The 1,120,031-nt window shown below is 44.5% G+C and overlaps 19 protein-coding genes and 1 pseudogene across 27 annotated transcripts; 11 read left to right on the forward strand and 9 right to left on the reverse strand.

Annotated features, from left to right (window-relative positions):
- The first annotated feature begins 205,829 nt into the window (after positions 1-205,829).
- Positions 205,830-220,404, forward strand: LOC134393906 (microtubule-associated proteins 1A/1B light chain 3C-like). The gene is made up of 4 exons (XM_063118936.1): positions 205,830-205,881; positions 208,085-208,140; positions 209,786-209,892; positions 220,221-220,404. The coding sequence occupies exons 1-4, from the start codon at positions 205,830-205,832 to the stop codon at positions 220,402-220,404; spliced, it is 399 nt and encodes a 132-aa protein (XP_062975006.1).
- Positions 206,928-680,941, reverse strand: CHCHD5 (coiled-coil-helix-coiled-coil-helix domain containing 5). 3 transcript variants are annotated; one of them, XM_063119292.1, is made up of 4 exons: positions 680,800-680,941; positions 679,372-679,512; positions 677,170-677,321; positions 206,928-206,940 (listed from the first exon to the last, which is right to left on the reverse strand). In XM_063119292.1, exons 1-3 carry the CDS (start codon positions 680,889-680,891, stop codon positions 677,171-677,173), a joined length of 384 nt encoding a protein of 127 aa, XP_062975362.1. In that variant the 5' UTR covers positions 680,892-680,941; the 3' UTR covers positions 206,928-206,940; position 677,170. The 3 variants fall into 3 exon arrangements, with proteins under 3 accessions (XP_062975362.1, XP_062975363.1, XP_062975361.1); XM_063119293.1 differs by lacking the exon at positions 206,928-206,940 and adding an exon at positions 674,535-674,876; XM_063119291.1 differs by lacking the exon at positions 206,928-206,940 and adding an exon at positions 674,535-674,881.
- PIN1 (peptidylprolyl cis/trans isomerase, NIMA-interacting 1) lies at positions 341,948-398,181 on the reverse strand. The gene is made up of 4 exons (XM_063119287.1): positions 398,118-398,181; positions 377,982-378,182; positions 359,047-359,157; positions 341,948-343,438 (listed from the first exon to the last, which is right to left on the reverse strand). The coding sequence occupies exons 1-4, from the start codon at positions 398,173-398,175 to the stop codon at positions 343,329-343,331; spliced, it is 480 nt and encodes a 159-aa protein (XP_062975357.1). The 5' UTR covers positions 398,176-398,181; the 3' UTR covers positions 341,948-343,328.
- On the reverse strand, positions 403,429-411,082 carry UBL5 (ubiquitin like 5). 2 transcript variants are annotated; one of them, XM_063119268.1, is made up of 5 exons: positions 410,971-411,082; positions 407,712-407,849; positions 405,682-405,765; positions 404,743-404,780; positions 403,429-403,681 (listed from the first exon to the last, which is right to left on the reverse strand). In XM_063119268.1, the coding sequence occupies exons 2-5, from the start codon at positions 407,765-407,767 to the stop codon at positions 403,638-403,640; spliced, it is 222 nt and encodes a 73-aa protein (XP_062975338.1). In that variant the 5' UTR covers positions 407,768-407,849; positions 410,971-411,082; the 3' UTR covers positions 403,429-403,637. The 2 variants fall into 2 exon arrangements, with proteins under 2 accessions (XP_062975338.1, XP_062975337.1); XM_063119267.1 differs by having other exon boundaries at positions 407,712-407,790; positions 410,971-411,057.
- On the forward strand, positions 411,152-419,968 carry FBXL12 (F-box and leucine rich repeat protein 12). Of its 2 annotated transcripts, none has more exons than XM_063119265.1 (3): positions 411,152-411,276; positions 414,000-414,072; positions 417,888-419,968. In XM_063119265.1, exons 1-3 carry the CDS (start codon positions 411,185-411,187, stop codon positions 418,689-418,691), a joined length of 969 nt encoding a protein of 322 aa, XP_062975335.1. In that variant the 5' UTR covers positions 411,152-411,184; the 3' UTR covers positions 418,692-419,968. The 2 variants fall into 2 exon arrangements, with proteins under 2 accessions (XP_062975335.1, XP_062975336.1); XM_063119266.1 differs by having other exon boundaries at positions 411,213-411,276; positions 413,529-414,072.
- Positions 423,597-438,750, forward strand: LOC134396538 (hepatic lectin-like). 2 transcript variants are annotated; one of them, XM_063123054.1, is made up of 6 exons: positions 423,597-423,790; positions 425,819-425,917; positions 427,459-427,530; positions 427,630-427,781; positions 435,197-435,309; positions 438,032-438,750. In XM_063123054.1, exons 1-6 carry the CDS (start codon positions 423,754-423,756, stop codon positions 438,192-438,194), a joined length of 636 nt encoding a protein of 211 aa, XP_062979124.1. In that variant the 5' UTR covers positions 423,597-423,753; the 3' UTR covers positions 438,195-438,750. The 2 variants fall into 2 exon arrangements, with proteins under 2 accessions (XP_062979124.1, XP_062979123.1); XM_063123053.1 differs by having other exon boundaries at positions 423,599-423,790; positions 427,456-427,530.
- Positions 441,733-468,813, forward strand: LOC134394110 (hepatic lectin-like). Its single transcript, XM_063119286.1, has 6 exons — positions 441,733-441,858; positions 449,860-449,958; positions 452,580-452,654; positions 463,369-463,520; positions 465,805-465,917; positions 468,231-468,813. Exons 1-6 carry the CDS (start codon positions 441,816-441,818, stop codon positions 468,391-468,393), a joined length of 645 nt encoding a protein of 214 aa, XP_062975356.1. The 5' UTR covers positions 441,733-441,815; the 3' UTR covers positions 468,394-468,813.
- LOC134393907 (histone-lysine N-methyltransferase EZH2-like) lies at positions 475,590-481,864 on the forward strand (annotated as a pseudogene).
- LOC134393908 (hepatic lectin-like) lies at positions 482,231-500,265 on the forward strand. The gene is made up of 6 exons (XM_063118937.1): positions 482,231-482,426; positions 493,744-493,851; positions 495,658-495,717; positions 497,833-497,984; positions 499,379-499,491; positions 500,085-500,265. Exons 1-6 carry the CDS (start codon positions 482,231-482,233, stop codon positions 500,218-500,220), a joined length of 765 nt encoding a protein of 254 aa, XP_062975007.1. The 3' UTR covers positions 500,221-500,265.
- Positions 516,603-528,262, forward strand: LOC134393909 (hepatic lectin-like). Its single transcript, XM_063118938.1, has 6 exons — positions 516,603-516,687; positions 520,869-520,976; positions 522,954-523,013; positions 524,319-524,470; positions 526,204-526,316; positions 528,097-528,262. Exons 1-6 carry the CDS (start codon positions 516,603-516,605, stop codon positions 528,230-528,232), a joined length of 654 nt encoding a protein of 217 aa, XP_062975008.1. The 3' UTR covers positions 528,233-528,262.
- On the forward strand, positions 557,948-667,509 carry LOC134394106 (LIM homeobox transcription factor 1-alpha-like). Its single transcript, XM_063119281.1, has 8 exons — positions 557,948-558,005; positions 580,647-580,833; positions 654,657-654,889; positions 655,658-655,815; positions 657,628-657,705; positions 659,875-660,031; positions 661,262-661,420; positions 667,355-667,509. Exons 1-8 carry the CDS (start codon positions 557,948-557,950, stop codon positions 667,507-667,509), a joined length of 1,185 nt encoding a protein of 394 aa, XP_062975351.1.
- A 219-nt stretch (positions 680,942-681,160) lies between the features above and the next one.
- ATP13A1 (ATPase 13A1) lies at positions 681,161-732,146 on the forward strand. 2 transcript variants are annotated; one of them, XM_063119275.1, is made up of 26 exons: positions 681,161-681,504; positions 689,341-689,430; positions 690,443-690,633; positions 691,474-691,546; positions 697,821-697,976; positions 699,279-699,348; positions 701,005-701,111; positions 703,768-703,897; positions 704,853-704,908; positions 705,555-705,681; positions 706,970-707,107; positions 708,545-708,665; positions 710,527-710,684; positions 711,244-711,419; positions 713,150-713,260; positions 716,184-716,309; positions 717,466-717,574; positions 718,697-718,896; positions 721,838-721,934; positions 722,783-722,967; positions 723,386-723,500; positions 724,050-724,246; positions 724,926-725,068; positions 725,305-725,416; positions 726,206-726,349; positions 731,728-732,146. In XM_063119275.1, the coding sequence occupies exons 1-26, from the start codon at positions 681,187-681,189 to the stop codon at positions 731,836-731,838; spliced, it is 3,561 nt and encodes a 1,186-aa protein (XP_062975345.1). In that variant the 5' UTR covers positions 681,161-681,186; the 3' UTR covers positions 731,839-732,146. The 2 variants fall into 2 exon arrangements, 1 of the variants encoding a protein (XP_062975345.1); XR_010025164.1 differs by lacking the exons at positions 724,050-724,246; positions 724,926-725,068; positions 731,728-732,146 and having other exon boundaries at positions 726,206-726,293.
- Positions 731,899-743,280, reverse strand: MVB12A (multivesicular body subunit 12A). Of its 2 annotated transcripts, none has more exons than XM_063119284.1 (9): positions 743,079-743,280; positions 739,988-740,086; positions 739,514-739,610; positions 737,189-737,315; positions 736,972-737,088; positions 734,806-734,915; positions 734,394-734,458; positions 732,952-733,008; positions 731,899-732,718 (listed from the first exon to the last, which is right to left on the reverse strand). In XM_063119284.1, exons 1-9 carry the CDS (start codon positions 743,142-743,144, stop codon positions 732,656-732,658), a joined length of 801 nt encoding a protein of 266 aa, XP_062975354.1. In that variant the 5' UTR covers positions 743,145-743,280; the 3' UTR covers positions 731,899-732,655. The 2 variants fall into 2 exon arrangements, with proteins under 2 accessions (XP_062975354.1, XP_062975355.1); XM_063119285.1 differs by lacking the exon at positions 743,079-743,280 and adding an exon at positions 742,433-742,511.
- A 1,656-nt stretch (positions 743,281-744,936) lies between these two features.
- On the reverse strand, positions 744,937-763,067 carry DSN1 (DSN1 component of MIS12 kinetochore complex). The gene is made up of 13 exons (XM_063123055.1): positions 763,016-763,067; positions 762,845-762,893; positions 760,997-761,033; positions 756,332-756,389; positions 754,571-754,924; positions 753,605-753,678; positions 752,228-752,300; positions 750,892-750,979; positions 750,374-750,433; positions 749,057-749,128; positions 748,413-748,560; positions 746,738-746,825; positions 744,937-745,878 (listed from the first exon to the last, which is right to left on the reverse strand). The coding sequence occupies exons 2-13, from the start codon at positions 762,871-762,873 to the stop codon at positions 745,781-745,783; spliced, it is 1,179 nt and encodes a 392-aa protein (XP_062979125.1). The 5' UTR covers positions 762,874-762,893; positions 763,016-763,067; the 3' UTR covers positions 744,937-745,780.
- Positions 763,068-766,556: 3,489 nt separating this feature from the next.
- PBX4 (PBX homeobox 4) lies at positions 766,557-806,586 on the reverse strand. Of its 2 annotated transcripts, XM_063119269.1 has the most exons (9): positions 806,382-806,586; positions 789,282-789,355; positions 777,787-778,028; positions 776,727-776,917; positions 775,498-775,633; positions 773,156-773,312; positions 769,975-770,081; positions 768,786-768,872; positions 766,557-767,382 (listed from the first exon to the last, which is right to left on the reverse strand). In XM_063119269.1, exons 1-9 carry the CDS (start codon positions 806,573-806,575, stop codon positions 767,290-767,292), a joined length of 1,281 nt encoding a protein of 426 aa, XP_062975339.1. In that variant the 5' UTR covers positions 806,576-806,586; the 3' UTR covers positions 766,557-767,289. The 2 variants fall into 2 exon arrangements, with proteins under 2 accessions (XP_062975339.1, XP_062975340.1); XM_063119270.1 differs by lacking the exon at positions 769,975-770,081 and having other exon boundaries at positions 767,291-767,382.
- A 44,270-nt stretch (positions 806,587-850,856) lies between these two features.
- LPAR2 (lysophosphatidic acid receptor 2) lies at positions 850,857-902,351 on the reverse strand. Its single transcript, XM_063123056.1, has 3 exons — positions 902,049-902,351; positions 874,390-875,141; positions 850,857-852,010 (listed from the first exon to the last, which is right to left on the reverse strand). The coding sequence occupies exons 2-3, from the start codon at positions 875,120-875,122 to the stop codon at positions 851,709-851,711; spliced, it is 1,035 nt and encodes a 344-aa protein (XP_062979126.1). The 5' UTR covers positions 875,123-875,141; positions 902,049-902,351; the 3' UTR covers positions 850,857-851,708.
- Positions 902,352-935,120: 32,769 nt separating this feature from the next.
- GMIP (GEM interacting protein) lies at positions 935,121-1,000,690 on the reverse strand. Its single transcript, XM_063119298.1, has 20 exons — positions 1,000,552-1,000,690; positions 981,632-981,725; positions 979,615-979,690; positions 976,512-976,575; positions 975,449-975,574; positions 974,943-975,007; positions 971,220-971,330; positions 970,836-970,916; positions 967,003-967,179; positions 965,532-965,669; positions 963,511-963,701; positions 958,798-958,922; positions 956,780-956,866; positions 954,166-954,323; positions 951,425-951,613; positions 950,316-950,453; positions 947,906-948,102; positions 944,417-944,693; positions 942,549-942,699; positions 935,121-936,463 (listed from the first exon to the last, which is right to left on the reverse strand). The coding sequence occupies exons 1-20, from the start codon at positions 1,000,571-1,000,573 to the stop codon at positions 936,072-936,074; spliced, it is 2,859 nt and encodes a 952-aa protein (XP_062975368.1). The 5' UTR covers positions 1,000,574-1,000,690; the 3' UTR covers positions 935,121-936,071.
- Positions 1,000,691-1,021,932: 21,242 nt separating this feature from the next.
- Positions 1,021,933-1,024,368, reverse strand: NXNL1 (nucleoredoxin like 1). Its single transcript, XM_063123057.1, has 2 exons — positions 1,024,041-1,024,368; positions 1,021,933-1,022,284 (listed from the first exon to the last, which is right to left on the reverse strand). The coding sequence occupies exons 1-2, from the start codon at positions 1,024,364-1,024,366 to the stop codon at positions 1,021,990-1,021,992; spliced, it is 621 nt and encodes a 206-aa protein (XP_062979127.1). The 5' UTR covers positions 1,024,367-1,024,368; the 3' UTR covers positions 1,021,933-1,021,989.
- Positions 1,024,369-1,038,209: 13,841 nt separating this feature from the next.
- On the forward strand, positions 1,038,210-1,078,287 carry SLC27A1 (solute carrier family 27 member 1). Its single transcript, XM_063119302.1, has 13 exons — positions 1,038,210-1,038,287; positions 1,055,152-1,055,319; positions 1,059,750-1,060,144; positions 1,061,299-1,061,460; positions 1,062,248-1,062,317; positions 1,063,281-1,063,372; positions 1,063,514-1,063,623; positions 1,065,212-1,065,421; positions 1,066,610-1,066,736; positions 1,068,702-1,068,839; positions 1,069,975-1,070,139; positions 1,073,328-1,073,474; positions 1,077,582-1,078,287. The coding sequence occupies exons 2-13, from the start codon at positions 1,055,153-1,055,155 to the stop codon at positions 1,077,737-1,077,739; spliced, it is 1,941 nt and encodes a 646-aa protein (XP_062975372.1). The 5' UTR covers positions 1,038,210-1,038,287; position 1,055,152; the 3' UTR covers positions 1,077,740-1,078,287.
- A 16,412-nt stretch (positions 1,078,288-1,094,699) lies between these two features.
- Positions 1,094,700-1,102,745, forward strand: PGLS (6-phosphogluconolactonase). The gene is made up of 5 exons (XM_063119299.1): positions 1,094,700-1,095,141; positions 1,096,799-1,096,906; positions 1,098,867-1,098,968; positions 1,100,603-1,100,743; positions 1,102,225-1,102,745. Exons 1-5 carry the CDS (start codon positions 1,094,842-1,094,844, stop codon positions 1,102,360-1,102,362), a joined length of 789 nt encoding a protein of 262 aa, XP_062975369.1. The 5' UTR covers positions 1,094,700-1,094,841; the 3' UTR covers positions 1,102,363-1,102,745.
- The last annotated feature ends 17,286 nt before the right edge of the window (positions 1,102,746-1,120,031 follow it).

Genomic DNA, 1,120,031 nt, shown 5'->3' on the forward strand with positions numbered 1-1,120,031 from the left:
CCCATGGTAAACCTTAAACTTTGTTTTTTGTTTTTTGTTTTATTTGGTTTTATTTAGTTTTAGCAATATACATGAAATATAATAAAAATGACCAACAAATCTGTCATATAGAGGGGGGAAACCCTAATAAACAGGGAAAGATAAAAGAAGAAAAGAGGGGAAAGGGTGGGGGAAGGAAAAATCCACAGTAATTCAAACAACATATGGAGATTTAGTACAGAACATAATAATTAAAGATGAATAACACTTAGAGGGGATATTACAGGTGCAAATTTATTTATTTGTTTATTTATTGCATTTCTATACTGCCCAATAGCCGGAGCTCTCTGGGCGATTCATAAACATAAATATAAACATAGACAATGTATTTAAAGGAGGTTTATACCTAAGTAATCCAAATATTACTGAAGGCCTTTGGAACTAAATACTATTACTAACTTTATTCTACATATGAGATAAAACTTCATTGTTTAAAATTCTGTGCCTTCTTTTTCCTTAGTACCCACCCTATGTTAGGGTGACCATATAGAAAGCAGGACAGGGCTCCTATATCTCTGGCAGTTGTATAGAAAAGGGAATTACAGTGGGTATCATTTGTCTGCATGCAGTACCTGGTGAAATCCCCACTTCATCACAACAGTTAAAGCTGCAGAAGCCCTGTCCTCTTTTGTATCTGGCCACTGTAGCTATACTAGAGTGACCAGATACAAAAGATGGCAGGGCTTCTGCAGCTTTAACTGTTGTAATGAAGAGGGAATTTCACCAGGTGCTGCATGCAAAAGAATGACACCTGCTGGAATTCCCTTTTCTATAAAACTGTTAAAGGTACAGGAGCGCTGTCCTCTTCCATATGGTCATCCTACCTTATGTCTAATATTCAAACGCACATAACCTAATCTTTGGGAATGTACAGATTTTGTTAAATCCTTTTCACCTGTGTGTCATAGATTGTCAGGCATAGAATCATAGAATCAAAGAATAGTACAATTGGAAGGGCCCTTTAAGGCTATTGAGCCCCTGCTCAATGCAGGAATCCACCTTAAAGCATGCCTCAAAGATGGCTGTCCAGCTGCCTCTTGAATGCCTCTAGTGTGGGAGAGCCCATGGCCTCCCTAGGTAATTGGTTCCATTGTCATACTGCTCTAACAGTCAAGAAGTTTTTTTCCTGGTGTCCAGCTGGCATCTTTCATTCCATTGTCCATTCATTGATGGAAATGGATTTTTGTCCAGAATTTGCAAATGAGCAAATGTGCATTCATCCTATTGTGCATTAGTGCAAGTGCACAAATCCCCCACATAAGTAAACGAAAAACAAAAAGACTGGTCAGTAAGTCCACTGAATCCATGTGACTTGGAAAAAGCTGCTCCACTCTCAAATCCACAAGGAGGGAAGAGCAAAAAAAAGTGGGACACGCTATTTTGCCTTCCACTCACGGAACAGGGTATTTCTAGTCCATGATAACTTCCCATCCCAAATAACCTTCAAAACCTCCCTTCCTCTTTCCCAGGCTCAAGGTGGTTAATGACCATCATCAGTATCATTTATGTAGCACTTATAATTTCTGAAGCATTCCATGCACATGATCTTATTAATTTTACAACAACCTTGTAAGGCAGGCCAAAGTCTTCCCATATTGCTGAGAGGTTTAGAGACAACTGATTTGCCTAAGGCCAATTGGCAAGTTCATGGCTCACTTGTGAATTGAATTTCCCAGATCGTCACTTACTCTTTGTGCCAGTGTGCAACACTGACTCTGTTAAGACAGCTGAACCTGTGTTATTTAGGGATGCCTAAAGAAAACAAATGACAGTAGACCCAGCGTGACCCAAATCAATGTGTACTCTTTTAATTACCCTTTATATTGATGCAAAAGATTTAAGCATGTGTTTAATAAATCTCCTGTTGAAATCCATGACCCTTAAAAAGTACTTTATTTGGGGGTCGATAGCACCCATAGAAGTTAAACAACCCCACACTTGCTTAAAAGGAAGATGGATAAATAATCTACTTCAAAGGGGGTTCAAACAAGAAACAGTCTAAATCTTTTGTAGTGTAAGGTTAGGTGTGCCTAAGCCCATTAAAAATCAAGCATCTTATAGTGCTTCCAGGAAGAATAGAAGTTTTCCGCCCACTCCCTGGCCTTTTTGAATCATTTAATTTAGACATTATTGTTACATGCTCACCATTTTCTTGACCAGCGAGAAGAACTAGAAGCACCATTACTCAGATTTCATTTCCTTTGAGGGCAGCGGAGAGCTCTGGAGACATGGGATTGGATCCACATTTAATCATACTTAAGAGTAGAATGGGACATGAATTTAATCATGACTAACTTAAGTCTCATTGGCCCCTTTCAGAAGACATCTTAAACCACAGCTTTAACCATGGTGGTTAAGCCAGAAAGCCAGGCTGTGTTCAAAAGATACCCACTGCTTTAACCATGGTGACTAAGCCTTATTCACCATGGTTAAAGCCATGGTTTAAGGTGTCTTCTGAATGGGGCCACCAATTTCAATGGGTCTAATCCAGATTCAATCCATAGCATCTTTATAATATTTGTTTTATTTATACCAAGGGTGGGGAACCTCTTTCAGCTGAGGGCCAAATTCCATTTCAGCTGTTGGGGGTGGAGCCAAAGAGAAAGGGAGACGCCCCCCAAATCTAAATAAATAAATAATGCCAGCATATTGTAGCTTAAAGCTATTACTGCCAGTAGCTAAGCCTTACGAGAGGCATTTCAACCCTTTTAGGATGGGTGAAAACCTACACAAAGGTTGGGAAACTAGCCAACAATTGGTGATCAGAGGGAAAGGGGGTGCTGTGCCAGTGGAAGGGGATGTGGCTATCTGGAGAACCACAGAGGGCCAGATTTAGCCTCTAGGCCTAAGGTTCCCCAGCCCTGGTTTAGGCCAGGGGCATTGAGCCTCTTTCATCTCTTTTACACAAATGAGGACAATCAGTCTATGGACAGAAGTACATTTCCCATCTCAGATCAAGCTAAACCCACAACGATGGGGACCAAGGGTTAGAGGAGAAGTTCATGGATTTATTTGAGATGAAGCCAGGCCTCCCAAACCTGCTTCCAGTGTTGGCTCCAGGTTTTGGGGAACCTTCAGGCAAGATTACCTCAGCTAGGGTGGCCATGTGTCCTACTTTACAGAGCACAACCCCCTGTTTGGAGGCATCCTCTATTTGGAGAACTGCGTCCAGTCCAGATCCAGTTTGAAGGAACAGAACCATCAGAAGGGAGACCAGGGAAGGGCCTTGAAATTGCCCATCTACATGTCAGCTCCTGGACAGCAGGCTGAGCATCCACACAGGTCTCTTGGACACCATCTTCACCACTGTGGGCAAAGCTGTATGCCATTTCTGTTTAAGTTACAGCAATTCTTCCTAAATGTGCATCGAAATAGCATTTCCAAATGTTATGCAAATCTGTGTCTTCTTTTGGCCTCTTCTTTTATTTTATTATTATTTGGGGGGGGCAGGTGCTGCAATTCCTCATTTGGGGTGATGTGTTCATGGCTACCCTAATATTAGTGGCACCCAACTTTGAAAAAGAGTTTATTCTAGCCACAGACGCTTCGGAAGTCGGAGTAGGAGCGGTACTGTTGCAGACCTTAGACAGTGTGAACCATCCCGTGGCCTATTTCAGCCGGAAGTTAACAGAGAGAGAAAGAAACTATTCTACGGTCCAAAAAGAGTGTTTAGCCATTGTTTGGGCTATGGACAAAGTCAAGCCATACGTGTGGGGACAGCGGTTTGTTCTGCAAACAGATCATCGAGCGCTGTTGTGGCTTTTGTAGCGGTGGTCGTGGCGGATCCAAGATTTCAACGCGGAGATCCAGCATGTGGCAGGTCGGGAGAACATCATCGCGGATGGACTGTCTCGCCAGGAATCGTCCAGTTCACCAGTAAAGTGAGACTTTGTTGTGGACATTGTGATGCTCCTAGACTTTAAAATTGGAGCCAAAAGGTGGACTAATAAAAATGTGGTTCTTTTAACGTTTGATTTTCCAAAAGGTTTGTATGTACATATATTGTTAGTGCTATTAATTATTATGTATAAATGTTTAACCATTTTATTTCCCCAAACCCTATGTACAGGTCCAGGTATTAAACCAGCCCCATACTCGGGTTTTTTAAAAAAGGGGGGGAATATGTGGCGTTACACCCCACAAGTCAATTCCAAATGTATGTCTTCAGTTTGTAAGTCTGTGGTTTGTAGAATGTTGGCCTGACTGGGCGGAGTTAGAATGTCTTGGGAGGGGGGAGGAGTGATATATATAAGGGAATGACAGAGGGGATTGAGAAAGCTTTTCAGGGGGACTTGTTAGGTACTCTTAGAGTCTGTAGTGCTCTCTGTGTATATGGTACTTAAGTTCTGGGAAATTTGAGAGTCAGTGTAGTGAGTGGTGTCTTTAGAGTGTGGTGTGCACATAGTGGAAGTATATTAATCAATACTGATAATAAAGAAAGTTCAAGAGTGATTGCGTGAGAAAAAGGAAAGCGTGAATGTGAATGAGTGACCGGATTGTATGAAAGGTTTCAAAAAGGTTTTTAAATGTTGTTATTTGAAACAAAGCTTATGAACTTTTAAAAATAAATTTTGATTGTTTTGTTTTTAAACTACCACAAAAATCCCACGTGTCTGTTTGGCATTTATCATCTTAAGTTTACACATATAACACCCACTCTGACAATCATTCACCTAAGCAGATATAACTCGCAGCGCATTATTATATATATTAAAATCCATTCTCCATTTTAAACCCCTTTCTCCACATAGTTTGGAGGAAGGGGGGGTTTATCCCTTGCCTCAGGCGTACCAAGTGGTGGTGCTTGGCTTGAGCAGGGAGTAGCCTCGGCCGGGTCTGGTGTTCAGAGCCTGTGTCGTGGCAGTGATGTGTTCATGGCTACCCTAACTTTAAACCCCCCCCATCATCACTTACTTACTCTTTCTCAGTCTCTGGGCCAAATTCTCATTCTGCCTAGGCAGAAAAGCCACGTAAGGCTGCAGATGCTCTCTGCCCTTCCTCCTGTTGCTTAGTTGTGCTCTCCCTCTAGGTCAGAGAGGAAGCAGCAGCAAATGATCCAACAGCAGCTGGGCCAGTGAGTCTGGGTGGGGGGGCGAGGCTTGATGAGGTCTGGGACCTGACAGGTGCCCAACAATGCCAGCCCCTGGTATTGGCCCTGCCTAGTGTCAAAGCTCAGCTCTGGAACGCATCCAGTTATAATGCAGTTGGAAGTGCCCTCTGAGCATATGCTGAATGCTCTCCTCTGTTGCTACAGTACACGTGCAGCTAGCTTGGCACTCATCTAAGACTGCGTCAGTGGGGAGAGCAGGGCTTTTGGGTCAGGAGGGACGGTTTCCAGGCTGGCTTGAAACAAGTAACCTGTCTTCTTTCGAATCCAATCCCTGCTGGACAATCAGCCGTGTACTTTGAAAAGCCTGGGTTTAGACAGAAGGACCTCCAGGTCAGGGACTCCGCCATACAGACCTTGGTCCCTTATGTCCCCATCAGCCACTCTCCATCCACTGGCTGATTCCTTGAGCTTTTATTACCCAGCCTCCGTGATTACAGTCCTTGAGATAGCAATTTGTGCTCTGTGGTGCACAACAGAGTGTCCTCCTCCCCATCCTTAGCCAGACCTTGCCACCAGTAGAATTATAGCCTGGGAATCTTGGATCAATTGGGCCTGATTAAGCTTAGTGACCCTGAGCGGCTCCCTCCCCCTCCCCCCTTCTGGCCAGGACCTTTAACGCTTAACTTCCTCTGAATGACAGCTCTTTCCTAGGCAAGGGAGTCCCTTGGTGTCAACACGGCAGCGTCCGACATCGAATGGCCCGCCCACTGTGCGGTCTGCCATTTGCAGCCGTTTCCAAATAGATGCCTTCCATGATTCAGACTGGCTTGGAGCTTCAGCTTGATCACCCTAGTTTAGCTGGGGAGCATGATGTTCACTGGATCAAGAAAGGCACATGCGAAGAAGTGTTGCAGATGCTGCCCCTCTCCAGTGATGGCTGTCAGGGCAAAACATCACATTAGGTAAAATCCAATGTAAGTCCTACTTACAGTAGACCTATCGAAATGATATAAGGTAAATCCCATTCATTTGAATGGGTCTCTGAATTCTCTGTGTAGCATTTTGAGGGGGCCAGAAGGGCTGCCATGGGAAGGAGGGGACAAGGGATCCACTTCTACCACAGTAGCTGATCCAGAGTGAATCTGGACCCAACCCATCATCAGTAGTGTCAATCAGCTGTTTAGGACCCACACATGCCCAACACAAAGAGACTGCTTCCTTTCCCTCTCGAACAGCTGATTGGTCTAACTGCTAATTGTTTGAACAGCATTTGGATCAGGACCTTTGACTTGGAATTCTCTGCCTGTTGGTATCAGACGTATAAAGATGCACTGTGGATACCCTCTGGTGCCAGCAGTGCAATTTGCCTGGGTTTAGAAGTTCTCTTCTTTCATTTGCTTATGTGCTCTTGTGCTTCCCACTTCTCCAAAAAGTGAGACATTCCGGGGACAGCCTTTTGCAAGGTTGGCTTCTTTGGAGAAGAGAGTTCTGGGGATTTATGATTACTCCCCCGCCCCCCCGTAAATAGGGCCTAACTAAAACAGGAGGCAAGGGGTGTTTTGGGGTAGGAGAATCACACCCACCCATAAAATGTTCAATAGTCATTTTGGTGATTGAGTTGGAAGGGGGAGGATATAGGACAAGAACGCTTGCCCATTCAGAGGGAAGGCAGGAAACATTGCCCTCGCTCTGATTTGGCTTTGTGACACAGCTTCATTGACAAACCTGATTGGCTTTTTCTGGCATTGTGATGCTATCCTACTGGCTACATGATCCCTGATTTGCTGGAACAGGAGGCCAGCACAAAGAACCCTATTTGCATCATCATCATCATCTTCATAATGAAACCGCAGCTGAAAAGAATAAAAAAACCAGAACTACCTCTCTCTCACACACACACACGCATGAACACACACACAAAGGTACATTTTTGAAGGACTTTCTGAAAATGTTTCCAGCTCAGCAAGAACCTTTTTATCCCACCGCAAAATGTCTGCTCACTATAAATCAGCAAAACCCAGCAAGAGCTGGTTTATTTACAAAAGTAGATGCTGAGCAGATGGGAAACTCCTATGGGGACATGCAAAATGCTGGATAATGCAGTGTCAAGCCTCAGTGACGTCATTCTAATCCCACCTCACATCTTTCTCCTTTCCACAACAGCTTTTTGTCTGTTGGAAGTGAAGAGAGGCTCTCGCTTAGCGGTAGAGCATATGCTCTGCCTCTCATGAAGTCCCAGCTTGTTGTTCCATAGTATCTCTGGTTAGAAGAGCTTATGCAACATCAGCCCTAGTAGAGAGATCCCGGGCACATGGATAGGCCACTGTTCTGACTAGGGCTGGATCTACAGTAGTGCTTTTTATCAGTACTGGAAGTGCACTGATAACTGTTGGGGCACATTATGCATTCATATATACAGCTTTTCTAGTGTTATTTTCTGCTTTTTATTCCGTATTATCCGAAATATTGCAACAGCTGTCATTGTGTGTGCTACAAGGCAAAAATGTGCAAGAGGGATCTATTTATTTATTTATTTATTGAATGATGTTCAAAACCCATAACATTTGAGGCTGCAGGAGACGTGTTTGTGTGTTGTGTCTCTAAATGGACAGCCATGAGTGTGTGTGTAAAATCTTCCTGCACATAGAAAGAATAAGCTCAAGTTATTTCCTTAGTTTCCTGCAGAGAAGGATTTCTCTCTACCACCACCACCACCACCACGAAGAAGACTGGAAAATGTGGTCATCCCACTTCCACTACCCCCCGCCCCCCAGCAATACCACAGCCTGAAATGTTTCAGCCCAGAAAGTGCTTTACCGCTGGATTTGACCAACAGCACAAACCTATACATGTGTACTCAGAAGTCAGCCCCATTGAGTTCAATGGATTGTACTCCCAGGTAAGTGGTTACAGGATTGCCGGCCCAGTGTATAAAATGGTTCTAAACTAATAGCACTTCCTTCTGAGGAAAGATGCTTAGGATTATGCTGTAACATTCTGCACTAGGGTAATTCACTTGTTGCACCATTAAAACTTGGATTCTGTGACATATATATATGTGCAAATGTATAGATACCACAGAATTTTGTGTCTACCTCTTCTAGTCCTGGTGAGGGGCAAAGAGCGATGCAGAGCACTGAAGCCCCTGCCTCTAAATCCCAGCAACTTTGAAGCTTGTTTGCACAGTCATGAGGACTGTGTTCAGAGGAGGGCAACCAGGATGATCAGGGGTCTGGAAACAAAGCCCTATGAAGAGAGACTGAAACAACTAGGCATGTTCAGCCTGGAGAAGATTGAGGGGAGACATGATAGCACTCTTCAAATACTTAAAAGGTTGTCACACTGAGGAGGGCCAGGATCTCTTTTCGATCCTCCCAGAGTGCAGGACACGGAACAATGGGCTCAAGTTAAAGGAAGCCAGATTCCGGCTGGACATCAGGAAAAACTTCCTGACTGTTAGAGCAGTACGACAATGAAACCAGTTACCTAGGGAGGTTGTGGGCCCTCCCACACTAGAGGCATTCAAGAGGCAGCTAGACAACCATCTGTCAGGGATGCTTTAGGATGGATTTCTTCATTGAGCAGGGGGTTGGACTCGATGGCCTTGTAGGCCCCTTCCAACTCTGCTATTCTATGATTCTATGACTAGCCACTTGCCTTTTATTTACAAGAAAGTGTCAAATTCTGCACTTCCATCGTATCATGGAATATAACCACCCCCTGGAATATATCTTTCTCCCTACAGCTTTCTTCATACCTCCAGCTTTCTAAATATGTCACTTTTCTTTTATTCCCTCCAAAGTTCTCTGTATCCACTTTTTAAAAAGTCCGGAGGCCTGACAGATGCCAGATAGAATGAAATGTTTACTGCCCTGTGTGAGGACCACATGATATCTCTTTTATTTCCCAAAATAGAATATTTTAAATCTTTTTTCTTTTTTAATTCCGGGTATCCCATTATTGCTTCATGTTTCCCTCCAGTCCTCTCTTTACTGTCTCCGAATTTCCCGTGTTGCTTGCCGGAACACCCCCTGTAAAAAGCCCACGAGTGAGGTAATTGCATTCTCCATTGTCTGTACTTGCACCAGGCGTACAAGTTCAATTACCGCTCCATTTAGAAAATGTCTTATTCCTTCATAGGTATGAATGGCGGTGATGGGACAAGGCTCCACTTCTTTAATACCTTATTCCAGGATGTATTACGCGGGTGATGCTTTTGCCAGCTGATGCCCTGACAAGGAAGGGGAGGGGGACATATTGCAAGATGTAACTTTTGCTTATGAGCATGTTTAATGCATGGAGATCCATAGCTGGGGATATATTAAAGGAGGTGGGGGGGAGTGCTGGATAATTTAATAAGCTAAAGGGAAACAGGGGGAGAGATGGATATATAACACAGCTCCTTAATGAAATATGTCTGTGTTCTCGGAGACGTTGTCCTGTCAAAAAATCACCCTGCAGGTAAACTACTGCCCCCTTCTCCTCTTCTTCCTGTCCCCAACATCACCACCAGTAATAAATCAAGAAAAATAACAGAGAGGAAATTGATGTCCTTGTTCAAAAGTAAAATCAACAAGGCATGACGGACAAGGCTGCAATTTGCAGAAGGGTGAGCCAGTAACGGATCCTCACCAGTGTGTTCTTTTGATCTGGCCTGAACTAGTGGGAATTCCCAGGCTGGAGATATCTATGCCCAGACCTTATTATTATTATTATTATTATTATTATTATTATTATTATTTATTACATTTATATACCGCCCCATAGCCGAAGCTCTATTTGAAACATTGATAGCCTGTCTTTCCTCCAAGGAAACCAAGGCGGCATACATGATCCTCCTCCTCCTCTCTATTTGATCCTCACAAAGACCCTATGAGATAGATTAGCTGCAGAGTCAGTGGCCATAGCTAGACCTAAGGTTTATCCCTGGATCATCCAGGGGTCAAACCTGTTCATCTAGGTGACACACAGGGGATCCAGTGCTCAGGCAGGGGTGAATCCTGGATGATCCCAGGATAAATCTTAGGTCAGTGACTGGCACAAAGTCACACTACGCTGTCTCTCACTGACTTCATGGCAGACTCCCAAGGATGGGATCTAGGGGAATAATTTTGGTTCTAGGTGCAGGGCCTCCTTTCACTTCATTTATTATATTTCTATACCACCCCACAGCAAAAGCTCTCTCAGTGGTTCACAAAAATTAAAAACAACAACACTAAAACACATTGTACAAAGTACAAAAAGAAAGGCATTCACATAAACCATAAACAGATAATACACATAATAAAATAAATTTGTTAAACTATCAGCCAAAAATAAACTAGGGATTAAATAAAATTCATTATATACTGCCAAATGCCTGAGAGAAGAGGGCAGTTTTTAACCTGGTGCCAAATGGGCCTCATTGGAGAAATCATTCCATAATTGGGGAGCCACCACTGAGAAGGCCCTGTTTCTTGTTGCCACCCTCTGAGGCTCCCTCAGAGGAAGCACCCAGAGGAGAACCTTGGACACTGAACATAGTGTATGGGTTGGTTCATACTCAGAGAGGCAATGCATGCATCATGTACTGTGGTTCTGAGCAGTGTAAGGAATTATAGGACAAAACCAGCACCTTGAATCAGGCTTGGAAACATACAGGCAGACAGTACAAGTGGGTCAGAATTGGTGTGATGTTTGTGCCTTCTATCTTTCTTTCTTTCTTTCTTTTTATTTTATTTAAAACATTTCTTGGCTTCAACACTGTACCCAATGATGAGATGGATCGCTCTAAGGCTAAGTCTGGTCGACCCCAAACCTCAACTTTTCTCATGGACCTTCTTCAGGAACAGGGCTTGTGTGATATTTGGAGAGTTCTACACCCGCAGGATAGAGACTTTTCCTGTTTTAATGCAAGACATCGCTCCTACTCCCGTATAGATCTCCTCCTCTTATCTGAGCCCTTAAAGGACAAAGTGACTACAGCTGACATAGGCAACATCACAATGTCAGATCATGCCCCAATTTGGATTGACTTGACACTTTCAGAAGATCGCACCAACTCTTATTTCTGGCGCTTGGACCCTCATCTTTTAACTAAACAATCAGTTTGAGAACAACTGCAAAAAGATCTCTCTGAATACTTTCAATTCAATGACCTGCCAGAAATCTCAACTGATATCTTATGGGATTCTATGAAAGCGGTTCTTCGAGGATTGTGCATCAAAGAGGCTTCACAGATAAAGAAGAAGAGAGAGGCAGCACGCACCAGGCTACTGTACGACATTTCTCATCTCGAAGCGCTTCATAAACGCACCGGCAGTCAAAGGACATACAGACAACTAATGGGCAAACGTGGTGAACTTATTGCTTTAGACACACGTACTGTACATAGATCCTTGGCATTTCTTAATCGTTATTAGGGGTGTGATCCGCTCCGATTAGGAGCGTAGAAGCAGTAGCGGATTGGCCTGCTCCGCCTTACCCAGAGGCGGAGTAGGAGCGGACCGCGGACCCCCTAGAAGCAAGGCGAAGAGAAGCGGCCATTTTTCGGAGCTCCTAGTTCAGGCGGAGCGCTCCGGTCGCCATCTTGAAAACATTTTGCCATAGGATTGCACTGCGGCAAATAATCACGCATAACTAGGTTGTTTTTGAAGATATCGTTCTAGAAATTCTTGTGCTCAGAGAGTCGTGGATGGGGGTCATTTTGAGACCACTCTCACCTCTCTGCGTTGTCTGGGTCGCGTGCTATATTTTTGTGAAAATCGGGTCAACCGCGCGGCTCAAACGGCGTTTTCGGCTTTTCGCCCATAGGATTGCATTGAGGGAAAGAATCGGGGATAACTGGGGGGGTTTTAAGCTATCATTCTGAAAATTCTTGTGCACAGAGAGTCGTGGATGGGGGTCATTTTGAGACTACTCTCAACTTTCTGCATAGTACGGGTCGCGCGCTAGAAGTTTTTAAAAAATCGGCGGGAAAAATACCTTTTTCAAAGGGCTGAGGGGCAGAGTCAGCTCCCGGTCATGATGATCCCAAAGTTGGAGGAGGGCATAGGCAAAACGGGTAACTTGGGATTCTGGGAAACTTCTCTTTCTTCATCTGAATGGGCTTTTCCCCGTGTTTTTTAACACAGTAGCCCCACCAAATGCACAAACACAACCTGAAATCATATACTAAGCCAAGAATAAGAGATAGAAACACAGCACTGCTCCCCACCCTAACCTTGGTGAACAACTGAATAGATGTGGTGCAAGGGGATGAGCTCCCCTAGGGCATCTCATCGTGGACGTGCCCCCACTCTCTCCTGCACTGGAAGGCCATTAGAGCCTTCCAAAGAGAGTAAAACGGTGGAGCAATGCCTATCATGAGTTGAAGTGAATGGTCACTTTTCAGTGGTGGAGCAATGCCTGTTATGAGTTGAAGTGAGCGTTTTACTTCTTCTCAGAGCTGTTGGTGGCTGTCTTGAACTGGCAGCTACTTCCCCCTCCCCCGGGCATGTCCCCCTATTGCTGGTAAAAGACAGATATAGCCTTTTTAAAAAAATTCTTCTTGCTGTTTATTGAGCAACACTGCTGCTTTTAATTCCACCCCTCCTTTGTTTATTGATTGATTTATTCCATTTTATATGCATTACTGGCTTATCCTTGGCTCACTTCCTTATGCCCCCAGAAATGCCAGCTGCATGCCTGCCTGCCTTCCCTCCCTCCTCCCCTGCCCACCTCGCAGGGATGTTGTGTGTGGGGTGCCCGATTTTCAAAAATTTGCCAAAAATCAGGGGATGATGGGATTGCTTTGAAACTTGGCGTGCGTGTGTATATCCCCATGAGGTGTCATGGTGCCAAACATGAGGTTTCTAACTTGAACAGAAAAAAAGTTGTATAATTTTTTAGCTTTCAATGCAAGCCTATGGGGGGGGAAACGGAGCTCCGGATCCGGAAACGGAGCTCCGGATCCGGATCCGGAGCTCCGGGCGGAGCGGAGCGGAAGTGGGCGGAGCGGGGGCGGGGCGGAGCGGCCCAATCCGGAAAATGGCAGATCTGCAAGTGAAGCGGAGCGGGGGGTCCGTGCACACCCCTAATCGTTATTATCACGAATTTGGCAACAAAAGCTCTAGGCTTTTAGCCAAAGCCTTACGCAGAAAAATGGCTAAATCTCGGGTCTCACATATCAAATCACCTCAGGGGGACCTTCTTTATAAGAATGAGGAAATTTGTAAGGCATTTGAAAATTTCTACCAAAAATTATATACTACAGACAGCCCTGATGTGACCAAGATAGACGCATTCTTAGACAGGCTGATTATCCCTAAATTAAAAGTAGAACATAGAACTCTTCTTAATAGTCCCATAAGAGCTGAGGAGATAGAAGAGACCATAAAACGTTTAAAAAATGGGAAATCACCAGGCATAGATGGTCTTGGGGGGGAATTTTATAAAGCTTTTAAAGTCACCCTTACTCCCTATTTAGTGAGATTATTTAATTTTATTTTAGAAGGTGGGGAGATTCCAGAATCCTGGAAACGCACGCGCATTCCTAAACCAGGACGAGATCCCCACCTAGTGAACTCTTATCGCCCAATAGCACTTCTTAATCAGGATGCTAAACTCTTCACATCCTTGCTTGCTCATCGTCTGAACCAGTTTATAACAGAATATGTAGATGAAGATCAAACAGGTTTTATGCCAGGTCGACACTTAGCAGATTCAGTGCGCAGGATACTTAACTTAATTCACCACAGCGAAAGCCAAAACTCTCCTTTGGCACTGTTTTCTCTTGATGTTTTCAAGGCATTTGACCGCTTGGAATGGCCTTTTATTTTCCGCTTATTTCATAAAATGGCATTTGGTAATCAATTTCTTAAGGTATTGAAGCAATTGTACTCTGATGCTAAGGCAACAGTATGTGTTAACTCTTGGGAATCAAAAAGGTTTCAAATAACTAGAGGCACACGTCAGGGCTGCCCACTCTCCCCACTTATCTTTGCCATTGCAATAGAAGCCCTAGCAATTCGGGCAGACCCAGCTATATCGGGGACTAGAATAAATGGGAGACATCATTGCATCAAGCTTTTTGCTGATGATATATTGCTTATGTTAACAGAACCTAAGGTTGCTCTTCCTGCTCTTCACACACATATGGATAAGGAAGTTGCTGGTCTGGAGGTCAATTATGACAAATCTGATTTGCTCTGTGTTAATATCCCTTTGGCTGAACAGAAAAATATTCAACGAATTTTTAAAGTCACTTTAAGATTTGGCAGTTTAAAATACTTAGGCATTCAGATCACTAAGGAAATCAAACAACTGCGTATACGCAATTTTGATCCTTTATGGAATGCGCTAAGAAAAGATATGACACTGTGGAAGAAACTTAAATTATCTTGGCTAGGGAGGAATGCAGCCCTGAAAATGACTTTGTTGCCTAAACTGCTAAACTGTCTTTTTTATTTCATACCCTGCCAGTAGAGATTCCTGGAAATGAGTTCAAACGTTGGCAACAAGCTCTATCCACATTCAGTGGAGGGGGCAAACGCATCCGGGTCAATCAGGCGACACTATTCCGACCAACTAAACTAGGGGGGTTTGGTGTCCCAAATCTTAGGCTGTACCATGATGCTTTTCAATTGAGGCAACTACTCAAAATAATTAGAAATGAGACAGCAATCCTGTGGGTGTCAATTGAAAGCGCCCCCTGCATCCCTACGATCAGGGCGATCCCATTCCTTCCAACACTGAAAAAACATATTCAAATAATTAATAACCTGTTTTTGAAAGCAAATTTAAAAGGTATGGGCAAAGTGAGCAAAATGGTTTGCACCATCCCCTTCCCCCCTAACCCCGATTTTAGACCACCCCCGATTCAGAGATCAATTTAAGTATAGACAATTTGCAGGTTGGGAAGAAAAAGGTTTTTTCCATATTCGTGATCTCTTTATACAAGGAAAAATCATATCAATGCAACAATTAGAGGCAAAACTGAGCCCACTCCCTTGTACCTGGCTCCAAAAAATGCAAATAGTCTCTTTTGCAAATGCTCTATATCAATTCCATAACATTCCACGCTCGCTTATTATATTTGAGAAAGCTTGCCTGACTTATTCTAGAAAGGTTAAAGGGGGAGCTTCTGATATATATCACATGATGTTGGATTGTCAATTTCCAGACAAGGGAGGGTTAAAAATTATTTGGGAACATGATCTGTGCACCAGTTTCACTGGTGGTGAATGGAAAAGATTGTGGCAATCAGCACCCTATAAAACAATATCAGCAAAAGTTAAAGAGCTCACTCTGAAAATCACTCACAGGTGGTATATCACCCCTGTTAGACTGCACCATATTAGTGGTAATATATCTCCGCTCTGTTGGCGTGGTTGCTCAGTTCCTGGCACTTATATTCATCTTTGGTGGGAATGTCAACACGTCAAAACTTTTTGGTCAAGGGTTTTCCAAACCATTACAAACATTATTCATGCGGAAGTAGAAACTGACCCAGCACTGGCTCTACTTTCTATTTTTAGGAATGCCAATAGAAACATTATTCCCAAAGCCTTGGTCACCCATTTGCTGGTTGCAGCCAGGTGGGAAATTGCCCAATTCTGGAAAAGCGACAGAGCTTTTGACCATCAACGCTGGTTTGATAAGATTTGGAAACTAGCTTTAAATGATAAATTGACACAACATAGCAGGTTAGCAAAAGGGGAAACAACATCAGACACATTTTTGGGAAACTGGTTGGACTTTTTCACATTTATTAATGTGAATCCTAGCGAACCTAGACCCCCAATGACTCAGGAATCCTTTTGGTCAGAGGTTCTAACCTAACCTGCATCTTTTTCTGTACTAAGTGCTTATTGAAGGAATGAACACCCATGCTTTTTTATAGTGGTGCAGTGGGAACATTTACATTGTTGTTGAGTGTTTTCTTTTACTCTCTGTGTGTTTATTGTATTTGTCCTTACTTGAAAATCAATAAAAATAGTATTAAAAAAAAAAACATTTCTTGGCTGCCTTTCAGAGCAGAAGCCCTCACAATGTGGCTCACAACAACAAAACACATAAAATGTTAAAATATTAAACGCAATGAAAACAAACACAATAAAATAGCAACTAAATACAAGAAAACCCAACAAGGAAAAAAAATCAACAAGAACAGCAATGGCAGCAACAACATTACTCATATTATGAGATGACGATGGAAAAATAGTTTTCAAGGCCACCTTAAAACCATCAAGTTCTGAATCTGCTCCTTCAAGGGGAGTGTGACCCCATCCAGAGCAGGTTAAGCACCCTCCATCAGGCCAGGGAACCACCCACTAACAGCATCACAGTCTTGTCTGGATTGAGTTTCAATTTATTAGCCCTCATCCAGTCCATTGTTGCAGCCAGGCGCTGATTTAGCAGATCCGTAGTCTCATTCATGAAGATGAAAAGGAGAAAGAGAGCTGGGATGACCACACCAAACAGTTTCAAATACATGTTCAATAGCATGGGGGACAAAGCTGACCCTTGCAGAACCCCATAATTTTGTAAACTGCCCATAACGCTTCATCTATAGGGTGTTGCAGAAATACAAATGTAAATAATAATAATAATAATAATAATAATAATAATAATAATAATAATAATAATAATAATAGAGAATCCACAGGGCTAAGCAATGTTCCCCAAGCATCCCCTTCTTGCACTGACCATCCAAGTTGGAGTGAAACCACTGCTATGCAATGCCTCCCACTCCCAAGTCAGACAGTCGTCCCAAAGTGGAAAAGCAATCCCGTGTCATGACAATCATTTGGATGTATCTCTTACATAGGGAGACCCTATGAAAAGGAGGACAGGGCTCCTGTATCTTTAACAGTTGCATTGAAAAGAGAATTTTAGCAGGTGTCATTTGTATATATGGAGAACCTGGTGAAATTTCCTCTTCATCACAACAGTTAAACCTGTAGGTGCCCTGCCCTCTTTTAAATCTGGTGGGAATCTACACTGGTGTTATTCTAACGTTTTGAATGGGTTACTGTGACGCACAGTGTCACGTGACCCTGGGTCTCCAACGTTGTAAATGAGTCGTACTTACAGGTTCTATTTCTTAGTTCCAGCGTGTTTACAGATTCATGTGCCTCGTTCTACCAGTAATTTTCCTCTCGCAACCCAGAGCTGCTGGGTTTGCTCCGCCCACTTCCTGTTCTTCTTCCTTCGCCCGTTTGCTATCTTATCTGCTACAGCAGATAAATCACACCAGTGTTATACTGTGCAATCACTGACAATTGCATGCAAAGGACTCAGAAGTTTTCCACCTTAGAATCTGCTATTATTGTGAAGTACTCCCATGCATCCTGCCTTAAAATTTGAATCAAATTGGGTCATCGGTTGGTTTTTTATTTTTTAACATTTCCCCCCTCTTTGCAAAGGAGCTGAGGAGCGCTCAAAGGATCGCTGTAGCTCCGTGCAGGAAAATTAACAAGGGTCTCTTGGTCCCAGTCCAAAACTCATGACCAGCGGGGCTTAAATGTGGCTGCTGCTAAAACTTTTCAATTTGGTCTCCCATCTAAACCCTGACCAGACCCAACCCTGCTTAGCTTTAGCAAAATGGTTGGCTTCCATGCACTCAAGCTATTCCCTAGGACCTGCATTAAGATATTTTGGGAGGAGGTTTGTGCGTGTGCTTATGACTATTGCCCTGCACTGCTGGCTAGGAATGAGGCAGGCAGTGGGCGGAGCAAACCCAGCAACTCTACTATGCTCAGAGGGAGGGAGAACAACGAAAGGATTTAACAATGTGCCCTGCAGTAACGTTACAGCTAAACGTAAGTAACGCTAGTGTGCCCTGTGATACAGAGAACCGATACAGAGAACCATGTTAGAAAGGGACACTAGCAATGTTATAAGACTAGTGTAGATCCGGCCCTGGTCACTCTAGGATAGCTCCTGCAGCTTTAACTGTTAAAGATACAGGAGCCCTGCCCCCCCCCCTTTTCATATGGTTACCCTATCTTACAACCACCAATCTCATATGGACACATATTTAGATATCTGGAATGTTTTTATTAACCTACATTTTTGAAATATAAGTGTTAAATCCTTCCCCCTTCTTTTCTTTTCTTTTTATTTAAGAGTGATGCAAATGATTATTGTATATGAATATGTTATTCCTTTCCCCCTTCCTCTTTGTGCCTCCCCCCACTTTATTGTTTGTTTATTATTGTTATGTTTGCAGATAATAATATGACACTCAAGAACATAAGGCTCCATCTCATCCAGCATTCTGTTCACACTAGGAGGTAAGCCCTTCAGACGGATTTATTACTCTACATAGGATTGCAGCCTCAGGATTTATTCAGATTTGCCCCTGGTGCTTGACCCAGGCCCTTCTCCATCACAATAGTTTATCAACATCTCCAAAGAAGTGTTCTTGGGCCAAGCTTTTCTGCACTATGTTTTAATAGCACTGGAAGCAATGTCGCACATCAGCATCCATTCCACGCATCTTCATTTGAGATCAGCTGCTGGCAGTGGTATAAATTGTGTGGGTCAGGCCAATTGCTCTCAACCTTTGCTCTATAAACTCTGTACCTCCTTTAGCTGGGGAAAGGCCATGGTTGAGTGGTAGAGCACCTGCTCTGCATTAAAACTGTGTGCAAAGGGCTTCTTGGGCCATAGCTAGATGGGGCGAAATCCCCGGGTGATCCCCGAGATTGTCCCTGTGCACATGATGCACAGGAGATCCCGGGAGCAGGGGGGGATGATCCCTCCCTTGCCCTGGGATCTCACCCACCCCTTCAAGCCCGCTTTTTCCGTGGAGTCTTGGGATGATCCTGGGACAGCAAGACGTGTATGTGGGTGTCCCGGTTTGTCCCGGTTTCTTGCGGTTACTCGTGAGGAGCCAGGACCCATCGAGGGTGGGGTGGGTAGGGTGACCATATGAAAAGGAGGACAGGGCTCCTGTATCTTTAACAGTTGTATTGCAAAGGGAATTTCAGCAGGTGTCATTTGTATTTATGGGGAACCTGATTAAATTTCCTCTCCATCACAACAGTTAAAGTTGCAGGTACCCTGCCCTCTTATAAATCTAGTCACTCTAGTATAGTTCCTGCACTTTAACTGTTGTGATGAAGAGGGAATTTTGTGATGAAGAGGATTTTGATGTCATCCATTTATTATTATTATTATTATATTTATTATATTTATTATTATTATTATTATTATTATTATTATTATTATTATTATTATTATTTTATTATTATTATTCATTTATATCCTGCCTTTTTTTCCTCCGAGGAATCAAAGGCGGCGTACATAATCCTCCTCCTCTACATTTTATTCTTACAACAACAACCCTGTGAGGTAGGTTGGGCTGAGAGTCAGTGACTGGCCCAAAGTCATCCAGTGAGTTTGCACAGCTAAGTGGGGACTAGAACTCTGATCTCCTGACTCCCAGTCCAACATTCTAGCCTCTACACCACATTGACTCTCAATTTTTGGCTACTTCCTAAGTAAAATATGCACAAGAAACCCAAACCCAACCCATGAGCATTTCTCCAAAATGTTCTTCACCCTATGTATACTAGACAACCACAACAGTACCTAAAGTACTTGAGACCCAGGCCTCATCTACACCAAGCAGGATATTGCACTATGAAAGTGGTATGAAAGCAGTATATAAAAGGCAGGAGCCACACCAAGCAGGAGATAGTGGTATGAAAGTGGTATATGTTATGTGTCAATGGGCCCCAACAGTTGTCAGTGCACCCTTCTTATAAAGCAGTAATGTGGCTCCTGCCTTTTACATACAGCTTTCATACCACTTTCATAGTGCAGTATCCTGCTTGGTGTAGATGAGGCCCCAGATAGTTTTAAGCCTGGTTTGGTGGAGGCAGCCAGAGAAAGCTAGGTCTAGCTATTGCCTTAGCTAGACATAAGGTTTATCCCGGGATCATTCTGGGGTCATCCTTGTTCATGTAAATGACACACAGGATATCCCGGGAGCAGGCAGGGATGACCCCGGGACGACCCCAGGATAAACCTTAGATCTAGCTAAGTCCTATTTTGCCTGTTTTCTTTTCCACTCATGGAATGGAGTGTTGCCGGTCTGTTACAGGCCCATTCACACATGGATTTGATGTTATATGCATCAAAGGATGAGCATGCTTGTGTAATCCAGCCCTACGTGTAGCTAAGGGTCAAACATTATGCACGATCAAAGGTCCCCTCTCTCATTCATGGCTTCTGCCCATCTTGTGACACCTAGTTCTCCAAAACAGGACCTATGCCGCCATTTAACAAGGAAATTTGGTCAGTTCTCATAATCAGGTCCACCATGTACTATATGTGTCAGTTTATCCATACAAGCAATTTCCAGAACCGTCATCAACCATTCTCCTACCACATGGATTATACATTTCTTCCAATGCAGGGCTATTGCTTTTTTTGTTTGTTTATTTGTGTTTTTTGTTTGTTTTTTGCAGCAAATAATAAATTCATGATTAACATCTTAATGGATATTGATATTTTGAAGATATAGTTCATTAATAAAGACAATGCATCATACTGTAAAGGAGACACTTCTGTACAGAAAGGGGAGGCTAAAATGTAATGCAGAAGGAAGCCATTTTCAAATGTGTACAGTACTTTGGGGAGGGAGGTGGGAAAGAGCTAAAAATGTTCTTCAAATAGAATGGACCTAATTGCAGGTAGCACTGAACATGCAGAGAAGTCATAATGCAAATGTAAATCCATTGCCCTGCATGATCACTGACTAAAGTTTTTATTTGTTTGTTTTGTAAGTGATATTTCAGCTGTGTTTCTGCCATTCACACATGCACTCCAGTCTCTCTCTCTCTCTCTCTCTCTCTCTCTCTCTCTCTCTCTCTCTCTCTCTCTCACACACACACACACACACACACACACACACACACACACATGGGAACACACAGTCATGTGACTCTGGTCTTGAAGTGTAAGTGATGCAATCTACAAACTGACTTTTTGGCCTAATTCACCTTGGGAAACTAGCCATGGTGGCTTATTGCCTCTGCAGTGTAAGCCGGTCATGTGCTGGAGGAATTAGCATAATTACCCTCAGCAGTGCAGCTTGTTGTGTTATCTGAACCCATCCGAGAACCTTATAATGACCTATGGGTTCTGGGTAGCTTGTTAATCATAACAACGTAGGGCGACCATATGAAAAGGAGGATAGGGCTCCAGTATCTTTAACAGTTGCATAGAAAAGGGAAATTCAGCAGGTCTCTTTGTTATGCATGAAGCACCTGGTGAAATTCCCTCTCCAGCACAACAGTTCAAGCTGCAGGAGCCCTGCCCTCTTTTGTATCTGGTCACCCTAGAATACCTCTTGCAGCTTTAACTGTTGTGATGAAGAGGGGATTTCACCAGGTGCTGCATGCAGACAAATGGCATCTGCTGAAATTCCCCTTTCTAGATGACTGTTAAAGATATGGGAGCCCTGTCCTCCTTTCCATACAGTCCCCCGAACCACCAAGCCACCCTGGCCGGTTTTACATGACACAATAATCCATGCTGCTGAGGTTAATCATGCTATTTCTCTCCCCCAGCCCCAGCATGCGCAGGGTGGTTAAGGAGCCAGCATGGATTATTAAGCACCCTGCAGTTGTATGAATCAGGTCGCTATCTATCTCATCTGCTCAGCTAGGCCTTGATGAGCCCATTGGCTGCAAAGCAACACGGAGTGGTACTTGGCTGAGCAGTGGTGTCACATAGTGAGCAGGGGATGCCAAAATGGGCAGCCAAGAGCCCCCTTCCAGCTGCAGCAGCCTCACGTATTCCCACCCTTGCTGCCCCGCCAGACTATTCCCTCGGCCTCTCTGTCCCTGGCTCTCTCTAGTCTCTCTCCATCTCCGATGCATCTTTATCATTCAGTCTCTTCCCCTGGCCGGGCTTCAGTTCAATGATTTGATTGTTCTCCATTAGGGAGCAGTTTGTGCCATATTGATTTTTATGGCTGTTTTCGAAGCTAAGAATAGAATGGCACTCTGGGATTTGCAGTGTCGGGCTCGATTTGGAGGAGGCCGCTCTACGGATGCTAAGGAGGAAAGCAGCCGCTGCGTCTTGAATGCCTACCTCCCAGTTTCAGGCTTCCTTCCCTTCCTTTGGAAACTGGGGGGAATAAGGACAGGAGGGGTGAGCAGGGCGGTCTGTATATGGTGCGCCTCATTGCCTGCCTTCCCCAACCAGGTGCCCTCCTGATATGTTGGCCTACAACTCCCATCATCCACAGCCAGCCACATCATCCACAGCACAGATCTGGAAGACAAGTGTGAATCACAATTTTAACACTGAGCAGCGCATCCCTGCCTGCTGACTAACTAGCACACTTCTACCTCAGCCCTGTGAAATTAGGGACAAACTGGTATGTGTGTGTGTGTGTGTGTGTGTGTGTGTGTGTGTGTGTGTGTGTGTCAGGGGCTTGCTACTTCTGTGCAGGCTTTTTAACCCCAGTGGCTCTAATATTGGAAATCAAACACTGCAGTCCCTCTGCTCCTACTAGGTTCAGGAGTTTGGCACATAGCAGGATCAGAGATGCTACTGCATTAAGTCTGAAGGGAAGCAGGCTTCATGGACCACAGAGCACACTGTGTCTGGCTAATAACTGTTTTGTGTGTGTGTCCCCCGACACCCCCACAACCCTGCTCTGATGGCAGGAGCTTTTGCAAGCCCTCTCCATTTCCAAGGACCAAACCTCTGGATGATTGAAGATCAAAGCCGCTAACAGAAGCCACTGTTCTGATACAAGAGAAACTTGATTGCATCACCAATATTCCCCAGGCGCCAAGCTTTTACCGTAATAGATTAATCTGATCAACAGCCTATAGAAGGATTGGGTGATGGGGACACCTCACACTAAGCCACCATGAGAATAAGACACAGAGGGTAGGTGATGTGTCTGTTACTCCTGACAGATGATGAGAAGGGGTGAGGAAGAATGGTGGCAGCACACGCAAGATTGTGAGGAGTGGCAGGAGATTTTGCCACTCTTGCCAGGCGGCACTCCAGCCATTCCAGGCAACACATGGTAATATTTCCCTGCTGGGCTTGGAAGTCACAACAAGCCACTCTGACAACCCTACTACAAGCAATGGGTTCTCAGAGTGGCTTATTTGTAAAACAAAACCAAACAAAACCAACAACCAATGATAGAAAAGCTGTGCTGGATTGAGATGTTATGCTAAGCCACCCTTCACCCACCCACAATACCAACCCAACTTGGCTTAGCATGATATGAGAATCAACCAGGTCATTTTCTTCTTGACTTAAAAAAATAAATCTATCAAGGAGGCACCCATTTCCCCCTGAGATATTTTAAAGGTCTCCCATACAGAGGTGGACTAGGGAGGTTTCCAAACTAAGGCCCTTCAGTACTTCTGAGGCCTTGCTTCTTTGCCATCACATGGAAGGAGAATTAAAGTGCTTCCATATGGCACATTACAGCACTCTATTATACACCACTGCCCTTTCCTAGAGCAAAGATCATTCTGCAGTGTTTGCTCACAATTAAGGCCCAAGAAGCAAAGCTCCTTGCAACATTAATTAGAGCTTCTGTCTGGAATCTTTTGCCCCTTTTATCATTTCCTGTTCAGTGTGGCTGGGGATTAATTATGAATTGCCCCTTAATGAGTCTTCTTCTTCTCCTTCTCCTTCTCCTTCTCCTTCTCCTTCTCCTTCTCCTTCTCCTCCTCCTCTCTTGCCCTTTCTATGCCATACAGCTGTAGAAGGAGGGGGGAGGATCTCACAATATTCTGATCACAAGATCATCCCCTTAGTCCAAATGTGTGTGTGACATCCCAGGAGGAAGGATGGATGTTGTGCCCGCCATATTTTTTTAAAACAGAAGATGAGCACATGTGTGCTCCAACTAAAGGTAAAATGTTAAAAAGCAAACCCGCTCCCCCCTCCACCCCCGAGGGACACAGAGTGCCTGAAGAGCTCCATGCCCAGTTCCCAGTTCCTGCCTCCTCGTGTTTACTCATGAGGAAGCGGGACTAAGCTGGAACAGATGTGCACACACCTCCTGCGGTCTCGGGACAATCCTGAGACTGCAGGAAGAATCAGGTTTTCCCAGGGATTATTTATCCCTGAGAAAACCCCTGCTCACCCCCATGAGTCCCTGTGCAACATTTGGACACACAGGGACTTGGCCATGACCAGCCCAGATTTTCAGGCTGGTGTAGAAATGGCCTTTGTGTATAGGTGTTCATCCCTGTTTTCATGTCATTATTTTCTATCTTTTATTTCTTTTATCCTGAAGGATAAATATATTGTGACTATAAATGAAAAATAGGAAACCAGAAATTTACCCATCCATCCACATCCCTTATAAATCTGACAAATTTAGGGACAATTCATCACTAATCTACATGCCATGCTGAACAGGAAGCAATAACAGAAGCTGTGAGAAGGAAGTATTTAATAAGCGTTTGTTGAACCGTGGGTCGTGTCTGAACGCAACATGTTTTCTGCAGGGTGGGTTATCATGATGTCTGAACTCAGCCAGGGTGGCTTCTGAATGATGTAGTGTAGCTTGCTAACCACCTTGAACAACCCATCAACAAACCGTGGGCTCTCGGCGTGGCTTGTTCAAGAAAATAAGCCACATTGCATGGTTAACAGGCCACGTTAGCTGCATTCAGACAAACTTCAATAAACAACTCACAGTTCAAAACTGTTGTGTGGACAGCCAACAACGCTGGGCTAGATGAAGCAAGCATCTGACACTGTTCAAGGCAGCTTCCTATGCTGCTAATATGGGAGCACAACACAGAAAACACTGGACTTCAACCATGTGGCAATGAAGTTGTCTAAATTTCCCATGAAAAGGGAGTGAATAAAAGAGGCCTGAAAAGACTGGGAATCCCCCAGCACAATTGCTTTCAAAACTACATAATGGTTTTTAAGTGGAGATGTGATACCCACCCCCACCCACCCTGCTTATTGCTTGGCAGCTACATTTCTTGTATATCAGTGGGCTGGGGGATTTGCTGCAGTATGATGTGACAAGCAGACCTATGAGAAACTGCAAGGACAGCTGTGGGTGGATGGCCTGTTGTGTGATCACAGGTTTCTGAATCAGGGCCAAAGGCTGGTACAGCTTTGCTCACCTGCATGGCCACTGCATGCTGCTAAGGTAGGGGTGCGGAACTCCTTTCAGCCCGAGCGCTAAATTCCATTTTGGAGAAGCTCTCGGGGGCTGCATTCCAGTGGTGGGTGGGTCTTAATGCAAAGGGGGAGGGGGCAAAGGCAAAAGGGGTGGGGTAAAAATACCAGCATACTGTAGTTTACTGTCAGTAATTAAACCTTAAGAAGCCATCAAAGCATCAGTGGCTGGGGAGGGGGGAGAGGGGGAGGCCAGAGGAAGAGGGTGTGATGATCTAAGGAAGCCTGGAGGCCCAGGTTACAACCGTAGGAGGGGCAGATTTGGACCATGGACCGGAAGTTCCCCACCCCTGCCTTAAGGGATCATTTGAGATATATTTCCTCTAGAGATGATGGGTGAATCCATTTGGGGGTGAAGCTCACCTCCACCCTCCCAGACTCTGGTCCAACATCTGACAGTTGGCCCACCTCGGCCCACACCAAGTCAGGCCAGCTGGTGGATTTTCTGCCTTTGCATAATTACCAAATGGTTACCCCCCATCCACCCCTGCACAAAAGAAAATGCCTCAAAGGAAAGGGGGGGAATTAAAACAACAACAACAACAACTCAAACTCCAGAATAGGAGAGCAAAGGAAGACAAATAGCTCTCTGCTCCTTGCTCTCTCCTGCACTGCTGGTACAAGCATGACAGGGCTTTGGGTAAGCCAATTCCTCCACCTTTGGATCCCCCTGTGCCCTACCGGTATGATTGCTGTGCCCACCACCGAAAATTTTCTGAGCACTGTAGAGATATTAAAAGATAAAATAGTTCTGGCTCCCAGGCTCACAATCTAATAGACATGTCATAATAGGAAAAAGTAGTGGGGAAGGATGAGGAAAGAAAACATGGGGTCAGGTCAATCTTCCCTTGCCATGATGTTCTTCCTGGGAGGAAGGGGGTTCTACTTCTTCCTGGGAGGAAGGGAAATCCTACTACTGAAGTCCATGTATATGTGGCAACCCTGAAATTGAAGATTTAACTCACTATTTACTTGAATGTTGTTTATATTCAAAATGTAGAGAACATTATCTATCTATGTTTTTAATACGCATGAGAGACTGGTCAGCCAAGGATAAATTGGCCTTTCTCCTACGCGGTTCTAACTATTTTGTGACCCAGAGGGTTGCTCTCTTCGCTCTTAAAGCAGCCAGTATAAGGAAAAAAGAATTAGAAAAAATGGATTAATTAATAAGTTTTTATCAAATGTTGCAATATATGTGGGGTTTTATTAACTGTTAGTCATATATAATGTATTAATTATGAACTGTATATTGTTTTAGAATTTTAAATCATAAATTTTAAGTATTTGTTTGTTTTTAATAATATGTGATTTTTTGAAATGGTCAGTAGACTTATTCAATAAAGGTATTCATTCATTCATACTACTGAAGTCCGCAAAGGTGACCCTGATTTTCAGAGAGGGCCCCAAGTCAGGTCTGGCTGCAGCAAACTGGAAATCTCAACTCAAAGTATCTATAAGGAAATTTTACAGTAAGAAATCACCCAGGGTCAGATTGTTTTATTATTATTTTCTATGTATGTATGTATGTATGTATTTATTACACTTATATACTGCTCCCATAGCCAGGGCTCTCTGGGCGGTTTACAGAAATTCTAAAATTGAGATAAAAACAACTATACAAAATTTAAAACTCTAAAACACAGAACATACACACATAAATCATTAAAAACCAATTAAAAACTAAACATGTGGGTGATTAAGATGTGCCGCCATATGCCTGGGCAAAGAGGAAAGTCTTAACCTGGCGCTGGAAAGATAGCAGCGTTGGTGCCAGGCGAGCCTCATCAGGGAGATCATTCCACAGTCTGGGGGCCACCACCGAGAAGGCCCTATCCCTTGTTGCCACACTCCGAGCCTCCGAGCGTTCCGTCAGGTATTGTGGTCCCAAGCCGTGTAAGGCTTTATAGGTCAAAACCAGCACCTTGAATTGGGCTCGGAAACATACAGGCAGCCAGTGCAAGCGGACCAGAGCAAGTGTTATATGGTGGAACCTTCTGGTTCCCGAAATCAATCTGGCCGCTGCATTTTGCACGAGCTGCAGCTTCCGAACCATCTTCAAAGGCAGCCCTACGTAAAGTGCATTGCAGTAACCTACTTGGAGGTTACCAGAGCATGGACAACTGAAGCCAGTTTATTCCTGTCTTTGCAGTTATCCATTACAAATGTTAGCAAGAAAGCGAATCTAATGATTTCCACCGCACGCCGCTATCCTCTGAACAATAGAAAGAGTGTTCACAAACATCATTAGAGAAACCATCTATGAAGCATCAGCAAACATTACCCAACTTTCGCAAACAACAGTATACTTATTAGAATCAGCATTCTTATTAGACAAACAGCCAAATTTCCACCCTGAAAAACGTCTATTGGCCTACATTCAGACATCATTAAATATGGCAAAATGATGCCAGTGCTTAGATCCATATCCCAATAATGTGGATCATCAGGAGATGGCTATATGCTACCATCTGATGGCTATATGCTATCTCTACTATCAGAGGCAATAGGCCTATGTATACCAGTTGCTGGGGAAGTTGAGGACAGTGCTGTTGCACTCATGCCCTGCTTGTGAGCTTCCTGTGGGCAGCTGGTTGGTCACTGGGTGAACAGAATACTGGACTAGACAAACCATTAGTCTGATCCAGCGTGGCTCAACTTATGTTCTTATGATCTTATGAGATCCCTAGAATATCAACAGAGCAGCCCGATGTCTGGCTTGGGTGAGTTCAAAAGCCTTGAAACAGCAAATCCTGTCCCAGAAACTAGGGCCATCTGGACATCTGTAGAGGCAAAGGGGCTCTGCCCCAAGGAATATACATTTTTAATCTGGGCAGTGAGTTAGATTGCAAAGGGGAGGGGGAAGGAAGAGGCAAGGGATTCCTGCTAGCAAATGCTGTTATATATACTTAAGTAACAACTCAGCTAAAGCTTTTTAATTATTGGCTGGGAACGTTCCTTTAATCTATGTTACACAACTGCTCACATCTCATGCATTGCTTGCTTTGAATGGAAACACACACACCATCCAAGTAGTGGAGACTCACTGCTGCCGCAGGGCCCCAGAGGCCAGAAAATGGAGCTCCCCCACTTTCCCCACATCTGCTGTGGATTTGGTGGGTTTGTGCTGTGGGTTTGGAGGAGAAGTGTTTGGAGGTTGACTGGCAGGTGCGTGATAGTATAGGGACAGGAGTTGAATTTTCTCTCCTGCTCTGATTTTAATCCAAGTTGGAGAAGAACATGGGGTGCTCACCCTTATATAGAATGTGAGCGTAACAAGCTGCCAGTGGAGGCTGGTGCCTCCTATGCCAGTGGGGTGGTGAATCCGCTCTGGGTGTCAGTCAGAATGAGCCAGAACTCTAAAGGGGCTATCCAAGGTTCTGAACCCCCAAATGGGTTCGGAACCTTGGATATCTCTTTTAGACTTCTGACTGACACTGTGAACTGCCCAGAGAGCTTCAGCTATTGGGCGGTATATAAATGTAATAAATAAATAAATAAATAAATAAATAAATAAATAAATAAATAAATAAAAGCCAACAACCTCTGCTATGAGCTGCCAAGGTTTGTAACCTGAGTGTGGAAATTATGAACTTTGGCTGCATCTCACCAGGAGACACACCCTTTGTCCACCTTGACATCTGGTTGCCCAAATCAGGGCTTGCTATATTCCAGCGCATTCAGAGCTGACATTCTAGGTTTTGACACCATCTTTTAGCCCTGTTCTCCAATAGAGATCCTGTTCCTTTAACAGCTACATTGCAAGCAAATATTCAACAAAGGTGGCTTTCCCAAGATGGCATTGGCCCTGCTGGGTAAAGCTGCACCAGCTGTGATGAGAACAAAGGGGGGTGAGGTGACAACTCTGCATATTGGACACGCTAAATTTGAAATGTCTTGATAATAGCCTCCTATTTTTGACAGCCAAAACCCCAGCTCTTTTCCCCTTCTCTCCTTCATGTTTTCTCTCTTCACTTCCTCCTCCCTTCCTTTTTTATATTATTTTATTTTTTGCCAGGCCTAAGGGACAAGGGGGGAAATTGCCACATTCGGATTATGAAGTATTAAGTGGAAATGACTTGGATGCATCATCATGTGCCATTTAGATTCCCCACTCTTGAGAAGCCAGTGGGGGAACAAGGGGATAATCCCTCCTAATCCCATTATCTTCTTATGAGCATGAGGAGAGAAGCTGAGATGGTGCAAGAGCCTTTGGTACTACTCTTGGCTCTGTGTTTATTTAAAGGTACCTTCCATCCTGGTCTGCTGGAAGCCTTCTGCTTGTCTGATGCTTGAATTTGCTGAGGATTTCTTTCTCCCCCCCTCCCTCTCTCTCCCCCCTCTCTCTCATATATGCAATTTTGCAATCTCAGCTCCCACAACACCCAGGCAATAAGCATTTTTCTAGTGCCAGCTTCAGGGAAAGTGTGAGCAATACAGAAGGCTTTGGGGTGCAGGATATACTCATGTTTGGGGCTTACCACCTCAATATTCCACACTTGGAATAAATTATGTCAGTGAAACATCAGTACATACATTGGCATAATTCCGCCTGCCCCAATCTGGTGCCCTCCAGAGGTATTGGATTACAATGCCTATCACCCACAGCCAGCATGGCTATGGATGATGGGAGATGTAGTCCAAAACTTCTGGAGGGCATATCTTGCTCTAGTTGGATATTTTGCACGGCCAGACATTGACTATTTTTCGCAAAGATTGTAGAGGTTAAAAGAACTGGGAACTTGAGATCAAATGGAGCCAGAGTTCAAGTCCAGAACCTGCTTTCAGCGCTACTGGTCACCTGAGAGTCATCTGGCCATGAAGCCTCACCAGTAACAGCACATGTGTCAGGGAAAATGGGAGAGATGGGTGAGCGAAACAGCCAAGCACCAATTTTTCTCCCCAGTGGTTGCTCTCGGGGTCATTTGAGCTTTTTTATTGTGATTTGGCTATATGTTGGATATACCTGGGAGGCTATCATAAATTAATACAAGGTTGTTTCATTTCTCTACATGTTTCGCCTGGCTCATTTCCTCTTTCTGTCGTGGAGGGAGGTGCCACCTGCCTGCTCCTGCACAAGAGCCCTGAGGTATAATCCGGGGGATCAGATTGGTGAGAAGGTAAAAAAGGAGGAGAGACAGCAATGCACCAGTAGTGATGAAGGGAAAGATTCTATGGTAGTTCACTGATGGGAAATGGCTGTTGTTTGTATTGGAATTTGCCAGCCGGAATGTTGGCTTCAAGCCTTTCTTGTTTTCTGTGGAATTAATAATATGAGTGCCTTGAGCATATACAGAGTACTGTTTCCTTTCTACTGGGACAATCACAACCAGCCCTCACAGTGAGCCAGTTCACACGATTGCCAGCAACCGCCTTGGCCCATAGCCACCCTGGCCAGGTTCACATGTCAGAATAAGCCATGGTGACTGCTAGCCACAGTTGGTGTCTTCACAATGGTGTCTGGCATGGTGTCTCCAATGATGGGAGCCACCGATCATGAAAACTGGGTCAATGTCTGGGATTATGAACTGGGTTGCCAGATCACAACCAAACCCAGAGGTCCCCTGTAAAGGTCCTAAAATGCCTTAGTTCAAGAGCAAGTTACAGAAAGCCAGATTCTGGGTGGACATCAGGAAAAACTTCCTTGCTGTTAGAGCAGTACAACAATGGAACCAGTTACTTAGTGAGGTTTTAGGCTCTCCCACACTAGAGGCATTCAAGAGGCAGCTGGACAACCAAGTATGCTTTAAGGGGGATTCCTGCACTATAGGCCCCTTCCAACTCTACTATTCTATGATTCTATGATTCATTCATAGACAGGAATACCTGGGGTGGAGGTGAGCAGTTGGGAAAGTATAAATGGAAATATTTCAAGAAGAAGAATTAGCTTGTGATTTCCCTCTCCCGACATTCCAAATCCGCTTTACTTCAAGATAGAACAGCCTGTTAGACTTTCTGGCTGGCATAAGGGGAAGGAAATAAGGAGTTGTTGGCAAAGGCCGGTGATCTAGACATCTCAGGCTGGCTGCCAACGGCCCTTCACCCAGCTGTGTTTCCAAGTTCTGGCCCAGATCCCAAATTGCAAGACATGGCTGTTCTCTGGCTGTCATTTCACCGGAGAAGATTCCAACCCTGGCAGAAGAGAATCTAATGCTGTGTCCCTGGACTACTGTGTATTCTTGCGACTGAACTGATTCAGGGCTTGATTCAGTTTAAGACACCTTCATGCATTCCTATGATTGTGTAAGACTGGGGCAGGCAATCTGGGGCCCTCCAGATGGACTACAATATCCAAACCAGAGACAATTCAGATTGCCGCATGGAGACAAACTGTCCAGCAGAGACCAGCAATTTAGACTGTGAGGAAATGGATATGGATTAAGCCAATAACGGCGGGAGTTTGGGGGGATGGGTGGGTGGGGCTTGCAAAGGGAGAGAAAACAATAATTCTATACTAGATTCCTTGCAGTGAGGGAAGGAGAGAGAGAGCGCTTATGAACTTCTCAATCTAAACTTCTGACATTCCCAAAGTTCTCCCCTCTCCGACACCCAAGCCAGAGTTCCTGCCTCCTGTTTATTACATATATATTTTAAATAGGTTTCCCTTCCATTATTCCTTTACTTCCTGTCTCTTTACTCCACCTCCCCACCACCACCACCACACTCTGAATTTATAACCTAGTCCCATTCAAAATCAGGTGATCCATTTTTATATTATTTTCAAAAAGATGGGGGGGGGAGAGTACGGTTGGCATTAGCAGAAGCTGGACTTGATGGGAACACAAACTGTAAACAAAGCCCATAAGCCCTAGCCAGCACGGCCACTGATCAGGGATTGTGGGAATTATAGTCCAAGAATGTTTAGAGGGCACCAGATTGCCTCCATTAGCTGTAAAGGATTGTAACCTTTAAGCATCTTCTCTTGGTCCCCTGGTTCTATGGCCCATGTCCTGCTCTCGTTCAGGGATGTACAGATTTTGTTAAATACATTTTGTCTGTGTTTCATGGATTGTCAGACAGCTTTTGTTCCATCATCCATTCATTGATGGAATTGGGTTTTTTTTCTCAAATTCCCAAAGTTACATTTACATTAGAAAGTGTGCACTTCTGCATTTACAAAAAATATGCACCCCTGAAAATGAAGGGGGAAAGAACATGCACATTTTCATGCTTTTAGCCTATGTGGGGGGAATGTGCATTTTTGGTTGGTCTTATTTTATTTTTCATGTTTTTTTTTATAACTGCATTTGAGCACAGTTCTGGAAAGTGAAAATAATGGTCTGGAGGTCTGCATAATATGCATGACTGGGAAGAACCAGTCCAATGCGTAACCGGTAGGGTTGGATTCATAGAAATCCAATCTCAATTTCATCTGTTACAGGTTTTTCCAACATCCCTCTTCCCATTGCTTCAATGAACAGGGAAGGGGAGGGCCCATGGATCAATGGTGGGGCACGTGCTCTGCCTGGAGGAAGTCCAAGCTTCAGTCCTAGCATCTCCAGCCTAGGTGAAAACATGTTATGGGAGTTGTAGTCCAGGACATCTGGAGGGCGTGGCCCTCCAGATGCCCTGGATTACAACTCATGAGAACATAAGAAGAGCCCTGCTGGATCAGACCAAGGGTCCATCTGGTCCAGGACTCCGTTCACACAGTGGCCGACCAGCCATTAGCCAGGGATGAACAAGCAGGACATGGTGCAACAGCACCCTCCCACCCATGCACCCCAGCAACTGTTCCCCAGCAACTCCCATAGCTTCTGACCATTAGCCATGCTGACAGGGGCTTATGAGCGTTGTCGTTCAAAACATGTGGAGGGCATGAGGTTGTCTACCCCTGCCCTGGAAAACTGTTTCCATTGCAGGCCTACTGCCATGTCAGAGAGTTTTGTTTATTTAATGTTAGCCTGGTTCCCTCCCTGATTCTTTTATCAGAACTGCAACATACAGAGGGTTCCTTCACCTGGGTTGTGTTGTGTTTGGGGTTTGTTTGTTTTTGGTATGATGGTCAATGTTGCAACCTCTTTCCACTCAATCCCATTTCCCAGTGTGTATCCAAATGTGAAAAGTGTTATTGCTTGCTTTTACAAGGATGATACTGACCTGTGCATGGGGTGGGGGTCGGGAGCAGACGTCTGAAGTTGCAAACGTCCTGTGGATTGTATATAGATTTTACCGAGTAAAGATCGGAGGCCGCAGACGTGAAAAGGTATGCAGTAAAAGGGAAAAAAGGCTGTGTAAAGAAACACAAGGAATCCCGAAGCTGAAGGCCCCATAGGTAGGGGGATAAAAAACCTGGTGTGGTGAAGCCCAGGGAAAGGAAGTTTAACCATTCCCTCTCCAGGCAAAATCTCAATGAAAGATTGCATGCTGCAATTAGCTATAGGAAAAAAGTTCCCATGGGTACCAATGGGAATTTTATTTTTATAGCTAACTGCAACACAAGAGGGGGAATTTTTCACAAAGATCACAGCTGTGGTGGGGAAGGGTCAAACCTCTCCTTCCTTGTGTGTAGTAGCCTGATAAAAATTGGGGTGAGGCATGCTTACTATTACATATATTAAAAAAACAACAACACTGTGATTGACAGTGATGCATTTAGTGATGTCTAGCTTGGCCCTCAAAGTAGACAACAGTGGGCTAGAGGAATGAGCAGTCTAGCCTAATAGAAGGCAGATTATGAATAGTAGCTGATCTTTCAAGGGCAGCATCAGATTCTCCCAGTTCCCATGCTGTATTGCCAGGCCTTGATGTTTATTTTCTGACACAAAAGTGCTTTGCCTGTAGGTGAACCTTTCCCCCTGCCATTGCCAGGGCAGGGGAGAAAGCTTCACCTACTTAGTTTGTGCCAGTTTTACAGCTGTTAAGGCGAAAGAGCCCTGCCAGAAGAATGGAGGAGGAGGAAGACAAAGAGGAAGAGGAAGAGGAAGGAGGAGAAGAAGAAGAAGAAGAAGAAGAAGAAGAAGAAGAAGAAGAAGAAGAAGAAGAAGAAGAAGAAGAAGAAGAAGCAGTAGCAGCTTCTTTAACGGTCTAGATTCTTCCCTGAATGACTCCCATAGATTGGAGTTTGTGTAGTCATTGCTTTCACAGCAGGCAGAGTCTCTAACAAATTTCTCACTTCACAGCTCTAGTGATTTCTTGTCCTCCGTGATGGTAGGGATGTAATTAAGCTCAAGCAGGGAACGTAATTAGCCTCCACTGGGGGAAAGTGTGTGCAACAGGCAGTAACAACACCGATACTTGCTTGTGTGACACACAAACAGATCTTCCCTGATCTGCAAATGGCCAGCCAGCCTACCCAAGAGATCAAGTCCAATCCCATCAGCAAGTCCTGTTGTTTGGATTCACTCTTTTGGGGTGGGGGTGTCTTTGTTGTCTGTCTTGTGAGGGCAGGGAAGTTGTCGCATCTGTTGACTTGTACCTGATTCACAAATTTTACGTTTATATCCTTTCAGAATGGATAAAGCTGCAGTGCATTATACAAGCCTCACTCAATCGGCTCTGTTAGCCTACAACTCCCATCATTCTAAGCAATGACCATACTGGATGAGGATGATGGGAATTGAAGTCCAACACAACTGGAAGGTGCTGTGTTTTGCTGGCTTGCTGGTCAGCCATTTGCCTACGCTAAAGGTAGAGGGGACACCCAGAGCATGCATCAGGAGTAGGAAGACTTAAGGTTTGTGAGATCTGTTTTGTGTGTTTGTTCCTAAAATCCTTCTTGCAGAGCCAGCTGCAAGAAGATAGAATTGCAGAACAAGGGTTCCTCTGAGCACATGTTTAGCCCAGGAATTTAATTTCAGTACCAGAACTGGAGCTAACCCCAAATTTTTTCACACGCAAATCGACTCCTGTTTCCCCATAAACTTTCTTGCTTAATTTATGTGTGTGTGTGTGTGTGTTGTTGTTGTTGTTGTTGTTGTTGTTGTTGTTGTCAACTATTTTTGAAGCATTGGGAATTGGAAACTCTTGCTGATCTATTGCAAATCACCCCGAGATCTACCAGCATATTGCGACCTACCTTCTGCCTACCACCCCTGCCATAACCTCCCTAAAGGGTGTATGCCACCACTACCCCAATTATCTTAACACCCATCCACCACAAAATGAAATTGTCAGATACAGAGTTATCATTTTCTAGTTAGGAAAGTAAACACAAATATTTCAACCCAATCTTGGTGCTAGGTTTCCTGAAATAAAAAATAGGGGATTCCTCTCTGGCTACTTCAAACACAACAGCTACTAGGCCTGATCTCTCTGGCAGCCAGTGTAAGAAGAAACACAGAAGCCCTCCCAAACATATATAGGATCTTGCTGAGAATGTGCCCCTTAATTTGCTAGTTCCTTCTATGCGTAAAGGGCCATACCCCAGGGTTACAAGGGCACTGCATTCAAGCATATTTTTAATATAGTAGAGCAAAATTATAAGCCAAAACAAGAAGGATATAAACGTATCAAAGTTTAATTAAAACCTAATTTAAAATCTAATGAAATGCAGCTGTATCCAGTGGTGTCATTACACTTGAACAAAACCCCACACTGCTAGCAGAAACGGGGTCCTCACCCTCGTGTTACTAGCAAATTCAGTGGTTGTTTTCCACTTGTACAAGATGTTGCACACAGTTACACAGAACATTCATCAGTATTTGTGGGGGTGCAGGAGAGCAGAGAACAAAACTTTTCAATGCCCTGAGCTCAGTTAGCAGAAGGTTTCCCTACATATTGTCATAACTGTGACTCAAAATATCACCCTGATGAAGAGTTCTGTGTAACTCAAAGGCATGTATCACAAATATTTAACATGGGGGGGGGAGGTAGTAGTAAAGCTGGATTCAGGCTTTAACTAACAAAATTCATCCATCTCAAGATTGAGGAAGCCTATTCCTAACCTGTGTTCTCCTTGCCAGGTGTTTGTATCTGACAAAGTATGTATTATGCAGGTATGTACTTAAAGCACTTCTGTTTTGTTTTATCCCATGCTTCATATGAATAGGGCTTCCAGAGAGGTTTATGTCAGATCAATAACAGCAAGACAATACCTGCCCAAGGCTCAGAATCTGAAAAAATAAGTTAACAAAAAAGCCACAACCACTATGGTTGAAGGTGTCTTCTGAACCAAAACACATGGGGTGCAAACACACTCAACCACATAGACAACACAGAAGGTATAATGCATAAACAAATAGTTCCTAATAATTAGAAATATTGTTCTATTTCATCAAGAGTTCACACGCATTCCATAAGATTCCTTATTTTGTACAATAGAATGAATTACAATATATAGTGCACGAAGTGAACAAAAGCACAATGTATAATTGCATCTACGCTTAACCAAAGAACTGGGAAAATATAACCACATTGGCTTTTCAAAATGATAAAGCAGCAATGCAATTTACAATGCAGTCTGGAGGCTTAGCAGCATTTAAGCACTACGAGATGTATAAACATTCTTCAGCGTGTAAATCATGAACAAATTAGAGAACTTAAAGCTGTACAAAAATCCTTCGGCAAAAGGTGTCTTCTGAACAGGGCCAGAGAAAAAGGAGAAGGAGGACAGGTAAACAAGCCAGCTCAGATATCAATTCTTGAAATTACATAGTATTTCCTATCATGACTAGCCAGAATGGGAACCAAATGGAGTTGGACTCTCAGCAGAGCCAACGGAGTGTCCCTTCTTCCCATCTCTTCCTCTTCTACAGCAGACATGCACACTAAAAGATTCAGATATTCAGCAAGCATGGTCGCCTAATGGTAGCCATATCATCGAGTTCCGGAGCAGAGGAATGGAAGAGAAGCAGGGCTATTTTATCACCCCAACTGACAGGCCATCTGCTTTTGGCCTTGTCTGACTGTCACCATGCAGCATTCATTCCATCAGGCTTCTAGAATTTCGTCCATCCCAGCTTGACATTATAAGAAGAATGGTGAGTTTAAGAAGTCCTCACTTCCCATCCCTTCTTTCTTGAGTGTCATGCCCTTTCAGATTGTAAGCCTGAAGGCAGCTCCCATCATAATACTTGACCTTTGTGAACCACCCTGGAGCTTTTGGGATGAAAGAGCAGTGTAAAAATGCTTTAAATAAATAATCTATAGCAATAAAAGAAGAGGATGTGAGTCTGTCTTTCAGTGCCATAGTGCAACTTAGACACCTGAAACTTGGAATGCATAGTAAGGAATGCTAAAGGTGTGTGCCTCAGGGTTATTTGGTTTTTAAAAGAAAACAGCTTTAATTTAAATGTGTCCATGTGGTTGAAACCTGCACTTCCATCTTCAGTCACTAGGTGGCAGACTTCTCTAACCAGAACGTGCAGTTCATATAGTTTGAAGCCAGGGGGAGTAGGCTGAGGGGCAGTTATATGGCTTCCCCCTTCCCCTGCTGTGGAACCCTCCCACTAAGGGGAATGGAGTGGACAGACCCCTCCCTTAGGGGGGCTATGGGGGTGACCCATGGCAAGGGCTATGCCTAGGGGTGCCAACAGGCTTGGCTTCACTCAAATGGGGCAGGCACAATGTGTCCAATTGCTGTGTAAGTTCGCTTGAAGGCTTCTCTGTATCTAACTAAGGATTATCTCAACCCATGTGAAACCAAGTCCTTCCACTATTAACACATAAGTGAAAGGAAGGGTCAGATGGTTTGGGGCTTTTTAGTTTAGAAAAAGTAAAGTTGACTAATGCACTGGTAGGGGCATAACAAGGCATATAAAATTGTGAATGGTTTGGAGAGTGCTAGAACTCAGGGCTCATCCACTGAAATGGATCAGGAGAAGGTTCAGAACTGATTCATCATTAATGCCTAGAATTTGTTTCTCAATAAGAGGCCATCATGGCCACAAATGCGGATGACATTTCAGAATGTTAGAGGCAAATTCTTGGAGGAGACATCTGTCAAGGGCCATTCATTATGATTGCTGGATGGAATCTCCATGTCCAGAGGCACTATATATACATCTAAAAACCAGTTGGGAACAAAGGACATGCAAAGGCCTGCTCTTCATTGTAAGCCTCTCTCAGGCAACTGTGAGAAAGCAAGTGCTACATGGTCTACATGTACCTTTGGCTTGATCTGGCAAGAGAATTGTATTCTTGGTGCCAGATCTGCCTACAGTATACTCCCTCTACGTTCACACACATATACACTCATATCCCATCACCACCACCACCACCACAGTGTTCTCAAAGCTGCAGCCTGGAATGTTTTAATCATCTTTCTTTTCTTTCTTTTTTTACACCGACAGCCCTCCCCCCCCACACACACACATACACTTCCCCACCAGCATTATCTCCTGGTGTTAAAACAGAATGACTCTTCATTTTCCATTCCTTATTAATTTTCCAGACCTGTGCATGGGTGACAGAAATTGATTGCATGGGGGTGGGGAGGTATCTTTTATGAAGCTGGTGGAGCATAGGAAAATAAAAAAGCCACCCACAAGACCAGAGATAGGGGAGGGAGCAAAGCCCAAACCAAAGAAAAATCCACAATTGAAGTCAAAAGGTGAGATTATTTTTCTCCCTTTATTTTTTGTTTTACTTTCACTCCCCTTCCCCAGTTAAGACAATACAGATAACAAGAAAAGAAAGAGAAGAAAGTAACAGATTAGCAGGCATCAGAAACAAGTACAGCATAAATAATAACAACTCCTATGGGAAATCTTGGAGTGCAATCCTATGGTCACTAGGAGAGCCATAGAATACTGTGCCCCCACCCTCCATGGAGGGAGATGGAGATCCATCCACACAGAGAGAGGTCCACCATGATGGTCTTCTGCTGACTAGTGGCAGAAAGTGCTGCTGCCATGACTGCCCCACTACAACTGTGCTTCAACTGTGATGAGGACAAAAGAGGGGGTCTTCCAGGTGTAGGTCATGGGTGGATTGGGGAAGGATTTATATCTACTGGATACAAATCCCTCTCATTCCCCAGACATGCCCCCATCATGTTGGGGGTCTAAACCAGCCATGGGTTCCCAAAACCAGGTATAGGCACTCAAACCCAAGAGACTGCTGGATGGGGAGATAGACTTCTTATAGATCAGGGGTGCCAACCTCAGGCCCAGGGGGGGGGCAAATTTGGCCCTTTTGGGGTCCCAATCCGGCTCTCCAGGATGTCCCAGATGACAATGCCCCCTGCTCCTTTCCCCCCCAATCACCTATTCTTTGCTAGAGCCCCAGTTTTTGCATGTTTTTCCCCTATTCTAAAAGGTTGATGAAATGCCTCTCATAAGGCTTCAGTACTGGCAGTAAGAGCTTAAAGATTCAAAATGCTGGCATTTCTGGCCACAACCCTTTTACCTTTGGCATTGCCTCCTTTTCCTTTGGCCCTGCCCACCTAGAATACAACCCCTGAGCTTCTCCAAAATTGTCAGCAGCCCTAGGACTGAAAGATGTTTCCCAGCCCTGCTATAGTCCAAGGCTGCACCTCTCCCCATCCCCAAGCCATTCTGTGAACCTGATGGATGCATCTTCCGACCAGGGCCAGATCAACACCAAGCAGGATATAACACTTCGAAAGTGTTTTGAAAACATTATATGGGATGTGTCATGGGTGCTAACTATTGTCAATACTGTTATAAACTGTTATAAAGCAGTAGTGGAGATCCTGCCTAAGTCTCTGAGATAAAAGCTAGGTCACTATGCATTTCCAGGATGAAGTCAGAGATGTTATATGCCAGCATTCCCCAACATGGCACACTCTAGGTGTGTTGGACTACAGATCCCATCATCCCAATCCAACATCACTAATGGGGGTTGTAGTCCAACATATCCAGTTGCTGCCAACACGGAAAGCTGGCCTATGGCTTCCCATTTACAGCTCTCTCAGGCCCATGGGGACTTCAACCAAGCCACTGGAGTTGTTCACTACATTGTAGATAAAGTGAGTGCTTGCAAGAGGTTTAATGTTTATATAGCAAAGAGCAAAGTGCTTTATAGAAAAGATGGGCAACTTGTGGTCCTCTGAAATGTTCTTGTCTGATAATTCCCATCTTCCCTAGAAAGCTAAGCCAACGGTGAGGGCGGATGGGAGTGGTAGCTAAAATAGTTTGAGGGCCAGGATCAGAGGCAGCTATTGGGGATCCAGCTGTTGGGGGGGTCATGGGGAGGAGGGTGCTGTTAAACCCGTGTCCTGCTTGTGGGTTTCACATGGGCAGTTGGTTGGCCACCGTGTGAACAGAATGCTGAACTAGATGGACCTTGGTCTGATCTAGCAGGGCTCTTCTTATGTTTGTGTGACCCAGGCCTTCATTAATCATTTTTCACTTAATGAGCCTTTGTGAGACCCACCTCCCATAAGTGCCAGGAAGGGAGTTTTAATTGAGCAGAAGCATGGATCGTAAATCTTGGTTCATTTACTATTGAAATGCATGGAGCTGTTGCTGAACCATATCGATATGGTGTCAATAGGAGGTATATTATATTAATGGTGGACCTGATGGCCCAATCACACAACTGAAGGAGGGGTAAGGGAAGGATAGAGACAGGACTCTGATATATTTCCAAACATTATGTGACTTCACCCTGGAAAATATAGAGGAATCATTCTAACCCGCCACCCCAGTACCACCAAATGTTAATTCTTCAACATCCGGAGTTAGGCTTGTGAGTGGGACCACAGTTAAGAAGGAGCCTGAAGGATTAGTGGGAAGTCAGGCTGAGATTTACAGGCATTCTGTGCATTTAACAATGGCATGACAAGTCCAAATTCAACAGGTGATGCCCAAACCACCATAGAATTGCACTGATACAGTCATCATCAGCTGAATTTCTAGCTATCACCCAGCTCTGAAAGGTATAGGAGCCCTACCACTGTTTTTTTAAAAGATGTAAACACCAGGTGTACCGGGATACTGTTCTCATCATTCTCATGATGGGGATGGTAGGAGTTGTAGTCCAACTTCTTTGGATTGTGAGATGTAGATGAGGATTAGAATACAACTTCCATCATCTCCACATTTCGAGAGTACCAGTTTGGGGAAAGGTGCCCCAGAAAAAAGATTGAAGGGTTTCATGGGAGTGTGGGTGTGGGCGTGGGGTTGTGGGGATGTACCAACCATTCCCCCACTCTGTCCTTTGACTTTAACAGCAGCTGGATGTACAGACATCATGCAGGTTATCTTTCTTTCCCCCTATGCCCAGAAAGCTTCATCGGCTGATTCTTATATGCCACTCTTCCAGACCACTTGTTTTTATTGGTTGGCAATGCTCATGGTAGCTTTGGTGAAGAGATGGATGGATGCGCAACTGGTATGTGTTTCCTCCCATCAGCAAGGGGTGAAAATTGCTCTTTCATAGTCATCTCTCAGTTTTCCTCCCCCGCAGGTGGCCTCCCCATGGAGGGAGTTTAATTTTCTGGCAGGGATGCTGCGTGGGCTGGAGCAAGCGGGGGAGGGAGAACATCACCGGGTTGCTCATTTGAGGAGGGAGATTCTTCCTTCGCCCACGCCACAGTGGCTCTGTCTGTCGCTCGATTTGTTTGCTCTGGCGCTTCCTACGCAGGCTGCTGTCCAGGGAACCCGTGATGGCTTTGCTGCTCCCACCCTCTCTTTTCCCTGACTTCATTGCATTTAGCAAATGAATGAGTGCTTCCCCGACAGTATCTTCCCTTCTCCATTTGAAAGTTGTGTGATGGCAAGGGCAAACAATGCCTGCATAAAGGCCATTCTCATTTCCCTCCCCCCTCTTTCTGTTTCAATCCGGACAGGGCTTTAAATTGGGTTTTCAAACGATAACTCCTTATAATGACATATCCATATTGCCACTCATGAGAGAGACCCAAAGCATTTCAGTACCTCGGATAGAGCTCTGCGCTCTGCGTTTCAGCACCTTGGACTGAGCCTTGCGCTCTGCATTTCAGTGCCTCGGATAGAGCTCTGTGCTCTGCGTTTCAGCACCTTGGATTGAGCCTTGCGCTCTGCATTTCAGTACCTCGGATAGAGCTCTGTGCTCTGCGTTTCAGCACCTTGGATTGAGCCTTGCGCTCTGCATTTCAGTACCTCGGATAGAGCTCTGTGCTCTGCGTTTCAGCACCTTGGATTGAGCCTTGTGCTCTGCATTTCAGTACCTCGGATAGAGCTCTGTGCTCTGCGTTTCAGCACCTTGGATTGAGCCTTGCGCTCTGCATTTCAGTACCTCGGATAGAGCTCTGTGCTCTGCTTTTCAGCACCTTGGATTGAGCCTTGTGCTCTGCATTTCAGTACCTCGGATAGAGCTCTGTGCTCTGCTTTTCAGCACCTTGGATTGAGCCTTGTGCTCTGCATTTCAGTACCTCGGATAGAGCTCTGTGCTCTGCTTTTCAGCACCTTGGATTGAGCCTTGTACTCTGTATTTCAATACCTTGGACAGAATTCTGTGCTATTCCTAAATGCCTCCTGTTTCAGCGATCACTGTTTATTTTGCACAGGGGTGTAGAACATATGGACACCCCCAACCTTGTTAGACTGCAACTCCCTAGCCAGCATAGCCAATGGTGAGGGGTGATGGGAGTTGCAGTCCATCAGCATCTGGAAGGTTATAGGTTCCCCAACACAAGTTAGCTTAACATTCAGTGAGGGAAGCATTTTGCCCCTATTGCTCCTCTGCAGAATCTCATCAGTGATTGACTCTATTCAACATGCTGCAAAAAAAAAAGAAAAAAGAAAAAAAAGATGTCAGCTAGGCTCCTCCAGTTAACATTGTGATTTGCATCTAAATATATCGGAAATAAAGGTTAGCTGTATCAAATGGAACTTCCGTGTAAAGAAGTGGTAGACCAGTTTGCATACAGGTGCTGGGTACAAGTAGCAAAGAATAGTTCATGACAGGGTTATGGGGCATTCATTTGGCCTCTGCTGGAAACAGAATGCTAGGATAGATGGAACTTCAGGTCTGATCTAGCAAGTCACTTCTTATGTTCTTAGATTTCAGAGGTGGTTGTCTTAAAATATCACCCTTTATCTCCTAAAACAAGGAACTTCAGGGTATTGCAGCCACACTTGCTGACTATTTTAGATAAACTATGGAAATGGAAATTCCACCCACCGGAGATAACAACTATTCTATTGTATCCACAGAAGTAAATCAAGTCTAGGTGACTATATATGTGGCCTTTCCCAATCTGATGCGCTCCACATGTTTTAGACTACATCTACCAGCATTCCTGACCATTGGCCATGATGTGTGGGGCTGATGAGGGTTGAAGTCCACAACATCTAGAGGGCATCCAGTTGAGGAAAGATGATATATGGCATACACCTCCAGGCATCCTTTATGACCTCCCACAAAACAAAACAAAATATCCCCCCATCTGATGCAATTAGGCTTTTGTCAAGCCTAATTGCTGTGCAAAGATGGACGTGTGTATGTGTGTGTGTGTGTGTGTAAATAGAACATTCTATGGTGGGGGATATGAACATGTATAAAAGAGGCGAGTGTGTGGATGGATATGTGTGAAAGGGCTGTATAACTGGCTTTAGTGCCACCCACTTTTAACTTTGGATCCACCTGCTGTTGAAATGTAGCCCTCAGAAGATTATGCACAAGGGAATGTGGTCCTTGGCATGCAATGGAGAAGAAGCTCCTATATCTTTTAACAGTGGTGCAGCAGAGGGAATCTAGAGTAAATGCTACTTGTCAGCCCCGGAAGGGGAAAGTTCCACTTGCTGAAATTCCCTCTTCATTGCAACCTTTAAAGTCACAGAAGCCCTTTTGTCCTTTATATCTGATCAGTGCTGGCTGAGTTGCTTTAGGTGGGTCAGTGTAGCAGGGGCCACTCTTAAATCTGCAGAGGGTGATGATCTCACACACAACATCCTAATCATACATGGTCTGAGAGTCACACCATTTTATCCTCATTGTCTCAATGGTTACATAGGCCTTAGCTAGACCAGGCTTTATCATGGGGCGAACCCCAGGATCATCCCTGTGTATCCATATGATGCACAGGGGATCCTGGGATCAGGGAGGGATCATCCTCCCCTTGTCCCAGGATAGAGCTCTCCCCTTTGGGCCTGGTTTTTCTGCAGTCTTGGGCTGAGCCCGAGACCGCGGAAAGTGTGGCCTATTTCCGTGGTTTACTTGTGCGGAGCCAGGAGCACTGTGACCATCAGGGTTAGGGTGGGGGAGCGGAGAAACTAAATTAAAATTTTAAAAACCCTTACCTTCAGCGCACGAGCATTCGTGCACTCCGTCCTCTTTAAAAATAAAAAATGGCAGGTGCGATGCCTCTCTTCCTGAGGTTGTCACGCCTCACATGTAAATGGAGGAGGGATCTCACATTAATCCCAATGCAAGATCTTCCCTCCTCCATCCCAGAACAAAAGGTAGGTCTAGCTAAGGCCTAAGATGTGACACAAGCTGATTGGTGTGGCAAAATGCACAGAACCACCCCTGCATCTGAGCTCCTAAGGGCTCCTGCCTTGCCAAGGGTGCAGAATTGGGGGGGGGTATTGTTGGATTGCAAACCCCATATTCCCTGACCATTGGACATGCTGCCTGGTGCTGATGAGATTTGGAGTCCAAGAACATCTGGAAGGACACAGATCCTCCTTCCCTGCTGTAGATTATTGTTGCACCTTCCCTCAATCCCACAGAATTTACAAATCACAAACACTATTGAATCATAAGTCACAATTCAAGTATTCTGTTCCAGGATAATTAATTGCATAAACAGGCCCACAGGAAGGCAGTTTTATCTTTTTCAAACCAGGACAATTCAAACTGTGGGTGTGCTGACCTTTAAACTTTACATAGACTGGATTCAGAATGTCTGAAAGAGTGCTTTCTTCCATAGCTTTCCACCACTGTGGGTTAAGATTATTTTATTGTATTTTCATTGCATTGCATTGCATTGTATTCTTTTAAATATTTGTACTGTATTGTGTATTTTTAGCTTCTATATGACCTATTAGTCTCAGGGGGTTGAACTTGATGGCCTTGTAGGCCCCTTCCAACTCTACTATTCTATGATTCTATGAATTGTTTGTAATATTCCTAGCGAACACTGGACAGATTGAAAATATAATAAATTAATTAAAATAAGATCAGGTGATGAGGTCTTTCTATGGCAGTTACTAGGGGTGTGCAAGTGGATCTTCTCTGCCTCAAAATTCAAGCTGGATCTCCATAGAGGTGCTACTCTACATCAGTTTCCAGAGAAGGTCCCTCTCTCTGCCTCATTGAATTACCCATTCAGGAACCGTTCCATTTTCAGGTCACAAGTATATTCTTGTCAATGGGAATTAACGGAAATGCTCACAGCTCCCTTAGTTTTAAAGATTAACACATGAAAATTGGTACGGTGACAGCTTTTAATGACAGCTTTAGGCATGCCAATTTTAGAGCAGATCCCTTTATGCAGTGATTTATAGGGATTTTTTAAAATCTGAACTTAAATGTCCTCTCTCAGGCACCTCTCATGAGGGAGAGGGAAAGAAAGCAGCCACAATGGCAGCACACAGCTTGCCCAACCTCAGAGAGGACAGGAGGCTTGCAGGACAATGAGGAGGAGGAGGAGACACGACTCCCTCAGTGTCGGTGAGGCACACTGGAGCTAGTCAAGTCAAGGCAACAACAGCAGCTTACCTGTTGGCTAGGCTATGCACCGAAGCCCAGCAGCACTTTCAAATTGTGGCTGACTTATAAGCCTGAGCAGAAATGTGCAACCAATGAGCCGTGCTGCTGCTGCAGCAGCAATTTTTCCCATGCCTCATGATGGACAAAACAGTCGAATAATTTCAGAGATGTTAGAAGCTCCAATTGGGCATGTCTCCATTCTGAAATTATTTGATGGGTTTAGAAGCAGCCAATCTCTGCTCTGGAGGATCGCATGCACTGCAGATGTTCACGGGTTCCAGATAATTCCAGGGCAGACAGCACTTCCCTAGCAGTTACCACCTTCTGAGGGATGATTGACTGCCATTAGAAATAGGCTTGAAGCCAGCACACTCACACCCCATGTCTTAGCAATACTTTGCAAAGGAGGTACATCAGATCCACTCCACTGGTCCTTTTCAGAGTGCTGTGAAATTGCTTTTATTGTGCCAGACCAGATTGCTTGATCTGGAGGCCTTTTGGAGCTGGAGTCCAAAATGATTTGCTTTTAGATATTACCTCTGGTGATGGTTATGATGATGTTCATTGATTTTAGTGCAATGAAATCTGTGTTATCACCCAATAACATTTTGACAATAGCCACTGTTACGGAGATTATCACTGTCAGTAGTTTCTGTATTTCAATTCCCTCTGACCTCACTGTTTAAAATCACCAAGCACCACCCTCCAAACATGTGTATCTGCTAATATCTGCTAACTTTAGGTTGCCGCTTCATGTATCTGATGAAGTGGACAATGTCCACAAAAGCTTGTGCTATAGTAAAAGTATTCACCTTGAAAGTTCCACAGGACTCTTTAGTGATTTTAATTCTGATCTTTTAAAATGTTGCATGTACGATTTTTATTAGGGGTGTGCACGGACCCCCCACTCCGCTTCACTTTAAGATCCGCCATTTTTGGATCGGCCCGCTCCGCCCCGCCCCCACTCCGCCTGTGCTCACTCCGCTCCGCTCGGAGCTCCGGATCCGGATCGGAGCTCCGGTCCCCCCCCCATAGGGGAGGTTACCGGGCCCTGCCGCCATCGCCGCCCATGCGGCAACGGCGGCAGAGCCCGGTAAGGAGGAGGGGAGCCTAACATAGAGTTTGCCTTCTTTAGGGCTGCCACACACTGGGTTGACATTTTCATCAATAAAAATTAGGGATGTGCTCCGCTTCTAATCGGACCGGAGAAGCAGGAGCGGAGCGGGGGGCTTCGCCTGCCCTTAAGGCGGAGGCGAAGAGGATTGGGGGGCCGGCGGAGCGTGGCGAAGAGGATCGAGGTGAAGGCGGATCCTTCGCCTCGATCCGGAGCTCTGCCGGAAAGGTAAGTGGGGTTTACCGGGCCCTGCAGCTGTCGCCGTCGCCGTCGCCCATGCGGCGACGGCAGCAGGGCCCGGTAACGCCCCCCGCCCTCCTCTCCCTTACCTGCCTCCGTCTGCGGTCCGTCAGCGTCTCCAATTGAGCCTGTGGTTCCAGCAGGAAGTCTGGGCCGCACTTGCGGCCCAGACTTCCTGCTGGAACCACGGGCTCAATTGGAGACGCTGACGGACCGCAGACGGAGGCAGGTAAGGGAGAGGAGGGCGGGGGGGGTTACCGGGCCCTGCCGCCATCGCCGCCCATGCGGCGACGGCGGCAGAGCCCGGTAAGGGACCAAGGGGGAGGGGGGCCTTACCTGCCTCCGTCCGCGGTCCGTCACCGTCTTCAATTGAGCCCGTGGTTCCACCAGGAAGTCTGGGCCGCAAGTGCGGCCCAGACTTCCTGCTGGAACCACAGGCTCAATTGGAGACGCTGACGGACCGCAGACGGAGGCAGGTAAGGGAGAGGAGGGCGGGGGGCGTTACCGGGCCCTGCTGCCGTCGCCGCATGGGCGACGGCGACGGCGACAGCTGCAGGGCCCGGTAAACCCCACTTACCTTTCCGGCAGAGCTCCGGATCGAGGCGAAGGATCCGCCTTCACCTCGATCCTCTTCGCCACGCTCCGCCGGCCCCCCAATCCTCTTCGCCTCCGCCTTAAGGGCAGGCGAAGCCCCCCGCTCCGCTCCTGCTTCTCCGGTCCGATTAGAAGCGGAGCACATCCCTAATTTTTATTGATGAAAATGTCAACCCAGTGTGTGGCAGCCCTAAAGAAGGCAAACTCTATGTTAGGCATTATAAGAAAAAGAATTGAGAATAAAACTGCCAGTATCATACTATCTTTATACAAATCCATGGTGCAACCACACTTAGAATACTGTGTACAGTTCTGGTCACCACACCTAAAAAAAGTTATTATAGAGCTGGGAAAAGAGCAGAAAAGCGCAACTAAAATGATTAAGGGGGTTGAGCATCTTCCCTGTGAGGGAAGGCTACAGTAGCTGGGATTGTTTAGCTTGGAAAAAAGGAGGCTAAGCTGTACAAAATTATGCATGGTATGGAGAATGTAGAGAGACATTTTTCTCCCTCTCTCAAAATACTAGAACCCGGGGTCATCCCATGAAGCTGATTGGTGGCAGATTCAGGACAAATAAAAGAAAGTACTTCTTCACACAGCACATACTTAAATTATGGAATTCACTACCACAAGATGTAGTGATGGCCACCAATCTGGATGGCTTTAAAAGGGGGTTGGATAAATTCCTGGAGGCAAAGGCTATCAATGGCTATTAGCCCTGATGGTTGTGTGCTATCTCCAGTATTCAAGGCAGTAAGCCTGTGTGCACCAGTTGCTGGGGAACATAGGTTGGAGGGTGCTCTTGCACCATGTCCTGCTTTGTTGGTACCTGGTTGACAGCTGGTTGGCCACTGTGTGAACAGAGTGCTGGACTAGATGGACCCTCGGTCTGATCCAGCATGGTACTTCTTTTATTTATTTATTTATTTATTTATTTATTTATTTATTACATAAATAGGTTAAGGCATAAGGCATAAAAATCCTTAAATAAATAAAAAAATAAAAAAAAAATTACATTTATATACAGCCCCATAGCCGAAGCTCTCTGGACAGTTTACAAAGTTAAAAACAGTAAACGTTAAAATGTTGTTATTATTCCTGTTGTTCTAAGCTGCCTAAAGGGCCTTATCAAAAATGGGGATTTTATCCAAACACAGTTTAGATCCAGACTTAGTTATGCTTAGAATAGACCCACTGAAATCAATGGGACAAGTAAATCATGACTAACATATGCCTTATTGATTTCAGTTAGTCTGCTCTAAGCATGACTAAGTTTAGATCTAACTCAATATGTTCTCTATCAAAAGCCAGTTCCAAAAGTACCATCACACAGACTGAGGCATGAAGAGGGCCATGAAGATGAAAGCACATAGGACCAGGCTTGGTTCCCAACAGTGGTTCCCAGTTTAGTCTTCCCAAAGGCATCTTCGAGTACCTCCATTTACTTTCTTCTAAACAGATGAATTCTTGTTATTCAGCCCAATGGAGAAAAGCAATGCACATACTGTGTAACCATTTGGGTCTTGTTTTGTACACAGCACTGGGAATCTATTTGACGAAGGGTAGCTTTCAAATGTTTTGACAAAAATAAAGCAGACAAGTGTAGACGACACCCTTGAAATGGGATAATCTAGATCAGGGTGGGTTGAATGTTGATCTGGATCGACTGGTAAATCTTTACCTGATTTGCAGTATTATTTCTTTCATTTCATTTCATATTTCATTGCAGTTCAATCGGCAAGGATTCTGACTCAAACTAGAGTTGCAACAAAATAAGTGGCCTGCCTTAAATTTCTGTGGTACAATGGAGAAAGCTTGGGGTAACCAGGAGTGGGTGTTTGTGATCCCTCATGCCTGAAGTCTGCCCATCCCTGAGATCCCACTGACAGGTACCCTGTGGGAGAAACACAGTGGCCTGGTTCAGACAACATACTAAACCATGCTGCTTAACCACAAGTTAAGGGAATTCATTAACCTTAATGCATTCCATTAACCATTTTGTGGTTAAGCAGCATGGTGTAGCGTGTTGTCTGAACCAGGCCTATGTCTTTGGTCATGGAGACACATTGCATGCCCTGTGGTTCTTGCAATATACAAGGCTTCTCTTTGCACATGATGGGTATTAGGGTTGTAAGAAGCTGCCTTATACCATCAGGCTACTAGTCTATATAGCCCAGTATTGTCTGCATTTATTGGAACTGACTCTCCAGGGTTCATTCCCATACCTGCCTTGAATAGGGATGCGTAAGTAATTCCTTTTCATTTGTTTTTGACCAGAATTCACACAGCTCCCACTTAACCAAACACAATCTGTGTGGCTGAAATCCATACACTTCTAAGCTTACAAAGTGATTTGTGTAACCCCAGAATAAGTTTGGAAAATGTATACATTTGGACAATGCACATTAAAAAATGCGTACTTCTGAAAAATGTGCACAAATGTGCTTTAATCAATGGGGAAAAGTGGGTGCATTTTTTAAAAAAAAGGTGTGTGAATGATGCATACATAAGAGGAAAATACACACAAAAATAGATACATATTTTCACGCAAATGAAAAAAGATGTTTGTAATTTGATACAGGCACAAGTTGGAATGAAAGTAAACGTGGCATTCGGAGGATCTCAATGAGCTCAGCTTTTGCTGATTTGCACAGACCCTAACCTGGAGATGCCAGGAATTAATCTCAGGACATTTGCATGCAGCTACAGACAGACAGATAATACACAATGCCACAACACTATACCATAACTACACCATTTCGTAAATGTCTGCAATGCAGGCATTTAGAGATTCCTCAAACTTGCCCCCAAATTTTGGCCTATTATTCTGGCTGACCAATACTATATTGCTCAATTTCAGCATACCTGGCAGAAATCGGAAATGATCAATAACACAACATGAGACTTTTCAACGTTTTCATTCATTTGAATGGGTAGGTGATGGAGGTGGGCAAATGTCTGGATTTCATGCTCTCATAATCTCATATTTTAACCTATATCAATTTTTGCTGTGTGGTTTTTATCCTGGTCGTGCTTTTTATATTGTATTTTGTATTTGTGTTTTTAAATTGTTGGTTGTTTTATTATGCTCTTCATGGTTTTGATTTTTGTGAACCGCCCAGAGAGCTTCGACTATTGGGCGGTATAGAAATGAAATGAAATGAAATAAATAAATAAATAACGAATAATAAACTTTTAATAAATAACAAACTTTAATAAATAATAAACTTAATAATAAACTTTTCCTTTCACCCAGCGGAATGTTGACAAAGGCAGTTGCTGATCTCTTGTTTTCCTGGGTCTATTCCCCCACTCCCTCGCAAAGCACTGACTTTTGCCATTCACCAAAGTGAATTCCACACACACACACACACACACACTTCTGACTCCTCCCCCCAGCTTTTCTTCACAACCTTAATTGGCTGCTTGCTTGTTTTCCTTCGGATGGCTTGAAAGACAGCCCCTCTGTTTTTCAGCCAAGATGTCCATTTGGGATCCGTTTCCTGGGAGCTTGCAGATGGATCAATTTTTTTTAGAGGTGAGAGCCATTCCAAAGCTGGGCAGAAATTGGCCCATCCATAGCAACCCCTTTAACTGATACCAGCTCTTCTTCTCCCAGGTTTAGGCTCGGCTCTTCCTAAAGAGGTAAATGAAATATTAAAAAATAAGAAAAGTCAAAAAGAAAGGGGGGAAGCAGTGCCTGTTCCCAGGGAAACCAGATGCCTCCAGATACTTGTTTAGCAATTAGGGCTCGACTCAAGCTCCCAGCTCAGTAAGTGTGGCGTCAAAGGCAGTTGTGTGGAGATGAATATTAAGCTGGTCCCAGTGGCTGCCGCTTCTCTCCTTCAATAAACAGCGTTGTTTGATCCATTTGAGGTGTTTGTGCATGACGGAGGGCGGGAGGGGAGGATGGCATTTGCGTCACGGCAGCACAATGGATTGCAGATGGAAGGAGGACAATGAGGTCAGGTGGCTGCCATTGCTCATGCCTCCGAAGGCAGGGAAAGAGGGCAGGTGGGTCAAGGAGATGTTCATAGGTATTTCTGTACCTCTCTTCAACCTGGGAACATGCATGGCTTATACTCTTAAGGAAGTCCTTCTGCACACAAGGCATAATTCAGTTGTGGAATTTGCTGCCACGAAAAGGGGTAATGGCCACCAGCTTAGAAGGAATCAAGAAAAGGCAATATAATAAGTACGTAAGGGATGGGTCATCAATATATGTTGGGCATGATAACACAATGGAGCCTGATGTACAGAGGTGGTATGCCTCCAAGGATGAGCGGCTGGAAACAAACAAGAGAAGGCCCATAGGAGCCAATAAGCTCCTCAGTGGTCAGCTAAAAATGACAATAGATCCATCTGATGATGAGTTATTTGCTTGAAATACATTGGGGGTTATAGTGGTGGTATTAATAAAGTAATCTCCGGCACCTTTTGGACATCTGTCTGTCTAGACTGTGATTTACTTAAATATCCATAACTGTAGATAGCAGTTTGATTTTTGGACTAGGATTGGGGAGATGCAGGTTCAGAATCCCAACCCTGCAACGGAGCTCTTCGAAACTCTTTGAGTGACCTTGAGCCAGTCACCAACTCTCAGCCAATGTGACATCATGGGGTTGTTGTGAGGATAAAGGAGGGGCGCAGTCCATGTATGCCAGGAGTAAAGAACCTTAGGCCCAAGAAGGAAGGAAGGAAGGAAGGAAGGAAGGAAGGAAGGAAGGAAGGAGAGGGGGAAAGAAGGAAGGAAGGAACAAAGAAAGAATAAAAGGAAGGAAGGTAGAAAGAGAGGGGAAGAAGGAAGGAAGGAAAAGATACAAAGGAAGAATGGAAGGAAGAAACAAAGGAAGGAAGGAAGGAAGGAAGGAAGGAAGGAAGGAAGGAAGGAGGAAGGAAGGAAAATATACTAAGAAAGAATGGAAGGAAGGAACAAAGAAAGAATAGAAAGAAGGAAGGAAGAAAAAGATGCAAGGAAGGAAGGAAGAGAGATCAAGGGGGAAAGAAGGATATATATTTTTATGGGGAGGTGGAGATGCAGTTCAAAGATGAAGGGTCAGAGATAAGTATTTAAGGGTTAAAGGGGGAACTGACATAGTGGAGCCAATCCTGTTTAAATCACAAATACAGTTGCGAGCGGAGAAGGAAGTCCCAGAAATAAACACACAGACACCAGAGTTTGGGATTAAATAGGGCCTCTTTATTTACACATGGAGATTCTCCCCTCCATGGATCTGTGCATGAACGTGCAGGAATCAAGCTTATTTCTCTTCAGGCGACTAGCCTGTCCCCAGGGCGAGCCACTCAGCTGAAACAGGGGGGCGGGTAAGCTGGCCCCCTTTCCAACCACATTTGTGTGTTTGGAGAGACCGACCCACATCATCTCCACTCAGGCTGCACAGCCGAGTAGATGAGACAAGGAGGTCCCCAAAGACAAACCATATCCTGGCACGAAGGCTTCAAAGCCCCGAGGAGCAGGACCTCTGGATCACCATAAAGGTGCCAGAGTGCTCTACTCTGGCACCATCCCTATCCTGACTTTCCAAAATTCCCACACAACCCTGCCATTTATAATTAACCAATTTATCCTCCACTTCTAACAATTGGATCCAGTATGGAGTAAGCGAAAACCTGCACATTACTGAATGACAGGAGAAATTCCTACTCAGCCTCACTTGCAAAGAGGACGACTGGTTTTTCCCATACTGGTTTGTAGGGAGGAAGGATGGGGCCGAAATTGAAAGAGGCTGATAGCCTCGTGGAGGTGAGCCTTTATACACTTGGCTCTTCCCCCACCTCATGAGGCTGTTCACATGCAGAGCATGCACTGTGTCCTCCTCTATTTCTGGCTCACCCCACCCCACCCGCAAAAAACGTCCTCTGCCCAAGCCATACCGGCTGGGTGGTGATCGGGCTTATGTAATTATTCAATAAGCATCCAGCTCATACAGGTAGGTTGATACAGGTAGACTCATGGAATTACCCTCTGTCCTAGGAGCCCAAAAGATGGATGACTTGTTGGTCTATCTGGAACCATTTTAACTTATACCTGTATAATTCAGTACCATTGAGAACAACCAGCAGGTTGAAATGCATCCAGCAAATGTCTATTGAATTATTTTTGCACAAGTGTACTGGTGGTACTTTGTAAACTCAATTTTGATCCAGTGGGAGTTATGTACGGGCAATTTCATCCATATCAAGTTGCAGTTGACAGGCACATACTTTATCATTCTTGAGCAAGCAGATTTGTGCTTTGTAAATCTACACCTGACTTTGTGGTAGTCATGCAGCAATAATTTGCAACACTTCTGTGTTTAGGAGAAGAGTTTGAAAAGATATTTTATGGATGTTTTTTAGCAGTGGGATGTTGAATACATTGATTTCGTGAGACTTTGTTCCTTCACTTCAGGAGTACAGTGCAGCTTACTGGCAAGAACCTACTAAGGAAGGAGTTGCAGCTCAATGGCAGAGCACATGTTTTGCATGTAGGAGGTCCCAGGTTCCATGCCTAGTTTCTCCAGGTAGGGTTGGAAAACTCTGGAGCATAGACAATACTGGGCTAGAAGGACCAACATGCTATGTGGGCAAGGGGAGATACCAGCACATCACACCCTATGTCACAGGTCACAATTAGCCAATGTGCGAAATTGTAGCTATGTACAGGGAACCAGCTGACTCTGTATTATTTGTATGGCTGGCTATGCATCATGTTGCCAGTTGTAGAACTTGGCTCCCAGTGTATTATCCAATGTATATGCTAGCTTCTAGATATTATAATGTTCTAACCTTCCTTCCAAACACCATCTTTAAGAACAGTAGTTTTCAATCTTTTCAGATCCAGGGTCCGCTTATATCTCCAACATCCAATGTGGGAACCACTTTTAATTTTATATATATATACCTGATCTATCTATCTACTGTATCTATCTATGAATTTCTCCTTCTCTCATGCTCTTTTCTACTCCATTGTTTTCTTCATCACATAATCATAAACAACAGCAAAGTAGTGCTAATGCAGCCCATTTTAGATCAGGGTGTGAATTATTTATTTATTTATTTATTTATTTATTTGCAATATTTATATACTGCTCCCCATTAAAATGTTGGAGCTGTGTACAAGGTAAAATAAAAAAAGAATACAACACTTTAAAATAGATTTTAAAAGAAGCAAAATGTACAGTGAACCCTGGTTCATGACTTCCCACTTGAAAACTAATGTTCTACAGCCCCATCAATACATGGAGATACAGGGAATCAGCGGGGTAGTGGTAAATTTTTGAAGTGCTCCTTATGACATCCCTATAGCCATGCCCCACAAGGAGAGTGCAAAAATTCAGGAAGCCATGTTGATCTATATCAACAAATCAGTTCTAGCAGTTTCCCTCCCCATCAGGAGCAGGACTTTGGTAAAGGGAATGGGTCTTAATTGCGTATTCAACACATAGCCAAAATGCTTTGCATTACAACAGGGATAGTTCACAGCAATGTAGTGATGTAAAGGTTGCAACTAAGTTCAGAGGGAACAGGGAATTCTGACGTGGGCAGGGGTGGGGACAATAGGTGAGGTCCTCGGCCCTGCTAATCAAGAAGTGCCTGTGTTGCATCCCTGTGAGCCCTGGCCGCTTTACACCACTGGAGAGAATATACCAAATTCAGATGGCCAGATGCTGGGGGGAAGGGAATCATAGAATAGCAGAGTTGGAAGGGGCCTACAAGGCCATCGAGTCCAACCCCCTGCTCAATGCAGGAATCCATCCTAAAGCATCCCTGACAGATGGTTGTCCAGCTGCCTCTTGAAGGCCTCGAGTGTGGGACAGCCCACAACCTCCCTAGGTAACTGGTTCCATTGTCATACTGCTCTAACAGTCAGGAAGTTTTTCCTGATGTTCAGCTGGAATCTGGCTTCCTTTAACTTGAGCCCATTATTCCGTGTCCTGCACGCTGAGAGGATCGAGAAGAGATTCTGGCCCTCCTCTGTGTGACAAGCTTTTAAGTATTTGAAGAGTGCTATCATGTCTCCCCTCCATCTTCTCTTCTCCAGGCTAAACATGCCCAGTTCTTTCAGTCTCTCTTCATAGGGCTTTGTTTCCAGACCCCTGAGCTGACTTCTACATCATACGATCCTTATGATCTTCCATGTCACATGTCTGGTTGCTGTTGGGGACTGCATGCTAAACCCAACGGACCTAGTCAGATTCAAACAGGCAATTACTATACATTTAATGGAGTTGCCATCACCATGTTGGACTACTACAACTGCCATTATCCCTGACCATTGACCATGGCATCTGAGCTTTGAAAGGTTGACTATAGGCTTTAAAAGATTGAAGTGCAGGCACTGCATGCCGAAGGCAAAGGTTCAGAAAGTGCATGATCAGCCTGGGCTGTTGTCAGCACGTTCCCCTCCTCCTAACTTTAGTTCTCACCACCAGCAGCCATTCCTGCAGGCTGCACAGAGGGAGATGAGAGAGGGAAGCGGGCGCATTCTGCCAGACCAGCTGAAAGATGACTTCATTTTTTCCCCCTTCCCTCCCCACCCCGGTTTTTTTGGAGTGTCATATCTTGTTCGATTGTAAGCCTGTGAGCAGGGTCTATCTTGTTTTATTGGTTGCACATAAGCCACACCAGCATCCTTTATGGCTGAGGAGCAGGATAAAAAAAAAAGGGCTGTGCTCCGCTTTGCTTCGGAGCGTAGAAGCAATAGTGAGGCGGCCTGATTCGGCTCTGACAAAGGTGGAGACGAAGCGGGTTGGGGGGGCTGCAGATCGAGGTGAAGAGGACCGAGACCAAGCAGACCTTCACCTCGATCTGGAACTCCAAAAAAAAAGGTAAGTGGGGGCTTACCTGGTGCTGCCGCAGTCTGTGTGGTGACAGCAGCAGAGCCAGGTAAGGAGGCAGAGGGGAGGGGGGCTTTCCTGCCTCTGTCGCGATCCGCCGGTGGCTTCAACTGAGCCTGAGGCTCAGACTGGAAGACCAGGCTGCAACCGCGGCCTACCCTTCCACTTTGAGCCTCGGCCTCAGGTGAAGCTGCGGCCGGAAAGCGAGGGACCCAGATAAGGGAGGAGGAAGCGGGAGGGGGGCCTTACCTGGCACCGCCGCCACCACCGCAGTCTGTGTGGCAACAGTGGTAGAGCCAGGAAAGGGGGCAGGGGGAAGGGTCCATCACATTCCGGCAGCGGCTTCAACTGAGCCCGAGGACTCAAACCAGAAGACCAGGCCACAGCTGCTGGTGGAAGTTTCTACTCCAGCCTTCTCCAACCTGGTGCCCTCCAGGTTTATTGGATGGAGCGGGAGAGAAACCCTGCACTGAAAGCCCAGCCAGACAAAAAGGAGGAATAGTTTAACTGAAATAAATACCCTGCCTGACTCAGGTGTAGAAGCTTTCTCACTCACAATGCCAGCCAGACCAGCACCAATGTCACACTGTGGAAATATGGATGATTGACTTCTATGAGTCCGAGCAGAAATGTGCTCCCTCTCCCCCACCCCCATGGCCAGAAACAGCAGCCAGTTAGTGTTTCCCACTCCCCCAAACCCTACGATTGGAGGAGAATTCAGTCACGGACTGCGCTGTGGCAATTCCTAATTGGTTAGCCATAGATGTCAATATCAAAGCTACCCCTCACCCACTCAGCATCTTTTAAATAGGGAGATATTCAATTGAGACACACATACTTCCAAACACAGCATTGACGCCTGAAAAACAGTTAGATAATTACAGAGACTTTAGAAGCTCCAACTGGACATGTCTCTGCTCTGATATTAATCGATGGGTTTGGGAACAGCCAATCTCTGCTCTGGAAGATTGTATGCTCCGTGGATGTTTGCGACTAGATCATTCCGGGGCAGGATGCACAAATGACAACTGCTGAAATTCCGTTTTGATGCAACTGTTAAAAGTACAGTCCTCCTTTCCATATGGTCACCCTAGCCCCTCTTGCCTCTGAATTGGCATCTGGGAGATAGATAATGCCCCAACAGGGAGGCCCGGGGCAACTGCTTGTGGCTGATCCCTCCTGCAGAAGCTTCCCAGAATTTGCTTTGGAGCTTTTGATGTCTTGCATCTCTCCTTTTTATAGCTTAACCACTGGTGGTAAATGTCACACAGTGCATAATATGTGCAAAAACTCTTTCTCTCTCTTCCTCATTTCCCCTCCTTCCATCCCTCCCTCCCAGCCTTTCTTTCTCTCTTCTTCCCACACTTACTTGTTGGCAAATATTGGCTTGAAAGTTTTGGATCCCTAATGAGATCAGCGAGACAACTTTCTGTAAGGAGGTATTGTAGTGATGTTGCTATGGAAACCACGAAGGGAGAAAGATAAATCAGGGACATTTTAACAGGTAGTGTGATTCAGCAGAGCCCTGCTCTAAGGCATGACATGCAGACATCTCTTTGCTACCACTGGTCAGTACTTCCAAGAAGCAGAAAAGGACGTCTTTTCCTCCGTGCTAATCAAAGGGTAAGGTTTTTTTAAATTGTTTGGTAGAATAGCAAGGATAGGACATCACCTTAACACACACGTACATTTCAGTGCACTATGTGCTGGGCAGTTTCCCCCAAAATTGAATTCTGCACCAACAAAAATGAAATTCTGCAACCTGTGCTAATTATGCACATCACCATAATGCCTCTTGCTTTGCATAAATTGTTTGGAATTTTGCGATTTTGAATAAGCCACTCTGATTTTCTAGTTACAGTGATGCAGGTTACTGGCACTCTGCTTCCAATCAACAGAGATCTATCTTAGCCAAGACTTTGGCTTCTGAAATTTCAGCAGGCAACATTTCTACACCATTCAAATGACACCCCCAATCTGGTGATCTCCAGATGATTTTGGACTACATCTCCCACCATGCCTGATAATTAACTATGCTGGCATAGAACTCCAAAACATCTGCAGGGCACCCAGGTGGGGAAGACATTGCTAAAAATGTGCTCTTTTGTGAGGGGGGGAGGAAAGAAAACAGAAATATTTTTACAATGAAAGTCATACTTGTTAGACTCGATTCTCATCAGCTTCAGCCAGCATGGCCAATGGTCAGGGATGATGGGATATGTAGGCCAACAATAGTTGGAGGGCCATCATTTCTCCACTCATTAGCAGTGGGGTAACAGTAAATGTTGAAGTATGCAGGCTCTCATCATGATTGTCCCTGTAGCCTTGTCTCCAAGGAACATGCAAAAACACATTTCAAAAAATTGTGTAATGTGTTTTAATGTTTAATGTTGTAAACCACCCAGAGAGCTTTGTCTATGGGGCAGTATAGAAATATCTGATATAAGAATATGGTAATGTAAGACTTATTACTTGAGATCTGCCAGACCAGTTTTGTTTATTTTTGTTTTAAACAGAAGATTGAGCAGTGTAGACATGCACATTTATTTATTTTTTGAAAGTTTGACAAAGTTCAAAACTTGAGCTTTAATAGCAGTTAATTAAAGGCAGTGCAGTCCCTTTGCCAGTGGGGTGATGGATATCCCCGCTTGGCCAATCAGTGTGGTGCAAAGGTGGGTCCTGGGTGCACTCACGCTTTTAGGCTGTCACCGCCAGTGGGGAAGGGGACAGAGGCAGCCAATCAGGGCGTGCAAGGGAGGGGTCAGGACCATGCCACATGCAAATTTCAGATTGGGGATTCACTATGCATGAGACATATTTGCATTATTCATAAGCCCCGCTGTGGTGTGTGTCTGTGGGAGAAATCAGGGAAGGAGCAGCATGGCTAGCACCTATGGCGATATGGGCTTTACACTAGTAATAAATGAAATGGCATGTTGCCATTTGGGCTTAAAGGTGGGTCCTGGGTCTGAAAAGATTGAAGGCTGCCTGCCAAACTGGGCAGAAAGTGATGACTGCTTTGAGGCCAGCTTGGAGGATGCTACTGCGCTCCTATTGAAGTGTGCGTCAGCTGCTCGCCCGCTCCCATGAGCAGAGCCAGAAGGATTCTGTTGCACACTCCAGACATTCTCTGTGGCTTGTCAGGGTTGGGATCAGCTGCCATCTGTGCCATCAGCATCTTGGCGAGAGTTCAAGACATTTCTTTTAATTGCACATGAGTCGCCGAGCTGCTCTATCCCCATCAGAAATCAAACCATTCCGGGCTGTTGATGTTGTTGTTGTTTCAGATGGAATATCTGGAGTGTGCAAGGAACGCCGCTGATGGAAGGAGACGGGCCAGGAGGAGAACCAAAGCAGCTGCCATCTGCCCACAATTCCTCTCTGGATGCACTTGGGCCGTTTATTGAGATGTTGCAGGGGCTGCGCAGAAGTGAATGTCATTGTCATCGTTACTGAAGCATCTCAAAGTTCACTGGCAATGCTGTCCCATACAGGTCTGCTCAGAGGGAAGCCCCATTGAGTTCAATGGAGCATACTTCCAGATGAGTGGTTTACAGCCTGAGTGTATAAAAAGTCTCTAATCTAAATCCCAGTCACTTCTGAGCAAGCGTGCTTCAGATCATGCAGTAACATGCTGCACTAAGGTAGTCTGCATTTTGCACCCTGGAAAGCTGAATTCTTTCTGTCGCCTGTATATAAATTATACAAGTCAATGTATACAGAGTGCTGTGTGTATGCTACTGATAATCAGGGTAAGGGGCAAAGAACAATGAATGGCATTGAAACCTGAGGCCCTTTATCATACATACAGAACCTTTGCCTTGTGGGTCTAATCCAGCCCATAGATTTTCCCAATCCAGCCCATAGAGCCTCCTTGGATTCCTCCAAGGGAAGGGGCTTGAGCCCTAAGCCCCACATCCTGGAGGAATCCCCAATGTTATCTCCAATCTCAGGTTTGGTGATAACAGCAGGAGTGTGGTGGCAGGGGACTTGGCCACCCCTGGATGAAGCTCCTCCTCCCAACACTGACAGAGCCCACTTATATGGGGATGACAGGTACTACACAAAGCCATGGACTCATCCACACTGTGCCTTCCCCCCAGTGGAGGCTGATGGCTCTGATTTTAATGGAGCTGTCCAAGGTGCTGAACCCATCTTGGGGATAGGGTACAGCACCTTGAATTGTTCCTTTAGAGTTCTGGTGGTTTCTTACTGAAACCTGGAGTGGATTCACAGCCCCACTGAAACTGGAGCCACCAGCCTGAGTGTTCCAGTGACAGACTTTGTATTTCTGGGCGCAAAGATTACTGCAGACGCTGACTGCAGCCAGGAAATCAGAAGACGTTTACTTCTTGGGAGGAGAGCAATGACAAATCTTGATAAAATAGTTAAGAGCAGAGACACCACACTGACAACAAAGGTCCGCAGAGTTAAAGCAATGGTATTCCCCGTAGTAACCTATGGCTGCGAGAGCTGGACCATAAGGAAAGCTGAGCAAAGGAAGATAGATGCTTTTGAACTGTGGTGTTGGAGGAAAACGCTGAGAGTGCCTTGGACTGCAAGAAGATCAAACCAGTCCATACTCCAGGAAATAAAGCCAGACTGCTCACTTGAGGGAATGGTATGAAAGGCAAAACTGAAGTACTTTGGCCACATAATGAGAAGACAGGAGACCCTGGAGAAGAGGCTGATGCTAGGGAAAGTGGAAGGCAAAAGGAAGAGGGGCCGACCAAGGGCAAGATGGATGGATGATATCCTGCAGGTGACAGACTTGACCTTGGGGGAGCTAGGGGTGGCAACGGCCGACAGAAAGCTCTGGCGTGGGCTGGTCCATGAAGTCACGAAGAGTCGGGAGTGACTGAACGAATAAACAACAAAAGAAGCCTGAGTGGTGACTGGAGCACTAGGGTCAGGGACCCCACTTTGTGTTCCACCACTAGAACCCTGACTGAGGCAGCTTCTGGACTGCTCCTCCGGCCACTCTCAGTTGGGATGGCTTTGCTGCCGCCATTCTCCAGCTGGGGAAAGCCTGTGTGCAGCAAATCCAGTCCCCCACCAATGTGAGGGACATGGCATTGCCCCATGATGTCATCCACCCTGCAAAGGGCTGGTGGTGTCATCCAGCCCCCACTTCAGAACTATTTCCCATCCCTGCCCTAAATAATGGAAATCCCATTTAGCCTTCTACAACCATAGGGATTATGGTCAGTGATTTCCTAGACACTTTCCAGCCTTTCTTCACAGACAAGAGGACCAGCAACTTACAGGGTCTTTGCAGTAGTACTTGTCAATATCCTAGTATTAGTAGTAATAGCACTCAGTCATATACCTGAGGTCTGAACTAGTACATCCCAGGAACAGTTACACACAGAGAGAGGGGGGGAGAGGGGGGAGGGAGGGAGGGAGGGGGAGAGAGAGAGAGAGAGAGAGAAAGACAGAGATTTTAGAAAGAAGCTCATTTTGCACAAAATGGATCCTCACAACTGTGGCATAAACACAGCAAGCATTTGGATTCAATTTCCGGATGCTTTAGGGTGGATTCCTGCATTGAGCAGGGGGTTGGACTCGATGGCCTTGTAGGCCCCTTCCAACTCTGCTATTCTATGACCTCTATGATCCCCCCACAGACACTCTTTTTTTCAGTGATGAAGAGCATGCCTGTCAGCCTAGATGATCTCAGGTGTTCCTTCTGACCTAGAATCTGGGAGCAGCACTTAGGTGAAGTGCTCCCACTCCTTAATGGCATTGCACTGCGGCATTGCTCTGTTGAATTGCTCAGAATGGCTAATCCAACCAAATGCTTAGCCAAGCCGGCCCAAGGTAATGCCCGCTGCAGCCCATGATGCCGACAGTCCGTGTGTCAAAAAGCTTTCTGTGACAAGGGTCAGCGGGCGTTTAAAATTTGATGCTGGGAGCGCAGTGTGTTCAAAGTGCCTGCCCCCCCCCTCTCTCTCATGTTGCAAGCCATCACATTGAGATTGGCCAAAAATCAGGCCTTTTCTTTTCTTTTCTCTTTCTTTCTTCCTTTCTTTCTTTTTTCTTTTTGCACAAAGCCATTTGCAACAAATTCAGGCTAGGTTACTGGAGGACTCTCAGTAAATGCACAGGACATAAGACTGGTAGGATGGTCTCATTGTCGCCCCACATTGCCAGTCTCTTGTGGGGTGCAGTATACCTATGTACACCAGTTGTTGGGGAACATGGGCAGGAAGGTACTGTTATTATTATTATTATTATTATTATTATTATTATTATTATTATTTATTTATTTATTTATTTATATAGCACCATCAATGTACATGGTGCTGTACTCCTGTCCTGTTTGTGGGCTTCCTGTGAGCAGCTGGGATGTTGTTTCCTAAGCCAAATTGACATGTTGGTAGGTGGGATTTTAGGGCACCACAGGTTAACCCTTTCCAACTAGGATCCTCCAGGAAATCATCCTATACTTGCCAATTAAGCTCAAGAAGAATACTCCAGAAACTCTTTGGGGGGGGCACTTTTCCCCCCACAGGTTCTGAAATTTCTGAGCCATTTGCACAAATTTGACTATAATGTGCACAAATTGCTCAGAAATTAGAGCAAATGACTCAGAAATTTGCATTAATTGCAGAACCTGGGGGGGTGGGGAATGCACAAAACGCCCAGAAAATCCTCAAACTGGCCTGAATCGGTGTAGATGAGTTGGGTTCTGCAGCAGGAACTATACCGAAGTCATGGGGGTAGGTGGGTGTGAACTGTTGTGGTTAGGTTTTTAACCACAGAAGGAAAAGGACTCTAAAGAGTTAAAAAGATGTCCTTGGCCAGATTGTCTCTGCCAGGAGAAGTCCAGTATGAAGCAGATTCTTCCCTGGCCTACGTGCGGTACGAGATGTACAAGATGAAGAGACTATTGGTTAATTGGGCCAAGGAGAAAAGTGTATTTAAGAAGTCCATGTTGTATGGCTTCTTACTGCTGGTTCTTACTGCTGGTTCTTACTGCTGGTTCTTACTGCTGGTTCTTACTGCTGGAACTTACTGCTGATGTTATACTGCTACGTTGTTGCTGTACTGTGAAAGGACTGTATATATGACCATTTATTCTGTAAGTAATTTATTTAGTGTCAGTAAAGCTTCTTACTGACCAAAGACCGTGAGTGCTTCTTTTTGTTCCTAAATTCAAGCTGAAACCATTTCCAGACTCTACGCTGCTGCTATTTTCGCACTCTGCTATATTTTGGGTAAGCAATTACCCCGATAGGTTATGGGCCCAGAGAAAGTCTGGAAGGCATAATTTTTGGTTGCTGGAAAGCTTGAGAGCAAAGGAACGCTGGAGGGAAAGACGGAGTCGAGCTCAGGCAGTTCATCGAGCTCAGACGGGTCTGTATCCAGTGTGAGTCGCGCTCCAGCCCAGCCGGTGAGGATGGCCCAGGTTCAGATGGCATCCAGTATTCCGGTGGAACGGCTGAATGAGAGAAATTACTTAACGTGGTCATTCAAGATGGAAATGTTTTTGAAGCGGGACAGATGTTGGAACGTCGTGAGTGTCCCGAGGCCGGTTGGTCAGACTGCTCAAGAAGCACAAGTGTGGGAAGAGCAGAATGAAAGGGCCAAAGCAAACATTGTCTTGAGTATGGAGGACTCGCAAATTGTCCATATCAACAGAGATGAGACGGCAAGAGACAGCTGGAATGCGCTGAGACAGATTTATGTGCGTGCGTCGGCAAGCACACGGCTGAGCCTCACCAGAGAGCTGTATCGGTTAAAGTTGGAGGAGGCTGGAAGTTTGGCAAATCATCTCCAACAGGTGAGATCTCTATTTGTCCAGTTGCAGGAGGTCGGAATCGTTTTTACGGAAGAGCATAAGTGCTACCTGATTTTGGGGTCGTTGCCTCAAAGCTGGGACATTCTGACAACCAGTCTGGAAAGTATGAAGACTGATGAACTCACTCTTCATTATTTGACGGGTCGTTTGCTCCAAGAAGAGAAACGGCGTTTTTCCAGGAAGGAGGAAAACTGCCAGGAAAGGGTTAAGCAGTCAGCCCTTGGCAGCAGAGAAAGAATGCAGAGAGATAAGTGTTTCCAAGACAACAGTGTGGAGAGAACCGCAGTTGCAGTAAGAAAGTGTTATTTTTGCAAACAGCCGGGTCATATCAAACGCTTCTGTAAAAAGAGGAAGAAGGGAGTTACACAGGCTGGAGAGGAGAAGGAATGCTCGAATGCATTTGTTTCAGCCACAGTGAGGTGTAACGAGGCCCAAGAGGTTTGGCTGATTGATTCTGCGTCGTCCAGAACAATTTCTAATAATCCAGAGGCATTTCGGAAGTTGGAACCAAGCAAGGTGAAGTCAATCACGCTTGCAGATGGACGAACGTCGAGGGTGGAAGGAATTGGCTGTTGCTACGTTCCATGTCTGCAAAAGGAGTGTGAACAGGTTCTGTATGTTCCAGATTTAGATTTTTGTCTCCTTTCTGTTAGTGCTCTAACGTCTGAAGGATATGTTGTTACGTTTCAGAAGGATGAGTGCCAAGTGATTAAGGATGGACAAAATGTGGCACTGGGACATGTTAAAAATGGACTGTTTTACATGGGTGCAGGTAAAGAAAGGGTGGCACAAACTGGTAACGTGCCAGACCATAAAAATTGTGTTCATGAGTTGCACAGGCGTTTAGGTCATGCAAGTTTTAAAGTGTTAAGTCACATGCCTCAAGTGTGTACAGGGTTAAGCTTGCGAAACTGTAAAAATTTCTTGGATTGTTCAATCTGTCATCAGACCAAATCCCGGGTGCAGAACATCTGCAGGAAAAGTGACAGGGTGTCACAAAAGCCTTTTGAACTGGTGTTTATTGACTTGGTAGGGCCATTCACGCCTACACAAGGGGGATCCAATTACGTGCTTGTAATTCTGGATGATTACACACGCTTTAGTTGGTGTTATTTACTGAAGCGAAAATCAGAAGCTTTTGAAACTTTTAGGGATTGGAAAACTTGGGCGGAAAAGTTCTTTAACAAGCCCATTATTTCTGTGCAGTCGGACCGTGGGGGTGAGTTTGTTTCTGGAAGGTTCTGTGAGTGGTTTAGGAAAACAGGAATCACACACAGGTTAATAGATCCCCAAACTCCTTTTCAAAATGGGTCAATTGAGAGAAGAATTGGAGTACTTCAAATGAAGAAAGATTCTCTCATGGCTGATGCAAACGCTGAGCAAGATTTGTGGGGAGAAGCATTTTTAACCGCAAACTATCTGTGTAATAGAACCTGGAGCAGGGTCACAGGCAGTTCGCCTTACTGTTTACTTTTTGGTTCAAAGCCAGATTTGTCTCACTTGAGAACATGGGGGTCTTGGGCATACGTGCATATCCCAAAGTCCAAAAGGTCTAAAGGTGAAACCAAGTCTGTGAAATTACGTTTTGTGGGTTATTCTGGCATGCAATCCAAATCTTGGCGTTTTTCCCTAAGTCATGGGAAGGTGGTTGTTTCTAGGTCTGCTACTTTTCAGGAGGCAGGTTGGGACAGGATTCAAGGTTCCCAAGTTCTGTTAGAAACCGTGAACAACCAGGAGAAAACAGTAACTCAGGGGTTAACTTCTCAGAGCCCTCACATCTCTGAGAAGAGTGTTTCCACTCCCAAAAGTGGAAGGGAGGAAGGAAATGAAAGGGAGGAAGAAATTTCCAGTGTACCTCGTCGTTCACAAAGAAAAAACAAAGGAATTCCACCTTTAAAGTATTCAGATGAATTCAGTGTGTGTTGTGTGAAGTCTGAACCTGAGAGTTACAGTTGTGTGTTGAAATTGTCTGAACAAGAGCAAGAAAAGTGTTTTCAGGCAGCGAAAACTGAAAGGGGGTGTTTTCAAACACACGTGTCTGTATGCAAAGGGGCAAGCAAAAGAGTACATGATTGTGGAGCTAGTGGTTCGTCTACTGGTGGCAGGGAGTTCCCAAGACCACATTCAAGAAAACTCAGCCCAAAGCTGCAGGAAGGGTTGAAACTGAAGTCTCTGGGGAAAGTTAGGTGTTACCTTGGTGTAGAGGTAGAAAAGTTTCCAAAGGAAATTACCTAAAAAGCCAGAAGCAGAAAGTTTTAAAATTGCTGAAAGTTTGCAAGTTGGAAGATTGCAAAGTAATTCAACGCCCCAAAGCACAAAGTTTTTCAACAGTGCTTGGAAGAAGAAGAAAAGAAAAGCTTACATATAAATAAGTCTCTGGGAAATGTAACACACAGAGAAATGTACACAATGTTGGGATTGTTGTAAATATGTAAAGTTGATTTCTTACAGGTGAAATGTAATGAAATGTAAATTGTATTTTTTCTGTAGTTAAAAATGAAAGGGTGTTGTGGTTAGGTTTTTAACCACAGAAGGAAAAGGACTCTAAAGAGTTAAAAAGATGTCCTTGGCCAGATTGTCTCTGCCAGGAGAAGTCCAGTATGAAGCAGATTCTTCCCTGGCCTACGTGCGGTACGAGATGTACAAGATGAAGAGACTATTGGTTAATTGGGCCAAGGAGAAAAGTGTATTTAAGAAGTCCATGTTGTATGGCTTCTTACTGCTGGTTCTTACTGCTGGTTCTTACTGCTGGTTCTTACTGCTGGAACTTACTGCTGATGTTATACTGCTACGTTGTTGCTGTACTGTGAAAGGACTGTATATATGACCATTTATTCTGTAAGTAATTTATTTAGTGTCAGTAAAGCTTCTTACTGACCAAAGACCGTGAGTGCTTCTTTTTGTTCCTAAATTCAAGCTGAAACCATTTCCAGACTCTACGCTGCTGCTATTTTCGCACTCTGCTATATTTTGGGTAAGCAATTACCCCGATATATAGCACCATCAATGTACATGGTGCTGTACTCCTGTCCTGTTTGTGGGCTTCCTGTGAGCAGCTGGGATGTTGTTTCCTAAGCCAAATTGACATGTTGGTAGGTGGGATTTTAGGGCACCACAGGTTAACCCTTTCCAACTAGGATCCTCCAGGAAATCATCCTATACTTGCCAATTAAGCTCAAGAAGAATACTCCAGAAACTCTTTGGGGGGGGCACTTTTCCCCCCACAGGTTCTGAAATTTCTGAGCCATTTGCACAAATTTGACTATAATGTGCACAAATTGCTCAGAAATTAGAGCAAATGACTCAGAAATTTGCATTAATTGCAGAACCTGGGGGGGTGGGGAATGCACAAAACGCCCAGAAAATCCTCAAACTGGCCTGAATCGGTGTAGATGAGTTGGGTTCTGCAGCAGGAACTATACCGAAGTCATGGGGGTAGGTGGGTGTGAACATAGGAAAATTCATTGAATTCCACCCCCTAAATGGGTTTATGCAACTAAGGCCACATGGGCCCAAGCACAGCAATCCCCTGCTCACCCATCTCCCAAAGGTTCCAACTAGTGCAATGTGGTGAGACGATCTACCCTAGTGAAAGAATATTGAGGTCACAAATAACCCTTCACTTCTGCTGGTATTGCAAAGGAATTTATCTCCAATAAATCAAATTTGATTCAATTCTTAGTACAAAGAATCCAATATCATTTACATAAGTGGCATAATATGCATAATGTATTCCTATTCTGCCTGTGAATTTTCAGAAGCCAGCTTGATGAATCTGGGGTTTTTCTTAAGCTGCAGTAAAGCTGCGTAGTCAAGGATAAATACAACACAGCTATTTCCCCTTCACACCAAACATAACATTCATGTAAATTCAGGACATAATTAGAAATCTGTCTGATATGCACACTTCAACCACAGTTTCACATGCCTTCTCTTTCTCTTCCCACTGTGCACTGTATGCCAGGGATGGGGAAACTCTGACCCATGGAAGTTCCCCATATCACCCACAGAACCTTTGGTTCCTTCTGCAGGACCCACCCACTCTGCTTCCCAGGCCCCACCCCCTCTCCTGGAGGCTACCAAGGGCTTGGGGAAGGGGCAGGAAGAGGAATTCCCTTGTTATCTCCAACCTGTGATCAGAGATAACAAGGGAATTCCCCCCTGACCACTCCCCCTCCCAATAGGGGAGGCCTAGAAGCAGTGGACTTGAAAGGAGGAGCAGAGTGCACTTGGCTGGTACTTGCAGAAGCTCCTACATATACCAGCCAAGTACACAGCTGGCCTCACTCCTGCTTCTGGTTCCCCATGTGGGCACCAGATGCAAGAGTGAAGTGCACTTGGCTGAAGTGCTGACAAAGAGCTCCAAAATCAGTGCTTTGTCCAGGGGCCCAATGCTGTATGGGGCCAGGGCCCTACCCTTGACATCGTCAGTGAGGCACCCTGACATCATCCAGCCCATAGGTGGGAGCAGGAGGCAATCCAGCCCCCAGAGCCAATAAGGTTCTCCACCCCTGCTGTATACATTTTTTCTGCCCTTCACTGACTTTAGATCTAGCATGTGTTGGTAAACTGAACATTATCACTCCTGGGTTGTTTGTTTTTAATTACACAGGGGAGCCAATGGTTTCTAAAGAAGGTGATTTTGTTCAAATGCATTCAGAATGGATTCAAGCACGTTCAAAGACATTTACTATCTTGCAAGGGGTGCAAAATGATGGTTGCTTGATCACCCATTATTAATTGATGGACTGGGGGGTGGGGAGAGGACATAATATTATCCTGTCTTTTTCCCAATGTAGAGTGTAGGAGCAGCATCACAATTCAAATGGCTGAGCTGCAGAGGTAAAGTGTGCCTGTAGGTGGCACTGCGTGCATGCAAGGCATGCAAGGCACCTCCCTCAGTGTCTGCAGAGAGGGGAGGAGCCAGCAAAATTATTGGTTAAGTTTTTCTTGCAATCATGACTAAGGGAAGCCCAACAGATTGGGCTGCAGCAACAGCAGTGGCCCACTCCTTATCGTTTTTCACATCCTGTCCCTTATAATCCCTTTAAAGGGTTCCCAGGAGTGATCTTTCTTCTCCCCATACCACACCACTTCCTTCAAGGATTGCAATGGGGATTTCAATTTGCAATTCTTCCTGCAGGCATTGCATGGGATCCACCTTCCCACTGCAAGATGAGCAGCACTGCAGTTAGATATGGGTTCTGACCTTTAGGTGAGCATGTACTGCTAAGTGCTGTAAAGGAGAGAGTAAGGCATGAGGGTGAAGTGAAGCATTTAAAAACAGGAAGGGGGGAAGAGAGAGAGAGAGAGAGAGAGAGAGAGAGAGAGAGAGAGAGAGAGAGAGAGAGGAAAAGAAATCAAGCAAGCTTGAGGAAGAAAGGAAAGTAGAAAGATGATGAAGAGAGCAAAGAAAGGGAAAAGAAACCAAGATCATGCAAGAGTGGAGACAGGAAGGTAGACGGATGAAGAGGACAAGGAAAGAGGGGGAAGAAAAGGGGGGACAAAAGAAGTCAAGAAAAAGAAAGCCAGATCATGTGGGAGGGGAGGGAGCTGTGGCAAGCATGGCTGTGTTTGGATATTAAAGAAGGCTGGTGTGTAACAGCTACTACTATTTTTAATTTTCAAGTTGTTTTTTTATCTATGAGGTTGTTTGGTAAAGAAGAACAGGTCCTCCGGAAGAAGAATCAGCATGACTTCTGCAAAGGGATGTCCTTCTTCATCAAGCTTTTGGTATTCTTTGAGAGTGGCAACAACAAGTAGACATTATATAACAGCTGTTTACAAAAGGCCCTTATCAATGTAGTCTGGAATATTTAGCAGTCATGGGATAAGAGGGGAAGTCCTTTTGAGGAAGAGTAGCTTGTTAAACAACAGGAAGCAATGTCCTCTCCCTGTCCACAACAGGCTGGCTATTTGTAAATTGTCAAAATTGTCACACCTGTATGTGTGAATTTTGCATGTGTAGATTTATGCATATATATGCAAATTTAGAAGTCATCATTACAATTTAAATAGAAATATAGGGGCCGGTGTAAAAGCCGGAACAGAACGGAACAGGCCGGAATGGCCCCATTATATTAAAAAACCATACCAAAAATAGTGGCATGTGTTAGCAACACTTGGGAACAATATTTTAGGACTAAAACCATGCCAATATTATATCACTATTAACCCCAGAACTCCCAAAACAACATCCGGAACAGAATGGGATGGCCGGAACGGCCACTACTGAACGAGGGATATCAACCAAACTCACCAGTCATGCATAACTCCATGGCAGGGATGCAATAAGCCACAAAACATGCAAAGAAACTGCGTTCCGATAACCGTTCCGCGCACAGCACATATTGCGCAAAACGGGCAGGGACAGCAGCTTCCAAGTGAAGTATGTTAATCAAACTCACCAGACACACATTACTAGGTGAGCCTGATGTAATAAGCTCCAAAAATTGCCCAGAAACTGTAAAGGAGCACGCACCAGCAAAAGCCGGCCCTTGGACTGGATTTAGCACAGATCCCCAGAACAAATGCTCACAGCTCACAATTTGGAGGTTTAAGACCATTTATTTCAGGAAATGGGTAGGTTACATGGGATTAGCAACTAAAACTATTAAAACATGCATATATATAAGAACCCAGAAAAAGCAAGCCAGAAAACTAAAACTACAGTTTATACATCACCCAGCCATGGAGTCAGCTAGCCGCGCTGAACTCCGCCCACAAGTATTTTTATAGTCTCTTTTCCTCCAACTCCTTCCCCCCTCCCCTTGGCTTCTCATATGTAGATCTTTCACACCTCCGCCTGAGATGTTAATGTCTCTCAAGGCCGGGCGGACATGCCTCAGGCGGTTCCTGGCATCACCATTCTCCCCCATGCAGCTGGACCGCTTATCTCCTTTTTCCTATGAACCATAACAATAAAATTAACACGTTAAAAGACAGGCCAGCCCCAGTTCCATTCACCCATCCCTTACAGAAAGAAACCATGTTCAGAGACCCGTTCTGGGCAAAAACGTGTATTGCGCAAAACGGGCCGTAACGGCAGCTTCCCAATGAGGTAAGTGAACCAAACTCACCAGATGCACATGACAAGGTGGGACAAATATAGAAAGCTCCAAAAGTTGCCCCAAAAACATGTTCAGATACCTGTTCCGGGCAAAAATGCGTATTGGCAAAATGGGCCGTAAGGGCAACTTCCCAATGAGGAAAGTGAACCAAACTCATCAGACGCACATAACTAGGTGGGGCAAATATAGAAAGCTCCAAAAGTAGCCCCGAAACCACGTTCAGGTACCCGTTCCGGGCAAAAACACGTATTGCGCAAAAGGGCCGTAACAGCAACTTCCCAATGAGGTGAGTCAACCAAACTCACCAGACGCACATGACTAGGTGGGACAAATATAGAAAGCTCCAAAAGTTGCCCCCAAACCACGTTCAGATACCCGTTCCGGGCAAAAACGTGTATTGTGCGAAACGGGCCGTAACGGCAACTTCCCAATGAGATAAGTGAACCAAACTCACCAGACGCACATGACTAGGTGGGACACATATAAAAAGCTCCAAAAGTTGCCCCAAAACCACGTTCAGATACCCGTTCCGGGCAAAAACACGTATTGTGCAAAACAGGCCGTAACGGCAGCTTCCCTATGACATAAGTGAATCAAACTCACCAGACGCACATGACAAGGTGGGACAAATAGAGAAAGCTGCAAAAGTTGCCCCGAAACCACGTTCAGATACCCGTTCCGGGCAATAACGTGTATTGGCAAAACAGGCCGTAACGGCAGCTTCCCAATGAGGAAAGTCAACCAAACTCACCGGATGCACATGACAACGTGGGACAAATATAGAAAGCTCCAAAAGTTGCCCCGAAAACACGTTCAGATACCCGTTCCGGGCAAAAATGCGTATTGGCAAAATGGGCTGTAAGGGCAACTTCCCAATGAGGAAAGTGAACCAAACTCACCAGATGCACATGACAAGGTGGGAGAAATATAGAAAGCTCCAAAAGTTGACCCCAAACCACGTTCCGGTACCCGTTCCGGGCAAAAACGTGTATTGCGCAATACAGGCCGTAACGGCAACTTCCCAATGAGGTGAGTTGCCCCGAAACCACGTTCAGATACCCATTCCGGGCAAAAACAAGTATTGCTCAAAACGGGCTGTAACGGCATCTTCACAATGAGGTAAGTCAACCAAACTTTTTGTATGTCTCTTTGCACATGTGCTATGCAGTGGCTCACCTGTCCCTTTCCCAGCAGACATGGTGCCTGTATGGCAGTGGATTGCAAATGAACTTCTCAAGCACAAATCATTTCTTCCACAGCCAAGTTTAATGCAGAGACAGCAGCAGAGACTAAAGAAGCAAATAAATCAGAGAGAAATTAAACAATTCAATAGTCCTGTTTCTAGAACATCACCAAAAGGAGCATTCTCTACAATCCAGTTCTTGTCTTCAGCAATACAACAGTATTGCACTTCATCTTGGTCTTTGTGCTTAATGGGTGATCAGTCCAAGAAACCCAAGGAGGACACCATGGTTCTGTGCGAGGAAGCATGTCAGGACTGGCCCATAGGATTGCATTGAGGAAAAGAATTGGGGATAACTGGGTTGTTTTTTAAGCTATCATTCTGAAAATTCTTGTGCACAGAGAGTCGTGGATGGGGGTCATTTTGAGACTACTCTCACCTCTCTGCGTGGTGCGGGTCGTGCGCTAGAATTTTTTAAAAAGCAGGGTAAAGGCGGGAAAAGATTACCTTTTCGATTGCTGAGGGGCAGAGTCAGCTCACGGTCATGATGATCCCAAAGTTGGAGGAGGGGATAAGCAAAACGGGTAACTTGGGATTCTGGGAAACTTCTCTTTCTTAATCTGAACGGACTTTTCCCAGTGTTTTTTAACACAGTAGCCCCACCAAATGCACAAACACAACCTGAAATCATATACTAAGCCAATAATAAGAGATAGAAACACAGCCCTGCTACCCACCCTAACTTTGGGGAACAACTGAAAAGATGTGGTGCAAGGGGATGAGCTCCCCTAGGGCATCTCATTGTGGACGTGCCCCCACTCTCTCCTGTACTGGAAGACCATCAGAGCCTTCCAAAGAGAGTAACCCGGTGGAGTAATGCCTATCATGAGTTGAAGTGAGCTTTTACTTCTTAGTGGTGGAGCAATGTCTTTCATGAGTTGAACTGACAGTGTTGCTTCTTAAAAGACTGGTCACTAGGACCAGTCAAATTGGCAGCTGCTTCCCCCTCCCCCGGGCACGTCCCCCTATTACTGGTAAAAGACAGATATAGCCTTTTTAAAAAAGTTCTTCTTGTTGTTTATTCAGCAACACTGCTGCTTTTAATTCCACCCCTCCTTTGTTTATTGATTGATTTATTCCATTTTATATGCATTACTGGCTTATCCTTGGCTCACTTCCTTATGCCCCCAGAAATGCCAGCTGCATGCCTGCCTGCCTTCCCTCCCTCCTCCCCTGCCCACCTCGCAGGGATGTTGTGTGTGTGTGGCTTTGACTCAGGGGAGAAGTCCTTCCTGCGCTCACTTGGAGTTTTGGAAGTTCCAAATTTTGCAGGTTTAAGCCCCGCCAAAAAACAGGGGATGATGGGACTGCCTTGAGTCTCGGCGTGCGTATGTATCCCTGGATAAGCTTTCATGGTGGTGAGTTTGAGGTGTTTTTTTAACGTGCAAAATTGACGGAGCTATGGAAAGGGGTGTTGGATTTTCATAAATTCCCCAAAAATCAGGGGATGATGGGACTGCTTTGAGTGTGGGCGTCCATGTGTACACATGGATAAGCTGTCATGGTGCCGAGTTTGAGGTTTCTAACATGCAAATTGACGGAGCTATCCGAAGGGGTGTGAATGGGGTGCCCGATTTTCAAAAATTCCCCAAAAATCAGGGGATGATGGGATTGCCTTGAAACTTGGTGTCCATGTGGACACATGGATAAGCTATCATGGTGCCGAGTTTGAGGTTTCTAACGTGCAAATTGACGGAGCTATCGAAAGGGGTGTGACTTAGGGTTATGGGTGGTGCGTTAGAGGTTAGAGCCGCGCCAAAAATCAGGGGATGATGGGATTGCCTTGAGTCTGGGCATCCATGTGGACACATGGATAAGCTTTCATGGTGCCGAGTTTGAGGTTTCTAACATGCAAATTGACGGAGCTATCCCAAGGGGTGTGAATGGGGTGCCCGATTTTCAAAAATTCCCCAAAAATCAGGGGATGATGGGATTGCCTTGAAACTTGGCATGCGTGTGTATACGTCCATGAGGTGTCATGGTGCCAAAAGTGAGGTTTCTAACTTGAACAGAAAAAAAGTTGTATAATTTTTTAGCTTTCAATGCAAGCCTATGGGAAAAAAACAGAGCTCGATCCGGATCCAGAGCTCCAAGCGGAGTGGAGCGGAAGTGGGCAGAGCGGGGGCAGGGCGAAGCGGCCCGCTCCAAAAATCATGGATCTGCAAGTGAAGCGGAGCGGGGGTTCCGTGCACACCCCTAAATTCTAGGGTGGAGTGTACTGTTGATAGGCAGCTTCAAGGAGCAGCTGTTGCTTCTGATGGCCCTTGGAAGGACTGAACAGCAATTCAAATAGAAGGCTGCCCTCTGTAAAAGAGGACATATGGCCACCCTAATCCACAAGACCTCCCTGATACATGGACTATTCCTGGACAGAAGGACTATTCCTGGAGGCTGCTTTGCCCTTTGGTTTCTTCAAATCGTTTGATTCAGTAGATCTTGTCCCTTCCCTTTGTTGCAAGGAAGAAACCTGTCCAGAGAAGCACAGTAGGGCCCTAAGCGGAACAGATTTAAAATGCCAATTAAAGCATCCTGCCAATTTTGCTACACAGGAACCTTGCCCTTGTAAAGGGGAGGGGGAGAGAGAGAGACTGCAGACCAATTTCCATGAGAGATTTTACTACCTGGATCAATGGTGCTATATTTCAGCCAAAATCAATCTAGGAATTTGGAAAGATAGTGAAATTAGAACATTACCCATCCAACCCCTATGCACGCACACACACACATATCTCATTTCTCCCAAAAGGAAACTAAATTACAGCTCTCTCATGGAGGGTGCTGGGGAAAACATCCATGTTGTAGCTTTTCTATGCAGAGGCGGCGTGTGGTGACAAGAGCTGTCATCTGATTTAAATAATTTCTAGTGGATTCATCATCTGCCTTTTCACAAATTAATGGGCTAATCAATTACACTGAAATGTACCATACCCCAAGCCCTCAAAGTAGCCACATTTTTGAGGATGTGTGAGAACTTGCAATTTAATACAGTGGCAGAAGCAGCCTACGCATATTTACTCAGAAGTAACTCCCATTTAATTCAATGCCTTACTTACTGGTAAGTCAGCACAGGACTGAATCCAAAATCTTTTAAAGAGTCTGGAAAATCAATGAGTACCACTTTAATTATCTGTCCCACCGATCAGAATGTGCCTTCTTTTTCAAATATGCCCTGACAAATTCGTCAGGGGTGCAGAATCTCTTTTAACCTGGGGGCTGAATTTCACTTTGGAGAACCTTTCAGGGACTTCAATCTAGTGGTGGGTGGGGCTGAAAGCAAAAGAAGCAGGATCAAAAACACCCGCATCTTTTAGCTTGGAGCTTATTGCCAATGCCTCCAAGGAGAATTTCACCAAAAATGATCGGTGGTTTTGGAAAAGAGAGCATGTATACATGGAGACCCCAGTTTCACCCTGGAGATTGGGACCCCCAGTGAGCTGCATTTTGCCCCTGAGCCTGATGTTCTACACCCCTGAACTAAAGTATTAGTTGATTAATCTAGCAGTCAAACCAAAATCAGTAAAAGTTTGCCACTCTTCTAAATTTATGTATTCATCATCATCATCATCATCATCATCATCATCTATTTACCACCCCATAGCTGAAGGTCTGGGTGGTTTACAAAGATTAGAAGAAGCAGCCCTCAGAGGCCAGAAGCTCCAGCTTGCCCTAACATAAAATGAAGGTATCTTCAAGGGTCTCATGTCACAGTGTTTAGCTGGAGTGGGATGGGTGTGAGCATTCGCTAATTTTTACCACTTCCCCTTTACCCCTGCCCTCCTAGAAAAAGGACAGGTTTGAAATCCGGCAGGCCTTGATATTCACTATTTGTTTGTTTGTTTATATAGGAAAGCATTCAAAAATGATAGTCCCTCTTACCTGAAATGGTACAGTCCACTTCAGCACTCAACTACACGTCCAGCCCCTCTATCTCCTGCAAGTGTCAAACATGATGCGCGCACACACACACGTACACATCTGGAATTCTGAGACAAGATCTCCAGTCCAGAAGATATGATTTCCTAACAGGAATGAGTCCAAGAACCCATGTTTTAGAAATGTACCCTCTGGGGGACCAGTGGGGTGGGATGGGGAAGAGAAGACAGGCTGCTAGCCAAATCATCTTGCATGCAGTTTTATGCTGATTTCATGAGGGTGCCTTGAACAAGGAACCCTGTTTATGAAAGCTGAGGTGATACAGACCTAAGAGAAGACTGTTCCAACTCAGACCTTACGTTGTATCATTGGCACTCTCAGTGGCATCCTATGTACATCTAGTCAGAAGTAAGTCCCATTGAGTTCAGTGGGGCGTACTCCAGGGTCAGTATGTATACAACTACAGCCTTTGTCTCCAAGGACCAATTTACAATTCTTGTCCATCACACTGTGCTGGCTCCAGGATTTGTACAATACCCTCAGTGGAGTCTCCCTTCCTCATCACTGTAACCACTACTTAATCAATGGTCTCTCCCTCTGGGCCCAGCAAGTACCACTGCCCAGAAAAAGAGGGCAAGGTGAGTCGGGGCTTACAGGCAGAGCCATCAAAGAGGAAAAGAAGCTTGTCCAATAAGCTGGCAGTCAGCTCCAAGCAAACGCCCAATGATGCTGACGTAGTGTCACTTGAATGTTCAGCACTTGCTGACTCACAGCTAAATATGTGAGGCTTCACTGAAAAGCCTTGAGCTTGACATGATCATGATGTGAAACTATGATGGCCCATTCACACAAGCAATAAGCCACTGGATGAAGATACAGTCACCAAACTTTGAACAAATGCATGTGTGAAGTAGTCTTACTGTCTTTTCCTGACCAATGCAACTGCTGTTTTTCCAGGATCTGAATGGAAACTCTTTCTATCCTGCTCCATGTTCTTCAATTAAAAGAACAACTCATCTAGGGTGGCCAGGTGTTCTACTTTACAGAGGACAGTCCTTCATTTCAAGGGCTGCCAAAGGACCATGGTGAGATTTCCTGTGTTTTAGTTTAAATTATACTTATTTCCAAATTGGCACCTAGGCATATATGATTTGCATATGTAAATGTTATGCAAACTGGTGTCCTCTTTTTGGGTGATGCAATTCCACTTCTTTTTTTGCCAATGCATAAGTGGTTACCCTACTCACACCTCATGCCTTCTTCCTCAAACCTCAGAACTCCTATCTTATTTCTCTTTCCACAGCTGGACAGAGAAGGGCTCTGCCCAGGGTCTAAGTAGGCAGCTGCCACTCCTTCCCTACTGCATTTGTTCCTTTTCTTGCTGATCAATACAACCATAATTGAAATTCTCCCTAATCAAAACTCCGTCTTCCGTTATCGGTGGGGTGCATGTCCTTTCTCCCCTCTGCCACCTTCCTCTAGCTGCTCAGAAGCTCAGGACTCAGCCCTTGTATTTTAAAACCAAGACAAAAAACCTCTGCCTTTTCCTCTCTGACACTGGAGGGAACAGGCAGCTGTGTAGCAAAATGGAAGGAAGGAAAGTATTTTGAGAAACAAGATTGCCAGTTGAGTGCCTGGCTATTAGTGCTGTGCATGGACACCCTGATTCACTTTGGATCCCGATTCAGACTTTCTGAATTGGGCCCGATTCACTTCGAGTCGATTCAGACCTCTCCCGATTTGCTTTGGATCCGAATCCAAAGCATGATTTGGAGGTCTGAATCATGATTTGGATGACTCGTTTTCTCCATAGCCTTGCACTGGGAGAAATAAACGCCTATAACTTTTTTTATTTTTCAAGTTAGAAACATGAAACTTGGGTACCTTACAGATGGCTTGGAGGTACACATGTGGCAAATTTCATACACATCTGTGTAGTGGTTTTCTTGCAAGGTTGTTGTGTTTGTTTTTGGTTTTTGGTTTTTTTAGAAAAAATGTGATTTGTGATGGCACTGCACTAGCAGAAGCCATAATTAGGGTTTTGGGGGGAAATGGTGATTTGCCACTGAATTTCAGCAGTAAATGAGTTAATGTCATGCAAGGGTCAGTTTATGCCAGCACAATGTCAACAGCACTAGCAGGAATTCACCACTGGATTTTTCCCATTGTGCATGAGCAGGGGAAGATATTATCAGGCAAGGCCCTATAAAGATTGCATTCACCATGCTCACATTTTTCATTGGTGTTTCACCTGACTTGCAATGCATCTAGATATTCATCCCATCCATCTGTTCTTGTGCATATACATGCCACTTAAAGCACAAGCTTATGCATGTTCACTCAGAAGCAAGTCCCATGGTATTCAATGGGGCTCACTGTCCTGCACTGACTGTAGCATTCTTAGTTATACAGGTGATGTTCCAGCAGACAAGCTTTTACTTCAGGCAAATACAGAAGTAGTCCAGATAACAAGCACAGGGTCATGGCACAGGCAATCAGTCCAATATGTAGAGTCAGGGAAAGCAGGAATGGTCAAACAGGCAAAAGGTCAAACACAGTGAGGCAGTCCAATACATACATAATCTAGTAGCAGAGTCAAGCAGAGGTCCAACGTCATAGCACAGAAGTTCAGGAACAAGCCAGGATCCAGCAAGAAAAGCTGGTGAAATGCTGTTTCCAACAGCCAGCCAGCTCTCACTGCAAGCTGTTATTCACAAAGACTACTGAGGCCCACCTAGGCTCAGCTACTGACCATCAGAACTCTCTCGCCAGACCCCTACTCAGGAGGAGTTGCTTTCTCCCAAGGAGACCATTTTTGCAACCAAGCACTCCTTCTAACAGGACACCTACTCGTTTGAGGCAATGACACTCCTGAGGGTTGGGGGGATTGCTCAGCCTCTGCTCCAGAGTCAGAGTCCCCTCTCCCTGTCAGGGAAGGACCTGGATCCATGTCCCCTGAAAGCCGAGCCTCCACCTGGTCTGGTGCCAGTACTTAATGTGTCTCCCTGGTTTCTGGGGGCTCTGCTTCCTCCTCAGGTTAGTGTGTGCAGGGTTAGGGCCTTCACAGCACAATCCAATGCAAGTCTACTAAGAACTGAAGGCTGAACCACACATTACCTTTAATATGTACCATGCAGCTGCATCAGTTAACATGAGGCACTTGATCCAGATCAAGACTCTAGGGGGATTTAAGCCCCTGATCCTGACTGGGCAAACTGGTTTGCATAAAAGGAAAAGGGCCAGTTTGTAGGTGGACATTGGAGTTGACCTCCCCACTGCCAGTTTTTACTTCTTTCCCTTTGCATACTTAGGATATCTGTGGAATAGTTGCTTTATTAACAAGTAAACAAAGAGGCCGGTGCATTCCTAAAAGCAGATAGCACAACTGCTAATCCTGCATTAAATTCTCAGAGAAAGAGCTCTTGTGACTCATTTTTAACTATATTTGGCTAAATTCTCACCTTTCTCTCTTCTCCAGATTCTAGATGAAAACTGCTTTCTCCCCGCCCCGCCCCCGCCCCCACTTCACTCCCACACCAGTCTCCAGCCCAATACATGCAAATGCATTGCCCATAATGGAAAGCATCCACAGAAATGAAGAACAATTCATGTTCTTTTTTCCAGCCCCTTGACCACCGGGTTTGCAGTGATCAGGCCAGGGGAAAACCCAGAAGAGTAGCAGCACCAACTCTTTCAATGAATTCGCTGCATTAGTATCCATGAGCAGCCCAAAGGCTTGTCATGTGGGTTGCTCATGTCATGCTTCGCATCAATAAGCAGACTTTTGTTTTCTGCCCTCCCATGAGGTTTTTACCCTTTTGCACCCAACTCTCACTGGGAAAACTGTCATAACGCAGAACCATAATCACAACATCATAACCATAATCTTGTAACACTGCCAGAATGGTGTGGGAAGCATCCATGGAGAAATGTCAGCTAGCTGCACTGCTACAGTGACATATAAAACAAGCTTTTCTTTGCATCCAAATGAAAAATCAAATGGAACAATTCGGAATAAACATGTTTAGGATCAGGCTGTAGGACTAACAATTTCCCCTGTGGCTCAAGCTCCCTCCCTCTGTGGGCAGAAACTTGGTAAGGACATCACAGGAGCTTACCAGAAATGTAAAACAGCAATAGATATGATTCCACTGTGCTGAACAACTGTTGCCTTCAATTGAACAGCTGGAAAGACACAGGTTCTATTTTGAATATTCATTAGAAAGCATTCAGATTTGATTGGCACAGATTGAGCACCTGGATTTTCCACCCATCCCCTTTCAGGCTCATAATTCCAAACATGTTTTGTTTTTGTTTTTTGGAGGTAGCAGAGGAAGGTCACTGTCTCATTCCACAATTTTCTTCATGAGCTATTAGAACAGGCGCTAGGCAACCTGGTGCTTTCCAGATGTTGTGGGCAGCAACTCTTATCATCCCAGACATTAGCTATGTTGGTTGGGGCTTGTGTAGGGTGACCATACAGGGCTTCTGTATCTTTAACAGTTGTATTGAAAAGGGAATTGCATCAGGTGTCATTTGTAGGCATGCAGCACTTTGTGAAATTCCCTCTTCATCACCACAGTTAAAGCTGCAGGAGCCCTGCCCTCTTTTGTATCTGCTCATGCTAGTCAGGGCTCCTGCAGCTTTAACTGTGGTGATGAAGAGGGAATTTTACAAAGTGCTGCATGCCTACAAATGACACCTGATGAAATTCCCTTTTCAATACAACTGTTAAAGATACAGGAGACTTGTCCTCCTTTTCATATGGTCACCCTAAGCATAGCTTTCATAGAATTATAGAATAGCAGAGTTGGAAGGGGCCTACAAGGCCATCGAGTCCAACCCCCTGCTCAATGCAGGAATCCACCCTAAAGCATCCCTGACAGATGGCTGTCCAGCTGCCTCTTGAATGCCTCTAGTGTGGGAGAGCCCACAACCTCCCTAGGTAGCTGAATAGCTTTAAAGTGGTTCTGGTCCTTTCTGGAGGAGTAGACTCAGAAGGTGGTGTTGGGGGACTTCTATTCTACCCCATGGCCATTAGCCTGTGGGGTGCCGCAAAGTTCTATCTTGTACCCAATGCTTTTTAACATCTACATGAAACCACTGGGGGAAGTCATGAGGAGGTTTGGGCTGAAGTGTCATCAGTATGTGGATGATACTCAGCTCTACCCTCGTTTCCAGCTGCACACCCCAGGGAGGCTGTGGCGGTCTTGAACCAGTGACTGGTGGCTGTTTTGGGATGGATGAGGGTGAAGAAGCTGAAACTTAATCCAGACAAGACAGAGGTACTGTGGGTGGGGAACCAACTACTATGGATGGAGGTTTACAACTGGTCTTAGATGGGGGTTGCACTCCCCCTAAGATAGGGTGACCATATGAAAAGGAGGAAAGGGCTCCAGTATCTTTAACAGTTGTATAGACAAGGGAATTTCAGCAGGTGTCACTTGTATACATGGAGAACCTGGTGAAATTCCCTCTTCCTCACCACAGTTAAAGCTGCAGGAGCTATACTATAGTGACCAGATTTAAAAGAGGGCAGGGCACCTGCAGCTTTAACTGTGGTGAGGAAGAGGCAATTTCACCAGGTTCCCCATATATACAAATGGCACCTGCTGAAATTTCTTTTTCAATACAACTGTTAAAGATACAGGAGCCCTGTCCTCCTTTTCATATGGTCAGCCCAGCCATGCTGCTCAAACCCAATCCAAATAAACGATCCAGAAGCATACCATGTTGATGGTATCGAAAGCCACTGAGAGGTCCATGAGAACCAACAAGTTTTCACTCCCCCCATCTATTCCCTGGCATAAGTCATCAACCAGGGCGACCAAGGCTGTTTCCATCCCATAACCAGGCCTGAAACCTGATTGGAATGGATTTAGGGAATCAGCTTTATTAAAAACAACTTGGAGTTGTGAGGCCACCACACATTCTTCCACATTCCATGTATAACCACATTCCATGTGGTAACATTTGATCAAGCAAAACATGGGATGTGGCACTTTTGTGCTCAGCATTTCCACAGCCCCTCAAGTGAATTGGATCAGGGACGAAAGTGTTATATTTCCTCTCCAAGCCTGCTCGGATCATATGAGTTATCAGTCCTCCCACACATACTCACAACTGATCCAATTTGCATTTTAAAAACAAACAGCTAGATGCAGTGATGTATCTGGAGTTTGGCCCTAACTCTCCTATTGAAGAGCTGGTCCAAGTTACATGGGACCTGCCATCAGGGCTGGCCTGAGACTTTTGCTGCCTGAGGCAAAGGACAAGATGGAGCCCCCCACTCCCCCATTCCATGTAGACAACCTGTCTGGATAAGCAGATGAATCTGCCTGCACCACTAATGGTGAGGCAATGCTCTCCACTGAACCTGAAAGCAGCAGGCTAACTTAAAGGGCATAGAGTAGTAGACTGAAAGGCACACAGGTATCTCCTTGAACACCTTGCTGCTCTCAGCATCTCTGCCCAGAGGCAACTAGGGTGACCACAAGGAAAGGAGGACAGGTCTCCTGTATCTAAGGCAGGGCTCCTGCAGATGTAACTGTAGTGATGAAGAGGGAATTTCACCACATGCTGCATGCCTACAAATGACACCTGCTGAAATTCCCTTTTCAAGTCAACCATTAAAGATACAGGACCCCTCTCCTCCTTTCCAAATGGTCACCCTAGACTCAATTGCCTCATCCTGTCTACTGGTAGTGCCAGCCCTGCCTGCTATTGCTGAAATTGAAGTATTTCTGAATCTTTTCTGTAGTCCCCCCCATCTCTGTTTGTGGTGCTATTTTTTGGGGGGGGGGTCATTTCGAGGGCTGAATTCTTCAAGGGTCACAGTCCTTTAAGGGCAATCTGTCAGGGGCCACATGCCAGCAGTGGCCGCAGTCAGAATCCGCAGTGGGCAGAGTGAGCCAAAGTGGGTGGGGTTTAGGCTGAAATCTGCTGTGTTCTGCATGCTTCCTTTGAGCTGCGGTTCCCACCCCCTCTGTTCTAGGGTGTGTGAGGATTTGAGTCCACAGCTGCACCTGAACCAGGGACAGTAAGGTAGGGTGACCATATGAAAAGGAGGACGACTCCTGTATCTTTAACCGTTGCACTGAAAAGGAAATTTCAGCAGGTGTCATTTGTATATATGGGGAACCTGGTGAAATTTCCTCTTCATCACAATAGTTAAAGCTGCAAGTGCTCTGCCCTCTTTTAAATTGGGTCACTCTAGTATAGCTCCTGCACCTTTAACTGTTGTGATGAAAGGGAATTTCACCAGATTCTCCATATATACAAATGACATCAGCTGAAATTTCCTTTTCTATGCAACTGTTAAAGATGTCAGCTTCTCTTCATTTCTAAGTCTCCCAGTCTTACGTTCAGTTTGTCCAAAGCTTTGAGATGTTCACATGAACATTCATATGCATTTTTGTGTGCATAGCCCCTAATGTGTGCACTTTTGTACACATTTACCCTCCCATGCACATTTTTGCAAGCATTTTTCCAGATATATGTTGCATTCCTGAATATGCATTCTTTCGCTAATGTGCACATTTTTGTGTGCACTTTCCCCCAAATATAAACTCGTTTCTACATGTTATTTGATTGGAGATCTCAGAAAAGTATGCGTGTAGAAGGATAACTGAGTTTTGGCTCACATAATGGCTTTAAAATGAGACATTAAGTAAGTTCATCTTAAAAAACAAACTGAATGAATTTCTCCCCCATCCCTCCTCTCTATAAGGTTAAAGCATGGCCAAAGCCCCCATCTGTCCAATGGCTGGGACAATCCTATGTGTCATTCCCAACTCACATGCAGTGGAGATGAATCGGTCCCCTTCACGGTCTCATTAGGAACCCACACTTATCTCCGCTGCCTCGGGAGCTGCTTTGGCATATATGTCCAGGCCTGATAGATCGGGAAGTCCTGCACTATTCCAGCTTGACACAGACTCTTAATCTTCTCCTTGTCTAATTTTTTGTTGGTGGTGCTGGTAATGAAAGTCCTAATGACTCTGGCAAGATTTGCTGCTTCCCATCACCGTCACTCACAACGTCGGGTGTCTGATTAAAATCCCTCGGAGGTGTCCTGTCCACCCTAGGTGATTTATATGTAAATGAAGCCACTCTTTAGAAAGTGTTGCAAAGAGGAGGGCATTGTGCAGTAGGCCAGCCTTCCCCAACCTGGTGCCCTCCAGATTTACTGGACTACTGCAACTCCCATCATCCTCAGTCAACAATACCAGTGGCCCCTGCTTGCTGGGATGATGGTGGTTGTGGTACAGAAAATCTGGAGGGCACCAGATTGAGGGAGGCTAGTGTAGACTTAGGGAGGAAACATGCCACAGACAGTAGGGTCCCCTACATTTTTGAGTCACCGGGCACATTTTCAATTTTGAGAGAAATGGCTCACAAAATGGCTGCCATGGGTAGACTTGCCCATTCATAAAATGGTGGGAGGGGCTTGCCCATTCATGACATGGATGCCATGGGGAAGCTTGCCCATTAATAAAATGGGTGTCATGGGGGGGGGGTGTTGCCTATTCATGAATTGGGTGTCACGGAGGAGGCTTGTCCATTCATAAAATGAGTGCCATGGGAACATGGCTGGTCACAAAACACTCATTTCCCAGAAGGGAAACTGATGAGACCTAAAACAGAAGTAACTCACCTAAGTACAAAGCAGAGGCAGGGGTCTGAGCTCTAAAACATAAAAACGCTCTCTTGAACCCAAATAAAGGTGGTGCTGGAGGGCAGCATTTCTCTTTGCACACCCTGCCTCCCAATTAAAAAGTAATGAAAAATTAAGAACGAAAATAAAAATCAGGAGAGGCAGAAGGCCAGGTGGGCAGCAAGAGAAGTGATGTGGGCACATCAGTGCCCATGGGCACCATGTTGGAGAATGCAGGTTTATAATTTAGGTCTGCAGGGAGTATCATAGATGAGGCTTAGCAAAACACATCTAGGACAAAAGTTTGCCCAGATTTAAAAAATCTTTCAAAGAAGTGTATGTGTTTGTTTCTAGGGTCCTGTGCGCTCTGCTGCAAAGGATTCCGTGCCTACACTCCCCCTTTCATTGCCCACTGTCAGTGCTGGCACCAGGTTTGGGAGCAAGATGCCTTCATTGCCTTTCCACCTCCACTGTCACCAGCTACTGCTTCTCCTTCTCCTCTTTCTCTTCAATCCTATCGTTGGCTTGCTTGGCACTTGGGGAGCCAGGGAGAAAACAGGCAGCAGTATCTCCTGCTCCTCCTTCTCATCGCCACCATTGTCTGGGCCGGAGCCAGATGCAGTGAACAAGCAGGCTGTAATGGTGAAAAGGAGGAACAGCTCCATGGGGCTTTTGTCAGTGGGCCCTAGCTGGAGCGCGAGCAATCGGCAGATGCCCGACCATGCCTACCCTTGACGCCAGCCTGGACAATTATAAAGAGCAGCTGGATCTGAGCTCTATGACAAAAGCCTGCATTTTTTTCCCCAGTCAAGGAACTTCCATTCGTATTGCCTGCATGCAAACCCACATAGATACACAGCTCAGCCCCGTTTCATCAATAGACTGAGATTACGCCTTAAGTGGCGCTCAGCTCAATTCTCTGGCCTGTCCCAGCTCCATTGTTCCCAGGGCTTAGGGCCTCTATTTTCTGCTCTTGGCATCCTTTTCTTATTCATCAACTCGCCGCACCCATTCCTATAGTCTCCAGCGCAATGTTAAAAGTCAGCCTGGCATCGCAGTTTCAGAATGCACCAGCAATCAGCCCCCTGGTGTAATGCCGTGGGCTGTGTGAGCAGATCAAATGATTGCAACAGCCTTTCATGAGACCTTTAAAACGTTCAAGTGGTGAAATAGTTATTCCACAGCCAGCTTCGTTCTAAAGCCAGGCTTCTCAAGCAGCCAGACAAGCTTCTCGGAGGTGTGCGCAAAGGCTACAAGGTAACTTCCAGTTCTCGAACGATCTAACAGCCCCACTCCGCCCAAAGGTTGCCCCAGTGTAACAGCTACCCACGATCCCGATAAGAACAATTTGAGAGTAGCTTGGCTGCCTACACAACAGTAAAAAATAAATACATTAAAATTAAAGGGCAGAGTTTTGCATATTTTTTTGCCTATGCGAATTTATAGATGCAGAGTTAGAAATCATTACTATAATTTAAAAAGAAATGCAATGCATCTCTTCGTAGTGGGGAAGGCTGTGACCCAGGAATCTTTGTGTGGACTAAGTCTGGTGTCCAGGGATTAACTGCTGATGGGCAACTTCAAGGCCCCTTTCTGCTCTCCCTTCTGATGCTTCTTTATCATTGAGCCAGACTTTGAACCAGCTCCTGGGATAGAGCAAGTGTGAGCAGTTTCCAGGCTTGCAAGATCTCCTCCTCCTCCTCCTCCTCCTCCTCCTCCTTGCTAGAACACCAATATCCACCAACTGGACAGGGGCATAGTAGACTTCTCAATTTCCCAGGCCATTGGGTGGGGTGGGAACGGGACATGGGCAAAACCTAGGAAAGGATCCTAGAGTGTTTAAAGTCACATATTAAAATAACCAATACTCAACAAAAAATACATTTTAATTATATGTGCACATTAGCGAAAGAATGCATATTCAGGAATGCAACATATATCTGGAAAAATGCTTGCAAAAATGTGCATGGGAGGGTAAATGTGTACAAAAGTGCACACGTTAGGGGCTATGCACACAAAAATGCATATGAATGTTCATGTGAACATTCAATAATTTTTTTAAAAAGTCTCAAAGCTTTGGACAAACTGAACGTAAGACTGGGAGACTTAGAAATGAAGAGAAGCTGACATCTTTAACAGTTGCATAGAAAAGGAAATTTCAGCTGATGTCATTTGTATATATGGAGAATCTGGTGAAATTCCCTTTCATCACAACAGTTAAAGGTGCAGGAGCTATACTAGAGTGACTCAATTTAAAAGAGGGCAGAGCACTTGCAGCTTTAACTATTGTGATGAAGAGGAAATTTCACCAGGTTCCCCATATATACAAATGACACCTGCTGAAATTTCCTTTTCAGTGCAATAGTTAAAGATACAGGAGTCGTCCTCCTTTTCATATGGTCACCCTACCTTACTGTCCCTGGTTCAGGTGCAGCTGTGGACTCAAATCCTCACACACCCTAGAACAGAGGGGGTGGGAACCGCAGCTCAAAGGAAGCATGCAGAACACAGCAGATTTCAGCCTAAACCCCACCCACTTTGGCTCACTCTGCCCCCTGCGGATTCCGACTACCCCACCATTCATAGTCCCATAAAATATACCACGCAGGTTGAAGCCCAAGATTTTTTTTAAAAAAAACCAACACTTTTTATGAATTAAAACAGATTTATTATAGCTAACCAGAGGGAGCACTCAAGGGCAGATAACTAAACAAAGCACCAAGGAGAAGAAATACGCCCCCTCTGGGAAATCCTGGAGGGGACTTGAGCCCCGCTTTCCCTCCCCACCCCCATATTTTATGGCCCTGCAACTGGAGTGTGGTGCAAAAGGCACACGACTTGTATTAAAGAATTCTGAGCCCAGGAATTTGTTCTGAGTATCAGAAATGAATGGAGCTCATGGTCCTTCCACACAAGAATCCACTCCTGGATTATCCCTAGCTTTTGCCATTTCAAATGTATAATTCGGGAAGGGAGAGACATTGTTTTGTTGCTGCTACTGTTAAACATTTGGGAGTCAGAAATCCTTGCCAGTCTCCTGCAAATCAATGACAGACCTGCCAGTATATCCAGATCTACCTTCTGCCCACGGCTAAAATAGAAGACACCTACCATTACAGAAGTGTGGGATATGTGGCCACCCTAGCTGAGTGTGTGGGCCTGAGGAAGAGCAGGGTTGTTGGATCCTTCTTCAGGGAATATGCATTAAACAGGCTCCTCCCATTCCAGAGAATGACTGTAGTTTACTAAACACCCTGGAAAATTATGCTACCCAGCTAAGGGATGATGTAGGGTGGGGAGGGACAGCTCTTCAATGTCACACCCTTAATGGGAGCTCCAGTTTTGGAGGAGAGCTGATTCCATTCTGGTTAGAACTAGCCAGAGCTCTAAGGGGGCTATCCAAGTACTGGATCCTTTTGGAGGGTATGATTCAGCACCTTGGATAGTGCCTTTAAGGCTCTGGCTGGTTCTAACTAAAAAACCCTCCGAAACTGGCGTCCATTGCTTGCATCGTGGGAGGGCTTGGGTTGTGCCATAAATAAAAATCCCAAGGGTCTGTATTATTATAACGTGTTAAATGATTTTATGGTGGCAGGTAGTAGGTTGCAATGAAGCTCCTCACACCCATTGGCTGGCCAGTGCTGATGTCACAATGAGGCTAAGAAGCAGAGAGGCCACTGCCTGAGCAACAATGACATCACAAATGGACCAAGCAGCAGCAGCAGCAGCTCAGTAGGGACCAAGGAGACCAGAGTTGGGTGGATGAGGGAAGAGGTGAATAGGCAGCGGCCAGAGGGCTGAGACAGGAACCAGAGGAAATGGTAGGCAGAAGGGAAGGATGCTGGATGCTTCAAGTAGGAAGAAAGGGAGGAAGAATGGGCAGGGGGAGGGAGGCTAAGAAAGAAAGGAGGTAGCAGGGAAAACATTGGGCTGTAGGAAGGGTGTCAGAGTTCTTCGCAGGAACAAGAAGAGCAGGTGAGACTGAAGGAAGACTCTGGGGATACTGAATATGAGTGGCTGTGATTACAGCCTGAGGTTGCAGTCCATGACACTTGGAACTAAGCAAAGTTAGGGAGACATCTGAGTAAACATGCATAGCACAAGTGCAGAACCTCAGGCTGGGGGCAGGGGTTTAAATCCAGCCCTCTTGGGGTCACAACCCAGCCCTCTGGGGCTCCACAGATGGCCATTCCCCCTTCCACTGGTCCAATCACTATCCCCCAACCACTCAGCATGTGGTGGTTTCCCAGGTTTTAAATGCTCCCCCCATTCTAAAAGGTTGAAATGTGTCTGCTATATTACTGGCAGTAAGAGCTTTAAGCTACCAGATGCTGGCACTTTTTGGTATTTTGGCCCCACCCACCACTGGATTGCAGCCCCTGAAAACTTCTTTGAAGTGGAATTCTGCCCTGGGGCTCAAAGAGGAACAGCAGCCCTGACGCTCACAATCAAGGTCTTGGGTCTCTGGCCTATACTGTGTTTCTCCACTCCTCTACCATTGTAGGGTGGGGAAACTGCAGCCCTTCAAAGGTTTACCAGACTACAACTCCCATCATCACTCACCATTGCCTGGGGATGATGAGAATGGGAGTCCAATGATATCTAAAGGGCCACAGCTTCCTCACCGCTGAGATATACAAGGGTTGCTTTCTGGCATTCGCTGCCTTGAAAATTCATCAACAGGCAATAATAGTTTGCAAACAGAGAATCAGGAAGATGCTCTCTAACCTCCCAATCTAACCCATTTTAGGATTTCTGTGTGTCACATTCTGCGTAGGAACATTCCATGCATGGGTTAAGCTTCATTTCCCCGGCTATTCTGCAGGGGAAAGTAGGGGAACTTCATAGCCTCTCAATGACTCCTCCAACCCTACACTCCTGTTATGCAGGCTTCTCTTGACCCCTGTGTCTCCTGGTAATCATGATAAATACCTTCGCTATCTTCTCTTCATGTTATTTGCTTCCCTTGCCTGTAGCTGATCCTGAGCAAGGACGGATTAATCCAACAATTGTCACGAAATGCCATCTCTTATCTTCAGTGGCTTCCAGATTCAGAGATTCGATAATGAAGATTGATCAAGCAAAGATAAAAATGTATGCTTTGACTTTGAGGCAGGGGCTGCAGGGGAAGGAAAGGGATAAGAAGATGGACATTGAATTTGAGATGTTGATTAAATATGTAGGTTTCTGAGCAGGCAAGAAGCAGGTTTGACTGGGCAGGCAAGAAGCCTGGGAGGAGGCAATTACCAAGAGGACAAAGAGGACATCCAGAGGAGAAGAGAGACCATTCAGGGGACTCAATGAGGAGCAATCAGATCCTCTTTTTCTTTTCTTTTCTTTTCTTTTATTTTTTTGCTCAGTTATAGCATAGATCAGGGGTGGTAAAACACGTAGACTTCCAGATGTTGTTGATCAGTGATGATGGCAGTTGTAGTCCAACAACATCTGGAGGTGAACAGCTTCCCTGCCACCCATAGCATAGTTGATTATTCTGTTTCAGAAGTTTATTTCAACTAGCCCTTAAGAATCTGGGCCCAGGGGTACCTGAAAGACCACTTTCTCCTATACAGAATTGCCCATTCACTGGAGGTCCTGCTTTGGATGCCCCCAACTTTAGAAGTTAAATAGATGGCAACTGGGGTGACAAGGCCTTCTCTGTAATGGCACCACATCTTTGGAACACTCTGCCCAGAGATATTTGCTTGCAGTCTATGTTGCAGTCATTAGGCATGAAGTTAAAGCTGTTTCATTTTCTTGTGCTCTTGCTTATTGTCTTTCTCTTGCTGATGCTTCTTGTTGTTGTTAAGTTGCTTTAAAAAAAAGCTTGCTTGATCCTGTGTTTATGATCTATGTGTTCTAACAATCTCAGTATTGTGAGCCTTTTGGGGACATTATTATAGAACAGTGGGATATGTGATAAGACAATGTTCACATAAGCAATAGAACTCAAAGCTAGAGGGCGATCAATGGGCATGGCTAGACGAAGGGGGTGGAGGGGTATGAGCTCACAATTTCATGATTGCAAGATCATCCCCCTCGTCTACACATACGCACAACATCCTGGGAGGAAGAGGACATCATGCTCACCATTTTTTAAAATCAGAAAAGAGCACAGGAGTACTCCTGTGCAAAACGTAAGGTTTTTTTTAAAAAAAACAAAAACCTTCCCGCTCCCCTCCACCCCACCCCTGATGGTCACAGAGCTCCTGAGGAGATCTGTGCCCAGCACCCAGTTCCTCGCAGTTACTTGTGAGGAGTCAGGACGAAAACGGGACAGCGGGCCACATATTCTGCAGTGTCAGGATCATCCTGAGACCATGGGAAAATCGGAATTGATGGGTAGGCCGATATCCCAGGCCAAGGGAGGGATCTTGCCTCTCTGCTCCTGGGATGTCCTGTTCAGCATGTGGATGCACAGGGACGATCCCGGGACAATCACTAGGATATCGCCCTGTCTAGACATGTCCTAATTCTTTGCTGCCTTTCCTCTTCTCCCCTTGAGTAGACTGCTCTTCATCCCTATTTCTGCCTCTCAGGGATGGCTGAAGGTTTTTTCCTGCATGAGGCAAAGGACAAGATGGCACATACACGTACAGGTTCCAACATTCCATCTACAGAAGCTGACTGGGAATTTGGTCCTTTTTAACCTCAGAACCTTCACCAAATAGGTCCAGAACACCCCGGTGTGTAACCAGTGCTCATCCAAACAGACCAACATTTAATCCCAACTGACAAGCATCACCACAGACCAGACTGTAAATAAGAATCTATTTATTGTATAAAATTGCAAAATTAAACAAGTAGCATGGTGGTTATGTTTACAATATCACTCTCTGTGGTTAAAGAGAGAGAGAGAGAGAGAATGAATTTTACAGATGAATTTTACTTCAACCCTGAATTTGGAACTCCAACACTACGGGCCTCACACCTGAGGCCACATAAGGGGCACAGAGCAGGAAGTGGCAGAAAGATGTTGGAGGAGGGCAGAGGTGTTGCAGGGCTCACACCGCTGCTCTGCCTTCTCACAATTTGCTGCCCCTTCCAGCCCCACTTGAGGTGGCAGCCCAGGGATAGGGCTGCTTTTGCTCCCACTTTCCCTCTTAGCCCCTCTTGCCATGAGGGCAGGCTGTGCACAAACAACAGGGCTACGTGTGGGCCTTAATCATAGAATCATAGAATAGCAGAGTTGGAAGAGGCCTACAAGGCCATCGAGTCCAACCCCCTGCTCAATGCAGGAATCCACCCTAAAGCATCCCTGACAGATGGTTGTCCAGCTGCCTCTTGAATGCCTCTAGTGTGGGAGAGCCCACAACCTCCCTAGGTAACTGATTCCACTGATTTAACATGACCAAAGGACAGTCTGGATTGTTCCTGAGTGTCTCTGTATATAATAGGGGGGGATATTCTGAAACGTTCATCTGACATTACTTCATAAGACTCAGTTCTATTATTTCCTCGTCTGTTAATAGCGTGGGTGGTGAGCCTCTTAGTCCCCTTTTGTTGAGGGCTGCATTCACTCAGGGCAATGTGTGTACGAAGCTGGCTGTGGAAAAGAAGCAGAGCCAAACTCAAGTGGGCATTGACCCCTGCCAAGGACAGTTCACTCTTGAGAGGGGTCTGAACCGCTTGTTTGCAGAGGGCTTTCTGAATTAGGCCAAGCAATGTGTGCAATTATTAAGCACAGGGCTTCAGTTTGCCTTCAGGTTGCTTTCCTGTTTCTGCCTGCCCAGGGGCTTAAAGGCAGCCAGCTTTGTGGCTTGGTTAGAACGGCCTACCCTGTCCTGATGCCCTCCACATTTTTTGGACATCAGCTCCCATCAGTCCCAGCCAGCAAAGCAAATAGTCCGGAATGCTGGGAGTTGTTGTCCAAAACACCTGAAGGACACCAGGTTGGGTAAGGCTAGGATAGGATGTCAGTCGTGGACTGGGGAGACCCAGGTTCAGATTTTCAATCATAGGGACGCAAAGTTCGAAGGGAGCTCAAAGGTCATCTAGTTCAACCCTCTGCCAATGCAGAAAATCTGCTGCTACAGCATCCCTGGTTGGTGACCATCCAGCCTCTCCTTTTTTTAAAAAAAAAAACTCTAATGAAAAGAGTCCAGCACTTTTCAAGGCAATCTGTTCCACTGGCAAACAGCTCATGTCATCAGGAAGTTCTTCCTAATGATTCATCAACATGGCCTTGGAGGAAATGTGGGATATAAATGCAATAAAGAAATGTACACAATCATATGAGGTTTCCCACATTTGGGACCATAAAAATAAAATTAAAACATTTGTTTAAAAGATATCAAAAGAGCTAACAAAACAAGGCAGCATCAAATTAACGTTTCTCAGTAACTAACCATCATTACTGACAAATGACCATAGGGACAAAGATGTTTTCAACAATCAAAGCAAGCTGTATCAGGAATGGAGCAGGCAGCAGCTAGGGGCCTAGGATTCCCTTAGAATGGGAGTTCCAAAAGTAGGGGCCACAACTGGAAAGGCCTTCCTTCAGTGGAGGCTGGTGAATCCATTCTGAGTTTCAGTCAGAGTTATCCAAAGAGCTCAAACCTATCCCTAAAATAAGTTGAGTACCTTGGACAGCTCCTTTAGAGTTCTGGCTGGTTCCGACTGAAACACAGAATGGATTCACAGCCCCACCAAAATCAGAGCCACCAGCCTCCACTGCCTTACTCTACAGCATCACAGTCCTTATCACAGTGAAAGAAGAAATGCAGAGTAAGGCTTTCCTACCAGAGCTCAATGTATTTATTGCATCGACATCTATGCAGACAGATGTTTCTTTGAACTTGCCAATGCAGCTGCTTGCACAGCCAAAAGGGAAACCTGTGCTTCTACTTTTTAATTACATTCTTAAAATATAAAAAGAAAAAGTGGCTTGCCTCTTTGGCATGTGGTGGAATCTTTATAGAAACATTTGGCTCTTCTGCATTTTCTGAAACAGTATTTTCCCCTGCTTTGGTGAGAGATCATAGCGTTGGTAGAGCACATGTTTTGCATGCATATGGTCTCAGGATGAATTCATATAATCTCCAGTTAAATGGATCTGGTAGCAAGTGATTTGAAAGATCTGTCTTTAGCTCAAACTCTGGAGAGCCACTGCCAGTCGGACTAGTCAGTACTGGACAAGAAAACTGTCCTCCAATAAGGCAGCTTTCTATTCACTTCCCCCACTTTTGATCCCAATCCTAGGGCCACTAGTGGTCCCAAGATCCAGTGCTTTATAGGTTGGGTGCACATTAAAAGCAGCACCAACATATTATAAAATGTGATGAACAACTCTAGCTAAGATTTCACAGGCCCAAAAGTGTTTCACACGTTTATGAGATGATGATGATAATTATGTCTTTTTAGTTAGGGATATTGGAGAAATCTCCAACAGATTCAAATGGGATCGGATTTGAACTTGACTCATGGATTCCATAGTGGAATTTTCCAAGCTATGCAGACATGCAGAGAGGTTTTTACTTTCTGGAATTGTATGCAAATTCAGCTGTACAAAAACACACAAGTTGCTAGAAAATACACTAATACATACATCTTTTTAAAAATAAAATACACATATTGTTTTATGCATCTCTGATCTCCCTTCAGCCTCTCTTCAGCTTCTTCTGTGTAGCAATCTTTTTTGTGTGCACTCTGCTCACGGAGTATATGCTGCACTAAGAAAAATACATTAAATGTAACATCCCAGGAAAAGTTCTGTAAATTGTGTTAGACTTTTTTGCATAGTTTTTCGAAGGAACAAAAGACAATCTGTGAAACACAGATGGAACCACATGTAACAAAAGTTTATGTATTTCCCTATTTTTAGTAAATTTGTATCCCACATTTCTGCCATCATGAAACTCAAGATGGTACACACAGTCTCCCATCCAAGTACTGGCTAGACCTAAATGTCGTGTTTCTTGGGGAAACTCCTGCTTTCAATGGAGGCAAATGATTAAGGCTTGCTAACTAAGGGCGTTGCTAGACCTAACGGGTGTTCCGACGTTGAGGAGCGGTGAAAGCGGATTTTCCCGTTCAGCCGTGACGCCTCATGATCCACACCTGCCTTCGATTTGTGGCGGAAGTTTGCGCCGGTTGTGCTGCTGCCGCCGCGAGCACGGTTGCGCAGCCACACTGGCCTGATTTCCGCGGCTTTTTTTTCGCTCGCCGCACGGTTTGCGCAAGTCCGAAAGACCGCAAACTTGCGCAGCCGTCAGCGATGCCGCCGCGGTAGTGGCGGCAGCGGCGGCAGCAGCGGCACCGGCAGTGCCAGTGCCAGCTGAAGTGGGGAGGGGACAGAGGGGAGCCAGTTGCCATTGGTGGATGGCTCACAGGGGGCGCGGCCAGCGAGCGCTGGTGCTGAGGGTCAACATTGATGCGGTCACTTCCTGATGGGGGTCGTGGCGGGTGTCATATGACCCGAGGTCAGTCGTCTGCATGGGCACTCTGTGCCTACATCTCCCATCATGCCTCTGAAGTGTCGGCGGCGATGACCGCCTCTGTGCCCTCTCCCCCATCCCACGGAGCCAACCCACATCTGGCCGTAGGCATGGCAGCAGCCCAGAAACAGCTGTGCCCTCTTCCAGCCGCATACCCACACCAACAGGCACACAGCCCTTCATGCCTGGACCGTCCCCCCCAGTCCCCGCTAGCCTTTACATCTTCGACGCACCGTACAGCGCCACCATTATGCGGCCGCGGTGGCTGCCCACCGCGAGGAGTCACCCTCCCATGACTGTGGGATGCCTGCCTTTCCGAAAAGTGACCCACGCAAAGGTTGAAATAGGAAAAGCAGGCGCACATCCCCCACCCATCCCCCCCACACCCCCAGCAGCACACCAGCCACTTTTGCAGTCCTCCGTTCCTGCGCAAACTGTCACTGGGGGAATAAAAAAAAAAGGCGCTCTGCTGCGCTGCCCCAGCTGGCGGGCTGGGCACAAATGGCGGACGCGGCTTGACCGAAGCCGCTGGCCACTCCCCTTAGCACGCCTTTTCCTGCCCAGTGCGGACCGCAGTGACTTCACATCCTCCCACACGTACTCCGAATTACCGCGGCCCGGCAGGAAAAGGCGCACTAGAACTCACTTTTTTAAAGTCGGGATAAAGAGGCTTCACTGCAGGATAACGACAGATCCTCGTGAACGTCATCTGGAAGCCTCGACGCGACTGCGGAAGGTAACGCGCGCTACAGCCTCGTCTAGTAACGCCCTAAGTAATCCACAAAGCTTTTATTAAGCAATAAACATGTCTTCCCACCTGAAGAGAGTCTAACCTCTTGGAAACTTCCCTCTAGGCAAAACTATGCAAACTAAGAAAGACAATTGTCCTATGGAGGAGAACAGGAAGTCTTTCCCCAAAGCCCTAGGGTCAGTTAGCCTGTCAGTGGCCTCTCTTTCAGAGGAATGTTGGCTTCCCACTGCCTCTGTATGATTTGCCCTTGATGAGATAAGCTCTGGAGAGAGATCAGGACCAGCTGGAGGAGAAAGCGTGAGAGCTTTCTCCCCCACTGGTACAGGCTGGCCTGTGTCTGGGGCCAACTCCTCTACCTCAGAGTCTGATTCTGATTGATAACCTGAAAGGCCTTCTTCCAAAATGGTGGGGCTAGACATGACACTAAACCTATTTGACTCCAGCAAGGTGCCTGCATCACGTGCCCTCAACCATGCTCTGGTTGGGCAGTTTTCTAACGTTTCAGTTTCCCAGTGATGTGGGCATGCCTTCAGCAGGCAGCTAAAAGAACATGCTGCTAGATTGCTAGCAATTTTGGGACGTTGATTGAATCTCTATTCTATCAGTGTACTCTCCCTCGTCTCCCTCTCTCATTAGCTCCTGACTCTCAGCTGCTATAAATAGCTTTTAATTGCTGACTTTGGTGCCCTCTCATTCCCCGTCTCACGCCTGCCTCTTCCGCATTTCAGGGACTCAGTCAGCAGGAAGGGATTTGAGTTGGAATTGCTCAAGGACTTGAGAGTATGGCACAGGGAACAGAGAGGCATACTATGAAGGAAGGGTGGGCAGTTTGGACTGTCCATGGGGGGGGGGTCTTGGCTTGAAATCAAGTTCTTTGTTAGGACTGAAATTTCCGGGGGGGGGGGAGAGAATTGGAAGGAGGATGCTTCCACAGATGCCTTCCAATATGCACAGCAGTAGAGCAGGCCGGTAACCCAAAGCGGTGAGGGCGTTCAGCCTGAGACCCTGCACCATCAGAGCAGGCTGATGTGGGTGCAGAGCAGAGATCTGCAATCCAGAGGGAGCACTTGGTGCTACAGGTGTGTGGATAGTGTCATTATATATTTTAATAATTAGATGGCAGTAGATGGTATCTTGCTGTTCTCTTCTTGTTAAGAAGAGACAATAAAGCTCTTCTCTAGCTTCCTGGGTGGTGGGTACTCTCTATGCCTTCCATGGGATGTCTGTAGATGAGTTCACACATGACAAAGGGTTCCATTCAGCATATTCTAATCATTGCAGCCTACTGCAAGTGTACTGCAGTGCCCACCAATACAACTATGGTTCCCGGCGGCAGCAACCATGATTATAGCTACATATATTCTTTTTCCATCCATCCCTGATCATGGGGATCCACCAGGAGCAGGACTTGTGTAAAGCTTAATTGCCCATTCAGGACCTCTTTGCATTACAACAGGAACAGCTCACAACAATAGATTTTGCCAGTGAAAAATCCATTTTACTTCCAGTTACTGTGAAGATTGCAGCTAAGCTCTAAAGGAACAAGGAATTCTGAGGGGATGGGGAGGGGGCAGATTTATTTATTTACTACATTTTTATACTGCCAAATAGCCAAAGCTGTTGATGATGTCAGCATCCCTGCTCATCAAACAGTGCCAGTGCTGCACCACTCTGAACCCTGCTTCCACTATTGGTGTTGTGATGAACCTGATCTTGTTGTGACTCTTGTTGACACTCTTAAAAGAACAAAATTCCATTTAGAGGGACAAGAAAGCTTGCAAAGTCACGCACTCTCAGTTGATGTATGTATCTGTAACAGCCACTGTTTCATTCCCTCTGTCTGATCTAGCTTACCTTCCCTGCACCACTAATGTTTTTTTCCTGGACAAAGCCAGTGAATGTATTCCAGGGCTTGTCAATGTAGGACTTTGCAAGACTACCAAATTCTTCACACAAATGTCACACACACCCCTGCCACACACAGACACACACACACCTGCTTCACCCACTCACCACCATGGATGTACTGTTAGATCAATGTTCTTTTCACCCAAGGACAAAATCCAAACAGCCCTTAAGCACGACTCCACCATTCCAGCGACAGAGGGTTCAAAAGCGCTTTATTGATTAGTAATCAAGGCCTGGTCTCTTCAAAGGGAGCAATCAGACAAAAGACATAGGGAATACAGTACAGTATTTGAGCTTGCAAGGGGCAGGGCCCTGTTGCAGCATTAACCAATCAGAACATAACACTGAGGCATAGCTAATTATGCTAAACAGTCCTGTAAACAATACCTTTGGCCTGACAGTAAGTTATAGAAGTTAACTTCAACACAGCAGCACTTGGAGACAGCTGGAGCCAGGATTCTTGTTTATATTAGATAAGAAAGAGACATGAAGACACCCTTGAAGACGCCCTGGTATGTGACATTTCGCCTGGTGTGCAATGGATACTATACAGTTTCCTGTTAAAAATGGAGGTGGTTATGCTAACAGTACCTTCCCCAGGCCTTGCACACTGCCTATCTCACCTATGGCAGTGTGCAAGGGCAGCTATGAAGCCCTACCCAGGAAACAGGAAGTTGACAAGGTCTCCTGGTTGTTCTGAATGACAACCTACTCTGGGTGAAAGACAGAGGGAGTTCTACCCTGCTGATCTTCCTGGATCTCTTGGCAGCTTTGGATACCATTGATCATGGTATTTTACTGGACCGGCTCTGTGGGATGGGAGTAGGAGACACTGTGCTACAGTGGTTCTGCTCCTACTTGCAGGGCCAATTCCGTAGAGTGGTATTAAGCTGTGGGGTGCCACAGGGTTCTATTCTATCCCCCATGCTGTTCAACATCTACATGAAGCCACTGGGTGAGGTCATTAGGGGATTTGGGGTTGGGTATCATCAGTATGCTGATGATACTTAGCTCTACTTCTCCTTGTCGTTGGAGTCAGCTGGGGCAGTGAAGGTGCTGGACCAGTGCCTGGAGGCTGTAATGGGCTGGAAGAGGGCCAATAAACTGAAGCTGAATCCTGATCAGATGGAAGCTCTGTGGATTGGTGGTTCCCGAGTCTGGGAATTGGGTAAGCAACCTGTTCTGAATGGGGTTGCACTCCATCTGAAGGAGCAGGTGCGTAGCTTGGGGGTACTCCTAGAGCCATCCTAGTCACTGGAGGCCCAGCTCGGAGTACTTGGGGGCATCTTCAGCTGATCTGCCAACTATCACCTTTCCTGGACATGGATAACCTAGCCACAGTAGCGCATGCACTGGTAACTCCCCAATTAGGCTACTGCAATGCACTCTACGTGGGGCTGCCATTGAAGAAAACTCAGAAGTGCCAGCTAGTGCAAAATGCAGCAGCTAGACTGCTGACTGGTACATCGCACAAAGACCATATAATACCTCTCTGGCTGCCTATATGCTTCCGGTTGGAATTCAAGGTGTTGGCAATGACATTTAAAGCCCTAAATGGCTTGGGACCTCAATACTTGAGGGAGTGCCTCTCCTTATATATGCCTGCCTGAGACTTCAGATCTGTTGGAGGAGCCCTCCTCCACATCCCACTGACACGCAATGTATGCTATGGTGGGACATGGGAGAGGGATTTCTCTGTTGCGGCACCCCGGCTGTGGAATGCCCACCCCTTGGATGCCCAACTGCCATCGGCACTGGCTTCATTCTACCGCCAAGTAAAGACATAGCTTTTTTTACAAAAGCTTGGATGGCTAAATTCACCAAGCTTGCACATTATTTTAACTGTTTTAATTGGGTTTTTTTTTACCGCTTTTAAATTCTACACTGGTTTTAGCTTGATTAATGGTTTAATGTGTTTTTAGCTGTGCATATTTATTGTTTTATATTGTTGTACAATTTTATCTGTACGTGATATAGGGTGGGATAATTTTGTATAATTTTATCTGTAGTGATATAGGGTTGGATACAATAATAATAATAATAATAATAATAATAATAATAATAATAATAATCTGATTTCCTGTTTCCTGGTTAGGGCTTCATGGCTGCTGAGGTGATTACAGCAGAGGTTGGGCGTTGAGAAAGGTACATGGAGCGATAATGGCAAGAACAATGGAACAGAGGCTCAAGAAAAATGGGAATCCTGGAAGGGGTTCAAGAAAAGGGGGCCAAACTAAGTCTGAGTTGGCAAAAATGGGCATGAGACAAGTGTGACCAACCATGGGTCCAAAAAGGTTGCCTACCCCTGGTATATTATTTATTTATTTATTTTATTGTTGCATTTATATCCCGCCTTCTTTCCTGCAAGGAACCCAAGGCGATGTACATTATCCTCCTCCTCCCCACTTTATCCTCACAACAACAACCCTGTGAGGTGGGTTGGGCTGAGAGTCTGTGACTGGCCCAAAGGCATTGAGTGGGTTTCCATGGCTGAGTGTGGACTAGAACGCAGCTCTCCCAACTCCCAATCCGACATTCTAGCCATTACACCACACTGGCCACACAACACCACACTATTATTATTTATTATTATTTATTTATATAGCACCATCAATGTACATGGTGCTGTACAGAGTAAAACAGTAAATAGCAAGACCCTGCCGCATAGGCTTACATTCTAATAAATATTCACTATATTCTCTCTGCCATTCTCTTCAATGAGATTCTAAAGATGTTGATAGCTTTGGTTACCTCTGAATACCACTTAATGGCAGACACAAGTGGGAGAGTGCAGTTTTAGCCCCACAAGGAGCTGTTTGGTAACTGTATAAACAGAATACTGGAGCAGATGGACTCTTGGTCTGATCCAGAATGGCTCTTCATATGTTATTACCTGGGGTGGGGGCAGTGGTTACCTAGCTCCAACACCTGATTTCATGTGTGATTCACAAGAGTCCAATCACCCTGGGACATTGGAGGCATAACATGGGTTACTTTGAGTAGTATCCTTGAGAAGCATCAAGTTTTTAAAAGAGGGTGGTTGTGGGTGGGGGAAAGAGTAGTTCTGGGGCTGACTTGGCCTGATGCCTGTTTAGGAGACAGATGATTGTCCTTAAACCTGCACAGCCAAGGTACTATATTGGACTCTTTGAGATTCTGGGAAAGTGTGGAACGTGTATCAAAAAACAAGTATGCTGCCTTCATCTTTGACATTACAGGCCAAAGAAAGTATAGGATAGATTTACAGTATAATATTCTTTTTCTTTTATTTCTTATAACCGGGTATCATATCTGGCTCTCATGTCTTAATAAATCTTATGCAATTAATTGTAACCCGAGCTGCCTCTGAATTTGAACGACTCACGCCTGCTCATGGCATGCCAGTTCACTCTGGTCTTTTTAAGCTATTGGGTTAAAGTGCTATTTTCCAGGAAAAACCACTAGAGGGTAAATAGAACCAGACCCCAATTGCCTGGAAGGCAGAACAATTTGATGATTGGAGGAGCAAGGGGCAGCTTTTTAAAGAGGCTATTATATCTAGGGCTAAACCAAATGCACATCCATTTTTATTTTCAGGTGAACTCCCACCCACCCGAGTCTTTGAGAGGAAGGGTATTTTCATTTCCCTGAACCTTTAATTATGAAGGATTTTCAGCTCTCCACCACCACTCAAACAACTTAAGTCAACGATTTCTCCTATCTGCTGCTGCTTTGGCCCCATCCCTCCCCCACCCCCTTTAGTTAGGGCATCTTCTTTGAGTGGTCCCTGTTCATCAGGGATCACATGCTGTTGCATCCCAAAATGTTACACAGGCAATTATATTTGTCTGCACATTGATATCACTGAAGGACGATGAACCTCGTTTAGAATGAAGGCCATGCTTCCTGGACTGGGTACACAGTGATGTCATGCAAAGGAAATCTTCCAAATGTAAAGTCTTGTGTGAAATGGCTCTTGTTCATGAAACCTTATGCCACCATAAATCTGATAGCCTTTAAGATGCCATAAAGCTCTTTGTTGTTTTCACTGCAACTCAGCTACTCTTGAATCTATCCTATATAGGAGTCTCTAAGCTTCATTCTCTGGCTGGATCCACACGGGATTTATTCCAATGCTACTGCACCTGACACAGAATGATGGCACATGAAGTTCCCCCTTCTCTGCAGCAACCATGCATTTTCATGCCATAAAACCTGCATTTTTACAAAGTCGTTTTGTGATGGATTTTCCCATCACAGCAGTCTTAGTGTGGTTTGGGAGTCGGTGTGACCTCAACATGCTATACTGGCTTCAGCAGTTGTGGCTGGGGGCAACAGAGCTATGAGAAGGAAGGGAAAGTTGCATCAACAAAGGGTAGACCCAAGGAGAGAGTTGGCTTCACCCTCATAGAATCATAGAATAGCAGAGTTGGAAGGGGCCTACAAGGCCATTGAGTCCAGCCCTCTGCTCAATGCAGGAATCCACCCTAAAGCATCCCTGTCAGATGGTTGTGCAGCTGCCTCTTGAATGCCTTCAGTGTGGGAGAGCCCACCACCTCCCTAGGTAACTGGTTCCATTGTCATACTGCTCTAACAGTCAGGACGTTTTTCCTGATGTCCAGCCGGAATCTGGCTTTCTGTAACTTGAGCCCCTTATTCCGTGTCCTGCACTCTGGGAGGATCGAGAAGAGATCCTGACCCTTCTCTGTGCAACAGCCTTTCAAGTATTTGAAGAGTGCTATCATGTCTCCCCTCAATCTTCTCTTCTCCAGGCTAAACATGCCCAGTTTTTCAGTCTCTACTCATAGGGCTTTGTTTCCAGACCCCTTATCATCCTCATTGCCTTCCTCTGAACATGCTCCAAATATATATATATATATATATATATATATATATATATATATATATATATATATATAAGCATCAGGAAAGATGTATTCCTTTGCCTTTTAAAACATGTGAGTGAAGATCCTTCTCATTTGTAGTATAGATGAGCCAAGTATCCCCCATCTTGTAACTGCATTTGGTTTCTATTTCCTAGATGTAGAACTTGGCATTTATCCCTATTAAATTTCGTTCTGTTGTTTTCAGCCCAGCACTCCAACCTATCAAGATCACTTTGATTGTGTTTTGTTGTTCCCAAACCAAGCTTACTCCCAAAAAAATCAGCAAGTTGGTTTTGGGATTTTTTTAAAATAATAATAATCCAGTTCCACACAGGTACACATATTCCCATAAGGTTATTGACCTCAAGGACAACTAGCTGAAAAAAGCTCGGATGAACATGTCTACACAGAAATAAATCACATTGTCTTCAATTGCATTTACTCAGCATGGGAGGGGAGAGAGGTGTGGGGAATTGGGGACTGCTTTGCATTTATTTTCAATCTCTCCTTATCTGTGGCAGCAGATCTGTGCATAAGTTTAACTACTTGCTGATGTCACAAAATTCCACCTATATATACCTGAATTAACGCAGTTTCTCATGCAATCTGCCCCATGAAAGTGGTCATCCCCCCTCCCCATGTATAAGATGCTTTAATTGGCTGCATGTGGAAGGCAAAAGGAAGAGGGGCCGACCAAGGACAAGATGGATGGATGATATTCTGGAGGTGACAGACTTGACCTTGGGGGAGCTGGGGGTGGCGACAGCCGACAGAAAGCTCTGGCGTGGGCTGGTCCATGAAGTCACGAAGAGTCGGAAACGACTGAACGAATAAACAACAACAACCATGGGAAGAGCAATCTCGAATGTATAAAAACAGGGATTTAAACTGAATCACATTGGAAAGTGTCTCCGTGTAAGTCCCCCTCTCTCTCTCTCTCTCACACACACACACACAGAGAGAGAGAGAGAGCAGAAAGTGAAATCATACATACATCACCCCCTAATTCTCCTACCCCTTGCTTCATTAGGAGTTTGAAGCAGTGACCACCCCTTATTTATATTAATCTTAGCATTTTCTTTTTTTGTCCTAAAATCTCTTTAAAATGTCCCACCTTCCTTCACTAGCCAATCCTTCTCACAAATCCATTTGTTCCTAGGACAGGGGACACAGGTCACAGTTGGGTGATGAGACTAAATTGGACAGAAAATCATTCTTCGGTGAGAGTGTCGCTAAACTGTCAAGACTACCGGTCCCACACTGATAGATTTTGCGTCTCTCCTTGTGTCACAACCACAATCAGGCCTGCGCTAATTGCTTGCTTTTGCCTGCAAAGCCTTACCAGGACTGTAAGATAAAGTGGAAGTAACTCACAATAATCACAGCTGGACTTTGTATCATGTTGGACTTGTCTTTATTATCATGCAAAAAGTTATTGGAATGCAGACCTTCTCTAACTGCAGCTCTGCCAGGAGAGGCTGCTGCATCAGAATGAGACACACAAATCTAAACCAAACTCGCTTTCCCTGCTCAGTGCAAGGCTAACACCCTCTGGGATTTTGTGTGCTGAGTTAGCCAGCCTAGAGGGTTGGGATTTTGATTGACATCAGCCACCTTCCTTGCCAAGGCCTTATCTGTACTTTAGTCTGAGGTGAGAATGAAGTGGTTCAGGCTAGAGGTGGTAGAATGGACTATATTACTTCAGACTGGGGGGTGGGGGTGTCCACATTTTTAGTTCTTCTACCTTTAAAAAAATCTACCTCCTTCCCTGCCAGTAGAAGTATCACTGTAGGAAGAGTGGTGACCTGTGAGCTGGCATGGGAAACAGTAGACATTGAATATGTAGTTTAGTCACTAGGTGGCAATAGACTTAGCAGTATCTAGGAGTCTGGAGTTTCCTGTCTGTGTTCTCTGCCTGTTGGGGAGAACCCATAAAGTTCTTGTTTAGCTTCCTTATTGGTGTCTCCTCTTATCCTGTTCTGTGAAGGTGCAGGACTCAAAAGGAGCAGGGCCAGACTTACTTCAGGGAAACCTCTTGGTGAGCAAGGTCCCATCAGGCAAGTATCAAAGTCTCATCTGATAGAGTTATGGGGGCAACTGGTAAGATCACAATAAGCAGAGTCACATTGGATGATGTCATATCTGGCAAAACCACAGTAAGTTGAGACATATCAGGTAATGGTCAGGTTCAGAGAATTGTAAACACAGCATTCAGGCTTTGGCAAACTGAGTCAATACCTTGGACAGCTCCTAGTCAGTTTGGACTGCCTGGAGCTTTCCCATCATTGCACATAATAGGGAAATGTTGCCTCAGCATAGCATTGAAGCCTTATAAAGGCAGGCATGATTTGTTCTTCATTAGGCCCCACCCCCCCTTGAAGGAACTGGCTGTGCTCTTTAAAAGCCCTGGACTTCTTTTATACCCTTTAACTTCTGCAAAGTTGAAGAGATGGAAGTGTTGCTGGACTTGTCCTCTGACTACAAGAATGGCGGTACATCCACAAACCCCAGCTGGGAGGGCACAGAAGAATGTACCAACAGTTCTTCCCCAGGGTAAGCAGCCTGAACCTCATATTCAACTGAGTCTTCCACAGAGCCAAGTGAGACCCGAGGCTCTGAGACCATGTAATGTCTAAGTCTTCCATGACATGTGGTAGAAGTAGAGGTAAAAGGGGACAGTCAGAACTTTCCAACCAACAATGCAGAGCACAGATGACATCACTAACCAACCCTGGCTTCTACCAGCCAGTCAGCAATTGCCTCCAGCTTCTGCTAAGTCATATCTACCAGTAAGGGCATCCTTTCTCCCCAGTGGGTGCAACTACATGCACCTTCCACAGAAGAAGTAATCTAGGCTAGAAACACACACATACGGGAGCACTCTTGTTTTTGTTTTTGTTTGTTTGTTTTTCTCACCATTGATAAGCATTCAAGGAAAGTGTCCAGGCATCAAAGGTAGGCATGATCAGGAACCTGCTGAGGGCCAGCACCAAAGCAGGGGCCCACTGACAGAAGCCCCCTGGACTTGCACCTCCTCTTCATCATTGCAACCTGCATGTTCACCTGCTTCTCACACTGACACAGACAACCCTAGTGGTGAGAAGGAAAAGCAATGATAGCAAAGAGGATGAAGAGCAATAGGAACTGGTGGCGATGGGAGGGAGAAGGTAGACTCACTGAGAGAGATGACCCATAGAAAGTATCTTGCCCATGGGTCCACAAATACCAGGAACCAGCACTATTAGCTTTCCCTCCCTGAAATAATATGGTTTCGTTCTACCACACCTAGATTGTACCTTCTCCTTCCTCTCATTAGAGCTGCAGGGCAGTGAACAATTCCCCTAACAGCCAGCAGGTTGGCCGACCTGAGTGGCTGCATCGACCTGCCAGCTTTTTACTTCCTCCGACTTCCCAAAGGAATCTGCTCAACTGAGCAAGGAAGCGGCATGGAAGGCATGAGCATGAACTGCACTGCTAAAGGGCCCATTCTAGAAATACAGTGCCCCAGGAGATGTCTTGCGCAGGAAGTGGTCTTGAAAAACAGCAAGAACACATGTACACAGGGGATATCACTGAGCAGCTGTCTGCAATAGTGGTGAGAAAGCGACTCTGTCCCCTGGAGGGTATGTGAATGTCATGAGGATGTATGTAGGACATCTCCATCTCGCCGGAGGGCACAGAAGCACAGAATGTAGCGATCGGTCAGAAAGACTTCATGTCTGCTCCATGGCACAACAGTCATGCCTGCCAGCCCTAGCCAGTATGATACCTTGACTGAGGCTCAGTTCATCTTAATCGCTTTAAATATTCATAAAGTGCTTTTTAAATTAAGGCCTGGTGGTTCACACTGTTGTTCATTCATTTATATGCCACCTGTCCAATCCTCCAGGGAGCTATTCAGAGCAGTGATGTACATGGGTTTTTCTCCACCACCACCCTTTTTTTTAAAAAAAAAAAAATCCCTACAACAATCCTGGGTGGTAGGTTAGGCTGAGTGAATACAGCTTCATGGCTGGTTGGAGATTCAAACCCATGTCTCCCAAGGCCTAATCCGATGCCTAAGCCACAGTGGCAGAATCTCAGGGCCAGTGTTTGCTCACACAACACACGTTCCAGAGATTTTCCAGCAAATGGTGTTGGCAATATGCTAGAGATTGCTTATACTAGTGCAACATAATTAAAGCTAGTGGTAGTGTTGAATAAGATACTGCCAATATTCAGACCTCAAAAATCTATCGAGAGAGAGAGAGAGAGTCCTTGCTAGATTTTCTACTACAACTCGAGAGATGGGATGGGAGGGCAACACTGAGTCTACCTCAGATAGGTGTGGGACATGCAGGCATTCACATGTGAGTGGAGCTTGGGGTGAGTTATAAAATCCTTCAGCTAGTACATTGGATAGGGGACAGAGGCTGAGAGTTCTTTTTTCAGTTTTTCTTCCTTCCTTTTTTCCAAAATCAATTTTCTGTACTGCCTCACCATAACCTCAAGGCAACTTGCAGCATTAAAACCACACATCCATAAAACCATAAAAACAATAAAATCTGTATCATTATCTCAAAACAGAACACCAGAGTGTATACGATAATAAAAAAAAACCCATCAGTGTTACCTTAGGTAACCCCAGGTGCTTTCCTGAAATGGTGAGTCTTGCCATCTTCTGGAAGCTGAAAAAAATGAAGTCCAATGCTGTACCTCCTCCAGGAAGTGATGCCGTAGTTTTGGAGGCAATCTCAGAAAAGGCCCCGCCATGTTCTGGCCTTGCATCCCCCAGCCTCAAAAAGGAACTAATCTAAATTTTAGTACTGGCCGTGTAATGTTTGAGCAAGATATGGCTGGCACTAGGTTTGGGAAGAAAAACCAGTTGACACACTGCTCGGAGTCCATGTCCTAACTGTTCTAACCAGCAGTTACAAGTCTACAGATATATCAAAGAGCCTACCAGAGGAAATGTGGGCAAAGCCAAAACTAGCCCCTCTTATATAAGAGGAGCCCAGCTGGATGAGGCCCAAGGTCCATTGAGTCCAGCAGCCTGTTTCCATCCGTGGCCAGCCAGCTACTCTCAACAAACCTACAAGAAGTGGACTATGAAGACTAATGCTCCCCCTGTTGCTTGACCCAACACCACCAACATTCGGAGGCATGCTGCCTCTCATCATGGAGGCTTCATCATAGCTTGTATACTTGACCATTGTCTCATTTCATGGCAGTGAAATCCACATTAGCTTGTGTGAAGAAGTACCATGAAGGGAGTGGTTGTCATCAAAGGTCAAGGACGCCTGCTGCCTCTCTAAAGCCCTGTCTTTCTAATTCTCAAAATGAGCCAGAGGGTGACTAAGTGTAGGGAGGAAAATAGATGCTTCCTCTTGGACTCCTGGAAAAGGAGCCTCACAGAAGCATCCCTATCAGGCGTGAGCAACCCACAGCCTGTGGTGCACATGCAGCACTTAGACACCCTCTGTGTGGCCCCTGGGAGTCCATGGGAGCCCAACCCACTTTACCACAAAGCCCGGGATATCAACTGGGGTTGCAGCCAGATTTTTGCTGGCTCAACTGCACTGAGGGAAGTTAACTTTTCCACCCCCTCTTTCCTACAGCAGCCTTTCAACCCTCTAAAACTGCTACACAGAGTCAGGAGACCCTGCTGAATGGGGTGAGCTGTGGTTGGTGTGGGGGAATGGGTATCTCCAAAAAATGGGGAGGTGGACCATCTCCAACCAGAGTCATTCATTTTAAGGAAGATTCCTTCCTCTTGCAGAAGGCTGTTCCTGGATCCAACCCACTGTGTCTTCCTCCAGGAATTCCACATGTTTGATTACCCTATGGATTCTAGATCCCTGCATATAACAGTGACAAACAAGGTGCTGGATGCTATTGCTCCAGTGTAGGATGGCTTAAAACCAATTGCTATCACTGTGTCTGAAATTAAGGGAGAGGGGGGGGGGAGAGATACTGACAGATACAACTGTATTCTGGCAATCCTTGCAGTGTCTTCGTCTGCTGTCTGGCTTCATGCCCCGCTGAGCCACAATTCCGTTCATATCACCTTATGAGCCACAGTAAATTACCCAAATGCATCAGTGGTCATCATCAGCTTTGCAGTGGCTCTGCTGGAGGACTCAGGGCAGAATGCCAGTCCCAAAGGGAAAGTGCTTCAGTACTTGGGAAGACGGAGGGAGAAGTGACCGATGGTTGTGCAGAGGAAATCGCAGTGCTTCATTTTCAAAAGGAACTAAATGGCTCTCCAAATGTCATTTCCAATATCTGAATTGAAATTTCTTCCCCTAGTAGCCAAGAGGTGAGGTGATCAAAGAGGGTTGGCGGGCAGCTGACTTTCACGCGTTGGCTTGAAATAAGCAGCCATTACTTTGGCTAGGTTTTCAGTTTTTTGTAGCACAATCCAAATTCCCGTATGAAACTGCCCAGGTTTTACAATCCTCAAAAGAGACTCTTCTGCCTGCCCCACTAATATTGCGTAGCCGTGTGTCCTCTTTTATAGAAGACATTCCCCTATCTGAAGGGTCATTGGAGGAACGTCCTCTGTTTTGAAGATGCCCTGTATTTAAAGGGCTGAGTCCAGTCCAAGTCCAGGATAAAGTAAAAAGGGTTGTCAGAAGGAAGAGCTGGGCCTTGAACCTGGATAGCAGCATGAGCAAGACACATAGCTCTCCTCGTCACAGTCTTCCACACTATGGTGATATGCATTGTACTCCTATTTAAATTATAGTAATTATTTCTAAATGTGCATCTATAGATAAAATTAGCATAGGAATTTTTTTAAGCAAATCAGGACCTTCGTTTGTCCTCCTTTTTGGTGATGCATCTCTCTCTCTCTCTTTTCTTTTCTTTTTTACAATTCACCCTAGATGGTCCAGGAAAAACAACAACACAGGAATCCTTCATGCACACCCAAGCATTTAAAAACAACAACACGTCTTCGGTGCAAAGAAACAGGAAGACCACAAACTCCTGCAACTTCTAATATATGCAGAATGCGGCAATGTCCAATGAGGCACAAAGATTCTTCTGTCATTTGGACCATATTTTGGGGGGGGGGGAGCCTTCATCTTCTGCATCAGATAGGCCTCTGTTTCCATGGTGATTGATGCTGTTGCTCAGCCTCTACCAGGAAGATTTTTGCCCCCCCAAAAAAAAACCCCACCCTTGTTTTCATATTTCCCCAACTTTCTCCCTCTCCCCCCCCCCCATTAGCTTCTCTTTTTCTCTCCCCTGCCCTCTTTCTGGGGCACTGAGTGAATTGCCAATTCTCCTCCTGTTATCTCGAATTCTTTGCAAGCATTCTTTCTAATGAGCCAGAAACAAGCGCCGTTATGCCAAGTGAGCAGTCTGAAGAGCAGGCAAGGCGCGGCGAGCATCCTCCAGCTGACTTCTTACACATGTGCAATCGCTGGGCCACCATGTTCTTCCTTTTGTCTGGAAAGCTTAACGTAATAAGTATTAGGGGGAAGGAGAGGAGAGAAGGAAGGTCTCTAGCCCAGCATACTGGAAATCCGTGGGGAAATAGGCCCTGTGCACAGCACCAGGTGCCGCCATTCACACCACTTTGAATTGACCGCATGGGCCGTTCCTGTTTATGGTCAGCCTATGGGAGAGCTCTCTATAACAGAGCGGCCAACGCCTGGCTGCATGTGGGGACAGCATCCACTCCTGCTGCACTGCTGCCTCTGCCAACCGCCAACACACATTCAGTGGTGCAGAGGCAGCAAAACAATGTGTGGTTTGCCACTGAATTTCAGTGGCAAATGGCTACAGAGCCTTTCCGTGGACACATTTATCTTGTTTTCCGGCTAAGTTTGACCTTTTTAAGATTCCGTAGTGGTTTGCAGTTGAATTCTAGTAGCAATCTGCCAGGAGTGGGTGTGTGTGTTTTGGCCTCTGCAGCACCCACATTTGGTGGCATGGCTGCGGGAGTGCAGCCCATTGGACTGGGGACTGGGGAGGGTGGAAAGAGCCCTTTGCAAAGTCGCCCACCCCTGCTCTGTGACAATGCTCTTCTTTTTAGCCAATCATGATGTGATCACCATGTCAGTTGGAGAGAGTTGACATTTCACACTGGTGTTGCAAGCATCTTCTTAGGATACAAATGTCCTTCTGTCAAGGTTTGTGTATAGTTTGCTAGCTAGAGTTGTCTGCTTTTGATGGTGCGCTTTAAGAGAAATGCTTGCAGTTAGACTTTATATCCCATAATGAAGAACAATACAATATCCAGAGTGGTAATCATGTTAGTCTGTTGCAGCCCAAATGAAAAAGAATCTTGTGCTGCCTTAAAGACTAGAGAGCTTTTCCAAGCCTAATTCCCTACAGATATTTTAGGCTATAGCTGCAATCAGCCCCAACTAGCATAGGCAATGATCAGGGATCATGGGAGTGGTTATTCAAAAGCTCTGAAGGGCACCAGGATGGGTAGGGTGACCATATGAAAAGGAGGACAGGGCTCCTGTATATTTAACAGTTGTACTGAAAAGGAAATTTCAGCAGGTGTCATTTGTATATATGGGGAACCTGGTGAAATTCCCTCTTCATCACAACAGTTAAAGCTGCAGGTGCCCTGCCCTCTTTTAAATCTGGTCACTCTAGTATAGCTCCTGCAGCTTTAACTGTTGTGATGAAGAGGGAATTTCACCAGGTTCCCCATATATACAAATGACACCTGCTGAAATTCCCTTTTCTATGCAACTGTTAGAGATACAGGAGCCCTGTCTTCCTTTTCATATGGTCACCCTAAGGTTGGAGCATAAGCTTTTGTGGGCTAGAGTCCACCTCATCAGATGCATGGAGAGGGAGGGAAGCTGAGAGGAAAATGAAATGCAGAAAGTAGAGACAGTGACAATTATATTATTAACAGTGGCCATTCACAAAGCAGCATTGGGTAACCTAAGGTAAATGTAGATATATTTAAAAATATATAATATTTGGTATATAAATCTATTAAATAAATAAATAACCTGTGTACTATGATTTTTTTTTATTATTTAGAAACTTTATCCTGATTAAAGCCACAGAAGACAAAACTGAAACTATTGATGAATTGCAATTTAGCAGTCTATCATTCTAATTTCTCCCTTCTTGGGCACACACACCACCATTAGTTCCACAAAAACACTGATGGTAGTGAGCAACAAATGCTGATATACATATACAGTCAAGTCTTGCATAATATTCTCTTTAAAAAGTAAGGAAATCAGATTAAAAAATAATAATCGGAGTTTATATCTGTGGCGTTACCCCTGATTGAGTATCTTGTATACATCTAGATTAGTATTTTTGGTGAGTATGGAATGTTAGAACTGAGTGGGAGTGGTTTGTGATGTAATAGGTAGGGTGGGGGGAAGGAGTATATAAAGAGTGACTGTGGGGTGGTTGTTGTGCTTAGGGGGTTGGGTTGGGAGTAGAGATTGGAATTGTTAGTGGAGTGAGAGGAGATTAATTGCTAGGGATTTAGGATTGGTGTGGAGAGAGAGAGAGAGAGAGAGAGAGAGAGAGGTGGTTGGTGTGTGTGTGTGTTTGGATTAGGCAGGATTGGAAGCATTATATTTTCATTTGAAGCTTTTAACATGACAATCATAAACGTACTAGCAGAAAGCCCATTATACTACAGGTGTATTTATTTTGTTAGGACTTCTTTGAATACAATATTTTTGGTACACACTTTTCTAAGATTTTGAACCAACTTCCCTTGTTCTTTCCCATCAATAATTTTTAACTTTATGTCCTCAGACCGTCGGACTCTGGACATTACCACAATCTTAAAGTAAAAGCCTTGCTAATTTTTTTATAACTGGTGAGGAGGTTAGCCTTCTATCAAATTTACCCTCATGAGACAAATTACTTACTGAGAGTGTGTTTTGGCCCATCTGCTAGGCCGGAAGCTCCTGGCAGTTATTTTTCTATGGAACTTGGAACTTCCATAGAAGGCCGCAGTTCCGAGAAGCGTCGCTAGATGGTGGCAGAGGGCGAAAACTATTTCTTGGAACTTGGAACTTCCATAGAAGGCCACAGTTCTGAGGAATATCCCTAGATGGCGCCAGAGGGCAAAAACTATAACTAGTTTGGAGGAGCAGTCTGGGCTTTTATATAGATAGATTATTATTTTGTTAGCTACCAATTACCATGTGTCAGCTTGGCATTATTTAGCTGCCTCACAGTTATCCAATGCCCACACCAGAAAATACCCACAGTACATTTAAAAACAGATCCTGTATTTAACCTGTTTCCCTCATAGCTAGGGGAAAGGTTTTATTTAAGCCTCCCTCAGGTTTTCAAGTAGTGATGCTTGGCCTGAGACGGGTTTAAGCGGCGGGCCTAGTATAAGGCGTAACATTGCAATATCCAATGATGTCATTCTGTTTATCACTTGTGGAATCACTGCTTTCATCCCTGCACAAATCTAAGGCATTCTGCAAATTGTTCCACAACGTGTTGGACAAGGCATTCCACAACATGTTCCACAAGTCATTATGCAAGTTATTGCACAACTCATTATGACTTCTTTAGGCTAAGTGCCACTTGCACCAGTTGTGCTAGATCTGCTAGTGGTTGTTCAGCCCCTACTGGAACAATTCTAGCTCACATAATTTCTCTGTAAGTGTAACATTGGATATAGCCCAATGTTTCCAGTCCTCAAGCGTGATTATTTGGGAGTCTTTGTATAATTTAAAATGTATGTGGGGGAGATTTCCCTTAGAGAAAGCATTTTCAGCGCGTACAGAAACTAAAACGGGGTAGCTAGAAGGTAGATCTCTAGATGTTTAGGACTTTGACTCTCAGAAACCCCTGCCAACATGGCCAGTGGTCAGGAATGCTGGGAACTGAAGTCCGAAACATATGGAGATCCATTTCTGCCCACCCCTACTCTTAAGTATGCATTGTGTATGCTGTGAACACGTGGTTCTGGTTCTCAATTCACCTGTGATCAATAAACCACTGCATCGCTGAGAGTGTCTAGAGCACATCCCACATCTCCCCTGGGAAGAAACACAAATCCTGTTTATGGTGAAGACTTATTAGGCTGTTCGCAGCCAACCACAGTTCCTTACATGGCCCACCAGGGAACTTAGCCTTCCAAGGAAGCGGAGCCTCTGAAGTAATTGGGGGATTATTTATGGCAGGCAAGTGGTTAAAAAGCATCGCGGAATGGTTGGCTTTTAAAATAGGCCCAAATGAAGAAAAACACCTGTGTGGAATCCATCATTCTGGCTTGCTATGGCAAGACTTGGCTGGGACATGCACCTCCTCCCTTTGTTTCCCAGCATTGTTCAATGAACTTCTTTCCCTTCATCACTCAGAATCACGATGCCTCTGTTGCATTTCCTTAGAAGACACAAATCCCATCAACACTGGTAAGAACATAAGAGAAGGGACTGTAAGTCAGTGATGGAGTGCATGCTTTGCATTCAGAAGGCCCCAGGGTTATTCCCCCGCCTAGCTGAGGCCCCAGATCTAGGGAAGATCTTTATCTAAGACCTTGGAGAGAAGAAGATCTATACTGTATTTCGTAATTGTGTTTTAAACTGTTGGGTGTTTTACTGTGGTTTAAATTTTTGTGAACCGCCCAGAGAGCTTCGGCTATTGGGCGGTATAAAAATGTAATAAATAAATAAATAAATAAAATAAATAAATAAATAAGAGAGAAAGAAAATAGGCACCCTTGTGTAGGATGCCCACAGACACCTGCCTTAGACCTCCTTTATAGTAGTGCTATGCCAAAAATTTTGGTTATTCTAACATCTTGTGGGGGGGGGGGAATGAAAACTAGGGGAAGAGGCTGGGAGAGGTGAGAATTTCAGAAAATTTTCTGCTTGGGGAGGGGACAAGGTTTCTACATACCTTTTCAAGTGTAGGAAATTTTGAGAAGTCTTCTTTCTATTTTTATTTATTTTATTTATTAAAAGTACACCCCCGGCACTTACAGGAGCCCAGGAGTTATTCCTGAATGCCTATCAAAGAGGGTGAGGTCACATGGTCTCCAATAGGCATTCATGAAGAACTGCTGGCCTCCTCCAAGTGCCAGGGAGAGAAAAAGTTCCTGAAAATAGGGGCAGGATTCAGCACAGCACTATAGAACAAAATCCAGCCTGCTGCTTCAAGCAGTGATGTGCAGCTGGGACTAGCCCTTGTTGAACTTATGACACTATAGTGACACTATAGCTGGGAAATCATGGGAAGTTAAAATGGGGGTAGACCCAGCTATCCTGTGCTTCTGAAAGCACTGCTGTGGGCCTCACTGCCCACCCACCCACCAGATAAGCCTGCCGGGGGGCGGGAGCTGATGGAGAAGGGACTCCAGCAGAGGATGCTTTGCCTGGCAGCCCCTCGAGCCATTAACACTTAGAGTAGATATTACCAAGCTAGCAGGGCCAATGGTGAGGCTCACTATAAGGCAGCTTTGCATATTCATATAAGAAACTGCCCAACTAGCTCTGACCCAGAGCCATCAACCCATCCCCAACACTGGCCAGGCAGAAGCCTCTGTGAAGCTCACATGCAAGGCATGAAGGCAATCATCACGTCCTTTCCTTTGCCCCTGTCATCTGGGTCTCAGGGATATACTGCCACTGAACCAGTGGAGGCTGGTGGCTCCAATTTCGGTGGAGCGGTGAATCCATTCTGGGTTTCAGTCAGAACCAGCCAGATCTCTCAAGGATCTATCCAAGGTGCTGAGCCTTATCCCCAAAATAGTTGGCTGGTGATGGTCCAGTTCTCTCAACAAGTTTAAGGAGACAGGTGGATGTGGCCAGGTGAGCTCTTGCTCTTTGGGAACTTTTTGTGCCATTTATCTCTCTCAGGGAGGAGGATGGACCGGGGAAGGCCATTATGTATCTTAATTCAGTGAGATTGACAGCTTCACCAAGCTTGCTCTTTTTTCTTCATTTTCTGCCCAATTAAGCCTAAGCGCTGCAGATATTATAGCCCTGCGTCCTTGCTTAATGGAGGGAACCCCTGTCCCAGTGGGCCACTGCAGCTTGTGATCCTGGCCCAGTGCCAGATGCAATTAAGAGCCAGTTTTCCTTTCATACAAAGGAAAAGAAGGAGCATGGGGGTAGCGAGGCCTAGTGCTTAGAAGCAGGGGTGAGCAACCGGGTGCCTGCCGGATGGTTTGGACTACGAGTTTCATCATCCTTGGTTATGGGGGCCACCAGTTTGGATGGCTTTAAAAGGGGCTTGAGCAAATTCCTGGAGAAGGCTATCCATGGCTACTAGTCCTTATGGCTATGTGCCACCTCCAGTATCAAAGGCAATATGCCTATGTACACATGAGCAAGAGGGTGCTATTGGGCCCATGTCCTACTTGTGGGTTTCCTATTGGGGTATCTGGCTGGCCACTGTAGGAATAGGATTCTATGAAATGGACCCTTGGTCTGATCCAGCAGGGCTCTTCTTATGTTCTGACTGGAGTTTATTTATTTATTTATTTATTTATTTAAGGATTTTTATGCTGCCATTCAGCCAAAAAAGGCTCTCACGGCGGCTTACAAAAGTATTTCTTGACAGTCCCTGCCCACAGGCTTACAATCTAAAAGACATGACACAAAAGGAAAGGGGATTGGGAGGGAGGAGGAGGAGGGGGAAAAGGAAAGCAAACTCAGGCACTACAATCTTAGTTGGAAAGTTCAGCAGTTACAGTTGACAGCAGGAGGGAGGGGGCTCTCAGCTGGAGCTGGACCCAGGCACGGTGGAGAGGTGCCTGGCTGCTGCTTCCTCCCTCACTGGTGGTCTCTGCAGAGACAGTTGGTAGCAGGAGGGAGGGGGCTCTCAGCTGGAGCTGGACCCAGGCACGGTGGAGAGGTGCCTGGCTGCTGCTTCCTCCCTCACTGGTGGCTTCTGCAGTGACAGTTGGTAGCAGGAGGGAGGGGGCTCTCAGCTGGAGCTGGACCCAGGCACGGTGGAGAGTTGCCTGGCTGCTGCTTCCTCCCTCACTGGTGGCTTCTGCAGAGACAGATGGTAGCAGGAGGGAGGGGGCTCTCAGCTGGAGCTGGACCTAGGCACGGTGGAGAGGTGCCTGGCTGCTGCTTCCTCCCTCACTGGTGGCCTCTGCAGAGACAGTTGACAGCAGGAGGGAGGGGGCTCTCAGCTGGAGCTGGACCCAGGCACGGGGGAGAGGTGCCTGGCTGCTGCTTCCTCCCTCACTGGTGGTCTCTGCAGAGTTGTAGTCCAAAACATCTGGAGGATGCCAAGTTGCCTAGCCATGGCTTAGATCCTATTTGCCCAAGTATCAGAAGTTCAAATGAGGTAGAACAAACTTAGAAGCTCCCATCCTAGCCTTCAGGGTGCTTGCCCTATTAAAGGCTACTGTGGGTGAAAATAAGAGAACCGTGCCTATTTTCATGGCACCATCCAAGGAAACAGTGCCGGCTCCAGGGTGCTGAAGCCCTTGGGGCAAGACACCCTCCCTGGGCCCCTCGCTCAGCGAGTAAACGTCACCCCCATTGCCACGAGTTGCTTGCTCCTTCAACTCTTTCCCATCATTGCTGCCACTTGCTGGCTTGCCAGGCAGAGAGCCAGTGGGCAAGGAGGCTGTGGCATCTGCTGCTCCTCCTTCTCGCTGCCATTGTTATCTGGGCCAGGGGCAAGAGGCAAGCCAGCAAGCCAGTTGCAATGCAGAAGAGATGGAGCAACTCCAAGGGCAGGTGCCCGACCATGCCCACCTTTGACCCTATGTTTGCCAGCAAGGGAAAACAATCAGGCTGCTTTAATAATGGGGCCAGGTATAATTCCTTTTTGGCCCGTGTATTGCAACATGTGCTTACTGGCCATAATTCCTCTGTTTGCTGGAGGCTTCAGCTCTTGCTTTCCCTCACCTTCAGATTGAAATGCATTCCATTTATAACTTGTCCCGTCCCCCCAAACAATCTCCGATGCCTGACAGCTCACGACAGGGATTGAATGCTGAGCAGCCAGGGTCCCCGAACTCCTCACAAAACAATCAAGGCAGAGAGGGGTGGGCTGAGGGCTGGGAAGACAAGCAACAAAAGCCTAGGAATAAAGCGGCTGCAATTTCATTTTCTTTAGCTGTCCGCCGCTGTCATGGCCCGGCAGTGGTTTAGGGATGGATGGAATGTAGGTGCAGGCATAAGAGCTACATTTGCGGTAGAAAACACAGCAGTCAAACCTGCCCCAAATCACGCAGACCCTGAACGTCATCAGACAAGTATTTTAGCGCACACTCATTACTGGCCGCTCATGGTTTTTCGTGGATACTTTTGATGACGCCGTCTGCCTCTCACATGTCTCCCGCTCCTTCTGCTCATTTTTCCAGCACAAAAAAAGACCCAGGAAATCTGTCTTTTTTTGGCTGCAGCAAAAGGTGCCACCATTTTCTGCTGTGTGCAGGAAAAGCGGCGGGATAAAAACGGCCACTGAATGGGCCCAAGTGGTCATTGCTGCTTCCCCTTTCTTTCCCTTGTGAAGAAAGAGGAAGCTGCTCATCCCTGTAGTGGGACAGAAAAATGGGGGTAGGAAATGCAATTTCCCACTCTCACCCCCATCTGATGATGCTCCCTGACTGCTCAAGCCAATGTGGGAGAAGAACTCCTAAAGATGGACTTGCTGATCACAGTGGATCAGCCGGTCGTTCGAAATCCATTGATCTAAAAGACCCAATGGCTGAACCATACTGAGTGTATTAGGCCGCACATTTTAATATTCCAATGGTAGTTGTTTATGTGTAAGTGTATAGACTCCCCACTGTGGGAAGGGATGTCAGACAAATCCACAATAGAATCATTTGAGTTTGGATTTCTATGAATCTGATCTGCAGATTCTGTAGTGAACCAGCTTTTCCCGAGTCACATGGATTCCGCGGACTTGCAGACTATTTTTTTGCTTTTGTTTTGTTTTTGTTTTACTTTCCAGAACTTTAGGCAAATTTCATTATATATTTTTAAAAAAAACATTTAAAAACAATAACCAAAAATGCTCATTTCTCCCCATAAGCTAAAGCATGAAAATGCACATGATTTGCACATTTTGGGGGTGGGAGGGTTTACGCATTCTTGCAAGTGTGAACGCCTTAAGCCAGCTGGGTAAGAAGGCCCTGCTACCTGTTGAGTCAGCAGCAGAGCAGCAGGCAGGGAAGGAAAAGAGCAGGGACGTTACAGAATTTCATTTTAGTGCACATCTCATTCAAACTTGCCCTGCTCACAATGCCCAAAAAGAGGCTATTTCTCAACAAACTTCCGATCACGTTCAAAAAAAGCCATATTTTGAAAAATGTGCACTCTGAAACATGCATTAAAAACAACAACACATGTTCACATTTTAGTGAATGGGGGAAAGGTGTGTGCTTTTGAAAAATGAACATGGAAATGTGCACTTTCCCTGGTTCAGACGAAAGGAAAACTAGGGAGCCGCCCAGCTTCTTTCCTCCTCCGTCTTTTCTACTTTTGGTCCAGGTGCCAGAATGTTGTGTGTACAGAAATCGTACCTGGCTCCCCCCTCCCTCCCCAAATGTTGTAAGTAAAGCCAAGATTTTTAAAATAATAATTTTAAAAAATGTTCTGCAGCAGATTTTTTCACACTGTGCACATACTCAATCCAGGTAGCCAGCTGAGGCTGATGGCTCTGATTTTGGTGGGGCTATAATTTCATTCTGTGTTTTAGTCAGGACCAGCCAGAAGTCTAGAATGGGCTATCCAAGTTACTGAACCATATTTCCAAAATGGGTTCAGCACACTGGATAGGTCCTTTAGAGTTCTGGCCAGTTTTGACTGAAACCCAGAATATCACAACCCCACCAAAATCGGAGCTACCAGCCTCCACTGTGTGTAGCCAGCATAAGCACACTCAAGTGTCAGGTCGTTGATGTCACCTGCATATGAGCATCAAGAGCTGCCTTAAACCAAGTGAGATCATTGGCCTGTCTAATCAACAACATCCTTACCCAACTGGGCACCTTCTAGATGTGCTGGAATGCAGCTCCCATCAGCCCCTGCTAGACTTGGCCATGATAGGAGTTGTAGTCCTACACATCTGGAGGAGCCCAGTTAGGGTATGGCTGGCCTACAGTGACTGGTTCAGTGGTTCAGATGGGAGTCTTTGCCAATCCTGTCTAGAAATGCCAGGGCTTGACCCCGGGACCTTCTGCATGTAAACCATGTGTACTGCCACTCAGCTACAGCAACCCCTTATCAGAGAGATCAGCCCCACTGCTCTGTTTTATGACTGCTGGTGCATTTGTGTAGTTCTTTCATAGCTTCCTTCCTACTCAAGAGAGAGAGAGAGAGAGAGAGAGAGAGAGACTGACTCTGTTGGGTCAAGGGAGGCAGGCGTGTGTTGAAAACAACATATTCACATGGGGACAGAACCGGTGGACATTGCCCTTGCACTTGCTTCCCTGTGTAGCCCTGCTCCCTGGACTCTTCCAGGCTCTTGTTCTATTCAGCAACCAGGATTTTTGAAACCAGAAGTCAACAATCCTACACTCCTCCCTGTTCCTTGTACAGAAGCAGAACTTGTTTCTCCCTTCCTTCTGGGAGTGATGGACCACGTGTGCTTGCAGCAATGAAAGATCGGGCCGAGACCAACCCTAAGAGAATGGAACGGTGGATCCTGTTAGATTATCAGCAGGAAAGGTGTTTAAACGTCAGCCCTGTTCCTTACTGTGGGGGGATGGGAACAAGGGATGATGCCAAAGTCCAGTGTACAAACGCAGTCATTCATTCCAATAGGCAGGATGAAGTAGAAGCATACGTTGTTGTATGTGGTGCAGTAGCTCTAGCTGGGGCCTGTCGTACTTAAGAATGCAGATGAGATGGGATAGATCTAGCATACTGGTGTCCCAGAGGAAAACAGAAGGCTCCCCTGGACCTACCCTTAATAGTTTGTAATGACAACTCACATCCAGACCAGTTGGGCCCTTAGAGTTCATACATAAAGCCAGAAAACATGGGAGGCTCCAACACATCTTGTGACTGCATCTTGTCGATATAATTTGTTCAACGTTTGCAGCACAGTAATACGTACAGGGCTGTGGTTTAAAAACATTGCTTGAGTCTTCCAGTTGTTTTGCAATGCTTCTCTGCTGTAGCTACTGCTAGACGTGTTCCCATTGCTTTAGGATTCTGCACTTGATCAGAACCAATCTGGAACTCATTCAGGCATGCCAATAGCCCACTCGCCTAAACTCGTGTGGGAGGAATCATTTCTACACAGAGAAACATCACAAAAGCTGTCTCTGTGTGTCTGTGCATGTTTTTCTTTTCAGCCACAGATGGGTAAAACAGGTATGGGTGGGTTGGCAGACTGGTAAAAATATTGTGGGCTAGTAACTTGAGCTGATATTAATAAATATGGCTGGTAAGGGGATGCCAGGGGTAAAATACAACATTAACTCAGAGTAGATCCATTGAAATCAGTCCTCTAAGTAGGAGTTAATGCTGGATTTTACCCTAGGAGTTGCAGTCCAACATGCGGTGGGTTGAAGAAGGGTATGCTAGTGTTTAATCAACTATTCTGAAAGAGATGGGATTATCCAGAAGCCAGGCAAAGAAAGAGGTGGTGATTTCGCACAGAACAGGAGTAACAACAAAGGTCATCAGCTATTGAAATTGACATTTCTAATCCAGGTGCCATGCTTGTGATCCAGAGGGCTGCCAGGCAGATTAGCCCAAGTGGCCCTCGATTGATTCGGGTCAGGCAAATGCTCCGTACGGGCAGCAGATGAGCAGTGATGTGTTTTATTTAAAACATTGCAAAAGATGAAGCAGCAAGAGAGACGCCAGGGACGGATGAAATGGGGTTGTTGTTGTTTTGCACATTTCTCTGGCTCACCTTGGAATCCTTTGCAAGGTTTCAGTAATCCCAAAAACTAGATGCAAGCTAGCATTTTGCAGATTTGATTCTGGGGCTGTGGAGCAATGTGTGCCAGCCTCACTTTCCAAGGGATTTGTATTCCAAACCTGCAACTTGAGCTTCTATATTAGTCTTCCCCAACCTGGTGCCCTCCAATAAGGACTGTCTTTGCTATTAGAGGTGGGGGTTACAAATGCATAGGGCAGGGCAGCCCCCCTCCAACCTGGTGCCCTCCAGTTATTTTGGACTGGATTCCTGACCACTAGGCATGCTGGCTGGGGCTGATGGAAGTTGAAGTCCAGTAATAAGACATCTAAAGGCAAACCTGAAGGATCCAAAATATGGAGATCTTCTACAGAGGTGTGGCACGCACATGGCACTTAACTCTGACAAAATGTGGAAATTAGCTTGAGAACACAGACGATTAAAACATAGATATGTTATTTTAAAGGAAGAAGTTATTGTTTACAGCACCAACCCAGAAATTTCCCCCATTTTGCTGGAGTAGTGCATGATCTACCTTTTTCCCCCTTTCTTTTTTTAGTCTTTCAGGTTTGTTTTCAAAGTCTTATTCTTGTGTTTTTAGTTCTTCATCCTGTTACTGGTTTTATTCCATTTAAAACTTTTCAAGTTTTTATATTATGTTGTATTTTAGAGTTTAATTTTTATGAACCTCCCAGAAACCTTTGGCTAGTGTATGGTATAGAAATGTGATAACTGTATTAATAAAGGTTTCCAGGTTTATCAGGTACACACATACACATGCAAATTTAAATAAATGTGTGAATGGGGACTGTGATAAACTTTCTTAATGGTAAGATCCATCAGAGACAGTTTATCAGTCTGATGCCTGCAAAGGGAATTTCTAAGCTTTAACTTGAGGAAGTGTCCCCTTCCCCCTTCCTCTGCCTGCCACATGCCAAATGCAAATTCCTCAATGGAGTGAGGGCTACGTGCCAAATGCAAATTCCCCAATAGAGAAAGAGTAAAAGTTCAAAGCCCACACGTGTAAACCATGACCAATGAAATGTATACTCCCTACCTCACTAGCGACACTGACCAATAGAATGCTGACCCATTGATAGAAGCTAATGAAACTGATCAATGAAATACTAACCCACTTTTTGAAACCAAAGACTATATATGTGTGTGTGAAACATATTGAAAGGGGTGCTTGATTTGCAGTTTGTTGCCTGGCACCCCTTTGCTGCAGCTCAGGAAATAAAGATTAAGTTGCATTCTCCATCCTCATGTGCTTAATTGGGTAAAAGCGTGCCGTGCCTGGGCCCTCCAGTCCTCTTGGGGGACAACAACCCAACCTTTGGAAGGCTCTTCCACATGGGTCTGAGAGGGGGAAGCTGTGGTGAATTTTAGATGCCTCATTTAGATGTACCTGTTGATTCAAGCTTTCCCAGTGTGTAATTGCACTACTTTCTTTTACTGTATCCATAAAGTTGTTTAAGGGATTTATCATTTTATATTGTTTTTACAGAGGCTTTTATATTGTGTTTTATGACTTTCTTACGTAAACCACATAGAGATCTGATGACACCAAGTGGGATATAAGTATTAAATAAATAAATACTCTCTGCAATCCTTGGAAGAGCAAAATATCTCTCAGTCTCTACCTTGCCCTGGGGAGGGCTAAACTCATCAAAGAGGTCAAAGGTTTCTACTCTACCTCGTCCCCAGCTCAAGAAAGCTATCTCCTATCACAGTAACCTCCATCAACCTCTAGGAAACAAACGGTAGTATCCAGTGTTAGCCCTACTTAGAGTAAAGCCATTAATTCATTTCAATGAGTCTACTCTAAGTAGGGCTAACATTGGATACTACCCAAAGCTTGCCTTGGGAGTCATCAGCTTCCACCACTTGGACGTCTAGCTCTTGCTCCTCCCAACCCTCTGCTGTCTATCTCTCCCATACCTCTTGGACTCACTGGTTGTCCCTGGTGTCCCCTCCCCACTACCATTTCCAGAACACTGTAATCATCTTCATGTGGAGCAAGCCCAGTCAGGTCTCCACCCCTGCAAAAAGACATTGAGTTTCACCAATGTTTACAAAGCAAGTACTTAAATATGAGGCTGGGTCAGTTTACTCAATGTCCTGCTTCAGAAGCAAACGCAAGACAGATCATTGTATACAGGGTAAATTTAGACAGTGCAGAGCAAGTGATGAGCAATGGGTGATAGATGATCCTTGTGGGGGGGCAAGTTGCACATTAACAAGAGCATCCCCCTTTCCATTGGTCCATGTCATCATGACGATAGCTCTGTGCAAATAAAGTGCTTGGGTCAAACCAGCAAGAACGAATGTAATGGAAGACCATAGAAAAACTATATAGTTAGGGCAGACAGGTGCACTAAAGGTAAAACCTATTAGCTTAACATTGGTGAGTAGTATAAATGTGGTTTGGGCATATGATTATGCTGACCTTTCTTAAAACCAGTTCAGCTGTGCATATTCTTTTGTTCTGGGAGCACAGAATTTGGGCAGAAATCCCATGTGCATTTTCAAATGCTTCAGATGTGCATTTCCAAATGCTTTAATGATCAGCTGGGAATCTTCCCCTGCTGCTGTTAATGTGCATTACCTCCATCCCCCACTTTTAAAAAATATTAATTTGACTGTAGTTATATGCTGCCCTATTTTTTAAAAAAAGCCACCATATCCTCTCCATCGAGAGTTGGGGGAGACACTCTCCTAGCTGCCTACCCTAAATTAGGGTGACCACATGAAAAGGCTGACAGGGCTTCTGTGTCTTTAACAGTTGCATAGAAAAGGGAATTTCAGCAGGTGTCATTTGTATATATGGAGAACCTGGTGAAATTCCCTCTTCATCTCAACAGTTACAGCTGCAGGAGCTATACTAGAGTGACCAGATTTAAAAGAGGGCAGGGCACCTGCAGCTTTAACTGTTGTGATGAAGAGGGAATTTCACCAGGTTCTACTTATATACAAATGACACCTGCTGAAATTCTATTTTCAATACAACTATTAAAGATACAGGAGCCCTGTCCTCTTTTTCATATGGTCACCCTATCCTGAATGCTGGCCCATATTGCATTGCTGCAACTAGACCCTTATGCAAGCTAGTCTACTGCATCACCATTTCTTCCACCATCACTCAACCAAATTGACCAGTCTGTTCTTCAGTGAAACTGAGAAGGTCAAGGGAAAAGCACTGTCAGTTTCACTTGAATGTGGAGAAGGCGGTCCAGTCAGTGAAGGAAATCAGCTTCCAGTGAAATTGTCAAGGCTTTCGCACAACCTTATCCATTTAAACAAGTGAGCAGAAATCTCACTTCCGAACAGGAAGGAGATGTCAAAATATGGGGAAAGCCGTTTCCAAACAATAACAACTCTATAGGGGAAATGGTGGGTTCATTCACAGGTTGCTCAACAAAAAAACACATGAAGGTTGAAAAATGTGATAGTACATCCACCTTCCTACAGGGCCAGCAATCATATTTTTTTTAAAGAAATGAAAAACTGATGCAAGAACATTTCTAGCTGCAATTCTGTCTTTCACACATACAATCCAAGAACAGCAGAGCAGCTCTAAAGCGATTCAGGTGAAATCTGTTGATATTTTGTGTAAGATTCAGTATTGCTTCTAAGAACGATTTCTCAGAATGCTAATGTAATGTCATGGAAACAATATTGAACTTTGACAGGAGAGACCTGGGTTCAAATCTACTAAGCTGCCCGGGCACACTTAAGCTAGTCATTGTTTCTCAAATTAACCTCCTTCACATGGGTAGTGTGAGGATATAATTTTAAAATGTTTGAGTACCTTGGAGAAAAGGAAACATACCTATGTGATAATTAAATAAAGATACAAGTATCAAGCTCAATCTTTCCCTCCCTGGTGGCCTCCACGGGTCTGTCTATACATGGGGAAAGCCCAACATTTACTGTGGATCTGTGCTGCATCGGTTAGACCCTGCAAGTGCAGGTTCTCAGCCACTGTGAGGCTTCCCCACAATGCTGTGGTTTGAAAAAATCAGGGATTTACACCAACTTTTTCAAATGGAGTGATGTCAATACAGCATTTCTGTCATCTGACATCACTCCAGGCCAATCTTGGCCAACCAGTGTCTGGTGGAAGGCGACCAGCGATTGGTTGCCTTCTACCAGGGAGAGGGCAGGGGAAGCTCTCCAGAACCCCCATGCTCCCTCCTCCTCGGCATTGGGTTTACCAATAATTCTCCATCATGCATCGTATTCAGAAAACTACCCAATTTATATAACTTATTAGTTAAAGCAGCACTTAAACACAATATTTGCAACCTAGGATCACACTAATATAAATCAGACCCTTGCATTACCTGCAGTTACCTTCCACATTTTATGAGCACTGTTACTAAGAAAAACTTACTATATTAGACCACCAGTAACATGCACTTCCACTAATGTGATTAATATAACTGAATGTCAAAAAAAGAAAAGAATGACACATGCAATGTGTAGGGAAAATTACAACAGACCTAAGAAAAATGATTGCATAAGCACAAATCTGCAATTCTTACTAAAAGAAACAAACAAAACCAGAGCAACATATTTTAACTCACTTGCACATAGTCCTGCAGACTTACGATTGCTTCCACTGAAGAAACCTAGAGGCAGTATCCAACTGTGTCATTCCATTAGTGCAAATGATGTGGCATTAACAGAAACCAGGTTCCAAATTATGTGCAAGAAGAGAATCTAACTAAAGTTAAATTTGTACAAGCGCAAGTGGCTTTGCATTTGCTTGCGCAAGCCATTGTGCAATCACTTGCATTTAGCTCTTTTGCAACCTGGTTGCGCAACTGCCTGCACAACTGGTTGCGCAAGCATAACGGAGCTGTGCTTGTGCACTCTAAAGATTCGGTAGAGTTCTGCTAGCAAGATTTGAGTTTGCAGAATGACACCTACCCTAAATTAGGGTGACCACATGAAAAGGTTGACAGGGCTTCTGTATCTTCAACACTTGCAGAGAAAAGGGAATTTCAGCAGGTGTCATTTGTATATATGGAAAACCTGGTGAAATTCCCTCTTCATCACAGCAGTTAAAGCTGCAGGAGCTATACTAGAGTGACCAGATTTATAAGAGGGCAGGGCACCTGCAGCTTTAACTGTTGTGATAAAGAGGGAATTTCACCAGGTTCTCCATATATACAAATGACACCTGCTGAAATTCCCTTTTCAATAAAACTATTAAAGATACAGGAGCCCTGTCCTCCTTTTCATATGCTCACCCTAGATAAAGTAGCAACTAGAGCTACAATCCTATACTCCCTTACTTAGTAATAAGTAACACTGAACTCAGTGGAGCTCACCTCTGAGTAGAGATGCACTGTAGGCTGCAGTCCTATGCAGAATTCAGGACTTACATCTGAGTAGACCCATCTGGGATTGCACTGCAAAACAATAGACACTAACTCAAATTCAAAACTGAAGACCAGGGACATGGGCCCCATCTACACAGAGACACTTTTCAACTTGATTAAATTTAAAACTGCATTTTCATTAGGGATGTGCTCCGCTCCGATTAGGAGCGTAGAAGCAGTAGCGGATTGGCCTGCTCCGCCTTACCCAGAGGCGGAGTAGGAGCGGACCGCGGACCCCCTAGAAGCAAGGCGAAGAGAAGCGACCATTTTTCGGAGCTCCGAGTTCAGTCGGAGCGCTCCGGTCGCCATCTTGAAAACATTTCGCCATAGGATTGCATTGCGGCAAATAATCGCGCATAACTACGTTGTTTTTGAAGCTATCGTTCTGGAAATTCTTGTGCACAGAGAGTCGTGGATGGGGGTCATTTTGAGACCACTCTCACCTCTCTGCGTGCTGTGGTTCACGTGCAATATTTTTTTAAAAATCGGGTCAACCGCGCGGCTCAAACTGCGTTTCGGCTTTTCGCCCATAGGATTGCATTGAGGGAAAGAATCGGGGATAACTGGGGGGGGGTTTAAGCTATCGTTCTGAAAATTCTTGTGCACAGAGAGTCGTGGATGGGGGTCATTTTGAGACCACTCTCAACTTTCTGCGTGCTGTGGTTCACGTGCAATATTTTTTTAAAAATCGGGTCAACCGCGGGGCTCAAACTGCGTTTCGGCTTTTCGCCCATAGGATTGCATTGAGGGAAAGAATCGGGGATAACTGGGGGGGGGTTTAAGCTATCGTTCTGAAAATTCTTGTGCACAGAGAGTCGTGGATGGGGGTCATTTTGAGACCACTCTCAACTTTCTGCGTGCTGTGGTTCACGTGCAATATTTTTTTAAAAATCGGGGTTTGGGTTTTTTTTATTTATTTATTTATTTTTTTGGAAGCGATGACAGGCACATTCAACTCCCAATCCTGATGAGAATTGATCTCCTCAGAAAGCATCCTCCTCCAATCCCAGCGTTGGAGGGGGGACTAAGGCAGACCCACCCTGAGAACTTTCTGTTTTGTGTCTCTTTGTGGGTTGGCGTTCGTGGAGGGAACACTTAGTTAGTTAGTGTTCCTGCTTTGGACTTTGGAGATAGATTAGGATAGGTTTAGTTTGGCGCGTGTGTGTGTTTGTTTGCTTCTTTCTGACTTGTAGCTTAGTTTGCCCTGTGTTTTCCCCTTACTTTGATTTAATATAAACTTTATTTTTGAATTTTGGAGTGTGTGGTTGGGTTGGTTGCCCCCCCCTTCCCTGTATTAAAGCCTGACTGTTCTGCTTTTGTGAAAGCTTTCTTTTGAAAGCATACACACACTTTTTGTCCCATTTCCCTACATTTATATTCTTAAACATATTTTATTATATTCTTTCACATAGTCCATTAGTATATATTCTCATACATATTATATTAGTATTCATATTTTGTTCTTCTTATAGTAGTGGTTGGTTCTTTTTCCCCCTCCCCTCTCTTAAATCCTGATTGTGTTTCCTTCTATCTTCTATATACCAAATATACCAAAAAAATTGGATTCTCTTTTTCTTCTCTGTGTAACTTCGACGGAGTGGGCTGCTTTTGTCAAGTTCAACAGGCAGCCACAGATTGAGCATTTTGGGGAAAGCATACGCACACCATTTCCCTATTCTTAAACATATTATTATTATATTCTTTGACATAGTCTTAGTAGTCTATTAGTATACATTCTCATACATATTAGTAGTAGTATTCATATTTTGTTCTTCTTATAGTAGTGGTTGTCCCATTTCTTGTCCCATTTCCCTACATTTATTAGTAATATTCTAAAACATATTATTATATTCTTGTAGATATTCTTAGTAGTATATATATATATATATATATATATATATATATATTATATTCTCATACATATTAGTAGTAGTATATTTTATTGTTCTTGTCCCATTTCCCTACATTTAAACATATTATATTCTTCTTATACATATTCTTAGTAGTACCTTATACATAGTATTAGTAGTATTAATATTTTGTTAGTCATCATGAAAAGAGGAAGCAGGCGTGCTGAAAGCAGCAAGGCTCAGTCTGCCAGCAGTAAGCAGGCTTCCTCTCCTCCTGTGAAACTCAAACGGGCAACTCCTTGGCTGACTGCTCCAAAACAGAAGCAGGACAAGCAGCAGGCAGAGCCACTCTCTTCTGCAACTTGTGCCCGGCGTTCTCTTTTTGAGGGTGGGAATGGGAAAAGTGCCCGTTTGCAAGAGGCACGTGGCAGCAGTGCCATTAGAGGAGGAGGAGTATCCCCAACTCCTTCATTCTCCTTTCAGCCCACGAGCCCGCTGATGGACCTAGACGAGGTCCTCAGCACAGTGGAGGGGGGGGAGGAGGAGGAGGCGGTGGGCCTCCAGGATGTGGGGGCTGAGGAGGAGCAGCAGCAGGCCGAGGCTCTCTCCCCAGTCTCATCCCACACCCCTGTTTCTGTGGCAACACCAGAGAGCTCAGGCGGGCAATTGGTGGTGTCACCACGGAAACGAAAGACAAGCATCGTGTGGGACCACTTTGAGTTGGGAGCGGATCCCCGCTTTGCTGTCTGTCGCCACTGCAAACTCAGCCTAAGCAGGGGTTCATCGACAGGGCATTATGGAACCAGCAGCATGAAGATGCATCTTCATAGGCAGCACCAGGCGATCTTGCTGGGGAAAGAGGCGGGCAAGGCGACTGGTTCCAGGGGAAAGCCGAAGGCTGCTGCTGGCACTGCCACTCTAAGCTCTCCATCTCCCATCCCCACAAGGGTTAGGCAGGCAACCCTGCAGGACATGGGGTGGGGGAAGTATTGACCCACAAGATGGCGTTTTCCAATGCCCACCCAGGGTGCTACTGTGTTGGGGCATCTGCCGGGACTGACTCCTCCCCAATACTAGATCTATGACATGTCACTCTGCCTGCCCCTCTGCTAGCCTGTCCTCCTCGGTGACCGACTCGCTGGGATGGTTTGCGTTTGCAATGCGTGACTAACTGCAATGCTGGCTTAGAAACCAGCCATCACTTCCTTGTGCCCCCAGAAATGCCCGCAGCCTGCCTGCCTGCCTGCCCGCCTCCCCCGGGGTGCTGCTGTGGTGGGGCATCTGCCAGGACTGACTCCTCGCCTACTCTGCCTGCCTCTCTGCCCGCCTGGTGCCTGGTTTGCTCCCAATCGTCCTCCTCTGTGCCCCTCAAGGCGTAACTGCTGGCTTAGAAAGAAAGAACCAGCCATCTTTGCCTCACTTTGCGCCCACTTATGGGTTGGTTTGCTATGCGTTAGTGCTCAAGCCATCCTTGCGGCACTACAATGCATGCTGCCTGCCTGCTTTCCCTCCCTTCTCCCCTTCCCGCCTTGCAGCGATGGTGTATGTGTCTTGCTTTGACTAAGGGGAGAAGTCCTTCCTGCGCTCACTTAGACTTTATCAAATTCAATAATCCCTTTTTCAAATGTGCCAGAAGATTTAGGGTTATCTCGTGGCATGTTGGGATTGCCTTGGAACTGGCCCCATTGAGCTGTCTGCAATTGCAACTTTAAATCCCTGACATACTGGAGTGTTCAAATTTCAAAAGTTCCCCTAACATCAGGGGATGATGGGATTGCCTTGAAACTTGGTGTCCATGGGGACACATGGGTAAGCTGTCATGGGACCAAAGGATAGGTTTCTAACGTGCAAATTGACGTAGTTGTAGAATGGGACTTGATTTGGGGTGAGTTAAAAAGTTTAAGCCGCGCCAAAAATCAGGGGATGATGGGATTTGCTTGCAACTTGGCGTGCATGTGGACACATGGATAAGCTCTCATGGTGCCGAGTTTGAGGTTTCTAACATGCAAATTGACGGAGCTATCCCAAGGGGTGTGAATGGGGTGCCCGATTTTCATAAATTCCCCAAAAATCAGGGGATGATGGGATTGCCTTGAAACTTGGCGTGCATGTGGACACGTGGATAAGCTATCATGGTGCTGAGTTTGAGGTTTCTAACGTGCAAATTGACGTAGTTGTAGAATGGGACAATTTGGGGTGAGTTAAGCCATGCCAAAAATCAGGGGATGATGGGATTTGCTTGCAACTTGGCGTGCATGTGGACACATGGATAAGCTCTCATGGTGCCGAGTTTGAGGTTTCTAACATGCAAATTGACGGAGCTATCCCAAGGGGTGTGAATGGGGTGCCCGATTTTCATAAATTCCCCAAAAATCAGGGGATGATGGGATTGCCTTGAAACTTGGCGTGCATGTGGACACGTGGATAAGCTATCATGGTGCTGAGTTTGAGGTTTCTAACGTGCAAATTGACGGAGCTATCTAAAGGGGTGTGAATTAGGGTTATGGGAGGTGCGTTAGAGGGTAGAGCCGCGCCAAAAATCAGGGGATGATGGGATTTGCTTGCAACTTTGCGTGCATGTGGACACATGGATAAGCTGCCCTGGTGCCGAGTTTGAGGTTTCTAACATGCAAATTGACGGAGCTATCCCAAGGGGTGTGAATGGGGTGCCCGATTTTCAAAAATTCGCCAAAAATCAGGGGATGATGGGATTGCCTTGAAACTTGGCGTGTGTGTGTATACGCCCATGAGGTGTCATGGTGCCAAACGTGAGGTTTCTAACTTCAACGGAAAAAAAGTTGTTTACTTTTTTAGCTTTCAATGCAAGCCTATGGGGGGGCAAAAACGGAGCTCCGGATCCGGATCCGGAGCTCCGAGCGGAGCGGAGCGGAAGTGGGCGGAGCGGGGGCGGGGCGGAGCGACCCGCTCCAAAAAATGGCGGATCTGCAAGTGAAGCGGAGCGGGGGGTCCGTGCACACCCCTAATTTTCATCCATTCAGATTTCCTTCTCCCATGGCACAGGCAGTAAATTAAAAAGGCTTATATGTGGGGGGGGGGGGGGAACTGCTTTCACATGGCAGAATGCATGAGAAACTGCATTAGTTTGGGAGTATACAGGTAGAGTCTCATAGTATTAACAAGTCCTTAAAGTTATGTGCAAGCCCACTGCAGTGGATAAGGAGAGATCGAAAACAGAAGGAATCAACATACTACCTTCTTTGACGTCATTAAATTTATGCACAGGTCTGCTGCAGCGGATAACGGGAGATTGAAAACAAAAAGCAAAGCAATCCCAAATGCTCCATTTCTCTCTTCCCTCTTGAGTTGAGTAAGTCCAACTGTAGACATGTTTTAATTCTGAGTAGATATGTTTGTCCAGGCTGTTTTCAGCTAGTGTTCCTTGAGGTCATTAGTTGTATGTAGGGTGACCATATGAAAAGGAGGGCAGAATTCCTGTATCTTTAACAGTTGCATAGAAAAGGGAATTTCAGCAGGTGTCATTTGTATATATGGAGAACCTGGTGAAATTTCCTCTTCATCACACCAGTTAAAGCTGCAGGTGCCCTGCCCTCTTTTAAATCTGGTCACTCTAGTATAGCTCCTGCAGCTTTAACTGTTGTGATGAAGAGGGAATTTCACCAGGTTCTCCATATATACAAATGACACCTGCTGAAATTCCCTTTTCAATACAACTCTTAAAGATACAGGAGCCCTGTCCTCCTTTTCATATGGTCACCCTATTAAAATGCCCACTTTTGGGAGCACATCAGATTAAATTTCAGTGTTTTTTAAAAAACAAGACACCCACACTCTCATTTTTGGAGACAATGAGATTTGTGTCTTTGGACCATCTAATCGTTTATCGTTATATAACATTTTTCACAGTATGTAGAGCCAGTCTGTTGGCTTGAAAGATGCCCATGCCCTCCCTAAATGGTGCCCCTGAGTTAAGGATGTCCCCAGCAGTGTTCCAACAGTTAACCGTGTAAGGAAGGGGTAAAATCATACTAGGAATGGCTGTTTTAATATGTTAAAATGTTTTATTGTTATGGTTTTAGGAGCGGAACAGATAAGCGCCAGCTGCATGGGGGCGTTCTGGTACATCCTGGAACCGCTTGGGGCAAGGCTGACTGGCCTTGAGCAAAAATTAACATCTCAGGGGAAGGTGTGAAAGATCTTCGAAAGGGAGGGGGAAGGAGCAGAAAAAGTATCTATAAAGAGTATGCTTTTGAAAAGGGCTTTTGTCCTGAGCTGGGTGACCTCTTGGCTGGGTGAAGTAGGGTTTGCAACTTAGTTTATTAGTTTGCTTAGTTTGGGTTCTTATTTGTATCTGCATGTTTTATCAGTTTGAATGCTAATCCTGTATTTCCTACCCTTATCCTGAATAAAATTGGGCTTAACCCTCCAAACTGGGAGCTGTGTGCGTTTGTTCTGGGGATCTGTGCAAAATCCAGTGGAAAAGCCAGCTTTGCTGGGGCGTGCTTCCTTTACAAACCGCACCACTAAAATCCCTCCCATTCATGTGCTTCAAAAGTGTGTCCATCATGGATGTGTGTTATTTGGAATGCCATCTACAGGAAGAGGAGGGACATAGGCGATCCCTCAGCTCATTTATTCATTTATTTAAAATATTTCCATCCTGCTTTTTCCCCAAAGGTTTGTGAACTCATGACATAATATAATGACATAATATTGTGAACTCATGACATAATATAATGCCAACTGACAAGCAGCCAATCAAGTCAGTAAAAAGTGTGGAGCAAAAAAGAGCCAACAGTAACATCAGCATTTTAAACCCAAATTCATTGAAGCCAAACAACCTCTGAAATAAAAGTATTTGCATAGTGTACAAAACCTAAAACCTAATCCAGAAGGAACATCCCTAGGGAGGGAGTTCCACAACATCAGTGCCACCACTGAGAAGGCCCTGCCTTGTATCCCTATATTCCAGACATCTAATGGAGGGTGGAAATAGAACAGGGCCTCCACTGATTATCTTAAATGTACAGCTACATTTGTGTATGGTGGGGAAAGAGGTTGATCCAAGCCCCAGACTATTTAGATCTTGGAACTTGCAGACCAAAACATCAGGAGCAGCACAGGTTGTTCACCCCTTGTTTAGATCTGTGAACACCATAGACTTGGAGACCCATTATGAGCACAGTTGTAGCACAGGAAGAGATTCTCATTTCAAGTAAGGTTTCTTCCCCCCCTTCACACACACACACACACACACACACACACACGCACACACACACACACACACACCTCCATCCTTCCCAGTAACAACACAGAAGGCTTCTTTGAAACTAGGAGTAGATTGGAAGTGACAATCCGCTCGATGCCCAGACGGAGGCAGCTCATGATCAAAGGGCTTTGATTAGCATAGATCAGTGGCAGCAACACAGGGAGGAGAAAATGGGAATAGGAGAGAAGAAAAGAGAAATGGGGTGGTGTGTGTAAAGGAGGGGGAGAAAATAATGTCTTAGCTCACAGCATCTCCATCTGTCCGTAGCTCCCACTTGTAATTTCCTCCCTCTGTCTTTCCCCGCAGAGGTCTCTGGGGGAAACTGAACTGAAGGTTAAAGCCTAGCTCGAATTGGTTGCTATTGAAGAGCAACATGCCTTAGATCATAACAAATTCTAACCATATCTATGTCACGTCTCAATTCAGTTCAGTACCAGGGGGGAAATTACTGCAACTTAAGGCCCCTGTATCCCCAGATTGCAAAAGTGGAATAGATGAGAAACAAGGGTTTTGCAAGCTTTGAATACTCAATTTCTGCCTCATATACTTACCTGGCAGGGCTGGCCCTCCCATGAAGCAGGGTGAGGTGCCTGCATGAGGCAGAAGAGCAGGAGGACCGGTTAATTGCACCGTTTCCCCCAGCCTACTCACCCCTCAGGAGAGTTCTACCACTGTGGCATTTCCTGCAGCAAGAGATCTGCCAGCAGGGCTCTCCAGAGCATCCGCCCAGCCACTGTTGGCCTCATTGTGGGGACAGCTGCATGGCTGCTTCCAGCCACATGGCTCTATGCATGATGAGGCAAAGAGAGGGCAGGCAGCAGCAAAGGTAAGGGGATGCAATGCAGCAGGAAGAGGCAGCCCTTCAAAAAGAGGACCTTCCTCTGTGAAAGAGGCACATGGCCATCCTAGGATAAAAATTCATTACCATTTTTTAAAAAGTGAATCTCATTTCCCCCCCCCCCACAATAACAGTTAACAGATTTGCAATTATCATTAAATACCTACTGATTATTAAAGTACACATTGCTGTTCTAACAAAGTTAATGATTTACACACACTTGGGGCATGTCTATACTAGGGAGGGGAGGGAGGAGGATCTCACGATATGCTGATTGCAAGATCCTCCCCTTTGTCCACACGCAGCGTGCAACATCCAGGGAGGAAGGAGGACGTCGCTCCTGCCATTTATATTTTATTTTTTACTGAAGAGGAGTGCACGAGTGCTACAACGGAAAGGTCAGGTTTTTTTTAAAAAAAAAACTGCTCCCACTCCCCACACCCCACCCTCGATGGGCACAGAGCGCCTGAAGAGCTCTGTGCCTGGTTCCGGCTCCTCACGTTTACTCACGAGGAGCTGGGACGAAGCCGGGATGGCCACTCACACCTCTTGCAGTCTTGGAACAATCCCAAGACTGTGGGGGAAAATCAGGCTAAAAGCCATGCCAGTTATCCTGAGGAAATGGGGGTATCTCCCCTCCAAGCCCCCGGGATCCCCTGTGCATCATGTGGACCCACAGCCCAGAGAGCTTCGGCTGTGGGGGCGGTATATAAATGTAATAAATAAATAAGATCCTAGGATAATCCTCGGGTGATCCCCGGGATAAGGCATGGTGTAGACATGCCCTTGATCATTATTTATTATTATTATTATTATTATTATTATTATTATTATTTTATTTATATAGCACCATCAATGTACATGGTGCTGTACAGAGTAAAACAGTAAATAGCAAGACTCTGCCGCATAGGCTTACATTCTAATAAAATCATAATAAAACAATAAGGAGGGGAAGAGAATGCAAACAGGCACAGGGTAGGGTAAACAGGCTGCCAGACCAATACCTGCCTGTTCTATTGACCAAATCTTTTGGGGTCCATTCAAATGCCCAACCCTACCTCTGTAGTTAACAGCACTTGAAGGGGAGGGAGGATTTCAGTAAGGGTAATACCTTGAGAAAGACAGCCAACCCTCCCTCCATCCATACACATACAACATGGTAAACCTGATCGAATCTTGCATCCCCAGCTACTTTTTAGGGAAAGAAGATGAGAATTCCAATCATGGATAAGAAGTACATGCTCTCAGAGGAAAGGGGTGTGTGTGTGTGTGTGTTTATCTCTGTTCTTAAACAGAATAATAATAATAATAATAATAATAATAATAATAATAATAATTCTTACCCGCCTCTCCATTTGGATCGAGACGGGGAACAACAAGTATAAAATACATAAAACTGAATTAAAAGCGTAGTATACAGGAGATTACCTACCCCATACCAATTCTGATTAGAAGATACAAAGGCAAATCAGGGGATCATTCAGAGACCCCGTGAGCAGCATCCTATGGGCCCAGAAGAACATTTATTGTTTCTCTATGGCAACCGAGCAGTTCTCCTCCAACACAGTAGTGGGGCCCAGCTACACAGCTCAGAAATTACTGCTCTGCTGTCGACTTCACCCAAGGAGAAGAGGAGGTGGATTCAGTGGACGTGGGGGAATCCCGGAAGTAGCGAAAAAAACCTTTAGGGGGAAATGACCCCAGGGGGTAAGTTCAAAGGGTGGCCATGTGTCCTCTTTTATAGAATGCAGTCCTCTTTTTGAAGGTGTTCTCTTTTTAAAAAGGCTGTCCAAGTCTGGGTAAAAGATAAAGAACCATAAGACGTGTTGCCCATCAACAGTTAGCACCTGGGCAGTCCATAGCAGGCAGGTACATGACACCTGTTCACACCCTTCCACACTATGGTGAGAAGTTCTGTATTTCTATTAAAATTATATTTCTAAATTTTATATCTATATGCAAACTTTACACAAACCACTGTCCTCTTTGGTCCTCTTTCTTGATGATGCATTTCCTTTTTGGGGGGTGATTCATAAGGGTTCAAAACCACAAACACACAAAAGCCCAAGGAGGACTGAGAATACTCAGTAGTCATGGAACTCTGACTAACTGTTGGGGATCCAGAAGGAACCCCAAACTGTCTTGCATAAAATAAGGAAATACATGTATAATAGGACGTTTTCTACACCCTCCCACACCACAGAGCTAGCGTGGTGTAGTGGCTAAAGTGTTGGACTGGGAGTCGGGAGATCCGGGTTCTAGTCCCCACTCAGCGATGGAAACCCCCTGGGTGACTCTAGGCCAATCACAGACTCTCTCAGCCCAACCTAAATCACAGGTTTGTTGTTGTGAGGATGAAATGGAGAGGAGAAGGATTACATATGCCACCTTGGGTTCCTTGGAGGAAAAAAGGCGGGATATAAATGCAATAATAAATAAATAAATAAATAGTATTGCTCTAGGTAGCATAGCCTTCCCCACTCCTACATACACACACACAATCTCTGGTTAACTTTAAATATTTGAGGCTCTTTCCCATGACTTTACCTTCCATCTGACTCGTTTGATACTTGGCATTTGATTGATGTCTTGCCTAGCTGTGTTTTCCTCACTCTCTTCCCCCCAAAACTGTAGTTGTTGTTGTTGTTTTTACCATCAAAGGTTAGAGAAAGAGGTTCCACAGTGTGTGTGTGTGTGTGTGTGTGTGTGTGTGTGTGTGTGTGTGTGTGTAGAGAGAGAGGGGGGGAGGGGGAGAGAGAGAGAGAGAGACTCCCTGCACATAGAAATCTAGATCTCAGGGAGAATGGTCCTAACCTTCTCTTTGATCTGCTAAGTTTCGTTGTGCCATGTGAATTTGTTTTTTGAGGGTAGCATTCTATCATGTGATCACCCAACCTACAGCCTGAAATAATACCAATGTGCCTGAAGCAGTAAAATATTCGTGAAATTCATTTTGTTAGGTTTGGGGGAGTTTGGGAGAAGCATTCATTAGATTTCAGAGTGCTGTTGCTTTAGAACTAGCTCTGCCTGGCTGTGCGTCCCCTCAATAGCTTGCTCAACTTGTACCCTTGTAAGTAAATAGATGACTACAGAGGCACTATAAATCTCCAATGATTTTTCCTCCAAAGAAAATTTACCCTATAAAGGCTACTGCTTACGGAAGGGGATCACAAAAGCACTATATATTTTTTCCCCATGCATAACAAGAAGTATTGCAATGTTTCTGGGAATTTTCTCTTCTTCTTTTTTAAAAACTCAAGTGGTATAAGCTTAATCAGAATGAAGAACCCACAAGGAAATTTCTGGAAAAATGCTTCCATTGCTGCAAACAGAGGTACAGAACAGCCTTTGCACACAGGATGTGTCGGACCACAACTCCCATCACCCCCAGCCAGTGTGCTGTCTGGGTTATGAGAGTTGTAGTCCCACCTGGAAGGTGCAGGGCTGGGGAACACTGGTGTGGATTTAGCAGTAACCCATCTGAAGAGGCTTAAAATCTCCAGATGGAAACCGGAGGAGTCTCTTGGAGACTCCAGGGGGGGAAATCTTCATTTCTTTTGAGAATCAATAAAGCTGGGGTAAGTAAAATAAAGGGGAAAGAATAAAAGGAAAGGAAAGGAAAGGAAAGGAAAATAAAATAAAATAAAAGCAGGAGTGGAAGCGGGGGAGGATGGAAACGGTCTGGCAGCTAGGATTTACAGCCTCCGCCTCCATCAAGCCAGGCCAGCAACTCATCTGTATGCAGCGCCAATTTCCCCCTCTGGGCCGTCACCAAGCAAATTTCAGCTGAAACTCATAAATAAGCCCTCTCCCTGCACCGGTTAAACTTTTATTCATTGCTCATTTTGTGATATGCTGGAATTAAAAAAAAAAGTCCCTCCAGATTTATCTTTTATCTGAAATGTTAAAGATTAGAGCTTCAAATCACCGGCCCACCCCAAGAATAAATAAAATTGGGGGCTTAATCTCAGACAGAACTTCCTGGGGATCAGCAGCTGGGGAACTGGATATTGGAGAGTTGGTTGTTAATGAATTTATATTATTGGTATTCACTGGTAGAGAAGGACTATATTTCCCTAGTCTCTCTCCTTTTTCCTGTATCACAGTTCGCCACTTGAGTGCTGGGAGGTTCTGGAGGGACAGCCTCTTATTGCATTGGCTTCCTCATGAGGAGAATGTTGGAGACCTGGCGTGTTTTGTTTTTGTACTATATGTTTATTTGCAAAAGTACAAGTGCTGGAGGGCAGCACGGGCAAGTTCTTTGAAAGCAATGCCAGTTCACCCAAAAGCAAACCACATGCCCTCAGAGCTTTCTTCCCCCTGCCCAGCTGCAAAACATCAAATGGTCTTCTTTGCTGGCCATGTTCCAAATTACCCAATTGTTTCTTTCATCCCTGACCCAAGGGCATGGGGTGTCCGTAGCTGGTTCCCCTGCTCACATGATCTTCTAGCAGTTTAGCATTGAAAAGAAGCACATGGAAGAAGCAACCACGCCGCTTAGGTAATGCAAGGAACAATTCACTACTCCCAGTTATTATCTTCTAGCTCAAATGTTTATCTTGGTTCAGAATCCTCTGTCATTTTTGGTTGCTGCACATTTAAATAGTATCTTATCCCACCCCACCCCAGTGGCAATAGGACCAACCTTCTTGTGATTCCCAAGCCATCCTAAACTGGCTTTGTATCACATAGGTCATAACTAAGCCAAGCAGGATATTACACTATGAAAGTGGTATGAAAGTGGTATATGGCGGTAGGACCTATACTACTGCTTTACAGTGTTATTGAAATGCACTTGCAACTGTTGGGGCCCATGACACATGCCATAGTACTGCTTTCATAGTGTTATAGTCTGTTTGGTGTAGATGTGTCATGGGCCCCAACAGTTGTCAGTGCACTTCAGTACCACTATAAAGCAGTAGTGTAGATCCTACCATAGTAGTGGTAGATTTGCACCTGGGGAGGACAAGGCTTTCAAATCTCATCTAAGTGCTGTGCCATCATTTAACCTTGCCTCGGGGATCGACTGCATTATTTAGCATAATGAGCTGTACCTCGGTGGTAGGGCAAAGGCTTTGCATGCAAAAGTTCCCAGGTTGATTCAAACCATGGCATGTCCAGGTAGGGCTGTCAAAGATAATATTCTGAAACCCTGGAGAGACACTGCAGCCATGGCTAGAAGGGGCGATATCCTGGGATTGCCCAGGGATCGTCCCTGTGCATTCACATGATGCACAGGGGATCCTGGGAGCAGGGAGGGATGATCCCTCCCTTGCCCCGGGATATCACCATACCCTTTCCCCCTGCTTTTTCCTGTGGTCTCGGGATGATTCCAAGACCGCAGGACATGTGGCCAGGTGTCACAGTTTGTCCCGGCTCCTCACAAGTAACTGTGAGGAGCCCAGAACTGGGCATGGTGCGCAGTGCTCCTCAGGAGCTCCATACCCATCAGGGGTGGGTGGGGGGGAATGGGTTTTTTTTTTTTAAAAAAAGACCTACCTTTTGCACAGGAGCTCTCGGGTGCTCTTCTCCAATGGGGAAAAAAATGGTGGGCACGACGTCCTCTTCCTCCCTGGACATCGCGCGCCACGTGTAGACTGAGTGGGACGATCTCACGATCATCATATCGTAAGATCATCCCACTCCACCACCACCCTCATCTAGCCATGGCCTGCCACACGCTGTAGACCAGGGGTGCAGAACCATGAACCCAGGTAAACATGGGGATTGGAGCTCATGTGCCTAGTTTCTGAAAGCAGAAATGCAGCACAGGGGCCCTGACATTTGCTGTGTGGTAGGAAAAGAACATGCAGGGATCATGGCTCACACTAAGGGTATTCACACCTTACACTGAACATACGTTCATATTCTAGGTGTGCTCATTCAGATGGATGTGAGAATGTAGTCCTATCCAGTTGTTCTGCTCATATATAAGCTCTACATGGAAGGAGGGGGAGAGGGAATGAATCCACTCACTCCTCTACCCCCTCTCACTGTTCATGTTGTCCCATACATGTAGCAGGCAACCATTTGCAATTCTGTGGAAACTCATCCTGAATATATATTTTTTTTAATTTTAGAAGCCTGATGCTTTACATACGTAAGTCAAGAATGCCCAGTAAATTTCTCCTTCCAGCATTCTATTGAGGAGGGGAAGCAGGAAACTGTAAGAGGGAAGAAAAATAATAGTTACTGGGCTCCTGTGCAGGTTTACTCAGATGTAACTCTTTCTTTAAAATACAGGGACATATCCATTCATTTGTACACAGCTACCCAGTTAATGAGTTCTTTGTTTTTGTTTCTTAGTTTTTGTTTTCAGAACATCGTAATAATTTCCATTTAAAAAAACATGAAAACACAATGATTAAAAAGAAACACCTGCCAGTTTAAGACTAGAGTTAAGGCTAACTCATGTTGACTCAAGCTTCACAAATCCAGGAAATTGGAAGATTAGGGCTGATGCCTAAATATATGCCCTGTAATCAGTAAAGATGTTGTTCAAGTTCTAGTTACTGGCAGTCTGGTTACAGGCAGTAAGAGTTTTAATGTGCTAGTATTGTGCCCCAGTGCCTTTGCCTTTAGCCCTGCATGGGAATGCCCTTGAGAGCTTCTTTGAAACTGAATCCAGCTGAAAGAGGTTCTCCTCTCCTGCTCTTGCAATTCAATAAGACTTAGGTATGTTATAGGGCAATACAAGACCATGATAACATGGGGAATCTTTGCTGGTCCCAGGCACTCTATCCTTCCCATCTGGATTTGGGCCCAAAATGACCAAGGAAAAGACTTGTGACATTGTACAACATCATGACTGATCAGTCTTAGTTTCCAGTTTCCTGGCTTTGTGCAGCTTGTGTCAGCATAAGATAGCCTTAACTCTATTTTTAATCATTGAATATATATTTTTGAACATATTTTCTCACAATATATGCCTTTCTAGACATCCCTTCCCACTCAAAGTATGGATTTCTGAATGCATTCTACCCTAAAATACACATTTTTATATATATTCTGATACATTCTGGGTGGCCGACAACTGCATCATAAAATTCAGAGAAGTGTGAAATCTGAAATGTAACTGCTTTCCTATCTGCACATTAGTCTAGGAAGTGTGGATCAGGTCTCTAAATATATCCGTTGCTGGGGAACATGGGTGGGAGGTTGCTGTTGCCCCATGTCCTGTTTGTGGGTTCCTAATCAATCATTGGTTGGCCACTGTGTGAACAGAGTGCTGGACTAGATGCACTCTTGGTTGGATCCAGCAAGACTCTTCTTATGTTTTTAACTCTATCATTCTATTCAATGGTGTTTGTTACCAGTTGAGTCCTTGTAACGTGGAATGCTACCTTTAGTTGTGAGATAGCTTTAGTTGCATAGACCCCATGAGTGTATTCTAGTGCTATACCAAAAAACCTCCCACATCTTTTGATCTTTCTCATTCAATTAGATAGAAAAGATGTTGCTTTTGAAAAGAAATTCAGTGGTGAAGAACATTTCGGAAAAATCCTCAAGGGCTGGGGTTGGGTTACTTGTGTTTACCTTACTTAGGAGGTAGCCAAGTACTGTGCTCAGATGTCCTGTTTTCATTGTACCATCATCTCTCTATACCTTCCTTGGCTTCCTACACATTTAAGAGTAAAAAATTCCTACTTGGCCCCCCTAAGGGCAACCAGCGAACCCACACTGTTTATAGGGAGGGAGGGGGGGAGCAGCAAAGCCGAAAGCAGTGCAGGGGAGGGGAGCCAAGTCCTAAATAGGAATTCGCACCCCGCCCAACATTTGCCTCCTGCACAATTGCCTTTCCACGCCCAGGCAAGTCAGGCATGGCAGTGAAGACCCATCTCCCTGACGAGGCCTCCAAGGCACCAACATTGTCATCTTTTCAGTGCCAGGTCAAGACTTTTCTCTTCTCCCAGGCATTTAGCAATATGTAATGAGCCTGAGTCTGTTTTCTGGCTCAACATTTGTAAAGTTGTTATAATGTATGTGCATTTTGCATGTTTTTGTGGTTTTTAGTATTTGTATATTGTTTTAAGTGTTTTTCTCTTATGGGAACTGCTCAGAGAGCTTTGGCAATGAGGCGGTATACAAATGCAAATAAATAAAATAACTTGGACACTGTTGGCACTTGCAGTGGCAGCAGGAAGAAAATCCTTTCAAAAAGCAAAGATACTGTGCTACAACTTTGCCAGTTACCCAGCCTGTAAGAAACTGCTGGAGAATTTTTCCTCCCCTGGATAGGGTGACCATATGAAAGGGAGGACAGGGCTCCTGTATATTTAACCGTTGCATAGAAAAGAGAATTTCAGCAGGTATCATGTGTATGCATGCATCCCCTCTTCATTACAACAGTGAAAGCTGCAGGAGCCCTGCCCTCTTGACCAGATACAAAAGAAGGTAGGGCTCCTGCAGCTTTAATTGTTTTGATGAAGAGGGAATTTCACCAGGCGTTGCATGCATACAAATGACACCTGCTGAAAATCCCTTTTCTATACCACTGTTAAAGATACCAGAGCCCTGTCGTCCTTTTCATACGGTCATCCCATCGTTGGAGAAATTTGATGAGATTTCTCTGCCCACAAATAGGGGGCTGTTTGTACACATTTTTAATCTATTCCAATAACCAGATAAATATGGAATTTGGGTTCACCACTCTGCCACTGAAACCCATCCAGCTTCAAGGTAGTGGTGAAGCTGGAATTAGCTACCGTGTATGGCTATATAACCGAAATAGCAATTTCCCAGCATTTTAGATCTTGAGTGAACATGGACAACCCTTAACTTGAAACTGAAAATGTGTTGTTGTTGTTGTTGTTGTTGTTGTTAATTGAATTTGTCTATATTTTGTCAAGGCTATGCATAAAACTCTCTGATCAAGCAAAATTGAAACTTAAAATGAGAAACTCCATGGAAATAGAAAGGAAGGAATATCATGAAAGAAATCAGAACCAACAGCCATTGCTTTCATTTTTTACTCTAGAGTAGGCACTTCCTCCCACTATGGCAACAATCTGGATTGGGACCAGCAATTTCTATGGCACAATCATGATCCATTTACTTTATGACCTTTTCGTGACCTGACACAACAAATGGTTTCTCAAAGGACACTGTATAAATTGAGAAATCAGATAATAAATTTAACCCCAGCAAGTTACATGGGAGAAAAACTGAGAATATCTGTCAAACTGCTGGAGACACTCATCAAACATTAAACTCCTATAAATAAGAAATGTCTTACCCACCTACCACAAAATCAGCATGGTCTATCAAACCAACTTGAGAAAGAAGAAAGTAGGGAGGGGATTCTCTTCCGAGCAGCAAGTCTGAAGGGATGTTCTCAAAATCCAGGCATCTGGGGTGTTTCTTTTATCCCTCCTCTCAAGATTAATAAATAAAACAAAAAACAAAACAAGTTCATACTTTGTGAATGTTCACCAGATGTTGGAAACCGCCCAGATGTTGTGAACCGCCCAGAGAGCTTTGGCTATTGGGCAGTATAAAAATGTAATAAATAAATAAATAAAGTGGATTTTCAGGTATCAGACTTAGACATAGGCCCAATTCGCACATAATGAGAAGCCACCATGGGTGAGTTTCCCCGTAGGGTTTGTCATTGTGGTGGTGATAGAGCCAGGAAGAGATTTCATCTTGCCTAAGAATGTAATGTGCCAAGGGTTAAAGATGGCTTCTCTGCCAAAGGGTGGCTATAGGTGGCTACATGCCAGATTTGCATTCCTGAATGGTGGACATCATGTGCTGGCAGACAAAGGGAAAAACTTTCAACCAATGGAGCATTGAATGTAATCTATGACTCATTGAGAATGTGCACCTTAACTTGAAAATTGAATGTAACTTAACTTGCTAATCCAGAACTGACCAATAGAAGGGTTAGGAAGAGAGTAACACCCTCTTGTAGTCAGGGCCCACATATACTGTGACATTCCTCTGTTCTTGGTGCCTCCATCTTGTAGAACAGGAGAGCACCCCCATACTGCAGTATCGGAAGTAAATGGATTAAGAGCATTCTCCAGTCTCATGTGTTTGATTGGCTACTAACGCACCGGGGTAGTGAGCCTTTAACCCCTGGTTGCGGGGCAACAGTGGCCGCCACCATTTTGAATATTTGGGCTGTGTTGGGGGCACACCAGAGCTTCACGTTGTGTGTGAAGTCAGTGAGGGTGGATTGTTGGGATGGTTGACAAACCACCCACAACCCTAAAACAGCCAGTGGGTTATTGGTGACATGTAAACCACTATACTGCTATACCACTCTGAGTCTTAATATATGCATTCAGCCATATCTTTGTGATAGTTTAACCATTTTATGTCCAACCACCTCTTTTAATTCCACCAAATCCCTCCATCTAAAGTGTAGGAGGCTGCCTTCTTGGCATTTTCTAATTCCCACTCAGACCATATATACACCAGAAATTTATAGCAGTTTTATAACATTTTATAACGTCGTAACTACCATGGCTTTCACAGAAGAATCCTGGGAACTGCAGTTTAGTGAAGTGCTGAGAATTCTCTATTAGAGCTGAGGTGGGCAGAAGCTTAATGGCGATGTACAGCTAGATAGTATGGCTGTGGTCACCAGCCTGTTGCAAAAATTGCTCGTTCCCTGGTGTACCAAGTCCAATTCAGCACACAAGGACGAGAGGAGATGACGTATGGGTCAAACAATGTTTATTCTGCAGAATAAAGAGACACAAGAGCTAATTGCTCCCAAAGCATGTGCCTACCTTGCAAGAGAGGTAGCTAGGTTTTATACACCATCTTCTCTGGTGTCATATACGTAGGCACCATCTAACAGGAAATTTCTAGCTGAAAAGAGAATACATGGTCATGGCATGTTCTTTTAGCAAGCATCAACACAAAGAGATAGGTACTCACTGTTCCTTAAGAGAACATTCACTTGATTTTGCTTATCTGAAGAATGGCTTCTCATAGACATTTTGCAACATTTTGTTAGCAGCTACCGTAGCAACTCTGGTTCAGAGCTGAGCACTTTTCCAACAAGCCAATGTGACATCTATTATTAAACTTCTCCTTCGTTGCCACCACCCTATTCTTTACCTTCTAAAAGAATGGGGGAATAATAAACCTTTGTGTGTGAGGGTGTGTGTGTATTGTCCACCTGAAGTAACACTTATGACTGAGCAGATGTGGTTGTTAAACAAAATAAGAATAAAGATTATTCATATAGAAAAAGATGTTAAATGACACTTTAAGATTATTCTACTTTATCCACATACATCTACCTCCCTCAACCTCCCAGGGAATTCTAACCACCTCCAAATCCCATAACCTCACTTTTCTAATACTTGAAACAAGCCTACACTCACTAATTCCCTAACCTTGACTCCTTTTACTCTTCTAACTGTTTAAAAACTCCTTAACTGTCTCTCACTCCCTGCTCTCTCTCTCTCCATTCAAATCAACCAACCAATCAGATGACACCGTTCACACTATTCACCATAACTCCCCTTCCCACATACTTACCATTTCCTGAAAATAAAAGAATTGGCCACAGCAAATCCAAACCTGAACCAAACACTTAAATATACACATATAAGCAATAACATAAATGATCATTTTGTCACAGTGGCCACTTCTGAATTGCCCCCCCCCCAAAAAAAAAACAATGGACATACTTCACCAGTGTAGAGGTCACCAATCTGATGTATGCTAATTTATGAATACAGATGCAAATTTAGAAATCTTGTTGTAATTAAAATAGATATACAGTACACTCAGTGCGGAAGATTGTGACCAGGGAACCCGTGTGCCGTGCTCAGCCTGCTGTCCAGGTGCTGTTGATGGGCAACTTCAAGGCCCAACACTTCCTTCTCACGGTGGTTTCTCTTTAAACAGGACTTGGACAGGGCCGCCTTTCAAATAAGTAGAGGACACTTTTGAAACAGCCCTTTGGTAAGCCTTCAAATAGAGGACTGTCCTCTGTAAAAGAGTACACCTGGCCACTTCTGAGTGACCTGCAGTAGATCAGCAAGGATTTACAACTCCCAATTGTTTAACAATAGCAATAACGGAAAGCTGTTTTTCCCTCCTAAATTAGACTGCTGAAATCAAGAAAGCTTGGCAGAAAACAGGAGTAGATTTGCGTATGAAAGGGTATATGTGAGAGCTCCAGTTCTGCTATTGGACGCAAATTTCTGGGCTGAGCATGTGCACCTCAGAGACACCTTATTCTGCAATTCTGTGGCTGGGTTCACATGTCACACTAACCCATGGTGGGTAGCAAGCTATGCTGAAAAGGTGGTTATGCAAACAGCCAACTGTGATCCCATCAGATGATCAGACAAACAAGCTACACACAGCAATTTATTTCACATTCCTTGCCTCCCGCCTAGTTGGGCAGGTATCCCAGCTTTCTTTGTCATGGAAATAGAGATTGCTTGAGAGAAGTAGAGTGATGACAGTGTTTTTGGCTGCTCCTGCCAAGCAGCTCCCTAACCCACGCTGGCACAACAGACAACATGCTAACACACCATAGGTAAAATGGATATTTCCCCCCTCCTCGTGAAGAAGGAGCTGTGAGTGCTATATAATAGAGAAGCCAGCATAAGTTGCTAAGGAAGAGAGTTGGACTCTAAGATTTATGCCCTACCCAGAAGGGACCCATGCCCAACGTTAAAAAAAAAAAGATCAAAAGTTGGGAAAAGCTTAATATACAAAAAAAGAAACCTTCAAATCATAATTTGGCTTACCTCTCCTTCCTGGAAAGTACAGCCCCTGGAGTTGAACAGGAAGAGGAAGATATAGACCCAGTCTCTTTGGATACAATACCAAATAAAGAAAAAAACATGGCTGAAGGGGGAAAAGAAAGTGGTAGTAACCCTCCCTCTTTAATGGAAATCAAGGCTATTATAGCAGAAAATAACATTATTATTTTTTAAAAAATGGATCAGCATATGAGTGAATTCAGAAAACAAATGCGTACTATTGCGGATAAAGCGATGGAAAATTCGGATAAGATCAAAGAGATAGAGGCTAAAGCGGATCTGGACCAGAAGAAACAAGAGGCTTTCGAAAAATCAATTAATATACAATTTAAAGAATGGGAATTGCGTTTGATTGCCTTGGAAGATCAATCTCGTAGATCTTCGCTTCGAATAAAGCAGCTGAAGGAGACGCAAGGAGAAGATCTTAGAGAAATTATCGTGAACTGGTTCAAGGAGCTGATGCCTGACATACCAATAGATGGATCGGATCTGGACCGAGTCCACCGTGTGGGGGGGCAAAACTACAAAGGGACTAGAGACATATTGGTGAAATTTGGTAACTATTACAAAAAAGAGCAAATTATGAAAGAATTGAGATCTAAGGTTCAGATACAGTGTAAAGGCAGACCAGTGCAAATTTACAATGATCTTTCTCAATGCACATTAAATTGGAGACGTAGTCTTAAACCAATAACGGAAACATTAATGAAGAATAAAATTCCTTATGCATGGGGTTACCCGGTTTTTTTAAGATTTACATATGGGAGGAGGGAACACAGAGTAACCTCATTGGATCAAGGTAAAGATTTGCTGAAGAGGCTGGGTCTGGATGGGGAAGCAGATGGGGCTGGAGTGGGTGGGGGAGGGAATGAGGCTGGGACATCTGGAGAGTAAGAGAATTGTTAATTATGTTTGGAGATAATTGCAAATAAAAATGTTAATATAGAAACCTGCCGGCCGGGCACAGCACTGCCTCCCCCCTCCCCCTTTAAAGTAGATGGCTGGAGTACTAGACTCACGGGGATATGGGGGGGGATTAGAGTGGGGGGGTGGGGAGGGGGGGAAGGTAAGGGAGGAGGGATTGGGGTAGGAGGGTGGGGGTTTTATGTATGGAGTTTGTGTTTTTATGTAAGCAAGTTTGAATTGCTGAGCACAAGGGATCGGAAGAGATTTCAAAAGGGTGATTATGGATAAAAAGATAAAGGTATCAACACTCAATGTTAAAGGTTTAGGGGCAGTCGTGAAAAGGAAGAGAATAGAACAAATGCTTAATAAAGAGGGATCAGATATTATAATGATCCAAGAGACACACCAAGGCTCCGAGAATTCGAATATGATAAAATTAAAGTGGTTAGCCTATTATGAAAAGTCATTAGGGACATCAAAAAAAAATGGAGTGGCCACTTTGATTTCAAAAAAAAGTGGGTTTACATTAGAAGAGGTAAAAAAGGATGATAAGGGTAGATATCTTATGTTAAAAGGTAAAATTGAGGGAAAGGTCTATACTTTGATTAATGTTTATGCCCCAAATGAGAGGCATAGAGAGTTTTTTATAAAGTTGTTTAAAGAAATAGAAGAATTTAAGGAGGGGTATGCTATATTAGCTGGGGATTTTAATATGGTTATGGATAATAAAAGGGACAGGTCAAATCCCACTAATGCTGAAAAGAGGAACAATATGACTATATTGAATAAGTTAGTAAAAGAAAATGATTATTTAGATTCGTGGCGCTTACTTAATGGGAATAGGCCTGGATTTTCATACTTTTCCCCAGTTCATCATACATACTCCAGGATAGATCATATATTTGTTTCAAAAGACTTTGCAACGAGGATTTGTAAAATGGAAATGGGGGTAATAAAAGTAACTGATCATGCCTTGTTAAGTTTAGAATTTACAGTTAAGAAAGATTATAAAGAGGCATATAGATGGAAGTTGAACACAAAGATATTGAAATACAATAAAATAGTAGATAAAATTCGGAAGGAACTGTCGGAGTCATGGGAAATTAATGAAAAAGGAGGAACAGCTGGGTCAGTCATTTGGGACACCATGAAGGCTGTAGCAAGAGGAATCTGTATTAGAGAAACATGTAGTTTAAAAAGACAACAACGTGCAGAACAGGAAAAGTTAGAGATAGAAATTAAAAACTTGGAGGAAAGATATTGGCGAAGTAAAGATAAATATCAATTAGTGGAAATACAAGCTAAGAAGAAACAATTAGAAAACTTAAATATAGAAGAGATTCAAAAGAATTTAATGTATATGAAAAGGGAATATTTTGAAAACAGTGATAAGAACTCGAGGTTGCTTGCCAAGCTCACACAAAAAGAAAAAGGGAGGAATGGGATAGAAACGTTGAAAGATAGCCGAGGGAATTATTGTCATGCAATGAAAGCTAAAATAAAAATTTTTCAGGAATTTTATCAGGAATTGTACAAGGGTAAAGAAATTCAACAAGAAAAGGTGGAGGAGTATATTGGAAGGTTTATAAAGAAGGAAATAAAATCAGAATATAAGGAGTTAATGGAGTCAGTAATAACTCAAAGAGAAGTTGAAGAGGTTATTGATAAGTTAAAAGTGGGTAAATCACCAGGAGCAGATGGTTTGGGTCCAGAATATTATAAGGTCTTCAAAGATTGTTTAGTTCCAAAATTAATGGAACTTTATAATAGGATATTATCAGGAGAGAAGATACCTGAATCATGGGAACATTCAGTGATAATTCTGATCCCAAAACCAGATAAAGATTTGACTAATCCCGATTCTTATAGACCTATTTCTTTAATAAATCAGGATGCTAAAATTTTTACATCTATTATGGCCAAACGACTAAATAAATTTTTGGCAGAATATATAGGAGCAGATCAATGTGGGTTTGTGGTAGGAAGACATATGCATAATTTAGTGGGTAGAGTTTTAAATGTAATAAATGTAATAAAAAAAGCAAATATTAAGGCAGGTATTATGGCATTAGATATTTTTAAAGCTTTTGATTGTGTGAGCTGGCAGGCACTAAAGAGTATTATAGATAAATTGGGATTTGGAAATAAATTTAAAAATGTAATAGAACAGCTATATTCCCAAAATACGGCGGTAGTGGTGGTAAATGACGGACTTACTGAAAAGATACGACTAGCCAGAGGAACAAGACAAGGATGTCCGCTCTCGCCGGTCCTTTTTGTAATGGTTATGGAAGTTTTGGCGAAGGCACTAAGGGAGGATAAAGAATTAGAAGGAATTGGAGAGGTAAGGGAAATAAAGCTAAACATGTTTGCGGATGATACTTTATTGACCATTAAGAATCCATTAAGAAAATTAGAAAGAATTAAATATCAGTTGAGGGAATTTGAGGAAATTACAGGGTTAAAAATAAATTGGTCTAAATCAGAGATGATGTTGTTTAACTATACTAAGAAGGAAGAAAAGGATTGGGAATTTAAGGGAATGGAATTGAAAGTTAAGAACGAGATTAAATATTTGGGAATTAAAATTACAAAAAATCTAGAGAATTTAGAAAGGGAAAATTTAACGAGGTTAAAGAAGGAGGTACTAGAGAAATTGGAGAAATATAAAAGATTAAATTTATCTTGGTTTGGGAGAATAGCTTTGATAAAAATGAAGATATTAGCTAAAATTAATTTTGTATTTAGGATGCTACCTATAAAAATATCAGAAACCGAGATAAAAAGTTGGCAAAATATTATTAATAAATATTGTAATGGAGAAAAGAGAGCAAGAGTGAATAAAAATAATTGGTACCTAAGCCAAAAAAAGGGGGGAATGGGTCTCCCAAACATAAAATTATACTACGTAGCAAATAGATTAAGACATGTTGTAGAAGCAATTATGGGAGTAGGAGATTTATATTGGATGGAAGAAAAAATCATAAGTAAGGTAGAGATGAATCTGGAGAATGTTTTTTTTAAAGATGGAGGAAGAAAGTGGGTTGGAAGTATAGATAATCCACTCCTGAGGACTCAATGGGAAATTTGGAGTAAATTTAAAGGGAAGCTGCTTCCGAGCAACTCTACCTTAGCACCGATAATAATGTTAAAGAATTTCCCAGAGGATCTAAAGGGCAGATTATGTAAAATATTAAAAGAGAAAAATAAAATAAAATTAAAGGATTGGGTAAGAGATATTAAAACAAGAGAGGATATGGAAAATTTGTTAAAGGAGAAGAAGCTATCTTGGTTAGAATATGGTCAGTTAGAACAATGGAATAAAAAGTGGATTAAAGATAATAGAATGTGCAGAAAGATGACGAGGTTTGAAGAATTAGTAGTAAGTAAGGAGAAAGGAAAAGGAGGTAGTATAGTTTCAAAAGGATTAATGAGTGAAATATATAAAATATTGTTAGAGAAGGAGTTTAGAGAGAATACAGAGAAAATGATTTGGGAATCAGATTTGAAGATACAAATAGGGCGACAGAGCTGGGAGGGACTATGGAAACAAAGAGTGTTGAGAAGTTTATCAGTAAGAATAAAGGAGAATTATTTTAAAATTTTATGGAGGTGGTACCTAACCCCGGTTAGATTGAATAAGATAAGTGATCAACATTCAGCAAATTGTTGGAGAGGATGTGGGGAAAAAGGAACGTATTTACATATGTGGTGGCAATGCAAATATGTACAAAGATTATGGAAGATGGTGTTCTCAGAAATTGAAGAAATAGTGGGAATGAAAATAGAACAAACACCAAAAATAGCATTGCTGTCACTATTTGAAGATATAAAGTGTGGAAAAGGAACTATAGAGCTGATATCGAGTTTGTTGGTTGCAGCACGATTGATGATAGCTAGGAACTGGAAGATCCAAGGGGAATATTCTATTGAGGAATGGTATAAAGTAGTATGGGACATAGCCATTAATGATAAACTGACATGCAATATTAAGTGGAGAAAAGGCGTAACTAAAATAAATGAGTTCGAAGGAATCTGGAAACAGTTCCTAGTGTTCGTGTTTACTAAGGGAAGTGGGAAACCACCAGCAGAAGAAATGATTAGATTTTGGACTCAAGAATGATCCCGAGGTGGGGGGTGCACTCTTATGTTAAGAATGAAGATGTTGTAGTGTGATAAGGCATATGTAATAGTTTTTGATATTTGTACTCAACAATTATTCAATATGTATGCAGCAGATATTTGATGTATTTTTTTTTCTTATTGTGTTTGTTTCAGTTATATTTTGGGAATGTTTATCTATGTTTATATAGTGTTGAAAATGAATAAAAATTATTATAAAAAAAAAAAAAAGAGACACCTTATTCTGCAATTCTGTGGCTGGGTTCACATGTCACACTAACCCATGGTGGGTAGCAAGCTATGCTGGGTAGGTGGTTATGCAAACAGCCAACTGTGATCCCATCAGATGATCAGACAAACAAGCTACACACAGCAATTTATTTCACATTCCTTGCCTCCCGCCTAGTTGGGCAGGTATCCCAGCTTTCTTTGTCATGGAAATAGAGATTGCTTGAGAGAAGTAGAGTGATGACAGTGTTTTTGGCTGCTCCTGCCAAGCAGCTCCCTAACCCACGCTGGCACAACAGACAACATGCTAACACACCATAGGTAAAATAACCCTTACTACAGACTGTGAAGTCTCAGAGTGGGTTGTTTGGGGGAAGCACACCACCATGGGGGAGGAGGAGAACATTCCACAGACATGCTATCCCATCATGGGTTGTTCCAGAAAATAAACCAACATGGGTTAGCGTGTTGTGTGAACCTAGTCATTGTCTGCCTTACCAAAGATGCATTTTGCACCTGATTCCAGGTGGTGGACCCTCAGGGTTGTAGTAAACAAGAAAAAGAAACATAGTACAGATCTAAACTCTGTGCACTTCAAGATCTTAGAGATCCCCAGTTTGCATCACAATAAAACCACAATTCCCAGGATTCCCTGGGGAAAGAGAACAACTATTCAACCAGTTAAAATATGTAGTGTGTCACTGTGTGGCATCTCTAAACCTATTTTACCCTTCATGTCAGCTGCTAATTGCTCTTTCTTCCCTGCTGAATATTATATCTCTGCTGTCTGCTTTCAGCGACTGAAAACGTGGAGATTGTATGTAATTCGGCAAAGGCTGAGTCCTACACAGGCATGGGGTTTAATATGTCACACAATTAAGAGTTTTCTTTGATGCTGTCTTTCCCTGACCCCCCTCCCCTCTGTTCAGAGAGATCCATTTTCCCTTCATCTTTAATTAATCCTACTAATGAAATAGTTGGCACATTTCTATGCAGACCTGAGAATCCTACGTTAGGCCCAGTTATCATGGCAATATTTGGAAATTAAACCAATAAATAATAGATGCATGTTCCTAATGAACTAATTTAAAATGGAGAAAGAGACTGGAAATTGAAAAAAAGGAAAGGGAAAAGTTTTGTCGCTCTTCAAGAAAGCAATTAGTGCCTGCTCCGATCAAGAATTAAGGTGGCAAATGCAGAATCAATTTGTTTTATTAGCAAACTTGAGAGGGACACTTAATATTTATTGGTTTATTGTTCAGAGATCAGAATTCCCCTTCTCCGACCACCCCCACACATGCACTTCTGGGATCATCCCCTATGAAACCAACTCCATTTCAAGAACAAAATTTATTAAGGGCATAAATTTGTAATGGGCCAAGTCGCTACACAGATGGAATATATATTGCTAATGTAATTTTCCAAACCAGTGATGAGCACGTCTCCTGGAGATTTTTATGGCTAAGTAATACAGTCTAATATATCGCTGAACAGCAAAATATATTAAATATGTATATGAAACACATCAGGGAAAAAAAAGGGTGACAGATTGTCCTTTTGCTGTGTTATATATGGTGGCACAGGGGCAGGAAGGGAGTTGTTCAATCCGTCAAAGAGAAAGTTGCTTAGTTCAGATGTCTGGATGCAGAACGATCATCTCTGTCACCGATATACATTGGCAGACTCTCCTGCATTTCATCCTGGTTCATACCTCGAGACTTCAGAGACAGTTTTCCTTTCGAAGCAAGTTCTTTAACCACACTCATTCCCAGTGCTGCCACATGTGGGAGAACTTCTCATACACTAGCTGTACCCGGCATAACATACGCCATTGTAGCATATCAGCTGGGCGACAGAGGACAGCCCGAGCGAGGGGGCGACACAGGTGGGAGAGGGTGACTCACCCCACCCACCCAGGCGCGTGCTCGGTCACTCGGTCGCTGAGGCAAAGGCTGGAGAGCTGCTCCCGGCTCAAGTGCGAAGAGGGCGGGAAAATATGCTTCCCGCCCAACCTAAGTTTGAGCGGGAAAGCAACGGTTGTGGGTTGGGAGTGGCTGGGAAGGCGTGAGGGCTCACGTGGCTCAGTGTGTGAGCCTCGTGAGCCAAGGGCGGGGCCGCGGCTATAAAAGCCGCACCGCCCAAGGCTCGGCCTCTTTCGGTTTTCGGCTGCCTATCGGGCAGCTCGGACGAGGAGGCGCTCTCTGCAGCGGCGGCGGAATCAGCGGCAATTGTGGCCAGGAGGCTTGGTTGCAGCAGCGAGGCTCTCTTTTTGTGCAGCGTGGCGGCTCATGCGGGCGGCGGCGGCGGCTTGTCTTTAAAATTAAAAGCAGTTTGGAGCAAAGGGGGGAGGTTTGAAGGGAGCGGGGGAGTCTAGGCAGCCTTCGGGCGGGCTCTTCACCTGGCCCTTACCTCTATAAGATCGGGGCTCTTGGGGACCAGCTGTTTTGGGGCTAATTCTCCCAGGGATTCGGTTGGGCGGCCTGGGCCACCTATACCACCAACAGTTGTCCGTCCTCTGGGGAACTTTCCCTCCTGCTTGTCTCTCGTATTTGACCCCAGCCCTGTTATTTCGCCATCAACCCACACCCAATTGTTCCTGCTTCTCTTCATTAATTTTACAGAGCATGCAGTGCCCTGCTCTTGGCCTTTAGCATTGCGTTTGGACCCCTAATTCATTTAGCTCGTTGGCCCTGCAGCAGTGGGCATTGGGCTTAAATGTTGTGAGCCATCCAGTTTGCTGAAGCTAAGAAGAGCTGGGTTTATTTTCGTTTGTTTTGGAATAATTTGAAGTTTAGTTTCACTTTTGGTTCTGCATTCTTTGCTTAGGCAATTTTGCCAGCGTTTTTTCCGCTGGAATTCCTTTATGTTTAGTGGTTAGACTAATAATTTTGTTTTACTTTTACTGCCTTGAATTATTTTTGGTGCAGCTATGTAATCTTTTAATTGCACTTCCCAGTGGGCATTTAAAGTCTGTTTTTATTTTATCCAGTTTGATTATTTTGGTTTTGGATTAGCAGTTTGAATTTGGATTTCTGAATTAATTAAATTTATTGGTTTAAATTAATTGAATTGAAATCAATTAATTAATTTAAATTAATTTGGTTTAATTATATTAAATTAATTAATTTTTTTTTAATCTCTGCCTCTTGTATCCAGTTATCATGCCTCCCAAGAAAGGTCACGGGGGGAGCAAGGGTAAGGGCAAAGCACCCAGTTTGCCTGCAAAGCACCCTATCCTAACACCATTGTCTTCTTCATCTGACCATGAAGAATCTCCTATGTCCTTGGTTTTACAACGCATTGCTGCTTTAGAGAAAGACAATGCGGCCCTTAAACAACAACTGAAAGCCAGGGATTCAAGGTCCAAGGGTAATAAGCAAATGAGTAATAGAACTAGTGATTTATCTGTAGTTACCTTTTCAGAACAACCTGCAGTGGTGCAAGCAACGAACGTCACACGAGACGAGTCAACTTCAGCCCAAGCTTCTGAGGCTTCCCAGGTTACAGTACCTTCTGCTGTGGCCATGTCCACCCCAGCTTCATCTGCAAGTTCATCACGTAGTGAGTATCAGTGCACCACAGCAGGTCATACTTCTTCACCATTTGCACATTGGGGAATGCCTCCGTGGGCCTTGAGCCCATTCTGGCCTTTTTCAAGACCTATCGAGCTAGGGAATACACAGGAAGAGGAAACCCCTATGCAGACAACCCCTGAAGCATGTGTGCCAGTTTGGCAACCCACACCCAATTCTACGGGGCTGGCAGTAGCTGAGACACAGACTTCAGCAACACCCATTATAGAACGCAGTGCTCCTGTGTTAACTAAAGTTTCGCAAACCACACAAACTGAGTCTGAAACTATTAAGGAGGAGGAGCCAAAGTGTGATCCTTATTCCTCTGCTAAAGGGTGTAACATACCTTATGGGGCGATTTCTACGCCTGTCGGGTATCATTTATTACCTGCCACCAAAGAGAAGATTTGGAAGGGTGAGTTTGTCGATCTGTTCTCCCTCTTATTTAGAGAGGAGGAGAAGGATGACAAGGATAACAATAAAGAAAGAGATCAAGAACGCATTAAGAAGAAGAAGGTTGAGAGGACCTGGGCCAACTGGTTGGCCGGGTATATAATATTCATGGGAGTGGCTTTACTGAAGCACCCCGAAAAGGCAACAGTCTTAATTAAGTATCTGGATATAATTTTCAGATGCTATACAGAATATGTAGGCCCAGCATGGCTTGGTTATGATCGGGCCTTCAGATTGAAGGCCCAGTTTAATCCAGAAGTTAAATGGGACGTGAAAGAACCAGAGTTATGGCTGCAATTCATGACGCCAGCCAAACCAGTTTCCGGTGATACAGCGGATAGCGGACACATTTTATCGCGCCTGGCTGGACCTTCTCAATACAAAGGGCCTGCCGGGCAATCGGTTCAACCCCGATTATTTTGTTGGGAGTTCAGCTCCAAGGTCACTTGTGCGCAAACACAGTGCAAATTTAAACACGAATGCTCCATTTGTGGTGGGGCTCACCCATACTCTGGATGTCCCAAAATCAAAGGCTCCAAAGTGGAAGAGAATTCCGCCTTGGAGGTAAGCCCAATGTACCCAGCCCTGTTACAAAAGGGCCCCAGCCCAATTAAGATCCAGGAATTATCTTTAGCGTTGCATGATTATCTGCGTCAAGATGACGCATTATTTCTTTTTCATGGGTTTATGTTTGGTTTTATGATTCCTTTTCAGGGTCCTCGGGTCCCTGTTTTTTCCAAAAATCAGGCTTCCATTGCGGCAATGGAGGGTCTGGTTTGGGAAAAAATTCAAAAGGAAGTGAACGCTGGTAGGGTTCTAGGCCCGTTTGCCCAACCTCCTCTGCCTCGTTTGAGGGTTTCTCCCCTTGGCATTGTGCCCAAGAAATCCCCGGGAGAATATCGATTAATCCACAATTTGTCCTTTCCCCCGGGGGGCTCAGTTAATGATTTTATTCCAGCCCAATTATGCACAGTTAACTATACCTCCTTCGACACTGCCGTCCGCATGGTACGACAGTGTGGAATAGGGGCATTAATGGGGAAGTGCGATATTAAATCTGCCTTCCGCCTGTTACCAGTGCATCCAGAAGACTTTGAATTACTCGGGTTTTCGTTCCAGGGGCATTTTTTCGTGGACAGGGCTTTGCCAATGGGATGCTCTGTGTCTTGTTCAGTTTTTGAGAGATTCAGCATATTCCTCGAATGGCATTGGCAATGTAGAACCTGTTCTCAGAACTCTGTCCATTACCTGGACGATTTTCTTTTCGCTGGGGCAGCTTCCTCGCCCCAATGCGCTCAATACATGCTGGAGTTCCAGGAAATGGCCTCCAGCCTGGGGGTCCCTTTGGCTCAGGAGAAGACGGAAGGGCCTTCCTCTTCTTTGACTTTCCTAGGCATCCAGCTGGAATCCTGCAAGCAATCTTGTAGTCTCCCCAGGGATAAGTTAGAATACCTAAAAAACCTCATAGGAACCATATCCTTGGCTAGAAAAATCACGCTGAGGCAGCTTCAGGAGCTGGTAGGTCACCTGAATTTTGCCTGCAGAGTGATAGCACTTGGTAGGGCATTTTCCAGACATTTATGCGATGCGATGAAAGGGATCAAGCGACCCCTTCATCGCATCCGAGTTTCGGCAGAAATGAGAGCTGACCTAGAGGTGTGGGAGTCCTTCTTGAACCAGTTCAATGGCATTTCCTTCTGGAGGGCCGATTTGCTGCTAGAAGCGCAATTACAGGTGCACTCAGATGCATCTGGGTCATACGGCTTCGGGGTGATCCTAAAGGATCGCTGGTGCGCTCAGCAATGGCCAATGGGTTGGAGGAAGGAAGGCATCTGCCGTGACTTGACCTTTTAGGATTTTTTTCCTATCGTGGTTGCAGTCTGGCTGTGGGCCGACCTTCTTTCCAATTCATCCATACACTTTTGGTGTGATAACCAAGCCACGGTGCAGGTTGTCAACTCCTTATCTTCCAAAAACAAGCATGTAATGAGGCTAGTTAGAGCTTTGACACTTCGTTGCCTTCAGTACAATATCATATTTTATGCAAGGCATGTTCCCGGCCTGGATAATGGAATTGCTGACACTTTGTCACGCAACCAGATTCCCAGGTTCCGGGAGTTGGCCCCAGCAGCACGGCAGTTTCAGGATCCCATGCCCAGACACTTGTGGGATCTTGGAGGGACCACGCATTGGAAGCCATGAAGAGGTCCGTGGCCCCAAGTACCAGAGCGCTATATGAGCGTGCAGGTAGGGAATTCCACGCATTTCGGACCTCCTCAGATTTAGCTGATATATGGCCCATTCCGATTGATCACCTAATGCAGTTCTGTGTGGCTCTGCATAATAAAGGCATCGCCACCAGAACCTTGAAGGGAAAACTAGCAGGATTGTCATTTGAGGCCAAGATTATGTGGTTCGAGGATACAACCTCGGACCCTAGAATCAAGCGTATGCTGGAAGGCTGGGCTAGAATCGCACTAGTCCTTTCCGACAAACGCAAACCAATTTCCCCAGAAATACTGATGGGACTGCGTCAACAATGGGCAGCAATGTGTTCATCTACTTTTGAACAGGATTTATTTCATGCCAGTGCCTTGATAATGTTTTTCGGTGCGTTCCAGGTTAGCGAGGTACTAGCATCCTCTAAAAAGGATGTGTCTTACAAAGCTTTTCAAAGTAGGGACATATCAATCATTGGGGACAAGATTAGGATTGCCCTCCGGCAATCAAAGACGGATCAAAAAGCAAGAGGCACTAGTATAATATTAGCGTCGGCCAGATGTCCCGAAATTTGCCCTGTGGCAGCAATGAGTGCCTTCTTGTTTTCTAGAAGTCTTGGGCAGGGCTACCTATTTCGACATGTAGACAAGTCCCCATTGACCAAGTTCTAGTTTTGGTCTGTAGCCAAGAAGGCGCTACAGGCAATGGGACTGGATAATTGCCAATTCGGAACACACTCTTTCAGAATTGGAGCGGCTTCTATGGCAGCAGTGGCCGGTATGCCTGAAGCAAAGATTTGGGCCATCAGTAGATGGCGTTCCAGAGCGTTCAAAACGTATGTGTGTTATTAATTGGATGTTGAATTAATGGTTTTTCATTTACACTAGAGATGGAGTCAAGACTGGAACCTCCCCTGATTCTCATATGTGGACACAGTATGGTGTTCTGGGCCAGTCGTAGAGCATCTTGGACCAACATTGGGTCATAGCTGAGACTTGGACTGGAGGCCGTCGTTCACTGGGTTGGACGGCGAGGTTTGAGATGGGGAGGTCTCTTTCACACTCTTTCACAGTTTGAGGTTAAGTTTGGTCCTCCGCAGGTGTTGGTTATTCACCTGGGAGGCAATGATCTAGGCCTTCTAAAAGGAAAGGCCTTAATTATACAGGCTAAGGAGGATTTCGATTATATTTGGAGGCGATGGCCACTGACGTGGATCGTCTGGTCTTGCATGTTGCCTCGGCGCCTTTGGCGCGAGGGACATAATATCAAAGGTTTAAATAGGGCGGTTCACAAAGTGAACAGAGAAATTAGGGCGTTTTTGTGGGGAAAGCGGGGATAGCCTGGAGAGTGGCTCGCCCTTTGGCAGGCAGTAGGCCTGAGTAGATATGAGATTCCCGCACTGTCGCACTCAGATCCGGGGAGGGAAGGATTAGCATAATTATTCAATAAAGAGGCCCTAGTTATACCCAATGCTCTTGTGTCTGTGTCTTCTTTCTTGCATCCTCCCTTACCCACAAATATGCTTCCCGCCCAACCTAAGTTTGAGCGGGAAAGCAATGGTTGTGGGTTGGGAGGGGCTGGGAAGGAGTGAGGGCTCACGTGGCTCACTGTGTGAGCCTCGTGAGCCAAGGGCGGGGCCGCGGCTATAAAAGCCACACCGCCCGAAGCTCAGCCTCTTTTGGTTTTCGGCTCCCACCCTCCCGCCCATTCCTAGTTTGGGATTAGCCAGCCGCTCCTTTTGGAAGGAGGGCTAAGTAGGAATTTTCCCACAATGTGGTTTTCGCCTACTTCATACTAGGAGCGTTAGGGCGATCTGGGTTATAAATGGGTTAATTTGTGAGCAGGAAGGTGCGGGAATCTAAACCTAAGACAGGGACGGTGAGCCCACTGGCACCCTTGGCGGTGAGCTGCATAGCCAGAGGACCTGCTCCTCGAGGTTGTGCTGCTCACGAGTCAGGCTATGGTGTGCAGTTGGAGACCATGCTTACTGCATCTACCCACTGTCCCTTATGGCAGTGGGCGGGGGGTGCAGTGGGATGGTCTCCCCACACTCTCAGAGTGTCATACAGGCTGGGAGCCGATGAATTGGCTTCTAGCCTGGAGAGTGGCTCGCCCTTTGGCAGGCAGTAGGCCTGAGTAGATATGAGATTCCCGCACTGTCGCACTCAGATCCGGGGAGGGAAGGATTAGCATAATTATTCAATAAAGAGGCCCTAGTTATACCCAATGCTCTTGTGTCCATGTCTTCTTTCTTGCGTCCTCCCTTACCCACAAAGAACATGAGGGCACGCGATTCAGTGAGGTGGTACAGGGTGGTTTGTTTGTTTGTTTTGCCTGCTGAAGCTCGGTTGCTGATTGGCCCATGGGTCTTAGAGTCCCAACTGTCATCCCTCCCTCCCCCCACCTGCATTTACTGAGCTGTAACAGTGGAGGGCGGAGCCATAGTTGCTTAGCAATGCTGGAACCTTCATAGAAACATACCTACATACCCAAATGATTTATATATAGAGACTCTTCACAGAAACATACCTATGTATGTGAGAATTGGAGACCTCCATAGGAGTACCATTAAGTACTCACTGACCTGGTTCGCACGATCATCACAGCCCACCGTGGATTATTCAAGCCCTGGCCACGGCTTGTCATGTCATCCAAACCTGGGCAGCAGTGGTTGTTTGAGGGTTAAAATAAACCTCAGATAATGCAAGGTCTGTTGTGGGGTTATTTCAGAGTTGTTTAATCTTCAGACAAACTTTATTGTCCAGGTTCAGATGACACAACAAACCATAGCCAGGGGTTGAATATTCAAAATGCCCCCCTGCATGTGCCATAACACAGCATGGCTTAAAGAAGCCAAGGTAGGTGATAGTGATTATGTGAGCTGGAGGAACCCATCCTTGCCAAAGACTGGCTGTGTCGGTACAGCAAGACAGAAAGTGAATGCTTGGTGGCTTGGGCTATCCATGGTGCTGAACCTACATTGGGGGATGGAAATAGCTCCTTTAGAGTTCTGGCTGGTTCTGACTAAAACCCAGAATGGATTCACAGCCCCACCAAAATCGGAGCCACTAGTCTCCACTGCTTCTGGCTTACTTTTCAGTCCTGAGCCCTGGCTTATTCCCTGACTCCTGGTTCCCAACTCTGAAATGAACCAGGAAACTGCTGCCCACAACACAGTCCTGACAACAATGGAGGGAAGTTAAACCCCCTCCCCCCGGTGCCATTTTCCCACTGGGAATCACCTTCCTAAGGTGCAGTTTGCCCCCAAAGCCACTGCTTGCTACTATTTGCACCTTCAGGGAGGCAATTTTCAGCAGGAAAACTGCCTGGGAGGGAGGATTAAACCCCTCTCCTCCTTCACCAGTGAAAGTCTCACATAGCCCCTGGAACTTTGATTTGCTGCTAAGAGTAGATTTGGGGGCATATAGCAGCTTTGGGAACATGGCTTTCAATAAGAATGCAGCACAAGGGGAAAGGGGAAAGACACTCCCTCCCTCCCCCCACCACCACCCTTCATGCAGAGTCTCAGGCCGTTTCTACACCGGCTCAAACATCCAGGTTGGCCACGGCCAAGTCCCTGTGTGTCCAAATGATGCACAGGGACTCCCGGAGGCAAGCGGGGATGAACACGGGTTTTCCCAGGGATAAATAATCTCAGGGAAAACCCAATTCTTCCTGAAGTCTCAGGATCATCCCTAGACCACAGGAGGTGTGTGGGTGCCAGTCCTGGCTTCATCCCACTTCCTCATGAGTAAACGTGAGGAGGTGGGAAACAGGCACTGGGCACAGAGTTCTTCAGGTGCTCCATGCCCGTTGGGGGTTGGGGGGGCAGCGGGATTGGGTGTTTTTTTTAAAAGAAAAGCTTACCTGTAGTTGGAGCACACCTGCACTCATCTTCAGTTAAAACAAAAAACAAAAATGGTGGGCACAACATCCCTCCTTCCTTCTTGGATGTCACGTGTGCATTTGGACTAAGGGAGGATCTCATGATCAGAATATCACAAGTTCCTCCCCCCTCTCTCCCTCTACACCCGTATGGTGTAGAAAGGGCCTCAATCTAGATTCACTCACAGACAGTGGTGTAGCAGAGCCAAGGTTCATAGAGGCGAAGCCCCATGGCATTATTATTATTATTATTATTATTATTATTATTATTATTTATTGCATTTTTATACCGCCCAATAGCTGAAGCTATTAGCTATTAGCAGGGACATAATCTGCCACCCACCCACCCATCAGATGTTCCTGTTCCCTTTGAGCTTAGCTGCAGTCCTCAAAGTAGCTGGTAGGGAACGTATTTTTCCCAACAACAAAATATTATCCCCTGTTATCATGTGAAGTATTTTGTGGTGGCCTGGTCTTGAATAGGCAATTAGGACCCATTAGCTTTACAAAAGGTCTGCTCCTGGTGGAAATGAGAATTGCTAGAACTGGTTTGTTGATCCGCCTGAACTTTTGGACTCTTCTTAGGGGCATGGCTATGGGGAATGTCCTGATGAGCCACGGAGACTGTCACATCAAAATCTACCACTGCTCACACACTCAGCTGTTGTTACTTCTTTTTTTAAACAGGAGAATCTCAATTGTGAGATTCAAAGACATGTTTGGTGTCAAGTGTAGCTTGACCTTTCAAAGTGTAACTGTCTGACACAGAGCCAGAAACATGCTTATCCAAGGAAAAGGCACATTTCTCTAATGGAGCAGTATAATACTCCTGTCAGAGATACACACCCACCACAGTTCAACTTGACCTGCCTGATGACAAATAACAACCAGTGTGCTAGATGCTCATTCTAATTAGGGTTGTCATATCCTCAAAGTGCAATTCCTATGTACAACAGAAAGCTAATTAGGGTGGCCATTTATGAATCATCAGAAAGGAGGACATGCATCACCAAAAAAAAAGGCCAAGAGAGCACACTGATTAGCATAAAATTTACATATGCTAATTTATATGTATAGATACACATTGAGAAATAGTTATTGAGCATCATCAGATGAGTGTTTTAACACACACTCATTACTGGACACTCATGGTGTTTAGCAGGTCCTTTTGACGATGACGTCCACCTCCCACGAGTCTTCTGCTTCTTCTGGTCTTTTTTCCATCATAAAATAAGACAAGGGAAATCCAATTCTGGGGGCTACAATGAAACTTGAAGCCATTTCCTGCTGTGTGCAGGAGAAGCAAGATGATAAAATGCCCACTGAATGGGTCACACTGTCATTGCTTGCTTCCTTTTTCTTCCCCATGTGAAGAAAAAGGCCTTCCCCACAGTGGAGGGCTTTCTCCGCTGTGGCACCCCAGTTGTGGAACGAGCTCCCCAGAGAGGTCCGCCTGGCGCCTACACTGTACTGCTTTCGTCGCCAGCTGAAGACCTTTTTATTCACTCAGTATTTTAACACTTAATTTTAACTTAAATGTAAATTTTACTGTTTTAATCTTATAATCAACTTTACTGTGTGGTTTTGGATGTTTTTTATGGTTTTAATTTTTGTGAGCCGCCCAGAGAGCTTCGGCTATTGGGCGGTATAAAAATGTAATAAATAAATAAATAAATAAATAAATAAATAAAGCTGTTCGTTGCTATTGTGGGATAGAAGCAGGAGGCAGAACAACAGTATGAAAACATGATTCCCCCCCTTGCCGTCTGATGATACTAATTGTCACTGAAATAGAACTATGGCATACCTCACCCTAGTGGGGAAGACTGTCACCAGGTGACCTGTGTGCCTTGCTCAATACTATGCAGGGGTATTGCTAGTCTTGGGTCCAAGGGGTTTTGGCCCCAAATCAATTTGCCAAGGAAACAGATCTCTTCCCTAGAACCTTGAGTGTCCATTGGTGTCAATGGAAGGTGTGTGTGTTTGTTTCTCTTCAGCTTAATTGTGATGCATGGAGCAATTTTCAAAGTGGATTGCAGCCTGCCCTTCCCCACACATCCCCAAATTGCACACATACACGGGGCGGGGGGGGGAGTAATAGAGCTCAGAGGGATAAACCTTGTCATTGGTGCCAATGGAAGCTTCTCCCCACCCCCGTTGCCATTGCTTCAACTTACCTGTAAAGCGTGTCCTCCTCCCAGAGAGTGGAGCCATGATTTAAAGTTAAGGTCAGAGTGGCTCTCTGTTTTTTCTTTATCTATGGCCGCAAAGTACGGTGTCCATAAAGTGATCTTAACTTTAAATCGCAGTTCATCTGTCTGGGAGAAGAATGCAAATTACAGGTAAGTCCTAGCGGCAGTGGCTCTGGGTTGCAGGGAGGAGGAATGGGAAATGAGGGGCTGTGAGTGGGGAATGGAGAGTCGGGAGTCCCATGGACCCCCGGCCAGCCTTGCAGCTGGCACCCAAGAACCTGCAAGGTTGAGTTGCTTCAGGGGGGCAATCTCACTTTGGCTTCTGCTGAGGTGAGACATTCCCCCCTCCAAATCACCCCAAGTTGAATTAGAGTTGTTCAGATCCCCCGAAATGGTCTCCAAGGCGAGTTGGGGCGCTGTGCACAGCCCTACTTACCAGCCACTCTTTTTCATGTACTTTTTAAAACGTGGTCACAACTATTAAAAATTACTTATGATTGAAGAGAAACCACTGATTCAGGTTGATCTGGAGGTGGGCTGCAAATTAATTAAAGATATATTTTATTGGTCTGAGTTGGATGGGAAATTAATTGGCTGGCTTTGCCTTCTGTGAAATTTGAATAAATCCTAGCAAATCTTTCTAAATGTGCATATATAGATATAAATGAGAAGATGTACATTTTTATGCATGTTAGTGTCCTATGGGCCTGGGGCCTGAATATTGCAAGTGCCTAACATTGCTCTTGGTTCCATGATTTGGGAGTGAGGAGGCCTCCCAAGTATTAAATCAGCCATTTGAAGCAGTACATTGATAAATAATAATAATAATAATAATAATAATAATAATAATAATAATAATAATAATAATAATTTCTTACCCGCCTCTCCCTTTGGATCGAGGCGGGGAACAACATTAGAACAGGAATCAATACATCTTAAAAATTCATGATTTAACATTGATCTGGATAGGCCTGCCGGAAAAGGCTAGTCTTTAAAGCTGCCTTAAAATCACACAGAGAGTTAATTTTACGAATCTCCTCTGGCAGGCCATTCCACAATCTGGGGGCGACAGAAGAAAAGGTCCTCTGGGAAACTGATGTCAGCCTAGTTTTAGCTGACTGAAGTAAGTTCACCCCAGAGGACCTGAGTGTGCGGGGCGGACTATATGGGAGAAGGCGATCCCGCAGGTAACCTGGACCCAAACCATTTAGGGCTTTAAAGGTAATGACCAACACTTTGTACTTTGCCCCGGAACTAATTGGCAGCCAGTGGAGTGATTTTAATGTTGGGGTAATATGCTCACTCCTAGATGTACCGGTGACCAACCTGGCTGCCATATTTTGAACTAGTTGAAGTTTCCGAACTAGGTACAATGGTAGCCCTATGTAGAGTGCATTGCAGAAGTCAAGCCTTGAGGTTACCAGTGCATGCACTCCTGTCTTTAGGTCTTCTGACTCTAAGAAGGGGCGCAGCTGGCGTATCAGCCGAAGCTGATAGTAGGCACTCCTGGCCGTCGCATCCATCTGAGCTGTCATTTGGAGTGACGGATCCAGGAGCACCCCCAAACTGCGTCAGAGCCCTCGACAGCAAGCACCTCTGTTTCGTCTGGATTCAGCTTCAGTTTGTTTTCCTCATCCAGCCCATTACCGCCTCTAAGCATTCATTCAGAGGAGACACACTATCCTTAGCTGATGCTGTTATCGAAGGCATAGAGAAATATATTTGGGTGTCATCAGCATACTGTTAGCACCCCGCCCCATGCCTCCGGATGATCTCTCACAGCGGTTTCATGTAGATGTTAAACAGCATTGGGGATAGGATGGCACCTTGTGGTACACCATACAATAGCTCCTTTTTTGAGGAGCAACTATCCCCAAACATCACCATTTGGAATCTACCTGAAAGGTAGGACCAGAACCACTGGAGCACAGTGCCCCCGATTCCCAAACCCCTCAGGCGTTCCAGAAGGATACCATGGTCGATGGTATCGAAAGCCTCTGAAAGGTCCAAAAGTACCAGCAGGGACACACTCCCCCTGTCAATGCTCATGCGGAGATCATCCACTAAGGCGACCATAGCTGTCTCAACTCCGTATCCTGCCCTAAAGCCAGTTTGAAATGGGTCTAGAAAATCTGTATCATCCAAGACTGCTTGGAGTTGGAAGGCAACTGCCTTCTCAATCACCTTGCCCCAAAATGGAAAATTTGATACTGGTCTATAATTATTAAGGTCCAGGGGATCCAGGGAGGGCTTTTTTAGAAGCGGCCGTACCACTGCTTCTTTTAAACATGGTGGAAAACTCCCCTCCCTGAGAGATGCATTAACGATATGTTGTAGTTGTAGTCTAACTGCATCTCCTCCCTGGGCGACCAGCCAAGAAGGACAGGGATCGAGAGGACAAGTTGTCTTCCTTAATAGTCCAAGCAGCTTGTCCACATCATCAGTACTCACCAACTGAAACTGATCCAGCATAATCCTACTCACGGAGTTGCTGGACACTTCAGCTTCAGCTTCTGTTATAATGACGGCATCTAAATTGGCTCTTATCCGAGAGATTTTATCTGTGAAATGATCATTAAATGCATCACAGCGAACTACCGAAGGCTCTAAAACTGGGTTCAGGGGAGGAGGTGCCTGAGTTAGACCCCTCACCACTCTGCTGGACATGAATTCGCAGACGCAATGCGGTCAGAGAAGAAAGCTTTCTTCGCTGCACGTATTGCCACCCACCCCATAGGAACGAAGATGTTCTCTATGATGTGCCTTGTCGGATATGAGACGAGTTTTCCTCCATCGGCGCTCCAGTCGTCGACCTTCCCGCTTCAACTTCCTGAGATCTTCTGTGTACCAAGGTGCCCGATTGGAAGCAGGTCAGAGAGGACGTTTGGGGGCAATCGTGTCAATAGCCCTAGTTAGGTCTTGATTCCATCTATTGACCAGGGCTTCAACAGGATCGTCGACAATACCAGACAGAGCACCCTCTAAGGCTTTCTGGAATCCAAGAGGATCCATCAGTCTTCGAGGGCGGACCATTTTAATAGGTCCGCCACCCCTGCAGGGACGGATGGTAGCCATGATATTAACCCTGACCAGAAAATGGTCTGTCCATGACAACGCAGAGGTATTTATCACCTCCGCCCACAGATCTGTCTGTTCCAAACTGAAAACAGAATCAAAGGTGCGACCTGCTGAATGTGTGGGTCCAGAGACCAATTGGGATAGGCCCATGTTTGTCATGGAAGCCATGAACTCCCGAGCTGCACCTGGCAAACCAGTCCCGAAAGGGATATTGAAGTTGCCCAGGACCAAAAGCCTGGGCGACTCCAACACCAACTCCGACAACAGTTCCGTGAGCTCGGCCAGGGAGTCTGATAGGCAGCGGGGTGGCCGGTACACTAACAGAATCCCCAGTATATCCCTGGTCTTTAGACTCAGGTACACACACCCGATGTGATTCAATTCCCGGACAGGAAGTCTGGTCAGGTTGAGATTTTCCTTATAGACCACAGCTACTCCGCCCCCCCCTGCCCACTTTTCCTCACCTGCTCGATAACACAGTACCCAGCTGGGAGGGCCTGGGCCCATGTTGGGCCACTGCCATCTCCCAGCCAGGTCTCTGTGAAACATGCCAGGTTGGCCTCCTCATCTGTGAGGAGATCATAAATTATATTTGTTTTGTTTTTAACTGACCTGGCATTGCAAAGGAGCAAGGAGAGGGTCCGTGGGTGGCTTGGTTCGTTCTCCAAGTTCCCCAGGGTGGCAGGGTGACTGGAAGGAAAGATGGGTATTAAATATCTATCTCTCCTTCCCCTGTAATGGCACTTCGCCCTGCCATCACCATATCTCCCTCTGCCCTGCACAACTTCAATTGTCACCTCCTTTCCATTATACATTATACATCTACAATAATTTCACAATAGCAAATTAACAACAATACACAATTAACAGGGGAAAATAACAGTTAATTAGCTCAATTTGATGGATGGGGGGAATGAAATGGCTTCTGCCAGGTGACAGTTGCTGGAAGAGAGCAGGAGGGGTGGCTGAGCAGGTGTCTTCTCAGCAGAGCTCCCCTTCTCTGTGTCTCCTGCAGCCTGGTGGAATGGCTGCTGCCAGGTGACAGTTGCTGGAAGGGAGCAGGAGGGGTGGCTGAGCAGGTGTCTTCTCAGCAGTGCTCCCCTTCTCTGTCTCCTGCAGCCTGGTGGAATGGCTGCTGCTAGGTGACAGTTGCTGGAAGAGAGCAGGAGGGGTGGCTGAGCAGGTGTCTTCTCAGCAAAACTCCCCTTCTCTGTCTCTTGCAGCCTGATAGAATGGCTGCTGCCAGGTGACAGTTGCTGGAAGGGAGCAGGAGGGGTGGCTGAGCAGGTGTCTTCTCAGCAGAGCTCCTCTTCTCTGTCTCCTGCAGCCTGATGGAATGGCTGCTGCCAGGTGACAGTTGCTGGAAGGGAGCAGGAGGGATGGCTGAGCAGGTGTCTTCTCAGCAGAACTCCCCTTCTCTGTCTCCTGCAGCCTGGTGGAATGGCTGCTGCTAGGTGACAGTTGCTGGAAGGGAGCAGGAGGGGTGGCTGAGCAGGTGTCTCCTCAGCAGAGCTCCCCTTCTCTGTCTCCTGCAGCCTGATGGAATGGCTGCTGCCAGGTGACAGTTGCTGGAAGGGAGCAGGAGGGGTGGCTGAGCAGGTGTCTTCTCAGCAGAGCTCCCCTTCTCTGTCTCCTGCAGCCTGATGGAATGGCTGCTGCCAGGTGACAGTTGCTGGAAGGGAGCAGGAGGGGTGGCTGAGCAGGTGTCTTCTCAGCAGAGCTCCCCTTCTCTGTCTCCTGCAGCCTGATGGAATGGCTGCTGCCAGGTGACAGTTGCTGGAAGGGAGCAGGAGGGGTGGCTGAGCAGGTGTCTTCTCAGCAGAGCTCCCCTTCTCTGCCTCCTGCAGCCTGGTGGAATGGCTGCTGCCAGGTGACAGTTGCTGGAAGGGAGCAGGAGGGGTGGCTGAGCAGGTGTCTTCTCAGCAGAGCTCCCCTTCTCTGCCTCCTGCAGCCTGGTGGAATGGCTGCTGCCAGGTGACAGTTGCTGGAAGGGAGCAGGAGGGGTGGCTGAGCAGGTGTCTTCTCAGCAGAGCTCCCCTTCTCTGCCTCCTGCAGCCTGGTGGAATGGCTGCTGCCAGGTGACAGTTGCTGGAAGGGAGCAGGAGGGGTGGCTGAGCAGGTGTCTTCTCAGCAGAGCTCCTCTTCTCTGTCTCCTGCAGCCTGATGGAATGGCTGCTGCCAGGTGACAGTTGCTGGAAGGGAGCAGGAGGGATGGCTGAGCAGGTGTCTTCTCAGCAGAACTCCCCTTCTCTGTCTCCTGCAGCCTGGTGGAATGGCTGCTGCTAGGTGACAGTTGCTGGAAGGGAGCAGGAGGGGTGGCTGAGCAGGTGTCTCCTCAGCAGAGCTCCCCTTCTCTGTCTCCTGCAGCCTGATGGAATGGCTGCTGCCAGGTGACAGTTGCTGGAAGGGAGCAGGAGGGGTGGCTGAGCAGGTGTCTTCTCAGCAGAGCTCCCCTTCTCTGCCTCCTGCAGCCTGGTGGAATGGCTGCTGCCAGGTGACAGTTGCTGGAAGGGAGCAGGAGGGGTGGCTGAGCAGGTGTCTTCTCAGCAGAGCTCCCCTTCTCTGTCTCCTGCAGCCTGGTGGAATGGCTGCTGCCAGGTGACAGTTGCTGGAAGGGAGCAGGAAGGGTGGCTGAGCAGGTGTCTTCTCAGCAGAGCTCCCCTTCTCTGTGTCTCCTGCAGCCTGGTGGAATGGCTGCTGCCAGGTGACAGTTGCTGGAAGGGAGCAGGAGGGGTGGCTGAGCAGGTGTCTTCTCAGCAGAGCTCCCCTTCTCTGTCTCCTGCAGCCTGATGGAATGGCTGCTGCCAGGTGACAGTTGCTGGAAGGGAGCAGGAGGGGTGGCTGAGCAGGTGTCTTCTCTGCAGAGCTCCCCTTCTCTGCCTCCTGCAGCCTGGTGGAATGGCTGCTGCCAGGTGACAGTTGCTGGAAGGGAGCAGGAGGGGTGGCTGAGCAGGTGTCTTCTCTGCAGAGCTCCCCTTCTCTGCCTCCTGCAGCCTGGTGGAATGGCTGCTGCCAGGTGACAGTTGCTGGAAGGGAGCAGGAGGGGTGGCTGAGCAGGTGTCTTCTCAGCAGTGCTCCCCTTCACTGTCTTCCTGCAGCCGGTTGGAATGGCTGCTGCCAGGTGACAGTTGCTGGAAGGGAGCAGGAGGGGTGGCTGAGCAGGTGTCTTCTCAGCAGAGCTCCCCTTCTCTGTCTTCCTGCAGCCGGATGGAATGGCTGCTGCCAGGTGACAGTTGCTGGAAGGGAGCAGGAGGGATTTCCCTTTCCGGGGAAAGGGTTAAGAAGCCCCTCTCCTCTCATACTGGCTTTTTGCTACAAATTGAAGATTTAGCAATTGACCTTTTCTTTTTCTAGTCCAAAAAAAGTACAACAGAATGACATGGAACATGTAGTTCTGCCCTACGGTGATATTTTTAGTCACGCCTTCTTGTCTAAAAATACCTTTGCTCCTATAAATTCTGGATGCTGAGACAGCAAACGAAAGAAAGCTTAATTCACCCTGCTGGCTACTGTGACAGTTGCTACTGAATTCTCCTTTCTGACTTAACAGGTGTCAATTAAAGTCATACATCATTAACAGGAGAGTTCCAGAAGATACATATAATGTCAGTTTAAAAAAATCACTACATGCTCTCTTTTCTTACTTGAAATCTGTGAAGAGCATTTTTCAACACAATGTTTGCGGATTTTTCTTTTTCATCATATCCCCATTATATGCAATCGTTTTAGCCCTAACTGGGACATATATTTAGGGTTGCCAGCTTTTGAGATCAGTCATTCTGATATATGGGCCTACTTCCTGTGACCGGCCAGAAGAGAATTGGAAGGTGTGCAGGAAGCTGTAAGGGGAGAGAAGAGGACACAGACGTCCTGTTCTGCCAGCGGTTTCCGTTCCACAGAGGCCAGGAAGCTGGATCCAACCCTAAATTTCTTCTAGCGATAATTCTGAGTTGCCAACTGGCGTCATTTTGTGTCTTTAGCCTGACATGCAGAAATCAGCAGTGAAACGTTTCATGGTGTTCACATCAAACCGATTGTCTGGAAACCTCTGTACCACAAGCTCTCCTTAAAGGCAAAGCCACTGTGGCCACTTAAGGATGGCAGTGTGGTGTAGTGGTTAGAGTGTTGGACTGAGAGTTGGGAGATTTGGGTTCTAATCCCCACTCGGCCATGGAAGCTTGCTGGATGACTTTGAGCCAGTCACAGACGCTCAGCCCAACCTACCTCACAGGGTTGTAGTTGTGAGGATAAAATGGAGAGGACGAAGGTTATGTATACCACCTTGGAAAAAAGGCAGGATACAGTGCAATAAATAAATAAATAAATAAATAAATATCATGTTGTGACTTAAGACCTCTTGGTGGGCCGTAATGACAGGCATTCAGAGGAGAGAAGATGTCTTAGACTGAGATATTATAACTTGGGAGGAAGTGCAGTAGTGTAGTGGAGGTGAGCACAGGAACTTTTTTTTTGAGCAGTGACATCACATGCAGAGAGCCAGGCTAATTGACGGATCCTGCTTACTCTAGCAAGTGAATGTGGTGATGATGAGAATTTCAAATTTTACTACTATTGAAGACAGATTAGCATAGATGTCACAGAGGCTGGATATGGGGGGGGGTTCCTCCCCTTTTGTGGGGTGCGGTTCCTACTTCAAACTAGCAGTTTAAATGGTAACAGTACTTTGCAAGATTACTTGCATTTCACATTAAAAGGTTAAAGGCTGCAAGCTGGCTGAGGATCTTTTATTAAACCTCAGTGGGTGGGTTCCCACAATTACCTAGGGAAAATAAGCCATGGCGGCTTATTTTCCCTCCCTGCACATAATGGTTGTGAGCTGCCTAATTAGCATAGTAAACCTCACCGGGCACAGGCTGTTGTGATGGCTGAACTCAGCAAGTGTGGCTGGCTGGAGTGATTTACAAACCCTGCCCTGAAACCATGGATTATTCAAGGGTTTCTGTATGCTTTGTAAATTACCCCAGCCACCCACTCTCACTGGGTTCACATGTCACAACCCACACCTGGTGAGGGTAATTCTGCTAATTAGGTGACTTGGTTGCTGTTCCATGTTGATAAAGAAATTCTTTCAGAAGCATTGGTCTTTGCTCAAGGCTTTAATCAGATACTGACCATCTCCAGCAAACTGGTTCAGGCCACTCTGTCTGTACGGAAGCTCACTGCTTCCCACATTTCCATGTCCTACCACTTTGCACAAAACTGGGGGTAAGCTATTTACAGAAATCCCCACTTTGTACAAAATGGTGGCCGTAAATAGCACCATTTGCCCACAATTGCAGGCATAAATGTAGGCTGACCATATGAAAAGTAGGACAGGGCTCCTGTATCTTTAACACTTTATTGTAAAGGGAATTTCAGCAGGTGTCATTTGTATATATGGAGAACCTGGGGGAAATTCCCCTTCATCACAACAGTTAAAGCTGCAGGAGCCCTGCCCTCTTTTAAATCTGGTCATTCTAGTATAGCTCCTGCAGCTTTAACTGTTGTGATGAAGATGGAATTTCATCAGGATCCCCATATATACAAATGACACCTGCTGAAATTCCCTTTTCTATGCAACTGTTAAAGATACAGGAGCCCGGTCCTCCTTTTCATATGGTCACCCTAATAAATGGTCTAAGTCACCCATGTGTGTGTGTGGTTAACTCCCTTCTTCCATATATACATAAGAATTTGCTACCTATTTGTCCTATGAAGAATTCTATATAACTCAAACACATGTTATGCTCCCACACCAGCAGAACCTGGCCAAATAGCCATTTTAATTTAGCATTTTTCCTTCATAGGTGGGAAGTTCTGGACATAAAGAGATAAAATCAATAATTGAGATTCACAGCTAAATGTACTTTGCTTGCAGAGGTTGGGGTAAATTAGTTATGAGAGCGATTATTACCCCTTGAGCCAATGCCCAAGGAGATTGTAGATTCTCCATCACTAACAGCTTCCCAAACAGGGGCACATGGCATTCCTATTGAGATCTCTCAGCCAGATACATTTTAATAGGCTTGATCTACTAGTAGCTAGAAGGAATTCCTTGCCCTCTACTTTCCAAGGGGTCAGAGAGAGTAAATTATATTGGGAGTGAGTCAAAGTCTATGTATTCTGGGGTAGCTTAGATGCAGAAGACAAAAAAAAAAAGAGGCAGCCAAGTACTCTCAGCATGGATGGGCAAAATAAAATGCTACAGGACAATGGTCTCCTGAATTGCCACCCCCCCATCAACATGGTGCCCTCCTGCTGAGAATGATGGGCATTGCAGTCCAACACCACCTGGAGGGCACCAGGTTGGGAAAAGTTGTTGTCTAGGTGCTTTTGTCAACATGACCCAGTTTTGTTCAGCTGGTTACTCAGTGCAGCACCAGCCCGGGCTGGAGGGCCAGAGTGGGGGAGTCACCGTGATCCATAAAAGTTCAATCTCACTCACTAGGAAACCCCTCCACCCCGGATTAGGTTGTGCAGGGCTGTACCTTGGGTTGGCCAAGAGACAGAATGGGAATACCATTGCTGTACCACCTACCCTGCTACCCAATGGATTCCCTGACCAAACTGAATGGGATGGTCTCAGATGTGATGTTGGAAATCCCTAGGATTCTGGTGCTGGGAGATTTCCACATTAATGCTGAGGCCGTCTTAACAGGACCAGCTCATGATATCATGTCCTCCATGACAACCATAGGGCTGTCTCAGTTTGTCACTGGTCCAACACACAGGACAGGGCATGCCCTTGATTTGATCTTCGTCTCTGGGCATGACAGGGGCATGGATGTCAGTGGCTGTGTGTGAATTACCCCATTGTAATGGCCAGATCACTTCCTGGTGAAATTTGTTCTCATAGTACAAGTTCCTCCCTGCAGGGGTGGGGGCATTAAGATGGTTTTCTGGATTATGGAATTCAAGCAATTCCTGAATGCTTTGCAGGATTTTTCAGAAGCCAAAGCCAGCAATTTTGTCAAGGCCCTTGTTGCACTATGGAATGGCGAAGGGCGAACAGCCATTGAGACAATAGCTCCTGAGCGCCCTCTTTGACATTGTGGAGCCTGAAAGATTCCCAGGTTTACTGGAGAGCTCCAGACAATGAAACAGGTCAGATGTCAGCTGGAGCATATGTGGTGTAAGATTCATCGTCAACATGGTCAAACCTGCCTAAGAGTGCATAATTGTGCCTATTGCATGGTAGTAAAAGCAGGAAGGAAGGCTTACTTTGCCACCTCCATCTCATCCTCAAGCCATCCAGCTTAACTTTTCTGAGTTGCTTACATCAAACCCAGTGAATCCAATACTCGGAGGCTGACTTTGATGAGTTTGCAAAACACTTTGAGGATAAAATTGTTCGGCTTCATGCTGATTTAAACACCACTATTGATGCAGTATCTGTAGAGGTAGGTGTCCAGTGCATTGTATTATCCTGTTTTGTGGGATCAATTTAGGTTTTTGGAGCCTGAGGATGTGGACAAGATGCTTCTATCTCTTTGACCCACTACATGCTCTCTCAACCACTGCTCATTATGGCTTATTCAAGTTAGCTGGATGGATCAGGGGAGTGGTGAACAACCACTTCTGAAAGACAGCAGTGGTACAGCCACTCCTGAAAAAAAACCTCCCTTGATCCAGAGATTTATGCTATCATCCAGTCACAAATATCTCATTCCTGAGAAAGGTGCTCAAGAGAGTAGTGGCATTTTAGCTGCAGGTGCTCTTGAATGAAACTGATTATCTGGATCCATTCCAGCCTGGGTCCAGGCCTGATTTTGGGACAGAAACAACTTTAGTTGACCTGAAGGATCACTTTCTTCAGGAGAGTGACAGGGTGTGTGTAACCCTGTTACATCTTATTGATCTCTCATCAACTTTTGATACCATTGACCACACAGTATCCTCTTGGACTGCCTCTGTGAATTTGGTCTTGGAGGCACTGTTCTGCAAGGGTCAGTTCATAGTTGCGAAGCCATTTGGTGACTGTGCCTCAGCCCCATGGCAGTTGAACTGTGGGATGCCACAGGGCACTATCCTGTCCCCAAAGTTATTTAGTATCTATATGAAGCCATTAGGAGCCATCATCAGGAGATTTGGGGCAAGGTGTCACCAGTATTCTGATGACACCCAGCTCTATTTCTTTGTGACATCTGGATCAGGAGAGGCCATGCACATCCTGAACCAGTGCCTGGATGAAGTTATGGCTTGGATGAGGGCCAATAAACTGAAGCTGAATCCCATTAAGACAGAGGCCTTATGGGTTGGCAGTTCCCAGGTTTGGGTATTTACCTGTTCTGGATGGGATTGCACTCCCTTTGAAGGAGCAGTTCCATAGTTTGGGAGAGAACCTAGATCCCTCTTTGTCACTTGAGGACCAAGTGGCTTCAGTGGCCCAGAGCACCCATTACTAACTTCAGTTGGTACACCAACTACACCCATTCATAGATAGGGATAGCCTAACCACAATGATCCATGCACTACTGGTAATCTCACGATTAGACTACTCCAATGCGCTCTATGTGGGATTGCCCTTGTGCATGGTTCAGAAGCTGCAGCTGGTGCAGAACGTAGTAGCTAGGGTGCTCACTGGGACACCTAGTTCTGCTCACATAACATATGTGTTAAAAGAACTGCACTGGTTGCCTATTAGCTACTGAGCCACATAAAAATCTATGTTATTGTCATATAAACCCTTAAACAAGTTGGGACCAGGATATTTAGCAAACCACCTTCTCTTATACATACCCAAGCTTTTAAGATCACAAAGGAGGCCTTGCTGGCCACTCCAAAATGAAAGGAATGTCACCATGAAGTACCCAGATGGCAGGCCTTCTCTGTAGTGGTACCCGCCATCCGGAAAAACCTGTCCCCATGTAGTTTGGGAGGCAGAAAATGTGACCTCTTTTAAATGCCTCCTGAAAATGGGCTGTAAGTAAATTATGATGCTCAATTTTACTGCCCCTTGATTTTTTTGATTTTTTTTAACTGTAATTGAAAGCAGTTTTAATGCTGTGTTTTAATTTTGCATTTTTGACATTGTAGTTTCATCTTGTAAAATGCTGAGAGATATTATTATATTCAGCAGTATAGAAATGCCACAAAATATATTATCTCTTTACTGTATTGGCCTTCACCACATTTTACAGAAAGGGAGCTGAGGCAGAAAAGCACTGACGGGTCCAATGTTTTCCTCTTTGTGTACATGGCTGAGCTAGAATGTTTGTGTCCACATCTCCTCAAGAGGTTTAAAATCTGAGGAGTGCTGTGCACTGCCCAAAACACTGGTTCTCTTGGCAACCCCTGCCACTGTGTCACCCCATGGAAATGTACCATTTCGATAAGCAGTTTGTTTAAATGATGCCAGTTCAGGTCTCTGGGGACTCCTGGGTTATCCCAGCCAGCAATCCATCTAGTTTGGGCCTGCTTAGAGAAGCTAGGTGGGAAAACCTTTAGAGTGAAGAGGGGGGGGATTTCATTCACCTAATGGGCCCTAATTTGTTTTCCAAAGGCCACTTGTCTCGTGAACTGGCTGCGTGTAAATTACACCCACAGCATCTGAATGAGGAGGCTTCTGGGGAGGTTTATAGAGCCTGCTTTGATGCCGGCTCCTCATTAAATCACAAGGCCGAAAGGAGCAGAATTAAAATGTCAAGATAACACTAGTTTACAGTTAGCCTCAGAGAAAGACACTGGCTAAGGTTGCCACCTTTGGAATCAGGTTTTCCCTAGCCTTTAAAATAGGGGGCAGCCTGCCAGATGAAACCAGTAACTTGGTACTGAAGGCAGGAGGGAATTTAGACCAACCTTAGTACTAGAACTTCGGCTGATCCCTCCCCTTTCCCCATACACTGTGATTGCTGGATGTAATCCTGGTGCTCGGTGCTGTAGCAGTCAGTTTTAAAGTTCAGGCACTCATCATGACAGTCCATGCTCCAAGGAGAGTCCAAAACAGCTGTCTTGATCCATATCAACAAACCTGTCCCAGCTGTTTTCATCTCCACCAGGAACAGGTCTTTTGTAAAGCTAATGGGTTTGCATTACAACCGGGATGCCTCACAATATATTGTTGCTGCTGGGAACATATTGTTGCCCCAAGCCAACTACTGTGAGGATTACAAGGAAGCCTGAAGTGGGTGATAGATGGCATTACCATATCTGCTCATCAAAAAGTTCTGGTGCTTCAACCCTGTGAGCCCTGGTTCCACTACAACACTGCTGGTGTGACCTTAGGGATGGGTGAGAATTTCATTTGGTTGGTTTTTATAAGAAATTATTATTATTATTATTATTATTATTATTATTATTATTATTATCCTAGAACCATCTCTGTCACTTGAGGCTCAGGTGGCCTCGGTGGCACGGAGTGCTTTCTACCAACTCCGGTTGGTGGCCCAGCTATGCCCCTATCTGGACAGAGATAACCTAGCTTCAGTTGTCCATACTCTGGTAACCTCCAAATTAGATTATTGCAATGCCCTCTACATGGGGCAGCCTTTGAAGTTGGTCCGGAAGCTGCAGCTTGTGCAAAATGCGGCGGCCAGACTGATAGCTGGAACAGGGAGATTTGAGCATATAACACCAATTCTGGCCCACTTGCATTGGCTGCATATACATTTCCGAGCCCAATTCAAGGTGCTGGATTTAACCTATAAAGCCCTACATGGCTTGGGACCGCAATACCTGATGGAATGCCTCTCCCGACATGAACCTACCCATACACTGCGCTCAACATCTAAGGTCCTCCTCTGAGTGCCTACTCCGAGGGAAGCTCAGATGATGGCAACAAGGGAGAGGGCCTTCTCGGTGGTGGCCCCCCAACTGTGGAATGATCTCCCCGATGAGGCTCACCTGGCACCAACATTGTTATCTTTTCAGCACCAGGTCAAGACTTTTTTCTTCTCCCAGGTGTTTTAGCAGCATTTAACAACGTTAAGTTTGTTTTTAATGGACCCCAGAATTGTTGTTTTTAAATGGATACTGTTGTTTTTATACTGTTGATTTTATGTTTTTGATGGTTTTTAAATTTTGTATACTTTTTAATGTTTACCATTTTTAACTGTTGTAAACCACCCAGAGAGCTTTGGCTGTGGGGCGGTATATAAATATAATAAATAAATAAATTATTATTATTACATTTATATCCCACCTTTTTTCCTCCAAGGAATCCAAGGCGGCATAAATAATCCTCCTCCCCTCCATGTTATCCTCACAACAACAACCCTGTGAGGTAGGGCTGAGAGTATGTTAGGGTGACCGTATGAAAAAGGAGGACAGGGCTCCTGTATCTTTAACAGTTGAATTGAAAAGGGAATTTCAGCAGGTGTCATTTGTATATACGGAGAACCTGGTGAAATTCCCTCTTCATCACAACAGTTAAAGCTGCAGGTGCCCTGCCCTCTTTTAAATCTGATCACTCTAGTATAGCTCCTGCAGCTTTAACTGTTGGGATGAAGAGGGGATTTCACCAGGTTCTCCATATATACAGCACCATGTACATTGATGGTGCTATATAAATAAATAAATAATAATAATAATAATAATAATAATAATAATAATAATAATAATAATACCTGCTGAAATTCCCTGTTCTATGCAACTGTTAAAGATACAGGAGCCCTGTCCTCCTTTTCATATGGTCACCCTGGGGTATGTGACTGGCCCAAAAGTCACCCAGTGGGTTTCCATGGCCGAGTGGGGACTAGAACGTACTGAATGTGATGGAGAGAACTTGATAAAAAAAGACTAAAAAAAAAAAAACCAGAACTAAGAGAAAGCCAAATGAAGAAAAAGTTGCTTTGGATACTGAACCCATATTTTGAGTACCCATTCTATCAGAGCTGGAGGGAGGGAGGAAAGACAGACACACCAGCTTTAACTGGTAAGTTTTTAAACTAGTGGGCCGTTAAGAAACAATGGCTTGCATCCAATGTTAGTCCTACTGAAAGTAGAGCCAATGAAATTGCTAGGACAAGTTTGATTAACATTGGATGCAGCCCAATGGATGCAATCCTCAACACACTTAACTGAGAAGACACACACAGGATTTAATGTTAAGGCTACATTTGAAACCATGCTTTCAAGGGAGGGAGGAAGTCCCAATTGAACTCATGTACTGCTATCCCAGGATCAAGATCAGGAAAAAAATAAGGGCAGCCCAAATGCAAGGCAATGAGCAGGCAATGGTGAAAAGCACAGCTTTATCAAACAAGAGGCAGCAATCAAAAAGAGAGGTCTGAGGAGCAGCCAAGGTCAAAACACAGATAAACAGCCAGATACCATAAACACTCCTGTGACGGCAAGACAATAAGGAGAGTCAAGCAGGAGTCCAAGGTCAGAAACACAGAGGCTGAATTCGAACAACACGCTAATCAATGGTTGATTTCCATTTTGCTCCTATTATCTCTCCCCTCTCGCCCGGTTGATTAGTGTGTCATCCGAACTCAGCCCAAGATTCAATCTCAAGGCAAGGTCAGTAAGGCATGATATTAGGCAGTAGGAGTTGGAAAAAACATGGACACTAAGGCCTGCTGACCCCCAACCCAGGACTCAGCTGCAGTACATTAGAGCTCTCTGATCAGAACCCTACTCACAAGGAGCCACTTTCTCCCAAGGAGTGTTTTGGAAGCATGCACTCCTTTTCATGGGGGCCCTACTGGCCTGTTGCTTGAGGTGGTGGCACTCATTAGGATCAGGGGTTTGCTCAGCCTCTGCCTCAGAGGCAGAGTTCCTTCCCTCCCCCTGACAGGGATGGACCTGCAGCCATCTCCCTTGAAAGCCCAGGCTCTTCCTGGTCTGGTGGCAGTGATTGATCTGGGGTGCCTTCTGGGAGCTCCAGCTCTGCCTTTGAGGAGGATTCTTCCAGTGGGGGCATGACAAATCAGTACGATGTACTTCTCAGGAAACATGCTTGAAGACTGGCCTGTGAAAAAATGGACTGGCTGATCAACAGTTAGTCCTGACAGAAAGAAGCCCCATCAGCAAATTTCTCAAACAGAGAACCCAAGTCAAAGTCAGTGATTCCTTAAGATCCCATTCACATTCACACACACACACACACACACACACACACACACACACACACCTGCCTGGAGTGATCTAACCCAGACTTCCCCAACCTGGTACCCTCCAATTGTATTAGACTTCAACTCCCATCAGCCCCAGCCAGCATGACCAAAAGCCATTTGGTCTGGGGATGATGGGAGTTGCATTCCAATAAATCTGGATGACACCAGTTGGAGGAAGGCTGATCTAATCCCTGCCTAACTGGTAGCTGCACACAATTCTGGCCTTTATCATGGTGCTGTAGGAGCAGTAGAAAGCAAGGCAGGAACAGCTCCTTCTTTCAGTAAAAAAAAAATCACAGTAGCACAGCAAGTAAGCATAGGTGGAGGGCCCATAGCTCAGTGGTTGTGCACATGCTTGGCATGCTAATGGGCTAGGAATCACCAAAAGAGGAAATGCATCACCAAAAAAGGATATTTACATTCAATTTGCATGCACTTTGCATTAGATTTGAGTACAATTTCCATTAAATTTGCCATTAAAGTTGTACATGCTAATTTATATGGGTAGATGCAAATTTAGGAATAATTATTATAATTGAAATAGAAATATAGGACATCTCACCTATGTGTCTGCCTATTTCAGCTTGCCGTCCAGGTACTAACTGTGGATGGACAACACTTCTGACAGTTCTTGACCTTTAAACTGGAATTCAGCAAGATAGTCCTTTGAATAGAGGTCCCCTTCAAAGAGAGGATGGTCCTCTCACAGCCCTTCAAATAGAGGACTGTAAAAGAAGACCCATGGCTACCATAAGATGGGACCAGGTTCAGTCCGAGTTCAATCTCCAGTTGAAGGACCAGGTAGCAGGTAATGTGAAAGGCTTCTCTCAGCTTGCAACTATCCAATATCATCTGTATGCCGATGATACACAATTATATCTTTCATCTCCGGATCTTTCTCCTGATGTTCACGATCGTATCTCGGCATGTCTTTCAGATATCTCAGCTTGGCTGTTTCTTCGTCGTTTGAAACTTAATATGGCAAAGACTGAATTGCTTGTTTTTCCTCCTAAACCTTCTCCTCATCTCTCATTCTCTCTTACTGTCAATGATGTTACGCTTACTCCAGTCAAGGAAGCTCGTAGTCTTGGCTCGTAGTCCTAGTCTGTGATTCCTCGCTCTCCTTTATTCCTCATATTGAGGCAGTAGCTAAATCCTGTCATTTTTTCCTGTATAATATTGCCAGGATTCGATCATTTTTGTCTGTCTCTTCCGCCAAGACTCTTGTTCATGCATTGGTTATTTCTCGGTTGGACTACTGCAACCTTCTTCTCACTGGCCTTCCTTCTTCTCACATCAGTCCGTTGGTTTCTGTTCACCACTCTGCTGCTAAGATCATCTTCTTGGCTCGCCGCTCTGGCCATGTTACTCCACTTCTGAAATCTCTTCATTGGCTTCCAATTCACTTCAGAATCCAATATAAACTTCTCCTGTTGACCTACAAAGCTTTTCACTGTCTAGCTCCTTCCTATCTCTCCTCTCTCATCTCACACTATTGCCCCGCTCATACTCTTCGCTCCTCTGATGCCATGTTTCTCGCCTGCCCAAGGGTCTCTACTTCCCTTGCTCGGCTTCGTCCATTTTCTTCTGCTGCCCCTTATGCCTGGAACGCTCTTCCAGAACATTTGAGAACTACAAGTTCAACCGCAGCTTTTAAAGCTCAGCTAAAAACTTTTCTTTTTCCTAAAGCTTTTAAAACTTGATTTTGTTCTGACTTTATACTGTTAGTTTTACCCTACCCAGTGCCTGTTTACCCTACCCTGTGCCTGTTTGCATTCTCTTCCCCTCCTTATTGTTTTATTATGGTTTTATTAGAATGTAAGCCTATGCAGCAGGGTCTTGCTATTTACTATTTTACTCTGTACAGCACCATGTACATTGAGTGCTGGGCTGAAAACAACAGAATGAAATTTAATAGGGATAAATGCCAAGTTCTACATTTAGGGAATAGAAACCAAATGCACAGTTACAAGATGGGGGACACTTGGCTCAGCAATACTACAAATGAGAAAGATCTTGGAATTGTTGTAGATCGCAAGCTGAATATGAGCCAACAGTGCGATATGGCTGCAAGAAAGGCAAATGCTATTTTGGGCTGCATTAATAGAAGTATAGCTTCTAAATCACGTGAGGTACTGGTTCCTCTCTATTCGGCCCTGGTTAGGCCTCATCTAGAGTATTGTGTCCAGTTCTGGGCTCCACAATTCAAGAAGGACGCAGACAAGCTAGAGCGTGTTCAGAAGAGGGCAACCAGGATGATCAGAGGTCTAGAAACAAAGCCCTATGAAGAGAGACTGAAAGAACTGGGCATGTTTAGCCTGGAGAAGAGAAGATTGAGGGGAGACATGATAGCACTCTTCAAATACTTAAAAGGTTGTCACACAGAGGAGGGTCAGGATCTCTCCCAGAGTGCAGGACACGGAATAACGGGCTCAAGTTAAAGGAAGCCAGATTCCGGCTGGACATCAGGAAAACTTCCTAACTGTTAGAGCAGTGCGACGGTGGAATCAGTTACCTAGGGAGGTTGTGGGCTCTCCCACACTAGAGGCCTTCAAGAGGCAGCTGGACAACCATCTGTCAGGAATGCTTTAGGGTGGATTCCTGCATTGAGCAGGGGGTTTATTTATTTATTTATTTATTTAAGTATTTTTATGCTGCCATTCAGTCAAAAAAGGCTCTCACGGCGGCTTACAAAAGTATTTCTTGACAGTCCCTGCCCACAGGCTTACTATCTAAAAGACATGACACAAAAGGAAAGGGGATTGGGAGGAAGGAGGAGGAGGGGGGAAAGGAAAGCAAACTCAGGCACTACAATCTTAGTTGGAAAGTTCAGCAGTTACAGTTGGTAGCAGGAGGGAGGGGGCTCTGAGCTGGAGCTGGACCCAGGCACGGTGGAGAGGTGCCTGGCTGCTGCTTCCTCCCTCACTGGTGGCCTCTGCAGTTACAGTTGGTAGCAGGAGGGAGGGGGTTCTCAGCTGGAGCTGGACCCAGGCCCGGTGGAGAGGTGCCTGGCTGCTGCTTCCTCCCTCACTGGTGGCCTCTGCAGAGACAGTTGGTAGCAGGAGGGAGGGGGCTCTCAGCTGGAGCTGGACCCAGGCCTGGTGGAGAGGTGCCTGGCTGCTGCTTCCTCCCTCACTGATGGCCACTCCAGAGACAGTTGGTAGCAGGAGGGAGGGGGCTCTCAGCTGGAGCTGGACCCAGGCCTGGTGGAGAGGTGCCTGGCTGCTGCTTCCTCCCTCACTGATGGCCACTCCAGAGCAGATGGAGAGAGGGAGGAAATTAGGAGCTGCAGTAAAAGTGCTATAAAAGTGCTATAAAAGTGAGCCCCGGCGCACCTACCCGGCCTCTTTTGATCTTCTTGCTCCCACCATCCCACCCTTCTCTAGTATGGGATTAGCTAGCCACCTCCTTTGGAGGAGGGGCTGAGTAGGAATTTTACCTGCCACATATTAGGTGCAGTGTACAGGTTTTACACCTGCTCCATACCAGAATTTGTAGATAAGGGGGGCTAAATAAGTTCATTTGTTGGCAGGCTTGTGCGGGAATCTGGAGATATCAGTTGAGGTTGGGGAGCACTTGTCGGGCACCTTATGTAGATTGGGGTTGAACTCGATGGCCTTGTAGGCCCCTTCCAACTCTGCTATTCTATGATTCTATGATTCTATGATGGTGCTATATAAATAAATAAATAAATAAATAAATAAATAAATAAATAATAACAACAACAACAACAACAACAACTATGGAGAGCTACTGACAGTCAGTATACAGATGTCTCTGGTCTTGATGGACAAATAGAATAAGGCCTATCCCTACCTGGTTCTGGCTCCTGGAATCCCTAGTTCAAGAAATCAGGTACCTTATACCTAGGCCCTTTCTACACCAAAGGCTTATCCCAGGAAAATGGAGGGATCATTCCTGCCTGCTCCCAGGATCCCCTGTGTGTCACTTGGGGCGTGTCTACTCCAGGGGGTGAAGGGGGAGGATCTTGCGATATGGTGATCGCAAGATCCTCCCCCTCAGTCTACATGTGGCGCACAACGTCCCAGGAGGATGGAGGACATCGTGGCCACCACTTTGTTTTTGTTTGTTTTTAATTCAAGACAAGCGCAGGAGCGCTCCTTCGAAAAGATATTTTTAAAAAATACAACCTTGCACTCCCCCTCCCACCCCCCCGATGGGCATGGAACTCCTGAAGAGCTCCGTGCCCAATGCCCACTTCCCGGCTCCTCGCGTTTACTCGCAAGGAGCCAGGAACAAAGCGGGACGGCTGCCCACATGTCCCACAGTCTCGGGACGATCCCGAGACCACAGGAAAAGCCAGGATAATTGCCATCCTGGCTATCCCGGAGCAAGGGAGGGATCATACCTCCCTGCCCCCAGGATCCCTGTGTGTCATGTGGACACACAGGGATGATCCCAGGGTGATCCTTGAGATATCGCCAGGTTTAGCCATGGCCTTGGATGCACAGGGATGATCCCGGGACAATCCTGGAGGAAAAGGCAGGTGTAGAAACGGCCTTAGCCCCATTCCCAGAACTACAGTTCCCAAAGGGAGAGAAGATGAGTATTGAGTCAGTTTACAGCAGTATACATGCACACAAAGTCTCTCAGGAAGGCCAGATTGAAGGTATTTTCTAAACAAAGCATTTATCATGTGTTCATCATTCCCTACTCAAAGTTGTTTATGAGTTCTTTAGATGACATCACAATCCTCCGTTTTCATTTCTATTTCTAATCAGCACTTTTGTCGAGTTTTTTGTGTTTTTTAGAGCATTGGAAATGTGATATTTAATTGTTAAAGTGAAAGAAAGCTGGGTATCCTCATGTGTATTTGCACCTAGAGGTTATGTTGCAGAAAAGCAGAAAAGGAAATGTTCCTCGCACAGTGCTCAGATCTCAATTCTGCAACAAAATTGAAAGTAAACATGGAAGATTAACAGTGTCATGTAGAGAAGCTCCAAATTTCCCTGCAATTGGGGAGGGGGTGAGCGAGGAAAGGCGTATTCTGAGTGAATTTCCCCCTGCACCGAGGGAAGCGTCCCTGCCTGGCATCACATTGACACAGTGCTATCCACCAAAGACATTTCAGTTAATTCAATTCATCACGGTGGCGGATACATAATCAGTGATTCATCATTCATGTGATATTTATGTGCTACCCATGGGGATTTCATTTCTTATGAGAAAAAAATATGGATGCGTTTCTAAACGATGAGCAGTCCGGAACATGGAGCAACTTGAAGCAGCCTGATGGTGAAAAGGGAATGTGCCCAGTCTTGTTCCCAGGAGCTCGATCCTGTACATGCTTACTCAAATGTCAATTCCACCAATTTCTGTGGAATTTATTGGCAAGTAAGTGTGCATTATAGCATGTAAGGATCTCAGCCAGAGTGTCTTAAAAATCCCTTTGTGATACAGAACAAAGGTGGTTGTCCCCCTCTTACATGGTGGCGGAGAATGTCTGTACTGAAGATTTCAATACTACCCATTCCTCAGAATGAGGTGATTGGAAAGATATATGCTGGACTGTACCACTTTGGACCTCAGGTAGAGGAGATATCATTTTTTTAATGTTCCCCAAATATTCCCCAAAGCAGGCTACAATTTTCTCCCTGGCATGTGAGTTTATTATAGACATTTAATAACGTTAAGTTTGTTTTAATGGACCCCAGAATTGTTGTTTTAAATTAATACTGTTGTTGTTTTTATACTGTTTTTATGTTTTTTAAATTTTTTGTATACTTTTAATGTCTACTATTTTTAATTGTTGTAAATTAAAAGAGCTTCGGCTGGGGGGCAGTATATAAATGTAATAAAATAAATAAATAAATAAATTTGACATAGGGGATCATTCAAATATGTGGGTTTCTTATACCTGCACTGTGAATTGGTAGAGTCCATTCAGAAGTCTACCACATCCTTCCTACCTCATTCAGCTGCAAGGGAAGACCACCAAGCCTGACTTCAGGTGTGTGTGGGGGGGTGGATAGTAGGCATGTGCTCCGCTCCTATTAGAAGCGCAGAAGCAGGAGCGAATTGGCCTGCTCCGCCTTGCCCAGAGGCGGAGTAGAAGCGGACCGTGGACCCCTAGAAGCAAGGCGAAGAGAAGCGACCATTTTTGGAGCGCTTCTCTTTCCGCGGAGCGCTCCGATCGCCATCTTGAAACATTTCGCCCATAGATAACTGGGTTGTTTTTGAAGCTATCATTCTGAAAATTCTTGTGCTTAAACAGTCGTGGATGGGGGTCATTTTGAGACTACTCTCCCCTCTCTGCATCGTGCGGGTCGCGTGCTATATATTTTTAAAAAATCAGGTCAACAAACAGGGACAGCGCGGGTCAAACGGCGGTTTTCGCCCATAGGATTGCATTGCAGAAAAGAATCGGGGATAACTGGGTTGATTTTTAAGCTATCGTTCTGAAAATTCTTGTGCTTAGACAGTCGTGGATGGGGTCATTTTGAGACTACTCTCAACTTTCTGTGTCCTTTGGTTCGTGTGCTATGTTTTTTTAAAAAATCGGGTACATTTACAATACAAACGGTAGGGTAAACCCGGCTGTGGCGCGGCGGGGTTTATTTGAAGCGATGACAGGCACATTCAACTCCCAATCCTGATGAGAATTGATCACCTCATGAAGCATCCTCCAATCCCAGCATTGGAGGGGGGGACTAAGGCAGAGGCACCCTGAGAGCTTTCAGCTTTCAGCGTCTTTGTGGGTTGTCGTTCGTGGGGAGAGGAGTTAGTTATAGGTGCTGCTGCTGTGTTTGGACTTTGGAGATCGATTAGTATTTAGCTTGGCGTGCGTGTGTGTGTTTGTTTGCTTCTTTCTGACTTTTAGCTTAGTTTGCTCTGTGTTTTTCCCTTACTTTGATTTAATATAAACTTTATTTTTAAACTTTGGAGTGTGTGTTTGGTTGGTTGGTTGGTTGTCCCCCCCCCTCCCCTCTCTTAAAGCCTGACTGTGTTTCATCTTCCTTCCTTCTATATACCAAAAAATACAAAAAAAAAATACCAAAATAAATATATTCTCTATTTCTTCTCTCTGTTACTTGGACTTTGTGTGTGACTGTGTGATTGTGTGAGCATGCTGTGTGTGCAGTGCACTGTTTGTGAAGTGCAACAGCCACTGATTGAGCATTTCAAATCCTGTTTGGGCAAAGCATACACACACTTCTTGTCCCATTTCCCTACATACAGTAGGATTAGACACATGGATTAGCTTTCATGTTGCCAAGTTTGAGGTTTCTAACATGCAAAATGACAGAGCTATAGAAAGGGGTGTGAATGGGGTGCCCGATTTTCATAAATTCCCCCAAAATCAGGGGATGATGGAATTACCTTGAAACTTGGCATCCATGTGGACACGTGGATAAGCTATCATGGTGCCGAGTTTGAGGTTTCTAACATGCAAATTGACGTAGTTGTAGAATGGGACAATTTGGGGTGAGTTAAGCTACACCAAAAATCAGGGGATGATGGGATTGCCTTGAGTCTGGGCATCCATGTGGACACATGGATAAGCTATCATGGTGCCAAGTTTGAGGTTTCTAACGTGCAAATTGACGGAGCTATCCCAAGGGGTCTGAATGGGGTGCCCAATTTTCAAAAATTCCCCAAAAATCAGGGGATGATGGGATTCCCTTGAAACTTGGCGTGCATGTGTATACCCCCATGAGGTGTCATGGTGCCAAACATGAGGTTTCTAACTTTCACAGAAAAAAGTTGTTTATTTTTTTAGCTTTCAATGCAACCCTACGGGGGAGGAAAAACGGAGCTCCGATCCGGATCCGGAGCGGAGCAGAGTGGACATGGGCGGAGTGGGGGCAGGGCGAAACGGCCCGATCCAAAAATCGCGCATCTGGAAGTGAAGCGGAGCGGGGGGTCCGTGCACACCCCTAGTGGATAGCTCCCCAGCAAGATTGCAACCTATAAGGGAAAAGAGGGTCCAGGTGGTACCATTAAAAGGCTCTGATTGCTGGCAGATGAGGACTGAGGGGTTCACTTAGTGGTGGGGTGCCCAAACATACAGTTTAGCACAGAGCAGGGATAGGAAACGTGGCCTTCCAGATGCCAGTGATTTGCTGTCCAACAACATCTGGCATTCCCCATCTCTGACCTAGAGGATCCAGGTCCTCTGATATGGACCTGGTCTCCTGGAATGGCCTGGTAAGGGAATGCTGGGGCCCTGTTGCCATAGGAGATCAGACCATTCCCAGCCAAGGGAGGCACACTGGCCACTCAGTGTATGGGGGGGGGGGTTGTGAATGTAAGAAGCCTCCCTCCATTTCCCTCTATGGCAGCCTGACCAAACCTTTTACCCTCCCAATGTGTTGGACTACAATTCCCATCTTCCCAACCATAATTTTGGGAGTTGTAGCCTAGTGGAAAAAAGGGACATCATCTCAGGATGTTGAATACATATGTAGCATTATTCCCTGAAGCTGTGAGTGTGTGCGTGTATATATAGTTTCCTGAGACTTTGTCTTTTCATTCCACTGGGTTATTTGGGATGTTCTCTTATCTGACCCTGAGATTTGTAGTCCAACATATCTGGAGGGCTGTTATGTTGTGGTTAGGTTTTTACCCACAGAAGGAAAAGGACTCTAAAGAGTTAAAAAGATGTCCTTGGCCAGATTGTCTCTGCCAGGAGAAGTCCAGTATGAAGCAGATTCTTCCCTGGCCTACGTGCGGTACGAGATGTACAAGATGAAGAGACTATTGGTTAATTGGGCCAAGGAGAAAAGTGTATTTAAGAAGTCCATGTTGTATGGCTTCTTACTGCTGGAACTTACTGCTGGAACTTACTGCTGGAACTTACTGCTGGAACTTACTGCTGACATTATCAGACTGCTGATAATACCACAACATATTTGTAGTCCAACATATCGGGGTAATTGCTTACCCAAAAATATAGCAGAGTGCGAAATAGCAGCAGCGTAGAGTCTGGAAATGGTTTCAGCTTGAATTTAGGAACAAAAAGAAGCACTCACGGTCTTTGGTCAGTAAGAAGCTTTACTGACACTAAATAAATTACTTACAGAATAAATGGTCATATATACAGTCCTTTCACCAACAGTACAGCAACAACGTAGCAGTATAACATCAGCAGTCTGATAATGTCAGCAGTAAGTTCCAGCAGTAAGTTCCAGCAGTAAGTTGCCATACAACATGGACTTCTTAAATACACTTTTCTCCTTGGCCCAATTAACCAATAGTCTCTTCATCTTGTACATCTCGTACCGCACGTAGGCCAGGGAAGAATCTGCTTCATACTGGACTTCTCCTGGCAGAGACAATCTGGCCAAGGACATCTTTTTAACTCTTTAGAGTCCTTTTCCTTCTGTGGTTAAAAACCTAACCACAACACCCTTTCATTTTTAACTACAGAAAAAATACAATTTACATTTCATTACATTTCACCTGTAAGAAATCAACTTTACATGTTTACAACAATCCCAACATTGTGTACATTTCTCTGTGTGTTACATTTCCCAGAGACTTATTTATATGTAAGCTTTTCTTTTCTTCTTCTTCCAAGCACTGTTGAAAAACTTTGTGCTTTGGGGCGTTGAACTACTTTGCAATCTTCCAACTTGCAAACTTTCAGCAATTTTAAAACTTTCTGCTTCTGGCTTTTTTAGGTAATTTCCTTTGGAAACTTTTCTACCTCTACACCAAGGTAACACCTAACTTTCCCCAGAGACTTCAGTTTCAACCCTTCCTGCAGCTTTGGGCTGAGTTTTCTTGAATGTGGTCTTGGGAACTCCCTGCCACCAGTAGACGAACCACTAGCTCCACAATCATGTACTCTTTTGCTTGCCCCTTTGCATACAGACACGTGTGTTTGAAAACACCCCCTTTCAGTTTTCGCTGCCTGAAAACACTTTTCTTGCTCTTGTTCAGACAATTTCAACACATCACTGTAACTCTCAGGTTCAGACTTCACATAACATACACTGAATTCATCTGAATACTTTAAAGGTGGAATTCCTTTGTTTTTTCTTTGTGAACGACGAGGTACACTGGAAATTTCTTCCTCCCTTTCATTTCCCTCCTCCCTTCTACTTTTGGGAGTGGAAACACTCTTCTCAGAGATGTGAGGGCTCTGAGAAGTTAACCCCTGAGTTACTGTTTTTTCCTGGTTGTTCACAGTTTCTAACAGAACTTGGGAACCTTGTATCCTGTCCCAACCTGCCTCCTGAAAAGTAGCAGACCTAGAAACAACCACCTTCCCATGACTTAGGGAAAAACGCCAAGATTTGGATTGCATGCCAGAATAACCCACAAAACGTAATTTCACAGACTTGGTTTCACCTTTAGATCTTTTGGACTTTGGGATATGCACGTATGCCCAAGACCCCCATGTTCTCAAGTGAGACAAATCTGGCTTTGAACCAAAAAGTAAACAGTAAGGCGAACTGCCTGTAACCCTGCTCCAGGTTCTATTACACAGATAGTTTGCGGTTAAAAATGCTTCTCCCCACAAATCTTGCTCAGCGTTTGCATCAGCCATGAGAGAATCTTTCTTCATTTGAAGTACTCCAATTCTTCTCTCAATTGACCCATTTTGAAAAGGAGTTTGGGGATCTATTAACCTGTGTGTGATTCCTGTTTTCCTAAACCACTCACAGAACCTTCCAGAAACAAACTCACCCCCACGGTCCGACTGCACAGAAATAATGGGCTTGTTAAAGAACTTTTCCGCCCAAGTTTTCCAATCCCTAAAAGTTTCAAAAGCTTCTGATTTTCGCTTCAGTAAATAACACCAACTAAAGCGTGTGTAATCATCCAGAATTACAAGCACGTAACTGGATCCCCCTTGTGTAGGCGTGAATGGCCCTACCAAGTCAATAAACACCAGTTCAAAAGGCTTTTGTGACACCCTGTCACTTTTCCTGCAGATGTTCTGCACCCGGGATTTGGTCTGATGACAGATTGAACAATCCAAGAAATTTTTACAGTTTCGCAAGCTTAACCCTGTACACACTTGAGGCATGTGACTTAACACTTTAAAACTTGCATGACCTAAACGCCTGTGCAACTCATGAACACAATTTTTATGGTCTGGCACATTACCAGTTTGTGCCACCCTTTCTTTACCTGCACCCATGTAAAACAGTCCATTTTTAACATGTCCCAGTGCCACATTTTGTCCATCCTTAATCACTTGGCACTCATCCTTCTGAAACGTAACAACATATCCTTCAGACGTTAGAGCACTAACAGAAAGGAGACAAAAATCTAAATCTGGAACATACAGAACCTGTTCACACTCCTTTTGCAGACATGGAACGTAGCAACAGCCAATTCCTTCCACCCTCGACGTTCGTCCATCTGCAAGCGTGATTGACTTCACCTTGCTTGGTTCCAACTTCCGAAACGCCTCTGGATTATTAGAAATTGTTCTGGACGACGCAGAATCAATCAGCCAAACCTCTTGGGCCTCGTTACACCTCACTGTGGCTGAAACAAATGCATTCGAGCATTCCTTCTTCTCTCCAGCCTGTGTAACTCCCTTCTTCCTTTTTTTACAGAAGCGTTTGATATGACCCGGCTGTTTGCAAAAATAACACTTTCTTACTGCAACTGCGGCTCTCTCCACACTGTTGTCTTGGAAACACTTATCTTTCTGCATTCTTTCTCTGCTGCCAAGGGCTGACTGCTTAACCCTTTCCTGGCAGTTTTCCTCCTTCCTGGAAAGACGCCGTTTCTCTTCTTGGAGCAAACGACCCGTCAAATAATGAAGAGTGAGTTCATCAGTCTTCATACTTTCCAGACTGGTTGTCAGAATGTCCCAGCTTTGAGGCAACGACCCCAAAATCAGGTAGCACTTATGCTCTTCCGTAAAAACGATTCCGACCTCCTGCAACTGGACAAATAGAGATCTCACCTGTTGGAGATGATTTGTCAAACTTCCAGCCTCCTCCAACTTTAACCGATACAGCTCTCTGGTGAGGCTCAGCCGTGTGCTTGCCGACGCACGCACATAAATCTGTCTCAGCGCATTCCAGCTGTCTCTTGCCGTCTCATCTCTGGTGATATGGACAATTTGCGAGTCCTCCATACTCAAGACAATGTTTGCTTTGGCCCTTTCATTCTGCTCTTCCCACACTTGTGCTTCTTGAGCAGTCTGACCAACCGGCCTCGGGACACTCACGACGTTCCAACATCTGTCCCGCTTCAAAAACATTTCCATCTTGAATGACCACGTTAAGTAATTTCTCTCATTCAGCCGTTCCACCGGAATACTGGATGCCATCTGAACCTGGGCCATCCTCACCGGCTGGGCTGGAGCGCGACTCACACTGGATACAGACCCGTCTGAGCTCGATGAACTGCCTGAGCTCGACTCCGTCTTTCCCTCCAGCGTTCCTTTGCTCTCAAGCTTTCCAGCAACCAAAAATTATGCCTTCCGGACTTTCTCTGGGCGCATAACCTATCGGGGTAATTGCTTACCCAAAAATATAGCAGAGTGCGAAATAGCAGCAGCGTAGAGTCTGGAAATGGTTTCAGCTTGAATTTAGGAACAAAAAGAAGCACTCACGGTCTTTGGTCAGTAAGAAGCTTTACTGACACTAAATAAATTACTTACAGAATAAATGGTCATATATACAGTCCTTTCACCAACAGTACAGCAACAACGTAGCAGTATAACATCAGCAGTCTGATAATGTCAGCAGTAAGTTCCAGCAGTAAGTTCCAGCAGTAAGTTGCCATACAACATGGACTTCTTAAATACACTTTTCTCCTTGGCCCAATTAACCAATAGTCTCTTCATCTTGTACATCTCGTACCGCACGTAGGCCAGGGAAGAATCTGCTTCATACTGGACTTCTCCTGGCAGAGACAATCTGGCCAAGGACATCTTTTTAACTCTTTAGAGTCCTTTTCCTTCTGTGGTTAAAAACCTAACCACAACAGTTTGGAGAAGGTGGTTGTATAGGTAACCCTCCTGCCCACTGACTCTGACGAGACAGGTGTCATGGTGTCAGGGATAGAGTCTTGGATGTGGAGTTGGACCAAGGAGATTGGGATTCTGGCCTGCACTAATCTGTGAATCTTATTAGGTGGCCATGGGCTAATTACTATACTTTAACTGTCCCCTCACAGTGTGAAAATGGTTTCCAACTGGCAAGCAAAATATGGCCTGGTTTGTTTGTTTTTGGTCTTGTTGCTTTCAGCCCATCGTCAGGAAAGGAAGGGGCAAGACATTTCCGTAGCTTTTAGCTGTACACTTTAGATGACTAGGCGTCCACGCACACACCAGTCCAAGAAAAACTGTTGTGGTCTGTCTTGGCCAGTTTCCAGATCTCATGGTTTAACCTGAAATGTCAAGATGTTTCGAGTGATCATATGAAAAGGAGAACAGGGCTCCTGTATCTTTAACAGTTGTACTGAAAAGGGAATTTCAGCAGGTGATATTTGCATTTTCCAATCTCATCTCTACATTACTTGTGGTTTTATCCTCCATCCAATCTAAATCTCCTACTCCTATAATTGCTTCTACAATATATCTTAACCTGTTTGCTACATAATATAGTTTTATATTTGGGAGACCCATTCCTCCCTTTTTTTGGCTTAAATACCATTTATTCTTATTTACCCTCGCTTTCTTATCTCCATTACAATATTTGTTTATAATATTTTGCCAACTTTTTATCTCTAATTCTGAAATTTTTATTGGTAACATCCTAAACACAAAATTAATCTTTGCTAAAATCTTCATTTTTATTAAAGCTATTCTTCCAAACCAGGATAAATTTAATCTTTTATATTTTTCCAATTTTGCTAAAACCTCTTTTTTTAACCTATTTAAATTCTCCTTTTCTAAATTATCTAATTTTTTTGTAAGTTTGATTCCCAAATATCTAATCTGTTCCTTAGCTCTCATTTCTATTCCCTTTCGTTCCCATTCCTTTTCTTCCTTTTTAGTATAATTAAACAAAATCATCTCTGATTTGGACGAATTTATTCTTAATCCAGTAGCTTCTTCAAATTCTCTCAATTGTTGTTTAATTCTATCTATTTTTCTTATTGGATTCTTAATAGGGGTGTGCACAGACCCCCCGCTCCGCTTCACTTGCAGATCCGCCATTTTCCGGATCGGGCCGCTCCACCCCGCCCCCGCTCCGCCCACTTCCGCTCCGCTCTGCCCGGAGCTCCGGATCCGGATCCGGAGCTCCGTTCCCCCCCCCATAGGCTTGCATTGAAAGCTAAAAAATTATACAACTTTTTTTCTGTTCAAGTTAGAAACCTCATGTTTGGCACCATGACACCTCATGGGGATATACACACGCATGCCAAGTTTCAAAGCAATCCCATCATCCCCTGATTTTTGGCGAATTTTTGAAAATCGGGCACCCCACGCACACCATCCCTGCGAGGTGGGCAGGGGAGGAGGGAGGGAAGGCAGGCAGGCATGCAGCTGGCATTTCTGGGGGCATAAGGAAGTGAGCCAAGGATAAGCCAGTAATGCATATAAAATGGAATAAATCAATCAATAAACAAAGGAGGGGTGGAATTAAAAACAGCAGTGTTGCTCAATAAACAACAAGAAGAACTTTTTTTAAAAGGCTATATCTGTCTTTTACCAGCAATAGGGGGACGTGCCCGGGGGAGGGGGAAGTAGCTGCCAGTTCAAGACACTGACAGCCACAGCTCTGAGAAGAAGTAAAACGCTCACTTCGACTCAGAACAGGCATTGCTCCACCACTGAAAAGTGACCATTCACTTCAACTCATGATAGGCATTGCTCCACCGTTTTACTCTCTTTGGAAGGCTCTAATGGCCTTCCAGTGCAGGAGAGAGTGGGGGCACGTCCACGATGAGATGCCCTAGGGGAGCTCATCCCCTTGCACCACATCGATTCAGTTGTTCCCCAAGGTTAGGGTGGGGAGCAGTGCTGTGTTTCTATCTCTTATTCTTGGCTTAGTATATGATTTCAGGTTGTGTTTGTGCATTTGGTGGAGCTACTGTGTTAAAAAACACGGGGAAAAGCCCGTTCAGATGAAGAAAGAGAAGTTTCCCAGAATCCCAAGTTACCTGTTTTGCCTATGCCCTCCTCCAACTTTGGGATCATCATGACCGGGAGCTGACTCTGCCCCTCAGCCCTTTGAAAAAGGTATTTTTCCCGCCGATTTTTTAAAAACGTCTAGCCCGCGACCCGTACGATGCAGAAAGTTGAGAGTAGTCTCAAAATGACCCCCATCCACGACTCTCTGTGCACAAGAATTTTCAGAACGATAGCTTAACCCCCCCCCAGTTATCCCCGATTCTTTCCCTCAATGCAATCCTATGGGCGAAAAGCCGAAAACGCAGTTTGAGCCGCGCGGTTGACCCGATTTTCACAAAAATATAGCCCGCGACCCGTACGATGCAGAAAGTTGAGAGTGGTCTCAAAATGACCCCCATCCACGACTCTCTGTGCACAAGAATTTCCAGAACGATAGCTTAAAACCCCCCCCCAGTTATCCCCGATTCTTTCCCTCAATGCAATCCTATGGGCGAAAAGCCGAAAACGCAGTTTGAGCCGCGCGGTTGACCCGATTTTCAAAAAAATATAGCCCGCGACCCAGACAACGCAGAGAGGTGAGAGTGGTCTCAAAATGACCCCCATCCACGACTCTCTGTGCACAAGAATTTCCAGAACGATAGCTTCAAAAACAACGTAGTTATGCGCGATTATTTGCCGCAATGCAATCCTATGGCGAAATGTTTTCAAGATGGTGACCGGAGCGCTCCGCCTGAACTCGGAGCTCCGAAAAATGGGCGCTTCTCTTCGCCTTGCTTCTAGGGGGTCCGCGGTCCGCTCCTACTCCGCCTCTGGGTAAGGCGGAGCAGGCCAATCCGCTACTGCTTCTACGCTCCTAATCGGAGCGGAGCACATCCCTAATTCTTAATAGTTAATAGGGTATCATCCGCAAACATATTCAATTTGATTTTTTTACATCACCAATTCCTTCTCTCTCTCCATCATCTCTTATTGCGTTCGCCAATACTTCCATAACCATTACAAACAGGACTGGTGAGAGCGGACATCCTTGTCTTGTACCTCTGGCTAGTCGTATCTTATCGGTGAGTCCATCGTTTACCACCACTACAGCTGTATTTTGGGAATATAACTGTTCTATTATGGTTTTAAATTTATTTCCAAATCCCATTTTATCTAGAATGATCTTTAGTGCCTGCCAGCTCACACAATCAAAAGCCTTAAAGATATCCAATGCCAAAATTCCTGCCTTGACCTTAGATTTTTTTTATCACATGTATTGCATTTAAAACTCTTCCCACTAAAGTATGCATCTGCCTTCCCGCCACAAATCCACATTGGTCTTCTCCTATATATTCAGATATAAATTTATTTAACCATTTCGCCAGAATAGATGAAAGAATTTTAGCATCTTGATTTATTAATGAAATAGGTCTATATGAGTCAGGGATAGTCAAATCTTTATCTGGTTTTGGAATTAATATTATCAATGAATGTTCCCATGATTCTGGTATCTTCTCTCCTTGTAATATAGCGTTATAAAGTTTCAATAATTTCAGAACTAAAAACCCTTTGAAGACCTTATAATATTCTGATCCTAAGCCATCTTCTCCCGGTGATTTACCCACTTTCAAATTATCGATTACATCTTCAACTTCTCTTTTGAGTTATTACCTTCTCCATTAGCTCTTTATGTTCTATTTTTATTCCTTTCTTTATATACCTTTCTATATAATCTTCCAACTTCTTTTTTTGGATATCTTTTCCCTTATATAATTCCAGATAAAATTTCTGAAATTTTTTTATTTTGTCCTTCATTGTATGACAATAATTCCCTTGATTATCCTTCAATGCTCCTATCCCATTTCTCGCTTTTTCCTTTTGTGTGAGTCTGGCAAGCAATCTAGAATTTTTATTACTATTTTTGAAATACTCCCTTTTCATATAAATTATGTTTTTCTGAACCTGTTCTATATTTAAATTCTCTAACTCTTTTTTCTTAGCTTGTATTTCTATTAATTTATATTTATTTTTACCCTGCCAATATTCTTCCTCCAAACTCCTAATCTCTATCTCTAACTTCTCCTGCTCTGCATATTGTTGTCTTCTTAAGTTACACATTTCTCTAATACAAATTCCTCTTACTACAGCCTTCATGGTGTCCCAAACCACTGACCCTGCTGTTCCTCCCTTTTCATTAATTTCCCAAGACTCTGACAATTCCCTCTGAATTTTTTCTACCACTTTATTATATTTCAATATTTTTGTGTTCATTTTCCACCTATACGCTTCTTTGTAATTCTTAACTGTAAATTCTAAACTTAACAATGCGTGATCTGTTACCTTTATTACCCCCATTTCCATTTTACAAACCTTAGTTGCAAACTTTGAGACAAATATATGATCTATCCTGGAGTATGTATGATGAACTGGGGAGTAATATGAAAACCCAGGCTTAGCCCCATTAAGTAAACGCCAACAGTCCACATAGTCATTTTCTTTTACTAGTTTATTCATTATAGTGATATTATTTCTCTTTTCAACATTAGTGGGGTTTGACCTTTCCCATCTATTATCCATAACCATATTAAAGTCCCCAGCTAAGATAACATACCCCTCCTTGAATTCTTCTATTTCTTTAAATAATTTTATAAAAAACTCTCTATGTCTCTCATTTGGGGCGTAAACATTAACTAATGTATATACTTTACCTTCAATTTGACTAATATAAATCCACTTTTTAAAAAAATCAAAGTAGCCACTCCATTTTTTTTGAAGTCCCCAATGATTTTTTATAATAAACTGACCACTTTATTTTTATCTGATTTACATTATCAAACCCCTGGGGTGTTTCTTGCAACATAATTATGTCAGATCCTTCTTTATTTAGCATTTGTTCTATTCTCCTTTTCATGACTGCCCCCAAACCTTTAACATTGAGTGTTGATACTGACGTGGTAAGTATAGTAATGCACTTTTTAAAGCTAGTGCAGAATGCAACTCACACAAGCAGAGTTTTTCAGGAAGTCCAGTGTCAAAACAAAGAAGCTGATCTCAAGATGAAAGACCACACAGACAAAGATCAGTGGTGCTCAACTAAGTCCTTTACTGTGCAGTATCATTACAGCATGGCAGTGCAGCAGTAGATATTTACATCAATATACACAATGACTTTTCACTCTAAACCTAACCCTTCTTCTCCACACTATCCATAGTCCATATTCTTCTTTATAGTCCTTTGAGCCAATCAGTTAGTGGCATTCTTACCATGTGGTATTATTACATCAGCTTTACCACACTCTTTGTGAGTCAGCAAACCATTCCAGCTGCTCTTAATTAGTCACCTGACTGTAGGTGCAATAATCACTTTGGCCATGAAAATACCACCAGCTAATCTGGATTTCTCCTTATGTGTCATAATGGCAGAAAAACCTCTAGTCACTTTTTGGCTCACTCACCCAGAAACCTGACAGATACTTTTATTCTCTTATCCATAATCACCCTTTTGATGTCTCTTCCAATCCCTTGTGCTCTGTAACTCAAATTCACATACATAAAAACACAAACACCATAAAAAAAACCTCAAATCCCTTACTCCAACCCACTCCATCCCCCCTTCCCCCCCACCCCATATCCCCATAAGTCTATCACTCCGGCCATCTACTTAGAGGGGACGGGGGGGGAGGCAGTGCTTCGCCTGGCCGGCAAGTTCTCTATACTTTAACAATTCCATCTACAATTATCTCATAATGCAATTATCAGTTCTATTATATCCCAGATGCCCCAGCCTCACTTCCCCCCCCCCCCGCCTGTTTCAGTCAAGGTTGCATCATCATACAGCCCCAAGCTCTTCAGCAGCTCCTTACCCTGATCCAAAGAGGTTACTCTGTGCTCCCCCCCACCATATGTAAATCTTAAAAATACAGGGTAGCCCCACGCATATTTTATTGCTTTTTTCACTAGTATTTCCGTTATCTGCTTGACACTGCGTCTCCAATTAAGTGTGTGCTGAGAAAGATCATTGTAAATTTGCACTGGTTTATCCTTATATTGTAGCAGGGCCATGGATCTCAATTTCTTCATAACTTGCTCTTTCTTGTAATAGTTGGCAAATTTCACCAAAATGTCTCTAGTGGCTCCTTTATAATTTTGCCCCCCCCACTCTATGGATTCTGTCCAAATCACAGTCCTTTATTTCCAAATCAGGCATCATATCTTTGAACCATTGCAGGATTATATCCCTCAAGTTTTCTCCTGGTACTTGAATAAGATGTTTAATACGAATCGATGAACGACGGTTCTGGTCTTCTAATTGGATCAGACTTAATTCATGGTCCTGGAATTGCACATTAGAATTTTTTTCAAAAAGGTCCTGTCTTTTCTCCATCAAATTTGCTCCTTCCTCCAGTTTTTTTATACTTTTAACATTCTGGGCAATCTTATCAGCCAGCACTGCCATTCGCTTATCTGATCTATCTGCCTGTTGATCCATTTTTTTGAAGATACTTTCATTATTTTCTATTATAAAGCTTTTGATTTCAGCCATAGTGGCTGGTTCCTTGCCAACTGGTGCCTTGCCACCTTCCGCCATTTTAAGGTCTGCCGCTGCTGTCTCTGTCTCTCCCTGCACTTCTTCCAAAGCCAAGTTCTCCAGGCGTGGGAGGTTATGATTACTGGGTTTTTTCCTTGACCAAAAAACTTTTGCAAATTCGGTTTTAATTTTTTTCTTTATATTCGACATAGGGCATAAATCTCTTTCTTAATGTCCTGGCTCTCCTCCTTGCCCGGGCTATTTTTATCTCTCTGTAGTCAACACAGTCTGTCAATCCTGCCCAGGGTGCTTTATCTCTTTGTGATTCCGGTGGTTAACAGCTCTTTCATTTCCAGTAAGGAGTGAGATTGACCATAGATCAAGTCAGCATTCGCTGTGAAATCTCATTACAATAACAAGCAGCTTACACAGTCCCAGAACACAAACACAAACGCTGCCCCACCAACCAAGACCGCATCAATTTTCTCACTCCTTATCTCATTTCAACTTTCACAAACATCAACAACAGCAACAGTTAGTATTCATAGTCCTTTTCCAACATATTCATTTGAGATTTATGCCCTTTTAAAAGAGATAATTGACTTTTCCGGCATAGCCGGTTAAAACTTCATGAAACTCTTACCAGTTCCATGGCTGCCAGGCTCCGCCCCCAGCAGGTGATATTTGTACACATGCAGCACCTAGTGAAATTGCCTTTTCATCACAACAATTAAAGCTGCAAGAGCCCTGCCCTCTTGACAAGATACAAAAGAGGGCAGGGCTCCTGCAGCTTTAACTGTTGTGATGAAGAGGGAAATTCACCAGTTGCTGCATGCATACAAAGGACACCAACTGAAATTCCATTTTCTATACAACTGCCAAAGGTACAGAAGCCATGTCCTCCTTTCCATATGGTCACCCTATGAACCATGACAGTCTAGACACAGACATCTATTTAATAAATACATAGATTGGGGTGAGCATCAAGTGGCCCACAGATTGCAACACACACACACACACACACACACACACCTCTGGCCTTTTTTGCTGACCCCCAACATCCACTGAAATTTGATGCAGTGGCAGCAGTGGGGGGGGAAAGTGGAGCATGTGCTTTGTTTTCAAGGAAAAAATGTGGGGTGTTGTTGCTTGCACCACCAAATTTCAGGGGCAAAATTGGTGGCATAATGAGGGGGCAGGCAGCCCCCGGTGGCATCAGGAGGGCAGTATAACTCTCTGCCCCAGAAACTGCCCACTCCTGACATAGATAAATGTTGCTACCCATGCCATGAATTAATAGTTATAATTGATGAGTTTTTTTTAAAAAAAACCACCTCTTTAAAAAAGAGCAACCTCTCAGAATTGTGGCCTCCCCTCCGATGGCTGCTCCCAAATCATGGAGTAGCAAGAGAAATATTCTCTTTGGGAACAAGCTGTTGCATGGGAGAACAGGAAAAGCTCCTGCACCCCACTCCACTTCCAAGCGCAGAATCTTTTTTCCCCAATCTAGCATGTGTGTGTGATCAAAACTGTTAATGAGCTTGTGCTGTTGCTGTGGCAACTTCAGTCACTCTCTGTCTCTCACCTCGTCCTTCCACCTGCCACCCAATTTTCTTTGCATTGATTTGGGGACATATGAAACCCTGTAAAGTATCGAATCCGCATCCACATCTGGGGACCCGCTCTCATTTCTGCAGCAATATTTCCCCGCCTTTGTCTCTGTCACTTAATAACTCTCTGAAATTCTCAAAGGATTCCCCAGAATTAATAGTGAGCTCAGAACAATAGATGCCTTGCTGAACAGTATGTTTGGCAATACTTCGGTTGCAAGGGAGGGCTCTGGGGGACCCATCATGGGCTGCAGGATGGGCGCCAAGGGTAGGAACCATGGGGCACCTGCCAAGGGACCATACCCCTGCAGGGGCCAGCCCTCCAATAAGAACCCCCTGGAGTTTCTCCTCTTTCATCATGGCAACCTTCTTGTCCATCTGCCTCTCAGTCTGCCAAGGGGATGGTGGTGTTGAAATGGAGAAGCAGTAAATGCCACTATTTGTTCCCTGAATGTCAAGCAAGCAAGTGGTAGCAAATAGTAGATGAAAAGCAATAGCAATTGATGATGGCAATGAGTAAATGGACTCATTGAGGAAGGGGGGCCCTTGGAGGGTCACTTTCCCAAAAGCCCTCAAAACCTAGAGCCAGCACTGATGGCCTCCTTACCTGCTCTTTGACAAAGCATTTTTGTTAAAAGTGTTGGGGGGGGGATCGTGAGCAGGGAAGTACGACCACACGAGCAGCCCAAAGTGAAATACAAGGGACCTATGGCCAGTGCAGTATATCTGTTCTCCAGGGGAAGCCTAGCAGAGGGATACAGGCAACTTGAGGCCCTCTGCTTCTGATGCAGCCCACCTGTCCAGGAAGAGATGCTCTCCATTGGGTCAATGGGTTGGATGTTGGTAGTTGCTCCTGTTTCACCAGTGCTAAGATACAGGATTCCACCCAACCCAGTGCTGGTTTTCCTACTACCTGCCCACATCTCCCCCCAGATGTTTTGGCCTACAACTTCCAGCATTTTAATTTTATATGTCTGCAACTATCTTCTTCTCATGGGTCCTAGGGACACTGACACCATCACATCAGCTGATAGAACCCAATTTCAATGCTTGCAAATCCTCCTCCTTCTCCGTATCATCTTAAGACATGACTATGCACACATCCTGACTACAACAGACACCCAGCCTCCCCCCTCCCACCCCATCAACCTGCTTTTTATACCATCTTGCCCAATGAAGAGATCTGGAAAGCCTGCATATTTTTGGTGACCACAAAACATCTCCCTTAAAGCTACAGTCCTTGACAAATTGACTAAGAGGTAAGCTCCATTGAGTACAACTGCATTTCCTTCTAAGTAAGCATGTGTATGAAAGGGCTGTATGGATCTTTAAGCAAATGTGTGTAGCCTACACCTCTGGATATTATTTCCTGAGAAATTCCATTGGACACTGAATCCATTGGACACCTGACATGAACCTACCCGTATACTGCGCTCGACATCTAAGGTCCTCCTCCGAGTGCCTACTCCGAGGGAAGCTCGGAGGATGGCAACAAGGGAGAGGGCCTTTTCAGTGGTTGCCCCCCAACTGTGGAATGATCTCCCTGATGAGGCTCGCCTGGCGCCAATGTTGTTATCTTTTCGGCGCCAGGTCAAGACTTTTCTCTTCTCCCAGGCATTTTAACAGCATTTAACAACCTAAAGTTTGTTTTTAATGGACCCCAGAATTGTTGTTTTTAAATGGATACTGTTGTTTTTATACTGTTTTTATGGTTTTTTTAAAAAAAAAATTGTATACTTTTAATGTTTACTATTTTTAATGTTGTAAACCACCCAGAGAGCTTCGGCTGTGGGGTGGTATATAAATGTAATAAATAAATAAATAAAATAAATAAATAAATCTGATTGGGCTTGATTCTCATGTAACTGTGCAAAGGAGCACACTCAAATCCTCTGCATGTTTACTCAGAAGTGTGTCTCACTTGATTCAGTGGAACATACTTCTGTAAAACCACAGTCGGAAGCACTAAACCCACACATGTAAATGTGTTTGTATATATTGCAGAACAGTTGCAAGCCACAATCCAAACACAGCAGTCAGCATCAGCCATGTACTCTCTGGGAAGATGGGTTGGAAAGCGGTGAGTATTTAGGCTTTGGGTGTACTAACTATCTGCATTGCACTAGATTCAAGATTCAACCCCTTTCTTCCCATCCACCTATATTTCACTTCTGAAGACCTGACGAAAAGTAAAGAGCTGAAAGTTAAGAACATCAGAACAGCCTTGTTGAGTCAGAACAAAGGCCTATTGAGGACATTGAGCAGGGGGTTGGACTCGATGGCCTTGTAGGCCCCTTCCAACTCTGCTATTCTATGATTCTATCAAGTCGAGCATTCAGTTCACGGAGCAGCAAACCAGATGCCTGTGTTCAAATTTTTATTATTATTATTATTATTATTATTATTATTATTATTATTATTATTATTATTGGAACTCCTGACCACCCTCTTAAGGCAGGTTTTCCCCCATATGGTGTCTGCCAGGGCTTTGGGACTTCAACTCCCATCTTGGCAAACAGGGAGGAATGCTAGGAGCTATAGTCCAAACCCCCTTGAAGGCTTCAGGTTGGGGAAGGCTGTCCCAAGGCAAAATATAAGTGGTGTTTTACAAGAAAGAGGTACCAGAAAACAGGGGCTGTTGCCTGAAGAAAGAGACAGCTGGTACGCAATGTGGCACATACAGGAAAAGTTCACCCAGAGATGCTTTGTGCTACTGCAGGGACTCACCTGGTTCCCACGACAGTACTTCGCTATCTTCAGTTCCACAAGCAGGTGAGAGTCATTCTGGAAGGCTCCACCCATGGACCTGACCAGGTGAGCTGCTCAGCCTTATATCAAACAGGAGCAGGGGAGTGGGGGAGTTATGGTATTTCTTGTCAACCTGTGCTCAGAGGGAGGAAGGGAATTGGGAAGCCTGGCTTTTCAGCCCTTTCCAAGATGCAGAGAAGTGAGAGTGACAGTCGCCCTTTCAAGCAGAGGAAAAGTTTAGGTAAATGAACTAGGGAACTGGGCTAGATGATGTGGGGAAGAGTGGCAGTGTAATTCTGGATCATATATTGGAGTGCCTAACTTTCTACTTGCATCATTCTGGCTCTCTCTGTCTAAGCTAGATCTTCCTCCAACTCCTACTTATTGCCTTTTTAGCCTTCCATTCTTCCACTGTTGTTGACTTCTTTTTCTCCTTTCAGTTCTCCTCCCCACTCTTCCAAAGTGCCCTGCTTTTCAATTGCTTCCCATACTTTCTCTCCGGCTTCTCTTGCCTTCCTAGAGCTGCTACCTTTCTACTGGGCAGGATCTACACTACTGCTTATAACGGTTTATAAGGGTTATGGCAACTGTTCAGGCCCAGGACACATTACATATACCATTTTCATAACGTTTTAAAAGTGTTATATCCTGCTTGGTGTAGATTGGCCCCAGATGGGCCTCCTGAGCTCCAGTGTGATACTTCTAATCTGTCTTAACTTCAAGGAGCTCCGGGTGGCATTCCTGGTACTTTTATCTCCACCACCTGCTTTTTATCCTCACATCAACCCTGTGAGGTGGGTTGGATTGAAAGGCAGTGATTGTCCCTGGGTCACCCACTGAGCTTTGTGGCAAGCTGGGGGTTTGAATGTGTGTTTCTCCATTCCTAGTCCAGAACTCTAATGGCTACACCACACTGGCTCTCATATCATCAGCATGGTATATAAAAATAATGGGGGTGATCATATGAAGGGTGATCATATGAAAAGGAGGACAGGGCTCCTGTGTCTTTAACAGTTGCATAGAAGAGGGAATTTTAGCAGGTATTATTCGTATGCATGCAGCAACTGGTGAAATTCCCTCTTCAACAAAACAGTTAAAGGTACAGGAGCCTTGCCCTCTTTTGTATCTGGTCACTCTACAAAAGAGGGCAGGGCTCCTGCAGCTTTAACTGTTGTGATGAAGAGGGAATTTCACCAGGTGCTGCATGCATACAAATGATACCTGCTGAAATTCCATCTTCTAAACAACTGTTAAAGATACAGGAGCCCTGTCCTCCTTTTCATATGGTCACCCTACTGAACTTTCTAGTTCTATACTGGAAGGGCTACTCCAGTTGAATTTTTGCCTATTAAGCTGATAAAGGCACAGGAATCTTGCTAGGGAAATTGTGGCATTCCCAGCTCCTTCTGACTTGTAAGGGCCTGCCTGCTCCCTTTCTGCTATGACCTTTTATTTAACAAGCTGGTCATAGTCTCATCCCCTATGTACCTGCTTGGAGCCTTAAGTCATCTTCAGAGGTGCTTCTCCAGGTGCCTGCACTGAAGGAAGCTCTACAGATGGCTACAAGAGAGAGGGTCTTCTCAGTGGTGGCACCCCACTTATGTAATAGACTCCCCAAAAACTTTCATCAGGTGCCTACGTTGCTAGAGACACCCTGCTTCCTCAGCTGCTTTGCTCTCCCAGTGGACAATCTCTCCCTGTGAAATGGATCCATCCCTTCTGTTGATGTTACCACCCAGGCAACAGGACTGTCAATGTTCCGGAAGCCAAAGATCTCAACAGAATTCCTTTATTCATGGCAGAGACAGGGGAGTAGCAGGTGACCATGAGGATCAAACACTTCAATTCTCTCCATGTGTGAACCCTGCCTCCCAAACCTCCATGCAGAGGGCTTCCTTCCTCCAAAGGAAGCTAGGAGGGTGGCTACAAGAGAGAGGGTCTTCTCAGTGATGGCACTGCACTTGTGGAATAAGCTCCCCAAAGAGGTTCACCTGGCACCTGCATAAGTCTTTTCGGTTCCAGACAAAGTCCTTTCATAGAATCATAGAATAGCAGAGTTGGAAGGGGCCTACAAGGCCATCGAGTCCAACCCCCTGCTCAATGCAGGAATCCACCCTGAAGCATCCCTGACAGATGGTTGTCTTGGTTGTCGCATCCCTCTGTCTTGGTTACATGGTAAAATCTGCTGATTCTGAGGGTCCCTTGGGAAGAGGTGATTTCTGGGAGATCCGTCAGTTGCAGGTAACTATTTAAGAGGCAGTCCTATGCATGTTCAGACAGAAAAAGTCATACAGTTTGTAGCATGCCCCAGCCAGCCATGCAAAGCATATTCTGGTAAATTCCATATTGGGAGAAAAGTGGGGTTTGACAGTGATGGTCTCTTGTGGGTTGAAACGTCCTCAGTTCTTTCTGACTTCCGATGTCTGTCTTTTCCTTATTTCTAGAAACTCGGATGCATGAAGCAACTGAAATTCGGGAAAAGTTTCCAAACAAGATTCCGGTAAAACACCCTTTATTTCCTGGTAGAAAGACTGAGGCTCAGTTCAGACAACACGTTAGTCAATGCAGTGTGAAAACTCCACTCAATGGTTGAGTTTTTAGGGGGCACTCCCCACACAACATGTTGTAACTCCACCGCTGTGTGACTGTGGGCTGTCATAGAGTTGAGTAGAAGTCAATGTGGCATTTCCTCCCCTGGCCCTCCCAATGGTATCCCATCAATACAAATAACAATTTTAAAAAATCAACACGTAAATAATGCATAAGTAGAGGTCCAGACTATTCCCCAAAGGCCTGCCAGAACAACAAAGTTTTTTTTTTCCTGCCTGCGGAAGCATAGAAGGGAGAGAGCCAGTCTAGCTTCCCTGGGAAAGGAGTTCCAGACTCTGGAGCAGCCACTCAGAAGGCCCTCTCCTGCATTCCCCACCCCTGTCCTGGGCAGTGATCATCCCCAGCCCCGCTTCTTGACTTGTATACACTTGGTCCTGGGTTCAAAATATATGCACTTCTACCCCTACTAAGGGGAAGTGGCATTTTTGGACCTGCATGTTCTTCCCTGTTCACATGAAGCGGCTGAACCCAAGCTTTGTTAAATTCTCAAGACCCATACTTATTGAGCCATCCCTAACCCTTATACAAATCACTCTGGGAGTAACAAGCTTGAGAGTCCAAGCTTGAGACTCCCATGGTTCTTGCATGTATCCACTCAGTGAATGGCCACTCTATTATCTGTTCATTTTGTTTATTTATTTATTTCATTTACATCCCATCTTTTCCTCAAAAAAGCCCAAGGCAGCATACATGATCTTCCTCTACTATCAGATAGGTTAGACTGAGAGTCTGTGACTGGCCCGAAATCACCCAATGAGCTTTATGGCTGAGTAACCCGAATCCCCCCCGAGTCCCTGTCCAACACTCTAACCACTCTACTACACCATACTGTTCCCCTGAAAAACCTGGAGCACTGTCTGTCTGGTTCTCAGACAAGTTCCCATTCTTTCTGGCAGGTTACAGGGACAGGTCTCCTTATCTAGTAGCTCAGCCTTCCTCCAAACAGGTTTCTTGCAGACGTTTTGGGCCACAACTCAAAATAAATAAATAAATAAATAAATGAACTCCCATTACCCTTGATCATTGGCCATACTGACTGGGGCTGATAGGAGTTGTAGGCCAAAACATCTGGAGGGACCTAGATTGACGAAACTGTTTTATTGGAATAAGCCAGGATCAGAAACCATAGCTTGTGTTAATAAACCACAGTTTGTCCTTGTTGGGTGTAATAACAAACCATGGTTAATATGAACTTCAAAGATGATGCTTCTGATCTCCTCCTTTGAAGCACATCACAGGAGAGGAGAGGAAGTAAGTTCTGACAGGGTCATCCTCATAGCACTAAACTGTGATTTAGCATTGCTTCTGAAGTGGGCCACTTTATTCTGTGTTTGTGTACAATGGCAATTTGCTAAGGCACAATAAAGAACTTCTGTTGTTGACTTGAAGTGGGCCACAGTTAGGCCTTCACCAACCAAATCATGGTGGAATAGTGTACAAGACTGGTTGCAGAGCTAAAACATCTGGAGGGCCCAGGTTGTAGTGGGACTTCCATTCCATGCCTTCCAACTGTTCTATGCTTCCTCACTTTCAAGGTGGTGGTGGAGCGTTACTGGAAGGAGAAGGCTCTCCCCCAGTTGGACCGGATCAAGTTCTTGGTTTCGCAGGATCTATCCATGTCTCAATTTATCTTCACTCTGAGGTAGGGATGGGGGAAAGGCTTGCTTTGCATTTTAATGCAAACATAATTTCACACTTTCGTACCAATACTCTGTTATGCTTTGAAATATGCATTTCTCTGAATTTTGCACTGGAAGTCTCCACTCGAAAAAGTGCACATAAAAATGGGCACATAAGGGAGAAGTGCACACATGGCTGCATATATTAGCAAAACAAATGTCCAAAAATACATTTGTATTAGGAGAAATGCTAGGAAAAGAATGTATAGATTAGGCAAAATTGTGTGCAGAATGCATGTATTGGAAGAAATGCACACAAAAATGTGTCCATTGGGGTTCCCATGGTTTTGCGTGCATCCATTCATTGAGCTTATGCCTGAACGATTGGGCTGCTTATTCATTACCGTGCTTTTGGCTTTGTTTAAACAGTTTACACTTTTTAACTGATTAGGGTTTTTTGTATTTATTGTGATGTCTTTTAATCTCTGTTTCTGCAAACCTCTTAGAGATACCTTTTGATATGGTAAGTAGTATTTAAATTGATTAGATAAACAATAAGAAATACATAAATTAAATAAATAAAATTATATATACCACCTTTTCCCCCTCTTGCAAGGAACCAAAAGTGGCTTATGCAGTCATCCTTCTTTCCATTTTATCCTCACAATAACCCTGTGAGGTAGGTTAGGCTGAGAGTCCATGGCTGTCCCAATGTCACACAGTGAGAAGTTGTGGCTGGACCAAAGACACCCAGTGAGCTTCATGGCTGAGTGAAGACTAGAACCCAGATCTCCCAAGTCCAGTCCAACAATCTAATCACCACATGACACTGACTCTCAATGAAGTTTCATGCCAACTTTTTTTTTAAAAAAATAATAATCTCAAAGTTCAGTAGTAACTGAACATGAGAAAATTAGAGAAACCTAAAGTGACAGATTCATACATCCCTGCTTTGAGATAGGAAGAATTTTTCATGTGATGCAGGAATTGGGATGGAGTGGTGTGGGGGAGAGAGTGTTGTTTTTGGCTCTGATACACTGATATTATGGAAATTTTCTTTAACTTCAGCTGGCAATAGACAAAAGCCTACTGTGCCCGTGTATTTTGCCTATACGTGGTCAGAGGATGGGATCTGTGGAATCCTGTTCCTGTGAAAAGAGGGTTGACTTGACCAATAGCTTCAAGGTTGGGTGGCCTTAGCATAGACCAAGATTGACTTTGAGTAAAGTGCCATATAGCTCTTCTCCCTAAACAGATAATTAGCTTCAGCAAAAACTGTTCATGTGCTCTGCAACATTCCCCTATTCATGATGGTTAGAAACCTACAGCCTTTTAAAGGTCCTGATGTTGCCATTCAGGGGGGAAAAGAAGTCTGATTTAGAGACAGCATTATGTGATTTTAGAAACCAGATACCTTTAGTCAAAATTCAGGATATTAAATATGAAATCCAGTAACTTTTGTCCATTTCTCTCTCTCCCTCTTTCTCCCTTTTCCCTGACCCCTATTACCAAATAGAGGTAATTTCATGATGTGTGACAGTAACAGAGAACTAGTTCAGATGTTCATGTATATCGTTTGATGATTTGCAGAAGATTGTGTGGCCTTGAGGCTGCATTAAAGGGTATTACATTTGAGGGGAAGCAAAATCTGTCCATGGGGCCTTGCAACAGCCTGCTCACATATGCAAGTTGCCACTTGATGCAACCAATTTCAAACCTCCTGCATTTGAAACAAGGCTAGTATATGGTGCAGCACAACGTAGATGCTGTGTTGTAAACATCAATATCAGTGGAGACTGGTGGTTCCAATATCAGTGCAGCTGTGAATAGGCTTTGGGTTTCAGTCAGAACTGTAAAGGAACTACCCAAACTCCTGAACATAATCCCCAAAATGGGTCCAGCACCTTTGATAGCTCCTTTAGAGTTGACTCTGACCCAGAGTGGATTCAAAGCCCCACCGACATCAGAATCACGTCTCCTCTGGTCAATATACTTAGCCTTAGGGCTGTGCACGGACCCCTCGCTCTGCTCTGGATCCCAATCCAGACCTTCTGGATTGGGTCCACTCCACTTCACATCGATCTGGCTCTGCTCCGCTCTGCTATGGATCTGGAGCTCCGCTTTCCCCACATAGACTTCCATTGCAAATGTAAAACGCCTATAACTTTTTTAGTTTTCAAGTTAGAAACATGAAAATGGGCACCATGGTAGCTTCTAAAAAAGATCCTTAGTCATATCCACTTTGAAGGAAATGGGATCATCCCCTGATTTGGGGGGAATTTTTAAAAGATTTCCCTCCATTTACAGAAATGCAGTTACCTCCGTAGTTTTTCAAGATCCCCACATGTAACTGGGCACCATGATAGCTTTCACATAGGGCCTTAGCAATGGCCACTTTGAAGGAAATCAGATCATGCCCTGATTTGGGGGGAATTTTTAAAGTTAAACCTAAATCAGAATCTTTCTCTCAGGTTAACCACTTCAAAAATGAACACAGGGAACTTCAAGATAGAAATATTAAACAGGGTGAGCATACAGCATGTGAGAAACAACTCAGACCTTGCGTTGCTACGCTTGTGTCTCAATACTTTCTAAAAACATAATCTTTTTCATGCCTTCCACTCATTTCAAAGTGCTATAACATGTTTGTTTTTCAAGATGCACAAACATCAAACAGAGATGCCGTTGAATAGACTATCCTTTCAGGGTCCGTCGGAGTTCACACACTCCAGGGTATGCCTAGCCAATAATTGTAATAATAACAATACTAATAATGAGGATGATGAGACTACATTGTGGCAGAGGATTCATTGATCATGGAAGCAGCACATACAAAATGCAGCTGCCTTTTCATGACGAGGAAGGACTAATGCCCTGAGTCAAAGCAAGACACGTACAAACCAGCCCTCTGAAGCAGGCACAGGAGGAGAGGCAGCAGGCGGTTATGCCCCTGAAGCACTGGGAGCAAGCATACAAGAGGCTTATGGGGTTGACCCACCTAGCCCATCTACATCTCCCTGGCACCAGGAGGGCAGAGAGGCAGGAAGCGAGGAGCTACACGATGTACGAGTAAGCCATAGATCTCTGGGGAAGTAAGTCCCAGCAGATCCCACTACCCCACAATGACGGCACCCAGGCAGAGGCAGGTAAAGAGGTGGAGGAGGCCGGCAGGTAGATGCTACACAATGCACAAGTAAGCAATACATCCATGGGTAAATCCCACCAGATGTGGCTAACCCACAATGCAGGAACCCAGGGAGGCGGGTAGCTGGGCAGAAAGCAGACAGCTCTGCGGACACAAGTAAGTGAGCCAAGGATTGTTTCCAGGCAATTCAAAGCCAGAAACACAAAACAACCCTGTGAGGCGGGAACAGCACAGAGAGATGCCTTTTGCATCCCATAAATAATAGGAGGCTAGCTGGACAACAGTAAAGCTTTGTGTTCCTTGCTTCAGATTGACTACACTGTAAACACAGCCATTATTAAATAATAAGAATAATAATCACAACAAGAAGTAGAATTAGAATGAAAAGCCTGCCTGACTTCATTTCCAGTATTGGAAAGTGGACGTGCCCGGTGCCCACTGCCCACTGCCCTTGAGGACACGTCAAAACCCTCAAAAGGGGAAACAGTGGACTGTGCCACTGTAGTCTACCTCCCAGTCCTTTGGGTGCTCCTGTCTAGGTTCCTGGCTTTGAGAAGCCACCTGATGCATCAACTCATGCAACTCATTGACTGCACTTTTACTGTCAGCCTGTCCTGTTGTCCCGCCTCACCAGGAGGTAGACTACAGTGGCACAGTCCACTGTTTCCCCTTTTGAGGGTTCTGATGTGTCCTCAAGGGCACTGGGCATGTCCACTTTCCAACAATGGACATGCTGTACAGGACATCATCCACTTTGCCACCACTGCTATCCAGTTTTCCACCAAGGCTATTGTGGTTACCTTGCAGTGCTGTGTTACCTATCTTTTATCAATTATGAGGCTTTTTCTCAGTCTCTAGCCTCCTCTCTTCCTTCTGTCTTTTCAGCTGTCTCCTTGGACTCAGCTGTCTCCTTCTTTAATTCCTCCTTATCTTCAACTCTTGATAATCTTGCTCCATCTACAACTCGGATAGTTCGCCCTTCTCAACCCCAACCGTGGCTCACCTCTTTCCTCCGCTACCTTCGCTCTTGTTCCCGGGCAGCTGAACGCCTTTGGCGTAGGACCAGGGACTGGGCGGACTTTATCCATTACAAATTTGTACTCTCCTCTTTCTCTTCTGCCATTTCATTGGCCAAACAGCAGTATTACTCAACGTTGATCCAGTCAAATGCTAGGCATCCTCAGCGGCTCTTTGCGTCCTTCAATTCTCTTCTGAAGCCTAATTCACCATCTCTCCCCACCTCTCTGTCTGCCAATAACTTTGCCTCTTTTTTCAATGCTAAAATCCAAACTATTCGCTCTGATCTGGACAGCTCTGCTCCTCTTCCAGTTCCTTTTCCTCATCTGTCAGTTCCTCCTGCAAATTTCTCTGCATTTCCTTCAGTCTCAGCTGATGAACTGTCTACAATACTGCGCTCTTCGAAGCCCTCCACTTGTTCTCGTGATCCGATTCCTTCTTGCGTCTTTATTAATCTTATCCCTGCTATCCTCCCTTCCTTGCTTCATATTATTAATTTTTCTCTGTCCTCTGGTTCATTTCCTTCTGCTTTTAAACATGCTACAGTCTCTCCTATTCTCAAGAAACCTACTCTTGATAGGCTATCTCTGTCTAACTACCGACCTGTCTCTTTGTTGCCGTTTGTTTCAAAGATCCTGGAGCGTGTGGTCTACTCTCATTGTCTTGATTTTCTTTCTAGTAACTCTGCTCTGGATCCTTTTCAATCTGGATTCCGTCCTTTGCATTCCACTGAGACAGCCCTTACTAAGATTACCAACGATCTTCTTACTGCCAAGTCTAAAGGCCATTATTCCGTTCTTATTCTCCTTGATCTAACTGCAGCCTTTGACACGGTTGATCATGATCGTCTTTTAGATTCCCTTCATGACCTTGGATTTTGTGGCTCTGTCTATAACTGGTTTGCCTCCTATCTAGCGGGTCGCTCTTTTAGCGTGTTGGCTAATGGCAGCTCGTCTTCTTCCCCTTTCAGTAGGGGTTCCCCAAGGCTCGGTGCTTTGTCCGTTGTTGTTTTCTTTATACATGTTGCCCATGGCCTCCAATATCATCTGTATGCCGATGATACACAATTATATCTTTCATCTCCGGATCTTTCTCCTGATGTTCACGATCGTATCTCGGCATGTCTTTCAGATATCTCAGCTTGGTTGCTTCATCGTCGTTTGAAACTTAATATGGCAAAGACTGAATTGCTTGTTTTTCCTCCTAAACCTTCTCCTCATTTCTCTTTCTCTCTTACTGTCAATGATGTTACACTTACTCCAGTCAAGGAAGCTCGTAGTCTTGGCTTTATATTTGATTCCTCGCTCTCCTTTATTCCTCATATTGAGGCAGTAGCTAAATCCTGTCATTTTTTCCTGTATAATATTGCCAGGATTCGACCATTTTTGTCTGTCTCTTCTGCCAAGACTCTTGTTCATGCATTGGTTATTTCTCGGTTGGACTACTGCAACCTTCTTCTCACTGGCCTTCCTTCTTCTCACATCAGTCCGTTGGTTTCTGTTCACCACTCTGCTGCTAAGATCATCTTCTTGGCTCGCCGCTCTGACCATGTAACTCCACTGCTGAAATCTCTTCATTGGCTTCCAATTCACTTCAGAATCCAATATAAACTTCTCCTGTTGACCTACAAAGCTTTTCACTGTCTAGCTCCTTCCTATCTCTCCTCTCTCAACTCACACTATTGCCCAGCTCATGCTCTTCGCTCCTCTGATGCTATGTTTCTCGCCTGCCCAAGGGTCTCTACTTCCCTTGCTCGGCTTCGTCCATTTTCTTCTGCTGCCCCTTATGCCTGGAACACTCTTCCAGAACATTTGAGAACTACAAGTTCAACCGCAGCTTTTAAAGCTCAGCTAAAAACTTTTCTTTTTCCTAAAGCTTTTAAATCTTGATTTTGTTCTGACTTTATACTGTTAGTTTTACCCTACCCAGTGCCTGTTTACCCTACCCTGTGCCTGTTTGGTGCATTCTCTTCCCCTCCTTATTGTTTTATTATGATTTTATTAGAATGTAAGCCTATGCGGCAGGGTCTTGCTATTTACTGTTTTACTCTGTACAGCACCATGTACACTGATGGTGCTATATAAATAAATAAATAAATAATAATAATAATAATAATAATAATAATAATAAAAGATTGGTTAGTGGGTTACATTACTGGAGCAATGCAAGGTTGTGTGAGTTTGCTCGGGCTAGTGTTTTGCCAATCCACTCCTCACTGACCAAAGTCCTACCCAAAGACAAAGAAAGAAAAGTGTCTCTGTATGCCTCTGGCTTAGTCCTCCCCCCATCCAACATTGGGATTGGAGGATGATTTACATGGGGTGATCACTCAGCACGATTGGGAGATGAAGCTGTCTATCAATGCCAAAAAAAAGCTTATTTCCCCCTCCTGCTTTTACCCATTAAATAAAAATTCATTGTAACCCAACTGCTGAACAGATATTTCTTAAAATCTACACAAATGACCCCCAATGAGCAATCTCTAAGCTCAGTAATTTTCAGGGCTCTATCTTTAAAAATAAAGAAGTTATAGGCATTTTTTCGCCCAATATAATAAAATACAAAAAAAAAAACATTCAAAATGGCGGCCAGAGCTCCAGATCGAGGCGAAGCAATCCAAAGTGAAGTGAACCACTTTGCTTCGACCTGGAGCTCCCTAGACCCAATCTGGATCCAAATTTAGTGGACCCGGATTGGGTCGTTCTGCTCCAGATTCGGAGATCTGAAACGGAGCGGAGCACAGCCCTACTCAGCCTACCAGTACATGATCTAATCCTTACATTTTAGCAAGCCCCTTGTGGCCACAGTCTAGTATGGGGGTGAGTAGACTTCAGTCTTGTTAGATCTACTTTTCCACTAGAACCCCAAGATCCACCAGCCAAAGCCAGATGCAAAAGACATATACTTTGGTTAAAGGAGCAGGGTGCCTTGGAACACACCCTGAGCCTAGGAGTTTGTTTTCTGTATCAGAAGAGGGTTCAGCCCTTTCAAAATCAAATCCCACTCCAAAACGTAGTGTTGTAGTTGGCAAGACTTGACTGATATTGACATTTATGGCACAACAGATGCTGATCTACCAATTTGGATAGCATTAAAAGGGAACTGGACAAATTCATGGAGGATAAGGCTATCAATGGCCCTGTTCAGATGACATGGGAAGCCTTGGTTAAGCCACTAACCCTTTTGCAGCAAATGGTTAGTAAGCATGTTTAAACCATGGTTATATAAACTATGGTTATATCCACAAAAAGCTTAGAGATGACCTGAAAACAAAAAGGGATACATATAGGAAGTGGAAGAAAGGCCAGGCTACAAAAGAAGAGTACAGACAGGTGGCGCAGAAGTGCCGAAATGGCGTCAGGAAGGCTAAAGCTGTGAATGAGCTGAGATTAGCGAGGGATGCTAAAAGCAATAAAAAGGCTTTCTTCAGATATGTGAGTAGTAAAAGACAGAGGAAAGAAATGGTGGTTCAACTGCTTAATGAGGATGGCAAATTCATAACAGATGACAAAGAAAAGGCTGAAGTGCTCAATTCCTACTTTGCCTCAGTCTTCTCCCAAAAGCAGGTCTATGACCCCCCTAGAAAAAGTGAAGCAGAAGTTGAGGGGGCAGGATTACAGTTTGAGATTGATAAACAAATGGTCAAAGAACACCAAATTTCCTTGAATGAGTTCAAATCTCCAGGGCCCGATAAACTGCATCCTAGAGTAATGAAGGAGCTAGCGGAAGAACTCTCAGAACCTTGTCTATTATCTTTGCAAAATCATGGAAGACGGGTGAGGTGACAGATGACTGGAGGAGGGCTAACATTGTCCCTATCTTCAAAAAGGGCAAAAAGGAGGAACCTGGGAACTACAGACCAGTCAGTCTGACATCCATCCCTGGGAAAATTCTGGAGCAGATTATAAAGAAGTCAATCTGCAAACACCTTGAAATCAATGCAGTGATCACTAGAAGCCAACATGGATTTGTCAAGAACAAGTCCTGTCAGACAAATTTGATCTCATTTTTTGATAAGGTAACCTCCCTTGTGGACTGTGGGAATGCTGTGGACGTCATATATCTTGACTTCAGCAAAGCTTTTGACAAAGTACTACATGACATTCTGATTAACAAACTAGCTAAAAGTGGGCTAGATGGAACAACTATTAGGTGGATTCACAGTTGGCTACAGAATCGGATTCAAAGAGTACTTATCAATGGAACCTTCTCAAACTGGGGGGAGGCAACGAGTGGGGTACGCAGGGCTCAGTCCTGGGCCCAGTGCTCTTCAACATTTTTATTAATGATTTGGACGAGGAGGTACAGTGAACGCTTATCAAATTTGCAGATGACACAAAATTGGGTGGGATAGCTAATACCCTGGAAGACAGAAACAAACTTCAAAGTGATCTTGATAGGCTGGAGTGCTGGGCTGAAAACAACAGGATGAAATTTAATAGGGATAAATGCCAAGTTCTACATTTAGGAAATAGAAACCAAATGCACAGTTACAAGATGGGGGGATACTTGGCTCAGCAATACTACAAACGAGAAGGATCTTGGAATTGTTGTAGATCACAAGCTGAATATGAGCCAACAGTGCGATATGGCTGCAAGAAAGGCAAATGCTATTTTGGGCTGCATTAATAGAAGTATAGCTTCCAAATCACGTGAGGTACTGGTTTCTCTCTATTCGGCCCTGGTTAGGCCTCATCTAGAGTATTGTGTCCAGTTCTGGGCTCCACAATTCAAGAAGGACGCAGACAAGCTGGAGCGTGTTCAGAGGAGGGCAACCAGGATGATCAAAGGTCTAGAAACAAAGCCCTATGAAGAGAGACTGAAAGAACTGGGCATGTTTAGCCTGGAGAAGAGAAGATTGAGGGGAGACGTGATAGCACTCTTCAAATACTTAAAAGGTTGTCACACAGAGGAGGGCCAGGATCTCTTCTCGATCCTCCCAGAGCGCAGGACACGGAATAATGGGCTCAAGTTAAAGGAAACCAGATTCCAGCTGGACATCAGGAAAAACTTCCTGACTGTTAGAGCAGTGCGACAATGGAATCAGTTTCCTAGGGAGGTTGTGGGCTCTCCCGCACTAGAGGCATTCAAGAGATAGCTGGACAAGCATCTGTCAGGGATGCTTTAGGGTGGATTCCTGCATTGAGCAGGGGGTTGGACTCGATGGCCTTGTAGGCCCCTTCCAACTCTGCTATTCTATGATTCTATGTTAGGAATGGATCACACAACATGCTAAGCCATGGTTCACATGACCTGCTAAGCCATGATGTTTAGTTCAAAATGCTTAACCACCATGGCTTAGCATGTCAACTGAACAGGGTCAAAGGCTACTAGTCCTGATGGCTATATGCTACCTCCAGTATCAGAGGAGGTATGACGAATGTTGGTAGGAAAGTGCTGTTGCACCTATGTCCTGCTTGTGGGTTCCTGGTCAACAGCTGGTTGCCCACTGTGTGAACAGAATGCTGGACTAGATGGACTGTTGGTCTGATCCAGCAGGGCTCTACTTAAGTTCTTAACTTTTGCCTGCCCTGGTGTAATTAGATGCAACCAACCCACTTCTCTCCAATTGATCTGGAGAGAAGTTATAGAAGTATAGCTTCCAAATCACAAGAGGCACTGGTTCCCCTGTCTTCAGCCCTGGCTAGGCCTCATCTTGAGTATTGCATCCAGTTCTGGGCACCACACTTCAAGAAAGTTGTGGACAAGCTGGAGGTGGTTCAGAGGAGGGCAACGAGGATGAGCAGGGGTCTTGAAACAAAGCCCTATGAAGAGAGACTGAAAGAACTGGGCATGTTTAGCCTGGAGAAGACTGAGGGGAGACATGATAGCACTCCTCAAATACTTGAAAGGTTGTCACACAGAGGAGGGCCAGGATGTCTTCTCGATCATCCCAGAGTGCAGGACACAGAATAATGGGCTCAAGTTACAGGAAGCCAGATTCCATCTGGACATCAGAAAAAACTTCCTGACTGCAAGAGCAGTATGACAACGATACAATGACCTAGGGAGATCATGGGCTCTCCCACACTTAGAGTCTTTCAAGATGCAGCTGGACAATCATCTGTCAGGGATGCTTTGAGGTAGATTCCTGCATTCAGCAGGGTTTAGACTCTATGGCCTTATAGGCCCCTTCGTGCTCTACTATTCTATGATCTCATCTTAACGCTTCTTTTTTCTCTTCTCCAGATCCCGTCTATCCCTCAATGCCACCCAAGCTTTCTACCTGTTGGTGAACAACAAGAGCATGCCCTGCCTGAGCTTGACTATTTTGGAGATCTACCATGACAACAAGGATGAAGATGGCTTCCTATATATGACCTATGCTTCTCAAGAGATGTTCGGCAAGGGTGATGGTTTCAAAGGCCAATGAAGCTGAACTGGAGAAGGTCTGAACAGTCCTGCAATCCACCATCCTTGTGAGGCATAGTTATCCTCCCACCAAGGACTTTTTTTTAAAAAAAAAATGCTTTTGTGCGAGAGTGGCATGGGCGAGTATCTTTCACAGTAGGCCAGGCTCTGCTTCTACAGCTTTACACCTAAGGCAAGTTAACTACCTTGCATTTATATCTGTCTGAAAAGACTCCAGGATGATGTGGTGTTTCAGAGGTCATGGGTTTCCTTACCAACTCCACAGGGTCATTACTTTAATCCACTGCCAGCTTATTCATTTTAACTATTGTTCCTGTGTGTTTTTTATATACAAAGAGCCTCACTTCATGATTTTCACAAAGAGCCTTGTCTGGATTTTTTTTAAAAGAAAATAAAAAATTAACAAAGCCGATTGGCCTAATGGGGTTTTGGAGAGTTCCACTAGTGGAAATTCTAACTGCACGGCTGTTTGGTTACTGCAACTCTGTTGTTACTTCTTTTTTAAAGACTTTTCCCTTGAGATTACAATAAAGAAATAAATGGGCACAATTGCACTCATCTGATCTGAGTAAGCCTCTCTGATTATTATTTTTCCTTCCCCCAGGTGGAATGAGTGATAATAAAGAGACTGAGCCATTCAGTCTATTACCTTTTCAAAGGGCAGAGTGAAGATGGCCCGATCTCCATCATAAGGAAATACAAAGGCCCTTGAGACTTTGCTGGAGTCTGAAGTGGCATTAGATAAGAGGGATTAGAATAAATCCTTCCAAGAGCAAACACACACACACACACACACACGCACACACATACATACCTTGGTATAGAATAGAGAGGGCTATTGTGGGTGCTACATGTGGCTATGTCCCATAATCATAAGGCAGTGCAACATATTACACCAGTAAACATGTGTTCTCCAACCCATAACAAGGGATGTACAGGTTGCTTCACAGATTGTCCTGCATCATTTGTTCCTTCATCCACACATCAATGTCTGAATCGGATTTTTCTTTTTTTAACCAGAATTTTGTATTTGTGTTGACTCGTTTTAGTACTAATGCAAACATGTGCAAATGTAAATTTGTGTAAATCCCCCACCAAAAAAAGTTTTTAAACACCTGGTCTGCATGTCCATGAGACTAAGAAAGGGCTGGTCCCCTGTGGTATCTGCAGGTTGGATTTAAAGAAATTGAAACTCATTTGAATCGGTTAGGGAATTCTGTGGGGCCAGGACACACTCCACAACTGTTGGGCCCAGGACACACTCCACATACCATTTTCAAACTGCTTTCAAAGTATTATATCCTGTTTGGTGTAGATCTGGTCTCTGACATCCCTACCTAAAAATGCTAAGATTGTGGGGCAAGGGAGCATTTGCTGTGACAGTTCTTGCATGCACGAGTGTTTAAGCTCATCTTCCATGACCTGGTGTCCCTCAGATGTGTCTGACTACAACTTCTATCATCTCCAACCCAACATGACCACCAATGGTCATGTTGGCTGGGATGATGAGAGACTGGAAGGCACTGTGTCAAGGAAGGGTAGATTAAACCATTCCCTTGGTCAACCATTTTCGACTTGCTTCTGGTTTTGGAGCCCTGCTAAGCACTCTTTATTGCCCTGGAAAGGGGTTGGCATTTGCAGTAGAGAATTGGTAGGTGGGAGGGACCCAAGAGCATCCACCCCTATATTAGCCACTTGGTTGGCAACCTTCTTCCTTTAAAAGTACAAGTTCCCACTCCTGATTTCTATCCCATTTTTTTGGTGGGGGGAGCATTCCCCCATTGAGACCTGTTCTAACTGGGATTCTTAAAGCACTTCCCTTTGCTGGTTAAACACTCATGCCCTGTAGGGCCATGCAGTCACTAATTTAATACATTGGTATCCTACTCTTCCTTGGTGGCATTCACAGTGGTGTCCATACATGTATGCCACACTTCCTGATATCCTCACAGTACAATCTTATGAGGTAGTACCTGGCATAGGATCAGCCAACTGGAACTATGGCTGAGAGAGGCTTTGAGCACAAGGCTCCTTGGCTTAAGGCAGGGCGGAGACTCCTGTTGCCTTCCGGAAGTCATTGGATTCAAGTTCCCTCCAGCCCCATCCAAAATGATCAGGGGTGATGGGAGTTGTAGTCTAACAACATTTTGGAGGGCTGCAGGTTTTCCTTCCCTGCCCTAACCCAAACTCTTATCAATAATGCTACACTCAATTAACAAATGCCATATCAAAGTAAGTTGTGGGGGTTCCATGGGAGAAATGCAGGCCTTGTTATCTTGCTGCCCCATCTGTGCTAATGTTGCTTTGTAAAGCCTGGCTTTCTGGATCAGAGGAGGTCCTGTCTAATGGAGTGTTTGGTTTCTGACAGCCAGAGGCTCAGCAAACTTGCTCACTGGGCATGTTGTTCCAATGGTAGTCTGCTATTGCTCGTCTCCAGCATCTGCTGCTCAAGAAAAATACTGTCTCTGACCATGGTAAGGTTCTATGAAGTAGTTGTTGGCCGTAAGAGCTGCTGTGATGTGGTCCCTCCTTCTTTGTTTTCAGGCCATCTAAGCTCAGTCCAGTCACCGTGCCTTGTGGTGCTGCTGAATTCCACAAAGTGTTATATGTGATGCTTTATTTTCTGGCCTTTCTCCATTTCTTTACGTCAACTTTAGGAGATGATCTTAAGCTCTACTACTAAGAGAAGACTGAGAATTCTATCCATTGTGGGCTTCCGTTGCGATGGCAGAGCCTCTAGCTGAAATTGCTCATTGCCGGCCACTTTGGTCCCTCAGGAGTTTTCTCCCACCCACACATATCCTTCAGTGAATGTGTTTTACTACCATTCACAAATTATGATAGTCTCACTTCAAATGTCATCGTGTCCTCTCCAATTACTGAGGGAGAAGACGCCCACACATGCTGGATACTGATCTTCTAATGCCTATGGACTAGACTGAATGTGATGTGGTGGTGACAATCTAGTCCATAGGCATTAGAATAAGGTGCTTAGCCCTTATTCTTTCCCCCCCTTCCTTATTTTGCATTACCTGCCCAATTATATCACTACCACTTTTCACACCCACACACCTACCCGCTCAAATCTCCAGTGAAACTTACGAGCTTGGGTGAGATGTCTTGTCAGTTTCATGGATGCTTGGCTAGGTCTGTTGTTATTAGGGCACCAGTCCTGATCCACATCATGCCCTTTTGAAATGGGAGAGAACATAGGAAGCCAAGTCAGATCCATCAGTCCATCTAGCTCAGTATTGTCTGTGCTGACTGGCATCAGCAATAGGGTTGTTGGCCCCTTTGATGAGCTTTCTTTACCATCCCTGTGGATCTCACCACTGGGTATTATTTTGAAAATAGCATTGGCTGAGTTTAGGCTCATTCATAATCTGTCCTACCCAAAGGTTCAGCGGTCAATGATGATATTCCATACAAACTCAACTCTGTACAATACACATCATTGGAGGCTGTTGCAATGGTGATGTCCTGCAGTTCAGCCACGTTGATGGGGAAATGTGATATAAACTCTGCCTTCCAGTTGCTTCCCTAGCTAGCATAGCCAATGGTGGGAACTGTAGCACTGATTCATCAGGGCTCTTATGTTCTTATTGCCTGGACCAGGCGAAGTCTCTGGCCCCCAGGCTTCTCACTATCCAGTCTGAGATGCTAGAATAGAGAGTGTGGAGGAGCATATGTCACCTGAACAAAATGGACACCACTACATGACAGATGAACACCAACATCAAGAATTGCCTTGGGCCAGTGGGAGGAGCACACCAAGAAATCAGCCATAATATCCTCTGTCAATGGGATGCATTCATCTACCCTGAGCTGCAGTTTGCTTTTGAAAAATCTGCAGTGAGGCCTGTGCAAAGTAGTTATTTATTTATTATTTATTTAAAACATTTGCATCCTGCCCTATATCACTAGGATCTCAGGGTGGCATATAGATAAACTCATACAAAATAAAACAATAAATCTATACAGCTAAAAACAAATTAAAACCAGTATATAATTTAAAAGCAATAAAAGCAATTAAAACCGTTAAAACAATGTACAAACTTGGTGAATTTAATCATTAAAGGCTTTGTTAAAAAGCCATGTTTTCACTTGGCACGGGAATAAAATTAGTGTTGGTGCTGGTCGGGCCTCCAAGGGAAGGGCATTCCACAGTCGGGGTGCCACAACAGAGAAAGCCCTCTTCCATGTCCCACCATAGCATATGTGTTGCGCTGGTGGGATGCGGAGAAGGGCTCCTCCAACAGATCTGAAGTCTCAGGCAGGCATATTTAAGGAGAGGCACTCCCTCAAGTATTGAGGTTCCAGGCCATTTAGGGCTTTAAACGTCATTACCAACACATTGAATTCTGAATGGAAGCATATAGACAACCAGTGCAATTCTTTGTAAGATGTACCTGCCAGCAGTCAACCTGCTGCATTTTGCACTAGCTGCAACTTCCGAGTCATCTTCAAGGGCAGCCCCATGTAGAGTGCATTGCAGTAGTCTAATCAGAAGTCACCAGTGCACATGCACTACTGTGGCTAGGTTGTCCCTGTCCAGGAAAGGCCATAGCTGGCAGATCAGCCGATGCTGGCCCCAAGTACTCTGCGCCATGGAGTCCACCTGGGCCTCCAGTGACAATGATGTCATCAGCAGGCACCTTGAAGATCAGCCAAACTTGAGCTGGCTTTCTCCTGGGGCAGGTAGTGTGTGCACCTGAGTAGATGCGATTGGATACCCTGGTGAGCAACCTGAAGGGTGAAGTGATGCTTGCCCTACTTCTATCTCTCATCACTGGCCATCTCAAGGGGATGGGGGTAGGGAGCACCCCTTGGACCACTCCCTGCCCCCAATCAAAAGCTGCCCAGACCATATGAGGCTGGAGTGCTTAGAGACCTCCTCAGTTAACCATTTAGGGAGCAACAGTTGATCCAGCACCTTGAGTCAGGATGATTTTCCCATTGGAAATCTTTGAGAGGCTGTGTCTTCCTCCCTCCCAATCTCCTTTCCTGTTGTGACATGTTTCTTCAGATTGTAAACCTGTGAACAGGGACTGTCTTAAGAATTATTTTTTGTAAGCTGCTTTGAGATCCCTTTTTTAGCTAAAGGGCAGGATGAAAGTGCTATAATAAATATATAAATAAATAAATATTATCTTTTCTATTTGCCCCCACTTAGTCTTAAGCAGTATGTTCACTGGAGATCCTATTTGTTTAGTTAACGACGCTGTGACTCGCAAGCTTACCCTCCCCCAAATCATGGAAATTTGCTATCACAAGATGCAGCAATGGCAACCAACTTGGATGGCCTTAAAACGGGGATGAGACAAATTCGTGGAGGAGAAGGCAATCAAAGGCTTCTGGCCACGAATGACTGAATTACTTGCAGTATCAGACCTTTCAATAACCATTGCTGGGGTGAAGTTGTTATTGGACTCAGATGCTGTTTGTGGGCTTCCCACAGGCATGCTTGGCTACTGTGGCAACAGAATGCTGAATCCAATCGGACTCTGATGTGATCCAACACGGCCCATCTTGTTCCAAGCAATGCCTCATGTCTTCATTCGGAGGGGGGTGCAATTCTTAACCTATTCTGCAACTAAACCTGTCCTCTCTGCCCAAATGCAGGCCATTGCTTTAGGTGATGTTCATAATGGGTTTTCAATTATTAACAGCCCTGCAAGCTGTTGGTAGCTACGCTGTTGCACAATCCAATAAATCAAAATTCATTAATCCTATGAGATCCAGTCAATTAAGTGTAATTAATTAATTAATATTGCATCTGTACATATTTGCATATGAATAAGCAATTGTTCCAGGAGGGAAGAGGGAGGCATACTTTGCTTTTTAGATGAGGAACATCTGTTTTGCATCACACACCATGTTAGAAGAGATGCCATTCCTTTCTGTGTGGGAGTGAAAGGGGGAGGAGCTCTCCTAAGATGGTATCTACCATCATTGCTTGTTTCTTGATTGCTTGATTAATTAATCAATACATTAAAATAATATGAAAAAATGTTGTTTTAATCCATTTCGTCAGTTACAGGAACCATTTAAACTAGGGAAAAGCATTGGCTGGGGAGAAAATCCCAAAGCAAAAGCAGAATTAGAATAATAGAATAGTAGAGTTGGAAGGATCCCATAAGGCCATCAAGTCCAACCCCCTGCTCAGTGCAGGAATCCACCCTAAAGCATCCCTGACAGATGGTTGTCCAGCTGTCTCTTGAATGCCTCTAGAGTGGGAGAGCCCACAACCTCCCTAGGTAACTGGTTCCATTGTCATACTGCTCTAACAGTCAGGAATCTTTTCCTGATGTCCAGCCTGAATCTGGCTTCCTGCAACCTGAGCCCATTATTCCGTGTCCTGCACGCTAGAATGATTGAGAAGATCATCCCAGAGTGGACCACTTCAGTTTAGTTCTGTTGCTTCCTGAGGCAAGGCGGGCTTCCCTCCAAAGAACAAAACACAACCTGATGAAGAGCAAGGCTTTATTAACAAATCATGTTTCAGAGGTGCAGGAGATGCAGAGACCTTGGCTGGGTTTGGACAATCACAGTGGGGGAAGAAGTAATTGTGGCTTCTCCCCCTGCCTCCCCCCACCCCCCGCATGCCATGTGCAAGACCACCATTTGCATTATTTCGTGCTCTATAGTGCAGGTTGGTGTCTTGTCCAAACCCGGCACATGGTGGGGTGGAGTGGGTACCCATCCTTCAACCCACAACATGCAATAGCAGTTGTAGAGTGGGTACAAAGCCCCCCTGACATGACACAATATGCACTGGGTTTGGATAACATGCCCACCTGTGCTACAGCATGAGGAATAATGCAAATGATAGTTGTGCATGCAGCATGCATGGGATGGGGCAAGAAGCCACATTGGCTTCTCCCCCCCCCCCGCCCCCCCGTACATCCAAACTCACCCTTTGTCTCCTGCAAAGAGCAACTTTTGGTTTTGGTTTTTTAAATGCTGCTATTATAAGCAAGGGAAAGGGGAGTGCGGTTAAATGCCCAACAGGTCCACCTTCTAATCCAAGGGCACATTTTAACATTTTCTCCAATCATTGTGCTTTGCAGAGGGCAAGGATGAGACCATGAGATGACCATTCTTCCAATCCCACCAAGCTTCATTCTTAAAACTCCCTGTCTCCTGCACCTATCCTTTTGAAACTTTCCAGGTATCCTACCTCAATCTGAATCACCAAATCAGGCTCACAATTAAGCACCTGAGGGTTGGTGTACACCTCTGTTTTAAACCCACCATGAGGTATTTAATTGACTTGCCCAAGCGATCAATTGACTAAACATTGCAGCCCTAGACTATGGCTTTGCAAAGGTTGGAGTGACGTGGTATCACTGAGTAGCGCTCCCAAGGGTCTCAGAAAACAGAATTTTTTCAGCCAATATAGTTCCCAGTTTATCCTCACAGCCATCAGTTGTCCTACGCCCAGACTTGCACTTGGAGACTTGTCCCAGCTCACATTCTCTTGTATTCCAGAAATAACAGTTCTGCTTCAGTTGATAAGAACACTTCTAGCATAAAAGAAAGGTGAGACATATATGATTTTTCCTTTAAGAGGGAGAGAGAGAGAGAGAGTGGTGAGAGAAGGAGGTGTCAAAGAGAGAGGGAGAGAGAGAAAGAGGTTTGTCAGAAAGAGAGGGAGGGAAGGGATGAAGTGCGTAAGAATCAGAGACAGAAAATGGGGTGTCAGAAAGGGAGAGGGGGGACTGGTCCTGCCATCACTAGCTTCAGCCCCTGCTGGCCTGGCCCCCAACAGATTACCCCAAAGAAATGCAGACCTGGATTCAATTCCTTCTTTAAGCACACAAACAACTTGAAAACTGATATTAAACGTACTTTTGCCATGGACCATGGGTCATGTAAGCAAGCTTCTGGAGAGCTTTCTTCCATTTTTGTATTTCCTTAGCATTGAAAGTCTGTTCTTGAAGCTGGGAAGTCATTCCTTGTTGGATTTCAGGGATACCTAGGGTGTCTCTCTATATGAGCAATTTATTGCATGCTCATGATTGGTCACTCACAGAAGTTTGTGGGTCCTTTACATGACATTGTCAACCTCCCCGTCGGCTCCTGCATGTTTTCCCCTTTATCCCGTTTTCAAAAAGATTGGAGTTAATGCTGCCATATCAGCGGTGTGTAATGCCAATGTAGCGCTATGAACTTGCTGAAGAAAGACTTTCCTCAATTCAAACCATGTGCCTGCCATGTAAATGCTTGAGCACATTTCTCAATTGCAGGCCGTTCAGAGGGAGGGTAAAATGCCTCCCTGTAACAAAGGGAGACAGATCTGTTCCCCCAGCCCACCAAGCTCAGAATCAACGGTTCTCTGTTGATTCAGAGCACCCTGTTCAGTTCAATGGGGCTTGCTTCCAAGTAAATGTCCTGAGGGTGGCAGACTCAAAGCACAATCTTGCATCTACTCAGAAGTAAGTTGTACCTTTCCTGGGGGCTGCAAGGAAACAATACAGCACAAGTTAAGGCATGAAAACAAGGCTCCCCCCCCCACCCTGCTCCTTTGCAGTCATGCCAGAGAGGGAGGGAGGTGCTCCCTCAATTCAGACACCTGGCTGCCATGTAAAGAAACCCCTCATAATCCCACAAAGAAACTAAAAGCAGAAAGCCCTGGTAGGAACTCTAATGAGTAACTACTTTTAAACACACACACATACACACAGGGTCACCATATGGAAAGGAGGATAGGACTCCTGTATTTTTAACAGCGTATAGGAAAGGGAATTTCAGCAGGTGTCATTTGTGTGCCTGTGGCACCTGGTGAAATCTCCTCTTCATCACAACAGTTAAAAGCTGCCCTCTTTTGTATCTGGTCACTCTAGGCAAATGACACCTGCTGAAATTCCCTTTTCAACACAACTTTTAAAGACACAGGAGCCCTGTCCTCTTTTTCATATGGTCACCCTACACACACACACATTAAAAAATAAGGCCGCTATCATAGATGAATATTTAAAGGGATTCACCGAGGATAGGTCTCTCCATGGCTATTAGGATGTAGATAAAGACAACCTCCCTGCTTGGAGGCAGTGTATCACTGGGTACCAGTTTCTGGGCAACAACAGCAGAAGAGGTCCTTTGTGTTCTACTTGTGAGCTTCCCAGAGGCATGTGATGGGCCACTGTGGAAAGCTGAAGTCCTCTTACTCGGGAGTAAAACCCACTGAACACAATGGAACCTACTACAGAATTTATAGGACTGCACTGTAAATGGGCTTTGGACTGATCTTACGTTCTCTCCTCACCCAGCCACCGCCCCCCCCCCACTTTTTTAAAGAGAGGATAGATCTCAAGACAGCATAGGAACCTTAACAAAGCATGAACCTGAAAGCCTAACTCATAGAATCACCGAATAGTAGAGTTAGAAGGGGCCTATAAGGCCATCGAGTCCAACCCCCTGCTCAATGCCGAGCTAGAGGTTCCTACTTTGTTTTCTCTGTACTTGTCCAGAGAAATTCGCTCTTTCATATGTGCCAGGTCTGGACTTAAGAACAGGCTATGAGGCTGATCCCTGCATCAAACTAAGGTCTAGTGCGAACGCCCGAGGTTTGCAGTCATCATGCAGCACGCAGACAATTTCCCCAGGCTGACAGTGATGTGGCAGAACACCTCCTCAATGTTTAAGGCTTCCATTGCACTCAAGTGCCACAATGTGCTGAGTGGGGGGGTAAATATTTCATGTACAGGAGTGCTGAAAACATTCATAAACATGACTCTAAACTTAGCCTGGAGTGTGAAAACAGCTACAGAAGGAGAGGAGGCGGTTGCTGCTAGCATGCCTGGCTGAGAGACAAATTGCAGAGAGTGCTACCACTTGTGAGAGAACCGAATGAATGCCTGGCTGGATATGGCCAACAGTCTGTCCATTCCAGCATCCATAAGCCAACATAGGGTGTCCTCTTTTGCAGAGGACAGTCCTCTATTTGAAGGGCTGCCAGAAGAACTATTCTCTATGTGGAAAGTGCCTTCTGTTTGAAGGGCTGCCTGGTCCAAGTCCAGTTTAAAAATAAAGAACCATCAGAAAGAACTGGGCTTTGAAGTTGCCCATCCACTCCACCTGGACAGCAGGCTGAGGAAGGCACATAGGTCAACTGGTCACAGTCTTCCCTTCTGTGGTGAGATGTCTTGTCTTCCTATTTAAATTATAATTATTTCTAACTTTGCATTGATGCATATAAATTTGGGTGACCGTATGGAAAAGAGGACAGGGCTCCAGTTGTGATGAAGAGGGAATTTCAGCAGGTGTCATTTGTATGTATGCAGCACCTGGTGAAATTCCCTCTTCATTGCCACAGTTAAAGCTGCAGGAGCCTTGCCCTCTGTTGTATCTGGTCACACTACAAAAGATGGCAGGGCCCCTGCAGCTTTAAATGTTGTGATGAAGAGGGAATTTCATCATGTGCTGCAGGCATACAAATGACATCTGTTGCAATTCCCTTTCCCTTACAACTGTTAAAGATACAGGAGCCCTGTCCTCCTCTTCATATGGTCACACTATATAAATTAGCACAATCAAATCTTTTACAGGAGCCCTGTCCTCCTTTTTGGTGAAACACAACACTTGTGACCATGCTAATCCAACTAAGATACTTCTGGAACAGTGTCCTCTGACTGGTGACTTACAGATGTTTTGAACAACCAGAGACTTCTGGGAAGCCCACAAGCAGGACAGGAGTGCAGCAGCGCCATCCCGTCTCATATTTCCCAGCAACTGCTTTGAGAGGCATACTGCAGGGCAAGGATCTCCAACCTTTTTGGACCTATGGGTACATTTGGGAATTTGAGAAACGTCTGTGGGTACCACCACAAAATGGCTCCCTGGTGGATGTGGCTAGTCACATAATGGATGTGATATAGATAAAAACAACCTGGCCAGTCAATAGAGGGGAGGGAAAGGGCCTGGCCAGTCAAGAGAGGGGAGAGAAAGAGAGAGGCTAAAGGCTACGTGGGAAGGGGGGAGAAACAATGAGATAAAGAGGTCAGGGGGAATAGTGAGAGCCTAGTGGCCAGGAGTGAAGAGAAATGGCAAGACAAAGGGGGTGAGTGGAAGAGAAAGAGCAAGGCTAGGGACAGGGAAGGGAGAGGAATGGAAAGAGGCTAGTGGGGAGATAGCAAGGCCAGAGTTAGAGGGAGAGCAAAGGGGAAAGGTCTGTGTGGATGGAAGAAGACAGGGCAGGGCCAGGAAGCAATTCTTTCCTTCTCTTCCAGCCCAATGGCAGGTTCAGAAACAGGAGGGAAAACCTCACATTGTTTAGTTAAACATACTTTTTTGAAGGGGGCAAGGAGTGGAGAGCTTTGCGGGCGCTGTTGGAGGTTCCTGCGGGCACCATGGGAATATATAGCCATCATGACTAGTGGCAACTGATACCTAGAGGCAATGTTGGGAGTGGGGAAGGGGAGGGTTGCCTAAGCTATTAGATCTTTAATGACCACTGATCTATGACTCCCTTTTTGTGGTCCATGTCTTCTTCCCTTATCACACACTTTGGGTTATGTAGTAGGGTGTCCCACCTGTCATATAGGTTGGTCTGGGGTGGGTGCATTGGGAAAGGCTGATCTGCTGTGGCACCCAGCTGTGGAATGAGCTCCCTAGAGAGGTTCGCCTGGCACCTTCATTGTACTCTTTCTGGCACCAGGTGAAGTCCTTTTTAATTTTACCAGTATTTTAGCAATTTTCTATCCTAGCCTTTTAATTCTGCTTTTTTTAAAAAATCTGCATTTTTAATCTATATTTTAAAACTCTGCATTGCTGCTTGGTTTTATTCTGGTTATGTTTTTGTATTGTGGTTTTAAGCTTTCATATTACATATGATGCTGTACTTATAGTTTTAATTTTTGTGAACCTAGAGAACTCCAGCTATTGGGCAGTATAGAAATGAAATGAATTGAAATGAATGAATGAATGAATGAATGAATGAATATATAGAGGGGTGGCCTGAAGTTGAACTCAATGGGCTATGAAACATAAAGCATTATCAAGCCAGGGAGGAACATCACTCATGTGCTTTGCGCCCTGAAGGTCAAGGATCCAGCCCTTCCCCACTCTGGTGCCATCTAGAGTTTTGAACTATAACTCCCAGCATTCCTGGCTACTGGCCACACTGACTGGGGCTAAGGTCTGGAAGGCACCAGGTTGGGGAAGGTGGGCGTACTAAGTGATGCAAAGAGCCACTGCCCAGCAAGAGTAGACAATACCATGTCAGATGGGCAAATAATCAGTCCTGGTACAAGGGAGCTTCCTATGAGTCTTTTCAGCCACCAGGCCAATCATCTTCTGGTGCAGGGATGGGCAATTTGTGGCCCTATAGATGTTGTGGGACTGCAACTCCCATCATACCCCACCATTGGCTATGCTGGCTGGGGCTGATGGCAGTCCACCAACATCTGGAAGTCCATATGTTCCCCCAACCTTGTTCTAATGAATCAGAAATGCTGGAGTTGCATGAAAGCCATGGGGCCCCACACTGGTATCCATGACCCACAACAAGAGATACCTTTAAAATGGCAAGTTATTTATATAAATCGTGTTTTCGAGAACCTCACTTGCTCTGTTGTAGCTTCCCTGCAGCAGCTGGGAGTTGTGGGCCACGGAGCAGAACACAGCCCACCAGTCATTTTGGAGGACCACCAGGGACTCGATCAACCTGGGACTGCAAAAACAAGGGAGAGCATCTGCCAACCAATGGCCGGTTTGGGACACATTGAGTCTGATGCATCCGAAGTTGTGCAGGCCTTGAAAAATGCCTTCAAACTCCAAGCGAGTGGAAAGCAAGTCAGACTGAGCACTGCCAATTCTCCATGCGACGCACGTGCCTGGCTGGTAGACCGTGGGCGGATTGTGTTGAATTATAGATCTTGTTGGATTTACATCTTTAATTTCTCAGGGGTCAACTCATGGCCCACCCAGCAACCTCAGGAGTTGCCCTCTTTTGGGGTGTAGTATATTGCCAATGCATCTATTTCCCCACTGCACTCCCCCCTCCACATCCACACACACACACACACACACACACACACAAACACACAAATCACATTGGCTCGGCTCAGCTGCACAACGGCTTTGCCATCTATCATTCTGTCGGCGGTGTTTACCTCGGCAATTGCTGCCTTCTTTCCCAGGCAGATGTTGGGAAGTTTCCCATGCGGGCATCTGCTCGGTCGGGTTTTTGATAAACATATATTTAACCTGTCAGCCCACAGCTCATCCATTTCTATTTGTCGATTATTTTTTTCTTTTAAGTTGCAATGTGTCAGCCTTTGGAAAGCTAGCTGTGCCACAGTATCCGTAGGCTGGGAAGAAGATCCGGGGGCAGTAGTAAGAGCTAGGGATGTGTGGATTTTGTTAACTCTAATCCATCAGTGACTCATGGATTTTTAGGCATCTTTTGTCCCATTGTCCACTCATTGATGGTTTCTTTTACTAGGATTTTGTTCACATTAGCAGTAATTTGCATTAATGCAGCAAATCCCCCAACCCAACCAAGAAAAGTGAAAAATTAGTTCATGAGTCTGCGGAATTCACGTGACTCAGAAAAACCCATTCTGCTGCAGAATTCACACATCTGATTCACAGAAATCCCTACTCATTTGAATATGGCTATGAGCCTCTCTACTTTTTTTTTAATCTCATTTTTTTTATCAGGGCTTTCTGCTTCCACTTTCTTTCTGGGATTGCAATTGGCTCAGCTAATTGGGACACATGTGGTTTAGATTGAATACCTCCCCTCTCTGCATGCTTCATTCACTTCCATTGAGACAGCACCATATAATAATAATAATAATAATAATAATAATAATAATAATAATAATATTTATTTGTTACCCGCCTCTCCCTCTGGATCAAGGTAGGGTACAACACCAAGTAAAAACACCATAAAATACATACAACCAATCCAAACGTCTAGTGGCCAAATTATTGTGCAATGCCAGAGTTACACACTGGAGAGCCCACTTTTTCCCCAGATATTACCACATTATCTGTGGTTCTTTTAATAGTGGGATTTCCAGGGGATAGCACGGGAGATGTCCTGGTCACTGAGAAAATCATGTAATGGACCCACAAACATCTGTGACTGCCCAATCACGACCATGCAATAAACCATTTGTTTAGAGGAGCCCTATATCCATGGTTAGCACATATGGCAGCATATCCAAGTGCTTCCTTGCTCTTCTAAAGCAGTACTTCCCAAACCGGGGGTCCCCAGCTGTCATACTACATTTCCCATCATCCTCAGTTAGGATGGCCAGTGGTGAAGATGATGGAAGCTGTAGCACAACAGCTGTAGACCCAGGGTTGTGAACCACTGCTCTAGAACAATGGAGTATGCAATTGGGAACCAACGAGTAGGTTCCAAGGTTGCAAACTACTGCTTTAGAGCAGTGGAGTACATTCCTTAAGCCATCCTGGGAAGAGAGGTGAGGGATGAAAGATGGGCCAACAGAATCAGTTGACCTGGAGGCTTCAAGGAAGCATAATAATAGCCTGTGAAGCTCAGTGAAGATTTGGATCCTATGATCGATAGCTAAATGTCTGTTAGTGTTAGGGGTGCTTAAGTCAGGGAAAGACCAGCAAAAACATGGGCAGTGGGGTTAAATGTCCTCTCGAGAAGCCACCCTGCCTTACAATTCTGTTGTTCAAAAAACTGCAGCAAGAGGTGGTTGCGGGGGTGGGGAAGAAGAAAGCTTCAAGATTGCAATCAATCAATCCCATCCCTTCTCCCAAAGCCATAAAGTTTAAGAGCGTGAGGATAAATGGAACTGGCATTTGCAAAAGCACATCCTTCATAAGCCATTGATAGAGCGGGCAGAATGTGTTTACCATAAGGAATCTATATGTAAAGTGCGGTGTTGAAGGAGAGAAAGGCGGGCTTCTTTTTCTTTTCTTTTTTACTGCTGTGGGGGGAGCATTACATTTGGCTCCCATTCTTCTTCCAATGTGGTCTGCAATTGACCCCTGAAACACAGAAAAGGGATGGAAGAAGGAGGAAAGGCGCTTGGGGAAACAAGCAGGCATTTCATGGTTCTGCAAAAGCATTGGGTGGATAGAGAAGGTGGTATTTGAGTCTGATTGCAGAATTGTGAGAATTTCTGCTTTTATTTATTTTTTTCAAAGCAAATTCCTAGCCCTTAAGGCAGCCTTTCCAACCTGTTGCCTTCCAGATATTTTGGACTACAGTGCCTGCTCTTGGCCAATTGTAGCCCAAAACATCTGGAGGGCACCAGGTTGGGGAAAACTGCCTCAAGGCTAAAAGGAGAAGCTTCAAAGGGGAACTGAGTGTGGAGGGCTTATCTCCCTTTCTGCTTCAATCACTTCCTAGTGACGTTTATCATGGCAGCAACTGTTCCCATAGAGCTAATGGACCCATTAAAATGATCCACCCACAGAAGCTGATGGATTCAGCTGGATTCCTAAGACTGTCCTATATGGGATCCAGAGATGACTTTGGCTATTCCCGTGATCTCCATAGAACCCAGTTGGCTTGTTGGTTTCCCAGGGAGTGGGGGAGGATGAAACAGATAGGACAACCACTGGCAGTGGAAGCTGGTGCATCTGATGTCAGTGGGACTGTGAAGCTGCTGTGGGTTTCAGTCAGAACTCTAAAGGAGCTATCCAGGGTGCTGGATCCAAACCCCAATGAGGTTCAGCATCTTGGATAGCTCCTTTGGGGTTCTGTCTGAAACCCAGACTAAATTCACCGCCCCATTGACATCGGAGCCACCAGCCTCCACTGACCACTGTTACGCAGGTGGTGGAAAACCCAGCGTGCCCATGACCAAGTGCAAGTTGGAGTGCCCATTTCAAGGCCTATGCTGAGGTAGGGATGGGAGAATCAGCAAGGAGGAAGTGCATCAAGGTTCTCCAAATCCCACCTTGAAGTTCAGTCTGCCTCATTACTGTTTCTGATTATGATCTGTTGTTGATGATGATGATGATTTGAATGGGGGAAGTTTGCACCACTTTGAAAGCATGTGCCCACACGTGCACTTGCCCCTATAGACTGAAGTGTAAAATGTTTTTGTTTTGTTTTGTTTTGAAGTAGTGTGCATCCTTTGAATGCAAATGTGTGTCTGGGAACATGTGACTTTCCCCAAACAAATATGCTCGCAATTGTGTTCAGAGGTCCAAACAGGGCAAATCTGTGTAAAAAATGAAGCTAAATGAAATTTGCTTACATCCCTATTCTGTGGCTGTGATGGCAGCAAAGAAGAAATACTTCCTCATCCCCCTTGTGCCTGCAAAATGCCGGATCCATCACAGCTTCTTGGAGCAGGTCAAGGCCTTCTTCAATTTGGCCTTTTAAAGTAGTTTTCAGGAATGTTCAAAGGTTCAGTCACTTGTCAGCTAAGTACTTTAAAGATGAAATTACTCATATCTCCTTCAGCCTTGATGCCACCTTGCTGTACATTTTGTGAATATCTCCAGAACACCATCACCTAGTTCAATTTTGTCAGATGAGTTTCAGTTATTGAAATCTAAAGCTATGGCCAAGGTGATTAGATGTGTATGTTGTACAACTTGCTTGCTTTCCCCATGCCCATCCACATTCATAAGTTCTAGCATCAGAGGGATTGACTAATTGGGTACTAGAAGTAATTAATATGAGGGAGGGATTTATAGGGGTCAGTATATGAGGTTCCAGAGCCCAGGTTTGGCATAAGCAGAATGAATTATGCAAAACAATCAAACATCCTGTTCCATAAACATAGTTCATATGGGCTTACTATTTAAGCATCTTAGCACATTACAAAAAGGTGGCACTAATAGACAAAATTGCAACATCAACAGAGATCAGTGGAACATCCCATCTGAGAATGAAGATGCATCTTCATGATAATTTACTCTGAAGGCAGTGATATAGGGTTTGTGCTGATGTATGCCCGAGAATTTCTTTTTTCATTTGGTGAAGTCAGCACAATTTGAGGATGTGTGCCCCCAAAGACTTTTAAACATCCATCAAGGGTCTCCAGCTTTTGGATAACGCTATTTGTTCATCTCCAGGGCTGGGGGTCAACATATTCTGGGACACCTGGAACAAACTATTGCACCATGCAAAGTGAAGAGATATCCTTCCAGGCTAGTTTTCCCCAATGGGGCTGACCTGCCATGCGCGGCTAGGGATTACGTGAGTTTTATTCCTATACATCTGGACAGCACCAGGTTGGAGAAGGCTCTTTTGCATTTTTGTATGAGCATTGATAGCCAGGAAGGAGCTATCCAGGGTCCTGAAGACACCCGTCTGAAGCAAATCTATTCAGCAGCCACAATAGTTCTGGCTTCTGAGATTTCTGCTGGTGTTCCCTTCACTCTTTCAAGCATAACTTGGCAACTATAAAGGCTAGAAGCTTGTTCTTTCAGGGGAAAATAAAAGAGAGCTCAATACCAAATTCTGGCATGGCTGTGGAATCACAATCTATATGCAGCCCTGAGTGATACTTTGTTGAAAAAATACTTACTGTTCCTTGAGATGTCCTTGTTTTGATTTTTATGTTTAGTGTTACCAGTTGCCTTGAGGATTCAGCAATAAGGCAGGATATAAATTTAGGTATAAATAAACTGCATGTATAAAAGTCCAAACATGATCAGTGTGGGGGAAGGGGGACATGAACCGCTATACCTGTTAACAGATTATCTGATGAGGAGGACAGTTAACAGAGCTAACTATATGGTCAGCTGCTGTATAGACATTGCCAGTCTGTATCTCCATCCCCTGCACATTTACAAAGTGTTGTATAGCTTTAAAAAAAAAAAAACACACGACAACATCACATTGACAGTTTCTTTCTCCCCTTGCAAGAGGCAGTCAAACAACTAGGATGGCTTGGGAGAGAGTAGGAATGTGGAAAGCTGTGTTACATAACACATGGGCAATTTATTTTAAAAGATCTTACCAGAGATATGTAAGTTGACAACAACCATGTGTCTTCCACAACATCTAATGTTTATTAATATATAAATGTAGATGTCTTTTTGACATAGATGTACTATATAAAGCAATTTATATAGTACATGTATGCATACATACATATACCACTTGGGAATTGAGCTATGGGGTGCCACAGGGCACCATCTGGTCCCCAATGTTATTTAACATCTATATGAAGCCATTGGGAGTGGTCATTAGGGGATTTGCAGCTAAATGCCATCAACATGCTGATGACATGCAGCTCTATCTCCCTGTGACAACTGAATCAGGGGAGGCTGTGCAGGTCCTGGACCAGTGCCTAGATGCAGTAATGGGCTGGATGAGGGCCAATAAACTGAAACTGAATCCTGGCAAGATGGAAGCCCAGTGGGTGGGCCATTCCCAAGACTGGGAGATGGGCTCATTGCCTGTTCTGGATGGGGTTGTACTCCCTCTGAAAGATCAGGTTTGTAGTTTGGGGGGATACTCTTAGATCTATGTCTGTCGCTGGAGGCTCAAGTGGGCATGGCAGCCTCAGAGAGCTTTTTACCAGCTTTGGCTGGTTTGCCAACTACGGCCTCTCCTGGACAGGTATAGCTTGGGCATGGTGGTACAGGCATTGGTAACCTCAAGATTGGATTACTGTAATGCGCTCTATGTGGGGCTGCCCTTGAAGCTGCTCCGGAAGCTGGAGCTAGTGCAGAATGCTGCAGCTCGGCTGTTGTCTGGAGCTGCCCCTTTCCAGCATGTAACTCCTCTGCTGAGGGAACTGCACTGGCTGCCTATTCGCTACCGGGCCAGGTTTAAGGTTCTTGTACTTGTGTACAAAGCCCTAAACAACTTGGGACCAGGATACCGGAGAGAGCGCCTTCTCCCCTACCAACCTGCCTGGTCACTGAGGTCATCCATGGGCCTGCTCCTGGTGGTTCCACATAGACCCATCCTCCGACTGAAGTCCACCAGGAGAAGAGTCTTCAGCGTGGTGGCACCCCTCCTGTGGAATTCCCTGCCTCTGGAGGTCAGGCAGGCGCCAACCTTGTACTCCTTTCAGCACTTCCTGAAAATGTCATAATTCCAGGAAGCCTTTCCTTAATGACCAGCCACAGTTCACTGTATATTTTGCTTCTTTTAAAAATCTATTTTGAAGTGTTTTATTCTTTTATTATTATTATTTTATCTTGTACACTGCTCCAAAATTTTGAATAGGGGGTGGTATATAAATATTGTAAATAATAAATAAATATCCATGTGTGTGTATATACATGGCAAGTCTATCATAGGCTTGGGGCTTGCTGATTCAAAACCAAGCTGCTGTTCTTCCTCCTAAATGGAGTCATGGGGGAGGGGGAGGGAGACAAAATAAGAAAGAGCAGGAGATGCTGGCCCGATCTGTTTCCTCTCCTACTTCCATAGATCCACTTGAAGGGAAGGGGTGGGTGCAGGTCCAGCACCGATGGTAGGCATGGTCAGGCAACTGCCAATGTTCCACACCACAGGAGGGACCCACTGGGAAGAGCCTCCTGGAGTGGATCCCTCTTCTTCGCTATCACAACCTTCTTGTTCACGTGCCTCTCATTCTGGCCCAGACAATGATGGTGGTGAGGAGGAGAAGCAGCAAATGCCACTATCTGCATGCTCCCTGGTTCTCTGCCTGTCAAGCAAGCAAGGGGTAGCAAATTAAGAAAGAGAAGGAAGAGCAGTCGTTGATAATGCTGATGCAAAGGCAGACTCATCGAAGGAGGGGGCCCATTGAAAGTGTATTGCCCAAGGGCCCTCCAAAACCTGGAGCCAGCTCTGCCTGGAGGAGCCAGTTGTGTGCAGCTGCAAGTTGGATCCCTTCGCCTCCAACGCACAAATAACTCACCAGTCATCCCCATACTTCTCTCTGCAAATAGGAGCTGTCCATGCACGAAGTATAGGTGGGGTGATCTTAAGAAAGTTCATCCCTCCTTCTACTAGACATTGGCTGGTGCACGTAGGGCTTTCTGACAACCCTAGCTTGTACAGTGCTTCATACCAACGTCTGGCCATTTGGAAAGGACCTGCAAGTAATAGATGCACTCACAATGTGCAGAATGTTCTAGATCTAACCATTCAATGTATCATTTTGTAGATCTAACACTAAGATATGGTATTTGCTGCTCTATATGTGTAAGTGAGCCTGGACATATATCTAGGGATACTGGACATTCTCTGGTTCATGTCAGAAACAGTACTTTTGGAGGGGCAGAAATATTTTCCACAAATCCCTTTAGTTATAATATTTGTTTCACCTTTTTCAGATTTCCAACTTTTGTATCTTCTCCCTGCTTCTGGTTCAGTGCCAATTCTTTCCTTCTAATTACGGTTCTTCTTCTACCTGGTTTAGTCACATGAATGCTTGTAGCCAATCAGGGATCAGATACACTTTGTCCCTCAATTCAGAGTGGGTGCAATGATTCCTGAATCATTGAAGACTTTAGAATCAATCACACACACACCCAAATCACCAAACCTCCATTCATGGCTGCCAAAAACAATAATGAAAATTAGCATGTAGTTTCAGTTCAGCCCAGTGCTTCGAGACCGATTCTTCAAACCCCTCACAATGGGAGGGGGGATTAAAGTGAATTATTTCAGAGGCCTGAATTGCTATGCCCAACCAATTTCTGAATGTGGTGTTAGTGTTTGAACATCTTCTCTTCAGCCATGATTATGGTGGAGGAAATTCACAGCGGAGAATTGGGGATTATTATTTTTTGTTCATTTTTTCCCCTTTTTTATTCTTTCCTTTGCATGCTTTCCCCCCTTTTGTCCTTTTTTTGTTTTTTTGTCATCACATTTGTTGGTCTTTTGATCTGTAGTTTTTTTTTCCCCATTCAGATCATGTTTATGTGGTGGTGGTTGCTTTTTGCTTTTATTTCAGTGGTATTAGCTAGACTTTTGATGTCAGCTTCCTTTATTTTGTTTTCTCACTTTGTTTTGCCTTGTTTCGCTGGATCCTCTCTCTCTCTCTCTCTCTTTAATCTTCTAATATCTTTTATCTTTTGCTCAAATTTGAAAGCTTAAACCTTAGATAGAAAGTGAGTTTTTTCCACTGGACTTGCAATTCAAATGCAGACTTTAAGGGGATGTCTGGTCCAGAATGGGAGAGCATTAATAGCCTGTGTTGCTCCTAGACATGGGGGCCCAATAGCTGAGATTTAGGAGGAAGGAATCAAGATAAAATAGTAAGAATTTATTATGGGAGGGTTTGGTTTTGTCTTGTTTTTACTGCAGTGAAGTGGGGGAGAACAGTGACAACTAGATGAGTTCTCTGGGGTCCTGACCATAAAATTATGCACAGCTGCACAAAGAATCAGGAATGTAACGTTGCAGTGTGCCCTCACTTCCAAGCAGGAGTGGTCCTATTCAGGTTTCCAGCCAGCCATGCCCTCCTGTAGGATACTCCATTTCATCACCCCACCCCTACTGCCCTGGTTTCCCACTTGTCTTTTCCAACTTTTCAACATTCCATTACTCCAGAGCCCTCATTGGGCTATTTTGGGGGAGTGCCCCTTACTTCTCTACATTTCAGGGATTCCCCAAACATGGCAATACCTCCCTCTTGTTTCCTAGTGGCCTCACTTTGGCTCCAGTCCTGTTGGCACTCACCACCTGAGTTCACTATTAGAAGGAGTAAAAGAATAACCAAGGATCCATCAGAACAAGGTTCCATCTTGGCTAGCATCCTCTCTCCAGGAGTGGCCTGATGCCTCTAGTCAATCACAAGCATTACAGGAAGGCAATGGCTTTCCCTGGTTGTTTACCCCCAGCATAGGGTGGCCAGATGTCCTCTATTTGAAGGGTTGTCAGAGGGCAGTCCTCTATTTGAAGGCATTCTCTACTTGAAGAGGTATCTAATCTATGTCTGGCTTAAAGATAAAGGAGGGAGAACGGGGAGGGGCCTTGAAATTGCCCATCACCACTTAGCACCTGGACAGCAGACAGAGCAGGCAAATAAATCACCAGGGCCAGATCTACACCTTGAGCTCCATCAGATGAGCATTTATTGTACACTCATTACTGGGCACTCATGGGTTTTCATGGGTCCCTCTCATGATGTTGTCTGTATACTTCCGTGCACCTCCCACCTTTGCACCACAAAAAACACCCCCGTAAGTCTGATTTATTTTAAAGATGGAAGTTGCTGCTATCTCCTGCTGTGTGCAGGAGAAGCAGTGAGATCAAAACGGCAAACTGAATGGACCATGTGCACGTTGTTTACTTCGTCTTTCAAAAGAGGAAGTAATGAAGGACAAACATTGAGGGCAGACAAGCAACAGTAAGCAAATGTGATTTTCCTCATCTGATGGAGCTTCCCGTGTCAAATTATTATGAATGTGGAATAAAAAGCAGGAAATAACACTATGAAAGTGATATATGGAATGTGGATTGTGCCTCAACGGTAATCAGCACACTTCAAGATGGCTAAATCTAGTCCTGGTCACAATCTTCCCCACTATGATGAGTTCAATTATATTTCTATTTACATTATTTTTATTAGTTTTAAATTTACACCTATAGCTAAAAATTAGTATATGCAAATGTGATGCAAATCTGAATCTTCTTCTGTACTCTTTCCTACTGATACTTTTCCTCTTTTTTTGGCAATATGAAAGTGCTCACCCTAAGCAACCAGTATACTGCTTTTGTAGGTTCTCTTTAGCGATCATTGTTAATACCTATCTCCCATAGATTCATCTTATCCCCCTCTAAAGTCTTCTAAGACTGTATCATCAACACATCTTGGTAGCAAGTTCCCCAACATAATTACGCATTCTGTGAAGAAACCCTTCCTTTCCTTTATCCTGAATTTAGAGCAGATCAATTTCATTGGATGACCCCAAGTTCTAGTATTATGAAAGAGGGAGGGAAATTTCATTCCCAAGTGTAACTACAGTGGCATTCATGATAAAAATAAGTGTCAGTTGCAATACCATTATATAGGTTATTGTGACTTTTATTAAAATTTACCAGTAGAGGCCTACAGCCAAAAATGTTACAGAGATATAGATGTTACTTTCAGTATGTGAAATACTGTCCCCCAGTCAATTTGGCTCTTAGGAGGTAGTATTGCCAGCAAACCCGAAAATAAATGTTATTGTGGTTTTGCTAGCTTGATATACAGAAATCAACAAATTAAACACTTCACAGCATGGAGATAAACATTTTTTTTGCTTCTTTTTAAATTTTGTTTTAACTGTTTTATTCTGTTTTTATTTTCATTTTACCTTGTACACCGCTCCGAAATTTTTTCAATGAGGAGCAGTATATAAATATTCTAAATAAATAAATTAGCACCAGTTGCACATAAAGCAGCTGTTAAAGGCACAACTACAGTGACCAATTAAAAAGTTAGCAACCCAACTAGGAAGGGCACAAATGCCCCTGAGAAGGTAGAAATCCCACTGGGAATTTGCCCTTACTGCTCCCTCACACTTCTTTCCACCAATAACAAATAGGCACTTCTGTCTCTAGTTTCTTTATTCTGAAAGGTTATATTTAGGAACATATGAAGTTGTCTTATTCTGATTCAGACCATTGGTCCATGTAGACCAGTATTGTTGACACTGACTGGCAGCAATGTCTCCAGGGTTTTCTTGCCCTATCTGGAGACATTGGAGACTGAACCTGGGATCTTCTGCATTTAAACCATGTGCTCTAGCACTGAGCCACAGCCTAATACATATTTAACTCGTATCAAGGATAAAAAAAATCCACTTCGGTTTGTAACACAACTCTTGTTTTATTGAGTTTAATGCAGCTGCATGGAGATGGTCCTACAGACAAAGAACTTCTCTCCTGGCAGTGTGTAAAGCATGTATATTTATACAAAATAGCATCTTAACTGATTAGTAGTTGGCAAATAGCATCTTAACCAATTAGCAGCTGGTGAAATTCTGAAGCAAAACAAAGACAGATCAAAGAAAACTTCTTCATTTTACTTTATCAACAGATGGCCCATAACTCTTCTAGCAATGTCAGATTGATCTGGATGGTCAGTCTTCCTTATCAAGCTAGCTTATTTGTAGGGCTGTGCACGGACCCCTGGATCTGCTCCAGATCCCGATCCACTCCTTTCGGATCGGGTCCGCTCTGCTCTGTGTCACATTGCAAATGTAATACACCTATAACTTTTAAAGTTTTCAAGTTAGAAACATGAAAATTGGCAACATGATAGCTTCTAAATAGATCCTTAGTCACGGCCACTTTGAAGGAAATCAGGTCATGCCCTGATTTTGGGGGAATATTTAAAAGATTCTCCCCCATTTCCAGAAATCCAGTTATCTCTGTTATTTTGTAAGATACACACATGTAACTGGGCACCATGATAGCTTCCACATAGGACCTTAGGCATGGCCACTTTGAAGGAAATCAGATCATGCCTTGATTTGGGGGGATTTTTATTTATGGGGAAAATGGGAAAAGTGTGGTGTGATGCTTTGCCCTTACTTTTTGTATGCTTCTGCACTGTAAGCAAAGCAAACACAGTCACAAACACGCACACAGAGAGAGGGGGGGTGGGATAGATGTATTTTTTGTAATTTTTTTGTTTTTGTTTTTTTATAAAGAAGGAAAATAAGAAGCCGCTCAAAGAACACAGGGTTTAACTAAGGAAAAGACAAGGAGGAATGGGGAAAACACCCCAAAGGGAAAGCATAAGTTTATATAAATCAAAGAACGGCAAAAGAGAGCACAGGAAAGCTAAGGAAAAAGTAAGAAACAAACACAGAGAGAGAGAGAGAAATCCTAAATCTCCAACTAACTCCTCCAAAGACAGCTCAAGAAAAACCCACTCCTCAATGACCGAAGTCCCACCCCACAAAGACAAAGAAAAGTTTCTCTGTATGCCTTTGGCTTAGTCCCCTCCCCCCGTCCAACATTGGGATTGGAGGATACTTCATGGGGTGATCACTTATCAGCAAGATTGGGAGATGAAGCTGTCTATCAACACTGAAAAAGGCTTATTTCCCCCTCCAGCTTACCCATTTAAAAAAATTCATTGCAACCGAACTGCTGAACTTTTTTCTGAAAATCTACACAAATGACCCCCAATCATCAATCTCCAAGCATAGTAATTTTCAGGGATCTAGCTTTAAAAACAAAGAAGTTATGGGCATTTTTTCACCCAATACAATCCCATATAAAAAAATTAGGGGTGTGCACAGACCCCCCGCTCCGCTTCACTTGCAGATCCGCCATTTTCCGGATCGGGCCGCTCCGCCCCGCCCCCACTCCGCCCACTTCCGCTCCGCTCCGCCCGGAGCTCCGGATCCGGATCCGGAGCTCCGTTTTCCCCCCCCCATAGGCTTGCATTGAAAGCTAAAAAATTATACAACTTTTTTTCTGTTCAAGTTAGAAACCTCATGTTTGGCACCATGACACCTCATGGGGATATACACACGCACGCCAAGTTTCAAAGCAATCCCATCATCCCCTGATTTTTGGCGAATTTTTGAAAATCGGGCACCCCACACACAACATCCCTGCGAGGTGGGCAGGGGAGGAGGGAGGGAAGGCAGGCAGGCATGCAGCTGGCATTTCTGGGGGCATAAGGAAGTGAGCCAAGGATAAGCCAGTAATGCATATAAAATGGAATAAATCAATCAATAAACAAAGGAGGGGTGGAATTAAAAGCAGCAGTGTTGCTCAATAAACAACAAGAAGAACTTTTTTTAAAAGGCTATATCTGTCTTTTACCAGGAATAGGGGGACGTGCCCGGGGGAGGGGGAAGTAGCTGCCAGTTCAAGACACTGACAGCCACAGCTCCGAGAAGAAGTAAAACGCTCACTTCGACTCAGAACAGGCATTGCTCCACCACTGAAAAGTGACCATTCACTTCAACTCATGAGAGGCATTGCTCCACCGTTTTACTCTCTTTGGAAGGCTCTATGGCCTTCCAGTGCAGGAGAGAGTGGGGGCACGTCCACGATGAGATGCCCTAGGGGAGCTCATCCCCTTGCACCACATCGATTCAGTTGTTCACCAAGGTTAGGGTGGGGAGCAGTGCTGTGTTTCTATCTCTTATTCTTGGCTTAGTATATGATTTCAGGTTGTGTTTGTGCATTTGGTGGGGCTACTGTGTTAAAAAACACGGGGAAAAGCCCGTTCAGATGAAGAAAGAGAAGTTTCCCAGAATCCCAAGTTACCTGTTTTGCCTATGCCCTCCTCCAACTTTGGGATCATCATGACCGGGAGCTGACTCTGCCCCTCAGCCCTTTGAAAAAGGTATTTTTCCCGCCGATTTTTTAAAAACTTCTAGCCCGCGACCCGTACGATGCAGAAAGTTGAGAGTGGTCTCAAAATGACCCCCATCCACGACTCTCTGTGCACAAGAATTTTCAGAACGATAGCTTAAACCCCCCCCCCAGTTATCCCCGATTCTTTCCCTCAATGCAATCCTATGGGCGAAAAGCCGAAAACGCAGTTTGAGCCGCGCGGTTGACCCGATTTTCACAAAAACATTGCACGTGAACCACAGCACGCAGAAAGTTGAGAGTAGTCTCAAAATGACCCCCATCCACGACTCTCTGTGCACAAGAATTTTCAGAATGATAGCTTAAACCCCCCCCCCCAGTTATCCCCGATTCTTTCCCTCAATGCAATCCTATGGGCGAAAAGCCGAAACGCAGTTTGAGCCGCGCGGTTGACCCGATTTTCAAAAAAATATAGCACGTGACACGGACAACGCAGAGAGGTGAGAGTGGTCTCAAAATGACCCCCATCCACGACTCTCTGAGCACAAGAATTTCCAGAGCGATAGCTTCAAAAACAACATAGTTATGCGCGATTATTTGCCGCAATGCAATCCTATGGCGAAATGTTTTCAAGATGGCGACCGGAGCGCTCCGCCTGAACTCGGAGCTCCGAAAAATGGTCGCTTCTCTTCGCCTTGCTTCTAGGGGGTCCACGGTCCGCTCCTACTCCGCCTCTGGGTAAGGCGGAGCAGGCCAATCCGCTACTGCTTCTACGCTCCTAATCGGAGCGGAGCACATCCCTACAAAAAATTGCCCAAAATGGCGATCAGAGCTCCGGATCGAGGCAAAGCGCTCCGCAATTGAGCGAACCACTTCACCTTGATCCGCTGCCCCCCTGACCCAATTTGGATCCACCTTTGGCGGAGGCTGATCGGGTCACTCTGCTCTGGATTCGCTGATTCGGAGCAGAGCACAGCCCTACATATTTGTCTCATACTATATCAAAAGGTCTTAGGAATTCCAGTGAAGCATTGCCTTCCAATTAAGCAGTTTCAGCATTACAGCACATTCAGGCACTTACATCATTCCAATCCAATCATGCAGTTCACTTTCAAGAATCAAACTACATACAGAGGCCTGCATATACAGAACAAATATATCAAGGCTTGTGGCCTTATTTTCTCACTAGCTAGAATATTTATGAACATTCTGTGGCATCACAGCAGCTCAAAAAAGAGTTTTGGAGAGCCAGAGCTCTCAGCTTTATCCTCCATATTTCTTGACTGCGTAGTAGCTCAGCCAATGCCAAAGAGTGCAAAAGAAAAGAAAAGATCAAATTGACATTGTCAAATCTACATTGAGGGTGCAATCCTATGCGGATCAAAACAGCTGCTTGCATTTTTGGATGCTCCTTCAAGATCAGCTATGGGGATTCTCATGCACTTCAAAATTTATTGCTAACACTTCTGTCCTCTACATCCAAGAACCCATCAGCTAGACTCTTTGGAAGGGTTTGGGACAGATATATTAGTTAGTAAAATCTTCCTGAAAATAGTCTTGAAGTAAATTAAGTTGAAAGAAATATTTTGGGAATAAATAGAATACAAAGTGGTTAATTATAAAACTGGCCCTTGGAACCCTGAGGATCAAAAGTGAGGAAAACTAAATCATGATCCAAGAGCTTTGGGTTGACATCTATTGTTCTAAAATGCTGAGAAAGAGAAAGGAAGTCAATATTTTTCCTAGGTTTATAACCTGTGACTTAAATCTTCTATTGTTGGAAATGGCTGTTCAAAGATCTCTTTCAAGTTAGTGATTCTTGCTGACATGAGAATTTAGGGTATACTGTTGAGTCTCCACACCCCTAGAAGATTGCAAAGCTATAAGTTCTGCTCCTCAATCCTGACTTTTTCAATGGGCCAGTCTAAAAACCTGCTGTGGTAAGATTTTGGTTAAGAGCCCCTTTGCCAATAAAATAGACTGACTCAAGAGGTGATGGACTCCCCTTTGCTAAAGTTATTTAAACAGAGGCCAGATGGCCATTTTTCAGGATCCTGCATTATCTATTTATTTAAAGCATTTCTTAGCATTGAGTAAGCGGGGTTGAACTAGATGATCTATGGGATCCTTTCAACTGATTTTATGATTCTACCATTGGAGGCTGGTGGCTACAATGTCAGAGCCACCAGCCTTCTCTGCATTCTCTGAGCCTGAGCTAACTTTGGTTGCTGTATCTTTAACAGTTGTATAGAAAGGGGAATTTCAGTTGGTGCTATTGTTATGCATGCAGCACCTGGTGAAATTCCCTCTTCATCACAGCAGTTAAAGCTGAAAGAGCCCTGCCTGGAGTGACCAGCTACAATAGTGGGCAGGTTCCTTTTGTATCCAGTCAAGAGGGCGGGGCTCCTGTAGCTTTGACTGTTCTGATGAACAGGGGATTTTACCAAGTGCTGCATGCAATAGAAATTCCCTTTTCAATACAACTGTTAAAGATACAGGAGCCCTGTCCTCCTTTCTCTGTGGTCACCCTACACTGGAGAGTCTTTTCAACCCATGTCGCAAGGATGTTTCGGAATGGGAGGGAAGTAGGTTGGAAGAGGCTCAGGATAAATTGTATCCTGGCCTCTCCAATCTCTTCCCCTCCCGCCCGCCCGCCCACTGGAATGCCCCTTTCTGATGTCAGAATGGCAGCCGGCTTGGTTCTCTCCATGCTGGCTTTGAGAGGTCATGGGGAGATGTCTGACTCCCACTTCTGAGGCTGGAGCATTGACTCCGACCTTGAAGGGGGTAATCTGAGCCCTCCTACAGTCCCTGGGACTTTCGCCAATGACCCACAGGATTGCTCTCTTCGATATAAAACCTTCCCAAATGCCATGTATGAAGCAGCTCTAAGACTTGGGCTCGATTTTGACCCTCGCTGACCTGAGTCAGATGTATGCACATCCCCAGAGGAAGCTCAGAATTGATCTTGCCAGCTGCCTGTGGAATGGTGGGTGAACAGGGTTGCCTCCCACCTGTTGGTTTCTTTTCTGAATTGCCTTCGCAGGCATTTCTTCGCATGTGCTCATTAGAGGGTAAATGGCCATCCATGGGGGCCCTTATCAGACAAAAGCACTGACATATCTTTGTTTTGCAAATTGTTCTTTCATCTCCCAAAGAGGCTGATGGCGTTTGAACCTCTTGCTCAACACACTGGATCCTGATTATCTTCATTGCCTTTTGTCTAGGCCCTGAATGGCTGCGTCCCACACTGCCTTCAGTAATGAATCCACCCAGATTGAGGCAACAATAATGCTCCTGCTTAATCCTTCCCATTCTTCTCCCCTCCCCTTCCTTTCTCTACCCCCCCCCCAACTCCCTTTTCTGTCCCAGATTGCTGCTTGTCAGAAGAACTGTCCGGTTTTTATTCTCCTTCTGCCACCATCTGGAAACTTCATCTTCAAGGCTTGTTAAGTGACGTGATTAAGAAGGTAGCTAAACGGTTTCAATAGCCTGTTTCACAGGAGCCTCATGAAAAGGCACTCAAACTGCCAATTTCCCCTTAATTCATTCCCTGCCAAGCGTTATATTTGGCTGCACCTTCCTCTGATAATCGCCGCTTCCATGGTTCATGGGAGCATCTAGGATGCAAGGAATTGAGATGTTCCATGCCTCTGATTCTAGGTTTTGGGGGAAAAAACCTCCCTTTCCTGGGAGCAGATGAAAAGCAGCCATTTCCCATTTGCATGTGCTGATTTTAACATTATCCCATCTATAATCGCCTCATTGACTGGTGCTAAGGGGTTAGTTTATGCAAAGAAAGCAAAAAAAAAGGAAAAGGGGGAAAAACCCACTACAAGAAACACCTGGACGAGTGGCTATGAGAGGGGCCATAACTCAAAACGCTAGCGCACATGTTTTGCATGTAGAAGAAAGCCTCTTGTGGAGTTGAGGAACATCTCAAGGATTCTCTAAGAGAAGGCAAAAAACAAGCAAATGTTATTGTAAGCGCAGGGAGGGTGGTGTCCCCCAAACCCCCCGCCCCTAAGCAGTTTCATGTGCACCTTGCACATGTTGTGAATCTGCAGCATGTACTCTGTCGTTTCCGTGCTTATTCCTAGCACTTATCCTAGAGTGTAGGAGGACATGTGGGGAATGTGTTTCCCTCCCATCGCTTTGCCTCCTGCTTCTGTCCCACAATAGAGATGAGCAGTGTCCTCTTCCTTTGCATGCTGAGGAAAGAAGAAGTAAACAAAGACCACGTGGCCCATTCAGTGGGAATTTTTATCACACTGCTTTTCCAGGGAATGGCAGCACTCTGCTATTTTTCCTTCACTCTGGATTTCTCCTTCACTCTGGAGGAAAAATCATACTTTCCAGGGTCCTCTTCTTTAAATAAGAAAATGACCCAAAGACGCACAGAAGGAGTCATGAAAAGGACCCATGAAAATCCATGAGCGCCCAGTAACAAGCATTCTATAAAATGTTCATTTGATGATCCTCATGGTGTAAATCTGGCTATATATTCCACATACCGCTTTGTAGCACTATTTCCCACTTTTTATTCCACATTAACAAAAATGTCGCAACAAATTTCATTGTATGTCCTACAAGGTATAAATGCGCAAGAAGGATATAGCATCACTATGATGGGATCGTAATGGTTTGACACAAGGTGTAGATTTGGCCCAAGTCTAAAATTAGGCAGCTGCACCACGGCACCCGCATGTTGAAATCATGATGTGTGCAAGGTTCTGTTGGTTCATTTTCCCTTCCTCTGCTGGCAGTGGAAAGCTGAATACTCCTACTCCCACTCATAGAATCATAGAATAGCAGAGTTGGAAGGGGCCTACAAGGCCATCGAGTCCAACCCCCTGCTCAATGCAGGAATCCACCCTAAAGCATCCCTGACAGATGCTTGTCCAGCTGCCTCTTGAATGCCTCTAGTGTGGGAGAGCCCACAACCTCCCTAGGTAACTGATTCCACCGTCGCACTGCTCTAACAGTCAGGAAGTTTTTCCTAATGTCCAGCTGGAATCTGGCTTCCTTTAACTTGAGCCCGTTATTCCGTGTCCTGCACTCTGGGAGGATCGAGAAGAGATCCTGGCCCTCCTCTGTGTGACAACCTTTTAAGTATTTGAAGAGTGCTCTCATGTCTCCTCTCAATCTTCTCTTCTCCAGGCTAAACATGCCCAGTTCTTTCAGTCTCTCTTCATAGGGCTTTGTTTCTAGACCCCTGATCATCCTGGTTGCCCTCTTCTGAACACGCTCCAGCTTGTCTGCATCCTTCTTGAATTGTGGAGCCCAGAACTGGACACAATACTCTAGATGAGGCCTAACCAGGGCCGAATAGAGAGGAACCAGTACCTCACGTGATTTGGAAGCTATACTTCTATTAATGCAGCCCAAAATAGCATTTGCCTTTCTTGCAGCCATATCACACTGTTGGCTCATATTCAGCTTGCGATCTACAACAATTCCAAGTGTCCCCCATCTTGTAACTGTGCATTTGGTTTCTATTCCCTAAATGTAGAACTTGGCATTTATCCCTATTAAATTTCATTCTGTTGTTTTCAGCCCAGCACTCTAGCCTATCAAGATCACTTTGAAGTTTGTTTCTGTCTTCCAGGGTATTAGCTATCCCACCCAATTTTGTGTCATCTGCAAATTTGATCAGCGTTCCCTGCACCTCCTCGTCCAAATCATTAATAAAAATGTTGAAGAGCACTGGGCCCAGGACTGAGCCCTGCGGCACCCCACTCATTGCCTCTCCCCAGTTTGAGAAGGTTCCATTGATAAGTACTCTTTGAGTCCGATTCTGTAGCCAACTGTGAATCCACCTAATAGTTGTTCCATCTAGCCCACTTTTAGCTAGTTTGTTAATCAGAATGTCATGTGGTACTTTGTCAAAAGCTTTGCTGAAGTCAAGATATATGACATCCACAGCATTCCCACAGTCCACAAGGGAAGTTATCCTATCAAAAAATGAGATCAAATTAGTCTGACAGGATTTGTTCCTGACAAATCCATGTTGGCTTCTAGTAATCACTGCATTGATTTCAAGGTGTTTACAGATTGACTTCTTTATAATCTGCTCCAGAATTTTCCCAGGGATGGATGTCAGACTGACTGGTTCCTCCTTTTTGCCCTTTTTGCACTCCTTTGACTTTTACTATGTATTAAACGTGGCACTTCTGGCTTTAATCAGTTTAATTGGTAGATTAGTGAACTAAGCTTTCGTTGAGTGATTAGTGGGGTTGCAATTTCAATCAGCAAGGGCAAGTTTTGTTTTATGCACTTTTGAAGCTACTTTGGTTCTGGTGTGTTTAATAGCAGGGAAAGGGAAGGAAAACATTCAAGATGACCTTTCCGTCTCACAATGAGTGGCACTTTTTGGTCTACGAAATTGTATGTTCTCTCAGTCTTCAAGGTAGACAGCTTATGTTGAATTTTTTTCACAGTGTGCAAATGTATTTATATTGGATCGATGAATTAACCAAGTGTTGTTGTTGTTTAAATGCAAATGGTTAATCTACTCAAAGTCCTTGAATTGGTTGACAATGCTAATTAAAGGCTGTCTGGGTCAACGTTGCTCACAAACCCTATTAAGATGTTGGATCTTATCTGTACCACTTGCTATGCCCCATGCAGTTACTTTGCAGCCTGCTACTCTACAATGATATCAGGGTTCTGTCATGCAGGGGTGGGCAGACAGTAGATTTGGATCCAAATCTACTGATAGATCTCTAGGTGACCTGCAGTATGTCAGCAAGATTTATGACTCTCAGTTGTTTCACAGTAGCAACAACAATATGGCCTTTTCCTTTTAAACCGGGTCACTGAAATTAAGAAAGCTTGAGATAAATGGAATTGGACTTGCTTACATGCAACAAACAGGCATGGGTCACTGCAGGATTCCACTAGCAATGTTCAGATGTTCATAAAGCAATAAAGAGGCAGGACAATGTGGGACATTTTTTCTGGTCCCAGGAACTCCATCCTCCCCATCTGGACTTGGGCCTGAAGGATCCAGGAAAAGTGTGGGTGCACGGAAGCTAAGTTCTAAGCAAGCACAATTTGTGACATTGCACAACATCATAATTAATCTTGGGGCATGTCAGTTAAGGCCTGAGCCTTAGCTTCCCATGGCTTTGTGTCACTTGAGCCAACAATCTTAACTCTGGTCTTAAGCCAGCAGGTTTTCTGATGGTTGAATATGTGTGTGCAGAAGGAATGCTGTTTTGGATAACCTCCCCATGATGGAAGTGGGCCTTCATGCAAGGTGCTTGTTCTTCCATTCAAACCACAAGGGCATCCTTCCCGCAATTTGGCACCCTCCAGATGTGTTGGACCACAGCTCCATAATTCCCAGCCAGAATGGCCATTGGGAGTTACAGCCCAACACATCTAGGGGGCATTAGGCAGGGGAAGCCTGCACTACGGTAGCAACTTCCCATTATTTCACTTGTCTAGCCTGTAGTACTGTGTTCTGTCATGTAGCCAGTATCAAGTTCTAACTCTGAACTCCAGACTCTGCCGTAGGAGTCATCCATTTCTGCCAGGTTCCAGTCATAAGACATTACATCCCCCAACCCTGGCCCCTCCAGATGTGCTGGACTACAATTCCCATCATCCCCAGCCAGCACAACCAATTATTGTGCTGGCTAGGGAAGGGGAGTGATTTGAGTTGTAGTCCAACCCATCAGTAGCCCCCCCCCCCATGTTGGGATAGGCTGCACTAGGTTATCTCCACCCCTGATCCACCAAGTACTGCTCTGGCTTAACCAGCCCCTGCTCCACCTTGGGTTGGGTCAATGTTTTCTAAATCAAAAGTGGGGTATCCGATCTGCTAGCATTCATCGCCACAACCTTGATGCCACTCTCTCCAAAAGCCTCCACACTCACTGGACTGGCCAATGGATGCAGGAGCAAAATACCAGATAGCGGCTTCCACAGTGTCCCCATAAGAGCTAGTGCTTGGGACAAATATCCCATCTGCCCAATGAACAAGCTGGCCTTATCATATTGCATAAAGTGTCATCAGCCTCTTTTTTCTCCTTTTCCAAAATGTGTAAATCACCCTCAGTGCCGACACTTTCTATCCCTCCTCCCTCACTCAGGATTCCTGCTCGGTGCTGGTCGAATGAGTAATAAACAGCTTTGGAATGAGTCACCTTCCTCCCCACTCCCACCAGGCAATTAAACTCCAGATCTGCAGATAACGAGCTGTACGGGGCTGTCATTGCCCAAGTACAAAAGGATCTGATATGTTTGCTTCAGATAACCCCCCCCCCCACCTTAAGCCTCTGTGTCAGTATTAAAAAATCCCAGATTTTGAATTAGGCAGGCAAGTGACGGACAGATGCAGAAAAGGCAGAACAGTGAGTGCACAAGTGCTCGTGCATTTTTCAGAGAAAGGCATCTTGTTTTCCCTTCCTGGAATTCCTTATCCTAGCTCCTCTCCTCATCTCACCCTTCGTGGCTTCCTAAGAGGCCCCTCACTCTCTTTTATTGTACCAGGAGCATCTGTACCCTTGCAGTTCTGATAAAGCAGGGATGTGGAACCTCTGGCCCATTGGTCTAATCCAGTCTACGGGGATTCTGCATGTGGCCTGCAGGACCTCCTTGGCTTCCTCTAGGGGGTCCTTGGCTTTCTCCAGGTCCCCTGCATCCTGAGAGGAGCATGGAATTCTGTGCCTCTCCCTGCTTGGAGAAAGGTGAAAGAGGCGGGGCTTGGCAATTTTTAATTTTGGTGAACCGCCCAGAGAGCTTTGGCTATTGGGCGGTATAAAAATGTAATAAATAAATAAATAAATAAATAAATAAATAAATAATAAAATGACATCAGTAGCCCTGCCCACTATCACTGACATCACCCAGCCCACAGAGGGCCAGGGGTGCTGAATTCAGCCCCTGCCCCATCCAAAAACAGTTCTGCACCACTGCAATAAAGAGAGAACACTAATCAAAGATGTGGCTGGCTGGTTCAAATAAGTGATGCACCGTAACTTATAATAAATTGACTTACAAGTTGAATCTAGTAGGTTTGTAATTCTTAAATGTATATCCTATGCATTGTTTAGACAGAGTCCTACAACCTCCAGTATTCTGGGAGTTGGGGGGGGGGTTCTGTCTAAACATGCATAGGACTGTCCCCTTTTTTATTTATTCTATTTATTTATAATATTTATATACCACTCCACACCTAAGCAGATTCTGGAGCAGTGAATAATAACAAAAGAAAAAAAGAAAAAACACCATATTAAAAACTTTAAAAAAAAAAACAGAATACTAATAAAACCCTTGGCTGGCCAATCAAGGAAGACTTTCAGCAGGTGCCAGAAACACCTGCTTGACCTCCATAGGCAGGGGGTTCCACATAAAGTGAGCCACCACAGTTAAGGCTCTGCTCCAGGTGGACTCCAGCTGGGACATAGCTCCTTGCGGAAACACCAGAGCATCCTATCTCCTGACCTCAGTGACTGGGCAGGTTGATAAGGGAGGAGGCACTCTCTGACTTTGCTCCAAGTGAGGTTGATTACGTATTAATATTCTGCATGACTAAGCATCCAGACTCCATCACCTTTGCACATGCTCAGATATTGATTGCTGCAAACAAAGCACATGTGATAGCAGCCTGTCAGAGGAGGATGCATCGTGACACATTGCAAGGTGGAAAAGAATACTGTGCTGCACATGGCACATTCTCACTATGTGTGTCAGTAATGCGCATGCACAAAATTTCAAAGATAAGATCATTTGAAAAGTCAGAATAGCAGAGAACTCCCAACTGAATTTATCACATTGGATTCCTGCATCGCCGAGCAATTTATGAGTTCTGGGCTGCGGGGAGGGGGGGGTGTCTGCCTATCTCTAGTTCAAAGACCAAACCCGCACAGTTCCCTTGCCTCCCTTCTGCCTTCTTGCCCAGTCACACAGTTCCTCCCTAAGCCTAGTCCAGGGGTAGAGAACATCTGGTTCTCCAGATGTTGTTAGATTCCAGTTCCCATCAGCTCCAGCCAGCAAGACCAATGGTCAGAAATAATAGGAGGGCTGCAGGTACTCCACCCCAGCCCTCGGCCACATCCAGTTTTTTACCAGCTCTTCTTTCTCCTTGATTCCTGCTTCCTTCAGCTTTCTGTCTCTTCTGATCCACTTTGCTGTCACAAGTTATTCTTCCAAGTTTTTCCCCAGCCATGTTCTGGAGAGGGGGCACTTTATTTCCCTGACTCTGATCGCTGTGTTTCTGGCATTTTAACAGCTTAGCTCCAGTTGAGAGAGGTAGGTCATTCTGACTTCTTTACTTCTGGACTTAACAGGTGTTTTGTTGTTGTTGTTGTCTGTTTGTTTTTAAAAGAAGAACATTGCTGCTTTCTTCCCTAATAGAAAATTGTACTTTGTCGACGTTCTTTCTATTAGTGGCAATTACTCTCACAGCTGTAAGAAAGAATGGTTGTGAACATTCCATGACATCACAGCAGTCCAGCCAATGACTGTGCGGAGGGAGGAGACACTTGCAAGCAAGACATTAGAGTGTGTGTGTGTGTGTGTGTGTGTGTAGAGGGTATAAACTGACATATGTATATACACACACACACACACACACACACACACCCTCAGTGCACAGGGATGGGGAGGTTTAAGCCTCCCCTCCCTACTGAGATCCTATCGTGCTTGCCCCATACACTTACACTGTCAAGTTGATTGATGCTGAGAAGGAACGGCTGAGACAGTTTAAGTGGGAAGAGTGGCAAACAAGGAGGACCCTTCTCCATGCAACATCCTCTCCATCACAATTGTGCTCCCCCAGCTCACCAAACCACTGCTTGGGGAAGAGTATGATTTACATGTCCAGGAAAGATCATTCACATGTGCCTCTTCCTCATTCAAATCCCATTCCCTCTACCTACTGAATCACTGGACACAGGGCTGGTGCCAGACTATTTTGTGCCCTAGGCAAGGTGAGCTACTTTCACCCACACACACACACAAAATGCCAACTGTGATTTTTAAGAACAGATGTTTCCTGGAAAAAATAAGAAGCACAAAACTTGAAACTGCTAAATTTATTTTAAAGTGCAAGAAATACGTCATGCCAATTATAGCAAACAAATTGGAAAGGAATGTCTATGGGTCTAAAATGCATTATTTAACAGGAATATCGCCTCCAAATCATCCCCCCCCAACTCACACGTGTGTGCACGCACACACTCAGCATCACTCACTCCAAACAAACACACGCATGAACACATGCACTCACTCAAAGACCCCATGTACCCCATTCACCCATACATTCTCTCTCTCTGACTCTCTCTTCCAGGAGCATTCCGGAAGTCCGAACGTGGAGCTGCCCAGCCCCACCCCAGCATCCCTGGCTCCGCTTTGGCTGGGCGGGCGCAGAGCGCCATCTCGCCCGCCCAGGCCCAGCTGAATCCTCTGACCGGCCCAGCTCATAGCCAATGCACATGAGTGCTGCGCTGTGCCCAGCGCCCCTCTTAGCTTGGCACCCTAGGCGGCCGCCAGAGTGGCCTCTATGGTAGCACCAGCCCTGACTGGACAGAAGGCTTCCAAGGAGCAGGGAATTGCAGGGCTACGGCACCCATGACGGACCACACTCAAGGCTGCCGAAGGTCACATGCCGCCTAAATGAAATGCAATCTGAGAAAACTCAGCCCCGGATTCTCTTGTCTCTTCCCTTCCTCAGTCCTTCCCCTTCCTCGTCTGCTAGAGGGCAAGGCTGGACAACTGCTTGCAGTGCTGGTTCCAGGTTTTGGGGAGCTCTTGGGAATGATGGCCTCAGTGGGCCTCCTTCCTTTCTCCTCACCATTGCCCACTCATCTTGCCCTGGGGGTGAATCCCCACTACCACTAAGAGAGAAACGGCATACAAACCTGCCGGCAGGGGTGGTGGACTGTGGTTCCTTCTCACTTCGATCACTCACCCACTTGCTCATGGTCTCCATATGGACCAGAGGGAGAGTGGGTGACAATGGCAAAAGGTGCAGGAGCTGCCGAGGCTCAGCAGTGGGCCCTCTCCTGAGGCACAAGTCTTGGCAAGTGCCCAACCATGCCAATCCCTGATGCCAGCCCTGCCTGCTGGCACAGCTGGTGCAGAAGGTGACCCACAGACATTAGGAGGTGATCCATCTTATCTCTCTGCCATGAAAAACTTCACCCGCAGCCTCCAGCAGAGGATCAAGCCAGGCTGATTTTTTGGCCAATCAGTTGGCAGTCCTTGCAAGCACCCATGCATAGGCACTATGAAAACATGTTCACACACCCACACACTCACACTCTGTGGTGCACTTTTGCACTCAATCAGGTTCTCTCACCCTCGTGCCCAGAGCAGTCATTTTTTACCACCTGTTTCTATCCAAGTCAGAAAATCACAGTCCTTTGCCTGCCCACTTTTCCCCACTCATCGTTCCACTTTGGGCAAAGAGAATGCTATCCTGCTGTCCGTAAAAATAAAATGTCATGAAATGAGATTCACTGGTGCCATTACTAAAATTGCTATATCTTCCAGGGGTTCCCCTGCTGAGTAAATTAGTTGCCTCCTAATTAACTGGAAATTATATTGGTCATTAATGTATCACTATATTTGCACTCACTGTACTCCTGGCTCCAGACTTCAATAAGCAAACCAGCGGTGTCAGGGATCGGGATGGCTGGGCACTTGCCTAGGTCCATGACCTAGAAGGGGGTCCACCACTAAGAGCCCCCGCCTTTGCTGCTGCTCCTCCAGAGGGGGTAAGCACTGATAGCCCAAGGTTCAGCAACAGCAGTTTTCACCTGCTTACTCACCAGCTCATTCCCCTCCCCCCCGGCAAGCAAGCAGCCAGAAGCAATGGCAGTGTGGAGGACATATTATTCTTTAATGAAAGTATTTTTATCCCACTCCTCAACCAAAAATGGCACCTGATATGGCTTACATGCAATCAGTAAAACAAGACAGCCTCTGCCTACAGATTTATAATCTAAAAAGACACGACACACAAGGAAAAGGGGGTGGGGACGGAAGAGGGGGGGAAACAAAGTCTTTCAGGAGGGCTGGTGGAATGGCCCTGCTTCCCATGAGAAGAGCCTTCCTGGATCAGAACCGAGGACTATCTAGTCCAGCATTCTGTTCACACAGTGGCCTACTAGATAGCCCAATGGGAAGCCCACAAGCAGAACATGAGTGCAACAGCACCCTCCTTCCCCAGCAACTAGTGCACATAGGTATGATGCCTCTGATATTGGAAATAGCATAGAGCCATCAGGACTAGTAGCCATTGATAGCCTTCTCCTCCAGTAATTTGTCTAACTTGTCTAACAGGCCTGCTCCTGTTGGACTCTCTCTCTCTCTCTCTCTCTCTCTCTCCTCCCCCCCTCCTGAACTCCTGTTCCTTGTGTGTCATGTCTTTATTAGACTGTAAGCCTGAGGGCAGGGACTGTCTTTTTTTCCTAAGTGTAAGCCGCTCTGAGAGCCTTTTTTGGCTGAGGAGTGGGGTATAAATATGATAAATAAATAAATAAATAAATAATCCCTTTTTAAAGCCATCCAAAGTGGTGGCCATCACTATGCCTTGTGAAAATAACATCTTCCCCCTCTAATCCCCTCAGTAGACCCTGCTGGAGTGGCAGGACAACAGGCTCTCAAAACTTGGAACCAACACTGCTCAACTGGTATAGCTAAATCAGGTTTGGGCTGGATCAGAATCAGAAGAAGATGAGAAACAGGGCAAACAGGACTTGGGAGAAGGATTTCAAGTGCATAACAGCATCCAAGGTGGGCTTATTACTTATTTTGCTTATTTTTGTTTTAAACTGAAGCTTGAGCAGCATAGAAGTGCAAAAAATTTGGAAATTCAAAAAAATGCAAAGCCCGAGCCTTAATAGCAATTAATTTCCTCCTCGTCAAACAGGCAGGGTAGCCCCTCTACTAGCAGGATGACAGACAGCCCTGCTCAGCCAATCAGTGTGTCTGATTTCTGCATTGAGCAGGGGGTTGGACTCGATGGCCTCATAGGCCCCTTCCAACTCTACTGTTCTATGATTCTGTGATATAACATTTATTTCTACATTTGCTCCTCTATATGTAAAATACCATATGTAAATTTTAAGCAAATATCCATCCTCTTTCATCCCGTTTGGGTGATGCATTTCCTCTTTCTTAGTGACACATTAGTGGTAGGGTGACAATATGGATCTTTAAAAGTTGCGTAGAAAAGGGAATTTCAGCAGGTATCATTGTACACTTGCAGACCTGGTGAAATTCCCTCTTCATCACAACAGTTAAAGCTGCAGGAGCTATACTAGGGTGACCAGATTCAAAAGCGGGCAGGGCTCCTGCAGCTTTAACTGTTGTGATGAAGAGAGAATTTCACCAGGTTCTCCATATATATAAATGACACCTTTTCTATTCAACTGTTAAGGTACAGGAGCCCTGTGATCCTTTCCATAAGGTCCATATCTTTCCATATCTTCCCCACTAGGGTGAGATGTTCTATATTCCTATATAGTATACTATATATTATTTCTGAATTTGTATCTATACAGATAAATTAGCTTATGCACATTTTAAGAAAATTGATTCCTTCTTTTGTCCTCTTTCTTTCTTTTTTGGTGATACATATCCTCTTTTTTTGGTGATTCTTATGTGGCCCTACATCAGGGTAGGGCTGAATAGTTACAGCCACCAGGTGAAAAGGTGCCTGAGCACAGTCCAGTTTCCTATGAATGGAAAGACTGGGTTATTAACTTTGAGAAGGTGGTAGTTGTCAAGCTGTCTAAGAAAAACCAAAGAAAATCAGAGCCAAATTAGACAGGGCAGGTAACAGCTTCAGGAAAAGGAACAGATGTGTCTAATAGTCCCCGGACTTGGAAAGGAGCCCTCGGAGGCTGCCATCCAGAAGCGGAAGAGCAGCAGGAAGGTGGGGTTAAAACCAATCCTCCATCTGCAATGAATTGGCCAATTGATTCAATCAATTGAAGAAGGCCGGCTTGGGCCATTCACATGTATTCCCCCGCCCATGCAAATTTGGCTGTGTGCTGATGGTACCTGGCAGCAGCAGCTGTTACTTCTCAATTTCCACCTAAATTTAATGCTGTGGATTTTTGCTTTCTTTCTTACTTTTCAAATAGCAGCTCATAATTAATAGAGGCCTTCTAGGAATCCAGACACATCTTTGAACATTTCATTAATATTTAATAGCCTGGCTTTGGAAGCAAAAGGCTCTTTGGTTGACACCAGGAGAGAGAGAGAGAGAGAGAGAGATGTAACTTAGCCCTTCATTGTTAGCAGTATGTCTCCTGTTTTTCCGTCTCTCCCCTCACTTTCACATTGAGGGATGACATGGATGGAAGACAGGGAAAGAAATGAGAAGGGGAAAGGTCACAAAGGCACAGGGGAGAAAAGGACTTAGGGGGAGCAAAAAGCCAGGAAGCCCATTTTTAAAGTTATTTTCTTCTACCACTGGCAATCATGGGACAAGATGGGAGTCCCTTAGCCCTTAGATTTTAAAATTGTTATTATTTGGGGGGCCTTGAAAAACAGTAAGCTAGGAATAACTTGTTAATACATGCATAGGCCAGATGTCCTGAAGAGCTCAGAGCTTAACTCTGAAGATTAGGAACTGGAGGCCTCTTAGAATCATAGAATAGTAGAGTTGCAGGGGCCTAAAAGGCCGAGTCCTTTTAAGTATTTGAAGGGTGCTATCATGTCTCCCCTCAATCTTCTCTTCTCCAGGCTAAACATGCCCAGTTCTTTCAGTCTCTCTTCATAGGGCTTTGTTTCCTGCCCCGTGATCATCCTGGTTGTGAGATGCCAGTTAGACCACTCATTGAGTGAACTGGCTAGAGACTCATTCTTGTGCCGCTAGAATGTTGGAAGCTGTAGGACATTTTTCCACCTAAACATGCATAAGATTCACCCTTAACCTTTTACATTTTTCTAATAAGTGTATCTTTCTCATAGAGAAATAAATGATATATTAAAATGCATATTAACATATGAAGTTGAAGAATTTTTATTCTAATAAACATATTTGTGCTGACATGCTGTGGCATTGGCTGAACCTTTTGCTGACCTAGGAGCCTGCTAGGGGAAGATGAAATTTCCCAGCTGAACTCAGGAAAGGAGAAAAATGTGATCCAGATAAGAAACTTGAGGGGAAGAAGAAAAGCTGCAGGTCTATTGTTTATGTTGAGGTTATGATGCAAATGACATAAAATGTTGTAAAAAGTAGACAAAACCTGTGAAGAGAAGCAACTGTTATTCTGTTTTGAAAGAAACTGAGGCTCAAAATTGCTGAAAAGATATGAAACAAATATATTACTTCTCAAAGCATAGCTGAGAACTGTGGAAAAGAATAACCAATTGTTAGAGAAATTCCTGTTTCATGGGAAACATAGAACAGCTGTTAAAAAAATCATTTAAATATGAGAGAAAATACAAGAACAGGAGGACTCTCCACCTCTCTTCACAGAATCAAACATTGATTCTCACAGGTTGCAAGATTTACCCTCAAAAGGAGAATGGTACCAGTCCTCATTAACTTCTCAGTTCCATTTTGCTTCCAGTTCAGAAATGCTCTGGGGGTGATATGCTCCTAAGTGATCCTTAGAAAGCTTAAATTGTGTTTTATTTGCAACTACTATGTATTCTTCTATGTTCAATGCTCTTATATCATATAATCATAGAATAGTAGAGCTGGAAGGGACCTATAAGGCCATCGAGTCCAACCTCCTGCTCAGTGCAGGAATCCACCTTAAAGCATCCCTGACAGATGGCTGTCCAGCTGTCTCTTGAATGCCTCTAGTGTGGGAGAGTCCACGACCTCCCTAGGTAACTGGTTCCATTGTCATACTGCTCTAACAGTCAAAAAGTTTTTCCTGATGTCCAGCCGGAATCTGGCTTCCTGTAATTGAGCCCATTATTCCGTGTCTTGCACTCTGGGATGATTGAGAAGACATCCTGGCCCTCCTCTGTGTGACAATCTTTCAAGTATTTGAAGTATTCAAGTATCATGATATGTAGAATTTGTGGGTTCATTACATGGTATCGTAAACTTCCAGGATGTCTCCCATGCTATCCCTCAGTAATCTCACTTCTTTAAAAATGTTGATAATGCAGTATTTAAAGTTATTGTTCAGAACTGATGGCTTCTAATCCAAATCCATGGGATCGCCCCAGTGTGTAAAGTCAACTTTGTGCTATAATTAAACCAACAGATGGCACTGTTTCATTAAACACAATGGAACTTTGGTGAGAAGGGATGTTTTCAATTCAAAATCACACGGTCACAGTAAAGCTGTGGGATTTTCCCTATGCATAAAGAAAATTAGAATCCTTTGTTTCTTTGGGGGGGGGAACCAAAAACCTGTTTATCAGGAATATTGGAAACATACTATTGATAGGTGAAGCCTTTGTACCTGGAATATGCATAGGATGGTTACCTACTGATCAATGATCACTAAATACCCAAATCCTATAGCATGATATCTTCAGACACAAGGGTATGGAAGACTGATTGTGGAGGTAGGACAGATATTCCAGAAAAAAGTGGGAAAGCTTTTTTTTTGGGGGGGGGGGACCACTTTGGTGATTTGGCTATGGCTTGTGGGGAAAGTTGCCAAATCCAGATGCTGAGCATTTGAAATCCATGTAGAAGTGAGAATTCCAGAGAGTGCAGCCTTTCCGAACACAGAGAAGGAAGGTCAGAGTGGAATTTTCTCCTCTTAATTCCTCCAGCCCAATCATATGCAAGTGAGTGCAGAATTGCAGCCTTAAAGGTACAGTACCCTCACTGGGATTTGGACAAGGCCATATTAATAACTTCAGCTATTGGGCAGTATCGAAATGCAATAAATAAATGAATAAATAACTATTACCTACTACTAACTTAAAGAATGGTATTGTGAATTATGAAGTCAGCACATGAAGAAGGACAATTTACCACTCCCTTTAGGACCTAAAGTTTAGGGAATTTAACACATCAAATCTTGGTTTGGGGTAAGAATCTAAATCCAGAACATTTACCGTATTTCTTCAATTGTAAGACACCATTGATTGTAAGACACACACTAATTTAGGTACCACCAACAGAAAAAAAAAACCTAAGACACACCCATAATTCTAAGATGCATCCCATTTTTAGAGATGTTTATAGGGGGGGGAAGTGTGTCTTAGAATTGAAGAATACGGTAGTTTATTGGCTGGGTAGTTGGTTGTTTGATTCTTAGGGCATTGCTAGACCTACCGGGTGTTCCGTCGTTGAGGAGCGGTGAAAGCGGATTTTCCCGTTCAGCCGTGACGCCTCATGATCCACACCTTCGTTAGATTTGTGGCGGAAGTTTGCGCCGGTTGTGCTGCTGCTGCCTCAAGCACGGTTGCGCAGCCACACCGGCCTGATTTCTGTGGGGGGGTTGCACAAGTCTGAAAGACCGCAAACAGCATAGATCGCTTGCGCAGCCGTCAGCGCTGCCGCCGCTGCTGCATCACCGGCGGCAGCGGCGCTGGCAGTGCCAGCTGAAGTGCTGCTGCTGCTGCTGCTGCATACCAGCCCCCTCAGGCTGGGCGGAGGGGATCCAGTTGGCATTGGTGGATGGCTCACAGGGGGCATGGCCAGCTTGTTGCCCTCTGCCAGCCGCGTACCCACACCAACAGGCAGCGTACAGCACCGCCATTATTCGGCCGCTGTGGCTGCCCACCGCGAGGAGTCACCAACTTCCCATTACTGTTGGATGCCGGCCTTTCCGAAAAGTGACCCACGCAGAGGTTGCAATAGAAAAAACAGGCGCACATCCCCCACCCATCCCCCACACACCCCCAGCAGCTCACCAGCCACTTTTCCGTTCCTCCGTTCCTGCGCAAACTGTCACTGTGGGAATAAAAAAAAAAGCCGCTCAGCTCCGCTGCCCCAGCTGCGGACTGGGCACAAATGGCGGAGGTGGCTTGACCGAAGCCGCTGTCCACTCCCCTTAGCACGCCTTTTCCTGCCCAGTGCAGACCGCAGTGACCTCACATCCTCCCACACCTAACTCCGAATTAGCGCAGGCCGGCAGGAAAAGCCGTGCTTAAACTCACTTTTAAAACGACGGGATAAAGAGGCTTCACCACAGGATAACGACGGATCCTGGTGAACGTCATCTGGAAGCCTCGACACGACTGCGGAAGGTAACGCGCGCTACAGCCTCGTCTAGTAACCAGCTGCTCCTGGTGGTTCCACCTAGATCCATCCTCCGATTGGAATCCACCAGGGGAAAAGCCTTCAGCGTGGTGGCCTTCCTCCTGTGGAACTCCCTGCCCCTGGAGGTCAGACAGGCTCCAACCTTGTACTCCTTTTGGCGCCTCCTGAAAACATCTTTATTCCAAGAAGCCTTTCTTTAACATGCAGCCTTGGATTTCTGTGCTGTTGTTGTTTTGCTTCTTTTTAAATTTTGTTTTAACTGTTTTATTCTGTTTTTATTTTCATTTTACCTTGTACATCGCTCCGAAATTTTTTCAATGAGGAGCGGTATATAAATATTCTAAATAAATAAATAAATAAATAGTAACGCCCTTAATCTAGATTTTTCATCCATTACTACACATGGCATCCTCCTGAATTTGGCACCAATTCATTTGAGGTGTAATGGCTAGGTTGAGACAAAGGCCAGATCTACACCAAGCAGCATATGACTCTTTGAAAATGTTTTGAAAACTGTATATGGAGTTTGTCCTGAGCGCCAACAGTTGTCACTACTGTTATAAACCATTTTAAAGCAGTAATGTAGATCCTGCCAAAGTCAAGATCTAGGAGGTTGCTACTTTAAAACTTGCCTCTGCTATGAGCTCACTAAGGCAGGATTTAAGCAAATCAGAATACCATGTAAATACCATTGAATTCAATGGACCTTACTCCCAGGTATGTGTTATAGGATTCCAGCCTTACACTTCCTATCTCTTAACCTCAGGCTCTGCAAAAGAGACAGAATATGTCCAACCTATCTTACAAGGATGTTGGAAGGATTACAGAATAAAACATGCAAAATAATTTACCTGTGTTAAAACACAGTTTAAATGTGAGGCACGGTATCATCATTAGCTGCATCATCACCACTGTGACTTAGGCCTCAACTAGATGAGGGGGTGGAGGGCAAGGATCTCAAGATTTTATGATTGTGAGATCATTGCCCTGGTTTACATGTGGTGCGCGACACAACGCCCACCATTTTGTCTTTCATTTTTAAAGGGGATGGAGCGTTTGAGAGCTTGTGCGGAAAAGGTGAGCTTTTTTAAAAAAAAAACAACTTTCCCTGCAATCCCCACCCCACCCCTTGATGGGAACAGAGCTCCTGGCTCTTCACGCTTACTCGTGAGGAGCCGGGACAAACCATGATGGAGGGCCACACTTTCCATGGTCCGATTGCAGAAAAAATGTGACTAAAGGGTAGGATGATATCTTGGGAAAATGGGAGGATCATCCCTCCCTGATCCTGGGATCCCCAGTGCATCATGTGGATGCACAGAGACGATCCCAGGATGATCCCTGCGATATCACCTGGTCAAGCTATGGTATGGTGACCATAGGAAAAGGAGGACAGGGCTCCTGTATCTTTAACAATTGCATAGAAAAGGGAATTTCAGCAGGTGTTATTTGTATATATGGAGAACCTGGTGAAATTCCGTCTTCATCACAACAGTTAAAGCTGCAGGAGCTATACTGCAGCTATACTGTGACCAGATTGAAAAGAGGGCAGGGAACCTGCAGCTTTAACTGTTTGATGAAGAGAGAATTTCACCAGGTTCTCCATACATACAAATGACACCTGCTGAAATTCCCTTTTCAATACAACTGTTAAAGATACAGGAGCCCTGTCCTCCTTTTCATATGGTCACCCTAAGCTATGGCCTCAGTGGTAGAATACAGAGTTAGCACCATCCTGATGTTGTTGATCAAAATTTGCCAAGAAGATCAACAACACCAGTGTGAAAGATAGGAAGGAACAACCATTGCTCAGAATCAGATAAACTTGCTCCATTCTGGAATAAGGCAGTGGAAAAAGACGAAGAAGGCTAATTCACCCTAAGAAGCACAATTACAGCTCCATCTGACCTCTTGCTTCAACATTCTGCTACTTTTTTGTGGACTTCCCTGAAGCAGTGCAGCTGGCTTTGAATCGGAAGTCTCTAACAATTCATAGCTTTTTCATATCCTCAAAACGATGAGTTATTTTGTGCAAATTAAGCTCTCCCTAGAGAATACCTAGCTCTTTTTGCCAGTGTTTGCAGTAGGTGAAGAAGGATTTTAAAATGCTTCTTTTATCCCAGCTGCTCCCACTAATGGAAACTCATTTCATTTGCTAACTGTCAGGGACCTTCTCTGTAGCATTTTGCATAACAAACAAAGAATGAAAAATCAAGGCAAGGAAATGTCTTTACATTTGATGGCTCTCTTTGGGCACAAATCCATCAGGAAATTCTTCTGCACAGTAATGGAGGTGCACAAGAGCCCTACTATTTTTCAACAAGGCTTGTGCAGGACAAAAACACACAAATTGTGCCCTTGAGTCAAATCTGTCTTCTGCTCCACCACCCTTACTGATGGCCCAAATCTGCCTACTGAGGGTAATGCTTCACCTTTCTGCATAGTAAAGCCAAATCTGGTTAAGAAGCAGTCATGGTGGCTAGGAACAAAAGGATCATGATGGTAGTATGCTAGCTACCTGCCGTTACTATAATTAAAATTCATTGCCTGTGTGTCCTCTACCCTAATTGAATTACTAGGAGTTTCCCTCATGTGAGAAAACAATGGGAATGCCAGATAAATACAAATGCCTTCCAGATCCCCACCACAGCCAAGCAACTCACAAGGTAACCTCATTGACTAATTTCAAATGTCGGTGAGAAATGCATTCCAATTCCAAAGCATCATCACCTCAAGATGGATCTACAGGTTAAGGTACCAATACCTAGGAACCCCCTTGCAGCCATTTTTGGTTGGAGAACTTCCAACAGTTTGTCTCACAGAAGTCTGGCCTTTATTGTACTTAATGAACTGGCCCAAACTCAGTCAAGAAGCCCAGAACCTAAGGTATGTCTCTATTTGTTCCCCAATACCAATCCATTGAACCCTTTGTTTAGCCCCATCCTGAGTACACCCAAAGCTGTTGCCTCTTTGTGCTCTTCAACTGAACTCTGTAACTGCCCTGGAGTCCAAACTTCTTTTGAGGAAAACTGAAGAGAACTTCCACAGAATCCAATGCACTCAGATGTTCTGTTGTATCTAGGATTCGCCTAAGGTTTGCCTAGCAAACCGCCTTTTCCCCTGTGATCTACCCCTGACACCATTCTCTCTCTCTCTCTCTTTCGTGCAGGACTAGAGCTTTCCTCTCTTTGCTTGCACTACCTTGCTGCCTTGGATACCCAGACAGGCAGCAGTCATTTCAGTGGCACTGCCCAATGCCTCCTGTCTCCCCAGGAAAACACTGCACTAGTTGTGGCACCCGACTGTGGAATGCCCTCCCCTTGGAAGCCCGATTGGCCCCAACATTGATTTCATTTTGACGCCAAGTAAAAACATGGCTTTTTAACAAACACTTTGATGGTGAAGCTCACTGGCACGTTGTTTTAACTGTTTTATTGCTTTTAAATTATATATTGTTTTAACTGTGCATATTTATTGTTTTATACTGTATGTTTTTATCTGTACACCGCTCTGAGATCTTAATGATATAGGGTGGGATATAAATGTTTTAAATAATAATAATATATGATTGCACTATTGGGGCCTCAGATATTGGCTGGGTTCGGACAATATGATAAGCAATGGGGGGGGAGTAAAGAATCAATTGTCCATTGTGTTGCTTATCATGTCATGAGGGGGGACACAATGGGTATACAACTATTTTTCCATTTAACCCACAGAGCAAAACAATGGGCTGCTCCGTTTCTTATCTGGAGACCCATTGATTAAAAAGTTGTGTGGTGGGGCTCGATTGCGTGTACCGTGCATTATTTCCATTGGCCATAGAGTTCTCCAGCAGGAGAAGCCCAGAACCTAAGGTATGTGTCCAGGGCCGAAAGCACCCTAGACACTCCTGTACAGCTGGCAGAACTTTTAATGCATGATGGGATAGGGCCGGGAGGACTGAGGGAGGAGCACCAGCTGCCCACAAGAATGATGGGACTTTCAGCCACGTGACAGGGAGCGGGACAACATGTCATATGGGCAGTACTAGCAACATAACACATGATGACTTGCCTATTTCCCCCTCCTCCATTGCCCAAAGTGTCATCCGAACTCAGACTGTGTGTGTGTGTCAGTGTCAGTCACTTAGGCCCAAGGGAGCCTGGGCCTCACAGAAGAAAGGAAGCAGTCCCACTTTTAAGGTGCTGTCCTTATGCTCAGTGGTTTGCTCTTCTGGTAGCGGAGCAAAGTGTGTTGCACTAGGTTTTTGCAGGATCTTGAGCAAGATGCATCCAACAGGTAGCTAGCTCCCCTCCCCCTGCCTCCTCCACTCAGACCTTTTACTTCTCTCCATGTTTTCTATTTTCCTCAGAGTAATCAGGGTCCAAGGAGAGGCGCTGCTTTACTGTCCTTCGTTCCAGATTCTGTTTTTGTAACTGCACTCTGCACTATCTGTGACTCAGGAGTGCCTAATAATGGCTCAGCCTGTTGTCAGTCCCCCTTCATCACCTATATCAGCTTTGGCCTGCAAAGCAAGACCACTGTGGTCCTCTAGACCCTGAGTAGGCAGACTTCTTTCTTGCAGGATCTACAGTGTTTTTTTACTAGAACCCTGAGATCCATCAACCAGAGCCTGGTGCAAAAGGGTTAATTTTGTTAGTGCTATTATTTTGTTAGTGCTATTATTAAACCACTGGGACTCAGAAATTCTTGCCGATCTCCTGCAAATCACTTGGAGGCCTACCAGTAGATCTAGAACTACCTTCTGCCCACCCCTGCTCTAGAGAGAGGTGATTACCCAACTGTATATATGCTATCCGGAAGCCTCGAGTGTCCTGTCTTGGGGTTGGACCCCAGGGGAAATAGCCAGTCAATCAGGCATCCAAAAAAGCTTTAGTAGCAAGAAGATACGATTGGTAAAGCAAAAGCCTCCTTTTATCAGTAGAATAAACACACAAACAAACAAATTCTTAGCCTGGTAGAGAGGACCACTCCAAAGCACCTTGGACAGCACTCCGCTAGGCTTGGACAGCTCCTCATAAAAGGAGCTATTGTTCCATCAAGGGGCTAATACCAACTGAGGGTTTTAATAGGCTGGTCAGCTCAGGTCTCTCAGAACCTCCACCTCCTGTTGGGTGCAATTTAAAAGGGCCCCTGCTCATTGCCATGGCCTTAAGTTCCTACATGGTTGAGGGAAGCAGTGGCTTTTGGAGGTTGCAGCTTGGAGGTTGCGGCTGGTGGGAGTCCTTGAGCCCAGGAGATGTGTCAGGGGTTCCTGAGGGTCCCTGCTAGAGTGGGCTGACCAGTGTCTTACTGGGCTCAGAGTCCTCTTTGGGATTTTACTGATTCTTTGACTCTGAGAAGACAGAATAACCCCTGCTCACTGTGGGTTTCCAAGTGACTGTGACCAATGAAGAAGTGTAGGCCTCTCTATTCTCCTGCCTCTAAAACAGGTAAATATCCTCCCTGATTGTATCTTTAGTTCTCTTGATATTGCTCTAAACCTATGCATTCTACTCCTTGTGGGGCCCACCCTGCCCCACTGAAACTGAATGTACCCCAAGTGCTACCTCACTGTGTCCCTAAAACCTTCCCTGTTCCTTACCTGGGGAACCAGAACTCCCCACCTCCATCTTGTCTTACTCAATCACTATTTTAAGGATCACCTGCTACCCAGTATCCATGGGTGGTGACATACTAGTCTATTTTTTCTTTCTTTCTAGGAACATCTGTGGTACAACAAAACCTGAATATTTCAAACTTAACCTTAGTCTAAATTCTTGAGCTGATTTTCCACACCTGTCTACACAGAGTGCATAATCTGCTGTGTGGGAGCCGTACCTTTGCAAAAGTTCCCAATATTCCCATCTCTATCAAGTACACATGTATAGATTTTATTTCTTATTACATTCATATCTCACCTTTTTTTCCCCCTTGCAAAGAACCCAAGGTAACTTACATGGTCCTCCCCTTCTTCACATTATCCTCACAATCCTGTGAGGTAACTTAGACTGAAAGTCAGTAGCCCTGTACAGAAGACACCTTAAACCATGGCTTTAAACATGGTGGTTAAGCCAGAAAGCCAGGCTGTGTTCAGAAGACACCTTAAACCACGGCTTTAACCATCTATATATACCGTATAAAAGCCCAGACTGCTCCTCCAAGCCAATTATAGTTTTTGCCCTCTGGCGCCATCTCGGGATGTTCCTCAGAACTGCGGCCTTCTATGGAAGTTCCAAGTTCCAAGAAAGATAACTTCCAGGAGCTTCCAGCCTAGTAGAGGGGCCGAAACCCACTGACCTCCTCACCAGACTGCTCCTCTACACCTGTCGTATGACAGGCTTTTTTGCTAGTGGTGAATAAAGTAAAAGGCCTTATTCACTGTGATTAAAGCCATGGTTTAAGGTGTCTTCTGAACACGGCCTGGCTTTCTGGTTTAACCACCATGGTTAAAGCCATGATTTAAGGTGTCTTCTGAACGGGGCCATAGACTGGCCCAAAGTCATCTAGTGAGGTTTATGGCCAGGTGGGGACTAGAACCTGGATCTCCTGAGTCCCAATCCATCAACCTGGCATTCACATGTACATGTAAATGAGGCCTCATAGCAACTCAATCCTAATTCAACAGTCTAAGCTAAGAATAGGCAACCTGGTGCCCTCTGCAGGTTAGATCCAGATTTAAGGTGGATCTACTGTGCTGGTGAAAGTGGCTGTGTACATCCCCATACTTCTCATGACATCCCCCTAAAATTCCTACACAGTCAGGAGACCCTGCTGAATGGGATGACCTGTACAGTGTACCATAGGAGACCGGTGATCTCCCAAAAGTGGATGGTGTGACTTTTCATAAGAATAGCCCTTCCTCTTGAGGAAGGCAGATTCTGCATCTAATTCCAGATTTTCTGGACTACAAGTCCCAGAATCCCTGACCATTGGACATGAATATAATAGCATAAGAAGAGCCCTGCTGGGTCAGACCAAGGGTACATCTAGTCCAGCATTCTGTTTGCACGGTGGCCAACCAGCTGTTGACCATGAATGCACAAGCAGGACATTGTGGCTGGGGCTAATGGGAGTTGTAGTCCAAAACATCTAAAGGGCACCAGCCAGCCTTCCTCTGGTTTTACCATGCTGGCTCTCACAAACTGCATTTTATGGCATCACTTGACATACCCCTTCTCTCTTGAAAACAATCATCAGGCCAAGCAGATGAATGGAGCAGCTTGCCTCCATTGAACTCACACAACCTCGTGGCTGAGAAATCAAGATCACGATGTGTGTGGCCCTGAACTGAGCCCAACACCATCCTTCTCCAGCAGCAGCCAGCAGGAAGTCAACCCAACAAGGTCAAGGAGACAGAAACACCTCCCTCAGTCCCCAGATCCGTCCTTTGCTGATAGCAAAACCATTAGGCTTCTTTCCCTACTGATGAACAGGCTGCCATGATAAATAATCCTTTGATTAATGATGGTTGCAGTACCCGATGGGCTCTAAATGGTACTGTTTGCCCACACCAGTCCAGAGACAGCTCCCTGTTTGTCTTTGAGGTCTAATCAGCCAGAAAGGAGTCTCTGACTGCACAGCAAAGGGAAGCCAGGTACCTGCTTCTGAGTTCCTTCCTCATTGCCAGCTCACAGTTTACAGCAAAGGACACCAGCTCTCCCTCCGCAGGAGCTAATTGCATGCTATTTTCTTCTGACTGGTGGTTCCGGATCATTTGTCCTCGCCAATTAGGGAGGAAATGGAGAGACGCTGTTGGATAGGAAAGCAGAGGCAACAATTGTCCTTCAGGGAAGCTGAAGTGTTGGACGGTAAGGTTTCACAAGGTGGCAGAAGTAAGCCCAACTGCTTGGTGGTGGGGAAATGCAGGGGATGCAATGTAGGAAATCACAGGTTTAGTGGCTGATGGGTCAAGATTGTGTTGAATTTCCTCTTTTACACATGCAGGGGTTCTCAATGGATATCCCACGCTTATGGAACTCATCCTGGGGAATCCACCAAAGCACGGGCTCGATCAGCACTTGTAAGTCCATTTCACATCACCACTGGAAGTTGCAGTGAACCTAGTAGAGTCTTTGGGTTTTATGTTACCTTTTTATCCTTCTGTTGGATTTGATGGAATCTGCATAATTGTCAGAGGGAATATGGCATGATAGAATGTCTGAGTGAGTAGCAGGGACACTTGGAATATAGGATTTGATCAGAACTTCTCATTTATTTATTTATTTATTTATTTATTTATTTATTTATTTATTTTTAAGAAGGTTCTAGTCCTCATGGCCTACAGGATGTTCCTGGTTCAAATCTCTCTGATGACAGAAATTCAGTGGCCTTAGGCAAACCACTATTCTTTCTGCTTCAGCTTCATCTGCCGAATTGGGATAATAATATTGGTCCACCTTACACGGCTGTTGTAAGGATTACTAAAATGCAAGCAAGGCACTTTGAACATCTTAAACGTGTGCTTATTATTGCTATTGAGTTGGCGACCTGCTTGTAAAGATGTGAGTAGTAGTTTGAATATAGCTCAACTAAAGATTGGCTTAAAAACTCTATTTCCTTCTCCTTTTTATCACAGAAAGCTCTGGAACTTATTTATTTATTTATTTATTTATTTATTTATTTATAATATTTATATACCGCTCCCCATTGAAAAAATTCAGAGCGGTGTACAAGATAAAATGAAAATAAATATGAGTCAGCCTCCCTTGACCCAGATCCCTCCAGATGATTTGGACTACATCTCCTGTCATTCCTTCTTGTTGGGGCTGATGGGAATTGTAGTCCAAAATATCAGAAACGCACCAGGTTGGGGAAAGTTGAATAATATGTGTCCTGCCAAAGAAAGTACCAGCAACAAGTAGCCACACTGGTCAAAGTTCTGCCTAAGGTTCCACCTACAGTTCTGTAAGTATACTTTCTTTTTGTTCCTGGCTAATGCTGCTTCCATTTTCCCACCCTCCATCTCTTGCTAAAAATCTACCCTTGAGTGAAACTGATTTTAAAGCAGAGGGAGATTCTTCTTTTCAAAATTGTTTTTGACAAGTTCCATCTTATTGCACATCAGTGTTTCATAACGTGTGGGTCTGCTCAGAAGCTGGGATTTCTGGTGCTTGAATGAAAATCATTATTGTTCATGCAGGCATTATTTCTTTGCATATGCCCTTTTGATCAAGTTTACCAGAATTTCTTTGCATATGCACTTCTAATCAAGTTTGCCAAAATGCAGATAGGAGAATGCATAATGCTTCTTCATGTAAAGCATCAAAACACTGAAAAACTTCTGGTTTCTTCATGGATGAACATGTAGAAGATTCCAGACTTCCTGCAGATAAAACAAGGTTGTGATTTACTCCTGGTTTTAGGGTGGGGGATGAGTCTTCCCCATCTCACAGAAAACTTTTCCCTGGGCATTAGACACATTCATGGAGGGTAGATCTATCAACAGCTATTAGCCATGATAACAAAATGGCCCTTTCTCAAATAGAGGCAGTTATCATTCAGTATATATCCAATGTCCAGGTGCTGAGTGTCATTGCTTATGAAGCCAAAATGGCACCACCCAAACAGGACAATGACTAAATGGGGTGAGGATTGAAAACTGCATTGGAATGGGAATGTTGTATCCTCAACAGCATTACTCCCTACTACTGCCTGTCTCACTTGTGCCTCCTAATAACAGTTGTACAACAGGACCGTCATCCTCAGTTCGTGATCTTGCAGAGCAGAGATCATTGAATCATAGAATTGTAGTGTTGAAGGAGCCTATAAGGCCATCAAGTCCAAACCCCTGCTCAAAGCCCTCCAGATGTTGTTGGACTCCAGCTCCCAACAGCCTCAGCCAGCATGTCCAGGAATTATGGAATCTGTAGTCCAGGAACATCCCAAGGGCCGCAGGTTCCCCCGGTAATGTCGCAGAGAGACATGTGGCCAGGTACTTTTGGAAAATAAAGGACCTTGCTCAGATCTAGCAAGTCAATGGTAGATTCTTATCTCACATTATGGTTTCACCACTTATTAATGTGAAGGGAATATATGAGAGGGTTCGTGGGTGTGTGAATCAATGTGAGGAGTTTAGGAGAAGTGGTATGCAGGGGCCTACATGGAAAAGGGCAGCCCTATCTTTGCTACATACTCTCTCCACCCCATCCATCATCCCCAACCCAAGCCTCTGTTATGCATCTGCTACTGGACCCTTGTCATAGTGATTGTAGGTTTCCCACGTTCATGCCATCTGCTCCTCCTTTCATCAGCCAAGTTAGCACCAACATCACCTGCTGGGTTTGTTCTTTTTTAAAAGAAAAAAGAAAAAAAGAATTCATTCTTCTTACCTGCATTCTGCTGGGGTTGCATTTACTGTATTAATGACTATAACAGGGAAAAGGTTGCTCGGAAGAAAAGAAACGGTTATGTGCATTATGTACCAGCTACGATGAAAAGCTTTGAGAAGAAGCCATTCCCCTCAAAAAGACTGATGAGATTCAGTCTGATACATTTTCAACCCATTTTTTTTGAGGGAAGGAGCCAACTTCAAGCCTTTTGACATCTGGTTATTGGAAGAATGGTTTAAACAGTAGGTAAATGTCTGTAGGACAACATGTAGAAGTTCGTAGAGCCAGTGTGGTGTAGTGGCTAAAGTGTGGACTGGGAGTCGGGAGATCCAGGTTCTAGTCCCCACTCGGCCATGGAAACCCACTGGGTGACTTTGGGCCAGTCAGAGACTCTCAGCCCAACCTACCTCACAGGGTTGTTGTTGTGAGGATAAAAATGGAGAGGAGGAGGGTTATATTTCCTCCAAGGAACCTTGGGTTCCTTGGAGGAAAAAAGGCGAGATATAAATGCAATAATAAAATAAATAGGCATTTTACTCCGCTGCAGATATTGTAAATACAGTGACAGATCATGGCCAAAATGGGTTGCCATGAAGAGAATTTAGATTCCCTTAATATGTATAGAACTATACTTCATCATAGGGGCTTGCCACACCAAGAAGCATCAATATTTCCCTGAAAGGGTGACAGGCAAATAAGAAATCAGCAGGACCATTTTCTTTCTTGAGACACCTGGTTCCTATTTGGGATGTGCAAACCTGACCATTTCAGTTTCTATCACTTTCAACTTATTTTTTTCATTCTTAGGGTTCATTGCACCGCATCCCGTTTCTTGTGATATTTTTAAAGGCCTGCGCAAAACTTTGTACACAGTTGTACATGATTTTGCATAACATGTGCATTTTTACCCTAATAGAATGCATTTTTGTATGTTATTTTCACCAACCGCTCTCCAGTGTTAGAAATGCCCAAACACCAAACAAGTTGATTCTACACACCTGTGAGAATGACAGATAAAGACAACCAGGCATCTTGTTAGTGATGGTCAGTTGGTTGTTGGATGGTGCAGGTAAAAACTTTTTGATGGTTCAGCATTTCTTATCATAGAATGTTATTCTTCTCATTTGAATGTGTAGATGTGACTGTATTGATTTGTTGTTTGTTTATTTATTTTATTTGTACTAGGGATGTGCTCCGCTTCTAATCGGACCAGAGAAGCAGTAGCGGAGCGGGGGGCTTCGCCTGCCCTTAAGGCGGAGGCGAAGAGGATTGGGGGGCCGGCGGAGCGTGGCGAAGAGGATCAAGGTGAAGGCGGATCCTTCGCCTCGATCCGGAGCTCCGCCGGAAAGGTAAGTGGGATTTACCGGGCCCTGCCGCTGTCGCTGTCGCCCATGCGGCGACGGCAGCAGGGCCCGGTAACCCCCCCGCCCTCCTCTCCCTTACCTGCCTCCGTCCGCGGTCCGTCAACGTCTCCAATTGAGCCCGTGGTTCCAGCAGGAAGTCTGGGCCGCACTTGCTGCCCAGACTTCCTGGTGGAACCACGGGCTCAATTGAAGACGGTGACGGACCGCGGACGGAGGCAGGTAAGGCCCCCCTCCCCCTTGGTCCCTTACCGGGCTCTGCCGCCGTCACCGCATGGGCGGCGATGGCGGCAGGGCCCGGTAACCCCCCCTATAGGGGGGGACCAGAGCTCCGATCCGGATCCGGAGCTCCGAGCGGAGCGGAGTGGGCACAGGCGGAGTGGGGGCGGGGCGGAGCGGGCCAATCCGAAAATGGCGGATCTTAAAGTGAAGCGGAGTGGGGGGTCCGTGCACACCCCTAATTTGTACTCCCACCTTTCTACCAAAAAATGGCATTGATTATTGTGTTAAATGTAATTAAGGAATGAGAGAAGATATACCTTAACCTTAAACGTTGTATTTCTGTGTGTATTTTATGTTTGTATTTCTGTCTGTATTTTATGTAATGATTTTGTGGTATGTATGCCTATGATGTTTGAAACAATAAAATCATTAAATCCAAAAAATGACTTTCAAGGCAGCTATTTTATCTATGGTGTTGTGCTACATGCTGTTCGGCTTTCATGCAAGAGTGCTTCTTAAATCTCTAGATGGTTATGTTGCAGGCAGCCCTGCAAGAAGAAGACTTGCTATCTGAAACATGGGGTGAGCGTACAATGAATAGGCACTTTTGTGATTGTCACTTGTTTTTCTTTTCTAGAGGTAGAGCAGACAGTAGCACAGTAAGTAAGGGTTCACATTTCTGAATGCTCCCTTAAGCAAACAAATTCGTAGCTTCTAGCAGGTTAGAACTTTTTTGATATGCTAGGGGTCTTTTTCTTTGCAAAGCCTTTTTTATGGGGGAGCATTCAAAACTGGCTCCCACATTCAGCCTGAAAAGCTACCAGCTACTCTTTTGGGATTCTATCACTTTATTCTGCTGCATTTATAGACTAAAGATGAGGGGCACACTCTCAATGCATTGCATAATAATAATATTAATAATAATAATAATAATAATAATATAATATTTCTTACCCACCTCTCCGATTGGATCAAGGTGGGGAACAACAGCAAGGATAAAATACATAAAATACTAATACAATCACACACACAGAAAGAGGATCAGTTCAGACAACACATTAGTCAACTCAGTGTGAAAACTCCACTTAGCGGTTGAGTTTCTAGAAGGTACTGCCCACAAAACATGTTCTAAGTCCACTGTTGTGTGACTGTGGGCTGCCGTGGAGTTGAGTAAAATCCATCGTGATGTTTGATTGATAGCTCCTCCACCCTTTCTCCTCCCCTGGTCCTCCTAATGGTATCCCATCAGCCATTGCTAGGAAAAAAAACAATCCCAGCAGCTCTCCTAGAGCGGCACTCCCTCCTTTCGCCACTCTTGCCAGGGAGCTCTGTACACAGTGAGAAAAGTCAATGCAACAGAAACTCCATGGAGCCCACCACGCAACCCAATATTTGTGCAGGAACTCTCCTCTGCACAGCATGGATGTTCTGTGTGGAGTGTTTTCACAAAACAACTCCACCATTGCATGGAGTTTTCCCACCAGACAACGCATTTCTCAACGGTGGTGTAAAAACTCCATCATGGAGTTCTAAAACCACCATTGAGAAACGTGTTGTCTGAAGTGAGCCACTATATCATCAGTGGGGAATCTTAGGCCCATGGCCCAAATCTGGCCTGCCTAGGGTCCCAATCTGGCCCTCCAGGGTTCCCCTTCCACTGGCCCCAACCCTTTTCCCCAGGAAACGATTTTCTGACTTTCATGAAGCTTTTTCCCCCTTCTAAAAGTTTGAAAGGTCCCTCCCAAGGCTTAGTTGTTGGCAGTAGGAGCCTTAAGTTAAAATATGCCAGAATTTTTGGTGGGTTTGGCCCCACCCACTTTTGCCTTTAGCCATACTCACCAGTGCAATGCAGACCCCAAGAGTTCCTCTGAAATTGAATTCAGTCACTAGATTGAAAGAGATTCAACAACCCTATCATACACATACATACATACATACATACATACATACATACACTGGGTTGGATCTAGAATTTTCATTCCACCAACAGCAATGTCCCCAAGTGGAATTCTGCTCAAAACACTCCTGCTGGCCTAAGGACAGAAGTGATCTGCTGATTTCCCCCCTCTTTCTGCAGCTCCCAGTACTGCCCCCTGTTCTAGAGAGTCCCCTAACCTCCTGGGAATGGGCAAATGTTGTTGCCCCTTCCCCTGTTCAGCCAATGGAAAAGCTCCACTGAACCAAAATCCTCCAACTGATGGAAGGAGCCCTTCCATCTGCAAGAGGCTTCTAAAACATTGATTTATTTGCTTAGTGCAGGGGTAGGCAACTTGTGGCCCTCCAGTCATCTCTAGCCAGCATAACTAATAGTGAGAATCCTGGGAGTCGTAGGCCAAACATCTGGAGTGCCAAAAGTTGCTCACCCCTGATAATGACATTTCTATACCATCCAAGTTCTCTTTTGTATGATCCAGCCCAAAAGATAAAGCTGGACATCAAAGTTCCAAAAATGTCTCCCGAAATTTACTGAATTCTTCCACAATTATTATTATTATTATTCAAGACTGCTATCAAGCTGTTCTTCACAGGCCCTGGCCCCTACCCCCCACAAAAAAAGTTGTGTCAGGCTTCTCTTTTGATTCACTAATTGGGGTACCCTATTCTTTAACCCTCTGATATTCTGTTCTTTTGCATTCTCAATCAGCCAATTTGATCCTGATAAGACTGCATAATTGTTGCATGTTTTATTATGGAGCCAGCGGAAGAGCCAAACACCTCAGGTACGGCAATCACGTTTATTGCCCAAGAAGCAAGTGCCCTTATGCAGCACTTGAGAGCAAAGGCCTAGCTTTCTGTTTCTTTTCTGCTTTTTGTTCCAAGGTAGCCTTCTAGGAGGACACAGGGGAGTATGGATTAATGGTAGCCTGGCATGAATTTTGCTTGAATGCCTCCCTTCCAGAGACTTAAAGATGGACATTTTAATTGGTGGTTTTAGCAACCTGAACAGTGTTCAAATTTAATTGCTTGCTCTACTACTCGGGGGTCACTTAGTCCAGGCAGTCATGATGAAATGTAAGTTGAGACCATAATTTGATCCGGTTTCTTTTTACGTGGCACTCGGCACTGCAAGATATTTTCGCTGACTTTGATTCAGTTGGCACCAAAAACTAAACGCTGAAACTGAAAGCTAAAATTGCCTATTTCAAGACGGCAGGGAATAATGTCATGGTTGTAACTGCATTTTTATGCAAATGAGGGCATGCCACCATTCCTAGGCTGGAACCAGCTTCATTCAAAACGCTACGCCCATAAAGCAGGGGTGTTGAGCCCCTTTCAGCCCTAGGGATGAATTCCATTTTAGAGAAGCTCTCGAGAGATACATTCCAGTGGTGGGTGGCGCCAAGGGCAAAAGGGGCGGAATCAAAATACCAACATCTTTTAGCTTAAAGCTCTTACTGCCAGGGACTACGCCATTTCCACCTTTGAGAATGGGAGAAAAACTGGGAGAGCACCAAACAACTGGTGGTCCAGGAAAGAGCATGAGGTCTTCTGGGATGTCATGCCTCTCGCTGTCCCATGCCCTGAAGCCTTTGGGGGAGGTTCGGATTCAAATTTGGAGGAGGCTGATTCATAGCAGCTTAAGCTTTGGGATGTAATGAGGGTCACAGCCTGGCTTTGACTGCTTTCCTAGATGGGAGTAGGCCACAGGAATCTCCTATTCCCTGCTAGCTGCAAGATTCCACCTTGGACAGTGTGCCTTTATTGTATGGGTCTGGGAGCCTCTGTGGGAAACAACCAGGTCGGAGCAGCAACCAAGGATGGAAGGGTTTCAACCCTGTCTCCTAAAGAGATTGGAAGAGAAACACCCACCTAGGCATAGTTTACAAAGTTTGCCTGCAGGGATAGGTGGACTTGTGTAGAACTCTAAGCACCCCACCACTGTTTAAAAGCAGTTGCAGAGGCCAGGGAGCTTTGTGGATACAATGTCTTTAATACCAGAAACGCCTCTTGTTTGGACTATACCTGAACCTTGAACTTTTGGCTTTCCTTCACTCCCATGTTTGTGGCATCTTGTCCTAGAAATTATTCATGAACTCTGCAAAGTCTAGAAACCTGTGCCTTTGAGACTACATCACCAATCTTCAGAATCCCGCTCCAAGCTTCTGTTTAAGTCATGTCTTGAAACCCAACACTGGATTTACAACCCTGTCGGTGCGCCTAATTGAATTAACTGATTTATTGGGACTGTAACCTCTACGAAGTTTCCACGCCACAAACTCTGAAGGATTGCTTGCGTTTCCAACTCACAACAATAAAGTGAATTTGTTGTTTACTTTAATGCTGTGCGAAGTTGTTGGGGTTAGAAGAGAACCAGGCCCGACAGAGGGCCAGAATGGGACACAGGGGTCTGTATTTGGACCCTGGGCTTGGAGTTCTGTACCACTGCCACAAAGGGCATCATGTGACCAGCTGACGTGCTTTCTTTCTTTCCTACTAACTCAAGCTACCCTTCAACTGCCCACTTCAGGAGCCCTGCCCTCTTTTGTATCTGGTCAAGAGGGCAGGGCTCCTGCAGCTTGAACTGTTGCGGTGATGGGGGGATTTCACCAGGTGCTGCACGCTTACAAATGGCACCTGCTGAAATTCCCTTTTCCAATGCAACTGTTAAAGTAGGGTGACCATATGAAAAGGAGGACAGGGCTCCTGTATCTTTAACAGTTGCATAGAAAAGGGAATTTCAGCAGGTGTCATTTGTATATATGGAGAACCTGGTGAAATTTCCTCTTCATCACAACAGTTAAAGCTGCAGGAGCTATACTGCAGCTATACTGTGACCAGATTTAAAAGAGGGCAGAGCACCTGCAACTTTAACTGTTGTGATGAAGAGGGAATTTCACCAGGTTCTCCATATATACAAATGACAACTGCTGAAATCTCCTTTTCTATGCAACTGTTAAAGATACAGGAGCCCAGTCCTCCTTTTCATATGGTCACCCTAGTTAGATACAGGAGCCCAGTCCTCCTTTCCATATGGCCACACCTTGTGAAGCTGCCACCTAAAGCAGTCTGTGACAGTGGACACACACAATTCGTTTGTTTGCTTGCTTATTTAAGGTGCATAATTTAATTATTTACCTATGTAAAATATTTATAATGTCCAGAAAAACAATGCATTTTTAATTTACAAGAGACGCAAACGAAAACAAAACACACGCATATATATGAAAGATGTTGACAACAGAGATGCATTATTCTAATATGCTCTAGGCTGTAGTAATGGCAGGGGGGAATCACAGACTTGATTTGATTGCATAGATAATTTTCCACATTCACCCTGCACCATCCAAGAAATCCATTTTCATGCTATATTTCTAACAATCCCATCCAGCATGTTTTTTTTTCTATTCCTATCTAAGTCATCATGTCGGTAAGTAAACACATTCCAAGCCGTCCCTGCTGATAATATTTCTGCGATCTCTAAGAACACATATTTATTTGTAGCCAATCAGGAGGGGCAGGGGGCCCCTTTGCAGATAAGCTGCCGTCATATCTAATGCTGAATTGTTTGTCTGAACGCAGCAGGTTTAATGGGCCAATTGAAAACTTATAAGAAGAGGCGCTAATTGGCTTAAGTGGAAAGCCAAACCAGCCTGAGTTTCAGTCCTGGGCTCCATCATTCTTATCAATTTGCTGGAGCTGGCAGCAAAGGATGATTTGAAGCACGGATGGCTATTAATCATTGCGCTTGCTGCTTTCACAAACACCAGAAGTACCTGCTGGAAGCCGAGAAACATTATGACTTATTTATCTGTAAATGAAGGACACATACAACTTTCCCAAGCCAGGCACGGGGGTTCAGGGGGCTGGGGTGGGGGTTGTGTTTGTTTTTCTATCACGTGAATATTCTGCTATGATTGCTGTGTGGATAGAAACATGCAAGAAAGGAGAAAGGAGCAGAAGTGGAACAAGTCCCCAAATGGAGCTGGCCATTTAGGGCATCTTCACAGGAGCGAAATAAGGCATGCTTGTGACTGCCCACTCACGGAAGTTTGTGGGTCCTTTTGACAATGTCGGGAACCTCCTGCACTTGTCCTGCACCTTCTTTGGGTAATTGTTTTCTTAAAAAATCCTGTGATATCCCGATTCTGCAGAAATATCCTAGGATTTCCTACTATATACAAGGGAAGTTGCACTACAAAACATCCACTAGATGTTCCATTCAATACTATGAGAATGGAGAGGAGGGGAAGTTTTCAATTACAAACCATGTGGTTGCTCATCTCTGCCCATGTAATGCAGCCCTGTTACGACTGCACAAGAGAAGCAGGAAGCAATGCCCCAGTAAGGGAACATGATTTCTCCTTAATCTAAAGATGTCCTTAGATATTCATCATTGGTGCCCAGGCCAGCATCTTATCCCATTACCTCTCCTTCTGTTATCTTTAGTTCAGATACTCACAACCCCTTTAGTTCAGGCTTAAACAAATATTTTCCAACATATGCTTTTGCCCTCTTCTGCATTATATAAAGAGCAATGCATGGAATTGTTGGATTAAGTCTTCTACACTAGCCATAACATGAATAAACCAGGACAAATTAAGATATTGCTTAAACAATGGCATGGTTTATTTAAGAAAATGCAGCCAGACTTCAGCAATATATAAAAAAAGGAAACAGCACATAGCTGAGGTAGTGGAAGCACTAAATCAACATCTTGTGGTTATGGACTGGATGGCCACTTGGTGGTATAGACTGGATGAGAGCCAATAAACTGAGGCTCAAACCAGCTAAGACAGAGGTACAGTATGGGCAATTCAACCGCACTGGTGAGTGATGCTCAACCTGTTCTAGAGAGGGTTTATGATAGATTTGTCTGACTAGGGATAGTATGATATGGGATTTTTGTATTTAGCATGAACATGGATTGGCAGATAACATACCGCATTTTCTGGCGTATAAGACGACTTTTTAACCCAGGAAAATCTTCTCAAAAGTCGGGGGTCGTCTTATACGCCGGGTGTCGTCTTATAGGGCGGGTGCTGTAACTTCCGCTCGCCTTCAACCGAAGCCACGAGCTCCTGAGGTGTGTGTGTGTGTGTGTGTGTGTGTGTGAGAGAGAGAGAGAGAGAGAGAGAGAGAGAGAGAGAGAGAGAGAGAGAGAGAGAGAAAGCGAGCGAGCGAGCAGGAGGGAGGGAAGGAAGGAGGAGAGCGAGGGGGGGAGGAGAGCGACCGAGCGAGGGAGAGAGGAGAAGCGGCTCAGTGAGCAACTCCTGACGGAGTCTAGCCCGGCAGCGCGCCACAGACGCAGACTCATAAACCGGGAGAGAATGAGAGTGCGAAAGCAGCACCAGCCTTCCTCAGCTCAGGCAGCCGCTTCTCGCCAGCTGCAGGCGCACAACTAGAGCAGGGAGAGGAGAGGAGAGGCGGGGAGGGGATCCTCCTATCATCATCAGTTCCAGTTTGGTTGACAGCTTAGAAAACAAACAGCATGGCAGCTCCCGTGGGTTTATTGTCTTATCCTTCCTTTCAGCTTTAGAGTGAATTAGGAAAAGTTTAATCCACTTGCACTATTTTATGTTTACATGTTTGATGACAAACAGCCTTATGTTTATAAGTGACAGTTTTCCTGCTAAGTTCCTGCATGTCATAAGCATTTGAATTAAAATTACCATATTGAAATCAAATCTGATGTTTTTTTAATTTTTATTTGGTGTGCATTGGAAGAGGGGTAGTCTTATACGGCGAGTATATCCCAAACTCTATATTTTAACTGGAAAAGTTGGGGGTCGTCTTATACGCCCAGTCGTCTTATACGCCGGAAAATACGGTATCTCATGCCATATTCCAGGAACAAAGTGTTGCCAAGGAACTGTAAGTTTACATACATAATTTTTAGAGAGAGAACTCAGAGGTCAGACATGTCTTTTTATCTTTTACTTTAAAATCTCAAGCAGTTTCTACATGATTCATTTTCAATATAAGGCCGTTGAACAAATACAGAAATTACATCATTGTTACAATCAAAACACATTTTAAAACATTTTATTATTATTATTATTATTATTATTTATTTATTTATTTATTTATATAGCACCATCAATGTACATGGTGCTGTACAGAGTAAAACAGTAAATAGCAAGGCCCTGCCGCATAGGCTTACAATCTAAAAGGAGGAACCAGGGAACTATAAACTAGTTAGTCTGAAATCAGCCTTTGGGAATTTTTTGGTGCAGATTATAATAACCTTGAAAACAATGCAGTGATTACTAGAAGCCAGCATGGATTAAGTTTAGTTCTAGGATATTCCCATTAAAGTAGTAAAAAATTCTTAGCTATTATTGAACTTGTAGCAAAATGGAGTAGAGACGTCAATGGGGACCGGTGCCATTGTTCACCTGAGGACAGATGTTGCATCTTGTGAGAATTGAAGTTTGGTTTTGTGAAGACAGGTGGAATGTCCTGAAGTTCCTGTGCTTTGTCACCATATACAGTCGTGTGAAAAAGAAAGTACACCCTCTTGGAATTGTATGATTTTACATATCAGGACATAATAACAATCATCTGTTCCTTAGCAGGTCTAAAAATTAGGTAAATACAACCTCAGATGAACAACAACACATGACGTATTACAGCGTGTCATGATTTATTCAACAGAAATAAAGCCAAAATGGAGAAGTCATGTGTGAAAAAGTAAGTATACCTTATGATTCAATAGCTCATAGAACCAACTTTAGCAGCAATAACTTGAAGTAATCATTTTCTGTATGACTTTATCAGTCTCTCACATCGTCGTGGAGGAATTTTGGCCCACTCTTCTTTACAACGTTGCTTCAGTTCATTGAGGTTTGAGGGCATTTGTTTATGCACAGCTCTCTTAAGGTCCCGCCACAGCATTTCTATCGGGTTGAGGTCTGGACTTTGACTGGGCCACTGCAACACCTTGATTCTTTCTTTTTCAGCCATTCTGTTGTAGATTTGCTGGTGTGCTTGGGATCCTGTTGCATGACCCAATTTTGGCCAAGCTTTAGCTGTCGAACAGATGGCCTCACATTTAACTCTAGAATACTTTGGTATACAGAGAAGTTCATGGTCGACTCAATGACTACAAGGTTCCCAGGTCCTATGGCTGCAAAACAAGCCCAAATCATCATCCCTCCACCACCATGCTTGACAGTTGGTATGAGGTGTTTGTGCTGATATGCTGTGTTTGGTTTTCGCCAAATGTGGCACTGTGCATTATGGCCAAGCTTCTCCACTTTGGTCTCGTCTGTCCAAAGGACATCATTCCAGAAGTCTTGTGGTTTCTTCAGATGCAGCTTTGCAAACCTAAGCCGTGCTGCCACGTTCTTTTTAGAGAGAAGAGGCTTTCTCCTGGCAACCCTTCCAAACAAACCATACTTGTTCAGTCTTTTTCTAATTGTACTGTCATGAACTTTAACATTTAACATGCTCACTGAGGCCTGTAGAGTCTGAGATGTAACTCTTGGTTTTTTTGCAATTTCTCTGAGCATTTTACGGTCTGACCTTGAGGTGATTTTGCTGGGATGTCCTCTCCTGGGAAGATTGGCAACAGTCTTGAATGTTTTCCACTTTTGAATCATCTTTCTCACTGTAGAATGATGGGCTTTAAATTGTTTGGAAATAGCCTTATAACCCTTCCCAGATTGATGGGCAGCAGCAATTGCTTCTCTAAGATCATTGCTGATGTCTTTCCTCCTTTGCATTGTGTTAACACACACCTGAATGCTCCAGACCAGCAAACTGAAAAAACTTTGACTTTTATAGAGGTGGTCATACTTGCTGATCAATTAATCACGGGCATTTGATTAGCAGCACCTGTCTGCTACTTAGCATCTTAATTCCTATGGAAGCAGTAAGGGTGTACTTCCTTTTTCACACATGGCTTCTCCATTTTGGCTTTATTTCTGTTAAATAAATCATGACACAGTGTAATATGTCATGTGTTGTTGTTCATCTGAGGTTGTATTTACCTAATTTTTAGACCTGCTAAGGAACAGATGATTGTTATTATGTCCTGATATGTAAAATCATACAATTCCAAGAGGGTGTACTTTCTTTTTCACATGACTGTATTTATATGGTTCCTTATTAGCGCTGCTTATGTGATACTTCTCCAAATGGAAATTTCTCTAATAATTAATTGTGTTTTTTTCCAAAGTCCCCAGATATGACTTGGGAGTAATATCTTTACTTCATATCTTGTCAGCTTTTCTAAGCACATTTCCTTATGTTCCTCAGAAAGGAGACCACCCAGCTCTCTTTCATAGGTCCCATTTATTTATTTTTACAGTTTTTAATGTTCACTTATTTGTGTCATAACCTGAACAAGTACAATTGTCTAGTAAGCAGTTATCCTTTTCCCCGACTTTCTTATCTGAAGCACATTTTGCTTTTTCCTCAGTTTAGCTGGGAAAATTTCACCATTCCCATAGCAGGTTCCTAGGTCAGTAAAAGGTTTAGTTAAAAGTCACAGCATGTCAGCATAAATGCTTCTGTTAGAATGCCTTTGTTAGAATCAAACTGATTCATACCTAATACGAGAATCCTATATCAGAATCCGGTAGTGTAAGGATTACTACACAAGACCAATTTTTACTAGACAAATGTTGCTTGTTTCTGATTTAATCTGGAGCTTGAGGAGTGTGGACATGCAGGAAATTTTTAAAGTCAGAAAATGTTCAAAGCTCGGGTTTTAATAGTAATTAATTTCCTCCAGGCCAAACAGGCAGCGCAGACCCCCCATCAGTGGAATGATGGATAGTCCTGCTCAGCCAATCTGTGTGGTACGAAGGTGGGCCCAGTGTAAGGGGATGGATGTGGCCAAGAGAGCATGTGAGGGGAATGAGGGGCAAAATAACAGGAAAGAAGCAAGACTACTAGTTGCCATGGGGACATGCACTTTACACTAATATATCTTAACATTCCATTTGCTTCTCTATAAAATTGTAACTTAGGAAAGTTTAGCAATTTATGAGACAAATGTGGAAGACCATTATCTTTATTTTAGATAAATATTTCCAAGGTAGCCTAGGGTGACCAGTTAAAGCTGCAAGAGCCCTGCCCTCTTGACCAGATACAAAAGAAAGCAGGGGTCCTGCAGCTTTAACTGTTGTGTTGCAGAGGGCATTTCACCACGTACTGTATGCATACAAATGACACCTACTGAAATTTCCTTTTCTATACAAATGTTAGAGATACATGAGACCTGTCCTCCTTTTCATATGGTCAACCTAAGGTAGCCTATTATGCAGGTTGGTGCAGGAGTTTTGCAAGATGCAAGGCTTTATGGGGCAAAAAATTGTCACAGCTCACATTCCCCATTAAGGGATCAGGTTCATAGTTACAGAATGTTCATTGATCCATTGTTGTAACTAGAGTGGCTTCAGTGACACAGAACACCTCTTAGTAGCTTAGGCTGCTATGAAAGCTTACCTACCTGGACAGAGAAAGCCTTCCTTCAGTGATCCATACCCCAGTAATTTCCCATTTAAATTACTGCAATGACCTTTCCAGGGAGAATAACACTCATCTTGGTAGTGCTCCTTAATCCCACACTGGTAACAATGGTTGCAAACTTCTCCTCCCATTGATATCTAGAACACTGTTGCTATTCTCACAACTCTTTTGGGATTGAGTTGGCTTAGGCCTTAGCTAGACCTAAGGTTTATCCTGGGATCATCCCGGCCTGCTCCCAGGATATCCTGTGTGTCATTTACATGACTCTGGGACAATCCTGGGCAAGGTGCTTGAGCGGGTGGTTGCAGGACAACTCCAGGCACTCTTGAATGAAACGGATTATCTAGATCCATTTCAATCGGGCTTCAGGCCTGGTTTTGGAACGGAAACTGCCTTGGTCGCCCTGTGGGATGACCTCTGTCGGGAGAGAGACAGGGGGAGTGCGACCCTGTTGGTTCTCCTGGACCTCTCAGCGGCCTTCGATACCATCGACCATGGTATCCTTCTGGATAGGTTGTCTGAGCTGGGAGTTGGAGGTACTGCGTTGCAGTGGTTCCGCTCCTACTTGGATGGCCGATTCCAGAAGGTGGTGCTGGGGGATTATTGCTCTGTGCCGTGGCACCTAAGCCATGGGGTTCCACAGGGCTCTATCTTATCCCCTATGCTGTTTAACATATACATGAAGCCGCTGGGGGAGGTTATCCGGAGATGTGGACTGAGGTGTCATCAATATGCGGATGATACCCAGCTCTACCTTTCCTTTTCATCAAACCCAGGTGAGGCAGTGGCTGTTCTGAACCAGTGTCTGGGCACGGTAATGGACTGGATGAGGGCTAATAAACTGAGACTCAATCCAGACAAGACGGAGGTACTGTTAGCGGGTGGTTCTTCTGTCCGGCGAGGTGATGTTTGCCCTGTCCTGGACGGGGTTGCACTCCCCCTAAAGGATCGGGTCCGTAGTTTGGGGGTGCTCTTGGATCCAGAACTGTCACTTGAGGCACAGGTGAACTCAGTGGCAAAGAGCACCTTTTATCAGCTCAGGCTGATATACCAGCTGCGCCCTGATCTGGACAGAGATAGCTTAGCTACAGTTATCCATGCTCTGATAACCTCTCGTTTGGATTACTGCAATGCGTTATACGTGGGGCTGCCTTTGAAAACGGTCCGGAAACTTCAACTGGTGCAAAACAGGGCAGCAAGGTTATTAACAGGGACTGGCCGGCGAGATCACATTACGCCAGTCCTTTTACAACTTCACTGGCTGCCAGTCCAGGTCCGGGCCCAATTCAAAGTGCTGGTATTAACATTTAAAGCCCTAAACGGTTTGGGGCCAGGTTATCTGAAGGAACGCCTCCTCCCATATGTACCTACCCGGACCTTAAGATCATCTACAGGGGGCCTTCTCCATGAGCCCCTGCCAAAGGAAGTGAGGCAGGTGGCTACTAGGAGGAGGGCTTTCTCCGCTGTGGCACCCCGGTTGTGGAACGAGCTCCCCAGAGAGGTCCGCTTGGCGCCTACACTGTACTGCTTTCGTCGCCAGCTGAAGACCTTTTTATTCACTCAGTATTTTAACACTTAATTTTAACTTAAATTTAAATTTTACTGTTTTAACTCTGTATTTTAATCCTATATCAACTTTGCTGTGTGGTTTTATCCTGGTTGCGCTTTTTATACTGTATTTCGTAATTGTGTTTTAAACTGTTGGGTGTTTTACTGTGGTTTTAATTTTTGTGAACCGCCCAGAGAGCTTCGGCTATTGGGCGGTATAAAAATGTAATAAATAAATAAATAAATAAATAAATAAATAAATAAATAAATCCCAGGATAAACCTTAGGTCTAGCTAAGGCCCCAGTTTCCATGCTTTAAAATCCATTCCTTTAAGGGTTTTTCCCTCAACTCTTCACTTCCACAAGACTCAACTTATTTTCTTCAGTCTGTTCCATTAAGCTGGACCAATGGATGGGTTTTTTTAGGGTGACCATATGAAAAGGAGGACAGGGCTCCTGTATCTTTAACAGTTGTACTAAAAAGGAAATTTCAGCAGGTGTCATTTGTATATATGAAGAACCTGGTGAAATTTCCTCTTCATCACAACAGTTAAAGCTGCAGGTGCCCTGCCCTCTTTCAAATCTGGTCACTCTAGTATAGCTCCTGAACTTTAACTGTTGTGTTGAAGAGGAAATTTCACCAGGTTCCCCATATATACAAATTACACTTGCTGAAATTCCCTTTTCTATGCAACTGTTAAAGATACAGGAGCCCTGTCCTCCTTTTCATATGGACACCCTAGTTTTTTTCTAAGTAGCACTTATCAATTCAGGGGTGGCCAGTTCAGTATCAGCACACACTTGTGGCAGAACATTCAGCCCATCAACATTCCCTTGCACTCTCATGGTCACTTTCCATCCGTTTCTCTGTTTCTGAGCTGATAACAATACTGAGCCTTTCCACCAGAGTTTTGTCTGTGAGTAAACCATCCTGCAAGTAAGGCTGCATCAACATGCAAACAAGATTTGCAGCCCTGTGGAAAATTAATTTTAAAAATGTGCACTGTACCAAACAGAGATCATGTTTTTAAAATGGAGCCTTCCTCCTGCAAAGCAAAAAAGTCCATGGCCTGGAACAAAGAAATCCTGAGAGCGTGTGTTTTTTTTTTTACTCCCTGAGAGAAGCATTAGACAAGTTGACACACAACTCTGGGGCACTCTCCTTTTGATAATAGTATGCTCTTTGTATCCTCCTTCATTTAGGCAGGATCATTTTGCAATTTCCTTCCATGTAGCTTCTCAAACTAGTTTGAGGAGCAATTGATTTAACTGCTGCTTCCGTTACTTCCATCTCTCAATAACCCCATCAAAGTTTCCCGACACTATCCAACACTCCTTTCTCAGCTAATGTATTGTATAGTTGACTCATTAACCCTTTTGTCCCTATATTTTGTCCCTTGTCCATCTCTATTTTTTCGATTAATTCCTCAAATTTCGTGCTCAAGTTAAAGGAAGCCAGATTCCGGCTGGACATCAGGAAAAACTTCCTGACTGTTAGAGCAGTGCGACAGTGGAATCAGCTACCTAGGGAGGTTGTGGGCTCTCCCACACTAGAGGCATTCAAGAGGCAGCTGGACAACCATCTGTCAGGGATGCTTTAGGGTGGATTCCTGCATTGAGCAGTGGGTTGGACTCGATGGCCTTGTAGGCCCCTTCCAACTCTGCTATTCTATGATTCTATGATTCTATGAAAGTCCTGCTTTGATCCAATTCACAAGGCAAATAACAACAACAAAAAAAGCAGTCCTTCCTTTTTATACAGGTCCCCAAGTTGTCCAGCCACCTTAAATTCTCTCCTAAAAAGACACTGAAAGGAAAGGTTTGCAGAGCTGTAGCTGTTGTTGCCAAATCATCACATGGAATGAATAACTGTGCAGGGGGGCGGAGCCAGCGTGCCAATGGAGCAGTAGGAGGAATTCTTCCTGCCGGCAATAAACCCCTACGGAGCTCACTGACGGTCTGAGTTAAAAGCGAAACTAACTAACACCAGCCGTAGTTGTGAGACTATATGCCACCCAAGAAACAGCCTTCGGTGAAACATCCTAAGCTGGTTTAAAGAATTAGTCCCAACCCTGCAACTAAGTTGGGAGAGTGTGGAGAGAGGACGAAATTTGAGGAATTAATCGAAAAAATAGAGATGGACAAGGGACAAAATATAGGGACAAAAGGGTTAATGAGTCAACTATACAATACATTAGCTGAGAAAGGAGTGTTGGATAGTGTCGGGAAAGTGGTTTGGGAGACCAATTTGAAGATACAAATAGATACAAATAGGACAGCAGAGATGGGAAGGACTATGGAGACAGAGAGTGTTGAGAAATATGTCAGTAAGAATAAAGGAGAATTACTATAAACTTGTATGGAGGTGGTACTTAACTCCGGTCAGATTAAATAAGATTAATAAGCAGCTTTCAGCAGATTGTTGGAGGGGTTGTGGTGAAAAAGGAACGTATTTACATATGTGGTGGGATTGTAAACATGTGCAAAAGTTGTGGAAGATGGTGTTCTTTGAGATTGAGCAGATTGTGGGATTTAAAGTAGAGGTTACACCAAGGATTGCATTACTCTCACTGCAAGAAGAACTTAAATGTAATAAAGAAGCGAAAGAACTGATAACTAACCTGCTGACGGCTGCGAGGTTGATTGTAGCTAGGAACTGGAAGATTCTAAGAGACTATTGTATTGAAGAATGGTATAAAGAAATGTGGGACATTGCTATAAATGATAAATTGACATGTAATATTAAAATGAAAAGAGGCATAGTAAAAACGAACGATTTTGAGGGTATATGGAAAAAGATCCTAGAGTTTGTGTTCTTTAAAGGAAGTGGGAAACCACCAACAGATGAAACTATGAGTTTTTGGAAACAGGAATGAGATCCCGTGGTGGGGGGAGCACTGTTATGTTTAGTATAAATATGTTTAATAGGTTAAATTTGAATATACGATATTAAGGCAATTTTATGTTTATGTATTAAGTGATTTTATTTGTTGTTTTTGTTTGTTGTATATTGTTTAATAATAAAAATTTAATTAAAAAAATAATAAAAAAATGAATAACTGTGCAGCTCTATTTCTTAGACTGCATTACAAAGAAAGTGCCTGATCTCAGAAAATAACATTTTTGTTGTCAAGTTACTGAGCAATGTGTCTCGGCAATGTCAGTCGACTTTCCCCTGCCACCTGGCTTGCACCTGCTCCAGAAATTCCCAAGTACCCACACAGACTCAGAAGAGCCACACTTTAGAGGTGACACAGCTGGTCCTCTATTTTCATACAGAGATCTTATCAGTAGCCATTTTCCTCTCCCTGGTTCTAGCCTAAAGAATTCAAGCACAATTGGCATCTATAGTTGTTCTTTAACACATTCCATCATGGCAAACCTTGTGATGATCACCAGCCCAGATGTGGGTGGAGCCAAAGCAAAAAAGTAGGTGGGATCATCCCCACTCTCTCTTTCATACATCCCTGCACACCCAAACCTATTCATATGCATCCACATCGATGACATACACACACACACACATTCTCACACATAACATACAAGCACACATTACAAACATACCAAATAAGTTGGCCCAAAATCTACATACAAAGACAACTGTTAATTTGCACATCTCAAAAGCAAAGTTTTCGTAAATATACTTTTGCTGTAGGGAAGTGCCTACCTAAGTTTGCCAAAAATGCCTGGACAATCCCACCATTCAAAGAAGGAGGGGGAACCACCCAAAAAGCAAATCATACCAAAATACAACTTCTTGTCAATTGTTACATGAGCACCTTGCCAGCTCGCGCAATCGCACATCACAATGTGCCAGAGATGAATCAGCAGCGGTAAGAGAAAGAAAAATGTCAGAGAAGTTGTCAAGAGGGCCACAGAGGAAGCTCAAACAGATCTGAAGTGGAAATGCTGTTCACGCAGTGAAAAAAGAAACACTGGTAGTCCTTGCTTGAGAAAATAAAACTTAAATCAACAAAACCCACCTGTAGTGTTTGCACAATTCATTTTGTTTCTAAATACATTTGTTCGGCATTCATTACCCCTGTCTCTCCTTCAAATTCTATTACTAAAGGATGTTTTCATCAGTTTGTGTGTGCAAATCGACACTTACTGATCAAAAATCTAATTATCAGACATGACAGCTTAGCTTTATACCAGGGAAGGCGCTGAATTAATTGTGTGAAGTATTGCTCCTCTGTGAGGATATTGAAGTTGCAAATAAGGGTTCAGGGACCAGTGCCTTCTGGGAGTTCTAGAAGTAATCCACTAGAAAGGTCAAATCTAAAAGTGAACGAAGGACTCATAGAAGCATTGCATAGTAAAGATAATCTTACAAAACAGCATCCCCATACCTGTTGCCTGCCAGATGTTTTGGACTTCATCACATCAGCCCCAGTCAGCATGGCCAGTGGTCAAGAATGTTGGGAGTTGTAGTCCAAAACATCTTGAGGGATGATCTAAAACAAAGCCATACACTGACCCATGTCAAAACCAACATGTCTGTCCAAGCAGTTGAATATGGGATGCAGTGAAGCAGCATGAAGAAAGCCATGCAGGCCCAGCAAGGAGGAAGAGAGGTAAACAGGAGAGCAGAGGCAGCCAGGCAAGAAAGGCTAGGACTTGCCTAGGCAAAGACCCAAGCCTAATGTGAAATTATTCATTGTATATGAGCACAGGAAATTAGAACTGAGACACAGGTATTGTATTAAACAAGAACCACAGCTTAATTACTAGAGGCCCTGCAACAGGTGGCATCTTGATTCTAATTATTTAGATATCTCCCCTCCCCAGTCTGGGTATGTATCCCCTCTTGGGATGAATGATCAGAGCTGAGCTAGAGGTAGGGAGCCATCAAATGGGAACCAGAAACCAAGGGACAGAGCCAGGAGATTGTGCCAGGAGTCAGAACCAAGTCTTCAAGGAAGAAGTCAATGCTGAGAGGTCAGAATGAGAGAACAAGCTAGAACCAGGAAAGACTGTAAGTGCCCAGGCAAAGTCTCTGCCTGAACAGGAAACCTGTTGATTTCTTACTGTTAGTAAGTCTGGTTGAGCAGAATCACTCCAGTGTCTTAGATGGTTTTTCTGAACCCCGAAGAGGGACAATAATCTTGTCTCCTGCAGTGCTGCAGCCTTACCTGAGGTAATTCAGCTCTGGATGTGTATGCTTTAACTCCAATTGACTCTGACTCTAGAGGGAGTTATGTAGCCCTTTGCAGTTGCTGGGGAACTGGAAGAGGCAGTGTGATGGAGAGTTGCTAGGCAACCACAATGGACTACCTTTCTCCCATTAAAATGGCCAGGACTCATTGAAATGTGGTCAAAACCCCAGTAAAGTATAGTCCAGTACATCTATAAATGGGAAGAACGCATGGTCCTCGTTCTCTGAGGGGCAAGGTTCCACATGTTAAATTATTCACACTTTTTAATAAGCAAATTTAAACTACGCACATGCTTTTCACACAAAATGGCAGGAGTCCAGTCTGGGCTGTCTCCAGTTAACTGGGTCTCATATAGTAAGACTAAGGAAGACCCAATCAGGATCTACACTACTGCTTTAAAATGGTTTATAACTGTAGTGACAACTGTTGGGGCCCAGGACACACTCCATATACAGTTTTCAAACCATTTTCAAAGGGCCATATCCTGCTTGGTGTAGATCTGGCCCCCATCTGCCTTAGATCCCAAACAACCATCACTAGTCAAGTTGGACAATAGTCTCTGACCTCTATCGATCTATCAGTGGAGGCTGATGGCTCTAATTTTGGTGGGCCTTCAATTCCATTCTGGGTTTCAATCAGAACAAGCCAGAACTCTAGGGAGCTATCTATGGGGCCAAACCCATTTTGGGGGTAGGATTCAGCACTTTGGATAGCTCCCTTAGAGTTCTCACTTGTTCTGACTGAAACCCAGGGCAGATTCGCCACCCCCTTGAGTTCGGAGCCACCAGACTCCACTGATCTATACAGAGAAAGTGAGAAGGTACCTGATCTGTATATCTATTCATAGCATGGTGTTTTATCTCACTACAAATTGTCATGTATTATATAAAGAGTAGGGGTGTGCACAGACCCCCTGCTCCGCTTCACTTGCAGATCCGCCATTTTCCGGATCGGGCCGCTCCGTCCCGCCCCCGCTCTGCCCACTTCCGCTCCGCTCCGCCCGGAGCTCCGGATCCGGATCCGGAGCTCCGTTTTCCCCCCCCCCCCCCATAGGCTTGCATTGAAAGCTAAAAAATTATACAACTTTTTTTCTGTTCAAGTTAGAAACCTCATGTTTGGCACCATGACACCTCATGGGGATATACACACGCATGCCAAGTTTCAAAGCAATCCCATCATCCCCTGATTTTTGGCGAATTTTTGAAAATCGGGCACCCCACACACAACATCCCTGCGAGGTGGGCAGGGGAGGAGGGAGGGAAGGCAGGCAGGCATGCAGCTGGCATTTCTGGGGGCATAAGGAAGTGAGCCAAGGATAAGCCAGTAATGCATATAAAATGGAATAAATCAATCAATAAACAAAGGAGGGGTGGAATTAAAAGCAGCAGTGTTGCTCAATAAACAACAAGAAGAACTTTTTTTAAAAGGCTATATCTGTCTTTTACCAGCAATAGGGGGACGTGCCCGGGGGAGGGGGAAGTAGCTGCCAGTTCAAGACACTGACAGCCACAGCTCTGAGAAGAAGTAAAACGCTCACTTCGACTCAGAACAGGCATTGCTCCACCACTGAAAAGTGACCATTCACTTCAACTCATGATAGGCATTGCTCCACCGTTTTACTCTCTTTGGAAGGCTCTAATGGCCTTCCAGTGCAGGAGAGAGTGGGGGCACGTCCACGATGAGATGCCCTAGGGGAGCTCATCCCCTTGCACCACATCGATTCAGTTGTTCCCCAAGGTTAGGGTGGGGAGCAGTGCTGTGTTTCTATCTCTTATTCTTGGCTTAGTATATGATTTCAGGTTGTGTTTGTGCATTTGGTGGGGCTACTGTGTTAAAAAACACGGGGAAAAGCCCGTTCAGATGAAGAAAGAGAAGTTTCCCAGAATCCCAAGTTACCTGTTTTGCCTATGCCCTCCTCCAACTTTGGGATCATCATGACCGGGAGCTGACTCTGCCCCTCAGCCCTTTGAAAAAGGTATTTTTCCCGCCGATTTTTTAAAAACGTCTAGCCCGCGACCCGTACGATGCAGAAAGTTGAGAGTGGTCTCAAAATGACCCCCATCCACGACTCTCTGTGCACAAGAATTTTCAGAACGATAGCTTAACCCCCCCCCCAGTTATCCCCGATTCTTTCCCTCAATGCAATCCTATGGGCGAAAAGCCGAAAACGCAGTTTGAGCCGCGCGGTTGACCCGATTTTCACAAAAATATAGCCCGCGACCCATACGATGCAGAAAGTTGAGAGTGGTCTCAAAATGACCCCCATCCACGACTCTCTGTGCACAAGAATTTCCAGAACGATAGCTTAAACCCCCCCCCCCCCGTTATCCCCGATTCTTTCCCTCAATGCAATCCTATGGGCGAAAAGCCGAAAACGCAGTTTGAGCCGCGCGGTTGACCCGATTTTCACAAAAATATAGCCCGCGACCCAGACAACGCAGAAAGTTGAGAGTGGTCTCAAAATGACCCCCATCCACGACTCTCTGTGCACAAGAATTTCCAGAACGATAGCTTCAAAAACAACGTAGTTATGCGCGATTATTTGCCGCAATGCAATCCTATGGCGAAATGTTTTCAAGATGGCGACCGGAGCGCTCCGCCTGAACTCGGAGCTCCGAAAAATGGGCGCTTCTCTTCGCCTTGCTTATAGGGGGTCCGCGGTCCGCTCCTACTCCGCCTCTGGGTAAGGCGGAGCAGGCCAATCCGCTACTGCTTCTACGCTCCTAATCGGAGCGGAGCACATCCCTAATAAAGAGCCTCTCAAATGCACCCCTTTTAAAAGCCCACTGCCTGTTCATTGTTTTAACAAGCCTATGACTGACAGTCACTTCTTCCCCCTTGGACCCTGCATGTAAAGAAATGGCAGAAAAACAACAGAAAGATATGAAAAGAGATTCCCATCTGCTGATGCTGCTCTTTCTCATTCCAGTTCTCAGCTGTCCATCACACTACAGTTCTTTCCCAGCACCTAAGACCTCTCCGAGAAATGCTGAATTAAATCCCAAAGCATTTTAGGCAACATTATTTATTTATATCATTTCTACCTCACCTATTCTCTAAGGATCTCATAGTAGTGTACATAGTTCTCTTTCTCCTACCCCCAACCCCACTCACTGTATCCACCCAACAACCCTGTGAGGTAGGTTAGGCCCAAGGCCATACAGTTAGTTTCACAGCTGAGCAAAGGATGGGACGTTTCATGAGCCTTTCCCATTCCAAAGGCCATAGATTGATGGATGCATCCAGCTAGAATCAAGCATATATCACCCTTCTCTATTATAAAGGAACTGGCAGGTATTGGTCACTAAAAGCTGACCTAGACAAGACGTCATTGCGTCATTGTGTATGTGCCCCCACAAGAGAGAGAATCATTGTTGGATTGTATTTTCATTTGTTGCTCTTCTCCTTGTATCTTGATCCATGTCCTAACTTCTTCCCTGTTTTGTTTTGCCCTTTGACTGAACAACTATGTGTTTTCAGCTCTTGGCTCCATTAGGGTGATAATATGAAAAGGAGGACAGGGCTCCTGTATCTTTAACAGTTGCATAGAAAAGGGAATTTCAGCAGGTGTCATTTGTATATATGGAGAACCTGATGAAATTCATTCTTCATTACAACAGAAAGCTGCAGGAGCTATACTAGAGTGACCGGATTTAAAAGGGCACCTGCAGCTTTAACTTGTGTGATGAAGAGGAAATCTCACCAGGTTCCCCATATATACAAATGACACCTGCTGAAATTCCCTTTTCAATACAACTGTTAAAGATACAGGAGCAATGTCTTCTTTTTCATATGGTCACCCTAAGGCTCTATCATTACCATCTAGGTTAAAAAGGACAGCATGTCTCTCATTTTCTCTCGCTCCGGTGGCTGGGTTGGAGGTACTGTGCAACTCATGTAGTAGGCCCAGGATTGTATCTAGGGCTGTGCTTCACCTCGGTCCCGAAGCCCAAATTCAAGTTGAAGAAGGCTGACGCAGCCCGCTTCAGCCCAAATCTAGTTCAGCTCACTTCGGGCTGATTGGGCCCAGCTGCTGCCTGCCGCTCACTCACCCCACCCATAGGACTTACCTGAGGTTTCCATGCACACTGGTGAGCCACCCAGCCTCCTCTCTGGCCTGTCATAGTTTACAATGCTTAATCTACGGCAGTCTAGAGAGGAGGCCAGGCCAGGCAGTTCATCAGTGCACACAGAGTCCTCAAGGAAGTCCCACAGGTCAGCAGATAAGCAGGGGGTGCAGCAGCTGGGAGTGAGCAGAGGAGCAGCAGCTGGGAGTGGGGGACTCCAATGGAACTGAAGCCAAAGCATGGTGGCCCAGGACCGATTCGAATCGAGGCTGATTGGGAAGCCCCTAATTGGCCTCCAAGTTGAATTGGGCATCTTGTGCACAGCAGCCCTTTTTGTATCCAATGTTAATCTAACTTTAGTTCCAGTCATTTCAATGGGTCTACTCTAAATAGGACTAACATTGGATATAACCCCCCAGCTGTACATTGACTAGAATAAGGTGGGGAGTACAGAAAACCTTTGAAACTCGTCTAACACTTCCCAAACTCAGACATGAGCTTTGTGGCACTTAAAAACCTGAACGCACTTGCACACTAGTAATTCAGCAGTGCAGCTGCCACTAAAGGCTGTTTCATGTGCAGGGTTCATGTTTGGCTGTCACCTCCCTTGCCACCTTTTAAAACAGAAACAGGAGATGATGCTTAGGTTCATTCTGGAGGATTTAGAAACCCAGTTACTAATAGAGATGTCAGAGAAATCCACAATGGTTTCAAATGTGTTCAGATTTCTATGAATCTGACCTGTGGATTCTTCAGAGGACTGGCTTTTTTCTGAATCACGTGGATTCCACAGACTTGTGGACCATTTTTTTTTTTAACTTTGAGGGGGTTTTGCACAAATGCTAATCCACATTAGTGCAATTTGTACAAATTTTGTTCCAGTTGCGCAAGTGTGCGTTAGTGCTAATGTGTACTTGAAATAACGTGCACTTGCGCTATTCCAAATTAGCGCAATTGCACATTATCACAAGTGTGCATTAGCACTCATGCACACTTGCGCAAGTGGACTAAAATTCTCCCACATGCCTAAATCAAATCTAATTCTGCCAATGAGTGGACAACAGAATGAAAGATACAAAAGATACAAAATCCATACATCCCTGCCTACTCACTGACCGAATGGGAACAGTCATAGGAACAGGGGAGCTGTATTTTCTCACTGGGATCCCACCCTGGCAGGAAAAAAGAGAGAAGTATATAAATAAAATGAATGGTCTGCTCCCTCCCAGCACAGAAGGCAAGAGGGTCCCACAGACACAGCATATTAGCAGCCTGCCTATTCCCACCACTGATGCTGCCTCTGCAATGATCAACAGAGCCGTACATCTGTGTAGGCTGGAAATACAGCATGGGTCAGCAGTGCAGGCCAGCGGAGGGAGGGCGTGGATGAGAAAGTGACCTTGAATTAGTGCGCTGCTATCCTGCCACTGCAGTATGCTCATGGTTCATGCTAGCCTAATTCCATTTGTTACTGGCTATTGGGCGGTATAGAAATACAGTAAATAAATAAATAACTGATAAAACTTTCAAGGCAGAAGCCAGTTTTTGATGCCACTGTAAGCTTCTCTCCCTCTCTGCTTCCCCCCACCCCATTCAATGGCCTGGTTCAGACAACACGCTAAACCATGCTGCTAAACCACAAAATGGTTAAGGGAATTCTCGTAACCATTTTGTGGTCAAGCAGCATGGTTTAGCGCAGAGCTTTCCAAACTGTGTGTCGCGACACGTTAGGGTGTCAGCTGCAGTGTGTAGGTGCGTCACGTGAACGTAACGAGAAACCTCTGAGTCTATGTGAAATAAGCAATACCAACTTGCATGCATTTTTACGCAGCAAAGGTGCCGATTAGTATGGTGCACTAGTATATTCCCCTTCCGTCGTATCGGTGTATGCACGCCACGGTCGAGGGATCATACAGGTGCTGCGCATGCGGAGTATGCATAATTGGGTCAAAACAGCTGATTCCGCATCACTTCCGGTGATGCGGCTGCACCTGGAGTGACGCATTCGAGAAATTCCATGGGTCCAGTTTTTTGGTAGAACACCGTCTCAACCGCCACTCGATCGCAGCTAGAGAAAATTGGTTCAATGTGAAAAGTCTTGGAAATGTATGTTATTATCTTGCAAATCATATATTTTTAAAAATATAAATGAAAGGTTTTCATGAGATACGTTGTGTCCCCATACATTTTGTTATTACAATTTATGTATGTGTCCGTATCTCTTATAAGGGGTTAGTTTAACCTCCGGTTTGCTAATAAAACTGAATTGCTGTGTCGCGAAATGATACATGTCTAAAAAATGTGTCACCAACATGAAAAGGTTAGAAAGCTCTGGTTTAGCATGTTGTCTGAGCCAGGCCACTGAATGTCTTTATTCAGGCACGTCTTTATTTCCGTAAAAACAGGAAATCTACCTCCTATCCTAATCAGAAAGAAGCACCAGTGATTTCAGTGCAACATAACCTGTGGCAGGCATAGTGCAGCCAGTGCTCACAGGGACCTAGCGCTTGTACATTTTGATTAGCAGGGACGATGACATCATATGCCACCCCCCAAAGACTCCCCCCTTCCTTCTGGTCCTAGCTACAATCCTCACAGTGGCTGGGAGGGGACAAGAGTGGAGAGAATTTTCCCAGCAACAATAGATTGACCCCTGTTGTAATGCAAAGTATTCTGAAGCAACTTGGCCTTGAATGGGCAATTAAGACCCATTAGCTTGGCAAAAGACCTGCTCCAGGTGGAGATGAAAACTGCTAGGACTGGTTTGTTGATAGGGATCAACACAGCTGCCCACATTTTTGAGCTCCCCTTGGGGGCGTGGCTGCACTTCAAAATTCACACCACTGAAACACCTCAAGGCAAGTGTGGTTAGAACTGCACGCATAATTGTGGTCCTTCTATCTCAGGCATTCCCAAACTGTGTGCACCTTCAGGAGACTGCTAATGCACTGATGTTAAATAATCAAAGGCTGCTGTGAGCCCAAAGTGGTTAGAAGGGGTTGTTTGAAGTGCCACTGTATTGTTCCCTGCTGTGGCCTTACCTAGGGTGACCATATGAAAAGGAGGACAGGGCTCCTGTATCTTTAACAGTTGCATAGAAAAGGAAATTTCAGCAGATGTCATTTGTAAGCATGTCGCACCTGGTAAAATTTCCTCTTCATCACAACAGTTAAAGCTGCAGGAGCTATACTGCAGCTATACTGTGACCAGATTTAAAAGAGGGCAGGGCACCTGCAGCTTTAACTGTTGTGATGAAGAGGAAATTTCGCCAGGCTCTCCACATATACAAATGACAACTGCTAAAATTCCCTTTTCAATACAACTGTTAAAGATACAGGAGCCCTGTCCTCCTTTTCATATGGTCACCCTAAAGCCTTACCTCCCTCGAACCAGCCTCAACAGGTACAAGGGGAATCTAGAGAGTGAGAAAAGAGAAAATATCACATTTTTCCTTTCCTTCTTCTTGAAATATCCCTGTATAGAGCAAGGAGGGACTTTTTAAACTTCAAGCCATGCATTCCTCCACCCCATGCTGATACTTACTATAAGCTGTTGGGAGTCTGAGCAGCCCAATATTTGAGCTGTAGGTGAAATTCAGTTAAAGCTGCAGGAGCGATATTAGAGTGACCAGACACAAAAGAGGGCAGGACTCCTGCAACTTTAACTGTTGTGATGAAGAGGGAATTCCACCAGGTGCTGCATGCATACAAATAACAAATGCTGAAATTTCCTGTTCTGTACAACTGTTAAGATACAGGAGCCCTGTCCTCTTTTCCATATGGCCACTCTCTGAAGGCATAGCTTATTGTTACATGCAAATTCAGTGAGGGTTGGTTTTTGCAGTGGGTAACAAGCCACTTGCAACCCAAAAACAGCCAATGGGTTCTGGGTGGGTTGTCAACCACTGCAACAACCCACCCTCACTGGGTTCACATGTAATGACAAGCTACATTGCACCCCCATCACAGCTTGAATATTCAAAATGCCAGCCGCCACCACCACAAGAAGCCCTGTGGGGAAATTCACTCACTACTACTGAATCTACACTACTACTTAAAATGGTTTATAACAGTAGTGACAAGTGTTGCAGCCCAGGACACATTCCATATACAATTTCAAGCCATTTTCCAAGTGTCATTTTCCAAGTGTCATATCCTACTTGGTGTAGATCTGGCCAGTGTCATTCTGATTATGTTTGAAACAGATATCTGCCTCACAGATCCACTGTCAGGAGTTGTCACTATAGGGCAGGGGTGATCTCAGAAGGTACCTTGGGATCTGTTGGTAGATCTCTGCATGATCGACAATAGATTGGTGAGGGTTTCTGACTCCCAAGCCAGATCTACACCTTGTGTCAAATCATTATGAACATGGAAGAAAAAGCAGGATAAAACACTATGAAAGGGGTATATGGCATGAGGATTGTGCCCCAACAGTTATCGGTGCACTTCAATACCACTATAAAGCAATAGTGTAGATGTAGCCCCAGTTTATCCACAGCAACAACAAAAGGTGATAGTTTTTGCACCAAAATAAGGCTGTTACAATGAAGAAAGTTAGTACCTAGAGTAGACTTTTGTGCAAAGGTCTGTGAGCTCAGCTCAGTTCTGATAGGAACAACCCACCACCAGACCCTGCATTGTTACTGTGTGAGCCAGTCTTTTGAACATGCCTCTTCGCTGGGAGGCCAGCCCCGAACATTGACTCATGCAGCGACAGAAGAGCCAAGCCTTTTCTGAGGGTGGATAATTCTGCTGCCTCAAGTTCTTGTTCCTTATCTTTTCTTCCCAGCCCCATGTCTTCCCTCTTCTCCCATAATCCCATATCTGTGGATGGAAACAGTGGTGAGCACCACTCCCAATCAGAAAGATCGAAAAAGTCTAAGCTGGCACAGAGAAAAGAAAACAGCAGAGTAGATACACAATAATTAGCAACCAAGTTCATTACAGATGAGCCTAGTGCTCTGTAGTCCAGCTGGCTGATCTAGGTACAGTCCTTAATGAACCACACAGGGAGAAGCCAGCTCTCACTAAATTAGACCCAGCTGATGATCCAATTAAGACTATGTTTGCAGAGTCACTGGAACCCCCTAACGGTCCCCACTTGGGAAGAACTCCAAGCCGCATTAAAAATGGGCTTCCCTGTGCTACAGAATTCTTCTTATATTGGGCAAGAGAAGGAGGCAGGCTCCCTTGTCTGGTTATGGTGTTCAGTGTATGAATTATGTGCTTCCCAAATACTGGATGTGTGCACTAATGAGCATCCAACTTATGAGATTTGCAATTTTCCAAATGTTGTTCCCTTCACTCATCCGCAATGCAATCAGCATCCTATTTTCATGAGCGTTGTCAGCAAGGAGTTGCTGTGTGCTACATCATCCCCAGTTCAACAGAAATCATTGGTGCAGTACTATTGGAAGGAAGCAGGCGTGTAACAAAACCAACCATATAGACCAAAGACTGCTAAATTGTGATCTGGGAACCAATGATGATCCACTGATGGTGGCAAAAATACTCAAGAAAATTGCTGTAGGGTTTCTCCATAGCAGGCGATGCTGAATGGTAAATTAAAGCTCAGTTCCTCCCAAGCACCACAGAACATGGGCAAAATGCAAAGGTGAGGAGTGTGTGGCCCTCCAGATATGGTTGGACATTAACTCCCATCCCATCAGCCCTCGCCATTGGCTATGCTGAGTAGAGCTGATGGAAGTTGCAGTCTGGAGGGCAGATGTTCTACACCCCTGTGCAAACCCAATGTTTCACCTGTCCTTTCACCACACATGTATTGGGCAGCTGCATCAGGTTGTAGAAGGGAGAGAGTTTTAATCCAGAAGTCATTCGAGCAGCCTCCCATATGTTGGGATGGGGGTTAGCAGGAGAAAAATGGTAGCCTGAAGAAAATCAAACCAGGGTAGTGGTCTACAATAGGGATGTGCTCCGCTTCTAATCAGACCGGAGAAGCAGGAGCGGAGCGGGGGGCTTCGCCTGCCCTTAAGGCGGAGGCGAAGAGGATTGGGGGACCGGCGAAGCGTGGCGAAGAGGATCGAGGTGAAGGCGGATCCTTCGCCTCGATCCGGAGCTCCGCAGGAAAGGTAAGTGGGGTTTACCGGGCCCTGCCGCTGTCGCTGTCACCCATGCGGCGACGGCGGCAGGGCCCGGTAACCCCCCTCCCCGCCCTCCTCTCCCTTACCTGCCTCCGTCCGCAGTTCATCGGCGTCTTCAATTGAGCCTTGCGGCCCAGACTTCCTGGTGGAACCGCGGGCTCAATTGAAGACGGCGACGGACCAAGGACGGAGGCAGGTAAGGTCCCCCTCTCCCTTGGTCCTTTACCGGGCTCTGCCGCTGGGACTGCCTTGAGTCTTGGCGTGCATATGTATCGCTGGACAAGCTATCAAGGTGGCGAGTTTGAGGTTTCTAAAGTGCAAATTGACGGAGCTATGGAAAGGGGTGTGAATGGGGTGCCCGGTTTTCATAAATTCCCCCAAAATCAGGGGATGATGGGACTGCCTTGAGTCTTGGTGTGCGTGTGCACCCCTGGATAAGCTTTCATGGTGGCGAGTTTGAGATTTTTAACATGCAAATTGACGGAGCTATGGAAAGGGGTGTGAATGGGGTGCCAGATTTTCATAAATTCCCCAAAAATCAGGGGATGATGGGACTGCCTTGAGTCTTGGCGTGCGTATGTATCCCTGGACAAGCTATCATGGTGGCAAGTTTGAGGTTTCTAAAGTGCAAATTGACGGAGCTATGGAAAGGGGTGTGAATGGGGTGCCCGATTTTCATAAATTCCCCAAAAATCAGGGGATGATGGGACTGCCTTGAGTCTTGGCATGCATGTGCACCCCTGGATAAGCTTTCATGGTGGTGAGTTTGAGATTTTTAACATGCAAATTGATGGAGCTATGGAAAGGGGTGTGAATGGGGTGCCCGGTTTTCATAAATTCCCCAAAAATCACGGGATGATTGGACTGCCTTGAGTCTCAGCGTGCTTATGTATCCCTGGACAAGCTATCATGGTGGTGAGTTTGAGATTTTTAACATGCAAATTGACAGAGCTATGGAAAGGAGTGTGAATGGGGTGCCAGATTTTCATAAATTCCCCCAAAATCAGGGGATGATGGGATTGCCTTGAGTCTTGGTGTGCTTGTGTATACCTCCATGAGGTGTCATGGTGCCAAACTTGAGGTTTCTAACTTTAACATAAAAAAAGTTGTATACCTTTTTAGCTTAATGCAAGCCTATTGGGGGGAAACGGAGCTCCGATCCGGATCCGGAGCTCCGAGCGGAGCGGAGTGGACATAGGCGGAGCAGGGGTGGGGCGGAGCGGCCGGATCCGCAAATCGCGGATCTGGAAGTGAAGCGGAGCGGGTGGTCCGTGCACACCCCTAGTCTACAATATGATAGGGATATTGGAGAACTCAGCAACAAATGAGTTTCTATTAATGTGACCTACAGATTCTACAACTTTTTCTGAGTTTCATGGATTCTGCAGGCTTGCAGACTGTTTTTGTTTACTTTTGGGGGGAGTTGTGTAAATTCCCACTTGTCCTAATAATACACATTAGCACAAATGGTGCAAAATTCTTGTACATCATTTTTAAAAAATCCTATCTCATCAATGAGTGAACAATCTGCGAAACACAGATGGAACAAAATCCAAACATCTCTACAATACAAGAACACTATTGAAGAGTCACACATGTAGGGAACAAACAGACTATTTACTAAATGCCCAGTTGCTGATAGGAACAATTTTGCAGGCCACTGCCCACCTAGAAAGCTGATTCTTCTTGGTCCTTCAAAGAACAAAACATTGCCTTATAATTTCTTTATTCATTTCAGCATTTATACCATCTGTCACCAATGAGCTCATCAGAGTTCAACCACCTCTCAATATTATTTATTTATTTATTTAGCAACATTTGACAGTGCTTTACAATGAAAACACAACAGGTACCTTCCAACGGGGATTGGAATCTAGAAACTGACACAAGAGAGACAATAGCACTGCCTTGAAGGAGATCTACCCTGAAAGGTGGCCTCAAAATAATTTTAAATAAATAAAATTAATCTAAAAATAACAGGGGAAGAAGCAGGAAATGGAGACGGGTAAAACGGGAGAAGAACACGTGATTTTGGCAGTTACAAAGGCATTATGGTCTTTGACCAGCCAGATTGCAAGTACAGAAGGGATATCTTATATTAATTACTAGCAGATATCCACAGTAGGGGTGTGCACAGACCCCCCACTCCGCTTCACTTTAAGATCCGCCATTTTCGGATCGGCCCGCTCCGCCCCGCCCCCACTCCGCCTGTGCCCACTCCGCTCCGCTCGGAGCTCCGGATCCGGATCGGAGCTCCGGTCCCCCCCCATAGGGGGGGGTTACCGGGCCCTGCCGCCATCGCCGCCCATGCGGCAACGGCGGCAGAGCCCAGTAAGGGACCAAGGGGGAGGGGGCCTTACCTGCCTCCGTCCGCGGTCCGTCGCTGTCTTCAATTGAGCCCGCGGTTCCACCAGGAAGTCTGGGCCGCAAGTGCGGCCCAGACTTCCTGCTGGAACCACGGGCTCAATTGGAGACGCTGATGGACCGCGGACGGAGGCAGGTAAGGGAGAGGAGGGCGGGAGGCGTTACCAGGCCCTGCTGCCGTCGCCGCATGGGCGACAGCAACAGCAGCAGGGCCCGGTAAACCCCACTTACCTTTCCGGCGGAGCTCCGGATCGAGGCGAAGGATCCGCCTTCACCTCGATCCTCTTCGCCACGCTCCGCCGGCCCCCCAATCTTCTTCGCCTCCGCCTTAAGGGCAGGCGAGGCCCCCCGCTCCGCTACTGCTTCTCCGGTCCGATTAGAAGCGGAGCACATCCCTAATCCACAGCATTGGTCAGGTCCCTGAATAACGTTAATTTGCTTTCCTCCGCTCATTGTTGATGCTGCTTCTTGTTGCACTCTGAAGAAGGAGCATCGCCAAGGAGTGGAAGGAAGCAGCTCCCAGTGGGCGTGGGCAGCTCTGGGCAAGGCATGCTGGGATGTGTAACTGTTTCAGAGATCTCAGGTGATTGCCCACCTGGCTGTGTGTGATCCCCTGAGATCCCTGAAACACCTATACCTCCCAGCATGCTTTTGGTGGTCCTCTGAGAAGCACTTCCTCGATGCTGGGAGTTGTAGGTGTTAGTGTAGGTTTTGTTTTAAATTGTTTAAAAATAGCTAAACTACAAAAATTCAGGTTTTTGGAATTTTTTGGTACATTGTACAGGAAGTCCTATCAGCATCCCAAATTTGTAGCTCATCTAGAAGTGGGCAAACATTTCCAGACATACAAACCCACACACATACATTCAGTTTTATACAGATAGATTAAGATGTGTATATATACTGAAATTATATTATAAAGGAGGGCTGGATTGCCATCATGCCTGCCTTCACTGATCTCAAAGGCAGCATGTCCCTGCTCAGCGAAGGATGTTCTGTTCTTGGAGCAAAGCAAACTCTTTAATTGCCTGTCACAGCATCTGGCTGTAGCATCACTTGCAGAAGCATGGATGCTCTGAGAGGCCATGAGAAAACGTCTGCAGCAGTGAGGCTGTGATGTCAGATTTCACCTCCACCCTTTCTTTCTTTCTTTCCTTCCCTCCCTCCATTTCCTCTTTGTAGTCTCCAAAATCTGTGAGCATGGGGAAATGATGGCCAAAGGAGGGCAGCAAAAGTGAGACAGGGTTGTGTGATTGATATATATATATATATATATATATATATATATATGTTTGCACAGATGGTCACTGAGGTGACTCAACCTGATGTTTATGCCCCCGGGAGCCCTGTTTGCTTGCTGTAGCAATATTCCACCTGCTGCTGCGATGACTCAAGCCCTGGGACCTCCCCGTGGAGTCGAGGATGCAGACTTCCTCCGCAGTAGGAAGGAAACAACGTGGCTGGAAGAGGCTTTATTTTATCACTGTGGTCTGCAATTACTTCCTGAAATCATAGCACTGCTTGGTGGGTGATAGGTTCCCTGCCTGCACAAATGCAGCCCTCCACAGATCCAGAAAGCACAGCCTCCTGCAGCAAAGGAGGCAAGCAGCAGGTTACAGCCATAATAAGGAAGAGCTAAGGAGATGTGGTGCCATCACTCATAGGTCAGGCTAATGGGCTGTCCAAACTGCTACCCTGCCCAACTGGGCCTGAGGTCCACAGGCAATGTTTTCATTAAAGATGGGGAAGACAAAGCTGCACACCTGAACTCACTACTGAACACATCTTTTCCAACACTATTGCGCAGAAGGGAAGAGGGGCCCCAGACATTTTGCTGCCTGAGGCAAAAGACAAGATGGTGCCCCCTCCCTGTCACATGTACAGAAGCCAACCGGACTGGTAGCTAAATCCAGCGAAGGCTGGTTGCTCCAATTTCAGTGGGGCTGTGAATCCATTTTGAGTTTCAATCAGAAACTGTCCAAGGTGCTGAACCCATTTCAGGGGTTATTTGGTGGATGGGTTCAGCAACGTGGATAGCTCCTTTAGAGTTCTGGCTGGTTCTGACTGAAATCGGAGCCACCAGTGAAATCGGAGAAACCAGCCACCACTGCTGAAATCTTACTTCAGCACTGGCAAAGGGGACAGCCGCTTCCACTGCACCTGAGGGCAGGAGGCAAGCTTAGGGAGGGGCAGTGCAGGCTGCATGGCACACACAGCACCATCCCCCAAACGCCACATCACTGATGCTCCACACCCCTCAACATCTGCTGCCTGAGGTGGCTGCTACAGTCTGCCAAATGGTAGGGCTGGCCACGAGGGACATTTGCATAGGCATTTCAACAAGGTATAGAGAGACTCTTTCAGCCCAAGCTCTGAATTTAATTTGGGGGAAGCTCTTGGAAGAACACATTCCAATGGTGGGCAAGGCTGAAGGCTAAAGGGACCGAAAATACAAAAATTGCCAGCATCTTATAGCTTATAGCTCTTAAGCCTTAGGCAAGGCAGTTCAATGTTTTAGATGAGAAGGTAGGAATGCACTAAAGCTGGCAAAATACCGATGATTGGCGGTTGGGGGAAAGGAAGTGGGGCTTTGGGAAGTGGGGGCATGGCCCTCTGGGAAACCCCAACGGGCTGAATTTGGCCCCCAGGTCAAGGCTTCCCCACCCCTGTGTTGCACCAGACCCCCACACCCAAGAATCACTATGGGAGCATCCCCCATTGCTGTATATTGCTGAAGGCTCTTCACACCCTCCCTCCCCTTGTAGAATGATGTGTTCATTTAACATGGAAATAGCCTGTCCTGCACTGGCTTCTGAAGCCGGTGTGTTCAACGAAGCCGGAAAATGTCTTGAGCAATTTCTTGTTCCTCTGTCTCTTTGTTTTACATTTATATTCAGCTTTTCAACCCTCTGAAGGGTTTAATACAGCGATCCTACTGTAAGAGGGCAAGACAGAATTCATGGCAGAAGTAGTACAAGATCCAAAGTCCTAGTGGGCTTACACCACTCTGGGCAAAAGTTGTGGTGGTGGGGAGACTTTTTACCAGCTTTTTTCAGCTGCAGCTGACTTTTTTCAATTCTCCTTCCTATAGCCCCCCACCCCCTGTTTGGGGGAATTTAGGGAAATGGGAGGGCTTTGGACAAGGAGATCCAAACCTCAGCGTGCTCCTTTTCTTCTATTGTTATCGTCAGAGCCCAATAGCAGGGGAACCATGGAACAAGGAGGCTTCCAATGGAAGGCCTTCTCCTCCACTCACAAACAGGAATGCCCGCAATATCCTATGGTTCTTGGACCATCGGATCAGAGGCAGCTTTATACTTGGAGCAAATGTGGCAGTGCCCTTCCATGTAGAGAACGGTGCTGTTAGAGAGGCATGGCCTTTTCCGTAGTGGCACCCAAATCTTAGAATGACCACCCTAGCTTTGTCACACCACCTACATTGTTTCGGTGACAATTTATCACTTTTTCTATTTACCCAATCTTTTAGCAGCACCTGGTTGGTTACCTGGTTTCTGTTTATTTTTTTGCTGCTTGCTCGATGATGATGATGATTGTGATGGTGATGGTGATGATGATGATGATAATGATGATGGATTGTTTTAAACACATTGTGATCTGCCTTGGAGGTCTGTCTTTTGGAATATACATTGGCGTAGAGTACATGCCTTGAATATATATATTGGTTTGTTTGTTTCATTCAATCAATTTCTTCAAGGCTGTTTTCCCAAGGTGGTTTATGGCACAGAAGCAATATAAACATATTAATAAACTCATATTAAATATAAATACTAATATTAAATATAAATATAAATAAATCCTGTTTTGATAAAATACAATGTAAAAATATCCATCTGTAGCAAATAGTATTACATTTTCAATGAAAAGACAGGGAGAACAGGTGTGTGTGTGTGTGTGTGTGTGTGTGTGTGTGTGTGTTTTAAAAACACACACTTAAAAACAGCCACAGCCATATTTGCCTTGCAAGAGAATTCCATATGATAGGAGCCACCACTGAGAAGGCCCTATCTCTAGAGCCTGTCATGAAGTCTTCCACTTGTTCCCGTGATCCGATTCCCTCTCGCGTCTTTATTAATCTTATCCCCGCTATCCTCCCGTCCTTGCTTCACATCATTAATTCTTCTCTGTCCTCTGGTTCATTTCCTTCTGCTTTTGAACATGCTACAGTCTCTCCCATTCTCAAAAAACCCACTCTTGATCGACTATCTCTGTCTAACTACCGACCTGTCTCTCTGTTGCCCCTTGTCTCAAAGATTCTGGAACGTGTGGTCTACTCTCGTTGTCTTGACTTTCTCTCTAGTAACTCTGCTCTGGATCCCTTTCAATCTGGATTCCATCCTTTGCATTCCACTGAAACAGCCCTTACCAAGATCACCAATGATCTTCTCACTGCCAAGTCTAAGGGCCATTATTCCGTTCTTATTCTCCTTGATCTAACTGCGGCCTTTGACACGGTTGATCACGATCTTCTCTTAGATTCCCTCCATGACCTTGGACTCTGTGGCTCTGTCTATAACTGGTTCGCCTCCTATCTAGAGGGTCGCTCTTTCAGCGTGTCGGCTAACGGCAGCTCGTCCTCCTCTTTTCCCCTTTCAGTAGGGGTTCCGCAAGGCTCGGTGCTTGGCCCGTTGCTGTTTTCTTTATACATGCTGCCCTTGGGTAAGCTTATTCAATCTCATGGCCTCCAATATCACCTGTATGCCGATGATACACAATTATATCTCTCATCTCCGGAACTTTCTCCTGATGTCCGCGACCGTATCTCGGCATGTCTTTCAGATATCTCAGCCTGGCTGCTTCATCGTCGCTTGAAACTTAATATGGCAAAAACTGAACTGCTTGTTTTTCCTCCTAAACCTTCTCCTCACCTCTCATTCTCTCTTACTGTCAACGATGTCACGCTTACTCCGGTCAAGGAAGCTCGTAGTCTTGGCTTTATATTTGATTCCTCGCTCTCCTTTATTCCTCATATCGAGGCAGTAGCTAAATCCTGTCATTTCTTCCTGTATAATATTGCCAGGATTCGACCATTTTTGTCTGTCTCTTCTGCCAAGACTCTCGTTCACGCACTGGTTATCTCTCGGTTGGACTACTGCAACCTTCTTCTCTCTGGCCTTCCCTCATCTCACATCAGTCCGCTGGTCTCTGTCCACCACTCTGCCGCTAAGATCATCTTCTTGGCCCGCCGCTCTGACCATGTCACTCCACTTCTGAAATCTCTTCATTGGCTTCCAATTCACTCCAGAATCCAATATAAACTTCTCCTGCTGACCTTCAAAACTTTTCACGGTCTAGCTCCTGCCTATCTCTCCTCTCTCATCTCACACTATTGCCCCGCTCGTGCTCTCCGCTCCTCTGATGCCATGCTTCTCGCCTGCCCAAGGACCTCCACTTCCCTTACTCGGCTCCGTCCTTTTTCTTCTGCTGCCCCTTACACCTGGAACGCTCTTCCAGAACACTTGAGAACTACCAACTCAATCACAGCTTTTAAAACTCAGCTAAAAACTTTTCTTTTCCCTATAGCTTTTAAATATTGAGTTTGTTCTGACTCTATACTGTTAGCCTCACCCTACCCGGTGCCTGTTTACACTTCCCTGTGCCTGTTTGCATTCTCTTTCCCTCCTTATTGTTTACTACAACTTTATTAGATTGTAAGCCTATGCGGCAGGGTCTTGCTATTTACTGTGTAATCTGTACAGCACCATGTACATTGATGGTGCTATATAAATAAATAAATAAATAATAATAATAATAATAATAATAATGAATCACTAGTGAAAGAATAACAAGTAGTAAGGCTAGGAAAGGTCTTCGGTTTTGCTTGAGACCAATGAGAGCTACTGCCAGTGAGAAAAGACACTGCTTGGTTTGATATAGGCTAAAGACCTGGCTAAGTATAGCAGCTCCATGTGTTTGTTATAGAACACTGCAGCTCAAATACATTTAGCGATACCTACTATCCAGGTAGGTAGTAATACACATTTTCTGTGGTACCTCCCCCACCCTAATTATGGAATGCTTTCCCTAGAGAAGCTTACCTGGTGCCAATTTTGTCATCTCTTAACCCAGGTGTCCAGATAGTTTAATGGCCCACCTTTTATGGCTATTTTTGTTGTTCACTCCTGTGCTTGATGTGGGATGGTTTCTGTCTTTTAGAGGTCAAGCCTATGGCCCCTAAACCACAGCTCCTCTGAAGGAGCTGTCCAAGGTGCTTAACCTATTTTTGTGGATAGGGTTCAACACCTTGAATAGCTTCTTTACAGTTCTGGCTGGTTCTGACTAAACCCCAAAATGGATAAGCAGCCCCACCAAAATCAGAATCATCAGCCTTCACTGGAGGGAGCCCAAGCCTCCATGGGCCAGATGGGGAACTTTTGGGGGAAGGATTAGGCCTGCGGGATGGAGGTTCCCCGTCCCTGAGCTAAGGTGTCCAATACCTTTCTGGGGTTGTTGTTGTTTTAAAAAAATGATTGACAGAGAAAAACTGGCCTTGTCCCCTTGCTTTTCTCATAACTGATGTGAAAGGTAACATGATCTAAAGCTGCCTTATACAGAGGCAGGCCATTGGTCTGAACACACTGATGCATGACGTATGGGAAACAAGCAAGAAGAGCTGGATGTCATAAGCCACCAAGGCAAGTGTGACATAATATGAATTACAGAAATGTGGTGGGATGAATCCCAGCAGTGGAACCTTAGGCTTGATGGGTACAACTTCAGAGAAATAGAGAGGCAGCACAAGAGAGGAGGAGGTGTAGTGCTGTGTATAAGGAATGAGCTTACCTGTACAGAGGTCCACTGGACTGATGGTAACACAAGTGTTGAAAGCCTCTGGGCTAAGATAAAAAGGCAACCTAACAGAACGGTTATCTTGCTAGGTGTCACCTACGGACCACCAAACCAGTCAGAAGTGCTAGATGAAGCAGATAACTGAAGCCTCAAAAAAACCATGCAGTGGGGTTGTGATGGGAGATTTCAACTATCCAGATATCTGTTGGAAGGCTAATTCTGCCAAACACAAGATGTCAGAAAAGTTCTTGACTTGTAATAGTGATAATTTTCTCTTTCAAAAGGATGAGGTGGGCTCTACAGGATCTGATACATCGGATTTGGTTCTTACTAACAGAGAGAAGTTGATTGAAGATATTAAAGTGGTTGGAAGTTTGGGTACAAGGGGCCACAAGTTGTTAGAGTTCGTGATTTGAACAAATAGTTTTGCAAAAACAAAACAAAACAAAATAAAAAAAATTCAAATCCTGAATTTTAGGAAGGTCAATTTTAATAAAATAGGAGAAATAGTAAGGAAGATGTCATGGAAGGAAAACCTTAAATGTGAGTTGTTGCGGCCAGCTGTGACTTCTTGAAAAGGGCACATAGGATAGCACAGTACCAAAAAATATCAATGAGAAACAAAATGAGGAGACATCTAAAGAAGCTGAAGTGCTTGAACAGACACCTCACGAAGGAGTTGAGACTAAAGAAGGATGTTTACTGGAAATGGAAGGAAGAGCTTATGACCAAGGAAGTCTTCACAACTTCAGCGCAGAAATGTAGGAATGAGGTCAGGAAGGCCAAGGCAGAAAATGAGCTAAGACTAGCAAGAGAGGTAAAATCTAGCAAGAAAGGTTTTTTCAAATACATGAACAGCAAGAGAAAGACAACAGAGGTGAGAAATCTTAACAGATGACCAAGAGAAAACAGAGGAACTCAACTCTTATTTTGCCTCTCTCTTTACATCCAAAGGGAATGATAAGTTCAGTGGAATAGACTCAGAACGACACAAAAGAGGAGAGTGCAGATCAGTACAGATATGGCATAGGGAACTTCTAGCCAATTTGAATGCTTTCAAATCCACAGGCCCTGATGAAATACTCCCTAGAACATTGAAGGAACTGGCTGAAAAGCTGTCAGGACCTCTGCCAATTATCTTTGAGGAGTCCTGGAGAACTGGAGAAGTGCCAGAGGATTAGAGAAGAGCAAATGTAGTCCCCCCCCCCCCTCTTCAAGAAACAAAAAAAAGTGAATCCCAGTAATTATCAACCAATGAACCTAACAGTCAGCCACAACTAGGCTGGCAACTGTTACCCAGAAGACCTTTTCTTCTGCCTCCCCCAGACTGTGCAATGGCCTGCCAGAGGAGATTCATCAGCTTAATCTCTCAAAGTTTAAGACAGCCGCAGACTAGTCTCTTCCGGCAGGTCTACCCAAATGAATTTTAAACCTAAGAATTTTAAGATACTGTGATGTTATTTTAATATTGTATTGGTTTTATATGCTCTTTTAACTAATTTTATGTATTATATTTTATTTAGTGTTGTTCCCTGCCTCGATCCAGAGGGAGAGGTGGGTAATAAATTGTATTATTATTATTATTATTATTATTATTATTATTATTATTATTATTATTATCATTATTATTATTAACTTCCTGATGGTAAGAACTGTGGAATAGTCTAGCTACATCTCTGAAGGGTTTTAAGAAGAGGCTGGACAGCCACCTCTCATGGATGGTTTAATTAGTTTTCCTGCACATTGCACAGGGTTGGATTAGGTGATCCTTGTGGTTCCTTACAACTCCACAAGTCAATGATTCAACCCAATCCAGTATTGCTTAGTCTGACTGGCAAAGGTCTTTTCCATCAGCTGTTACCTGATCTTTTTAACTGGAGATGCCCAGAATTGAACCTGTGGACTTCTGCAAGCAAACCAAGTGCTTTACCAATGTGCAATTGTGTCTGCCTTTGATGTAAAGAAATCCAGGCTGTGAATGTATGTATGCATTAGGGATGTGCTCCGCTTCTAATCGGACCGGAGAAGCAGGAGCGGAGCGGGGGGCTTTGCCTGCCCTTAAGGCAGAGGCGAAGAGGATTGGGGGGCCGGCGGAGCGTGGCGAAGAGGATCGAGGTGAAGGCGGATCCTTCGCCTCGATCCGGAGCTCCGCCGGAAAGGTAAGTGGGGTTTACCGGGCCCTGCCGCTGTCGCTGTTGCCCATGCGGCGACAGCGGCAGGGCCCGGTAACCCCCCTCCCCACCCTCCTCTCCCTTACCTGCCTCCGTCCGCGGTTCATCGGCTTCTTCAATTGAGCCTTGCGGCCCAGACTTCCTGGTGGAACCGCGGGCTCAATTGAAGACGGCGACGGACCACAGACGGAGGTAGGTAAGGCCCCCCTCTCCCTTGGTCCCTTACCGGGCTCTGCCGCTGGGACTGCCTTGAGTCTTGGTGTGCTTATGTATCCCTGGACAAGCTATCATGGTGGTGAGTTTGAGATTTTTAACGTGCAAATTGACGGAGCTATGGAAAGGGGTGTGAATGGGGTGCCTGGTTTTCATAAATTCCCCAAAAATCAGAGGATGATGGGATTGCCTTGAGTCTTGGTGTGCGTGTGTATACCTCCATGAGGTGTCATGGTGCCAAACTTGAGGTTTCTAACTTTAACAGAAAAAAAGTTGTATACTTTTTTAGCTTAATACAAGCCTACGGGGGGGAAAACGGAGCTCCGATCCGGATCCGGAGCTCCGAGCGGAGCGGAGTAGACATAGGCGGAGCGGGGGCGGGGCGGAGCGGCCCGATCTGCAAATCGCAGATCTGGAAGTGAAGCGGAGCGGGGGGTCCATGCACACCCCTAGTATGCATATATGTTTGCTTTCTTGCTTGCTTCCTGGCCAGTTGGCAACTCTCTTCTCCTGCTCTGCACTGCTTCAAAAAGGAGATAAGTATTTATGAATGTGCTTGTTTTCTTTTTCATTTATATCAGCCAGTAAATTCTGGTATATACAGCAGCATCCATTTTGATTGCTCATGTCTCCGTATCTGAACTCAAAAGGAATTAATTGGAGCTCATAAATTCCCCATACTAGTGATGGCTCCGCTGACTGACAGTTAAAGAAATAATAACCGCCAAGTGCATCTTAATGCTGTTCATTTAAGAGTAAGATAGCTCCATTAACTACCATGTATTTGGAATGAAGTTAGTGGGTGGTTGTACTGACAGTGCCGGCAAACTGAGAACGATTTCCAAAAGGTTTGTAAATGCCTCTTCCTGCGAAGTGGGTTTAATGGAAGTGTCGCAGCTGCTGCAATGCAAAACAGAAGGAAGAGGAGCAAAAACAATGTCCCATCAGCTGGAGACAGACTTCCACTCTGCAAGAAAAGTGCTGAGTGGGGGACTCTTGCAATGGGGGCGGGGGGAGGTAGAGGTCCCAAATTCAATCCCTCACTCCACCAGTTAAAAGGATCGGAAAGAAGGTGATGCAAAAGACTTCAGCGTGAGACTGTCAGAGCCATGACTAGGGAAGGCAATACTTTTTTTAAGTCACAGCTTTGTGGGAAAGCCCCGTGATGGTTGCAAGGTGGCTTCTGCATCTTATAACCAACGCAGTGCCATCACACATCCACTGTGGGGCTTTCAGACCATCTAAGCAGCCCAAGCGAGATGGGCAGATAGTAGGCATGTGCTCCGCTCCGATTAGAATCGGAGAATCAGAAGTGAATTGGCCTGCTCCGCCTTGCCCAGAGCAGGACCCATAGACCCTTAGAAGCATGGCGAAGAGAAGCGCCCATAGGCGGAGCGCTTCTCTTTTCGTGGTGCGATCCGATCGCCATTTTGAAAAATTTCGCCCATAGGATTGCATTGCGGAAAAGAATAGGGGATAACTGTGTTGTTTTTTAAGCTATCTTTCTGAAACTTCTTGTGCTTAGAGAGTCGTAGCTGGGGGTCATTTTGAGCCTACTCTCAGCTCTCTGCATGGTGCGGTTCGCTTGCTAGAATTTTTTGAAAAATCGGGTAAAAAAAAGCTGGAAAAGGTACCTTTTCGAAGTACTGAGAGAGGCAGAGTCATGATCACATGATCCCAAAGTTGGAGGAGGGGATAGGCAAAATGGGTAACTTGGGATCCTGGGAAACTTCTCTTTCTACTCTGAATGGACTTTTCCCAGTGTTTTTTTTAAACAGTAGCCCCACCAAATGCACAAACACAACCTGAAATCATATACTAAGCAAATAAATAACAGATAGGAAACACAGCACTGCTACCCACCCTAACCTTGGGGAACAACTGAATAGATGTGGTGCAAGGGGATGAGGTCCCCTAGGGCATGTGGACGTGCCCAGTGCACACACACACTGTGTCCTGCCCTGGAGGGTCATCAGAGCCCTCCAAAGGTTAACCAGTGGAGCAAGCTAATACCTATCATGAGTTGAAGTGGCAGGTCACTTCTCAAAGAATGGTCCCTAGACAGGGACAGTCAAAATTGGCATATCCCCCTCCCTCTGGGTACGTCCACTTCCCTCTTACTGGTAAAAGACAGATATAGCCTTTTTTTAAAAAAAATCTTCTTGTTGTTTATTCAGCAACACTGCTGCTTTTAATTCCACCCCTCCTTTGTTTATTATTTATTTATTTATTTATTTATTTATTCCATTTTATATTTACACCCCATAGCGCAAACTCTCCTGGCTTTTCCTCTTCAGTGAAGTCAGGCAGGCTTTCATTGTGGTTCAACTCCTTATTGTTGTTGTTGTTGTTATTATTATTGCTATTAATATTAATTAGTACTGCTATTATTAACATTACTAGTATTGTTGTTGTTGTTTAATAATGGCTGTGATCACAGTGCAGTCAATCAACTCTGAAGCAAGGACCACAAAGCTTTACTCTTATCCTCCTAGCCTCCTAGTTATGGGATGCAAAAGAAAAGGCATCTCTCTGTGCTGCTCCCACCTCACAGGGATGGTTTGCATTACTGGCTTTGAAACTATCCTTGGCTCACTTTCTTATGCCCCCAGAAATGTCTGCTGCCTGCCTGCCTTCCCTCCCTCCTCCCCTACCCGCCTCGCAGTGATGGTTTGTGTGTGTCTTGCTTTGACTCAGGGGATAAGTCCTTCCAGCGCTCACTTAGACTTTTGGAAGTTCCAAATCAATTTTTCAAGTGTGGAAGAAGATTCATATAGGTTTATCTCTACTCCCCAATTCATGGCATGTTGGGATTTCCTTTGAAATGGCCGCATTGAGCTGTCTGCAGCTTAAATCCCTGAGATACTGGGGTGTCCGATTTTCAAAAATTCCCAAAAAATCAGGGGATGATGGGATTGGCTTGAAACTTGGCTTCCATGTGGACACATGGATAAGCTGTCATGGGACCGAACATGAGGTTTCTCACATGCAAATTGACATAGTTGTATCATGGGACTTGATTTGGGGTGAGTTAAAAGGTTTAAGCCCCGCCAAAAATCAAGGGATGATGGGATTTGCTTGAAACTTGGCATGATTGTGGATCTAGATGGCATCTGTGAGGGTGCCCATTTTTTTATCTGTCAAAATGTCGGAGAACAGTCCATGTCTGAAAATGGGGTGTCCAATTTTCAAAAATTCCCCCAAAATCAGGGGAGGCTTAGATTGGCTTGAGTCTTGGCATGCATGTGTATACGTCCATGAGGTGTCATGGTGCCAAACTTGAGGTTTCTAACTTTAAGAGAAAAAAAGTTGTATACTTTTTTTGGATTTCAATGCAAGCCTATGGGGGGAAAGAGGAGCTCCGATCAGGATCCGGAGCTCCACAGCGGAGCGGAGCGGACTATAGGCGGAGCGGGGTGGAGCGAAGCGGCCCGATATGCAAATTGCAGATCTGGAAGAGAAGCGGATCGGGGGGTCCGTGCACACCCCTAGCAGATAGTCTGACTTGGTATCAAGCAACCTTTGAAGTTCCTAGTGATATAGGGTGGGATACAAATGTTTTAATAAATAAATAAATAAATCTGTATAAGATCCTAGAATCATAGAATAGCAGAGTTGGAAGGGGCCTTCAAGGCCATCGAGTCCAACCCCCTGCTTAATGCAGGAATCCACCCTAAAGCATCCCTGACAGATGGTTGTCCAGCTGCCTCTTGAATGCCTCTAGTGTGGGAGAGCCCACAACCTCCCTAGGTAACTGATTCCACCGTCGCACTGCTCTAACAGTTAGGAAGTTTTTCCTGATGTCCAGCCGGAATCTGGCTTCCTTTAACTTGAGCCCGTTATTCCGTGTCCTGCACTCTGGGAGGATCGAGAAGAGATCCTGGCCCTCCTCTGTGTGACAACCTTTTAAGTATTTGAAGAGTGCTATCATGTCTCCCCTCAATCTTCTCTTCTCCAGGCTAAACATGCCCAGTTCTTTCAGTCTCTCTTCATAGGGCTTTGTTTCCAGACCTCTGATCATCCTAGTTGCCCTCTTCTGAACACGCTCCAGCTTGTCTGCGTCCTTCTTGAATTGTGGGGCCCAGAACTGGACACAATACTCTAGATGAGGCCTAACCAGGGCCGAATAGAGAGGAACCAGTACCTCACGTGATTTGGAAGCTATACTTCTATTAATGCAGCCCAAAATAGCATTGGCCTTTCTTGCAGCCATATCACACTGTTGGCTCATATTCAGCTTGTGATCTACAACAATTCCAAGATCTTTCTCGTTTGTAGTATTGCTGAGCCAAGTGTCCCCCATCTTGTAACTGTGCATTTGGTTTCTATTCCCTAAATGTAGAACTTGGCATTTATCCCTATTAAATTTCATTCTGTTGTTTTCAGCCCAGCACTCCAGCCTATCAAGATCACTTTGAAGTTTGTTTCTGTCTTCCAGGGTATTAGATATCCCACCCAATTTTGTGTCATCTGCAAATTTGATCAGCGTTCCCTGCACTTCCTCGTCCAAATCATTAATAAAAATGTTGAAGAGCACTGGGCCCAGGACTGAGCCCTGCGGCACCCCACTTGTTGCCTCTGCCCAGTTTGAGAAGGTTCAGTTGATAAGTACTCTTTGAGTCCGATTCTGTAGCCAACTGTGGATCCACCTAATAGTTGTTCCATCTAGCCCACTTTTAGCTAGTTTGTTAATCAGAATGTCATGTGGTACTTTGTCAAAAGCTTCGCTGAAGTCAAGATATATGACGTCCACAGCATTCCCACAGTCCACAAGGAAGGTTATCCTATCAAAAAATGAGATCAAATTAGTCTGACAGGATTTGTTCCTGACAAATCCATGTTGGCTTCTAGTAATCACTGCATTGATTTCAAGGTGTTTACAGATTGACTTCTGCTCCAGAATTTTCCCAGGGATGGATGTCAGACTGACTGGTCTGTAGTTCCCAGGTTCCTCCTTTTTGCCTTTTTTGAAGATAGGGACAACGTTAGCCCTCCTCCAGTCGTCCGGCACCTCTCCCGTCTTCCATGATTTTGCAGATAATAGACAAAGGTTCTTAGAGTTCTTCTGCTAGCTCCTTCATTAGTCTTGGATGCAGTTCATCGGGCCCTGGAGATTTAAACTCATTCAAGGAAATTAGGTGTTCTTTGACCATTTGTTTATCAATCTCAAACTGCAATCCTGCCCCCTCAACTTCTGCTTCACTTTTTCCAGGGGGGTCATAGACCCGCTTTTGGGAGAAGACTGAGGCAAAGTAGGAATTGAGCACTTCAGCCTTTTCTTTGTCGTCTGTTATCCTCATTAAGCAGTTGAACCACCATTTCTTTCCTCTGTCTTTTACTACTCACGTATCTGAAGAAAGCCGTTTTATTGCTTTTAGCATCCCTCGCTAATCTCAGCTCATTCACAGCTTTAGCCTTCCTGACGTCATTTCGGCACTTCTGTGCCACTTGCCTGTACTCTTCTTTTGTAGCCTGGCCTTCCTTCCACTTCCTATATGTATCTCTTTTTGTTTTCAGGTCATCTCTAAGCTTTTTGTGGAGCCACATTGGTTTCCTCTGTTGTCTTCTATCTTTTCTCCTTGTTGGAATTGTTTGTAACTGTGCCTTTAAAATTTCATTTTTTAAATACTCCCACTCATCCTGCACTCCTTTTCTCATTAGGCTCCCATGCCACGGGACCTTACTTATTATAGTTCTGAGTTTATTAAAATCAGCTTTCCTAAAATCCAGAGTACGTGTATGGCTATACTCAACTTTTGTCTCCTTCATAATCAAGAATTCAAGTATGACGTGGTCACTTTCCCCCAGAGTTCCCGTAACTGCCACTTTATCCACTAAGTCATCCCTATTGGTCAATAACAAGTCAAGGATTGCCGATCCTCTAGTTCCTTCCACCACTTTCTGTAGGAGAAAGTTATCACCCATACATGTCAGGAATTTCTTGGAAGGGCCGCTTTTGGCAGTAATGGTCTCCCAACAGATATCAGGGTAATTGAAGTCCCCCATCACTACTACATCACACTTCCTTGGAACACTGGCAATTTGTTTCTCAAAAGTTTTGTCCTCGTCTTCTCCTTGACTGGGTGGTCGGTAGTAGACTCCGATTATCATATTCTTTTTATTCCTAGCTCCATTTATTTTAATCCAGACGCTCTCAACGGGGCTCCCAATCTCATCCGCCTGTATTTCTGTGCAGGGATAGGTATTTTTAACATATAGTGCAACTCCACCTCCCTTTCTATTTCTTCTGTTCTTTTTGAACAAGTTATATCCTTCAATTGCTATATTCCAGTCATGGGAGTCATCCCACCAAGTTTCAGTTATACCTATCAAGTCGTATTTGCCTTCATGTAATAAGAGTTCAAGTTCATTCTGTTTGTTTCCCATGCTCTGGGCATTAGTATATAGACATCGAAGACCATGTGTTTTATAGTCTGGCTTTGTTCCTACCTTGTTGCAGACACTATTTTGGGACACTGTTGGAGCTGTTCTCTGTACTGTGGTGTATTGGCCTTCATCCATTGTTGCCTCAAAATTTACGTCTCCCACCCCCGTAAGATTCAGTTTAAAGCCCTCCTGATGAAGTTCTTCATGCTGTGGCCAAACTCATTCTTTCCAGCCCTTGTGAGGTGCAACCCATCCCTTGTCAGCAGTCCATGTTCCAAGTAGCGTAGCCCGTGGTCCCAGAATCCAAAACTCTCACGACAGCACCACCTTCGAAGCCAGTCGTTCATCCGGAGTATTTTTCTTTCCCTTTCTAATCCTCTTCCAAGAACCGGGAGGATGGATGAGAAAACTACCTGGGCCCCAAAGTTCTTCAGTTTCCTTCCCAGAACTTCAAAGTCTGAAATGATTTCTTCGTAGCTCTGCTTGGCGACATCATTTGTTCCCACATGGATGAGAAGAAAGGGGTATGTGTCCGTGGGCTTTATGAGCTTCGGTAACCCTTCAGTCACATCTCTAATCTGTGCTCCAGGGAGACAGCACACCTGGCGAGTCCATGGGTCTTCACGACATACTTGGGTTTCAATCCCACGCAGCAGGGAGTCTCCCACAACGACTACTCTTCTCTTCTTCTTGGTTGACCTACCTTCTGCCTCTTGGTCGCTGTTGCATGGTGTCTCCTGTACTTCTTCCTCTGCAAACTGTTCTTCAGTCTCATTCTCCAGAAGCTGAAAGCAGTTGCTTAACTCCAATGGCTCCACCGGTGCAGAACGCCCTCTAATTCCTCCTCTCCTAACTGTCACTCTTTTTCTCTTTTCCAGGGAGTTTCCTCTTCATTGGCTTTCCTCCCCTCAGCATACTCCACTTCTGCTTCAGCTGGCTGTTGTTCTTCAATCTCATGTTGCTTCTACCTGTCTTACCACTATAAGGTGGCCATGTGTCCTGTTTTACAGAGGACAGTCCTCTATTTTAAGGGCTGGCAGAGGACTATTTGAAAGAATCCTGGATTTGAAAGTCTGTCCGGTCCAATTCAGTTTATAGATAAGGAAGCTTAAGAAGGGAGACCAGGAGACTTGTTACCCATCAGCACTTAGTACCTGGACAGCAGACTGAACATGCCAGCACACAGGTCATCTGGTCACAGTCTATCACATTACGGTGAGATGTACTATATTCCTGTTTAATTATCATCATCATCATCATCATAAAAATTTGCATCAATAATAATAATATATTTATTTATTTATTACCCGCCTCTCCCTCTGGATGGAGGCAGGGAACATTAAATACAATACATAAAACATAGGAATTAACATCTCCAGATTTTAGGCAAATCAATATCTTCTTTCCATCCTCTCTTTTGGGATTCATTCCCTCTTTGGGGGCAATTCATTAGTGGCCATCCTATTCCTCGGTGTCCTTTAGAGGAGATTGTTCCATTATCAGGGGGTTCCTTTAACCAGAGGGCATCCATTTAGGAGCCAGACTCTTGTCAGCGGTGGATTATTCCCAATTACATCCATCCATGGGAGATCCAGCCAGTTGTGCAGACATGGCAACATCAATCAAATTTGCATGACACAATGTGACACTACAAACGGGAGAGGAGACATCAAGCCAGGCCGCCATGTCACATTGCAACTGTACTGTTGGCATGATGGCACCATAGACCTTTTTCTTGTAGCAGCCCCCTCCTTCAAGTCCTAGAGCCTTGATGAGGCTGGAAATGAATAAGAGAACGATCTCCAGTAAGATGAGTATTTCCATAATGTATTGAGTTAAATGCCATTTGATTGAAAATCAATGTTATTATTTATTATTATTTATTTATATAGCACCATCAATGTACATGGTGTACAATGTACAATGTACACCATCAATGCCTCCCAAAACTGTGTTTGGAGGAGATGTCTGAGAGCAAAGGTTTGGCAACATAGGGTCCAGAACACCGTACATCCATGTGAGCTTTCTGAAATCCACTTATTGTCACAGCTAGACTACTTGGCCCCTCAGGCAATTCCACAAACGAGGCCTTTTTTGCATTCAGGCTATGATTTCCATAGATCAGGTTATACAGATACTTGTGAAATAGCTTGCATTGCTTCAACTCCACACACCGCAAACAATTGGCTTCTTTACAGCAGGGGATCCTGGACTTGACTCCAGATAGAACGAATTTAAAGTGAAAATTGTTTCAGTGTCATAGTTCCTGGCAAATGTTTGACATGCATAAACTCGATACCAAATGATCATAAACAAGAGTTCCTAGAGCTACCAAGCGAACTCAAACCCAGTAGACATCCAAGCTTTAAATATGTGGATCTGCACCAGGTCTGATCAGCTTGGGCCTACTTTAAATACCATGATAGGCTGAGTTAACGCCCCTCTTCTGATTACTGTTCGCAACCTAAATATTTAAACTGCAATTGCAGAGAATGCCACACAGGGTGTCACTGCTCCTCCATCTTGATTTGACATCTCACCCTGGGTGACATACTTGATCTGTCCTCCTTCTCAGAATCCTCTCACTCTCTGATTACCACCCTCTCGGACAATAAATCAGGGGTGTGAAATGAATCCTTATCTTGCAGCTGGGCCAGATTTGAAGTGACACTCCCAGTTGCTATATCATAAGTTGCAGAGCCAGACCGTGCCAGGTTCCAGGCCTTTTGATGTACACTATAATACTGGAGTATAAATCATCCCTCTCTGATTCAGAAACAGACTCCTCAGTGTTAAGGTTCTCTGCATCGTTTGGTCCAGTCCTGACATTTATGGAGCATACGGGTATTTTCAAGTTAATGCTGCAATCCTATATATTCTTACCTTGGAGTACATCCCATAGACTTCAATAACATTTGTTTCTGAGTAGACATGTATTGGATTGCTGTTGCAGCTTGCAGCGGTAGCACAAAAAGCAAGAAACCTTTAAGAGCAAAGAAAGCAGCTGTGCCTCAACTCCTGTCAATGGTGAGCCCTACAAGTGAGAAACTGCTGAAGGATCTCTCCTTCCCCTGGGGAAATTCAGTGGAATGGTCCTTCAATTGTTCTGCCCACAAACAGAGTGGAGAATTTCAAGATGCCAGTTGTGCAAAGCTCTAGAAATAAGACTATAAGTGCAATCCTATATATGTTTAGACAAAAACGTGCCCTACAATCCCCAGCGTGCTTAGAGTCGTAGGTCCTTTTTCTATCTAAACATGCACAGGATTATGCCCTAAATTGATTACTGTGAGGACTGCTGACTTTATTCCCTGGAAAATTAGGGAGTCCATAAGGCAGGATGGCACTTGTCAAAACATGTTTAATTTACTGTTGTTTTATACAATTTCTCTTGTTGTTTTATACAATTTCCTGCATTACTTAATGTGTATAATATTGTTATGGCCTGGATGGCCTTTGAGAGATCACTTGAAAATGCAATTTACTTTTGGGGGGATTCTCCTGTTGCTGGGAGGAAAACCAAAACAAAGCAAAACTCTGACCTTGGTAGAGTGTTGAACTTTTCCAGTGTTCATTCTTTTGGGAACAGGCCGAAGCCAAAAGCAAAATTCACCCAGCCCTGGCTTTGGGCCACGTCTGTCCTGATCAATTTGTACACAAAGCAAATGGCAAAGAACCAAATTAGGGTTCATTTATTTGAAGGAAGGCTGCCCACTATTACCTTTGAGTCTATGTGACATCACTTCCTCTTGGCTGGTCTCTAGGCTACCTCCCTTAGACATAGGCAGGCTTCGCTGAGCTCTGGGGTTGTGCAGTGCAGAGATCACATGCTAACACTAGGATCCCAGAAAGCCCTTGAATTCAATTTGTTGACAGCAATCGTAACATTTCCTGACCACATCATGTCCGCAGCCTTCACTTCTCTGGAAGGATCATTTACAGAATTTCTTCTTGGTTTTATCCAAGCCCCGCAGGAACAGACTGTCACATCCACAGCGATCAATCATGGGGCTGCAGCTGGTCATAAGCCATTAGGAAAGAAAACTCCTGCTTGGTAAAGATGAGCAAAGGCCTTGGCTCACAATTCGTGAGAATATGGGCTTCGATCCCAGAAATGTCGACATCTGCATGGATTGAACATTTTCCAATACGCCTCTCTTTTAACAATGTTCATCCCAGAGTTGTTGCTTCTAGAAATCTGTATGGTTGTGACTATGCCACAGAGCAGGGGAGGGTTGGGGGAGAAGAGGCCTTCCCAAGCCTCCCAAAAAACATGAAAGGTGGTGCTGGGGAGTGTAGGGGAAAGAGGGAATTAGAGGAAATGGCTGCCTTCCCCCTTCCTCCATCAGCAGCACTCTGGTGAACACATATGTGGATCCAACCCATTCTTTCCAGAGCTATGCCCCCACTTGTCACCGCGAAATGCAAAAGGGGGGGGGGGGAAACAAGCAACCAATATCAACTAAATGTGACATAACATGAAGAATATTGTACATATGTACTACAAGCATGTATAAAATAGTACGCTTTTCCTGAACGTACACATTCAGAGCGAGTGTGGTGTAGAGGTTATAGTGTTAGACTGGAAATTGGGAGCATTTGCAGACCACGAGTTCAATTACAGTTTTTAAAGCTCAATTGAAAACTTTTCTTTTTTCTAAACCATTTAGAACTTGATTTTGATCTTACTTTTATACTGTTAGATTTATTGTCTAATTTATTGTCTATTTATTTATCCCGCGGGTAAGAAATAATTTTGTTGTTGTTGTTCCCTGTGCCTGTTTGGTGCACTCCCTTCCCTTTCTTATTGTTTTATTATGGATTTCTTAGAATCATAGAATAGTAGAGTTGGAAGGGGCCTAAAAGGCCATCAAGTCCAACCCCCTGATCAATGCAGGAATCCACCCTAAAGCATACCTGAGTCTGACAGATGGTTGTCCAGCTGCCTATGTGGCAGAGTGTTGCTATTTTATTGTTTTACTATGTACTGCACCATGTACATTGCTGGTGCTGTATACAATAAAATAATAATAATAATAATAATAATAATAATAATAATAATAATAATAATAATAATAATGGTCCCCACTTGACCATGAAGCTCACTAGATGACTTTGAGGTAGGCACTGATACTCACCTAACCTACCTCAGCGGGTTGTTGTGAGGATAAAATGGAGAGCAAGAGAATCATGTATGCCACCTTAGGCTCCTTGTAGGACAGGCAGGATATAAACTTGAGTGGGAGGGATAAAGCAAAACCCTGCCACCTACCATGAAACAGTCATTCATAATGTATACACTGCCAGGGCCATCCCTACCATTAGGCAGAGAGAGGCAGTCACCTCAGGTGGTGGATGGGGGAGGGGGCAAGGGCAGTAGCAGTGTTGGGAAAGGCTCAAGCAGACCGAGAGGGAACCACCCTAAGCTGTGCACTCTCTAGCGTTGCACATGTGCATGAATTGCTCTTTGCTCATGTGACACACGCTGCTGACGCTGCTTTGACACAGTATTCGTTGGGAGCCAGCAGGAAGCAGGTGCCAGATGGAGCCTTGAGTGAGTACTGGTGAAGTGTTGGAGGGTAGCTATGTGCGTCCCCTCCTAAACTAGCCTGCTGCCCTCAAGTACAGTAGAGGATGCTGTTTCATGGCCAGTACTGAAGTCAGATTCAACTGCCAGTCCAATAACCTAACAATGGTAGAGATGGGGATTTGAGCTCCAAAACACAGAACCACACTTTTGAACTGATGGTGCTGGAAGACCTCACTTCAGTTTACAGCATGCCCAGTTAAATATGTTTTAAAAACCTAAAACTTAAGAAATAAAATAAGAATCAGCAGTGGCAGGGAGTCTGGTGAGCAAGAAGAGAGGTGTCCATGGAGACATTGGTGCTCATGTGCCCCATATTGGAGTCTTCAGTAATGGATATAGAGAGAACTACACCACTTCTGAATTGGGGGTGTGAATCGTAGAATAGTAGAGTTGGAAGGGGCCTATAAGGCCATCGAGTCCAACCCCCTGCTCAATACAGGGGCGGATCCACACTTAAGGTTTGGGACGCCCTGACGGTGCATTAGGGCATCCCAAAATCGATAATGTGTACCCTACCTTAAGCGTTGCAAGAAGAGGCGGCGGCGGAGGAGGAGGAGGAGGCCCCTCACAGGGACGGGATAAAGAGTAAACTGCGCCCGGCACCTTCGCCGGGCAATCAGCTGCTGCCCACCTACCCGCCGGCCTCCTTTTGCCGGCGAAAGAGTCACCTGGGGCCCACCCGGGTCAGAGAGCTTCGCGGAAGAAGCTGCTGCCGGCTTCCGCCCGGGTCATAGAGCTCAGCGGAAGCTGGCGGCAGCTTCTTCCGCGAAGCTCTCCGACCCGGGTGGGCCCCGGGTGACTCTTTCGCCGGCAAAAGGAGGCCGGCGGGTAGGTGGGCGGCAGCTGATTGCCCGGCGAAGGCGCTGGGCGCGGTTTACGCTTTATCCCGTCCCCTCCGCCGCCGCCGCCGCCTCTTCTTGCAACGCTTAAGGTAGGGTACACATTATCGATTTCGGGATGCCCTAATGCACCGTCAGGGCGTCCCAAACCTTAAGTGTGGATCCGCCCCAGGAATCCACCTTAAAGCATACTTGACAGGTGGTTGTCTCCAGCTGCCTCTTGAAGGCCTCTAGTGTGGGAGAGCCCACAACCTCCCTAGGTAACAGGTTCCATTGTCATACTGCTCTAACAGTCTGGAAGTTTTTCCTGATGTCCGGCCGGAATCTGGCTTTCTGCAACTTGAGCCTATTATTCTGTGTCCTACACTCTGGGAGGATCAAGAAGAGATCCTGGCCCTCCTCTGTGTGGCAACCTTTTAAGTATTTGAGGAGTGCTATCATGTCTCCCCTCAATCTTCTCTTCTCCAGGCTAACCATGCCCAGTTCTTTCAGTCTCTCCTCGTAGGGCTTTGTCTCCAGACCCCTGATCATCCTGGTTGCCCTCCTCTGAACACGTTCCAGCTTGTCTGCATCCTTCTTGATGTGTGTGTGGAAGGAAGCACCATTGTTGAGTGTTCCTGCACATTAAAAAACGAAGAAACAATCAGAGCTCCCTCCCTGCACATATAACAATGATAATAAGCACACCTGGGGCAATGAGAAATCTAGTTCTTCCCACTCCCTGCTGTGTTCATTTTTTGCAAGGAACTCTTAGGCTAGAGAGCATTCAAAAATGTGACTTAAAAAATAATTGACAAAAAATTCAAACTGGGTTACTGGACCAGTCCCTCCTCCTTGAATATACTGGGGCCTCTGAAGCACCAGAGTTATCTCAGCAGCTGTGAAGTTTGCACCATTAAAGAGACAGTGAACTGAGGAAGAGGTTTCATTTCACCTTCACCAGAAGCAGACTTACAGACGTCTGGAAGTTCAGAGGTACACAGCAACCATCCCTCAATGACTTTTGTGACCATGGATATTTAAACCTCAAGGAGGTAAAAGCCTCATCTCCAGAACAGATGTGACAGAGCAGACAAATAATTTGCTTTTATGATGTATTTTTTAAAAAATGAATTAGCCATGAGGGAAAATTGAGATATCCTTCCTGCTGACAAGCCAAGCTGAATTTCAATAGCCCGTGGTCTAGAATAAAATGTAGGCCTAGCTACAGTGGGATTTCAATGCAGAAAGAGATAAAGAAAAACCCTTCAAGAGAAGCAACTTCTTGCATGCAACCACAGTAGCTCTTTGGATCCCATTCGTTAAACTGGGAAAACATGTTTTAGATTTCGCTATATAGGAAAGATCCCACGGTGGCGGCGGCAATAATAGTAATAGTTCGCCACATGACATTTATGTAGTACATTAATGCTCAAAATGCTTCGCGTACATTATCTTACTTTAAAACCACCTTCTAAAATAGACTAGTATTATTACCTCCATAATGCAGGCATGGGGATGAAGGTGAAGACAGAGAGAGAGAGAGAGAGAGAGAGAGAGAGAGAGAGAGAGAGCAGTTTGACTAAGACTAGGATAGGGAAGCTGATACCCTCCAGATGGCTTGGACTACAATCCCATAATCCCTTAGCATTGGGGCTGATGGGTGTTGTAGTCCAAAACACCTGGAGGGCACCAGGTTGCCAACTCCTGGCCTAAGAAAACCAGAGTGTTCATGGTTTGAACTCAGGACTGCATACCTTACCTCAAAGTTCCCTTGTGGAGACCATTAGGATGCACTGCCTTTCTGTGCCCATGAGGCCTCTGGTTGTGATTGCAACAGATGGACGTCTTTCCAATTGTACTTACGGGCACTGATTTTCTTTGAAGCAAAAAAACCCTGAAAATCATCCATATAATGTGGTTGTGGTCTAGAAAAATGTTGTACCAGCAAAGCATCAATTATTCAATTTCTAACTTTACTTTTATGTTCCATTATTCAGACTATAAGTGGTCGTCTTGTTTTGCCGGCATAAAATTGACAAATGCAGACGTTCACATGTACGGCACCTTTGGGGTTATCATTATCAAAAGTGATGGAATTAATAAGTTCTATGATCTAGAGGATTTACCTGTTATGAAACTGGATTTACCACCTTCTGCAAATATTCATATTATGACTGATATTAAATTCTGTGACTCATGCTGACCTAAAGCTAGAAATTACTGGGTTTGCTTATTGTGAAACATCTTACAAGAAATTGGAAACAAGGTCCTAATGCAGGCAGGGGAAACCTGTGGCCCTCCAGATGTTGTTAAACTCCAACCCCTATATTGCAGGAGTTAGAGTTCAACATCATCTGGAGGGTCACTTCTGTCTGACCAAGAGTCAGTTGTAAGTGACAACCACTTTTTGTTAAGGACAAATGATCCAGATTATTATTATTATTATTATTATTATTATTATTATTATTATTATTATTATTATATCCCGCCTTTTGTCCAATGCTGGACCTCAAAGCAGCATTACAAAATTTAAAACATATACATTTAAAACCTATAAATAGAAATATACAAAGTTAAAAATATATTAAATATATTCCAATATTTAAACATTTTAAATGACAGTTTTAAAAGTCCTTGGCACAGACAGAGGTCCCGATTATTCATCAAAGGCCTGCCAGAACAAATGAGTCTTTGCCTGCCTCCGAAAGCCCATCAAGGAGGGAGCCAGTCTAGCTTCCCCAGGAAGAGAGTTCCAGAGCACTGGAGCAACTACTGAGGAGGCCCTCTCCTACGTTCCCAACAAGAGAAGGTCCTCTCTCGCGTTCCCAACAAGAGAAGGCCCTCTCTCACGTTCCCAACAAGAGAAGGCCCTCTCTGTTAGGGTGACCATATGACCGGATTTGCCCGGATTTGTCCAGTTTTTTGATGGCAAATCCGGGACAGGGAGGGGAAATCCGGATTCCCCCCCCCCCCCCGCAAAGAGCAGCTCTAATGGGAATTAACAAAAATGCTTATAACTCTGTGATTTTTTAAGATAAAGACATGAAACTTGGCACAATGGTAGCTCTTAGGAAGGGCTTTAGTCATACCAAATTTGAAACAGATCCGTTCATCCATTGCTTTTTTAGGAATTTTTTAAAAATTGAGGTTTTAAAATTATTATTTTTAAACTGTCATTTTTAAAGATAAAGAGCTGAAAGTTGGCACAATGATAGCTTTTAGGTAGAGCTTTAGCCATACCAAATTTGAAACAGATCTGGGGCCAGTAGCAAACCCTGTTAACAACAGCAGCAGCTTGCAATGAGTGAAGATACAGTCAGAAAAGATATTTGAGGGAAGGGGAGAATGTAACACACAGAGTATAGCAAAAGCTTCACAGTACAGCAAAACCTACAAAGGTAGGAGTGAGTGAAGTTAATTTCAGATACATTGAATCTCTCACTTGTTCTTTATTTCAGTGATTTTAACATTAAGACGTTATGTAGAACAGATTTGTCTTAAATGTGTGCTGTTAAATCAGACATGACCAAGGCTATGTTCAGGTGGGCACGCCTCCTTGGTACTGGACACACACCCTTGGGGGCGACCATGTTGTCCTCCTTTTTGGTTTCCAAAATATGGTCACCCTACTCTCCGTGTTCCCAACAAGAGAAGGCCCTCTCTCGCATTCCCAACAGGAGAAGGCCCTCTCCGTGTTCCCACCATCGTGGTGGGACTGAGAGAAGGGCTTCCCCTGAAGATCTTAAAGCATGGGCAGTCTTGTACGGGAGAATACAATCTTTCACTTAATCTGGACCAGAGCCGTATAGGGATCCTCTGGTGAAGAAACTGAAAGTTTTCCTTAGGCCAGGTTTTCCCAGATTTCTGATAGCACAGGCACTTCTTCTCTCTATTAAAATTGGGCAAACAGTTGCCTTTCCTGCCCCCAAAGGATTACTCCCTTAGGGTTGTGTTAAAATCAGGACTAGCCTAGATTTGCCCAGTTTCAGGGTTCATCCCAAGTTTGGAGAGGTCAGTTTCACAAAAATGAGCCAGGACTTTGGAGGATGAGGGCCTGAACTAGCGTGTCTGGTTTCAGCATGGCCACTTACCAAAGCAATGGCTTCCTTCCTCCCCTGAGAACATTTTGAAAGCATCCTTTGAGGGAGGCAGCAGGCTGTCTTTCCTCCCTCCCGTTTAAAACTAAAGCCACAACAGCTGCAGCAAAAGATGTTTCCCCCAATGCCATTACGTCCCTGGATCCAGGGGTATAGGAAAATGCAGTGGCGACAGGAGCTGTTACTGTGGCTGCCTGCTACAGCTTTAGTTTTAAACAAGGGGAGAGGAGATAATGCCTGTCCCACCACCTCGAGTCATGGTGGCTTTTAAAAATGTAGAAGGGGGGTGTTCCATTTCCTCCCCAAATTCACCACCGTTCAAAGTGGGGTGGGATAGGACTTGGGGGAGATGTTTCATCTCAGCCCTAAAAATCAAAGTATAAATCAGTCAATGGGCGGGGTATAAATTGAATTAAGAAAATCATAGAATCACAGAAAAGTAGAGTTGGAAGGGTCCTAAAAGGCCATCAAGTTCAACCCCCTGCTCAATGCAGGAATCCACCCTACAGCATACTTGACAGATATAAATTCCATTTTAGCAGTTTGCATCTGTACCAGGAGTATGTCTCTTTTTTTGGCCCTAAAGGCAACCCACTTCCCAGGTTGCTACCGCAGTCACTGTCCTGGCATGTCTTCCGTGACTCACACAGAGACACTATGGGCAACCTCCTTTGAGAGCTGGTGGTCCCGCTGTGTCTCTAATGCCAGAAGTCAATGATCTAATGATGCCCAATGCAGGCAGACAGCGTAATCGGCCCAGCACACCTCCAGATGAGACCGACTAGGAGGCAGCAAGCCGGAGCGGCCAATGACACAGAGATTCAAACAGCCACTTACTCTGTGGGTGGATACTTGAGGCTTGCAGAAAAGTAAATTATTTAAAAGCACACTAAAAGCCCTCTTAGGGCACACGGTTTGGGAATTTATGCCTTGAGCCATACACTGACCTATTTGCTGGAAAACAATGTAAAATTGTACCATTCCTCTAAATCTATTATTTCCATTAGTTAAAGACGGTTCTCTGGGACTTTGAGCAAGGAGCATATTTTTCAGCTGTTTTTAATTATTGTTTTTCCCAGATTGCTGATTCAGTTTGTTCCTTATACATGACCAGAAACATAGCTAGCTTTTATGGCTTTAATACAGAACCAAAAAACGGTGTGGTTCTGAAGAGATCTAAAACTGTGTAATACACATGAGATCCTACGTCTCCTCTCTCTAGGACAGACTCCTTTGAAATAGTCTCTCTGCTAAAGCAGCCAACTTTGTTACTGGTCCCTGCCCATGAGACCTTAAGCAGCATGATGGGCTGGCAACAGTGACACCATGCTTACCCTCCACGCTATGGCGGGGGGACGGGACACTTGATTTCCGTTGGGGTGAATTTTCTCCACAGAGGAAAGAAAGGACTTTATAGAATTAAAGTGCTTGGCAGATTTGTCTCTGGACTGCAGCAGGTGTTCAAACCAGAGCCTGGCAGTTCGGCCTACGTGCAAGACCTGGAGTAGAGACAATTGGTTAATTGAACCAAAGGGGGAAAGTATTTAAGATGTCCCTGTTTAAAGGCATCTTGTTGTTGTCATGTTGTGTATATATCGATGACCATATCTAAAGAAAAGTTTGTTTCAGCAAAGTTATTCTTACTGCAAAATCCTGCGAGTATTGATTTTTTCTTCAGTAAGCCTCTCAAGTCAGAAACTTCGTGCTGTCGCGTATGCTACGCACTCTGCAAATTATTCAATTCCACGACAATTTCTGCAGATCATAGCTGCTGTTAAAAAGGCACAAAAGCAGGCTCTGACAGTTTTCATCCTGATCAATTGGCAATGCTATTTTGTATATGTGTACATGTGCAAGGGAAATTATTGGAGGCTGGAAGTCAAGCAGCCAGAGAACAACTAGCAGTTGGGGAAAAGTAACCAAATCCTCAATTGTTGTAGTAACTGAGCGCAGCACTTGCAATTAGACTAGTCAGGCGGCCTGCTTTAGGTCAGCACTCTATTTTAGAGTAGGGATTACGAAAAATTCAGTTCCGTTCGCAAACCACTTGAACTTGTCTCATTCGCAATCCTGAATGCAAACAAGAGTGCATTTTTTAAGAAAAAAAGTTAAAAAGAGCCCTGATGCTGGATCAGACCAAGGGTCCATTTAGTCCAGCACTCTGTTCACACAGTGGCCAACCAGTTGTTGACCAGAAACCCACAAGAACACGGTGCAACAGCACCCTCCCACCCATGTTCCTCAGCAACTGGTGTACATAGGCATACTGCCTCCGATACTGAAGGTAGAAAATAGCTATCAGGACTAGTAGCCATAGCCTTCTCCCCCTACCCTTTTATAAGCCATCCAAAAGTTCATAAGTTCCTTTACTTGCGATCACATTTGAAAAACGTGCACTTTAAAATGTGCAATCATCATCATCATCATTTTCAAGCTTTAGTCAATGGGAGGAAAGTGCACATTGTTCCTATTTGAATTATGCACTTTCTCTGTTCGAACAAAAACAGGTTGCAAACAAGAACAGGAGCGAGACAAACCGAGCAGGATAAAACCTGTGACATTCTTCATGAAAAACATGTGCTCAACTTCTAAGCTACAGCTAGGGATGGGGGAGAAATGGGTTCGATTTGCATTGTAATATATGAACCTGCTAGATTTGAATTTATCAGACCAATACCAAACTGAAATCATTCTCTTTCATTATTCACACTTCTCCCAATTTTGTAATGCATGATTCTCCCATTCAAAATGGGTATATTTGGGGGAAACGGGCACACAAAAACGTGTACACAAATGAAAATTAGCACCCATTTGTGTTGTTTTGCCAGGAGTTTTTTTGGTTAATCTCAAATTAAACAAAAGGTGCCAGGTTACACCTTACCCTTGACAATGGGGGCAGCCAACCTGTTGCCCTACAGATACTTTAGACTAATAGCTCCCATCAGCACAGGGCAGCATGTAAATGGTTGGCGATTATGGGAATTGTAGTCAAAAACACCTGAAGGGCACCAGGTTGCCTATCTCTGCTCTACAGAAAATGCCATTTTCTCAGAATACAGTCCTTAAGGCATCCTAAGGAGGAAGATGAAAGCACTAACAGCAATCCATCTTAATTCTGTAGACAGAGGCCACAATGCTCTAATAACTCCCAGGTGGCAATCATACATCTTCCAGCCTTGTTCAATGTGGATTCGACGGTATGTGATGGATAACCCTTTTGATGGAAGGGACCTAAAAAAATAATTGTGCAGGAAACCATCCTGTTTCTCCTCACTATACTTCTGCTTGAAACACAGAACTTGCCCTGCTGGTGAATTCCTCTTGATGTATATTGGATAGTAACTGTCATCATGGAATTTAGAATTCCTTTCTCTTGGTCTCCAGGTAACCTGCCCCACAGTTCTAAAAGCAGGAGCTTCACTAGAAGGAATTATGAACACTTGCTTAGCTGTCTCATAGTTGGGACTGGGGGGGAGAGGAAGAAACGCTTCTCATCAGTAATTTCCATAACCTACCTCATTAGCTGGGTTTTGTGGTAATTATGGTACAAAATATCTGAAGGGCACCAGGTTACCTAGCCTTGGGACTACACACCGTGAGAAGTTGCAGAAAGGTATGACTGAAAGGTGTGTGCCCTTTTGAGGCACACTGGTTCCACCTTCTAGCATAGCACTTGCAAACAAAAGAAACCTAGAGGACTACGGTTCAGGAGATCTCTCAGGTAACTTCTTCCCTACCTCAACAGAAATCAATGGGCGCTTCAAACCATGGCAACTGGATGTTCACAGCAATCGCCCCTTTCACTGAGGGCTGTGTAGACCCCTTGCCATTTGATTGTGCCTCCCATTTCCACAAAAACAAGCTTGACCAGTTAATTTTGACTGAGGGAAGCTTAGTTCTGAATTTGGTCAGCCAAAGAACTTCCCTCATATTAAAGACAAAGGCCAACACATTCCAGGAGGAAACAAAGAAAAGGCCAGCACACATCTTGCTTCAGGGAATTACCCTCCCAGTACTTAAATTCAACCAGTTTACCGCATTTTAATGCAGTTGTTATCCACCCTTTCTCCTCCTTTTATATTGTTCTCATCATAACACCATGGCCATTAGGGTAAATTTTCCTTCTTCCCCACAGCTGGTTCCACCTACCTGTCACCCTGCAGCTGGGAGACATTTTTTTTAAAAAAAAAAGAAAAATCAATGTGTTGCCATGGCAACAAAACATTCATCCAATGCACTGGTCTTTTCTTTCCCCAGAAGTCTTTGTTCATGAGGTAAAGCACAGGAGTGAAAACACCTAGTGCACGTGCACACCCACCCTTGTTTTTGGGTTACAACCCAAATATAGTCTTGAACATGACAGCTATTTGCTCTTCCAAGTGCCTCGTCAATATTGCTCCAGAGTGACAGCCATTTTGATGCAGTGAATAGACATGGATTTACCTCTTGCAATCTCAGCGTGTGCCCTTAGGCAAGGCACACAGACGCTCAGTTGCTCCTGTAAAACATGAGTAGTATTGACCGATTACAAATTTCTAGAATGCTTCCAGTAACTGGGCACTGGGCATACAAGAGAATAAAACAGAGGCCCTGCCTTCTGGCTTGATTTCAGTAGAGACAAGGCTTCTGTTCATGTGATAGCAGAATTTTAGTCTCTTCTGCCCCCTGCATCGTGACTGATCACTTTTTTGTACAAAGCAGGAACTTCTCCCTAAGCAGGTCTAATTTTGATCAGACACCAGCGCGAATTAAGCTATCATACAGGCCTCCACAGAGCACCAACTTCATACAAGCAGGCAGTCCACAGAGCAGAAAGATTCACCACCCTTCCACAAAGTGAACTGAGCGCCCGTCCCCCACTGAGGCCTGGTTCAGACAATACGCTAAACCATGCTGCTTGTGGTTAAGCAGCCTTGTCTGAACCAGGCCTGACTGAATTCAGCCAGGGCAAAGACTGTAGTCTGACAAGGGAAGTAGAGTGAAGAGCAGGAGAATCCAGAGGAATGCCGGCATGACAGAGTAATAATAATAATAATAATAATAATAATAATAAATGTATTTCTTACCCGCCTCTCCTTTTAGATCGAGGCGGGGAACAACATTAGAACAGGAATCAATACATCTTAAAAATTCATGATTTAACATTGATCTGGATAGGCTTGCCGGAAAAGGCTAGTCTTTAAAGCTGCCTTAAAATCACACATAGAGTTAATTTTACGAATCTCCTCCGGCAGGCCATTCCACAATCTGGGGGCGACAGAAGAAAAGGTCCTCTGGGAAACTGATGTCAGCCTAGTTTTAGCTGACTGAAGTAAGTTCACCCCAGAGGACCTGAGTGTGCGGGGCGGACTATATGGGAGAAGGCGATCCCGCAAGTAACCTGGACCCAAACCATTTAGGGCTTTAAAGGTAATGACCAACACTTTGTACTTTGCCCGGAAACTAATTGGCAGCCAGTGGAGTGATTTTAATGTTGGTGTAATGTGGTCATCCCTAGGTGTACCGGTGACCAACCTGGCTGCCATATTTTGAACTAGTTGAAGTTTCCGAACTAGGTACAATGGTAGCCCTATGTAGAGCGCATTGCAGAAGTCAAGCCTTGAGGTTACCAGCGCGTGCACTACTGTCTTTAGGTCTTCTGACTCTAAGAAGGGGCGCAGCTGGCGTATCAGCCGAAGCTGATAGTAGGCACTCCTGGCCGTCGCATCTATCTGGGCTGTCATTTGGAGTGACGGATCCAGGAGCACCCCCAAACTGCGAACACAGTCTTTCAGGGGGAGTGTAGCCCCATCCAGAACTGGCTGACACACCTCCAAACTTAGGTCAGAGCCCTTGACAGCAAGCACCTCTGTTTTGTCTGGATTCAGCTTCAGTTTGTTTTTCCTCATCCAGCCCATTACTGCCTCCAAGCATTCATTCAGAGGAGACACACTATCCTTAGCTGATGCTGTTACTGAAGGCATAGAGAAATATATTTGGGTGTCATCAGCATACTGATAGCACCCCGCCCCATGCCTCCGGATGATCTCTCCCAGCGGTTTCATGTAGATGTTAAACAGCATTGGGGATAGGATGGCACCTTGTGGTACGCCATACAACAGCTCCTTTTTTGAGGAGCGACTATCCCCAAGCATCACCATCTGGAATCTACCTGAGAGGTAGGACCGGAACCACTGGAGCACAGTGCCCCCGATTCCCAAAGCCCTCAGGCGTTCCAGAAGGATACCATGGTCGATGGTATCGAAAGCTGCTGAAAGGTCCAAAAGTACCAGCAGGGACACACTTCCCCTGTCAATACTCATGCGGAGATCATCCACTAAGGCGACCATAGCTGTCTCAACTCCGTATCCTGCCCTAAAGCCAGTTTGAAATGGGTCTAGAAAATCTGTATCATCCAAGACTGCTTGGAGTTGGAAGGCAACTGCCCTCTCAATCACCTTGCCCAAAAATGGAAGATTTGATACTGGTCTATAATTATTAAGGTCCAGGGGATCCAGGGAGGGCTTTTTGAGAAGTGGCCGTACCACTGCTTCTTTTAAACATGGTGGAAAACTCCCCTCCCTGAGAGATGCATTAATAATATGTTGTAGTTGTAGTCTAACTGCATCTCCTCCCTGGGTGACCAGCCAAGAAGGACAGGGATCGAGAGGACAAGTTGTCCTCCTTACTCGTCCAAGCAGCTTGTCCACATCATCAGTACTCACCAACTGAAACTGATCCAGTGTAATCCTACTCACAAAGTTGCTGGACACTTCAGCTTCAGCTTCTACTTCAGAGTAGCTTTCCCCAAGCTGTTGCCTTCCAGATGTTTTAGATTACAACTCCCATCAACCCCAGCCAGCATAGCCAATGGTAAGGGATGATGAGAGTTGAAGTCTAAAATATTTGAGAGGACATCAAATTGGGGAAAGTTAAGGTTAAGTGTTCAGAAAGATGGCTACAACATACCAGGAGGAGCCAGGTGGATGCTAGATGCTAAAGATCCCGTTTTTTCAAAGCTGATGGGAAAATGGGTGTTGCTGTTGGGTCCCATAGCTTGGGAGGTTCTAGGCATCTGCCACATCACATGGTTTACTGGCTACACAGTAAGCAACTAAGCTGTTCCTGGTCGTCCGAATGCACCTAGACATTACATTATGAAAATGTGACTATGGTGTAGAAATTGACCAAAATAGCAACCTATTTTACTGGACCTATTTCTGTTGGAGGAAAAAACACACATAAACGTTGGAGTGCTGTGTAACTCTATTAAGTTCAAGAGAACTGCCAGGTAAGTCTGTCCATTTCATCCACTTCTTGTGATCCATCAAACTGAATGCTGCCCTGCAAGCCTGTAAGGTAGTCCTCGTCTTAACAAACTGGAGTGCTGCCCTAAATAGGAGGTTTGCACTCAGCAGGGTACAATTCAGGGCTGGGGAAAGCTGCATTCGGCTTGGTGGCTTACAAGTTGTGCCAGCCTACACTAAAAAATTGAGACAAATCCTATTTATCAAGAGTTCCGTTTTTTAAAAATTATCAAACCTTGCAAAAGCAACAAAAAAGCAAGATACCTACCATCAAGTAGTAGTAAGAGAGCAAGAAAAAATAAGGTCAAAACTCCGGTGATATTTAATTGGCGAGGGTTTTTTATTTTTCTTGCATAAGAGAACTGGAACACTCTCTCTATACATATATATATACACAAAGCTTGCTTTGCATCAGACCAAAAAGCTAGGAACTTGGTGGGAATCTTATTGATTTTACTAAACAGAGAGCAATGCAGCAAAACTGAAAGAGTGACTTTACAGTGTGTGTTTTAAAACCACAAATGGATCATGACCTGCCTCTTAAAAAAAAAAAAAAAAAAAGGAGCGAAGAAAAAAAGAAAAAAACCTGGAAGCCTACATCTAATTGCCCTCTCTTGGGATGGCGTTTCAACATCAATAACCATACACAGGAATGGTTAACATACAGTTTATCCTAATGCAATTCTACATGGGTTATAAACTTGGGGGAGGGGAAGCTGCATGGGGTGGGTATCAATGGCTAACATCTTTGCATGTCTAAAAAGGCATCTTCAAGTTTTAAGTCAACATGAAAGCATACTAGAAGCCCAAACATGGCAGGTTGAAAATCAAGCCTCTGGATCCAGAGCCCTGGGTATGCTTGGAGGCCCACTCTGAATCCTTGCATAAGCAGGTCTTCCCCATTCACTTCAATGGAGCGGCAATGCAATAGAGGGGGTACACATCCCTTCACGTACATGGAAACCTCCCCTTTATGGAAGTGAATAGGAAAGCCCAGGGGGCTCCATTGGCGCTAAGGGAGCTGTACATTTGAGTTTGCTACTTTAAAGGGTGCCTGTCAGGCTATGCTGCAGAAGAACGGCCCTTGTAATGTATCCAAGATCAATTTATCAATGATTGGCCATTTGGGAAGCCGAATGTCGCTGAAATCTGAGTGAGAGCTGGGGGCACGGGGGAAGAGAACATTACTTTTTAACCTAAACAAGGACGGACATTAGTGGAAGAGATTTTGATTCCATCTAAAACACCAAGAGCTAAGTTTTGCCACCATCGGCGGAGCGCTGTAATAAATAACTCTATTCTATGCTGGATGTGGAGCAAAAGCGTTGAAGTATGACCCTGTAGCACAAACGTGTCTCCTGAACTGGAGGAATCGTCAATATCAAACTCAAGCGGCTGTGGGTTTATTTATTTTTTCTTTAAAACATCCTCCTTGCTGTGTCTATGAAAGATGCTACTGTCTCCTCGTTTCGATTGTGTTTTCAGCCTCAGCTAACCATGCATCTCTATGGGTGGGGGAAAACATTGCATCAAGGTGTCAAAGAAGGTATTGAGATATGAAACAAGGGGTTTTTATAAAATAAAAAAGCTAGATATGAAGTTTGTTCAGGGATAGAGAGTGCACAGAGGGTTGGAATAAAGGTTCTCTTGTTCCTTTTTCCCGCCACCCTTTCCTTTCCAAGCGTGTCGCGCCAAGGCACTTTCACTCCATACGTAGGATGATATGGATCCCTGAATCTGTGAATACTGGTCCGCTCATCTCGCCAGTCCTCAGCGCAAATGAGGCATCTTCAAAAGGTTTCTGCATTTGTCCTGCCAAATGGAAGAAAAAATCCAATTAAATACAGGCAACAGATATCCTACCAAGAGCATTTGGGACCAAGCCACACACATATTAAGGACTAGCAGATTTTGTCCTCATTGGTTCCTCAAGACAGCCAGAGCAACATAAGGAAAATCAGAAACACCAGTACTCATTAGAAGGTATCAGGTCGAATATCGGTGCAATAAGGTACGTGGATTTTATACTCATAGTTTAGATTATGTACATTCATGGTCTAGGGTATGAGTGGGTGTGCATGTGCTCACCCACATGTACCTTTGTTATCTGACCAGTGGTGTGTGTTAAAGGGTGTAAAAGTTTGTGGACAGCCAAGATGACTTTCATCAGGGATAACATACAATTATGAATTCTTCTTCAATGTTTGACAAATAGGCATGTTTTCTCTCTTAACAACTCTCCGGTTTTACAATTTTTATTAAAATAACTAGAAATACACAGAATAAATATCAACTCATTGCATTAATAGATGATTTTAATACACAAATACAAACCAATGAAATTAAGGAGTATGGTCAAATGCTAGCACGCATTTTTTTCATTTCAAAATGTAACAAAGATATTTCATTTCCCAATAAACCTGTTCTCAAATATTTGATTCTCAGGCTTTTATGTAATAAGTCATTTTCCTCATAATAGCAACACCCATCCAGAACAGGTTGAACATCCTCCATCCAGTCAAGAGAATCACACAACAATAGCATCTCAAACTTGTCTGACTTGCGTTTAAGTTTATTAGCCCTCATCCAGTCCACTGTCACAGGCAGGCATCCATTTAGGACATCTACAGCCTCACCTGATGAAAAGGAGAAATAGAGCTGGATGTCATCAGCCTACTCTGGATGACTGCACTCAACAGTTTCATGTAGATGTTGAATAACATGGGGAACAAAACTGACCCCTGCAGAACCCCATACTGGAGAATCCACAGGACCGAGCTATACCCCTCCAGGTAGGAGCAAAATCATCACAATGTATTGCCTCACACTCCCAACTCAGACAAATGTCCCAGAAGGATGTCATGGTCAATGGTACTGAAAGCCACTAAGAGTTCAAGGAGAACCAACAAGGTCACATTCCCCTTGTCTTTCTAATGACATAGGTCATCATACAGGGTGACCAAGGCTGTTTCCATGCCAAAATTAGGCCTGACCCCTGATTGAAATTGATCGAGATAATCAGTCTCATCCAAGAGTGTCTGGAGCTGGTTGGCAAATACCTGTTCAAGAACCTTTCCCAAGAAAGGAACATTTGCCACTGGCTTAAAATTGTTAAGATTTTCCAGATACAAGGAGACGTTCCACAGGGGCAACGTCATTGTTTTTTCCAATGCAACACAATAGAAATTTTAACTATGTCAACAAATAACCATCCCTACAGCACAGATTTCTACACATCCTTTTAAATAACTCAGAAGCACCCTTAACGGATCCAATAGTATTTTATAATGTACTAGCAAAAAAGCCCGTCATACGACAGGTGTAGAGGAGCAGTCTGGTAAGGAGATTAGTGGGTTTTGGCCCCTCTGCTAGGCCGGAAGCTCCTGGCAGTTATCTTTCTCGGAACTTGGAACTTCCATAGAAGGCAGCAGTTCCAAGAAACGTCGCTAGATGGCAATAGAGGGCAAAAACTATTTCTTGGAACTTTCAAAGAAGGCCACAGTTCTGAGGAACGTCCCTAGATGGCACCAGAGGGCAAAAACTATAATTAGCTTGGAAGAGCAGTCTGGGCTTTTATAGATATAGACTATAAGCTTAATTTTATGCACAAAGTCAAATATGATTTTATTTCTTCACAGTGCCAAAAAATATGCGTACCACACTCACTATGTCTCCAGCATTTATCACAAGTCAAATTATGTATCCCTCTTCATCTTTTATGGAGTAAGACATCATTAGCGAAAATGCTTGAAAAAATTCCATTTTAAATCCATCACTATTAAATCCTTCCCTACTCTAGCAGATTTCAAGAAAAACTGACTTAAGAATGTCAGAGACTCCTTGGCTTACCTGGGACTCATTGGTCCCAGTCTGACAGCAGCAAAAGAAAGCAGGAAAACACTGTTGCTGGCTTGGTCCACAGTACTAACAATGATCATAGAATATGTAATGAATTTGCTAGGCACTTCCAGAATAAAATCTTTTGCATCCGCCAGGACTTAGACTCCAGTGTTATAGCAGGTGAATCTAGTGAGGTGTCCAGAGTACAGTCTTGTCCTGTAATCTTGGATGAGTTTCAGTTGGTACAGCTCGAGGATGTGGACAAAGTGCTTGGACAGGTCCGCGCAACCACCTCTGTACTGGATCCTTGCCCCTCTTGGCTAATAAAAGCTAGTAGGGATGGAACAGCCGGCTGGGCCAAGGAGGTGATTAATGCCTCTCTACGAGAGGGAGTGGTCCCAGACCGTCTGAAAGAGGCGGTAGTGAGACCACTCCTGAAGAAAACTTCCTTGGACCCGGAAAATCTTAGTAACTACAGCCCGGTAGCAAATGTTCCATTCCTGGGCAAGGTCCTTGAGCGGGTGGTGGCGGGCCAGCTCCAGACACTCTTGGATGAGACTGATTATCTGGATCCATTTCAGTCGGGTTTCAGGCCCGGCTTTGGCACGGAAACAGCCTTGGTCGCCCTGTATGATGACCTATGTCGGGAGAAGGACAGGGGGAGTGTGACTTTGTTGATTCTCCTTGATCTCTCAGCGGCTTTCGATACCATCGACCATGGTATCCTTCTGGAACGTCTGGCTGAGCTGGGAGTGGGGGGCACTGCATTGCAGTGGTTCCGCTCCTACTTAGCAGGACGGCTCCAGAAGGTGGTGCTTGGGGGACGTTGCTCGGCCCCGTGGACTCTTCAGTATGGAGTTCCGCAGGGATCGGTCTTGTCCCCCATGCTGTTTAACATGTACATGAAACCGTTGGGTGCGGTCATCCGGAGTTTTGGAGTGCGCTGTCATCAGTACGCTGACGACACGCAGCTCTACTGCTCCTTTTCATCCTCATCAGGTGTGGCTGTGGATGTGCTGAACCGGTGCTTGGCTGCGACAATGGACTGGATGAGGGCTAATAAACTGAAGCTCAATCCAGACAAGACTGAGATGCTGCTGGTGGGTGGTTCCTCTGATCGGATGGGGGGTGTTCAACCGGTTCTGGATGGGGTTGCACTCCCCCTGAAGGAGCAGGTTCGTAGCTTGGGGGTTCTCCTAGAACCATCTTTGTCACTTGAGGCTCAGGTGGCCTCGGTGGCACGGAGTGCTTTCTACCAACTTCGGTTGGTGGCCCAGCTACGCCCCTATCTGGACAGGGATAACCTAGCTTCAGTTGTCCATACTCTGGTAACTTCCAAATTAGATTACTGCAATGCCCTCTACATGGGGCTGCCTTTGAAGACGGTCCGGAAGCTGCAGCTTGTGCAAAATGCGGCGGCCAGATTGATAGCTGGAACAGGGAGGTTTGAGCATGTAACACCGATTCTGGCCCGCTTGCATTGGCTGCCTATATGTTTCCGAGCCCAATTCAAGGTGCTGGTCTTAACCTATAAAGCCCTACATGGCTTGGGACCACAATACCTGATGGAACGCCTCTCCCGACATGAACCTACCCGTACACTGCGCTCAACATCTAAGGTCCTCCTCCGAGTGCCTACTCCAAGGGAAGCTCGGAGGATGGCAACAAGGGAGAGGGCCTTTTCAGTGGTGGCCCCCCGACTGTGGAATGATCTCCCCGATGAGGCTCGCCTGGCGCCAACATTGTTATCTTTTCGGCGCCAGGTCAAGACTTTTCTCTTCTCCCAGGCATTTTTAACAGCATTTTAACAGCATTTAACAACGTTAAGTTTGTTTTTAATGGACCCCACAATTGTTGTTTTTAAATGGATACTGTTGTTTTTATACTGTTTTTATGTGTGTGTGTGTGTGTGTGTGTGGTTTTAAATTGTATACTTTTAATGTTTACTATTTTTAAATGTTGTAAACCGCCCAGAGAGCTTCGGCTGTGGGGCGGTATATAAATGTAATTAAATAAATAAATAAATAAATAAATAAATAGAATACAGCTTCTTGGTACTCTCTCCATGGAGCTACCCTTGAAGAGTGTCAAAAAGCTTCAACTGGTCCAAAATCAGGCAAGCTCAGCTGCTTACTGGTGTGCAGTATCAGCACCACATCATTCCAATCCTGGAAGCTCTGCACTCCGGACTTAATTTGAAGTGCTGGTTTTAACCTTGCAAGCGCTAAATGGTTTAGGGCATGGCTATTTGAGGGATCACCTTGTCTTGGCATGAACCTGCTCAGTTACGAAGTTCAGCAGAAGAGGCCCTTTCATCTTGCTCATAGGGCCAGCTTGTTAGGCACGTGGGAAAGGGCTTTCTCCTGTGTTGCTCTCAAATTCTCTCTCTACATTCAAAAAGAGGGCCAAAACACACCTTATTAATTTGGCATTTTAAACTGTTACAGTTTTTAAGGTTGCTTTTAGTATTTCATTATGCTTGTGTTTATTATGCTTAATTTCTGAATTCCTGCAAGCCACCTTGGTGGTATAGAAAGGCAAATAATCAATCAGTCAAATAGCTGAACCTCTTGGTACCTGAGCCCCCCTTTCTTTACAACTGCTCCTCTTTGCCCTGTTCCTTCTGTGAACCTCTCTCAAAGGCTGTGCACCTGGGCCCAGATTGGTTCTGCCTTACACACCTTCCCTGTGGACTCAAATTCAGCCTAGACCAGGACCGCTCTATAGATGCTGCTCATGCCTGAGCCGGCGGCCCCAGACACCCCAGGGAATGTGTTTTGCAAGCACAGGCAGAACTAAAGAAATGCTCGGGAAAATGCAGCAACTAAACTGCTGCAGCAGGCCGAAGAACAAATGGTATCTGCATCCAATTTAAGGAGGTCTAGGAGTCTGCAGCTTCCAGCTCAAGATAACGAGGCTTTTACCCACTGCAAAAGGGCACCATCTTCCACCAGAGATTTGAGCACCAGGTGTCAAAAAGGAAGAAAAGAACAGGAGCTGAAGCTCAGTGGCCTGAACTCGGCACTGAAAATCTTCACAAGGACTTGCTGCCTTGCGATGCTCGACACGGCATGGATAAGGCAAGAAAAGACCGAGTAAATCTTATGTAAGTTTATGACCCTTGTCTCGGAATCACAAGATATTGCTGGAGGAGACGAGGACAGAAAACTTAAAGACAGTGTAATGGATGAATCTTCGCCAGGATTCCCCCCCCTTTCCCACCCCCCAAAGGGGAGACGTTTGGGTGATATACTAATCTCTTTGCAGGCTGTGCATCGCAGGCGCATCAGGAGTCCGAGGAGGTTGAGTGGAATTTATATATTTTACTTCTAGCTTTAAATCCACCTGTTCTTTTTCTTCCATCTGCAGCTCTAAACTTCCTCTTCCAGGAGCAGCCATTATAGATTTGGTCTGTTGTTTCCCACAAGTCTTAGATCAAGAGACAACTGGACATGGTTGCCTGGGTGATTAAAAAATTGGTGTGGGTACTGTAGGACTCTCTCTATACAGCTGTATTACGCTCAATAAACAGAGCTGCCTTACAATCCTTGGCAGTACCTAGTGATCAGGATGGCATCCTGAACTGTGAAATGCTTTCTCAACAGTGATATAGAGTGTTTCTGTCTGTGCATAAATACAAATCAGTTCAGCGCTCTACAACTGCCAAAGTACAAGCCCTTTCATTCTTTCTCGGCTTGCACAAGAGCAGCCATGGTGTGCTAACCCATCACTACACCAATCTAGTTGTGGGACGGAGTGTTGGACTTGGTGCTGGGAAGACAGAGGCCCCATTCAGACAACACACTAAACCAGGCTGCTTAACCACAAAACGGTTGGTTAAGCAGCCTGGTTTAGTGTGTTGTCTGAACGGGGCCAGAGATTTCCACCCTTGCTCAGCTGTGGCCGTGTTTGCAAAGAAGGATATCCTAGAGCTCACCAGAGGACAGAAAAGGGAAAGCGCAATGATCAAAGCAATGAAAAGCATTCGGAGCTGTTTAGTTTAGATTTAGAAGTTTAGAAAAGATTCAGTGGGGAGGGGAGCTCGAGAGGTGTATAAAATGATGAATAGCCTGAACAGCCTTAACACAGTGGATAGAGGAAAATCCTTCGCCCTCTCTTACAAGGGTATAACTTTTGCTACTTCTTCACAAAAAAGACAGCCTATGGAATTCACTGCCATAGGATATGATGATGGCCACCAGTTTTAAAAAGGTGAGAAAAATTCCTAAACAACAGGTCCAGGGTAGATTAAATTTAAACTGCTCTGGGGGGCGGGGGGGAGAGGGAAAAGAGAGCCGTTTAAATCAATGATATAAATTGTTTCTCATTTTCTAATTGAGTTTATAATTAATTGTAATTAAGTTTCTCATTTTGTAATCACATACCTCCTGGACGAATATGGATACTAATTAGTTGCTATAATAAAACAAAACATATTGGTTTGCACTAAATAATTGGATTTCTCTGTACACATGCACAGAGCAAGATAACCTAGTCTTCAAATAAATGTCTGGAATTTTCCAGAAGCATGGAGTGTTGGCAAGAACAGCATCTCACACTATGAGTGCTCAAGTTGTTAAGAGAACATGAACAGGGGCACAAGATAGATGAATAAAATCAACTACACAGACGTAGGGAATAATCAAGAGCTGAGAAACCTTCTGTGCTTCTATTCGCCATACCCTGGAACCACAATTCCCCCAGAGACCTGCAATTTCTGCATTGGCCAGCCGATACCATAGCAGCTCACCTGGCTTAGGTGAAGAGGCAAAATCCAGGAGGCCCATAATAGGGATGAGAGGAAGAAATTCTACTAAAAGGATGTTTCACAGAGAAAAGGTGTGAGATGGAAGTCTACAATGACATGGGATACCAGAAAAAAGGGGTAGAGATAATGGCACACGTTTTATTAGCAATCGGTTTTAAAAGTTACGATCCAAGGTTTCCCTCAAACTGTGGCTCACTGGGGTTGGGCTGCTGCTATGGGCCCAGTTACTTCAGGCTGAAGATGAAGTATCAGGCCAAAAGGATGCATTCAAGTTGGCAGCGAAAAGTGATGCTAACGTAGCAGCTTTGGGGTTGGAAAAAAGTGCACAAGGATATAAGACCTTGGTAGGTATTTCCTACAAATGCTTCTACAGTGGCATGTACGCATATACTCATAAGTTTTGTTCTTTGGGGGGATGGTACCATTCCATAACATCTGAGATGCACTCCTTTAGCACATCCCTCTGCCCAATTCCCCAAGTTGATTCTTTTAAAAGCCAATTTTACTCTCCAACCAAGAGCTCTTCATTTCAGGATGAAGAAAAACAACTTTATACTCCCTGCCCACGCTTCAATAAAGCCAAAAGAGGAAACGTCAATTACTTGTTGTTGCTTTCTTTCTTTTTCTGAAGAAGATAAATTGGAAAGTTTGAGCTGTTTCACTTCTAAATGTAGCCAGGATTCATAGTTCTAATAAATTACGGTTTGCAGCCCCACAAAATGAGTGAAAGGAGAGAAAAGATGGAGATCAGGGTGTCAGAAGAGCTGAGCAGCTGCTTGTGCCACTAGTGCCACCTGGTGGACAAAGGGACTCCGGCAGCTTTGCTGTGTATTGTTCGCCAATCTCATCTCAACCATCTCCACCGGTAAGTCACCCAGGATCATGGCTGAGCTGACAGTTTCTAAATGAGACCAAACTACCAGTCACCAGCAGCCCAAGATTAATGACTGTTTCATTACTTCCCAATCCATAAAGTGCCAATATTAGCAGCCATCCTTTTTTTTTTTTTAAAGGAAATATTTGACTGAGGAAGAAATTGCTGCCATTTGACGACAAGACAAAGCTCTGAATAGAAATGAAGACAAAGAGCAATTAAAATGATAACTCCTCTGCAAATCAAGACCTGGATTCACAATGACCAAAGTTTTGGCTAGATAAAATTAGCAGTGTCTTGGCTGGTGAGTGAGCAAACACTCCACTGCTCTCAAGCAGCAAAAGCTTTTATTATTTCAAGTAGAAATTGACCCTGTTCAGCTGACTCGCTGAGCCACAGTGGTTAAGCATTTTGAGCTAAACAGTATGGCTTAGCATGTCGTGTGAACCCTTCCTAACCATGGTGGCTACATAACCACATTTCAAATGTGCTCACTAACCATTTGCTACAAAAGGAGGTTCGCTTGGCACCTACATTATATGCTTTTAGATGCCAGGTGAAGACCTTTTTATTCTCCCAATATTTTAACGATCTATAAATTTTAAATAACATGGTTTTAAATTTGTAATTTTGCATTGCTGCTGTTTTGTTTTTATCTGGTTGAGCTTTTATATTGTATTTTATATTATGGTTTTATACTGTTGTTTTATATTTTGAATGGTTTTAATTTTTGTGAACCGCCCAGAGAGCTCCGGCTATTGGGTGGTATAGAAATGTAATAAATAAATAAATAAAGGGCTAGCGGCCTAACCATGGCTTAGTGTGTTGTCTGAACAGGCCTATTGTCATGTGGGGAGGTGTTTCTATGGCTATGCTAATGCATCCTGGGGTGAAGTCATTTACTCCACCTGACCTGCAAATTCACATTCTGCATGCCTGTACAAATAGAGATGTGTTCATTAAAAAAAAACTCATAAGAATGTAACTTCATATTTTCCTTCCAACTTGTGGCCAGTGGGTGCTTCTCCCACTTTTAAATTACAGGTGGGGGCTCCGCTTTGGAGTCTGCATGAAGGCTGCAGGTGCCAAAATGGGGCTGAATCCAAAATGGCCTCTTGCCCTTGAAGCACTTCCAAGACGGCAGCAGAAGTGCACTACGATGTGCTACCCCCACTCACAACGCAGAGGCGTCCCTCCGGAGCACCACGACAAACCACCAGCCTCTTCTTCTGGTACATAATGTGAAGTGGGGCTGTACTGTGGGGGAAGTTTAAACCAGAGCAGGAGGGACACTGGCTGTTGAGACCGCGCTAGGCCTCAGTATGCTCCCAACGACGATCACTGAGAGTGCGCCAAGGTCCACAGGTCTCCCTCCTTTGTAATCAATCCTTTAAGACAAAATCGCGCGTCCAGCAGATCCTGCATAACTAATCTGTTTTTTATGGATTCCGAATTGGACAGAGGAATGTGTGGAGCCATTGTAGTCATTGTTATCCTGAACAGATGAGGGAAAATTCTCAAGTTTGTCTGATGAAGGGTCAGAGTTTAACACCAGATGTGTATTACAGAATCAGCCAGAAGTAGAGAGCCCATCTTTTCAGGGTGACACATCAAAAATGAAAGCCATAAATATGTGCAAGTCAGGGTGCACTACCTTTTTGTCCACCGGGGCCACCAAATGCGGGGCTAGGGGTTGCTAGCATGCACACATGCTCCCCGCCCCTGCCACAACACACACTCTTCATAAAGCCCTGACAATCACATATTTACTCAGCCTCTCCCACCCACCCCACCCTCACCACTCCTTCCTTACATTTTAAAAAGCTGTTCTGGGAGGCAAACTCACAGGGCTCTATGGTTCCTGCTCTAGAAATCCTACTCCTAGACCAGGGGTGGGCTACTTGTGGCCCTCCAGATGTTTTAGCCTACGATTCCCGTGGTCTTTTGCCACTGGCTATTCTGGCAAAAGCCTAATAGGAGTTGTAAGCCCAAACACCTAGAGGGTCACAAATTGCTCCCCCCTGCCCTACTGGACGCCCTATGGTCCCTGCTATAGAAGCCCCAGTCATGGAGCATCCTCCAGAAGGAAAAAATGTGATTTGCAATTGCAAAAAGACAGAAGTGAGCTGCAGGTTACTGCTGGTTGCTGGAGATTTGGGGGAGTCTCTCAGGAGGGTGGAGAGGAGGGGGACTCCTGAGGCCCATGGGCTGTACACCCTTGCTGTAATTGCTCCCAAACAACACAGTGCCTAACGTCAAGTGCTTTCTGCATGTGAACACAGGCATCTACGTTTGCAAGGGATATCATTTTACTAGAGCACCACAAATCACAACAGCCTGGTTTCATAATCTCTTCTGCTCCATAAAAACAGACAAAAGCAGCGAAATGTATTGGTAGCTCAGTGGACAAGCAGTTAGGTGGCACCCCTATTAGCCTACGGGCAGGCTAGCCTTGCTCATTAGATTCCAAGTGCCCTGTCTTTCACTCTATAAAGCAGAGAGGCACATACTTTTCAACCCCAAGGGCCACATGTGTGCATGCCCCCCCCACACACAAATACACACGTGCACAGGCTCCAGAGACACCCCAGCGAACCTGATATAGATGGCACTTTCCTCATTGCTAGCAGAAGCAGGGAAAGAGTGATCTATGTGAAGATCTAGAGAGGACAGCTGAGAGAGAAATCAAAAGGGGATTTGGTGGCACTGATGTGTTCAGGGCAGATGTGGTGGCTGCAGTAAAGGCCAGGAGGGGCACACGTAACCACTGGGACACCAGTGGTGCACTCCTGCTCTAACGGGTAATTTTTGTGCAAGAAAGCTTCAAGATATGAACTTAAGGATCCTGAGGACAGATGTAATCCAGTGTCAGTGGTGGAGGGCTTGTTCACTCTCGGCTACTCCCTGGCTCTGCTCTTTCATCCTGGTCCCATGCACCTGTCCAGTGTTATCCTATTTTATTTAAAAGTATTTTCAGACACATCCATTCACCTCCCCCTGTATCCAGCAAATGAGCTATGCAGGTGGACAGAAAATGGCATCAGGCTCAACACTTAGCATCCAGAAGATTTCAGCTTTCATTTTCAAACAAAAGTCAATTTTTTAGCTCTGAAGCATGAATGTGTATGAACAATGCTGGATGACCCAGTGGGTCAGCACTGGCATAGTGAGAAGAATCCTGCATGCTGGAAAGCTCTTTGCCTTTTCCCAGGATGAGAAGAAGAATGTTACATATGAAAAGTAAGCAAATATATGCCAAAGTGCTCAATTTGCTTAATTTATAGAAGTAGCAGAATTCAGGAGATCTTGGGACATACATGAACACAGAAAGCTGCCTGATACCATTGGTCTATCTAGCTCAGTATTATGTACTCTGGCAACAGCTCTCCAGGTCTCAGGCGGAGAAAGGTCTATCAGATCACCTGCAATCCACTTTCCTGGAAATGCTGGTTTATTAGATTTGGTTTCAGAAGAATGGAGTCAGGTGCAAATTTACACAAACTCATAAGCAGTGTCTAGTAGCGTATGTATACTTATTTGGTAGACAGTCCAGGTCCGGGCCCAATTCAAAGTGCTGGTATTGACATTTAAAGCCCTAAACAGTTTGGGGCCAGGTTATCTGAAGGAACACCTCCTCCCATATGTACCTGCCCGGACCTTAAGATCATCTACAGGGGTCCTTCTCCGTGAGCACCTGCCAAAGGAAGTGAGGCAGGTAGCTACTAGGAGGAGGGCTTTCTCCGCTGTGGCACCCCAGTTGTGGAACGAGCTCCCCAGAGAGGTCCGCCTGGCGCCTACACTGTACTGCTTTCGTCGCCAGCTGAAGACCTTTTTATTCACTCAGTATTTTAACACTTAATTTTAACTTAAATTTAAATTTTACTGTTTTAACTCTGTATTTTAATCTTATAATCAACTTTGCTGCGTGGTTTTATCCTGGTTGCGCTTTTTTATACTGTATTTCGTAATTGTGTTTTTAACCTGTTGGATGTTTTTTGTGGTTTTAATTTTTGTGAACCGCCCAGAGAGCTTCGGCTATTGGGCGGTATAAAAATGTAATAAATAAATAAATAAATAAATAAATAAATAAATAAATAGAGCAGTTGGCAACTATTATAAATTATTGGTTTTCACTGCTGTACAGTGAAGGTCATCGCTTTTTGCTACTAACGAAAGTCAGTTAATGCATAGTAGCTGTCTTGCACAGTCCAAACTTTCCTTCTGATGAGAACGCTCCTTCCTCTGCTGTGATAAACTTTCTTTCCTGCCAAGAAATTGTGGCCCCCACTTTCTCCTCCTTCATGAAGAGAGGGAGAAGTGTGTGCCTTGTGACAACCTTTAACTCAGTGAGACGAGCCCTGAAAAATCCTGTGCAGATTGGCCTGCGACCTGTTCTCACCTGAGAGGGGAGGCCGCCAGCCTGCTCAGGAAAACACCCCCTGGGATGCCACCTTTGGATCCAGGGAGCCAATGCAACACCAATTGTTGGACCGTGATCTACTATAGTTGGGAGGCCTGTGTAAAGTTTTTCTTTGATTTCATTATCTGTGTCCATTTTCTATCAATAAACTATATAATTCTTTCAAACAAGTGGACTTAAGTCATACTGGTTGCTTCGAATCTGTTTAGTGCAGATGCTGACTGGAACAGGCCCCTGGTTTAAGACAGCTGTGGACTTTCCCCATAGAAACAGCCTGGGCAGCCATTGTACTACAGCTCCTTTTAATTTTAAACACAAGGTATCCTCATACCTGAGGAGAAGTAATACTAACCACAGAAGACAGGAGAGGCAAGAAAGGTACTGAAGCCCAACTCTGGGGCAACCCTGCCTGGCCATCTCTGGACATTTTCTCTATTTTCCCCCATGCATCTCTCTGCAAGCCTCGAAGCCTATGGCCTTTTTAAAACAAGTTAAGCCCGACACACAGAGGATGTCAGATTTCTGCACTTTTAGGATGAAATCACAGAAACCCAGGATCCAATAATCTGAGTTAGCATGCCTAAGGGCAAGGCTAGATAACCCACTGTCCCCCTTCCAGCTCTATTACGCACTGTCAAGGGCTAGGACAGATGATCAATCAAATGTACAACGCAGCAGGTGGAACAACCTTCACGTGGTGAAATCGTTAAAGAGAAGGTATCCTTTAATATAAACACACAGTGGAAGCCAGCTGGAGGAAAGGGAGGAAGCCATGCCTCAGTTGGTGTGATATAAAGTAGACAGAAAGCTTAATCATACGGAATGAAGCAGAGAAAGGCCGCAAGTTGGAACAGATGGGGGGGGGGGGGAAACAGTCACTACCCTGCGATCCTTTTGGGAATGAGAGTGCCGATGACGCAGCACTCAGCCTACAATGCCTAGACCATGGGGGTGATAAATGACACCTGCATTGTGATCGTTTTCTTCCAGAGCAAAGATCCTAGTGTGCATGGACAATAACTGACATAACAAGGATCCTTCTCTTTTAGTCTGAAAAGCAGATGAGTACACAGCAAGATCACACAATCCAAAGGTGAGCCTTTGAGCAGAGAACACATATCCCAACTATTCAGTCGATGGGTTGCTCTTTGGTTTGGCCACTGCAAGTAAAACAGCCAAGAGGGAAAGAGGAATACGTCACAACCATGCAGAGCTCAAGGTGTTCAGCCCTGGGCTTCTGACAGGAAAGCTTAGTTGTGTGTGATTCAAGAGATCCTGCTGCTAACCACACTTGGAACATTCAAGCCCAAGACAGTGGGAGCATTCCCCAATGTGCCACAAAGAACCTGCATGGGGAAGGAAAGTTATTACAGCTCCTGTCACACAGGAAGGAGTGGAAGGTATGGACCAAGGTGGGGAGCCATCTAGTAACAAGAACAGCAGCAACCCCCAAACCTATGGAGACCTTGTGGGTGGGTGATGAATGGAGCATCTTCCCGTAGTAGCATGAGGCAGTCTCACCCAACCTGGTGCCCTCGAGATGGTTTAGACTACAACTCACATCATCCCTGGCCATTGGCCATGCTGAGTAAGGGTGATGGGAGTTGCACTCAAAAACACCTAGAAGGCATCAAATTGGGGAAGCCTCGTAAGAGAGGGTGTCAGGACTTGGGATGGGCACCCGACTGGGTCCGGAAGTCCAACAGACTGCCCTGTGCCCTCCCCCTCGGACCCAGTTTACTGAGCTGTGGTTCTTTGAGCAGGCCAGGACTTGCCAACCGCCTGGCAGCTGTGCGATTTCGCAATATTGGCAGCTCCAGAAATTGTGTATTTCCCAAGTTGCACAAATGGCATCCGTAAAGGCCCCATTTATGCAAGATCAAAGGTATGAAAGCTCCATCGGGCACTCGCCGGGCTGCGAAGCTCACGCAACACCACAGGAGGCGGCTTGGCAAGCACCTTACGGATCAGGACACAGGTGAGTCCGTCCATCTCTAGTCAGGACACGCAAGAGCTAATCATCTGACCAGAGCTGTGTCCTTCAAGGTTGTTGAAGGGGGAGAAAGGGGGGAGTGGGACTTACTTTTCATACAAAGAGAAGGCAAAGAGAATACAAAGAGAATTAATTTTTGTGAACCGCCCAGAGCTCTTCGGCTACTGGGCGGTATAAAAATGTAATAAATAAGGCAGCTCCTGTCTTTTCAATACTATTGCCAACACCACATAAATTGTGCCAGGTGAAATTGTTCCATAATGCACCATCTGACCTCTAATTTTTGAATTTCCCAGATATGCTAGATATCTGGACTATTTGACCATCCCCAAGTACCGACATGCTTTTACAAGGGCTAGATTTAACTGCCTTACTTCTGCAATCTTGGAAGGGCGTTATCAGGGCATCCCATATGAGGACCGTTTGCGTCCCTGTGGTGACAAAGCAGTCGAAACACTAGACCATGTTTTTTTCCAATGTAGCTTCCACAGGGAGGAGAGAAATAGATTTCTTGGCCCTCTTATGAGAAAATGCCCTGGAAGGACACCCAAACAGTATTTGGAATATTTACTGGCAGGTACAAACAAGTTAACAACAGAGTTAGTGGCTAAGTTCCTCCTCTCCATACAAAGGAATTGCAAATTGATCTTATCACTTCTATCCCATGCTGCTGTTGCTTATCTTTTATACCAGGTGTTCTAACCATGCCTATATATGTTTTAAATAACTCTTTTAGCCTGTTTGTATAATGAACTAATGATTGTGATTTTATGGTTTTAAATTAAAGATTGTTGGTATAGTTGGTATAGTTTCTATTGGGTCTGTGACCACATAATAAAATGTATGTAACTCCGTGCTCAGGGTGAAAGAGATTTGACGCTCCTGCCCCTCAGTGGTCAGAGGCCAGAATATTTCATGTGCTAGTGGTCTTCAACTGGTCCAGACCCAGAATCTACCTCGGATTCCCAACCTGCAGCATGGGGCCCACTTTCCCAATTTTACTAACTATGCCTATATATTTTAAATATGTGTATGTTTTAAATAACTCTTTTAGCCTGTTGAACAAAAGACTGTGATTTTATGGTTTTAAATTAATGATTGTTGGTATTGCTTTTATTGGGTCTGTGACCGCATAATAAAAATCTGAAAAATTACCATCTGACCAGTATCATGCAATGATGCCTGCATTGCTATTAGCTACATTCTATGGGAGTTGGGGCTTAGCAGAGAACTAAGCAGTGTTCTCTCATTTTTTGTAGCTTTGGAGACCCCAAAATCTCTGAACTTTTGCCTACAACATGAAAGAGGGATTCCGAACACCGTCACTTTTGTTTGTCACTGGGGCTACACTGTGTTCCAACTGGAGTTCTTTCTCGTTTCGTCTCTTACTCAGCAGGTGTCCGCACAAAAGCAATTTCTCATCAGGGAGGGAAAGGCTTGGCTGCCCTCCCTTTAACAATCCACCCACCCACCCACCTCGGAGAACAGTAGGATTGCAGCCACGTGAAAACATCCCCCGACTCACCCCTTCCAAAAGTACCCAGGTCTCCCCCTGCCTTGGCCGAGCTGCAGTCACTGAACTGTGACGCTAAGGATTCAAAGTCTTCTTCGCCAGATTTAATCTTCTGGATGTAGCCTGTGGATGACAGAAAGCAATTCTGAGGTTAGTGAGAGGGAGCCAAGAGTTGGAAAAGTCTGAGAGAGAAAGAGATGGACCGATGATATTCAGTATCAGAGGAAGTATGCGTATATACACCAGTTGCTGGGGAACATGGGCAAGAGGATACTATCGCACTTGTGTCCTGCTTGGGGGTTCCCAGTTGACAGCTGCTTGGCCGTTGTGTGAACAGAACTGTGGACTGGATGGAGCCTTCATCTGATGTAGCATGGTTTTTATGTTCTAGCTAGACTTACTCTTCACACTGAGACGGTATATCCTATGTCTGGGTATAACACTTAGACTGCAGGTTTAAATATCATCCTTCTGCATAGAAAACTGAGTGTGAGAGAGACTAGTGACTAAGCCTTCTAATATGCTAGTTTTTCCTATATGTAGGAATCTTTTTTCTGCCCATGGGAGGGGCAGAAGCCCATGTGTGGGCTTCGTGCATGATTCAGAACCCAAGAAGCCCAGGGTTCTAAGGCTTGCAATGAGCCTGTTCGGATAGAAAAGACTCTCCCACTGCAGAAGTTCAGCCTCAACACATGGAAAGCTGTAGGAACTGTGATGGGGTCAAAAGGAGGGGGAGCAGCTAACAGGATCAACCCTCCTCTCCCCCTTGCATAAAGGTAATGGCAGGGGGCGGGGGAGGGGAGGATGCGTTAATAGGCTTTAGTGGCCAAACAGTGATACATTCCAGTTAAAGCAATCACTGCCAATTAGGTTTTGCAAATATTAAACGTTGCTGAGTTCTGACAGTTCGTTGCGTTTTAAGCTGCTTTTAGCTTACATTGGGTATAATTTGTCTTGCCTTGATGATGTCGCTGGTTTGCCTTGATCTCCTTTGCTATTTTCACTCAGTACTGTTCATGCTTTGTGCTTCTTTTATTTCTTTTTTTATATACATCAGCTAGGATCTAGCTGCCTTAGACATGCCTAAGGGCTCACTTGTGTCCTTTGGGCCCCCTTTTTTACCCTCTGAACGGCAAATCTACCCACGCACAAAGGCTGTTTGCCATGCAGACTGGGAGCAGTTATTCAAGAAACACAACTCTGCCTGGGCACACAGAAGCGGTCGTGCAGTCCTTTGGATCCTGGCCTCTGTATTTCTAAAACATTGCTTAAATCAATCATTAAAACAGAAACAGCAACCTTAAATTACCAGCATCCATTGTCACTATGTTAAGTCACCAGCTTCTGTTTTAAATATTTTATTGTTTAAAAAACACACACAAACAAACCAACATCACAACAACAAAAGATACAAACTTAAAATGGGCTTCCGATTTTCTCCACAGCAAAGTTATGCAACATAACAATATTTTCTTACTCTATAATTACCAAAAAAAACCACAAAGTTCCCCTCTTCCTATTATCTTAAAAGTTTTATTCTTATTCATTGAATCCACAGATAAACAAAGCATTTTTTCTAATTCCCACAAAAAGTCAATAAGAGGTTTCCATTCGATTATAAACCTAGATGTTGTCCTTTCCCGAATTATTGACATGAGTTTTGACATCTCCGCCAACTCCAACATCTTCACCAGCCATTCATCCATTGTAGGTAATGTTGATCCTTTCCACTTTTCTGCATATAATAGTCTCGCTGCCATTATCATATATAAGAATAAGGTTCCATAATTCCTTTCCACCTGATTGTTCATTATACCCAGAAGGAAGTATTCTGGCTTCAATTGTATATTGATCTTTAATATCTTTTGGATTAGGGAATGAATCTGTATCCATTTTTTTTAGCTTTTTTACAAGACCACTATATATGATAAAATGTTCCTTCTTGTAATTCACATTTCCAACAGGTTCCCGAGGCCCCTTTATACGTTTTGGCCAATTTCACAGGGGACGTATACCATCATCATCTTATAAAAAATATCTTTAAGGCTAGAACTTAATGTAAACTTTAAACCTTTTGACCACATATTTCCCCATTGTTCCATTTGTATATTATATCCAAAGTTTTGGCTCCATTTTACCAGCTTCCATTGTCAGACACTTTAGTGTCTGACTCTCCCAAGGTCAGCCGGCGAGCTTTGCGGCAAAGCAGGGATTTGAATTCTTGTCTTCTAGGTCCAAGTACAACACTCCAACCATTTTACTACACTGACTCAACATAGATTAAGTTTGCAACCCAATACACCAGAGGTGCAAATCCTTAGGCCCAGGTACCAAATCAAGGCCTCATGGGGCCCCAATTTGGCCTTCTGGCTTTCTCCAGATGGCTAATGTCCCCTTTCCTTAGCTTCACCTTCCTTCCCCTGACCATTGGTCATTGGGTGGTTTCCCAGCTGTTGTGCATTTTCCCCGTTCTAATGGTTGAAATGCATTTTGCCCGTTCTAAATGGTTGAATTGCCCCTCCTATAGTTTAGTTACTGGTCATGAGAGCTAAAGTATGCTGGTATTTTTGGAATTCTGGCCCCGCCCCCTTTGGCCCTGCCAGCCACTGAAATGCAGCCCCTGAAGAGCTCCTCCGAAATGGAATTCAGCCCTTGGGCTAAGAGAGGTTCAACATCAGTCAGGCATCCCTCCATCGTTCCTGGATCCAGATCCAGCTGAGATCCCCCCTCCCTCCCGCTACCAACTGTTGCTGATGAGGCCAGCAGAAGAAAAGGAAGCAGCAGTCAAGCATCCCTCCATCGTGCCTGGATACGTATGAGGCTTTTAAAGGGAGGAGGAGAGGAATCAGCAGCCCTTCCACTGTGTCCATGACCTGCTGAACTTTTCAACTAAAAATCTAGTGCCTACATTTGCTTCTTCTTTTTTCAACCTTCCTCCCTCCCAATCCCCTTTCCTTTTGTGTCATGTCTTTGAGATTGTAAGCCTATGGGCAGGGACTGTCTTAAAAAATATCTGTCTCGGGAGCCTTTTTGGCTAAAGGGTAGGATAAAAATGATGTAATAATAGCACCCCTGCAATACACACTTACTTGGGGAGTATGTCCTACCAAACTCAGCGGGGCTTATGTCTAAGTAGAAATGCCTAGGATTGCACTATACAAGTCACATTTCACAAACAGAGCCAGTGAGGTGTAGTGGCTAAGGTGTTGGACTGGGAGTTAAGAGATCCGAGTTCTAGTCCCCACTCAGTTGTGGAAACCCACTGGGGGACTTTGGGCCATTCGCAGACTCTCAGCCCAACCTACCTCACAAGGTGGTTGTTGTGAGGATAAAATGGACAGGAGGATTATGTACACCAACCCTGGGTTCCTTGGAGGAAAAAAGACGGGATATAAATAAATAAATATCTCAATTGAAACCACACTACAACAGAACACCACCCTGCTCATACAACCATCAATATGCCATGGGTAGGTCACACAAGCGGCATGTTGGAGAACTCCATAATGAATTCAAGTGAGGTCAAATTTCTAAGAATCTGACCTAGGGAATTTGCAGCGGAGCAGCTTTTTCCAAATCACACAGATTTATGCACCAGAACACTTTTTTTGGGGGTGGGGGAGGAGATTAGTATTTACGCACAATAGCCCAAGTGGAACGAAATTCTCGTACATCCCTAAAAAAATATGATTCTATCCATGAGGACAGAATGAAAGATGCCCAACAATCCACAAAACAGACAGAATGGATTTAAGAAAATCCATATATCTCTAACCATAGCGGAGCACGAATTCTTCAGGGGAGCCTCCGATGCCTTTGGGACATTACCAGAGCATCATTTTCATGGTGGCGGAATATGTGGAAGATTGAAACCCAGTATTTGAACATGAGACCGCCCCAAGATTTTCCAAGCTGGATTTGCCAACCACCTACTCCAGAAGCCGAGCCTGGAAACGCTTCCCCACCCCCACCATTTATTTTCTGCAGTAAAAAAGTGTTTACACAGATCAACACCACCTGCACAGAAGGGAAATGCCACTGTGATATTTTCGGTTTAGTAAGTATACTCGCTTTGAGAGAGAGGAGGCATTTTGCAACTAGATACCAATTTAAGCTGCTCACGTGGCCAAGGGTTCTGCAGAGCCGCATACTCGAGGCAGTAAACAGGACTCATAACTATGGCCCCCTTCAGAAGACACCTTAAACCATGGCTTTAACCACGGTGGTTAAGCCAGAAAGCCTTATTGGCCATTGTTAAAACCATGGTTTAAGGCAGCGGTTCTCAACCTGTGGGTCGGGACCCCTTTGGGGGTCGAATGACCCTTTCACAGGGGTCGCCTAAGACCATCGGAAAACATATATTTCCGATGGTCTTAGGAAACTGTATTGACTGAACTATGTCATGTATCATCTTTTGTATTATTAAAGCTATTATGTATTAATAATTTTATGGTTGGGGGTCACCACAACATGAGGAACTGTATTAAAGGGTCGCGGCATTAGGAAGGTTGAGAACCACTGGTTTAAGGTGTCTTCTGAACACAGCCTGGCTTTCTGGCTTAACCATCATGGTTAAAGCATGGTTTAAGGTGTCTTCTGAACGGGGCCAATGAGAGTCAGCTTCTTTATTCTCTCAGGGGCCATTCTATTCTCCAGGCAAGAGAGGCTGAGAGACAAGGGAGGCTGAGAGACATCCAGGTTAATCCCTTTAGAATGGACAGGGGCCTCGTGGTGCATCAAACTGAGGAAGGCATGACACTGCTGCGCAACTGCGCTCCTTCCAACTATGGTGGTAAGCATGGAGTCACACACCCAGCACCCATGCCCCAAACTCCTCCAAGATTACCTTTTGCACATCCTCAGTTTATGTCACCTGCAGTGCGGTCATTGTCCATTGATCCCTCAAGCAGAAGACAAAATGGAAAGGGCAGGAGGAGCAAAAGACCCTGAGGAATCCCTCTGCTGCTGCCACTTAGTTCCTTCACTGTGCTGTTCTCTGGCCAGCTTGGTGCTAGTGTCTTGTAGCAAAATTCATCTCACCCATTAGAGGGATTCTCTCTTCCCACTATCCTGCTTCGTAACAAGGGAGATAGAAAGCTCCCTCGCTCATTATCATGCCCCTCTCTAATTTCTCCAGGGCCATCACCCACAACTATCTGGGGGAGGTTGTGCCCATTTTTTAAATCGACATGACAAGTATAATGGCTGAGATGCCATGCACTCATTTCTGCTGTCTGCCAAGTCTGGTGACTCCATCGGCTTTAGTCATCTCCTGATTTTACCTAGGATTAAGTAGATGAGGGTGTGGGACTCATAGGCTGCTGTAGTGCAGGCCTGCTGCTCAACAGAAGCACCCCCACCTGCTTTAGGTTATGGAATGAGTAACAGAGAAGATATCACGGTAAGGCCCTAGTTCATTGCTAAACTGCACCATTTGATGTTCCTTTCACTCAGCAAGGAGTTAGGTGCGTCAGAGAAATGGGTGTGGTGGAGAGAGGAGGTGGCACTCGCACCCACAAGTAATGAAGGCAGGAAAGGAATGCCCAGCTATTACTGAGACTAAATGTTTGTGTGTGTGTGTGAGGCAGCTATGTTAGCCATAGCCCTGTTAGGCAAAAGCCAACCAAAAGTCCTGCTGTCTTTTGGATGGACAGACACGCTTCGCAGGAAGAACCGTCAAGTCTACAGAGAAGGGATTTCAACCCTAACATGACTGCTTTCCTGTAGATACTTCTGATTGTTCTGGCACATATAGGCTTGATTTTAAATATACCCCATCTTGCATGTGTAAGGCAACAGCATAATAAAATTAAGCTGCTGTCTGCAAAACCACTGAGCAGGTCTACTGTCTAACAAACAAGTCCTTAGAAAGAAAAACTAGCCCACAAACCTTTTTTTTTTAGTCTTTTACACTTACCATCTGCTCACACTTATCTAATTTAGATACTCGGAGTAACTCAGATCACTCAAAAGAAACTTTCCATGCCTGGTCACCTGTAACAGAGTTCTTACTCGCTCCAGCTGACCAGGTAAGTGGCTATTTACAAGCCTGGACAAATGCCTTGAAAATCTCAGACACACGCAGAAGCCCTTTGACAACTCCCACCCCTCAAAATGGTGCTTAACAAAAACAAAAAAACAAAACACAGCAATACCAGAGTTAAAATTCTTTAAACAAAAATGTGAAAGGCAATGATGATACGCCTGTCAAACTGATGCTCCCCAAGGGATCTATTTAAACAATTCTGGGCTATAATTATGTTCATCAGGTACCGTACGTCCGTTCATAGAAATTCAATGAGGCTCAGCTGTTTGATTGAGGCTAAGGTGGGCATTCATGCAATAAATGCTTTAGTGGGATTGTTGTTGTTGCTCATAATTTCACCTGCTCATTTTTAGGAAGATAATAACAGACTGCTCTCACCAAGTCAACAGTATCAATCTCTCTTTATACCCTTATCGAGCCAAAGTGTACATTGCCGGTTCTAAATAATTATATGCAAGCTCCTATGACCTTTACGGCAAATGGTGTTTATCAAGGACAGATGGAGGTGTTGACAGAAAATAGATTCCCCCCTCCACCCCTCCTGAGCATGGCATTTCATACTTGGGAGAATAAAAAAAAATACAATGATAATAAAAGTGACGAATGAATGAATTCCTAGCGGGTTTTATCAAGCCCACAGCAGGATAGTTAGATGAAATAAGTTTTAATCACACCTTTCCCTCTGTCCTTAAAATGACACAGAAGATTGCTCGACACAAAAATTATCCGATAGCAAAAGGACTTGCGTCTCTGGGGCTATCAAACCGGTACTTTAATACATTTTAAACATCACTTGAATATAAGAATTACATCTGGATCTCATACAAAACAAGATTAAAATGTCTCTCTCTATAACCTTATCAGTTGATGGAGACCTTCTATTACTGCACCGAGCAACACCTTTTCATTTACTTGGGTCTTCTATCTGAGAAAGATAACATACACAGAAAAACTGGTATCGGAACTTCTAATTGAAGATATGGTTCTGGGACATCAGTTGGCAGATAAGCAGTCTCATGGTCTAAACTTTTAAACCATCTCAATACACCAAAGTTTGCACAGTATAAAAGGAAACCATGACAAAAATGGTCTTCCTGTATGATAGCACACCATTTTGTATGCTCAAAGAGTTTGAGAAAATCCAAATTCTATACTGGTAAAACTCTAAAATCCTGGCTGCTCCAGGCTTATGGGAACTGTAATGAACCTGAGCATATATTAGACATGATTGGTGATATCTGGTCCATCTGGTTGACATGCCTACCATTGCAAAAGTTCAATTCCATTGCCTTTGTCTTAGAGGGGAAGGGAATCCATTTCTAATTTATAAAGCAAAATGTAGTTTTTCACTCTGTCTAGCCTTGTTGCATTAAACACACACACAAATGAAGAGCATCCATCAAAATTACCATCAAACAGAGAGATCATGGCTCAGTATGTTGATAGGTCTATATTCATTGATCCCAACATGTTTTAGCCAAAAAGACTTTCTTCAAGGGCTATCTACAAAAAACAAATGTCGTAACATGTTTGCAGTCAATGAAATCTGTAAATAAAATCTTGTGAAAAATCCAAGGTGGCTTACATAATCTTCCTCCTCCTCTCTATTTTATCAACAAAACAATCCTGTGAGGTAAGTTAGGCTGACAGTCAGAACCTAGAGTCCAGATCTCCCAAATCCCAGTCCAGCACCCTAATTACTACACCACAATGGCTCTCTACATTGGTTTATTTATTTTTTATTAGCTATGGTTTTTGGTTGCTTCAAACAAGTGTCATCATGTTTTGCCTTTTGTATAGAGCTTTTTAATGTGGTCTTTGGGGCTGAAACACATTGGGCTCCCAATGAACCTAGAACTATTAGCATCTTGGGATGTGGTCTCTCTTTTCATCCCAGTTTGCTACCATTCCCCCTTCAGCGCCATTTCAAGTGTTTCTTGGGATCACCATGCTGGTTAGCTAAACTATTATGAAGAAATTATAAACTATTATAAATCAAATCGAGAAGAAATATTCAATATTATGTTGGAGAGGATGCCAGGAGGTGGGCACTTATGTTCATATGTGGTGGGCATGTAAATGTGTACAAAACTTTTTGCAATTGGTGTATAAAGAGATAAAAGAGATAACGGAATAAGTTTAGAGTTATCCCCGAGCGTAGCACTGTTGTCAATATATGATGGGGTGAACTGCACACAACCTATTAAGGATTTGATTACGAACTTATTAACAGCAGCAAGATTAATAATAGCTAGGAAATGGAAGATACAAAGTGAGTATCAGATTGAGGAATGGTATAAAGAATTATGGGACATAGCCATCAATGATAAATTAACATGTAATATTAAAATAGAAAAAGGAAGATGTAATTATAATGAATTTGAGATCATATGGAAACCATTTTTGGAATTTGTTTTGTTAAGAGGGAAAGGATGTACACCTGTACAAGAAATATTACAATTTTGAGAAAAGGGATGAAGGTGTAGTTGGTCCTGGTGATGGGTGCACTGTTGTTTTATTTAATGTAATGTAACTAATAATAATAATAATAATAAAAAATAAAAAAATAAAAAAAAATGAAGAAATGACCGTTTTTGTTTCCCCCGGACACAGTAATAGGTCAAAATGTAAGTGTATTGCATTTAAGTAGAACAAGCATGGAAGACGAGAAACTCATCTTTTCACAAGCCCCGCCTCTTGCTGTCACTGTGATTTGCAAGACATGAACTGGCCCATAAGTTTTCCCTATTAAAATTGAGGGAAATTTTTAATTAAGCAAGACTTTTATTTATTTTTAATTACATTTATATAACGACCCATAGCTGAAGCTCTCTGGGCGATTTACAAAACTTAAAAACAATGAACAATAAAAACAGATATACAAAATTTTAAAACCACCAAAAGCATATATATAAAAAAACCAATATCCATTTAAAACCTGAGGCAGCGTTTCTCTTGGCTCTTCGCTCTCATTCTTTTTGCCAGTTCCTACCCACCTTCTACATGCAAATCTCATTTATCGAAAGGTGTTGGAGAATGCAAAACTAGGGGCTGGAGAGGGCACAAAGCTCGGTCCATTCCGACCTCTCCACGGGCCATCTGGGAAAGGATCCCATCTACCCGCTGGGCATAAGCCTGGTCTTCTTGGGGCTGGTACAATTTCCAAATCTCTGTCGACCGTCTTTTGTCTTTAGAGGCACCAGTTGCAAGGAATGACAGCTGAGACAGGGCTCAGGCTCCTTGAGGAATTCTGGGACAAGCAGGTACCAGCGGGTTTCCCTGGTACTTGCTGGCACAGGAGATATCGCTTGGGTTTCTCTCGGTTCCTGATCACACAGTCTCTGCAGATGTAGTTGTCCAACAGGCCCTCCGGGACAGGGATGTTGAGTGGGGGCAGGTGAAAGGGGACGAGGTCTTTTCCGTCCTGGATGCAAACCAAGCCTCTTTGGAGCAGCAGAAGAACCCAGCTGGATGTGGGGCAGTGCAGCACCATCCCATGGACCACACACCAACCCCAGATCATACCTGCTTTCTCTTCAGAGGGCCCAGTTTTTACATCTCTGGTCACATCCAAATAGGGGATTTCTGGAAGGGCCTCAGGATTGGGCTGACACTCTTCATTCTCGTTTGCTTCTTCCTTTGCACCACAATCACCTGCTGTTTTCTGTCGAGGCTCTCCATGATAAGCTTTCAGTCTTTCCACAAGTTCAGCATTCTTCCCTGTGGCACGGAGACCCAACTTCTTACAAAGGTGTTGGAGCTCAGCCCTTTTTAGGGCAATGTAGTCCACCGAAGAAGTTTCATCAGCCGATTGACCTGACAGGCCCTTGAGTGGAATGAGCAGAGGTGGGGTGGAAACAGATTTGGCTGATTTGCGCCCCCTGCGATAATTGGTAGATTATAGTTTTCCCTGTGCATGCTTCTTCGACTGTGATGTGTGTCTGAGCAATGAAAAGTAAGAGAGACGTTTCTTCTTTATCTCCTTGGACCCAACTTTAGACTTGGTCATACAGAATTCTTACCTGTAACACAAGCATGGCCCATATCCCTTCAATCCCATTATAGCCCTGAACTACCCTACTTACCTCTGGGCTCTCAGACTGGTAACTGGTCCCCACCTTGGACCCAAAATCTGACTGCTTGGAGGTCTGATCCTACAGGGTGCTGAGAGCTTTGAAAGAGAACCATGCCGGTTTTGCACCCAACATGGGGTGTGCTGTTTAAAAATGGAAGATGGGATCTAAGGATCATGCATCAGTATGGGTTACCTTTTTGTTATGCTACAGGTGCATACAGGAAGAAGAAGGACCGAGGGGACAGGAGCAGGCAGAAGTAACATCGGGGCCTGCTCCTGCTGGACTCTTCCCCCCCCCCCCCCCACAGGGCAAACTGCCATCTTGGCCCTGTGGGGAAGAAGAAGGACCGAGGGGACAGGAGCAGGCAGAAGTAACATCGGGGCCTGCTCCTCTTGGAATCTTCCCCCACCCCCACAGGGCAAACTGCCATCTTGGCCCTGTGGGGAAGAAGAAGGACCGAGGGGACAGGAGCAGGCAGAAGTAACATCGGGGCCTGCTCCTCTTGGACTCTTCCCCCACCCCCACAGGGCAAACTGCCATCTTGGCCCTGTGGGGAAGAAGAAGGACCGAGGGGACAGGAGCAGGCAGAAGTAACATCGGGGCCTGCTCCTCTTGGACTCTTCCCCCACCCCCACAGGGCAAACTGCCATCTTGGCCCTGTGGGGAAGAAGAAGGACCGAGGGGACAGGAGCAGGCAGAAGTAACATCGGGGCCTACTCCTGCTGGACTCTTCCCCCCCCCCCCCACAGGGCAAACTGCCATCTTGGCCCTGTGGGGAAGAAGAAGGACCGAGGGGACAGGAGCAGGCAGAAGTAACATCGGGGCCTGCTCCTGCTGGACTCTCTCTCTCTCTCTCTCTTTCTCTTTCTCTCTCTCTCTCTCTCTCTCTCTCCTCCCTCCCTCCTTGACTCCTTTTCCTTGTGTGTCATGTCTTTATTAGATTGTAAGCCTGAGGGCAGGGACTGTCTTTTTTGCTAAGTGTAAGCCGCTCCGAGAGCCTTTTTTGGCTGAGGAGCGGGGTATAAGTATGATAAAATAATTTTTTTAAAAAATGCTCTACCATATCAATTCCTACATTAACGTATCCCTATATATACTGCTATTATAGACAAACCTGCACTTTGGAGATGGGAACGTAGGAAGTTGCCTTATACAGTGCCCACCACGTCCGTCTAACTCAGTATTAACTGCAACACTGACTACGTCACAGACAGGGACATTTCCCGTCGCAGAAACCCAATCTTTGAAAATACTGATAAGCTACACGATTAACTGAGTGTTTGAAAAGCTATGCTCACACTGCAAGAGATAAGTGTCCCTTATCTCCTGCATAAGCTGCAAAAATACCTATCTGGAAAAGAATCTCAGGGCAGTCATTTTTACTCAAATGAACTGGAGACATCAGAAGAAATGTTTTAACATATCAAATAAAGTATTAAGTTTAGAAGCTGGCACCTGAACTATAAACAGGAATGTTTGCATGCTATGATTCAGTGCCTTGTACAGTTCCTTCGCGTATCTATGCAGAACTATGCGGAGGAGGTCATACAACTTGCTTAATTTGCAGAATTCAGGCAGAAGGCAGAATTCAGCTCTTTTCACATAATTCACATGCACAACTTCAGTTCTTCTTAACACAGACTGTGCACATAACCCTACCTATAAAAGCCCACATCAAGGGTGGTGTTGCACTCATGTGCTGTTTATGGGTTTTCCACAGGCAGCTGACTGGCCACTATGGGAACAGAATACTGAAGATGGGCCTTTGGCCTGATCCAACATGGCTGCTCTTATGAAATGAAAGCTTCTTCTAAGTGTGGCTATGGCATTACCAAGTAAATGACACCCCCTGGATCCTAACCCTGGATCTATAGTAGATAACCCACAACACCTGACTTATACTGCTTGATCTCACAAGTCACATACCCAACCCAGCCTTCAAAGATTGTTTTTATATATATAAAAAAGTTCTCTTATGCAATGTGTTTGACAGACGATAACAGATCCAATTAGAAGTGATGAGCAGGCTTTAAAATGTATGTATTAAAATCAGATTAATTTTAAAGCAGGCTGTGTTTAAGAAGTTCTCACTGAATTTTTACGTCAAAATTTGATTTTAAAAAAATTAAAGCCTACATTTTGTCATCAATATTTATCTACCCTAGTTACAAGCAGCTGTGCTAGTTGAATATGACTGCACCTTTGGTTTGTAACATTTTGGTAACATCCAAAGCAAATTAAATTGTAATGACAAGCTGTCCTTCGCCAACCGCAGGGCTAACCCAAACATTCAGAAATAGCACAATGGCAGAGAGCAGGTGTCAGAACCATGTGTGAGAAGGCTGTGAACATTTTTTTAAAAAGTCTAGCCATGGAAAGCCATTATCTCCAAGTGGTTAAGCTTGACTTAATTTTGAATGAATTGTGCCTTTTTTATGCCCACCCCCCCATCATCATTCTCCTGGACACCCCTCTCTAGAATTTGCAAAATCAGTTAATTTGAATGAACTGACCTTCTGAACACGCAAACATTTTTCATGTGCAATATATATGCAGTCATCATCACCACTAACTCATAAGATGTAGTAATAAGCTATTCAAGTGGGGTGGGAATGAATGTCAGAAACACCAAAGTAAAATTTTCCACTCTCACGGCCTAACAATATGCATCAAGATTTTCCCCTGCCCCAGAGAAGAGTCCAGTTTTTCCACATTCCAATTTCAGAATAGCAATGCACAATGCATCTAACTGCAAAAAGGCATCTGCTGCATTTGTAGAAAGTGTGTGAATGATAAAGAATTGATATATACATGAAATGCAGCATTTTGACCCATCTTATGTTTCTGATGTGCCTCTATGGGCAAAAGGTATCCATCTCCAAATTCTTTTTAATTAGTAGTTAAATACAAGCCAAGTAAAATTTCCTTTTTTGTCAATGTTTCTACCAATATATTAAGATATTTTTTACTCTCAACTGGGGCGGGAGATGTCCTTTCATCAGACAAGAAGAAAGAATATCTTTAGCAACCTTCCCCAATCTAATACCTCCAGATGTTTTCAACTTCAATACCTATCAGACCCAATCAGCATGGCCTGTGATCAGGAATGTTGGGAGTTGTAGTCCAAAACATCTATAAGGCACTTGTTTGGGAAAGGCTGATTCATAATGTAAAAAACTATTTATTAGACAGAAGAACCATAGGCCAGTAGTAGAACACATGTGTTCCATGCACAGAGAGCAAAAATATGGATCACTGATTATACCCAGAGCTGTGACTCTAAAACCCAACAGATTTTTATTTTAAATGGCTTATCCAATAATAAGTAAGAGAGCAGTTTTAATGGCACAGCAATAACTTCAGACACATGACGTAATCTCAGTAAGAAAAGAAAGTAAAGCTTTGTAGGATAAAGTATTTGAGATATTAGCTAGCCCATTGGTTTTGTAGCTACTGACTGCCAGATTAATGCTGGAAAATGTACTGCTTTTCTCCCAACAAGAGACTCCCACTCGGAATCTGGTTTTATTCCATCAATATCTACAGCTTCAAAACAATTCGAAATCAACCCTGTATTTGGTTGCAGAATGAGAGGAAGTCTGTATGCAACAACCTTCCCCCTCTGAACAACCGCACTTTGGCTCTCATGGGTTTGTACGCAGGAGGGAAGTAGGGCCATAATAGGAACACACTGAATTCATGGCTACCAAGCCTCCATTTTCTGGCTGTTGTGGTGAAGAACTGTGCACTGCTCAATGATGCAGGTTTTCTGGATAATTCTGAACTGTAAAATTTTCCAATGCAAGTTAGACTCATTTACGTAGGATGGTTTGCATCAGAAAATTTTCAGTATGGATTGGAAAATCACTAAACAGTGGTTTAATTTAGCACGTTTAATAAACATAAAATATAAACGAAGGTAAAAGAGTACCTCATGTTATTTTTATGTTGGTCCCAATACACCACAAGTATTCAATCTGAAATATTCGATAGGGAAAATTAAAGCACATTTCATGTGATTTAAATATTATATTACATAGACATTTTTATTGGAATATTTGTAAAAAAAAAAATTAAAGTCAGTAGCATATAAGTATCCCTTACAAATGTAAAAAAAGAAACAAAAGTACTAAAAACTATTGATACACTGACCTCAGCATTTCCCAATCTGGTGCCCTCCAGATATTCTGGATTACACTTCCCAGCATCCTTCAGTCAATATGGTGACTGGGGATGCTGGGAATTGCAGTCCAACACATCTGGTGGGCACCAAGTTGGGGAGGGATGGACTAATTAATTTTAGCAACCCAAAAAATTATGCAAGTTCCATATATGTATTCTCTCACATACTTGCTATGGATAATCACCTGAAAAACGTTAATTATAACTAGTTTGCCTAATACTGTTTTTGCAACTGGCATCCATTCATTGTTACAATGAACTTATGAAACGGAAACATTTCCACAGAAAAAAACAAAGCACTGAAAAATTCTCTGCTCCGCATCATTGGCACAGCTGTGGATGAACACACTCCAAGAACACACAGAGCATATGTAGAGTGCAGATTGAAGACAGTTGAAACTGAGGCTTCTCTTCCTAATCCCAACCCATCGACCCTACTTTTCCCTAAAAAAGAAACCATGACAACAGCTTGGTGCATTTGTGCCATGGCCTCCAGAAACTTTATCCATAGAACTGAGCTTTTTAAGCCCAGCACAAGAACAAGATGCCAGTAGCAAGCAGATTTTGGGAAACATTTTGTGGAAAGAATATATGCATCATCTTACTGGATGGCAGATATGCATCTATCAATTTATCTTGGTTTGTTTTTCTATTTAAGAAAGTGGCTTTATTTTTTTTAGGACAAGAAAGCATTAAAAAAAATCTACACAGAATCAGAAGTGTATACATGCTTTTAATCACAGTCATACCAAACTGAATACATTGAAGCTCTCATAAGCAGAGCCTGCATTCTCCCCCACAAAAAAGAGGGGGGCATAAGCCATCCAAAGTGCATCACTTGTTATCAATGGGAGCATTAGGCACCTGCTTAACTCTCTATCACTGAAATCAGCAGGACAACGAAATGTGCTTCTTTCTTTGGCTGGATTATGTCTAAATAAGCAGAGTTACCAAAAAGAAAAAAGAAAGAAAGAAATCCACCTGCCACTCTTGCGGGTCAGTGTGGGAGGGGTGGCTCAGCAGCTGGTAACATGGCAATGGCACCTGTTGTGCCACCTAAGCTACTAACCCAAACACACTGGCATCAGGCTCCTCTGTGTAATAGAAATACCAGAAGCCATGACGACCAATCAAGCACAACTTACACCAGAAGCCACATCACATGTCAACATGAGATGCAGCCACTCTCCACAGTCCCATTATTCCCTCTGCAAACAACAATTCCCCCCTATAGCACTTTGCAATTTCGAAGCCACAATCCTTTGAAGACTGTGTGGGCTTCCCACCCACCCACCAAAGCAAATGTATACGCTTTGTAGACACAGGATTTGAATTTCTGAAGGATCTGGATGCTTTTTGTAGTGAGAGGAGAGGTCACAAGTGGTACAGCTCAGTGATTTGAAGTGTGCATATAAGGGATAAGAAATGCAAGGAAATGCAGGAGACGACAGCTCTGCTCACTCTGGACTCTGAGCCCTATGCCAGATCCCCAGATTTGCAGTTCCGTATTTATTTTTTACATTTCCGTACCATTCAATAGCCGAAGCCCTCTGTATTGTAAGGCTATCTAACAGAACAGGATTGCTTCATTTAAAAAATATATAATTTAATGGTAAGATGCCAAGGCAGCCACTTCTTTTCAGATTCCAGTGGAATAAACTTTTAAAAAAAACTTCTGAAGACAAACAAACATAGCCCATTCTAAGTGAGGCCTGGTGATGAATGGACAGTGCCATCATCTCAAACATGAAGAGATGGCACTGAAGGTCCATACTGGGGGAGATGGAAAGGAGATGCAGCCTCATTCCTTAGTTGACCCAGAAGCTCACATTCCAAACTGAGAAAACTTCCCAACATCTAGCAGCATCAAGGTCTTCCATGCAAGACATACTCTTCTAATCAGCCCAGCCAGTTCTCCTGCCCCACACACCACTGTAACTCGGATAGGAAAACATGCAGAATGGCCTATCTCATGTGCCATCTTGGACAAAAGCCATAAGGTGCTGCTACTTCAAGAGACCCCACTGGAACAGGTCTGGAAATAAAGAACCCAAGCCCTTTGCCTTGCAAAGAACAGCATTGATGTTGCCACCACTGCAATTCAAAGAGAGAAGTAAGAGCTACTGAGAAATTCAAGGGTCCAAGTTTAGATACATTTTTCACTTCCCCCAAAGCCTGTTGCAGTTTCTGTTCACTTCTTACAATGACAAACAATGCAAAATATCTAAATAGGTATCAATATTCTGTCCCTCTGCAATGAACAGATGCTAGAAAACATGGAGGTCAGAGGATTCCAAAGCAATCATGTTATTTTTCTACTTGCCCATACTGGCTCTTTGGAATTTTTCAACCCTATCAGAGGATGAACTTGACCACTATCAAGTACAAAACATGGAAGTCTGGTGTTTCCAGTAGAACATTTTCAGTATTTTTAAACCAGCTTAGTCAGATGTTTGCAGAAGCCAAAAATGGTTAAGCACCATGCACTGCACCAGAGTTCAAGTGGAAGGTAACACAAGGCCTGCAATATCTTATTCTCCCACTGTTATGTTGCCCCCCCCTCCCCACTAGCAAAATGAATATTCAACAGAAACACAAAGGTGTTAAAGAACATTGGTTTTGGCTCCAAATTCAAATTTTATTTTCAATATAAAAATATACATTTTTACAAAGAAAACACAAACCCACCCTTGGGTGGTTTTACAAAATAAAGTGCCAAAGAGTGGAATGACAGAAACCAGTTGAAATTTGTGGCAGCTGATAGTTCAGCCAGCAAATCATTCAACAGCGATTTCAGACTTTTACCCAAGCAGCTGAGCTACAGGAGAGTCCACTCTCAAACCCTCAACCCCAAGATCGTTCACGATACAAATAAGTCAGGGTTCCCTTCTGAACTGGGGTCTAAAATTAAGTCTGGCATCCTCAGCAACAGCTGTCCTTTTTATGGAACTCTACACACTCTGTAACATGGACAGGCAATAGACAACACTGCTTCTCCTGCTCCAAACAAGCTTGGGAGATTTGCAGATGTTTGATTTAGCTCTGCCCATTTTTAGCACATTCCACACACAGTGCAATACTCTGACTACAGCACTAGAGGGAGTGAAGCTATCTGATATGTGGAGTTACAAATATGGGTGGGGTGGGGGATCAAACAGCATGTGCTAGGCAACATTTTCCAGCACATATTCCCTGTTTCTCTTCTATCCAAAGGGGAGGCTCCTTCACTAGCCTTTGCTGCTTTAGCATTTATTTATTATTTATTTAGAATATTTATATACCACTCCCCATTGAAAAATTTTGGAGTAAGGTAAAATGAAAAAAACAGAATAAAACAGTTAAAACAAAATTTAAAAAGAAGCAAAAACAGAAATCCAAGGCTGCATGTTAAAGAAAGGCTTCTTGGAATAAAGATGTTTTCAGGAGGCGCCGAAAGGAGTACAAGGTTGGCGCCTGCCTGACCTCCAGAGGCAGGGAATTCCACAGGAGGGGCGCCACCACGCTGAAGGCTCTTCCCCTGGTGGATTCCAATCGGAGGATGGATCTAGGTGGAACCACCAGGAGCAGGCCCTCGGATAACCTCAGTGACCAGGCAGGTTGGTAAGGGAGAAGGCGCTCTCTCAGGTATCCTGGTCCCAAGTTGTTTAGGGCTTCGTACACAAGTACAAGCACCTTAAACCTGGCCCGGCAGCAAATAGGCAGCCAGTGCAGTTCCCTCAGCAGAGGAGTTACATGCAATTTGAAATCACAGCAGCAGATCAGATAATCCTGGACAGGGCCACTGCAGGCAGGATTGCAGAATTGGATACTCCTGCAAATCCACTGCATATAAAAGGTGCCAGAGAAAAGAGTTCTCACCTAGGCTCCCCCACCCTCCTCAAATGCTAATTATGCAAATTTTACATGCAAGTAATTGTATATGCGTTTTTTCATTTGAGGGAACAAGGGAATTCAGTTATTGAAAACTTCCCCATCTGGAGTATGAAATGCTGCAGTTCAGGAGCAGGTTTTATAATTTCATTTGGTGTTTATATGAAATTGAGCTTGAAACCCTAGATAAATATTTAACTATAAGCCTAACTGGTGCCATCTCTACCAGCACTACAGTTCATGCTTCAGATGAAACTATCCACATCTGGTGCCCCTAGCCCTCGTATTAGGCAAATGTCACTCAAAACGCTGCAGACGTTTTGCAGGCTTTTGAAATGCTCGGCAAGGGGTGATGGATGAGGCAACCAAGTGGCATGGGCAGGCGTGAATGGGGGACAATGAAGCAGGGACAGATGGCTCTGGAGGAATTGAAAAGGGCAGCCTTTCACATGTATTGCACATATCCAAATGTATACCCACAATCCTAAGGGCTAGAGACGTTAAAGTGACGAGACATAAGACAATTAGGAATCCAAGTCCTCTGCTGCATACTGGAAGCTGCATGATATTGTGGGCACACAATTGGTAGGAAAGCAGATGGCTCCAACAGGCAACTGAAATACCCAGCTCAAGAGGGTTGAAGAGTGAGGCAACAAGATGCTATGCTCCACCCCAAATATGAAAGGAAACTACTGCATGAAGGACTAGACTGTCTGGTGTGGAAAGGAGGGCTTCAGAGCATTAAGCTCTCACTTCCCTTTGCTTTTACTTGCCATTAATTAGCTCCAGGGCCTCCTCCTTGCTCCGGGTGATCTTATCCTCTCTCCATGACGCAGGTCTCCTAGACTGGTTATGTTTCACCAAGAGATGAGCACATCGCACTTTGGTCGGCTCCCCCTGTCCATTCTTGCTGTTCCCAGTGGGGCGCTCCCACTGGCTGGCATTTGTGATGTGGTTGAAATAATAGACACGCCCTGCCAAGATAAAGAGAAGACAAAGATTATAGTCAAGGCAGAGCAGGCCCTTAAGAGATCACTTCTTCCTAAGAGAAATTATCTATGACCTACCCTTTCCCACTATGCTATTTTAGTTTCAGCCTATCTTACAATTTAAACCACTCCCACTCACCCCCACATTCATATTGTTGTATTTCTTTTCAACCCTCACACCTCCAAGGGCAAGCACCTCCCAAGACTGTGTCAAGCAATACAGCAGCAATGCTCCTGCAACTACTTTGTGATGTCACTGCAGATGCAAGACAAACATGGCTATGACAGAATAACATAGCCCTAATCAGTCTTCCTGTGAACACTGCCCTGTGTTACTGCCCTCGCAACAGAGGTTACAAGGAAGAATGTATGGCACTCTATCAAACCGATACAGCTAGACCAATTTCTTGGGGAGAAAACCAGTTCTGTGAGCCATCTCTTTGGACAACTTGGACACAGCTAACATATGTGTGATATGGAACTTTACACAAGTAAAAAATTCCAAGTACCTTTTTGCTTCAGCAAAGTCAGACATGATTATAGTTGATACTATAACCAATGTCTATCACTGGCAGCTTTAGACTATCAGCTCACCAAGACAACTCTGCCTCTCCCTTCACTTCACACACTTAAAAAAAATAGCTACAAATTTTCAAGATGGATAAAAGTCAATTTTTTAAAAAGAAACAATATTTCATATTGCAGTTGCTATAATCAATAGCTTAAAAAAGGAAAAGGAAAACCCCAAACCATTTTTCATTGTGTTACTTTTTAAAAATGGCCTCATTTAAAATTAAAATCTAAAAACAAGCATTACGCCTACATTTACAATCTCCTTGAATTGAATCCACAACTGTCAAACACAGGCAAAGCCTATTTTTCCTATGCAAAAGAGCTACAGAAGTCAATAACTGACTTACCCAGGATTAAGTCCAATTGAACCCAATGGGACTTACTTCAAGCAATGTTGAGAACTGGACTGCAAGTCTTTGTATTATTGTGAGAACTCGGTAACTGGCAAATCAACACAGAGATCATGCAGGTGCCACCCTGTATCTCACTGGTGGCTCTGCAGAGGCCACCAGTGAGGGAGGAAGCAGCAGCCAGGCACCTCTCCACCGTGCCTGGGTCCAGCTCCAGCTGAGAGCCCCCTCCTTCCTGCTACCAACTGTCTCTGCAGAGGCCACCAGTGAGGGAGGAAGCAGCAGCCAGGCACCTCTCCACCGTGCCTGGGTCCAGCTCCAGCTGAGAGCCCCCTCCCTCCTGCTGCCAACTGTCAACTAGGGGTGTGCACGGCCCCCCCGCTCCACTTCTCTTCCAGATCCGCGATTTGCGGATCGGGCCGCTCCGCCCCCGCTCCGCCTATGTCCGCTCCGCTCCGCTGCGGAGCTCCCGATCCGGATCGGAGCTCCGTTTCTCCCCCCCCCCCATAGGCTTGCATTGAAAGCTAAAAAAGTAAACAACTTTTATTCTGTTAAAGTTAGAAACCTCAAGTTTGGCACCATGACACCTCATGGACATATACACACTCACGCCAAGTTTCAAGCCAATCCCATCATCCCCTGATTTTTGGGGAATTTTTGAAAATCGGGCATCCCATTCACACCCCTTTCGATAGCTCCGTCAATTTGCACATTAGAAACCTCAATCTCGGCACCATGATAGCTTATCCAGGGATACACATGCACGCCAAGACTCAAGGCAATCCCATCATCCCCTGATTTTTGGCGGGGCTCTAACCTCTAACGCACCACCCATAACCCCAATTCACACCCCTTTCGATAGCTCTGTCAATTTGCACGTTAGAAACCTCAAAATCGCTACCATGATAGCTTATCCATGTGTCCACATGGACGCCAAGTTTTAAGCCAATCCCATCATCCCCAGATTTTTGGGGAATTTATGAAAGTCAGACACCCCAGTATCTGCAGACAGCTCAATGGGCCCATTTCAAAGGAAATCCCAACATGCCATGAATTGGGGAGTAGAGATAAACCTAAATATGAATCTTCTTCCACACTTGAAAAATGTATTTGGAACCTCCAAAAGTCTAAGTGAGCGCAGGAAGGACTTATCCCCTGAGTCAAAGCAAGACACACAAAAACCAAACCATCCCTGCGAGGTGGGCAGGGGAGGAGGGAGGGAAGGCAGGCAGGCAGCAGACATTTTTGGGGGCACAAGGAAATGAGCCAAGGATAGTTTCAAAGCCAGTAATGCATATAAAATGGAATAAATAAATAAATAAATAAATAAACAAAGGAGGGGTGGAATTAAAAGCAGCAGTGTTGCTGAATAAACAACAAGAAGAATTTTTTAAAAAAGGCTATATCTGTCTTTTACCAGTAAGAGGGGAGTGGACGTGCCCAAGAGGAGGGGTAATCATCTGCCAATTTGACTGGTCCTGTCTAGGTACCAGTCTTTAAGAAGCAAACGATCACTTCAACTCATGATAGGCATTCACTCCAGTGATTTACCTTTGGAGGGCTCTGATGGCCCTCCAAGGACAGGAGAGTGCACAGGGCACGTCCTTGCCCTAGGGGAGCTCATCCCCTTGCACCACATCTATTCAGTTGTTCCCCAAAGTTAGGGTGGGTAGCAGTGGTGTGCTTTTTCTATCTCTTATTATTGGCTTAGTATATGATTTCAGGTTGTGTTTGTGCATTTGGTGGAGCTACTGTTTTAAAAAACACTGGGAAAAGTCTGTTCAGACTAAGAAAGAGAAGTTCCCAGAATCCCAAGTTACCCGTTTTGCCTATCCCCTCCTCCAACTTTGGGATCATGTGATCATGACCGGGAGTTGGCTCTGCCCCTCAGCCCTTCGAAAAAGGTATTTTCCCGCTGTTTTACCCGATTTTTCAAAAAATTCTAGCAAGCAAACCGCAGCACGCAGAGAGCTGAGAGTAGGCTCAAAATGACCCCAGCCACGACTCTCTAAGCACACGAACTTTCAGAAAGATAGCTTTAAAAATAACACAGTTATCCCCTATTCTTTTCCGCAATGCAATCCTATGGGCAAAGTTTTTCAAAATGGCGATCGGATCGGTCCGCGAAAAGAGAAGCGCTCTGCATATGGGCGCTTCTCTTCGCCGTGCTTCTACGTGTCCCCGGTCCGCTTCTACTCAGCCTCTGGGCAAGGCGGAGCAGGCCAATTTGCTTCTGATTCTCCACTTCTAATCGGAGCGGAGCACATCCCTACTGTCAACTGTAACTGCTGAACTTTGCAACTAAGATTGTAGTGCCTGAATTTGCTTTGCTTTTCCTCCTCCTCCTCCCTCCCAATCCCCTTTCCTTTTGCGTCATGTCTTTTAGATTGTAAGCCTGTGGGCAGGGACTGTCAAGAAATACTTTTGTAAGCCGCCGTGAGAGCCTTTTTTGGCTGAATGGCGGCATAAAAATGATTAAATAAAAATAAATAAATAAGATCATTCACTGAGCCCACATGGGCACTCTTTTTTCCGATTTCAGGTGAAAATGTATAACCCATATTTCAATCTCAGCAGTTAAAGTAGGGAATAGCAAAGAAATATGTCAACTGATAAAAAATTAAAAATCATCCGTTAAAAAAAAGGATAGCATTAAAACCAATAATTTCCCAATTTCATTCAGATCAAAAGCTTGTCTAAAAAGTTACTTTATAGGTTTCACACAACTAGGATGGAATACCAGCTGAGCTGCCATATTCTGGACCAGGTGACGTTTCCAAACCATCTTTAAAGACAGCCCTACATACACCTCATTACAATAGTTCATGTTCTCAAACAACTCAAGCTTTGCAGTGTGTTCCATTCTTACAAATTTAGGACTTTGTCAACCAAACTGCATGACATTCTGACTGACTCTGGGGGGGGGGGGGGGCTGGTCTGCTAGTAACTACCATCCCTTGTTCTGAATGGCTCTGAAGCAATCTTGCCACATCTCTTTGCATATGAAGACATTAGTTAGTTTTACAATTGTTCCTCTTGTTCCCAAACAGATATAATTCCATAATGCAAAATGGCATGTGGGCTACATAACTAAAGTGTCTGGATGACATCTTGGGTAACATTAAAGTCCATTTCATGGCAAGACTATGTTTTGTTATAAATTAGCATTTCCTGAACAAACATGCAGACGTGAAGAATTGCAAAACGGAAAACCCAGTAAAAAATTGCAGATTCAAGCTACTCTTCCCTCTACCTCTTTTTTTTAATGGTGATTTAAACCAATTCACCAGGCCAACTGTGTCGTATTTACACATATTGCACTAGAGCATTAACACTGAAAGTGTATTCCAAAGAACACTGGAGTTCCCTGGAAGCTTACCGTGGTTGGGCGAGGGGTGGGGTGTTCATTAAGGTAAGGAATCGCAGACAAGCTTCCCGCAAGACAGCTGAGTTGCCCATTACTCTCCCATAATACTAGAATCCAGATTCAAGAAGCTGAGTGGTGGGAGATTCAGAACAAATAAAAGGAAGCACTTCTTCACACAGTGCATAGTTAAAACTTTCACTACCACAAAATGTGGCGACGGCCACCAATTTGGATGGCTTTAAAGGGGGGCTGGATTAATTCCTGGTGAAGAAGGCTATCAATGTCTACCAGTTCTGACAGCTATGTGCTATCTCCAGTATCCGAGGCAGTAAGCCTATATACACCAGTTGCTGGGGAATATGGGTTGGAAAGTGCTGTTACACTGCTTGTGGGTTCCTGGTCGACAGGTGGCTGGCTACTGTGTGAACAGAGCGCTGGACTAAACGGATTCTTGGTCAGGGCACTTCTTATGTTCCCTAGCATTCCCTTATCAATGTTCCCTAGCAACAAAGAGTCACAAAAGAATGTTGGGTATGTTCTAGAGCAGAAGTCCCCAACCTTTTTTGACCCGTGGGCATTTCTGCAAATTTGAGAAACAGCGATGGGCACCACCAGAAAATGGTTCCCATGGAGGATGTGGCTAGTCGCACAAGGGCTAGACCTGGCTAGTCAAGAGGTGTGGGGTGTTGGGGAAGAGAAATAGGAAGGATAGAGACTGGGAGAGAGGGGGAAATGGAAAGAGTCACTTCCTGGCCCGCCTTCAGTCCACACAGACCTTTTTCCTTTGCCACTCTCGCTCTCTCCACTCCCAGCCTCTAGCCTCACTATTTCTCTCCCCTTTGCCTTCCTTTCTTTTCCTGCCCACTGAAAAGTGGGTTAGCGGCAGATTCAGGAACAGGAAGGAGAATATGGCACCCTAAAGTGAGAGTGAAGAGGGGTACCATGTTTGGGACCCCTGTTCTAGGCCACATTCTCAGTTCACATAGGGCAACAATGGTGTCCAACATGTACAGTACCCATGTGTACTTTGGGCACCAAGAATTATCCGCAACGCACAGGGGCTTTGAAGCAGACAAGACACTGTAAATATAGTTCCTTGAATTTAGGAAGTATGAAAAAATACTAGACTAAAGGTTTTCCCTCCACTCATTGAGAACTCCTCTGTTAAACCAAAATCAGTGCTTAAGAAAACTTGGCTACATTCTTATTCAAGGCTTGTTCATCATAATCAGTCATTAAAAGTAACCTTCTAGACTCTTGCTTATCCTAGCAAGTCTGCAAGATGCCAAATTGTGCAAGTGGTAGAGGCTGCAACATCAGCTCAAAATCCAAAAGTGCTGCAGAGCCTGGAAGCAATTCTGTTAAATGGCAAAGTCATGGCAATGCCTGTGTGCATGCAAAACACACAGTGCTTCTTTCTCTGCCCTGTCACAAGAATGAATGAACACACACATAATGCTTATACATCTCTGTCCTTACCACAACTACTTCTGGCTCAAGGGTAAGGTCTGCAAATGCTTTGACTTAGCCCAAATTGTTACTTGCCAGGCAATTGCTATAACATAACACATTGCTCAGTTTATGCAAGGCATCAGAGCTACTCAAACTTGGCATTTAGAAGCAACCATAATGCTACTGTATAGCACACGTGCTGGGCTTGAAAGCACTAATGAAAAGGTATTAGCAGTCAGAGATGGACAAGAAAGCAGCAGTTCCATTCCATACTCTTAGCATAAATAGAGAAGGCAGTAGTTGATACAAACAAGAAACAACCAAATTTGTGCACAAGGCACACAACTACTATAGTATGAAAATTAGAGTCAAAAAATAGGGTGAACAGTTATAACAAACAGAAGGTTTTATAACAAGAACAAAAATTCAACAATTTTGTAACAAAAGCAATCTTGAATGGATAATATGAACGTTATAAACCAATGCATGTTGTACAATAATGATAATCTACAGTGTTGAGACACGAATAAGTCTCTAAAGTATTTTAACCAAAAAAACAATACAGCGTAATATAGTTACAATAGGAATCCACAGCGTGAAGACACAAAACGGTCTCTTCAGTGTTTTTAAACCTTTAGTGTTAAGACACAAAATAGTCTCTTCAGTTTTTGAAACCTTTAAACAGGCTACCAGTTTAAAAATCCTGTTTTCACAGATGCTTCATCAGAGACACTGAAAAGAAATAATGAAAGATTAAAAAAAATATTATCCCCCCAAAACAAACTGAAAATCCAATCATAATATTGTTGGTGCGAGAAGCATTCAGTTTGGTATAAGAAATTTTGACTCACCACCGTCTATAAGGCTAATGCTGCGGAGAGAAGGGGAGAGTTCAAACCTCCATTCCATGTATATAATCACTGTAAAAAACTATATATGTTTGTATGTGTATTATATAATATTTGTAAACCGCCCAGAGAGCTTCGGCTATGGGGTGGTATATAAATGTAATAAATTAAATAAAATAAATATATTTATTCTTGGATGAGAACCTTAAACAATAGTATTTTCATCAAAAAAGGAATAAAGAAACTCCAACTTTGAAAACCCAGCCAAACATTCTTAATAGCAGCTGGTGGCTGTTAGTTCATTCAAAGGTTTTTTTATCAGTGAAAGGCTGATAACTAATTGGCAAACAGCAGCGGTTAACCCAAATAATCGAATCGAATAATCTATATTGATATCGAGTCTATTAGGCTGCGTTGAATTTAAATGGAAAATCCATTCTGCCTCTTTTTTGAGAAGTAGATTATTATAATCACACCAATTACGTTGGTGAGTATAGATCCGGTCAATCACCAAAAAATGGAAATCACCATATTTATGTAAATTGTCAATGAAATGCTGAACCAATGGTGCTTCCAAAATGTTATGTTTCAGTTTGGAGCGGTTCTCGACAATCCTTGTCCGAATACTGTGTATCGTTTTGCCAACGTAAATTAAGTTGCACGGGCAAATAAGTAACATGTTTTGTATAACAACTTGAAAAATGCCGTAGCCGAAAAATCCAGTTATCCAAGGGATGTTGGCATTCCCTTGTTTGCAGGGCTAGAGAACAAACAGTACATCCCCCACATCTAAAATGACCTTGAATGGTGTTCAAATAATTTTTTGGAGGGTCAATATCTGAGTGTGTAATTTGATCCCAAAGGCTTCTTCTTTTCTTTAATCCTATTTGAGGTGTAGAAGTGCATCCTGGAAGGTGGATCACTATGTTCCAGTGCTTCCGTATTGATCTTAGGATAGCATGGGATAGTGGTGAATGATCAAAAGAGCAGATAATTCTATTAATCGAGGGTCTTAGAGACCCAGATAATAAATCTGATAATAAATCCACCCGCCTTTTGGCTTTTGTAATAACAGTAAGTGGATACCCCCTGTTCAATAATAAGTGGCCAAATCTGCTGTTTTGGTGAAGAAAATTCGAGTGTTCCAAGGAGTTCCTTTTAAAACGGAAAAGATGCCCAACAGGTAAATTCCTGCGTAAATGTAGAGGATGAAAGGATGAATAATGCAGAAGGATTTTCAATTTGTTTGGGGGGGATTTTCAATTTGTTTGGGGGGGATAATAAAAAAAATGCTTTTATTATTTCTTTTCAGTGTCTCTGATGAAGCATCTGCGAATTTTTAAACCGTAGCCTGATTAAAGGATTCAAAAACACTGAAGAAACTATTTTGTGTCTTAACACTAAAGGTTTAAAAACAGTTAAGAGACCATTTTGTGTCATAGAATCAAAGAATAGTCGAATTGGAAGGGGTCTACAAGGCCATCGAGTCCAACCCCCAGCTCAATGCAGGAATCCACTCTAAAGAATACTTGACAGACGGTTGTCCAGCTGCCTCTTGAATGCCTCTAGTGTGGGAGAGCCCACAACCTCCCTAGGTAACTGGTTCCATTATCGTACTGCTCTAACAGTCAGGAAGTTTTTCCTGATATCCAGCCGGAATCTGGCTTCCTGGAACTTCAGCCCTTTATTCCGTGTCCTGCACTCTGGGATGATCGAGAAGACATCCTGGCCCTCCTCTGTGTGTCTTTACACTGTGGATTCCTATTGTAACTATATTAGATTGTATTGGGTTTTTTGGTTAAAATACTTTAGAGACTTATTTGTGATTAACACTGTAGATTATTATTATTATTATTGTACAACATGCATTGGTTCATAACTTTCATGTTATCTGTTCAATTTTGTTACAAAATTGTTGAATTTTTTTTCTTGTTATAAAACCTTGTTTGTTATAACTGTTCACCCTATTTTTTACTCTAATTTCCACTCCATACTCTTGACATCAGTGCCCTTCTCATATGCAGACCAGCATTAATCCACTATCAAAAATGAGGCATGCCCACCACACAACTGTGAAGAAGGTTCTCGAGGAAACAGAATGTGCATCAGCAGCTTGCTAGACTCATGTGACTGCAGCCCATCTTTCAGAACACTCTACTTGGAGAAGACTATTTTAGGCCTGCATTGAAGATGACGGATGCTGGGTTTTCTGGCGCAGAGCAGAGGGAGATTGCATTTCCCTTCACCCAAAGAGATCAGTCACAAAGAAATCCATATGAAGGGAGGATGAGAAGCCTGGATATTGCAAGGAGTGATACTGCCTTATAAACACACTGCAGTCATCTGCAGATCTAATAAGTGAAAAGGCTGAATAGACTGAACGAGGCCGGAAAAATCTAAAGCACCTGGACGCCTTAGACTTTCAAATTAATGCCAAGGAATCTGAAGTGCTTTCCTATTGCTGAACTGCAGATTTCCATCTGAAAGCTGATTTTTTACATATTAAAACTTCTGGGTCTGCCTTGTCTTCCACCTCGATGTGGAAAGCTCCAACATGGGCTCCTTCCTCTTATATCAGCAGCTGCCCTTTGTCAGCATCCCCATGAAATCTGGTTGAATTGGCTGCTTATTCACCTATGCTTCATTCCTACTCCAGGGGCCTACTGGACAACTCACCTGTTCCTTCTCTTGTTACTGATAGGATCATTTGCCAATCGCTGAAGTCCACCCCAGCCTTTCTATAACATCTACTTTCTTTCCTTCAGCATTTCCTGTTCCTCAAGCAGCAGAAATGTGCTGCTTTTAAAACTTTTGTTGCCTCAAGTGCTACCTCAGGCACCATAAATTCCTAATAAGGCTAGCTCTGATCTATATTAAACCAGGCCTGTAAACTGTCACTTGCCTGCTGCTTCCAGCAAGTAGGAACCGCAGTCAGGCAAGGAAGCTTTTGTAAACTGGCAGAGAGTTAGAAATGTGCATAGGTTTTTTTGTTATGAGCTACCAGCATGCCAAGAACACCTAGTGTGGTGTAGTGGCTAAAGTGTTGGACTGGGAGTCAGGAGATCCAGGTTCTAGTCCCCACTCAGCCATGGAAACCCACTGGATGACTTTGGACCAGTCACAGACTCTCTGCCCAAACTACCTCACAGGGTTGTTGTTGTGGGGATAAAATGGAGAAGAGGACTATATATGCTGCCTTGGGTTCCTTTGAGGGAAAAAAGGCAGGATATAAATGCAATAAATAAATAAATAAAAATAAAAAGTTTGTGTGGGCAGGTAGGTCTTAAAACATTGTTAACTTGTTTACAGGGCTGTATTAAAACTTTCTTAGGAAAAAAGAAGTAGTCCCAACTGATATCAGAATACCAGCTTCCTCTGAAATGCAAAGTTTCAAGGCATAGTTGCTTGGAAAGTGTTTTCTATTGTAAATATTTTGTTACAAAAGATTTTTTTTATTTTCAGATAAACCCCGAGGAAGGACTTTTTTTGTCCGAAATGCATAGGCACCTTCATTAAACCTTTTTCATACAAATAATATTTTGCAAAGATTATCCTTGGTTCCGCAACTGCCTTCAGCGTGTTTTTTCACTCCTTCCTTGCAGCAAACAGCAATTGACACCTGGGAGGCAGATAAATATATGACTGCATACTGGTTCACTTGCCCTCCTCTCATTCTGGAGCAGGGCTAGTCACCCAAGGCCAGTTGACCAGTGCTTTAATTGGGGGGGGGATGAGAACTGAAGTCAGGTCTGCATTCTACATAATAGCCTTGGACCATACTAGGTGTCAATAACAGCAGTCAGCTCAACATACTGAACTGGATAATTTGCTAATGCTGAATGCGTTCTCAGAAAAACCCAGCTAGAAGAGAACAAGGGGGTAACAGCTTTACAACTTTTGGGGGGTAATCTTAACTTTTCAATCCCTTAGGAAAAGACTGTATGTTTTTGTAGCACATACTATACAACGCATTCTTGCCACTGTGTCCAAACAAACTTAAGGAAAGCCATCAACTGATTTAAAGACATTACAAAGGAATCTCCCACGATTGATATTAAAGGGCCTATTATCTAAGTTCTTCCTAGCTGGACTCCTTCATAAACAAGGATAAAATCTTCAAGAAATCTATAATATTGGAAGTAGATTGGGTTACCAATTGGATTGGAACATGCAACGCCCATCTGTCATCCAAGAGACCTCTACAGGTACCCTAACTTTGCCCACCACCCAGGGAGAAACCCCCTCAATACCCACAAACAGCCAAGAGAAGTTTAAGCATGGCAAAAAACAGAAGCAAAGCAGAGCATTACAGTGAAGGCCATCCAACGTCTACCATCTCAACTATGCCATGACTTGGTCACATCTTGCTGTCAAAAAGCTAGTGGAGCTACACTGATTCCCATTTCACCAACAACTAAAGAATTGTAGGAGACTGCTCTGCTCATGCAAAAAAGTAAAGAAATAAAGAAGAGGAAGACAGCCTTGAACATGACTGCAGTCTCCAAAAATGTTACATCAGAACATTCCATGAATGTATTTACTCTTATTTCAGACTATTCTGCAGTAGGCAAGTTAGGCACTGCAGACAAAACAGCTGAAACACTTTTGCAAATACTATTGGGGTTGTCAGTTTGAAGTAACTGAAAAATGAGTTTGCAAATACTATTGGGTCTGTCAATTTGAAGTAACTGAAAAATGAACTCAACATGTCTAATTTTAAGCCATAGTGCTGTACAAAGAATTCCTTGTACTAACTAGGACAACAATCATTCTTTCTGCAAGGCCCCTCCACAAGTGTAGGGGGAAATGAAGACAAAGGTTAGGAAGTAATCAAACACAAAGAAGGCTACACATACAGGGTAGGTAGATAACATATGATCTTCAACACTTTTCTATACAGACCTATATAGATCATATGAATCTAGTTTATGGCAATATAGTTCCTCTATTCAAAGGAAAACCTCCCAATACTAGATCCAAATTTCCCTCACAAAGAAGCACCCCTTCCGTATCATTTTAGATACCAGTCTTCTCATAAGAAAACTTACAGATCCCAAGCCATCCCCTGAACTATCAGATCACTAGACTGACTGACTAACTCCAACCAAATTCAAACATTCCAAGAGCCCTGCCTTTATACATGGAATGGGGACATCCAGCCTCTCCATAGATTCCAGTACTTGTGCAGGTAAAAAAAAAAACCAAGACACAACGTTGGACTATTTTCATCTAGTTAGGACTTGCTAATTTCATCATCATCATCAACATTGTTTTTAAACATATACCCTGAAAACTAAGGAACTTGGACTTAAACATATTGCTAACCACCCTCAACCCTTAAGGACAAATTCATTTATTTATTAAGAGTACATTCATACCTACCTTTCTCTTCAATCCTCTATTCAAAATAGCCAGTATCACCACAAATAACTTGGCCTACTATAGAGCTTAACTCTGTACTAGCTCCTCGATTTCACCACCATCATTTTGAGGGTAACCCCTCCCCTTACTCACAGGAATTATGATGAGCTACAACATATATGTTCATGAGAAAATCCAGCTATACAAGTATGAGGGAGACTATTTCAGCAAGGACAGAGAGGCAAGAAAATAAAACCCCTCCTAAATACCACCACAGTAAAATTAAGAATAAACCTCATAAAACTTATCTTAAATGTTTTAAAAATGTAATTAAAAAACCAGCCACAAAACTAAGAAGCTAGGAGGGGTGTTTTTCCGCAGGGTATCATATGTATGCTTATCTTCTGAATGGCAGACGTCATCAAGATGTGCTAGATGCATTGAGCTCCTTACGCTTTGGGAGCTGTGTTTCTTTGGGGCCAAGGTGGAAGACCCAGACAAGAAGTGAGATACACAGATAAGAACCCACCCCATGCTAAACATGAAGTCTCAGGCAGAAGGCATTGCACTGCAGAAGCCGAAAACAGTCCGTTAGAAAGAACAGGTTTCTTGGGTGATAAAATTTTATTCTCTGCTCCAGGGGCAAGGAGTGTCTACTGGCAATGGGAGACTTAGGCGTTTTGACTACATCATGACTTACCCTCCCCAATGCAATGGCTGTGGATATCACATGCTGTCTCTAGATAGGATGGTAGTTGGCACAAGAGAAGAGTGTGCGGTCACATACATACTGGCATCAACAACATTGAAAAAATATAGTTATGAAAATCTGAAAACATAATTTAGGTGGCAAGACAAGAAATTAAAGCCTAGGGCATCCAAGGCAGCATTTAAAAAAAATGCCACCTATTCCACACACACAGCGGCAACCAGACAAGGAGAACTGCAGGGTCTCAATGTGTCGATAAGATGGTATCAGGAAGTAAGATTTAAGTACTGCCAAGCAGTGGGAAACGTTTTGGAACAAGCCAAACTCTATTGACTTGAACTGAAATGGAATCAGACTGTTTTCGTAATCAAAATGGTCCCAGCACTACTTTTAAGCTGACTTCCATAGGAAAGTTAATCACAGCTGCTCAGTATGGGGTTCAGAATAACCCATCACTGAGAGATGATGGTGTAAAGCAGACATGCACGCACACTCCTGCAAGGCCTTCAGTGGAGCGCCGACAGTGTACCCTGACACTGCTGAATTCCCCACCACCAATTTCATACAGATTGCCCTTAAGAACCTGGAAGTAAATAGCATGAAATCTGCATCATGATTTCCGGGGAAAAGATGGAGAGAAAGCTCTCCACTCCCTTCCAACAAGGAAAGAGGATTGTGAGCATGCATGTGTGTGCAGCCCATCAAATTCACCAAATGGGAAGTTGCACTAAAAGTGCAACGTGTCACATCCAATTTCAAAAGTGGAAACCTACTAAAAAGCCAGCTACAACAGAACTGTTTAGGGAGGAGCCAACTCTTCAGGAAGCATCGAGGTTATTTAAAATACAATTCGATGCAAGCTGACACAGATAAGCAAAGATTCCAACAAGTTTGAGAGGATGTTGATGTGGTTAAAGAGCGATCATAGAAAGTATAAAAAGCAACATCAACAAAAAAAAGACTTCCTCTAAAAAGTGGAAGTCTAAACCAAAGGGAGCACAAACTCTGGCAATGCAAATGTGAGTTGACTGTAACGCAAATGAAAAAAGAATCTGAAGGACACAAGTGGGACCTGCAAAAACATTGCAAGTGTGGAGTTCATTGCAGGGTTCCCCTCAGCCAGCCATGATCTCTTGCAGAATACTACATTCCACCCCACTTTTCAGTTTCTTTTCCAACTGAAAGTTAATGTTCTGTGGCTACTGAGCATCCTCAGTCCCTATCAGGTTGGTTTTTTGGCAGGGTTACACCCTTTGTTTTTCTTTTACAAGTTTCTGCCTCACAAACCCCCCAACTCCGCTTAATCCTCGCTCATCTTCCCCACCCTAGTTTCACCCTTTGTTTCTGCTTTCTCCCTCCATCCTCCACCGCCTCCTACCTCTTACTTCCTTTTCCTCCATCAGCTAGCACAATCTTTCTTCCTCTACAATTTGAATCCAGCTTGCGCCCTGAGCAGACGGTTTGTGCTTTCAGCAACACTGCACTTCTGGATTTAGTATCTGCTCATTCTCCCCTCCTCTTTCCTCCGCGTGACCTCACACATGCGCAGTCTTGACATTTGGGAGGGTTTTACCCCTTACGTGTTTAGTTTTTTCTACTTCTGCAAACCTTGGGATTCCTGTGAGCATGCTGATACTTCATCTTCTTGGGTGGCAGTTTTGGCTTCATAGTCTTCAGTGGCACAGTTCTGGCTTCAGAGCAATCAGCATGCACCCTCAAATGTCACCATAAGAATGATATTGGTAAATATAAGACAACCAAAAGAATGATATTGGTAAATATAAGACAACCAAAATGTCTTCAGATACATCAGAAGCAGTAAAACAGCCAGGCAGATGATTTGTCAATGAGATGACAAAAGAGTGAATGGATTGCTAAATGAGAATAGGGAGACCACAGGGAAACTGAACTAATTCTTTGCATTGATCCTCACTGTGGAATATGCTGCACAGTCAAGCTATGCCATAATTTTTCCTCTCAGAGAGCATCTGAAGAGCTAAGTCAAATAGAAGTGATAAAAGATGAAGTTCTAGATTTAGCTGACAAATTAAAAACTCAAATTACAAACTATAGTGGTTAGAATACAAGGATTGGGAAGACCCACATTCAAATCCCCACTCAGACTGGATGACCTTGGGTCAATTACTATCTGACCCTGTTCAGACGACACACTAAGTTATGGTTAGGCCACTAAACCTTTTGCAGCAAATGGTTAGTGAGTGTGCTTATACTGTGGTTATGTAGCCACCATGGTTAGGAATGGTTCACACAACACACTAAGTCAGTGGTTCTCAACCTTCCTAATGCCGCAACTCTTTAATACAGTTCCTCATGTTGTGGCGACCCCCAACCATAAAATTATTTTCGTTCTTCTCTACACGATCCATTATCATGGGATGGTTTGCTAATGAAAATAATACATAACAATAGCTTTAATAATACAAAAGATGATACATGACATAGTTCAGTCAATACAGTTTCCTAAGACCATCGGAAATATGTATTTTCCGATGGTCTTAGGCGACCCCTGTGAAAGGGTCATTCGACCCCCAAAAGGGGTCCCGACCCACAGGTTGAGAACCGCTGCACTAAGTCATGGTTCACATGGCAAGCTAAGCCATGTTTAGCTCAAAATGCTTAACCGCTGTGGCTTAGTGTGTCATCTCAACAGGGTCTCTCTCAGCCTAAACTACCTCAAAGGGTTGTTGTGAAGAATGGTAGGAGAAACTTTTATCCCATGGTGTACACCTGCAACAAGTGCAAGCTGGTTGCACTATTGGAAGAAAAAGTGAGTGTATTTGACCAATGAGTGTCTACCCTCCAAGGAATAAGAGAAGACGAAGAGTTCTTAGACAGAACGATGGAACTTCAAAAGCAGAGAGAAGTACAAGAGGTGGAAGTGCAACAGCAAGTTGAAGCAGAAGTGGGGAATGCTGAGGTGAGGAAAGCCAATGAAGAGGAAACTCCCTGGAAAAGGGTGACAGTTAGGAGCAGAAGAACTACAAGACACTCTGCACCAGTGGAACCACTAGAGCTATGTAACTGCTTTCAGCTACTGGAGGATGAGACTGGAGGACATTCTGCAGAGAAAGAATTACAGGGGACCCCGGGCAGCAGTGAGCAAGAGGTAGAAGGTCAGTCGAGCAGAGGAAACAATACCAAGGCCTACAACAAGAAGAAAAGAGTAGTCATTGTGGGAGACTCCCTGCTGCATGGGATTGAAACTCAAGTATGTCGCTAAGACCCATGGACTCGCCAGGCATGCTGTCTCCCTGGAGGGCAGACTCAAGACGTGACTGAAGGGTTGCCAAAGCTCATAAAGCCCACTGACACATATCCTTTTCTTCCCATTCATGTGGGAACAAATGATACTGCCAAGCCGAGCTACAAAGAAATCACATCAGACTTTGAAGCTCTCGTGAGAGATTCGGATTCTGGGACCACGGGCTACGCTACTTGGAAGACGGACTGCTGGCAAGGGATGGGTTGCACCTCACAAGGGCTGGGAAGAATGTGTTTGGCCACAATATGAAGAACTTCATCAGGAGTGCTTTAAATTGAATCCTAAGGGGGAGGGAGACATAAACTTGGAGGCAACATAGGATGAAGGCTTATGCACTATAATAGAAAGAACAGCTCTAACAGCACCCCAAAATAGTCTTCACAATAGTATAGGAAAGGAGCCAGACTTTAAAGCACGTAGTCTTCGATGTCTATATACTCATGCTCAGAGTATGGGAAACAAACAGTACAAACTTGAACTCTTAATACATGAAGGCAAATACAACTTGATAGGTATAACTGAAACTTGGTGGGGTGACTCCGAGTGGAATACAGCAACTGAAGGGTATAATTTGTTCAAAAAGAACATAAGAAATAAAAAGGGAGGCAGAATTGCACTATATGTTAAAAATACTTATTCCTACACAGAAATACAGGACAATGAGCCTATGAGCCCCATCGAGAGCATCTGGATTAAAATAAATGGGGAAAGGAAGAAAAGGAGCATGACAGTCCGAGTCTACTACCGACCACCCAATCAAGGAGAAGATGAGGACGAAACTTCTGAAAAGTAAATTACTAGTGTTTCAAGGAAGTGCAATTTTTATTTATTTATTTATTGCATTTATATACCGCCCCATAGCCGAAGCTCTCTGGGCGGTTTGGATTGCAGTTTGAGATAGATCAAGGAACAACTAATTTCTTTGAATGAGTTCAAATCTCCAGGGCCCAATGAACTGCATCCTAGAGTACTAACAGAGCTGGCAGAAGAACTCTCAGAACAACTGTCTATTATCTTTGCAAAATCATGGAAGATGGGTGAAGTGCCGGACAACTGGAGGAAGGCTAATGTTGTCCCTATCTTCAAAAAGGAGGAACCAGGGAACTATAAACTAGTTAGTCTGAAATCAGCCCTTGGGAATTTTTTGGTGCAGATTATAATAACCTTGAAAACAATGCAGTGATTACTAGAAGCCAGCATGGATTTGTCAAGAACAAATCCTGCCAGACTAATTTGATCTCATTCTTTGATCGGGTAACCTCCCTCGTGGACTGTGGGAATGCTGTGTACATAATATATCTTGACTTCAGCAAAGCTTTTGACAAAGTACTACATTACATTCTGATCAGCAAAGTAGTTAAAAGTGGGCTAGATGGAACAACTATTAGGTGGATCCACAGTTGACTACAAAATCAGACTCAGAGAGTGCTTATCAATGGTATCTTCTCAAACTGGGGAGGGGGGAGGTAATGAGTGGTGTACCGCACGGCTCAGTCCTTGGTCCAGTGCTCTTCAACATTTTTATTAATGACTTCCATGAGGAGGTGCAAGGAATACTTATCAAATTTGCAAATGACACAAAATTGAGTGGGATAGCTAATACCCTGACAGACAGAAGCAAACTTCAAAGTGATCTTGATAGGCTGGAGCACTGGGCTGAAAACAACAGAATGAAATTTAATAGGGATAAATGCCAAGTTCTACACCTAGGAAAAAGAAACCAAATGCAGTTACAAGATGGGGAAAACTTGGCTCAACGAGTGAGAAGGATCTTGGAATTGTTGTAGATCAAAAGCTGAATATGAGCCAACAGTGTGATGTGGCTGCAAAAAAAGCAAATGCTATTTTGGGCTGCAATAATAATAATAATAATTCTTAACCGCCTCTCCATTCTGATCGAGGTGGGAAACAACAGTAAATATAAAATACATAAAACTGAATTAAAATATAATATACACTCCTAAAACATCGTAAAATCATTTTAAAAACATCCTAAAATTACACTGGATAGGCCTGCCGGAAGAGATCAGTCTTAATAGCTTTCTTAAATGCTGATAGACTGTTAAGTTGACAAGTCTCCTCTGGCAGGCCATTCCGCCCAGAGAACCGCCCAGAGAGCTTCGGCTGTTGGGCGGTATAAAAATGTAATAAATAAATAAATAAATAAATAAAATTCCACAGTCTGTGAGCAGCAGAAGAGAAGGTCCTCTGGGTAACAGTTGTCAATATAGTTTTTGCAGACTGAAGTAGATTCTTCCCAGAGTACCTGAGTGTGCAGGGCGGATTGTATTATTATTATTATTTATTTATATAGCACCATCAATGTACATGGTTGTACAGGAGAAGTATAGTTCCCAAATTGCGTAAAGTACTGGTCCCCCTCTATTCACAGCTTACAAGATTCACTGTCACAAGATGTGATGGTCATTGTCTTAAGGCCTATGCATGTTTAGATGGGGGGGGGGGGGGGGAATCCTACAACTCCCGGCATTCTCCAGCCAGCTATGCACAGGATTGCACCCTTCAATGGCTTTAGAAGGCAATGAGACAAATTCAGGGAAGAGAAATTTATCAGCAGCTATCAACCAAGACAGCCAAATAGAACCTTCATGCTCAGAGTAAGTATGCTTGAATATCAATTGCTAGAAGGGGAGAAGTAATCTGGTGAGCTTCCTGGACAATCTAGCTGACTCCTATTAGAAAGAGGGTGTTGGACTTGAGGAACCATGGCCTGATCCAGCAGATCTTGAGAGAAGCTTACTGACCACCACCACCCCTTCACCTCACAGATCAACAAAATACTAGTTCAAAAAATTTAAGAGATTTAGGTACAATCTCATGCATGTTTAGACAGGAAAAAAAGCCTCTCAACATTCCCCAGAAGCTGGCTGGACCATACTGGGAGTTGTAGGACTTTTTTCTGTCTAAACATGCAAAGGATTGCACCCTTAAGAAAAAGTGGAGTTATGTCTATATGCAACATCCTGGAGCTGTAGCGTTGGAAATAAGAGGCACATGTGAAAATAGTCTACAGTACACGTAAGCAACTTAAGTGCAGATGTTGCTGGACTCAAACTCATATCAGCCCCAATCAGTACTGCTGATGGACAGGCTTGTCCGGGGGTGGGTGGGGGGAGAGGGTAATTTGCCCTGGGCCACCACAGAACAGGGGGTTCCCAACACCCACTCCCCAAAATCCATGGACCTGGGCCCCCAGATTCCTCTGCGTTGCCCTGCTGATATGTACAGGTGACATGAACTGTCCTCCAACATCACCAGGAGGGCTACAAGTTCACCATCCCAGTTTGGGGAAGAGAGAGCTTTTTGCAGGTAGGCAAACGTGGAGTTCTCTTCATTTGAGATGAATAAGGAGAACACTTATTGGAAATTTGTCTTTATTGTTTTAAAGACCTGGCAAAGGAACAGGAAGATAATAGTTATAGGGAAAGTAAGGAAAAGGGATGGAACAAACTGAGGGGGAGAAAGTTTTAGAGGACATCGTGAGCCTCCCTGGGCCTTCAGGATTTGGGGTGGGGGTGGAGAGAAAAAGATGATAAATGACATTAACATAAATAAATCGTGGGAGGGGAAAAAGCAATAAGGAAGACCCTCTGCAATATTTTTATGAGTTGCAGCAGCCTGGAAACATCCCGCCCCCTCCATCTTATTTCATAATCGTGCAGAGCGACCCCCCCCCCCCCAACTCCCAGAGCCCCAATGCCTCAATTCCCCTGTTCGGGACCAGAGACCCGCTCGCAAAGCCCTTCGCTCAGGAGCTCCTCATTTCCAAAAGGGCTGCCCCTCCCTCCCTCCCTCCCTCCCTCCGGCGAAGGGGCCTCGCAGACCCCGCAACCCAGGCACGACCCCCCCTTCCTGGCTCTCGCTCGCCCCTCAACGCCAGAGAGGCACATACCACCACGACCCACCGTCTGGGACCCCCACCCAGCCCCCCAGCCCCTTCCCTCCGCGGCGGATACCGGAGCTGCGGCTCATGCGCTTCTCCCAGCCCGCGGGGAGCTTCTCCTCCTCCGCCATCTTTCCTCCTCTCACAGCAGCAAAGCGCAGAGCCAGCCACGCCCACTTCTCCTGGCAACGCCGCCACGGTCCCCGCACGCGCACAATGGCTTCACAGGCCTCTCTCGCGGCAAGAGCGCTCCCTTCGCAATTGGCCGCTCGGGCGAAAGAGCCGCGCTCTGATTGGCCAGCCTCGTGAAGAGGGGGAAAGTCCCGCCCAGGAAAGGGGCGTTCAACCTGCGAGCGGTCCCAGCCTCATTGAAACTATTGGCAGGGGAAAGGCAGGACGGTGGCCGCGGAGGGACGAGGCTACGGCGAACCTATGATTGATTTAAAGCGCACGCATATGCACAGCCTTGTCCCCGGCATGTCTTGAAGTACAACTCCCATCAGCTCACGCCAGCATGGCCAGTGATCAGGAACGTATCATGTAATGTGATCGTATCATATCATGTGATCAGGAACGTATCATGTACACAGAATGTAAGCCTATGCGGCAGGGTCTTGCTATTTACTGTTTTACTCTGTACAGCACCATGCACATTGATGGTGCTATATAAAATAATAATAATAATAATAATAATAATAATAATAATAATAATAATAATAATAATAATAATAATAACGATGGGAATTGTAGTCCAAACATCTGAAGCATTCAAGAAAGCGATAAAGACTGATCTCTTCCGGCAGGCCTATCCAGTGGAATGTTAAGACGTTTTAGGATGTTTTTAACAATGTATATTATGTTTTAATTCAGTTTTATGTATTTTATATTTACTGTTGTTCCCCGCCTCGATCAGAATGGAGAGGTAGGTAAGAAATACATCAGCCCACGCCAGCATCGCCAATGATCACGAATGCTGGGAATTGTAGTCCAAAAATCTGTAGGGCACCGGGGTTAGCGACGACCAGTTTAAAGCAAGGGTGCAATTCTATGCATGTTTAGACTGGGGAAAGTCCTACAATTCCCAGCATTCCCTAGTCAGCCATGTTGAGGGATGTTGGGAGTTGTAGGACTTTTTCCATCTAAAACATGCCTAAGATTGTGTTTGAAGGGATATTTAAGGCTCACAACGCGTAGAACAAAGGGCATTGCTGCAGTACACAGGTAATGGGATGCAATCCTTTGCACCATTACATGGGCATAAACCACGTTGAACTGGGGTGCAGCGCTCACTTAAAAATAAACACTTTGGAGCCTGCTGCTTTTGTCTAGTACTGCCTTGGCTGATCCCAGCTGGGCCAGTACTGCGCAACCATGAAAAAGGAAAGAATAATATGTGCTCACATCATCTTCCCTTCCCAATGGCTCATTGTTAAATAGCATACAAAGCTGCCTAGTCCAAAGTCAGACCATTTCTAGACCAGCATTGACTACCGCTGCAGAAACCTTCCCCTAGCCTTACCTGTGATTCATCATTCAAAGGTCCTTGAAGGTGGAGCCTTGAGCACATAGTCTATAGGCCAGAGGAACAACCAACCCACAGGAAAATACTTACTTCGACTTGGTAACTCAGAATCGCTTCCTACAGCAGGAGTGGGCAGCTTATGGACCTCCAGATGTTTTGGCCTACAACTCGCACCATTGGCTATACCAAGCTAGAACCAACAAGAATTGTGACCTTCCAGATTTTTTGCCAATCCCTGACCCACAGGTGTATGTGCAAAAATGGCCATTGGCTACTAAAACAATGGTGAGAGAACTATTGCACAGCCTTGGTAACCCTGGCATGTTTGAGCTTTTGAGGTAATACTCCTATTAGATTAGCATATGTCAAAAGGATGGGGCTAAGCTTTTGGGGGTGCACAAGACCTTCAGGGTGGGCACAGAGGGTCAGCATGGCTATTAGCAGCCGAGCAATCGCAATTTCCTTCAGCTGAGTGACTAGCCAGAAGCATACCAGCTTTCCCTGCTGGGCAGCAGCAGGATGAAGCAATACTTAAAGCTAGCCTTCCTTTTACTGTTGTCTTCACCGCTACCAGTGGGACAAAACAGAGGCAGCAACTTTCAAAATCAGTTGTTAGAGGGATTTGTTAGGGAAATTCCACAACCTGAAAGGTAAGGAACCACTCCACAACTGAACCAGGTCCAGAGACTCCTTTGTGCATAGGACTCAGCTCTTACTTCATACAAACCGATGGCAGAAATTCTCTAACCATCATCCCCAGCCACATACATTTATAACCTTTCAAGCCCCTCCATGCGTTATACAAGAGTCCCTCCTCCCATCTTCTATTGATTACATATTTTCTACATTTTCCATAAGCTAACCTTTCTATGAAAAACAATGTTTCCTGTTATGGCAACAGTGTCCCCCGTATGTAACTTCTTGTGCTTTCAATAAGACCCCTGCCGAGGTCGACCAAGGATGTCTCCAGCCAGCTGTGAGACACTCCTCAGTGCCCATTGGGGTGGGGGTCTTGTTGATAAGGCTTGGAGGTGCTTCTATGTCTAGAAGAGGTGGGACTTGCTTCCAGCTCCAAGGCCTTTTCTCTGATACTTGGTTGTTGCATTGCAACCTTTCCCCGTGTCAGATTAGCACAACAGATGTGGGGGCAAGGATGTAGAGCAACCTTGGGCCAGAAGTGAAGACTATGCACTTTATTTTTCTTTGAGAAAGGGCAGAAAGGTAGGGGCCAGGACAACTGTGTGCAAGCTTATGTACTTTTGTTCATATTGGAATTGGGGTTTGCAAGGGAGTTCAGAGGGGTCTTTCAGATTTATCAGATTGCCATGAGAAGGGAAGGCCTGGGTACGCTCCATACAGCACATGCTGAATGCATACTCTTTGGATCCTGTTCTGTATTTGACTACCCCAGAACACAGATTACATTTGGAAGCAGGAACAAAATGGGGGAGAGGGACGCCAACAGTTAGGCCCTTTTTACAAAATGGCCTGTCTTGGGCAGAAAGATACAAAGGAAAATAAATTACAATGCCATTTGAGCTTTGCACTACCAAAAAAAAAAAAACCCCACCCTGGATGTGCTGCCTACCAAACAAATTATGCACCACAGTAAAATGACTGCAAATTTGCATGTTTTATGTTTGCTTGCTCTTTTGCATGCTCTGTTGAACAGACTATCCTGAATGTGATAACTGAACTTTAGCGAAATGTGCATTGTGGCAGGAAAGGTGTAACAGGGGTAAGTGAAGATCAGTAAGTAGGCCTGTAAAAAGCAGGACACTTAACTGGAGACTCCAGCAGGGGCAATGTACACTGAGCAAGTTCTTACTAAATACCAGATTCTCCAGGTATCACCTGCACAAATATTGTTCCTATGATGATAGGCTGTGGAGGGCCCTAGCTGTGATATGCTCCCTTGCTACCATCCATGGCAATCACGAGAAAATAGAATAGAAATTCACTATGCCCACAAAACACATACTGCCAGCTGCACAGAAATGGGGGGTGTGTGTGTACCACATCTGTTAAAGCTCTAGATCCCTCACCCATGAGTATGTGCCTAGCTACTCACTTACCAGGAAAAAAGTTGCATTGAATTCATTCGGAATTACTTCTGATAAAGCATGCTGGGGTTGGAATAGACCCAATGTCAGGTGCTCCAAGGCAACACTCCCTTGTATTTTTCTGCATGAAGAGGCAAGTAGATTCATCACTGGCAGTGCTGCTAAAGAGACGGGGCAATGCACACACCCAATGGTTCCAGGGCTCTCGCCCAACACAAATCCACCCTCCTCCGGCTGCATACACTGTTCATGGCCAAATTTCACCACCACAAGAGCATGTTATTTATTTACAAAATTTGTATACTGCTCCACAGCTGAATCAAATTCCAGAACAGTGAACATAAAAAAGATACGAAAATGAAAACACTATTATACTAAAAAACAACAACACAGAATGCCAATAAAATCATGGTCATCAGTCAAGGAATGCTTCCTGGAATAAGCCTGCTCCTCTTGGACTCTTCCCCCACCCCCACCGGGCAAACTGCCATCTTGGCCCTGTGGGGAAGAAGAAAGACCGAAGGGACAGGAGCAGGCAGAAGTAACATCAGGGCCTGCTCCTCTTGGAATCTTCCCCCACCGGGCAAACTGCCATCTTGGCCCTGTGGGGAAGAAGAAGGACCGAGGGGACAGGAGCAGGCAGAAGTAACATCAGGGCCAGCTCCTCTTGGAATCTTCCCCCACCGGGCAAACTGTCATCTTGGCCCTGTGGGGAAGAAGAAAGACCGAAGGGACAGGAGCAGGCAGAAGTAACATCAGGGCCTGCTCCTCTTGGAATCTTCCCCCACCGGGCAAACTGCCATCTTGGCCCTGTGGGGAAGAAGAAGGACCGAGGGGACAGGAGCAGGCAGAAGTAACATCAGGGCCTGCTCCTCTTGGAATCTTCCCCCACCGGGCAAACTGCCATCTTGGCCCTGTGGGGAAGAAGAAAGACCGAAGGGACAGGAGCAGGCAGAAGTAACATCAGGGCCTGCTCCTCTTGGAATCTTCCCCCACCGGGCAAACTGCCATCTTGGCCCTGTGGGGAAGAAGAAAGACCGAAGGGACAGGAGCAGGCAGAAGTAACATCAGGGCCTGCTCCTCTTGGAATCTTCCCCCACCGGGCAAACTGCCATCTTGGCCCTGTGGGGAAGAAGAAAGACCGAAGGGACAGGAGCAGGCAGAAGTAACATCAGGGCCTGCTCCTCTTGGAATCTTCCCCCACCGGGCAAACTGCCATCTTGGCCCTGTGGGGAAGAAGAAGGACCGAGGGGACAGGAGCAGGCAGAAGTAACATCAGGGCCTGCTCCTCTTGGAATCTTCCCCCACCGGGCAAACTGCCATCTTGGCCCTGTGGGGAAGAAGAAGGACCGAGGGGACAGGAGCAGGCAGAAGTAACATCGGGGCCTGCTCCTCTTGGACTCTCTCTCTCTCTCTCTCTCTCTCTCTCTCTCTCTCTCTCTCTTTCTTTCTCTCCCCTCCCTCCCTCCCTCCTTGACTCCTTTTCCTTGTGTGCCATGTCTTTATTAGATTGTAAGCCTGAGGACAGGGACTGTCTTTTTTGCTAAGTGTAAGCCGCTCCGAGAGCCTTTTTTGGCTAAGGAGCGGGGTATAAGTATGATAAATAAATAAATAAAAAATAAATAAAATAAAGTTTGCAGCTAGCCACTCCACTGCAAGTAAGAATTTTCTCAAAACAAATAAAGGAATCATTCATAAATTCAAAGACACCTGGTTCTCTAGCATCTATGTATAAGCAGGGGGACCAGCAGCAGCTTTTGCAGGCTTGTAACTTCTGTGGAAGGTACACTGGACACATGTCAGGTTATCAGGTCACGTTTATTATAAACATTGATATTTTTAAAAGACAAAAAACACAGCTTGAATACAGGTTTTCTGGTTTATTGCAATCAGGGATAAAATACTGCTAATCACAGCTCACACCACAATATAAACTATCAACAGTTGAAGTCAAATGAGAAATTAAGAACAAAATACCATAGAAAAGATAAGGGCTGCCATGACCAAATTACTGATAATACAGTTCTAGGTTCATGCCATCATGGATTTCATCTGAAAGTGAGGCGTTAAGGTCATTTCCCACCGGAAAGTATTCAAGTTTAGCGATTATAAATGGGTTGGGTCAGCAACTTCGGGGAAAACCCTACCAGAACGACAATGCTATGACAGATGCTGAAATTCATACTTCAAGTCTAAACTGTCAAAAGATAAACATCCTACAGATTCATTCTAAATGCCAATCTAGTCAGCTGAGTAGACATATATAAAGGCAGCAATGTCAGACTTATTTCACACATTACCATTTAAGGTATAGATGTAGAACTTCTATGCCAGTCAATAAAGGACAAGTTCAGAAGGTCAAGCGAAGATGTTAACTAGGGTTTTGGTCTCATGTAGAATTACCTGCGCACCAGCCAGCAAAGCAGGAAACCTTCCATTAACTGCCTTTTCCCATTTTGCCCAGATCAAGAAACTATGGTTAACAACTTCAGATCAAACCAGGATATTAAACCAACTTCAATCCATAGTTTTAATATCTTGGGCTTTTCCAAAGCTTTTAACCAAAGCTTCCTGGTTCGAATGAACTCGGAAAGTAGAGTTAAAGGAAGAGTTCCTGATTTGTATGCCCACGCAGGAGGGGCAAAGGGACCACATGCATAGATAAAAGACTCTCATCCATTCTATAGACTTGCAGTAATGCTAAAAGTCAACATTTAGATTTAGGTTGCTCAAACCTAGCATATTTTAGCTTAAAGCTCTTATTGCCTGTAACTAAGCCTTACAAGAGGCAGGGGGTTGGACTAAATGGCCTTATAGGCCCCTTCCAACTCTATGATTCTATGAGGTACTTCAACCTTTTTAGAATGGGGGGGGGGGACTCACAAAAGCCGCAAAACCACCAAATGATCAATGGTTGGGGGGAAAGGGTGTGGGGCCATCCGGGCTCTGTACCCCTGTACTAAAACCTCCCAGTTAACTAACCAATTGTCCAAGTAACAACATTGGGGCACATATACAGAGAATTTTAAAGAGGGCTATCCCCTTCTTTCTACTCCCCATGGCCCAGCCAGGCCCTTATTTTACTGCCAGCCCCTAGGATTGTTTAAGGATACAGTCTCCCAGTGACACATGGTCCTTGAAAATGGTGTACCTACATTAAAAGAAAGAAAGATAATTAGTCCATCTTAATTTGTTACACAGTTCAATAAAGCCGACAATTACAACATTAGTAAAGCATCTACAACAAACATTCAGGGGCAGGAAGGCTTTACGTGGAACTACCCTCGAGGATGGCTCAGAAACTTCAACTGATACAGATCAAGATTGCATAAACTTACTCGTTAGAAACAGGGAATCATATTAGTGCTGTTTTAAAACAACGACATTGGTTACTAGTCTGTTTCTGGATGTAATTCAAGCTGCTTTAGAAGGAATAGGTCTTCCAGCATATCTCAAAGGGTGACTCTTTCTATATGAGTACACAGAAACACCCCAGAAGCTCTGTGTTCCACCAGCTAGGGAGATTATATTGTGTTTCTCATTGATGAGAGGGGTAGCCCCCATCCCCTTCCCACCAAGATGTGAGATTCCATCTTCCTTGGCACACTCCGTCTCATCCTTTCAAAGTCCTTGGCTCTACCTTTTCTGTTCAATTTTACCTGGCAATTTTGGAGTTTTGATACAGTGCCATTGTTACCCATCCCTGTTTTCCTCATTGCTGAGGTATATTTAAATTAAGTGCTTGGCTTGATGTTATTGTTTTGTTATTATTGCAAATCACTTTGAGAACAATTTTAGTTGAAAAGCTACATACAAATATTGTGAATTGATCTCATGATTTAAGATCAATTCTAAGCAATGCAACATGTGTCCCGCTTTGCAGCCATGTGTGGTGACCTGGGGATTGTCCACTCTATGGATCAAATCTGGAGCCTCTTATATTCAAAGCATGGCCATTGAGCTATGGACCCTTAAAACAAGATAAGAGGGCTGCCTAAAATTCTGCCTTTGGGAAAAGACCCATAGGACAGTTCCGTTTCTCTTCCACTCACCATTTCTTTAGCACGATCTTGTCCCAACGAGTACCAGTCTGGGCAGCAATGAGCTTTTTCAGATCCCTAATGGTGTCATCACAGCTGAGCAGGGGTACGAGTTAAGGAAAAAAATGTCTCAAATAGAACCCTCTATCTCATAACCACTAAGCAGATTTCATCTTCATGGTGTCTATTTAGTCTACGCAATTGATTCCCCGGGAAGAGGATGCAATTGGGGTTGCACATATATGTACATCACTCTCACACACTTGTACATTTGCGTACACACACATGTACATTCTGGCCAGACGTTTTTGGCAACGTTTAACTATACATAATACAAACATTTAGTTTTGTTTAAAATTCCTCTAATACACATACATACACACACACACACACACACACCCCTTTCTCCATCTCTGCCCATAAAAGGTTTGCCAAAAAAAATCAAGGAAGAAAGGTTATACTTATACTTCTTCAGATCTTTTCTTCAGTCAACCAAAAACCTTCCCCTCCCTTAAACAACTTCACCCATTATCCCTTGTTACCCCTTCGTCCTGAAACTCTCTGCCCAAAACCTGTGCGATGCCATCTGATTCTCTTCACTACCCAGCTCAGGATTTATCTCCTCTGTAAAGCTTTTAGTTTAGCCATTTTAACCTTTGGCCCTCCAGATTTGTTGGAATTTAACTCTCATCAGCCCTAGCCAGCATAGCCAATGGTGAGGGCTGATGGGAGTTGAAGGCCAAAATATCTAGAAAGCCACAAGTTCCCCATTAGTAAGGATAAGCATAAAATAGATCTTGGTCTGATGGTGGATCATTGGCTGATTCCTGGTGAACTGCCTAGTGCCTGCAGGTTCCTGAGATAAGTGGACACACATGCACGCCCTGTTCAGAAGACACCTTAAACCACTTAACCACTATGGTTTAAGGTGTCTTCTGAACACTGCAACACAGAAAGCAGAACTAGGAGGACAGCACCTCCTTCTGCAATTGAAAACAATATATAAAACAAAGGGAACTCTTTGCTCCCACAAATTCCCACGTTAAAGGACCTCCACCAAAAGCAACAAGTCTTGTGGCCCCTTAGAAACTAACCAATCTATTCTGGCATAAGCTTTCGTGGACACCATCCACATCATCAGATGCATGCACTACCCAAAGGTTACTGGCAGCCTCCTACTTGCAAGCGCATATACCACACACACACACAGGTTGAGGGCTCACGTAATGCAAAGAGACTTGCTCTTCCCTTAGTACAGTTTCTTTTTCCTAAAGCTTTTAAAACCTGATGTTGTTTGGACTCTATACTGTTAGTTTTACCCTACCCTGTGCCTGTTTACCCTAACCTGTGCCTGTTTGCATTCTCTTCCCCTCCTTATTGCTTTACTATGATTTTATTAGAATGTAAGCCTATGCGGCAGGGTCCTGCTATTTACTGTTTTACTCTGTACAGCACCATGTACATTGATGGTGCTATATAAATAAATAAATAATAATAATAATAATAATAATAATAATAGTTGGCATACCACCCAAGCGATTCAGCCAAAGTACCACAGATACTGCGCACACGGACACAAAAGGGGCAGTGTGATGGACGCACCAATCCCATGAAAAATTCCTAAAGTTCCTCAACCACCCAGAAGACAGCATTGTGTTGGCACTGCCACTACTCACATCTCTAAGATGGTGAACTGGAGAGATATTATAAGCCTCCAAATCCACCCTATAAAGCACTCAATGGAAGACACTGGGGAACAGCACTTCCCTGTCTACCCTCTGCTCCTCCAGGGATATGTTTATGATTGGAGACAGAAAGGAGATGATCATCCCAAAAGCTACCTACCCAGTCAAAAACGAGAGAGCCCCCCGTTTAAACCATGCTCGTATCCCAAGGGAACAGTACCCACAGCAAGTACTTCCCCTGTCTAGTTCCCCTTTCTCATACATCGCAGGCTTCACAGACAACAGCTGAATCTAGGGCAGAAGATGCCACCTGGTCTTCCCTGGTGGACAGAAACAATAGCTTTGTGCCTTGGATACTTGCACTTCACTCTCACTTTCTTCCCCAGCCGATCATTGCAGACCACTTCAATCATCTTGATCTGACGCTGACACCAACCTGCGGAACAAGAAACTGCTGAGCAAGGAGACACCTCAGGCCTCCCACCTTTGGAGGTACTGTTGGGAAAAAGAGACAAGAAGGAGCGTTTGTGGGGGCGGGGGGAAGTGTGTGTCTTGTGCCACTTAGTTATAGCAGTTTGGGTATACAACTTTCCAGAGCACGTTTTCGAGAAAAGGGAACCTACAGGGATTGATTCTTAAAAGAAAATAAGTAATGCCAGGCATTCTACTGGCACAGCTTCGCCCACCAGTTTTGTCATTATGGGAAATGTCTTAATTCAGAATTCCTTAAGGCACAGAAACCAGACAAAATAGTCACCCTGTCTCAAGATTTTCCAAAGTAATTTAATTTCCCCTTTTTTCTCTTACAAATGATTTTACTCATTAAGATGCACCTTCTCTGCAGTTACGAGCAGATTGCAATTTTAAGCACTACCATCAATCATAGCAAACATGGTAAATTGTCCCAGATTAATTCTTAACTGCAGCTAGACTAGCCAGCGATATTTTTCAAGCAAGAGTCACTGTGATCTCAGGCAGCACCACTGAGGTCACTGGGGACCTTTCCTGGGCTGTGGGGCAGACCTCTCTTCCCACTCCCACCTCAATCCCAGTCAAGCAGTGATATTGTGCACTGGTTTTGGCTGGAGGTTTTTTGGAGGTACACCTCCCCACCTCCCCCATTGTCACTCAAGCAAGGCCTCCAGGCACATTCCGAAAGGCTCAGTTGATCCTTGAACTGGGATGGATCTTTTTCTTGATTGGTTTTTGGGATGGTTTGTGTTTTAATCTTGCTATTGTTATTGGTAGCCACCCTGAGCACCATTTTTGGTGGGAAGGCAAGCTATAAATGAAACAAACAGAATAAATAAAAATACCCAGTGCTGTAAAATTTCGCAGAGCAGATCCACATTGTTCAGATCCCCACTGCAGCTAGCCAATCGCATTGCTTTTTGCCTCCTCAGCTCCTCCCCCGCTACAGCTAATTGGTTTAGGAAGGAAACTAAAAAAAATTAGTTCTCCCCCTAAACCATGAAGGGGCTAAGACAACATATAGATAGGGTGACCATATGAAAAGGAGGACAGGAATCACTCCAGCTCTACTGTATCTAGCAAATTAGAGTGACTAGATGCAAAAGAGGGCAGGTCTCCTGCAGCTTTAACTGTTGTAAGGAAGAGGGAATTTCACCACATGCATATATACAAATGACACCTGTTGAAATTCCCTTTTCTATACAACCGTTAAAGATACAGGAGCCCTGTCCTCCTTTTCATATGACCAACCATTTTGAAAGGCTGTCTCTGGTGGTACAGTCCATCCCATGTCTATAACATAGGAACCAGGCTACTGAATCTCTTTTAGGTAGAGAGGTTTTAATCTAGTGGCAGCAGTTAAAAGCTTTTATAGCTGAGGCAGCACTGCTTAGTAATGAGATCTAATTGAGAACTTTAATATAACAGTGGCAGTGAGTTCTATAGATCCAAGCCTCAAGGTTAATTTTAAAAAACAAAGAAACATATGTGGATACCCCACATGCTATTCCAATGCATCTAGTTACAGTGGAGGGATAACCTACAGTGTTTTTTCACATATGGTTTTTTGATTGGAACTATATTAAATGACTGCTACAGCATCTAACAAGAACAAGCACAGAAACACAGGGTTCTATAGAACAAAACCCAAACTGTCAGGAATGCACATTTTCCTCAATTATTATGATATGGTGACTCAACTCAAGTATTGGGAAACTGAGCATAAATGTCTATCAGTAAAAGATACTCTAGGTAATTTTAATAAGGAATGGGCTAGGAATCTTACAAAGAGGATTAAAAAACATTTTCCCTCATGTCTTCATTATTTCCTTACATTTATAACTCTAGTCTTCCTAATAACTACCCTATTTCTTCTATTCTAAGACACACTTTCCCCCCATACAAACTTCTCTAAAAATGGGGTGCGTCTTAGGGGTTTTTTTCTGTTGGTGGTACTGAAATTAGTGTGCGTCTTACAATCAATGGCATCTTACAATCGAAGAAATACGGTAGTTAAATAGTTATTAGAAATCTGGGGAGCGTAACAGCTGGATAACCATATATTAACACCCTGTCTTAAAATCTAAAAGAAAATATTTCATAATCTAAGTCTGTTCAATTTGGTGTGGGGTGGGGGTAGAAAACAAAAACACTCCACAGGAAAAAAAATGGGCTTATTTCCATTTATTTTCCAGGCCTTGATATTTCTAGTCAAGGGAGAAAAGGCATTAGGAGGAGGATTAGACAGGTCAGGGGAATCCAGACCAGACAACTATCAGCTGTGGCATGTTCTGGCTCTCCCGGCTGGCGGATGGGGAATATTCCTCAGCCCTGCGGATTTCAGAAGCCCCCTTACACACCATTTCCCCTGTGGCTCTTGTAAACAACAACAACGCAGATCCGCCACAACCTGCCTACTCCTCGCCTAAAGGACACTCTTGGCTCTCAGAGCTCTGGCTGACAGAGGGACTAAAACACTGGCAGTGGAGGAGGCAAAGCCCAAAGGCCGGATGCTGGAGATGCTGGCTCAAGAACCCTTCCCAGGCAGCCATACAATTACATTGCAGTGGCATTCAGCATAGAAAGATGGAAACCTTTTTAATCATGGGAACTGCCATGCAACTCCACGGTCTAGGGCTGCGAAATGCCCTCTTAAGAACATAGGAGGAGCCCTGCTGGATCAGACCAAGGCTCCATCTAACCCAGCACTCTGTTCACACAGCCAGCCATCGGCCAGGGACCCACAAGGCAGGACATGGTGCAACAGCACCCTCCCACCCATGTTCCCCAGCAACTAGTTTTTTTAATAGGCTTCACGATCTTCTACTATTAAAGGCGCGGGCGCCCTGTTCTGTTTCGCATCTGGCTAGCCTAGGCAAGAAAAGGCTTTGTCGACACGATTTAAAATGGATTAAAAAGCACGGAGGGGCGGAGAAAATGTGAGGTTCCTATTTGATAATTCCGGATTAACTAACCCAGTTAAAGAGAAGAGCTCTTGGGCGCTTGCCAGGCGCTTGGAATCCTCCCCCAACTCTCGGGGCCCACTTCTCCTGCCGCCCGTAGAATAATAGATAACCACCCCTAGGAGAGGACCCGCCCTCCCAGGCTTCCAGAGAAGAGGGAGGCCGCAGCCGCCATCACCTACCTCAACAGAGGCTCGCTCCAGCGCAGGAGTACCCTGACGCTACCTGGATTCGGCCCGCTCCGGAGTGCCGTTCTAGGAATACTTCTGAAAGGCCGCGAGAGGAAACGGAAGTGCCTCCTTGGCCCTCCCGCGGAAACGGAAGCTTTGGCCTTCGTCAAATGCTCCAGTTCCTAGAGAAGGCGGAAGTAGGAAGAAGAAACAGTGAACAGCGACGATGTCGGCCCAAAGCCTCTCCGCTCTCCCAGACTCGCTTCTGCTGCAGATTATGATGTGGCTGCCGCCTCGTGACCGGTTGGGCGGGGCCAGGTGGGTGATTAGATTCCTCCCCCCTCTCCCTTCAGTTCCATGGTCTTTCCTCTTCTTCCCTGTCCCCCCCCCCTTTTTCTACACCGTGGTTCGGTCTATCGTGTGTTCATCGCAGTGAGCGAGTGTGGTGTAGTGGCTAGAGTATCGGACTGTGTGAGTCGGGAGATCCGGGTTCTAGTCCCCACTCGGCCATGGAAACCCACTGGGTGACTTTGGGCCAGTCACACATCTCAGTCCAGCTAAACTACGCTCACAACTACTGCTCCCAATTGAACTCTCTCCGAGTTTAAGACAGCTAAAAAGACTAGCTTCTTCCGGCAGGCCTACCCAGATGAATTTTAAGGTGTCTGATTATTATAGTAGAGTGGCTTTATGTTTTTAGTCAGTTTTATGCATTTGAATTATATGGTATTTTTGTATTAAATGTTGTTCCCCACCTCGATCTAGAGGGAGAGGCGGTTAAAAAATACTTATTATTACCATCCTGCCTGGGAGTGCCTGTTGCAGCAGCTGTTAATTATATTATTATTATTATTATTATTTCACATGCAGGTTGACAATGAAATTTTAATTAATTCATAAATTTCTAGCCCATCTTTCTACCAAAGAATGGTACTCAAGGCAGCTAACAATAACAACCGTATTAAAGCAAAATCTCAATTAAAATTTAGCATAAAACCAATTGAAATATGTGATTAAAATATAACTGTTACAGTAGCAGCAGCAGCCAATTAAAAACAAAATCCCTTCAGCAGCTGACCAGTTTATATGCCAAAGCCCTGCCTGAATAAAACCATCTGTGCTTGCCAGTGGAAGGACCACAGAGAGGGAGCCAGTCCTGCCCACTCCTACAGATGTTATTTGTATCACTTTTTTTCCCCCACTTGGCAACAAGCTATAGGATTTTCCCTTGTGTGAGCTGCCACAACTGCATTATGAGGGTAAATGATAGTTATTCCCATTTTATAGGTGGGGAAGGGGCCTGTGGATGGCCGTTGGGAAGCAAGCCCCGCCACGTTCAATGCTGTTCCCAAGGTAGTGTGTCTAGGATTAAACACAAGGAGTTTGCAGGGTGGCAATGGGTAATCCTCATTGCAGAGGCAACGTGGCCTTTCCAGCAGCGATTTGGTACATGAGGCCTGTCCCCTGCCCGGCTTCTAGCGACCAATCAGTGGTCACCTAATGCCCAGGCTCAGCGCTGGAGTGAGGTCAGATGGTGGAAGGGCCATGGTGTCCTTGTTTTGAAGGGAAAAGTCAGGGTAAGTCTATTTTAGACTTACTATTTTAACACACAGCTTCAGGGGAAAGCCCAGCAGTGGCTGCAAGCCTGTGACTGCATCATATGACTGACACAATGCCACCGTGCAACCACCGCGAGGCTAAGACAACTTATAGATAGGGTGACTATATGAAAAGGAGGACAAGGCTCATTCTATCTATACTATATTTAGTGTAATTAGAGTGACTAGATGCAAAAGAGGGCAGGTCTCCTGCAGTTTTAACTGTTGTGATGAAGAGGGAATTTCACCAGGTGCTGCATGCATACAAATGACACCTGCTGAAATTCCCTTTTCTATACAACCGTTAAAGATACAGGAGCCCTGTCCTCCTTTTCATATGGTCAGCCTAATAATATAGATAGCTGCGAGTGCAGAATAGGTTGAGAAGCAGCTATATAGGAATCCCTTGTGATGTCAGGCAACATTCCTGTTCTGTCCACTCACTATTGTTTCTGTAGCGCTTTTAATTTGCTAAGTGCTTTGCAGGCAACACTGCAATGATCAAGTAGTTGTTGTTGTGCTTTTATTTATTAAAGCTGGAGTTGTCTGAATGCTAGGCAAAAAAAAAAAGTCCTACAGTTCCCAACTGGCCTCTCCTTCTTGATTAGGAAATAATAAGAATCAAGCTGCTTTCTGTTCCCATTCCTGTCTTCCCACATACGTGTGTCCATCTTTCTCCCACTTGGGTGCAACAGCTGCCACTGTGAAATACATTTCTATGCATTTCTATATTATTTATTTACAGTATTTATATACCACTCCCGATTCAAAATTTCAGAGCGGTGGACAAAATAAAGTAGAATAAAAACACATTAAAAGGACATTTTAAAAGAAACAAACTGCAAAATAAACTTACAAAGCAAAGTCTGATCCGAAACCAATCGCTTCGGAGGTGTTCAGACTTCTCGCAAAGCAGGCCTTCCTCAAAGTGAGCTGGTCACAATAATTCAGACACACTTTTGTGCTTTGTAGGGTAGCAGGGCTCTGATGTGTGCATTTGGACTACAACTCCCAGCATTCTCCATCAGGGGAGGGTGCAGCCAACAGGAATGAGGTCTCTCCTGCAGGAGAAAGATGAGCCCAAATATTGTGATGTATCCCACTATGAGAAGAGAAACCCCTTCTGGCTTTTGTTCTGCCTTTTAGGGAATGGCGGTGTCCCTAGCTTGCTCCTCAGCTACCACTGTGGAGTGCCAGAGATTGCGAACGGATCTGTCTTTCTTCTCAATTGTACATTGGAGTGCACCAGGATGGGGAAGACTGCCATACATACACATACGCACACACACCCTAGTGTAGCATTGTGCCACATATCTCATGATCTCCCTGACAGGATGCCTCCCTGTCTAGCAGAGTTTGATTCATCCTCCCCACTGCAGGGCCCTTCTTCATGCCCCCTTTTTCAGAAGGGGAGTGCATGCTGAAGATGGCTTCTCTATACAGGGTCTGTAGACGCTGGCACCGCTTGGTCCGGGACAAATTGCTGTGGAGACACCTGGACCTGACTTCTTACAAGGTAAGGATGGTTTTCTTTTAGAAACATCTGCAAAAAACTGCATAGCCTGATGCAAGGCTTTGGACTAACCTATATAAATTATGCAAATTAAATAATGTAAATGTTTAATATGATGTAAGCAGACCTGTTTAATTTTTATAGTTTGTTTTTATAGTATGTTTTTTTTATATAATTTTATGTACTTTGCTCCGGAATTGCCTTTGACAATGAAGGCATAATTGGGGGAGGGGGGTATTTTGCATAATTCTGTGATTGTCAATTATTTTAGATAATTTTATTCTGGGTCTGTTAGGGTAAAGGACCAATGCTACATATAGGTTGAAGGACAAATGCTAAGTAGGGCACAGAGGTTTTGCCCCAACCACAGGAATCTTGGACAACAATCCAAAACTCACTTGCTAGAGAATAAGCCCCTTTGAACACAGTGTGATCTTAATCCTAAGTAAATGTGCATAGGATTGTGCTATTGCATTCTTGAGTCACCTTTCAGGATTCCAGAAGCCGTTATCAACATTCTATCAAAGTATGTATGTGTACCCATAAAGCAGGGGTGGGCAACTAGTGGCCCTCCAGATGTTTTGGCCCACAACGTTCTTATATCAATTTTGCTGTGTAGTTTTATCCTGGTTGCGCTTTTTATACTGTATTTCGTAATTATGTTTTTAACCTGTTGGGTGTTTTATTGTGGTTTTAATTTCTGTGAACCACCCAGAGAGCTTCGGCTATTGGGCGGTAGAAAAATGTAATAAATAAATAAAAAATAAATAAATAAACATTCACATCAGCCCTGGCCAGCATAACTGATGGTACGGGATCATGGGAGTTGTAGGCCAAAACATCTAGAGAGTAATAAATTGCCCACTTCAGCCATGATGGGTGTTCTGAATTTTTTCTTTCTTTTAATGACAGCTAAGGATCTCAGGAAACCGAATTCTACAGCTAAGATCACATTTGCCCCTCCAGCACAGTCTTAGGCAGTCTGATCCCCTCCAGATGTCTTGGACTACTTCAAATGTTTGGGACTACAAATCCCATAAATCCCAGGTTGCATGGCCAGTGGTCAGGGATGATGGTATTTGTAATCCCAAACATCTGGAGGCGCGCTCCAACAGAATCACGGCTAGGACTTTAAGGGCCCCCAGGTTGTAACAATTCTAGAGCTGAATGCAGCCCTGCTAACCTTGGCCTTCATATAAGCACTGGCAGCTTCCTTACCTGTTCTGGAGTTGAGCCTGCACTCTGTTGTGTGTCCGGAAGCATGCGGCAGCCATCTCAATTTGGCTACAGACCTTCGCTATTGGCCAGTTTTATCTGCTTCATGTTTCATCTTACCCTATCCCAAAGGGTTGGAGTAGATCATAATATTCCATAGCAAGCCTTTCCTCACTTGAAAAGTTCACAATCCAAAGCACTCCTGCCCCCATTTTTGGATCTACCATGAGCTCACAGTTAAGCTACAAACTAGGGATGTGCTCCGCTCCGATTAGGAGCGTAGAAGCAGTAGCGGATTGGCCTGCTCCGCCTTACCCAGAGGCGGAGTAGGAGCGGACCGCGGACCCCCTAGAAGCAAGGCGAAGAGAAGCGCCCATTTTTCGGAGCTCCGAGTTCAGGCGGAGCGCTCCGGTCGCCATCTTGAAAACATTTCGCCATAGGATTGCATTGCGGCAAATAATCGCGCATAACTAGGTTGTTTTTGAAGCTATCGTTCTGGAAATTCTTGTGCACAGAGAGTCGTGGATGGGGGTCATTTTGAGACCACTCTCACCTCTCTGCGTGCTGTGGTTCACGTGCAATATTTTTTTAAAAATCGGGTCAACCGCGCAGCTCAAACTGAGTTTCGGCTTTTCGCCCATAGGATTGCATTGAGGGAAAGAATCGGGGATAACTGGGGGGGGGGGGTTTAAGCTATCGTTCTGAAAATTCTTGTGCACAGAGAGTCGTGGATGGGGGTCATTTTGAGACCACTCTCAACTTTCTGCGTGCTGTGGTTCACGTGCAATATTTTTTAAAAAATCGGGTCAACCGCGCGGCTCAAACTGCGTTTCGGCTTTTCGCCCATAGGATTGCATTGAGGGAAAGAATCGGGGATAACTGGGGGGGGGTTTAAGCTATCGTTCTGAAAATTCTTGTGCACAGAGAGTCGTGGATGGGGGTCATTTTGAGACCACTCTCAACTTTCTGCATCGTACGGGTCGCGGGCTAGACGTTTTTAAAAAATCGGCGGGAAAAATACCTTTTTCAAAGGGCTGAGGGGCAGAGTCAGCTCCCGGTCATGATGATCCCAAAGTTGGAGGAGGGCATAGGCAAAACAGGTAACTTGGGATTCTGGGAAACTTCTCTTTCTTCATCTGAACGGGCTTTTCCCCGTGTTTTTTAACACAGTAGCCCCACCAAATGCACAAACACAACCTGAAATCATATACTAAGCCAAGAATAAGAGATAGAAAAACACAGCACTGCTCCCCACCCTAACCTTGGGGAACAATTGAATCGATGTGGTGCAAGGGGATGAGCTCCCCTAGGGCATCTCATCGTGGACGTGCCCCCACTCTCTCCTGCACTGGAAGGCCATAGAGCCTTCCAAAGAGAGTAAAACGGTGGAGCAATGCCTATCATGAGTTGAAGTGAATGGTCACTTTTCAGTGGTGGAGCAATGCCTGTTCTGAGTCGAAGTGAGCGTTTTACTTCTTCTCGGAGCTGTGGCTGTCAGTGTCTTGAACTGGCAGCTACTTCCCCCTCCCCCGGGCACGTCCCCCTATTGCTGGTAAAAGACAGATATAGCCTTTTAAAAAAAGTTCTTCTTGTTGTTTATTGAGCAACACTGCTGCTTTTAATTCCACCCCTCCTTTGTTTATTGATTGATTTATTCCATTTTATATGCATTACTGGCTTATCCTTGGCTCACTTCCTTATGCCCCCAGAAATGCCAGCTGCATGCCTGCCTGCCTTCCCTCCCTCCTCCCCTGCCCACCTCGCAGGGATGGTGTGTGTGGGGTGCCCGATTTTCAAAAATTCGCCAAAAATCAGGGGATGATGGGATTGCTTTGAAACTTGGCATGCGTGTGTATATCCCCATGAGGTGTCATGGTGCCAAACATGAGGTTTCTAACTTGAACAGAAAAAAAGTTGTATAATTTTTTAGCTTTCAATGCAAGCCTATGGGGGGGGGGGGGGAAACGGAGCTCCGGATCCGGAGCTCCGGGCGGAGCGGAGCGGAAGTGGGCGGAGCGGGGGCGGGGCGGAGCGGCCCGATCCGGAAAATGGCGGATCTGCAAGTGAAGCGGAGCGGGGGGTCTGTGCACACCCCTACTACAAACCATACACCAATTTAACTGTCAAATAACATTGGGAACTGTAGTTCTGTGAGGGTGGTAGGATTTTCCAGCCAAGACTTGTCAATACCTTCATTAAACTTATATTCCCATGGTCCCTTGAGGGAGGCACCATTGTTAATCAGCTTTAGTGTAGTTGTTGTTTCAAGTACATCTCATTAAAATGAAGCAATGCATTCCCATTCCTGAGTTTCCAGTAAAGGACAAGATGAAATTTTGAAAGACTTCAAAATGTTGTGAGTTAGATTTTGACTAAGTGCGAAATGCACAGTTCTCAACCTCATCTAATGCATGTTTTACTCACTGAGCTGAATGGGCCTTTCTCCCGGGTGCAGGACCACAGCTTTGGAAACTTGGGCTGGTTGGTGTGGCAGAGATTGTTTCCCCCAATGATAGCCCTCCCCTCTCCTTACCGTCCCGGTCACTTCCATGGCTAATAATTTGCTTCTCTTTCTTGCCAACTTCACTTCTCTATATGCTCAGATATCCTCCAAGGTCCTCTGGCACCTGCTGCGGAACCATCTCCGTGGCAACCTCCAGACACTGAAGGCGCGGGGATCCCTCCACTCCGTCCGGAAGCAAGAAGCCTTTACCCCGGCACTAATGCAGGCCCTAGGAAAGCAGTGCCCCAGCCTTCACCACTTATGCCTGACCGAGGTGGACCTCCGCACGCTCTCCTACAGCTGTCTCCCCTCCTCTCTCACGGCCCTGGAACTGAGCTGCTGTGAGATCCCTTCCTTGTGGTTCCAATTGCCTGAAGCTTCTCAAGACCGCCAGGCCTTCCCAAGGCTCCAACGCCTCATTGTCCGGAACGTCCCTGCCTTCTCTAACCAGCACTTGATCAATATCTCGATCCAGGGCACTCTCAAGACGCTTGCCTTGTCCAAGACTTACCGGGTCACAGACGCAGGGATCCAGACAGCAGCGCCACACCTGGGAGACCTCGAGCGCCTTGCCCTGTGCCAGTCTGGCATTGGTGATTCAGCCGCACACTTCATCGGGCGCCACATGAAGCGCCTGCGCCATTTAGACCTCGGGGGCAGCCCTTCTCTGACGGACGTAGGCCTTCCTAGCTTAAGCAGCTTGCCCGTCTTGGAAGAGCTTTGCCTGGAATCCTGCAGCGGGCTTTCCGCAGAAGCCATCATGGGCGTTTGCCGGGCGCTGAACCGGCTAAAGCGTCTTGACTTAAGCGGGATGAATTTTGAAGAAGGGACTATCCACGTTATCCAGGCAGCATTGCGGAACTGTGTCGTGCAAACACGGTCTCCAGCACAGATCCCAGGGTGAAATCTTAGCCACAAACACGTTCAGCATTAGTGAGTACGTTACGGAAGGGGTCAAAAGATAGCAGTGTAGGGATGCATCTACTCAGCAGCTTCCTGCCCTTTCGTTGTAGCACTTCTGTACTAAACTGGAAATGCTGAAGCAGGGCAAAGCATGGAACATCAAAAGCAGATCCTTTCATCCTTCGGAGGCTTATAATTTGATTACTGTCTGATTTATCCTGGAGGGTGATGAGGAACCAGTGTTGTGGGGAGGGGAGTCTGGCCTCCAGGTGTTGTTAGACTGCAGCTCCCATGATCCTTCACCTTAGCTAAGGCCTACTAGGAGTTGCAGTCCAACCACATATGGGGGGCAACAGGTTCTCCAGCTCTGCAGTAACAAACACTTGTGGTTTATAGGCACTAGATGTACATTGGACGCATGTCCATGCCCGTTCAAAACCAGCATGCAAACCCAAGTCTGGAGACCCAAGTTGGTTGTGCAAAGTACCCCTATTCCACTGTCGCCCGTCCAGTCCTCCAATTACTGTTATGAACAACTTAGTAAAAAGTGTGGTCTTTTTTTAATAGGCAAGATAAAGTGGCCGTTGTTTGTACATCGAGAGCCTTATCAGTAGCAGATCCCTGTACTTCAAGACCATGCACTGCATTCTTTTTAAACACCAGCCTCTCCATCTGATGTGTCAGGTCTTAAAGCTAGCACAGGTAGGCTTTTACCTTTAATGAATTACCTGGAACCTGTGTTTCAGTCTTCCCCCAACCTGGTGCCCTCTAGATGCATTGGACTACCAGTCCCATCATTCCTACCTAGTATGGCTGTTGACCATGCTGACTGGGAGGTTTTGTAGTCCAACACATCTAAAAGTTGGGGAACCCATTGTAGTCTAAGATTATTTTTCCTTGTAAAGATTTAATGTGATGGTTTGATTTATTTTTGGATAGTAGATAATGCAATGACTGTACCTGGATAATATAATTACATTTGTTTCGTTTTAGCTTTCCACTAAAAGTAAGTTGCTAGATCTCATGACTGCAGGCTCCACTGAATACCCCTTCAGGCTCAGAAACGAGAACAGAAAAGACACAGGCTATCAAATTTCTCATGAAATGTAACCATCTCAGTAGGATGGTAGAGCACATGGTTTTGGCAATAATTTATTGTATTTTATATCATGTTTTTATACTGTTTTTTTTATACTTTGAATGGTTTTAATTTTTGTGAACCGCCCAGGGAGCGTCGGCTATCGGGCAGTATAAAAATCCAATAAATAAATTAATAAATATTGTTCTGGTTCATTCTAGCCAGCCTTATGCAGCAGCCAAGTTTGTTTACTGTATAATAGATCTCCATAATAACAAGGAGAAGCTGTAACATAGTAAATCATACAAAACCATTATAAACCATTTGTAAACTGTATATGCAGCTATTGGTGAGTTGTCCTTTTTTAGTTGAATGCATTTTAGGTTACAAGTTTCTTAGCACCTCACATTCACCCCTCTGCATTGGGTCCAATTTGTTCTCATCGGTGCCAGAGTGCTACATGGCTAAGCAAATAGAAAACTGGGTACATCTGGGTGGTTTGGCTTCAAATCTGACCACTGCCACAAAGTTGTGAGTTGTTGTCCAGAGATTTGAGAGTGGAATGTCATCAGTATGCTGATGACACACACACACGGCACCATCACTCCTTTTCTGAGGCTGTGGAGGTCTTAGACAGATGTCTGCAATAGGAAATTGGATGGATCAGGGCCAGTAAAGTGATGCTTGATGCAGTTGACCAGGGAATTGAGATGTGGCCTTTCTAGATGGATTTGCGCACCTCAAGATTTATGGCTTGGAAATGTTGGAACAGTCTTCCCCCAACCTGGTACCCTCCAGATGTTTTGGAGGGTAATGGCCAAAACTGCTGGGAGTTGTCATCCAAAACACCTGGTGGGCATCATGTTAGGGAAGGCTGTGCTAGAAGACCAAGCGTAGCAGATTGATGTTTAAGTATACCCTGTGGCTTGTAGGAGTTTGGCTGATTTGCCAGCTGTGGTCATTCCTGGAAAAATGTGAAGGGGGGGGCACTGTCAAAAAAGCCCCAATAACACCTACATTGGATCACTGCAATCCATTCTATTTAGGGCTGCCTTTGAATACTGTTCCAAAACTACAGTCAGTGCAAAATACACCAGCTACTCAGCTAACTCCAACTAATAATAGGGGAGATAGATTTCCAGAACTGCACTGGCTACCATTTTCTTCTCAGGCACAATTCAAAGTGCCAGTTTTAACCGGACACAGCTTAGGGATGCCTGTTTGTTTGAAGTATTTTTATCCTCAAGTAAAAAAAAGAAGAAGAAAGGCTGTTTAGGAGCTTACATAGTAAAACACAACCGCCCCTGCACACAAGGAAAAACACATGGGGAGGGAAAAGGGGGAGTGGAATAAAGTCCACTGTGCTGGTGGAATGGCCCTGCTTTCCCCAGCAAAGACTGCTAGAATAGCTGGTGGTGGTGATGATGGAGGAGTAGTCTTCATGGGTGATATTCAGCAAGGCTGGTGGAGTGGTTCTGTTTCCTTGACCCTGCCTACACGGCACCGTGTTGGCACCACTCTGCTGCCAAACACCGCGGCGCGGTAGCACTGCTATGATGTGGTAGCAAGTCATCCTTACTGGAGGAGGCAGCGCAGGCTTTCCAGAGGCTGTTCAGTTTGCCAGGCCGGCCCCTTGCCCAGCTTCCAGTGATGAATCGGAGGTCACCTTCCCCCCAGGAACACCCTGGGCGTGACACCGTAGTGATCTTGCTGTGGCAGGAAAAGTCAGGGGTTAAGTCCTTGACTTTTCCAGTGTGCAGCTTCGCAGGAAAGCCCTGTGGTGCGTTGTGTAACCGATGCAGTGCCAACCCGAAGCTTTTAAACTGTATAGACAACCCCCTCCACTCACCTTCGGTTACATGAACCTGCACCACCAAAAAGATGATGTTCAGAGACCATGCTCAGAGTGCCGCCCCCCTTCCAAAATTAAGTGGGTGAGAACAAGGAACAGGGCCTTTTTGGTAATTAACAAGTTCTCCTGTTAACAGGGTGGTCACTTACGCATTGTCAAAAAGGATGACAATATAGGGCAGATTTGCATTAAAAATGCATGTGCTAATGTATATGTATAGTTCCACATTTTAGAAATAATTACTGTAATTTAAATAGAAATATAATGCATTTCACCATAATGCAGAAGCCATGGTGGGAGGGGTGTCTATGCAATGCAGCTTTGGAAGGGGATTAGTCCAAAAGCCTGCAGCATCGCTGCTGCAAGGCTAAATTGATAAAGCTCAATGGGGCAGGAGGGAGCATTCCTACATTTTCCTATCCACGACAACAAAAGATAGCCTCTCTCTGCCATCTTCAGTAGCCAACTGGAACTTTTCCACAATTACCCAGAGCAAAGGTAAAAGTCGCCATAAATCGGCACTTTGAAAATGCAGTTTCGATGGGGGTGGGGGGTAACCCATGTGGCTACGTGCCGGCGGCTGTCAGGTATAGGCCTTGTACCTAGTGGTGAGATTTATGAGGAAATGCTTTAAGAATGTCAGATGTTCCCTGCAAGCTTATCTCCGTAAGCAGTTCCCATGGGAGTAGCTGGTTCACTCCTTTGCTTCAGCCTTGAAGTAGCTGGTTCTCTGGGAACTTCAGAGTGTTTTGGAAAAGGTGGGGGACGCTCTTTGAAGTGGGTTGTAACATCCCGCCCTCTTGGCACGTGGGCATGGTTTACAGGTCAGAGGACCTGTCTGTCAAGTGACTTTTAATAGGCCTTAAAGGCTGGTGCAAAGCTGAAAAAGCTTTGCTAGGTTTCATTTCTCGACGCAATGCCTGACTTCCCTCCTGCTTTGGATTCCATCTCCGCTTGGGACTTTGGAAGCACTCTGCACATGGTCGCTTTGCTATTTGGACTTTGGATAACTAAGAACTGTGCCATGAAAAGTAGTGAGGCTTTTCATAGACTTGGCCTTGCATATGCTGTGGATTCTGTGTTCGTGCCGAGACTCAGGTGGCAAGGAGTTCCCAGTCCTTAGCAGAAGGATGGGACTCCTGGGCCTGAGGCTTAACCTTTCCTGAAGTCATGGTAACGGGGTCAGCTCAGTAGTGGTAGGCTGAGACTGACAAGTGTGTGACGGATCTCTCTGCCCGGCTCTCATGGCTCAGAGCAACCTTTCCTGGGACTTTGTTTTAGGAGATTGGCCATGTCCCTTTGAGGAACCAGCGTATGCGGCGTCTGGAGAAGCTCAAAGCTGTTATTGGCGTACTGTATTCACACACACCCCATCTCTGAGTGTTTGCCTTAAGGATCATTTCAGAAAAAAGAGCTTAAAGCTTCCTAACCATTGTTCAGCTTTCAGTGTGTTTTGGAGACTCTGTAACCATTATGCTTGTCTACCATGTGATTTCCTCATTAAAAGAAGTTTCACTGATGTGAGTGTCTCGTGTAAGCTTGCCAGCACGTGTGAATGCCAGAGGGAACAAGCAAGAACATGACAGTGGCTGCATCACTTAAACAACACTGCACCGCCGCGCAACCACTACAAGGTTATTAGAGCATACAGACACCCCCTAAGGTGAGACGACCTGTGTGCCTGTTCAGCCTGCTGTTCAAAATCAGGTTCTCTCTCTTGATCATCAACTTCAAGGCCACTCCCCCTTTTCATGATTCGTTATCTTTAAAACAAACTTGGATTGGACACCCTTTCAAATCGAGGATGCCTTCCCATAGAGGACTGTAAAGCAGGTCACATGGCGACACTATCCACTAATCTTGTACAGTTGTAAGATTCTGCTACCGATTGGTCAAAAGGTGAGTTGCCCATGAACTTTGCTGGATTTGTGTGCAATGTGTGAGCTTTTAGCAGTGGACATATTCCAGAAAGAGGTGGTCTGAAGGCAGAAGAGCAGGGATGAGGTCTAGACCCTCCCATGTTAATAATTAACCTTTTCTGCAGAGCAACTCCAGTGAAATGACAAAGTCCCTATTTTAGAAAGTGTTTCTAAACAGCACAAAAACAACCCCTTTCCATACACAGCTTTCAAGATGGATGAAGAAAATAATGCATTCCGGGCTTATAGAGGTAAATTATCTCTCCATACTCAGGGTTTTGGTGTATGCTAAAGATGAGTTGGGTTTTGCCTCAAGGATTCCTGTGTCTCCCTATCAACCTGCAGCTGTTCACAACAGGTTACCTTTGGAGGCTCTTCAACAGGTGCCTCAAAAGTCTGCTAAGGGGGCCTACTCAGTGGTGGCTCCTCATCAGCGGAACAATCTCAAGTGAGGTTTGCCTAGTGCCTACACTTTTTGCCTTTTCAGCTGACCTTTTTTTCTTAATTTTCTCTTTAAAAAACAGTTATGTAATTGGCTTTATGCCTCTTTATTGCTTCTGATGTTTGTTGTGAATTTTGTATTCATTATGGCTTTATTGATATATATTTTTGCAAGGTGCCCTGTGATTTTTATTTTATTTGAAGGACAATTCATTCCATAATAAACAAAAAGAAATTTGTAGTTAGGTTTGCTAGTTTTTCCTTGTCTAAAAGAATTTGTCTGTTTTGCTAGAATGTCACAAAATCCCCAGAACATACACCACAGCTGCAAAGCATCTGAAGACGAAACCAGGCAGGACATCAATCAAACAGTTAGCATTTGGATGAATAGTTTTTTAAACTTAACTTTCAGGCACAGGGACTCCAAACTGGATAAGGACCCTGGCAGTGTAAACAGGGCTTTAAACTTTTGCCCCCTTCTGTGGTCCCAGTCAATTTGTTGTCAATGAATGTGTTTCTTCCAGTGCAAATAGCATGTCGTAGTTTATAGCATGTCCTAGTTTAAGGTGAGACCAGTTTCTCTTGGACATTTTCCATTTACTCAAAGCCTTTTGTCAGGGCTGAAACAAACACAAAAATCAAATTCAAAATTTAGTTGTATTTTCACAAATACATCCAGAACTTTGTCTTTCACATCATGGAAGGTACAGGTGTTTGTTTTGTAGCAAAAGCAACAAGCCATAGCAAAGAAAAAAATGAGAACGGATACAAATCAGAACACGTTGATTAAATATGAAGTATATGATGAATCTGATAAAGTGGCTCTAAACTGTTTCAAAGTCATGTTCTGTCCTTGGTACTTTATACTTCATACATAAACTGATTTAGAATCAAAAATGCCCCAAACTTACAGTATAAGAGGGAGGCATTACTAGTTTTTACCAAAAGGAACAATGAAAAATACACAAAGCCATGAAAAATGTACAAAAAATATTTTAATTACCTGTGCTCTTCTTTCAAATACAAGTGAAACAAAAGATATCAGAGTATATTTCCAATTATATAAGTTAAGCAGAATTTACAAGAAAAGGTAAATGGGCATTGTATTTTAAGAAAAGGAGCGATGCCTTTTAAAACTAGAAACATTGTCTGCACTTGTAGCAGAAAGAGGTAGTAGAATGGACGGTACCACTTCTGGCTGCAGTCAGGGAGTGCCATTCATGCATGGTCTTTAACGAAAAGAAAACAAAAGCTTCCCACTACTGAAACGTTAGCACATCCTGAACAGAGATTCTAGTGCAACCCACTCCTTTCTGTACTAGATTTCTGCTTTCAGGGATCATTCAAAAATCCTAACCATCCCCACTGTAGTCCGAACATAGTGATGCACTCCATTTTACCACCTCAAAACTGCATAGACAGGGCCTGAGGCATATGTCCATCAGGCAGCGTGACTTAGGGCCTAGGGCCAAACTAAACATGAATTTAGTTTAGCATACTGATTTTTCAAAATGTGAGAGAGGATTTTTCAAAATGTGAGGGAAGAAGGAGCAGCAGCAGTGAGGGGGGGAGCATTTAACCCCACCCCACCCCACTCCCTGTGTTCATGACAAAACTCCATCCCTAAAGATGCTCTTACAGCTGTTCTCTTACAGGAATGGGGTAGAGCAGGGTTGGCGAACCCGTGGCCCTCCAAATGTTGTTGGATTCAAACTCCCATCAGCCCCAGCCAGTGTGGAAATGGCCATGGATGATGGGAGTCACGGTCCAACCAGTTGCAGGTTCCCCACCCCTCAGGGTGGAGTTTCCACCATCTCATTCTCCTCTTGCTTATAAAGGGAAAAGTCTTCTTCAGAGGCCGTTCTTCCCCATCTACGCACTGCTGGGTGTCTCTTACTTGCTGGTTCTCATTGGCTTCGTGGTGGCCCTCTCCAAAGGTATGTTCCATATTCAAGTATTTCATCTGGAAAAGTGAGGATGCCGCGGGTGGAGCCAGGTGGGAGCAGAGCAAAGACCATTTTCCATTTTCTCCTTTGGCTTGTAGATACAGGATGCTTCCCAATGAGGCTTTTATGGAGCCATCACCCTGCCTTATGCATGGAATTTTACTGGGGTGGGTGGGTGCCCAGTCAACAACATTTATTAGCGCTAGGACCCCTATGTATGGAAACTCACACAATGGCTTTGGTTCAAAGGCAGGATAAAGGAGCAATACAAGAAACTGTCAGAGCTGCCCCAGACAAATTGCTTTATTGCTCTGTAACAGGAGTGGGGAGACTCAAGCCCAGGGGGTGGGCAAATCTGTCTCTCCTGGGATCCCAATTGGGCCCTTCATGATTCCCTGGATAGCTGTGCCCCCTTCTCCAGCCTCATCCGTGCCCCTAGCCCTGGCCACAAAGCTTGCTTGGTAGCATCCCAGCTTTTACACAGGTTCTCCCCCATTCCAAAAGGTTGAAATTCCTCTCTTAAGCCTTAGCTAATGGCAGTAAGAACTTTAAGCTACAATATGCTGGTCTTTCTCCCCCCACTCTACCCCATTTATTTTTGGTTTTGACCCCACCGAGGGACCAGCCCAAAACTTTTCATGGCAACTTTACTAAAGGTTTAAAACATGTGGCCTGTTCAGACAACACGCTAAGCCATAGTTAGGCCGCTAAACCATTTGCAGCTAATGCTGAGTGAGCATGTTTAAACTGTGATTATGTAGCCAACATGGTTAGGAATGGTTCACACAACATGCGAACCCATAATGTTTAGCTCTAAATGCTTAACCACCCTGGCTTAGTGTATCTTCTGAACAGGATCTATGACGTAAACCAGGCGGCTTTGGGTTTTTTCATGGTGCTTGCCAATCACACGCTTGCATGATATGGCTCAGGAATGGACATCTTGTGACCCTCCAGATGTTTTGGCTTCTAACTCCCATTATCCCTCACCATTTGCTATTCTAGCAAGGGCTGATGCCCATTATACACCAGAACATCTAGAGGGCCACAAGTTGTCCAACCCTGATGTGGCATAATGTGGCACACGGGTAGCAGGATGTTTAGCCTGGAGAAGAGAAGATTGAGGGGAGACATGATAGCACTCTTCAAATACTTAAAAGGTTGTCACACACAGGAGGGCCAGGATCTCTTCTTGATCCTCCCAGAGTGCAGGACACGGAATAACGGGCTCAAGTTAAAGGAAGCCAGATTCCAGCTGGACATCAGGAAAAACTTCCTGACTGTTAGAGCAGTTCGACAATGGAATCAGTTTCCTAGGGAGGTTGTGGGCTCTCCCACACTAGAGGCATTCAAGAGGCAGCTGGACAAGCATCTGTCAGGGATGCTTTAGGGTGGATTCCTGCAATGAGCAGGGGGTTGAACTCAATGGCCTTGTAGGCCCCTTCCAACTCTGCTATTCTATGATTCTATGTTAGAAAATTCTGACACAGATTTCTCTTGCTCCCCCCACCCCTCCTTTGCCACCCCAGTAGCAACGATTTCATCAGAAATCACCAAGATGCACAGTGAACTTGCCAAGGATCCCTTTGGCCACGATTTCCATTGTAAGTTGCTCTGCTATCCCTGTCCTTCTAAACTCGCCCACAAATTGACAGGCCGAGCTGAGGTCAAGTTTTCACTTGCTTCTCTTTCCCTTTGCCCAGTGTTCCCGTGCGGTGCTGACACTCGACAGTGGGAATATTTCGGTGGAAAATGCTACTACTTCTCCCTGAAGGCCCTTCCCTGGCACCAGGCCAAAGCACAGTGCGAACAGCAACAATCACAGCTGGTCATCATAGACAGTTTCGCAAAACAGGTAAGAAGATGGGGAACTCACTGCCTTTGTGGAGGGGAACATCCCATCCTAAGAACACCAGAAGAGCCATGCTGGATTATACCAAGGGTCCATGGAGTCCAGCATTCTGTTCACACTGTGACCAACCAACTGTTGACCAGGAACCCACAAGCAGGACATGAATGCAATAGCACCCTCCTGCCCATGTTATTATTATTATTATTATTATTTATTTATATAGCACCATCAATGTACATGGTGCTGTACAGAGTAAAACAGTAAATAGCAAGACTCTGCCACATAGGCAACTGGTGTACATAGGCTTACTGCCTCTGAGACTTGAGGAGACATATAGCTATCAGGACTAGCTATCAGGGCAAGCATGATTAAGGCCAAGGTTCAATTGGCCCTTGACTTGTCTTGGGCAAGTTCCCATTACTCATAGGATGCTTTTTCTTCCATCACCCCATCTGTTGTCATCATCACAGCAGCGTCTTTGCCCTATTTATTATTATTATTATTATTATTATTATTATTATTATTATTATTATTATTCCAAGATGCAGTCATCTTTGTTAATCCCTCTTAGGTTAGGAGTGGGGAACCTTAGACCTTCAGGCCACACCCCTTTTCCCCCAACCAATGACCATTTGGTGGTTTCCTGGCATTCGTGCAGGTTCCCCCCCACCATTCTAAGAGGTTGAAATGCCTCACCTAAGGCTTAGTTAATGGCAGGAAGAGCTTTTACACTAAATATTGAGTTATGGTGGTTATATACAACCTTATTTAGTTATTGCCAGACTGGGCTTCTGGCCAATAACCTTATAGCACAGTATTTGCAACAGTTTCCAGCAAAGTCAGCAAAGACACAGATTAAGACTGAGATTTTCAATAGGTTTAAACAAACCTTTACTGGCATATAAAAATATAATTTAGTTATGGCAATCACAAATATAAATACTTACATACGGTCAGTCAATACAGCTCTGATACATCTCTTAGTGGTTCATTTTGAGTGATACATGTACATGGGAATACATTTGCTTTTATAGACTAACTGTACAGTGATGCAACTGCTTGCCACCCTTAATTGAAACAATCAATTTACCAATTATTCAATTATGACATCAATGTCCAGGTGCAACGTTGACCTTTAAGTTTTCTGCAGAGTCTTCTGATTCCTCCAGCTCCTCAGCAATTAGTAAATCCGTGGAAACATAACCAGAATCCTAATCCAGGATTCCAACACCCCTTCTTATGTTTACACAAGATTTAACAACACAATGTACAGTTATTTACATTTTTCCTCCCTGAAACCTAAAGTTTCACAAACTTCCCTGTGTTTGGTGGGACCTAGTGGTTTTGTGAACATGTCAGCAAGGTTTTCTTTAGACTCACAATAAACTAACTTTAAACTTCCACTTGCTATATGTTCCTTCACATTTTGATACTTTATAGCTATGTGCTTGGATTTGGATTTTAACATTTCTGTGTTGGCCAAGCCTATGCATGCTTGTGAATCACAGTAAACAGTCACTGGCTTCTCCACTGGGGCCTTAAAGTCCTTTATTAACTGAATTAGCCAAGTAACTTCACCACAGAGTTCAGATAGAGCACCATACTCAGCCTTGCAAGATGATATAGAAACAAACGCTTGCTTCCTGGACTTCCAGCATATCGGTGCCTTTCCAAATGTCAAAACGTATCCAGACGTGGATTTGTGGTCCTCGACACAGCCACCCCAGTCTGAATCCACATAGCATAACAGCTTCTTATCTGCATCGGCAGATAAAATCCTTTTCACTGCTTGCCAAGCAGGCACAGTTGGTTTAGCAACAAACCTGCTTAAAATGTTGACAGAAGCAGACAAATCTGGCCTTGACCAGTTCACTAAATACATCAACATTCCCACCACTGAATGATACAAGCCTGGATCACCAAAGTCCTCTCCTTGTAGATTCTTTAGGGCTTCCAATTCCATGGGGCTTTTTGCTGGTTTGCATTCAGACATTCCACACCGTTCCAGCAAACTCAGATTTTTTTGCTTTTGACTTAACAAAAAACTTCCATCTTCTGCCCTGTTGATTTTAACTCCTAGATAATTCTTTACAACACCTAGGGATTTTAAATTGTACCTGCTACTCAGCTGCTCAGCTACTTTGTTGATTTCAGCGTCACTAGAACAAGATATTATCAAATCATCCACATAAATCAAAATAGCCTTGTAGGCTTTACCTTTTCCCTTTGTATAAAGACAAGGGTCAGCTAGGCTTCTTACAAATCCCATTTCACTCACCAGAGTATTGTTTAGTAAAGAATTCCAGCACCTAGCACTCTGCTTTAAGCCATAAATCGCCTTCTTTAGAAACCACACGGTGTTGTCATCTGTTTCTAAACCTTCAGGCTTCCTTAAATAAATTTTCTCAATGATTGGCGCGTTGAGATAAGCAGTCTGAAAATCATATTGCTTCACTTTAAGGTTTTCTTTGGCTGCAATAGTCAAAAACAAACGCAAAGTCTCTGATTTGGCTGTGGGGGCGAAAGTTTGGTCATAGTCGACCTCCTTAACCTGGTTGAACCCACGGGCGACCAGTATAGCCTTAAATCTCTGCTCCCCTGTTTCTAGCTGCTTGAGTTTAAATACCCATCTGCAAGTTAAAGATTTTTGCCCTGCTGGCAAACTCGTCTCTTCAAACATTCTGTTTTCTCTGAGACTGTCTAACTCTCTCTGCATGGCACTTTCCCACTGCTGCCTCTCTAAAGAATTCAACTTCTTTACTTCAGAGTAAGAATTAGGCTCATAATTCACACAGCAAGCTTCAAAGCCGTACCATTTAGGTGGTACGCCTTTATTAACTCTTTGACTGCGTCTAGGAGCTTCTTCCTGCTGCTTTTCCTGCTCTTCTAAATCTTGAGCCTCTATACTCTGATGGTTAACCAACAAATCAGGCTCCTGCCTGCTTTCTAGTTCTACCAGCACTTCTGGGTTGTCGTGCACACTTTTCGAATTCTGCTCACTAAAGTTAGCTGACCTAGAGACCACTATCCTTCCCCCTTCGCACAGGAACCGCCAGTTGTTGTGGCAATATCCTACGAATCTTAATCTAATTCCCTTCGGAGAAAAAGTACGTCTCTGTGAAATTGGAACATTTACAATAGCAAAACTCCCCCAAGTTCTCAAGTGCTGTAGATTTGGCTTTCTGCTGTAAAGCAAAAAGAAAGGAATGTTATTTATGGTTTTAGTCCAAGTCCTGTTGCAAAGGTAATAAGCTGCCACAAATGCTTCTCCCCACAATTGTGGCTCTGCCTCTGCGTCTTTCAACAGGCATTCCATTTTTTCTTTCAGCACGCTGATGTGCCTCTCAACATTGCCGTTTTGATGAGGTGTCCTCGGGCTGCATAATTTATGACTTATGCCAGTCTTTTTACAAAACTGCTTGAAGTCATTCGATTGAAATTCACCTCCACGATCCGTCAAAATCTCCCGGATTTGCTTCTGGAGTTTTCTCTCTATGAATTTAACCCATTCCTTCACCGTGCCTAAACATTCAGATTTGTGCTTTAACAAATATACCCACGAAAAACGGGTTTTATCATCCAGAATGACTAAAGCATATCTGGCTCCTCCATAGCTCTCTGGAAACGGGCCGGTCAGATCCATGTGTACCAGTCCCAGAACGTGTTGACTCCGCCAGTCTCTGACACGTGGAATATTCCTCACCTTGGATTTAGCAACTTTGCATATCTTGCAATCTAAGTAATTGTTGCACTTCTGAACTTTTACACCCTCTGAAAAACTCAGAGTTTTGTTCAGAACTTTAAAACTTGAATGTCCAAGTCTCCTATGTAAAACATGGATACAATTGTCATGGTTAGGAACATTTTCATAGGTTTCCATACAACCTGCTTGCACCTCTGGAGTTTCTTCCTCATTTGAATTGTCCTGTATAAAATACAATCCATTCTGCAGCTTTGCAGTTCCTCTTAGGAGTCCATGCTTCCGAATAAAGCATTTGTCTTTTTCAAAAGACACACAGAAACCTTTTTCTGTTAAACTTGACACTCCTAGAAGGGAATAATTTAAACTGGGAACAAACAATGCATTATCAAAGCATTCCTTCAAAAAAGGTAGTCTGCACGAGCCTTCGCCAGATACTTGGACTTTTTTGCCATCAGCCAGCGTGATAGATTTTTCAGAAGAGTCCCTGAAGTCCCGGAAGAACTCAGGTCTATTCGAAATCACCGTAGAAGAACCAGAGTCTATGAGCCACTGGAAGCTCTTTTCTTCCGCTTGCTTGCAGAGTTGACTCCTTGCTTCTGCCTTCATTAGCTGCACTGATTTATTCTTCCCTTTTTCCCCTTTGTTGGGCTCTGATTGTAATTTAACTCTACAATCCTTTTGCAAATGTCCCAACTTCTGGCACCTGAAGCACCGTAGAGGTTTCTTAGGTTTGGGCTTTCTCAAAGTTGAAAACGCTGACTCATTTTCCTCCTTCTTCACCAAAGCCTTAACCCCTTCATACCCAGACCATTTTGAAAACGCGTCTGGTTTGTCGCCTGAACTGCTTTGGGCTGACTTTCTCAAAGTCCTCTTTTGACATTCTTCTATCAATCTGCCCGATATCATATTTAAAGTCATGTCCTGGATCTGCATTACTTCTAAAGTTGTCACCAGCACGTCCCAAGACGGTGGTAAGCTCGACAAAACCACATACACTTTCATTTCATCACTCAGAGGTAAGCCTGCTGCATTTAGACTTTCAAAGCAGTCTCTTAATTTCTGCAAATGGGCTTTTACATCTTCTCCCTCTTTCATAAGTGTACGGTAGAGCTTTCTGGTTAAACTTATTCTAGCTCCTGCGGTATCTCTAACATAAACAGCTCTAAGTTTAGTCCAGATAACATCAACTGTGTCTTCTCTGCTTATATACGACAGTTGGTCATTCCTCATGGACAAAACAATGTGGGCTTTCGCCCGCTCAGCACGACGTCTCCACTCCTGTAAATTTGCTGCATTCAAATCTTCTGCTGGGGCATCTGTTACAACTTCCCACAGACCAAGATTTCTCAGGCTCATTTCTATTTTAAATGACCATGACATGTAATTTTCGTCTGTAAGTAATTCAATAGGGACAGTGTTCCCAATGTTTAGTGCCATACTTTCAATTTAACAGGTTGTTTCTGATGTACAACCCCTTCAGTGGTTTAATTTCTTTTAGGGCCTGACCAGCTATACAGTTTCAGCTTCCTCAGCGCCCCCTTAAATTCAAAACCATTCTTGCCAGTTCTCTCCGTGTGATTTTCAGACACCTGCTATATGAAATAGCTTACTGGCTGTCTGTTCCAACAACTTTCAACAAAGACGCTTAGGAATTTAATCAACCACGGCTTAATTCTTCAGTCCTACTGTACTTGCTGTAGCCACTATACTTGCTGGTTGTTTTTGGGGCCTGGGCCCATAACCTATTGAGTTATGGTGGTTATATACAACCTTATTTAGTTATTGCCAGACTGGGCTTCTGGCCAATGACCTTATAGCACAGTGAGATTTTCAATAGGTTTAAACAAACCTTTACTGGCATATAAAAATATAATTTAGTTATGGCAATCACAAATATAAATACTTACATACAGTCAGTCAATACAGCTCTGATACATCTCTTTGTGGTTTATTTTGAGTGATACATGTACATGGGAATACATTTGCTTTTATAGACTAACTGTACAGTGATGCAACTGCTTGCCACCCTTAATTGAAACAATCAATTTACCAATTATTCAATTATGACATCAATGTCCAGGTGCAACGTTGACCTTTAAGTTTTCTGCTGAGTCTTCTGATTCCTCCAGCTCCTCAGCAATTAGTAAATCCGTGGAAACATAACCAGAATCCTAATCCAGGATTCCAACACTAAAATGGGCTGATATTTTTGGTTTTGGCCCTGCCCCCTTTGCCTTTGGCCCCGCCCACCACTGGAAGACAGCCTCCAATTGAATTTAGTCCTCCAGCTAACATTCCTGTCAATGGGAAAGAGCGCCTTGATGCTATCCCATTGGCCTCTCTTGAATCTTCAGTGCTGGGAAAGATCAAAACGTTCTAGGGGAGGGTTTTCCAGCCAGAGCAGAAGTGCTGAAGGCTGTCAGCTTCCTCTCCCACCTTTTAAAGCCAGCAGAGGCAGTCAAAACCCTTCAGTGCCCCCTCCAGCTAGAAAGACTAACATTCCACCTGACACCACCCTTGTGCCTATATTTGTCCCAGGGGTTGTTAGCCACTGAACTCTGCTCCAAGATTGTACAATAAAAATGGTGTCACTGATGAACAAAAGAAAAGCACCAGTTTTGAAACTGCTCTCAGTACAAATGTCTTGTGGCCCTTTTTATGGCTTTACAAAACAGCTAGGCTCTGGCAGGCCTCATACTGGGCAACAGATTCTGCAGAAACTGGGCCACAGGAGAGAAGCCCCTGTGTCATGTTCCTGACAGCCTTATTTCCCCAAAAAGAAAGCAATTCCAAGCAAGACCCTTCCAGCGTATCAGTGAATGCAAGAGCATTGGGGGTGGGGGTATAATATACTACTTACAAATGAGACCTGCCACAAAACATTGCAGTCTATCTTCCCTCCTACCAAGAATGCTTTTGTTAGGGTTCTCGTCAACCAGCCAGCCAGCCATGCCCTCCCCTAGGATACTCTGTTCCAACACCACTGCAAGGCTTTTCACTTTTCCAACTGACACTCAACATTCCAGTCTTCACCTGCTACTGAACATGCTCTGCCATCACTGGAGTTTGGGGAAAGAGATGTCCCATTTTTAAAAATAAATAAAAGATTGTTGGTGCTTTTGCAAACTTCAGAATTCCCCCTGAGCATGTTGAGATCGCCCTCTTGTTTCTCGCTAGCCTCATTTTGGTTCAAATCCTGTCGGCACTCACCACCTCAGTTTGCTAGTGGAGGGAGATTTAAACCCAGGTTGCTCCATTTACTTATCTGTTTTTATGATAAGAGGATTTTTCTACACAAGGCATTTATCGTGTGCTCATTATTCCCTACTCAGAGTTGTTTAAGAGTTCTTTAGATGATGTTGTGTGACCCACCAGTTTTGCTTCTGTGTCTAAACAGAACTTTGGTCATGTTTTTTAAGAGCAGGGAAAATGCAGCATTTAATTGTAAAAGAAAAAGAAAAAGTGATTTCCCTCTTGTGTTTTTGTGCTATTCTGCTATACCACAGTGCCACCTAGAGGTTATGTGATGGAAAAGCAAGAAAGGAAACACTCCTTGTGTAGGGCTTGGATCTCAGTTCTACAACGCAACTGAATGTAGATACAGCGGATTAACGGCCTCATGTAGAAAAAATCACAAAGGGGCTATTCCCAGCACTTTCATCTTTATGCAACCACAAATGCCAACATGGCTTTGTTTGATTTTTATTTCTCATAGAATTTCTTACAGACCCGGACCAGAAATGAACGGTTTTGGATCGGACTCCATGACCAACAAACGGAAGGAGAGTGGAAATGGCTAGATGGCAGTAATTATAGAACAGGCTTCAGGTAAGCACTGGGCATCCCCTTAATGGTCATGAGGGAGGGGCCTGCCTTTGCTGCTGACCAAGTCCAGTTTTCTCAAACTCTTTGAAATTGCCTTCCCCAAGTCTGAACATGTTGTGCCTTCCAGAACTGCCTCTGTTCCCTTCCAGTCTCACTCCATTTCTATATGGGAAGCAATTCACACTAGCCCTAGGTTTGGGGGTGGGGGGCAAGATTCTTGTGCATAACTGCATATAAGAACCTCTACATTGGGGTGAATAAATATTAAAGATTGTTTAATCTTCTTCTTCTTTGCCTCAAGTCTCATGGCTGGTGACAAGAGTTACTAGTTAACAGCTTTAGGTATTGACTGAAATACTGAACTGAACGGAATTCCTGTGTGTGTGTGTACACACGCACGCACACCATGCACGTGAGAGAGAAGGATATTCCATTACAACTAGGGTGACCAAACGAAAGGTAGGACAGGGCTCCTGTATCTTTAACAATTGTATTGAAAGGGAGACTTCAGAAGGTGTCATTTTTATGCATGCAGCACCTGGTGAAATTCCCTCTTCATCATAACGGTTAAAACTACAGGAGCCCTGCCCTGTTTTGTATCTAGTCTCTCTAGAATAGCTCCTGTATCTTTAACAGTTGCAATGAAGAGGGAATTTCACCAGGTACAGCATGAATACAAAGGACACCTGCTGAAATTCCCTTTTCTGTACAACGGCTAAAGATACAGGAGCCCTGTCCTCCTTTCCATATGGTCACTCTAATTACAACTAGAGATTTTAAGGATAGTGGGAGAAGGGAGAATGGAAAAAATCAGGGAAAAGCTTCTCCCTGCCAAAATTTCCAAAAATCACTGGCAAAAAAACCAGAACATAAACAGACCCCCACTTCTCTCTCCCCCCTTCCCCTTGCCCCACCAGACTTTCACATCTCTAATCGCAGCCTGCACTGTGGTTCTTTTATACATCATTTTTGTCCTGAAAAGAATCAAACCCTAACCTAGCCTTGATCTTCCTTCTAAGCAACTGCTATATCCACTTACCCAGTTGTAAAACCCATAAATCTCAATGAAACTTACTTCTCATTAGCCATGGGGGCTTCCTATGTGGCATGACGTTGCAGCAGTGTTAAACAAAACTCTGCACTTTCTCTGCTGAGGGGTGGGAGGAGGAGGAAAAGCAAAGCAAATTCAGGCACTACATTCTTAGTTGCAAAAGTTCAGCAGTGACAGTTGGTAGCAGGAGGGAGGGGGCTCTCAGCTGGAGCTGGACCCAGGCATGATGGAGAGGTGCCTGGCTGCTGCTTCCTCCCTCACTGGTGGCCTCTGCAGTGACAGTTGGTAGCAGGAGGGAGGGGGCTCTCAGCTGTAGCTGGACCGAGGCACGATGGAGAGGTGCCTGGCTGCTGCTTTCTCCCTCACTGGTGGCCTCTGCAGTGACAGTTGGTAGCAGGAGGGAGGGGGCTCTCAGTTGGAGCTGGACCCAGGCACGATGGAGAGGTGCCTGGCTGCTGCTTCCTCCCTCACTGGTGGCCTCTGCAGTAGCAGTTGGAGCAGAAGGGAGGGGCCTCTCAGCTGTAGCTGGACCGAGGCACAATGGAGAGGTGCCTGGCTGCTGCTTTCTCCCTCACTGGTGGCCTCTGCAGTGACAGTTGGTAGCAGGAGGGAGGGGGCTCTCAGTTGGAGCTGGACCCAGGCACGATGGAGAGGTGCCTGGCTGCTGCTTCCTCCCTCACTGGTGGCCTCTGTAGTAGCAGTTGGTAGCAGGAGGGAGGGGCCTCTCAGCTGGAGCCGGACCCAGGCACGATGCAGAGGTGCCTGGCTGCTGCTTCCTCCACCACTAATGACCTCTTCAGAGACAGTTGGTAGCAGGAGGGAGGGGGCTCTCAGCTGGAGCTGGACCCAGGCACGATGGAGAGGTGCCTGGCTGCTGCTTCCTCCGCCGCTTATGGCCCCTTCAGAGGCAGTTGGTAGCAGGAGGGAGGGGGCTCTCAGCTGGAGCTGGACCCAGGCATGATGGAGAGGTGCCTGGCTGCTGCTTCCTCCCACACTGGTGGCCTCTGCAGTGACAGTTGGTAGCAGGAGGGAGGGGGCTCTCAGCTGTAGCCGGACCCAGGCATGATGCAGAGGTGCCTGGCTGCTGCTTCCTCCACCACTATTGGCCTCTTCAGAGACAGTTGGTAGCAGGAGGGAGGGGCCTCTCAGCTGGACCCAGGCATGATGGAGAGGTGCCTGGCTGCTGCTTCCTCCTTCACTGGTGGCCTCTGCAGTAGCAGTTGGTAGCAGGAGGAAGGGGGCTCTCAGCTGGAGCTGGACCCAGGCATGATGGAGAGGTATCTGGCTGCTACTTCCTCCCCCACTGATGGCCTCTGCAGTGACAGTTCAATTCACTCTGGCGAAAAAGTTGGGGTTAAGTCCATGACTTTTTGGAATTGCACCCTGATAGCTGCTGCATAGTATAACTGTCACAGCACCACCACACATCCACCACGGGGCTGTCAGAGCGTTATGAGTGGCCCCATGTAAAGGCCCATGCTGCTAAATGAGTTCGTTTAGCTCTAAGAATGAACCTTCAGTTTTAACTTAGGAGAAACACCAATGTTCATTTGTCAGAAGTTTGAGAAACGGTGGCCTAGACTTCCTGGTGGGACTGCAAATCAGATTAGTGCATTCTAAGTTGTTATTCTGTATTCCTGGAGGGGAAACACACATGTCTTGCTTCTATCACAGGAACTGGAAGGCAGGAGAACCTAACAATTACCAAGGCCAAGATGAGGACTGTGGCCAATTGTGGCTCAACGGGGAATGGAATGATTTCTCCTGCACCACTGATAGCTATTATGTCTGTGAGAAAGCCCTGCCAAGCAAAGCCACGCCTGCATCAAAGGGCTGAGCGCTTGCCACGATCTTCCTAGAAATCCCTAGGAATGAAAGGATTAATGTGAGAAGCGGCATAGCCCTACCCTCTGGTGGCAGAAGAAACAAAAACAGCAACGTAACTTTGCCAAGAAAACCTTTTCATAAACAAACAAACACCAAAGAAACTTTCAGGATCTCATTTTAAAATTCAATCATTTTTGGAAATGGTCAATTACTAGTATTGGATTATTTGGCAGTTCTGCAGCTAAATAAAATTAAGTGATATCTTGTATAACTTCCTAAGCAATTGACAGGGCTTTTTGCAACATGGGAGAGAATAAATACCAACCTACCTTACAAGCTTGCTCTTAAGGATTCCTTAAAAACTGCTAATAGATATCCTTAAATATATTCAGCACTATATACATCTATTAAATAAATAAAATAAACGTAAGAGAGGAAGAGAGGTAGTTTAAAATGCTATAGAACATTATATAATTGGTATGGCTACAGTTGTTACATTATTGGATTTTGTGAAAAGTACTTGACTTGAAATCTAATAAACAAACAACAATGCCCCAGTGACATTTCATGCTCCGACTCACCTTTGGCATGCCAGGGGTAACGAGAGAGGGAGCCCTCCAGGGGCTCAAGACCACATTGGATTGCAAGCACCAAAGGGTGGTTCTCTAACCTCTGAGTTACAACAGCAGACAGGAGGGACACACATCACGGGGCATTTTTCTTCCACGTTTGGCCAACCCAAACTACCAACCTTAAATATCAAGGGCTGCAGGAGGAGCCCTACCTGGGTGGAACACCTTACATGCAGGGAACCCAAGTTCAAATCCAGAACACAGCTCTACCTTAGACAAGGTGTGGAGGAGTCCCCATACTCAGGCACAATTGAGCCAACCAGGTGTGCTGCATGGGTCAACAACAGCCCTTTAAACCCACCTGTCCCTAGGGTGACCATATGGAAAGGAGGACTGGGCTCCTGTATCTTTAATAGTTGTATAGAAAAGGAATTTCAGCAGGATGATGATGATTTTGTATCCCGCCTTTTGCCCAATACTAGGCCCTGCCCTCTTGAACAGATACAAAAGTGGGCAGGGCTCCTGTAGCTTTAACTGTTATTATTATTATTATTTATTTATATAGCACCATCAATGTACATGGTGCTGTACAGAGTAAAACAGTAAATAGCAAGACTCTGCCGCATAGGCTTACATTCTAATAAAATCATAATGAAACAATAAGGAGGGGAAGAGAATGCAAACAGGCACAGGGTAGGGTAAGCAGGCACAGGGTAGGGTAAAACTAACAGTATAAAGTCTGCACAACTGTTGTGAGGAAGAGGGAATTTCCCTTTTCTATACAACTCTTAAAGATACAGGAGCCCTGTCCCCCTTTTCATATGGTCACCCTACCTGTCCCTGATAAGTCCGTATGATCATTCCCGGCACCACCACCATTTGGCCCAGTAGGTCAGCCCAGCCAGATAACTTCCCATCAGGGTTCATTTCCCACCCACCCCATGACTGTTCCATACATACCAGCAGCGGCAGCCATCCTGCCTGCCTCCACACAGGACCTGAGTGAGCACAATATGGAGGGGCTACTGGCCCAGACTCCATCAAGCCCTGCCACTGCTCCCTACACCAATACGGTCCCATCCTGAAGTCATCCTGATATGATTGGCTGTTGAATAGCACTGTATCCTTTAGTCTGTTAATACGGAAGTGGCTATTTGTTTTATTTTTCTGTTCCCATTGAAGTCAATGGGAGGAAAATGCCCTGCATCAAGGATGAGGCTGGGGTAAAGCAGGGGTCTAGAACCTCAGGCCCGGGGGCCAAATCTGGCCCTCCAAGGATCCCAATACAACCCTTTGGGATCTCCCAAAGGCCACCCCCCCTTTTCCATGCAATGTTCGCCAGCCACTGGCTCTTGTACAGTCCCGCCCCCATTCTAAAAGGTTGAAATGCCTCTCCAAAGGCTTCATTACTGGCAGTAAGAGCTTTAAGGTAAAAGATGCTGGCATGATGGAGTTTCATGGCCTTCAGCCTTTGGGGTAAAAGAAGTTCTGCACTCCCAGGGTATAGGACATAGAGCATCTTTCCCCAGTCTTGGCCATGCTGTCTGTGGAGATTGGGGATTTTAGTCCAACACATCTGGAGAGCACCAGGTTGGGGGAGGCTGCTATAGCACACAAGTGCTCCTCTCTTTGCTGCTGAGGCCCCACGCCTGTCTCCACTTTGCTCTTAACTGCTCTGCTGGCAGAGTGTTCAGCCAGCATATCTGAGCACTTGCACCCATGTCTTCTTTCATGGTTGGTGCTCCTCAGCTGGGATAAATTGAGTATAGGAGGGAACCCATGAGACGTATATCACTTGTACCCTTTCACTATTTGATACCTCCCTTTCGCATAAAATATTCAAGGCGGTGTATGATCTGAGTAAAATACAATCCCGAACCAAACACAGAAATGAAAAACCAAAAAGGATCGATGAAAACAGTTCTCGGGATGATCTGTTCCATGAATTGGAAAGCATTGTCATGTTTACAGGTAGCCTAAACCAACAAGAACTATTGATTTTGACTCGGTTCACCTTCCAGTGCTGAAGGGGCTGCCAACTGTTGGGATTCCACAAACAAAGGAAGCTCCTCCTCCTCCTCCTCCTCCTCCTGATCTTGAAGTCCACATCCTTGCCCTTGTCAATAATATGGAAATAGTAATAGTGCCCTACCTGATCAAGGTGTCTCCCCTGCCAGGTAAGTAATAAGGATGAACTTTGTACTGAAACAATCTATAATATGGAACAATGTGCATCTCCTCCTAAATAACCTACCGGCTTCTTGGAAGTTAACACATGGTCAGTGCAGACTTATATTATCACATTGGAAGGACAAATCTACACCTCCCATCATGCAATGGATTGAGGACCTAATAACACTATCAACTTTTGAACGAGTGTTATATATCCTTGCAAGTGGATAAATACACAGATATCTGGTCTGCTTTTCTTGAAACCTTTGTATAACCCCCCCTTTTTTTTGAACGGTACATATGATGGAAATTATGATAATTCTATATACACGCATGATTCCCCCCCCCGCATTTTCACAATGTATTTTCTGTTCTGTTGATATTCACAATAAAAAAGTTAAAAAACTAAAAACAATTGTGCCCTACCTTCCATGGTTGTTGTAACCATTACTGATATGTTTGTGAACCAATGGAGCCTTTTTCTCCTAGGAGGTAGGCCATTCTCACCTTGGTCTACCTTATAAGGTTGTTTTAACCATTACTGAGATCATGTTCGTGAAGCAATGGATGTCAAATTACACACCTGGCATTTTATGAACAAATTGCTCAAGAACTCTCTTTGGACTGGAGTTCAGTGAGCGAGGTTTCAGGTGTGGCCATATTCCAAAAACTGGTGGGAAGAGGGCCAGGGATGTGATCTGCCCCCACCCTCTACACACACACACACACACACACACACACACACACACACACACACCAGTTATAGATTAACTTTGGTCATGGAATAAGCAAGATAAACTGCATCCCTATTTTAGAAAATCACAATCTGCAAAAAAAAAAGGACCTCTGTAGCCAACTCCTACTCATTTTTGCCCCCCACTCCCAACATGGAGGAAGAAAAGTATCAAGATGACTTACGGACTTACAAAGGTAAACGATTCTCTTCTCCTTCTTGGCAGCTGAAGCTGGGATTTCAGGTTTTCATTTAGGAATTGGAAGGGCATGTTTTGTTTTTAAAACACATAAAACAAAACCCAAAACCTATGTTTTAACTTTAGGGTGAAAATTTGGAGCAAGGATGGTGTAATAGTACAATTAGTGGAAGAAGGAAGCTGTAAATAGCATGACCATGTGTCCTATTTTACAGAGGACAATCCTTTACTTCAGTGGCTCTCCAAAAACAATCCTCTATCTGAAGGGCTGTCCAATCCAAGAACTGTAAGAAGGGAAACTGAAGCAGCCCTTCACCTGTAGAGACGCCCTGTCCTATGATTGTTCCACAACGAAATGAGAAGCACTTCTTCTCCATAAGAGACTGGGTGGCCATGTGTCATACTTTACAGAAGACAGTCCTCTGTTTGAAAGCCTCCTCTATTGGAGGGCTGTCCAGTCCAAGCCTGGTTTAGAGATAACCCTAAGAAGGGAGAGCAGTAGCCATAAATTCGTCCACCAACATTTAGCACCTGAACAGAAGACCAAGCAGCCACAATACCTGCCCCAATGTGATGAGATGCAGTAAATTTCTGTTTATAATATAGTAACCATCTAGCAATTCTTTTTAAATATGCATCTATACATGTAAGAATATGCACATTTTATGCAAATTTGGGACCTCTTTTGTCCTCTTTTTTGGTAATGTGTAAGTCAGCCACACTACTGCTTAAAGAGAATAAATAGTGAACCAGAAAGTCCCTGATCCATATCTCTAACTGACAAGCTATCCATTGTCCAATATTTATTGTTCTTTCTTCTTTTTGTATAATTTCTTCTATTTTTATTCTACTTCTTCTCCAACTTCTGACACACAAAAGTATGCCACCCTGAGATCCTTGTGATATAGGGCAGGATACAAATGTTTTTAAAATAAATAAATAATAAATGTGTTCATCTAAGGCAAGGGTGGGTGAAAGGAAGTTCTGCAAATGTTTTGGACTTCAATTCCCAGAAGGCCTTGCCAGCATGACCAATAGTCAGGAATGCTGATGTTAGAGGAAAGGCCCAGCGCTGAACCAGAGTAACCTATGCTAGTTGCTACGGTATTTGCTGAGAAAATGTGGCAAGCCAAAATATCTAACAAGGCAAGAAATTCTTAAGATAACGAAACTGTACTATCTGTTTGTAGATGCTTGCCAAAAGAACAGAGAGGCTGCATTTCCATGTACTTTCTTTTCAGCTAGAAATTTCCTGTTAGATGGTGCCTGCGTATGCAGCCGCCCCTTGCAAGGTAGGCACATGCTTTTCATAGCAATTAGCATTATTATTAGCAATTAGCATCATTATTCTGGAGAATAAACGCTGTTTGACCCATACTTCTTCTCCTCTCCTCCTTGTGTGCTGAATTGGCACTTCAGGGAATGAGCTATTTTTGCTACACTGGGAGTCGAAGTCCAAAACATCAGAAGATCTACTTCCTGCTCACTCCTGGTCTAAGATGCCACAAGCTGTCTCCAGTGTGTTTCTGTTGCTCCAAGGGTGTATCTTCCCGGCAGAGTCTTCCACCAGTGTACTAGAGATGTTCTGCTGGTGGTGTATCTCAAGTTCTGGCAGTAATATGATGTTTTCACTAAATCCTAGAGCACCTCAGCAAACATATCTCTGTATAGAATTACATAATTGATTATATATGTATGCCAAAAGCTGGTTACAGGTGCCTTTTGAGATACTGGGAAGTTTTTACTAAGTTGTAGTAAAGCTATCCCTCACTGTTAAGAGAAAAAGGCAACTTTAATATTTTGACTGATTAAAATTAGACATCAACAATATTTTCTGGGCAGCTTGCAAGTCAGGATAAATGCACAAACAATAATCTTTATAATATAAAAATACCATAACTGAAAAACAACAAACATTAAAATGTGGAATAAAAAAATCTTCCTTTTAATAAATAAGATTATCAAATAATTAGCAGCTCAGATGAAATATCATACTAAAACAGTGAGAGCCAAGATATGCTTAAAACGGTGCCAAAAAGAGCATAAAGAAGGCACCAGTTGAGACTCTCTGGGGAGGCTATTCCAGAATGCCATCACCGAGAAGGTTCCCTCCTTAGTAGCCGCTTGCCTCACTTGGCTTGGCAGGGGCACATGGAACAGGGCCTCTAACTAGGTTCTGTTTGGGGTTTTCTTATTGTGAACTTGTCATTCTCTGTTCACAGTTGTTTGGTGACAGCTGGTTGACCACTGTGTGAACAGAGTGCTGGACTAGATGGACCCTTGGTCTGATCCAGCATGGCTCTTATGTTCCTTTGGGTACTTTAAAGGATAATGTTGTGACCTTCCTTTTTCGCTTTTGTGTCTAACCAAGCACTTTTGACAGATTTGTTTATCGCAGGGAATATGTGGCAATTAATTTTGAAAGCGAAAGAAAGCATGGTTTCCTCTTGTGTGTTTGCACTATTCTTCTATAGCACAGTGCCATCTAGAGGTTATATAGGCTGTTAAACTGCTATTAATCCATGGTATCAACTTTCAGTTTTGTTGAAGAAATGAAATCCAAGCACTACACAAGGAGTATTTCCTTTCCTGCTTTTCTATTACATGACCTCTAGGTGGCACTGTAGTAGAGCAGAATAGCATACACAAGAGGATATCATGCTTTCTTTCACTTTCACAATTAAATGCTGCATTTTCCCTGCTCTAAAAACAAAACCTTGACAAAATTGCTGGCTAGTCACAGAAGCGAAACTGGAGACTCACAACGTCATCTAAAGAACTCATAAACAACCAGATACATTGGATTAACAGCCTTGTGTATTAAAACCTCTTTTTGTTGTTGTTGTTTCCTGTAACAAGAAGGAACTAACTAGATGGGGTGACAGCAAACCCATCTTTTGGAATTTGAGACAGCAGCAAACAGATATGAAACAGGAGTAGGTTGGCTTCATGCAGAAGAGGGGCGGGAGAGATGTGCAGACCCCCACCCCTACATGCATTTTCCCTCAAAGCCCCTCCCCCAGCTTCTCATTCCCAACCACCCTCTTGAGACTTGGCGTTTGCCATCCTAGCAGAAAAAGCAGCTTGGGGAGGTGATTTTGAGGGAAAGGGAAAGGTAGGAGAAGGTTTGAAGGGATCCGCACACACACCCCTTTCTTCTTTATGCTTCACACATACACCTCTGCTTAATACCATGACTTGCATTGGAACATACAAGTTAATGCCCCTGTTTCACCTCGTCAGATTAACCTTCCTCAGTCTGGTGCCATCATCCGGATGTTTTGGACCAATTTCCATCAGCCCTAGCAAGCATGGCTGATATTCACAAATTCTGGGAGTTGTAGTCCAAGATATGTAGAGGTTGGGGATGCCTGGTGTACAACTATTGTATGTCTTACCATTCTTTTGTGATCAAGTAATACCATTTATTATTATTATTATTATTATTATTATTATTATTATTATTATTATTTATTTATATAGCACCATCAATGTACATGGTGCTGTACAGAGTAAAACAGTAAATAGCAAGACCCTGCCGCATAGGCTTACAATCTAATAAAATCATAGTAAAACAATAAGGAGGGGAAGAGAATGCAAACAGGTACAGGGTAGGGTAAGCAGGCACAGGGTAGGGTAAAACTAACAGTAGAAAGTAACAGCAGAAGTCTGCACAACATCAAGTTTTAAAAGCTTTAGGAAAAAGAAAAGTTTTTAGTTGAGCTTTAAAAGCTGCGGTTGAACTTGTAGTTCTCAAATGTTCTGGAAGAGCGTTCCAGGCATAAGGGGCAGCAGAAGAGAATGGACGAAGCCAAGCAAGGGAAGTAGAGGCCCTTGGGCAGGCGAGAAACATGGCATCAGAGGAGCGAAGAGCACGAGCGGGGCAATAGTGTGAGATGAGAGAGGAGAGATAGGAAGGAGCTAGACCGTGAAAAGCTTTGAAGGTTAACAGGAGAAGTTTATATTGGATTCTGAAGTGAATTGGAAGCCAATGAAGAGATTTCAGAAGCGGAGTAACATGGTCGGAGCGGCGAGCCAAGAAGATGATCTTTGCGGCAGAGTGGTGAACAGAAACCAACGGACTGATGTGAGAAGAAGGAAGGCCAGAGAGAAGAAGGTTGCAGTAGTCCAACCATGAAATAACCAGCGCATGAACAAGCGTCTTGGCAGAAGAGACAGACAAAAATGATTGAATCCTGGCAATATTATACAGGAAAAATCGACAGGATTTAGCTACTGCCTCAATATGAGGAATAAAGGAGAGCGAGGAATCAAATATGAAGCCAAGACTACGAGCTTCCTTGGAAGGCCAGTGGAAGGCCAGTGAGAAGAAGGTTGCAGTAGTCCAGCCGAGAAATAACGAAGAGACAGACAAAAATGATCGAATCCTGGCAATATTATACAGGAAAAAATGACAGGATTTAGCTACTGCCTCAATATGAGGAATAAAGGAGAGCGAGGAATCAAATATAAAGCCAAGACTACGAGCTTCCTTGACTGGAGTAAGCGTAACATCATTGACAGAAAGAGAGAATGAGAGATGAGGAGAAGGTTTAGGAGGAAAAACAAGCAATTCAGTCTTTGCCATATTAAGTTTCAAACGACGATGAAGCAACCAAGCTGAGATATCTGAAAGACATGCCGAGATACGATTGTGAACATCAGGAGAAAGATCCGGAGATCCGGAGATGAAAGATATAATTGTGTATCATCGGCATACAGGTGATATTGGAGGCCATGAGATTGAATAAGATTACCCAAAGGCAACATGTATAAAGAAAACAACAACGGACCAAGCACCGAGACTTGCGGAACCCCTACTGAAAGGGGAAAAGAAGAAGACAAGCTGCCGTTAGCCAACACGCTGAAAGAGCGACCCGCTAGATAGGAGGCAAACCAGTTATAGACAGAGCCACAAAATCCAAGGTCATGAAGGGAATCTAAAAGAAGATCGTGATCAACCGTGTCAAAGGCTGCAGTTAGATCAAGGAGAATAAGAACGGAATAATGGCCTTTAGACGGCAGTAAGAAGATCATTGGTAATCTTAGTAAGGGCTGTTTCAGTGGAATGCAAAGGACGGAATCCAGATTGAAAAGGATCCAGAGCAGGGTTACTAGAAAGAAAATCAAGACAACGAGAGTAGACCACACACTCCAGGATCTTTGAAACAAACGGCAACAAAGAGACAGGTCGGTAGTTAGACAGAGATAGCCTATCAAGAGTAGGTTTCTTGAGAAGAGGAGAGACTGTAGCATGTTTAAAAGCAGAAGGAAATGAACCAGAGGACAGAGAAAAATTAATAATATGAAGCAAGGAAGGGAGGATAGCAGGGATAAGATTAATAAAGACGCAAGAAGGAATCGGATCACGAGAACAAGTGGAGGGCTTCGAAGAGCGCAGTATTGTAGACAGTTCATCAGCTGAGACCGAAGGAAACGCAGAGAAATTTGCAGGAGGAACTGACAGATGAAGAACAGAAACTGGAAGAGGAGCAGAGCTGGCCAGATAAGAGCGAATAGTTTGGATTTTAGCATTGAAAAAAGAGGCAAAGTTATTAGCAGACAGGGAGGCGGGGAGAGATGGTGGATTAGGCTTCAGAAGAGAGTTGAAGGACGCAAAGAGCCACTGAGGATGCCTAGCATTTGACTGAATCAACGTTGAGTAATACTGCTGTTTGCCCAATGAAATGGCAGAAGAGAAAGAGGAGAGTACAAATTTGTAATGGACAAAGTCCGCCCAGTCCCTGGTCCTGCGCCAAAGGTGTTCAGCTGCCCAGGAACAAGAGCGAAGGTAGCGGAGGAAAGAGGTGAGCCATGGTTGGGGTTGAGAAGGGCAAACTATCCGAGTTGTAGATGGAGCAAGATTATCAAGAGTTGAAGATAAGGAGGAATTAAAGAAGGAGACAGCTGAGTCCAAGGAGACAGCCGAAAAGACAGAAGGAAGAGAGGAGGCTAGAGACTGAGAAAAAGCCTCATAATTGATAGATTGCAAGTCACGACAAGAGCGAGAAGCGGGACGTGAAGGAGGAGGATTATGAGTAATATTGAAAGAAACTAGGTGATGATCTGACAACGGAAAGTGAGCAGTAGAAAAGTCCAAAACAGAGCAATTCCGAGTGAGAACAAGATCCAGACAGTGTCCAAGGGAATGTGTGGGTACATCAGACCAAGGCTTAAGATCATAAGAGGAAGATAATGAGTGAAATCGTAGAGCTGCAGCGTCTTGAGGGTCATCCACATGAATATTGAAATCACCCAAAATAAGAGTAGGACAGTTATCAGAGAGGAAAAAGGACAGCCACGAATCAAAATCAGAGATAAATTTAGAGGACGAGCCTGGGGGGCGGTACAGAACTGCAATCCGCAGTCGCAATGGAGCGAAAAGCCTCACCACATGTACCTCAAAGGAGGAAAAACAATGTGATGGTGGAATGGAAAGAGGCTGGAACTGGCACAAACTAGATAATAAAAGACCCACACCACCACCCCGACCCTCTGGGCGACTAGTGTGAGAGAAAGAGAGTCCTCTAAGAGAGAGGGCAGCAGAGATGGCGGTATCATGGGCAAGAAGCCAGGTTTCAGTAAGAGCAAGAAGGTGGAGAGACCTAGAGATAAACAAGTCCTGAATGACAGGGGCCTTAGAAGCAACAGAGCGACAGTTCCATAAGGAACACGAGAAAGGCAGCTGAGAAGAGGGGAGACACCGAATAGGAACTAAGTTAGGAGAGACGAAATTGGAACGAGCCATAAGGAACAGATATGAGGAGAAAAGAATTGAGAGGAGAAAATGAGAAGATTGTGTCCTGAATCAGAAAGTAGCAGCGACCGGACCACGGCTGGGGTTTTTCCTCTGGAGTAGAAGTTCCGCTTGACCGGCTTCACGCCCACGGCAGAGAGCCTCAGGCCGAGAGCCCTTGTGCTCTCACCCTTCGGCTCGCGCCTCCAGCAAACTGGAGGCTGGAAAACCTAAAAGAGGCGGAGCAGATCTAGTCGTCCCAGCCAGGATAGCCAATGGTGAGGAATGCTGGGGACTGTAATCCAAGGCATTTAGAGGGCACCATGTCAGGGAAGGCTGCCAGCCACAGATGATGTCAGGCCCTCCCAACTAGGTCCTGCTACAACTGGACACAAGCAGGAAATAACTACATGCACCGCAACTGTCTCAATAAAATAAGCCATGGACATTCCGTGACATCATGGAAGCTCAGCCACTTGGCAACAAAAGGCCTCACCACTACAAGTGCAATCCTGTAGTGCAGAGGTCCCCAGTGCACTGCCCACCACGAGCACCTTCAGTGGCGCCCACATAGTTCTCCCCCCCCTGCGCCCTTCTAAAACTTGTTTGAAGAAAACCCTTGGAAAATGTTACGGCAGTCTTCTTTCTCTCCTTTTCTAGCCTGTAGTCCTGCTCTTTCTTTCCACTCTACCTTGCTCTTTCCGAAGCTTCTAGCCTCTTTATTTCCCCCACCTCTTTAACTCACTGTTCCCCGCCCCTCTTAGCCTCTACTCTTTCGCCTTGCTGTTTCCCCCCTCCCTCCGAAACTCTAGCTTGGCTATATTCTATCCCACCTCTTTACCTTGTTGTTTCTCCACCCTCCCAGCCTATAGCCTTGCTCTTTCTCTCCCCTCTCCCCTTTTGCCTTGCTATTCCCACCCTCCCAGCCTGTAGACTCACTATTTTTCTCCTCTGCCCCCTCTTTAACTCCCTTTTGACTAGCCAGGTCTCCACGGCAGCCATTATGTGACTGGCCACATCCTCCATTGGAGCCATTTTGTGGTGATGCCCACAGCAGTTTCTCAAATTCCCAAATGTGCTCACAGGTCCCAAATGTGCTCACAGGTCTTTGGGACCCCTCCCCTAGTGACTGGTGGATTAGATAACCTCTACTTTACACATGTACTGGCACTCTGCAAAAATAAAGATCATCGCATGATTAGCAATGGCAATGGAATAGGTTTCGTGCTATCACTTTCATGTCTCTCTCTTTTTTTCCTGAAGAAAAATGTTGCATCCAGAGACCCATCTTCCACGTCTATGTACTGCTGGCTCTCTCTTGCTTGCTGAGTGCTATTTTCCTCATTGTGGCTCTTTCTAAAGGTACTTACTTTTCCCTTCTCTTTTGTTCAAAATGTTTCATCTGCAGAGGAGAGGATTTCTTGGCTTTGGCTCTGTCAAAGTGTGTGTGTGTGTGTGTGTGTTTTGCGTTAGTATTATTTAATGCAGGGATGGGGAATGTGTGGCCCTCTCAATGTTGGCTATGCTGACTAGGGCTGATGGAGAGTTGCAGTTCAACACCTGCAGGGCCACATGTGGAACCCAACATCTGGAGGGGCACTACTAATTAAAGAAACATTAATAAATTTAGTTATTTTAAAGAGAATCCTTCAATATAAGTATTACTAGGTTAGTTGACAAAAGGCCAATCAGCCCTGTCCTCAGAGGCACAGAGCATGTATCAACTGAACAAAAGTGGATACCAAGAAAATTTTGAATAGCATTTAATTTTTTTAAAAAAAATAATAATAACCAAGCAATTTAAAATAGACCTCTAATATCACCAACTCTAGAAATGTTAAAAAGAATAGAAATTTAGATTTGATTTCTCAAAGCTCAGAAGATTTTATTTTTCAAAGCCCAGGGGCTTTTAAATTACATAGCTGTTCAAATGCTTTACTATTATTAATGTTCGTGTGTGTGTGTGTGTGTGTGTGTGTGTGTGTGTGTGTGTGTGTTTAATTAAGGTTTCATGGCTTAAAATGGTTTTTAGCAAGGTGGTATATAAATGTTAATAATAAATAAATAGATACGTGTCCTCGTTACAATTGGCTGCAATCGTCTGTGAAGTAGGCTACACCTCCTCACTCCTTTATGGTTTTTAGCAAGGTGGTATATAAATGTTAATAATAAATAAATAGATATGTGTCCTGGTTACAATTGGCTGCAATTGTCTGTGAAGTAGGCTACACCTCCTCACTCCTTTATGAAGTATCATTTCTTCCTCTGACTAAGTTGCTAAGCAACAGCATGGGGGGATAACTGTCAAAGGTCAGCTGGGTTGGAGAGCAAAGACTCTTGAGGGAGAAGCCTTCAGCTTGTGCCAGAGAAAGGGAAAGAGACAGACAGACAGACAGACAGAGTGATCTGGGATCCTGAAGTGAAACAGTTCACTTTAAAAAGTGGATCAGAGAGTGTTGGATTGCTGAATCCTGACAAAACTGGCAGAGTCCATGTGGGGAAGAGCTCATCAAAGCTTGTGTGAGAGAGGCCTTGCCAAAAAGAGACCTGGAGCTTCTCTACATGGGTGAATTATTGCATGCTCCTTCATGGAAATTTGTGGGTCCTTTTCATGACATCGTCAACTTCTAGTGCTTCTCATGCTGTTTACAAGCAGGAATCTATCATTTCAGAAAACCCTGAAAATGCAGTAATAGATGGGAAATGGCCTATAAAATAGTGTAATCTCCTGGAAAAAGCAAGGGGGAGGGAAGTGTGTGTATTTTGCTGATTCTTAAACCGGCAAAGACACCTGCACTGGCTAGGCTGTAGGATTTGGGCTGAATATAGGGAAGCCCTTGGAAAAGCAGGGCCAACATCAAGGGTACCACTTGATCTTCCCCCTCCTCCTCCCCTTTGCAACCTGCTTGTCCCTTTGCCTCTTGCCATAGCCCACGCAAGGGTGGTGGTGAGAAGGAGGAGCAAGAGAGGCCCCTATTTTTATCCCCCTTTCTCATGGTAGAACTCTCTGCTGAGACTAATGCTCACCCCAAAGAAACATCAGCCATGGACTCCATGCCATACGTAGACAACCTGGAACTCTCCAGATGTTTTGGACTACAATTCCAATAAGTTCCTATCAGCATAGCCAATGGTCAGGAATAATGGGAGTTGTAGTCCAAAGCATCTGGCAAGAACTTGGTTGCACTTTCTTGTATGCCACATTGGGCCCTTTTAAAGAGAAAGGCAACTAAGAAATAACAACAACAACAACACCCCAGCCATAAAGAGAGAGACTTACATCTGCAGTTCCCACATTTGGCTAGCAGCCCTGGTGGTGTGTATAGCAGGGAGCCCGTGACTGAAAAGTGCTCAGCCTCAGGTCTCTTTTGTGATAAATCAGAGAAGTTATAAAGAGAAGTCATTGCTCCTCTTGTCTAGTCCTATTATCATCCTATCATCATCGGAAAAAGTGCAAAACAATTGCTTTTATTATGCGAACTACAGTCAGCTTAGCAGTGCCTCAGGTTACAATCAGAATCCCAAAGTACTATGTCTTTAGACAGCTTTGCGTTATATAGGATTATTTAGACAACAGGTAGCTCCCTTTAGTTAATGCATTATGTTAGATAGTTGCAACAAAACTGGTGCTGGCCATCTCTTTGACAACCTGAGAGGCTGGTTAAGCACCTCCCTTAAAGTGGGCCTTTTCAGACAGACCTTCCCAGTGCAGCCACCATTTTCTAATGCCTCAAGAGTTGACATTTCTTCTCTTGCATAGTCCCTCCTATCATCATTGGATAAACTGCAACTAAGAAGCTGGGCAGACATGGTAGTAGATATTTGACACTTTTTGAGAGCTGCCATGCAGTAGCAGTCTGGGTTTGACACTTGCATTCTATATCTTGACATTTTAAATGTATTCTATACATTGACATTACATTTTAAAGCTCTAAAAATTCTGACTTCCCCCCTGACCCTTTCCCTTCGTTTCACATTTTCAGGAACAGTACTTTCATCAGAACTGAGCAAAGTGATCATCGAGTTTCCAAAACCCAAACCTGGACTTGATCATGAATGTATGTTTTTCTGCATATTCATCTGAAGGATCATCAGGTCTCCCCAAGTCTCATTCTTGGCTCACAGTTATTTACAGTTTCTCTAGAAGACATTGTGATCCTCCAGTTTCCACTTGCCCAAGTTTGGTTAGAGTGGGGAAAATGGGGTATTATTTCTGAAAGCAAAAGAAAAGTTATTTTCTCACTTATCTAATTGCAGTATTCCACTATAGCACAGCACCACTTAGAGGTTATGTAGTGGAAAAGCAGGAAAGGAAAAGCTCCTTGTGTAGAGCTTGGATCTGAATTCTGTGACGAAACGGAAAGCAGATACAGTGATTAACAGCCTCTTGTAGAAAAGTTCTAAGTCAAAGAACCCAGACTTGGCAATCTGCTTTAGTCTCTCTAGGGTACCCTTCTTCAACTTAGTGCCCTCCAGATGTGTTGGAGTATAACTCCGATCTTTTCCAGCTGCTAATGCTGGCTGGGAATTGGCTGTTCTCTACAACTAGAACAATCTTACTGACTTCCTTACTGTGGTGTAAATTAGTTTATAGAAAGTGAAGCTACTTACAAACCCAGATAACTGCCCCCATACATTAAGTATATAAAAATAAAGAGAGATGCTCTGGTCCATGAATTTAACATCTTCTAAATGCCAGGGGGGGAAAAACCAAAACACACAATTAGGCAATGCCTTTGAGCTTTTCAAGACAAAAGGCTGTTAAGCCACTGAATCTACTTCCCATTTCATCACAGAATTGAGATCAGTTCTCTATGCAACAAGCTTTTTCTTTCCTACCTTTCTACTACATAATCTCTAGGTGGTGCTGTGGTGGAATACAATTGCTCTAATAGGGACTTACCCTGAATTTTCCACATTCTGACCCTACCTCTTCAGATCTCTTAAAAAACAGAAATGAAAGCAGAGGGTCCCAACATCATCTAAAGCACTTGTGAATAACTGTGAGTGAAGGCACAGAAAAGATGGCTTGCACAATCATTTGTGGCATTTTGGTTGGTCCTATTAAAGGATAGTGGGTGGGGGGTGGGGGGGCTTGTTCCAGGATTTTGGATACATATCAAATGTTTACAAACCTTTTTCAGACCTCCCACTCTATCCTGTTCCTATGCTTTATCACAAATGTGGTACTTCTCTGTCCTGTCCCTAGATGTATGAAAGACTTTTATGGGCAGACCTTCTTTCTGTGCTCTTGTACATCCGTGAGCTGATGTTCTAAGTAGGGGTGTGATCCGCTCCGATTAGGAGCGTAGAAGCAGTAGCGGATTGGCCTGCTCCGCCTTACCCAGAGGCGGAGTAGGAGCGGACCGCAGACCCCTAGAAGCAAGGCGAAGAGAAGCGGCCATTTTTCGGAGCTCCTAGTTCAGGCGGAGCGCTCCGGTCGCCATCTTGAAAACATTTCGCCATAGGATTGCATTGCGGCAAATAATCGTGGATAACTACGTTGTTTTTGAAGCTATCGTTCTGGAAATTCTTGTGCTTAGAGAGTTGTGGATGGGGGTCATTTTGAGACCACTCTCACCTCTCTGCGTCATGCGGGTCGTGTGCTATATTTTTTTGAAAATCGGGTCAACCGCACGGCTCAAACGGCGTTTTCGGCTTTTCGCCCATAGGATTGCATTGCGGAAAAGAATCGGGGATAACTGGGGGGGGGGTTAAGCTATCATTCTGAAAATTCTTGTGCACAGAGAGTCGTGGATGGGGGTCATTTTGAGACTACTCTCAACTTTCTGCGTCCTGTGGTTCACGTGCAATATTTTTTAAAAAATCGGGGTTTGGGTTTTTTTTTATTTTTTTGGAAGCGATGACAGGCACATTCAACTCCCAATCCTGATGAGAACTGATCTCCTCAGAAAGCATCATCCTCCAATCCCAGCGTTGGAGGGGGGACTAAGGCAGACCCACCCTGAGAACTTTCTGTTTTGTGTCTCTTTGTGGGTTGGCGTTCGTGGAGGGAAGACTTAGTTAGTGCTCCTGCTTTGGACTTTGGAGATAGATTAGGATAGATTTAGTTTGGCGCGTGTGTGTGTGTTTGTTTGCTTCTTTCTGACTTATAGCTTAGTTTGCCCTGTGTTTTTCCCTTACTTTGATTTAACATAAACTTTATTTTTAAATTTTGGAGTGTGTGTTTGGTTGGTTGGGTTGGCTGCCCCCCCCTTCCCTCTATTAAAGCCTGACTGTTCTGCTTTTGTGAAAGCTTTCTTTTGAAAGCATACACACACTTCTTGTCCCATTTCCCTACATTTATTAGTAATATTCTTAAACATATTTTATTACATTCTTTTACATAGTCTTAGTAGTATATTAGTATATTCTCATACATATTATTAGTAGTATTCATATTTTATTCTTCTTATACATATTAGTAGTAGTGTTTGGTTGGTTCTTTCCCCCCTCCCCTCTCTTAAATCCTGATTGTGTTTCCTTCTATCTTCTATATACAAAAAAATACCAAAAAATACCAAAAAAAAATTATTCTCTTTTTCTTCTCTGTGTAACTTGGACTGAGTGTGCTGCTTTTGTGAAGTGCAACAGGCAGCCACAGATTGAGCATTTGAAAGCATACACACACTTCATGTCCCATTTCCCTACATTTATTAGTAATATTCTTAAACATATTATTATATTCTTTTATATATTCTTAGTAGTATATATATTAGTATATTCTCATACATATTATATTAGTAGTATAATATTTTATTCTTCTTATACAGCATACACACTTCTTGTCCCATTTCCCTACATTTAAACATATTATCTTCTTATACATATTCTTAGTAGTACCTTATACATATTATTAGTAGTATTAATATTTTATTAGTCATCATGAAAAGAGGGAGCAGGCGTGCTGAAAGCAGCAAGGCTCAGGCTGGCACCAGTAAGCAGGCTGCCTCTCCTCCTGTGAAAATCAAACGGGCAACTCCTTGGCTGACTGCTCCAAAACAGAAGCAGGACAAGCAGCAGGCAGAGCCACTCTCTTCTGCAACTTGTGCCCGGCGTTCTCTTTTTGAGGGTGGGAATGGGAAAAGTGCCCCTTTGCAAGAGGCACATGGCAGCAGTGCCATTAGAGGAGGAGGAGTATCCCCAACTCCTTCATTATCCTTTCAGCCCACAAGCCCGCTGATGGACCTAGACGAGGTCCTCAGCACAGTGGAGGGGGAGGAGGAGGAGGCGGTGGGCCTCCAGGATGTGGGGGCTGAGGAGGAGGAGGAGCAGCAGCAGGCCGAGGCTCTCTCCCCAGTCTCATCCCACACCCCTGTTTCTGTGGCAACACCAGAGAGCTCAGGCGGGCAATTGGTGGTGTCACCATGGAAACGAAAGACAAGCATCGTGTGGGACCACTTTGAGTTGGGAGCGGATCCCCGCTTTGCTGTCTGTCGCCACTGCAAACTCAGCCTAAGCAGGGGTTCATCGACAGGGCATTATGGAACCAGCAGCATGAAGATGCATCTTAAGAGGCCGCACCAGTCGGTCTTGATGGGGAAAGAGGCGGGCAAGGCGACTGGTTCCAGGGGAAAGCCGAAGGCTGCTGCTGCTGCTGCTGCTGCTGCTGCTGCTGCTGGCACTTCCACTCTCAGCTCTCCATCTCCCATCCCCACAAGGGTTAGGCAGGCAACCCTGCCGGAAATGGGGTGGGGGAAGTATGGAACCACAAGATGGCGTTTTCCAACGCCCTCCCAGATCACCACGTCAATCGGTGAGATGGTGGCGTTGGACGACCAGCCATTCAGCCTCGTCAACAACGCAGGCTTCAAGAGGCTGATGGCGCTTGTGGTGCCATACTATAAGCTGCCGTGTCGCACCACCCTGAGCAGGCGGGTGGTGCCTGTACTGTTCCTGCAGGGAGTTAGTGCTGGGTCGTCTGTGTCAGGCAGAGGCACGGATGGTGCACTTCACCTCCGACATTTGGTCCAGCGAGGGCGGAGTGCACGCTTACCTGTCCCTGAAGGCACACTGGTGGGCAGCCGTGGGGCAGGAAGGATCCAGCACTACAGGGACTGGCAAGGAGGGCTACTGCTGGGCCCTCCTCCACACGCAAGTGATGGACCAGTCCCACACGGCAGCGGAGATTACGGAGGCCATGAACCGCATGGTGGATGGGTGGCTAGCTGGGCAGAAGGTCACCCGCGGTTACATGGTCACGGACGGGGGAGCCAACATGGTGAAGGCGGTGCGCGACGGCGGATTCGAGGGCATCCGCTGCATCGCGCACGTCTTGAACCTGGTGGTGAGGGATGGCCTTGGGATGGGCAGCACCAAGCCCAACCTCGGTCCCCTGTCCGGGATCCGTAACCTCCTGGAGAGCTGCAGAAAGGTGGCAGGCCATTTCCACCACAGCGTCAAGGGCAGTCGCTTGCTGCGGGAGAAGCAGGAGGAGTTGAATCTCCCGCAGCACAGGCTAGTGCAGGATGTGGTGACACGCTGGAACTCCACCTACCTGATGCTGGAGCGGATGGTGGAGCAACAGCGTGCCATCCACGACTTGTTCAGGGTCAGGGACATGGGCGTCCACCACATGGGCAAGCAGCAGTGGGACGCTGCTCAAGCCGTTCCTGAACGCCACCGAGACCCTGAGCAAAAGCTCTGCCCTCCTCAGCCAGGTGATCCCTGTATGCAGGCATCTCCAGAAACAGATGGGCGACTTTCTGGAGTACAGGGATCCCGTCACCGGCAGGCGCTTCGAGCCCGAGGTCCGCGAAGCGGTGACTAGGCTGAGGGACTAGGCCTGACGCGGAGGCTGGAGCCCATCCAAACCGACAGGGTCCACATGTTGGCAGCCATGTGCGACCCTCGTGTGAAGGATGGGCTTTGTGGGCCAAATAGCAGGCAGCACTGGGTGGAAACGCTGGTGGGCGAAGTGCGGGCGGCATGGGCCAAGAGAGTGGGGCAGAGTGAGGCAGAGGAGCAGGCCACCCCTCCCCGCAGCAGCACCAGCAGCAGCCTCACCTGCATCCCTCCCAGCAGCAGCACAGGACAGGGGTTTTGGGCAGAGGCTCTGCAAGCCGTGGTTGGGCAGAGACCCTCCCCAGCCACCGGCCAGGATGACGCTGCAACCACCGTGCAGCGTTACCTGTCAGAGCCCATGGAGGACTGCTCCATGGACCCCCTGGCCTACTGGTCATCCCGCTTTCAGATTTGGCCGGACCTGTCGCGGGTGGCCATGGATCGACTCAGCTGCCCACCCACCAGTGTTCCAAGCGAGAGGGTGTTCTCTATGGCGGGCGACATAGTGACCCCTCACCGCTCTCGCTTGGAGCCGGACTTGGTGGAGCAGCTGGTCTTTCTGAAGGGCAATCTACCCCTGCTGGGATACCCCACCCTCAAGCCCTCGTGGGAGTGGCAGGCAGGCTCCCCTCCCTTTAATTCCACCCCTCCTTTGGTTGGCAGGCACACTACAGTTCTGGCAGGCTGGTTTTTTCTTTTTATTATTATTTTTATTATATTTTTCTTTTTCTTTTTCTTTTTCTTATTCTTATTCTTATTCTTATTTAGTGGCTGTGTTACAGTTCACAACATCAACTCTGAATCATTCGATTCGTCTCTGTAGGCACTAGGCAGAGTTTGTCACCGTGCGTGTGTGTGACTGACTGTGAGGGCAAAGCACCGCACTTGAGTTCATTTCATTTCTGTGGCGTCCGGTACAGCTTAGTCAACTCATCCGGATAGTTTTCCACCCAGTTCCAAAAGACTCCATGATTGACTGCACGTGTTTAGGTGAGGTGCAAGCAGGGGGCAAGGCAATGCCTGGCACCACCACCACTAGCCAGGCTGTCTCTCTCCAGCAGTCCACGGGTCGCCCTTTGGAGTGCCCTTGGCTTGGAGTGGAAGACGTACTCCCTGATCCAGAAGTATGGTTTTGAGAAGCAAGCTGTCACTTGAACTCATGAGCCTCTGTGCAAAAGCTGTCATTGTGTGTGTGGTTGTGAGTGTTACTGCAGCTGCCTGTCTCTCTGCGAAAATGAAACAGGCGAGTCCTCGCCTTTGAGAAGCAACCTTTCACTTCAACTCATGGAAGTCATTGACTTCAGCACAGCCACTACATAGAGGCTGTGGTCCTCCAGGATCTGGGTGACTCCATCAGTGTGCTGATTTTGAGAAGCAACCTTTCACTTAAACTCATTCTGTTCCCCAATTGAGGGTGAGGGAGGTTACACTCCAGCAGTCCACGGGTCACCCTTTGGAAAGCTCAGGGATCAAGTGGACTACTCGACCAGTCTGCTGATTTTGAGAGGCAACTTTTCACTTCAACTCATGGACTTCCCCAATTGAGGGAGGTACTCCAGTAGTCCACCGATCGCCCATAGCACAGCCACTAGCAAAGCCACTACAGTGGATGCTCTCTTCTCTCTCTCTCCTCAGTCTCATCCAACCCCTCTTCCTCTTCCCCTTCTGCTGTAACCCCTCTTTGAGAAGCAAGCTTTCACTTAAACTCATCATTCACTTCCCCAATTGAGGGAGGTAAAGTCCAGCAATCCAAGGGTCACCCTTTGAAGGGCTCAGCAGCAACGTTAATCCTCCAAGCATGCACACAAATCTTCCATACTCAAAGTAACTGCTTCAATAACTAGTAGCTCCTTTTTGCCCGCCTGCCTGCCTGCCCGCCCGCCTGCCCGGGAGCCGTCCTTGTGAGGTAGCTGGATCTGCTGGGACTCACTCCCCCAGAGATCTATGGCATACCTGTGCAAGGTACCAGCTCCTTTGTGCCCACCGGCCCATGCCTGCCTGCCTGCCTGCCCGCCTGCCTGCCTGCCTGCCCATGCCCGCCTGCCCGGGAGCCGTCCTTGTGAGGTAGCTGGATCTGCTGGGACTCACTCCCCCAGAGATCTATGGCATACCTGTGCAAGGTACCAGCTCCTTTGTGCCCACCGGCCCATGCCTGCCTGCCTGCCTGCCCGCCTGCCTGCCTGCCTGCCCATGCCCGCCTGCCCGGGAGCCGTCCTTGTGAGGTAGCTGGATCTGCTGGGACTCACTCCCCCAGAGATCTATGGCATACCTGTGCAAGGTACCAGCTCCTTTGTGCCCGCCTGCCCGCCCGCCTGCCTGCCTGCCCATGCCCGCCTGCCCGGGAGCCGTCCTTGTGAGGTAGCTGCATCTGCTGGGACTCACTCCCCCAGAGATCTATGGCATACCTGTGCAAGGTACCAGCTCCTTTGTGCCCACCGGCCCATGCCTGCCTGCCTGCCTGCCTGCCTGCCCATGCCCGCCTGCCCGGGAGCCGTCCTTGTGAGGTAGCTGGATCTGCTGGGACTCACTCCCCCAGAGATCTATGGCATACCTGTGCAAGGTACCAGCTCCTTTGTGCCCACCGGCCCAAGCCTGCCCGCCTGCCCGCCTGCCTGCCTACCCGCCCGCCCGCCCGCCTGCCCAGGAGCCGTCCTTGTGAGGTAGCTGGATCTGCTGGGACTCACTCCCCCAGAGATCTATGGCATACCTGTGCAAGGTACCAGCTCCTTTGTGCCCACCGGCTCAAGCCTGCCCGCCTGCCTGCCTGCCTGCCTGCCTGCCCGCCTGCCTGCCTGCCTGCCCATGCCCGCCTGCCCGGGAGCCGTCCTTGTGAGGTAGCTGGATCTGCTGGGACTCACTCCCCCAGAGATCTACGGCATACCTGTGCGAGGTACCAGCTCCTTTGTGCCCACCGGCCCAAGCCTGCCCGCCTGCCCGCCTGCCCGCCCGCCCGCCTGCCCAGGAGCCGTCCTTGTGAGGTAGCTGGATCTGCTGGGACTCACTCCCCCAGAGATCTATGGCATACCTGTGCAAGGTACCAGCTCCTTTGTGCCCACCGGCCCAAGCCTGCCCGCCTGCCTGCCTGCCTGCCTGCCTGCCCATGCCCGCCTGCCCGGGAGCCATCCTTGTGAGGTAGCTGGATCTGCTGGGACTCACTCCCCCAGAGATCTATGGCATACCTGTGCAAGGTACCAGCTCCTTTGTGCCTGCCTGCCTGCCTGCCCATGCCCGCCTGCCTGTCACTCCCCAATTGAGGGAGGTTAACTCCAGCAGTCCACGGGTCGCCCTTTTGAGAGCTCAGGGATCAGATGCACTATTCGTGATCCAGTCTGGTGATTTTTTGAGAAGCCTCATATGGAGCAATTAAAGGTATCTGAGAAGTGAGCTTTCACTTCGACTCATGACAGCCATTGACTTCACCACAGCCACTTCTCGGTGGATGCTTTGTTACTCCAGGATGTGGGTGAGGAGGATTAGTTGCAGCAGCTGGTCGAGCTTCTCTCCCCAGTCTCATATGGAGCAATTAAAGGTATCTGAGAAGTGAGCTTTCACTTCGACTCATGACAGCCATTGACTTCACCACAGCCACTTCTCGTTTTGTAGTGCGCCGAGTTGAGCACAGCCACTCCGGTGGATGCTCTGGTCCTCCAGGATGTGGGTGAGGAGGATTAGTTGCAGCAGCTGGTCGAGCGTCTCTCCCCAGTCTCGCAATTAAAGGTATCTGAGAAGTGAGCTCTCACTTCAACTTCAAGTTCAGACACTTGAGCACAGCCCCTACGGTTGAGGCGCAGCTGGCCGTGCCTCTCTCCCCAACCACTGTCTGCATAGGGACAGTTTAAGTTTCCTCCTGAGAAGTGAGCTTTCACTTCGACTCATGACAGCCATTGACTTTACCACAGCCACTTCGTGTTGGATGCTGTGGTCCTCCAGGATGTGGGTGAGGATTAGTAGCAGAAGCTGGTCCAGCTTCTCTCCCCGGTCTCGTCCGCTGTAACCCTCTCTTTGAGAAGCAAGCTGTCACTTCAACTCATGGACTTCCCCTCAGAGAAAAAGCTAAGCTCCAGCAGTCGACCGATCTCCCGTAGCACAGCCACTACGTTTCCTGAGAAGTGAGCTCTCACTTCAACTCGTCTTGTAGTGCGCCCGCCGAGTTGAGCACAGCCACTACAGTGGAGGCGCCTGCCCGCCTGCCTGGGAGCCGTCCTTGTGAGGTAGCTGGATCTGCTGGGACTGACTCCCCCGCAGATCTATGGCTTACTTGTGCAAGGTACCAGCTTTTCTGGGCCCGCCAACCCATGCCTGCCTGCCTGTCTGCCCGCCTCCCCCGGGGTGCTGTTGTGGTGGGGCATCTGCCAGGACTGACTCCTCACCTGCTCTGCCCGCCTGGTGCCTGGGAGATGGGCTTTGCGGTTCGTGCCCAGCACCCTCCGGCACGCTTGCTCCCAGTCGTCCTCCTCTGTGCCCCTCAATGCGTAACTGCTAGCTTAGAAAGAAACAACCAGCCATCTTTGCCTCACTTGCTCCTTGCGCCCGCTTACGGGTTGGTTTGCTATGCGTTAGTGCTCAAGTCATCCTTGCAGCACTACAATGCATGCTGCCTGCCTGCCTGCCTGCCTGCTTTCCCTCCCTTCTCCCCTTCCCGCCTTGCAGGGATGGTGGATGTGCCTTGCTTTGACTCAGGGGAGAAGTCCTTCCTGCGCTCACTTAGATTTATCAAGTTCAATAATCCCTTTTTCAAATGTGCAAGAAGATTTAGGGTTATCTCGTGGCATGTTGGGATTTCCTTGGAACTGGCCCCATTGAGCTGTCTGCAATTGCAACTTTAAATCCCTGACATACTGGAGTGCCCGATTTTCAAAACTTCCCCTAACATCAGGGGATGATGGGATTGCCTTGAAACTTGGTGTCCATGGGGACACATGGGTAAGCTGTCATGGGACCAAAGGATAGGTTTCTAACGTGCAAATTGACGTAGTTGTAGAATGGGACTTGCTTTGGGGTGAGTTAAAAAGTTTAAACCGCGCCAAAAATCAGGGGATGATGGGATTGCCTTGAGTGTGGGCGTCCCTGTGAACACATGGATAAGCTGTCCTGGTGCCGAGTTTGAGGTTTCTAACATGCAAATTGACGGAGCTATCCCAAGGGGTGTGAATGGGGTGCCCGATTTTCAAAAATTCCCCAAAAATCAGGGGATGATGGGATTGGCTTGAAACTTGGCGTCCATGTGGACACATGGATAAGCTATCATGGTGCCAACTTTGAGGTTTCTAACATGCAAATTGACATAGTTGTAGAATGGGACAATTTGGGGTGAGTTAAGCCGCGCCAAAAATCAGGGGATGATGGGATTGCCTTGAGTCTGGGCGTCCCTGTGGACACATGGATAAGCTGTCCTGGTGCCGAGTTTGAGGTTTCTAACGTGCAAATTGACGGAGCTATCCCAAGGGGTGTGAATGGGGTGCCCGATTTTCAAAAATTCCCCAAAAATCAGGGGATGATGGGATTGCCTTGAAACTTGGCGTCCATGTGGACACATGGATAAGCTGTCCTGGTGCCGAGTTTGAGGTTTCTAACATGCAAATTGACGGAGCTATCCCAAGGGGTGTGAATGGGGTGCCCGATTTTCAAAAATTCCCCAAAAATCAGGGGATGATGGGATTGCCTTGAAACTTGGCGTGCATGTGTATTTGCCCATGAGGTGTCATGGTGCCAAACGTGAGGTTTCTAACTTGAACCAAAAAAAAGTTGTTTACTTTTTTAGCTTTCAATGCAACCCTACGGGGGGGAAAAAACGGAGCTCCGATGCGGATCCGGAGCTCCAAGCGGAGCGGAGCGGAAGTGGGCGAAGCGGGGGCGGGGCGGAGCGGCCCGCTCCAAAAAATGGCGGATCTGCAAGTGAAGCGGAGCGGGGGGTCCGTGCACACCCCTAGTTCTAAGCTCTGGCTAGTCTTGTCTTTTTTTCTTTTTTTCTTTTTGTCTTCTGCCCAGTGTTCCCATGTGGCCCTGACACTCCACAGTGGGAGTACTTTGATGGAAAATGTTACTACTTCTCCCTGGCGAAAATGAACTGGATGCGGGCCAAGGTTCAGTGTGAGGACAGACAATCACAGTTGGCCATCGTCAATAATATGGCAGAACAGGTAAAGAGGGGAAACCTACTTCCTTTGGAGCAAGTGCAAGGAAACTGTGGCCCTCCAGATATTGTTGGACTGTGACTTCCATTATTTTTTAGCATTGGCTATGCTGCCTGGGGTTGATGGGAGTTGGAGCCCATCTTCATCTAGAAGGCCATAGGTTGTAGTGGAAATGTGGAAGACTATTGAATATTGAAGAGCTGGTGGTGTGTCACAATTGCTCTCTTGCCCAAGTCTAGCCTATTTGTTGACTGATAAGGTCCCAAGGCTAAGGCTGTAGACACTGTGCTTGAGGCTGGTATATAAGGTCTTTTAGCATGAACTCAAGGCCAGCTGAGAGCAGAGATGAGAGCTATCTGTGTTGGGCTGGTGGCCTGCTAATTGCTGAGGCTGGTTGTTTTCCAATCTACAAGGATGTAGAATGTATGAAATCATGGGACCATGTCCAGAATGGGAGGTATCAAGGGGAGGGATGGTGAGGCTTGGGCTCCTGGGTCACCCACATAGGCCACACTGAAAGCCTGGGATGGCCACTGTAAAGGAAGCAAGCCTCGGCCAAAGCTGGCCTCTGACTGGATTTAGCACGGATCCCCGGAATGAAAACACACGGCTCCCAAACTGGAGGGTTAGGTCCTTTATTTTTCAGGATAAGGGTAGGTTACATGGGACTAGCAACTAAAACTATTAAAACATGCATACATATAAGAACCCAGAAATAAGCAAGCTAAAAACTAAGTTACATTTCATACGTCACCCAACCTTGGAGCCAGCCAGTTCCACCCTGCTCCCCCCAGCCAAGTATGCTTTATAGTGTTTCTTTCCCCAACTCCATCCCCCCTCCCTTGGCATTCCAGGCGAAGATTCTTCACACCTCTGCCTGGGATGTTAATTTCTCTCAAGGCCGGCCTTGCCTCGAGCAGTTCCTGGACTCCCCCGTGCACCGCAGCTGGGCCGTTTATCCTATGGGCCATAATAAAATTAACACATTAAAAGATGAACTATTCCCAGTAACACTCGCCTCTTCCTTACAGCCACATGAGGCCTGCAGGCTGTGGCTTACCCACCTGTGCACTAACGCTTTATAAAGTGCCTTCTAGGGAACCCTAGGTGATCCTGGAAGCTTATCAGGAGTTTCTCCATAAGAAATTTTCCTGAAAGGCAGTTTGGTCAAAATATCATCTGGGATTGACCTCAGAGGATATGGTTCTACAAACGCACTGCGCTTGGAAGTAGCTCTCAAATGAATTCAGCTTTGAAAAATGACTCATCCTTGTCCACCACATCTTTAGTCTTTTATCCAGTGCTCTGTGCTCTATGGGCCATCTATCTGTCCTGTTCAAGGTGCCGAAAACAGCAAGGCTCATACAAGAAAGACGGATCAATGCAAGACCCCCCCTCAGGGCAGGTCGAGTCACATCCAATCAGGTCAGGTCAAGTGGGGTCAAGTCCTGAGGCATCAGATCAGCGCAAGTCAGGCTTGGCGTGCTGAATAGCAAGGCCAGGTGAGATCAGGCAGGGTCTTTCAGGACCTTGGCCAGCTCCAAGATAGCTAAGGCTCAGTAGAAGTGAAGGGTTGAGAGACAGTCAAAGGCTTTCTAAAGGCCAACAGCTCAAGACCTGCAGTTAGCTTCACCCCCACAGAGAAGCAGTTTATTTATTTATTTTAAAGGGCTCCTACCTAATAGTGCTGTGCCAAAAAATTCCTGAGGGTTTTTTTTTTTTTTGCAGAATTTTCTCCTTTTTTCTTGGCAATTTTTTGTTTGTTTGTTTGTTGTTTTTTTGTGATGGCTGCATTCCCTCCCCTCAATGCCCTGAAGTCATGCTAGGTGCATGGGGCATTGTGAAGGATACCAAATGGGAGCCACAGTGGCAGTGCAAACCCCCACAAAAACTCTTAGGTAAGAGTTTTTAACTTTAACAGTTGTGATGAAGAGAGAATTTCACCAGGTGCTGCATGCACACAAACGATACCTGCTGAATTTCCCCTACATCTGTAAAAGATAAAGGAGCCTCTGACAGGATACTTCATTCTCGTCAACACCCTAGTCTTTCTGATTCACCCTACCCCTCAAAATGGTCAGCTGACATCCCATGGCTGCTGAGCATGCTTTGTCCTCACTGGACTATTTGACCACACCCCTGCTTAGGGTTCCCAAGCCCCACACTTCTACATAGCATAAGTCACAAAACTTAACCAAAAAACCCAGCCTTCATCTACTGACAAAAACAGAATGCAATGTACCGTCAGTCACATTTGTCCAATTTTGTCCCCCCACCCCCTCTCTTGCAGAACTTCCTTCAGACCCGGTCCAGAAATGAGCGTTACTGGATTGGACTCCATGACATGGACCTTGAAGGACACTGGAAATGGATAGATGGCAGTGATTACATAAATAGCTTCACGTAAGCACTGAGCAGCCCTGTTTGATCTACTACTCCAGTTCAGAAACGCTAAAACAAACATGGAATAAGATTTTCTCTTCTCTTTCAAATTGTCAAACTTTGCCAGTGGAGATTCTCACGTTTTGAACTTCACTGTGTGCATCTATCCCAAACTCCAAACTGGTACTCAAGACTGAAGTAATCTCAAACATCCTCTCACTGAAAGCTTCATTCTAAAACTTTAGAATGAATTGAAACAGTCGAACTTCCCATTAGTTTTAATTTATTGGCCCTCATCCAGCCCATGACTGCATCCAGGCCAGGTTCAGAACCTGGCCAGCCTCTCCTGACTCACACATTACAGAGAAATAGAGCTGTCATCAGCATTCATCAGAGAGCTTCAGCTATGGGGCGGTATATAAATGTAATAAACAAATAAATAAATCAGCATACAGATGACACCTTGTCCCACATCTCCTAATGAGCCCTCCCAACAGCTTCAGTAGATGCTGAACAACACTGGGGACAAAGTAGTGCCCCGTGGACCCACAGTTCAACTGACAGGGAGCCAAAATGCCGTCACCTAGAGCATCATCAGACATCATCAGCGTTTTATTGCATGCCCGTTACTGGGGTCTCATGGATTTGCACAGGTCCTATTCATGATGCTTCTCCCACCCCTTGTAGCCTTTGTCCCAGGACCCCCCCCCCAAAAAAAGACTCTGGTAAGTCCACTTTATTTTTAGAGATGGAACTTGCCACTATCTCCTGCTGTGTGCAAGAGAAGTGGCACTATAAAAATGGCCCACTGAATGGGCCATGTGCATGTTGCTTACTTCATCTTTCCTCTCCCTAAGAAAAGGGAAGTATTGAGCAACAAAAGTGGGGTCAAAGAAGCCCTGTCTGATGGCGTTCCTAATGTTATTCTCTGGAACTGACCATGCAACTAAGAGCCCAACCACCATAAAATGGTGCTCCCAGCTCCCAACTCATGGAGACAGTCCAGAAGTATACTGTGGTCAACTGTATGAAAAGCCTTTCTCCCCTGTCCCTCTCCCTAAGAAGATCATCCATCAGGGTGACTAAGGCCTGTTTTTCCCCAAAACCACACCTGAACCCAGACTGGAATGGATCAAGGCCATTTTGAAAAGAATAATAAGCATATGTAAACAAGTACATGCCCACCCATTTGCCCTGACTATAAAATGTTTTTTTGGGGGGGAAGGATTTTCTCCCCCGCCCCACCCAAGATAGTTCAGCCCCCATTCAGCACAGTCTCTGACTCTTAGAATTTGCTACGTAAGACATTTATTGTGTGCTTGTGATTCCTTACTCATGTTTGTTTATGATAGGGGTGTACATGCCCCAACCCCATTCACTTCAGAAACCAATTTGGAGCTTCCAAATCGGCCCCAATTCAACTTGGGCTACTTTGGGCCTGGGGTGACCTGCTTCAAATCTGGATCCAAAGCAAGATCCAGACACCCAAAGCAGGTTGGCTGTTATGGATTCCTGGGCACCCACCAAGCAGCCCGGGAAAGCCAGCTGAGAGGCCAACTGGGAGTCCCAACTCACACACACCCAACCCAGAAATGTCTCTTTACAGCTGCCATAGTTTGTGACCTTAGATCTAGGAAATGCCTTAGAATCATAGAATAGTACAGTTGGAAGGAGCCTATAAGGCCATCGAGTCCAACCCCCTGCTCAGTGCAGGAATCTACCTTAAAGCATCCTTGACGGATGGTTGCCCATCTTCATTTAAAATGGAGGCTCTCATCAAGGATGGTTGGCAGACAGGTCAGGTAAGTCCCATGGGTAGTCGGGAGCAGTGGCTCATGAGTCAGGCTGAGGTGGTCTGAAGTGCTTTGGACTGCCTTGGCCCAATGCGGTCCTGATCTGGATTCAGCTTGGATTCAGGGTTTGGGCCTGAAGTGGTGCACAGCCTTAGTTTACAGGAACTTTAGGCAATGTTGTGATCATCCAGTTGTGTTTTTTCAGAGCACGTTCCAGGTTATTATTTTTTAAATGGGGAAAATGGGATATTATTTCTCGAAGTGCTGTTTGTACTTATGTATTTGCACTATTCCGCTATAACATAGTGCCATCTAGAGGTTAGGCATCAGAAAAGCAGGAAAGAAAAATATTATTGCGAAGAGCTCATATCTGAATTCTGCAACAAAACTGAAAACAGATAAAGCCATTAACAACTTCATGTAGAAAAATTCATGACCTGATATATGTTTAATATGAGAGATTTTATTATATCAAAGCAGAACATAAATATTGTAAATAAAGCAATACATCAATTTAAAGATATTTTACTTTTACTCCTAGGTACTGGAAGCGAGGGGAGCCCAATAATGATGGGTTCAATGAGGACTGTGCACATCTCTGGGTCAATGGGGAATGGAATGATGTCTACTGCACGTACCAATGCTACTATGTCTGTGAAAAGCCCTTACCGGGTGTAAGGCCACCGCATCAAAGGAACACTTAAGCTTTTCTCATGGACATTCCCAATGAGGAGGGGGACTGATGGCCTAATTGCCAAATCCTGCAGACCTCAGACTAACATGCACACACAGGAAGAGCTGTTTCACCTCTCTAAGCCAAGCATAAAAATCCCAAAGAGGCATTCCAAATATCAATCATAAACTTTAGAAGTTTTATTGGGACAGCCTCTTTGGAATGTACAGACTTTAATTTTAACCTGATTGTACCATTCTTGTTGTTAAGCATGACTGATTTTGAACATCGTTGCTGACTATCGTTTGGAGAATTCTGGCATTTAATTATTTCACAGATCCTGCACATAAATCAAATGAATGTGATCTTGCATTTTTCCAGTGCAAAAAGCTGCTCTTGTGTACTCCTTGAAGTTTGGTGTGACATGTAGATTAAAAATATCTATTTCCTGCGTTTTCTTTTAATATTTCTCAGCGTCACATTCTAAGGAATCAAACTGATCCAGTGGAAGGGGGGAAACCACACAAACTAAGCAGTGTGCACTGCCATGTACATATTTGAGCTCCCCATAGATTTACTCTTGTGGAAGTCAGCAACTGCCAAAGTTAGCAAATCCAATCCAGGAGCTTCATGGGAGGTCTGTCTATAGGAGCCTTAGGTTGAACTGGAGTATGAACAAAGGAGAGATCTGACTCTGTTGGGTCCCCCTCTTTGGCCCCACCCCATCAAAGCACTGATTGGCTCAGCAATCCCCTACTGCTGCTGAAGTTGTGCAACTGCTCCTCACCAGCCTTTCTCCCTTCACTATTGGCCTGCACACATCCACAAATCACCATTCCCCATTAAGTGGGGAACTTGGCCTCTCAGCAGCAGATTGCTGGATATGAGCTTTTGACTATTAGGTTGATATATATATATATATATATATATATATATATATATATATATGAAAGATGGAAAGACTAAATTACCTCTGAAATGCCAATATTGACATATTGCTTGAAATCTGATTCATTTATTTGCTGAGTCTGTAGATCCAGAAGTTTTCCTCTTTGTCATGCATGCCAGTGTCTTTTGTTTTTTATATTGGAAACAATTGTAAATCTGAGCGACTGTGTGCAGATGTGTTGAAATGCATATATATATGTATATATATATAGATATATATATATAATATTATATTATATCCCTTTCAGTTTTATGCTCCCAACATCACAGATATTTACAGTATCTATTTATTTTAAAGATTTATAGCTCACTCGTCAGTGAATTTCCCACAATGACTTACAAAAAATTAAAATTACAATTAAAAACAATTGCAGTTCTTGTGAAGGGCTGGTTCTCATGCTGGTCAGGGCTATGGAGTATACACAGGGCAAATGTAAGCTCTAAAGCAGGGGTGAAGAACCTGTGGCTCTCCAGATGCTGATGGACTCCAGATCCCATCAACCCCAGTCAGCATGGCCAATGGTTGGGGATGATAGGACCTGCAGTCCAACCATCTCTGGAGGGTCACAGGTTCCCCACACCTGCTCTGAACTGATACAACAACTATGTGCTTAAGAGCACAGGCAGTATTCCCCTGCTTGTGCAATCTGTCCTTGGCCAAAAACGAGTTGGGCCTCCTGGTCACACAGAAAGTTATATGTGTTGTAGAATAGGGTGCATAAGCCCAACTCTTGCTCCCATCTCACAGCAGGAGATAGCAGCAACTTTTATCTTTAAAAATAAGTTGGACTTACTGGGGTGGTTTTTTGTCGCATGAAGGCTAGAAGGGGCAGGAAGCGCATGGAAGAGGGACCCGTGAACATTCATGAGTGCCCAATAACGAGAGTGCAATAAATGCTCATCTGATGGAGCTCTTTATTTCTCATGGAACACTAGCCTTTCTCTCAGGATCAGGAGCTGCTGGCATCTGTGGACAGCGGCCCCTTGTGGTGAATCACTGAATTGCAGGTGCCAGCTTCTTAACGAAGTATCCTTGGGCCTACCCAAGCCAGCCATTGGATCCTCCTGGATGGGAAGGAGTATAAAGAGCACTTTCTGTGAAATTCAACCTTGTTGGAGTAATAAGGTCTTCCTGTCTTCTGGCATGTTCCTGTATCCCATGGTTGTTCTTTGGTCCTGACACAGGAAGCTGCCTTAAACCGAATCAGACCATGGGTCCATCTAGTCTAGGCTGACCACATGAAAGCCCTGCCCTCTTTCGTATCTGGTCACCCTAGTATAGCTCCTGCAGTTTTAACTATTGTGATGAAGAGTAAATTTAACCAGGTGCTGCATGCATACAAATGACACCCGCTGAAATTCCTTTTTTGACACAACTGTAAAAGGTACAGGAACCCTGTCCTCCTTTCCATATGGTCACCCTAAGAATCTAGCCCAGTATTGTGGACACTGACTGGCAGCTGCTCTCTGGGGCTTTGGGCAGGTGCTTTTCCAGACCTACCTGGAAATGCTGGATATCAAATCTGGAACCTTCTGCCTGCCATGCATGGGTTCTACCACTCAGCCACACCCCCTCCCAGAGTGTTTTCTGGCTTGTTCCTAGATATTGCCTCCTGGTTCTCCAGTTCTGAATTACTCTTCAGCCCTGCCTCTTGGCTAGTCCTGTGGCTCTTGACTCCAGCTCTGCATTGTCACTACTGGCATATAGTGTACTGCATTATGCAGTGTGGGGATGGCCGCTATAACTTTCTTCTTCTTTTTTTAAAGCCACTTAAGCTTGTGGCCTTCACCACACACTTCCTTTCAGATTAGGAAGGAAGATTAGCACGCAGAGTAACGTGCGATGAGAACTTGTTAGGGTGACCATATGAAATGGAGGACAGGGCTCCTGTATCTTTAACAGTTGCATAGAAAAGGGAATTTCAGCAGGTGTCATTTGTATATATGTAGACCCTGGTGAAATTCCCTCTTCATCACAACAGTTAAAGCTGCAGGAGCTATATTAGAGTGACCAGATTTAAAAGAAGGCAGGGCATTTTTCATATGGTCACTCTATAACTTGTAGCATTCTCCCTGGGAAGGGAGCGCAGAATGGGATGACTAGATGTTGATGAGGCATAGGGTGACCATATGGCCAGATCTGCCCGGATTTGTCTGGGGTTTTGATGGCAAATCCGGGAGGGGGAGGGGAAATCTGGATTTTTTTTTCCAAAGAGCAGCTCTAATGGGAATTAACACAAATGCTTATAACTTTGTCATTTTTTAAGATAAAGGCATGAAACTAGGCACAATGGTAGCGCTTAGGAAGGGCTTTAGTCATACCAAATTTGAAACAGATCCGTTCATCCATTGATTTTTTAGGATTTTTTTTTAATTATTATTTTTTAAATTGTCATTTTTAAAGATAAAGAGATGAAACTTTGCACCATGAAAGGATTTAGGTAGAGCTTTAGCCACACCAAATTTGAAACAGATCCGTTCATCCATTAATTTTTTAGGATTTTTTTAAAAATGGAGGTTTTAAAATTATTATTTTTAAAATCATCATTTTTAAAGATAAAGAGATGAAACTTTGTGCCATGATAGGATTTAGGTAGAGCTTTAGCCACACCAAATTTGAAACAGATCTGTTAATCCATTGATATTTTAGGAATTTTTTAAAAAAATTAGGTTTTAAAATTATTTTTTAAACTGTCATTTTTAAAGATAAAGATCTGAAAGTTGGCACCATGAAAGCTTTTAGGTAGAGCTTTAGCTGTACCAAATTTGAAACAGATCTGGGGGCAGTAGCAAACTCTGTTAACAACAACAGCTGCTTGCAATTAGTGAAGATACAGTCAGAAAAGATATTTGAGGGAAGGGGAGAATGTAACACACAGAGTATAGCAAAACCTTCAAAGTACAGCAAAACCTACAAAAGTCAGATTGAGTGAAGTTAATTTCAAATACATTGAATCTCTCACTTGTTCTTTATTTCAGTGATTTTAACATTAAGATGTTATGTAGAACAGATTTGTCTTAAATGTGTGCTGTAAAATCAGACATGTGACCAAGGCTATGTTTGGGTGGGCACGCCCCCTTGGTACTGGACACGCCCCCTTGGGGGCAACCATGTTGTCCTCCTTTTTGGTTTCCAAAATATGGTCACCCTAATATAAGTAGTTCCAAATCTGCATTTGCGGGGATCACAGGAATACAGGAAGGGATATGTGGGCAGCAGGGAGGGGAACTTAAATTCTCCTGTGCCCTCCAATTGTCAGCTGCAAATGCTACCTGCATTCACTCCCAATGTGGTTTCCCAGAGCGGGGGTGTGACAAAGACAGGGGCCCGTTTGAGCCAAGCATCTCTCCTGCTGCATGTTTTCCCTTGTGCAAAAGTTAGGATTAAAATGCATGAATAGGGTGACCATTTGGAAAGGAGGATAGGGCTCCTGTATCTTTAACAGTTGTATAGAAAAGGGAATTTCAGCAGGGGTCATTTGTATGTATGTAGCACCTGGTGAAATTCCCTCATCATCACAACAGTTAAAGCTGCAGGAGCTAGGCCCTCTTTTGTATCTGGTCACTCTAGTATAACTGCTGTATCTTTAACTGTTGTTAACTGAGGGAATTTCACCAGATGCTGCATGCATTAAAATGACACCTGCTAAAATTCCCTTTTGTATGCAACTGTTAAAAGTACAGGAGCCCTGTCCTCCTTTCCATATGGTCACTCTACGCATGAAGGCCACCTTGTTAGATCAATGTTCTTTTCACCCAAGGACGAGATCCAAACAGCCCTTAAGCACGACTCCACCATTCCAACGACAGAGGGTTCAAAAGCGCTTTATTGATTAGTAATCAAGGCCTGGTCTCTTCAAAGGGAGCAATCAGACAAAAGACATAGGGAATATGGTACAGTATTAAAGCTTTCAAGGGGCAGGGCCCAGCAGCAGCATTAACCAATCAGAACATAACACTGAGGCATAGCTAATTATGCTAAACAGTCCTGTAAACAATACCTTTGGCCTGACAGTAAGTTACAGAGAGTTAACTTTGACACAGACAGCTGGAGCCAGGACTCTTGTTTATATTAGTAATCAAGGATGCAAGGACGCACACAAGGAGACTTTCTCATACAGGGCATTATGACATTTTGCTTGGTGTGCAATGGAGATTTTACAGTTTCCTGTTAAAAATGGAGGTGGTTCTGCTAACAACCTCTCTTCTTCATTTTAAAAGCTAAGGATTAAGCGGTGTGGCCTTCTCCTGGCACTGCTGAATCCATTGAATTTAACTTCCTCCTTACAAGCCTGACATCGAGACTTTTTAAGAATTGAGCAATTTGTACAATATGCTGACACAGTTGAAAACTAGCAATATTATTGAGTTCTAAGAAAGTTTGGAAACAACATTACTCATTTCACGGCATTTCCCCTTAAAGCATCAATCTTTATCAGCGCTAGCATAAAGTCACTCCAGGGTGTGTCATCCCCACCACATTTTGTATGTAATCTTTTCAGGGGGACGATTCACACGTTCTGTTTTTAGGTGTACACCTAAGATGATTCACTTCAGGTATTGACAGATTTCAGGCTTGTCAAGTCTACTTCATTTTTTGCTAGAATCCAGTATTCACCAGCCAGAATAGACATAGACTTAGGGCTAGACTAGATGCTACATTAAATGCAAAATGTGGAGCTTATCCTCACCATATATTTTTAAAAAAACTTTGAAGTAAGCACATAGGCCCACAATGTGGATTAGAACTATTGCATATAAGAGCCCTGCCTACCATGACCAGGTACAAAAGAGGGCAGAGCTCCTGCAGCTTTAACTGTTGTGAAGAGGCGGGAATTTCACCAGGTGCTGCATGCATATGACACCTGCTGAAATTCCCTTTTCTCTGCAACTGTTAAAGATACAGGAGCCCTGCCCTCCTTTTCATATGGTCATGAATGAAGTAGTACTACTGAAAATCTCCTTGGCCCAAGATTCGAAAGAAGTCATTTGAGACCAGCTGATGGCTTTGGGATTTAACTTGATGCCTGGAGAATGGAGCCCGAGAAGTCTCAGCCCAAATACCTGAGACCTGGGCATCCCTAGTGGAAAGTGCCCACCTCTAAAGTGAGAACAAGGGTCATTTCACACACTTTGCAGTTTGCAGAGACAAACCCAGATTTGCCACTGGATACATTAAATGGGAACTACTGCCAATGGTGCCTTCCTAATGGATGTACATGGGTATGGTAAGTCTGCCTGCAATAGGTTTGACAACTGGATATTAAAAAAAAGAGAGAGAAGTCTGATTTGCTCTTGTCCCATCAATAAAAAAATAATCTGCAGAAATCAGCAGGGGAAGCCCTATCTGCTAATGGCTGCACCACAGAGCCAACTCCTGTGTTAAAGGAATAGGTAAGGGGTGGTTCAGATAAAGAATGTGCAATCTTAGCCTGTGTTTGTTGCATTTTGATGGGTTCATTGAAAATATTGTAGAAGGAGCTGAAAGTATCAGATAGATACAGCAGGAGTGGGGAAAGGGAGCATGTTGCCAGGTAATGGAAAAAGGATGTTGACAGTTGATTTGATGGGAGGGGGGGTGAGGGAAGAGCGAAGAGGGGAAGGAGTCACGGCTGACTGAGAGAGACATTAAGGAAAGTCTTCATCAGAGAAAGAAGAAAACAGCTGAAGAAGTAGAATAAGCACCTGAGCCAACAGAAGGCCAAGAGTGGCAGATCTATTGAGAAAGTGAAGGATCTGTGTTGTGTCAGGCCTAACTGAAGCATAAAACAGGACTTTGGGGGTTGTGTTTTCTAAAGGGACCCTCCAGAGGTTGAGGGAAGGAGGGACAGGACCACAACAGACTTACTGTGTTGAAAGTTAACGTTTGTTGAAACTGTGGCCTTAGCTAGACCCAAGGTTTATCCCGGGGTCGTCCCGGGATCGTCCCTGCCTGCTCCTGGGATCACCTGTGTGCCATTTAGATGCAGAGGGATGACCCCAGGACAATCCTGGGATAAACCTTAGGTCTAGCTAAGGCCTGTATTTGTTTAAATGCTGTAAGCATTTCTTTATTCTTGCATCAGTGTTTTATGTTTTGACTCCCATTTCTTTGACATTTTCCACTTGTGACAAAACAGCTCCAAGACCCCAGTCACTGGCATCTGTATCCAACAGAAATGGCAGTCGTGTTCCCTTTGAAGTGCTAATATTGTCCTGAGATGCACTTTCACTATCTCCTTTATTTCTGAAGGATTTTGTGGTTGAGGTTTAACTTTAAAAAATTCTAAAAATCAGGAGATGATCCAATTTGCTTCAAAATTGGTACAACTAAGGATCTATTTAGAAGCTATCGTGGTGCCCAGTTACATGTCTGTATCTTCAAATGATTGGTTGTTATAGTACCCAACATTGTGATGGTTAACCACTTTGAGACACATCAGTTGGTTTTATATATCCTTATAAATTGTAAATAAATGGGTTATTTGATAATTATCACCTTTTATTGGTGTTTGGAGTAGTTGTGTGCCTTATTAGCACTTTATATAGTACTACTTAATAACTACTGCCTTCCATTACTTGTGTATCTCAAAAAATGACAGAGATGAGTTTTGTAAATGGGGGGAATGCTGAAATCTTTTTAAAAATTGCTAAAAATCAGGGGATGATCCAATTTCCTTCAAAGTGGCCATGCCTAAGGTCCTATGTAGAAGCTATCATGGTGCCCAGTTACATGTGTGTAGCTTAAAAAATAACGGAGATAACTTCATTTCTGTAAATGGGGGGAAATCATTTTAAAAATCCCCCAAAATCAGGATGATCTGATTTTCTTCAAAATTGGCATGAATAAGGATCTATTTAGAAGCTATCGTGGTGCCCAGCTACATGTGTGTATCTTGAAAAACAAGAAAGTTATAGGCATTTTTCTTTTCCAATGTAAGTCAATGGGAAAAGATGCTCAAAATGGCATCCGGAGCTCCGGATCAAGGTGAAGCACTCTGCAGTGGAGTGACCTGCTTCGCCTCAATCCGCAGCTCCCCCAACTCGATTTGAATCCACCTTTAGCAGAGGCGCATCGGGCCGCTCCACTCCTGATTCGCCAATCCGAATTGGAGCGGAGCACAGCCCTACTTGATAGCTTTCTTGAATGTTAAAAGACTGTCAAGCTGACGAGTCTCCTCTGGCAGGCTATTCCACAGTCTGGGAGCAAAAAGCTGTTTTAGTTTTATCTTCAGGATGCACTTCAACTTGCCAGAACCCACTAGCCAAATCAAGAGTGGAAAACCATTAAGCTTTTGACAAGAGGTCTGTGTCATCAATCTGAGGTAAAGGGTAAGCATCTTTAACTGTTACACTGTTAAGCTGACAACAGTCAACACAAACCCTCATTCCATCCCTTTCTTCTAAACCAGAACAATAGGAGCTGCCCATGGTCTTTTTGAAGACTGGATTACTCCCCTCACCCCCATCTCCTGCAGTTGTTGCTCAAATTCTTTCTAAAAGTGAATAGGTATTCTCCGAGGGCCCTGCTTGATTGGTTCAACTTCTTCAGTATAGTTTTTGTGTTGAGTTAAACTAGTACGGCCTAATTAAATTACATATCTAGGTACCTGAGGTTGGTTACAAATTTGGTGGTAGCACTGGGATCCAGGGGAATCCTCAGTAATTGTAATTAGATTAATATTCCCTACAGCATATTTGTTGTTAATTGTAATATAGGGTAACCAAAATGAGTGATGAGGAAGGAGCAACACTTTCAGAAGCAAGAGGTGATAGGCATTCATCACTTAGGTTGTCTAGGCCGATATTTAATCCTGCACCATACAGTGGGGGAAATCAAGAATGGGGTGATTGGTTAGAGCAGTTTGAAATAGCAGTTCAGTTAAATGGTTGGGATGATGATATCAAGTTCAAGTTCCTAAATTTGTTAATGGTGGGGGAGGCTTAGACAATGTACCATTGGTCAGACTGGAAAGGAATCTGAGAAGGGACCAATTTGCTGGAGGAAGCATGTCACATCAGAATATTTGTGACTTCAGCAGCTCAAGAAATTCAGAGGGGCAGATGAAGTAAAGAATATATTTAATTCTAACCGTCAGTAGATATGAGAAAGAACAGACATCTTAAATCAAGAATGGAAACAATGTGGGATACAACCTGTACACATCATGACTTCTGTGAGCTCATTGCATGGGACCAGGGAGTGTTCTGTCACCAGTGACTTGGATTTTCCAAAACAAGTCATCCCTTTTAAGACTCTGTATGCTGTTGCCTTAGTAGTACCCATAATGTATTCTTGGTCACCCCTTCAGCAAAATCTTATGGTAGCGGATGAGACAGTTTTGCATAACATTCCTTCTATGGGAGGTGAATGGGACACTTATTGAAGAACTAATATCAATACATATAGTGGAAAGGAGCAAGGAGACAGAGAATGGGGATTTATCAATGATAAAATATTTGTAGAGCTGGCCAATGCTCTTGATCAGTAAAGTGATGATGAAGATGATGATGAAGACAATGGTGACAATTTGATGGGAGAAATAAAAAGCAGAAAAATCAGGCCAACAGAATAGAGAACCATCCTCCTCAGAAATCCCCTTCTGATGAGATATTTGAAGCCATTTCCTCAATGTTTCCACATATGGGTACACCAAAGGAACTGAAAGTAAAATACAAAAAATGTACAGAACAGCAGCTTCCAGGAGCTCTCTCTCCCGAGTGTACAACAAACATAGATGGACCAAATGCAAAATCTGTTCAGAGGGAGCAGAGTCTGCCCTCATTTCATACCCTCTTTGTAAATGATGTTTCAAATATGATTGCTTCTTACATCCATCCCACACATCTCCTAATACAAATAGAAAAATACAGAAACTGCAACAGATAATAAAACTTGTAGGCCATACTGTTACCAACATCTGAAAGGAGCCAAAGACTTTGTAGCCACTTTAATTGCTATGCAGATAAAAACACCACCAAAGCATCTAGGGGGTGCTGAAGGGGAAGACTCCCAAATTATACCAGCAGACCTAGGCCATGGCTAGACGAGGGGCTTGGAGAGCGACGATCTCGCAATTGCCCTCCTCTACACACAGCGTGCGACATCACAGCCACCATTTTGAATTCCATTTTCTTAAAAGAAAAGGAGCACACAAGTGCTCCACCGAAATCGTAAGTGTTTTTTTTAAAAAAAACACCATTCTGTCCCCCACCCCAACCCACCTTGATGGGCACAGAGCTCCTCACGTTACTCATTACTCTCTATTCGGCCCTGGTTAGGCCTCATCTAAAGTATTGCGTCCAGTTCTGGGCTCCACAATTCAAGACAAGCTGGAGCGTGTTCAGAGGAGGGCAACCAGGATGATCAGGGGTCTGGAAACAAAGCCCTATGAAGAGAGACTGAAAGAACTGGGCATGTTTAGCCTGGAGAAGAGAAGATTGAGGGGAGACATGATAGCACTCTTCAAATACTTAAAAGGTTGTCACACAGAGGAGGGCCAGGATCTCTTCTCGATCATCCCAGAGCGCAGGACACGGAATAACGGGCTCAAGTTACAGGAAGCCAGATTCTGGCTGGACATCAGGAAAAACTTCCTGACTGTTAGAACAGTACAAAAATGGAACCAATTACCTAGGGAGGCCGTGGGCTCTCCCACACTAGAGGCATTCAAGAGGCAGCTGGACAACCATCTGATTCTGTCAGGGATGCTTTAGGGTAGATTCCTGCATTGAGCAGGGGGTTGGACTTGATGGCCTTATAGGCCCCTTCCAACTCTACTATTCTATGATTCGATGAAATTCTAGTTCCTATAGCTAGTGTTTTGATAGAGCCTCAGATGCTGTATGAGGGGAAAATAATCAGAACATTTGATTCAAGGGCATCCCTCTGGCAGGACCAGTCAGGCTTAAAGAACATTCTTTTTCCATTACCTGACAACTTTCTCCCTTCCCTCACCCCTGCTGATACTTTCAGCAGAGGTGAAAGTTGCTGATAGCTGATACTTTCAGCAACAATATTTTGGGTATGTCCTTAAGAAATTAAATGTTTGGCCCTTCTGAAAGAGACATGATCAAGAAGGGGAAATCCAGCTTGAAAGAAAGGAAGGGCTTCTCCAGGTGATCTTAGGAACTGGGCTGACTCTTATAGGAGAAGGCTATCTTTGATAGCCCACTTCCAAGCCATGCAGTCATAGCCAGCACTGTGAATTCTACCTGGAAACAGACTAGTACCAGTGAAGCTGTTGTAACAAGACAGTTGTGTGGCTTTTTAAAAATAAATTGCAGGGACAGGGAGTCCAATTTGAATTGGGATTTGGGGAGAGGGGGGATTAGGAGGCCCTTAACCTCGGCTCCCCACTATCCATCTGGATTAGACCCCCACCTACCCCATACCTGTTATTTGCATGCAATGGGGGGAAAGAACTCCTATAGGTGAGGATAGGAGCTTTTTCCCCCTCATTGCAAATAGCTGGTACAGTGCTCCCAATCCAGATTAGGATTGCAGTAGGATGCAAAGAGTTAACACATGCCAGGTACCTAATCGAGATCTTTCTCTCACTCATGCATACACTGCAACATGCTTTTTTAAAGCCTTTCAGACAACTGTAAATTTGCAATTGCTATTAGAATTTTGGAGAACTGAACTACACTTGCAGCATGTTTGAATGCTGCAAGCATTGAGGGGTTAATTCAAAGAGGGAACCAATATAGAAAGGGGAATGTATGTTCTATTATTATTATTATTATTATTATTATTATTATTATTATTATCATTTATATACCGCCGCATAGCTGAAGCTCTCTGGGAGTTTTACAAAGATTTAAAAGATTGGATTAAAAAGACTGAACATTGAAATCAATATACAAAATTAAAAAACATTAAAAACAGTTAACATTTAAAACAAATTTTAAACTAGTAAGGCAATAGGGGCAATGGAAAGTAAAAAAAAAAGAGAGAGAGAGAGAGAGAATAAAAATAGACTTCCAAACTCATCCTGTACAATACCCTTTTAAAACCCAGTGACTTCCAGATCTTGCATACAACAACTCCAATCTTCCCCAACAGAAAGCAGCTGGTTGGGGATGATGGGAATTGTAGGAAGACATCTAGAGAGCACTGGTTTGCAGAAGGCTGCTGTAAAAGTTCTCCTCTGTCAGCATCCCTGAACATGGATCCCCACACCAAATCAATGAGTCTGTTAGAATCTGTCAGTTTCTACTCTTTTGCAATCTTAAATTCAGTTTATCCTGAAATCTGGGATTTCTTTTTAAAGTTTGTTTGAAACGTGGTGCATATTTCTCCTAATACGTGTTTTATGCCTAATGTACACATTTCCCACCAAGCAATTTCTTAATATAATGCTTTTTTAAAATGTTATGTTTACTTTTTTGAAAAAAAAATTATTTAAAGTGATACAAAAATAAGGAATGAATAGAAACAAACCCCTAACATTTAATATCAAACTAACAGTTAGGTGAATATGTATAATATACAAAAAGGAAAAAAAAAGTTGATTGATACAACTTCTAGGGGAAAGAAGCTTAATCAAAGTAGAGAGAGAAAAATATAAAGGAAAAAAGGAGGAAAAGAAAGAAAGAAAGAAACCCCAAATCATAAATGTGCTGCATTCCTTCATTTGTTGTTACAATGTCCATATATTCAGAGCTGAAGCAGGCATACGTTGCTGTACATTCGGCTGTGATGCATATTGAACGAATCTCCCCTATATGACATCGAACGATGTTGATTCTGATTTCCCTTGAATTTGAAGCAAGTCATCAGTTATTTTTTCTGATATTGCCACAGACCATATATTTCGATACCATGCAGATAAATTCAAATTGTCCATTTTCCCCCCACTGCTGTGTGATTGTCTGACGAACAGCCGACAACAGGAATGTTAAGTCTTTACATTTCAATCCAGTATTAAGTCCTTTATGTATTGATAATAAAAATAATTCTGGATCATATACAATTGTTTCTCTAGTAATCACCATTAATTCTCTATGTACTGATCTCCAGAATCCCTGTATACACTTATGTTTACTTATATGTGTGGTTTTGCATGCATGTTTTGAGTGGAGAACTCTACTACAAAATTTGGAGAAGTACAAATTCGAAGGATAGCTGACTTTCGGTTCAAAAAATGCAAACTTAGTTTAATTAACCAAAAATTAACCAAGCTCATTTCTCCCACATCCCTAACTCTCTCTCCCTCCCCCCTCCCCCTCTCTCACATGCATTTTTTCTAGGGCCCTACCAGCTTCCTGTATCCCCAAAGAGCTCCCATCCAATCACCATGTGGATAACCTGGGGCGGAGCTGGACACCATGATAGGGTAAGACTTCTTCTTGGCAGGCTCCCTGATGGGGGATCCGAGAATTCAATTATCTCATTTAAAAAGGCATGGGTCCCTAATGAAAATTAATGGAAATGCTTATGACTTCTAACTGAGGGTGAAGATGTTATTTTTGAAAGCAGAATCAGTATAAGGAGTGAGAAAATTAGCCCGGTGTTCAGGCTTGTAAATCAGTCCGGCGGAGCGGAGAGTGGAGAACGAAATCGAAAGTAGAGAGTTGTTATTGTTGGAGCTCTTCCATCGCCTGGTCTGTTAAATTACTGTGAAATATACTCCTTATCTGGGAAGAACGAGTAATTGGCAATAAATTCACCCATCAGAAAGCATCGAAAGAGGGAAGTGGTTTATATGCATGGAAAGAGAGACGGTGTTGATTGTTATTCGGGACATTAAGCAATAGTTATAATAAGATCTATGCCGAACGTCAGAAAATCAAAAAAAAAAAAAAAAAAAAAACCTGGAAAAGTTATTTGGCAGCGAAAACGCCCCTCTAATCATAATCTTGCCCGTCTTGAAAAGGTGCCCACAGAAGAAGTTATACAAAGTATTGGGAGTAAGGGCGAAAATGGGACTGACAAGATGGCGGAGAAAGCTGGCATGGCGCCAACTTCTATGGAGGAACTTAAGAGCTTGATATTGGATAGCAACACAACTCTGATCAAAAAGATGGATGAACATTCGAAGAAGGCAGATAAGAGGATGGGGGTGTTGGCTGACAAGATTGCCCAGAATGACAGAGTTATAAAGATGTTAGAAGTTGATGTTAGAAGTTGGAGTAAAATCATTGGAGAAAAGGCTTTGAAAGATGTCTTTGAAAAAAGCTGCGATGTGAAGTTCCAGGAGCAAGAATTAAAGCTGATCCATTTACAAGATCAAGATCGAAGATCTAATTTACGAATTAAAAACTTTATTGAAGAACCAGGAGAGGATTTGAGAAAAATAATTTTGAAGTGGTTTAAAGACATGATGCCTGATCTGGAATTAAAAGACTGTGAGTTGGAAAGGATTCATAGAGTGGGAGGAGCAAACTGCAGAGGAGCAATTAAAGACACCCTAGTGAAATTTGGCAGTTATTACAAAAAAAGAGCAAGTTACAAAGAAATTGAGATCTATGGCTCTGATAAAATACAAAGGCAGAGCAGTGCAAATTTATAATGATCTCTGTCAGCGAACACTCCAATGGAGATGCAGCGTTAAGCAAATAACTGAAACATTAACAAAGAATACAATAAAGTATGCCTGGGGTTACCCTGTTTTCTTAAGATTTTCACATGGTGGGAGGCAGCACAGAGTAACCTCTTTGGATCAGGGCAAGGAGCTACTGAAGAGTTTGGGTTTGTTTAATGATTTAAGTTTGGAAGCTGCAGTTGGGAACGGAGGTGAAGCTGGGGCGTCTGGGATGCAAGAAATTTGATAAATGGTTTATGAGATAATAATACATAAAAGTTGTTAAATATAGAGGTCTTGCCGGTCGGGCGGAGCACCGCCTCCCCCCCTCCCTTAAAGGTAGATAACGGCCGGAGTGGTAGACTTACGGGGATCGGGGGGGAAGAGGTGGGGGTGGGATGGGGGGGTTAATAGGTTGGGAGGGAGGGATTTGAAGGGGGTTTAGGGTTTTTGTGTTTTGATGTATGTGATTATGAGTTGCAGAGCACACGGGATCAGAAGGAGTATCAAAAGGTTAAATATGGATAAGAAAATTAAAGTATCAACGCTCAATGTTAAAGGTCTGGGGGCAGTCGTGAAAAGGAGGAGAATTGAACAAATGTTAAATAGAGAAAGATCTGATATTATTATGCTGCAAGAAACACACCAAGGGTTCGATGGAGTAAACGAAATACGCACAGAATGGTCAGTTTATTATGAAAAGTCACTGGGGACAACAACAAAAATGGAGTGGCTATTTTGATTTAAAAAAAAAGTGGATTTATATTAGAAACTATAAAAAAGGATGATAATGGTAGATATCTTATGATAAAGGGACAAATTGAAGGTAAAGCATATACATTAGTTAATGTTTATGCCCCCAATGAGAGACATAGAGAGTTTTACATGGAATTATTTAAAGAAATAGAAGAGTTTAAGGAAGGGTATGTTATTTTAGCTGGGGACTTTAATATGGTAATTGGATAATAGATTGGACAGGTCAAACCCCACTAATGCGGAAAAGAGAAATAACATTACTATATTGAATAAATTAGTAAAAGAAAAAGATTATGTGGATTGTTGGCATTTACTTAGTGGGGCGAATCCTGGCTTTTCTTACTACTCTCCAGTTCATCATACATACTGTAGGATAGATTATATATTTGTTTCAAAAGAGTTTGCAACTAAGGTATGTAAAATGGAAACGGGGGTAATAAAGGTAACAGATCACGCATTGCTAAGTTTAGAGTTTACAGTTAGAAAGAATTATAAAGAAGCGCTTAGGTGGAAATTAAATACAAAAATTTTGAAGTATAATAAAGTGGTAGAAAAAATGCAGAGGGAACTGTCAGAGACTTGGGAAATTAATTAGAAGGGAAGAACGACAAGGGCAGTTGTTTGGGATACCATGAAGGCAGTAGCAAGAGGGATATGTATTAGAGAAATGTGTAATTTAAGGAGGCAACAATTCGTAGAGCAAGAAAAGTTGGAGGTAGAGATTAAGAAATTGGAGAAAGATTATTGGCAATTTAAAAATAAACATAAATTAATAGAAATACAAGCGAAGAAAAAACAATTAGAAAATTTAAAAGTTCAGAAAAAATTAATTTATATGAAAAGGGAGTATTTTGAAAATAGCAATAGAAATTCTAGATTGCTGGCCAGACTCACACAAAAGGAAAAAGCTAGGAATGGGATAGGAATATTGAAAGATAAACAAGGGAATTATTGTCATATAATGAAGGGTACAATAAGAATTATCAAGAATTATATAAGGGAAAGGAAATTCAAAAAAAGAAGTTGGAAGCTTATATAGAAAAGTATATAAAGAAGGGAATAAAAATAGAACATAAAGAGTTAATGGAGAAGGTAATAACTCAAAGAGAAATAGAAGAAGTAATTGAGAATTTGAAAGTGGGTAAATCACCTGGGGTAGATGGTTTAGGATCGGAATATTATAAGGTTTTTGAAACTTTCTTAGTACCGAAATTATTGAAGCTGTACAACTCCATATTGGAAGGAGAAAGGACACCAGAATCATGGGAACATTCATTAATAATTTTAATACCAAAACCAGATAAAGATTTGACTGTCCCTGATTCATATAGACCTATTTCATTAATAAATCAAGATGCTAAATTTTTTTCAACTATTTTAGCAAGGCGGTTGAATAAATTTATAGGTGAGTATATAGGGGAAGATCAATGTGGATTTGTAGCAGGTAGACAAATGCATAACTTAATGGGAAGAGTTTTAAATGCAATACAGGTGATAAAAAAAGTCTAAGATTAAAGCGGGAATTTTGGCATTGGATATTTTCAAGGCTTTTGATTGTGTGAGCTGGCAAGCTTTAAAGATGGTTCTAAATAAAATGGGATTTGGAAATAAATTTAAAGCTATAATAGAACAGTTGTACTCTCAAAATACAGCTGTAGTGGTAGTGAATGATGGAGTTACGGATAAGATACGACTAGCCAGAGGAACAAGACAAGGATGTCCACTCTCGCCGGTCCTGTTTGTAATGGTAATGGAATTATTGGCGAATGCAATAAGAGATGATGGCGAGATAGAAGGAATAGGTAGTATTAAAAAAATAAAACTGAATATGTTTGCAGATGATACTTTGCTAACTATCAAAAATCCAATAGGAAAGATGGGAAGAATTAAACAGCAACTGAGAGAATTTGAGGATATTACTGGGTTAAGAATAAACTGGTCCAAATCAGAGATGATGTTATTTAATTATACTAAAAAGGAAGAGAAGGACTGGGAAGAAAAGGGAAGAGAAATGAGAGTTAAGGAACAGATTAGATATTTGGGAATTAAAATTACACAGAATTTAGAGAGTTTAGAGAAAGAGAATTTAAATAGTTTTAAAAAAGAGATTTTAGTAAAATTGGAAAAATATAAAAGATTAAACTTATCCTGGTTTGGAAGAATAGCATTAATAAAAACGAAGATTTTAGCAAAGATTAATTTTGTGTTTAGGATGTTACCAATAAAAATTTCAGAATTAGAGATAAAAAGTTGGCAAAATATCATAAACAATTATTGTAATGGAGATAAGAAAGTGAGGGTAAATAAGAATAAATGGTATTTAAGTCAAAAAAAGGGAGGATTGGGTCTCCCAAATATTAAACTATATTACGTAGCTAATAGGCTAAGACATATTGTGGTGGCAATTATAGGAATAGGAGAATTAGATTGGATGGATGATAAAACTACAAGTAATACAGAGATCAATCTGGAAAATGTATTTTTTAGGGAAGGAAAAAAAATGGGTAGAAAGCATAGGTAACCTGCTCTTGAGGTTTCACTGGGAAATTTGGAGTAAATATAAAGGGGGGTTGCTCCCGAGCAACTCCCCTCTATCACCGGTAATAATGTTAAAGAATTTCCCGGAGGAATTAAAGAGTAGATTAAGTAAAGTTTTAATAGAAAAAAATAAAATGAAATTAAGGGAATGGTTAAGAGAAATGAATACAAGAGAGGATTTGGAGGAGATTTTAAAAGATAAAAAATTAACTTGGTTAAATTATTGGCAATTAGAACAGTGGACTAAAAAGTGGGTAAGAGAAAATGGAGATTGTAGAGAATTGACGAAGTTTGAGGAATTAATAGTTAAGAAAGAAAATGATAAGGGAAAAAGAATAGCGTCAAAAGGGTTAATGAGTGAAATATATAGAATATTGGTGGAGAAAGGGTTGATGGATAGTTCAGGTAAAATGGTTTGGGAGACAGATTTGAATGTACAAATAGGACAACAGAGCTGGGAGGGACTATGGAAACAAAGAGCGTTGAGAAATATGTCAGTAAGAATAAAAGAGAATTACTATAAAATTATATGGAAGTGGTACCTAACCCCGGTTAGATTAAATAAGATAAATAATCAGCATTCAGCAAATTGTTGGAGAGGATGTGGGGGAAAAGGAACGTATTTACATATGTGGTGGGAATGCAAATATGTACAAAAATTGTGGAAGATGGTGTTTTTGGAGATTGAAGAAATTGTGGGAATGAAGATAGAACGAACACCAAAAGTTGCATTACTGTCACTATTTGAAGATTTAAAATGTAAAAAGAAATTAAGGAATTGATAACGAATTTGCTGACTGCAGCAAGATTGATTGTAGCAAGGAACTGGAAGATTCAAGGGGAATATTCTATTGAAGAATGGTACAGAGAAGTATGGGATATAGCTATTAATGATAAATTGACTTGTAATATTAAATGGAGAAGAGGTATAGCTAAAACAAATGATTTTGAAGGAATTTGGAAACAGTTCCTAATATTTGTGTTTTCTAAGGGAAGTGGAAAACCACCAGTAGAAGAAAGTATGAGATTTTGGAATCAGGAATGAGATCCCGAGGTGGGGGGTGCACGTATATGTTAAATTGATTATGTTATATAGAGAAGATACTGATGTTATTCAACATTTATGTAGTATGTTGTTTTTGCTTTAATTGTACTGGTGTATGTTTAAGTATTGTAGAAAATAAAAAAAATATTAAAAAAAAACACCATGTGGATAACCTATCACTCAGTGGTAGTCCACATGTTCTAGAGGCATCAGATCCCAGGTTCAAATTAAATCCCCAACATCTGTACAAAGTGTTGGTCATTACCTTTAAAGCCCTACATGGTTTGGGTCCAGGTTGCCTGTGGGATTGCCTTCTCCCATACAATACGCCCCGCACACTCAGGTCCTCTGGGGAGAACTTACTTCAGTCAGCCAAAACTAGGCTGACAACTGTTACCCAGAGGACCTTTTCTTCTGTTGCCCCCAGACTGTGGAATGGCCTGTCAGAGGAGATTTATCAACTTAACGCTCTCTCCGAGTTTAAGACAGCCATAAAGACTAGTCTCTTCTGGCAGGCCTACCTAGGTTAATTTTAAACCTAAGAATTTTAAGATGTCCTGATGGTTATTTTAATATTGTATTGATTTTATATGCTCTTCTAATTAATTTTACGTATTTGATTTATATTATATTGTACTAATGTTGCCTTGCCTTGATCCAAAGATCCCTGCCTTGATCCCTGCCTTGATCCAAAGAGAGAGACGGGTAAGAAATTGTTGTTGTTGTTGTTGTTATCCCATTAAAGGATCCCAGATATTGCAGGACTAGAAATATCTACCTAACACCTTGAAGAGACTTTGCCTCCTAGTTTAGACAATACTGAGTTACATGGTCCTGTATGGCAGCTTCATATGGTGGCAGGGGGGATAGAGACCATCTCATGGAGCTAGACCCATTATCTCACTCCCAGATGATGGAGTGAGAGGGAGAGACGATCGAGAGGGAGAAATGATGGATGGACGGAAAGACAGAAAGCATATTAAGTAGGTCAACAGAGCCATACTGTTGTAAAATATAGTTTTCTTAAGGGAACCATTTCTTTAAGGTGCCATTCATATGGGTTAAGATTTCCCTCTAAAGAAAAGTTCATCACTGAATCCTGGGAGTGGTGAGAGGTGGAGACTTGGACAGATTCCCTCATGCCTTTCTAAGAATCAGTAGGAGAACAGGGGCTCACATGTTATGTCTCCTTCAGTTCCTCAATTTGCTGGGCATATTATAAACGTATCAAGAGGAGAAATTTGAACACAAGAGCACGATGGGTCTATTCGGTACTTACGAGCTGCACCATGACACAGACGATGTACATCTGGCAGAGACTGGAACAGCCACAGCACCAAGAGCAATAGGTAAATAGATACTAGCTACAGAGTCCACTTGGTCTTAGAGAGAAGACAAAGATAATATCTTTAAAACAGAAAGGCTGCTGTGCATTCAGTCCAAAGGTACCTTTCCCAAGGCATCCAGGCTTCAGCTCTGAAAAACAATTGTTACTGAAAGTTGGAAGCAAAAATTGACTGTGCCTGTTTCTGATTGGCTCTTCTGGTATAACATCACCAAGAATCTTTCCTTTCTCCCAAAACTACAGAGCAGTTTTGTGTTTTTAATAATGCTCCCTTCTTATAATAATAATAATAATAAATAATAATAATAATGTGTTTAAAATTAATAAGGTGAGAAATGTATGTGTGTTTCATGCGGCTCTGTGGCTTAGGGAATTTCTAAAAGATCTCTTTTTATATTGCATCTGACTTAAGTCATAGAAAAAGTACCTGTCAATATTCTTGATATTGTAGTATTGTTAAAACTAAATAGATTGGAGTTTTTCTTATGGCTGGGAAGTAGGTTGATTTCATCAGGGGTGCCTCTTAGTGCTACTAATCAGAAAACATTGTGTAGCTTTTCTGTCTTTCCTCCCCTCCTTCCACCCATCACCTTAATTAAAGGAAGAAGTGGTGGGAAAACATGGGAGGGGGGGGGAAAGCCTCATTTGGAAACACATGAGGACTGTACTAAGGGAAGAAAGTGTTAAACTGCCCCTCCCATGGTCCTGATCCAGATCTGCTTCCTCACTCTCCCAGCAGGATGAGTATTTGGCCTGTGGTTCTTCTAATTAGCTGGGAAACAGTGCAATGGGAAATAATGGGAAAGTTGCTGGAATATAGGTTGGCCATGAGTCCTAATTTACAGAGACAGTTCTCTATTTGAAAGGCTGTCCAGTTCAAGTCCGGTATACAGAGAGAACACCATACATAGGGAGATCAGATGGGGTGTTGGAGTTTCCCATCAACAGCACCTGGGCAGAAGACTGTGGACATGTGCTGGTCACCTGGCTAGAGTCCTCCCCACTATAGAGCACTATATTTCTATTTAGAGTATTTTCATTTAAATTATTGTATTTTTTCCCAGTTTTGCGTCTATACACATATATTGGCATATGCAAATCTGTGTCTTCGTGGGTCCCTCTGTGCCCTCTTTTGGGGTGATTCATTTCCGCTTTTTGGTGATGTGGAAGTGGCCACTGTACCTGTCAAGGAGGGAATGGTGAGATTTGGTCGGCATCTGCACATAGTTTGTGATGCGCTCTGGTCAGGTTCACATGTGGAGGGAATGATTGATGGGCAAGTGGATTGAATTGAAGGTCCCCTTGTCCCCTCCAGTGGTAGAATTATCTAATATACTGGAGAACAAGAGACAGCCAACCTGGGTTGTCACCTGGTGTGCCAAGTGGAAGGGGGATGCTGAGCTGAACTGAGGGAGGCACCAAGTGTACAGTTGGTGCCTCCACAAGACTGACCCAAAAAAAAATTACAAACACATTTCCGTCGATGAATAACGATTTTAAAAAATGAGATAGTGAACAAGTGGCACCCCCTCCAAAGTGCCATTTTGGCATTGTTGGAGGGAGAGTCACTGGCAATGTAGACTTGAGGCCCTGTAGGTGGGTGTGACTGGGAAGAGCAGCAAGAGTTTTTGGGTACTAGGGCTGTGCATGGACCCCATGTTTCACTTTGGAACCCAATTCAGACCTTCTAAATTAATCCTGATCCACTTTGGACTGATTTGGAGCTGGTCCGCCTCACCTCGGATCCGAATCTGAATCGAGATTCAGGTTTCTGAATTATTTGGATCTCTCATTTTCCCACAGACTTGCATTGCAAAAGAGAAACACCTATAACATTTTTATGTTTCATGATACAAACATGTAATTTGGAGACCTTACATACTGTACACTGCCAAATTTCAGACAGATTGGTGCAGTGGTATTTGTGTAATAAGCTGGTAAAATTTACTTTTTTCAGATGAAAATTTCAGGGCAAAATGGCAGAAGAGGAAGGAAGAACGCAGGAGTAGAACAAAGACACTAAAGGCTTACAACTAGATGCATTTTTTATACATAAATTTTGTATCTTTTTAAAAAGACAAGCAGGAAGAAAAATAAAGGCAAGAGATAACAGGGGGAAAGCTCAAGAAAGATTGAAGTACCAACACCCCAAAATACATACCAACAACAAACCTAAGCTATCTAGCCCAAAACATCCTACTCCTACCAATTCTAACCCACAATGAGCAAAGTAAAGGAAGCTCAATCTCCTGACTGTGCTTAAGCCCTCCTCCACCATTATGATTGGAGGCTGCTGGAGAGAATTGGGAAACTTCAGGAGGATTGGGGAATGAAGCTGTCACTTTACAGCCAATTTTCCCCTCCGAACGCCTCCCACCCTCCCTATTCTAACAAAAAAACAGTTGCAAGCACAGACAGGCTGTCCATACTTGAAAAAAAGTCCAAATAAATCCAGATCAATCTGAATCAATTCAAACCATGCCGATTCACTTCGCACCAGTTTCAATTCATTTCAGATCTGTTTTGAGGCCCTCCAAATCACCCCAATTTGCCTTAGATTTGGGATTTGGATCCGAGGTGATACACAGCCCTACTCTGTACCTTATCACCACAACCCATGATTGGTTGACTCAGCCGGGTTTGGATGACACCCCATCCCATCATGGGTAGAACAATGCCAAAACTAGCCATGGTTTTTCAGGGTGGCATGTTGTCCCCAAAATAAGCTACACTCCAGTAAGTGTAGGTAAGTCAAGGTGCTGGTCTTAACCTATAAAGCCCTACATGGCTTGGGACCACAATACCTGATGGAACACCTCTCCCGACATGAACCTACCCGTACACTGCGTTCAACATCTAAGGTCCTCCTCCGAGTGCCTACTCCAAGGAAAGCTCGGGGGATGGCAACAAGGGAGAGGGCCTTCTCAGTGGTTGCCCCCCGACTGTGGAATGATCTTCCCGATGAGGCTCGCCTGGCGCCAACGTTGTTATCTTTTCGGCGCCAGGTCAAGACTTTTCTCTTCTCCCAGGCATTTTAACAGCATTTAACAACGTTAAGTTTGTTTTTAATGGACCCCAGAATTGTTGTTTTAAATGGATACTGTTGTTTTTATACTGTTTTTATGTTTTTTAAATTTTTGTATACTTTTAATGTTTTCTATTTTTAATTGTTGTAAACCGCCCAGAGAGCTTTGGCTGTGGGGCGGTATATAAATGTAAATAAATAAATAAGCAGTTTGGATATGAATGACACATCAGCCCATTGTGGCTTGTGACCCATGGGTTGTTGTGTCATGTGAAGCCCATCAACGGGACCTCTCCCCAGACATTTTTAAAAATAATTTAAAACTTTTTTATTGTGAATATCAACAAACAAAACAGAAAATACATGGTGAAAATGGGGGGGACGGGACCATACATTGTGTATATAGAATTATCATCATTTACATCGTATGAACTGTTAAAGGGCGGGGGGTTATACAAAAGTTTCAAGAAAAGCAGTCTAAATATCCATATATTTATCCACTTGCAAGTTGCATCTATATAACACTCCTTAAAAAGTTGATAACGTTATTAGGTCCTCAAACCATTGCATTATGGAAGGTGTGAATTTGTTCTTCCAATGTGATAAAATAAGTCTTTTGGCTGTCATAAGCGCTCTGAAGATCCATCTGCACTGACCCCAAACATGATGAAATAAATATTTCACATAGTTGTGTATGAAACAGAATATATGTAATTTGAGGCTTAAACTGGCTGTGAAATGTATCCTTGGGAGGCTGGAAGAGAAGGGTCCTCTTAGCCCCACTGCAAGGAAGTCTAAACCCAGCATGGTGAAATGTGAAATGTTTCTTTATGCCTGAGCAGCAATTGAGACAAGATTGGTCAGGGAGGCTTCTGATTGGCCCAGGCCAATGAACCCTGGTTACAGAGTTTGTAGAAAGGAGGGAAGGAACAGGGAAGAAGCTTTAGGAAAGGATTCTGTGGCAAAGCAGGCAGCCTGTTCCTGTCACAGAAAGAACTGCAAGCCTGCCAAGGAAAGAGTTCAGGGAGTGAGTGAGTGAGTGAACGAGTGAGTGAGTGAACGAACGAACATAGGCCGACCATATGGAAAGGAGGACAGGGCTCCTGTATCTTTAACAGTTGTAGAGAAAAGGGAATTTCAGCAGGTGTCCTTTGTATACATGCAGCATCTGGTGAAATCCCCTCTTCACAACTGTTAAAGCTGCAGGAACCCTGCCCTCTTTTGTATCTGGTCACACTAGGCAGGGCTCCTACGGCTTTAACAGTTGTGATGAAGAGGGAATTTCACCAGGTGCTGCATGCACACAAATGATACCTGCTGAATTTCCCCTACATCTGTTAAAGATACAGGAGCCCTGTCTGCCTTTTCATATGCTCACCCTATTGAACGCCACTTAAGATTTCCAGGCATGGCGCCACTGGAGAGAACTTTTCTGTCACAGCTACCACAGGAAAAGGCATAGGAATGGTGTGAGGCCAGGCCTTGAGGGAGGAATATTTCATGAGTGAATAGAGGAGAAAGCCAGCAGCAGGCCACAACCTGAAGACCTGTGAGACTGCATCCCAGGAAGCAGAAAGAAGCTCTGCCAGAAGTCCTCTGAAATTTGGAGGAGGTACTCAGGAGAAACACAACCCCATCCCTGTTCCTTTATCCTCATGTAAGAAAAAAAATGAAGCACATTTATCACTCTGCTTGATCCCAGGGCAAGGAGGAGCTGCAGGAGAGAATTCTCAGATGTAGTCCGTGCATACAATAATTCACAGATGTGGCCCCAAGCTTTGTACACATAAGTATGGGTCCTTGTAAGGGGCAGCATTAGGGCCCCCAACATCAGACCTGCACCAGGTCTCATAAACCCTCCGGGTTGCCCTGCAAAGCTTACCGGGTGGTGCGCACCAAAGGCACTCCTTGCCCAGGGTCCTATTTATCCTAGTTCTGACCCTTGTATAGAAGTAATGGCTGTAGGTAAATTGTGCATGTTTCTACCTCTATCTGATACTCATATAGTTTTGCTGCTTCCATAGCTATATCATATTTCCATATTTCCCGCGAGGGGGGGGGGAATGGACCAGTTTGTTTGGTGAGCTGTTGCACATGCTCTCTTCATAGCAGCATCTACCACGAGGTGCTATTAAGTGCTACACATGCAACAGTCTTGCTGGGTTCATTGTTTTTCGACGCAAGATTCTACTTTTTCTTTTTCTCTATTTTGAAAGACAGATTCATCCCCCAGCGGAAAAGGAAACCCTCCTTCGTGGTTTATCTGCTGCTGGCATTCTCTTACCTGCTGATCCTCATATTGTTTGGAATTGTGCTGTACAGGGGTAATTAAATTACTTTGCCATCTGAAATGCATCACTAGCCTCAAGACAAAATATAGGAGGGCTGTTTTTGGAAACAGTCTGAGGACTGCCAAAAATTGTAGAATCGTCAAAGGCAAGCCAGGACCCAAATCCATTATCACCAGAGCTAGCCGGACATGTTGCCAAGAATGCAGGAGAAGACATCTGCCAGGCCATTGGTTCATCCAGCTCAGTACTGTGGCACTCTGTTTGGTCTCAGAGTTACTTCCCAGACCTGTTACTTGAGATTCCCTACATACACACACACACACAGAGAGAGAGAGAGAGAGAGAGAGAGAGAGAGAGAGAGAGAGAGAGAGAGAGAGAGAGAGAGAGAGAGAGACTGGATGGTATGTGCTCTACTACTAAGCAATGATTCCCTCACATACCATACATGCATTCCAGTATCTGTGTGTGTGACCATATTAAAAGAAGGACAAGGCTCCTGTGTCTTTAACAGTTGTATTGAAAAGGGAATTTCAGCAGGTGTCATTCTTATGCATGCAGCACCTGGTGAAATTCCCTCTTCATCGCAACTGTTAAAGCTGCAGGAGCCCTGCCCTCTTTTGCATCTGGTCACTCTAGTCTACCTCCTGTAGCTTTAGCTGTTGTGATGGAGAGGGAATTTCAGGTGCTGCATGTATACAAATGACACCTGCTGAAATTTCCTTTTCAATACAGCTGTTAAAGATACAGGAACCATGTCCTCCTTTTCATATGGTCACCCTAAGAGGATCTGCATGTTCAAGTGCAGTGGTATATACCATGTTTTTCCTGTAGAAGGTCCCACATTTCACTGATGTCTTATCCAGATAGAGCTAGGATTTTTCCCTGTCTGCAGCCCTGAAGAGCTGCTGCCAGAGTCTGTGGGGAAAATACTAAGCTTCCTGTGTTCCCACCTGGTGCAAAAAGTCATTTCTAACCATTTTAATAGAGAAAAGGATCAATGCCTATAGGACATTTCACTCCAGTAGAAGGCAGCAGAACCACAGCCAATGCCGAGTTCTAGCTGATCTAGCATCTGGCAGTAATGAAAGGCTAGCCCAGCTTTCCCCAACCTAGGGGAAGTGGTTATGGTTGAAGGCCACTTTTGCTGGCTACCAGTGGGAACTCCAAAACCAGATTCAGCACACAGCTCTTCTGAAAATTTGTCAAGGTTTATTAGTGCAATGAGAGAGAATTCAGGTTGGGCAAAAAAAACCATGCTTATCTGATCAAAGCAGGCAACACATTGAGTAGTTCTGGTAACAAGCCCAGCAGAACCAGACCCTGGGGAAAAGTGACCCATGCCCATGGGAACAGTCACATGATGTGAGCAAAGAGGTGCTCCAACCTGCCTGTCCAAATCATTCAATACAGGATCTCAGAGATGTTGTACCTATCTTAAACTAAAGAGAGGGGGTGGTGTTTGGCTCTTCAGATGTTGTTGGACTCCAGGTTCCATCAACCCCAGCAAGTAGTAAGGGATGACGTAGTTCAGCAAAATGTGGAAGTCCTCAGGTTCCCCATATTTAGATCTAGAATCTAAATATATACTGAGAATGAAATTAAGAATGTTTTAAAGTGCTACATGAATGTTCATGCATTTTTATGTGCAGCTCTACTGACTAGAGCAGGGGTGCATAACTTCAGGCCCGTGGGCCAAATCAGGCCCTCCATCCCTCCGGGTTTCCCCAAATAGTTAAAATGGACTGAGAGAAGAGGCCTCCTTTGAACTTCTCTGTGGTCTTTTTCTCGCTTCTGAACCTCTGAAGTTATGTCTGTTTGTATCTTCTCTTACACTTTTAGTAGCAAACCTTCCCGCAGAAGTGACCAAAATGCATAAACAGCTTCAAGAAACCAAAGACTGTAAGTATTTCTCCAAAATGTACTGGAGCTTTTGGGCCATTTGTCTGGGGAGGAAAGTAGTACTAAATTTGAGATGGATCTTCCTAGAGTTCACTCTCCACAGCAGGGATGGGCCAGACGGGCCCATTTCAAGACAAGTGCCAGTCCTCCCATGCCTGGGTTTAGAAAGCAACTGTCTCCCACCGAAGACTGCATCTTCCAGGCAGGCTGGGACCCCAGCACCTCAGTTCTAAGAAATTAATATCCGTGGGTCAGTGGAGCTGGCAGGACTTTAAATCATGCTGCCTCATGCTTAGCATATGCTGTGGTTCTGCAAAAGCACAGAAATAATGGTTCTAGGTTAAAAAAAATACTTCTAGGTTTGCTTGTTTTAAATAAAGCATGTTGTTAACTCTTATGGTTGCAATTGTAAATGGAATGTGTGGTCAATGTTTGGTAAAAGTAAGCCACCAGCATTATTTTCATGTCCATACTATGGACTGTAAACTGTATTATTAATACTTTCTAAGATCATACCCATGTTTTTAATGGGTCAGCAGCCCTTTATTTATTTAGAGAGCAATCTTGGGTAAGTCAGAGTCCCCTCTTCTGGGCTGTAGACACTGGTATGACCTCAGAAGGGGGACTCAGGTATTCAATCCCTCTTCCCCACTCCTCCCCTGAACCATTGCAGCCATCATGGAAAGAAGTGGCCATGGAGAGGTCAGAAAAGGGGTGTGCTGGTGGGAGGGGAGAGGAGGAGCCAGGATATGAGGAATCCTTTGGCCCCTCCTGCCCCAGGTAGTGCACCCTCTCTGAGTACGCTCAAATGAGCTTTTGTATAGACATCAATATAAACACAATATGAAACAAAAAGTACCTTAAATGGGATGACCATATGAAAAGGAGGACAGGGTTCTTGTATCTTAAACAGTTGTATCAAAAAGGGAATGTCAGCAGGTGTCATTTGTATATATGGGAAACCTGGTGAAATTTCCTCTTCATCACACCAGTTAAAGCTGCAGGTGCCCTGCCCTCTTTTAAATCTGGTCACTCTAGTATAGCTCCTGCACTTTAACTGTTGTGATGAAGAAGGAATTTCACCAGGTTCTCCATATATACAAATGACACCTGCTGAAATTCCCTTTTCTATGCAACTGTGAAAGATACAGGAGCCCTGTCCTGCTTTTCGTATGGTCACCCTACCTTAAAAACATTACACCAGATGCAGTAAAACAGAGCAGCAGCATGATCAATTACAAGCTAGGGAAAGCCTGCATGAACAAACACATCTTCAAGAGGCGTTTGAAGTGCAACACAGTTTTTGCCTCCCAAACCAAGCCAGATTGGAGCATGTACCTGGACCTTTCTCTCAGCCATTTTATAATATTAATCTAAATACTGTATTTGGTATGAAGCACTCTGTTGAGAGTAGTATAGGTGTCGATCTGGAAATACTTCGAGAACTTCTTCTTCTTCTTCTGCTTCTGCTTCTGCTTCTCCTTCTCCTCCTCCTCCTCCTATTCATTCTCTCCTTCTCATTGGTGAGGCTCAGGCACATCCCCGCTCAACACCACTTCATCATACATGACAACAAGCGTTCCCTTTTTGGCTTTCCAGTGCAACAAGTGCGAAAGCAAGGAAAAGCCCATAGGGGAGTAAAAATAGCCAAAGGCAAAGGCAGAACCAAGTAATCTTCTACAATAATATTATTAGTAAAATGTTTATTAAAGTGCCAGGTGCCTATGCATTTTGAACGCGATTGCGTTCTTCCTCAGGGCTGTTATAATGTTAGTGCAGTTGTCTGCAGAAGCTGCTAGGCTAGCATAATACAGAAAGAAGTGAGATATATGGGGAAAAGGTTCAAAATGCGTAGGCACCTGGCACTTTAATAAACCTTTTACTAATAATATTATTGTAGAAAATTACTTGGTTCCGCCCTTGCCTTCGGCTATTTTTTACTTTCCAGTGCAAGCCAGCCATCTCTCTTGAGACAGGCCAATATACAAACATGTGACCAAGAATTTACCCAAAGGATGCTGCCAACCTTCAGCAGATCCTCAAGGGCCTCATTCTGTTGTAACTGGTGAAGCAGATGCCTGGGTTTTGTAATGACCCCCTTTCCCCCCTTGTCAGTCTTCCCATGTGGCTCCAGGACCAGGGAATGGGAATACTTTGATGGAGGATGTTACTACTTCGGCATCGAGGCGGTGACTTGGGACACAGCTAAGGCCCATTGTGAAGAACGGAGTTCGAAACTGGTGGTCATTAACGAAGAGGCCAAACAGGTAAAGAGGCTGGAATAATATATGTGTATGTATGTGTGTTCATGCTGCTGGGAGTGGTGGTGATGTATTAGCTCTTAAATGAGAGCTAACTGAAACATTGTTTATGCATTTTCCTTTCATCCCAAATTGGGCTCCTACGGTGATTTACAACTAAAAAATAATGTAGAACTTTATAAACAATGCAAAACTTTTAATAATAATAATAATGTAAAGCTTTAAAAACAGCTAAAAACCTAACGAAACATCACTAACAGCTAAGCTACTAAAAAAAATGCAATGGAGTTGTAACAGCCTGTTTAGCACTGAACAAAGAAGAGGCCAGGTTAACATCCTTTTGGAGAGGGTTCCACAGGTGGGGTGTTGCCACAGAGAAGGCCCTATTTCATGTTTCCATCTCTCCTGGTGCTGGTTAACGCAGAAGAACATTACATGGAAACGTTGCCCTATCTATCCCCCCCTCCACAAACAAACAAAAGATTGTGTGGGAGGGGGAAGAGATACAAATACTCAACCTATTCACACACAGGGTTGTACACCACACCAACATCTATTGGTTGTTTAATGATACACAGAAAAAGGCAGAGAAAGAAAAACCCTGGGGAAAAGTATGTGTAAAGGAGCCGATCTTAATCTTGCAAAGAATCTGGACGCAGAAGCCTCGGTAAACGTGCGGAATAAAAGCCTCTTGTAGAAATGCCCTTACTCTCCTGGGTCTATGTGTGGTGTGGGTCTGAATGACATGTGTCAGAATTGCCCTCCTCTGGTAGAATCTGATTGGATGGTGGAACACTTGAGCTGTGAGCCATGCCAGAGCTGGCCTTACCATCAGGCAGAGTGAGGTAGTCACCTCAGGCAGCCAATGCTGGGAAGAGGAAGAGAGAGCTGTGTGCCAAGCGGCCTGCCGTGTGCCCTCTAAGCTTGCCTGCTGCCCTCAGGTGTGGTGGTGGGTCCTGTCCCGTTGCCATTGGTGAAGGAAGATTCAACTACCAGTGTAGTCAAGTTTTCGACATGGAATGGGAGGGAGATGCCACCTTGCCTTTTGTCTCAGGCAGCAGCAAGGTGTCTTGGGCTGACTCTGAGTCATGCAGAGATACAGCAGTCAAGAAGATGGATCTGCTTTAGCCTCACAGGCACTGTAATGTATGTCTCACAGCACACTGTTCGTAAATTAAGGCCGGAAACCGATGGGAACTTACCTGGGAGTAAGTCCCATGGAACTCAATGTAGCTTGTTTCTATGGGATTTTACTTTTTACATTCTGAATATAGAAGGAGGGATTTCTTCCAGATTAATTCAAGTATATGATTTCTGAGTGGGTTTCTTTGTGTGGGTGTGTGGTATTAGAAGTCAAAGTCTGCCCCCTCCCTGCTTATTCCTCTTATTTTGGCATGCAGAACTTCATCGAGTCTCAAACCAGGGGTGAGCGCTACTGGATCGGACTTAGCGATAAGAACGTCGAAGGGGAGTGGAAATGGATTGATGGCACAGATTACAGAACCACCTTCAAGTAAGAGCAGTCTTTGAAAGGAGCAACCCATCAAGCCAAACGCAGGGCATCTGGCATTTATCTGCCAGGTTTTGCCAATCAGGGGAGGCAGCCAAATCAGGACCTTGGCAACCCAATCTAATCAGGGACTCCAAAATGCAAGCAGAACTCCTGCCACCACACCAACATTTAATGCTAGCTCTGTGTCTGGTGGGGAGCATGTGCGGTGCGGGCAAATGAAAATAAGGTGGGACTGCTGTGGAGCCATAAGCATTCTTCTTCTTTTCCTTAACAGTTGAGCATTTCCATCTGCACTGGGTCCACTCTTTATCCCCACCCCCATTCTAAAAGGTGTATATGCTTCCTGTAAGGCTTAGGTACTGGTGGTAAGACTTCTAAGCTAACATGTGGTGGGATTTGGGGGTTTTGGCCCTGCCTACCACTGGAAGGTGTCCCCTGAGAGCTCCTCCAAAATGGAATTTGGTCCTCCAGATGAAAGAGATTCAACACCCTTGACTTTGAGCGACCAGCTTGGCTGTGCTTGGGGGCAGAAGGTGGTGTGGCTGGAGAGGAACGATCCCTCTTCCAATAACGTGACTACCCTTCTCATTTAGGAAATGGACAAGAGGCGAACCCAATGACGCTGGCGAAAGAGAAGACTGTGCCCAGATCCATGCTGTTGGAGAATGGAATGACGTAGGCTGTAACTCTAAAAGCTTCTATGTGTGTGAGAAACCTTTGCCTTCCTGAAGACGCATAAAAGCAAGGGAGAGAAAACCACCTCCATGGACTTCCCCAACAAGGGGGAATGGAATCACAAGGACAAGCCTTTCTCCAGAAATGATGTACTTCTTCAAACCACCTGCTTTAGAATGCAAGGACTCTCTGCACAGCTGGAATACAGCTATAATTTTTTTAAAAAAACCCACCCCAAACTGCATCTTAAATTTATTCAAAGCCATGTAATAGAATAGAATACTGTGCCTTTCTACATATGGGTTTATTATGCCCTGATAATTGCTCACTCACAGTAGTCTGTGGGCATATGCTGTGCTTCGCAAGCATTATCATCATGTTGTTGCTGCTGCTGCTGCTGTTTTCCTAATGTGGAAAGTCTGGTATTTTCCTCAATGGTGCTTTAGAAGCCTCATGTAATTACATGATTCCACTACAGCACAGCTCTACCTATTGATTGTGTAATGGAACATTTAGAAAGCCAGAGAAAGAAAACCCCAAGCACATGTAAAGCAGCCGATCTTAATCCCACAACAAATCTGGAAGCAGAAGCCTCAGTAAAGGTGTGGGTTAAAGGCCTCATGTAGAAAGGCCCACTATCCCTAAGTTAGAGTAACCATATGTCCAAAGGAGGACAGGGCTCCTGTATCTTTAACAGTTGTATAGAAACGGGAATTTCAGCAGGTGTCATTTGCATGCAGGCAGAATCTGGTGGAATTCCTTCTTCATCACAACAGTTAAAGCTGCAGGAGCTATACTAGAGTGACCAGATACAAAACAGGGCAGGGGTCCTGAAGCTTTAACTGTTGTGATGAAGATGAGTTTTCAGCAGGTGCTGCATACGTACACATGAGAGCTGCTGAAATTCCCGTTTCAATACGATTGTTAAAGATAAGGAGTACTGTCCTCCATCAAGTCTGTACGACAATGGGATTACTCCTCAATGAATATCAACCCGAATTTTTGTTGATTCAAATCTAGGTAAAGAGTGTCACACTGCAGCAGCAACAGCAATTTATCTCCTGATATATTTTTTGTATAGTTATTAATGCGCACATGCATTAATTTTTGTGAACCGCCCAGAGAGCTCCGGCTATTGGGCGGTATAGAAATGTAATAAATAAATAAATAAATAAATAAATTATCACATTATTGCATATATGATGCTATGGAGTAGAGACGAACGAAGCTATAAATTTTATCTCCCAAGCTCCACAGATTCATAGAAGAGCAAAACCGGGGGCTTAAAGGAACAAGGCAGCAGAGGATGCGAGAGGGGGGTCTGAACACATCTCCTCCCTCTTGCTGCCCGTTCCCCCCTCTTTGTTTTAATTTTAAAACCTCCATCTCTGGACATGAAAATAGTGGGAAGGAACAAGGCAGCCAGAGGACGCGATAGGTGGGAAGGTGGGAAATTGGCCAATAACTTTGCTCTACCCTCAAAGTTACGACCACATGTCAAAATGTGATTTAATTCCCCCAAGGACACATAACAGCAATGCCAGGCAAACTCAGACGTTGATCCAAAAGTCACGGTAAATTACAAATGCGAATATGCGCATTATCACGTTTAAAACCCAGTGCTGTGGTGAATGGACAGCTGCGTCATGTGTCCTAAAACGCAAATATGCACATTTACGTTGGGGTAAAGAAGCCATATAGACAAGCCCCTCCCTTTCATATGGCCACCCTACCAAACAGTGCTCTTCTATTTTGCCATGGCTGGGACATGTCGTTTTGTAAAATATAGGAGGTAGCTACTTGTTTTTTGACTGCCTGGGGTTGTTCGTAGTTAAGGAAGATTCCCCTACCCCACTCAGTGCTGAAAGCAAAGGGAAAGCTAATCTATCCTCTGCCTCATTTCCATCCCATAGAAATAAAGCTTCCAACCACACTCTTCCTTTTTTAGAAGTGTGTAATCCAATGTTTGGGTGCAGGATCCTCCTCATTAGAATGACCATATGGAAAGGATGACAGGGCTCCTGTATCTTTAGCGGTTGTACCAAAAAGGGAATTTCAGCAGGTGTCCTTTGTATTCATGTTGCAGCTGGTGAAATTCCTCTTTCAATGCAACAGTTAAAGTTACAGGAGCTATTCTAGAGTGACCAGATACAAAAGAGGGCAGGGCTCTTGTAGCTTTAACTGTTGTGATGAAGAGGGAATTTCATCAGGTACTGCATACATACAAAGGACACCTGCTGACATTCCCTTTTCAATACAACTGTTAAAGCTACAGGAGCCCTGTCCTCCTTTGCATGTGGACTCTCTACTCCTCATTAAGAATGGGACACTTCTGTTGGTTTAGAATGCAACGCTAAGGTTTTAGGGTTGGGCTAATAATTCATGCTTACTCAGAAGCAAGCCCCACCAATTTCAAATGACAAAGAGTGTCCCTAATTGCCTCCCTCCTTCCCTGGCAGGTGTGCAAAGGATGGGAGGGGACGTCTGCTGTACTGTTCCATTGCATCCCCCAGGAAAGCCAAGACTTACTCTGGGTATACATTAGACGCTCTGAGCACTTACTTGAGAGTAAGCCCCATTGAAGACAATGGGACTTACTTCTGTGTAGACATAAGACCCTCAGCGCACTTACTTGGAAGTAAGCCCTGTTAGCAGAACTCAGTCATTGAACCTGGAACTAAAGAGTTAATGTGTACCTGAACAAGGTGGGAGGAGATTGCTGCAATGCTGGATTTTCCTTTCCTGTCTCCTGCCTCCTCCTCCTCCTCCTTCTTCTTCCCTGCCTCTTGGGTTGCTGACCACATGGCTGAACTGAGCCATTCTACCCTAAGATGGAAATTCACTTATTCCTAAAGTAAAATTTCTTTCAAATCACCACTGGAGTGTTTCTTTGGTTGGCATGCCTGGCTACTCACAGGGAGCTGATTTGGATGACAATAAGCCCCACTGAAGACAATGGGACTTTTAAAGTTGGAATAAATAGCCCACTATAGCCTATGGGAATTAACCAAAATGCTTACAGTTCCGTCATTTGTAAATATAAAGTGGGGATTTAGCCATGCTAAATCCTTACTTAAGAGGTACCATGGTGCCAATTTTAAACTCTTTATCTTTAATTTCATTTTTTTTAACTTGTACTGCTCAAGGTCCTAGACCCCAAAGAGGAGATTTGTGTTTGAAATTTTAAAAATTCCTAAAAATCTAGGCATGAATGGATCTGTTTCAAACTTGGCAGGGCTATTTCCCTACTTAAGAGCTAACATGGTGCCAAGTTTCACCTCTTTATCTTTAAAAATTAGGGAGATGTAAGCATTTTGGTTAATTTATTAATTTGAAAAGTGAGTTCAACACGTAACACTAGCTTTGATTTTATATTGGATGTCAACATGGTGTAACATACTGGCTGACACTGGCTTGGTTGTCAACTGTATAATATCTGGTCATCCATTACACAAAGCCATGAAATTCATTAAACAATAAACCTACAGTTTACAAAAACAACGCTAAGGCGCTACAGTTTTCAACCAAAAAAGCAGGGAAATTGGGAGTTAAGGCTCACAAGCCTTAACACCACATCCTCCCTAAGGAGGCAGAAAGTGCAAGTGAAATTTTCATTCTCCTAAAGCAGATAAACCATGAGGATGGAGAATAGGATATGCAGAGGTGACTGTGGGGTTGTGGAAAACTGATGATGAACAACTTAGTGCCACCTAAGTTTTGTTTAGAGCAGCCCTTCCCCAACCTGGTGCCCTCCAAAGGTGTTGGACTACAACTCCCATCATTGTAAGTCAGTATGTTCCATGGTCAGGAATGCTGTGATTTGTAATCTCAAACAACTGGAGGGCAGCAGGATGGGGACACAGGTCTTTATCCTTACCAAATACAGGGTCTGCCCAATGTTTTTCTCTTGCACACATCTCACATATAGTAGCACGACTGATAACAAAAGGGGCACTATTTGTTGCAGATGTAGAACCAGAGCATTTGCTGCCACTTTCAACTTTTGGTCAACATCCTGCCCTTCAAAGACCCAATGTTTTTTTTCTTAAAATGTGTTTATACAAAGTATACTGTTCACTCTCCACAATCCCTCCACAATACATCATCTCATCAAAGTGACAGAGGAACAGAAAGGGATTAGTTTGACTGTCTTCAACTCCTTTCAGATAAGATTAGTTTGCAATCCTATAGCACGTGGGAGGAAGCCCTAGTGAACTCAGTGGCACTGACTTTTGAGAGGACATGTATAGGATCCAAGTGTAAACCAACCTTCTCCAGCCTAGTGCTCTCCAGATGTGTTGCACTGCAACTCCCATGTTATGTGTTATGGGGAAGAATAAAACCATTTTCATCAATAGTTTTAAAATAATCCTTGTGCATGTAAGTATTAGGTGCAATGATGGGAGTTGTAGTCCAACACCTTTGGAGGGCACCAGGTTGGGGAAGGGCTGCTCTCAACAAAAAAAGAGAAGCAGGAGGCCCTAAGTTGTTCATCAACAGTTTTCCACAACCCCACAGTCACCTCTGCATATCCTATTCTCCATCCTGTCCTTGTGGTTTATATCTGCTTTGGGAGAATGAGAATTTCACTGGCACTTTCTGCCTCCTTAGTAGGGTGACCATATGACCGGATTTGCCCGGGTTTTTGATGGCAAATCCGGGAGGGGGGAAATCCGGATTTTTTTCAAAGAGCAGCTCTAATGGGAATTAACAAAAATGCTTATAACTATGTCATTTTTTAAGATAAAGGCATGAAACTTGGCACAATGGTAGCTCTTTGGAAGGGCTTTAGTCATACCAAATTTGAAACAGATATGTTCATCCATTGATTTTTTAGGAATTTTTTAAAAATTGAGGTTTTAAAATTATTATTTTTAAAATCGTCATTTTTAAAGATAAAGAGATGAAACTTTGCACCATGAAAGGATTTAGGTAGAGCTTTAGCCATACCAAATTTGAAACAGATCCGTTCATCCATTGATTTTTTAGGAATTTTTTAAAAATTGAGGTTTTAAAATTATTATTTTTAAAATTGTCATTTTTAAAGTTAAAGAGATGAAACTTTTTACCATGATAGGATTTAGGTAGAGCTTTAGCCACACCAAATTTTAAACAGATCCGTTGATCCATTGATTTTTTAGGATTTTTTTAAAAATTGAGGTTTTAAAATTATTATTTTTAAAATCATCATTTTTAAGGATAAGGAGATGAAACTTTGTACCATTATAGGATTTAGGTAGAGCTTTAGCCACACCAAATTTGAAATATATCCGTTCATCTATTGATTTTTTAGGAATTTTTTTTAAAATGAGGTTTTAAAAAATTGTCATTTTTAAAGATAAAGAGCTGAAAGTTGGTACCATGATAGCTTTTAGGTAGAGCTTTAGCCATACCAAATTTAAAACAGATCTGGGGCCAGTAGCAAACCCTGTTAACAACAACAGCAGCTTGCAATGAGTGAAGATACAGGAAGGGGAGAATGTAACACACAGAGTATAGCAAAAGCTTTAAAGTACAGTGAAACCTACAAAAGTAGGAGTGAGTGAAGATAATTTCAGATACATTGAATCTCTCACTTGTTCTTTATTTCAGTGATTTTAACATTAAGATGTTATGTAGAACAGATTTGTCTTAAATGTGTGCTGTAAAATCAGACGTGACCAAGGCTATGTTTGGGTGGGCACGCCCCCCTTGGTACTGGACACGCCCCCTTGGGGGTGACGATGTTGTCCTCCTTTTTGGTATCCAAAATATGGTCACCCTACCTTAGGGAGGACGTGGTGTTAAGGCTTGTGAGCCTTACCTCGCAATTTCCCTGCTTTTTGGTGCTTGGTTGAAAACTTTAGAGCCTTAGCATAGTTTTGTAAACCATAGGTGAATAATTATTAGTGTCTGATGGCAATCTTTATCCTGTTTTTCTCTGCTCCAAGGCCTTCTTTGAGTGGTTCCCCCTCTCACTCCCTTCCCTTCCGTTCTTTCTCAGCCCTAAATCCCTCAGTCCCCTACAGCAGCTCCAGAGGGTTCAAACGATCTGTGCTCCTGATGTCCCAACAAGGGCACTCACAAATTTGCACAAATCTTTTAAACAAATCAAGTGGGGCATATTTGTGTGTGTGTGCTGAGCTTGGAGTTCCCTCAACCCTACTAATAGCTTTCTCCTGTGCAGATGGTGCCACTTGGGCTATATAAGCCGCGGGACTTGGAGAATGAGTCATAGCACCGGGGCAATGTCATGCTGTTTGGAAGCAAAGATGGGAAGTAGTGCTTTCTTCAAAATGTTTACACTCAAAATCTGCTATTTTTATATAGCTTGTATCAGCTCTTTGCACAAATTGCTCAGTTCCAAAGAATTCTTGAGGGAACATTTGTGAGGAGGAAGCAAACGCCAGAATCACGAGCAACCAGACCAGATCTTCGCCGTGTGTTATAGCTATACGATCCCATCACGGTGAAGCTATAGCCCTCTTGCATGGCGTATTTATTCCTCGTAGCACACACAATGACTACTGTGGTGGTATTTTGGATAATTTGGAATAAAAAGCGGGAAATGATGCTAGAAAAATGATATACGGAATGTATAATGTGCCCTAAGGGTTATTGGTACAAACAAGTACTACAGTAAATCTAGCCTAGAGGGACACAGCTATTAATCATTGGATTTTAGGACCCAATAAAATGTGCTGTTTGTCATGGATTTTGCCCTTGTGTAGCTGATTTTTCTTTCAATCAGGGGTCTGGGGAGAACCAGATAAAGTCCATGGCATATGAGGAGGGTGGGTTAACCAGCCACAGCTGATCAGAATCACCTCCCATCTGCCCCTTACTCACAAAAGGAAGACAGTTCCCATTTCTCCAAAGTGTGGTTAAGTGAAATTTACAAGACATGGTTTTTTTAAAAAACACTGCATACATGTTCTTTTATTCTTAGGTTTATTTGACCAATGCTACGTGTATATCAAGAGTAACTTATGGCACTACCTTCTGCCAGTAATTTTATCACTTCCTCCCCTTTTAAAGAGGAAATCAGTTCAAATTATAATAAAATGGGTTACACAGAAGAACACTTCACCTGCAGGTAGATGGTTGACCCATAGTTCAGGCCCTTTCACATAGCACAAGGTATCAAGAGAAACCTTTTTTGCTGCATCAAAATAGGAGATGTCAGTAGGAACGAGGCATAAAAACATACTCCCAACTGATATTTCCATAAAAGTGAGTCCTTTTAAATGGCATATGAAGTTGATATTGACTTTGGAAGCTCTCAAGGCCCAACCAATGAGGTTATCCAAATGCTCTTTACTAGGGTGACCATATTTGGGAAACCAAAAAAGAGGACACCTAGTGTGTGTGTGGGGGGGGGGGGAAGCAGCTTTCTGAGTCCTGCAGAAAGTATGTTATTCCTCCACCACCTTAAAGAACCCGATTGGAGTGGAGGAGGGGAAAGTATTTCATTCTGCACCACCACCATCCACTCCAATTGGGGCCTTTTCTATAATGTCCACGAATGACCCACTTTCCCCTTTAAGACCTCAATTGGAGCTCGGGGTGGGGGAATGATGTGCCTCAAGAAAGCATGTCATTCCCTCCTGCCATGCTAATGGCAGCCTTAAAGGGGAAGGTGTGTCATTCCAGGACATTATTGAAAATTATAGAAAATCCCCCCTGACACCATGGAAAGAACAAAAACCAGGACAAATCCGGGGAAATCCTGACAGTTGGTCACCCTATCTTTACAGTGGCAAGGGCAAGTGCTTGACTAGCTTAGTTCTCCATTTGAATGGCCTGTCTTAATCAATAACTTAATTTGAGTGCTTGTCTTAACCTCTAACAATGTTATAGGAGATTGGGATAGATCCTACTACCACCAGCAGAACAATTGCAGAATTCTAGTTACTGGCAAATGTAAGGTGTGTCTGAAAATACAGTGACAACACAGAGAAGGCCACGAATTAAGCAACCCTCTTTCTTATTATCTGACTTTAGAGATCCAGAGCTTGCCAAAAAAAAAAAAAATCATAACAAGGTTCTTTAGATTAAAGGGAAATCTCATTGTCTTATCAAGGCTTTGCTTCCTGCTTCTATTGCACAAATGTAATGGGCTGCATTACACTGGCAAAGAGGGGAAACCACATGGTCTACAATTGAAAATTTCCCCTCCTCTTGGTGCTCATAGCCTTGAATGGGATAGCCTCCTATAATGGGTACTTTGTAACACAACTTCAGCTGCACACGGTAAGAAACCCCTTGATATTGAAGAAGAATTGGGTTATCTGGGGGTGGGGGAAGCGCGTTAGAATGGAATAACTGAGGGAAGGTGCGGGAGATGACCAGGAGGTTGACATCATCATCAAAAGGACCCGCAAACTTCCATGAGTGGCCTGTCATGAGTGAGGCTTATTTTCCTCATGTGAAGGACCCTTTCATCTCCAAGGTAAGATGAGTGGCAGGAGAACCATGTATGCCACCTTGGGGTTCTTGAAGGAAAGGTGGCATGGACACCCACACACATGAGAAACTATGTAAGTAAGTCCCAATGTCTCTGTTCTGGTTCACTGTTCTGGACTTAGTTTTTTCCACTCATGAGGCAGGCTCAGAAGCGTTATTCATGCAAAAACACAAGGGATGGGCTCCTCCCAAACCAGACAACTAATTCTTATACTTACACATTCTATGGGCCAAACCAGATGCAACAATTGTGGGGAAATATTTAGTTATTTGTGGCATGCAAGGCAGTTTACAGAACCTATTAAAATTGATTAAAACAACCCATTAAAATTCAATAAAAACACAACAATTACAGAAAAAAATATTATTCAAATCAGCTCCTAACCCACCAGACCCATATACTAAATAAGGGCCTTCTTAAATCAAGCAATTTTTATCTGCTGGCAGAAGTAGGTTGACCATATGAAAAGGAGGGCAGGGCTCCTGTATCTTTAACAGTTTGATTGAAAAGGAAATTTCAGCAGGTGTCATTTGTATATATGGGGAACCTGGTGAAATTTCCTCTTCATCATAACAGTTAAAGCTGCAGGTGCCCTGCCCTCTTTTAAATCTGGTCATTCTAGTATAGCTCCTGCAGCTTTAACTGTTGTGATGAAGAGGGAATTTCACCAGGTTCCCCATATATACAAATGACACCTGCTGAAATTCCCTTTTCTATGCAATTGTTAAAGATACAGGAGCCCTGTCCTCCTTTTCGTATGGTCACCCTAGGCAGAAGGACATACAGAAGGAGTGAACTTCGCTTCCCTTAGAAGTGAGTTCCAAATAGGGAGAACGCCACTATTTGGAAGAGGCCATCAAATAGGTCCTCTCTCGGGTCACCACCAAATGTGCCTCTGAGGATGGCAGTCTCAAAAGAAGGGCTTACCCAGGCGATCTTAGGAAGTGGGCTGGCACATATGGGAGAAGGCTGTCTTTGATAGCCTGTTTCCAAGCCCTACAGTATATGGCTTTATAGGTCATGGTCAGCACCATGAATTCTGCCTGGAAACAGACCAGTAGCCAGTGGACCTATTGTAGCAAGAGAGTTGTGTGGTGTTTAAAAAGTAAATTGCAGGCACAGAGAGTCCAATTTGAATTGGGATTCTGGTGTGTGCGGGGGGGGAAGGTTAGGAGGCCCTAACACTTTGCTCTCCACGATCCATCTGGATTGGACCCCCTCCCCGTGCCTGTAATTTGCAATGAGGGGGGAGAACTCCTATAGATGAGGATAGGAGCTTTCCCTCCCATTGCAAACAGCTGGTGCAGGGCCCCCACTCCAGATCAGGATTGCAGTAGGATGCAAAGAGTTAACACAAGGCAGGAACCTAATCAAGATCTCTCTCACACACATGCACACTGCAGTTTACTTTTTAAAAGCCATTCACACAACTGCAAATTTGCAATTGCTACCAGAAGTTTAGAGAACTACTGTTGCGGCATGTTTGAATGTTTGACCCATTGACAATATGGGCAGTGTCCACCACCACACCTGAGGACAGCAGGTCAGCTTAGAGGGCACAGGGCAAGCCACTTGGCACACAGTTCTCTCTTCCTCTTCCCAGCATTGTTTATTTATTTATTGCATTTATATCCTGCCATTTTTCCTCCAAGGAACCCAAGGCAGCAAACATAATCCTTCTCCTCTCCATGTTATCCTCACAACAACAACCCCATGAGGTGGGTTGAGCTGAGAGTCTGTGACTGGCCCAAAGTCACTCAGTGGGTTTCCATGGCCGAGCGGGGACTAGAACCCGGATCTCCCGACTCCCATTCCAACACTTTAGCCACTACACCACACTGGCTCATTGGCTGCCTGAGGTGACTAGCTCACTCTGCCTACCTCACTCTGGCATGACTCACTGCTCAAGTCATAGAATCATAGAATCATAGAATAGCAGAGTTGGAAGGGGCCTACAAGGCCATCGAGTCCAACCCCCTGCTCAATGCAGGAATCCACCCTAAAGCATCCCTGACAGAATCAGATGGTTATCCAGCTGCCTCTGGAATGCCTCTAGTGAGGGAGAGCCCACGGCCTCCCTAGGTAGCTGATTCCACCGTCGCACTGCTCTAACAGTCAGGAAGTTTTTCCTGATGTCCAGCTGGAATCTGGCTTCCTTTAACTTGAGCCCGTTATTCCGTGTCCTGGACTCTGGGAGGATCGAGAAGAGATCCTGGCCCTCCTATGTGTGACAACCTTTTAAGTATTTGAAGAGTGCTATCATGTCTCCCGTCAATCTTCTCTTCTCCAGGCTAAACATGCCCAGTTCTTTCAGTCTCTCTTCATAGGGCTTTGTTTCTAGACCTCTGATCATCCTGGTTGCCCTCTTCTGAACACGCTCCAGCTTGTCTGCATCCTTCTTGAATTGTGGAGCCCAGAACTGGACACAATACTCTAGATGAGGCCTAACCAGGGCCGAATAGAGAGGAACCAGTACCTCACACGATTTGGAAGCTATACTTCTATTAATGCAGCCCAAAATAGCATTGGCCTTTCTTGCAGCCATATTGCACTGTTGGCTCATATTCAGCTTGTGATCTACAACAATTCCAAGATCTTTCTCGTTTGTAGTATTGCTGAGCCAAGTGTCCCCCATCTTGTAACTGTGCATTTGGTTTCTATTCCCTAAATGTAGAACTTGGCATTTATCCCTATTAAATTTCATTCTGTTGTTTTCAGCCCAGCACTCTAGCCTATCAAGATCACTTTGAAGTTTGTTTCTGTCTTCCAGGGTATTAGCTATCCCACCCAATTTTGTGTCATCTGCAAATTTGATCAGCGTTCCCTGCACCTCCTCATCCAAATCATTAATAAAAATGTTGAAGAGCACTGGGCCCAGGACTGAGCCCTGCGGCACCCCACTCGTTGCCTCTCCCCAGTTTGAGAAGGTTCCATTGATAAGTACTCTTTGAGTCCAATTCTGTAGCCAACTGTGGATCCACCTAATAGTTGTTCCATCTAGCCCACTTTTAGCTAGTTTGTTAATCAGAATGTCATGTGGTACTTTGTCAAAAGCTTTGCTGAAGTCAAGATATATGACATCCACAGCATTCCCACAGTCCACAAGGGAGGTTATCCTATCAAAAAATGAGATCAAATTAGTCTGACAGGATTTGTTCCTGACAAATCCATGTTGGCTTCTAGTAATCACTGCATTGATTTCAAGGTGTTTACAGATTGACTTCTTTATAATCTGCTCCAGAATTTTCCCAGGGATGGATGTCAGACTGACTGGTTTGTAGTTCCCAGGTTCCTCCTTTTTGCCCTTTTTGAAGATAGGGACAACGTTAGCCCTCCTCCAGTCGTCCGGCACCTCTCCCGTCTTCCATGATTTTGCAAAGATAATAGACAAAGGTTCTGAGAGTTCTTCCGCTAGCTCCTTCATTACTCTTGGATGCAGTTCATCGGGCCCTGGAGGTTTGAACTCATTCAAGGAAATTAGGTGTTCTTTGACCATTTGTTTATCAATCTCAAACTGCAATCCTGCCCCTTCAACTTCTGCTTCACTTTTTCCAGGGGGGTCATAGACCTGCTTTTGGGAGAAGACCGAGGCAAAGTAGGAATTGAGCACTTCAGCCTTTTCTTTGTCGTCTGTTATCAATTTGCCATCCTCATTAAGCAGTTGAACCACCATTGCTTTCCTCTGTCTTTTACTACTCACGTATCTGAAGAAAGCCTTTTTATTGCTTTTAGCATCCCTCGCTAATCTCAGCTCATTCACAGCTTTAGCCTTCCTGACGCCATTTCGGCACTTCTGCGCCACTTGTCTGTACTCTTCTTTTGTAGCCTGGCCTTCCTTCCACTTCCTATATGTATCCCTTTTTGTTTTCAGTTCATCAATAAGCTTTTTGTGGAGCCACATTGGTTTCCTCTGTTGTCTTCTATCTTTTCTCCTTGTTGGAATTGTTTGTAACTGTGCCTTTAAAATTTCATTTTTTAGATACTCCCACCCATCCTGCACTCCTTTTCTCTTTAGGCTCCCTTGCCACGGGACCTTGCTTATTATAGTTCTGAGTTTATTAAAATCAGCTTTCCTAAAATCCAGAGTACGTGTATGGCTACGCTCAACTTTTGTCTCCTTCATAATCAAGAATTCAAGTATGACGTGGTCACTTTCCCCCAGAGTTCCCGTAACTGCCACTTTATCCACTAAGTCAGCCCTATTGGTCAATAACAAGTCAAGGATTGCCGATCCTCTAGTTCCTTCCACCACTTTCTGTAGGAGAAAGTTATCACCCATACATGTCAGGAATTTCTTGGAAGGGCCGCTTTTGGCAGTAATGGTCTCCGAACAGATATCAGGGTAATTGAAGTCCCCCATCACTACTACATCACACTTCCTTGAAACACTGGCAATTTGTTTCTCAAAAGTTTCGTCCTCGTCTTCTCCTTGATTGGGTGGTCGGTAGTAGACTCCGATTATCATATTCTTTTTATTCCTAGCCCCATTTATTTTAATCCAGACGCTCTCAACGGGGCTCCCAATCTCATCCGCCTGTATTTCTGTGCAGGGAAAGGTATTTTTAACATATAGTGCAACTCCACCTCCCTTTCTATTTCTTCTGTTCTTTTTGAACAAGTTATATCCTTCAATTGCTATATTCCAGTCATGGGAGTCATCCCACCAAGTTTCAGTTATACCTATCAAGTCGTATTTGCCTTCATGTAATAAGAGTTCAAGTTCATTCTGTTTGTTTCCCATGCTCTGGGCATTAGTATATAGACATCGAAGACCATGTGTTTTATAGTCCGGCTTTGTTCCTACCTTGTTGCAGACACTATTTTGGGACACTGTTGGAGCTGTTCTCTGTACTGTGGTGTATTGGCCTTCATCCCTTGTTGCCTCGGGGTTTACGTCTCCCACCCCCGTAAGATTCAGTTTAAAGCCCTCCTGATGAAGTTCTTCATGCTGTGGCCGAACTCATTCTTTCCAGCCCTTGTGAGGTGCAACCCATCCCTTGCCAGCAGTCCATGTTCCAAGTAGCGTAGCCCGTGGTCCCAGAATCCAAAACTCTCACGACGGCACCACCTTCGAAGCCAGTCGTTCATCCGGAGTATTTTTCTTTCCCTTTCTAATCCTCTTCCAAGAACCGGGAGGATGGATGAGAAAACTACCTGGGCCCCAAAGTTCTTCAGTTTCCTTCCCAGAACTTCAAAGTCTGAAATGATTTCTTCGTAGCTCTGCTTGGCGACATCATTTGTTCCCACATGGATGAGAAGAAAGGGGTATGTGTCCGTGGGCTTTATGAGCTTCGGTAACCCTTCAGTCACATCTCTAATCTGTGCTCCAGGGAGACAGCACACCTGGCGAGTCCATGGGTCTTCACGACATACTTGGGTTTCAATCCCACGCAGCAGGGAGTCTCCCACAACGACTACTCTTCTCTTCTTCTTGGTTGACCTACCTTCTGCCTCTTGGTCGCTGTTGCATGGTGTCTCCTGTACTTCTTCCTCTGCAAACTGTCCTTCAGTCTCATTCTCCAGAAGCTGAAAGCAGTTGCTTAACTCCAATGGCTCCACTGGTGCAGAACGCCCTCTAATTCCTCCTCTCCTAACTGTCACTCTTTTCCAGGGAGTTTCCTCTTCATTGGCTCTCCTCCCCTCAACATACTCTACTTCTGCTTCAGTTGGCTGTTGTTCTTCAATCTCATGTGCTTCTTGTTGCTGTTGCAGTTCCACCGTTCGGTCTAAGAACTCCTCGATTTCTCTTATTCCTTGGAGGGTGGACACTCACCGCTCAAGTCCTCTCACTTTTTCTTCCAAAAGTGCCACCAGCTTGCACTTGTTGCAGGTATATGCCATGTTGAGCTCAGGCAGAAACACGAACATTGCACACCTTTTGCAGGTCACCACCTCTAGGGACTCCTTTCCATCCATATTGTTGATTTCTGCTTTGTTTTTTTTTCCTTTTTGATTATAGTAGAATTGCCTTTGCTTTGTTGTGTCCTCTCTGAAGGTACACAACTATATGAGTATGTCTTAAGGGAAAGTAATCTTTTGTGGGGGGTTGCTTTTGTTTGGTGGTGGTTTTGTGGGGGGGGTTTCTCTTTATGTTTTTCTTTTTTTTTTCCCCCACCTCTTTTTTTTATTTTTTTTATATGTTTTTTTTATTTATTTATTTTATTTTTTTTAGAGGCCTCCCCTTTGGCCTCCCCTGCCAAACTCCCCCTGTCAAACTCCTGTTTGCTCTTCCTGTTTGCTCGCTCCCTGGGAATCTGGCTTACTTTTATAGCTCCTACTTGAGCTGGGCCAGCTGCTCTTCCCTGCTTCTGCTTAGCTCCAAGTCAGGAACCCTCCAAGTGTTCCACCCTCCAATGGATTTCAAAACTTGTGGTCATTCACGAAGAGGCGAAACAGGTAAAGAGGCTGGACTAAAATGTGTGCAATACGGGCCAGGGAACATAAAAAACAAGAATAAAAATAGACTTCCAAACTCATCCTGTACAACAGCCTTTTAAAACCCAGTGACTTCCAGATCTTGCATACGACAACTCCAATCTTCCCCAACAGAAAGCAGCTGGCTGGGGATGATGGGCATTTTAGGAAGACATCTAGAGAGCACTGGTTTGCAGAAGGCTGCTGTAAAAGTTCTCTTCTGTCAGCATCTCTGAACATGGATCCACACACCAAATCAATGAGTCTGTTAGAATCTGTCAGTTTCTACTCTTTTGCAATCTTAAATTCAGTTTATCCTGAAATCTGGGATTTCTTTTTAAAGTTTGTATGAAACCTGGTGCATATTTCTCCTAATATATGCTTTTTGCCTAATATGTACATTTCCCCCCAAGCAATTTCCTAATGTAATGCCTTTTTTAATGTTATGTTTACATATATATGTATTTTTGCATGCACATTTTGAGTGGAGAACTCTACCACAAAATTTGGAGAAGTATGAATTTTGAAGGATAGCTGACTTTCGGTTCAAAAATGCAAAATTAAGTTAATTAACCAAAAATTAACCAAGCTAATTTCTCCCACATCCCTAACACACTCACTCTCTCTCACACACACACATCTTCCTTTTCTCCAGGGCCCTACAAACCGCCAGCATTCCAAAACACCTCCCATCAAATCACCATGTGGATAACCTATCACTCAGTGGTAGTGTGCATGCTACGGGAGCATAAGGTTCCAGGTTCAAATTCACCCCCTACCATCTCCCACTAAAGGATGCCAGATTGCAGGACTGGTAGAAATGTCTATCTAACACCTTGAAGAGCCTCTGCTCCTTAATTTAGACAATACTGAGTTACATGGTCCTGTATGGCAGCTTCATATTCATTATGGTGGCAGGGGGGATAGAGACTGGTCTCATGGAGCTAGACCCAATGGCCCCATTCAGAAGACACCTTAAACCATGGCTTTTACCATGGTGGTTAAGCCAGAAAGCCAGGCTGTGTCCAGAAGACACCTTAAACCATGGCTTTAACTACTGTGCATAAAGCTTTTTGCATTAGGCACCATCGTTAAAGCCATGGTTTAAAGCGACTTCTGAACACAGCCCAATTTTCTGGCTTAACCACCATGGTTAAAGCTGTGGTTCAAGCTTTCTTCTGAACAGGGCCATTATCTTACTCCCAGATGATGGAGTGAGAGGGAGAGACGATTGAGAAGGAGAGATGATGGACGAACAGAAAGACAGAACAGTAACAAAAGCAGATTAAGTAGGTCAGCAGAGCCACACTGGTATAATGTTTAAGGGAACCATTTCTTTGAAGAAATGGGTTCATATGGGTTCATATGGGTCATATGGGTTAAGATTTCCCTCTAAAGAAAAGTTCGTCACTGAATCCTGGGAGTGGTGAGAGGTGGAGACTTGGACAAATTTCCTGATGTCTTCCTAAGAAGCAATAAAAGAACAAGAACTCACATGTTATGTTTATTTCAGTTCCTCAATTTGCTGGGCTTATTATGAACCCATCAAGCAGACAGGCTTGAACACAAGAGCACGATGGGTCTAGTCGGTACTTACGAGCAGCACACAGACGACGTACATCTGGCAGAGACGGGAACAGCCACAGCACCAAGAGCAATAGGTAAATAGATACTAGCTACAGATTCTGTTTGGTCTTAGAGAGAAGACGAAGATAACATCCTTAAAACAGAGAGGCTGCTGCGCATTCAGTCCAAAGGCACCTTTCCCAAGGCATCCAGGGTTCAACTCTGAAAACAAATGTTTCTGCAAGTGGGAAGCAAAAACTGGCTGTGCACGTTGCTGATTGGCTCTTCTGGCATGACATCACCGAGAACCTTTCCTTTCTCCCCAAGCTACAAAGCAGTTTTCTGTTTTTAATCATGCTCCCTCCTTTAAAAAATAATTTAACAAAATAGCAAGGTGTTTTTAATAAATAAGGTGACAAATGAACAGATAAAATGTATGTGTGTTTCATGTGGCTGGGAAGGAGGTTGATTTCATCAGGGATGCCTCTTAGTGCTACTAATAAAAAAACAGTGTGCAGCTTTCTGTCTTTCCTTTCTTTCTTTTCCTTAAGAAAAGGAAGGTGAGAAAACCTGGGATGGAAAACAAGCCTCATCTGGAAACACCCCAGGACTGCAGTAAGGGAAGAAAAAGTTGAACTGCCCTTCCCATGGTCCTGATCCAGATCTGCTTCTTCTCTCTCCCAGCTGTGAAATAGTGCAATAGGAAATAATGGGAAAGTTGCTGGGACATAGGTTGGCCTTGAGTCCTAATTAACAGAGGACAGTCCTCTATTTGAAAGGCTGTCCAAATCCGGTACACAGAGAGAGAAAACCATAAACAGGGAGATCAGATGGGGCATTGTGAGTTTCCCATCAACAGTACTTGGGCAGAAGACTGCGGACATATGCAGGTCACCTGGCTCGTCCATATGGCTGTTTACACCACTGTAAATGCTCATCTTTCCATTTTGGGACAGATGTGATGCAGCCACAAATGCAAATCCAAACCCTGGAAAATCCGCTCCAAAAATGTCCGGCATTTACCCCGACTTTTTTTGGCAGAGGAGGTAGCTCTGAGGCTCTTAAAAACTAAAAAAAAAAAAAAAGTAAAATAACATTTTTAAAAATGGGGTGGGAGAGTAGAGGAGCAATGCCATTTGTCTCCCCCCTTTTTTATTTTTATCATCTAAATCTGCAGAACTCCACAGAAACAAATATAAATGGGAGGAACAGTCAACCCCCCCCCCCACCATCTGAATATATATGCAGAGCTCTGTAGATTGGTTTCTTTAAATTAAAAAAAGGTGGGGGAGGGATGGCCCCATTCCTCACCCCCCCCAGGGGTGAACAGCCCCATTCCTTTCTTTCTCCCTGTCCCTTTTTTTTTTTTTAAGTTTTCAAGAGGCGCTGGGCAGGATGAGTTGGAAGGACCTGTCAACCCCCATCTGAAAAATCACACTTGACTTCCTTCCCGTGCAACCCCCAGGAAGGAAGGCAAATGTGGGTGCAAGGCGCCTCCTGGCATCAAAGCGCCTCCATATAGCCAGGGACCTGGCCAGAGTCCTCCCCACTATAGAAAGAAGTATTTAGAGTATTTTCATTTAAATGATCGTATTTTTCCCAGATTTGCAAGTATACACATATATTTGCATATGCAAATATGTGTCCCCTTGGGTCCCTCTGTGTCCTCTCTTGGGGTGATTCATTTCTGCTTTTTGGTGATGTGGAAGCGGCCAGTGTACCTGTCAAGGAGGGAATGGTGAGATTTGGGCAGCATAGGCTCATGGCTCATGATGCGGCGCTCTGGTCATTTCCACATGTGGAAGGAATGATTGATGGGCCAATGGGTTGAACCAAAGATCCCCTTGTCCCCTACAGTGGTAGAATTCTCTAAAGCACCGGAGGGCAATATACAGGCCAAAGACATCATTGCTCGGAGTCTATAAGTCTATATAAGTCTATATGGCTTATACCATAAGCCCCCACTTTCCCTTCTGTGTCAAGATCCTTTGTTTAGAAAAATTGGCAAAATGGGTAGGAAGCATTTGCTCTGTTTGTAAAGACAGTAGTATTGCTCTGGGTCCTTTAGTCCTCGTCTATATGATAGCAGGATTGCTTCTCATTTAAATTTAACCCGAATTTTAGCTGATTCGAATATAGGCAATGAGTGTCACACTGCAGCAGCAACAGCAATTTATATCCTTTTTTTTAATAGTGTACTTGATAATTTATTTATGTATTTATTTATTGCATTTCTATACTGCCCAACAGCCGAAGCTCTCTGGGCGGTTTACAACCCTAATGCACACATTCACTACGAAGGAGAGAGGAGTAAATCTATAAATTCTATATGCAGAGCTCAACATATTCATATAGTCAAACCAGGATGGGAGGAGAAAGGAACGAGGTGGCAGAGGAGGAAGCGAGAGGAGGAAGGAAGGAAGGAAGGAACACATCTCCTCCCTCTCGCATATACGACAAACCGAGGGGGAAAGTAACGAGGAAGCAAGAGGAAGAAGCCAGAGGGAACTGTCGCTGCCCATTCCCTGTTTGTTTTACTAAGCTCTATCTGCGGAGCTCCCATAGAATTCAACTGAAGATGATGGGCGCAGAGGAATGAGACAGCCGATAGGTGGGAAGGCTGGAAATCGGGAAATCGGCCAATCAGATTGTCCTACCCTCAAAGCTCTGCCCACATGTCAAAATGTGATTTAACTCCCCCAACAACACATAACCATAATGCGGTGCAAACTCGGACGTTGACCGAAAAGTCGTGGTAAATCCCAACTGCGAATATGCACATTATCGTGGTTAAAAGCTGTTGCGGCGAATGGACCGCTGAGTCACGTGTCCTAAAAATCTGCACCTTTACTTCAATGTAAAGAGCCCATGTAGATGTGCCCTTAGTTTCTTTAGTCCCATTTGTTTAAATTAGTGTTGTTAAATCCATCCAGACCTGAGTGCTACCTTTGATTAAACAACAACAAACACACGCACGCGCACACACACACACGCACACGCACACACACACACACACACACACACACACACTAATTCCTACTTTTGATTATGATCTCAATACTTCTTTATCCACAGTCATTGGCTATCTCCAACCCTTAATATTTTTGACATTTTACAAAATGTAACCGTTTCCTTTATATTTCTATTGATTTGTGAGAAGGAGTGTGAATTCTTCTCTGACTTGGATTAAAATTCTGAGCCGGGGGGGGGGGGGAAATGACGGAGTCATAATGCTCACTTTGTACTTGAGATGAGCATTGTGGTCTCCCATGTGTCGTATTTGTGAGCCAGGATATATGAATTTTGCTGACCGTAGAGTTTGAATGCAAGGTAGAAGCAGGGCTAGCTTTAGGGGTGGTCGAGCAGAGTGGTAACCTGGATACCAAGGGAGGGAGGACGCCAAGCTAAACTGAGGGGGGCACCAAGTATACACTTGCACGCCTCCGCAAGACTGACAAAAAGAATACAAGCATATTCCCAGGGATGAATAATGATTTAAAAATAACAGCCCATCCAAAGCACCATTTTGGCATTGTTGGAGGGGGAGACACTGGCAACGGAGGCTTGAGGCCCCATGGGTGGGTGTGATCAGGAAGTTTTTGCCACTCTTGCTGAATTGCTCTGTACCTGATCACTGCAAGCCATGGTTAGTTGGCTCAGCCTGGTTTGGATGACACATCATTCCATCATGGGTAGAACAGTGCCTAAAACAAGCCATGGGTTTTCTGAGTGTTTTGTTTCCCCAAAATAAGCTACCCTCTGGGAGTAGTCTGGTTTTAAATGGCACATCAGCCCATCACAGCTTGTTACCCATGATGGGTTGTTGTGTCATGTGAACCCCATCAATGGTACCTCTCCCCAGACGTGATGAAGTAAATATTTTGTATTGTTGTGTATGAAATAGAATTGATGCTAACTTGAGGCTTAAGCTGGCTGTGAAACGTATCCTTGGAAGCCTGGAAGGGAAGGGCCTGCTTAGCCCAACTGTAAGGGAGTCTAAACCCAGCACAGTAAGGTAAAAAATTTCTTTAAGCCTGGGCAACAATAGAGATAAGATTGGTCAGGCAGGCTTGTGATTGGCCCAGACCAAGTAGCCCTGGTTACAGAGTTTGTAGAAAGGAGGGAAGGAACAGGGAAGAAGCATTATTGGGAAGGATACTGAGGCAGAGCAGGCAGCCTGTTCCTGTCACAGAAAGCCCTATGCATGCAACAGCCTTGCTGGGTTCATTGTTTTTCCACACAAGATTCTACTTTTTCTTTTTCTCTTTTTTGAAAGACAGATTCATCCCCCAGTGGAAATGGAAAGCCTCCTTCGTGGTTTATCTGCTGCTGGCATTCTCTTACCTGCTGATCCTCATATTGTTTGGAATTGTGCTGTCCAGGGGTAATTAAATTACTTTGCCATCTGAAATGCACCACTAGCCTCAAGACAAAATATAGGAGGGCTGTTTTTGGAAACAGTCTGAGGACTGCCAAAAATCTTAGAATCATTAAAGACGAGCCAGGACCCAAATCCATTTCCACCAGAGCTAGCTGGACATGGTGCCAAGAATGCAGGAGAAGACATCTGCCACATATTGAGCCAGGCCATTGGTTCATCTGGCCCAGTACTGTGGCACTCTGCATGGTCTCAGAGTTGTTCCCCAGCTCTGCTACTTCAGATTCCCTATACACCCAGGCCATTTCTACACCAGCCCAAAAATCTGGGCTGGTCACGGCTGAGTCCCTGTGCATCCAAATGATGCACAAGGACTCCATGGGGCAAGAGGGGACAAGCAAGGGTTTTCCCAGGGATAAATACACCCGGGGGAAACCCTATTCTTCCCATGGTCTTAGGATCAACCCGAGACCGTGGGAGGTGTGTGGACGCCCATCCCAGCTTCGTCCCACCTCCTCACAAGTAAAAACAAGGAGGTGGGAAATAGGCACGGGGCACGGAGCTCTTCAGGCGCACCGTGCCCAAATGGGCTGGCGGGGGAGCGGGAGTAGGTTTCTGATTTTAAAACTTACTTTTTCATTGGAGCACATGTGCGTACATCTTCTGTAAAAAGAAAAGAAAAGAAAATGGCGGGTGTGACATCCTACCTTCCTCCCGGGATGTCGCACTCGCATGTGGACAAAGGGAGGATCTCATGATCAGAATATCGCGAGATCCTCCCCCCTCCCTCCCGGAATGCCGGAAGGTTTAGAAAGAGCCACACTCACACACACACACTTAAAAAAAGAAAAGAAACTGTATAGAAATGTATGGTATATGCTCTACTATTAAGCAATGGTTCCCTTATCCATCCTCCCATGGAGGATGTTCATGTTAAAGAGTAATGATATAGGACATGTTTTACATGTATAAGGTCCTGCATTTCATTGATGACATATCCAGGTAGAGCTGGGAAAGTTCCCCTGTACCCTTGAAGAGCTACTGCCAGAGTCTGTAGGGAAAATACTAAAGCTAGAAAGACCAGTGGACTGACACTGTATATGACAGCTTGCTGTGTTCTTAGCTTGTGCAGACATCTGCTGAAAAAAGACCGTTTCTAACCATTTTAATGGAGAAAAGGGTCAATGCCTACAGGACATTTCATTCCAGTAGAGGGCACCAGAACCACAGCCAATGCCCAGTGCTAGCTGATCTGGCAGCAATGAAAGGCTAGCCCAGCTTTCCCCAACCTGGGGGAAGTGGTTGTGGTCAATGGCCACTTTTGTTGGCTACCAGTGGACTCAGCATACAGCTCTTCTGTAGATTTGTCAGGGTTTATTCCTGCAATGAGAGAGAATTTGGGTTTGGCAAAAAACATGCTTATCTGAACAAAGCAGGCAGCACATTGTGTAGTTCTGGCAACAAGCCCAACAGAACCAGACCCTGGGGAAGGTATCCCATGCCCATGGGAACAGTCACATGATGTGAGCAAAGCTGTGCTCCAACCTGCCTGCCCAAATCATTCGACACAGGATCTCAGAGATGCAGTATCTATCTTAAACCAGAGGGGAGAGATGGTGTTTGGCTCTTCAGGCATTGTTGGACTCCAACTCCCATCAACCCCAGCCAGTGGTAAGGGATGGTGGCAGTTGTAGTTCAGTAACATGTGGAAGCCCACAGGTTCTCCATGCCTAATCCAGAATCTAAATATATATTGAGAATGAAATTAAGAATTTTTTTAAGTGCTGCATGACTGTTTATGTTCTTTTATGTACATCTCCACTGATTAGAGCAGGGGTGAAGCCCTCCTGGGGGGCCCAATCCATCCCTCCGGGGTTCCCCAGATAAATGGACTGAGAGAAGTGGCCTCCTATGGCCTTTTACTCACTTCTGAGCCTCTGATATTGTGTGTGGGTGTGTTTCTATCTCCTCTAACACTTTTAGGATCAAACCTTCCTGCAGAAGTGAGCAAGATACAGAAACAGCTTCAAGAAACCAAGGACAGTAAGTATCTCTCCAAAATGTACTGAGATTATTATTATTATTATTATTATTATTATTATTATTATTATTATTTTATTATTATTATTATTATTATTATTTCTTACCTGTCTCTCCCTCTGGATCTAGGCGGGGAACAACACTGAATACAAAAATACTATAAAATACATAAAACTGATTAAACACATATAAAACTATTCCATTATTATATTAAAGCCAGACATCTTAAAAGACAACTGGGTAGGCCTGCCAGAAGAGATCAGTTCTCAAAGGTCAATTTGGTGTATATATTGAAAGGCAGTGAGCTAGGCCCTGAATGGTTTACTTCTTTGAATATCAACAACAGAACCTTTTATGCTCATTTTTCTACATTTCGTTTTTAAGCCAAGAACTGCATCACAAAAATTCGGTGAAGTCCAAAATTTGAAAGTTAACTGTGTTCTGATCCACACATTAATTCCAAAGGTTTCCTCCAGTTCAGTTCGCTTCAATATGAAGAGCGAACAAAATCCTCAAGCATCTCCATTCCAGACCCACATATGCAAGCTAAACCTGGGTCTACACCACTGCAGCACTCTTGCAACCTAACATTACTGTCTGTTTTCTAGTGATGCCTCCTGTCATTTCAAATTGGGGATGACTGGGCAGCAGGAGGTTCTAGACAGTTGGTGGATTGACAAAGAACAAGGTCAGACTCCAGCTGGAGAGATGATCTGGTCCCTATTGTGAGGATCAAATTCCAGCATCAAATCCTCTTACTCTAGAAGGGCTGTGGGTTGCTTCCTCTCAGATTGTAGCTTGGCCAAGTTTGGAGCACGTAGGATTTTCCTCACACCTGTACCTGGAACATTCTCTCAGCTGTTTTATAATATTAATCTCAAGATTGCATTTGGTATGGCGCACTCGGTTGAGAGTAGGTGTCGATCTGGAAATACGAGAAGAACTTCTTCTTCTTCTTCTTCTTCTTCTTCTTCTTCTTCTTCTTCTTCTTCTTCTTCTTCTTCTTCTTCTTCCCCTATTTCTCTCCTTCTCATTCATGAGCCTCAGGCACATCCCTGTTCAACACCATTTCATCATACATGACAACAAGCATTCACTTTTTGGCTTTCCAGTGCAAGCCAGCCATCTCTCTTGAGACCGACCAACGTAGCAAACGTGTGACCAAGAGCCTCAGTCATGGAGGGCTTCCAAGAGAATTTTACCCAAAAGATGCTGCCAACCTGCAGCAAATCCTCAAGGACCTCCTACTTTTGTAACTGATGAAGCAGATGCCCAGGTTTTGTAATGACCCCTTTTCCCCCTTGTCAGTCTTCTCATGCGGCTCCAGAAGCAGGGGATGGGAATATTTTGATGGCAGATGTTACTACTTCGGCAACCAGAAGGTGTCCTGGGGCACAGCTAAGGCCCATTGTGAGGAACAGAGTTCAAAACTGGTGGTCATTCACGAAGAGGCCAAACAGGTAAAGAGGCTGGAATAATATGTGATTGTACTGCTGGTGGTAGTGGGAATGTGAGGGCTAAATGTAACATTGTATGTTTCTTTGTTTGTTTATACATTTTCCTTTCCCTATTTCATTTCCCAAATAGGACCCTCAAAGTGATTTATAACTTTTTTAAAAAGTAAAACTTGGAAATAGAGGGCAGAGCTAAGCTACTAAAAAAACTCTATGGAATAAAACTGTTGTAACAGCCTGTTTAGCACTGAACAAAGAAGAGGCCAGCTTAACTTCCTTTTGGAGAGGGTTCCACAGGTGGGGTGCTGCCACAGAGAAGGCCCTATCTCATGTTTCCATCTCTCCTGGTCCTGGATCACGGAAATATTCTAACATTCCTCTCTATTTCCCCTGCAAAAAAAAAAAAAAAAGGGAAGAGATACATAAACTCAACGTATTCATACACAGAGAAAGAAAAAAGCATGTGTAAAGTACCCAATCTTAATCCCACAAAGAATCTGGAAGCAGAAGCCTCGGTAAAGGTGCAGGATAAATGCCTTTTGTAGTAATGCCCTTAGGGCATGGCTAGACAGGGCAATATCCCGGTGATTGTCCCAGGATCATCCCTGTGCATCCACATGATGTACAGGGGATCCTGGGAGCAGGGAGGGATGATCCCTCCCTTGGCCCGGGATATTGCCCTACCATTAAATTCCGATTTTTTGTGGCCCAGTGTCCCATTTTGTGGCCCAGTGGCCCATTTTCATCCCAACTCCTCATGAGTAACCGTGAGGAGCAAGGACCCAGGTGTGGGGCACGGAGCTCCTCAGGAGCTCTGTGCCCATCAGGGGTTGGGTGGGGTGAGCATGAGGGCGGGGTTATTAAAAAAAAACCACTCACAGTTTGCACAGAAGCACCCCTGTGCTCCTCTCAGATTGAAAAACAAAAACAAAATGGTGGCCGCGATGTCCTCTTCCACCTGGGACGTCGTGTGCTGCATGTAGATGAGGGGGATGTTTTCGCAATCATAAAATCCATTCCCCCTTGTCTAGCCATGCCCTTACTCTCCTATGTCTATGTGTAGTAAGTGACTGAATGACATGTGTCAGAATTGCCCTCCTCTGGTAGAATCTGATTGGATGGTGGAACACTTCAGCAGTGAGCCATGCCAGAGCTGGCCTTACCATCAGGCAGAGCGAGTCACCCCAGGCAGCCAATGCTGGGAAGAGGAAGAGAGAGCTGTGTGCCAAGCGGCCTGCCGTGTGCCCTCTAAGCTTGCCTGCTGCCCTCAGGTGTGGTGGTGGGTCCTGTCCCGTTGCCATTGGTGAAGGAAGATTCAGCTATCAGTGTAGTCAAGTTTTCGACATGGAATGAGAGGGAGATGCCACCTTGCCTTTTGTCTCAGGCAGCAAGGTGTCTTGGGCTGACCCTGAGTCATGCAGAGATACACCAGTCAAGAAGATGGATCTGCTTTAGCCTCACAGGCACTGTAATGTATGTCTCACAGCACACTGTTCATAAATTAAGGCTGGAAACCAATGGGAACTTACCTGGGAGTAAGTCCCATGGAACTCAATGGAGCTTGTTTCTATGGGATTTTACTTTTTACATTCTGAATATAGAAGGAGGGATTTCTTCCAGATTAATTCAAGCCAAGAACAAGCATATGATTTCTGAGTGGTTGTGGGTGTGTGGGTGTGTGGTATTAGAACTCAAAGTCTGCCCCCCTCCCTGTTCGTGCCTCTTATTTTGGCATGCAGAACTTCATCCAGTCTCAAACCAGGGATGAGCGCTACTGGATCGGACTCAGTGATACGGACGTCGAAGGGGAGTGGAAATGGATTGATGGCACAGATTACAGAACCAATTTCAAGTAAGACCAGCCTTTGAAAGGGGCAACCCATTAAGCCAAACGCAGGGCATCTGGCATTTATCTGCCAGGTGCTTGACATACCTCCTGGGTCATTATGAAGGTTTTCCCCCAGGGTGGATCTAGGGTGGCGGCAGGTCATCTAAGTGATGCAGCCTCATTGCAAAGCCATCCTGGGGCAAACCCAAGGAACTCTGCTGGGGAAAAAGTCGGTCACTTACCCCAACTTTTTGGGTAGCGGAGGTGTGTCACAGCCAAAGGTGCCCCCTGACTGGTCGCCGTTGGCTAGATAGGGAAGGGGGTGGACTTCCAAGAGCTCAGCAGATCCCCTTGAGTCCCTGTAAATAATTTTAAAATGGGGGGAGGAGAGAACGGGGCCTGTTCCTCCCTGTGGCGTTACACCCCACAAGTCAATTCCAAATATATGTCTACAGTTTGTAAGTCTGTGGTTTTTAGAATGTTGGCCTGAGTGGGCGGAGTTAGAATGTCTTGGGAGGGGGGAGGAGTGATATATAAGGGAATAACTGAGGGGATTGAGAAAGCTTTTCAGGGAGACTTGTTAGGTACTCTTAGAGTCTGTAGTGCTCTCTGTGTATATGGTACTTAAGTTCTGGGAAATTTGAGAGTCAGTGTAGTGAGTGGTGTCTTTAGGGTGTGGTGTGCACGTAGTGGAAGTATATTAATCAATACTGATAATAAAGAAAGTTCAAGAGTGATTGTGTGAGAAAAAGGAAAGCGCGAATGTGAATGAGTGACCGGATGGTATGAAAGGTTTCAAAAAGGTTTTTAAATGTTGTTATTTGAAACAAAGCTTATGAACTTTTAAAAATAAATTTTGATTGTTTTGTTTTTAAACTACCACAAAAAGCCCACGTGTCTGTTTGGCATTTATCATCTTAAGTTTACACATTTAACACCCACTCTGACAATCATTCACCTAAGCAGATATAACTCACAGCGCATTATTATATATATTAAAATCCATTCTCCATTTTAAACCCCTTTCTCCACATAGTTTGGAGGAAGGTGGGTTTTATCCCTTGCCTCAGGCGTATCAAGTTGTGGTGCTTAGCTTGAGCAGGGAGTAGCCTTGGCCCGGTCTGGTGTTCAGAGCCTGTGTCGCCCCATAATAAGTGGTGGCAGCCGTGAGGTCTGGTGTTCAGAGCCTGTGTCGTGGCACTCCCCCCCCCCAACCATTCTTTTTTTATCTGTATCTGCAAAGCTGCACAGATACAGATAAATAAATAAACTGGGGTGGGGGAACAAGGAATGGGCAGCCAAAGGGAGGAGAGGTGGTTTGGGTCTCCGAGATGCTAGTACAACCCCTGCCACCACACCAACATTTAATGTTAGCTCTGCGTCTGTTGGGGAGCATGTGTGGTGCGGGCAAATGAGAATAAGGTGGGACTGCTGTGGAACCATAAGCATTCTTCTTCTTTTCCTTAACGGTTGAGCATTTCCATCTGCACTGGGTGCACTCTTTATACCCCCTACCCCCATTCTAAAAGATGGATATGCTTCCCGTAAGGCTTAGGTACTGGCAGTAAGACTTTTAAGCTAACATATGGTGGGATTTGGGGGTTTTGGCCCTGCCTACCACTGGGAGGTGTCTCCTGTGAGCTACTCCAAAATGGAATTTGGTCCTCAGGCTGAAAGAGATTCAACACGCTTGACCTTGAGTAACCAGCTTGGCTGTGCTTGGGGGCAGAAGGTGGTGTGGCCGGAGAGGAATGATCCCTCTTCCAACATGCGTTGGAATAACTTGACTACCCTTCTCATTTAGGAAATGGAGGCGTGGTGAACCCAACAACCATGAAAAAGGAGAAGACTGTGTCCAGGTCCACACTGCTGGTGAATGGAATGACGTGCCCTGTAACTATCCAAGCTTCTATGTATGTGAGAAACCTTTGCCTTCCTGAAGAGACATAAAATCAAGGGAGAGAAAACCACCTCCATGGACTTTCCCAACAAGGGAGAACAGAATTGCAAGGGCAGCCCCTTTCTCCAGACACCGTGTACTTCCTCAAATCACCTGCTTTAGAACGCAAGGACTCTCTACATAGCTGGAATACAGCCATAGTTTTTAAAAAATCTGCAGCTTAAATTGATTCAAAGCAATATAATAGAATTGAATGCTGAGCCTTTCTATGCGAGGCTTTTATTAAGCCCTCATGATTGCTCACTCACGGTAGTTTGTGGGCCTCTCCTGTGCTTTGCAACCATTATCATGTTGTTGTTGTTTTCCTACCGAGGAAAGTCTGGTATTTTCCTCAATGGTGCTTTAGAAGCCTCATGTAATTGCACAATTCCACTATACCACAGCTCCACAGGTGTAGTGGAACATATAGAAAGACAGAGAAAGAAAATGCCGGGAAGAAATCACATGTAAAGGAGTCAATCTCAATCCAACAGTGAAGCCGGAAGCAGAAGCCTCGGTAAAGGTGCAGGTTAAAAGCCTCATGTAGAAAAGCCCGTTATCCCTCAGTAAACATTTGGGCAATCTTTTCAGTGTTTAGCAGTATCCCTGGCTGTACCAAGTCATGAAGAATGGGCATCTGGATGCATGCTGAACATGTTCGTAAGATTGGTTCACAGGACTTGATTTGAACCAGGGTTTTGTCCCTTCCCACTTCATTCTTTATCCCCAACCCATGCAATTAAGCTTAAAATCTATTTCCCATTGGCATCAATGGACACTCAGGGCTCCCGGAAATGCATCCAGTGCCCAGGGAAATATATCCGAGGCCTTGGGCCCAGGCCTTGAAACATCCCTGGGTCCAACTAAGGTTTTTCAGAAGAGAGTGAGTGGCCATCCGGCCTCATGTCCAAGAAGCAGCAAGTTTGGTTACCGGCATGCAAATCTCAATGTGAACTCAAAAGCTTGAAAATGGTTATGTCCGTTTGTACAAAATGGATTGCAACTGCAGCAGCTTCACATAGAGCATTCTGATAGTGGGTCCGTTGAATTAACTTGCAGTGGAGAGAGAAGTGTCAAGCAAATTCTCAGGGTGAAAAGAATAGAATAAGATGTTTGTCAAGAGTTTGTTTTTTGCTTACACATTCCCAATGATTGATGATTTTAGATAGGCTCAGGGTTTTAGGGTTTTTTCTAGGGGAGGCTTTTGTTACCCAAACACCCTTGTCTCAGTCATGGAATTTGACCTAAGGTCCAGATGAGGACACAGAAGTAGCCTTAGGGGTGAGCAAGTCAGGCAGATGCCTGGGGCATCAAATTGAGGGGCACACCAAGCTAAGCTGGGCTGAGGGGGGGGGGCACCAAAATGAGCAGTGTTTTCTTGAATGTACTGCCTATCTAGGGTGACAAAAACAACAACCGTCTATAACCTTTCTTTCAAGGGTCTACAGGTTGTTTAGATACTAATTACAAAAACCATCTCCCTTCAATTCGCTTTAAAAAAAAAATTAATCTATTTCCACTTTGATGTCATTTGTACTCAGCAAAACTTGGCCGAACACCGCTTTACTTCGAAGCAGTGTTGCAGAGCACGTAGCACTTCAAATACTTTAGCTATAAGCACTGTTTGTATAATAACAACATAAAGCCATACCCTGTAACACATCAGTTGGATATCTTTTTATTTATAACTTTTCTTTCTTATTTTTAAAGGGGGGAAAATGGATATTCTAAAATAAAGAATGCTTACCAAAAGATAGGAAGTTTTGCAAAACAAAAAATATTGTAAGTAAAACCTGCGATGGCTCTGCTGTGTTGCACAGTGCATTCCCACTGCTCAGAACGTGGTTTGTTTGTTTTTAACTTTGGCTTGTGCAAACTGTAGCACAATGGCTAAGAGAACAGGAGCTTGAGCAATGTCATTCTTGATGGACATCTCACCTGTACCAGGCCCCATAAGTATTGTCCTTTCTAATCTGAAAAGTGGTGTGTGGTGAAGACCACTAGCTTAGGTGGCTATAAAATGTGGGGTTGAGCAGTCATTCCCACACCGTATGATGCAGCACACTATGTGCTGGGAGTGTCAAAGCAGGACTGGGGCCATGCCAAGTTTAAAGCACATCTATTCATCCATTGATTTTTTAGGAATTTTTTAAAGTTTGAAGTTTTAAAATTAACTTTAAAAAAACAAACACCTCTGGAACCATATCCTTCAAGTTCAGGTTGTCAAACCTCCTGTTTGGGGTCTTGCGCTTTGATCAATTGCAGCCCTTTGGCATCAAGGGGATCTCCAGTTTTTAACTAAAAAGGGCTGGGCAAGCAGGGCACCTTTCCTCTTGCAGATTTGGTGGGCAGTTGGGCACCTGGAGCTCAGCAGAGGAGAGGCATCCCCAGATCAAAATGTGGGAAAGGAGAGGTCAGTCAAAGCAGCCCACAGAGCAAAACAGAATGGGCCAGAGGCTAAGACAACATGTGTCTCTGGGTTGTCTGTGCAGCCTCTGTTTTCTCTCTCTCTCTCTCTCTCTCTCTCTCTGCCAAAGTCTCCCGACGAAGATACCAATTTTTTTAAAAATCTTAAAAATCAATGGATGAACTGATCTGCTTCAATCTTGGCACAGCTAAAGCCCTCCTTAAGAGCTATCATGATGCCAAGTTTCATCTCTCTATCTTTAAAATGACATTTTTTTAAAAAAAATTAACATCTCAAAATTAAAAAAATTCCTAAAAATCAACAAATAAACGGATCCACTTCACATTTAGCACAGCTAAAGCCCTATCTAAGATCTATCATGGCGCCAAGTTTCATCACTTTATCTTTAAAAATGACATAGCTGCAAGCATTTTTGTTAATTCCCATTAAAGTAGAGCTGCCCTTTGGGTGGGAGGACAGGGAAAATCCAGATTTTCTTCAAATTTCATAATCTCCCCCCCCCCTTCTCAGATTTGTTACTAAAAATCTTAACAAATCTGGTTTTTTTCTGTCATATGGCCACTCTGGGGATACCTAACTATTGTTGTTCTACAAGGAAGGGTTAGAGATCTTGAACAGAGAATTCTCACTCCTCCACCCCGAGTGGTATTTCCTCAGTTTCTTCAGGGTGATCAATGACATCTTACTGTGCAACAAAACAAATATATAATTTGTAGTTTAAGGAAGGCCAAGCACACATGTGCAACAAGCCCAGCCATATGCTTGTCTCCCCCTGTAGATGGCAGCAGAGTCTCAGCTCCTCCGATAAGCAGCACATGATGTTTCTGGCCCAGAAGGTGGTCAGCTTTATCTAGCGTGACCACATGCAAAGGAGGACAGGGCTCCTGTATCTTTAACAGTTGCATAGAAAAGGGAATTTCTGCAGGTGTCATTTGTATGCATGCAACACCTGGTGAAATTCCCTCTTCATTGCAACAGTTAAAGCTGCAGGAGCTATACTAGAGTGACCAGGTTTAAAAGATGGCAGGACACCTGCAGGTTTAACTGTTGTGATGAAGAGGAAATTTCACCAGGTTCTCCATATATACAAAGGACACCTGCTGAAATTCCCTTTTCAATGCAACTGTTAAAGATACAGGAGCCCTGTCCTCCTTTTCATATGGTCAGCCTAGCTTTATCGTTTTTCCCTTAATGACATTTGGCATCAGATGTCCGGATGCTCAATGGCTGCAAATTTAGTATTAGGAAAGGGGAGGTAGAATGTAGATCTTCAGATGTTTGGGACTTAACTTCCAGAAGCTCCTGCCAGCCATAACCAATGGTTAGGAATGCTGGGCGTTGAAGTCTAAAACATCTGGAAATCTACTTTCTGCTCACCCCTGGGTTAGGGATGACTTGCATCTGAGAAACAGAAGGTAAAACCCTTTCCCCTACCTGCCGCATTCCTGTGTGTGCGCGCACACACACACACACAGAGAGAGGCCATTTTCTCTGAGATACAGCAAATTCCTATGTGGGATGCAGGCTAGGAAAAAGGTAGCTGGTTGAATGCCCCTTTCTCTGGTTGAATGCCCCTTTCCTGACGATCATTGCTTTGCAAATGTTTCACACCACCAGGACCTGCCACTACACAGATCTTTTGGTGCAGAGGCAGAGAATGCAGAACAGTAGATAACTCACATTGTCTATGCTCTGTCCAAACATTTCTTCGTCTGTTTTTTTGCTAGCGACATCTCACTTTTCAAGCCAATGAGACCTCCCCACTGGGTTTCTCCCTTGCAATTGCCCCAAGAGTTTATTTATTTATTTATTTATTTATTTTATTTATTTATTACATTTTTATACTGCCCAATAGCCGAAGCTCTCTGGGCGGTTCACAAAAATTAAAACCATCATAAAACAACCAACAAGTTAAAAATACAAATACAAAATACAATATAAAAAGCACAACCAGGATAAAACCACGCAGCAAAATTGATATAAGGTTAAAATACAGAGTTAAAACAGTAAAATTTAAATTTAAGTTAAAATTAAGTGTTAAAATACTGAGTGAATAAAAAGGTCTTCAGCTGGCGACGAAAGGAGTACAGTGTAGGCGCCAGGCGGACCTCTCTGGGGAGCTCATTCCACAACCGGGGTGCCACAGCGGAGAAAGCCCTCCTCCTAGTAGCCACCTGCCTCACTTCCTTTGGCAGGGGCTCACAGAGAAGGTTAGCGCCATTATGAGGCGCTGTCAAATTATCAGGTGGGGAGACACCATTCCTACACACACACACACACACACACACACACACACACACTGGATTCCTAAACTTCCCAAAGCAGTTGCCAATATGAAGTGAGTCTAGGAGCATCATCAAAGAAGCATTTTATGACATGCTTGTTACTGAGCACACGTGGATTTTCACAGGACCCTCTCATGATGCCGCCCACCTCCTGCTCACCTCCCACTAGTTTCCCACTCCATCTGCCATTTTTTTTCATAGTAAAATAGTCGAAACAAAATGCAAGTCTTCTGAGGATTGCTCCTCATTGAATATTAACCCGAACTTTCATTGATTCGAATCTAGGCAAGGAGCATCACACTGCAGCAGCAAGAGCGATTTATCCCCTGATTTTTTTTTATAGTGCAGGTATTGATGCACACATACATACATATGATGATACGATGCTATGGAGGAGAGAGGAGCGAAGCTCTAAATTTTATCTGTGGACCTTTGCAGATTCATATAAGAGAAAAACCAAGAGGGGGAAGGAACGAGGCAGCAAAGGAGGACGCAAGGGGGGGGGGGAGCAGCACATTGCAGAGGACAACCCTCCAAAAAGAAAACAGAGGCTTTTCTCCAAGGAGCGAGTGGGGGACTGAACATGTCTCCTCCCTCTGGCTGCCCATTCCCCCCTCTTCGTTTTAATATTATAAGCTCTATCTGAGGAGCTCCGCAGAATCATAGAATTTAAAATGAAAACGGCAGGAAGGAACAAGGGAGCCAGAGAAAGACACGATAGGTGGGAAGGCATGAAATCAGCCAATCACTTTGTCCTGCCCTTAAAGCTGCGCCCACCTCAAAATGCGATTTAACTCCCACAACAACACATAACTATAACGCAGTGCAAACTCGGACATAGATCTAAAAGTCACAGTAAATTGCAACTACGAATATGCACATTAGTGCATTTAAAACCCGGCACTACGGCGAATAGACAGCTGCATCATGTGTCTTGAAACGCGAATCTGCGCATTTAGGTTGGGGTAAAGAACCCATATAGACAAGCCCTGAATTGTAACGAAATTGGTCACAATTTCCTGCCATGTGCAGAGAAGTTTCTCTATAAAACACCCACTAGAGGGCGCTGTCCCACCACACTGAATGGGCTACGTAGTTGCGGCTTGTTTCCCCTGTGTGAATCTTCTCATCCCTAGAGTGGAAGAGCAGCAGGAAGCAAGAGTGATAAGAACATAAGATGACCCATGCTGGATCAGACCAAGGGTCCATCTAGTCCAGCACTCTGTTCACACAGTGGCCAACCAGCCATTGGCAGGAGACCAACAAGCAGGACATGGTGCAACAGCACCCTCCCAGCTCCCACCCATGTTCCCCAGCAACTGGTGCACACTGGAGATAGCACACAACCGTCAGGGCTAGTAGCCATGGATAGCCTTCGCCTCCAGGAATTTATCCAACCCCCTCTTAAAGCCATCCAAATTGGTGGCCATCACTACATCTTGTGGTAGTGAGTTCCATAATTTAACTGCACTGTGTGAAGAAGTCCTTCCTTTTATTTGTCCGGGATCTCCCACCAATCAGTTTCATGGGATGACCCCATTGGGTTCTAGTATTTTGAGAGAGGGAGAAAAATGTCTCCCTATTCACATTCTCCACACCATGCATAATTTTTTACACCTCTATCATGTCTCTCCTTAGCCTCCTTTTTTCCAAGCTAAACAATCCCAGTTGTTGTAACCTTCCTTCATAGGGGAGATGCTCCAGCCCCTTAATCATTTTAGTTGCCCTTTTCTGCACTTTTCCCAGCTCAATAATATCCTTTTTTAGGTGTGGTGACCAGAACTGTACACAGTTCTAGCTTGTAGAAATCCCTTTGCAGCTCCCTTTGGAGCCCTTTGTGTTTAACCACACACGATGATAAGGAAACGTGATCTTCCCCCATCTGATAATATCCTAGGTCAGGGGTGGGAAACCTGCAGCTTTCCAGATGTTGCAGCCCAACAGATATGAAGGGAACCATGTTGGGGAAGGGTGTTCTAAGTAAATAGGGGAAATAAGAAGACATAGGAGACAGGTGAAGTTTCCCAAAACAGAAATAACTCTCTCTGCCTGGTAAAGTCAGACAGGAATCCGACAGGATTCCAAATACAGGAATCTGACAGGATTCCAAATATCTCACATGTGACATAGAAATGCTAATCCAATGTTTCTCAAATCCTGGATAGTTGAGACATGCTTCTTTCTCAAATAAACCTGGAGGCACACTTTACCTTTTGTCTTTAGTATGTGGAAAGAGGAAGAATGTTCTGTGTGAGTCACTGTTCCAAAGGTGCTACCAGATTGGAAAGAGGCAGTCCCAAAGCAGTAACTTCTGAAGAAATCTTTCCTGGACCCAGACAATCTTAATAACTATAGGCCAGTAGTAAATGTTCCGCTCCTGGGCAAGGTCCTTGAGCGGGTGGTTGCAACGAGCCAGCTCCAGACACTCTTGGATGAGACTGATTATCTGCATCCATTTCAGTTGGGTTTCAGGCCTGGTTTGGGCACAGAAACAGCCTTGGTCACCCTGTATGATGACCTATGTCAGGAGAAAGACAGGGGGAGTGTGACTCTGTTGATTCTCCTTGATCTCTCAGTGGCTTTCGATACCATCGACCATGGTATCCTTCTGGGATGACTGTCCGAGTTGGGAGTGGGAGGTACTGCATTGTAGTGGTTCTGCTCCTACTTGACAGGTCGGCTCCAGAAGGTAGTGCTTGGGGGACATTGCTCAGCCCTGTGGATTCTCCAGTATGGGGTTCCGCAGGGGTTAGTCTTGTCCCCCATGCTGTTCAACATCTACATGAAACCATTGACTGCAGTCATCCATTGTTTTGGACTGTGTTGTCATCAGTATACTGATGACACACAGCTCTATTTCTCCTTTTCATCTTCATCAGGTGAGGTTGTGGATGTACTGTACTGTTACCTGGCCGCAACAATGGATTGGATGAGGGCTAATAAACTGAAACTCAATCCAGACAAGACTGAGATGCTGTTAGTGGGTGGTTCTGCTGACTGGATGGATGGTGTTCAACCCGTTCTGGATGGGGCTGCACACCCCCTGAAGAAGCAGGTTCGTAGCTTGGGGGTTCTCCTAGAACCATCTCTGTCACTTGAGGCTCAGGTGGCCTCAGTAGCATGGCTATGCCCCTATCTGGATAAGGATCACCTGGCTTCAGTTGTCTACACTTTGGTAACCTCCAAGTTAGATTACTGCAGTGCACTCTACATGGTGCTGCCTTTGAAGACAGTTTGGAAGCTGCAGCTTGTGCAAAATGCAGCAACCGGATTGGTAACAGGGACCGAAAGGTTCAAACGTATAAGACCCACTCTGGCTCACTTGCATTGGCTGCCAGTATGTTTCCAAGCCCAATTTAAGGTGCTGGTTTTAACCTATAAAGCCTAACACGGCTTGGGACCACAATACCTGACGGAACACCTCTCCCGATATGGATCTACCCATACACTGCGCTCAACATCTAAAGTCCTCCTCTGGGTGCCTAGTCTGAGGGAAGCTCAATGGATGGCAACAAGAGAGAGGGCCTTCTCTGTGGTGGCCCCCCAATTGTGGAACAATCTCCCTGATGAGGCCCACCTGGCACCGACATTGTTATCTTTTCATCGCCAGGTCAAGACTTTTCTCTTCTCCTAGGCATTTAGCAATATGTAATTAGCCTGGGTTTGTTTTTGTATGTTTTTGTGGTTTAAAATAGTATGTTTTTGTGGTTTAAAAATTTGGTGTAGTGTTTTTAAGTGTTTTTATCCTATGTAAACTGCCCAGAGAGCTTCGGCAATGGGGTGGTATACAAATGCAATAAATAATAACAAATAATAACTCATGCAGTGACACAACAGGCAGCTTGCTTTAACGATGAGTAATCCTGCCTCATCTGTACATTAGGAATGATGGAGGGAGCAACCCTATGGCCCCTAGACAGCGTCTGACATGCCATCGGATACTTCTGATTCCCGGCTCTGACCTTGGAGGAAGGAATTGGAGATCTGCCCCTCTCCCTTTCCCCAACCTCAGAGAGGAGGGAAAGGGAGGCATTTCAGTGGTTGGGGAGGGGAGGAGACTGGAGAGGCTCAGGATATGAGCTATCCTAAGCCTCTGCCAGCCTGCTTCCTTCCTCACACCAAAATGCCTTCACTAGACAGGCGAAAAAGCCCAGCTAGTGAAAAATCCATGGTAGGAGGATGGGGAGGTGAAGATTGCCTCTGCCATGCCTCCGACCCTGCGTAGGATCACTGTGACCCTCCATGTTCAGGGGCTTTTACTCATCGAGGGTGTAGCTCATAGAACTGTGCCTTGAATGAACCAATTACTCCCACCACCACTTCAAATCTAGAAATACGGCCAAATTATTATTATTATTATTATTATTATTATTATTATTATTATTATTATTAATAATATCCCGCCTTTTCCCAAGTACTAGGACTCAAGGCGGTTATTATTCTCCCCCAGCAGAAACTGCTTGAATTGAAGGATATCTTGAGACTAGATGCTTTCTGGGCTCTTATTTAATTTGTTTCTCATGGCACCCAAGCCCATAGTTTGTAAATCACTGTTCTAATCTACATCAGTGATGGGAAATATAGAACTTGGGAGAAACAGTTCTTCCAGGTTAATTACTGTCAACTGTGTGTGTGCATGCGTGTGTGATGAAAACTCAAGATCAGCTCAGGTCCTGTTTTACACACATGCTTTTTTGGCTTGCAGGATTTCCTCGTGCCTCAAACCAGGAATGAGCGCTACTGGATTGGACTCACCGATTTGGTTCACGGAAGGGCGATGGAAATGGCTTGGTTGCACTGCTACCAGAAAGAGCTTCACATAAGTCAGGCTTGTGAAAGCCATCAGCCGAAGTCAATGCACCAGCATATGCGCTGTCGGTTGCTAGGCGGGCGACAAACCTCCTGGTTTTGCAGGTCTGGCAAGGCAGCAGGAACAGGAGGTTTGCCATGCCACTGATAAGGGCAGTGGAACCCATGGCAGTGTACATAATCCTCCTCCTCTCTATTTTATCGTAACAACAACAACAACAACCCTGTGAGGTAGGTTGCGCTGAGAGTCTCTGACTGGCCCAAAGTCCCCCAGTGGGTTTCCATGGCCGAATGGGGGGTCTAGAACCTGGATCTCCCAACTCCCAGTCCAACACTTTAGCCACTACACCACACTAGCTAGGAACCGTTCAGTGGAGGTTGGTGGCTCCAATTTCAGTTGGGCTGTATATTTAGGGTGACCATATGAAAAGGAGATCAGGGCTCCTGTATCTTTAACAGTTGTACTGAAAAGGAATTTCAGCAGGTGTCGTTTGTATGCATGCAGCACCTGGCGAAATTTCCTCTTCATCACAACAGTTAAAGCTGCAGGTGCCCTGCCCTCTTTTAAATCTGGTCACTCTAGTATAGCTCCTACAGCTGTGATTGTTGTGATAAAGAGGGAATTTCACCAAGTTCTCCATATATACAAATGACACCTGCTGACATTCCCTTTTCTAGATACAGGAGCCTTGTCCTCCTTTTCATATGGTCAGCCTAGTATATTTATTCATTCATTGTTTATTTATTAAAGCATTTGTACCTCACCCTACATCACTGGGATCTCATGGTGGTGTACAGATAAAGTCAAACAGTATAAAACAATAAATAATGTACACAGCTAAAAGCAATAAAAACAATTGTATCTGCTCTGGCTTTGGGTCAGAACCCATCAGACCTCTAGAAATGCTATCCAAAGTGCTGGGCCCATTAATGGAGATTATGTTCAGCACTTTTGGTAGCTCCTTTAAAGTTCCAGCTGAAACTCAGAGTGGGTTCACAGCCCCCGCTTAAATCAGAGCCACCACCCTCTACTGGAATCCTCCATATGCAGCCATGAGTGCCAATTTAAGTGCAGCATGGGAGATCCATGAACAGGTTCTCCTGAGCTTTTTATTAGCATCTATGGGGGAGAGCAGACAGCTGGGTTCAATTCAAGACCATGGTGCTAGGGAAAGGGTTAACGTTCCCCGCCCCCCCCCCCCCCCCCGGTCCGCACTGCAGTATTTTCCTAATTAAAAATCACTCACTCCTCCAGGAGCTGCTATTTGCTCCCAGATCCAGATAGGATATCTGTATGTTTGGCCCCATGGGGCAAAAAGCAGCTTCAGAGCAGCTGGAGTATACGACATCCAATGTGGAAACAGCACAGGTGGAAAAGTTAACTATCCCTCCCCTCACTGATCCCAATCAAAATCAACCCCCTCTCCCCACCCTGGCTGCTAGTAAAATTGGAGGAGGAAGGATAATGCAGGAGACCTCCCGTGTCGTCTCTCCTTTGACCCCAAGTTCCATGGAAGATAAAGGCTGAATCAATAGACCAGTGAGCCCAAGCACTGAGGTGAGTGGGAAGTCTAGTAGACCAGTCTAGTGCAGGTGTGGGGGATGTTTTTTGGCCTGAGGGCCAGATTTCAGTTTGGATAGGCTCTCATGACTACATTTCAGTAGTGGGCAGGGATATAAATGTAATAATAATAATAATAATAATAATAATAATAATAATAATAATAATAATAATAGCAAAAGCATGACTGAATCAAGAAGAAGGTCCCATCCACCCACCCCCTGCCCTGCAAAGAAAAACTCTTATCTTTGATCAGCAGATAACCAGAGATAAGAGTTTTCCATGACAGACAAGGTGGGGCCAACCAGAGGAAGAAGGTAGTGGACTGGATGGAGAACCACCATGGGCCACAGGTTCCCTATCCCTGGTCTAGAGAGAATCACTTGGCTATGCTTGGGGAAAGAGGGTGGTGTGGTTGGAGGGAAATATTTCCTCTTTCTGAATAAGAAAGCCTCCTCATTTAAGAAATGGATGAAGGGCAAACCCAACAATGAAGGCAAAGAAGACTGTGCCCAAACGCACAATGCCGGGCAAAGGAATGACATGCCCTGCAACTATGCAAGCTTCTACAGTATGTGTGTGAGAAAACGTTACCTCTCTAAGAACCACTGAATGGGCCATGTGCAAGTTGTTACTTCATCTTTCAAAAGACAAAGTAATGCGGGACAAATGTGCAGGCAGAAAAGCGACGGTAAGCAAATGCGATTTCCCCCTGTGTGATGATGCTTTAAACCATTCATGAGAAGTGTCTGTCCAGCCTCTTCTTTAAAACCTCCAGAAATGAAGAACCACAACCTCCATAGGTAGACTGTTCCACTGTTGTACAGATCTTATCATCAGGAAGTTTTTCCTTATATTTAATTGAAATCCAGGTAGCTGTAACTTATAGCCATTTGGGGCGGAGGGAGGTCCTAATTTCTGTGGCAATGGAAAATAGTTCTTGGTCATCTTCCCTGTGCCTGTAGCACCCTTTTATGTACCTGAACACTGCTAACATGTCTCCCTCCACCCCATCTTTTTTTCCATTCTGAACATCCCAAGTTCCTTCAGCCTGTCCTCATAGGGCATGTCCTCTAGACCCTTTATCATCTTTGCTGCCCTCCTCTGAACCTGTTCTAACCTGTCAATTTCCTTCTGGAAATGTCCTTACATTTTCTCAACACGTAAGTCACCATGTGCCATAAACTGCATGTGCTGAGTGGAAAAATGTGGAAAAATGCTTAAGGTTGTGTGTTTTGCTATTGATGGGTTGGTGAAAGATTTCACTTCAGGTTAATTGGTAGTACTATACTGACATACGTGCCATATGGGAATTGTCCCTGAGGAGGAATCATTCCAATCAATACTTACACGACAGTTGAGTTTTTATTTTTCTTAAGCTGCAATCTTATCCCCTCATACATGGAAGTAACTCCCATTGAACTTACTTCTGAGTAGACTATAGGGCAGTGCTGCTAAAGAAGAATGAAAATTCAGTAATTGTAATCCTTCAGGTTCTTAGTTCTCATATAGGTAATCAATGATGGCTTATCCCAGAAGGGCATACTTTCCAAAATATGCCAGTATCTATTGATTCCATTTTTTCTATAGTACTATTAATGTTATCAAAAGGAAAGGTGCATGCTTAGATCTTGTTTTTGTAACAGCAACAACAATTTTCACTACGAATTAGTCCTTTCTCCTATGACTTCTTCCCTCCTTCCCTTTGTGCTGCCTTCACTATTAATTTATTTTTAGGTAACCCCTGAGAAGCATATTATTGCTGCCTCAGAATTAGAATCCAAGATAGTGGTGCAGTTTAGTCTTTAGATTTATAAACTGTCCATATGGTAAATTATTTCTCCTGTATAGAGGGTGGAACTGCCATAACAGAGGGAGCGTAGCCTTATCAGTGCGTTTTTTATAAGCAGATGTCGACTCCATACTATTTTCCATATTATATTGACATAAGTTCCTCTGCAGAAGAGCACCATTTGGAATGTGTTTACACACTGGCTTATTAAAGGGGTTTTATAGTACTGCTATGTTTAGTTGATTAATCAGTGAGATTGAACAATTCAAAATCTTTTGATCAATTAAAAAGTCCCTTTCTGATTAAACAGGCCACTTAAAAAAACACCAATTATTTATTTTTACTTGTACCTCAAAATCCTTAGCTGTACTTAGAAGAGATACTCCTCCCCACTTCTGAGGTGGTGCCTGTTGTGACACATGTGCGCAACACGCGCACATCATGCGTGGATCGTCTATAAATGAGCAGTGCTCTTTCTTCCCATTCAGGAGTATTGTTTTATTCATTGGCAAAGTGATGCAGATTTCACTGGATGATTTAAACTCCAATGGTTAAGCAGCAGCCATTGATGTGCAACCCTCACCCTGTTGGCTCAGGTGTTCAGTCCCAGTGGGAGTTTAGAACTGCAGCCGAAGAGTTCTCTGACTGAGAAACTGCTCTAATGTTATAAACGCAATCAGTCCACAGACTCTGAAAGGGTTTAAAGAACTCAATGCATCTCTGTCACCTTGGACAGGAATCTTCTGTTGCAAGTGGCAGATACAAGGCAAGATATGAGATTGGAGCCACAGAGAGGCAGAAGCTGCTCTGTGAGCCACAGACAAGCCGTGCATCTAGGAGCTGACCAGGAAATAAGGCAATGGAGAGGTTGCTCCAGCAGTTTTCAGAGCAAGACCAAGTACTTATCAACTGCTGAAGTCGTATGAACATAGGAAGCTGCCTCATACTAGGTCAAAAGGGATTGTCCATCAAGCTGATATGGTCTCCTTGACTGGCAGCATCTCTCCAGGGTCTTAGGCAGAGGTCTTTCTCATCCCCCTGCAACCTGATCCTTTTCCCCACCTTTAACTGGAGATGGTAGGGCTTGAAGCTGGGACCTTCTGAATGCAAAGCAGGTGCTTGACCACTGAGCTACAGCCCCTTCCCACTAAGTCAAGGAGAGTCCTCTTGGCTCTGCCTCCACCTTTCTTCTAGAGCAATCTTCCCCATCCTGGTGCCCTTTAGGTATTTTGGACTACAACTCCTGCCCATTTCCTATGTTAGATGGGGCTAATGGAGAAGGTCCAAAAATCCTGAGGGCACTCAGTTGGAGAAGGCTGTCCTGGAGTGAGGATTAGACCAGGTCCTGAGCTGCAAGCTCTGTCCAGCCTTGGGGATGTCCTCACATGCTGACTTTATGATGGGTTGGGCAATTTGTGGTCCTCCAGATGTTTTGGCCTACAACTCCCAGGATAGCCAATGGTAAGGGATTCTGGGAGTTGTAGGCCAGAACATCTGGAGGGCTGAAAGTTGCCCAGCCTTGCTTTATAGTCATACTGTTAGTCCTCCTCTGATCTACTACTGTTGATCTTCAGTGTCCCCATAGGGCTTCCAGACATGTAGAGCAGCTGGAGACAACCCCAGGCTGCCCTGCACCCACCTCTGATATTTCTAGAATGGGCCCAGGAGCATGGAGGAAGCAGGTAGGTCTTGGGTCTGCCCTGGAAATGCTTCTGCCCTTATTGGGTTGTAGCCTCTGACTGACTTTGCCAAATCCCAAGTTCTTTCCCTGATTCAACTTTCTCAAGGAATCACCAATGCTGCTTCTCAGAAAAAGTCAAGGAGAGTTCATGCAGACAACGTTCCTTCCTTGTTTCTAGTGGGGGATTCAAGACCCCAGAAACACTCATGGCCTCCAGGTCATCCAGATCAGAAATCCCAAGAGGTTGGATCCAACATGGATGTTCTGCCAGCAGAAGGACAGCACTTGGGGAAAGGGATGTCCACATCCTTTCCTCCCCCTGCAGCACCCTCAAAATCTCCTCCAGATGGTCCCCCTAACCCCCCTGAACAGATTCAGAGGGCACACAGAGGATGAGCTGCAGGGGAGAGGAGAAGATGTGGATCTTCCATCCTGTCAGCAGTGTCCTCCTATAGGCAGGACAAAAATAGGGGATCCAATCCAATCATTATCATCCGATGAAGAGTTGTCAGGGCTTAGCCTTCCTGCCACAGTTCTAACTCTTTATGCTTGCAGTGTGCACCCTGTGGTGATGTCCAATCCTGACACAGAGATCATTTTATGAATAGCGCATTACCTTGGCAGACAAAGGTTTGGAGCAGAAGGGGCATCTGTAGAGGGAAGTTAGTGAGTGGAAGACAGGATTGTGCACTCTGCTTTTCCCCAATAAATTCCCTCTGGCTTCCCAGTAAATCCCCACCCAGCCCAGTCTGGGCTTACTTTGGCACCTGGTTCTTTGTAAGTGTTTGTGTGGCCTGGAGGAGGAAGCTAATATTCCAGGGATGGTGTGTGTGTGTGTGTTTATATCAACAGGCAGATGAAAAGTTAAGCACCCCTTTTCCCACTCACCCATTTCGCCCTGCAAGTCTCTGATCCCCTGTGCTATGGGGGAAACACAGCATTGGCCAATGTAACCCAACAGTCACATTAAAGACTCAGGAAATGCCAAATAAAAGAAGATTGAAGCCTTGCTGTGAAAAGAATCTGACTATATTATCGTGCCATGAGGAAGGGTGTTCTTTGGTAAATGTGTGAAAAGGACAGAAATGGTGATGTACATATATACACTCATCCATACATGAATAGATTTGAGATACCACGGAGGGGGGGAACAAGTTATCCAGATAGAATAACAGAAATAAATGCCAATGGCATATCTTGCTAGCTGAGGTCTGTGGTATGAACAGCATTGCCATGTAGCCAGAATTTTACTGGCCCAACCAAAATGTTGCCTTCTTGGCCAGTTGCCAGACTGGAAGTTGCCTTCTGATTGAACTGTTCTTGCTATTCGTGTGGGTGTGAGCATGCATGGACCGCTGCCCTCATGCAAAGATTATTGCAAAGGATGCAAAGTGGGCCTTGGTCTTCTTTTATAAAGGGTGAGGAACCTCAAGCCCAGGGGCCAAATCCAGCCCTCCTGCGGTCCTTATCTCATCCTCTGGGGCTCCCTAGATTGGCATGCCCCATTTCCCCAACCATACAAAGTTTGGTGATTTTCCTCCCATTCTAAAAGGTTGAAATACCTCTCCTGATGCTTAGTTACTGGCAGTAAGAGCTTTACGCTAAAATATGCCTGTGTCTTTTGTATTTTGGCCACACTCATTTTGCCTTTAGCCCCACCCACCACTCAACTACCTCCTGACCCCACCCCCTCAGCCTTTCCAAAATCAAAAGATTTGGCACAGAACAGAAAGCATCCTCTTTCTCTTTTCTTTGCGGTGTGCTGATTCACCAGCCTGCCAAGGATAAAGCCAGAAGTTCTCGCTTCCATGGGACAGTGAAGCAACATCTAGCACAAACCAGCATCTGTTGGACAGATGCCATTCTTAAGCAGGACACAACGTTCCCATCATGACTGTCTCCATAGCCACACCCCCAGTTCTAGCAGGTTTCATCCCTACCAGAAGCAGGTATTTTATAAAGCTACTGGGCCTTAATTGCCCATTCAACACCAGACCACCCCAAAATATTTTGCATCATAACAGTTCACAACTATACATGGTTGCTGAGAAAATTCACCAGCACCTCATCCCTACCCCAGCTACTGTGAGAACTGCAGCTATGTTCAGAGGGAACAGGAAAGTCCAAGGGGGTGGCGGATAACATCAGCATCCCTGCAAATAAAAAACTACTAGCCCTTATTCCCTGCAAGTCCTGGTTCCACTATACCATATCCCACATCAAACTCCTCCAGACAGGTGTGGAAGCTTTCCCTTCATGAAAGGCGCTCTGTGCAAGCTCAGGTGCAAATGACCCTTAGAGCTATTTCAGCTTTTCCTAATCTTGTGCCCACCACCTGTTTTGGGCTACAACTCCCATTATCGCAGACCACCAACCATGCTGGTCAGGGCTGATGGGACTTGCAGTCCAAAACTTCTGGAGGGCACCATGCTGGAGAAGGCTGATTTATTTATTTATTAAAATGCCTTTGCTTGGGGCTGGGGAAGATGAATAAACTCTGCATATGCTCGGAGGCACATCCTTAGCATATTTGCAATCGAATAATGGCAGCCCGATGGAGAATTTAAAAATCCCCCCCATCTCTCTTTGCTACAGCATCAAAGCAGGAATAATACCAAATTAATGGGTATAGAACACCACAAGGGCTACAACTTTCTTTGTTTGACTGAATTGGCCCCCAGTTTAGGAGCGCACAGCCCCAGTTTCGCCTCGTGGCTTCGGACTGATATTTGTCCCTTTCACGCATCGAAGCCGGAATCCTACGCAGGTGGACGCAGAAGTCAGCCCCTGCGATTTCAATCGGACCAGTGGCAGCTGGTGGCTTCGATTTCAGTGGGGCTGTGAATCCACTCTGGGTTTCAGTCAGAAGCAGCCAGGACTTTACAGGAGCTATCCAAGGTGCTGGACCTGTTTTGTGGTTAGGGTTCAGCACCTCGGATGCCTCCTTTAGAGTTCTGGATGAAACCCAGAGTGGAGTCACAGCCGCCCCGCCGAAATCGGAGCCACCATCCCGCACTGCATGGGGCTGACTCCTGGGTCAAGTGTCCCTAGGACTGCAGCCTTACGCGGCAAGCGCTGCCGGTTTGAATTGAACTGCTCCCTCCCTCCCAAGGTTCCCAGAATGACAGGTAGGCAGCATTGTGGGGAGCGGGGGGGGGAGTGAAGTGAGGGGTAGGGGGAGTCGCCGAGACACATCCCTCCTGGCGCGCCACTTGTTGTGTCTAGAGAACCCCCTCCCCCCAAATGCAAGCTTTTTAGACAATAGCAGGGGGGAAGCCGCCGCCGCCCCCCCATCATCTTCCCACTCCTCCTCCTCCTCTCCTCCTCCTCCCCGCCTCCTCTCCCCATCTCTCCGCCGCCGCTGAAGGCAGACAGGACTTGCAAAGAGAAAAAACCAGCGCCGGAGCCGGGTAGGTGGCGAGTTTAATAGGGATCCAGGGACGGTTCACCTTCCGATGGTGGAATTGGGGGGGGGGACACCGAAATATGGAAGCGGGGAGGGCAGCGCGGGGCGGGCGGAGGGGAATCTCCTACGATCTCGCCTTTCCGTCGACGCGCACACTTTTGGCGGTCACTTTCAGGGCGATCCCGACGACTCCGGCCAGCCTAGGGTCCTTTCCTCCAAGGAAGGCGAGCCAGGGGTTCGAGCCCCTTCCCCGGCTTTGGTACCACTGGGTTGGAGGGGGGGTAGTGGGGGTGGGGAGAGGGAATCGGGAATCATTCACTTGAGTGCGATCAATTAGAGGCGATGAATTCCACGCACACACACACACACACACACACACCCTCTCGCCCCCTGAACTGCGCATGGGTTCAAGGTTTATTTATGATTCTTCAGGGGACGTCCTCTTGAATGATCCAAGAAAACTTTTCGTAATTATGGGTCAGGGAGGAGAGAGTCGGTGGGTTTCAGAGTGGCGGGAGAGAGAGGAAGGTCTTTCCCGTCCTTTCCTCCGCGTTCTTCGGACCGCATCCCCGGGATAAAAGCGGACAGGGAAAGGCGCGTCTCTGCTTGCGCACCTCGGAGTCATCCAAGGAAATGGCTTAGCAGGAGGATCGGGGCAGACGAGGGCTCGGGCGCGCGTGCGGAATGAATCGTGGGATTCGAAGCCGCGAGATGCGGTGAGGGGCTGGCCTCTGTGGCTTGAAATTATTATTATTATTATTATTATTATTATTATTATTATTTATATAGCACCATCAATGTACATGGTGCTGTACAGAGTAAAACAGTAAATAGCAAGACCCTGCCGCATAGGCTTACATTCTAATAAAATCATAATAAAACAATAAGGAGGGGAAGAGAATGCAAACAGGCACAGGGTAGGGTAAACAGGCACTGGGTAGGGTAAAACTAACAGTATAAAGTCAGGACAAAATCAAGAAGAAAGAACGCTTAGACCAAGCCACGAAGGGCCGGTCCTTCAAGGGCTATTCATTCTTGTGATATGGAACCTTCAAGTTCAGGAGCAGTGTACCTGAATTCCAGCTGCTGGGGAGCAACAGCCAAGACGGCCGATTGGCTTCACGGTCTTGTTTGTGGGCTTCCCAGGGGCTTTTAGTTGCCCACTGTGGGACGCAAAGAAGGATGCTGAACTCGATAGACTTTTGGGCGGCGGCGGCGGCTGCTGCTGCTGCTGCTGCTGCAGGAGGGCTCTTGCGTCCTCTATCCCCACCACGCCCGTGATGGGCTTTGCGTAGGTACCAAAGTTTTTGTAAGTATGCTTCCCTCGGAAGTAACTCCACTGCGTCCGGTGGGACTTCTTCCTAAGGAAGCGTGCAGAGGCACTCTTGCCTTAAAGGAGTGCCGAGCCCGAGTCCGGTTCGGGTTGTTCGTTTGCGCGTGTTTTTTTAAAAGGCATGACCCTTAATAAGTACATTCCTTTGGAAATAAGTTTGCTTTAAATCCGTACGACCGAACGCTAAGCAAAGGGCATCCATCGTCTCTAGTTAAACAGTTCCAAAGTCCTCTCCTTGATTCCAACCGGGAATATTTCAGAGAGAGCTTCTGTCTCTCTTTCTCGCCCCCTGAAATCCAAGAGGAGTGGATCGTGCCCTCAACGTGTGCTTGGACAGAAAGGGGGGCGATTATATACCACCACCCCCAAAGGTGCGTGGAGGATGTGGGGATAATAGCCAGTTCAATCGAAATAGGCGATCTAACTTCTTCAGAAATCTTCGGTACTGCAAGAGAGAGGAGCGGTTTTTCGCCGGTCTCCTCCTTCAAACTCCCTTTCTCTGAAAGATCAAGAGAGAGAAAGAAGTAAACACTCGTAGGAAAGGACCCCATCGACCTCTGACCCTCAGCTGCTTTATTAGAGAAAAACCTCTTGTAATTACAAATATATTAATTTTTTAAAAGGACGTAATGTTACTTGTGGGTGTACATAACAAGGGCGTGTGGGTACGTCTCCATCTAAGACACGTATTACCGTGATAGAGCATCGTCTCTCTGTGTGCGTACGGGAGTGAGTACAGAGAAATTACTGCAAATCGTAGACTTACAGTACACTCAGACGTATTTATTCAGAAGTAAGTCCTCTTGAGTTCCATGGGACTTACCCCCGGGTAAGTGTGTATACGATTGCAGGCTTAAAATTGTAGGAATTTTGACCTTTAGGCAAATTTGACACACACACACCCAAACACACATTCACACGTGCATTTAAACATACTGCCTACGCCCGATTTCTGTTATATGTGGGGTAGCAAGTCATAGGTTGTGTCTAACGTGTGTGCTTTTAAAACGAGGAATAACAGGATTGGAGCTGTGATCCATACATTATTTCATCCGGAGCCTTTCCTCTGAAGTTAGGGGAGCCCGTGGGAATACTGTTTGAAGTGTTAAATAAAATTAACAGGATATGATTTCCTAGTGTACGCACACACACATACACAGGTATCTATCTCCTATTTTATCTTGGGGAGTATTTCATCTACATTCCATCGCTTCAGAGTGTGTGTGTGGGGGGGGGGGGTATTGTCGGGCCCTGCTTTATGTGGCTAATTGTACTTGTAAATTACAAGACAATCGGTGCCTACTGTAAATCAAATGCGCATCACATACTTAATTCAGATAGATTCTTCAAAACTATTCCATAAACCGCGAACTATAGGATTACCGAAATTCACTTTCTTCTTACCTCGCTATACTGCTACAATGAGGACCATCACAAAATTATCTAGAATACGAACATTTGGTATCCGCTCTCCATAAAGTCCTTTGATGCATCTTCTATAAGCCAGGATTTTTTTTAAAAAAATAAAAAAATCAGGGCCTGATCCAACCAAAGTGATGCACAATTTAAGCTTTCAGTCCTGAACAAAGTTACCTGGAAGTCAGTGCCTTTGAACTCTGAGGAAGCACAGGTTTCGATAGAAGGTGTTTTAGGTTTATAACTCTCCCCTCGAAATAATTGAGAGTGATCTGGTTGGATCCTGGCTCTTTTTGTTTCATAGTTTAAGAAGCATGTGCCTGTACATTGTATTGCTCATACAGTATCAATATACATGCCATTTTTATAGAGCACCATGCCAAAAGGCAGGTCTCTGCCGCGAGGAATTTACATGCACAGTTTTTAAATTTATTGTTTATTCACTGGATTTCTATACCGCCCTTCTGAAGCCAACCAAGGCGATTTATGCATCGGTAAATTTGGTATACCGCCACATGTGAATAAACAAACACTTAGGCTATACACATTTACTTGGGAGTAAGTCCGATTGAATTCATTGGGGCTTGCTTCTGAGTAGGCACGTGTAGGGTCGCACTCTTAGAAAAGTATAGCATGAGCTTTACGGTGCAATCCTATGCTGTCTACTCAGAAGAAAATCCGACTGAGTTCAATGCGGGCGTACTCCCAAGTTGTGCGTGTATAGGAGTGCAGCCTAAAAAACATTCTCTCCGAACTACAACGCCACAAGCCCATCGAAGTCATCTCTGGAAGTTCCGGTGCTTTCCAAGGAATTGATTCCCAACAGACACCCCTTTTACCTGTAAGGAAAAGCCTGCAGAACTCCTAAAGCACGTATGAGATCCAAGCCCCAAACCTACCCCATCCACCCACCCACCTACCTCCACACACACATACATCCAATTATAAACTTTTAAGCAAATCGCAGAGGAGGGAAAACGACAATACTCCGCCACCGCTAAAGACGACCAATTTTATTGTGCGGCCTGCGTTTTCCTAGGACACTGTTGACTTTAAGCCTTATCCTGACCTCACCAGGCGGCAGCCCGATTGAGATCAATGGGATTTGCTTGCAAGTCAATGGTCAGCTGCTTCTTAGTGCTCTTAAATCGAACAGACCAGTTCTTCCTAAGACACATTGAGAAAGCTGAGGCTTCGAAAGAAATGCCTTTACTTAGGATCGGCCTGTCAAGCAGCTTAACAGCGCAATGCTAGGCGAGTCTACTCAGAAGTAAGTCCCATGGAATTCAATGGGACTTACTCCTAACCAAGTGGGTTTAGGGTTGCACTGCAAAACGGTCCTGTTGTTATTGTTCGACTCTTTGGCCTCTGCTCTTTTATATCATGTTTTTAGGAATGTACTGTTTTAGGATTTTGGTAAGCCGCCTCAATGTAGGAGAGGCGGTATATGAACCTTTTAAATACATCTACTTTTCTTCCTCCTTTTTGCTTGCTGCTGTGGTGTTTTCTATGAACGCTTAGCAATGTGAAGTTTAAAATAGTCATTTTATACATTTCTATCCAACCTTTCCTCCAAGGATTTGGAGGTTCTCTACGCAGGGTCCCCCCACATCCACCCTTCAGCTTATCCTGACAACCCTGTGAGGTAGGTTAGGCTGACAGGTCGTGACTGGTCCAAAGTCTTCACGGAAAAGTAGGGATTTGTGGAGGCTCTTTGTCCTTAGTCCAACACCCCGCCATTATACTACACTGTTTCTTTTATGTTTCTTTGTCCACCTCAGGAGCCTTTGTGGAAAGGCGGTTTTGTACGTGTGAAAAATACGTATGCATATGGGAAGAAATCAAAGTATGTTACTGAGGGGCATTATATTTGTTAAAACGGGTTGTGTGCCTTTCCAGGATATAGTATACACGTTTACATCTCACGATACAATCCTACGAGTGTTTACTCCTTATTTAAGGCCTAATGTGTTCAGTGGGATTTACTCTCAACCTAGTGTGTTTAAGATACCACCCTAAAACATGACGGAGTATTTTCACACGAAGCATCGTGCAAAAGGATGCCGACCCCCAGTTTTCTCCCGTTTTCATTTTACCCGCTTTCCTTTTCCTTTTCTTAAACCAACATTCGATCTCTTTTAATGAAACATTAAATATGAAACCTTCGCATTTCCAAAATAAGTTACAGCCCGTGTCGGAACAAGGAGTAAAGTCTTAAAAAGAAAAGGTGGGGTTCCGGGAAGCAACAAAACTCGAATTTTAAAAGTAGGTCCCTAATTTTGAATGCATCATGGATATGGGGGAGCGAGGAAATAAACTTTAAAAATGTCCCTTCTGGCAATTTTCTAATCATCCTAAAATTCCTTAAAATGCCTCGTTTCTTTACCTTTCTTTCTTTCTTTCAGTTAGAAACCTCAGAATTAACACTGTCTTTTGCTTTAAAATTATCACAGCCAATAATGAAGTAAAGAAAACAAAATAGATTTCTGGCCACGTTTCTGTTACCGTAAAAGCCTTCCCCCCCCCCCCTCTCATATTATTATTATTATTATTATTATTATTATTATTATTATTATTATACAAAGTAGTAGCAGTAATAGTAATAATTTTTACGATTATAATTAGAATTATTGCGTAATAATGGGGATAGGTGGGAGGATGAAATCGTTACCCCAGAAGATTTACCAAAATAAAAGAACTTTTAAAAATAGGAGGATGAAAGACAGAGCGAGAGTGATCCGATTGTGCAGAACCATAGAGCTCCGGGACCTTGGTAACAAACCTTCGGAGGGCCACGAGCTGCGAATCATGCCTACAGTGTGTGAAGTCGCTGCCTTTGATGAGAAAAGTTCCATTGGAACGTTGCTTCTCGCAGCGTTCTTCTATACTCCGCGGTGCCTCCCAGCAACTTCTGACGGAGCCGGGGGATTTCTGCGGGGTCGTTGGGCTGGGCAGCAGTCTTTCTTTCCGCCTCTTTTTTATTTTAATCACCTCCCTCTCGGAATTTTAAAAAAGAATCAAGATAAGTGGACCAAAAAGAAAGAAGATGGGTGGGCGGTGGGTTCGTGGCATCGAAGCAGCGGCCTTCGAGGAATAGCGTGATTTCATTCCTCAAGCTGCCCACCTCTCACGTCTTCTCCCCGTCCCAACTTCTGGTTTTGGTCCTGATCAATGAATGATCCAACCCCTTCTCTGCCTTAATCACCAGACATTTTAACCGCCCCCATCCCAAACCCTTCCCCCCTATTATCAGGTAGACAGATGATAGAAAGATAGATAGTTAGGCAGGATCTACACTACTGCTTTAAAGCGCTTTATAACCGTTTTGACAACTGTTGGGGCCCAAGACACACTCCATATACAGTTGTCAAAACGGTTATAAAGTGCTTTAAATCAATATATTGCGTTTTATCATTCCATTAAAAGGATCTTGAAGGGTGCAATCCTAAACGTCTACTCAGAAGTTCATGGAGAATTATTACTCTCAGGGAAATGTGTATAAGATCATGCGACCCAAGAGACCTTTTGTTCCTGCCTTGCAGCCCAAACCTGCACACCTCTACTCAGAAGTAAGGGCTACTGAGTTCAATTGGCCTTTAATTAATTAATTAATTAAACTCATGTCCTGCTTGTGGGTTCCTGAAGAATAGCTGGTCGGTCACTGTGTGAACAGAATGCTGGACTAGATGGAACCTTGGTCTGATCCAGAATTTAAAAGATAATTTAAATTTAATTTAAAAGATATCTAAACCAACTTTGGGGGCAAAACCCCTCCCAAGGCAGTGTACAAAATTTAAAATCACAAACCACAATAACACAATGTTTTAAAATAAGAACAATACAACAATAAAATCTTAATTAACTATTAGAACCAACTAACACCATATATCCAACATCAATCACTAAAGTAGGATTGCAACCTCAGCATCCTGAAGTTAAAAGCTACCATGCTAGAATTTCTAACCTCCTCCTGGGTTTGGACCTTCAAATGTACTAATCTTTCTCCTAGTTTTTTCTCTAGGTTTGGTGGAAATAATTTCCCACCGTTGAGCTGGGCTGAATTGCTCTTGTATGCCCTGAGCAATATGTTTGTCAAATAAAGAAAAGCTCACAAGTTCTCCACTTACAGAGGAGGTCACCTAGCATGTCTCTGCATGGTTTACTCTTTTCGCCATGCCATCTGCCAATCAGCCTCTGCTTGGGATATGTGTATGTGAGGGGGGAGAGTCATCCTGCCATAGCTCTGGATCAGATATGAAGCTGGAGCACCAAACCATGCCCAGTGCAGAATTGTCCACCCTCAGCAGTGGCTTCCTGATGCATCTCTGCATGAGCTACTGCTCTGGGTTTGTCGCCTTCCTATCAGGAAGCATGTCCAGAACAGTGACTCATGCAGAAACAGAAATGGTAGGTTTCTTTCAGAGCACTTTAATTCTTGCTCTTTACACACTATAGACGTAAACCTTTGTGGGCTATAAGCAGAAAAGGGTGTCTTCAGTTTAATTTGGGGGTGGGGGGAATCCCTCAGGGGAAATATCCCTTAGCTGCCAGAAGTCTGGGAATCTGAACTAGGGAAAGGAATCCCCCCTTCCATTTAAAAACACTTTTTTTGAAGCAATGCCCCACCTCCAGATCAGTTGGCTGTGCTCCCTTTTCCCCCTTTACCTGTCCCCACACTATGGAAGCCATCCAGCACTTCTGAGCTTAGCACACACAAGATCACTGATGCACCCTTCTGCCAGAGACTCTTAACAACCCCCATCTACTACTCTAGCCCCACTGGCCACCTATAGTCTGTTGCCCCAGTTTATCCCCCCTCCCTCTTCTCCTGCTCACGCTCCCATAGGCAGAGGAGCAGCTTCATCTTCAGAAGCCTTGGTGTTACAGAGGACATCCCAGTGGAGATGGTGGCTCCAATTTTAGTGTTTTTCCAAAGAAATGTTCATCATTCATTGATTCCCCCACCCACCTGTACGTTATTTTTCTTTTGTACAGTTTTTGCCAGAAATCCATTTTGAGTTTCAGTTAGAACCAGCCAGAATTCTAAAGGATCTCTCTGAGGTGCTGGACCCAATTTTGGGGGGATAGAGTTCAGCACCTTCATTAGCTTCTTTCTGGTTAGTTCTGACTGAAGCCCAAAATGGGTTCACAGCCCCACCTAAATTGGAGACACCAGCCTCCACTGGTTTAGCCTCAACCAGATCTACTTTGAATGCCAAGGCCCTGCCTTTAAGTATAACAACAGCAATGTGCCAGTGGCCATGCTGGGTGGGAATTATGAGACTTGTGGTCCAACACTTCTGGAAGGCACCAGGCACTGGGTTAGCAGATCGCACTTGCATATTGAAATTCCAGCTTTATCCTATCCCAAGCCCATCTTTAACAGGACTTCATATCTTCATTTTAGCCTCCCTTCCTCCTCTGCATCTCCCTCTTCCTGTGGCTCTCCTTGTGAGGGGGGCACAGTGTTGAAAAGATAGAACCAGAACAAAAGAGATCCATGTGCCACTTCAAAACTATTTTAAGTCATTTCTGCCTCCTTATAGGGGCTGTTATACATCTCAGCCTCTCCTCTATTTTTGCTTTGATTCCTTTCATTGAAAGCACTCCTCTCTCATTAGTCACAACCCTCTAAGGTAGGCCATTCTTATCTTTAGAATTGCACACTTTTCAACCTAGAGCTGTGCCTTTAATGGCAACTTGATCTGCAAAAATGAGTGGGGATTGTCTTTCTCTTTGTGCTATGAAAAAGATCACCAGCTGATTACTGCAGATCCTTGATCTGCAGATCAAGTTACTGAGGTTGACTGGCCTGGCCACTCTAATTATCATTCCCATATTACAGATGGTGGGGAGCAGAGACTGAGGCCAGGAAAAAGGTACCTGTCTTGGCTAAGGCAACCTATGAAATTCATGGGATTAAAAGATAAACCTGGGATTTCATTACTCAGTGTGCTTCCTAATGAAGATTTATCATTCCATCATCCGGCACCTTTTGTGGAATTTTACAGGGAGGGTGTGTACCTAGATGACATTATATTCCTTTCATAACCTTCATGTATTTTCCTACTGCTGCTTCTGTTTTCTTACTGCTGAAAAACTGTTAAGAAAAAAAGAAAGACCAGGATACCTTCTGACTGTTAGTGCTATGATTCCTCAGTCCAGAAGCCTCCTCCTACTTTATATTATCAGTCTCTATATTATCTAACAGCTCCCAATAAAACCTTTGTAAAATCATATTAGACCTATTAAACTCTGCAGAGCAAAGTAACAACACATGCATGCATGCACACACACACACACCAAGGCTATATAGAGGGTGACTATATGGAAAGGAGGACAGGGCTCCTGTATCTTTAACAGTTGTTAAAGGGAATTTCAGCAGGTATCATTTACATGCATGAAACACCTGGTGAAATTCCCTATTCATCACAACAGTCAAAGCTGCAGAGGGGGCAGGGCTCCTGCAGCTTTGACTGCTGTGATGAAGAGGGAATTTCACCAGGTGCTGCATGCATACAAATGACACCTTTTATTTATTTTATTTATTTATTACATTTATATACCTCCCCATTGCTGAAGCTTTCTGGGTGTTTACCTGCTGGAATTCCCTTGTCAATACAACTGTTAAAGATACAGGAGCCTTGTCCTCCTTTCCATATGACCAGTCTAGCTATAATCTACTTTTTTAAAAAGGGTTTTACAAAGCTTAAGGTTTATGGTCAAAATATGCCACAGTACTTTACCAGTTCTTACTTCTGTGCCTTTCAAAACAGCTTGTTGCACAGACTTTGGCAGGCAGTCTGTGTGGTGTTGTGGTCAGAGTGTTGGGCTGGGAGTTGAGAGATTTGTGTTCTAGTCAAGAGTGGCCATATGGAAAGGACAGGGCTCCTGCATCTTTAACAGTTGTATTGACAAGGGACTTTCAGCAGGTAAACCACCCAGAGAGCTTCGGCTATGGGGTGATATATAAATGTAATAAATAATTAAAATAAGTAAGAGGTGTCATTTGTATGCATGCAGCACCTGGTGAAATTCCCTCTTCATCACAGCAGTTAAAGCTGCCGGACCCCTGCCCCCTCTGCAGCTTTGACTGTTGTGATGAAGAGGGAATTTCACCAGGTGCTTCATGCATACAAATGATACCAGCTGAACTTCTCTTGTCAATACCACTGTTAAAGATTCAGGAGCCCTGTCCTCCTTTCCATATGGTCACCCTATTAGTAATGCATTTGTCACTACTCCCTCACTAGCACAATGGATGTTGTGGATTTGCTGGGCAGTAAAATGGAGAAAGGACAGAACAAGAGCAGGCTCCTTCCAACATACCAGATGAATATTGAGATATGCCCCTCGCCCACAAATGTTTTTAACCCTATCACCACCAGCAGCCAGGGCTTTACGGTCTTAACTGCCTTAATTATCCTGGCAGACCTGTGAGGGAGCAATTATAATGTTCCATTCAATCCTAGCGCTCAGCCCTGGAATACTACAAGTAAAAAGGAAGCATTTCTGAGCATGTCCAGAGTGACTTCCCCTCCCCAATGAATAATCACAGCCAGCCCTCAAATATTTGGCATTAGTGGTAAGTGTTTCTAGTTGTGAACTCCCAACATGCCTCTTTTTAAGAAGCTAAATGAAGCTCGTAGGTCCCCTTAGCCATGACGTAACTGGTCTTTCTGGGAAACTCTTGTGGTGAAGCAATTGTGCCTGGGTAAGTGGGTGGGTAACTTTGCCTGTTCAAGACCTGCAATAGTATAGCCAAATGACAACTATAAGCAGAGATGTCTATAGTTCAAATCTCATGCCAGCAATGAACTCACTAATGAGGCAATTCTATGGATGTTTAAACAGTTGAGAGCATGTTTAGTGGTTAAAGTGTTGAACTGGGATTCAGGAAATCTGGGTTCTAGTCCCCACTCAGCCATGGAAACCCACTGGGTGACTTTGGGCCAGTCATAGACTCTCAGCCCAACCTACATTACAGGGTTATTGCGAGGATAAAATGGAGAGGAAGTGGACCACATACACTGCCTTGGGTTCCTTGCAAGAGGGGAAAGGGTGGGATATAAAACTCATAAATAAACTCCTACAACATCCATGCTTGTTGGGGCATGCTAGGAGTTGCAGGACTTTTTTTTCTGTCTAAACATTCATAGGATTGTGCCCTAAGTCTCCTTGGTACATCAATATCTCTCTTTTGTATCTAGTTACTCTAGTATAGCTAGTATAGAGCTTTAACAGCTTTAACTGTTGTGATGAACAGGGAATTTCACCAGGTGCTGCATGCACAGAAATGAAACCTGCTGAAATTCCTTTTTCTATACAACTATTAAACATACAGGAGCCCTGTCCTCCTTTCCAGATAAATAATTTATTTCCTAAATAAAACAGTTAACCACCCCACACTGAGATGATAACCATGGAGTACCGCAAACACTCAAGTGTATCACACACAGCTTCCTATCACGTAGTCATTAGAGACACAGAAGAGTTGCTGCTACAAAATGAAAGATGGTAGCCCAAATCCAAAACGGACACCAACAAACTACACTGAGAATATATAGCAGGAATGGAGAATGTGCAGCCCTCTAGATGTGGTTGAGGTGCAACTCCCATCACACACACACACCATTGGCTAGGCTGGCTAGAGCTGATGGGAGCAGTAGTCCAACTACATCCAGAGTGCCACATATTCCCCCCCGGCTGGTATATAGCTTCAGCCCCAATTCAGTGCCCTCCACATGTGTTGGACAACCAGTCCCATTATCCATAGCCAGCTGGCAAGCAGCAAGTTGAGGAAGCTGATATAGCTCCTTTTGGAGTTCCATTGTTGGCAAGTACTTGAGAAGGCAGAAGGTGGATCTGTTGAGAACAACCATTTTCCATCCTCCTGATTCAAGTGCAACAGCCAGCCAGCCTCCCTGCCCTTATCTCCTCCGTTTTTATGAGTAACGCCGTCTCTTCTCCTTGACAGGCCCACCTTCTGCTGCCAGCCGTGAAGGATGAAGACTGAAGAGGCTCCTTCTTGTCTGCAGCAGGCCACGCCGGTCCTTGGCTATGGTGAGTTTCTGGGCTAGGGAAGGAGAATGGGGTTATGAAAGTCCTTTGGGGTCATCAACCCCACAATCCAGGCGTCTCTGTCAAACATCTCTAGCTCTGAGTATGTGCTAATTGTCCCAGTTCCATGTGAGCTTTGGAAACAGACTCTGCTGAAGCCTGGGGTGTTCATAGACTCATAGAATAGCAGAGTTGGAAGGGGCCTACAAAGCCATCGAGTCCAACCCCCTGCTCAATGCAGGAATCCACCCTAAAGCATCCCTGGCAGATGGCTGTCCAGCTGCCTCTTGAAGGCCTCTAGTGTGGGAGAGCCCACAACCTCCCTAGGTAACTGGTTCTATTGTCATACTGCTCTAACAGTCAGGAAGTTTTTCCTGATGTCCAGCTGGAATCTGGCTTCCTGTAACTTGAGCCCATTATTCCATGTCCTGCACTCTGGGAGGATCAAGAAGAGATCCTGGCCCTCCTCTGTTGATTGAACCTCTTTCAGCTTGAGGGCTGAATTCCATTTGAGAAGCTCTCAGCAGCCGGATTCTGGTGAGCTGGAGGCAGAAAAGCCAGCTGATTTTAGCTTATAGCTCTTACTGCCAGTAGCTAATCCTTAGGAGAGACATTCCAACCTTTTAGAATTTGGGGGTGGGGGGAGAGAATGGCACAAAAGCCAGGAAAGGACCAAATGATTGGCTGTTAGGAGAAATGGGAAGGTGGCCAGGGAAAGGGGGCAAGACCCTGTGAAGAACACCAGAGGTCCAAATTGGGACACACACACCCCAAGAAAGCCAGATTTGGCCTGAAGTTTTGCACCCCAGTCTTAAGAGAATAGTGTCAAGGCTGCTTACAGTGACCCTTTGACAATCTAAAAGAGAACTCTGCAGTTACAGTGAACTGAAGGTGGAGAAATGCTGGAAAGGTATTTCTCAAAATCAATTCCAGGATGATGAATGTGAGCCTTCTGCCTTGTGTATTCACTGGGACCAGCTAAAGATGAGAATGCCTCTGGGCATGGACAGAGTGCTTCCCTCTCATCAGTGACCAGTGTTTAGGTGGCCATATGGAGAGGAGGACAGGGCTCCTGTATCTTTAAGAGTTGGAAAGAAAAGAATTTCAGCAGGTGTCATTTGAATGCATGCAGCACCTGGTTAAATTCCCACTTCATCACAACAGTCAATGTTGCAGGAGCCCTGCCCTCTTTTGTATCTGGTTAAGAGGATAGGGCTCCTTCAGCTTTAATGGTTGTGATGAAGAGGGAATTTCACCAGGTACTGCGTGCATTCAAATAACACCTGCTGAAATTCTCTGTTCTATACAACTGTTAAAGATACAGGAGTCCTGTCCTCCTTTTCATATGGTCACCCTACTAATGTTATGTCAGTGATGAAGCATTATCTTTGCTTTATTTAAATCAATGTAATACACATTACAAGGAAGGGGGGCCACAAGTCTTATACAATAACGATATTCATTCACACTGTCTCAAAGCCTTTGCCCTCACAGGGGAAATATGTTTCTAGGCACAATCCACATAGGGGCGGGCAGATCTGTCTATTTTCCTGTCCGTGTCAGTTTCACATTCACAAGTCCATTTGTCTCATTGCTGCCTTCATCTGCATTGGGAGGGAGGGGAACATCTGCACAAAAATATCATGTTTAAATGTGTGTTTTTCAGAAAATTTCTTCTCTATGTACTAATTTCTAAATGTATTTTATCTTAAAATGTGTCTGTGTGTTTATATGGATTTTCGCATGTTTTTCAAGCTCTGGGAACTGCATCACAATATGTGGAGGGGTGTGAAATCCAAAGGATAACTGTGTTCTGATCTGTGCATTAGTCTGAGAGGTGTGGATCAGATCAGCTTGCTTGGAAATGTGGATCTAGCAACCCTAACATGTAGTGCTGGTCATTCCCTATAAAATCCCGAAGGGCTTCTGCCCAGCACATCTAAAGAACCTCTTCCTCCCATATCATCCTGCTTGCCAGTGGAGGCTCTGGATTTCAGTCAGAACCAGTCAGAGCTCTAAAGGAGCTACTCAAGATGCTGAGCCCAGTTTGGGGATAGGGTTCAGCACTTTGGACAGTTTCTTTAGAGTTCTGACTGAAACCCAGAGCGGATTTACAGCCCCCATTGACATAGGAGCCACCAGCCTCCACTGCTGATTGCACTCTGATGGAGACCCCAGCAGGCTGGTCCTACTATTAGACAAAGTGAAGCAACCACCTCAGACAGTGAATGATATAAACACTCCCTCTAACATTCCCCCTGAGCCCACCACCACTCCTTCCATTCTCATCCTCCTGAACCATTACATAACAGTGATGCTTGCTTGTTGTTGGCCTGGGCTAGGTGGACCAGCTGCTTAGCCCCCATCTCCCAACATGCCACAGATGGCACCACTTGGAAAAGCCCACGGCCAGGCAAGCAAGCCGAGATGTCTCCAGGTGAGGCCACGTACTCCAGCAGGCATTACATGCGCTCTTGCATTATTCTGTTCACATGATGATGCATACTGGTGGCATGTTTTGTTGCAGTGGGAGGGCTGGCCCTTCCAGTAAGCAAAATGAGGCTGTCACCTCAAGCAACAGAGGCTGGGAGGCAGTAGGAAGATGTTGGAGGAGAGAGACATGTGGTCACCCCTCCTGTGCCCAATAAGCTGGCCTGCTGCTTTTGGGTACAACTGGAGGATGCTGTCCCACCACTATCAGTGTTGGAGAAAGATCCAAGTCCCAGTCCAGTCAGCTTTTGTACACAGAATGGGGAAGGAGCGCCATCTTGTTTTTTGCTTCAGGCAGCAAAATGTCTTGGATTGGCCCTGTGCAGCAGGGCAGGCACTGAGGGAAACGTAGCAAGGTGGTAGAAGACAGAGCCATGTGTGCCATGAAGCCTACCTACAGAAACCTAAGCTAGCTTGCTACTGTTAGGCTCAATAAAGAATGCTGTCCTGTCACCAGTGTCAAAGTACAACTGCCAGTCTGGATGATGTCTGAATGAGGAGGGTGAAAAGATACCATTTCATTCTTTGCCTCAAGCAGCTGGACCTGCCCTTTTCCACATCCCCAACACAGGGCAAAGACATTTCCATGGCCACATCCTAGCTGCTGCTGTTTCTCCAACTGGAGTTTTCATCTCTGGTCCATTCCGTGTTTACTTTCCACCATCTGATTCAGATAAGTTTGTTTAGGCAGGTGTTCATTTGTTTTTTAAAACCAGAGGAGGGCAAGTTATGGCACTCCCCCCAGATATTAGCCCACAACTCCCATCAGCCCTTACCATTGGCTGTGCTAGCTAGGATCGATGGGAGTTGTAAGCCAAAATATCAGGAGGGAAACAATACCACCAACCCCAGTTTCAATCCTGTTTTTCTATCCAAACTGGTGCTCAAGGTGGGATACAGTAACGATAACAAACAATAATAAATACAAATTAAGAACAGAATCTTGATTGAAACATTATGTCAAAACCAAACCATTTAAATGCCTGTCAGCAGAAGGACCAATCTGGAGAGGGGGGGAAGGGGGGTATTTTATTAGATGAGGAGGGGAGGAGACTGGACAGACCAAGATATGATTTATCCTGAGCCTCCCCTCCCCTCCAATGTGCCCTCGCTAGACATGCTGAAAAGCCTGTCTAGTGAAAATAAAGGAGTTTAGAAGACAGGGAATCAAATGGTGCCTCTGCTGCTGCTCCCGCCCTCCTGGGCATAGGAATCTTGGAAGCCTCTGGGTTTGGGGCTTCCAAGCAGTAAAATTACTAATAAACAAACTCTTCTTACCAAAGCAACGACAAAATGCCTTTAACCAATTCAGCAATCGTAACCCACAGAAAAACATTGTCCTCTCAACTTCAGTTTTAAGGTTAACAAAACAGTCAGTGCAACTATGCTTGCAATGACTACTCTGAAAATGATCGATTTGTCACTGAAAGAACTGTTGTAACTGACATAGTAATATTTCAGTGTTTGTAAGCCAGGATTTTTCAAAACCATTTGGTGGGTATTGTGATTTCTAATACTGACCTTAGCCTCACCATGCTTTCTACATTTCTGGAGGAACATCCCATGTATTTCAATGCCTTTTCTCAATAAACATGATGGCTAGAAACTTTAAAAAAAACACCTTGGTGAATGTTCTCAAAATCATAGCTTGGCTCTTGAGCCTCTCATAATGTAGTGACTCACTTTGGGTTGTATAAAGTTATACCTGTGTGCATTTTCATTTATATCTTGTCTATCTTTCCTGCCAGCTGTTAGTCCTATTCTGGAATTATATGCATCCTACAGATCATACTCCATCTAAAACAGGGGTGGGCAACCCAAGGCCTGGGAGGCTAAATCCAGCTCTATGGGGTTTCCTAGATGACCACACCCCTTTCCCCTGGCCAAAAACCGTTTGGTGGTTTCCTGACTTTTGTGCAATTTCCCCCCATTTTAAAAAAGTTGACACGCTTCTTCTAAGTCTTAGTGACTGGCAGTAAGAGCTGTAAGCTACGATATGCTTTTTGGTCCACCCACCAACGCAGCGTCTCTGAAATGGAATTTATTTATTTATTTTTATTATTGCATTTATATCCTGCCTTTTTTCCTGCAAGGAACCCAAGGTCGCATACATAATTCTCCACTTTATCCTGACAACAACCACCCTGTGGGTTGAGTTAACCTGAAAGTTTGTGACTGGCCCAAAGTCACCTCATGGGTTTCCATGGCCGAGTGGGGACTAGAACCCAGATCTCCTGACTCCCAGTCTGACACTCTAGCCACTACACCACATTCAGTCCTTGGTCTGAACGAGGTTCAGCACCTTTGATCTAAGGTAAGGTTGATTAGGTGTGAAGGAAGGGACAGGGCCTTTTTGGTGGTGGCCCCCAGACTATGGAATGATCTCCCTGACGAGGCTCGCCTGGCACCAACATTGCTATCTTTCCGGCACCGGGTTAAGACTTTCCTCTTTGCCCAGGCATATGGCAGCACATCTTAATCACTCACATGTTTAGGGTTTTTTTTAATGGTTTTTAATGCTTTATGTGTGTATGTTCTGTGTTTTAGAATTTTAAATTTTGTATACTCGTTTTTATCTTAATTTTAGAATTTCTGTAAACCGCCCAGAGAGCCTTCGCTATGGGAGCGGTATATAAGTGCAATAAATAAATAAATAAATAAATAAGGCAGAGCCCTTGTAACTTTTAAGGGCTCCACAGAAAGGGGGAATTTTATAGAAAGATGGAACCCTTTATCACCCTCCCATGAGAAGCAGCACTTAGCTTTTCTGCTCAATGCTCAAAAGGATGGGATCCTTGTCCTTTGCATGTGGTTGCTTTAGTCTGCAAAGACACGCTCTGCAAAAACTATCTTGACTAGCCTGAAGTAAGTCCCACAGTGTTCAATGGGTCGTACTCCTGGGAAGGTGTGCAGAGGGATTTTACAGCCTAAATTGCAAAACCGGGCTTGCCTAAGCAAGCAACGGTGAGGTCTGCGGGAAAATATATCCCTCTCAGTATCTCTCAAATAAACAAACTGGAAGCAAATAATACCCGGAAAGGGAGTACAGAGACCTTTGAAATGGCATCTCTGGGACAATTATACTAGAGAGTTTCCACAAACGCAGCAAACCTTGGCATTTTGCCGTTAAATAAAGTGGAATAATGCGGCACGAGAGAGGGCTGTTTTCATGGAGCCCGAACCATCTCCATTTCTTTATGACTTTTAATTTCAGTATGATTATAAGCATGCACAGGCTGAAGGTGTAGGTGGAAAGGCGCACCACAATTAGAATAAAAAGCCTTACTCCCAAATATAGCACTCTCCATTTGCCCTGAGCGTGTGTGTGTGAGTGTGTGTGCGCGTGTGAGAGAGGGGGGGGGGGGGACGGAGGGCGGGAGAGAGAGAGAGAGAGAGAGAGAGAGAGAGAGAGATCTGCCAATCAAAGGGAAAGAAATCTACAGCAGGAGCTGCTAAATCAAAGCTCCAAGGAATTTCAATGGCTGCTTCCAACAGAACCTTTGTTATTTACTTACAAACACCCTTGATTCACTTAAACCTGAATTAGTTCAGCCAAGGCAACAAGACAGTTGTGAAGAAATTGGGGCTGGCTGGCTGTTGTAATGCAAAGGAGGACAAGGCTCCCCCACCTTTAATAGTTGCGTGGAAGAGGGTATTTTGAAAGTTGCTGCTTTTCTCCACATTGGGTGGCCACTTGTGACTCACCCAAAAGGAAGATATGCATAGCCCAAAAAGAAGGATAAAGCAGGAGGCAAAGTGTTATTTATATGAAATTTGCATATGCTAATTTATATGTATAACTGCAGGTGTAAGCTGCAGGAGCCCTTACCTCTTTCATATCTGGTCAAGAGGGCAGGGCTCCTGCAGCCTTAACAGTTGTGATGAAGAGGGAATTTCACCAGGTTCTGCATGCATACAAATGACACTTGCAGAAATTCCCTTTTCTGTGCAACTGTTAAAGATACAGGAGCCCTGTCCTCCTTTTCATGTCCTCACCACAAAACATGCCTGCATAAGGTTTAATACAGCCTTGAGACTACAAAGCCCACAATGCTGTGTAAACATATAACACACATGTATGAAAATATCCAGGGCCTTTAACTGAAGCAAACAATTGACAATTGCAAGAACAAGTCAGAAGCATAAACAAATGTAGCTGAAGGTAAAATAAGTGGAAAGGGTTTTTTCTCTCTATGGGAATCTGCTGTGCAAGGCTCTGGGGGGGAAAGAAGGGAAATTCTTCCTGCAGGTTTCACATGTCACTAATCACCACTAGCTGCAATTACAGGCACCTTTTGTGGACATGGTTCATATGGAATTTAACAGTAGAGTTGGTATACTGTCAGTAGTATTTGATGGGCACATTGTGCTATTTTATTATCATCAATCACTAAAAAAATAAAATAAACCTGAAAAAACCAAGCATCAGCACAAAAAATATGCAGTGGGGAGTGCTCCTGCTCAGAAGCCAGCCAGCCAGCCATGTCCTTTTCCCTGATATTCCATTCCAGCCCCTTCCCTGGTTTTCCATTCCCCCACTTCCAACTGACAGAATTCCATACCCATTGAGCATACTCAGTCCTCATTGGATTGGAGTTTTCACTCCTTGGGGTCTCCCCTCCCCCCGGCATATTTCTTGTACTTCTGCATGCTTTGGAGTTCTTCCCAAGCCTGCCCATACCTCCCTCTTCTGCATGGATATTGCCATTTTGGCTACACAAAGATCTATGCTAGGGAAAAGTCGCAAAGTTCTCCATATTCTAGGGGGAAGAGCCGGAGCTTTAAAAAAAAATGAGAGAGAAACTGAAATGGGCAGATCCATCCACCCAAGCTGAAGGCTTTGAATTCTTTGTTCTTAAATGTCTGGGTTTGAAACCCTGTATATTAAAACATTAGAGACAGATTAGGGATTTTGCTGCCTGCCCTGCTGCCCAGCAGTCTCCCTGTATGTGCTGACAGATTATTGTCTGGGGAACCTCAATATCCATGCCAAGGCTGTCCAGTCCACTATGGGACTTCATGGATGCCATGACATCCTTGGGGATGTCCCAACATGTCATTGGCCCAACACATGCAGGGGGTCACACCCTGGGTTTGGTTTTCTCCATTGGGCAGAGAGAATGTCAGCTATTGGGTGGCATAGAAAAATAAATAAATAAATAAATAAGGCAGTGATCCAAAAGTGGGGGATTTTAACATCTATCCCTTTGACATGGTGAGATCACTACCTGTTGAGTTTTAGGCTTGCAGTAGCTTTTCCCCTCTGCAAGGGTGGGGGAACCTATTAGAATGGTCCATCCCTGGAGACTAATGGATCCTAGCAGCTTCTAAAAGGCACTGGAGGATGTTCCAGTTGGTATGACTGATGCTCCTGTCAAAACCTTGGCCATTCTATGGGACATGGAATTGATTAGTGCAGTTGACACTCTTCCCCCCCCCCCATAGCAGAGCCAAATAAGGTGCTTGTTGGTATACCTTGGAGATAAGAATGAAACAAGTAGGACATCAGTGGAGAAAGACTTGTGCTGAATCCAACCAAACACTGCTTAAGAGCCTCCCATATGGAGGTGTGGGTGGCAAAGAAGATGTTCTTTTCCACTTCCATTGCATCTTTACAGTGTCGCCCAGCAGAGCTGTGTTGGGTGTTTAAGAGGTTATTACAACCTGGCCCATAGATGGAATTGTTCACACCCTCGACACTTTGCTGTGATCACTTCGTAAGTCACTTTGATGATAAATTCATGTCTACACTTCTCTATTAGTGTGATTCCATTAATGGAGGCATCCAGAGCTACAGCTGTATTGGATGGATTTTGGTTGTTAAAGCATGAGTAGGCAGGCAAGGTGCTTGGATGATTTCAACTGCCCATCATGGCTTGCTGCATCTAGTTTTGTTTTTGTTTCATTTTGATTTAGCACTTCTTTTTATTTATTTATTTATTTATTTTTACTACAATAATAACGATAAAGAACAAAGAAAAAAACCTGCTTAATACAATAATCTAATGATGATAATAATAACAATAACAACAACACCAATAATAATAATAATAATAATAATCATAATAATAATAATAATAATAAAAGGTGCAACCCACCCCCTGGGACCATCTCCACTCCAAAATTGTAACACATCTTGTGACGGTTTACACCCTTTCCCTTTTCCTAATACAAATTTGACAAATGGTTTCCAAATCTCCTCAAAATCATTCCGCTTTAATATTCCTTTCTTAACTTTCATACACCCCGTTAGCCTATCATTAATAGCAATGTCCCAGACTTCTTTATACCATTCTTCTATTTTGTATTCTCTTTGTTCTTTCCAATTCCTAGCAGTCTATCAGTCTAGCTGCTGTTAGTAAATTAGTTATTAATTCTTTACTATTTTGCGTACATTGGACCCCTTCATATATTGATAACAATGCTATCTTTGGGCCTATTTCTACATTCCATCCCATTATTTCATTTGTTTCTTTAAATACCATTTCCCAAAACTTCTGAATATTTTTACAATCCCACCACATATGAAAATACATACCTATTTCCTGACACCCTCTCCAACAATTTACTGAATATTTCCTATCTATCTGGTGTAATCTTACTGGTGTTAAATACCACCTCCATACTAATTTGTAGTGGTTTTCTTTTATTCTTGTCGACATACTCTTTAATATACGTTGACTCCATATCTTCCCCCACTCTTGACGACTTAACTGTCCTACCATATCTTGGTCCCATGTCATTTTAATATGTTCTTGTTGTTTTTCTATGCTCATTAGTATCTTATACATCGCACTCATGTAACTAACTTTCCATTTTTCAACTAACTTTCCAACTAACTTTCCATTTTTGTTTTCTCTTTGTAAAATCAACTTTTCCATTTCTGTACACTCTCTACACTCTATATTTTCAAACTGTCACCAACTGACTTTTCTTCAGCTACTTTCCCAACACTCTGTGCCTGTCCTTTCATTGGCTCAGGGCTCTCAGAGCTCACAGGAGGAAGCATTATGACACGTGCAGACACAGATTGTTCAGTTAAACAGCTTGGGGGTGCTCCTGGATTCATCGTTGTCACTTAAGGCCCAGGTGGTCTCAGTGGCCAGGAATGCCATTTATTAGCTTAGGTTCATCTGCCACCTGTGTTCCTATCTGGACAGCGATAGCCTAGTTGGAGTTATCCACACTCTAGTAACATCCTAGTTGGATTGCTGCAATTCATTGTGCATCTGGCTACTTTTGAAGATGGTTTGGAAGCTTCAGTTAGATCAAAACAGAGTTGCTACATGAGTTGCTGGAACTAGCCATATCTATTGAATTTGGCTGCCGCAGATGGGTGAGAATTTTGTTCAGTTTGTTTTGGATAGTAATTTACCAAAATTTGCAGCATTCATCGTATTTGGGAGAGTGAAGGGAAATAAAGCTCCCTATTCCTTCATCCTTCCTTGAGTGACTGGATTAGCTTCTTTTGTAAAATTAAAATTAAACTATTTGGGGGCAATTGGGGCTGTTGCCCAATGATCCTTAAGATGTGACTTGTACGCCAATAATTGATCATATAAGCTGTTACGCAGCCCATGCGCCTTGTGCTAGGTAAAGAGACATATATTGTTGATGCAAGCCTCAGTCACATACCATCAGTCTTGGCAACCAGCTCACTTAGTAACTTCCTAACAGAAGTTAACGCCTACTTCATCTAGGAGAAGCAAACTTCAAGGGTTTGGTTTGAATCAAGTTAGGTTTGTAAGTTCTCTTTATTCTCAATCGCTTCTACAAACAAAGAGCTTCATCCCACGTACCTGTTTCCCTCAAATTATCCCCTACAGCACTAAGATGTCGCCATTGTTGTTGTTGCTACCAGGCGGCTAGATCCTTTGCATACCAGGAAATGGGCTTAAGGGGGGAAATGTTAAAAAATCATTAAAAGTCAACGGATGACCCAATCCGATTCAAATTTGGTGTGCTTAAAGCTCTCCTTAATATCTATTACTGTGCCAATTTTGATGTCTTTATCTTTAAAGCTTACGCAGATGTAAGCATTTGTTTGATTTTTCTTCAAATCCTGCTCCTGCACCCCAGTGGCCGCTTGGAAAACAACAAACGAGATGCTCGAAAACTAGTAGCAAAATATTGCACTTCTTCTGGTTAAGAAGCGCAATTAAAGCAGGATGCATGGGAGTACTTCACAATAAAAGCAGATTATAAGCTGGAAAACTTTGGAGTCCTTCGCACGCAATTCGCAGTGATTGCACAATATAACGCTTGTGTGATGAAGCTCAAAGCTAAAAGAAAGGCTGATATTGCATTTTGAGCATGTTAGAGCTAATAGCACACTTACAGGGAGAGACTCCAAGCAGAGAGTGTCAACCAGAGAGGTTATCTCTGCCATTCTTGGCTTGTTCTGCAAGGAACTGAGAGTGGGTTCTTCTCCATGGGGGATACAGTGGCCATGCACCCTACTTTACAGCAGATAATCCTCTATTTGAGCACATACACTCAGGTATGGGCAACCTGTAGTCCTCCAGATGTTTTGGCCTACAATTCCCATCCATCCTAGCTGCCTACCCAGTAGTGAGGAATTATGGGAGTTGTAGGCCAAAACATCTGGAGGGTGGCAAGTTACCCATCCCTGCTCTAATTGAAAGGCTGTCTAGTCCAAGTCTGGTTTAGAGAGAAAAAGCCCTAAGAAGAGAGAGCAAGGCAGAACCTTAAAGTCACACATCCACCTAGGTAGTAGACTGAGCCGGTCACAGTCTTTAACATTATGGGGAGATCTGTATTGCTATTGAAGTTACCATAATTCTTTCTAAACATGCACCTCTACATAAAAATTAGCATTTGTAAATGTTATGCAAATCTGTGTCCTCTTTTGATCTCTTATTTGGGTGCTACAGCATTTCTTCTTTTTTGGCAATGAGTAAAGTCACTTCTACATCAGCTCCAGATCTGGAGCAGCCTTAGAGCTTTCCCACACATTAAGACAGCAATCCTATTGTCCCTGGGTGGACATCCCAGAGACCATAGGACAGCTTGGGAAATCCCTTTGAGGTCGGAGACAGCACCCCAACCTTGGAAGAGGGAGTCAGAGATCTGCCCCCAGAACCCTCCCCTTTGCAGCTGGTGTGGATAGAACCGTGCTGGCTGCCTCTCCAAGGTTGGAAAAGCTGAGCTAACCAAACACGACCACATGTGGACTGATTGCTGAAAAGGATGCTGCAATTGGGGCTTATTTGGTTTGGTCCAGATTGTTCAGAGATGCCAAAATAGTAATAGTAGTAGTAGTAATAGTAGTAGTAGTAGTAGTAGTAATAATAATAATAATAATAATAATAATAATAATAATAATAATGGGTTGGATCCAGATGTAGTTAGACTTAAAGTAGTCCTATTGAAATCAATGGGCCTTGTATTAGTTATGTTTAACAAGTCTCATTGTTTTCAATATTATGATGATGATCTTATTATCATCATATTATTATTATCGTAGGGTGACCATATGAAAAGGAGGACAGGGCTCCTGTATCTTTAACAGTTGCATAGAAAAGGGAATTTCAGCAGGTGTCATTTGTATATATGGAGAACCTGGCGAAATTTCCTCTTCATCACAACAGTTAAAGCTGCAGGAGCTATACTAGAGTGACCAGATTTAAAAGAGGGCAGGGCACCTGCAGCTTAACTGTTGTGATGAGAGGAAATTTCACCAGGTTCCCCATATATACAAATGACACCTGCTGAAATTCCCTTTGCAATACAACTGTTAAAGATACAGGAGCCCTGTCCTCCTTTTCATATGGTCACCCTAACTATCGTATTATCATCATTTCATTGATATCCTGCCTTTTCCCCTTCTTGTAAAGAACCCAAGGCAGCTTACATGATCCTCCTCCTCTCCATTTTATTCTCACCACAGCCCTGTGAGGTACATTAGGCTGAGAGTCAGTGACTGGCCTAAAGTTACCCAGTGAGCTGCATGGTCGAGCAGAGACTAGAATCCAGAACTTCTGAGTCCCAGTCAAACAACTAGTACAACACACTCGCTCTCTAGTGTGGGTCTATTCTCAGTATGACTAATGATGGATCCAAACATTAACTTTGAACAAATTAAAATAGTTGTACATGAAGCCCTAAAGGGAGCAGCTGTGTTGTTCTTCATTTGGTATGTGAAATATCTAATGGATTTAGACTGAAACTGCAAGGGGTGTGGGGGGTGTGGGGGGGGGTGTGGGGGGGTGTGTGGGTGTGTGTGTGTGGGTGTGTGTGGGTGTGTGTGTGTGTGTGAGAGAGAGAGAGAGAGAGAGAGAGAGAGAGAGAGAGAGAGAGAGAGAGAGCCTTTGTAGACAATTCCTAGATTTCCTGGGGTGGCTATCAAGAAGATGAACTTTACTTGCAAACCATTTTGTCTGCTTCTTTCTAATAATAGGGAGATACTTTGACAGGGGTCGAGGATCACCCAGGAGCAATAGGGGTCCCAATGTTATTTTTTTAGCCCACTCCAAATACAAACTTTGATTTCTGGTTTCATTTGGAGAGGAGGAAGACAATATGTTGTTTACTGACTGGCTTTGTACAATGTGGGGAATTTTTCGAGAACCGGTAGTTTCTTTCAACATTTTCAAAGTGACCCAGTACATGTGTGACTTGCCTCTTTATACATGTTTACACCAATGTAGTTTTTCTGTTTGTTCAAGAAACATATACCCTGCCTTTCCATACACACACACACACACACACACACACACACACCCTGCCTTTCCATATATATATATGGAAAGGGGGCTATACATTTCTCGAACAAACAGAAAAATGACATGGGTTGAAATATGTGTAAAGTGGCAAATGGCTTACAATACAAATTAGAAGCAACAATAAAATACTACTTACAAACAGTCAATGAAGCATAGCACAAAGTTTCTCTGTTGTCTATACCAGACTGTCTGTGTAGCTGGGTTGATGTGGTTTCAATGCAACTGGACTTGTATAAAATCTGGTTGGCTCCTAATCATTTTTTTTTAAAAAAAGTGCACTCCTGCAATACAGCTAGGCATGCGTGAGAATTTTATTTCAGTCTGGTTTTGAGAAATTTACCAAAATTCACTCATTTCTCTATATTTGGGACAAAATGGATACTGTTGTTTTTATATTTTTGATGGTTTAAAATTTTGTATACTTTTTAATCTTCACTTTTTTATTTTTGTAAACTGCCCAGAGAGCTTCAGCTATGGGGCGGTATATAAATTTAATAAATAAATAATAAATAAATAAATAAATAAATAAAAAGAACTTGAAATAAAAAAAATGGATGTGAGTGAACCCAAAGCAGATTTGTCCATCCAGGTAGAGGGCTTTGAAAGCTTAGCTCTTAAAAGTCTGGGCTTGAATCGCAGTGTATTCAAGTCATGCTGGTGGTGCTGAATTTGTTGTTGTTTATTCGTTCAGTCGTTTCCGACTCTTCGTGACTTCATGGACAAGCCCACGCCAGAGCTTTCTGTCGGCCGTTGCCACCCCTAGCTCCCCCAAGGTCAAGTCTGTCACCTCCAGAATATCATCCATCCGTCTTGCCCTTGGTCGGCCCCTCTTCCTTTTGCCTTCCACTTTCCCTAGCATCAGCCTCTTCTCCAGGGTATCCTGTCTTCTCATTATGTGGCCAAAGTACTTCAGTTTTGCCTTTAATACCATTCCTTCAAGTGAGCAGTCTGGCTTTATTTCCTGGAGTATGGACTGGTTTGATCTTCTTGCAGTCCAAGGCACTCTCAGCATTTTCCTCCAACACCACAGTTCAAAAGCATCTCTCTTCCTTCGCTCAGCTTTCCTTATGGTCCAGCTCTCGCAGCCATAGGTTACTACGGGGAATACCATTGCTTTAACTATGCGGACCTTTGTTGTCAGTGTGGTGTCTCTGCTCTTAACTATTTTATCAAGATTTGTCATTGCTCTCCTCCTGAGAAGTAAACGTCTTCTGATTTCATGGCTGCAGTCAGCGTTTGCAGTAATCTTTGCGCCCAGGAATACAAAGTCTGTCACTGCCTCCACGTTTTCTCCCTCTATTTGCCAGTTATCAATTGAGCTGGTTGCCATAATCTTGGGTTTTTTTTTGAGGTTTAACTGCAACCCAGCTTTTGCACTTCCTTCTTTCACCTTTGTCATAAGGCTTCTCAGCTCCTCCTCGCTTTCAGCCATCAATACATGGACTTCACCAGATGGCTGACACCAAAATCAGATTGACTACATCCTTTGCAGCCAAAGGTGGCAGACATCGATACAGACAGTAAAAACAAGACCTGGAGCTGACTGTAGTTCAGATCACGAACTTCTTATTGCACAATTTAGAATCAAACTAAAGAGAATAGGGAAGACCCACAGATCAGTTAGATATGAGCTCACTAATATTCCTAATGAATATGCAGTGGAAGTGAAGAATAGATTTAAGGGACTAGATTTAGTAGATAGGGTCCCGGAAGAACTATGGACAGAAGTTCGCAACATTGTCCAAGAGGTGGCAACAAAAAACGTCCCAAAGAAAAAGAAAACCAAACCGGCAACGGTCTCCTTTGCTGGAGGGTGCTGAATTAGGGTTAAAGTATCAACAAGAGGGAAAGGCACTAATAATACCTCCCTCCAAAAAAAAAAAATCAGAAGAAGAGAAATCATTCTGAAACACATTAGCAAGACTTTTTAAGATATGTGAATGGTCCCTGAGTAAAGACACCTCTTTCTAAGCAACGTCAGGCTCATTAAAGCTTTTTTTTCCTGCCACATTTTCTCTTCTGTTTTGGGGTTGAATTAGAGTTGCCACCTCTGTTTTTTCTGCTAGGCTCTTTATCTTTAACAGCTGCAAACAGCTATTTGAATTTGGCTGGTGCAGATGGGCGAGAATTTTGTTTCACTTCATTTTTGATAAGAATTTACAAAAATGCGCCAAGTTCTTCATATACAGGACAAAAGATCTTGAGAGTGGGAGAAATGTGGGAGATTTGAATGTGGGAGAAAGTGAAATTGACAGATTCACCCATCGCTAGTTACAACAGCATGTGGTAGAAAGTAAATGTGGACGAGTATGCCTACTTTTTGGTCACTCCTTGTAAGGCCTGGCTGACTCAGTCTATTGACCTAAGCCCAGCAGTTGTCTAAACTTGTGAAAAAGGAAGACTAACAAAATCAATCAAGGAAGTAAGTATATGAGGACTGAAGAAAGTTCATATGTACATCATATGGAGGGGATGAGGGTTGTAAACAGTGAAGACAGCAAGAAATTAAATGCAAAAAGTACATGTGTCAATTGGATTATCTTGTGCTAGAATGTTTGTGTTATCAGCAACAATTCCACTGTGAATGACCTCTGTTAATAATGTGATTGTCAGTTTCTGGGTTTTGTTTCTTTCTGACCTCACAGTTTGCAATTTTTCCTTGCCTCATCCCACCCCAGCATTTATGCTACCGTATTTCTTTGATCATAAGACGCCATCAATTGTAAGACGCACACTAATTTCAGTACCACCAACAGGGGGGAAAAAAACCTAAGACACACCCGCGATTCTAAGACACACCCCATTTTTAGAGATGTTTATATGGGGGGGAAAGTGCGTCTTAGAATTGAAGAAATATGGTATATCTAAACCTCTCCATCTCGCTCCATATATCTGATGAAGTGAGCTATAGTCCATGAAAGCTTTTGCCAGAATAGATTTGCTAGTTGACAAGGTGCCACAAGGCTCTTTTTTGGTTTTGGTGCAATACACTGACATGGCTACCTCTCTGGAAATAATAGCTCTTATTCCTTTCTGCCATATATTTCTGTCCCCAAACTTGACATGATGCCTTTGTTAGCTTGTGTAGATCTATTGCTTTCTTTTATATTTATTTTATATTTATATCCTTTTCATGAACTCACTAAAAAGAATTATTGTAGGAGTGCATAGCTAATGTGAAAATGTATGCACATTTAGCCAATCAATCAGTGGACTAAAACTCATGCAGTTAATGGACTAAAATTTCTTTAAACAGGTGACAGCCCAAGTATTCCTCCATTTTTCTCAAAGCCCCACATGCAACCAGAGACGGTGTGTTCTCCCGAGATGAGAGTTACCCCAATTTCCCCTTTTTCGTGTGTTAAAAGAAGCAGCACGAAGCAAGAGCACACATGCGCTCACGTGTCGGCTTTGCGTGTCTCCTTGTATCCTGGAAAGCTGCCTTCTGTTGATGGCCAGCATAACACCCAACATAGACATGAGGCTGGGCTATCACATGCATAACAAATACAGCCCTACAAATAAACATAAAAAGGAAGAGAAGGCCAAAAGCAAATGAAGTGTGCCTAACAAAATCCAGCACACTGAAGGGTATGCTGGGAGGAGAAATGAAATCCACTTGGCAAAAGCCTTCTCTCCCTCTTTGCTTCAGTCCCAAGCCAAATTCTCTAAACCGGATGGGGTGTTTATTGCCCACCTGCACATCCTTATCTTTGCGGTCCCTGCTGGGAATCCTTTGAAGGGCTGCCATAGATAGATGCACTGATAATCCCAATCAACTCATAGAACACACACACACACACACACACACACACACACACACACACACACACACTTTAAAATGAGGTATGTCCTGCTTGACTCAAAGAGCTTTTCCACTTGATGCATTTATTGTGCATTCATGATTCCTTACTCAAGGTGGTTTATAGGTTCTTTAGATGATGATGTTTCACCTCTGCTTTTTCAGATTACTTTCCCTGGTTCTTTTTAGAACAGGGAATATGGGGTATTATTTCTGAAAGTGCTGCTTGTACGTCTGCATTTACACTATTCCACTATAGCACAGCGCCACCTAGAGATCCGGTTTGGATCTCGATTTGACGATTTGGAAAGCAGCCCAATTTGGCTCAGAATGATTTGGAGGCCTCCCGCTTTGACTTGGGTCTCAATTTGAATCTCAGTTCAGATGTCCAAATCTTCATGCTACCTCTTGACTATCATTGTAAATTGATAAATAGCTGTTCTGTTCATCAGAACTAGATGGAAATTCCTAGCTTAGTACTGCATTATGAGGAATATCAGACAAATAGGTGCAAGGGTTTCTATCCTACAAGCCGATGAGCTGCCAATAACTTTTTAAAATTTCTTGGCAGAAGTGGACAACATTTTCAGGAATAGTTACCCCTTCTAAAGGGATCAAGTCTGCCAAGTGTCAGGTGAATGGATGCAGGGAGTTTTGTTCAAGAGCAGTCTTTTCAGACTAGGCGGGTGGGGTCCAAAAAAGGATGTGCTTATATCGCTTGTGAATTGTTATGAAAATGACATACAGCATAGAGGTGGCCCTAATTAAGAAGCTAAGGTGCATTGGGGTTTTTATTTTGTTTCTTGATGAAATGATGGGGGGAAATAAGTGATTCATTTCTGTTTTCCACCATCCGTGAGTTTTTGGGCAATTTATATGAAAATTCCATATGTCATAGAGGTGTCCCTAGGCAGGAAACCTGTAAAATATCAAAGGCATAGGTGCAGAGGCTAGCAAGTTACAATAAATGAAAAACCGTTTATGACACCTTTTGTTTTCTGCTCACTTAGTACCAAAGACACAGAACGTGAAATATTTATTTATTTAATTATCCCATTTCAATACTGCCCTATAGCCAAAGTACTCCAGGAGGTCACAAATTAAACCCCCAAAATACAACATGATCAGTCATAAAACTTATAAAAGTTTGAAACAGAATAAAACTAGAGTCAAAAGCAGCAACTGGGGAAATCTAAAAACACAACACACATTTTATCTGAATTTGTATCTGGAATAATATGCCACAGTCGACTATTAATATAATCTGAAAGAAAACTTTTAAAAATTTATTTTCCACTGCTATTTAACACCTCACCTGTAAGGTTTAACTGTATTTACCATGAGGCTGATAATAAGAGATGTAACATGTCTAATGAAGTCATGACCCATATTTTCGGGGTTTGCCCTACGATTAAGGACTATTGGTCAAAGTTGTGATGAAATTGAAATCATATCAGGATATAGATTACTATTGGATCCAACATTCCCTTTGGTTATATAAAGGAAGTTTTTCTATCTGATGACATAGAGATGATAGTGCATTTACTAACAGCTGCTAGAATGCTAATATCTGCAAACTGGGGGAAAACGAAAGCCCCTACAATTGATGACTGGGTTATTAATTTATGGGAAATCATATACATAGTCAAGTTAACCAACATAGTAAGAGTAGAGGGAAGACCACAAAATAATAGATTTGTTTATTTATTTATTTAGAATATTTATATACCACTCCCCATTGAAAAATATTGGAGCGTTGTACAAGATAAAATGAAAATAAAAACAGAATAAAACAGCTAAAACTAAATTTAAAAGAAGCAAAAACAGAGATTCAAGGCTGCATATTAAAGAAAGGCTTCTTGGAATAAAGATGTTTTCAGGAGGCGCCGAAAGGAGTACAAGGTTGGTGCCTGCCTTACCTCCAGAGGCAGGGAATTCCACAAGAGGGGGCCACCACGCTGAAGGCTCTTTCCCTGGTAGACTCCAGTGGGAGGATGGGTCTATGTGGGTCTATGGTCATCCGAGGGCATGTTCCTAGCAGGAACATGCCCTCGGATGACCTCAGTGGCCGGGCAGGTTGGTAGGGGAGAAGGCACTCTCTCAGGTATCCTGGTCCCAAGTTGTTTCTAGGGTGACCATATGACCGGTTTTGCCCGGATTTGCCTGGGGTTTTGATGGCAAATCCGGGAGGGGAGGGGAAATCCGGATTTTATTTTGCAAAGAGCTGCTCTAATGGGAATTAACAAAAATGCTTATAACTCCGTCATTTTTTAAGATAAAGACATGAAACTTGGCACAATGGTAGCTCTTAGGAAGGGCTTTAGTTATACCAAATTTGAAATAAATCCGTTCATCCATTGATTTTGTAGGAATTTTTAAAAATTGAGGTTTTAAAATTATTATTTTTAAATCATTGTTTTTAAAGATAAAGAGATGAAACTTTGCACCATGAAAGGATTTAGGTAGAGCTTTAGCAACACCAAATTTGAAACAGATCCGTTCATCCATTGCTTTTTAAGGAATTTTTTAAAAATTGAAGTTTTAAAATTATTATTTTTAAAATTGTATTTTTTAAAGATAAAGAGCTGAAAGTTGGCACCATGATAGCTTTTAGGTAGAGCTTTAGCTGTACCAAATTTGAAACAGATCTGGGGGCAGTAGCAAGCCCTGTTAACAACAACAGCAGCTTGCAATGAGTCAGAAAAGATATTTGAGGGAAGGGGAGAATGTAACACACAGAGTATAGCAAAAGCTTCAAAGTACAGCAAAACCTACAAAAGTAGGAGTGAGTGAAGTTAATTTCAGATACATTGAATCTCTCACTTGTTCTTTATTTCAGTAATTTTAACAGTAAGATGTTATGTAGAACAGATTTGTCTTAAATGTGTGCTGTAAAATCAGACATGTGACCAAGGCTATGTTCGGGTGGACACGCCCCCTTGGGGGCCGACCATGTTGTCCTCCTTTTTGGTTTCCAAAATATGGTCACCCTATTGTACACAAGTACAAGAACCTTAAACCTGGCCCGGTAGTGAAGAGGCAGCCAGTGCAGTTCCCTCAGCAGAGGAGTTGCATGCTGGAAAGCGGCAGCTCCAGCCAACAGCCAGGCTGCAGTATTCTAGCTCCAGCTTCCAGAGCAGCTTCTAGGGCAGCCCCACATAGAGCGCATTGCAGTAATCCGATCTTGATTACCTGAGTAATCTCAATTTATAGAAAATTGATCCTTATTTTTAATGTATTGGTGTAACAAGAATCAAGTGAACATGCAACCTTTTGTGTCATTAGGAACCTTGTGATGTTTGTTGGATCTGTTAGTAAATTTGTTGATATCCTCTATTGTTAAATTGTTGATAATATTTTGATCCAACTATCTGTTTGTATACTTCTGTAAGCATTATAAATAATAAAATTAAAAAACACAATACACATTTTAAAACAACCTGAAAAAACTAAAATGCCTGAGAAAATAATAATAATAAAAAATCATCTGACACTTAAAGGATCACAAAGGACCTCTCTTCCAGAGAGTATCCCACCATCAGGGGGCCACCACTGAAAAGGCGGTCTCCCTAGTAGCCATTTTGGTTACTCAACTCATTTTGCAGGGCACTCAGAGGAGGGCTTCTGAAGATAATCTTAGGGCCCAGACAGGTATATATGGGAGGAGACAGACCTTAGGTAACCTGTCACCAAGTCATCAAGGACTTTGAAAGTTAATTCCAGCACTTTGAATAGGGCCCAGATACTGACTGGAATCTAGTGTAGATCACAGGCATAATAGGACCATATTGATCAGTCCTTGTTAACGATCTCACTACTCTGTTTTGGACCAGCTACTGTTTCCAAACCATTTTCAAAGGTAGACCGCATATAATGCATTGCAGTAAACCAAACAAGAGGTTACCAGAGCATGGATAATTGTAGCCAGGCAATCTCTGTCCAGGTGGGGTCACAGTTGGTATACCATTCTGAGCTGATAAAAGCTGCATCATACCAGTGAGGCCACCTGAACCCAAGGGCACCCCCCAAACGACATACCTGATCCTTTAGGGGGAGTGCGCAACCCCCTCCAGAACAGGCTGAACACCACTTAGCTGGTCAGACGAACCACCCACTAACAGCACCTCCATCTTGTCTGGTTTGAGTCTCAGATTGGCCTTCATCCAGTCTCACTACCATGCCCAGGCACCAATTCAGAATAATCACTGCCTCACCTGGAGTAGACAATAGATGTGGAGCATGCAATGGCAGAGGCCAAAGAACTTCAACATTCAGCATTTTTAGGTCCTACGGAGTCCAACAAACATCTTTCAACATTCCTTCTTCTGGGAGAGCAAACTAGCAAAGAGCACTGAACCCTGGGTCATTCCTGCGATATGTTACTTCAACATCCTTTCCCCCAAAGTACTCAGACTGGAAAGCCCTGGTAAAACCATTCACTATTATTGGAAGCTAGAGCTGCCAATCACAAAACAACAGACCCTCCCCTCTCCCCCATTGTTTTCCTCATATGGAGAGCTTGGGCAAAAATGGATCGATTTTTGGAGACATGCTGTCCATGTCTCTCCAAATCCTGAATCTTCAGGAGTGTGTTCAGATTTGGACTTGGCCCACTTCAGAGGAGTCCTCTTTCGATTCAGACATCTCTCAGATCTGTCCGAATCAGCCCAGAGATTCAATGTGGGATTTGATCAAATCCAAAGCAACCCCTAATAAATATGATTAGAATAAGAACTACACAATTATTCTACAAAACGAAAGCATACACTGCACTGCTTCATAGATATAAGCCTAAGCAATAGTGTGCAAATTTACAATGATGCAGCGTTTGCACAACCTATGTGAAGAGTGTTGCCTGTTTTCAGCAAGGAGTCTCTGGGCCAGGAAGTGCCACTGCAATCCCATATATACATTTACCCAGGAGTAAATCCGAATGAACTTAGAATTTATTTCTGAGTAGATACACATAGCAGGAGTTTTCAAGGTGTTCAATGGCTACTAGTCCTGATGGCTTTATGCTTCTTCCAGTATGCCTATGTACACCAGTCGTTGCAGGACATGGGTGGGACAGTGCTGTTGCACTCATGTCCTGCTTGTGGGTCTCCCATCAACAGCTGTTGCCCACTGTGTGAACAGAATGCTGGACTAGATGGACCCTTGGTCTGATCCAGCAAGGCTCTCCTTATGTTCTTCTGTAGAGGTATTTAACTTCTTTCAGCTGAAGGGCTGAATTCCATTTTAGAGATGCTCTGGAGAGGCATACTCCACAGGTGGGTGGGGCCAAAGGTAAAAGGGGCATGGCCAAAACACCAGACACACCAGCATATTTTATCTTAAAGTTCTTCCTACCAGTAATTAAGCGTTTCAACCAGGGGAAGGGGACATTGGTATTTAGAGAACCCTGGGCAGCTGGACTGGGATCCCATTTGGCCCCAGGGCCTGCTCCCCTGATGTATAGGATGATAGTGTGTCACATGCAAGGTAATTATTCCCCAGGCCTTCGCCCTAACCAACCCCCTTGCTCCTTATATGATGTGCTCACTAATAGAGAGGATCTCTGAATTTGTCAATGAACTTTTCCTGCTGTTCTTCTTCCCTGTCATCTAGGCTCAGAGTCGAAAATGCGGGAGGTTTGTGCCGGCTGCAATACCCCAATCTCGGACCGCTTCCTGCTGAGGGTGAACGAGCGCTCGTGGCACGAAGGCTGCGTGAAGTGCACCGCGTGCCTCCAGCCCCTCTCGGGCACGTGCTACTGTCGCAACAGGCAGCTGTACTGCAAGCACGACTACGAAAAGTAAGCCGCTTTTGGCACCATTTGATTTCCTCACCTTTGCCGTGGAGTGAAGTGAACTGACTGATGGGAAGCTTAGGAGTAGTGATACCACGAGGGTTGGACCTTGGGGCCAAATCCAGGGGCCCGAAGCCCAGTGGGCTCCCCCAAATGACCACCCAGAGATTGGCAGCTGATGAGAGCAGCAGAAGCAATCCCCATTTTATTCCTAGAGTCACGATGGGTATGATGAGCTTCTTCAGATGGGGGAGAGGGCAGGAATCACATTTCCCTGCTGTCACTTTGCCTCCTGCTTCTGTCCCACAATAGGGCTGAGCAGCGTCCTCTTTCTTCACACGGGGAATAAAGAGGAAGCAAGCAACAACCACATGGCCCATTCAGTGGGCGTTATCATGCAGCTTCTCCAGCACACAGCAGGAAATGGCAGCAAACATCATCATAGGCAAAACGAATCCGGATTTTCCGGGTCTTATTTTGCGACAGAAAAAAGAGCAGAAAGAGCAGGAGATGTATTTATTTTTTGAATTAGGGTTGGCAAACAGATTTCATTGTTGTTGCTTTTGTTGAAGTTCTAACACAGGGGTGGGCAATGTGGGGGGCACCAGTTGTATGCAGCCCCTGCCATTCCATGCTGCAGGCCCCTTCTAGAATGTCTTTTAAGAAGTTACGCAAAAATGGCAATCATAATGGCTATGGAGTGCCCAAAGGGTGAAGTTTAGATTTTGGCTCTTCTGCAGGGACACCCCATGACTGCAGTGAGGTGCAGGAGGGGGGCAAAAATTCCCCCCTGACCCCTGGAAGTTGCACACCCCTGTTCTAAGATATCAGAAATGTAGAAGCAGCTTTAAAGGATGGAATGGTGGTGGTGTGTGAGTGTGTGTTTGTGTGCATGCATGTGTGAGAGAGGGCAAATAGAAGGGTTTGTTGTGTACTTCAGAAATGAACTACCTATGGCCCCATATTGATCATTATGTCCTGGTCTAAAATTATCCAGCTGTACTGCTGCCTAGGATGGCAGCCTGAGATGGTGGACTGTTGTCATCTGTGCACAAGTAGAATATGGATCCAGGCAGCCATGTTATCCATGTGGTGGTTTCAATTATCAACAAATGGTCTGAGAATGGCACCTGGCAAGAAGTCGCTGATGTTATCTGAAGACATGGTGGAGCTTGGCAGGTGTTGTGTTGTCCCATTGGTTGCCATGAGCTTAACAGCTGTGATGTCATAGAGGGACAGGACAGCCTAGGGCTAGGCTGCTAAGGGGTACCTGGGAGACCTTAGTACTGGACTTCTTGGGCCAGTTAGTGTCTTTTCTTCAATTTAGAATGTCTGTAGAACAACACATTGAAGATGCAAGTTGAGTAATTTTGGAGCATTTTTGACAGGTGCTACTTATGGAATGGTTGAAGCTTTTTTCACGTGTAGGCTCAGGGAGAGACAGTCTCTGGAAACAAAGCCCTATGAGGAGAGACTGAAAGAACTGGGCATGTTTAGCCTGGAGAAGAGAAGATTGAGGGGAGACATGATAGCACTCTTCAAATGCTTAAAAGGTTGTCACACAGAGGAGGGCCAGGATCTCTTCTCGATCCTCCCAGAGTGCAGGACACAGAATAATAATTTACAGGAAGCCAGATCCCAGCTGGACATCAGGAAAAACTTCCTGACTGTTAGAGCAGTACGACAATGGAACCAGTTACCTCAGGAGGTTGTGGGCTCTCCCACACTAGAGGCATTCAAGATGCCAACCATCTGTCAGGTATGCTTTAGGATGGACAACCATCTGTCAGGTATGCTTTAGGATGGATTCCTGCATTGAGCAGGAGGTTGGACTTGATGGCCTTATAGGCCCCTTCCAACTCTACTATTCTATGATTCATTTCTTATCAAAGAACAATAGTCCTTGAAGGGTAGAAGGGTCCCAGTGAATGAACCAATCACCATGAGAACAGATCATTAACAGGTTGCTGAAATCCATTTTGGGATGGAAGTTTAATGAAATGTGTGCATTCAGCAGCAAAATTAATCTAAACTCTGGGCACAGGGAAAAAAACACATTTTTAATGGAGATTACTTTGCACACATTAAGTGCTTCTTCATTGTTTAGCTTATTTTGGCATCCTTTATTCTGCTGCCTTTAATTTGGTTTTCAAGGAATTGAGTTTTTTGGGGTGGGGAAGGGAAGAGCATGAAGACATTTGCAAGCCCAGGACGAATCCCTTTTCATTATTATTATTATTATTATTATTATTATTATTATTATTAATAATTATAATAATAATAATAATAATAAAGTCGCATAACTCCATGGTGGGCAGTAGAGTCTATGTTTGCACAGCAAAACCACAGATTCATTAAATATATGCAGGATGGATGATAGCTAGCTAATCAGCAGTACTGCAGAGAGAGGGTGAGATATTGACACGGCAGAATGCAGAGAACATGAGTCAGCAGTGTGATGATGTTGCAGCCAACGTGCAGGCAGCAGTTGCTGGTGCAACAACCACTGTTGTCCCAGCTCCTGGAACTTGGGGTGAGCAATCTGCACAGCATGAATTCTGCTTTCTCCATTTAAAGTGACCAATTTCCACTGGGGAGTGGGGGTGGGGAAATGGGTAATTCGCCATTCATTCCGTTCCATGGATGTCCCCATCACTCACTGCTTCCTCAACTGTTCACTTTCATTTAGCCCCCCGGGATGGTTTCTCAGGCATGTTTTGCTTAAATTGCATTGTGCGTTCTTGCAATTTTAATGCAGTGGTTTTCATGTGTACGTATTTTGCCCAAGTCACACTGCCTCATGCCTTTTGTCATCTTAAAGCATCTGTTCTGGCTCAGAATGGAATGGATCTAAACTGGAGGATAAACAAAAGCTGCACAATTCTGAATAGATCTTCAGAATTAGTATCACAGTATCATAGTATAGCAATCCTATACTCACACAATGCCGGGGTATGGAGAGAGGGATGGTGCTGCTAGGTTGGTGGAAGGGCTGCTTTATCTAGAAATCTACAGATTTTGTATAATCCTTTCTGGACTCATCTACACCAAGCAGGATATTCCGCTATGAAAGTGGAATGAAAGCGGTATATAAACAGCAGGAGCCACACTACTGCTTTATAGCAGTATTGAAGTGCACTTCAGGATCTACACTACTGCTTCATAGTGATACTGAAGCGCATTGACAATTGTTGGGGCACATGACACATCTACACCAAGCAGGATATAACACTATGAAAGCGGTATGAAAGCGATATGTGGTATGTGTCAATGGGCCCCAAGAGTTGTCAGTGCACTTCAATACCAGTAGTTGTCAGTGCACTTCAATACCACAGCAGTAGTGTGGTTCCTGCCTTGTCTATACTACTTTCATAACAGTTTCATAGTGAAATATCCTGCCTGGTGTAGACAAGCCCTCTGTCTGCATTTTGAAAATGCCACAGCAGGAAAGCAGCTGATTGGGCTCTCCAGAGCACCCGTTGGAGAACTCTCTGAGCTGGGGTTAGCTCAGGGCGGGACAGGGGTAGGTGAGCAGCAGCATTCACAACTTTTCCAGCTCCACTGCCTCATGTTGGTGCCTCACTCTGCTTTATGGGTGGACTGCCCCTGCTTCATGAACAATGTATTGTTGTTGGGAAAATCCATCCCACCCACCTCCCAGCTACCGTCAGGATTGCAGCTAAGCTTGGAAGGAACATGGAATTCTGAGGAAGGTGGGAGAGGACATCCTTGCCTCTGCTAATCAAAAATAGGGTGACCATATGAAAAGGAGGATAGGGCTCCTGTAACTTTAACAGTTGTATTGAAAAGGGAATTTCAGCAAGTGTCATTTGTATGCATGCAGCACCCAGTGTGGTACAGTAGATAAAGTGTTGGCCTGGGAGTTGGGAGATCCAGGTTCTAGTCCCCACTCAGCCATGGAAACCCATTGGGTGTCTTTGGGCCAGTCACAGACTCTCAGCCCAACCTACCTCACAGGGTTGTTGTGAGGATAAAATAGATAAGAGGATTATGTACACCACCTTGGGTTCCTTAAGAGGGAAAAAAGGCAGGATATTAATAATAATAATAATAATAATAATAATAATAATAATAATAATAACAGCAACAACAACAACAAATTCCCTCTTCATCACAACAGTTAAATCTGCAGGAGCCTTGCCGTCTTTTGTATCTGGTCATGCTAGGCACAGTTCCTGCCTCTTTGAATGTTTTGCTGAAGAGGGAATTTCACCAGTTGCTCCATGCATACAAATGACACCTGCTGAAATTCCCTTTTCTATACAACTGTTAAAGCGACAAGAGCCCTGTCCTCCTTTCCATAGGGTCACCCTAAAGTCCTTTGCTTTCCACCCTGTGACTCCTGGCTCCACCACACCACAGCGTGCTAATTTGAGATCTTTCAAAGAAAAATATTGGAACACAATTTTTAAAAAACAAAAATGGAGCCTCAAGCTTTTAATCCAGTTACCAAAAACTTTGCAGCATTATTATATTTGTGGCTAGTGGGGAGAATGTGGAGGTGATTTGCTTTAACCTTTGATATCTATGCACACACCATCCAGCCAAAGTGGATTCCATGGTTTCAAGCTTAGAGATTTTAGTGCATGCATACTTTTTAGAAGAAATAAATAGGCCTTCCCAGACCTTGATTTTGCTTCCATTGTTATGATTAGTAAACTGGTGTCTCATGGATCATTCAACAAAGTTCTTTGGCAAAATGTGTTTCAATCAGGAAACATGATATTTAGTCAGGTATGTTCTACATGACTGTATACTCCATAATGACCGGTGTGTATGTTTTCATTTTCTCAAACATAAGTTGACAGGCTGTACCTGCAGCATAATGTACATTGATGGTGCTATATAAATAAATAATAAATAAATAATAATAAATAATAATAATAACCTAGCCACTGTGGCCCAGAGGCAAACTACATGTTACACTGCAGCCTCATCTAATGAAGGTCCCAGCACTCCTCCTCCCTTGCAAAGTGTCCGTCTGATGTGTATGTGCATGTACTTGCATATATTTATACACATATGTGTGGTTTGCATTGCAAAAGGGTTAAGAGATCAGATTTAAACCTGGCTTCCCCAACCTGGTGCTATCCAGATGTCTTGGCCTACAACCTCCATCCTCCCACAACCAGCATGGCCAAGATGTCTGGAGCTTTAACCCTTCCTCTAGCAGTTGCTGCCTCTTCCCCAGCTTATTTTATCCCTGCCAGTATTCCAGACCCAGACATGACTTTGGAATCCTGCAACAGGTACCAGAGATTTGATGTATTCAGGGACGATTTGCTTTTTCTTCCTTCTCCCATCGCCCTTCGGAAATCTCCCCCTTCAGAGGGCAATTTGCAGGACAGTGAAAGGGCTGCCCGGGTTTTATTACACACCTCTGCAGTGCAGTGTAATAACATGTAGTTTGCTCCTGGTAGAGCGAGACGCTGTATTGTGTATGTGCAGGCCTGCTTTGATTGTGTTTTCTTCTCTTGGCTTCCCTGAGCATCTATCCACTCCCCTACATTGGTTTTCAAAAAAAGCAGCTTGTTTCCATAAGGGGTTTAACTCCATCAAAGGTAAATAAAAGATCCAATATAGTTCCCAAATGTGTACCTACTTGGTGAATGCTGCAAGTTTGCCAAAGTGCAGAAAAATATCCAATATGGTAACAAGATAGAACAACCTGAGGATGTCAGCTTTCTTTTTTTAAAAAAAGTTTCTAGTCCTCAAAGATATGCTCAAAAGTATGTCACTCATGCCTGCTGAACTCTCAAAAGCCAGGGAGGTATGTTTTTCAGTGGCTAGAGTTGGTGCTTCAGAGCTCCATCAAACCGGGGGTAACTTAACACTCTCCCTTCCTTTGCTTCGCCGCTTGTGTTTTCGTTCCTCAGTTACTTCCTCTTTTCAAAAAAGGAAGTGCACAACGAGCATGAGGGCCATTGAGTCTGCTGCTCTAATGGCGCTGCTTCTCCTGCACACAGCAGGAGAGAGCAGCAATTCTGAGTTTAAAAAAACATCAGACTTAATGACGGGTTTTTTTGTCACGCAAGGAAGGTCAGAAGGGGCGGAGGGTGGACGATGTCATGTGGGGGACCTCAGCAAGCTCTGTGAGTGCCCAGTAACGAGCGTGCAATAAAACACTTGTCCGATTGGAGCTTTCAGTGCCTGGCATAGCATCTTGTTCCCTGAGTGGCCAAACCAGAATAATCTAGGCAAAATAGGAAAAATTGCACCAAAAATGATGGCTAAGGGCACAATCCTATGCATGTTTAGACAGAAAAAAGTTCTATAACCCCCAGCATTCCCCAGCCAGCCATGCTTGCTTGGGGATGCTAGGAATTGTAGGATGTTTTCTTTCTAAACATGCATTGGATTGCACCTTAAGAGGAGAAACTATGCAATTAGCATAATGTGCATTCAAATGGTTTAAAGAATGAGTCAACATATTGAGAAAGGTTCTAAAATAAATTCATAACACAAATAAATAGACCTTCCAGTTATTGGGGAAATGGATGTATCTCAGGAAAATAAAGACTCCTTGTTGGGGCTGTCTTTATGGTGGTGTGATGTTCCAAAACTCTGCAGTTTCGCTGATGTGGGGCTGTGGCTACTAATCTTGATGCCACAGGGAAAGTGTGGGGTTTCTTGCACTTGTTACGTGCCCTGTTCTCTGCCCAGGTGGATAGCGAACAATCAGGGGATGCCAACCACCTGGCCACGCCTCTGCTGCGACTCCAGAGCAAGGCTTAGGGGCTGTTTTGACATCCTCACCCTCAGTCTGGAGGAAAAAGTCAGGGTAAGTCCCTGACTTTTTTTTCTCTGCAGCTTCAGTGGACAGCTCCAGGCTTGGTGTACTATTACTGCTGCATTGTATAACTGACACCGAGACACCACGCCCTCACCCCAGGGCTTTCCCGAGTGTTTAGACAGCCCCCTAGATTTTATCTTTTTCCTAACATACATTAAAATGATTTCCCAATCCCAGGGAGACCTACTATTCTTGGTTATCTCTCAGTATGTTAACAGTCTCTCAATGTGTTGACTCATTCCTAAAAAGATAGTCCCACATAATATATATATATATATATATATATATATATATATATATATATATTCACCTGAAACTAATTGGCATAATGTATACAGGTTGCAGAATCAAGCTTTTCTTGATGCAGTTTTTTTTAAGGAAAAAGTTGGCGTTGAGTACATACATGAAGTATCTTTTCAGAAAGACAGACAGACAGAAATTCTCCATTTTCTGAATAATAAACCCAGTGTCAGCTTGTGATTTCAGTGGCATGAACATATTCCGAATCCAGGATATCATTACCTGTGCCAAACAGCTCATCACTGTTGTGGAGACCAGTGCACGTGATGGCACTGGCTTATCCAACATGATGCAGTGGTTTCATTCTACCCTGCATGTTTAAAGCTGACCCTCCTGGAAGCTAGGGATGGCTCTCAACTCACATACCTTGATTAGACAAGGAACAGAGGATAGTGAGTTAGGCAACAGTATTAGGCTTGTTCCTGGGGCACTGAATTATGAAGTGCCAGCAAGCAAAACTGATGGTCCCCTGCAGGCAGTGGGAGCAACGATGCTGCCACAGATTTTGATGTATTTTGAACTTGAAAGTAAATTTTGTGGAAACATCGGGGCCTGCTCCAGTTGGACTCTTCCCCCACCCCCACAGGGCAAACGGTCATCTTGGCCCTGTGGGGGAGAAGAAAGACCAAGGGGACAAGGAGCAGGCCAAGGAAACATCGGGGCCTGCTCCAGTTGGACTTCCCTCCTTCGGGAGCAGGACAATCCCATCAGCCCTGTTGCCAGTCCACTTAATCTCTCTCTCTCTCTCTCTCTCTCTCTCTCTCTCTCTCTCTCTCTCTCTCTCTCTCTCTTTCGCTTTTCCATCTTCCCTCCTGAACTCCTTTTCCTTGTGTGTCATGTCTTTATTAGACTGTAAGCCTGAGGGCAGGGACTGTCTTTTTTGCTAACTAATTGTAAGCCGCTCGGAGAGCCTTTTTTGGCTGAGAAGCGGGGTATAAGTATGATAAATAATAATAATAACAACAACAATAATAATAATAATAGATGGAAAATACACCCAGGCCTTGGAATAGCTCGATTCTACCACCCTCTGGTCATCCAAAAATCTCCTGCTCTCTTAAATGGATTTGCCCATCTTCTCTTGCTGACTGTTAGCCTGAAATTCTCCCCTGGAACACTTTTGTGCTGCCGCCTCCCTTCAGAACTCTCCTCAAAACCCACTTCAATCAAGTTCCAGGGGGTAGGCAATCTGGTATCCTCTAGATGTTTTGGACTACAACTCCCATCACCCCCATTGGTCATGCTGGCTATGGCTCATTAAACTTGTAGTCCAAACATCTGGTGAGCTTCCCCCCCCCACTTTAATTCTTTTTCACCAAATCAAAACAGTAGAGCAGTCAGGACACACTTAGGCTCTGTCTTTAATGGTCTTATGGGGAGGTCCCTCTGGACTGAACATTCCTAATGAGGGTCCTCACTTCAGACCGTAGTGGGTATTATTTCACTTAATTGAAAATATGTGAAGCCGGCCATGCTGCAGCTGAGGGCTGTCCTGCTCACTGGGGCTCAGGACCTCTTCCCCCAAAATCCTGCCTTGAGTGCACCACTGAACCAAAATAATGCCAGCAAGTGTGCATTATTTCATTTGCTCACATTTTTCCTTTCTTGCCCTCCATCTGCCATTGCTGTCTTCCACCACCACCCCAGATTGAGTTGAGATTGTACGCTCATTGGGCCAAGGACCTCTCCTGTTTTGTTTACATTATGTGTCAAGTGCCATATAAGCAGATGACAACACAATAATTCTTTTTTTCTTTGCCTTATTCCCTGCAAAAAGATCCTTGCCAACTGACATATGGGATCAACTAGGGATGTATAAGAAATTCGTCTCAGTTCATTTTGGATCAGGATTTACCCAGTTTGTACCTTCTGGACCAAATGCTGACCAAGGCCACAGCTAGACCTAAAGTTTATCCTGGGATCATCCAGGGTTCGCCCCTGCCTGAGCACTTGATCCCCTGTGTGTCACCTAGATGAACAGGTTTGACCCCTAGATGATCCAGGGATAAAACTTAGGTCTAGCTATGGCCCAAGTCACAATCTGTGGTCAAACTCCATACATTTCCGATCTTGTGATGTGATTTGTGGACCCCAAAAATTGTGTTTGACAGCATTGCATACATTTGGGGGGGGGGGAATGTGTGTGAAAATATGCAAACTTTTGGAAACTGCATACAAAAAGCACGTGAATCAATGGGAGATGAATGTGTACATTTCAAAGATGTGCACTATTGATGCAGGCATTTGGAAAATTAGGCATGAAAATACAGATGGATTTTCACATGAAAAAACAAACAAAGCTCAGTATCTGATACGGACTCAATCTGGAATGAGGTTTGAAGTGGAATATGGAGAACTTCAGAAGCTCAAGTTCTGCTGATTTACACAGCCCTAGGATCAACCCATATCGTCCGTGGCCTTGCAAGGACCCTTCCAGCCTTCCTGGGTATATTATTGTATTGACTCCCAGTGGAGGGCTTTCAGATAGTGACTTCAAAACAAATGGGAAGTGGGGAGCATCCACCACTCCGGCTGCAATTCTTTCTACGCTTTAGCAATAGCGATAAGCTGGAAAGAGCCTGCAGTGACTGCTCACCCTGAACATATTTTGGAATGATTAACCAGCACTCCAGACCCATTACCTGACATTCTGCTGCCGGGCCAAGTACCAAGCCTGAACGTACAAGGCTGGAGGAGAAGAGGTGGGAGGCTTCGACATCTCCCGACACCCAGAGCTTTGATCGCGGCTGGGAAATCAGGGGGAGGGGAAGGAGAACCCTGCTTGGTCCAACGAGCTTCACACACTCCCGTCGACTACAGAGGAACATCTCAGAGAGGTTACATACTTTTGGTTTTATGCTTCGGGGCTTCCACAACAGCACTGAAGCTTGGTCAGCGAGACCTGTCGCCCTCACCAAAAGCAGGCTTTAGAGGAGTCGGGCTAGGGTGGCCATGTGTCCTGCTTAGAGGACAGCCCTCTATTTCAAGGTGGCCTCTATTTGAAGGGCTGTCGGAGGGCAGTCCTCCATTTCAAGGTGGCCTCTATTTGAAGGGCTGTCGGAGGGCAGTCCTCCATTTCAAGGTGGCCTCTATTTGAAGGGCTGTCGGAGGGCAGTCCTCTATTTCAAGGTGGCCTTTATTTGAAGGGCTGTCAAAGGACAGTCCTCTATTTCAAGGTGGCCTTTATTTAAAGGGCTGTCAGAGGGCAGTCCTCTATTTCAAGGTGGCCTTTATTTAAAGGGCTGTTGGAGGGCAGTCCTCTATTTCAAGGTGGCCTCTATTTGAAGGGCTGTCAGAGGAGTCCTCTATTTCAAGGTGGCCTTTATTTAAAGGGCTGACAGAGGGCAGTCCTCTATTTCAAGGTGGCCTCTATTTGAAGGGCTGTCAGAGGACAGGCTTCTATTTCAAAGTGGCCTTTATTTGAAGGGCTGTCAGAGGAAATTTGGGAGAAACTACTTTGGGCACCATCATAAAATGGCTCCTATGTGGCAAAGAACAAGTATTTATTTATTTATTTATTTATTACATTTCTATACCACCCAATAGCCGGAGCTCTCTGGGCGGTTCACAAAAATTAAAACCATTCAAAGTATAAAACAACAGTATAAAACCATAATATAAAATACAATATAAAAGCTCAACCAGATAAAAACAGCAGCAATGCAAAATTACAAATTTAAAACCACGTTATTTAAAATTTATAGATTGTTAAAATGTTGGAAGAATAAAAAGGTCTTCACCTGGCGTCTAAAAGCATATAATGTAGGTGCCAAGCGAACCTCCTTAGGGAGCAATCTAGTGATTAGAGTGTTGGACTAGGAGTGGGGAGACTCAGATTCAAATCCCTATTCAGATGTGAAGCTCACCTCGGTCTTTCTCTCACAGGGCTGTTATAGGATAAAATGGCAAAGAACCTTCTACACTGCTCTCTGAGCAAACTGAACAAAGGGTGAGATGCAAGTGCATTTAATAAATGATATATAGTCAACACAGATATTTGTGCTCCATTCAGTAGAGAGCTAAGATTGGCCATGACTTTACAATAGGCTCCATCATACCAGCGTTTTATCGCACTCTCGTCATGTCTGGTTTGCGGTTTTGCAGCACAGCACTCAGATGACGTCGTGCGTGTCCTGCAGACACCCTGCCTCTTCTCCTTCCTTTTTCGTGTTTTCCTGGAGTGGGGGAAAGTCTGGATTATTTCCCCCAAATGGAATTAAAGTGCCCTTCAGCCCCCATGTAGTGCCATCCTCTCGCTGTTTCCTTTGTTGGGGGCATGCGCTTTGAAGGGAGAGCGTGCTGATGAAAGGGGAGGGCAGGGCAGTTCTCCTCCTCCAGCACTGTGTCGGTAAATTGCTAGACAACAAAGCCAGAGTGAGGAGGGGGAAGAAGCCCACACACATCACAGTGCTACAACTAATGAACTGGAGGCAGAATAAGAAGGGATTCTGGGGCAGGGTGAGGTGGAGTGGAAAAGCAAACAAGTGAAAGGGAGGTTTCAACAGTATAGCGCAATACCACAAATCCACGTGAAAGGGGCCATTCGTTTGACGCGCTAATGAAACAGAGCTAGAAATCGCAGAGGCAAACCAAGGGGGGAAAGTAGGTGTGGTGGAGCTCAATGTAGTATGCCATGCAATAAACTGGAGGCATGGCTAGACGGGGCGATATCCCGGGGATTGCCCCGGGATCGTCCCTGTGCATCCACATGACGCACAGGGCATCCCGGGAGCAAGGAGGGATGATTCCTCCCTTTCCCCAGGACATCGCCCTACCCCTCCATCCCGTTTTTTCCTGCAGTCTCGAGATGATCCCGAGACCGCGGGATGTATGCCCCGCCATTGCTGTTTGTCCTGGCTCCTCACAAGTAAACGCGAAGAGCCGGGAACCAGGCATGGGGCACAGAGCGCCTCAAGGCGCTCTGTGCCCATCAGGGTGGAGGGGGAGTGCAAGTTTTTTTAAAACTTACAGGCCCATTCGAGCGCTCGTGTGCTCCTTTTCCTTAAAAAAAAAATCCAAAATGGTGGGCATGCCATTGCGCGCCATGTGTAGACAAGGGGGACAATCTCACAATCATAAAATCACGAGATCATCCCCCTCAACCCCCCTTGTCTAGCCAGGCCCTGGAACCCGACCTTGTCATAGTGTTTGAATCCATAACATGGGAACACAAAAGCTGTAATGCAGGGCTGTTGAGCTTCTTCCAGCCTCAGAGCTGAATTATTGTTTTTGAGAAGCTCTCAGGGGGCATGTGCCAGTGGTGGGCGGGGCCAAAGGCAAAAGAGGTGGAGCCAAAATGCCAGCATATTGTAGCTTAAAGCTCTTGCTGCCAGCACTGAAGCCTTAGGAGAGGCATTTCAACCTTTTGGAGTTGTGCCATGTAACACCAGGTAACCACTGAAAGGTCAGTGGTCCAGGAAAGGGGTGGGGCCAGAGGAAGGGCCAAGAGCATCTAAGGAGCCCCGGAGGGCCAGATTGGGACCACAGCAGGCCTTGGGTTGAACTCTCCTCCTGTAACATGCAAAGCAGCCTGCTCAAGGTAACGAAAAAAAGGACTGGTTTGCGAGGATAGAGCCACGGCCCTCTTTTGGCGGGCGGCCCTGTTGGGAAAGGAAATGCACAGACAGCGCACAAGACTTTCAAGAAGCTTTCTGAGAAGACATTGTGCATTGCTCCAGAGAGTTCTCTGAATCTTGGCAGTCTCCTTGAAAAATTTCCTTTTAACTGTCCAATCTTCTCTCTCTCTCTCTCTCTCTCTCTCTCTCTCTCTCTCTGTGTGTGTGTGTGTGTGTGTGTGTGTGTGTGTGTGTGTGTCTGTCTTCAGAAGAGAGAGTGCAGCCTCCTCCCAGCTGGCTGACACAAAGCTTTGGCAGCAAAGCTGGACGGGGTAATAAAAATACCAGCGTTTGCCCACTTCCCAGTGATGCATAGCCAGAGGTCATGACAGAGAAAGAGGGAGAGAGAGGGAACAAATAAACGGGGCCTTTGGCTGCCTCACTGTTTTAGTAGCCTCTGCAGGAAAGGAGTTGGGAGTTGTAATGGGTCGTAAATCGAAGAAGGGTCTGTGATGTTGATGAAAGAAAATGCAGGGGATGTTTTGGGATGGTTTCATTCAAGCTCTCGGTTTGTGTCTTCGGCTGTACACCTGAATAAAGATGTAGACATGCTGGGTGGGGAAGCAACGGAGATGATAGCAAGGTTTTGGCTGCGAGTGAGAGAATGACGAAGACTGGCATTTACACTAGTTTTCTAACATGGATTTGCCCTTGTTAATCTACTACTGGTACCTATAAATCCCCTAGGATTCAGAGTACCAGTACTGCTTCCCATATTAATATGTGATTTCCCCAGCCCCCAGACACACTGATTCACACAATGACCATTTAAAAAAAATGTACTTCAGGAAATAAAAGTTGGCGTTCTGTGCGACAATGAGTGGCTGTTATATCCTGAACTCTTTGAAGACTATGGCCCTTTTTACACCTAAGGATTATCCCAAGAAAACAGGGATCGTCCCTGCCTGCTCCCAGGATCGCCTGTGTGTCATCTGAATGCACAGGGATGATCCCAGGACGATCCCTGGAAAAAAGGCAGGTGTAGAAACAGCCTATGTTGAACGACGCCATGGTGAAGTGGATGAGCAGATGTTGATGTGTTAGCCAAGGCAGATTCCACATGCCGAAATCCACCGCAAAAAAACAATTTGAGTCTCCCATGTAAAATGGGATTGTGTAAATCAACCCAAAAGTTATGTCTGGAGACAAGGTTTGGTTCTGTGTGGTTTGGTTTCCTGTTAGGATTAACCCTACATTTGGTTCATTTCTAGATCTCTTTTGGTTTGGTTTTTAAGAGCTCCCCCAGTTTCGCAATGCAAATTTATTAGAATTGTGTCCTCAATCCTTCACACAGTGCATAGTTAAACTATGGATTTCACTACCGCAAGTTGTAGTGTTGACCACCAATTTAGATGGCTTCAAAACAGGGTTGGATAAATTCCTGTAGAAGAAGGCTATCAATGGCTTCTAGTCCTGATAGCTATGTGCTACCTCCAGTATCAGGTGCAGTAAGCCTGTGTGTACCAGTTGCTGGGGAGCATGAGTGGAAGGTTGCTATTGTACCCATGTCCTGTTTGTGGGTTCCTGGTTGACAGCTGATTTGTTGCTGTGTGAGCAGAGAGATGGACTGGAAGGACCCTTGGTCTGATCCAGCAGGGCTCTTCCTGTGCTCTTATGTCCTAAGTGTTGGAGCTAAACTAAGCATTCCACCCCTAATGTGATAGCTACCTGAGGTCCCTTTTCCATAACAGTCCTCCATGAGCTAAGTATAATGCTTAGAAGTTCAATACCTGGGACAGTAGAGGAGGAACCCCTCAGTCGTATGAGGTATCCATTGCTCCTAGAAATGTGTTGTGCTGCTGTGGAAAACAAAATGAGGACAATTCTTGCAATTAAAACAACCCTTCCAAAAATGCTAAATAGCACACAAATGGCATAATTAAACCACTGAAATATTTACATACATTTTATTATGAAGGGTATACATGTGTATTGCACTTTATTTATGACACTTAGATTTTGCTGAATATAACAAAATCTGATTCACAATCCATATTAAAATCACATTTAAAAGACAATAAAACACATTAAAAACTTTTCCAACTACTACTCAAGAAGCAGCACTATGGAGCAGCATGATTAATTTAATAACAGCCCAGGGAAAGCCAGAGTGAACAAATGTGTTTTCAGGAGGCATTTAAAAGATGCCACCTATTCAGCCTGCACAAGGGAGGGTTCACCAAAGTGTGGGTGCCACTACAGAGAAGGCCGTCCGTTGGGGGTACTGCATGGCAACATTCCATTCATTTGGGATAAGATCAACCCTCTCCCTGTTTTTAAAAAACCCAAACTATAAAGGCTGCTCTTGTACAAAGCTCCCTGCACCTATACATCTGGAACTTGGCAGGCACAATCCTTTCAGAAAAGGTAAACATGCCTGCAAATGGCATCTAATTCTGACTGATGCAACAAACGTTTTAGCCGTTCGTTGATTTCCACAATAGTCAATGGGAGGCATGAAGATTTGGGTTACCTCATTGAGTTTCAGTTTGGGACTCAACTCAAAATAGGCAGCCTCCAAATTCATCTGAGCTAAATTGGGCTGCTTTCCAAATCACTGACTCAATGTCCAAAACAAATCTTGTGGTCAGTGCACGCCCCGACATGTTTTCTTTTGATTACCATGGTTTCAGACAGGCTTGCTGATCTGGCTTAATTGCAAAACATTGTGAACAATAATAAGTGAGAAAATAATAATTCCTTAATATTATTTATCTGTACAGCACTACCTTTATAGAAGTGTTGGAAACAATAATAATAATTCATTATTATTATTATTATTATTATTATTATTATTATTATTATTTATTTGTATAGCACCACCTTTATAGCACTTTATAGCAATGGGGGGGAAACTCTGGCCCATGGGCCACAATTGGCCTGCAGAGGTCCCCAATTTGGCCTGCATGAAGGAGTCACTCAACTTGGCTGGAGCTTAGAGGAGCCCCTCTTCCGTGGGCTGGCTGAGTCCCTTCATGAACCTCATCCTACCCAGATTGGGGTAGCACACAGTGCACAAAGGAGGCAGCTGACTTGGCCATTGCTTGGAGGAACCATTCCACCAAATGCTGACTAAGTCCCTTTCCCTGTGCCTCCTTCTGCACATAGAAAATATGAGTGGGGAATGAGCGAATGACATCAGACAAGGGGATGGACTTCACAGATCCTCCAGGTCTAGACTGGGGCATAGCTGATGACAACCCTGTCCATGCCAAGCACAACCTTTCCCCACTGGCCTCTGGGATAGCACTTACACATTGTCAAAAAAGAGGGGGACAGGGTTGCAATCACACACCGATTTATATTTACAGAGGCACATTTAAAAATAATGACTCTAATTTATATATAAATACAGTTCATCTCACCATAGTGGGGGGAAATGTGACAAGGTGACCTGCGTGGCTACTCAGTCTGTTGTCCAGGGCTAAAGTGTTGATGGGCAATTCCGAGGCTCCTGCCTGCTCTCCCTTCTGGTGCTTCTTTACCTTTAAATTGGACATGGACCAGGCAGCCCTTGAAATAGAGGACAGTCCTCTATAAAGTAGGACACTTAGCCATCCCTTATCCATTGGCAATATGTACATCTTTTCAAATCACCCCTCAACCTTGAGAGCAAAAGCCACGTGAAAGCTCGTTTCCCCTGGACTGGTAGATCTTTTGCATTGTTTAGTTCATAGTGTTGTGGCAACCATGCATGCAGTGAACCATGTTGACAAATGATGATGTTTCATGCCTTCTAACTGTAACTGAACAGTACATATTGCTGGTGTGTATACCGAATAGGTTCCAAATATATGAGCTCAGCAGCCAACAGTATCTATTTGAGCTGGCAAAATATCATTATGTGCTCCCCACCTCCCTGAGTAGTGAGGCGTTGCAGGGCAATGCTTCCTCTGGAAGGAGAGGTCACTGGAGACCTCTGACATTTTGCAGTATTGGGATTTATTCAGAAGTATACAAAGTAAGCAATGCAGACTGAACCGGAAGAAAGAGTCAAGACACAAAGGCTGGACTGAACCGGGCCACATTTTATTGAGCTTAAGAAGGGATCTGTAAAGGGTATGACTGTGCGGCATTAACTGTATTATTATTATTATTATTATTATTATTATTATTATTATTATTATTATTAATTTATTTCCAGCCTTTTCCCCAATACCGAGACTCAAGGCAGCTTACAAGATTAAAACATATACAATTAAAACATATAAATATAAATTTACCAAAGTTGAAATAGAATTAATCCCTGCAATATTAAAAACATTTATAAAAATTTAAAAAGTAAATCACAATTTTTAAAAATCCAGTACATTAACACAGAGTATTCCCAAAGACCTTCTGAAGCAAAAAAAGTTTTGCCTGCCTCCGAAAGTGTAACAAGGAGGGATCCAGTCTAGCTTCCCTGGGAAGGAAGTTCCAGAACCTTGGAGCACCCACTGAGAAGGCCCTCTTCCGCATTCCCTCCAGGTGTTCCGGGAGATGATGGTGGGACCAAGAGAAAGGACTCCTCTGAAGATTTCAGAGCAGGGGCAGGCTCATATGGGAGAAAACAGTCTTTCAGATAACCTGGACCTGAGCCATGTAGGGCTTTATAGGTCGTAACCAGCACTTTGAATTGTGCCCGGAAACAGACCGGAAGCCAGCGACGCTCTTTTAACAGGGGAGTTGTCTGCTCCCTGTAACCAGCCCTGGTCAACAATCTGGCTGCAGCTCTTTAAACCAGCTGCAGTTTCCAAACACTCTTCAAAGGCAGCCCCACATAGAGCATGTAATCCAAACAGGCCCACTAGGCAATCAGTCTAATATCTATTTGGGCAAACTTTTCCCTGCCCCAAGTGCTGTCTGGGCTGGAATTCCCAGCCTGCCTCAAAGGCAACATCATTGCAGGTGTAAAAAGTGGCCTTTCTGAGTCGTTCCCTCCTGGTACCTAGCAACTAGAGATGTTGGAGAAATCTGCAAAAGATTCAAATGTGTTTGGCTTTCTATGAATCCAGCTTGTGGATTCCACAGCAGACCGGCTTTCTCCGAGTTGCGTGGATTCTGCAGACTTGTGGACCATTTTATTACTTTGTTGTTGTTGTTGTTTTTTAAAGTGCATATTTGCACTCATATTCACATTTTCAAATCATTCTTTAAAAAACATCCCACCAATTCCATCAATAAGCAGATGATGGAAGCAAAGACACCTGACAATTCGGGAAATACAAATGGAACAGATTTCACAAAATACATACATCCTGCCCATGGGTCCCACAACCCTAGAGCAATAGGGCTCAGGTATGGCCTATCATCTTAAAGGTTGCTTACCTAATCAGATCCCTACCATGGACAAACCCACACATCTCAGCCAAATATGACCAAATTAACCTGCATATCTGGCAACTTCTCTAGTAGTTCTAATCCAATCAATCCCCCTGGTTGGGAGGCGGGGGAAACACCAACTAAACCAATCAATTGGTGAACCAAAAAGTCAAACAGCCTCTAGAATAGACAACCAGCTAATCCCACATGGGGACTGGTTATGTGGCTGAGTGGGTGGGTAGCCACTGGACAGAAAGAGGGCTGGTGTGGAGGTGAAGCAGCCTTAAATTAGAGTAGAAATTAAGGCACTTCTTCGTTGCTTCAAGGCCACAGAGGACAGAGACACAATCAAGGCTTTTGTTAAACTCTTTCTGAATGCTATGAGAATAAGGGCTCTCCAGAATTGATCTTGCTGCATATTTTTAAAATTTGTATGTAATAATTTCTCCCTACTCTTTTGTATGTGTAAACTGGTCGGTGACTGTAAAAGTTGATGATGAAAAAGGGTGAAGCCCCCCCCGCCCCCCGTGAGCATCAATATAATGTGCATCTGCACATTATTATTATTATTATTATTATTATTATTATTATTATTATTATATTTATTTATTTATTTATATAGCACCATCAATGTACATGGTGCTGTACAGAGTAAAACAGTAAATAGCAAGGCCCTGCCGCATAGGGCCTTACATTATGTAAGATGTGGCCAGGGATGGACAGAGGGGGGGCAGTGGGGGCAGTTGGCATGGGCCTATAATTTTGAGGGGACCTACTCAATGGTGCAAGAATGTTTGAATGGATTAGCAGTTTTGAACATTGACATTGACAAGGCAAAGTTTCTTGATTTTTCTGTTGTTGATGATGAATTTGCCCAAAGAAAAGCACGTAAAGCATTTCTGAATGTGAAGAAGTGATGTCTTATATACGTCTTGAATAAAAGTGCTTGCCATTACCGTTTTTATAAATCGTTCTAGATCATATGTATTTAGAACTGATTAAAAAATACTTAATGAGCAGTTTGAAATGGGGCCTACATTTCCCATCTGGCCCGGGCCTATTATGAGCTTTGCCCGGCCCTGGGTGTGGCCCCACCTCCTCCTCCAGCCATCCCAAAAAGTACATCTCTGCTCGGATCTTTGCAATCCAGGCTGGGAATGGGTTTATAGATCTACAGGTTAATGCTCTTACAAAGCAGCAAACCCGCTGTCTGACATCAAACTGTCAAAGCAGGCTTCTGGAGTTCTCCAGATGTGTTGGGAATATGACCCCCATTACCCACAGCCAGCCTGACTGCCTGGGGTGATGGGGGTTATAGTCCCAACTAGGGGATCTATGAATTTTATGAAATCCATTCCATCTGTGTTTCACAGATTGTCAGATGAGTTTCATTCCATCATTTCCCCATTGATGGAACTGGTGGCAGGGGGTTAGGGATGTCCAAGAATATAGCTCGATTTCGGCTAATACACATTAGCGCTAATCCACACTTGTGCTGATGTGTGTTAATGCAAGTGTGAATTAGCACTGATGTGCATTCATTTGAATTTGCGCAAATCCCCCCCCCCCCCCCAAAAGAGGTTTTTTAAAAAAACTGGTCCACACGTTCACGGAATTTGCATGACTTGGAAAAAGTCAATCCACTGCAGAATCCACCATCTGGATTCATATAAATCCAAACTCCATTGCAGTATCTATTGCAGAATCCTCTGACATCCCTAATCCCAACACATTGGAAGGGCCCCAGGTTGGGGAAGGCTGTTCCAAAGAGACAGCCGGCTACCCCAGACCCTTGTAACTGGAGATTCCAGGGATTGAACAGGGGAGGGACCGTGGGTCAAGGGTAGAACACTCGCTTTGCACGCAGAAGGTCACAGGTTCAATCCCTGGCATCTCCAGGGAGGGCTAGAAAAATTCCTGCCTGAAACCCTGGAGAGCCATTGCTGCCAGTCAGTGTTGACATACTGGGCTAAATGGATGGTCCATTTAGGCCAGCATTGTTCCTTTGACCTTCTTCCTATGTTCGATTGACATTCTGCATGCAATGCATGTGCTCTCCTACTGAGCTGTGGTTCCTCATAGTCTTTCTCTGTACCAGGTTTTGTTGTCTTTTGTTGCATAGACAAATGGATTTGGATGCATTGACAACTTCCTTTCACACAGCCCCGTCGACAAAGTCAGCCTCCAGGTGCTTTGGGATACCATTCCCATCAACCCCAGCCAGCAGGGCCAAACGGCCAGGGATGATGGGGTCTGTAGTCCAAAGCATCTGAAGGGCACCTGGCTGGGGGAAGTCTGAACCTGAGGCTCCCCTGCACTGCTCACCCGCCGGCCGGGACGAACCGGGTTCGAGCCGAGTTCACCCGAGACGAGCAAATCATCTCCACATGGGACAGCCGGCAAGGGAGGAGGCTCCTTGGCAGCGGAGGGCTGGGCGTGCAGGTCCTTCCTGACAGCTCCTGGCCGTCCCCCGCCTTCGCCTGCCATTCCATAACAAACAGACTTCAAAGCCAAGCCAGGGCGTCTGGGATGGAGGAGCTGCAACCACTCCATCATGGGGCCAAGCAGGCAGCGTTCCTCCCCTTGTGAATCAGGATTTACAGGGCAGGTGCCCAAAGGCAGTGGCCAGGATTGTTGTGAGTGGGGAGGAGACGGGGTGGGGGGGAGGTGGATTTGGATGCAGGGGCCCTGGGATGGAATGGGGGGAGAGGGGGTGTACCAAAAGCCTTGGATGTGTACGACTGGGGAGCAACATCCATCTTCCTTCATAACATTTCATATCTGTAGCAACAGGCTTTGCCATCCCCCGCAGCCAGCTGCAGATGTCAGCTTATCTCTCCCCACCTCCCCAAAACATTTCCTTCGCCTTGGAAAGAGGGCTGTCTTCCTTTCTTTCTTCTTCTTTTTTTAAGGTATGGTTTGTGGAACTGCACCGGCTTCATGGCGAGAGGGCTGGTTAGGGACGGGGCGTAGCCCCGTCCCAGAGCTTTGCGTGCAGTGAATGGTATTCAATGTTAATCCCACATCGAGTAGACCCATGGAAAGGAATTTCACTCAAGTTCAATGAGTCTACTCTAGGGGCCCGTTCAGATGACACGCTAAGCCGTGGTTAGGCGGCGAACCCTTTTGCAGCAAATGGTTAGTGACTGGCCCCATTCAGACAACATGTTAAACCATGCTGCTTAACCACAAAATGGTTAATGAAATTAGGGTGACCATATGAAAAGGTGGACAGGGCTCCTGTATCTTTAACAGTTGTATTGAAAAGGGAATTTCAGCAGGTGTCATTTGTATATATGGGGAACCTGGTGAGATTTCCTCTTCATCACAACAGTTAAAGCTGCAGGTGCCCTGCCCTCTTTTAAATCTGGTCACTCTAGTATAGCTCCTGTAGCTTTAACTGTTGTGATGAAGAGAGAATTTCACCAGGTTCTCCATATATACAAATGACACCTGCTGAAATTCCCTTTTCTATGCAACTGTTAAAGATACAGGAGCCCTGTCCTCCTTTTCATATGGTCACCCTAATGGAATGCGTTGCATTCCGTTAACTATTTTGTGGTTAAGCAGCATGGTTTAGCATGTTGTCTGAAACGGGCCAGTGTGTTTGAAGCGCAATTATTTAGCCATCGTGGTTAGGAGTGGTTCACACAACACGCTAAACCATAATGTTTAACTCAAAATGCTTAATCACCATGGCTTAGCGTGTCGTCTGAACAGGATCATCATAAGACTAACATTGGATACTACTCAGTGGGTCCCAGGTTCAAACTCTGGCACATGTGAAACCCCTTGGAGAACTGCTGTTGCTACTCCCTGTAGAAGACCTGGGCTGTTGAACCTCAACCCTTTCAAAAGGAGTCTCCCATGTAATATGCATTTATTTATTTTTAAAATGAATCCGTTTTATACATTCATCCACAGGATCCCAAAGCAATGTGCACAACATTAAAAACAAACAACAAATCCAGTATAAAAACCATATTATTACACATTTTTAAAAAGATATTTAAACAACAACTCTTCAACCAGCAAGCCAAATAAAAACACAACAATCCATTCAATTTAAAAATTTACAAGTAACCTTCCCACCCACCCCAAATTAAAATATTGTGATAGTTGAACTAGAATTTATACTAAAATTTGATTCTTTTAGTTTGGGATCTCCCCAATCTACACTCTAACCACTGTACCACATTGAAGGAGGAATCTCTTTTCTGCCTGCCCTGCCCCCCACCCCACTTCTGAGGAAGGGCTTGTGGAGCTTGAAATGAGATGAAGATTAAAGGATAATCTGTAAAATAAGGATACTTTCCAGTATCTTTGGGATGGTCCCTTTGGGGGTTTTTTTGTGATATGCTTTGACGTGGATACTCCTTACTTCACCATTTGCATGGCCCCACCTCTCATGATATCATAATCACTAAAAACCTATATTCAGACAGCTGCTACCTATTTTTGAAGAGATTATTCTTAATTTTTAAAAAGAAATTATACAGAGATTCAACAATATACAATGAAAAATATTGGTGTCTCTCTGTAAACTACAAACCATTTCATGTCAGATCAACACTTCTTTTCTCATCCAGTAAACACATACATAGTGTGACCATATGAAAAGCAGGACAGGGCTCCTGTATCTTTAACAGTTGCATAGAAAAGGGAATTTCAGCAGGGGTAATTTGTATATATGCAGAACCTAGTAAAGTTCCCTTTTCAACACAGCAGTTAAAGTTGGAGGAGCCCTGCCCTCTTTTATATCTGGTCAAGAAGGCAGGGCACCTGCAGCTTTAACTGTTGTGATGAAGAGGGAACTTCATCAGGTTCTGCATATATACAAATGACCCCTGCTGAAATTCCCTTTTCTATGCAACTGTTAAAGATACAGGAGCCCTGTCCTCCTTTTCATATGGTCACCCTAACATACATACACACATACTGGCACATCGTGTCTACTTTGGCCTTCACTTACAAGAGTCGACAAGCCCATAGATGTAGATGGGCTCCATACACACCCAACCATTGCAGGCTAGTGCTCAAGTTGCATAACACTGTTATCTGTGAGATCATTGCTGTTTTGTAGTGACAGCAAACCTACGTCACAATTCAAGCCAGAAAAAAAAATGCCATCCCTGGGTATTATGGAGTTACTATTGATTACATTTTAATTCCACTTTTCCTCCAAGGAACTGAAGGCAAAACACATAGTTCACAGCCACCCCCATACCATTTTATCCTCACTATAACTCTCCAAGGTAGGCTAGGCTGGGGAAATGTGACTGGCCCAATGTCAACCAGCAAGCCTCATGACGGAGTAGGGATTTGAACCAATACCCAGTGTTGCCCGACTCTCTAAACTAGTTTTCCAGAAGTTGTTCCATTTCATGAACAGCAGTTGACTTGGCTTATCTTCCATGAATTTGTTTCTATGATAATCCCTCCCTCTGCACAAGGGAATACCCATCCCTATTTTCCTTCCACTGACTTCAAGTTTCTAGTCCTCACTAATCAAAAGGTTCACTTCCCTAAACTTGATGGTACCTCCTCAGCCATCATTCTTTGCTTTCATTCTTTATACCAGGGCTGGGGAACTTGTGGCCCTCCAGATGTTTGGAACCACAACTCCCATCATCACCAACTATTAGCCATGCTGACTGGAATTGATGGGAGTTGGAATCCAACATCTGGAGGGAAGCAGGTAGCTCACCCCAGCTCAATACTACACCACACTAGCTGTCAGAGTAACAAGTATGCTGTTTTGAGGAATTACCGTTTTGGTTCTCCCAACGCGTCTGAGGAATGGCTGCACAATCATTTTTCATGCTAAAAATGGCAATCTGGAGAGACCTTAAATAAACGTGAAGCAGTGGGAGCAGCAGATATGCTAAGCACAGAGGTCCCTTTAGATCTTTAGATCTCCAAATAGACAATTATAATTTAGGGATGGATGGTAGGTAATACACTAATATCCAGTCTAAAGAGAGGAATTGCATACAGGGGGCTTAAAGCACTGTTATTTTGTTCTGTTTATGAAGACATCAGGAAATATTTGTTCCAGCGTCTGTTAGCAAGACGCCAGTTCTGGACTGGTCTGCAGAAAAGGCTTCATTTACTGCTGGGTAAGAAGCAATTGGTTACAAGGAAGCAGTGGAGGCTGGTGGCTCCAATGTCTCAGGGTCTATGAGTCTGCTCCAGGTTTCAGCCAGAGCCAGTCAGAACTCTAAAGAAGCTGTCCAAGCACCTTGAATAGCTCCTTCTGACTGGGTCTGACTGAAACCCAGAGCAGATTAGCACCCCACTGACACCAGAGACACCAGCCTCCACTGCAAGAAAGGTTGCTTCAATGACGCAGCTGTGATTAATACACAGGCTTCAGATGTGTGTTTTTGCATAGGCCTCCTCCATCGGGCTCTCCAACCTGGAATATGGATATAACTGAACTACAATGCAGGGTTGTTGTATTACTTTCTCAGCAATGTGAGGATAAAAGCAATGGACAACCCTGCTGGGTTATTGTACTCTCTCCAATTCAATCCAAAACCCAAGCTGGACAACACGGCAGGGTTGTTGTAAAGAGCCTAGCCTACAGCACTCAGTCTGAACTACACTGCAGGGCTGTCGTAAGCCACTCTCTCCTAGCCATAACCTGCAAGGTAAAGAATGAACTGCATTTGCTTTGGAATGTGCATTAGTCAGCAGTTTATTTTTTACGTTTCATACTGAATAGGAGCTGAATTGAAAAGAGCAGGAACTCTTTCCTTTGCTGCAACCACTTGGGGGGGGGCAGTGAGAGGAGGTGGACAACTGTTGCCCAATCTCACTCAGCTACATGAACATCTCGGATTTCTCTACTGATTTCCTTGGGTAGCTCTCACTTCCATCCCTGGGGATATTTTAAAATGGTTTCTCAAGCAGGAAATGAACTATCCAGACAATGAGATGGTTCTCTCTCCCCGGCCCCCATTTTTATCTCTTTGGGTCTCTTCCTGTCTCTGTCTCTATCTCTCTCTCCTCCCTTTCCAGCAACCCCATTCCACTCCTCCTCCTACCCAGTCATCAGTTTTCCTTCTCTCGGTCTTGCAACATTCTCTGCCATTGAGTCCTTACGGGTTTCTCCCAAGTCTGCCGATTCCACCTCTTGTATGTAGGCGCTGTCGTTTTGGCTGCATAATTGCAGGCACTCACCCCTGAAGTTCGGAAATAGAATATATGATTAGCAGTTGACGTTTCTAAAGCGTAGAATGAAAGTCACACCTCCCTTCTCTGGAAGGGGCTGAAAGAGACCAGAGTTCTGGCTGGGACCATGCACGTACATGCATGCCAAGCAGGAATGATAACAGGCACAGAAAGCCAAGCAGGAATAATTCAGTCACAGAAAGAAAAGGGAATCTGCATGTTTTGAGTTGGCTGGCAAAAAGCAGCCAGGGCCGGGGGGGGGGGGTTGCTTTTGCAGACTGGTGCTCTTTCAAGATCATTACTTCCTTTTTGAGGGTGAGCTATTTGCTCTCTACCTGCTCAACCTGTATACTTGTGAATAAACAGCTATGACCACCGCCACCCCACCGCTGCCACCAAAAAATAATATTTCACCACAGCCGCAATCCAATACAAAGTTAAGCACGCTTAATCCCACTGAAGTAAAGGGACTTAAGGGGTGCTTCATCCCGGATTGGTTGGCATGTGGCTGGTACTCACAAGTCAACCAACCCTACAAAAAACCTGACCCTACTGCTTGTGGGGTGTAGGGGAGCACAAAGCTGTGATCCATTTGATTAGCAAGTGCAAGGCATCACTTACCTCTCCGCTCGATCAGGATGTGTGTGAAGGGGCATTTCATGGCAACAACATGCTTCGTAATCATACTCTGGGCTCATCTGAACATTTTGTGCATACAGTGTGTGTAGCCATGATTATGAAGTTTGCGTTTTAATGTTCTGGGCTCTATCAGTTAGGGGAATGGTGATGTGAATAAAGAGAGGGATAACGTGGTCTGTAATTAATGCCATTAATCATAAGCTTGATGGAGTGGGGGGCAATAGCGTTCCATCCTCTTGTGTCAAAGTGAAAGGAAGACGGTCTGAAACACAAGGAGAAAATCCAGATTGTTACGATCCAGTAGAAGAGGTGGCAACAGGATCAGATTCACTTGCTCGGAGGGTCCCTTGTTAAAGTTAGATGCTGCAACTTCAGCATTCAAGAGACATGCACCCTGTAAAGCCATTTGTGCGCCCTTTTCAATACACTGACTTGTGGCCACAGCAGTCCAGTGCTTAGCATGTTAAACCTGGACCTGACTTAAACCTACTACAGATTCACTGAGAGGCCAGTACATTTCTTGTTCAGCCTCAGCTCACATTAGTAAAGTAGCAAATGTCTCAGACTCTCCGAAACACCTTTGGGGCTAAATAGGAGCCACTCAGACCTAGGAGGCATCCCGTAAAGGTTTCTCCTCCCTCAACTGGCCCCACCAGTAGCATTCCAGTGGGCTCTATGGCAGGAGATGAGATTCCATCAGCTCTGCTTTTTCCCCTCCTCCCTCCACCTCCCTTTTTCCTTGTGTGTCATGTCTTTTTAGATCAGACTTTGGAGGGAATGCCTAAATCTGATCCCTAGTTGTGGCAATAGCTGCAAAAATCACAGGTGGGGAGGAAACCTCTGTCTGTATCCTAGTACTGACACACTCGCATTGCAATCCTACACCCAATACTTGGGAGTATGAATTCAGTGCGACCTATTTCTGAGTAGACATGTATGGAATTGCTCTGTAAACTAGAAAATGCAACCATCATGACTGTATCCAACACTGCTGAACCCAGTCAGATTCTTTGCTTCCCAAAAATGTTGCTTATCAGAAATGGGACCCACGTTTTCTATAGGGCTCAAATCCATGAGTTCCCCATCAAATGCACAGTTTCTTCTTTCCCCTTCTTGGTGCAGTGCTAATTGTATGCTTCTGCTTTGGGCGAGGTGGACGGCCCCTTCTATCCATCACTGCCTTGTTGAAGCTGTTCTTTATCTCATTTGTTTGTTTGCCTCCTTGGTGTGCAGTCACTTTTCATTCGCCTTTTCCCTAGACTGTGGGATGGTGGGGGGAGCAGATTCCAGTCTGCAAATGAAGAAATCAAAACTAACTTTTGCAATGGAGGGGAGGGGATCAGGTTTGGGACATGAAGGGTGTTCGGTAGGTAGACTTAGAAGGCATGGGGAGATTTCCTGTGCCCAGAGGCATTATTATTATTATTATTATTATTATTATTATTTATTTATTTATATAGCACCATCGCAGCTCATTTCATTAGGGTGTGCACCTTAAAGGCCCCGATTGCAGCAGTGGGGGATGGGAAGGCACACTTTCTGGGGCCTCCGGAAAGTGTGCGTATTTCCCCCGGGGATGCTATTATTATTATTATTATTATTATTATTATTATTATTATTATTATTATTTATTTATATAGCACCATCAATGTACATGGTGCTGTACAGAGTAAAACAGTAAATAGCAAGACTCTGCCGCATAGGCTTACAATCTAATAAAATCATAGTAAAACAATAAGGAGGGGAAGAGAATGCAAACAGGCACAGGGTAGGGTAAGCAGGCACAGGGTAGGGTAAAACTAACAGTTTAAAGTCTGCACAACATCAAGTTTTATGGCTGCAGAGGCAGCTCCAGGTACACCCGGCACACCCTGTGCGCTCACCTATGCCTGTGCAGCTAAAGGAGAAAGAATTACAGACTGGGGTTTTCATACTCTGCTCCTGGAATAAATGAAAATTCTATACCAATCTTGTTATTTATGTATTTATTGATCACAAATATGTATACCCCACCTCTTCCTAAAAATGCTCAAGGCGGCTTATAAAATAGATATTAAAATGCAATTTCATAGCATTAGTAACAGTTAAAAGAGGCAAGAGATAGCAGGTAAAATTATTTTAAACTATAACATGCTAGGGAAATCAGAAATATATTCTATTACTCGGCTCATAATAAAGTACAAAAATAGATAAAGTACGTGCAAATATGTTCCTATGGCGTAAAGTTGCTAAATGGCACCTAATTATCCAGGAAAAACCACAAAGCATCCTGTGGCACATTATAGACTGGCAAATATACACTGGAATATGTTTTTGTGGATATTGTGGTTCAAAAATGTCCATGGAAGCTTATGCCAGAAATAATTTGCTAGTCTTTAAGGTGCCACAATACTTTTTGTCATATTTGCTGCTACAGACTAACACGCCTACCCCTCTGGTAATTATCTAAGGGCTCTTTTCCTCATTTTGATGACTTCAACTTCTGATTAACTTCTTGAACATGTAAACAATTCTCAAGAAAACTGATAAAGTGAGCAAACTGTTAAAACACCAAAGGCTTCCCCATATATTATATGGCAGCAACCCAGGTCTGCTGCCGAACCAACACTCAGCAGGTGACTGTAATCAGTCGTGGTTCTCTGATAGTATAGCTAGACTGACCAAATACAAAAGAGGGCAGGGCTCCTGCAGCTTTAACTGCTGCGACGAAGAGGGAATTTCTTGCATACAAATGACACCTGCTGACATTCCCTTTTCTATACAACTGTTAAAGATACAGGGGCTCTGTCCTCCTTTTCATATGGTCACCCTAGGTGTACATATATCTCTGAGATTCTTCCTCAGAAGCAGCTCACACAAAACTCCACAACTACTCTTTAAATTAAACTTCCCTAGTTAAAAACATATAAAAACAGTACAATTGAAGGATTTAATGCAAAACCTTTTAAAAGGACACTTTTGAAAAAGGAACCACTGCTGGTCAGGAAGGAACAGCGGGATACATCTGAGACTCTCCTATATGGTGAGCCACTTAATTGCAAGGAGCAGCTTCTCAGTGAAGTATCCTCAGGCTCTGGACTGACCCAAGCCAGCCATTGGATCCTTCTGGGCAGGAAGGAGTACAAGAGGGCTTCCTATCCCAGTTGAGCCTTACTTGAGCCTTCTTAACCTCTGGGGTGTTTCTTCATCCTTGGTTATTGGTCTGCCCTGACTTGATTTATCTTCAGTCCTGACTATTGGCTGGTCCCAGGACTCCTGGTTTCCAGCTACTGGATCACCCCAAACTGCTGCTTACAGCCCAGTCCTAACATGAAATCAGTTCCCTCAGAGCACCGGCCAGGCCTACTAGGCTTCACTGTTTCCACCCCACCCACCCCCGTGAAACGGCAACCTAGAACACAACCCAGCCCTCCCCTGCGAGTGCATGTTGCAGGGGACTATCCATCATTGTGGACTAGCTGCTTTTCAAACATAATATTCTCAGTGAGGAGCCCCTGAGAAGCTTTTGAAGATTCCTCAGAACACAGTTTGAAAGCCATTGTTCTAAGAGACTAAAGGAAAGGCTGTAGCTCAATGGTACAGGACATGCTTTGTACGCAGAAGGTCCCAGGTTCAATCCCTGGTATCTCCAAGTAGGGTTGGAAAAACTCCTGCCTGAAACTCTTCAGAGCCATTGCTGCCAGTCAGTGTCAACAATACTGGGCTAGATAGACTGATGGCCTCACCTATTATAAGGCAGCTTCCTATGTGTACACCCTCTGTGGCAGTCCTGGGGCATGAAACTACAGAGCTAAGCCACCACCAGAAAGCCTTTTATGGACATACAAGGGCTAGTATGGAGTTCTCACCCAGCAGCCATTTCTGTCTGAATCAGTGGCCTTAGCTAGACCAGGCAAAATCCCAGGGTGAATCCCGGGATTGTCCCTGTGCGTCCACATGACACACAGGGGATCCTGGGATCAGGGAGGGATTATCCCTCCCTTGCCACGGGATCTCACCCTCTCCGAGACCGTGGAACGTGTGGCCCATTGCTGCGGCTTGACCCGGCTCTGCACGATTCCTCATGCGGACCCTCGCATGGGGCGCAGCACTCCTCAGAAGCACTGCACCCATCGAGGGTAGGGTGGGGGAAGCAGGAAAAAAAAGTACTTTTAGCACACGAGCGCTCATGCGCTCCTTCCTCTTTTTTAAAAAAATGGCGGGCGCAATGCCTCTCCTTCTGAGGTCGTTGCGCCTCACGTGTAAACAGAGGAGGGATCTCGCATTAATCACAACGCGTGATTTTCCCTCCTCCGTCACAGACTATGATGTAGGTCTAGCTAAGGCCTTAGTTTAGAAGCTACCCTGTGTTTTGGGGATTACTTGGTGGATGATAGAGGGTCAGGCCTTTCTTGCATAAAGTGGAAATTCTTGAGCTCTGCTATGTATTTGTCATATCCTGGCTCTTGGGGGGAGCTAGACTAGGGCCTCCAAGGCAAAGGGACCCCCCCCCCTATGGATGTGGGACAGTAGTAGTCTGGTCCAAGGATTTTACACTCCCTGAATTCACCCAAAGCTCCGGTCCAAGGGAGAGTGACTCTGAAGGAGAGGACTTAGGAACACAGGAAACTGTCTTCTACCAAGTCAGACCATTGGTAGCTCAGCAGTGCCTGCTCACTGACTGTAAAGGCTCCCCATGGTTTCAGGCAGGGTTTTTTCCCCCTAGCCCTACCTGAAGAAGCCGGGGATCAAACCTGGGACCTTCTGCATGCAAAGCAGGTGCTCTGCCACTGAGCTACAGCCCCTTAATGCTTAACTTAGATTCTGTGGGCAATGCCTCAAGATTCCTCAAGTGGAAAACCCTGACTCTGGTGCTCTGATCTCTCATTTACTGACCAAAACACCTCACTCTTGGAAAGCTTTAGACACCTGAAGGCTGCCCAGTATGGCTCATGACTTCATGACTCATCAAGCCACCATCCTTTCTCTAGAACTCAGTTGGGCTCTGGCTATATTTTTATTATTTCAGAGATGCATGAATTGCACCCTCCGCCTACCAGGCACTCAAGGTGATATGCAATAAAATACACTGACAATGAGAACGAAGTTAAAACTTCTGCATCAGGGGTAGATAATCTGGTGCCCTTCAGAGGTTTCAGACTACAACTTGCATAACCCCTTACCATTGCCCATGCTGGCTGGGGCTGATGGGAATGGTAGTCCAAAATATCTGGAGACTACCAGACTGCCTATTTGTTCTACATCATTAAAATTAATAATGCACACAGGAATAAAGGCATTCAATGCAAAAACATTTTAGAATAACAGTAAAGAATGACATCAAATATCATGCCTGATGAAATAGGACAGTCTTCACTGCCTACCTAAAGCATAAAGGTGAAGGAGCCGATCTAAGCTCTCCAAGAGAGTTTCACCATCCTTCCATGTTGAAACAATTAGACTGTTCACATAACACAACAGCTCACCATGGGTTATTTAACCCATGGTGAGGCTGCAGCATATGTAGGGGGCATGTGAACCCCACTTTGAATATGCAACGCCTTCTTGGGGTTGTCATGTCATGCGAACCGAGCAAGCATGGATTATGCGAGGGTTAAACAATCTTCTCATAACAAATGGTCTGTTTTGGGTCTGCTGTTTACACTCTCCCATAACTCACACGTCCTGGATTCGCACGACACAACAACCCCCAAGCAGGGATCAAAGAACCCACCATAAGCTGCAGTGTATCAGCCAAACCTGGTCACTGTCTGCCTTCCCTGGGAACTCTCCAAGGTCCTGAAGGGGCTGCTCTGTCCTGCTTCCTGGAATACTGCCACTGAAACTCAGTTACCCAGAGAGTAGTACCCGGTGAGCTCCCAGCTTGGACAGCATGCAGAGTTCACTTGGACCAGGGGTCCAGTCTGCTCTTGGCACCAAAGTAAGACCAGATCAGCTAGAACTTCCACTTTTCATTTCATGCTTCCACAATGTCTGAGTATTTACTTTGGACCATCATAATTTCTAACACATTGAACATGCAAGCTACTTTACAGAGGTTGGTTGGCTGGTTGTTTAAACCCTGTGAAGATCAATAGGAAATTGGAGGCTGAAATGGGAGACTTGCCTACGGCCACCTATCCACCCCATGAGAAATAAGGATTTGAACCCACCTCTCCCACCTCCAGTATCCAAAGTCGAGTGTGGTGACTCTCAGAGGGAAACTAGTAGCGTTTTTCATCATTCAGAAATCCCTTGGGAAATTTAAGAGCATTGATCAGTTGGCTTAGTGCTTTTCCAGAGGCATATATACACACAGACCTTTTGATCTACCTTTCCCCCAAACTGGCGCATCAATGCTCACAATTTCGTGGTGATATTGAAAGAAGCTGCAGAAGGAAAGCACAGTGTGGGGCGTTTAAAGCACAAATGTGGGCTGTGTTCCAAAATGTTCTCCCCTCCAGATAGAAGAATGTGATGGTTAAACACCATCCAGGCATTGTGCAGGCAAGCAAACAACTCCAAGGAAAGTAAAACAAACAAACAAAAATACTGTCCTCTTTGCTTATTGGTGGTGGCCATTACAGTCATGTGAAAAAGAAAGTACACCCTCTTGGAATTGTATGATTTTACATATCAGGACATAATAACAATCATCTGTTCCTTAGCAGGTCTAAAAATTAGGTAAATACAACCTCAGATGAACAACAACACATGACATATTACGCCGTGTCATGATTTATTTAACAGAAATAAAGCCAAAATGGAGAAGCCATGTGTGAAAAAATAAGTACACCTTATGATTCAATAGCTTGTAGAACCACCTTTAGCAGCAATAACTTGAAGTTATTGTTTAGCAGCAATAACTTGAAGTTACTGTTAGTTTTACCCTACCCTGTGCCTGCTTACCCTACCCTGTGCCTGTTGGCATTCTCTTCCCCTCCTTATTGTTTTACTATGATTTTATTAGATTGTAAGCCTATGCGGCAGGGCCTTGCTATTTACTGTTTTACTCTGTACAGCACCATGTACATTGATGGTGCTATATAAATAAATAATAATAATAATAATAATAATAATAATAATAATAATAATAATTGAAGTAATCGTTTTCTGTATGACTTTATCAGTCTTTCACATCGTCGTAGAGGAATTTTGGCCCACTCTTCTTTACAACGTTGCTTCAGTTCATTGAGGTTTGAGGGCATTTGTTTATTCACAGCTCTCTTAAGGTTCCGCCACAGCATTTCTATCGGGTTGAGGTCTGGACTTTGACTGGGCCATTGCAACACCTTAATTCTTTTCTTTTTCAGCCATTCTGTTGTAGATTTGCTGGTGTGCTTGGGATCATTGTCCTGTTGCATGACCCAATTTTGGCCAAGCTTTAGCTGTTGGACAGATGGCCTCACGTTTGACTCTAGAATACTTTGGTATACAGAGGAGTTCATGGTCGACTCAATGACTGCAAGGTTCCCAGGTCCTGTGGCAGCAAAACAAGCCCAAATCATCATCCCTCCACCACCGTGCTTGACAGTTGGTATGAGGTGTTTGTGCTGATATGCTGTGTTTGGTTTTCGCCAAATGTGGCGCTGTGTATTATGGCCAAGCTTCTCCACTTTGGTCTTGTCTGTCCAAAGGACATTGTTCCAGAAGTCTTGTGGTTTCTTCAGATGCAACTTTGCAAACCTAATCCATGCTGCCACGTTCTTTTTAGAGACAAGAGGCTTTCTCCTGGGAACCCTTCCAAACAAACCATACTTGTTCAGTCTTTTTCTAATTGTACTGTCATGAACTTTAATATTTAACATGCTCACTGAGGCCTGTAGAGTCTGAGATGTAACTCTTGGTTTTTTTGCAGTTTCTCTGAGCATTGCACGATCTGACCTTGGGGTGATTTTGCTGGGATGTCCTCTCCTGGGAAGATTGGCAACTGTCTTGAATGTTTTCCACTTTTGAATCTTCTTTCTCACTGTAGAATGATGGACTTAAAATTGTTTGGAAATGGCCTTATAACCCTTCCCAGATTGATGGGAAGCAGCAGTTGCTTCTCTAAGATCATTACTGATGTCTTTCCTCCTTGGCATTGTGTTAACACACACCTGAATGCTCCAGACCAGCAAACTGAAAAAACTTTGGCTTTTATAGAGGTGGTCATACTTGCTGACGATCAATTAATCACGGGCATTTGATTAGCAGCACCTGTCTGCTACTTAGCATCTTAATTCCTATGGAATCAATAAGGGTGTACTTACTTTTTCACACATGGCTTCTCCGTTTTGGCTTTATTTCTGTTAAATAAATCATGACACGGTGTAATATGTCATGTGTTGTTGTTCATCTGAGGTTGTATTTACCTAATTTTTAGACCTGCTAAGGAACAGATGATTGTTATTATGTCCTGATATGTAAAATCATACAATTCCAAGAGGGTGTACTTCCTTTTTCACACGACTGTAAGTCTATAGACCCACCCCCCACCCCCACCGTTCTCAAATCACCATTCAGTATTGGTTGCTTGGCTCAGTGACTGCTACGGGAAGAAAATATGAATAAACTGAGAAGACATTGGTGTAATTGGGAAATTAATTTCCCTGCTCACCCCACCCCACCCCAGCTCCTGGCTCCTCACGAGGAACTGGGATGCCCGCACTGGGATGATCCCGCGGTCTCGGGATCATCCCAAGACTTTGGAAAAAGTGGGCTTGAAGGGAAGGCGAAATCCTGGGGAAAGGGAGGGATCATCCCTCCCTGCTACCAGGATTCCCTGTGCATCATGTGGATGCACAGGGACAATCCCGGGGATCGCCCCAGGATTTTCCCCCATCTAGCTATGGCCTAGGAAAGCTTGTCTGGTGCCTGTTACTGTCTTTTAGGCCCCAGGCCAACCTTTCTGTTCTCCCAGGCTTTTTAAGATCTGCACTTTTGTCCCTTTGATTTGGTTTTAAGTCCCTGTTGGCTCTTTTGGCTTTTGTAATCTATGGTCTGTTTTATGGTATTACGCTGCCATATGCCTGTTGGACTTTTTAATCTGTGCCGTTTTTGTGTGTGGATTTTGTGGCATTTTCTTGCACTTGAATCTGTTACAATGCCTAGAGAGACCTTGACTATCAGGGTTTCAAGAAATGTCATAAGTGAATGACGATCAATTTAAATCGTTGTTTAGGAGAAGTGTACATGATTTCAAATGTAAGCGGACCAAAACAGATTGTGCAGGGTGGGGTGGGGTAGGGGGAATCTGAAAAAAAAATCTTTTAAATTGAAGTGGTTGAAAAAGACCTGAAAAGGAGCAAGTATCTTTGGCTCAGCCATTAATTATCATTTAAAAAGCACCAGAGAATCATTTAGAATATTATCATATTATTTATTAAGATTATTGTTGTTGGATGCTGAAAGCTAAGTACTGGATGCAATCCTATCAGTAGCATAGTAGTACATTCTGAAGTGCACGTGCTCCTCATGACAATCCCTATAGCCACACTCCTAAGGAGAGGCCAAAAATGCAGGCAGCCTTGTTGATCCGTATCAACAAAAGAGTTCTAGCAGTTACTCCCTGTCAAGGAAATCAAGATGGGTGGTCTGTTTACCTATGCCCATAGGTATAAGAAAATAAACTGCTTTGGCCTTTTCATTATAAATCATAAGATTCATGCTTTCAGTGTAATTCAAATTTATTAAGACTGCAACCACTTCCACAACTAACGGTCTTTGTTGAAATACATGTCACAGGACTGTGTCTCAACAGAAGCAGTTAGAGGGAGAAGTGGGAGATGTTCAAAGCAGGCTAACCGCAAACAGGAAACAGATGGAGGTCTAGTTGCTTAATTGATTGCAATACCCATCTATGTATTGTTTTCCTAGTCTTAGAACTATTTGCACTCTGTACATACATAAATGCATTGTCTATCATTGGTTACTGTATTTCAAAACTGTATTAGGATTGGCAGGAAGGTTCTGCCGTTGTCTCTAAGGGGAACTGACCCTATAAGTATGTTAGCTTTGCCTGCAATTAGTGGGCAGTCCTTCAGATCCTCTAGGGCAGCTTTCCTCAACCTGGGGCGCTCCAGATGTGTTGGACTACAACTCCCAGAATGCCCCAGCTCCACATCTGGAGCGCCCCAGGTTGAGGAAGGCTGCTCTAGGGGTTGCCACCTTGCAGCACTGCAGGCTGCTCGTAATAAACCTTTTCTAAAGAGAGAGAAATTGTGTCTTGAGAGTCTTTGACCACCACTCAGCGAACCAAAGGGTTCCTTTTGGGTTCCTCCACATCTCTCTACCAGGAGAAAGTCTTTTGTAAAAGAATGGGTCTTAATTGGCCTTTCAAAACAAAGCCACCCAAAAATACTTTGCATTACAATAGGGACAGCTCACAACTATATCTTGTTGCTGAGATAATTCATGCCTCCACCCCTCCAGCTACTGTGATTCTAAGGATGTACGGATTTTGTAACATCCATTCTGTCTGTGTTTCATGGATTGTCAGGCATCTTTTGTTCCATCATCCGCTCATTGATGGAACCAGATTTTTTTAAAAAAGATTTTCGGTCCACTTACACAAATCTCCAGTCATGCTAATGCACAGTTGCGCAAATCCCTCCCCAAAGTTTTTTTAAAAAACAAAAACCTGATCCACAAATTGGAAGAATCCACAGTTCAGATTCATAGAAATCCAAGCTCATTTGAATTATTTCTTTATTTATTACATTTATTGCCCACTTTTTTTCCATTGTGGAACTCAAGATGGCTACATGTGGTTCCCAGGTGGTGTCCACTCCAAGAACTGAGCAGATTCAGATGACCTTTGCTTCAGCAAAGTGGCAGCCTCGTGTGCCTTCAAGCCACATCTTTGGACCATTTGAATCTGTTGTGGATTTCTCTGACATCCCTAAGCTCAGCGGGAACAGGGAATTCCGAGGAGGGTGGCAGAAGATGTCAGCCTCCTTGTTCATCAAAATGTCCCGGTGCTATATTCCTGCAAGCCCTGGTCCACTACACCATTGAATCCTATCCGTGTCTATTCAGAAGTAAACCCCATTAAGTTCAGAGGGTAAATGTAGGTCTAAGATTGCAGCCTATAGATTCTGGGCCATACCTGGATTTTACCCTTGGGCCCAGCACTGCTCCTGGGCCTTCTGCTCCATCCATATAATTAACTCTTCCCCCGGAAGTGATCTTCCACAAAGACACCCCAAATGAGACCCCAGTGCAGTCTGATCTCCTCCACATCCCTAAATGTCCACACTGCTCAGGAAAGGAGAAGCAAAGCAGTAACCCTTTCCCATGGCTCTGCCACCCTTCAGCCTCCTTGTCCGCAGGCGAAACAAGCCTCGTTCCTTCAACCTTTCCTCGTTTCTTCATGCCCATACACGCGTGCTCCGTATACACCCTCATCACAAGCCATTCTTTCTCCAGCTCCGCTTCGATGCTCTTTGCAGCATTTAAAAAAGGATTTTCATCCTCATCCTCATCCTCGGAAATTTAAGACAAAAAAGAGCATGGTTTAATTTAAACCCCCTCTTTCCCACTTGTTCTTTCCTCAATCAATATTGGTGTGTGTGCGTGTGTGTGTGTGTATCATATCTAATCTCTCTGTCTTCCCCCCCACGCGCGCTTCTCCCCTTTCTAAAGCAAAATTTAATTAAATAATTCTAATGAATGTTTAATGATGTTCTTTTGTCATTATTAAATCTGTAATATAAAAAAAGAAGACGGAGCCAGAGTCTCGCCACTCCTTTCTTCATCTAATCTCCCTCTCTCTCTCTCTCTCTCACTCTCTCTCTCTCTCTGACAACGGCTGGCATTCAGGCCCACCAAACAGGAAATGAGAAAAGGAGAAGCAGGATATTGAGTTTGAATACTATCTGGATCAGTAATATCACCCCTAGCTACTAGGGGGGGAAGGAGCCATTCCCCACGCCGAGAATATTAATATAGCCCACCGCGGCTTGGCACGAAGCGGCAGAGAAATCAATAGGAATTGATTAGCTCCAACAGAGGCTCTCATACCTTGGAGGATGAGCCTAGGCTGGCTCTGACGACCCCACAGCCCAGAGCTTGTGATGCATGCGTTTGGGGTGGAGGAGTGGGTGGAAAACCAGCCTTGGAGGTTTCACTTGGTGAGATCAATCCTCTTCCCCAGCCACCACCATTGACCAGAGAGGGAAAGAGCATTGCCTGCAAAGGAGCAGGGTTTGGGGTTTTTTTGCAAGCATCGTTGGTAACAGAGGTTGCTCCTAAAGCAAACTGGCTTTTCTTTGGGTACCCAAGCAAAGATATCCCTATTGTGCCCCCAAAGCTCTGTTACCCAAACACGGGCAGACTGTCCTGTCAGGTGGTTATTAAGCATCGAAAAGGAGGAAATGCATCACCAAAAACAAAAAAAGGACAAAAGAGGGCACCGATTTGCATAAACATGCATGTGCTGATTTATGTGTACAGATGCTGATTTAGAAACATGTTTTATAATTTAAATAGAAATACAAGTACATCTCACCATGTTGTTGAAGGATAGCGAAGTGGCCCATGTGTCTGCCTGCTCAATTTGCTGTTCAGGTGCTAACTGTTGTGGATGTGCAACTTTTTGGTCTCTCTTCTTGATCTTTACACGGCCCTCCAAAATAGAGAACAGTCTTGTTGCAGCCCTTCAAATAGAGGACTACCCTCTGTAAAAGAGGATGCACGCATGCCCCCTACAGTGTTGTGCCAGTGTAAGGATTGGGCTTTCCAATCTCTCTCTCTCTCTCTCTCTCTCTCTCTCTCTCTCTCTCTCTCTCTCCCTTAATGCATTCCCTTAACCATTTTGTGTTTAAGCAGCATGGTTTAGCATGTTGTCTGAACCAACCCAGTAGGTGTTAGGATCTCTCCGTAGTCATTATGCCCTTACCCAACCACCTGAGCCCAATGCACACATAGCACCACCTCCGCCTGTTCTGATCGCATTTCTTTAGAGTTTCTGCCGTTTAACAAAAAGAACAGAATCAAGCTTCAGTATTGTGGCTCTGACATTACTGAATCCCATTCTTGCAGCCAGCTCTCAAATCTGCCTTCAACAAATCTCCCCACACACGACACCAATGGGAAGAATCTTTCTGCATTCTTCTAACCAATCGATATTTCAGCCTTTTCACACCGATTGCACCATGCACCAGTGCCTGAACAACGGGGCCATGGTGACCCAGGACACCTGGGCTTTGGGGATGAAGAGGGCGCTTAGCAATGTCATAGAGCTGTGCCCTCTAATCCAACCTCCCCGTTGCTTTCCTGACGCTCAGGAGGCCAACAAGGAAGGTGGGTGGTAGTGCTCTTTCCTTGCAATACTGGCCATCTGCCTGGACATCATGATGCTTCCAAGCAGACAACAGCATCCTCCCATGACAAGACCACCCGATGAGCGCGATCCTTCCATTTGTGCTGGAGAGGGATGCACGGATTTGGTTAAATCCATTCCGCCTGCATTTCGCGGATTGTCAGGCATCTTCCATTCTGCCATCCGCTCATTGACAGAATTGTTTTTTTTAAAAAGGATATATGAGAAATTCATTCCGCTCGCGCAAGTGCACATTAGACCTAGTGGGCGTTAGTCCCGTGCGCATTTGCACTACTGCAAATTTGCACAAATTCCCCCCGAAGTATAAAACAAGTCTGCAAGTCCATGTAATCCATGTGACTTGGAAAAGGCCAATCCGCTGCGGAACCCACAGGTCGGATTTATCGAAATACACTCATTTGAATCCTCTGGGAAGATTGGTAGCAGTGGAAGTGTGTCTTACTGTGAAGAGGAAAAGGAGTACCATGGTTGTGACTGCCCCCTGCTAAGAGCCCACTCTGTGCATTCTCACATAGTTTTAATCTTTTTGTCCCAAATCGTCAGCATTATAATGTTACAAGTGGGACCTGCAGCAAAATGTTGCAGTATGGAATGCTCCTGATCAGGGCTCTAGCCAGCCAGCCACGCCCTTATCCATAGTACTCCATTCCATTCTGCCCTTCCCTGCAAGATACTCAACATTGTGCGACCACTGAACATTTAAAGAGCAATATAATATACATCTCATCCTAATGGGATTACGATTGTGACCAGGTGATATGTATATCTGCTCAGTCTGTGCTCACTGTTGATGGGTAACATCAAGCCCCTTGCTATACCTAACCTATGTTTCTTTAACTCTAAACTGGACTTGGATTGCACAGACCTTCAAATAGAGGAGGACTTAAAATAAAGGACTGACAACCCTTCAAATAGAGGACTGCCCTCTGTAAAATAGGACACATGGCCACTATGTTTGGAAGGTCGCAAGTTGTCTACCCCGTTCTATGAGTTCAAGTTCAATAAGCTGTTTTTGCTCAATAGCCCCTTATTTTTTACCATTTGTATTTTTTCTGGCATTTCATAAAACAGTACAATAAATGTGTTTTCTTAAAAGAAAACCATTACTACTAAGTATCAGAGCTCTGTCTCCAGTTACATTGGTCTTTTAGAACTCACTAGTGAGATGCACCCTAAAATGGCACCAATAGGGGGCACCAAGGCAGGATCTACACTATTCATTACACCGTTGTTTAAGTGCATGTTGCGTCCTCCCTTGCTACGTTACAAAATGCAACTTGAGCCCAGTCAATCGAAATACCTTTTCTTCTATCGTTTTACCCCGGCACACTCTTCTTTAGAACGTTCTTCATTATGCTCATACCGGACGAGGGAAGCCCTGCAGCGTCTTAAAGGGGCCACGTGCACCCCGAAAGATAAGCGGTTTTTTAAAAAAATTAAGCCTCTGTCCCCTCTTTCACCGCCCTCCCTCCCCCTCCCCCTCGTCGCGTTGTGCCAGCTCTCCCTCCCCTAGAAAAGCCCTCACTTGTCCTAATCAGGAAGCAAAGACCATGGTCACGAGACATGACTTTGAAAGACGGCATTGAAAGCAACGAAAGGTTGGGGCACATTGTTAGTTTTAAAACGATTTTAACAGAAAGTGGAACGGTTTTAAAAGTCAGAAGAAACGTAACAACAACAGCATCACGTGACTGCTGACGTCATCTCGCCAACTTGTTACGTTTCATCTAGACAAGTGTAGATGGGCCCCAATATTTTAGGACTGTTTGTTCGTTTAAGAGAAAAGGAAAAACAAGGGAAATAGAAAGAAGAAGATGATAGAAGAAGGCATAAGGAGAAAGAATAGCCCTTGGCAGACAAAAATTGTGCATACACCAGGAGTAGGGGGTTCCACCTGCTGTTTTACCCACCAACCTCTGTACATTCAGCCAAATGTCTGAACATAGCCATGCACATATAAACACATGCGCAGAGTCTGTACTGATCATACAGAGGAAGCCTGCCTATGTGTGACTTGTATATTCATGCATGGATTTGATTACCACCTTCAGCTGAAACATGTGGAGGTTTGGAGCGGAGACAGCAGGCATGAGCATGATTCTTCCACCACCACCACCATGCATTTACTGAATGTTTGAGAGGGGAGGAGGAGAGAGTTAAAAGAAACAGACATACATGCTTTAAATAAAAATCAGGCTAGATCTACACTACTGCTTTGAAGTGCACTGATAACTGTTGGGGCACAATCCTCATTCCATATACTGCTTTCATAGTGTTATATCCTGCTTTTTATTCTACATTTGTAATGATTTGGCACAAGGTGTAGATCAGTGTGGGTCCAATATTTCCAGATTGCAGGTTAGGATTAAAGGTAAATCTTGGATCTGAAATCCCCCATTCTATTGTTTCTTGTCACCTCATTAGCCATAATAAAGTATATTCTATAAACCAGGGCCTGCCAAATCAGAGGCAGAAGTAGGAGTTAAGGATGTAATTATTACCTGGGGGATGCTCAGTGTGAAACCTATGCTCCATCTTGTACTAGACTTTTTAAAAATATCCTGCTAGGGCAGGCCTTACTGGGGAGCAAGAGAAAGAAATTGTTTCAAGCAGTCAATTCTGAACGTGGTACCATTTTCCTGCCTCTGTGTGTTATTTGAGAGAGAGAGAGAGAGAGAGAGAGAGAGAGATCCGCTTCAGAGCACTAGAGCATCATTTAGACCATTTCACAGAAGATGCGGAAATATCCAAGGCTAGCATGATTCTCCAGAACTCAAGCTTTTGTCCGGGACGAAATTAGGCTGGCCACCTACACAACTCCCCAAAACAGTGGTTATACATTACCAAAAAAAAAGAGCACAAAAAGAGTACATCTATTTGCATCAAATTTGGATAGGCTAATTGATATACACAGAGGCACAATTAGTATATCTTTAACAGAAATACAATATATCTCACTATAAGGGAAAGACAGTGACCAGGCAACCTGTCTGTCTATCTGTTCTGACTACCATTTAGATGCTAACTGTGGATGGCCCAACTTCAAGGCCCCTGTTCTCCCAGGATCTTATGCTTCTATATTTTTAAACTGTTCTTGAATGGTACAACCCTTCAAATGGAGGGCTGTCCTCTGCAAAGTAGGACACATGGACACCCTACAAGAGATAGGAAGCAGACTTCCTATTCCCAGCTGGAAGGGACCGTAGATATCAGCAGCACATTGGGCAGAATATTTTCGAGGGACATTTTTTAGAATGCAGAGTAGAATTGGAGAGATTGCAGGGTAAAAGGATAAGGAGGCTGTCTAAGTATGTGACAACTGTGCCTTTTTAAAAAGGGAAGCAGGGTCTGGGGAGATGGCTCAAATGCTGAGACCCTCATCTTCTAATCCAGCCCCTCTGCCTGTCCCACAACATGACCAACTTTTCCAGACATGGATCATGTCTCTGGAAATACCCAGAAAGTGTGTGTGGTGGGGGAAGGGAATACCCACACTTTTTTTTCCTTTCTCTCTCTGTGTTTGATATGACAGGAACCCTATGCATTCTGGGAAATTTTAATAAAGAAGACAGGCCTGTGAAATTTAATAAAAGAGTTCATCAGATTATACAGCGATGGCTCCATGCCACCGCACCGGCAATAATATCCGCGCAGCAGGGGGGCTTTAACCCCTTGAGGGGCGGCATGGCGGCACTGTATTAAATCTTTCGCCAGCGTCAAGCTCACGGTGCTTTAATATTTATGAATCTCAACAGCTTTGGGAACACAGGACCGGCGGTTTGTTTGTGTGCAAGAGGGGGAAGGGGGTGTTTCCCCCGCCCCAGAAGTGCCAGTTTTTATCTCTGAGATTATGGAAGGACTCAGACCCTAAGTGCTCACTGGCGTTTGCAAGAAGCCTCTTCCTTTTGGCGGGGCTTAAGGGGTGCTGAGACTAAAATTTGCCTAAAACCTGCCTGATTCTGGAGGCCTCGATTCTTCTTTCCCCAGCCTATATCCCAGATACCTGGTGGCTGACAATGGTGAGCCAATATTTATTTATTTTATTTTATTTATTTATTTATTTTATTACATTTATATACCGCCCCACAGCCGAAGCTCTATGGGCAGTTTACAACAATTAAAAATGGTAAACATTAAAAGTATACAAAATTTAAAAACCATCAAAAACATTAAAAAAACAACAGTATTCATTTAAAAACAACAATTCTGGGGTCCGTTGTTAAATGCATTAAATGCCAATAGAGTGTGAAATGCACTTTGGAAATGCTCAGAGGCACTCTTTAGCTTCCAGGGGGAGCATTTTGAACAATACATTTTGTATCGATACATTTATACATTTTGAACGATCACCAGATTTTCCCTCCTTTTAAACACCCTCCTTGGGGGAAAAGGAATCAGACCAAAAAAGAGAGAGTGCTGGTTATTTTATTGGGCCCAGTGGAGAGTTACAGCCCCAATCCCAAAAGCAGTTCCATGTATTTAACGTGTATGGTTTTTATTATTTAACATACATTTTACTATTTTATCATTCTTTATTTTAGGGGCTAATTCTGTTTGCTCCCCAGTGCCAGTGAATCTAAATCTTATTGAGGTTCTCAGTTTTCCACCATTAAATTCAGTCCATCCTGGTTCCATACAAGGTTTTCCTCTTCACCTACCCCACCCACACCGACTCAGAAATCTGTATGTCATTTAGTGGACATTATTCAAATATACACATTTTTGTACACATGCCACCATTGACTAAAGTGTGTTGGTGCATTCTAGCAATGTACACAGTGGGATGGATGTGTGTACATTTTGCAGATGTGAACATGTTCTCAAAGCCCTCCCCCCCCCTTCTTTCCTTTCATGGAATGCCTGGAAACATATGAATTTCTGACCACAAGTTGTATTTGGTTCCATGAAGTACAGATTCAGTCAATGCACAAAAGGCCTTCAATAGAGCAAATGTCTCACCCATTCCTAGAGAAGACCCATTTTCAAAGGCACAAACTGTAAAAACAAGTTAGGATGTGACAGTGTCTGTGCACACAACTTCAAAATATATCCTCAAATTGAGACAAAGGTGTGACAGGTTTGTCCGAACCTGTCATTCATTGGACTCTAGTGCAGATCGGGAACCTGTGGCCCTCCAGATGTTCAACTACAATTCCCATCATCCCTGACCATTGCCCATGCTGGCTGGGACTAATTGGAGTTGAAGTCCAGCAACATCTGGAGGCCCACAGATATTTCCTGTCCCTGCACTAAGAAATATAAGGTACTAATTGCCGCACAGCCTAACACAGGAATAAATCACTCTTTGGTTCAAGAGAAAATATTTGGTACAGATTGCACATGGTATCAGTGGTGTTTCCTAGAAAGGTCCATGTGAAAATCAGCTGCTACAAAAAAAAAATCAGGCCCTGTAGAAACCTAACAATTGGTTCATCGGAAAATCAGGGGCAGCCAGCATGGAGTAGAGACAGTGGATACAGACACATTTTTCTCCCTCTCTCATTAGACCAGACCCCAATGGGGTCATCCCATGAAACTGAGTGGTGGGAGATTCAGGACAGATAAAAGGAAGTACTTCTTCACACAGTGCATCATTTAAACCAAGAAATTTGCTGCCACTAGATCTGGTGAGGGCCACCAGCTCAGACGGCTTTCAAAAGGAAATAAATAAACCAATTCATGGATGATAAGGCTGCCAATGGCTATGACATCCCACCTCCAGGATCAGAGCCTGTGAATATCAGTTGCTGGGGAACAACAGCAGGAAAAAGGGCTAGTGCCCTCTGGTCCTCTTTGTGGGATCCTATGGACATGTGATTGGCCGCCTTGGGAAATGGGATGCTTGGACTAGATAGGCCTTTGGCTTGATGCAGCAAGGCTTTTCTTATGTTCTTAATTAAGTTCCTTCCCCTTCCTCCTTCTCCCTGCCTTCTCTCCTCCTACACATCCTGTATCATAATTTTTTATCCTGATCCAGGGCTGGATCAGGGACACCATGGCCACTTACGCATTGGCAAAAAGGGGGAATGTTTTGCCCCCAAAATAGAGGAGAAAAAAGAACGCATGCTCATGTATATGTAGAGATGCAGATGTAGACAAAAGCACTATAAATTTTAAATACACTACATCTCTCCCTAGTGGGGATGGTTGTGACCTGGTGACCTGTGTGCTGCTGTCCATCTACTACCTGTTAATGGGGCCCTTCAAGGTCCTCCCCTCTCTCCCTTTTTTATGGCTTAAACCAGACTTGGACTGGACAGCTCTTCAAATAGAGGATGCCTTCAAATAAAGGGCTGTCCTCTTACAGCCCTTCAAATAGAGGACTATTCTCAGTAAAATAGGACACATGGCAAAAGCAGGGAGCAGAATATAGTAAGTCTTGACCCAGAAACCTTTATATAGGGTCTGACTTGTCACATGATCTGCTGTGGACAAACAGAGTTCAGGAGCATCTTGTGAGTCTAGCTGGCCTGTTTTCTGTGCTCTCTTGGTTGTGTTACACATCTCCTGGACATCCCTGATGACTTGGGTTCAGGTCCTACTTGAAGCTTCCAGCCTGAGAACAATAATAGATAATTTCACTTAATCAAGGCAGAGCATTGTTCCAAAGGGTTGTTTTTGTTGTTCATCATAGTGTGTATACTATAGTGTGGGTTTCACCCTATCGTAACTGGAGGGAACTCCAGTGTTGGACCAGAGTAGATGGCATTGCTCACCTGCTCGGATATGAAGAGTTTAGATACACAGGCATAAACATAAGCACATCAAAGGAGCCATGATGAATCAGACCACAAGCCTATCTGGTCCAACTTTCTGTTCACACTGTGGCCAGTAAATAAGTAGCGGTAGGTCAAATGTACTTTAGATAAGCTGGACACTGACGTGTATCTGAAGAACCATAGAATAGGCACCCAGGATCCATGAATCAAGAACCAGAATTATGGATGGGTATTCTCTTCAGTGAAGTCTGAGGCCTGACTTCTCAGTGGCAGGATCTATAAGAAAGTCCAATTGGTATTTGGGTGGATTTCATGAGTCGAGAGGACAATAGTGAAGGTGAACGTTTGAAGAGGCAGCCTGTAGGGTCCGAGAGGGAAACTTCCAGCCCACCAGATGTGTTTGATTCCAACTCCTATCAGCCCAGGGCCAGCATGATCAATAGACACAGAGGGCCTGCTGAATGGCACTGGGGCTGAATATTACCTGGATGGAGGTTCCTGGTAATCCTATAAAGCAAATGTTAATTGATGTTCCAATGCCTGTTTGGCAGAGGCCTCTCTGACTCCTGAGCTAAAACGTGCAAAACCAAGTTCAGTAGGAAGCCAGCCAATGACATCCAAAGGGATCACTTATGGGGGCTTTCACGGGGCCAGGTTGGCACCATCTCCCTCTCAAACCCTGTGGTTTCCCTCTCCTGGGGTGGTGGGGTTTCTGAGTTGCCATCCGGGTACCAGAGCTGCCCCCTCCCTCTTCCTGGTGGAAGGTGAACAATCTTAGGTCGCCTTCCACCGGGCACCACCCAGGGTTGACCCAGGATAGTCCCCAGAGTAATGGCAGATGGCACAAGTGCTAAATTAGAATGTAAGCCTAAGCGGCAGGGTCTTGCTATTTACTGTTTTACTGTTTTACTCTGTACAGCACCATGTACATTGATGGTGCTATATAAATAAATAAATAAATAATCATAATAATAATAATAAAAAAATTGACGTCGCTCCATTTCATAAAGGCGGAGTAAATCCCTGACACTTTAAAACCCAGTATCACAGGGAAGGCCCTTGGTGGCTGTGAAGCTACACCTGCGCCATCTGACTGACACAGTGCAGATCCACGTATAGACAGCCCCCTAGTTACTTGTATATGAAGTCAGGGATGAGGCATCATTGGTGCCAGGCTGTTCCTAAGAGGTACAAATGCGCCTCCCAGTCCAGCCCTTCCAGCTCCTGCTACATTTGAATGGTGGCTGCTGTGGATGGTTCAGACTCCGGCCTTCATCCCTGTTGCTTTCCTGTGACATTAAGGACTTGGGGCCGGAGGATTCAGTGGGGTGGGGAATGGTTTTTCCTCTCGGAACCTCACTCATCATGCTGCCATTGTTAACAGGACTCCGATCAAAACTCCTGGAAATAAAAAGGGAGCATTGTATTTCCACGGTCCCCATCATTCCTTGCTCGTTGGCCCCTGGCCCACAAGCTGGAAAGCTGCTTTAAACCTTCCACTTCAATATTTCAGGCAGCTACAGCTGGATTTCAGAGCTCAGTGCTGAGTAAACAGACCCTCTCTTAAGCCAGAACTGCTTCATTTTGACTAAAACCCTAAGTAAACAAAGGCGGCTTCATAAAGCGGATACCCAAGCAGCCTGCGAGGTGGCCTCAGGTCCTGCTTCATTAACACCTTTTAATCCCACTCATACAATTTTATGTTCTCTAGATTACCCTTCCCAGGCTTGGTCTGGGTTCTCCATGATGTTATGGCAGGCGAACAGACTTCAGTGTAACTCCCAGTTCCTCCCAGGCACTTGAAGAACAGAGTTTTCCCATTGGGGCTAGGTTCCCTTTTCATTGCGTTTTGAATCACCACTCAGAGGAAATGAATCAGTTCTCCTGATTCGACCAACTAAGGGTATATATGTCAGCACCCAGATGTACAAAAACAAGACAAACTCAAAACCCAAGATGCTAGGAGTAGGGGGGGAGGGGGCATTGGCAAATGTTTTTGGCTCCTGATACTCAGCCACAAAGGGCACATCAGTTGCCAGGTTGCGCGGCACAATGTGTAGCTTTCTGACATTATATTTTTTAAAAATAAGGACCTCATGTACAGTTGGGTCTGAATCAAATTCTCACATTGTCCTTCTTTGTAGCCATAGGCCAGGGCTGTAGAACCTCAGGCCTGGGGGCCTAACCCAGACCTCCAGCATTTCCCAAATAGCCACGACCCCTTCCCCACGTTTTTTTCCCCAAACATCAATTGTTTGGTCATTTCATGGCTGTTTTGGAGTTTTCTTTTCCCATTCTAAAAGGTTGAAATGCCTCACATAAGGCTTAGTTACTGGCAGTAAGAACTTCAACCCAAAATACGCTGGTGGGGGGATATCCTTTTGCCTTCATCTATGCCCACCACTGGAATGCAGTTCCCAAGAGCAACTCCAAAATGGAATTTGGCCCTCTGGCTCAAAGAGGTTTCACATCCCACCCATAGGGGGTGCTAGAGAGGGAGCTAAGGGACACACACACACACACACACACACACACACACACACGAAGTAGCTCCCCCCACCCCTATTGCTAGGCCTCTGTAGTTGCTTGATGGAAAGGCACTTTTCACATACAGTGATAACAGAATCGTATAAACTGGAAATTAAAATACAGCGAGCATTCTTATTGAGAAGTCATCAAAATCAATTAGACTTACCTCAGAGAAAATATATTTAGAAAACAGATGAGAGCACTGAGGTGAAATATGCAGTTAATTCTATTTCTGAAATCTAACATGTGGAACAATATTCTCCTAATACCCTCTCCCAAAATGCATACTGCCCCCTTCTGTGCCCCCTTCCCCTGTATTTTTTTTTCCTGTTGGCACTAATAATAATGATGATGATAATAATAATTTATTTATTTATTTATTTATTTGTTTGTTTGTTTGTTACCTGCCTCTCCCTCTGGATCGAAGTAGGGTACAACACAAATGCAAACACATTAGCTATTGTCCTGCCCCTCTTTTTTCATTATCAGATGATTTGGCACCTTGTTTACTTTTGACATATTCGTCCAAGCGAAAAACTACTGCACAATCCCATCCCAAGCTTCCCATCCATCTCCTTTATCATCACACCACATCAAATTTATTAGAGTGGGCATTGGTATATTGGTATAGTTGTGTAAACTATATTTGCTGCCACAAGATTTAGAAGTAGAGACTTGCATAAATTTGTAGCTTTGGGTATGTATAATATATGTATAGTACCTTCTTGCAACTATTCTCCCTTTACTCTTTCACATATTTCCACATTCACACATACACCTATTGCACTACCTTCACACAATGCTCATATACACATGCATGCTGCTGATACACAGTTCATGGAACTATTTTCATATTGCCACAGCATTTATTCACAGAGAGAGCAGGAAAGAAAGAGAGAGTTGACCATCACCTTGAGAGTTCTGCCTTTTTTCTGCATCCCTTTCCATTAATATCACACCGTACCATCTGTCCCTAAACCCATGTGATCTCTGTTGAAACTTCTGAGCAGTAAAATGTTCTTAAATATTCCATAAAACTTCAGCAGTTGAGTCAATGGCTGGGGGAGGCTCATTTCAGTTGACAGAAGTCACAACTCTTAGAGCCAATGGCCACAGAAGTTTCAAATCCTGCAGCCGGTGTTGTCCAACCCCTTGCATTTAATTGATGTATGAGATAAGTTGGCATAAACATTATTTTGCTCTAGATCTACAAGTTCTGGGTTTTAATGTGATGACTTTTTTTCTGTGTGTGTGATTGTAGTAAGTACCTTCTGAGGTTATCTACATTTTGCTTTGATTTCGCAAATTTTTTTGCGGAGGGGAGAAACCTGAGTCTGCAATTCCAAGAAGTGTGTACACAGGAAAGCCTGTGTGTATGGAAAAGGCCTGTAGATTAATTCCAGGATAGTGAGGGCTCCATCACACCAGTGTTTTATCACACTCTCATCATGCCCGGTTTGCCATTTTGCAGCACAGTACTCACATGATATTGTGCCTGTCCTGCAGTCACCACACCCCTTCCCCTCTATTTTCTGTGTTTTTCTAGAGTGGGGAAAGTCCAGTTTATTTCCTCCATGCAGGATTAAAGCACCCTTCCGCCCCTGTGTATTGCCATCCTCCTGCTATGTCCTTTGTTGGGGGCATATGCTTTGAAGGGAGGATTTGCTAATGAAAGAGGAGGACGGGGTGGTTCTCCTCCTCCAGAATGCCATGGCGAACGAACGGGCTTGTGCTGACTCAGTTGAATGACAAGAACCAATGAACTGGAGGGAGAATGAGAAGGGGCAGGCTGGGGGCGTGGGGGTGGAGTGGAGTGGAAGAGTAAACAAGCGAAAGGAGATTTGACCGGTACAGTGGCGATACCACAAACACATGTGAAAGGGACCATTAGCTTGACCTGCTAATGAAAGGGTGGTGGAAATTGTAGAGGCAAACCAGGGGGGAAAGTAGGTGTAATGGAGCCTTGAGGGAGAAAAGGAAAATGAATTGAAATGTGACAAGAATGCTGATGTGAATATACCATAATGGTCAAAAGATTGGAAGACCGAGCATTCGGGTTGCATTGATTTATTGTTTAATTGATTATATAGCATCATCAGTGCACATCTTTCATGGAGCAACATATGCAAAAGACAGCTCCTTGCCCTGAGGACCTTACAATCTAACTTTTTGACAAGGGGAAGACAACATGGGAGGAGGGAAAGACAAAGATAGCAAGGAAAGAATATGTGCAGATGCCATCTCATGCACTTAAGCTTCATTTCTTCCCACACCTGGTGCCCTCCAGATATGTTCTGACTGCAACTCCCATTATCCCCAGCCAGCATGGCCATCAGCTGGCTGGGGGATAATGCAAGTTGCAGTATAACACATTTGGAAGGTGCCAGTTTTGAGGAAGACTCTTTTTGGACCAAGGGGTTATTAAAGCCAAAAGCTTTGTATAAAGGATGGATTGTGGCGGGGGGGTGAGAGTGGGATTTGGAAAGGATGGGAGAGAAATGTTCTGTGAGGAAAGTGCAGGCACAAGGGTCAACCACGGAGAAGGGGTGGGATCTTTTTAAGGGAGCAAGAGACCTTTGGGCAGGTGAGGGTGCTGAAGGACCGGCAGGATCTACACTACTGCTTTAAAACAGTTTATAACAGTAGTGACAACTGTTGGGGCCCAAGACACACCCCATATATAGTTTTCAAAATGTTTTCAACGTGCCATATCCTGCTTGGTGTAGATCTAGCCTTATATACGCATAGCCACTGTCAGAAAACAGTACCTTTATCAGGACCAACCAAAATGTCACAAAATAGTGAGCAGCAAGTCTTCAATTTTTCCAAAATTCTTCAGCAAGCTGGATATTAATCAAAGTGAGGTGGTGGGAAGGCAGGAGAGAGAAAAAGATGTTGAAGTTATACTGTAACCTGATCATAAAGGGAGTGTGCAAGAGATCACCCACTGTGGGTAGGAATGTTCAGCCCTTCCAAAAATTAGTTTATGGCTTGCATTGTGCCAGATTCACAAAGGATGTGGGAATCTAGTCTTCAGCAGTGTGGAACCTGTCTGATCAGCTCAAGAAATGGACAACCTCTTCTTCTTCTTCTTCTTCTTCTTCTTCTTCTTCTTCTACTACTACTACTACTACTACTACTACTACTACTACTTCTTCTTCTTCTTCTTCTTCCTCTTCTTCTTCCCTGGTAAATCGCAGTTCCATCTTTGGTTACTTCTACACCAGCTCTTTTGCCTAGAATTGTTGGCCTTTGTTCGCTTACTTTTATGGAGCATTTCCGATGACAATATCACCAGCCCACTCCATTCCAATGTTTTCTGTGTTACCCTCTTTTTCTTTCAGACTAGATTTGTAGCACAATTTTTGTAATGAAACACAATTGCAGCACCATTCTGTGAACAGACAAAGTGAGAATGAGGCTTTTGAGGGTTTCTGAAGGGTGGTCAACTTGTGGCCCTCCTAGTGTTTGGGCCTACAGCTCACATTATCCATTCCTATTGGCTACGCTAATGGGAATTCTGGACAATGGGAATTGTAGGCCAAATCATCTGGAGGGCTGCAAGGTGCCCATCTCTGCATTAATTAAATATGCCCTATTTGCAGGTTTGTTTCTTCCTGATAAGTGCAGGAAAGAAATTAATGATGTCTTTTCATTGCACCTTGAATAGTCTCCCTTAATTGCCCTGATGTCCTGGGGGGAACAGAGGCTTTAATAACCTTTCCCCTTCTCATTATTATTTTTTACATTTCATTTTTATAACAAAATAGCACATTTCTCCATTAAAAATAAAAAGAACAAAATTGATAGGAAATTCATAATTAAATCCCTCCACCTCCTTGTGGGAACAGAAACTGACATTAAGGCAGTTAAAAGTGACAGTTCAAGGGGCACTTAATAACGTTCATCATTAATCCCACCCCTATTCAACAGGAAGCAATAAAACATGTTTAACCCACATGGAGAAAACTCTTGATTAACATTACAGGGAATCATAGAATCATAGAATCATAGAATAGCAGAGTTGGAAGGGGCCTACAAGGCCATCGAGTCCAAGCCCCTGCTCAATGCAGGAATCCACCCTAAAGCATCCCTGACAGATGGTTGTCCAGCTGCCTCTTGAAGGCCTCTAGTGTGGGAGAGCCCACAACCTCCCTAGGTAGCTGATTCCACCGTCGCACTGCTCTAACAGTCAGGAAGTTTTTCCTGATGTCCAGCCGGAATCTGGCTTCCTTTAACTTGAGCCCGTTACTCTGTGTCCTGCACTCTGGGAGGATCGAGAAGAGATCCTGGCCCTCCTATGTGTGACAACCTTTTAAGTATTTGAAGAGTGCTATCATGTCTCCCCTCAATCTTCTCTTCTCCAGGCTAAACATGCCCAGTTCTTTCAGTCTCTCTTCATAGGGCTTTGTTTCTAGACCTCTGATCATCCTGGTTGCCCTCTTCTGAACACGGTCCAGCTTGTCTGCGTCCTTCTTGAATTGTGGAGCCCAGAACTGGATGCAATACTCTAGATGAGGCCTAACCAGGGCCAAATAGAGAGGAACCAGTACCTCACGTGATTTGGAAGCTATGCTTCTATTAATGCAGCCCAAAATAGCATTTGCCTTTCTTGCAGCCATATCGCACTGTTGGCTCATATTATCTACAACAATTACAAGATCTTTCTCGTTTGTAGTATTGCTGAGCCAAGTGTCCCCCATCTTGTAACTGTGCATTTGGTTTCTATTCCCTAAATGTAGAACTTGGCATTTATCCCTATTAAATTTCATTCTGTTGTTTTCAGCCCAGCACTCCAGCCTATCAAGATCACTTTGAAGTTTGTTTCTGTCTTCCAGGGTATTAGCTATCCCACCTAATTTTGTGTCATCTGCAAATTTGATCAGCGTTCCCTGCACCTCCTCGTCCAAATCATTAATAAAAATGTTGAAGAGCACTGGGCCCAGGACTGAGCCCTGCGGCACCCCACTCGTTGCCTCTCCCCAGTTTGAGAAGGTTCCATTGATAAGTACTCTTTGAGTCCGATTCTGTAGCCAACTGTGAATCCACCTAATAGTTGTTCCATCTAGCCCACTTTTAGCTAGTTTGTTAATCAGAATGTCATGTGGTACTTTGTCAAAAGCTTTGCTGAAGTCAAGATATATGACATCCACAGCATTCCCACAGTCCACAAGGGAGGTTATCCTATCAAAAAATGAGATCTGACAGGATTTGTTCCTGACAAATCCATGTTGGCTTCTAGTAATCACTGCATTGATTTCAAGGTGTTTACAGATTGACTTCTTTATAATCTGCTCCAGAATTTTCCCAGGGATGGATGTCAGACTGACTGGTCTGTAGTTCCCAGGTTCCTCCTTTCTGCCCTTTTTGAAGATAGGGACAACGTTAGCCCTCCTCCAGTCGTCCGGCACCTCACCCGTCTTCCATGATTTTGGAAAGATAATAGACAAAGGTTCTGAGAGTTCTTCCGCTAGCTCCTTCATTACTCTTGGATGCAGTTCATCGGGCCCTGGAGATTTGAACTCATTCAAGGAAATTAGGTGTTCTTTGACCATTTGTTTATCAATCTCAAACTGCAATCCTGCCCCCTCAACTTCTGCTTCACTTTTTCCAGGGGGGTCATAGACCCGCTTTTGGGAGAAGACCGAGGCAAAGTAGGAATTGAGCACTTCAGCCTTTTCTTTGTCGTCTGTTATCAATTTGCCATCCTCATTAAGCAGTTGAACCACCATTTCTTTCCTCTGTCTTTTACTACTCACGTATCTGAAGAAAGCCTTTTTATTGCTTTTAGCATCCCTCGCTAATCTCAGCTCATTCACAGCTTTAGCCTTCCTGACGCCATTTCGGCACTTCTGCGCCACTTGTCTGTACTCTTCTTTTGTAGCCTGGCCTTCCTTCCACTTCCTATATGTATCCCTTTTTTGTTTTCAGTTCATCAATAAGCTTTTTGTGGAGCCACATTGGTTTCCTCTGTTGTCTTCTATCTTTTCGCCTTGTTGGAATTGTTTGTAACTGTGCCTTTAAAATTTCATTTTTTAAATACTCCCACCCATCCTGCACTCCTTTTCTCTTTAGGCTCCCTTGCCACGGGACCTTACTTATTATAGTTCTGAGTTTATTAAAATCAGCTTTCCTAAAATCCAGAGTACGTGTATGGCTACGCTCAACTTTTGTCTCCTTCATAATCAAGAATTCAAGTATGACGTGGTCACTTTCCCCCAGAGTTCCCGTAACTGCCACTTTATCCACTAAGTCATCCCTATTGGTCAATAACAAGTCAAGGATTGCCGATCCTCTAGTTCCTTCCACCACTTTCTGTAGGAGAAAGTTATCACCCATACATGTCAGGAATTTCTTGGAAGGGCCGCTTTTGGCAGTAATGGTCTCCCAACAGATATCAGGGTAATTGAAGTCCCCCATCACTACTACATCACACTTCCTTGAAACACTGGCAATTTGTTTCTCAAAAGTTTCGTCCTCGTCTTCTCCTTGATTGGGTGGTCGGTAGTAGACTCCGATTATCATATTCTTTTTATTCCTAGCCCCATTTATTTTAATCCAGACGCTCTCGACGGGGCTCCCAATCTCATCCGCCTGTATTTCTGTGCAGGAACCTTTACTGAATGGCACCTACTTGTGAGTAAATGTTACAAGAGGGTTTGGGCCATGGGGGAGTGCATCACTGGATAATCCAGTGCTCTATTAAGTGCTTATGTGGAATCTCTGTTTTAATTCCACTTCCAGCTAATTGCAAAAAGGCAATGCCTCAGCACTGCTGAAGGGCCCTAGTGTAAAACCAACTTTCACCCTGCTGCCCAAAATGGCGGCTGTCCCATCTTATAGACTCCCACAGACTCCCCCAGTTACCATGTCTGTCAATCCAGCACCAATAATAAACCAGTTTTCAATCCACTGGTGGCTAAGAGAGCTGCTTTCTGTTCCCATGGCAACCTAAACAATATTACCCAGGCTTAAACGGATTCGGACGATATTAAAAAAGCAGCCTCTTTAGGAATTCCTGGTGCTGAGAATTTTAATTTTGCGTAATGCGAGCTGACACCGTGTTTATGAGGCGCTCGCTGCCTGTTTTCTTCAATTAGTGCAAAGAGGAGCGGATTTGTTTTCGGGGCTTAAGGGGGGGAGGCATTATTGAGTTACAGAGTGAGGAGGGGAGCCGATAGACGCAGGTCACCCTGTCACCGCCATCAATCCCATAAGATGTAAATTCAGGGGAGATTTCTGGTAAAATGCCGAAGGTTTTTAGACCCACAAAGCTAACTACCGCATTCTAATAAGGGAGGATAAAGCAATAGGCAGGCTGGCTTCTGGCGAGCTTCTACTGTGATCTGAGGTAGCTTCACAAAAGATGTGGCAGATCTCCGAAGGAGGGGAGATACAGACAGCTGGGGGGGGCAGGGGAACGACAAGCTTCTCCCTTCGTCCCTTTCAGCGTGTGTGGACTGTAAAGGACACAAAATGCCCCACCATCCCAGATCCTCATAGCCTGCACCAGAGGCTGGGCTACATGTCAGGTCTGTCACTCGCAGAGCAGAATGGGCCTAGCAACCCTACATCTGGTGTCAAGGGACAGCGGTCCCATTGGGCTTGTGTTATACACCGCCACCCCTCCTCAGGCAGGGAAAAGATGCAGCAAGTGGCCAGATTGAACGAATTCCAGTCATGTCCAAGCAGGACTGATTAAAGCTGGTTATATGGTCCACCCTGTGAAGCCAGAAGCCTTTGAAGCTCCTTGATTTGCACAGGTTGGCATCATTCTTAGTTTGGTACAGAAATCATCAAGCATACACAGCTGTCAGAGTTGGACACATTGTGCCTGCCCCATCTGAGTGAAGCCATGTCTGCTGGCACCCCTAGCCATAGACCCTGCCATGAGGCACCCCAATAGCCCCTTGAGGGAGGGGTCTGCTCACTCCATTCCCTTGTGAGCGGAGGTGACCCACAGCAGGGGAAGGGGGAACCCATATAACTCCCCCCCCCCTCAGACTACTTCCCCCTGGCTTCAAACTATATCAACTGCAATTCTATGTAAGTAGGAGAGGTCTGCCATCTAGTGACCAAAGATGGTACTGTAGGCTTCAACCACATGGACACATTTAATTCATTAAAATGCATTAATGCATTTTAAAAACAAAATAACCCTGAGGTTCCCTTAGTATGCACGCCACGTTTCACATGACTAGATTTCACAGTCTTGTCACTATGGCACTAATGGACAGACAGACAACCTTTTTTCATGTATATTACATGAAAGCTTATGTACACATTACGTGGAAGTCTTTGTAAGAGAACTCCGCTTTTGTTTCTGTTTTAAAGACACAGCTTCAAGAGCAAATTCGGACCAGATTAGTGAATGCTTGTGCTGTACCCTTTCTCCATTTCTATTCTCCAAATACCCTTCTTCAAACCATTTTTTTTTTCAAATTCTGCACACAGTGGGGCAGAATTTTGAGGTAAACATAGAACTGGAGACACGGGGGAGGGGTGCCGCTTGATGGGAGAAATAGTGGGCAGGGAGAAGTTTAAGCACTTCCCCCTTCTTCTCTGCTCTAAATTCACCCCTCCCAAAATGGCGTCCTATTTACACACATTCAGGTGTAATGTGTAGTTTTCCTCCTCAGTTATATGAGCTTTCCGGGGATTTCCCAACATCAGGGATTGCAGGCAGACATAGCCCAAGACATTTTGGCATGTCCTATGAGTGTGTGTGTGTGTGTGTGTGTGTGTGTGTGTGTGTGCACATATATTGTTTTTAAACCCAGATCTTGCCCAATCATGTAGAAGTGGGAATGGGTGCCAATTTTAAGACCAAAAGGGGTATCTGAGTAAGAACTACTAAACTGTTCCCTCTTCTGCCTCACACCTGTAGTTTGCCTCTCTGCAGTTTGTCATGTTAGAGCAGTACGACAATGGAATCAGTTACCTAGGGAGGTTGTGGGCTCCCCCACACTAGAGGCCTTCAAGAGGCAGCTGGACAACCATCTGTCAGGGATGCTTTAGGGTGGATTCCTGCATTGAGCAGGGGGTTGGACTCCATGGCCTTGTAGGCCCCTTCCAACTCTGCTATTCTATGATTCTATGTTCCTTGTCTTGCCTAATAGCAGGGCTGCAAATGTGAGCCTTTGGAAGGAGCATGCCTAGTATTTACTTAGAATCATAGAATAGCAGAGTTGGAAGGGGCCTACAAGGCCATCGAGTCCAACCCCTTGCTCAATGCAGGAATCCACCCTAAAGCATCCCTGACAGATGGTTGCAAGTCATAAACAGGTAACTTTCACAAAGACACTGTGAGCCTCCAGTACTCATTCCTGCCAAGGAGAACTAAGCCCTGATGTTGCAAAAACTGCCCTAGTCACACCACTCAGGGAGGAAAATCAAACAGGTCCACAAGCACTCACTTTTTCCTACTTGGTTTGGAAAGGCTATGCCAGCCGTGGCTGGAGTACAAAGTGGGCAACAAAGATCATGCGATAAGTTGAAAATTGTTGAAAGGCGTACTTCTCCCAGCATTACCCAGCCAAAAGAAGATGGTAGTGTAAGGCTTTTTACTAGAAATCTACCAAACCCATTTTGCTCATTTTGGTTTTAAACTGATGCTTGAACTGTGTAGACACACAGTAAAATGTGAAACTATGAAATTGTTCAAAGCTCAAGTTTTGGGCAACTCAGGAAGGGAGTGTGATGAGGCAAAGGGGAGGTTAATGCAATATGCCCCACACTGTGCATGTAATGTAACATGTGAAACAGTGTATGTCTGCACGTGTCACAATGCTTACTCCTTTGGGCTCTTAGAGTCCTGGGCCAATGAAAGGCCTTTTGCAGAATGTTGGGAAAGGGGCAGAAGAAAAATCAGTTGGTGATACTTAGGGGAGGAGGAAGAGAAGCTGAGGAAAAAGAGCTGAAAGGGGACCAGAGAGAGGAGAGAGAGAGAGAGAGAAACAAGAGACCAAAACAGATAGACAATTGCAAGGGAAATGGGCAAACATATTTTAATCCATTCTCAGACTACTAGCCCTGTGGTAACACAGGATTTTCACTAGTTTTACAGAGGACGGTCCTCTATTTTGAAGGCATCCCTTATTTGTACAGCTGTCCAGTCGAAATTCAGTTTAAAGGAATTATTATTATTATTATTATTATTATTATTATTATTATTATTTAAGAACATAAGGGAGACCAGGGGCCTTGTTGCTCACCAACAGTTAGCACACGGACAGCAAATTGAGCAGGCCACAGGTCACCTTATCACAATCTACATGGAGATGTATTATATTATATTTCTATTTAAATTTAATAAAGATGTATTCTATTTAAAGTTTATGCAAACCTGTGTCCTCTTTTTTGGGGATGCTTAAGTGACCACCCTACCAATGCCCCACTTTCCACTGAAATTTCATTTCAACCCTTTGTGCCTGCTTATCGGGATGTATTTACATTCCGCCTTTCTGCTTAAGGAGCTCAAAGCAGTGCAACATGGGTTTTCTCCCCCAACTCCCATTTTATCCTCAGAACAACCTTGTGAGGTAGGTTAGGCTGAGAGATGGCAACCGCCCTAAAGTCTCAGTGAATTTCATGGGTGGGTGGGAATTTGAACCCAGATCTCCTTGATCTTAGCCCAGTGCTCTCATGCTACAGCTACACTAGATTGTTAGACAGGCTTTTTTTTTTTTTTTGCATCATCCACACACACACACACACACACACACCTCCACTCTCTCTTTCTTTCTCTCTGATTCTATTTGCCTTCCTGGCTAGCCTACATTGACATGCCTGCCTCTTTCTCAGCGGCAATAAATGCAAGAAAGAAAAATGAACAGGAATCCTGTCCAGCCCAGCCTGCAATCTGAACAGCCCCAGCCTATTCAAGCAAAAGTGCAAATCCAGGCAGGGTGGTATTAGGAAAGGATGAACCTTCCTGGTAAATCCTCTCCATCCCGTGCTCGGCAAGAGTTTGCTAGGAGGATTAACCCACGTCTTGTTCTCAATCCCAGTTTATGAGTTTCCCCGCTGGCTGGGAGGATCCTGTGTGTTTAAACAACAGCCTAATTAATCCTCATTTTATTACTTTCTCTTGTCAAGTGGCTAAAGAGAAGCTGTCAGCCCAGGGACGCCACCCCACTCGCGTTTGTTTAACTCCCAAATTACTTCATCAGAACCATCTGCTGCAAACGTCTTGGCCGGGGTTATTTATATCTCTATTCAAACGCCTCTCCGTGCCAGGGGGCCAAAAATGTTAAAAGAAGCCTTGGGGTCACGGGTCCAGGGTCGGTTGGTTTTTGATTATTTTTATTATTATTATTATTCAGTGGTAGGAATGCCCATCATCAAACTGGCAGGTGATACTACAGGTGGCATAGGGATGCAGAGAGAGCAGAGCTAGACAATCCAGGTGGATCTCGCTAAAATGGGAGGATTTCTCTGCTGATGAAATGTAGTGAGGAAAATGTGACGTCTCAAATGTTTTGGATGGGGAATTGAGCACTCCAGCACAATGGGAAATGGAGGGTTTATCTGCCTGGATGACTGGAAAGAGGCCTCAAACCCATAATGCTGTTTTTCCAGAATTATGTCCCACTTTTTTTTTTTACTTTTTTTTTAAAAAAACAAAGCTAAGGATTTGTAAGATGGCAAATGTTTACTAAATCAGTTGGTTAGAACAATTGCTTAAACACACAATTTTATTGGCTGAAAAGGTGAGCCCTGGTTTAATCAGACAGCAGTTGTTTTTTTAAAGAATATTATTCATTCAAATGCTTATAAAATTGCAGGTGGCAAGTGCTGGCTTAAAAGTTTAGACTACTACCATGAGCTCTATGTGGGGCTGCCCTTGAAGAGTGTCCAGAAGGTTCAATTGGTGCAAAATCCATGATCTGCCTTCCTCAAGAGAAAGGACTCCACTGGTGAAGGGTCCTTCCTTCTGATTTGGGGGGATTCCCCCCTCCCCATAGCTCTCCCCATTTTAGCTGGGTCTCCTGACTATGTGTAGCATTTTCAGGCAGCTGGAGGGGCCTGTACAGTTGATCCAGTACACATATATACTAAATATAAATAAAAGAGGCACTTCATACTATGTCCAGAAAAGGAAGAAGGCCTGTTGAAGAGGTAATGTCTGCTGCAACGCATTCATACCTTGTCTAAAACCAAAGGAAAGATGTTTGATTTTTCTTTAGAACTGTTTTGCTCATATGTAAAGTTGTGCAGGTTTATTCAGTCACTTAACTGATTCCAGCTGCAATCCTATACTCACTTACCTGGGAATAAGCCCGTTGAAATTAATGAATGTTTCTTCTGAGTAGACACCTTTAAGATTCCACTGTCAGGATTCCATACCTACACCCACTTTCCTGGGAGTATGCCTCATTGAGCTCAATGGGACTAGCTTCTGAGCAGCCGCATAATAGCATTGTGCTGCAATCGACCCAAACTCATCCTATTGTTCGACTAACAATACAACCCTAGACGCCTCTATTGAGAAGTAAACCCCATGGAGTTCAATGAGATGTGCATACACTGAGCGTCTCTACACTAAAGGAAATCTCGTTGTTTACCGGGGCTGTTGTGCTTCCTGATTCTTGGAGTGATTGATATGAGTTGATTACACCAGAGGAGAGGGGTGACAAGGCAGAAGATCCTGCTGTTTCCACGTGGGCTCCTTTGAATGGAGGGATCGTCTCGCTTCCTCCCTGGCACGTGCACAAAGGAGGAGAGGGGAAGTCTTGTTTTCATAGGTTAACTTAGAATCATAGAATAGCAGAGTTGGAAGGGGCCTACAAGGCCATCGAGTCCAAGCCCCTGCTCAATGCAGGAATCCACCCTAAAGCATCCCTGACAGATGGTTGTCCAGCTGCCTCTTGAAGGCCTCTAGTGTAGGAGAGCCCACAACCTCACCAGGCAACTGATTCCATTGTCGTACTGCTCTAACAGTCAGGAAGTTTTTCCTGATGTCCAGCTGGAATCTGGCTTCCTTTAACTTGAGCCCGTTATTCCGTGTCCTGCACTCTGGGAGGATCGAGAAAAGATCCTGGCCCTCCTATGTGTGACAATCTTTTAAGTATTTGAAGAGTGCTATCATGTCTCCCCTCCATCTTCTCTTCTCCAAGCTAAACATGCCCAGTTCTTTCAGTCTCTCTTCATAGGGCTTTGTTTCCAGACCCCTGATCATCCTGGTTGCCCTCCTCTGAACACGCTCCAGCTTGTCTGCGTCCTTCTTGAATTGTGGAGCCCAGAACTGGACACAATACTCTAGATGAGGCCTAACCAGGGCCAAATAGAGAGGAACCAGTACCTCATGTGATTTGGAAGCTATACTTCTATTAATGCAGCCCAAAATAGCATTTGCCTTTCTTGCAGCCATATCGCACTGTTGGCTCATATTCGGCTTGCGATCTACAACAGTTCCAAGATCCTTCTCATTTGTAGTATTGCTGAGCCAAGTATCCCCCATCTTGTAACTGTGCCTTTGGTTTCAATTTCCTAAATGTAGAACTTGGCATTTATCCCTATTAAATTTCATTCTGTTGGTGTACTGTTTCCTCACAGCCCCCAGGAGAGCCAGGACTTACATCTGAGTAAATGTAAGACCCTCAGCACATTTACTTGGGAGTAAGCCCCACTAATCACAATGGGACTTACTTCCGAATAGACATAAGACCCTCAGCACACTTACTTGAGAATAAGCACCACTGAACTTAAAGGGGTGTTCTCTGTAGAGTGGGGGATCAGATCTGCCTCCTTTTGTTGCAGGGAGGCATTTTACCCCCTTTTCCCTCTATCACAGACACGGAAAAGTCCTTCCTTGGCAAATTCATAGTGCAACCACAGCTCTAAACACTGCCAATTTCACACCATTAGGGCTTGTTCCAGCTTTTATTAAGGGGGCGGGGAGGGGAGAGACGTTCTGGCTGATGGCCCACATCATCAAAGGGACCCGCAAATCTCCTGGAGTGGCCAGCCACAGACACACGCCCTTTATTTTGCTTGTGTGAAGAAGCCCAACTGCCTGTTTTGTTTTATTTATTTTTTAAAAAAGGGCTGACAGCCCTAATTATTATTCTGCTTGGAATCAATCAAAGCCGGATCAAGGGTTTTGTGGGCCCGTGAGCACATTCCTTCCATGTGTTTCTTCTGCTTTCCACTTGTGACACGCTATGATCTGGATGGTAGAAACTGATTTGGGGAGGAGGTAGATGAATGATCATCTTGACTCACAGGAGAAGCATGAACGGAACAGTGGGGCCCAGAGGAGGGGGATTCCCTCCTTCGGAGGTCTGCAAGTCTAAGCATACTTCATGCCATTGCTTTGGCGCGGGCTACACAGGGCTGGTGCTACCATAGAGGCCACTCAGTGCCAAGCTAAGAGGGGCGCCAGGCACACGATGGCTGTGAGCCGGCCCGGCCCAAGGATTCAGCTGGGCCTGGGTGGGTGAGATGGCGCCTCGCGCCCGCCCAGTCAAAGTGAAGTCAGGGACTCTGGGGTGGGGGTGGGGGTGGGGCGGCTCTACGTTCAGACTTCCGGAATGCTCCCAGAAGAGAGAGGCAGAGAGAGAGAATGTATGGGTGAATGGGGTACATGGGGTCTTTGAGTGAATGCATGTGTTCATGCGTGTGTTTGTTTGGAGTGAGTGATGCTGAGTGTGTGCGTGCACACACGTGTGAGTTGGGGGGATGATTTGGAGGCGATATTCCTATTTAATAATGCATTTTAGACCCATAGACGTCCCTTTCCAATTTGTTTGCTATAATTGGCATGACGTATTTCTTGCACTTTAAAATAAATGTAGCAGTTTCAAGTTTTGTGCGTCTTATTTTTTCCAGGAAACATATGTTCTTAAAAATCAAAGCTGGCATTTTTTTGGGGGGGTGAAAGTAGCTCACCTTGCCTAGGGCGCAAAATAGTCTGGCACCGACCCTGAGGCTACAGAAGAAAAACAATCTCCCCTGTTACTACACACCCATGGGCTCAATGCCCCATTGCCCAGCCTTCCGCTGGCAGTGACATCCCCTGGTTGCCTTTGTTAGGGAAATTCCCCTAACCTGATAGGGAAGGGACGACTTCACAACCAGTCCAGACACAGAGACCCTTTATTACTGTGCGCACAGGAGAAAAGCCCTCACCCTGTACAAAACGATGGTAGAAAAACTCTCCTCCCCATCATCTACATCAGCATACATTCATACTCATTAAGTTGCTCAGATGAAGTCATAGTCTTTTCCCTCCTCCCTCCCGTGACTGATCACAAGTCCCATATATGTTCTATAAACACTACAGAAACCCATTCTTACATAAACAATCCCATATTTTGGCAGCCTATGACCGGTACAAAATGTTGCATCCTCTTCCTTGATAAGCCCTTCAAGGAGAGAGAGGGATTTCAGAACTTTATGCTCTGACCTAAAAGAAATGGCTAGTCTTGGTTTAGATGTCTCTATGTCTGGGGAACATGGATACGTGCTTCTGGCCTCAAGGCCTTCTTTCTCCGATATGTTCTGCTATAGGGTATGGGGCAAAGGGTTTAGGGCAACCTTGAGCCTCAAGTGAAGACTGGAAACTTTATTATTTTCCATGAGGAGGCACGAAGGTGGGGGCCAGGGCCAGAAGTGTGCATGCTTGCACTTTTATTCAAATAATATTCACATTGGAGTAAGGGGCTTCAGGTGGGCTTTTCAGATTTCTTTATCACCTTCTCCCTGTACTGAATTATTTCATTTACCCTCCTTCTTGGCATCATAGGATTTACTGATAATATTTAATTCCACTTGTCCTGTCAGGAGTTCAGTGTAGCATCCTTGCCTCTCCCCCTCCACTACCACCCAACCCCTGCAACTTTTCCTCACAACAACCCTGTGTAGTAGCTCCGGTTGAGAGACCGTGGCTGGCTCTAGGTCACCCAGTGAGTTTCAGGGCTGGGGGGAGATTTGAACCTGGGTCTCCAATCCTAGTTTGATACTCTAAGCCAGACTTCCCCAACCTGGCTCCTTCCAGATGTGTTGGATCACAACTCCCATGATTCCCAGACAGCATAGCCAATGGTTGGGAATTATGGGAGTTGCACCCCAACACATCCAGAGGGTGCCATGTTGGGAAAGCCTGCTCTAACCACTACAGCACACCGTGGCTCTCCCACAGCATGGGTAGAATCCAACGTAAGTCCTACTTAGAGTAGACCCATCGAAATGAATGGAACTGAAGTTAGCCATGACTAATTTAAGTCCTTTTCATTTCAATGGGTCTTCACTAAGTAGGACTTGCGTTGGATTTTACTCTATGTGGTCCCCACCCCACCCCGCTTCCTACCTGCCAATAATGTGGAGTGGCAGGAGGGACACCATTTTTCATTGCAGTTGTTTTTGTATTTTGTAATGTGTGCTGCTAGCATGGTGCTTTTATTGGTTTTAACTTGTAACTTTGGATAAGGAAAAGTGGGTTGGGCCATGCATTTTTAATTAAATAAAAAACACATTATCTCTGTACCAGGAAATACAACAGCTGCTTAGTCTCTGCACTGCCTAGCTATTCTCATCTTTCTTTGTTCTTCCTCTGTTTTAGCCAGTAACTGGCTATGGTGCAAAGACTGCTAGCTGTCTTCAGCCGTCTTGGGGCAGGCGGGCAGGGCAGTTGGGGGTGGGGGTTGCTCACTGAAAAAGAGACTGACTCTTCAGGTGCAATCCTATCTATGTTTAGACAGAAAAGACCCTCTTGCTCCCAGCCAACATGGCTGTTAAAGATACGGGATCCGTGTCCTCCTTTCCATACAGACACCCTAAAGCAACATCACGTTTTAGCAGTCTCTGAAGCATCCTTTTCTTTCAAACTCCCCAACATTCCTCCTTCTCTGCTGACAGCCTGCCCTCCCATATCAGTTAGGAAGGGTGAAGATGCCATAAAGTCATCACCTCAAGCAGAGAAGACACTTATCTTTATTCACTTACGGAAGAGAAACCAGACACTTGCAAGGAGTTCTCCGCTTTGATCTTGCCTTATCGTCTTGATCCTAATTGTCAATTAGGGTTTGTTGTGGAGATGGGGGGGGAGGGTGATGGGGGGGAGTGTGGATTTGTAATGTTTAAGAACCTCAATGAGGAAATTGTCAACCGTTTAGATTAACTGATCAGGGCAGAAGACAAAAAGAAGTGGCGAATTCTTCTGTTTTGAGTTTCTGTATAAATTCGGCCAGCCTTTTCTCAGGGGGGTGCTGGGGGGTTGTATTCTAACACATTTGGAGGGCTCTCCAAAGGCCAGATCTACATCAAGCAGGGTATAACACTTTGAAAATGGTTTGAAAACAGTATATGGAATGTGTCTTAGGCCCCAACAGTTGTCAATGCTGTTATAAACCATTATAAAGCAGTAGTGTAGATCATGCCTAAGTTGGGGGAAGGCTGAAACAGGCACTGACCATAAAAGCAGGCCTTGCCCCACGATTTACAGTTAAGTGTGAATGGAACCACATATTACCTTGGTAAAATGCACGTTCCTAAACCTGTGTTTCCTAGCAAAGCCAGCCTAACCGTTAGGCAGAGTGAAGTAGCTGCCACAGGCAGTGAATGCTGGGGTGGGTGGGGTAAAACAGCGAACGGAGTGTTTCATGCAACCTGCTGCCCTCAGGTGTGGTGAAGGACATTGTGCAGTTGCCAGTGTTGGTAGGGACAAGCCAGCAGAGGCTGGTGGCTCTGATTTCAGTGGGGCTGTGAATCCATTCTGGGTTTCAGTCACAACCAGCCAGAACTCTAAATGAGCTGTCCAAGGTACTGAACCCATTTTGAGGGTAGGGTTCATCACTCTGGATAGCTCCTTTAGAGTTCTGGCTGGTAGTGACCGAAACACAAATTGGAGTATAGTATCGGGAGGTGCCATCTTGTCCTTTGCTTGCCTCAGGCAGCAAAATGTCTCAGGCTGGCCCTGTTGCTGACATAACACACAAAGACCCTGTTCAGATGACACGCTAAGCCACGGTGGTTAAGTACTTTGAACTCAATATTATGGCTTAGCATGTTGTGTGAGCCATTCCTAATTTCAGTGGCTTAATAATCACAGTTTAAACACACTCCCCAACCACTTGCTGCAAAAGTGTTAGTGGCCTAACCATGACTTAGCGTGTTGTGTGAACAGGCCCACTTAGGAAACATTGATACAAGGAAATCAGCAGGGAGGGGTGGTCAGTCCATTTCTTCCTTACTGCAAACACACACACACACCCCTCTGGTTTTCCTTCAGCCAGGTAGTATGGCCATGTGTCCTACTTTGCTGACGACAGTCCTCTCTTCGAAGGCCTCCTTTGTTTGAAGGACTGTTGAGTTTAAAGTTCAAGGGCTATAAGAAAAAGCAGGGAGGATCCCCGAAGTTGCCCATCAGCACTTAGCATCTGGGCGGCTGATCTTTTGGTCACAGTCTTCCACACTACGGTGAGATGTACTATATTTCTATTTAAAATTTTAGTAGTTATTTCCACATTTGCCTCTATAAATTAGCATATGCAGTTTTCATGCAAATCGGTGCACCCTTTTGTCCTTTTGGTAATGCGTTTCATCTCTCGCCCAGGCTGCCTACCCCTATATTGGCCTTACAGGGGCTGGAAACATCAAGTTTCCCTTATAACATAGAGTTCTACCCTAAAACAAAGCTCGTGAGAGGGAAGAGAATGCTAAAGGTTCATGGGAGATCAGTCAGAGAAAGGAAAAGAGAAGAGGAGAATTTTTAGCAGATTTTACCGACAAAGTAGTTGGTCTGCTAAGCTGCCTGGATGGGAGTCTGTCTGGAAAACAATATATACAGTATATTGGGTTTCATGGAGAAAGCTCAGGGTATCGGTGTAATAAGATAGGCAAATCCTAGGGTGCAATTTGGCCTTTCTTCTTCTTCTTCTTCTTCTTCTTCTTCTTCTTCGCATAGGGTATGCACAGTCCTGTTTCCCACATAAGAAGGTAACAGTCCCCAACCTTTTTAGGTCAGCGAGCATATTGGCATTTTGGGAGAAAGACAGGTTGCTTACCTGTAACTGTAGTTCTTCGAGTGGTCATCTGTGCAGTCACACATATGGGCTCTGCGCCTGCGCGGGGCCAGCTTCGGAAACATCACTAGCTGAAACCTTTTTAGGCGGGAACCCCTCCCCCACCGTCCACTGAGCATGCTCAGGGGTTCCCGCCTAACTCCTCAGTTCCTGAAACCGCCTAAACAGTCTCACTGAGGAAAACCACCAGGTGATCAAAATTTTAATGACACCATAGTGGGGGACGGTGGGAGGGTTGTGTGACTGCACAGATGACCACTTGAAGAACTACAGTTACAGGTAAGCAACCTGTCTTTCTTCTTCGTGGTCTCTGTGCATCACACATATGGGCGAATAACAAGCTGACTTACCAGAGGTGGGTGGTGTCAGGTGATGGATGAATTTCACAGAATTGCCGATAGGACGGCACGCCCAAAAGCGCAGTCTCTACGCGCTCTGATGTCCAGACGGTAGTGGCTGGCAAAAGTCAGAGGAGTCGACCAGGTAGCCGCTTTGCAGAGGTCTGGTAGAGCGATCCCCTCTTCAAAGGCTGTAGAGGTGGCCACTCCTCTGGTGGAGTGAGAACGCACCTTACCCTCCAACGGGAGGCCAGCGAGCTCATAGGCTAATATAATAGTCTGAACAACCCAAGCAGATATTCTCTGTGGGGATGCCTGAAGTCCTTTTTGTTTGCCCCTGTAACAGACAAAGAGTCTTTGAGATCTCCGGAGAGTAGCAGTTCTGGACTGATAGAAGGCAAGGGCCCATCTAACGTCTAGGGTATGTAGAGCAGACTCAATAGGAGATGTCGGCGAAGAGAAAAAACTTGGCAGGGTGATATCCTGTCCAAGATGAAAGGAAGACACAACCTTTGGTAGAAAGGCTGGGTCCGGTCTAAGGACCACCTTGTCAGCATGAAACACCGTGTAAGGTGAATCTATGCGGAGTGCTGCTAGCTCTGATGCACGCCTAGCAGTTGCGACTGCCACAAGGAATGCCACCTTAAACGTGAGTAACCGCAAGTCCGTCCTTGCTAATGGCTCAAAGGGTTTGGTAGACGGTGCCTTGAGTACCACTGAGAGGCTCCATTGAGGAACAAAAGAGCGAACTGGTGGAATTGTGTTTTTCACGCCCTTCATGAACCGTTTTATCAAGGGGTGTGTGAAGACCGAACAGCCCTGAAGCCAATGGTGTGAGGCAGAGATAGCTGCCAAATAAACTCTAAGTGACGAGAACTTGAGTCCTTTTTTAAATAAAGAAAAAAGAAAAGAGAGCACCGTGGCTATTGGTGCTGAAAACGGGTTCTCGTTTCTACTGAGGGCAAAAGCAGAAAATGCTGTCCATTTATTGGTGTATGATCTTCTAGTAGCTGGTTTCCTAGCTGCTAGGATAATGTTCCATACATCAGTAGGCAGGGGTTGGTTGTCTACTGTTGCCTTATCCTCCATGCTGTTAGGTTTAGGGACTGGACATCCGGATGGAAGAGGAGTCCCTTCCCCTTGGATATGAGGTTGTGGCATTGAGGCAGTCTGATAAACTCCGCTGAGGACAGTTTGAGTAGCAGAGTGAACCACAGCTGCCTTGGCCACCAAGGCGCTACTAAGATGGCGTTGTCGTTGTCGCTGCGCAACTTCACAATGACCCTTGAGAGAAGTGGTATGGGGGGGAACAGGTACAGAAGCTGTCCTGTCCACGTCCTTTTGAAGGCGTCTCCTAGAGAGGCTGTCCCTTGACCTGCCCATGTGCAGTATTGGCTGCAGATGGCGTTCTCTGGTGATGCGAATAAGTCTATTACAGGCTGTCCCCAAGCCTGAAAAATCATGTCGAGGACAGAGTGTTTCATCTGCCACTCGTGTGTGTCCACAAAGGTACGGCTGAGGTTGTCTGCCAGGATATTGTCCTGGCCTGCGATATGAATGGCCGACAGAGTCATGTCGTGGGCGATTGCCCAGTGCCAAATGTCCAAAGTTAACGAGATTAGGTCCATGGACCGTGTTCCACCTTGCTTGTTTATATGCCAGACAGCAGCCATGTTGTCTGTATGGATTTGGATTACATGTCCTGACAAGGTCTTCTGAAAGGCATATAGCGCTTTTTGGATTGCCATCAACTCCACAACGTTGATATGTCTTTTCCTGTCGAGAAGACTCCATCGCTCTTGTATGGTTAGGTCCCCGCAGTGGGCTCCCCAGCCCAGTAGGGACGCGTCTGTCATCAGATGTTGAGATGGCAGTGGTGGTTTGAAGTCCAAACCCTGCGTGATATTGGGCAAATCTGTCCACCAAAGGAGTGTGTCCTTTACTTTGGTAGGGAGCGACAATTTCACTCGATGAGCGTCCAATGTATTGTTGTACTCCTGTAAGAGCCACAATTGCAGGGGCCTCATGTGTAGGCGCACCCAAGGAACTACGCTGACTGTGGCTGCCAGAAACCCCAGTAACCTTTGTACCTGGAAAGCAGATGTAATTTTAGACTTGAAGAGTTTAAGTGCAAGTTTAATTAACATTGTCACTCTATCCTCCGGAAGGAAAGCCCTGGAGCGGGTTGAGTCCAGAATTGCTCCAAGGAATTTAATTTTTTGAGTTGGTTGAAAATTTGATTTTTCTTTGTTGATGCAAAGGCCTAATTCATTGAGGAGATTGATGGTGAGTTGGGTGTTACGGGTGGCTTCCTGTTCCGTACTAGCCACTATCAGCCAATCGTCCAAGTAGGGGTAAATCTCTACCCCTCGAGTTCTCAGAAAGGCGCAAACTGGTGCCATACACTTTGTGAAAATTCGGGGGGCAGTAGAAAGACCAAAAGGAAGCACTTTGAATTGCAAAATGTCTTCCCCCACTATGAACCTGAGGAATTGGCGATGATCGGGATGAATTGATACATGAAAGTATGCATCCTTGAGGTCTATAGATGTAAACCAGTCCCTTTGGGAGAGGTAAGGTAGGATGCTAGCTAAGGAGTTCATCCGGAATTTTTTAGGGGTGATGAACTTGTTTAGTTCTCTAAGGTCCAAATAGGCCTCAGACCCCCATCCCATTTCGGGACCATAAAATAACAGAAGTAAAAACCACCTCCTAGTGCGTGTGTTGGTAATCGCTCTATGGCGCCCTTTTCCAAAAGAGACGTGGTCTCTTTCAACAGAGCGTCTGTAGGTGGTGAGAACCTTGCGGTTCCAAGGGGAGGGGAGGTGGAGAATTCTATTTTGTAGCCCCAAGAGATGATGTTAAGGACCCATGTATCAGTTGTAATAGTGGTCCAATTGTGGAAAAACGGGGCAAGGATGTCACCAAACTTAGGTGTTGGGCTGTTTGGTGCATGATAGTCAAAGACGCCGTCTTTGATTTGGGTCAGGCTTGCTCTTATTTTGCTTGAAGCGTCCTGGATATTGTTGTACTGACCTTGAGGTTGGTACAGAGTGGCACGATCCTGCAGCTGTAGCTGTTGATGTCTTGGCTGGAACTTTGTTGCGTTCTCGGCCAACGCCTCTGGGGGAAAGGTCTCTGCAGTTGTTGTTGCTGACCAATCCCCATTTTTTTAGCCGTATTCTTGGCTTTTTGGATACTCTCCATGGACTCATCTGTGGAGGAGTGGAAAAGACCTTCCCCGTCAAAAGGGAGGTCCTCTATCCGGGTGCGTGCTTCTTGGGATAGTCTTGCGGACCTAAGCCACGCATGACATCTCAATGCAATGGAGGCTACCATTGCTTTAGAAGCACAGTCAGTGGCGTGTCTCGCTGTATTCAGTTGTTGGCGAGATAGCCTCATAGCTTCCGTATAAAATACGTTTGCGAGTTCCCTTTGATCATCAGGGAGATATCCAGAAATGGATGCCATTTTTTCCCAAAGGAAAAGTTGATATTTAGCCATGGTGGCTTGGTAGTTATGTACCCTAAGGGACAATGCAGACGAGGAGTAAATCCTTCTACCTAAACCGTCCAGCCTACGGCCTTCTTTGTCTACTGGCGCATTGTGTTTCCTTTGAGTGCGTCCCTGAGATGCCTCTACAATAATCGAGTTGGGTTTGGGATGGGTGAAGAGGAATGGGGCTGTTTTCTCCTGGATCTTGTAGATGTTATCCAGCCTTCTCGACGTTGGTGGCATAGAGGAAGGCAGCTTCCAGGATTGTTGTGCTGTGCGCAGCAGCACAGGTAGATATGGAATGGCCGCAGGGGTTGATGACTCACAGTAGACGTCGTCGTAAACTGGGTCATTCAGCTTTTCAATTGGCTGCGACATCTCAATTCCCAGGGACCTCGCCATCCTTTGCACCTGGTCGGCAAAATGTGCCAAATCCTCCGAGGGGGAGACCACATCCGAGGATACCACCAGGTCATCCGGCGAAGGGATGGATGGTGCTGGCGATGCTTCCTGAGAGGAGTCAGACCGATAGTCTTCATCAGAGGGTTCATCCAATGTATTTTCCCTCATCCTTGTCGCGGGCAATGTCTATAATGACTGTGACGGTACCGAAGCAGTCTGTACCGTAGTCTGCACCGGTTGCGGTGGAGGCGGGGGCCTCGGTACCGAAGGTTGAGGCGGTGGTGGCATAGATGCAACAACTTCCGCAGGCGGAGGGCGGGAAATGGTTTCTGAAGGGGGTTGATGAAACCATGGGTAGGGAGCAAACTGTTCCTGATAATAATAATAGTGTTGCTCACGCCTGTGCCTCCAATCCCCATAATAGTATGGAGGGTATTGAGGAGGTTGCCAGTCCTGGTCGTGTCTCCTGTTCAGTGTGCAGGGATGTTCCCCGTAGTCGTAATGCCGTTGGCTTGAATAGACTGAAGCCAGTGAGCGATCACGATAATAGCCATACGGAGACATTGGACGATACCGACGGCCGTCGGAATTGGGTGCTGAGTATGGATCCCGCAGCATATCCCGGTACCGATGAGGTTCGGTTTCGATAGCCGGATGTGGGTCATGCTGTCGATATTGATGTCCATCGGTATCGAGTGGCATTTGTTGATGCTGACGGTAACGAGGGGAAATAGGGCCCCCTTCTGGTAAAGTAATGTCTTGCGAAGAGCCTCTAATTTCTCCTTCTGAGACTGATGCTCTAACGCTTGTTTCCTCCTCCGGTATCGTGATGATGTTCAAGGGGGACGGTACCGAAGGATCGGTCGGCTGCTCAGCTTGTGGTAGCGCTAGGACCAGAGGCGAAGACGGAGTTGCCCGTCTCGGTATCGAGAATGCTCTCGGTACCGACAGTGTCGGTATCGGGCTCATTAGTACTGGAGGCGTTGTTTGTAGAGAAAGCCTCGATATCGGGCTTCTTGGCACCGCTAAGCGTTTCGGTACTGAAGTTGTCGGTACCGGGCTCTTCGGTACCGATGGATTTGACTTTTTCTTTCCATTCTTTGATTTCAGTTTGCTCTTTTTCTTTTGGGGCTCTTTGGGCCCAACGTGCTCTCTCGCTCTCTTAGATATCTTTTTAGCCGCTTTAGCCGAGGCAGAATGAGAGGAGGAGGGAGGAACTGCTGAGGCTTCACTCCATTCTGGAGGAGGTTGGGGCATAGTCTCCATTTTGTGAGGAGATGTAGAAGCACAAGATTGCCTTGGTTTATCTACTGCCTCCAAAGCCTTTTCCCAAAGAATCGCTCGCAGGCGATCAGCGCGGTTTTTCCTTGCCTGTCTTGAGAATTTTAGGCAGAAAACACAAGACTCTACCACATGAGTCTCCCCCAAGCACAGCAAACACAGGGAGTGTCCATCCGTTTGCGATATTTTTTGACCGCAGTTGGTACACTTTTTAAAAAGTCCTTGGTGTGCCATAAGCACCAGTACTAGACTAACTAACACAAAAAAACTTTTTTTTTAATATAAACTAACTATATAGTAAAGAGAGAAAACGGAGAGGTAAGAAAAAGATTGAAAACGATGGATTTTTCAGCTGAGGTATAACAATACCAAGCGAAGTCTCCAACAAGCTGTCGACCCACAGGCGGTTGAAGAGAACTGAGGAGTTAGGAGGGAACCCCTGAGCATGCTCAGTGGACGGTGGGGGAGGGGTTCCCGCCTAAAAAGTTTTCAGCTAGTGAAGTTTCCGAAGCTGGCCCCTCGCAGGCGCAAAGCCCATATGTGTGATGCACAGAGACCACGAAGAAGAATATATGGGTGCTCTCACAAAATGCCTGCATGGAGGCACCTTGTTCTTTCATAAAACGGCACCTTAACTATCGTGTCTCTTCCCTGGTCTGTCTGAGTTATCTGTGGTGAGTAAGAATCCCCTATAGGCGATGAGACAGAGAAACTTTCTTTAAAAACTTGAAAAAGAGTTTTAACTTTGAAGCTGCTGATGTGCCACTCATGACTAAGACAGGTATGTGCGCACCAAGCCTAATCAAAGTTGTGTGTGGTCTGGTAACTCAGATTTAGCTGGTCTCTTCTCATCCTACTTGCTTTGGCCCACCATCTTCTTCCTTTCTCTCAGGCTCTTCCAGACCAAATGCAGCGGTTGCCTCAAAGCTGTGGCTCCTTCAGAGTTCATCATGCGGGTGCTGGAGAACGTCTACCACGTCCACTGCTTCTCCTGCTGCGAGTGCGAGCGGCGGCTGCAGCGGGGGGATGAGTTCGTGCTTAAGGAAGGGCAACTGCTGTGCCGCAGCGACTACGAGAAGGAGAGGGAAATGCTGAGCGCCATCAGCCCGGCTCCCACAGAGTCAGGTGAGAGAGCAAGGGCAGCGAGGAGAATGTCCCTGAGCATGTGCAGAGCACCTGTCCACCACTCTGAACTCTCAGGCGTCTGATGCCACTTAGACACAGTCCCACCCCAGCAACAGATGAGTCCTGAGCTTGGTTCCGTATTTCCAGTTGCGAAAGCCTCAGGCTGCAACGTTAAACACACTTTCACAGGAGAAGTATATACTTCTGCTACTCACCACATACAGGAGATTATTTTGCTCTGTAGGAAATTGAAATTACACCCTTATTTTGAATTGCCCTGAAGAAGGACTTCATAAGTCCGAAACACGTTGACTAAAAATTCTAAGACATATCTCCAGTTCCACCCCTTGCCCTTGGCTTTTTTTTTTACACTTGTCCTTGATAAATGCCCAGCAGTTCCAACCTCTCATGCTGGCCTGCACAGAAAAGTTCTCCCTGAAGCAATCCCCACCCCCTTCTTCTTCTTCCATTTCATTCTTCATCTCTATGCAAGGGAAAACGTCACCACCTTAACTTCTGTGTGTATACCTGCCGATGACCAGGACCAATAGAAATGAATACTCACCTACAGCAAATAGTATTCATAGGACCTTGTAGCAGGATCTCTCAGACAAGAAGTGTGGCTTGGGGCATCCATCCAAGAAGCCTACCTGGATTTCTGAAAGCAAGGCTGGCGAATAACATTTAGGAACCCTGTCTCTCCTGGTGTGTATTCACCGGTTGGGTACCAGGTGATGGAATCCTTACTAAGGTGGTTTTCTTTCATAGTGAAGAGCGAGGATGAGGATGGGAGTCACCCACACGGCAAAGGCGGCGAGGAAGGCAAAGACCACAAGCGCTCCAAGCGCCCACGCACCATCCTCACCACACAGCAGCGCCGAGCATTCAAGGCCTCCTTTGAAGTCTCCTCCAAACCCTGCCGGAAGGTTGAGTGTCGTTTGCCTCTGTTCTTCTTTCTTTTCTTTTTTTCTAGAAGGGAGCACCTAGCCCAATGCTGAGAGCAAGGAAGCCCTCTGATCACCTTGCGTTGTCCTTCAGTGCAGCAACGTTGTAGGCTGGGAGAGTGCATGTATATGCTGGCCCCAAGGCAAAAAGAGTTGGCATCTTGGTTTCTTTTTGCCCCTGTCCGCAGAGCAAGAATCTGTAGTGGTGAGAGAACTGGGAAGTGAGGAGGATAAAGGATGCCATGCTAGTTGCTGCTTCCCCATATGCTCATCCCTCTACTTTACTGGCTACATTCAACTGCCACAGAAGCTTGGTGTGCCATCATTCTGTTTGCGTTGCATCCAGACCCAGTGACCTGGCAACGCATGGCTCCCTTAAGTACACCCCAGGCCTGTCCTTAAGGAACTCTGCTACAGGCCTATGTGAAGACCTCTACCAGGGAGGTCTACACAACCCTCTTAATAGACCCATTAAGTGCCCAATACCCAAGTAGAGCAGGGATGGGGAACATGTGGCCCCCCCAGATAATTGGACTACAACTCCCATCATCCCTCACATTGGGTATGCTAGCTGGGATTTCTGGAAGTTGCAGTCAATCCACATCTGGAGGGCCACATATTCCCCATCCCTGAAATATGTAGAGCCTCAAATCCATAGTCAAGGTTCAACCAACAACACACCCATGGCGCAACAAGCAGATTTATTCCAGCACCAAGACTAGCCTAATCCAGCCCTTCCAGACTACTGGATCACTTTTCCCAACGCACCCACCACTTATATCTCTTTCGTGCAGTTCTGTGCCCCTTCCCTCAGCCTTTTCTGGATGCATTCTCCATCATCATAGGCGTGCGCAGCACGTTTCATTAAGGTGTGCACCCAGGCTCCTGCATTGGTGGGGCTTTGTGGTGACAGTGACCGGAGGATGGTCTTATGATGCGATATTAACCTTTGGGGGTCCTCATCCTGATCTCTTTGAAATATGGCTCCCGACAGAGAGACATTATTGCTTTAGACATTCGGGTGTGCCCGGGCACACCTGGCACACTCCTTGCGCACGCCTATATCCCTCATCCATATGCTGCATCAGGTTAACCCTGCAGTAGTATTGGGGATGGAGAGGGGGTGGGGGAAGAGGGCCCCCTGCAAGCATTTAGCAAGAAGACATCTTTCATACAAAGGCTGGCGAGGGGAGCACAAGTGAAAGATGCAGCAGTGAAAAAAGCACAACTTCTGGGATTGATATCCATCCACCCAACAAATCATTATCATTATTATTGATAAAAACAATCCATTCATACACTGCTTACCATATTAAAAGAAATCTCTAAATCAGGGGTGGGCTATGTTTGACCTTCCAGAAGTTTTGGACTACAGCTCCCATCAGCCCAAGCCAGCATAGCCAATGGTGAGGCAAGATAGGGGAGGTAGACCAAAACATTTGGAGGGCCGCAAGTTGACTATCCTTGCAATAAATGATCAAAAGTCATGATCCTATCAGATCTGCATTTACTGCTCCAAGGTATACAGTGTTTTAGGCAGCTGTTGTGGTGCTCCCCTACAGTGGTAACCAGATGCACGCTTGAAGCGTGTTTCTAGAAATTTCTGATAGCAGGCTTAAAGGTAACACAACACTGGAACACAGCCCATCCAAAGCCACCCCCAGTGACTGAGTTTCAGGGAGTGTTTCAGCCCCTCCCAAGAACGTTGTTGCAATGTGAATTCTAGGCAACATCTGTGCTGGAATTCTTTTCGGGGTTTTTAACCAGTTCTCTTCTACTTTCCATAATGGGCAGGTGAGAGAGACATTAGCGGCTGAAACCGGCTTGACTGTTCGGGTGGTGCAGGTCTGGTTCCAGAATCAAAGGGCCAAGGTGAGCAACTGCCTCAGATTTTTTTATTGGGATGTCAGCACATCCTTGATGTGAGAAGGGGGGGGCAGGGTGTAGAGGGAGAGATAAATCAATGGTTGCCAGAGTTTTGACCCAGTTAGGTCTTGTTTGCCTGAAACTACAGGCCTATCAGCAACACAAATCCCTGACTAAAGTGACTGTGAGAGAGAACATCCCTGACTGCCATTTTTTTTGCCTCTGTACCCCAGAGGTCTGCTTTTCCAAAATAACTATGAAGACCTGTTCACACTACAACCGCCTCCTGACCTAGATTAACTTTAAACCAAAATTTAAAATGGATTCTCCTCTGCCTCAGTAAGACATTGGCTCACTAACCTTTCACGCAGACAGAACTGAGCAGCCTGGGTCATTCCATCTGGGGGTGGGCAACCCTTCCCTAATGAAGTGCCCTCCAGATGTGGTGGACTGCAACTCCCACAATCTCCAGTTGCAGCCCACCACATCTGGAGGGCATTTTATCAGGGAAGGCTGATCTAATTGTTTTGGGGCTAAAGTTCCCATCATCCCTGACCAGTGGTTGTGCTGGCAGGGATTGATGGGAGTTGGGTTACAACCCCTACAGGGTTGGACGGGACAGCTGAGCTATCCAGGAAATAGAGGCAAATCCCAAAGTTGTGGAACATAGTTTATTTATGAGAAACACTCCAGCAAAAGAGTTTGTGGGGGGTGGGGGGCTGACACATTTCAAGCAAAGTTGCTCTTGTTTATGCTTTGAATATATACACCACCTTCCTACACAAAGCACTCAAAGTGTATGACAGCAACAATAAAATGCCAAGTCAACCTTCTCCAACATGGCACCCTCCAAATGTCTTGTACAAGAACTCCCATCATCATCCCTGACCATTGGTATGCTGGTTGGGGGTGATGGGAGTTGTAGTCCAAAAACACCTGAAGGACACAATACTGGGGAAGGCTGCTGAAAGCAGAAAAAAAATGATCAATATAAATAGAAGAGTAAACTAAACACTTCCCACATCATATAAAACGTATATATCATTAAAAAATATCAATAAATTAAAATACATTTGTCTTATTTGTACTATCAAAATTGTCCTGTCATTAAATAAAAAAATGACTTCTTTGACAAATGATTAAACTTATCAAAATATTGGGTGCTGAGTATTTCTTCCTGGCACAAATCCATCAAGTGAGGTTCTCCCTTTCAGCCTCCCACCCACTTCAAACTGAGGATTACTGCACTTGTTGGATTTCTGCCTGTTGCAAAGCCATTCAGAACACAGGAACTGTAGCAGAAAAGAAAAGAAAAGTGGCAACTCTTTTCCAGGGCCTGGGATCTTAAAACTGTTTGTGTAATGTGAGAGTCAGTGGTGGGAGTGCCAGCTTTAGAACCTGACCTGTTGCTCTGTCTTGAACAGTGGTTTGATCTTCTGGATGTATAGGTAGGGTGACCATATGAAAAGGAGGACAGGGCTCCTGTATTTATAACAGTTGTATTGAAAAGGGAATTTCTGCAGGTGTCATTTGTATATATGGAGAACCTGGTGAAATCCCCTCTTCATCACAACAGTTAAAGCTGCAGGTGCTCTGTCCTCTTTTAAATCTGGTCACTCTGGGATAGCTCCTGCAGCTTTAACTGTTGTGATGAAGAGGGAATTTCACCAGGTTCTCCATATATACACAAATGACACCTACTGACATTCCCTTTTCTATGCAACTGTTAAAGGTACAGGAGCCCTGTCCTCCTTTTCATATATCACCCTATGTATAAGGGGATAATGTTTATCTCCCTGTTGTGAAAAGCATCACCAATTACGATGAAGAAGAAGAAGAAGAAGAAGAAGAAGAAGAAGAAGAAGAAGAAGAAGAAGAAGAAGATGCTTATCGGCTGCTCTTCCACCAAAACTCTCAGACCACCTTACAAAAACAAAGCAAGAAAGCAATAACACGCTTACTGGTTGCTCTAGCTTGAACCCCTGTTAAAGGCACAAGAGCAGGCCAGGGCAGTCTTTCTCTGGTCAGCTGGTAACCCTAGTCAGTGCAAATGAAGTAGGGATGTACGAGGCAGGGGCAGGCAACACCTGCCTGGGGAGGTGGAAAGTCCCCCTCACCCCAATTTAGGAGGGGGATTCTGTTCTCCCTCCCCCCTTTTGTTGCACCCCTGCCCAGGAGCATCCCTACTCCTCCTTGCAGATGAAAAAGATCGCCCGCAGGCAGCAACAGCAGCAGCAGCAGCAACAGGAACAAGAGCAGCTGGGGAACCCTCGCCTGGGGACAGGAAGGGGAAACGGCCGAAGCAGCAGACAGAGCAACGAGGACAGTGAAGGTAACGAGAACTACCAACAACTCCAGGGCGTCTGAATGACCTGGGACTAGAGAGGGACAGATCCGACTATTTCCAGTCCATGTCAGTTTTTTCATGCGTTCATCTGTCCGTCTGTTCTATCCCATTTCCGCATTAATCAGTTACATTTTTAATAATCGGCACAAAAACTCATATTTAAATGCACATTTCAATGTCTTTTCTCACAACATCCATACTTTTTTCACAAAATCCATCCATGCATCCCACCCACCCCCCTTCTCAAAGTATGCAAACAACCCATGAAGAGAAGCCATGGTTTGTTGCTGGGTTGTGACCTATGGGTTGTTCGTGATTTATCAACCATTGTTTGTTAGTGTAGCTGAGTTCATACAACACAACAACCCTTGTTTCAACAACACCCCATGGTTCAATGACAACCCATATGCAACCTTGAGTGTGGGGGGGTTGTGCTGTGCAAACCCATTCACTCTCTGACTGCTTTCACACAACCACTGCTGCCCATCCAGGCTTATTTAAGCCACTGTGGCTTGTGGCTCATGCCAGCACATGCTGAGTAGTATTTGAATATTCAAGCTGGTATTGGAGCTGCTTTAGGATTGCAGGTGGTTTGTTAACCACACCAACAAGCCACCCTCACTGAGTTCAGATGACACGACAAGCCACGGTCACTGCTTGTATATTCAAACTGGCCACATGCACGAGTCTCAGCTCATTGCGGCTTATTTATCTGCTTGATCCTGCGAACAGGCGCCCTGTTTTAGAGAAGGATCTGGGACAGCAAGTCCCATTTCAGAATGTTGTTTGTTCTGCTCTAACACTCTTTATCTGATTGCCCACAGCAAATCTCACAAGAACAGACACACAGATATAGGGAAATAAGTTGCCATAAATATCCTCAAGCATGATCTTCCTGGATTGGGGAGGGATCCCCTCATGGCAATGGGATTCCAGCCTAGATTGGTCCCCCCCATAGGATTTCCCAGCGTTCCCAGTAAAGTGCACCCTTCTTTCCTGCACCCCTCCCCCAAGTCAGTTTTTCCCCATCTCTCATTGCTTAAGGGCGAACTGCTTTGGAGAGGATGTGAGAACCAGGTATTACAAAAGCGAAAGCGTTCGAAGTCATCCAATTGCTTCTTTTTTTCAAGCAGTGCTATTCCTAAATCCGAAACATCTCTTGATCTGTTTTTACCTCCTTCTCCATTCGTTTCGGCTTCACCCTTTGCTCCATAGATGGCGCCAGCGTGCACGGGATAGACGGGCTCATGGTGCCCTACTCCAGGATCGCCCAACAGCAGATGCTTCCCCTGGATCAGAACAGCTACAGCACGGACTTGTACCGGCAAGGGCTCACACCGCCCCAGTTGCCAGGAGACCACCTGCACCCCTATGGTGAGCCCATCTCTTCCAAAACTCACTTTCCATCCTTGCTCCCCTCTAGCCGTCTCTAGATATAAAACGCGAAAGCAATGCGTGGCACGTAGCAACGCATGGCACTCTGGAGGTTCCGAGCTAAGAATTTTGTGTTGCTAGACAACAGGATATATAAACACGGTGTGGGAGGGGGGAGCTGCTGGGAGGGAATGGAGGTGGAGTGGCTGGGAGTGGGAGAACCCAGGGAGGTGGCCAGAAGGTTCGCTGGCACGTGTTGAGGCCTCAGGTAAGCCCCACGGGTCAGCAGGTAGGTGAGTGGGGGGCAGCGGCTGGTGGGGAGGTGGCGGCATTGAAACATATCATTGCTGAAGTGGTTCAGGCAGAGGCCTCAGAAAAGACCTGCGGATCGGCGGGGAGTCGAGCAGGGGGGCAGCTGCTGGGGATGAGGGGTGAGAGAGCATCTGGGAGGAAGCTGTGGGCAGTGGCTGGGAGTGGGGGAGCCCAGAGAGGAGGCTGGATGGCACATGGAGGCCTCAGGTAAGTCCCACGGGTCAGCAGGCAGGCGAGCGGCTGGGAGGGAGCAGTGAGGAGCAGCTGGGAGCAGGGGGGTGGGGGAGTCCAATGGACTCCCAGTCGGCCCAGCACCCAGCTTTTCCAGGTGCCTGAAGAAAAGACAGACAAGTGTGATACTGAGTGATAAAACACTAACGTGCAGATGATCTCTGCACGAGCCAAGATGGTTCTTATATATTTCTCCTTCCACATACCCATGCACCAGCCTTCCCTACCTTGGGGCCCTCTAGATGTGTTGCTGGTTAGGAATGATGGGAATTGTAGTTCAACACCTCTTGCGGGGGCTGCCGTTTATAGGGTTGTTGCGAGTGTCCAACTGGGTCCATGAGGGCTGCGGAGCCTCTGGCCCTCACAAACCCAGTCCAATGCACGTGGCATGAGCGCAGACCCATGCCCAAGCACTCAGCAACTGCCTGCCCTGGCTTCCAGTATCATGGCCTATTCCCCACCCCCTGTATTAATGGCAGCCACCATTAATGCAGTTGGGGGGGGGGGATGTACAATTTTCAGAGCCTCTAGAAATCCCACATTTTCCCCCTGCTTGCCACTGCCAATGAGGCCTTAAAGGTCGTAGTAATGCCAGGGTAAACCGCCATTAATGCAGGAAGCCAGGGCAGGTGGTTCCCAAGTGCTGGTAGGTGGTTACTGAGTTCTCACAAGACTTGCAAGCTCTTGGCAGACGCTCACGTGGCCCGGCTTGCAGGGGCAGGTAGCAGCGGGGGTGCACTTGCCAATTTCACCCTCCCTAGCCATATACTATTTGACTCCTTTCTGATGTATTTGTAGGGTGTCATCATATGGTGCTTCCAGAAGATGGCAAGCAGTTGTTTCTGGCTGACACTATACTAGTGCTAGCCCTGTTCAACCTACTGGTGATTGCATATTATCTGGTCTCCCTGAGAAAGGGACAAGTAGCCATCTCCTGTGCCAACAGCACCCTCTCCATCTTCTCCTGTTGCTGCCATGTCCGTTACTGCTCTGTGGGGAGGGTGTCCCCTTCAAAAGACCGTGTGTGAACATCTTTGGAGTGTACAGTAATGTTTTATTTGAAATGAAATTGAATATTCCTGTGCACTCTGGGATAGATGTGCACACGTGGCCTTTTAAAAAAAGATTAAAGCAATAATGAAATTGACAAGGCTCCCCACCACCACTCCCTCCCACTACCACCACATGACACCACACATACATACTGGCACTGGGAGACAGTCTGGAGAAGTTAGGTGAAAATGACAAAGCGTTGCCAATTTCACCAGCAGAAAGGTAGGCACCCCTAGGACTGAAGAGAGAAGATTTTTAAAAAAACCAATGAGTGACACTCCATCAACTCAGATGGGACTGTAGCGCTGTAGTCAGTTCACACCTAGAAAGGCTGCACTGCAATTGGTAGTTTAAAAATAAATTGATAAATCAGCACTTGATTGGGAAAAGGGATAAGAACAGGCAAAAACATGACAGTGTCTCAGTTTGAGATGACTCTCAAGTCAAGTGCTGATTTATCACTGGCTAATAGACCAGTGTTGTGTGTGCTTTAGTTAGTTGTGTGCCTTACACATGGACATCCGAGGGCCTGCTCCTGGTGGTTCCACATAGATCCATCCTCTGATTGGAATCCACCAGGGGAAGAGCCTTCAGCGTGGTGGCGCCCCTCCTGTGGAATTCCCTGCCTCTGAAGGTCAGGCAGGCTCCGACCTTGTACTCCTTTCGGCGCCTCCTGAAAACACCTTTATTCCAAGAAGCCTTTCTTTAACATGCAGCCTTGGATTTCTGTTTTTGCTTCTTTTTAAATTTTGTTTTAACTATTTTATTCTGTTTTATTTTCATTTTACCTTGTACACCGCTCTGAAATTTTTCAATGGGGAGTGGTATATAAATATTCTAAATAAATAATAATAAATAATAAATCCACTGTGTTGACTTGAAACCTCATCTCATAGAATCATAGAATAGCAGAGTTGGAAGGGGCCTACAAGGCCATCGAGTCCAACCCCCTGCTCAATGCAGGAATCCACCCTAAAGCATCCCTGACAGATGGTTGTCCTGCTGCCTCTTGAATGCCTCTAGTGTGGGAGAGCCCACAACCTCCCTAGGTAACTGATTCCAGCATCGCACTGCTCTAACAGTCAGGAAGTTTTTCCTGATGTCCAGCCGGAATCTGGCTTCCTTTAACTTGAGCCCGTTATTCCGTGTCCTGCACTCTGGGAGGATCGAGAAGAGATCCTGGCCCTCCTCTGTGTGACAACCTTTTAAGTATTTGAAGAGTGCTATCATGTCTCCCGTCAATCTTCTCTTCTCCAGGCTAAACATGCCCAGTTCTTTCAGTCTCTCTTCATAGGGCTTTGTTTCTAGACCTCTGATCATCCTGGTTGCCCTCTTCTGAACACGCTCCAGCTTGTCTGCATCCTTCTTGAATTGTGGAGCCCAGAACTGGACACAATACTCTAGATGAGGCCTAACCAGGGCCGAATAGAGAGGAACCAGTACCTCTCGTGATTTGGAAGCTATACTTCTATTAATGCAGCCCAAAATAGCATTTGCCTTTCTTGCAGCCATATTGCACTGTTGGCTCATATTCAGCTTGCGATCGACAACAATTCCAAGATCTTTCTCGTTTGTAGTATTGCTGAGCCAAGTGTCCCCCATCTTGTAACTGTGCATTTGGTTTCTATTCCCTAAATGTAGAACTTGGCATTTATCCCTATTAAATTTCATTCTGTTGTTTTCAGCCCAGCACTCCAGCCTATCAAGATCACTTTGAAGTTTGTTTCTGTCTTCCAGGGTATTAGCTATCCCACCCAATTTTGTGTCATCTGCATATTTGATCAGCGTTCCCTGCACCTCCTCGTCCAAATCATTAATAAAAATGTTGAAGAGCACTGGGCCCAGGACTGAGCCCTGCGGCACCCCACTCGTTGCCTCTCCCCAGTTTGAGAAGGTTCCATTGATAAATACTCTTTGAGTCCGATTCTGTAGCCAACTGAATTTCTTGGAAGGGCCGCTTTTGGGTCTTCTCCTTGATTGGGTAGTAGACTCCGATTATCATATTCTTTTTATTCCTAGCCCCATTTATTTTAATCCAGACGCTCTCGACGGGGCTCCCAGTCTCATCCGCCTGTATTTCTGTGCAGGGATAGGTATTTTTAACATATAGTGCAACTCCACCTCCCTTTCTATTTCTTCTGTTCTTTTTGAACAAGTTATATCCTTCAATTGCTATATTCCAGTCATGGGAGTCATCCCACCAAGTTTCAGTTATACCTATCAAGTCGTATTTGCCTTCATGTAATAAGAGTTCAAGTTTATTCTGTTTGTTTCCCATGCTCTGGGCATTAGTATATAGACATCGAAGACCATGTGTTTTCTAGTCTGGCTTTGTTCCTACCTTGTTGCAGACACTATTTTGGGACACTGTTGGAGCTGTTCTCTGTACTGTGGTGCCTTGGCCTTCATCCCTTGTTGCCTCGGGGTTTACGTCTCCCGCCCCCGTAAGATTCAGTTTAAAGCCCTCCTGATCAAGTTCTTCATGCTGTGGCCAAACTCATTCTTTCCAGCCCTTGTGAGGTGCAACCCATCCCTTGCCAGCAGTCCATGTTCCAAGTAGCATAGCCTGTGGTCCCAGAATCCAAAACTCTCACGACGGCACCACCTTCGAAGCCAGTCGTTCATCCAGAGTATTTTTCTTTCCCTTTCTAATCCTCTTCCAAGAACCGGGAGGATGGATGAGAAAACTACCTGGGCCCAAAAGTTCTTCAGTTTCCTTCCCAGAACTTCAAAGTCTGAAATGATTTCTTTGTAGCTCTGCTTGGCGACATCATTTGTTCCCACATGGATGAGAAGAAAGGGGTATGTGTCCGTGGGCTTTATGAGCTTCGGTAACCCTTCAGTCACATCTCTAATCTGTGCTCCAGGGAGACAGCACATCTGGTGAGTCCATGGGTCTTCACAACATACTTGGGTTTCAATCCCATGCAGCAGGGAGTCTCCCACAACGACTACTCTTCTCTTCTTCTTGGTTGACCTACCTTCTGCCTCTTGGTCGCTGTTGCATGGTGTCTCCTGTACTTCTTCCTCTGCAAACTGTCCTTCAGTCTTATTCTCCAGAAGCTGAAAGCGGTTGCTTAACTCCAATGGTTCCACCGGTGCAGAATGCCTTCTAATTCTTCTGCTCCTAACTGTCACTCTTTTCCAGGGAGTTTCCTCTTCATTGGCTTCCCTACCCTCAGCATACTCCACTTCTGCTTCAGCTGGCTGTTGTTCTTCAATCTCATGTGCTTCTTGTTGCTGTTGCAGTTCCACCGTTCGGTCTAAGAACTCCTCGACTTCTCTTATTCCTTGGAGGGTGGACACTCGCCGCTCAAGTCCTCTCACTTTTTCTTCCAAAAGTGCCACCAGCTTGCACTTGTTGCAGGTATACGCCATGTTGAGCTCAGGCAGAAACACGAACATTGCACACCCTTTGCAGGTCACCACCTCTAGGAGCTCCTTTCCATCCATATTGTCGATTTCTGCTTTGGTTTTTTTCCTTTTTGATTATAGTGGAATTGCCTTTGCTTTGTTGTGTCCTCTCTGAAGGTACACAACTATATGAGTATGTCTTAAGGGAAAGTAAGATCTTTTTTTTCTTTTCTTTTCTTTTTTTGGTGGTGGTTTTGTGGGTGTTTTTTCTCTTTGTTTTTCTTTGGTTTTCCCACCTCTTTTTTTCTTTTTTCTTTTTAATTTTTTATTATTTTTTATTTTTTATTTTTATTTTTTATTTAATTTTTTTTTAGAGGCCTCCCCCTTGACCTCCCCTGCCGAACTCCCCCTGTCAAACTCCTGTTTGCTCTTCCTGTTTGCTCGCTCCCTGGGAATCTGGCTTACTTTTATAGCTCCTACTTGAGCTGGGCCAGCTGCTCTTCCCTGCTCCTGCTCAGCAACAAGTCAGGAACCAGAATGAGGTCACTGAAAGGCCAACAACAATCAACAGCAATCAGGCACTGATTGCTGAGTCCAACTGACAATCAGGCCACTCCCCCTTCAGCTCCTGCAGCAACTATCCACACTGACCCTCTTACTCAGCACTCAGGAGCACATGGCAAGCACACGGCCTCTTTGAATTGGCAGCCTCCTGGGTTTCCTTGAGGCTTCTCTTCTTCCACTTTCCTTGGTCTCCTCTTCCCCTACACTCCCCCTGTCAAACTCCTGTTTGCTCTTCCTGTTCGCTCGCTCCCTGTTCACTCGCTCCCTGGGAATCTGGCTTACTTTTATAGCTCCTACTTGAGCTGGGCCAGCTGCTCTTCCCTGCTCCTGCTCAGCTCCAAGTCAGGAACCAGAATGGTTCTCTCCTAAGTATCTTTTATCCTCACTTTCTCTTCTCTTTTCTCTCCTTCCCTGTCCTAGATTCAGAAGGCGTCTTCCATGACATGGACAGCGACACCATCGGTCACTTGGGTGATTGCCTGCTGTCGGCGGCGGAAGCCAACCTCCTGCAAACCCGAGTGGGCAACCCCATTGACCGGCTCTACTCCATGCAGAGCTCCTACTTCACCTCCTGACCACGGGGGTGTTCTTGGCTCCTCTTCCACCCAGGGTGTGCCACTCTGGGCTTAGAAGGTGGGAACAGCGTGGAAGAGCAAGACCGATCGATTTGGGGGTGGAAACTCTTTGGACTTTGCAAAACAAATCAGGCACATAAAGCTGTCAGGCCTTTGCGTGCTGATTCTTCCTGGGTGCCAAGTCTTGGAGGACTTTGCTACACTGCCTTTCCCCATCCCTTCGCCCAGCGTCCTGTAGATGGACAATTTCACATTGTGTAGCTGTACTTAGAGCAGTGTGTTTGTGTTTAAAACTGGAGGGCATTGAAGCTAGGTTGACACACCATCAGCAGAGACGGGAGGTCTAGCTCTCGGTAAAGACAAGGTGTCCAGTGCGTTTGACAACACTCAAAATTCCAACTGTGCCCACTAACTTCAAAGGACCATGAACCCCTGTATTACATGTTACTATTATCTCTAAAGCAAAATTTGTTTTAAGACTGCAAATCTATTTTGGGGATGCAAGGCAGGGACCTGTGGAAACGACATGAGAAGCAGGGGCATCCAAACAGTACTGTGTCCAGATGGCTTTCACTTGAAAGTTGCAGAACCGTTTTTCATAGCCCAACGCTTGAGAACAGTAGTAACTTTGGACTGAATGGAGTGAGGGTGCTTGCAGAGGGGTCTCACCACCCCATACATATTACATCTGTCTTCTGTCAGAGAGACCCCGTTCTGCCAGCCCTGCAGCCTGGACCTTGTTCAAGACTCTGAAAGGCTGGATGTACATTTGAGACCACCATCCTTCCAGTTCATGAACTGCTTGTTAATGCTGCCTCCTCCTTTTGTTAGGCCTAGGGCAAGCCACTCACTCCAAGCCTGGCTGCAGCTAGAAGCCACAGTAGTTCTGCGTAGGGCGACTGGGAGTCCCTGCCGTCTGTAGCCCATGATCCACTATTTCTGTTTGGAGGTCAAAGCAGACCTGCTCTGAAGTTGCAATTTGCATCCCGTTTCACAGGATTGTCCCACTGAATTAAATCAGGGGTGCAGAGCCTGTTTCAGCCCTCAAACCGAATTCTATTTCAGAGCTGCTCTCGGGGGGGGGGGGGGGGGAGGGGCACATCCCAGTGGTGGGAGGAGCTGAATGCAAAAGAAGCAGGGGCAAAGATACCAATATATTTTAGCTTAGAGCTCTTACTGCCAGACAGGTGTTTAGTTGTTTCAGGAGGGGAAAAACAGGAAAAGTTGGGAAACCACCAGACGATCAGCAGGTGGACATCTGGGGATCCCAGCAGGCTGGATGGGTCCCATGGACCTGAGGCTCAACACCCCGAAATTAAATGGAACAAACATGGAAAAGTGTGTGCATGCTCTGTAACGAAGGCTGAAGGCTGTATTGGCCCAATCCACGAGGATGTTTGGCCTGAGCAACCTGGAAAAGAATGATTGGAACTAATGTGGCATGCACAGAACCTCCAGGTGAATTGTGCTCTCTCTGTAGGTCTATTTTGCTCCTCTTCCCCAGAGACATTTGCACTAGGTTAGGGTACAATGTGAGTTTCGAAAAGTATTTGTGAAGCAAGCACACATCAATGGATGCCCTCCAGACGTCAAGCCTGCTGAAAAGAATCTCGCCTTTTCATGCCCGTCGTGATCCAATGTTGTGTCGTGCTACTAATGTCTTTTGCATGTGCATTTGGAAATTAAACAACAAAAATCAAAACACAGCCTTCCTAAAATGAACTGTCTGTGCTTTTGGCTCCTCAGAATTGAAGCCGAGCATAGATAAAATTCCAGAAAAAGCCCACTGCAGTATTAAACAGGGTTGGGGTGCCCTTTGGTAATGCCAAGACGTGCCATTTAACTTGAGCATTTAACTTGAGCACTGGTGATAAACACAGTCCTCAGGTCAGCCCAACTTGGGTCTAGCAGAGCCAATTTCAGCACACTAGCCACGTATGGCAAAAACCAAACTTTTGCTGCCTGCTTTAGACCGCAACAACAGGTGAGTTGTTAATTCCTGGCAGGCCACACTATATAGCTGTATTTGGTTTCATGGGGCACAAGGTGTACAAACCTACCTCAGGCCATAGAAAACTACTCAAGAAACCAACGGGTGAAGACAGCAGGACTTTGAGGAGCCCAAAGTTGATCAATCCATGGTGGAGTCACAACACACGGTTTCAAAATAACACACGCACTTCCGGCGGCCATGTTTCAAAATGGTGTAGAGAAAGTTTTCATCTTGGCCTAGCTCCTCCACCCACCCACCCCCATGGAATACTCTTATCAGTATCCTGAGATGGGCCTATCTAGGCCATTGTAGAAGTTCCATTCACACATATCTACACCACTGCTTCTGTGTTTTCAGATTAAAGTCTTTCACACATAACCAGGAAGAGCTACCTTTAGAAGCACAATTCTTGGAACCTGGCACAGCTGCACACGCACCAAGAGTCATACTTCAGCAGCCTCTGTAATATTACAAGAGATTCTGGGCAGCCAAACCCTGATGGGCACAGAGCAGCCCAGAGTGAAGAGGCACATTTGCTCCTCGCAAAACCAGGCACATGCACCCTGCAAAGCTTCTTATACATCCCTTCTTTCACCCAATAAATGAGCCACTCATGGCTTCTCATTCATTTTGTACATACAGGCCTTCATCTTCCCTCCCAGCCACACTTCTTTTGGCAATATTACAACTTGAGCAGTCAAAGCAGAATAGTTTGCTGTCATCATCATCATCATCATTCTCTCTCTCTCGTTGCTTTGCTTTTCATTATTTGGTCTTTGGGGCCTGTACATGCCCCCTCTCAAGTGCTAGATTGCACAACTATTCTGCTGATTTGCTTAAAAGGTGAGTAACTGTCCTGCTTTGGCTGTAGCAGGCTCTAGATGCCATGTTCAGGTTATAACAGGTGGTTTAAGTCCAGAGAGCTACAGCTATTGGGCGGTATAGAAATGTAATAAATAAATAAATAAAGGCAGAGGTCAGAGCCCAGGCAGACAAGAGGATCAGGCAACAGCAGGTGTGGTCACGATAACCAGCAAGCGGTCGAACACGGTCAAACAATCAGGTACATTACGCAATCCAGAAGCAGAGTCATTAGGTAGCCCAAAAGGTCAGGAAACGGCATCAGGCAGAGGCACAATTCAGGAGACAAGATACAAGGCAGGATGCTGTTTCAATGTTGGCTGGTTCTAGTGAAGGCTTTTAAGCCCAAAGCCTGCTAGGCCCCACACAGAACTCAGCTTGAGTAATCAGAGCTCTCCTTTCAGAGCCCTACTCCTGAGGAGTTACTTTCTCCTGAGGAGACCTGTTCGGCAGGTGATCACTCCATCACACGGGCCTTACTAGCCTGTTGCTTGAGGCGATGACGCTTCCGGGGGTCAGGAGGTTGCTCAGCTTCTGCCTCAGAGCAGAGACCCTTTTTCTTGACAGGGCTGCACCTGCAACCACCTCCTGTGGGTCTGATGGTGGTCTCTGGTCTGGGGTGCCCTGGGCTTGTGGGACCTCTAGCTCCCCCCATGAGGACTCCTCAAGTAGGGGCCTGTCACTAACTGGCAATATGGTTACCCATAAGGACACCCCCTCCCACTACACAACATGTGGACTGGATAGCATGTCATCTCCAAAAAGAGACAGGAGGGGGAATGGAAGAATTGGGCCAAGCAGGGGGTGGGCAGAGTAGCACGAGGCCACTGGCTCACTCCTCATCTGGGTAAGACTAAAAGGACCATAAAAGCAGCCAATGCTTTTATGGAGGAGCCCTGCTGGATCAGACTATCGGCTCATGTAGTCCAGCATTCTTTTCACACAACCAGCTACCTGTGGGGGAAAACTGCAAATAAGGCAGGTAGTGCAATCGCCACCATTGAAAAATTCCCAAAACTTCCTGGCGTGACACTACACCAGCAGCACGGTGGGAAATTTAAAATGGCAGCCGCAAACCACCTGGCACTGATTGCTCCACTGCTGCTGGCTGACACTGCCAGGGAAGCCCACCGGGGAGCCCTGATACAGGAGGGGCCCCTCAAAGGGCACCTTGCTGAGGGCCCACTCAATTCTGGAGTGAGCCCCAAGCTCACACTCTTGAGTACTCTCCTTTCCCACACATATATGGTAACCCAGAAGAACATACAGGCCTTCACATGGGAGGTCTTCCTTGCAAACCACCTTAGGCACATGGAGGGAGATGCACCCACTCCTTCACCACTGGAAGAGGATCATTCTCTGGGTAAGACTGAAGCAGCCCACAAATACGTGATGGGGTAACATTTCAAATTCCCGAAGGCTTTCTTTACTCTGTCCGGCTCCTCCGTTCACCCTGTTTCATGCCCACCTCGTTTGCGACTGGACATAGGCCAATCAAAACCCACGTATGCGTGCACAAAAGGAATGCGGTCCCTCCACCGTCCTTTGCCCATTTCAGAGCGGCATTCCCTCTCCCCCGAGGAGACCGTCGACACCAAAGGCCACGATGCTGATTAATGGGCCTTCTCAATAGCGGGCGAGAAGCAGGGTGTAAAATGAGGACATTTTTCCGGATGAGGAATGAAAGCCAGAGTCGGCGTTTTGCTTGTTCTAATCTCGGCACGCCGGTTCCGCTCGGCAGGAGACCGCCACCGCAACCTTGCAGAGCGACAGTTTGATGCAATGGTCTTCCCAACCAGTTTTGACTTCATGACTCGGGGGAGTTGGAACTCGGGGAGAGAGAGGAGTCAACAACGAAAATCAATGGCCCTTAGCACTCCTGCCCAAGGAACCCACCACCCATTTCTAATATTAATTAATTAGCTTCCACATAACCCATCTGGGAAAACAAGAGCATTCCGTTGCACAAAGAAGGAAACAGAGGTGAAACAACGGCCCAGGGCCCAAGCAACTTTTACCCCATAGATCACTGCAGCATGGCTGTTATCCAGAACTTCCAAACACATCAATGGCCCCTGTCCAGGGATTGTTACTTGTGCCAATGCCCCTTTAAAGCCAATGGAACAGAACCAACCAGTTACTATTTTCCTAAGTCAACAGGATGTTCTTATGTTGCCGTCGGTGCAACAATTTTTTCTATGGACTGAGGCTATTACTTCTAAGGCAGAACCTCTTCCAGCCCAAAGGCTGAATCCCATTTTGGAGAAGCTCTCAGGGGGGCTGAATTCCAGTGGTGGGTAGAGCCATACGCAAAAGGGGCGGGACCAAAATACCCAAAATATCAGCCTGTTTTAATTTACAGTTCTTACTGCCAGTAACTAAGCTTTAAGAGAGGCATCTCAATTTTTTAGAATGGGGAAGAAACAAAAGCTGGCAGACCATGAAAGATGGGTGGTTGGGGGAAAGGTGAGGTCAGAAAAGGGGGCATGGCCATCGGAAGAACCCTGGAGGGGTGGACTGGGACCCTAGGGAGGTTGTGGGCTCTCCCACACTAGAGGCATTCAAGAGGCAGCTGGACAACCATCTGTCAGGGATGCTTTAATGTGGATTCTTGCATTGAGCAGGGGGTTGGACTTGATGGCCTTATAGGCCCCTTCCAGCTCAACTATTCTGATTCTATGACCCCAGGAGGGCCCCAGGGTCGAGGTTCTGCATATTTGCTCTAACGCAACCCAAGGGAACGTCTTCCAGGGTAAGGATGCTTCAAAATGTAGGGGGTTGTTGGTCATTCGGCATGCTGATGCCTGCACTGCACACAGAATCTCTTGCCGATCCAAGTCTTGATCAGGGCTAATCCAGAGGGCATAGTAAGATCAGGACAAATGGAACACCCCAAAACAGAGATTATTGAACAATCTCTCTCCCTTCTCTTCTGCCCACCCCTCCTTTAGTTGTTAACACTTCCTTGATGTAAACTTCCCCCACTCCAAACCCCAGTACAGGTTGAGCACTACAGCTGCTATTTAGACACATCAGCTCCCATTGTTTGTGGACAGCTTTGGACTGGTCACCAAATCTGGAAGTCAGAATGCCCTCCCCTGCAGGGTTGTTGCAAGCCACAGGTGGTTAAAGCACGTTGCACAAAACAAGGGCTATCCACAGTATTAGATCTGCTGCCTGCTTTTACACATGGGGAGATAACTGGCCCAAAGGCCAGGAAGGGAAAAGCTAACTCCCAGTTCAGTCCATTAAGAAAGTGGTGCTGGCTTCCTAGAATGCAGCCAGTCAGAAGTCATTGAAAAAGCTGGGAGAAGATCTTCGAACAGGATTCTTGGCTCTGAGATCAGAGCACTGTCTCCAAACTCGGATCCAGGAATCCAACCTATTTTGTGCCCATCCCCCGACACTCTCTTGGACCCATAGGATTGCTCTCCCTGTCTGCTTGTTCCTCCACACCTGCGTCAAACCATCACAGCACCCCACACACTCTGGATCTTAGCACTCTGCTCATTTGCCCCATGACTTTGTTCTTACTGAAGTAGTAAACCTGTTTCTGGCCTGTACCATTTCAGCCTTTAGGAGGGGGCTCATGTGGCGCCCCTGAGATGCCGTCTCTGTATGAGCATCTGCAGCCTCAGTTGGCACAGTCCAGATACTGGTTTAGTACTTCCGCATGAAGAAAGCCATGATTAAAGAGTTATTGAAGGGTGGATTGTTTCCTCTTGTTAAGGTATGGTTAAAGGTCAATGGGGATTCTAATCCATGCAGGGGGTGTCAGTTACTCTGGACTGACTAATATCAGAAGACGTGAGTGTATCCTTGTGCATGTGATGAGAAGTTGAGAAGGAGAGAGTTAATCACTGAGAAAGCTCTTCTGTTGAGACAGCGCCCTCTACTGGCTAGAAGCAGGTTACCCATTGATGATGCCTATGTCTCTCTCCCCCCCCCCCACCCCCCATAGAGAAATGCTAATTTAAGCATTAGGCTGGAATGCCAAAGCATCATAGGTTTTGCAGGGAAGATCCATGAGAAGGAAACTAGATTCCTTTCCAATTCTGCCCATGAATCATCCCTTCAAAAAACTAACCAGATCACGCTGAAATGGGTTCAGATCTGTGGTACAGATGACATCTGCAAAACTGGGCCGCTAAGACTGAAAAGCCAAAAAAGGTTATTTTTGGTCTCCAACTGCAGTTTATTGCACTATGCCTAGGGAAGCTCCAGGCCCAGCAAAATATACACAGCGGACTCCAAGAGGCAGTTCCGGCTTCGTAGATACAAGTCGAGATGCCGCCGTCGCGCCAGTGCCAGCTTCCATGGCTTACTGATCAAGAGCTGTGCTTCAACACGCCAAACTGAGAAGACGTTGGCAGATGTGGCTGAGCAAACAGTCTCTGGGGCTGCAAAGAATTCCTGTGTCCTGTTAAGGTCTTGAGGACATGAGTGATGCTGTCAGGGATCTCCCATTCCACCGGCACTCCAGAAAATGGCTGGGTTGTCATGGATCCCCCTACTGGACTGAGAACAGAAAGGGTGAGAGTAGGGAGGGTACACAGCGTGAATGAAATGACACAGTTCTACATGAAATATAGAAAATGTGTTTCAACACTTGCCATTAAAATCTTCCTCGCACAACTCAAGTTTCTGAGATTATCATGCTTTCAGTGGTTATCCTAAGTCAGGGACCAGCAACCTGGTACCCTCCAGATGTTTCAGACTACAGCTCCCATAAGCCCTGGCCAGTATGGCCAATGGTCATGGATTCCAAGCGTTGTAGTCCAAAACATCAGAGAGGGGGCACCAGGTTTGCCTATCCCTGTCCCAAGAGCTAAGCAAAGAATTGCTGTTTGTGGCGTTACACCCCACAAGTCAATTCCAAATGTATGTCTGCAGTTTGTAAGTCTGTGGTTTTTAGAATGTTGGCCTGAGTGAGCGGAGTTAGAATGTCTTGGGAGGGGGGAGGAGTGATATATAAGGGAACGACTGAGGGGATTGAGAGATCTTTTCAGGAAAGCTTTTCAGGGAGACTTGTTAGGTACTCTTAGAGTCTGTAGTGCTCTGTGTTTATGGTACTTATGTTCTGGGAAATTTGAGAGTCAGTGTAGTGAGTGGTGTCTTTAGGGTGTGGTGTGCACGTAGTGGAAGTATATTAATCAATACTGAGAATAAAGAAAGTTCAAGAGTGATTGTGTGAGAAAAAGGAAAGCGCGAATGTGAATGAGTGACCGGATTGTATGAAAGGTTTCAAAAAGGTTTTTAAATGTTGTTATTTGAAACAAAGCTTATGAACTTTTAAAAATAAATTTTGATTGTTTTGTTTTTAAACAACACAAAAGTCCCACGTGTCTGTTTGGCATTTATCATCTTAAGTTTACACATTTAACACCCACTCTGACAATCATTCACCTAAGCAGATATAACTCACAGCGCATTATTATATATATTAAAATCCATTCTCCATTTTAAACCCCTTTCTCCACATAGTTTGGAGGAAGGGGGGCTTTATCCCTTGCCTCAGGCGTATCAAGTGGTGGTGCTTGGCTTGAGCAGGGAGTAGCCTTGGCCGGGTCTGTTGTTCAGAGCCTGTGTCGTGGCACTGTTATCTTTCACTCATTCTGAAAAGGGGACTTGCAAAAAGCCACTGGCCTGGCCATGAATAGCAATCGCCCCCATGGGGCCTGTCCTGTCTTTTTATCTCCAGCCCTCTGCCCAGGAGACAGAGAGAAAAAGTGAAAAATAGGAGTCCAGCAAGACCAGCTGCATCCACCCAGTCAAGAAGTTCCCTTTGGCTTTCTGGCCGCTTTCAAGAGAAAACAGGCAATTTTGTCAAACTCTGGCCTAGTAAATGCAGCAAGATTTACCAGCTGCCATCTTTCCCCCTCTTTGGAACCACAGCATAGCAGTGGCTGCCTTTCCTAAGTCCCATCCTAACTTCCGACTGTGTGTGTTGAGAAGACAGTAGAGTGCACAGGAGGGAGGCTTAGATGAGCAGATCAGGTGCTTTTTACTTGCAGGTGAAGAGGTGGCTTCTAACAATCTTGCAAAAAGAAGAAGGAAAAAGCACCTGATCTGGACATCTAGGCTTCACTCCCTTGCACTCTGCTGTCTCCTCGACGCACATGGCCAGTTTTTCTTTGATATATTTGGTCCATTTAACTAAGGGCAGGACAGTCATTTGGTAGCCCATGGGCCATAACTAGTCCCTGATACAGCTATACCCGGCCCCCAGCAGGCCAGATAAAACATATCATTAACCAGTATATGTTAAAACATGTGCCCAGTTTCCTTGCAACGGAAAGAAAAAACATTTGTAAGCTATAAGAAAGAGAGATTCCGTCCTTGATTGTTACATGAACTTCAGCTGTCTTCACTTTTTTCCACCCATGTTACAGAGGCCCTCTCTACTCTAGGACCTGGAAGATTTCTTCACCATGTCCTCAGTTTCCCACCAACCAATTAGGCTCAAGTTCTTCAGCTGCCCTTCCTCTCATGAGCCCTGTTTCCCCAATCAACATGCAGGATGTGTTTCCTCCCATCCTATTTGAGGGGCTCCACCAAGTCAAATTGGTCCACCACTTCCATTGAAAGCTGCATTGATTTCCAGCATCCCAAAACTGAGCCATCCTCCCCAACAGTTAGACTGTTCAGGAACATTCCATGACATCCTATCAGCTTGGCTAGAGAGGCAGGCAGACAGGTGAGACATAGATTTTAGCCTCATCTTGCTTTCAATATAGCCAATTCTATTTAAGTGTACACACACACACACAAATATTACTGTTGAATATAAGTTTTGGGACACCAACCTTACACAGCCAGTTTCACCTTTTCCGCGCAGAGCAGAAACTGCTGGACGTGTTCAGTGCAGTTGACCACAGAAGTCTGGTTTAGCTTAAGACACTGTTCAAATGCAGCAAATGGTTCAGCACAATCGTGGCGAATCTTCTGTACAATTGGGCTGCAATGAAAACCACAAACTGTAGGCATAAGTGGTGAAAAACTGGCAGGACAGGAATAGTGGGAGCTTTGCTTTGAATTGTGGGACAGTTGCTTCACCCGGAGAGTTATTATGTTGTAGAGGCCCAGAGTGTGAGCCAGGATACCTCTTACTCAAATCTCGCTTTGGCCATGAACTCACCCAGCAGCCTTAGGCAAACCACTAGCTCTCAGTCTTAGCCGCCACATCTGTAACATGGGGTTAATATTCAGCTAGTTTAAAGATGAAGATTACGGCACCTCTCCATTGTGCCTGGGTCCAGCTCCAGCTGAGAGCCCCCCTCCTCCTGCTACCAACTGTCGCTGCTGAGGCCATCAGTGGGAGAGGAAGCAGCAGCCAGGCACCTCTCCATCGTGCCTTGATCTGTATGAGACCATTAGAGGGAGGCGGAAAGGAAGCAGCTGCTGAACTTTGCAACTAAGAATCTAGCAGCTAAATGTGCTCTTCCCCCCAACTCCCTCCCTCCCAATCCCCTTTCCTTTTGTGTCATGTTTTTTAGATTGTAAGCCTGTGGGCAGGGACTGTCTTAAGAAATATTTTTATAAGCTGCCTTCAAAGCCTTTTTTGGCTAAAGGACAAGATAAAAGTGCTATAACAAAATAAATAAATAAATAATTGAGATAACGAATATGAGGTGCTTTGAACAATCTATCATACTATATAAATGTTAGACATTACCATCAAAATCAGACATCTGCCCCACTAAAATTCTTCCTTTCGGTTCTGCCACCCATTTCTGACCAAAAAGTCCCCTTGAGTATTTCCCCCAACTCTTACCATGGTTTCCCCTGAACATATATACCTCTCTCAGGTTTCACTCTAGCTCACCTCCACCAGTTTTTCTCTCTCTCTGATGACACTATCCCCCTTCACGTAATTGAGAATCTGTCTGCATGATTTATCATTCCATTCCAGGTTGGCAAACAAAGGTATCCCTCATTCCCATGTCATCATCGTCATTTATTTATTTATTTGAAGGGTTTCTATCTCCAAGCAAAAGACTCATAGTCCAATGACTCCTATAAGAATCAACTATTGGACAGTCCCCGCCCTCAGACTCAAAAGCATGATGGTGATGCTTGATTCTGACGCCCAGATGGATGAGAATACATCAACTGAACTCAGGTTTGCTCTGCATCTATTGTCCTTTTGGGTTGGCCTGTTCTTTGCTGGCCTGTTCCTCTTTCCTTTTCTTCTCCTCTGAATTTTCTCTTCTTTCGAGTTCAACCCTAATCTGTTTGTCCTCCTATCTCCCTGAGGGGAAGCGGGAGGACTAGAACCAATGGAGGAAAGTACATCTCACCTGTTTTTTCTAGCTAGGTGAAGAATCCTGGACAACAGACATTCAGCAAACACAGGACTAATTTATACAGCACACAGACCACAGCAAAAGCCCTTACCTTTCTAAGCCTTTTATATTATTTATTTATTGCATTTCTATACCACCCAATAGCCGAAGCTCTCTGGGCAGTTCACAAAAATTAAAACCATTGAAAGTATAAAACAACAGTATAAAACCATAATATAAAATACAATATAAAAGCATGCACTTAGTCACACTTAAACACACTTACCTCATGCACTGTTCCATTCCCTTAGCAGGCTAGTAGTGTACCACAAAGCCAAGCCTATGATCACTTGTGTCCTAAGTCAACATATGAATGTGTTAAAGGCAGTTAGACAGAAAAAAAGTCCCACAAGTCCCAGAATTCCCCAACCTGCCATGCTTGTTGGGGAATGGTGGGAATTGTAGGAGTTTTTTTCTGTCCACAGATGCATAGGATTGAGCCCTAAATCCATTTAAATATGACTGGGTGCATGTAGATGAGGGAAAACAGCATACCTGTGTAAGGGCTTTCCCAGTACTCCATGTCCTATATAAAATCAGCCATACATTCTGTTATGAAATCACAGCCAGAGCAAAAAGCGGGGGCAGGTGTCCTAGAATTCATCTAAGTTCACACAGAGGCAGTTGTTCTTTGCCAAATGGCACTCTCCCTGAGAAACTTACTGGGAAGAGGTGCACTTGGCCATGTCCACTTTGAGCTGGTGGCAGTCCTGCTGCCAGGAGGAAGGGTTGGCAGCGACACACTGGCCGTACTGCTCTGCTTCTTTGCGGCAATGGCGCGCGGTCACCTCCAGCGCTGCCTGCCTGTTAGGATGGAGATCAGAGAGCATTAGGGTTGTCCAGGTTAACAGGAATTCTAGGAAAAAACACTGTGTGGGTATATAAAAAGCCCTATAATATATAGAGCTTCTACCCCCTTCGCAAAAATCCTACCACACACACACTTAGTCTCATCCTCCCTTATCCTAGACATGTGTAGATATCTGTGGCTACTGCTAGAGGCACTCTGCACATTCTCCAATACATTCACCCAGTCATTACTTGACATATCCCTGGCGAACATACACACAGTGTGGAGTATGTGGGAAATGAGATTTTATTTTTGCATATAAGCCTTCTTGACTAGTAGCCATTGACCCTGTTCAGACAATACGCCAAGCCACAGTGGTTAAGCATTTTGAGCTAAACATTATGGCTTAGTGTGTCATGTGATCCATGATTTAGTATGTCATGTGAATCATTCCTAACCGTGGTGGCTATATAACCACAGGTTAAACATGCTCACTAACCATTTGCTGCAAAACGGCTAGCATCCTAACCATGGCTTGGCATGTCGTCCAAACAGGCCCAATAATAGCCTTATCCCCTGTGAATCTTTCTAACTCTCTTTTCAAAGCCCCCCAAGTTAGTGGCTGTGCCCCACAACTTATGGCAGCAAACTCTACAGTATGACTCCGCACCACATGAAGTAGCACTCCCTTGTGCCTGTCCTGAATCTCCTGCCACCCTGGACGACCACCATTGGGTTGTGGTATTACAACAGAGGGAGCGGTGGTCATTGAAAGAGCTGGGAGAAGACCCAAGAACAGTCTTCCCCCACACGGTGCCTTCCAGATGTTTTGATCTACATACATCATCTGACTATTGGCCATGCTATATGCAGCCTCTATCGGGGGTGGGCAACTTGTGGCCCTCCAGATGTTGGTTCACAAATCCCATCAGCCCCCACCAGCATAGACAATGGTCAGGGAATTGTAGTCCAAAATATCTGGCTGGCCATCTCTGCTATAGTTTCAGAGGCAACATGCCTCTAAATTCCCAGTTACTGGGGGACAACCCTGGCCTATTGCTTTCAGGTCCTGCACGTGGGCCATCATCCCGTTCTGGCTAGTGAGGGAACTTGAATGCTGGGCTTGATGGGCAAAAATGGTCTGATTCTGCAGGGCTCTTGTTATGGCCTTCGTTAAAACAAATCCTGCGACAAAGGCAGCCTCAAATTAAATTCAGAGAAAGGATGAGAAGCAGAAATCCCTCCCTTCACTCAGCGGTGAAAAAAGGAGGGCGAGAAGGGCTCGAGCGTCCCACACTCACATGCTGCTTCTGCGGCTTGAAGGACGAATCCACGTTCTTCCTTCTCCCGGGCACGCATGCTCCCTTCCTACCCGGGACAGCCTCCTGCGCATGCTCGAGCGAGGCGCCGACGAGAGTCTTCCTCCCTTGCCGCCATGACACCAGAGGACGGGATTGCGCTTCAGCGCGTGCTCGGGGAAACAGCGTCGTCGCTTCCCTGGAAGCCACGTGTATCGCTCTTCCGCGGGGGAGGGGGCCGTTGGTTTCAAGGCTGCGGGGGAGGGGCCGAGCATGCGCAGTTTGGCGGCGAGGGCCGCGAGCATGCGTGGTCGGACCGCGGTGGGCGCGGCCTGCCCCGGAAGTGGAAGGAGCTGGCCGGTGGCGGCGGCTGAGGCTCCCGGAAGCAGGATGGCGGCAGCAGCAGCAGCAGCAGCAACCGGTCCCGGGCCGGGTCCGGGAGACGAGCTGGTGCAGGACGTGATTCCGTACCGGCGGCGGTCGCGGCTGCTGTGGGGGACGGTGCTGCCCTTCTGCGTGCTCTACCCGCTCTGGCTGTGGTTCTGGGGGCCCTGCGCCTGCGCCTGGGCTTGGGGGGAAGCCGCCAGCAGCGCCGAGACGCCCGAGGCTGCGCTGCTCTTCCTCGCCGCCATCGGGGCCGTCCACCTGCTCACCGCCTTGGCCGGCCTGTGGAGCGTGAACGTCCACTGCTTGCTCTACTGCTGCAGGGTCAGTCCCGCACCGGGGGAGGGCGGGGGCCGGAGGCCAGGAGGTCACGGGCAGGGCAGAAGGGGGAAACGACGGGAAAGGGCCGACATCCCGTCCGCACGGCGTCTGTGCCCTTCGGAGCAGTCTCGTCGGCGTAGAAATAAATGGGCACTAGCCAACCCATTGGAATGAATGGGACTCGAGTTAGCCGGGACTAACTTAAGCGTTATTCATTTCAGTGAGACTATTCTGCAGACGACTAGCATTGGATTCTACCCTATTTCTCTGTGTTGGAGCTGCTGTTAGTGGCACATGCGTAGAAGCAGTTTGGGTTGTGTGCAAGGAATGTCCCCTGCAGCCAACTAAACGATCCCTGAGCAATGCTTAACTTTTTGAAAAAGAGATATCGGTGCTCATGCTTTTCTGCCAGTCCTTTCCCAATTCCTTGCATGGGGGATGCTGTATTTACAGGTGAAGTAGATGAACTCTGCCCTTGTTCATGGGCGTGTTAATTTGTTCTTTCTTAATATGATCCAGGGTTGAATACTGGCATTGCAACCAAATGCTGGGAAGTTGAGCCTGAAGGTGAACTTAGTTGTGGAGCATTATGAGGGTGGGAGTACCTCAGGGATTCATAAAGGTGATGGATCATTAAGAGATTTGGAAATCAAGAACTTTTGGTGTTGTCTTTTAGGCTTTGTTAGAAAAACAGCAGCAAATCCCCCCAAAAAAACCTTAGGTTGGTCTGTTAGTGTGTCCAGTTGCTAGTCTTTATTGCTGTTAGCCACATTTCTCTTCAGGCTTGATGTCCTGGCTGTAGAGTTGGGATACATGTGCTAGGGTTAGCAGATCTCTCATTCTAAAAAGGTTGTTCCTTCTATAAAAAAATCCACCCTTTATTCCACAGCATTAAAAGATGTTGTAGAACATGTTGAGTGCTGCTTATTTCAGGTAAGCACAGGACTGTCTCGAATGTCACATTTTCACGGAATAAAGCAGGTCACAAATCTAAGAAATCAATGTGATGAGTGAGCGTGGATGTAACTCAATAATAGAGCACTTGTTTGGCATGCAGAAGGTGCCATGTTCAATTCCAGCTTCTCCAGGTAGGCCTAGGAAAGAATCCTTTCTGAAACCCTGTAGCGCTGTCAAGCATTGTTGATAGATGGACCATTCTTATATTACTGCCTTTCTACCATGATAACAACTTTTACACACAATGGAACACATGTGTCCGCTTACCACAATGTAGCATATGCATCGTTTACTTGCAAATGCCCTACACAGGAGTTTGATTAAAGTAACCTACAGTTACACAGTGTCACTTATTCCTAAGCTTTCAGTTTGGTAAGCAAGTTTTCAATCTCAGTACAGAAAATTTATGACATAGTTTTCTCTGCTAATTGTTGGATCTGGACAACACTGATGATCACACTTTTGTAAGATCAAAGTTTCCTGAGAGAGCACTTTCTCACTTATCAATCTGCCCAGTCACTGAGGTCATCAGAGGGCATGCTCCTGGTGGTCCCACATGGACCTTTGACCCCATTGGAGTCCACCAGGAGATGATCCTTCAGTGTGGTGCCCCCTTTCTTTGGAACTCTGCCACTAGGGGTCAGGTAGGCACCAACACTGTGTTGCTTCCAGTGCCTCATGAACTGACAGCCATGGTTTTTATTGGCATTCTGTAATTTTAATATGGTGTTTCAATCTTTATTTATTTTTTACTATTATACCTCTTATATTCACTGCTCTGTAATCCGTTTTAGATATGGAGCAGCATACAAATTTTGAAAATAAATAAATAAAATTCTATCTCCAAACCTAAACATTTCTGTAATAGGAGCCAGAAAAAAAGAAAATAGGTAATAATCCCCTTTGGACATTTTGTTGTCCTCAATTTATAACAAAATAACTGTACCAGTAAGCAAAAGCTAGTATAGGGAACCTATATCAAAGCTCTTCACTAGTTGCTTTCTATTGTTGAACTTGCCACTACTATCCTTGCTTGAAATTTCCCCCCATTTTTCTTTTCTTTCCTTTTCAAAAATCTATCTGCAGATTATTTTTACCCTGTGTGTAAATGCCATGTTAAATTAATATTTCCTGAACTTTCATCCCTGGGGCACAGTATTTTCCCCCAGATTAAAATTGGAAGCCCATTTTATTTCACTAAAGCAAAAATGTGTATTTCCTTGATCAGCTTCTAGAGCAATAGCCAGGCATCCTCCTTGCAACCACAGGGTGGCCCAGTTACTTATATTTTTAATCTAATCATGCAGTCAATTGTGGGACTCTGCTTTCTGGACAGTGGTGATGCTCAGCCTTATAAAATAGGCTCACAGAAATTACTAGCCTGTAAAAAGTTTTACTAGCTGGTAAGAGGCTAGTAGCTTTGGTTTCCAGGTATTCATGGAGAAGAAGAAGAAGACAGCACAGGAATGCAGGATAGTAGCTTCTTAAAATGCTTGTTTATGAAATTGCCTTCTGTTATGTGTGTGGGCTGGTGGAGGAGCAGTGATGGCGCATTTCCCTTCCTCCATGTCTAGCACAGAAACTGAGAAGGCTGGTGGAAGAAAGATGGAATAATCTGTCCCTCCCCCAGTCCACTCACTTGCCTCCATGGAATTCCTTGTTGCTTCTGGCTAGTGGGTGAGTTCTTACATACAAATCCGCTGATGCTTCTGTAGTTTCCCAGTGCCTCCCAGCCATTGGGTAGGTGGCATCAGGGAATTCCTTCCTGAGGATAATATTCTTTATGTATATTGGCAGAGAGAGGAAGGATCACTGCTGCATGGGCCTTCCCTGCTCTGAGGAGCACAGCTTGATGGCTGCATCCAAAATTGGCCCCTTTCAATTTCTCTTTATTTAAAGTTACTGATTATGTTGGGAAAACAAATCTAAAAATACCTCCTGGCTGCTTATGGTTTTATTGGGCTGCATGTCAAAGCTTTTCTGCAAGGTTAGTAATCTAGTGAACTTTGCTCAGCAAAAGCAAAGGACATAGCTTTGCATGAGGCTGGATGCCAGTTGTGCCCTTCCCGAAGACCTGAAAGCAGCAGGGGCCTTTTGTTTTCACAACTACATTTAAACCAGGGGTGGGGGAACCATCATCTGATTGGGAGGCTAGGGCTCATGGGAGTTGGAATCCAGCATCATCTGGAGGGCCACAGATTCCCCACCCCTGCTCAACTTGCTTTCTTCCAACCATTGTGCTCAAGATAATTCTTTTGGGTTTGTGTGGCCTGAGTTGAAAGTCATGTGAGATTCCTGTAATTTCACTGCATGGCTTTCATGGATTTTCTGCCTCTGGGAAGGGACATAGCTTACCATTGGGGAACACATCAATAGTGTGCAGAAGGTCCCTGGTTCAATCCTCACTTAAGGAATTAAAGATTATGGCAACCAGCTTGATTGATAACTGGCAAATAGAGGGAGAAAACGTGGAGGCAGTGACAGACTTTGTATTTCTGGGCGCAAAGATTACTGCAGACGCTGACTGCAGCCAGGAAATCAAAAGACGTTTACTTCTTGGGAGGAGAGCAATGACAAATCTTGATAAAATAGTTAAGAGCAGAGACACCACACTGAAAACAAAGGTCTGCATAGTTAAAGCAATGGTATTTCCCGTAGTAACCTATGGCTGCGAGAGCTGGACCATAAGGAAAGCTGAGCGAAGGAAGATAGATGCTTTTGAACTGTGGTGTTGGAGGAAAATTCTGAGAGTGCAAGAAGATCAAACCAGTCCATACTCCAGGAAATAAAGCCAGACTGCTCACTTGAGGGAATGGTATGAAAGGCAAAACTGAAGTACTTTGGCCACATAATGAGAAGACAGGATACCCTGGAGAAGAGGCTGATGCTAGGGAAAGTGGAAGGCAAAAGGAAGAGGGGCCGACCGAGGGCAAGATGGATGGATGATATTCTGGAGGTGACAGACTTGACCTTGGGGGAGCTTGGGGTGGCGACAGCCGACAGAAAGCTCTGGCGTGGGCTTGTCCATGAAGTCACGAAGAGTCGGAAGCGACTGAACGAATAAACAACAAGGGCAACCTGAAGCCTGGGGTTGCTACTGCCAGTCAGAGCAGGCAAATACTGGTCAGGATGGACTGTGGTCTGGAAGAAAGCACAGGCTGCTCTATAGGGAAAGATCAGGAAGTGGCATCTAACTTAGTAGACTGTAAACCTTGTACAAGCCCTCATGCACAGCTAGATTATTTATTGATTACATTTTTATATCTCCCAATAGCAAAAGCTTAGTCACTTGCATCTTGAAAATCTCTATTCAAGGGTGGGGTATCTTTAAGTAAATCTATGGCCTGAAAGGAAAAGGGCATCACGTCAGCTCTTTTCCAGTTTACAAAAAACAAAAACGAGCATCCTCTGCCGGGTGTTCTTATTTACCCCAAGAACGCAGACCAGAGGATGGTGTTCTTAGTTGCCCAAGATGCCGAGCAGTGGGATGGGGTGAGAAACCAAAGCCGCCGCCTCCTCCTGGCTTTTGTATCACACCGGTCATTTTTGCTGACCCGGGTGGGTGGAGGGGGGGGTATAGAAAAACAGGCACTTTGCAGTTACAGTCCACTGCAGTTCGTATCAGTGCTTAGATTTTCTCCCATTTAAAACAGCTGGCACCATGTCCAGCTATGATTTATGTCCCAAGCCATGTGGCTGGAAGGTTGCGTAGAGGTGGCTGTGAACAAATGTCAGCATTTGAAAGGCCCTTAAAGCAGCATAGCATAGGAATGAACCCACTGTGACACCCTCAGCTCGGCAGCCACAGCCTTATTGCCATGTTGGCTGGGGATGAAGGGAGTTGTGGTAGAACACAACTGGAGGGCACCAGGTTGGGGAAGCCTGGGCAAGGAAATGGCCATTTTCTGTCATCAATGACGTTTAAAAATTAATCTGAAGTTTATTATGTGTTAATTTTCACATACTGTCAGCTGGTTGGCTACTTGTCACGCAGAAAGGCAGGATATAACTATTGTAATAAAAGAAAAATACAAACATTTTAAATGTTTTATTACAAATATAGAAGTAATTCATATTTATGATTTTATTTATTTATTTATTACATTTTTATACTGCCCAATAGCCGAAGCTCTCTGGGCGGTTCACAAAAATTAAAACCATCATAAAACAACCAACAGGTTAAAAACACAATTACAAAATACAGTATAAAAAGCACAACCAAGATAAAACCATGCAGCAAAATTGATATAAGGTTAAAATACAGAGTTAAAACCGTATAATTTAAATTTAAGTTAAAATTAAGTGTTAAAATACTGAGTGAATAAAAAGGTCTTCAGCTGGCGACGAAAGGAGTACAGTGTAGGCGATACTTAATTCCTATAACTTTTCATGCTGTGTATGTATGATTCATACTAAACTAATTATTCACAACAAAGAGATAAATACAGAAGGTAGAATGGCATACTAAAAGTTATTAATTCAATACACTGCAAATGAAATCCATAAGCATATGCATTTAAAACAATAACTGCAACTTTAAAAAAAAACAAAAAACCTAAACTATATGGCAGCAAAAGAAAAACACAATAAACCACAGAGCCAGGAATAATCTATATAGGGAGAACAATTCAACTAACAGTGAAGACCCATTGGAATATGAATGTCTTCACCAACTTCCTAAAGATTGCCAGGGAAGGGCTGTGGAACTCCAGAGGGAGAAAGATGCACAACATGGGTGCCATGACCAAGAAGACCCTATCCCTTATAGCTACCGACTGCTTCAAAGGATGGTGGGATGTGGAACCAGTCCTTGTCCAAAGATATAAATAAAAGAGTAGGATCGTGTGAAGGGAATGTGTGATTATTTAAAAAACCATGTCCCTAAAGGTAATTACTAGCACTTAGATTGGGGCTCAGAAACAAAGCAGGAGCCAGTGCTGTTCAAATAATAATGGGGTAACATGCTCCAAGTAACCAAGTTTGGATGTGTTCCTCCAACAGTGGTTCAGATCTAATTAATTCCACTGCAGTGGAACTAGATAACATATTGGGTTACTCTCTTCTTAGCTCAGCAATTAATCTGGTTGTAATTGTAAAGCAAGACCAGCCTGAGTTATTTCAATGCTTGAGGCAAACAAAACAAAACCCACTCTTATCAGTGATGTGTTGCCTGAAATTGCTGTATGTTTCTTTTACCATTCAAGTGTGCTATTAAAGTCATTTGCTTACATTTAGTTCCCATTTTCACGATCTTAACGCACTGAAAATGTGTTAATGGCTACAATCAGCTTAATTTTAGAGATTACAGTATAAGGGGACAGTTGCAAGGTTGTTTTTAAAACATAGCTGTTGTTAAAAACCTCTAATACTGAAACAAATGTAAATAACGGATAGTTTGCCACCTGTTAATTGTGCTTGAAATTAGCTGCCAGAGGCAACCACTGCATTCTATTTGTAGTAGGGCCAGCCTGGTGCAAAAGCTTCAGACGGACAGGTACATAATTGGACAGCTCAATCCTATGCATGTCTATTCCGAAGTAAGTCCTACTGAGTGCAGCGGGACTTGATCCCAGATAAGGGTATCTAGCATGAGTGAGCAATCTGCAAGGGATTAGATCTCTGCCAGGAGCAATAAACCCCTCCCTCAGCAGCCCACTGGGCAGGAAGGGAGATAGAGGAAAGAGGGGGGCAAAACAAGAGAAAAAATGTAATCCTTCCTAGCTCTGGCCTCTCCCACAAACCGCTTTAGGCTCACTGCCAGCATGTGGCCCTCCAGGGGGCGGTGGGGAAAGATCCCCAACCCCTGATATATTGGATTAGATACTGAGGTTTTAAATGGTCACACTGGGAGTTTGCATATTTTTATCATTTATTTTATTTATTACATTTGTATCCCACCTTTTTTCCTCCAGGGAACTCAAGGTGGCGTACATAATCCTCCTCTTCTTTTCCATTTTATCCTCACAACAACAACCCTGTGAGGTAGGCTGGGATGAGTGTCTGTGACCGGCCCAAAGTCACCCAGTGGGTTTCCATGGCCGAGTGGGGATTAGAACCTGGATCTCCCGACTCCCAGCCCTACACTTTAGCCACTACACCACGCTGGCTGTTCATCTGTTACCATCTGTTCTGGACTCTTCCACAGCCCAGATAAATGAATTAATGTAAGCCAAAATTGTTTGCATCCAGGCAAAGAACTGTAGTTGATCTATAACCAGGGTGGGCAACTTGCAGCCCTCCAGATGTTTCGGCCTACAATTCCTTTTGGCCCTCTTCAGGGTGATTCCTACCCTCAGTGATATAGATAAGGTTAAATATCTGTTGTCCAGTACAGACAGGTTTGTAATGTTCAATACAGCCAAATTTGCTGTGAAGGCTGCTGAGCTTAGACAAACTCATGTGGCCTGCCTTGAGATGTAAGGTTTTAGCTGTATGTGCATGTATGTTTTAACATTTTATAACATTTTATCTATTCTTTTTTTGTATGACATGCTTTTATACTCTGTGTATAACTTTTGTCTAAGTAATTGGCTAAAAACTGTATTTGGTTGCCTTCAATAAATTGGTTGATTGGAAAACCCATTGCTGCCAGTCAGTGTTACAATACTGGGCTAGATGGATTCTGACCCAGTATAAGGCAGCTTCTTATGTACCTTGCTGATGAGGTAGGGAAACCGTTAACAGTGGATTAAGCCTCGGACTGCTTAGGTGTGTTCATGCTGTAGGGAGAATTTTTTGAGCCAATATGATACAGACAACCTTTACCTTTCACAACCCTGAGGGTCACCTATCTAACACTCTCTCCTCTTGTGTATTGCCTCTACCAAATTTCACTTGGCCTCGTCCAAATTCTAAAAGACTGTTTTTCCAATGGTCTTTCAGGTGCGCTGTCCCAAGAAAGCCACATTGGCTAAAGTTGTGCCAACCCCAAATAATGGTTCTGCTGAACTGGTGCCGCTGCATCGAGATCAGGTAAGAAATTGGGCTAGGGTTCTAATCTAACAGTGATTAGCTGCCCCCATGTGGAAACTTCCAGTACCCCATTTCAGGTCAGACATTGTTTTGGCAGTGAGGCACCTTAAAGTAGATAGTCAAAACCCACAGAAATGTAGACTTTGTGGCCAAAACAAGGAAGAGGCGTGTGTACAATGGCCACAGCGACAAGCCTCGATTCCAGAGAATCCTTGGTTATTGTTTACAAGCAATGTGCAAGTGCACACTGCCCAATCGTTCCCATTCTGTTTGTCCTGCTAGTGGGAGCGGATGAACAAATCAAGGACTGTGGTTTATTTTTCATAATGTTTGAACCGGATTCTGGTTGTCTCTCCCAAAACAAGACAGTCATCAGCTAACAGCATGCTGTTACACCTGTGTTCCAGAGAATCCTGGCTTATTAGGAAGTCAGTCCTGTCGTTGGGTTGGATTCAGTATTCTCTTGCATGAAGGAAAGAGGTTCTTCTGTCTGTGGAAGGGACTCTGATCCAGTGGAGGCTTTCCTGGAGGAAGAGAGTGGGGAGGCGATTCGGATTCTCCACCCCTTCTGCAGCCCCCAAACACGTACACATGCATACACTGTTCCAGAGGGTCCCCATGCCGTCTGGAGCAGATTTGGGGGGATGCAGTGAGGCTGCAGGGGAGGGGGGAATTGGCGAGATATCTCCCCCCTCTTCCACTGAGAGGATGCTCCTTCCAACAGAGTGTCAGATAGCATTCAAGCTGTAACTTTTTAAGAGGTTTGAGGCTATTTATTTTTTATAGTGGGACTTTTATCAGCATTGGAGTTGCCAGTCACGCCTCGTAAAGTCGTGGTTTGGCGCTGAGTTGCGCCTCTTACTGTAGTGCTTCATTGATGCTTGGATTTGCCCACAGAGAGGCTGATGGATGGGCCTATCTCCTGACAGGAGGCAGTGCCTTGAAACATGATGGTGGAAGTCCATAAAATGGCCTCTTGCATGGGGAAGCTTAATTTCTGCATTTCTTCTAGGGGGAGGATGGACAGGAGGTCCTTTCCTTTGAATTTCAGAAAATCAAATATTTCTATGAGATAGACGAGAAGAAACAATTCCTTCCTGTGGCTTTCCCAGTGGAGCAGCCGCTGCAGTATTATCAGAATGCTCGGGGGTACCAGGAAGACAAAGAGATCAAAGCAGCTGAGAAGAAATATGGCACCAACAAGTAAGTGGGCCAGAAAGATGGGCCAGGCTACTGGCAGGCCGCATTTATGGCAAGCGTCTCCAGAAATGACAGTACTAGAGCCCTTAGCTGCCGAATGCCTGCGTCCAGTGTAGGCTAACTTAAAAATATTAGTTGGCAGGATTGGAAGGCTAGCCTGTCACTAACAAAGTACTTTTCTTAACAGCCCTTTTTGAGCAAAAGTACTTCTTCTCTGCCCCTTCTTCCATCTATCTAAAGTTGGCAATCTTGTCATCCTTAAAGGCCTGCTGTGTTGAGGCAAATTTTTATTGACTGGCAAAATGTCAGAACGAACGATCCAGCTAGTTCCTGTTATCGAACTAGCTGAAGAAACAGTATCCCTGTCTAACACCCACCTAAAGACAGCAACCTTCTTGCCTTAAAGGCCTAATTTTGCGGCCTGCCAGGTAACAACAGCAGAGCTTTCAGGAAAGGCAGGAGAGACAATGAGAGCCCAGCTCAATAGTTACAAGACAGTGATGTCATAATGGGGAAAAGTTGTCAATCCAGCTTTAAAGTACATTTCTGCAAATGCTACAGTGGCTACAATTATTATTCTTTCTCTGCCTATTGACTATGTAATTGATTCAGTTCTGGGGCTGGCAATGGAATCTGAAATTTAGGAACAATCTCCATTAGATAATGCCTCGAGCATTACAATCCAGAGTTAAGAAGGTCTTTATTTGGAGGACAACTGTCCTGCTACATGTTCTCACACAGGGGGAAATGGAATTTCCAGGACCTCAGAGGTTGCAACCAGGGCAGGATGGCTTTAGCAAAACGTGAGGGCCAAAATGAACAAGGGTTCTGCTTTTCACACAGGGCAGAGATGGTTGTGCCGGAATTCCTTGAGCTTTTCAAAGAGAGAGCAACAGCCCCTTTCTTCGTCTTTCAGGTAAGCAAAAAATGTAGAGAAATATGCAACTGTTTTGTGCGTGTGCAGGGGTCTCTGTTTTCCTAAATCCACAAGTCTACAGTCATCAACATTTGTTGCCTTCCAGTGTATTGTGAATTGCAGGCTGTTGCCTTAAGCCAGGGCTGGGCAAACTTTATTTTTTCTGTCGAAGGCTGCATTCCCCATGGATAATCTATCAGGGGCTGCTGGCAGGACATTACTTGTTTGCGGGGCTGAAGCCAGCAGTGGGCGGGGCCAAAACCCACCTAGCAGGCTGCCAGGGAAGGGACCGAGGTCTGAACTGACCACATGCAGAGGGCTTTTGTAATTGTGAGTGTTGCCCACACCTTCCTTACGCAGATAGCAGTTTGGGATGGACCTGGTGTTGTACAAATGGTCTCAGCAGAGAAACTTCATTCTTTATCTTAACAAAACTGCCCTGTAAGGAACCTATGAATAAATGGATGATGCTTATTGACCAAGATAGACATTAATGAGCTATCTGTTCTTGACTTATCTATTCTTGCCAACGATGTATCAGATGCATCCCAAAACTGTATTTCTGGAGAAATGCAAAGAGACAATTGATACATTGTTGGCAGATTCAGGTGAGTCAGTTGTGTTAAGTGCTTATCTCATTAAAGTCTATCGTTAGTCAATCGGAGTTATACATATATTAATGCTAAGTTGTGTCGATAGGTTTACAAATTCTTTATATGGAACTTTTCTTCTTCTTTTTTAAGATAAAGGCTATCATTCTTTTGGGTTCAGAGTGACCCTGCTGGTTTTGGTAGCTTCTTTCGTTCGATGGTCTGCTATATTCCATGTGCTTGCTCCTAGTACAGTTGGCGATAAGAGAGCGTGTAAGAGGGAAAGTACTGCATGAGGCATGCAGAAGATGTGCGACTGTATAAATAAATTAAAGTGATTAATCTGGCCCTTGAAATCACGCATAAATATCAAGTTATTTAATTGCTATGTAAATGACAGTGCACAGAAGACCACTGTGACTGTATAGTACTAAGAATGAGAGAGATGAGAAACCATTTAAGTCCTTTACAAGTGCTCAACACCCAGAGCATTATGTTCACACATGTGCCCATCATCACTGGTGATGTTGACATGGAATGATGACTCCCAGGTCCATTACTCGTAACATAACATCTCCACCAAACAGGGCAGCTAAAGGAAGAATAAATTGTAGAAGAGCAAATACTGTTAGTTGGCTTAAATTGTATCCACTGAGGGAGGAGTCCGCAGAAAGTAGATATCCAGATGATTCACCTTCAATTCCCAGCATTCGTGACCATTGCCCATTTTAGCAGGGGCTTCTGGGAGTTGAAGTCCAAAGTTAAGACTATTGTTTTTAAAATAATAATACGTTTTGGTGATGAAGACTTGCATGTGTTAATGGGCCACACCTCACATTCAGTGCTTTTCTATGTCAATCAATCAATTTATTGAAGGCAACTAAATACAGGTTTTAGCCAATTACCGTATAAAAGTGTGTCATATAAAAAAGAATAGATAAAATGTTAAAACATACATGCACATACAATTAAAACCTTACATGTTAAAATATTGAAGCTTTTCTATGTAGTCATATTCCTCTGCCACTAATGAAGTGCAGAGGAACCGAGCAAAGGTAACATGCATGTATCACCCAACTCCTAGTTTCACCTCAGTCTTTATTAAGGAAGGTAGTACTTTATGGGCTTGTTCAGACAACACATTAAGCCATGATTGAGCCGCTCAATTTTTTGTAGCAAGTGGCTAGTGAATGTGTTTAAACCGTGGTTATGTAGCTACCATGGTTAGGAGTGGTTCACACGACACGCTAAGCCATAGTGTTTAGCTCAAAGGGCTTAACCACTGTCGCTTATCGTGTTGTCTGAACAGGAGCAATGTATTTCCCCATCCCCTCTCAATTCAGGCACCCCTTTCAGTGAGTAGAAGTGAAGCTTGGGCATCTGAGGTTCAAAAAGAAATGTGAAGTTCCAAATCCATTCAGAAGTGTGAAGCTACGTAATCTCCGAGGGTATTAGGAGTAGGCACGTGAAATAGCAGGTGTAAAAATGAAAAAGCTACCAAATGTAGAGTCTCACACTGGACATTACGTGTTCTCCATGGAATTTAGTGTATTTTTAATTTATTTTAAAAGATTTTTAGCCTGTCTTTCAGGGTAAAATCCTCTCAAGGCGTTGTGCAAGATTAAAATGGCATAAGTATGCCAAAAGCAAATAATTAAGCAATAAATAAATAGTCAGTAAAGGCCAGCCATGCTATTATTGATGGTGTCACTTGCCTAGAGATGAAACAAAGTGAATCAAAAACACCAGATTATTTGAGGAGTGTTTCAGTTGCTTTACTGTTCAGCTTCTAAGGGCGCAGTCCTATGCACATTTAGACGAAAAACTCCCAGCACTCCGCAGCCAGTCCTGGGGATTGCTGGGAATTGTAAGACATTTTTCAGTCTAACCGTGCATAGGATTGCGCCCTAAGATGGAAAAGAGTTAGGGGGGCTGTTGCCTGAGACCATGTAAACTGATCTTCAGTGATTGAAAACCGGGGGTAATCTTTTAATTCCCAGAAGCTGGATCATGTCCTGCTTTTATCATTTATTGAGGTTTTATTGGATATACAAAACCCCAAGTTCTTATGTGCATAACAATCCTGCCCTCCATCAAGTCCCCAGATCAGTGCATCACAGCTTATGAGGAGCTAATTGAAGTTTTCCATAGTGCCCTACAAAGCAAACCAAATCCTTCCAGACACCATAAGGCTACACGAAATAACTGGTTTGACCGGGACTGTGCTCGCCTTAGGAAGTCCATAAACTCTATATACCATTCCTATAGGCTAAGCAACGATAGATCTCCTCCTGGCATTTATTACCAGCTAAAGAAGGAATATAAGAAGCTCATCTCCCGGAAGAAAAGCGAAGCAAATAGAGAAACATGGCAACTGCTGATAGGGGCCTCTCTCACTAATAATTCTAAAACTTTTTGGCAAATTATAGCGAAAAATCTGAACCAATGTAATAGTAAAATTGAATGTCACATACCCGCAAATGTGTGGGAGTCCTATTTATATTCCGTTTTTCAAGATTGTTCTAGACCAGATCTCATTCCCTCCCTTCCCTCAGACACTCCTGTCTGGCCAGATGTAGATGTCAATACAATAGCAGACCTAATCCTGCGATTAAAACCGGGCAAGGCTCCTGGCCCAGACGCCATTCCTCCAGAGATGCTGAAAAATAACATAAGATGGTGGACCCCAATCCTTACCCCTCTCTTCTCTCTAATCAATAAGTCCGGCCGAATCCCAGAGGCATGGCTGAGAGCGTTTGTCATCCCAATCCATAAGTAGGGCCCGAGAGATGACCCTTCTAATTATTGACTTATCAGCCTACTATCAATAGTTGGGAAGCTCTACGCGAGTTTCCTAAATGGTAGGCTGAAGGACTAGATAGAGACTAATGGGAAAGAACAGATAGGATTTAAGCCCAGATGCTCCACCCTGGACCATTGCCTAGTTCTGTTACATCTGGTCCACAAATACACGACACCAAGGGGAGGCAAACTCTTCACTGTATTTATTGATCTAAGATCTGCCTTCGACTCAATCTCCCGTGATCTTCTTTGGAACAAACTGAGGTCATTTGCGATTGAGCCGAGACTCCTTTTCCTGATCCAATCACTCTATTCTAGAACAACAGCCCAGGTCCGCTGTAGAAATCTTGGCCATTTTACTAAAGAGATTGGCTCCCTACGTGGGGTCAGACAGGGATGCGTACTAGCTCCCACTCTTTTTAATTTATATTTAGCCGATCTTCCATCTTCTCTTGTACCAATACAATCCCATCCACCAAAGATAGGCTTAACAAAGGTTTCAATTCTACTCTACGCAGACGATGCGGTACTTATATCGCAAACCCGCCTGGGTTTAAAGCGTCTAATGAACAGCTTTGCGGCCTTTGGCCAAAACAACAGCCTTTCAATTAATTATCAGAAGTCTAATGTTCTGGTTTTTTCTAGGAGGAGGGTTACCTTTCCCTGGTCAATAGGGGGGGTAAAAATCAACCAGGCCAACTCGTACAAATATCTAGGCCTTTGGTTTAATGAAATACTAAAATGGATCACTCATAATAAATATGCTAAAGCTAGGGCAGAGAACTTAATTGGGGCACTTTCTCGTTTTTTTTTCTCCAGGGGTGGGCAATACATTCCAGCCGCCACTCAGGTCTATAAAGCAAAGGTGGTGTCCCAATTTCTATTTGGTGCCCCAATATGGCTTCCTCTTTATAAGAACTCACTAGAATGTGTCCAATCTTCCTTTCTAAGGCTAGTATTTGGAGTTCCAAGATGTGTTGCTAGTGCAGTCTTAAATCTGGAAGTTGGGTTGAGTACTGTCCAAAACATCTGGAGAACTGCTGCCTTCCTGGTGTCCCAATTTCTGTTTGGTGCCCCAATGTGGCTTCCTCTTTATAAGAACTCACTGGAAGGTGTTCAGTCTTCCTTTCTAAGGCTAATATTTGGAGTTCCAAGATGTGTTGCTAGTGCAGTCTTAAATCTGGAAGTTGGGTTGAGTACCCTAAAATGTATAGGGTGGATACATACACTCTGTTTCTGGCTGCGTTGAAATTTAAGTCCTGTCCCTAATTCGTTCACCTCCATGGTCTGGACGGACTCTTATAAATCTCCATGGGTGAAAGCAGTTCAGCTAAAACTTATCACCATAGGGCTCTCCCAAGACCATCTGTTATCCCTGGACCTGGGTAGCGCCAAAAGGATAATTAAGCAGAGACTCCTGGATATTGATACTCAGGAATTACAGCAAGCTGCACGGGGCCCATGTTCCCCGTATGCCTTGGGGCTATGGGATCACGACCAAAATAGCGTACCTCTGTATTTAAGCTGGTTATCTATACCCAAATATAGGCGGGCATTTTCCCTAGCAAGGCTTAATGCTACGCCTTCTAGGGTAACGGAGGGCAGATTTGGGAAAGTTCCACCATCAGATAGATGCTGCCCCTGTAACAACGAGGAGGTGGAATCTATCTCCCATGTACTATTCAACTGAAGCTTCTATCAGGAGGCAAGAAAAGCCCTTATCCATCCTTCCATGCAACGATTACCTGGACGATCGTCCGTGACCCTTATGCCGGTCCTTTTACAGGGTCAAGATAAGCATACCACTGAACAAGTTGCTAAATTTCTTAATCACGCAATCCTTACCAGATCAGTTATGGTGGCAGGATTTTCCTTTGCTTCTAGCACAGAACTTTAAGGAGGCTCATGTAATCATACTCCGTTTTAATTTCATGTATTTTAAATATTTATTATGTGTTTTTATATGTTTTATATGTTTTATTGGTCTGTTGGTCTGTAACAAAAGGAATTGAAATTGATTGGCCAAAACCTGCAGGAGCTTCTGCAAACACCAGCCAAGTGCACAGCCAACTTTGCCCTTTCCCCTTGCAGGGAATGAGGAGCAGGACTTCCTTTTGCTTCTAGTACAGAACTTTAAGGAGGCTTCATGCAATCATACTCTGTTTTAATTCCATGTATTTTAAATGTTTTCATATGTTTTATTGGTCTGTTGACTGTAATAAAAAGAATTGAATTGAATATTCTGCCATCCATTACACCCTCATCGCCTGTTCAGGTGTGCCTGATGAGTCTAGCGTGGGTTAGGCAACTTGCAGCCCTCCAGATAACGTTGGACTACAACCCCCATATCCCCCAACTATTAGCTAGGCTGGGGCTGATAGGTGTTGTAGTCCAAAAATATCCAGTGGCCTAGCCTCTTGTAGCAAAGGGTTTGCATTAGGGTGGTGGAACTCCTGCCTTCTTTTCTTTGGACATCTGACACGCACCTCCTTGCCACATACCACACTGCTTTTGAAACTCCACTCTTATCGGAAAAGTGGGTTTTTTATGTCACACGAGAGACTGCTGTTCCATTAAAAACAAATCTAAAACCAACTTAGGTGCACAGAACTAGTATCACGTTTCCAGGACACCATCTCATTAATCCATACAACAATCTAATTTAGGTGGACCAGTATCATTTATCCTCATATTGCAGATGAAAAGAGAGAGAGAGAGAATGGCTTGCCCAAGGCTACCTTGTTGAGATCATGGCTAAGATGATACTTGATTCAGAGGCTTTAGCCACTATGCAGATCCAAAAGTGGCCATGCCTCCAAGTCTCCCAAAGGAACTGACCTTATTTTATCAGCACTAAAGGGATTTGTTTCTGCTTCCCACAGGTGTTCTGTGTAGGACTATGGTGCTTGGATGAATACTGGTATTACAGTGTCTTCACCCTTTCCATGCTGGTGGCTTTTGAAGCGTCTCTCGTCCAGCAGCAAATGAGGAACATGTCAGAGATCCGGAAGATGGGCAACAAACCCTACATGATCCAGGTAAGCAGAGGCAGGTGATGCTGAGATGTACAGTGACACACCTGAAGCTGTTCTGATGAGACTCACGGCTTCTAGAATGCTGAAGGCCCTGTTGCTCAGGTGACGCAAACAGCAAAGGCATGAGTGCTCTGGACTGGGAAGGAGGGAAGGCAGTTGGTGGGGAGGGGAGCAGCCAGGAGGAATGGCCTGGGAGTGTTGGGATGAAATTGCGGAGTGCCTCAGCCCAAGACTGGAGGTAGGGTAAGGGGTTTACCCGATCACCCAACTCCTTCTCATCTGCCTATTAATGGGCGTGCTATTACCCACAACTCCCAAGTCCAAGGGGATTCCCCCCTTGCAGTGTTCCCCTTGCATTCATGCCCTATGCATCTCCCCTACTCTGCAAGATTCATTAGTCTGGTGAGAATAGGCATCACCCCTGCTGAGCCAGGGAATGCTGTAGCAGCCGCTCACAAGCAGCAGCCCAGCACTTCTCCAGAGCATCTGTGGCAGTTACTCAAAGCGGCTTGAGTTCCAGTCAGCGTTTACATCTTCTGTCCCCCTACAGGGGTTAATCCCAACATGTGAGGGTGGGAGACAGCCTTGCAGCAGCCAAAGTGCTTACAGCTGGCCTCTGTTGGAAGCTGAATGCTGGGTTTTAATGGAGACGTCAAGTCTGATCCAGCAAAACTACCCTTCCCTTCCGCTCCCTCCTTCCCTCCATAGCCTGACTGCGTTTGGCAGGCCTGGCCAGGAGAAGGCAGCCAAGAATTATTGATCCAGTCTGGTGACATTCAGAAATGGTGCTGAGTATCTGATCTAGAGAAGAAAGACATCTTGTTGGGGCTTTAAAAGCTGGGGAACCTCTCTTGGGAAGTGAACCATGCCTCCGACAACAAGAAGGTGTTTAGGAGGACCTCCAGCGTCTTCTTTGCACTGACATTCCTTCAGCCCAGCAGCCTCATGCAACTCTAGTCCTCATGATGACACAGCGTGGGCCCCTCCGTGTGTGCTCGTTGTTCAATGAGCAGCTAGTTCAGGAGTGAAATGATAAGGTTGAGAGGCACGAAAAATGTCCCAGCAGCAACAAGGTACCTGCCTTGCCCATCTAACATTAATTTGATCTTCTGGAAGGCTTTTTACTGGATTAGGCCCTAGTCGCCACCTAAGAACGGACGCTTTTGTGTAAACTTGCAACGGATCCTTTTTTCTATCATTTTCATTATGCCGTTCTTGGAGCAAAGCTGTCACAACTGTCGGGATATGGGTAAGTCAAACAGTGGGCTGCATCCTAAGTGTCACCGCTCTCTCTTCACCTTGCAGGTTTACAGAAACAGGAAGTGGCGACCAGTTTCCAGCGATGAGATCATTCCAGGGGACATTGTGTCAGTCGGTAATGGAGCTCCCTTCTTTATCGCAAATAGGAATTTATAAAATCTGCTAGCTGTTCTTACTTGGGGCAGAGTGCAGCCTCAGTCATTTCCTATCTTAAGTATCGGCGAAGATACCAGGTGCTGGCTGAGGGTCAGGGCAGGAAGGGGTCTGTTGATATCTCTGAGGCCAGATCTTCCAGCTTGATCATGATTAGAGTCATCTGGTTCAGGTTGGAGGGTCTGTAAGCGCAGAGGGGGTTTTTTGCCTCCTGTGACGTCACAAACCTCAGTGATGCCTATTTTCAAACCTCTCCTTCGCTACCACCGCCCTATTCTTTATTTTCTAAAAGGATGAGGGAATAATAAACTTCTTGTGTGTGAGTGTGCGTACGTATTGTCTACCTGAAGGAACGCAAATGACTGAGCAGACGTGGTTGTTATACAAAATAAGAACAAAATTTATTGATATAGAAAAAGATTTTAAATGGCACTTTAAGATTTTCCTATGTTATCCACATACACCTCCCTCCCTCACCCTCCCAGGGAATACTAAACACCTCCAAGTCCTATAACCCCAGTTTCCTAATACTATCGAAACAAGCCTCTACTAAACCCCACTCACTCCTACTCTCACTAACTCCCTAACTCTGACTCTTCTAACTTTTCTAACTGCCCAAAGACTCCTTAAATGTCTCTCCCTCCCACTCCTCTCCCTCCATTCAAATCAACCAACCAATCAGAGGGCACCATTCACAAGGCTCTCCATTCTAACTCCCCCCTCCCACTTATATACCATTTCCTGAATATAAAAGAATTGGCCACAGCAAATCCAAACCTGAACCAAACACTTAAATATCCACATATTTAATAACACAATTCATCATTTCGTCACACCTCCGATGTGAAATATTTTAAGGAGTGGGACAGAGGAGGCAAAGGCAGAATACCCCGTACATCAGGTATCAGAGAGGTGCACTTCTGGCTGTTCTTTGGGGATCTCCTTCCTTGCTAGGAGAAACTTGCCATGTGCTTTTGGGCTGCTGTGGGAGGGGACCCAGGAAAGTATAAGGTCCCTGCAAAATAGAGGGTTACCCAATTGGCACCTAGCTCTGTACATTGTCAGAGGTGGAGGGGGGAGGGGGGGCTTTGCCCACAAAGCCGGTAGCCTTGCACTGACTAAAGAGGATGAATTGGTGATCATTCTTCCTCCTGGTTGGGTCATGGCAAAACTGGAAACAGCTGGGGTGTTGGGAGCAAAGAGGAACTTGTGAGTCCCTTTGTGGCAGAGGTATTGAGCCTCTCTCAACCCAAAAGCAGAAATGAATATCGGAGGAGCTCTTACGATCCATGTTCCAGTGATAGGTGGGACTGAAGGCAAAACGGGTCGGACCAAGAATACTTTAGGTTGAAGCTCTCCCTGCTAGTAACGAAGCCTTAGGAGAGGCTTTTCAGCCTTTTAGAATGGGGGGGGGGGGGAATGCACCAAAGCTGGGGAACCAGTGAACGATCAGGGGTCTGGAGAAAGGCAGGAAGGCCAGGGGAAGTGGAAGGGAGCCTCGTTGGCCAGGGTTGTTCCACACCCCTGCTTTGCTGCTTCCATCCTTTCCCCTTAAGAGGCCCTAACAAAGGCCGCCCCTTCCCACCAACCCTTTCTGAGCATCCCCCCTTTATTCCAGGCCGCTCCCCCCACGAGAACCTCGTGCCATGTGACGTGCTCCTGCTGCGGGGAAGGTGCATTGTGGACGAAGCCATGTTGACCGGAGAATCCGTGCCTCAGATGAAGGTTTGCCTGGCGAACTGTTTGCTCGCCGGTTCTTTAGGGTCAGCAGGGCGCTGGCAGTCGTACAAATGGCAGATGTGACACCGAAAACTCCACAGGATGGAGGGGAAAGGAAGTGCAATGGGTGTGGGGTGAGAGATGCAGAGAGGAGGCTGTCGCAGGTTTATCGGATGACGTGTTGGAACGAGAGATGTAAAATTTCTGGAAATTTTGAAACCATGGGGGGGGGGAAGTGTTTCCCCCTCCCCATTTTTTTCGGGGTAGGGGAGATGGAAATTTTTGGAAAAATTGAAATAATGCAATATTAGCACTTTTTACAGATTGGAAATCACTTTGTTACTTTAGGAATATAAAATGTAATTATGTCCAAGTTGGTTTGGCATAAAATTATTACATTTGGTATATTAAAAGTACAGTTTATTCAATCAATTATTACAAATTTAATTTATTTTTTATTTTATTTTTAATTTGGGGGGGTAACAAATCGAGCCACAAGCTCCTGAACTGTTAGGAACCTCTTTGGTTCTGCCAGTTTATGAGCAGCAGGCAGAAAGCAATCTTTTTTAAAAAAACAGAAGAAACCACCAGTAACAAAGAAAATTATTTATGTCTCTGCTAGTCCTCCACAGTGTCAAGTGGGCATAAAGCACCCATTCCCATAAAAAGAACTGAGAAAAAAGGGGGGACACCAAGATTCAATGAATATGCATGAAATTTAATCGGACTCATTTTCCAAGCTGTAGCCATCACTACCAGTTTCAGTCTCTGCTTCAGTGGCAGTGCCCCCTAGAGGCAGAAATGCATCTTGCTCTTGCATTTGAGAGCTGTAGTCTCAGTTTGCAACCTAGGACTTGCTTGTCCTCGGTGCACAGAAATTGTAGTAATCTAATACCGTACATAGTTTTTAGAAATCATTTGGAGAAGTAAATATCTGAACACCTTGTCTTAAATATTTTATTCAACATGCTTAATTAAACATCTCATAACCCGTTTTTTCCTTCAATTTTTTGGAAAAAAAACAAGGCTTTGGGAAAAATGGTGCGCGTGTTTTCTCCCTAATTTTTCCCTTTTCCAGGCCTTCACATCTCTAGGCGAAACACATGGTAGGAGGAAGGGGGTGGGTGGGAATAAGACTAACAGCGAGTCACTTACATCTGGTGGAGAGTGCAAAGCAGGTCAGGGCAACTTGTGGCCCTCCAGATGCTGTTGAACTGCATCTCCCATTAGCCTTTGCCAGCATAGCCAATGGTGAGGCATCATGGGAGTTGTAGTCCAACAACATCTGGAGGGCCACAAGTTGCCCAGCCCTGGTGTAAAGAATGAAGGCAAAGGAAGATGACCGAGGAGCTATCATCAGGTATAAGGAAATGAACCTTTGAGTAATGAGGACTAGAAACTTGAAGTCAGTGCAAGAAACATGGGGGTGCATATTCCCTTGCGCAGAGGGAGGGATTATCACAGCAACAGGAGGCGGCAAACAAATTCATGGACAATGAACCAAGTCAACTGCTGCTAGTGAGGTGGAACCACCAGGTTCAGAGGCAACAGACTTCTGGACATCAGGTGGGGGTGATGGGGGAAGCAAGATGGGCCTCACCTTCCTAGTTGTCAGGAGCATCTGGGTGCATCTGGCTGCTGCTAAACTAGGTGGATGTGGTCTGATCCTGCAAGGCAGTTCTTATGAGGTTAGGGCAGCATTATACTGCGCAGTACCTGTGGGAAGCTGTTTGCTTGGGGTAGCTGAGTACAAGATTCACTGTTTCCTGTTGGAGTTGATCAATGACCCCAAACGCACTAAGCAGTGCTTTCTCCAGTATTTCAGATCCAGGCACACTTGTGACCCTGTTCAGGAGCTACGCTAAGCCACAGGGTTAAGCACTTTGAGCTAAACATTATGGCTTGTCTTGTCTTGTGAACCATGACTTCACGTGTCGTGTGAACCATTCCTAACTATTTACTCACTATTTGCTGCAAAAGGGTTAGCAGCCTGGCCATGGCTTAGCGTGTTGTCTGAACAGGCCCTGTATGTCCCCTTAATGGGGAGTGGCCACCTCTCTTCACACTGTGCTGCCTACATAGCCAGCGCTTACTGATTTCTCCACCCATCCTCCAAATTCCTTAGGTCCAAAGGTTTGAGGCAAGTAGCATGATGTTAAACAACAGCAGTGGATGAAACAATCCAGTTATAAAATCAGAACACAACAGTGCTAAACCGCTGTCCTACCAGTTTCATTGAGCTATAAGCAGGGCAGATAGAAAAGTCCAGCATTGCTTCCAGAGATGCCTGGGCTTGGGGTCATCTCTAGGGGAAGGCCAGCATTTGTACTGCTGCTTGTATCTGGAATGAACGATGTGCACACATTGTCCAGGGTGCACACCTTTCCCTAAGGCATAACACAAAAAGCAGTCCTGAATGGTATTCCTGGTGTGCTCCCTACACCTGAAGGGTCAACCCCAAATCTTTGGTCCCTATATTTTAGATCCCCTCATGCCAAAAATACTGTGCATGACTCTTTCTCCTGTGTGGGCAAGAATACCAACAGCGATAGAGTCGCTCTTTGAGATCTGGGTGCTTGCACGCTTGCCTTACACTGGCAGAATAATTGGCGCGTCCATTAGCCATCTATTAGCGATGCCCCAATGCTGCTTTCTGTTGTAGGAGCCGGTTGAGGAGCTGGACCCGGAACACGTCCTGGACATGCAGTTGGATTCCAGGTTGCACGTCATCTTTGGGGGAACGAAAGTGGTGCAGCACATCCCTCCGCAGAAAGCCAGCACAGGCCTGAAACGTATGTATCTGCCTGGCTAGCGTGAATTGGTTGTGGAGAATCCCTTAAATTACATCATTCCCTGAATTCTTTAGCAGATACGTGATTGCTAATGTGAGCTTGGCATACGCAGCCAGAGTATGAAACAGAGAGGGCCTAGCGTTGCCATGATTGGGTGCCTAAGTAATCCTTCTGACTCCTGCCCTGGGATTCCTTTGATAGGAAAGGCATGTGAAACCAACCTTTTCTCCATATAAGTGGCACACTCTCCTCCTTGGCACAGAATTTAGGCGGGGTCATTCTTTTTAACAATAATCTTAGTTTACGTACCGGTTTGGAAACAGCCGGGCTGTGAATTTCAAGTGGATACATAGAGCATTGTTGATAGTAAAATGGCTACCAAAGGACCCAGTAACTCCCAACAGGAACTGCATGGAGGCCAGAGATGACAAAAGTATCCGAGCACAAGAACCAAGCTTAGATCATTAAGTAGAATTGCGTTTTTATTCCTTTTGAGCAGTGTGTGTTTCTGACTATGGCAATAAGGTCTCAGTCTAGTGTGGTGTAAAGCAGAGGCTATTTCAAAAGAAAAATCAATAAACTGTAATTTTCTTTAAAGAATAATTCAGGAAAGGATCAGAATGATATTTCCTCGAAATACTATAGGTCAGAGACAGCTCATCAAAACACAACACAAAAGAAATTGCCTGATCCTGGGAGAGACCACATGACATCCCCATGGTTTTACTGATGCATGTGCATGTTTTGCACTGTGCAAGTTCAGGCTGGTTTCTGCATGTTGCAGCTTCCTGTCTCGGCCTTTGCCATTCAAATTTGATGATGTTTGTAGTAACTAATAATGCAGCGTTCATGTTTCTTGAAGGGTTCCCCCAGAAGCCGTGTGACTTGACATGGTGAGCTGAAACTTTTTTCGTGGGAATACTTGTGTAATACTTTTCTCTTCCTCTCCTTTCAGCCGTCGATAATGGGTGTGTGGCCTATGTTTTGAGGACAGGCTTCAATACATCTCAGGTAAGAAGTAAGTGACAGACCACTGCCCTTTTGTGGGACAGCAGAAACATGTGTTTGTATTTGTTTGAGTGAACTAGTCCCAGCTCAAGATCCAGGAACCAGAGGTGTGTCTGGTTAATGAAGTTATCAGTATTGGAAATTTAACCCCACTTTCAAGAGCCCCTAATTATCCAGGGGCTCTGTCCCTCACTGTTGCCTCACTTCTGATAAACCTTGTAACTCTCTAGAGCAGGGGTGGGCAACTCCGAAGGCCCCTGGACACCCACCCACCCCTCCCTTCACCAAGTAGGTGGTATTCCTTCTACTGCTGAATTCAGCATCAAAAGCTCCCAGTGATGTGCAGCTTTTTGGAAGCCTGCCACCTACTTTTTGGCTGCTGGTGCCATGAATTGTGGCCGGAGGGGAGGGGGCTGCATGTGGGCCAGCCAGAGATTATGTTGAGTAGACGGCTGTTCAACTAAAGTTAGCTAATTTTATAACTTGCCCTGGGGAGCAAAGTTCCTCCTTTTTCAGAAAAGCAGGATGGAGCCTTCAGACTTGCTACAGCCTGGAGGTAAATAGTAACCTTTCCCTATGTGCTCCATTTTGTCAACAACTTCTCGGAGGTGGGAGCTGCCTCCCACTGACAATTCTTCCTCCCTCTCAGGGGAAGCTTCTGCGTACGATCCTGTTTGGTGTGAAGCGGGTGACGGCCAACAACTTGGAGACCTTCATCTTCATCCTCTTCCTGCTGGTCTTTGCCATTGCCGCTGCAGCGTATGTGTGGATCGAAGGTAATTTTTAATGTTTCTGAACCCTGATGGTGGTCTTCTAGAAGTGGGCATGGTATCGGCGAAGGCATGGGTTGGTGTTCTACAGAAGGCCCGTGCATTCTTCAGGTTGCCTTAGGGTTAAAGAGGGTGGAATCTCACACAGGTTCTCCTTTCATGGACTGCGGAACATTCTTGTATGTCTCTGTTGCCCAGCAACAGCAAGGAGGATCAAAAGCCAGCTGTAAAGGCAAAAAAACAAGGCAAGGGTTTCAGGGTGTGTGTCTTGATCGAAGGAAATTATTTACTTGCTCCTAATGTTTCCTAAGGTGCTCCTTGGGGTTATCTCCCTTCTGCTTCACCCAAGATGATGTCCCTGATGCTCTTGTCTACGGCTTTCTACCACCTGCTTGTACAGGCAGCATTTAGATCAGGAGTGCGGATCCTTGGGCCTGGGGGCCAAATCCGGCCCTCCTAGGCTCCACAGATAGCCACACCCCCTTCCCTTGGCCCCACCCCTTTCCCCCAATTTCCTGAGTTTGGGGCAGTTTCTTCCCCCCCCCCATTGAAATGCATCAGTACTGCAGTAAGGCCTTTAAGCTACAATATGCCAGCTTTTGGGGCCCACTGGAATGCAGCCCCCAAGAGCTTCACTGAAATTCAATTTGACCCTCAGATTGCAAGAGGCTCCCCAAACCTGATTTAGATTTTACCTTTCCCTGTTATCAAGGTTTGGGCAGGGTAGCTGCTCTTTTCTCGTCCTCCAAGCAACCCTGTGAGGTATACAATCCCCATTTTACAGGTGGTCATTGAATCTAAAATGCAGGCCTCCTAATAAATCCAAACTACGAGTTCTAGAACACCCTTTCCCAAACTCAGTAACTGAAGCACATTTTTATATTGGAGGAATGCTTCATTCTTAAAAGTTCCATTTCGAAGGTATGGGAAGAAGGGCTGCCTGCCCTCAGAGGAGCCCACGCGCTGTGCTTCTGCACAAGTCGCTGTTCTGGGTGTGTCTCCTCTCAGGTCAGGTAGGTCATTGTGCACTTCAGGATCCATTCGCATCCATTGGAGGCTGATTAGAAGGGGACAAGGCTAGAACAGCAAATCATGCAGAGGTTCAGCAGGCACCATCCTTTGTGGGCAGAGACTTTGAGATCACAGGGGACCAGGTCTATTTCTCATGGTAGACTATTAGTTCTTTCATCGAATGTTACATGTGCTTCAGGCACTACGGCTCCAAAGTCCATCTTCTTGATGGTCTGTGCAGCAGTGAAATGACCCAAATGTCTATCTGCTCCTCTTTCTCAAGGCACCAAGGACCCCAGCAGGAACCGCTACAAGCTCTTCCTGGAATGCACTTTAATCCTCACCTCGGTTGTCCCCCCTGAACTCCCCATTGAGCTCTCGTTGGCCGTCAACACCTCCCTCATTGCTCTCGCCAAACTGTGTAAGTACCAAGAAAATGAGATTGCACACTTTGAAACTGCAGAGTATAAAACTGGTGAGTTTTTTTTTATTATTTCACATTTTATTTCCTATTTTATTTTACAGTTTGCCCTATGCCCTGAGTTCAGAGCAGTTCACTCGCTTTTTTAAACAAAATAAATTGTAAGATGCTGTGACCAGCAACATTTGAACATTGTGGCCTTAATGAAAGCATGCCATGTAGTGTTGCTTATATAACAGTTGACTAGATGTCGGGGTTTTGCAAGGCAGTAGCACAGCCCTGCGCTGATTCCCATGGACCCTAGATCACATGAGCGAAGGGGTTCTTACTCATGCTGCATCCTCCTCCCCCTCTACACATGTCTTGCTTCAGCAAGCCGCAAGGGAGACCTTGGCCTATCCCTGATTAGGCTTCATAGGTCTCTGCCTTTCCCCAGGAGATAATGGAGACCCTTTGGCCTGAGAACTGCATCTCTGACACAATGGCGGTGGATCTGTAGAACCATAGGTAGTCCTGGCTTTCTTGCCCGATTCCTTCTGCTTTTTAGTCGCTGGGCAATCAAAGTAGACACTGGCTGTGATCTCCAGGTGGCCCTGTGCCACAATCTGGGCTCAGATCCCATTCGCCCAGTTTGAAATAAAATTAGCCTTATAAATATGCATTTTAAAAATACGTTACGAAAATAAACCTTTTCTTTTCCCTGGCCATATTGTTGTTGCGTGTTGTTGTTTATTTCATTTCTGTACTGCCCAATAGCTGAAGCTGTCCTGGCGGCTCACAAAAATTAGAAATCGCAAATAAAATGAAAACGTAACATCTTTAACGCACAAAATTTAAAAACAATTTAAACAGCTAAGATGTTTACAGTAAGGTAACGGACCTGATAAAAACAACTGATATAAATGCCCCATCACTAAGTTCTTTCTCGAACAGATTTGCCTTCTGATAGGTAGATACACACACACCTCAACTTCCTGAAATTATGTGTCAATCAAGCATGGGCAAATCATCTTCTGTATTCCCTCCTATGTCCATTTCCCCACTTGCTTGCACACATATGCCCTTGCTGTCCTGTTAGAGCAGTATGACAATGGTATCAGTTACCTAGGGAGGTTGTGGGCTCTCCCACACTAGAGGCCTTCAAGAGGCAGCTGGACAAGCATCTGTCAGGGATGCTTTAAGGTGGATTCCTGCATTGAGCAGGGGGTTGGACTCGATGGCCTTATACGCCCCTTCCAACTCTGCTATTCTATGATTTGCCACTTTATTTCAAGAGAGATGGGCATGATGCCAGGGCTCTACACCAAGGGAAAGGCACTTGAACGTTGTCAACCACAATGAAGGAGTGTGGGGCAGGGTAGGATAAACTAATGAGTAAGGGACGTAGAGACTGCTGGCACTGCATGCTCACGTACACCCCTCTTTGTCTTCTTGCAGATGTTTACTGCACAGAACCATTCCGCATCCCCTTTGCAGGCAAGGTCCAGATTTGCTGCTTTGACAAAACCGGCACGCTCACCAGCGACAACCTAGTGGTGAGGGGTGTGGCTGGGCTCAGGTAAGTCTGGGGTGAGAGGATGCAGGATGTGGGAAGAGAAAGGGCTGCAGGCCTTCTGACTCACTTACAACCTCCCTTCCTTTGTTTGTATTCTGAAGCAGTAATAGAGATCTCTACGTAGGGCATTTGTCTCCCCTCTCCTTTTTTAGAAAATCAGACTTTAGCATCAAGGTAACCCAAATACTGCAACCCAAAAGCTGAATTCTGCAGTTGGTAGACATTTTGCAAATTTGCATGATTAGCTTTGCCTAATTCTGTCTGTGCTAATCGGGAGGGAGCCATTCAGAGTGAAGCCCCACCCTCTGACCCCTCAAAATAATATTGAGACACCTCTCCAGCTTGGGAAATCTCTCCAGCCCTTGTGTGTATACTTTCTAGGATAGCTTCATAGCCATAAGAGCCATAAACATTTTTGAATGGAAGCTGAGATTCTCAGGAAGCTGGGTTCTGTGGCTGATGTCACATCCTGTTTTTTTCCCCCCTGTGGAATCATGCAACCTTGCATATAGAGGGGACAGGTACGTTCTCTAGTACCTATAAGTTCACACAACATTTCTTGGCACTCAGATAAGGACCTCGAAGTCCTGTGTCAAAAAGCAAGCAAATTGTTACGCCAAGCTCTCTCTGTGTCCATCCCAAGCTAAACAAACCGTGCAGAGTTCCACATTTTGCAGTATACTGCTAACAGTCACTTGAACAAACTTGGGGACATTTGCAGAAATCCACCTTGGACTTATTTCCCTTCTGTAGCAGTGGCTTTTTAATTGATCTGGGTTGCTTCATCCCAGATCCAAAAAAGAAAGAAGCGAATCCTCAGGATGCAAAAAAAAGATGTATTTATACAAATCCTGACTCGTTTGGGCCTGTGTCCTTTCAAAGGCCTTCTTCAAGGGGTTGTTAGAAGATGTCTGCAGATTTTCCTTAACAAAGTACTGTCTCCTATACTAATCACCAGTGAGTTGCCAGTAATTACTATAGGAGACTGTTTATTGCTAGAGGGAAATCTGCAGACATCTTCTAACAAACCCTTGTAGAAGGCCTTTGAAAGGACACAGGCCGAAATATATCGGGTTTTGTACAAATAAATCTTCTTTGCATCCTGAGGAATTGTTTCTTCTTTGGATCTGAATTGGATGCTTTCCTCCTTCTGGTTTTAGTTTTTTGCTCCATCACCAGGGCCATGTACTGCTTTTGTCCTGAAAAATGCTTTTTTAAGTGATATGTCAGGCTGGGTTTTGGAACATTTGGCAGAATACTCGTGTGACTGCTTTGCCACATTCATCCTCCTTTAATCTGGACGGAAAGCCTGCATGGATTGGAAACAAGCCCAGAATTGGCCACATGAAATTGTATTTGATTTGGAGTTAGTTTAATCCCTGTTTGCCAGTTCAGGTGTCAAGCAAACTGTGGTTTGAGAAAACAAGGAAGTCTTATGTCAAGGCCTGTTCATGAGGAGAAGAGGAGGGAGCAGTCATCATTTGCTCCTGATACTCCAAACCTCATAGCTTAAAGCAGGGGTAAGGAAACTGTCCATTCAAATGTTGGATTTCAACTCCCATCATTTCTGATCATTGGCCGTACTGGCTGGGGCTGATAGGAGTTAGTCTAGCAACATCTGGAGAACCACAGGTTCCCCACCCCTGGTTTAGTGGACAGGAAATCCGATGTCTGAATGCAGCCACTCCACGTAGTTTTTAAAATCTCACATCACAATGTCGACAGGTAAAGCTTTATGCTCTGTGCAAGAATACTCCCCTTTCTTGTGAACTCCCTTCTCACGGTGCTATCAGGCGTTAAAGCAAACTAAGTTTTTGTTAACCTGAAGTCATGATGTCAGCATGGTCTTTTGCTCTCGCTGCAGAGATGGGAAAGATGTGACCCCTGTGTCTGACATTCCTATTGAAACACACCGGGTCATCGCCACGTGCCACTCCCTGATGCAGCTGGACGACGGGACGCTGGTGGGTGACCCGCTGGAGAAAGCCATGCTGACTGCAGTGGAATGGACTCTGACCAAAGGTAGGTTTGCTTGGCATCTGAGCTATGGAGCGGCTCCTTCCTGCCCTCTGTCCTGCAAGTTCATGTACATCTTCCAAGCAGAGATGAGAAATGGCGTGTTTCTGGGGTGCCGTTAGCAATGAAGTCTGCATCTGCCCACGCCCATTCTGCCCTAAACAGAGTTCGTATAGGTCTTGCCCAAGGAATGCTTCTGAGCAAATGAACAATTGAGATCTTCATGTTATCCCAGGATAACTGGATCATTTAAAACTCCCTCCCACCATGTCTCACTTTCGGATGGTCTGTTCATCTCCTGGAGCAATACTTGAAACTTATTATGGATCAGTGACTCAATAGCCACCCAGTCTGATTCTGGTGGCTTCTATACTTTTGGAAACCCCATGGCATGCACAAAGAGATGACCCAGTATGGGCTGTGGAAGCGGGAGCAAGTGCTCCCACTATTCTGATAAGGAGTGTGTCCCCGGGGCACAAGGGCCCCTTTGCCCACCCCCAAGGGAGGATTACTGCTTGTGGTGCTGTTGAACCCTTTCAGGATTTCCCGATCTCTTTGTTTCCAGATGAGAAAGTTTTCCCCCGAAGTATTAAAACTCAGGGACTGAAAATTCACCAGCGCTTTCATTTTGCCAGTGCCCTGAAAAGAATGTCGGTCTTGGCTTCCTACGAGAAGGTCGGCTCCACTGATCTGTGTTACATTGCAGCTGTGAAGGGGGCCCCGGAGATGCTGCAAAGAATGGTGAGCAAAAAGGGGGCTGAGCGTGAGGTCTTCTTTTTAATCTTCGTTTATCTTTTATCACCAGCTTCATGCTTGCATGAAAATAGCTAGTGCCAATGTATGAGAATCCGAGCAGGATTGGGCATATGGGGAAGACGGTGTCCTAGTAGCTCTGGCCTTTTAGACCTCCCCGAAAGAGGTGCTTGCATCTGTCATGTAGATGATTGTCTCATTCCCTGAATTGGGCAGGGCAGAGATAACGTGCTGGAGGGAGCGCCAGCAAACCCCAAACATGCCATATAATTAGAGGAAAAATCCATGTGGTCACTATTAAAAAGCATAGAACATAAATTTCACATGCACAAATAGTGCCATGTTCATTGTTATCAGATAACAGAGAGAGCACTTACATTTATGCCATTTTCAAATTCTTGCTCTATCATCAGAACAGTATTAGGGCAGTTTGACAACACAGCTGTTAAGAAGGGTTAAATGGGTTCTTTGTTGGACTTGAAGTAGCTGGTGGATCAGAACATGGTCCAACTAGTAGTCCAGTGCTGCAGCTGACCCATGAGACGTCCCTGGGAAGTAGAACAAGATGGAGATATAGCTGCCCACTGCTGGCTGCCGCCAGTATCTCATGATCAAGAGGTATACTGCCTCTGCATAGATTTAGCTGTCCTGACTAGTGGCCACTGAGAGACTGATCCTCCATTAATTTGTCTAGTATTCTTTTAAGCCACCTAGCAGCCATTGAAACTCCTTTTTTGTCTTTAAGGGAGAAAGATTATCCATGTACCATGCATATGTGTTCACACAGGCTGTAATAGACTTTCACATGGTAATTCGTGTTTTCTCGTCTCCTTTGCATCGTATGCTCACAATTTAAGTTTCAACCGAGAGGGCATTGTGGACTGGCCTTCTGTCAAGTTCTCATCTGAAACAGAAACTGAAGCATGACTGTGAATCTATACTTAAAGTGATCTTCAATTGAACTATTTTGGGTTGAGTAGGGGGGAAGCTTACAATTAATTGCATGACGCATCTGGCATTTTGGTATCTCTGGTGTGATGCTGAATCCTCCAACTTCGCTGAGCTAACAAATTGGTATAGTAAGGTTTGGCCTATATCCTTAACGGAGAAACTGACAAATAAATTGAAATTAGTAAGAGGAACAAGATTCAAAGATACATTTAATAAAGATGGGTATTGTTTCATAGTATACACAACCTCGTTGGAGTGGGAGAATAAAATTCCAAAAGAATTTGAATCCTTTTGGTTGACAATAATGAAAGATACATCTTTTGTGATGTGTGAACTTACCTTATTTTTTATTCTTCTGGCTTACAAAAAAAAAAGAAAATGTTTAAGAGATGAAGAATGATACATATGTGCTTGTATATTTATATATGCATTTATTGTAATAGATATACATTGTAATAGATATAATAGTATCATTGATTTCCTATGAGGGGAGGAGGGGTGGAATAATTATGACTATTTTTATTTCTATTTCTGTTTATTATTTCTGTATGTTATATAATATATATATATGTATATATATATATATATATAAACACAAACATATTCTCCAAGCTTTGGGGCTGACTAGCTGTCCTGCCAGAACTGAATCATGGAAGCAATAGCTCTGCTATCCCTCATGGTTGACAGCCAGGCATACTGTGTGTTATTTTCTTCTTCTTGCAAGTTCTGTTTTGACTGTCCCTCTGACCCCTCTTTTTCTTGTGTAGTTCTCTCAGTGCCCAAGTAGCTACAACGGCATCCACACAGAGATCTCGCGGGAAGGAGCCAGGGTCCTGGCGCTTGGCTACAAGGAATTGGGACACCTCACTCATCAGCAGGTAGGCTTTGGGTCATTGTCCCAGCCCCCGTCCCCCCAGACTGTACAGAGTAGCACCCTTTGAATGCTCTACCAGGAACCTCCTGCTGCTATTATTATTATTATTATTATTATTATTTGCATTTTTATACCGCCCAATAGTCGAAGCTCCCTGGGCGGTTCACAAAAACTAAAACAATTCAAAGTGTAAAACAAACAGTATAAAAACATGATATAAAATACACATTGAAACGAATTAAAACATACCATACATGATTAAAACGTCCTGAAAACATTCTAAAATTTCACTGGATAGGCCTGCCGGAATAGATCAGCCTTTATTGATTTTTTTTAAATTCTAAAAGACCGTCAAGTTGACGAATCTCCTCCGGCAGGCCTTTCCACAGTCTGGGAGCATCAGAAGAGAAGGTCCTCTGGGTAACAGTTGTTAATCTAGTTATGGCAAAAGCACCTGTGTATGGGCAGATCCATGGCCCCCTTGACTCAGCTGTGCTCTTCTCAAAGCAGGGAGGAAAGAAGGTGGTGAGGAGTCTTCTGTATTTATAGATAATGGCTTCCGTGCCCACCCTCTAAAATAGGGGAAACGGGGACAGAGAACTCCAGCTTCTTCTCCCCTCCCCTGCAAATGCACCCACAGCCCAGAATACTACCGAGCAGGGCAAAGCAACCAATTTACCAGTATGGTAAAGCCAGCCAGCACTGCCTCCTTACTCAGCTGTGACTGGGAGTCCCTTTTCTTTCTTTCTTTCTTTCTTTCTTTCTTTCTTTCTTTCATTTCTATACCGCCCAATAGCCGGAGCTCTCTGGGCGGTTCACAGCAGCCTTCATAACGCAGCAGCCTTCAGAGCGCCGAATAAGCAGAGCAGGGGTGTTTTTTCTGGTGGTGAGGGTAATGTGCCGCCTCCCTGGAAGACTGCTTATTGAGCATTCTGCTGCTGTACTGAGCCCAGGAATGTCCTGGTTCTTGCTTGCAAGGTTAACAGCAGAGAGGAAGAGGTCAGGAATGGTGAGACCTCAGCACTCACTGAGCTCTGTCTGCATGGCCCACTCAGCCCTCTTTCAGCCATGCTGGCTCGGTGAGCGCTCAGCGTTGCGCACGTCCGATGCTTCCAGAAAGTGTGCAATTCCCACAGCACGCCATTAGGGTGGAGGGAGAATTGCACAATTTCCAGAGGCCTCAGACGTGCGCTTTCCATCTCCCTCCCCCCCCCCCCGGCCCCCTTGATGCCCATCCAGGCCTGAAAAGCCCTCTTAACACAAGCGTCAAGAGGCCCTTTCGGCTCCAATCCATGAGGGAGTGGGGAGAGACGGGAAAACTGCACTCTCCTTCCCCCCCCCCCCAAAAAAAATTATTTTATTTTGAAATCTTTGAAAATTAACACTCTTATTTCCTCCCCCCCACCCCCTACATGCAATAGTCCAAGCATTCAATAATTATAATAAATCAAGGCAGAAAAATATAAAATACATTATTCACATGAACCCGAGAGACCGATATGCTACAGGCGGAGTGTTATGAAATTGAGAGTTACCAACCTACATAATAAATTGATACCAATCCGTAGCGAATGTATCGTGTTCCCTACTTCTTTTTGCCAACTGTAACTTGTTGGTTAGTTTTTTGGATAAGGCAGTCTTCCAAACCCTAGTCCACCAGGCATCCATTGAAACTCCTCTTGGGTCCTTCTAAAATTGAGTAATGACCAGTCTGGCTGCTGCCAACAAAAATCCAGCCAATGGCTTAGAGGAGCAGTTTTTGTTGTTTCCCACAAATAGTCCTGAAAGTGCCAACTCTGGTGTTCTCTCCAACTGCTGTCCAAGTATCTCATCCATTTCGCCAAAGACTTCAGTCCAAACTTGTCAATTCCTGGTGAATGTGCACTTTCCCACGCCTCTCCCCCTCCCTCGCCCTTTTAGGCCCCGATGGGTGTGGCGTGGGGGAAGCCCACCAGAGCCTGAGAACCCTGTGAGCAGGATGGGGAAGATGAGCCTAATTTCCCCAAGTTTGGGGACATTGTGCATTTCCCCCCCCCCCCCGTGCTCAATTGGAGAAGCGGCACCATTGTCCCCTAAGGGAACATGAGCCGAAAATGCACCGGACATGCTCGCCAAGGCTCGAGAGGGCCGAGCCCTGGGAATTCGTCAACTCCCAGGCCCGGGCAGATTTTCACCCCACCCCTAGGAAGAGGTAGGAACTGGCAGATGAGGGCAAGGTAATGGCTAGTGGCAGTGCAGGCCGTGTGGGATGTTTTTGGCGAAGGCTCTTGTCAACCAGCCGTGGGATGAAAGGGCAGTGCCCTTGATGACGCTGGAGGACAAGACTGTGCAACAGCATAATGGACTGTTAGGGCAGAAGGCAGAAAGATGGGGGAGAGGAGGACAGGAAAGGGGTTGGTTGACAGTGCATCCGGTTCTCTGTGTAATGGAGAAAGTGATCGCGTGAGAGGAGTCACAGTGGAGGTGGAGTGTTTGGAGCACGAAGCCGAGAAGTTCAGCAGTGAATGCAGAGAGGGACAGGGAGGAGGGACATGGGAAGAGGATGGCAGCTGACTAGCTGGCAAGTCAGTGGGAATGGGCCACCCTAGGAAGGGGGCTGGGCTTTTCCTTTAATCAAGGCCAGGTGCCATTTAAGAGGAGGTGGGTGACTAACTTGGAACAAGCATGGAATGAAATAAAGTAAATGGTCTCTGATCTGAGCTCTCCCCAAAGCAGTCTTAGATAAAAGCTGGAGTCTCTTTTCAAACATATCTGTTTGTCAACTTGAGCTCTGGATTGGGCTGATCTCAAAAGCGATTCCAGGGTTTCAGTTGGCTGACTGAGGCTTACCCTAAAATCAGGATGTGAGTTACCGTGGACGTCTCTTCTATGCGGGCCATCTAAATTTAAACAGGTCTGCACACCTTTGTTCTTTTTCTCCTCTGAAGGCGCGGGAAATGAAGCGGGAGGCCCTTGAGTGTGACCTGCGGTTTGTGGGCTTCATTGTGGTCTCTTGCCCCCTAAAAGTGGACTCCAAGCCAGTCATCCGTGAGATCCTGAACGCCTCGCATCACGTGAGTGAGATAGAGAGATGTTCCAGCTGAGAGATTGTGGAAGACACAGACATGGGCGTCTTAGGCAAGCTGATGAGCCGACCTGCATAATGCCATCTGCTCTCCTAATTCTCCATCCCCTCCTCCCACTTGCCGGGAGTCTTCACTTTCCTTTTGCTGCAGCTTTGAGCATAAAGAAAATCTTGCTTCGTAGTTGCCCTAACATAAACCGAAGCACGGCTCTGATAGAATGCAAGGCTGTGGCACGGCGTTCCCCCTTCCCCTGCTTTGATTGTCCTCTAGCTGAGGGGAAATATCCAGGAACATGCCTGTCTTTCCAGAAAGAAAGCTGCTTACACCAATAGTCACATAAATATAAATGAGCTAGGGCAGAAAGTTTTCTAGGGGAGTGTTGAAGAAAAGATAGGAATGTTAGGAAGAGCCCTGCAGGGACAAATCAAAGGTCCAGCATCTTGTTTTGGCTACTCAGATGCCTCCTGAGAAGCCCACGAGCTGGGCATACAGGCAGTAGGCCTCTCCTGCTATTTGCCCACAGCACCTGGAATGTGGAGGTACATGCTGCTGAAGGATAAGGAGATCTCATGTAGTTGTTGTAGCTAAATGAACATCCCGGGGCAACAGAGTTCCCTTTCTTGCAGCGTACATCTCTTGGGGGGGTGGGGTGGAGGAGCAGCATGCCTGCCTTCCCGTAGTGTAAGTACTCCCCACCCAGACCATTGCGCGAGATGAGAAATTGCAATCCTGGGGCTAGATCAGAGCCTACTTTTTCTTTTTCTTTAGAAGGAACAACAGTGGATGGGATTGAGGTTTGTTTTGAAAGGCCCATACGTCATAGTAGCTGAACTCACAGCATCAGTGCCGAAATGGAGGAATGTGCCCTGAACATAGTTCAGAAAAGAGAGCTTTGTTTCCCTCGTCGAAAATGTCTTTCCAAATCCTCACAGGAAAAATAGTATAGATTTCAGCAGAGAACACGTTTTTGACGGGCAATGTGCTTTTGTGCTGATCCATAGGCAGGATGTACGAAATGCAGTGTTAAGCAATATTTCAAAGCCAACGTTGCTGAGCTCAATCAGTGCAGCATCTGTGCAGTGCACCTCCGGGTCCTACATTTGGAGAATGCCACATTCGCTTCCCCTCTTTTCCCCCTCCTCAGGTCGTGATGATAACAGGTGACAACCCACTGACTGCATGCCACGTCGCCCAGGAGTTGCACTTCACCCAAAAGGAGCAGACACTCATTCTGCAGCCGCCTAGTAGCAAAGGTAAAAGGGTTCTAGAAAGAAGGTAGGCGTGGCTACCACTCTGGGCATAAAGAGAGCCCTGCTAGATCAGACCAAAGGCCTAACTAGTGCAGCATTCTCTTCCCGCAGTGGCCAATTAGTTGCCCTCGGGGAAATCCACAAGTAGCACCTTCCTGTTCATGTCTCCTAACAACTGGTCTAAGAGGCATCCCATCTCTGATGTTGGAGGTAATATAGAGCCATCAGGACTAGTAGCCATTGATAGCCTTACCCTTTATGAATTTGTCTAATCTCCTTTTGAAGCTGTCCACCCCTGCAGCCTGGGTTAGCGAATTCCAGTTTTAACTATGCGCCATGTGAAGAAGTAACCTTTTTTCTGTCCTGAATCACCCACCATTCAGCTTCATTGAATGACCCCGGGTTCTAGTACTAGGAGAGAGGAAGGGAAACACTTTGTGCAGAGTATTTGTCATTGTGGACCCTATAGAACTTGATGCAAGGTTTCCTATCTGAGACCGTGTATGACTTGGGCTAGGCCCAGTCACTAGAAGCCAGTGAAACTATGTAGGCTGAGCTCTCTCTGGCATTCAGCTAAGATGGTAGTGATTTTCAAATGTTATACTTCCAGCGAGAAAGCTTCCCACATGGATTTGTCTGGAAAGGAACTAAACTACCTGTGTGTTGTAGAAAGTTCTGGAGTATGTTCTAGGAGACGCACTTAGTTCATGCATGGTGCTGGATGGGCCACTGGGGCATCATTTACCACCCCATGAGAACTGAGAATGCTTCTTAGAACACATCCCGTGCTTGGCAGGGTAGATAAGTAGTGATGAGCGAACTCCCTTGTAGGGATGTTTGTCCGCCTTTGTTGATCTTCTCATTTGACGGCCCTCGGATACATGTGCAAGGAATCCCAGGGTTTTTTGGAACCCTGTTTGAAACAGATTAGGCTAGAGGATTCCCATCAGTTTTAACTAGGGTAGCCCAACTAAATTGATACATTTTCATTTGTTTATGTAGCCACATCAGGAAAGTGTGAGCTTGGATAGAAATTCAAAGAACAACTTAAATCTGTGGGGGTGCAAAACAGACACCCCTTCCTCATGCTCTTGCCTCCCTTTTAATCAGACCTCTCTGTTCCAGGCTCCAGCTGGCAGTGGCAGTCCATCAGTGGCACCGTCACTCTCCCCATCGCCCCACCGTCACTGCAGGAGCTGACCAGAAGCCACAACTTGTGCGTCACAGGGGAGGGTCTCTCTCAGCTGCAGGCGGTGGACCCCCAGCTGCTGCTCAGGCTCATTCCACACGTGCAGGTCTTTGCACGCGTTGCACCCAAGCAAAAGGTGAGAGGCTCTTCCGCCATCGCAGCATCCGTAAGATGCCCGGGCATCATAGAATCATAGAATAGCAGAGTTGGAAGGGGTCTACAAGGCCATCTAGTCCAACCCCCTGCTCAATGCAGGAATCCACCCTAAAGCATCCCAGCTGTCCCACAGCCCATAAAGGCGTGGGGCTTTCTTTTGAGCAAAGGAGCCTCTCTCTTGCACGTACGGACACTGTGTGGCGCAATGGTGGAGAACATGCAGCAATCTACAAGTTGTTGGACTCCCAACTCCCATCAGCCCCGACCAGCATGGCCAACAGTCAGGAAGTATGGGGACTGTAGTCCAGCACATCTGGAGGGCCACATGTTCCCCATACCTGCTGTACCGCTTAGTGGAATAAACTGTTGACTTACAACCTTGGACTATCACAAGGCCTTTGACAGGAACAATGGAGTGGATGATGGAGAGGGAAGCCCCACATTTACACAGGCATGAAGCAGGCATGAAGCTCGTGAGGTGGCTGTGATGCCACCCCCCAACCCAACCCTTGGTCCTCCTTTATTTCTCGCCATAAATCAAAGGATCTCAACTACGGGACCAGTCATCAGAAGGCTGCTCACTGACTCTGTGACTCACCGACCCTTTTTTGGCCTCACAGCAGCCAGACCACCACTCTCTATAACCCCTTTTCCTTCACCGCTGCCACCATAGAACACTGTGCCCTACCTCAGGTACCTTAAGAATCCAATCCAGTTTTATAAAACAGTAACTTTTATTTAACAAAAGTAAGTTTACGTAGTTGACAAAGCCTATGGTTTCATCAGTTTCAATCCTTGTTGGTTTCAGTACAGTTTCATATATAACCCTAGACCACACTCTCTCCTCTCAGTCACTCTGTTCCCAAAAGTCATTGTTCCTACTCTTTCTCTAGATACTTTCACAGACAAACCCAAACTACTTCACTCTCTCCACGTACAACAATACTGCTTTCTTTAACTTCTCCTTCTCACTGCTAACTTCCAATCCAAACCTTTGAACCACCAGCCAATCAGCATTCACTTCACATTCTATTCACTCGTTCCCCCTCCCAACAGCATTAACCACTTACCAACCGAAGTCCGCACCACACTTGCAACCTAAATAGCAAAAATCATTAAAACATTACAAATATTTGCATTATATAATTGCAATAAACAGTAAAACATCACAGTGGCCGTGTGACACTCACTATATCTAAGCTAAATCTACCTCCCCGGGGGGTTAATGTGAGGATAAAATAGGGGAAGCCCCACATAAGATACCCTGACTTACTTGGAGGCAGCTGTAGTAATAAATGTTATTGAAACAACATTGGGTTTTTTTTTTATCAGAGCAGCGTTTGTTGGTTTTAAGGCTGGGCAGGCTTTGACTTCATTTCATTTATTACGTTTCTCTACTGCCCAAGAGCCAAAGCTCTCTGGGCAGTTTACGAAGATCGATTTGGTGCCACTTAAACATGTGCACTCGTACACAAACAGAAGCTGATCCTGTGTGAAATGTCCTTGTGGATTTTTTTTAATCGTTTGCCGCCTGCTGCAACAGAGCCACAAAATCACAGGCTTGGTGGAGCAATGGCCTTAGTGGGAACAGGTAGCTCTGAGCTCAAGCAGGCCTTCCGGGGTGGGGTCGGGACCTGCCACGACACAGGCTCTGAACACCAGACCCGGTCGCGGCTACTCCCTGCTCAAGCCAAGCACCACCGCTTGATACGCCTGAGGCAAGGGATAAAAACCACCTTCCTCCAAACTATGTGGAGAAAGGGGTTTAAATGGAGAAGTATTTTAATATATATAAAATAAAACACTGTGAGTTATATGTGCTGAGGTGAAGTATTGTCAGAGTGGGTGCTAAATGTGTAAACCTCAGATGATAAATGCCAAACAGACACGTGGAATTTTTATGGTAGTTAAAAAACAAAACAATTAAAATTTATTTTTAAAAGTTCACAAGCTTTGTTTCAAATAAAACATTTAAAAACCTTTTTGAAACCTTTCATTCAATCCTTCCACTCATTCACATACGCGCTTTCCTTTCTCTCACACAATCACTCTTGAACTTTCTTTATTATCAGTATTGTTTAATATACATCAGCTATGTGCACACCACACTCCAAAGACACCGCTCTCTACCCTGAACCTCAAATTTCCCAGAACTTAAGTACCCTAAACACAGAGAGCACTAAAGACTCTAAGAGTATCTAACAAGTCTCCCACAATCCCCTCCGTCCTTCCCTTATATATCACTCCTCCCCCTCCCAAGACATTCTAACTCCGCCCACTCAGGCCAACATTCTAAAAACCACAGACTTACAAACTGCAGGCATACATTTGGGAACTGACTTGTGGGGTGTAACGCCACAGAACCTTCATCTCACACTCTGCTTGTTTGCAGCTAAGGATGGAGATTTTGCAAGGGTACCGAAATGAATGTGCAATCCTTCTGCACCCTGGCATTAAGTACCCTGGTGGTACAAACCCCACAGCCCTTTCTCTTGATGGCAAAGCACTTGAAAAAGATTCCTCCTGTAATGAGGGGTTGCTGCCATATGATTTCAACGCTGTAATGCTAAAATGGGGAAATGACATGCAGAAATGTACAGGATTTGTGGCATGGTTGTTTGCAGGGCCCTACTGAGTCCATGCCGTGTTCTTTCTAGTATTCCTATTGTCTCGTGCATTCAGTTGTAAAATTTAACCCCTTGATATCCCACCAGCCGGAGTTCTCAGAACCACTGAATTCCTAAAGCTAAGGCGCTATCTGTCACTGCTTCTCTTTCTGCAGTTGCCACTTTGAAACAAGTATATGGCAGCTGCCATGGCATTCTAACCCATGAGCGTTCACATTATAGCAGTGGGACGATGGCATGGATTTCTGCAGAGGGTTACAAGGCCCCTTCCGTGACTGTATTTTCCCATTGCAGGAGTTTGTGATCACCACACTGAAGGGGCTTGGCTATGTGACGCTGATGTGTGGGGACGGGACTAATGATGTGGGGGCTCTGAAGCATGCCGACGTGGGTGAGTTTTAACGCAGTTTAAAAAAAAAGGGGGGGAAGCCCTTTTCCCAGGCGCCCAACAAATGGCCCCCAAGCGAGGGTGTCTTCGAAAGGGCCTCTCTTGCTGATCTTAATAACCAAGCAGGTTCATACCAAGATAGGCAGTCCCCTCAGATCGCCTAGCCCTAAGCCATTTAGAATTTTAAAAGTTAAAACCAACACCTTGAATTTGGGTATTTTATTCATGCTTCCAAACTTCAAGGAAGGGTATCGTGTATTTACAATTCTTTGTAGATTTAACTGCTTACCTTCTTTTAATCTTACAGATTCTGTGGGCTTTAAGCAACATAGCCAGCCCTAGTGATCCGCTTACGGTAGCCATTGTTAGAAATATTGCGTTAAGCAGTCTGATTCAAGTTAGACCAACATTCTCACAGTTTAAGGTGGGAGGGGGGTTTCTGCTCTGTTCCGTTGCAGTTGAAAAAGGCAGTTCACTGCTCTTCTGTGTTGTGTGTTGTCTGTATTGTGTTTTGTAGTCTCTCGTTATCTGTTGTTACTACTTTCTTCAAACTCGACATAAAGAAACACTTTAATATATATATATATCATCAGGTCAAGTATATTCTGTCTCTGCTATCTTTCTATATGTCACATATAACTCCTAACAGTCATATAGAGAGAGAGTTTTTCTAATAGCCATTACAGGATTGTGCGTATTTTTCATGAGTAGCCGTTCCTCCCTACCCCCTCTAAAAGGCTCCTTCCTGTCTTCCTTGGATGGAGGAACACAGAACTCGAAAGGTGTCTGCCCCTGAAAGCAGCTCACCTGGCAGTTCCTGAGGTCTTCAGTGATCTGGTCCTTTTTGGCAGGGGTGGCTCTACTAGCCAATGCACCTGAACGCATCCCCGAGCGCCGGAAGAGGCCTCGTGATGGCCCCGCTGATGGGAGACCTGCTTTACCTGCCTCCATGGCTGGGAGCAACATGAGGCCCACCTCCCGGGCTGCCAAGCACAGGGTCATGTCCCACAGGGAGGAACAGCTTGCCATGCAGCGGGTAAGTGGCTCGAGGTGCCTTCCTTCCCACTTCTCTGTATTGCCCACATTGCAGTGGCAGCTGCAGGGCTATCCTTTCCTCTGTAAAATCCAAAGGAGGGACAGAAGACCATTCTGCGAGTCCCTGTGCCAGTGCAGTGTATGCTGAAAGTGGTTGTGTTGGATGAAAGAGAAGCTGATGCGCCCTAAGCCTGGACCCCAGGAGGAAGGTGCAATTTGGCTGGGGCTTCTTAATTTCCCGGTGACCTTAAACTAAGCAGCGCTCTGCTCCTTTGGGTATCTTTCCTTTTCAGGGTGAACGGCTTTGTCATATTGCTGTGCATGCAGGATATATCTGTGGAGGGATTGATCTGGAGCCTTGCTTTGGATTAAACTAGGGTCTTCTGTTTCTTTCCCCCACCCCTGTTTCTTTCTAACAGGAGAGGATCAGCCAGGTGCTGAAGGATTTGGAGGAGGAGCAAGTTCCCATTGTGAAGTTGGGTGATGCCAGCATTGCAGCTCCTTTCACCTCCAAGCTCTCCTCTATACAGTGCAGTAAGTATGGAGCGGAGGGAGCCTGTGTCCAGCACCTTGTTCCGTACAGGCACTGGGTGTGCTTGCATGGATCCTGAGTGATGGAGCCATGTGTACATGTGACAGTAAAAGCACCTGTTCAACCCCTTCCTTGAACTATTGGTGTTCGTTTGGAATCTTTAAATCAATGCACGTACTAGCCACTGTGAGCCTTACGTTCCTTCTACAATAGGAATGACAGTCTGACCCTTTTTATGTGAAGTGGCCAGGAAGGAATGACCCTAAGCACCTGTTTGTAACTCTTTGTTGAACCCTGCCCAAAGGAATTGAAGCATTAGGTTTCTATAGTAATTGGATTTTCAGCATCCAGAGCAGCTCAGGCTGATCCACTTTAAGAAAGTTTCAGTTAATGGGTGACTAGAGCAGCGCTGGATTAAGCCTCACACCAGCCTTTCTGGGGCCCTCTTTTTTTATATATGGGTTCTGGCTGTGTTAGACCTAAAGACAGAAGTGCAATTAGTACAGTATAACAAAGATCCAAGCAGAGGCTCTCTCCTGCTCTTTCTGCAGTCTGTCACGTGATCAAGCAGGGCCGCTGCACCCTGGTCACCACGCTGCAGATGTTCAAGATCTTGGCGTTGAACGCACTCATCTTGGCTTACAGCCAGAGCGTCCTTTACTTGGAAGGGGTAAAGTTCAGCGATTTCCAGGCTACTCTGCAGGGGCTGCTGCTGGCTGGCTGCTTCCTTTTCATCTCCCGGTCCAAGGTAAGAAGGGAGAAAGGTGCCGAAGGACTTTGGCTCACAGGGTTTGGAGGGGGGATGTGGGCAATGATAGCAGACTAAAGGTGCTTGAACTAATGACTCTGCATTGGCCAGTCACACTCCTTGCATTTTCTCCAGTATGGTATGTTGTCCACTTGTCCTCATTACCAGCCTGCCTTTTCGCCAGCCAGCCTGCCCCATGCTATGAGGGCTGTGCGTTCCAATGGAAACTAGCAACCTGATTTGTTCTCACTTTAAGTTTCAAGTCCTTATGGGTACAAGGATAGACTTGAAAGTGTTGGCAGTGCCTGTTGATCAGAAACAAGGGTGGTGGCAAATAAGATCTTCCACTGTGAGCTCTGCATGTCTTGTCCCTTCTCCTTGACTAGCAGAACTGTGCAAAATAAGCATGCTGAAGACCACAAAGATTATACTGTTTATCATTGGCACTTTTTCCTACAGCCATTTCATATTCTAAGGCAATTTTCAGAATAGGTCCACACCAGAGTAGGGAGGGCCTTCCTCTTCTCCAAGAGTCTTTGTCATTGTGTCAAGTTAACAGCCTTAATTTGGGAGGCCGTTTTCAGCCTGCAGCAGGCTCAACCTGGACTATTTCCCCAGTACCAGCAAGTGAATACAGCTTGTGGAATTCTGATCCTGACTTCTTTATTCTTGTTTCCAGCCTCTGAAGACCCTCTCCCGGCAGCGTCCTCTCCCCAACATCTTCAATCTCTACACAGTTCTTACGGTGCTGTTGCAGTTCATGGTCCATTTTGTCAGCCTGGTTTATCTCTATCGAGGTGCACAGGCCCGCAGTGATCCCAAGTGAGTGCTGCTTGGATTTAGGCAGGGAATTATAAAATCAGGAAGGAAAATTCCTCACAGTGGAATGAGTAGCAGCAGACTGGAATATGGGCAAAACATTCGTAAAGGGATCCAGAAGAAAACATGTAAATTGAGAATTTGAAACAGACCCCATATGAATTATTGATTTATGTTAACTTGAAGGAATAGCTAGTGTTCTACTGAGACAAACTCTCAAGGAGCTTTCTGTCTTTAAGGAAAGAAGACTTTGTGGATCTCTACAAGGAGTTTGAACCCAGTCTGGTGAATAGTACTGTGTACATCATGTCTATGGCCATGCAGATGGCCACATTCGCCATCAATTATAAGGTGAGATGTGTGCAGCATTGACAACTGTATGGCGTGCCATAATTTACTTATGGCTGTTCTTGGTGTGCCTCTCGTGCTGGAGCCTGATGCTCTGTTTGCGAGACTCATGCTGCAAGATCTGTAAAACAGTAGATGCTGGCATTGCAAGGGAATTTAGGAATACAGGGGGGCAGGAATGGGCTAAGCTAGGCAGAACAAGAGGGAGGGTTATCAAGCTTTGTCTAATTAGACATAGGCTCAAGTTTCAAAGTCTAGATTCAGAACTTTTTTCCCTCCTCAAAAAGTCTTCCATGTAGAATTATTTGAATATAAAGGTTTGTACCAAATGTGGACCAGATAACTTGAAGCTTTGCCATGGCGACTGCAGTTTTCAGGGTGTCCTACCAATAAACCTGAGAAGATGTAAATATCTCCATTGTATCGTTAGGGGAAATCGGTTAGAATAGATTGGATACAAAGACAATTTGTAGTCAGTTAAGCCACAAACTTGCATTTAAAGCCCCCTTACACCCACTACTTCAGGTTAGATGTTTCTTCAGTAAAGATCAGGGCTGCTCTCAGACATGATCAGTTTTAACACATGAAAAACACCCACAAGCTTCAAACAGATATTGGCATTAATTGATGTTTTTTGCATGCCACTTAAGAGACCAACTTAAGGTACATGTCCGGGGAGGGGGAACTTTTTCCTAATACTTGATTGTGTAATATCTGCAATTTGGTCCTGTGCTACTTCTGAAACTGCCTTTGGCATGGATGCTCTTTCAATCCTTGTCGTCGTTGCTCCAGGGCCATCCGTTCATGGAAAGCCTGCGGGAAAACAAACCCCTGCTGTGGAGCATCATTTTGTCAGGGCTGGCAATTGTAGTCCTTTTGACCGGCTCCTCCCCAGAGTTCAGCGAACAGTTTGGACTGGTAGAAATTCCAACAGAGGTGAGTAAGCAGGCTTTTTGCTGGGTTTAGCCATTGAAATCACTTTCTCTTCTCTCTCTTCCCTCTGCGCATGCACCCACACAGGTAAATATGCCAGCCAGGTTGGTCACCAGTACATCTAGGGGTGAGCATATTACCCCAACATTAAAATCATTCCACTGGCTGCCAATTAGTTTCCAGGCAAAGTATAACGTGTTGGTCATTACCTTTAAGCCCTAAATGGTTTGGGTCCAGGTTACCTGCAGGATCGCCTTCTCCCATATAGTCCGCCCCGCACACTCAGGTCCTCTGGGGTGAACTTACTTCGGTCAGCTAAAACTAGGCTGACCAGTTTTCCCAGAGGACCTTTTCTTCTGTCGACCCCAGGTTGTGGAATGGCCTGCCGGAGGAGATTCGTAAAATTAACTCTCTGTGTGATTTTAAGGCAGCTTTAAAGACTAGCCTTTTCCGGCAGGCCTATCCAGATCAATGTTAAATCATGAATTTTTAAGATGTATTGATTCCTGTTCTAATGTTGTTCCCCGCCTCGATCCAAAGGGAGAGGTGGGTAAGAAATTATTATTATTATACAATTCCAGATGAATCTGCTACAGTATTGGTGTTTAAGGTTGAGATTTTCTTACCTGGGGAGATTTGAACATTTTATTTGAACTGAAGGATGTTTTCGGTGTGCATTCCTTTAACCCAGCTTGCAAGAGAAGTCTAGGGTGATATAAAGCCCAACAAGCTGCTGTTTGGGACTACCTATTGGCAGGCTGTGGTACAGTTCACAGGTATCCTTTTTTGCCTTATGTAGGGTTTTATTGAGAACGGAAACAGCTGTCTAGCTGCCGTGTTTGGGAGCTACTCAAAAGCTTTGGAAGAGAAATCGTGAACCTAAGGTCACATCTGATTATAGAGCAAATAAGTTAAGATTAAGTGATAAAAGTTTTAAGAAACTTTTCGAGAGTAAATTATCCTTCACAGTAAAGTAGATGCTTTGTAATCTTTAGCCCACACCATGGAAACATGGAGGAAGAATGGAATGCCTTCTACATGGGAGCCATGCCAGTGGACCGCCTACACAAGTCCTTCATTGGCATGTTCCTGGGACAGCATGGGCCACAGTACAGTGCAGCCTACCCCAACCTGGTGCCATCACGGTGTGTTGGATTACAACTCCGTGAATCCCCCAGCCAGCTATACATCCCAAGGGCACCAAGTTGGGGAAGGCTGCACCATAAAAAAGCCAGGGTATGTGGATTTGAATCCCAATTTCCCATTGCGTAATTTTATTTTCTGAACAAGCATGTAGCTACGTAATTGTAACTAAAACACATCTGTTTGCCACAAAATGGGCTTTTATACGAGAATCATCCACTGCTCACGTACCCCTAATACTACCCTATAGTGCAGAATTATACCTTCGAGATGAAGAACAATTGTAAAATTAATGGATTTCTAGCCAGCCCACGTTGTGCATATGAGAGGACTCGTAAGCAAGGCTGCTTATTTGAAGACTAAGGACCCCAGAGCTTTTCAGATGCAGTGGCCTGGTAGTTATTTTAGAACATGGTTTCTGTGTGTGATAGAAAGTAAACTGCCCATACAGAATATTTGGTAAGAGTAAAAAATCAGTAACATTGCAGAAGCTTAGGTTAGGAAGTGACAATAAAACTTGTCTGAGTTTACCGTAGGACTCCCTCCCCTGCCACAAAAAGTGATTTTTGCATCATATGTTTGCAATGCCTGTTGTAGGAATCACTATACCCTTAACATGTATGTGATCATTCTCACTAAAAACCTCTACCCTCCTTGGAGCGGAACTCTTAACGGTTCAGCACTAGAAAGACTAGAAAGGCAGTCACACATATGGGCTCTGCGCCTGCGCAGGGCCAGGTCGGAAACTTCTCAAGCTGAAACCTTTTTAGGCGGGAACCCCTCCCCCACCGTCCACTGAGCATGCTCAGGGGTTCCCGCCTAATCCCCTCAGTTCCTGAAACCGCCTAAACAGTCTCACTGAGGAGAACCACCAGGTGATCAAAAATTTTAATGACACCATAGTGGGGCTGGTGGGAGGGTTGTGTGACTGCACAGATGACCACTCAAAGAACTACAGTTACAGGTAAGCAACCCATCTTTCTTCATGGTCTCTGTGCATCACACATATGGGCGATTAACAAGCTGACTTACCGGAGGTGAGTGGTGTCAGCTGATGGATGAATAGTCACAGAATTGCCGATAAGACGGCATGCCCAAAAGCACAGTCCCTGCGCGCCCTGATGTCCAGGCGGTAGTGACTGGCAAATGTCAAAGGTGTCGACCAGGTAGCCGCTTTGCAGAGGTCTGGTAATGCGATCCCCTTTTCAAAGGCTGTAGAAGTGGCCACTCCTCTTGTGGAGTGAGAGCGCACTTTACCCTCCAACGGGAGGCCAGCGAGTTCATAGGCTAATTTAATAGCCTGAACAACCCAAACAGATATTCTCTGCGGAGATGCTTGGAGTCCCTTTTGTTTGCCCCCATAACAAACAAAAAGTCTTTGGGATTGCCGGAGAGTTGCTGTTCTGGACTGGTAGAAAGCGAGAGCATGTCTCACGTCCAGGGTGTGTAGTGTTGACTCAAGAGGAGATGACGGTGACGGAAAAAAGCTTGGCAGTGTAATATCCTGTCCAAGGTGAAAGGAAGACAAGCTGGGTCTGATCTAAGGACCACTTTGTCAGAATGAAACACCATATAAGGTGAGTCCATACGGAGTGCTGCTAGCTCTGATGCACGTCTAGCAGACGTGATGGCAACGAGGAACGCCACTTTAAAAGTCAATAGACATAAGTCAGTCCTTGCTAATGGCTCAAAGGGTTTTGCAACTAGTGCTTTGAGCACCACGGAAAGGCTCCATCGAGGAACAAAGGAACGAATAGGTGGGATGGTATTCTTCATACCTTTCATGAAACGTTTGGTTAGAGGGTGGGTGAAGACTGAACAGCCCTGAACCCAACGGTGAGAGGCAGAAATAGCTGCCAAATAAACTCTAAGTGATGAGAACTTGAGTCCTTTTTTAAATAAAGAAAAAAGAAATGAAAGTACAATGGGTAAAGGTGCCGTAATTGGGTTTTCATTTCTGCTAAAGGCAAAAGCAGAGAAAACTTCCCACTTTTTAGCGTATGATTTTCTAGTAGCCGGTTTCCTGGCTGCTAGAATAATGTCCCATACGTCAACAGGCAGGGATAGGTTATCTACCGATGCCTGATTCTCCAAGCAGTCAGGTTCAGGGACCGGACGTCTGGGTGAAGAATGAATCCTTTCTCCTTGGAGATCAAGTCGCTGCATTGGGGCAGTCTGATAAACTCCGCTGAGGACAGTTTGAGTAGCGGAGTGAACCACGGCTGCCTTGTCCACCAAGGTGCTACTAATATGGCGTTGGCGTTGTCTGTGCGCAACTTCAGGATCACCTTGGATAGTAGTGGTATGGGGGAGAACAGGTACAGGAGCTGTTCCGACCATGTCCTCTCGAAGGCGTCTCCTAGGGATGCTGTCCCGTGACCCGCCCACATGCAAAATTGGTTGCAGATGGCGTTCTCTGGTGACGCGAATAAGTCTATCACAGGCTGTCCCCATGCTTGAAAGATTGTGTCGAGAACTGAGTCTTTCATCTGCCACTCGTGCGTGTCCACGAAAGAGCGGCTGAGGTCGTCTGCCAGAATATTGTCCTGGCCTGCGATATGAATGGCCAATAAAGTCATGCCGTGGGCGATAGCCTAGTGCCAAATGTCTAATGTTAGGGAAATCAGGTCCATAGACCGTGTTCCACCTTGCTTGTTTATATGCCAAACAGCAGCCATGTTGTCTGTGTGGATTTGGATGACATGTCCTGACAAGGTCTGCTGAAAGGCATACAGTGCTTTTTGGATGGCCATCAGTTCTAGGACGTTTATATGCCTCTTCCTGTCGGAAGGGCTCCAACGTTCCTGGATTGTAAGACCCCCCCAATGGGCTCCCCAGCCCAAAAGGGAGGCGTCTGTCATCAGGTGATGCAATGGTAATGGAGGTCTGAAGTCCAGGCCTTGTATAATGTTGGGTAGATCTGTCCACCAAAGGAGAGAGTCCTTCACTTTGGTAGGGAGCAACAATTTCACTCGATGAGCGTCCATTGTATTGTCGTAATCCCGCAGAAGCCACAATTGAAGAGGTCTCATGTGCAAGCGCGCCCAAGGAACGACGCTGACAGTAGCTGCCATGAGACCTAGTAGTCTTTGCACCTGGAAAGCAGATATTGTCTTGGAGTGAAAGAGTTTGAGCGCAAGTCTAATTAATGCTGTAGCTCTATCCTCCGGAAGGAAAGCCTTGAAGCGGGTTGAGTCCAGAATTGCTCCAAGGAATTTAATTTTTTGAGTTGGTTGAAAATTTGATTTCTCTTTGTTGATGCACAGGTCTAATTCGTTAAGGAGGTTGATGGTGAGGTGGGTGTTACGGGTAGCTTCCTGCTCCGTACTAGCCACTATCAGCCAATCATCCAGGTAGGGGTAAATCTCTACCCCTCGAGTCCTCAGAAAGGCGCAAACGGGTGCCATACACTTTGTGAAGACTCGGGGAGCAGTAGAAAGACCAAAAGGAAGCACCTTAAACTGGAAGATGTCTTCCCCTATTATGAAGTGGAGGAATTGGCGATGGTCAGGGTAAATTGAGACATGAAAGTAAGCATCTTTAAGGTCAATGGAAGTAAACCAGTCCCCTTGGGAGAGGAAAGGTAGGATGCTTGCTAAGGAGTTCATCCGGAATTTTTTGGGTTTGATGAACTTGTTCAGGTCTCTAAGGTCAAAAATAGGTCTTAACCCCCCATCCCGTTTAGGAAAGAATAGAAAACTGTAGAAGTAAGAAAAAGAAGGAAAAATAGATAGATTTTTCAGCTCTGGTATAATAACAACACACTATACCACAGAGAAGTCTCCAAACGCTGTTGACCCACAGGCGGTTGAAGAGAACTGAGGGGATTAGGCGGGAACCCCTGAGCATGCTCAGTGGACGGTGGGGGAGGGGTTCCCGCATAAAAAGGTTTCAGCTTGAGAAGTTTCCGACCTGGCCCTGCGCAGGCGCAGAGCCCATATGTGTGATGCACAGAGACCATGAAGAAGAACTAAACATGTACATTTCCCCGAAGATTTTCCCCTCCACACTACGCAAATACTGTTAACTGTTTACCAAGTGGTAGCTTAATGATGTGTGCATGTAATCGTTTTGTCACTGCTGCCCATCTGGTTTCCGACTAGTCAGAAATGTGGAGAAAATTCTCCTCGCCCCATTGGAGGCGTCAGATGAGCTTTGTTGCAAAACAGGACTGAATGTATTAAGTGAAGAACGCACTCTCTCGGCCAGCTCTCACATGTTTTGTTCTTCTGTTTCAGTTTAAACTAGTGATCACTCAAGTTCTGCTGGCCAACTTCTTCATTGCCCTACTCATAGACAGGGCCCTGCAGTTCCTTCTGGGCAGCACAAAGCTCAAAGTGCCTTCTTGAGATGGATCCCCTCCTCCCCTGGCTGAAGTGAACAAAGACACAAGGGAAACAGCCACCATACAGCATTGCAAAAGGAATATTTATTCTTGGACAGCCCTTTTACTCCAGTTTGGTACTGGCAGGCAACTTCCCATTGCGTTACTTTGGAAACCACAACAAAGGCTGTGCAGGGAACTACATTAACTTTCACATGTTTCCCAAACCTGATAGCAGCTGTTGACTTTTGTACTGCCCCTACACTCCTGGAAAGGTGGTCATGGGATTTGGTAATTAAATGGCAATCACTGCGTTTTGAAATATAGCTGAAATTTTCTGACTCTGACAAAATTCCTTTTCCTACCATGGCTTAAGGAGGTAGTTAATTCTATTGTTAACTGTTTTCAGAAGGGACCTGGCTAGAGGGGGAACAAACTTGCATCTCTTCACTTTTAGTTAATATTGGTTCCACATTTTTATGAAAGTTTCCCTTCTGTATCCTACCAATGCTTATTCGGAACACCTGAAACTTAGAAAAGGCACAAATAAGTACAGGAATAGCTTTGCCTGCAAAACAATATTTTAAAAAGTAGTGTTTTGCATAGAAAATTGTGATATGCTGGAAAAAGTGTGTATAAAAAGCTTAGCTTGTAAAATATAGTGCAGGGAAGTCGGTTAACTTCCAACAGGGAAGATTATAATCTACAAACTTCAGGTACCAAAGCAGTATTCCAGAGAGTTCATTCCCTTTAGGAGAGCAGTTCCATCACCTCAATGAAGGTTAACTCTGAAGGCCCTGAATGGCAAAAATGCACACACTTTCTGGAAGAAATTGCTGATGCTATGAGATGCTGGGTGGGAGTCTGGCAGCTGCAGTTCTTTCAGCTACAAATCCATAGTCATACTAAAAGCAAAGCAAAACAAAACAGCCTTTATGAACAAGCAACATACTATCATACTCAAAAAAGCCATATTTCACGGTTAGAGCACATGTTCTGCATGCCTGAAGATCCCAGGCCCAGTTTCCAGTTAATGGATTTCAGGTAGCAGGGTTGGAAATAATCTGTGCCTGAGAGCCACCAATCAAATAGACCAGTGTTTGGAACAAGACAATAAGTTGATTACTCTTCTGCTTACCTCTTTTTCAATGTCAGCAAGAGACTTGATATGGAAGTTTTTAAAGAGAGAACAAGCCTAGAAAATTTAAAAAGGGCAATTATTCCTATTTATTCCCTCACATTTTGACATCCAAGAACTCTTCACATCAACACCTTCACATTCAATATTGTCACAAGTAAATAAACTTCCCCCAAAATGGCTTCATTCCTACTCCCTTCGGGGAAACATGTCTTCTGATTGTGAATAACACCATCTAACCAAATTAAGCAAAGAAACGATAGAAAACTGTTAATCGGCAGGAGCTTCACCTACCTTGACTAAATTTTACACAGAATCAAGTTCTGCTGATACCCATGTTTCAGGAGTTTTAGTTCAAAGGCTTGAAACCCTTGCAGTTTGGAAGGTTTCAGTTCCCAGCCATCTCCAAGTCAAACGTTACCTCTGGGGTGCAGCCTTTCTCTCTCCACCTGTGAGCCATGGTTCCATCATGGTTCCTCCATTGGTGCTGGAAACTCTCATGGACTTGCTGTTTAAGTCCTTTCCTTTTATTCCCAGTAAGGAACTCACATGGAAAGCCACCTTACTGGTGGCAATGACTTCCACCAGAGAGGTACAGCATCTAGGAGTCATGTCAATCTGAGAAGAACTCTGCTCTTTTCTACCAAATTGAATAGTTTTGAAACCTGACTTAGGGTAGATACCTACAGTTATCTCAATGTTTCACCAGGTTCAGGAAAGATGCTGCCTCATATTCTCAGCACAATCAAATTCCACCCAAAAGTATAACTGGTCATTCAGGAGTGCCACAATTTCTGCAGCCCTATGGACCTCCATGCCATCAGAAGACATTTGTAGGGCAGCACCGTGGGCATTACCTTCTGTGTTCATCGAGCACTTCAAAATAGACAAGTTTGCTTCTGCAGAAGCATTGTTTGGATGTAGAGTCCTACATCAAATATTGCCTTGACCATCCATGTAGGGACACCGCTTTGGGATATCCCTTTCCTGCATAATCCACTCTCGCTGACAGAGGACAGAAAGTTGGACTTACTGTGAAGAGGTGTTATGGCCAGCAAGGGATGGAGTAGGCAGTCCGACCCATACTGTAGTTCTGCATATGGCATTGTATATGTTTTTGATCTGAGGAAGGAGTGTCTTCACATATTTTGCGGTACCCCCTCCATAGCTAGCTATGACTCTGTTATGTCTTTCTTATAGCTGGCTGGTTAATTAAGTTAAAGGATCTTTACCCCAAGTTGTTTCTGTAAGCTGAAGCAAGACTGGTGGTTGGGATAGTTTCCTCACCTTCCAGTCTGATCTGATTGGCCCTGCCTTACCTGGAGTGGGAGTTAAACTTTTTCTGCCTGCTCCACTCCCTTGCTGACAGAGAAGGACTGGATTATTATTGTAATTCTGGTCTATGTGCAAGCATCATTCTTGCAACTGGGAAAAATACTTACATTAGTGCCCTTAGTGATGCTGTTCTCAAACTTGGGGTGTAGGGTGAAAGGAACCCCATCCATGGCTAAGAAGGAGAAAGAAATTCAGGTTGTTCAGATGTCAATGTAAAGATTTTTGGTTAAAAAAAGGGGGGGAATAATGACAATGTTACCACCCCATCCCTACATGACAAATTCTTACACTATTAAAGGAGAACAGGAGATCATCTGTGTCAGGCCTTGAGAAAGAACATGTATGGCCTCAGCAGCATCCTTCCCTGTTTTCTTATGAAAGCAAGGACAGCTTGCAAAAGAGCTTAAGGAATGGGGAAGCATTGAGGATTAGGTATTACGGGAAAAGTAGTAATCTTTGTTCAGAAAGGCACTGCTTACAATGTGCTGTTCAACCCCCCCAAAATTTAGTGATACCTACCTGAAATGCCATAGACGTTTGAACTTTCATATATGGACTCATTACGCTTAATGGTAGCTTGTCTTTTGGGGCCAAATGGAGCTATGGGAGTCTCTGATGAATGGTCGACCCTGAAAAGATTAAATTGGCAAGGTGATCACAGCAATCTTACAAAGTCTGTTGGTGGATTCTGAGTCAGTTAAACTGAAAGCTGCACAAAGGCTGCTATCTGGCAGACAATTTAGAGTCCTCAAACTCTGGTTTTTACACAGAACTTTTTACATATCATTTGTGTTTGCAGGGATCTACCCTTTTTTTTTTTTAGTTCCGTTGAGATTCCCAACCCTTTCCCCAGGTTTAGAGACGGGCAGGAAACCTCCCGGACCTCACACTGAGCCACTTAGCTCAGCATGACACGATGGGCTCACATCCCAGAGGTAGCTAGACGATCAGGCTTATTCTCACAATCATGCTAAGCCTCAGAGACACATGGAAGCTCTCTAGAGAGCATTACGTCACAATCAAGACTCTGCCCCTCACTCTGAAGGAAGGCAGTAGCAGTGGGGAGCACAAACTGACGACAAATGCAAAAGCCAATGTCTACTGCAGGTTCCAGTGTTGTAAGACAGAATGTCTTTCAACTTCCCCCTATCCAATCTAAAGTTCTCTTAACTGGGACTACATGGTTCCAGTCTAAATAGTCAATATTCTGAAGTACTCATACACAATTCAAAATGGCAACTGAGGAAATTTTGCAAACTAACTGCAAAACTGAACCAATTCTCAAGGCATCAAACTTGGCTTTTGAGAACACAGATTAAGCACCCCCAGTTATTAGTCAACCAGCCAAATTGAGGTGAACAGCAAGGTCACAATCCCGTCTCGATTTCCCTCAACATATTGAATTAGATGGCAAAGTAAGTCTCTTCTTCCATGTACTCGTAGTACTAAAGACTTCTTAGGGTGGTTCCCCATCGTGGGTTATTTAACCCCTGATGAACCGTGGTGCATGCTGGCCAGCACTTTGAATACACAATGATAAATTGGGGGGTTGCCATGTCATCCAAACCCAACCACTGGGGGGTAATGCAAGGGTTAAATAACCCTAGGTTTGCTGTAGGGTTATTTAACCCTCGCATAACCCTAATGGATGGGTTCGCACAACACTACAAATGTGGCATATTCAAATCATGCCTGGCACACACCATGGTTTAAATAAGCTGCAGTGAGCAAACCAGGTCTCTGGAAAGGATTCATGAGAGCTGTGAAGGTAAGGTGGATAGATTACAGGTTTCAGGGTACAGCTTCAATTCAGTAAATATGTAAAACTTTTCTTCGCAACTAGCTCAATGACTAAGGTATACGTTTGTTTTAAAGCTACCTAGCCAGATTTTTTAAAACAAACAAACATGAAGATAGTGTGGGTCTAAGTAAAGCAGGGCTTGAAGGAACTCCATCCCTACCACGTAGCTATGATGGGGATAAGAAGAAAGGGCTGGGCAAGGCACAGAAACTGCCAAAAGGTGGGCAGAGACACAACTGTCAAAGCCCAGCAGACTAAGAGTGCGCTGGATGTGGTTCAGATAGGCTCCCAGTTCATGGCAATTAACAGATGAGCAACTTTCTGAGGGACTGAAAGGGAAGTCAGCCTTGGAAACTGCCTTCATCTGCTGCCACTGCTATACAAATACAGGAAGAGACCCATGGATTTGGCCTTGCCCTGCCTGCACCAGGAGCTTAGATCACTGTGAGGCAGGGAGGTGCAGGGCCCTCTGTCCTGCAGCCCATGCCTGGTCTCAGAGACCCTGGCAGCCAGCCATAGTTTAGTTCCCTCAGAAAACCAGAAGCTAGGAATTGGCACACAAGTGTATGTTTGGGTGTAAAATTCAAAACATACTTAAAACTGATAGATGGCACTATTGCATGGAGACTGAATGATCTGATTTTATGAATGAAAGCCTAATCATCCAACCACTATTAGTGAACTACATTTGTTGAGTGAGACTAGAATAAACCACTGGAAGCATCTGACAGGTGGTGAATCGCTCTACAACTGGCCTAACAATTTTGTATTTTGTACTGGACAGAGCCCATGCTACTAGAGCTAGGAAGCCTTAGTGGGTCACAGGCCATTAGACTTCAAGTGGAGAGAACCGATGAGCAAATGGAAAATCCTCTGAAACTTACTTTTCTGACTCCAGCAAAAGCTGCTTCATTTCTAGACTGAGGTTGCGTGGCTTGGGAAGGGGTCTGGGCTTGAGAACATGCTCCTTTCTACACCAAAGGGCAAATCCACTCATTTCCCTAGATAGAAGGAATACATTTTTAAAAACAAATAAAGAACACCAGCTCCAGAAGAGCTGTGACAACATGAGAACAAGGGGTGTGGATGGCAGCACCTCACCCAATGCGCATGTAGTTCGGGACCACTTTGCTCTTGCTGCTCAGCAGGATGTCAAACACAGCTGTATCTGCTGTACCAAACGGAACCAGCTTGACGCACAGCCTCTTCTTCTTGGAGATGGAGATTTCTACAGCATGAGGCAAAACGGGGAGATGGTAACCAAACAACATCAGAACAACATGGACACCTGGCCTTCATCAGCACAAAGACTGGTGTTATAGGTCCCAGGGGAAAGTACATGTATGGCAGGGGTACAGAACCACTTTCAGCCTGAGGGTCAAATTCCATTTCAGAGAAGAATCTGAATCAGAGATCCAGCCTTCCTCCTCGACCTCAGAGAAGCATTTCGGGGGCGGGGGGCGGTGAGGGTGGAGAAGACTTGAGAGGCCAAGGTATGAGCTATCCCAAGGCCTCTCCAGCCACCTTCCCTCCTCCTCTGAAACACCATCGCTAGATGGGCAAAAAAGCTGGTAGCTGGAGGAACGGGGGAATGGTCTTCCGCCTCTCCTTGGAGGGCCGGATTAGCACTCCAGGCCTGAAATTCTGCAACGTGGTGTATGGGCTTAGCCTTGTCTCAGGACTGGACAGGCCTGCACACAGCTTCATACACTAGTAACAAAAACCTGAACACTGTTACCAGCATTATATCCAAAACCCATAGCAGTCAGGCTAGACTCCAGAGCCTGGTTTGCATCCACATACATATCTCCAAATCAGATGCATGTATGTGCACTTGATGCTTTAACATAAAGTGGTAAGGTACCTGTGGCTTTCAAGGTTCTTGTTTATAACTGGTAGGCTTTTGCAAACTCTTGGGAACCCCAACATTCACTTTTTAAAGTACCATTTCAGGATCTCAGAGGGACTTTTTGAAATACATAATGGTATAAATTGACACTGCAGCTTTGTTGTACAAAAGAATTCCATTCCCGCTCCAAGCTATTTTTAGTGCATATTCTCAACTAGTTGAATCTGCATATACACCCTTTTGCCCAAAGGATTAGAGAAAGTCAGCAAACACGGGATGTTTGCAGCATAGACATGAGCGTTTTTAAGGTCAAAGAGCAGTTGTGGAAAGAACATCCCTTAATAAACATAAGGCAAAAATACGATAAAAGCATGCAGAGCTACTGCCCCACAGGTAAAAAAAGATTCAGCCACAATTCAATGTTACCCTTCTACACCTGAACAAAAAAGCCCACGCTTAATGCTCTTATAAAGTAGAAGCCAATTTTTCAAGGGTAACTTAACATCACAAAAGCAGGCCTGATTAATACAGAGCAGTTCTTGGGCAGTTTTATCATGCCTGAAACTGCCTAATGTTTGGTAAACACGCAGTCTGTCACTGATAACCAGCTTTTTCTGAAGTGACTGACTATTTGACCTCTGGCAGTCAGAAGATTGCAGACGTTACAAATCAGCTGGGAACAGTTTCAAGTCTCAGACCTAACTTGACCTATTGCCAACCTGCTGTGTAACATCAGGTGAACAGCTCCTCCTACAAAGTATGAGAATAACTCTGAGATTGTTCAGTTATAGCATTTGCAACTGGAAACATTTTTCCACTGTTTACCTCAACTCCATTCTCCCTCCTTTCTCTGTTTCCCTGTATTTATTTTTAGATTTAAAGGAATCTGGTGAGAATCTTTTAAGAGATTATTCAAGAACAGGACAGGAGTTGTCAAGGTTTGTTATATTGATACAAGGAGTTTGAGAGCTTTGGCAAATATATCTGAGATAAAGAAAAAAATTAAGTTAACTTGCACAGCTCTATCTTGCTCTAGTCATAAGGCCAGGTGGATCAGTGGAAAAGATTGGAGAAGAAGAAAATCCTTAAGACGTAAAGAATTGCTCCACTATCACACAGCAACACAATCAATACAGAGTGAGGTGGCACAGAGTTACAGCATATCAAAACAATCAGTCAAAATTGGGATAGGAACAAATGCACTCACTTACACTTCCATATGGACTCCGACACTTTGGGAGCACAGCATTCTGCCATAATGGCAAAGGTAATGGGTATAGTTACATGACCCTTACTACATCTTCCAAGTCTTTAATTACCTCCAGAGAAACCTTGTAATTTCTGAGTTGCATTCATTTTATGTTGGCTTTTTGTGACCCAGTTTATAACTGTGCGATACAGTCTCTTGTGATATGTCAACTGTACAGGTTAGTTGTTAACAATTCCACATGGGCCTGTGCTACAAGCCACAGGTTATGAACAAGTGGGCTGACGGTAGCTATCCTCCCACTGAAAATCTGATACTTACAAACAAATTTTTAAAAACAAAAAATGCCAAATGGGACAGGCAGACTCACTTGGTTCCAAAAATTCTTTAACATAAGTGTATCCAGAAGGTAGCAGTGATTTCTCAGTAACGATTGCCACATCATATAATACATCTCCTGTGGGGTTCTGAAAAGAAGGAGATCTCATAAAGCAGGGTTGGGAAAATTCAGGCTGCTGGGCCAAACACAGCCCTCCTACAGTCACAATCCCTTTCCCCTGACTGTCGATCATTCAGTGGTTTTCCAGTTTCTGCGTGTTTTTCCCCATTCTGAAAAGTTGAAATGCTAAACTACTTTTATGCTAAAATATGCTGCTATTTTGGCCTCTCCCCTTTGGCCTTTGACCCCGCCCACCAATGGTCCCTGAGAACTTCTCCAAGATGGAATTTGGCCTTCGGGCTGAAAGCAGTTCCAGGAGTAAGGAACCTCTTTCAGTCTGAGGGCCAAATTGAGTTAACTTGTGTATGTGTATAGTCCATCTCAGCAACCCTGATACCAACTTACCACACTGTTTATAGCTGATGTATAACATAAGTAGTACGCAGACTTCTGCGCAAATCCCTTTCCAAAGTTGGCAGATGATCCTTCCACAGTGGATAAGATCTAGCAACAAGCAGAGAAAGAAGGAAATTTATGAAACAACAAGAAAAAACATTGCCCTGTCCAGTTTATAGGAAGTTGCCTTTCACTGACTCAGACCATTTGTCAATCTAGCTATCTACACTGACCTGGCTGGCAGTAGCTCTCAGAATTTCCCTGTCTTTCCTGGAGATGATGAGGATTGAACTTCGGACCTTTGGGTATGCAAAGTGTGTGGTCTACCACTCAGCTACAGCCTTTCTCCAAGTCCACAGTGCTTGGAATCTGAAATTAACTGGTGTTCTTGAATTTTCCCCTCGTGTAAGAAAGTATTTTGAACAAACAATTATCAGATGGGAACCAGCAGTGGGCCTTGGAAGCCGCTCTGGGTGGTTTGCAATAGCAGCTGAAGACAATGCAGCACAAGAAAAGCATGTGCATGTGTAATTGTCCAGGCATGGGGATTAGAATAGATGGGTTTCATACAAAAAATTCCCTTCCATAAAGTTTTAATGTTTTATGTCACTCGAAAGATAAGGGTTGATTTGCTTGATAAAAGTGACAGGGAGAAAATCAGGTTTGGCAAATCAAATTACAAGACTCTCAAAGCCTCAAAATGTCACTCCAGATTTTAAAGATATATATGCTTTTTAAACTATCACACACAACAAGCACTATTTATTAAATGGCATAAAGATACAAGCAGATGGTGATGAATGTAAACAATAGAGTAGGAAGCAATGGAGTCAATGGACTTTGGTATCATGGCTCAAGGCTAGGTGAGGACACCAGGAAGCAGCAAAGCAAGAAAGGACTGAATGAGCAAGCCAGGACACACAGTAGCTAAACCAGTTTAGAATGAAACATTCATATTGCAGCAATGTTCTAGCTCCTGGCTGGTGACTAACTAAAATCTAGACAGGGATACATCACTTAATTATTTATTTATTTATTACATCACCACTGACCAGTAATAGCTTATCATCATTAAACTGATGACAAGCTCAATTTGCCTTTCAAGGACTTATGCTAGATGGCAATGGTGCAAAAAGAAAAAGATAGTATGTATGTACAAAAACCAGAGAGGCGCAATTTTAAAAAAAGAGATTACAACAGCCCTCTACAACCGTGGGCCCTCCAGTTATGTTGGACTACAACTCCAAATATGCCCCCAGCTGGCAGGGCCCATGCTGGGGGATCCTGGGAATTGTCCAACACACCTTCAGGGCACTCAGGTTCTAGAAGGCTGGGTTACAGTGGCCCTGTCAAGATGATACGCTAACCACAGTGATTAAGCTAAAACACGATGGCTGTGTGTCATGTGAACCATTCCTAACCATGGTGGCTACATAACCACTGTTTAAACACGCTCACTAAACACCTGCTGCAAAAAGGTTAGCGGCCTAGCCATGGTTTAGCATGTTGTGTGAACAGGCCCAATATTTGACAGCAGAATCTCGTTATCCCAATTCGGTCAAAAATGCCACTTGATTTAGTATTTCACTGGCGTAACAAGGTGTATTAACATGCTAACAACTGTGAGTATGGACTAAACCTGCTGCTGTCCAGTCACATTGGATGGATTCCCATTCAAGAGATCTCAGCTGCAGTAAGTTCCCAGTCTTCCTCCCCTCCCAAAATTTGAGATGATGATTAATATTACAGTACTACATCAAGAGTTTTCCAAACCATTCACCAACTCCAAATGGGCAAGGGAGTTTAGTAGGAAATTTAGGGATAATTAACATCTGTTAATTCTGGGCATCTTCTGGAAGTCATATAAATTGTCTTCATTCAAATTGTTTTTCTATTACCAGTAGGGTGACCATATGAAAAGGAGGACAGGGCTTCTGTATCTTTAACAGTTGCATAGAAAAGGGAGTTTCAGCAGGTGTTGTTCGTATATATGGGAAACCTGGTGAAATTCCCTCTTCATCACAACAGTTAAAGCTGCAAGCGCCCTGCCCTCTTTTAAATCTGGTCACTCTAGTATAGCTCCTGCACTTTTAACTGTTGTGATGAAGAGGGAATTTCATCAGGTTCTCCAGATAGACAAATGACACCTGCTGAAATTCCCTTTTCTATGCAACTGTTAAAGATACAGGAGCCCTGTTCTCCTTTTCATATGGTCACTCTAAACACCAGGGATAAAATGAGTATTTAATCATTGGCATTTAAGGCAGTTGAACACAATTAGTCACCCCATGTCCTTTGGATGGGATGAACTATAAATTAAATCAATGATCCTCTGTTAAATCATGTACCTCTGTTCTTTCAAGACTGAAGCCAAAGAAACAGGAGGCCAAAAAGGCACAGAAACGGCAGCATTTAATTTATAAAGGAAAGAGAGGTGCAGGTGTTCAAGCACACCCAACTGTCACACTCCATGTCCTCAACCCGCCTTGACTCTAAGCCTCAGTGCTTGAGAAGGCTGCTTGTGCCCCCTTTCTGTTCCTAGCAAAATACACTCCACATATGCTCAGAGGTGCTCTTCCTTATAGCATACCTGGTCCTGGAACATTTAATGTATACAATTAAGATTTTGTTTTATTCCGGATTTGATTGTTGTCTGCCTTAAATGCTATTCTTTGACAGAAAGGTGGAATTTAAATTAATTAAATAAATAAATAATAATTTCTGGATCCGGGATGCTCTAATTCCAAATGTAGACTCTGGATCGAAGTAAAAAAAAGGGGGGGAAAGTTAAGACTTTTTCCTATTCTCATTCTCTCCTTTGTCACTTTAATTTCTTTTTTAAACCCCGACACACACACACACACACACACACACACACACACCAATTTATTGTAAAGCGAGCGAATAAAAAATGGGCGGACGTTAGGATGGGCCAGCAAAGCAGGAAGAACATTTTGTTTGGAATAGATACGCTCCCCCCCACCCCTCTTCTCAAGGCAAGAAGGCGAGGACCCCTCTCTCCACTTCCCGCCCTTCTGAGTGGAGGGGTGGGGGTGGGGAGAGAGAGAGGCTGTAGCGACAGAGGAGAAGTTTCCCTCACCGGAGTCCAGCCGGCGCTTGCTACGTTGGACGAAGTCCAGCCGAGTCCGGTGAGTGGCACCGTCATGGCGCCGCTTCGCTGTTCTCTTCGTACCTGCGAAGCCTTTCAAATAAAAACGAGCCGTGCGCGCGAGCGAGCGAGCGAAGCCAGCCCCACAGGCGGCTCGACCCGAAGGCGACGGGACGAGGAAGAGCAGCGGTTGAGGGGGGGGCGCGAGGCTCTAGGCCCCGCCTTCAAAAAAAAAAAAAGACGTTTAGCTCCTCGCCTATTCGCTCATAATGGACTTCCTCCGATTGGCCAGCCTCTTCTGCTCGCGCAGCCAATCAAAACTTTGTTTTTTTTTTAATTCCCCGCCCCCCCAGCCGCTTTAGAAAGTCGGAAACGGGCAAGTAACGACACGCGCATGCGCTCTTGAGATCGGTGTGGTTTTTATACAACCGGGCAGCTCTTTGCCCACGTTGCTTTACTACTTTTGTTATTTTGGGTGTTTTGAAATGAGAGGAGTGGTGGTGGAGGAAGGACAGGCAAAAAGTATATCTCCAGATAGTTTAGACTTCAGCTTCCCGGGGGAGGGGGGTGCCAGCATGGCCAATGGTCAGGAATGCTGGGAGTTGAAGTCTAAAGCATCTGGGGGATCCACTTTTTGCACTGGGCTTCTGAGCAAGAGCCCACATGCAGTAGAAGGAGGAGAGGCCAACACTCCTCCTGCAGGCAATCCTAGTGAGATAGGTGGAAGGAGCTGACTAGGCACAGCACACTACACAGGTGTGGGGGGAGGAGTCTTAAAAATGTGGATAATGATGTCCTCAAAAGGACTGTCCTACGGGCTTTAGGACCCAGGCAGGTTCATAGTCAGATATATGGTCCACTGAATAGGAATAGGAGATACACTGCAATATTGGGTTGCAGGTCTGATAACTTATTGTTTTGCATACAACTATTGTCCAATACAGATGACATAGGTTCAGTAGTATTTTCATAGCTCATTCCTTACAGCATCATTCCAATCTGGGTCTGACACAATTGATTTTTTAGGTTCGGATTTTAGCATTGTTTTTCCATAGTACCATCTAATCCTACATGATGAATTCAGCTAGTTTAGATAGCTCAGAAGTTGGCATTGCAAGATGTTTTCCTGCACTACCATATATTGCTCCAAACAGTACTAGAACATAGAACCTTTGGTTGTTTCATGACTTTCAACATTATTCCCATTTAGTCCAATGTGACATGTACTTGTTTGGCTCATATAACTTTCAAGTTGGCATTTTATAATGTTATTCTACAATGCCCTGCATTGGATCCAGGATTCGACTTCCACAAGAGGAAGGTCTGGTCACAGAAAGTTTTTCCATCTGATTTTTGAGCCTCACCCCACCCATTCAGCAGGATCTCCTGAGTCTGTGTAGCATTTTCAGGGGCTAGAGGGTCTGACATAGGAATCTGGATCCAGTCCCCTTTATTATCAAGAACATGTTAACGGAACATTGATTCTTCAGACACTTTATAGCTCAATTTCCCATCTAGTGTTCTGTAATCCATATTTGGTTTGAGAAGATTCTAGTTTATTGGCCAGAATATATAGTAGACAATAACATCTTTAGAAGTTACACAGCCTACCTAGTTCTATGTAGCATATGAATTTGGCTGATGTGGATGCCTGAGAAGTAGGTATTCTGTTCAACGGTTAGTCATCCACAGCTGCAACTGTATGTATTGCACATTCAAAACTATGTTTTCCAGTCAACTGTTCCATCGCCAGATTGATATTTGCCTTTGTAGTTTCCAATTAGAAAAGCCATGCTGTCTCATTAAAACTTTTAACAAAGGCCAAGATAAACTTGTACAACATCATCAAGAAATAACTTTATTTTAAAATGGCAACCAGAACGTCAACTTAAGCGCTTGAGACAAGAGAGTTACAAAAACCCATGAAAGAACATGGGATTTACCTTGTTTTAGGCAAGGGTGCAAAACAATCCACAAAGCATAGGTGTCAACGTAGAGAAAGGGAGACCCAAATACAAAGAAAAGATTCTGTTCTCTTCCTTTCTTTTTACCAGTTTAAATGGGGGCAAAATCTACTTTCTGCCATTTTCAGCAACCAGGCCCAACTTTACAGCTGCCAGTAGCTACTGATTGCCTAGGCATTTGCACATCAGGTTTTCAAAAGTTAGATGAAGAGGGAGAGAATACCGAACAGTTACATCTGACTTTTCAATCTCTGGCTAAACACTTACTATCACATTATATACATACCCATTGGGAAGCACTGATCTGCTATCGCCACCGGCAGATGTAAAATGTAGAACAAGCCAGGCTGTTATTGCCTATTAGTTTGAAACTGTGGGTTATGGAAAGGAAGATGAGAGCCCAATCCTATTTTGACTCCTGTGGAGTCAGATTTGTGACTGGAGGAAGCACTGTCACCTGCTATGTTCCACACAGGGTGAGTGCATTGTACTGTACTGGAGCTACACAGGATGAAATCAATGGGAGGCATTTGGTTTTAGATTGGTAGAAAGAACATGTATTTATATCCCCCCACCTGTCAAGCTACAGAGCAAGAATGCTATTGCCCTTAAAGTGTAACTCAAGTCAGGCAGAAGAGAAAAGGGAACCACATCAGGAAAATAGCACTGAATTGGCCAGTAGTGGCATTGCATCCAAAGCCTGCAAACATAACGAGAATGTAATGACCTCTATCGCTGGGGAGGTGGAGGTGCAGATGACTGTGTCTGGAGAAGCCTGAGCAGTTTTCGTGCTGGTGAACTTTCTAATCTCTGGAAAGTCCTTGATGCTGAAATTGAAACAAAAATGCTTAGTTGCCTCCAAATTAATTGAACGTTGTTAGACTACAGCAAAAAGCAGAAACCACCAAGTAGTGTGTCCAAGGCAAATTCTTTCATCTGCAGGGCTCCACATTTGTAGAATGACAGTCTTTTTGACTATCTTAAATGAGGCAATAGTCTCCATCAACTGAACCCCACCCCAAGCCCCGGTAAACTTTTTTCTGTAAGCTGAAAACAACATATGTGTAGCCTTTTGTGAATATATTTCCCTTTCTAGAGTTATTATTCAGATAGATTTCCTCCAAATGCTTTGCAGGAAGTACCCATAAAAATCTGTTACTTCTAACATATCTATCCAGTGTTGGGCAATTATCCTCTGGATCCCATATATCTTTGATGCTTCTGTTGATCCAACCTAAAACAGCACTGCTCCACATTTAACACTAGCACACCCTGGCATGAGGAAACGTTACCTAGATCAGATCAATGGACCAGGGATCCTAAACATTCAAATCCATCCAACCAAGGGTGGGGCTGAAGGTCAAGTTGAAGTGAATAAGATTGGGGAATAGAAGGACTTCACTTTCAGCCTTATCCAAGAATTGAGACAAATTTCACATCTGATGTGTCTGGAAATGCAGTGGATTCCAAACACATACAAGTAACAAAGCAGATGTTTCCACAGCTTTCACATGCATGGGTGCGCATTTTGTCTTCCTTACATTTAGAATGAATGGGTTCTTAATTGAAGGAAGTATGTGGAGTGGGGGAGAAGAGAAAGCTGGAAATTTACTGCTGCTATGCTCTGTTTAGGTATTTAATACTTGCCATTCCCTAGTTTAGTAGTAATAACACTTCACGGCTTACCAAGTTGGGCTGATAGCTTCTGGAGATACTGTGTAACGTCTTCCATATAGGTTTGACAAACCTTCACCATCTGATGGATTTCATCCAGCTGAGGACACACACATTTTAAAGTGAGAAACCAACAGGGAGTTAGTCCACCCAGTTCCCTAGAAATGACCAGTTCTTGCGGACCCCTCCAGTTCTCGTGGTTCATATCTAACCTGGATCTTGCTAGGACCTATCATTCAGGAGAACCTCTAGACCTATGGGGAACAATGCAGAAGCTCCAACTGAAAGCCATCTTCCTTACTCAATTTGAGCCTTCAAGGGTTTTGTTCAAGGGTTTAGAGTTTTGACATCATTTAGCCTTTGTTTGTGGTCACACCAACTCACACTCCCATAGACAGAGCCCTTCAAAGAAGGGACAGGAGGAATCACTCACTCATTTTGTGCCAGGCTAGAGAAAGAGACTCAGAAGAAACTGACTCCTACAATATTCTCTCTCACCCAGCATGGCGCGAGACACCCTTGTGAGTTTTCTGTGATGTGCAAATAATTCACATGGTGATCATGCTTGTTGGACAGCAGCTTATTACATTTTTAAATTGCCCAATACCCCCTTTTCTGCTCCCCCATGAAGGCACACTATGTACAAGGGGATTTACAATTTTTCAAGGTCAGAAAAGTACCAAAGCTCAAAAACAGCCTCTCATGCAGAAGCTTACAAAACATTTGTAGAAAGCCACCTTTCATTTTCAAAAGACTTTGGCTGGGTTCACACATAACACTAAGCCATGATGGGTTGCTAACTACTATGTGTTGTAGATTTGCAAACAGCCCACTATGCCCATTCTGCAGAGCGTGGGTTCTCAGTGAGGTGTGTGGGCGCATTCACCTATCATGGGTGGTGGAAACATCTCACAGATGACATGGGTTCTGCCAGAAAATACACCACTATGGCTTAGCATGTTGTATGCGCCCAGCCTGTTGCTCTCATTGCAATGGAACAAGGTTGGGTAACTGAGGAAGGACTGGGGATCATTTCCACCCCTGGAATTGCTTTCTCTGTGGAGCAAACTTTCTGAAGCACTAAAATGGTTAAATTCAACTTGTGCTGAAGCTAAATTCCACCCTTTCAGCACTCTGCAGGGGAAGAGGGCATAGCTTCCTGTGGACCCTCAGAGGGTTGGATTTAGCCCCTGGGCCTAAGGTTCTGCACCCCTGACTTATGCAATAGGAAGAAAAAGCCCTTTCCAGCCACTACTGCAATAGAAATGCAGTTCTTTAGGAACTGCTGTCATCTTCTAGAACAGGGGTGCAGAAACTCAGCCCTCTGGGATTCCCATGCCTTCTTCCATTGGCTCTGTCCCCCTTTCCACCAACCACCAATCGTTTAGTAGCTTCCTGGATTTGAGACAGTTTTTCCACCATTCTAAAAGGATGAAATGCCTCTCTCCTTAGTTATTGGCAGTACACTTCTGGCTAAAATATGTCCCTTTTGCCTTCAGCTCCAGAGACCTTCTTCAAAATGGAATTTGGCCCTCGTGTTGAAAGAGGTTCTGCATCTCTGGTCTAGAAGTAAAACCATTCCTGCTTTCAATTCAAAGCTCTTTCTATATCTCAGCAATGCCTTGTAGTTCTGCCCCGCGCTGCTGCCTATTCAACATTAACGTTCACTTCAGCCACCATCACTCACCACAAACTCCAGGCAGTAAAAGATCTCCCTCTGACAATCCAGTACTTTCTGGTAGTCTGGCTTGGCTTGCAGTACATGGGCCTGGGATGCCCCAAGATAGCTTAAAGGCTCCTTTGGCACTTGCTTCAACTTGCACAGCTCCAACTGCCTTAAAGACAAAAAGGTGTGTGTTTCAATCACCTGCATTTGATGTCATCCAGCATAGCAATCAGGAAATGATTTAAGAGCTGAGAAGAAGATCACAACACATCCCAATAAGTCTATCATGCACATGTATATAATGGTTTGAGATGCTAAAGAATTACACATTCATTGTCGCAGTGATCCAGAGCTTTAGCCAAGTCAACATTACCATTACACATTGCAGATGGCAGGCTGAAAGAAGGGTTGCTTCCTCAGATGAATTTTCCTGTTAAATCCACGAGATTAGTGACTAGTAGAGAGGCACTAAGGACCACAAAGTTTGGATTCAGAAACAAATGCAGCCTAAAGTTGTCGATTCTGTCCATATTCTGGATCCTGTCTATATTCTGTTCTCTTTTTGCCCTCCTTTACACTTCTAAGGTCTTTGTGTTACTTCAATTGTTTTTGTAATCTACTTCAGCCAACATGTCTAAATAGGGAAAGATAGCCAATATTCTAACCTGGACATTTCCTCGGCATTTTTCTGGTAAGACTGAAGCAGTTCTTCCCAAGCTTGATTCTCTGCAGACAACCTGTAGAATGAACAAAGAAGTCCAGATGTTGCTCCAACACTAGAGATCTTCATGAACACTGAGTAAGCAAAGAAAAGCAATTCCAGAGGGGGGAAAGGGCTAGCATGGCAGCTACCCTGGTTTCTAGAATCAGATTTATCCAAGATATAAAAGTGGGCTTGTTCAGACAACACACTAAGCCATGGTCAGGCCACTAACTCTTTTGCAGCAAATGGTTAGAGAACATGTGTAAACTGTGGTTATATAGCCACCAGGTTACAAATTGTTCACATGACACACGAAGTCATGGTTCACACAGTTTAACCACTGTGGCTTAACATGTCGTCTGAACAGGGTGAATGAGTTTACACAGTCGATATGCAAAAGTCATTCTACATTTTTAAACTGGATTCGAGAAATGGCATCCTCTGGGTTTTGTTTGTTTCCAATATTTCCACTCCATATGAGACGTGGGGGAGACAATGTTGGAGTAAGAATGCTTGAGTTTAGCCAGTTTATTTATGTAATTTCTACATTTTTATTCTGCCTAGTGCAGATATAATGCTGCAGATATTTTAAGATTGGGAGTAGGCCGTGGGCACTCGCACCTCCATCCTGGTGTAAATCTCACACACACAGACACACACACACACAGAGCTTATTGGCTTTAACTATGGTTCAGGATTACATTAGCAGCAATAACCATGGTTAAGAGTGAGCCCTGGTTAGAGCCAACAAAGAAAGGGAATGAGGAATTTATGCTGCAAGGGGAAGGGTGGGGGCAGGGGAACATGCAAGCCTCCTCCTGGCTTAATTCCCTGTTGTGATCGGTAGGAACCCACATCTTCAAGAATCCTGTGTGTCCTTATAAGCACTGTTTGCATCAGCATTCCCTACAGTAGAGGTGGGCAGAATGTTTGGACTTCAACTCCCAGAAGCCCCTGCCAGCACAGCCAATGGTCAAGAATGCTGGGAGTTGAAATCTAAAACATATGGAGATCCACTTGCCGCCCACCCCTTCCCTGCAGTATAAAAGCACTACTTAGTGAACAAATACAAACATTAGCCTTCAGAACAAAACCATTAATTGAACACATACACACATACAATAGGGCAGGACTTAAGCATTTTTAACTTTTATGGGAAAGGACTAAGTTTATACGCCACTGCAAGTCATCAAGAAGTTCTGAGATAGTGATGAGAATTATCTGAGTAAGTCATAATATTATCACAGAAGGTAGGCTGTGGCCTCTGGTTACATCTTACCTAGCCATTTCTTCCTTTATGTAAGTCACTGATGCATTCCATGCAGGATCGGATAATTCTCTTTAAAAAAAAATAGAAGGCTTTGATGGTTATTTACTTAACTTCTATACTGCCCAATAGCCAAAGCTCTCCAGGCAGTTCACAAAAATTAAAACCACAAGGTACAGCATAAAATATAAAATATGGAAGCTTAAAATATGGTTAGGAAACTATAACAGAGGAACTCACAATAAAATCATTTCTAACTTTGTCGTATCCTGTTCATCTTTTAGCAAAGCATCTTCTACAAGTCTCCCATTCAAGTAGTGAGCAGGTAAAACCCCTGCTAAACTTTTAACAATGCTACAGCATCAGGTGTTTCTGAATTCACTAGCTCAAGTGATAGCTTCATCTGAAGAAGTGAAGACCAGGAAGACAATCAACCCTGATTCACATTAACTAAATCGAGAGCTGTTGATGGTCGGGGGTGGGGGGAATGGATCCCTCCACTCTCTAGGTATGGAGGATCAGCCCATTACCTTCTAGGATCCTCAAAGCATTTTTGCAGAGATCCATCTAGTCCCAGTTTCTTCGTGTGGAGCCGCAGCTCTTCCGAAAGCAAGCTCACTGAGGGCAGAGAGAAGGAGAGAAACCATAGTGAATAACCTGAAATGCCCTATGATGCACCAAGCTTATATTAGTTAAAGCAATGGTTTTCCCACTGTGTTCCAGGGAGCTATGGGGTTCCTTAGAACACAGGTAGAGAACCATCTTTCAGCCTGACAACCAAATTTCATTTCAAAAAAGCTTTTGGGGGCCGCCTCCCAGTGGTGGGTGGGGCAGATCTCAACGCAAAAGGGACAGAACCCCCAAATGCTAGCACATTTTGGGTTAAAGCTCTTATCGGCAGGAACTAAACATTAGAAACATTTCAACCTTTCTGAATGTGGTGTGGAAATCTGTACAAAAGCTGGGAAACCACCAAATAATCGGTGTTTGGAAGGGGGTGGGGGCCATCTGGGTAATCCCAGAGACCCACACTGGGATGCCAGGAGGGTTGAATTCAGCCCCTGGGCCTGAGGTTCTGCACCCCTGCCTTAGAAGCTTGTTGAGAAAATCATCAATAGAGGACAAGCTTTGCTGAAAGCCAATTTGCCGACTGTTGATGGCGCCTTGTGACTCATAGCCACATGGTTGAGTCAGGAATGCTCTTGAGGTATTCCAAATTCACCAAACATGATGGCAAGGTCCATAGCTCAGTAGTAGAGTACATGCTTTGCATGCATTCAGTCCCAGGATCTGAAAGCTAATTTGCCGACGGTTGATGATGTTGCCTTGTGACTCATAGCCACATGGTTGTGTCAGGCATGTTCTTGAGGCATTCCAAATTCACCAAACATGATGGCAAGGTCCATAGCTCAGTAGCAGAGTACATGCTTTGCATGCATTCAGTCCTAGGATCTCCAGTTAAGGAATCATAGGTAGCAAAGGTGGGAGAGATCTCTGGAAAAGCCATTGGGGAGATACTGCTAATTAGAGCAAAAAGTACTGCACAGACGGATCAATGGTCAGGCAGTATAAGGTAGGTTCATTTGTCTGACAAGTGCCCTGGGTGACCTGGATATGCCCCCTGAAATATATCCCAGAATCCTCTACAATGAGCAATGGCTGTGAGGCAGATGCTTGGTGTCTCCTGAGAACCACTGCGTGAAACATCTTATGCGGGAGCATTGCATAGGATTTCTTTAAGCTGCTGAGCCCCAGTCTTACAACACACTTGGTGACAGCTGAAAGGGCCCCTGACCAAACCAACTCCCATTTACCCTTCAGCTGTGCTGCAGCAATTCCTTGTTGAAGTGAATGGAAGAGACCCACCGTTCTGTTTAAAGGTTTCAGGATTAAAGTCTTTGGTCTGCCTTAAGAAGTGCTCAAGTTTCTGCGCAGAGTACTAGAAGAGGAAAAGGAAAGATTCAGGTTTGAGAGCATCTGGAAGCCTGAACAGTATTTGCTGCTACAAGAAATGATAGAGGTGTACAAAAGTATGCATGGTATGGAGAATGTGGATAGGGAGACATTTTTCTCCCTCTCTCAAAATACTAGAACCCGGGGTCATCCCATGAAACTGATTGGTGGCAGATCCAGGACAAATAAAAGGAAGGGCTTCTTCACACAGCGAATAGTTAAATTATGGAACTCACTACCACAAGATGTAGCGATGGCCACCAATCTGGATGGCTTTAAAAAGGGGTTGGAAAAATTCCTGGAGGCAAAGGCTATCAATGGCTACTAGCCCTGATGGTTGTGTGTTATCTCCAGTATTTGAGGCAATAAGCCTGTGTGCCGCAGTTGCTGGGGGAAATGGGCGGGAGGGTGCTGTTGCACCATGTCCTGCTTGTTCATCCCTGGCCAATGGTTGGTTGGCCACTGTGCGGACAGAGGGCTGGACTAGATGGACCCTTGGTCTGATCCAGCATGGCTCTTCTTATCTGCAGGAAAAAGCCAAGGCTAGAATGGAGCACCTCTACAGAGATGGGGGATACTTGGCTCAGCAATACTACAAACGAGAAGGATCTTGGCATTGTTGTAGATTACAAGCTGAATATGAGCCAACAGTGCAATATGGCTGCAAGAAAAGCAAATGCTATTTTGGGCTGCATTAATAGAAGTATAGCTTCCAAATCATGTGAGGTACTGGTTCCTCTCTATTCGGCCCTGGTTAGGCCTCATCTAGAGTATTGCGTCCAGTTCTGGGCTCCACAATTCAAGAAGGACGCAGACAAGCTGGAGCGTGTTCAGAGGAGGGCAACCAGGATGATCAGGGGTCTGGAAACAAAGCCCTGTGAAGAGAGACTGAAAGAACTGGGCATGTTTAGCCTGGAGAAGAGAAGATTGAAGGGAGACATGATAGTACTCTTCAAGTACTTAAAAGGTTGTCACACAGAGGAGGGCCAGGATCTCTTCTCAATCCTCCGAGTACACGACACGGAATAACAGGGTCAAGTTACAGAAAGCCAGATTCCGTCTGGGCATCAGGAAAAACTTCCTGACTGTTAGAGCAGTACAACAATGGAACCAATGACGTAGGGAGATGATGGGCTCCCCCACACTAGAGGCATTCAAGAGGCAGCTGGACAACCATTTGTCAGGGATGCTTTAGGGTGGATTCCTGCATTGAGCAGGGGGTTGGACCTGATGGCCTTATAGGCCCCTTCCAACTCTACTATTCTATAATTCTATGACATCCAACCTTACCTGGAAGCTGGAGAAGAGAAGCGTTGCCATCCTGTCAGCCTCTGGCAAGTCCAGACTGATTGCTTTGCTCAGCTCTGAAAGTTAAGCACAAGGCTGCTTGAAGCCCAAAGACATTCGCTGGACATTTTCATGGCATATTTTAACATCTTTGCAGTATCGCGCTGCCTATTAAATAGTTAGTGGTCCACAGTCTACCTAGCTGCTGAGGTTTAACTCTTTGTCCTCTGTCCCAGTGACAGCTTTGGTGGCAGCTGGTTCTTCAAGTCAAGGGTAGTGCTATAGACTTCCCACGTGGCTCCAGATTATGCCCAAAATTGATTACCAGCTTAGGCTACAATCCCACACACACTTATCTTGGGAGTAAGCCCCACAACACAGTGGTACTTACTTCAACAGACAAGCATGCAGAGGGCTGCACTGGTAAAAGGAACACATCCTTGGCTCTTATCCTCCAAGGTCTTCTCATCTACACAAGTCAGATAGTTCACTTCATCCCCTGGACCTGTAGGAAGGAGATGTATGTGTCCAGGGGTAGGTAACCTGGGACCCACCAACTGTTTGGGACTGCAGCTCCCATCAGCCCCAGCCAGCATGACCAGGAATCATGGGAGCTGTAGTCCAAAAGACCTGAAGGGCACCAGGTTGCCTAGCCCTACCCTAGAGAGTTCCTTTGCCATGACGACTTTCCTAAATCTGAGCTCCAAGATACAAAACCACTCTTTTGAACCCCAATGAGGATGTTGGAGGACACCCCTTTGCTTTGCAGCAGGCCAGCCTCCAAGCAATTTAAAAAATCTTAACAAATAAAATAAAAATCAGGAGACGCACCACGTCTGATGGGCACCACGTTTTAGGGGCACATCTGTTTAGGAACAATTCCATCCAGCTGCCATAATTGGCAACTCCTTCTTGTCTAGTTCCTACCCAGCCCCAGATTAGCCATAAAGTTGAGTTGGAGGCATCTACCAGAAACGTCCTTGTAAAGAGACGTTAGTGACTTCCGGCGTTTAGTGCCCGGTTTGGGACTGTAGCAACTCAAGGAACGACGCACGACTTGTAGGCTGGGAAGCTCTCCAAGGGATTCATTCAAGGAAGTCGAAGCGTGGCCTGTTTCAAGACCAAGACTCTGGGGAGATGCTTCCTTAGGGCTGAGGCAATGGGGAGCGCTGCCATTCTTCAGACTACGGTTTGGGTGGCATTCCTTCTTGCCAGTGCCTGTGAAAACCCCACAGTCAGCCTGGATACCACAGCTAGAACTGACAGTGTTATCTGGCTTGGCAAAGACTTCCAACTCCATTTTCTCCTGGCTGTAAACATTTTCTGAAAAAAGAAGGGAAGGGGAGGAAATACCACATCTCAAACTGGCACATTACAAAGAGTGAATGAATGGATATGCAATGGCAATACAGAGAAGTACAACAACTGCATTTTGGATCTGTATCTCAATCTAGTGTGCATAGATGAATTTAATGTATGCCCGTGAGGAAGTGGAAGAGATTGGCAGAGGAACACGCTGTGACTCCACCAGTTCAATGGATCTACCAGGTAGAGAGAGGAGTGCAAACATGGCTTAGAAACTGTTCTATCAATTTTAGTACTCATACTGTAGTGTTATGACATACATGCATACCCACACATTCACAAGTTCTAGTTAACACTAAAGAATAGCAGCTCCAACAGAAATGGCAGCATTCCTTTCTCTACAGGCTGGTCAGAATGTTTTGATTGCCCATATTTTGTCTGTCGTTGTGTATTTATATAGCCACCTTTCAGTCTATCAGGGGCCCTAGAGGTCGCTCACAAGATAATGCAATACAAAGAAATCTCAATCAATAGCACATACCACATTAAAAGGCAGCAACTTTTTTTTAAAGTAAATTAAAGGAGGAGCAGCAGCAACACAGATGCAAATCAACCCATAGTTATAGGAATCTGGCAGAACAAAAATATTGTTTTTAAAAACAGCCCTATACAATGTCCTGGTGGGCCTCCCTAAAGAGATTTGGAGGTACTAAATGGCATCCCTATACATCTAACAGCAAATGGGGTTGCATTCCTGATAGCCGGTTCATCGCCTTTCATTCCAAAACATCCAAGAGCCCAAGCCAAAAGTCTTGAGGGTGGAGAACCTTCAACCGGAAAATGACTGAAAGCAATGGGGGTGAACTGAAGCTGAACAAATCTAAGGCTAACAATGAACTGCGAGCATTCGCATCATAAGACTGGTTTTTCCCAACTCAGAAATATAATTGAAATTCAAGGGCAGCCAGATCACAAAAAGTTGTGCAGTACACACAGATAATTCAGCTGGGGAGGGAGGCACACCATTCACTAGCTCAGCCTTCCTCAACCTGGGGCGCTCCAGATGTGTTGGACTGCATCTCCCAGAATGCCCCAGCCTGGCTGGGGCATTCTGGGAGTTGTAGTCCAACACATCTGGAGCGCCCCAGGTTGAGGAAGGCTGCACTAGCAGAACTCCTTGCTTCTGCCATGATCAGCAGCAGCAGAATTATGCAACCCCAACTTCTACACGTAAACAGGTTTAATTAGCATATTTTCTAAAGGCTTCTGAACATTAAATTTTCTTCCGCCAGACTTCTGGTTTTCTTTTACAAATAATAACTGGAAATGAACTGCACGACGCACGATACCTCCTATGGGAGGCAGCACAGTACCGAGGCATGCATTACTCATGCAAAGCATTCTAGAAGGGGTTAACTCCTTTACCCAGTGTCTCAACATTTTTTCCATCTTCTAAGCCAAGCCGGTTTCCTTGAGAGGGGTTCTAAAACAGAGAATGGGTATTTCTCATTAAATGTTATTGAATATTAACAGTTCTTCCCCTAACCTCTAGAGAAGCAATAAATCAGAGACAATAAAAAAAGAATAACTTTCGTTCTTCCACTTGAAGAGAGGTACAAAGTGACTTTCTTTGCCTCCCTAACAACCTTCTAGCTTCCTGCTCACAAGACCAGCCAAACCTGCTCTGAGGTAATGTTGCATTAATTATTTCTTTTCTTCTACCTAACATCCAGCCCAGCTTTGACTGCTCAATGAACCTGCCAAATCATTTGCAGCCACATCTTGCACGTATTTACCCCATCAGGTTCAGTTGGATTCACACAGGATTACATCACCAGATTGCTAAATAGCTAAAAGGGCACATGGGAAATGAGGATAAGACATGGGGCCCATTTGCATGTTAACAGCAGCAAATCATCACTTAATTAATCCACAATTTGCCACAATATGTGCTACTGCCAGTTTGAATATGCATCCTCCAATTGGAGGTTGTTTTGTGAAATGCGAACCCGGACACTATGGGTTAGTTGTGGGATAAACAACCCAAAGTTAACCTACAATTAGTTGTTAGGTTAACTGTGGGGGGCTTTAACCAACAATTAACCCATAGCATTTGGGATCACACATTACAGAACAACCTCCGATTGGGCTGATTGGAGATTGCATATTCAAACTGGCAGGATTTAAATGCAACAATAAAACAAATAATATCCAACCATTCTAATAGATCTTCTAGCCGATTTACCTTTGGATAGTCAGACCTGTCATTTGTGTTAAAACAGCAGGTATTTTTCACCCTAGAAAAAAATTCTTTTCCACTATGAAATGGACAGTGCACTGTCTTTTCTACATATGCAGAGTGCAGATTCAGTTTTCTTTTGTGAGTGATTCATACCCTTGGGCCTACTACTACAATATAAACAGGTTGCTATCATTTCTCTGTTTAATGGCTGCCTGACTTGTAGAAATTCAACAAGTGCAGTAGCAGATGCACAGTTAAAAGCATAGCATATGTCAGTGGAAAGAAGGTAGCATTTATAAGTACATATTACTTGACATTCAGGAGCCTGGGCTCTGCAGTCTCTTTCCCCACCTGTGGAACATCTGCTGACCAGTGCCCCGCCTTGCTTGCAGGTAAAACTCCAGCCGGCCAGAAGCAGCGCCTCGGCGACGCGCCGAGTGCGCACTTGGCGCCGCACTTTGCGTCGCACAGAGGAGCCACCCTGCTTTGGAGAACACCAGCCAACCAGCAACCAACAGCAATTTCTCAAAGAAACTTTTAATAAACTTTTAAATAACTTTTAATATGTGCCTGGGGAGCTCTGGGGGATATGGGGGTGCCTGCATAACTGTGGTCACGGGTAGGGGGAGGTATGGTGCTGGGGGAGGAACAGGCCAGATGAGGAGAAGAGGGGACAGATTCCTTACAGCTATCCCCTCTTCTAGTCCTTCCCCCAACCAGATGGTTCCTGGCGGCCTTATCAGCTTGCTCTCGGGTCTGGTGCTGCTGCTGCTGAATGCCAGGTCAGTCCAAAACAAAATCTCTCTCATCCATGATCTGATTGTGGATGAGGGGGCTGACCTGGTATGTATCACTGAGACCTGGGTGGGGGAACCGGGAGGGGTTGCTCTCACCCAGCTCTGCCCTCCTGGGTACTCGGTGCAGCACCAGCACAGACTGGAGGGCCGGGGAGGGGGGGTTGCTGTGGTCTATAGGAATACAATCTCCCTCTCTAGGCTTCCTGTTCAGTCGAGTGCTGATCTTGAGTGTTTGTACTGTGTGTTGGGTACTCGAGACAGATTAGGGATTCTGTTGGTGTACCGTCCACCCCGCTGCCCCACAGTCTCCCTGCCTGAGCTGACGGAGGTTGTCTTGGACCTGGTGTTGAGAACCCCCAGGCTGGTGGTTCTGGGGGATCTCAACTTCCATGCCGAGGCTGCTGTATCCGGAGCGGCTCAGGACTTCATGGCTGCCATGACAACCATGGGGCTGTCTCAACATGTCATCGGCCCAACACATGCAAAGGGGCACACGCTTGATCTGGTTTTCTCGACTGGACAGGAGGATGGTGATCTGGAAGTGGGGGAACTAACATCTACCCCCTTGTCATGGTCAGATCACTTCCTATTGAGGTTTAGACTCTCGGCGGCCTTTCCCCTCTGCAAGGGTGGGGGGCCTATTAAAATGGTCCGCCCCCGAAGGCTAATGGACTCCGATGGATTCCAGAGGGCTCTGGGGGATTTTCCTGCTGATATGGCCGGTGCTCCTGTCGAAGCCCAGGTCGCTCTGTGGAATGCAGAGATGACTCGGGCGGTTGACACGATCGCACCCAAGCGCCCTCTCCCTCTGAGCAGAACCCGGTCAGCTCCTTGGTATACACCTGAGCTGAGGGCAATGAAGCAAGAGGGGAGACGGCTAGAACGCAGGTGGAGGAAAACTCGTGCTGGGTCTGATCGAACATGGGTTAGAGCTCACTATCGAGCCTATTCTGTGGCGGTGAGGGTGGCAAAGAGACAGTTCTTTTCCACCAGCATTGCGTCTTCTCAGTGTCGTCCGGCGGAGCTTTTCCGGGTGGTTTGCGGCCTATTACACTCTGGGCCAGAGCGAGAGATGGTGGAACCCTCGGTAGCACGCTGTGACGAGTTTGCACGGCACTTTGAAGATAAAGTCGCTCAGATTCGTCATGAATTGGACACCACACTTAATTCAGCTCCACTAGTAGAGGTGTTCAGAGCACCGTCCGGTTCAGTTTTATTGGATGAGTTTTAGTTATTGAGGCCCGAGGATGTGGACAAGGTGCTTGGCCAAGTCCGGTCGACCACCTGTGTACTTGACCCTTGCCCCTCATGGCTCATTACATCAAATAAGGAGGGGATCGCCGGCTGGGTCCAGGAGGTTGTAAATGCCTCCTTGAGAGAGGGAGTGGTGTCGGCCTCTTTAAAAGAGGCGGTAATTAGACCACTCCTGAAGAAGCCTAATCTGGACCCGGAGGATGTTAACAACTACAGGCCGGTGGCTAATATCCCTTTCCTGGGCAAGGTGCTTGAGCGGGTGGTTGCAGGACAACTCCAGGCACTCTTGAATGAAACGGATTATCTAGATCCATTTCAATCGGGTTTCAGGCCTGGTTTTGGAACGGAAACTGCCTTGGTCGCCCTGTGGGATGACCAATGTCAGGAGAGAGACAGGGGGAGTGTGACCCTGTTGGTTCTCCTGGACCTCTCAGCGGCCTTCAATACCATCGACCATGGTATCCTTCTGGATAAGTTGTCTGAGCTGGGAGTTGGAGGTACTGCGTTGCAGTGGTTCCGCTCCTACTTGGATGGCCGATTCCAGAAGGTGGTGCTGGGGGATTATTGCTCTGTGCCGTGGCTCCTAAGCCATGGGGTTCCGCAGGGCTCTATCTTATCCCCTATGCTGTTTAACATATACATGAAGCTGCTGGGGGAGGTTATCCAGAGATGTGGACTGAGGTGTCATCAATATGCGGATGATACCCAGCTCTACCTTTCCTTTTCATCAAGCCCAGGTGAGGCAGTGACTGTTCTGAACCAGTGCCTGGGCACGGTAATGGACTGGATGAGGGCTAACAAACTGAGACTCAATCCAGACAAGACGGAGGTACTGTTAGCGGGTGGTTCATCTGTCCGGTGAGGTGATGTTTGCCCTGTCCTGGACGGGGTTGCACTCCCCCTAAAGGGTCGGGTCCGTAGTTTGGGGGTGCTCTTGGATCCAGAACTGTCACTTGAGGCACAGGTGAACTCAGTGGCAAAGAGCACCTTTTATCAGCTTAGGTTGATATACCAACTACGCCCTTATCTGGACAGAGATAGCCTAGCTACAGTTATCCATGCTCTGATAACCTCTCGCGTGGATTACTGCAATGCGTTATACAAAATAGGGCAGCCCGTTTACTAACAGGGACTGGCCGGCGAGATCACATTACGCCAGTCCTTTTCCAGCTTCATTGGCTGCCAGTCCAGGTCCGGGCCCCATTCAAAGTGCTGGTATTGACATTTAAAGCCCTAAACGGTTTGGGGCCAGGTTATTTGAAGGAACGCCTCCTCCCATATGTACCTACCCGGACCTTAAGATCATCTACAGGGGCCCTTCTCTGTGAGCCTCTGCCAAAGGAAGTGAGGCAGGTGGCTACTAGGAGGAGGGCTTTCTCCGCTGTGGCACCCCGGTTGTGGAACAAGCTCCCCAGAGAAGTCCGCTTGGCGCCTACACTGTACTGCTTTCGTCGCCAGCTGAAGACCTTTTTATTCACTCAGTATTTTAACACTTAATTTTAACTTAAATTTAAATTTTACTGTTTTAACTCTATTTTAATCTTATATCAATTTTGCTGTGTGGTTTTATCCTGGTTGCGCTTTTTATACCGTATTTCGTAATTGTGTTTTTAACCTGTTGGGTGTTTTATTGTGGTTTTAATTTTGGTGAACCGCCCAGAGAGCTTCGGCTATTGGGCGGTATAAAAATGTAATAAATAAATAAATAAATAAATAAAATAAATTCAGACTGAAGTCTGTTATTACAACACTGCAATGTCTTCATATTTTTAAAGTCAGTGAGAAACAATTTATTACCTGTTGGGCCAGATCCCTTGGAAGGATGTCTTCTGCACTGAAAAGTTAAACAAAGAAAGATTTAGTTAAGCCTTAGGCTTCCCCCCATGCACTGCTCTAAATTAATCTCTTACTTCATTATATTGTGAACAATGTAGTTTTCACCTTGTTTTGCACAGATGCCTTTGACAGCTTTGTTACAAATAGTCAGCAGATGAAGCATTCCTGATCATTGCCATCAATGTTCTAAGAAACATTTCACCCAATTTCTGCCTGTTATGGAATTGTTCAAAGCACAATGGCAAATCAAGTGGAGACTTCAGCATATACTAGAAGCGTATACACTTGCTACTGTTTTTTTCACACAACCCAGAAGCCCAATCTTGAATCTGTATCTCTTGTTTTCCGAGGACTGCTCCACACATTACAATTGCTGCAGAAAACATCGGCATTCCACAGACACATAACGTGTCTCACAAATGCATACAAGCATCTTGGAATTTTTCCTAATTAAGAAGCAAAGGTAGCTGTGCTACCTCAGAACAAATTCCACAATTCACCTTTTACCAGGCTAACCACAACACTTGACCTGCGGAATAGTTGCCTGCAGCAAAGCTGTTAAAGGCATCTGCTTATAAGAAGGTGGCAACAATATATGTTTATCTATTGACCTCACTTAAAGTCACATTTTGAGATACCTACAAATGGGGATAGGTGAGGACATGCTAGCTTCAGCAATAAGAACTGACAACCACAAAATATGGAATGCAACTCCATCCAGGAAGAAAACCAGTTCGGCAACACTCACAAGACTGCCAGTTTACCCAGGAGTATAGCAGTTGTGACATGGGACTCACTTCTAAGTTTTTTTTTTAAAAAAAATCATGTATGTCCATTTCTCTCTCTCTGGTGACTAAATACAGCAGAGGAAAGGTCCCTATACTTAACAGTTGTATAGAAGAGCTAAAAAGGCCACACAAAACAGCCAAAGTACTTTCTTTGTAACTCCTCAAAGGAATCCTGTCTTCCTTCACATCTGGGGTCTCTCTCTCTCACACACACGTTTTAGAAAAAGAGAACCCAAACAAACAAAAAATAGGGTGCAATCCTATGCATGTTTCAACAAGGAAAAAAAAGTCCCACAACTCCCAGCACTCTACAGCCAGCAATGCTGTAGAACTTTTTTCTGTCGAAATATGCATAAGATTGCCCCCTTACTGGTCACCAGTCTTCCCCAGCCTAGGGATGCTAGAAGGGCATTTTTTTAACATGCATAGGATTTCACCCTAAGTCACGGAGGAGCCACTGGTGTGATCCATCTTAGAACAGGGCACAAGATGTAGTGACAGGCACCACTTTGGATGGCTTCAAATCCCTGGAGGAGGAAGTTATCCATGGCTGTTCGTTTTGATGGCTACATGCTACCACCAGTAGCAGAGGCAGTAAGGCTATGCACATCAGTTGCTGGGGAACATGGGTGGGAGGGTGCTGTTGCACTGGTGTCCTGCCTTGTTGGTCCCTGGCTAATGGCTGGTTGGCCACAGTGTGAACAGAATGCTGGTCTGGATGGACCCTTGGTCTGATTCAGCAAGGCTCTTTTTATGGGGCACGACGTATTTGCGGGCTCCAGACTCATCACTTGGACACACCGGTCCACAATCTAAGCGGGGCAATTTCTCCGGCTAAGGCGGAGCCGCAACAGGCGCCCTTATTTGAGAGGCCGGGAAGTGTCTCTGCATGCATCAGACAGCCAGTCATGAACCAGAGAGAGAAACCCAGGCTCCCCTTGCGAGCAGCTCCGTGTAAAGGCTGAGAAGGGATGGCCGGCAGGCTCTTCCAAGGCAAAGAGGGGAAAGTCGCTTCGCTCACCAGTCCGGGCGCTGCTCCTCCGCTTCCATTTTGCTGCTGCCGCCGCCAGCTAAAACAGAAAATAATCAAACCAGCCCGCCTTCGCTCATGCGCACTAACAACCAATCCACCCACCAGCCCCCGCGCTCTGGGTCCAACAGCCTTCTGGGAATCAGTTTTTTATTTTCTTACTTATAGTTCTAGCGCATGCGTACTCCTTCCCGCGCCGCTGGGTGGCCCTAGAGATGAGACCGTTATTATTTAAAAATAATTACGACAACAAAAGAATATTTTGAGGCAACTTAAAAGGCTAATAACACATTAAGTCCGGCAGACGCTTTCGTGAAATAAACGGGCTCGTTTTTCAGGTGCCCGAAGGCGAACATGGCTATTCTCTCTCTCTCTCCCTTCAGGTTATGACTGAGGGCCCGAGAAGCCCATCTTACCCCGCCCTCGCTTCCGGATTCCGTCCGCAGGCCGCCATCGTGAGGCGGCGGGAACAAAATGTAGAAAGGCTGCGTAGGCCCAGTGGACGCTCTATCACAACATCTCTACGGCTCCCTGTCGTGACAGTCTGTTAGCATTTGGTCGTTGCCCCGCGGCGCCTCCGTTGACACAAGGGTCGCTATAGTTTCCACAATGGGAATACCTCATGGCAACGGAAATGTGGTTGTCACAATGTATGTTATGGTGCAAGCTTACGTGTGTTTAGCATGCTGGGCGTCGTAGGCCTCCCCCCCCCCCCAACGTGTTAAACGTGCGTAGGATTGCGCCCTTAGTCTTATGAAGGCAGTGCCTCACGACTGCTCTTTGTGCTCTCGGCAACGAGGAATACAGCTACCACTCTCCGTCCATGGGTTCACTAAGACCGTGACCCCTTGATAATGGCGGTAGGAAAGGCGGGGGGGGGGTGTATCACGCTACAGAGATTACGAGAAAGAATGGTATTAGAAATTATCTGGAGACTTCAACGGCCTGCTTCCTATCAACCTTCCTCCCCCGCAGCAGAAATAACAGATCTTCATAGAAAGTAATGGAGAAATCCAGATTTTTAAGGTAGCAGCAAATACAGGAGGTCGTGCTCTTTCTAACTCAGGTCTTATTTTGTGGGAAGAAAGTGGATTTTAAGTATTTAAAATTCCTATGCCAACACAGTCCATTGTCCCTGTATTGCAGGCTGGGATAGCTCTTACATCCAAAGGGAGAGGCGGATAAGAAATATATATTATTACATGAAGAGGCGTACAATACTCTTGCAATGTAGGCTTTCTGTTAATACTGCACGTTACGGATGGGACTGAGGCTGGTTTAGATTTCCAGTCAAACATCCCCTGTACAAAACACCCCTAAGGGTGTGGTGTAGGTCAATCCACCTAAATTGTCCCACTCCCTTGCAGCCCAAATCCAGCACTCAGTTGCATATAAAAAGCCACCTGTGCTCTATTGAATTGCAGGCAGTCTATATTAGGGTGACCATATGAAGAGGAGGACAGGGCTCCTGTATCTTTAACAGTTGTCTTGAAAAGGGAATTTCAGCAGGTGTCATTTGTATATATGGGGAACCTGGGGAAATTCCCTCTTCATCACAACAGTTAAAGCTGCAGGTGCCCTGCCCTCTTTTAAATCTGGTCACTCTAGTATAGCTCTTGCACCTTTAACTGTTGTGATGAAGAGGGAATTTCACCAGGTTCTCCATATATACAAATGACACCTGCTGAAATCCCCTTTTCTATGCAAGTGTTAAAGATACAGGAGCCCTGTCCTCCTTTTCATATGGTCACCCTAGTCTATATGTTATTTTAAATGTTTTTAAAAGCACCGACATTTTCTAGATAAAATAAGACCAGAGAATGTCATCCATTCCTTTCTACAGGCAGCTCTCACTTTCACCCCAGGAAAGGGGGAAAAGGTTTGTGCCTGACCATTACTTATAAGATGGAGATAACCCACTTTATCTTGTAGTATGTCTTATGATGAACCTCGCTAACCAGGTGTAGGCTATCTGTAGGTACAGTTCACTAATGCACCCCCAGACACCTTTCTTGGCATCCAAGGTGCCCTAACCCCACCATCTTTTTAAAAAAATTAACACATTTTCTTATCGGCAGCTGGGATTGCTGTGAAATAGGTTCTGCTGATGCTGAAAATTGTGGGTTCAGAGTTGTTGTTTAGTGTGTTAGGATTACGACCCATGTCTGTCTTGTACCGTTCTTTTGGTCAGATTAATTGTCCTTTGCCATGTCTCCCATAATAGCCATTTTGTGAATGAGACAGTGGATGGCACAATAAGTTTCATCTGGAAGCCCCCAATGTCACATGTAGATGCCTCAGTAGTTATAGAATGGTTTTCTGTCAGGGATGCTTTAGGGTGGATTCCTGCATTGAGCAGGGGGTTGGACTCAATGGCCTTGTAGGCCCCTTCCAACTCTGCTATTCTATGATTCTATGGTGACCAGATGTTATGATACTGTCGTCAGTGGAAGGCTGCGTAGTTCAACCCATTACAAAGAAGAAAGAATCACATACTGTACTGTGTAATCCAAGGACATAGCTGTGGTCCTATTGTAAATAAAGTACCACAAACAAAGCAGAAGAGATCAAGGTGCACAACATCAGAAGTGTCTATAGGACAAAGATGTTTAAACAAGACAAATATGCTGTCTTCCACTCCCAATTTTCAAGATCAATCTGATTTGAGAAAAGACCCGAGATTGTAATTGAACATACAAACAAAACATAAAAAGACCCATCCCTGGAGGAATGCCTCTCACAACAGAAGTACTAACCCAATTGGGTTTGTATCTCTTCTAGTGCTGTACTTCTGGAGAAAGCACACTGTAAACATTTGATGCGCAAACAAAAAAGTAGAAATTGTTCCAAAATTTTAAATAGTAGAAAAAAAACAGCAGTACATGAAAAACTTGCTTTCTAAAGGGGACTTGGCAGCTACAACATTGGGTGGAAACATGTGGTATACTCACAGTGGGTGTTTCACCCAATGATGAGCACAAGTTTCTCTCAGCTTCCAAATTCGAATGACAACTGTATGTATTCCCAAATTGATCACTGCTTCAGCTATCGCTTTCCCACCTCCCGCTTTAGGCAAGTGCTTTGTTTCAAACATCATGTAGATGTTTATTATGTTTTGACGGTTGTAAGCCACCTTGGGAGGGCTTCTGCCCTGAAAGGTGGCTAAGAAATGTTTTAAATAAATAAATATCCATTCATTCATTAATTCCCTTATTAATAAAAACACCCCTCCAATTTTTTCAAGTGCCATGTTTAGCTGGAGATGTGGGGAAGGCTTCTTGCTGATATCATGGGTAGTAGCCAAACAGTGCTATCCACAGCCAATTTCTGCTGCAAGCCTACAGAAACATTTCCCCCTAGAGCTCAACTCTAAAAAGGCAAAATATGATTGGACTAAGCACAGCAAAGCAGTAAGTATTTGGTGCTTTCACATTAGCCCCACTGCTCTAAACATGTTACATTTGTCTTCACCCATTTGTCATGGCAAATGATCAAGGTACATCCATATGTGCAAGTTCTGTATGGCAAGGAACTTCATTTGTTAATAGAGTTAGGCTGCGATCTAATACACAGCTACCTGGGAATTACACCTGAGTAGACATGTATAGGATTGCACTGTAAACCATTTTCTTCTTTTCTACATCTACCTGCTGATAGCTGCCACCTGACAAATATGAAGGAAGGCTTGGAAAGAGGCAGAAAGGAAAAAAAGACTTTGGAAGTTTATTCTTTGATAAAATTTAAACTGAAAGTGGTGGACTTTGCTATTAACATTTTTCTAAATGCACAAAAATCTATTCACAGGGAAGTCTGTGTTTACTCTAAGACATTAAATTAGAGCTACATGAGAGTGACACAGAAAATGAAGTTTCTATTCAAGAGCAAAGTCCAACAATCATTTTGGTAAAGCAATGGCCTGTTCTGGTTAATGAGTTCAAAGAAAAAAAGTCTTCCTATACAAAATTACAATACAGAGAACGCATACAATTACAATACAAGAGGGGCTATTTGTTAGTAACTAGCATCTAGAACAGAATTTTTATAATAAAAACACATAGAAATTAAAATCAGTTGCTATTTTTTTAAACTGGAAAAATGGAGACAAATTCCAAAGTTCATTGGAGAAACACTTTCAGACTCTTAAGCATAAAAGTGAATTTTCTTTTTTTAAAAAAGGAATTTGGTTTGGTAAATGAAGCCAGTTCCTTTACAACCCAAAGGGCAGAAGTCAGAAGAACTCAAGCACATCATGCCGAGAGGTAGAGAGGTGTCCATATATAATCACAATCTTCTATTGGTTTTCTTTTTTATTTTTATTTTGTCTGAGGTAATTAGCTGTGTGTCAAGTTGTAGAATCAAAAGTATTGGCAAAAAAAGAGCAACATTGACAAGTTACACTAACGACCTCTTTCCTCTCCTCAACAGGTCCTAAAAATTTAATTAGACGCATCTGAATTAATGCTTCCGGGATCTCCGGCAGGTGAAGTGATTGATGAAGGGGTAGTAGCGTCCTGCCAGCTGCCATTAGCCTGAAGAGGGAATAAATGCATTTTGTTGTTAAGTCCACAAGGTGTTACTTGCATCCTAAACCATTCTGATTACAATTTCCTGTATCACAATGGGAGAGCAATATGCCATGTGCAAGACATGTACTTTGTTCCATAAGACTCAGTCTCAGAGCAAAAGTCTTGACAATGCAGTTCACTGTCTGGGGCCCAGAAGTCAGAGTACTGTGTGAATGCTGCTTCTGCTGCATCTGTTTTACAGCTTCACCTCTTTTCCCAAATGGGACTCCTTTGCTCTTGCCCAAATTCTCCAGCTAACTTGTCTAAATGGATAAAGCTTTACTGCCTATGACTGTGGATTATCAAGCAGATTTCAGAAAACCGGATGGAATGGTAAGGACAGTGACAGCAACCATCCCACACACTTCTCAGGCCATAGCTAGACGGGGCAATATGCCAGGGATCACCCCAGGATCGTCCCTGTGCGTTCACATGGCGCACAGGGCTTCCAAGGAGTAGGGAGGGATGACCCCTCCATTTCCCCAGGATTTTGCCCTACCCTTCTAGCCTGTTTTTTCCACGGTCCCGGACTGATCCCAAGACCGCGGAATGTGTGGCCGGGCGTTGCGGGTTGTCCCGGCTCCTCGCAAGTAACTGTGAGGAGCCAGGAACCCCATCGAGGGTGGGATGGGGAGAGAGCGAGGGTTTATTTAAAAAAACAACTCACGATTTTAGCACAAGCACTCGTGCACTCATTTTAAAAATAAATTCAAAATGGCGGCCGCGATGTCGCACACCATGTATAGATCAGTGCAACAATCTCACGATTATAAAATCGCGAGATTGTCGCCCTACTACCCCCCCCCCCCCCTTGTCTAGCTGAGGCCTCAGTCCCAAATGCAGATTTTGGAACAAAGGAACCAATCCATAGCCAATTTGTGGATTTCACTGTAGGTTAGTTGGGTGCACCCTTGCTCTCCCTCTGCAGTCTCTTCCTCCATCTGGCAGCTCTCTCCACCAATGGGAGGGGAATGGAAGTAAATGGTCTTTCCTTCTAATCCTCTAGGCCAATATGGGAGGCTAGGTAAGCCAGCTTCTCTCTCTGACCATCCCTAGTCTTCTAGTCTTCACAGTAGTGATTCTAGTGATTCTAGTCTTCACAGTATGACACAGAGAAGGGATTTTCTTACAGTCTAAAATGGGATAGGGATTGGTTCCTTGAATGACAAAGATTTGAAATAGGCTGCCTATTTCCCTCTCTCTCTGGAGCAGCACTGCATTGTGGCAGGGTGCTAGCAACACAACAGCTAATGCTGCAGTAGAAATTTATTCTAACTGCCTCTGCAGAGGTAGTTACATTAACCTCCATTGCCATGTCAGACTTCTGCAGCTCAAGACATTCACTTTCAAAATCAGAAGCTCCTTACATCAATGCGCTGTGTTGAATATAGAGGGTTCCCCACAATGCTGTCATATCTTCCTGCCTGGTGTATGACATGGTGTAAGGAATCCATCTGTAACAATACAACCAATTTGGCAACAAACAAACAAATGTTCAGTTATGCAGAAATTTCAATCACTGCCAAAAGCTCCACTATCCCAGCTCCCTTTACATGGCCTCCAATGGGACTCTGAAACATTTTGTCCATCCTGGTTAATAGCTGCAAGCTAAATCTCAGTTTGTGACTCTATTTGAGTCTACTTTCTGCAGCAGATTCCACCTCACAATGGTGTGTTATGCACAGAGAGAGGAGAATGCCATCAGACTGGGCAGGGTTGCAAAAAAAATGATGATGGATGAATTTCTGTGCCCAGCAGTTTGGGGAAAGAAAAGAAAGATGGCCCAAATTTCCCTGCTCTGAAATGTGTGGCACAACAGACCTGCATTACCCTCTCTGGGACACTCAGATCCAATTCAGCAGGAGTTCTAGCCCAGGATGTGTATACTGATCTCATTACAGCAATGAACTATCTAGTAGTACCACTACTGTGCAAGGCAGTAATACTGCCATGCACATTGGTGGTACCTGATGCTATGAGCATTTTTGGGCAGCTGTCTGGCTTTACCTTCGCTCAGACATAGACATGAAATATGAATATGCTACCTTCAGGTCTTGTCTGACAACTTTATTTAGCCTCAAGTCTTTTTAAGTCTTTTGTGTGCAAGTACTCACATGCACAAATGCATGTGTGAATAGCCCAACCCTCTCATGCATGATTTCAGCAGCAGCATTTGACATCACTAAAGACGCTATGGGCCAGGCCTACAGCCAAACTCCTTAGAACATTTTTTTTGCAATTAAAGGACAAACATCAAATGGGTAGGCAAGACATGTTGCCAACTCTAGCATAGAACAAAAGAGAATTTTCCTTGCCTAAGCCAGCATTGGAAAATGTAGACTGAGTCAAGTGCCTAGGAAGCCAAAATTTATTTATAGAATGATCTTTCTCCTAGTAAATCACTCCTACAGGTGACCATTCTATTGTAACATTGCCAGGAGATCTTAAAATCCAGACATCTGTCAGAGTGATGCTTGGTCACTTGGACTGCAATATTTGCCCCACTGAAGGCCTCAGGGCATTTCTTGTACATTACATTTTTCTCAGGACACCCACCTGTGACTGCACATTGGCTCCCACTGGCGAGTTCTGGTAGGAAGTGAGTGACTGCAGGTTTATAAAGGAATCTCCAGAATTTGTCATTTTAAATGACCCAGAGGAACCTGAAGAGGAAAAGAAATTACCTAAGGGTGTGTCTGCACCTACTCATTTTTGCATAATCTGTCACAGACAATAGCACAAGGAGATGTTGTGTTCTGCACCTGATCCCATCATCTATCACTAATTGTCTTTGTGTAGCATTTCACTTTGGGAGTGGGGACTCAGTGGATAGTTTCTGAACTTGTATGACCCTGGATACTTCATGATCCCATCTCTTCTCCCCATTTTGGCTTTGTAGTAGTGGTTTCAAACTGTGTACCTGGAACCCTGGGGTTCCATGGAAGTCTATCAGGGATTCCTCATTTGGCCGGGGGAGGGGGGAATCTGTAATGGCAGACAAGGCAGTTGACCTGCCATTACTGATCTGCCCTGCAATGCACAGATGCATGGAAGGGGCAGTGTGTGTGCTATGGTACAATCTCTGTTTACATGGGGGATGGTGAGGACCAACAGGCCTAGACAATGTCTCATGTAAACTGAGCATGCACCCCAAAAACATGCCTCAGAATTCTCTGCAGCACACAGGAGTTCTGAGCAGATAAGGCAGAGGTTTCTTGAAAGACAAGTCAATTTGTAAAAGATTCCCTCAAAGTCTGAAAACCACTCATCTAAGTTATAGGTGTATAGAGATGCCCAGCTACACAAATCATCATCTTCATTGTCATTATCATACACTTCAAGCCCACAGTCCTGAGTATGTTAGGGACGTAACCCAACTGCAGCCAGTGGGTGCACCACCCCACCTAGGATTCTGTGAGAAAATTGGCTTTCTAATATGTGGAAGGACAGCCACCATCTAAAAAATGTTTTAACCTGCAGAGCTCTACTAATTCAAGATTTATTCTGGCTCATGGTAGGTTTTTCAAGATCATCTTTTTTGCTTAGTTGATCCTTAAAAAGGCACTACCCTTTTAGTCATTATGTGAGGTGGGGAGGGTGCTTAAAGGGTAAGGAAAAAGGGGGTCACTTTAAGTGACCTTAAAAAAAATCTACCCTGTTCCTCATTGCTCTGCACTCACAATCACAGAGGTTAACAGGTGTGTGTCTTTTCAGGAGCATGTAAAGATAGTAAAGGGTAAACACACATATAAATGTTGGCACAGCCCCCAAAACAGACACAATTCTGCCTGGCAAAAATGTAGCTACATGCACACAGTGGTAGAGAATCTACCCCCACTCCTGCAGAAAGAACAATCTTGTTGTGGACAGATACCACGAGAAGCATCAGCTCCTCCATTTTCTTTCCAGAGCTGGAAAATTGCTCCTTTTCCAGTCTACACACACACACCCTTAACTAAAGACAAGGACTTGGTGATACATTTGCCAAACATTTTTCTTTTAGAAATAGATTAGAACCATGGCATGCTAGGAGGGAAGAGTTCCCCCATGTTGTTTTCCATGGCACAGGATGCTTTTCTTTTTTAATCCATGCACTGCAATCCTGATCAGGATTGTGGTTCCCCACCCAAGCAATCACCCCACCAACACCCAACATGGTTGCCATTCCTAAAAGAAAAACAAGCCCAGGAGTGACAATCACATGGCAAAGAGGGAAACACAAACACTCCATCAGATTACTGCCACACTTTATTCAGGGTTTTAAGGAGCACCCCAGAGCTGCACCACTTGTGCTATTGCTTCAAATTTCCCGCTGAATGTGTGCACAACAGCATGAGGCTATCTGGGTTCCTGGGTAGAAAAGAAATCACCCAGCAACTAGTAAAAATGACTTTTCTAATTCCAGAGTGCCTGGCAACCATTTAAAAAGGAGAGGTTTGTCAGAAAGCAAATCTAACAGGAAGCCAGGCACAAGACTAGAAGGGCCCTAGTCAAGACACATCATTCCTCCAGAAACTTAGAAGCGCTCTACGCTCTGGGCAGGAGGTCACCAGGATCTCAGACAAAGTTATTTCCCGCTACCTGGTCTTTTAACTGGAGATGCTGAGGACTTAACCTGGGGCATTCTGAATGCAAAGCAAGGATCCCCTCCCAACATAAAACTGTATTGTAGTATAGTTTTCCCTGACCTGGACTGCAATCTGGTGCCTTCCAGACATGCTGGACTGTAATTTGGGTGAAATATAAAACTGAAACAACTAGACCAGCATAAAAACTGAGCCCAACAGATCACAATCATTATTTAATCTTATCCAAATTATATGGTTCATGGAGAATCAGACACATTTGTGACACTAACAATTATAGACCTTAAAATATAGAGAGATACTGCCTTGGGCTTGGCAAATTCATGAAGTGCAATATACATTTATTCATGAAGTGCAATATACATTTGTGTATATTACCATTTTCCCATTTATTTCTTTGAAGCTCAAACTATAAATGTGGCCACCCCACCTAGCAAGGAAGGGTGACTACAGCCCCTGGAATATGTATGGCAAAGGCATGGAGGTTAATACTGGGGTGATGAGGGACAAACGGAAGTGAAATGAAATGTGATATGGAGCAATATGCAGGCAATAGCAACTCACTCCAGTGGGTTTATTGTACAAGGATTGTTTAAGTAATTCCAGCTCCCTAGGTGTTTTAATCAAGTTCTTCTTCAAAGAAATTGAAATCACTAAACAAAAATAATTTAACAAACATGTCTGTTTGTCTAGTCAACTTTGTCAAAGAAGTAACAGACATGCTTAAGTGTTTTCTCTAGTGATTTCTATTAGTATTTTTCCCTGAAGAAGAGCAATTGGTTCAAAACACCTTGGGAACTGGAACTGCCTCAGTCAATCTGGGTTGAGCAGGGGGTTGGACTCAATGGCCTTATAGGCCCCTTCCAACTCTACTATTCTATAAGTTTATTGGTACTGAGGGTGATCTTTTGCTGCTATACTCTTACACAGAGCAAATAGCCTGGCTCTGAAAAGGCAGAAAATGGCAAAACTCTAATAAACAAAGTGGAAAAATTTAGATATACAGTATTATTCTAAGTCACTTTGAAGAAGGCATGTTAGGGCGATTCACACTTCTTCTGCCTTTTTGACTTCAGATAAGAATAGAAAAGTCTCTCTCATTGCATAGAGATTTCTCCAGCAGGCATAAGATGCAGCCTGTCTGCACTCACCAGAATTTGGGGTGGGTGGAGAGCTTGTTTGGTTGCCCTGGGCCACCACATTGGTTGCATCCACTGCTGTTTTGGCTGCATAAATGTTAGCCTCCTCCTGGAATTTCCCCATATTTTTCTTGTACCGAATTCTTTTGTTACCAAACCAGTTAGAGACCTGCAACAATAACTGAGTTAATATGTGAATGAATCACAGTGTATACTCAATACCATCAACAGAAGACAGGAGGCAAAGACTCAGAAGCAAAGTGAGCAAAATCATACTTCAAATCCCTGGAAGAACCAAACCAGGTATTGACACTGATCCACTCATAGAATTGCAAGTTCTTTAGCAACAGGACAAACTCCACTTTATAAATCTCTCTGTGGCGCTAGATATTAAAAGCTGTGATGGCTAACCTTCCTGGCAAGTTTATTTGTTTTTGTTGCCTTTATATGCTATCTTTCCATTAAAAAAAGTGGTTGGCTAATAAAACCCACCATAGAAATAACCTATCCCCATAACACAATAAACAATAATACAATAAAACAATATAAAAATTAGGTAAGAGCGGATTCAAAGTCAACAAATAGCAGTCAGTGGAAAAACATAGTTAAATTAAAAATACAGATTACAAAACAGAGCAGCACAAAAGAACAAATCACCTAGGGCAATCATGAAGAGCTCAGTAGGTCAAACGCCTGTTTAAATAAAAATATTTTTTGCCTGCTGGCAGAAGACCAGCAAAAAGGGAGCTAAATGAAGCTACCTCAGTAGGGAGTTCCAAAGGTGCCATAAGCCAAGCCTCAAGTATGAGATAGTGCCAGTCTAATGTACATTATAAGCACACACAGGCCCCAAGTGCCTTAGTGTAATCTTGCCTCTAATCTACTGACCAGGGAAGCAGCAGAGCAGCATGGGAGAGAAAGACTACACTACAGCCAGGCTCAACATGCCCTCCTGGTCTTTTACAGGTGTGCCACAAATGTGTGTTGCCTCTGCCACTGGGATGCCTTAAAAAGTATTGGATAGCTAAAGAAAGCAAACTAAAAAAAAAAGAAGCAACATTTTGCTATCAACTGAAATGACTAAGGATTGGCATAGGTTACTTATGGTTGATCAAATATAACTTAATCCTTGTGGCAGGACTCCCGCTTGCAGCAAATTCTTAACCTGGAACCTAACAGATGACAGGCAGAAATTCCGCTTGCGTGTATCAAGCTTTGCCAAATGATGAAATTACAGCAAGTGTGACCAGCCAGATCCCTACCCCCGCTGGCAATACCAAAATAACTGAGAGGAAATTCAGCGCTCTGTTGTTCAATGTTTTGGCCAGGCTGGATTGATTTAAATCAAGGTGATTTAATCAGTACTTAAATTATGATACCAAGAGAAAAGACAGATTTACAAATCAAGCTTTCTATGCATAGTTGCAATATTTCTTTAAATTAAAACAAAAAGCAATATTAATAGCTTGACAGCCATTAAAATATATTGATTTACAAATGTAATACAGAGGAACATTTAGGGTGCAATCCATCCAATGCAGAACGGGAGGAGTGGCATAGGTGAGCTTTCGCCTCCACGATCCCCCGTCTCTGCATTTTTCACCCATCTAGCTGAGGCATCGGAGGGAGGGAAGGAAGTTGGGGAAGCCTCGGAATACAGTGTAACCCCTCCCCTCCCCTCAGCATGCCTCCTTTGCCTTCCCTCCGAGATCGCTTTTGCAAGCTCGGAGAGGCAGCTGGCACCCCACCCACTTTGAGGAGGAAGGAGATGGGGTGGGGGCTCCGGATTCCTGGGTCCCAGCTTGGTATCTTTGAACATGGATCCAGGAATCCAAAGTATCCTAAAGCCCACCAGGTCTGTCTAGGGGGTACAAGATTGCTCTCTTAACTTTATATTTTTAGGATGTACTCCTGTGGTCCCTGGGAGGGAATCCCAGAGGACATAAGATCTTGCAGACCTTCACAGCTCCACTGTTGGAAGCCTCGTTCAGGTGGCAGAGGACTCTGCTGTCATCACTCTTCTTCCACCACACTGTACCTTCTACCCTGGCTCATGCAAACCTGGTCAAGCTTTGGCAATTCTTCTGCAACAGATTCTCCATACCCCATCCCATAGGATTACTCTGCCCAAATGTTTAACAATATTTTTATTGCAATATTAGAAAATTATAAAAGACATTTAAAAAAAGAAAAAAATACAACTGAAATTAAGCAAAATGTTACAAACCTGACTATTAAAAATGATTTTATCTGTTTCTACATTCTACACATTTTTTAAAGAAACCCGCACAGAAGGTCTGAAAACAAACAGGCATGTTTGGTGAAACTGGACTGTACCATGATGCACACCATACCTGTGAGACTGTGATGCCTCCTTTCTTTGCTAGCTCTTCTTTGGCTTCTTCACTGGGGTAAGGATTACTCAGGTGAGAATAAAAATACTCATTCAAGACTTCTGTCGCCTGCTTGCTGAAGTTACGCCGCTTGCGCCTGGGAACACATTGCAATTTTTCATACTGCTGACATTAGAGCATGCTATGCACCAGCCCAAGGGCTGGAAGAAGAGCCAGCAAGGGCTACAGGAAAGCACACACCAGCCAGTGCTCTTCCATGGCTCTTAAACTGGGGGCATGTGCTGTTTTCCAAAATGTAATTTGTATTGAAGCAAAAACACATACTGTTTTAAATTACAATACTAATACAATAAACAGTACTAACAAGATTTTAGTTGAATGGGAAGACATGGTATAGTCTCTCCCCACCTCCCAAAAATTATAAATAAATAAATCTGGACTGAAAGTACAACTGGGATTAGGCAGACTGCTCTGCACACACGTAATGCTTCCAAAATAAAGTGACAGATTAAATCCAGAAGTACTGCCAAATCCAAAGAATCCTTTCTCCAAATTTCAACTCAAAACATCCGATTGTATAGTGAAAACTTTCTCATAATAAAATTCATGGCACGAATGCTTAAAAAGCCAAGAGGGACTCAGGAACAGGCTCAGTGGTAGAGCACATGCTTTGCATACAGAAGATGCCAGGTATCTCTAGTTTATTTTAAGGATATCTCTGCTGTCCTGCACTAAAATTCCCAGGGCAAAGTTAAAACAATTAACGTTGAAAGAATCAGGTAGCAAGTGATGGGAAAGGGCCCCAATGGGAGCTAGGAAAGCTGCTGTCAGACAGAGTAGACAATACTGAGCTAGATGGACCAATGGTCTAACTCAGAATAAGCCAGCGTTCTATGATCATACAAGACAGTGGTCTCAGGAAATCATATGAAATTGGCCTAATCTTGATGTTTTCAATTTAAAACAGAAACTGAACAGTACAACATAAAATGCAACTTGCATAACAAATAACACCACATAGAATAAATGGATGCATTTGTTGGACGGCACGCAAAGGTTATTGTTAAGCGCTAGATAGCATTAACTAAAGCCTGTACTTATTCCCTCCACTTCTCATAGGGGCTGGCCCCATTGTGCACAGTATAAGACTCTATACAGTGTTCTGTGCTGCCAGCATCCTGCATCCTGGATGCAGAAGGCACCTGTACCAATTCTTGATTATGCATTACCTTGCATCAAGAAACCGCGACCGCAAGATCATAACAGCCTCACACGTGCTCTGTTTCAGCTGCATCTGGATCGTGCTGAACTTCCCATGAATTATATTCACCATGCGCTCAATTTCTTTGGGTGAAATTGGCCTTGTTCTACTCTGTTCCCGGAGCAGGTTCATAACATGGGTGGTGAACTCACTGCAGGCCTGAAAAGAAGTATAAAATAAGCACATTTAACTGAAGCAAAGCAAAAGACCACTCAAATCAGGCCTCACTTCATCATCACATATAATCCATAACTGATAAGTAGGAGTAATAATTATTCAAGAGACAGCACAAGGAGCAGATGAATTTGACATCACTGTAGTCTCAAAATTAATAGATGATATACTTTAAAAAGATATGTTTAGGTGACTTTACTAAACTTGATGTGCAACAACAAGTGGACATTTTGTAATCTACATTAGGCAGGACTGGTTAGAAAACCTGCATAATGCCACTACATCTTTAATAGGCAGGTTTTCAAATAACTCGTAGGTTGTTAAATATATTTGCTTCTATACATTTAGGCTTTGACCATGCAACCTTTGCAAGAAGCCAAGGACCACTAGTTTAGCAAAAGGTGTAACACCGTCGTACCAATCCCTGAAAATCAGATTGTATCCTGTCGAAAGGCACAGATGTTCCATGAGGAAAAGAAGGATTTTACAGGACTTCTACCCCCAAATTCCCCTATGAAACATAGAAGCTGATGTTCTAGACAAGGATGGATACTATCTGTGCAAGTGGGGCAGTTCTAAAGAGGAAAGTCACCTAAAATTGTTGACTCAACTGCATTTAATACAACCAAGGATCAGGAAAGGTCACAGTATTGAAGCTACATAAAAGCTCATAAAAAGACACAAGTCTGCAGCCTTAATTAAATTATATATCCTGCCATTTTTACTTTAGCACAGTAAATAGCTGGATTATTATTATTATTATTATTATTTACTCCCTGCTCTGTGACCGCAAAGGAAAAATGATAAATTGTTTTAACTGAGATGATAAAAACTCTTCCATGCAGAAAGATCACCTGTTCATATTTCTCTAGCTCAGAGTGGTATATCTGTCGGATCTGTGACAGCTTGGCCCTGTAGTCAGAGTGTTCAATGCTATTGTCATTTGGACAGCCACCTGATGTTGCTGCTATGGCCGCTGGTCCTCCTCTTCCCCGTTTCTCAGGCCCGGAGACACCCTCAGCCAGCAACATGTTATCTAGTCTCATTAGCTGAGCATCAGGGGGGTCTTCTTCCTGAATACCACGTATACTTAACACTGGATAAATATAAATAGGGAGCAGAGTATTATTTCAGAAGGCGAAAAAATAAATTAGGAGTTGAATTTTACCTCATGTTCTCTTTGCATAGAAATTAGCAACCATGATTTCAGAGGCATAGGCCCACTGTAAATGCATAATGCACGAACAAAAGGTAAAAAAAACATTGAAGATTTTATTTTTTTACGGAGTACATAATTGGACTACAGAACTCAAAGGATGGAGCTGAAGCTACAGAGGTAGGACTATTAAAAGGTAAATAGGACATTGCCATATTGGTAAATAAACAAATTACATAGGGCCATCGAGAGCAATAACATCTAAAGGTATTTGCTAGGCTAATGATATTCCCCGCATTGATACATGCATACAACATACGCAGGAGGCCAGTGGAGAATCTAGCCTCCTCCAAACTTCAATATTCTAATCAACATCAATCACAACATTATATGGGCTTTGCGTAAAATGAGTTCTTGACAATACGCAATTTAATTCTTTAAAATACATGTATATATTACATAATGTGAAGTATTACTTCCAGAGAGATGGACAGAAGCTGTGCCTTTGATCACCACTGAGACTGAGAGTCCTTTCTAAGCTTCCCCTCTGTTTTCTGAGGACTGTCTTCTCTATAACCAGGAATCCAAAAAAGTCAGTTTTTAAAATGGCAAGTGGTGCAGAACAGTTTTGTGCCATCTCCCCTGCTACAAAAACTGGTTGCAGACTTCGACACTAAAGAAGTGCATGCAGAAGGTTTTGCCAGCTTTTGACTGTCCATAGAAGGCTATGTAATGGGGATTTTCAGGTCTACATCTCCTTCCATAGGTCCAAAAATCCTCATAGCATTGGAGCCTAAAAATGTGTGTGTGTGTGTGTGTGTGTATTGTACTTTCATCCCACCTTTCCTCCAAGGAGCATTCACAGTTCCTCCCCCCTCTTTTAGTAGTAACTAGCCTAAATTGACCTGGTGAGTTTCATGACTGAGTAAGGATTTGGGAAAGGGTCATCCCTATTCACTACGCTACTACATTGGTTGCTCTTCCTCCCATATGTACTACTCTCTGTAGGACTTGGCTTACTGCCTCCTTTTAATCTTTTAGTCCCTACTCTCCCTTAGCCCCATCACAAGTTCAGTGTTCCTTAGCTTACAGTGCTCTCTGTACTCTTAAGGGGAGGTGGAAGTGAGCAGAGGCAAGCGACTCAACACAGTTGCCGCCTTTTCCTTTAAGCCTCTCCTAGCCCACCTGGATCCCAGCAGCCATGTCTACTATAGAACCTAAGAGCTGAGTAATGGCAGTATCCAAGGTAACTTGGATCATCTGGGATTCTGGAATGTGGGCTGGACAATGCTAGGGCTCAGTTCTGGAAGACGTATAGAAATAGTAATATGAAGAAGGAGGGCAATGAGCATATGCAGAGTACGTTTCCCTCATCACCAAATAATTGCAAACCAGTTGCAAATTATTGGAGGTGGCACTGCCAAGTCAGAGGCTACAATTTCTACAAGGGGTTCAAGCTGCTGCTGTGCTGATTCTAGGGCTGGGTATAGGCATCAGAGCAATGCCACCTGTTGCAGCATAGTACTGAGAGAGTCCACACACCTGGATCCTAAACGTTCCTATGACTATGCATATCATCAGACCTCTAGACGACCCTTTTCTTAATACCCCAGAACCTGTCATTAGTCATAAATATTTTTTATTAAGGCCAAAAGTATTAACAGGATTGGATAATTAGTTACAGCTTATCGTGTGTGTTTTTAATTGCACATTAACTGAAGTTCCCATGTAAAAGAGCTCCTCTTCAGTCAGGCAATGTATTTAAAATTATTTTCCAAACAAAGCATGGATTTGTCTCTGTTAATTAGCTGAGAGAAACTGTTATCTTCATTAAATAGCCTCAAAATATCACTTGAGCTGAATTACTTTAATATTTATCCCAATCAGTTAATTAATCAATTAAACAAGTAATAGTACAACAATAAATTGACTAAAAAAACCTCTTTCAATTGGTTGGCAGCCCTAATTTTATGGATGTTTTTAATGGACAATTCTCAGCACCATAAACCCCTGAGAACCTGTGCAGTCACATACACTAACATGCCATGGTTCGTTCTGATCCCTAATCATAACACTCTCTACATATTCATCAAAATGGAAAATAATTAGACTGAGTCAAGTGAAATTCCCATCATTTCTAATTAGCCCTTAATTAAAACACATCACAACCTAAGGTACTGAGGCCTCACTCAATATGCAAATGCAATCATTGCAATATATTTACATATCATTAATTAACACGCTGCGGTGCTGTAATGAACTGTACGAGAGCACCGGTGCCAAAACAAGAATGATATGCAATTTGTTTAGGCTCGTTTTCCAATCCAGATTTTTCTCTTCCATGTGGCAACAGAGCAGCGGGGCTCATAGTCCTGTCTTATGATGGAACATTTCTGTTAATAGAGAGGAAAAACATATCTATTGATTAACTGAAATATGCAAGAGGCAGACACAGGATGATTGTGCTGATTCAGTCAACACAAGTTCGAACTTTGGCTTAAATGCGGAGTTCTCTTTAAGGTCCAAGAAAGACTTAGTGCAACTCATGTTAGGAGGACAATGGCAAATGTAATAAAAGCAGCAGCGCATGCAAACAATGGTTAAAAAGGAACTGGAAAGGTTTAGCTCAGAGAAGTTTGAGGGGGTATAAAGAATTGCCATAGCGAGAGACTTGTCCGCAACCCCACCTAAAAAAGAGCTCAAAAGCTAAAACAAGTGTATCGAAGAACTTAGCTGATATACCCAGCGTTGCCCAGGTCCCCAAATAACGTTAATTTCATAAATAGTCTTTTCGTGGGGTGGAGGACCCCGAAAGGCTTTTTCTCCCCTCAAAGCAAACGGGGATGCCCCTCACAGCCGGACCAATGGCTTCAGTATATGGCAGCCTTTGTCAGCAGGGCTGGCCCGTGAGCAGGAAAGGAGAGGACGGGCAGGCAGAGCAGGCCCGGTTGGCGTCGCTTCCCTTCTGAGGCAGAGGAGGAAGCGTGGGCAAGACAGGGGACGGTGCCCATAGGTAGGCTGTGAGTGACCCGGCAGGCTGACTTACTGACTGACGGGTAGGTCAGTTGGTGCTATCAGTGATGGGACCGGAGTTGTGCCCTCCTTCCCTCCTGCCCCTGATGGTATATAGCAACCAAGTCAGCCAGCCCCAGGTGCTCTCCCTTCAGGCCCAGGATGGCAGCGGCGGCAACAGCTGTGGGAACCGGGCAGGAAAAGCTGCTGGTGCAGACTCTGCTCAGTTTCTTCATTTAGCATCTGTGGCTGAGGCCCAAGGAGGGGGAGGTAAAGGCTAGGCAGGCAGGCGGGTTCAGGCGGCTGGGATTTGGGGGGGGGGCAGCTAAGGGGAAGAGTTGAGCCCATTTCAGATGTTCACCGCCAAAAGCCGGTAAGTCTTCACTTCCACCCAAGGCATGCTGGGAATTGTAGGTGTAAGCTTAGGTTGTTGTTGTTATTATTATTATTAAATTCTTAAAAAATACTTTAAACCTCAAAAAACGTGTTTTAGATTTTTCTGGGACATTGTACAGCCAGACCTATCTGCGTGACAAATTTCAAGATTGTCCCTCATGTGGAAGTGGGTAAACATTTCCAGACGTACAAACCGACACGCATACTTTTCAGCTTTATAGGTAGAGATTTTATCTGTAAGCCTTAATTTGTGGATGTGGCACGGGTATAGACCACTGGAGGCTTCCCCGCTCTCCCGCAGACTTCCCTCCTGGTCCCCGGAATATTATCTGACCCCGACGACCTTCCCCTTACTATCCACCTTCAGCTGCTCTCTCCCAGTCAAGAGAGATATGGACGAGTCTCTTCAGATCCCTCTTCCCCAGAGCTGTTGAACAGCAAGAGAGGCTTTGATACTGCCCTTCTTTTATTATTCATCTCAGCTGTTGCTATTCACACTAGGTAGAAGGGCGTTTAATGAGCTAATTTGCATATATCTCAGCAGTCCATGTATTCTGGCTCTGCCCACTGACTCAGTGCTGTTGCCCTTACTCAGTTCAAAATACAGCCACTCAAAAATGAGCTGCCAACTACAGTACACTCTGGTTTTACATGGCTACAGCTGTAGTCCTATGTCCCATTGAGTGTAATCAGACTGATGTGGGAGTACGCATGCCCAGGATCAGGCTGTATGGATATAATGAAGTGCATGGGTATGCCTTTACATGATCAACAATTATCTCAAGGTCAAACTAGATGTGATGTTAGCCACATCTTTGAAACCCCTGATTGGGGTTCTCTTTCTTTTCTTTTTTTAACTCACAGTGCAGAAGATGGAGATCACAGCATAGATGGGGAGGTGTTTTTTTTAATCCTGTTCATTTTATGTTCACTTCATATGCATCAAACAATTCTTTCCAGGCCTGTGATATAAGCTACAAGTGATCCACCAGGCAACATCTTTTGATCAAAAGGATTACACCCCTATTAAATCTATGCTCTAAGGGTGAAATATTTGTTTTTTAATGGACAATTCTTAGCATCGTAAACACACGGGTTTCCTTTTCATGTTTCCACCCTATTTACATATAAAGTGGAAGGAGGTGTCTTCCTTTAACAGTAACTTGGAGCAAGTAGGAGAGACACTGAATCTCCCCTGCCCCTCCTGCACCTTACTTCCCCTTAGTCCATTGCTCTAGATACCTTTCTCCATTCCTAGCTCACTTCTGGTATCAGAGCCAGAAGCGAAAGGAGCAACAGTAAGTGAAGGTAAAGCACAGGACAGACAAGGACTCAGGGTCCATCTCCCATTCACTCCTTTTACTTGTTAAATTAAGAAACCACAACACACACACAACACACACATAGAATAGGGAAGACATGTGATCAATAGCCACATCATGTCTGGTTTGGTCCTGAGCTAACAACTTTAAACTAACTAGACCCAGTGACAACAGCTTTCATATGTACATTTTTAAATTCCACATTCTACACCTTTCTGTGGCACCTGCAACACAATTCCACTGCTTTGCCCTGTTTTCTGCTAACACATATTTTGTGCTAAGAAAACAATATTATGTCCCCCTCTCTACTCCTTTGCAATGAATAATAGAGTGTGAGGATCCTTCACTTCAAAAAAGGACACTCAGGAAATCCAACAATAATTACCCCGAACCTCAAACTTTTCTAACAGTAAGAGCTTTACAGTTATGGAGCACTTGTACACACACACAGTGTAAAATACCTCAATTTTCTTACGGCTTGAAATTTTTCTTTTCCTTGGGGGTAAAACTGTGGACAAAACATTTTACCACATCTTGACTGAAATTTGGTAGGTTTGCAAGGGTGCACCTGTAATTGTTTTAGGGGCAGAGTTGGCCCGTAAGCCACCAGTTGCCATCTCTGCCTTAGCACCACCTTCTGTCATTGTTCCAACACACTTCCCCATCAATATTCCCCTACTAAAGGTGGGATCAGTGACCTGAGGGCAATGGGGGATACCAAGAGCCATTAAATCCACAGATCAAGGCACTCTTATGACCCCATCCCAAAAAAAATCAATGACATGAAGTGCCCCTGTTGTTCAGCTGCTTGACTTAACACAGAAATTTAAATCTGAGAAAGTCAAAATCCAAGGGGATGGCTCAGAATATACAAGTGGATTTGACCAAGTGGATTTAGTGATACAGAACACCGCTGCATTCTAGCGGTTTTCTTATTGTTTACTATAGGCTATTGTAAGCATGCTGGCACTTTGACAAAGAGTAACTCAGGGAGGGGGGAGTACAAACAGAAGGCCAAATACTTTAAACTGATTCAGGAGTTGAGAACAAGCTTGTGTCCCTAAATCGTTAAAACAGAGCCTCAACCCTAGTGCTACAGTATGACCAAGTCTTTGTTTGCTTGAAGCAGTAACATCTGCTCCCCATAATTTAAATAAGGAACAGACAGGCCATCAGACATTCAAAAACCTATGAGACCTAAACAAATCCAGCGTAACTATGGGGCTGCAATCCCTTGGTGCAAATATGTTCCAGTTAAAATGAATTTCAACTCGCAGGTTTAAAAAAAGGCAAACTGCACACCCAGAAACGCAAATCCCATCAGGAAACACATTTCATTAAATAGAGCTTTTGAATCCATGCCTTTTCTCAGCTGTAGAAAAAGAGAGAGAGAGAAAGAGAGAAAAGAAACCCTATAAACGATAAACAGCATTCTCCTAGTTCTGCGAAGCTATCCTGCCATAAAAGGCAATTGCTGTCATAAGAAAGCAGAATATGCTATAAGAAAGCAAAATATGCTACCCATAAAGCTCTCATTAAACACATGTATGCCTAGCTTGCTTCTCGCAATGTTTCCACAGACTAGGAAAAGCTTGGGAAAATCAATGTAGTCAGTGCTAGCCCTGCAATGGAGTAGGGCAGGTGATTTCATACAACACATGGGCATTTCCAACTGGAAAACCTACCAGAAATAATCTCTTTTGTTGGCCCCTGTCTTACTCATCATTCAATTACCTGGGACAAGCATGGTCACCTGCCTGAATTATATATCACGGAAAACAAAATTTGCAAGTCACTGAAAATATAGCCACTAAAATCTTGCATGAACTACTGATCTCTGAATATCAGTGATACACATCTGATGTGAATCACATACAGGGGGCTAATACAGTATTGTGGCTGAGATTGGAGACACATACTAGTTTTTAATAGGGTTGAAGGGGTATGATACAGACACCATTTTCCATGGTGTATTCACTCATTTCTTTCATAATTTTGTTGCTGGTGTTCAGATAGATTTGAAGAACTACAAGAACCTGCAAAACCTGTAAACTGAGATGGCAGACTCTATGAAAGTGTGTACCACAGGCAACAATGCCACTATCCCACCGCTCTCAATTGTCTGACAAAAAAAACTATTGCTTATCTCCAGCCTAAGAGAGTGAGCTGTCAGAAATTGGGGTGTGTGTGTGGAAGAGATTTGGAGGGCATGGAGAGGGCTGTAGGGGGGAGGAAAGTTCTGTTCTGCAAGCAGTCGCCTTCTGCATGCAGAAGGACCCATATACTGGGTTGGATCTAAATAAAGCACTTCGAACACTTTGTTTTTAAATTAGGTATTATTATTATTATTATTATTATTATTATTATTATTATTATTAGATTTTCTTCACTAATATCATAAGGTAACAAGTGCAAGTGTAATGTTACCATACTTTAAACAACACTAAGGGGAAAAATCTTCCCCATTTCAATTAGAAAACTGTGAGTGGTCAAAAAATTAGCAAACTAGGTACTGCAACTGTAACAACTGGCAAAGTTTGACACAGCTAGGGATGTCGTGGGTGCCTGAGTGGGTCCGGGAGTCCGATGGTCTCCCCCGCACTTCAAGTGTCCATGTGGCCCGACATGGCTGGCAGCCATCCACCCTCCTCCAGAGCCATTCATTCGTGCCTTTACTCTTGCATAAATGAGGACTTTATCCCTGCCGTTTATGCAAAAGGGAAAATATATAATTTCCGGAGCCTCCATTGGTCTACACAATGGAGGCATTGGATGAGGGTGGATGAGCTCACGCCATCATTGGATGCTCACCAAGGCTTAAAAGAAACTTGCGCAGTATCGCAAGTGGGGGAAGCAGTGGACGGGTGAGTCTGTTCATCCCTAGTCACAACCTTCTGTCTTCTGAAAACTCCTGCTAAACTTCCTTTCCAACTTTCTCCCAGAGAAAACAAAAACCAACATGTGACGCAGGATTTTTTCTCCCTTAGCTTATCTTAATTGCCCAAATTCACTTGAAAAGACAGTTAGTGTGGAAAGTATCATATCAAACAATAAAGATGTTTATTTAGAATAACAGTGAGGACGAATGTTGGCAGACTTAAGAAAATGACAGATCACAAACCACAGATGTGGTACTACCATGGATCAAGGCGAGGTGATTACTTCAGCCAAATAATTTTGGACAGAATTAAGAGCTACAGAATAGCAAGCAAACAGAACTGACCCATGAGGCACATTTGGGCACTATCCTCTGCAAACCCCACTAGTACACTTGTGTAGCTCCTGTTCACGTCAGTGAGGCTTTATATACCAGGATTTCCCAGGGGAAAACATTGAAACATCAGAAGAACATGGTAGCTGTGCTTTGAAAACACACAACAGTCAAAATTAGAACCTTGCCCACTCCAGGCCAGCGGTGTAGAACCACAGGTCTGGTGGCTAAATCCAGCCCTCCAAGTGTCCCAATCTGTCCCTCCAGAGTTCCCCCAAAGGCCCCATTCCCTTGCCCTGGCCCTACCCCATTCACCCCATCCACTGACTGTTTGGAGGTTTCCGGGCTTTGGAGCAGTTTTTCCACCACTCTAAAAGGTTGAAATGCCTCTCCTAAGGCTTAGTTACTGGCAATAAGAGCAATAAGCTAAAATATGCTGGCCTTTCTGGGCCCAACCCTTTTGTATTGAGTGCTGCCCACCACTGGAATGCAGCCCCTGAAAGCTTCTCTGAAATGGAATTTGGGCCTCAGTTTGAAACAAGTTATGAATCCCTGTTCTAGGGTGATCAGATGCAAAGATGCATAGAGACCCTGTTATTTTAACAGCTGTATTGAAGGAGGAGTTTCAGAAGGTGCAGTTTTTCTCACTCCTGCATACTTCATCTCCCAAGTTTTTGTCTTCTACAAATTCCAATATTAGAAGTAGAGGAGCCCTGTCTTCCTTTACATTTGATCTATATACCTACATCATGTACATATTAATCCCATAGACTCTCATTTCTTTATACATACTAAAAATTAGAAAGATATGCTGGTTAAAAAAGATGTTCAGCAGCACACTATTTGGGGTTTGCCCACCCCAAGGGGTCACCATTCATGTTGGAATCGTGTGAGTTATAAATATACATGCACAGTAGAGTTTTTCGTTTATCAGCAGTATGGAAAAATACATTTCGAATCATTTTATGACTTGAAATAATAGGAATGTCATTTATGTAATTCAGTGCCCGTTCGAGAAAATGTATGTAGGTAAAACTTCCAGGGTTCTCAAAAAATGAATGAGTGAGCATTTCAATAACATTAGTAATGGAAGGAAAGGATTCCCTTTGGCAAAAAAAGTTCTTGAGACTAGCTATGCTGTTTCAGATGTGAAACTGTGAATGCTGGAATGAATGGATCAGGAAGATGAAAGTGTCATTAAGAAAATAAGTTAAGTGGATTCTGGAGATTGGGAATCTGTCCCTAAGGAACTTGAATGAGGAAATGCAATTTCTTCCTTTATGATTGTGTTTCGGAATTTCTCCATTATTACAGAAATGAAATTAAGAGCTTGTTCAGACAACACTTCAGGCTCTGCATTTAGCAAACTGTGGTTCTCTGGGGTTAGTACTAACCACAAGCTGTGCTGTCACACACAACACTTTAAGCCATGGTTAGAGCTGCTAACCCTGTTGCACACGGTCCGACTGTGTTTAGTGAGTAAGGAATTAGCAAAACGCATCGCGCAAGATACTTTAAACCCTGCTGCTTAACCAGAAGCCTTAACCAACAGGGTTTCAGGTGTCTTCTGAACAGTGGTTTAGCTACAGTCCCTGGGGAGTGAAGATATTTCTTGGGGGGGGGGGGGGTTTTGAGGTTGTTGTTGTTTTTTAAAAAAAATGAGATACGAACTAAAGGGAGATGTTTGCACCTGGGTTTATAAAGATTATGTAGAGTGCTGTTTCAATGTCATGTGAATATGCATTGGTAAAGAGTTGGTTTAACTACAGGTAAGGTAGTTTCATGGATTTGTTTTGGGGTTTTAAAAACATTTATGCAACAGATTTTACTTGTGAATTTTCTTGTGTTTGAAAGTTTGCATTTTTAAAGAAGAACATGCATTTGTGAACATATGTAGTTAATTAGTCCAGATATTTCTATTTTGTGTATACATATTTTTAAACTATGTTATCACGTTTCAGGTAGTCCCTGAGGAAGGATACGTTCTCTAAAATACAGGGCTTATACAAAAATAAACAACATAAATAATTTTGTGTCATGTTTGGGTTTTGCATTTTCTGTGTCTCCCTGTTGTTATTGGGAAGACAATCCAACCACCTGCCATAACCCTGCAGGTAGCCATTTGCTTGGGGCAAACAAAAAATTATTCCAGGTGAGCAGCTTGCCAGACCTACTGCTCAAACCATGCTCTGGCATACAGGCATATGGAGACAGGCTAGAAATACTTTTGTTCCCAACTGCACACATGCATGACTCATTCACTGAAAAGGCAAAGAATGGTGTGAGAGATGTGTCATTCAATTGAATTTTAGGAGACGGCTCTCCAGTCCAAAGTGACAGCCAACGGTCTGCTATTCACAGATATTTATGTCATGACACCTAAGCACGCAGAGGGCTTGCATACCAGACACTGCATAAAAGGCGTCACCTGCCATTATCGTGTTGATTTTGTTAATATGAATGTTATGCAAATTACATTCATTATGCAGAAATTAAATTATACAAATTAGCCACAGCTCTCTAGAGCAAGACATTTCCACTGTGGGTTTCAGTGCTCCACAAGTTGTGTGTCCCATAAAAAGAGGTTTTTCTACAATTAGATTAGTTTCACATTTAATAATCCTCTCGCACAGAATCCAAATTCAATCAGCTCAAAAGACAAATACAAAAAGAAGGTTAACCAGGCAGAATCAAGCATTGAAAAATGACTAAACAGTGTTTGTCACTGAACAGCTGATAACACTGGGTGGCCTCAAGCAAAAGCCACTCACTTCTAAAAAGTTAGCAGGGAAGCGAGGCAAGTGTAAATGCAGCTTCATGTCAGCCCCTGACTTCTTGGCTTATGAGAAATGCACTAGGTACGTACATGTGGCATTGTGGTGAATATTAAATCAAAATCACTGAGGCAAACAGCTGACTTCCTTTGTGTCTTTCTTCAGTGCTTACATTGTTAGAAGCGAAGTACAAATATTCTACAATAAATCCTGGAAATATTCAATTTGCTAACTGATTCAGGTGACAACCCTGTATAGGGAGTTAGGCTGCTAAATTCCTAATGAAGTCATTGAAATTTAAAGCAGTCATTTCCTGCAAGATTGCAGCCCAAGATCCACTGGTATCAACTCAAATAGTTGGAGAACTGCAGCAGATTAACTGCAAAGTTCATCCGGTGCCTAAAGACCAGTCTCAGCTACCCATGAGCTAAAAAGGTTAGTTTTCAGAAACAAATTTTGGATGAAAATGCCAACACACCTGTTTTTTCTTTAATATCGCATAGCACGCTGAAGAGAGCAGGTTTCATTCGGTGGCAATTCAAGGCATGTTTCCTAAAAAGGAGGGGGGGAAAAACAAGATGAATGGCAAAGGAACAAAACGGATAAGAGAAAGAAAAGGGGGTAACAAAGAAACTGAGAATACATTCCACTCAAAAGCCACAGTCCACGTTGCACCAGAAAATTGCTCTGTAAGGTTCATTTACAGCCTGAAATACACTATTGGCTATATTAGCTAAGAAAGTTAAACTTGTATAATTATACAGATGCTTGTGTATTTTAAGACCATATGGGAAGCCTCAAGGCTGCATTTGAATTAGCATTCTTTCACTTCCTTTAACAAGGCAGTCTGCTTCAAAATGAGGGACACCATGAGAAACCACAAAAGGAATATTTAAGCATCCTGCTGCTTAACTCTGTACCAGCAATGCCACAGAACTGTCAGAAATCCGATATATTATTCACTCACAAAACGGTGGAGTGAAAGGTAGCTCCTCTCTTAAAACCAAACACTAACTACAATTGATATATAGCTCCTGAGGTCTTCACAGTCCCTCTAATTCAAGTGTGTCAAATTCAGTGGGCTGGAGGGCCAAAGTCCTCATTCAGGGGATGCCCAGAAGCCCTCCCATTTGTTTCTGCTGCTCTGGCAACTTACCTGTTCTTAAACATTTACTGCTTGAATAAAAGAACATAAAGCATGTCCTGGGGAACCCTCAAAACTATGAAAATATAGAACTGCCTTATACAGAGTCAGACCATTAGGCCATCTAGTCCAGAACTGCTTGTTACAACAGCATTCTCACCTAAAAAAGGGATGTATTAAGCAGGGATGTAGCAGATACTACCATGCCAGGCAAATAGCATCAATGACAGCAAGTGGAGGGGAGGCATGCAGTAGCAGTGACTGACAAGTCAGCCCCTTTATTCTATTAAGGTCTTCCATGGAGTATGGTAGGTGTGCTGCCCTGGGGACTCCTAAAGGGCCTCATAAGGTCTCTGAGCCTCATGTTTGATACCCCAGCTCCAACACACGAGCTACAAAATACACCTCTCAACCATCATGTTGCTCAGCAGAACCACAACCACAGATTTGTAACTAATTAGATCTTACGAAATTTTTGAAATTTGAACAATGTACAAATTGCTTTTTGTTGAAGATTCCCCAAAGTAACTTGCGGTGTCAAACATTTTAAACAGTAAAATAAAACAAGTAATTTTATTAAACATAATTAGTAAAACAGCAGTCAAAACCAACCACGAATCTAGTAAAAGATAGGTGAACCAGTTCAGTTTAAAGCGTCTTAACCTGGCACCTGAATGATAATAAAGTAGGCACTTCATAAATCAGTCTAGAAAGGTTATTCCAAAAGAGAGCAGCAACACTGAAATGGATCTCTCCCTACTGTGGTCCTAACCCATTTGGGGCTTTAAATGCTCAGAACCAGTAGTTTGATTTGTGCCTGGAATCAAAACTGGTAGCCGCTGTAGAACTTTTAGTAAGGATCCAGCATATCCATCCAGCATATTCCAGGTAAAAATATAGCTGCGATGTTCCAAACTAGTTGATGTTTCTGAACAGTCTTTAAAAGCAACCCAATCTACAATGTATTATAGTAAATTAACCAGGTTGTTACCAGAATGCGAATAACTGTGGTCAGGCTCTCTCTGTCTATGAAATGTCATAGTTGGGGCACCAGTTGGTGAAAGGTACCTCATGCAACATAGGCCATGGCTAGTCCAGGCCTATATCCCGGGATCATCCCTGTGCATCCAAATGACACACAGGAGATCCCAGGAGCAAGCAGGGACAACCCCTCCTTTTGCTTGGGATAATCCTTATGTCTAGCTACGGCCATATTCTACTTAAAGCATCCAAATTAAAGACCAGATCTAATAGCAGTTCTCAAAGCAGCAAACTAGCTCTTGTAAGGGAAAAAGAGTTTCAGCATTCCTTTTTATAATAATAATAATAATGATGATGATTCACATACTAAGTAAAAAGATAGAATCTAAAAGTTCTTCCGGAGCAAATATACTTTGGTAGCAACATGCACATTGCTCTAGATTATGCAGTACAGCTTTAGCAATCGAAGGTCTACCATGTACAATGCTATATGAAACACTGCCCTTATGTAATTCCAAACTAGAACAAGTAATTTCTATTAAATGCAGGCAACGTTTTACTATTATCATTGCATGCATTGTTTCCAATGGTTACATTTAGGTACAGTTCAAAAGGCATTTTTAACTAGATGGGCCCAACCACACTTTTCAAACTCTGATACCTGCATCTTACTAGGCAGACATCTCTTGTGAGATCACAACACAAAGATGGATATTTAAAAAACCAAAAATATCCTACATTCTGCTCTTATTACAGAGGTGATAAAACAACTTGCATGGCTGGTGACTACTTTTACCATTCCCTTTATAAGCTCTTAGGGCATACTTAGATGAAAGTTTTCTTCTGAAGCAAGCAGTGTATTTTTAGCTTTCCTGGACAAAGTCAGAAACAAAATTGCACTGTGCAAATAACTTGCCCATCACTGTAGCTTTGGCTCCAGTTAGATAAATATGTCTCTCTAGGGTAGGCAAGATGTTCAATAGAAGTTATTTCCTGGGAAGCTAATACCAATCTAATAAATGAATGCATAAATTCTAAAATTACTTCAAAAATAAAATAAAATTCTTCACAGACCATATTCCTTCAAAATGGAGTTACACGTCTAAGTTGGTGTTACCCTAACCCTAAAAGAGTTACACGTTAACATTATGATCCTTTCTCCAAAGATCTATCTCTACTCCTACAAACAACAGCCCAAGGACAGAAGTGGCCACAATAACAGATGAGGGATATATTGGTCTCTGCTGCTAACAAGCAGGGCTTTGTTAGTTCTAATGTTAAAATTCAGTTCCTTTATAACTAGTATATGCCATTTCTTTTCTGAAAAATGCTTCGCAAAGCACCTCATTCCACCTGATACCTGTCAACTTCTGCATCAGCTCAACGCAGCACTCCCTTTAACGCCAACTCCACAACCCAATAGGCATGACATTTATTTCTTTGGAAGATCAGAGTCTCTAGAGAAAATGCAGGTGCTCTATTTGCATGGGTGATAAATACAAAGATGCTTCCCTCAACAAATCATTCCTTTGGTCAAGGGCCAATCCTCATATGATTCTCGAATCATTGGCAGGTTGGAAACAGGCAATATTGTTTATTGTCATGATTTTCAAACGTTCTAGTTTTAGGGAACATTTTCCATATCAATTTGTCTGTCAACAAACTCTAAATGTCTACCATGGTCCATGGCACCACTGAACGTTGCAGAGGATTTTGGACATGTTCTAGGGCCCATGCTGGCTACCACACAGGGCCTCATTGTTGCCTTGCATGAAAGTGTGCTCTTAAACAAATGCCACACACCCTGAGACCCCATATCACAAGGGAAGATGAGTTGGTGTCAGGTGTCCTGATCCCTCATGCAAGCACACATTCTGGCAAACTGACATGGGAAATCCATATCAGTGAGATTTCTTTATTGCAGGAGATCCCATGGCAAAAGCTTAATGGTTATACACTTCAGAAATCATATAGCTCATGGTCAATAGCTAGAGGCTCCAAGAAATTCCAGAACAGTCAAAAGCTAATCACTACCACAGCGACAAGACCAAGATCCCCATCAATGTGGTTTCCCTGTTGCCATCTCCACGGTTCTAAACACAAGGGAAGGTCAATCCATACAAGGCTTCTAAACTCAGAAAAGGGAGGCGGATGTTTCCTGACATGATCCCTCAGGCAATCAAAGGAGCAAATTTTTGAAAGGCCTAACAAAGCACCCAAAGAGAGCTAGTCCAACCGCAGATCATACATTGGTAACTCAAGGTGACATGGTCAAGCTTAAACAAGATCACAGGGAAAGGTAAACCCTCAGACACAAGAAGTTCCGTGCCACTGCTTTCACATGAGCAACAGAGGAGGGCCAGGATCTCTTCTCGATCCTCTCAGAGTGCAAGACACGGAATAACGGGCTCAAGTTAAAGGAAGCCAGATTCCAGCTGGACATCAGGAAAAACTTCCCGACTGTTAGAGCAGTGCGACGGTGGAATCAGTTACCTAGGGAGGTTGTGGGCTCTCCCACACTAGAGGCATTCAAGAGGCAGCTGGACAACCATCTGTCAGGGATGCTTTAGGGTGGATTTCTGCATTGAGCAGGGGGTTGGACTCGATGGCCTTGTAGGCCCCTTCCAACTCTGCTATTCTATGATTCTATAATTCTATGATTCCTCACCACATGAGTCCAAGCAGAGGAATGAAGGTCCAACTGTCAATTATCAAGCCCAGTCTGCTTGATAGAGCAAACGAGTTCAAATCTATGAAAAGCCTCACAGTGGCAAGTTCTTAGTAATCCAAAGTTCCACTTAGGAGGGAGCATGTGCAAAGCGCCTCCAGAGTCTTAGACGATGATGGATCCAAACAGGGAGGTTTTCCGGGAATGCAGAGCAGATGTTCCTAGCAAAGGCTCCTCACCTTTGCACCATCTTAAAAAGGGAAGTGTAGTCCTCTTCCAGACCACTTGACAGACAGGGGCTTCGGGACTTTCAGCAATGCTCCTGTCCAAAAAGGGCAGCACTGCTCAGAGCACCAAGATGACACTTCAATCTGGAAGATCCTTATGTAAACCCCCACCGATTCTCTATCAAGTTCTCACAGACAGCTTCTCTGCCAAGGCCAAAACAAGCAGGTGGCTGTGGGAGTAGGGCCACTCCCCCATCCATGCTCTGAGAATGTTGACACAGATCAATTAACACAGATTCTAACATTCCAGAAGCCGAACAGGCCCAAAGCCTTCCAGATAACTTCTAATTAAATCTTAGCTAAAAAAAACCTACAAGACCCCACGGCAGTGCCTTAACTATCCCTGAAAGTAGGGACGAGCAAAATGTCTTTCAGAGATGCTTAGTCTTTTCCGTTACAGATCATTTCATTGAGGAACTCCTGATAGTCTTCCTGGAAAGGAATGTCAAGGTTTCCCAGTACACAATTTGAAACCATTGGATTATTGGGTAATAGCATCCCATGTCAAACTAATAGCCACAGTTAAACATCCTGCCTTCAACAGCAAGTCAACATAAAATGCTTTAAAAGGAGACTGCTACAAAACAGGGCAATTTTATTTTATTATACAGCATTTGTATACAGGTTTTCAATTATAATAGTTCTCAAATTGGTTCGCATATCAGATTTATAGGTTGATCATATTGTCCTCACAGTTATGGCCCAGGATACCAAGTGCTAGAGATGTTGAACCATAAAGGGGGGGGACACAAGTGGTTTTTTTCAAGGGGTGGAGCAATGGAAATTTGGGGGGAAATTGAAAAATAAGCAATATTTATTTTTAAGCATTCTTTACAGATCTAAAGTTATTTTGTTGTTTTAGGGCAGCCTTCCCCAGCCCTCCAGATGTTTTGGACTTCAGCTCCTATCAGCCTCAGGCAAGATGGCCATTGTAGTCCAAAACATCTGTGAGGCACCAGGTTGAAGAAGGTTGCTTTGGGTACGTAAAGCAGCCTTTATGTCCCTAAAATTATATTATGTATAACGTAGTTTGCTCATAAAATTATCATTATATTTGAAAACAAGTGAACTCAGTAAATGTGTAATTATTGCCTGAATTAACTATGCTTTTAAAATTTAATATTACAAACATTATTAATTTTATGAGCAAACCAAGCCATACATAACATATTTTAGATTCCTAGTTTAATGTCTGACCAGAGGAAATTTCAGCAAGTAGTCTCTTGAAACAGCTGATTCATCCCAGAAGCCAGAAGAAGTAGGAAGAACTGGAGGCAAAGGAAGACAAGTTCAGAAACACAGAATTCTGTAGAACAAAAGCCAAAAGGCCAAGAATGTACATTTTCTTTCATATGATGATATGGTGGTTCTATTCACATGTTGGGAAACTGAGCAAGACTTGGAGCATCCCAAAATGTCTATCAGTAAAAGATACATTTAATCAGTGATTTTAATAAGAAATGGAAGAAACAGCTATGCTGAGAATCTTAGAGAGGATTAAAAACACTTTCGCATGACCTCATTATTTCCAGACATTTTACATCTCTAGTCTTTCTATAAAAGCCTTATTATTATGTAGTTTTCAGAAATCATTGCAGGGAGGCCAAGCAAAGAGCTTGGTAACAATATTTAAACACCTTCTCTTAATTTCTTTTTTTTAAAAAATCATAATCCAAAACTGTTCAATTTTTCAGGAAAAAAACAAAAACGATCGGGGGGATTTCTTTTTTCCTAATGTGTACAGTTTTTTCCCCAGGCCTTCACATCTCTACCAAGTGCTGTCTATAGTATCAAAAACTGTTATCATGTGGCTCTTTGTTCTGCTCCTTGACAGTAGTGTCCAGCCACCTCTTTGATCATATCTTGTCTTCTCGCTATAAGCTCTTTCCATTAAGAATTGCCTATAACATTGGCCTTCATCATATTCCACGACTGTTATTATGCACCAAAGGACAAAACACCTCCTTGGTTTATACTAAGAACAGAATTATACATTACATGCAAATGCATATAACTGTTGTCTGGCAGCCCATTTTTTTGTTTTAAAATCCCCTTAGGAAGGGTGCAATTTATGGCATGGGCTTTTCTGCTACAAATTTTAAATGGGGAATTTGGAGCAGGTAAAATAGACAGGGATACTATCAATTTGGGAGGACACAATTATTAGCATTCCTGTTTAATTTACCTGCCTCAAACTCCCCATTTAAAATTTGGATCAGAAAAACACCATGGTATGAATTGTACACTTCCTAAGGGGATTTTAAAACAAAAGGGGTGATGGGCTACAGCTACATAGGCTTAAATCCAACATCTCATGAGACTTCTGCTTGAGCAATGGACTTCCCCTTGGTCTCCTCCCCTCTACAGCTCCCCCTTCCTTCCAACCCTCAAGAGCAGATTCGGGAGGGGGTGAGAGGGAAACCATTCCACCAACAGTTTCCCTCCTGCTGGCAGAGACTCAGGGTTGGATACAACCCATATGTTTTAATACAACATATAGTTTTGCCCTGAAAACATGCATATTAGTATTATTACGTCTACTTTCGTTCTTATATGTGAAGGATTGTGCCTCTGATGAGTTTAGAGATGTTGGCTGCACTTCCAGCATTTAATAATAATAATAATTTCTTCTCTGGACATCAACCCATTTTCCTTTAAGACATGTTGGGTTGCAGCTTTGAGCTATAGCCTAATAAATCTCATAAAAAGCAAACTGAAGTTGGTGCAGCCACAGTCAGTGGCATTATACATACCAAAGTCAATGCCACTGAGAGCTGACCTACATATTATGCAGAATAAGAATTTTAGATTGCAGTATTTCAAACTGCAGGTGTGTATGTATCATATTTCTGAATGTTCCCCTATTGTATTTATTTATTTATTTATTTAACATTATTTTTAGGCCACTTTAAGGAGGGTCTTTAAACTCCCATTACGTAGTAAACTAGCACATCAGTGAGAAAATGTTAGCACAGAAAGAATCTCTCTCCTTGGTGTACTAGTTTAGTATAAGCAGGGAGCTTTTTTACATTCATTTAAAAGTGTGATATTCTCACAGACATGCAGTCTGAAATGGTACAGTCCAGTTCTACCAGCCAAGTTGATATATTTAGTAGAATCATGTGACAACTCTTCTCCTGGTATCACTTCAAGCAAGAGACTGCATTTTTTAATGTCCTACCACAAAAAAACTATCCTATACATACAAAGCTAGCATGCAAAGGAGATGGATTCAACCTACCATTCTCCAGTATGCTATATTCTTATGTGCAGAGAGGCTTTGTGTGAGGGAGGAGTATTCCAATATGCAACCCTCTACTAACAACCTGAATGTTATCATCACTCTGCCAAAAAAGCTTTACCACTTGATTCTTTCAAATATATAAACTGGCCGTTAGACTCTGGGCAGGAGAGAACAGAACATAGGTGTCTGATAATACAAAACAAGGACAAAACAGTGATCCCTTAACTGTGCTGGTGCATAACAAATCCATCCCAAAAGTTTGGTTGTATAAAGCGCATCTATTACATCTGTCTATCAAATACAAAATCCAAATACATTGATAAGCCATCAATTACAGATTTCAAAAGATGTAAACTCTCAGGCTGGATTCACACATAACACTAAGCCATCATGGTTTGCGTTCGAGAGTGATCCACGGTGGCTTAACATATCATGTTGAGGATGTTTCCCCACATCCACAGCGGGGACTTTACCCACCCCCGTTATCTACCTCCGGCACTAGGGGTAACGTGCCCTGGGTAGGTTCCTGTGTCACCTGTTAGGTGCTCCATAGTTAAATCCATGTGCTCAGTGAAAAAACATGGCAACCAATAAGATGGCAGCCTAGAGTGTCCACAAAGCAATGGATGGAGTGACTGGTGAAAAGTGATTTCTACCACAGCAGCGAATGGGATAAGAAGCAGCGGGAGGACAGCAATCTACCTAAAGAGCAGGGAGTGGTAAGTAAAACATGGTGCACTGAGTGGTTGCCAGTCATGTCTGGCGCACACAATTCATGGTTCCCTAGCCCTCCCAGCTCCATATTTCCCCTACCTACCCTCCCTCCATGATAGTGTCAGTACAATGATCTTTCAGGAAATAGTTCTGAAATCTTGAATGAAAATGTCCAAACACTGCTTGAAGATATATACTGACTGACTGCCACAAAGTTCAGCACTCACTCTTAAGCCAATGGTGTTCCAAGACTTCACTTGAACTTCACAGTTCCAAAATCTCCTCAGCATTTACTTTCATTGCAAAAGCAACTTTGTAGACACTTTGGAAATTGTGCTTACTTTTGAAACCATTCAGTTTAGGACTGGGTTACCTGAAGGATTGCCTATTTCCACAGGAGCCTGCCCTTACACTGAGATCTTGTTCAGAGGTCCTTTTCCAATGCCCATGCCATCTGAGGTGCAGCAGGTATGATCAGAGAAAGGGCTTTGGTAATGGGGCCCTATCTGTTTAGAGGCTTCCCTAGTGTGTACTTTGATGTCATTTCGGTGCTGAGTGACAACTTTTTAAAGAGTTTTTTTGGGCTTTCCGATGTGAAATGTTACTCCTGATGATTGCTTTTGTGCTGCACTTTTTATCAGCTCCTTTTAGATGTTATGGTTTCGTATAATTGTATTTTTATCCTTTATTTTGTAAGGTGCCCTGGAAAAGTTTAAACATTGGCGTCTAAAATTTAATGTTGCTTCTTAATCATGCAGTTTAAAATATGACAAATAATACTTAATAGTATTTGTCATAAAATATGACAAATAATACTTAATAGTATTATTAAGACACATTACAACAGGGAGAGAAAATAAAAAAGTTTATAACAGCAATCTCACCTTTAATTCGGTTTCAAATTCATACTTTTCATGTACTAATGCTTATTATACATTAACTTTTGAAGTTCCATGATTTAAGGTGTAATGTGTCGGTCCACCTAGATGGTTGCCATTTTGGAAGACTCTCCATTTTGGAGGGTCTTTCAGAGTGGCGAACATCTCATTGGACTAGTACATAACACCTTAAAATATCACGGAGCTTCAAAATTTACTCAAACAAATGGAAAAAACCCTCTTAAACAGGAGTAAATTCATGGAACCATTCCTCAAAGTCCACACTCCACAGCTTACTACATCATAGAGTCCAGCACAAGAAACGTAACAAAACATTGCACAAGTTGCCTGCTTCCAGAACACTCCACTCCTTGAAGGTAACACCCTTCTAAACATGAAAGTCCCCTGTGGTTCTTTTAGTTCATAGAGACCCTGTTCAGATGACACATTAAGCCATGATGGTTAAGCATTTTGAGAAAAACATTAAGGCTTAGTATGTCATGTGAACCAGGTCTTTAGTGACTGGCTTCAGACAACAAGATAACCAACAGTGGTTTAAATAGTTAACGGATGGTTATTTAACCCACCGTGGGTTATCATGTTGTGTGGAGAGAGTTTTTTAAACAGCAGTTGGTTATTTGGCCAAAATAACCAATGAAAATAACCAATACTGTGCAGAGTTGGCTATTTGAACCACCATTGGTTATTATGTTGTATGGAGGGTACCATTGGTTATTTCCTCGGCTACAGTTGGTTTTTTTGTCAGGCACAGAGTTGGAAAGCAAGAGTGGTCAAAGTGGCGGCTGCTACTCTAGTCCAATCAACAGGATAGAGTAATGGCTGATAGGATGCTAGCAGGAGGAGGGGGTTAGAGGGTGGGGGATGAGTAAGTTAACTCAGCGTGGACTAACAGTCAACTCACCACTGATCCCAATCCACATCATAGTTGATTATTATCATATTGTGTGGGGAGTACCCCCCAGATAAACAACTATCGAGTTGATTATTACCTCTCAGTTGACTATCATGTTGTCTGTACGCAGCTAGTGAGTTGTGTGAACCATTCCTAACCATGGCGGCTACATAAATACAGTTTAAACACACTCACTAAGCATTTGCTGCAAAAGCGACCAAACTATGGCTTGGGGCCTTCCTAGACGAGGCCTTAGCGCGCCTTCTGTCCCGGCTTCCCTGCTGTGCGTCCAGATGACGCACAGGGGATTCCGGAGACAGGCCGCGCTGAGGCCTCCTCCAACGCGCCATAAGCCAATGTGCTTATGGCGCGCCTTTTCCCCAGCTCCGGCCTCAGGCCGGAGCTGGGGAACGTCTAGGGACTTCCGCAGCTTTTCACGGCTCCTCGCTTACTCGCGAGGAGCCGCAAAAAGCCGCGGACCTGGCACAGCGCTCATAGGAGCACTGTGCCCATCGGCGGGGGGGGGCGAAGGCTGGGAGGGTGGGTGACACGGGGGGAGAGCGGGTGCGATCGCACCGCGTGCCGCCCGGGCAATGCCTGGCATGGGGCGGCATTGCCGCCCCATGCCAGGCATTGCCCGGGCTCAGGTGGCGCGCGGCGCAATCGCACCCACCCTCCCCCCATGCCACCCACCCTGCCACCCACCCTCCCAGCCTTCGCCCCCCCCCCCCCGTAAAAATAATAAAAAAAAACCCTTACCTTGTCCGCTGTCTTCGGGCCGCACCCGGCCCCTTTAAAATAAAAAAAAAATGGCGGACGACACAGGGCTTCCGTCCTCCCTGCGTCTCCACCGTCTGTAAGCCTGGGGGAGGCGCGCTAACGGTAGCACGCCTCAGCCCCGCCTCCCTGCCGGCATAAGCCGGCAGGTCTAGCAAGGCCCTTGGTGTGTTGCCTGAACAGTAACAGAAAGTCAAATACAAAGCTCCAGGTATACTATATAACTTGGCTTACTCTGCCAGAATGAAAGCCCACAATGGCATTAATTTTCACAAGCAATATCATTCTGCATAAATGCAATGGGTGGAGACTGCCACCAAAGCGACAGCAGACAAGGACTGTCTTATTAAGGAGGCAATAAGGCTGCTAAGGGGCTTGTGCATGTGGTCTACCCCTATGTCAGCACAACATAAACAGGCTGCAAGTTTCCACCAACTAGAGAGAGTAAGAATCAGTAAAAGCAGATGTCGTTTTAATTTCAGTACTAAATTACTCATTGCTGATACAAACGTCAGCCTACATAGAGAATAGCAACAAGTTTTGTGAGATGTTAGAGCCCTGAAGCATTCTAGCTTGCTCTTGATTCTAAATTTAAATACTGAGACTTGTAGTAAAGTAGTCAGACCACATTACTTATAATGTTTGGATTAGGTTCCATATGCATAGTTGGGCCCAGAGTTGCAAACTTCAAGCCTATGCATGACTACACTTTGGCAAGCTAAATGGCAGTTTTTCCTTGCATAACTAAGACGGAATGTCAGGGTATTCCTGTAGTATATATTTTTAATCCTTTCAACTTGGGGATTGGAGTCTCCCCACATATAGCTTATGTAGTACCTCAAGTCCCTGCACTAGTGTAGTGTCTTGCTGCTTTGCTGCACAATACTATGACTCACAATGTTGCATCTTACAGGCAATTCTTTCTGCATTTTGCCATGCGCAGCAAACCAGAGGAACATGGGAAATGACACATGACTACAATAAGAAAAGGAAGGAAGGCACCAATGCAGAAACAATTTACATTCTCTAAAGATGCACTAAATTATCATTTAGAATTTAAATTTGGAAATCGCTTTGCAACAGAGCAAAAACATAGTGTGGCGCTTTGTTTTACTATGCCATGGATGAAGGTATGTTTTAATGCATTTATTTTATAGTTGTTTTAGTCAAGTTTTATTTGTAATTGTAAGCTACCTTGAGTGCTTTTAATCTTGGTAGAAAGGTGGGGTTCAAATCAAATAAATAAATAGGATTGTAATAGAAACATGCTGAGCTGAATAAATTATAATTTCATATATCTCAGAGGTTCACCTTTCTTGTTCCTACATGAATGAACTGATACATAAAGAACATGTTACCCCCATACTATATATTTATAAACATGTTTGCTGCATGCATGCTTGGCATTACACCAGCGTTTTTGCAGCAAATGTGTAAAGCCTGCAATCCTAAACCCACTTATTAGAAAGTTAGTCAAATTGAACTGAATAAAGCTGAGTAAACATGGCACAGGTTTGCCGTGAAACTATGGATAACATACATAAGTACGTATATATTATACATAAACATACCTGGGAACCTTAATTGAGTCTGGGTCCCCATATGTAATCATGATCATGTATATAGATGCCATGTCATTGAGACGTAATGTTTTTGTTTGTTTATGAGTCTTTCTGACTTCGGATGATGAAAGGGCAGCTGCACACTTCACAGAGCAATTATTCTGCTCTGTGTACAATGGTATTTCCTGCAATGAGCACACAAACTGGAATTATGGTGTTTGCCTTTTATTAATCAATGCATTCTATTTTATTATCTGTACCAAAGGATTACTACCAAATCATACGCACTACCAAGGCAAACACAGTAGCTGAAACAATGCTAATTCATACTGCTGGTGGTTCCTGTATCAAGCTAGTTACATCCCATAATTAATTTCAGTCCCATGAGAAACACAAGAGAGGTCGCTATGCCCCTAAAAGAGGATGCATTTCTCAAGCCAGCATCTCATTAAACAGAAGCACTTCAGTCCTCATGGAGTTTGTAGCAATGGCATAGGTTAAACAGGCAGGTTCTAGAATAGCTTTTCACACACACATCCCTGAAATACAATGCACTGGTTATTCAGGTCATTTTTTTGTTTTCTATCGCTGCGCAGCTAAGTTATGGAGGCGCAGAATATTGCCGCTGAAAATTTGTGTTAAGCTTTTTGTTTTCTATCGCTGTGTGGCTAAGTTATGGAGGCAGAGAATATTGCCTTTGAAAATTTGTGTTAAGCTTAAATATTAGAGATTTCTATGAGTTAGATCATAACCTTACTTTACAGACAGGCTTTTTACAGAACGAATGCTCAGAAATGGATCATGTTAGTGACTTCTGCCTCCCTCTAACATTTTCTGTCTCCAGCCCAATACTGAGATTTATTTAGTAGAGGACATACCAAGTGCTACACTAAAGCAATATCATACAATTGCTACACTGAAAATGTAGTGGTAATACCTGGGCACAAATGATTAGAATTGGTGGGCCACTAAGGCCACAATCCAACCCAGAATTGAATGCACTTACAGTTCAATCCTTGCATTTTTATTCATAAGTATATCACACCCTGTTCCATGGTGCTTTCTCCCTAGTGTGTTTAGGTCTGCAGCCTTAAACTCACAGATTTCCGTGGGCTTAAGTGCAACTAATTATGTGCTAGATTGTAGCCAATTACTTTAAAGGTGGTGTAGTAATGGCCATACAAGTTTATGTAATTCTTGTAGGAATTAGTCAGGTCTCAGTTCTTTACTTCTGTCCTAGGTGTGCATCCATTATTCCACACATATACCCCCAAGGAGGAGCATGTTCATTGAAATCATGTTAGGATAGCCTAGTCCTCTGTTTTACTTTCTAGAGAAGGAGAATTCACACCCTGTTACAGCGTAATAAAGAAATTTAATAAAGGGATGAGCCCACAATACTGTTTTCCTAGCCGACATATATCCACATATGTCTGTTAGTCATTTGTAGCATGTAAATAGTTGGGAAAAAAGAAAAAAGAATCAATTGTCTTTCAATTTACAAAAAAAACAACTTTGCCTGGATGTTTCAAGGATGAATCTTACCAGACTACCAGGCAAGTGGTTACTTACAAGCTTGCTCTATGGTAAATACTAGTTTTGCCCAGGGACAATGAGGAGTGGAATGGGGAGTTGGACTCCTCTGTAAATAAGAACTCATGGTCCTGCTTTCTACTCACTTTTAACTCTTGTCAGCAAAAGTAGTACAATATAAATTAGATTAAGTATTTGTTCAACTAACAGAGCTGTACATAGCTAAAACTGTTCAACAAATAGGTGCCGCCTGAAGGAACAATTTCAGGTATGAACATTTCAATCCTTGGGTATAACTTAACAATATACATATTTTAACCTACAATGTATAGTACCAATGAAAACTAATGCATTAGGAATATCATGTTATGTGGTGAATAACTAGGCATTTCAGTATTTGTCTCAAATTGCAGGGAAAGATGATGGGGCAAAAAAGTTACTTGACTGTGAATTGCGATTGCAAAGAGGACCAGTTCTCACAGCTGAAGTGGACTGGCAACATTGGCATGTGTTGAAGGAGTTATGTGGTTGTTTCAGCCTGCAACTCAACCCCAGGCCACTACTCAATTCATTTTGGACAACTTTGTACTTGAATTTCCAGCTGAAAATTTGCTGGAAAAAGCATGACCTAGTCAGCATATGGAACTTTATGGCACTTGAAAGTAGCTATTTGCCCTGTTACCCATAACAAATTAAGAATAAACTCCAAGCAATCAGAACGGGAAGCTATTTCTTGTTCTTCTTGGCCACAAACAGCTCATAGGCATGTATGGGCACATAAGTTAGTAAAAATGTTTGGGGGGTTGTAACTCTTTTATTTGCAAGTTTACTGTATAGATCTACTTAATCCCCATTCTATGTGCACCAACTTGATTATGTGAAATGGCCTTTATGGGGTGGGTGGGTATGTGTATGTGTGTGTTTATTTATGGGTTGCAGAAAATCACAACTTGTCAGAGTTAACTAGTCAGGCAGAACGTTGTATACAGAAGCTAAACAAGTCTAAAAGTTGGAAAAGTTCCTCTCTCTCTTAACCCAGACTGTTTGTGGCCTTGACTACACAAAAAGAATTCTAAATTATGCCAATTTAAAACTCACCATGTGAAAAAAAAAAGTTGCACCAAATCAGTGGAAATGACAAAACAATTTTTTGTTGCTTGTTTGGCAAAGACCATGTATTGTTAGTGTGCTACACAGCACTTAATACAAGACTTAGGGTAAACAATGTTGAAACCCAGTCAAATTAAATGCATTAAAATAAGTAAAGATATTAAAAAGAGGAGACTATTTTTTAAAATTGCACTTTACTTCCCTATACAGTCAGCCATATGCAGAAGGCTGGTAATCTGCAACAGGATGCAAATATGTTCCCTACCATCAATGTAGCACAGGTCAGTACAATCTGAAAGCCATTATCTTGGAATGACAGTTACCTATGTGATAGCTATATATCTATTATGGAGCCACAAATAAACCACCATCTTATCCCCAAAGATTTGCCCCAAGACAAGAAAGAAGAAAATGAATACAGTATCCAGTATGCTGTAGCAGACCAAAATAATGTCACTAGCAGATACAAGAAGCACAATTTGAGGATTTGATTGCCTGATCCAAGGATATGTATGTTATTGATGTATCCGTTTTCTCCCCAAATCTACAACCCAATCCTCATATTTGCTTGCATTAACACTATGGTTCTGCAGGCCTGTCCTTGCTCACTAGGTTAGTTCAGTTCTGTGAATACCTCACACCCAACTCTGCCCACTAAAGGTACTGACCATGGTACTGTTTAAATAGCAGGATCACCCTCCCTCAATTATGGTGATGGCCCCCCAAGAAAGAACATATTATTCTATCAATGCTTCTGCCTAAATGGAAAAAAGAAAAATATTAATCCCCTAACTTTGAGTTTGACTTCACCCTGTAAGGAAGTGCACCTATCCTTGACTTATTTTCTGTTATTTTCTGTCACTCTTCTTTTATATAGTATGATTTTACTTAATCCTAATTAGCTCATATCTTGCTCAGGGAACTAATTTACACATTGATTTGGACACTGAACAACTGGTTAACATAAAGTGGTCCTTAAGTAACCTGGTGATCAGCATGCCATGAAAGACCATTATAGATTATGGGATCCTTCACCAGATCCCAAAGTGAAGGCCCTCTATCATCAGCCAGTATTCTGGGACACAAGATAGAGGGGAAGTGTCAAAACCCCAGTTTTAAGGGCCTCTTTGCACTTTACATTTTTAGGTGTTCGCCTACAAATGCAGAACATTAATGTAACAGCTGCACATTTGCAAGCATGTGTAACATACAGGTACACATGCCAAAGAGTCCAGAGGCTGACCTGGCTGCAGACCTATGCCTGCCCTACATAGTAAGTGAAATGGCTCTAATATTGTCCAGAGAGCCCAGGTGCTACTGGCTTAAAAACCCCAATGCTCCCAAAACCTTTTGTCTAAGGATACACAGCTAGATCTCAGGGCACACGCACTCACATAAGCCCAAAGTTTCAGATGTACACAGCTCCTGCACGCTTGGGCCTAGGCCCAAGCGCCCCTACCCCAAATCTCCATATTCGAATAGCCGTATCCCGGGAACCCCAAACCCTGCCATTGCGAGCTCCTCCAACACCCCTACCTTTGAAAGCACTCCCCTTTCCTCCAGCCATAAGCTTCCAAGTGCTTGTTCCTCAACTGTCGAAGGCCAAAGGCAGCTTACCTACCGAATTCAGAGGCGCGGGGGACCTCTCCCTGCACACGCACTAAAAATCTCATGTCGAAATCTCCACCCCACCCCCCACCCACACCCACCCACCCCGGTAGTCCCACAACCGCGGCCAGAGTGGATCGTCTCCCACATATTCCTTACCTGGCCTGCGCTTCGTCCAGGCTCTGATCGGTGATGGCCATGATCTGCTGCAAGATGTCACCCGTGTCCTGAAGTCCGGGGGCTGCCTGGGGCTGGGGCGGGCCCGGAGGCGCTTGGAGTCGGTGGGGCGGGGGATCTCCGGCGGCCCCGGGAGGAGGCTGGAGCCCTGCGAGCAGCCGGGATGCCTCCTCCATGGCGGAGGGAGGAATGGGAGGGGGAGGGGTGGGAGGGGGGAGGGTGGCGGGGAGAGGGGCCCGCCTCAGGCGCTACGGGAGGGGGGAGTCCTGGAGCGGCTCGAGTCCCTCTCCTCTCCCCCACACACACAGGCACACGCACGACTGCCACAGAACAGGCCCCAGCGCTCCTCACTCGTGCCCGCTCCGCCCCCTGCCCCCGTCGCGCGACGGGGCTCCGCCTCCTCAGCCGTCGCCTGGCGCAGCGGCCCTTCTCCTAGAGTTGCCCGCCCCCTTCTGGGACAAAGCCAGTCTCTCGGCGGCTTCATCACAATTGCCGCCTCCGGGAAGAGAAGACGCGGGGGGCGGAGCTAGTAGGAGTAGCTAACCCCCCCTCCTCCTCCTCCTCCAGTCCCCACCCCCAACCTCCGTCTGCTGATGTGTCCCACCTCGAAGCGACCAAGTGCCCCTTCTCGGGTCCCCCCCCCCGCAAGATGCCCGCTTCACACGACTCGAACGAGTTACGAGGGACTAAAAACTTATGGGGTCTCCAACTCTTGCTTCCAAGTCCAAAGCGGACTTTTCCTCTCCACAGTTCTCGCTTCTGCTGTTCGAACGGTTCCCTAGTCCCAGCCACCCACCCCAAACCCAGACGACGGTCGCCTCCGCATCTGGAAAGAACTCACTCAACAGTTCTCAAACTGCCACTTTTTCCCCTCAGAACTCTTCCCCCCACACACACACACACACACGACTTCCTCGCAAGACTGGCACTTGTCATTCTTACGCGGCTTCAGCTCGAACGGTCCCCAAGGAAAGTGTCGCCTGCCACCGCGGCAAATCAAACGGCCTTCTCCTAATAAACTGTCATCTCACACCGCTTGACTCGATTCTCCCTCCAAAGTTATTTCGCCTTCAAAACTGCCTTCTCCCAACCGCTGCTTTTCGAAGGGGATTCATCAGTCCGTTAAGATTATGACACGAAGTAATACATGCTTTTTAATTTTTTTAAAAAAAAAAGTTGATGGAGGACATTGGGAAGGGGGTAGAGATAAGCAAATTCAGTTACCACAAATACTTAAAAGAACTGAATTTTTAAAAAGGAATAAAAAATGAATGCATTTTTTAAATAAAAATTTGTAAATAAAAAGCCTGAATAACAAACATTCTGACTCCCCTCCCGCAAAAAAGGGGGAACAGTAACATATTGTTTGAAAGTTTTAGAACATCTACTCTGGAAAAATGTATGGTGACTGACTGGCACATTGCACTGGAACATGCTTGAGGAAGCTAGTAGTCATTGTTGGCAGCTGAGGAACTCTCTGGGCCTTTGCCTCAACAAGAAACTAGACTTACAGCTAATACTTAAGCTCTGCATTAAATTCTGTTACTGATACTTAATGTGGCCACCCTCTCTTGTCAAGCCAATAAACATAAATAAAATGCTGATAATTGGCTGAATTTAAAAATGACGTGTGCCTAGGGAAGAGAACACCCTGTGACCTGTCTTTCCTAGTTATCACCATGCATGTATCCAGAAATGTGACAGATTTGTTCTGATTTTTGTTGGCTGCTTTCTTTATGCCTATGCTGACCTGCCTCTTTCCAACTCAAGTTTCAAAGCATTCCACTGAAACCCATTGTTTTATCACATGTTAATACAATACCATGTATTTCTTTTCTGTTTTGTTTGTTTTTTAATTACACATCACCTTTTCTGAATGAGGAGAATTGCACACATTTACTTGGGAGTAAGTCCCATTAAACTCAATAGGTCTTGCTCATGTATAGAGACGTACATGATTGCCTTATCATTTTCAAATGGGAGCATTTCAAATATAATTTTTAATGCCTATATTGACAAGAGCCTTCTTCAGAAGAGCTATTTTACAGCACAATCCTATATATGTCTATTCAAAAATAAGTCCCATTTAATTTAATGCGGCTTACGCCCAGGAGACATAGCTGTAAAGAAATCATAATATAAAACCAACCAATCACTTTTCTTGTTCTCGTTGATCAGTTGTGCATCCTAGCAACATTAGTTCTATTTGAGTAACAAAATATGTTTCCCAGTTATCATGTATGCAATTACAACACAATATTTTGAGATGTGACCTGGACCTCCTTCTCTTGATTTTTCATTAGTGCAACATGCAGGCAGTTCTTCGGGTACAGGAAGTAAGTAACCAGTATGAAAGTTCACCTATTTCAGATGTATCTCACAAAGCATATGAATTGCTTGCTAGAATGGGGTAGTATAATTACACCAAATAAAATGGAAAATATCTAGGAACCAAGAACAATGGGTCATTGATAACTAGATGCTTTAAGTTACCTTAGTAATTATGTAGCATGTATAGCCAGCTTCTCACACCTACATAGTCACAAAGACATGCACCTATCATCTATATCCCTGTTACAATCCCCAGTCTTATAGTTTCTAGCCATAGCCAGAACCACTTTCTGACCTTGCATTCCACTGTAGATGAGAGGGAGAAGAACTACATAAACATCCCATAGAAACTTGGGCAACTGGGTTCTTTGTCCCAGGGCTGTTTTTTGGGAAATTGGAGGAAGCCATGGTAGCTGCTTATAGGATGTGATAAAAGGGTGCTCCACTACAAAATGTCTCCCAAATAGCCCTTTAGAAGTGCAGAAGCACACACACATACCAAATAAATACCAAATAAAATAGATCTGCATCCTGAAGATCAGTCACTGTGGGTGAGGTGGGGGAATACATTGAGGACAAACAACAAAACAGCTGTGGACAAAAATGCCTCATGTAATTCATCAAACGTTTAGCAAAGAAGCAATGAATGGAAAGACGAATATAATATTAACTAAGAGTGTTTCAAATGTTAAACTTTTATTGGAACTCTCTCTCTCTGGACTTTTAAAAAATTGAAATGCAAGAAGAAGAAATATGCCTAGAGCTCTCAGAAACAAATCTAGAAATTAATAAATCAAGGTGCTGCTCAAAAAAATGTATTCTGCAAAACAAAAAATGCAGAACTTTAAAAAATTGATTTTTATTATGAAAATGCAGAACTTGCCTTATTCATTTAAAGGGAGCTTAAGTGATTCTGGTTGCTGATGTTGCCATTTTGATAACAAAGGATAGGAAATGCCAAAGTAAAATGAGAGATTCTATTGAAGTAGCTTGTTGTAGGTGTGCAAACTGTTGAACATCGCAGAACTGTTTATCAGGCTTGTATATTCCTACACCAACTTAAATTGTTCAGTAAAATATTCTGTTTTGTCTCCAATCTCAGTGAGAGAATCTCAATTGATGCAGCAGAGGGACATGCAAACTAACACACAGGACAAAAACAATACAAGAAATGGCAAAATTGTGGACTTAGCATCAAAAATTAAACCATGGGCAACGTTTGATGAAATGAATACAGAGGAGTAATCTCTTGATTAAATGGTTGCTTCAGAACTTAAAATCTACTGATTTCTATTGTGATAGTTTAAGGGCACTAATTTTAATTTTATACTGCGGGTGATTAAGTCCATGTATCTAAACAAAGTTCTAGAAAAGGACAGATGTTTCAGATTGCTTTCAATGCAGCATATGCAATTCATGCAGGATAGAGTTATGAACCTTGTCCATCAGTCATAAAGAACATTGCACATTTTGCAAAGTTCTGTCTTACACATATGCATAGGTTGAGACTGTCACACATGCATAGGGTGTGGCACTTGAGGGAAAAATTAAATGAAAGAATTTTGCACAGTAAAAGGAAGGAAGGTAACTTAAAAAAAATGAAAACAAATTTGAGATGCTCCTTATAATGTAAGATGTTTGATAGGTATGTGTCACATTCTGGACGATTTGATGCTCTTTGTCTATTTGTTATTACTCTCTCTTCTTCATCCTGTGACAGATTGCTCTGCAGTATAATGCCATCACTATAGCCTCACATTTTTCACAAAATCACATAGCTTCACTCAACTACTGCAGCCATCAAGTTGTGATATTCATGATGGGATTAACAGAAGTAAACTTCTGTCAAACCAAATTCTGGGATCTCACATTTTGACCCATGAACCATGTTTTATTTCCCCTCTCTGACAATATTCTCAAAACCCCACATACAATTTCCATCATTCCTCTAAAGTTGCACTCTTCTATGGTATACACAATATTTTGCTTCCCATGGTGGTCACACTATTATGATTCTGTACTTCTCCCCAGCTGAGAACATAATGAGTAGTCTCCTGCTGTCTGGTGGGAAACAGCCACCATATTCAGAATTGCTGAAAAACCTAGTGAAACCTAGTGGAATGATCAGGACAGTTTCTTCTTAGACAAAGTGAAATCCCATTTTCCTGATAATCATGCCATGATAGAAGAGCCAATTGACCTTGGATTCTACTTGGTAGTTCACTTACCTGAGTGGTTAAATGAGCCTTTGTGATAGACTGTTTCTAATCATTTGAGTTAATACCTTTCTTATACTTACAAATATTAAAGCATTGTGTTTCTCATCTCTGAAATTAATTCTTTTTATTTGGTATATATATAGGATAGATAGATAATTTCATATCCATTCTAAACCCTATTCGGTTTGGGATTTGGCTACCTGAACGCCCAATTCCTCCCATATGAATCTGTCCACAGTCAACAAGAGCAGCCTTGTTGCAAACTCCTCCACCAAGTAAGGTGCAAAAGGCAGGGGTACATGATCAGACATTTTTAATAGCAGCACCCAGACTCCCACTGCTGAGGGAGAACCAGCTAGCCACTCCCCTGAATACATTCAAACAGCAAGTGAAGACAGTGCTATCTGAGTGGACTTTTCATAATTTTTAAATAATGTTCGTTGATGCTCTTCACTTGTTCATTTTTCAGGCTGTTCATTGATGCTTTTTCTTGGGTACTTTTTAAAATGTAACTTTGTTGCATTCAACAAATGAATTTGTTCGTTTTCATAGTGTTATTTTAGCATTTTTTTATGCTAGTAAGCCATTCTGAGTTTTCTATTTGGGCAGAAAGGTGGGGTAAAAATTTCGTGAAGAAATACATAAATGCATAAATATAACATTACAATAAGGTATGTTTTCCAGTACAAGAGGAACTGCATCACCAAAGAAGAGGGCACAATCTGTATAAACTTTGCATATAGCAAATTTAGAAAGTACTACATTTTAAATAGAAATATAATATATCTTCCCATAGTAGGTGACCTATATGCCTGCTGAGGGTGCTGTCAAAGTGCTAATCTTGATGAGCAACAACACCCCTGGTCTCCCTTATTATGGTTCTTTACCTTTAAACTGGACTTGTACTGGACAGCTCTTCAAATAAAAGATACCTTCAAATAGAGGACTGTCCTTTGTAAAATAGGAACATAGCCACTCTGGTTGTGTGCTCTTTGTTATTCCAGTAAAGAACTGCCATTTTGCAGTGCATCTCTCATAATTTTGTCTGTTCTCTTAGTTACTCTAATTCCTTTCTCCTCTGCCACTCACCTCAATGGTCAGTTACATTTGGAACTCAGACTTTTGTGACAAGCCACAATCCCCATGCCAGCCATTTTGTGATGGTACCCATGACATTCTCACATTTCTAAATACGCCCACAGCGTCAAAAAGTTTGGGGATCCCTAATTTAGACTATATTTTTAGCCCTCTCAATTTCCAACTATTAATTGCTGCTGCTAATTCTATGCTTCACCCACATGCTTCAGTTTTGCACATTTGGATTCCAGGTGAGTATTTTTTTAAAAAATAAATAAATGTATAAATATACAGAAAAAGAACAGATTTGTTTTTCTATCCATTCATACTAATTCAGCCCAGTTATTATACAGAAAATGGAGAAAGCTAACTACTACATACATGAAGGCTTGATTGATTGAGAACATTACTTGTGGTTATTGTTTTCCCTGTAGATTTGAAGCTTGAGTCAGTTCAATCAATAAATGCACCAATATTAATAGGAAGGCACAGCGCTCTGCCTGGAAACCAAACATTAGCCTCAGCAAGGAAGCCTGGGGAGTGCTGGGAACTCACTCAGCAACTGCATCTGCTGATTCCTTGAAATTTTCTACAGATGAATATTCACAGACCTTTAGCTCAAGATGGTAAAGGCCACAGCTGCAGTCCTACACACAGTTAGGCTGCTTAAATCCCGTTTGAAAATCAATGGAAGTTAAGCAAGCTGGTACAGAATTTCTTCATAATACACCCTGAATGCTACAGTAATTCAGCAAAGTAGATGTTTTCCATATATAAGATTTATGAGTATTTTACAAGGATAAAACATTTTGAATTAAATTGTTTTCTCCATGGGGGTAGGATAGAAACTAAATGTATATATTCAATTGTTGTACTCACTTATTTGATTTTAAGCAAAGAACCTGTCACTTCTCTATACATTACAGCACCTGATACTAAAGCAATATGAAGTAGTAGTAGTAGTAGTAGTAGCAGCAGCAGCAGCAGCAGTAATGAATTAGATATGAGTTTAGCATCTAATTTACTAATGAGTGTGTTGAACCACGGGATTAGAGTAATCAGATGGGGTGGATTTTCTGCCACAGTCAAAGTTAGAAAAAAAACCCTCTTAAAGCATATGGGCAGTATCCAACACTACCATTAATGTAAGTTATATTGTGCTAGCTTAAAGGACCTCTAGCACACCAATAGCATTAGCTAGCACAATGGGATTTCCAGGGATTCCCATCACGCCAGCTATTAGCATTATGCTAGAGGTCCCTTGTGCTAGCATGGTATAATTTATGATAGCACTCATGTTGCATTGGATACTGCCCTATGTTTAAAATTTATCCACAACCGGGGACCAACCACTGAAAAAGCCCTGGCCCCTGCACATTCCAAATTATAGCCGGGGGGTGGGGGGCATCAGGGCACCCTGCTCCTGAGAGTGAGTCTGCCAATGGTGGGACACAGGAGTGAGGTGAGCACTCAAGTAACCAGGACCCAGGCAGTACAGGGCTTTATACATAGTTTACAAAATCTTGTGACGCGCCCTAGCAGCCACTGGCAGCCAGTGAAGCTCTTGATGCACTGAAGTAATAGAAGACCACTTTGGAAGCCTATTGGCCAATCTGGCTGCCACATTTTGAACAGCCTGTAGGCGCCGGATCTGCTTCAAGGGAAGCCCTGTATACAACAAGTTGCAATAGTCAAGCCTGGAGATGACCAAGGCATGAACTGCGGTGGTAAGATCAGCCTCTGACAAAAAGGGGCGAACTTGGCGGAGCATATGTAATTGATAAAAGGAGCTCCGGACAACAGCCCCCACCTGTGATGACATAGTTAAGAATTGGTCAAGAATGACACCCAGGTCACGTGACTCAGTCACAATCCTTGGTCAGATTCCAGAAAATGAAACATCTGTGAGCTCCTGCATCAAATCTGCCAGTCGCTGATCACAGCCAACCACCATCAGCTCAGTCTTTTCTAGATTAAAGTTCAATTTGTGTCTAGACATCCAGTTAAAGATCTCAGCCAGGCACCGAGGCAGAACAGCAACTGCCCCACTGAGGTCTGAGCGCACCGAGATATAAAGTTGGGTATCATCAGCGTACTTATGGTACCTCAGCCTGTGGGCTCTAATTAACTCTGCCAGTGGCCTCACATACACATTGAGCATGAAAGGTGAGAGGATAGAACCCTGTGGAACTCCACAGGGAAGGGCAGTGGGGGCAGATGCATGGTAACCAACTGAGCCCTTTCATCTAGGTAGGACTGGATCCAGGCAAGAGCCAGGCCCTCCAGTCCTACCTGGATCCTAAACCGTCTAATCAACAATTTATGGTCCACTGTGTCAAAGGCTGCTGAGAGGTCCAACAACAGCAAGATGGACAGATGACCTTTGCCCATCACTAAAAAAAGATCATCACAGACCACAGCAAGGGCCGTCTCCGTGCTGTGACCTGGTCTGAAGCCAGATTGAAAAAGATCTAGAAAATTTGAGTCATGGAGAAACTGTTGAACCCGCTCCAGTACCACTTTCTCCACCACTTTACCCAGAAAAGGAAGGTTGGAGACTGGTCGGTAGTTTGCTGGCAACGATGGTTCAAGAGTTGGTTTTTTAAGAAGTAACCGCACTCTAGCCAGTTCTACACATGCAACAGAATGAGGCAAAGAGGATTGTGCTTTCAGGGTGCAGGTAGGGGTATAATCACATTTCGGCATGCCATATGATAGTTGGATGGATAGATACCAACTGTCTCTGCAGAGGCCACCAGTGAGGGAGGAAGCAGCAGCCAGGCACTTCTCCACCGTGCCTGGGTCCAGCTCCAGCTGAGAGCCCCCTCCCTCCTGCTGCCAACTGTCTCTGCAGAGGCCACCAGTGAGGGAGGAGGCAGCAGCCAGGCATCTCTCCACCGTGCCTGGGTCCAGCTCCAACTGAGAGCCCCCTCCCTCCTGCTACCAACTGTCACTGCAGAGGCCACCAGTGAGGGAGGAAGCAGCAGCCAGGCATCTCTCCACCGTGCCTGGGTCCAGCTCCAGCTGAGAGCCCCCTCCCTCCTGCTGTCTCCTGTAACTGCTGAACTTTCCAACTAAGATTGTAGTGCCTGAATTTGCTTTCCTTTTCCCCCTCCTCCTCCTCCCTCCCAATCCCCTTTCCTTTTGTGTCATGTCTTTTAGATTGTAAGCCTGTGGGCAGGGACTGTCAAGAAATACTTTTGTAAGCCACCATGAGAGCCTTTTTTGGCTGAATGGCGGCATAAAAATACTTAAATAAATAAATAAATAAATAGATAGACAGACAGATAGATAAGATGCATTAAAAATAGAGATTCTCCCCATTTGTTCACTGAACTGCTTCAGACTACTTTACCTCACTCTTCTGCATGTGTAGAACAGGCCTTATTTTGAGGCATAACTCAAAATATGTAGTTGGATATAGCTTCTTTCACTTTGATTAATACCAGACCTGTCCTGACTTCTCTGATGGGAACAATAACAAAATTACAACTTCTCTTAGCATTAAAAAAACCAAAAACCTCACTAGGCAAAATGAAGAAAGGCAATTAATGTTTCTTAGGATTTTACTTAAAATAGACCAAAAATGGGGAGGGGAAAATAATGGTGCATTGTAGAAATGTAGTTTCTTTCCCATTTTTTAGTGGAAGGGGGCCATTGTGGGTGTCTTGCCCAAGGGCCCTCAAAAACCACTGGCTCACAGGCATTTCAGACCCAGCTGGAAGCTAAAAGTACTTCTGTATTCTTAATGGGCTTTTCTACATGAGGCTTTTAACCCACATCTTTACCGAGGCTTCCTGTTCCAGATTCTTTGTGGAATTCAAACTGGCTCCTTTACACATGGTTTTTTTTCCTGCATTTTTTGTTTCTCTGCCTTTCTATATGTTCCATCACACAACCATTAGTAATTGTGGAATTGCACAATTACATGAGGGTTCTACAATGCCATTCAGAAAAAATACTAGACTTTCCCCAGTAGGAAAACTAATGACGACAATGGTTGCAAAGCATGGGAGAGACTCTGGAAGATGACAATATCATGTAAAAGACCCACAAACTACTATGAGCGAGGAAGCCTGAGCGCACAATAAAAGCCTCATGTAGAAAGGGTCAACATCTCGCCCATTCCTGGGTTGCTTCCAAATAATGCTTTTATTGTTCCATTACCCTGACTCATTCTCAGAATTTATGAGGGATCCAGATGACATCTACCCATAACCCTCCCATGTTTTTCCACCACTTCTTCTTTTTTCTTATCTCAGAAAATCCATTAAGAAAAAGGAAGTTACAGCTGAACAATGTCTCCTGATTGTTACTGCTCCATCTGAAAACATCCCAGGCTTGAAAGAGAAGCCATGAATCCAAGACACTGCACTGGTTGCTCTGTTGCCACATTTCAATACAATCGGGGGAAATAAAATCACCAGGTGCATATTCAAGATTACAGATGAGAATAGTTGCCCCATAACCAAGTCTAAGTCAAGTTTATTATACAGTTTCACATAGATGTGTTACATTCATTCATTGGCCTTGGCCTTTGTGCGCAAGAGCAGGGCCAGCACAAGAAATTTAGCAGTTCTAAAAGTTACATATTTGTTAAAATCATTCAATAAAAAACACAGTTTTTGGAGGGATGATCTTCCCTTCATCCGAACTAGCAAAGGAAGGATATAAATTTTCCTAACATCTGAATAGACTTTGCATTCTAAAATAAAATGAGTGATGTCTTCTAAAGTAAAAAGGTTGCCAGGTTGCCCCATAACATCCCCTGACCACCCTGTCATTCTCATAATCAAAGCAAAGAGTAGTAAAATAGTGCATTTTTCCAACCTTTCACTGCTCTCTTATGAATGAAGTGGAGATTATGGTCCATGCTTTGTGAGCACAGGACTAGGGTGACCATATGGAAAGGAGGACAAGGCTCCTGTATCTTTAACAGTTGTATAGAAAGGGGGATTTCAGCAGCTGACATTTGTATGTATGCAGCACCTGGTGAAATTCTCTCTTCATCACAACAGTTAAAGCTGCAGGAGCCCTGCCCTCTTTTGTATCTGGTCACTCCAAAGTGACTGAGTAACACAGTCTATAGTTCCTGGGCATCTGCAAAGTTTTCATTCCCCCCTCCTTTTCTTTGGCACCAGTAATATACCTGCCTGGGATGGAAGCAAGACATAGGTAGCGGTGGCAAGAAATGAGGTGCTTGGAGCCCAGAGGGGAGCAGGAAACACAGCCTTGAAAGAGAGGGAAACACAGAACTTATGATCACCAAGATGCCCAAGTATCTACTCCAATTCTCAGATGAGTAATATTTTGTCAACACTCCTATAACTTTTCACTTTATAAATTAATATAGGAGGCTTTTTTTCATTTTTTTGGACTGCTGTATACCCTTTTCACATACTGAAAAAAATGATATACATAAACCATCTTTTCCCTGCTCACAGATAATCATGTCTCTGCTGGATAATGAAATGAAAAGGAATTAAATTGTAGGGCAATAGTTCACACTGATACTGCTGAGGGAGCAGAGAGAACTATCTTCTAGCCCTGTGATGAATCACCTGTGCTTATAGGAAATGGACAGGGGTATAATTAACAAGTGAATTCTTGCATGTCAGCACAACAGAAGAAAGTTCATTCTCAAACTGGAGCAGGAAGCAGGCAACTGACCAAAACACATAGACCTGTACATCTTGAATGCAGATCCTCCCTTTTTCCTTGTGAACCGCACCTTACCTCCAGGAATCCAGGCGACTTGGAATGAATATGTGAGCACTAGATTAAAACTATAGCACTTGAGCTATTTCATCAATCTGTAGCACTGTGCTGGACAATGCATTTGTAGTACACATACTGAAAAGAAAAACAGTACCAGGACTAACTACAGCTGAATCAAATAGCTTCTTTAGCTCGTTCCTTTCATATGCTATCCAGGGAGATTTTCGGATGTTTTTAGAATGTTTTTAGGATGTTTTAACAATGTATATTATGTTCTTAATTCAGTTTTATGTATTTTATATTTACTGTTGTTCCCCGCCACGATCAAAATGGAGAGGCGGGTAAGAAATAATAATAATAATAATAATAATAATAATAATAATAATAATAATAATAATATAGATGCTAGTGTTCCATGCAAACATTGTTAGCATCACTATATTGAACAGGGACTGCTGTAATATCAGCAGAGACAATAGGAGGCAATATTTCCCCACTGTGCAGTTTGGGAATGTGAATTGGACAACCCAACCGCCCAGCAAAGGAAGATATCTAGACACATCTGTTGCATGCTAATAATGCTCTTCTCATCCCATCTCCACATCATTGCATGTGGATGATTGGGGTGTAGTTCCTCATCAAAGACCTCATCCTGCATGCAACAAAGTACAACTAGAGCTGGGTCAAAACCTAAACCAGAGATGGGTAACCTGTGGCCCTCCAAATGTTGGATTACAACTCCCATCATCCCTGACTATGTCCCCTGTGGGGTGGGGCTGATGGGAGTTGGAGTCCATCTTGAGGGTCATAGGGTGACCATATGAAAAGGAGGACAGGGCTCCTGTATCTTTAACAGTTTTATTGAAAAGGAATTTCAGCAGGTGTCATTTGTATATATGAGGAACCTGGTGAAAATTCCTCTTCATCACAACAGTTAAAGCTGCAGGTGCCCTGCCCTCTTTTAAATCTGGTCACTCTAGTATAGCTCCTGCACCTTTAACTGTTGTGATGAAGAGGGAATTTCACCAGGATCTCCATATATACAAATAACACCTGCTGAAATTCCTTTTTCTATGCAACTGTTAAAGATACAGGAGCCCTGTCTTCCTTTTCATATGGTCACCCTAGTCATAAGTTCCTCACCCCAAACTTAGAGAGAGACTGAGTGATGACCAGTAAAGGGTAAATGCTTAACCATGTCACTATAAGTCTTCATCAGGGTGGAACCAGATTTGGGGGTGGGCAGCTCCTAGCAGTAACAATCAAAAGCCACAGCACACCTATTCTGTCTTTTCCTCCTTAACCTTTTTTTCTGGTAAGAAAAAAGATGGTAGAAGGAGTGGGGAAACATGGGATGGTTACAAATGGAAGACAATGTCATCTGAACCTAGGGATGTACAGATTTTGTGCAATCCGTACTGTCTATACTTTACAGATTGTTAGGAGTCTTTCGTTCTGTCATCCACTCGTTGATGGAATCAGATTTTTTTTTTTTACCAGAACTTCGTTCTACTAATGCACATTTGTACCAGTGCAGAAGTGTACATTAGCGCTAATGTAAATTAGTGCAAATCCTGCCCTCAACTGAAAAACCGATCTGAAAGTCTGCAGAATCCGCATGGCATCTTCTGTGGAATCTGCAGGTCAGATTCATAGAAATCTGAACTTGTTTGAATCCATTGCAGATTTCTCTGACATCCCTACATGGATCCCTGTAAAATTCAAATTTTGAGGCAGGGCAATTGCACAATAAAAGCCTCTCCTGAAAGCAACCACATACTGTAAAGGCTACAGTTTCTTATTACGACAATGCCAAGCTATCTGATAAACACTTCTTATGTTAAACAATTCAGGGGACATGCTGTTGTTACCTCTTTCCATCACTGGGGCAGACTTTGGGTGGGCTGATCATACAGGAAGCTTCCTTAACCGAAGTCAGCATGTTTGTCCATCTAGACCAGTACAGCCTTCTCCTGACTCACAGGCCATTTCTACACCTGCCTTTTCCCCCAGGATCATCCCTGTACATCCAAATGACACACAGGAGATCCCGGGAGCAGGCAGGGGCAATCCCTCCATTTTCCTGGGATAATCCTCAGTTGTAGAAAGAAAGAGACACAGTAGCTCCCTCTTGACCAAATACAAAAGAGGGCAGGGCTCCTGCAGCTTTAACTGTTGTGATGGAGGGAATTTCACCAGGCGCTGCATGCAAAATGACACCTGCTAAAATTCCCTTTTCTATACAACTGTTAAAAATACAAGAACCATGTCCTCCTTTCCATATGGTCACCCCATCTTAAAGGGAGCAGCAACGTTTGTCCAGTTTTATACTGAAGTTGCAGAATCATGGCTGGTAGCACCATCATAGTCCAGGAGGGAAAGCTTCTTTCGTTTAGCTGAGAAAAGTACCCGCTGTACAGGCTCAAAGTATTCCTAGCTCTGCGAATATATGGCTATATGTTCTCAGTGTAGTCTTCCTCAGGGTGGGGTGAGAGTCCCATAAACTCTCTCATTGCTGGATGAATGCCTGGCATTACCAGCAGAAAGATCTTATTCTGAGTGCCCTTCCCAGATTATATAAGACAAAGCCGTCATTTATTGAGAGGAAAAACAAGTAAGGCCGAAGATTTGTTTTTTGAGGAAATAACACACATGTCATCTCTCAGCATGCACCAAATTTTACTCTGTTCCTTAGTGGGGGGTGGAGAGCGGTTGATTAGGCACTGTCATCTTCAGGGCGGGGAGAGAGAGAAGTCACCTCAGCAGAAAGATTAGATACAACCAGCCATGGAAAGCCATTGAACACAGAACTGCACCAGTCTAGGCTATCCTACAAAGAGCTGCCAACATTTGATTGAAAAAATATTAGCCCTTAGGCAGGGTATGTCTGGGGGAAAGAGCTAGGGCAGGAAAAACTTAAGGCAGAATCTGCTAAGTCATGGGCAGAGCCAGCATGGAATGAGGAGGTTGGGACAGAGGTGGGAAGAATCAGAGGGTTCAAGGAGGTCAGGTGTCTTCTTTTACAGAGGTCAGTCCTCTATTTGAAGGGCTGTCAGAGGACTGTCCTCTATTTGAAGGCATCCTTTATTTAAAAGACTGTCCTGTCCAATTCTGGTTTAAACATATAATGGTAATTGATCTAACAGTAAGGACTGTTGCCCATCAACAGTTAGCACCTGAACAGCAGAGGGAACAAGCACATCTGGTCACTGACTGGTCATCTGGTCACTGACTGTCTTCCATGCTATGGTGAGATGTACGGATGTTGGAGAAATCTTCAACGGATTCAAATGAGTTCAGATTTCTATGAACCTGATCTACAGATTCTGCAGCCGACCGGCTTTTTAAGAGTCATGAAGATTCTGCGGACCTGCACGCCAGTTTTTCCCTTTTGGTGGTAGCGGATGTGGGATTTGCACAAATGCCATATGGTGGAATTTGCACAAATTTGCACTTGTACTAATGCACATTAGCACTTATTTGTAGGTGCACTAAAACACAGCAGCACTGATGCAAAATAGTGCTAATGCACACGTGCACTGATGTGCATTAGAGCAAGTGGAACAAAATTCTCATACATCCCTAAAAATAATAATTAAAAAATCTAATTCACTGGAACAAAAGCCCCTTGACCATTCACGTAACACAAACAGAACAGATCTAACAAAATTCATACATTCCTAGTGGCATGTACTATATTTCTATTTAAATTATAATAATAATTTCTAAATTTGCATCTAAACATATAAGTCAGGATCTGGTAATTTTATGCAAAGAGCTGTCTTTTTTGGTGATGCGTTTCCTCTCTTTTTGTGCAAATTGTCAGTGGCCAGTCTAGTGGAGTCTAGCACAATCTGATTAGTCAGGGTGTAGCTTAGTGGAGATTACTTGGCCTTTCAGACTCAAGTACTGATTATAAAATGGAACAGTTTTACTGGTTGGTCCATTTCAACGCTACCTGGCTTATAACTTTAAATCATAGGTTTCCAGATACAAGCCCGAGGCATTGTGCTGAATATAATTGCATATTATACAGTGGTCCCTTTCAAGCCCTCTAGATGAGGGCCCTGGAACTCGGTGGTGGTGGTTATTATTATTATTATTATTATTATTATTATTATTATTATTATTATTCACCTGGAAAAATGCATTTAAAATTTACATTTTCAAACTTGTATTTCCAATGTGTGAGTCTTCGTTTTGGCACTACCCATTATCCACCTGTCAATACAGCAAGAATGGATGATTATGACAGAGTGTCATGGGGAGTAAATCCTAAACACTGTTTCTAATCTGTCCTATCCACCCTGAGAGAATAGAGGCAGCTGCCTCTGGTTTATAGTTCAATAGTACTTGACTACCTTATCTACCAACAGGGTATCATTACATTCCCCATAAAGTATAGAAAGATAACAGCTGCCAAAAGTAATTGTTCCCCTAACTGGCGTTGTCGTAGTTGTTTACTATGCATGCTTAGATGCCGATAGCCAACTGACTCGCCTGTGGGCGAGATCCATCCCACGAAGCAATTTTATCCAGCACCTGGCAACCCTTTCTAATTTTAATCTAGGCAAAAAGCTTATCCAGTTTTACTTGTTAATAATTTCCCCCAAAAAGAGTTTATAGATTAAAACCGATCGATTTTATCGTTGCATCTCTCTTTGGGTTTTGTATGTAATGTCCCAGCAGCGGCCAAATTCACATAATTATGAAATTGTACAGTTAAGTGGCACCAATTTTATTATAGAACCGGACATCTCTGTTTGTAATCTTCCCAGAAAACATTTGTTTTTGGGTAGGTTAAAAATATAATAAATTATCAAACAAATACATACATACAATCTCTGAAGAGTCCCCAGAGAACCACTGTCATGAGAGTAAAGCAACCACCAAGACCAGAAAATAGTATGATCCGCAATATTATTAGTCCTTTAAGCAGCTGAGTGCACTGCGCCTGCATTATCTCAGCAATCCTTATAACAACAATATTATTATATTGTTGTTATATTATATTGTTGTTATCAATATTATTATTGCCATATTCCAGATAGGGGTGGGGGAACAGTGGCTTGCTTAAGGCAACTGAATGAATTAAGGGCAGCAGTGCTAAGATTAAGCAGTGCTAAGAATAAGCTCCGGCTATTGGGCGGTATAGAAATGTAATTAATAAATAAATAAATAATAAATAAATAAATTTGAATCAAGGACTTTCTCGTTCAGAGGTACAGAACCATTGCCCCTCCCCCACCAGGAACTCTGAGAGCCAGATGACATCAGTGAACATGGCCGCTATCATCATCACCACCACCACCACCACCTTCCTAGTTTGCCTTTCTCCAAGCTGAAAGAGTCACGGAGTTTCATACCTCTCTCCAGTGGAGACTGGTGGCTCTGATTTCAGTGGGGCTGTGATTTCATTCTGGGCTTTAGTCAGAACAAGTCGGAACTCTAAAGGGTATATTTATATTATTTATTATGTATTTATCATATTTATACCCCAGCCAAAAAAAGGCTGTCAGAGCGGCTTACAATCAGTTAGCAAAGAAGACAGTCCCTGTCCTCAGGCTTACAGTCTGAGAAAGGCATGACACACAAGGAAAAGGAGTTCAGGAGGGAAGAGGGGAAAGAGAGAAAGAGAGATTAAGTAGACCAGGAACAGGGCTGATGGGATTGTCCTGCTCCCGAAGGAGGGGAGTCCAACTGGAGCAGACCCCGATGTTCCCTCTGCCTGCTCCTGTCTTTCTTCTTCCCCACAGGGCCAAGATGACACTTAGCCCTGTGGGGGCAGGGGGAGAGTCTAACTGCAGCAGGCCCCAATGTTTCCTCCACCTGTTCCTGTCCCCTAGGTGCTGAACGGTATCCCCCAATGAGATCAGAGATAATAGCAGGGATTCCTCCAGGGGCCAAGGCTTGGAGGAACTCAAGGTATCTCCATGGGTTGGACAGGGGGAACCTCCACGGGCTGCTTTAGGCCCATGGGCCATGGGTTCAACATCCCTGTTCTAGTTCATAGTGCAAGGCCTAACTAGATGTGATGGGACAGGGCATTGGGGGAATGTGGCTGGCACTGATCTATATCCCCCTCATGAATCTGGCAACTTCAGTAACACTAGTGCATGATGCAAGGTCATTGTGTTCAGTGTTTCTCGGCCCCAATTCATTGTTGTTTGCGGAGAAACACTAAATACCAATAGGACTCGTAGACGAGGCACAAGTCAGCGGAAGCCACGCATTCCCCGTAATGGCTAGTTAGGCCTTATGCGATACTAATTTTGGCCATCCTTGTTCTAGCAAATGGAGATTAAGTTTTATATATATATATAGTCCTGACCAGAGCTGGTTTTCTGGAGGGTGTTGCTCTTCTTTTATATAGACTTCACTGGCTGCCAATCCATTTCCAGGCTCAATTCAAAGTGCCGACTACTTTTAAAGCCCCAAATGATTTGGGACCAGGAATTTTAAAGGACTGTGTCTTAGATTCTGCCTGTCCACTTGGACCAGGTGGAGAGGGCTTTTTGTGCATTCCAATGCCATCTGATGTATGATTAGAAGGAATATGTGAAATAACTTTCTCTGTTGCTGCATCCAGACTGTGAAACCACCCGCTCTTTGGGGAGTGGGGGCAGATCCTGCTTCAGGTGGCAAACTGCCTTGGGTCAGGCCTGCTTGAATTCGCTACCACCATATGTAGTGCTGGCCACCAAGTTGGATGGTTTTAAAAGGGGATTAGACAAATTCATGGAGGATAAAGGCTATCAATGGCTACTAGACCTGGTGGCTATGTGCTACCAGTTGCTATTGTACTCCTGTCCTGCTTGTGGGTTTCCCATAGGCATCTGGTTGGCAACTGTATGAACCAGAATGCAGGACTAGATAGACCTTTGGTTTCATCCAGCACATATCTCCTTATATTCTTAATGGTAGATCTATTAACAAGGACCTTCAAAAGTTCACTTTGCATTTTGCATCTTTTTATCAACAAATAGCTCAGAGTCTATGAAAAAAAAAGGTTAAAAGGGCTAAAGAATGCATCACAAACTGGGATGATTCCAGGTCTTACATGTTATTTAGTTTTTCAGTGTTTACAAAACCGATGCTGGAAATTATGTGAATCATTTAAGCTGGGACATTTTGGTGGCCCAGCGCACCCTTCTCTCAAAGCTCAATGCTTTGAAAGAAAATGCTCTGCAGAATAGGAAGAGACTATAAGTTAATCGGGGGAGGGGGGACATTTTAAGTTTTGGATCTTCCTGGAAAATGTGCTTTTGGCTGTCAGAAGCATTTTCCAATTACTGAGGTGTTGGACTGATGTTGCTGAGGCCTTGGACTGACTGTAGGCATGCTTGCTTAACACCTCCTCAACCTGTACAATTGTCTAAAAGTAGCTTATTACAAGAGGTACTATAGCTCACCAGTACTCTTTTCTCACAAGGACCATAAAGATGCCCCTGGAACTCAGAGAAGTGGAGAGCGTGAAACAATAATTCAGTATTCGCTTTTTCTCTGTGGAAGTTTCCCCTAATATATAACCCAAATCATCCTTCCTGCTACTTCAGCCTTAGTACCTCGTGTCCTACACTCATTGACAAGTGGGAACAATTCTTGTCTCTTTGTTTTATAGCAGCCTTGGACAGCCATCATGGCCCTCTTAATCTTCTTTACCCTATGCTAAAATGCACAGTTCTTTCGACATTTCCTTATATGCAAGGCTGTGTGTGTTCACACTGAAAAAAGATTAAACGACTGTGCCCAGGGAATAAAATAAATGGAAATAAATGGGACTTAGTTTGGTTAGAATCAGGATTCATGTATGTGTATGTATATATCATATATAATATACACACTAGCTTTAAACATATTTTTCTCCTTCAAATTGTTTATCTCTAATGTCCTTTTATTTCTTTTGCGAAGTCAGACATATGGCCATTTTCACCATCTGCAGAATTTTAATATGATTAATAATAATCTTCCTATATGATGGCAATAGACTTTTATTCTCCCAAACTCCCACAGGGCTCAGTTGCTTGCTAAAATAGTATTTAAATTTTAAGAGGGAAACACATTCGTTATCAGAAGATTAAATGAATTCTCTCTCCCCAGCATCAGCTCCAAACTCTCCAATTACGCCCCCTATGGGCCTTTGCAGTATTAGTATTATACAGTAATGCTATTAGTAATAGGAATAGTATTATATAGTAATACTATTAGTAATAGCAACAATATAATGTAGTATTAGCATTATACAATATTATTAGTAATATTTCATAGTAACAGTATTAGGAATAGTAATAGTATAATACAGTAATAATAGTATAATACAGTAATAGTATCAGTATTATAAAGTATTATAAAGTATTAGTAGTATGCAGTAATACTATCAGTAATATCTACATACAGTAATCTTATATAAGAATACGGTAATAAGGCTTATTACTCAATATCTATCTACGTATTTTGCTCACTTTTGTTTTAAACTGAAGCTTGAGCAATATAGACATGCAAAAAATCTTGATACCTTAGAAAAGTTCCAACCTTGAGCTTTGGGCAGCTCGGGAAAGGAGAAGGCCGAGGGAGGAGGCAAGGGGGAGGTTAAGGCATATGGCCCACGGTGTGCATGTAGTGCAACATGTGACGGAGTGTGTGTCTGCACGTGTCATAATGCTTCCTCCTGTGAGCCAATGAAAGGACAGGCACAGAATGTTGGGAAAGGGGCTGAAGAAAAGTCAGTTGGTGACAGTTAGAGGAGGAGGAAGAGAAACTCAGGAGAAAGAGCTGAAAGGGGACCAGAGGGACAAGAGGGAGAGAAATCCTACTTTACATGTTTTTTACTTCAAACCTCAAGAAATGGTAAATAATCTTTTAAAACAGATTTTTGTTTTTTGTTTTCACCTTTGCTGGTTAATTTGTACTACATTTATTTTATATTTATTTATTTATTGCACTTATATACCGCTCCCATAGCCAGGGCTCTCTGGGCAGTTAGAAATGTAAATTTTAAAAATGTAAAGTTGTTCAAGTCGCAAAGGTAATAGGCAAACTTATTTTATCAAATCATTCTCATACTACTAGCCCCCGTGGTGACACAGGATTTGCACTATTAGTAATAATCATAGTATTATACAGTAATAATATAATACGGTAAGAGAGCAATCCTATGATTCCTGGAGAATGGTCCCAGGGAACATAAAATGACTCGAAAAACACCTTCCAAGGTTGGAGACAGTAGTATTAGCAATAGTAATAGTATGATACAGTAGTACATTTTGATTTTAGACAGTATTATTAGCATTATGCAGGTCCTTCTTGCACGTGCATCCTGTCCATCATGATGTCAGGCATTTTTCTAGCAAATAAAACTGGGAAGGGACGGGATTCCTGCCTTGCACAGATGTAGCATGTATAAAATATTTGGGGAACCAAGTGGGCTGCATCAAGATATTTAGTACATTCATGTATTTGTATATTTCTGCAGCAGTGTGTGAGCAAACACACAATGGTGCCCCATCTTTTGGTTAAAATTACACGTGTAAATCCAGGGATGGCTCACCTGAAGTATGGGTGTCATAAATGGCACAGGGAGTTTGTGGCAAGCCTTCACAGGAGTAGGGAATAGGGTGGCTATGTGTCCTCCTTTACACAGGACAGTCCTCTATTTGTGCAGGCCAAGCCCCCATTTAAAGGTTTAAAAAACCACAAGAAGTCAAGAGAGCAGGGAGCAGTGGTGCAGTTAGGGTCATTTTAGACCCTGGCTTAATGGTCTTACCAGGGGTGGGGGGCTTTGGATGGCCATTTCAGTGGTGAAGCACACAGCTAACGTTTCTCCCCCACCCCAAGTAGTCCTACATTTCTGATACATTAGAGGGAGGGAAACCTTGTTTGCCAGCCCTAATAACAAAAGAAATACTCTGAGCATATACAGCGTTGCATTTAAAATTTGCTTAAATCGTAGCACTATCATAGCCATAAGGAAGATAATGGGAGTTTGCTTCTGCTGCCCTGATGCACACTAACTTGGGAATCAGCACCATTTTGTTATAGAAAAGGTTTAATAATGTAAACATAATAAAATGAGCATCTATACATTTTATGGACATGCCTGGCAAGCCCCCTCACAACTATAAAATGGCTTTATGAAGAATCATAGAATCATATCATAGAATAGCAGAGTTGGAAGGGGCCTACAAGGCCATCTAGTCCAACCCCCTGCTCATGCAGGAATCCACCCTAAAGCATCCCTGACAGATGGTTGTCCAGCTGCCTCTTGAATGCCTCCAGTGTGGGAGAGTTCACAACCTCCCTAGGTAACTGATTCCACTGTCGCACTGCTCTAACAGTCAAGAAGTTTTTCTTGATGTCCAGCCGGAATCTGGCTTCCTTTAACTTGAGCCTGTTATTCCGTGTCCTGCACTCTGGGAGGATCGAGAAGAGATCCTGGCCCTCCTCTGTGTGACAACCTTTTAAGTATTTGAAGAGTGTTATCATGTCTCCCCTCAATCTTCTCTTCTCCAGGCTAAACATGCCCAGTTCTTTCAGTCTCTCTTCATAGGGCTTTGTTTCTAGACCCCTGATCATCCTGGTTGCCCTCTTCTGAACACGCTCCAGCTTGTCTGCATCCTTCTTGAATTGTGGAGCCCAGAACGGGACACAGTACTCTAGATAAGGCCTAACCAGGGCCGAATAGAGAGGAACCAGTACCTCACGTGATTTGGAAGCTATGCTTCTATTAATGCAGCCCAAAATAGCATTGGCCTTTCTTGCAGCCATATCGCACTGTTGGCTCATATTCAGCTTGCGATCTACAACAATTCCAAGATCTTTCTCGTTTGTAGTATTGCTGAGCCAAGTGTCCCCCATCTTGTAACTGTGCATTTTGTTACTATTCCCTAAATGTAGAACTTGGCATTTATCCCTATTAAATTTCATTCTGTTGTTTTCAGCCCAGCACTCCAGCCTATCAAGATCACTTTGAAGTTTGTTTCTGTCTTCCAGGGTATTAGCTATCCCACCTAATTTTGTGTCATCTGCAAATTTGATCAGCGTTCCCTGCACCTCCTCTTCCAAATCATTAATAAAAATGTTGAAGAGCACTGGGCCCAGGACTGAGCCCTGCGGCACCCCACTCGTTGCCTCTCCCCAGTTTGAGAAGGTTCCATTGATTACTCTTTGAGTCCGATTCTTTAGCCAACTGTGAATCCACCTAGTAGTTGTTCCATCTAGCCCACTTTTAGCTAGTTTGTTAATCAGAATGTCATGTGGTACTTTGTCAAAAGCTTTGCTGAAGTCAAGATATATGACATCCACAGCATTCCCACAGTCCACAAGGGAGGTTATCCTATCAACAAATGAGATCAAATTAGTCTGACAGGATTTGTTCCTGACAAATCCATGTTGGCTTCTAGTAATCACTGCATTGATTTCAAGGTGTTTACAGATTGACCTCTTTTCAACCTGCTCCAGAATTTTCCCAGGGATGGATGTCAGACTGACTGGTCTGTAGTTCCCAGGTTCCTCCTTTTTTCCCTTTTTGAAGATAGGGACAACGTTAGCCCTCCTCCAGTCGTCCGGCACCTCTCCCGTCTTCCATGATTTTGCAAAGATAATAGACAAAGGTTCTGAGAGTTCTTCTGCTAGCTCCTTCATTACTCTAGGATGCAGTTCATCGGGCCCTGGAGATTTAAACTCATTCAAGGAAATTAGGTGTTCTTTGACCATTTGTTTATCAATCTCAAACTGCAATCCTGCCCCCTCAACTTCTGCTTCACTTTTTCCAGGGGGGTCATAGACCCGCTTTTGGGAGAAGACCGAGGCAAAGTAGTAATTGAGCACTTCAGCCTTTTCTTTGTCGTCTGTTATCAATTTGCCATCCTCTTTAAGCAGTTGAACCACCATTTCTTTCCTCTGTCTTTTACTACTCACGTATCTGAAGAAAGCCTTTTTATTGCTTTTAGCATCCCTCGCTAATCTCAGCTCATTCACAGTTAGCCTTCCTGACGCCATTTCAGCACTTCTGCGCCACTTGCCTGTACTCTTCTTTTGTAGCCTGGCCTTCCTTCCACTTCCTATATGTATCCCTTTTTGTTTTCAGGTCATCTCTAAGCTTTTTGTGGAGCCACATTGGTTTCCTCTGTTGTCTTCTATCTTTTCTCCTTGTTGGAATTGTTTGTAACTGTGCCTTTAAAATTTCATTTTTTAAATACTCCCACCCATCCTGCACTCCTTTTCTCATTAGGCTCCCTTGCCACGGGACCTTACTTATTATAGTTCTGAGTTTATTAAAATCAGCTTTCCTAAAATCCAGAGTACGTGTATGGCTACGCTCGACTTTTGTCTCCTTCATAATCAAGAATTCAAGTATGACGTGGTCACTTTCCCCCAGAGTTCCCGTAACTGCCACTTTATCTACTAAGTCATCCCTATTGGTCAATAACAAGTCAAGGATTGCCGACCTTCTAGTTCCTTCCACCACTTTCTGTAGGAGAAAGTTATCACCCATACATGTCAGGAATTTCTTGGAAGGGCCGCTTTTGGCAGTAATGGTCTCCCAACAGATATCAGGGTAATTGAAGTCCCCCATCACTACTACATCACACTTCCTTGAAACACTGGCAATTTGTTTCTCAAAAGTTTCGTCCTCGTCTTCTCCTTGATTGGGTGGTCGGTAATAGACTCCAATTATCATATTCTTTTTATTCCTAGCCCCATTTATTTTAATCCAGACACTCTCAACGGGGCTCCCAGTATGATCCGCCTGTATTTCTGTGCAGGGATAGGTATTTTTAACATATAGTGCAACTCCACCTCCCTTTCTATTTCTTCTGTTCTTTTTGAACAAGTTATATCCTTCAATTGCTATATTCCAGTCATGGGAGTCATCCCACCAAGTTTCAGTTATACCTATCAAGTCGTACTTGCCTTCATGTAATAAGAGTTCAAGTTCATTCTGTTTGTTTCCCATGCTCTGGGCATTAGTATATAGACATCGAAGACCATGTGTTTTATAGTCTGGCTTTGTTCCTACATTGTTGCAGACACTATTTTGGGACACTGTTGGAGCTGTTCTCTGTACTGTGGTGCCTTGGCCTTCATCCCTTGTTGCCTCGGGGTTTACGTCTCCCGCCCCCGTAAGATTCAGTTTAAAGCCCTCCTGATCAAGTTCTTCATGCTGTGGCCGAACTCATTCTTTCCAGCCCTTGTGAGGTGCAACCCATCCCTTGCCAGCAGTCCATGTTCCAAGTAGCGTAGCCCATGGTCCCAGAATCCAAAACTCTCACGACGGCACCACCTTCGAAGCCAGTCGTTCATCCGGAGTATTTTTCTTTCCCTTTCTAATCCTCTTCCAAGAACCGGGAGGATGGATGAGAAAACTACCTGGGCCCCAAAGTTCTTTAGTTTCCTTCCCAGAACTTCAAAGTCTGAAATGATTTCTTCGTAGCTCTGCTTGGCGACATCATTTGTTCCCACATGGATGAGAAGAAAGGGGTATGTGTCCGTGGGCTTTATGAGCTTCGGTAACCCTTCAGTCACATCTCTAATCTATGCTCCAGGGAGACAGCACACCTGGCGAGTCCATGGGTCTTTATTTATTTATTTATTTATTTATTACATTTTTATACCGCCCAATAGCCGAAGCTCTCTGGGCGGTTCACAAAAATTAAAATCATCATAAAACAACCAACAAGTTAAAAATACAAATACAAAATACAATATAAAAAGCACAACCAGGATAAAACCACGCAGCAAAATTGATATAAGGTTAAAATACAGAGTTAAAACAGTATAATTTAAATTTAAGTTAAAATTAAGTGTTAAAATACTGAGTGAATAAAAAGGTCTTCAGCTGGCGACGAAAGGAGTACAGTGTAGGCGCCAGGCGGACCTCTCTGGGGAGCTCATTCCACAACCGGGGTGCCACAGCGGAGAAAGCCCTCCTCCTAGTAGCCACCTGCCTCACTTCCTTTGGCAGGGGCTCACGGAGAAGGGCCCCTGTAGATGATCTTAAGGTCCGGGTAGGTACATATGGGAGGAGGCGTTCCTTCAAGGAACGCGTTCCTTGAAGGCGTTCCTTCAAGTATGTCTTCACGACATACTTGGGTTTCAATCCCACGCAGCAGGGAGTCTCCCACAATGACTACTCTTCTCTTCTTCTTGGTTGACCTACCTTCTGCCTCTTGGTCGCTGTTGCATGTTGTCTCCTGTACTTCTTCCTCTGCAAACTGTCCTTCAGTCTTATTCTCCAGAAGCTGAAAGTGGTTGCTTAACTCCAATGGTTCCACCGGTGCAGAATGCCTTCTAATTTTTCTGCTCCTAACTGTCACTCTTTTCCAGAGAGTTTCCTCTTCATTGGCTTCCCTCCCCTCAGCATACTCCACTTCTGCTTCAGCTGGCTGTTGTTCTTCAATCTCATGTGCTTCTTGTTGCTGTTGCAGTTCCACCGTTCGGTCTAAGAACTCCTCGACTTCTCTTATTCCTTGGAGGGTGGACACTCGCCGCTCAAGTCCTCTCACTTTTTCTTCCAAAAGTGCCACCAGCTTGCACTTGTTGCAGGTATATGCCATGTTGAGCTCAGGCAGAAACACGAACATTGCACACCCTTTGCAGGTCACCACCTCTAGGGACTCCTTTCCATCCATATTGTCGATTTCTGCTTTGGTTTTTTCCCTTTTTGATTATAGTGGAATTGCCTTTGCTTTGTTGTGTCCTCTCTGAAGGTACACAACTATATGAGTATGTCTTAAGGGAAAGTAATCTTTTGGGGGGGTTGCTTTTGTTTGGTGGTGGTTTTGTGTGTGGGGGTTCTCTTTATGTTTTTCTTTGTTTTTCCCACCTTTTTTTTTTTTTTTTTTTTAGAGGCCTTCCCCCTTGACCTCCCCTGCCGAACTCCCCCTGCCGAACTCCTGTTTGCTCTTCCTGTTCGCTCGCTCCTTGGGAATCTGGCTTACTTTTATAGCTCCTACTTGAGCTGGGCCAGCTGCTCTTCCCTGCTTCTGCTCAGCTCCAAGTCAGGAACCAGAATGAGGTCACTGAAAGGCCAACAACAATCAACAGCAATCAGGCACTGATTGCTGAGTCCAACTGACAATCAGGCCACTCCCCCTTCAGCTCCTGCAGCAACTATCCACACCGACCTTCTTCACTCAGCACAGAGTGCTGAGGAAAGGCTCTTTCAGCAAGCCCCATCAGGTAGGGTGACCATATGAAAAGGAGGACAGGGTTTCTGTATCTTTAACAGTCGTATTGAAAAGGGAGTTTCAGCAGGTGTTATTTGTATGCGTGCAGCACCTGGTGAAATTCCCTCTTCAGTTAAAGCTGCAGGAGCTATACTAGAGTGACTACATACAAAAGAGGGCAGGGTACCTGCAGCTTTAACTGTTGTGATGAAGAGGGAATTTCACCAGGTTCCCCATATATACAAATGACACCTGCTGAAATTTCCTTTTCAATACAACTGTTAAAGTTACAGGAGCCCTGTCCTCCTTTTCATATGGTCACCCTACACAACCCAGCCATCACGAGTGCCTGAAACCCTGGAAGGAAATCTTGGCGTGAATCAGGCTGCGTGCAAATGAGTTGCAGGTAGTTATTTCTGGGGTCAGTGCAACATGTTTTACCAGCCCTTGCAATCACAACCCCATCAGTGTTGTATATGGGGAACCTGGCGAAATTTCCTCTTCATCACAACAGTTAAAGCTCCAGGTGCCCTGCCCTCTTTTAAATCTGGTCACTCTAGTATAGCTCCTGCAGCTGTAACTGTTGAGATGAAGAGGGAATTTCACTAGGTGCTGCATGCGTACAAATGACACCTGCTGAAATTCCCCTTTCAATGCAACTGTTAAAGATAAAGGAGCCCTGTCCTTTTCACATGGTCACCCTACATCAGGTCCAGGGTGGGGGCAGTCCTACTATGCCCATGTTAGCCCTGGTGCTGATGCTGCACCCTTGGTTTTCCCTTTTCTTGGCGATGCATTTCCTTTTTTTCTGGTGATGCCAGGCTAGCAGGAAGCCCACTGAACCTGCCTATGGCACAGAGTCAGGTCTACCCTCTTGCCTGCCTCTCCATCCAGTTCAGTAGGCAGGAGTCAGATCCACCCTCTCATTCAGAGAGATGCTTCTGTACTGTGGTGTACAGTGGAGTGGCACTAGCTCACACTTTGGGTTTGACCTGTGGAATACTTGTCAAAATGCCCAAGAGCTTTCTAGGCAGCAAGTATACATGGAGAGGTCCTTTGACCTTCCTTTCATATATATTTTCCTCTGTGAGGCTGAATGATGCTAAGGTTTATTACAATGGCTAAATCCTTTTCAAAATAGAAAATGCAGTGCTGTGGAAGGGACAAGGAGGGAGAGACAGGTCATTTCTAGGTGAGAGACAGGTCATTCTTAATGTGCCATACTGATTACTCAGTCATGCTGCTCCATTGGGGTCAGAAAGGATTTTCTCTGTGGCATATGACTTTGGGTTTTCACATGCATACACACACGGGTTTCCTCTGGGACACTGACAATATTATATCGCAGGGATATTGCTGAACTCCATCACCCATCATCCTTGACTACTAGCTAGTGCTGATATCAGTGGGAGATGAACAACATGTGGAGGTCTATAAGGTTTCCCAACCCTAAATATCATGAGGAATATCTGTTGTTATTATTTGGGAAGTTGGTGATATTTCTTAATTACACAAAATTTAGTAATTTTGGCATGGCCCCTTGGGGCAAAGCCCTTTCCCCATCCACATGTACATATGTCCAGGAACTGGAAGAAGCTTTGCTTTAGCTTCAGTGAAGTTCTCAATCCCTGGCACTACTTATCAGAAGGTCTTGTGCAGCAATTTCATCTTCTCCCCCTTAACCGATTTCCTGCAGTTAGAAAAAAGGCAGAAAACATGGTGAGAAAACTTGGGACAGTTGCAAGTGGAAGACCATGTCATCTGGAACCCCCGTAAAATCCTGTGAATGTGATGGCACTGTAAAAAAATATTTTCTGGAAGGACCCAGAGAACTGTGGTAGCAAAGCAGCTAAAAGTAGGGCAGTGTCTTGGAATGTCCAGTGTTCAAATGTTGCCTCAGCGATCCTAAGGGAAATGTCCCCTCATAGAATGGCAGAATAAATTGGATGCACATGCTGGGAGAGTCCGCACATCATGTTAAGCCACCCTGCGAATAAGCCACCATGGGCTGGTTGTTCGCTTGCTAACCCAACAGATGATCCGCTTGCCGTGGTTTGTTTCTCTCCTCATTCCCCCTCAGTCCTCCTGCCAGCTCCGGCAAGTATCCCAAGTGCCTCTGGGGCAGAAATCCTCATTTCCTTGGTCCCTGCCTCGATTTTTGTCACACTTGCCGGATAGCTCTTTACCCGTTCCCAACAACCCATGATGAAGTCGCCCTGCCAGGTTCGGACAACACAACAAGCTACCATGGGTATCAACAACCCTAAAACAAGCCATGGGTTCTCAGGGTGGCTTGTTCATGAAAAATAAGCTACCCTCCAGAAACCACAATGGGTTTGCATAACATGACAACCCACTATGGCTCGTCATCACCCATGGTGGGTTGTTGTGTTGTGCAAACCAGGTCACTGTTAATCCGCACTGCTTGGTTTTCAGGGGGATGTGCAAAGTTGCATGTGATGTCTTCACACAATGCATAGTTGAACAATGGAATCTGTTACCATAATTAAGATGGCTTTGAAAGGAGATTCGACAATTTACTGGAGGATACTGCTATTAACGGCTACCGGTCATGATGGGTATATACTACCTCCAGGTTCAGAGGCAGTAGGCCTCTAAATCAGGGGGTTTGAACCTCTTCCAGCCTGAGTGCCAAATTTTGGAGAAGCTCTTGGGGGTCGCATTCCAGTAATAAGATGGGGTAAAAAAAATGCCAGCAGTTTTTAGCATAGAGCTCTTACTGCCAGTAACTAAGCACAAGATCTGGGAAACCACCAAACGATCAGTGGTCAGAGGAAAGGGGTGGGTCCATCTGGCAGGTTCCAGAAAGATGGGGTGCCCCCACCCCAGATGTGGCCCACAGGCCTGAGGTTCGTCACTGTCGTGTTTCTCAAAGCCTCTTGCCTTCTTGGGAGACAATAACGAAGCCACAAAGGTCATTCAATCCACAAAGCTTTATTCAAGCAATAAACATCTCTTCCCACCTGAAGAGAGTCTAATCTCTAGGAACTTTCCCCTAGGCAAAACTATGCAAACTAAGTGAGACCATTGTCCTTTCAAGAAGAATGGAAAGCCTTTTCTCAAGATGCGTTAACTTCAGAGAGACTAGTTCTGAGGCAGCTTCTAACGGGATGCGAGCTGGGCCAACTTTCTCTCGCCTTCCTTTAGCTCCGCCCGTTTTAGTCTGCGGCGTACTCTAGGATTGGCTAACCGCTCCATACTCCCTCCCTCGGAAGAATGTTGGCTTCCCACTGACTGCGTATTATTTGCCCTTGACGAGATAAGCTCAGTTCACTCCCAGCTGGTGAAGAGCCTGTAAGAGCTGGTACTATACACTGGTACTGTACCCACCGGTACAGGCTGGCCTGTTTCTGGTGCCAACTCCTCTACTTCAGAGTCTGATTGATCACCTGAAACACCTCCTTCTAACCCAGGGGGAGCAGGGCTAGACATGACAGTCACCCATTCTCTAAATATAAGTTATCGGGGAACAACAGCAGGGGAGAGTTATTTCTCACATGTCCTGTTTTATGGACTTCCCAGAGGCAATTGGTTGGCCGCTGTGGGAAACAGATCAGTGAACTGCATAGGCCTTTCGTCAAGAGGGCTCTTCTTGGGTTCTTATTCAAATGCATCCACATGTACCTTCTACTTAAAGCCATGCAGTACCAAGAGACGCCACCTGCATGCTAATGTAGCCTTTCGATGTGCAGCTAAATTAAGTCCATTGTGATCCCTGATCTAGTAAGTGATAGATGGGTGGAGGGAATGCTGCTCCCTTGCATGGATCTTTTAGTCGGATCAGACAAGGAAGGGTATGTGTGGGTGGGTGGGGGAATGAATGCAAAGAGAGAGTAAAGGATGGAGAAAACGCCTTCTCCCTTACCACGCCCCTCTTCTTTTTCTTCTTTAACCGAGGGATGTAATAAAAAAATAAACAAAGGTAGGAGCCTTGTAGCAATAACATCAACTGTTCAAAGACAAAACACCCTGCCTTTAGCTTCTCCCCTCCTTTGTTAGTGAAATTTGTATATTCCATACGGGAAGAGAAACTTATTAAAGATTCAAGCCACCCTGTAAAGCTTTTCCCAGTTAGAATGAGTGGCAGCTGTCAATCTGAGTCTTCCCCGTGCAGATTGTTTTATCTGTGTCTGTTTTTCTTAATTCCCTATTTGTGCTGGCGGAAACACTCCCTTTGGCAGCGGTAAAAAACAAACCACAGACCTGTTGTTGTTTTAAAAAATGGATTTGTGTATTAGAACAAACCTTAACAGACCATAATTGCAGCTAAAGTAATAAACTCATAGCGGGAGAGGCAAGTAACATTCATCGGGCAAAGGCCAAACAAACAGAACATGCAATACTCCATAACTAATATTTATTACACGGATGTCACTTTAACATAGCTATAAATAAATGTGTTGTAAAATACAGAGAGTCTACAGGATTTTGGTCAGTAATTAAATAAACAGTTGCGTCTTCTTTCTAAGGAAGACTGCTGCCCTAGCTTTGCTCCTGTGTCTTTAACAGCAGCCTGGCAGCACACAGAAATTCATACAACACAATCCACTGTAGGTCTACTCAGAAGAAAGTCCCACTGACTGAGTTCAATGGGACTTACAGACCTGGTTCAGACAGCACGCTAAACCAGTGGTTCCCAAACTTTTTCAGGTAGCCACCCCCTTAGTTCCACAAACTCATGCCCAGTGCCTCCTACTATAAAAATCATTATTCAGAATAGCGGCTTTCAACGACCCACTAAGGAAGATAATAACAATAAAATTCAAAACAGTAACAATGAATTGAATATTTATTCAAAATCTGAAGTACCAGCCATAGGCTTGACAAGGGAGAGAGGGAAAAGAGAGCGAACGCCTCTGTTTTGCAGCCAGCGTGGCAGGGCACACCAAGCAGGGCATGTCTCTTCATTAGCGTTTTGGTGCTTTTGAAACATTTCAATTCATCGTTAAAAGGACGCTTCTTAAACAGTAATAATACATGTGTGGATTCTTCCCCTATATGGCTTGGGACCAAACTACCTTCTCCCATAAAAATGTCCCTGGGTTTTAAGACCTTCTGGAGAGGCACTTCTCGGAAAAGACCACCTCGAGCGCCCCCCTGCTGCCCCCTTGCCTCTTAACGCCCCCCTATGCAATCCCACCGCCCCCAAGGGGGCAGTACCATCCACTTTGGGAACCACTGCGCTAAACCATGTTGCTTAACCACAAAAGGGTTCCATTAACCATTTTGTGGTTAAGCAGCATGGTTTAGAGTGTTGTCTGAACCAGGCCATAGAGTTGCAGCCATATTCACACTTCTGTCCAAAATGTAGAGCCCTCAAACCTTCTCTTCCAGTCAGCCATTCTGAATTTTTACAAAGTTTGAGGCATACATAGGATTGCACTGTAAAGCTATTTTAGAAGTTACCTTTAAATAACACAGGTGCTTCCTGATGGAAGGTTTCTCAAAGAAGTATGCCAGCTTTTTTAGTGGCCTTGCTTCTGTGGCTTTAACAATAGCTTACAAGGCATAAGGACGTAAGAAGAGCCCTGCTGGATCAGTCGCCTATCTAGTCCAGCATTCTGTTCCCACAGTGGCCAAACAGATGCAACTGGCATTCACAAGGAACTTGAGCAGGAGGGTGTTATGAAGTATGTCATGTCACAGGGATGAATAACATGGAAAAGATTCAACTCCGAAATGGGTGTGTTCGCATGTCACAATAAGCTATGCTGAGAATAAGCCATGGTGGGTTGGTTATTCGCTCAGTAACCCATGTTACTCACTACTGATGATCAGGTGCTCTGTGGCTTGCCAGGTTCCCTCTTAGTCCTCCTGCTTGCTCCCTGCACGTATCCAGAGGCCTTTGCAGCACAACTCCTCTCATGTCCTCATATTCCCTACGGAGGGAAACTTTTCTGGCTCCCCTCTGATTGCTACTCGTTTTCTGAGGAATAATTACATTCACAACTTTTTCTTCTTTTTTTCAGTCATTTGCAAGGGAATAAATGAGTTCATAATTTTTCCTTGTCTTTTGCAAGGGTGCAAATGGGTGGTGGTATTATTATTATTATTATTATTATTATTATTATTATTATTATTTGTAAGTTGACACAAAAATTATGTACAGTAATCCATGGGTTCTCAGGATGCTTGTATGTGGTTAACAAACCACACTTAAGCCTCCACACCAGGTCTGGACGTCACGACAAACCACGCTGACACATACAAGGCTCACAAGCCAGTGTGGCTTAAAGTGTCATGCAAACCAAGTCAACGTTTGTGTGACAGGCTGCTGTTAAACATGCAGGAACAGAGCCAGGCAAACAGGTAGCAAGTCTAGTTTGAAAGAACAACTTTAGACTGGGTATGACAGTAACTGAAAATTAGCAGTGATTATGAGAGAATCAACAGATTAAAAAATATATCAAGCATTTGCTGGGTGACATTGTTAGGTTTGTTGGCGTTTAATATCTTCATGAATCATTGGATGAAGAAGACCATCTGCTTATCAAATCTGAGGGTGAGACAAATGTGAGTGGTAATGCAAGCATTTTAGAGGATGTTTTGAAAATTCAACATAACTTTCCACTTGAAAAGTCGCTGTGCAGATGGTGATCAAACAGAAATAAATCAGGACAAACATTATGTGTTTTACACATAGGAACAAAAGCACCCAAGCAACCAAGTATAAGATGGAAGATAGTTTAGTTTGCAGTAGCATTTCCAAGAAATGGAAACAGTGCTGCCTAGCTAATGATCTCCCATTAGGGATCACATTGATAACAAAGAGAACATGAGTCAGCAAATGTGACGCTGTGAACAAAACCCATTGGCTGTATTAACAGTGGTTAACTATCCTCTCAGAGACCACAAGCTCATTTCGTATTAAATATTAGGGGAAATGTCCTAACTGTATCAGTAGTTTGGCAATGGATCAAGCTACCTTGGGAGGCTTTGGGATCTGCTGCCTTAGTGTTCAGTGGCTGGTCTTCTAGAACAAGGCAGGGCAGGTCTGCGTTGGATCAGCAAGGGTTTTAACAATAGTGAGTAAAAATGCAAATAATAATAATAATTAAAAAGATTCACTTCCTTGCCTACCCTGGTGCTGATCAATCATTTCTTTGCCTCAGTGTTCCTAACTAATATGATTATTAACACTGTTGATTTGTACGTTTATATGCAGATTATCCCAGTGAGACACATGGGGTGCAACAGGTAATTGACTCTGCCCCTGAGAGACTTATAGATGGACAATCAATTTGCCATCCCAGGGATGGCTCCCATAAAGGAAAAAATGATTTCCTGCTACTCTTGCAGAATTCCTGAGGTTAGTGATCTGCTTTAGATCACTGGTCTCCAACTGTTGGGTCATGTTTGCATCAGCAGTGCCCCTTTGGAGGAGCGGGGAGAGGAGAAAAAAAAGAGTAAAAGAGTAAAAAGAAGAGGTGCAAAGAAAAGGTACAAATCATCCTTCCCCAACCTGGTGCCCTCCAGATGTTTGGACTTCAACTCCCATCAGCCTCAGCCTGACTAGCTAAGAGTTAGGAATCCTGGGAGTTGTAGCCCAAAACATTTGCAGGGCATCACATTGTGGGTGACTGGTGCAAATAACAGCCATAATTAAAAAATGGAAGTGAGTCTTCCAATGTAGAATAGGATTAAAAATCATTCGTGGGAACTGGACCATGAAAGCCATTATTGCGAATTTCTTCCAATTCTGTTATTCATCAGTGCTTTAGAGCACATCCTTTCTCTTCTTGCAGCGCTTCCCCATCAACTAACAACACTGATTTTTTATTTATTTATTTATTTCATTTCTATACGCCCAATAGCCGAAGCTCTCTGGGTGGTTCACAAAAATTAAAACCATGAAGAGCATAACAAATTTGTGACAAGTTGCTATCTTCCACAAGGAAGCCCATCCATCCTAGTACCAGTTTTGAGGGTTTGTACCTTGTGCTGGGCCAAAGAGACAGAACAGGTATGCTGCTGGTGTACCGCTCACCCCGCTGCCCAGCAGTCTCCCTGTCTGAGCTGGCTGGGGTGGTCTCACAGGTGGTGTTGGAGAACCCTAGGACTATGGACAAGACACTTGGATCAGTCCGCCCCACCACATGTAAGCTTGACCCTTACCCGTCTTGGCTAATATGATCCAGCATATATGAATTGATTGGGTGGGTCCCAGGGTTTGTTAATGCCTCGGGTGTGTGGGTGTGTGTGCCTGCTACCTTGAAAGAGGCAGTAGTGCATCCTCTCCTAAAGAGGATCTCTCTGGACCCAGAGGTATGTGAGAACTACCGCCCCATCGCTAATATCCTCTTTTTGGGCAAGGTGCTTGAGCTTGTGGTGGCTGGGCAGCTTCAAATATTCTTGGAGGAAACTGATTGTTTGGACCCATTTCAGTCTGGTTTCAGGCCAGGTCATGGCACTGAAACAGCCTTGGTTGCTCTGACTGATGACCTACTCCAAGTGAAAGACAGGGGGAGTTCTACCCCGTTGATCTTCCTGGATCTTTCAATGGCTTTTGATACCATTGATCATGGTATCTTACTGGACTGGCTCTGCGAGATGGGAGTAGGAGGCACTGTGTTACAGTGGTTCCGCTCCTTGTTGAAGGGCTTATTCCAGACAGTGGTATTGGGGGATTCCTGTTCCACCTCACAGCTATTAAGCTGTGCTATTCTATCCCCCATGCTGTTCAATATCTATATGAAGTTTCTAGGCGAGGTCATTAGGGGTTTTGGGGTTGGGTGCCATCAGCATGCTGATGATACACAGCTCTACTTCTCCTTGTCAGCGGAGTCAGCTGAGGTGGTGAAGGTGCTGGAGCAGTGTCTGGAGGCTGTAATGGGCTGGATGAGGGCTAATAAACTGAAGCTGAATCCTGATAAGACGGAAGGCCTGTGGATTGGTGGTTCCCGAGTCTGGGAATTGGGTAAGCGACCTGTACTGGATGGGGTTGCACTCCCTCTGAAGGAGCAGGTGCGTAGCTTGGGAGTACTCCTAAATCCTTCTTTGTCACTGGAGGCCCAGGTGGACTTCATGGCCCAGAGTACTTTGAGCCAGCTTCAACTGATCTGCCAGCTACGGCCTTTCCTGGACAGGGAAAACCTAGCCACAGTAGTGCACGCACTGGTAACTTCCCGATTAGACTAATACAATGCACTCTATGTGGGGCTCCCCTTGAAGATGACTCGGAAGTTGCAGCTAGTGCAAAATGCAGCAGCTAGACTGCTGACCAGTACAATCCCACAAAGATCATATAACACCAGTCTTAAAGGAATTGCACTGGCTGCCTATATGCTTCTGGTCATAATTCAAGGTGTTGGTAATGACGTTTAAAGCCCTAAACAGCTTGGGACATCAATATTTGAAGGAGCACCTCTCTCTCTATATGCCTGCCCAAGATTTGAGATCTGTTGGAGGAGCCCTCGTTCGCATCCCACCAACATGAGACATACACTATGATGGGACATGGGAGAGGGCTTTCTCTGTTGTGGCACCCAGGCTGCGGAATGCCTTCCCCTTGGGCGCCCAAGTGGTGTCAGCACTGGCTTCATTTTGGCACCAAGTTAAGACATGGCTTTTTAACAAAGCCTTTGATGGCTAAATTCACCAAGCCTGCACATAGTTTTAATTGGTTTTACTGTTTTAAATTCTATACTGGTTTTAGCTTATTAATGGTTTAATTTGTTTTTAGCGTTGTATATTTATTAAAGACATGGGAAGTGCCATGCTGGATCAGACCACGGGTCCATCTAGTCCAGCAGTCTGTGTTCACACAGTGGCCAACCAGCCATTGGCCAGTGACCAACAAGCAGGACATGGTGCAACAGCACCCTCCCACCCATGTTCCCCAGCAATTGGTGCACACAGGCTTACTGCCTCGAATACTGGAGATAGCATGCAACTATCAGGGCTAGTAGCCATTGATAGCCTTCACCTCCAGGAATTTATCCAACCCCCTTGTTAGGTCTTGGGCAGCACTTAGGATTAAGTTCAGGGTTGCCTCCCCTCTGGTCAGTTCCATGAACAAATATCCCAAATGGGAGGGTTATAAGTGGAAGATATTGGGCTCCTTTAGATTAAGGGGAAATTATGTTACCTTACTGGGGATTTGCTTCCTGCTACTCTTGCGCAATTGTAATGGGCTGTATTACACTGGCGGAAAGGGGCGACAATGTGTCTATGATGGAAAACTTTCCCTCCTCTCAGTGCTCTTAGTCTTGAATGGATCAGTGCTCTCTAGTGGGTGCTTTGTAGCACAACTTTGACTGTATACGATAGGAGATCCTATGATATTTCAGAAGAATCAGGATATCCAGGTCGGTTGGTTTTACAAAGGAATAACCTGGGGAAGGTATGGAAGACGTGCAGGAGGTTGACGTCATTGTCAAAAGGACCCGCAAACTTCCATGAGTGGCCAGTCACAAGGGTGTCTTATTTTGCTTGTGCAAAGCGATCCACTGTCAGGTGGACCCTCCATAAAATTCCATGAATGAGGCAGGATGATTGCACAATAAGGGTGCAATTTTATGCATATTTAGAGAGAGAAAGGTCCTACAAATCCCAGAATTTCCCAGCCAGCCATGCTGGGAGACGTAGGACATATTTCTGTCTAAACACGCATAGGATTGTGTTCTAAAAGCCTCATCTGGAAACACCCCATGCCCCATTTTACGTGTGCAGGCTGAATAGAATGAGGAGGTCCCTTCTCCCCTTAGCGCATGAAAATGGGGGAGTTCACTCTTTAGAAGATAGCAAGTACTTTAAAAAAAATGAGCAAGCTAGCAAAGTGGCAGATTGCTCTTTCTTCTGGAAACTTAACAGGATTTAACAGGCAAATGAGATCTTTACCGCTCAATTTATCATTTGAAATAAATTAAATCAGTGGAAGACGTCTACCCTGGAGCAGGGCCGATAGGAGCTTGAATTGGTCCTTTAGATTTGGATTCCCTCCCCATGTTTATCCAATTTAGAAACCAAACAAAAGAGAATCTTCCACGCATGATGTGCTCCACTACAACATCTAAGAACTTCGTGAGCCATTAATTTTTAGCAGGGATTATAGCTGCAAGTGACAGCAATGGTTACTCTGCACATGGACTCACACTTATGGACACCAAGATGCAGGCCAAGTTCTTTTTAATCCAGCCTTGCAAATAAGACCCCCAAAGCTATTAACCTTCAAAAGTGTTTAGCAGCTTGGCAGGGGGACGGGGGACGGGGGGGGGGAGGACACGGGACAGAGAGCCGCATTTCCATGCTGGGTGTAGAGGAGGGAGGGAGAGCTCCATTCCTCCTCCAGAAGCCCACTCATTCACCTATGTGCAATTCATGGTTGCCTATGGCGACCAGGCTAGCTCTTAAATACACGGCTGCTTTGACAGAGGCTTCGGCCGAGTTCTCTTTTGCATTCTCAGGTGCACACTTCCGTTTGCTAATGTTTTAGCTCCTGCATGGGAACGAGCAGGAAGGCACACGAAGGAATATCATGTATAGTGCAGCAGCAGCAGCAGCTAATGGGACCTTTGCCCGAGCCTCATTTGTATAGGAATCAGCTGCTGCTGCATATAAGGTGTAGCCTGAGGAAAACAAGATAGGTGGACAATCCACAAAGAGCACAAACACGCCCTGCCCTTGTCATGCAACATTCCTCTTCTGAGATCCGGCAGTTTTCTCTCTTTGGCAGGACCGCAGCTTGATTCCGTGCACATTTACTCAAGACATCACTTCCACCGAGTTCAATGGCATTTAAGCGTGCCTAGAATTGTAGCCCTAGAAGGCTTTAGTTGACCTCTGGAGTCAAGAAACTTCTGCAAAGCTCACTTACAAAAACAAAGTCAGTGCCAGCAAGTCAACCGGGCACACTGCCAGTATTTATTTTTACTAAGTGAGCCTTGCAGAGGTTTATCGACTTTAGGGATTGGAGGGAGCCTCCTTCGCGCGCAGCTCATGCTAAGAGGCTGCACCGCTACCTCCAATGACAGGCAGCTCCTCCAGGCCCCGCCATCCATGTTAGCTTTGATATCGGATCTGTGGGAAGTCTTTGCCTATCAGCTTCTCTGAGCCCTAGAACGCTGTGCGATTAGGATTCCATGACCCAAAGAAAGTCCATGCATGTTGGCCTCCCTAAGCTGGATTCTGCCCTAGTGTGAGGATGGTGGGGCTACGGGGAATAGCATGTCATTGGGGGTGGGCTAGAGGACATAGGAACGTAAAAAGCTGCCTTATACTGAGTCAGACCATATGAGTAACACATGAAGGCCCCGTTAAGACAATATGCTAAACCATGCTGCTTAACCACAAAATGGTAATGCATTCTGTTAACCATTTTGTGGTTAAGCAGCATGGTTTAGCGTGTTGTCTGAACAGGGCCGAAGAGGGCTTTTGGCAGCAGTGGGAACCCGTTTTCACCCCGAGGGCAGAATTCCATTTCAGAGAAGCTGAAGGCAAATGCGTAGGGCCGAAAATACAAAATATACTAGCACAGGGTAGCTTAATGCTATTACTGCCAGTAACTCTCTTAGGAGTAGCATTTCAGTTTTTCAGAATTGGGGGAAAGTGCAGAAAACCCGGGAAAACACCAAATAAACTGTGGACAGGGGGAAAAGCATGGCCATTATTATTATTATTTATATAGCACCATTAATGTACATGGTGCTGTACAGAGTAAGACAATAAATAGCAAGACCCTGCCGCATAGGCTTACATTCTAATAAAATCATAATAAAGCAATAAGGAGGGTAAGAGAATGCACCAAACAGGCAGTATAAAAGTCAGAACAATTCAAGTTTTAAAAGCTTTAGGAAAAAGAAAAGTTTTTAGCTGAGCTTTAAAAGCTGCGATTGAACTTGTAGTTCTCAAATGTTCTGGAAGAGCGTTCCAGAACCTCAGGAAGGCCAGATTTGGCTGTGTGGGACTGAAACACTCTTTGAATATGAGCGACGGGACTCAAGAAGTATTACCGTATTTCTTCGACTGTAAGACACACACTAATTTCAGTACCACCAACAGAAAAAAAAAGCTTTGATTCTAAGAAATAATAAACTCACCTGCGATTCTAAGACACACCCCGTTTTTAGAGATGTTTATATGGGGAAAAAGTGTGTCTTACAATCGAAGAAATACGGTAATAACAAGGGGCAGCAATGCAGCATCGTGGCCTTACAGAAGCTCCATTGGAACGATTGGAAACTATACAGAGCCTAGAAGTGCTCTTGCAGCACTAAAATTCACATTAGCAGGTTTTGCATAGAAACGTTTTCCACTGTGTTGCCTCCGGTGCTTGAATGTTGAACCGCAACCCTTGAGGAGGGACCACAACTCAGCAATGGGGCACATGCCTTGCAAGCAGAGGGCCCTAGGTTCAATCCTTGGCATCTCTCATTAAAAGGGTCAGGTAGGAGGGTGATGTGAAAGACCTCTGCTTGAGACTCTGGAAAGTTAGAGTAGACAACACTGATCTGAATGGACAAATAGCCTGGTTAAGTAAGGATGTAGTTTTTGTAAAATATATATATATATATATATATATATATATATATATATATATATATGCATTGTTCAGTCATCCGCTCATTGACAGAATTGGATCTTTTAAAAACAGCCTGCAAGTCTGTGAAATCTGTGCAGATTGGGAAAAGCCAGCACGCTGCGGAATCCATGGGTCAGATTCATAGCAATCCAAACTCATTTGATTGTGTTGCAGATTCCTACGACAACCCTTGGTATAAGGCAGCTTCCTGTATCCATCTAAGGATGGAAACCAGGCAAAGGCTTTAGAAACTGGTAGGAACTCATCCCTCAAAGGGCTCTTTCGAAGTCCCCTGAGCATGGGTCTTGTTCATGAAGAGGCAATGAAACTGGAATTAAGGGTCACAGGGGAGCGAATGCAATGTAACACAAATGGACCTAAGAGAGTAGTGGTGTGGTGTCAGGTAGCATGTCAATGATTCTATTTAACCTGGAGAGCCAGAAAACCCCAGGCTTTCCTTGTAGTTCACCAACCTCCTTGATGATCTGTTCTCCCACCCCAATCCTGTGCACCTTCCAGGGTGTTTCCAAGCAAGGCTTTTATTGTGCAATCATTCACAGATTTTTACAGGGGGTTCAAATGACGTTATTGTTGTCTTCCACTTGTAACCCTCCCGTGTTTTTCCACTGCTGCTGCTGCTGCCTCCCCCCGCCCCTTAAATGAGAGAATAGCTGCAGTGCGTCATGTCCTTTAATCGCTTGCACCAGGAGCCATCCGTCTGGAAGCGCCTCCACTAGTCTCTTCCTCACGATCTTCAACTGCAGAGCTTCCCCTTCACATGAAAATGCAATTTTCTTGCTCACTAAAAAGAGCAGGCAAGTATCGAAATAGAATGGGGACATTTGTCAACCGACAGGGGTCTGGGAACCCAAAGCACTGCTTCTCATCTCTCAAGGTCAGAGGATATTAACCATTTCCCCAAGAACCTCTTTACCTCTATGGATATCTCATGCTGCTTTTCCCCCAGGTAGCAATGTATGCCACACTGGGCCTGTTCAAACATCATGCTAAGCGGTTAGGCTGCTAACTCTTTTGCAAGAAATAGTGAATTTGTTTAAACCATGGTTATGTAGCCAACATGGTTAGGAATGGTGCACATGACATGCTAAGCCATAAAGGCCCCGTTCAGAAGACACCTTAAACCACAGCTTTAACCACAGTAAAAAAGGCTTTTTGCTTTATTCACCGTGGTTAAAGGTGTCTTCTGAACACAGCTCGGCTTTCTGGCTTAACCGTGGTTAAAGCCATGGTTTAAGGTGTCTTCTGAATGGGGCCAATGTTTACCTTAATCACTGTAGTTTAGCGTTTGGTCTAAATAGGGTCATCATGGGGGAAATCAGCTGGGATTGCTGGAGGAAAGCAGTGGGCAGGGGAAGGGTTAAGCAATCCTCTCCTTTTGCAAGTACTTGCCTGCAAATACCCCCAGTCCCGTAGCTTTGCCACATCAGCCCAGATTCCCACAGCTGTGTTTGCCAGATGTCTAGTTCAGCCCTTAGCACAGCTTTCCCCAGTCTGGTGCCCACTAGATGCATTGGACTGCAATTCCTAGTGACTAGGTATCCTATTAACACTGGCACGGGGAGAGGATGTTTAACCCCTTTGCTGCTACTGTGGTCCCAACTGAAAATTTCCCACTCTGCTATTTGCAATTGGTGGAAAGCTCTCATTGACAGCAATGGAGCTTTTTCCCCCCCACCTTTTGAATTGTGGCATGGGGGAGACAGGTGTGTGTGCAAATGGTTAAATCCCTCATCCTACACTGGTTCTGATCTTTCCCCATGGTGGCTATTTGAGAAAGATAAATCCGTCCCACAAACCACATTATCTAATTTGGTGGTCAATTAATATAGGATATGTGTTCAAACAGGATTTTCAGGGTTTTTATATGTTTGTTTCTTTAGCCCTGCTTACAGAACCGTTTCAGATACTCAACAGGCAAAGTTGGTATGGCATAGAAATGAAGTGAGGGGTAAAGCTTTACCTCCTTGCTACATTTCTGCTCGGTGTTTGTACAGGAGCAGGGACCAACCCTATGAGTTTTTGTTTCTTGAGTTGTATATGGGGGTAGAAGATTAATGTTTGGTCCAAATTATAGAAACTTGTTTTAATAAATCTAGGAATTCCTCACTTTAATTCTAGTCTATTACCTTCAGATAAATATTCTGTGTGTGTCTGCGCCCACCCACATGCATGGTGTTTCCGCACAACTGAAGAGTTGCCATCTCCCCTCCCCTCCCCACCCCACCCCACGTACGTGTGTGTGTGTGTGTATACAGACTCCCTACTGCTGTGCCTTTAACCACAGCTTGTTTTGCGGACCTCAGTGGGTGAAAATTCTTACCTCTATGCTATGAAAAATCTCACCAGCTGATGGCAGCAGACCAAGCTGATGTTAAGGGCACATGAGCAGGCCGGATATATATATATTTCTGGTTAGTTGGCAATCTTACTCATAGTCATCTGTTTCACTGAGCTCCTTATGTCTTAATGCAGCCTTTCCTAACCTGGGGCCCTCCAGGTATGTTGAACTACAACACCCAACATCCCCCAGGGTTGCTGGGAATCGCGGTCCAACACCTCTGGAAAGCACCAGGGTAGGGGAAGTTGTGCAATGAAAACTTAGGCAGTTTCACTCACTTCATGGACATGAATTATTAGGGCATTTATACTGAGAAGCAAGCAAGCTTTCGGCTGTACTGACACAGTTATCAGGTGCCTCATCAAAGGGCTACACTGTTCTGCCCAAGTATGGGCTCCCTGGTTGACGGCTGAGTCACGGCAGCAGGATCCATCTTGGAAGTTTTACAAGTGAGGATCAATCCCTGTGGATCAATCCCTGTGAGGATCAATCCCATGCCAGAGCCACATTGTAACACGAGGCAAGAAACAGACCAGAGGGCAGGTGCCGAAGGGAGAGGCCCAGCAGGACTCTACTGTAAGGAGCAAGTCCCAACTTGCACGTAGGAGAGCATTAGCACTGGGAAGGGATAGGCTGGAGAATCTGGGAGTGTGCAGAGGACTCTTAGCCATCTGAGAAGCCGGGAGTCCCCCAAGACCTGAACAAGGCCCAAAGGACAAGGCAAGCTGTACTGCTCTGACGACCTCTCAAGGCAGACAAGCACTGGTGCTGCAGGCCTGAGAGAGGAGAGGCCTTCTGCTCCATGGGCATTGGAGAGAAGTGAACCTTAGCAACCCTTCAGACTAACCCAAGCATTCAAATTACATTGTATAAATGCATCATTTTTATACTTTATATTTTAAGAAAAAATAATCCACAGTTTTTCATAGAAAGTGGGGGGAACGTTTCTATACCACATGCACACATTCTGGTAACCCTGTCACAGCAGAGAAAGAGTGATCTGTTGGGAGGGGAGTCACAAGAGAGGAGAGCCTCCTCTCCAACCCTTCCTCCAGCAATCCTGGCACAAATGACTCTTTTCTCCCTGCTGCTCCCAGGAGGAAGGAGCTATTTGTATCAGGATTGCTGGGGGAGGGCGTGGAGAGAAGGCTGGCTAACAGCGATGGCAGAAGTGGGGCAGGAGGGGGGTGGAGTCCGCAGTTAAGGCACTGGAGGCGGCCACAGGGACAACCCTGGAAAGCAGCACTGGTCCTTCCCAGTTCATCTTCTGTTGTGTTTTGTTCTGCACATTTATTGTCTGAGTCAGAAGATCAAGCGCCAGGTAAGGTTGCCAGCTTTGGGACAGCAGGGCTCCTGTGCGCAACAGGAAGAAATCAGGGCAGCTGAACCTTCTTTTAGCACCGCACCACCCTGCTGCAGAGCTGTTCCAAGGCACAAGGGCAAGCCTGCTCCTCCCCAGGCAAGTGCCATGACTAATCCTTGTGAAACGAGAGCACTTTTGCACCATAAACGAGGCTTCGCAGTGAACGCCATCCTCTACGTGGGCATTGCACTTTTCCTTTGAGAATATAATGGTAAAATTCCTCTATAGCAGGGGTGGGCAACTTGTAGTCCTTCAGCTGTTTGAGCCTTTAACTCCCATCACCCCTAGCCAGAATGGTCAGTGATGAGGGATCATGGGAGTTGTAGGCCAAAACATCTAAAGGGCCACAAATTGCCCATCCCTGCTCCACAGCAAAAGTGCTGTGAGAGTAATCAACCCTTAGCAGAAGAGAACACCTGGAAAGCTAAGGTATGCGTGGTCATCTGCTAAGCTGTACTGCTACACCTCTAAGCACTAATGGTAAAACAAATAAGAGGTGGGTGGGATGTTCTTTATGTGTATAATTCTTGCACACTCATGCAACAGCACCTGTGCTCAACTCGAATGGATTATTTACCCTACCTTATATCTACCATGGACTTCACCAGCTGGGCATTTGACGATTTGGCCACAGTGGTCTGGAATCTCCTTGAGCTAAAAACATGGCATGGGGGTGGGGGGACTGCAGTTTAAGCAGAGGAGAGAGAGCTCAGGTTGTAACAGATGCTCAGGGAGTCCATGCAGAAGATGGAGTTGTAGCTTTTGCATCTCAGCCCTCAAATGGGCATGCCCAGAAAGGCAGTAATACTGAAAGAGGGCTAGGACAACAATTATTCCCCCGGCACAGAAACATCTGAGATGATTGCTTCAGTTTGGCATGGAGATGCCACCCCTCCAATGAATCAACACAGCTGTTTAAAAATAGCGGCTCACACAGGCAGCGATGCATGTACCTCAGCGTTTTTGTTCCACCGCTTTTCAACCCTTTGTCCAAACATTTGTATTTAAGAACAAGGCAAAGAAAGTTTGTCCTAAGAGGGCCACCCACGGTCTCTAAGCAGACAGAGCAAGAGTTGCTGGTTAGCCTGTGGAAGATGAAGAAGAAAATATATGCCTCTAAGTAGCCGCGTGCAAACCAGTTTCGAAATGGTTCATAACCCAATCGAGTGTTTTAAGGTGCCTCTCAAGCTGTAACGCAGAGCAAATGTGCCAGTTCCTCCATTCGTTAACTTTGTTAACTGTGAATCGTCCCTGTCTCCCAGACACATGATCATCTACAGTCACAATACATCTGCCTCTTGTCCGGAGGCCGCAAACCCTCACAACCTGGTGCGACAAATTGAGAATGCTGCCCTTAGTCACCAACCGATGCACAGGCACAATATTGTCCCCTATGGATAACCTTGGTCACAGCACTATTCCCAGCCGCACTGCGGCCACGACAGGCCATGGTCTCTAGCCACAGAGACATGCTTCCCATAGATCAACAACAATGGCTTCAGATGACCAGCACAGAAAAGCCTGAAACGGCAGAGTTAGAGGGTAGAGTCCATAATTGGATGCCCGTTCTGAGGCAGTATCCTATGCTCCGTGGTGGTGGACTTCCCTGAAGCTGGAGAGTACTTTGGCACCCTGTAGAAGGCAAAGCAAAGGATTTTCCGGAAGGTGCTGCGCATCTCATTGTCCCGGTAGGAGTAGACAATGGCGTTAATGACGGAGTTGATTTCCGCCAGCAGCAGGAAGTATTTCTCTACTGCTAAAACATCGCAGCTTTTGCAGCTTAGGCCATCCAACAGGAGCACCACCTGTCCGGGAGTCCAGCAGATAACAAAGGCACCTAAGGACAAGGAGAGAGGAATCCATTAGGAGAATTCAGAAGAGGCAAGATACCCAGCACTAAGAAATTGTGCAGTTCTAATACGCACTGCACTTTATTTATTTACAATATTTATATACCGCTCCCCATTGAAAATTTCGGAATGGTGTACAAGATAAAATAAAAACAGAATAAAACACTTTGAAATAGATGTTAAAAGAAGCAAAATGTACAGTGAACGGTGGCTGGTCATTAAGGAAAGGCTTCCTGGAATAATGACATTTTCTGCCTGCCTGACCTCCAGAGGCAGGGAGTTCCATAGGAAGGGAGTTCCATAGGAAGGCAACCAGGATGATCAGAGGTCTAGAAACAAAGCCCTATGAAGAGAGACTGAAAGAACTGGGCATGTTTAGCCTGGAGAAGAGAAGATTGAGGGGAGACATGATAGCACTCTTCAAATACTTCAAAGGTTGTCACACAGAGGAGGGCCAGGATCTCTTCTCGATCCTCCCAGAGTGCAGGACACGGAATAATGGGCTCAAGTTAAAGGAAGCCAGATTCCAGCTGGACATCAGCAAAAACTTCCTGACTGTTAGAGCAGTGCGACGGTGGAATCAGTTACCTAGGGAGGTTGTGGGCTCTCCCACACTAGAGGTATTCAAGAGGCAGCTGGACCACCATCTGTCAGGGATGCTTTAGGGTGGATTCCTGCATTGAGCAGGGGGTTGGACTCGATGGCCTTGTAGGCCCCTTCCAACTCTGCTATTCTATGATTCTATGATTCTTTTTTTTTTTTAAACAACAACAACAAAAACAACAAATAAAAATCACTTGATACATAAACATAAAATTGCCTTAATATCGAATATTCAAATTTAACCTATTAAACATATTTGTACTAAACATAACAGTGCTCCCCCCACCTCGGGATCTCATTCCTGTTTCCAAAAACTCATAGTTTCATCTGTTGGTGGTTTCCCACTTCCTTTAGAGAACACAAACTCTAGGAACTTTTTCCATATACCCTCAAAATCATTCGTTTTTACTATACCTCTTTTCATTTTAATATTACATGTCAATTTATCATTTATAGCAATGTCCCACACTTCTTTATACCATTCTTCAATACAATAGTCTCTTAGAATCTTCCAGTTCCTAGCTACAATCAACCTCGCAGCCGTCAGCAGGTTAGTTATCAGTTCTTTCGCTTCTTTATTACATTTAAGTTCTTCTTGCAGTGAGAGTAATGCAATCCTTGGTGTAACCTCTACTTTAAATCCCACAATCTGCTCAGTCTCAAAGAACACCATCTTCCACAACTTTTGTACATGTTTACAATCCCACCACATATGTAAATACGTTCCTTTTTCACCACAACCCCTCCAACAATCTGCTGAAAGCTGCTTATTAATCTTATTTAATCTAACCGGAGTTAAATACCACCTCCATACAAGTTTATAGTAATTCTCCTTTATTCTTATTGACATATTTCTCAACACTCTCTGTCTCCATAGTCCTTCCCATCTCTGCTGTCCTATTTGTATCTTCAAATCAGTCTCCCAAACCACTTTCCTGACACTATCCAACACTCCTTTCTCAACTAATATATTATATAGTTGACTCATTAACCCTTTTGTCCCTATATTTTGTCCCTTATCAATTTCTTTTTTTCCAATTAATTCCTCAAATTTCGTCCTCTCTCCACACTCTCCATTTTCTCTTACCCAACTTTTAGTCCATTGTTCCAATTGCCCGTAGTTTAACCACATTAATTTCAAATCTTTTAAAACTTTGCTTAATCTATTCTTTAAGTTTTCAGGAAATTTCTTTAACATTATCACCGGTGTTAAGGAGGAATTTCTTGAAAGCATCTCCTTTTTATATTTATTCCAAAGTTCCCAATGGAACTTCAAAAAGTGATTATCTAAATCATTAAGCCATTTACCCTTCCTTTTCTCCTTAAAAAATACATTCTGCAATTTTAACTCAATATTACCTAATGTATTTTCCTCCATCCATTCTAAGTCCCCTACCCCTAAAATTGCTTCAACAATATGTCTTAACCTGTTTGCTATATAATAGTACTCAAGGTTTGGGAGACCCAATCCACACTTCTTTTGGCTTAAATACCATTTACTTTTATTGATCCTTGATTTCTTCTCAGCATTACAGTAGTTATTTATAAGATTCTGCCAACTTTTTAACTCTAAATCTGAAATTCTTATTGGTAACATCCTAAAGAAAAAATTGATCCTAGGTAAAATTTTCATCTTTATTAAAGCTATTCTTCCAAACCAAGAAAGATTCAATTTCTTATACTTCTTTAACTTTTCTACTATCTCTTTTTTCAATCCACTTAAATTCTCACTTTCCAAATCTTCTAAATTTTTAGTAATCTTAATACCCAAATATTTAATTCTTTCTTTACTTTTCAAAACTGAAGCCTTCCCTTCCCATTCCTTTTCTTCCTTTTTGGTATAATTAAATAATATCAATTCCGATTTTGCCCAATTTATTCTTAACCCCGTAACTTCTTCAAATTCTTTCAACTGCTGTTTAATTCTTTCCATTTTACCTATAGGATCCCTAATAGTCATCAATGTATCATCTGCAAACATATTCAACTTTATTTTATTACTGCTACCTATCCCCTCTATCTCCCCATCTTCTCTTATTGCGTTTGCCAACAATTCCATCACCAATACAAAAAGGACTGGCGAGAGTGGGCATCCTTGTCTCGTCCCTCTGGGTAGTCGTATCTTATCCGTTATTCCATCATTTACTACCACTACGGCTGTGTTTTTAGAATATAACTGCTCTATTATTGCTCTAAATTTAATACCAAATCCCATTTTATTTAAAATCAACTTAAAAGTTTGCCAACTCACACAATCAAAAGCCTTAAAAATATCTAACGCTAAAATACCCGCCTTATTCTTTGACTTTTTTATCCCCTGTATTACATTCAGAACTCTACCTATTAATGTGTGCATCTGTCTACCTGCTATGAAACCACATTGGTCTTCCCCTACATAATTAGCTATAAATTTATTTAACCTTTTAGCCAAAATAGTTGAAAAAATTTTAGCATCTTGATTTATTAACGAAATTGGTCTATATGAATCAGGGAGAGTCAAGTCCTTATCCGGTTTCGGAATTAAAATTATTATGGAATGCTCCCATGACTCTGGAATCTTCTCCCCTTCCATTATTGCATTATATAATTTCAACAACTTTGGCACTATTAATGTTTTAAATTTTTTATAAAACTCTGGTCCTAGACCATCTACCCCCGGTGATTTCCATGATTCTATGATTCTATGAAGGGGGCCACCACGCTGAAGGCTCTTCCCCTGGTGGACTCCAATCAGAGGATGGGTCTATGTGGAACCTCCAGGAGCATGCCCTCAATGACCGGGCAGCTTGGTAGGGTTCGTAGAAAGGCAGCGGCTGCCATGTTGCTCTGAATGCAGCAAATGGCACTCCCCTGTCAAAGGACAAGACCAAGGGAGGCAGGACCTCTTTCAACCCAGGGGCCAAATTCCATTCTAAAGAAGCTTTTGGGGGGCCGCATTCCAGTGTTGGGTGGGGCCAAAGGGGCGGGGCCAGAAATAACAGCATGTTGTAGCTTAGAGCTCTTACTTCCTGTAGCTAAGCCTTGGGAGAGGCACTTCAAGCTTTTAGAATGGGGAAAGAATGGCACAAAAGCTGGGGAACCCCTAAAGGATCAATGGTTGGAGGAAAGTAGGTGGGGCCCTCTGGGGAACATGGGAGGGCTGGAATGGGACCCCAGGGTGGGCAGGGTTTGTCCCCTGGGCCCAAGGTCCACCACCCCTGCACCAAACTCTGGCAGTAAGGAGGGAGAGCCTGAAAGTAGTACAAGACTTAGACCGAGAAACAGAGGAGACATGGAAGAGCCACAGGTGTTAACGGACAGGGCTGTTCCTGTCAAGATCCTACATCAGTGGTTCTTAACCTTTTTGGTGTCACACCTCCCTTGTGAAAAAACTTATGACCCATGCCTCCCATGTGTTAACAGCCCAAAATTTAGGCTTAGGCAGGACGAGTTTGCATTTTTTAGTTCTGTCTTTCGACTAAAAAAATGCATATTCAATGAAAAGAACACAAACACAAGCAATGAACAGTTTTGTGGAAATAAAACCTGTATTTAAAGAAAGTATTTCTAATAACTACACACACAAAAGGATAATTTCAAAATAACTTCAATGTGATCACTGTTGCCGTTTGTGCTCAGCAAGAGTAGTTATTCGAGGGACAATGTTAGACAATGCTAGCCACATATCATTTCTGGCATTCAACCGATTTCTAGCTTTGGTTTTTTATGCTGACAAGAGTTGAAAATCCAGATTCACACAGATAGGTGGTTGGAAATGGAATTAATGATGAAATAACTTTCTTTGCCGGAACAGGATATGCAGCCATTTGAGAGCACCAAAATTCATCAAGGTTTTGATTGAAGAAATTTTGCTTGACCAAGGCTTTGCTCTGCAACTTAGTAAGGTCATCTTTTTGCATATCAGCATCATCCATAGAGTCTAAATTAAATGTGAAAGGATTTCAAACCCACAATAGCTTCGGCTATTGGGCGGTATAGGAATGCACAAAAATAATAATATTTTTTGCAATAAACTGGAAAAAAATGACTTAGAACAAAGCAGTCACTTACCTTGAAAGATTGATTGTTCTTCACAAATGCTAACGCATGTGTAGCAGGTAACGATAACTACTATAACGCACATGGTGTACAAATGAGCTACGTCGTAGCTCCCAAGATTAGTAGAAAGAAATAAGGTTGGGCCAAGCTGTGCTGCTATGTACTTGTAAAATAAACAATTTATAGTTGAGAGGCTACTCACACCTCCCCTGGAGTCGGTCCAAACCTCCCCTGGGGAGGCGTACCCCACCGATTAAGAACCCCTGTCCTACATGGTCTTTTCAACATCTGGACTAGTTGGTGATATGCAGGTTGCTTACCTGTAACTGTAGTTCTTCGAGTGGTCATCTATGCATTCACACATATGGGGCTCTGCGCCTGCGCGGAGACTGTAACTGTAACCTCTACTAGCTAGGCAAAACGTTTTAGGCGGGAACCTGTCCCCCACGCCACTGCGCATGTCCCTGGGGTTCCCGCCGTTGCCTCAGTTTATAGGAGTCCGACATTGTGCCCCCATAAACATGGATGTATTACTCAATAAAACGTATTCAAGCATATACAACATACAATATAGCCCCTATGTACCACCAAGTGGGGATGGTGGGTGGGTTGTGTGAATGCATAGATGACCACTCGAAGAACTACAGTTACAGGTAAGCAACCTGCATTTCTTCATCGTGGTCTCTATGCATCACACATATGGGCGAATAGCAAGCTGAATACCTGGAAGTGGGTTGGTGTGTCATCTTAGGACCTCGGAGAGCACCGTCCTCCCAAAGGAGCAGTCTTGCCGTGCACGAGTGTCCAGATTATAGTGCTTGACAAACGTGGATGGAGTGGACCACGTCGCTGCTTTGCACACTTGTCTTAGAGGCACCCCTCTGCTGAAAGCTACAGAGGTTGCCATGGCTCTGGTAGAATGAGCCGTTTGTTGCAACTTCAACTTCGCCAAAGAATAAGCCAGTTCAATTGTCTGCACAATCCATCGCGACAACCGTTGGCATGATACAGGGAGTCCCTTACGTGGCTCTCCATAGCAAACAAAAAGTTGTTTAGTTTTCCTAAAGCCTTCAGTTCTAGCCTTGTAAAAGGCAAGAGCTCTTCTTACGTCTAGCATGTGCATCGATGTATCCACCACAGTAGTGGGATTAGGAAAGAAGGCTGGTAGAATAATATCTTGCGACAGGTGAAAGCTTGAGACTATCTTAGGCAGAAATGCCAGGTCTGTGCGTAAACCACCTTGTCCTTGTGAAATGTGGTATATGGAGGGTCTGTTCTAAGAGCTCTGAGCTCGCTTGCACGTCTCGCCGACGTTATGGCCACTAGAAAAGCAGTCTTTAGGGATAAGAGCCTTAGATCTGCTGTGGCCATAGGCTCAAAGGGCTTCTTAGTAAGCGATTGTAAAACTACTGAGAGACTCCACGATGGAACGATCTCCTTAACTATAGGTATAGTATTCTTTAAGCCTTTTAGAAATGTTTTTGACAAGGGGTGAGTGAATGGCGAAAACCCATCCACACCGGTATGAGAGGCTGTGATCGCTGCTAGATGAACTCTAATTGAAGAAAGCTTAAGTCCGTTCTTATATAATGACAGCAAATATTCAAGTATCGTGGTGATTGGGCAAGAGGTTGGTGTTTGATTTTTATGTAGGACAATTTTTTTGAAATTTTGCCATTTTGCTGTGTATGATTTCCTTGTCGATGGTTTCTTCGATGCCAACAATATATGGTCCACTGTCAAGTTCTCGGTACGGTAGGATGAGTTGGAGTTATCCTCCAAGCTGTCATCTTGAGCGTGGAGAGTTCTGCGTGTCGAACCCTGCCCTGGTGTCGAGAAAATAGTTTCGGTATCGATGGGAGTCTGATGTAGTTCCGTCTCGATAGCCGAAGAGCGTGTGGGAACCAAGCCTGTCAAGGCCACCAAGGCGTTATCAGGATACAGTCCGAGTCGTCTGTTTGGATTTTCTCTAAGACTCTTGTCAGCAAAGGGAATGGGGGAAAAGATGTAAAGAAGGTCCCCTTTCCACGTTCTGGTGAACTCCTAAGGAGTTCTTTCCTTTTCCTGCTCCGCTGCAGAATCTGGAACAAGCTGTGTTTTTCTCGGTGGCGAAGACATCGACGGCTGGATACCCCCAGTACCGAAAAAGATGTTCCCTCGTTACGGTATCGAGCTCCCACTCGTGGTCGGAATGGAAAGACCTGCTGAGTGAATCCGCGATGGTGTTTTCTTTCCCTGCAACATGGATAGCAGTCAGGTAAGTATTTCTCTTTATACACCAGTTCCATATCCTGATCGCAGATCGAGTCAACGGGTGTGATCTCGTTCCACCCTGTCCGTTGATGTAACAGACTACGGTGGTATTGTCCGTAGGAATCAGGACGTTCCGACCCTCGATGATTTGAGTGAAGGTCTTCACTGCATTTTCCACTGCCAAGAGCTCTAGATGATTGATATGCTCTTCTTTCAGATTGGGAGACCATCGACCCTGGGCGGTGAGAAAGTTGCAGTGAGCTCCCCATCCATCCATGGAGGCGTTACCGAAGGCGATACTTGTTGAAATGGAACCCCTTCCAGTAAGTTCCCCATCGACAGCCACCACTTCAGAGATGCCCGCACTTGTCTCGGAATCAAGAGAAAAGTTCTGTGGGCATTGCGTCGAAGGTCGAATGTTCTTAAAAACCACCCTTGCAAGATTCTCATTCGCAGTCTTGCAAATCTGATCACTGCAGTGGTTGCTGCCATCAGGCCCAAGGGCCTTTGAATTGTCCACGCCGAGAGTTTTAATCAGCCCTCGATATCGAGGATGAGATCGCGAAGTGTCTTTGCTCTGGACACAGGGAGATATGCTCTTCCGTCTAGGGACGATAGAGTCACTCCTATGAAGTCTATTTTCCTTTGTGGGGTTAAGACGGATTTCTCCTCGTTCACCCAAAGTCCTAAGGAATGTAATAGGTTGAGAGTCATAGATATGTTGCTCTGGAGCGTGAGGTTGTTGTCCGCTACCAGGAGCCAATCGTCTATATATGGGTAAATATAAATTTCCTTTTGTCTTAAGTGAGCGCAGACGACCGCCATCACCTTTGTGAAGACTCTCGGCACTGTTGCGAGTCCGAAGGGAAGAATGGAAAACTGGAACTGTTGAGTCCCGATGGCGAAACGTAGGTAAGTTTGATGTGACTTCCTGATGGAGATGTGGAAGTAGGCATCCCTCAGATCTACCACCGCGAACCAGACCCCTGTATGAAGGAGCTGGAGAATAGACGTAACTGTTGTCATACGGAACTTTTTGGGGGTGATGTAATTGTTCAATTTCCTGAGATCCATAATTGGTCGAAGACCCCCATCCTTCTTCGGGACCGTGAAGTAGCGCGAGAAGAACCCCTGGTTGGTTTGGTCTGCTGGTACAGGGGAGTTGGCTCCCTTCGTCAGCAGGGTTTGTACCTCGAGAAGCAGAGGAGGGGAAGGCGCTGTTACTTTCACTCCCGAAGGAGGGGGGGCATCGAATTCGATGGCATACCCCTCTTTGATGATGGTGAGCACCCAGGAGTCTGTTGTTAACTCCCATTGATGGAAAAAGGGTGCCAGGCGGTCTGAGAATGGTGGTAGATCTGAGGTAGGGAAGTCAAAGATGCTGCTTCTTTGAAAAGTCAGGCTGTCGTTTGTTGGACTGATATCTGCCTTGGTAAGGTCTCTTCCTTTGAAGTTGTTGCTGCTGACGCGGCTGCCTGTCATATTGAGGGCGCTGCTGCAACTGCTGTTGAAGGAAAGATGGTCTTGTCCAACGTCTCGGTCTATATTGGACTACAGGGACAGTAAACGCCATCTTTCTTGCGGTGGTACGTGCCTTATAGATCGAGTCCATGGCGTCGTCTGTTTTAGTATTAAACAGGCCTTCGCCATCGAAAGGCAAGTTTTCAATTCGAGACTTGGTCTCTTGTGTTAAATTTGCTGATCTAAGCCAAGTGTGCCATCTTAAAGAAATAGCTCCCATCATAGATTTAGAATGAGAATCTGTTTGGTGCCTTGCTGTGCTCAGTTGCTGTCTTGCTATGACAGATGCTTCATTCTGAAAAACTCTGGCAAGTTCCCTCTTGTCCTCTGGGAGATAGTCTCAGAGGGAGCCGATTTTCTCCCAGAGGAACAGTTGATACCTCGCCATGGTTGCTTGGTAAGCTGCGGCACGGATGCCTAGGGAGGAGGAAGCATAAATTTTCCTTCCCGTTAAGTCCAGTTTTCTGCCCTCTTTATCTATCAGGGCTGAATGGATTCTTTGGGAATGGCCTTGAGCCGACTCCACAATAATTGAATTTGGCTTAGGATGCTGAAACAAGAATCCAGCCTCCTTTTCTTGGATCTTGTACATGGCTTCCAATCTCTTTGAGGTTGGTTGCGTGGAAGAGGGGGTCTTCCAAGATAACTGAGCCGTTCGCCGTAAGGTGGGCGGAAAAGGTATGGCAATAGAAGCGTTAGCTTCAGTGTGTAATACGTCGTATATGGGATCGTCTAAAACTTCGGTAGGCTGCTGGATATCGAGGCCGAGAGATTTAGCCATGCGTAGTATGTGTTCAGAAAAATTGCCCATGTCCTCCGAAGGCGAGGCTGGGTCTTGAGAATTCACGGCATCCTCGGGAGAAGGTACCGAAGGGGCAACCGACATAACGGATTCTGAATTGGACTGATAATCTTCGTCCGGAGAAGTGGGTCTAACAATTTGGAGCTGTTGTTCCATTTGTTGCTGCGGTTCTTTCTGGTGAACGATAGCAGTAGTAGTGGTTGCCGTCGGTACCGAAGGGCTGTGTGTACGCCTCTGGTGACTCGATGCTGGTGATAGCAACTGTGGTGGAGGTGGAGCCCTTGGAATTTGGAAGACCCTTGATGGAGGTGGTGGATGGGCGAAGTATGGATCTGGCGGGTATTGGTGATATCTTCGCTCGTCCTGGAAGTAACCGCGAGGGCGGTAATATTCCCAATCGTACAGCTCTTGTTGGCGGTATCGTGAATCAGAGTATTGAGAAACCCTATCCCATTCTGATCTGGGTGAAGTTGTAGTTTTGACATTAGCCATGGGCCTTGGTGATGGAGATCTTCGACGTCTCGCATCAGCCACATGTATTTCTTTCTGTACCGCTGTTTGCTGTATCGAGGTAGCGGATATAGAATCCCTTATTTCTCCTTCTGACATAGAACTCAGAGGTCTATGCAATGGAGTCGGTAGCGAAGGTTGGTTTGCTACAGCAACTGTCAGTACCGAGGTCGATACCGAGAGTTGGATTGGTCTCGGTATGGAAGACGTCGAGGGCGGAGTCGACCTCGATGCCAAGGACTTTTCGGCTTCCTTTCTTTTCTTCTTTTTCTTTTTCTCGGTGTCGACTGGTTTGGGCGTCCGGGCCTTTTTTGAAATCTTTTTGGCCGCGGACTTTGCCAACGTTTGACCTGGCGTGAGGGGAATCTGTGCCCTATTTTGCGCCATAACGGTCTCCGAGATCACGAAGGAACGTATCGAGCCCTCCTCTTCGGTAGGTTGCTGAGTGGGTTTGTCCATCCTTTTGGGTTCGTCCACTCTTTTTTGGGAGATCAGGTCGGTAGCCCTGAGAGCTTTTTCCCACAAGATGGAACGTAGTCTATCTGCACGGTTTTTCCTCATTTGTTTGGTGAACGCCATACAATGGTGACACGATTCTACTTTGTGGCCCTCACCAAGGCATAAAACGCAAAGTGAGTGACCATCAGTCGGTGGAAGCTTAGCTCCACAGGTCACACATTTTCTAAATGGGGCCTTTACTGCCATGCGCCTGGGCGGCGCCCGCGACCTATAAATAAATAATAAAAAAAAGTCCTTTGAAGTCCTTTGAACTTTTTTATTTATATTTTAGATAACAGCCCTGAGGAAGAGCGCAGTTTGCATTCGAAACGCGTAGGCGGCACCTTGGCACTGTAAATAAACTATTGTAAATATTTCGTTTTGAAGATTGCCTAGTTCTACCTTTGCCTTTGGCTTCTTTTTACTCCCCCACGGGGTTTTCCTTGCTTTTGCACTTGCATTTGCTAGGAATCTGCTTAAAGCAGTGCACAAAACCCTGTCATCCAACACAGGTTTTATTTCCATGTTCCCTCCAGAAGAAAAATCAAGATAATTCCTCCTTCCCCCAGCAAACTCCCAGCTGCGTATCAGTCCATAGCTTTGAGCAAACAACTCATGGTGTGTACACTGCTGAAATTAATTCAGCCCCAGGCAGCTAGTCTCACCCATGTACACAATATGTACTTACACAAGCTCCAGGAAAAGGTCTCAATCGGTGGCCGTACGTCATACAACAGGACTGATAACAGCCCAAGATAAGGCTCTAACAGCATTCCCCAACCTGGTGCCCTCAGATATTTTGGTCTTCAACTCCCATCAACCCCAAGCAGCATGGCCAGTGGCCAAGGATGATGGGTGTTGTAGTCCAAACCATCTGAGGACACCAGGTTGGGGAAGGCTGCAGCAAACAGCAAACTAAACCAAGTCACAGCCATTGATAAAAAAAGAAAAGAAGAAATAATTCAAGGCCAGATTCCCAAAAGTCCATTGAAAAGAAACAGTTTTTCAACTTTCTTTTAAAGTCCACAAACCCACCAAATGCATCTCAAGCCCGAGCTGGCCTGACAGATTTTTCTGGGGATGAAGTTTCATGACCCAGACACCGCTACCAGAAAGTCTCTGCTCTTCGTCTCAACTAAGCTAGCGTCAGGAAAAGACGGGGACTCTGAGCAAAGCCCTCCTCTACAGTGCAGAGAAACTCATGTGGAAAGAGGCATTCCCAAATGCAGCAGCCTTGCTACTTCTCCTAGAAAAGAACCAGCTGATGATGGGATTGCCACATCCCCCCTCCCCACCCCAAGCAGAGCTCCTATGCCCTTACACATGGCACAACAAGCAGGAATGCAGCTGCTCCAACTTTACTCAGCAAAGGTAGGGAAACCAGCATCTCTCTGGAACACAGTGTACAGTTCACATAAAAGTCAGCTCTTTTTACGGGCAAGTCTTCTCTAAGCCTAACCTTCCAAACAGCCTTGTCGTGAGGAGTCCTTGCCAGTCTGCACTCCTGGAGTCAAAAGGCAGGATTAAAAATCTAACTATGAGCGTCATCAGACAAGTGTTTTATTGCACACTCATTACTGGCCACTCCCGGTTCTTCACAGGTCCTTTTAATGATGACGCCCACCTCCCGCACTTCTCTCGCTCCTTCTGGTCTTCTTTCCGCAACAAATAAGACCCCGGTAAATCTGTTTGTTCTTCTTCATGGTCTCTGTGCATCGCACATATGGGCTCTGCGCCTGCGCAGGGCCAGCTTCGGAAACTTCTCTAGCTGAAAGTCTTAGGCGGGAACCCCTCCCCCACCGTCCACTGAGCATGCTCAGGGGTTCCCGCCTAATCCCCTCAGTTCTCTTCAACCGCCTGTGGGTCAACAGCTTGTGGAGACTTCTCGTGTGTGGTATACTTTACCTCAGCTGAAAATATTCTATTTTCCTTCTTGTCTTTTCTCTCCAGTTTTCTAACCTTTTCTATGTAGTTATTAAAAAAAAAAAAGGATTTGTTTGTTGTTACTTAGCCTTGTGGCTTATGGCACATCAAGGCCTCTTCAAGAAGTGCCCCGTTTGCGGGCTGAAGATCACGCAAACCGACAGACACTCACTTTGTTTGCTCTGCTTGGGAGAAACACACATTGTGGAATTTTGTGTGTTTGTTTAAGTTCTCGAGGCAAACAAGAAAGAACCGCTCAGACCGCCTTCGGTCGATACCCTGGGATAAGGCGTTGGAGGCAGTGGAGAAACCGAGACCATCTCGACGCTCCAAATCTCCTATCGTAATGGAGTCTATGCCCCAACTTCCTCCAGCATGGAGTGAGCCTTACCGGTTCCCCCCTCCTCCTCCTCTCAGTCCGCATCCGCAAGGGCGGCAAAAGATTTCTAAGAGAGCGAGAGAGTGTTCTGAGGCACACGACCCTCAGAGGAATAAGAGCAAAACTCAAGAATATAAATGCGAGGAAAAAGTCGTCGATACCAAGGAGCACGGTACCGAACACATCGGTACCGAGGCATGCGGCAGGGCATAGGAGCCCTATGTCGAGCCTTTCACTGCAAAGGTCTCCGCCACTACCGATACCGATAGCCCGATACCGAGGCTATCGCTTTCCCTACCTATAAGCCTGGTACCGAGGCTATTGCTTCCAAGACCATATTCGATACCGAGACGAGCGACTCCATCCTCACCACCGGTACTGAACCCTCTGCAGCAAACAGAGCGTATTGCTGACTCGCCGGCACCGTCTCCATTACGGATCATCACGGTAGCGGCTGACGATCCTACCATAAGGGCATCGGTCTCGGAAGGCGAAATTAGAGGTTCATCCATGGATAATACCTCGGCTGATCGGGGCCCTTTTTCCCCTCGATACAGAGAAGAGCCACAACCCATCGATACCGACGGATGTCAGTACCGATAAATGCCACAGCAACCGTCAGTCGCTAACGAAGGTTATCGATACCGACACGCGTCGCCTTATGGTTAAGCCCGGGACCATTCACCGGCTTTAACTCATTCAGGTCGCCAGTATGCCACCCATGGCGAACGACCTATGTCCCCTCCAAGAATGCAGGACTATTATGCTGATTGGCAACCTCCCCAGTATCCTTCATATTATTACGAGGATTGGAGACACAGAAGGCACCTAGATTACTATTATCAGTACCCACAACCACCCTCCGACGATCTCCCGTCCACCTCTCCCAGAGGATGTCATGGCCATGCCACCGCCACCTCTACCATCGGTACCAAGGCGTGCTCCACAACCGACGCAAACCGCAGTACCGACCACTCGGTACCGTCGCAAGCACTGCAGATGTTGCCTACATCAAACATGGGACTGGATGTTCTATCGGAGGAGGATTACCAATCGGACTCCTCACAAGATACATCACCACCAGATGACCTCGTGGTCATTGCAGACGTGGTGTCCCCTTCAGAGGACTTAGCAAACTTTACTGATCAGGTACAAAGAATGGCAACATCCCTAGGGACTCAAATATCCCAACCTATAGAGAAATTTAATGACCCAGTTTACGATGATGTATACTGTGGGTCATCAACCCCAGTGGCTATTCCATATTTGCCTGTGCTGCTGCGCACAGCGTAACAATCATGGAAGCTGCCCTCCTCTATGCCACAACGTCGAGGAGGCTAGACAACATATATTTATAAGATGCAGGACTAAATTGTCCCGTTCCTATTTACACACCCAAAACCTAACTCAATAATACTCAAATAATGCACCAGTGGACAAAGAAGGCCGTAGGTTGCACGGCCTGGGGAGAAGAGTATACTCTTCTACAGCTTTATCCCTTCGTGTGCATAATTACCAAGCCACAATGGCAAAACATAAGCTCTTTTTATGGGAGGAGATTACATCTCTCTCCGGATTCTTGCCAGATGACCAAAGGGAACTGGCAGATGTTTTTGTACTGAGGCTATGAGACTTTCCTGACAATAGCTTAATACAGCACGCCACGCTACGGACTGCGCCTCAAAGCCATGGTAGTTTCCATTGTGCTACGAAGGCATGCGTAGCTAAAGTCCGCAGGGCTGTCCCAGCAGGCACGCACCCGCATAGAGGACCTGCCATTTGATGGAAGCCAGATCTAACCACTACTGTTAGAGTCCCCATGGCTGGCCTTCTCGATAGCAATAACTAGCTTCTTCAGTACACTGAAACTCTCGATACCGAGACTTGCAACAACATAACTACCTTCTTCAGTACTAAGCCTGAAACCTCTCGGTACCAAGACTGCTCTCAATACCGAGACTGGTAACAATATAACTAGCTTCTTCAGTGCCGAGCCTGAAACCTCTCAGTACCAAGACTGCTCTCAATACCGAGACTGGCAACAATATAACTAGCTTCTTCAGTACCGAGAATGAATCTCTCAATGCCGAGACTAGCAACAATATAGCTTCTTCGGTACAGACTGGAACCCTCGATACCAAGAGTGGCAATTACATAACTAGCATCTTCAATACAGACGCTGGAATTCTTAATGCTGAGACTGGCAATAACATAACTGGCTTTTTTGGTACCAAGGTTGGAACTTTTGGTTCTGAGACTGACAATAACATAACTGGCTTCTTCGGTACCAAGACTGGAATTTTTGGTACTGAAAATGACAATAACATAACTGGTTTCTTCTGTACCAAGGCTGGAACCCTTGATACCGAGATTGGCAATAACATTAATAGCTTCTTTGGTACAAACACTGAGACTCTTGATACCAAGAGGGCATCTCGCATGCAGCTTCAATGTCAGAGGGTGAGATGTAATATCTCTCCCCTCCAAAGCCAATGGACATCTGTCCACCACATCAGGCAGTGTATACCTTGCAGGCTAACCACCAATTTCAAGGTCCCAATTCCAGAGTCTCTACGCTCTGAGTGCTTTGCTTTCAATGGAGAGCGTTTTATTACCATGATGTCTGATGTCATCATTTTTTGGGGGGGCCTCCCTTGGAAGAGGAGGGGACACAATGTTAAATGGGCCACGTCTCCTGAGAATACCATACAAGCATGGGTACTGGCTTCAGTACCGTGATGGGGATACATACAACTGAGATCACTGTCATTACGACCGATACACAGGGCTCAGCTGTTACAGCCACAATGCGTCAGTACAATTACTTAGCTCTTCCCCATTCCACCCCCATTCCATGGGACATCAGGAGATCAATTTGGGGAAGATGAGTTAGAGCATAAGAATAGACCTGATTCCCTTCAATCCTTTGAGGACTATCAGTCGGTCTCAACATTGCTCTCTTCTGCATCACCTACACAGGGCAGAACCTCCCTTGGAGGACTTATACCACTTCCCGGTCATTGAGGATGACCAGGCTTGGTATTGAGACACATAACTAGGTAAATAAAGTACAGGATTTTGTATCTCATGCTGTATGTACTGAGAAGCCAACTCCAGTGTCGATATTTTTCCTCCCAACACTGCTTCTAACAGTTAAAAATTCCTGGAAGGGCCCTTCTTTGATGGCTCTGACATTGGAAAGTGCAGAATCTTTACATAAGGTCCAGTAATGGACATGGGTTTTTTTCTTTATGCACCCATGTTCCAATTCTATATTAGTTCAGTTAGCCCCAAGGGGAGTTTTCAGAACATATTCATCTGCTTTGGGTCCCAGAGTCATACACTATCTAGTTATGATGTCCAGATACAACTTTTCCTCTTGTCAGCAACTTAACATGACCCGTCACTTCACTGTGAGTTGAAAGCGATGGTGCGCGCTCTGGCGCTTCGCATGCATACCTATGATTAGCAGGTCTCACTCTGTGAACTAGATTGAGGACCTCCCATCCGATGGTGAAGGATTGTTCAATCTCATTGCTCATCTCGTTTCCTGCATCAGAACCAGCAAATTACAGATGACACACTGTCTTTCTTAATGCTGCTCCTCAAGAAGGGAGTAGGTTTTGCCCCATACACATAACTATGCATACTTCCATATAGCCATTCTGAACACTCGCCAGAGGTACCTTGGGTTTATCATAGGTACCGATATGTCCCAGTTTGGGTGCGTCTATTGGACCTAAGCACAGCCCACCGAATGTTTGCAAAATATATGGCAGTTCATTTGCCTACACAGGGTGAAAGTCTACCTATATTTAGACAACTGGCTTCTAGTAGCATCTTAGAAGAGGATGCTATCGAAGACAGTGGGAGTAATCCTCAATTTATTGAGCTCTCTGGACCTCATAGTAGAAACCACAATGTTAGACTGTCAATCTTTACCCCCTGATGTATGGGACATAATTCTAGCAGCTAAGAAACAAGCGACTAGAAAGTCAAATGCTACCAAATGGGAAGCTCACTCCTCCTTTGCACTAAGCAGGAATGAGAAACCCCTTTCAGAGCCTATTTCCACCATCCTCACTTTCCTTTTTTCCTTGTTAAAAGAGGCCTTAAGTTTCCTTACTTAAGAGTTTATCTGGCAGCGATTTCTGCCTCACATTTATGGATTCAGGGCTGTTCGGTCTTCACTCATCCACTGGTTAAGCGCTTTATGAAACGGATGAAAGATACAGTTCCACCCCTTCGTTCCTTTGTTCCGCAATGGATCCTTTCCGTGGTGCTCAAAGCACTGTCTGCCAAGCCTTTCGAACCGTTGTCAAAGACAGATTTGCATTTACTGACTTTTAAGGTGGTATTCCTTGTTGCCATAACGTCTGCTAGACGTGCATCAGAGTTAGCGGCACTCCGTATGGACTCACCTTATACGGTTTTTTTCATGCCGACAAAGTGGTCCTTAGACCGGACCCAGCTTTCTACCAAAGGTTGTTTCTCCTTTCACCTTGGGCAGGATTTTACCCTGCCAAGCTTTTTCCTTGCGCCGACAACTCTCCTTGAGTCGACACTACATACGCTGGACAGAACAGTGACTCTCCGGAGATCCCTAAGATTTTTTGTTTGTTATGGGTCAAACAAAAGGGACTCCAAGCATCTCTGCAGAGAATATCTGCTTGGGTTTTTCAGACTATTAAATTAGCCTATGAACTTGCTGCCCCCCCGCTGAAGGGGAAAGTGCGCTCTCACTCCACCAGAGGAGGGGCCACTGCTACAGCTTTTGAAAGAGGTATTGCCATACCGGACCTCTGCAAAGCGGATACCTGGTCCTTCTGACTTTTGCCAGCCACTACCGTCTGGACATCAGAGCGCGTAGAGACTGTGCTTTTGGGCGTGCCGTCTTATCGGCAATTCTGTGAAATTCATCCATCACCTGACACCACCCACCTCCAGTAAGTCAGCTTGTTATTCGCCCATATGTGTGATGCACAGAGACCACGAAGAAGAAGAAAGACAGGTTGCTTACCTGTAACTGTAGTTCTTCGAGTGGTCATCTGTGCAGTCACACAACCCTCCCACCGTCCCCACTATGGTGTCATTTTTTGATTACCTGGTGGTTTTCCTCAGTGAGACTGTTTAGGCGGTTTCAGGAACTGAGGGGATTAGGCGGGAACCCCTGAGCATGCTCAGTGGACGGTGGGGGAGGGGTTCCCGCCTAAAACGTTTTCAGCTATAGAAGTTTCCGAAGCTGGCCCTGCGCAGGCGCAGAGCCCATATCTGTGACTGCACAGATGACCACTTGAAGAACTACAGTTACAGGTAAGCAACCTGTCTTTTTTTTTTAAAAAAAAAAGCAAAACGTGCCACCATTTCCTGCTGTGTGCAGGAACAGCAGCGCAATAAAAACGCTCACTGTACGGGCCACGTGGTCATTGTTTACTTCCTCTTTCTTTCCCCATGGAAAGAAGGAGGAAGTATGGTGGGACAGAAAAGCGATGGTAAGGAAACACAATTCCCCTCTTTCTGATGATGCTCTAAGTTAGCGGTACAAAGAAGTCGAGCCATGGGCGGTACCAGGAAAGTTATGCAGAAAAATCAAGTTTGGAGATAGCTTGTGTAAGGGAAAGGTAAGGCTTAATCGGAACTTGGGGCTGGAATGTATTTTAATTGTATTTTATGGTTTCATAGGAAGAGATAAGGATGCCAGGCCAGCTGCATGGGGGAGAAGACCGGAGCCAGACTGGCCATAACTGTCTTGTCCTTGAGTGATTAAGCAGCCCGGGTGAGAGGTGTGAAGACACGCCACGCATCAAAGTGGGAGGGAGGGGGGAAAGGAGTGAAAAGAATTGTATAAAGATCCCCCTGTGAAGGGAACAGGGTGGTTGTCGGCTGAGATCGGTCTGGGGTGACGTAAAAATTGTTAGCATTAGTTTTAGCTTGCTTGCACTGGGTTCATATATATGCATGTTTTTATTGTCTTTTTATTCTGCTAGTCCCATGTATTCCTACCCTTTTCCTAAATAAAAGGTCTTAAACCTCACGTTGTGAGCTGTGAGTGTCTGAGCCAGGGGATCCGTGCTAAATCCAGTCGAGAAGCCAGCAGGGTGCTGGGCGCTCTTCCTTTACAGCTTGGAGACAGAGGAAGACGCAGCAGCAGTAGCTTGAAGGAGAGAGGAGAATACAGCTGACCAAACGTAAGCAGCAACCTGGGAAGAAATACCCCAGGTATGATTGAATAGGAGCAGAGGTAGTGGGCAGCAGTCTAGGGCAGAGAATCAAAGTGAGTACCAGCCTTCCTAAACTTGGTGCCCTCCAGATGTGTTGGACTACAACTCTCAGTATGGTCCATGATTATGGAAATTTTAGTTCAAAACTTTTGGAAGGCACCATGTTAGGGGAGACTGGTGGGTGCAGATATGTATGGAAGTAGGTGGAGACTGAAACTGAGGATCAGAACTGCTGCTCAAATTCCACATGTTTAAGGCCCTGACTGCACAGAGCCTAAATATGTACACCCCAATGTGGGCAGGCTCTGATAGGGTTACATGACCCCTGCAAAATGCAGGGTACACGTTGCAGATAAAGAGGCTACATGCATAAGCCCCTGGGCAAACACATCCAAAAATATAGCCTCCTTGAACATTTGAATGTGCTTTGCTTTTGACCACAACTGGTAATTTGTATTGACTCAAGACTGTGAGCAAATGGTAGCAGCCACAATAGCATTTGTATTCTATTGTTGCCAAAGTAAATCTTACTTCCTTGTTTTCAGGCCTGACCCGAGGCAGCAGTGCTGCCTCTGCTGTCCCGCTTCTTCTGGCTGCCTCTGCCTCCTGCCACTCCTCCCTACCTGCTTGGTCAGCCAGCCAACCCAGCTGGCCGTTTACTCCCAGTCACTGCTCTTGTCTTGTGCCCCAGCCGCAGGACTCCCGCGAGAGGTCAACAGAACTATTGCAAGAGGTCCTAGCTGCTTCCGCAAGAAGTCCTGAATTACGGTGAGAAGATCAGGACCTCTCAAGATAGTTCTGGGACTTCTCATGAGAGTTTGGCTGACCTCTCCTAGGAGCCCCATAGCTTGGCACAAGGCAGGAGTGGTGACTAGGAATGGCAGCCGGGTGGGAGCGAGTGGCCAGCTGCCGGCCACCAGGCCCTTTGGGGGGAGGCACAATTTGCGCTCTTCCCATTCCCCATCTGACACACCTCCATCAGGCTGGCTCATGACAGGTTTGGCCCTGCTTCTTTTCTAATATTCAAACTGATACAAAAACGCACTTCCAGTGAATGCTCACTGGGAAGTGAGGAAACCAAAGTATCAGTTGTGACAAGCAGATGCCCACTACAATAAGGAGGTAGCCACTTTTTTTTTAATTCATTTCTGCAGTGGCCCACCTGCACTGCACTATCACACAAATCTATCAAGCCAATCAGTTCAGGAGGTGTTTTAGATTACATCTCTCAGCATTCCTGACCATTGCCCACACTGGCTGGGGCTGATGGGTGTTGAAATTCCAAACATCTGGAGGGCACCAGGTTGGGGGAGGCTGCAAGAACAGTGTGCACCTAATTTTGCTATCAGCTTGCTAGCTCACATACACAGGGCAAAGGAAAATACATGTGGCTGTCCGCTGGGGAAGATTAGTTCAGTATTCCATTTGAGGAATGAAGTTAATTCCCCCTCCGGTCCAGTCATACATTCCTCATATCATCATCTGGCCATACCAAGTCCCCAAGGAGCACCTTGGTCATACAACCATACGCGCCAAGTTATCTCATCAACGCAGGAGGGGGCCTGACTACATTCTCCTGGCTCCCTCTTAAGTCCTCAGGGAATGAAACTTTTGGCAGACTTAATCTGGAGCAACCCTGTTAAGATAGGGCTCAATTCCACGCCATCTCAGCTGAAGCAGAGCTGTCTCCTGCTGCTTTCTTTGGGCAAGGCATAACATTCCCCAGAAAAACACACAAAGCTTAGCCAAGTTTCGTTGAATCATAATAGCTGGTGCTTTCGATTTCTTCCAGCCCGGCTTTGGATCTTGAGGTACTAATTCAAAAGCCCCCAACACCAGATGTGCTTCAGAGCAATCTCACTTGTTTTGAAAGGACCACAGCTCAGTGGTAGATCATATGCTTTGTAAGGAAGTTTAGACCCCAGTATCTCCAGTTAAAAGGAGATCAGATAGTCATCAAGGACTCTGTGCCCAAGACTTTGGAGGTTTACTGCCAAAATAGAGGCAAGTCAAGACTAGATGGACCAATATGCCAAGTCAGTTTTAGACAGCTATATATGTTCTTATATGTTCGTCTGCTTATTTCCTGCCATGGTAAGGCCCTTTCCCTAGCTCTGAAATAAACACATACTATTTTCATTTTTGCCAGAGTGACAACCCTCATAATCTGAAGATTGCTTCTATTTTAAGGAGACAACTGAAGGCGCCACTCTTATTTCTGTTTGTTTACTACTTTTTTAGACTGCTCGTCCAAAGAGTTCTGGACAATGTTCATAGTAAAACAAATCTGTGAGGTAAGTTAGAGTGAAGGACAGAAGGAAAAAGAGAGAGGATCCAAATGAAGCTTTTATTGAGCAATTGCTGTGCCTCATTCATGGAATTTTACTAAGAATCCAACCAACGATAGTAGGAACTACGGCTGTGCACCATTTCGGTTCCAGATCTGAATTCCAAACCGAATCAGTACCGGTTTGGGTCAAAATGGCCCGAAGCTGGTTGGATCAGGTTGAAGCGGTTTGGAGTGCTTTGGCCCGATCTGGGGTTATGGCGACCTGCTCCCCACACCCCACTTGCTGAGCCACACCAGCAGCCAGGACTTACCTGACCCATCTGGTCATGCCTGGCGGCCAGCCGTCCTCCCTGCGAGCCACTATCTTTAATGAAGATAGGGGCTCTCTACTGTCGTACTCTAATATTGGAAACAATGGTGGCCGTGAAGGTTTACATGAAGCCACCTAGCAAGTTTACAGCAGAGATCAGATTTGAACAGGGGTCTTCCCAGTTCCTAACTTATAGGTCACTGGTAAGCCATCCCAGATGGTCCAGTGACAGCACCCAGCATGGTCAGACAAATGATGGGACACACTAGCCCTAACATGCTCACAATTGCTGACACTGGTCTGCTCTCTCTCTCTCTTTCTTAATTGACCAGCACTGTAAAGAGAAGCACTTCTTCGCTTCAGTACCAACATACATGCTACCTTGCCCAGTGGTTCTCTTTACAGCAGAGGTGTTGAACCTTTAGCCCAAGGGCTGAATTCAATTTCAGAGAAGCTCTTGAGGACCGCATTCCAGTGGTGGGTGGTAATGAAAGCAGGACCAAAAATACCAGCACATTTTAGCTTAAACCACTTACTGCCAGTAACTAAGCCTTAGGAGAAGCATTTCAACTTTTTTAGAATGGGGCAGAACTGTGCAAAAGCTGGGAAACTCCCAAACAATTGGTGGTTGGGGGAAAGGAGGGATCCCGGAGGACCAGACAGAGACCCCAGGAGGGCCAGATTTGGCCCCCAGGCTTGAGGTTCTGCACCCCTTCTTTACAGTGCTGGGCTAAGGGAGTATGTGGTGCTTTTGTTGTCTGCCCCTCTACTGCCATCTCTCTCCATCTGCTCTCTGGGAAGCTTTGGGATGGGCTTACCAGGGAATTACCTAGCCTTGGCAGCCACCCATCACCTAATCCTCTCCTCTCCATAAAACCGCCATTTTGAACAGCCATTGACAAGTACATCTACCAACCCAACATGAGCGAAGATCCCAATATGTTCCAGAAGGAAAGGATGACCCAAAAGAAACTCCTGACTGCAAGGGAACCATAGGTCTGATGAGAGAGCTACTTACTGAGAATAATGATGACTGTCTTGATGAGGTTGATCATGGTGTCATTATAGCGTGGGTGGTAGGTGGTGTGCTTGGACATCCGCGCCATCTTCCTCTTGACGTAGATGAAAATGTGAGTGTAGACAACCACCATCACAAGGAAGATGAAGAGATTGGAGAGGGCCCAGAAGGTTAAATACCTGCGGCTGTAGAGAGGGGCCATTCGGGAACAAGTGTCTAGCTGGCACAGACAGTGCCAGCCATATGAGGGGATGAGACCCAGCAGCAGGGCTGTGACCCAGATACAGCAGATAAGGATCATCACTCGCTGGTTGGACATCTTGCTGTGGAGCTGCATGGTGAAAACTGTCTGGTGCCGCTCCACGGCAATGGCCAACAGATTCACCACTGAGGCAGTCAGGCTGGTGTCCAGGAGGCTCTGCCTGACAAACCAGGTCTTGAGCGAGAGCTGGGCTGTCCGGGGCCCTGTGTGGAACATCAGGAACATGTAAGCAATGCCAGCAAAGAGGTCAGCAGCTGCCAGGTTCCCCAGCAGGTAGTAGATGGGGTAGTGGAAGCGCTTGTTGATGACGATAGCGGTGATGACCAGCAAGTTGGTGAGAAGCACAATGATGCTGACAGTCAAGCCAAGAGCTACCACCAAGATATCCTTGGGCCTCCATTCGTGGGACAGCTTCTTCCCGCTGTTGTTGTAGAAGAACTCAACTGTCTCATTGTAATAGCAAGTGGTCATCTTCTCAAATGGTTGATCCCTGGGGGTGAGAAACAGGAAGAAAGCAATTTCTCTTGTTCAGCTTACCTTTGAACTTTAGAGCAGCTGTGCTCAACTGCTTTGAACCACAACTCCCAGCATTCCTGACCACTGGCCATGCCAGGTAGGAATAATGGGACTTGAAGTCCAAGGCATATTGAGGAAGGTTGCTTTCGTAAGAGGGCAGGAAGACCAGGTTCACTGACATAATTTTTCCTGTACATATCAGGCACAAATAGCTCTCCAGTCTCACCCTCAAGATACAAACCAGTCCCAACTGCTAACTATTCTTCCAATAGAATTGCTGCCGCATGGCCTGGCTCATTAAAAGATACACAAGTCTGCTGTAGGGCTGCCAGACCCTTACCAAAGATCCTGGGTAATTTTGACATCATGGTGAACAGAAAGCCAGCATCCTATTCATAATTCTCATTCATCTTCCCACATGTACACATCATCTCGATGCTCCTCTGCTCTGCCTGACTGATTGTCCTTGCTTACTACAGCAAGAAACCAGAGCAGGCTTTCCCTCATGAGCAGGAGGAAACAGGCAGCAACATAGCAGCTGAACTGTAGGGGGTGAAAAAGGAGAAGAGAGGAATTTATCCCCATCAGAGTGATGGCAGAACTACCATATGGGCAGGAATCTACTAACTTGATCACCAGTATAAACTAAACCAACAAAAGGCTTCAACCTTCCTTAAGCCTGGAATACACTTCTAAAACACCAGCCTATGACAGATCAGCTTCTATCATTGTTTAATGCACATCCCCGTCTTTCTCCTCTTCCCCTTCTCAAGCTGTTTGGTTTTCTGAGGGTGGAGGAAGCAAGTGTATCATCATTGTGACCAGGACCGGCCCTACTGTTAGGCTGAGTGAAGCAGGTGCCTCAGGTGTCAGATGTTGGAGGACAGAGCTGCAGAGGTGCTATGCAGGCTACCCTGCACCCCTTAAGTTAGCTAGCTGCCCTCAGGTAGACACAAGGACTCTGTCCTGTTGCCACTGTTGAAGTAAGGTTCAACTATCACTCTGGTCAACTTCTGTATGTTGAATGGTGGTGCCATTTTATCCTTTGCCTCAGGTAGCGAAATGTCTTGGGCTGGCCCTGGGTGTAACACATCTTAGGTCAAAGCACAACCCAAAGACTGAAGACCAATGAACACATTGATGCAACTCCTTTGACAGAAAACACACAGACCTGCTATATCTTGGATTGTGAAGACACCTATAGTCACTGAAGCTGTTAACACACAGGAAGGGATGTGGTTGTCACAGACCACAGCCTAAAAAGCTTCAGTCATAAAGAACAGTGCTAAGACTCAACCTGGTGAACGAGAAACATAGGAAAATTTGAGAACTGCACCTATATGCTCTTCAAAGCTCAGCCCTTGTTCTGTATTCTGAAAACAACCTGGAGACCAAATCCATTTAATAAATAAATCAGACTATGTACAGCTTATACCTTAAACACAGGCAGTTCACAATTCAACACATTGCAAAGGATTCCATGCCTGTTGTGACTAGATATTTTGAGGTTGCAATCCTATGCATGGATTGGGCATAGTTCCTACTAAATTTAGTAGCTGCCATGCAAAGAATCCAGTTGTATGATTGGAGTGTATTTATTTATTTATTTATTGCATTTATATCCTGCCTTTTTTCCTCCAAGGAACCCAGGGGGGTGTACATAATCCTCCTGTCCATTTTATCCTCACAACAACCACCCTGTGAGGTGGGCTGGGCCGAGAGTCTGTGACTGGCCCAAAGTCACCCAGTGGGTTTCCATAGCCGAGTGGGGACTAGAACCCAGATCTCCCGACTCTAACACTTTAGCCACTACGCCACACTGGCTCTAATTTAACATTAGATTCTGTCCCTATGTTCTTAAGCCATGCTTGATTGAGGCCATTATGTGACATATTTAATAATGGAAATTAATCTCTCACATTAATAGGATTAATTAACTGTTTATGGACAAACTCCTAATGGAACCTCTGATTCCCAGGGTACGTGCCTGCATGTCTATTACATTCCATTTAGTATTAGTTCAAGCAACAAGAGCAAATGATAGTTGGATGGGGGAAGCAAGGAATACTTAAGGCTGCCAGGAAAGCCCCATATCTGTGCTCAGAATAAGTTGTGCAAATTTGCATCAGTTCAGTTTAGAAACTGGATAGTTTGAAGAATGTCAGATGTTTTGGCAGAGATGCATTCAGTGGTGAAGGCAAGGAGCCAGGAAGGCAAGAGATGCCATTGCCTTTGTTTGTAGACACACAGTTCAAGCCTTACTCAACACCTCTTTTGGCTTCTGAGCTTTCTTGGCAATATTCTGAACATCGCCAAGCACTTTCTGACAGCTATGTTACTTCCTTTGCGAAGTTTGATGCCAGATTCCCAAACAGGCCTGACCTCTCTAAATTGAAGAGGGTTTGTTGCAATGGCCCTAAAAGCACAATCCAGCCCAATGAAGAACGCTCCATTTAAGAATCATGGAGAAGAATTATTGTGAACCTGGTTGTGCATAGCCTCTGCAGTGGCCAGAAACCATTTCCGTGTATGTCATAATTGTGGTTGCTAGCTATTGCAGGCTCTTGGCACGCAGGATTTGGCTTCTGGAGAATCTCAGCTTTCATTTAATTAAAAAACCCAAAACAGGCACCAGTTCCCACTCTGGAAGTATTTTTTACACTGAAGGTGTAGGACATAAATGCTCAAAATAAATCCATTTATGGCTGCACAGGTATGCTTGAAAGTTCACAAGTAATATCTGCTGAAATCTCAGAAGCTAGAGAGGTGGCTAAGCAAAATATGCTACAGAGGAGGTCTTAGGATCCTTGCCCCTCCTATGGCTAGCAGGACCAGTGTTATGTAAGATAGCAAAAGGGGCCGGATTATGCAAAGAAACAGGTCACAGAATCCACCTGTGCAAAATTTCAATCAACCAAGCATGTATTTTAACACGTGTGTTTGTGTACAAGCGCGCGCACACAAAACCCTAGGTGTTGCCATATGCAGCCAGGTTTTGCACAGGCAGTTCTCCACATGGTCTTATACATGAGGAGGCATTGTATTGCGGGAAGGAGAAGTACCCATTCAAATGTTTCAACTGGGCCAAGGCTGTTTCAAAATTCAGACTCTGTTAAATCCATTCCAACTGTGTTTCACAAACTGTCCCGTCATCTGCTCATTGACAGAATCAGATTTTTTTTTTTTTAGGGATGTACAAGAATTTCATTCCACTTTCACTCCAACACACATTTATGCAGTTTACCACCCCAAGAACTTTTCCATTCTCTTGTCCCTCTCTGCATTTCCTTTGTCTATTCTATATGGGTGTCACTGTAGCACAGAGGCCAATATACGGTTATTTCTCCCTCTCTCACACACACATCCCTTAATTTTTAGGGGAAGGAAACCTAGGACCTTCCAGATGTTTTGAACCATAACGCTCATCAACCTCTGGCTGACAGTCAGGGAGCTGGAGGGCACCATGTTGCTTACCTAGCTCAGGCAGAAATTCAACATGTAGCTGCACTTAATCCCTGACTGACAATGCAGCTTTTTAAAAGGCACAGTGTCTCTGTCAGGAAAGAAAAAGGTAGCAATTGACATTAACCAACAAATCTCCAATTTTTGCCTAAACATCTATTCTGTGTTAAGGTGAATAAAGCAGACAAGAGTTTTCCGCTTTGGGCTGAAATCATTAGGGTATGGAGGGGGGAGGAAAAACAAACGGATGCGGCTTGCAGAAATTAGAAGCTGATAGGGAAAGAGGAATGACAGGGAGTAGAGCTGAGGTCTTCATTTCACCCACTCAGTTTTGCTGAAGATGCAAAACTCTTGGGACAAGATAGAGGACAAGCCTGGAAAAGTTGCCCAGATCTGATAAGAAAGCCTTCCTCAGGAATATTTCCTCTCCATGGGCGCAGGAGATGCTGTCGCCAGAGATTTTCTGTTACCACAGCTGTTCTGACTCAGAAATTATCAAACTGTAATGGTGTAGGGTTTGTTTATCACTCAGTGGCCAAACAGCCATCCAAAGGCACTTCCATGTCAACGCAGCTGCAGCCGCTGGCTTTTCTCCGGCGCTCATTATAAGTGCCTGAGTCCAAGACAGGCACCTTGTAAGTATCCCAAAGGGTGCAGAGAATGCAAACAGGGAGCTATTAATGCCGAGACTAGGTATAGGATTTTGGACTGTGTTTCCCTCCATAATCCCCACACAGATGTAGAAAATGAATTATGAAATCTACTTTGGACTTTCCACTCCTTTTTTTATGAGAGCTATAAAAGTACCTGTCTGCTCAACTGCATAAGGATTCATCCCTTATTTGTTTTGTTTTCAGTGTATTTTTGGTACTATTTTAATTATGTAATTGTATTTTCTTGTAGTTTTATATGGTGAACCACCCTTCAGTGTAGTTGTATGGAGGGTGGCATACAAATATTTTTAAATAAAATAAAATAAATCTGTTCTAAACCTAAAAAAAAAAAAACACCAAAAAACTTGCTCTGGGTATTTAAGAGAAAGGCCATAGCACATGCTTATTAAGGCAAATGGCCTCAGGTTCAACCCTTGCATCTGCAAGTAGCACTGGGAAAGATCTCCTGTCTGGAACACTGGCGAACCACCATCAATTGATCTACCCAAGCCTACCCCAAGGAGGTGCCCTCCAGGTGTTGTTGGACTACAATTCCCATCAACCCTGACCATTGGTCATGCTGTCTAGGGCTGATGGCAGTTGTGGTCCGAAACATTTGGAAGGCACCAGGTTGGTGACAGGTGGCATAGATAATAGATGGACCTGACTCGGTTTAAGACCATTGGGAGTAGGGTAGGTGCAATGTATCTTGCTCTTCACAAGCGGTATCACAAGCAGTATCTAAATAGGTGTCCGGCAATAACACCTATCTCAACTGCAGTTTTCTCTTTCTCTAACAGACTGTTATCCCCACAATCACCATCACACAAATATACACTTCTGAGAATTCATAAATGGTCTTTGTTATGATCTTCTGCGTTACGAATAGAATACGGACAAGTCTACATTCTTCCATTCTTTATCCACTGAGTTCTTCCCAACATCCCTCAGTCCTAGAGATGTGAAGGCCTGGGGAATCCCTGACCCAGAAAAAAAAAGGGGGGTAAGGGGCACAGAAAAATGCCCAAATTCCTGGGGATAAGCAGTTTTCTAATGTTTCCGCTCCCGCCAGCTCCATTTTTTCCTGGTTTTTTTTCCCCAAGCTGTTACACCCTTACTCAGTCCTGACTCCACACATATCTTAGTGATGACAGATAACAGCCTTATTTACACAATCACAGGGAGAGGGGTTAGGAGAATTACGCTGCAAGGAGGGGTAGGAAAACCTTGATGCGCGTGCCCCTCACACAACCAGGAACCACACAGTGCGCCATGATAAACTTACCCATCCCCACTCTGTACGTAAATCTCCATTTTCCCACCACCACTGCCACTTATCGCAGCGACGAGAATCAGTCCACAATGGTCACTCCATCCATCATTATATGACGGCGACCATAGAGTCTGTCGGTGCTGCCTAGAGCATTGCCAGAAATTCCAGACGCTCTAGGCGGCTGTCTCCATGGTCACTGTGTTTTCCCACAAAGCAGCTGAATTTAATGACACCGCTCCCACCACACGCCACAGTGACCTACCCTGGGACTCCTTACCCCCCACTACAGAAAGTGGGAAACAGGTGGGTACAGTACCCATCATGGGGGCACACAACATGCTAAGCCAAAATGGATCGCTCGCAAACGCAACCCACAGTGGGTTAGCATGACGTCTGAACCCTGCCAATGTGTACAAGGAGACGTTTGAAGTGATGCCCAGAGTGACATGAAAATCTCTCTCTCATCCTTATGCTCCAAACCTTGCTGAGCAGCTTATATAGCCAAGTAAAGTCACACACACTTTTTAAGATAATTATAAAGAAATGAGCATTTGAGAGAACAGAATAGCTTAAGAAACAGCATACTAAAAATTGCTATCTCCAGCTCAATGCATACCGAGATTCCCTACCCCTGCTCCCAGTAAACTTAGCTGTCTTAAATCCAAGTATTCTGACTAAGCTGCCTATGGATTGCAGTCATTAACACCCCCCTAAGTGTTTGAGTTTGAACATCATGAGTCAAGCAAAGATAAAAAACAGGCCTAACTATAAACAAAACATTTAAAGGAAACAAACCATTTAGAGATTTTCTCAAATCTGCTTTATGAACGTTTTCTCCATGCTTAACCATTTACAGAGATGCCATGAATATTTACATTTTTATAAACAAGGGGTGGGGGGTGGGCATCTAATCCCTAGGATTTGAGAATGTAAGAAAGATCTCTCACGTGTTTAATACTAAAAGTGTAAGTTTTACCAATTAGTGATACAAACTGCCCCATTTTAATTTCTTCGGATTTGTAGCATTTTTAATGTACATCTTTTCCCTGTGGGGAAGAAGATGCAAGGGAGACTGGAGCAGGCAGGCACCATCGGAGCCTGCTTCAGTTGGACACCCCCCGCCCCACAGGGCTAACATCGTCACCTTGTGGGGAAGAAGGAGCTGTTGGTTTGCCCCTCCATTGGGAGATGAGAGGACGGAGCAGGGCCTTCCCACCAGGCAAGCAGTCTCCTTAATTTCTTTTTATTTTCTCCCTCTTCCCTCCATACACTTTTCCTTGTGTGTCATGTCTTTTTTAAGAATGTAAGCCTGAGGGTAGGGACTGTCTTCTTTATTGATACGTTGTAAGCCGCTCCGAGAGCCTTTTGGCTGAGGTGCGGGATAAAAATATTCTAAATAAATAAATAATAAATACATCTGTCCTTTATAAGCAACAGTGGCCTGGTTCACACATAACAACCCAGAGTATGGGTTGAGTATGGATTGTTGTTGAATCCTGAGTTGTCATAACATGTGAACCCTGCATTATGGTATTACTATGGTTTGTTAACCATTAACAACCTAGGAACAGAACCCACAGTTTGTTGTTGGGTTGTGGACTCTGGGATGTTTGTGGTTAACAACCCACAGTGCAGGGTTTACACATAACAACAACCCACATTTAGCAACAACCCAACAGCAACCAATATCAACCCATACTCTGGGTTGTCATTACATGTGAACCAGATCATTGTATCATTGGCATTCCATCCAGGGCCAACCTGATCATAGAAATAAATTCACCAACCACTGGGATATCAGTATTCCAAGGGTGTCTAGCTCACATTTATCTTAGAGCATTTAATGAAAATATTTCAAGGAGGAACTGAAACCTCAATAATGCAAACTATCCTAACAACAATATTTGTTCAAAAATACTATAAAAATAAGAATATAGGGGCTATCCCTGGTAAGCAACAGATGAAATAGTAACAACTTATCTTACAAGGTTTGACACACACACACAGAAAGTGCTCAGTTGAGTGAGTCTTGCAGCTCTTATTAGCAAGACCCACCAAGGCCAGCTTGATAACTCTATTACAGCTAACAACATCTGGGGCCAAACAATAGGAACAGGGTGGATAATTTAATCTTTGACACTGGAATGATCGCTTCACCACCTACCACAGATACAAATGACCTCTCCACAATATGTACCAAATGCAGTAAGGGAAGAGAGGGGTTCCATAGCTTCTCTCTTTAAGGAGAAAGATGGTTGCTCCAAATGGCTGCCTTCACATGCAGTCAAGGTTCATAAAGAGACTAGGAAAATGGAGGCCTCCACTCCGTGGTGGAAAAGTTAAATAAAGCCCCTCCCTTCTCTTTGGCACATTTAATAGTTCTCACGGGGAGAGAAATGGTATAACAGAAGAGTGATACCTGCTGAAATTCCCTCAAAGATTTAGAAATCTTGTCCTCCTTTGTATTGCATCTCCTTTTCAACCAGCCAGGGTAGCAGGTGAGAATGCGTTGTCTCCCTGCTGTGTGAAGAGCTTCACCTGCTGTTTTCCAGCACATCAAACTGCTTAAAGGCACAAGTCAGGGTGGCATTGTTGTTTGTTTTTCCTGGCCAGTGAGCTAGTCCACCAGGTCAGAAACTAATTTAAGGGGGGATTATTGTGAACTAAGACGTGGAGGACTGGCAGTGTTGGTGCCACCTACCGACTCGCTTCTGCCTGAGCAGACACGCACAAAGGGTTCTGTGGTATAGTGAAACCACAGCTCACAGGGATGCAACGCAGGCAGCTTTTGATAAACTGGGACCATGATGTCATCTGCCACCCCCTCAGAATGGTCCTTTCCTTCTGAGCTTAGCTGTAACCCTCACAGTCGCTAGAAGGAAAGGAGTCCCCTCCACCCCCAAACAATATATTGTTCCACCAGAAACCATTTTAAAGTGGCTTGGTCTTGAATGGGCAGTTAGGACCCATTAGTCTGTCAAAACCTGCTCCTTGTGGAGAGGAAACTGCCAGAACTCATTGGTTGCTATGGATCAAGGCGGCTGCCTGGATTTCTGGACTCTCCTTAGGGGCATGGCTTATGGGGGCGGTCAGGAAGAGTACGGCACTTCAAAATTTACCACTATACCACCACACACCACCTAGTATTTGCTACCTTAGGCAACTGCCTCATTCAGCCTAATGGTAGAGCTGGCCCTGTGTTTTCTCCATGTACTTCTGTAACGCTGAGGGAATCTCTCTTGCCTAACACAAGGCGAGAAACGAGAAGGAATTAAAGAGCCTGTTTAGAACAACTGAGATTCCTAAGGAGGAAAGGGCTCTTCTAAAGCACTTGGGGAGAACAAAACCAGAGCTCCTTATTATGAAGATTAAGGAACATCATAAGCAAGGCCCTTGGGATCAGAGGGTATGCTTGGGACCAGAATGAACCCCTCGGCTGCCAGTTGCCTACACATTCCTAGAACACTGCTGTCTATTTTATTTATTTATTTATTTATTACGTTTCTATACCGCCCAATAGCCAGAGCTCTCTGGGCAGTTCACAAAATCTTCTTTCATTTCAGACACTACACTCTTATAAACACTTACCTGAGAGAATGCCCCATTGAACACAGGTGAAAATTTACTTCAGAGCAAACAAGCTGTACGTTGCCTTTTCCTCTTGCCTATTTGCTATGCTCTGAGCCATCTTTGTTCACAGATTTGAGGTTTCAGAAATTGCATTTTTTTTAAAGTAAAATATGACATTCTAGATTCCCAGATTATAGCAGCCCAATGCTATGCAGGTTCAATTATACTTGCCTGCAAGATCGCAACCCATGGTGGAAGGAAGTTCCAGGAAACTAACTTCCCCACTCCTACTTTTCCCCAGGAATCCCCAGAGCTCTGCTGACCATGCTGCACAGACAGTCAAGGGGCGCTCCTGAATGGGGTGGGCAGTGACTAAGGGGAAAGGTAGAAAAACCCAAGAATTAGGAGGAAGCACCTTACTCTAAGGAGCTCTGCCCACAGATGGTGACTTCACCTAGTTTTTGGTGGTGGTGGGACCTGGGTACTGCTGCGGGAAGGAGGGAGTTGAAAAGTTAGCTTCCTGGAACTCCCTTCCACCAGTGCCACACTGAATATCAAATAGAGCCTCTGTGACTTTAAAAGGCAGATGACAGTATGTACCATACTGGGAAAAGCTTACATGAATTTCTGCTTGTCATGACCTTTTAAATTAGAGGGTCTCAGAAAATGAACAGTGATCATCCTAGGCAGTCCCTTTCTAAAATTGAGTAGATGGCTGCATCACTCCACTGGGCTTAGATAGGAAGTCGGTGGTCAACAGCAATCGTAGTTCTAGTTCTCAGAATCCCCCCTATTGTGGTTTCCAGTTTCTTTTTGGGGTGCGGTGTGGTGGGAGCTACTGTGCCTTTAATAACAGCCTGATACACAGAACTTAAGCAAGTAAAGGGTTTCTAATCGTTCATCCTCATGCCAGTTTTGCTTACTATGGTGGACTCTATTAAAAAACAATGCCAAGTGGGGGTGGGGGTGTTGGTAACCATAACAATTTCTCCACAATCATAAAGGCTGGAAAGTTGTTTTTAAAAAGGAGGGATAAAAGAGCATACATTCTTAGCAAGACTATTTATGTGTCCCATATTTCATTCTGTGGGTTCTCTGTGCTTAAGAACTTAAGAAAAGTGCTGGGTAAGAGCAAAGACCTAACTAGTCTGTTCTCCCAGTGGCCAACTAGATGGCTATAGGAACCCCACAAACCGGACATGAGCACAATTATAGCACCCGCCTGCTCATGTTCCCTAGCAACAGGTACTCCAAGGCATACTGTCTCCAATACTGGAAGTAATACATAGGCATCAAGACTAGTAACCATTGATAGCCTTATCCTCCATGAATTCATTGAATCCCCTTTTATAGTCATCCAAGTTGCTGGTCATCATGACAAACTGTGGCATCAAAATCCATAGTTTAACAATGTGCAGAAGCTCCTTTTATCTGTTCTGCTTCCTGGCATACGCACAGCTCTGTGCTCTCCACTTGCCACAAGCTTGTGGTTCTCCAGATGTCTTGGCCTAGCACTCTCAACAGTAATAGCCAGGATATCCAATGGTGAGGGATGATGGGAGTTTTAGGCCAAAACATCTGGAGGGTCACAAGTTGTCCACCCTTGCTATTAGCCTTACATTGGTCCCATGAATAAGGCCTTTTGCCTTATTCACCATTGTTAAAGCTACGGTTTAAGGTGTCTTCTGAACAGGGCCAGTCTCATCTTCCAGAGTAGGATACTGTAGAAAACAAGAGTTGTGGCACATCTTGTGAGAGCCAGTGTGATGTTCTCATTAGAGTATCAGACTAGAAAGTGAGATTCCCGGGTTCAAATCCCTGCTCAGCTACTTCACTCACGACAGTGAAATTCACTCAGAAGTAAGATCCACTGGTTTCAATGGGATCTATTCCCAAATAAGCGTGCATAGGATTTCAGCCTGAGTAACCTCGGGCCACTCTCTGTCACTCAGCCTAACTTATTTATTATTATTATTATTATTATTATTATTATTATTATTATTATTATTATTATTTTATCCTGCCTTTTTCCCAATACTGGGCCTCAAGGTGGCTTTACAAAATTAAAACATATACAATTAAAACATATAAATAGAGCGTTCTGAACAAGCTGGAGCGTGTTCAGAAGAGGGCAACCAGGATGATCAGAGGTCTAGAAACAAAGCCCTATGAAGAGAGATTGAAAGAACTGGGCATGTTTAGCCTGGAGAAGAGAAGATGGAGGGGAGACATGATAGCACTCTTCAAATACTTAAAAGGTTGTCACACAGAGGAGGGCCAGGATCTCTTCTTGATCCTCCCAGAGTGCAGGACACGGAATAACGGGCTCAAGTTAAAGGAAGCCAGATTCCGGCTGGACATCAGGAAAAACTTCCTGACTGTTAGAGCAGTGCGACGGTGGAATCAGTTACCTAGGGAGGTGGTGGGCTCTCCCACACTAGAGGCATTCAAGAGGCAGCTGGACAACCGTCTGTCAGGGATGCTTTAGGGTGGATTCCTGCATTGAGCAGGGGGTTGGACTCGATGGCCTTGTAGGCCCCTTCCAACTCTGCTATTCTATGATTCTATGAAATATTGAAAAGTTAAAAATATAATAATGATAATTAAATGTAGTTCAATATTAAAACACTTAAAATACAAGTAACGATTTTTAAAACGTCCAGTGCATAAACCTCACAGGGTTGTTTTTTAATGATAAAATGGAGGACATGGGGAAGAACCAAGTATGCTGCCCTGAGCCCCTTGGAGAAAGGGCACAATAAACATGTCATAAATAAAACTTTAGCTTAAAGCCTGATATAGTTGCATCTTCCTTCTCTTTTGCTCTGCTCAGGGAGGTGACGCACTCATACTGAGCAACAGCTAACTGGAGCCAGGCCCTTGAGGGAATTTGCCATCTCAAGGGCTGTATTTGTTCGGTTGCAGAATATCTCTCCCCTGGCACCTGGCTGCCCCCACCAAGTTGCCTGATGAGCTCCTGATGAACTAATTAGGCAGGCAAAGTGCATTATGTAACTGAAATAACACAACACAGTAAACAAATGAGAGGGAAATCAGAAACCGCACGTCAAACTCAGCAGCTCTCTTCCCCGCCCTCCTGCTCCCAGTGAGAGAGCATGTACAAATTGTGTTCTGATCATTTTTACTTTTAATCAAGGTGTCTTTTGCTCCATTCAGACAACATGCAAAACCATGCTGCTTAACCACAAAATGGTTAACGGAATGCATTGTGGTTTAGCGTGTTGTCTGAACGGGGCCAATGAGTATTATTGCTAACTGGTTTGGATTTAAAATGAATTTCCAGGACTGCACAAAATATGTAGATCAGCCTTCCCCAATCCTGTTCCCTCCAGATGTGGTGGACTACAACTCCCAGCATGACTGGCTGGGGGATTCTGGGAGTTGTAGTCCAACACATCTGGAGAGCTCCATATTGGAGAAGGCTGATGTAGATTATTGTTAGCGTTAGGCTTTGGGTGCAAACTTTACTTCAGCCATGGCTTTGCTGGCTGGTCTCGAGCAAGTCTGAACATTGCCCAACTGGAAATAAGGATATCCTGTGTCACAGGGTTCATACAAGGATGAATTCCATGAGAAATGTAAATGAAAAATGCTGTATCAGTGAAAACAGTCAAGTGTACACCATACCTAGGAGAAGATTCTACTTTTGCAGTTATGTCCATACTGAGTCAAGCTTCCTGGGCTAAATTCTGGCACATTGAGCGGTTGTTAAAGTTGCATAAGCAGGGTCAGTTAAAAGAAAAAACCAACTCTACCCACATAATGTGTAGCCACACAATACTGAAAGGCTTGCTCAATGAAACACAGATAAACAATGGCCTTTTCCTTTGTGGTCTCTGTGGATTCACACATTTGGAAACTACGCCTGCACAGACTGCTTTGGGAGCATCGTTGAGCTCTAGCCAAAGAAACACTATTCATGTGCCCCCACCCTTTGAGAGGAAAAAAAAATACAAACTTAATAAATTAAATAACAAAGAATTTGTTGCCTTTCACGACACCAAAAGTAGTTTGAAGTAGTTGCCTCACTCTGCCAAATGGTAGGGTAGGCCCTGGAATGTCTCTCATTTAGCCCTGTATAGCAAATGTGGGGCTGAAGCTTGGAGGGAAAGTGGGCTTGTCTAAAGCCACCTAGTGAGAACATTGTGGTCAAGACCAGCATCACGGGTTGGCACAGTCAAACATTTTCTGGGAACTCCACCATCAGCTGGGGTTCCTGAACTTGTAATGGGATGCTGCTATTTTCTTTAGCCTTGTGTGTATGTTCTAAAATGTGCACGAGGCTGTATAACTTCCCCACAATCAGCGGAGAAGGAGGAGCAACAACTACGGCCAAATGAGCCCAGAGAGCTCTGTATGCAACGACTGTTGCCATTCTTCCTTTGAGAAGGGATAGTGACTGTTACCAGTGTAGACGGAGACTTCACCCTCTCTGGATCCACTGATACAGTATGTATTGCTAAGGGCACAAAAAGGCTAGCACCACTAAAGTCTCCGGATTTTCAGAGTTACAAATCAAGCAACCTCTATACCACACCAATAGATCACTTCATGTGCTCAGCATGCTAGGGAAGTTATGAGGGGAAACTGTTTGAAAGGCCCAAATGATTGTTAAGACATAGACATCTCCCTCAGAACAGTTAACTTTATTTTACTTTTTTGAATGCCAACAGGGTGCTAGGCCCCGAGCATAACAATTATTTCCCTTAGCTATTTAAGAAAGCCATAAAGACTGATCTCTTCCGGCAGGCCTACCCAGATGAATTTTAAGATGCCTTTTAATAATGTGCTGCTTTTAATAATGTATTGGTTTTATACGTTTTAATCAATTATATGTATTTTATGGTGTTTGCATTTGTGTTGTGCCCCGCCCTGATCCAGAGGGAGAGGCAGGTAACAAATAAATATTATTAATTATTATTATTAGCTTCAGGGAAAAGCGGTTGCAATTGGTTCACTTCCCAATGATGTCATAGTAGCCATACTTGTTTAGAGGAGAGGGACTGAAGCTGTAAGCATGTGTGGTGGTGTGTAGAAAGAGCGGTTGGGCTGGGTTGGATGACGTGGCAGAGTTTGTTTTTAACATAGCATTCTGACCAACCCACGAGCTGGGGATTTGGCTTCCATAAGCCACGCAATGTATGACCTTCTTTGTAATCCAAAAAACTCTTAATGGGGACGTATGCTACCGAGTCCGACTGGAAGCAAGGCCAGCTGAGTGAGTCAGATTTTTCTTAGGAATTTTCTACCAATCCCTGGTACATTTCCGTAAGAGCAGGGGTGAAGAAATAGCAGGCCCTCCAAGAAAAAAAATACATTGTCTTCCTACCTGTCCCCTGGGCTGGCAGTTATTTCATGGCCTCCGTTGATTAGACCCAACCATTCTTTTAGTCTAGCTTTCAGCCCCAGCTGTGTAGCCTATTTCACTTGGGAAACAGTGTTGCCAACTGACCAGAATGGCCTGGGTTGCTTACTCTTGTGCAGGTCAATATGCAGAAATTGACATGTAAAGCTTCTTGCTGCATGACAATCAGCATTATGGTTCTTTAATGCCGTGGTGGGCAACTCCAGATGTTTTGGCCTACAACTCCCATGGTCCCTCAACATTGGCTAGGACTGATGGAAGTTGTAAGCCATAGCATCTAGAGGGCCACAAGTTGCCTACACCGGGACTAAAGTTTGTACTTCATGCTGCTGGTAAAGGTACAGCAACCGTGGCTAATTGAAAAATTGGCAACCCTGCTAGGAGAAAAAACGTTGTGCGACCTCCCCTCTTCATCTCACACTTTCCACCTAAATTGTTGTGAACCAATCCCAACCAAACTGGTGTTCACAAAATAATAGGGTAGGATTTATGACTATGGGTGTCTACTAGATAACTTGATATGAATTAGCTACATTATTTCAGCCACTGTATTGTCTTTGCAATAGAATTGACATAAAGATTCATTTTTCATTGGTATTTGTGAGAGGAGCTGGGAATTCAATCTGCATCAGCGTATACAAATCTGGAACCAGCTGGTAGTAGTTACCAGCCACTTTCTTTCCTGACACAGGCTCTTGGGCTTTTCCATTCCATGACAGAAATTCAACAGGTGCAGCTTTCCCTATCACCACAATTCCTTGGCAACAAAAGCTGTGTCTGCTTTTCATTTTTTTAAAAAAAAATAAGGGGAAAGGAACACACATCAGCATGTAATATCTAGTTTGGCTCTATGAGAAATTCAACAGGTAAGGATAGTTTTCCCTTGTCATGGAACTGTAGAGATAGGCAAAAAAATATATATTTTAAAAAATAGCACCTGTCGGAAGTTCACACCATCATAATGCTAAAGCATAAGAACCTTTGGGTTTCTTTAAATTAAGGGGAAAACACATTTTGTTATTGGGATATTGCTTCCTGCTTCTCTTCTGCAATTGTAATGGGGCTGCATTACATGGCTGGAGAGGGGCGACCGCATAGTCTATAATAGAAAACTTCCCCTCCTCTCGCTGCTCATAGCCCTGAAAGGGACAACGCCCAAGATATTTCAGCAAAATCGGGCTATCAAAGGTTTGTGGTTGTTGTTGTTTTTAAAAACTGAATAACCGGGGGAAATACACAGGAAATGGGCAGGAGGTTGGCGATGTCATGAAAAGGACCCACAAACTTCCGTGAGTGGCCAGTCACGAGCGTGCCTTATTTTGCTTGTGTGAAGAAGCCCTTTATCAGGAATGGAGGCAATATCCCTTTTCAGAGCAAAAAGCTGTCTTCTGGTATATAATGTCCTGTGTTAAAATGCTAGCATGACAGAATCTGGTTAGATCAACACTTTATGCAGCAAATGTTTGAAAGATGGACCACATCTTTAAATACCCATGTCTGGGAATCCTGGTCCTGTTAAGGTTCCTTTATGGCAAAAGTAAGGAACCTATTTAAGCCTAAGCACCGAATTCAGGACCTGCATTCCTGTGGTGGGTGGGACCAAATGCAAAAGGGGAGGGGCTGAAAGCAAAGAGGGTGGAGCCAAAAACACCAGCATTATTGTAGCTTACAGCTCTTTCTGCCAGCCACTAAGCCATATGTCCCCCATGTTGTTTAACATTTACATGAAGCCGCTGGGTGCGGTCATCCGGAGCTTTGGAGTGTGCTGTCATCAGTATGCTGACGACACGCAGCTCTATTTCTCCTTTTCATCTTCAGCAGGAGAGGCTGTGGATGTGTTGAACCGGTGTCTGGCTGCGACAATGGACTGGATGAGGGCTAATAAACTGAGACTCAATCCAGACAAGACTGAGATGCTGTTAGTAGGTGACTCCGCTGACAGGATGGGGGGTGTTCTACCGGTTCTGGATGGGATTGCACTCCCCTTGAAGGAGCAGGTTCGTAGCTTGGGGGTTCTTTTAGATCCATCATTGTCACTTGAGGCTCAGGTGACCTCAGTGGCACAGAGTGCCGTCTACAAACTCCGGTTGGTGGCCCAGCTACGCCCCTATCTAGACAGGGATAAACTGGCTTCAGTTGTCCATGCTCTGGTAACTTCCAAGTTAGATTACTGCAATGCGATCTACGTAGGGCTGCCTTTGAAGACGGTTTGGAAACTGCAGCTCGTGCAAAATGTAGTGGCCAGATTGATTTCGGGAACCAGAAGATTTGACCATATAACACCTGCTCTGGTCCACTTGCGCTGCCTGCCTGTATGTTTCCAAGCCCAATTCAAGGTGCTGGTTTTGACCTATAAAGCCTTACACGGCTTGGGACCACAATACCTGACGGAACACCTCTCCTGACGTGAATATACCCGGTCACTACGTTCAACATCTAAGGTCCTCCTCTGGGTGCCTACTCCGAGAGAGGCTCGGAGTGTGGCAATGAGGGATAGGGCCTTTTCGGTGGTGGCCCCCAGAGTGTGGAACGATCTCCCTGACGAGGCTCATCTGGCGCCAACACTATCTTTCCGGCGCCAGGTTAAGACTTTCCTCTTTGCCCAGGCATATGGCAGCACATCTTAATCACCCACATGTTTAGTTTTTTTAACAGTTTTTAATGCTTTATGTGTGTATGCTCTGTGTTTTAGAATTTTAAATTTTGTATACTTGTTTTTATCTCAATTTTAGAATTTCTGTAAACCGCCCAGAGAGCCCTGGCTATGGGACCGGTATATAAGTGTAATAAATAAATAAATAAATAGTAGGAGAGGCATTTGAACCGTTTAGAACTGTGGGGATGGGGGGGGGGAGTGCACAAAAGCCCAGGACCCATCAAATGTTTGGTGGTTGGGGAAAAGGGGGCAGGGGCAGAAAAAGGTAACATGGCCATATGGGGAACTTTGGAGGGCTGATTTGGGACTCCGGGCCTGAAGTTCCCCATCCCTACTATATTCATATACACATTTGAACATTGTCGGCACTTACTCATTTGCTGCAGGGAAATGTTGGTGTACACTCAAGCAGGTTGTTTGCCGTAGAAAGCCTTGGCCAGGGTAGGTGGTCCACAAGCCCAATCGAACTTGATACTATGCTCTCTAGCCAAAGCAAGGTTTCTCTCCCCGCCCTAAGGCCAGCCTGCACCAGTAATGAAAGAAGGGGCTTGAAGACAGTACTTGTTTTGCCTTCATATCCTTATGTCCCAGTGACAGAGTCACTGGGTTTTGACTTGAAAGCCCCACCCAATAAAAAAAACAATGAAGCACTCCAGACACTTAAGATAATGGGGGGTGGGGTGGGGTCAGTTTAATAGTTGCAGTGAAACAACCCCATTTAACTCTCCAGGACTACTCATCACTAGGTACAAGGAAATGAACACAGGAGTCCTAGCTTTGGTTCCTTGTTATATTCACTAAAAGGAAACTGTCTTAGAGAGATTTAGAATTGGCTGGTCTGTTTCTTTAATCGGAAGGTGGAGACCACGTCATAGAATTTCTGAAGACGTGGAGGGCAATAGTTACTAATGATTCAGAGTACTCATTCAAGTTTCAAAGGAGAAGCTAGGGTGTGTTTGCTGTGTTTTCAGTACATGGTTTCTGTTACTACCTCCTGTAGTCCCACCCCACTGGATGTACCGAAGAACAGCATTAAATGCACTGTGGCATTTATGAATCTCTCACAAACCAGATTAGAACCTCTATAATTACTAGAACATCAGCTCCCAGTCTGTCATTAAATCCTGACTAAACACCTGTTTCTCAACAGAGCCTTCCCTGAATCCCTCCTTGGTCAGTAACTAGGTTTCATAGAATAGCAGAGTTGGAAGGGGCCTACAATGCCATCGAGTCCAACCCCCTGCTCAATGATGGTCAGCAACTTGGAGGAGGGAGTAAAGCAAGAGTACAGACTCTGAGGCCCAGGGGTCCCAATCTGGCTCTCCAGGGGTCTCTAGATGGCTGTGCCCCCTTTCCCTGACCCCACCCCCTCTCTCCACGGTCCTTTAAAAAGTTTCAAGTGCTTCTCTTAAGGCAGAGGACCAGGCATTCCCATGCTCTGAATACAGACAAAGAGGGGTTCAGGGAGATTTCAGCCTCTGCAGCAAAATGAATTTGGAAAGTCCTCAGCTTCAAAGGGCCTGTTCAGACAACACGCTAAGCCATGGCTAGTCCGCTAACCCTTTTGCAGCCAATGGTTAGTGAACATATCAAGCCATGGTTAGGAATGGTTCACACAACACACTCATAGTTCACATAACAAGCTAAGCCATAATGTTTAGCTCAAAATCCTTAACCACTGTGGCTTAGCTTGTCATCTGAACAGGGTCAGAGTCTTCAACCTACTCTGCATCAAGGACAATCACACCAATCCAGCAGTGCCAGTGTGCATGTAAATGTCTACGATATTCCACACAAGCAAGGATTTCTCCCCTCCATGTGCACAGTGTTGGAGAATGACCTGCGCATGGAACATCTCTGTATGCAAGAAACATTCCCTGAGCTTTAACAGAATGGGAGCAATTTTTATTCCGTTATGTTCTAGCTATGGGTTCCAGTCCTCACCACAACACATGCTTATTTACAAACAAAATGCCTTGTAATTAATTCCTTGTTGACTAATGCATGCATTACAGTTTGGTTTAAGATGACACAAATGAATAAGGATGGAGAAAGAGCGTGATTCGAACTGGCCACTGGCTATGCTCCAGAAAGCCACTCCCCAATGTAAAAAGATTCACTTGTAAGGTACCTTCTGTCCCCCCCTCCACATCCTCAACAATATGATACTACATTCTGCTAGCTTAAGCCTGCACTCCTCAACCAAACCAATCTCTACCCCCTCCTCCTTCTGCAAACAAATAGCATGGGAAAAGCAATGCAAAAAAACCCCAACCCAATTGGTTCAACGTTTTCTTTAAAATGAGTACAACTCCTTAAAATTCCTCCTGGTAAAGCCAATCTTGAGTAATCCCTGGCTTTCCTCCTTACTACAGCATACCACTGGAATACTCTAGCAAGGAGGAAGGCAATCCCATTTCAGGGAGAAAAAATGTGGGTGTAGCCCTCTGCACACACCCCTCCTCCCCAGATTGCCAACTTTTCAAACAGCTACTTGATCTGCTGGTGATAATTGCTGAAGATCAGCTTACTCCCAGGCACCCATCAAGTCATGAAAGACAGGGCTGGCTGAAAAGTTCACAGTCCTATCCTCCCCTCCTTGCCCCCACTATTAAAAATAAAAATTGGAAGTTGAATAACTAATGCACACTTGCAAACACCCTCCCAGTGGGCTTTTAGTGTTCCTTCCTGCAGAATATGGGGTTCTTTGTTACTGAATACACATAGATATAAGGTTATCAATTTTTAAATCAGCCCCTGATCCTCTCTTTTAAACAGCAGCTTGATCTTTAAAAGCTTTAACTGCTTATTTCTGCTGATCAAGCTGCTGTTTACAGGCACAGAAACAGCTCAGCTGATTTTTTTTAGTCAGCTGGCAACCCTGCATACCAATCTGAGTCTAAGGTGAGTGAATGTGCTGTAATGAATTTTTCTTTTTCTTTTTGGAAGTGTAAAACAATGTTCTGAAAGGCAAGCATTCATTTCATTCTCTTACTTTAGAAAAGACAACAGTTTCTCCAATACAAATTTTGGAAGATCTAAGATCTAAGCTGCAAGCCTGAAATTTCCAGTTCAAATCTCACCCCAATCATAAACTCACTAGACAGCCTTAGGCAAGCCAGTATTTTATCCACCCCCTCTGAAACATGGGGATAATAACACCTGCTCAGCTTGCAGAGCTGCTATGAAAATTACAAAAAGATAATGTATGGGAAGCACTTGGACTATTTGAAATGCATTATATAAAGATATAATACTGTAGTTAAGTATTGCCAGTAGTAAAGCTAAGCTATAATACTATTGCTAAGTATTACTATGATTTGAATGCTAATTTTGCTTTCACTATGATTTGAGGACAGGTATGTATGTTGCTATAGGAATGATAATTGATAAAAAAAATAGCAAGCAAAAGTCCAATATCCAGTACAGGACTGATTGAACCCTTTCTCTCCCTTACCACCAGGTTGCCAGAACATAAAATACATAATAATAATAATAATAATAATAATAATAATAATAATAATAATAATAATAATTTCTTACCCACCTCTCTGTTTGGATCGAGGCAGGAAACAACAATAATATAAAATACATAAAACTGAATTAAAAACATAGTATATATTATTAAAACATCCTAAAAACATCCTAAATTTCCTTCTTCACCTGCTGGTGAGCTTCAAAAGCACCCTGAAAATGCCTTAAATATACCCTACATGAGGGCATTAGACTGGATTCTATCAAAGAGATTTTAAGAACTTTGTAAACATCGGAGAGACCTCATATAACTGTTTACTCAAGGTAGGGAACATCCCTGTCTGTTTCAAAGGTCTTATCATGAAGCATGGGTGTCTTTCAGCCTGAGGGCCAAATTTGATTTTGGAGACGCCCTCGGTGGCCAGAACACCAAAAATACCAGTGTATTTTAATTTAAAGCTCTCACTGCCAGTAATTATTCCTTAGGCATTCCATTCTTTTAGAATGAGGAAAAATTGTGTAAAACAACCAAATGATTGGTGGTTGGAGTAAAGTGATGGGGCCAGAAGGGGGCGTGTCATCTGGGGAACTCCATAGTGCCAGACTGGGACCTCAGATGAGTCAAATTTGGCCTGAATCTCAACAGCTCAGTCATAGAGGCTGCAAAATGCAGACAGGTAACCACAACACTCACAACGGAAATGTTAACTGTGAGAGAAATTGCATTTACCTAACAAAGTCACATCTGTGATTTGAACATTGAGAATGTGTAATTTCCACAGAACAAAAGTGCTATTAGCAATGGACGTTTCTGAATTTCAACTCCTACAGCTACTGACTAACAACAGCACAACAAAAAGACATTTGCCACCAGATTGCCAGAACATAAAAAAAACCTTTTTACTTCTTACCTGCAATAATTTAGCAGATGCACAGGCTCTTTAAAAAGAAAAAGAAAAAAACACACACCAGTTTTTCTCAGAAATCCCCACTTCCTGTTCTGTCTCCCACCCACTGCTTGAAGTAAAAACAATATCAGCTATTTTCCAATTCACAGCGATTTAAATCACATTTAAGCAAAATTATTTGCCATCTTTAAAGGTATTCAAAGAGCAGATGTATGTCCATTTCCTTCTCCATTGTTATTTAACTTGCAGGGGAGCTGAGATCTTGCAAAGCTTACCTTTAGGGCTTCAATCAGTTTAATTAGGGACTTAATCAGGCAACGCTTTAGTTGATTAATCACAGAGAGTCCATTTTAATTTGGGGGGCTGTGGGTTGAGCACACACTCATTTTCTTTTTTTCTTTGAAAAAAGGGGGGAGTAAAAAAAGAAAATATTAAAGGCAACCTTTCTTTCAACCCTTGCTGCTTATTTCTTTGATCGTTGTCCTTTAATTGGGTTTTAAATTATTTTCAATTTGGTTTATATTGTAAGCCGCCTTGAGTGCCATTCTTTGGCAGAAAGGTGGAACATCAATTAAATAATCGTATTGTGTGTGTTGTTCCTTCATGTGAGTGTTGCAAGAAGGGAGCTCTTCTAGTGTGATTGTAATATTGACAGCATGCCACCTGCAATGTTAAAAGTTTACCCATGTAGATAAGTGTTGAAACAGCTGAGATAGAAAGCAAAGAAGAGGATTTTGGAGATATAGATACCCCCTCCTCAGGCCCTTGCACTACATCTGGTCCCACCTAAGAGCTCATATAAAGACAGCCATTTTCCTGCACATCTGTGTTGTACAGTCCTCTTCACCACTTGGCAGGCCAATTCAGGCTGGAGATGGGTTTGTGTTTTCTTTTACTTTGTTTGCAGAGGGTTGAAGGTGGTTTTTAAAGAGGTCTTGTGCTGCTCATGGTGTTTACACATGCCATTTTGACCTCCAGTAAACAGGTTTTGTGGGGTGGGGGAGGCAGTTATATTGTTTCTCAAACCCAGAAAAACAGCCTTAACTAGAGGTGACAGTAGCAGGAGAGTTGTATGTGGACATCATGGGCATTTCCTCCCTCTGTCCATATCAAAGGACTGGGGTAGTCTTGTTTTGTTTCTAAAAGCTTGAAAACCAGCCTTGTCTGCCTCAGTGACAGGACCCCTAAGTCAGTGTAAGCCTAAAGCTCTGCTGAGGGGAGACAGAACAATTAGAGGGTTGGTTTGAAATGCAGGGAAGCAAAGACCAGAGCGTGGGTGGAGGCCTGGCGCTGACAGGTAAATCCTTCCCTTGATTTTTTTTGTTGTTGAAAGAACTGTCTGGCCTTGCTTTGCTATTAGACAACTGGCCTTGGAGCTTGGCACCAAGGATGGAGGTGGTCACACTCAAGACTAAACCCAACAATAAAAACTCCCACCTGGTATGATATGAAGAACGAAGGAGCTCCTTGTAGTACTCAGAACCTGGGACATTCAATTCTGGGTTGGCCTGATAATGAGGGGTTAAAAGAACACGCATTTGGGGGTTTACAGTGATCCGGTTTGAATCCAAATGGAATCGGGGAGGGGTAATGAAGTAAAAATTAAGGAGGAGATAGACTAAAGAGTAATCTGTGAATAAATGAGATTGCCTTTATTTATTTAATTATTCATTCATTCATTCATCATTACATTTATATCCTGCCTTTTTTCCTCTTGCAAGGAACCCAAGGCGGCTTACATGGTCCTTGTCCTCTCCATTTTATCCTCACAACCTTGTTAGGCTGAGACTCAGTGACTGGCCCAAAGTCACCCAGTGAGCTTCATGGCCAAGTGACAACTAGAACCTGGATCTCCAGAGTCCCAGTCTAACATGCTAACCATTACACCACACTCACTCTTTTACATTGTAAATTACAATGAAAAGCTCAAAAGGAAAGGAATATGCTTTAAGATTATTTTTTTAAGTGTCCCATGAAGAAGTTTAGTAATGGTGGATAGGTTACCCTACCAGCTACCAATCTTCACCTGCAATGCGTAAAAGGGTCTACGCTGCTCACATGGGGAGGCCTAAAGATCTGGCTAGCACTGTGTGTGAACAGAATGTGTGCCACTAGAACTTTCCCAGGGTTCTCTGCAGCATACACTGAATCCACAGCAGACGCTTTGGGGTTTCTCAGAGAAGATGCTGATGTGGAAAGTTATTATCATTATTAAACCTCTCTTAGACCAGGTCCCACCCAAAACACAAATCCCCCTTTTGAAAACAGCGAAGAGTCTTGTGCACCTTGAAGAGTGACACAGATTTACTGTGGCATAAACTTTTACGGACACTGTCTACTTCATCAGATGCATGAAATGTTAGCCTCAAATTGGCAGTTTTATACAGACATGATGGGGGAGGGGGAAGAGATAAACTGTTGATAAAGGAAACTGAAATGCAAAAAGTACAGACAGTGATAATCATTGGGTGATAACAGTCATCACAGTGAGTTGATTAACATACGTAGTATGATTAAGAAAACACAATTTATCCTTATTCAAACCACAGGAAATTGAGTTGCTTAACTGTTCTTCAGCAATTTAGAAAGGGATTCGGGGCCCTAGTTATTAAACCTTCAACGCAACGTATTGTGTAATCTGGACACAGCTCATGTAGTGAGATTTTGCTGAACCATTCATTACTAGATAAGACTGACCGGGTTGAGATAAATTTGCTCCCCAAAAAATCTCTCCAAATTTCATCTCTGCAAATGTTGATATGACTGAAACGCTCTGATTTTATCTTTTATTGTTTGATTTCAGTATCTGGGAATTCGTGTTTGACAGCATTTTGATCGTTGACATGGAATGGCATTGGTATTTGAGAGCTGACATGGAACAGTATTTATTATTTCCCTATATTTGATAGTTGGAATGGTGTGACATTTGACAGTTTTTAAGATTTTGGCAGGTGTCAAATATGAAATCTCATAAGCTGCCAACTTTAAAAGCAACAAAGAATTTAAAGCATCCAATTTCAAATTCTTAGGTTAAAAGAAATCAAAATAATTCAAATTTGAAAGTCTGAAGAATTTGTGACTATTTGTTTCAGCTCCAAGGCAGAGGTCATGATTTTTGCTACAGCATCCCAGATTTAGGGAAACGTGAAACCTGTACTTGATTTTTCATCAAAACCGATATGTAAAGTTTCCCTCATCCTTGGAGAAAACAAAGAAATGGCACTATACTATAAAGCAAGGCATAAGACACATAAATGATTTAGAGTCTCCTCATAGGATTTGGGCAAATCCTGGCTGAGGTAACACACTGAGGTAACACACTGAGACTCACTCGAAGAGCAGTGTCAGCTGATTTTCTCTTCCTTAATGAGACCTGTCCTCATATTATTTGAGAATCCCTTCAGTGTTCACTCTGTTACGAGTTTCTTTGAATCAAACTGAAGCTGGGAAGTATAAGCTCCCTTTAGGCCTCCTATCTGAACAAAACTGGCCCAACCAGTGCAGCGTTAAGTCAGCAACTGGAGTGATGAAGGATTGATACTATGTGGAGTATTTGCTGTGATTCTGTTGAGATCTGCTGTAGATGTGTGAGACGAAATCCTTCTTCAATTGATGTTGGGTTCAATGCGGTCTCAAGAGAAGCATTCTGCTTCATTTTGGTGGTATTTTGGGCCAAGGCAAGGCATACGCCAGCCTTCCCCAACCTGGTCCACCAGATATGCATGGCTACTGCTGGCTGGAGATGATGAGAGTTGTGATCCAACGTATCTAGAGGGCACCAGATTGGATACGTATGCCTTGCCTTGGCACAAAATATCACCAAAACTGAGCAGGAGGAGGCGGCTTCTGCATGCCAATGAAATAACCTGTAGCAGTTCATCCAGTACAGGGCTGTCTCAAGATATTCCGGTGCTTGAGGTGGGAAATCCAAAAGGCATCACCCTCTCACTAATTAAGATGGGGCACAACCCACTGGGAAGACCTGCTGTGCAAATCTCGTTAGAAGGAGCAGCACTACCATTCTCTTGCAAAGCTCACTTTTTATCTTGGCTTGTGCAGGAGACATTTACCGGTGGATTGTGCCCATGGGCCAATGTCTGTTTCTTACTCCTCAGCTTTCAAAATCCGCTTCGCCTAGTGGTAGGTTACCTATGTTTCAGGATGGCAGGCAAATGTCCATCCCCAGAGGGCGGAGGGAGATTTACCACAAAACCCAGGAGTTATCTGCCTACACTGACCTAGCAGGGTTGCTTAAGTACCCTGCACTATTAATCAATCCAAGGACTTCTTCATATTGGACCAGTTCAGCTGTGTGAAAGTACAGCCATGGGGGGGGGGGGGGAGGAATGGGGGGAGTGGTCAGATATTATTAACAGGACAATAAGGTGAGTAGGCAACATTCAGGTTCAGCCTAAAGGGCTGGGGTTAGATTCCTAACTTCATTTTACACTGAGGTGAATCCTATGTCCTAGAAGACCTCTCCCACGTTGCAGCCTTTAAAAAACATTTCTTTAAAAATAAGCCACATGCTCTACACAGCAGCACCTATCAGTCCATTTACAGCTCCATTAATATCCTTCAACCCCTGCCCCACTTCCCAGGTCATCCTGTTTCACATTTCTGTACCTCCCAACATAGTCCACTTGTGGAAAGTAAAAAAAAAAAACACACACACACACACAAATTGCTTCTTGTTCCCCTGCGAAGACAACAGAGAACCAGGATCACTGAGATCCATCCCGATGATTGAAGGATTAATGAATTTAATTAATTAACTAACGTAGGGACCCAGGGGAATTAGTAACAAGGAAAAATGTAATTCGGATTCTGCCAGCTTTTCCTATCAAGTCAAGAACATGCCCTACTACCTGACCACTGGAAATCCTGTTACCAGACCTGTCCCAACAATGAGGGCTAGGAACATTATTATTATTTTACAACGAAATGCTGAGATTCTTCGAATTCCAGCCAACTTGGAAGAGGCCAGCTCTTGTTACATGCCTAATCAGATCAGAATTCCTTCCTCGTTTATGGGCCGGGCAAACTGAGACCATTCTTTACACGCTTGTTCTTCCTCCTTTAAACAAGTTAAGACTTATTCTCCAAGCAGAACATTGTAATTAACTTGAACTCCCTTGCCCTTTCTCCTCCCCCTCTCCGCCACCCCCCTCGCCTGGCCCTTCCCCCAACAGGAAGATGCAGGTCCAGGTAACGAGAGCGTTTGCACATGGACACACTGACAGCATCCATCCTTAGTCACCCGGATTCAGAGGAAACAGAGAGAGAGGGCGAGAGAGAGAGAGAGAGAGGAGAGAGAAGAATCTTGTCCTAACAGCCCGCACTGTATTGAACTTACTGTAGGGAGAAGTTGAAACAAGCTTAAGTTTTTAAACCCTTCTTTCATTGTTTTCAACCAGGCTGCAGGCAGGCGCCAACCAGTGCAAACTTTCCGCCTTGCAAACCTCCCTTCTTTTTTCCTTTGAAGCAGAGAGCCCTTACCTGAGCACACGAGCGCACCTCCAACACCCTGAGCTTTATTTATTTTTAACGCTGGTCTCCCCACCGCTGGTACCCAGGATGGCTTCTTGAGGGTGAGCTCCTAGTCATTCCTGGGGAGCTTAGGCCTTCCTTTCTTCGTCTTTCTTTGCTTTTCAAGAACACACTGGAAGACCAACCAAAACACACACACACACACACACACACAAAACCACCAAGACCAAAAAGGCACCAAGCTCAGCCAGCTCAAAACTCTTGTCACAGTAGAAACCCTTGGAAATGCTGACTCTTGCAAGGCAATGTTGCAAGCTCTCTCTGTCTCTCTCTCTCTCTCTCCCTCACACACACACACTCTTTCTGCCTCAGCCCATCCCTCTTCGTGTGGCCTCCCCTAGGCCCGCCTTCCTTGCCTAGCAGGAGACCTGAGCCACCCAGGAATTGTAACCTGAGTCTCTTTAACTGCCTTTATCTGGTTTTGTTGTAGCTGAGAGAGCCTGTTGTCTCTGAGCACCTCCAGGTCTGAAAAGCTTTGCCTGGGCTTTAGAAAGGAGTGAGTGAGAGAGAGAGAGAGAGAGAGAGAGAGTAGTGGGTTCCGTCCTCGGCTCTGAGAGAGAAACTGGATTTAGTAAGTGGTACCAGGGAGGGGTGAGATGGGGGAAGGGAGACCGATCAGAACCGCAGGCTTCCTTCAAAAGACGGCGAGGGTGGGTGGGCTAAGGAAAGAGGACCGGTTTTGGGATGCGTGTACGCAGCAGACAGGATTCTGGTTCTATCCCCAGGTCTAGTTGGGAACAGGTTCTAAATGGCGCGCCTGAATTTTAGGGACTCTGTGTGTTCATATAGCACATATGCAGCCTGATCTGCATCTCTGTCCACTGGGCCAGCCTGAAGAGAGCACGCGGAGCCCAGCAGATTTTAAGGGCCATTAAGGAAGTACAGAGATCTGACCAGTGGGGGGCACAGTTTAGTTCTCCACAGTCCCCCATTAACATCAATGGGAGCTGCACTGCATCGCTCTTCCACAGCTCCCATTCATTTCAATGGAGGTTTGCGCAGGAGAACTTGCCCACTGGGTTGTGCCACATGTAAATTATTCTGTGTGTGTGCAAGCGGGCAGGGTGTGTGCCATTTGATCCCATAAGCACCAAAGTGTCTTGGGCTGGTCCTGTCTCCCATACCATAAGGCCAAGGTAGTTTATTATTCATCTGTTTAGAAGTCCTTGCACATGTGAGAAGGGGCATGCAGAGCAGGGGAGCTGAACCCTCCCCACTTCGTTCCACTGTGCTCTGTGGCTTTTAGCCCCCCTTTTTTGCCAGCCCACTTCACTTTCCATACCTGAGCAGATCTACAGTGGATCACAGGGAGGTAAATCGGAGCTGGGGGAGAGGATACATCTCCCCTCACCTGCCCTCCTTTTCGCATAAATCAAGCACACACACCTGCTCATATTAAACATAAACAGAGCAGATATGTAAACAGCAAACATGGCTGCTCCTGTCGTGTCTAGTTTGGCCTTTTGGTCCACCTTATATTTAGAATGTTTTTAGGATGTTTTAATCATGTATACTATGTTTTTAATCAGTTTTTATGTGTTTTATATTCGCTGTTGTTCGTCGCCTCGATCCAAGTGGAGAGGCGGGTAAGAAATATAGTAGTAGTAGTAGTATTACCTTTCCAGTTTTCCAGCTACCATGGGGTTCAAGAAAGCAAACATAAATTGTTATATTTTTTATGTATTCGTGGTTTGTAATTTTCGTGAATGAGCCAGAGAGCTTCAGCTATTAAGTGGTATAGAAATGAAAAAAATAATAAAGTTGTGCTGTGCATTTTAATACTCTTTATCTTCTCTTGTTCCCACTTCCAGTTGCATACTGGAGCTTGAGAAAATGCACACAGGTTTATTTGAATCTGGGTTTTATGTATTCATTATGAGATTAACTTTCTTTTTTAGTTTCTATTATTGAGCTTCATTTTGCAGTTTTTCAGTGTTAACTATTTTGCAATGGGTTGTATTCAATTTTACTCTTACTTAATGTAGAACCATTGAAATTATTATTATTATTTATTACATTAATATATTGCCCCATAGCCGAAGCTCTCTGGGCAGTTTACAAAGATTAAAAGATTAGTTTAAAAAGACTGGATAAAAACTAACAAGTTCCATTCACGTCAAAGTTAGTCGTGACTAATGTCTCATTCATTCCAATGGGCCAGCTCTAAGTAGGACTAACATTAGATAGAAGTCTGTTCTAGTAGGACACAACCCTAGGTATTCTCTATATTGACCTCTTAATACTATGCAACATTTCTCTGTAGTGTAGGGCCTCAGCTAGACCTAGCGGTCTAGCGGGACAGAGGGGTGAAGATCTCGCGATATTTTTATTGTGAGATATCCCCCTCTGCTTACACGCGGCACGCGACGACCTCGGAGGGTGAGGACGCTGCACCCGCCATTTTTTTTCTTAAAATAGAAGCGCACAGAAAGGTAGGGTTGTTTTTTTTAATTAAACTTAGTTTTCCCCCACCCCACCCCACCTCTAATGGGCTCCTTGCATGTCCCGGCTCCTCGCAAGGAACCAGGACAACTTGTGATGCCCGCCCACACATTCTGTAGTCTCAGGATCATCCCGAGACTGTGGAAAAAGCGGGCTCAAAGGCGAAGGCGAGATCCCGGGGCAAGGGAGGGATCATCCCTCCCTGATTCCGGGATCCCCTGTGCGTCATGTGGACAGACAGGAACAATCCCAGGGATCGCCCCGGGATTTCGCCTCGTCTAGCTAAGGCCTAAAAGTCAGTGTGTGTTGTGGGGAGGAAAAGGCTTAGTAAAGATTTATAGAGTTATACTTTGAACCTTGGTTTAGCAGTGACTGAAATGAAATATTGCTAAAGAAAGACGCCTTTGTGAATGTACAGAGTGCCTTTCCATCTCTACTGAGTAACACAGGCAGTGTGAGCAGATTAGAGCGTACCTTCTTTTCAGCTTTAGCCCTAGGACCTTTGTTTTTAGAATGTGTACGCCCAAGACAGAAACAGGCAAGGGAGGAAGTGATTAAAATGGTACTATCTGTGGCCCAAGCTCCCAAGGTAGGATGTGGAGGTGGCTCTTGTGGTCAGAGGGCGAAGATCTGACCGGTTTACTGTCAGGAGGCTTAAGTAATCAGGGTGGGCTGATGTATGTCTTGCAACTCTTGCCTTAGCCGTATGCTTTTGATTTGAACACCTACGTGGGAGTAAGCCCCATTGAACTCAAGAGGACTTATTTCTGAATAAAACTGCAGTCCAGTCCTATGTGTGTCCCACAGTGTTCAGTACAGCTTGCGTCCAGGTTAGTGTGCATAAGGGAGGCTCATTTCCGGGTAAGCAGGCATAGTAATTGGGCTGCAACTCCCAAGGAAGTGAGTTTAGGACTCCCAAGAAAGCGATTTACCTCTGGATTGGTGGTGTGTGGCAGTCCAAAGTGGTGTGTGGACTGCAATACAGCCTAACTTTTAAGGAAGGCCCTGGTAAAGTTGCAATCTGTGTTAGGAGGTTATATATTTTTTTGTTTCATTTATTAGATTTTTATACTGCCCCATAGATGAAGCTCTCTGGGCGGTTTCCAAAAATTAAAAACCATTAAAAGTACATTATACAAAATACAAAAAGAAAAGCATTTACATAAAACTACAGACAACATATACACATGAAAGAAAGAAAGAAAACTGTATAAGAACCCTCTTACTTAACAGTTTAGGACCACCTATTGATTGGATGTGGGTAAGATAGTAGGGAAAAAGGAACTCAGGCTTCCGAGTTGAATTCTTCATTCACAGCGTGGAGAGACAGGAAAAGATAGTGCAGCCTTTCCCAATCTGGTGCCCCTCCAGATTTGTTGGACTACAGCCCCTATCACCCTCTGCGATCACAATCAGTGTTGGTGATGATAGGAATTGTAATCCCAACTCACCTGGAGAGCGCCAGGTTGAGAAGGCTGGCCAAATGCTTATTCCTTGAGTGTGGGTGCAATCATATTACCTCCATATCCCTGCCTTTAAATGGATGGTCACTGATTTTGTACAGAGAGACAGTCTCCTTCAGCTCTGCTCCTCTCACTGCAGTGTCATCCTATCTGCGGAGGAATTGCAAGCTGCCCAGCAAATGTTCTCCTTTTATTCTCTACCAGTGCATTCCTCTGTTGCCATTTAGCTCCGGCTAGAAACTTCAGCAGTTTTTCTTCCCCTCCTCCAAAGTTTCCTAGAAGCATGGCCACCACGGTCCCATCCCCCCAGTCTTTTATAAGCCTGTGAATTACTGGCCAAACATTTCTTCAGGGCAGGCAGGAAGCCGAACGGGGCTTTTCCAAAGGAGGCCTTGAAGATACTAGAACTCCCCCACCCCTTTTGTAGCCAGCTGTAGTGGAGAGCAATTTAAAACCCACTTGCTGTAATCACTGCCACATGCATAAGGCTCTTCCCATTCATCTCCGCTTCCCAGGCTGTGAGTCATTAAATCCTTCTCTGGGGTAGGCCCCAAAGAAGGGCTTTCCAAAAATAATAGCCAGGCTTTCCCCTTCAGAAGGATGGCAAGTTTATCTCATCTGGGTGGGCTCCCAGGCCAAAGCAGAGTTTAAAATCAGCTGTGTGCCAGGAAAAATATTTCAAATTCCTAAGTATCAGCATCAGAATTGTCCAAGCGGGACCCAAATTCTTAGGAACTGTCCTTATATGCAAGACTGGAGAACTTTCAAATCCGTTTATTGCAGGTGGGCAGGCTTCCGGATCTACTTTGTTTTTGATTAGAGCCCTAAGTTCCACCAACCGTAGCCTGGTGCCAAAGACAAACACTTAAAATGAAATAATTTTGAGTCCAGGAATTTGAGTACGGCTCACAGTTCTTCCATACAAAACCCCGTTCCTGGTTACCCCAAGCTTTCATCATTTCAGCAGCACAATTAAGGGCCACGAGGGTCATTTTGTTGTCACTCCTTGCTAAACAATAGGGAGACAGAAGTCCTTGTTGATCTACTGCAAATCCCTCAGAGAACTACCAGTAGATTGAGATCTACCTTCTCCCACCCCTTCCTGCCCTAGATGTCCAGACACTGACTTTGGATTTCACCTTCTCATATTTGTTCAGTCCAAGGGCAACTAGGATTATACTTCAGAACAAATCATGTAGACATTTAGATATGAAGCAGGGATACAGAACATCAGGTGTAGGGGCCACATTCAACCCTCCTGGGGTCCTATTCAGGCCCTGCAGGGTTCCCCAGGTCTCTGAACAACCAATTATTAGATTATTTTCCAGCTTTTGTGAAATTCTTTCCCCATTCCCAAAAGTTGAAATGCCTCTCCTAAGGTTTAGTTACTGGCAGTAAGAGCTTTAAGCTACAACATCCTGGTATTTTTAGGATTTTGGTCCCTCCTCTTTTGCCCTTGGCTCGCCCTGGAATGTCGCCCCTGAGAGTTTCTCCACAATGGAATTTGGCCCTCGGGTTGAAAGAAACTCAACTTCCTTGATACAAAGGATGAGGATAGTAAGATTTTCCACCTGAGAGGGAAAATCCGAGTTGCATCTGTCTGCGCTTCTTGACACAGGGCACAAACCACTAAGAGCCAGTGTGGTGTAGTGGCTAAGGTGTCGGACTGGGAGCTGGGAGATCCAGGTTGTAGTCCCCACTCGGCCATGGAAACCCACTGGGTGACTTTGGGCCAGTCACAGACTCTCAGCCCAACCTACATTACAGGGTTGTTGTTGTGAGGATAACATGGAGAGGAAGAGGATTATGTACACCACCTTGGGTTCCTTGAAGGAAAAAAGGCAGGATATAAATGTAATAAATAAATAAGATGAAAGTCCCCTCAGAATGAATGAGACCTGCACAAGAGCCCCAAAATTCATGTCAATGATGCTTGTGCGGGGGAGTTTCCCAGTGGATCATGCCCCATGGGTCACTCCTGCCTGCTGCTAACTCTGCCGCTTTTCTTGTCTTTCAAAATCCACAGTCTGAGGCGGCTACCACGTCTTGTCTAGGGGAAGGCCTGCCTCTGGGCAATAGTGATTGATTGATTGACAGTTAAATTTATGATCTGCTTTTCCACCAGATGGCGCTCAAGGTGGTTTACAATCAAAACCAAACCTATCATAAAAGCACATGAAAAACATTTTGATAGAAATGTCAACAAAGAAAACCATGTGATGTTCAGCGTTCCCAGGTTTGGGGCTGTTTAGTGTCCATAAGAGTGAGGATGCATTATTACTTGGCTGTCAGAGCCCTGCCCGCCTTGGGAACAGGGTGAGTGGATTTCTGTTCATGGAAGGGAAATGTCCCCTAAAGCTGGGGAGAGAATTTTTGGTGATTCCTGCTGAAGTCTCCATACATATCACCTCTTGCATGGTTCCAGGGAATCCCACTCTCTCTGGAGCAGATTTTTGAGGGCGGGTGCAAGGATAAGCAGGAAATGGCAAAAATCACTTCCCTCCCCCTCCGCTACTTCAGGTCTCTGCTGGATCAAAAACCCTTCCACAAACAGAAGGGATTTGTTGGATACAGCCCTTTGTCTGTATGCAGCGGTACTGGGACTGTGGAGTTTAGCTTCACTTCTGTGCGGTTCTGTCAGAGCCAATGTGGTATGGTCAGTTAGAGTGTTAGGCTAGGATCTGGGAGTCCTGGGTTCAAATTCCAACTCCAGCCATGAGCCAGTCACTATCTCTCAGCCTTGCCTACCTCACAGGGTTGTTGTGAACATAAAATGGGGGGGGGAGAACTGCTCCTTGGAGGAAAGGTGGTATATTATAATCAATCAATCTGAAACAAAGCTTCTGGGAAAAGCAAATTGGAGCTCTGGAAGAACATGGACTAGGTCGAGGTGTGGTGTTTTGGATAGTTTTTAGTTGTTTTTGCAAGATGAGTAACTGTGGGAAGGGGTAGAAGAAGTGAGAGTGGGAATAAATGTGGAATGAATAAGGATGGTATTGTTTAGACCATGAACACACTTTTACAGTCCCCCTTTTTCTCATTTCTGCTTGTTTCTACTTATTTTTGGACCAGTTTTGTCTGCATTCCTGGTGCCTTTTCCTGAATTTGTATCCATGAGCATTTATGCACCAGAATCTCTATCCTGCAACTAACAGGCTGGGCAAACCTACTCATCGGTATTCTGTCTCCACCGCACACATCCAAACACTAGCCTTGGCAGGATACTCTACAGCAGCCTTTCTGAACCTGGGGCGCTCCAGATGTGTTGGACTACAACTCCCAGAATGCCCCAGCCAGCTCTGCTGGCTGGGGCATTCTGGGAGATGCAGTCCAACACATCTGGAGCGCCCCAGGTTCAGAAAGGCTGCTCTACAGCCTTTTGTTTTCTTATGCTATTGACAAACCGTGTGCTGAGAGGATCACAAGCATAGGCTCTATATGGGGGATATTCTATTCAAGGAATAGAAGTATAGCTTCCAAATCACATGAGGTACTAGTTCCCCTCTATTCAGGTCTGGTTAGGCCTCATCTTGAGTAATGTGTCCAGTCCTGGGCACCACACTTCAAGAAGGATGCAGACAAGCCGGAGGGGGTTCAGAGGAGGGCAGTGAGGACGATCAGGGGTCTGGAAACGAAGCCCTGTGAGGAGAGACTGAAAGAACTGGGCATGTTTAGCCTGGAGAAGAGAAGACTGAAGGGAGGCATGATAGCACTCTTCAAGTACTTGAAAGGTTATCACACACAGGAAAGCCAGGATCTCTCCCCGATCATCCCAGAATACAGGACATGGACTAATGGGCTTCAGTTACAGGAAGTCAGATTCTGGCTGGACATCAGGAAAAAATTCCTGACTGTTAGAGCAGTATGACAATGGAACCAGTTACCTAGGGAAGTAGTGGGCTCTGCCACGCTAGAGGCATTCAGGATGCACCTGGACAGCCATTTGTCAGGTATGCTTTAATGTGGATTCCTGTATTGAGCAAGGGGTTGGACTTGATGACCTTATAGGGCCTTTCCAACTCTACTATTCAATGTTTCTATGTGCATTAGCAATGGAATGAAGAAGCAGGGAAAGGGGTAGCAGAGTCTTCCTATAAAGAGTCCTCTGGTTGTATCCCTGCTTCCTTGGGAATAAGCTCTGTTGAACCTAATGAGGACTTAACTTCAGAATCCATATACATAGGAATGGGTATTACCAAACACGCATCTCTGGGCCTGCCCATGGATACGAGTGAGATTCCATTCAAGCTCCCAGTTCTTCTTCCAGCCCACCTATCTTTTGTGATGGCTTCCTTTGCCCCTGTTCTACGACAACCCTACTTTTTATTTAAGTCCACCCCACCTGGATCTTCCCACTTATGTTTGTGGTTATGTGCCTGGCTGAGAAGAGCAGTCTGGACTTTAGGTCTGCATTCTTTTGTTTACTCAGGCTGTTTATCCTGATCCACCCATGCTACGTGCCTGAATGGAAGACCCCCACCCATTCTACTGTTTTTAGAGGGCTACGGGGACATGATTTGGCTACAATGTCGAGGAGTCAGGGTGGGGGCCCTACCTCCCCACGGCACCCCATAATTTGAGCACTGCCCATGCTGGGAAGATAGCTTGTTGATTGCCTTTGGTGATCTGACTGTTTTTTGCAATTGACTGTCAGAGATATGCATTGTCCGCCCACCTGCACAAGCACAGCCTAGAACATTCCAGTTATACCTGATCACACCCATTACACTTGTGTGTGGCAAAAATCAAACATCTCTGTAAAGAAGGCGTCCCAGTTTGGATCTTATCAGAAACCCAGCCCCTCCCTGGGCAGCCTATAACCATTAAAAATGCCATGCCTTGTTAGAATTTGTTTGATTAGATCCTGCCCTCCCACACAGGTGTGCTGATCGTAAACATATTTCCATAGTGCTAAGTCCTGTCCATTTTAGTGGAACTTGGACTGCATCTCTAAGGAGCTGCCTTTTTTCTTCTCCTCCTCCTTCAGTGCCCAGTTTGCTTCCTTCTCTGGAGCTCATTCAATTCCACACTGCACAGTGTGTCTACCTGCCCTTGAATAATTACCGTAGGTCTTCTCTACACAATCCATTTCAAAGAGTTTGCAACAACATAAGAACCATGAGAAACTGCCCTGTTAAATCAGGTCAAGGTCTATCTAGGCAGCCTCTGAGGACTCACAAGCCAGGCAAGATGGTGAGAGCATGTGCTTCCTGTTTGAAAAACAGCACCCAGTATTCTGAGATATACTGCCACTATGTATGGAGGCTCCATTTCACTACTGAGGCTAAGAGTAGTGGATAAACTCAACGTCCTTTAAAAATCACAGTGGAGGGAGGTGGAGCAGTGACTGAAAATTACTGTGGTATAAACACCACGTACTGCTTTGAAGTCCAGTGGTGTAATGGAGCAGGAACGTGGGGGAGTCCAGCTCCAGCACATTTTTCTGCAGCAGAAACAAATTACATCATTTGCAAAGGCAGCATTTGCCCGTGTTGGGAACATTCGCCAGCTTTGTGGGGGTTGGAATATAGGACATGCTGTATTCCAGTCTTCCCTCAACATGGCACCCTCCAGATATTTTGGATTGAGACTCCCATTAGCCCCAGCCAGTATGGGGCTATTGTGCTTTTTATACTGTATTTTGTATTTGTGTTTTTAACCTGTTGGTTGTTTTATTATGCTTTTAATTTTTGTGAACCGCCCAGAGAGCTTCGGCTATTGGGCGGTATAAAAATGAAATAAATAAATAAATGGCCAATGGACAGGGATGGTGGGAGCTGTAGTCCACACCATTTGGAGGGTTCCCATGTTATCGGTAGTCATTTACCAGCCAAGAGCCTTTCCTATGCTATTTTAAAAGACACAAAGGTGTCTGTGCGGTACATGAGATGTACATTAGGAAGTAATACAGTTATTCTATAGCCTGTTACAAACAGTTCAAAATGTGCATCACCAACTTGGGAATTGGCTTACGCATGACATGGAACTTTAATGCTGTTCATATTTGTATCCCACTCACTTTTCCTCCACTGAGCTCCGGGTGTGGGTTACAATGACCCCACTTTATTCCCCCAATAACCCTTTGAGGCAGGCTAGGCTCAGACCGTGATTGGCGCAGAGTCACACTGTGAACTTCATGGCTGATCAGGGATGTGAACCCAGATTTCTCCAGCCAAATCCCAGTATGTTAACTACTGCATTCTTTGACTGTCAGCTGGCCCTAATAAACTGGATATCATGCTGTTCTTTGGGTTTTATGTATAATCAGTGGATCAACACAGCTGCCTCCATTGTGGAGCATCCCTTGGGAGTGTGGCTATGGACTCTCCTTGGGGGTGTAGCCATAGGGCTGTCATGATCCCTTCCTGTCTTTCAGAATTTACACCACTGATGGTTGTCCACATCGTGAGGATGAGGCTTTGAGAGTATTCACACTTTGCTGGCTCTTCAGAGGCAGGGTTCCCTTTGCACTCCCTGCTCTATGTTCAGAATGGGGGAAATGTGAAGCCCACTGACTCCATCCTAGGGGGCTTTTGAATATGTACAAATCCTTTGCAGGAAGATTTACACCCACCATAGGTGCATTACTTGTGTTGCCTACATCTCTAAGGGTATCTTCATTAGCATCCCTGTGGACAAAGGGATGGCTTTATCTTTTCAATCAGCTACTGAAGGGAACTGTTAGCTCTTCCTCACTTTCTACTTCAAAGAAACAGCTGTACATCCTGGCCCCATGCAGACAAATTGCTGCAGGGGTGGTGACATTCAAATCTCCCACCCCTTCCTTTGGCAATTCAATCAGCTCCCGAGTCCCCCAGAGAATATCTTTGCTTTTGTTTTGTCCATGTTCTGCAAATACTCCTGAGTCAATTGCACAGAGATTGCAGCGTTTTCTCCATCCCATAGCTTTGTGTGGAGGAAATGGCTATCGTATTCTTCCTGCAATGCATTTGGGAAACGGGAATGTAAGAAGAGCTCTCCTGGATCAGACCAAGGGTCCGTCTAGTCCAGCATTCTGTTCTCACAGTGGCCAAACAGCTACCCACGGGGAAACTCACAAGCAAGGCATGAGTGCTACAGCACCCTCCCGCTTATGTTCCCCAGCAACTGGTGTACATAGGCATTCTGCCTCTGCTACTGGAGGCGTGAGCCATCAGAACTACTAGCCATTGATAGCCTTCTCTTCCAAAAATGTGTCTAACCACCTTTAAAAGCCATCCAAATTGCTGGCCATCACTACGTCTATAGTTTTGACTATGCTGTGTGAAGACATACTTCCTTTTATCTGTGCTGAATCTCCCACTGTGCATAATTTTGTACAACTATATTGTCTCCCCGTACCTTTTTTACAAGCTAAATAATGTCAGCTGTTGTAACGTTTCCTTATTTGGACGTTACTCTATCCCCTTGATCATTTTAGTTCTAAGAGCTAGTTTGGAAAACATACACACATTGGGCCAGTTCACATAATCATCATCTGCTAAACAAGCCACAGTGGCTTGTTTAAGGCGCATTCTTGTTTGAAGGGGAAACAACCCTCAACCCAACAAGAGCTCACATCTTGTTTAGCCCATGGCTTGTTTAGCCAATGATTGTCATCTGAACCAGATCATTCTGTAGCTCAGAAGGTTTATAATTGCCTACCCTGAATGAACTCTTTCTGTGTGGGTTTGTTTTCAAAAGAATTGGTGTATGTCTGCTGTGGAACCCATGTATGTTGCCGAGAATTCTATGATGTGTTCCTGGAATCTTATTGTTGGAAGGAGCTATTTAGGCCATCGAGTCCAGCCCCTGCTCAGTGCAGGAATTGAGGGCCCCACCTACTTTCCCCCAACCACTGATCCTTTAGGGGTTCCCCAGCTTTTGTGCCATTCCTTCCCCATTCTAAAAGCTGGAAGTGCCTCTCCCAAGGCTTAGCTACAGGAAGTAAGAGCTCTAAGCTACAACATGCTGTTATTTCTGGCCCCACCCAACACTAGAATGTGGCCCCCCAAAAGCTTCTTTAGAATGGAATTTGGCCCCTGGGTTGAAAGAGGTCCTGCCTCCCTTGGTCTTGTCCTTTGACAGGGGAGTGCTATTTGCTGCATTCAGAGCAACATGGCAGCCGCTGCCTTTCTACGAACCCTACCAAGCTGCCCGGTCATTGAGGGCATGCTCCTGGAGGTTCCACATAGACCCATCCTCCGATTGGAGTCCACCAGGGGAAGAGCCTTCAGTGTGGTGGCCCCCTTCATAGAATCATAGAATAGCAGAGTTGGAAGGGGCCTACAAGGCCATCGAGTCCAACCCCCTGCTCAATGCAGGAATCCACCCTAAAGCATCCCTGACAGATGGTTGTCCAGCTGCCTCTTGAAGGGCTCTAGTGTGGGAGAGCCCACAACCTCCCTAGGTAACTGATTCCATTGTCATACTGCTCTAACAGTCAGGAAGTTTTTCCTGATGTCCAGCTGGAATCTGGCTTCCTTTAACTTGAGCCCGTTATTCCGTGTCCTGCACTCTGGGAGGATCGAGAAGAGATCCTGGCCCTCCTCTGTGTGACAACCTTTTAAGTATTTGAAGAGTGCTATCCTGTCTCCCCTCAATCTTATCTTCTCCATCCCTGACAGATGGCTGTCCAGTCTTGCTTGAATACCTACAGCAGCAGAGAGCCCACCACCTGCCATGACAGTTGAGTCCATTGTCTAACTACTCTGACCGTTCAGAAGTTTTATTGAAGTTCAGATTTGCCTTCCTGTAAATTAGGCCCATTTTTGTGTGTCCTACATCCTTGGATAATAGAGAACAGATTGTGGTCCTCTTCTGTTTGAAAAGGGCTATCATATCCGGGGGGGCCCACCAAACTTCTCTTCTGAAGGCTAACCATACCTACGTCTTTCAGTCTTTCCTCATATGACTTACCTGAAAAGGGTGTCTGCTTATGACTCCCCCCACCTCCCGGAGAAAAGCAGAAATGCATCATCAAAAAAGGGGACATCAATGTACATAAAATGTACACATGCTAATTTAAATGAATAAATGCATATTTAGGAATAATCATAATGACCCTGTTCAGATGACACGCTAAGCCATGATGGTTAAGCATTTTGAGCTAAACATTATGGCTTAGCGTGTCATGCAAACCATTCCTAACCATGGTGGCTACATAACCAGGGTTTAAACATTCACACTAACCATTTGCTGCAAAGGGGTTAGCAACCTAACCTGGCTTAGTGTGTTGTCTGAACAGGCCCACTAATTTAAATAGAAATAAATTGGCTGGGCTGAAAAGCACAGCAAAACCACTCACACACTTTTGTCCCTGGCCAGCGTGAGGCAGCAGGCCTTGACATGGGTCGTAGATCCATCGCTTCACCCCTCTCTGACCCCGATTAGTGTTTGTTCTAAGTCATCCCAAGCTTTTCCTAGGCATTTAGCAGCATTTAACAACGCTAAGTTTGTTTGTTTTTTAACGGACCCCAGAACTGTTGTTTTTAAATGGATACCATTGTTTTTATACTGTTTATGTTTTTGATGGTTTTAAATTTTGCATACTTTTTAATGTTCACTGTTTTTAACTTTTGTAAACTGCCCAGAGAGCTTCAGCTATGGGGCGGTATATAAATGTAGTAAATCAAATCAAATCTTATGGAGAAATGTGAAAATAACTGATGACCACTTAACAAATAGCGAAAACAGAGGAAATGCCTCACCCGCCCACCCAAAAAAGAAAAAAGGATGGTGCATATAATTTATATGTATAGATGCTAATTTAGACATTGTAATTTAAATAGGAATACAGTACATCTCACAATAGCGTGGAAGGCTGTGAACTGGTGTCTTATGCACCAGCCTGTTCAGTCCAATGCCCAGATGCTGAGAGTTGACGGGCAAAACTTCCTAAAGTTCTTTATCTTTAAACCAGACTTGGTCATGACAGCCCTTCAAATAGAGGATGCCTTCAAACAGAGGACTGACCACTGTAAAAGAGGACGCATGGCCATTCTATGCCAGAGGTCTGAACTGACGGGTAGCAGATGGCTTTTTTGAAATTAGGCCAAGTGTTCCTAGAGATGCAGGTTAGCTACCCCTGAGGTTATTTATTTATTTATTGCATTTCTATACCGCCCAATAGCCGAAGCTCTCTGGGCGGTTCACAAAAATGAACACCCCCTTTGTCTCCACTACTCTCTCCTGCCGTTCCGTTCCGTTCCAAAATCCCAGCCTCCTTTTTTTTAAAAAAATGCACATTTTAAATTTATTAAAGTAAATAAATTTCTCAAGGCAGCATACAAGTTAAAAAAAAATGGATACAACAAATATCAATAAGTGCATATTCAGTACAAACCCATAGAAATAGCTTACCAATAAGAATCAATGAAAACAGAACAATGAAAACACATTTGGGCTTCCTTACATGCATTTGCACAGGTCCCATTCATGTCAGTGGGACTTGCACAGAAAACCCTTCCGGCGGTTTTGTGCCCCCTCCCCCCCCCCATTAATTAGTGGGAGGCGGGTGGAATTTCTGCCTCAGGCACTTAAAACATTTCCACCTGGCTCTGGTCGTCCCAAAGGATTCTGCCTTTCATGTTTTGTCAGCGTGGCTCAAACGCAATTTGGCGATAAAGTCCAATTAACGTGGCTCTCAGGGTTCGCCATTCTCTCTATCTTGGGCAGAACTAGGATGCACAGCTTTAGAGGACCCCGACTCCAAATAATAAAATAAATAAAACAGAAGCACACTTCTTGCCTTGCTCCCATTGCCTTGCGTGAGCCGATATCCATTTGTGACACAAAACAAGCCCCTAATCCGTGCTTCTGGGCCTGAGAGGAATAACCAATAGCTTGACTTATCACCAAGTCAACAAGCGGCCTTCAGAAGACTTTGCAGCCAGAGAGATCGTGATATGAAGCTCTGATGGGGTTAAATATGCTGACCTCTGGTGAAATTAGAACTTGGTTCAATCCCACTGAGTCCAGTGGGGCTTTAGCGATCAGCTGCGCTATCTCAGCACTGTGAATGTGTAACAGAAGGATGGGCGCCTCCAGTCTTTGGAGAGGCAGAGGAAATATGACCTATTGGGGCAAGGGCCACGTCTATATCTATGTGCACTTTGTCCCATTTTAACCTGTTCTTGAACCAGTGGTGATTGATGTCTGGGGCGGTTCTCAAAAACAACAGACAATTTGATAAACTTGTCTACATTAAGTCTGTCATTGCATCTAACAGGCAGTATTTTTTTTAAAATGAAAATTGCATCACCTGTGGGTAGGGTGGATGTGTCTTCTTTTACAATGGACAGTCCTCTGTTTGAAGGGCTGGCCAAAAGACTCTGTTTTGAAGGGATCCTCTATTTGACAGGCTGTCTGGTCCAAGTCTGGTTTAAAAACAAAGAGCCATGCAAATGAAGAGCTGGGCCTTGAAGTTGTCTCTCCATAGCACTTGGATAGCAGGTTGGGCAAGGAGGCACACAGGTCACTTCGTCACAGCGTGGTACAATACATGGTGAGATGTAGTGTACTAGTATCTAAATTATGATTATTTCTAAATTTGCATCTATTCGCAAGTGCAAATTTTATGCAAACTATTGTCCTCTTTTTTGGTGATAGGTATTTTTCTTTTGACAATTAGGCCACCCTACCAGGAAGAGGGTGTGATAATTAAGAGGATTACTCAGTTGCTGATTCGGCTTCTGATAATCAGGTGTCTTTTAAGAGTCTCCTAAATCCCCCATTATCTGGCATCCAGTCTGCCTCCCCCTGTGTCTTTTGCTTCAAAGGAGGTCATGCCCCATGTGGTCCCTCTCTCAAGTCCCTCTGCTTGTAAATCAACTGCTGTCCACACTGTAGTAGCAGAGATTGAATGAAGGGAGGGGCAGATGCTCACCCCAATGTAACAATACAGCTGAAATGGCCAACCACAATGGAAAGGGCAGCGTGATGCAGTGTGCAAGATGAAAGCAAAAATCTTGCCTAATGACATGTAAAAAGAGTTCTTAAACCAGAACGGGGCAGTGCAATAGGAATGTGTGGATTTTGTTAAATCAGTTCCATTTGAGTTTCAGGTATCTTTTGTTTCATCATCCGCTCACTGACAGAATCTGATCTTTTTAAAGAATGGACAAGAATTTCGTTCCACTTGCCCAAGTGCATTAGCGCTAATGCGCATTACCACAAGGGTGCATTATTGAAAGGGTGCATTAGTCTTGATGCACGTTAACGCAGATGTGAATTTGCACAAATCCCACCATAGAGGGGAGTGGGAAACAGTGATCAAGTCCGCAGGATGTGCGCGATTCAGAAAAAGCTGGTCCGCTGCAGAATCCACAGGCCGGATTCATAGAAATCAAACGCATTTGAATCATTTCTCCAACATCCCTCCAGGACATCCCTTCAAATAGAGGCCACCTTCAAAGACAGGACAGTCCTCTGGCAGCTCTTCAAATAGAGGACTGTAAAATAGGACCCTTGTTGGTGCAAATCAGCGGAGCAACTTAGGAGCCTTTTATTTTTCAATGGAAAGTCATTAGCCATAGCCAGACAGGTAATACTGCTTAAGGGATCATCTGTTCTTTAGAAGAGGAAGCTGTTGCCTGCTGCTGGGCGGTTCCAAAATGCAAAGATCATTTCTGAAAACTTGGCAATAGCTTCCCTTAGGGAGAACAGCCACCTTTGCCTCCAGGCAAATTCAACCCGGCCAGTGGATGATCAAACCTTGAGCCAGAGCCGGCAAGTCGGGCATGGCACACCCTGGAATAAGCTGTCGGTCGGATCCTGTGGGTTGACAGTTTTTTTTTCTCCGGAAGTTGTCATCTGTCATTTCTGCTATGGATCCAGAAAACGCCCTTGGCTGTCGCTTGCTGCAATGAAAACAACTTGGGAGCGTGCTGAGGAGGAGCAGATTTGGAATGGATCAAGCTCAACATCCTTTTCAACCAGCTGTTTGTGGTCTCCCCTTGCTCTATCATTTATGTTAAAAAAAGAACTTGCAAAACTGCAATTCTGGCTTTGCTTAGGCAGCAGGTTTTAGATCGTTAGCAACAAGGGCCCTGGAGATGGGCTGGCTTCATGGACGACACTTTCAAACAAATTTACCTTTCTCTGTACGTGTCAGATTAATGAATGCCGTTGACTGGTTTTTCGCTGCCGAGCGATGGAGAGAATGGCTGTTTGTCACAGGGAGACGCAGCGCTGGTTAAAGGCATTATATATATATATATTGAAGAACGAAGAATGCAAAAGATGATTTGAAACCAAAATGAAAGCCTTTCTCACAAGAGTTTGAATTATTATTCCTTGTTTCTTCTTTTTTTACACTGGATCCAATGCTGTTGCAGACAGAGAAGAAAGCCATTTAATGCTTCAAAGATGCTATAAAGTAAAAGCAGTTCTTACGTGTGGCGTCATGCAGAATCAGGTGGATGAGAGACTATGGTCTCCTAGTGTGTTGGGCATGCAGGTTGCAGCAGAGATGAGATAAAGCACACTGGAAGTGTGTCAGTGTTGGTTTGGAGGTAAACATGGAGAGCTGAAGTGTGGGTCACAGCAAGATTCGTTGTAGAATAGTAATGTGTCCTCTTATACAGAGGATAGTCCTCTGTTTGAAGGGCTGCCAAGGATCATCCTCTATTTGAATATGTCTTCTGTTGGAAGGAGTGTCTGACCAGGGATTTTCTACATAAGGCTTTTAACCTGCCATTTTACTGAGGCTTCTGCTTCCAGATTCCCTGCAGGATTAGGATCGGCTCCTTTACATGTACTTTTTTTCCAGGGGGTTGCCTTTCTATATGTTCCATTACACAACCACTAGGTGGTGCTGTGGTATGATGCAATTACACTAGGCTTTAGTCTATCATTCACAATAATACCAGGCTTTCCTTCTTAGAAAAAAAATCTGCTGAAATAGTTGCAAAGCACAGAAGAGGGCCTGGAGGATGGCAGCGTCATGTAACTACCATAAGTGAGGAATCACAACCACACAATAAAGACCTCATATAGAAAGGCTCTAATTTTGGTTTAAAGATAAAGAACCATAAGACATTTTGCCATCAACAATTAGCACCTGAACAGAAGCCATTGAGGGCTCCTCTAAACAAGTGATTTATTGGATGCTTGTGACTGGCCACTCATGAAAGTTTGTGGGCCTTTTAAACAACGTCAACCAGGATGTCTCTTGCAGCATTCATTGGAAATTCTGTCATGAAAAGAACCACTTTCAAAGTGGTAATACTTGAACAAAAGTGGGATCTTCCACCACTTGACTCAAGTGGTGTCTCAATTGAAGGGAACAGAGCACGCTTAGATGAATAGTATTCAATTCAAACCATGTGGTCATCCCTCTCTGTCCATGTAATGCAGCCCATAACAATCATGCAAAAAGCAGGAAGTACAAATGCCCCGGTAAGCCATGTGATTTCCCTTTAATGTAAAGAGGCTCCAAGGCATGCACACAGTTCACCTGGTTAGTGCCATTCACACTATGGAGAGGTGTTCTGTATTCCTATTTGAATTATGTCTAAATTCCCATCTACACATATAAATTATCGTATGCAAATTTTAGTGATTCTTTTCCTTGTTTAAGAGGCCATCCTCTTTGTGAGGACAGTGTTGGAGGGAGCCTCTGGAGCAGGTCTACAAGAGGATCAGTCCTGGAGCAGAATCAAATCAGTTGCTGGCTAAGGTGTAAGCTGAGAAGTTCTTCCAAAGAAAGACAAGAATCAGGGCGTAGGCAGCCAGGCAGATTGGGAAGATGGCAACCCAGGAAGGGAGTGTGTAAGAAGAGAGATAAAGAGGTACAGGCTGACACCTGGAACAAAGGTGTGAGCCAAACAAGCAAAACTGGAGTCTTGGCTGTTTTTCAGGCAAAGAGCCAGGCCTGGCCATATATAGCCAACATTTTATAGCCCAGCCAAGTTAGGAGGAATCAACTGGCTTCCTGGGGTTGTAGAGTCATGCTGGGAACAGAGAGGATGAGTGCTTGGGGAGGCACCAATTGTAGTGTGTTTTAAAAGGAAAGGAACCTCTCATGCAAGCACTTGAGTCATTGCTGACTCCTAGAGGGATGCCTGCTTTCGTTGACGTTTTCTTGGCCGACTTCGTAGTGGGGTGGTTTGCCATTGCCTTCCCCAGTCGCAGTTACCTTTCCCCCAGCTAGCTGGGTACTAATTTTACCGACCTCAGAAGGATGGAAGGCTGAGTCGACCTGAGCTGGCAGCCTGAGAACCAGCTTCCGCTGGGATCGAACTCAGGCCGTGGGGAGAGTTTCGGCTGCAGTAACTGCTGCTTACCACTCTGCGCCACACGAGGCTCTTATATGCGTTTTAGGCGCCTGTTAAAGACCTACCTTTTTACCCAAGCTTCTCTGAATAATTGTGCTGTCCAGTTAGCTTATATAGTACTTAAGCTATGCTTTTAGTTTTAGTTTTAAATATTTTAACTGATGTTTTTTTTTGTATGCATCGAGAGATTTATTTTAATTTTGAGTTTTATAAACCCCATAGATGGCAATATAAATGGGTGAAATAAATAAATGAAATCCACCCACCCCTCTGCCTGAATTTGTCAAAGGGTAGATTTGGTCCCTAAGGAAAATCCCATATGGATACACTTGAAATCAGGATGCTGAGATATACCAGAGACACTTGTGGGATGTTTATTTTTTTAATTTATTTTCTTTATCATAGTACTTTTATCCTACACTTTAGCCAAAAAAGGCTCTCAAGGCGGCTTACAAAAATATTTCTTGAGACAGTCCCTGTCCACAGGCTTATAGTCTAAAAAACATAACACAAAAGGAAAGGGGATTGGGAGGGAGGAGGGGAAAAAACTTGGCCAGCCTTGAGAACTATGCATCTTGACTTGAAAGGGGGCATGATTTGCCATTCCACCTCAAGTAGAAGAATGTCGTGTTCTGGCCCGGTTTTACCTTTGCTGTGTATTCTGGTGGTTCCTGCAGATCTTTTCATGATTGAGTTTTACTGTATTTGCTTATTGTTCTATAATTTTGTAGGCTGCCCTGTCAGCTTTTTTATTGTTAAATTGAAGGACAGCAGATAACTATTTTAAATACATATATACATGTGGGGGAGAACCAAGAACACAACATAAAGGGAACTGTAGGTTTTGTGGCAAACACCCAAAGAAGGAAATTAGGAAAACGCAAAAACAAAAAACCCCAAAACAAACCCAGGCTGAACGGAGATGGTGACATTTTGACAGCTTGAATAAAGCTTGCACCAACAAAAAGTCTCTCTCTCCCTACACCCTCCAAACCTCAAATTTCGTTTTGAGATACGAGCCCAACAAAATGTCACGACCACCCTAATGTTGGCGCAGTTCATTCCACTAAATGGCTCGTAACTACAGCTAACCCTGAAAGACTGTAAAAGGCTTGAAGCTTAAACAGTACCACAAGCATTAATGGGTGATTTCTTAATGGAGAAATTCATAATTATTTCTGCTGCGGCTGCAATGTGATCCAGCAGCCTTTCCCGGCACCAGTCTTTCCCAGCATTCCCATTTTGCAATGGGGAATACTAATTTTTCTGACCTGCTTTACAAGGAAATGAAAGCAAGGGCCTGGATAAGATTTTTCATAGACTTAGGAAAAAGCAGAGGAGGGTCGAAGGCAAAGGTTCAGTTATGGTGGGGAACCTCTTTCAGCCTAAAGGATGAATTTAATTTCATAGAAGCTCTCAGGGGCTGCGTTTCAGTGGTGGGTGGGGCCAAAGGTAAAGGGGCTCTTGGCAAAGTGCTCTCTGGTGGACTTACCTGCTGGGTATTGTGGGTGATAGTAGCAGCAGCTCTGTAATCCCTGGGTAGCTGTGACCTGTCTGCCATTTTAATTACCCACAATGCCCTTGATGTAGCATTTCCCCAAGGCATTGTGGGAAATTGAATGGCAGCTGCTATGCTAGGGGCAATATGGATAATTAAACTGGGTGGCTCACAAGACCTAGCCACCCAGCACCAGTGGTAGGCCACACTATCATGCTGGAACCCTGGCAGCTGCCCAAGGATACTGGGTGCTACTGGCCTTGCCATATACTATTTTTCCCACAATTGCACTCATTTCCAGTTGGGGCCCAGCTAGAAGAAAAGAGGCTAGGGTGGGGGGGCTTTGTAGCTCTTCATTGGTGACCTGTATTTTAAGACGTAACTCTACCACTAAATATGTAGTTCTGCCCTTTGCTTTCACATTGATTTACAATGGCCTTACCAGTGTACCCTTTGGCTCCCATTCACACACTATTTCTGGCTATGGACCTACACTAAAGAGATGCCTGGGTTATTTCCACAATGGAGGCCATGGCTACAGGTTCTTGCCCAGAGGGATGTTCTGCAGGAGACAACTTTGAAGCCATTGCGTGGGCGTCCCTGGCTGAACAGAACCACATGAAGAGTGTCTCGGCATCCCTCATGCGTTTTGTCAGGGAGAGAGCAGCATTTATGCTTTTGCCCTTCAGCCATAGGCCCCCACACACTGCCTTTGTTTTTCCTTTCCAGACATTAAGCAGAAAGGCATTTTAAATGACTTTTTAGGGCGCTGCAGGCATCCGACATTAAATCTGACAGAGAGGCGGAGAGAAGGCCATCTTTAGCAGACATAATTCTTGCAAAAGCGAAAAAGCATGTGGAGTTTGGTTCCTCGTATTGTTTCCTTTTTCTCCTCATGAAATGGGAAGCCTCCACCCCACTGGGCCTCAGCCAAGTCCTGAGTGGTTTGAAACTATGTGGGTCGACGTGAGCCTGTTTGGGGAGGGCAGTTTCCTCCCAATTTTTGTTTTCATTGACAATAGGAAACGGTGCCAGAGAAAATGAGCTCTGGGTTGAAAAGAGCTGGCCTGGGTGTCACAGTTTCACAAACACCACACTTCACCTCAAGGTGACTGCTGACACTGGGATATTGCACAAGGCTGTGGCTCATCCCTCCCTCATTTGAGCTGCCCAGCTCTGGATTAATTTAATAGATATGTGGGCCCTACACTAAACAAGGCCATCCAAACCAGCGCCTTCCAGATGTGTTGGACTACAACTTCTACCATCCCTAGCCAACATGGCCATTGCTCACTCTATCTGGGATAATGGGAATTGTAGTCCAACACATCTGGAGGGCACCAGGCTGAGGAAAGGTGCACAAAACCCTATTTTTACACACGCAACACAAACTGTTATCTTCCATTGGCTTAGAGGACACAGGCATGGCAAAGGGGGTTTATTATTTATTTGTTTGTTTAAGCCAAGTCACCATACATAACCCTCCTCCCTCCATTTTATCCTCACAACAAACCTGTGAGGTAGGTCAGGCTGAGAGTCGGGCTGGCCCAAAGTCACCTAGTGAGCTTCATGGTAGAGTGGAGACTAGAATAGTTCTAGTCCAACATTCTTAAACTCTACATCACAATGACTCTCATCTTTGTAGACTTCATCTTGGCAGTGTTCCATCTCAGGTGGAAGGAATGGAACAATAGAGGCATCCATCTCCACCAAATGACCTCTTTGTAAATAGATATTAACTCTTTCCTGCTCGGCCTGGTAGAAGCTTTGAAATGTGGCTGGGGGAAATTTTGTTGGGATTGCAATGAGGGAGGTCTGAGTAAAAAACAACAACCCCACACATACCTGCCTGTGCAAAAGTCCCAACCCTGATCTACCCCCCCTCATCCAACCTCCACGAGCTTTCAATTTAGAGGTTTAAAAAGATCCACAGAACTTGAAGTGAAGTGTTTAGGGTTTGATCCCAAGGATGAAGGTTAGCAGAACTGAGTTGCTAAATGCATCACTTGAAGTTCCATAAATGTTTTTAAAACACTAAATAGTAGGCTTGTGGCAGGTGTGCAAGGACTAGGACTGTGACATTTTTTTTAAAAAAACAACAACTCTCTCTCCCCACCCCCTCCCCAGTGTAGGATGACCACATGAAAAGGAAGACAGGGCTCCTGCAGCTTTAACTGTTGTGATGAAGAGGGAATTTCACCAGGTGCTGCATGCACCCACTGAAGTCCCCCTTTCAATACAACTGTTGAAGATACAGGAGCCCTGTCCTTTTCATATGGCCACCCTACCACTGCGGTCCAAGCCTCCCCTCTGCCTGCCCCCATAAGCTGCTGTTAGCTTCAGGACGAATACATACAGTGCTAAGTTGGTGGGAGGCAGACTGCTTTCCCATTCATTCCACTTGAGGTGGGAAACTGCCTAGAGTGTAAGAGATGGGGATGGGGATTGCATCTTTGAACTTTCTTCCATTAACAGAACCAAACCCAAATCTCTTTGCAAATAGCTTATCACAGACCTTTTTCTCTGACATACTTGCCGTCTCTGTGCAAGGAGTGTTCCCATCCCATGGGGGAATATTCCTATACACAATCTCCACATATGCACCTGTGCAAGATGAAGTGGTCAAATCTGGTGGTACAAAAACTTTTACCCCTAGGTTCTTTCCTGCCTGTGTAAACACGCCCAGAATTCCTTGTAGTACAAACCAGACGAATGAAAGAAACAAATAATTGAGGGCTGATTCCAGACAGATGCTTGCAGAGAGCTGCTGAGCCCTGGACCTTGAACAATGGCAAAAGGGTTTGTTGCCAGCAGCATTTGTTTGGATGTGGTCATAAAAATGGCCAAGGATTAGTTTGTCCAAGGCTGATATATCAAAGGTGACTCAGAGGGGGCACTAGGTTATGAGGAGGAAAGAAAGAGTCTGTGTCTACAATTGAAAGGGTTTTTTAAGCCTTGGAAATGGTACTCTGTATGTAAACGTAATTCATGCATACTTGGGGTGCTTCCATTCTATGGCCCTTTAGGACTCCTCATATGCAATTTTTAAAAATACGTATGTTGCAGATTATTTTATTTTAATTCCCCCAACACACTTACCAGTTTAGTTTGTTCCCTTAGTCTCCTGCAGCTTCTCTCCCCACTACTCTCGAAAAGCTGGAACTGGGCAGTACAGTACTAGTGGGTAGGCTCTGGCCAACATCCGTTGTTTGAAAACTTGAAAGCCTTGTCCATGAGCGATAATACACATTTTGAGTTCTCTGACACTTATGAATTGCAGAAAAAGAGAAAACACATCATCAAAAGAGAGGACAAATATGGCACAAATTTGCACACACACACACGTAATGTGTGTGTGTGTGTGTGTGTGTGTGTGTGTGTGTGTGTGTGTAGAGGCAAAATTAGAAATTATTATTTAAATAGAAATGCAGCATTTCTCACCAAAGTGTGGAAAGCTGTGATCAGGGGTCATGTGCCTGCCTGTTGTGGGCTGCTCAGGTGCTGACTGTTGATGGGCAACACGACTTATGGTTCTTTATCTTTAAACTGGAATTGAACAGGACCACCCTTCAAACAGAGGAAGGCTACAAATAGAGGATCGTCCTCCAGCTGCCCTTCAAGTAGAGGACGGTCCTCTGTAAAAGAGGACACATGCCCACCAACTGACCCTGGATCTTCTTCTATTCCACCTCAACTGTCTAAAAGAATCAAAGTGTTCTGGTTCTTTCCGGCAATGTGATTGTGGCTGCTGCTACCGGCCATGGTATTTCTTGGAGCAAAATAAGTGACCAAGTGTTTGCACACCCAGCACACACACACACAGCATAAGCACCAGGGCCAGCCCCACCATTAGGCAGAGTGAAGCAGTTGCCTCAGGCAGCCAATGCTAGGAGGTGGCAGCAATGTGTTAGGAGGAGAGAGCTATGCACCACCCAGCCCGCTCTGCACCCCATCAGTTAGCCTGCTGGTTTGAGGTGTATTGGAGGACACTGTCACATCATCGGTGTTGAAGACAGACTCATCTGCCATTCCAGTTGGCTTTTGAACATGGAATGGGAGGAAGTGCCATCTTGATCTTTGCCTCAGGCAACAAAATGTCTTGGGCCAGGCCTGGTAAAAGCAGAATAAATTGCTGTTGATGCACAGGTAAATTTGAGGAGAGACAAAGCATACTGAACAGCCTCTGCCAGCATTCTGTCTTCTGCACAATTATTAGAAGCACAGGAAACCTGTTGTCTTTTGACTCCAGTTATCCTATTACAGGGGTGCAGAACCTCCGGTCTGAGGGCCAAATCTGGCCCTCTTGGAATCCCAAATCCAGCCTTGCAGGATTCCCCCTCCCCTCTGCTGGATTTCCTTTACCTGCAAGTTCTACATGTTTCATTATACAGCCACTAGATGGCACTATGGAATAGTGCAACTCCATCATTACACGTTGAGATTCAAATCACAATTTTTAAATAGCTTTGTATGGTCACAAAGTATGGGAGAGGCCTCAAGGATGATGGCATCATGTAAAGGACTGACAAACTTCCATGAGTAACCAATCTCAATTGCAGGACAGAAATCTCATGTGGAGAAGCCCTTAGTTACTGGCAGTTAAGAGCTTTAAGCTAAAATATGCTGGGATTTTGCCCCCAGCCCTTTGCCCCTGCCAGTTTTGCTTTTTGCCCTATTCTCTACCAGAATGCAGCCTCTCCTGAGAGCTTCTCTGACATAGAATTTTGCCCTCAGGCTGAAAGAAATTCAATGACTTTTTCTTTATTGGCTAGATCACCCTTCCTTGTGAAGGGAATTCCATGTACTGCTCTACAAATGGATCTTAGGAATGCAGAGTCTCGGAGCATGTGAAGAATGCCCCAACACTGCATTTTTGTAAAAGAAAAAAAATCTGAGAAAGTTGGAAAATAACAAGTAAAACACCAAATGCATCATGCCCCTCTAGTTTTACATTCTTCTTTTTGTAAGCCAGGAAAGAAGATGATTTCTATATTAATCCTAGCAAGTTTCTTTCAGAGTCAGAAGGGGGTGAAGTAATAACAAAGAGAAGTATGTCTCAGAGCATGTTCAAAATACTTTTTCTAGTTATGTATCCATACTCTGTATAGGCAGAGAACATGATTTCAAAATAGGAATTCAGCTCGTGAAATTAACTGCTGGAGAGATTGTGAGGTGCAGGCTAAAATAAAATACTTACTTCTGAAGTAGTTATCCCTGGAAAGCCAAGCCAAGCATTGATGTACCTTAAGAATATATCCATTGGTGCACTGCATCATGGGTCTTGTGGGTTTTAATTATTATTTTTTGGGCTGCCTGTCTACATATATTATTATACAGACCCCAATTACATTGATTAGGTAATGGATAGTTTTCCAAGGCATTCTGGCAAGGCAGCTTCTGTACGTTTTTTTTTAAATTGCACAGCGACTGTAATCTTTTTAAAAGACAGTTGAAATTGGCATTTTGCACATCGCTGCAGCAGGGGAACAAGCTGGATGACCTTTCTTCCCTCCCAGCCAAGTTTGATTTAGGGAGAACCTCGGAGTGGATATTTATTTGAAACGGCTCCCTGGAAACACACAGCAAGGTTGGGAGGAGGCAGACGGCCCAAAACACGAATCCAAATATTAAAAGGCGCCGACTTCCTCCACATGCGTGAGACTGGCAACGCTGGAGCCGTGGCCATAAACTCAACACCTCTGTCACCAAAGGAGAGAGGCGGGTGGAATTACCAACCCAAAGTGTGAACATTTCCTCTGGAAAAGCAAGGGGGACGGATATGGATTGGACAGTTGACATTTTCCTAAAAAATCCACAACAAAATCGGGTTTCTGCTCTTGCAAAGCAACCATTCATTTCAATTAGGCTTGCATTGGAGCACCTCCTTGGGGATCCTGCCCCATGGATCATATCTAATTCCCACCCTGCCAGCTTTAATGGTGCCCCAAATTTGCCTCCAGTGTGATGGTAATCTCACAGCACCCAGCCTCTGAGGCAAGGGGTACAGTTTTGCTTCTGGAAGTTGCGGGGAGGGTGCGAGCAAAGAAAGTTTTGCAATTTTAAAAGGAAAAGCAAACGTGTACCCTAGCATAGATGGGTGCACAGTCTTGAAATAACGAAGTAAAAATGGAGCGTCTTTTAAAATGAAATATGAACGCTTCCTAGGGAGCATGGACATGGAGAGTAGAGGGAAACAGGATGCAAAGCCAGGGGGTTGTTTTACCCATTTGACAAAAAAGAAGAAATGCATCACCAACAAAGAGGACACAGATTTGCATAAAAATTGCAGCTGCTACCTGATATGTATAGATGTAATTGTAGAAATAATCGCTATAATTTAAAGAAAAAAATACAATACATTTCACCCTAGTGGGGAAGACTGTGGCTACTAGGTGCCCTGTGTGCCTGCCCAGTCTGCTGTCCAGGGGTTGAGTGTTGATGGGCAACTTCATGGTCTCTCTGTGCTCTCCCTTCCTATGGTTCTTGATCTTTAAACTAGACTTCGGCTAGGCAGCCCTTCAAACTGAGGACTGTCCTCTGTAAAGTAGGACACATGCCCATTTGAGCCTTAGTCAATGACTACAGGCACACAAGGCCAAACTAAGCTGGATGACTGAGAATGGATCTTCAAGCGTCTATTTATTTTGCAAAAAGCAGCCACGGGAGGGTCCAATTTAACCCTTCCAAACCTATCTGCACTGATTTCTCAATGCAAACCACACATCCACCCAGCTGGTATGGGTCGCAGAGGGGACAACATACAGGCCCTCACTTTTGGAATTGATAATGTAAAGGGCAGCATAAGAACTTTTATTTATTTATTTATTTAGAGCAGTTTGCTTCTCAGTGCCCCCCTTTAAGCATCTGAAAACACGCCCGGAAAACTCCATGCAGTCCTGATCCGTGCCTGTTCTTTTAATACACTTTGACCCCAGGCTGCACATGAGTGAGAATTGCCATTTGGGATGAGGGTCTTTGTTTTGTCTTATGGATGGGGAGGCCCAAACATCTTCACTTCCCCACTGTTTGACAAGTTAGGGATGCAGTTTGTATCCCTCTGGGTTAGAGCATAATAGCTGTGTTAGTTTACTTATCTGGGATTTTGCTATTTCTTCACATAACAGGATGGAGTTTAAGAAACATAATACCTCTGACATTTGAAATTCCCATCAGCAGACGCCCCCTGCTGGGAGGTAACTGAGATGCCAGAGAAGGTTCAGTGTGTGCACTTGTGTGTAACATATGCACACAACAGGGCGGACTGGTGGAATTCATCACATGTAAACTTGTTCCCTTTGGCGCTGTGGATATTTCTCTCAGTGGAGGAAGCCAATGTAAATTCCACTTGGCACCTTCCACTGCTATGCATGGGGGAAGCCATAGTGGCTGGGAGATCTCTGTGTGCTCATGTGCCTGGAAGAGAGTGCTGGACTTTGACATAAGGGTAATTCAGCATGGGTGCACTCTTTCTGGCAATGGGGTGGCTACTTTTTAAAAACACGCTATTTAGAACAGCTAAGTCCCTTTCCTAGTACCACTAAGATGCTGGCTAATCCTTCTTTCTCTCGAATGAAACAAAATGACCAGGCCAGTAGTTTGGCAGCAGAAGCGAGAAGAGTACCAGTAGCTGAGGCTGGCAACCTTGATCAATATCCTGTTTGCCCTGTTGGTGGGCCAGGCCGAACCAGAGCTAATGATGAGAAATTCAAGAATGCACAATGGGAAACCTGTGTGACAAAAACGACAACAACCATAATTTAATCTGCAGCAAGGTATTAACATTAAATACTGGTATATCAGAGATGGGGAGGCTGAGCAATCTCAGGACCCCTTCGCTCCATTTTTCTTTTGGAATAACAAATGTATTTATTTTGACACTTCTCTCCAAACGGCTAGGAAGGAATTTGTATAATTTTCTTGACTACACATGATGCCAGTGAATGAAAAATATGGAGACTGCTTAGGAGATTCTCAGCAGAATGGGAAAGATGTAACCTGTCCTCTGGTTTTCCAGTTGCCCCAATTCATTAACTTTGCAGACTTCATTAACCTAGCGGCTATATTCACGGTGCTGAGTTGGCTCTGTGTTTCCACTCTTTTGCTCCTGCTGGGTTGCACCAGATAATCCCCATGCCAAGGAGCAAGCACAGGGTTTACAGTGGTCATCCATCTCCTCCCTCGCCCCTCCCTGAGACTAGTGCGAGGAGGAGGAGGAGGAGGTGGCTGCAGCATCAGCTCGGGCCAGGGGGAAGAAAATTTATTTTAGGAAGAGGAGGCAGAGGCAGCAGCTTGGGAGAAGAAAATAAACTCTTCTCCCCATGGCAAGGCAGTGTGGGGCATTCCAGCGTCCATTCCGCTCACTGGCCCACCCCCTGCCCAGGCCGCAGCAACCAACTAAGAGGTTCCAGAGCCGCTCTGGAGCAAGGACAGACTGGCAGAAGACCTGGGCTGCTCTCGCTCTGGCTGGAAAAGTCAGGGTAAGTCCCCAACTTTTTAGCTGCACATTTTCAGTTCTTTGCCTGAAGAGCAAAGAATCTGCGGCTGCATCTTCTAGCCAACACCGTGCAGATTCGGAGCCACCCCAGGGCAAAGAAGACATCAAGATAACCCCATACCAACTGGGCATGGTGGGAGTTGTAGTCCAACACACCTGGAGGGCGCCAAGTTGGGCAAGGCCTACAACCTCCAACCCTACCTCCAGTGTTAAATGTTTGGTGGTGAAGAGATAATAAATTATATTCAAAGTTGACAGAAATCCACAGCTCCTCTTACCTGTTCCCTTACATCCATTCATAACCTCTCACCTGCTGTGGTGAGCAGGACTCAGAGTGCCCTGCACAACAGGTTTGGGGAGAAGGATGATAGGATTGAGGAGGGAACTGGTAGGAGGAGCCACAGCAGCTCATAAAAAAATCCCATGCTCAGTATCCAGGTTGCAAGCCGCACACACAGTGAAACAGGCACACATGATGGCATAAAAATGTAATACAATATAACTCCCTACATGGAAGTGGTATCCCTACCGAAGATTCACCATACAAGTTGCACATGCAGCCTAAAAAGAAATGAGCACAGCCATGCTGATACTATGACATCCTAGCAATAGCATCTCAATTCAACGGTCCACCCACCCAACTCTGCAGCCACGCACTGTCACCCCTTAAGTGCATACATTGTCACCCCTGGTCATGCTTTTCTCTTAATTCATAGCCCACAAATGCTCCGCTGAGAACTGCCACATACCCATGGCTGTGTGTAGGTTGTGTAGGGTTGGGGGAGCACAGAAGATTATACTTGGAACAGAACTGAGCTTTCTGAGAACCCCTTTTCTTTTTTTAAAGCAAGTTTCTAGCTCTGAGGATGGCAAAGATATGCTTGAAAGTATCCAGAACTTGATCCTGGATGAGCATGCCGACCTGGCCTGTATCACAGAGACCTGGTTGGATGAAGCTGGGGGAGTTAATCTCTCTCAGCTTTGCCCACCAGGGTTCTCTGTCCAGCAGCAAGCAAGGCCTGGAGGGCGGGTAGGTGGAGAGGCAGTGGTCTATCGGGATTCCATCCCCCTGACCAGGTGCCCTGTCCCACAGTCTGCGGGGTTCGAATGTGTGTATCTGAAGGTGGGTGCCCGGGATAGAATAGGGATTCTGTTGGTGTACCGTCCACCCCACTGTTCAACGGTCTCCCTTCCTGAGCTAGCCAGGATAGTCTCGGATTTGGTGTTGGAGTCCCCATGGCTTGTTGTTCTGGGGGATTTCAATATCCATGCTGAGGCTGCCCTGTCGGGAGCGGCTCATGACTTCATGTCCGCCATGACAACTATGGGTCTATCCCAAGTAGTATCTGGCCCCACCCATGTTGCTGGGCACACTTTGAACCTTGTTTTCTGTGCTGGATGGGGTGACAGGGATCTGAGAGTGGAGGAACTTTGTATAGTTCCGTTGTCATGGACAGATCACTACCTGGTGGGGTTTAGACTTGCTGGCACTCAGAACCTCTGCAGGGGTGGAGGACCGATTAAGATGGTCCGTCCCAGGAGGCTGATGGATCCGAATGGTTTCCTGATGGCTCTTGGGGATTTTCCTGTTGCCTCGGCAGGTGATTCTGTTGATGCCCTGGCTGATCTCTGGAATACAGAGATGGCCAGGGCAGTGGACACGATTGCTCCTGAGCGCCCTCTCTCACGTCGTGGAGCCACACCAGCCCCCTGGTTTTCCAGTGAGCTGGCAGCAATGAAACGAGTGAGACGGAGGCTAGAGCGACGTTGGCGGAAAACTCGGACTGAATCTGATCGAACACAGGCTAGAGCCTATTTGAAGGCCTACTCTGTGGCAATTCGGGCAGTGAAAAATCTTTTTTTCTCTGCCACTATTGCGTCTGCAAAGAGCCGTCCAGCAGAGCTGTTTCGGGTGGTCAGGGGCCTTCTACACTCTGGCCCCCAAAAAGTGATTTCAGACCTTTCAACAGCCTGTTGTGACCAATTTGCCCAGCGCTTTGCAGACAAAATCGCTCAGATCCGCTCTGACTTGGATGCTAATGTTGACGCAGATCCAGTGGATGTAACTTTGGCACCTGCTTGTCCAGTATTATTGGATACCTTTCAATTTGCACAGTCCGATGATGTGGACAGGGTCCTTGGATTGGTGAGAGCCACCACGTGTATACTAGATCCTTGCCCTTCCTGGCTTATAAAAGCTGCCAGAGGGGGACTGGCTGAGTGGGTAAGTGGAGTGGTCAATGCCTCCCTTCGCCAAGGAAGGGTCCCAGCCTGTTTGAAGGAGGCAGTGGTAAGACCCACACTGAAAAAGCCCTCCTTGGCCCCCACTGTATTGGATAACTACCGGCCAGTCTCCAACATCCCATTTTTGGGCAAGGTATTGGAGCGTGTGGTGGCCTCCCAACTCCAGGGATTCCTGGATGAGACGGATTATCTAGATCCATTTCAATCTGGCTTCAGGCCTGGTTATGGGACAGAAACAGCTTTGGTCGCCTTGGTGGATGATCTTCGCCGGGAACTGGACAGGGGGAGTGTGTCCCTGCTGGTTCTGCTGGACCTCTCAGCGGCGTTCGATACCATCGACCATGGTATCCTTCTGGGCCGCCTTGCTGGGATGGGTCTTGGAGGCACTGTTTTACAGTGGCTCCATTCCTTCCTGGATGGACGGACCCAGAAGGTGGTACTGGGGGACTCCTGTTTGGCTCCTTGGCCATTGGCCTGTGGAGTCCCTCAAGGCTCTGTTTTGTCCCCCATGCTATTTAACATATACATGAAACTGTTGGGAGAGGTTATCCAGAGTTGTGGGGTGCGGTGCCACCAGTACGCTGATGACACCCAACTCTACTACTCCTTTCCACCCAATTCCAAGGAAGCAGTTTCTGTGCTAAACCGCTGTTTGTTGGCAGTAATGGATTGGATGAGGGCGAACAAATTGAAGCTCAATCCAGATAAGACAGAGGTGCTCCTGGTCAGTCGAAAGGCAGATCAGGGAATAGGGATTCAGCTTGTGTTGGATGGGGTGACACTCCCCCTGAAGACGCAGGTCCGCAGCTTGGGTGTACTTCTGGATTCAGCCCTGAGCCTGGATGCCCAGGTTTCGGTGGTGGCCAGGAGTTCATGTGCAGAGTTAAAGCTAGTGCGCCAGCTGCGCCCGTTCCTAGAGATGTCGGACCTGGCCACGGTGACACATGCCTTAGTTACATCCCGATTGGATTACTGTAACGCACTCTACGTGGGGCTGCCTTTGAAGAGTGTTCGGAAACTCCAGCTGGTTCAAAGAGCTGCAGCCAGATTGTTGACCGGGGCTGGTTACAGGGAGCACACAACTCCCCTGTTAAAACAGCTCCACTGGCTTCCAGTCTGTTTCCGGGCACAATTCAAAGTGCTGGTTATGACCTATAAAGCTCTATATGGTTCGGGTCCAGGTTATTTGAAAGACCGTATTCTCCCTTATGAGCCTGCCTGTGCTTTGAGATCTTCTGGAGAGGCCCTTCTTTCAATCCCACCTTCTTCACAGGCACGCTTGGTGGGAACATGGCAGAGGGCCTTCTCAATGGCTGCTCCGGTGCTCTGGAACTCTCTTCCTGGGGAAGCTAGGCTGGCTCCCTCCTTGATGGGCTTTCGGAAGCAGGCTAAAACTTTTTTGTTCAAGCAGGCCTTTGGAGAATAATCCAGCCCTCCATCCATGTTAATGTCTTATAATTTTGTTGTGTATTTTTTAATTGTTTATAGTTTTGTTTCCCTCCCCCCCCACCATGTATATTTTAAACTTTGTAAGGCCGCCTTGAGGCCCAGCATTGGGCAAAAGGTGGGATACAAATAAATATAATAATAATAATAATAATAATAATAATAATAATGTGGGCGATGCCTTTTGAAATCTCAGAAACTAGAGGGGTGGCACTATAAGTATTCCAGAGATCAGGGGTGGTGCTTCAGTGACTTTTGTAGCTCTTTCTCTCTCAACATAAATAGCAGGTGTAGAATAAATTACGCATAGTAAAAAAAAAAAAGGAATAAAAGGGAGAATGATGGAAAATAAGAAAAGTTAAAAACATTTGCTTTCTTGGAAACAATTCTGATATTTGTAACCTCAGGATATATGCAGCCTTGCTCTGCTCCAATCTCTCATCATGTAGTCCCAGCACAGCCACATATCATACCCAACATAGTGTGAAAACCCAACCTTCAACAACCCCAGATTTTACCTGAACCATCACAGTCTACCTCAACAATCCTTGGAGGTAGACTCTACGCATCAGCCCCACTTTGAGGATCCTGCACCACTGGCTTTATAACTTACAGCATCCAAGTCCCGGCTCGTCCCCTTCCTTTGGGGAGAGCTATGCAAAGACATTGTAAACTGATGGAATGCAGTAGTTAAATCTGGAAGAAGACCCGTCCGTCTGAGGGTGTTCCCAGACAAGGCTTTTATTGTGCCTCATTCATGGAATTTTACAGGGGGTCCACTTGTTCCACTTGTAAATCGCCTGGGTTTCCCACCAGTTCTTGTCCTTTTTCTTTCCACAAAAACATAACTACTAAGGAGGAAAAGACGGAATAGCTGCACAATGTCTTTTAATGGGTAATGCTAGGAACCTTCCATCTGGAAGCACCCTCATTACTTGTGGGAGAAACACCCACGGTTGTTTCTTTTCCCATTTCCAAGCATACTGTTAGGTTGACGGAGAGACGAAGACCATCATATTCTGGTTTTGGAGAATGATGATCTGGCCATTCCAAATTGTCTCCAGGAAGTTGGGGGCAGGGGGGTTGCCCTGTGTCCGCTTTGCTTCTTAAAAAGGAAGCCCTGATTGCTCAAGACTCAGTCTTGCTTTCTTCTAGTCCATCCACAGGCTTTTCCTGGAGTGGTATCCCGAGCTCAGCTTGACAGCTGTCTTGACTTTCGTTGTGAGAATGGAACTTGGAGACGATCCTAGCAGTCTCTGGGGTGATCTCGAAGTGCTTGCGCTTCCCACGGGTGTCTGGCGAGGCACTGCGGCTGCTTCTCCCTGGCTCCAGGAGGCCACTTACTGCCTCTGGGTTAGACAGGGCAGCAACCAGCAGGGGCGGGCTGGAAACCTTGGGAATGATGGTGCGGGTATGTTTCACTGGCATCCGGCTGAAGCGTCCCCTGGAATGTGGGCTGATAGTGGCATCTGGGTCAAGGAGAGAGTCCTTCAGTTCGGTGCTGTCTTTGCTGTTCAACTCTGAGTGAGAAGAAGAGAGAATTAGGGAATGAGGGTTACCTGTTTAATGTGTCATCCCAGGACATATTTGGACCTGAGTGATGCTTGCCTAAAAACAATGCTTATTAAAGGGTTGACTGGATTGCACAAAGGGCTCCCCATAAAACACCTTGCAATATGAGTCTTAACTGGGGCAGGAGGCAGAAATCTTTCCCTTCTGAACAGCGCAATAGCGATTGGTGGTTACCACCAATCCTGCCCGTAACGGAAGCAAATGCATCAGCCATCTATTTTTTGTCCCTTTTTTGTCTGCATTACAAACTTACATCAGGCCCATACTATTGTAAGAACATACGAAGCCTTGCTGGATTAGACCAACAGTCCCCCTGGCCAGCATCCATCATCATCATCATCATTATTATTATTATTATTATTATTATTATTATTACATTTATATACCGCCCTTTAAGCTCTCTGGGCGGTTTACAAAAGTTAAAAACAGTGAACATTAAAAAGAAATATACAGAATTTAAAACCATAAAAAGCATAAAATACAAACAAAAACAGACCATATCCACAATAGACCTATTGTCCATCAATTTATCTAATTTTGCTACTAAGGTAGTGGCTTTCACCACATCAATCATTACACTGTGAACTTCTGCACAGGGTGGGCAAGCGTTATTTGAAATGGTTCTGTTCTGTGTGGTTGTGGTTGTGTTCCTTTATTGTCACTCAGGAATAGGTCAATATTAATAAATCACCATTTTGAAAAATGCAGCTAAAGCTATGAATGGTGTGACCCTCACGATGCTGCAGCTCTACGATTTCGCTCCTTATCTTCCTCTTACGATCTCAAGCTCTGCTCTGAAGCACCCACACATTCCCTTGGACACTGTCTGGATCTTGTCCTCACTCGGAACTGCTCTGTCCTGGACTTTTCTATTGTTGACTTTCCTCTGTCAGATCATCATCTAGTCTCTTTCAATATTACTCACAATCCCCCTCCTTCACGTCCTGCTTCACGCCCTTGTCGTGACCTGCATTCTATCAACTATGAGGCTTTCTCTCAGTCTCTAGCCTCCTCTCTTCCTTCTGTCTTCACAGCCGTCTCCTTGGACTCAGCCGTCTCCTCCTTTAACTCCACATTGTCTTCAACTCTTGATAATCTTGCTCCATCTACAACTCGGATAATTCGCCCCTCTCAACCCCAACCGTGGCTCACCTCTTTCCTCCGCTACCTTCGCTCTTGCTCCCGGGCAGCCGAACGCCTGTGGCGTAAGACCAGGGACTTGGCGGACTTTGTCCACTACAAATTTGTTCTCTCCTCTTTCTCTTCTGCCATTTCACTGGCCAAACAGCAGCACTACTCAACGCTGATCCAGTCAAATGCTAGACACCCTCAGCGGCTCTTCAAGTCCTTCAATTCTCTCCTGAAACCTAATCCACCATCTCTCCCCGCCTCTCTGTCTGCCAATGACTTTGCCTCTTTCTTCAATGCTAAAATCCAAACTATTCGCTCCGATCTGGCCAGCTCTGCTCCGCTCCCAGCTCCTGTGCCTCACCTGTCAGTTCCTCCTGCAACTCTCTCGGCGTTCCCCTCAGTCTCAGCTGATGAACTGTCTAAAATACTGCGCTCGTCAAAGCCTTCCACTTGTTCCCGTGATCCAATTCCCTCTCGCGTCTTTATTAATCTTATCCCCGCTATCCTCCCGTCCTTGCTTCACATCATTAATTCTTCTCTGTCCTCTGGCTCATTTCCCTCTGCTTTTAAACATGCTACTGTCTCTCCCATTCTCAAAAAACCCACTCTTGATCGACTTTCTCTGTCTAACTACCGACCTGTCTCTCTGTTGCCCCTTGTCTCAAAGATTCTGGAACGTGTGGTCTACTCTCGCTGTCTTGACTTTCTCTCTAGTAACTCTGCTCTGGATCCCTTTCAATCTGGATTCCGTCCTTTGCATTCCACTGAAACAGCCCTTACCAAGATCACCAATGATCTTCTCACTGCCAAGTCTAAGGGCCATTATTCCGTCCTTATTCTCCTTGATCTAACTGCAGCCTTTGACACGGTTGATCACGATCTTCTCTTAGATTCCCTCCATGACCTTGGACTCTGTGGCTCTGTCTATAACTGGTTCGCCTCCTATCTAGAGGGTCGCTCTTTCAGCGTGTCGGCTAACGGCAGCTCGTCCTCCTCCTTTCTCCTTTCAGTAGGGGTTCCGCAAGGCTCGGTGCTTGGCCCGCTGCTGTTTTCTCTATACATGCTGCCCTTGGGTAAACTTATTCAATCTCATGGCCTCCAATATCACCTGTATGCCGATGACACACAACTATACCTCTCATCTCCGGAACTTTCTCCTGATGTCCACGATCGTATCTCAGCATGTCTTTCAGATATCTCAGCCTGGCTGCTTCATCGCCGTTTGAAACTCAATATGGCAAAAACTGAACTGCTTGTTTTTCCTCCTAAACCTTCTCCTCATCTCTCATTCTCTCTTACTGTCAACGATGTCACGCTTACTCCGGTCAAGGAAACTCGTAGCCTTGGCTTTATATTTGATTCCTCGCTCTCCTTTATTCCTCATATCGAGGCAGTAGCTAAATCTTGTCGTTTCTTCCTGTATAATATTGCCAGGATTCGACCATTTTTGTCTGTCTCTTCTGCCAAGACTCTCGTTCACGCACTGGTTATCTCTCGGTTGGACTACTGCAACCTCCTCCTCTCTGGCCTCCCCTCATCTCACATCAGTCCGCTGGTCTCTGTCCACCACTCTGCTGCTAAGATCATCTTCCTGGCCCGCCGCTCTGACCATGTCACTCCGCTTCTGAAATCTCTTCATTGGCTCCCAATTCATTCCAGAATCCAATATAAACTTCTCCTGTTGACCTTCAAAGCTTTTCACGGTCTAGCTCCTGCCTATCTCTCCTCTCTCATCTCACACTATTGCCCCGCTCGTGCTCTTCGCTCCTCTGATGCCATGCTTCTTGCCTGCCCAAGGGTCTCTACTTCCCTTGCTCGGCTTCGTCCATTTTCCTCTGCTGCCCCTCATGCCTGGAATGCTCTTCCAGAACACCTGAGAACTACCAACTCAATCACAGCTTTTAAAACACAGCTAAAAACTTTTCTTTTCCCTATAGCTTTTAAACTTTGAGTTTGTTCTGACTCTATACTGTTAGCTTCACCCTTCCCGGTGCCTGTTTACACTTCCCTGTGCCTGTTTGCATTCTCCTTCCCTTCTTATTGTTTACTACAACTTTATTAGATTGTAAGCCTATGCGGCAGGGTCTTGCTATTTACTGTGTTATCTGTACAGCACCATGTACATCGATGGTGCTATATAAATAAATAATAATAATTATTATTATTTTCTGCTTTCTCCCCCTTTTCTAGATGACCAGTGAAACACATGTGATTCAATGTACTCACAAATAAAATAAATTATTCCTAATCTTGTAGAGAGGCCTCATGAGAGAAATGTTCAGCTTTCCATGGATTTGTTTCCTCTAAGATGTAGAAAGCTGAATAAAAATTACTATGAATATGTATCATCCTAAATTAGTAACCTAGGCTGCAATCCTATACTCACTTGCCTGGTAATAACTTCCATTGAATTCAATGGGTCTTACATTAGAGTAGGCACAGTACAGGATTGCACTGTAGCTGTTGGGATACACGACAGCAATATGGAATGTGGAATTCCTCCTCATTCCCCTACACCACAGCCTGCCCCATTAATCAGAGTCCCCTGATGTCCTGTGTAGTCTATTTGATGTAACTAAATCTGGATAGAACCCAATGAATTTGGAGTGACAGATAAGGTAGGGGAGATAGAAGAAGCCGAAATGGAAGGCGTTCAACTTATTTGTTTGTTTTGAAAATACTGTGCTCTTAGTTTGGCAATATGTTTGGAAATATGCAGGGACTCCTTGAAACATAGTCAGGTGTTCACAAATGGGTAAATTTTTAATCCCACAGAGACCCACCAAATGCCTCTGGGAAGCCTGTCATGGCTTTCCCCAAAGAAGTTTGGGAACCGCAGTTGATGTAAATGATGAGAATTCTATGCTAGAGGGCCTCTGCCTTACCGCACCCCCAACAGAACTACAGTTCCCAGGGTTCCCTGGGGATAGGAAATGGCTTTTAAACCAGCTTATGTTTGTAGTTTGGATAGATGTGTCTAGGGTGCTTCCTCAAGGTTGTATTTGCATCTCTATTTTTACACATCAGTAGTTTATATCCATATTAATTTCAGCATTAAAGTACTTTCTTTCTATTCAGCCCATGAGGATTAAGCGAATGCTGTTCCTCTCTGCTGTAAACCCTATTCTAAGAAGAACGTGGTGACTTTTCCACTGTCCCTTGCACTGAGTAAGGGAGTACAGAAGTTGCTGTCCTTGAAAAGGCACCGTAGCCAACTGTTTCTGCCTAGGCGGGCAGAATCATTACACTGAATTCCAGAGTAACCTTGTTTCCCATGTGATGCTTTGAAACTACCATTGGCTCTTCCAGTCATAACTCCCTCTGAAGACATGATGTTATTCCCTACTGTTCTTGGGGTACTGATAGTAGGAGCACAGTCTGAGATCAGTGACGGACTGGATGTGGGCTAACAAATCTAAATCTGGAGGCTGTCTAAATGCTCGATTATACGCTGCAGCTGCAATTGCACACCCACCCTGGGGCTTTCCTCTGAAGCTGTAAAGAAAAAATTCGGGAACTGACCCCAATTTTTTTCTCCAGAGCGGAGCAAGGACATGCAAGATGGTGTCAAAGACAACCCCTCGCCTCGCTCCAGAGTTGCAGTGGAGCGGAGGCGTGGGCGGGAGTGTCTGGTGGAAGTTGACCTGCGACTGGTTGCCTTCCACCGGGAAGAGGGGGGACAACTCTGATCCCTGGATGACTGATTAGAAGCCCCGTGCTCCCTCCTCAGCATCAGGATTACCCAACGCTACCCAAGGGGAGGGTAAGTGCGGCGTTTGAGAGGGAGGTGGTGCCAACCCGGTGCCGTGAAGATACCCCCTTAATCTAGACATGGCAAAATTGTTTGCAGTCAGTAAGACTGCTGATCCAGTAATAGGATTCCATCCTCTTTTAGATGGGATGGCAGTTCCTTTAAAAATCAGGTTTACATTTGGGGAATGCTCCTGGACCCAGGTTAGTTCCTGGTTCCCCAGATAGCAACTTTGACTAGGAGTGCTTTTGCCCAGCTTAGGCTGGTGGACTAACTACTGGTTTCTCAGGACGATGGACCTGGCCAAGTCATCCATCCTTTAATCAAGGTTGGATAACTGGAGTGCATTCTATGTGGGGCTATCTCCGAAATCTATGTTGCAGTTAAAGTTTTGACCAGCAACACTATTTGGAAGCATGTGACTCTTAGAATCATAGAATCATAGAATAGCAGAGTTGGAAGGGGCCTACAAGGCCATTGAGTCCAACCCCCTGCTCAATGCAGGAATCCACCCTAAAGCATCCCTGACAGATGGTTGTCCAGCTGCCTCTTGAATGTCTCTAGTGTGGGAGAGCCCACAACCTCCCTAGGTAACTGATTCCATTGTCGTACTGCTCTAAGCATCAGGAAGTTTTTCCTGATGTCCAGCTGGAATCTGGCTTCCTTTAACTTGAGCCCGTTATTCCGTGTCCTGCACTCTGGGAGGATCGAGAAGAAATCCTGGCCCTCCTCTGTGTGACAACCTTTTAAGTATTTGAAGAGTGCTATCATGTCTCCCCTCAATCTTCTCTTCTCCAGGCTAAACATGCCCAGTTCTTTCAGTCTCTCTTCATAGGGCTTTGTTTCCAGACCCCTGATCATCCTGGTAGCCCTCCTCTGAACACACTCCAGCTTGTCTGCATCCTTCTTGAATTGTGGAGACCAGAACTGGACGCAATAGCTGCTATCTTCTTTTATATCAGCTCCACTGGGTGCTGATTAATTTCAAGTTTCAATTCAAGACAGTGGTCTTTACCTTTAAAGCCCTAATCATCCTGGTACCATGATGTTCCTGGTACCATGATTTCCAACTTGCTGAATACAAGACATTCTCCCCAAAATACAGACCACTATTTCTTGAGAGCCTGATCTGTAGATAGGAGAAAAATTACCTACGGTGTCTCTGGTTTCAGAGCAGAGGGTTTGCTCCATTCTTTGCTTCTGCTTGGCCTCAGTGGAAGAACAATCCTTAGCTACACCATCACCGTCGCCATCCTCCTCATCCTCATCCTCCTCATCCAGATATAGCTTGGAATGGAGTTTCTGTTGGGAAAAGCCATGCTTGTGAATCGGTGTATTGAGCTCCACCAGCAACTTTAATGAAGGTGTGGTTTTGCTGAAAGAAAATGGTTAGCAGAACAGCCAGATGAAAAAAAAAAAAAAAGCCTATCACTTCCACTTTTGATATGGGTCAGTATTCTGCTATTTCTGTTGTGCTATCAGGACTCATCACTCACACAACAGGAACTAGCATTGCCGACAGTAGCCCTGGAAACAAGGGGAAAAGCTCATTTTCAGAATGGGACAGGTCATTGGAGCTCCATTCTGCAAACTCGTTTCTGATTGCTGCAGGATCTGCTAGCTTCCCATTGTTCTAGCAGTGGTTTATGCTAGCGAAACAGGTAGCATTAGATACCACCTGTTATCTTGGCGATGCTTGGCTTTTAAATATTATGTTGTTTTAACAGGGCAAAAACTTGACATATTCAGAGAAAGCTGAAAAAGTGGCAAAATGTCCCCACACACCCCAAACAATGTTTGGTAACTGCTTTTGTTTTTAACGAGATTCTACGTTAATGTGAAAATGCTGGTATCTCCATTTTAGTTTGCACCAAAGTTTACTTGGCTTAGGCTGACAAGCTTAGAAGGAAAGAGAGGGGTAGTAGAATATGTGAAACAAGCGATTCTCTGTATAACTAGTCTTGTAATAAGTTTAGGATCTGTTATTCATATTAGTTTCAGTCATAGAACCAACGTATATTTTCAGTGCAATCGTGTACAGCTTTGCTGGCCTGTATAACAAACTGTTGGTGGGGAATTGGAGGTCACCATAAAAAAACTCCCTGCATATATAAAGCTAGCATGTTAAGGAGAAGGGTTCTAACCTAGTCTTTCCCTTGATGTGCTAGTTTTCCATGTGCAGGAAGGGGTGTGTGTGTGTGTGTGTGTGTGTGTGTGTGTGTGTGTGTCAGGGGGTTCACACATGTGATTCCCTTAGCTGATACAACACTGAGTTCACTTAACAGTTGACATAGCCAGGTACCATCAACCTTGATTATTAGAATCACTAAGTTTCCCTTCTCCAAAAACCTTTTACCTGAGATCCTTTAACTGGAAACACCAGGGGTTGTACATGTGGCCTCATGTACGGACAGCATTTATCCTATAACTACAAGGGTTTTCAACACAATGCATTTATCCTGCACTCAACTGTGCAGTTTCGCTTCTGTATCTAAAGAGCCATTTCTGCAAGTATTTTTAGAGCAGGGAAGGTGGAATATTGTAAAAGCCAAAAGAAAACCCTTTTTTCTCTTGAACATTTGTACTATTCTGCTATACCACAGTGCCACCTAGAGTTTATGTAGTGGAAAAGCAGAAAAGGGATGCTCCTCGTGGAATGCTTGGATCTGTTTTCTGCAATGAATCCGAAAGTCGATACAGCCAATTAACAGCCTTATGTAGAAAAACTCGTAGTTTTCCCTACTTAAACAGCTACAAGACAAACAACCCGCTGCCCTCATCTTCCTCATGGCCTTTCAGTCCTGCTGTCCTGCCATGGCTCCAACTGAATCTGTTCTCCTGTATTTTTTCAATCACTGCAGCTTTCCAACATATCTCTTTCCTCATTCAAAATACTACTATTCTGAAATATGGTCTATGTACGTTCCTGGAGGGGAAGTAGGCAATGAAATAGAGAAATGCAAGAGCCCCTCAAATAATGGAGAGCAGATATATGGGAACCCCACCCTCCACTCCCTACCTCAAAATCTCTTTCGCTGCTTGAAAGAGCCTCACTGGTATTGGTTTCTTTCAAAGAGTCGTCACGTTCACAAAGTCCAGCTGAAGGCAGGTCATCCATCCCAAAGATCCGTTCATAATTGAGGATGAGAAACTCAACCAGCTGGGACTGGTATCCTGACTCCACGAGGCATAACATGGAAACATCATTGCCAGAGGGAGGGCGGATTAGCGTAGGACCAAAGATGATCCCCAAGTTGTTGGGCGACATCTTGTTCTCCTCGTACTTTTCAGCCACCCTTGGAGAGAGAGAAAGGCAGTCATCAACGACTTTGTAGGTCTGCTGACAACTCGAACGTTGTTTCAGAAATGAGAGCCACCAAGATGTTTGTGTGCATTGTCAATGCAGCTGGAGGCATTTTCACCTTGTGATCTAATGGCGTCAGAGGGCTTGTCTACTTAATCCTGAAAAATATCTCCATGGTTTGTGGATATGGGAGGTAAATATTATATTACTGTTCCCTCATCACAGGTCCGGTGTAATAGAGGATGTAGCATTTGTGCAACTATATTCCACTCAGCAATCTCATGAGCAATCTCACGAATCACATTTTCCCAGCAACCAGTGAAGGGACTGTGAATCTATTCAGGGTTGCAGTCAGAACAAGGCAGAACTCTAAAGGAGCTATCTGTTAGGGTTTCACCCGAGGCAGTCTCCTCAGACGAGGAGGCAAACTTATCAGAGGTAGAGGGTGTTTCCTCCCCCACAGCCAACCCGGAGACCGGCGCACAGATAGAGGAAAGCCGTGCAACAGAAGAGGACGCAGGTCCCTCGGAGGAACCGCGGGCCGGTCAGGCTTTTCCTCTGCCTGTCTCTCCTGAGGCAAAGGCAGAGACGGAGGCAGTTCAACCACCCAGCCCCTACGAAAGGAGGCGTAGGAAAAGGGCAGAACAGACACAGTCAGTCAGACAAAGTATGTGCCTGCAGAACCGGCAGGGGAAAAACGCTGAGTTTGAATAAGGGGCTGGGTCAAAGAGTGGAGGAATGAGGCACAGCTGGAATCGGGGTGGCAGGGCTTAAAAAGGAAGAAGCCTAAAGGTAGCTCAGCCTGGCAAACACCTTTTGTTCGCCCCGGTAGCCAGTGTAGTGTGTTTTCTCGCCTTGCCTCCTGACCATGACCCTGGATTCTTGACCTGGACCGGCTTGATGTACTCCGCTTGGACGCTTAACCCTTGCATTCGGGATGACTGACTCGGCTTTTGATGTGGACTGCACTTTAACTCCCGCTTTGCTCTTGGCTCCGTGACATCGGCACGCCCAGCTTGCCTTCTCGACCTGGACCAGGAGGACTGCGTTTCAGTACCTGTTGCCCTGGTTGTTGGACGAAACTTCTGGATTCCACTTAAAGGACAGTGTTTCTCTCAACTTACCTTAGCAACAGCAGCAGTTTTCTTCTGCATTCTTGGCCAGAGATTTAAGGCTGGGTAGCAATAAAGCACTTAAGATAATGCCTCAGCTCTCGGCTGGAATTTAAAACTATCCAAGATGCTGAACCTATTTTGGGGATAGGGTTCAGCACCTTAAGAGTTCTGGCTGGTTCTGACTGAAACCCAGAATGGATTTACAACCCCACTGAAATCTGAGCCACCAGCCTCCACTGCCAGCAACAAAACATTGCGGCTTGAGTACTGGAAAAATGCAATATCCCTGAAAAAAAGGGGCAACCTAGGCTTCACTGGAGCATTATTTTACTCCTTGCAAACTTCTGTTTCATAGGAAAACAGGAAGCTGCCTTACACCCAGAGAAAGTGTTTGTCTATCCAGTCCGGTGTTGCCTACTGTAACTGCCAGTGGCTCCCCAGGATCTCTGGCAGGGAGAGCTCTTCCTCATCACCTCCTACCTGTCCCTTTCAACGACAGAGACCAGGGACCTTTTATCTGCAAAACATGCACTCTGCAAGTGAGCAAGGGCCTTCTCCCCAAGATGAATCCCAAAGTCTATGATTTCCATTTGGGGGGGAAAAAAGTCTGATTGTCTGAGACTAAGGGCCTGTCCTCACAGTGCTGCTTTGCTGCTCCTTCCCCTGAAACCTCATGGTATCGCTGCTGCTGCCCTTGCCCTCTTCCCAGCTTCCAATCATCGGTCGCCATGAACACTCCCCCCGCCCACTGAATCGACAATGGAACAAATTCACACGGCGGAAGGGCTGTGGTGACCTCGCTTTGAAGAAAAAAGTCAAGGCAAGACCTCGACTTTTTTTAAAGCACAGCTTCAAGGGAAAGTTCAGCCATGGCTGCGAATCGGCAGCTGCATCGTATAACCAATGCAGCGCCGGTTTGCGACCACGGTGGGGCTTTGAAGATGTATAGACAGCCCCTGAGTGCAAAAGGGAACACTGTTGAGCAAACTATCCTTCCCCCACCCCTTAGTGACACTTGGGGCAGACCTACATGTTCCATGCAGAAATGTGAAACTCTGGCAGCAGCTTCTTCTAAGAAAAATCAGCTTTGTAAGGGGGCATTTTGGAGGAGAGGGTGTTTAGTTCTTCCCACACCCACTTCACCAAACCATTTCCCTCCCCACAGAGTTCCAAATATGTGCTTGTGAGGACAAATATGTATGGAACCCCACGGGGGGGGGGGGAGGGGTTAGCAGGGAAGGGGAAGCAGCAGGTGAGGAAAGGCTTAAGTGTACCACTACAAGCTTGTTCCAAACTGCCACCTCCTGAAGATACTTATTCATAGAACTGAGGTTTTCAAAACTCACTATGTTTAGACAATCATAGCCATGTTGACTTGCCTGCTACAGGACTCCTGCATCTTGCAAAGATCTCTGTGGAAGGTTTGATGGCCCACTGGGCTACACTGGAGCCTCGTGAACTGAGCGACTGCCCTGGATCACACTCAACACTCATGTCACATTTCAGTAGAAGATTAGTAGTCATGGGAAGCCTGTTCACAATCATCTCTCTTTTCACTGAGGAACCCCAGATGCACTTCTGAGAAATCCCAGAGTTCACCAGAAATCAGGTTAGCAACCACTGCCTTAGAAGAAGCTGCCATTGAGATTCTGCTACATACGTTTGCATTAGTGTGTACTTTCTCCACTTTAAGAACAAACAAATTTTCTTGATTTAAGGAAGTTGATCTTCATCTACAATTGTTTTTGAAGCCTTGATTTGAGATTTCTTTTTAAGCTTTAGTGGATGGAAACCATGTCTTTTGTATGTTCTACTCGTATCTGAGCATTTGGGAGAAAGCAGGACACAAATCTAACATATAATCAAACACAGGTCTGCATGTTATGAGTGTGGCCAATATTCCCGGTTCCTTCACCTACAACTAATCATCTGAAGTGGGTATTATTAGAAATTATGTATAAGAATAATTATATCCACTTTTGGGCCCTAAGAGGGAGTCTCCAAAGTAGCCCCAAATATAGTAGGTTCACCATATCCAATCTTTTCTACAAGACAAGAGCTGTGGATTCAATGCCAGGCACCCCATTACCTGTACAGGTGAGCAACGAGGTGCCGTAAGGTGTTGTAATTTGTTGCTGGCAATTTGCTCAGTAAGTCCTTTGTGGTCTTGATGGGATCTGACCATGTCTCAGAATCATCCGCTGTTCTACCTTCAGTTTTCTGCAAGCTCCTTGAGAGGGCCATGAAATCATCATAGAGCTTGTATGGAAGCACAGGGCTGGAAAGCTGAAACAAGAGTGGGGAACAAGTGTCAGGACACTTTGTCAGTGCTGGCCCTTTGGACTGAGATTTGATCACAATGGGTTTTCAGTTCCTACCAGGCAACCCCATTTTCAGAAAACTTTACTACCGGTAGTATCCGCTAGGGATATCAGAGAAATCAAATTCAAATGAGTTCAAATTTCTATGAATCTGACTTTGATTCTGCAGCAAACTGGTTTTTTTTTGGGGGGGGGAGGGGATTTGCATTAATGTGCACTTGCACAAATGGAACAAAATTCTCATTCATCCCTAAAAAAAAAACCGATTCTATAAATGAACATATGATGGAATGAAAAACACTTGATAATCTATGAAACACAAAATCCATACATCCCTAGTATCCATGCAGATCTACTACCTTCCACTTTCCTATCTCTCAAGCCATCCACAACGTCATTCAAGGACTTTTGTACAATAGAAAGAGATAAGCATCATCTAAAGGGCACCCGGCAACCCTAAAGGAAAGCCAGAGCTCTCCAAACTTTCAAGATGTGCAGGCACCACTCTGCAGGACTTTTGGAATTAGGGAAGAAGTCAGACAGCATCAAAACAGCTGCTCGCTGCTGTGGAGTAGGCCCCAGGCAATAGGCTCCAACACAGGAGTCATGGCACCCAACTTTGTTGCAGCATGAAACTCTGTGCACTGTGGTGTAGTCAATATGAATCATGGCAATGAGGTTGATGGTTGGCAAGTGCTCTGGCCCCAGGAAGCTCAGCCTTGAACATAGGAAGCTGCTGATGCTGTGCCAGTACGCTACAACTTTCCTGCCCACCAAGTCCAATTTAAAATTGCATCCAACCAGTTCAAACAGCAGTTAAAATGGCCCAGTGTATAGACTGATTAAAATCAATATAGGACAAAGAGAGGCATCAGGCTTTTAGAACAGAGGGGACAATTTGGAAATGCTGATACTGCGTTCAGTCCAGACATACCTTGTTGAAAAGGGTCCAGCCCTGAAAATAACACTTCTGCAAGTTGGCAGTGGAAGCAGAAAGTAGCTGGCATCTGTGATGTCAGCAAGGTACCTCTTCTGCCCAAAACTACAGAATAGTTTTGCACTTTTACAAAAGTTGGACATACAAATGTAGAAAAGCACATGTGGCAAAGTGTAGGCAGTCAGCATGATTTCTGGTGTGTATGTCAGTCTCTCACATTGTGATGCTGGGAGGAAGCCAGGCTTGCAGCACTGATGAGGGACCAGCTCAGAGACCTCTTTTAATATTACACTTGGTTTTGTCCTTAGACAAATTTATTTATTTGTTTGTTTGTTTGTTACATTTATATACCGCCCCACAGCCGAAGCTCTCCGGGCAGTTTACAAAAGTTAAAAACAGTAAGCATTAAAAAAGTATACAAAATTTAAAAACATAAAAACAATGTTGCAGCAAAGTGTTGTTTTTCTGCTGCCCTCAGTGCCCCTGAATATGCCTTATTATAGGCACTCTGGTACCAGTATTTGGTTGCATCCACTAGGAGTTTGTCTCCAACTGCCCTCAAGCTGTGTCCTATTTTGTTTCATCACTCTCAGCTCTGGGGTATACCATGGAGCCATACAAGCTCTACTCAGGAGAGGGCACTCAGAAGCAATTGTGTCAACCGCCTGGGTTACTTCTGCATTCCACAGATCAACCAGGGTTTTGACAGGAGAGCCAGCCCTATCAGCCGGGAAACTCCCCAGAGCCCTTTGGAAACCATCCGGATCCATTAGTCTCTGGGGGCAGACCATCTTAATAGGTCCCCCACCCTTGCAGAGGGGAAAAGTCTAAACCTCAGCAAGCAGGGATCTGACCATGACAAGGGGACTGATGTAAGGTCCCCCATTCCAGATCACCATCTCCATGTCCAGTTGTGAAAATCAGGTCAAGAGTATGCCCTGCTACATGCGTTGGGCTGATGACGTGTTGGGACAGTCCCATGCTTGTCATGGAGACCATGAAATCCTGAGCTGCCCTGGATAAGGCACCCTCAGCATGAATGTTGACATCCCCTAGAACCAACAGTCTGGGGGATCTCAGCAGTGCAGCTGAGACCACCTCCGTAAGCTCACCTCAAAGAGTTTGGGGGGATGTGTAAATCATTGAATTCCCACTCTTGGCTGAAGATGCAAGTCTTTGGGAAACCACTTTTAAATCTAGGCAAATGCAGTTCTATGGATGTCTCCATCTCTGTCCCTTACCTCCTTAAGGAAATGTTTAAGGACTCCAGTGATGTCATGAGGTGAATGATCTGAGAGCTCCACCAGTCTCCGGCCATTCTCAAAGGCCTGGCAGAGCCTCTCCATTCGGGCTTTGGCTCCACTGATGCGGTAAATTCCCTGTGTTGAGGACACAAAAAAACAGGGGTAACGTGACTGAGGAACAGGGTGACCTAGGTTTCAAAGGGCCTGTTCAGACAACACACTAAGCCTTGGTTAGGCCGCTAACCCTTTTGCAGCAAATGGTTAGTGAGCATGTTTAAACTATGGTCATGTAGCCACTATGGTTAAGGATGGTTTGCCCGACATGCTAAGGCCATAGCTAGACAGGGCTTTATCCTGGGGCAATCCTCGGGATCGTCCCTGTGCATTCACATGATGCACAGGGGATCTTGGGATCAGGGAGGGATGATCCCTCCCTTGCCCCGGGATATGGCCCTACACTTTAGGCTTGCTTTTTCTGTGGTCTCAGGCTGATCCCAAGATCGCAGAATGTGTGGGTGGGCGTCGCGGCTTGCCCGTTCCTTGTGGTTACTCATGACGAGGTGGGGTCCCCATCAGGGGTGGGGTGAGAAGGATTTTTTTAAAAATGTTTTAAAAAGCACCTTTTGTGCACGAGCGCTCATGTGCTCCTTCCTCTTTAAAAAACAAAACAAAATGGCGGGCATGACGTCCTCTCCCTCTGAGGTCATCGTGCGCCACGTGTAAACAAAGGGGGAGATGTTGCAATAAAAATATTGCGAGATCGTCACCCCTCCGTCGCGCTAGACTGGTAGGTCTAGCTGTGGCCGAAGTCATGGTTCACATGACACACTAAGCCATAATGTTTAGTTCAAAATACTTAACCACCGTGGCTTAGCATGGGGTCAGATAATGGGGTCAAAGAGAGAACTGGAACATCCAGCAGGGAGGTGGTGCGTGTGTGTATGTGTGCAAACAGATAGGAGATTGGATCGCGGAGACACCAAATTGGAGAATATGCATGTACTGCTCTCTGCCTGCCCTGGAACTTGTTCTGCTGCTTGATCTAGCTTCTGACAGGAACAGACCGTGTGCTGCGGTAAGATTTCGGCATAGAAAGAATGAGTTACCTGGACTCCCAGGGCACGAGTTTCTATCTCCGAGGTACACTTCACCACAATGAATGGCACCTCCTCTGGGAAATCCCGTGGCACTTGAATGAAGTCAATCCCAAAGAGCGGCACTCGTGCTGGCAGCTTCTGGTGACCACAGTTGATGAGAAGGCTCTCCAGGCATTTCTTGTGACAGGCCATCAAGCACTGCAAGTGGATCACAGGTACTGAGTTAGTACCACCAGGCTCTCTCCCAAACCAGAAGATGCCCCATGTTTATTTTTCACATCTTGATACTCTGAGGAATGTGTAACATACTAGCAGTGGGAGTGGGGTGGGAGGTCAACTTGTCCCCTTAGGCTAGGGACAGGTAAGAACGTTTATCTGAGGGCAACATCTGATAAGATCACTGTCTTAATATGTATATCAATGTCATGTTAGAAAGGTTAAGCCACTGCACACACTACATTCTTTAGATGTACACCTAAGATATATTAGGTATACAATTAAAAATGTAAAGAATGTAATGAACGTGAGTACCACACAGGTATGCTCCTTAGGGAGCCAGGACTGGCTGCCAGGACGTACGCAGAATGGCAGAATTAGGTCTCCCTTAGAGAGATGTCATTTTAACTCAGTTGGGACTTGGGTGCAGCAGGAAAACTTATGTATCTGTAGGACAAATGTGAGTGTTTTACTACGGAGACAAGAAAGTAGGTTTTGAAGTAGACCCACTGCTTCCTATGTTGGTCTTAGACAGTTTAACTCCTTAACCCAAAAGTCAAAATGGCACTCTGCCCCTGTTAGGTTTTAATAAGACACACTGTTGACAACTGAAGGCAAGAATATAAGAAGATCTCTATTGGATGAGATCTGAAATCCATCTAGTCAAATCTTCTGCTTCCCATAACAGCCAATCAGATGCTTTTGGAAAGCCCACTCTGGAATTCGCTATGTGAAAATTCCAGCTTCATGTTGCTTCATGTTAAGGCCAGCTCTGATTATTTCTCAGACCAATATTGTGAAATAGGGTATGGTTAGTTCTCATTTTTAAAAGGGGAACCGAGGCCAAGGGACACTATTGGCTCAACATCCTCTAGGCAGTTCAGCATTTTGCATTGTTTCAAAAATATGTGTGCACATCATGGGAAATGAAGCCTCTAAAACCAGTCTCAAGTCTCTGCCTCTAGTCATCCTAAATTAGGAAACACAAAGGAAACATTGCTGCTGTCTGCCATTGGGACAGAAATGAAGTGGGGTGAAAACAGCAAATCACAGACCTCATCACAATCTGAGCAGCCCCCCATTCTCTTTTCCCGTGTTTACATCCAGCCACATTAGAGGTTACAGTAAATACTTAGACTTTTTATGTGACTGTTGCTGTTGCCTAGTTCAGACTGGCAATAAGGTCTGATTGACATACATTCAGGCACTAGAGGAGTGTGGGGACAGTATGGTTTAATATACAGAGCTTCCTGTCTCTTAGGACATTGGACTAAATTAATAGACATAGACATCACCCTATGCATGTTTACTCAGACGTAAGTCCACTGTGCTCAATGGAGCTTATTCCCAGATAAGTATGCATAGGATTGCAGTTTAAACAATAATTATTTCCTTCCTCTATGTTGCTGCTTATATTGGAAGCTTCAGACTGTTTTTTGTGGCTCCCGTCGTCTTCTTCTTCTTCTTCTTCTTCTTCTTCATCATCATCATCACCATTATTATTCATTTATATACTGCCCCATTGCAGAAAGTCTCTGGGCTGTTTACAAAAGTTAAAAACGGTGAACATTAAAAACAAATATTAGGGATGTGCTCCGCTTCTCCTTGAACCGGAGAAGCAGGAGCGGAGCGGGGGGCTTCGCCTACCCTTAAGGCGGAGGCGAAGAGGATTGGGGGGCCGGCGGAGCGTTGCGAAGAGGATCAAGGTGAAGGCGGATCCTTCGCCCCGATCCAAAGCTCCGCCAGAAAGGTAAGTGGGGTTTACGGGGCCCTGCCGCTGTCGCTGTCGCCCTGTGCGACAGCGGCAGGGCCCGGTAAACCCCCCTTCCCTCCTCTCCCTTACCTGCGTCCATCCGCGGTCCCTCGGCTTCTTCAATTGAGCCCGCGGCTCAACCAGGAAGTCTAGACCGCACTTGTCTAGACTTCCTGGTTGAGCCGCGGGCTCAATTGAAGAAGCCGAGGGACCGCGGACGGACGCAGATAAGGCCCCCCTCCCCCTTGGTCTCTGCAGGTAAGGGAGAGGACGGAGGGGGGCCTTACCTGGCGCCACTCCCCTCCACTGCGGAGCTCCGATTCGGAGCCAGAGTTCCGCGGCGAAGAGGAGCGGACTATGGGCGGAGCAGAGCGGGCCGATCCGAAATTTTCGGATCAGCCCGCGGGGCGGAGCGGGGGGGTCCGTGCACACCCCTAACAAATATACAAATTTTAAAACCATAAAAAGCATAAAACACAAACGAAAACAGACAATATCTGTTTAAAACAACTATTATGGGGTCGGTTAAAAAAACTCAGCATATGCTGTTAAATGTTTTTAAATGCCTGGGAGAAAAGAAAAGTCTTGACCTGGCGCCGAAAAGATAACAATGTTGGCGCCAGGCGAGCCTCGTCAGGGAGATCATTCCATAATTGAGGGGCCACCACTGAAAAGGCCCTCTCATCCTGTGCTCATCCTGATGCTGTACTGCGGATGAGAGCATGTTTCAGATCTGAACTTCATACTGCAGCAGAGCAGTTCCGTTTTACGCTCAACTCACCTCTTCACACTCAATGCCATTAACCATGAAGTTCTCACATTCTCTGCATTTTGAAGGCACCCGCTGCTTCCGTAGGCGGTGGGTCTGAGCAGCATTTGACAGGATTAAGTTCTTAAACTGGCCGTGAGACAAGCCATTTTCAGAGGCATCGTTGAGATCTGAAAAAAGGAGGAGGCATGTGGGCATTAGTCTCCACTGGACGGGAGAAATGCTTTCTACAGACTGATGAAAAGTTAAAAGATGCACCTACACAGAGGCCATAACATATGAAAGAAGTGGAGGACCAGAACATATGAAAGAAGGGATCCCCAAACCCTGGCTCAGGGGTCTCCAAAAGCAGGAGGCTGATTTTGGCCCGAAGTGGGAAAGCTAGAGAGGGTGAAGCAGGTTCATGCATCTATGCTCAACCAGATACAAGGAAACACAACGGTACACTGTGCTACTTTGCAATGACTTTGCTATGCTAGAGTGTAAGTAATGGTGCGTCAGGAGGGAGACAACCTTGTATCTACTAGGTTTGATGCAGAATGCAGGTGGCATTAGCCTGGTACTAAACATCTAATTCTGACATAGCATCTAAGGCTATGGAAAAAGTGGTTCCGGTCCTGTACCATTTCAGAATACCCGGGGGTGGGGGGTTGCATGATAAAGGGCAGTATCCAATGGTGACCATCTGTGAGCGGGGCCCACCACTGCTTCCATTCCGCAAGTGGTCAGCCCTGCCGATTCCATTGCACAAGTGGGGCCCATATGTGAGCTCAACTGACCTACCCTGTTCCAGAAATGAGCATTTCCGCTTGTTTTGGGTTGCCCCCAGAAACGCTAAATCTCCGTGGCACAAACGGGGCAAAGGGATGTTAGAGTTATTTATTTATTTATTACATTTTTATACCGCCCAATAGCCAAAGTTCTCTGGGCAGTTCACAAAGCTCAGTTACAAATAGTAACTGAAGCAGTTACTATTTGTCTTAGGAGGTTTACAGTTGTCCAATACTGGGCAGTGGAATCCAAAAGAAGGGCGGGTGAGGCAGTGATAGGTCCATGAGGCAATATTCCATCTTCACACATTGGTTATTAAGTACAAACAATGGATTGTCAGGGTGCCAAATGGTGAAATGCGATTGGTTAGACGGTTCTGGCTTGAGGATAAAAGGCCAAGCCCCGCACAGTGAGTTAATCCAGAACTAGAGCCAGGCAGAGAAGAGCCTGAGGAAGAACAAGGTGACGGAAGAGTCTGGGATAAGAAGCTAAAGAAGAAGCAGCTCTGAAAGCTGCTTGCCAGGAGTGGCTGCCTTGTACTGACTTCTTCTGTTCTGAGAGTCCTTGTCCAGAAGGAGGACTTCAGGTTTGGACCACTGATATTCTCTGAGTGATAACTGGGGATGAGGTAGAAGAAGGGTAACTGGCTGTTGGTTTTGATTAGGAAACTAGTTTAAGAGAATTGCACCTCCTTAAAGTAACAGTGCCATTTAAGCAAGCAACAACTTAAGCATAATTTAACTAACCTGCTAAAAATTTATAGTAAATGCAATATATAAAAAAGTAATATATTTGTTTCATCTTTAAAGTAAACACCCTGTTCTGTTTGTTCTATGCCTATAGCATTGTGTCTGTGTGTGTGTGTGTGTAAATGTAAGTGTGCATGTGTGATAAGGGCAAACAGGAATGAGCAGAAACATGATGGTGGCAACATAAATTAAGTGATCAGGAAAGCAGGTATATTCAAACTTGCTGAGATAAAAGCCCAATGATGACATGTAGTGTTGTTGTTTTGAGTCACAGTCCTCCAAATTTGGTGTCAGAATGGTATGATCAGGTAAGTGGGATCCTTCACATGGGGGAACAGTCAAAAGTGCAGTCTCCAACAGCAGTCTAAAGTGGCACAGTCCAATAATGGTTTCACCTCATGAGCTGCCATTTATCTAGGCCGAGTCTTATGCAGATCTGACCATAGGCAGAAATATTCATGTAGCGCCTCTCATTTCACTGTCATATTAACAATTTAAAATGTTTTTTTTTCTGATGTTCAAGCCACTTACCTCATGGGAAACATGGAGCTGCGTATGGTGAGTGGTTCTAGAACTAGAAAAAGAGTGGAAATGCTTATCTAATGTGAAGTCACACTCTGCCTGAAAGAGCAGACTCATGTGATAGTTTAGGAGTGTTCTTAGATCCAGGCTTTCTCTTGGATACAGGCAGTAGAGTATTCTTATCAGCTTCAACTGTTATGGATGATGTGCCATTTTTGGAAAGAAGTGATGTTGACATTGTCAATCCTGGCAAACTCTCAATCGGACTAGTGTAATTCACTACATGTAGGGCTACTCTTGAAGAGAGCATGGAAACTACAGTTTAATATTTGGCAAAGGAGTGTGAAATGTAAGAAAATATGGCTGTTTGGGAAAACAAGCATCAGATAGAAGAAAAAATGAAGACAGGACACCTCTGAGGTGCAATTGTAATCTCTCTCCAGGACATAATTGTAATCTTTCTCCAGGACAACATTTACCATCAGGCTACGCCAGTTCTCTCTCCCACCTTCCGTATGACCACTGTTAATTTTCTAGTTTATGAAAAAGAGAAATCTTAAGAAACAAGATGCACTTCTTCTCACCTGGGCTGGAGGTGGGTGAATCCAAGGACTGGCACTCAGTACTCCCTCCCAGGCTCTCTGTGTCACTGTAGAAGGATTTGTTGGCACCTGGACAACGGAATGAATCAAAGCTTGTGTATAAGTAATATTTTTGAAGTGGCAAAAGTAGCACAAGGGCAGTGTAATTGCCCACCATTCCAATTCATGTGTACATTTTTCCTGTCCTGTTGTGGGTTCCAGGCAAATATGGTTTTGGAGTTTGGGGGCATACTTCAAGCTGAACCTATAGAAATCCAAGTCTTTCTCTCCGAAGGCAGGCTAGGGCTGATTCCCTAGGCATGTATACAGCTGTTGGTTAGCATCCATGACATCACAGGACCAAAGCAACCAAGCCAAATACTATCCCAGGGCCATTTCCAGGTTTGCAGGTGTCATGTCTAACCCTACTGCCCCTGTTTTGGGAGAAAATGTTTCAGGTAATCAATCAGAATTAGATTCAGAACTAGAAGATGCAGCGCCAGACACCAACCAGCCTGTACCAGTGGGGGAGGAAGCTCTCACGGGCAATTCCCCAGCTGGGAGTCAGCCCTCTCCAGAGCTTATTTCCTCAAGGCCAAATCCTACACACGCAGTGGGAAGTGAGTTTTCTTCTGGGGGTGAGTGTTCCGAGAACCTAGCTGATGCTAGGGTCCGCCAGAAGCTGAAACGCACAGCACAAAAGGCATGAGAAGGTCAGAGAGATTATGCCAGAACCTGCACTGCATCAGGCTCTCTGAAGTTACGGGCGTTTGAGAAGTAGCTTCTTATTCTTCTTGAACGGACAATTGTCTTGCTTAGTTTGCATAGTTTTGCCTACGGGGACGCTTCCAAGAGGCTAGACTCTATTCAGGTAGACGAGATGTTTATGGCTTAATAAAAGGAAGCCTCAGCATTGCCTCCCATCGAAAGTGAGAGCGTTCTGGGAAACCCGACAGCAGGGGCCCTTGGCATTGGGCCATAGGGTCCCTCCTCCCCAGTTAGCCAGTTCCCAGCCCTCTAGACTATTAAAGTCCTTGCAAATGACAGCAGGGAGGAAAAGGAGGTGGCAGCAGCAAAAAGGTGGTGCTGGGCCCTCTACAGCTGCCTGGCACCACCAGGTCTTGTTGGGCCAGTTTTGCCCATGTTTTTACATATTGTCATTATATTTTTATTAGTAGAGTGAACGATGAACATATATGCACATGAATGCATATGCACCTCTTAAAAACAGAAATGCTAATCAACCAGTCCCAGTCCTTCCAGCAGTGCCTCCCCAGTAAGGCTCCTCATTCCTTCATTACATCTGTATAATTATCCAGCTAATGAAGCAGGATTGGGGCCAACACACTATAACCATAAGGGGAAAACACTCTGAAAATATGACATTTTTATACAGACAAACGGGGAAGATGGGCCAAGAAGAGACATTTTAAAAAGCAGTGGAGAACATCTGTTAGACAGTTTACAGGTCAGAAGCCATTACTAAAATCATTCACTTTGGCCTGTGTCTACACTATTCCAGAAAATTCACTTGGACTCCTACTAGATCAAGGTAATTTAAGTGCACCAAGCTGCAGTATCTTATTTTAGGAGGTGTCCTGTTGCGATTGAGAATCTGTTCTTTTTGCAGCATACCCAAATAGTTAATCATTCTTCGACCTTTCAAACAATCTATACAGTGATTTCTCTAACTTAACAGGAATCTGTCATAGAAGGAAAGTTTGAAGGTTATTGGCGTCTTTAAACAAAAGAAAATTCTCTGCTCCACCTCTGTAGGAGTTATTCGTTGATGTAGCCCAGCCTTCGCCAACCGAGTGCCCTCTATAGGTGTTGAGCAACAACTCCCATCACCCCCAGCCGGCATTGCATCCATGGGGGCTGGGGATGATGTGAGTTGCAGTTCAAGACATCTGGAGAGCACCAGGTTGGGAAAAGCTGATCTAACTAGGCCATGAGCAGGATTATAAACTAAAACCTGAAGGATAAGACAGAATATTAAGTCCCATTTTAATGTAACATACTTTGCTCACTGCTTGAGGAAGATGGTTTTCCAGAGGCTTCTTCTGAAGAGCTGCTGAGGTCAGCAGCAGATGCTGAGATGCGGGAATACTGTGCAGCGTTCTTTCTCCTAGCACTGGGGGGTGACCTGAGAAAGCAACATACCCATCATCCATAGGAAACAAACATTTGCCCGTGAACAGGCATTTCCTTCCAGAAAAGTCCAACTGAATGGGTTCAAATGAATGTTGTGTGAAAGGACACTCCTAGCATGCTTTTGCTTAAGACTGCCTTCCCCAACCTGGTGCCCTCCAAATGTTTTGGATTTCAAACCCCATCAGCCTGGTTAATGGTCAGGAATCCTGGGAGTTGTAGTCCAAACCATCTGAAGGGCATGAGGTTGAGGAAAGATGGTTTAAGCAGCATTTCACTATTATGTAAACACTTCTAACAATTATAGACAGAAAAGAATTTTAGCACTAATTAAAAGTGGATGAAAAATTAACAGGGTTATAAAACTGAATGTACGTTTAGCTGTGATTGTTTCACCTGCCTGATATGTGTGGTGCCAGTGTGGTGTAGTGGCTAAAGTGTTGGACTGGGAGTCAGGAGATCTGGGTTCTAGTCCCTACGCGGCCATGGAAACCCACTGGGTGATTTTGGGCCAGTCACACACTCTCAGCCCAACCTACCTCACAGGGTTGTTGTTGTGAGGATAAAATGGAATCATAGAATAGCAGAGTTGGAAGGGGCCTACAAGGCCATCGAGTCAAACCCCCTGCTCAATGCAGGAATCCACCCTAAAGCATCCCTGACAGATGGTTGTCCAGCTGCCTCTTGAAGGCCTCTAGTGTGGGAGAGCCCACAACCTCCCTAGGTAACTGATTCCACCGTCGCACTGCTCTAACAGTCAGGAAGTTTTTCCTGATGTCCAGCTGGAATCTGGCTTCCTTTAACTTGAGCCCGTTATTCCGTGTCCTGCACTCTGGGAGGATCGAGAAGAGATCCTGGCCCTCCTCTGGGTGACAACCTTTTAAGTATTTGAAGAGTGCTATCATGTCTCCCCTCAATCTTCTCTTCTCCAGGCTAAACATGCCCAGTTCTTTCAGTCTCTGGGATTATGTATGCCGCCTTGGGTTCCTTGGAGGAAAAAAGGCAGGATATAAATGCAATAGTAATAATAATAATAATAATAATAATAATAATAATAATAATAATAATAATAATAATATCACTGCCCACATCAAAACCACTCTGCTTTGATGCAGATGCCCACACTCAGGACATCTACACCTGGGGAGATGGCACTCCTTTCCTATCCTTCTCAATTCAGTCAGACATTTGAGGGAGGGGAGAGAGATTGAAGCAGCACAGGGAAAACATGGGGGTATTACAAATGGATGCCTCCTTGGATTGTCCCAGACAAAAGGCATCTAGTGCTACCAATTAGAAGGCCTTTGTGCAGTTATTCCATCTTTTCTTCTTTAACAGATTTACGGTGATAAGAGAAAAGATGCAAGAAGTGGTGGGAAAACACAAGGGCCCTATGAGAAAATGGGCCTATTCAGATGACACACTAAGCCATGGTGAGGCGGCTAACCGTTTTGCAGCAAATGGTGAGTGAGCATGTTTAAATCATGGTTATGTAGCCTCCTTGGTTAAGAATGGTTTACATGACATGCTAAGCCAGAATGTTTAGTTCAAAATGCTTAACCACCGTGGGCAGGATCTATGTCATCTGGACTACCTGTAAAATCCCATGAATGAAGCACGGCAATGGTGCAACAAAAGCCTTTTATACTTCGAATGTTTTAATTTTTGTGAACCGCCCAGAGCTCCGGCTATTGGGCGGAATAGAAATGTAATAAATAAATAAATAAATAGTCTGGAAACACCCCCTGTAAAATGTGGGTGAATGAGGCACAGCAATTCTGCATTAGAATCATAGAATAGCAGAGTTGGAAGGGGCCTACAAGGCCATCGAGTCCAACCCCCTGCTCAATGCAGGAATCCACCCTAAAGCATCCCTGACAGATGGTTGTCCAGCTGCCTCTTGAAGGCCTCTAGTGTGGGAGAGCCCACAACCTCCCTAGGTAACTGATTCCACCGTCGCACTGCTCTAACAGTCAGGAAGTTTTTCCTGATGTCCAGCCGGAATCTGGCTTCCTTTAACTTGAGCCCGTTATTCCGTGTCCTGCACTCTGGGAGGATCGAGAAGAGATCCTGGCCCTCCTCTGTGTGACAACCTTTTAAGTATTTGAAGAGTGCTATCATGTCTCCCCTCAATCTTCTCTTCTCCAGGCTAAACATGCCCAGTTCTTTCAGTCTCTCTTCATAGGGCTTTGTTTCTAGACCCCTGATCATCCTGGTTGCCCTCTTCTGAACACGCTCCAGCTTGTCTGCATCCTTCTTGAATTGTGGAGCCCAGAACTGGACACAAATACTCTAGATGAGGCCTAACCAGGGCCGAATAGAGAGGAACCAGTACCTCACGTGATTTGGAAGCTATACTTCTATTAATGCAGCCCAAAATAGCATTGGCCTTTCTTGCAGCCATATCGCACTGTTGGCTCATATTCAGCTTGTGATCTACAACAATTCCAAGATCTTTCTCGTTTGTAGTATTGCTGAGCCAAGTGTCCCCCATCTTGTAACTGTGCATTTGGTTTCTATTCCCTAAATGTAGAACTTGGCATTTATCCCTATTAAATTTCATTCTGTTGTTTTCAGCCCAGCACTCCAGCCTATCAAGATCACTTTGAAGTTTGTTTCTGTCTTCCAGGGTATTAGCTATCCCACCTAATTTTGTGTCATCTGCAAATTTGATCAGCGTTCCCTGCACCTCCTCTTCCAAATCATTAATAAAAATGTTGAAGAGCACTGTGGCCAGGACTGAGCCCTGTGGCACTCCACTCGTTGCCTCTCCCCAGTTTGAGAAGGTTCCATTGATAAGTACTCTTTGGGTCCGATTCTTTAGCCAACTGTGAATCCACCTAATAGTTGTTCCATCTAGCCCACTTTTAGCTAGTTTGTTCATCAGAATGTCATGTGGTACTTTGTCAAAAGCTTTGCTGAAGTCAAGATATATGACGTCCACAGCATTCCCACAGTCCATTAAGTGCCTTGGTTGGAAGCAGCTTTTGTCCCCTCATTTATTACCTAGGGGCATAATCGCCCTTGATAAGAGAGACACCAATTTCTTTCCTGCTCTTCCAGCAAGTGGGTTATATAATCTCTAACCATTTCAAAAAGCTGGTTTGGAGTAATGTACCACCAAATCATAACCTTTATACAATTTTCAACTATAGCTGAACACAGAGAAAAATAATGTACAGTAAAAGCAGTACTCCCACATATATTTCCGTTTGTCAAGTGAAATTACTTTGCCTATATCCTGTGCCTACTTTATCATACAACCCTTTACTTGCTTCATTTCATATTCATTTTTCAGTAATATATAATTTTGATACCATGTGCCTCTTATCACTGCCCATTATCATCCTTTTAAAACCGGCAAAGTGTTGTGAGTGTTCAATGAGTTAAAAGTATGATCTCATTTGTGTGAATTCAAGCCACGGTGGCTTTTGAGGTAGATTTTCTGTGAGGTACTTCCTGTTTTGTTTCCAGGTTCGTGGCTGGGGAAGCGGATGTCTGGAAATGCCCTACCATGGCATGTGGAACTATATGTTGCCTTCATTAAATGTGGTTCCCAAGCCCACATTTGCTATGGTTAGGTGGATGCAGACACGAAGGGAGAACTGGAAGGCAGGAGAAAGGGGTGCATAGTTCCTCCAACCATTTCGCTCCTACAGTTACATCCCCCCTTCCATAATTTTCCCTTGGCCTGCCCTGGACTCATATGCCTCAGGTTGCAGAGCTGGGCTATATTATAATGGGGTGGGTGGGTAGTATATAAAATATCCAGGGGTGGCACTTGCAAAGGTAAATCTGCCAGATCTGTTTTGCTCATAATATGTAGTTCTGCCCTTAGGCTTTTTGAAAGATCAATAGCAAATCCATGGTGAAGCAACAATGTCTTTCCCCAAACAAGTGATTTTAATTTAAACATGTTTATTTTTCCTGAACAGGCAGTTCAGGCATGGCTAGAAGATAAAAGGAATGCAATCGATTTAATGAGATATATATATATATATATATATATATATATATATATATGATAGATTGGCTTCAGTAAGGCTTTTGACATAATACTTTGTGACATAGTATTGGCCCCTGGGTCAATAGCAGAGATTTGGCCCTTCTTTGCATACATCTTTGACATAGCTGTGAAATGGTTTGGCATATCCAGCTTTTCTCCATCCTAGCGAGTAGCTGGGTGAACCTGCATGCTAAAGTCGTTGGACTATGGTGGGAGCAGTAATTGAAAGCCACCATGTTCCAACCAAGAGCTTCACTGGTATTGTTTGGCTACTATTGAGAGTTCAGCTGATGCCTAGACTGCAATTTTACATTAGGACATTGGTCTTCAACTAGAAGGCTGGGATCCACTACTGGACTGTAGCCTGACAGTGGGTTTCCCCTCCTTGAAATGCATGTTTGGGGCTAATGTTGGTACCCGGGTCTGAAAGCTGCTAACAGGACAAATATGCCTGCAAAGCTTGGGGAAATCAGGACTGGGACAATAAAGATTGTGGGTCAGGACTGAAGCAGGTTATAAGTAGCCATGTTTCTCAGAAAATGGGGAAGGGAGGGGAATAAGGTCTGTGCTTCTTTACCTCTGTCCTGAGGGTATAAATTCATTAAACTTGTACACCTCCACCGGAAGCTCTTTTCTCTGCAGCTTCTGAATGAACTCCAAGTATTTCTCACCGACCTTGTAGGGCATGCAGAACTCAATCAGGTTCTGGTACCCTACAGGGATTAGCTCTGCTTTGCCATGCAGCAGTTTGAACATCCTCAAGGTGACCTTAGGGAAACAAAACCAGGAAACATGAATTAATTATATTTTTTTGTAGAATCGTTTTTGAAATTTGCAAAATTCCCTATAATTTTTTACCTACTGGTTAATGGTGTGAGCTAGAAAGATCTCAGTTCAAATCACATCTCAGTCATGAGCTCACTAAGTTGCCTTAGGTAAGCCAAAATCACTCAAGCCTCAGCTCCCCACCCCATCTAAAACATGGGCATAGTAATTCTGATCTATGTTGTTGAAGATCACCCAAAGAAATGCTTTGAACTTTAAAAAAAAACATTGACCTGGTTCAGATGTTACACAACTTCCCTGGGTTTTTTGTTTTTTTAAAACTGAGTTGTTTTGAGAGAAACTAGAGGGAGCAAATAAGCGTGCAGTTTCTTGCTGCCTGAATTGTTCCCACTGCATCTGGGTGGAGCTAAACAACGCACCGTGCCTGATGTCCAGTTGCTGGGGGGCAGTTACAAGAACAATTGTTCACTACCCTGTTTCCCCGAAAATAAGACAGTGTCTTATATTAATTTTTGCTCCCAAAGATGCGCTAGGTCTTATTTTCAGGGGATGTCTTATTTTTCCATGAAGAAGAATACCTTATATTACAGCGAGGGGCAAAACTGGAAGTAGGTCTTATTTTCGGGGGATGTCTTACTTTCGGGGAAACAGGGTATCACTCATTCATAGCTACCCAGGGTTCATTTACCTCTGATCACACTGTTCGCAATTCCCACACTCCCCTCCAACCATGTGTGTGTGTGTGTGTGTGTGTGTGTGTGTATACATAAATGTATACATACACCCCTCAGGATATTTCATGCATCTGATTGTCCACAAAAGCGTATGCCATTGTTGCAAAAATAGCTCGTTCCCTGGTGTACCAAGTCCAATTCAGCACACAAGGAGGAGAGGAGAGGAGATGAAGTATGGGTCAAACAATGTTTATTCTGCAGAATAAAGAGACACAAGGAGCTAACTGCTGCAAAGCATGTGCGTACCTCGCAAGGGAGGTAGCTAGGTTTTATACACTATCTTCTCTGGTGTCAAATACGTAGACACCATCTAACAGGAAATTTCTAGCTGAAAAGGGAATACATCGCCTGTTCTTTTGGCAAGCATCAATACCAAGAGATAGGCTCTCACTGTTCTAGAAGAAAACATTCACTCAATTTTGGTTATCTACGAATGCTCCGGCCCTCTCCCAGATATTCCAACTTTGCAACTTCTCCTTAGCAACTACTGTAGCAACTCTGGTTCAGAGCTGGGCTCTTTTCTAACAAGATAATAAACCTCTTAGGACTTTAAGGTGCCACAAGACTTTGATTTTTTTTATATAAAAGTATACACACAGGCAACTTTATCATCAACTCACTAAAAATGTTAGTTTCTTCAATGTCTATATCTTGCTCTTTGGTTCAATCATTTATGCATCTCTCTCTCTCTCTCTCTCTCTCTTGGCATCTCTCCTCTTCAACTGCCATTTTCCAACTCCCACTCCCCTTTTTTTTCAAATATACTCCAAAGTTCTATTTTCCTCTCCTTCTTGCTTGGCCTCTCATTGGTCAAGTAAAGCTTCCACTTCATCACTGTCCAGACCAGGGTATTATAGTTCCACATCATAGCCTAGAATCTAGCTTTATGAGGGCCCAAAACTAAGAAGGTGTATAGGAGCCACCAGGAACAACAGCCCCACTTCTCCTCAGTAATACCGAATGAAAGGCTCATGACCTTGCTGCACTCAGTTTTCCCACCCCCTTATATTTCACACCCTGCAGCTGGAGAGGAGAGGAGAGAGGCAGGGACACGCCTAAACCATGGATCCCTACTCACCCGTGTCAGCACCTCATCTCCTTGGTACATTAGTTTACGGACGTGCGAGATGATTCTCTCCCTGACTTTCTCCAGTTCCTGCCGGCGGTTGTTGGCATCAGAGACGCAGCCTTTATAGGTGATTTCTGACTCCTGAACCTGTGGGCAGCAAAATAAATAAATGGAGGGAAAGACTGCAGAAGTGCTGACTTGGCAATGCAAGAGAGTGGAGAATTTAAGAATGTATTGTGGAGATGTCTGAGTCAGGGGGTTGTCTGGGTGCCAAAAAACGACTCAGTTCTGCAATCAACCAACCAACCACCTGCAATATGCATCTACAGTACTTTGCACAGTTTATTTTAGGGCTAAGCTGAAATCATTCATGCAGTTTCTATTTAGGTTCTATTTTCACATAGAACATACACACACACACACACACATCAGCATCCCCACTCCCTATTAATACTTCGTTGTTAATTTCCATCAGAATTATGACGTCTCTGGGCAAAACTCTAACAGACGAATCTGCCTGAAGAAGATTCACAGCCTTGCCTGATGCAGCAGATGTGTGAGGCCGCACAGTTTCCCTTTAAAGGCTGGACAGCTTTTTTCAGTGTCACTCTTTGGGGCTTGCCTAGGAAGCAGCTCCCACTGAATAAGCTTTTAAAATAAACGGGGGTGGGGCGATTAGCATAGGTTGCCTACTTCTTTTGATGAAAAGCTTGACTCTGATTTATTCTGCTTTCAGAATTGTGGTCTTACCCAAGCAGGGGTAATTTATGGAGAGGGCAATACCGCACCCCATGGTGTCCCATTAAGTTGACCCTGTCTCACCCCAAGAGGACGTGCTTTCTCTGAAGGCAAGGAAATATCTGGGGAGGAAATAATGACTATGGCGCTTGAGCTGTGCAGGGCAACCTCAACTGCAGGCTATTGAAAACTTTGCCCCATGGCTAATGTTAGGGCTCAGATCAATTAAGTGGGCCACCCACTGTGACAACATGACACCACCTTGGTTCATGCAGGGCCTGGTCTAGCTTTGCCAAGCCTAATGTAAAGTGCATTCCAGCACCTGTGATGACACAAGAGCGTCTGGAGTGTCCTTTTAGTGTACATGCATACATCACACCCAGATAGTTATATGGCCCTTGTACGCAAAGTTGCCTGAAGACTCACAAAAATCTGTAGTTGCCCTTGTTGGCCACCCCGCCACGGGTATTGGAACCTTCTCCTCACATTTCCACACTCTTACCCCCAGACCAGCGCCAGAGCAAGGAGAGACGGTGGAAGGGTCTGACCTCCCTCAGGCAGGAAAAGTCAGGTAAGTTCCTACTGTGGATCTTCGTCTCTTTGCCCTGGGGTGACTCCGAATTGGCGGCTGCGTTATATAACCGATGCAGCGCAGATTCGGAGCCACCTTGGAGCTTCCAGAGCGTATAGGCAGCCCCCAGATCACAAATGACAGAAGGCTGAATTGCTTAGTCTATAGCACCTTTAACTGTGTCTCATCTCGGTAACGCCGGCGTTTCTCCAGTTGTTTGTTGCCACTGCCTGCAACAGCCTGGAATTCTTCTTCCGCCTTGGCACTTAACACTTTGGCTTTCTCCAGGTCCTCGCAGCGCTGGAGGTAATGGATGCGGGACTTGCGCATGGAGGACAAGGAATCGTTCTGCAATTGGATCAAGAGTTAGAATGGCAAACCTGGCCAGCCGTAGCTCGGAACTGCTTCGCTAGCCCTGGGCTTTGCTTTTAGAAGCCTTGTGCTGTATAGGGGAGGATTCTAAGTGGCAGCTTCTTCCGTTCCCGATTAAAGTACCACACTGAAACTGTAAGGAACTTTGAGTATTTTTTTTAAAAAGCAGTATATTTTTGTAGGTTTAACGTGTGATTCCAACATGAAACCTTTCTAAACAAGTCTTCAAAACAGCCATAGGCCTGGTTACCTATGGTAAGTAGAATTGCTTCCAGGTGATGGGGTAGGGGTGGTATGTTATGTTGGAAGAGTTGTTAGTGCCGACTATCAGCTTCAGCTGATATGCCAGCTGTGCCCCTTCCTAGTCGGAAGACCTAAAGACGGTAGTGCACGCACTGGTAATTTCAAGGCCCAACTTCTGCAATGCGCTTTACATAGGACTACCTTTGTGCCTAGTTCAGAAAATTCAACTAGTTCAAAATATGACAGCCAGGCTGGTCACCGGTACACCGAGGGGTGACCACATTATACCAGTTTTAAAATCTCTTCACTGGATGCCAATTAGTTTCTGGGCAAAGTATAAAGTGTTGGTTATCACCTTTAAAGCCCTACATGGTTTGGATTCAGGCTACCTGAATGAGGGCCAATAAACTGAGACTAAATCCTGGCAAGACGGAAGCCTTGTGGGTGAGTGGTTCCCGAGTCTGGGAGACAGGCTCATTGCCTGTTCTGGATGGGGTTGCTCTGCCTCTGAAAGAACAGGTTCGTAGTTTGGGGGTACTCTTAGACCCGTTTCTGTCGTTGGAGGCTCAAGTAGCCGCCACGGCTCGGAGTGCCTTTTACCATCTTCGGTTGGTTCGCCAACTACGGCCTCTCCTGGAAAGGGATAGCTTGACCACGGTGGTACAGGCATTGGTAACCTCAAGATTGGATTACTGCAACGCGCTCTATGTGGGGCTGCCCTTGAAGCTGCTCCGGAAGCTGGAGCTAGTGCAGAATGCTGCAGCTCGGCTGTTGTCTGGAGCTGCCCCTTTCCAGCATGTAACTCCTCTGCTGAGGGAACTGCACTGGCTGCCTATTCGCTACCGGGCCAGTTTTAAGGTTCTTGTACTTGTGTACAAAGCCCTAAACAACTTGGGACCAGGATACCTGAGAGAGCACCTTCTCCCTTACCAACCTGCCCGGTCACTGAGGTCATCCGAGGGCCTGCTCCTGGTGGTTCCACCTAGATCCATCCTTCAATTGGAATCCACCAGGGGAAGAGCCTTCAGCGTGGTGGCGCCCCTCCTGTCAAATTCCCTGCCTCTGGAGGTCAGGCAGGCTCCAACCTTGTACTCCTTTCGGCGCCTCCTGAAAACATCTTTATTCCAAGAAGCCTTTCTTTAACATGCAGCCTTGGATTTCTGTTTTTGCTTCTTTTTAAATTTTGTTTTAACTGTTTTATTCTGTTTTTATTTTCATTTTACCTTGTACTCTGAAATTTTTTCAATGAGGAGCGGTATATAAATATTCTAAATAAATAAATAAATAAATAAATACCTGCGGGATCGCCTTCTCCCGTACAATCCTCCGCCCCCGCCCCCCCCCCCCAGGTCCTCTGGGAAGAATCTACTTCAGTCTGTCGAAGTTAGGCTGACAGGTATTACCCAGAGGACCTTCTCTTCTGCTGCTCCCAGACTGTGGAATGACCTGAGACTTGTCAACTTAACAGTCTATTAGCATTCAAGAACGCTATAAAGACTGATCTGTTCAGGCAGGCCTATCCAGTGGAATTTTAAGATGTTTTTAGAACGTTTTAACAACATAGATTATGTTTTAATTCAGTATTATGTATTTTATATCTACTGTTGTTCCCTGCCTCGATCAAAATGGGGAGGCGGGAAAGAAATATTTTATTTTTATTATTATTATTATTATTATTATTATTATTATTATTATTATTTCATTCCATTCAGCACGAAAGACTAAAACAGATCTGTCTTTTTGTGGGCTAGCAGTTTTTGCGATCTTATTGCAAGGTATTCTAAATGCAAAGCAGGGTAAAATAAAAAGCACAAAAAGAACACAGGGTAGCAAAAAGAGAGCATCCAACTCAGTGCTTCTGAACAAGCCCGCTACTCAACCAGCCACACTTGCTGATTCATCTTATACTTGTCAGCCTGCCAGGCCCTATTTCACCCACCATCACTACAGGAAGCCTCAGTTGCCCAACCAGCGCATCACAAGAGTTTGAACATTATGTTTCTAGTTATATTGAAAGTATCTCTGCTATCTCTGATGTCAAGCTGGACATCAGGAAAAACTTCCTGACTGTTAGAGCAGTACGACAATGGAATCAGTTACCTAGGGAGGTTGTGGGCTCTCCCACACTAGAGGCCTTCAAGAGGCAGCTGGACAACCATCTGTCAGGGATGCTTTAGGGTGGATTCCTGCATCGAGCAGAGGGTTGGATTCGATGGCCTTGTAGGCCCCTTCCAACTCTGCTATTCTATGATTCTACGATATACACATACACATTTTATTTATTTATTTAATTACATTTCTACACCACCCAATAGCTGAAGTTGTCTGGGTGGTTCACAACCGTAGGAAATAGAGGAGTGGGGAGGGGCATTGTAAGTCAATGGAAACAGAAAAAAACTACATAGTCTACCTTATTAAAAAGAATTCTGTTTGTTGTGTATGTGTAATATTTCTTTTAAAAAAGTAATATTTTAAAAATCAGTGCCAAAATCAATTTCCAAAGGGGTAGCCATGTTAAATCTGTTGAGAGGAAAAGCAACAAACTATCTTGTGGCACCTAAAAGTAATGTGAAGGGCCACTTATTTAAGGCAATTATCGCTAAGTTTTCTGCAGTTCAGTTCCCTCTGACCTCATCATTGACTATCCCACCTGCACACCACTCCTGCCACCCAACCATGTGTGTATACGTAATATCTGTAAGTTACAGGATAACACTTTATGCACCTGATGAAGCGGACTGTAGTTCACGGGAGCTTATGCCATAATACATTGGGTAGTCTTTGAGGTGCCACAAAACACCTTCTTGTTTTTCTCTAAATCACGTGTTTGTCAGTCATCCCTGTATCTTTAACTCACCAGCCAGAACACAGGAAGGAAGGAAGGAAGGAAGGAAGGAAGGAAGGAAGGAAGGAAGGGGGAAGCAGGCAGTATTAGGTAGTATACTGCCTTTGCATTTTTCCTTCTACGTCCATAAGTAAAGGGGCTAGAGACTTAGTTTTCATTTTTAATTAATGTTGACAATGTAGGGGAAGGGTCCTTGAGCAGGGGGTTGGACTCGATGGCCTCATAGGCCCCTTCCAACTCTACTATTCTATGATTGCATGATATCCCTGAGAGCACCTGTAGCTACAGTCCTTGTGACAAGAGGACAAGACAGGGTTTTTCCACATGAAGGTGTTGGCAAGTCTTTCTTTGGGCACAGGGGTTATGGGAATTATGTGTACTTGACAAGTCACCTTCTTTCATACTAATTTCATCATGAATTACCCAGGAATTTGCTAACAAATCTTGCATTTATAGGACCTTAAGGTGGATGGCCTATAGACACCTGACAGGTGACCAACAATAATTGTAGCTTCTTCCCCCCACCCCTTAAGTTTGCTCTTACCATCCTTTTTTGTTCTTTTTGCCACTGGTCCTTGAATTCCTTCCGCCATTTCTCAATTTCGTTTCTCTTGGCCCAAAGAGGCTGCAAGGAAAGAAAAGGGGTGGGGTGGGAGTGAGGTCATGAGCAACACTACTTCGCATTTATAAAACTATGACATCCCCAAGACATCACAGTGTAGGGCAGGGAGTAGGAGAAATCCACGGAATATACCTTTGCACCATTACACCCCCACCCTCCCCATCAAATGAAGATACCAAAGCTTCATGTGATGTTCTAGCAGCCATCATTTTAGCCCTACTGTTCTGGCCAACTAGTGGACCCATGAACTATTTTAGCTGCTGCCTTTGCATAACAGTGTCATATCCTAGCCAGAAAATGCTGTACCTGGTAGTATTCTTTCAGATGCAAAATTCCAGCAGTCTCGAGGGCTAGGTTCCCTGCCTTTATGTCGTGCTCCATGACCTTGGTGTACAGAGTCTGGAGGGGCATCCCTCTCTGGAAAGACAAAAAAGCTCTCGTACTGGGGTGAAGACATTTTTTCAGTCCGACAGCTGAATTCAATTTGAGAGAAGCTGGACAGCCATCTGTCAGGAATGCTTTAAGGTGGATTCCTGTATTGAGCAGGGGGTTGGACTTGATGGTCTTATAGGCCCCTTCCAACTCTACTATTCTATGATTCTATGAGAAGCTCTTGGGGGGCACGTTCCAGCAGTATGTGGGCCAAAGGAAAAACGATGGGGCTGAAATACTGGCATATTTTGGCTTAAAGCTCTTATTAAGAGGCATTTCAACCTTTTAAGAATGGGAAACAAACATGCAAAAGCTAGGAAGCCACCAAATGATTGGCGGTCGAAGGGGAAAGGGTGTGGCCATTGGGGGAATCCTGGCGGGCTGGATTGGGATGCCAGGTGGGTCAGAATTGGCCCACGGACCTAATGTTCAACACTAGTTAGAGTGCTGAGACTGGAATAAGGATGTTTGGGTTCAAAACCAAGCTTATAGATGGGTACGATTTTCAGGCTCCCTATCAGACACTGGAGTGTAGGCCATACTTCATATCTCATGTATGTGGTGTAGTTGCTAGTCTCATCTGGCAACCCAGTCCTTTTCCAACTTCACTGGCTGCCAGTCCAGGTCCTGGCCCGATTCAAAGTGCTGGTATTAACATTTAAAGCCCTAAATGGCTTGGGGACAGGTTATCTGAAGGAACACCTCCTCCCATATGTACCTGCCCGGACCCTAAGGTCATCCTCAGGGGTCCTTCTTCATGAGCCCCTGTGAAAGGAAGTGAGGCAAGTGGCAACCAGGAGGAGGGCCTTCTCTGCTGTGGCACCCCAGCTGTGGAATGAGCTCCCTAAGGAGGTTCGCCTGGCATCTACACTATATTCTTTCAGACGCCAAGTGAAGATCTTTTTATTCTCTCAGCATTTTAACAGTCTATAAATTTAATTTTAACTTTGCTGTTTTAGATTTGTATTTCAAATTTGTATTTCTGCACTGCTGCTGATTTTACCCTGGCTGTGTTTTTATATTGGATATTATATCACGTTTTTATACTGTTTGTTTTATACTTTGAATGTTTTTAATTTTTGTGAACCGCCCAGGGAGCCTCGGCTATTGGGCGGTATAAAAATGCAATAAATAAACTCAATGTAGTTGCTGTTCCATATGCAAACAGCTCACCTCAAGGATTAGCCATATCATGAGTAATGTCTCCAGACCAGGACTGCAACTTCCTGCAGGGCACTAGCATTGAAGTGAGAGACTTTCCAAGGCAGCAACAGAGCCAACCCACGAAATCTGCTGCGTATGTATGTTACAGCAGCCAGAAGGAGTCCCTGGCACACAAAAGTGGCGTTTAGCAGCCTCCACACTGCCTCCATAAAGCAGGCCTGAGAGAATTGGGCTTCAGAAGTCCTAGCCACATCCCAGCAACTATGATGGAACCTGCCGCCTATGGCACAATGGTACAATATGCAGAGTATTATTGCTGGTTGGATCTCTCATTCCAGTCCACGTTCCAGAAGTGGAACTGCCATGAAATTTATTTACTTATTTATTAAAACATTTATATCCTGCCCCATATCACAAGGATCTCAGGGCAGTGTACAGATAAAATCATACATATAAAATAGAATAATAAATATACAATTCTAAAACAAATTAAACCATTTAATATGTCCATCTGACTTTTGAAAATTAACACGGATAAAAATAACATCTTGCTACAGTAGTCCTTGAACTTTGTTGAACTGAGTATCATTATACCGGCTTGCCGATTATTTGTGGATTGCCACTTTTCATCCTCCAGGTGTGAGGACCCTTGAAAGATTTCTGAATTCAGAATTCAACTGCTGTACATGTTCTCTTTTGCCATGATCCAACAAATCTAGCTACAGTTATCCATGCTCTGATAACCTCTCGTTCAGATTACTGCAATGTGTTACATGTGGGGCTGCCTTTGAAAACAGTCCAGAAACTTCAGCTGGTACAAAACAGGGCAGCACGGTTACTAACAGGGACTAGCCAGCGAGACCACATCACACCAGTCCTTCTTCAACTTCATGGGCTGCCAGTCCAGGTCCGGGCCCAATTCAAAGTGCAAGTACTAACATTCAAAGCCCTAAACAGCTTGGGGCCAGGTTGTTTGAAGGAACGCCTCCTCCCCTATGTGCCTGCCTGGACCTTAAGATCATCCACAGGGGTCCTTGTCCGAGAGCCCCTGCCAAAGGAAGTGAGGCAGGTGGCTACTAGGAGGGCTTTCTCTGCTGTGGCACCCCGGCTGTGGAACGAGCTCCCCAGAAAGGTTCGCCTGGCGCCTACACTGTACTCTTTCCGTCGCCAGATGAAGACCTTTTTATTTTCTCAGTATTTTAACGTGTAATTTAACTTAAATTTAAACCTTGTTTTAATTCCGTATTTTAACCTTTATCAATTTTTGCTGTGTGGTTTTTATCCTGGTTGTGCTTTTTAATATTGTATTTTGTATTTGTGTTTTTAGATTGTTGGTTGCTGTTTTTGCTCTTCACGGTTTTAATTTTTGTGAACCGCTCAGAGAGCTTTGGTTATTGGGCGGTATAAAAATGTAATAATAAATAAATAAATCTATATCCATCCATGGAGGACCAGAGCAGGTGTGGGGTGGCTGGTTGTTTTTCTTGAAGTCTCCATTGGCAGCTGTGCCACTTGCACTGCTGAAGAGGCAAGCCACATCTCAGTTTAACCTTTAAAGTGAAGAGTAGCTTCCAAGAAACCTCCTGCTAATCAGCATTCTCTTCTACCGTTTTCACTGAAGCCTCAAGGACCACCTGAAGTGCATCAGGGACTATTAGTGAACTCCGGCCCGCAACTGAAGAACCGCTGCCTTTGTCAGTGAGCTCTGAAACAAACTCCACTTTGCATCCACAATGGCATAAACTAGTAGTCTTCAAACTGGTGAGTCACGGCCCCAAAGTGAGTCGCGAGATTAGTCCAGACGGGTTGTGGCAACGCTACTGCCACCATGTTAGGCAATGGTGAAAGTGGGTTGCAGGTTGAAAGTCTGAGGTGGGTCTCGGGTATGGACCAGTTGAAGACCGCTGGCATAAACAAACTTTTGTTAAGAACAAGTCATTCTTAAAATATGAGGTGCTTTCAGGCATAGATTTACCAGGACTACTAGCTGGATTTTTAAAAAATGTATTTAAGAGATTCCATCCCATGATTTGGTCACATGGTATTATTTTATACCTATAAGAGTTAATTTTGCCCCACTGAGTACTGAGGGGCACTTTCAACAAGTGCATTCTTTCCATTAATAGGCCTACGAGAACATGACACCAGAAACTGCTGCTACCTTTGAGTTATTGAAAATGATATACTGGAACATTTGCACCTGCATGTGGTGGTCAATGAATCCAATCTTCTACGTACTGGAAAAACAGTGCCTGTAAATATGGTGTATACACACACACATACACACACACACACTGCTTCTAGCACCATCTGTGACAGACTAACAAAGACTCCACAAATCAGATGCAGTAGGGCGAAAAATAACTCACACCAAAACCATTTCACAGAAATTGCAGAAGGAAGTCACAGAAGGAAGCATCCAGGAAACATTACCTGTGGGTAAATGATGCTTCTGCCAGTTTCTGCCAGTTTCAGGATGTTCTTTGCGAACTCCACCTCTGTGAACAACAAACAGGTTAGCAGACTGAATTTCCAAAGAAAATGCATGGTAAGAGCAGTGTATGCATTTTTATGTAATATTCTACTGCCTTAGCCCTAGAATGGCTTCTGAGGATATTTTTGAGACTGTATAAGAAATGCCCTGGAAATGCACTGTATAAGAAATGCATTGTTAATAACGTGCTTTCAAACTCTCCACAATATTCCATGTGCCCAATGAAATCCACGAAAGCTCATGCCAGGATAAATTTGTAAAGCCTTTAAGGTGCCACAAGACTCTTCAATGTTTTTGCTGCAAAAGATCACATGGCTTCCCTCTGGAAAATATATAGTCTGAACAGGTAACCATTAATGTAAAGGTAGATATGTGTAGGGGAGGGGAGAGTTTGATGGATCCATTGGCCTGGTTAAATCATGGGATAGTGATAAATGAACCTCACCGTAAGCAAGGCGCTTGTCTACCCAGTTCAACAGCTCCTTGACATATTTGCACCACATCTTGGCATATTCCAGGGCAGCTTCCACACCACCGTCGCACTTGATCAGCATCTCATCGGCCTCCTCAACTGAGAACATGAATGAGCAGTTTGGTTTTAGTAAACAAATTGGTGAAGAAGTCAGTGTTGCCACCTAACCGAGGACTCTCCCATCAGCAGCACGAGATCCTCTTATTAGGTAGGTGAACAAGTCTCCTGTGTCAAGGTCAACTTAGTCAGATTTGAACCATAACCCCTGTAAGAACATAAGAACTTAAGAAGAGCCCTGCTGGATCAGACCAAAGGTCCATCTAGTGATAAAAGCATCATCCAGAAGTACCCTGATTCTTCTCAGTCCTTGCCAGAACAGGTTCTAGGATAATCACATTGCTAAGTAGTGATGGTGGTGATGTGTTAGCAAAAATATAACACTGCATATTTTAAAATTACAAACAGGCTGTGTGGTCATTTAATTGAAAGCTGCGTTGCTGAAGTAATAATAGGAATGCTGGATCAGACCAAAGGTCCATCTAGTGTAGCAACTTGCTTCCCAAAAAAGCTCACCAGGAAACCCCAAAGGAGGGTATGAAGGCAACAGACCTCTGCTGCTGTTGGTCCCCCACAACTGGTACTCAAGAGGCATATTGCCTCTGAATGTGGAGGCTCCAGAAACCTGTCATGGTTAATAGTCCTTGGAAGTTCTAGGCTCCATGCAATTATCTAATTTCCTTTTAAAGCCATCTAAGCTAGTGGCCACCATCAATACATCCCATGACAGTGAATTCCACCAATTAATTGTGCGTTTTGTGAAGAAGTATTTTTTCTTTGTTCGCCCTGAATCTCCTGCCAGTCAGTTTCTTTGGATGATGCCGAATTCTGAGATTATGAGAGTGGAAGGGATGAAACAGCAACAAGCCTTCTCTCCATCCATTCCCTCCACCCCAGGCATAATAGCGGAAATCAATATGAAATAATAGCGCACATCAAAATCAAAACTGGCCATTTTGTCAATCTCCCTTGCAGTTACCTGATATGTTTGCTTGTTCTTCTGCTTCCACATCTCTGTCACACTTAGCTAAACTTTCTTCCGACTACAAAACAAAGAAATGTGGAAAAATAAAAAATGTATGTTTTCCAAAATGGGCAAATGTCCCCAAAGAATCCCCAGCCCTTTAAAGCTTCATTTGATTTATTTAGTACAATAGCACTGTTTTGATTTTGCCCTTGGGCGAATGCAGAAGACAAACCAAACCCCATTCATGCATCTCAAGACAGACACACACACACACACACATATATATAAAGGAATGTATTTCTGATCCAGGAATGTAGGAAGGAGCAGATGATAAAAGGCAAGTGCCTGAAGGTGATGTGGGTTAAAATCTCATAAAATGCTACTGGGATGTCCTGCTATGTGGTCTTAGACAACCTTTCATGTAGGAGATGAAAAAAAAATCCTTTGACTGATTTAAAAATTATATATATCTGCCAGTCTGGTGCCTATGTGTCACTCAGGGTGGCTAACAGCAATTAAAATCAACAATTCAATAAAATTCCAAAAGGGGAGGAACCCCAATATAATAGACAAAGGTGGCCATAAAATGTATCCATGAGATAAAAGAAACATCTGCCTATACAAGGTTTTTACCATATGGCGGACCATAAGAGAGGGTGGCAACTTAATTTCTTAGGCCAAAGAATTCCACAATTTTGGTGCAGCCACACAGAAAGCCCTTTCTCTTGTTTCTATCAACCACACCTCCATCATAGTAGGGACACAGAAAAGGGTCTATCCATCAGATCTCAGAGCGTAGGCAGATTGTTATGGGACAAGGTGATTCCTAAGGTATGTTAAGTAAATCTCTCACAATTTGTGCCATCTGTGAATGATGTTCATATGGGATAGGAAGCAAGAGAGATACATCTTTGAGAGTTCCTTCTTAAAACATATTTTATAATTAGGAAAATGCACAAAATACAAAATGCATGTCTTGTTTCAGTTATGAATTTCTCATGTGTGTTTAAATTTCCAATTTTTGGGAAAAGCACTCAGAAATAAGGACTTGATTTTTTCCAGATTGCTAGCAAAATACACAGAAGTAGTGAAGTGGTGATTTAAATGCGCATGTGGCTTTCACTACTGTTACTATGCGCATATATTTTGTTCTCCAGTATCTCACCCAGAATACAAAAGGAATCATAAGAAGCTGCCCTCAGCTGAATGGATATTGTAACCAATGTGGGTTTAAAATTTGCTCCACACATTGATTTAAGCATCATATCTGAAATGGCCATGCTGCAGGCTCAGTCAGGAGACGAAATCATTTCAAATTAAAGAAAATAATCTGAGTAAAGAAAATCCCACAGTCTGCAGCATGTGGAAGACTATAAAATAAAAGCCCATACAAAGAATAATTTATCCCTCCTTACTAGAAAAAAGACTTTGTGATGTCAAGCGTTAAAAAGGAATGCTTGTTACTTATGAGTAACTAGGAAGCCTACCATGAAAATGGCACGTCTAAGGTAAGACATGCACATTTGTTATGCATTTGTGTACAATTTGTGACTGCATTCGGAATGCAATAATAAACTCTTGAGATGTTTTGGACTACAACTCCCATAATCCCTGCCTATTGGTCATGCTGGCTGGGGTACATGGAAGGTGCAGTCCAAAACATCTCGAGGGCACCAGATTGCCTACCTCAGGGTTATCGTTAAATGCATGAGCTTCAGGCTCATGAGTTCTCCCCTCCCATCCTTCTTCAGCATGGCCATGATATTGGGCATTTTTGCTTTTAAGGTACCTGCAGTTAAGCATTATGTCTGAACCCTAAACTATGGTTAATCTTAATTATGGTTACTGAAACTAAGTCAGCTTCATAAACCAAGGTTTGAAGTTGGCATGTTTCAGTAAACTAGAGGTGGGAACCTCTTTCAACTTGAGGGCCGAATTCCAGAATTTCAGAGAAGCTTATTTTAGCTCAAAGTTCTCACTGCCAAGAACTCAGCCTTAGGGGAGACATTTCAACCTTTTAGAATGGGGTGAGGGTTTTAATGGAATTGTTTTATATATTATTGTAAAGCGCCTCGATGCCAGAAATGGTGAGGCGGCGCTATAAAAATGCTTCAAATAAATAAATAAATAAATAAATAAATAAATAAAAACTGCAAAATCCTGGGAAACCGGCAAATAACTAGCAGTTGTGGGGGGAAAGGCTGAGGCTAAGAGTAGAGGGGGATAGCCATCTGGGGAACCCAGGAGGTCCAGATTTGGCCCCAAAGGCTGAAGTTCCCCACCCCTGCAGTAAACCACAGTTAAGACTAACCAGTTTGTCCAGGTTTGGATATAATGCTAATCTACAGTTAGTTAAACCAGACTGTGTTGAGGGAGGAGAGGGAGGAGTACAGAAGACTGTGATAATCTACATAGTAATAAACTATAGATTATTTTCATGTCAAATGCATCCTATATTTCTTCCTTTCAGTTTTAGCTTATGTTGAAGGGATAGCACCCCTTCCTTGTGCTCAAAAGCATAAAATGTTGAGTTTTCGGAAAATGCAATCATTTCTCTCTATAGCAATGATTAGTGTATGAAATGTGCCTTTGTGTCACCGTCAGCTATTGGATATTCCCTAGGATACAATTAGTCATGAGCAAGGCAATTCTCCCCCTGCCTGCACAATTTTGTGGACTTCATTTTAGGTTTTCTTTTATTATTCATTCTTTGCTAGTTGTGCACTCCTCTGCTATGCAATAGCAGTGCTGGAGTACTCATCCAGGGCTTTTTGTTTTATTCTTACCTTCATTACCTCTCATGGCTCCACTGTAGTTTTGTCTGTTGCTTCACAATTCTTTGAAAGCTAAGCACCTTTGCTCTTCTGTACCAGATTGCACAACTAGACAGGTTTAAGGGCTGGGGGCAAACAGGGGCATGCATATTTCCCTACAGCAATGTTATTTCCTTCCCCCACCCACATCCATTATGTGCAGACAGGATGTCTTGCTATTGCTCCTGGACTGGATCCTGTGGGAGAGTTCATCATGCCATTACTTTTTGTTCACATGAGGTGAAGAAGTTTTAGCAAGCGCGTCATTTTCACCCCTGGGTCAAGATCATTTTTGATCATACCTGTAGTTTTTCAGGCTCTGGGTTTGAGACTCCAGTACCATTGTCATTAGCGTCATCGACGAACATATCAACCGCTCTGCAAATGAGAAAGAACCAATAGGGGAAATTACATAAAAGGCAGAATAAATGTTTCTCCGTTAGGACTGAAAGGATGAGGTGGTCCGTACCATTATGCAGAATGAGACAGTTACCTCTGGTAGTGGATTTCAGGTGCCATTACAGAGTGGTGAATCTTCCTTTATTGAATGAATTATTACATTTTTACCATGATGGCAAAAGAGTATAACTAGGATTTTCCATTCTCAAAAACCAAAGATGTCTGATCCAGTATCATAAAAGTGTGAAGTGTGCATTGGTAAATATATTTTATTTATTTATTTTTAACCTTTATATATTGCCCTATCTGCTAAAAGCCACCAAAGTGTACAATAATTTTAAAACAATAAAACTTTGGAACAAAACAAGAATATTAAAAACAGTAAGAACATTAAAATACCCATTTCCCCCCTCAATAACGACAAAAACTAATTCTTATGTTCATCGCTTCAGAATCTGTTTCAAACATGGAGCGGTATACAAAGATTGCAAATATATAAATAAAATGTTTTTAGAATTGCAGTTTGAAAGGCTTTATACCCTTTCGAGAGTTGCTAGTCAAGTGTATTACACAGATACTCTCCACAGGGAATCATGGGAGCTGTCTTCACGGCGCCAAGTTGGTGACACCTTCCCTCCAAACCCTGTGGTTTCACTTACCCAAGGTGGCGTTGGGTAATCCTGATGCCAAGGAGGGAGTGTGGGGTTTCCGGTGGTCATCCGAGTACTGGAGCTGGCCCCCTCCCTCTTCCTGGATTCTGGCGACCAATTGCCAGTTGCCTTCCACCAGGACTGCCACCACCCTCCCGATCACCCATGGAGCAAGGTCAGAGTGAAGAGCAGGGGTGACCTTGCTCCCACTGAAAAGGTAGGGATAAGTCCCTGACTTCCCCCCCTCCCCTGCAACTTTGTGGGAAAGCCCCACGATGGCTGCAAATCTGCATCTGTGTCATATAACTGATGCAGCATACATTTGCAGCCACCACTGGGCTTTGGGTGCGTATAGACAGCCCCATAAGAAGACCCCTGCTGGATCAAATCAAAGTCCAGCATTTTGTTCCCACAGTGGCCAGCCAGATGATTCTTGGGACAAGTCGGACATGAGGACAATACCTCTCTCCTGTTTTTGCTCCCCAGCGTACTGCCTCTGATTCTGGAAGCGGTATATAGCTGACATGACTAGAAGTCACTGATCGTCTTATCCTCCATGCATTTGTCTAACCCCAACCATTTGTGGTGGCTCCCTAATATATACATAGATATGTTCACCACCAACGTAACATGAGGCAGTCCCTAGCTGCAGGTCATTCTTCAGTTTGAAAGCCTGCCTTTTAGATCTTCAGTAACAGCACACCAAGATAGCAAGTAGCTAACCTCTGGGAAGCGGGCTGCAGGGAGAGCATAGGAAGAGACATGAGTCTCTTGCTGGACAGAGGAACACATTACAAGGGGCAGCAGACAACTTGCTATAACAAATTAAAGAGCCCGGCTAAGCCTTATGAGGATGATTGCTGCAAACCCTGGCCACACCACATATGCATTTACAACAGGCAACCTCCCCCATGCATACGTGTGCACTATATACAAATGAAGCTCCCAAGGACTTAATGCAAGTCAGCCTAAAAGCAAGAAGGACGCCACTGGAATTTCTTCCGGCTTTGCATCCTGCAATTCCGGCCAAAAGATAATATTCTGAGCAAGGCCAGTACAATTATGGTTGTAAAAATTCTAAGCCATTTTCATTATTGAGCTGCCTTTTCCATGAGCCACAAATCCATGGAGATGGCTGCCTGTACCACCATCCAGTTCACATTAACCTTTCACCCTGAAGTCATCTAGCCGCAAACACAATTCCACAGAGACATTTAGTGGTGTGCACTTTATTATGAGCAGCACTATGAAACCCTGCTTGGATACATACTCATTTCCAATTGAAATTTCTAAGGCATCCAGACTCCGGAAAATCTCACTGTAGCGTTTCTTGTTTTCAGTCCCTTTCACTTCGCCATTGAGATCTGGAAAGGGGAAAAAAGAGATTAAAGAGAAATTTCAGTGAGGCCTTGTTCAAACAATGAAATATGGAACCTAACCATGCATACCACATCTTGGCCCTTTTTATGATCTAAAATTATACAGGAGTCTTGCCTTCCTTTCAAACTGAAATCTGTTGAAGCCTGCTTGTATCATTAACCTTTTTATTCTCTCAGTATTTTAACACTTAATTTTAACTTAAATTTAAATTTTACTGTTCTAACTCTGTATTTTAATCTTATATCAATTTTGCTGCGTGGTTTTATCCTGGTTGTGCTTTTTATACTGTATTTTGTATTTGTGCTTTTAACCTATTGGTTGTTTTATTATGGTTTTAATTTTTGTGAACCGCCCAGAGAACTTTGGCTATTGGGCGGTATAAAAATGTAATTAATTAATTAATTAATTAACACTGAGATGTGCTCCAACTCTCACTCGGGCTTAGTGAATACTGATATGAAGCCTGTTTGGAACTCTTCTGAAAACAAATGTCCCTGATACTATCAAGCGGGGAAAAAAGGCTCGGAGTGTGGCAACAAGGGATAGGGCCTTTTCGGTGGTGGCCCCCAGACTGTGGAATGATCTCCCTGATGAGGCTCGCCTGGCACCAACGCTGCTATCTTTCCGGCGCTAGGTTAAGACTTTCTTAACCTGCCGCATATGGCAGCACATCCTAATTACCCACATGTTTAGTTTTTAATCAGTTTTTAATGCTTTATGTGTGTATGTTCTGTGTTTTAGACTTTTAAATTTTGTATAATTGTTTTTACCTCAATTTTAGAATTTCTGTAAACCGCCCAGAGAGCCCTGGCTATGGGAGCGGTATAGAAGTGTAATAAATAAATAAATAAATAAATAAATAATAAATCACACACGGTTACAGAAAAAGTGTCGGCTGTGGACAGCGCCAATTGGCTAGTACATGTGATGTCATCAAGGCATCACTCCACAATCCCGAGCAGTTTTGCAACTCTTTAAAAAAAACATTTAAAACTACTTCCATCTTTTAAAAAACATGGATGAAAGTATAAATAAACATAGGTGTGGCACTTAAAAACAAACAAAGAGTAGCGCATTTGAAACATTACTGTTTTCTGTCCCAGCATTCAAGTTAATAAGACTATATAACTATCTTGCAAATTGCAAAGCCAGGAGGACGGCAGGCTCACATCACAGGTCAAGAACACACCATGACTTCATTTTAAATATTATTTCTGTCATTACCCTGAGTAAGACCCTTTCCAGATGTCAAGAAATACTATTTTTTTTAAGCTAAAGCAGCGCTAGCCAGCCAGGCACCACTGCTAGCAACATCATATGACCCCATGCAATTGATTTTTTTGAGAAGGGGATAATACAATGAATAAAGATGAGTACTAATTAATCAAGTATATGATAAAAGACCAGAGGAATCGGTGACACAATGTCACAATGACATTAAATAGCAAGAAATGTCATATCCTATGCATCTTAACTCTGATGCAAGTCTCATTGTGTTCAGAAGGTTTCTAAGGAAGTGTGCATGGGAGCCCAGCCTTAAACAGTGGCACCAAACCTGAGAAAGGTGCAGCCTGATCCTAATGCTTGCTTATTTGAAACACCCCATCTCCCAGACTTCCAAGCGGCACGGTCCGACGTGTAACTGCATAGCATTAAAGACAAACTAAACATTACAGTCCCAGCATTTCAGTGCATTTAATGTGACTGGCTTTTTCCAAACAAAAGTAGTTGTTAGGGGTGTGGGGAACAGGATTGGGAATGCAGCAGGCAATGTTGGATGATGCCAGTTATTCAGATCCATTCCAGTTCTGTTTTTAGGTGTGGCTTGGATGAAGTAAATCTTTTCTGCTTTGGTGGATGACTTACTCCAGGGGTGGGGTGGGGGTCCAGGGAGAGCAACCCTATTGATTCTCCCGGGCCTTTCAGAAGGTTCTGATGCTATCAACCATGGCATAGTTCTGGACCATCAATTTGGGTTGGGATTAGGAGGCATGGTGTTACAGTGATTCTGGTTCTTCCTGGAGGAGTGGTTTGATCAAGTGTTATTGGAGGACTTCTCCATTTCACGGCCGTTGGCTGTGCCATGTCAAAAGATGCCATCTTCTCCCCCATGCTTTCAAAAGTCCACATGAAATCACTGTGGGGAAGTTATCCGGAGGCTTGGGCTGAAGTATCATCAGTATGAAGATGACACTGCTCTACCTCTCATTTTCTTCTCATCCCGGGAGGCTGTAGAGAGGCTGCAGAGCTCTTAAACTGATATCTGGAGGCTGCTTTGGCGTAGATGAGGGTGTGAGCCCTTTCTTCACCTGCTACTTCTTTCCAGCTCTTCTTCAACTGTCCATCATTCCTGCCTTTTCCAAAGACATCCCTAAGTTCTTTTCTGCTGTCTCTCTTTTGTCTGGGGCCAAAGTTCTCAATCAGTCACTGCAGCAGGGAGAGTTCAGTGGAGATGAATGGATATACAGTAAATTGCCTGTGTGCTGTGGGCCAAGATTCCAGGGGTCCTGCCTCATAATTAGGTTCCCAACTGACCTAAAGCGCAAGGTTTTTTCTTTGCTTTCACACCAGTAGCCAGGAAAGCAAGGAGTTAAAGCTGCTATTTTCTCCTACCTGCTCAGACATTTTAAAAGCAGAAATGAGATGAGCAGGCAGCTTTAGGGCTGAGTTCCACGGCACCCTGACTTAGCGAGCTGGGCCACGCGAGCCTTGGCAAGCGCTCATGAGGCCTTCGCAAGCACTTGGCAGCTGCTGGGTCAAGCATTTCCCCTTCCACGCTCATAGCAGCCTCCATGAGCATGGAAGGAGGAAATGCACAATTTCTGGAGCCTCTGGAAATAGCACGTTCGCTGCTCCTCCACACCAATGGGGGCCTTAAAGGCCTCATTGACACGAGTAAACTTTTTTTTTTTACAAGGGACCTTCTCCTATTTGAAGGGCTGCCAGAGGACTGTCTGACGGCATCCCCCATTTGAAGGGCTGTCCAGTCCAGGTCCGGTATAAAGCTAAGGGACAACCAGAAGGAAGAGCTGGCCCTGGAAGTGGCCCATCCACAGCACTGGGACAGAAGCCTGAGCAAGGCACCTGGTCACAGTCTTCCACACTATGCTGAGGTGTACTGTATTTCTATTTAAGTTAAAATAATTAATTCTAAATTCGCATCTATACATATAAATTAGCATAGCCAAGTTTTATGTAAATTGGTGTCCTCTCTATACCTTTTTGATGATGCATTTCCTCTCTTTTTTTGGTGACTCATGTGGCCACCCTACCCTTTTCCCACCCTTCTAACCCAGTAGTAGCAGAATGTCTGATTTCAAGCACCGGCAATCCTACCCAGCATTTTGAATCATGGATTGTTGGGGAAGTGACACAACAGGCATCAGTAGGTCAAAGGCTAGCCTGGTGAACAGAGCAGGGCACCCACCTCAGAGCATATCCACGTACACCAGAAACTTAAATTGGATTAAAGGGGATTCCCACTTCCTAGGGAAACTGTGACGAATGGCTAGGGATCTTTAACAGAATTCTCGGTGCCTCACCATTAGAAGTCCCAAGATTCTTTGGGGAAAGCCACAACAGTTCAACTGACATAAAGCCAATATAAGTGTGTAGTATGGCTATGCCCTCAAGACTCATTCTTCAAGAGTCCGAGCATGGGCAGCGGGAAGGATATACTTTACTGAGGTCTGGAAATCCAGGGAAGGCCATTCCAGACTGCAACCCCATTACCACAAGGGAAAAAATAAGGCTAAATTGTAGATCATTATGGAAACATATTTCCCTATGTCTATATACCTATTGTCCAGGTCTTGTGGGATTTCCTAGAACCAATCAGAAGCCATGTTAGTGGATGGTTCATCTGCCCAGTTAAGCAATGTTCAATGTGTTCTGGGGTGGTGGTGTTGCACTCAGTTTGGGGTTGCTCTCAGATCCAACATTGTCTCTGGAGTTACAGGTAGCCTCAGTGGCACCTAGCTGATGATGCTCTACGTCTTTATCTAGACAGATATAGACTAGCTACAGTTATCCATGCTCTGGTAACCTCTTGCCTGGATTACTGCAATACATTATGCACGGGGCTGCCTTTGAAAATGGTCTGGAAACTTCAGCTGGTCTAAAATAGGGCAGTAAGGTTGTTAACAAGGATTAGTCAATATGAACATACGTCAGTGCCTTGTGATGTACACTGGCTTCCAGTGTATTTCCAGGCACAAGTCAAAGTATTGGCATTAACTTTCAAAACCCTAAACGGCTTTGGCCAAGTTACCTGAAGGAGTGTCTCCTCCCATATATACCGAACCCCAAGATTGCCTTCAAAAGTGCTCCTCAGGGTGACCCCGCCAAAAAAAGTGACATAATGGCTAAGAAGATAACCTTGGTACTTGTGCCACTCCAGTTATGGAATGAACTTCCCAGAGAGGCTTGCCTGGCACCTATGTTGTAGTCTTTTCCACATCATTCCCTTGAAGATGGTCCGGAAGCTGGAACTAATTCAGAATGCTGCAGCCTGCCTGCTGATAGGAGCAGCTAGGAGGGATATTACACCTATTCTGAAAGCAAGGCCCTGGCTGCTAATGAGCTACTGAGCCAAATTTAAGGTCTTGTTGTTAGCATATGAACCCCTTAATGACTTGGGATCTGGCTATTTCAGGGAGTGCTTCCCCCTTTACCAGCCAAGTAGGGCCCTTCAGTGTTCAGGAGAGGCCCTGCTCATTGTCCCTGCCATAAATAAGGTGAGGAAGGTGGGGGATGTGAAATAGGGCATTCTGAGTAGCAGACCCCCCACTCCATTTGTGGAACTCCTTCATAGGAGAGATGAGGAGATGTGAGATGAGCCCACACTGAATATTTTTAAACCTAAGTTAAAAGGCTTTTATTTAACTCTTGACTTGGTTTATGTGTGTGTACTTCTCTGATAATTATGTCATGTTTAAATTGCTTTATTGTAATAGTAGGATTCTTCGTTTGTTTTATTGGTATTGGTATTATCAATCTTTGTAAGCTGTTCTGTTCTCCTGCTACGAAGGAAGTGTAGGATATAAGATTGTGAATGAATGAACAAAGGGGAGTTGACTTGGGCAATTGACCTCCTAAACATGTATGTATGTATGTATGTATGTATGTATTATTGCATTTATATCCTGCCTTTTTTCCTCCAAGGAACCCAAGGCGCCGTACATAATCCTCCTCTCAGTTACCTAGGGAGGTTGTGGGCTCTCCCACACTAGAGGCCTTCAAGAGGCAGCTGGACAACCATCTGTCAGGGATGCTTTAGGGTGGATTCCTGCATTGAGCAGGGGGTTGGACTAGATGGCTTTGTAGGCCCCTTCCAACTCTGCTATTCTATGATTCTATGATTTTATCCTCACAACAACAACAACCCTGTGAGGTGGGTTGGGCTGAGAGTCTGTGACTGGCCCAATGTCACCCAGTGGGTTTCCATGGCCGAGTGGGGACTAGAACCCAGATCTCCCAACTCCCAGTCTGACACTTTAGCCACTACACCACACTGGCTAAACATCCTCTGCAGGTACACAAAATGCAGGCTTCTCGGTTTGCTGAGGAGCTTTATTATTATTATTATTATTATTATTTATTTATATAGCACCATCAATGTACATGGTGCTGTACAGAGTAAAACAGTAAATAGCGAGACCCTGCCGCATAGGCTTACATTCTAATAAAACCATGATAAAACAATAAGGAGGGGAAGAGAAAGCAAACAGGCACAGGGTAGGGTAAACAGGCACTGGGTAGGGTAAAACTAGCAGTATAAAGTCAGAACAAAATCAAGTTTTAAAAGCTTTAGGAAAAAGAAAAGTTTTTAGCTGAGCTTTAAAAGCTGCGGTTGAACTTGTAGTTCGCAAATGTTCTGGAAGAGCGTTCCAGGCATAAGGGGCAGCAGAAGAAAATGGACGAAGCCGAGCAAGGGAAGTAGAGACCCTTGGGCAGGCGAGAAACATGGCATCAGAGGAGCGAAGAGCACGAGCGGGGCAATAGTGTGAGATGAGAGAGGAGAGATAGGAAGGAGCTAGACAGTGAAAAGCTTTGTAGGTCAACAGGAGAAGTTTATATTGGATTCTGAAGTGAATTGGAAGCCAATGAAGAGATTTCAGAAGTGGAGTTACATGGTCAGAGCGGCGAGCCAAGAAGATGATCTTAGCAGCAGAGTGGTGAACAGAAACCAACGGACTGATGTGAGAAGAAGGAAGGCCAGTGAGAAGAAGGTTGCAGTAGTCCAACCGAGAAATAACCAATGCATGAACAAGAGTCTTGGCAGAAGAGACAGACAAAAATGATCGAATCCTGGCAATATTATACAGGAAAAATGACAGGATTTAGCTACTGCCTCAATATGAGGAATAAAGGAGAGCGAGGAATCAAATATAAAGCCAAGACTACGAGCTTCCTTGACTGGAGTAAGCGTAACATCATTGACAGTAAGAGAGAATGAGAGATGAGGAGAAGGTTTAGGAGGAAAAACAAGCAATTCAGTCTTTGCCATATTAAGTTTCAAACGACAATGAAGCAACCAAGCTGAGATATCTGAAAGACATGCCGAGATACGATTGTGAACATCAGGAGAAAGATCTGGAGATGAAAGATATAATTGTGTATCATCGGCATACAGGTGATATTGGAGGCCATGAGATTGAATAAGATTACCCAAGGGCAACATGTATAAAGAAAACAACAACGGACCAAGCACCGAGCCTTGGGGAACCCCAACTGAAAGGGGAAAAGAAGAAGACGAGCTGCCATTAGCCAACACGCTGAAAGAGCGACCCGCTAGATAGGAGGCAAACCAGTTATAGACAGAGCCACAAAATCCAAGGTCATGAAGGGAATCTAAAAGAAGATCATGATCAACCGTGTCAAAGGCTGCAGTTAGATCAAGGAGAATAAGAACGGAGTAATGGCCTTTAGACTTGGCAGGAAGAAGATCATTGGTAATCTTAGTAAGGGCTGTTTCAGTGGAATGCAAAGGACAGAATCCAGATTGAAAAGGATCCAGAGCAGAGTTACTAGAAAGAAAATCAACACAACGAGAGTAGGTTTCTTGAGAATAGGAGAGACTGTAGTATGCTTAAAAGCAGAAGGAAATGAACCAGAGGACAGAGAAAAATTAATAATATGAAGCAAGGAAGGGAGGATAGCAGGGATAAGATTAATAAAGACGCGAGAAGGAATCGGATCACAAGAACAAGTGGAAGGCTTCAAAGAGCGCAGTATTGTAGACAGTTCATCAGCTGAGACCGAAGGAAACACAGAGAAATTTGCAGGAGGAACCGACAGATGAGGAACAGGAACTGGAAGACGAGCAGAGCTGGCCAGATCAGAGCGAATAGTTTGGATTTTAGCATTGAAAAAAGAGGCAAAGTTATTAGCAGACAGCTTAGGACAATGAAACATTTCAGCAAACAACTATAGTGATAGTGGAGAAAAAATGGCTTTAGATTAACAGTGAAGATTGTTCTGCTCTGTCGGGCTTTTACTGTTGCATAATGTTTTGTCACCCTTTAATTTTATGTTAATGTGTTTTGTTGTTGTGGCCTCCATATTTCATAAGTTTATGTGATGTTTTATCATGCATTGATCTGGGAGCCTGATAGATGGAGGGTGTGGTTTATAAAATAAATAATAAATAGTTTTCACACTCATGTCCAGTGAAATATACATAGGCCTATTAATGTTTTGCACTTTGCTAGTGACAGTAGCTGAAAGAAATTTCAGCAACCTAGTACTCATCAAAAACTGCTGGAGTTCTACGTTAGGGCAAGAATGATTAAGCCACTTAGCTATTTTGTCTAAGTGAGAACTCACAAGAGAAATTGACTGTGGGAAGATCATTTATGATTTTGTAATTAAAAGGCCAGAATACATATAGGTTTAAAGTGAATTGGTCTATTTATAAAATGTTTAGAACCATATTGGTCCGTTAGAATAAAACAAAACAAAGAAGCCTAGCTCTTGGATGTATTCAATATCAAAATGAAATATCCATATGAGAACCACACCTTTAACCACAGTGAATGCCTTTTGCCTTATTCACTGTGGTTAAAGGCATGGTTTAAGGTGTCTTCTGAACAGGGCCAGAGTGATGTAGCAGTTAGAGTGTTGGACTGGGAAGATTCGGGTTCTAATCCCCCACTCAGCCATGGAAACCCACCAGGTGACTTTGGGCCAGTCACACACTCTCAGCCCAACCTACCTCACAGGGTTGTTGTTGTGAGGATAAAAATGGGAGACGAGGAGGATTATGTACATCGCCTTGGGTTCCTTGGAGGAAAAAAGGCGGGCTATAAATGCAAAAATAAATAAATAAATAAATAAACTCACTGGGTGACTTTGGGCCAACCACTGACTTTCAACCTAACCTACCTCACAGAGTTGTAAAGATAAAATGGAGAGCAGCATGTAAGCCGCCTTAGCTTCTTTGCAAGTGGAATAAAAGAGGGATAGGAATGTAATAAATAAATAAAATGCTCCCCACCCCATAACAGTGAACGTTAATGACAATTGTCGTGGCTATAATCATGTGTGGTCTGAAACACTGGAGGATGGGACCTTCCCTAAATGGTTCCCCTCTTCCTGGACCCGCAGTCGTGAACACACACTGCTTCCTCTGCGTATCCTGACCCAAACGCTCCCATAGCCTTCAGGCTTCCTCCTCCGTCACTCACCCTTTCCTCAGGCCCCTGTGCTTCAGGCCTCTCTGCCTGTTCTGCTCACTTCCTTCAGCAGCAACCGGAGCTCAGCCGTTGCCCCTAAGCTCCTCCTCCAACTGCTCAGGCTGTCTGCCTGTGACATCATCAATGCCTGAGCTCAGCCGTAATATGACATCATGTGCGATACAGCCAATCACAATAAGAGGATTTACCACTCAGGGCACCAACCAGCTCAAAAAATCTTCAGATACGCCCCGTGGTGGGTGGCTTTAGTTCCATCAGCAGGAACTTCCAGCTGGCTGTTATCAGAAGGGCAGGAGACCAAACAGCTCCCTCCATTAGGACCAACATCCATTTGGCTCCTCCTCACCCCAGAGAAAGAGATCTAGCTATGGTACCTGTATTTTCTCTTTCCTCTTGTCCATGACCCATTTTGTATTGTAACTGCACGCTGCAGTTGTTGCTATTATTATTATTATTATTATTATTATTATTATTATTATTATTATTATTATTATTATTATTATTATTTCTTACCCGCCTCTCCCTCTGGATCGAGGCTGGGAAGAACATAGAATACAAAAACATTATTTGGAGAGGTAGAGACAGGTCTGCAAAAGCTCGCCCCCTCGCCTTTTGATCCACCCCGGAGGACCTTGATGTGAATGGAGCAAGGCGCTGCTCCAGATGCGGCCCTCACGGAGGGAGAAGTCGCGGTGGCAAGTGAGAGTAGAGGCAGAAGCTGGAGTAGAAAATTAATGAGCCCAGAGGAGGGCGTTGAAGTTGGACTGGGGTGTGGTGTTCTAGTAGGGGATGGAGACAGACTGGGACCTGGAGGTGCTGAGTGAGAAAGTTGGGTGGGGGAGATATTGGGAAGTTGGATGGTTAGTGGGGAATTGGGAGTGATCGAGAGAAGTGGAATGGCAGAGGGCAGGAACAGCAAAAGACTTACTAGGAAGTGGTAAAGCAGGAGTTGCTGCCTTAGCACTACCTTGCTGCCTCTGCCTCCACCAGCCTGCCATCCCCAGTGCTTGTGAACTGTCAGGGCGCTTTATTTAAATGCAGCACTTCTTGTTTTCCAAACCTTGTTTCAGAGAAACCCCATGATCGGATGTTGTCATTTCCATCTTAGCCAGGAGGAACTAAGAGGCAGTGATTTGCCTATGGTCACACAATGGGTATATGGCAGAAGTCCCACGCACAAGTTTGACGTTGGTTCCAGTGGCGATTAAGTGGAAGCGGGGCTGCACCACTGCTCCAAACATCTTTTGTAAACCATCCGGAGAGATTTAGCTATTGAGCAGTACAGAGATGTTGTTGTTGTTATTGTTGATGAACATGGAGCTTTCTTACAAGCCATATTTTCTCACACATGCACAATTTCATATGTATGCATTGAAACTGATATATTTTCCTCTCTTTGTTGAAATTTCACAATAAAAACATTTAAAAGACAAAACTCAAAAACAGCAGCAACATGTAGCTTTCTACTTTTGATATCCGCGTGTTGAGCGTGGACATCTGCAGCCGGGAAACCTGCACACATACGCTTATGCACACGTAGCTTTCCATGTGAGCTGGAACACCATGTGAGCTGGAACACAGGGTTCCAGAAGGTGTGAAAGCCCGTGAAGTCTACGTATGTAGGCCTTCACACTACAGAGACCTACAGCCAAGCACATGGATATCAGCAGTAGGGCTGGGGAAACTACAATGTCTGGGGCGGGTGAGTCATACGGCCTTCTTGCCTCATCTATCTGTTGAGACACATAGCCATGGCCAGATCTACACCAAGCGGGATATAACAGTTTGAAAGCGGTATATGGAATGTGTCATGGGCCCCAACAGTTGCCCAAACCATTATAAACTATTATAAAGCAGTAGTGTAGATCCTGAGGTGGTAGAACTGTGGTGCTGACCTCTTTGGACTGGAGGTGAGATAGAGAGGCCATTTTAGAATGGTTGTGTGTGAAAGGAATTCCCTCTCCACTTAATTATTTATTGTGCTTATTTAATCAATTTATATACCGCTTACCATTTCTAAAACAACATATCTAAGCAGTTTACAAAACCAAAAATTAAAAGGCATGAAAAAATGCATCCCCCCAGAAACAGGGTTACTTCTTATAAATGACTACACAGCGTTTCTCCATGGCGTGCTAAATGACAGACTGCACTCAGAGAGCTTTTTACAGGGGGAAGATGAAAAAAGGCTACCTGCCAGCTACACTTTGGAGTGGTATACTGTTTGTCCTACTACCTCAGAACGTAACTGTTCTGTTTGTGCCTCATTCTGCAGCATGTGTAAAGCAGGCCTACCTCCAGGCTATGGACATTTGCAAAAACATTTAAACTTGGCAGGGGTTTATGACACAAATAGCAAAATCTCTTTCCCCCCCCTCCCAGAAACAGGATGTGGTTGCCTTAGAGGGATTGTGTCACCAAGAAGAAGAAGAAAAGTAGCCAGTGCCTCTCAAATGATTCCAACCCAGCTGGGCTTGCCTCACTACAGAACTATGCAGATTATCAAGTAGAATTTTAATTGAGAGGCAGCTAAGAGGGTAAGGACAAAGTATATTGCCTGAAAACACCTTGGCCAGGCACAGATACTGTCTTGTGAGGGAGGGGGGAGGAAGGCTTTGGGGGATTGCAGGCCCCTCATCATGTGTGCAGGCATGGTTGATTCAGCTGAATCCAACCACCTCTGTAGTTTGAGAAATCTCAGTGATCTGAATGTCACAAACTCGCATAAGTTATTGTAGAGGTGGGCAACACAGAGGCAGCTCCAGAAAGTTTGCTTCTGCCCTTGGGTGCAATGCTGCAGGCCTGCAAAAAGCTTATGTTCACGTAACGTGCAGATCCAGAATCTGCCTTCTGCAAGAGGGAGCCCTCATGGAAGGCCTCTCTGCCTTATTTTTGGGGATCCCCCTTCTCCTCAGCTCATACCAAAGCTCAACCCATTCAGCAGTGTCTCCTATCTCTCTTTGTACTATTTTCACCGGGAAGGAGGGGGCAGGAAAGTCCACTTCCACCAGCATAGTTGATCCAATATGAATCTGTATCAGACCCAATGAAATGGAGTGGGACTAGGCTTACTAGTGGTAGTGGTGGGTAGCCTTGTTACTTGGGATAGTTTGAGAAATGACTTTTGGTTTGAATTGGGAGGGTCTGAATGGCAGCATATAGCTGCTGCTACTACTACTAGTAATAAAAAGAAACATATGCCAGATCTTTGCAACAGAATTGTGGACAATTTCCCCTACCCATCCAGACCCTCCCCTTTTTCTGTGTGCACATGGGCAAATTGTAAGCCTTTAAAATGCTGTGAGTAGGCAGAGGGTGAAAATGTTTATCCCTTATTCCTAGTCTGATAGGCGCTCCAAATAATTTGCAGTCAATTTAAAACAAAACAGGAATCCTCATCCTGCACTCACATAAAATATACAAGAACCGTAATAACTGAAACCACAAGAACGGGAGCACCATAACAAGACAACAGAACTGTAAATCAATAATTTGGGGTGTGCAAAACAGATGCAATTTCACTTTAAAGTAGTTAAGATAAAAATCAGTCCTCACCCCTCTCCTACTGCAAGGAATGCCTTCTTATGCGGAAAGACCTTAACCACGCCCCTGACATCCGTTGTCTAAATGAGCAATTGGCAGAGTTCTACAGGGAGGATGCCACTACAGAAAAGGCCCTGGACTTAGGGCCTTCCTAGACGAGGCCTTAGCACGCCTTCTGTCCCGGCTTCCCTGCTGTGCGTCCAGATGACGCACAGGGGAATCCGGAGACAGGCCGCGCTGAGGCCTCCTCCAACGCGCCATAAGCGAATTCGCTTATGGCGCGCCTTTTCCCCAGCTCCGGCCTCAGGCCGGAGCTGGGGAACGTCTAGGGACTTCCGCAGCTTTTCGCGGCTCCTCGCTTACTCGCGAGGAGCTGCGAAAAGCCGCGGACCTGGCACAGCGCTCATAGGAGCGCTGTGCCAATCGGCGGGGGGGGGAAGGCTGGGAGGGTGGGTGGCAGGGTGGGTGGCACGGGGGGAAGGCGGGTGCGATTGCGCTGCGCGCCACCCGGGCAATGCCTGGCATGGGGCGGCATTGCCCGGGCAATACCGCCCCATGCCAGGCATTGCCCGGGCTCGGGCGGCACGCGGCGCAATCGCACCCGCCCTCCCCCCGTGCCACCCACCCTGCCACCCACCCTCCCAGCCTTCGCCCCCCCCCCCGTAAAAAAAAAATTAAAAAAACCACTTACCTTGTCCGCCGTCTTCGGGCCGCACCCGGCCCCTTTAAAATAATTTAAAAAATGGTGGACGCCGCAGGGACACAACGTTTCTACGCGTCCGCCATGTGGTAGCCTGGGGGAGGCGTGCTAACATTAGCGCGCCTCGGCCCGGCCTCCCTGCCGGCGTAAGCCGGCAGGTCTAGCAAGGCCCTTAGTCATCACCTTCCAAATCCTGGCAGTGGTGGTGTTGGTGCATACTTAAAGCAGGGTAGGAAAATGCAACAGACATGCCTGGTGGTGATTATATAGGTATTACCAATAAGACTACATGACCCTGTTGCACCTCCTATCCAAAACACAAAGAGTAACTGTGCTTGCTAGCCTGTGAATCACTACAGCCAACACCGCCAGTCAGCCACTTAAGTGCTGAAAAACAAGAACCGACAGAGTTTACAAGGGCCACATTATCTGGCAGCCTGTGTGCACCAGTTGCTGTGGAACATGGGTGGGAGGGTGCTATTGCACCATGTCCTGCTTGTTCATCCCTGGCTGATGGCTGGTTGGCCACTGCGTGAACAGAGTGCTTGACTAGATGATCTAGCCTGGCACTTCTTATGTTCTTAAGATCCAGTCTTCTTAGATAGCCCACAGTTCAGAAGGCTTTTACAAGTATTCCTGCTAAAGTTTAATCCATGTTATTCCTCCCCTTCCTGCAAGTCATGTCACATCATATCTACTAATTAGCGATCACAGGAAAGCAATTGGTCTTGCTCATCTTTATTTCATTCTTTGATATGGATCATTTGGCAAATATAACAATATCTCTAGTCAATATACATTGAATCATACAAGGGTTGGATCAAGACCAAACAAGACGAACAGCTCTGATTTGGGGAGGGGAGGAATACCTTTTGCAAAATAATTCAAATCTGTACCAAGAAAAGTTGAATTCTACAATGCTTATGAATTGTTCAAATGATAGGTATTTGCCTATTTTGAATTATTTATTTTGCTTTGTCTATTATTACTATTATTATTATTGTTATTATTTGTATCCTGTCTTTTGCCCAATACTGGGCCTCAAAAAAGGCACTAAAAGCGCACCCCTAGAAATCTTTCGCGGACCCCCCTTCGCAGCACTTGCTGAGATTTCACCAAGTACTGCTTTCACTGCTCCAAACCTATTTTAGCATCCATGAGGATTGGAGACTTACATTGGAGGGTGGGGGGAAGGAGGCTGCCCTTAATATCAAATTCTGCACAGTAGAGATGTTGAAATAGAGAACACACACAGATCCATGAAAATATTTTATAACATGTATATCTATGTTAATGTCGAGGAAGGAAGGGCTCTATAACCCAGGAGAGAATTTCATAATGTTTAATCTAATGTTTTTAATGCATTTAAAATTTTTATTTATTTATTGCATTTTTATACTGCCCAATAGCCGAAGCTCACATATACCGCCCAATGCTTATCTTATAGTTTTGTGGGTGGACTTGCATTCTGAAGCAACTTGTTATTCATGTAAGTCTCACATACATAGGGTGACCATATGACCGGATTTGCCAGGGTTTTTGATGGCAAATCCGGGAGGGGGAGGGGAAATCCGGATTTTTTTTGTGTTGTTGTTCAAAGAGCAGCTCTAATGGGAATTAACAAAAATGCTTATAACTCTGTCATTTTTTAAGATAAAGGCACGAAACTTGGCACAATGGTAGCTCGTAGGAAGGGCTTTAGTCATACCAAATTTGAAACAGATCCGTTCATCCATTGATTTTTTAGGATTTTTTTTTAAAATGAGGTTTTAAAATTATTGTTTTTTAAACTGTCATTTTTAAAGATAAAGAGCTGAAAGTTGGCACCATGATAGCTTTTAGGTAGAGCTTTAGCCATACCAAATTTGAAACAGATCTGAGGCCAGTAGCAAACCCTGTTAACAACAACAGCAGCTTGCAATGAGTGAAGATAGTCAGAAAAGATATTTGAGGGAAGGGGAGAATGTAACACACAGAGTATAGCAAAAGCTTCAAAGTACAGCAAAACCTACAAAAGTAGGAGTGAGTGAAGTTAATTTCAGATACATTGAATCTCTCACTTGTTCTTTATTTCAGTGATTTTAACATTAAGATGTTATGTAGAACAGATTTGTCTTAAATGTGTGCTGTAAAATCAGACATGTGAGCAAGGCTATGTTCGGGTGGGCACGCCCCCTTGGTACTGGACACACCCCCTTGGGGGCCGACCATGTTGTCCTCCTTTTTGGTTTCCGAAATATGGTCACCCTACACATACATACACCATACAGACCCTGTTCAGACAACATGTGGTTAAGCACTTTGAGCTAAACATTATGGCTTAGCCTAATGTGTAAGCCATGACTTTGCGAGTCATGTGAACCATTCCTAACCATGGTGGCTACATAACCACAGTTAAAACACGCTCACTAACCGTGAAAGAGTTAGTGGCCTAACCATGGCTTAGTGTGTTTTCTGAACAGGCCCACATTTGTACACATTTTAAAGTCATTTAAACCATGTTGGGCGGGGGGGAGAGACTTGAACCTCTTTCAGCCCAAGGGTCAAATTCCATTTCAGACAAGCCCTCAGGAGCCACATTCCAGTGGCGGGTAGGGCCAAATGCAAAACGGGATGGGCCAAAAATACCAGTATATTTTAGCTTGAAAGCCTTACTACTAGTAACTAAGCTATAGGAGAGGCTTTCCCTTTTAGAATGTGGGGGAAATGGCACAAATGGTTGGTTATTGGGGAAAATGGGTGGAGCCATCTGAGGAATCCTAGGCCACCAGATTAGGACCCCAAGACAACTGAATTTGGCCCCCAGGCCTGAGGTTCTGCACCTCTGCCATGGAATATCCATACCAAATATTTTCCCCCACATCCTTTCATTCCTTCCACTCCACCCTAAGGGATCCCTCCACACCTCACACTTTCTGCCAGGTTCCGTTCCCCTATTTGTATCCCATTCCCTCCAAACTCTTCCCACGTTCTTAAATGTGCAGCCCATTGATTCGTTAGATCCACTGCTGTCTGATCCCTGACACAACATCACTGAACCTCCAACAGCGACCAAACGACAGCTGGTACCTTGCTAGAATGTTATTAAGCAGGTTAATCTAGCTCCTTGGTATTTAAAGGCATTGCTTTTTGTTCTATCCTCAGGTGAATTATTGCATACTTATCAATCAGACTGTCGAATCAGTGAGCTGGCCAGAAAGCTGCCCCCCGCCCCCCAATCCTGACTTCTGCATAGAAATTAGGCTGCAAACTACTTGTTGATGATGATGCCGGACGACTACGCATTCCCATGCGTGATGGGTTGCATGTTAATTTGTACACAGAAGTGTCTTCTCCCGTGTAGACATTTTCTAAATGTGGGAAGCTGCTCTCCACACGCTTCTCTGAATGCTCGCTCATTGTTTGGCAGTGTCAACATCTATTCAGCATGTGTCAGGCCCCAAACCGGAAATCATGTTCTAACCGAGGCAGGGAAAGATGTCGAGTTTTTAAAGCATTTGATACTTTCTGTGAAATGAGGTAACAGGAGCGCAAAGGGAAGTGGAACTTCTGCCTTCTTGCTGAGCACGAATGAACTGTAGAAACATCCACCGTGGAGAAAGAGAGGCAGTGGCTGCTTTTCCTCGCCCTGCTACCTAATTCAGTGAAACGGAGGTCTGAACTGTCATCAAGAGCTATTTTTCATCTATGCGGCACAATTCGGTTGGAAAAGCCTGTGCTGTGAAGGTGTGAGTGAGTCAATGGGACTTGTGAGTGTGCTCCTGTAAGAGTGTTCAGGAGAACCACACCCATTTAGTATAGAAAGTCAAATGCCTTTTAGGGTTGGATTCAGATTTACACTGGATCAACTGTGGGCTCCATTACACCAGTGATTTAGTGCACACTCGTCATGCTTGGTATGTGGTTTTGCAACTTGTCATATGACGTCACCCACGTCCTGCACTCATTTCGCCTCTTCCTCTCCATGTTTTGTTTCTTTTTGGAGCAGGGAAAGTCTGGATTATTTTCCATCCATGCGGGGAAAAAATGCCTTCCTCCCTCCCGTGTATTGCTGCCGTTGCGTTCTATCCAACCATCTTGTTCTTTGTTGGGGCCGTGTGTTTCTAAGGGCGGTCTCGTTAACAAAAGAGGAGGGCAGGGCGGTTCTCCACTCAACCATGAAGGAGGCGGGAGAGAAGTCCCATTTAACTCTATGTTCTGAGTAGGCATTTTCACCTTAAAAGAAATGTAGAAAAATGCACCCTCCTTTCCTGTAGCTCCCTCATTTTTAAAGATAAAGAGATCAAAATTGGCACAGTGATAGCTCTTAAGGAGGGTTTTAGCCACCCCAAGTTTGAATCAGATTGGTTCATCCCTTGATTTTACAGGTTTTTTAAAATGGAAATTAACAAAAATGCTTACATCTGCATAATTTTTAAAGATAAAGAGATCAACATTGGCACAGCGATAGCTCTTAATTAGAGCTTTCAGTATGCCAAGTTTGAATCAGATTGGTATTCTTCATTGCAACAGCATAAGGAGGGAGGAAGAAGTAATTTTACTATGGCTATTGTTAAACAATTGAGAGTCAGAAATCCTAGCCGATCTACTACAAATCACCCAGAGGTCTACCTTCCACGCACCCCAGGTCTAAATTATATTGTGATTCATGCAGGCATGTCTCCCATGAGGTGCACTTGTTTGCCCCTGGGCATTACTTTTCGCACAACATAGTGCTCTGTAGAGGAGGACTAGTTTACAGGAAGATTGTTGTAGTGTTGTCATGGGCTTGGTGTATGGGAGATCTTTCCTTAGGCCAGGAACTGGACAACATGATCTGTATGTCCTTTCCAGCTCTTTGACATACTACTAGGATGTTGTGTTCCATATGTAAGCATGAGCACAGAAACATGCATTTAGGCAAAAATGATCAGGAATTAGAAATATGTGCTAATCACAACCCTAAGCAAGGCTGCCAAAGGATGGGTCACTCCACGGGTTGTCTAAATACCTTTCACTGAAACGTCCCATGTAAAATTTTAAAGGAATTTGAGGAGACTTTTTTTTTTTTTTTTTGGTGAAAATGTCAAATGTATGTCCAGAAAACCCCAGCTCGCAAATCAAATACATATAATACAAAACTGCGGAAAACAAAGCTTTCTGATGTTAAAATATGCAGTTCTCAAGTTTTAGGGTGGATTCCAACTTGTGTATGCATACACATGTCAATAGCTCACATTTTATGGAGATAACTGAAGTGTCGGCCTTTTAAAAGCAAATATTGAACCCCAAATAGCCTCTTTCCATAAATGCCAAGGACCTCCAACTATGTTTTGAACCCTCCTTCCAACTGAGGATATAGTAAAGATACAACAGTTATTTCTGCAGTGATTACTTACTCCAGTTTTCTATAGCTGAAACGAACTCTGAATCTATACAGTTCTGTTCAAAGACTGTGTACTGAGTTGAGCTAGAGACAGGCAGGCCTGTCTGTTGTGTGACAGAGGCGTCTTTGCTCCATGGTGTACGCATTCTTCTCTTTTACCCCACTGTCGTCTCTGTTCAAACAAGTTTTGCAGGTTGTTGACTCCCTGAAAAACCTGTTGAACACGGAGGACATCTGCATATACACCATAAGTAACAACGCTTTTTCTGTAGCACCTTCAACCCTGGAAAAAAATAGTCTTTCTCCAGTTCTGAATAAAGTGTTCGTCTCACCTATCCAGGGTTTTACTATCAGAGATCTGTCTCCAAAGAGAAAACCTCCAACAGTCGTAACCACTAAACCTTAAGCGGGGCCTTAGATGAGCCCCAGGGGGTTGCGTCCTGCAGTGACGAGCAGTGCGCTATAGATGAGCTTGTTTAAAGAGATCAGAAGGTTGCTTCACCTACCAGTGGGTTCAGGGTCTGCCATGGTCAATCCTCAGCAGAACACCCCGATGTGAATCCCAGCCCAAATCCTTGGATGACTCAAAAGCCACCAGCTCTGGCAGGCAGCCCCATGGATGTGGCATACTTTGCAGAGTCTTGTTGGTCTTCTGCGCTCGAAGCCTCTCTGACTTTGCTGCTTCCTGCCGGCAGCATTTCCGTGTGAGGAAACTCGTTTGTCCCTTTGATTTGCATACTTTTCAGTTTGCAAGAAAGAGGACCCTGCGGGCAGTCCTACTGGCTTTTCCGTCTACTGCAGTTGGATCAAGTCTCATTGGTTTGTCTTTTGGGGTCAGATTAGCAAATCATACGTTCTACTCTGGGAAAAAAGTGGGGGAAAAGCCATTGCAATATAATGCATTGATATATATGCATCACCTCCTCTAATACTAACTTGCCATTTGGTTTCTGAGGCCATACTGCGGGCAGGGTGAGGAGATGAAAAAAGGATTTTTCAGTTGTGGTGTTTAAACTGTAGCATCACCTCTCACGGGAAGTTAAACTGGCCCCCTTTGTACCTGTTTTAAATTGACTCCTAAGGTCATTTTATTTAGGCAAAACTTATGTTTCAGTCTATGACTTTTAGCTGCATTCTAAGAAATTTTATGGTACTAATTGCTACTGTGTTTTAGTTTTTATGGTTGGGATACTATTTTAACTTGTTTTGTTTTGTACGCTACCTTAACTGTGCTAGTCACAGAAATGCAGGAGGCATCTATGCATGCATGCACTAGTTAGGTACCGCTGAATATGCAAAGTGTGTTTCCAGTGTTCCAAAATGCTTCACATAATCTCAGAAATCCTTACAATAGTCCTGTAAGGTAGGCTAGTCCCATTATCCCTACGTATATTAGAGCTAGGTACTGAAGCTTAGAGAACCCATGGCTTGCAGTAGGGCCTGTAGGGAGAGTGAAAAATCACCACGGCCATGCTATGTGCCAGTTTTGGGCGACACGGCAACCCGCACTGCGGTGTGGGTAATTAGGGTAATCCCGGTCACATGACCAGCATGTGCAGGGACAGGGGAAACAACCCACCCTGCATTGTTTCCTCCGCTGATCGTCTGAACTATCTCAATAGGGGTTTGCCTGTTGGTTTGAAAGAGGCATCACTTCCCACAGTGCATCAGTCTTCAACTCGTGGGTGGGTTGGGACCATATACTGGGTAAAAGACTGATCTAGGGTGGGTTGCAGAAACAGCACTACCACTATATAAATACATGGGGGGAGGGAGGAGAAACTAAGTGGGTCGCCAAATGCATGTTTGGGTTAAAAGTGGGTCCTGGGCCAGGTTCAATCCCTGGCATCGTAGGGTGAGGAAAGAATCCTGCCTGAAACCTAGAGAGCTGCTGCCAGTTAGTGTTGACAGTGCTGGCCTAGATGGACCAGTGGTCTTGATTCAGCATAAGGCAGCTTCCTATGTTCCTATGCCACAGTGTGTCATACGGATGGGTCCACTAGTGTTTGGATGGTCTTTGTAATAGAACCACCACACACCATTTATGAGTTCTCAGTTTACAAAGGAAGAGTGCTTGTTCTGGACCTCTTATCATTTACGTCAGCCGTCTACAACCTTGTGCTGTCCAGGTGTGTAGGACTACAATTCCCAACATCCCCTGCAAGCATGCTGTCTGGGGATGAAAGGAGTTGCATTCCAACACATCTGGAGGGCACCAGGCTGCGGAAAACTGAATTAAGGTTTAACTAATCTGAAGCTATTCTGAGTATGTACCCTTGCTTCAGAATATGAGCCCTGCTGGATGAAACCAAGATTCATTAAATCTAGTATTCTTTGTGAGGATCTCAGAAATCAGCAAGCATTATGTGATCTACTAGTCTACCTTCCAGTCACCCCTGGCATGCACACGTGTGCACCACATTCAGCTCTGATCAAGCAGCTTTTGTAGGGGTTTGAAACAATACAAGACCCGGAAAAGTCTGTTTTGCCAGAGGCAAATGTGAAATGGGTATACACACCAAGAATAATGATTCATCCTTTACATCGGGGTGCAGAACTTCTTTCATCCCAAGGGCCAAATTCCATTTCGGAGAAGCTCTCGGGGCCACATCCAGTGGTAGGCAGGGCAAAAGGGGCGGGGCCAAAATACCAGCATTTAACTCAATACACACAGTAGCTCAGCCTTAGCAGAGGCATTTAAATCTTTCGGAATAGGAGAAACCTGCACAAAAGCTGGGGAATTGCCCAATGGTCAGTGGTTGGGTGGTGACCAGGGGAAGGGGTCATGCCCTCCTGGGGACCTCCATGGCTTGATGTTCTGGACCTCTGCTTTAAACCCCCTTCAACACACTTGGAATGTAGCTTTCGCCAGTAATGGGGCATACAGCAGCTGAACTGCATGGGAGCCAAATTAAAGCAAAAAAACAGAATAAGGCCATGGCTAGACTTACTGGGACTAGCGCGACGGAGGGGGGAGGATCTCGCAATATGGTTATCGTGAGATATCTCTCTCTGTCTACATGTGGCGCGTGACATCCCAGGAGGAAGAGGACGTCGTGCCCACCATTTTGTTTTTGTTTTTTTAAAGGAGAAGGAGCGCTTGAACACAAACTACATTTTTTAAAAAATAAATAAATTTCTCCACTCCCCCCAATCCACCCCCGATGGGCACAGAGCTCCTGAGGAGATCTGTACCCCATGCCCGGGTCCTTGCCATTACTTGCAAGGAGCCAGGACAAACCGCGACACCCGGCCACACGTTCCGCAATCTCAGGATCATCCCGAAACAGCGGAAAAAGCGGGCTAAAAGGGTAGGGTGATATCCTGGGGAAAGGGAGGGATCATGCCTCCCTGCTCCCAGGATCCCCTGTGCGTCCTGTGAATGCACAGGGAGGACCCTGGGGCGATCCCCGGAATATTGCCTGGTCTAACCATGGCCTAAGAGTACTCTGCAAAAATGTGGCTTTTCCAGAAATAATCTCAGTTGGCTGCGGACTGGCCACAACGTCATGTGTCGCAAACGACCTCAAACTGCTTCCGATCCGCAGCAAATCCCCGGTGAAGACAACCCCCAGGAGAGATCATACACTGGGCCCATTTTAAGAAGGCACCCTCCAAATCTTCCCAAACACAAAATATGAACAGAATTTACTAGAAACCGGTAATGGATATTAGGGGCTGTCCCCTGATCAATAAGAACAGTTGGAACATAAAAGGCTTCACACCTACACCAAGATTTCATATCTACCTGTGCTGTCATCATGGGTAGAATAGTGCTTTAAAAAAGTGCTGAATCCTGAATTAATACCAACGCTTCAGTATCAACAGTGTAGTTGCAGAATTGCAGGTCTACCAACCACAGTTCCTTCCTCTCTGCCCTCTCTTTTTCCAGACTTGTTTTGAAGTTTCAGCATCAGTTGAAAATGTGACCAAGACTGCAGGATGTTATTTCAGCACAGCCTTCCCAGCCTGGGGCGTTCCAGAGGTGTTGGGATACAGCTCCCATCCTCGATTGGCTATGCTGGCCGGGGACAATGGAAGTTGTAGTCCAACACATCTGGAGGGCACCAGGTTGTGGAAGGCTGGCTTAGCAGACTTTACAAGCAACTTGGCAATGGTATAATGGTAAAATCGCCTCTTAGGAGAAAGTTAAAAGGCTTTCAATTTGGGTTTTTCCCACAGCAAATTATCCTGCCATCACAGGATTGGACCCCAAACAAGAATTGCTCAGAATATATGGATAATTGTAAACTGATGTGACAAAACACTGAGTCAGAAAGAGGAAGTTGAGTTTTGTGCCTCTACTTCTGCATTTTTGAAGCCGCAAAAGGCATCTCGATAACAATCATGCCAAGCTTATTGGCCAATATGTTGGTATCCGGCAATCTTTTGTTCAAAAATTAATACATTGGCAGGCTGACAGAGTCATCAGAATGACCTGCAAAAATCCATGAGTGGCCAGTAAGAAGCGTGCTATAAAATGCTTGTTTAAAGACATTCAAAATGATTTCATCTTAGGCCCTTTCTACACTTAAGGGTTATCCCAGGAAAATGGAGCAATCGTCCCTGCCTGCTCCCGGGATCCCCTGTGTGGCATTTGGAAGCACAGGAATGATCCAGGGACAATCTTGGGGAGAAAAGGAAGGTGTAGAAATGGCCTTAGTTATCTTGCATCTTAGTTATTTCCAGCATATGTAATGGACCCTCATAATTGGAAATCCTACCTGTCTTGTTCCTATATCCAGCACTGATTAGCTCCCCATTGTGCTAGTGGTTGGTCCCACTGGTATACAGGCAGGCTTGGAGATGGCCCATTGTATTTGATTATATTTTATTGTATTTGTTGTAATTGCTGCTAGCCCCTTGAGTACCATTTGATGGAAAGACAGGATACAAATGTAACAAATAAATAAGAGCCATTGTACTTTTTCAATTCTACAATATTCTGTTTTTAGGTAAGGTGACCAGAACTATATGTAGTATTCTAAGTGTGAATGCACCATAGATTAGTATAAGAGCAGTAGGGTTTTGGCAGTTTTATTTTGATTCCTTTCTTAATTATGTCTGTCCCCTCCGCACATATTCATCATTTATGTTTTGAATGCCCAGAAAAGGGCTAAAGGAAAGCCCAGATAACTTGCATTATCAAGTGGGTCTTGGAAAAAGCACAAGATTCGGCGAGGGTGGATTTGATTCTGGTTGGTTGACACACCCTTATATGCAAGTTGGCATTCCGACAGCGACCTCGCTACACAAGTAATGTGAGAATTGGGCCTGAGAGGACTTAGAGCGGGGATGAAGCATGAAGGGGGTCTGCACTGTTGTGTAAAGAGTGCACATCTCTACACGGAAGTGTTAGAACTGAAGAGAACAGTTGCCACAGTAGGAAGTTTCTGTTCACCACAGACGCGTGACAATTTCCTCTTTGAAAACAGTGGAGGGAGCAACTGGGGTGGTGCTGCACTCAGTTGCTTTGGAGGAAGTCTCCCTCAGGGGAGCAAAGGGAGCAAGTACTTGTGAAGAGAAGGAGACCAGGCCAGAACTTAAAGGACAGCTAAGTAACTTTAATGGAAGTCCCAGCCGGACATCATTTGCCTTTGTTCATGGTAATTTAACCCAGTCAGTCCTCACTTAGCAGCGTCACATCTGCACTATAGAGATTTGGCAAACGGTGCCTGTGTGATCTAAAGGGAATGTGTGGTGCCCTTCCCTTTCTTTGGGGCCCATCACACCTGCTTTCCACCCCCACCCCCCAGGTGCGATCCGTGGTTTCCACCTCCGCTTCCACCTCCTAAGGTCATCTTCAGGGGTCCTTCTCTGCGAGCCCCTGCCAAAGGAAGTGAGGCTGGTGGCTACCAGGAGGAGGGCCTTCTCTGTTGTGGCACCCCGGCTGTGGAATGAGCTCCCTAAGGAGGTTCGCTTGGCACGTACGTTATATGCTTTTAGACGCCAGGTGAAAACCTTTTTATTCTCCCAGCATTTTAACAGTCTATAAATTTTTTTAACTTGGTGTTTTAAATTTGTAATTTTGCATTGCTGCTGTTTTTATCTGGTTGAGCTTTTATATTATGGTTTTATACTGTTATTTTATACTTTGAATGTTTTTAATTTTTGTGAACCGCCCAGAGAGCTCCGGCTATTGGGCGGTATAGAAATGTAATAAATAAATAAATAAATAAATAAATCATTAGCGCGTCAAGCATTGGTCCCTTTCACATGCCTTCACGGTATCTCTTTTCACTTGTTCGTTCTTTCGCTATTGTGCCTGCTGTACCTCATAACCTTCTCCCTCCCCCTCCATTGGTTCTTGTGGTTGATGGACTTTGCGATGGGCGTGGGCACCTCCCCCCCTCTGGTTTTGTTGTCTAGCATTTTAGCAATTTAGCATTTCATTGGCTGGGCACCGTTTCTGCCTTTAGAGGTGAGCTGATGCTCTCTTCTCAACAGGGTCTTTGCATGCTCTCTCTTCCTCCCTCCCCCTTCCTGGTTGAGCGGTTCTACGGACTTGAGGAGAACCACCCCCACCTTCATCTTTCATCAGCAAGACCGCTCTTCAATGCATTCATGGGGATGGAAAGGCAGTTTTATCCCACGTGGAGAAAAATATCACACTTTCCCTGCCCCAGAAAAACACGGAAAATGGAGGGGAAGAGGCAAGATGTCTGCCAGACAGGGATGACATCGAGTGAGGATCGCGGGGCAAAACAGTAAACAAGGCAGGACAAAAGTGCGGTAAAACACTGGTGTGATGGAGCTCTTTGTATTTGAACAAGCTAGTGGGCCTTCTGGCACTCCGAAAGGCTTTGAATCCAACTGACCTAAAAAGTGAAAGTTCAGCCTCTTGACTAAAGTGAAGGGATGGGTTAGAACCTGGGAAATTAGCATCAGCCAATGCCAGTGTACCAATGTACCATGTACAGAGCTTATAAAGCTATACAAAACATTTTTGCTGATGGCAAACTAGAAGTCCAGGGTGAAATCACAATAAAGAAATGTCCTCTCCATGATTCCAGTTTGGCTGGTTTTGACCTGGTTGGTTTAAAAGTCCTGTACATCTTCAGACAGTCATCCTACATGTCTCCTGAATGGTCTAGTGTGCTCATTATGCTAACCCATCATTTGGATTGTTATCGTCATGTGTGAACACAGCCGCGCTAACAAACCATGGTTTGTTAACTACAAACAACCCAGAAAGAGAACCCATGATTTGTTGTTGGGTTGTGAACTCTGGGTTGTTTAAACCATGGGCTGTAGTTACACGTGAATCTAAAACTATGGGTTGTTTTACCAGGCTACAGAGGCAGTGGGCATGAGTGACCCAAAAAAAAACAACCACTCTACATGTCAGTACTACTGCGCCACAAAAGCACCTGGGCTTTTGTGGTGCAAGCAAGGGAGAAGAAGGGAAATAAGCAAACCAGGGATTGAGAAAATCAATGGTTTCTTTGATTATCTGCTAGACAAATCCTGGGTAAGGCAATAAACCATGGGTTAAGCATTGTGTGTGAACCAGGCCAATGAGTCTCCTGGTTGAAGCCCTGCTTGTGATCACTTGCTGCCTTGATTTATCCTTCCATTTGTATTTATGATGCCATTTGTCCAATTCTCTTACGCTGCCTTGGTTTCACTGTTATACATACTGTTCTAATTGCTCAGCTCACACCCTGAGAAACCCTGCCTTTGACTACTGCCCATCAACAGCTCTTTTAAATGTACAGTTAGAAATACATGTGTGTAACTATTTCCCCCCCAGCTGAGCTTTTTTTAAAATAATATTGTGGGGGGGGGGGGTAATCAACATCAGCAGACAAGGGATGGCTTCCTTTAAATGCACATTGATTGGTAGGTATGAAACCTTATTGGTCACATCATTAGTTAGCCTTCCACTCTTATGGTGACTACCCCCAACCCCAGATTGTTGCCTCCCTTTGTGCTGGACTGCAACTCCCATCATTCCCAGCCAGCATGGGGAAAGCTGGAGTATGGGGTGTTCAATTAGGACCAGGGAGACCCAGATGCAAATCCCCACTCAGCCATGAAGCTCAGACTAACATCTTGTACCAATCACTCTCTCTCTCTCTCTCTCTCTCTCTCTCTTTCTCTCTCTCTCTCAGCTTAACCTACTTTACAGGGTGGTTGTGAGGCTAAAATGGGGTTGGAGAACCATGTTCCTCCATCTTTTTTCCTCCTCCTTCCCAATCCCTTTTCCTCTTGTGTCCTGCCTTTTAGATTATAAGTCTGAGGACAGAGACTGTCTTATTATTAATCTCTGTAAGCAGTTCTGGGAGCCTTTGCTTAGTTGAAGAATGGGGTAAAAGTGCCGTAAACAAACACATAAATAAACGCCACCCTGAGCTCCTTGGAGGAAATGCAGGATATAAACGCAATAAGCTAAAATGTGTGCGTGGAAGTGTGAGTTATGGTAGTTGTCTCTTCTCTAGTTCTTGGAATAGGACAAGCTGCACTTGCTTGTGGGAATTTTGGGGAAGTGAAAATAGGGACAGTGAGCACTTTGGCACCTTTAAGGTGATTGGCAATCCAGAGGTCCTGCTCCTTGGGGGCTGTGCAGCTTTCGTGTCAGGATGCAGTTTGCCTTTGGGGGCCTTCTTGTCTCATCTACTCGGCTATGCAGCCCTGAGTGGGAATGCAGGCCGGTCTCACCAAGTGTAGTTGGAAAAGAGGGCTGGGTCACTGAAATACTGTTTTCAACTGAGTGGCTCGCCCCTGATGGGCAGGCTAGCTCCCTGAAGATAAAAGAGCTAGATTCCCGCACAGATATGCGGAGGGGAGGATTTCACTGTTTAAATAAAGAGGCCGTAGTTAATCCCAAGCTCTGGTGTCTGTGTTTTATTTCTAGGACTTCCTTCTCCACTCGCAAGCCCGATTCCTATTCAGCCAGTACAGCTTGGATGGGGGTCGGCTTTTGCAAGAGGGAAGGAGCCAGAAAGGAAAACGTGCATACAGGTGCACAGCACATGCACAGCATCGTGCGTAGGGCGGAGCCAAAGGGCATAATAATTCCCTCTCCAAGGTTTATATGGAGCAGGGCCAGCTGTGTTGTATTCTGCATCCACAGCCCACCTATCCTCTAAAATGACCTTGAAAATGTCATTCAGGATGGCTTGGGCAGTACTCAGGCTGAGAAACTTACTATTCACACAGGTGATGAGGGAGGCAGTGGCTGGCTGGATGGCATGACCGTTCAAGCCTGGATACTTGCCGAGAAAGGAGGAGACGGCCTGGAGCAAATCAGTCAATTTAGCTTCAATGGTGCCCGACAGCATGCCACCTGCAAACAAAATGACAAATGAATTTGTATCTGCTGTTTGGCAGAAGGAGAATATGCATGCTTCATCGTTTTTACTTCTCCAGCCAAGTTGTGTGTTGGGGTTGTTTTGCCCACAGCCAGCCAAACAATAAGCCGAGGCAGATTGCCTCCTGCACACAAAATCCCATGCACGCATCTGAAACGACCCATGACATCTTGACAAATGTGTGTTTCTCCACGAGCCCCTGCCAAAGGAAGTGAAGCAGGTGGCTACCAGCAGGTTGGCCTTCTCTGCTGTGGCGCCCTGACTGTGGAAAGAGCTCCCTAGAGAAGTTTGCCTAGCCCCTACGTTATACTCTTTTATTTTCTCAGTATTTTAACATTTTGCCATCTTAGCCTTTTAACTTTGCTGTTTTAAATCTGTATTTTAAAATCTCTGCATTGCTGCTTGGTTTTATTCTTGTTTTTGTTCTGCTTGTACTTTCATATTGTGGTTTAAGTTTTAAATTTTTGTGAACCGCCCAGAAAGCTTCAGCTAGTGAGCAGCATAGAAATGAAATACACACATACATACATACCTACATACATTCAATGTTTCCACATGCATATTTTCCAAGATAACATGGGACATTAGTAGTGGGAAATCAGCAAGGTAGAGGAAGGGATCCTCAATGGTTCCCATACCCACAGATATTCCCCTGGATATTCTCTCCAGCGTTTCAGGCAGGATTTTCCCCAGCCCTAAATGGAGACGTCAGGGATTGAAACTGGGGCCTTCTGCAGCCCCTTCTGTGAGGGGCTTGGACTATGGTAGCATTAAGCTCCCCTCGGCCATCCAGCAATGGTCTGTTAGAATGGAAATGCTCCCTTGCTCCCTCCTTTTCCAGACATAGAAAACAAGGGGGCTGTGGACATTATGATTTTTCTCACAATGTGTACTTTCTCCCCATGTGAAGTGATGCCAAGGTATGTGAACCTGAGCTTCAAACTATTAATGAACTTGAGCTACATCGAACTGTACAAAAACAGAGCACCAAACAGCCAGAATAGCACTGGTCAGTTGCCAAAAATGTGTTCGTTCAAAAGAACTTCTGAACGAACACATTTTTGATGACTGACCAATAATATTCTGGCCATTTGGTACTTACTCTGGTTCTATACTTTACATATATATTCATTTGCACTATCATTGCTGGTCTTTGATATACCCTGTTTAGAGGATTCTCACCCCCCCTTTCCCAATTCTGAATTTGATTGCAATGCCTTAGTATTGACAATATCATTAACTGACATACAATGTCATTTAGGATTTGAAATTATTGAGTGCTGATATCTTATATCTGACATTTCCCAAAATTAAAACAAAACTATTAAGAACTGCCAACATTCAAGATTCAAATTTGAAATTTTACATTGAAAGCTTGAAATGCTGGCAAAATTCAACATACTGTGAAACTTCATTTCAGCTCTAACCTATTTAAAATACTACTACTACTACTACTACTACTACTACTACTACTACTAAAGCCAAAGGAACAATAGCCTAACCCTATGCATGTTTTTTTCAAAAGGAAATCTACTGTTGTCAATGGGTCTTACCCTCAGGATTGCAGCATTAGACATATCAGAACACTGTAAGATTGGCAAATCAAGGGCAGGTCCTCAACCAATGCAAAATAGGTACTCCCCACTGATATGAATGTAAATCGTGTAATCTCCACAGCCACTTCCTCCTGCCCCCACATTTCCCCTTACAATGGCTGTACCAGGTAGCGCTGTCACAATCATAGGTGATGTCAGAACACAGTTAATGTGCCTTATTTATATCCATATAAATAGTTACAAGGTCTGCAGCTACTATCTGCACCAAGCAGGTATGAATGATGCAAAAGGCCAGATACTGCCTAAAGGAAGTGGAGGCTAGGATCTGAGCCCAGCCTATTACAATCTAGAGAAAGCTGAACTGACCACAGTGACACATGCCTTGGTTACATTCAGATTAGATTACTGCAGTGTGCTCTATGCAGGGCTGCCCTTGAAGACTATTTGGAAACTCCAACTGGTACAGAGTGTGGCAGTTAGCATGCTTGGGGGAGATGGCTGTTCAGATTGTATTCCTCCTATTCTGTATCATTTACATTGGCTGCCTGTTAGTTTCTAGGCCCCATTCAAGATGCTGGTCTTGGCCTTTAAAGCCCTAAATGGTTTGGGACCAAGTTCTGGGCTCCACAATTCAAGAAGGACGCAGACAAGCTGGAGTGTGTTCAGAAGAGGGCAACCAGGATGATCAGAGGTCTAGAAACAAAGCCCTATGAAAAGAGACTGAAAGAACTGGGCATGTTTAGCCTGGAGAAGAGAAGATTGAGGGGAGACATGATAGCACTCTTCAAATACTTAAAAGGTTGTCACACAGCGGAGGGCCAGGATCTCTTCTCGATCCTCCCAGAGTGCAGGACACGGAATAACGGGCTCAAGTTAAAGGAAGCCAGATTCCGGCTGGACATCAGGAAAAACTTCCTGACTGTTAGAGCAGTGCGACAATGGAATCAGCTACCTAGGGAGGTTGTGGGCTCTCCCACACTAGAGGCCTTCAAGAGGCAGCTGGACAACCATCTGTCGGGGATGCTTGAGGGTGGATTCCTGCATTGAGCAGAGGGTTGGACTCGATGGCCTTGTAGGCCCCTTCCAACTCTGCTATTCTATGATTCTCTGATTCTCTGAAGGGCTTCCTGCATTTGTAGGAGTCTGCCCAAGTATTAAGTACAGTATTAGAGGCCCTACTGTATGGCCTACCAGCAAGAGCCACTAGACTACTGGGTACTATGGATAGGGCTTTCTCCGTGGTGGTACCACAGCTTTGGAACTCCCTCACCAAGGAGATACATATGGCCTCATCATTGCTGGCTTTAAAAAACAACAAAAAACCTCGAAGACACATTTATTCCAGCCTGCATTTGGTGCTTAAAATCATTAGGTGTTGCTCTAGGTGTGTGCATGTTAGTCTTCTTGTCATGTCATAAGCCACCTTGTGAAGGCAGTGTGTCTTGAAAGGTAGATTAAATATGATCATTATCATGATGATGATGCCCTACAAGGTGATTCAAATTTGGTTATCTCTACAAACAGTCAGGAACAGGGTCCCCTGTTGTTGAGCGCCATCTGGTGACTATTTCGCTCATCCTTCTCCTCAACAGCCACTTTGAATTCACAAATTTCTTCTCTTCATTCCTTCCCCAAGTAGGAGGTGTGGAGGAGGATTGTGTACTTCACTTTACAAGCAGACGGACTTAAATTCCTGAATTCTTTATTCATAATATTAATTAATTAAGGAGCTCCATATCTTCAACCATGGGGGTGGGCCAGTTTTGGCCCCCCAGGTGTCGTTCACCTACATGTCCCATTAGTCCTAGTCAGCATAGCCAATGGAGAGGCCTGATGGGAGTTGTAGGCCAAAACATCTGGAAGGAAGGCCACATGTTGCATAGTAACCCCTGCATAGTATTTATGTAATAATAGACCAAGTACCTACATTCTTAGTAAGCATGTAGGTTGCTACTGGCATGTGCTGATGCCGCCACTCACCTTCTTTGACTACTAGCACGATGCTATCTTCTTTGGGAAGTGTGTTCCTCCATTTTATGAACCTCTCCTGGATGTTAAGAAGTCTGAGGCTGCTACAACGCTATACACACTTATCTGGGAGTAAGCCCCGTTGAACTTCTGCATAGGATCACTCCACGAAAATGTTAAATACTCAGGGAGTGTGACGATGATGTGGGACAATCACTGTGTGCAAATTTGTAACACCTGGGCGTGAAAGTGTACTTTCTTGGAAGTAGGAAAGGGCATATTTAGGACAGTCTTTAATTAATTAATTAAAAAACATTTTTATAGCGCCACCTCGCCATTTCTGGCATTGTGGCACTTTACAATAAAACAATTCCCATTAAAAACGCTCAACCCACATTAAAATTTAAACTTTATTTATTTATTTATTTATTTTATATACCGCCCTATAGCCGAAACTCTCTGGACAGTTTACTTTAAGCAGGACACACCCAAGAAATCAAATTTAAAAAACAAAACAAACTAGAAACCTCAAGAGGGGCAGAAGTCTCCTCCATAGAATCTCTGCTGGATGCCAGTACCAGTAACCCCACCCCACCCCCACTTTGCCTCATTCCTCCTGTATTGGCTTTTAGATTCCAGACCAAAGAAGCCGTCCTCTGGGAAGCTTTTGGGCTGCCCTGAATACGTCCTTTACCTGTTTCTGCTGCTTTGATCAATGTTGCTGCTAATTAGTATTTACAAAGGATTTTTTTTTTAAGTGGTATATTTTAGTCAAGTGACGTCAGATCATTTTTATGAGACTTGGCACTCATTTATTGAATCAGTAAATAGGAATACAGTTTTCCTACATCTGCCACCTTCCCACGGAGAGAAATAGCTTGGAACGTATTACATAATATGAACTGGACAATATGTCCCGTCCTGTCCCATCCCCCCACCCCCAATCAGATCATTTAATATAGGGCCAATATGTTAAAATTATTGGTGTCTAACATACTTACCTACTTACCTATTTAGTGTGTGTGTGTGTGTGTATAATATGGGTTTGATATCATTTTTCATATGTTGATTGCCTTGGAGACTTTTACTTGAAAGATGGGTTATGCGTATTACAATAAATAGAAAACAAATAATGCCATGTTTAACAGGGAAAACATGTTCAGAGAAGAAGGAGATGGTTGGCATGCAAGGTATTTAACAGCTATTGCTTCCCCCACAGCATAGAGATGATGGCTGCATGGGGAGTGCTGCTGCACCAGTTGAATTTCTGCTGTTATGCAGCTTTTAATGGCACAGGGGGAGAGTGGTAAGTGTTTGGCCTATGAGCCAATGGTTTCCTGTTCTGTTTCAGGGATAATTGAGCATGCCCTAAACAGCTTCAGTGAAAGATCTTAATGATATAGGGCAGGATACAAATGTTTTAAATAAATAAATAAACTTTAAGGGATGGCCATCTCTTTTATGCCCCATTATAAGCCAGGAAATGTTTTTTACCAATACCATCTTAGCCAAGGCGGGCGGACTCAAGACATTTGCGTGTCTGAAGTGAAAAATGCAAATGGCACCCTCTTCCCATCCATCAACATGGGGCACAGCCCACTGGGAAATTATCTGGCAGTACCCTTATTTGAATAAACACCCAACATACTTCCAAATCTGGAGCCAGGCCTGCTTGTGCCTGATCAGTCAGATCTGTCTCTCACTCTGCCATCTTTAAATCCACCACTTGAGGTGATCTAGACTCACGGTAAGGCTGCCTTTTTGCTCTGGAACATACGTGGGCAACATGTGGCCCTCGGCATTCTCCCTGCAACCTGCAGAGCCCTGGGGAGCTTCACCCTCTATTCAGAGCAGCCCAGGTGATCAGCCATCAGCTATCATCATCATCATCATCATTCATCATCAGCATCATCTCAAGTTATGAGTTGCCCTATAGCTGAAGCTGTCAGGGTGACATATACACAATAGAAGCAAAACTGCTTTTTTTTATTAGACAGCAATATAATCTTCATCAGGATTGCTAGAGGAGAGAAGATCAAATTTCCAATCTGATCCGGACTGTATGATGGAAATAGCGGTCTTTATCAGGATTGTTGGGCTGGGAGATTAAAGTGATCCAGATCACTGTTACCATGCAATGGGTGGGGGAACGTGTGGCCCACCTGATGTTGCTGTACTACAGTTCCCATCAGCCCTAATGCACAAACAGTAGTGAGGGATAAGGGGAGGTGCAGCCCAACAATATCAGGAGGGTCTTCACCTCCCTCACAGCAATCCTAATCTTGAACGTGTATGTGTGTGAGAGAGAAAATGTGTGTGAGTGTGACTCGCCCCATCCACGGCTACCCCAGTGATCACCAGCTGCACCCACTCATCTGGCCTCCACAGGGGCCAGTGCTGCAGTCCATCCGAAAAAGGTTCCCTGCCTCTGCTCTAGGAGAATAGAGTCCTACTACTGAAGAAAGAAGGAACAGGGTCTCTTTCATGAGATACGAGGTTTTACACGAGGAACAAACAAATAAACAGAAAATCGAACACAAGCATTTTCTCTGTGTTATTCTCTCAAAAGCCTTTCTCCCAGCAGGGAATTGAGGCTAAAAACTTGAGCCTGGACATGTTTTTGGTTTAGTGAAAGGCCTTTTTATTTTGATCAGATTTAGGACAGCCACCTTAAAACCTGTCAAATTATAGACAATACAGCCATGCACATTTTTTTTATTGCATTTGCAATGTAATTCTGAACAGATCACTTTAATTATCTGAGCAAGTTCAAATGGAACTGGACAGCAGGTCACGACTTAATGCCACACAGCTACTGTAGCCACTCCCTATGCTCCACACCAATTTTCAGTTTTCAGGATAGGGACGCAGAATTTTGCCTTTACCAAAGCGTAGGAGTACCCTCGGTTATAATATGTTTTCTGCTTGTTGCAGAGTACCCAAAATGTGAAAAGTCTGTAATAACTATGGACAGGTAACAACCCTAATTCCCTGATCATAGGCCCAGGTTCAGGATTGCAACTTATAACATCAGCTGGCCACAAACCAATACGAAGTTAAGTGCACTTAAGCCTATTGATTTAATTTGGTTTAAGTGCACTTAAGTCTCTTTTGGCTTGCAGCCATAACAGTTTTAGCTGTTTAACTGGACTTCATTCCTTTTTAATGGGATAACTCTTGTGAGCCTGTTTTAACTTATGACTACCATCTTTCAGAAAGGGGACAGGGACAGGCCAGCTGCTTAAATAAATAATTACTGGGCTGGATATATATTAATTAGTGCAGGCAATTTATGTCAAGCATCTTTTATGCATTCAGATAAATGGAAGGGGTTGTGAATAATTATTGTGCTTGACTTAACCAATTTAAATTAGTTTTAATTAGAAAGCCAGTGTGGTGCCAGTGGCTATAACACTAGGTTTGATTATGGGAACCATAACTTAAAATCCACAGGGACCTCAGGAAAGTAAAATTTAATCGAGGGATGCTCAAGGAATTTGATCTTTGTGAACTCATATATGAAATAATCTGATGTGCACTTCTTGGACTAATGCACAGCACAGAACTTAGCTATCCACCACTTCTTTGAATGTGGTACTTGGCAGTTTAAACATATATAAATATGCACGTAAATATGTATTTGGAGAGGCATTTCCCATGACAAAATTTGCAGATTAATGAGGAAAAACAGAAGGTTAAAAAAACATGCCTAACTGGAAATAAGATTTGCCCATCCCAGGCTTAATCCACCCCTCACAGGTTTGTCGTGAGGCTTCAACGCCCTCTGAACTCCTTCGAGGAGGTGTGAGGTGACACATAAATAAATTAATAAAATGCTGCCAATACTTTACCATCACACTGAAAATGTTCCCGGAAACTCCGGAACTTCTCGTCAATGTCTCTTAAGTGCCCGGTGACTTGAAGCAGCTGGTTAGGGCAGGGTTTAACGCATCCCATGCCTTCCTCAGAAGCAGTCATCTGTACAGAAGCCCAAACAGCACTCAGAAACCCCGAGTCGCTGCTTAAGAAGCCATTGCCCAGTGGTGAATGCTTGCCATGGTCATTATGGTCTCTGTCTATGCTCATGTTCGTTCACCCCTCAAACCCTGGCCACAGAAAACACCCACCAACTCTCCACACTACCAGAAAATTCCCTGCAAGTAGAACATCCAACAGGCTTCAGCCTTTGAGAGAAGACATACACCCAATTGTTTCCCAAGCAGCTGTGCCTTCAACATGGTTCTCCTCGGTGCGATGTCCTCAGGTTCTCAAGGCACATCTTTGTAGCTTTCCAAGAATCGAACAATTTCCTTGATAAGTCAGAGTCCATCAGGGTTAGCCGTGGAACCTTCATGGTCAGGAGCGAAGATCGATTAGGGCATCTATCAGGAGTGGCTGAGGAATAGGTGTCATTAATCAGGCCTCAGAAGAAGAGGGTGAAGGAGATGGTCCTCAGAGAAAATGTTCAGCCTGACTGTTCTGTGAAAGAGAGACCCAGTACTAGGGCATGCCCCACATTTTCCAGAGAGAGAGGGAGAGAGAGAGAGTCCTTTGAAAACAAGGGAAATTGCAAATTATTTCTTCTCTAGAGAGCAACTGTAAGGTTTCTGAGCTGAGGTGTGCCCTGGATTGAGAAATCATGTCCTCTGGAGAAAGGAATCTCTCTTGTTGCTGACCTCCCCAGAGAACTGAACAATGTCCTCACCTCCACTTTGCGAGGTTGTGACTCCCCCAGGAGATCTGAAGGCGCATGGCTGAAGTCTGTCTTTCCTGTAGTCCAAATCTGGTCTAAAGCCTACACTCGGAAGTGTCGGTACATGTCGCCTGTCTGTGGGGAATGGATGAGCCATTCAGGTTACAGACACAAGAGTGTCAGGCAGTGCTGATTTTCCACATTCCTTTTGCAGGAGTGATGAAATCCAAGGCTTCTTCCCACAGTATCGCTGCCCAATATAGGAGGAAGCCTTTACTCTCTTTTATTAACCATTTCCTATCCTCACAGCCTGGGAAAAGTTTTCAGGGAGTCTGGTTCAAAGGGCACGGGTGGAACAAGAGCCTTCCCAAGCAGGGGCAATAAGTCACTTGAAACAGAATTGCCTTTTTTAAAACACACACACACACACACACACTTCTTGTTCTTTTAACAGCATCTAAGAAACAGTGATTTAGATGGTAGAGAAATTATTTGGGGAGTGGCTAAGAGACCAAGCTGTGAACTAAGACATTCCCAAGTTAAATTCTTCCCTCTGCCATAAACTCCCAGGCAGACTATTGAGTCCTCTGATATAGAAATGCTGGCATTATGTATTGCTAATGTTTCGAGCAGAGGTGGGGGAAACTGTGTCCCTCCTCAATGTTAGACTAAAACTTCCATCACTCTGGACCAATGGCTATCCTGGCTGAGGCTGATGGGAGTTGGAGTCCAACAATATCTGAAGAGCCACAGGTTTAAAGCTACAATGATAAGAAGAATATTGTTTTTGGATGTTCAAAGTGCTTGTTTAAAACCCTACAGTAGCCCTATGAGACAGGTCAGTATTATTAACTCTGCATTGCAGATGGGGAGACTGAGGCCCAAAGAACGGCCTGGGATAAGGCCGTTGAATGAGTTCATAGCTAAAATGAGATTCAAACCAGCAACTTCCTGATTGTAACTACCGTTCACGTGCTTCATTTCACAAGGTCAGGCTGCCATTTAAAGGTACAGGAGCAGAGCCACTTTAAAAATAGATCAATTTCCAGCCATAGTTCAAACGGCATTTCTGCCAAAGAAAATAAAGTTGCTACCAGGCTTCAACACACCCACACCCACCCACACATTTGAGTGAATTCAGAGATCTGATATACAGCAATCCGCAGGTGAAGCTTTTCATGGCATAGAGATAAACATTGCCCTAGCATAACTCAGTGGCAGAACTTCATGCCTTGCTAAGGGAAGAGCCCAGAGTCAACCCCTGGCATCTTCAGGTAAAAGGATAATGAGAAACACCCTTGCCAAAGAAACCTTGGAAAGCTATTGCCAGTCTGTACTGTGCTAGATGGGCAGGTCGTCTGACCTGTAAGGCTGCTTTCCTGTGACATTCCTAAACCAACTCCCCCGCTAATCCACGCGGATCAAACCGCTATTAAAGGGACAGCTGCAGGTTCAAAAGTTGGTGACCCCGGTCAACAACACCAATCCAGTCGTTTCCAATTGGGAGACGTAAAATCAGTTGCCTGCTTCTTCTGCCTGACCCTTGTGCATAATAGGGCTAGCAGGACCTCTGTGCCTTTAAGAAAAGCATTCCTGCTGTCCCTATTATCCAGGGATAGTTCTATATCCTGGTACTTGCTCCTAGTAGATCACTACCCACATTTTTTCCTCTTTAAGCATGTGTGTGTTAATTTCTCTGTTTTCTTTCTCCACACTGTTCATAGAGTTGGATTCTGTATTTTTTTTTTATTTCTGTCGGCAGTAGCACCCACTGACTAGAGTTCTGTGCATGCTCCTGCCACTGGAAATGCAGGGGAGACAGACCCATTTCTCCCTCCCCCTGCAACTCCAGCACCCTCCCTCACTATTTCAAAAGACCCCACAGCTTGCTGGAGCAGATTTATTGGGTGGGGGGAATGGTTGCAATCGCTTCTTCCCTCATGCTGCCAGTAAAAACGCTCTGCCAGATCAGAAGCTTTTTGCAGATGGAAGGAACCCTAGGTCCCACCTTTCGTTAAGTTATTTTCTTTTTAAACTATCAAGTCCCAAATGATTTGGACGAGTGCACTTGTTTGCAGAAACACAAGACAGAAATGTTTCTAAGGAATGAATACATGTTTCAGTAAGGAAGGATCTTGTATGTGTGTCACATTGGAGGTGTAATGTTGAGTGTATGGTCACGTCACGTGTTTTACTTTGCTAAATATTACCAGGAAAATTTCAGGAATGGCAAGGTAGGAACGCAGTTTTGTAGAAGCCACACATCCCCGCATCACAGCTACCATGACCCTTTTTCTCACTGTTCTTCTCCCTCAATTGCTCGTCAATGGCAGATGTTTCACTTTTCAGTAGCAACATGTTTGGGGGAAAATGGCCCCTTCTCCATTTTGACATCTTTGGTGAGTAGACATTTTATTTATTTCTGTTTTATATTTACATTTTCCATACTGATATGGAACCCCACTCAGCTTCAAAGCCTTTTAAGAGTGGGCAGAATTCAGGTTTGCGGAGCTGACTGTGTCTTTTTACTAGAACCCCAAGGCCCACCATGTACACAACATTGGATTAGGGGGTGGGGTGGCAGGCAGGACTGACACATATTCTCAGCATACAGGAGCAAGGGTGCCTCTGAGCACATGCTGAGCCCAGGAATTTCTTTTCAGTACCAGAACTGTACTCCTGGTCCTGTCATTCAACAACCCACTCCTGGTTGCCCCAGCTTTCTTCTGTATTTGAAAACTAATTTAGAAAGGGGGAATTTTCTTTTGTTGCTGTTGTTAAATAATTTGGAGTCAGAAATGTTTGGTGATCTATTGGAAATCAAACAGAGATCTAGTGATGGATCTCAACTTCCCTTCTGCCCACTCCTGCCTGTAGGCGATTCTGAGTTTGAAACAACACAACAATAAAATAAAAGGTACAACCTGTGCCTTAAACTAGCAATCAGATACAAACATCAATTATAAAATAAAATACAGCAGAAGATAAAATGCTACAACATTAGCTCCGAAAGTAATGCCTGGTGAAAACATAACATTTTAGGAATAAGGCGAGGGGGATTCTACCAGGAGGGTCATTTACAAGGGAAGTGCCATGAAAGGAAAGATCTTGCATTTGGTGAGTGCTAATCTGGTTTGAGTTAGTGTAGGTGTCCAAAGCAGGCCTAGGATGATCACTGGAGCACCCAGCTTGTACATATTATGAGGTTCATCAGATGAGAATTTTATCGCATGCTTGCTACTGCCCATTTATGGGTGTGCGTGCATCCTTTATACGCCATCATCCACCTCTCACACAGCCCTGCTCCTTCTGCTCATTTTCCATCACAATATAGACCCCCCAAATCCACATTTTTAAAAAACAACACGAAATGTGCTATGATCACTTGCTGTGCGTAGGAAAAGCGGCACGATCAAAACGGCCCCTGAGTGGGCCAAGTGGCCTTTGTTTACTTCCTCTTTCCGGCTGGGAAGAGAGAGGAAGTAATGAGTAGCAGGGGCAGAGGAATGACAGTAAGGAAATGTAATCCCCCCCCCCCCCCCGTGTGATGATGCTGTACATCTGTATTAAAAGAACTGCACCTGCTGCCTATTTGCTATTGAGCCTGTTCAAGGTTTTGTTGCATCCAAATCCCTAAACAGGACCAGGATACCTAGCCATCCCCTATATACACCCAGTCAACTTCTAAGATCTTCAGAAGAGGCTTTGTTGGCCATTCCGCAACAAACAGAATATCACCATGTAACATCATAGAAGGAGGCCTTCTCAGTGGTGGCACCCACCCCCTCCCCCTGTGAAGTTCAAGAGGCATAAAATGTGGTGAGTTTGAAATGCCTTCAGGCTTTTAACTGATTATGACCCTGCTTCATTTTATTTTTATTTATTTTTGTTGCTGTTGTTGTAAGTTGTAACTTTATTGTTACATGGTATTATATATGAATTTTAACAGTGCTTACGTAAACCGCTTAGAAATGTTATTATATTAAGCAGTATATTTATAATGTTAAGTAACTAAATATAGAAGCAGGCAATCCCTGATGTTTATAAAGTATGCAAACAGAGCATGTTTGCTTATTTTGCATGATTTCTTCTAATGCTGTTCAAGGGGAAGTGGCAAAGTGCTATATGCAGCACTGATGGTGTACCCTGAGACCACTGAAGATCTTGTTGAACAAGATTCTGCAATTTCACTAGACCTTGCCTACATACTTTCAAGAGTATCTTCGTAATTTTAAGGGCTGGAAACATGCTTTTTTTTTTAAAAAAAAAAAAAGGAATCAACGCAAAGAACTTAGATTGAAACATGTCCTCAGTAAGAATTTCGGTAGCTGACATACATGTCCTGCTCACAGGCCAGGAACTGGGAAGAGTCAAGCTCACCTACACAGAGTTCCAAAGGGAATGCATGTCCCATCAGGAGAACGCATCCCCATCATCCTCTTTGTTTCTCTTCCTCCTTTTGTTCTTTGCCAGCTTGTATTTGAACCGGCGGATGGGATCAGTGATGCTCCTCAAAGTCATATCGTCTAAGTCCTGTGCCAAGAGGAAGTTCCTCTCCACCAGGTCAGCCGCCTCCTGCCAGTTCTTGAAGCAAGCTGGGCCCATCCGCTTTATCTCCTCCACAGCATTTGCAGCAATGACGTCTCCATTTGGCTTCAACACCACCACCACTGGGAGGTCCTTCACAGAAAATCTCAGTTCCAGCTCCCTAGGAAATTATACAGGGGTTAGAAAAGATCAGGCTCCAAAAAATTGGAATAGAAGCTTGATATTGAAGCAGATGGCGCAATTTTTATTTTTATTTTGGGAAGCTGAAAGAGTTGTAAGAGGGCTATAATTGCTTAATTGTTTGAAGATTGCTCATTTCCTTTGTCCAGCTTCTGTATTTGGGTGTAACAGCACATAATAGTCAAACCATGGCAGCTTTGTGTCAGATTCTCTCCCCTGCAATATGTAGGATAAATTACTCATTGTGACATCAACACATTACACATTTCCCTGACTTCGGCCATTGATGTGGCACAGAGGCAGGGTTATACACAACCTGATAATGTTATGACATGAGCAAAATGATCATCTTTTAGCTCATTACACGGGAGCGGGGTGGGGGTAACTCAGTACAGAGATGTTATTTATTTTGTTAAAAGTCCCCTGTTGAGCATAATATATAGTTCCACCCTCTGGTTAAACAGGTTTTGAAGAATACCCATTCTACTAAAAACGATAGTAGAATAGCAAAGGAACAAATGAGCATGTGTATTATACAAAACAATGGCCCTATTGTACCATCTTCAGTTGTATTACAGGGCAACCTTCTGCGTGTCTACTCAGAAGCAAGTCCCATTTATTTATTTATTTATTTATTTATTACATTTTATATACCGCCCCATAGCCAAAGCTCTCTGGGCGGTTTACAAAAGTTGAGTTCAATGCAACTTGCTGCCAGATAAAGTGTGCAAATATAAGATTGACGTTGTAAACAACTGATTATCTCCGCCTACTGCCCCTTGCTCCTGAATTGTCCTCCCAGGGACCATGAGATTCAAGACCGATAAAGTGTTATCTTTCACATGATCAATTGTGTAGCTAAACCTTTGGTCAATAGAGATCTTGGCCTCTTGGTCACCGTAGTGATAGCCTGTAATCTCCTACGGGTCAGTGAATCATGTGTGTGATTTTTGTTTAAATAGCACATTGGCTATACTCTAACACAAAACTGCATGCTTAACCCTGTGATTCCATTACACATAACTTAATAAAATAGGGGAAACAACAAATAAAGATGATAAAAATAAGCATGCGTGTTTTTTTGGCTTATTTAACCATTTCTCCCAGTGTGAAACCTTTAATCCATTTAATTTGCCTTTCTTTAAACTTAACAAAAAATACATCAATCTAATCATATACGCTAATGGCTAATAATGTCAAGTTTGATGATGCAGAGTACTGCTTCCATGATTTTGCCAGCATTGCAGGCGCAGATAACTTAAAATGAATTCTGTCTTAGCACAGTCCTTAAAATGTACCAGCAAAGACAACCGGCTTTAAGTTTTTTTAGTAATAACTTGGTCTACTCTTGTGGACTTTCTTTTGCTGGAGGTATTGAAGCAGGGGCAAAGGCTGTATGCTGTAGCTGCATCTAGAACAGCCTTTCCCAACTCTCTGGATGTGTTGGACCACAACTCCCAGCATCCCCTAGCCAGCATGAACTGGAGATGCTGGGAGCTGGAGTCCAACAATCCGGAGGGTGCCAGGTTGCATTTTTTTTCTTTTAGGCATAGGGATAAATAGTATCACCCAGTCATGTTTTCGCATCAAGTTGCTGTTAAAGGCACACCTCCAGTGGCTGAAAGAAGACTTGGCAAAAATACAATAAAAAATAAATGATGCACATTAAATAAATATGCATGTCATTACCCCTTCTGAATAAGGGCATAGCCCTGTCTAAACCTGGGAATTCTTACCTCTTGAACTCATCCTGGAAGGGTAAAAACAACCATCGCTTGGGCATGGTCTTCAGAAACTTGTCTTGTTGCTCCTCAGTCTCATCCAGTGACACATAGATCAGGACCAGTTGGGATGCTCTCTCCACATAAAATTCATCTGTGAGTTTCGTAAAGAACTCTTTCAGGGTGGGTGCAAACTCCTTGCACTGCGGGCATTTGCCAGAGCCAAAGTAGAGGAGCATTACCTTGTTCTCCAGTGCTCGGATGAGCTCGCGTTCCTGCTCTAACTCGTCATTGTCCTTGTTGTTCACCATCAGGGTCTTATTGGTAAATAGGGCAGCCATGGCTACAGGCTGATCATAGCGCTAAAAGAAGCATTTTTAAGGATTGGTAAGGACCATACAGCAGGTTCCGCACCGAAAACAAACAAGAAATGAGCATTATTGAATTTAGTGTTGTTGTTTTTATTTCATCATTCATTCATGGAAATAATTTTTATTTCATAATTAATTCAGACATACAGCCTGCTTCTGACTCCAAAGATTTACAGCAGAAGTAGTGAACTTCATGCCCTCCAGATGTCTTGGACTATAACTCCCATACACCCTCTCCATTGGCTGTGCTGACTGAGGCTAATGGGAGCTGCAGGGTTCCATCACACCAGTGATTTATCACAAACCTGGTATGTGGTTTTTGCAGCCTGGTACTCACATGACATTGTCCACATCCTGCACTCATTTCACCTCTTCCCCTCCATGATTCGTTTCTTTTTGGAGCGGGGAAAGTCTGGATTATTTCTCCATGTGAAGTAAATGATCATGAGAAGCTGTGCATCTCCAAGTTCATAAAATAGAGATCTGCTGGTTCCCTTACCCAATAGTAAAACCCATTAATTTCAACAGCATTTACATCCAAGTCATACTAAAATCAGATGCATGCTTCCCTTTGAGTAAACCCCATTGAACAGAGAGACTTACTTCTGAGTAAGCACATATAGAACTGACTTTTAGTAGTGTGGTCACTCAGAAGCTTTTTTTTAAAAAAGTCTAAAACAGCAAACTGGAAAGAAGTGCTCTGCAACCCTATGCTTACTTCTGACGTCTTTCTCTCTGTTCAATGGGGTTTACTGAAAGGTAAGCATGCATGGGATTTTAGTATGGCTTGGATGTAAATGCAGTTGAAATCAATGGGATTTACTCTTGAGTAAGGAAATCAGCAAATCTCTATTTTATGAACGTGGGAGATGCACAGCTTTGCATGATCAAAGGAAAGGAAAATCAATCCTTCGCGCTGGTGGACTATCAGGAAAAGGGTTTAAGGGTTTTGTTTTTTTTAAAAAAAAATCCTTTAAAAATCAAGAGATGAACCAGTCTGATTCAAATTTGGCAAGCCCTCCTTAAGAGCTATCACTGTGCCAAGTTTGATCTTTTTGTATTTAAAAATTACACAGATGTAAGCATTTTTGTTAATTTCTATTTTAAAAAATCACTAAAATCAAAGGATGAACCGATCTGATTCAAACTTGGGGTGGCTAAAGCCCTCCTTAAGAGCTATCACCATGCCAAGTTTGATCTCTTGAACTTTAAAAATTATGCAGATGTAAGCAGACGAGGAAGAAACTTTTGAGAAACAAATTGCCAGTATTTCAAGGAAGTGTGATGTAGTAGTGATGGGGGACTTCAATTACCCTGATATCTGTTGGGAGACCATTACTGCCAAAAGCGGCCCTTCCAAGAAATTCCTGACATGTATGGGTGATAACTTTCTCCTACAGAAAGTGGTGGAAGGAACTAGAGGATCGGCAATCCTTGACTTGTTATTGACCAATAGGGATGACTTAGTGGATAAAGTGGCAGTTACGGGAACTCTGGGGGAAAGTGACCACGTCATACTTGAATTCTTGATTATGAAGGAGACAAAAGTCGAGCGTAGCCATACACGTACTCTGGATTTTAGGAAAGCTGATTTTAATAAACTCAGAACTATAATAAGTAAGGTCCCGTGGCAAGGGAGCCTAATGAGAAAAGGAGTGCAGGATGGGTGGGAGTATTTAAAAAATGAAATTTTAAAGGCACAGTTACAAACAATTCCAACAAGAAGAAAAGATAGAAGACAACAGAGGAAACCAATGTGGCTCCACAAAAAGCTTAGAGATGACCTGAAAACAAAAAGGGATACATATAGGAAGTGGAAGGAAGGCCAGGCTACAAAAGAAGAGTACAGACAAGTGGCGCAGAAGTGCCGAAATGGCGTCAGGAAGGCTAAAGCTGTGAATGAGCTGAGATTAGCGAGGGATGCTAAAAGCAATAAAAAGGCTTTCTTCAGATACGTGAGTAGTAAAAGACAGGGGAAAGAAATGGTGGTTCAACTGCTTAATGAGGATGGCAAATTGATAACAGACGACAAAGAAAAGGCTGAAATGCTCAATTCCTACTTTGCCTCGGTCTTCTCCCAAAAGCGGGTCTATGACCCCCCTGGAAAAAGTGAAGCAGAAGTTGAGGGGGCAGGATTGCAGTTTGAGATTGATAAACAAATGGTCAAAGAACACCTAATTTCCTTGAATGAGTTTAAATCTCCAGGGCCCGATGAACTGCATCCAAGAGTAATGAAGGAGCTAGCAGAAGAACTCTCAGAACCTTTGTCTATTATCTTTGCAAAATCATGGAAGACGGGTGAGGTGCCGGACGACTGGAGGAGGGCTAACGTTGTCCCTATCTTCCAAAAGGGCAAAAAGGAGGAACCTGGGAACTACAGACCAGTCAGTCTGACATCCATCCCTGGGAAAATTCTGGAGCAGATTATAAAGAAGTCAATCTGTAAACACCTTGAAATCAATGCAGTGATTACTAGAAGCCACATGGATTTGTCAGGAACAAATCCTGTCAGACTAATTTGATCTCATTTTTTGATAGGATAACCTCCCTTGTGGACTGTGGGAATGCTGTGGATGTCATATATCTTGACTTCAGCAAAGCTTTTGACAAAGTACCACATGACATTCTGATTAACAAACTAGCTAAAAGTGGGCTAGATGGAACAACTATTAGGTGGATCCACAGCTGGCTACAGAATCGGACTCAAAGAGTACTTATCAATGGAACCTTCTCAAACTGGGGAGAGGCAACGAGTGGGGTGCCGCAGGGCTCAGTCCTGGGCCCAGTGCTCTTCAACATTTTTATTAATGATTTGGATGAGGAGGTGCAGGGAACGCTGATCAAATTTGCAGATGACACAAAATTGGGTGGGATAGCTAATACCCTGGAAGACAGAAACAAACTTCAAAGTGATCTTGATAGGCTGGAGTGCTGGGCTGAAAACAACAGAATGAAATTTAATAGGGATAAATGCCAAGTTCTACATTTAGGGAATAGAAACCAAAGGCACAGTTACAAGATGGGGGACACTTGGCTCAGCAATACTACAAACGAGAAAGATCTTGGAATTGTTGTAGATCACAAGCTGAATATGAGCCAACAGTGCGATATGGCTGCAAGAAAGGCAAATGCTATTTTGGGCTGCATTAATAGAAGTATAGCTTCCAAATCACGTGAGGTACTGGTTCCTCTCTATTCGGCCCTAGTTAGGCCTCATCTAGAGTATTGTGTCCAGTTCTGGGCTCCACAATTCAAGAAGGATGCAGACAAGCTGGAGCGTGTTTAGAAGAGGGCAACCAGGATGATCAGAGGTCTAGAAACAAAGCCCTGTGAAGAGAGACTGAAAGAACTGGGCATGTTTAGCCTGGAGAAGAGAAGATTGAGGGGAGACATGATAGCACTCTTCAAATACTTAAAAGGTTGTCACACAGAGGAGGGCCAGGATCTCTTCTCGATCCTCCCAGAGTGCAGGACACGGAATAACGGGCTCAAGTTAAAGGAAGCCAGATTCCGGCTGGACATCAGGAAAAACTTCCTAACTGTTAGAGCAGTGCGACGGTGGAATCAGTTACCTAGGGAGGTTGTGGGCTCTCCCACACTAGAAGCATTCAAGAGGCAGCTGGACAACCATCTGTCAGGGATGCTTTAGGGTGGATTCCTGCATTGAGCAGGGGGTTGGACTCGATGGCCTTGTAGGCCCCTTCCAACTCTGCTATTCTATGATTCTATGATTCTATGATTCTATGATTTTGGTTACCTTGGAGCAAAGGAGGGGACCTGACCACCTTTACAAAAGAAATTAGTTAAAATAATTGTTCATCTGCCTACCCTTTGAAACGAGCAAAACAAACCTTCGCTCTTCCTCCCCTGTAAACCTTTCCCAAGGGGCAGGGCAGGAGATTTCTGGCATAGCAGCGCTCCAGGTGAAAAGATATGAGCCGAAAGAGCACAACAATGCACATACGTGAAAGTGCCCAGCGTTCAACTTGTGAAGGAAATGGAGGGGTAAACCATGGATGAAAACTGGATTTAAAAAGTAGGTGTGATGGAGCTTGCAGTCAAAAACCTAACCCTAACCCTACCCCTGTCTTAGGGTGTGTAGCTATAGATTGGAACAGTAAACTCTCTTTAAAATGGTATTAAGAATTTTAAAAATGTATTTATGAACACATAAATAAACCCAATAACATTAAATCCTTATGCCATCCATGTGCTTAACCATGGTCAGGCTCAATATATAGTTGAATGATTGGTAGCATCCTGAGGCAGTATCCTGGGGCAATTGGCGCACCAGGAGATGCTACTCGTGTTGCACTAGAGTAGGGTGACCATATGAAAAGGAGGACAGGGCTCCTGTATCTTTAACAGTTGTACTGAAAAGGGAATTTCCGCAGGTGTCATTTGTATGCATGTCGCACCTCGTGAAATTTCCTCTTCATCACAACAGTTAAAGCTGCAGGGGCCTTGCCCTCTTTTAAATCTGGACACAGTATAGCTGCAGTATAGCTCCTGCAGCTTTAACTGTTGTGATGAAGAGGAAATTTCACCAGGTGCGACATGCATACAAATGACACCTGCTGAAATTCCCTTTTCAATACAACTGTTAAAGATACAGGAGCCCTGTCCTCCTTTTCATATGGTCACCCTACACTAGAGTAGTCTAGGTTAGCACAACATAACCTACATTAGCAATTGCAGTTTTTTGAAGTTCTTTTGCATAAAAAAATGATGTGCACCTTAAAAAAAGATAGCACATCATGGGAAAATATTATAGTCCAATCTGCCCCTTGCTGCGCTAATTTTCTACTTGCAAGGAATTTTTTAAAAATGCAGGGAAGCATTTAAAAATGTGTTTCCCCTCCCCCAACCTTCATTCAGTTGCAGGTGTTCATCAGGCTTCTTTCCCCCAAAGCTGGGCCAAAGACAACATCGTTGGAGGGAGACTGCCAAGACCTGGGTTCAAATCCCTGCTCAGCTGTGAAGCAAACTATGTGATTTGGGTTCAGCCATCCACTCTCAACCTAATCTAGTTCCAAAAGGAGCTACTGAGCCATAAATGGCCATTACCTTTACCACAACCATTGGGCCCCAGGCAGTGGAGATGGGGGGTGGCCTGGGCAGCAATATACAAATGTGCCACTGGCATGACAAATCATCCCTTTTGGATCAAGGGCTTCCCTACACATCTTGAAAAGTAATGCAGGTCAAGTCAGGTTGGGGCTTTGGGGAGAGTCCAGGATGAAGACAAAAATAATAACAAATCATTACTAAAGGTCTAGGAGGGTGTTGAGATTGTCCCGGTACTGAAACCTAGGTGATACACAGCAGTGCTAAAGCCAGATTTGTTATATCTCCCAGGTATTATCCAGCCGCCATCCCTGAATGGGGACTCCAGTTTCCTTGTTAAATTAACAGGACAGTCTTGCTTTGATCTGGTTCACGGTTTTCTCACCTTGAAGATATCTCCATGCACAGAATGAAAAGCTGGAGTTCCTACCTCTTGGATGCTTCTCACCATCACAAAGATCCTTCCGTCATGCCATGTGCGAACTCCATTACAATCCAGTGGGGCACAACATCTCCTTTGCTGCTATAGTGTAGATCACTGGTGTGAATAACCTTTCCTGCCAGGTTTTACCTCCCACCCTATTAATAGAATAAAGAGCCAGTACTTTAATCTTCTTAAAGCAGCTCTTTAGAGATAATATGACCAATGCATTGCTTGCCAGAAATCTATTTATTTTGCTGACAGCTTGCTGAACAGGCAATGATTCTTATGAAATAAAGGAAAACATAATTCATTGTTCTCTCTGCACCGTCCTCTTAGCAATTCTATTCTTACAGAGCAGAGGCGACTTGTTGCACCCTTCCCAAACAAATCAATTTATTGATTTAAAATATTTCTATCCCCCGTTTCCATAAAATGTCCATGGCAGCCAACAGCCTTTACAAGCAATAAAACAACAATAACAATATAAAAGCAGACATAAAAATTGAAACAGCAGATAAAATTCAAGATTGAACAGCTCAAGACTAAAAATATCGCTGGCAGCATCTGTACGTATCAAACAAAACATCACCAGGAGGAGGAAGGAATGTAGATTCAAACAGGCTAAATGCCTTTCTAAATATAAAGGTTTTCACATTGCAGCGGAGGACCCCACCCCCACCCAAGGCAGGGAGTAACCAGAACTTCGGTGCAGCCAAAAAGAAGGTCCTCTCCTAGGGCCGATCTACACCAACCACGATATAACACTTTTAAAATGGTATGAAAACTGTATATGTAATGTGTCCTGGGCCCGAACGGTTATCATAACCATTATAAACCGTTATAAGCAGTAGTGTAAATCCTGCCCTAGGCTTCAACCAACCTTCCTTCAATAGTTCATGGGACCCACAATGGCCTCCGTTGATGATTGTAATAAGGAGGCAGAGTCATATGTGCACCAGCAGTCCTTCAGTTATCATGGTTCTAAACTTTATAGGGTTTTAAAGGCTTGAGCCTTTAGGCTGGCCACCATTGTGAGGTGACTTTTGAGAAACATTGTAATTGAGATTTGGGCTTTTATGGGACACCACATGGCAGCCACGTTAATCGTAGACACAGACAATGGTGCAGCTACAGTTGGACCTTGAGGCTGAAATACAGGGCCCTTCACCCCCCCACCCCCAGAGAACAACAAATGAAAGGCAGCAGTGGTAACCACGTTAGCCCCTGGGTAGGCAAACTCCATATTATTCTTGGTCACGATGGTGCTACAGTTTAAGTGGGCTTAAAATGTGAAACTGCACATGGTCAGAGTATTTCTTCTGACCGGGCCCCTGTCTTTATGCCTTGCTCCCGCACTTGCGTTCCTTCCCTGCATCTACACAGGAAGGAACGCAAGTGCAAACTTTCCCCTCTTTAAACGTAAAAAAAATGGGGGGGGGGGAAGGAAATATTTATTTTTTATTATCTGTATCTCTGCAACTGCAGAGAGATAGAGCTCCATCACACCTGCACGTTTGCCCTGGTTTACCCTCGAATTATCCACCGTCATTTTCACAGCGTGTGACAGTCAGATCAACTTACACTTTTGCACTTTTGCATCTTTACATCTCTCCTCTTGTGTGCACCAGCGTATTGCTGTTCTTCCGTTGAGATGCACATCCCCTCCCAGATCTCCTCTGTACCTCCCCCTACAGTTCATTGGCTGGTGGTAGTTGGACACTGCGCCCTCCCTCCCTCCGTGGTTATTCCTTGTTGCCTAGGCTATGCCTGTTCCCCTCACCCTGCCTGAAGGCTTTGGAGCATGAACATAATAAAATCAGATGCAGGCTTACCTTTGAATAAACCCCATTGAACAGAGAGAGACTTACTTTTGAGTAAACAGACGTAAGACCTCAGAAGTAAGGATGGGGTTGCAGAGAACTTCTTTTCAGTTTGCTGTTTTAAGACTTTAAAAAGATAAAGAGATCAAAATTGGCACAGCGATAGCTCTTAAGGAGGATTTTAGCCACCCCAAGTTTGAATCAGATTGGTTCATCCCTTGATTTTAAGGATTTTTTTTAATGGAAATTTAAAAAAATGCTTACATCTATGTAAGTTTTAAAGATCAAAATTCGCACAGTAAGGGTTTTTTCATGCAAAGCTGTGGATCTTCAAGTTCATAAACTACAGATCTGTTGCTTCCCTTACTCAAGAGTAAATCTAATTTATTTCAACTGCATTTACATCCAAGTCATACTAAAATACCATGCATGCTTCCCTTTGAGTAAATCCCATTGTAAAGAGAGATACTTACTTCTGAGTAAACATATATAGAAATAACTTTTAATAGTGTGGTCACTCAGAAGCTTTTTTTTAAAGTCTAAAACAGCAAACTGGAAATAAGTGCTCTGCAACCCTATGCTTACTTCTGAGGTCTTACTTCTGTTTACTCACTACTTGCTAAGGAAACGGAGGGGGAAACCGCGGATAAGAAAAGTAGATGTCATGGAGCCCACAATGTGTGTCACCTTCAGCACTAAATTCAAGTTTAGCTGGGAAGGATTTTTTTTCTTTGGGATACTATGAAATGAAGAAGGAGGGGTGAATGGTGTTGCAGCACTTTACCCACTGGACGCTAGAAGAGTGGAAAAGCCCTTCCGCCTAACCGTTCATGTGAGTTCTCTAACAGTAGGGCAGGGGCTATACAAACAGGAATTCAGGAGTAATTCTGCTGATCTGGAAGCAGAGGAAAGTTCATCAGAATGTTACATATTGAATGAATTTCATCTTGGACAGAAAGGGAAGAGGCGCTGAACATAAATGTCCTTTTATGGTTGTGTAGTTGAACAATTGCTCTTGCTAATTTCTAACAGACAATCTTGCTCCTCAAATAAATGCTCACGGTCCATTTTGTTTGAAAATAGTTGCCTTTTCAAGGAATCATGTTGAAAAGCGGCCTTTCCCTTTAAAGGACTGCCCCAAGTTCCAGAACATAAGGGATGTGCCTATTCTTCTTTTACACGCTTCACAGTTCCATTAGTCATAATGGAAGAAAGCCATTTCAAATGCCACAGCCAGTGGCAGCTCCAGGTTTTGGAGAACACTTGGGCAAGGCACCCTCTCAGTAAGTCTATTTATTTATTATTGCATTTATATCCCGGATTTTTTCCTCTAAGGAACTCAAGGTGGTGTACATAATCCTCCTCCTCTGCATTTTATCCTCACAACAACCCTGTGAGGTGGGTTGGGCTGAGAGTCTGTGACTGGCCCAAAGTCACCCAGTAGGTTTCTATGGCTGAGTGGGGACAAGAACCCGGATCTCCTGACTCCCAGTCCGACACTTTAGCCACTACACTGGCTTTTCCCTGCCACCATCGTCACCAGCTTCTGTTCCTCCTCCTCATTGCTACTTCTTCCTTGCTTGACAGGCAGAGAGCCAGGAAGCAGACAGGCAGGGGTATCTCCTGCTCCTCCTTCTCACCATCACTTTTGTCTGATCAGAATGAGAAGCAGTTGGACAAACAGGCTGCAATGATGAAAAGGATCAAGGCCAGGGGGCTCTTGTCAGTGAGCCCCTGTGTCAGGTTCTGTCCTGCAGCAGCACCTGGCGGCCGCAGTGCACCTTGCTGGCCGAAGAGTAGTTGCAGGATCCAGGCTGAACTCTGTTTGCCTCTGGACTCCAAACCCTGCTTGCTTCTGGACCTTGCCTTTTGCCTCTGGCCCTGCCTAAACTCTGCTGCCTCTGGACTCTGAACCCTGCTTGCCTCTGGACCTAGCCTTTTGCCTCCGGCTGTGCCTGGACTTTGTTTGCTGGTTCCACCACCGTCCATCCCAGCCCGGACCATGACACCCTGCTAGGATCTGGGCCCCTGGCAGATGCCCAAATTTGCCTACCTTTGATGCCATCCCTGATCATCGTTTAACTCGTTTTGAAATGTTGGCAATTTGGTAACCCTAGCTTCCTCACCCCCACTCCCTATCAAAATTCACACACACTTGTATTTTGGAGCTTCAATGTTCTCTCAAGAACACAAGGTTATGTAAAATACGGCACATTTGGCAAGAAAGCACATTGTTAATTATATGTATCAGAAGCAATTTGTACAATAAATTCCCTATTGGAGTACTATGCCCATCTCCTTCCATTAAAAATAAATCAGTGGCAGAAATCACAATCAGTAGACAACATAATCAGTTTGCCTCAGGGAACATTTGACATTCGCAATTAACACTGAAGCCAATGGGATTTCAAAAAGCCTCTGTGGAGCACCGCAAATGCCAAAAGCTGCTATGGCAAACTGATCTATCGATTAGAGTTGTTAACCTCTTAATCTGGCAAACGATTTACAGAGCAACCATTCACTATGGAGCAAAACGATGAATATGATCAATAAATAATCTTTATTGCGTTCTTGATCATGACAGTAATATAACCATGGCTATCTAGTAGTAATGCCATTTTCTTTGAATTATTCAATAAATTAAAGATTTAAACATTACAGCCAGAATTAGAAAATTAGTCAACACTAGTGCTAATGTCAGATTTCTAACAAGGAGAATAGGGTTCATATCCCATGGTCACCTCTGAAAGTCATTAGGCGATCTTGAACAAATCAATTTGTTGTGAAAACAAATGTGCACTCTCTTGGGTTTCTTAGGTCAGAATAAACTCTCTGTATATAAAACACTAAGATGAGGTGTGGCACAATTCTGAGGAAGAACTTTTGTTGCTAAGCAACAGGAGATATGAGAAGAACTTTGTGTTGCTAAGCAACAGGATATATAAACAGTTGATACAGCTGGCACTGAAAGGACACCTCAGGTAAATCCCGCGAGTTGGCGGGAAGTTGAGCATGGGGGCAATGGCTGGGAGTGAGCAAGACGGAGCACGGGGTAGCGGCTGGAGGGGAGTCCAATAGACACCTGGTCAGCTTCATGCCCAGCTTTCTCATGTACCTGTTGACACCCGGAAAACCACAGCAGCTGCCCCTGTGGGTATAAAGAAATGTATGGTTTTGAGCAACAAAATACTAGCGCGCAGATGGTCTGTGTGAGTCAAACTAGTTATGTAATAATATCAGAGGATGTATCTATCTAGCACCATAGCTCCATGACTAGTGAAATCTAGATGTCTGAAACTTGGCACGCATACTAAGGGAACCCTAGGGGTATGAACGGTTATTTGGTTTTTACAATACTTTAATGAATTTAAATGCGCCCATGTGGTTGAAGCCTGCAGTACCATCATCCATCACTAGGTGGCACACTTTGCTAACCAGCACATATCCTTGCAGCCAACTCTGAAACCAAGGTGGGAGGAGCCAGAGTGACAGCGACAGGGTTATGGGGTTGCCGTCTCCCCCATGCTGTGGAGCAGCCCTTCTCAGGGTAGGTGCATAGATACCTCCCTCAGGGGCCTATAGGGATGCACAATAGCAGGAACTGTGCCTAGGAGTGCCAGCAGGCATGGCGTCCAGTATTCAAAGCCAGGTCTGCTTGCTACTGCTTGCTATTGCCGCTCCCAGACTGTGGAATGGTCTGCCGGGAGAGATCCGACAGCTTAATAGGCTTTCTGAATTTATAAAAGCTATAAAGACAGATCTCGTCTGGCAGGCCTACCCAGTAGAATTTTAAGATATGTTAAAAGATTTTAATAATATATTGGTTTTACATTTTTAATCAGTTTTATGTTTTTCTGTATTCAATGTTGTTCCCCACCTCGATCCAGAGGGAGAGGAGAAATGATATAATAATGATAACAACAACATCAACAACAAAAATAATATACTTAAATACCTTCCTTTATTATCCTATCAACTCTGTCGGGCTTTTCCCTCCTCCACAGTCATCTAGCAGCAGCAGCAGCCATTCCATAAGGTGCTGCAGAGGGAGAGATAGGAAGCAGGGCTCATCTCATCCACTCTTTTGAGATACCACCTCCATTTTGCTCCTCCTGTCTTTGAACTATGGAAGCTGCTCTGGCTGAAGAGCAAGGTAAAAATAACAAATAAATGAAACGTACCATTTTCATTTTTTTCAGTGTAGGTAATCAACAAATACTAGCCCTGCTCAGGTGTTAAGCCTGAATGTACAGGGACAATAACACGTGAGTATGGGCATCAAGTTGTTCCCCCCCCCCCATATGCTTCACTGTGCATTGCCCCGGCCCCCTCAGTTTCAAACTTGCTGAGAGGCAAGGGCTGAAGGGGAGTTGAACTTGTGCTCGCTGGAACATGAGTAGAACACCCACGCAGAGTGGCGATGTGCTGGCACAGAGAGTTCTACTCGTGTTCAAGTGAACACGAGTAGAACTCCTCAGACTTTGCCCCTCAACATGGCAAGGCTGGAACTGAGGGGGCAGGGGCAGCATGCGCTGGGACGTATGGGATGGGGGTCAACATATGCGGCCCTCTGTTGCTACTCACGCAAAGCGTATCCTGTTCAGTCTTAACACCCAAACACGTTTTCTATGATCTTATCTATGGGATGAATTATCTTGTTCCATTGGCTAACATACCCCATGGCAACATATGTCTTGTAGTTTATCTACTTGGCCAGCAGGTTTGACCATTAACTTTCTCCTGTCCAATCCCTTGCTTAACATCAAAATTGTATTTACTCCATTTTTATGCCACCCAATAGCCAAAGCTCCCGAGGGGGAAGGGGGTGGGGGTGGGGGGAAAGGTTTCAATGAAATTGAAACCCCAAAATACAATATGATAAAGTATCACACTTTAAAAGTTTAAAACAGTATAAAACCAGAGTAAAAGCTCCATCTGACGAGCGTTTTATTGCATGCTCGTTATTGGGCACTCAAGGAGTTTGCTCAGGTCCCTCCCATGATGTTGTCTGCCTCCTGCACGCCTTCCGCCCCTTCTGGTCTTCCTTGCATGACAAAAAAGAAACACCCTCATTAAGTCTGATGTTTTTTTAAACTTGGAATTGCTGCTCTCTCCTGCTGTGTGCAGGAGCAGTGACATTAGAGCAGTGGACTCAATGGGCCTTGTGCTTGTTGTGTACTTCCTCTTTTGAAAAGAGGAAGTAACTGAGGAACGAAAACAGTGAAGGTAGGGAGCGTGTTAACTCCCAGTGTAATGGAACTTTAAAAGACAGCAGCAGAGTAAATTTCTAAAAACACATTTCAAAATATAACTGAAAGCCTTAAAACGCCTGGAAAAAGAAGTTGTTCATCTGGCACCAGGAACAGTTCTCAAATTGCCGAATGTGCCCACAGACCCAAGAGTTGCCTACCCATTCTAAACACATACAAATCAAAAGGCTAAGATTTTGGCTGCAGTCGTATGCACACTTAACCTTAACAAGCCCCATTGAACTCAGCGGGCCTTACTTCTAAATAAACCCAGATAGAAGTTTGCCATTTTATGCCAGTTCTGCAGAAGCCCTACAAGAACTTTTTAACTTGAGCCTGTTCTGATGCTTTTCAGCTCCGTAGGTTAGTTTGAAGCTCTACAAATTACATTACAGAACTAAAATATTGACCCTATTCAGACAACACGTTAAACCACGGTGGTTAAGCATTTGGAGCTAAACATTATGGCTTAGTGTGTTGTGTGAACCATGACTTAGCATGTTGTATGATCCGTTCTTAACCATGGTGGCTACATAACCACAGTTTAAACACGCTTACTAACCATTTACTGCAAAACACCTAACCATGGCTTAGTGTTGTCTGAACAGGCCCAATATTTTTTTGTAAAAGAAAAGGGCAGGAGGCAGATATTTAAGGGATCACAGATTTCTACAACTGTGGCAGCTATACATTTGAATTCATAACCATGCTACCGTATTTCTTCGATTGTAAGACGCCATCGATTGTAAGACGCACACCAATTTTAGTACCACCAAGAGAAAAAAAGCTTTGATTCTAAAACACACCCCGTTTTTAGAGATGTTTATATGGGGGGAAAAGCGCGTCTTAGAATCGAAGAAATACAGTAATTGATAAAACTCTCGTCATGAGCAAGATCGCACGATTCTGGATTGTGGCGGCGAGAAGGAGGGAAGGCGGGGGCGGGGCCTGTTGTCAAGGCCAGCCAACTTCGCACTCCCAGGAGGCGGGAGAAGGAAAGGGAGGGGGCGTGGCGTGTTGTGACGGTCCGACATTGCACGCCCCCCCCCCCCCCCCGCCACACACACTTTCCGAAGAGGCCTCAAACTTGTGCCGCGCTCTCTATGCTCCGCCGTGCGCCCTTCTGTCCCTTGTCCTCTCTATGCCTTGGCCTCACATTCCCCCCCCCCCCCCGTTGTAGCCTTCGCCGCGGCTCTGTAGTTTGAGGCGGCGCTTCCTTCTCGCGCTCCGCCTCTCCCTCGTGAGCCGAGGGAGGCGCTTTCTGAAGCGGCGGTAGGAGAGCCTGGCTGAAGGTGAAGAAGGCGCAGGAGCTTGAGGGTTGGAAGCGTGAGGTACGGAACTGGGGTGTTACCCGGAGGGCAGGCGGAGAAAGGAGGAGTAAGCGGCGCCGGCCTGGCAAAGCGGGGGCGGCCGGGTGGGCGGTGAGGTGGGGAAGAGGAGAAGCTGAGGCATCGCCCTGGCAACGTGAGGGGAAGGACGTGGGGGAGCAGTGGCGGCATCGCCCTGGTAACGGAGCTGAACGGGATTGAGGGAAAGTCGCTTTGTGAGGTGTTGCCGTAGGCGCGTGAGGCGGTGTGGCGCTAAAAACAGCGGAGCGTCTCGTGGCCCCTTAAAGACTGACCCATTTATTCGGGCGCAAGCCTTCGTGGACGCTGTGCCCACATCATCACGCGCGAGTGGACTGTGTGCCCGAATGTATGTGTTATTAGTCTTTACGGTGCCACAAAACGCTTGGCTGTTTTTTGGTGAGGCTTTTGAGAGAGCCTTTCTTAGGGGGATTATATGGACTTTGAACTGGGGTTTTCTGTTGGTAGTGGAAGCTGGCTGGCGCCGAAGGGGTGGGAAGAAGGGGTAGATAGGTACTGGCGGAGTGGAGGATTGATTGGCGTGGTGTGATGAGGATGGCAGGTCTTTGCGGGGAGGGAGCACGTGGGAGTCGCATTCAGTCGTGAGAATCACTTGGGTAACTTTTGGGTGGTTTTGTGGAAAGTCTGCATGATATTGCCAACTTCTCAAGCAGCCACTGGAACTGTTCCTTTTAACAGCACTACAGAAAAGGGCAACTAAAATGATCAAGGGGCTGGAGCATGTCCCCTCTGAGGGAAGGTTACATAAGCTGGGACTGTTTAGCTTAGAAAAAAGGAAGGTAAGGGGGGACATGATGGAGGTGTACAAAATTATGCCTGGTCTGGAGAATGTGGATAGGGAGACATTTTTCTCCTCTCGTAATACTAGAACCCAGGGCCATCCCATGAAGCTGGTTGGTGGGAAATTGAGGACAGGTAAGAGGAAATACTTCTTCACGCACCACATAGTTAAACTATGGAATTCACTACCGCAAGATGTAGTGATGGTCACTAATTTGGATGGCTTTAAAAGGGAGTTGGATAAATTCCTGGAGGAGAAGGCTGTCAATGGCTACTAATCCTGATGGCTATGTGCCACCTGTGGTATCTGAGGCAGTATGCCTATTTATACCAGTTGCTGGGAAACATGGGTGTTAGGGTGTTGTTGTACCCGTGTCCTGTTTGTGGATTTCTGGTAAACAGCTAGCTGGCCATTGTATGGACTAGACTAGATGGACCCTTGGTCTGATCTATCACAGCTCTTATGTTCTTAATAGCAACGTGGCTTTAGCTGGTGATAAATTCTTATTTTCATACCATGGACAGTATCACTTGCTTTGGGGTGCAGTTAAAAGTGCAAGGGCAAGCTAAGCATTTTCTTTTAATCTCATCCATTACCAACCGCTATTTCTTGAAAGACCTTATCAACATGATGAAATCAGATGTCTTGTTGCTGTTATATTTAGTCACAGGAGCAGTCTAGGCTGAAGCTTTTTTCAGGTCAGTTGGTAATAAAGAGGGCTTGTTGGTCGATTTCATACAATCTTTTCCTTTGAAAGGAAAAGTGTGTTCTGCAGCTACTGCTTTGGGATGGGATAGCATACAATTTTGGGAGTGGAAGTCCCAGGGGAAGGGATCTGTTGGAACATGGTTTGGTGAGAGGCTGATAGCTTTAACTCTTACAGCAGGAAAATATTTTGGCATGCTGGGGTTTTTGGCACACCATAGATTACCACAGGAGACAGATCTTGCTAGAGGAAATTCTGTAGACACTATCTTCTAATAACCCCCTCAGGAAGGCTTTTGAATAAAGTACAGGCCGAAACGCGTCAGGCTTCATGAAAATCACTCATTTGCATCCTGAGAACCTGTTGCTCATTTTTCCTGACCATTCCTTGCCATCTGCCAGATAACTCAAACAAGTCAGGTTTTGAAAAGTGCAGTAGCTTACCAGGTTGATAGCACTGAGGGTGGAAACTCCCTGAACAGTGAGAATTTAAATTCCATGTATTATTTTACCATATTGTGATATATATAGATATATAGATAGATAGATATACACACACACACACATAGGTCAGGCTTTTTAAAATGGAAAAGGCCTTTTTGCTCACACTTCTTGTGATACATCAGAAGGGATAGGCTGGTGCCAGTTTAGGGCTGGAATAATATTAGAACTTTGGGGGCTATCCACAGTATTGGCAGGGGCTCCTTTGTCTCTGGTAGATGTTCATCTCCTTTTTAAAAACCTTAAGGGTATGTTTCCACAACTCTGCTACGTAACCTATTCTATTGCCTGTTTATGTTTCAAAAGCATTTCCTATTATCCTGTCTAAATCTGCTGTGCCTAAACTTGATTCTTGTTTTTCCCATGTGACTTGGGTAAACAGCTCCATGTCATCTTTATTGCAGTCTAGATATTTGCAAACTGATATCATGTACTAGTTCTGTCTTTTCTCTAAGCTAAATAAACCCAGTTCTTCCAACCTTTCCTCATATGTCATAAATTCTGAACTCTTTGTTGTATATTGTTTTGTGCGTTGCTATCTTGAGGCCTATTACTCCCATTCACCACCTTTTTAAAGTATGGTAACAAAAAGTGGCAATGATACATTGGATTGTCTTCAGTTCTGTTGTAGATGTATTTTCTGGCAGAAATATGCATGTATGGGAATATGGACATCAACTTGATTCTGGGTTTATTGATGACCAAACTGGAAAAATCCTAGATGCCTTTAGAACTTCTTTAAGGTTTTCTTAAGAATGTAATAAGAACCTTGTTGGTCCGTCTGGTCCAGCATTCTGTTTCCCATATTGGTCACACAGATACTTATGGGAAGCTTACAAGTAGGGCATGAAGGCAACAGTTCTCCCTGATCCCATTATCTGGTATTCAGAGGTATACTGCCTCTGAATAGTGAAGCTCCATGTTGTTATCATGTCTAGTAACCACTGAAGAACTATATTCCATGAATTTGTCTAATATGTATTAAAAGGCCATCTAAGCATAGTGGTTATCACTGCATTTTAGAGATGTAGCAGTGGAAGTGTCGTCTAGTCCAACTCCCTTGCAAATGCACGAAATCCAATACTAAAACATCCATGAGAGCTTCTGCTTAAAATCCTCCAACGAAGGAGAGTCCATCATTTTTCAAAGCAGCATGTTCCACTGTCAACCAGCTCGTACCTTCAAGAAGTTCTTCCTAATGTTTTATTTATTTATTGCATTTCTATACTGCTCAATAGCTGAAACTCTGAGCGGTTTACAGAATTAAGACAATTCAAAGTAATGTTTAGTCAAAATCCTCTTTATTGTAATTTTCACCAGATTTTTTTTATTTTCTCCATCATGTTTGTGAAGATGACTATCATACCATCTCTGAGTTGTATGTTCTCCAGGCTAAACATCCCCAACTCTTTCAACATTTTTCTCATAAGACTTGGTTCTGGCCCCCTTTGTTGGTCTCCTCTGGGCATATTTCAGTTCATCAATATCCTTCCTAAATTGTGCCCAGGATAGAATAGAGCAGAACTATGACTTCTTGTGATCTGGACACTGTATTTCTATTGCAAGAATTGTATTGGCCTTTTTAGCTACTGCATCACATGGCTTGTAATCTGCTAAAACCTCTAGATCAGAGGTAGCAAAATAGCACCTCCGGATGTTTTGCACTACAACTCATGCTGGCTAGAGTTGATGAGACATAGTCCAAAGTACCTTGAGAGCACCATGTTGCCTGCCCTTGCTGTAGATCCTTTCTACATATACTGCCGTCAAATCACATATTCATTTGTTTAGTTATTTCATTTCTTTCCCACCCAATAGCCAAAACTTTCTGGGCTGTTCATAACAATTAAGACCACAAAATACATCATAAACTACAATATAAATGGTAAAATCTTAAAACTACAATATATATGTACAAACCAAAGTAAAACCTAGCAGTAATGCAGAGATTTAAATTACAATAACAGATTTAAAACAATGGAATTAAAAGACTAAAATGCCTAGGAAGATAAAAGTCTTCACCTGAAGCCAGAAAAAGCACAATGTAGATGCATCTCTGGGGAGCTTATTCCACAAACGGGGAGCCACAGCAGAAAAGGCCCTCCTTCTGGTAGCCACCTACCTCACTTCCTTCTCAAGGGCTCCCATAAAAGGACTACTGAAGATGATCTTAGGCTCTGGGCAGATACATATGGGAGGAGACGATCCTTTTGATAACCTGGCTCTAATCTATTTAGGGTTTTGAATGTTAATAGCAGCACTTTAAATAGGGATGGGAAATGAAGTGGCAGCCAGTGCAGTTGGAAAAGTACTAGCATAATATGATGACATTGGCCAGTTCCCGTTAACATTTATCTCTGTTGAAATTCATTTTATACGTTTTGGCCCAGTTCTCAATCAAGTTCTCAATAACCCATGGGCTTTTGTAAGGTTAATGGAGGGTTGTTTCCCACTAGCAAGCTGTGAATCCATCTAATGGTTCCATCATCTAGCCCTTTTTTGCCAGTAAGAATATAATAAGTGACCTTGTCAAAAAGACTTTCTGAAATCAAGATATACTATGTCCACAGCATTCCTCTGATTTACCAGCCTAGTAACTCTCAAAATTGTGCTTCCCAGCTGGTTGATGATTAGTTTCCTGATACTAAATGTTTTAATAGGGGGTTTAAATTTTTTAAAAAATGTTTTTAACTGAGATGTCTTATATTTTCTGTTTTTTAATGTTTTTATGTTGTGAACTACTTTGAAATGGCTTTTTACATATAGTCAAGTGAAATATAAATTAATTAAATTGGATAGATTAAATAAAATAAAGGAGATAAGGTTAGTCTAAAGGTTAGTTTATTACTTGTTCTTGACAAACTGATGCTGGCTTTTTGTGATCAAAGTCTTTTTCTTCTTCTTTTGAGGCTCACATGTTCAGTGATTTGTCCTAGAAAGATTCCAAGTATCTACGTCAGGCTGACCAGTGTGTAGTTTTCTGAATCCTTCCTGTGCACATTTTGAAAATGAGGACATTTAACTGGCTCCAGTTTTGTGTCACCTTTTCTCCAAGAATGTTAAGTAGAGGTCCTGAGATTATACCTGAAAGTTCCTTTAGCATCCTAGGATTCAACTTAGGAGGCCTTCATTTAGAGTGGCAAGGTGCTCCCATATCACTTCTTTATCTATTTTGGGCTGCAACTCCTCCCTTCATCAATTATTTGTGCATAGTTCCCCTTGTGGTAAATGATGTGGACAGAGTAAAAGTTGAGTAGTTCCACCTGCTGCCCATTGCTCACTAACATTTTGCATCTTCCCCCTGCAGCAGAATTACCACTTCCTTCTTTTTCTTGCAACAAATTTAGCCAAAATATCCCTTTTTTGTTATTTTTAATATGCCTCACAAGCTTAAGCTCATTTTGAGTTTTAGCTCTTCCAACACTCCTCCTAAAGCTTTGGCTACTCATTTGTACTTGTCCTCAGTGGTCTGCCCCTCCTTCCATTTTTATGTATCCCACCTTTCTTGTTCGTGGTTGTGCTTTAATTATTGCACTTTTAAGAAACTCACCCCCCATCTTGAACTCCCTTCTTGAGTATTTCTAGCCATGGAATCCCACCCAGTATTTCTTTAAACTTGTTGAAGTCAGCTTTCCTAAAGTCCAAGGTGAATGTCTGACTACACTCAGCTTTCCTCTTCCTCTGTATCATGAATCCCAAGATGATGTGGTGACTTCCACCGAGGGTCCCCGCTACTTTCACGTCATCAACCAGTTCTTTCCTGTTTGGTGAGGATCAGGTCTAGGATACCTGATCCTCTTGTCTTTTCTCCAACCTTCTCTAGGATGAAATTGTCAGCAAGGCAAGCGAGGAATGTATTTAACCTTCCAACAGATATTAGGGTAATTGATATTTCCCATTACTATTACGTCTCTCCTCTTTGAAAAATGGGTAATCGGACCTTGGAAGGCTAGTAGCAGACTCTCACAATGGCATTGCAATTATTTTCCCCTCCCTTTTTTTTTTAACCCAAATGCTCTCAACCAATCGTCCACGTTCAGATTCATGGATTTCCTTGCAGGTGTAAACACCCTTTATTATGCTGCTGTTATTTCTCCTACCTTTTCTTGTTTGAAGAAGTTATACCCTTCCATCCCTACATTCCAATCCCTAGACTCATCCCTCTAGATTTCAGTAATGCCTATTAAATCATATTTGCCTTCCTGTGTTAAGATTTCAAGTTCATTCTGTCTATTTCCCACACTCTGTGGAAACCATGAATTGTATAACTAGACTGCTCTTACTGTTGTTTTGCATATTAGTGGTTATCTGTACTGTTCCATTTTCTCCAGTGCTCCTGTCCTCCATTTGTGGCATCATAATGTCATGTAGGATTTCATTGCCCTCCCCTGCAGGATTTAGTTTAAAGCCCTCTTGCCTAGGCTTGTGAGACTCCTGCCAAACACATTCTTCCTAGTCCTCATGCGATATAATCCATCTCTTGCCAGAAGTCCTTCATCATAGAACATGGTCCAAGGATCCAAATCTTTCCCGACTAAACCATCTGCTTAGCCTGTCATTCACTTCCAATATTCTTCTCTCTCTTCCTAGGCTGGAGTGATGGAAACACCAACTGGGCCTTTCAGCTTCCTACCCATAGCTTCATAGTCACTTAAAATACATTCAGAGCTGTGTTTGGCAGCAGCATTTGTTCTTATATGAATCAGCAGGAAAGGATGCTGGTCAGTGGACTTGATGAGTCTTGTCAAGTTTTCCTTCACTCCCTGGATATGTGCACTAGGAGACAACACCTCCCACAATGACATATCAGGACAGCATACCAATACCTCTGTCTCTCTCCATTGGGAGTCATCAATTTTCACCACACATCTCTTCCTCAAGGCAGCTGCAGGATTCCTTCCACCCACAGAGGCCTTTGAATCCTCCTTTGTTCCCTGAGGTAGCTGTTCCTGTTCCAGTGGTATAGAATCATTATCTATGGAGAGGCCCTGGAATTGGTTGCACAGCTCTAAAAACACAAAATCCATCTTGGTTACATGGTTCCAGTATATGACATTCTTCCAAGTGCCCCCTCCTACATCTATTTTTCTTCTTGCTGCTTAAAAAAAGTTGCTTCCTATTGTTCTCCCAGAAGCACTTCTTGTGTTCTACCAAGAAATTCTTTATATTCCTTGGTTAGCCAAAGCATGGATAGATGTGCCTCAAAGTCTTGTACCTTTTCTTCCAGCAGGTACACTAGCTTACCCTTGATGCAGGTCTCATTTTCTACATCTTCCTGCAGGAAAGCAAACATAGCACAAAACTTGTCATTCAAGCTTTCTAGGTAGCCATGTTGCTTGGTTCTGTGTTGATATTGCTGCCACTTTCCTGGACTTCTCCAGAAAAACCCCAAGGTAAAAATGCTGGCTTCCTGCTCATGTTTGCTTCCCCTGGGTTGCAAGTTCCCTGGAGCTGGTACTTATTTATTTATTTATTGCATTTATATACCGCCCCATAGCCGAAGCTCTCTGAGCAGTTTACAAAAGGTAAAAACAGTAAACATTAAAAACAAATATACAAAGTTTAAAAACATAAAAAGCATAAAAACAACACTATTCTTATAAAAATAGCTATTCTGGGGTCCATTAAAATCAAACAAACTCCGCATATATGGAGCTGTGTAGCTGCTGTTCCCACTCCCAACTAGCTCAGTGACTCGCCTCACAGCTGATATCCTCATACCCACAAAAGTTCAAGAATTCCAAGCAACTTCAAGCAACAAGCCTGTGGCAGTGACTTCTGTAAGATGATGTTATGGCCATTTATATCCTGCCTTTTATGGATACAAATCTTCCAAGGCAGTTTACAAGTAAAATGCAATAAAAATACAATAATGAAATCACAGTGTGACACTACCACAACATAACTCGGGAAACTTCCCATAGGACAGTTGGTGGTAAACAGCCATGTGGGAAAAGAGATAAGTCTAGCTTAGCTGGAGCAGTCTATAATGTTGTCTTTGCCTGCTTCCCTTGCTCTCCTGTGCATTGTATAAAAAAGTGCTCTATTTTGTCTGTGCTGAACCTGTTTCTAGTACATCACATTGGTTGTCTGTGAGTTCTGGTATTTATGCATCCACTCTTCACACAGCATTCATAATTTTATTTTTCGGTACTTTAAAAGCTGGCACTGGAACTGAAGCATGTGCACTTGGAATGAAATACTTTCTTTCAATTTCTGTGTCTGACCAGTTGCCATACAAAATACAAAAGCTAGTGTTGTCAGACTTCCAGTATAATAAGGGCCAATCGTGGATTGGCAAGTTGAGGCATAATAATAAAGAATATTTGGGCTACCAACCAAGGTGAATAGAGGATATGTATTTGAGAATTCTTGACCACAATAAGCCTATGGCATATTTGTATCCTGCCCTTACTTCAAGTTACTCAGGATGATGTACATAGGAATTCACTAACATTTTTCCATGTAACAACCCCCAATGTGGTAGGTTAAGCCCAAGATTGTTTTAAATTGTTGTATACACTGCCTTGATGGCTTTTTAGCAGATAAGGCTGTATATAAATGTTAATAAATAGGTAAATAAGACCACTGTTGGCTTCATAGCTGAGCAGGAATTTGATTTTGGGTCTTCCTGGTCCAAGTCTAACACTCTAGCTTCTACATTGTGTTGACTTATACATTTCATGAAGTAGTGGCTAGCTACAGTAGAAAGCACAATGCTGACTGAATATAGAGCTGCAGGTACACTGCACTAATATACTGCAATTCTGTGCCAAGGAAGCCCAGAATTTGGCTCTAAAATAAATGACATAAATCCGGGAAAAGGAACACTGGATTTACCATGAGGACTTACTCTCCATCATAGAATCATATCATAGAATAGCAGAGTTGGAAGGGGCCTACAAGGCCATCGAGTCCAACCCCCTGCTCAATGCAGGAATCCACCCTAAAGCATCCCTGACAGATGGTTGTCCAGCTGCCTCTTGAATGCCTCTAGTGTGGGAGAGCCCACAACCTCCCTAGGTAACTGATTCCACCGTCGCACTGCTCTAACCGTCAGGAAGTTTTTCCTGATGTCCAGCTGGAATCTGGCTTCCTTTAACTTGAGCCCGTTATTCCGTGTCCTGCACTCTGGGAGGATCAAGAAGAAATCCTGGCCCTCCTCTGTGTGACAACCTTTTAAGTATTTGAAGAGTGCTATCATGTCTCCCCTCAATCTTCTCTTCTCCAGGCTAAACATGCCCAGTTCTTTCAGTCTCTCTTCATAGGGCTTTGTTTCTAGACCTCTGATCATCCTGGTTGCCCTCTTCTGAACCAGCTTGTCTGCATCCTTCTTGAATTGTGGAGCCCAGAACTGGACGCAATACTCTAGATGAGGCCTATTTATTACATTTTTATACCGCCCAATAGCCGAAGCTCTCTGGGCGGTTCACAAAAATTAAAACCACAGTAAAACACCCAACAGGTTAAAACACAATTACGAAATACAGTATAAAAAGCCTAACCAGGGCTGAATAGAGAGCAACCAGTACCTCACGTGATTTGGAAGCTATACTTCTATTAATGCAGCCCAAAATAGCATTGGCCTTTCTTGCAGCCATATCGCACTGTTGGCTCATATTCAGCTTGTGATCTACAACAATTCCAAGATCTTTCTCGTTTGTAGTATTGCTGAGCCAAGTGTCCCCCAAGTGTCCTCCGTCTTGCTGGCTTTAGAACAATAACAGAAGCTACTAAAGAATGAAATCCAAATATCTGTATTTAATATATCTTGCTTATTGCTTTTCAACAAAATTGTAAGTAACAACTTAACTTTTTTGATCTTTACTGTAAATCTGGTCTCAGGCAAATATTTCAGCTACATTGATGCAGCATGTCAGATATATTGGGAGTTAATTCAAGAACACACATTTGCATGGTTTGCACATCATGACAACCCTGGTTAGTCATAAGTCAGCAGGCTCCTACTCAGAGACACTCTGTCTCTGGATTGTTTGTCTTATTTATTTATTTATTTATTTATTTATTTTATTTATTACATTTTTATACCGCCCAATAGCCGAAGCTCTCTGGGCGGTTCACAAAAATTAAAACCACAGTAAAACACCCAACAGGTTAAAACACAATTACGAAATACAGTATAAAAAGCCTAACCAGGGCCGAATAGAGAGCAACCAGTACCTCATGTGATTTGGAAGCTATACTTCTATTAATGCAGCCCAAAATAGCATTGGCCTTTCTTGCAGCCATATCGCACTGTTGGCTCATATTCAGCTTGTGATCTACAACAATTCTAAGATCTTTCTCGTTTGTAGTATTGCTGAGCCAAGTGTCCCCCATCTTGTAACTGTGCCTTTGGTTTCTATTCCCTAAATGTAGAACTTGGCATTTATCCCTATTAAATTTCATTCTGTTGTTTTCAGCCCAGCACTCCAGCCTATCAAGATCACTTTGAAGTTTGTTTCTGTCTTCCAGGGTATTAGCTATCCCACCCAATTTTGTGTCATCTGCAAATTTGATCAGCGTTCCCTGCACCTCCTCGTCCAAATCATTAATAAAAATGTTGAAGTGCACTGGGCCCAGGACTGAGCCCTGCGGCACCCCACTCGTTGCCTCTCCCCAGTTTGAGAAGGTTCCATTGATAAGTACTCTTTGAGTCCGATTCTGTAGCCAACTGTGGATCCACCTAATAGTTGTTCCATCTAGCCCACTTTTAGCTAGTTTGTTAATCAGAATGTCATGTGGTACTTTGTCAAAAGCTTTGCTGAAGTCAAGATATATGACGTCCACAGCATTCCCACAATCCACAAGGGAGGTTATTCTATCAAAAAATGAGATCAAATTAGTCTGACAGGATTTGTTCCTGACAAATCCATGTTGGCTTCTAGTAATCACTGCATTGATTTCAAGGTGTTTACAGATTGACTTCTTTATAATCTGCTCCAGAATTTTCCCAGGGATGGATGTCAGACTGACTGGTCTGTAGTTCCCAGGTTCCTCCTTTCTGCCCTTTTTGAAGATAGGGACAACGTTAGCCCTCCTCCAGTCGTCCGGCACCTCATCAGTGGAGGAGGATCTCCTGGAGTGGGATTACTCCTCCTCCTTGCTCTAGCAGGCAGGGTGTACGCAAATTAGCTTTAGAATATAGTTTGGAACAGTCTTCCATCTTCCAGTTCTCTTACCTGCTTTCTTCACAGTTGAGGTCGGTGAAAGGTCGGGACTCCTGACAAGCTCTATTTATGTCTTCAGCTTTACCTGACAGCTTTTGAGAAACAAACTGGAAACTTTCTCCTTACCTCGATAGGTGGGAAGGAAACCTGCCATTATGAACTTCCCAAACCTAGGAAGCTGCCTTCTACTAAGTCATGCCTTTGATATTGCTTGCACTGACTGGGCAGCAGTTATTCAGGGTTTTGGACAAGAGTATGTTCCCAGCCCTACCTGGAGATGCAAGGGAATTAATTTGGGACACTCTGCATGCTCAGCAGCTCTGCTACTTAGTTACAGCCCTTCCTCAGAGAAAGAAGTTTCCCAATGCTGAAAGTTCTTTGTTGCCTCAGTTTAAGCAAACAATAACTATCAAGTAGTGCATTAAATCTGGTGTCTCTGAGCTGATTTGATTTGAGGCTTGTTGGAAAGTCACAATAGGGAGAGATAGAGTTCCAGACATGTCTTACATAGAGGTTGTTGCATCCTAACATACTGTCATCCTGACCCTGTTCTAGTCCTGCTCCATCCCCTTTACGCTTTAGGGGATCATCTTCAAAACTGAAGGCTCACAAAGAGGTAATATTGAATTGTAAGTAGGGGTATCCTCCAAGGCATCTATTTGGGAGTCCCCATATCTCCATAGGGAGGAGGAGGAGAAGCAATTTCAAGCAGGTTGCTGCCAACCACCAAGCAAGAGTAGTTGGAGATTAATGTTCTTCCCACCTTTTTGGTGTGAAAGAGCTCCAGTCACCCAAGCTGCAGGGGGAAAAAGATGCAGTGATCAGTTTATCTCTTGGTAAGGATGACACCTCTCTCTTCGCCTCTTCTAATAAGACTGCTTTGGAACTGTAGGAAAATCAAGAAGTTGTTCCCATTCCCCGGCAGGGGTTTAGTCTTAAGAGAAGCTCAGGAGGTTTCCCACTAGTCCAGAAGGCCAAGCCAATTTATTCCTTTCGTAGAAGCATTTAACAATGCACTCAATGTAGCGTGTGCATGTGTATGTGTGTAACTGAAAGATGTGGCCAGAAAACGTTACACATTATCTGCTTCAGTGATGGATGACCTGCCTTCTTCACACTGCCATTAGTGGATGCACCAGTCACTGCTTAATTTCTAGTGTGTTTCTTAAAGATGGTGACAGCTTTCTGCAGGAACAGGGGAACAAGAAAGCAGATGTAATCTTAGATCTTCACCTGAAATGTTGATATTTGTAGAATGAATTGCATAAACCTAGTAAAACCTGTATAGTTTTTTTGCTTACATGATCGAAGTTTTATTTTATTTTTAGCAAGAACTGGTGTGTCAGAGAAGAAGTGGAATTTAATATTAGATCATTGGTGGGTGCAGGACATAGTGACTATAGAAGAAGTCAGAAGAGGTTGTATGAAATCTTATTTCCTGACTAATGGAAGTTTGCCTAGTATCCTCTGTTTTCACAGTCTTGTGTGCAAATGTTCTTAATATCATTCCCCCCTCCCCAACAGTTTTGAGGAATAGAAACGTCTTTTTAAGAATATACAATGGAAGCTGAGATTTTTGTGGTATTCTTTGTCCAAGTTATCAAATTATTTTAACCAGAGTGCCACTTATTATATAAGGTGTTAGTCTTGCTGGCTTTAGAACAATAACAGAAGCTACTAAAGAATGAAATCCAAATATCTGTATTTAATATATCTTGCTTATTGCTTTTCAACAAAATTGTAAGTAACAACTTAACTTTTTTGATCTTTACTGTAAATCTGGTCTCAGGCAAATATTTCAGCTACATTGATGCAGCATGTCAGATATATTGGGAGTTAATTCAAGAACACACATTTGCATGGTTTGCACATCATGACAACCCTGGTTAGTCATAAGTGAGCACTCTGTCTCTGGATTGTTTGTCTTATTTATTTATTTATTTATTTTATTTATTACATTTTTATACCGCCCAATAGCCGAAGCTCTCTGGGCGGTTCACAAAAATTAAAACCACAGTAAAACACCCAACAGGTTAAAACACAATTACGAAATACAGTATAAAAAGCGCAACCAGGATAAAACCACACAGCAAAGTTGATATAAGATTAAAATACAGAGTTAAAACAGCAAAATTTAAATTTAAGTTAAGTCTTGATATCTTAATGCGGAACTCTGGGTTTTTTAAGGAGAGACAACCCAGAGTTTGAAAAAATTGTGAGGAGCAGGTTTACAGTGCTGTTTCACACAAACTTCTGGTTAAAGCAAATCTTGGCAATGATCTGGTTCATGTGTCACAGCTATCCAGGGTTATAATTCTGGGTTGCCTCTCCCACAAAACCCAGAGTTCTGTGTTCAGGAATCACAATAAAAAACACAGTTGGAGTGTTCTCTGGTTGTTTAGCTCAGTGGAAGTGATCAGACAACTGAGAGCCAGCACCAATTGTTGGGTTAACTCTGGGTTGTTTAATTGAGTTTGCATGTTTGCATGTTCAGATATCACAAAACAATCAAGGAACAGGGTCTTCCTGGGTTGTTAATTGAAATCAGAAATGGCTTGCGCACTCTGCTCATCCCCAGCAAATTCTGGGTTAAACAACTCAAGAATTGTTACCGTGACATCGAAATCGGGTCTTAGTCTTGTCTAAATAAAAACGTCTTACACCATAATCTGAAACACATTTACTTGGGAATAAGCCCCATTGAAATCAGTAGGGCTCACTTTGAGGAAGACATCCGTCTATACTTTTGTGTTGTAAGTAAGCCTTCAGACAGTGGCCTGACAAGCTGTTCCTCAAGGAGCTAAAAGTGTGAAGACTCATGGCTGTGGTTTACCTGCCTAATCTCAGAATATGTGCGCACTTGTAGATTGGGGGAGTCAGGGAGGCATTCCTTCACAAGTACCCTGGGCCCAGGCCTTTTTAGGGCTTTAAATGACAAAATCAGCACTTTGATCACAGTTGACTTTGTTAGAAGATCCATTATCTCATCTGTAAGTAGTGCTGCTGTTTACCTACCTTCTCTGCTAGTGAGTTGCATTGAGGCTGAAGCAGGAAAGATAACTGATGATTTAAAAATAATTAGATTTATTTATTTTATTGCATTTCTATATTGCCCAATAGCCGAAGCTCCCTGGGCGGTTCACAAAAACTAAAACCATTCAAAGTATAAAACAAACAGTATAAAAACATGATATAAAATACACGTTGACAAGTGATTAAATACATACCACACATGATTAAAACATCTTTAAAACATCCTTAAAACATTCTAAAATTTCACTGGAGAGGCCTGCCAGAATAGATCAGTCTTTATTGCTTTTTTAAACTTTATTTTAAATTGGATTTTTAAGAATTCAGTATAGATGGATTTTTGCTAAGTGATCATTAAAATGCTTGAAAATGTTTGTTAGGCTTTTGACCATTGTCTGCAACACATAAAACTAGATTGCTGAAAAGTTGCAGCTTATTGCTTTCAGACAAAAATCACACTGATTTCCTTTTATTCCCTTCTGCCACTCCTGCCTTTATGCCTACTACCATGCTGTTCCCTGTTTTTGGAACAAATTGCTCCTTTCTAATCATTAACTAACTTGCCTCTATTTCAATTCCCTTAAGTATTCATTATTTAAATGTGTGCTTCCTCAAATCTTGAAGGCTTGATATAGGTAAGGATGTTAGAGTGAAAATTGATTGAAGTATATCCAGTATAAGCTAAAATCCTCACCTTATCTAGTTTAGCTTTCACCAGAAGAAATCTGTCTTATAACTTAGAAAGATCCTCGAGCTTGAGCTTTGGTGGTTCTCCACAATTAATGGGCACTCCTTGGCAATTCCTATGTGCATATCCTTTGTGTCAGAATATGGTGTACACAGCGATGGTATTATCAATTGGTCTTCTTGGTCAATCTGAGCGTTCACGATAGGAGGCAGCAGGGTCAAAAAGGGAAACTGTAAAGAGTGTTCAAACTATCGGACAGTGGCACTTATTTCACATGCCAGCAAGGTAATGCTCAAGATCCTGCAAGGTAGACTCCAGCAATTCATGGAGCAAGAATTGCCAGATGTACAAGCTGGGTTTAGAAAAGGCAGAGGAACTAGAGACCAAATTGCCAATATCCACTGGTTAATGGAGAAAGCCAGGGAGTTCCAGAAAAACATTATTTCTGTTTTATTGACTATTCTAAAGCCTTTGACTGTGTGGATCATAACAAACTGTGGCAAGTTCTTGGTGGTATAGGGATACCAAGTCATCTTGTCTGCCTCCTGAGGAATCTGTATAACGACCAAGTAGCAACGGTAAGAACAGACCACGGAACAACGGACTGGTTTAAGATTGGGAAAGGAGTACGGCAGGGTTGCATACTCTCACCTTACCTATTCAACTTGTATGCAGAACACATCATGCGACGTGCTGGGCTTGACGAATCCAAGGCTGGAGTTAAACTCGCAGGAAGAAACATTAATCTCAGATATGCAGATGACACCACTTTGATGGCTGAAAGCGAGGAGGAGCTGAGGAGCCTTATGACAAAGGTGAAAGAAGAAAGTGCAAAAGCTGGGTTGCAGTTAAACCTCAAAAAACCCAAGATTATGGCAACCAGCTTGATTGATAGCTGGCAAATAGAGGGAGAAAACGTGGAGGCAGTGACAGACTTTGTATTTCTGGGCGCAAAGATTACTGCAGACGCTGACTGCAGCCAGGAAATCAGAAGATGTTTACTTCTTGGGAGGAGAGCAATGATAAATCTTGATAAAATAGTTAAGAGCAGAGACACCACACTGACAACAAAGGTCTGCATAGTTAAAGCAATGGTATTTCCCGTAGTAACCTATGGCTGCGAGAGCTGGACCATAAGGAAAGCTGAGCGAAGGAAGATAGATGATTTTGAACTGTGGTGTTGGAGGAAAATGCTGAGAGTGCCTTGGACTGCAAGAAGATCAAACCAGTCCATACTCCAGGAAATAAAGCCAGACTGCTCACTTGAGGGAATGGTATTAAAGGCAAAACTGAAGTACTTTGGCCACATAATGAGAAGACAGGATACCCTGGAGAAGAGGCTGATGCTAGGGAAAGTGGAAGGCAAAAGAAAGAGGGGCCGACCGAGGGCAAGATGGATGGATGATATTCTGGAGGTGACAGACTTGACCTTGGGGGAGCTAGGGGTGGCAACGGCCGACAGAAAGCTCTGGCGTGGGCTGGTCCATGAAGTCACGAAGAGTCGGAAACGACTGAACGAATAAACAACAACAAGTGGCTACAAGATTTCTTAGTTAAATCCAGCACCTTGAATTTTACCTGGAAGACAGTGGACCATTGTTGTAATATACCTGTAATTTCGCCTTTCAGGAAGTGGCACAAAATGCATCAGCTGAAGCTTCCAGATGGTCTTTAGTGGCAGCTACAATCAGACTGCAATGTGATAGCCTAGCTTTTCCTGGAAAGTCTTTCCAGATATGTCTTGGTATTTGTGCAACTTCTGCCTCTAATAATCCTAGCCCTCCACTATCTTTAGCAACTCACCTGTGCTACCTTCACCATTGTCCTACCCGTTTTGTATGGCCAGTGAACACAGCACCCTTGAGATCAGCATTTGTATAACACACTTAATACGTTCTTGGTGGAAAACAAATGTTAAATACTCCTAGTAGTTAATACTATCTCTTTTTTCAGAATGCGCACGATTGGAGTTTGCACCGCTTCACTTGGCTCATTTGGCCTCATGCGGTTTTTGGGTTTGTCCTGGCCCTGGAGTATTGCAGCTGCTCTGGGCATTTATATTGGCAGTGGTGGCTGGACTTTTCTCCGGATCATCTTTAAGACAGCCTTGCGAGATCTCCTGTAAGTATAACTTCCTCTTATGCCATAATATGCTGGTTTGTTTCCATATATAATAGCTATTATTTTATTTATTTATTACATTTTTATACCCTCCAGTAGCTGAAGCTCTCTGCCACAAATGATACATCTGTGCAAGGGAATTTAATAGGACTTAGACTGTGAACTCTGCCCGGTCAAAGAGCACTGATAACAACTCTCCTAAAATGATATATACTTTAGCTCTTTCTCCCCGACCCCTGTCCAAGTGTGGAATTGTTAAGCTACACCTAAATGAATTTGGTCTGACATGTAGTAAATTGGTTTTGCTGCGGCTGCTAATTACAACGGAAGTAAAGATATAATGTTCTAGAACTTGTTCTGTTTATTAAATCTTATGTACATATAAGGTAGGTGAACCAATTCTTCAGTTTATCTGATGACATGGCTGATTTGGGTGGTTCATCTATGCTAAAGGAAATGCTGTTATTATGAAATGTAAGGAACAGCCTGTGAAGCATTTGCAAGATTGCTTCAGAAATAAAGTACCCTAATGTCCATACACATCTAAAAAGAGACAGCCCCCACCCCCTCTGCCACAAGTCTCAACACTGTTAATGCTGAAATTTATAGTTAAAGGCAGACAATGTATTAGTGATAAAATTCCATTCTCAGTTAGTCAGATAGGGGTAGTTAAAGGGCAGGCTTAACCTGAACTATATGTTGTAGTGATTCTTTTTCCTAATATTTTTGTGAAGGAAAAATACACACAGGAGGCTGGAACCTGGAAGAGAGTATTTATTTATTTATTTTATTTTATTTATTTATTACATTTTTATACCGACCAATAGCCAAAGCTCTCTGGGCGGTTCACAAAAATTAAAACCACAACAAAACAACCAACAAGCCAAAAGCACAATTACAAAATACAGTATAAAAAGCACAACCAGGATAAAACCACGCAGCAAAATTGATATAAGATTAAAATACAGAGTTAAAACAGTAAAATTTAAATTTAAGTTAAAATGAAGTGTAACTCAGAGAATAAAAAGGTCTTCAGCTGGCGACGAAAACAGTACAGTGTCGGCGCCACTAGTGGTGTTGGGGGCAGGCTGCTTAATCTTTCCCTGCCAGCCATTTATCTGCTCAAAATCATCATTCCCAAACTGCTTATCTTCTGGAATGGGAAAATATGCAGGGGAACTTAAGCATTGCCAACACCAATACTAATTCTCCCCTCAGCTTCTTGCAGGTGTTGGGAGGTGGAGGGTAAGAATTCTGCAACCACACATAATGTGAAATACTAAGGCGACCTTTGGTTCAGATTACGGCTCAGCCATGAAGCTCACGGGATAACCTTGTGCCAGCTGCTAGTTCTTGGCTCAGTCTATCACATAGGATTGTTGCGAAAATAAAAGGAGAGAAACCTCACTTGTATGCTACAGCAAATTAAAAAAAAAGTGTAAGGGGCAAAAGTATACTAAAGCCAATTCCACATTTCCACTTTGAATAATTTATGCATAGGAAATAGTATGAAATCTGTGTATAGATGTGTATTTATGGGCTTCTTGCTCTTTCCTACACAGTTGAGCGCTCTGGTTTGAAGATGTGAAATGTGTGAGGAAGCTCTAACACTCTCATGTGTCCCTTGCTCTGTAATTGAAATTGGTACCTGCATCCTTGAGGTTTCTTTGTTGCCAAAGGATTTAGGGCTGCTGCACTCACAAAGACTGCTTCACTTCTTATAGTGGCTGTCAGTGCCCTCTGGATCTCTACTTCCTCCCAATTGCTTGGCAAGTGAGAAATAACAGCAAAGAATAAAGCCCTCTTAAGAATATGGAAAGTGCAGCTAATGCTTGAAAAGGCTCTTCTGTTCCTTTTCTGGCAGAGCTTCGGGTAGGGTCACTGTGACAGGCCAGCCTTGTTTGGCAAAATGCCAACAGCCTATTACTAAACCAGTTTCTCTTCCCCCAGTCCCCCAAGGCTTCTGCTTTGGACACTCACAGTCAAGAGGGATTGTGGGTTTTAAGAGGACATTCATCTGTATCAGAGGTTTAATCTTCTGGGGAATCTTCCAAACTCCTCTTTGATCTACAGCAAAATGAAGTTTTCTGCTATTTCCCTAAACTTGGGGAAATGCAATGTGTTAAGTGGACCACAGCTGCTTGTTGTCTTGTTGCTGTGATATTTTTATGAGCTTTCTCTAAAACAGGATGCTCCATATTGAACTTGACTAGTATTGTCCATTAAATTTAAATTCTTCTAGATCATTTAAAAAGCAGAAAGATCAATTGTCCTCGCTTGAGTTTTATCTAAACAATTCTTTATATGTTGAATTGTTAATATCTGTAGAACTGTTGTGATACTTCCCAGCTCCAGATTGTTGCAGATCAAACTGACTTCAGGGACTAGTACAGACCCAAAGTCAAAATTTTAAGTCAGCAGTCCTAAAGAGGCTTTCTAGACAGTAAACCCCACTGAACACTGTGGGATTAACTTCTGAGTAAGCACGACTTCGGCTGTAATCCTATGTACACTTATTTGAATTTGGTGGGCTTTACTCCTGAGTAAACATTCCTAGGACTGGGCTGCTTGCAGTCTTTTTTTCCTGAAGACTAAATAATTCTGATATATTGTCCTCTCTTGAAATTGTCGTGGTTTTCACCAAATCTTGTCCACTTAATTCCTGAAATACAATTGCAATTTCAGTTACCTTTGAGTTGGCTTTAGAGATCCTGAAGGACAATGAGGTAGACTTTTCTGTGAATTGGTTAATTTTGCTTGTTCCTCCCTAGTTCCAAATATAACGAAGACTAAAAATACAGCATTTAAGTTGGCGTGTTCTGTCCTTTCTCCACTCCCCTTTGTCCCCTTTCTGATTCACCTTCCATGTTCCTCAAAATGTGCACAAAACGCAGGCAGGCAAACAATGTTTTCTGTAGTATGTCGCGTGATGATTATACACATGTATCTTTCTTTGAAATGCAGTAATTCTGGCATAGAAGTACCACCATAAGCTATGTTTTACTGATTTTCCTCAGGAAGGTGGGCACAATACTTGCTTTTTAAAAGAGAAGTATTTGGGCTCTGGTGTGCATGGGAGCTCTGCCATGTCTCTTGGAAAGAAACTTTGCTCCTCAAATTTTAACTGTTTTCACTTTCACTAGTTGTTTGATGTCTATGTTCCACTTCTCAGTGCCTTAGACCAGGTCAGATCATTGGTTTATGTAGCTCATTTTTGTCTGCTCTGACTGATGACAGTTCTACAAGGTTTTGGGTAGGAGTCTCCCAACTCTGCTCTCCAAGAGACTGAACCTAGGACTGTCAGAATGCAAACCATGTATTGTATTCACTGAGCTGTGGCCCTTATTCATTTCGGCGTGAAGAACATTTGGAATGTGCTTTTCTTTATTGCCTATTTATATTTATCTCTTTATCAAATACACATAACCACAGATGGGAGGGGATCATGCTAAATGTTTATTGTTTACGAGGGTTGTTTTTTTTCTGTGTTTACCAGTGGAAGTTTGTAACGGCATGAAAATATAATTTTGAGCCAGTGTGATGTAGTGGTTAGAGTGTTCGACTGGGACTCCGGAGATCTGGGTTCTAGTTCCCACTTGGCCACGAAGCTCAGTGGGTGAATTTAGACCAGTCGCTCACTCTCAGCCTAACCTACCTCACAGAGTTGTGGAGGATAAAATGGAGAGGAGGGGACCCATAAAGCAGTCTTGGGTTTCTTGCGAAAGGAAAAAAGTAGGGTATAAATGTAATAATAATACGAAATACATTTTGTGCATGGCAGCTAGTAATTGGCTAGTTGCAGGTAGGAAGCCAATGTAGACAGCTGTTTCAAGTGGCTGCTACAGGCTTAATACTGAGTTTATAGAGAATGTTGCACCCCTTTTTCACGTCACACCAGCTAAAACTCACAGCATTCCCCAGGCTCCCCCTTTTAAACATAAGTTTCTAGTCCTTATGACTGTGAAGATTGCTGAAACCTGTGCAACATTTGCTGAAATTTCAGAAGCCTGAGAGGGATTTCAGTAGTTGGGGCTAGACTGTAGTGCCTTGCCTAGCACTTTGCCCCACCCCAGGGACAACTGAAGCCTGAATAAATTCTGCAAAATAATGGAAGTAAAACTGTAGAATAAATTGTATGAAATAAGAAAAATTGTGTAAATGTACTTAATTTATACAGGATTATACCTAATTTCTTGGATTGTCTAGATAGAGAATCTTAATAGTTTTAGGATGGAGTAGATGTAATCTCGAGACTGTTGTTCTGGACCAATATAAGAAGCTCTTGTATTCAAGTAGATATATTAAATCAGAATCTATACCTGGAAGGATCAGGATGTGTTCAAGATAATATATTGTGGCCTTTCATATTGGAGTCAGGAGCATTACATTCTGTGCTATAGTAAACTGAGATATTCCTATCTTCTTTGCAGGGGTCTGTCAGTGCTTATACAAGTCAAATATAATTTGTACTATCACCGGAAAGCGAAGAGCAATGTCCCGAAGATATTCTCTGATGTGGTCCGCCGACATCCGGACAAAGTGGCCTTGATCTACGAAGCTACTGATGAAAAATGGACGTTTCGGCGTCTGGATGAATACTCCAACGCTGTGGCTAACTTCTTCTATGAGCAGGGCTTTCGCATTGGTGATGTGATTGCTATCTTTATGGACAGTCGGCCTGAGTTTGTGGGCTTCTGGCTAGGGATGGCCAAAGTGGGCATTGAGGCAGCCCTCATCAACTTCAACTTGCGTCTTGATTCACTGACTTACTGTGTGAAAACCTCAGGGGCAAAAGCCATAATCTTTGGTGGAGAGCTTTCAGCAGGTAGGATTCCTATACTTTTGGGTTGCGACCCCTTAAATACTTCTTCTGTTGCTCTTGATGCAAAACTCCATTGTTGTGACAAGTGATTAATTTCTCTGGAGGAAGAACCTGAAAGCTGCTTGCTTCCTCAGATGCCCAGCTGAAGATAAGCAATGCAACTGTGGTAAAGTGGCTCTTATCAATAACCACCTCCACTCCTGAGAGGATAGTTAGCTTCCAGCCTGCATTCACTGTGCAACATACTGTTAATGGTTTTATTTTATTTCAATAAAAAAACCAAACAATACAGTAAAATAATACAAACAGTAAATTTATAAAACACTAGAAAAATAAAATACTTTAGCAATGGCCTTTTTCCACACAAACCTGCCCAGGTATGAAGGATCTCATTAGAGAACATTTGGCACATTCCTGCACTATCTGAGATGAGGTGGTGTGTGTGTGTGTGTGTGTGTGTGTGTGTGTGTGTGTGTGTGTACGAATGTCTGATCTGGCATCAACCCTTTTCTGTTGTGGTGCCCTGCCTTTAGAACTTGTTTCTGACAGAGGTTTGCCTCTTGCCATCTCTGTTCAACTAAAGATGAAACGCCATTTTAGAATGCTTAGTTTTATGGAGTTTATCTGGTTTTAAAACAAGAAGCCATTATATTCATCATTAATCACCTAGAAGGACGTCTTTGTAAAAGGCGGATTAGTATATTTTCATAAAATAAAAATATCCTGACTCCACACAGTTTCTGTGCATGTGGCTGTGCTGCAGTGGATAGGCTTTCATACATAGATAGATAGATAAATATTAATGGGAGAGTTGTGTGCTCCAGTGGTGGAGAGTGGGCAGCGAGAACACACAACTTATAAAAAGGGAAAGGCTTCCAGGGGATTGATGTGTGAGAGATTGAACTATGTTGGGAAGTCATTGGAGAAGACAACATGACTTACTTGGATCCTGCATTGCATACAGTTAGTGTAATTTGAATATTCATTATGTATATGATAGGTAAAACAAATTTTGGGTTATATTGATTTTTGGAATAAGCAAAACACCTGCCAGCTGTGGTTTGGCATCTCCTTAAAATGGGATTCTGAAAACTCAGTGAACTTGGTTGTTTACAGTTTTGAACTTTTTATGATGAAGACTGATCTTTTGTTTGCAGCAATATCTGAAGTGAATGGTGTCCTGGGGAAAAATATGGTCAAATTCTGTTCTGGAGACTTCAGACTTGAATCCATTCCTCCAGATTCCAAACACTTGGACGTTCTTCTGGCTAAGGCATCGAAGTCTCCTCCAGCTCAGGTTCCAGCCAAGGGATTAGATGGTATGTTTCCTTGCAAACACATGCTCTGGTGAACCACAGATTTGCCCTCAGGGCCCAGTAGGATGTCAGCAATTCCTCTCCTCTTCCTTCCTTGAGGTGCACTCTGTTGTAGGCAAAGGTTTTGTGTGACCTTTCTTCCAGATTCATGTTACAAGATTTCTCAGCCAGTCAGCTGGTTTAGTTCCAGGAAGAAATGAAGATTGAAACGTTGTATCCTTAGGGCCCTGTGCTTGCTTCAAAGAGAAAAACTGCCTCTGACAACATGGGGTGTTGGCTATTGCAAGTGAGGTTTGCTGGCACAGAGGCCTCCTTGCTGATGAGTTTGTCCTGTGCTTTCAGAGCAGGCACGTGAGATGGATAGGTTGCCAAGTCAGGTAGAACTAAGGAAAAGAAACTGAACCTCTAACTCAGAGGTGCAGAACCTCTTTCAGTATGACGGCTGAATTCTAGTTTCAGAAGCTCTTGTGGGGGAGATTCCAGTGGTGGGTGAGAATGAAGGCAAAACAAGGCAGGGCCAAACACCCCAAAATGCCAGCATACTTTCGCTTAGAGCTTGTACTGCCAGTAACTAAGCCTTATTAGAGGCATTTCTACCTTTTGGAATGGAGGAAAAGTGGCAGAAAAGCCACGAAACTGCCAAATAATTGGTGGCTGAGGGAAAGGGGGTGTGGCCACAGGAAGGGGACATGGTCTTCTGGGAAACCATGGGGGGCTGGATTTGGCTTCCCGGCCTGAGGTCCTGAACCCATGCTGTAACTCAAGCCTCTCTTCTGTGTCCTCTTCCTAGATCGGCTGTTCTACATCTACACCTCTGGCACAACTGGAATGCCAAAGGCTGCTATTGTGGTGCACAGTAGGTGAGGACTATCAGTGCATCTGACCTTGGCACTCAAACTTTACCTGCCTCTTTTCAGAATTGTTTTCATTTCTGGGCATTTTATTATACACAAATATTAGCAAGATGCTACTGGCTACTGGGCACTTGTCTTTAAAGCTGTCTTCTGTGACAAAGACATTCAGTCTCTTCTCTGCCTCTTGAATGACTAAGAAATAGTAGAAGTAATATAATGCAGCTTGTATGAGCCTATTGCACCAAGGGTGCTTATCCACAAAATTGGAGGGGAGCATCTCCTCCCCACCTTCCATTGTGTAATAGTTGCCCTGTGGCTAATCATATTTAGCTTGGCATTCACTTGCCCCCTGCACCCAACCACACAGAGAACATGTAATGGGCTTGCTCTCCAGTTAATAATGTACTTGCAGCCAGGAAAATTTAATCACTCCCTGGCCCCAACCATCATGGACATAATCGAGTGGGGAGTAGGTGGGATTTTCTAGGGATGCAGGTGTTTCAGGGGAGGGGAGCAGCAACCACTTACAGCTGCTGGACATATTCCTGGTGGGTGTGATTTTTAAAAGGTCTTCACAGTGGTCAGGATGCAGGGAAGAGCTGGAGCTACACTGGGGCGGGCTGGAGAAAAAAGCTTGATAGGGATCTTGTTCTGTTCAGGTGAGTTGATTATGGTCTGCAGGTCCCTTTACAGAGAAAAAGGTAAAGCCCAGATGGCTTTAACTGAGCAGTAGGAGGAAAAATAAGAAGTAGGTGAAAAGTTAAAGCTGCAAATGGTTCAAGCAGAAATGACCCTCCTTTAAAAAACAACCACCCAGTAAAATACTGAGAATTTTACAGGGCTGCCTAAGAGAACTTGATTCCCCAGCCTCCCAAATCAATTGGGGCCATTTTGGACCTGCTTTCATCTAGCAACAGTTAGGAGGAATTATGTAGCCATCATTCATGTATGTTCTTTGCTTCCTTGCAGATACTACCGAATAGCAGCTTTTGGTTATTATGCCTACAGAATGACCCCCCATGACATAATCTATAACTGCCTACCACTGTACCATTCAGCAGGTAGGCAGGAATTGTTGCTTCTTATTTCAGGATGGAGGCTGGGTCTGGCTTTGCTAGTGGCATTCTGCTTTTTAATGATGGTGCTCCAGAATCATGGCACACCTGCCATGCTGTGATAACCTTTCTCTTTCCTTTTCATAGGGAATATCATGGGTGCTGGCCAGTGTGTGATCCATGGCCTGACTGTAGTGATAAGGAAGAAGTTTTCTGCTAGTCGCTTCTGGGATGACTGTGTGAAATACAAGTGCACAGTAAGGAGAGCCATCAACTCTGCTTGTAGGCACCACAGTTCGTAGGAGGTGGGAGCAAACACATTTATGGGGAGGGTCTGCTTGGCAAGACACCTACAGGTTAAAAAGATGAAGAAGACTGCTTTACAGGTTGCAGTGGGAGATGAAATCAGAAATCACCTTGCAGAAGTTTCACCATGAAACTTTTAACAGGGGTATTCTACTGGCTGCATTTTCATAGCTTCTTGTTAATTAGTGCCTCAATTAGATTTAGAAGATCCAAAAGCAGTATCAGTCCAAGAAGGGCAATCAGTGCTGAAGCATTAAACTGTGTGGATGTTCGTGGTAGCCAAAATGCATATTGAATTGCTACTGCTAGCTTTTCTTGCCAAGGTGCCACATTGGTGGAATAGTGTGTGCATGCCGATGCTTCAAAAGTGAATTAGTTCCATACCCAGCACATGTGGACAGCTGAGGTTGAAAACCTAAACATCCCCCTCCCATGCATCCAAATGGATTATATCCCATGGACCAGATCTCTGTGTGTCTCACTCTGCCATTCTTCACGCCACTCAAGGATCTGCTACCTGAGGCAATAACTTCTTGCCTTACAGTACATCTGCTTCTGCTAGGGATGAATTGTGTTTGTCGTCTCATCCCGATATTGAAGGTGTGGCAGTGAGTTCAATAGATAACAGCGTTCCTTGCCCTTCTATATTCCAATAGTGTACTTGAGTTCAGTGCCTTGTTGACAGCTTCACGTGCTTCTTCATTGCCAAGAAAGATTCTAGCAGGGCATCCCTTGGCTTTTGGCCCTCCCAATCCAGATACAGCTATTTTGGGTAACAGAGAGAGGGTTAAGGAGTGAGAAAATCAATCCCATCTCTAACACCCTTGCTGCTTGTCTGAGTCTTGCATGGCACTCATCAAGGAAAGCACTGGATTGGTTTCTCCCCTCCCCTATTGCATTTGGAGGCTTGAATCAAGAACTAATCCCTTAGACTGTCCTCTGCTTCTAGTACATATTGTTTACTGAAAAGAAACCTCATTTTGTTCAATGGTGCTTACTTCCAGGTAAGTGTGCATAGTATTGCATACTTAGTTTGGCTCTTCAAAGAGGAATTGAAGACCAGCATTACCAATATGTATTAGAAGCAGAGGTCAGCCTAGGATTGGACTGTAAGTGAGTTTTCTCATTTGCTCGTCATTTTATGTAAACATTGCATCTAAGAAATAAGCAGGAAAAGATAATGCAATTTGGAAGAATTCAGTGCTTCCATCTGTCATTGGGGTTTCACCAGTGGTTGGGAGGTTGGGCTGGTAACAATTTGTGTAGGATGGCTATATTCTATAGATACCTTTCAAGGCTGTGGGACAACCAGCTTGTAATTATACCAATGGATTTCACATGGGGGTGGGGGTGGTTTGAAAGTGCACTTACATGTGAATGCTGATGCTTCTTGATAGCTGCTTCCTGTTTTGAACATCATATTTTTCCTGTATTCCACCCCATGACTTCAAAAATTCTGCAAATGTTGGTTTTTGATCAAATTCTCTTAAGGCTTTAAAAGGCTGTAATTTTAAATCTAGTTTGTCTTGCTTCCTTCAGATTATCCAGTATATTGGGGAGATATGCAGGTATTTGCTGAACCAACCAGTGCGGGAGGCGGAAGCGCTACACCAAGTGCGTCTAGCAATAGGAAATGGCTTGAGACCCACCATATGGGAAGACTTCACCCAACGCTTCCGTATTAAACAGATTGGGGAATTTTATGGAGCTACAGAGTGTAACTGTAGCATCGCTAATCTGGATGGAAAGGTAGATTAAGGGGCTTGCAGGACAATTTATATTTGGAGGGGTGTGTGTGTGTGTTTTTATTTGTGTATGTGTATGAGATCTTGATAATCTGTTTGACAAATTCTCATTTGTGTAGAGACTGGCTAATGTCCAGCCAGCCTGTTGCATATGGCTGGCTGAGCCTAATTTTTGCAGAGTCTTCTATCTGCTCCCAGTTTCTAAAGTCTGTTAACCGGAAACAACTCTCCCCCATCCTGTGCCATTTTTGTGTGTAGCTCCGCCCACCTACAACAGGAAACCTTGCCCATTTTAGCACTGGGCTTGAAGTCAAAAGTCATAGCATGTTGCTGTCAACTCTGCAGTGAGAGGAAGGTGAAATGGTTTAAATCACTAAAGAAGTGACTGGATTAGTGGGAAAATCCCTTCACAGGATAGGTCACTGCTAGATGTGACAGCAGTTTGTAGGCTGAGGTCACAAAGGACCATTTTTACTGACAGGCTGTGCTTTACAACTAGGTCAGCGTTAACTGCGTCATTCTTTTGAATCCTGATTGGTGTATGCTTTTATGAGTGATTAGTCTTCATTTATAGATGGCTACATGTGGGACTTGCTACAAAATGTTTCTGTGTGTCCTCTTTCCTTAAGAGGAATGCTTCTGTTCAGGACTTCTGCCAGTTGGAACAGGAACCTTGATGTATTGCCTGGGGGTTGGGAGGTTTTTAAACTGGGGAAAGGATGCTTTTTTTCTCACCCCACCCTCCCTCCAAGGCTTTCTCCTGCTGGGCTATGTAGCATGAGAGATCTTATCCAGAACGTGAATGTTTTATGGCTGTATAGTGGGTGGGTGTGATTCTGAAGAGTGGGAAAGAGAGGCTGCACTCTTTTTCCTTTGCTCCTTCCCAAAACAACCCTATATAGTGCAGGGAGGGGAGGGTTTTTTAAAAAGCCCATGGCACATATCCCCACCACCACCTTAATATCTCACTGTTAGGGGCTTAAGCAGGCCAACTTCTTCGTTCCACTGCTCTCTAGTTTCCTGTTTGTTTGTTTTTTCCTCAACTGACACTTCAACTTTCTGTATGTCCTGGAAACTTGCAGCCCCTTGTCTTGGTGGTTAGTAACATGCACGTGGAGGTTTATATACCATCATGGCAAATGACTCATGGTACCCCTCACTTCCTTTTAAGCTCTGCTTAATCTCTTGTCAGGTTGGCGCCTGTGGCTTCAACAGCCGGATTTTGCCAAACGTGTATCCTATCCGCTTGGTGAAAGTTAACGAGGATACCATGGAATTGATCCGGAATGCAAATGGGCTCTGTATCTCTTGCCGTCCAGGTAAATATACAGTGAATGCCATGTGTTTTGTGCCTTAACTGTCATATGGGGGACAGTGATCCCTGTGCAATGCCAATTGTTATTACTGACTGGCAGGAATACTCCACACCTTCTGATCTGGATATTGTGATTTGCTCTGCTCCTGGAGTTGATTGGGGGGTAGGGCCCTCCAGGGAGAGGATTGCTCTTTGCCCCACCACTGATCCAAACATAGCCAAAACGTGAGTAGAGATCAGGTATAAGGCGAGGAGTGTGCTGTTTTTGTTCCAGTGTAGAAAATCTATTTATGTAAGTTTACAAACATATTTGAATAATGTTTACAGTAAACTTTATTGAAACATGTTTCTAAGCCAGCTTGAAAACCTAAATGGTGGGAAGATGGGTTATAGATATGTTGAATAAATACGAAGAGTAAGTGGAAGAAGCAGGATAAAACCTTGGGAAAGAGCAAAGAGATGAAAAGTCAGTTGGTGACAACAGAAAGGGGAGGTGAAGCTGAGAAGAAAAAGCTGAAGAGAGACCTAAGGAAGATGGGGGAATGGGGGAAGAAGAAGTAGATAGATCAGAATTCTAGTAAATGCAAAGCAACTGAACTGAGAAACTCAAAGGAACCTTTATGACGGGGACTAGAGCTATCCTGCTACTGACAGAAAACTGATACTGTGCCATGTATGTAGCCTACAGTGGCTTGGGGCTAGGGATGCTTGAGGATTTAATTTGTTCTGCATTTCATAGCAAATTGCTCTCATCCGAACCTCTTGGACTAATATGCCGATTGGAATGCAGTTACCTTTTGGATTTTGCGCCTCTCCAAACGTTGCAATATAGTTCTCGGCTCAAAAACCAAAATGTATAAAAATTGCATATTTTAGGATAACAAATATTTAGAAATGCTTTTACACATTTTCATGTGGATTTTAAAAGTTGCCGTTTAATGCGGAATGGGGGCATATTGTACTTATGAAAGAATACATGCAAAACCGATCTGAACCAGAAACAGACTGATCCATCCCTGTTTGGAGCTGGTGCATTTGTGGATGTTCATTTGTCTGTTCATTGTTGTAATTGGTTGTGTCAAATACTCTTAACCTATGAAGAAATGTAATTCATAATGACGAGATGTTGGTGATTGTCTTTCTCTTCCATAGCTGAGATGTTTGTGTTACATCTGCAAGTAGTATGAATTCCAGAACAGAATACAGATTCTGTTGTGACTTTAGAAGGACCCATACGTTTTTTGTGTGGTGATCCAAATTATGAGGTGATTAACCTGTTTCAGCCTCAGGGCTGAATTCCATTCAGAGAAGCTCTCTTAGGCCACGTTCCGGTACAGGACAGGGCCAAAGGGGAAGTTGAAGATGCCAGGGTTTTATTTTTTTCTTGTGGTTTTTTTAAAATTTATTTTTGTATCTGTGAGCCACCTTGAGTTTAATTTTATCATAGAAAGGAAGGATATAAATGCCCAAATATAATATAGTATTTTGTATGAAAAACACATGCTCTATCATTAAGCTATGGCCATTGCCAGCAATTTCTTTTAATAAAAACTAAACTAGTACTATTTCATAATTCATTTGAAGCTGCCTCTTTCCCCCACTCCCTTTTTTAATTACACTGCATCAAGTATCTCGACATATAAACATTTGCAGTTGTACAAATTCAGTATTTACTTTAAAACAGCATTTTTAGGTACGGATAGAAACTCTTTTGGGGAAGCTCTCCAAAGATTAGTACTGGGATAATGAGGGTTAAAACCAAAATGAATTGAAAATGCAACGGGAACTGCGGTCTGGACACAGCTATAGATGAGAATATCAGCTACTCATCCTTTCGTTGGGATGTTGTTGCAGATATAGTGAAGAGTTGAGATACAAATAAAATCCAGTTTGCCACAACTACCCTTGCATTGAGGAGCCTCATTATTTATTTTTCCTTCTGGCATTGTTCTGCCTTTTTCCCCTCCAGGAGAGCCAGGGCTGCTTGTGGGCCGAATAAACCAGGAGGATCCCTTGCGTAGGTTTGATGGCTATGTCAACGAGAATGCGACCAACAAAAAGATAGCCTACAATGTTTTCCACAAAGGAGACCAGGCTTACCTTTCAGGTACTCTTCAGGCAGGCAGCCTATTTTTTGGTGGACAGAGATGCCATCAGTTCTTGCCTTGAATAATAGTTATGCTTATACTAAATAGCAAACCTTTGCTGTGTTCCCCAGCCACTAAAAGCAGATTCAAATTTTTGAAATTATTCCTTGGGCACAGCCCCATAGTGACAGCCTATTGGAGGAATTAATATCTGCCCCAGCATTTCTGTAGTTAAGAATAACATTTCCAAATAGAGTCTCAAGAAGCGTGATAGTTGAAAAGTGCATCACTGTTCTTCGGACGTGTCTCTGGAAAGCAGCACTTCGTAATCGTGGATTTACCAGGCAGACTTTGTTCAGTTGTTTAAAACTTTATACTCTGACCTTTCTTCCACCAGGACCAACAAAGTGGCTTAACAACAATAAAAAATAAAAGCACAACATAGGATTGGCAATAAAACAGGGTTAAATGGGGAGTAGGGGAATAACACATGACTGATTGTTAGTTTTACTTTGGTTGTTCAATGAAACACTACTCCATGTGCAGGGGGTTTCAGGGACCTATAGTGGTTGTTCTCTTAAGAGTCTACTGGTTTGATTTTGTCAGCGGTTCCTGTGAGATAGTTTGGCCGTAGGATGGGTGTCCTTCCTTCTCTTCTGTCCTCTGAACCATTCTTGTTCTTGATTCATTTTATTAGCAGCTGGAGAGCAACATGGTTATTTTGCTCTGGCCCTCAGATGCTCAACTCCCAGTTGGAAGGTACTGCCTTGTAGAGTCATAGGGCAGTATCCAACAGTGACATTCCCCAAATGCAGCTGGTGCTAGCGGAGGTCTGCTGAATCTTTCCGTTGTGCAACAGGTTGCCCATTACACTTGTGCAACTGGTTGCACAACGCATTGCCCAATGGGTGCAAGCAGTTGTGTAATGGGTTGCACAACAATTATGCAAAACCGCTTGTGCAAACATAACTTTAGTTGGATTATTCTCTTGCACATATTTCAGAACCTAGGTTCCGCTAGCACAACATCATTTGTGCTAACAGAATGACACAATTGAATACTGCCCATAGACAACAAGTCTCCTTGATACTGAAGGGCAGGTAGTACTGTTTCACCGAACAATGAATGAGGCCAGTTAAATATTTTTTCTTGCAGGAGATGTGTTAGTTATGGATGAGCTTGGCTACATGTACTTTAGAGACCGGAGTGGGGACACATTCCGTTGGCGTGGGGAAAATGTCTCCACCACAGAGATTGAGGGAATCCTGAGCCACATCCTCAGCAAGACAGATGTTGCTGTGTACGGAGTGGAGGTACCAGGTAATTTTGAATCCTGTTTGTATGATTTAAAAGCAGGGGAATGCACTTTGGACCAGCAAGTAAGTGTAACTAGTTTCAAAGTTAACTTTTGTATTAGCAAACAGGCTAATGAGATGGAAGAGTGAACCACACTGAAAGCCTCTATTCATCAGAGAATATACCCACCAGTACAGTAGATGGAAATACAGATGTCACAAGAGGAGGGTCAACTCTTTGAAAACACACCATCAGTATGCATTTAGTATATCATTATTGAAAAGTGTCATCAGCTAATCCATGGGTTGGCAACACGCTAATCAATGGTTGTTTCCCATTCTGTTCCTATTACACCCCCCCGCCACACCCACCCAGTTGATTAGTGTGTCGTCTGAACTCAGCCAATGTGTGTTCCTGTGCTTCTCTTTGTATGGTTTTCAGTCTGCTAGAACGAAAAGCCACACAAGACCCCCAGCCAGCCAAGGGAAGGTCTTGTGGTGGTGAGCAACTGGGATGAGTTGCTCAATGTAGCAGGCTGGGGTCACTTACTCATGAGTAGACCTGCTTATGGCTAAGCCTACTAGTTTTGCTGTTCCTTTTAAGGGACAATCTTGTGGGGGATAATGATCGTCATGACCTTTGTCTAGATATTGTGAAGAATATTGTAGCACAACAAAAACAGGAAATGAAACCCTAATTAGGAATACTTTCACTTGGGATGAGATACATTGCACCAGATGATCTCAGGACATACTCAGGAGAAACAGTTGGTTCAGATGTACCCGTATAGGTCAGCTGCTGTTGTTCTTGACACTCAGCCTGTCTGCTTATAGTACTCAGAGCCTCATTGGTAAGATTGGCCCAGGTGATGGGAAAGAGGATGTCAGCAGAGACTTGTAATTAGTTTTATGGTGGTCATTTTAGATGTGTTTTGAAAATTCAGTAGCTTGTTCTAAGCTCTAGGGAAAGAGTTAGAAATCTGAATAATCTGTGTTAGGAGGTGATTCATTAAGAGAGCAGTATGCTCAGCTTTATGACAAGAGTTGAGAAGGGGATATGATCTCAAATGTCCAAGAACTAATTATAGCCGCCTCTATTAAGAAAACTTGAATGTAATTCTCACCCATGGTGTAAGTGTAGGGGATCATCAAGAGGGCAACAGTGTGAGCACATTTAGCGAAAGCATGTTGCTCAAGAAGGCAAACTCAACAAAATATCTTTGGGCCATATGCAGCCCGGACTGCTGGCACAATGGGGAATTAGTGGTTCTAAAAGTAACTCCAGAAATCCTTGTTTCCAGATCAGGATAGATAAGCAGAACTTTCTGTGAGCTCCACTGACCTGCCCCATTCTGGAAATGAGTGTTTTTGCTCATGTTGGGTTCCTTTTAGAGCTGCTACTTCCCCGTTGCACTCCGTGTAGTGTAGATGTGGATGTAATTTTCTCTGGGCATTAGTTTCCTATGTTACCTTGTCCTTTGGAATGCAGGGAGATTGACATATATAGAAATATAATGTTTTCGACTGTAAGACGCCATCGATTGTAAGACGCACACTAATTTCAGTACCACCAACAGAAAAAAAGCTTTGATTCTAAGAATAATAATTGCACCCGCGATTCTAAGATGCATCCCGTTTTTAGAGATGTTTATATGGGGAAAAAAGTGTGTCTTAGAATCGAAGAAATATGGTACTTGTGTGTCCACATGTAGAGTATTCCATTTAAAATCAATAAATGTTTAAACCAAAGAGATAGGCAAAGGAGTTTCCAGTGTCTTGTTTTTTTAGGATGTACAGAAAATAATGAAAACTAGTCATCTCCATGTGGCTCTGTATGAGGCTATGCCATAAGCACACATGTGGTCAAGAAATCAAACATCACAAAAGAAAGCCAGATTCTGCTACTGGAATTAAGCAGATCTGGGGGATTTTTATCTTGTTTATTCTACACTCAAGACGCAGGCTTGCAAGAGCTAGGAATATAGGAAGATGGAAACTTCTGCAGACAGAAGGGGAAGCAAGTGGAACTGAGAGTAAGTAAGTCTGAGGGAAGAATTAGGAGATGTGCAGGCATCAAAACTATCCTTGCTCTGTCCCATACTGCCCATGAGGTTTTTTTTTAAAAAAATCTTTTGTCATTACTCCTAAGGACTTCATGTTCATACTTTAAGAAAGTAAAAAATTAAGATTTTCAGGATGCTCAGTTCTGGATCCCAGATACCAAATTTTGTACTTAGATAGCAATCCCATAGACATGTGGAGAATGCATAGCTTGTTTTGGGGTTTTTTACAGATCATACAGGCTAATTCTATTTCCTTCTGACAAAGGACTCCTCTTAGTTGCTCTTGGTAGCACATCGTGGGTTTCTGGCATTGATTGTTAGAGCAGACTACAACTATCCTTTATGCTAAGTCACTGAATAATAGCTGTTGACCTAAATGAAAAGTTCAGAGTGAAGAGTTAATGGAAACAAGAGGGCAGCAAGTATCTGTTGACTAGAGAAAGTGTTTTGTCACCTGCCTATCAACCGCTGTGTGATCCTCTAGTTTTTATTTATTTACCTATTACATAGTTAACCCACTTTCCAACCAAAACCTGACTCCTAAAATGGCTTGAAGCAATTAAAATTCAGTACATGCTGCTGCTGGCAAATGGGGCACTGTACACCATTGAAAATAAGACATAGGCCCTTCCTTCAGGCTTACAGACTAAAAGGCAATAATATACATAAGGAAAAGAGAATGGAAGGAAAGGGTGAGCAGAGAGATCAGTTTGACAGTGTCAGAACAAAAGGGGTGAGTTGTAACGGGCATTTACATCCAGTTGGAGCCTTTTGTTCCCTTTCTGAAGTGCTTGCTAGGAGGGAGGGGGACAACTACCCAGGAGTCCTCTGGCTTGTGACAGAGGCCAGACTGACATTTCTATTGCACTCACAGGGCAACTAATAATTGGAGCAGAGTTTTTTTCCTGGTGGAAAGCAGGAAACTAAGGTTCCTTCAGTTGCTACTGCTTTAGCTGGAGGCTGAAGCCAAGCTGATTCCCCCCTCCCCTTGCTACGAAGTTATTCCTAGGAAGGAAGGCTGCAACCTAATTTGATTTCCAGCTACAGATTTTGTGAAGTTGGGAACTTGTTGCCCTTTCTGGGGTGTCAAAATGTGCTTATTGGCGTGTGCTCCCTTCTTAGCCTCTTACCTTTCCTTTTTAAATTTCAGGAGTGGAAGGCAAGGCTGGAATGGCAGCTATTGCTGACCCAGAAGCCAAATTGAACCCTCACGTGCTATACCAGGAGATGCAAAAAGCACTACCCCCTTATGCACGGCCCATCTTCCTCCGACTTTTGCCACAGGTCGACACGACAGGTAATGGCGCATCAGCGGCATGATTCTCTCATTGCTCAGCTTAGGAAGGAGTCTTGAATTATCACTGGCTCCTTATTGTTGAAGTACTTTATGCTGTAATTATTTATCCTGGATAATAAATCTCAGAGTCATTAGATTTTTGCTTCCATTCCTATGACTAGGGCGAGGCTAAAGCAGGGGTGCAGAAGCTCTTTCAGCATGAGGGCCAAACTCCCATTTTATGGAAGCTATCCGCGGTCCGCATTTCAGTAGTGGGTGGGGCAGAAGACAAAAAGGATGGAGCCAAAATAGCCCAAATGCCAGCATATTTTCATTTAAAGCTCATACTGTCAGTAGCTAAGCCTTCGGAGAGGCATTTCAACCTTTTAGAAGAGCACAAAAAACAGTAAATGACCAATTGATTGGTGGTTAGGAGAAAGGAGGTGGGGCTAAGGGAATAGGCATGGCCATCTGAAAAACACTGGGGGCGGGGCTGGTTGGGACCTCAGGCTGGCTAGATTTGGCCCCCAGGCCTGAGGTTCTGCACCCTTGGGCTAAAGTGAAGGCAAAGTTGGAGTTGCTTCCTCTCCAAAGATTCTGGAAGGAGGTTGACGATTTATAAGAAAATCAGCTTACTATGAGCATTTATTTAACCAGAAATGCTGTTGAGTTGGAGTGGTTTTTTGGTACCATCTCTTGGGATTGCTGACTTCCTGGCCATCTAGCATAGTAATTGCAGGTGCTTATGTATTCTAGCAAGTGGAGTCTGCTTGTGGGAAATAATACACAATTCTCACACATTCTCTTGCTCAAGAGCCAAGCCTACTCTTCAAGAAGTAGCTGAGCAAAATCCACAGGATTCTCTGTTCTTCATTTTGCTGAAGAGAAACAGGATGTGTTCTAAGTGTTATTGTTTTTTCAAAATGCACGGATTTCCAAGTTGGCTGTTGCGAAAATTTGTTGCTAAAGAATTCATTGTCTGTGCCCACAAAGAAAATGCCTTTTTGCTTCAGCATGTTGGCATTCTTGCTTACACTCACATTGGAATTAAGAGTCTTTTCATGATTGGCATAGGCTTGAAAATCTGCTTTGATTTGAAAATGTGAGAAATGTCCATTCTCATAACAATATAAGCTGTAGCCAGATCTAAATGATAGGCACAAACCAGCATGTGATGCAAAATTGCATGATGGAGAATTAAAAATATCAAATGGTAGCTTTAATTAAATGAAGTGAAAGAGGAGCTGCTTGACCTTTCACTGCTAAGTAGCACGTGGTTATTTATGCTCCAACAGAATCCAGCTGGTGTTGCTTGAAAAGCCTGGGAAGTTTGTGCATTTTTTCTTTGAAAATTTAAGACTTATCAAATTTACTAAAGACTTCACATATATATACTCCCTCAGTTCTTCCCCACTATCTTTGTTTCAACATAATGGCAAAAGACAGAACTCAGTAAATCAGTGATCTATTCCAGGGCAACCTGTGAATGGTGGGTCCTATGCATTTTTTAATATTCATAATAGCAATGAATACATATGAAATGCATGCAACTTTCTAGCAATTATACACAGGCTTCAACAAAAGCAGACCAAATATTCAAATAAGAATCCATTTGAAAGTAGTGTCTATACATCACCTTTTCAAATATTGAAAGCATTGTATGGACCTCAATCCATGCATTAATAGGAAGTGAGTGTTTATCCTTCCAATTATGTAATATCAGTTTTTTAGCTGTCAAAAGGGCATAGAGAATCCATTTACGCTGAATGTTAATTTGCCTGAAGCAGGGAAATAGTTTAAAAACAGTGTGAACAACAGTAAATATTAAAGATTGTTCCAGTAAAAAAAATATCTGTTTAATAATCTTTACACAAAAAGAAGCAACTACTGGACATTGCCAAAACATATGTTTCAAAGAAGTATTAACTGCCTTGCATCCCTTATTAAAGAGAAATTGCAGTGTCCAATGGACATAAAACAAATATTTTTTGCTGAATAAAATGTAGCCTAAGATCCATTGACACGACAGGTAGATGCCAAAGTGGTGATACACTGATATGGCATTTTGTAATTGTGTCCACAGCAGTTTCTTGAATTCTTGAATTCTCAAATATGCTTATATGTCCAAAAAGGTTGGGGTGCAGTAGATTGTGCTTCTTACCAAAAAGGCAAGTGACTTGTGAGGAAAAACTTGGAGGAAAAGCTGAGGTATAAATGGGATCTCTTAACTCAGAAGAGAGGGACAGAACTAATGACATATTAAAGATGGACCCATTCAGGTTACAGGTGACTAACAAAGTCTCATTATGATAACTGGGGAAGATACCCTGAGGAGAGTATAGCGTCCCTTTTTCTGCTCTGATACCTTTCACTCCCTTACAGCATTCCTGCCAGTGAGGACTGGCTAACTCACATAGCATCAGAGGTACAGAATAAACTCCACTGCAACAGTATCATTTATTTATTTATTTGAATTATTTTTATGCTGCTTCTCAGCCGAAGAGGTTCCTACAACCCCAAAGGAGGCGTTGTACACATTACTGGGGTGGAGGCTAAGCCTTTTCCTTATCTGAGGGGACTCTCAGTCTAGCCTTATTTATTTCCTCTTCATTGACCTGACTCATCTCTTACCCAAATTGGTAAAGCTTTGTTGAGTGAACATATATATTAAATTATTTATGGGATGCTATTCAGCCAAAGCCCTGCAAGTGATTTACAAAGATACATCTATATCTTTTCCATCTTCACACTAAAGGATTGAGCTACATGTTCTGAAGAAAGTACAAGGTCTCAAAACTGTTTTACTTGTAAGAAAAAGATAGTGTCCTTATTACATCATTTTTAGAAATCATTTCAGGGGGTGGGAGTAAAAGCTGGATAACAATATATAAATACTTTGTCTTAAATTCTAAAAGAAATTATTTCATAATCCAAAGCTGTTCAAATCCCAAAATAGTCCTCAGAAAAAAGAGGGGGGGGCAATGGGGGGAATGTTTTCTCCCCCCACCTACATCTTTACTGTCAATTGATCCTTGCACTTCCATGGAAGGATCTCAGCATCACAATCTTGAGTTTTAGCACAAAATTTTCAAATGGCTTTTGACATCTCAGAAGATAGCAGCTTTGTTACAATTTAGTATCCTATTTTAGAATTGGGCAGCACTTGGTCTCAGCACTGAACTCAAGGCTAAATCACTGGAGATTCAGAGTAGGAGCGAGTCTCATTGAACCCAGTGGGACTTACTCTGAGTAGATACATGCATTGGATTGTGCTGATGAGCAGCCTTCCTGTTAAGGAAGAGGCTAGAAGTAATGTTGTGTGAATTCTTCCTAGTCTTCCTAGTGACTTTTTTTTTTTTTACTGGACATCAGTTTTGTAATAGATAGTACTTGGTACTCAGTTCTGACAGATGTAAATGCATTTGTGCACACACAGGCACATACTTGCACACTACTACGAAAAATCAATAAGTGTCAGCTTTGATTATTTTAAATGTATCTTGCAGTGTAATCCTATAAATGCCTACTTAGAAGCAAACCCCATTTAATTCAGCGCAACTTAAATCCAGGTAAGTGTGTGTAGGATAGCAGGCATAGCCTTTTGTGGTTGAGAAACCGTGACCTTTTAAATGGTAAATACTTCAGAGGTTGGAACAGCTGCATGCATAACTTCGAAGCACTCAACAGGGTATACAACTGGTTCTTGTAAGTCTGCTCACCTCCCTGAGCACACTCCCCGCCCCTCACACACATATACACTGTATCTGAAATGTAACAGCAATATGAGGTCTACCACATTCTGCATTGGAAACATTACATCTCAGTAATTCTTGTCCCAACTTTACTTTCCACCCTTTTTCGTCTTAACTTGCCTAGAGCTGGTGTCCCTACTTCACAGAAATAATCAGTCTTCCTCTGAATCTTGCTAAATTTTGAGTTGTCTTGCAATGATGTGCTAGCAATAATTTATTTTGCAAAGTAGATCAATTTAATGCCTGCAGCCTGATTGTCCTGTTCGAACTCCCAAGTACAATTATTTCTTTTCTTGCCTCTGCCCTTGTTTCCTATTGTAGAGAAAGTATCCATCTTTTAATAATCTCTTTTCTTTCCTTTTCCATTTTTCAATAGGCACTTTTAAAATTCAAAAGACCCGTTTGCAAAGGGAGGGCTACAACCCACATCAGACATCTGATCGGTTATATTTCTTGGATGTAAAACTTGGCAAGTACCTACCAGTGGACGAATGTGTGTTTGAGAGGATCCAGGCTGGAAAGGTTTCTCTGTGATTTCATCAGTGAAGGCCGTTGGTGAAGTTTGGAATTGGAAGGCCTTGCTTGGATAGAGAAACAGACTTGGCCAAATTAAGTGAAGCAAGGTTTTCATTCACAACATCTACAATGGGGACAAAACGCACTATGGTGTGAGAATGGGGTGGTCCTCACCTTTTTAAAAAAGCACATTTAACCATTTTCTGGGCAAAGAGAATGACCCTTTTCTATTGTTCAGTATTTAGAATGGTTCCCCCCCCCCTCTTTTTTTGTAACCATTGCATTGGGGGACTCCATGTGAAACAGGAAGGGTTTATGGCCTGCGTATTACCTTTGAAAGCCTTCAATATGATGGGTGTGACTGAGTCTGCAATAGCACTGATCAAATTGCATTCTGCTATGTGTTTTGGCTAAATTTCACTGCTTTGAGGCAATAGCATAAAACCTCTAATTGTTTTGGGATTCCCAGGTTCCTAATACACACATTTAGAGTCCTTCAGTTGTCATCTACGCACGTGTTTATGTGGAGCATTAAGGGACAGACTGAGTGTCATCTACAAAGACTTTGGTCTTAAAAGCAAAAACCTGTCTAGCTGGATGAGGTAAAAATGTTAGTATTTTAAAGGTTATATTTAAAGCAAAACCAATTTGCTCAGAAAAAATGTACAGGAAATGTCTTCTCTTTTGAAGAGTACCGTGATGTTCAAAAGCTTCCAGTCATCTAGGGAATGCTAACCAGTGTGTATCCTTGTGGAGAAGTCATCAGTTTATGTTTTGTTAATCTGCCTAAAGTCATGTTGGCAGTTCTTGGGCCAGAGCTGCAATATTTCAAACGATTATTTGTTGCTGATCCGGAATCTTGGGAAACAGTTAGATAACCGTGTGGACCAAATTTAGTGGTGACATTTGTTTGGTCTTGCTGATCCACTCTGTTCAGTGCAGGTAACATGGCAACTGATCAAAAGCAAGGTGTTACATACTTCTCACATTCACTACATGATTGTGGGCATTTCTAATTCTACTGCTTTTCAGTAGTGCAATTTCTATTGTTGGCAGTAAACATTCTTAAAAAGGAAGACTAAAGAGTATTGAGATTTCAAAGACTCGATAATTCTTCCATGTGATCATGTTGGTATGGAAGAGCTATACCACTCACTGCTGTTTGTAGAAACCCCTAGGATATCCTAGACAACATTTTACTGTAACTTACTGGAGCATTCCAGTTCTCTTTTTTCTGTTCCCAGAGCCACTATAGATGTGCAGAGTGTTTGGCAGAAATGGAACTTGGTTTTTGGCAGAAATGGAACTTTGCATAAAGACCTTTTACAAAGACTTCTGGAGAACAATGTTGTGTTGTATTACTGAGTGCACACAGTACTAGTTAGGGCATTGTTACGCTACAGCCCAGAAACCAGCAGAGTGAGTGTTTCCCTTCTTTTATAATTAGATCCAGAATGTGCCTTTCATAACTTCTCATCAGTACCAGACAAAGCAGGATAACATGTGTAATAAATTTAGCTGTGTTATTAATCCTCAGTTAAAACAAAGGCATCTACAGCTAACTGAGCCCCATTTAGAAGAAGTCATAGCGGGGTTTTTTCAAAGAATACTAAAGTTCGCTCATGATTTGAAATCATGCACTGACTCAATTATTTGAAACAAAATTACATTTTCAGATGGAGTCGCTATTGTCAAAATTTAACTCTGTTTGTGGGGGGGGGATTTAAAAAAATAAAAACACCTTAAGAGAACATCTGATTATTATTTTTCTCCTGCTTGTGTGTACTATGTTCTCCTTTTCTTTAGGTGAATATTTGATGTTGTCAGCTGCATGTCATTTCAGCCAAAGACAAGGTCAGTCTTCAATCTTAGCTAACCTCCATTCTGTCCAGTCAGGCTTAGTAAACTGATGGAGGAAACGAGCCAAGCTAAAAGGTGCCGATCAGCATGGAATCAGCTCTTGTGTCTCTTCACTCTGCCTGGATAAGCTGCATAGTCCTTGGCAGCAGTTATCGACAGCAAAGGCCGGTTTGCATGTGTATGAGTCAGTAACTAGTGTTGCCAGCGTGTGCTGTTGTAGAGTGATTATATTTTGTAAAAATATTTTGTTAGAGAACTGACCTAGGGCCATACAGTTGTAGTAGTCTATTCTGTTAATGGGTGCCCTTCATTCTAAGAATGCAATCCATACAACGGATGTTCTTAAGACAAACCCCTCAGTTCCATGATCCAAACCCTTTAGTTTCAGCTTTCAGTTGGCAACCTAAAACTAAATCACCTGGAATCCTTGCATGTAAACTTCACTGGAATTAAATTAACCTTACTTCCAAATAAACAGTTAATGACTGTGATGCAAGCTGAGCCTTTGTAAAACAAGGCACTTTCTGTCAAGTTGAACTTTTCCCACAAATTTTATTACACAATAAATAAACATTACGGTACTTTCCCTTCCCATGTCTCCGCACAAGGCAGTGCTATTGGTGTAGTGATAATACATTTTCAGAGCATCTCAAGCACCTCCCTGGTAGCCCTTCTTGGAACAAGCATGACTGGTCTGATGTAAAATTCTCTTGCACTGTTCCCTGGTCAAGTAAATTAGTTACCATTTTTTTTTCTCCTGTAAGAATTTGCTCCTGGTGTCAAGGCTAAAACCCATAGTGGCCAGAGCAGGACAGCAGACTATTTCCTTAGCCCTCTTCAGCACAATTACTGCAGGTATATTAGTTGTGCAGTTCAACCTTGCTATGCACTCTGCAAGTTTCTGTCCGGTGAGGACAATGATGATAATACTATTCAACATTTCATAGGGCTTCAGTTCAGTTTCTCTTTCAAGTGGAACAGAATGCAGGAGAATAGTCTTGCTGTGAAAGAAAACTATGCTGCTAGCTGTTTTTCCTCCACTTTCTAAAATGACAGGGATTGGACCCGGGCTAAGCCTGTGTTCTTCAACATACCTTCGGAGTAAAGCCTACTGAATTTTCAGGACTTCTGAGTATTTTATTTATTTATTTATTTATTACATTTCTATACCGCCCAATAGCCGGAGCTCTCTGGGCGGTTCACATCTGTAGACATCTGTGACATGGGTTGTCATGGTAACGGAAGGAGGGGGATAGAAGGGTGTGGTAGTTGGAAGCGGTTGGTGGGGAAGAAATGGAAAAGAGGAAGGAAGGAGGAGGAAAGAGGAAAGGAGGAAGGTTTTGAAGGGGGGGTTGGGAAGAAAAGGAGAAGGCAACATGGGACAGAATGGCTGCGAGGAGCAGGGAATTGGGCGGTCTGCCACAGTGAACAGCATTTTAGGAGCAACATAGGAAGTTTACCCGGGCAGTGCGCAGGGCCCTGCAGGAACAGTTGAACCGCTGTTTAAGAGGTGAGAGAACTCAGGGACTCATAGTTTGTTAATGGTCATTACTAATAAATTCTTAAGTTTGGTTAAAAAAAAAAAGCCTTCCATGTTTGACTAAGGCCTGGTGCCTCATCCAGATTCTTTATTTCCTGTCACATTGTCATTTTGGCGTCCGAACAGGGACTGGAAAAAGGACACCTGAGGGCTTAGGCAAGCATGGAAGGTGGGGACAGACAAGGTCCTGCAGGACAAATCCCTGTAGCCTTTCCTATGCCCCTATACTATGCGGGAGCTCCCTGGTTTCCAACCTATTCTGGGGAACTAGGACGAGGTGCTGCACTAGCTGACTTTCAGGAAAGAATGGAGAGATTGCTAAAACTTTATCACATCCCTGATACACAGCAGGTGGGGATTATATTGGGACAGTTGGAGGGCGCAGCCCAGAAGGAAGCAAGGGCTTGGATCCCAGAACAAAAAGCCAGTTGATCTGGTTTTTAAAAATGTGTCTGCTGTATTTGATCACAAGACTGTTACTCAAATGCAAGGGCAGTTCTTCACATGTAAACAAGGTCTAGATGAGCCTTTGCTACATTTTATTCATAGATTGGAGGAACAAACCAGGGCTATTGAGCATCTGGAACCTGGTAGTTTAGGAAATACGGGGGGGGGGGGGCATTAAAGGATACAGTTATTGAGGGAATGAGGGCTGGTGCCCTGAGTAGACAGTTATGGCTGCATCGAAGCCAGCACCCAGAGGAAGGCTTCTGGGAGTTTCGGCAATTGGCTTTACAACTGGGGGAACAAGAGTCAAAGAAGAGACAGACAGAGTGGCAAAGAAAGCATAGTGCAACCACTGGAATCTTGTGTTCTAACACAAAGAGTAGAGAGGGAAGAGAAGAAGGTGGGAATGGAGGAGATGATTAAATTAATGGAAAATAAGTTTAAGGAATTGGCAATGGAGTTAAGAGAAGAGAATCAATGGCAGAGGGAAATGATCAGATGAGAAAGAGTATAGGATTGGCTCCAACCGGAATTCCCCAACAAGGCACTTTGAATGGGATGAATTTGGCTGTCCTATCTGTTACCGGCGCAAGAGATCGGGACATATAGCCCGACAGTGTAGGTCACAGTTAAACGATACAGCCCTGAGTTCAGGGGAGGAACATCAGGGCAAAACCAACAACGGCTCTCCCCAGAGCAATTAGAGGAGAGGTTAATAGGAAAACGGCCAATAGTCGTAGTCAAATTTGGAGGAGTCATTGTACCTGCTTTGATTGATACTGGATCTCAGTTAACCACAATGCAGTTAGGGATTTTTTTACAGCATTGGAGCCGGGAAGAAATAAAGTGTGTGCCTCAGGGCTGGGCCCCTCTCATTGGTGGAACCACTCAGGAAATCTCTCAAGTAGGATATGTGGAAAAGGAAATAGAATGTTTAAGCAAACTAATGGGCCAGAATAGCTGTATTGTGGTAGCAGTGGACAGCAAAGATCTCCCCCCCCCTCATAATAGGTATGAACATATTACAGGGGTGCGTTCCTGAGCTCTTGGAGAAACTTCAGGAAAGTAAAGGAAGGACCAATCAAGCTGCATGGAAGCATGTTTGGCAGAGTGTGCAGGACTATGTAGGATACACCAATGCCAACGGAAGGGTTGGGAAAGTGACTAGTGCTGTTAATAAAGTAATAAAGATTCCTGCTAGGACTGAGACATTAGTACTGGGAAGAGTAAAAGTTCAGAAAAGGGGACAGAAATGTACTCTTTTAATAGAAGATTCTTTAAGACACCCAGATTGGTGAGTCAGAAGGAGTTTGGTGGAGGTAGGACAAGGCCTTATTCCAGTGAGAGTGTGCAACTTTACCAATGAAATTATTAAACTCATTCCACAGCAGGAGTTAGGGATGGCGTCTCGTGTGGACATGTCTGAACAACTATGGATGTGTAACCAAGCATTGGGAAAGTGCAATTCGGAAGGTGATGAACAGTGGAGGAAGGACATCAATGTGTCCCTGGAGAAATCAGATGCAAGTCAACAAAGCATAACTAAGGAACTGATACATCGACATAGTTCTGTGTTTTCGAAGCATGCTAGTGACTTTGGGAAGGCAGTGGGAGTTGAGCACAGGATTGTTACTATACATCCTCCCATCAAAGAAATGTTCCGAGGCATCCCTCCTAAGTGGTATCAACCAGTAAGAAAAATAGTGCAGGAAATGAAAGATGCAGGGGTAATAGTGTAGAGTTTTAGCCCTTGGTCTGCACCCATTGTCTTAGTTAAAAAGAAAGATGGGACACTGCATTTTTGTGTGGATTATAGAAAGTTAAATAAGAGAACTCATCTGGATGCACACCCATTACCCCGTGTGGAAGATGCATTAAGGTCTCTGAGTTCTGCTAAATGGTTCTCCACACTCGATCTCACAAGTGGGTATTGGCAGATTCCTATGGCACCAGAAAATCGAGAGAAGACGGCATTCACGACTTCTATGGGGATTTATGAATTTCTTCATATGCCTTTTGGACTAGTCAATGCTCCAGCCACCTTCTCCTGTATGTTGGAGAGGTGTTTAGGGGACTTGCATTTTGAATCTGTCCTCCTATATCTTGACGATATAATAGTGTTTTCCAAAAGTTTGGAGGAATATGTGGAACATCTGGATGTTGTGTTTACTAGACTGGGACAAAAGGGCCTCAAAAGTAAACCAGCATAGTGCTTCCTCTTTAAAGAGGAAGTGCTGTATTTGGGGCATGTTCTATCGGCAATTGGAGTGGCTCCTAACCCTGAAAAGATTTGAGTAATTAAGGAATGGAAGGCTCCCAAGACTGTGCATCGTGAGACAATTTTTAAGATTTGCAGGTTATTATAGAAAGTTTATTAAGAGCTTTTCAAAGAATGTAAGACCATTAACTGATCTTTTGCAAGGAGTGAAAATGGAAAAGCGGGACTGCACTATTAACTGGACACCAGCCTGCCAGTTAGCTTTTGAGGATGTAAAGACTGCCCCAATCTTAGCATACCCAGATTACAGCCGATGCCAGTTTTGAAGGACTGGGAGCTGTGTTGGCACAGGAGCAGGAAGGGTACGAGCGGGTAATTGCATAATGCATATGCTAGTCGCAGCCTGAAACAGAATGAGAGAAATATGGAGAACTACAGTTCTTTCATACTGGAGTTATTGGCCCTAGTCTGGGCAATCACAGAAAAGTTGAAGAACTATTTAACAGAAGTTCCTTTTGAAGTCTTGACTGATAATAATCTACTTGTTTATTTAGGAACAGCAAAGTTAGCGTTGGAACAGAGGTGGGTTTCATGTTTGGCCAGCTTTAATTTTAGTATAAAATTCAGACCTGGAAAGCACAATTTGAATGCAGATATTCTTTCAAGATTAGGAGGACCTCTGGAAGAAGAGGAAAGGGATGTGGAAGAAGACTCCTTGAAACAGTCAGAGCATGTTGGCACAAGGATACGATCGAAAAAACAATGACTTGCCTTACCACAAGTACTAGAAATTGGGAGTGAGGAGGAAGATTGGGCAGGGTCGCAAAATGAAAATATTGCTTGGGTAAAAAAAAAAAGTTAATTTGTAAAGGAACCGGAAGAAAAATTGACAGGAGGCAATTAATTAAAGAAGAAATGTGCTTATTGAAACAGCAGTCAAAGTTAGTGATAAGGAAAGGAAAATTATTAAGAATTATTCTTCATCCTAAAATATCTGAGAAGATGTATCAAACAATGGTCCCTCCTGAGTGTATACCTCAATTATTAGAACAATATCACAATAAGTGTGGACATTGGGGCATGGAAAAAACAGAAGCCCTATTATGAGCTTGTTTCTACTGGCCAAATATGCAGAAAGATGTAAAGGATTGGGTTAGTAAGTGCGAAACCTGTAACTTAAAAAAAGTATCGCAAAAAAGGAAAAGGCACCACTAATGCCTATTCTTTCTATTCAGCCACTGGAATTGGTGGCATTGGACCACTTGAAAGTGCCAATGTGTACAAGGGGATATCAATACATACTCACTATAGTAGATCATTTTACTCGGTTTGCAGTAGCAGTGCCCGTGAAAAACTGTAGTGCCGAGGTGATAGCTAAGATTTTTGTAGAGAAATTTGTGTATGTTTATGGATATCCAGAAAAGGTTTTAACAGACAGAGGGACAGCTTTTGAATCTGAAGTGTTTTGGGAATTGTGTCAATTATATGGGATAAAGAAAATACATACAACTAGTTATCCAGAGGGGAATGGAATGTGTGAGAGAATAAATCAAGTGGTGCTAAACTTACTGAGGGGGTTGGCTGAAGGAGAGAGAAAATGCTGGTCAGAGCATCTATCTGAAGTGATGTTCCTCTATAATAACACCATTCAAAGTTCTACAGGGTTTGCACCTTCTTATCTGCTGTTTGGCAGAAGGGAAATGTTACATGCTGACATTTGTTTTGCAAAACAAAAGATCAAGCTGGGAGTAATAGTCCTAATGATTGGGTAAAATGTCATCACCAAAGATTGCAGAGGTTGTATAAACAAGTAAGGGTTAATATTGATAAGAAACAGAGTAAGCAAAAGAGAAGTTATGACAAAGGATTACTGTTGCCGGAAATAAAAGTAGGTGACAAAGTGTGGTTAAAAAAAGAAAGAAGGAATAAGTTGGAAAACTATTGGGAAAAACTCTGTCCACCTCATAAAGGAATGGAGAATCACAGACAGTTTATAGATGTTGGAGAAGGAAAACGTGCAACAAAAGATACTGTGAGTAACTCTGGGGATGCTGCAAAGGACAGATCCATACCTGGGAACTGGTAGGAGAATGCTATGCAATGGACATCTTGGAATTTGCCAAATATGAGAGAGGGAGTGTGGACAGGTTGTGGAGGGGTTGGTCTGGAGTCAAAAGAAGTTGCTCAGGAACAAAGGAAGGGGATGCAGGGAGATGTAGAAGATGGTGATTTGGCTGGAGAAGAAGAACAAGGTGTTGCTCAGCCCGCTTTGAAGGGGGATTTTGTTTTTGGTCCAATACCAAAGGAAAAGCAGGTTTCTAGGCAACATAATAAGGTGATGCCTCCACAGAGGTGGATAGAACAATGTCAGAGTGAGACCAAGAATGAAAATTGCAAGAATATGTTTTAGTGCTGGTGGTACAATAATTTGTTTTAAATTATCCTTTTTATTATTGTCATTTGTTTTGAACGAAGTAAGTTCCAAAGTACTGATGTTAATTGATTTGTAAGGGGTGTAAGAGAGTCCAGGGATGGCCTTATGAAAACTGGGGGTGAAGAATGTGACATGGGTTGTCATGGTAACGGGAGGAGGGGGATAGAAGGGTGTGGCAGTTAGAAGCGGTTGGTGGGGAAGAAACGGAAAAAAGGAAGGAAGGAAGGAGGAAAGGAAGGAGGTTTTGAAGGGGTTTTTGGGAAGAAAGGATGGGAGAAGGCGATGTGGGACAGAATGGCTGTGAGGAGCAGAGAATTGGGCAGTCTACTACAGTGAACAGCATTTTAGGAGCAACGTAGGAAGTTTAACCGGGCAGCACACAGGGCCCTGCAGGAACAGTTGAACCGCTGTTTAAGAGGTAAGAGAACTCGGGGACTCATAGTTTGTTAATGGTTGTTATTACTAATACATTCTTAAGTTTGGTTTAAAAAAAAAAAGTCTTCCATGTTTGACTATGTCCTGGTGCCTCATCCAGATTCTTTATTTTCTGTCACACATCCATTGGCTTGCACTGTACGCCAGCTGGGCATAGCTCCCATCCTAATCATTGGAAATTAAGTAAAGTCATGTTGAACTCTACATTGATTTCAAAGCTCAACTAAATAAGGATGCAATCCTGTATCCACCTACCCGGGACTATGTCCCATTGAACTCAGTGGGACTTACTACTGAGCAAATGTGCACAAGATTGCAATTAGTCCAGATCTAAACCATTGTTGTTGTTTTTAGTATGGCAGCATCAATATATATATGGTGCTTTACAGAAATCATAAGCCCATCAGAAAAAGTGCTTGTCCTGAAGAGCAAGGGGCTTACAGTATTAAATTTTATTCAGGAAGACAACAGGAGAAGACGGTAACAGGATAAATATGCATGACTGTAATTGTATGATTTTAGGTTGCCTTTCAGCTGAAATGAGAATGAAGAGATTGAAAAACCTGGCTGTGTGCTTCGCTGTAGTTGTACACATTGAGGACTACAGAGCCTTCAGAGTATTATATTTTTAGGAAGTATGGCTGCAATTAAACCAAAATGCTCATGAATGGAATAGGCAATGCGTACTGCTCTTCAATATGAGAGAATAATCCCATACTAAAGTAAGCTCTACCGGAGCTGCCTCTTCTTAGCAAGCTGTGGATTTCCTTTCATGTTACATGTGTTGCCTCTAAGATACAGATCCTAACTATGTAATGGGAGATTCATGGATGTCACAAGCCTAGTTTCCCCAGGGTCCATGAAAAGGGGAATACAGAACTGAAATGATTGATAAAGCTTCACTGCTACATTTCTGTGTGTTCCATTACCATTAAAGCACAAGAGCAGGTGCTGGTAGGTAACCCTACTTCTGCATAAATTTGCCTTAACCATAAATTCTTAAGATGCCCACCTCAAGCTGCCCTAGGCTTCCATTGTATATTATAGGATACTTTAAAACAACAATGAAACAGCCTTTAATTTACTTCAGGTGATATTTCTGTGATCTTTTCACATAGAAATAGAAGTGACACATAGGCTGAGTTCGGACAACATTTTATTCTTCTTCGTGGTCTCTATGCATCACACATATGGGCTCTGCGCCTGCGCGAGACCTGAACCGGAATCTCCAATAGCTTAGGGAAACGCTTTTGGTGGGAACCCCTCCCCCACGCAACTGCGCATGTGCCTGGGGTTCCCGCCGTTACCTCAGTTCTTCGTCGTCCGCCATTGTGCACAGACGTAGAAACCGTTTTCTCCTCAACGTTTTTCTCTAAAGTTCTTTCTCGTCTTCTCTAATATAAAATATATATATATATATATATATATATATATATATATATATATATTATATCTTCTTTCTTCAACTTATCGTTCCTCTTCTCCCTCCCCTTTTCTCCTTTAGCGATCCTTAGATCGCGGACGCCTCAGGCGTATGGCCGTTAGGGCCCCATTTAGAAAGTGCTTCAAATGCGGCGCTAAACTTCCTCCAACAGACGGTCACTCCCTCTGTGTGCTGTGTTTGGGCGAAGGACACAAGGTTCAACAGTGCCATCACTGTATGGCTTTTACAAGGCAGACCAGAAAAAATAGAGCCGACAGACTTCGATCAATCCTCTGGGAAAAGGCTCTACGAGCCACGGAACCTGCGCCTCATAAACACTCCGAAAAATCCTCCTCAAGGGCCATGACCGAAGACCGAAGACCTGAGATTCAGTCGGTGATAATTACTGAGGAGATGATGGCGGAAAACGGCCATACCCCTGACGCCAGGCCGATCCCTTGCGGTTTCCGCGGCTAAAAAAATTGCCAAAAAAGCCCGGACCCCTAAATCAGTGGAGCAATTGAAGAAGAAGAGGAAGGAGGTTGATAAACATTCCTCCTCTAAGGTCGATACCGTAACCACGGCATCGCCTAGACATGACAGGCCAAAATCCGCGTCGGTGCCGACACAGTCACCGGTACCAGAACGTCTGTCATTACCGACCTCGATACCGACAGCTGGAACACAGTCATCACCTAGACATGGCAGGCCGAGACCCGCTTTGGTACCGACACAGTCATCGGTACTAGAGCGTGCGTCGTTACCGACCCCGATACCGACAGCTAGAAGCTCTCTGTCGGAGGGCGAAATACGAGACTCAATGTCAGCCGCCTCCATACCGTGTACTACTGCTAGGCAAAAATCAAGGCAACTCACGGTACCGTCTACTCGACGACAAGATCTGTCCCCTAGACATGACTATGATCGCATCTCCCAGTACTCGGGATACCACAGAGACCATCCCTATGATTGGGAGTATTACTGCCTTCAAGAATTTTACACTGAGCGAAGGCAGGATGACTACTATGCTCACCCTCCTCCACATGCGAGGGTCATCCAAGTCCCCGCTGCATTACAGCCTCGCTCGCCATCGAGCCACGGTAGCAGGGATGACGCTCCGATACCGAGAGCAACTGCATCCACATCGGTAACCCAGTGCAACAAACAGTGCAGATCACGGCGTCGAACTCACCAGATGATGATTACAGATCTGACTCAGACTCAGTGGTGTCGGTGGCGCCTTCGATGCCATCACCCGAGGATTTCGTAAACACTCACGATCCCGCATCTCCCTAAGAAGACATGGGAAGCTTCTCGGATCATGTGCTCAGGATGGCACAGTCTTTAGGCCTCGACATCGAACAACCTGCAGAAATCGATGATGACCCAATTTATGATGTAATGAAAACGGAAGCTAGTTCTACCGTCGCTATCCCGTTTCCTCCTACCTTAAAGAGGACTGCGTAAATTTCTTGGAAGACACCTTGCGCCACTCAACCAACATCCAAGAGGTTAGAGGCGATGTATAAAGTTAAAGAGACAAATGCAGAATTCCTGTTTCAACATCCTAAGCGTAATTCAATAATTGTAGAATCGGCTCAAGGGAAATCACAAAAAATACATTCAGCCCCAATCGATAGAGAGGGCAGAAAATTAGATTACCTCGGCAGAAGGATCTACGCTTCCTCATCTTTAGGAATAAGAATTTCAGCGTATGAAGCGACCATGGCGAGATACCAAATATTTCTGATTCAGAAAATAAGTGCTCTAGGTGACCATCTGCCCGAAGAAAAAAGAGAGCTAGCAAGAATTTTTCAGTCGGAAGCTACTGCAATTGCGAGGCTGCAACTTAATTCTGCTAGACACCAGACCGACTCCCATTCAAAATCTATGATGGGATCGGTAGCCCTTCGTCGACACGCGTGGTTGAGGTCAGCCAACCTCACCAATGAAACAAAAACGAGAATAGAGAGTCTGCCATTTGATGGAGAAGGGCTATTTAACACCAAGACCGACGAATCTTTAGATTCTATTTATAAGGCTCGCACAATGGCCAGAAAGATGGGTTTTTCACAGCCCTTGCCCCAATACAAGCAAAGGCGCTGGACAAGGCAACCCTACCAACAGTTGCAGCAGCGTCCTCAGTATGACAGACACCCTGCCAGGCAACAACAACAGCAACTTCAGAGGAAGAGACCTTATTAAGGTCGATACCAGCAGAACAAGAATCAACCTGATTTTTCCAAGAGGCAGCGTCTTTGACTTCCCTGCCCCAAGTTCACCACCATTTGCAAACCGTCTAGCACCCATGTACCATCGCTGGGAGTTAATAACATCCGACTCCTGGGTGCTCACTATCATCAAAATGGGGTATGCGATAGAGTTCGATGCCCTTCCTCCTCCTTCGGGAGTGAAAGTAACAGCGCTGTCCTCTCCTCTACTGTTCGAGGTACAAACCCTTCTAGCAAAGGGAGCCATCACACTGGTACCCATGGAGGAGATCAACCAGGGTTTTTTTTCATGCTACTTCACGGTCCCGAAGAAGGATGGAGGTCTTCGACCGATTATGGACTTAAGACAATTAAACAAGTATATCACCCAGAAGAAATTTCGCATGACGACGGTTACTTCCATTCTTGAACTACTCCAAAAGGGAGTTTGGTTTGCGGTGGTGGACTTGAAAGATGCATACTTCCACATTTCGATCAGGAAGTCCCACCAAACTTACCTACGTTTTTCCATCGGCACGAAGCAATTCCAGTTCACTGTTCTTCCGTTCGGCCTCGCGCCGGCACCGAGGGTCTTCACGAAGGTGATGGCCGTCGTATGTGCTTACCTACGACAGAGACAGGTTCACGTTTATCCATATATAGACGAATGGCTTCTGGTTGCAGAGAACTATGCTACACTCCAGAAGAATATACTTACGACTCTCGAACTCCTGGCCTCGTTAGGGTTGTGGGTCAATGAGGAGAAGTGCATTTTGACTCCCCAAAGGACTATAGACTTCATAGGGGTGACTCTTTCGTCCGAGGACGGAAGAGCATATCTCCCTGTATCAAGAGCAAGGGTTCTTCGGGATGCGATTCTCGATACCGAAGCCCAAGGGAGACCCTCCGCATGGACAATTCAAAGACTGCTGGGGTTGGCAGCGACTACTGCTGTTAAAATAAGACTAAAAATAAGGGTCCTGCAAAACTGGTTTCTGAGGGTGTTCGATCTTCGGCACAACGCCAGAAGAACCTACCTCTCTGTACCGAGACAAGTCCGAGCATCCCTGAAGTGGTGGCTTTCGATGGGAAATCTACTAGAGGGAGTTCCTTTTCAACAAGAACCCCCCTCAGTGACTGTCACTACTGATGCATCTCTAATGGGGTGGGGAGCTCACTGCAACTCCCTTACAGCCCAGGGTCGATGGCCTTCTCGACAAAGAGAGTATCACATCAATCATCTGGAACTATTAGCTGTGGAGAACGCACTAAAGGCTTTTGTCCAAATCATCAAGGGCAAAAATGTTCTGATCGCAACAGACAATACCGTAGTCTGTTACATAAACAGGCGGGGGGGACAAGATCGTATCCGCTGACCCGGTCAGCACTAAGGATATGGAAGTGGTGTATGAAGAGGAAGACTTACCTGACAGCAATCCATGTAGCGGGCAAAGAAAACATTATCGCGGACAGTCTCAGCAGGTCCTTCCATGTCGATCACGAGTGGGAGCTCGACATTGAAGTGAGGGAAGAGCTTTTTCGATGTTGGGGGTGGCCTGCTGTCGATGTGTTTGCCACCGAAGAGAACGCAGTCTGTACCAGATTCTGCAGCAGAGCAGGAAAAGGAAAGAACTCGTTAGGAGACGCGTTCGCAAGAACATGGTCAGGGAGCCTCCTCTACATTTTTCCACCTTTTCCTCTCATGACAAAAGTCATTGCAAAGATACAGACAGACAGAGTGGACTGTATCCTGATTGCACCATGGTGGCCTCGACAGCCTTGGTTTCCTCATGTCCTTCGACTGTTGAGAGGGAATTACGTCAAGCTTCCTACGGTATCGAGACTATTGTCTCGACACCGAGGCGAGATTCGGCATGCAGATCTATCGATGCTCAGAATAACGGCTTGGAGGATAGCACCACACCTTTCCATACCGTACAACTGACTGTGGAAAATATCCTGACTGCTTCCCATAAGCCCTCAACCAGGAAATCTTACGCTGCAAAGTGGCGGAGATTCATTAAATTCACTGAGGAAAGGGGTCATACGGCTCAGACTTCCTCAATTGCAACTATTCTCGAGTACCTACTCTCTTTATACCAAGTTGGACTGACACTTTCCTCTATTAAAGTTCACTTAGCTGCTGTTACAGCTTACCACAAGGGGTTGGAAGGACGGTCTCCCTTCACGCACCCTAAATCGAAGGCATTCTTAAAAGGCCTGAAGAATACTATACCAACAAGCAGAAACATCATCCCATCATGGAGCCTGTCAGTTGTTCTTCAGGCACTGATAAGTAAACCGTTTGAGCCCATGGCTACAACGGACTTGAGGCTGCTGACTCTCAAAATTGTTTTCTTGGTGGCGATAACGTCAGCAAGGCGAGCAAGTGAGCTCAGGGCCTTAAGGGTAGATGCTCCTTACACAATCTTTCACAGGGATAAGGTAGTATTGTGGACAGATCCTGCTTTCTTACCTAAGGTGGTAACACCTTTCCATCTGTCTCAAGACATTGTGTTACCAGCTTTCTTTCCAAACCCTTCAACACCTGCAGATGCTTCATTACACAGGTTGGATGTCAGGAGGGCCCTTGCCTTTTATAGGGCAAGAACTGACAGTTTTAGAAAGACTAAACAGTTGTTTATATGCTATGGTGAACCTTCTAAAGGACTCCCAGTTTCATGCCAGCGGCTGTCACGATGGATTGTGGAGACAATACAGCTTGCCTATTCCATATCTAAGTTAGAACTACAGGGTTCGGTGACAGCTCATTCTGCCAGGGCGATGGCTACATCTGTGGCTTTCAATAGGGGTGTTCCTCTCCGTGACATTTGCAAAGCCGCAACCTGGGCCACCCCTTCCACATTTGTGAGACACTACAGCCTGGACACTCGTTCCAGACAGGATTGTTCGTTTGGAAGGGCGGTGCTTTCAGAAATATTGAAGTAACACACCAACCCACCTCCAAGGTATGTTAGCTTGCTACTCGCCCATATGTGTGATGCATAGAGACCACGAAGAAGAAATGCAGGTTGCTTACCTGTAACTATAGTTCTGCGAGTGGTCATCTATGCATTCAGACAACCCACCCACCATCCCCTCTTGGTGGTGTGAATTCATGTGATTTTGTTTTAATATATGACACTCATGTTTATGGGGGCACAATGTCGGACTCCTGTAAACTGAGGTAACGGCGGGAACCACAGGCACATGCGCAGTTGCGTGGGGGAGGGGTTCCCTCCAAAAGCGTTTCCCTAAGCTATTGGAGATTCCGGTTCAGGTCTCGCGCCGGCGCAGAGCCCATATGTGTGAATGCATAGATGACCACTCGAAGAACTACAGTTACAGGTAAGCAACCTGCATTTCCTATTACACGCCCCCCCCCCGCCCCCCGGTTGAGTAGCGTGTTGTCCGAACTCAGCCATTGTCTGAATTGTAGATTTCCAAACCCTCCCTACCCAAAGTACACACAAAGGCCAGAGTTCCTGCTTTTTCTAGTTCTTACTTCATATGAAAAAGCTGGATTGTTCCTTTTAGTCTTTGAGAACATTTCAGACTCAAAGTAGTTTATACACAGAGAAGTAAGTCCTAGTGCGTTGAATCGGGCTTAGTCCCTCCTGGGTAAGAGGAGATAGGATTCTCTCTACAAGTAAGCCTGTGGAGCTTCTGCCTGCAATTGAGTACTGGGTGGGGTGGGGGGATTTACAGAAACTGACATCTGCTATCTGATGGGTATTTGATATTTTTTGGTTGCAAACCCCAAACAGCTTCAGCACTAGTTCTTAACGTGTAGTAATAACTGGCTGTTCAGACAACATGTTAAACCATGCACTAATCTTAATGCATTCCATTAACCATTTTGTAGTTTAGCAGCGTGGTTTAGCGTGTTGTCTGAAGGGAGCCACTGAAGACTACGCTGCAGGGCTATCATAATCAACTCCCTTAACCACAAGTACACCTTACAACCTCTCCCCATCCCCGAAAGATCACGTTTAGAAAACATTTGACTTTTGTCAGCTGCTACTTTTTTTTTTCCTGGTGTAGTGGAGATGAGGGGAAAGACTGATACCCAATCACAGGTACGCTAGAATCCTGAATTTCTACGAGCAGCTCTTATTTAGGTTCTGAGAGAGATTTACAAATGGCTTCCAAGGAAACCTCAGCCATTCAACTATCCAGCCTATAAGTCTACTCAGAAGTAAGTCTCAGAGAGTTCAATGGGGCTTACTCGAAAGTGAGCGGGTATAGGATTACAGCCCTAGCACTGTTCGCGCGGTCACGCCCTCTGCCAGTAACTGGCGGAGATGTTGGCAGCGGCTTCCCCTTCTTCCGGTGGCGTTGTGGATATATTTCCTCCGCTTGCGTCATTCTCCGTTCTTTTGCTCCTCCTCCTCCTCCTCCCAAGCCAAAGGTTCTTTTCTTCCGCCCGTGTGTCGCTGCCTACCGGCCGCGCTTCCGCCCAACTTTGCTCCCCTTCCCACCATGGGTCCCCCCCGGCTTCGTTGCCAGGCCTTTCAGTTCCCCCTCTCGGCCACTTCCCCATCTCGCTCGCCATGCCCGGCTCTTCGGTGTCACGGCGCGGCCCGGCCGCCACAGCGTCGCCGCCCCAAGTCTCAGTCTTCCCTTCCCCGCAGGAGCTGGGCTCGGCGCTGGCCCAGCTGGTAGCCCAGCGGGAGGCTCAGTCCGGGCCTGGTGGGCGCTTCTCCCTGGGCCTGTCAGGTGGGAGCCTGGTGCGGATCTTGGCCCAGGAGCTGCCCGCCGCTGCCGCCTCCCCTGCCCGCTGGCTCCTGGCTTTCGTGGACGAGCGCCGGGTCCCGCTGAACGACCCCGAGAGCAACTACGGCGCCTACAAGGTGTCTCCGTAAGGGGCTAGTTGGGCGGACTGAAGCGGGCGCTGGGTGTGTGCATGGCTGGCTCGGGAGCTGGGTTCTGTGGGGCTGGTTGCCTGGGCGAATCCCTCTGGGAAGGGGTCCTGGCTCTTCTTCCCAGCGCTGGGGACGGCGCTGACCCCACCCGATGAGGATGGTGAACCTGGGAGAGCAGGGAGGGGCTGGCTCTCCTGAGGCCTCCTTCCGCCAACCCCCCCCCCCCCCCCCCCGGTTCACTAGAATCCTCATGGAATCCTTTTTGGAAACATAAATCAAGCCTGCCTCTACAGCATCTCTTTAATAGCGAAGAGGCATAGTGAATCTTGCTTAGTACTGGAAATGCCTTGGTGGACCAGACTGAGATCCATTTAATGCAGTGTTCTTCGCAAGAATCCCGGCAACCCTATATCCTGCCTTTTTCTTTCATTCATTCTTTGTACAAATGCTCAAGGCGGCTCATGAAGTAAGATGCAGGGCAAATACAACCCATAATACTAAAAACGCAGATGTTACGAGCTTTGCTGGCAGACTGTGGTCTGCCTTCTGCACATCCTTGCTCTATGCTAGCCACCAGCTTCCTCTATCTTGCTGCTGAATGTATTTTAGGAGCGGGGGGGGGGGTGTCTTCCCACTCCCCACTTTGTAAGATAGTAAGCAGGAATGAAGCGTAATATAGTCTTACCTTCTTCCATCTTCTGTAGTATGTGTGAAACTAATTTCATCCAGGATTGAGGATGAGGTTGGACCAGGTCCCTTCCAATTCTAAAATTCTATGATCAGAGAGTGAAATTGCCAAATCCTAGCAGTTTCTTTTAGCTTCCCATTCTTTCTGTAGAACCCACAACTCTTGTTTTAAATTAACATCTTCCTTCAAAAGGGTTGGAGATAAGGAATATTTGGGAATAGCTTCCTGCTACTAGACCCAGGTTCTTTTTTTTTTCTTTTCCTTGATAAGACTCTTGTGTCTTTCAGATGCCTGGCAGGCAGCAATTAAACAGGTGACGCTTTCTCCAGCATGGAGATGCAGAAATGGGAGAAGTGTCTGCTGTTTATCTTTTTTTATTATTTTAATTATTTATATCACATCGCTGATGTGAATAATACTTTATAAAGTACAGTATGCAAAAAAAGACAGAGCCCTGCCCCAAGGAGCATACAGTATAAATTTCAACAAGAGAAAGGAAGGAAAGGAGGGAAAAGTTGGATCCAGTTTTTATTCTGCCAGTGGGAGCAGTCCCTGAGCAGAGTTTGGCTTGTAATGCTCCTACCAGCTTTATGTAATGCTGGTACTTTATGTAATGCTCCTACCAGCTTTATGTAATGCTCCTACCAGAGGGGTGGGAGGTGAACTTTCCCTCTGCAGCCCCCATCACCCTCCCCAACTGTTCCAGAGGGTCTCCCAACCCTCTGGAACAGATACTTGAGGCATATGGGACTGAGGGTGGGAATCAACAAAGATTGCTTCCTTCCCCCTTCTACCAGCAGGATTCCCCCAGTGGATCGGAAGCCTTACAGGGATGGAAGGAGCCCTTCCATCTGTTGGAGGCTTTACACTGGATCCCAAAGAGTGTCAAAGCCTGAAGGCTGATGGTGGAACATTTTTCTTGATTCCTGTTATGTGACTTGTGGTTATTTATTTCAGACGTACCTCCTTTCTAAAATTGCTGTACCCGAGGACCAAATTGTTGTTATCAACCCTTCACTCACGGTAGAAGAGGCAGCTGCGGATTACGCTGCAAAGCTGAAAGAGGTACAGTTGGGTTTGTGGGTGTGGGTGGGTGTCTGTGACTCAGTCTCTAATACTGAAATCATACAGCACCTTACAGTATGATATGATAATGGAAATGTTCAGCTCTGCCTTTTGCTACCATATATAAAGACCCTTTAGTTAATTCATTCATTTATCAATTTTGGGCAGGTACGTTGCCCCCAAGAGCTTGAAACCCCCAAATATTACACCCATAGTTCAAAACACTGATTCATTTGGGGAACAGCTAGAAATGTGGTACTTGCATATCCCTCTTGAAAGAGGGAACATGTAGTGTACCCCCAAATGATTAAGGTTTTCCATAATAGCCAGATAGCTGAGATGTCGTAATAGTTTACCTTATAATAATAGTCCAAGGCATCAGGTGCTTGAGATGAATGGACCGACTGAAACATCCTTTCAGGGAGAGAGGGAAAATTTGTAGTGGTTGCCTGGAAAGTGAGACCCTTTAAATAACTTTGAGGTCAGTAGACAAAGAAACAGGTGATGATCTCATAATAAGAGGCGAGCACAAAGAAAGCAAAACCAAATATGGGAGGGGATGTTCAGCAATGAGAGTTGTGCTTCCTTCACACTCTTGAATCAGTTTTGGGAGGTAGTCCAGTAGCAGTCCGGAACGTGCATCTCTTATTTTTATTATTTCATTTAAAATCATCTTTTCAGCTGCCTTTAAGGACCTTCTCAAGGTGGTGTGTAACATAGAAACAAGGCAAAACAAATAAAATAAAAATTCAATAATTGTTCAATAATTCTATAGAACCAGGTATCGCCCAATAAATCCTGCAGGATGTGGACTAGGGAAAGGCCAGTGAAAACAGGTGGGTCTTCAGAGCCTTCCTGAAGACCTGTGAAGAAGGGGCCTGACAACCGCCTGATGGAAGCCAATTCCAGGGGTGCGGGGCCACCACTGAAAGGGCCCTCTCCTTATACTCGCCAGCCTAATCGCCCTTGGTTGTGGCTTGGAGAGAAGTGCCTCTGCTGATGACCTCAGAGTGTGGGCTGGCTGGGAGAAGGCGGTCCTTCGAGTAATTTGGTCTCAAACCATTTAAGGCTTTAAATCAGGGGCATTGAACCTTATCCGGCTCACTTGGGGCTGCCCAGATAACCACTGGTTATAGGGTGGTTCCCTGGCTTTAGCACAGGATCCCCCCACCCCCATTCTCAAAGGCTGAAATGGCTCTCTTAAGGTTTAGTTCTTGGCAGTAAGAACTTTAAGCTAAAAGATGCTGGTCTTCCTTTGCCCCTTTAACTTTTTTGCCAAAGGTTAAAGCCAGGGCTTTAAGTTAGGCTTGGAAACACCCTGGCAGCCAGTGCAGCTGACACAGCATTGGTGCTACATGAGCATAGACACCCCTGCCCCCCAGCTCCATCTCTGCTTGGCAAACAAGTACTATTTTTCCTCCCCTAATTTGACAGCTAGAGCATGTGGGTCTTTGAAAAGTGTTGCTGAGATAAGGTCATCTTTCTAACTCAGCCTTCTCCAACCTGGGGCCCTTTGGATATATTGGACTACAACTCCCCCCCACCATTGTGGCCTTTGGTCATGCTGCCTGGGGGATGATGGGCATTGTAGTCCATCACATTTGGAGGCCTCCAGGTTGAGGAAGGCTGCCACGCTTGACAGTAGCTTGTCATTCACTCAAACAGATTAATTCGCAGGGAATTAGTTGAACCTAGCTCCTCTTTTAATGCCTTTTACATGCCAGGCAAAGAGCGTTTGTATTTTCCCTGGATGTTTTCCATCTTTATCATTTGTTGTTGTTGTTGTTGTTGTTTTAGTGCTGTTTCTATCCTCCTGTTCTTACAATTTTGCCGATGCTGTATTTTTAACTTGACTTTGAAGCTCTGTAAACGGCCCTGATCGTTGCACATTGAAGGGCAGCATAAAAACCGGAGAGCTAACTGTGATTTTTCTCTCCTTGGCTGTGTTTCTGCCTTGCAGGCCTTCCAGGGTGAGGACATGCCTGTGTTTGACCTCTTGATCTTGGGAGTAGGACCGGATGGACACACTTGCTCTCTCTTTCCGGATCATCCCCTGCTACAGGTGAGCCAGGAAAAGGAGGCCATGCCTCTTGGGGGCTGAGTGGGTAGAAGGAAGTGGAGTGTGTGGGGGCGGGTGGGGGAGTTTACCCAGCCATCTATTCTAAGCAAGCTCAGTGGAATTGGATTAAGGCTTACTGGTATCTCGCCCTGTCCCTAAGGCAGGCTTCCCTTTTAAACAAGATGAGCTGAGATGGATTTTGTTCTAACAGCAACACGGAAGAGCTCCTTCGGCTGGTGTATTCTGAGATCGAGAGCTCTTGTTCATTCTGGTTCTCCTTCCAGCTCTGGGGACTCTGGGGGTGGAGTGAGCTGCTCACTGAGCCACTTGCGGCTGCTTTGTGCTGAAAGGTCGGGTTGGTATGGGCAGGTTGAGGCAGAGGAGCCCTCCTCTGTCCCTAGTCAAATCCTTGGACCAGCAGCGGAGTGGGTGTCAGTGTCGCAGGGTATGGCAGGAATCCAGTCCCCATTGCCAAGTACCCGATAAAGCAGGGATGGGGAACCTCTGACCCACCTGGATTCTGGATCCACCCCTGGCATTCTCCCCTCCTACCCCTCCACCTATTTATCCCCACCTCAGCATGCTAAGGAGGGAGGGGAAACCTCCCTGCCCAGCATGCTGAGATGAGATGAAAATCGGACCTTCTCCATACTGCAGCGGGTCTGTGCCGGTTAGCTGGGTTAGCTGAGGCTGTCACGATGACTGTAGGACTGTCTTGCGTTCCACTCACTCAGCCTTCCCTATCCTGATGCCCTCCAGATGTGTTGGATATGCTGGCCAGGAGTGATGGGAGGTGCAGTCCCAACGCATTTGGTTTTGGGCGCCGGGTTGGAGAAGGCTGAGCTAGCTTGACGTACGTTGCAAATTATATGCGGCATTTTATACCGAATGGAGTGTTGGTTCTCTGTTCACATGGGACATAACTGCTCATCCCTTGCCATGGCTGGATCATGTCCTGGTCGGGCTGCGAATTGCTGTGGCTTTTAGCCCTGCAATTGGTGGGCCAATGAATGAGTCCTGGCCCAGGGGATTGCTGGATCCAGTGGGTTTCCAAAATGCCTTTTGTGCAGCCTTCCCCATCTTGGTGCCCTCCAGATGTTACAGCTCCCAGAATTCCAGACCATTGACTGTACTAGGCTGAGACTGATGGCGAGTTGAAGGCTAAAACAACTGGAGGGGCACCAGCTTGGGGAAGGCTGCCTTTCAGTCCTGGCAGCTAATGCGGCTGACGAGCTTCACAAAGCCCTAGTGAATCTTTGGAAGAGGGAATCGACTCAATCGCTCAGAGGTACCTGTTACTGTGAGCTAAAGGATGTGTTTCTTCCTGCTCAGAGGCAGGGAATTGCTAAGACGTGGTTGCTGACTTTTAAACAAAAATGCAGGAATGAATCGAAACTTAGATGCGGCTTGAAACATACTTTTAGTTTCTGCCCAAACAAAATATGAAGCCTTGATCTTGAAGTCAGGTGCATGGCTTACTCTGCTGTTTAGTAGCAACATCCTTGGAGAACTTTGTGAAGTTCCTTCTCCTTCTCGTGTTTGGCATAATTTTGGGCTCGATGCAGCGGTGCCGTAGCCTTTCCCAGCCTCCTTCTCTCCCACCTCCTCTGTGTTTCATACCCTCTTTCCCGTGGCAGGAGCGGGAGAAGATCGTGGCCGCCATTCGTGACTCCCCAAAGCCGCCTCCAGAACGGATCACGCTGACTCTCCCGGTGCTGAACGCCGCTCGGAGCGTGGTGTTTGTCGCCACTGGCGATAGCAAGGCTGCTGTGATAAAGGTAATGCGCGTGGCATGGTTTTAATCTCAAAGGTCTGATGCAAAGGACCTGTCCCCCTCCCTACAGTCTAAAAGAAGGGTTGGGTGAGTCGGTGGGTGCCAGGAAGCTTGGTAGCACCCTTCCCCAATCTGGTGCCCTCCAAATGTTTTGAACTCCAGCTCCTATCAGCCCCAACCAGCAGGGTGCAATGGTTGAGAATTCTGGGACGCAGAAAGAGAGTCAAGCTCTGGGGCTAATAAAAACACGTTTTTATCCAAAACGTGTCGAGCTAAATTTATCCAAGAAAAGATTGTTTTTATTAGCACCAGAGATTGTTTCACTTTTTCCATGTCTGTATTGTGGTGTTTTCCTCCTCTTTTCTCCACATGGGAATTCTGGGAGTTATGGTCCGAAACATCTGGAGGGCACCGGGTTGGGGAAGGCTGCTCCGGGGCTAGGATACTTGGTTCTGCTGGCTTTATGCATGGCTGCGGCTCTCCAGGGTTCCCCCGCCCCACCCTAAATGGAGTTGCCAGCGATGGGACATGGGACGTTCTGCATGCAAAGCATGCAGTCTTGTCACTGATCTGTAGCACCTGATGCTGGGGCTTGGAGAGTCATCGTGGGTGGGACCGTAGCTCCATCCATCGGCAGGGGCCGTTGCTCAGTGGCAGAGACCCTGCTTTGCATGCAGAAGGTCCCAGGTTCGATCCCTGACATCTCCAGGAAGGGCTAGGAAAGAATCCTGCCTGAAACCCTGGAGAGCTGCTGCTGCCAGTCGGTGTTGACAGTATTGGGCTAGATGGACCCAGGCGTCTGAGTTAGTGTAAGGCAGTTTCCAATGGTCCTATGATGGGACTTTAAGGGATGGAAGTTATGCGCTAGAATGGGTTGTGTGATCTGTGTGCTTCAAAAAAGAAGACAACAAGAACTTTGTGTACTTTGGGAGCAGATACAAATCCCCCCACCCCCCAAAAAAGAAGTCTGAATAAGCAAATTAAACAACTTTTGTATGCCTGGATTTATTTTTATAATCCTGTTTCTGCTAGTCATGGGACAGAGGAAGCTTGCACAGAGAACAAAAGCCCTAACCTTTGGGTATCTCTCTCTCTCTCTCTCTCTCTCTCTCTCTCTCTCCATCCATCCATCTCTATATCCACACACACACACACACATGTATGTGACTACTGATATTCCATCAGGCATTGCCTCTGGATGATCCTAACCTCTCTCTGCTTTCAAACCACTCTATCCATTGCACCTTTCCAACCACCTGTATTCAAAATACATTTTCAGTTCCGCAGACATCAAGGCCGATATTCATGCACCACTTGGGGTTTCTCAATCATCAAGGCTTTGAATCATCAAGGCTTTGAAACTGTGAAAGAATCCTCAATCTTAGATTTGACGGAGGGCGGGGTCAGATTTCTGCATTTGATGACCATGTGCAAATTGCAGCGTTCCCAGGTGATGAGATTCTAATGCTCTGTTTCTTGGGACAGCGTATTTTGGAAGGTGACGAGGAAAACCCACTGCCAGCTGCCCTGGTCCAGCCTCATACTGGGAAGCTGTATTGGTTTTTGGACGAGCCGGCTGCGAAGGAGTTGACGATTCCTTTTGAGAAGCACTCCATCTTGTAGAAGCTCGTGTCCCGCAACCTTTCAGGTTGGGAAGAGTCCACCATGCGCGGGTTGTGGGTAGATCCCTGCCCCGCTAACATTCCAGGTCACGGTCTCCACGTCTGGTCGTAGCGCTCAGGAGCGGCACTAAACTAACACTGTCTTTTTCTTTCCCCCCCCTTCCCTCCTTTTTTAAAAAGAAATTAAGAAGTGGTACATTTGTGGAGCACTGTGTAACAAATATGATTCTTTCTTTAGCCAGGGCAAAGTGTAAAATGGGAACGCTTGGGTTCAGCTGTTAGTTGTAAAGGGAAGTCGCAGGGAACGGCATTACAGTCTTTATCATGTGAATGGTCTAATGTGGTGTCAAGTGAATGCACAATTAAAGATGTAAATTAAAGCCACTCGGTACTAGCACAGTGTGTTCCCCTTCTGTGTGTGGCTTTTCTTCGAGTGCTAAATCCAGGCAAAAGAGAGGCTCTGACTACGGATTGTTATGGCTGCATGTTGAGTTAGTGACTGGGTTCACACAACATGTTAACCCACACTCAGTGGTTGAATGTGGGTTGTTGTTGGACCGTGGGTTGGCATGTTGACTGAACCCAGGACATTTCCCATAGCTGTTAAACATGCAGTGTGGCTTATTTTTTCTAGAACAAGCCACCTTGAGAAGCCATGGTTTGTTGTTGGGTTGTTCAGGGTGGTTAACAAGCCAACCTGTGGAAAATGCCCTGGGTTCAGACAACACACCAACCCACGGTTCAACAGAAACTCACACTCAATCACTGAGTGTGGGTTAGTTTGTTGTGTGAACAGCTCCAATGTGTTTAACACACAACATATTAGATCAGGGGCAAGTTGGGTGTTGCCGTCCAACATATGTGGAGGGCCACGAATCTCCCACTCTTGTACTAGCAAAATCTGCTTGCCCCTCAGCCACAGCCTGATCATAAGGCAACTGGGACTGGATTCTGTTGGAAAAGGATTGTAGGTAGATTATAAGCAATTAACTTAAAACAAATCATCAGACCCATTTCATCACTGCAGTAGGATACTGACCATACAAGCAAACAATAAATTTTTAAAAAGAGAAGCCAAGAAAATATGAATTTATCTCACCTTTATGAATTGCGCAGATGTGCGAAATTTCACTTACTTATCATGATTCTGTGTGTTTTGGCCATTTTGTGTAACTTACTTTGTTTGGTAAGGAGCTACGTAGTGGTGTAGAAACCTTGCTTCTAGAAATTCTATTTCTTGAGCTTTTGAAAGTTCAACAGGTGTTGCTTGTCCACTTTCAAGGGTATTTCACAGCCCTAGGGGCTAGAAACTTGTTCTTTTTAAAAAAAAAAAAAAAAACCAAAAACCTTTGAGCTGCCTAATACAACATGTTTCCATTCCCACATAATTTTGGCATACTCAAAGCTCCGCCTGTTTCTTTCTACATGCAAGCCAGGCACAACATCACTGCACCATAGCCCCTTGATCATTTTAAGATCATTTTAAATACAGTTGTGCTCCAACCAGGTACTGGGCAGGTTAATGGGAAAGCCCTGCTGGCTAAAACGCAAAGCCACTTCCGCAGATGGCTGGCGTGGTTTGTATAACGTTTAAAGGGGAACGTGTCCAGCAACAGTGTGCAAGTTCTATCTTACAAGAGTAGCGGCTGGCTAAATGCAGAAATGAGTGGGCATTTCCTTGGCGGTGCTTCAATAACAACTGAAGCTGTTCTCTGTGTTATGTCACACTTTGGTGATCCCATCCTGCCCCCCCCCCCAGTTTCTCATCTTGGGGAATACAGGGGGTACTGGACTGATAAATGGAGTTCAGAGCCAACATGGAGTCGTAGGGTTGTCCTAGATGGAAACGAGCAGCTAAGCAGTAAATGTGTGTATGGGTATGAATGGTGTGTGTGTGTGTGTGTGTCTGAATGGGATGTGTGTAGATCAGGGGAGGAGGGGGCAGACCTTAAGCTTGGCAGATCTACTTTGTTTTTTAAACTAAAAACTTGTCATCCGCCAACCAGAACCACGTGCAACAAATGATGGCGTCGGGGGTGGCAGTCTCTCTGTACACTTAGAATAAAGGACCAGCATGTCCGAGCACATGCTTGGCCCAAGAATTTTGTTCTAAGAACCAGAACTGATCTCAGTGCTTTCACACGTCTGGTTTTCTGCGAAACTTTTGTCGTTTCAGCGACCTCATTTAGAAGAAAAGGAAAAACCCGGCATTTTCCTCTTTGGTTTCGTTCAACCGTTGGGAGTCAAACTCTTGGTTTCTATGCAAATCACTTTGTGATCTCTACCTGTAGATTTCAATCTACTTTCTGCCCAACCCTGGACTAGATTTAATTGGGCTACGTTACATTTACAAGAAGGACTCCTGCTTAGCGTTTTGTGAGCAGATTGGGTGGGGAGGGGATGAACATGCATCTTTTCCAGTGCAGGAGTGAGACATACTTCCAGTTACAACCCCAGAAGAAACTGTGTGCCCCTGGCTCTCAAGCCCTGCCGCAGTTCCACCACATTAACAGAACACTTGGAAGTTAGTAGAAAACAGACCTGTTGTCGAATCAAGTTGGGGGAAGGTTTGGGCCAACGTTGGGGGTGAAGGTGGAGATGTTCACTAGCAGCGAGAAGACTTTGGCACACCTGCTTCAACCTGGTGCCCTCTGCATATGTTGGACTATAACTCCTATTGTGGCTGCGGGTGGTGGGAGTTGTAGTCCAACCCCTCTAGCAGACATCAGGCCAGGGTAGTAAGTACAAAGCTAGCATAGATTCGCCATTGTGTAAGACCTTTCTGACGGTGCTTCCTGAAATAACATTTGCCATTGTAGGGCTCCGCTTGGGCCTTTGTTAGTTACGGCTGACTTCAAACAGGATCAGAAAAGGCAGCTACAGGCGGCTGCCCAGTGACTGCCAGCTTTTGGGAACTTTTGCAAAATGGAATTAATTTGGATGGGAAGAGCACAGGAAGACAGCAGGAGGTGCTTTTTGCCTGCTCAGTGGGCTGCCAGGGGTCTGTTTTTAATTGGTCTTTGACGTGGGATGTGTTTGTGCTTCAGCAGGAGCCATTGAGCAAGAGGGTGTTAATAAGCTCTATCTAGCTCGCTGAGACTTGTTTTTATGCATGCAGGGTTTCTAGGCCAAAAAACAAGGTCAAATTATTGCTCTTGAAATGCCTTTCTGTTATGATGGAGGGCTTGTATTTCGCCAGTATCCTTGGTAGGCATGGTTGGGCACCCGCCAAGGGCCCATGTCCCAGCAGGGCCCCATTGACAAGACTCCCCTGGACTTGCTGCCCCTCTTCCTCATTTCATTGATCACATTTCTATACAGCCCAATAGCCAAAGCTCAAAATCCTGAAAACCTACAGCATAATGTGTATGATCATTGCAACCTCCTTGTTCGCCTGCCTCTTGCTTTGGCCCAGAAAAAGGCGGTGGTGGTGAGAAGGAGCAGCAGATACCGCGGCCTACTTTCTCACCGGCTGTCTGCCCATCAAGCAAGCAAGTGGGAGGAAGGATGAGAAAGAGGAGGAAGAGCAAGACCTGTTGGTGACCATGGTGGTGAGAAGGTAGACTCATTGAGAGCCCTCAAAATTCTGGACATGGTCCTGCTGGCAGGCCAGAGAGATGTATTACCCCCTCCCAATCGTATGTGTGTGTCTGTGTGCGCATGTGCCTTGTGCAAATGGACCAATTGCTAAGTTGCAGGTAGGCGGTACGTTTTTAGCACCACATACGTGTGCCCATTTTACTCTAAGCATCACACCTCTTACCCCATACACGATTGGGGTCAAACAGACATGATTGGGTGTCCACCTAAGATTTAAATCAGGGGTTCCCAAAGCAGGTGGTACTGCCCCATTGGGGGCAATGGGATTGCATAGGGGGCGTTAAGAGGCAAGGGGCAGCAGGGGGCACTAAGAGGCAAAGAGGTGGCAGAGGGGCACTTGAGGTAGTCTTTTCTGAGAGTGCCTCTCCAGAAGGTTTTAAAATCCAGGGACATTTTTATGGGAGAAGGTAGTTTGGTCCCAAGCCATATAGGGGAAGAATCCACACATGTATTAATACTGTTTAAGAAGGGTCCTTTTAGCGGTGAATTGAAATGTTTCAAAAGCACCAAAACGCTAATGAAGAGACATACCCTGCTTGGTGTGCCCCGCCACGAGGGCTGCAAAACAGAGGCATTCGCTCTCTTTTCCCTCCCTCCCCCAGCAAGCCTGTGGCAGGTGCTTCCCATTTAAAGGGGCCTTGCTCAGGGGGCACTGGGCATGAGTTTGTGGCACCAAGGGGGCAGTTACCTGAAAAAGTTTGGAAACCACTGATTTAAATGAATAGGCTTGTCAGTATCACATAGTAGGGTGCAAGAACAGTTAAAAAAAAGACAGAAAAAGCAGAAAATTTATTATGATCGTGGGGCTAAGCTATTGCCACCACTGCATGTGGGAGAAAGAGTTACTATTCAGAAAGAAGGAATATGGCAACCAGCAAAAGTAATTGAGCATCATCAAAATCCTAGATCATATGTGTTGGAAACGCAGGATGAAAGGTTATATAGGAGAAATAGAAAGGACTTACAAACGTCTGGGAAAAGGATGAGTGAGGAAAGTCATGATAGGGAGAGTGAGAAAGAAGGTGGTGGAAGTGTAAATATGGAACAGAATGAAGAAAAAAATATGGAGCTGGAGGAGAAACCAGTAATCACATCTAGAGGAAGAATTGTGAGAAAACCTCTAAGATTTGGGTACGAAAATTTAAAAAAAAAATAGAAAAAAGGAAAGATGTAATGATTGTGTGCTGATTGGGTTAATTGACTTGAGTGAGTGTTCTAGTGATTTGTATAAATGCATTCACCTGACATGGGAGAGGCAGTTTTTGTATGTATCGTGACTCACTTGAAATAAAGGTTATTCTTCGTATGCTGGCTGTAGGAAGTTCTTCAGATATATGAAACCATAAATACTACATGTATTCCATAGAGCTGTGAATTTGGGTGGGGGCGGGATGGAAAGGAATTTACACAGCAGAGGCTCATGGCTCTGATGTCAGTGAGGCAGTGAATCCACTCTGGGTTTTAGTCAGAACTCTAAAGAAGCTACCCAGGGTGCTGAACCTATTTGGGGGATGGGATTCACCACCCTGGAGAGCTCCCTTAGAGTTCTGACTGAAACCTGGAGTGGATTCACCATCCTACTGACATTGGAGCCTCCAGCCTCCACTGAGTTTACATAATATTAATAGCTCTTTTCATATTCAAATAAAGAAAAATACAGGATGGTATCCAATGCTAGTCTTACTTAAAGGAGACCCATTGAAATGAATGGGGTTTAAGTTAGACTAACGTTGTATACAATTCACAGCTATGTAATGTTTTTCCCAACAAAAATGTATAAAGTGTCTTATGAGCCAGAAGTACATTCCTTTGTTGGCGTATACTGGGTGTTATTTGCTCTGACCTAGCTATCTCCATCTCATCGGCCTTTGCGTGGCATTTACATGGCATGTTCTTAGGCTACCGCTCTTTATCGCAAAAGATCAGCATTATGAAGTCAGCTGTGAGGTCAGGCTTAGGCTCTGAATGGGAGATGAACCTTCTAAGCCGGAGTCTGGCACCTCTGTATGGCTTGCAGGTTCTCCATTCCTGCCCTCGGGTTGTTTTGAGGAAGACAAATGTCATCGCTTGCGTTTTCTGGCGATCATGAGTGAATCTGGACCTCGGGGGGGGGGGGGGGCAGGGATGAAGACAACGACAGAAAGTTGGGCTGGCAGTGATGAGGTCAGAGCAAGGGGGCCGGTAAGCTTGTTAAATGTATGTGTTCTGAATCTGTATAACTATCCAGAGATAATATCTATCCATCGTTTACAGCAGATCTTAAAACACTGTTATTAATGTTTCTAATATAGGGGCTTTTTTATGAGGCTAGGTGTTCCAGTAGGGGCCAGGAAAGAGGTGGTATTGTCAGGTTACTGTTCTCAAAACCACCCCTGCATTCTTTTGGTACCAAGATATGGAGGAGATGAGCTCTGTGGCCAGCTTGGTACTTTTCAAGAGCTCCAGGGTTTTCTGGGCTCCCACGTACGAGATCTGCTGTGTCCCCCCTCTCTGCACCCCCCAGCAAGAGTCTGATGGGTGCTCCCTTAATCTCATCTTCCAAGTACATCCCCGCAGCGAAGCAAGCAGCAAGCCCTTGCAGCTGCAGAAGTCAGCTGCCCTTCATGTCATATTTTCTGTGCTTCTCAATCCATCCTCCCACGGTGGACTATAGATCAGGGTTGGGTGAATCAGCGAAGTTTATGGATCCCCGGTGGAGACAGCCTAGGCTAGCTGTTTGCAAGAAGGCAAGTTGAATATTGCACCAGCAGAGGGGTATTCTTTTCCTGAACATCCCACTTGAGAAAGACTCCTGAAAGCGTGCTTCCAGCATTTTAAGTACTAGCTGGTCTGAATACAAATTTTGTTAAAGCTGCTTAGTGTGTGTGTGGAATAGTAATCATCATTTATTTTAAAGCTATGATTTGACTCCAAATGGGTGCTGTACTTCTACTGTTGGCCACTAGGCGACTCTCTTGAGTTATCAAGCGCCTCCTTACCCAGCACGTGGAGTTTGTTGTGACTTGGCCTGCTGTCCATTTCGTCGTGGTCCCTTGCCCCAGTACTAGTCTCCACCCCCCCACCCCGCACTAACTTCCTTGGAACGTAGTTGCAGATTTATCCTACTTTTGAAGAACTCTGAATTCATACGACTGTGTTTTTACACTTCCCCTAACTTTGATACGGTGTGGCTGTTGGAAAAGTAGCAGCCAAAGCTTTATCTGCCCCTTTAAATTCCATGGCATGAAAAGTTTCAGGAGCTTAATTTTGACATGTCAGGCTCAGGAAAAGAGATGGGGTGGTGGTGAAAGGTAGCAATTTTTACAGCATGCCCTTAAATGATAGTGGTGGGACTGGAGCATGCTGGGAGTTGCAGTCCAACACATCTGGAGGGCACCAGGTTGGGGAAGTCTGTTCAAGGTGGATCATTGGGAATCACAGAATAGTAGAGTTGGAAGGGGCCTACAAGACCATCGAGTCCAACCCTGTGCTCAATGCAAGAATCCACCTTAAAGCATCCCTGACAGATGGTTGTCCAGTTGCATCATGAAGACCTCTAGTGCGGGAGAGCCCACAACCTCCCTAGGTCATTGGTTCCATTGTTGTACTGCTCTAACAGTCAGGAACTTTTTCTTGATGTCCAGCCGGAATCTGGCTTTCTGTAATTTGAGTCCATTATTAAATGCCCTGCACTCTGGGAGGATCAAGAAGAGATCCTGGCAGTTTGTGCACAATTTGGAAAAACACCACCTTTAAAATAAAATATAAAAAATTACCAATGCGTCTGTGATGAATGGATGGATGCACTAGGGCAAAATAAACAAGAAAGAAAGAAAGGCATTCCAAGCACAAAAAACCATGGGTAGGACATGCTAACTCATACAAAACAACACAAAAAATAAACAGGAAGCAGTATTTATTTGGCGGGCGAACAGGAAATGGAATGAAACACAGGCTGCCTGCACTATGTTCAGCGTCAACTTGCATCAAAATGTGTGGGTGCATGTAATCCCCGGATTCTGCAGGCAGGATCCTGCCTTATATTGCCATTTCATGCATTGCACAGAGGCAAACCTGGTTTTGCCACTGTGGAGGCACCCAACAGGAAGCTGCAGTCAGTCATAGCTCCTTTGCATGTACTATTGGATGCTATGCATGTTTGCTGCATGCTTTACATCTTTAGGAGAACCATAGATGCCACCCCTCGAGCTGACCATGGTTTGAAGGGCTTGAGCCATTTGAATGAGGCTTCCCCCACCAGTATTAAAGAAGTGCTGGGGCTTAACAAAAGTTCGACAGTTACAAACGGTCAAACTGTTCTGGAACCGGCCCTTCAGCGTTCTATAAATACAACAAGATTGGACGAATTTTAATGTAGTTCTGTCTCAGGGGAATTGTATAACCTGTGCAGAACAGGACTGAAGTCTTCATGTCACTTGTCCTGGCAGGGCTCTAATGCCTTTAAGGGCTTCAGAACGTGAAGAAAATCAACAGGTGAGTTTTCCTTGCTCTGGAGTTTCAGTGATTGAGAACTGAATTCCTGCCTCTCATATAGCTTTTAAAAATCGATGTGTCCACCCCAAAGTAGATCCATATAGACTGCATTATAAATGACTTTATATAATCGCTGTACTACTTATTTTGTAGAAAAGTTATTGCAACATATTGATTTATGCCTTTATCTTGTTTAGAGATTGGAAAGGCATTATTTATTGTTTATTGGATTTCTTAGGACGCAGTCCTGCTGGCTGGGGCAAGCTGGAATGTGTAGGGCTTTTTCTGTCCAAACTTGCATAGGGAGTTAGTCACTTTTCTCTTAAAACAAAACCCTCAAGGCAACTTACAGCAAGAGTAAAACATACAAAATTCAAAACAGCTAAGAAACAATTTCTGCTAAAATCCTATGGCCCTATGAACAATATTGTTTTAATGCAGTGATGCTCTTCAGTGAAATTATATTCTGCCGTAAACGTCAGAAACTTTCAGTTGGCGTTTTAAAATACCCACTCATAATGATCCTGCTTGTTTATTTTTGCCATTAAAATTTATACAGGGTGGAAAAAGTGCATAAGTATTTGCCTAAAACCCTGTCCTCCCACCCCACCCCACCCCTCACCTGTTTTATTTTCCAGCTAAAAGACAGTGTAGGATGATCTGAGCAGAAATACTATTTACTCTTTGCAGCTGTTATGTCTGCTGGGTGGATAACATGAAAAATAGATTATACATATTGTGGTTTCCATTCTAAAGTCGCTTCCAGACATGGATACTTGGTTAAAGAGGATTCCAGCATCAAAACATCTTTCTTTTACCCGACTTAGTCCCCTCTTCCGTTCTCTTTACTCCTTGGTGCTCAAATTTCCACTGATTGATGGTCATCGGTGTCTGTTTTTATAGCCATGAAATGTCACACTGCAAAACTCAAAGGGGCGTTTTGGGACTTTGGAAGAGCAATTTTATGTTAGTGGCAAAGAAATACAGTTATGTCTTTTTAAGACCTTGGCAAACCTTCCCCTGCAGTTTAGATGAGCTCCCATCTGAGCCAAAGCGGCATTGTCCTATTTTAAAACTCTTCATAAAACACATTCCCATTTGGAGCTTGTCCTCTTAAAATATATTCTAATCCATTACAACAGTGACCAAAATGTTGTTAGGTTTCCAAAGTATTGTAGACTGGCATCATAGCAGCAGGCTAGACTGTAATGGAAAATGGAAAGAGACAAGCTTTCACTCTGTGTATAAGGAAAAATTGAGGTGAGATTATCTTCCCAACACACATTAAAACATCTTAGCCCCCGAGAATCTCCAAATCAAACTTTAATAGGATGGGAAAATCATACATACACATTAGCCCCTTGTGAACAGAACTAATTCTTGTTGAGGCCAGGGTGTATTTCACATATTCTCAAACGCGCTGCACAATTCAATTTGGCATCTCAGTTTTGATTTGATTTACAAAAAAGCTTTCTAGTTCTTATGGCTGGTGAGATAATAAACCGAGACACCCTTCTAGACTGCAGGTTCAGCCCAGTCATCCCCAAATGGCAGACTCTCTATTCTTTGCAAGGGACGGTGTGATAGTTGTAACATTATTCTTACCTTGATTTTCACCTTGAAGGAAAACAGAGCTCATTAAACTGCAACAGAACTCTGCATGCTAACCATTTAAGGCATTAGATTTTTGATTGTGATTATTTTGTGCCTGTTGCTGTTGGGTAGGGTAACCATATAGAAAGGAGAACAGGGCTCCTGTAACTTTAACAGTTGTATAGAAAAAGGAATTTCAGCAGGTGTAATTTGTATGCATGCAGCACCTGGTGAAATTCCCTCTTCATCACAACAGTTAAAACTGCAGGAGCCCTGCCCTTTTTCTGACCAGATACAAAAGAGGGTAGGGCTCCTGCAGCTTTAAGTGTTGTGATGAAGAAGGAATTTCACCAGGTGCAGCATGTATACAAATGACACCTGCTGAAATTCCCTTTTTTGCACAACTGCTAAAGATACAGGAGACCTGTCCTTCTTTCCATATGGTCACCCTACCATTGGGTGGATTTTATTTGTATTTTGAATATGTGGGTGGTGGGAGTGTTGCAGCTGTTTTGCAGTTGTTAGTTAGTTGTTGTTTTACTTTTTATATTGCTTTTATTTATTTGCCTGTTAGCCAGTCTAAGTTCTGTTCAAAAGAATAGGAGGATATAATTTCTCAAAGGGATTATTCTAGACTAGAAGGAACAAAGTCATTCAGGCTGAGCTGCTGAAGATATCCCAGATGTAGAAACAGGAATTAAAAAAGCAAATGTGAATGCAGTGCCAAACAGGCTGGATCTTGACCTCAAACACATATGGAAAATAATAATCTACTATGAATCATCTGGTACCAGTAACTTGGACATGTTTAGAAAATCTGAAAAATTACAAAGCCGTCTGCATGGGCTTCACTTCACTAAAAACCTCAAAATTATACCCTTCTAAAGTGGTTTTGGTACGCAGTACTTTGGATCCTCCAGGCTTTTGTTGTGCAGCAAAGCTGTGAACCAGGTGTCTTGTCTTACAAGATTTTTTGGGACATGTGGCACGCTCTGGTAAAAGCTTGTTTGTACAAGACACCCTGACGTCGTGGCATCATGTGTCAGTTTGGAAGGATTACATGTTGAGTGGTAAAAATTGACATCATGTGTCAATTTGGAAGGATTACATGTTGAGTGGTTTGGAATCATCCACGTTGACTTCCACTTAGGCCTGGTTCTCATAAACAGCAGCGGAGGTAGGAACCTGGTGCCTGGATTTGACCCATTTCTCAGACTTTAGCTGGGGACTCATGGAATGGAATGCGCCCCATAAGGCATAGGGGACATTTGTGTATCTAAGAAGTGAGTATGTCAGGGAGAGAACTGAGGCCCTTTCGCCTGATGCCTAGTTTTCTATCTGCGGGGAATTATATTTTTGATGTTTGTAAAGAGGAGCATTCAACCATGCCCACCCACCCCACACCCAGTTGCATATGAAGCTACCTTATAGTCAGACCATTTGATTGTCAGTCTGTGCTGTGATTACAAGCCCTTTATGCGAGACAATAAAGAGGTCTACCGTGTAATCCACAAAGCTTTATTCAGCAAATGAATATCTCTTCACACCTGAAGGAAGTGAGAATGGTAGCAGCTTTTCTCTAAGCTTAATTAGGTTAACTAATTAGGCTAACTTAGGGGTTGTCTATACAGCTTGTTTACCCCGACCTAAATGCGCATATTCACGTTTCAGGACACATGACGTAGCCGTCCATTCGCTGTAGTGTCGGTTTTTAACGTGATAATGTGCATATTACTCTCAACAGCTGTGCACTGATTTAAAAATAGCAGCTGTGTGTCCTTTCCGCTGAAGATAAATGAGGAAAACAGAGTTGTTCTATAATATGGTGCCAACAGTTCAAACATACAACTCGCCCACAGCAGTGTGCTAACCGTGAGGCTGTGCACCGCATGGTGCCTTGGGCCAAAGTGGATTGTCACACCTAGGCACATGTAAGGTTACTCCCAACACCCCCTTTTTAACAAAACGACATGGGGAAGGCCATTTCCAGAGGGTTCCTTTGGATGAGGGAAATGGCTAAGCTCTCCCGTCCCCCCAGCTTCTCTGATCTTCATTATGTTGCATTAAGCAGCTTTCCTTATATAAAAAGGGTGGGGTGTGGGTGGGTGTTATATGTGATGTTAGATAGGGTGACCAACTGTCAGGATTTCCCCGGATTTGTCCTGGTTTTTGTTCTTTCCATAGTGTCGGGGGGATTTTCTATAATTTTCAATAATGTCCTGGAATGACACACCTTCCCCTTTAAGGCTGCCATTAGCATGGCAGAAGGGAATGACATGCTTTCTTGAGGCACATCATTCCCCCACCCCGAGCTCCAATTGAGGTCTTAAAGGGGAAAGTGGGTCATTCGTGGACATTATAGAAAAGGCCCCAATTGGAGTGGATGGTGGTGGTGCAGAATGAAATCCTTTCCCCTCCTCCACTCCAATCGGGTTCTTTAAAGTGGCGGGGGAATAACGTACTTTCTGCAGGACTCAGAAAGCTGCTTCCCCACACACACACTAGGTGTCCTCTTTTTTGGTTTCCCAAATATGGTCACCCTAATGTTAGATGCATCTGTGTGTAACACATAGGCGGGCGCAGCACATTTCATTAGGGTGTGCACCCAGAGATTGTTATTTTTTAAAGGCGAACATTTAGGGCTTTGCTAGACCTACTTTGGAATCCGGGCCTGTAGAGGAGTCAGGCTGCGCTAGAAGTAGCGTGGCCTGTTGGCCCCGTCTACACATCAGATGCGACGGGATCTAGGAAAGCCCTGTTGCGTCCGCCATTTTCTGTTGCAGTTAAAGGGGCCGCATGTGCAGGAGCGCACCAGCACTAAAGGTAGGGATTTATTTTTTTTAAAATCGGGTTCCCTGCTCCCCCTTCCCCCGATCCCCCCCCCGCGATCTCCCCTGGCCTCCGTTTCCTGACCCCGATCTTCCGTAGCCCTCCGTTTCCCACCCCCGATCTCCCGTAGCCCTCAATTTCCCGCCCCCTGATCTCCCGTAGGTCGCGATTCCCGCCCCTCATGTCCCGTAGGTCGCGATTCCCGCCCCCCCCATGTCCACACCCTACGCCTGATGGCCACAGCACTCCTGTGGAGCACTGTGGCCGGTCCGCCGCTTTTCCTGGCTACTCAGGAGTAAATGCGGTAGCTGGAAAAAGCGGCGGACCTGGCTACATGCCCATGCATGTCTTAAAACGGGCTAAAAGAGGTGCCAGTTACCCCGGGCCCAGGGAGGGTTGACCCCTGCCTGAGCCCGGGATACCCTGTGCATCATCAGGACGCACAGGGATGAGCCCGGGCCTCGCACCGGGCTAAAGCCTCGTCTAGCAAGGCCCTTATTGAATACTCGATCGTAAAGGATATTATTTTTAGTCATTTATTTATTAAACACTGCACACAGATGCCCTGTGTTCAGCTTGCCTGACCGTGAGAGGGCCGTTGAAGCTGCTCAAGCAGAGGCCTAGCGGCTGAGAGAGGAGAGTCCTGCCAGCTGCTCTCTTGCTGTGGCATTTGCTCCAGCAAGAGAGCAGCTGTCAGGGCTCTCTAGAACAGCCACCCGGCCTTACTTTTGCCACCACCTCATCGGCTCTGTGGAGAGCACTACAGCCACTTCATGTCTGAAATGCTTAAAATGATTGTTTTGTTTAGAAACATTTAAACTTGGACTATAATTTTAAATACACACTGGGGAGGAAGTCTCACCGAAGTCAATGGGTCATACTACCCAGAGAGCTTCGGCTATTGGGCAGTATAAAAATGTAATAAATAAATAAATAAATACTTCTGAGTAAACAGGATTATTATTTATTTGTTGCTTTATTTCTATACTGTCTTTCTGGGACCAATCAAGGTGGTTTCCAAAAAGTTTAGAACGTAAAACCAATAGTTTCAAATAAACATAGTAAAATGTGGGGTTTCCCCCTCTCCAAATGATTTAAAAAGCCAAGTTAAAAATTTGTGTCTTAACCCCATCCTGAATACAGAGAGCGTGGAAACCGGTTGCAACTCCACAGGGAGTGCATTCCACAGTTTGGGAGCAACACAGGAAAAAACCGTTTCCCACCTGCCTGATTAGCAGGGCCTAATCTACACCAAGCAGGACATTGCACTATGAAAGCGGCATATAAAAGGCAGGAGCCACACTACTGCTTTATAGTGGTATTGAAGTGCACCGACAACTGCCGGGGCCCGTTGACTCATACTGCTTTCATAGTGCTATATCCTGCTTGGTGTAAATTAGGCCCAGGCCTCTGCAAACAAGGCTGTTTTCAAAAGAGGGCTCAGTGCAGCCTTTCTCAACCTGGGGCGCTCCAGATGTGTTGGACCACAACTCCCAGAATGCCCCAGCCAGCACTGGCTGGGGCATTCTGGGAGTTGTAGTCCAACACATCTGGAGCGCCCCAGGTTGAGGAAGGCTGGCTCAGTGGGACTTCTGAGTCGCCAATCCTCAGCAGGAGTAAGCCCCACCAAACTATTCTTATTAATATGTTATTTAATTCATTGAGTGCCAATTGAATGAAGCAGTACAAATCATACAGTAAAAGAATCAATAGCAATAATGATTAAACGACCAAGAAGGAAAGAGGAACAACATACTAGCTGCAATCTGATTCATGCTTCCATGGGAGTAAGTCCTATTGAACTCAGTGGGGCTTACTTCTCAGTAGACATGCATGGGCTTGCACTGATAAAACAGTATTTAAAACTGAGTAGCACTTTTTAAGTAAACATACAAAGGACCGGGCTGCAAGATTGCAGTTTCTCTCTTTCCATGCTAATGCGGTAGCTGGAAACAAACAGCAGGGTTCAGCTGTCAGCACTTGTGAGCTTTTTAACACATCTGGCTGATCTCTGTGAAAGTCTGGGTGCTGGATTAGATGTAAGCCTTCAGCTTGTTCTAGCAAGGAAACTGTTAACAATCTTGTGTCCTGCCCAGGAACTGAATAAGGGCATATCTGTGGACGTACTCTGCGTCGGCGCACGGAGTGCTTGGGTCACAGCCTTTTTCTGATGCAACTCCAGATGTTCTAGTGGGATTGACTGCAAATCCTTTTCTCACATAGCTTTTTATGGACAGATGCCTTGGCTACATACCTGTCCAGATGGGGTGGGGTTACCACGGGACACTTGACGAAGGGGCCGAAGCTGCACTTTCTGCCACCAAAAAATTCCAAGAAAAGAACCGAGACATTGCAAGTGTCCAGCAGCTAGCTAGCAATCCCAAACAAGCCAGATGCTGGAGGAAGCCCAAAGAACACAGTAGTGTAATGAAGCAGTTATCCGGTTTGTTACATCTTTAAAAATCCTGGAATCACTTCTTGAGAATGTTAGCTGCAAATGATTCATCCTGCGCCATTCAGCCACTTTTGCAAGCCTGCTGACAACGGCTCACATATTACAGCGTGGGGAATATTGTTCCTGATTCCAAACTTGGAGGCCAAGCCCTTCGATGGGTTAGGAACATAGGAAACTGCCTTATACTGAGTCAGACCATTGGTTGATAGGGACTTGCAGTAGCTCTCCAGCGTTTCAGGGGGATTCTTTCCTCACCATACTGGGAGAAACCTGGGATTGAACCTGGGCCTTTCTGCTTGTAAAGCAGGGGTTCTACCACACTGAGCTATGGCCCCGCAAGACCAAAACAAACCAGACTATTAAACTACAACCACTTAAATTAAATAAATAAATTCTTGCACATTGAAAACTAAATGTCTGGAAGAATGCTTCTTGCAGACAACTAGGTTTTTTTTGCTCTCAGGCGCAGCAGTTAAAACCGGAGACTTTTCTCTCAGAACTAGGTGGTTCATTGTGAACTGTGTTAAAGTGATCTTGGGTGTGCATTGTGGAAAAGTTGATACACCCACTGTTGCTTAAGTACTTTCCTATAGGAGGCTGTTAAGCCATTGTATCTACTTTCAGTTTTATTACAGAATTGAGATCTGAACACACTGCACAAACATCATTTCGTTTCCTGCTACATAACTTTTAGGTGGGGCTGTGCTATAGCAGAACAGCACAATTACACAGGCGGAATAGTGATTTCTTTAGCTTTACCTTTAAAAAAATACAGCATTTCCCCTGCTAGATGTCAAGGTGCTGTTTAAAAACAGAAGTGAAATGTCTAGATGGTGATGTAGTATAGTGGAACAGCGCAAAGACACAAATAAAAGTGTTTTCTTTCACTTTTTACAATGAGATACCACACTTTTCCTGCTCTAAAAAATACTGCAGAAAGTGCTGTTTAGACAGAGAAGCAAAACTGGAGGGTCATGACATCATCTAACAACTGTGACTAAAGAATGAGCACATGCTACATGCCTCGTGTAGTAAAACGCTATGCTTATTACAAGACAATTTCCGCGCTGAGCAACTAGAATAGTATAAAACAAGTAGGCCACATTTAAGTCCTGCCCTCTTTTTTATCTGGTCACTCTAGTATAGCGCCTGCAGCTTTAACTGTTGTGATGAAGCAGGCATTTCACCAGGTGCTGCATGCATAAAAATGACACCCGCTGAAATTCCCTTTTCAATACAACTGTTAAAGATACAGCAGCCCTGTCCTTTCATATGGTCAGCCTAAACATTTGTCAGTGTGGTATAGTGGTTAGAGCAGGGGTAGGTAACCTTGTGCCTGGGTTAAAGAGTTGGACTAGGGTTGGTCTGAGAAACATGGTCAAGTCCCCACTCAGACATAAAGCTCATTGTGTGACCCTGCACTAGTCACTGTCTCTCAACTGATGTGGTTGTTGCAATACCACCACACATCCCACCCTATTTTGTCCTTGTATACACAAAATTCTCGCATATTTATTTCATTTTTATACCATCCAACAGCTGAAGCTCTCTGGGCGGTTAACAAAAATTTAAACCATAGGAACCATTCAAAATATAAAACAAACAGTATAAAAGCATAATATAAAATACAATATAAAAACACAGTCAGGATAAAATCAAGCAGCAATGCAGAAATTAATACAGATTTAAAACAGCAAAGTTAACATTAATTTGATAGACTGTTAAAATGCTGAGAAAATAAAAAGGTCTTCATCTGGTGTCTAAAAGATGGGTCTTCCATGCCAAAACTAAAGAGGGATTCGAGTGTGGGGAGGGGGAATGTTTAGTTCATTGATATCCCATCCTTCCTCTAAGGAATTCAGGTTGGCATACATGGGTTCCCCATCGCCACTTATCCTTAAGGCAAAACATTCCTACATCTCCCAGCATTGCCCAGCCAGCCATGACTGGCTGGAGGGATGCTGGGAGTTGTAGGACATGCATAGGATTGAACTCTAAATGTACAATAGTAAAGTGTCATTGCTTTTCTATAGGGGAGGGGCTGTAGCACAGTGCTAGAGGCCCTGTTTTGCATGCAGAAGATTCTAGGTTCCACCCCACCCCCAACTGGAAAAACTGCCTGGAACCCCGGAGAGCGCTGCCAGTTGACATTACTGGGCTAGATGGATCAGTGGTCTGACTCAGTATATGGCAGACTCCTAGGTTCTTATATGTGGAGTGGACATGTCCATGTCTTCTAAAAATCATGTGATAAAACGTTGGATTATTAGGTCCTCACATTGAAAGGGCAGAGTGTGGTAGCTGGAGTGCTGGATTTAGACTAGGGAGATCTCGGGTCGTATTTTTAAATGCGTTCAGCAGTATAAAACTCTATTTGATGATGATGGTGATGATGATATCCTTGTCCATTCACAAGGAAGTTTTTGTGTGAGATTTATATTTGCCACCCTGTACTCCAGAGGAACGATGGGATAAAAATGAAATGCGTTTAAGCCCCCAGTCTTTGGCTCAGGCAACTGATCTGGGATGCTCCGAGACTGAATTCATGGCTGTATTTTTATTTCCAGGAAGGGGGCGAGGAGATTGCAGGATTATAATCTGTTTGAAACTTCAAAATAACTTGACGGACTTTGGTTAGTCTGCAGCCTGATTAAAGAGGGCGGAGAGATGGTGTGTGTGCGTGTGTGCCATTTACCCCTCCTCCTGATGCATCAAAATGG

Source organism: Elgaria multicarinata, chromosome 3 (genome assembly GCF_023053635.1).
Source record: "Elgaria multicarinata webbii isolate HBS135686 ecotype San Diego chromosome 3, rElgMul1.1.pri, whole genome shotgun sequence".
Lineage (NCBI taxonomy): Eukaryota > Metazoa > Chordata > Lepidosauria > Squamata > Anguidae > Elgaria > Elgaria multicarinata.

What these genes read in the sequence shown, in the direction of transcription:
- UBL5 (XM_063119268.1), bottom strand. Translation starts at nt 407,767, where the DNA reads ATGATTGAAGTGGTCTGCAATGATCGGCTGGGGAAGAAAGTGAGAGTG. An exon ending in AAAGTGAGAGTGAAGTGCAA is followed by an intron (nt 405,766 to 407,711) that starts GTATCCAAGGCA and finishes ACCCCTGCTCAG; the next exon opens with CTGTGATGACACCATTAGGG. An exon ending in AAGATCGTGCTAAAGAAATG is followed by an intron (nt 404,781 to 405,681) that starts GTGAGTGGAAGA and finishes CTTTTAATGTAG; the next exon opens with GTACACCATTTTCAAGGACC.
- SLC27A1 (XM_063119302.1), top strand. Translation starts at nt 1,055,153, where the DNA reads ATGCGCACGATTGGAGTTTGCACCGCTTCACTTGGCTCATTTGGCCTC. An exon ending in CTGTATCTCTTGCCGTCCAG is followed by an intron (nt 1,066,737 to 1,068,701) that starts GTAAATATACAG and finishes TTTCCCCTCCAG; the next exon opens with GAGAGCCAGGGCTGCTTGTG. An exon ending in GCCACAGGTCGACACGACAG is followed by an intron (nt 1,073,475 to 1,077,581) that starts GTAATGGCGCAT and finishes ATTTTTCAATAG; the next exon opens with GCACTTTTAAAATTCAAAAG.
- LOC134393909 (XM_063118938.1), top strand. Translation starts at nt 516,603, where the DNA reads ATGGGTCTAGTCGGTACTTACGAGCAGCACACAGACGACGTACATCTG. An exon ending in CACAGCACCAAGAGCAATAG is followed by an intron (nt 516,688 to 520,868) that starts GTAAATAGATAC and finishes CTTTTTTGAAAG; the next exon opens with ACAGATTCATCCCCCAGTGG. An exon ending in TTCACGAAGAGGCCAAACAG is followed by an intron (nt 524,471 to 526,203) that starts GTAAAGAGGCTG and finishes TTTGGCATGCAG; the next exon opens with AACTTCATCCAGTCTCAAAC.
- PBX4 (XM_063119269.1), bottom strand. Translation starts at nt 806,575, where the DNA reads ATGGAGGAGGCATCCCGGCTGCTCGCAGGGCTCCAGCCTCCTCCCGGG. An exon ending in TCCACCCACCCCAAATTCTG is followed by an intron (nt 770,082 to 773,155) that starts GTGAGTGCAGAC and finishes TTTCCTCTTCAG; the next exon opens with GTTCCTCTGGGTCATTTAAA. An exon ending in GAGCCAATGTGCAGTCACAG is followed by an intron (nt 768,873 to 769,974) that starts GTGGGTGTCCTG and finishes GTATTGTTACAG; the next exon opens with ATGGATTCCTTACACCATGT.
- LOC134393906 (XM_063118936.1), top strand. Translation starts at nt 205,830, where the DNA reads ATGCAGAGAAGTGAGAGTGACAGTCGCCCTTTCAAGCAGAGGAAAAGT. An exon ending in CAAGCAGAGGAAAAGTTTAG is followed by an intron (nt 205,882 to 208,084) that starts GTAAATGAACTA and finishes CCTTATTTCTAG; the next exon opens with AAACTCGGATGCATGAAGCA. An exon ending in CAATTTATCTTCACTCTGAG is followed by an intron (nt 209,893 to 220,220) that starts GTAGGGATGGGG and finishes TCTCTTCTCCAG; the next exon opens with ATCCCGTCTATCCCTCAATG.
- NXNL1 (XM_063123057.1), bottom strand. Translation starts at nt 1,024,366, where the DNA reads ATGGCTGCCCTATTTACCAATAAGACCCTGATGGTGAACAACAAGGAC. An exon ending in TTCCAGGATGAGTTCAAGAG is followed by an intron (nt 1,022,285 to 1,024,040) that starts GTAAGAATTCCC and finishes ATAATTTCCTAG; the next exon opens with GGAGCTGGAACTGAGATTTT.
- FBXL12 (XM_063119265.1), top strand. Translation starts at nt 411,185, where the DNA reads ATGTCGGCCCAAAGCCTCTCCGCTCTCCCAGACTCGCTTCTGCTGCAG. An exon ending in GACCGGTTGGGCGGGGCCAG is followed by an intron (nt 411,277 to 413,999) that starts GTGGGTGATTAG and finishes TTCTCTATACAG; the next exon opens with GGTCTGTAGACGCTGGCACC. An exon ending in TGGACCTGACTTCTTACAAG is followed by an intron (nt 414,073 to 417,887) that starts GTAAGGATGGTT and finishes CTATATGCTCAG; the next exon opens with ATATCCTCCAAGGTCCTCTG.
- DSN1 (XM_063123055.1), bottom strand. Translation starts at nt 762,873, where the DNA reads ATGGAAGCGGAGGAGCAGCGCCCGGACTG. An exon ending in AATGCCGAGGAAATGTCCAG is followed by an intron (nt 748,561 to 749,056) that starts GTTAGAATATTG and finishes TTTGTCTTTAAG; the next exon opens with GCAGTTGGAGCTGTGCAAGT. An exon ending in GAAGCTATCAGCCCAACTTG is followed by an intron (nt 745,879 to 746,737) that starts GTAAGCCGTGAA and finishes TTTCAATTTCAG; the next exon opens with CATCAAGGACTTTCCAGAGA.
- LPAR2 (XM_063123056.1), bottom strand. Translation starts at nt 875,122, where the DNA reads ATGACCACTTGCTATTACAATGAGACAGTTGAGTTCTTCTACAACAAC. An exon ending in GACAGTCATCATTATTCTCA is followed by an intron (nt 852,011 to 874,389) that starts GTAAGTAGCTCT and finishes CCTTGTCCTTAG; the next exon opens with GTGCCTTTGTTATCTGCTGG.
- GMIP (XM_063119298.1), bottom strand. Translation starts at nt 1,000,573, where the DNA reads ATGGCAGACCCTGAACCCACTG. An exon ending in CAGAGCCTGAAAAACTACAG is followed by an intron (nt 976,576 to 979,614) that starts GTATGATCAAAA and finishes TTTGTTTTGTAG; the next exon opens with TCGGAAGAAAGTTTAGCTAA. An exon ending in GAGATGAGACACAGTTAAAG is followed by an intron (nt 965,670 to 967,002) that starts GTGCTATAGACT and finishes TGCTGCCCACAG; the next exon opens with GTTCAGGAGTCAGAAATCAC.
- PGLS (XM_063119299.1), top strand. Translation starts at nt 1,094,842, where the DNA reads ATGCCCGGCTCTTCGGTGTCACGGCGCGGCCCGGCCGCCACAGCGTCG. An exon ending in CGGATCATCCCCTGCTACAG is followed by an intron (nt 1,098,969 to 1,100,602) that starts GTGAGCCAGGAA and finishes TTCCCGTGGCAG; the next exon opens with GAGCGGGAGAAGATCGTGGC. An exon ending in GCAAGGCTGCTGTGATAAAG is followed by an intron (nt 1,100,744 to 1,102,224) that starts GTAATGCGCGTG and finishes TTCTTGGGACAG; the next exon opens with CGTATTTTGGAAGGTGACGA.
- PIN1 (XM_063119287.1), bottom strand. Translation starts at nt 398,175, where the DNA reads ATGGCGGAGGAGGAGAAGCTCCCCGCGGGCTGGGAGAAGCGCATGAGC. An exon ending in GGCCCTGGAGCTAATTAATG is followed by an intron (nt 359,158 to 377,981) that starts GCAAGTAAAAGC and finishes TGTCATCCACAG; the next exon opens with GCTACATCCAGAAGATTAAA. An exon ending in CCTGGGTACTTTTGGAAGGG is followed by an intron (nt 343,439 to 359,046) that starts GTGAGTCGGGGG and finishes TCCATTTGGCAG; the next exon opens with GACAAATGCAGAAACCTTTT.
- LOC134393908 (XM_063118937.1), top strand. Translation starts at nt 482,231, where the DNA reads ATGGCGGAGAAAGCTGGCATGGCGCCAACTTCTATGGAGGAACTTAAG. An exon ending in AGTTGATGTTAGAAGTTGGA is followed by an intron (nt 482,427 to 493,743) that starts GTAAAATCATTG and finishes CTATTTTGAAAG; the next exon opens with ACAGATTCATCCCCCAGCGG. An exon ending in TTAACGAAGAGGCCAAACAG is followed by an intron (nt 497,985 to 499,378) that starts GTAAAGAGGCTG and finishes TTTGGCATGCAG; the next exon opens with AACTTCATCGAGTCTCAAAC.
- LOC134396538 (XM_063123053.1), top strand. Translation starts at nt 423,754, where the DNA reads ATGGATGAAGAAAATAATGCATTCCGGGCTTATAGAG. An exon ending in TGCATTCCGGGCTTATAGAG is followed by an intron (nt 423,791 to 425,818) that starts GTAAATTATCTC and finishes TTGCTTATAAAG; the next exon opens with GGAAAAGTCTTCTTCAGAGG. An exon ending in CTTTGGCCACGATTTCCATT is followed by an intron (nt 427,531 to 427,629) that starts GTAAGTTGCTCT and finishes CCCTTTGCCCAG; the next exon opens with TGTTCCCGTGCGGTGCTGAC.
- LOC134394110 (XM_063119286.1), top strand. Translation starts at nt 441,816, where the DNA reads ATGGAGGAAGAAAAGTATCAAGATGACTTACGGACTTACAAAG. An exon ending in TGACTTACGGACTTACAAAG is followed by an intron (nt 441,859 to 449,859) that starts GTAAACGATTCT and finishes TTTTTCCTGAAG; the next exon opens with AAAAATGTTGCATCCAGAGA. An exon ending in GATTACATAAATAGCTTCAC is followed by an intron (nt 465,918 to 468,230) that starts GTAAGCACTGAG and finishes TTTTACTCCTAG; the next exon opens with GTACTGGAAGCGAGGGGAGC.
- MVB12A (XM_063119284.1), bottom strand. Translation starts at nt 743,144, where the DNA reads ATGACGGTGCCACTCACCGGACTCGGCTGGACTTCGTCCAACGTAGCA. An exon ending in CAAGCGCCGGCTGGACTCCG is followed by an intron (nt 740,087 to 743,078) that starts GTGAGGGAAACT and finishes GCTTGTTGCTAG; the next exon opens with ATCTTATCCACTGTGGAAGG. An exon ending in TTGCTGACATTGAAAAAGAG is followed by an intron (nt 732,719 to 732,951) that starts GTAAGCAGAAGA and finishes CTTTGCTTTTAG; the next exon opens with TATGACTATGGATTTGTAGC.
- ATP13A1 (XM_063119275.1), top strand. Translation starts at nt 681,187, where the DNA reads ATGGCGGCAGCAGCAGCAGCAGCAGCAACCGGTCCCGGGCCGGGTCCG. An exon ending in CAGGCTTCAATACATCTCAG is followed by an intron (nt 704,909 to 705,554) that starts GTAAGAAGTAAG and finishes CCTCCCTCTCAG; the next exon opens with GGGAAGCTTCTGCGTACGAT. An exon ending in GGAATGGACTCTGACCAAAG is followed by an intron (nt 710,685 to 711,243) that starts GTAGGTTTGCTT and finishes CTTTGTTTCCAG; the next exon opens with ATGAGAAAGTTTTCCCCCGA.
- CHCHD5 (XM_063119292.1), bottom strand. Translation starts at nt 680,891, where the DNA reads ATGCGCAGGAGGCTGTCCCGGGTAGGAAGGGAGCATGCGTGCCCGGGA. An exon ending in TCAAGCCGCAGAAGCAGCAT is followed by an intron (nt 679,513 to 680,799) that starts GTGAGTGTGGGA and finishes CCATCCTAACAG; the next exon opens with GCAGGCAGCGCTGGAGGTGA. An exon ending in GCCAAGTGCACCTCTTCCCA is followed by an intron (nt 677,322 to 679,371) that starts GTAAGTTTCTCA and finishes TTTTCATTGCAG; the next exon opens with CCCAATTGTACAGAAGATTC.
- LOC134394106 (XM_063119281.1), top strand. Translation starts at nt 557,948, where the DNA reads ATGAAGACTGAAGAGGCTCCTTCTTGTCTGCAGCAGGCCACGCCGGTC. An exon ending in TGCAAGCACGACTACGAAAA is followed by an intron (nt 580,834 to 654,656) that starts GTAAGCCGCTTT and finishes CCTTTCTCTCAG; the next exon opens with GCTCTTCCAGACCAAATGCA. An exon ending in AGACCACCTGCACCCCTATG is followed by an intron (nt 661,421 to 667,354) that starts GTGAGCCCATCT and finishes TCCCTGTCCTAG; the next exon opens with ATTCAGAAGGCGTCTTCCAT.